At 50.5% G+C, this 1,119,344-nt stretch overlaps 50 protein-coding genes, 10 long non-coding RNA genes and 1 other non-coding gene across 128 annotated transcripts in view; 25 read left to right on the top strand and 36 right to left on the bottom strand.

Annotated features, from left to right (window-relative positions):
- Positions 1 to 2,218, bottom strand: part of LOC128793401 (carbohydrate sulfotransferase 5-like) — an 11,204-nt gene extending 8,986 nt beyond the window's left edge. The window contains exon 1 of the mRNA XM_053952536.1: positions 2,138 to 2,218. Coding sequence (XP_053808511.1) covers positions 2,138 to 2,205 — 68 coding nt within the window. The 5' untranslated portion in view covers positions 2,206 to 2,218. The remainder of the gene's footprint in view (positions 1 to 2,137) is intronic.
- On the bottom strand, positions 1,743 to 7,018 carry TMEM231 (transmembrane protein 231). Of its 2 annotated transcripts, XM_053952548.1 has the most exons (7): positions 6,833 to 7,018; positions 6,587 to 6,756; positions 5,436 to 5,564; positions 3,934 to 4,077; positions 3,569 to 3,650; positions 3,336 to 3,441; positions 1,743 to 2,422 (listed from the first exon to the last, which is right to left on the bottom strand). In XM_053952548.1, exons 1-7 carry the CDS (start codon positions 6,972 to 6,974, stop codon positions 2,233 to 2,235), a joined length of 963 nt encoding a protein of 320 aa, XP_053808523.1. In that variant the 5' UTR covers positions 6,975 to 7,018; the 3' UTR covers positions 1,743 to 2,232. The 2 variants fall into 2 exon arrangements, with proteins under 2 accessions (XP_053808523.1, XP_053808522.1); XM_053952547.1 differs by lacking the exon at positions 1,743 to 2,422 and having other exon boundaries at positions 3,243 to 3,423.
- Positions 7,019 to 7,221: 203 nt separating this feature from the next.
- On the top strand, positions 7,222 to 12,167 carry GABARAPL2 (GABA type A receptor associated protein like 2). Its single transcript, XM_053952564.1, has 4 exons — positions 7,222 to 7,536; positions 7,847 to 7,902; positions 9,832 to 10,004; positions 11,589 to 12,167. The coding sequence occupies exons 1-4, from the start codon at positions 7,503 to 7,505 to the stop codon at positions 11,677 to 11,679; spliced, it is 354 nt and encodes a 117-aa protein (XP_053808539.1). The 5' UTR covers positions 7,222 to 7,502; the 3' UTR covers positions 11,680 to 12,167.
- On the bottom strand, positions 11,977 to 36,922 carry ADAT1 (adenosine deaminase tRNA specific 1). 7 transcript variants are annotated; one of them, XM_053952526.1, is made up of 11 exons: positions 36,847 to 36,922; positions 36,210 to 36,401; positions 35,390 to 35,458; positions 33,650 to 33,704; positions 32,738 to 32,865; positions 30,939 to 31,270; positions 30,652 to 30,731; positions 28,013 to 28,158; positions 25,703 to 25,802; positions 22,040 to 22,126; positions 11,977 to 17,282 (listed from the first exon to the last, which is right to left on the bottom strand). In XM_053952526.1, exons 2-11 carry the CDS (start codon positions 36,376 to 36,378, stop codon positions 17,150 to 17,152), a joined length of 1,299 nt encoding a protein of 432 aa, XP_053808501.1. In that variant the 5' UTR covers positions 36,379 to 36,401; positions 36,847 to 36,922; the 3' UTR covers positions 11,977 to 17,149. The 7 variants fall into 7 exon arrangements, with proteins under 7 accessions (XP_053808501.1, XP_053808495.1, XP_053808498.1 ...); XM_053952520.1 differs by having other exon boundaries at positions 30,652 to 31,270; XM_053952523.1 differs by lacking the exon at positions 36,210 to 36,401 and adding an exon at positions 34,169 to 34,212 and having other exon boundaries at positions 30,652 to 31,270; positions 36,847 to 36,921.
- Positions 36,923 to 37,021: 99 nt separating this feature from the next.
- Positions 37,022 to 45,903, bottom strand: KARS1 (lysyl-tRNA synthetase 1). 2 transcript variants are annotated; one of them, XM_053952515.1, is made up of 14 exons: positions 45,820 to 45,903; positions 44,983 to 45,127; positions 44,611 to 44,776; positions 44,126 to 44,219; positions 43,678 to 43,864; positions 43,308 to 43,433; positions 42,433 to 42,552; positions 42,064 to 42,226; positions 41,792 to 41,965; positions 40,951 to 41,036; positions 40,141 to 40,226; positions 39,319 to 39,445; positions 37,506 to 37,649; positions 37,022 to 37,209 (listed from the first exon to the last, which is right to left on the bottom strand). In XM_053952515.1, the coding sequence occupies exons 1-14, from the start codon at positions 45,879 to 45,881 to the stop codon at positions 37,132 to 37,134; spliced, it is 1,758 nt and encodes a 585-aa protein (XP_053808490.1). In that variant the 5' UTR covers positions 45,882 to 45,903; the 3' UTR covers positions 37,022 to 37,131. The 2 variants fall into 2 exon arrangements, with proteins under 2 accessions (XP_053808490.1, XP_053808489.1); XM_053952514.1 differs by lacking the exon at positions 45,820 to 45,903 and adding an exon at positions 45,622 to 45,785.
- A 31-nt stretch (positions 45,904 to 45,934) lies between these two features.
- On the top strand, positions 45,935 to 48,491 carry TERF2IP (TERF2 interacting protein). Its single transcript, XM_053952546.1, has 3 exons — positions 45,935 to 46,427; positions 46,541 to 46,617; positions 47,195 to 48,491. The coding sequence occupies exons 1-3, from the start codon at positions 45,935 to 45,937 to the stop codon at positions 47,633 to 47,635; spliced, it is 1,011 nt and encodes a 336-aa protein (XP_053808521.1). The 3' UTR covers positions 47,636 to 48,491.
- A 3,158-nt stretch (positions 48,492 to 51,649) lies between these two features.
- Positions 51,650 to 57,838, bottom strand: CHST4 (carbohydrate sulfotransferase 4). The gene is made up of 2 exons (XM_053952534.1): positions 57,344 to 57,838; positions 51,650 to 53,513 (listed from the first exon to the last, which is right to left on the bottom strand). Exons 1-2 carry the CDS (start codon positions 57,454 to 57,456, stop codon positions 52,322 to 52,324), a joined length of 1,305 nt encoding a protein of 434 aa, XP_053808509.1. The 5' UTR covers positions 57,457 to 57,838; the 3' UTR covers positions 51,650 to 52,321.
- A 7,319-nt stretch (positions 57,839 to 65,157) lies between these two features.
- On the bottom strand, positions 65,158 to 74,780 carry TAT (tyrosine aminotransferase). Of its 3 annotated transcripts, none has more exons than XM_053952527.1 (12): positions 74,685 to 74,780; positions 72,825 to 73,067; positions 72,541 to 72,645; positions 71,652 to 71,719; positions 71,113 to 71,271; positions 70,794 to 70,932; positions 70,228 to 70,280; positions 69,719 to 69,871; positions 68,688 to 68,816; positions 68,242 to 68,325; positions 66,569 to 66,667; positions 65,158 to 65,832 (listed from the first exon to the last, which is right to left on the bottom strand). In XM_053952527.1, exons 2-12 carry the CDS (start codon positions 73,057 to 73,059, stop codon positions 65,689 to 65,691), a joined length of 1,368 nt encoding a protein of 455 aa, XP_053808502.1. In that variant the 5' UTR covers positions 73,060 to 73,067; positions 74,685 to 74,780; the 3' UTR covers positions 65,158 to 65,688. The 3 variants fall into 3 exon arrangements, with proteins under 3 accessions (XP_053808502.1, XP_053808504.1, XP_053808505.1); XM_053952529.1 differs by lacking the exon at positions 74,685 to 74,780 and adding an exon at positions 73,649 to 73,669; XM_053952530.1 differs by lacking the exons at positions 65,158 to 65,832; positions 66,569 to 66,667 and adding an exon at positions 66,978 to 68,027.
- A 2,102-nt stretch (positions 74,781 to 76,882) lies between these two features.
- On the bottom strand, positions 76,883 to 82,565 carry LOC128793418 (uncharacterized). Its single transcript, XR_008432803.1, has 4 exons — positions 82,478 to 82,565; positions 81,334 to 81,442; positions 80,551 to 80,700; positions 76,883 to 79,724 (listed from the first exon to the last, which is right to left on the bottom strand). It is a non-coding gene; the product is annotated as an uncharacterized LOC128793418 (long non-coding RNA).
- On the top strand, positions 81,467 to 84,692 carry MARVELD3 (MARVEL domain containing 3). 3 transcript variants are annotated; one of them, XM_053952552.1, is made up of 5 exons: positions 81,467 to 81,698; positions 81,782 to 82,154; positions 82,284 to 82,381; positions 82,495 to 82,766; positions 83,862 to 84,692. In XM_053952552.1, the coding sequence occupies exons 2-5, from the start codon at positions 82,096 to 82,098 to the stop codon at positions 83,868 to 83,870; spliced, it is 438 nt and encodes a 145-aa protein (XP_053808527.1). In that variant the 5' UTR covers positions 81,467 to 81,698; positions 81,782 to 82,095; the 3' UTR covers positions 83,871 to 84,692. The 3 variants fall into 3 exon arrangements, with proteins under 3 accessions (XP_053808527.1, XP_053808525.1, XP_053808524.1); XM_053952550.1 differs by having other exon boundaries at positions 81,469 to 81,698; positions 84,302 to 84,692; XM_053952549.1 differs by having other exon boundaries at positions 81,478 to 81,698; positions 82,495 to 84,692.
- Positions 84,571 to 119,967, bottom strand: PHLPP2 (PH domain and leucine rich repeat protein phosphatase 2). Of its 4 annotated transcripts, none has more exons than XM_053952501.1 (19): positions 119,813 to 119,967; positions 119,363 to 119,607; positions 111,102 to 111,235; positions 106,695 to 106,885; positions 106,151 to 106,276; positions 104,906 to 105,060; positions 100,792 to 100,938; positions 99,099 to 99,329; positions 98,153 to 98,355; positions 97,590 to 97,650; positions 96,972 to 97,067; positions 95,531 to 95,686; positions 94,684 to 94,884; positions 94,030 to 94,192; positions 92,801 to 92,931; positions 92,307 to 92,417; positions 91,658 to 91,846; positions 91,296 to 91,527; positions 84,571 to 90,009 (listed from the first exon to the last, which is right to left on the bottom strand). In XM_053952501.1, the coding sequence occupies exons 1-19, from the start codon at positions 119,942 to 119,944 to the stop codon at positions 88,870 to 88,872; spliced, it is 4,044 nt and encodes a 1,347-aa protein (XP_053808476.1). In that variant the 5' UTR covers positions 119,945 to 119,967; the 3' UTR covers positions 84,571 to 88,869. The 4 variants fall into 4 exon arrangements, with proteins under 4 accessions (XP_053808476.1, XP_053808477.1, XP_053808478.1 ...); XM_053952502.1 differs by lacking the exon at positions 119,813 to 119,967 and adding an exon at positions 111,325 to 111,415 and having other exon boundaries at positions 119,363 to 119,589; XM_053952503.1 differs by lacking the exon at positions 100,792 to 100,938.
- Positions 119,968 to 120,099: 132 nt separating this feature from the next.
- On the top strand, positions 120,100 to 128,590 carry LOC128793417 (uncharacterized). The gene is made up of 2 exons (XR_008432802.1): positions 120,100 to 120,312; positions 128,333 to 128,590. It is a non-coding gene; the product is annotated as an uncharacterized LOC128793417 (long non-coding RNA).
- AP1G1 (adaptor related protein complex 1 subunit gamma 1) lies at positions 123,570 to 159,466 on the bottom strand. Of its 5 annotated transcripts, none has more exons than XM_053952507.1 (23): positions 159,360 to 159,466; positions 150,323 to 150,526; positions 145,710 to 145,834; positions 143,437 to 143,578; positions 142,127 to 142,223; positions 141,215 to 141,291; positions 138,878 to 138,973; positions 138,334 to 138,414; positions 137,991 to 138,089; positions 137,531 to 137,586; positions 136,633 to 136,746; positions 133,463 to 133,603; positions 133,118 to 133,172; positions 131,931 to 132,053; positions 131,526 to 131,615; positions 130,902 to 131,029; positions 130,239 to 130,343; positions 129,613 to 129,754; positions 128,919 to 129,045; positions 128,379 to 128,474; positions 127,989 to 128,149; positions 126,901 to 126,999; positions 123,570 to 124,817 (listed from the first exon to the last, which is right to left on the bottom strand). In XM_053952507.1, the coding sequence occupies exons 2-23, from the start codon at positions 150,521 to 150,523 to the stop codon at positions 124,716 to 124,718; spliced, it is 2,457 nt and encodes an 818-aa protein (XP_053808482.1). In that variant the 5' UTR covers positions 150,524 to 150,526; positions 159,360 to 159,466; the 3' UTR covers positions 123,570 to 124,715. The 5 variants fall into 5 exon arrangements, with proteins under 5 accessions (XP_053808482.1, XP_053808481.1, XP_053808483.1 ...); XM_053952506.1 differs by lacking the exon at positions 159,360 to 159,466 and adding an exon at positions 158,822 to 159,074; XM_053952508.1 differs by lacking the exon at positions 159,360 to 159,466 and adding an exon at positions 155,216 to 155,264.
- Positions 135,155 to 135,241, bottom strand: LOC128793877 (small nucleolar RNA SNORD71). The gene has a single exon (XR_008432927.1). It is a non-coding gene; the product is annotated as a small nucleolar RNA SNORD71 (small nucleolar RNA).
- An 877-nt stretch (positions 159,467 to 160,343) lies between the features above and the next one.
- On the top strand, positions 160,344 to 175,908 carry ATXN1L (ataxin 1 like). 3 transcript variants are annotated; one of them, XR_008432792.1, is made up of 4 exons: positions 160,350 to 160,444; positions 160,677 to 162,265; positions 171,256 to 171,356; positions 174,718 to 175,908. XR_008432792.1 is itself a non-coding variant. In XM_053952513.1 (3 exons), the coding sequence occupies exons 2-3, from the start codon at positions 160,787 to 160,789 to the stop codon at positions 171,265 to 171,267; spliced, it is 1,491 nt and encodes a 496-aa protein (XP_053808488.1). In that variant the 5' UTR covers positions 160,350 to 160,444; positions 160,677 to 160,786; the 3' UTR covers positions 171,268 to 171,846. The 3 variants fall into 3 exon arrangements, 2 of the variants coding, with proteins under 2 accessions (XP_053808487.1, XP_053808488.1); XM_053952513.1 differs by lacking the exon at positions 174,718 to 175,908 and having other exon boundaries at positions 171,256 to 171,846; XM_053952512.1 differs by lacking the exons at positions 171,256 to 171,356; positions 174,718 to 175,908 and having other exon boundaries at positions 160,344 to 160,444; positions 160,677 to 169,127.
- ZNF821 (zinc finger protein 821) lies at positions 169,206 to 181,543 on the bottom strand. 3 transcript variants are annotated; one of them, XM_053952531.1, is made up of 9 exons: positions 181,454 to 181,543; positions 181,108 to 181,259; positions 179,974 to 180,065; positions 173,295 to 173,405; positions 173,073 to 173,198; positions 172,485 to 172,627; positions 171,854 to 171,958; positions 170,827 to 170,993; positions 169,206 to 170,128 (listed from the first exon to the last, which is right to left on the bottom strand). In XM_053952531.1, exons 3-9 carry the CDS (start codon positions 180,011 to 180,013, stop codon positions 169,474 to 169,476), a joined length of 1,347 nt encoding a protein of 448 aa, XP_053808506.1. In that variant the 5' UTR covers positions 180,014 to 180,065; positions 181,108 to 181,259; positions 181,454 to 181,543; the 3' UTR covers positions 169,206 to 169,473. The 3 variants fall into 3 exon arrangements, with proteins under 3 accessions (XP_053808506.1, XP_053808507.1, XP_053808508.1); XM_053952532.1 differs by lacking the exon at positions 173,295 to 173,405; XM_053952533.1 differs by lacking the exons at positions 173,295 to 173,405; positions 179,974 to 180,065; positions 181,108 to 181,259; positions 181,454 to 181,543 and having other exon boundaries at positions 173,043 to 173,104.
- Positions 175,913 to 177,710, bottom strand: LOC128793411 (uncharacterized). The gene is made up of 2 exons (XR_008432795.1): positions 176,892 to 177,710; positions 175,913 to 176,492 (listed from the first exon to the last, which is right to left on the bottom strand). It is a non-coding gene; the product is annotated as an uncharacterized LOC128793411 (long non-coding RNA).
- Positions 181,544 to 181,588: 45 nt separating the features above from the next.
- On the top strand, positions 181,589 to 188,286 carry IST1 (IST1 factor associated with ESCRT-III). 2 transcript variants are annotated; one of them, XM_053952544.1, is made up of 10 exons: positions 181,589 to 181,931; positions 182,899 to 182,998; positions 183,602 to 183,782; positions 184,009 to 184,096; positions 184,374 to 184,457; positions 184,834 to 184,944; positions 185,253 to 185,459; positions 186,536 to 186,628; positions 187,749 to 187,794; positions 187,954 to 188,286. In XM_053952544.1, exons 2-10 carry the CDS (start codon positions 182,911 to 182,913, stop codon positions 188,151 to 188,153), a joined length of 1,098 nt encoding a protein of 365 aa, XP_053808519.1. In that variant the 5' UTR covers positions 181,589 to 181,931; positions 182,899 to 182,910; the 3' UTR covers positions 188,154 to 188,286. The 2 variants fall into 2 exon arrangements, with proteins under 2 accessions (XP_053808519.1, XP_053808520.1); XM_053952545.1 differs by lacking the exon at positions 185,253 to 185,459.
- Positions 188,287 to 188,376: 90 nt separating this feature from the next.
- Positions 188,377 to 192,681, top strand: DHODH (dihydroorotate dehydrogenase (quinone)). Of its 3 annotated transcripts, none has more exons than XM_053952517.1 (9): positions 188,377 to 189,023; positions 189,255 to 189,452; positions 189,827 to 189,960; positions 190,181 to 190,277; positions 190,704 to 190,979; positions 191,454 to 191,567; positions 191,862 to 192,015; positions 192,090 to 192,249; positions 192,368 to 192,681. In XM_053952517.1, exons 1-9 carry the CDS (start codon positions 188,565 to 188,567, stop codon positions 192,420 to 192,422), a joined length of 1,647 nt encoding a protein of 548 aa, XP_053808492.1. In that variant the 5' UTR covers positions 188,377 to 188,564; the 3' UTR covers positions 192,423 to 192,681. The 3 variants fall into 3 exon arrangements, with proteins under 3 accessions (XP_053808492.1, XP_053808494.1, XP_053808491.1); XM_053952519.1 differs by having other exon boundaries at positions 189,761 to 189,960; positions 190,181 to 190,263; positions 190,792 to 190,979; XM_053952516.1 differs by having other exon boundaries at positions 189,761 to 189,960.
- A 1,157-nt stretch (positions 192,682 to 193,838) lies between these two features.
- DHX38 (DEAH-box helicase 38) lies at positions 193,839 to 203,425 on the top strand. Its single transcript, XM_053952505.1, has 26 exons — positions 193,839 to 194,358; positions 194,586 to 194,773; positions 194,933 to 195,034; positions 195,446 to 195,611; positions 195,718 to 195,836; positions 195,946 to 196,022; positions 196,107 to 196,262; positions 196,890 to 197,051; positions 197,137 to 197,244; positions 198,092 to 198,204; positions 198,309 to 198,446; positions 198,663 to 198,849; positions 198,939 to 199,124; positions 199,546 to 199,686; positions 199,861 to 199,971; positions 200,044 to 200,160; positions 200,395 to 200,502; positions 200,618 to 200,730; positions 201,234 to 201,442; positions 201,528 to 201,682; positions 201,762 to 201,917; positions 201,992 to 202,126; positions 202,205 to 202,330; positions 202,712 to 202,807; positions 202,951 to 203,072; positions 203,188 to 203,425. Exons 1-26 carry the CDS (start codon positions 194,051 to 194,053, stop codon positions 203,270 to 203,272), a joined length of 3,684 nt encoding a protein of 1,227 aa, XP_053808480.1. The 5' UTR covers positions 193,839 to 194,050; the 3' UTR covers positions 203,273 to 203,425.
- A 48-nt stretch (positions 203,426 to 203,473) lies between these two features.
- Positions 203,474 to 206,740, bottom strand: PMFBP1 (polyamine modulated factor 1 binding protein 1). 3 transcript variants are annotated; one of them, XM_053952540.1, is made up of 7 exons: positions 206,309 to 206,740; positions 205,601 to 205,849; positions 204,845 to 204,973; positions 204,388 to 204,552; positions 204,115 to 204,282; positions 203,762 to 204,037; positions 203,474 to 203,560 (listed from the first exon to the last, which is right to left on the bottom strand). In XM_053952540.1, the coding sequence occupies exons 1-6, from the start codon at positions 206,483 to 206,485 to the stop codon at positions 203,789 to 203,791; spliced, it is 1,137 nt and encodes a 378-aa protein (XP_053808515.1). In that variant the 5' UTR covers positions 206,486 to 206,740; the 3' UTR covers positions 203,474 to 203,560; positions 203,762 to 203,788. The 3 variants fall into 3 exon arrangements, with proteins under 3 accessions (XP_053808515.1, XP_053808518.1, XP_053808516.1); XM_053952543.1 differs by having other exon boundaries at positions 205,601 to 205,712; positions 206,309 to 206,738; XM_053952541.1 differs by lacking the exon at positions 205,601 to 205,849.
- An 85-nt stretch (positions 206,741 to 206,825) lies between these two features.
- On the top strand, positions 206,826 to 208,655 carry LOC128793414 (uncharacterized). The gene is made up of 3 exons (XR_008432799.1): positions 206,826 to 206,998; positions 207,199 to 207,321; positions 208,020 to 208,655. It is a non-coding gene; the product is annotated as an uncharacterized LOC128793414 (long non-coding RNA).
- Positions 208,656 to 212,765: 4,110 nt separating this feature from the next.
- LOC128793409 (uncharacterized) lies at positions 212,766 to 291,122 on the bottom strand. 12 transcript variants are annotated; one of them, XM_053952558.1, is made up of 8 exons: positions 290,864 to 291,122; positions 289,778 to 289,847; positions 288,343 to 288,408; positions 239,426 to 239,493; positions 223,629 to 223,816; positions 223,276 to 223,341; positions 220,308 to 220,452; positions 212,766 to 213,106 (listed from the first exon to the last, which is right to left on the bottom strand). In XM_053952558.1, the coding sequence occupies exons 3-8, from the start codon at positions 288,395 to 288,397 to the stop codon at positions 213,029 to 213,031; spliced, it is 600 nt and encodes a 199-aa protein (XP_053808533.1). In that variant the 5' UTR covers positions 288,398 to 288,408; positions 289,778 to 289,847; positions 290,864 to 291,122; the 3' UTR covers positions 212,766 to 213,028. The 12 variants fall into 12 exon arrangements, 10 of the variants coding, with proteins under 10 accessions (XP_053808533.1, XP_053808534.1, XP_053808532.1 ...); XM_053952559.1 differs by lacking the exons at positions 288,343 to 288,408; positions 289,778 to 289,847 and having other exon boundaries at positions 223,637 to 223,816; XM_053952557.1 differs by lacking the exons at positions 288,343 to 288,408; positions 289,778 to 289,847; positions 290,864 to 291,122 and adding an exon at positions 247,188 to 247,296.
- LOC128793416 (uncharacterized) lies at positions 239,720 to 242,145 on the bottom strand. Its single transcript, XR_008432801.1, has 3 exons — positions 242,062 to 242,145; positions 241,151 to 241,766; positions 239,720 to 241,049 (listed from the first exon to the last, which is right to left on the bottom strand). It is a non-coding gene; the product is annotated as an uncharacterized LOC128793416 (long non-coding RNA).
- Positions 243,437 to 251,592, top strand: LOC128793415 (uncharacterized). Its single transcript, XR_008432800.1, has 3 exons — positions 243,437 to 243,518; positions 247,105 to 247,315; positions 250,465 to 251,592. It is a non-coding gene; the product is annotated as an uncharacterized LOC128793415 (long non-coding RNA).
- A 380-nt stretch (positions 291,123 to 291,502) lies between the features above and the next one.
- On the top strand, positions 291,503 to 292,228 carry LOC128793419 (uncharacterized). Its single transcript, XR_008432804.1, has 2 exons — positions 291,503 to 291,578; positions 291,995 to 292,228. It is a non-coding gene; the product is annotated as an uncharacterized LOC128793419 (long non-coding RNA).
- A 12,773-nt stretch (positions 292,229 to 305,001) lies between these two features.
- Positions 305,002 to 753,730, bottom strand: ZFHX3 (zinc finger homeobox 3). Of its 5 annotated transcripts, none has more exons than XM_053952496.1 (14): positions 753,417 to 753,730; positions 701,664 to 701,785; positions 625,289 to 625,393; positions 498,638 to 498,748; positions 447,939 to 448,248; positions 389,314 to 392,054; positions 386,889 to 387,385; positions 363,532 to 363,763; positions 335,345 to 335,452; positions 326,562 to 326,695; positions 326,171 to 326,371; positions 318,912 to 319,017; positions 312,990 to 318,419; positions 305,002 to 310,208 (listed from the first exon to the last, which is right to left on the bottom strand). In XM_053952496.1, the coding sequence occupies exons 6-14, from the start codon at positions 392,006 to 392,008 to the stop codon at positions 308,617 to 308,619; spliced, it is 10,995 nt and encodes a 3,664-aa protein (XP_053808471.1). In that variant the 5' UTR covers positions 392,009 to 392,054; positions 447,939 to 448,248; positions 498,638 to 498,748; positions 625,289 to 625,393; positions 701,664 to 701,785; positions 753,417 to 753,730; the 3' UTR covers positions 305,002 to 308,616. The 5 variants fall into 5 exon arrangements, with proteins under 5 accessions (XP_053808471.1, XP_053808472.1, XP_053808473.1 ...); XM_053952497.1 differs by lacking the exon at positions 753,417 to 753,730 and adding an exon at positions 702,083 to 702,125; XM_053952498.1 differs by lacking the exons at positions 447,939 to 448,248; positions 498,638 to 498,748; positions 625,289 to 625,393; positions 701,664 to 701,785; positions 753,417 to 753,730 and adding an exon at positions 433,034 to 433,150.
- On the top strand, positions 492,076 to 494,899 carry LOC128793413 (uncharacterized). The gene is made up of 2 exons (XR_008432798.1): positions 492,076 to 493,897; positions 494,226 to 494,899. It is a non-coding gene; the product is annotated as an uncharacterized LOC128793413 (long non-coding RNA).
- Positions 751,854 to 752,590, top strand: LOC128793412 (uncharacterized). Of its 2 annotated transcripts, none has more exons than XR_008432796.1 (3): positions 751,854 to 751,939; positions 752,146 to 752,283; positions 752,393 to 752,590. It is a non-coding gene; the product is annotated as an uncharacterized LOC128793412 (long non-coding RNA). The 2 variants fall into 2 exon arrangements; XR_008432797.1 differs by having other exon boundaries at positions 752,390 to 752,590.
- A 6,734-nt stretch (positions 753,731 to 760,464) lies between the features above and the next one.
- On the bottom strand, positions 760,465 to 805,059 carry LOC128793806 (collagen alpha-4(IV) chain-like). Of its 3 annotated transcripts, none has more exons than XM_053953218.1 (3): positions 804,986 to 805,059; positions 803,690 to 803,843; positions 760,465 to 763,288 (listed from the first exon to the last, which is right to left on the bottom strand). In XM_053953218.1, the coding sequence occupies exon 3, from the start codon at positions 763,201 to 763,203 to the stop codon at positions 762,238 to 762,240; it is 966 nt and encodes a 321-aa protein (XP_053809193.1). In that variant the 5' UTR covers positions 763,204 to 763,288; positions 803,690 to 803,843; positions 804,986 to 805,059; the 3' UTR covers positions 760,465 to 762,237. The 3 variants fall into 3 exon arrangements, 2 of the variants coding, with proteins under 2 accessions (XP_053809193.1, XP_053809192.1); XM_053953217.1 differs by lacking the exon at positions 804,986 to 805,059 and adding an exon at positions 804,452 to 804,924; XR_008432891.1 differs by lacking the exons at positions 760,465 to 763,288; positions 804,986 to 805,059 and adding exons at positions 775,605 to 776,082; positions 804,452 to 804,924.
- Positions 805,060 to 805,133: 74 nt separating this feature from the next.
- On the top strand, positions 805,134 to 808,476 carry PSMD7 (proteasome 26S subunit, non-ATPase 7). The gene is made up of 7 exons (XM_053953016.1): positions 805,134 to 805,280; positions 805,807 to 805,898; positions 806,155 to 806,247; positions 806,706 to 806,803; positions 807,075 to 807,155; positions 807,697 to 807,788; positions 807,992 to 808,476. Exons 1-7 carry the CDS (start codon positions 805,207 to 805,209, stop codon positions 808,428 to 808,430), a joined length of 969 nt encoding a protein of 322 aa, XP_053808991.1. The 5' UTR covers positions 805,134 to 805,206; the 3' UTR covers positions 808,431 to 808,476.
- A 634-nt stretch (positions 808,477 to 809,110) lies between these two features.
- On the bottom strand, positions 809,111 to 840,321 carry WWP2 (WW domain containing E3 ubiquitin protein ligase 2). Of its 2 annotated transcripts, none has more exons than XM_053953012.1 (24): positions 840,212 to 840,321; positions 838,203 to 838,286; positions 837,519 to 837,666; positions 837,125 to 837,243; positions 831,130 to 831,267; positions 830,310 to 830,406; positions 825,700 to 825,923; positions 824,908 to 825,124; positions 820,636 to 820,725; positions 820,161 to 820,335; positions 817,336 to 817,390; positions 815,796 to 815,877; positions 815,394 to 815,525; positions 815,171 to 815,249; positions 814,993 to 815,064; positions 814,823 to 814,911; positions 813,641 to 813,800; positions 812,555 to 812,688; positions 812,317 to 812,457; positions 811,668 to 811,788; positions 811,298 to 811,402; positions 811,103 to 811,199; positions 810,258 to 810,330; positions 809,111 to 810,124 (listed from the first exon to the last, which is right to left on the bottom strand). In XM_053953012.1, exons 2-24 carry the CDS (start codon positions 838,270 to 838,272, stop codon positions 810,025 to 810,027), a joined length of 2,718 nt encoding a protein of 905 aa, XP_053808987.1. In that variant the 5' UTR covers positions 838,273 to 838,286; positions 840,212 to 840,321; the 3' UTR covers positions 809,111 to 810,024. The 2 variants fall into 2 exon arrangements, with proteins under 2 accessions (XP_053808987.1, XP_053808989.1); XM_053953014.1 differs by having other exon boundaries at positions 815,394 to 815,522.
- A 70-nt stretch (positions 840,322 to 840,391) lies between these two features.
- On the top strand, positions 840,392 to 843,022 carry NOB1 (NIN1 (RPN12) binding protein 1 homolog). Its single transcript, XM_053953015.1, has 9 exons — positions 840,392 to 840,501; positions 840,591 to 840,723; positions 840,841 to 840,974; positions 841,064 to 841,135; positions 841,211 to 841,348; positions 841,455 to 841,676; positions 841,815 to 841,912; positions 841,996 to 842,140; positions 842,544 to 843,022. The coding sequence occupies exons 1-9, from the start codon at positions 840,424 to 840,426 to the stop codon at positions 842,811 to 842,813; spliced, it is 1,290 nt and encodes a 429-aa protein (XP_053808990.1). The 5' UTR covers positions 840,392 to 840,423; the 3' UTR covers positions 842,814 to 843,022.
- Positions 843,023 to 843,805: 783 nt separating this feature from the next.
- Positions 843,806 to 899,262, bottom strand: NFAT5 (nuclear factor of activated T cells 5). 5 transcript variants are annotated; one of them, XM_053953010.1, is made up of 15 exons: positions 881,195 to 881,286; positions 875,099 to 875,211; positions 870,876 to 870,937; positions 869,853 to 870,411; positions 865,157 to 865,349; positions 861,774 to 861,964; positions 860,793 to 860,965; positions 857,683 to 857,817; positions 857,473 to 857,525; positions 856,696 to 856,828; positions 856,107 to 856,184; positions 855,154 to 855,266; positions 852,190 to 854,623; positions 851,251 to 851,500; positions 843,806 to 850,417 (listed from the first exon to the last, which is right to left on the bottom strand). In XM_053953010.1, exons 4-14 carry the CDS (start codon positions 870,380 to 870,382, stop codon positions 851,262 to 851,264), a joined length of 4,272 nt encoding a protein of 1,423 aa, XP_053808985.1. In that variant the 5' UTR covers positions 870,383 to 870,411; positions 870,876 to 870,937; positions 875,099 to 875,211; positions 881,195 to 881,286; the 3' UTR covers positions 843,806 to 850,417; positions 851,251 to 851,261. The 5 variants fall into 5 exon arrangements, with proteins under 5 accessions (XP_053808985.1, XP_053808982.1, XP_053808983.1 ...); XM_053953007.1 differs by lacking the exons at positions 870,876 to 870,937; positions 875,099 to 875,211 and adding an exon at positions 899,165 to 899,262 and having other exon boundaries at positions 881,195 to 881,320; XM_053953008.1 differs by lacking the exons at positions 870,876 to 870,937; positions 875,099 to 875,211 and adding an exon at positions 899,165 to 899,262 and having other exon boundaries at positions 851,258 to 851,500; positions 881,195 to 881,320.
- On the top strand, positions 850,827 to 861,724 carry LOC128793657 (uncharacterized). Its single transcript, XR_008432852.1, has 3 exons — positions 850,827 to 851,039; positions 855,499 to 855,569; positions 861,594 to 861,724. It is a non-coding gene; the product is annotated as an uncharacterized LOC128793657 (long non-coding RNA).
- Positions 899,263 to 906,374: 7,112 nt separating the features above from the next.
- On the bottom strand, positions 906,375 to 915,806 carry LOC128793712 (cytochrome b5). Its single transcript, XM_053953088.1, has 5 exons — positions 915,593 to 915,806; positions 909,719 to 909,847; positions 909,258 to 909,284; positions 907,949 to 907,980; positions 906,375 to 907,051 (listed from the first exon to the last, which is right to left on the bottom strand). The coding sequence occupies exons 1-5, from the start codon at positions 915,767 to 915,769 to the stop codon at positions 906,961 to 906,963; spliced, it is 456 nt and encodes a 151-aa protein (XP_053809063.1). The 5' UTR covers positions 915,770 to 915,806; the 3' UTR covers positions 906,375 to 906,960.
- A 225-nt stretch (positions 915,807 to 916,031) lies between these two features.
- TERF2 (telomeric repeat binding factor 2) lies at positions 916,032 to 925,502 on the top strand. Of its 5 annotated transcripts, none has more exons than XM_053952909.1 (14): positions 916,032 to 916,552; positions 916,824 to 916,920; positions 919,274 to 919,429; positions 919,540 to 919,710; positions 920,026 to 920,209; positions 920,302 to 920,397; positions 920,870 to 921,000; positions 921,196 to 921,282; positions 921,822 to 921,965; positions 922,164 to 922,618; positions 923,084 to 923,470; positions 923,935 to 924,020; positions 924,279 to 924,325; positions 924,765 to 925,502. In XM_053952909.1, exons 5-14 carry the CDS (start codon positions 920,038 to 920,040, stop codon positions 924,921 to 924,923), a joined length of 1,764 nt encoding a protein of 587 aa, XP_053808884.1. In that variant the 5' UTR covers positions 916,032 to 916,552; positions 916,824 to 916,920; positions 919,274 to 919,429; positions 919,540 to 919,710; positions 920,026 to 920,037; the 3' UTR covers positions 924,924 to 925,502. The 5 variants fall into 5 exon arrangements, with proteins under 5 accessions (XP_053808884.1, XP_053808882.1, XP_053808883.1 ...); XM_053952907.1 differs by having other exon boundaries at positions 916,034 to 916,552; positions 921,819 to 921,965; XM_053952908.1 differs by having other exon boundaries at positions 916,034 to 916,552; positions 916,637 to 916,920; positions 921,819 to 921,965.
- A 640-nt stretch (positions 925,503 to 926,142) lies between these two features.
- TMED6 (transmembrane p24 trafficking protein 6) lies at positions 926,143 to 928,092 on the top strand. Its single transcript, XM_053952913.1, has 4 exons — positions 926,143 to 926,344; positions 927,065 to 927,191; positions 927,319 to 927,470; positions 927,608 to 928,092. Exons 1-4 carry the CDS (start codon positions 926,150 to 926,152, stop codon positions 927,830 to 927,832), a joined length of 699 nt encoding a protein of 232 aa, XP_053808888.1. The 5' UTR covers positions 926,143 to 926,149; the 3' UTR covers positions 927,833 to 928,092.
- A 203-nt stretch (positions 928,093 to 928,295) lies between these two features.
- NIP7 (nucleolar pre-rRNA processing protein NIP7) lies at positions 928,296 to 929,529 on the bottom strand. Its single transcript, XM_053952797.1, has 5 exons — positions 929,416 to 929,529; positions 929,111 to 929,197; positions 928,865 to 929,003; positions 928,655 to 928,795; positions 928,296 to 928,575 (listed from the first exon to the last, which is right to left on the bottom strand). The coding sequence occupies exons 1-5, from the start codon at positions 929,469 to 929,471 to the stop codon at positions 928,456 to 928,458; spliced, it is 543 nt and encodes a 180-aa protein (XP_053808772.1). The 5' UTR covers positions 929,472 to 929,529; the 3' UTR covers positions 928,296 to 928,455.
- A 59-nt stretch (positions 929,530 to 929,588) lies between these two features.
- On the top strand, positions 929,589 to 934,093 carry COG8 (component of oligomeric golgi complex 8). The gene is made up of 6 exons (XM_053953189.1): positions 929,589 to 929,905; positions 930,139 to 930,346; positions 930,500 to 931,318; positions 931,987 to 932,155; positions 932,301 to 932,523; positions 932,575 to 934,093. The coding sequence occupies exons 1-6, from the start codon at positions 929,589 to 929,591 to the stop codon at positions 933,440 to 933,442; spliced, it is 2,604 nt and encodes an 867-aa protein (XP_053809164.1). The 3' UTR covers positions 933,443 to 934,093.
- On the bottom strand, positions 933,994 to 937,701 carry VPS4A (vacuolar protein sorting 4 homolog A). The gene is made up of 11 exons (XM_053952796.1): positions 937,609 to 937,701; positions 937,184 to 937,295; positions 936,963 to 937,110; positions 936,785 to 936,846; positions 936,435 to 936,554; positions 936,166 to 936,322; positions 935,384 to 935,532; positions 935,198 to 935,279; positions 934,901 to 935,120; positions 934,652 to 934,792; positions 933,994 to 934,390 (listed from the first exon to the last, which is right to left on the bottom strand). Exons 1-11 carry the CDS (start codon positions 937,627 to 937,629, stop codon positions 934,289 to 934,291), a joined length of 1,314 nt encoding a protein of 437 aa, XP_053808771.1. The 5' UTR covers positions 937,630 to 937,701; the 3' UTR covers positions 933,994 to 934,288.
- Positions 937,702 to 939,061: 1,360 nt separating this feature from the next.
- On the bottom strand, positions 939,062 to 946,104 carry SNTB2 (syntrophin beta 2). The gene is made up of 7 exons (XM_053953226.1): positions 945,588 to 946,104; positions 942,076 to 942,286; positions 941,453 to 941,663; positions 940,871 to 941,013; positions 940,559 to 940,755; positions 940,300 to 940,481; positions 939,062 to 940,115 (listed from the first exon to the last, which is right to left on the bottom strand). Exons 1-7 carry the CDS (start codon positions 946,102 to 946,104, stop codon positions 940,023 to 940,025), a joined length of 1,554 nt encoding a protein of 517 aa, XP_053809201.1. The 3' UTR covers positions 939,062 to 940,022.
- Positions 946,105 to 946,651: 547 nt separating this feature from the next.
- Positions 946,652 to 951,680, bottom strand: UTP4 (UTP4 small subunit processome component). The gene is made up of 16 exons (XM_053953002.1): positions 951,450 to 951,680; positions 950,950 to 951,141; positions 950,776 to 950,860; positions 950,589 to 950,678; positions 950,283 to 950,491; positions 949,987 to 950,158; positions 949,815 to 949,906; positions 949,358 to 949,454; positions 949,105 to 949,169; positions 948,891 to 949,013; positions 948,617 to 948,776; positions 948,272 to 948,378; positions 947,738 to 947,833; positions 947,413 to 947,598; positions 947,225 to 947,335; positions 946,652 to 946,876 (listed from the first exon to the last, which is right to left on the bottom strand). Exons 1-16 carry the CDS (start codon positions 951,606 to 951,608, stop codon positions 946,760 to 946,762), a joined length of 2,061 nt encoding a protein of 686 aa, XP_053808977.1. The 5' UTR covers positions 951,609 to 951,680; the 3' UTR covers positions 946,652 to 946,759.
- Positions 951,681 to 951,716: 36 nt separating this feature from the next.
- CHTF8 (chromosome transmission fidelity factor 8) lies at positions 951,717 to 953,414 on the top strand. Of its 2 annotated transcripts, none has more exons than XM_053953005.1 (4): positions 951,717 to 951,772; positions 952,243 to 952,363; positions 952,438 to 952,555; positions 952,624 to 953,414. In XM_053953005.1, the coding sequence occupies exons 2-4, from the start codon at positions 952,341 to 952,343 to the stop codon at positions 952,837 to 952,839; spliced, it is 357 nt and encodes a 118-aa protein (XP_053808980.1). In that variant the 5' UTR covers positions 951,717 to 951,772; positions 952,243 to 952,340; the 3' UTR covers positions 952,840 to 953,414. The 2 variants fall into 2 exon arrangements, with proteins under 2 accessions (XP_053808980.1, XP_053808978.1); XM_053953003.1 differs by having other exon boundaries at positions 951,740 to 951,772; positions 952,333 to 952,363.
- Positions 953,415 to 953,848: 434 nt separating this feature from the next.
- Positions 953,849 to 956,660, bottom strand: HAS3 (hyaluronan synthase 3). The gene is made up of 3 exons (XM_053953006.1): positions 956,040 to 956,660; positions 955,427 to 955,528; positions 953,849 to 955,324 (listed from the first exon to the last, which is right to left on the bottom strand). The coding sequence occupies exons 1-3, from the start codon at positions 956,658 to 956,660 to the stop codon at positions 954,401 to 954,403; spliced, it is 1,647 nt and encodes a 548-aa protein (XP_053808981.1). The 3' UTR covers positions 953,849 to 954,400.
- A 2,497-nt stretch (positions 956,661 to 959,157) lies between these two features.
- On the bottom strand, positions 959,158 to 979,100 carry TANGO6 (transport and golgi organization 6 homolog). Its single transcript, XM_053952413.1, has 17 exons — positions 978,408 to 979,100; positions 978,062 to 978,178; positions 977,197 to 977,323; positions 976,364 to 976,488; positions 975,769 to 975,931; positions 975,160 to 975,242; positions 973,435 to 973,547; positions 971,975 to 972,151; positions 970,456 to 970,582; positions 969,746 to 969,925; positions 966,817 to 966,951; positions 965,073 to 965,552; positions 964,833 to 964,890; positions 963,250 to 963,402; positions 961,201 to 961,352; positions 960,153 to 960,266; positions 959,158 to 959,483 (listed from the first exon to the last, which is right to left on the bottom strand). The coding sequence occupies exons 1-17, from the start codon at positions 979,098 to 979,100 to the stop codon at positions 959,307 to 959,309; spliced, it is 3,174 nt and encodes a 1,057-aa protein (XP_053808388.1). The 3' UTR covers positions 959,158 to 959,306.
- An 859-nt stretch (positions 979,101 to 979,959) lies between these two features.
- LOC128793347 (cadherin-1-like) lies at positions 979,960 to 988,838 on the bottom strand. The gene is made up of 16 exons (XM_053952421.1): positions 988,711 to 988,838; positions 988,493 to 988,607; positions 985,128 to 985,357; positions 984,912 to 985,043; positions 984,664 to 984,819; positions 984,445 to 984,589; positions 984,153 to 984,325; positions 983,641 to 983,769; positions 983,351 to 983,536; positions 983,027 to 983,271; positions 982,787 to 982,929; positions 982,462 to 982,689; positions 981,734 to 981,955; positions 981,517 to 981,647; positions 981,279 to 981,422; positions 979,960 to 981,189 (listed from the first exon to the last, which is right to left on the bottom strand). Exons 1-16 carry the CDS (start codon positions 988,765 to 988,767, stop codon positions 980,977 to 980,979), a joined length of 2,649 nt encoding a protein of 882 aa, XP_053808396.1. The 5' UTR covers positions 988,768 to 988,838; the 3' UTR covers positions 979,960 to 980,976.
- Positions 988,839 to 989,812: 974 nt separating this feature from the next.
- On the bottom strand, positions 989,813 to 995,760 carry LOC128793348 (B-cadherin-like). 2 transcript variants are annotated; one of them, XM_053952423.1, is made up of 15 exons: positions 995,593 to 995,760; positions 993,651 to 993,847; positions 993,466 to 993,576; positions 993,202 to 993,357; positions 992,981 to 993,125; positions 992,693 to 992,868; positions 992,479 to 992,607; positions 992,213 to 992,398; positions 991,881 to 992,125; positions 991,656 to 991,798; positions 991,114 to 991,338; positions 990,791 to 991,009; positions 990,571 to 990,701; positions 990,336 to 990,479; positions 989,813 to 990,246 (listed from the first exon to the last, which is right to left on the bottom strand). In XM_053952423.1, the coding sequence occupies exons 1-15, from the start codon at positions 995,732 to 995,734 to the stop codon at positions 990,034 to 990,036; spliced, it is 2,562 nt and encodes an 853-aa protein (XP_053808398.1). In that variant the 5' UTR covers positions 995,735 to 995,760; the 3' UTR covers positions 989,813 to 990,033. The 2 variants fall into 2 exon arrangements, with proteins under 2 accessions (XP_053808398.1, XP_053808397.1); XM_053952422.1 differs by having other exon boundaries at positions 991,881 to 992,398.
- A 4,136-nt stretch (positions 995,761 to 999,896) lies between these two features.
- GAS8 (growth arrest specific 8) lies at positions 999,897 to 1,007,044 on the bottom strand. 2 transcript variants are annotated; one of them, XM_053952447.1, is made up of 11 exons: positions 1,006,973 to 1,007,044; positions 1,006,436 to 1,006,519; positions 1,004,888 to 1,005,085; positions 1,004,529 to 1,004,735; positions 1,004,178 to 1,004,232; positions 1,003,547 to 1,003,752; positions 1,003,186 to 1,003,353; positions 1,002,800 to 1,002,886; positions 1,001,643 to 1,001,852; positions 1,000,505 to 1,000,570; positions 999,897 to 1,000,264 (listed from the first exon to the last, which is right to left on the bottom strand). In XM_053952447.1, exons 1-11 carry the CDS (start codon positions 1,006,973 to 1,006,975, stop codon positions 1,000,115 to 1,000,117), a joined length of 1,434 nt encoding a protein of 477 aa, XP_053808422.1. In that variant the 5' UTR covers positions 1,006,976 to 1,007,044; the 3' UTR covers positions 999,897 to 1,000,114. The 2 variants fall into 2 exon arrangements, with proteins under 2 accessions (XP_053808422.1, XP_053808423.1); XM_053952448.1 differs by lacking the exon at positions 1,006,973 to 1,007,044 and adding an exon at positions 1,006,730 to 1,006,834.
- Positions 1,007,045 to 1,007,150: 106 nt separating this feature from the next.
- DBNDD1 (dysbindin domain containing 1) lies at positions 1,007,151 to 1,010,988 on the top strand. 3 transcript variants are annotated; one of them, XM_053952471.1, is made up of 5 exons: positions 1,007,151 to 1,007,665; positions 1,008,638 to 1,008,764; positions 1,009,669 to 1,009,833; positions 1,010,231 to 1,010,371; positions 1,010,459 to 1,010,988. In XM_053952471.1, the coding sequence occupies exons 2-5, from the start codon at positions 1,008,716 to 1,008,718 to the stop codon at positions 1,010,626 to 1,010,628; spliced, it is 525 nt and encodes a 174-aa protein (XP_053808446.1). In that variant the 5' UTR covers positions 1,007,151 to 1,007,665; positions 1,008,638 to 1,008,715; the 3' UTR covers positions 1,010,629 to 1,010,988. The 3 variants fall into 3 exon arrangements, with proteins under 3 accessions (XP_053808446.1, XP_053808447.1, XP_053808445.1); XM_053952472.1 differs by having other exon boundaries at positions 1,008,634 to 1,008,764; positions 1,009,687 to 1,009,833; XM_053952470.1 differs by having other exon boundaries at positions 1,008,634 to 1,008,764.
- A 367-nt stretch (positions 1,010,989 to 1,011,355) lies between these two features.
- On the bottom strand, positions 1,011,356 to 1,017,279 carry DEF8 (differentially expressed in FDCP 8 homolog). 2 transcript variants are annotated; one of them, XM_053952451.1, is made up of 12 exons: positions 1,017,265 to 1,017,279; positions 1,015,464 to 1,015,582; positions 1,015,255 to 1,015,337; positions 1,015,022 to 1,015,171; positions 1,014,744 to 1,014,807; positions 1,014,428 to 1,014,592; positions 1,013,813 to 1,013,940; positions 1,013,263 to 1,013,376; positions 1,012,600 to 1,012,680; positions 1,012,295 to 1,012,435; positions 1,012,088 to 1,012,197; positions 1,011,356 to 1,012,010 (listed from the first exon to the last, which is right to left on the bottom strand). In XM_053952451.1, exons 2-12 carry the CDS (start codon positions 1,015,567 to 1,015,569, stop codon positions 1,011,908 to 1,011,910), a joined length of 1,245 nt encoding a protein of 414 aa, XP_053808426.1. In that variant the 5' UTR covers positions 1,015,570 to 1,015,582; positions 1,017,265 to 1,017,279; the 3' UTR covers positions 1,011,356 to 1,011,907. The 2 variants fall into 2 exon arrangements, with proteins under 2 accessions (XP_053808426.1, XP_053808425.1); XM_053952450.1 differs by lacking the exon at positions 1,017,265 to 1,017,279 and having other exon boundaries at positions 1,014,666 to 1,014,807.
- Positions 1,017,280 to 1,018,361: 1,082 nt separating this feature from the next.
- TUBB3 (tubulin beta 3 class III) lies at positions 1,018,362 to 1,023,474 on the bottom strand. Its single transcript, XM_053953188.1, has 5 exons — positions 1,022,534 to 1,023,474; positions 1,021,549 to 1,021,972; positions 1,020,864 to 1,020,972; positions 1,019,976 to 1,020,086; positions 1,018,362 to 1,019,665 (listed from the first exon to the last, which is right to left on the bottom strand). The coding sequence occupies exons 1-5, from the start codon at positions 1,023,472 to 1,023,474 to the stop codon at positions 1,018,590 to 1,018,592; spliced, it is 2,661 nt and encodes an 886-aa protein (XP_053809163.1). The 3' UTR covers positions 1,018,362 to 1,018,589.
- A 1,840-nt stretch (positions 1,023,475 to 1,025,314) lies between these two features.
- On the bottom strand, positions 1,025,315 to 1,041,415 carry TCF25 (transcription factor 25). Of its 2 annotated transcripts, none has more exons than XM_053952429.1 (18): positions 1,041,230 to 1,041,415; positions 1,040,199 to 1,040,393; positions 1,038,801 to 1,038,875; positions 1,036,956 to 1,037,077; positions 1,036,265 to 1,036,330; positions 1,035,028 to 1,035,110; positions 1,034,473 to 1,034,603; positions 1,031,769 to 1,031,868; positions 1,031,358 to 1,031,451; positions 1,030,457 to 1,030,549; positions 1,029,873 to 1,029,978; positions 1,029,413 to 1,029,572; positions 1,028,086 to 1,028,173; positions 1,027,364 to 1,027,522; positions 1,026,692 to 1,026,782; positions 1,026,408 to 1,026,487; positions 1,025,682 to 1,025,754; positions 1,025,315 to 1,025,570 (listed from the first exon to the last, which is right to left on the bottom strand). In XM_053952429.1, the coding sequence occupies exons 1-18, from the start codon at positions 1,041,407 to 1,041,409 to the stop codon at positions 1,025,424 to 1,025,426; spliced, it is 2,043 nt and encodes a 680-aa protein (XP_053808404.1). In that variant the 5' UTR covers positions 1,041,410 to 1,041,415; the 3' UTR covers positions 1,025,315 to 1,025,423. The 2 variants fall into 2 exon arrangements, with proteins under 2 accessions (XP_053808404.1, XP_053808403.1); XM_053952428.1 differs by having other exon boundaries at positions 1,025,315 to 1,025,554.
- A 1,297-nt stretch (positions 1,041,416 to 1,042,712) lies between these two features.
- SPIRE2 (spire type actin nucleation factor 2) lies at positions 1,042,713 to 1,049,900 on the bottom strand. The gene is made up of 15 exons (XM_053952427.1): positions 1,049,638 to 1,049,900; positions 1,046,674 to 1,046,711; positions 1,046,142 to 1,046,501; positions 1,045,800 to 1,045,880; positions 1,045,557 to 1,045,721; positions 1,045,400 to 1,045,486; positions 1,045,182 to 1,045,290; positions 1,044,935 to 1,045,104; positions 1,044,704 to 1,044,854; positions 1,044,458 to 1,044,591; positions 1,044,064 to 1,044,198; positions 1,043,911 to 1,043,978; positions 1,043,776 to 1,043,803; positions 1,043,424 to 1,043,539; positions 1,042,713 to 1,043,345 (listed from the first exon to the last, which is right to left on the bottom strand). Exons 1-15 carry the CDS (start codon positions 1,049,849 to 1,049,851, stop codon positions 1,043,129 to 1,043,131), a joined length of 2,073 nt encoding a protein of 690 aa, XP_053808402.1. The 5' UTR covers positions 1,049,852 to 1,049,900; the 3' UTR covers positions 1,042,713 to 1,043,128.
- Positions 1,049,901 to 1,054,570: 4,670 nt separating this feature from the next.
- On the top strand, positions 1,054,571 to 1,087,579 carry FANCA (FA complementation group A). Its single transcript, XM_053953185.1, has 43 exons — positions 1,054,571 to 1,054,610; positions 1,055,088 to 1,055,194; positions 1,056,087 to 1,056,150; positions 1,056,307 to 1,056,449; positions 1,056,752 to 1,056,847; positions 1,058,470 to 1,058,543; positions 1,059,475 to 1,059,590; positions 1,060,209 to 1,060,291; positions 1,060,725 to 1,060,758; positions 1,063,054 to 1,063,120; positions 1,063,771 to 1,063,883; positions 1,064,496 to 1,064,572; positions 1,065,026 to 1,065,167; positions 1,065,693 to 1,065,826; positions 1,067,171 to 1,067,281; positions 1,067,670 to 1,067,765; positions 1,067,858 to 1,067,917; positions 1,068,678 to 1,068,766; positions 1,069,166 to 1,069,226; positions 1,069,319 to 1,069,368; positions 1,070,428 to 1,070,504; positions 1,072,516 to 1,072,620; positions 1,073,109 to 1,073,251; positions 1,073,724 to 1,073,794; positions 1,074,901 to 1,075,000; positions 1,075,849 to 1,076,048; positions 1,076,185 to 1,076,281; positions 1,076,735 to 1,076,911; positions 1,077,930 to 1,078,003; positions 1,078,545 to 1,078,673; positions 1,079,123 to 1,079,189; positions 1,079,413 to 1,079,579; positions 1,079,874 to 1,079,979; positions 1,080,819 to 1,080,878; positions 1,081,236 to 1,081,340; positions 1,081,967 to 1,082,079; positions 1,082,789 to 1,082,930; positions 1,083,970 to 1,084,032; positions 1,085,213 to 1,085,318; positions 1,085,678 to 1,085,753; positions 1,086,132 to 1,086,273; positions 1,086,827 to 1,086,916; positions 1,087,315 to 1,087,579. The coding sequence occupies exons 1-43, from the start codon at positions 1,054,571 to 1,054,573 to the stop codon at positions 1,087,420 to 1,087,422; spliced, it is 4,275 nt and encodes a 1,424-aa protein (XP_053809160.1). The 3' UTR covers positions 1,087,423 to 1,087,579.
- Positions 1,087,495 to 1,095,205, bottom strand: ZNF276 (zinc finger protein 276). The gene is made up of 11 exons (XM_053952430.1): positions 1,095,061 to 1,095,205; positions 1,093,577 to 1,093,886; positions 1,093,418 to 1,093,470; positions 1,092,310 to 1,092,810; positions 1,091,400 to 1,091,478; positions 1,090,278 to 1,090,358; positions 1,089,860 to 1,089,970; positions 1,089,710 to 1,089,785; positions 1,089,227 to 1,089,344; positions 1,088,889 to 1,088,988; positions 1,087,495 to 1,088,273 (listed from the first exon to the last, which is right to left on the bottom strand). The coding sequence occupies exons 1-11, from the start codon at positions 1,095,203 to 1,095,205 to the stop codon at positions 1,087,988 to 1,087,990; spliced, it is 1,860 nt and encodes a 619-aa protein (XP_053808405.1). The 3' UTR covers positions 1,087,495 to 1,087,987.
- A 136-nt stretch (positions 1,095,206 to 1,095,341) lies between these two features.
- On the top strand, positions 1,095,342 to 1,101,442 carry VPS9D1 (VPS9 domain containing 1). Of its 3 annotated transcripts, none has more exons than XM_053952419.1 (16): positions 1,095,342 to 1,095,460; positions 1,095,938 to 1,096,010; positions 1,096,095 to 1,096,187; positions 1,096,294 to 1,096,456; positions 1,096,744 to 1,096,855; positions 1,096,978 to 1,097,040; positions 1,097,199 to 1,097,251; positions 1,097,331 to 1,097,418; positions 1,097,838 to 1,097,923; positions 1,098,297 to 1,098,478; positions 1,098,619 to 1,098,748; positions 1,098,821 to 1,099,014; positions 1,099,090 to 1,099,171; positions 1,099,256 to 1,099,360; positions 1,100,045 to 1,100,393; positions 1,100,470 to 1,101,442. In XM_053952419.1, exons 1-16 carry the CDS (start codon positions 1,095,344 to 1,095,346, stop codon positions 1,101,283 to 1,101,285), a joined length of 2,706 nt encoding a protein of 901 aa, XP_053808394.1. In that variant the 5' UTR covers positions 1,095,342 to 1,095,343; the 3' UTR covers positions 1,101,286 to 1,101,442. The 3 variants fall into 3 exon arrangements, with proteins under 3 accessions (XP_053808394.1, XP_053808393.1, XP_053808395.1); XM_053952418.1 differs by having other exon boundaries at positions 1,098,018 to 1,098,478; XM_053952420.1 differs by lacking the exon at positions 1,100,470 to 1,101,442 and adding an exon at positions 1,099,525 to 1,099,636 and having other exon boundaries at positions 1,098,018 to 1,098,478; positions 1,100,045 to 1,100,130.
- A 256-nt stretch (positions 1,101,443 to 1,101,698) lies between these two features.
- Positions 1,101,699 to 1,104,963, bottom strand: CDK10 (cyclin dependent kinase 10). Of its 2 annotated transcripts, XM_053952456.1 has the most exons (13): positions 1,104,765 to 1,104,963; positions 1,104,585 to 1,104,657; positions 1,104,097 to 1,104,168; positions 1,103,907 to 1,104,009; positions 1,103,710 to 1,103,791; positions 1,103,296 to 1,103,363; positions 1,103,054 to 1,103,106; positions 1,102,892 to 1,102,961; positions 1,102,752 to 1,102,811; positions 1,102,540 to 1,102,663; positions 1,102,318 to 1,102,457; positions 1,102,164 to 1,102,216; positions 1,101,699 to 1,102,087 (listed from the first exon to the last, which is right to left on the bottom strand). In XM_053952456.1, the coding sequence occupies exons 1-13, from the start codon at positions 1,104,909 to 1,104,911 to the stop codon at positions 1,101,990 to 1,101,992; spliced, it is 1,143 nt and encodes a 380-aa protein (XP_053808431.1). In that variant the 5' UTR covers positions 1,104,912 to 1,104,963; the 3' UTR covers positions 1,101,699 to 1,101,989. The 2 variants fall into 2 exon arrangements, with proteins under 2 accessions (XP_053808431.1, XP_053808432.1); XM_053952457.1 differs by lacking the exon at positions 1,104,585 to 1,104,657 and having other exon boundaries at positions 1,104,765 to 1,104,845.
- Positions 1,104,964 to 1,105,174: 211 nt separating this feature from the next.
- Positions 1,105,175 to 1,109,803, top strand: CHMP1A (charged multivesicular body protein 1A). Its single transcript, XM_053952465.1, has 7 exons — positions 1,105,175 to 1,105,318; positions 1,105,488 to 1,105,507; positions 1,106,017 to 1,106,094; positions 1,107,453 to 1,107,599; positions 1,107,800 to 1,107,928; positions 1,108,027 to 1,108,214; positions 1,108,390 to 1,109,803. Exons 1-7 carry the CDS (start codon positions 1,105,294 to 1,105,296, stop codon positions 1,108,409 to 1,108,411), a joined length of 609 nt encoding a protein of 202 aa, XP_053808440.1. The 5' UTR covers positions 1,105,175 to 1,105,293; the 3' UTR covers positions 1,108,412 to 1,109,803.
- Positions 1,109,804 to 1,110,770: 967 nt separating this feature from the next.
- On the bottom strand, positions 1,110,771 to 1,115,686 carry DPEP1 (dipeptidase 1). Of its 3 annotated transcripts, none has more exons than XM_053952454.1 (11): positions 1,115,631 to 1,115,686; positions 1,115,121 to 1,115,252; positions 1,113,864 to 1,113,996; positions 1,113,524 to 1,113,656; positions 1,113,293 to 1,113,443; positions 1,113,130 to 1,113,199; positions 1,111,986 to 1,112,162; positions 1,111,823 to 1,111,907; positions 1,111,672 to 1,111,747; positions 1,111,389 to 1,111,524; positions 1,110,771 to 1,111,105 (listed from the first exon to the last, which is right to left on the bottom strand). In XM_053952454.1, the coding sequence occupies exons 2-11, from the start codon at positions 1,115,237 to 1,115,239 to the stop codon at positions 1,110,929 to 1,110,931; spliced, it is 1,257 nt and encodes a 418-aa protein (XP_053808429.1). In that variant the 5' UTR covers positions 1,115,240 to 1,115,252; positions 1,115,631 to 1,115,686; the 3' UTR covers positions 1,110,771 to 1,110,928. The 3 variants fall into 3 exon arrangements, with proteins under 3 accessions (XP_053808429.1, XP_053808428.1, XP_053808427.1); XM_053952453.1 differs by having other exon boundaries at positions 1,115,121 to 1,115,273; positions 1,115,631 to 1,115,681; XM_053952452.1 differs by lacking the exon at positions 1,115,631 to 1,115,686 and having other exon boundaries at positions 1,115,121 to 1,115,358.
- Positions 1,115,687 to 1,116,295: 609 nt separating this feature from the next.
- Positions 1,116,296 to 1,118,373, top strand: LOC128793369 (sulfotransferase 2B1-like). Its single transcript, XM_053952460.1, is given in 7 exon segments — positions 1,116,296 to 1,116,313; positions 1,116,315 to 1,116,528; positions 1,116,989 to 1,117,197; positions 1,117,328 to 1,117,454; positions 1,117,527 to 1,117,621; positions 1,117,696 to 1,117,876; positions 1,117,955 to 1,118,373. Coding segments are annotated over 7 exon segments (960 nt in total). The 3' UTR covers positions 1,118,071 to 1,118,373.
- The last annotated feature ends 971 nt before the right edge of the window (positions 1,118,374 to 1,119,344 follow it).

Below are 1,119,344 nucleotides of genomic sequence, written 5' to 3'. Positions count from 1 at the left end.
ATATATTTTTCCAGTGTAGTTCAGTTTGTTGCTTAAGCTATAAAATCTTGCTTTTTTTCTATTGCTTGGTTACTTAAAAAAGTAGACTATCTCTTCAAGCTCGAGAAAGGAGTCAGAACTATGAACCAAGAACTACGGTCAGTAGAAAAAGTCATCCAGGAAGTGACCACAGCAGAGCGATCACAGGGGTTTTTTTCCCTGCTGTGGTAACATGTGCCTTTACGGCTCCTTTTACCCTGCATTCAGTTATTAGTCCCAGTCATGAAACACCTCTTTGACAAGAAACGGAGGTATGTCTTCAGGTCATATTAAGCAATTACATGCCACCTGCAAGTAAATAACTCTTTTGATTGCCTCTTCTTAATGTATATAGTTCTTTGCTTACATTACTGTAGAGGATTTTTTCCAGTTTTCTCCATCTAAAGGAAAAGAGAATGTTAAGGACATTTTTCTCCGTATTTCTGGAACTAGACCTGATCTCCATTTCTTATTTCACATGCATTCACTGAACTGTTGTTCTCAGCAGCATCAGTTGTTCTAACTTAATGTGAAAGGCTACAACAGGAGAGAAAAGTGAGAGAGGGATTAAAGGAGTCTCCCAGTACTGTGGCTTTCGAGCATGAGTCTCTTCCATGTTTTTGTTACCACCTAAACAGACTTCTGTTCAGCTTGGAGGAAGATTCTTACGCATTCCATTTTTGTGGGAGTAGAACATTCAAACCCTTAAATTGCAGTCCTGTGGTCTCTCCAGAGATTTCCGCCCCTTGCTCATGTCCACCTTAATGCTTGTGCCAATACCTACCAAGTTCAGTCAGGGAACTGACTTGTCTAAAAAAGTGATTATAAAGATCATCTTCACCATAATTAACTCCCTGAATTAACTCACGCAGTCACACAAGCACCGTTACTGCTGCAAGGGAGAGCGTACCAAATGTACACCAGCTTGAGATATGGGGGAAACAAGCTCACAGCCCCCTTCGTTCATGCTGTGCAGTGGCTAGAAGCACAAAAAAGCAGCAGACAGTTGCTTTGACTCTGGAGATGTTGATACGAAGCCAGTTATCAGTAGCCCTACGCTGCCACATAGAGACTTCAAAGATCCAAGAGCAAACAGGAGTTTTCTGGAAAAGGTAGCTCTCCTAACTGCCAGGATGTTGAATTCTAGAGGACAATGGCCAAAAGGTGGCATACTGCTAGGCTGCTCTTTCATATTTCATAGCTGCACTGTGTCTTAATAGTTCAAGAGAACCAAAGCCACTTGGAATTTTTTTCAGAATTCTAGCATCTATAATTTTTTTAAATTCTGTCCTGCCATAACACTGCTTTGCTAGAATTAATTCTTTAATACAAAACTGAAAACATAATGGAAATTTTGTTGTTTTCTCTTGTAAGCTTGTCTAGCATAAAAAGTAAGCCCAGAAAAGGAAGATAAAATACGCTTCCCTATGACCACCACCATCAAGAATGAGGGACAGAGTCTTTCAATGGCTACTAGGTGATTATAATTTTTATCTGTTCTAAACTATTTAAGCTCTGAAGGTAATTATTCACTTGCTTTGAAACGCTGAGGCTTCCCTGGTAGATTTTTTTGCTAGTTTTCTTTCAATAGATACAAGGATTCTCTGTTTTACTATTCACAATTCACAATTAACGGTTGGGTGCTACAGAAATAATACCAGTAGCAAATGGTTGTGCAAATTTTGCACACACTATGGCCCAAAACCTGATTCCTCACATCAACCTTGAATTTATTCATCATCCAATTTAATAATTAAATTGCTGAGTATGTATAGCCACAGTTACAGAAGTGCATATCCGACCTTAATTCATCCATGCTGTTTTTCACTTCATAGTGCACATAAATGCATGTACAAATAACTCTTGACAGCTCTAAGACTGCAGTGAATTGATTCACAAGAAGTAAAAATAGTTAATGTTGTTACTTTCGGCATATTATTTTCAGTTTTCAAGGTGGTTTTTGAGGCATGTTTCAGTTGCAAAAAAACAACTAGGCTCTTTTTTGCTGTCAAAAATATAAACTTTTCCAGCTCCAAAGCAGCGTTCCTAAAGAAATTAAATGAATGAACATATATTTAAAAAAGGAAGCACAAACAGAGCATACTTGGAACATACTTACAAAATTCTGATCTTCTGAAGTAAGAAGTGTATAGAGAATAAAATCAGGTAACTATTTCTGAATGGCATTTCTATGAAGTGTTCTCAGGCATCTCTTCAGGACTGGTGCTGTTTGTAGGATAGTACTGGAGATACAGGCAGAACTGGTGATACTGGAATTGTAGTCAACACCTGATTCTGGAACAAAAACGTCTTAATCCTACCAAACACCCAAAGAAAGATAAGGAGGATGCTGACGTACTGGATCCAGGCAAATTTAATAATTTCCCAAAATCCTGGCTGATATTTAAGGAAAGTCAAGGAGTGTTAATAGAGAACCTTCTGATGCTACCATTGCAATATCTAAACAAGGAAACTCATAGGCAGAAAGGCACAAACCTTGTTAATACATTGTTTTGTGTCACAAATGCTAAGCCTCTGAACCACAGAAACACCTAAAAGCCTTCTACCATGGTAGGTAACCATGGTAAAGCTGGAGAGAACGTCTCTCCTAGAAGACATTTAAATCAATTCTGGGTAAAGTACCTACTTTGTGCCTGAGTCATCAGGAAGTACTTATTGTTAATATTCAGGCAGGCAAACAAATCTTGTTAAAAGCGTGCTCCATACAGATTCTTCTAAATGCAGACTTGTTCTTGTCTAAGAAAAAGAATGAAGAACCTAACGAACAAAGAATTACTTTTTCAAAATAAAAAAATTACGGTCTGTCTGCACATGGACAGATGTAACAATTTCCCTCTGCAGGAGTTATTATTTGGTGAGATGATCTTACCTACAGATTTCTAATCATTTGCTTTAGGTCACAGACTACAGTATCATGCTTTGTGAGTGGCATCTGTGACAGACTGGGATAGCAGGTACTGCAGAACCAAAGCAAGATGTACTACAAATATTCCCTGAGAATAGCTAACTGCTTTAAAGAAGAACTTTAAAGAACTGCTTTAAAGGCCTTTTTAGCAAAGCTGAAAAGCAACACAGGTTCCCAATAAAGAAAGGCAAAAAGTGGCTATGAAGGCACAATCATCTGAAGGAAGGGACAAATAGGTATTTCATCAACTCCAGTACTGTAGCATTTGCTTAGCTTAAAAAAAGTTTGGCAACACATCTAAGAGAAAACATCTTCATTTGGCCTGCATGTGGTGGAGGCTCAAATAATATAACCCTGTTATGTCACAGTTTGTGCAGTTTTTGAAGGATATAAGATAACTTCCACTGGGTAATGAATGGTGGCATTAATGACAAATGGCATATCCGTTGCTCTTCCAGTCATCCAAACAGGGCTGGGATCTGAAAAGACTGTTGTCACTATAATGGAGAAAGGAAATGTCCAGGTTGAGGGGCTTTTAGGTATTAATACAGAAGTCATATACCTCGCAAAACAGCTGCCAGTATGCTAACTACTACTGTCCTGTAGCTACACATTCAGGCTTACCATTTCTATCCCGATACGCTCCAATGACGTTTGCTAGATCATAGTCACTTGCAAAAGGACTTGTGCCATTGACCACAGACACCTGTTACAACAAGGAGACACTTTAATTATTCGTCCAGTCTTCCAGACTACTGAGTTTCTTACACAAAGTAACCGTGCCCTTCGAGGAATGAACATAAACATCAGATTGAACATCTTGGCAGAAAAACCTCTTCCCTCTTGCAGTCATAACAAGAAAACACCAGTTCCAAAGTCTTACAGTTCACTCTGTGCAGTAGTACAAACAATTAGGGTGTCACCTAGGATGCTGGGAGGATTAAGAGGGGGGGAATGATTTGATGGGGAAGGGAAAAACATTTCCTCACATTGTATCTGGTATCCAGTCCACAGTGGTTAAGTAATTGCCTCTGGTTTAATTTCAAGTCTCCATTCACATAGAGCTGAGACCCTGGCACAGGAGAAAAAAACTGAAGAAAAGCCATGCTCTGCATCACAAATGTTGACATTCTCTGAAATAGTGAACACAAAAAAGGAAAATTTAGCAGGGGGAGGAGGGACACAACACACTTTTCTACCTCTTGGTATCTACACGTTTTTCTATATTGATTTGATTTTTCTAGGACTCCCAAATTTCAGATCATCACCTTAGTCTAAACAAGAGACCATCAAATAAAAAATACCATTTTTTAAAAAAAGTGAACTACCTTAGTTAACAGTTAACTAACTTTATTAACTCAACAAAGTTCCACGGGAAATTCAGTGAAGTCCAATGTCTGTGGCCAATGACAGAAAGTTTTGACTAGCCATAACATGTAAAAAGCAGCAAGGTGACTAAACACATTCATTGAAGACACACTTTAAAAAAACTCAGCAGTCAAAATCAAGGACTTGCACTCTGCAACAAGAACCAAATAAAGAAGGTAGGTCCTTAGTTCTTATCTACCATTCAGTCTGAAGGAAAATTTCCACATTTACAGTGGGATAAAAAAAGCGCTCCGAATATCGTAACTCTCTGCGATACTAATACCTGACCAAATACTTCAGCCCAAATCTAGGACTGTTGGGCCTTTATTCTGGGCCTCAGGCTTAAGAATGTTTTCTACACCACATAGCTATACTTGCTAAGCTTGTCCATCTGCAATCAGAAAGACTCTCTCAAGAAACAGCCTAATCTCCCTAGGCAAACAACTTTTTGTCTGTGTGGCTGCACCCAACGCAGCTCTGTATTATTGCTCCTTTCAGATGTATCCCTGGGTTCTCTGTGCACCGGTGGTTTACTCTTTGCTTTAGGTATTAATTGCACTGCCATTTGAGGTACAATGGCAGCAGAATTGCATTGTCTTGTCTTCCTATAACACTTCCCCGTCCCAGTTACAAGATAGAGAAGATCCTGGCAGGTGATTACCGATGCTTCAAGAGCTGCTAAGCAAAATCTAAGGACTTTTAGGCTGCTGCAACAGCCTGACTCTCCACCTCAAAAAATGAACTGGTTAAGACACAGCAGTCTGTAGGAATACACATCCTTCTGTCTATGGCAAGACTCTCAGTTATTTTCAGGTGCCACCCACGCTGATACTCATTGTTGCACATTTCTGTCCTCTATGGTGCACTACAGCCCAAGAGAATATAGAGCTTAAAAATATATATTAAAAAAAAACAACCCCTAATAAAGTGTATCCAAATATGCAAGAGAGCTAGACTAGGAATGACACAGCAGAGGTGGAGAAAATTAAATATTTTTCAGTAAAATACATATTTTAGATAGGAATTTCAAATGTGGAAGGTTTCTTTCCATCTTTTGTATAACCACTACTGGAATTTTACAATGGGTCTATACATCACAACAAACAAAACTAAAAATGCTCACATAAAGCTGGTAGGAAAAGAGTAGAATCAGCTGAACGCCGACTACATGCTCTGTTGGTTGTAATGGAAGTTCCAGTTTAAAATGCAACTCATCCATTTTGCCATCTTGATTTTTGTCTTCTTCTCTAGTCTAAACAAATTTTTTTTAAAGACAGGAATTTCTGTTAGAAAGAAAAACAAAAAAAGTAAAACCCCAGGGGACCCTACAAGTGCAGCACGCACATACCAAGGAAGCAAATAAACTGCATAGTAAGGAATGCAATAAAACGCTACTTGACTATTTACAGACAGAGGACTAGAGACAAATAAAAAGCCAACACTGTTGTCTGTTATACAAGGTCTCATACACCCCTCCAGGGAGGGAAAGTTTACTTCAAGGTCTTTTCTGCCTACACCATTCCAACCATCTTCCTTGCACATGCCACAAAGCATGCCTTAGTGCTGGATCTTCTGTAAGACACAGTGCAAATATATGACTGATGGTCAGGCTTGTGCCTCCTGCCACTGTAGTATGCCTCTTAAATGGCCTCTGTATGCTGATTCCTGGCTGTAAGCCAAGGCTTGCTATGCTTGTGCGCCAGAGTGTCCAATACTTCAGCTACTTGCAAAATATAGCAGGGCTTGTAACAGAGGCAGACAGAAAAATAACTGCCACTGTGAAATCCCAGAAAGAAAAGTGACATATGCTTCTGAAGGGACATAACTACTTCCAAATCCAGGGGTACCCTGCAAACTCCACATCATGGTAAGTCATGTGGCAAGGGGAGAGGGGCACAACTAATTTGATGAAAGTAAACCCCTGTGTTCACGCAAACCACCAGCGGTGCTTACGGACACGGTTTAGTGGCAAAATTGGTAGGGCTTGATTAATAACTGGACTTGGTCTTACGGGCTTTTCCCAATCTAAGTAATGCAATGATTCAGTAACACTGAGAGGGAGTGAAGCGGGACTCATTAAAAATCCAGCAAATCCCGATGTGAGGCACAAGGTCATACATAAAGCTGCTGCTATCTGAAGGCAGCAGTGCCTGACGGGCCACCCGCTCAAAAGCGCCATCAGCACTCGTGCCCTGAGCCGGCTGCCGGTCCACTGGCTCCACTCTGCAGCCTCGCTTCTAGCCGCTGTTGCCGGGCCGCCCCGGGCAAGCCTACCGACAGGAGAGGGACTCGGAGCCGGTCCTCCTGGAGCCTGTTGAACGCTGGGAATGTGCTCCACGCCAAGAAGCTGCCCGGGCCGGACCCGATGGTGGCGACGAAGAGAGCCTCGTACCGGAAACGAACAGTGGGCTGCTCCAGGTACGCGCTCTGCTTCAGCCAGAAACCTGAGGGCAGAAACAGCACGAGGTTTCAGGACTGCAGCAGGCCCAGTCGGGCCGCGTGGGGTCCAGTGGCGCTCACCGTGGCTCCGGTAGGCCACCAGCAGCGGCGGCACATAGGTGAGCGCCGTGATGAGCAACAGCGCCAGTGCCGCGGCGGAGCAGAATCCAGCCCGGTAGCGCGTGTACAGCGCGGGATGCGAGAACAGCTCCACGCCAGCCATGGCGAGCAGCCCCCAGTGCCCGCAAGCACCAACCCTCCCCACGCTCTCACCGGCCGTCCCCGCCCGCGCCTTGAGCGCTGCACTGGGCGGAACCTCGGACTGACGAGAAGCCGCGCCAATCAGCGCCGAGGGCACGGGCGCATCAGCCAATGAACGCGCACTACTGCCTCCCGGGGCCGTCGGCGAGATAGTGCCCGGCTGCGGGATGGGGACACACGGATGGGGACACCTGCCGGGGCGACGAAGTCTGTGGAGCGGCTTCGAGTGCCCCGGGAGCCCTGAGGGCGGCTTCGCACCCAGCAGGTGCGACTCCGTGCTCGGATGCTACAGCCCCGCCCTGCGATCCCCGGCCGGAAGAAGCGCGGCTGCTCAAGCGGCTGCCAGGGGACAGGCGAGCCGGAAGTCCCGCCTGCCGAGCCGCGGCTGTTGTTGTGACAGGGACCGTGACAGCGACAGGCCCGGCACGAGCCCCCGCCCCCCGCACACGGGCCTTGCCGCCTCTGGCTTCGCTCCCCGCCCGCCTGCACCATGAAGTGGATGTTCAAGGAGGACCACGCGCTGGGTAAGGGTGGATCTGGGCCAGGCGCTGCCTGGTAGCGGCCCCGCTGCCCTCGGTCTCCCGTGTCGCCATCTGTCGCGGTCGGCTTCCCCAGGCGGTCGTCTTGTCTGTGGGCGGACAGCCGCTGGCGGCCCTCGCCTAAGGGTAGTGCGATGCCCGGGGACGGTCTCCCCGAAAAGCTAGAGACCCGCTCGGAGGCGAGAATATGATCGCGATCCCCGCAGGCTCACGGCCCTGCCGGCGCTGCCCTCTCGGCCTAGGATACCGGCAATATAATTACTGTGCAATGACTAATTACGAGTTTTGTTCACAGAGCACAGATGTGTAGAGTCCGCAAAAATCCGAGCCAAATACCCCGACCGTGTCCCGGTGAGTAGCCAAGCCAGCTTCAACAGCGTACTTAAAGGCAAAGGTGGATACGCTGTTTCCATCCTGCCCACTCTGATGAGTTCCTACAGAGTAAATTCATTTTCCTTTTTGTGTCCTTAGATGTTTTAAAGAAGCCCCAAACACATCTAACTACTCCAGCATTTCCTCCTCTGTCCCACTGCATATTGACAAATAAGCTTTCTAAAAACTTTCCAGGGATTTTTATGATATAGCATGGTCCTGCTTTCTTCTAAGGGCAATTATATCCCAGCAATTATATCCCTTCATTGTCTTGAAGATTGTGCCTGATCCTTAGAAAGATTATGAAGACTACTGAAACTTTGACCATCTTCCACCCTGGCTAAATGGGTTAGATGATATCCCTCATGTATTCCACGCCTATAACCAGTCATCGTGGTGAATTTCCCCATGCAAACCCTGTTGTTTGAAGAGCCAATGCAAGTGGTGACCCCTCCTTTCTGCATTAATACCTACCAATCTGCTAAATAGTGAATGAGCTCTCTTCTCTCTGCAATCTCTTTTACCATGTTTCAGTCTCTGAAAAGACCACAGTTCACATCCTTATGTAACAGCTAGCAACATGTCCACATTCTCAACTTACTTGCTTGAGTGCAAAATTTCCCACATCCCATCTGACCACATGCCAGTTAGTGCCACTCCTGCCTCTCACCTTTTGGTAAGTAACTTTTCTGTTAGCAGAGCCCAGAGAAGAATCTTCATTCCCATTGACTTTTTTTGCTGCTCAGTTGCACCTAGTCACAAGATTTTTTCCAGTTGCAATCTGGCGAGCTGATGTGATCCTTGCTGTTTTCTCTTGAATAACTATTCCCTCCCACATAGACTGCAGGCTCCTTAATGACCATACATCTCCACAGTATCCATTTATCCATTTCAAAAATATACTTGATAACCTTAGGGGGAAAAGAAACACAGAAACTCATAGTGTGAGTCAGAATGACATGCTGCTGTATCAGGAATGGACAGCAAGGTGTAGACAGATACAGGAATTGAATCTCAAATTGCAGCAGTCCTTTGTCTGGAGCAGTATGCGTTTTCTGCTTGGTGATTCAAATTGAGCCACATACCATTGATACCAAATAGTTGGTATCAATTTAACAGTCAGAAGTGTTTTTCAAATTTAATGTTTCAAGTGGAATGCACAGCTGAGGAATGGAGACCCTGGAACCTCTTGTAAACCCCATTTCCTGACCCGCTGGATTTTTCCTTCAAGAATCAGCCTGTGTACTACAATGAGCATTGGGTTTTTTTAACAAGCAATACTTAATTATCCTTCCCCCTGTACCTGTTGCTTTCTGTTTGGTTTGTTTATTTTTGTTTGGTTTTGTTTCTGGCCATCTTGCTATCTTTCCTTTCTGTAGTCAGTTTCTGATTTCCAAAGCAATGATGGAATACTCTAAATGCCAGTTCAGCAGAATACAAAGGTAGCCAGTACCAGTACAGGGGAAGGATCACCTCCAGTCCTTTGCCTAATGCAGTCCAGGACACTATTAGCCTTACTTGTGGCCAGAGTACAGTGCTGGTTCACTTTCAGCTTTGGATCCACATTGCAGCAATTTCATATCATCAGTGTACAAAAGGTTAAGTGATGTGCATACTTTCCTGTCACAGGTGTCTTTAAGGCATAATGCACCTTTTTACACCATGACTGCCAAACACAGGCACAGGAAGTTTCAAGCCATTGTGTATATAAACATGGGTTTCAGTGCCAGCTGTAAAATCAGGTCTTACGGTGCTGAGCCAGTTCTACCTCTGATTTGGTTGTGGTCAGGAAACCTTTTTGTTCATCCCCCTGCTCACCACTGTAAGCCTGTATGAGCAAGCAATCTACCAAAGCTGTCTGTTCATACCAATCCTGAACAGCCTGACCTTCACACCTGCACTTTACAGGTCATAGTGGAGAAGGTCTCAGGATCTCAGATTGTTGATATTGACAAGAGGAAGTACTTAGTTCCGTCTGACATCACCGTGGCCCAGTTCATGTGGATCATCAGGAAGAGGATTCAACTGCCATCTGAGAAGGCAATATTCCTCTTTGTAGACAAGACTGTCCCACAGTCCAGGTGAGAGTCTATTCACTTGGTATTCAGAATCATTACAGCAAGCCTGTGCATATTAGAGGGTCAGTAAGACCATTCTTCGAGGCTCATTTGATGATTTTAGGAGATGTCTGTCACTAAAGGTTTTTTTTTTCCTCATGAATTTGATAAATGTCTTATTTCTTGAGCGAGGCTGAAAGGAAGGGTGACTGAAAAATAATACTATGATTTACTTCCATGGCAAAAGGGTGAGCTTTGCAGTTACTATATCATTACATTTGGTTGAGTGCAAAAACACATAGATCATCAATGTCAAGAAAACAATGATTCTCAGTATAACAAAAAAGGTTGCACATTAAATACTCAATAGCAAATGGCATAAATTATTTTGAAAAAAAACAATAACCTCTCAGTTTACAAAGAAATTGTAACATTACAAACTAGTTGTTGGGTTTTTTTTTCAAATTATTTTCTTCTATGAAAAAAAGAGCAATTGCAATAGAAAGGTTTTTTTGTATTGCTTTTACATAGGAGTAAGTTTCATTGTTTTCTGCTACATACAGAATATAGTAGAAGCAGCAACTACCACTTTCTACACTAGACACTTCAGTAACATTTAAGGAAATAGTATGCTGTTACATGCCTTAGATGTGATTATTCTTAATACTTAATTATAAAATATATAATACTTAATTATAAAAGAAAGAGTCCCTCCAGGTAACCCGATACAAAATAGGGACCCGTGAGAACCATCCTTTTCTGCTTGTTTTCTTCTAACGGTACTGAGAATGCCTATATGTCATCTTTGTAACAGTATTTTAGAATTGCTAAGAGCAGGAAAGGGAGATCAATGTCTCTTCTCATACGTTCAAAATGAGATGTTACATCTCAGCTATAAAAACAGGGCTTTGATCATTCAATATTAATGTAAAAATAGTAACTTCTTAACCGATAAACAAAAACACAATCTGTTCATGGCTTTGCTCATCTCAATGGCTTCAGTTTATGTAATGAACTTCTGTATGAAGAGAGAAGGATGTTAAGGATTGGTGATCATCTACTACTCACCAATTCTCTTCCATTTCAAGTACTGCTTACAAATCTTCCCAGCTCCTCTCTTGGGCAGAATGATGTCATTGTTTTTCCCTGTCACTCACATCCATCTCCATCTTTCAGTTCATTAGCCTCTTCTCAGTTTTGGGAAATCAGAGAAAGGTGAGCCGAGGAGGCTTCATTTGTGCACCCGACTGATGTCTACTGCTCCAACCATCTGTAGAAAGATGGTTGGAGCAGTTGACCAGCCAAGTAATTGCCAGGGTTTCTTTTTGTTTTTAAAATAGAAACCAATTTCCAACAAAATAAGGAAGCATTCTGACAAAGGCATCTGTGAAGAAATATAAAAAATTTACTCTCTGCAGGGAGTCCAGGATCATTTCTCTAAGTTAGGAGTCAACTGCTTTTCATTTACCCTCATTTTTTGTATTCTAACCCATACACAGACTTACAAGTTTTAGCTTTTATTAATCCTCGTTTACATGAGGTTCTAACTGTTAACATTGACAACTTGCATGAGCCAAGCAAAACGTTTCTCTTTTTTTCCCTTTCAAGCTTAACTATGGGACAACTTTATGAGAAGGAAAAGGACGAGGATGGATTCTTGTATGTTGCCTACAGTGGAGAGAACACATTTGGTTTCTGAATGGTGGGTCTTGGCTACTGTACCATCCTGCTGTGTATCTTGTAAATAGCTGATCGTTTTCTGTTCTGACATCCTCAGAAGTTCCTTCTATATACATGCATTTGTAACTGAATTTATTTCTTAATATATTGCTACATCTTGTTTTATTAGACTGTTAAATTATAAAAAGTTTTGTTGGTTTTGTGCATTTTTTTTCCTCACGGCTATGAATTCCCAGAGCCTCAGTTCTTTGGGGGGGGGGACACCTTTGATGACATTGATTAAATAATAAAGCAAAGTAGTTGGGCTACTAAAACATGAAGAGAAGAACACAACATTTATTCTGTTTTGCGATGTCAGCTTAAGAAAAATAAAAACAATAAATTGGTATTGGAAACATATTTGCTAGCTTATCCAAAACCAGGAGCAAGATGCTGATCATGTTAAATTGAGCTAGTATGTTCCTTTCTCAATTAACAAACAAGTACAATAAAAATTCCTGTCACAAACAGGCAGTGCTGTCATTTCTTTACCTTTATTTTGGCCAGAAAGTTTCTCATCACATTTACCAGATGCTACACAGCTGCTTCTGTTACTTACTAGACATTGTACAGCTTCTCAAACTTTAGTGTGTGGCTGCTGATCCCAGGAAGAAACAAGTAGCTCTTTGTAGTTTTCAAAACCAATAGCTTCAGAGCTACTAATATCTCGCAGCTACTTCTATTTACAGGCAAAGAGGCAAACCCTTGGATTGTGTTGGAGAGGGTATGAAAAGCAGCTTATTGACCTAATTGCACAGTGCTGGAGTTCGCACTCTGATATTAAAGGATAACATTGTGCTGAGGTAGCATCACTTTGACCTTCCTAAGCAGCAAGGAAATGCTAAATACAATTTATATTCCTATTAAAAGTTTTAATTAATTTTCAAACTATGTGGTGCCTAAGAATCTAGTTTTTAAAATACTTCCAGTTACAATGGAAATTTACCACTTTCCAAGCTTAAATCAAATTCATACTAACTCAAATCCCCATGAAGATACATTATGCCTAGAATTGTTCAGATCTGCGGTCATTCAGAAGTATTGGCAGAAGGACTCCAAAATGTGAGCGTAGGAGCCTGTGAAAGGTTGACACTACCCTATTAACTGCGGCTTGGCACAGTAACTGTGATGCATGTGCTTACTGCATCTGAAAATGTGCTGTTGATCTCAGTAAGCCTTTCATTAGTCAGAATAGCGCTGCATTGTAAACCACTGCTTTAGGAAACATTCTGTCAGTGCTTCCATCCTGAATTACTTCTAACTCCCTTTTCACACATTAATGCTTACTCTTAACAGAATTTTTGATTCAGAATGAAGAAAAGTGGTTTCACCTGTCATTTTTTAAATTACCTTTTATTACTGGAAAATGTTCTGTTTCCTTTATGCTGAAATGTTACCATTTTTCTACTGTTACCAAGTAATACTTTTTTCTTAGCTGTTAACGGAGGAGTAAGAAACACTTAAAATACTAGATAAAGTTAATTACATGCTACTAAAACAGATGTATCTAAAACCAAGGGAAGATTTTATGATTGAGGCAACTTTTGGATTACCCTTCATAAGCCCCTAAACCCCCCACATAACTGCTCTCTTTAAAATTCTGTATTTATTAGTTTAGATTTAGGAGCCCAGACATGCAAGCAGTTCCAGATAATGTAAGGATAAATATTCTACAGCAATAACTTCACTTTTCATCTGCAGGTACACGTGAAATGGCAATAAAACATCAAGAGGTTTCCTTTTGAAATGCAGAGGTGAAATGCATCCCTTTAGATAGGAGACTCCTGTAAAATTATATAAAACATTTGAGGCCATATGATCTTCATTTTCTATTAACGCTTCAATTGATGCACTGAACAAAAAACAAAGAAATACCTCACTGTACCTACACCAACACCTCTATGTCACTTATCTCTAAGCTAAATTGAAATGTCATCTCCAATATAACTAAACCAGTACTGGATGAATTTAGTATTCAGTCAATATTTAGCGTATTACTATAGACCATGATTACATTATAGACATTATTATAGAACAAATTTAGACCATTTAGATGGTCTTTCCTCAAAAAATATCTTGCTTCTACATCTATATATGTTAATTGTATATATTACGTAGCTATCATTGCTGCAGCCCTCTTATGACATTATCAGACAGTCTGAGAGAAAACTCCAACACCTTTCTTTCCTCCTTGCCAACAGAATTCTGCCCTCAGCAGCACAACCCTAACTCTTCCTTTCCTGTAGTGCTTAATGCATTTATTGCAGAGGTCTTTTAACTCCTAGTGAAAGGCTGCATCTTGTTTTGGGCTCATGGTTTGTTTTTCTACAAATACAGGAATTTAAATAGTCTTCATTTTACTTGCAATGTACCGAGATCAGTAAGCCTTCCAGCCTGTGTTAAGGTGAGCAGTGGAAGCACACTCTCAAGATCAAAACCTTGCTTTTCCAAAGACAGTGGGATGCTAGCATCTGGTCTTGTGGAACTGCAGCCTCAAGGTCAAACATGATTACTCCTACCCTTGAGAAAACCACTTGTTTCTATGCTCTGGTTTTGACTTCCTTAAAGATAAGCAGTCTGTCCTGCCTTCTTACTATGACTGAAAACAGAATGACACCTCTAATAGTGACACTGTTAAAGACAGCCCACTCAATGATTACAGTTTCTTTGTCCTGCCGATTAGGAGCCATTGGTCCCCAAACAAGTTTGGGACAGGCAAGGACCTGTCTGGGTAATATCTTGGTGCCCTCCTATGCTCTGCCACTCCCACTGCCAATTGTTTGCTTGTCCTCATTAACCATGCACTGTGGGCACTTCATTCCTGCTGCTTCCCTCCCTGCTAACTCTGCTCTCCCGTGGCAGAGTCTCTGCATTCTGCTGTCCTCCCCGTGCCTTGCCTATCTTTGTTTTTGGGGTGTCAGCTATCCCAGTGCAAAGGAGTGATACAGGCTTGGAACATGTCAACTGTTACTTTCCAGGAACAATTCCTCCAAAGATCTGCTGACAATGATCCAAGTTTAGTTTGCTACCAATTACAAAAGTAGAGACTTTTCTTTCCTATCTCTGCATTTTTCCCTTCTGATTTTTAGAGCAGTTTCATGCCAACAGCATGTACCTGTCAGCATTTCCTGACATTTTCGAATGAAACAAATGCAGCATTTAAATACTGATCTTCCATCACAGAAATGCCATACAGTTGAGGATGAAATCCCACAGGCTTAGCCCCTCAGCCTTTTAAATGCTGTTCTGTTTCAGCTCCTTCCCTCTCTTCACATATTCACTGACTTGCTCTAGGCTTAAGTATGTCCTCAACTCCATCCAAGAAGTGAGGTTAGCATCAGTGTTCAGCACCTCAAAAACTACTTTTAAACCTTACAGGTAACAGAAAAGCATCAGTCTACAGTTCACAAGTATTTTAGAAATGCAAGACAAAAAAGTCTTACCAGGAACAATCCTAACAGCCAGGCTCAAATTTTAGAAAATAGTTAAAAGAATTTAAACCATCTAACTGCTTACCTGAAAACTGATGCATGTCTACAGAACTAGTCTTACACAACCCATTTTAATATTGCAGCTGGATAGGAAATAGGAACATTCCAGTCTGGTAAGCAGGTTCACTGCAGACATTGTTGATTAACTATGGGAAACTAGGGATGGTAAGTTAATAATTTCTGCAAGATTTCAGCAAAGAACAACGGTAAACTTCAGGAACCTGGAAATCTACTGGTAGCTCTTCAGGTACGCTATTGAACTCTGCCCTTGGAATGCTACTTGCTTGATTGGAACAGCTACCATTTATCTTCAGCAGTTCACCCTGTAGCCCATGTGCAATGGCATCTGGCCATTTTTTTATCCTCTGATGACTACTCCAAGTCCCTTATCTCCATAATCCCTGGCCCTCTACAAACACATAAAATTACTTCCCCCTCACCAGTACAACTGGTATTTCTGCGTGTTAATGCTGGATTTGAAAAAACGGGCATATACGCACAGAATTCAAGTTGTTACTTCTTGAACAAGATAACTATTCTTACTTGACAAGTCAACCTAAGTGTGAAGCAAAAAGGATTTGCTGCAATCACTTCTCATACTGTAACGTTATGTGAACTGTTTGGTCAAATATGTAGCTCAGCAGGTTGACAACGAAGGCTGTTTGGAAAACTGCTGTGCCCATTTTTCAAATCCAAAACTCTAGGACACCAAAGAACAAAAAAAATTCAAATCACTAAGGAATTTTTAAGTTCTAAATTATCCACTTTTAAGTTCTAACTCATCTATCTTAAAGTTAGATTCTAAGTTCTAACTTAAAGTTAGAACTTTAAGTTCTAACTTTTTAAGCTCTAAATTATCCACTTCTTTCATCTTGACATTGCCTTGTCCAAGTATTTTATGAATTGTGGTTTACAAGAGAAAAATACAAACGGGGAACGTGCTCAGTAGCAGTTACACAGTCCTGAAATTGTTCACAAAAGGCAGTAACTGGGACAGAAAGTTTAAGGAGGAATAGAAGGCACATGCCAGAGACTACTTGCAATACTCCCCAAAGCATCTCCACTTTTGCCAGGCTATTAATGAACACAAGGAACAGTGACATAAATGGCTGAGGCATTTTTGCTTTTAATTGACCATTTCCCACAGAGGGGCATGGAGATGGACAGTGCTTTTAACACTGAAAAGTACGTAAATGTTTGCCTGTAATTACACAGGATTGGCCAATTTGAACCAAGTCATTCAGGAGTTTTCTTTCCTGCCTACAGAAGCAAAGCAGTTGAAACGTTATCTGGCAAAGTCCTGAAATTGAGATGAACAGGATATCATAAGTAGTATTATTTGACACAGACTCCTCCCCAGTGCTTTTGCTTCTGCTGTGGCAGTATCTGTGGCTATGTTTAGTAAATAGCAGCATATATGAAGGATTCCCCAAAAAAAAAGAGACACTTTAACAGAACTAGTTTTTCCAGTTAAAGCAATGGGGCTGGGGGACATAGCAAATTCTTGTAGGCACCAGACAACAAGAGCTCAGAGTTATGAATGTATTACTTATTATACACGAGAGTTGTCCCAGCAACAGAAAAACAACCACAACATTATGAGAAGTGGAAGAAAAAAGTGACACTAAAATTTTCCATAGTACCACTTGAATTTCAGTTGACGTTACTTTCACTGCAATGACTATGGCTGGTAGATCATATCCTCAGATACTAGGATAGCGCATCACTGCTTCCTTTCTTTTGGAGGCATATTGTTTCAAGCAATGATCCTTTTCTATATTTCAATAAAAAGAGGCTTCAACTCAGTAAAAATAAAAGTATTCCCTAAATTGCTTTCCTTTTCACTCCTGCCTCTTTACAGCACATAAACTAGAGGGTGTCTTTTTCTGGCCCTTGAAATGCAGAGGTATCTGCTGCGGACCAGAGCTTATTCCTGGATTCACATAGTCACATGGATTCTCATGTGAAGTGCAGGTATTCCTTGGCATTCTTGACCCAACCCAGCAAAGCTTGGCTACGCAGCACTCTCCAGGCTTCTTGATAATTTAATGCAGCTTCCTTGTAGTCCCAGTAGGTTTTTAGCGTCTTCATCCTGACAGAAAATGCACAAAAATGAAAACAATTCTATGATCCTATTGAATATGAGGTCACAAAATGAAAAAAGAAATCAAACATCTAAGGATATGAACTCTTCCACGCTACTTACTGAAATTCTCTTCTAGGGAGACTTGGAGACGCCCAGGCTTTAAAGATAGACATTGTCATCAATCTCACAAAAGGAAGCAAAACAACTCTTCTAACACTAGAAATGTCTGTGTTTGACTATATGACCACAGGTTACAGAAAACTTCCATGACAGCAAAAACCGCTGAAGCAAAGCTGAAAAGGTAGCTAGGGTGCTTTGAATTGGGTGGAAATAGCCTTAGCGTGCTAGAAAATTGGCTGGAAGGGAAAAGGACAGAATGAACTGGAGAATTTTTCTTTTCCAACAAAAAACTAACAGGGAAAAACGAGACAAAGGAGAAAATACTCTCTTTTCTTTCCTTAAAGCAAAAGAGACACGTCAGTTTTGGTGTTATTCCCCTTCCTCAAGTAGCAACTACGCTCCACAATCTCAGCAGAACAATTGGTCACTCTGCTGAGTACATTATACCAATGATTTTCAAAACAGGAAAATTCAGGTCTAGAGTATCTGAACACAAGTGTCTGTAAGACAATTTCATCAAGATTTTTTTTCCTTTCCTTGCATTCCGTTCCCAACCTCTTTCACCTTCCTTTGCCAAAGCATCTGTCAGCCACATGTGATAGGCAATGTTTACACACTAAACCCAACATGAAGGGAAGATCATAGGCAACATGACCTTCACCAAGAAAGAGCCAAACTACTACAGGAACCCTAATCTGTGAGGTCTGAGTACTACTGCATTAACTTCTAAAACAGGCTTTCAAGCTCAAGGGCAATTATGATCACCCCTCAAAAAACCCCACAGCTCTACGACAACACCAGACCATCAGAAGCTGTGTTTGAGGCACTCAGCATTCTGCCATGAATTTATTTCTAAAACACCGTGACATGCAAAGCAAGCATATTATCTACCCTTCAAACCTTGCGTTCAGAAAGGTGGAAGAGTGGAGCACCTGTCTATGCCATTGCTGAATACGGGAGATATATTCTCTCTTAAAAAACCTGCCCTGCACTCTTATCACAGCCAATCCATTTTGCTTTCTCCACCTCTTTCACATAAATCATACTCAGTGAAATGAACCTGTGAGCTGCTCTCAAAAGTCCCACGTAAGGGCCCCACTAGAACTCTCCCCCACCTGGCCAGTGGAATGGCCACAGAACCCCATTATCTGTACTGGATCTGGAACTGGAATCCTCCATACTGTGAACTGAGCAAGAAAGAAAAATAATAGTACAATCTTAATTGTGATGGCTCCTGATTACAATTTAAGAGAAAAGAGGATTAGTCACTCATTTAATAAGCCCAGCAAGAAAGTCAGGACAGGTTTATTTTAGAAAGTCTCCCTTAGATTCAAACAAAGGGCCATACAGCCAGCCACACCTTGTACAAACAGCAATGCCTGGAGATTCTTTATGGTGGATGCCACTGTATGACAAGAGAAGGTTTTCACTTCCCCAGGTGGTGACTAGGGCATGTTTTTTTTTTCCTAACGGCAGGGAAAAAAACCCCAGTAATGCAAAAAATCTCCTTTGCCACATTACCATCAAGTGATCTGCAAACAATACTGCAGAGGATTTTATGTAACAATTCAGATTAGCAATAGCACAACATTGTCCAATGGTGTGTCACCATTCCCTTGGCAGTGAGCATGGAAAACATGAAAAGACAAAAAAAAAAAAAAAAACAAAAACTATTTATGCACCAGTAATTTCAAAATGTTAACATGTGAGAGGGAATCAACAGAAGAAAATTAGGTATGACAGGTGGCAGTAACAGGTAATAAATAAACAACATTAGTCTACCTAGAGAGAGGAGTGAGAATTTAAGTAAGGCACAGAAGACAGATCATAAGAATTATTGCAAAGGAAGAAAGAAGGTGGGACAGCATTATACAGTACTATCTGGTTCTTGGTAAAGTAGCTCATACCAGCCAAACACCACCTCTTTCTCGGTGTCATCTGAAAGCAAATAAACGAAATCCTTAAAAAACCCAAATTGATGAATGTCATGCTTAACATCCTAAATAAGCTATACTACTATCAATACCTAAATTTGTCGTTTTGAAGAGCCAGCAAAGTTCTGGCCCCAGTGGGCTGTCTACCTGTTCCAATTTAACAGTACCCACACAGATCCTCTTGTGTGAAGAATGAGTAAGTCACAAAAAGCAGGAGAAGCAGCTTTAGACACACACATACACACCAAAAAAAAAAAATCCCCCCAAAAAAACCCACAAAAAACAAAAAAAACCCCCCCCCCCAAAAAAAAAAAACAAAACAAAAAAAAAAAAAAAAAAACAAAAACAAAAAAAAAAAAAAAAAAAAACAAAACAAAAAACCCAAATAAAAACCCAAAACAAAACACAAAAAAACAAAGCCAAAAGAACATCAGAATAGAAGCAGTTCCATAGTTCCATGTAAAGCTTTAAACTCCTGGTTCCTAAGTCTGACAGTGGACAACAGTAAATGAAGGCAGCGCTAAATGAAGAATAACCCTTGTCCTAATATACCCTACAACTACAAAACAAGCTGTTCAGCAAATTTGAAAGTACTACAGAATGAGCTTTCCTTGATGGATCAGAAAAGATGAGAGGCAAGAGAAATGGACTAGAGTAGTCAGGGAAGGAACTTAGGGTTAAAGTGGAAAAAGGAAAGTGCATGATAGCACAGCTTTAGAGCTAACCATTTGTGGGAAAACAGAACAAGATACATCTGAATGTGAAGAAAATACAAAACTGGTAGCAGTTAAAGACACAGAAGTTTAAAGAAACAGTTTGAGAGTGTAGGATTTCTTATCTAAAGTTCACTCAAACTTAGACTCCAAGGGGGAAAGAAAAATCAAAACATCAGAATACCATGTAGGAAAAAAAAAGGAAGATGAAGGAAACAGAATCACTAAGGCACTTTTTAATTTTGCTTTTTAAGTGAGGAAGAGGAAAAACTAAAGACTTCAAAGGAAATCAGCTGCACAAGCTGACTGGTGAGCTAGCACCTCCTCTGTATAAATAGAGTTTGTGCAGTGTAAAAACAATGTCACATCTGTGAATCAGCTGGACTTTCGATAGGAGAAGCCCAGACAGACAAACAGTAGAGGACAAAAAAGTCAAAGGAAACAACAAGGCCAATGGTCTAGAAAAGCCCTGAGGTGAAGTGACTTTATGTAAGCAGCATGTGATCAGCATAATGAGTCACCTACCCAACAATGCACAAGTTCACAGTACATTTTGAGGAAATTATGATAGCTAAACAAGTGAGGACAAACTCCCACCCAAAAGAGGCTAAAAATTTTATATTTCAAACTGATTTAAGGACAAAGTATCTCTACTTATAGAATCAGTTGAAAGCATCTCAGCAACAGCATGGTCCATATTGACATCGGAACTTTGAAACAGTTATGAGACACTTCCATAGACACAAGGTAACTGCAATCTTTAATTCAACAAAACTCAAAAGCAAGCAAGACCCATTAATTAAAGATCCAGGGTGCACTTTGTCTAAGTTTGTTGCATCTACTGTCTTAGTACTATGAAAGGCTGAAATGGCCTATCTCCCCTACCTTCAGGCACATATGCTTCCTACTTCCTTGGCATAGGTTTTGTCTTGTTCAGATTTCCATTAAGTTCATTAGTCCGAGAGAAAACAAAGAAGACAAGGAAATTGTTTTCAGCCACGTTACCTACTTGAACTGGCTCATCATGAGGTTGGAGAGGTTCTACTGATACCAGGGAGGAAACAGGAATCAAGAGCCAGTAGCAGCAGTGAACTGCTGTGGGACCACCTAATCAGCAGCTACAAGCAGTTAAACTGGCTCAAGAGTTGGGATAACTGCATCCTAAAGCTGGTGAAATTATATCTGGAAGTAAGTCTAAAATAAAATAAACCTTCCATGACAATGGATTTGGAACTCTCTACATCTCCCAGAGTCTCTAAAACAAAGATAACTAAGTTTCTGTACATGTGAAACTATGTTTTTTACCTTTATAGTATACCACCAAATATATAATGCACCTAATGCTATGCCAGACCAGATGATTACTGGAAGTAATTAACCCCAGTCTGATAAACTAAATTTGTTTTTAATAATGTAAAGGAAAATTCCAATTATGGCTTCCTCAGACAAAAGCTGCTTTATTTTCTTCCCAGAAGATCTCTGCTTATACAACATATGCACTGCAGAAAGAGCCCTACCTATCCTTACCAACCATATGAGAGAAAAATGCAGAAAGAGCACTATCTCACTTTACTAGCTCTTACTACACCATACACTAAAACAAAAACTGATTTTAACCTAAACTTAAAAAAAAAAAAAAAAAAAAAAGAAAAAAGGGTTTTTTATTCAAACTCTTCCTTCTGGTGAATCAAAGAAGTGAAATTTGATGGAATTACTAAACACCAACTAGATATCAATAACTCCATGGCAATTTTGGGATGCAGGGTTTGAATAACACCAAGGGTAGAAAGCTGCAGACAGCTGATCTAATAGCTCATATTTTCAAAAAAGATACCACTTCCTCATCTTGTGTCTCTTTCCACATTTTTCAAGTATCAAACTTTAACAATGGACTTATCTAAAATGAGATTCATGAGCAGATAACTGTATCATTACAGTATTCTTCAGTTTGATTAAAATAAATTCACTCTTCTAAAGGCAATGATAATGTCTTTACCGTAGAGTATCTGGTAGATCCTCTTGTGAAATACTTGTCACCAGCTTTTGGAATTTATGGAAGAATTCCACTTTACAGATTTTGGATCTGATATAAAAAAAAAGTTTAAAAATTAGAAATTCTGATGGAAAAAAAAAATCATAAATTCACTCCACCTTACAGCAGCACATCCCAGCTAAACATTTTTGATAGAAAGCATTATGTTCACTTCCCAAAGAATGTAAAAACTTCTCTATTGTTTACCTACCCCACCCAAGCTGCCCTCATGCCTTTTTCCTTAAGTTTAAATGCTATATTGACAAAAAGCTCCATTGCCCCATTCTCCCAGCCAGCACTCACCACTTTGCAGAATGAACATTTTAATATCACACTGTTATTTGCATGAAACTGCACTGTTCTGCATGAAACTGCAGTTCACAGCTGCAGTAAGGTTTAGCCAGAAGGACTAGTCCCAGAACAGATCAAACAAGCATGGGACTCCAAAGGCTTTTTCAAACTGTTAAATTTTGTATTATTCAAAACAAATAAAAGAAGGAGCAGAAATATCTGGAACAATGCTGATGTTTTCACAATGGTGATGAGGACACATTCAGCAACAGCTGCAGGGCAGTTAAATACAAAGAGGCTTATCAAAAAATAAAGTGAGCCAAAGTTTTAAAGATCTTCAGAAGATACTATATACATCTGTCAGCTTTGAGCCCTTCTATTTCCCCAAACAGATGGCAACCAGAATCACTGCTTATAAAGTGCAGCTTTGTTTTGAATGGCCCAGTTGTTTCCTCCATTTAATTATCTTTGCATACTCGTCTTAACAATGACAGATTCAGTTCTCCAACAAATGCAAGCTGATTCTCACTGAAAACAAAATCAATTAAAAAAAAAAAAAATCTTCCTATGTTGCTAGCATGTATTTTAAGAACATCAAAAATGGCATAGTATCATAGAATCGCCAGAAGGATCATCGAGTCCAACTCCTGGCCCAGGAAAACCCCAGTAATCCCAGCATGTACCTGAGAGCATTGTCCAAGTGCTCCTTGAACTTGGGCCGCTGTGACCACTGCCCTGGGGAGCCTGTTCCAGCACCCGACCACTCTCTGGGTGAAGAACCTTTTCCTAATATTCAGCCTAAGCCTCCCCCGACAGAGCTCCAGCCGTTCCTCGGGCCCTGTCACTGGTCACAAGAGAGCAGAGAACAGTGCCTGCACCTCTGTGTCACCCCACAAGGAAGTTGTAGCCTGCTGTGAGGCCTCCCCTCAGTTTGCCCTTCTCCAGGCTGAACAAACCAAGTGACCTCAGCTACTCCTTGTAGGGCTTCCCCTCCTTCATTATCCTGATGGCCTCCCCTTTGGACGCTTAGAGCTTTATCTTCTTACATTCCCATGCCCAAAACTGCCCCCAGGAGGTGAGGCCACACCAGAGCAGTGCAGAGCAGGACAGTTCCCTCCTTCACCTAGCCACCAGTGCTGGGCCTGATGCCCCCCGGGATGAGAGTGGCCCTCCTGGTTGCCAGGGCACTGCTGACTCTCATCCAACTTGCCATTAACCAGGACTCCTAGGTCCCTTTCCATGGCCTTGCTTTCCAGCCTCTCATTCCCCAATCTGTCCATACATGCATGTCACCCTGTGCCATGTGCAGAAACTGGCATTTGTCTTTGTTAAACTTCATACGGTTGGTGATTGCCCAACCCTGTTATTTGTCAAAGTCTTTCTGCAGGGCCTGTCTTCTTTCAAGGGAGTCAACAGTTTCTGCCAATTTAGTGTCACTGGCAAACTTAGTGTACCTTTGACTCTTGCATCCAAGTCATTTATTAGGATGCTGAAAAGCACTGGCCCTAAAACAGAGTCCTGCTGAACCCCACTGGTGATGATGGCATGCAAAGATGCTCTAAAATTTAATATTCAATTTAATTTGTCAAAGTTTCATCTTGTAGTTTTTGGTGGTTTAGTTAATTAAGCATTAACAAAAGCACATACCAGACATTTACCTACAAATTCCTTTCAGTCAGTCAGCCTTACTGTCCTTGGTATTTTATGTTATCTAGCATATTGAAAGGGGGGGAAAAAAACCCTGAAACAACACTTCCCAACAATCACCCTGAGATTCCTTGAGAGGAAAAAGAATGTTGAAATACAAGTCTTGTTTATTATTAAGCACCACCAGTCCCAATAAGGTTGTAAGTTCCTTATTTTCATTATAAAAGTTCCTTTTGTGACTGTTTACCTCAAAAGCATAAATAGTTTACTTGTTCATTGACATTGTTTTTAATTCTGATTTCCTAAGGAAAGGAGACATTTGTAATCACGCAGTCTTGTAGGCTCTAATAACTTTTGAAAGTTTTAGTGAACTTCAAGCACATGTCGAGAAGATGATCTTTCAACAATAATTGAGTTCTTACACTTTTGTGCTAATTGTCAGCTAGGAGATGGCTCTCAAGTTTTAGAGCTGATGCACAAATGCTATGTTACAAATTTAATCCTACTGAGAAAAAGGGGTTAGCTGGTTTGTTTGATCTTTCACATGTCTTCTGGAATACTTGCATATTGAAAGTAAATATTCTACAGTGCACATGGAGCTTGTCTTAAAAGATGCACTAAGTCACCTAGGTCACCTATGTCAGCAATACCCCCTACACCAATACTGGTCACAAACCACTGAGTTTCTGATCCTCCTCTTTCCACTGAAAATTTGGAAATACTAGGATATACCTGGATAAATTTCAGTCAAATCAGGCCTAACTTCAAGACGCTCAGAACGTGCAACTTGCAGGCAAATGAATACATTCTCCACAAGAATTGTCTAAGTTGTATTTACTGTGTTATTCACCCCTTGTCAGGACTGTCATCATCTTTCCAAAAAGTCTGGGAAACATGAACAATATGATCAGTGATAATTTGGTAGTATAATCAGCCAACAGCTAAAACATGAACACCAATCCTCAAGGTGAATTTCCACAGAACAATGATAATTTTGGCCACCTCACCTAAAATGGAGATAATACAGAGATGGAGAAATTTGTCTGCAGTTGCTTATGAGTAATTCCTCTTAACCTCATGAAAAATAAGTAACCATTTCTTTAAACTATGACTGTTGATAGAGGATTTCTTAAAGAGCCAAGTGACAAGTTGGCTGAACCAAGTGCCAAGATGAGTTGGAAAGGTGACATGCTCATGTTAGGAGTGTGCTACCATCATTTCAACACATTTTCAAACTTTAAGGCAGAAAGTCATGTTTCAAAGCTGCACTTTTAATCATCATACATCCAGGACAGCTGGCTTGACTATTCAAGAAAAAGAAATCTCTAGAAAGAGAACATGCAATGCACACATTTCCCTCACAGTCAAAACCAGAAAGCAAAAATTCTGTTTCCTTCAACAGTAAACATCCTTATAATAAAAACTGATCACAGATCCTCACCACCATTATCTATAATGTTCTCAACAGGGATAAAGAAATAGGATAAACTTGTTAGTTCTCATGTAACTTTCATTATTCCAACTGCCCTCCCTCTCTTACACAGCGACTCTTCCCTTTCCCCTGCTCTCTACTTTCCCCCTTCTTCACCACTCTCTGGATTTCCTCCTGCTCTGACAACATCACATGAGCTGACAAAGGCAAGTAAGCGAACAAATAAAACATGTCTGGATATTACAACACTCTCACACCTGCTCTGACGGCTCCCAATCCCCTTCTTTGTTGTTCCCTGGCGGAAACCGTCTGAGGTGACATCCAGAGGTTGTTCAGGGACTGCACTCCAACTGATGGCTGTAGAAGACATTGTTATGAACAAGGGAGATGCTCTTGTCACAAAAGCAGAACCAGAAACACTTCCTTTCATTATATTTGTTCATGTGCTGCTTCCCAAAAGCATTCAAACTAGAAAGAGGACCATGGTTTTCTAGGGCCACAATTCCAGTATGTAAAAGAATGTTTACTTTAAAAAAATGAAAACACACACACACACACACAGAGCTTTCATCTTCACTTGATCATTTAACAATCCATGCCTTTACATATCTGGTCTTCAGCTTTGTAATTCTCCATTTCTTAGGGGGATTCTACTTTCTTTTGTGCATCCTGTCCAGACAACGCATGAAAAAATTTCCAAGTCAGATGGCTTATTTTCACATCAGGCTGTAAAATACTGCCCTAAACTACTTGCACCAGTCACTCTATGTTTTCCTTCTTAATTTATTGACCGCTATTATTTTATTGTGTGCTCTAAGTAATTTCATGTTTGATAACTGACATACACCAAATATTTGTAGACTTTACTTGAAAAACATTATTAGGTAGTACTTAAATAAAAATAATTTGTTGAAAGAGATAGCAAGTGCCAACAGCTTTAAACTCTACCCCAAGTCTGAGAACTTTGTAATCATCTCAGGCTGTAAACTTCTTAATGCTGAAACTCTGTACACAATACCTTACAATTTCTAAGTAATGAGCAAAGCATAAGCAGCATGTCAACAGAAACTGACATGTCCAATCTGTCCCTCCATAGCGTAACAGCAGATTCTTCAACTTCTACTACCATGAGACAGCTTCCATTTCATAAATTCTCCCTCTTCTCTGTGTTCCTAACAGGCAAAATAGCTGCACATGCATTGACTCCTAAGACCATCTTGTTACTCAAGATGCTCAAAGACTGCTTATGTTACTCACCCTTGTATTACAATTCAGCTGTATGCTGCCAATTGTACTTACACAGTGATTCAAGTACAATGCTGTATCACTCTACTAAATTACAGTCCTGTGTAACATGAAATAACATTAGATACGTATGACTGGTATTAAATCCTCCACATGTGAAATATCTAAAAATCACCTGGTTAGAGGGTATCTGTTTCTGACCAGCAGATACAAAGTTACTTAAAAATTAAAACATTTTCCATTCTTTCACTTTTTCATCATTACCTCAAACTTCAAAGCACTAAACAGAAAAGATATTTTCTTAAAATGACAGCTGAAATGTTCCTATCAAGCATCTTTCAATACTCTCTGTAATAGCCCTAAACTCAGCGCTTATTCTGATTTTTACTCCTTCAAGAAAATAAACCACCTGGCACAAATAAACTGTGCTAAGGCATCATTCATCTTTATTTAACAGAATGACCTGAGAAGTGTACAGCAAGAAAGACATACACCACATGTAGTCACAGCTGCTTTCAGGCCTTTTTTGGCAACTTAACTGGCACTATTTTTCAATGACGAAATTTGTTTCTTATCTCACAAAATTAAAGTATTTTCCTTCCTGGCACTTGTAAATAATTCCAATTTAATGAATGTGAATTCCATTAAGGAATATCTCCATTCTATTTTATCATTAACTCTATTGTAATAGAAAAACTTCCAATTCTCATTCAGACAGAAAAGTCTGAGCAGAAGTAGGCATGTCCAAGTTAAAGAAACTACTTAGCCATGCACATAAAGCAGCAGTTCCTTTTTTCTTCCTGAATGAGACCATGTTGCAAAATCACATTAAGATTTAAGCATTCATGCATCACCACGGCAAATATGCTACGCCCAAAATATCTATCAACACAGCTTTTACACTACACTACTCTGAATTCTTTCTTCATTCACAGATTTTTGGAGCAATTACAAAAATAACTCAGCATGGCAAGTCTTTTATTCATTACCAAGGAGAATGCAAAACTAACTGGAAACAGAAAGCTTTTGTTTTCTTCTTGTACTCAACTTTCGTTGCCCCTGGTTATTTTCTGTCTGTGTTTAATTATAAATTCTTAATCACATCAACCAAGTGTTTATTCAGCCTGAAAACTGCCTACTGGAAACTAGAGGCTGAGACAAATATTAACAATTAAGTCATGACCTGAAAATAACTTCTTTCTTTTCGTACTTTGCCGCTAGCATACTGGGAAGGAATGATGTTCCATTCCAAACAACCAAACCCACCTCATTTCTATTCGGACTTTTGCACGCAGTTACGCAACTAGCCCAAATTAACTCACCTGCACTACAAGGAACAAGTTTTGTTTTGCTGTTAGTTTGAACTTCCTGAATTGCCTGACGGCTGTGTTCAAACTGAAGACCTGATTGAAGCAGCTTAACCTCCTGAGTGAAAAAACCATCTGGTAAAGATGAGATGTGCTGACACCTACAGTAAACACAGAAAAATGCAAGTGATTTTCAGTATGCTCTTCCCAAAAAAGACCATTTTGCACAATTTCCCTTCATAATCTAAAATACATTTCTTTTACATTAAAACTGAATTGAACATGAGTTATATAGGTGAGACAAGGAGGTTTGGAGGCATTTTTCCCTTCAGAAAAATATTTATTAAATAAAACCCCAAAGCCGCATTAATTTATTACGACCTTGTCCATCCTAAAAAAAAAAAAAAAAAAAAAAGATGAATTGGCTTTTAAAAAGATCTTGTTAAAAGCTATTATGATCAATTAAGTATGCAGGACAAAAACTGCAATATACTTCTGCAATCACAAAGAAAAATAAAAATCATAAGGTATTTACATAGTCAACTGCATTACATCGGGAATTGTTTTATGAGTCTAAAGGTTTATAATCAAAGCCTAAAAACATATAAAGTATACCTACAGTTCCATGTGTATCTTATCTTTGTTACCTTAAATTACGGTTGCATACTGAATGACATTAGGATCACATAAGGAAAAAAACAGCATGTGTTTGATGACTACAATATTTACAGAGAGCAGGAATTAAGACTGAGATTCATACTGTCAGATGCAATAGTCTGAAAAAGTGCCTGACTGCACTAGGACTAACAAGGCTAGGCAAATTCTTGTTACGTGTCACAGAATGAGGAAATGATTATCCAGAAAGCTCCACCGGGTACGTCACTAGAGTTTCTCCATTAACAGACTTATGACCACTTTTATAATCATTCTAGAAGGATGGAGGGGTATAGAGAAAAGGAGTTACTAAACAAAGTCAAACCTTTCATATGAACTGGTCTAGTAACTACTGCTTAAAAAGAATGGTTCAGCTCCCTGTTTTTTTTCTTGCTCTCCTTTCCCCTCACTCTGCCCAAATCCACCTACCCTTCTCTACTCTACTGATTTAGCCTCCCAAGTAAGAAAAATATTCACTTCCTATCCTTGCTGCTGGGATAGTTTTCATCAACTGAAGAATCTGAGTAGGAAGAGGGCCAGTGCACAACAGATAACCTTCCTCATTTTGCAGCAGTGCAGTTCATCTCTCACACAGATCTCCCTGAGGTGACAGGTTATGTTATGAGAGCTCCACTAGTCACGGCAAGGAAAAAGATCAGCTCTTGGATGTAACTGAGATTAAAGAAGCAGACAAATTTGTACCACCAGGAAAATGCATATAAGCTTTGCCTCTCCAGTGTAACACAACTGTCCACTGCCAGCTGACCAGTACAATCTGTCACATACTATGCATCCTGAACCACTGCAGTAAATCAGAAAACAGCTGAGGTGGGAGGGGACTTCTTGTAGGTCATCTAGTTCAACCACCCCTCCTCCAGATGGGCAACCTACAGCCACCTGCTCAGAACAGTGTCCAGATTGCTTTTGAGTAACTCAAAGATGGGAGACTCCACAACCTCTCAGGGCAACCTCTGCCAGTGCTCCATCACCCTCACAGTAAACAAATGTTTCCTGATGTTCCAAGGGAACCTCACATGCTTCAGTTTGTGCCCATGGCCTCTTGTTCTATCACCAACACCACTGCAAACAGCCTAGCGCCTCCTCTTCTCTGCCACCTCCCTTCACATATGTATATGAATTGATAGGATGCCCACAAGCCTTCTCTTCTCCAGGCTGAGTAGTCCCAGCTTTCCTCACATGAGAGATGCTAAAAATCCACTATGCATCTTCAAAGGCCCTTTGTTGGCCTCTCTCCAGTATGTCCACGTCTCTGTTGTACTGAGAGGCCCATAACTAGACACAGCCCTTCAAATGTGGCCTCACCAGTGTCAATCAAGGGGAAGGATCATCTCCCTGGACCCACTGTGATACTTGGCCTAAAGTGGCCCAGGACATCATTAGCTTTCTTTGTTGCTAGAACACACTACTCGCTCATTTTCAACTTCACATCTAGCAGGAACTCCTAGTTCTTTTCTGTGAAGCTGCTTTCCAACCAGGCAGCCCCCAGCATGTATTGGTGCATGGGACAGTTTCTTTCCCAGGTGCAGGTTTTTACTTCCCCTTGCTGAACTTCATGGAGTTCCCACTTTTCTCCAGCATGCTGAGGTCGCTGTGGATGGCAGTACAATGCCCTGGCCAATCAGCCACTCCTCAGTCTTGAGTCTTCAGCAAACTGTCTGGGCATACAGTCTGCACCATCATCCAGATGACTGATTAACGAAGACATTAAGTAAGTTTGGACCTAGTATTGATCCCTGGGATACATGGCTCCTTACACCTTTAATTACACTTAGCCCAATGATCACTACCTTCTGGGCCCAGTCATTCAGATCATTTTCAATCCACATGTCTGCTCATCCAGCTCACACTTTAACAGATCCTCTATCAGGATCTTACAAGACACATTATCAAAAGCTTACTAAAGTTCTAATATTTGTATGACACACGTTGTCTTCCAAAGCTCCCTGTCTCCATACGCACCATCTGAGGAGAGCACTTACCTTTCAATAACTGCTCTCCGCATAGCTTCTTGGCTATATGGACACTTCCCCACTATAACTGCTGACAGATACACTGGATACTGCAAAAAATGCATCAGAAGAGCTCCTTGACACCCTAATACATTCCAGCGAGCCAGTTTATCACTGCAGGACATAGAGGATGTTCTGTCTCCTCGACCTGGCTTCACTCGTAATAATCCCACACAGTGGTACCCCAGCCCAGGCATTCGGGAATCATCTAGCTCTCCAGGTACACATTTTGCTCCAGTTCTGTGAACATCTACTACCTTTGGTCTCACTAAGCCAGTCTCCTTATTAGCTGTTTGCATCTCTGCAGAACATTCATAGCTCTTCTGATTTGTGTTGTCTTCTCGTTTCACAGATCCATGCTGAACAGCCAGGTCTTCAGTGATTACAGAAAAACAACCACCATCATCAGTTTTCATTCTCTTGATTACATAATTCCTTGCCATCTTCTCTGATTTTCTTTTATCTTCTGGACATAAGTGATTATGGTTACTTCTACATACTGCTGATTGTACAGCTGCATAACCTTCAGTCAATGGCTTAGAAAGCTGGTTCTCTGGTTCACTGATTGGAAAAATAGAAGCATCTCCACCTGGAACAAAAGAAATAACATAAAATTGGCCAAAAACCCATTTGCGACTGGAACACATCATACCAGTAATATTACAACTACTAGTAGCTTTCACAGATCTGCACTCAGGAAAACTTAACTATGAGAACGTATTTTTGAAACAACATTGTCCTGTGCCATGCTGAATCAAATCTCACTGAACTTTGAGCCAATATATGCTTCAATTCAAGTTCTGCATTCTATTTAAGAGATAATCAAGAAAGCAAAATTTACAACCTATAAAGTAAAAGGTAACAAAGGCATTTGACAGACTACAAGAAGTGCTGAAGACTCGCAGGAAAACCAGCCTGATCTAACCAAACGATATGAACCTCAAAAGATTAATGAAAGAATAATCTGTCAAATAAGGGTGAAAACTTTAATCTGTATCACCGAAACAAGCTCACAACCAAAATTTTGAAGTTCAGCTCAAAGCAAAGCAAATCTGACAGGCCTGCTGATTTATGTGAGAAATTTCTCACAATATGAGAAAAAGAAGGCAATGAAATTATTCTCACTAATAAATGTGGAGACGTAATTTCTATTCTCAAATGCACTAATGAAGAAAAATAATATTGCGTATTCCAGCAATGCACTCAAAATCATGAAAATGTATGAGCAACTAACTCACTCTGAAGTACTGATGAGGCATATTTTGAGAGTTCTTAAAACTCCTTTGCTCCTTAACAGACTAGCTGTTGAAGAACACACCGCCGCATTCCTTCATTCTGTGAACAGATCTTCATCTTTGTGGTGATGGTTTTTTTAAACACATGAATGTTTTCCATGACAGATGTTTCATTACATTCCCAAAGAAGTTTTGTGTTGGGGAGCTAGTGATGTTTCATGAATGGGGCTTTTTTTTCCTGTTTTTCAGGAGCGTGGTTTTGGTTTGTTAGGGAGTTTTGTATGAGTCAGTTTTGGCTCTTCCCCCTCGTTTTTCTTTTTGCTTGGGTTTTGGATTTTTTGTTTGCTTGTTGGTTTGGAGTTCTTTTTCTCTGTTTGCTTCACGGGGTTGGGGGTGGTTGTTGGTTGGGTGTGGGGTATCTTTTGTTTCGTAGTTTTTAGGAACGGTGCTAAATGTCAGTATTTCTTATTAAAATTTTAATCCAAGGAGATAATGTTTGAAGCAAAGCAACTAGGCAATATGGCAGGACCTCTGACAAGTATGTTATTTTCTGGAAAGAAAAATAATAGCTATTGTTTAAAGTGAAACATTCCACTATATAATGAGCAGTACATCAGACTTTCTGAGTTCTCCTGAATCACACGCAGTGAAATAAAATGCCAAATCTGTCTGGGGAGTCAAATACATCTTTGGGCACATATCGATAACATGAGTTGCTGCCTCGCTCTCAATCCACACCAAAGAGAGACAAAACAAAGACATGGGGCAGAAAAGACTCTATAAGTGGGAGCAAAGTACTTGGTTCACTCCAGCATACTCACATGGGGTATGACTGGAGAAGAAAATAAATATGATATTTGGTTTGAGTTTCCATTTCCCAGTTTCAGTTCCCGGACTAAAGATACATTGCTGATGGGAAGCTGCAAGCCACAGCTGATGGAGAAGATACCTGTTAGGCAGAAAGTTTTCATGAAACACTGACTTCCTTTTTGATACACGAGAAAACAACAAAACTTAAATACCATCTAGTGCCTGTTCTTTCCTGATGGGAGTCTATCAGGAGCCAATCATTTATGCTTTTACAGAGAGACGGCATCCAACATAATAAATGTAAACACATCATTGGAATTTTAATAACAGACCTCAAAGAGTTGGGTTCAGTGGAGTTAGTGTTAACCATCTCGAACTGCATAGGTAAAGTCCTCTCCTCCCACTGTGTGTGCTTTTATCAACTCTGCAATTCATCTTATTCTATGAGACTCAGTCTAGTGGCATTGAATTGCAAGAAACGCACTCATTTCTGCAGAATTACTGTTTTCCTGGCTCAGTTCCCTGAACCAGTTTATCCCACATAAACAAGAGTACTGGCAAGTGGGAAAGAGCAAAAATTCTATCCTTGACTAACAGTCATCAGATCTGCATTGACGTCACATGAAATCAGATCCTAATTCTTCATACAGAGGTTCCAGAAAAACAAGGAAGAAGCAAGCGTTTGTGAAAAGGCCTTAACACTACCTAGAAGTATAAAAATTAGGTTAAAATCCTGCTGACAACAGGAAAAAGAGTGTTGCCGACACAGAAGTAATGCAGTCTTTCACTACATTCTCATATGTGAAGCTACAAAATTTGGCTGTTTCAGCAATAGGTCAAAACTATTTCTATCACAACAACCTCAGGTGGCACTGAGTAACGGTACTGTTACAGCATTGAGTAAAATTTCATTAATGCCTCACCTCTGGAAGCTCCTCTTGGCCACAATTTCAGCATGGCTGTCATTCAGAATGTCTCCTAAACCAAAACCCAAATGCAAATACTAGATCATTACTAAAAAAAAAAAAAAAAAAGACAAAACAAATGGAATTCGACATAGGACAGTTCTCCATATTTATTAGTATCTGAAGGTTTCCAATTGGTTTTAGAGTATTGCAAGATATTTAAACTTCCAATCCTGACAAAAGGAGGTCAACAGCCTACACAAATGAAGGATAAAAGTACTCAGTCTGCAGCAAGTCAGAGACTTCTCTGAATACCAAATTTTAACTCTTCTGATACTGGAAACCCTTTGAGTTGAATAAACACAACCATCCTTCAAAATCTTCCTGTGACTTTTGTTTCAAGCATAAATCTTGATATTCTCAAAACACATTCCGCCAGAAAATTTCAAGTGTTTGTTAAGCTTTTGGTTGAAGATTCTTTTTGAACTATGTCCTACAATTTTAACTATTTTTCCTGCAAATAATTCTGATACTTACTAAGTATGCACATCTCATCTTCAGCTTTCCTGAACAGTATCTGCCTGTTATGGTATGTAAAGGAACAGGAGCTGTAGATCATCTTTTATTTCAGGGGTAAAAGGCCAAGTGACAGAAATCCTCCTTAACAGTTTTAGAAGTTTGTAAGTGATCTAACAGATAACCATTAACATGACCTACCACCAAGTTAAAAACGTTATTGTAAGAGGAGAATATTTTCTAAATTTGAGATCACTGAAGACAAACAATGGCAAAACTAACTAGTGTTACTTTTTCCTAGTCCATTTTCTACTTATACCCTTAATATCTAGATTGTAAATGATACAACAGTTTGATCATATTTTTCCTAAATCAGTCAGAAAAATGTCTATATCAAAACTCTTCTGAGATGGTAAAATCACAAGAAACATCAAAAAAAATCTAAGATACAGAATCTAGTTTCTTCTCTTTTGCGCCACTAATTAATTTCAAAATGAAGGACACTATAGAGAACATAAAGTAGCCTAAACCAGATACAGGCAAAACCCTTTCTGATATCTCAGTCTAGTCCTCCTCTGAAGTCTAAAGAAGGTAGAAAGCCCTGTACCTACATACGCATGAACACTTTGCCCCCTTAGCCACTTTACAGCATTCATCATTACTACAGCTTTTTCCCTAGCAGAGGAGACAGATACATCATGAATTAAAAAATGGACACAGAGAGCGAGGCAAGTCTCCTACAACACATAGCAAGGAACCGTAGTTGTGAGAAGCCGTGTATCTATCCCATACATTTACTGTACAACACTTAAAACTGTCTAGCAGTAATATGCAGTAAGAAAGAAAAACCCTACTAGTACCTCCCTGCTGGTTAGTACCAGCAGTGGTAACCTCTTGCATCAGACCCCAACAAAACTAGACTGCACAATTATTTTGCTTATGTTTTGTTTTGCTTTTCGTTATGAAGTCTTTGAGTATGCAGACTCGGGGCCTAAACTACACCTTTCCAAATATGAAAAGTTCATTCACCTTTGAGGCAGCAAGTGCAGCATTGCTTTGTGGCAGCCATTGTGGCTGCCTAAGCTCCTCTCTCGTTGATGAAGGAAGGTCTGCCTTACACTTATGGCTTCAATCCAGAATAAGTCTGAGCAGTATGCCTTGGACATTTTCACTGACTCTATGACACGAGCAAGAAAGAAGGTAGTACAGGTAGTCTGTTCTTGAATTTTATACCATACTTACCAGTTTTTCGCATTTTGTTTTGGCCAATACATTTTGTTCCAGTTCCCATAGCAACAACTTCCTTAGTTACTGAAAAAGAAACAACATTAACTGAAAAAACTATCACCTCTAGCATTGCTCTCATACAGTCATTCTAACACACAGAACACTGAGTAGAAGGGAATGTACAGAGAGGAAGATCACGCAACCTTACAGAAAGGAAACTGATCAAGAACTGACTACAGCAGGCAGAAGCACTAGTGCTAGGAAAAGTCTATGACCACATAGGAGGAATGCTAATACGGGCTTGATATGCTAGACAGCACACAGCAGACACTGCCATAGCATTCCTCAGGCACATAAAAAATAATAAATACGGGATACAATCTGCCTAACAACACTGAAGTGCCACTAAGGGAAAAGAAGATGATGACAAACTAACACAAACACAAGATGTAGTAACCTGTTACAGGAGAGCAAACCTTTCTCAGGTTCTATCAAATCAAACACGTTTTTTCAAGAGCTTGTATTAGGAATTCAGTCCTGCCTAGACTTTCACCAGATATTGAACAGCCAAGTGAAGGCTTTCATTGTCTTGTTTACAGTCTGGGAAGAATAGCATTTCACTAAAACCACCTCTTTCCAGAGAGAAGTTGTGAATCACAACAATTGCAAAGTTTACAATCACAAAGAGTAGAGAATTTGGGTGGAGACCGATGGAATAGGAAGGGATGCATGTTTTTTTTAAAGGCATTTAAAAAAAAGGAAATATAAAGAAAGCACCAAGAACCTTCTCTGCCCCTCCTTTTCTCCCACCACTATCCCCAAAAATCATTCTTACCCTGCAAGTTTCCTGGACTATCAAGAGCCTCTCTTTGGGCTGCAGATTCCACTTGGACAACAGCTGCCAGGGAAGTCCATTCCCTGTTTGGATCAGGCTTCCCCTGCTTAGGAAGTCTGGTCCTGTAATGCAGGTAACATAGCCCAGCGATTTCATCAGCTGACCACATGGCTCTTGATTCGAGTGCAGGTTCTACACAGAATTGGATTCTATCACAACACTTGAATAACAACCCCCATCTTTTCAAACGCTACCATCTTGTTCTGCATGACACCATCCCGCACCACATTTCAACAACAAAGACCTAACTGCATCGTCCCTTTCAAGACTACTTATATGAAATAAGTTCTTCCAAATCGCAAGAAATAAAAAGCAACGCTAGAACCCTTAAGTGCAGCAGCAGGTGGGTCTGCCGGGCTCCCAAAACTCCCACTATGGAGCCATCAACCGCATGCATCACGGCCACCCCGGTGAGGTCTCTGCAGCACACCTGAGGCGCCTGGCACCACCCGCCTCCTTTTCGAGGCCTCCCCCTTGCCGAGCGACCCGAGGCAGCCCACGCTCCGAGAGCGCTGCCGCCGCGCTCGGGCGCACCTCCCGCCACCCCGGCTGCAAATCCCTGCACGCCCCTCCCTACCCGCCGGGACACCGGCACCGCTGCTCCTCGCCAGGACGGACGGCGACAAACGAACCTCCGCGGCCGCGCCGCTCGCAGAGCGCCCCAGGGCCCGCGCACGCGCAGCCGCTTCTCGCGCGCGGCAGCCACCGCTCCCAGCGGCTCTTGCGCAAGCGCACAAAGACTCAGAGACGGGTGCAGAGAAAGCTGCCTTTATTTGAAGGTATGAGCCACTCCGAAGTTCGGGCAGAGGTGCCCTCGCCACGCTCGGGCTTCACGCGGAGGTGCCCGCGGCGGTCTGGAGGCTCACACAGACGTGCCCTCGGCGGGCTGCGCCTCCTTCTTGCTGTCCTCCGGTTTCATGGCGGGGAAGAGCAGCACCTCCTGCGAACAGCGATAGGGTCAACGGCCGCGCCGACCGGCAACGCCACATCCCATGCACAGGTCTCGCGAGAGCTGCCCAAGCGCGGGCTCCGCTGCTCAACCGCGGGCCTCAAAGAGCTGAGCAAGCGCACCAAGGGGCTTTTCGCAGGCGGGATTCCACGGCTTAAAAAAAAATCTCCCACAGCTCCACTGTCAGGCACTGGTTCCGTCAAAGAGATGGCCAGCTTTGCCGAATCCCAGTCCCTGTTCCCTGACAAAGCCAGCAGTAGGAAGGCACTACCACTGCTTACGCTTACCTTGATGTTATTGGAATCTGTAAGGAACATGGTCAAGCGATCAATTCCCATGCCCCAGCCAGCTGTAGGAGGAAGACCATACTCCAGTGCGGTACAAAAGTTTTCATCAATAAACATGGCTTCATCATCACCTGCAGCTTTTGCCTGAATGATGAAATTCATAGTAAAACGTGAGTTGTCAAGAGCTAGACACTACCACTCCCGCTAACCTCTACCAAAGAGGAGGAATACTGCTATTTGTAGCAGCCATGTAACTGATAAAACCAAAGCCCTGTAGAGCTGTGCAAATGAGCAACAGACAAAGAAATCTCAGCACAGAGAACTCTGGAGGTCCTTTGTACAGGTGCTCCCAAAATAGCTCTAGACTCAAGTCCTTTCTGACCTGTAGGTTTCCTATCTTAGCAAAGGCCCAGGCTCTTTACTTCAGTAAAAGCCATCTTTCAGAGCCATATGGCAGCAGATGACAGCAGAATGAATTGCTTTCAAAGGCTTAGGAGGTTCTTTATCAGTAGCAACTCTCCTTTCAATGTTTGCAGAAACAACAAAGAAGTATAATTGGTGGAATTATCAGTAGCTGCTCCACAAATAGGGCCTGTTTTTTTTCCTTTCAAGTAGAAAGACTAAAAAACCCTACACTGAGATGGTAACTAGTGTATCTGACCCTGACAGCCTCCAAGTGACAAAAATTGTAATAATGAAAACACAGATTAGCCAGCATTTCAAATTTAGAAAGAAAGCCAAAAATAAGTATCAAAACAATAGCAAACATTTTTGCTCACAGGTTCAAGGAAGACTTTGCAAAGACTGTTACGGCAAATTTTTCTCCTTGGAATCCTGAAATGCAAACTGTCATCCCTCATCTCAGTCTCCACCTTAACATTAAATTTTGAGGCTGATTTTCATTCAATACATACAATCATATGTCTGCAAAGTCTGGCTATAATCACGAGGGAACTGCAGCAAGCATATGTACAACAGACCAAAAATTAAAAGTATCTGTAATATTACTCATTCTGATTGAACATTTTGAAATTTACTATCAAGTTAGTTAGTTAACGTAAATCTATTTTCCTGGCTTTGAAAATTGTTTAAACCTCTCAGGCACTGTGAAGCCATTAGAAAGAATATGAAGATCAGGAACTCTATTTCTGCAGACCACATCATTTGACCTCAGTCATGTGTGGCCAAGCATGTATTCATGGATGTGTATACAAAATTAATAACAAAATGGGTTTCAGTCACTCCTTTTGGAGGCTTACATAGAGAAATCTACCATTATAAATCTGCAAACTAGTAGATCCCAATATGCACCTCTATCCTCTGAGTCAACATTAATATATTAGTATTCTGCTCAGGAAATTAAGATATTTCTTAGACAGCATTCAAAATCTTACTGGACATGAAAATTTGTTTAAGAACCTAGAAGTATGATGTTGCATGACTACATCAATACTTAGCTAGGGAAAAAAAAACCCAACCTTTCACCCTGGGAAAGACACAAAGAACTTTCTGCACATTTCTGTTTTACCAGATTACTACTTTGGGTGGAATAAAAGGGAAGATATTCCAAAACAAAGTTGCACTAAAAAGACCTAATCAACAGCAGTATTTCACCTTGTTTATCTTAAAGAGCAAGGTTCCTACAAAAGGAATTGCATTTTAATGACAGCCTTTCACTTGAGTGAGAAACACTCGCTCAAAGTAGTAACAACTCTTTTCAGCAGTAGGTACTAATGACAGATTTGGGACAGACATAGGAAATACTCTTTGCTTACATGCCTCTAGTACATTCAATATCAGCAAGACACCATACCTTGGCCTGATCCTCAAAAAGCTGACGCTGTCGGAAAGGATCATTAAGTTCTGTGTATGCATTGCACACTTCCTTCTTCATTACGAAGAGTTCAAAGCGTTCTGTTAGTCCCGGAAGAGAGCGATGCCTATGTGAAGTAGACGAAACAGACATTCCTTAAAATAATCACACTTATAGAAGCAAACAGCACATACATTACTTAGAGGCATTGCTCACACTTAGCACTAACAGCTGTCAAAATTTCAAAGTACTAAGCATTGACACACGTCCTCCCTGGATGATGGGTTTCACAGCTCAGGAACCAATGTCTGTCTTGGTTTGTGTTAGAATTCCCAAACTAGTATACAACATCAAAATCTGTTTTCACGTATGCAATACTGTAAATGCAAGTAAACCCGGTGGGAAGAAATTATCATGTCTGACTCTAGTTCAGAAGGCTGAATGATTTCTTTATTATAACTATACTATAATACATTAATATACTATTTAAAGGAGATACTAGAACTACATACTTCCTTTTTTTAACTACCATATCTAACTCTTCACAACTCCTGACCCTCTCTCGATTAGATTGGCCATCAGGCTCAAACAATCCTCACCAGAATCTAATTAAGCAAACACTCTAAGTAAATGATTCTCCAAGCACATTCTACATAAGAAAAACAAAAGAGCAGAAATATAAATTGTTTTCTCTTTCTTTCCTCTGTGCTCCACTACAAAAAAGTCCTGAGAGAAAAAAAAATGTACCTGTGACAATGCAACTTTTTTTTTTAATTAGGTACAAGATTTGAGTTACACACTGACCACATGTCACACTCTTACCATTTGGCAAGTGGACTCATGACCTGTGGGTGATCACAGATGAATGTCGGGTTGATACACGTGACTTCCAAGAATTCACCAACTAACTGGGAAAACAAAAGCAAACAAATGTAGGGTTGATACAAGTGACTTCCAGGAATTCACCAACTAACTGGGAAAACAAAAGTGAAACAATTATGCAGTGTACAATTATGCAGATTCCTAGCACTGCCTTCACCAAGCACCCTAATTTCCTCTCTTTCGCTACTGAAGAAGGTACCAAATATCTGAAGAGTTTCCAAAGTATTTCTGGTTATGGTAATGTCTTCATCAACAGAGTGTGTCCTAGTCAGGTAAGGAAAAATGACACAGCAAAAACTGCATAATAATTCAATTTGCACATGACAGTAAGGGCCAATAGGAAAAGCATCAAAAGAACAGCTATCAGACAATATTTGGGTACAAAGAAATACAGCTGATAGAACGATATTGTACTCCTACCCTTTTGGTCAGCTACATACAGATGCACACATCTCACAGACAGAACTGACTGACGACAAAGCAAATCTGTTTTAACCACAAGCAACCAGTTATCCAACTAACATCCCCTAGTGCTCAAGTTAAGCAGACATAAGTAAACTATATTTTCGTGTAGACAACATGAAAGAAGATTTTGACACAGCAAGTTTTCTCACTGTAATATAACAACAGCTGAAATGCATTGCAGCATGCTTTTCCTGGTGCAGCTAAACCTTATCTTCTAAGAGACTTCTGTTGACACACAGAGATCCTCAAAGACATTAGGATTACAAAACCAGCACCTTTACTTACTTTGTCAAGAAGCCTAGCTGTTGTCCTGGGAGGTGGACATTCAACATTTCTCTCCACACAAAGGTTATCAAAGAACCTGCGAGTTTCTGAAATTGCAGACGGAAATTAGAACAGCCATGCCAACAACCATTTTTTGTTCTTACTAGATCCTTCAACGTTTCTTAGAGCGACTTGTAAGATCTCAATAGTAAACATCATGGAAAACATGAGCTTAAATGTCAGGCTATAGAAACGGTGTTTGGTTTTAATTGTTTACAGTAAAATAGTAGTTATTTTATACTTCAGAAATTTGACAACAGTTAAGCACATACCACATAACTGCTGGACATTATTATTTGGGGGCTGAGGTGGGGGGAGAGAGGATGAAACCGGGGATGGGAAAAACTATCACTATAAATTATATGAACTTGTCTCCTTATGTCTCTCAATTCCAGGAATAAAATAGCACATAATTACATTTTTAAGAAAGCCCCAAATATTCATACACCAGAGCTACAATTACAGGCATGGAAACTCAACTGTACATGAGAGAAGAAATAAGAAGCAAAAAGCTGGATCTCTTCAACAGATCAAGAACTCCATACATCAAGCCTCTTGAGTATATCCTTTCACATATATTCAACAAAGAAAGAGCCAAAGGAGTCAGATCCTGCCAAAGATGGCAAGGAATGAAGGCTTCTTTCTGGACTTGTGTAAACCAACAGAACCAGAGGAAAAGAATCCCACGTGTTAGTACTGCTTCAAAAAAAGCAGCTGACAAGACTGCAACCCGAGAACTTGCAACCTTTTGGCCACTTTCAGTTAAGGAAGAATTACAGGACATTCATATTCAGCATCTAACCTTCAGTTTCAAAACACTCAGTTGACGGAAACTTCACTCCCAGGACATTTTCCAGATCACACACCATGCTAATTCGCCGGAAGGGAGGAGTAAAATCTATCTCATAGGCCTGTCCATCTTGACCATCTGGATGGTAAGTGATCTTGTAACTCCCTGTAATATGTTTCACCATCCCTACAAAGGAACGTGAGGTTTAGAAAAAGAGCATGCTACATAATAACCGATTCTTCCAGAGATTCTTATTAATTTATAAATAATATTGCATACTTCACCTGAAAGCAACTTCTCTGTAATTTCCATTAAGTCATGATAGTCCGCATAAGCCATATAAAATTCACAAGTTGTGAACTCAGGGTTGTGAGTCAAATCAATTCCTTCATTGCGGAACTGACGCCCAATTTCATATACTCTGTCCAGACCACCAACCACCAACATCTAAACAAAATGAAATTCTGGTAAATACACTTTCTCAAAAGAACCTAAGAGAGCCCAAGCACATGCAACTACAACACAACCTTACAAAACTAATTCATGAGACAAGTCCACCTTTTTTTAAAAAGTAATCGTCATTTTAGCTACATTTGCTTTTTTTATTACAGTTTGAAGAATATAGGCTTAGCCATGAGAAGTTTGCATTTTACCTTATGGTAAAGTTCTGGAGCAATTCTCATATATAAATTCATATCCAGTTCATTGTGGTATGTGATAAATGGCTTTGCCACAGCTCCACCTGGAATTACATTCATCATAGGAGTTTCAACCTGGAACAACAAAAAAAATTCCCCTGTTTTCATGAAATCTGTTTCCAAACCAGAAATGCAGGCATCAAACAAACAAAAAAACCTAAACCAGCTAGTTTTGATGAAAAAAATCTGTATTTCACTTATAGTTCAGCATTTCAGTATATGAAAACAATTCTGAACTAAAGTGCCCTGAACAAACCTGCACTTTTTTCATGCAGTCAATAATAACAAATTACTTAATTCATCTGTTGCTCTGAAGAGTCACTCATATTTACTACAAATGTGAACCTGCTGGCTTCATGTTATCAAAGCCAGGAACAGTGCTGTGGCATTATCACAAAATCCTCTCTCTACACTACAGAAAATTAAACTCAACAAGGCCAAGTGCAGTTTCCTGCACCTGGGTCAACACAATCCAATTCTGCTTACAGGACGTAGAACTGGCTTTTATCTCCAGAGGCAAAACAACATTTCAAAGATGTTGTTTTCACCTTAATTTACTGAACTATGGAAAGGACAGTAGTAGTTTGGAGTATTACCTTCATAAAAGGCTCCCAAGCCATAACCTCACCAACTGATGAATAATCTTACCTTTACAAAGAGAGGAAAGGAATTGCTCCCATTACATTAAGCTGATAAAATACACCATGCTGAGGCAATTATTGTCAGTTTTGCAAGTACTTCGTATATGAGCCTGTATATAAAACATCCTTGAAGCTAAAAGACAGTACACACATTCGGTATGCAGAGAGAAGCAAACACTGATGCCTTACCTCAAGAAAGCCCAACTCATCCAGAAAGCTACGAAGGTAAGTGATGATCTTTGCACGGGTTATAAATTTCTGCCGCACATAATCGTTAAGAATTAAATCCAAGTATCTCTGACGATATCTGGTTTCCTGAAAAGAACACGTATCTTTAGAACAAGCTAGATAAAATGTCATCCCAAAGGAAAAAATACCAAAACAAAATGAATATTCCTTTGTTGACAGATAATATCAGCAGGTAACAAACATCATCTATTCAGACTTATCTGTGGCATTCTTGCCCGTGGCAGGGATGTTGAACTAAATGATCCCTTCCAACCCAAACCATTCTATGATCTGTCAAATTGCTTCCAAGACTGACAGATATGACAAATACCTTATCTTTGAGGCCAAAATGAAGATGAGGCAACATGTGCAGGCATGGAGACAAGAGAGTGATTTCATAAGGAATAATACTCAGTTCCCCTTTCCTTGTTTTCCCAGGATTCCCCTCTACACCAATAATGTCCCCACGACGCAGCTTGCTGTTAACACGGAAATATTCTTCCTCAGATTTGTAGTGGCTGTAATTGCAAAACAAACGTAAGCAAGTTTGTTTAAAATTCAATACTCCAAACTGTCCCCAAGTGTCTCACAAGACAAAATCCATTTAAAATATAAATATATAGAAGTTATTTTAACAGGAAGTCAACCACAACATCTGAAGCAAAGCATTACTTGGCTGCCTAAGCCAAACCACAAATGAAATAGAATACTCAAATACAGATGCCTAGACCCCAGGATGCAGTGCAATTTAGAATGCTACTGGGAATACCTCTACTTACCTGGAATTTGCCATGACCTGCAGCTTGACTCCTTCACCACGAAGATCATAGAAAATCAGTTTCCCTCCAGCAGCACGCTTTGCGTGGATTCGACCTAAATATCAAAAGTATGCTAGACATCAGGAAAAGAGTCCCGACCAGAAAGGATAGAGGGGCAAAAGCCACAGTAGTATCACTTAGACTCATCAGCTCTGAACTATTCACTAACTGTGAAAGAGAAGCAGTTAAGTCTCAAAATGAAAACTAGTGCAAATAAGACCATAAAAACTTTTGAGCCCCAGAACCCATGTTACATACAATCTGATCTTATAGTTGCAAGGGATGTTGCACAGGTCCATTCAGTCTGAAGTGTATGTCCTGAATAGTTTAGCACTGCTACAAGGCTTCACGACTGAGTAAGAGATCAGCAAAATCAAAAAAAGACCAACCCATCAATAAAAGCAGCTAAGACTTTACATTTTTCTGTATTCCAGGTAAACTTTTACCTGCCACTCTCATGGTAATGTTTGTCAGGTGATCTCCTGGCTGCAGGTGACTGTACTTGTCTATAAAATCTGAGAGAGATAAGTCAACGTGGAACTTGTGGGGATAGGGATCTTCACTGGAGCCCTTAAGCTGTTGGACTGCATGGCTACGGATCTTGTAGTATTGCTGTCACCAGAAACAAACAAAATCAAATTATTTTATTAGAATCTGAAAATATGTTACAGGCTGTAAATTAAAATGTAGCTGCCATAATGTAGGAATATACATCTCTCCCCTTTTAACCTTTTAATTACCCATTAATAAAAAAATCAAATACAAGTCAGTAAGATTGATTCACAGAACATCTAATAAGCATGGGACCAGATGCTCACATTTGGATCCAAGCTCTCCTCATCAGTACCAACATTATCCTCAGAAGTCAAGGAAGGCTTATTTGAATGCTTTTCACTTTGCTCTTTCTGCTTTGCTTCTTTTTCAGCTGTTTTTCTCTCAGCCTTTAAACGTCTCTTCAGCTCACTGCAAAAGAGAAGGAAACCGGATGCAGCAAGTACTCTAATTCAACTTCTATAGGGAAACGGTTGGCAGGATTCTGCCAAAACCTAACCGTACAAATAACCTGCCACTTCTCTTACTTTTTCCAATAATCAAAATAATTCGTTTAAATAATACGTTTAAATATTTTCTACTTTGAACTCCTTCAGTTCATCCCCTACGATACACTCACAGAAAGTGAAAGCGAAATTAAACATCGTTCAGACAGACCTTGACGACGCGTGCCTAAGTGCTCAAGGACTAGACGGACTCCATTTTATCCATAAGAGTCTATCAGCCCTACGCAGCGTGTAAGTGAAAGAAGGCAAACTCCCCCCTAAGTAACGTACGGTTCCCGAAGCCACCATCGCGGTCCAGCCTATTCCCCCATGGCCCTCAGGCTCCCGTCGCGCTCCTGACCCCATCTTCCACGACTCCATAACGAAAGAAGCGGGCCAAGCCAGACGCAAAGCACCGACCTGCTTTGGTCATGAAGCGCCTGCTGCCATCGGAGCGCGGGCGCGGCCCTCCAGACCCAGCTGCGGAGCCGCGCAGCGCCGGAGCTCAGCATGGCGCTCCGACGGGCGCCTTGACGGAGACAACGCACCGGGTCAGCTGGACACACTTCACTTTCACCTCCCCGGCCCGGCCCCACCTGATCACCCGCCCACCCTCACTTTTTGCTGAGGTGCGACTCAATCTCCTCCGCGTTGCACTCGCGCGCCGCTGCCGCCGCCATCACCTCCCCGCAGCTGGCACCGCCTCCGCCCTTCCACGCCTGCGCACGCGCCGATGGCGGTGGGCGGAGCTGGGGCGGCGATGGCGGGCGTCCAGGCGGGAGCCGCGCGATCCCGATCGCTGTTCCTGTGGGATGACGGGCATCCTATGAGGTTCTACCTGCGGCCCGGCCTGGCCAAGCTGCGCCTGGCGCCCCTAGTGCTAGCGGGCGGCGGGCGGCTGTGTCGGGTGCAGGAGCCGGGGGCCGTGCTCCTGGCGCAGCCCGGCGAGGTGGCTCCCGACGGGGCCGTCTCAATCGAGTACGTGGCGGAGTGCGTGAAGCGCAATCAGCGGCTGCCGCTGGAGCCCTTCCTGCTGGCAGCCCGCGGCCGTCTGGCTTTCACGGAGGCGGAGGATGCGGCGCTGCTCCAGGCGGTGCGCGGCCAGGGCATGGTGCGGGTGAGCGGCCGTGCGCTGTGGATGGAACTGGAGCGGAGCGGCCTGACGCGGCACAGCTGGCAGGCCATGCGTGACCGCTACCTGCGGCACCTGCTGCCGCGGCTCTGGGGTGAGCGGGGGCCACAGCGGCGGGGCAGGGTTGCGAGGGGGCGTGGTGGTGGCGACCAGCGTGTGTCCGGGCCCCGCTGAGGCCTGGCAGACGATCCCCGCTTGTTTCCGCAGAGCCCCCGCAGACGGAGGATCCCATGCAGATCAGGGGTCTGTTCGCGGCAGCTAATCGGGAGTTCGAAAGCACAGAGGTGAGCGACCGGGGCCAGCCTGGGAAGCAGCAGCCTCCACTGCGCGCAGTGTTCGGGGCAGACCTTCCCCGGTGTCGCAGATGGCACAATAGAAACTCACGATTAACACATGAAATGAGTTTGCACCGCGATATCCCTTCTGCTGTGGCTAAACTGTGAGCTGTTACCTTTGTGGTTTGCGATAAATGGTGCCTGGCTGGTGCATTTTTTCTTCTCTGTGCAAGTTAGCATGAGGAGGTTTATGTGATGGGGGTTGTCACATTAAAAGCTGTATTGGCAAATGGAAGTCATCCTTTCAGCTCAGGCAAAAAACGTTCCTGCCATTGCATCAACACTTACTTTTGCCTTTTATGCTTAGTTTGTTAAAATTCTTCCTTATAGTTTATGGATTTCTGTCATCATGTGCAGACATATTAACACATGTGGCTTTGCTTTGGTCACTAGCTTTTACTATGCTTACTAATTTCTGAGGTTTTAATACACTGTAGAGACAGAGTAAAAGGTGGTTGGTTGCAGTGGTAAAAGATTTGCCAGAAAATACCATCTCTAATTGGTGATTCCACTTTCTTACTGTTAGTCAGAAAGTGACTCTTCAGATGTTGCAGAACTTCCTACACAAGATGGAGTGAGAAGGTCCCCAGGAGAAACAGCATCTGAGCTAAAAATTGGGCCAGAGGACTCTGCTTTCCCTGACATTCAATTACAAAGGCAAGAAAGACCAAAAAGCACTTGTTCTTCTTCGAATGTGGTGGAACAGGTAGTAAAAACTATGGAGCACTTCATGGAGAAGTTTGCTGTGGACCTGCTCACTGTTACACAGGCCTTTCTGAAAAACAGCGGTGACGTGGAAGCTACTTCATACTTTCTGCAGACAGGGCAGCGCTTGGATGGGTACCCTGTATGGAGCAGAGAAGATGATTTAGAATTGCAAAAGGATGATGAACATGTCAGAAATAAATTGATAGCCAAATTTGGAGCTGAAAATGTAGCAAAGCGGATAGTGTTTAGGGAGAGTTAACAAGAGGACGTTCCTGATCTACTACAGTTGCATAAACGTAATAGTCATTTCAGAAACACAGTGGAAAATTTGATCAAAGTTTCAGAAATGCTTTAATTTTTTTTGTATTAAAAGGCCTATTTTGCATCTCTGCACATCTAAGAGATGCAGCTGCTTTAATCAAAGTAAAGCTTATACCAGGCCGTATATATTCTAGTTGGGAAAAGTAGACCAGCTTCAGGGCTATGAGTAATAGTTGAAGTAGGAAATGAAAGTGAAGAGGGAATGACCAGAGGTTATGTATCTATCACCTAAATTGTGTTTGAGAGAGAACACTATTGCTGGGATACAGTCATAATCTGAAAAACTCAGTACTTTTAGCCTGAAATTGTGCTCTGGTTACTTACCTTAATATTATTTGAAGTGTGTCCTAAAAATCTGGAATTCATTCTTTTGGTGAAATAAAATGGGCTGGTAAAGGCGAATTTTTTTTTTTTTAACCTCTCTAAATAGTTAACATTTTGGGGTTTTAGCATATTGCACTGTGGCAATCAGAAAATTAAGGTGAAATGTGAAATGGCTGATGTTAAGCCAAATTAAAATTATACTGAAAATAAAAAAACTATATAATGAGACTGCTGCTTCAGGAAGCCACTGTAACACCTACTGATTATTCAAGGAGTTAACCAATGTAACCAAATAAATGCTAAAACGGCACTACACAGTGTTTAACTGGACTGAAAAAGTGAGAATTATTTGGCACAGTCATGCTATTCAGACTTTGAACAGTTATTTGAGATTTGTGTGGAAGCCAGACAAGCACTTAAGGAGAGAGTGCAAGAGAATATACCTAATAAAGTAATTGTTTTTTACATTAGGAATGTTACCAGCTTGGTTTGAAATCCAAGGTTTGCTGATGACCGGGTTCATGAACAGGAGACCTGTCACCTCTTGCAGCTGAAAACTCCCATTCTAGCTTGGACTGTGTACACATCTCAGCAGCACCATAGAGTTGCAATGGTCTTGTTTAACAAAACTGCTCTAGAATTCAAAGTGAGAGGTAGAACACATTAAATAGCTGCAATATAAAATGGTCAGATTTACTCTATCTTTTTATAATTCTAAGTGGCACATATTTTAAGAGTGAGTTTATCTTATTGGAGCAATTAGTCTAAGGTGCAGCGTGAAGTTCTGAGTTCACATACAGTGTTTTTCCCTTTCCGTGTGCCTTACGGACACATTGTCTAATGCTGAGAATCTTTCCATGTATGCTTGGTGCACTCAGTGGGTGTAGGAACTGACACAAAGACCACCGTTTACTCAAGGTTGCCCTCTTTCCTCTGTTATGAACTCCTGAAAGGCATTGCTTATCCACAGATGCACCTGCTTGTGCATGCATGTAGGTCTAGGTCTCTTTTACCAGGTTAAAACCTGGAGGACCCAGAGATAGCACCATATTGTATGGTTCTACTTCTGGTTCTGTCTTTTCCCATGATAAAAATCCTTGGTTTCTGTGCTTGGTCTTACCTACAACACAGTTATGCTCGTTTCAACATGCTGGAGATAGTTTGGTTTTCCATATTCCTATCAGGTTCCTCTACTATCACAAAAGGTCAGGAAGGTTCTTTTTGTAGCTCAAAGAAGTTTATTTCTATTATTGCCTGGAGCAGCAATATTTGTATACCTGGAAAAGTGAGCAAAGTGGCAATACACATACAAGAACTTTTGAGTTAAAGAGAATTCTACAGCCAGAAATTCTGGGTCTGCAAACTATTATCTGGAATTTGGATATTTCCTATTTGCTTCCTTTTAGAGTTAGCCAGCATTCATCAAAATCAGTTAATTTCTATGCTTTCATAACTAGAGTTACCAATGAAAAACTGATTGTATACACCAGTTTGAAGAGCAACAGACCTGAATACCACAGTCAGCTTTTAAATGTCCTTTTGACTGGAGACTTCTCCATCTTACATTTCATTCGTATAAAAAACAGAGTTTACTCTTTTAAACTTGTACAATGCAAGCAAAATGTTTGTTTCTAAACAGACTTCTGTGATCTTTATTGCATGTGTCGAAATCATAGTTTTACACGTCATCATCAGCATCTTGAGATTTTGGGGGATTTTTGTTGAGTTTTCTTTTTCCTCCTCCAAAAAGTATTTTAAGTTATATTCGCTCAAATCAAGACAACTTTACATTTTCATGTGATTTTTCAGACTGGCAGCAGACTGCTGTTTCCAGAAAAACAGAAAATCTTACAAATTTTTGTATTGAGGAAACATACCTAAGGGACTGTAATAAAGACATACTGAAATCAACAATTCTGCATTTTCTCTGATTAAGCTTAGGAAGCAGAAGTGCAATTAATTTTCAAAACAGTACATTAGGGAAATGCATATGTTACTTTTACATCATTTTTTTACTGACTGGAAACGCTGTGAAGATTTTTATTCAGGTAAACACTTGATACACAGAATTGATTGCATCCACTGAAAACAATTCATCATAATAAAACTTAAGCCGCTCAAGCTGACATTGGTTAATGTAGAGATAAGGAGCAACATACTGAATCCAGCTCAGAATCCAGCTTCTTGGCACTTACAGGAGGAAGCTCTTTACTATAACTTCAGTAAGAATGGGCTTTTAGCTGAATATGTTAAGGTCTATTTTAAAGAGACTATAAAGAAAAACAGTGGCTCTGTGCTCCTGTGGTGCAGTGCAACTCCTCTGTCAGTTTGCCTGCTGTAAATTTGCACAAACACAGTGTAAAGGAGGATACCTTGCTTTCAGTGAACTTACTACCATGAGGCCAGTGCTGCCTGCTCAGCATGGATTTTGTCGTTCAACACAATCCCTAGTAGTAAGACTTATTTCCATAATACAACATCGCGCCCTTTTCAGGGATTAGGGGTTTAGCTCTAGGAATACAGATACCCATATTGCTAAGGTAGCCAGTGTTCTGTAGACACGTGTTAAAGGGACTCTGCAGTTTACACATGAAAAAGGATATTCAGAAATAGGTATCTGTAGGCATTTCACTCCTCCCCAGATCTGGTAGCAAGTTTTTCTCCTTGTCTCTGGAACACTTAAAACCAGGTGAAAACAGTTCTGTTGTTCAGGTTTGAATTATATATTCCCATTGGAGGTGGGAGAATGGCATAGTCCATTAAATTTTATTTTTTTTTTTTGTGCTCCAAGACAATAAATACTAAATATTTCAATAGGAGAACTTCCTGATCTTCTCTTTGTTTCTTCAATCCACTCCCATTAACCTGTCTTCTCAGTTTCGATATTTATGCCAATGAAATCTATGTCTTTACCTTGTCTTTAGGATCTCAACCTTAGCATGAATTCTTCTGGCACCTATGTGGACTGTGGGAATTCCCAGGAAAACAACTGTTCTTGGGTTTGAAAGCTAAAAGACAGAATTATTTCAGCTAAAAAATAAATGGATTCACATAATCACAGAAATAGTTTTATCACGGCCTGGAGTCCTAGGGGTCCGTCTGGCCTCCCGGGCAGCAGCCGCCCGGGTGTCCCGGATAGCACTGTGCTGATGAGGCGCAGCCTGTCTGGGCTCCCCAGCTAGCTCCGAGCCGCTGGCTACTTTACGAGCACTTGTGGAGTGATTTCAGCTCTAGTGATTTCAACTCTTAGTGATTTCAGCTCTGTGCTCGCAAAGTGCCTCGGCAGACACAGGGAAGGAGAGAGGTGAAGGCTGTGTGGAATTCTGCAGAGATGTCTTTATTGGCAGCTTCTGCAAAGGGTTCCAGTGACAGCTCTTCTGCTGAACAGGGCAAAGGTATGGGTTTAAGTACGCTGTTGAGGGATCGGGAATTGTCCAATGGCTGGGGTCGAGGAGCATACGACCTATAGCCTTACAGAGAGATAACAGGGGTCTGAGTGCGGAAGAGGGGCAGCTCTGTTCCACTCATCATGACTCTGCATTTCTTATCTTAGGTTAGTGACCGCCCTGGAGGCCTTGCAGGGCCTCTGCTACATAGTTTCCCACATGAAAACACAGGAGTTTTATTTTCAGCAATAGCTGGTTTATTCCATTTTCCCATTATACAGTAAGTGAACATGAACATTTCCCCACCTTTGCCACCAAGGCTGGATACTTAGGCACACAAATGGAAAAAAAGGAAAACTGGCCTTGAAAACGCAACCATGAAAAAAAAAAAAAAAAACAAAACCAAAACCCAAAAACCCACAAAACAAAAAAAACCCCAAAACAAAGTCCAACATCTTTCCAGAAACCAAATGTCTAGTCATCCTTGCATCTTTTCTGGCACTACATATCCTCCGTGGCAGCATGTCAAGCAATGTTTTCTTTGTTCAACTTCCTTTTACATTTGCTCTTCCTTTGCAGTGCAATTGCTCCATGTGGTTTCCCTCATCTTCAGCTGTGGTCTGTGGGGGCTTTGAGCTTCTGCTATCTGGTCCTACTCATTTGGCATTCTGTATGCTCCAACCTAAACATAATTAATTTGGAAAACAAACTCGCATTACTTTAGCCTCCATTGTGGCTGTATCTCCATGGGTCTTAGAGAGTGACCCTGTGCTGCTGATAGCTCTCCTGAATGTAGTCAGGGTTCTTGTACCACTTGTTCTTGCATCCATGCACATCCATGCACGCTCCTACACTTCTATGCCTGCACCTCTGTCCTCTTTGGCTCTAGTGAATAGTTCAGCACTCCGCAGCCTTCAGAGAGTAGGTGCAGAGACCAGCTTTTCTGCCTTCAAAATTTGATACTCAGAGGAGTTCTGGGCAAACAGAAGATCCAGAGACATATTTTTCTGCTCTTCTTCAGACTGAACAAGCCGGTAGCCCAGCAAATCCATTGCCTCTTTGCATACATTTTGCACTTTTTCTATTTTCTGGAAGGGAAGTGTCTTTCTCCATGCCTGGGATACTCTCAGTGCATCTCTTGACCCAATATCAAAGGCCTGTGCTCCATGACCCTTTCCATGGGTGATGTTGTGGACCCACTTCTGAAGTTCTGGTGTGAAATGGAGTTCTGCAAACCTGTACATCTGAGCAGCCCTTGCTAGCGGGTCTCTGACAATGTCTTCATAGCGAACCAGCAGATACCGGTCTTTCAGGAAGCTTGGAGCGGCCTGACTTCCTGCCTTGTATATCTCAACGTGGCTTTTGCAGATTACCTGCATTGTGTTGTAGGGCCCCATTTCTCCCTTTGTCTTCTGAGACCCCACAACAATGTTACTGTCACGTTTCAGGTCTGCCATTGTATTCTCTCGGGACCTGAACACAGCCCGAGGATCACGTACCAAGTGAATGATTTTGAGGTTCAGGGATGGATCAGTGAGAAGGGGATAGAGAACTTTCAGGTCAAAGAACCTAACTTCCTTGATGGCAACATGGCTATAGGTTTTACAAGCTTCCTCCACCTTGCTGAATGGGTACTTGCCGCAGATGGTTTTGCAATTGCCTGCAGTGATTATGTCACTGCGACTGAATGAGTCACAGGCAGGTGGGGAGCACAAGGCTCGGCTTGTCTCCCACTGAAATAAATCGGACTTTTTCTTCTGGCTAGACATGTAAGCATCAAACACAGACATGTCACACAGAAAGACCGACCTGACTAAGTCCCGCACTGCCATGTGTAAGACTTTGGCACTGTTCTGGTACATCTTAACCCAAACATGCCATGCAGGCTCCATCAGGTAGAAGACACTGGGGTGCTGGCTGAAGATTTGTCCAGTGAAGGAGGATCCTGACCGCCAAGAGGAGAGAATGAGGATGTGAACAGGAGAAGGTTTTTCTTCCATATAGGCATTGTTGCTGCAGGGTAGGAAGTGGATAAGAAGGAAGGACAGAACTACCAGAATCAGGAGCACCTGCACTCTTCTAGACTTCACCATGATTGCAAGGGACCTGCAGAGACAGAGGAAGTTCAGCATCACAAGATGATGAAAAAGACAAGATGTGGTGCATCAGGCTCCTGTGCATCCCTCCGCAGGCACAAGATTTTGGAAAGCTGCCACACTACTAGTGACACTGTGACAACTACCGCACAAGGTGTCTTTGCAAAGGACATAAGTACTGCAGGGCTGAAGGTTTGCTGCAGCAAAACCACTGTTTGTCAGGAAGCCATTCTAATATAGTCTTAGAAGATACTGAAAAGCTTGTCTGCACTTGTAGCAAAGTTTAAGAGCTAGTTGAGTGCACTGAAATAAGTTGGTACAGACAAATTGTGTGCTTCACATACATAATCCCTGGCAATTTTTATGAAGGAAAGATGCAAACACTCCCTTTTTGCTGAGGTGTTCAGAATTTAACAGTTCCACGTTTTACTTTTGAACACCTTACTCTGACCAATATTTACAATTATTTTTATGCCAAAATGCTGTAAACATACAATGTAGGTTTCTTTTTGTTTTGATTATACTCCTTTTAAAATTTCAGGCAACATTTATTGTCACCACAGGGAAAACTTCACGTACCAAAGGAAGAAGCTTGGCACTGTAATAAATCCAAGAACAGTATCTCCTCCAGACAGAGCTTTGTAGGCAATTTTGCTAGAAAGACCCATCTTTGTGTAGGCAGCCTTAACTGCTTACCTGCTCTACTAACCCCCCTTCTTAGCCTAACTCCTTTTTAAAGACTGTCACTTGCTATCCCTCCCTCCAAGCCCACTCGTCCCATAGGTCTTTTATGAGAAGACATACAACACAATGTGCTAGTTGAAATCAAAAATCTGCCCAAAACTGGGTCCTTGTTTCATACACCTGTTTCATACTCTCTTCTGCCTGTGGAGGAGGATGACCGAATTATTGGAAAATGTCTAAAAATTTTCATGCCATTGGGGATATGGCATGAAAATGCCACAGAAAGAATTCATAGCCTGAATACCAGCTGGCACAGTAATCTGCAGGAAATACACCACTGAAGATGGGATCTGAGGCAAAAAGAATTCATTAAATAATTTAAAAATACATTAAAGGACACTTTGCCAATTACCCTTGCCTTGTGTGCTCTCCTTCTGTCCCCCAGCAGTGCCTGACTGTGCCTCAAATACAGGTTGGGTATCTGCAGCATGGGCTGCCCCTGGGGACAGGCTCCTTGTGCAGCACTGAAACCCAGGCAGCATGGAGTGCTCCCCATTGCCATCTGCCAGGTTGGCAGTTTAGCTGTGCCACAGTGGAAGGAGACCTCTCTTGCTAGTGCAGGTGCTTTGTATTTTCCAAGGTGAACTAAAACTGAAAAAACTTCTCTGGTTCCTAGTCATGGTCAGTCCTTCCAGGGGGATGCACAGCAAGACAGGACAGAGAGAGCAGGGCTTTTAGGGCAAGATGTTAATCCCAGAGAGAGCAGCATCCGAGCCCAGGCCCTTACAGCTTTGTACACTGTTTTTATGCAGTCCACAATTGCATGAGACTCTATTAGCTATTCCCATGCCAAGCAGCAGCCCCCCTACACAAGCAGCAGAGGTATAAAATTGCTCAACTCAGCTGCAATGCAGACATTGCCTCCCTACTACATGCTTGCCATGCCATCTGGGTCCACAGTAATTTTGAATGTTCCCAAAGTTTCCCTAACCTCCTCCTTATGCCCTGCCTCAATTTTCCTCTGCAGCAAAGCTTTCAGACTAATTTGCACAGGGGTGCCTCCTCCCATGATTTCAGTTCCTCTAGTACTGATGTTTTAGATTTTCATGTAGAGTCACTGCTGCTAACCAACGAGGAACAGTACTAATCTGTGCCTCCAACATACATGCATAAATTGGCTTTTTTGTCTTAGTAATCTGCTGTGCATTTGTGTTGAGCTTAGGGTTTATAAGGCAGCAATTATAATTTCTCAGAGTGAGGAAAATACCCAGCCTGATGGGTACGTCTCATTGTTGCCAACAGGTGCTACCACAGTATGAATTTTACTTTAGTAATGTCTGGCAAGAATGAGGCTGTGCATTTAGAGAGGGACCACATCATTCCTGTCTCCTGGACAAGAAACCCTCTGATTTTTTTTTTGGCTAAACAAATGGCCTGTAGTGTTCAGGTCTGACAAGGAGCTGAATCAGGTTGCTATTTGGATCAACCCTAGGAAGAGCCGCAAACAAAGACTATTGTAAAAATAAGTGATATATCAGCTTCTTCCTTCCAAATGAATACAAGCAGTGTTTACCAAAAGTCCTGGCTTCCAAATGAACTTTGATGATATCACTTCCATCTGGCACCATTAATATTGTTATTCTAACTCCTGACAGAGTTCCTGGAATATAGCCAGAAGCTGTTAATTGAGAAAAAGTCTGTTGAGCAGACATGAACAATGGCATGAAGGTAGATACCCAGGCAGATTTAAAACCACAGAAATAGTTGTTTCTTTGGAAACCTACATGGGAATTGCCTGAGTATGAGAATGAAATCAGGTTTTTTTTTCAGGAAACAAGAGTATACCTTTATCCCAGGGTAGGATAGCTGGATGTTTTAGGTATTTCACAGAGTGACTGCTTTTGATAGAAATGACCTCATGTGAGATCACAGTTTCAACAGCTTCTTCACTTGTATAAGAAATAGTGATAATTGTTGCCATCAGAAGTCTGTTCCACAGAGAGTAGAAGAACTGAAATGAATTGTGTGCCTGATGAAGAGGAATGAAAGAGCAGCATCATACTATACAGTCTATCATACATTCCCTAATATGAGAGAAATACTAATTGTATAACCTTATTTTTCACCACTGTATTTCTCAGTCATGGGAGCTGGGATGTTTCTAAACTAAGGTCTTAAGTTTAACCACATTTTCTCTACAGCAAGCATCCGCAGTCACCAGCAATGGAATTAATGTCATATTGCAAAAGTGAAAATATGAAGCCCTCACAGAGCTGGCAAGTAAAGATCAGCCCAGAATAATTGAGACAATCTCAGCTGCAGAACAAGAAAAGCACACTGTAACAGTGTGTGTGCTAACAGAGAAGAGCCAAGATTTGGCTGAGAGCAGAAAGAACTGGAAGAATCTCAGGGCACAAAGGATGCAATATAGAAACTACTGAAAAATAAAACAATCCAGTGTCAACATGTTAGTGTCTCCCACAGCAAAGGCATGAAAATACTGCCTGAGCAGCTTGTTTCAAAAAAAATAAGCAGAATCTTAGGCTTTTCTAGAAACACACAGGGACATTGGAAAAGCTTGATCCTGGCAAAGAGCAAGTGTTACAGAAAGCAGCAAGCAGCCCAAGGGAAATGTACCCATGAAAAGCACTCAGCATTGGGCACCATATCCCCAAATTACAGGTTTATTGAACATGTGCATGTCTCTGGCAGGTATGAGACAGTTACAGCCCAAAAACACCTTGTGCCATGCAAACTAATGTTGAGTGCTCTGCCAGTCTCAGGGAGTTCTCCAGACATGTAAAGGTTCCCCACTGCTGTAATGGTAGCAGTATAGCAAAGAGGATCTGGACCAGAAAAGCTCCTGTCACTTGCCTTTGATGGCACTGATGGTTGCTCACAGTTTTTTCAAATGCTGCTTCAATTTGGCCTGGTCTGTTTCTGCAGAATTAGAAGTCATCTGCCCATTCAGGGGTGAGCAGCTGGCATGACTGTCACTAGTGGGAAAAGCTGAGCAAGGGCACTGAGAAGACTGTCTGGAGAAGCAGGAACTACCCTCTAAGCCAGACCCACAGCTTCTGTCTGCCGAAAATTGTCACAATTTGCTGGCATCAAGAGCATCTATGCTAGATACCAAGAAATGGTTGAAAATCTCACCTTAACAAGTCCTTGTGAAGCACCATGAGACCTGATTCAAGCAAAGTTGCCCTCACACACGTTCGCTGCTGTGGTACACACGCCTCCAGGCAGTCACACGAACAGCTGTGCATTCATGTACAGGCGCTCTGCCTTCATGCTGGAGTCTCATATGCATGTGTACTTAGGTCCTACCTACACCTGTGCCTGTCCCTTCCTGTCCTCTTTGTGTACATCCCAGCTCTAAGACTGACTGCTCTACACTGCCCGCCTACTTTGACCAGCCTTAAACTAGAAAACTCCACCCTGCATGAAGCAAAAGGTACAGAAATGGCAGTTTCTTACAGGGGTGTGAATGACCAAGTGCTGCTAGTAAAGGAACAGGGCCAGAAAATTCATGAAGGAGACTGAGAGATACCTTTAACTCCTATTACAAGCCCCAAAAAAGACTGCTGCCTGTAAGAGCAGGAACAGGGATGTCTGTAGAATGTCAGAGCAAAGGACAAACAAGTTGCAAAGAGGACCAGCTTGCCCACCATGAGTGCAGAGATACTTTCCTACTATTGTTCTTGTTGCTTGTCATGTTGCCAGCAGATGCAGATTCACATAAAATCTTTTTTACTCTTCTCTGTCTGTACCTTGCTCGAATGAAACATTTGGGGGCTGGGAAAGAAAACTGTGTGAAAGGACAAGCTGTGAAAGGAGCAGCTGGACTTGGCCTGTTAATGATTCACAAGGGTGCTGGAACTGCAATGGGACTGTGCCAGGTAAAGTAGTGAAACAGGGCAGCACTGGGCTCAAGAGAAATACTTACACACAGAGACAGTTGCTTTGGGTCATTCCTATTCCAGATTTCATAGATTCTGACACACAGTCTGGAGAGATACAGACCTCTTAATGGTGTCCTCTTTGTGTTCCCAAGGACCTCACTGTTGCTCTCAGGGCAAGTGGAGTATAGGAGACAGCAAAAGAAAAAATCTGTGCAAGGCTGGTGCTTCCAGTAGGAGGGACAATCTGAATGGGGCAGGTCATGTTCCTTTTCACTTGTTGCATTGCAAATACAGATGGTCAAGCCCTGGTAACCCTGGGCTGGGAAACAAGGTGAAAAGTTGGCAGTGGTCCAGGTAGGGCCCTGTGGAGGACCACACAATGTTTGGTGCAATCTGAACTTCTGCTATGTGTTCCCATGCCCTGCACTGACACACAGGATTTACCTGTATGTCATTAGGTGTTAGAAAACCTTTGTAGAGGCCACACCACTTGAGTGGCTCTTCCTGAAGGATTATTCCTCCCTGGCTAACAGTTGCATGAAGAGAGATGTATCAAAACTCCTGTTCCAGCTATATGTAGTTTGCGCAAGATATGCTGATCCCTTGGCATCAATATGTAGGCTTTATGACAGCACTGAATACTACTGTGCAGTCATCTTCTCAAAGGGTTGAGCAGATTTTTCTACCTGTATAGACGCCATGTCCCAGTTATTTTGTCTGAGCTTTCCACAAGGCATCCTCTGTAGTATGAGCAGTTGCACAGAGGAGGAGAATGTGCTCTTCCCTGGATTTAAGATTTGGGAGGAGAAACTGGTCTGGCACACTGTATTTCCTGAGACCTGCATATTGTGACATTTGAAGGAGGGAACCTCTGGCTCCTGAAAACAAACAACATGCTCCCCGATATGTCTGACTCAAAAGCTTTATGATGCAAAGCAGAAGCATACAGGGTCAGAGTAATCCCAAGCACAAATACAGGCCACATGGAAAATGGACTGATACCAGTTCTAAGAAGAAGGACTTGGGGGTGTTAGTGGACAAGAAGCTCCACATGAGCCAGCCATATGTGCTGACAGCCCAGAAACCAGTCATGTCCTGGGCTGTGTGTCACCAACAGCATGGGCTGCAGGATGAAGGAGGAGATTCTTCCCCTCTACTCTGTTCTGGGGAGACCCTACCTGGAATATTGCATCCAGCTCTGGGGTCCTTAGCACAGGAAAGACAAAGGCCTGTTTCAGTATGTCCAGGGAATGACACATTTAGATTTTCTACCCTCTCTCTGTGGACTCAGAGACTAGTGATCTCTGTGAACTGCCCATGCAATCACACTTTTTATTTCTTACACCCTGAAGAAGTAAGCAATAGGTACTGTGCTCCCAAGCATGCATAAACAGGTCACGCCTGACCCAGTGCAGCAGCAACAGAAGTAGGCTGAGGAATAATGCAAATGGTATAGACTAGAGTTTAACTCCACAGTGCTTATACTGGAGATCCCTCCCTACCTGAGAGCATGTTTTTGACAGCTGATAAGAGAACCAGGCATACCTAGGGCAGTGAAACCTGATCAGCTCTAAGGCTTGACTAACCCCATGCCCTGTCTTCTGCCATCATCTAGAGGAGATGCCTAGGGAAGAGAACAAGAAAAACATTTCCTCCCTGAAGTCAGGAATCTGGAGTACACGATTCATCTCTCTGAATGCAGATGTTAAAAATAAGCTAGCGAGCGATGCCCTGGAAGCTCCTGTTTCTTTCTGTTGGCTGTGACAAGAGTGGAGAGTGATGTCTATGAGAAGACACAGAAGCTGTCTAAAATCAGATCAAGCTTGTCTTTGCATTTTATAGCACCTAGACATTTTTCTATTCACTTTTCCAGTCTTGTTTTGAACGTAAGATACTTTTGGCAGCAATAGGATTCCCTGGCAATATGGGTATGTTTAGCTGCATGTTGTGAGAACTACTTTGCCATGAACCTACACATAAAAACTGTATTTGGTATAATCACAATTTTTAAAATTAAGACACACAAATAATTTCTCCCTATTTGCAGTCTTCAACCTATACAAGTTTTTAATATCTGTGCTTATATGCCCTGAAGAACACAACTCTTACCAGGCTGATACCTAAAGCAGCTCATGGTAATCATGCTGCCAAAATCTCTATCATCTTCAGGTGTGTGATGGGATAGTTCACATTTTCTGCATCTCAAAGGTATGATGCTGGGGAGCTGCTGTAAGAGGCAATGCTGTGACTATGCATTGGTGAATGTTTCCCTTTCAAATCAGAGGGATTTCAGTTGTTTTCTAGCTTACGCTTCTGAAGCTGTAGAGGAAAATGAAAATTTATGACTGCAATGTCACTGAGTATGACATAAAGCTGCAATGTTGCTGTTCACACAAGGGCCATGCATGCTCTCCTGTGCTGATCAGTGGATTTGAGTACTACTATAGTGTGTTTTGAAATGCACAGGAAAAACCCCGCTCCTTGTAGTAAACAAACTTGACAGTAATCTACGGAAAAAAAAAAAAAAAAAGCTCTCTATGTCAACTGCTCATTACTTTCAATGGGATGAAGGCAACAGAAGGGAACTCTGCTTTCAGAAAAGAGCCTTTCTTTGGTAGGGGTGTTGTATACAGTCACCCTGGTTGCTTTAGAAGTCATCATTCACAGAGGATGGAAAGAATGCAGCAGTGAGGGAAGCTCCAGAATGCATAGGAGCGGAGGTGCAATGCCTATGTTAAATTCCAGTCAGAGCAAGTTCTTTCTGAGCTAGAGCAGCTGTTGCCCCATATGCCTTCCAGAACAAGGGAAAATGAGACAAATGACTGATATGATGCCCAATATGGCGGCATCTCTCCAAGGACAGGCTGATGTGCCCGTGGCTTTTTTCTTGTGTTTGAAGTAAGTTTTAAAGTTATATTTTTATTTAGAGTCAGTTTGAGATAAATAGACTTGTCTGAATTGGCACATAAGAACCCAAAGATGTGTTAGGCAAGAGCAAGGATAATGGCTGACCTTCTCCCTCTCTCACCCTTGCACAGTTGCAGTATCATTTCTTGTCTTCATTGTAATACAGCACTCTAATATCAAGTGGTGGGGGAACAGGAAAATGAGAAAGCACGAGAGAAGGAAGGAGGTCACATAATACTTTACCAACACATAAATGAGAAAAATAGTAAGGAAAAAAAAAAGTATATATTCAACTTTTGAATTAATTTCACTGGTCAGCTTCTGCCTTCTTTATGTACATAGGCAGTCTAAAACCAGAAACCAGCACAGGAACTGAAGTGGGAGCAGAACAGCTAGTTTAGAGTTGAGAGAAACAAAAGCAACAAGCAGACCTGAAGCATGCATAGCCCATGCAGTGCACTGGAGTGCAGAAGACCCTGTGCTAGCACCAACTATTTCTGTCAGGTATCCAGGAAATAAGTAATTCAGACTTATTGACAACACCTCTTTGCTTTGGCAAAGCTTCAGGGAACGCTGACCCAAGACAAATAAGGAAAACAAAGACAATATATGACAAAACAAAGGGCTGGTACAGATCTGGGCTCCCAGCACAGTAAGAGCCCATGTCAGACAGCCAGACCATGAGGAAGATTCTAGTGCTTCTGTCCTTCAGGAGGCTCTCCGCAGTGCTGGGGACCGAGGCTGAAGGCTAGTGTAGAACACGCAACCTCAACCTTGTTTTGATCGATTGCTAAGCTTAGCTAGCTTGGTAGGTGCCTCCTAGCTACTGGAACCCTGTTGAGGATGTGTCTTGTGTGGCTGTCCTGTCAATGGCATGACTTTGACCATGCTAAGCCTTCCTTCTCGTGCAGAGCTCCTCTACACTCTCACACTCTGGTTTAGAAAATCCCTCCCAGTCACCTCAAAAAAGTTCTGTTTCCCAGCCCACTGCTGCCACCTCCTCTTACATCCACAATCTCTTCCTGGCCACTTCTCATGCTTGTGTAAAACCTGTATGTGCCTCTGGTGGGCAATGCCACCAGAGCAGGTCAGCTCCTTTGGCCCCTGACAAAGCAGCACGCCCCGAGAGAACAAGGTTATGTGCTAGGCCTCACATACAAAGTTTTTCACAGACACCTCCCCTTGGGGTTCCACTGCCATGCACTGCCATCCACTGCCATGCACTGCTCCCGGAAATGCTGGGCTCTGGTTCACCAGGGCCTCCACGATCGTGCCCCAGACTGCTTCCTTGCAACCATCCTGGGTCCAAATCAGTGAAAACCACATCTTCCCATTGCAGGCTACATGATGGTAGAGAGCAGGCTAGTGTATACAGGCTCTTGCAGCCAAAGGCCATGGCCCCAAGGCAGGAAGACCCTCAGGGACCTCCCCTCTGGTCTACAGACCAGCTGAAGGCAGTCAGGGCAACTGGAAGAGGGAGTGGGTGAGGCCACTGCCAGGAGCCAGGTTACACTGATGTTCCTAAAACACCTGGGGGAACTGATGATCTCACTGCTGGCAGGTGCAATTTGTCCCAGCTTGCCTACAGTACCAGTTTCCCTGTCAGGGTTGAACCTACTGCCAGCCCCTCTGGAAGCTGAGGACTAGTACACTCCAAGCTGAGAAGTTCCTTCAGTTTCCCAAAGAGAGCCCTAGGCATGAGGTTGCCTCCTTGCCTAGGTCTCCATATCTGAGGTAAATCACCCTAATCCTAAACATGGCCAGCCCCGAAAGCACAGAACAGTGCAGATGCACAATGCAAGCCTGTGCCAGGGTACACCACTGTTGCTCCCCAGCTAAGATATGGAGGATGGCTGTGGATCAGTGTGTGAGCCGGCACAGGCAGGATGCAGGAACAACCACAAAAACACAGATGAAATGCAGAGTAAATTTATTTCCATTACCATACCAACCAGGGAATCCTCAAAGTAGTACCCAGGCAGAGGGATGCCAGCACTGTGGAGTCTAGTCCATGCTCAAGGATCACCAAACCTGCTGTTTTCACATGTATATCAGGGATTACTGCAGGCACAGTTTACCACTGAGATTTGATCTTTACCACAGCAAAGCAGGAATGTCACGTGTGTTTAATAGGGTGGTTCTAAGTCTAGCACAGGCCTATTTATGTAAAGACAGATGTACCACTTACCAAACACACAAGACTACACAACAATTAATATAATATTTGTGTTTTTCTACACTTCACCTGCAAGACATTTGAGTGTATTTACAATCCTCCTTGCCAATCTTCCCTTATCTTCTCACAATCAGTTATAAGGGCACTGAGGCACTTCTGCTAAAGCTCTGCAGATCTTGTCTGAGCATCTCCAAAGAGCAGCTTCAGATCTGTGTCTTGACTTCTTCCTTGGTCTCAGTGCTGAAGGGGTTTTCTTTGGCACAGAGTACCTCCAAACTCCAACTTAGGCTAGTTTGTATGGCTGGCAAGGTGCTCTAACCTACACCCACACTATGACACAAAGCATCTGTGAGTATAATACCTGAAAAATGATACCAGCACATTTGCGGTTTAATGCTAGTTTGCTATTGCATCAGGGAAAACCTAGGTGCGGTCAAAAGGAAATGTTTACAAAAGATGACAGTGGAGGATGTGGCCTTGAGAAATCAAAGTATCCTGAGATTATGAGGTATGTATATGCCTATGTTGCTGGCTCTCTTAGCCTTCTCAGTCAAATGCTGCTTGGTCAAAAAGAAACAGGACTGTGTTAATTATTGCAGAATATCTGCATGTTAACAGACATCTCTGAGGGGACTCTGAAAGAAAAGGGGTTCCTGAAGGAAAAGTGATCTCGAAGGATCAGCTTTCTCTAAAACCGGGATATGTTTATTAGTAATGGGGATTAAAGCCACAGAAGCTAAGGTACATGGAGAAGAGTTGAAGGAAGCAGATGGTACATGAAAGCTGTAGTAGGTTCAAGATGGCATAAAAATGCAGCAACATTATGTTGTAAGGGTCTCCTGGTCCAACAGACCCTTCACACACCACCCTGCCTGTTACTTGTCAATGTCTTTTCTTAAGCAGTTCTGGTTATTCAGCTCTATTTGAAGGTCTATTGGCATTAAATCTCTGAGGCTGTGTACCATTCACCCATAGCTTCCCTCTCTTTTTATTCTGGGATTGCTTTCTTTGAAAGGAAAAGATGTAGCATGGACACTTTTAGCTGACATGTCAAAGACCTTTTCATACACTGCTATCTTTCTCATTTAGCCCTTCCCTCTAATGGAGTGCTGGTACCCAGACTTGGTACTCGGAAAGGTAAGGGGAGACAATTAGACTGTTATAGAACCTGGCAGGACTGGCCGGGTGTAATCTAGAGCTAGTGCATGTTTCCTGTCATTAGGGAGGCAGGGTTGATCTGTGGATCCCAACCCTGTGGGAGGACACGTGAACAGAGCTGAAGGTGGCAATGTAAGACACTACACAAGTCGCCCCTCTGACAGTTCCTGAAATGGGTCCTGAGCATCTCACCAGCACACATGTTGCAATGGGCATTTATCATCTCCTCCCATTTCCACTGAATAAACAGGAAAAAAGGCCACCAGTTCCTTATTACTTTATGGAGCTGACGTATTCAGCAATCAGTAACCCTGGTACCGCTGGCATGTCACAAACACCACATATAGTATGAGCCATGGGGTGCCACCCCATGATTCACCACTACAGCAGGAAAGGCATGCCAAGCCTTGAGTACTCAGGCATGGTTGGCTCCAGTCCTGGGGACAGTTGCCTCCCTGCAGCAGCAAGCACAGCACCCACTGCTCTGCTGGGGTCCACAGTGGGGGAGGCTGTGAGGGCCAAGGAGAAGGTGCAGACAGGACTGTTCTGTGGGGAGTGGACTGGCTGCCACAGCAAGCTGCCAACATCATCAGGGCAGGAGGGGCTGGCTCCAGTCTGTGTCAAGCTTTCAGGGCCCATCCTGCTCTCAGGGTTGGTGGGTTTCTTTGGGGGTCTGAATCACTCTCACCATATCCCTGCTGGCACACAGGATGGCCCTGGGCAGGCAGGGACATGCCTGGTGCACTGCAATACCATGAGGTGAGCAAAGGTGACCCACACAGTGACCAAGCCTAACCTAGCGCAACAGTAGGACAGTGCAGGACTGCCATGTCAGAATTTTTATTAATAAAAAAGTTACAATAACTTACTCCCTTTATCATGCAAAGGGCTTGGTATAAAGAGCTCTGGCCTCCTAAGGTAACACAGGGAAGTGAGAGGTGGGTACTTTTCTCTTATCTTCCAAGACAGCAGCCTTCTCCTGTCCCCAAGGGGAAGTGTGGCCAGCACAGGAGCCACGGGCCAACAGGGACTTTGCCACAGGGCCCAACCCAGGAACAACCTTCTGCCCCTGCTTGCAGCTGGTTCACAGGTAGCACAGACCAACACAGGGCACAGATGCTGATTCTACAGAGAGATGGGGGACTGGATGCAAGAGGATGTGCAAGCTCTAGTGGAGAAGCGAGAAGTGTCTTCTTTCCATAATGCTGAGGAGTCTGTGGAGCACAAAAAGTGAAGCAGCAGGACAGTGGCTGCTTACAGGCAGGGAGAGGTAGGACTGGCTGGAAGCAGCCTTGCCTGCCCAGCTGCTGCCTCATACAAGGTCTAGCCTGACAGAGGCAGGGGGCCAGCTGTAGCTACTTGTCACACTCCAGATCCTGGGCCCCCTCAGCACCCTGGTAGTGCATCTCACAGAACTCCTGAATGCGACTGCAGGCCTCCAAGATCATCTCCTCAGGCACAGTGATCACTACGCGGAAGAAGTTTGGGTACTCAAAGCACTGAAATGAGAAAAGATGAAGCTGGCAGATTATCTGGGATAGTGCCAGTTTTAGAGCCCTGTCTTGGCACCATGAGCTGCATCAGCACGTGAATACAGTCAATGTAGAACAGGAGGGCTTGGTTCTTGCTCCCTTAGACCGTTTTTCCTGTTCCAAGCAAATCTCCCATCTCCATCTGTGTAGACATGATGCTGTGAGGGGGACAGGCCAGAGGACTTTGTGTGAACTGTGCAGACCAGACTGTGCAGGGAATGGGCTGAAAGGAGTTAGCGAAGGAGAGGGCTGGAGAATATTTAAGGCCCTCTACATATTCAATGTTGGAAGTGAATGCAAGGCACAGATGTTCTCAGCCTTCCCTATGTCTGGAGGGGTGGGGGACTGGAAATAGACTGAGGAAAGGAACACAGGTGAGAGCCCTCCTCTGAGGGAGCACCTTCAGCAAGGAATTGTGGGGGTATATAGATTTCAGGGATACAGCTCTGCCAGGTTGAGAAATACTGGGCAAGCCTGGAGCTGGGAAGATCCTGGCAGCCTGACTGAGGGCTGTTAGTGAGCCAGAGACTGCCACACACAGCACGAGGAGCTGACAGCCAGCTCCCACACACTATTACAGACCATGGACACTTGCATACACAACTCCCAGCCTGTCCTCAGAACTCAGGGTTGCAAACCCCTACAGTTTCTCCCACCCTGCTTTGGCCTCACAACTCCTTGGGGCTCTCAGTGTTAGGCTCACCGTGGCTGGCAAGCAGAACACAGACTGCTCCGAGATGAGTCGCTCAGTGAACTCCACATCATTTTCAAACTCCGGAAAATGCTCCATCTCTATCTCAACCTGCAGCAGAGGGATGTAACATGGCAATCAAGGGCACCAAAACAATCTACAGTGTCCTTGTTTACACACATGGCCCAATGACTTCTCAGTCGAGAGCAACTGTCTGCCCTCAATTTTTGCTTATGATTTGGGCTGCCTGGGATGCAAGACAGAAACATATAAATGAAAACTGGGCTTCTGAAAAAGTCTTCATTAACTATCTAAAGATAGAATTTCAGTTAAATGCTGCTTCAATTAAAAAACAGCTGATAGAAAAGACACAGAAACCAATTAGAAGTGAAAAGGAATAAATAAGACATTGAGACAGAGCTTGGTAGAGAACTCAATATGCATTAATAATCCTGTCATGCAAGAAAAAAATTAATGCTTTGGTTTAAAATAAAAAGAAATATAGCAAGGTCTAGAATATTATGAACAAAATAAATCCTTGTAGGATAATATAATTGGTAAAATGACATGAAAATGGTAAAATCGTCAATAAATATTTCTTTTCTGTATTTGGAAAGAAGGCAGCTGTCCATCTGTCACATAAAGACAGTGCTATTCTGGCCATTTGTTTATAGAATCCCAGAATGGTTTGGATTGGAAGGGATCTTAAAGCTCATTTAGTTCCAATGCCTCTACTATGGGCAGAGCTCATAAATGAGCTAAAGCTCATTTAGTTCCAATGCCTCTACTACTATCTGCCACCCACTAGATCAGTTTGTTCAGGGCCCCATCCAGACTGACCTTTATAACCAAAGAAGATTTTAAACATCTCATGAAAATATTTTTAAACAGGTAATTTGAGAGATAATTTGTTTACATAAGTTCTGAAAGAGCTAGTAGAACACAAAAATAAACACATGACTTAATTTTAAATAGAGAGCCAGTTACTGTAGAAATACAGTAAGTGTGAAAGAATCTTAGACTTGTGCCTCTACATAAAAAGCATAAGCAAAATGACCTGTGTAGCTCTGAGTAAAAATTTGAAACAGGGTCAAGTGATAAGGAGTTTTCGATAGAAATGAGTGAGACAGATACTGCAGTATTGTCCAGTTCTGAGTCCACATTTTAAGAGTGAATGAAAAACTGGAGAAAAAAAATTCAAATGTGTCAAAGTGTCATAAATTTCTCAATTGAGCTTGATGAGATGAAAAAGGAAATTTCAGCACATTATAAACTTTAAAGCAAACAGGCATGGGAAAAGGCAGAAGAAAAGGCAACACCACAGGCAGCAGACAGGCATGCTAGTATGAAGAAGGCTACATCTTCTGCAGGAGGTATGATATTCTGCCTTGTTTTATAGGGGCTTCCAGTTGCCAGGGGCTTCATATCCAGGTGAAACAGCCTTATCTTGAAAAGTACAAATCACGGAGTTCTGTGCAGAAGCAAGTGGGTTAAGTGTACTGGCCTCTGCTCTGTGAGCAGTTAACAGCTAACTCCTGGCCTTCTAAGGTGACCAAAGGATGCATTTACCACACAGGGCAATTTGAAAATGCACAGTAACAGAGACCTGGTGGCAAGTACCAATCTGAAACATTGACTAGTTCTGGCAACCAGACCTAGGGTGAGTGTTGGCAATCCTCACTTACCATCAGGTACATGGCTCCAGCAGGCCTGACAGGCTGAAGGCCAGGGATAGCTGATAAGGCAGCATAACAAAGGTCAGCATTAGACTGAAAAGCAAAAAGGAGAAATTTCAAAACAGGAGAAATTCCAGAAAACAGCTCAGTGATTGGATGCCAAACTCTGGACTGGGACTATGAACAGGTTTGCCTACTGCAAATAAAGGGACAACAAATGCAAACAGCATGGGAGATCGTGGCCTTGAGTAGAGCAGGTGTTACTGAGCTGAGCTCAGAAAGTCAGTGCCAAACTCCATCCCCTGGGTCAGCAGCTCCAGCTGCAGAGCTAGGCTGCCTGAACGTTATCACAGTCAGTATTTCTGTCCCTTACAATGTCTCCTGATGGAATTTGATCTGATCTCCCTCCAAACAATCTGTGAACAGCCCTTCTTGATCTATAACAGCCTGTTTACCTTGAGGATGCTTAGGGTGTTGTGGTAGAACTCAGGTGGTGTTCGGTGCAAGATGCGCTCCAGTGCTCCTTGGACAATTGTACAGGGTCCTAGGATCCTTTGACTCAGTCTTAGAAGGCCATCCCTGATCTGAGAAAACATAATATTTGCAGTTCAGATGATGCTTCCCTAAAGGAAAGGAACAGCTCCAAGGCTCACTTCCTGTATTTCTATGGCTGTTCACACCTTCTCTTCAGTGAGCATACAAAGTACTTAAGAACATTTGTTTGACTATATGCCAGGTTTAGCAGACTATTTACAGTGCCATTCTCTGTTCCTCCGTTTCAGATTGAAATGCCAACAGAGACAACCTTTGGAGCTTCCCAATCTGACACAAACCAGGCTGGAATATAGATAATGCAGGTAAAGCCAGAGCTGCTCCAAATACAACTTTGCGTTTCCCTTTGGTTTGTGCCCAAAATCCACACTTTCAAAGCCAGGTAAGGACAATCAATATTAGCTTTTCTGCTCACTCATTTGGTCCTCTCTTCTCCCTCTTCCTCTGCAGAGAGCCTTCTAGGTGGAAAGGTCACTGCAGTAGATGGTTGTCCTTGTAACACAGCTGAAAAATAGCCAGATAAAGTACTGGCAGCACTGCGAGGTGCTTTGTTCTTACTTTTAAGAGAAACCATGTAAGAGCACATAGACACCACTCATGGACTCCACATGCCGGATAAGCCATGCAATACTTTCAGTGCCCACTGGAGCTCTCTGAGAAGTTAGAAGCACAGAAAAAGGAAAAGGCATATATTAATGAGCAGCAGAGAAACGGAATGAGTTACAGTGTAGATGTGGGTAGAAGACCATGTCTGGGAGCAGATGGAGTAAGGAAGGGACATGAAAGAGGGGCAGAAAGGCAGGTAAGCACAATTGGGTGACACCCAAGTGAGAGCAAAAGAGCAGTACCCGCCTGTATCAGTTAAAGACCTGGTGATCTACATACTGAAGACTCTGCAAGTCTGTTGCCATGACAGCAACAGAGCAGTTCTCACCTCATTACCAAAGATGTCTCTCCTGTCATGAATTAGGATCCAGCCCATCCGCCAGCCAGGGACTAGCCATCGCTTTGCCAAGCCACCGCAGGACAAGATTGGCACATTGGTGCTGAGAGTTGCAATGGGTTCATACTTGCAGTCAGCAAATACCTGTGACCGAAGACTGTGTTAGGGTTGTCCCTGCCTCTTACTGTGAGAACCGGGGCGGGCATGAGGCTTAACAAGAAGGGATGCAGGGAAGCGATGGAAAACCCATGGTGAAAAAGTATGAACATGGTAAGTGCACAGACATAAAAGCAAGCTGTTGGGGAAGAGGAAGGGAGCTGGATATGAGAGGTTACCCTAGGACTGTGCTCCAAAGGACGGGGAGCTCCAGGCATTGCCCCAGACCCAGGGAAGTGAAGCTGTCCCTCACCTCTAGAGACCTGGCTGCCATGGCCAAGGATTAGGTACATCAAAAAGGGGAGGCAGCATTGCGAGTGCAAAGGACTGCAACGGACGCTCACCATGTCTCCGTAGATCTCATCAGCCAGGATGGGCACACACTGTCTTGATGCCACTGTGGAAGAGAGGGCATTCAGCCTGGCCACCTGCATCCTCCATGGGAACAGACTTGGCCTGCAGGGCCTGGCAGAGCTCTGAGGGAAGCTCTGTCTCAGGGCACAGGATCCCTATCTTCCTCCTACAGACTGTTCATTTGGTGAGCCTGACCACTGGGGATCCCTGCCCTGACTGAGCCTAGTTCTGCTCCAATTGGGTGGGGACTGGCAGCACAGCCCTCCCTGTCAGGACAAGGAAGCACAGGGCTCCTGTGAACACTCCAAGTGAAAAGCCAGAGGGGAGAAATGAGCAGTCCAAGTCACACAGAGCTCTTGAGGAAGGCACATGCTCTGCATGTTCTTGGCTAGATAAGACAGCACCTCCACACTAAGCAAGCCCTCATTCCTGAGGTGGAGTCAGTCAGAAGCGAAGCCCTTGGCCATGGTGCTGCGGCAATTGAGACACGAGCAATGGGGGCAGGCACTAGACTGCAACCATGTCCCAAGCCCCAGAAACACACAGGCAGGCTCACCTGCCAGGATCTCCTGGAGGTGGCTCTTGTTGAACACAGAGCCACAGGGGTTCGATGGGTTGTTCACAATGAGGCAAGCTGTTTTCTCATCCACCAAAGACTCCAAGTGCTCCAAATCAATTTCCCAAGCCTTCTCTGGCTAGTGAAGTGAAGAAAAAGGGAAGTAAAAGCTGAGGAACTGGACTTGCCACACAAGGTCAGATGTGCCAGGGCACCCAAGGTTTACTCACGTCACCTTCAGCCACTTCCCAGGCAGGGCCAGGGTATTTCTGAGAGGAGAAATGTCAAGGCTGCCCCTTCCAGGCCTGCCACTACTTACCAAGAGGTTATAGAGTTTGACCTCTATTCCCATAGACAATGCCAGAGTCTTGTAGAGGGAGAAGCCAGGCCGTGGCACCAGGATGTTCTGGCCTGGGTTGGCCAGCACTGCCAAGGCAAGCTCTATGGCCTGGCTGCAGCCACTCGTTAAGATGACATCCTGCAAAGAGCACAGAAAGGTCAGTGGGAAGCACAACCACTCTGAAGTACTCTGGACACACAAGAATGACATAACATCCAGGCTCAGCTCTGCCAGGGAGAGCTCCTCAGCCAAAAAGACAGTGCCAGGGCCTGACTGAAAGCAGGGAAACTTCAGCTGGTGGAAAGCAAAACCTCCTCCTTGGGAGGGTGGAGGTGAAGGGCTCAGGGAAGGGATGAGAGCAGCAGGAGGCCACCTTGGGACAAAGTGATTTGACCAGCCTTTAATACTGTAACTGGGCAGGGAGGGAGAGCTGGTGCAGGGCCCCTATGCCCCATGGTCTGCAGGCAGCAGCACCCTGTCTGCACTGAAGTGGGAGTGCCTTTGTTGGGCACCAGTACCTGGGCCTTTAGTGGTGCCTCCGGGCAGTTGTAGAATGCAGCCACAGCTTCACGACAGGACTGGTAGCCTGAGGAAAGACGAGTCAGACATGGAAAGGAGGTTTTTACAGATTCTTTCCTTCTTGTTACCAATACTGTTTCTTTCTTCTTACCAGCACAAGGCTACAGCTGCTGTGAGCTGGGGAAAGCCCATTCGGTGGTGTCCCAGGGTGGCAGAGACTGTCCTGCCTCAGGCCAAGCACCGTGCAGCCCCAAGGCTGGGCCAGGATGGCCAAGAGCAGAGACAAACCTTGGGCAGGGCAGGCAAACTATGGCCCCAGCATGTCCCAGGGACAGAACTGACAGGAGCAGAGTGGTAGGTAGCCAGGGAGTTTTCTGAGCCAGAAGAAAGCCAAGACATGGCTTTCACTGTTTAGTGATGGCACTGGGGCAGCCCTCCCTGTCACCAGATGGAGGGTCCCATGATACAGGCATGATCTATGCTCTGTGCATGCTTTTGGCACTAACTGCAAACAAGGCTCATGGTGTCAGTGAAGTCAGGGAGCCCAAGGGAACTCCTGGTTAAGGCAGATCAGAAAGGAGCTTGGCTATAACCCGTGGCAGGGACACACAGTCCCAAGCCCTTCTGGGTTCTTGATACCCTGTCTGCCCCAGTGGCTAGGGCAGCAAACAGCTTCTGCAGGATCTCTGGGCCTCAAACAGCCCACACAGGAAAGAGCACACAGGTGTATCTTGGGGATACATATACTTGTGTGTTCGTGTGACTGTTGGTGAGGACAGCTGTAGGGAGCTAATGGAAAGATGTCTGTGGGCTCCATACACCTGCTGTGGGGTAGGAGCTGGTATATGACTTCATCCAACTCTCACAGGATGAACTTTGTCAACTTACCAACAGATGGAGCATAACCATTGTACTGTCCTGAGTCCAAAACCTCCTTCACAGCCCGTGTGACCTCATCATTTGTGGGAAGGTTTCCAAAGACCGTTGGGTCTCCTTTTCAAAGATTGAAAAAACAGTAAAGTTCTCGCTGATCTGTGACAGGCACAGAGCTGCGTGGTTGTCTGACCTATCCCTTGGTATTCGCACAAACTCTGTGCTTCAAAGACCTGCAATCTGTCAGCCACACAGCTGATCCAAATACCTGGAGGCTTCAGCCACAGGACTATGCTCACCTAAGGACAAGGAGATCATGGCTTTCTTTGGGTTGGGTTCCACCTTCATGCTGTCTACAATGGCTCGGACAGGATTGAAAGTCTTCTTTGACATTTCAGAAGCCCTGACAGCCCATCTTGGCTTCCGACCCTTCACCTTCCCTGGTGATATGGTGTTCCCAGTGTTCTTGAGATGAACATCTAGCATAGGGGCATGATCTCCATGGCCATTCATTTGGATCAGGTACGAGTCCATCCTGAGAGCTGTCAGTGCAAAGTGAATTTCCTGGGCTTAGTTAAGACATGTCAAACAAGGAATCTTGTTTGGGGTTGCATTTGGGGATGCAGCCCATAAGTAAAACTTCCAAAAGTTGTAGACACTACCTACTGCCTATGGACAAAGCAGGAGCAGCACGTAGGGCCAGGATGTAGTGAAACCCCATGCATGAGTGAGAGAGCAATACAGTGGGAAAGATTAAGGCACTTCTGTGTGTTAGCTGCACCCCTGCCTAGCATGGACCTCCAGCACTGAGGAGGAAAAAGCCCCGCTAAAGCCAGAAGCCAAGAATTAGCAGCATGTTGTAGTCACTGCTTGACTGCAGATTCAATATTCCACTGACAGAAGGACCGGGTCACCCACTTTCTCCCCCCAGCTATCAACTTGTACACCTCAACCTGCAAACACAAGGACTGGCCCACTATGTGTGTTCATACGCAGTATGTTCCTCCAATCTACAGACAGAAATGCAGCACTAGAAATCAAATATCAGATGCCAAAAAGGTAGTTCTTCTTCAGTGTTATCAGGATGCACTGGGCAGTGGCAGAATAGAGGTCAGACACTTACTTCTGTCAGTAGAGAACAGCCCAGCCCAGAGAGCCTAGAGCAAAAGGCACTGCTTAGGAAATGGAGCAAGACTGGTATGGCCAAGAGGGAAATCCAGGAGGCAGCACTGCCCCAAAGAAAGGGCCTGTAGTTCAACCTGAAACTGAGTAACAAGCAAGGCACAGCAGAGGAACAGCTGCCTCCAAGACCCAAAAATGGACACAAAAGTGACTTACACATCCCAGCATGTTATACCCAGAACACGATCTAGACCAGGCAGGAAAAGCCTAACTTACAAACTGATGATGACTCAGGGATTTCCACCTGCAGTTTAGGGATAGGGCACAGAGGAGGCAGACCTCCTGAGCCACAAAGTCTGTTTTTGCTAATACTGGCAAACTACCTTGTAATCCTGCCGCAAACTGCTTATGCTTTCTATTCTGTCCTATTTCTCTGCTCCACTGAAAAGCAATTCAGTAAACAGTGGCCCTTTCCTGATGGCCCTTTCCTGCATAGCCCCACATACGCAGATACAGCACAGCTTCCTCTTCCTTGACACAGAGACTGAGCCAGAAGGGCTGTAGTGTTGCCTGGTTCAGGCAAGATTTGCTATCTGAACAAATTTCTCAGTGTTTCAGTGAAGTCTGCACCTAGAGATGCCCCATGCTTCTGCAGTTACTCTACCAGCAGTGCATTATTAGGCCATTTATAGCAACCCAGGCTGATCGAACAGGGTCACAAAGCAAGACTTCAGTCTTTCTGCTGAAACCTTCTGGGTTTCCTTTCCACTAGAAAAAAGTCAGCTGAAGAAATATACAGCAGGGCTGCAGAAAAAACTGAGCCTAGAAATGAGCCACATATCTCAATTCAACAGCTGGGCTGTATCCCAAATATACAGTCTGTCCTAGCAGAGCCCTTACACCACCCTGCAACATGGTTCTTCTGAAAAGGGGAGCTGTAGACACAGGCACAATAGATACCTTCAATGTAGGCAGCCAGGGAAGAACTCCCCACTACCCACCTGAATGAAGCAAGGCACAAGAGCACAGCACTTTACCTTCTACAGCACAGACAGGGAGACACCAACAAGCCTGGGGGTCCAGTCCCTAGTTTTCATCCAGGACAAATCCCCTTGAGAGGAAAGTCCTGTGAATTTTTGCCCATGAAATAATCTCCAAAACTGGGCGTTGAGACTGAATCATTTAGCCATTGGCTCACAGAGAGGGCTGCTCTCCCCACCCAAAAATGACCTCTCCTCCCCTTTGCAACTGTAGTCAATTCAAACACCTGGAACATGGCTCTGCATTAACTCTTTCAGGGGGAAGCCTAAGGACACAGCTTGGCTTCCTGGCGTGCCTGGGCTGCCATCCTTTGCCACCACTTTCCTCAGTCTGCAAACACTGCTGGAGGCAAATCTGCAGAGTCCAGGTATTCCAGTACTAGCACCTTGTAATTCACTGAGAGTGGATTGATGGACCATAAAGCTTGAGGAAGCCATCAGTCTGTCCTGACCTAAGAGTTTCTGGGATCCCAATGCACCAGCTGACAAACACCAGTTTGTGGCTTCATTACAATTGGGAGGCATCTTCCTCAATAAACTAAAGGGAGGAAAGCACTTCTCTAGCCAGTGTTTTGGAGGTGCCAGGACCTGAAGGATTAAAGTAAGCTCAAACTGTTATTGGTTTGAAGGGGAGGTTTGTTTGGTTGTTTTTTTTTTTTTTTGGTTGTTGCAAGACCCGAGTAAACTCATAATTCTGGCAGCCATCAGAAATGAGAGACATCTGCACTCTTCCTGCCTTCCAAGGGCTGCTCCAAGTCTTCCCTTATTGCCAGGGCAGCAAATGGCCAGAGACTGAAGAGTTGCTCAGGAACAAGAGGGACTTGCCAACCTTTGAGCAAACAGACTGCTGATGCCTTCACTGCAGAGGCCAGTGGTCACTGTGAATTTTACCTGTTTATACCTGCACCCGAGGAAGTATAAAGGGCCTTGCATTCAACCCATGCTCACTACACAACCATCAGTAAAGCTGCACCTCCCCAGGTGACATGAGTGGGCCCTTCTCTCGGTGCTGTGGCAGGGCTGACACTGCTGGGGAGTCATGACCTGCTGTGGACCCCAGTATTGCAATGGGCACTTCTGAGGCCACAATGGGGGCCAAGGATTCAGGGCTGGAGGCAGGTTGGAAGGCAGTGGAGTGCAGGCAGCAGGTCTAGCCAGGATCCTTAGCCCCAGACCAGAGGGCAGACTTCTCACTGCAACTAGCCCCAAAGCCTTTGGACAAGGAATAGCACCTTTCAAAACCCTTTCACAGAGCAACATCTTGTATTGAAGCTGTTTGGACTGTCTTCTGCTGAGGGCTGCACAATTTCTCTCTTCTTTTGACTGAAACCTGACATGAGTAACCTTTGGAAGTTTATGCAGGCCCTCTCCAAGCACCTACAGGTTATTTTCTCACTTCCCCCAGCTGGCCCCATGTCTTGCCATGCTGCAGCCCTGGCAGGGTTAAACACGGCATTGGGAGGCCTCAAGGACGATGCTGTATATTCTGCCTAGCAACAATCCCCAAACTGACGCAACTGGAGCTCTACCCGTCATACTGCACACAGCAGTGGGGTTCAGGGGAGGCCACAGTGGAAGTCTGTTGCCAAGGTGGGGAAAAATGTGGCTCTGGAGACATAGGAGGCTCAGTTAAATAAGGCTGAGAACCTGGTGAGAAGTAGGGTGAGGACAGAAGTGTACAACGGCATCAGTGGGTTTCTCCTGCTATTACAATGGCCTTCTCCTCTCACTGCATGACTCCAGTCCTCCTCCAGACGCTTTCACATGGGGTTTGCAGTCCCTATCCTCCCACTCTTTGTTGTGCAGGGTCTCACAGGACAAAAGCATGAACACACAACTCAGCAGTTAATATTCTAGAAATATGGCCAAGCCATCTTTCTATGGTGCGGTGAAAGGGGCAGCCATGCCCTGCAGGATGCATTTCTGCCAGCAAGGCTGCCATCTTTCTGGACTGTCAGGCCCTATGCTCCCCACTAACACCCCACCCTACTGACTTGCCACCCTCTGTAGTTTGCTCCTCTGTCCCAGCAGGTCAACCTCACAGGTATCTTGTGCATACCTCTTCAGTGTAGCTTTTTTGTGTAGCTTGAGCAATTGATTTTTATCTCTTCCCATTGGAAGGAGAAACTAGTGATAACTTCAGCTTTTTTTATTGTACTGCCTTTCTCTGGTACCAGGGCTTCCAGAGTCCCATTTCTGTGAGCAGAGGTGAAGCCAGTAAGACCAAGCAATTCAGCTTCCAGACTGAGCTGCAGACACAAAGCAGGACTGAGAAACAGTTGCTTGAGGAGAGCACAGGCTCAAGCATTGCTGCACTGACAAACCTGTCTCTGTCAGACTGCAGGTAGGTCATACACAAGGATAGTTTTACCAATTCAGGGTGCACTGGGAGGTGCAGGGACAGACACCCAACTAGTACTCTGCATAAAAATCCACCAGGGTCAGTAACAAATCACTTCACTTGTTACCTCCTTATATTTTGCTTTTATTTCCAGCAATTTATGTCTTCTCCTTTCAGACATTGGTACAGCACCAGCCAGTTCAGGTTTTGTGTGTATCCTAACCTCTGTTTGGTCTCTGCATTCACACTTGATTCAGCTTTTAATAACCAATTATATGACCTTTCATTTCTTTTTTTTTTTTTTTTTCTTTTAATAAATTTATTGTTAAGGTCTCAGATGAGCAAACAGCAATAAAACCACCATGTCTCTCATGAATGTTGTGTCTGTTTATTGATTTGACAGCATCATTATAACACTGCAGCAGGTTTTCTGAACACAAGGCACAAACCTGACAGGTCATACAGGCACCCTGAAAATGCATACATTCAGAATTAAAGCTGTCTGATCAGTGAAGGCAGGGCTGCCCTGCCAAACCTGCATGTATCTGCATGAGCCTCTGATCAAGTGATGGTGATGCTTGTGCCTCCAGCAATCTTAATTGCTGAAATGGAGCATAGCACCTGTTACCTCTTTGCACAATCAGAGCAGAAAAATCAGCTCCAAAAAAGCCCAGCTACACTCTCCAAAGCTGTGCAAACACTGTGTTTAAGAGCCAGAAAGATGGCACAATCCACAAAGAGTGGCTTAAAGCCAGTAACGGGCTAATTAAAAAATGTACAGTAGCTACAGTTTATCTATCTGCCCGTACTCAGGATCAATTTGATTTGATCTCAGAAATAAAACTCTGAAATACACTGAAATTGCACAGTCCAGCTAGGGATGCCTATTCTGGAAAAGCATCCTGTGTACTGCAAGTGGTTTGCAGGATGCTCTTGCCACCTGTGTGAGCTGGGCTTTGGAAAGCAGAGCATTGGCATCTAGGGGCTGTCTGGTCTCTGCATTTCTTTTGGAAGGGGAACAAGGTGGCTCTCCCCGTGCACAAATCGAGGGCATTACAGCAGGGAGAGTGTCCTCCTAGAACTCTCCTCTGCAAGCCCTGGGCAGATTGAAAACAGCTGCATTAACACACCTTAATAAGCACCATCTCCTACTGTTTGCCATTTCCCTCCATCAAGAAAACCAGGGAATGTAAATGCCATGACTATGCCATGTTGTGTGCCTCCCACAACACCAGCACCTGAAAATGCACTGCAGCAACCTGACAGCAGCTGTGCTGGGCACAGCAGACTGCACTCCCCACTGTGGTGCTGGGAGTGGGCAGAGTCTAGCAGGTACGGAGACTTTGCTTGCTCAGCCTGGGCACTGAGTCCATAGGCAGCACATTGAGAGACACAGAGTTGGTGCGGAGTTGGAAGCACCAGTGGGGAGGTAAGAGAGGTTTGTGGGGAGTTGGAAGCACCAGTGAGCTACAGACCCAACAGCCACGATGAAAGACTTGCAACTCCTGTTACAGATGCTGAGAGAAATGTTCCACAAAGTGTGAGTGTTACTGGTTCCTGAGTACAGGCACAGTGAAAGAAAACATCTTGTCTAGATTTGTGTCTGTTTACATCCAGGTAAATATTATCCAGGTAAGTGCATATCCTGTGTTTGACTTATGACTTCAGAGACTTGAGCTGTTGCATGATATGTCACAGCAGCTGTCCTCCAATGGCCTTGGAGCCACTGGGACAGTGACCAGCTAATGGGGGTGGTGTGGAAAGGGGCACAGTGGCTTTGTGGGGTGAGATGACACTGTGAGCTTATAGTGGGTGGCATGGGCACCACCAGCACTTCCTTCTCACAAGAACACAGACAGGCCAGCCTTCCCATGACTGAATTACAGCCCCAGTGATGGAAACCTACCATCTGCTGACTAATCCACTCCTGCAACAACTGTTCATATCATAAAATGGTGCAGTTGGAGTGTGTGTGAGAAACATTGAGGGTGCCTAAAAGAAATCCCTTTTGCTTCAAGCTAAGCTCTCTGTTTCCTGACCATGCAACAGCAAACAGAATGAACAAAACATTTCCCTGCTCTTGACAAGAGTTTTTTACAAGTCTGCAAGTTGTCTAGACACCTCTCTATTAACAAGCTTGCAAGCTGTTAATAGATGCTTATTATTTCAAATGAGATGTCTGTGATCAATCTTTTTCTCATAGGTTGTATTTCTAGATATTTCTTTTGCTTTCTTCTGAATCCCCTCCAGTTGATCCACTTGCCTCTGGAAACACAGTGTGCAAGACTGAGGCCAAGCCAGTGCTGAAGTGGGGGCAGAAGAATTTCTTCACATGTCCTACATGTGACACTCCTGTTCATAGACCCTAGAAATGTTAGCTTTTTCGCAACAGGATGACATTGTGGACTTGAGTCCAGTTTGTCATTCACAGTAACCTCCAGTTCTTTTCTACAGTACTGCTCTATCGTCATCACGCTGCACTCATTGTCCCTGTGATTATTTATTTATGTGGGACAGTCAATAAATCTGGTTGTGGTGTTCAGCAGTGATTGTGCTGCAGCTCCCAGCTGCTTCAAACTGGAGACATATGAGGCAGCTCATTACTTGCTCCTACCACTTTACCCTCCAAGTTCCCAGGGAGGGCACTGAACCAGGTCAGAGCTCTTGGTCCATGGCAAGCCAAACCAGATCCTTCCCTGGATCAGAACAATATCAGAAGTAGCCAGAAGCAAAGAAGACAAAAAAAAAAAAAAAAATTACAAAGAGAAGTCAAAACAGTAGTGAAGATTAATATTGGTCTCAACTTCCTATTGCTCTGTTCTGCTGACTAGTATTTGTTGCAGTGAGAACAGGAACCCAGAAGATGATGCTGACCAAGTTCAGCTACAGTACTTTGAGCAGGAGTAAAGTGACACAAAGCATGTTTTAAAGATTTCTCATTATAGCAACAGAAATTAAATAAGACTCTTACAGTATCTTGAAGCTTGTACCTCACTTTTTAGCAGTAAACACTCTAGAAAAACACTGAACACATCTCCAACAGAGCAATATTTCCTGTCTCTGTCTTTGAACAAGTAAATCACACACAAATCCAAAGAAAGATTTATCTCAGTTTGTTGGATGACCAGCAGCAACACTATAGATAAGAAACACTTATTTCATCCCTTCTTGTGACTCATCATTATTCAACTTAGTTCTTCATGTCTCTTTCATGTCAGTTAAAAGCTCTACTAAGAAAAATGGCACTGTGCATGACCATAAAAGTTCACAAAGGGTTGCCAAAACTTTTAAACCCACCCAGCAAGAAGGTCTGCTTTCTGGCACGTCAACATGAATGATGCAACATATGCTGATGAATAGGTGTGTGCAACAGCCTCACTGCTGAACACCTGCACTATCTCCAGGCTCCTCATCCGAAGCTCCCTATGGATTCTCCATTTTCTAACTTAGCACACAATTTCTGTCCCCTCTATCTGAACTGGGCATTGAAACAACGGTTCTTTTGTTTTCTTTCTCTCTTACCACAACCAAAGTAAATTTTAAGATGCATTTTCAGATCTCCAGTCCTTTGTGGAATCAGGTGAAGTGTCGAGGAGAGTGTTTTCCCACAGTGCTGAGGCGCAGTTTTTAGGCTTTTCACCATATAAGTCTATAGGGTTATTGCTGTTGCTCCTGTAGAGACAAAAGGGTGAAACAGTCTTACTGTTGCCACCAGTCTTGCAGATGGAGGAAATGTATTTCTGCATCTTAGTGACAAATTTGGAATGTGTGCCTCTCAGGGCATATATTCAGGTACTATGTCTGAGACCTTACAGTGCAACTTTTTCCCCAAAAATATGTTTTCCTAAATGTAATGAAAGTATTTCTTTGCAATTCTTTTGCTGTAAAAGCAAAGAGCTTTTACAGGCAGTGTTTGGTCAAACTCTTGAATAAAAGAATTTGCTCTGAATGTGGAGTTTTCTGTATTTCCAAATTGTCCTGCTGTTTACTTTTCTCCCTTTCCTGAATCAGCTCTGCCCTTACCAGCCCTGAGAAATGCTGACACTTGTACATGGGTGAGATCCTGGACACTTGCCTTCACTCCAGCCACCACCAATAACCACAGGAGTAATTCATCGCCTCCTCTGCTGGCAGGTGATGGTTGCTGTGCTAAGGAGTCTGCCAGGATGGGAGGACAGACTGGCAGCAGGACATTACTGTCAGTAAAAAAGGTCCCATCATATAGTCTGAAGTGGCCTCCCACACAAGGGGTCTATTTGGTTCTGTATGGCTAAATATAAAGGTAACGTATCTAAAGAAAACTACCTGAACATGGTCTGCCAAGGGCTGAACTGGAACCTAACAGCTGCACGGCAGGACAGATCCCAAGTTGTTAGTGACTGTATCTGGAGACAGAGGCTCTGTGCTGGGGCAGCTGGAGAAGCAACAAAAATGCTGTGCATTGCCAGGACAAGACATTTGTTTTGCTGATGTAAACTGCTGGTGCACTTGTGTCTTGAGTGTGCAGTCACTGCATCACAGGATGGGTTTAGGGGAGTTAGGGCGGGCCCAGAGAGGCTGGGAGTGGAGTTGCATAAGGGAACAGAGAGGCACAAATGAAGTTTACAGAGGCACGAGGTGGCAGAAAAGCTGAATAAGAACACTCACCAAAACCCACAGCACAGGAAAAGGTAGAACTTGTACAATTATGAAAACTTAATTAGTTAAATTTAATCAGTTTCCAATGGGTTCTAACAAGCATGTTCTGTGACAGGTGAAAAACCTCGAGACGTTATCGCCACAAGGGGCTGCGGAGACAGTGTCGGTGGAAGCGAAGGGGAGCGGGCACACACGCTAACAGCCGGCGAATCGTGCGCAAGTGCCGGAAGAGCGCGCACCTGCGCCGGGGAGCTGAGCACCTACAGACGGGGCAGGGCCTAGCCCGGTCGGAGCTTCCACCACTTTAGAGAGGCGCCGGCGGCGCGGAGGCGAGGGGACGAGACGGAGTTCACCGCGCCGGCAGTACCCCGGGGCGGCCCGGCCCGGCTCCCCGTCCGCAGCGCCGGCGGAGCGGGGCCGCGCCGGGCCATGGCGGAGCGGGGCTGCCCCCGTGCCGCGCGGGAGGGACGCGCCGGGGCGGGCAGGCGGTGAGGGCAGCGGGCGGTGAGGGCAGCGGGCGGGTGGCCGCGAGGGGTCCGGGTCGGCGCCGGGGCTGAGCGGATCGGACTGGTGGGAGCGAGGGGCCTGGACGGGTCACTGCCATCCCCTCTCCTTAGCGCCGTACCCGCACCGGAGGCAGAGGGGCCGCGGGGAAGCCGCACCGTGCCAGGATCGCTGGAGCGCCGCCGCTGCCTGTACCTGCACACGGGCCGGGGTGAGCGCGGCCGGCGGGAGCCGCTCCCTCTGTCCTTGGGAGCGCAGCGTCTGGCCCGGCTCCCTCCCGGGCGCTCCTCTGTGGCCGCAGACTCACCTCGGCCTCCCCTCCAGCCTGGTGCCAGATGGTGGAGGTCCTGCTCGCCGCCCTGATCCTGGTCTGCAGCTCCGTGTCCTGTGGCTCGGCGGGAGGATACACCGGCCTCCCCGCCCTGGGGGGCATCTACTACTACCAGTACGGCGGGGCCTACAGCGGCTTCAGCGGAGCGGATGGCGAGCGAGCCCAGCAGCTTGACCAACGTTTCTACCTACTGAAGCTGCCCATTGCAAGGGCAGCGATGGTCGTGGGAGGGTGTCTCCTGGTCTTCCCTTGTGTTCTAATTTTGGTTAGTGTTCTGCAGGTCCCGTGGCACTTCCCAGCATGGCTGCTAATTGAATGCACCTTGTACATAGTGATTGCAGTTGGCACAGTGCCTGCTCTGTACTATTTCCTCCATTCTCTGCTGAGCGTTTATAATTCATCAGTGTGCAAAGAGAGAGAGCAGCTTTATCAAAGCAAAGGCTATCAGGGCTTCTGGTGCAGCCTGCATGGGGCAGAGATTGCTGCTGGCCTATTGGGCTGCATGGCTGCCATGGCATACCTGCTCAGCGCAGGCATAGCTGTCAGAGATTACAGGACAGTTCATGAACAGAAACAGAAGCCACTGCAATTATAAGAACTTTCAGATGATTCCTCCACTCCAGTAATGGTCTTGATTTTTGCCAGTCTCCTTACTGAGATGAAGTAGTATGCTTTCCTTTCTTCAGGACAGTACAGCCTTAATGCTACAGAACACTCACCAAGCTGGCACAGCTCTAAGTATGGTAGAGTCAGGCTATTCCTAACTTGAATTTGCAGCATTGAGTTATTAGTGTCTCAAAGCCAATGCAATGGATTGTCTCTGCTTCACAGGCAGCCCTTCCACTCTCAGGTGTCCCCTTCTCCAGTGAGGTCTTGATACAAGTACTGCCACTACATGCTTCTATCAATGAACAGCTTTTTGTAGCTGAAACTGTCTTTACAAAAGGCATGTGACTTCGCTGAGAAAAGAGCTCTTAAAAACAAGTGACTGAGGCCCATGGTTGTGACAGCTAAATATTGCTTCCTTGTAGGTCTCTTGGAATTAACAGACCAGTGTGAACATGACATTTGTAAGGCCAAAAAAAAAAATCCTGAAAACTCTCAAACTCCGTCTAACTTGTGATACAATGCCTTTTCAAATTCCTGGAGAGAGTGCATTTATGTATGAAATGGTCTTTTTATATAACTTGTATACAAGAGTTTTGCTTAAAAAGATGCCCTGGATTGGGATAATCAGACAAAAAAGCTTTATGAGATCAAATGGGTGATTGAATATAGAAGTATATTGTTTTCAAAATACATTTTCAATGTACGAGTTGGAGAAATGAGGTGCTACTTTTTTTTTTTTTAACTTTTATAGGAAGTTTAACTGGGAAAAGTAGCACTAGAATCACCAACTGATGTCTCAAAATGAAATGCCATTTCAGAGCATTGTCCACTGTGTGCTTTGCTCATATGAGGATGGAACCACCACAGTCTCACAGAAGAGTTCTGCCCATATTAAAAGAACGAAACATACCAGAAACATGCTTTGCCTTGGACATAGCTCTTCTTTCACTGGCACAAGTGACTAAATCCTCACAATTACCAAAACCATGGAACACTATTAGAACTAGAGACACTAAAGTAAAACAGATGCCAAGTAGGAACACAGTAGGTGTTTTGGGGTTTGTTTGACTTTGTTCATTTTTAGTTCATTTTTTTGCCTTTTAACATCAAGTGTCTCAGCACAGGAATTTACGTGGACAGTCCACTGTTGTCCTGTTTCTGTTAACATTTTTGTATTTCCTCTTGTTGCAGCTACTTCTAGAGCTGTACAGTGCTACTGAGAGCAAGTTCACAGGGCAGCATTCCTCTAGCAGGAAACAGAAAGCTGCCTTAATAATTGGTAAGCCTAATTCTACCCTCACAGTGTTCTGAAAGAAGTTTTTGTATGGAAGGCTGATGAGTGAAGTAGCACATAGAGCTCAGTGAATAACCTGCAGCACAGCTGCTGCTAGACACAGCTACCTTTGACTGGGATATTGCACAGATTTTTTCCAGCACAGTAACAGAATCAGAATAAACTGTTAGATGAAAGTAAAAATCTTTATTGCTAAGTCAGCTGAAAATTCGATGCAAAAATACTCTTCCTTCCTGAATCTCTCTATACATCTGAATAAAGAATCAACGGACTAGTGTTTTCCAACAATCTTACGTTATTTGCCTTTCCAAAGCAATACATAGGCCATAGTGCTGAGGGCACATTCATTGGACAACCTACTCCCATACACAATAAAAACAGGGATCATTATAGGTGCATGCTAGAGTGGGATACAGAAAATACTTTCCTTTTTAAAAACAAAAAAAGCATGAAAAAGGATTATTTAGTAAACAGTTGGTACACTGCAATATTTAACATGCACCAGGTCATATGAATTATTTAAAAAAGGTAGTATTTTAAAATGTGAAAAAAGAGGAAAAATACAGTTAAGTCTTTAGAGAGCAATAGAACAGCAGACAATGATTGCACAAGACCAAAGAGGTGATCTGCCTGAAGAAAGGCCTTTGGCAAGTGACACAAAAGCCACCAGCATCTATCTGGAAGGAGTGCAGAAACCCCACAGGTCCAAAGCCTTAGGTGTGGCTGAAGGTCCTGTGTACTACAGGAATGATTTCAGATTTCACAGCAGCTTGTCCCCAAAAGAGGGAAATACTTCCTACTCCTTGGAACAGGATGTTACCCTCCTGTCTAACTGACGAATCCAGTCTGGTATGAACAGTCTGTGATGCTGCCTCCACTGGGCCTGTTCCTTGTTCTAGGGGCAACTTGGAGGCTATCTCTTACCTTTAACATGTGGGCCCCCGCTACCCACCACCCAACACAGCCTTTATGGGTTCCTTTTACAGAAGCCTTTTTGGACAGGACAGGACAGAGTAGTGCCTTCGGAGTACCTGTCTCAGCAAGCATGCTTATCAGCAGAGCCAGAATTACTGAAGAGATGGACCAGTGACCTCCTCAGCCTCACTTGGCTGTGGCTGCATGCAGTGTGGGAGGGCTTGCATTTCTCAGCAGGGACAAAATAGCCTGAGAACCTCAAGGTGAGAACCCCTCTCTAACAGCAAGTCTGCAAATGAGTGGGACATTCTCAGTGATGTGGTTATGTGATGATCACATAGTATCTCTGCAAACTCCAAAAACAAAAATCAGGAAAGGGACTGGAGAACAGGAAGATAACTGGGAAGACACCTTCTATACCCTGCTATGAGTCCTTCAGTAGACTTGCCCTTTCATACCTGTTCCACCTACAGCAGTGTTCCTTGGCAGCTTGAAATCTAAGGTAGTGTTAATAAATAAAGTAGGGGAGACATACAGGGAGGAAGGAAAACAATAAGTAGTGGAGGGAAGCACTCTGTTCTGTGAATTGTCCTCACCAGACAGATGAAGATAACCCAGCCACACCACTGCCTGACCAATGTCAGAAAAAACCCCGTTTCTTTGGACGACAGTGACCTTGAAGTGTGTCTCAGCAGTTGGAATCTTGTGTTAGAAAATCCAAGACATTTGCATGAAAAAATTATGCCAGTGTCTTTGCTGACACCCAAAACTGGCCTAGGAAAAAGCAGCACGTTTTGTGATGAACAGGCACTATTTGTAATGCATGAAAACGATTTTGGATGACTGGAGAGAAAGCATCACAATGCTGTGGCTGAAATGGAAAAGCTTAATGCTTGGAAGAAGCACATGGAAAATATGAAGGAGCTGCTTGAGGATACCAGCACTTGTCTTAGTCAAACAGCGAAAGACTATTTGGAACAGGTAAAGTCAACTCAGCCTCTGCTGCCTGGAGTCCATAATACCAGCTTCACAGACATCTATGGATTCTGCCTGGAGTGTAAGAAAGATAACAAGCCATGTCTTCCATGACACTTCACACCCATAGAAAATAGGAGCTGGCTGCATTTAAACTCCCTTTCTGCTTCAAAACCAGAAACAGCACTGGAGAAAAAGTCTAAGTAGGAATTCCTTCTGTTCCATTCTGTCACTACCTCTAAGAGGTACAGTTCAGAAATCTGTGTGCTCCATTGCAGAGCTGTGTTTTCCTTAGTCCTTGAACACTGAGCTAGGTAGAGCCATTCATTACTAACACCTTGTGGCAATTCTGCACGCAATACTAATGATTGAGACTGGCAAGGACACACTGGACTTTCCACATCAGTGCAAGAAATAGAGACCTGATTTGCATTCATATGTGCTACTCAGAGTGCAGGGCTTGTCAGAGTCATACTCAGAAATAAGGGTTTCTGCATCAGTCCCATACTGAATGCAAGCTGTTCTACAGCCCTTTTAGGTATCAGAAACTGTGAGGCTAGGCACAGATATTTGGTAAAACTATCATCAGTGACAGTGAATCAAAAGTTGCAGTTGAATACATTGGGATGAACCTTTCCTGCATACTTATATGATGATAACATGAAAGAGTTTTGGGGTTTAGCGTTTGAATCTTTTCTGCTGGTTTTCCTCTGCCTAAAGGATTCAAATGCTGTTGTTTCTGTGATTTTAAGAATTAGCTTCAACCTCCAGTTCCAAATGAAACAGGCATTTAAACAATAAATTGTGAGAGTTTAAACTTTGCAAAAAGTTGTCTTGTTTCATGATTACACTGCAACTAGCACAAAGTATATCCTAAAATGTTGCTCCTCATGCATGATAAAAACACCTTTTTTCCTAGTGAGAAGAAATTCAAGGTGCTCTGAAATCTCAGTAAAACTCCATTAGATTTTGTCAAAAGATCTATATTGACAGCATTCCACAAATAGTCTGCACAGTATTTCCTTCTGAGCAAGGCCCAAATTTGATCCAAAGATAGACAACTCAAGCCCCTCAGATCCCTTCAGAAGAAATGTTTAAGTTTTCTTCATAAATATCATTAATGAAGAAAAGGCAGTAGCCCACATCACAGTCAGGATTATTGCACCACTGACATGACAGGGACAGCTGCTATCCAGCTCTGTCAGAAAGGAAGAGAGATCTGCATGCTACAGAGGCAGTGATCTCCACAACCCTTATAACAAGATGATGACATGGGCAGCCAGCTTACACTCTGCACCAAAAATCCTAATGGAAACGCAAGGCATCTGAGTGCAGACTAGCCAGTTCATCATTAGTGGTACTGTTTTAAACATCTTTTTCAGTGCTGATAAAAATGTTAATAAGATGAAAAGTTTAATTTTTGCTTTTGTGCTGAAGGCTAAGCAGGAATAAGTACACTTTCACCTTGTTTGCGGCCAAATTGAGCACATAACGTGAAATGCTAGCTGCTGTGTATTTGGAATACGACTCCTGCTTCCAGAGGCAAACAAAGACACTGTAACTGACAATGCAGAGGTTTATGTTGATGGAAAAGAGCACTGGATGCTTCTGCCAGTCTTAGAGCAGCACACCACTGTTTACAGCTTGGCTCTTCTGACTGAACACTGAGACAAGAACAAGCTCCTGGCTTTATCCCATGTCTTCTGTAGAGGAAGCCTGTACTGTGAAGCATCCATGATGAAGGTGGCCAGGTTGCTGCTGAGGTGGGTCTGTGCTCTGCAGCTAGAACCACTAGATCTACACATTGCCTTAATCAACCAGTCCTGAGCTGATCTTTCCTATGCTCCATATAAAATGCATTGGTTGGCACCTGCTTATCACTCAGCCATGTATTTTCTCATCCTGCACAGAATGATCCCACCATAACCTTCCCTCTCCCCTACACCAGTGCTCATCAGAACCCTGAGTCCTCCACTGTCCTAAGACCATCCACTGGGAAAAGTCCACAGCATACCTGCTGTGGAGTGCTTTCTCCCCTAACCCTAAATAATAAAGTGCTGGGCTGAAGGGGAAAAGAACAGCTTAAGTGCAATAAATAAAAGTGCTTGCAATTAATGTAGGAAACCATTCTCAGGTCAGCTTCATTGCAATTCATGGCTGTATTCTTTCAAGGAATAAAAAAGTCAGGTGCTGGGGAGGAGGGTGGGACACTGCATCAGAAATATTCACAGGACTCTAAACACTGAGCATTTCTCTCTCAGCAGCCTCCTCACCCCACATACACATACACCAGCCCCTTTCCGGCAGAGCTGGCAGAACCTCAGGGTTCAAGGACTTACCAGATAGTCCCTAACACAGAGCTCAGCAGCTGATCTGCGTGCTCATAGGACAACTGAGACGCTACAGTGGTTAAGTGGACAGCCCAGACGTTGGCCTTCCTAATTCTTCCTCAACTCCATTAAGGAAGCAGCAGGTGTCTGTACTCCTTGCAGATCCCAGCTCCCTCAGAGGGCATGACAGCCCTTATGAAACAGAGCTTCCTGGGACAGATAATGTGGGAATAGTACTCATAGGGTTACAAAGCTGTGTCAAACTCATCTGGCAGGGATGCTGCATGTTCTTCTTTCAGCTCCTGATCTGCTCTGTCCTCCTGGTGCTGCTTCATTTGTTCCTTCACTTCCTCTTCCAGATCGGGTGGCACCACAAATTGATCTTCCGGCTCCATCTGGGATGGAGCAGCAAAATAGCCTGTCTTCTTCTTAGGTGCCTCTGTCGCTACTTCGATGAGGTTGAGGCTCTCCTCCAAGGGCACTATGGAGCCATTGGAAAGCTTCTTTCCATAAAGACAACATGTGGAAAGAGATTTTTGGAGTTCACACTTCTCCTTGACCCCTCTCTGCACAGTGTTGCTGTTTACACTGTTCTGCCTCCGAATGATGAGTACAAGCCCAGAGTCATCCTCTGGCCCTGGAGTAGAAGAGCTGTACTCTGCAGCAGGATGTTCTAATTCCAGACCCTTTCCTTTACAGCAATGGATGTCCACCTCTACCTCCACTTTACTACCATTTGTCATCACACCTTCCACAGGCTGCTCATCATCACTATCTAGACCATTGTCAGACTGGTTGCTAGAGAAGGTGGCACTGGAAGGTTGGCGCTGAAAGATGCTTGAGGGGGGCACAGGATGTAGGCTGCAACGTCGTTCTTGTCGTGGTAGCAAGCTGCCATCAAGACCAACAGCACCGTGTTCATCTGATGCAGTAGAGCCCACCTCACTGCTAACCTCAGAAGCAGATAGTTCACTGCTGAACTCTGAAGCAATTCCACTGCTACATGAAGGTGTTGCTGGTTTGGTGGTGGTAGAACTAAATGCCCCAGGGCCTGTCAGAGTGAGGCCGTGCATCTCACACGTGCAGTTGTCCTCACTGATGTTCAGACATACCACCATTGCACCAACATTGTCTTGACAACCATAGCTTTGGGCTAAAGTGCAGAGTTTCTTTGCAGCAGCTAGTGGGTCGTGTAGGTGCTGCACAGCTGAGACAGCCTCTGCATAAGAAAGGTGTTCCCAGAGAGCTTTGTTCCCTAGAAGTAGCAACTCATCTTGTACAGTCAATGGAATGGAATTGACATGTGGTTTGGGCAGGATCCAAGGATGCAGGTACGTGCAGCCCAGCATCCGAGTACAGCAAGTCACACCATTGACTTTGTTGTCCTGCAGACAAGAGAAACAAGGCAGTAGCATTGGATATGCTATTAGATCATTCAGAAAGCAAACTTTCCCCTGCTCATATGCTGGTTTGGAGCCTCGAGAAATGCCAGTTACACAGCTGCAGCATTGGAGAAAGGGATCTAGATGCAGGTACTGCAATGCAGACATTCACTATACCTGATGACCAGGTACAATAACTGCCATCACCCATGCTGGCAATAACACACTTTTATCCCACAAGACTTTTTGTTGTACTCTGAAGAATTGTAGCAGACTATTCTGAAAGGTGCAGGTAGACTACCTGCAGTACACTGATCAGAGAGTCTCACTGATTAGTCTTATGTGAAACTTATTTTTTTAGTACAAGTGAGACAGTGACTTTTGACTTTCTCAGTGCAAGACAGGTTACCCAGACATTAAACTATTTCTGTGTATTATCTGAACTATTTTCCATCTTTATTAATATATAACTGCATTCTGAAACGTGGACACTACACCCTGAGGATAAAAAGAACAAGTAGGTATCTCAAACTGTTTCTGTAACTTGGATGTATTACCCCCTTCTGCTAGATGGTCCCCTGGCCAGCCTGGCAGTGGTCTCCCATAAAGAGAAGGGCCCACAGCCCTCAGTCCCTTTTCCAAGTCAGTGTTTTGAGTTTAATATCAGTGTTCTTAATTTCTGTATCCTCTGGGTGTCATCACTGCTGCTGCTGCCAAGTATTAAAACCCAGCAGATGAGATGCACAGGGAAGTCTCTTATACAATAATTTCACTTTTCTTTTTCAGAATCCATTACTGAGCCAGTTTTTAAACTATTTAACATGATACATTAATCCCATAGTTATTTTCAATCAGTAGCCACAGCGCTATGCCTTGAAGAGATGTAACACGGTGACACATTATGCTTATGAAAAATAATTCTATCTAGCAACTTAATACTTTTTAAAAGACTCACTGAGCATACAACTACAGTGATTGGCACTCATTTCTCAAGATCTTTACAGACGTTTAGGAAGTTAACCTTTACAGAATTCTCTAGAAATAATTTTAATACTTTTGCACACTACATGTCATCCTGTACCCAGAGTTCTTAGGCCAAAGTGTTTTAGGAACATGCAATTTTGGACAGCGAATCAGCAAATGAGGCAGAGCAGGAAGCAATAGACAAGTCATTCAGAACCTTCATCTCATCCTCTCCCCTGTAATGTTAAGCAGACAGTCGAGCTCATGTATTTGTACCAAGCTTTTATGTGAGTGTGGGAGCTGAAGTGAAAAGGGTCCAAACTAACCTCTGTTATAATGGCTTTTTGTTCCTTGACTCTCCTGGCTTCTTCTGAACATTGTTCAAGACTGAAGACTTTGGAGAGAGGCAGTGCTTTTCCACTTCGGCACAGAACGGCTTGGCACGTCCCCACATTGGCCACCGTCAGAGAAAAGTTGCTGGCTGGATCAGCCACCTCGTTACGAATGTAGCAAAGGACAGCAGAGGAGCCCAGCTTCTGCCCAGCCATGCCCAGCTTCCTGTTGGAGGAGAAGGTGTAGGAGGTTCCAGACTCTACTGACAGGCATTCTGGAGGGCTGCCTCACCCCACCTAACATATTGATATACCTTATGCAAGTCCCACCAGGACCAGCCTGCTCACTGTCCTACCTGTGGGAGACCAAGAAGGTGTTGGACATGAACATGGTGTCAGACTGCTGTACCTCCTCCAGGAGCACATCGGCCATGGTGCACTGCAGCAAACGTGGCAGTTCTTCATTCTTGTCACCATCAAACATGCCATACACAGCCTCCACCCCCTCTGCAAAGCTCCCCAGTGCCAGGGATGACACACACAGCCTGTCAGAAAAGCATATGAGCTAAGTTAATATGTCTCAAAAAATTATCTTGTTCTCAAAACCACAGCCATCAGGCACCTTGCTGTGAATGCAATTCTCACAGGGCAGCAAAGCCACTGTCCCTACATTCACTAGCCTGGAAGATGTACAGCTGCATGTTATTATTGGAACTCCCAAACCCTCCTTGACCACATGCAGGAGAGCACAACAGGCACAGCTGGCAAGAGAAAAAGCATCTTTGCTGGACAGGGAAGGAGAGTCCAAGTGTACTGGGAAAAGCATGAAAATTGAGGCAAAAGGTAATGTGGAGACATAAGTTACCAGGACTTAGTAAGAGATGCAGAGAGAAAAAGGGATGGATGAGCTCTTGGGCAAGACAGGTCTGCTTGGGTGCTCAGCAGTGCACTCTGCCCAGCATCCTGAGAAGACAGTGTCAGTGCTCAGTAGACCATAATACTCACTTATTTCTTTGGCCTGCCATCTCAGCTACTCCGTGACTCCAGAAGGCAGAAGTGAGTGCCGAGTCTGCCGTGAGGGAGGGCTTAGCATCAATCTTCAGTGTGGTAATGTGACTACAGAGAAAATAGAAGTTATGCTTTTTTAGAACCCGCTGAATAGGCCTTAGGACCTTGTCCAGTCGAGTTTTAGACAGCAGTCTGTGGAAAGAACTGCACCAAGGAAAGGAGTTTAAGGTCTAGGTCTTCTGGAGATGTCTGCCTGCTTATGCCAGACACACCTGGGAAGACCTCATACCACCTGAAAAATTCTTTGCTCTGATGTTTCAAACCCAAACTTTTCCCTTCCCAAAGACAATAAGTCTCAGCTGCCTCAGGCAGGGAACGTTATACCACCATGCAGTGATAAAGTGCTTTTATTTACTATCCCATTTCCTCTCCTGGCAAGGGTTACCCTTCCCTGTGCAGGTCACTACTGGGTTGACATGTCATTGGCTCACCTGAAGATATCCAGTGTCTTGTGTTCTAACACCAGGTTTGTGTTTCCACTCAGATCCAGCTCTTGCAAGGCACCTGGCAGTGCCTCAGGGATTAGGATTTCAGTTAACTCATTGCAGCTCAAATCCACAAACTGCAGTTGCAACAAACAGCATGACAAAGAAAATACTCTTTTGTTGTGTCGTGTCATCAGTTACTCCAGTGCTCCTTACAAACATCATACAACCCTGCTACTTATTGTATCTCACACACAGGTTATGAAAATGGATCTGACTTGTCAGAAGAAGAATGATTTATAAGCAACCTGCAATAACCATGACTCCAATACTGAAAGACTAGGTCACACCAAAGATAAAGGAAGGCCTCTATATGCAAACCTGCCTAGCTGTATAATAACACTGCACATTGTCTCAAATGCAAGAAACCAGAAATGTCAGAGACGGGGGGTAAAGGTGAATGAGATGATCTTTGATCAACTCAGAAAGGTGAGAGATCTAGAATGCACATTCTGTGTCCTCTTCTCAGGTTGATCAAGCAAAGTCAAAGAACCACCGAATGGTCTGTGCTGGAAGGGACCTTAGCTCATTTTTTTCAACACATCTGCCATGGGCAGGGACACCTTCCACTACAAGAGGTTGCTCCAAGACCTGTCCAACCTGGCCTTGAAACTTCCAGGGATGGGGCAGCCACATCTTCTCTGGGCAACCTGTGCCAGGGCCTCCTCACCCTCACAGGGAAGAGTTTCTTCCTAATATCCAACCTACACCTACTCTCTTTCACTTTAAAGCCATTCCCCAGCCTTCTAATCATCTTCATGGACTCCTCTGAACCCACTCCAACAGGTCTAAGTCCTTCTTGTGCTAAGACTCGAGAACAGCCCTCCAGGTGGGATCCCATCTGAGCAGGGCAGGGGGCAGAATCCTCTCCTTACCCGTGGTCCATGCCACTGGGGATGAGCCCAGGGTGGGAGTTGGGGGGGAGGGTTTCTGGGTGCCAGTGCATATGGCCGGGGCATGTCCAGCTTCTCATTCAGCAGCATCCCCGAGCCCTTTTCAGCAGGGCTGCTCTTGACCATTCATCCCCCAGTCTGGATTGATACCAGGGGCGGCCCTGACGCAGGTATAGCACCTTGCACTTGGCCTTGCTGGGACCTCCTGTTCTCTCCTAGCAGTTACTTATTCTATAGCCCAAACTTTACCCACGTATCTCTTTATCTTCTCCATACAAATACCTGAATATGGGGCAAATGCAGGATTTCTGGAAAAATGCTGATTTCATTAGAGTGTGCAATAAGTGTATGAAGTAGCTTGCAGTTTGCAATCGTTGTAGGAATTGTTTTCAGTTTGTTTCCACTCAGATTCAGTTCTTCCAAGTGCTCCAGCTTACTAAGTTTGCTGAAAGGGAAACAAAAAAATACTGTATCTTACAGACATGAACTTGTCACTTTGCAGATGAGGTATCCATAGGCACTGCCCTTTATGAGCTACTTTTCTGATTTATTGATAGGAGACCCAAAGTCCTAAGAAATGCTCTAGTAAGATGCAGGGTCCCCAAGCCTGGCTTGGATTTGTACAACAGACAGACCCTTCACCATCAGTGCTCAAGTTGCAAAGAAATATCACACCCCCCTCCCCCCGCCATGCAACACAACAAGTTACATCCCTTGGTCCCCCTGGATTGCACCTCAACTACGACAAGAAAACCTACAGCCAACAGTGCTATGTGCCAATCCCCCTTAACACGCTTCTCCTCCCTTTGTGTCAGGCTTTTGTCTTCAAGCCACAAGGAGAGCATCTCATTCTGACTTTGACTCGTGTACAGTCATGGGGAGGTGGCAGCTTCCTCCCAGAGAGCACTGTCTTGCCCAACAGCCTTACTGACTTACCTTGCAGGGAAAGTCTGCAGGTTGTTGTTTGCCAGATGCAGGATCCGTAGGTTTGGGTGTCCCACCAAGACAGGGATGCATTGGTCTGTGAGGTTGTTATTAGTCAAGTATAGCAGCTGCAGCATGCTCAAACTCTCCTCCCCCGGACATGTGGAGGGCAAGGACTCCAGGCTGTTTGCAGATGCATTCAGGTACCTGAGGCTAACCACAGCAATTGCAAGAATCAGACTTCACATCATCCAAACCACTGCATTAACAAGTGAAAGGAGCTGTACAAATACTAGTGTATACAGCAGTATCAGACAGAAGGCCAGACAATACTGTAACATCCCTACTCACATTAAGATTTGTGAGTCTACTAATGACTTACTAGCTATATACACTGTGGATGCACACAGCATTTTACAGTTAACAGTGAGCACTGAAAAGCCCATGGGTAATACTGGTGGAAGCAGACAACATAAAACTTTACTTAAAGAAGGGCTAACTCCTGTGTGAATAGACAGTTATGAGAGACTGTTCATTTGTAAAGGGTCTCTCTTGTTGTTCTCCAATGACCTGAATCTGACTGGCTTCTTTTCTTTGCACTTGAACCTATGACTACTTTTAAAGACAAAGCTCTTCACGTAGCTTCTGTTTTCCTGTAATTATACAGTAACATGGACTGATTCCTTCAAATCAGCTTGATGGCTTCCCTTATGGCACCTGAATAACCTCCTCATAAAGGCCACACATCGTTATCTCTTATGCAAATGGCACCTTGCAACGACAGTCACACAGGTGCCACTTCCAGCCCTTACACTCCAAAGCATAATGCAGACAAAAGATGTTTGCTACTGACACTCACTTCAGAGCTTTGACAAAGAGTGTCTCTGGGAGTTTAGTCAACAGATTGTGCTGAAGGTCCAGCACCTCCAGTGGAATGTGTTCTAGAAGAGGTGGAAGGCTCTGCAGATGATTGTGCCCCACCATCAACTTCCGAAGACTCAAGCTTCTGAGGATCCTAGAAAGACACAGGGTTTTCTATTTAACTTGGTTCATTGACATCCACAGAGTGGGAAAGGTAGTATTTAATCCACTTAATTTGCTTGTATGGCAGGGAAAAATTAAAATACACTGATCCATAAAATGTAAACAATTACAAAGCAGAATGATACACAGGATAAGATGACTCAAGTCTCTCTGGATGCTTGGATGCATATCTACATTTCCCTCTACACTACTACTGTTTGGTGTCTTGTGATTTGAGTTGGTGTGCATGTGCCCAGCATTTTCTCAGGCAGACAAAGAAAGAAGTCACAAAGGAAGGCTTTAAATGCCTGTTGTCACTTGTAGGTAGCAAGAAGTGCTTCCACAGTGCCAACGTAAATTCAAAGCTTTAACTAGTGGCTTAGCACTCCTGTATTATTTCTGAGGCAGTAAATTATTCTTTGCATAATATACTTACAATTTGGTCCCTTTACTCCATTGGATTGGCTAAAATTCTCTTCTAAGTTCTCATTATCACATCCCTGTTATGTCCTTTCCTGGCTTTTGATGTACACAGTTTTTCTGTGACAATCACTGGAATGTCACTGCTGATCACCTTCTATGCCTCTTGCTTCAACTTCTCCAACCCATGTTCTGCATCTCTTTCCTGCTAACCACTTCTCCATTCAAATTTAGTACAACTTACCCCAGACACTGTGTCATTCAGCAAATCACACCCCCACCAAATACCCTTATTAGGCTGAGAATGTTTATGCTTTGCTTCTTCCTAGGATAAATAACTGCAAAAATGTTTTAGTTCTTGGCTCTCATTCACTGCATTTCTGCAGAAACTGAAAGGGAAATAGGGAGAAAGGAGATGGCTGATGGTGCACTGTGAAGGCTACATTTGAGATCAGCTGAATTGTCCCTTTGTGATAACTCCCTGTCAAAGGTAACAGATGAAATTTCTGTGTCATGATGCAAAATGTATTAGGGTCTCACCTATGACCTGTGTTCACAGACAGTATGATAACACATATAAATCACAGCAGCATGTTCTATGTCAGGTAAATAGCTGCAGTAGCAGCCAAAAGCATAGGATGGAATCACCTAGCCCCTATTGTTCGAAAGGCTGACCTAGAAACTGGTTCTTTCCAACATTTGAATATAGAGCATTTTTGATGCGACATAGATAAAGTAAGTGAGAGTAAATATCTCGACATAACAAGGAACTAAGCAACAGGAATAGCACTGCCTTTCTCTTCCCAGACAGCCCATTGTAGAAGAAAGCTCAGCTCTGTTTACAAAGGTTTTCTGACCTTGGTGGAAGCTCCAAGAGTAGGTTGTAGCTCACATCCAAAACTTCCAGTTTCTTTGCTTCACAGGCCCAGTCTGGGACACACTGTAGTTGATTGCTGAGAAAAGCAAAGTGGGAAAAGCTAGAAACCAGCACTCCATATGGAAAAGACTCTGAATGCTGCATGATTTTCATGACAGCCAAACCAAAAGCAACAGTCAAAAAATGAACAGCATCTAAGTTAGTCATGGATAAAGCAAACTGAACTGGTTCATGACTTGCCAGGGCATCCTATCTTACAGGTCTCACAATGCTGCTCCAAGGGCAGACGTAGGCAATGAAACCAACAGCAGAGATCACTGGGAGCCACTCTAAATATTTGATCCACGGATTCCCCCTGCCTTCGGTTCAGTAAGCTGCCCCAAGTTCAGTGGTCCCTGCTTGGCTTTTTTTTTCCTGATCACAGCCTACAGCTGAAGGACAGCGAAGTCACCTGGAAAGGTCATAATGGTTCAGAAGGGCTTCTGGTCTGGGACACTTTCATCATTGTTTAGTGGTGGGCTTTGAAGTTCTATTGTGTTTAATTGCTCTCAAGATGTCCAGATACTTGCTTTAAATTCTGTTGTGTATTATCACTTACTGAGAGAGTTCTAGACATGTCAGTAGACCAGGAACCGGATAAATATTGACAGCTGTCAGACCTGATGAAGTAAAGCAAGTAAGTATGATTGCAGAGCTTCAGAGAGAAAACAGCACAGAGATGCAGGTTAGTTATCAAATGAGACTCACAGTATTTCTTTATGGAGACTCAAGGTCCCCATTGATACTTCCCACCATAGAGTTCACACTTTATACATCTGCCATATGGCACTTCAGTGTCTCACTATCCATTTCTCCATCTGTCATGTGGAGCACCAGAACAAGAGAGAACTGTACTTTTCTTTGTGGGCTCCCAAACAGAACTCAATGGAACATGAATTCCTTGGACATAATACCACAACCTCCACACAGTTACACAGCCTGTGTACACCCATGCATATGTGATCCGTAGGAGCTAACCTCAGAGGACCCATCACATATGGTTTCACCACAATAACATCAACATAAGTATTTTTTTAATGTGTGAGAGAGGGCAAAAGACTGTTTTCCTTTGCTCCCAGGGCTTAAAGGGGAAAGGCAGGTGAAGAAGACAAAGAGACATACAGTTGCTGTTGGCATACAGGGCCCGAAGGGAGAAGCCACTCAGGGTCAGCTCTCTCAGCTGATTTCGCTCGCAGTGCAGCTGCTCCAGGCTGACCAAGGAGCTCAGATCCAGATCTGTCATCTGATTGTCTCGTAAATCCATGTAAGCCACAGATTTGTTCCCCTCCAGAGTGTCAGCTGCTGCTCTCTTCAGGTTGTTCAGCCTAAACACTCAGATATGAGTTAAAAAGTCAGGAAATAGGACACTGAACACTGGACATCAGTAAGAAGAGAGAAGAAAGAAGAGGAAAGGAAGAATTCTGGTGAAGGTCAACACCAATGGTGAGCACAGACAATGAAATGTGTGACAGGCAATGGTGAATTTCAGGCAATGAATACAAACAAAACCATTTCCTTTGTCCACACTGCTACACATAACCATTTTAATGATTCCCAAATTCTTAAGAGATTCTGAAGCAAGATCCAGTCTAGAAAACAGAAACCAGGTCAAGGGGCAGCTACTCTGCATGGACACAGGAAGCTAATGCAGAGAACAGATACCAGACTGCCTTGCCACACACAAAAAGCTCTTTGTCCCTTTCTGAGAGGTCTAGCAGTTGGCAGCCTGGAGAATCAGGATCACATCTCTAGGGCAGGGAAGCAAAAAAGGGAAGGAGAGATCAAGGTTTTGGTACCTTGAGCTACCAAAGCTCAAGGTAACAGCAAATCACAAGAGGAAGCTAGAGGTCTGGGTCACATTCAGCATCTGGCACTGCTCAATTAAGCTTGCTTTTCCAAATGGATTCTGCACACCCTCAGAAACAGAACTCCGTAAAAGCTACAGAATCGGTAAGAGAAAAAACTGAACCTAGTTTATTGCAAAACGTACCAGAAGTTGCACAGATCCTCTGCTCTAAATGGAAAGTAGCAATCTGTTTTATAGACACCTGCCAGTTTCACCCCTTACCTCAGGTCCACACTTTTGATGTGACCCATACGGTTCAGGACTGTGAGGTCCAGGGTCTCTAGCAAGTTCCCTGCCAGGGCTAGTTTGTCTAAGGTGACAAGTTTCTCACAAATTGCTGGCAGTTCATAGAAGTTATTGAAGGAAAGCCCAAGACAGCTGAGCTGCTGCATGTTTCCCATCTCTTCTGGTAAGGATGTAAGGAAATTGCCATCAAGCCAAAAGGTCTGGAGACTGCAACAGTGAAAAAGAGAAAGAAAATAATTCTGCCAAGATTGTAAATATCACATTTCGTATTTTCAGTGAATTTTCTCGTATAGTTAGCTGGTCTCAATGTGGTTGTTTTTAAAGGTACCTAACAGCAAATTTTATTCTTATACATGTGAAGTTACTGAAGTACCTTTATCACATATGTAATAGGCTTGGAACTTCCAATTCTGCCCAAGATTGTAAGTTAACACAAGCAAAATACAAATCAGTACTTACATTGTAAATGAAAGGTATTTACTTAATTACTTGATTTTCTACAAATGGTACAGTTTAATCACATCTCCTACCACACTAATGCACTAGTAGAAGATTTTTACACTCTAATTGTCCATTCCAACACACACTTGGAAAAGAATAAGGTAGCTTTCTGTTGGTATGATGAATTGTTTCAAGGGTTGTATGGCTTTTGAGACTCAGATCCCAAATATACAATTCCCTTATTATGATTATGTTCCAACAGAGACCTTTCTGTGTTTAGTGGTGGTAGAAATGAAATCTGAGGCCACAAAACTTCTTAGGAATAAGGGCTCAAGGAGTCATCAAGATAACCAGACCCATAACTAAGCTGTAAGCCTCCATGAAATGTAAGCCTAAATATAACTTTTTCCTCACAGTTTACATATGGCTAAAAGATCATTCTGGAAATTACTTGCTCACATCCAGTGTGGATGCAGACACTCGTTGTTTAAAGATACAAGCTGGAGGAAAAGCAGGCCACAGCAAACCAACAGTTCAATATTGATGTTTATCTATATGTACATTTAGATAAACATCTATTGATGTTTATCTAAATGTACTAACAGTCTTGCAATTAAATTTACCTAAGCTTAAGCTCTTATGCATTTGGGGTAGCTACTGGGGAAAATGGACAAGGCTCCAGCAAACACTTTAAGACAAAATTTTCAGAGGGGATTGCTCAAGTATTTTCATGTTAAAATCCTCTAACACAAAAGCAGCCAATTCTGTAGAACATCATCAAACATACCAGTGCTGACAAAAATCACTAGATCTCTGTGAGAAGTTACCACAGAAAAGTTTTCTACAATAAATTAAAACCTCAATAGAAATTGTGTCAGTACTGAAAATATTAAATTCAAAAAAATAAATGCAGAAAGACAACTCTGAAGCTGCAGAAAAATGCACATAGACTTATTTGAGAAACAATGCAATTGCCTTCGGTGCTTTATCTGCATCAAGTTTCCTCATCTTTTCTGCACTAGCAGTTGTGATGTTTTCCTAGTAGTGATTAAGGAATTGAATATCTTCGTTCTTGACTTCCTGCTGGAGTCAAATTAATCATTCAGCCTTCATGGGCAAAACAGGCTGCCCTAGAATTCACACTTTCAGAAACAGTACCTGCGCATCAGCAGTGCTCAGCTGAGCCACCAAGGATATTTATGATCACAGATGTAAAGAACATACTCACTTCAACAGTTTGCCAATCTGACTTGGCAAGTAATGAAGTCCATTACAGGAAATATTAAGCTCTGTCAGAGTAGAGATCTCACACAGTGATACAGGAAACTCTCCCAGTCTATTATGAGACAAGTTCAGACTCTTCAATTGAGAAAACCTATTAGCAAGAACACTAGTTAATTCACAAACTTACATGTCTAAAAGCAAAAATACACAAACCAGTCATAAAGAATTCTTGAGTCTGTACACTGGTGATACAGTCAGCTAACTGATTACAGGAGTTTCTGCATACATTTGGGTTTAAGTCATTGATACTTTTCTCAGCTGTCATGCTGAAAGTGATCAAATAGCTTGGGTTTACTGCAGGAACTGGTAACAACCTTCTACATCGACTTTCCAACCTTTGTCCTAGTGACTGCTACTAAGATTAAGGTGACTAAAATGCTCCGTTCAAAAAATTTTCCTTAAAAGAATTAACTACAGTAAGAGTCTACAATTACATAGCTTGGGAAAAGAGGAGCTGAAAACATTCACAAGGATTATTCTGAGAATAAAACAGAAAGCCAAGCCAAGCTGTAAAAGGGAAGATTAGGAAAGCACATGCTTCATGCTGGGAAAACCCAAGACCTGCACCCAGAAGTCCTTGAACAAGATTGCACAACACAGTGCTCCTTGCTCAGCAGACTGCATCCCACCTACTGCCCTAAGTACAGACAGCCCACAGTCCCACCAGTGCTTCAGAAATGGTTACCTATTTCTAGCTCCTTCAATCACCATGCTAGGTCCAAAGAGAGAGAAGGAACTTAGCATGGCTGGGGTAACATACAGCAGGGTTCTCCTCCAAGAGTTCCTGCCTCCTTCTACAAGAAGCAAAAGTATTGTTCCCCAAGTAAAAGCCTCTTCATCCCAAACTGGAACCACCAAAAATTAATTCAGTGGGGAAATTCATATCTCACTTCTACGAGATAACTGCAAATTTCATGTACCAGAGAACTACTTCTTGGAAACATGCAGTTATTCATCTGCCTCTCCTACCCTACATTTCCCAGGCATTGGTGAGTAGCTCTTATTTTGAAGCCAATGTTTTAATATTGGTAACAAAACCAAGGTTAATTAGCTTGAGGGAGAATATTACTTCTAGCTTGATATGTCTTGAAATATAGGACTGAAAGGTTCTGGAGTTGTTTTCTTCTTTATAGTGACCTTTTTTGGATTCAAAATACTTGTAATGATCTGTGTAGGAACTATGCATAATATTTCTCCATTTTGCTTTATAATGTTGGGGGGTGTTGCTCTTTTGAAAGAGGGAGCATAGCTGAAACTTGGACATGAGTTGTTTGCTTTGAGCACCCCATCATATGAATAAGGGCACAGGCATTTTTGTTTGCTGCAGCCACAGACTCTCTTGTACTGCAACTAAAAGCCAAAGAGAAAAAGATGCTATGTTGGTAAAAGCCGTCCTCACAGGAAGGATAATGCAAAGACATAACAATGATAGAAAAATTAGAAATTTGCACACAGAACTCCACCACAGTATTGGAAAAGAAGGAAACAGTGAGGATGAGCCTAAAGATTTGAACAATCTCATTAGCTGGTTCAACTTTAAGAGATTTAGGACAGGTCGTGGCTCTCAAGGTTTGAAATCAGCAAATGCTTTAATAAAACTGCTTTCTCAAGAGTTATGCAATGGCTTTTGCTATACCTGTTCTTAGTGCCAAGCAGTGTTTCTCTCTCTAACAGTGTAGTGAGAAGCTGCTCTGAGGGATACAGCATTAAACACAACAGTACAACTAATGTTTAGAATTCATCCCTCTGCAAAAATATCAAAGCAAGCACAAGAGGGGCATTACAGTTTCCAAAAGCTGAAGGGAAACTGGAATATGACACAGCTTGGTCTGAGATTCCTCAAAGCACACCTCCATACTCAGTGGGGAGGACAATACTCAAAAGCCTTCTGAGTTCTCCTTCTGTTCCCTCTTCTTTGCCTCAGTAAGCTCATGTAGTGATGTAGAAGAGGAGTGGAATGGAAATGCAACTCTCATTCAAGCTGTATTTATGAACCAGGTATTACAGGGGATAAAGATTCCAAAATTGTTGTGGCTCCTCAGGTTATGGTTTGTGCTCTCACAGGGCATACTGAGATGGCAAAGAGGTATGGAAACACAGCAGTGAATCTTCCATGGGATGACCATCCTCTGTTTAGCAGCCCAAACTGGTGCTGCCCTGAAATATTCCAAGTTCAACACATCCTGTTCTGCCACCAAAGCACACCAGCACAAATCTGTATCAACTACCTAGAATGCTGACAAGAGACATGCAGATGTATACATGTGTGTGCATACACACATATCAATGAAGACCAGATCTCAGCGTTTTTCAGATAAGGGAGATGCTCGAAAGGTACTACAGTACATAGAAAATAAACTAGGAGATGTAACAAAGCAGGTAGGGCTATTTAATGCCCTTTGCTTAACATTTTCCCTTTAGCCAATAATTTTTGCTCCTTTATTATAGTTATAGGTAATTAGACTCCTAGAGCTTGCAAGTTGCTCAGAGGAAGAGAACTGATCATCGTGAAAAATTCTGCTGTTGGGAATTGACAGTCTCAATGTACTGAGAGCACCTACTGCAAGTGAGCAAGGGTCTTCTTGTGGTGCTGTAATCTTAGAAGCATCCTAAAAACCTCAGACAGAAAAACTTTTCAAAAGGCAATGAGCAGCCTTATGTGGGCAACTTAATGCTATCTGTTTATTCAAGATTGCGTGAAGTGAGAGCTTCTTTTATGGCTTTTGTTTGTTTGCGGATTTCAGCTTCATCAGACATAGTCACTGCTAGGAAAAGAGTTGAGTTTCTGACATGTCAGATTTCTTGTTGACTACATGCAAGGTCAAAAGTAATTTCAAGCCCCTTTGCTGATCCAGTGAACCAAGGATACTCCATTTTAGAAAATAAGGTTCTGATGTGCTTTTCAGAAATCATACAATGTATTTGAAGAAACAAGTAGCAAGCAACATCTTAAGATTATTTTAAGCAGCTTCTCCAGTAAGAGAATTTATTACAGTTCAGCATTAGAAAAATTTAAACAAGTTTGGAAAACCAGACTAGACTCTGGTTTGCAAGGAAACTGCAAAGAATTCCCAAAAGTGATCAATTTTTTTCATTGTATATTCTTATAGGCAGTAGTAGGTCCCTAGAGACAAAGGAAACAAAGATACACCCTTCCCCACCACACCCTGAAAAAAAACCCAAAAAAAACCCAAACCCACCCCCCCCCCAAAAAAAACCAAACCAAAATGACAAAAACAACCAAACCTCAAAACCACAACGACAACAAACCAAACCAAACAAAAAACCAAAAAATAGTTTTGCAAAGTTTCTCCAAATACATTTTCCTTAGGGAAATGTGTTCCAAACAGAGCCATTGGACAATATTACTATAAGCTTCCTAACACTTTTCAAAATTCATATAGCAACTCCTTCTATTTAGCATGGCTGGTAGACATATCAACAGACTAATCTCCCTCTAGATTTTTATGATTTGGGGAAATTAATTTAAAAATATTTTTGTAAGACTCCTTCACTTACCTAAGATGACTACATCATGCTTCCATACCATCACACAACTGCTACTCTCTTAAAAGCAGATCATCACAAGTTTCCAAAGCAAAGCTGGAGTCTCACAGGCCCTCTGCCAATTCCAAATACACATTAAGAACTTGCCGAAACAGGGTTTTTCAGACCTAAACTTCTTCCTACAAACACTTATTCACAACAGCAGCATTATGCTTTTCCTTGCCTTTTCTTTTATACCCCAAGATGTTCTCTCCTTAGCAAGCAGCCTAATATTACTATTGCATCTTGTCCATACAAATGGCATGTCACCCCACAAGGCTTATCTCAAATCAGAGTTAGCACAGAATCTGTGGGAGGGAGCTCATGAATACTATAAATTGTTGGAAGTTTATTCCTGCTTGTGCTGCCCAGTTTTACTTCCAACCCCCTCACTTGTTAGAGCTTCCTAAAGATCAATTTTTTTACCATCCCCAAGAGAACAGGTAATACTTCATTCCTGTATCCACATGTCAAGGACTCCAAATGTAGAAGAAAAATGATTCTTTGCAGACCTGCAAAGAGAGTCAAGACTCCCTGCTCCACTTGTTCTCATAAAATTGTGGCGTAAGTTGAGGTAGGTGATGTCTTGACTGTAGAAGAGGTGCTCTGGTACTTCCTCAAGGCTGTAGCATGAAAGATCAACCATGCTAAATCGCATAGACACAATCTGAAAAGAAAGAGAAAAGGCTGCAGCTGTGCAACAAATTTTCTCTGGAAGTCTAATGGAAGGCCAAAGAATACAAGTAATAAACAACTTGCAAGAAGATGAAAGAGCCCCTTGTACCTACCAGGTAGAGTCCATGCAGGAAATGGGAGTCCATGAAGTACAAGCCTATGCCCTTTGCTACATCCCTGACAAGGATGCATAGCTGGATACCAGTCAGGATTCACACAAAGCCTTACTCTGTATGTGCACTGGGCACACTGCCTAAAGGCTAGGCTGTAAGAGAGCCAGTGTTATAGAGGAAAACAGATCTTTCAGGAAACTCTATTGAGAAAGCATAATCTCAAGTGTCTTACAAAGGTGCAAGAAGCAACAGGAAGCAGTTGATTTTCCAGTTCAGTTCTTTGAGGTTTACAGAACCTCTGCCTAGCACAGCTGCTTCTTCTGTACTTTTAGCTACTTCTTTCTTTTATTAGCTTGTTGAGAATATAAAATTTGAAACATAACTTGTTATAAAAAGGCTTCATAAATTACGGTTTCGCAACATTTCATAAAGTCTCTGCAAATCTCACGTCCTTTCATAAAGCATGTTTTGTTTTGAGGTCTTTCGTGCTTAATTTGACATTTTATGACCTGCTTTATCCTGAACTCATTTTGTATTTCATAATATCCTTCCTGACCTACAATGTCTCTGTAACTCAAACCTCAGGGCAGCCCTGTGAATGTCCAGGTCATACTTCAGGCACATTCAAGTATGGCAACAAATGCAATGTGTAGGTTTCTACAGCTGTAAAGTCAGTCAGTCCCTGTGGTTTGCTCGAGGGACCTGTGATTAAGTTAGTCTTGTAGGTGCAGCAGGGGTTAAAACAGCACAGAACTACTGCTTGACATTGTTGCACGGAGAAAAAGAGAAGGCTAAGAGAAAAATCTCTGTAGCCCAGAGCATGAAGGAAATAAAGCTGGAAAATGTCCTGAGTACTTTCTCCAGCATCCTAGCTTCATCTCTGACTGCAGATCAAGCTTGCATCAGAATACCCTTCCTGTGGTGTACCCTGCACCCAGCATCCCGACCACACTGTCCCCATGGCCTCACCGTGGATGCTTGCCGGTGCCACCGCTGGCACTCTGCCAGCGTTTCAAAGGAAACATGGTATGTCTGAGCTTGTGCTCCAGCAGATGTGAAAGCAAGGGTGTACTGCCGACGTTTCATCTCTTCCACCTGCGGAGGGAGAATTGACAACAGTCTGCCTAAGCGCCAGCAATTACAGTGGACCTGAAGTCTAGGGTGAAATATTACTGACCACCAGTAACACTGCATTTTGCTGAAAACATAGCTGCAGTCACGCAGAAGTAAATCCTGCTTAACATCTTTCTGCTGAAATGGATACAAGAAGTAGTAATTTCCAGAGTGCCCTTTCACATTGGCTACTGCTGTGAAAGCTGAACCAGTGTTTCTTTGTTTTATTAGTCTTCAGACTACTACCTAAGCAAAGCAAGTAGAAAGAGGTTGGGCACATTAATGCAGTAATCTGTTAAAAAAGCCTACATTAATCTCTTGTGGGCAATTCCCTTCACTACCATTTCTTCTTCCTTCCCAGGCTACAGGGAACTAACAAAAAAAAAAAAAAAAGTCTTACCTTTCCTCCAATGAGAGGCAAGATGTGCATCTTCCCTGCATGGCTGTCCTTCACTGAGGACACAATGAGGCACGTACCACAGAGAGTGACTGAGCGCTCTGCCCACTTGTGCAGCTGGGTCTTTCCTTTGCGTACGTTATAGACTCCAGAGAGCAGGATGCGATCCAACTGTTCCACTTGGCATGGCTTTTCTGAAGAAAAAGGGGACATTAGCATTTACTGTCCATATGTTCTTCATTCTCATCTGTGAATACAAATAACACGAATCTAACATGCAAAACCAATTGTTGTAAAGAACAAGCAAATTGCACTTAAAAAGAGAGTCTTGTGCAGAGGACAAGCAACATTCTCAGTCAGTGTAGGAACAGCAGCTGAGCAGCACCATTTGTGCCTCCCAGAACAATGTTAGAATGGTTGCCATGCAGCATGTTTTTAATCCAGGTAGTTACAGACCTTAGCAAATCCACATGCTTGCCAAATATCCTTCATTCAAATGCAACAGAAAAGCAATTTTAAATTCTCGTTGAGTCAGCTAAAGTCACAGAAATCATTAAAGTGGTTTCTACTAGATTTTAAAGGAAGGCCTGGAAAATCAACTACAAAGGAAGTTCTTTCCCTGAAGATGACTGTCCTGGTTTTGCCTGAATGAATTCATTTTCTTCCTGGCAGATGGTACAAGGCTGTGTTTTGGCTTCAGTGTGAGAATAATGTTGGTAACATAAAAAAAAAACCAAAAAACAAAAAACCAAAAAACAAAAACAAAAACAAAACAAAAAAAAAAAACCAAAAAAAACCAAAAAAAAAAACCCAAAAAAAAACAAAAAAAAAAAAAACCAAAAAAACACCAAAAAACCTGCTGTTTCGGTTGGTTCATCAGCGCTCACCCAAGTCAAGGACTTTACAGTGTCTCTTTCTCTGCAGCAGGTGCACAAGAAACTGCCAGGAAGCATGGTCGGACCAGGTGATCCAAACTAGCAAAGGGGATATTTCACACAACAGAACATCATGCAGTATACAAACTGAAGGAATTGGGAAAGGAGGGCTGAGCACTGCTAGAGAAAGGGCACCAGTGTGATGAGCAGTGTATTGTGCATCATTTGTATTTTATTCCTCTCTCTTTGTTATTTCCCTTTCCATTACCATTACTATTATTTTACTTTATTTCAATTATTAAACTGTTTTCAGTCCACAGGTATCATCTTTTTCCTATTCTCCTTCCCATCCCATGGGGGAAGAGGGCGTGAGTGAGCAGATGCGTGGTGCTTATTGGGTGGCTGAGGTTAAACCACAACAGTCCTTTCAGGCGCCAGACCTGGTGCACTAAGGGCAGAGACAGATCTGACCAGAGTGTGTTAAAACAGATTTGCTATAAGCGTTTATTGTATTGGTTTAACAGTGGCTGGTCACAATATTGATTGGCTTGCTCGATTTTGTTTCACTTGTTCTCAAGACTGGATTATGTAACACCTTATCTGCTGTAAAGGCTGGGTTAAGGTTATGGTGTTGTATTTTGTAATCTGGTCTGTGTGCTCAGCAAGGCCCTTACCTTTGTGCTCTGGTGCCATTTAGTGGAAAATATCAATAATGACACCATTTGCCTTTTCTCCTCAGAGCGCCCACCTAGGGAGTGGATACTTTCCACATCCTCCTTTTCTCCTCCAGGTTAATTACAACAGCATTTGGGAATTTCTAATATCCTTGGGATGCTGAGATCAGTGTGGTTCCCTATTGCTAGGCACCATGAATGTGATTCAAGTCTTGTTTAGGGAGAAGCAACTCTTTGCAGCTACTCCAACCCTGTGACAAGCCACTGCAACTACTCAGACTGGACTGGAGTCAGACTGCTGCCAGTTGCTGCCCTACTGGACACACTCAAGGCCAACCATTCAGCTTCTGGAGCTGGGGTGACAGAGGATTTGGAGCCCACAATACTCTAACTGAAAGAGATACTGGTAGCATATGAAGGGGTTTCAGAGCTGATTGGCACTAAGGTTCAGTTGCTCCTGGCACCCTCCTGGGGTGGATGTTCAAACTGATGCTACGTGGGGTAAGCCGGTCACACTGATCACGCAGCAAGCTTGAATAAGAAAACCATACTCCAAACATTTATCAGGAGCAAACAGTTAACTACTAACTCAAGTTGTAATATTGTTTCTCAGTTAGACAACAGGATCTTCAGTTTGCCAAATCTAAAGTGCTGTCTTGATGTACATATCTGGCTGAATTTAGCTGAAACATGCAGTTGTTTATTTCAACAATAGTTTTGTTTCACACACACGAAGTTTGACATAAGATGTCCTTTACTGGTGAGAAACTGTAAGAATCCACAGAAAAAATTGCTTTGATTTCATCAAGCTGAAAGACCAGCCACACACTTGTAAGAAAACAAGTCCCCATTATTGTGGGACTGAAAGTGGTAACCTACCACGAACTGCCCCAGCAGCACTGTTCCAAGCATTACTCTGCAGCTGCACCAATCCTCCGGTTTTCCTCTCTGCTCCAAAACCATGACACCTAACCTAGAGTGGGTCAAAGGGCAGCTGTGGACACAGCTAGGTGGCTGGAATACCTCTCCTATGGAGACAGGCTGAGAGAGTTGGGGTTGTTCAGCCTGGAGAAGAGAAGGCTCTGGGAAGGCCTTTTTGCAGCTTTTCTATCTATAAAGTCAGCTTATAAGAAAGGCATAGAGAGACATTTTATGAGGGCCTATAGTGGCAGAAGAATGGGCCATGTTTCTAAACTGAAAGAGGGCAAATTTACACTGGACATAAGGAAGAAATGTTTTATGGGGAGGGTGGGGAGGCCCTGGCACAGGTTGCCCAGAGAAGCTGTGGCTGCTCCATCTCTGGAACTGTCCAAGGTCAGGCTGGGTGGGGCTTGGAGAAACCTGTTCTAGTGGAAAGTGTCCCTGCCCATGACAGGAGGGTGGAACTAGATGATCTTTAAGGTTCCTTCCAACCCAAACCAGTCGGTGATGCCATAATATTAAGAAAAAAAATTCTGTGTAAAATACATTACTTCCTCCCTTATGTTGTCAGCTGCAGACTTGGCAAAATTATTGCATCATCCTCCATAGCATTCCCTCTAATTCCTCCCCTATCTTTGAGAATCACTTTGTCAGCATTTGCTTGTACTTCCTTAAAACAGGTCTCCTGAATACACTTCAACCCTTATACTTCTTTCATTGCTTTCTTATAAGCAGACCAGCCACCTATGCTGACGGAAACTACTCAATTACATTTTCTATCTACTTGGTTCCATGAAGTTGAGTTGCTGTTCGTGAATCCTCAGCAGTTCCTGCTTGATGAAAGCTTTCATTTTTTCCTCAAAAGTTCTCCATACCCCTATCCTTGATGCCTCTATTCCTTCCAGCTAAAGTAACTTCTGACTCCCTCTTCCTTGCTCCATAAATCCAGACTATGCATGTCACACTTCTTTCCATCTGTTACACTCCATGTTTTGCATGCATATGTATATATGCTTGCATATATGTGGTGTATACAGTACCTACACTGTTTTGCCTGTTCTTACACATAGCTCCCAGACAGAAGGGGTTTGTCTCAGATAGCAGGGTGAAGAAGCCAATTTCTTATAAATGCATTTTTTTGACACTGAATAACCAAAAGATGGCTAGCAGCTTAGCCAGGCTGCCCAGATCCACAGTGCAAGAACACTTTTCCATTAAAAGCATCTTGATTTTTTTCTTCTGAAATGCAAAAAATACACAGGTGAGGTACTTACAAGTAAGGAAATAATTTCCTTATTATCTTTCCTCACCCTCATTTATTTTATATTTCCTGTTAACTTCAGTGAATTCCTTTTCTGACTGCTAGTACCACATGCGCACAAGCCTATGCCTGTTATCTGTGTCTCCTCGTGTATACTGTATCCTGTCCAAACCAATTCAACAGGCCACAATCCAAAGTCTTGCTTCTGCAATCCAGTGCCCTAGGGCTCTGACAGCAGCCTGCGTTATTATTAACCAGCTGGCACCTTCACTCTTCACTATTTAAAGGCTGTGGAAGTATTTGACCAGGAGCTTCCTTGGCTGTATCCATAAACTTTTTGTAAATACAATCTTCATGCACATCTAAACAGAACTCCCAGTGGGAGCTCTAAGTCATCAGTTGCAATATTTGAATCTAAAGACAACAGAGCGATCTTGTGCCTTCCTGTGGACCTGTCTTTTCTCAAGTCATGGACAGGATCAAGAAAATTACAGAAGTGTGATTTTTTTGTCTATTAATCTTTAAAATGTTTTATTTAAAGAAATGCTTACTGGTGCTACAGGTGCTTGATGCAGTTGTCGACAAACCTAACAGGCTGATGATTCAGGCTTTAGCTGAGTTCCAGCTCATAGTTACAGCTGCAGAAACAGTGACAGTGTGCACACACACAATTTCTTACCACTGTAAAAGCGAATCATACAGCTGAGATCAGAGTTTGCTGCCTCTTCCTGCATTCTGAGAGGATCATCAAAACCCAACCCAGCCAAGTAGTCATACACAATCTGAAGGGGTTTTTCTGTGGGCTCCAGCCTCCTGTCAAAAGATACAAGAAAGAAGTTTGAGAATGCAAAACAGATTAAACAAGTCTCAGTACAGCTAAAGTGTGAGGAATACTGACACACCGTCTGTTCTGCTCCTCTGAAAAGGTCTGGCAAGCATGGACTCTTGGGTCTCTGCTCCCTGCTTGACAAGCAGCACTTAAGAACTGCAGCACTTGTGAATTACATTGCAGAAGAGAAACACAGAGAAACAGCAATTGTCATAAGCCACACAATTCATGGTGAATATTTCTATTTCATGATTTAAGAAGCACCAGGAGAAATCCATGACAAGACACAAAACCAGAAATAACAAAAAAGCAGCTGCCAAGTAATTAAAAACCCGTATGTATAATGCCTCAAAAATATAAAAGAACTCTTACATTTTTCTTCCGAATGCAGCTTAGAGCAAAGCATTTGAAGAATCCTCATGAAGAATCATTAAAAATACCCCGAAACAAACATAAGACAAATTTCCTACTCTCTTCAGCTCACATCAGTGGCTAGATTCTTATGCTTTGGCAAGTTAACTCAACTAGTATATTTAAAAGGATGTTTTAGAACTATGACAGAACACAGGAAGGACACAGTGGCTAGCTTGAATTAACAGCAATAAGAGAAAGTTCTTGTGAAACATCAGGTTTAGTATATTCAGAATGGAAAACATGTTTTCTGATCCTCTCTTCTCACTTTTTCCAGGGACCCTGTATTGTGATTTTCTTCAATAAAAACAACAAGTTTCTTGCTAAATTACAAGTTTTCTTTTAGGGAAAAAAAAAAAAAATCAGTGTAAAAGATTAAGCACTGAAAATGTTACGCAGGAGTTAAAATATATTGTTCCAATGGTCTACTCATTATCCAACATTAAAAATCCCCATTTTTAATCTAAAAGTGCCTAGCTTCAGATTACAGTCACTGGATCTCAATGGTCACCTCGTCTTTAAACAGGAATTTATAAACCATGTCACTAAACATTTCAAACTTCCTCTTCAATATAAGGTACAAGGTCCTTTTAAAACTATTCTTGTAGTAGAGTGGGTCTACTTTGATTCAAAAGCATTTTTACTACCAATTTTTTTTTTAGTTTATCCCTACCCTGTAAGCACTAAAATGATTGTTCCCTGTATCCATGCACTGACTTCACAAAACCACACATACACATTGGTTCAACAAAAACACTTTTCTGCTCTTGGATTAAACCTGCTCTAGACTCATATCCCTCCAATGCACAAGTCCTCCTGAACTGCATCTTTTGACAACTTCTTGTCTCCTTCCTCTCCTTTGCAGTATTTAGTACGCTTGTCTTTTACATGAATCTACCCAGTGATACTGAAAAGCAGTGTTTTCCAGGGAATACTGCATGCTAAACTGTCTAGAGCAATCTGCTGCACTGACTTCTCAGTACCCATCACTCCCTCCACCCATGCCCTCCTGAGCTCTTACTTTTTAGCCACAGGTTATTAACAGAGCAAACTGAACAAGGGAAGTTTACATTTCCTCCTTCAAACAGCTCCTCACCCAAAACAAGATGCTTACGCTGAATAACAGCTTCCAGTTTGTAAGATACTAGCCAGTTGTTGTGGTTTGACATGGAAGTGAATTTTTTTTTTCAGGAAGTTGGGTCTAACTAATCAGTGGTCAGGTTTGGATATTGGCACCTGGAGTGACCACTGAAAGTATGGACACGCCTCTGAGAACACAGGGGGTTAAAAGCAAGAACTCCCAAGGGAACTGTCTCTTTAGCTCCAGTCGTCAGAGAGTGCAGTGCAGACTCTTCCCCTGCCCAGCCATGGGCTGGGTGCGGGAGGGGAAGCCACGCGGCCTTGTCCAGGTAGGCCGAGGGGCTGAGGGTCTGGAACCCAGCCAGCTCCTGCGGATGGAAGGGTGGAGAGAAGTGGAGATGCCTTTGTCCCCCCCAGAGGGAAAGTGACAGAGAGCCTGATGGCACCTGGAGATTTGCCAGCAGAGGAGGAGAAAGGCGGGGGATGATGCCCAGTGTGGGAGTCGAGAGTACTGGGCAGAGATTTCAGCCATTCAGGGAGTCTGAACTTCTAACCCTTTCCTGGGAAATGAGGGCTTTGTAAAATATTACTCCTCCTCGATTTGTAGTGGAAGAGAGACAGTCCGGGACCTGAGATGTTAGAAGAAGAAATTTTTAGGTGGGAGGAGATGATGGAGTAGCTTTTAGCTGGACTTTTTTTGTTAGCCATAGACTGAACCAAATTCTCCTGCAACAGAGACTGCATTTTAGGGGGATGCAGCGGTGACCCAAGGAGACCTGCTTCAGCTTCAAACAGCACAGGAATGGCAAGAACAGAGGAAAGCTGATGAAAGAATGGTGATGCCCTCTGTCTTCAGGAAGAAGATGATCTCTGTTCCTGGACCCTTGGCCCCAGGGGAAAATGGGGGGGACTGTAGTCCCAAGATGAGAAGCTGAACTGGGGTCTCTTTTGGTCCATAGCAAAGCATCCTTAAAGGAGCCCTATGGGCAGTCTGTCCATGCACGGTGGTGAGAGCACTGTGACATGGAAAGGAGAGTGTCACACTGGCAGATTTTCTCTGGGCGGTTGCCATGTGTGACAGGGAAAGACGGGAGGTGGCAACTGTGTTTCCTGAGGGGGGGGGTGTGTCTATGGCACAAGAGAGACTCCTCTCTCCCTTGATAGACTGAGTATTGATTATCTGAAGGGTGGCAATTTGATCAGGAATCCCGGGTGATGTTTCATGGTGGCTGTTTTGGAAATTGGGAGGAGGAGGGGTGTTTTAGAGGGTCTTCATCCTGGATTTAGTGTGTGTGTCTTCTGTAGGAGTAGTAGTTTAATAAAGTTGGTTTTTTTGTTGTTGTTATTAAGCTTGGGCCTGCTCTGCTCTGTTATTGATAACACCTCACAGCATTTATTTGGGAAGGTGTATTTTCATGGGGGCCCTGGCATTGTGCCAGTGTCAAACCATGACACCAGTGAGTTTTACTGGTTTGTGCATTGCTTTTCTCCCCATGAAATCAGAACCACAGGCGTTTTGGGTAGAAGGGCCTTTAAAGGTCATCTACTCCAACCATCCCACCTTTGGCAACCAAGCTTGAAATTTCGAAGTATCAAGATCAAATTTGCTAGGTAGGACCTGTTTTCCACTAAACACTGTTGACTTGCATACATTATTTATACTGTGTGTCTTAATGGGAAACATTTCATTGCTGTATGTACCAAACCTTTCCGCTTCTTCTCATCTCTTCTTAAGAATAAGAACATTTCCGATTGTTTTAAATTATTATATCAGAGTATTTCCACTATTACTGACAGCTTTATAAATGTCATCAAATAATTAAGGCAGGACTGATTTCATAAAACATGCACCATTCACAAGCACCTAGTCATCCAGGTTTCCTCTGGAATCACCAAGACACATCTCAAGAAGTAAAATGACTCAGGTATTTCAAGAAGATACATTGCAACTCTGCCTTCACATACAGGACCTCTGGATCAGAAGAAGGATTACTCTCAAACAAAGTTTATAGCCTGAACAGGCAATGTAGTTGATATGCAGCTGACCCAGAAAACTAGTTCTTACTGCTCAATGGTCACCAAGCCTGTTTAGAGCAAGTCTGCTCCACACTTTTTTTTTACACAGAAATGCATCTACTTACTAGCCAGAAGGCTGTATATCAGATAACCCCTTTCCTCTCTCTTCAGAAATTGTCTGTTAGAGCTCCTATTCACTAATAAGCTGATATCAGCTAAGATGGAATTCCTGCACAATAAGCATGAAAAGCTGACTTATTAAATGCTGTTTCTTTGTCTGTTTTGTATGATGAACATGGGACAAGAGATTGGTTCAAAAGAGCGAAATGCCATCAATTCTTCTTTCTTTGCAGAGATTTCTTAAGTTCAAATTAAGGATCTCAACTCTTTTTATGACTGTCTGCCAAGATTTACAAGCTCAGAGCTAAGTACATCTACAAATATGTAGCTGATGTTTATCTTATCAATTAATATTTTTTTGCTATAGGAACATATACCATTGAACACAACACCACACTTTTAAAAGAGCTTTATGAGGTAATCTTGGAAGTGACAAACCTGTGTATCTGTCTCCTACAACAGGCAAGCTATTAGAAACTGGAATGAATAAATAATAGATTGCACTGAACAATACTGACTTCCAATACAGTACACCTGACATACTGTGTACCCTTCAGCATAGAATCCAAGAATATGAGAGATTTGACTGGATCTCCAACTATGTTGCCCAACTTTCCCTTGATTACCCCTCAACTCCTATTTTTCTGCTACTAAAGCCTTATGCTTGCTAGGAAACAGCTTTTCCAGCATGTGACCCATGGCTCAGGAATGTTAAATGCTTGGGTGCCACTCATAAAAATAACATATCAAGTAGTCTACACCTAGACTTCCCAAGGAAAAAAACAAACACTCAAACTTTACTATTTGGTTGCTGAATGGATTGAGGCTTTTTTGTGTCCACACTGAACTACCTACCTGCACATCAGAATTCAGGAAGAACAGTAACGAAGTAGAGGGATAATTTGTGTTGTATGAAAACAAGTAAGCCACAGTTGTACAGGCTGCTCAATGCTCTCTGGGGTACAGTGCTGTGGTTTATCCTCCTGAAAAAGCTGAATACTCTATCGTACCATACTTACCCTTCTGGAGATGAGATCTGCTTTTTTTCTTTTCATCTTATACTTCATCAAGAAATAATACTGCAGGGTTTCAAAATGCTAATTTGAAAAACTCTTAATCTTCTTTCTTGTCCACATAAATCAAACTGATTTGCTCTTTGAAGTCATCAAACACAATACCTTTGGTTTTGTTTCATTTCTATAATAGCCATGTACAAAAGGAATATTGGTGGCAATATCTATTCAAGCCCAATCCTCTACAAATGTACCTCTAGTGCCATAGAACCATTCCTATCTGAAAACCAATCACATGACTAGCCTATTCTATTGCACCAGCTAGGTTTGCTGGTCAGTGGCTGCAGGACAAAAGCCTTCCCAGAAAGTCTTCTGATTTCTGGAAGCTGTCTGTAAAACATCACAAGTTGTTCAAACCTCACTATCTGGCAAGAGAGTTTTGAGTTTACAGAAAGATCTACAACCAAAAAGTCACAGGAGGCAATGTCTGGCCACTCTGCAGAGGAAGCAGAGCTCAGGATTAGGTGTTTCAGTCATGAAGACACGGTGGAAAGGGTGTCTGACTGCCTTCTGGCACTTTACTGTGTGCTGGACCTGGACCGAGGAACACCAGGGCAGAGCCACGTATGTGACTAACAACACTCAAAGGGTCTGTAAATAAAGTCAGGAGCAAACCAGCCTATTGCCTATGGACCATGCTCATACTGAGAAAGGGAACAGTTCCCTGAGTGCTCTTGGAGACATTCTGGAGACCTGGAGGAATGGATTACTGGATTGATTAAGTTCTCATCAAGAGCCACGTGATTCACTAAGAACCCTGGATAGGCCAGCAAAAGGAAAATCAAAACCTGTACATGGAATGGCAGTTTCCATATGGAATTTCTTCACTAACTTGGTCAAGTCTGACAGATTCCAGAAGTAACAGTTAAAGTGCAGTAGCAAAATACACTTTCAAGAGAAAGCAAAGTGGTGTGAAACCCAAACTGGCATCAGCTCTCACTAGAACTGCACAAACTCATCCTGTACCCAAGCACAATGAGCTCTGAACACTGGCACATGCGAGAACACGCAGCTGTCACAGCAGCTGTGATCTGGCACAAACAGCCCATCACATCCTCAGCAGTATCACACATCAGGGATTGAATACTTCCTCTGCTCACAGAAGCTCTCTGGAGCAGGGGTGCAAAAGCTTAAGGAGAAAGAAAAGACAAAAAGAAGGAGCAACAGTTTCAGTTTCAATTTCATTCCTGTTGCAACTGTAGCTCTCCATAAGTAAGGGTCAAGTTTTCAAATCTTGGAAGCTTAAATTTTTGTTGTGTGCAGTATCCAGAGCAAAGAAGGTATCTGTGCAATTCTTGTCTAACCCTTCCCTCTGCAGGAAGATATAATTTCTGGATATGAAGGGATACAAGCATAAAGCAAGATTCTGGCTAGGAGAAAACTAAAGATCCTTGAGGTACATTGTGGAGAAGAAAAAGTTCTTACAGAAACTGACTTGAATTCAGAAACTGAATTGAAAAGGAAACAGAATGATCACAAGGACATTGCTGAATATTTAGACTGAATACATAAAACAGCTTCTGCTATTCTTCCATACAGCTTTCAGTCTTCCAAGTCAGGTGCCAAACCAATGTCTGCCATGCTCTGGAAAGAAAGTCACCTGCTGATATTAAAAGGGCAAAGAATTCAAAAGCTGTCTGGGTGAGGCACATAGTTATGGTAAGATGTGATCAGATATTTAACAAAGTAATTTGTATAGTGAACATCTTATTAAAGTAATTGGTAATGTTTGTTTGAGGAAGGAATTATCTCAACAGGGCAGTCTGTCATCTTTCCATGGACATGCAAGTAGATACCACTCAGGCCTGCTTCCTGCTACTAACACAGGTGTTACTGAAGCAATACTGGTAACTCCCACTTCCCTACCAAGAACAACTCCAGTGGGAAGTATTTCAAGGATCTCTTCTATGACAAACACACTCTGAAAATTACAAGGAACAGGCACATCATAACCAAGAACTCTTCACAAAACTTATGACAAATCTTGGCCAAGTCCTAGACATATCAAGAAGCAAAAGGAGTGGGAAGTAATAATTTACAGCTCAGTACTTGCTTCCAAAAGGCTGGCAGCAGATCCAATTTGCTAATTCAGTGCAAAATCTGCCACAAATCAAAGACAGGTACAGCTAGCTAGTATGAGAAAAGAGAGGTTGAAAAGAATTCAAATGTAAAAGCCACTTCAAAAGCTAAATAAAGTCAAAAATGTCTTTCTCTGAACACATCTAGAAACTTTACCTAAGCTTTTTCTTGATCTTTACAAATGGCTCGGCTCTTCCTTAAAAACGCTGGAAAAATCTGCTCGCTATTAGGGTCCAAAACATGCCAACTTCCTTACAAATTTTTCATGCAACAAACAGAGGTTTTCAGCTGCCTCAGTGGCAGTGTTCAAGTGTCCATCTGTTCTCATACAGCGTTTCTAACTAATCCATCCCTAATTCCTGTAACCCTGACCAGGGTAAGGCAAATGGTTCTAAATAACCTTTTCCAACAGTCAGTTTTAAACATGTCCTGTTCTCTCTGCATCTCCCACCACTAGTGTTCCCACCCCATTAAAGAGCAAATATACATCACAGTTTTAAGATTTGGACACATGCGACCTGTAACCTTAACTTTATTATCAAAAATCCAGCTACTAGCTCTGCTCAAAATGCACTGTATCCACTGCTTAAGTAAGGAGACCGCAGCACTTACTTGTCCCTGAGAACAGGAGTGGCAATTTTATAACTGAATCTTAAGTCCAGAAGAATCAGTGGAAAGTTTAAATCCTACCAAACTGAATGGGAGCTTCTAAACCTAGACCAGTCCATAACACACTCACAGCACAAAATTCACACACATTAAACCCTGAGCCATCTATTTTCAGCCTAAATTGACTTCTGGCAAAAAACATAGCATCTGATGCTTAAGCCTTCTTTATATAACCCTTGCTACAATTTCTGTCTGCCTTTAATTATTTAGCTGACAACTCTTCTCAGCAAAAAAAAATTACTCACATGTAAATATGAAATGACATAATTGAGAAAGCATCTTACTTCTTTTGCAGACTCAAAGTAACTGTTTACAGCCTCTTAAATAGATCAGGTTGTCCAGATGCTAAAATCCCCATAACACAGAACATAATAAAGAAATATATGAACAGGTGCCTCTACTCAGAAAATGAGGACATATTTCTGGCTGGAGCAATAGTCAAACCCTCCCTGTTAAAACACGTAACTGCAAGGTGTGCAACCTCTATTTCACCACTATCTAATTTTTACGAAGTGCATGACTCAAGGCTGTACCTGACTGCTAGCTACTACCTCTACCTGGTCCCTACCCACCCTGCCAACAGGCATAGGGACACGGTGAACAGAGCCTCGCAAACCTATAGAAAACATTTTGCAGTCAGGTTTATACTTTCTTGGCCCTCACCTGACCAGGTCTCCATGAAGCTGCAAAAAGAGGTTTTTCCTCCCTTCTCCGTCACAGATCTCCGAGGCTTGGGTGTCCACTGTGCAGAGGACCAGGTGCAAGTCCGATGGAGCCGCAGCTGCTGAGTCTCTTCCATAAACATACACGCAGCCTCGTCCGACGTCCCCTTTCAGCCAGGTCCTCTCACGGGAACCAACCCGACTGCTGCTCTGGCAGCTCCTGCTCCCGGTGCGCTTCGCGTTCCTCTGCAAGTCAGCCCAGACCCGAGCGTCAGCACCGCCTGCGGCCGCGGCCGCCCTCCGACCCGGCCCGCTCCGCACAAGCAGCAGCCACAGGCATAGGAAAGACCAAGGTCGCAGCGGGCAAGTGTCCCCGGCGTCCCGCAGCCGACTCCCCCCCCGCACCCCACCGAGTCGCCCGGAGCGGCGGAGGCCTCGGTCCCCTCCTCACCTTCAGCACCCGGATACCGCCGCGGGATCCGGCCCGGCACCCTCGTGGGCCGCCCGGCGCCGCCGCCTCGTCCTCCTCGGGCTCCTGCGGCTCCCTGGGCCCCGGCCCGGCACCCGGCCCGGCCTCCCCCATCACCGGCCAGACCGACGCCCCGGGCCTCCGCGGCCCCGCCCCGGAAGCGCGCGGCCCGTCCGGCGCAGGCCCCGCCCCGGGCGGCGGCGGGAGCGGCGGGCCGCGCTGCCCCGCCGGAGTCGCTGCAGGCCGGGCGCCGCGAGCTCCGCGCCCGTGTCCCCGTCTTCCACCAGCGAGAGGTGCCGAGTGCGAGCCCCTCGCCAGCCGGGCGGGGAAAAGGCAAAGCTCACGCGAACGCTGCAAACGCACCTGTCACCGCTCGCCCTCCACATAGCTGCACGTCTGTGACCATCGGCGCCTCGCAGCTGGAGGTGCGCTGCTCAACAGCCGAACAGCACCACGCTCCTGCTGCCCTGCAGGTCCATCACGTAAGCTCTGCCAGTCTTAACTAGTGGCTGCTACTAATAATGTCATTAACTACTAGTGACGTCATCATCACCAATGACATCATCATGACACAGTTTGCAAGAATTTGAGTATGTTTTAGGGCAGCCACTGCTTCTGCCTCAACAGAATCAAGAACATTAAAAAAAAGCCTCCCACCTTCCCCAGAGTGAAATTACACGTTCGAAAAGACATGAAAGGTCATCTAGTGAAATGTGACCGTGACTAGAAAACACAAAGCAGGCACATGTAGGGACAGAGATATGGTGACAATCCTTGTCCAAAAGTCACATGGAATACGAAAGGAGTCTTTTAACGAGCTCCCAGAGCAGGCTCCGAACACATTCCTTGTGTTCAGATCCTACCACACCTTTCTAGCACTTGGACAAGCATTGCTGCTCTTAAGTAACATGCTCTCCCTGAGGATGGTATTCCACAGGACCTGCTCAAGTGTTTTGCAACTCATTGTTTTGACACTCATCTTGGTCTCCAAAATTTCCTGTAAAGTTTTTTGCATAACTTGGCTGTGTTATTTTATATCATCTGACATTGCCATGGCCAAACATTAAGAATCAAATCATTCTATCCCACTGTGTTGGTAGAAAGCAACAAGGCAATTTTAAATGATTGAATATTGACTCATTTTATTAGTCACTTCATAATTTGTTTCAACCAAAAGACAATACACACAGCAGAAGTCTAATGCATCCCATGTAAATGTTTACATCTGTTAAGCTCCTCACTCACCTATGACTCAGCATTTAATTAAATTTTTCACATCTCAAAAATAGGTCTCCAGAATTTCGAGTGCCAACAGGTGCCCTGCCACAAATGGCATGTTTTCCACTTTAAATTTGGTGGGTTTGTATTTTAGTAGTTTTTTGTTTGCCTTTTTTTTCTTTATACTGTCAAAGAGGTGGGATGGGGCTCTGTGTAAAATTTAAATTACAACATCACGAAAGAAAAAGGAATATACAGGAGCAGAGTGAAAGTTAAAAGGGAAGCAGTCCAGCAGCTCCTTCCCTCACAGCCTCCAAGTAGAAAATGAACACATAAAAGTGCACCAGTGTGACTGCTGCCGTGGCTCATAGCTAGTACCAGCCTTAGGCAAGGCACTGGTACCTTTCCCAGCTGCTTCAGTATCTTCTGAGTTATAGATCCAAGGTCCTGTAAAGACAGTCCCCTCACTGCTATTGCTTCATTAAGTTGTTCAAGGCCGTATTTTGTGCCATCAAGACCTGGACAAAGTCGACTTTAAGGACCTTTCCATGTCTCCCCCCCCCTTCAGGCCCATTATGGCCACTATTGTTTCTGTGGTTTTTTTTGACTCAAAATACATTCACTTGGAAAAACAGACATCCGGTGTCTCCCAGTTCCAAAGCCTCCTGTGCAGATACTAGTAAGATTAGCCATGAGGTCCACATCTTGCTGCCTTTATATCCCCCTTACACTGAAGCAAGGAAAACGTTGACCAGACCTGTAAGAACTGTTGCATTCAACCGGCAGGAAGAGGACTCAGTATATGCTTGGAGTGCCTCAGATGTGCGAGTACTCTCCAGAGGAAAACCACAGCAGCACAGGGCTCGAATAGCACATGGGGGTCAAGGAGCAAGCAGCATTATGTGGTATTGCAGAGAGGGGAAGTGTGAAGCCTGGCCTTCCTTCATGTGTAATGTCAGCATCCATCCCTTAGTGAGGAGGGGAGAGCTCCAAGGACAACTGGAATGTTTGGCTGCTACAAAGGAGAACTTCATAGAAGGGATGGCTTCCTGCAAAACGTATTTTGTGTACACGCATCACCTCCTCCAGCTCGACTCAAATACAGGACGAAATGTCCATTTCCCCACAGACACAGTGCAAGGGTGGCTGAAGGAGCCAAGAACACAGAAAGAATTCACCCCGCAAGCTTACCAGAGACGGACAGCTGCTCTAGGGGACAGAAAACAAGCATGACAAGAGGGACAACATACACTGTTCCCAACTCTGCTGCAACAAACTGACCAGGCGAGAGACCATTTTCTTCTTCCTTCCCATCTAATTTCCTGTACCAGTGCTCTTTCCCAGCAAAACCAAAGGGAGAGCGAGGCATGCTGGCTTTCAGTACGAGTGATCATGTACAACTCTGTGAAGAGAATGGTAGAGCTTATGAGGAGTTCAGGAACCAAGGCAAAGACTTCCCATTAGCTTTTTATCTGGGACACTCTCAGAGCTCACTGGGGTATGGATTTAACATGCTCAGTCTTCAACATTGAGTTTGAGCTAGTGGGGCAATGAATAACCACAACTGCAGTGAAAACGATTAAGCTAAATGCTCAGCACCAGAAATGGACCCTGATTCAGCCATTTCCTGCAAAACTGCCTGTTTCATGATGCTTCCAACTAAGCACAGGATATATCTCTCCACTGATAGCCAAGGCATGACCCTACCACAACCCAAAGTTAATTTTAAGGAAATCATACACTGTTCCTCTAGATTTTATAACCCTACACGGATGCCAGTTTCAGAAGAAAAAAGCCCTTTGCTAAGAGCCGAAGGCCCAAACCAGTTCAATCAGTAAGGTAGCAAAAATACCCTTCAAGAGAAGATAAATTTACTCCACTACACATGGACCAGCACTTAAATTTATGTCAGTCCTACAGTATATTGCTTAATGCAGTTAAGACCAGGCAGGACTGAACAACCCTCAGTGACCTCCTGCTCTCAGTTCAAGGGCAGAATAGGTCTTCAGATTTCCCTAAGTACACTGCGAATCACTCTTGCAATATTTTTGGCAAGTTCTGGAGCCCAGTGTTAGCTCTTCTGTAGACACAAGAAGCTATGTCTAAGCTTGCGCTCAGAGCACTCAATGACTTGGAAAGCCCTAGAACAGAACTGAAGCAGAAGTGCCCAACCTTCAGCTTACCAGCACACTCAAAAATGAAGACCTAAGATATATCCTAAAGAGCACTGAACATCTGAAGTTTGTCACACTGTTCTTTTGTCTGTCTTACACATCACCTCCTAGAGACTGCCCAGAACTGCACCACCTCCCAGGAGTTCCTGCAGGGACATCCTTGAACACAGCTTTCTGTGAGCTCAGAGGGGTACCAACCAGACCTTGCATCTTTGGATCCAAATACTCAAACAACTGGCTTCCGTTCAAAACACAGCTTAGTTACTTTCAGTCTGAACATGAACTGGCACATTAATTCTGAAAGGGGAGTAAGGATCAACTAAGTAAAAAAAAAAAATGGGAAAAGGTCTCTTTAAACTGCATGGTCTTTATTTCAGTGCCAATATTACAGATACAACACAAATATCCCAGTCAGAAGTAACTCAAATGGAACCCAGGGGGTCTACAACAGGCTCTGGAAATAAAATTGGGGAGAAGTTCTGGAATAACCAGGAAGAGCAACTTCGCAGCATAGTCTCTGATGAGTCTCCCAGCAGGAGCAAAAGCCCTTGCCCAAAAACTGATCTACAAAATGGAATGTGTCTTTTCTACCCATAAACCACAATTAACAGGTTGAAAGACACTGAAACCGTATGTGGTAGAAAACCAGCTGCTCCTTTTATCTCTACATCTCTCATAACTCACTTCACTTTCTGGGGAAGCTACAGAAGACTCTGAATCTGCATGGCTGTGCCTACTGATGGAAGGAAAGAAAAATCAGATGTAAGGGCTTCATTTCCAAGTACAGCACCAAAGCAATTTTACCAACTCTTACCCGCACCTCTTCTCCTGCACTGTGTTCCAGGTTTGCAGATGAACTCCAAAGGCCTCACTTGCTCTTGGTATGCAGCACATAACTAAGAAGTGCGTGTATACAATAATGCACTGAGTAGGTCATAAGGAGCCTCCAGCCCCTTAAGACCCAGGGGATACAAGACAGAGGAAGGGCAGCCTGGCATTCCCCAAGACCCCATCTGAGTCCAAGATGAAAATGCCTGAAGGAATCCAGGTAGAAATGAATGACAACACACCTTACCCACCCCAGGGAAAAAAAAAAGACAGCAGAAAGAAGGAGCAACTGCTCACTTGCTGCAGAGAGAAGAAAGTTTCCCTGCTAGAAATTCCAGACTTCTCTTCCAACCAGGCTGTGTTCCTTTTTGAGGGGGAAGGAGGGTAGGGAAGGGGAGAAGGGAATGCTTCAGGCTGTGAATGCATGTGTGAGGGAGTGCACAGTAGCCTCCACAAGCCACCAGCCTCATCAGCAGAGGAGAGGAGATTAATCTTAACAGATATGCTTCAAAGTCAGCAATCACTTCAGGAAAATTCCTCCTCATCAGCAGGTCTCTTTTGTTCCCCATGCCCATGGTGCAGTTTGGGGGATTGCCAAGGATCACAACCTTCTTCCCAGAGTTCTTTTGATTGGGTGGGATGAGAATAAGAATGGTGCCAGAGCCTCATTGCCAAGACTGAGGGGGGAAGTTGTTGACTTCTGCTAGATCCTGCATTGCTGAGCCCTTGTGATTATATGTCAACTTGATCCGCATACGTAGTTGTTGCTACAAGAGAAAAGGGGGAAATAAACACAAACAAAACAAATTCAGATCTTCATTAAAGGTCAGAGACTCCCACCTCATTCAGTTCCCCTCCCCCACCCCACGAATACTCAACACAGACTTTTCCTGACTGCAAGAGCTTGCTGGGAGTATGTGCAGGGTGAGCTATGACACTGCAGATAAACGCTCCACCTGGTGGGACATTCACTGGTCACTGCAGTTCTCCACCCAGGTACAAGCTCTTAGAAAAGTTACAGCACAGCTTCTACCCATGTTTATGACTGCATTGGCCCTGCTCTTGCAAGCACTGAAGTCCTTAAATACAAAATTAACTGCCTTCAAATTCCAGTTAACAACAGAAGAAAGCAGGTGGCAGATCTGTACTGTGCTGCACTGCACTTGGGCTTGCAGGGAGAGATGGGCCATCCACTCAATGCAGCAGTCTGGCAACTTCAAGTACTGCACAGCTCAGCAGCACTGTGAAGGAAATAGCCTATGAAAGACTGGAAACAGATCTCCAAGAACATTCCCTTCTGCTGTAACTAAATGATGTAATAGCTCAGAGGTCTCTTTACACCATCATTTGGCTGTCACCCAGATACTAGGTGGCCCTTAAAAACAGCTAGAGTACAGCATACTCCAGTCAGGCTCCCTATTCTCTCTCTTAAAAAATCTAAAAATAAAAAGCCAAAAGATTACTATTTCTGTCTCTTTTCTCCATACCTACAGGCAAATACACAAAAGGGATAGCAGAGGGAAAAAAAAGGAAGACAATGACTGCATCAACGAGGCTTAGGATAAAGAAGTTATGCTTTATGGCTAATAGATCAACATCATCACTGTCACTTTTTGGTTTATTTGGCATTTTGGAAAGCTAGCCATTAGTTTCAATACAGCATGATGGCTTTATTTTGCACCTCTGTTCTCTGAAGTGTTCCTAGGAGTTGTGGCATTCCTACAAGAAAGCATGCCACTAACCCTAGGTGTGTTTCACCTTGCAGGTCCCATTCTGGCACATTACAGGAAAACACCTAAATCCTCCAAAGTTCAGAAAATAACTTTCAAGGTGATCTTTGAAAGGTGCTCTACAGCATCACAGAGAAACTGGTATCAGATGTATGTAAGACACAAATAATTAGTCTTGTGGCTTAATATAGGCAGAGGTGAGCAGACTACATGGAAATAAAGGGAGATGCATGGAAACCACAAAAACTATGCACTAGAAGACTGACATTCAGTGAAACTTGAGCTGAAATTTGTGAATTGTTTTGTCACTTGCACATCAATCTAGCAGAAACACTTTACATCTAGAGCAGTACATCAGTTTTAACCTATGAAAAGCTTCAGATGTTTTAAATTCCTAGAGTCATTTAGGATCATAAGGCTGTTTCAACGGAAGAAGTATGATCTCAATTTTATTTTTCTTTCTGATACCATCTGAACACTTGCAAACCCTCTTAAGGAGGAAATGTGGGCCACATCCCTCCCTCCCCTCAAGTACGTTGTGTCCCAGTCTTGAAGCCTGTCTCTGAAGGCTGTAAAACAAATGGAATTACATCACATCTAAAGATTTTTTCCATCAACTATTTAAAACTACACTCATTACATTAAAAACAAATGAGACCACTTAACAGACAATTTTAAGAATATGGATCAAGCTGCTTTTTTGTGTAAAAATATTTCAATAACACCGCTGCAGATAGCAAGAACACATGCTGAATATCTTTATGTGTCAAGATGCTTGCCTTCTGAACATCACTGTTACAACCCACAGAAACACTAGGTTAAACTCCTCTGGCCATTTGAAAACTTAACAACCACTGCGATACAAGATGTGAATGACTTCAAGGTAGCAAAGCTATTAAACTGTTTTAGCAGTATAACCAAACAGAAGACCAAACCTGTGTCCAGAACCTTGTGTGTTTTTCATCACTTTTTCCTAACTCTAACCGAAGTGACTGCCATGAAAAAAACATATCATTCACTACCATAACTCCCTACTTCTCATCAGAGATGAACCCCTGACAGGCATTAAATGAATGATTACAAGACAGTATCTTCAACAATTCTTCTTGGAATCACTCACCTTCTGTGGATTCAGGACTTTAATGACCTGTGTGATGGTCCCAGAATTAAATGCAGGGATGACACTGCTGCTGGGAGACAGAAGCTGCAGCTGGAATGTCTGAAAACAGGGCAAAAAGAAAACAATATGATGCGTGATCAAGTAAGAAGTGACTTCTTTGCACTGAAAGAAAGCAAGGAAAATTAAAAGCTTGGTTTCTGGCCTTGAATAATCAGTTCTTGAATTCCCTATCTTGTTGTTCCCTAAGAACAACACAATCACTGGCCCACCTGCTTTCTATGCAAGTAGGATCCAGGTAACACAAACAGGAGGTGAGGGCTTACTGCAGTGTACCAAGATCAGCAGCAATGCTTGCTTCCATGTGTTGCACTCAGAGGAACAGTCAGCAGACCTGTAACTTCAAGAGGACTGTTCTTTCCCTGATTCCTTCCTATGATAGGTATAAAACCTACCTGAATCCAAGTTAGAGGAATACTAGTTCCTAGAAGTGAATATACTTTCCCAAGTTTGGAGAGCATTCCAGTCACATGCTGCTTCAATAGTCTGCTCTGCTATAAACTAGGCAATATCTGTCACTCACATTTTGTGCTGCAGTTGAGTGCAAGGGGAAACAATTCACTTCCTTAAATGATGAATGCCATTAATCGCCATATTGTGACTCATTTAAATTTTTATAAGCAACTAATAGCTTCAAAATATTCTTTCATGTATTCATAGCTCCAAAGAACACAGTATATTTCTTAGAAATTAAGAATAAAGGGTATGATTAGTGTTTCCAAAATACTGGCTTTGACCCAAATATTTTTTTTTTGCCTGAGGTTTAGCCATTTTTCTAGAAAGTGGTGATTTCAAAATGCGATTTTGTCAAAGCAGAAGTGGTCCAATTTGATTGGAATCTGTGTTCTATTGCATTTACAACATGTACTTTCAGACTGGAAAGAGATGACCTAACAGCACACTAAGAGAAACCTGGAATAGTTCTCAGCCTTGTTTACCTTGCAAGTTTCTATCTACATGAAAGCACTAATTAGGAAGTGTTTGCAACTGGTCCTCCAGCTTCTCACTGTAGCTGCCCTAAGTGGCTCTACCTTTGGTACTGCAGCTTGGAAAACAAAATCTGTCATATCCAGCTCTGTGCTGTTGGAGGCCTGTATCGTGATTACAGTGACACTAGGGTTGGTGTTCGACCTCTCAAAGGTGAAGTCAATCTTCAGCCCATTCTTGTTGTATGCAGTAATGGAGGGGATTCCTGTAGGAAACAAAAAAGCAGCAGACCTACAGAATCTGGAGATCATTCTCAACATCCTAGAATGCACTTACTTTACCCCAGACTCTTCTGAAAATTAAACACACCCCCTTGTGCTCCAGTATCTATGGCACACTTTCAAATTGCCTTTTTTTTTTTTAAACTATTTTGTGTTTTCTCTTCTAGTTAGGTGTTGGGGCACTTCAGGCAAAGGATTTACAATGTCCCTAACCTGCAGCAATATCATTGAAGAGAGGCTGAGATGTAAGTCCATCGAGCAGGAACGGAGGCTGTGCTATCTGGGGTGCAGGGGCAAATACTGGAGAACCTACAAGAAACGTTGAAGGATTAATACTTTGCTGTCAGGAAATGAAGAGTAATTACTCCTTTGCCAAAGACTGACTGCTGCATTTTGTATTTCTTTACATAAAGCTCTATAAATCACCTGTGTTGCCATTCTCCCCTTCTTTGCGTTCAAGAACTGGCTCTTCTTGCACTAGCAAGTATTCAAATGGAATTAATTCCTCACATCCCACAGTCCTCTCTGCAAAGGCTCACAGCATTCCCAGAATGTGTGAAAATGCTCGTTTCACCAGCTAATCATGTAGAATCAACCTGTGACTTCATTCCCTGCCTCCCACCTGTATGCTAATATGGATCTTGGTAAGAGTAAGTGTAAAAACTAGGACTTAAAAGACAATGAAGAAGTAGCCCACCCTCATCCCATCCCAGGGATGAGAATGTAGACTTCTAAGAAATGCAGCCTGCTCACCTGTTAGGTTGAGGTCTCCCAGGAGGTCAAGCAGCTCCCCACCAGCAGAGGCTGGCTCCCTTGTAGGTGCAGTGGGAATTACAGGTGTTATATCACTTCCCCCCAACAAGTCCAATAAATCATTTGCCTAATGAGAGAGTGGATGTAATACTTACATATATTCAACGTTCTGCTACTTTTCCTTGCAAATGCAGTGTGTTCTATTTGTTCTCAAACTGAAGACCACCAGAGCTGATGGCCATTTAGAGGGGTTCTTAGTTTCACTGCGATCCCATGCCCCACAAGAAATCTAGTTTCCATGCTTGAGGGACTCAAGAGATAGGGAAGGACTGGGTTCATGCACACTAAGTTTGGAGAATCACAAAATATTCTGAGTTGGAAGGGACCCACAAGAATCACTGAGTCCAACTCTAAAGTGAATGGCCCATAAGGGGATCAAACACACAACCTTGGCATTATTAGCACCATAACCAACTGATACAATCCCACCCTGCTCCTGAGCCTACAATGACCTGTCCCACACACCTGTTCTGGACATTAGAGCCATCAGAGCAGAGCAATGATACAATCATCAGCAGTCAGAAACAGCAAAGAAGCAGAGAGAGCGAGGGAGATGGTCTCAGCTTGCTGTTGGCACAGGCTGGAACGTGGTCTGACAGACAGTGGAAATTTATCCTGGGTCAGTTTCTGTTACCTGGTTAGCAGGCTGCAATCCAGAGGGTGGAGGTTTGGTTTCCAGTACTGCTGTCTCTGTCTCTCCATTGGTCTGTACAATCTCAGCAGGGCCATTTGTGGTGACTTTCTCCATTACTGGCATTCTCTCAAGCAGTGCTGGCCTGAAAGAAGCTGACATAGTTACACTGTGCCATCTTCCTGGATCCCAATCCAAATACTTAGACATTCAAGAGCTCATATATACGGGAGAACCTGCCTTTTCCCTTGAGCTCCAACACAGGGGAACTGCAAGACTGCATGAAGTTTGATGTGGTCAGAAACAATCCCTGGCATCCTGTGCCAGTGGAAATACACTAGCTGATAGCTAAAAGACAAACAAGCCCTCCTGTCTCCTGCTTCCCCCCAGCACCTGACAAGCTCAGGCTCAAAGCAGGACAAATGCTTTGGCAGAGAGAATCTCTGATCACAGAACAAGAACACAGGATACATTAAGTCCTTAAAACACTCACTAACCCTGTAGAAGGGGAGGGATTCTAGTTCCTCTGTAACCTTAACAAAAATCAAAGTTCTCACAGCACTGTCATCCACAGGAGATCAGAGCAGATAATGATCCTGTGCAAATACCAAATCTCTATCAGCACTTACCTCATGTGATCATATTTCTTGAAAAGTGCATTATATTCCACAGCTCTCTGCTGTAGCTCCACATCGATGCTGCTGCCATAGATGGAAACTACCTTCTTAATGCGACTGTTGGGAGCAAGGGAAAACAAACACACCATGGAATTAGCAGCAATAAGCAAGGGATTAGCATGTGTCATCCTGAGTTTCTGTTCCAAAAGGAGTCCCACAACTCATGTAAAACAGCAGTATCCATCTAACATCCATGTATGAACTGTCCCTTCACAAAAGCACCAGCAGGTGATTAATACACCACCTTAGGGTATAGCATAAAAAAGCTCAACTACCCGCACTGAGAAGTGTCCAACAGGAAACAAGGCTATTTTTCTCTCCATCATCCAAAAAAGGAATCAGAAAGAACAGTCCACTGAAACGAAGAAGTTTTCAAGAAACAGCAACATGGATTAAGTCCCCATACAGCAGAGGGCATCCCTAGAGAAAACAGTACCCACAGCAGACATCTTCCATCCTGTGAGCAAAGGAGGACTGTAAAAGCCAACAAGTAACATGATGACTCTTGTAAATCACAAAAGCAGAACTTGTTCAAGGAACACTCCTACTGAAAACAACTGATGTCAGTATATTTGCAACAAAGCCATGTGCAGTATAACACGAATGGGAACTCACTTGACAGTGCAGGTGAACCTTGTGGAAAGCTTCATGATGGCAGTGAGAGCATAGCCTCGTGTCACAGATGCAGACATATTAGATATCAGGACGCTTTCTAAAATATCAAGAACTTCATCCTCTGTTACCTGAAAAGGTACAGTGAGGTTAGGCTAAGACAGAGAGGAGCTTACAGCAAGCCTTCCAAATCATACTGTAAAAACCTGTCTCTTGCCTAATGGCCATGTCACACTCCTATGCAACTCTGAGCCCGTAACATTATGTTCAGAGTGTGAGAGACATGCATCCAAGTGGAGATCTTATGGTATGAGTTTTAAAATACAGTTCCTATTTCACACATTGAAAAGTGGGTTTATCACTGAAATACACTAAGACCCTAGCAGATTTCTTCCAAATCAGCTGGCACTGAAGCCACACCATTCTGCCAGTTGTGGCAACACTCCACACATCCAGTATTTACACAGTCCGTGCCTGCAGCAGGGGAAGGAAATTCCTGTCTAGGGTCCATTACCATCATGGACATCTGTGCTAGGCAACTGCTGAAAGCACTCCCTTCACCTAGCCAGCATCAAGTGGGTCCATCCTCAGCCAAATGTCCAGTTGCAGTTCTTTCCCAAGGTATACCTGTATTGGTTCCTCCTCTTCACACTGACCGGACACCAGAAGATCTCCATACTCTCCTATGCACCAGGAGGCAACTTGTACCAGGGGTTGCTGTTGGAAGAAAAACAAGAGAAGGCTCAGAGATAAATGGCTGCCTGCGTGATAAATTAAATCATCCGCATTTCCAGGAGCAAGCTTGGCCTTCCACAGCAGAAGAAAGAGGAGTATCTCATTCAATCAAGAATTCCGTAAGAGAATTGGAGAAACTAAAAAGAACATTAACTTCCCTATAGAAGACATGCCTGCTCAGCAGTCTCTCCCTTGGAGCCAGACAAGGTGATGTTGGCTTTCCCTGAGAGGCTTAGTAAACATGCATAATTACTGCAGTGTAACAAAGACACTGAAGCCAGCCGCATTTGGTTTTACCTGGGAGTAATCTCCAAGGATGGCTTTGTAGAGTCTCTGCACAGTGTAGGCATGCATCTCCACACTGTTAGTTATTAACTGGATCAGATTGGGAACAGCATCATCACGAACGTAACTTCCTGCCTGCAAGAACAATTGTTAGGTTTTACTGTGGACCTTCTTAAGTAACATTCAGCAGCTGTGATACCCTTCACAAAACCACCTGATGCCTCTGGAAATAAAAAATCAACCCTTTCATCCATGAGCCCTTTATGGTTGACTTTGAGCAACCTCAGGGGGGCAGAAGTACGGGACAGCACATTAACCAACAAATAAAACTATACTCAGAGAAATCCATGCTACAAATACCCGGAAACTGCAAGAGGATAGAGTGCAGAAATGAATACAACCCTATGAGTGGTTTATCTATCGGACAAGAAAAGGCAATTACTTTACTGGAGAAAGTAATCTGAGAGCAATTCTCACAGCCAATCTTCCAACAGAAATTCTCACTTTAGACGAATCTACTTCTCTCTGTTTCAAGGTGACAATCCCAGCCAGACTTTTTGATGAATTTCTCGAATTTGAACACTCATACTGATAAATCTCTTCCCATTTCTTTGCCTGACATAACACACTGCCTACCCAAGTTACCAAGGTCTCTTCCCTTGGTTGCCAAAGCACTGCTCCAGTTCCACCTCAGCTGTGATATTTATAGATAAATTCAAGTAGATAAAGAGTAATAATTAAACCCAAAGAAGGTGAATTGGAAGGCTGTTGACACAGTTTCATTAACAAGTTTTGATAAACTCGGAGTAATTCTAAGAAACTCCTTCACTCCCCTTCTGTTTGCAAGTCACTTCAAGCTGCATTCACTCTCCTCTGAAAGAACTGTATATTGGAATCAGACAATACAAGAGTTGCCCTTAGAAGCTAGAGTGATTACTGCAGTAGAAACACTGTTACACACTGTTACTCTTGTGTGTTTCTGAAATAGTACAGTTCTTCTAAAAAATCACTCACTGATCCAACGCAGCCAGTCAGAAATATCTAAACTCAGTAAATGTGAGTCCTAAGTACACTTCCTCTATGTATTTTAGCATTTGTTAATCTGCCAGTCTTTAGAACCATCTCCAACTTGATGGTAACTTCCTTCAGAATTAAGAAAAATTTATGTAACCACACACAAGAGAGGCAATTTCACTTACCGTTGTTAAGACTCTCATAATTGTGTCTATGTGCCAGCGCTTGGAAGGAGCATATCTGACAAAATTAAGAAAACAAGTTAGAGCAATAACTGCCAGTCTTCAATACAAGCAAGAAACCCAGCATCATCAGAACCCCCCCTTTCAGTTACTTCCTGGACCACTGCTTCATGAGGAAGGACACCAATACTGAGGGAGGGCTACAACTGACAAATCACACATAAATCAGTGAACAGAGAAGAATCGAATCAACATTCTCTCTTGGGAGCAAGCAGGGAGAGAAGCAACAAGGTGTTCACAATCCCGAGGATGTACCAAAAATTATTAGCAAGTAAAACAATTCCATACTTTTCAGCTGCAAGAAATATTCCAGATGCACAGTCTGCCTTGAACTCTGGTTCACAAGAATCTAGGAAATACAGTAACTCCTTCATCATTCCACGGACATTGTTCCCATTAACAAGAGCGAAACTCAGTTCCATTGCACGCCTAGGGCAAGAGACAGAAACCAATCAAGTAACTTCATCTAGTGAAGGAAGTAAAAAAACCCAAAATCCAGCTACAAAAATGCATTTAGCTTTTAATTAAGAAGAGATCAATACGTACTAATCCTGTGAGAACAGCCCTCCACATTTAATGTTCAGTATTTTTTTGTTCATAGGCAGACAAACATCCAGGCTCCAAAAAAATTAAGGGGGAGTGGGGCTACGGGGTGCTCTAGAAGCATCTATCCAAATGTTAAAGATAGCTTAAGGCTAGCAATATATTTCAGCAGCCACAGTCCATCAGGATTAAAGTCTGACTGTCCAAGTGTAATTGAATGCTGGTCATTTCTGACACACAACTGTAACAATTAAAGCATGCCACAACATATTTTCTCCACCTTCAGGGATCCAGAACAGACCTGTTTCCAATTCCATATACTAGAGATTCAAACACAGTAGAGATTTAAAATAATAATTGAGAAGCTTTACTGTATCAGTTGGATAAACTACATAAGATTTCTAGAACCTAAAGTTACCCTGGTATTGTTCATTCCTCCTCACCACAGACATGCTGACACCACAACTAGTCAGAGTAATAGCTCCTTGCTATTCCTTTTTATGCACATTGAGAGCTCAGAGGCTACTCCCAGGCCCTTCTACTTGAAGCTTCTGTAGTTGATTTTAGCACAGGTCTCTCATTCTTCTGCCTTTTTTTTTTTTTTTTTTTTTGAATGAAGACTATAACTTCAGATGTGATTGATTTCTGCATAACTTTGCAACAGCTGTATTCAAATGCATTAAAACAGGTTCGCTAAATAACCGTGAGTGAATTTTAATATGGTATTGGGCACACACTATTTGTTCTCAAGAATCTGAGAACATCTAGACAGCACTACTTCTCCACATTTTCCTAGTTATTATCATAATAAGGATTTTTACAGAATGGTGAGTTGTAAATGTGTTACTTTGCTTTTTACCCAGCTAGTACCCGGGGACAGAAAAAATACAGATATTCAGAATTAGGTTGAAAATACCAAAGTAAATTGCTACCTTTTAACATTAAAATCTGTGTTTAGCTGATGACCTATACCACCATTAGAACTGTTTCCATCCTTCCAACTAGTTCCCAACTCTCTTACACCTGTCCCTACTGGGTTACAAGTTTTCCATGTTTATGTTTAAAATTTCCGTCACTTTATAGCAGATATATCAATACTGCAGCTGTGCGGGAATACTATGTTGTCTTCATACCAGGCATTTATCTCAGCACATATCGCTTACCTTCAGTCATATTACATATTTCATTTCTGTCAAAAAGCTCTTAATCATGTAGTTTAATCAAATCAAGCAGAAAAAAAGATTTTAATTAAATGGCAAAGCCATCCTGAATTACACTACATGGACCAAAGATGAACTGCACCAGTTACAAGATGATGAGCAGAGGCCATGCTTCAGATAACCAAAAGCAGATATCATGTTTTTCCCTCAAGTCCTTGAAGCTTGCTGCCTGGGGACTCTGACATATATCCAGTCAATATAATGCTTCAATGAAGAAAGTGCATTGTCAGCAGCACGAGTGTCAGCATGGCAACATTGTGCTCTGCTGATGGATCACTCAAAGGCTTCATCCTCCAACAGCACTCAGACATGAAGCTCAGTTGCTTGTAGCATACCTGTGTTTTCCTAGCAGGTGCCAATAAAATGTTTTTGTTGCCTTCTACCCAAAATCTAGATAAGGCTCTGATGTTCCACAACCAAGCCCCGTGCTGGCTCTGGCACCAAACAGTGGCAGCAATGGCAGCTTGACTTGTTCAGCATTTAAGATACTAATTTGTGGTTTGGGTAGATTGCAACTGTAAAAAGATATTACATGATACCCAGTACATAGCAGTTAAAAGTAAATTTCAGAAGCAACACCAATCCAATTTCTTTCCTATTTTACACATATTAGACTGAGCAGATTCAAAGATGGGCCTAAGTTTGAAGAATGACTATCAGAATGAGGATCTATCAGATCTATCAGAACGCCATATCTAACCAGTTTGAGTAGATGGAAAAGAAGATGTTGAACAGTTTTGAAGGTATATTCACGTGATGAGTGCTCAGTGGAATTCTAGACTGTAGCAGAGAAATGCAACAGGAAAAATGCTGCTGTCCCCAACACTGCATGCTGTATACCGCACTGAGCCCAGACCTTTCTTTGCAACACAGTTACAGAAAGAATAATGAGGAGGAGGAGAGTTCTGAAAGAAAGAACAAGGAATCAAGAGGCTGAAAGACTCAGTTTAGAAGAGCAGCCTTCCACATACACTGGGCAAAGTGAGACCAAATAGTTCAAGAATTTGCATGAGTGACAGAAATAGGAGGGAGTTACTATCATGAGTAAAAGGAACATAACTGAAGTAATGAGAATAAACTGGAAGAAATTAAGACAGAGTACAAGACAAAAAGTATTTCTCTCGTGAGAAGTAAGGTTGCAAGCTTTCCCAATACCCAGAGAAGCAGCAACACACCGCTATTTAAATGACAAATGAACACCAAGAATGATAAAAGGACGTGGTTTGTACACAAATTGTTTGAGCAATCAAGTTAAGTCTGAATTCTACTACTCCCTAATACATCTAAGAATACATTATTTGGATGACTTAACACTGCTCCAAGACAACATAACACTGCCCATTCATCTGCGAAAGAAAACAAACGTGGAGCACATCAGAGTAGCTTTGATCATAATCATAGTGCACAGAGGCCTTCCATCTTGCTGAGAGCACACAAATCTAATCTCCACTGATATTGCATTCTAGAAAAATTCAGGCACACAGAATTTATTTTTTCCCCATGAAATGTAACAGCAGCTTTCCAAAGAAGATGGAAGTACATCTTCATTATCTTGTTTGAATTATGGACCCATATTATACCTTCATAGTAGTCTCACTTACAGTTCCCCAGGATTATTGTCATTTTCCCCTGTGCTCTGCTCACTTTCCACAGACTGTCAACCTCAAGAGTCTATTTCATTGATAATCTGATTACCTTTTAATGGAGACATCCAGATCCTTCAGGCAGTCCACAATGGTGCTTCGGTGCCGCTGTACTGCATTATGGTCTGTCTGCACAGTTTTCAACAACGACGTCAAAGCTACATATCTGCAAACAGGACATAAGGTCATCAGTAGCTGACAGTAGCCATTTAATTTCTATGCACAGACACTGTCCCCTTGCCCCACACTTAGCCATATTTTGCAACAGAATAAGATTCTCTTGCACTCAGTAATGAATGGAAATCCTGTAGGGACTTCCTGACCTATATTCACAGGTGAGCTACCACACTAAATTGTAACATGCCTAACAACACTGCTGTCCAGACAAGCAAGCACCTGTCCCAAGCACCTCTGCAGATCTTACATTCAAACTAGCATCAGTAAAAATTCCAGGGCTAGAGTCAGAAACCCGTATCATGATTTGCTATCCAACTGCTTAGAGATGGTATTCAATCCTAACAGATTCAGCAATTCCACATCCTGATTAATAGTGACCAGAGCAGAACTAAACTCCTTTGTTGCCACCAGTACACAATCAGAAAAATCAGTCTTTGCCTGATTTGTCAGATTTCCAATGCCAACTCTGATTTGAATACCACTACGGACCACTTGGGACAAGACAGGAAAAAATGTGGACCTGATTAAGAAATCACATGTTGAGAAATAGATCATACATTCCAACTTATCAACTAAGAAGGGCAGGGCCACAGACAAGATTTGCGTAGAAGAAAGAACGCACCAAGAAAGAAGCAAGCTCAACAGCCACACTAGCCCCAAGAGCAGGGGTTAGCATGGTCTCCTGGAAAGCTTTACTTCAGCGTCATCTTTGTGCAATTGCTTCTCACGCATTTTAAATTGGGTGTTGTCAAAACACACTTTGTACAACTTACCTAATATTTTTGTCGTTGTTCAATAAGAAACGGCCTAGGATGTTAATGGCTAAGACCTGCAGAAAGAGTTAGGGAAGATCAATGATCTAAAAGGGCTGCTGGTTATCATTATTTCATGATGACTTCAAAGGCAACATGTCAAAACTAGCATTGCGGTTCTTAGCCAAAAAGAGCTCTAGAAGCTGCCTAAGCAGAGGAAATGTTAAGAGATGCATCACAGGCTCTTGCACTCAGGACACACACTCTGCAGGAAATTTTGCCTTTTAATTTTTGTTATTTTAAAAAACCCAAACACCCTCTCTCCCCCAAAACAAGCACTCTTTCTGCAAAGGTTACAGACTTATCTAGAGTCAGATGCAGAGCTGTGTTATGGTGAAACAACCCTGCTTCATGTCCTCCACACAAATTACTCTAATACACTCCTAGGAAAAAAACAAAGGCAATAGCAAAGGCTACTTACTCTCAGTCCACTCTCAGATTTTATATCCATAATAGTCAGCACAGTTTCATAGAGAATGGCATTTCCCACATTTTTACTTGTTTCTGTATTAGTGGCAACCTGGAGATAGGAAACAAAATAACTTCAACGCATTCAAAGCGGATCCCCTTTGTGCTGCTCTGCAGAACAGGTAGTGAAAGTAATCAACCCCTACAAAACAGCATCACACTTGTGAACATGCATCTCTTTCAATAAAACTTCACTCAGCATGGCAAGCAGCTGTATCCTCACTAGTGCTGCAGAACCTAAATTATTAAGAAACTAAGAGAAAGTTTAAACCAATCATCAACCTTGCAGACCTTACCTGTGCAAGTATATCATTCATTGCTTCACTAGAATCATCATCATTTCTCCCTAAAATTCTTAGTAACCGCAGGATTCGTACCTATTTTATAAAACAAAGCAAAGAAAAGCTTGGATGGCAGTGTTTGACATGGGGTCGTAGTGGCAAAAAAGCAAAAGCAGCTGCTGATTTCTACTCTTAAGCAAAATGCTTGTGCCAGGTAAGAACTTTATCAACAAAAACAGGCTTCTGCTGTGCTTATTTTCTTCCCACTAGCAAGAACTGCTCCGAGTTTCCTCTCTACCAGGCACATCCTTCTAAAAATTAATACGCACTGCTTCTCTCTCTTGTCACATAACGTGATAAAGCACGACAACTGCTGGTTAAACTAAGGCAGGTGTCTTTCACTAGGGCAGATGAACAGCATTTGCACAATTAGCTCAAAGGAAAACCAAAAAAGCCCTAAAATCAACACAGGTGTGGCAGTAACCACCTCATCACACTAAAGGCTCAAAACACAGTCCTAGAATCAAAGCTATCAGTCACTGTTTGCATCAGTTCTTACCTGCAAAAAGGGGTCACTGATCCCAGACACATCATGCTCTGGTGAATATCCAGACATGATAAGGTTCTTCAGAATACGAACTAATTGGGGAACAAGCTGCGAAGAAGAGAGTTGCCTTGTTAGGGTACTGTTGTTTCCCTGACCCCAGCTTTGAAGCACAGGTCCAAGAACAAATCTTGTATTTGAAAGCAAGTCAGTCTCTGGATTCTTCTGCAAAGTTCAACCTGGACACCTAGAGCTGACGCTGTATGAATACCTACAGCTTGGCTAAGACACAACTAGAAACAGTTAAGCTGGGACTAGAGCACCATATGGTGTCTTCAAAGTGGTAAATCTACATTTGTGGTATAGTGTAAGAAGAAAACCAGCCTAGTTTCCCTGTCATCTCCTTTTCTTCCTACCTTTGCTCTTCAGGAGCTACAAACTCCTCTGCAAACATGCATTTCATAAAACACACAAAATTAGCCCTGAACTTCCTGTATCTGCCTTAAAGAGGAAACCAAAGGGTGCTGCAACATCTTCCCTCCAGACACAGTAACAGACAAGTGGAGCATTCCTGGAATCCTTACTCATGTTTGCTTTGCCTTCCAACATGCATGAATTATCAGGACTGAGGACAGAATAAAGGGAAACATTACAGCCATGGAGACTGGTTGAGGGCCACCACCCCCCGGCCAGCATCTTCTGGAATACAAATTACACCCATGAAGACTATCAGCACTGCAGCTGGACTGGGTAGCTCTTTGCAGTACAGAAAGCCTTTACAGCCTCCTACAGGCAGTTAACTAACTGTCTGTCCTGCTCCCTTCTGAGAATCACCCAAAGTTGCCCTATGATACAGACAAAACACAAAGCCCAGTTTGTGGTAAGAGGAAAGCAGCCCCAGGCTACAACTTGCACAGGCACCAAAAAAAAAAAAAAAAAAAAAAAAAAAAAAAAAAAAAAAAAAAAAAAAAAAAAAAAAAAAAAAAAAATCTGTAAAGTATTCCTCAAATGAGGAAAGCAGGCTGATGTTTGCAGAAGACCAAAACTGAGATTCAGGCTGCCGTGGATGTAGAGGTTTAGTGACAAGTCCAGCACACAAAGAGCATTAGACAAGTACAGATGATCTAAGCATGTGGCATCAATCACAACTGTGTCATTCAGAGGCACTGCTTCACAAAGGACAAACATCTACAGATTCAAGGCAAACATGCATCATCTAGAAAAATTAACTCTTACCTTTTCATTCTAACTCAGCAGGTTTCCAAACAGACAAAAGGGACAAAACAGACGAAGCAAGCATTAGGGATAGGTCAATGTTATACCATTCACAGCATAACAACTACAAGAAATAGCTAGAAGACTGTACCTAGTAACAAAATTTTGTGCACTCAGCTCTTCTCTCTTTTCCCACAACTATCACATTAACCAAGCAAATAGTAGCAGGGATGGTACCTGCAAAATGAACCTCATCTGACTTTTTTTCCTGCTTTGACATTTACAATCCAGGCAAAGGAAGATGCATGCCAAAAAGCTAAGATGCACCAAAGAATGTGTAGTTTTAAATCCCTAATGATATAGACAAGTCAAGGAGGAAAAGTAAATGGGCATGCAAATAAACAAACATCTTTAAGACTTTTCAGAGGAGCAAATGGCTTGCTCTGTTCTACCAGCTTTGTTCAATTTCTCCTTCTTTGATCAAGAATTTAAAATGACAATCAAGGCAATTTTCAGATGCTCTTCTATCGGTAGTCTTTCACATGGCAATAATACAGCAAATTATAGCAAACAACAGAAGGAAGCCAGGAGGGTGATGGGAAGCAAACATTCCTAACCAGAGGAGGAAGAGTGACATTGACTCTCAAACCCTTAAATTAAAATGGAAAATTGTGTAGCATAGTATGCATCAGGCATGAGGTATCTATACAACTAGAATTTAGGTCGGTGTTTTTGAACTGAGTGCATATAACTGTGTGGCTGTACTTAAGGCATTCAGGTGTTGGTATAAGCTTCAGTTTTTCATCTTACTCTCTACGTTTACTTCATTTGTGATTCCAGTGTCACTATGCAATTAGATAGAAGGAGTGAGGAAAAACCTAAGGGACCATCAAAGACAACTTTAAATCTAACTCTAGGATGAGTTTTATACTGCACAATCTTAAGACTGATTGTTTGTAACTTAACCACTTACTGAAGGGGATTAGGTCTAGATACACATGAAATTCCCACATTTAATGATTTAAAAAAAAAATTAGCAAACAGACAGTATCATTAAATTCTTCACCCAAACAACTGTAAGGACTTTACTAGAAGGCCATGAATATTAACTTTGCAATATTACCAGTTCACACTTACCTTTCTAAAGTGTGCAAGCATGTCTGGGCTTCTCTCACACATCTCCGTGAGGAGGACAACTGATGTGTGAAGAACACCTAAAGGTGAGGGAGGGGGAAAAGAAAAATATATCTCCATTTAACATCATTCCACTTGCTCCAGACATTTGATAAACATCACAAGAAAAAACAGGAAATCATTAAAAAAAATTCTTGAATTCAACATATTGTATTTAGCACTACAGATATTTGAGCTTGCAGCTGTGTCCAAGGGAAAGCAGATAGCAATGTGCTCCTGCTCAATGTGCAATTAAAGGCCAAGGCAGGAGATAAATTGGATTTGGTCTGCAGAAACTCGTATACTAAACATACAGTAATGGTTATAGCTGGGCTACTGACCTCTGAGGTCTCTTCTAAATCCAACCATTCTATGATTCTATACAAACTTAAGACTCCAGAAGGACAGCATGTGTTAATTGCATTGTGGGTGTCAAGTTCTTCACACTTCCCAATTTTCTCTTCTCATTTGGGTTGCCTAGCTGACCTTATATCACCTTCCTCAGGACACCTCAGAACTCCATTTAGACTACACAAAAATAATACCTCCAAACCTAAGAAGCCACTTCCTTAGAGTCACTTTAGGCAGTGTACAGGATGAAAATCAAACTTTCCGATTTCACCTACTCTGAAGCCTATCAAAATGCAATGAAAGAGCTCCTTTTGTCACCTATGCCATGTTAAAGTCCTGTTGACTAGCAGAGTCATATACATCCCTTCCTCCTAAATGACATTTGCATTCACTGTGTAGAAATAGAAAGAAACAAATCATACAAATACACCTCTGAAGTTCCCTCCAAACAAAAGGCTTAGGTAGCAAGTGCACTATCCTCTCGAGAATGGCTTAGCCTTGTTAAGTACAGTCTCAAGCTATTACCGTGGTTCTTCTCATTCAGCAAGTTTTTGGTGGCCGGCAGGAACATCTCCATAAGTTCAGGCACCTTTCTGATGACATGAACAGCACACAGTGCTGCCTGGATAGAAAAACACTTGTTAGTACACACTGCAATGACAACAATACCTGTTTTGGGAATATCTAGCACAGTGGGAACTATAACCATCTTCATGATAAACAAAGGCTTGGCACATTTTTCCATCTCTCTAATACAAATGTTACTAAACAGCATTCCAGAAGAGAGTTCAATAAAGGGGGAGCACTGAACTACAAACTAATACTCCCCCTATCAATGGTTCATTTTTACATTATTCACATAAGAAGTGCTATTATCTGCAAAGCAGCTCTGCCTTTAATAGGGCTACTTCAGCCTGTCTTCCTCTTGCTGGGAAGGAGATAATGCATTGGAAACAAATAATTAAACTTACTGTAAAATTATGGCTTATGGCTTATTTACTTTCCCTCCTTCCCCAAAAAACAAAACTTCCTCCTGCAGGTGATGGGTGCTATGAGAAACAAAACAAACTACTGTTTTTGAAAAAACACGTCTCTATTTCTTCTAGGATGGAGAAGCAACAGGAGACACTATTCCTTGCACCTGCCTGAAAATCAAGTGCCTCTTTCCAGAACACAGCAAGACCTCTTAGCATTGCTTTCTCTCCAAACTCTCTCTAGATCCAGCACTAGACAAAGAAGTAACAACACATCTCCTCCTAAATCTTACTGCTTCACACTCTCACCAAGACTTATCAATAAATAAACCTAAAAGAATAGGGGTAATCACACTTTGCTGATGCTATGGCCAATTTGCTGCAGAAATTAGACAATTTATAAGTGTTCATCCATTTCAAGACCTTAACCCTTCTAGTTCTCATACTACTGTCACCATCATCAACAGAAGATATCAAACAGGTTCAAATCTTCCGATACCAAGTCTGCATTGTTAATAACTAGAGTTTCTCTGGACTTATCTGAGAACATAAATCAAACTGGTAACCAGAATTTTGAGGCTAATGTACACGAGGGGGCAAGTGTTCACATTACCACCAATAACATTATGGCAGAGAATACAAAAATAGAAGCAACTGCCTCGCCAATTGGAGGCTTATCTTTTAGAGGTTTACATACATTCCTGCTATTAACACACAGGGAGTTTTGAGCTCTGTCTTGCACATTGGGAGAATATTCATTCAGTGTGATCTCAGTCATCTAGTATTCCAGATATTAGCAAGGTGTTCAATCAATCTTGCCTTTTAATCCATAACAAAGTATTCAAAAGTTTCCTGAAGTACCTTTTTCCTAAGATAGGAATTGGAAGTTTTGAGGAGCTTTTCCACCTCTCCTGCAAGGTCTCTGCACATTTCTGAGGAGCCCATGCAGCCAAGAGTACAAAGTGCCAGCCCCTGCACATACTGTGTGCTGTGATTAAGGTCACTGTAAAGGAGAACAAAAAAGTCAATCAGCATGCACACACAGAAACTGAACACACAAAAAAGGGCATCTACAGCTAGAGTCATCTATCCAGCAACACATGGCCCAGAAGAACTTTCTGGATTCACAGCTCTGTGGGAGCACGTCTTGGGAGTGATAGAAGCTTTGAGTGCATGTACCACAGAGTTTGCTACTAATTTTACTTAGAATCCTCAATTAAAAAGATAAAATACTTGGTTTAACTATCAGGTTGACCTGTCAGTGTATCCAGGGATTGAGCTGAGAAGAGGGAAGACTATAAAGAATTCCACTTAAAATGGTTTTAGCTTTGAAACTTGCATGCAAAGTACAGACCTGCAGTGAAACTGTGGGCTGTCCCAGTTTAAAGATGTTCTACAGGCTTTAGCTTCTGCATTTACAAATCAAACAGTATAGAAAAATCTATGTAAAAGTATTCTCTATCCTGACCAAAAAAACACAAACGCCACCACTCATACACCTTGAAAATAATTCATACAAGAATTCTGTTTAGCAATTTTTCCTATTCATATGCTTAAGGAAGTTGTGAAAAGTGGTCACTAAAGCTTAACTACCTAACAGAAGATGCTATTCGTGAGACTCGCTACAATGTCACACTAAGCACAAGACAACATAGCTTCTACATGGCAATCCCAGTAGCCTTTAAAATCAAATTCTACACCACTTTTCCATCTGTGTTTGGTACTAAGGTTGCCACAGCACTCAGGATTCAATGCTGAAGAAAGTAAAAAATACAGTTCCTGGTTTGGGAGGCAAGGGGAGCTGGGGACTGCACGATGGAAGAGAGCTGGGGAAAGAAGTGGTTCTGAATCAAACACTCAAGAGGTGCAGAATGGAAAGAGAGTATCCTGGTTGTAACATGAAGCAGCAATGACAACATGCAGACAGCACATGCTACTAAATAGGTTGGTTTTTTGTTTCCTTTCTTTAACAATTTTTGGCAGCCATATAAAGCTGTGTGTATCACAAGTACACGCTTCAAGAGGTTGCCTTCCTTTTCGTCTCAAAAATCTGGGTCTTGCTATGAAACAGTGAAAAACAATGCCATAAATAAATCCCTTAATGTCTAGATAAAAGCAAGACACAATGGCAGATATAGAAGCCGAAGGAGAAAGCAATATACAACCCAGGAGACAGTGGGAAGCTGTCCACCATTTTTGCACAGCTTCTGTCTGACCCATTTCCAGTTCAAACTCACTATATCCTTTAACAAATTCACTGTAGCATAAACAATCAAAAGAGGTGTTAACCTGCAGCCTGGTTCTAATGGAAGCACCTCACAGGTATAGCATTTCAATGAAAGATCTTTAGACAAAAATCTTGTCTTCTGGATGTTAGGTCCAAAGTTAGCAGATCCTCAGGCCCACAGTTTTATCAAGTCTCTTTTAAAGCACTTTGAGGCCACAGTCTAATTGAAGATCAATACTTTACTTGCTAATATCTGAGAGACTTATGTGCTAATAGTACATAATAATAAAACCAGGTACACCACACATAACCTTTGGGTAGGTCCAGAACCCAGCTGTTCCATACCTGCTCCAATCAATCTTGAAAAGAAAACACACTCATTGTCACCCACTAAACTATGATGTAAAAAAGTCCCACTTTAACATCCCTTTGCTGAGAGAAGTATTAAAAAAATAGTAATTCCCACCCCCTCTTGCCTGATTTCAGCAAAATGACAACACATCCCAAGCTGCTGCCTTGCTTCCAATGAAAACCATTTTTCAGGACCATTAGATCTTAAAAAGAAAGCAAGATACATAGCCTTGTTCCTTGACAAGTCTTCAGAGCTTGTCAAGGAACAAACTTGTCAAACAGAGCTTGTCAAACACACACAGGACATGTGTTGCTTGCTACATATACCTCTTCAAAACCAATGCAATTTTATATTCTGTTCCCACTAAAGAAGCTAGACAGGATGGCCCAATACAGAGCACTACTAAGACAGTCTTATTATGGTCAACAGCATACAACAATTTCAAGGCACCAGTTTTCTAACACAAGGGAAAGTACTCTAAGTATTGCTGTCAGAAGGATACTTTCTGATACTGAAACCTCAAAGCATGGTTTGATCGAGAGGTGGTACCCTTACTTCTTGATGCAATTGGTCATAAGAAGATGAACATCCTGTCTCTCATCCAGCAGCAACATGGCACCTAAATACCCAATGCGCTTGTCTGTGAATTTCTGAGACGCAATAAGCTTGAGGCACTCCAACTGGAAAAAAAAAAGGAAAAAAAGAATAAAAAGACATAATTAGCTTGAAAACTACTTCTTAGCTAGAGAAGAAACAGTTTGAATTTTGATGCCTAGTAACATATGCATCTCAGAGTGCACTTTTAAAGGTGTAATTGGTTTCCATTTTGGTGATGTGGAAAACCAAAAAAAGATTAAATGACCTGCCCAAAGTTCCAACAGAGCCAGCAGGAAGGTCATTAGCAGCTCTGGTGCCTTGAAAAGGCCAGACACTGCTGGTCTTCCATGACCTCAGATATACCAGATATGTTAGTTAATGTCAGATCACAAAAGTAAACAATAACACATTGATAGAGATGAAAGATACATCAGTAAACACAAAATAGTAAAGATGTGGAAATCCAGATCATGTATCATGCTTGATACTCACATGAAGCTTTTAAATTAAACTTAAAAGCTTCCATTTATCTACTAGGAAGAGGATCAATGCTCCGTAAGCTGCCAAAACAAGGACATGTATTGACAGGACAAGGGGTCATGACCTCAAATGAAAAAAGGGGCAAGTTTAGGTTTGATATTAGGAAGAAAATCTTGGCTGTGAGCGTGGTGAGGCCGTGGCACAGGCTGCCCCTGGATCCCTGCAAGTGTTCAAGGCTAGGCTGGACTGGGCTTGGAGCAACCTGGACTAGCAGGTGTCCTTGCCCATGGCAGTTGGAACTAGATGACCTTTCAACCCAAACCATTCTAGGATTCGATGACTCTAAAACCAGGTTGTGTTTATTATGATCTGTAACTAACTGGCTAACTACGTAAAAAGTAGATTATCAGAGACAGTTATGTTTTTGTGCTTCTCTGTAATCTCTGGAACACCAGAGGTTTACTAAAATTGTGTATATTTCACCCACTACAAGTTTCCCTTTCCCCCTGTAGAAATGGCAACTGTGACCAATAGCACAGAAGAGATTCCCAAAACAACACACATAGTTTCCACCTGAACTCTGCTAATTTAAAATTTAATTCCCAGCTCATTTTTACATCTGACACTTTAAAAAACAAATACCATCCACCACAGAGATATTCTGACATTACTATGACTAAAATAGATTTCTGCAACAGGTAACTTATCAGCTATAATCTATGTCTACTTTCCTGACAGGGAAGTAGAGATCTATCCCTCACAAACAATTTCTCTAAGTCTGTTTTACTAGCTGGGGCAGCAAATAAGCATACGCAATAGGTTTGAGGAGGGGGTCAGACAGAGCTGGCAATAGATCCATAGCAAAGGGGGCATGCACAGGCAAAGATATGAGGTATCAGGAAAAGGGATCCATGGCCCCAGCTAGACAGAAGCTTGAACAGGGCAACAGATACAGGTGAGATGCAAGAAACACACACATCAACCAGAGTAAAGTTGTATATTGGTAAGAAAATTAAAGTTGAAGTGCCAGAGAAAGTGCTATGGCCTAGTCCCAGTCCTGCTAGTCCTCAAGACCACATGGCATTAGAACACACACTCAGCTGTTGATGTTGTTGTCATATGCGAGAGCCCAACGAGTGCAAGGATGACAAATTGGTAAGAAAAGGCTTGAAAGAAACTGAGTTCAGTCTGCAAGGTTAAATGGGATGAAAACCTCGAATAAACACCTCTGAACAATAAAACCAGTCCTCTGCAAAGATAACTGAATTTGCCCAAATGTTCAAGATCAGCCAGAGATAACGTACAGAACACTAGATATCAAGCTCTCATGTTTCCAGTGCTTTCTGTAAGAGAATAATGCACCTCTGAAACAGCCTTCTTTCCTAGGCTTACTTATAAAATCCTCCACAAAAAAAACACAACATAAAATTGATGACATCTAAGCTACAGGGTAAGAGCCAATGAAGGTAGAAGATGAATAACTGAGGAAGAGCATAAGAAAACTGATGACTGCAACAGATACTCTAAGATACATTTCTAGTACTTTTGAATTTAAAATATATTAGTGAAATTTACCCCATGAAAGGCTGATGAGGTCTTGTTTCACTTGTATAGAAGTACATACAAACTAGATTCATGCACAGCAATACCAAGAAACATGATCAGCTGAAGCTCTTACTAGGTGTAATTAGTGGAAAAAAATCTTGATAATGTTAAATCCATTTCATTCAAAGGAACAATTAAAATCTGCTACATCTCTCCTGTAGCAGATACTACTGGCATGTAATCAGACTACAACTGACCCAACTTTTACTGACACAGCCACTCTTCCAACTGGATTTTTTTTTCAAATAGAAACAATGACAATAATAAAGTTATTTGACCATTTGTCCAGGCTGTCCAACAACTTCTAAACTTGCACAAACAGCCTTTGCACATGCTCAGGAGACAGCATGTCATCCAGTGTATATCAGCATGCACTAGCTAAATACAGTGCTCATTCTCATACTTGTGTACAAGATATCTCAGGTCAAAGTTGAGGAACCCTGGCTTGGACAGAAGTAGATTGACCACTCACTCCTGGTTACCCACATTGTTAGCTGCTGTCTGTTTACAGCTTTAAGAGAAACTGTAACACCACTTGTGGCTCTCCTGTTTTTCAGCAAAACATCTTTCCTGCTATTTATCCCATCACTCTCAGAAGCTTACTGTCTACATTGCAGGACTATCTATCTGCAAGACTCCACTGTTGGAAGAGCCTCTGTCCTCAACAGGTCCCCAGGTCACACAAACTATACTCCTATACAACAGTAGCACCTTGAAAGATTCCTTCCAGTGGTAAGTGTTAAGGACACGCAAAGGTCTCTAACTCACTCTCCTGCAGAATACTTGTTAAAATCCTTTTCAGCATTGGGCCCTCTGCCCTCCTGAAAACTCAGCTGATAAATTACAAGAGAACCAAGGGCATTGAATGAAGTACTCTGCTCTCCAAATTCTTTTCAAGATGTAGCAAGCCTGGCATTAACAGATACTGAACAATCTGCCTTAGCCTTCCTGCACTAACAGTGAATTTACCATTACTAAATGTCCTAGGTTGACTGTATGATGCTTTTATCCCCAGTTGTCTGTTCTGTTTATGTTGAATAATAAGTTTTGCACCTTTAAGACTTGTTCCAGGAGTGAAGGGGGTGGGGGGGGGGGGGGGGGGGGGCGGGGAGAAGAAGCGCAGAGTTTGTTTTCAGAAAACTGCACTCACTCCTCCATATTCCTGCTCCTGGACTGTGTTGAGAGCAAAACAGAGCTCTCCTTTGCTTTTTAGTTAGTTTTAGCTAGAAAATTTCTGCTTTAGTTAGTAATGGTAAATTAGTACATTTACTTAGCAATGGTAAATTAAATCATTCAACTAAATGGTAAATTATAATCTTCCTTGGATGGGATTAAATACTTGAGCAACAAGATAGAAGAATGAAATTTATATCATGTTCTTAACATAGGCCAAACGTTGAAATTCTAGATGACACTTTTGTAACACTTTTCATTATTCTTAAAGCTCCAAGATAATGATGAATTTTTGTGATAGGAAGTTGCTCTCTTGGACCAGAGCCCAGCTATGAAAAGCGTTAAGAATAGAATAATACACAACTTCACTTGCTCTTTTTCAAAACTCTTTACCCTGAGAGAAGAATCCAATAATACAGAAGTAAGATGAGGCACTTCGTATGCTATAGCAGAGCCCACCTTACTCACTAATCCTAACTATCTGCAATTTGATTTCACTGGCTTGAGCTTACTGTTTCAGTGAGACATATTAGGACTGGTAAATTCAACCATAAATGGATAGACACACAAGACATGAAGCTGCTTGAAGGGATACAACAATTTGACTGATTTAAGCTTTATTGAAGACCTAGGCTAGATTACTATTAACAGGACACTTACTGACTTCTAATCAAAACTGACTATGCCCCAAAGACTAAGCAAAGCTAACCTGAGGGACCACCTTGTAGATCAAGAGCTTCCATCCTCCTGCTTCCCTTTCCTAAAATTTCTGTGAAAAACAGCACATCAAAAATAAACCAAGAGATGAAAAACTCACACCTGCATTCTCCATGTCACCTCACTAAGATGGGGATAAGGAACACCAACTTTTGATTGCAGACCAGCTCTTTTCTGTCTCAAATACATTGCTTTATACGGAAACGGGTATAGAACCTCCTTTGAAGTATGTGGTATTTTTCAGAGACAGAACTCCAAAGTGCTATTTTGATCCAATCTAAAAAAATCCCTATGTCTTGGACTGTGATTTAAGCACTACTGCTCTGCAGAAACATGGCTGGTGAGGAGGAGACAGTATGGCAAAAGCAGACTAACCTCAAGTTTCAAAACAAAATATGTAAGCCCCAAACAGCAAATCTCACTAATGAAGTCTAAACGAACTAACTAACATAGGTTCAGAACATATGTGAAAACAGAGCTCAAAACATCCCGAAGCACAGCAGAACTGCACCTAGGAATGCTCTGAGCAAGTTAATGTGCCCGAAACACAGAAGACAGACTGGCTTATGCAAAGAAAGCACTAAATTTTAACCTACCTGTCCAAAATGTGCAGGATATCCCAGCATGTGCATATACAGCAGCTTTGCCACGTTTCTGCATCGGTATGTGTTATCTTCCTCTCGGAAAGATGACCGGATAGCAGCACATTCCTTTTGGATCATCTCACGCTCTTCTGCCTGGGTTCTTGCTGTCCGGATGGTCCGGATCAACTCCCGCAGTCTGATGGGGGCTGGCATCCTCTGAGAGAAGAAATAGGTCTGTAAACCTTTTACTGTCTCTAAAGGCTTCATAATGGTCTCACACTTCTGTGCATTCTTTTTTCTTTCTTACTTTACAATTATGCAAGTAAAAGAATGAAGAAAATGTAGGCTACCTCAGTAGCATGGCTAAGAGTAAACTTGAGAACCTGAGGACTTCACTGTACCTCACCTCTGCTCTTCCAGAACATTAGAAATGGGAATTACTCCAATTTGAGCCAGCTGTTAAATGAACGTAATGTGACTTCCCACCCGAAACAGGCAGAAACAGCACTCTGCAAGGTACTCTCATATTCACATCACCTGCCTCTCTCCAGAAAAGCCAGTCTCGAAAGAGAACTGATCCCAGAATCATGACAACTTGGGACAGAAATCCTCTACAAAACACAACTCTGTTTAACAACTTGCACAAGATTTCATCTAAGTGCTTCAGATGGTCATGCTTCAAAAATTCTGCTAACTTGTGCCATACACACTTCCTTCTTGAAGTGTGGAAGTCAGCAGAAAAGTAAATGGAAGAGCAATTCTTAAGTGCATGGATATTTCAGAGAATCCTGCTTCAAATATAAATAATCAGGTTTACATCATCCTTTTATTACACCCCAATTAGAACAACCCTTTCTGAAACAAACAAGCCTGTGACATTACTGTCTGGCAATACGGATATGAAAGGTGGATACAAGAACACTCAGAGTTGTTTCACCTCATCAGATGGAATACCGATGGAGCCATCTGACCCACAGAGCAATTTAATCTGCCAAGTTCCTGTTAAGAGGAAAGTGGCTGTCAAACAGAATCCAAACTTTAGATTTATGTTCAACTTTGAACTTTTTAGTTCATGCTCACCAAAGCCGACTTCCGGAGAGCTCACACTATATAAACATCTTCACAACCTTCTTTCATCCAGCCAGGTTAGGAACAGAACTGAGCCCTTCTGATAAGGTATCAGACCAACTTGTAAGAAGTTGCCATGCCAGTCTGCTACAGATTTTGTCTGGGTCACCACTCCCTCTAAACATTGTGTCATACATTTTAAACACTGCCATATAAGAAAAAGATGTGTATTCAGGTGCTGCACTAACTGGCTTACATGATCCCACCGAACAGAGAGGCTGGCACACAGAGCTAACAGTGGACTTCTTTGCTTTTAGAAAAGTAGAGAGATGCATGTACAAGTAAAGGTGGCCTTACATTAAGCCAGATGAAGGCAGCTCTGAGTCCTGATTACAAACTCATATATACACTATGCCTCTTCAGCCAAACCATGTAGACTCCTCATATTTAAGTTCCCCATCTTCATACTTTAAAAAGCCTGAATTTACACAGACACAAAGCATTCAGTTTTGAAAGTGGAAGAGTAGAGATATCCTTTCTGCATAAGGAAACTCTGTCCCAAAATGCTGACATGTGTAGGATCAAGACTATTGGACACATTAATCCTTACTCTTGCCCTTGTCTCTCCATGTGAATTCACAACACTTCCTCACATTACTGTGACATGAATAAATTAACAGTTGCTATGCACTCATGCTGCACTAACAAGCATAACAGAAACATTCATGGAGAAGTAAGAAATCCATCTCCAGAACAAGCCCTTCCATGACCACTACCTTTGCTGCCATGCTTGCACGTAATACAGATCTGCATCCTTTCTCAAGCAGAAGAAAAGCAAAATGCTGCAGGGCTAGATATAATATTGATGTATTTATATAAAATGCCTTCTATTTTTTTGCCTATTATTTTCCTGAATATTGGTAACACTCTGTGGATTTTTGATTGCGGCAAAGTGTTCAGCTTGTATTTTTCACAACAGTATCATAAATGCAAAAATCTCTTTCCTGGGTGGCAACTGTCCACGTTAAGTGCTGAATTTTTAAGCCTACACTTATGTACTACACACACACCCCACATAATTCTAAACTGATCTCAATAAGCCACGTTCTTGTCGGAAAATTGGGGAGAAGTTACAAAGATAAAAGTGCTACTGCAGAAATATTCCTCTGCAGCCCATAGGCAATAATTTCATAATCACTAAGATCACTCATGTGCAGGCTCATGCTGAAAAAGGTGAGTCCAGCCCTTCCACTGTGTTCACACTGGCATTCCAGGCAGAGTGCACTAACCTGCACATGCAAAAAACAGCTTGCTCCCTTCCTCCAGAAAGCAGTCCCCAGACACATCAGTCTGGCTTGTGCATAGAGAGGCAGCAGTGAGAACATGCGCCTTTGGGAGAACTCAGACTGGAAAAGAGGTCAAAGGTTCACTCCAACAGGAATCCACACTTATGCTATGGCTCTGCACCCTATTTAAGCTTATCTACAACACTGCTGTTCCTGAGAAGATAAGCAGTGAGTACTACTAGTCTAGCTATTACAACCACGACTGACGACTTTATTTTAAAGGAAGCGTTCTTTACAAAGTTTTTGAAACACTAATACATAACCTGCAAACAAACTGAGGTTTGCCAACAAAATTGTTTTGATACCCCAAGCTGTTTTCTTCTCACTCTATACCTGAAGGTTTATAAACTGCTGAAGGCTGATATCTGCAACCTGTGACTTGTACAGGCCCACTCCTTTCCTTGCCAGTGGGCCAAAAACTTTCTGTAGGTATGCCCATGGAAGGCTTCAGCATCTTAACCTTGGCCCCAGACAACAGAAGAGAAAAGGAAAGACTGCTTAAACAGTTCTGGTCAATGGAAAAACAGAATTCAACAATGTTACTATATATGTGAAGTACAGATTTTTATGAATACTTTTTTTTCATCCTTCTTCGGTGTTTAGGCAGGACTTCCTGTCTCACCAAGAAGGCAGAAGACAAGTACAATGACAACAAACTGAAGATCTAACATCATTCAGATACTAAAAAAGTGATTAGTCAGTATTTACAAATGCCCTTGTATAAATAAAGAATTAGCAAGGCACACTGTAAAGATTATTTTTCCTCCTCACTTCACAACCACAGGAAAGCAAGCAGAACCAGCACTTTAGAAAGCAAGGATTGATGAGTAAGACTCAAGAGCCAGTTTCTGAGGCTTCCTGCTGTTCTCACTTGTGTAACAACTAACACAGTTACACAGTCTAACCTGAAGGACTAAGAGCAACTGTATCTCACACACACACTTCCTGCCTGATGAGAACAAAAAAATTCAGAACTGCTTTGATGGAGGATTACAAAAGGACAAAAGATAGAGCTGTGATTTATTTTCCAATATTCAGAAAAGGCACTTCTAGCCTTGTGCTGCAACTACATACTTTATTTTTTAGTCAGTATCAAATCATTCCGTTTTTACTATACCTTTGAATCCATCCCATACAAAAGGTTTTGCACCCATCTATGTAAAATAGCATCTTCCCCTCACAAATCACCTTGAAGCTTGAGCTCTTCTTGTGTACACTCTTCCAGTATTTCAATACAATGTAATTCCCATGCAATGCAGCACATTGTGTTTTCTTCCCCTCCACAAGAAAATGTTCTCTTAATATCAAAAATTCTTGCATCAGGTACCTGTTCCTTGCCTTCAGTGACTTTAAGATTCTTCTGCATGCTAATATATTGGAAATCTCACCAAAGTTTTGAGTTTCAGACATTTCAAGTAAGCATAAGCAGAAGTTACTACAGATGAGAAGAACTTTGGACATGAGAATGCTTACATTCAGAAACATTACAGAAGAGATTAACATTTATCTAGTCTCAACAATTCCTAAGCCTATTATAATGCCAACAGACCTTTACTGCAACAATGGGACGATAACTGTATCTTCTAGCAACAGCAGACAGTGAAGTTTCACTTGAGCTGGTGCCTAAGTGCTCCTTAGAACTTCCTCCAAAGTAGCAAATCTTGTTCTTCAGGATTAGTTAACATTTTTCACCAGTACAGACACATCCTTTTATTCTTTGCACATCAACATAAATGACAAGGCAGTTTGTAGAAGCTGTTACCGATTTCCTCCTTGGGCTGAAAACAGGAATTTCCTTCAGCCACTTCTTTGCTAACTACAAGCTCCAAAAATCAGGGATGATTTCTGAATACTTGAAAAGAGCCTACTAGTTAATATTTACAATATCTGGTAATGTTGCACACAGAATTCTTCAACCTCGTCAGACCTCTTTCCCTCTTCTAATTTCAAAAGCCTTGCTCCTTAGAAGAACATACTATCATGATCAAAACTTCTGAGCAAATTGGAGACCTAATTCAGATTAGTTCAAGTTGTATAGGTGGCTGGTGTTTAAGTTCCTTAGAAAACAGAATTCCGGCATCTTTCCTAAAATCCAGAGACTACAAAAGGTGTCACCTCAGTGATCCTCGTCCCTCGGCTCTGCACGAATCCTTCCCATGAAATAAAAAGGCATTCTCTCTCTTTGTGTAACTCATTCCTACTACACAAAAGTGAAAAAAACCAAAAACCAAAAATCTTCATGTATTAAAACATTCTGTTTTCATTTAAATTGTACTGATAAATCACTGTTTTCTCCTCTTTTATGGTCTGTTACTAGTAAAGCTTGTCATGTTTAAAAGTTAAATATCTTATTCAACAGACCATTGTACCAAAAATATTTGAGTATAGAACTTTACCAGAAGTCTCTCTTAGAATACAGTCACATTCAAATAAGATGAATTTTATATTTACATAATATATACAACACACACCTAATATTACCAAAACCCACCTTGAAAATGCTCAAGTGCTTTAGCTAAGCTTTATTCTTCTATCAGGAACTGCAGAGTAAAGAAAAAGGATAGTCCCTAAACACTGAGTTGAGAAGATGTCCTCTGGAAACTATTCAGAAATGTTAGCTTATGTCTAAAATATCTAATATGTTTCTAAGACAACAAAACTTTAAAAATTAACAGTTGTTTTAAAACTTCTTCAGGACAAATTATCAGACATTTAACATTTTAACATTCCATTATTATTTAGCCTTGAATTCTGGAAACGTTAAGACATAAAGGCCATCAAAATTAATGAAATTATTCACAGAAGAGATCTACTGTTTTGGGGGAATGGTCTCAATTTTCAGTTGCGGTGATATACTCACCAAGTTACAGCTTTTCATGTAAATAGCATTTCTGAACTTGGTTCTGTCTAGAAAACACCCCAAGCCTGAAGCAGCATAGATTTCAAACACATCTAAAACACACAACCCCAGTTGCTCCACCCCAACAATGCATAAGTAATCACACTCCTCAAGCAACCCTAGCTTTTGGGAAGTTACACAACTAAAGCCAGACCAAACTCCCAACTGAAATCAATAGCAGAACTCCCCTACTTGCTTAGTTGCAACTGAATCCAGCCTAGTACACACAAGAGCAGAGGATCTGTCCAGACTCCATGAAAGGAGTAATTGCAGTGTTGACACCCAACATGGATGGCTTCAACTACACACTGCTATCAGTAGGCTTACCACTTCTATCAGACACTTAAAAAAAAAAAAAATGTTAGCAGTAAAACCAGAAACATACTCTCCAAGGAGAGATGAGGGTGTCCACAAATGCAGAGATATTAGTATATGGTCTAGTATTATCAATATTTATACAGGTAACAGTAAATATTAAATTATTATAACTATTTATACAATAAACACCAAAGCAAGGAGCACCGTCACCATCAAGAAGGGCAAAGGCAACACAAACAAATTGAGAGAAAGAACAACCAACCATGTAACATGCTAAGTGGGACAATCTCTTGTGAGGAAAACGCTATTGAATGCAATAGAGAACTAGAAAGCAACATCAGAAAATCAGAAAGCAATTAAGTCAGCAGAGGGCTTCAAAACGCATTCACATAAGAAAAGGCATCAGAGTTACACTTTGCTTTATGCGGAGACAGCTGGAGGAGAGCAGGGGAGGTCAAATAAGAAAAAAAAGTATCCCAAAACAAGAGCTAAAAAACAGCCTTGGAAAAGAGATGGTCCCACTTCCAGTTACATTGAAAAAACAACCCCACCAACAAGAAATGCAGCACAGCATTATTCAAGAAGCAAGGCTCAGTGCTGCTCAAGAGCTGAGAGGAAGAGGAGAGGCAGGACAGAGACTGAGGACATTGCACAGATCCCACCCAATCCCACTGCCAAACAACTGCAGACCCTTTCCAAACAACTTTCCAGACCCTGCCGACTGAGGCACGGTCCCAGAGCACAAGTCAGCACTTTAGATGAGGTATCCTATTCCTGCACAACTGTGCACATACACTAAACGCAGCAACTCCTGAGCTGCCTTCACAATGACCTCCCAATCAGTACAAACATTAACCTCAACAACTGCCAAAAAAGAAAATAAATATCTCCCTATTTTTTCAGAAGCTAAAAAATGTAGGGAGAAAAATTAGCACAGCTATATAGCTGATCACCACAACAGATAAAAGAAAAGTTCCAGATTTTCTAGCTTCTTCAATCACCACTGACCTACACTATCTTATCACCTGCTTCTAATTTCCTCTTAATTTAATCTATGAGGTACTCTGGCTATTTTACTTCCTGTTCATTGTCTTGCAGAGTTAAACTTTAAATAATAAAAAAAAAAAACAAAACACTAGTTTGTCACAAAAAACCTCTACACTCTTCTATGTCCTAACTAATGCCAGATGAAAGACAAGATGCCACATTTTTACATTCATTAATATGAACTTTACAACAGGCCACATAACATCAGCTATTCCCTAGAAAGTTCTAATCTTTTATTTCACTTGTAGCACTTCTGCCAAATAGCAGATACAGGCTGCACTAATACCTGTGATATCAGCAGATTCACTTGTACTCACATTACTGTAGCTCTGTTTTTTGAGTTACAGCTTCATCATATATTTACTTATTAACTCTAAAATGCTCCTCCAGTGAAGTAAAGCTCCTACCATGGCAGAACAGATCCTCTCCCCAGAGAACAGCTGAGGATCATCTAGGACAAATTAGCATCACACCTGCATTCAGAAGAAATTGCTCTATCATTAAAAAATGCAATGAGATCAAACAACCCCATCGCCTGCAGTTATACAGGGCCAGCTCACAAATACAAATATTCACATTGGAGAGGCACAAGCAGCTTTACCAAGTGCCATCACTTTTAGCAGCAGTAAAGATTTGCACGAGCCCGCAGACTTGGAAAGCTGACCTTCCAAACCTGAGCCGCACTAGGGTGGGCTCTGTGTGCCTGAAAACAGCCAGCTTGGACTCCTGTGCCACTGTCCACAACCTTCTCACACCATGGCCTGACACACTCACTAATCTCATTGCACAGCAAGGCCACTGCAAAACGCTCTACACCAACAATCAGAGCATTTTTGTTATCCCTTAATCTCTCACAGGACACTTCAAAGGTACTACAGGATCTTTCCATCTCTACCATGCCACCTTCAGGAAAACAGATCAGCAGTCACAGGAACAGAAAAGAAAAACAACAAAAAAGGAAAAAAATGTTTTGTTTTTTTTTTTAATCATAAAAGGAGGAAATCTGAAAGTTATCTTACACACTGGAAACACAAAAGCTAGATCCTCTCACAAAACAATAACGCAAGACTTACTTTTCCCTTCTCAAGAAACAGGAATTTAAATACCTTTCCTCTCCTTCTCCCAGCACAGAAGAATGGAAGGGTTCACACCAACCTCCTCAGAAAAAAAAACCACAAAATCTCCTGCCTTCATTCAGCTCTCGAGTACCCAACAAGTTTTCAAATCCTGTGCCAAACACCAGAGAGCACACAAGTAAACAGAAGAAAGAATTTGGCAACAGAAAATATGTAAACAAACAAAGGAAAAAATCCCAAGTGTAGTTTAGAGGAGCAGTAGCAGGGAAACGGGTACAAAAAGCTGTTGTGCTCTACCACACAGAAGTGAATCACTAAAAAACAATGGGGAAATGAAACAGCACAAATTTCTCTGCCATTTTAAATATAGGATGCTAGGAGCATCCCTAAAGGATTCCCCTGCATTTACAGGGGAAAACACATGTGCATTTTACTGTTTAAGCCACTATGGACCAAACACCTTTTGGCCACACATGTGACACTGTTATCCTTTCAAAGATGTTCCACTGGGATTCTGTGCTGTCCCATTAATATTTCAAGCATCATAAACTGAAATTTGTCGCTCAACATTTTTACACATCACTTTCAACACAATAAAACACACACCTGTTCCATCTGTTAACTTTAAAAACAATGTCTACTATAAAATAAATTACAATTTATCTTATAGCTCGTGCGAGAACTCAACCAGCCTTGAAGAAGGGACCTGAAGGCGCCCTTAGAGACCGGCCATCAGACAGCAGCTCACTGCAAATACCTTTAGCCAGACCGAACATCTCCTGCTTCCATTAAAACCCATGATCGGTAAGTAATGCAGACGCCGTAATACTCGGAGCGCTTGTGCAGCCTAGGCAATAATATACCGAGGGAAGGACAGGCACAAGTCCCGGCTTCTCCCAAGACGGCACCGAGCCACAGCATGAACCAGCTCCTGAGGTGCGCGCTCCCGCTTCCGCTGCCCCCGAGCTCCGGGAACGGGGGCCGAAGCAGAGCCGCACCGCCGTCTTCCAGGCAAAGAACGGCCAGGGCAGGCACGGACCGCTCCCGGCGCCCGAGCAGGAGGCCCCGGGGCGCAGGGGAGAGTTTGAAGCGGGTCGGACCGCCGGGCAGAGACAGCGGCGCCGACAGAGGCGGCGAGAGGGCAGGGGGCGGCCTCGCGGACAGAGCGGCCGAAGCCCAGCCGCGAAGTTCGGGGCGGACGGAAGCCCCAAGAGTCGCGAGGCCCCAGGCGGCGGGACCTGGAGGTCAGGGGAGGCCCGGCCTGGGCAGCGGAGGCCCGAATCGGTCCCACTCACCAGGCCGGTCCCTGCAGCAGCAGCGGCGGACAGAGCCGGGCATTCAAAATGGCGGCGGCGCGGCCGAAGCACCGATACCGCAGGCGGAGGGATCCGGGCACCGGCTCGCTCCCCGCGGCCCCGCAGGCTCTGCCGACCGCGTGTGGGAGCGCGGCCGCGCCAGCTTCGGCGGGAACGGGACGGGGATGGAGGGAGCGCGGTGCAGCACCGCCGGTGGCGGGACGGAAAATGCCGCTTGCACTACTTTTCTTGGCGGAATCACACGTGAGGTTGGTCTGAGACGGCAAGGTGCGTCTGCACCGTGGCAGTCCCTGATGACGTCACGCGCGGGGCGGTCCCGGCACCGCGCGCTCCCCACGGTGGGGCCGGGCGGGACCCGTCGCCCGTGTCTGCGGTTCCGGGATCGAGGGGTTCCGAGGCCGGAGGGGCCAAGCCGCTCCCAGCCCGCCGAATCTTGCACTGTTTAAACGTCCAGCGGCGACGGCGTGAACGCAGTGTGCCGCAGTAAACGAGGCGGCTCTGGAAGGGGGTACAGAGCCACCCCCGCCCCAGGCAGCTATTCTGTTCCCGTTTCCAGGACCTTATGCCACATTAACGATCACCGAATGACGAGGAACTGCCCCCCGCGGAGCCCGGTCAGCAGCACGGGGCCGGCCGGACACTGCGGGGGTGCGAGACAGGGCACGGGCACGTTCAGACCGAAGGCGCCTGCAGGGGAGCCGGGCCACGCTGCCGCTGGGCCCGCGCTGCCGGCCAACCGCTGAGAGAGCCCGTCTGGGGCGCGGGACCAACAAAAACCGCGCGGCGCTGCCGCCAGGTGACTCGCGCGGGGCGGCCGGGCCCCGGGCACGGCCCGCAGGCCGGGCCGCTCTGAGCCCCGGGCGGACGCAGCTGGTTGCCACGGCAACGGCGCTGTGGGTGCCCCGTGACGCCATCCGGGCGCGGCGGAGTCACGACCCCTGAGCAGTTCCGGCGTTCGCCGTGCGCGTCATTGACATGCGACGCGTCATCGCCGTGCGCCACGGGTGGGGAGGAGCCGGTCCGGGCACCGGGCGGGCCCGCGGGGCCGGTCCGGGTCATGGCGGGTGAGCCGCGGGCACCGGGCGGGCCCGCGGGACGCGACGGGGCGGGGTGCGCGGCAGCGCGGCCGGGGTTTTGGGGTCGGGGTTGGGGGCGGCGACCCGGCTCGGGCGTCTTCCGTCCTCGCGTTCCGACCCTGGGCCAGCGGCCGTCGCCGTGCCCGTTCCCGGAGCCGGGGCTTGGGCCACCCCCCGTTCCCGAGGCTAGGACTCACAGCTCCCTCTGTTCCTGGCACAGGTGAGGCGGCGGCCGGCGGCGCGGATCCAGGAGCCCGCGCGTGGCAGCCCCAGTGGGTGCCCCCATGAACCAGCGTCGCGGCCGGGGCTGCCGGGACACCGCGGGGCGCCATGAGAGCGGGCCACGAGCGGAGCCAGGAGTGTCTCCCGCCCAAGAAGCGGGAACTTGCCGCCGCCAACACTGGCACCGAGGCGGGACGGGCGGGGGGAGCCCAGGGCTCGGGCGAGGGCCCCGAGTGGGCTCGCACGGCTCGGCCGGCTCCCGCCACACCGCGCTACGGTCCTGGCGAGGCCCCCGAGGCGGCGGCGGGGCTGACGGTGGACCAATACGGGATGCTCTACAAAGTGGCAGCACCGCCTGCCACCTTCTCCCCCACGGGCCTGCACCCCGTGGTGAACGTGAGCCCCCTGCCCCCAGCCTTCAACGTGACCTCGCCCATCATCCAGCACCCAGCAGTGCCCTTCCCCTCCATCCACTATGCACAGATCCCTTCGGCTTCCCTGCAACTCATCGGTTCCCACTACACAGTGCCCTATGCCGTCCCTCCTGCCTTCATGCCTAGCCCTCTCCTGTCTCCTTCCACCAACCTCACTGCCCCCCATGTCCCCCACTTTGTTCCATATGCCTCCCTGTTCACGGAAGAAGCTGCTCCTTCCCCCCAGACTACCTCTCCCACCCACAGCTTCAACAAATCCACCTCTGCAGCCTCTCCTGGGCAGATGCAGCACCACACTGCGCCCCAACCAGTGGACATGGCACCGGGGAGAATTCCTGTTTATTATCAGATGTCTCGCCTCCCACCAGGCTATTCAGCCTATGAGGCACCTGTAGCAGGTGGGAACCCAGCGTCTCCTCAGCAAGACAGTCAGCTGAGCTCAGAGGTGGCTGCGGCCAATGGTGGGCAGAGGCCCCTGGAGCAAAGTGTGGCCAGGAGGCCCAGCGAGGCCGTGGACTCTGCCAGCAGTGCAGTTGAGGACTGTCTGCCCCCAGGGGCTGCGGCAGGATCTATGAATGATGGACAGTTCCTTCCAGGTTACCAGATGCTGGGAAGAGAGATCTCTGTGCCTACTCACAGGAGCACCCCAGACGCTGATCTGGAGGTTCAGAGGGTGGTGGGGGTGTTGGCATCTCAGGATTATCATGTTCTGGCAGCCCAGAGGAAAGAGGACCCAAGCCCTTTAAACCTTTGCCATAATACCCCTGATGGGCAGGGAGACATGCTGAGGAGCACCACAGATAGGGCTGCAGCTGGGAACAGCCAGTCCCGGAGCCCATGTGGAACGTCCCCCGAAGAGACTGTTAGACAGAGACAGTTAGCCAAAGGAATGGTGATAGCCAATGGCAAGCCAGTACTTGTTCCTGTTGGATCTGAGCCTGTCAGGTCTTCCACTTCAGAAGCCCTGCTGAGGGAGAGCCCAGATGCCCAGGCTCGAGGATATGTGCTTGAAAAGGAGCTGGCCCACTTGCAGCCACCCAGCTCCTCACAACTGCCCTCTCACTTCATGAAAGGAGCCATCATCCAGCTGGCGACAGGAGAGCTGAAGCGGGTGGAGGACCTGCAGACTCAAGACTTTGTTCGCAGTGCGGAGGTGAGTGGAGGCCTGAAGATCGACTCCAGCACTGTGGTGGATATTCAGGAAAGCCAGTGGCCTGGGCTTGTCACACTGCATTTTGTGGTTGGGGAGCAACAAAGTAAAGTGAGCATTGATGTGCCCCCGGAGCATCCCTTCTTTGTGTATGGCCAGGGCTGGTCCTCCTGCAGCCCCGGGAGGACTGCTCAGCTCTTTGCTTTGCCCTGTCACAGGCTGCAAGTGGGGGATGTCTGCATATCAATCAGTTTACAGAGCATGAATGGCAACTCTGCTTCTCAGGCCAACTCCCCTCTCACAGATCAGCTGGTATCTGCTAGGGAGAGAATGGAACGAACAGCTCAGGGGCCCAGAGAGCCATCTGACAGAGCTGTTGAAAGGAAGAGCCACACAGATAGAACCAGCACGGCCCAGAGCTCCCGTGCAGAATCTTCTCAGCCAGAGGCTGGCAGTCTGTACAGTTTGGCCCCAGGCTTCCAAAGATACAGCATGCAGGCAGAGGAGCCTCGGCCCTCTCTGCTCCGTCCCTCTTTCATTCCCCAGGAGGTCAAGCTGTCTATTGAAGGGCGTTCAAATGCAGGGAAATGATCCCTTAGAGGTGTGAACTAGGGCAGCCACAGCAGGTGAGCCTCACCATCAGGTGGAGGAATTGCACAGACTGTCAGAGGCTCGCCAACAAAGGCTGCTCTTTGCCTTGCAGGAATGGCTCCATTCCAGTTCCATGGCTGACCAGTTCCTCTTGGGGAGTCAGGAGGCCTCCAGTGCCTCAGGGAGCAGCGACAGGCTAGCTGGGGTGGGAAGCAGGGATGTGGTCATGAGTGTGTGATGAGAGCATTCCAGAGGCTGCTGGAGGCTGGGGCTTTCTCCCACCTCCTGGGATAACTGACTCCCTGCGGGGCAGGGGCCGAGCATTCGGGGCAGGTAGGGAGATGAGGAGGGCAGACTTGGCTTAAGGTAGCAGATAAAATTGCTGAAGATTTTATTTCTCCTTTCTCATGATGGGGAGATATGAGTCCCCACTGGAGTTTGGGGGGCTCTACTCCCAGCATCCCCTTTCTTCACACATGCACTTTAAAAGGACCGTTCACCAATGGAGCTCTCAAGGGCAGGATGGAGGTGCTTCTCTGGTGGTTCTGATTAATGTCTCTTCCACTGAATACAACTACTCTTTCTTCTTGCAAAGAATGTACAGATTTGAATGAATCACAGAAATTCAAGAGGAAGGACCAAAAGGATGGGCTTGGGTGCAGGTGAATAGGGAACTTGAGCACTTGAGATGGGACACAAGTTGGGATGGGAGACGTTGTTTCCTCCTATAAACTCTACTTAGTTGTTCTGCCACCAAATCACATCTTTCTTCCCATGTTACTAACTTTCAAAAAAAACCCTCCTGGGCTTATAGCTTTTGCAGAGACTTAACCTAGGGATTAATGGGGTTGGATTTTTTTGTTTGGTTGAATTTTGGTTTTGGATATTTTATTGGTTTGGTTTTTTTGGGTTTTTTGGGTTTTTTTTTTGTTTTTTTTTTTTTTTTTTTTTTTTTTTTTTTTTTTTTTTTTTTTTTTTTTTTTTTGTTTTGTTTTGTTTTGTTTTGTTTTGATCTGGAGCAAAATACATTCAGCATTCTCTAGAGAAGGGTGAAAACATTCTTCTGTGAGAAGACCAATGCTATTTTGTAATTAAGTGAGAAAAAATGTTTCAGATGGCTAATTCTTCCCTGCAGGCAGTTTCCTGGATAAGCTCTAGACAAGAGACAAGTGTTTGTACATATGCAGGCAAGGTACAAAGTTTGTGCTAAGTACAATTCTATGACTAATGTACGGACTCTAAAAATATCAAAGTGTCACAGGGCATTTTGGGGTCATTTTGTGTTAGTTTTTCTGATGCTTCACTTCACAGTTCCTCTGTAGAACAATGTGGTCAAATCAAGAGTAGTCTTTTTCATGGCGAGATTTAATACACTTGTGTATGAACAGCTGATTGTGGTGGTAACACTCTATTGAGTGAAGTCTCCTGTAGTTACACTAATCTGCCCTCTCTGATGGTGTGTTATGACACCATGGCGCAGCTAGGATAAATAGTCACTGTTCTGGTGAGAAAACAGTTTTCACTGACTTAACCTGGATTGAGTATTCCTTGTGTTCAGGTGCCCATCTCTGTGCTAGGACCAGGCTTTGGAGGGGGCTTTCTTAGTGTGCAGAGTCCTAATGTTCAGTATGCTGTTCCTATCTCCCTGCTCTCATCTGCCTGAAATTTGTCTAGTGTGCCTGACTCTTGGGGTGCCACTCCTCTCTGTCACAGAATGGTGTGTGTCAGCACCTCTCCTTGCAGTGGTGCTGTCTCAGGGCTGTTCTGCACTCCCCAGGAGTGTGTCCTGTAACTGGTTGGCTTCTGCTGACTGGGCAATGAATGCACGCTCTGCCTGTGTATTAGGCAAGTTAGTCTCCAGAATGTCCCTTCCATCCTGGCCTCAGTCCTGTTTTCTTAGCACATTGCTAGCCGTTTCTGTTGCCTTTAAAATGCCTGCACCAGGACAGGCCTTAGATGAGATATGTGCTAATCATGCCCTCAGTGTTTGTGCCTCACAGGGTTCTCCAGAATGAGGATGCTGCCTGTATCATGTGTAGCTGCTCCCAAATGACACACTACTTCTGGTTTCATCAGCTGCATTTGCAATGTGTGAAGTCACAGTGATGCTGTTGTGTGAAGATTCTGCCTCCTCAGGCGCAGCAGCTGTAGGAACAGAAGCTGTTTTCACAACCCTGTTTGTCAGTGAAGTGTCTTCCTGGGCCCCATCACCACCTGGGGGTGTCACTGCTCCTACTGACTGGACTCTCCTATGTAAAACTCTCCATTAATGTTGGTAATTAGTACTTAATGCTCAGGATATCTGAGGTGTCTGTGGCCAAAGGCAGGAGGCAGAGAAGCCTGGGTTCTCATGCCTGTTCTATGCACGGTGCATGCAGAGGAATTCAGGGCTGTGACAGGCACTTGAGAAAGGGATCTAGCATACATATGGCATGTGAATGTAGAAGGGCTGGTTACACCATAGAGGCAGTGTCTGAGCAACTGATGGTGCAGAGCCCCTTGAGTGTCTTTGAACCCCGAAGTCTGTCTTAGAGTGAGGGTTTGGAGAGCTTGCCTTAACACCATGTGTGTTACTGTAACTCCTCGATCTCAGCTGCACTGTGCAGTGGTCTGAATGGGCAGTACTGACAAATGAGGCAAGGTGCTGTGTGACTTAAATAGCTTTGTACTGTAGGCAGGTGAAGGGCTGTGAAGGTGCTTGCCCTGTTGTTTACCTGGCTGCTGACCTGGACTTTGGCTTGCTGCACCTCTGTTGGGTGCAGTCCTGAGCTCTGTGGAACAGGCCATGGTGAACTGGACCTTGGTGCTTTTATCCAGACTCCTGTCAGTCCCGCTGCTGTGTGTGTTTCAGCTGCCAGCTCTTCCCTGGAAGCAGTGGTTTGAAGCACACAGCTCATGACAGGGGCCTGAGATGAAGAATCTGTGTCTGGCTGTTTGCCCCAAAGGGTGAGCAGGAGGGGGCCACTGGCAACTCTCCAGCCCAGCTCAGCAGTACTGGTATCACAGGAACCTGTCCTTACTGGACAGGGCTGTATGACTTAGCACCATAGTGGTGGTTGTGCTGAGCACTGAGGCTCTCCTGGGACAGGGAGTGCGTGGGACAGAGAGTGTGTGAGACAGGCTCTGCTGCAGTGAGAAAGGCTGTGAATGAGCCCATGGAGAAGGCTTTTTTTTCCTCGGGTTTACAGGGAAAGGAGGAGATAAAGCCAGGAAGACATTGCAGAGTGGGATGGTTACCTGGGCTTTTCTGCTGGCAGAGATGTGACAGACTTCTCAGAGAAATATACTACGTTCCTGCTGCTATTGTCTAGGGTAGCAGAGCTGTGGTCTGTCCTGCCTGGAGGAGGCCCTAATCTTATCCAGCTCACACTCTGTAGCAGGAGTCTGTGGGATGCAATAATGGGTGTCTGTAGCCATCCGTCCCGTCCCATGGAACATGCCTCGGGTTAGCTGCACAGCAGAGCAAAGCCCGTCTCTGGGCTGTGCATTCACGGCAATGAGCGCTCATCACTACCAGACTATGCAGAGGAAGCTCTGTCTGGAAGGGAAGGAAGCTGCAGAGGCCACTCTGCCTTCCCCTTCCAGCTCCTGAGCAGCTTTTTATATTGCACTTTTCACATTGTGTCCCTGTCCCCACCCCAGACTTCAAGTCACTTTGTCCCATAGAGAACTAACAATCCTTGTTACTCAGAAAATATTGTAAAATAATCTACAGCAGCTGGAGTAGCCCAAATGCTAGTTCCTGCCCGCAGCAGCACACGTGCCTTCCCCAGTGTCGCTCACAACTGCTCCCTGTCTTTCAAGCTGTGCTAGAGCCTGACATTTGTCAGAAGCTGCTAAGACAGCTACAAATACACATCCTGTACAGTTTGGCCCAGGGTGTTCCACATATAGTTTAAAATGCTGATGGTCCAGGCCCTTCCATGGCCTTCACACGGTCAAGGACAGAATTGCCCCATAGGTCCTGGGCTGCTGCCGCCCACCCTGCCGCCCCTGGCACACTCAAGTTGTTTTTGGCTTTCATGGCACCTTAGCGCCGGGGAGGGTGTCCTCAGAGAGAGAGAGAGAGAGACGGGGAGCTGGCTGGGCTGCCCTGAGGCAGAGAGATGTTTGTAGATAAGTGCTGACCCCTCACTATAACCCCCAGTATATGGCTGTATTAACATGTAACCGATGCAGTGTATCTAAAGCCTTAGAACTAGTCAGGTGCTCCCCTCCAACTTTGTCCCTGCCCCTTTCCTCCTACCTGATCTTTAACAAAGCATTAATAATTCTAAGGATAATCTCTATTTTGTTGTGCTTATTTTGTAACTGTTTTAAATAAATCAATTTGTACTGTATATTTGTACTTTGGTGAGATCCTTTTTCCTGTTTTACCATTTTAAGTCTGTACTTGCCTACAAACAAATTGTATTTTTATTGTTAATGCTTTTATGAATATTGCATTTAACTTGTTGACTCTGTAAACACAGTATATATCTATATACATATATATATATATATATCTATATATAAACCAATAGCTTTTCCTTTGGTGTTTGAGACTTTTTGCTTGTCTGCAGTATCAGTGGTCATTAGCATGTGACTTCTCTGGAAGTGATCTGGAGACAAGGGCAAGATACAGGGTGACAGATGGATTATAAGTCATAATTCTGTGTTTTCAGCTACTTTTGTGTTATGTGGTCTCTCCTGAACCCCTTGGAATAAAGATAAGGTGTCAGAACACTACAGGGAAAATTCCAGCTGCAGGTTGGAGAGTAAAGGTACACCTCTGCTGGGCAAGCAAAACACGAGGCAGAGCAAAAGCAGATACTGCCAGAAGCAAACTGGGGGTTTGAGTATCAAAACGAACACAAGTGAAGATAAAAGTGAGAGATCAGAGAACAAAAGAGGGTATGAACAAAGGAACATGGAACTGAACAGCTCCTTTACAGTGCCTTTTCCCAAAGAGAGAGAAGCAGGGATGGCTCCTGGGTGTCAGCTCTACATGATGAATGAACATCATGTTAAAACAGCTTCTGTACAGGGAGGAAACTAGATGTTGCAGTGGCAGGAGAAGAAAACTTGCACTAAAAAGGTTCAATGCTGTTTCCTAGCAGCATCCGCAGGGCTGGCTGTGAGAGTGGTTCATTATTTGCCAGAAAAGTGCAACATTATGCATTTTGAAGGTAACTATTTTAACTAGGGCTTTAAACTGAAAAACAATCAAATGTTTTTCAAACTGAAAAGTGAGGAGGAAATGAGTGTTTTAAGTAGTCTGATCAAAAGGTTTTGCTTCTTGTTTTAACTTTATTCTTCTGATCTCAAGTAGCAGTCTTGTGGTCACCATTTCTGACTTAAAGAGAAACAGCCATCAGAGAGAAGACAGTACTTCCCAAGGTGTTTGAACCACTGTATGACTCTAGACCTTAACTGGAAATGCTATGGAGGTAATAGGGGCTTCCAGGCTACAAAACACAGAAGTGTGGCACATGGCACACTGGCTTTTGGTGGGCTGATGTCTCAAAACCACAAAGCTAACACCATGCATTTTCAGGTGCTCACTCTTAAAGAAGCCAAATAATGGAGGGTGTACCGCTTCTTTGCCCTGCCACAAGTCCTTCTGTGCCACTGCTTTGCCTTTTGCAGTTTAAATATGCCTAGATATCGTTTCCATAGTTGCATAGTTTTAATAGCGATTTCTATTAGCAACGAGAGCCATTTCCTGTAGGCACAGGCTACGATGACATTTTGCCTCCAGTACATCTGTGTTGCTCTTGCACTGGGGACTCCAGCACTGGACACAGGTCTCCAGATGTGGCCTCACCAGTGCTGAATAAAGAGAAAAGCAAACCCATAAAGTCCTAGAAACTGACCTACTCTGTTATTTACCATTCAATCAACTCTTTCACTTGCAAACCTGAAATGCTGTTTAAGTGAAAATAACTTGTGAGTAAAGCAGCAAACCTGCTTGCTATTTGTTTACCTTGGCCAGCCTTTCTTTCACTATTTTTATGGGGTATCTTAAAACAGGACCTTAGGTTCCTTAGTTTTTCCATGGATGCCACTGCAACTAAGTATGTAATAACGATGTTTTAAAAAAGGGTGTGCACAGGCATTTCCAGAAGGGCATCCTCCTTTGTTTCCTTTTTACGGGCACAAGCTGCAAAGGATTTACTCCTGGAGGACTTTGTGGACTATCTGTCTTCAGCTCTGTAATTCATGCTGCAGTGAACAAGATCCTTTTCCTTTTTTATTGAGGTGGATTTCACCTACAGCAGAACTGCAGCAGCCTAGACCTTTTTGGGCAGCAAGGGCCCAAAAACAGGACAAAGCACAAAAGGTAAAGGGGATTAATACATGTGAACATTAATTAATGTTAATTAATACATTAATTTATTTTTGTTCTGTCACAGGCTGTGACTTGGCCCCCAGAGCAGACTGTATCGTCAGAATCTGCTCCCATCAGAGCTGCTTTGGCAGGCATCTCTCAGCTCTGGTCTCCTCCTGGGTTCAGAGGAAAACCAGAACCACCTGTCAGGGAGGGTCAGGCAGGGACCCACAGCAGCCTCCTGAGTGCAGAAGCCTGCTAGTGCACATGTGGCACGTGCAACAAAGGCAGCACAGTTCTTGGCTGTGGTTTAGTGCAACGCACTGTTGCTCTGCTCCTCAAAGGTCATTTTGCCCAGCAGCTGGCTCTCCAGCTCCACATTGCTCACTGGCAGCTGAAAGAAGTTCATCTCAGCTGCCAGAGCGGCCATGGCAGAGGAGTCCTGGCCAAACTGTGCCCGGAGCATCATATCCATTTTCTCCAGGCGCCGCTTGAGCCTCTTGGCTTCACGCTCGCGGATGAGCCGGGCTTGTCGCTTCTCAGGGGTCTCGTTGGCACGTTTCAGGCGCATGGCTTCCCGGTCCCTCTGCAGCCGCCGTGCCCGCTGCTCATCTGTCTCCTGCATGCGCTGCAGCCGCTTGGCTTCCCGATCCCGCATGCGCCTCACTTCGCGCTCCTCAGGCGTCTCGTTGTCCCGCCGGCTCTTCTTGGCTGTACGCTCCCGCTCCAGGCGCTGCAACCGCACTTCCAGGGGCTCGTTCTGGCGCCGCAGGGCCCACTTGCGCATGCCAGGGGTCTGTGCCTCCAGCAGCTTGCGGTACGCAGCGCAGTTGTTGCACACCAGGAGGATGCCCGCAGGATACACAGGGGTGCAGAAGGCAACATCCTTACCCTCAGTGCTGGAGGGGCCCTGGCTCTGTGGTGCCGGCAGCCGATCCGCACTGAGCATCTCTGGTAGCTTCTCACTGCAAAGCAGGAGGAATGCAGTCAGAGGCTTGGAGCTTTGGGCAGAGTCCCCATGGGCTGCCATGAACAGTGCTCCCACTTATAGCCCATGGCAGAGCCCTCTGCTAAATCATTTGCCCACAGATATGTCTGAGTACCTAAAATAAAATGCTCTCCTATTCAGGGCAAGGAAGTGGATTAGCCCAGAGCAGTACGTGGGTTGGAAGAGTGCAAGAGTGGGAATAAACCAGCAAGCTGCTCCTCCCCATCATCTCTGAATTTCTCCTTTTAGCCCCATTCCACTGGTCAGTGGATAATCTCCCACTACGCAGGACACAAAGAAAGAACATTCTGGTCTCTTCCTGTAGTCCTGCTCAGGACATGATGAACACATCTGGATAGCGCAGCCTTACTCCACTGGATTGCTGGGCAAGGGAAGGGGTGGATTGTTCTCCAGTGACTGGAGCCCACAGCACTTTCTCTAGCTCTGCACAGCGCTAAGAAAGAGCCTTTTACCAGCACAGCCTGCAGATGTCTTGGCAGGGGATGCAGAGCTGCAGACCGGAAGGAATCAAGAGAATCTCACTCACTGGGGATGTTTAGCACTGTCCTACAGGCCTCAGTGGGTCCAGAGCCACAACTTCTGAGTCATTCAAAGCAACCCACCGAATCTTTAATGTGTTGCCCTAGCCCACTCATAGGCCAGGGTGACCCTGACCTGTTGAAGGTGGCGTGGCTGGTGAAGCGTGCTCCACAAACTGCACAGTTGGACAGCTGGTCCTCTGAGTGGATCAGGAGATGTCTCCCAAGGGATCCTGGGGAGCTGAGGGCTCTGCCACACACAGGACACAGGTAGCTCTTGGCACTCACCACCGCTCCAGTGTGCTGCAAAACAACCACTCAGGTGGTAGTTACATATTGCCCAGCTCCCTGCCCAGTCCAAGGCATGCTCAAACCATTCTGTTCAGCCTCTTGGAATGGGAACCCTTTACCACTAAACCTCTGTCTTTTAGACCAAGCTCAAGACAAGTAATTTGTTGTGTCACAGGTCAAACAAGAAGAAAATCCCTTTATAGCTCAACTCCAGTGCAGGAGAAAAAATTAAGGCCAAAACACTTGGATTGTAAGACCTGACCCTTGTTTTCAGGAATGCATTTGAGGAACTGCTGGTGCAGGACAAAGCATGACTCAGTTAAAGCAAGGCTGGATGCTGGTGAAGAAGCACTTACATGGAGACAACTGGTACAGGTAAGTTCTGTTTCATTCCTTCTGCTACAGACTTTGATGTGCTATGAAGAAAGCACTGACAACAAAACCTAAGATTTCATCACATATTTCTTGAAAAACTGGAATAATTTTGAGGAAGAACAGCTATTCTCACGGACAATTACAGGAACTGTAATGAAGTATAACATAAATGATCAGGAATGATCTTATCTCACCGAATGATATAAAAATTGCTTCCATGTTTAGTTTGAAGGAACTGCCTGGTCTTAGCCTGAAATACTTACAGAGACTGCCTTGGCTTAGAGTTATCTTTTCCAGATCTGTAGACCAGGGCCTCGCTAATTCTTTCCCCCAGACACCCTCTGGACACAGTTTACAGCTGTAAACTTCAGTCACGTCCTAGCTAGACACTCAGTTCTGTGGTTGCAAAGACCAGAACAAAGTTACCCTGTGCTTTGAGTTGTTTCTAGATTTGAGGCTTCAGGCCAGAGACACTCCCCAGTTGGAACTATCCCTACCTGGTAGACGTGTGCAATGAGTTGATCTCTGCTTCCACACTCGAGCTGGCAGAGGGGGCATTGTGACAGTCCCAGTATGGGCTCAGTGTTCACACTCTCAGGCACCTACGGGTAGGAACAGCCATTTGGTGTGAGGCACGCAGACCCCCGCAGGCACAGCGCCCTTCCTTGGCTCCTCCCAGTGTTGCCGCATGCCCAGTCCTGCCAGGGCTGGCTTGGGTGCTTGACACCTGAAAGAAACCTCCTTCATGTAGCCTCTGAGCAAAACCCCTGCATCTCACAGAGAGGGGGCAGAGGCCCCACAGCCTCACTTGCACCCAGGTTCTTGCCAGCAGAGTGACTCGAGAAGGCAGGGCCTTTTCTGTGGCAAGGGGAAGCCAACTGGAGAATGGCACCAGAACCAAGAGAAGGGGACACACCCTGCAAACATCTTGGCCAGTTTGTGCCTGCTGTCTCCTGTTCCAGGCAGCCAAAAAGCTCTTCATACCCCTTCCTCCTGCCAGGAGACATTGTTTGGAGGAGGTGGGAGGGAGAGAAAGATAAAGAAACATGATGGGGAGAGGAAGTATTTAGACAGTACCCTTATCTCTCCCTGGAGGCTATGGTGAGTGCAGAGCCAGTACACACTTGCCTCATTTTCTCTTATCAATGGGGTTCCAGCCACAGGTCGTTCTGCATTTTCTAATTCCTTCTTCACTTTCACCATTGAGCCGTCTTCCTCAGACGTATGGGAAGAAACTTCATCCTGAGTGGTTTCCTCATCATCACTGCCACCTGAAACGTGCAGAACAGTTTTATCAAGTGTCAGGACCCTGACGGCACTCATAGGCCTTAAGTGTCCTGACCAGCATTACAAGGGGCCTCTGCCCACCCCCTCCAACTAGGGGTTCCATTTAAACTCAGTCTAGGGCACTTGAGTCCCTGGGCATGGCCTCTTACACTGCCTTGCTCGACGACTGCCAGATCTTCAGGCACAGCTGCTGCTGTTCCCACCCTGCTCTGGTGAAATGGCACTGGGTCCCATGCCATTGCCCAGTCTGTGCTGTGCTGGTCCGATCCTCAGGACAAAGTCCTGCACTGGAGCGAAGGGCTGACCCGGAGGAGGAGCCGGGTAAGACGGTCCTCAGAGGACTCACACACACTGTGCAGCCCTCAGCCTCACCCCTTTCCAGTCTCCCCAGTCTACTACCTTGGTGTTACTGGAAGGGGCAGAACTCACTGCTGCTGGAGTCAGGGTCTTGCAGTGGACGAATTGTTGGCCTTTGGTCCCCAAGAGTTCCAGGAAAGTTATTTTTCATCATGGCTTGGCGGGCTTGCTCCTCCAGCCCTGCAAAGACTTGCTCCCCTAGCAGCCACAAAGACAAAGAGTCATACTGGTGCTGTTCCACTGCTTCCCATCACCAAGGCTCGCCAAAAATACAACAGGCATGGGGCTGCTCACCTGCACTGTGCAGAACCTCTGGAGTCACCTCTTGGAAAGCACTTAGGTCACTTCTCTGCTTGCCTACCCTGCCACACCAGCCTCTGGCACCTGCTGATGTGAGTCCAGTGCCTGGATGTATAAGAGTTGCACTAGTGGCAATGTGCAGCGCTGGGCTGCCCTCTGCATACTATGTGTATGCCACTCCAGCCACTAAATACCTGTGACCCCATATATCTGCCATAAATAGCCAGGTGGCTCTTGCTGCTGCCAAGCTATCCACCAATATCCTACAGTACAGCTCAGGGTGGGAGGAAGGCCCTGTGGACTGTGACAGTATCCCAGATCAGGGATAGTACTGTATAGCTCTTCTAAATTATTAACTCTTATTCCTGGCTATAGCAGACACTTTGCTCAAAAATAGCACCTCCCTAAGTGCCCAGTACCTCACCTGCCCTCCACAGTGATATGAAAACTAGGGGTTGTCCTTGGCATGCTCTGTCACTTTCTTCTGTCCCAGGAGGGATGAAGACAAGATGCCTTTACAAAAGGCATCTATGCTTGGAGCTGGTGTTCTCCTGTGTATATGATAGATAGTAAACTACCCTGCCTTGCCCAGGAATGGCTCTCGCTAAAATAAATCTCATTGGCACTTCAGGTGCTCAAAACAGAAACCTAAAGGGATAACCCCAGAGAGCTGAGATGCATGCTTAGGACAAAACAATTTATTCCATTGAAAACAGTGACCACTAGTACCTCAGCTCAATAGGACATGGCAAACACCTTGAAAGAATTTACTTGTGCTCTGAATGAAAACTTCTTACAGCAATCCCTGCTCAAAGAAGTTTTGGTTCCAGAGAATAACAATAAAAGGCAACCATTAGTTTTCATATTAAAGCAAACAAATTACATTGTTCCAGGTGTAGTCATGATTTACCTTTTCCAGTGGATGAGCTGGGAGGCTTGGGAAAGGTGCTGAAGCTCCCAGAGGCTGGCTTTTGAGTTGCATTTATCAAGTGATTTCTAAGTGCTCAAGAACCATTCAAAGCACCAATGTGAAAATGCCAAGGAAAACACAGTGCATTTTTCACATAAAATCAAGACATAGCTTTCAGAAGACAAAGTTACCTTTTAGTACAGGGCCACAGCTGGCACCAGTATAACCAGGAAATTGAACTCCTGAGGGAGCACCAGTCCTCTTACAAGGACAGGTACATTCCCACGTGCTGAACTGTTCCAGCCAGTGCTGCTCCATGTTCCCATTCACACTGCCTTCCTTGGAGCTCACCTTGCGATTTTGGTAGGGCTTTAAAAAGCTGTGATTTATGGAAGATTTCAAAGACCTTCAGAAGTTTCATTGAGACTGTGGGAGAAGAGTTTTAGTTCCCAATGTCCCCATGTAGGTTTCCAAAAGCATTTGAAGGCTTTTATCATTCTCTTTCAGAAATGTGAGAAAGAGTGCTGTAGAGAAGATTTGAGAACACAATCCATGTGCCTGAGGAGAGGTGCTGAGGAGCACCAAGTCTATTTGTCATTGAAAGCAGCAGGGACCATCATGACTGCTGTGACACCCCTTCAGAAGCCATCCCAGCACTGAATGGTTTTCATGACCTGGAGTGCTGTTTTTGTATCGGGACCACAGCCTCACATTGGTGGGACTGAGATACAGACTGCACAAGCAGCAGACACCACAGAATTCCAGTGCCTCTCCAAGAAGCAGAAACCCACAAACCACCAGGATAAAAGTCCATAGACCAAAAAAGCGTTGCGAGAGAAAGAGAAAGCATGGTGAAATGAGGAAACCTGCAGAACACAGGACTGATGTAAAACTACGATGGCAGATGTACTGCTACCTTTGACAGAATTCCAAAACAGAATTCCCAAGTGCCACTGAGGCTGCTTGTGGAAGCAATTACATGTTTGTTTTCTTCCCCCTATTCCCTTTCAGACAGATTATGCTCCCACTGAGCAGCAGCCTGGAGTCCAAAGGCAGGGCAGGTTCCTGCTCAGCTATACAAACCATGCAGACAGTCTGCAGGATTTAAGAGCTGGGATCTTTATCTAAGGTGACAGAAGAAGGAACTCCTCACATAAGGAACACTGGCATCAGTCACAGTAACTGAGCAATTGTGTGTGCCTCCAGCCTCTGTGCAACATCCCCAGCGCCCAGTGAGCATTGACTCAGCACAGTGCAGAGAACAACCAGCTTACAGCCAGCAATGCAAGCTGTTAACCAAACCCGTGCTGTTAGCAGGCCATGTCCTGTGCATCCTCCACAGCCTCTATCTAGAAACTTCACGGGACTGGGAAAGGCAAACATGGAAAAATACTGTCTTCCACTTGTACAAAATTTCTTATGTATTAGAGTAATAGTGTACAAAAGAACTTAGGAAAGAGTGTCCTGTTCACCTACTGTCAGACAGTCCTCCTTTGAGGAAGCTTTACAGATTTAACGTTGGATAGGTCCAGGGTTATATTTTTGATTTTTCTGCACACACATGCTCATGAACAGACACACCCCCACCTCCACCCCACTTTGGGTACACTTCCAATCACTTGGAAGAGGAGTTAGACAGGCAACAGCTTTAGGATCACTGCCGTAAGTAAAGGATGTTATGCTCAACAGTGAATTCACAGACTCTTCTCCAGAAGTTTCTTTATTAAATACAAACAGGGCTGCAGGCTGACCACAACACCAAAACAAGTCACTGTAGTTGTTTACAAACAGCTAGAGATGTAGGACAAGAGAGATGACACAAATGCCTCTGCTTTGTATTCCATTCTCCTCTCCATACTGCTGGGAATGAGAGGGATGCCAAATCAGCAGTGGTGGAGATAGGGGACAGCCCTGTGGTACTGTATAACACGGGCAGGCATGACTGCTAGGGTATCAGCCCTGAGCCCTTCCCTTCTTGAACTGTATGAATGCAGGATAACTCTCAGGTGTTCTGGAAAATAAACACAGAAACAAACAACTCCCATCCCAAAATCCACAAAACAAAATCCAAAGGGACTACATCATTCTCCTGCCTTCCTACACAGAACCGTCTCTCAGAGATGAGTCAGTTTATTCCCTCCTTGTACATAAATTAAAAGTCCCTGTTCATGTAGGTCTTCTCTGTGTTCCTGGACCTGAAATTTGCAAGTCTTTCCACCACTGTGGATCTATTCCACCTGCCCAATGGCTATTCTGGGTTGTCCACACTGCTGTAGTGGTTACTGAAATGAAAAACAACACAATTGAAACGGTTAACAATGGCAGTCCACGGAGCCCTTCAGAATCAAGGGATTTGATGCAAGTAACATTTCTGCTTGGTTGTGAATGTTGGGTGCTATTTCTTGCAAGATACTTTCCCTTCAAAATGGGACTGTTATAGACAGGAGAATCCAAGGAACACCAAAGAGCACAGAACATGTGTGTGTTAGAGAGAGAGGGAAGGAAATAGAGGATTAATGGGTTATTTGAGCCATGATAAATAGAGCTTGGAAGCAGGAATTAATCTGACTAACAAAAGCTCTTATCCAGAGTTCTAAAATAAGCATCAGCTGCAGAGGACACAAGCAATAGAAAGCAAAGCAGCTTGTGGACAGCAGGGAGAGAGAAGTGCATGCTAATACCTGCAACAAATTTTGGCAAGCACAAAGCAAGCGGTCCATGACTGGTGGGGTGACAGCGCAGTAACAGATGAATGCAAGAACAGATGAATTGTTAGAGTTTTTATACTGCATACTCTGGGAAAAAATAAAGATCAAATGGAATCAATCAAGGTATGTCCTCACAAACAACCTAACTGCATTCTATTTTTCAACAAGCATATTCCACTATTCCTGCTCTGTTTGTTAGCACATTGTCAGGTGTTTTTCATGCACTACATGGCAAAAGAAAATTATATTCTTAAGAGCCATTTATGTGCTGCAGGGGGAATGACTACAATTAAAATTGTGGGACTGGCCATCATGCACAGAAAGACTTTTGTGATAAATTTTACCACAATTTTTATCATTGTTTCAGTATTAATTTGAATTTCCTTACATATCAACTTCTATTTAAAACTCTTTTGATTTGTAACCGTACAATCTCCTAGCTGGTTGCTCTGCTTGCCAAGCAAAGTGATTCTGTCCTATGTGAGGACAGAAAACCATGTTGTTGTGAGAGCAAGGTGAAATGAGGGCCATGCCAAGCCTGGAAAGTAATCCTGGAAAGAGGAGACACCAAGCAAGCCAAGGAGAGGAAATTGGCAGCTGTCACTCGCCCTAGTCAGTCCAAGAAGGAAGAGAAAACGGAGTGGCCATGCAAGGAAGAAGTAGGCACCATCCTCCCATCAAATTTGTCCAGTCATATATGCACAGTCGTATTTATGCAAATCCAAAAGGCAGTCCCCCAGCCCCATAGCCTGCCAAATCAGACCCCAGCTGCAGGCAACTGCATAAAAAGCTGCATACCTGCTGTCCCTTTCATTCCTCTCCTCCCAACCACTGCAGTCCCTGTGAAGAAGTCCCAGTAACGTGTCTGCTATGTGTCAGCCTGACTCCTCATTCTGCTGGCTCACCCCGTTCTTGGAGCCGGTGTTTTCTCCGATTATCCTCGTCAGGGCACTGCACGGCATTTCTGGGCCCTCCAGACATACAGCAGGCTAGGTAGACAGAGAAGTCCCAACGATTTCGTGGTGTTCATCATAAGACAGACAAGATTTTCCATCCCAAGGTGAAGACATCACCATTGACAAGTTTCTGGTATCTCTCGGTCCCCTTATTTTCTTGTGGTCCTACTTGCTGCTCTCGATGGCTCCTGCTGAATAGTTGCTCTGTAGCAACGTACTGCATGTAAAGGAGATGAACAGGTCCCAGAACTCCACTCCGTGGCATACCTGATGCTATAATCTCCTGCCCCCTGGTAGCATGCTTGTCAGACAGCTTCCTCCAAAACCAGGACTGGAGATACAATCACTTGTATTGCAGATAAAAAAGCAATGTTCACTGTGAAAACAGTGCACCACTGAATTCTGTGATACGTAGAGTTTTGTATATGATAGTACAAGCTTCTGAAGAACACAGCCCTTATGCAGTGAAGTGCAGAGAAGTACCCATCTAAACACCATGGAAACTCTATCTGCACCATTAGAGCTGCTGCAGTGCGTGGTTTCCATACTCAAGAGATCCCGACTCCAGCCCAAGGAAGACAGCTTAAATGCATATATGACATAAGCCTGAGCTCAGTAACAGCAGTAATACCTGGGCACTCTAAGAAGCACAAGTGTGTGGACACAAGGCATGTTACCGGCATCACAGGACAAAATACCGGACATACCAAATTTCTCTAAGAATGACATCTCCAAAGTCATTAATGTACTATCAGACAAATTACACCTATACTCTGCCCACAGTGGAACCCAGCAACCAGAAGCGGGAATCGGAGAGCACAAGGCAGTGCAGGTGCCACAAGCCACACTCCTTGAGAACCTCACTCTGGCCAACAAGGACAGCTCATTTGGCTCTGCCAAGCTGCTCAGCCAGTGGGGCTGCGAGTCCCAGACAGAGGCAGCTCTTCCCAGTGCACTCACCGAGTGTGCAAGGTGTCAGCTCCAGCCCAGTGTTTCCCCTTGCACAGAGAGCAGCATGCACAGACGCCTGTTGCGTACCTGTGCACAGAGGCAGCACACAAACACACAGACATGCAAGCCAGCAGCACCAGCAATGAGGCAGTGTTAGGGCTGCAGCACTCAGCTCTGTCTCGCACTTCGGACAGCTACTGCAGCCAAAAAAACACAGGGCCCTCTCAGCAGCCTTGCTCTCACAGATCTACAGAAATGGAAACTCATTTTCCTAATTCCAGCCCAATTTCCAAGCATGTTTCCAGCCACAAACCTGGGTATGAACAACGGCATAATTTCAGGCCCCTCAAATTCCCTTTGCTGCCAAACAAAAGCTATACATGTGCGGTTTCCCCTCTGCAGCCAAACCTCCATCTCTGTCTCCCAGCTCCACTAGTGCCTGGCTGTAGCCTGCCCACGAGAAGTGCTGATGCACAGCATCTTCAGCCCTTTCACTGTCAAACAAATGCTAAGGCCTTGGCAATGATGGAGAAACAGAGATCCATCTTACCACCTCAGCTCAAGAATGATCTGGCAGACAGCAGTTATTTGTCCTGTAAATTATTTGGCCACCAACCATTCCTTGACAGGAAAGAGCAAATGGCTTTATTTCATCATCTGTTAGAAACTGAGGTACAGAGAGTATAAGTAACATGCTCAAGGCCAGTCAGTTGAGTCTGTGGTAGGATGAAGATCAAAACCCAGGACTTGCTGGCTTTTAGCCAGCATGCTCCAACCACCTTGCCTAGAACTTCCTTTGCTACGCAAGAGAGGCCAGAGCCCCAAGCCACATTTTCTAGTGTTCTAACTTGTACTTTTGACAGTGTGAGTGCAAAGCCCAGGTACAGGCCCTGCACATACACACCTATGTTCACAGCATTAGCTGTTTGTTCAAGTCTATCCCTGTCCTACTATGCCAGGACACAGACAACTTCCCTGATGCACAGAGCTCAGTTTCTCTTCTTTTACACCCTAAGACAAAAGATGAGTAACCACCATTCCCCACAGGCTGTCCCTTCCCATCACTCCCATCATTCCACTCCTCCCCACCTCACTCCACAGCCCAGCCAGAGCAAGGGTCCCACAATGCTGCATAACGTCATACTCACAGTGAACTTTGTTAGGAGTGGTCTGTTTCCGACGGGACATGTTTTCCTGACCTGGGAGCACGGAGTGTTCCTCCCCTCTGCAGAGGGCTCATCTGAGAAGAGAAGAGTCTGTCACACACTTTGCCAAAACCCTCTAAGTCCCTGGCCAAGCTCTGTGCTGGCTCTCCCAGGGTCATTCCCCACCCTTCTTGCATCACCACAGCTGGATTCCAGGCCAGCATCCAACACAGTCCACAAGTATGTCACAAAGCATTGTGCACGGGCAGTCCTACCCAGTTCTCAGGTAAAGATTTAAGCAATCCTGACCCCCTCAAAAAATGAGCGTCCCCTTCAAAAATTACTGCAACCTCAATCCAAACACCCTTCTTTCTCCTGCCTATTCCTGCAGCCTAATAATCATCCTTGTCATTGAACTGACAGAGGAAGGTGGCATTTACAACAGTCCTCTCAGAGAGACAGACCAAAGGAGGAGCTGAACCTATTTCCCACAAGACACATGGACATAGAGATCCCATCAGCCTCCTCAGAGGGACAAACACATGGATTTCATCAGCCTCTCGCTGACAGAGAGACATAGACATCCCATCAGCTTTCTCAGACAAACGGACAAAAGGATCCTGTCAGCCTCACACTGCCAGACGGACACAGGGATCCCACCAGCCTTCTCAGACAAACGGACACGAACATCTCAGCAACCTCCCCAGACAGCGGGATCCAGCCGGCAGTCCCAGCACACGGGAGACGGCAGGAAGGACCAGGCCAGCAAGCGGCCGGACATACAGACAAAGGGATGCGGCTTCTCTGGCATCAGGACGGACGCGGGAACCCTGCCCGGGCTCCCGACGTCCCGACCGGGCAGCCCTGACAGACAGGCCGGCTCCGGCAGCGGAGGTCCCGCCGCACGGCCCGTCTCACCCCTCGCGGGCGGCGACCTCAGCCCGGCCCGGCTTACCCGGTCCCGCCGCGGGCGCCGGGAGCCGCAGACAGACAAAGGGCAGCGGACAGACGGACGGGCAAGATGGCGGAGGGCAGCGCCGGGCTGCGCGGCGCGAGCGCGGGCACGGCAGGCACCGGGAGGGCACGGCTCGGCCGCAGACCCCAGGTGCCGGCTTTTCGTTACCTGAAGTGTCTCACCTGTTTGCCATGGATCCAGCCCAGCGCGTGACTCCCGACCGCCCGAGGGAGCTCATCCGTGCCTGCGACGGGGCTCACTTGCCCCGGCCGCCTCCGCCGGCAGCTCACCGGGAGCCCTCGTGCCACCCCGGCTCACCAGAATCTCGCGTACCCTGCAAGGCCAAAATGCACGGGTTTAGTATTAACTTCGACCCACCGCGCGCGTTACGAGCTCGCGCACCTGCCGAGAGGAGAACCGCCCCGCCCCGCCCCGCCCCGGGGGCTCGGGGCCGCCTCCCCTCGCGGGCCGCCGAGCGCCGCTGCGGGATCAGCGGGCCCGCTCGGAACGCCCGCTAGGCCCGCTTACCCGGGGGCTGCGGCACAGGGCCCAGGCCCGGGCTCGACTTCGGTCCGACTCTCTTTCGCGGTGGCGCCAGCGCCGTGCGGCCCTCAGAGAGCCGAGGACCCCGCGGCCAGGTCACAGCACCCGGCGGAACACCGCGTTGCCGGAACTGCCGCGCCGGGGGCGGGCACCGGCGGGCGCCTATCAGGCGTGGCACCGGTTGAACGCGCGCAGGATCCCTCCGCCGGGCCATGTAGTCCCTCTGCACCGCTCTCCCAGACCGTGCCCGTGTCTCCCCGGCCGCCGTTGCGCCAGGGCCGCATTTGCGGAAGAGGGCCGGGACAGCGCCCGCCGCGCCAGCTCGACTGTGCCCCGGACTGGGTGCGGGGAGTGCCGGAGACTGGGTACGGAGAGTGCCGGCTATGAGGATCACTCCGCACGCGATGAAGTGTTGCGGCCGCCGTGCGCCATTTTGGGTCACAGACCTGCGGAGCGGCGGGTGGTGAGTTGGGCTGCGGGACGGGTGAGCGGGGCCGTGGGGAGCGCTCGGTGTCCGAGAAGGTGACGAGGAGCCCTGCCTCAGGGTCTCCTGCAGCCTCGGAACTCGCCCCTGGGACCTGCTCCGCTCGTGCTATGGGATGTTCTCTCGGTGCCACCTAGCTGGGGAGGGAGAGGGATTTCTCCGCTCAGCCCTCAGGAGCTGCGCCGGTGGAGCTGATGCAGGGCACCTGCGTACTGTCCGAACTATCCCTGGGCATTAGGCCAGACGCGGCGAGTCTCGCTGAGCGGCTGGTGGGGCTGGCGGCCGTCCCGGCAGCCGTATCAGGTCATGGCTTGCTCCGCTCTGGGCAGTGCCGCTGCCGGCAGGGAGGGATGGGGAAGTGAGATGCAGACCGAGGTCTTTCTATGTGCTATCTTTTAAGGAGGCTTTTCCTTGATGAACGGTTTTTGGCAAACAGAATGCTATAATTAAATACTATTAGAGTTTGCTTTCTGTAGGGTTAATAAGTTGAGCTGGTTCCTGGGAGACTAAGCATATGTTCAGTAGGCAGGAAGAGTGTGGGGAATGTGAAACGGCAACTTTTTCCTTCTGATGACGAGATTGTTACAACCTTAATTTCTAACCGTCCTCGAGTTAATTGTATAGCTGGTTTATAACTTATATTTCAATAGGATAGAGGTGGGCTTGGCTCTTCAGTTGACTTTTCTGTTTTTTTAAAAAATGTCCAGGAAGTTTCCTTGAAGTTCTAAGGCCAATCCTATTGGTCTTGGTGAGGTGCAGAGTTATGACGTGGGAAGGGAAATAATGAGCGCTCGAGGTCCAGTCACTTATAAATAACTAGATTCAGGATTGGCAGACCAGGGCTTGTTTGTTTAGGGAACTTCTTGGCCTCCCCCCCCCAGTAAAACAGTGTCTGGTGTGCTGACTGATAGTTCTTGGTTCCAGTGACCACCCCTCTTCTCCACAGAAAGTGTTTATCATGTTGGGCTCTGGGTTCAAGGCCGAGCGCTTGCGAGTCAACCTGCGCCTCGTCATCAATCGCCTCAAACTACTGGAGAAAAAAAAGAGTGAGTATGAAGGGGACAGGTGAGACCCAGGATGCTTTTGGGGCTCAGGAGGGTTGAGAAGGTATTTCTGAAGTTGGAGTACTTTCATGGGCCAAGTATGGAGTAGCTTTTTGCTCTTCCTTGCTGGACCCAGGCCTTACAACCTCCGTGGTGCACAAGGAGCTGAAAGAGCAGGCTGGCCACAGTTTGGCCTCTGTCTACCTTCCTGGCAGCTGTTGGAGTGCAGTTTGTGGGGTGGTAGGTAACAGCTAACATTCTTGGGCTATGTGTGCTAACAGCACAGTGGAGAACTCCCTAGGTGCTGTGGGAGACCCTTCCCACATGCCCAGCCCTGACACAGGTCAGGTCTGTGATCCTGGTTAACTCTGCAGGGAGGTTGTAGGTGCGGGAGTGTTTCCAGTAGCCTAAAGTCCACTTTCCTTTCTCCCATGAGTTGTGTGCTCAGACCTGGATGTGCCAAACCGTGCCTGAGTGTCTCCCGCTGCAGAGGTTGGATAGGGGAGAGAAGCTGGTGGTGGCTTTATGTGTGATGGGGACTTGTGGGTGGTCTGGAGGCAGAAGCCCAGGCCAGCACAGTGACCAGGCTCGGGATGTGTGCTGCAGCCGAGTTGGCCCAGAAGGCAAGGAAGGAGATTGCAGATTACCTGGCAGCTGGAAAAGATGAGCGTGCCAGGATTCGTGTGGAGCACATCATCCGTGAAGATTACCTTGTGGAGGCCATGGAGATCCTGGAGCTGTACTGTGATCTGCTGCTCGCCCGCTTTGGCTTGATCCAGTCCATGAAGTAAGCTCTGGCAGAGAGGGTCCTGGACTCAGGAAGGGGCACTGCTGGGGACAGGTCCGGGGTACAGAAGGGCATCCGTGTTTGTCTCTCCAGAGACCTTTTCTTCCCCACGTAGGGAAGACTGTGGAGCCCAGTGTATAGGATGGGAACTTAAAGGCTAAGCGGATTGAGGGCAACAAAGGCTGGGTGCATGGGGTGGAGAGAGAATTGTTTTCTTTGGTCATAGGGAGCTGGACTCTGGCCTGGCAGAGGCAGTATCAACACTGATTTGGGCTGCACCACGCCTCCAGTCGGAAGTGGCTGAGTTGAAGATTGTGAGTAGGGTTGCTTGGGGGATGTTGTGCATGCAGGGTGGGGGTGATGCTGCCAGATGCTGATGGAAGTCCTTGTCTGGGACCCTGTGTCACTAAAGCAGAGGATTTTATGGGCTCTGCAGATGGAAACCAGATGTCCTTGGAGCATCTGAGGTGGCTGCAGCTGCTGAATTGGGGTGCTCAGTGGGAAAAATGAGGGAGGGATCTGAGTGGATGTGTGGTTTGAGGTGGGAGAAAGCAGGGGTGTGCATGTTCTAGAGTTTCTCTCCTTCTGCAGGTTGCTGATCAATTGTGTGCTAAGTACAGCAAGGAGTATGGGAAGCTGTGCCGGACAAACCAGATTGGGACAGTCAACGACAGGGTAAGGAACTGGTAGAACAGGTGGAGCTGGCAGAGTAGCCACGCCTGCCTGCTGAGGCTTGCTGCTCCTTGGACCCATCTCTAGTGGCTGATGCTTGCAGTCACTCTGGAGCACAGTAGGTGCTGTGCAGCCAGGGCCCACCTGCACTGGAGCATGGTGCTGAGGCCTCAGGCAGGGAGGCCCTGCTCTGCTGGTTGTGGATGGGGAAGGGTAGAGCAAATAGAGCCCTGGCCTATGGCTGCCTGCAGCATGCTGTACTGGGGGAAGGGCCTCCCCGGGGCTGCCTGCTGCTCCCTGGCTGGGATGGCACTGGTACAGAGCTGTTGGGTGCTGCATTGCCCTGGCCCTACTAAGTCTCTCCACCCTTGTGTTCCAGCTGATGCACAAGCTGAGCGTGGAAGCACCACCCAAGATCCTGGTGGAGAGATACCTCATCGAGATTGCAAAAAACTACAATGTTCCCTATGAGCCTGACTCAGTGGTGATGGTGAGTGAGCCCCAGGGTGTGGCATTGCAGCGATCTGGGTGGTCCTTGTGCTTTGGTGTCTTCTAGAGAGCCCTAGCATAGCAGGATCCTTCTTCCTTCACACACTGCTATGGCATGTGGCAGTAGTTCCACATGCTATAGCCTGGTTCCTGTTCTGTTTCCCGTTAATACCACTATGTAGCTGCTCTCTGTTCTGTTCCTGTTGTGTATTCCCATCTTGTCCATTGACAGATGCTGCATCTAATGTGTACAGAGGGCAGTGATCATAAGAGATGTGTTGGTGAGCAGAATTCTTCCACCCTTTCCAGGCTGAAGCCCCGGCAGGTGGAGAGGCAGATCTAATTGATGTGGGCTTCACGGATGATGTGAAGAAGGGTGGCCATGGAGGGGGCGGAGGTGGTGGATTTACAGCCCCAATGATAGGTCATGATGGGTTAGTACCCATGCCTGTGATGATGCCTATGCCCATGCCAACAACAAATCCACCCTTCTCCTATCCATCTCCAAAGGGACCGGTAAGTTCCTGGGCTTTGTGTGTTTCCTTTGTCTGTGAAAGACTCCTATTGTGGTGTTCAGCCCTGTGCCTGCTGACTGTACCTGACAGCTCAGTGTGTCAGAAGGCCGTCTTCTCTGTGTGAGACTACATGGGATGGAGGCTGTTCACAGTGTAGCTGAAGCTTAATGTTGCATCTTGACTGTGGAGGTTCCTACCCCTGTTCTCCAGCCAGCCCTCTTTGCCTTCAGGGAACAGAGGAGTCCAGACTTAACTCCTGAGGCAGTCTTCTGACTGCCAGGTTTTTGTCCAGGAGTTGGAGCTGCACTTTGAAGTTGGTAGGCTGGTAGTGTGCCAGGATTCAGTCAAAGAAATCGGGTGAGTATTGTGGGTGGGAATAGCACAGAAAAATGCAGAAGAGCCCTGCCTTCAGACCTACGAGGGGAAAAGACTGAGCCAATGGCTCTTGCAGGTGATTTGTTGTAAGGGTGGAAGGTGGGAGCTGAAAAGAACTCCTCCGTTCTCTGAATTAAGTAATTTACAGGATATCTGTGTAGACTGGAGAGCAGAATAGTGGGATGGCTTCGAGTTTCAATATAGTCCCAGTAGTGCTAAAGTATTTTTTGTGGAAAATCTGGGCCAAGTATCATCAGCTAGCTGTTAGCCCAGGCATAAACATGCTGAGGGCTTGTGCCAGCTCTGGGTCCTTGAGACACTGTTGTATGACAAATGAGGGCAATTCAAAGCCTTGTGTGAGCCAGAAACCTCCTTCCTATTCTGCAGTACTGCACACAGGGCCAGAAATGGCAGAGTATTTCCTTTATTTGCCTGGTACTTCTCGTGCCTTGAAAGATGAAATGTTTACCTGTGCTGCTTCTTTAGCATAACCCACAGTCCAGTTAGCTGGGTCTACCTGGTTCAGGTGACTACATCTGTCTTAATACTTGAGAATCTCTTCCTTGTAAGCATAAACTCTTACCCACGTGAATATTTGCCTGCATTTATCAAAGACTCTTACTTCCTGTGACTCCCATGGCAGCTGTAGGCATGTGGTGTCTCAGATGAGTAGTCTGCTGCATGACTGATCTCTCTGTACAGGAGAACTTCAGCGGCCTGCCAGTGGGGACCTACCAGCCTTTCACTAACATCCACCCACCACCAATTCCAGCAAACCCACCTACATATGAGTCCGTAAGTACCTGAGATTAATGGCCATTATAGGCAGCAGAAGGATCCTCAGAGTGCAGTGGTAGCCACAGAGAAGGGAAATGTTTGTAAAGGATACTGCTGCTAACCTTTCAAGCTTTTGGGGTGATGCTGGCGTTGGTTGCTGCTGTAGTAAATCACTGAGTGCACATGATGGAAGGATGACTTATGTAGAGAAGTTCCTCAGTCAGCTCTGTGCTTTGGCCTCAAAGGAAAGCCAAGATTTCTCTTCCTGCACTGTTAAAGTGGTGTTACCCAACCAGAACCACAAGTTCTGGTTTTTGCAGTGTGAAGGGTTTATCATCTAAGTCTGTTTAATTATGGCTTTTGAACTAATTAACAGCCTGGATAACAATTTTGCCTGACCCAGATGCTGTATATTTAAAGACTTCCTTTCACAGACTTTCCTCAGTCCTTGAGGACAACAAAGCAGAGGCTGAAAACTTCCCTTTCTATGCTTGTCTCTGGTTTTGTTGCTGCAGTTTGTCATCATGCCTCCCACTCTGCTTTTGGTGACATGCTGTTTGTTTTTGCATTATCCTGAGTAGGGAGGAGCACAGTTGAGCATTGTGGGTGCTGAACACTTTAGGGTTCTCACAGGTGCAGCAGCGCAGGTGAACTGGGTAGGAATGGGTGTTGAGGGCTGCAGCATGCAGGGAATAAGAAGTTTTACTAGCACAGCTGAGTGTGCCCATAAGCCTTTTTCCCAGACAGATGAGATGGGTCATTTCGTACCCTGCTGCTAGTCACAAGGGCCTCTCAGTGGTTTATGAAGAAAGGCAGCAAGGAGCTGTGATGACGTGGATGAAGGGGGCGTTTTTTTCCCACTGGTGGCCTTGATAAATGTTTCAGACCTGGTAGCGGATATGCTCGATTGATCCAGTTCCAAAATATGGTCAGTGAAGCTGCTTTAGTTGACAAGGAGGGAGAGAAAAGCTGAAGAGCTGCCTCTTTCTTGGGAAGAGAGGTTGTTGTAAAGCCATGGCTGCCTGTAGGGGTGGGGAGGAGTGTGCACTGCTCTGCCAGAGCTGTGCCTCTGAGCTCTGCCTGTGTGCTGGTGGGACAGAGCTGTAGTAACTGAGAGTAACTCATCAATCTTTTTCAGATTGATGAGCCTAACTCTGACAAGGATGCTGCTGCACTAGTGCCTGGTGAGTATGTTGAGCTTTGGAAAACCTTCGTATTAGGGACTGTTCAGAAAAAAACACTGGTACTGCCTGTTGGTGGAATGAGTGTTCCTTTGTGGGCTCTGTTTGGCCCGGCAAGTGTGTGCTGATGGTGAGGTGCAGTGATACTTCTCTTGTAAACAGGGCCTGAGCCCAAGCCAGAAGCTTCTCCTAAACCAAGAGCTGGAGCTCCTAATACCTTTGATAACTTTGTACTGCCTGAATTGCCATCTGTGCCAGACACACTGCCAACAGCATCTGCTGGCGCCAACTCTTCTGCCTCAGAAGACATTGACTTTGATGATCTTTCACGGAGATTTGAGGAGCTGAAGAAGAAAACGTAAAACTTCCTGGGCTGCAGGAAGGAGGGGAAGGAGCTGTGACATCTTCTCTCTGAAACAGACTCCCTTTGAAACTGGTTTCCTGTATTAACCTCCAATGAACGTGCTCTTCTTTTTGAGCTCTCTTCCTACTGTACTTACACCAAGTGCTGCTGCTTTCCTGATCTTTGCTGCTCCAGGAAATGAACTGTGGGGAATGTTGTTACAGTGAGACAGGGAAGAAACCCCGTCAGTCTGGGTAGCTGTATGGGGAAGCTGTGCATGATGTTGTGGGCATTGTTCCTGGCTGCCTCCATGATGGCTCCATGCCTGCCAGCAAAGGCTTTCTCTTGGGGAGCCCTCACTGGCCTTCATGGTGTTCTCACTGGAGTCTCTTTTCAGTTTGCAGAAGGGTAGTGATGTCTGCCTGGGCCTATGGGTGTGCGACTAGCCTCACAGAGGGCAGAGCTAGAGAGGCTCTGCTGCTGCCTCGGGGTTTTGATGCGGCAGCTTTCCTCCCGGGTGCTGAGCGGCCATGGCCCATCGAGGTCTGGGGCTGGGCACGGAGGGAGGTCTGATGAGATACGCTGCAGCACCTTATCTACCCTACCCGAGTCGCGGGCGAGGCATCCCGGCACTGTAACGTACCTGTTGGTGACGCCGCAGCTGTGCCGTAGCTGTGTGTCTGTCCGTCCGTCCGTCCGTCCGTCCCTCCCTGTCGCTTCCCGCGGCTCGCGCCGCTGCCCCTCGTTCAATAAAGCGCGGGCCGGGCTTCTCGTCGCCATGTCTGCTGCGCCGCTATTGGCTGGAAGGGTACGACCTCTGCCAATCACAGAGGGGCCTCCGGAAGTGTCCTCGCGTCTTGGGCTGAGCATGATGGCGGCGCCGCTGCGCGTGAGCGGCCGGGGGTCCCGGGGACGTCCTGGCGGGGCCGCTGATGGGACCCTGGGGACAGCTGGCCTTAGGCGGCTACGGCTGGAGCGGGCAGGGCGGGACGGGAAGGGACGGGTGGTGTGGGATCGGGGCCGGTATGCTGGGTGGAGAGGAAACGGGACGGGATGGGATGGGCTGTGTGTGCTTGGCGGTGGGGATCGTTACTGATGCGCTGCTGACGACCTGGCGCAGGGACGGCTCCGGGCGCTGGCGCTGGGAGGCTGCGGGCTGCTTCTGGGATCGGCGCTGGCGGCAGGCGACGAGCGGCTTTACGCGGCGGCGGTGATGCCCGCGCTCCGGGCGTTACCTCCTGAGGCCGCCCACGGCCTGGCTTTACGCGCCGCCGCCCTCGGGCTGCTGCCCTCCACCCGTCCCGACGGCCCCGCGCTGGTGCGTCTCGAGGGCGGAGGAGGAGGGGGAACCGCGGCGGAGCGCGGGGACCAGGGCGAGGAGTGGGGAGGTCGGAAGGGCGGTCAGAACAGAGGGGTAGGGGGTGGGTCGCACAGCCCGGCGTGCTGCGCAGGCGGCTGCGTCCTGTCGCAGTCCGTGGCAGGCGACAAGGGACCCTCGGACAGGCACCCCATAAGGACACCCCAAAGGGCAGGGGAGGCGGCCGGGTCTCTCGGGAGCGGGGCTGGAGCGAGGCCTTGGAATGGTTCCTGGAGTCTGTGGGCTCTGATCCAGCCCCAGCCCCACAGGAAGTGCGAGTCCTCGGGCAGCGATTCCGCAACCCATTGGGACTGGCTGCTGGCTTCGACAAACAGTGTGAGGCTGTGGACGGGCTGTACAAGATGGGCTTTGGCTTTGTGGAAGTGGGGACTGTCACACCCAAGCCCCAGGAAGGGAACCCCAAGCCCAGGGTCTTCCGGCTGGCAGAGGACGAGGCGGTCATCAACAGGTGGGATCTGAGGGCAGCTGCTCTGCAATGTCCTACAGTCTGCCCACCATGAGGGAGGGTGAATATTTGGGTGGCCCCACATCTTTGGTGCTGTGGTAGCTTTTGGTTGGATGTGCTGAGCAAAGCAGCAGAGACCACATATCTACCTTGTGTTTCTCACATGTCCTGTTCAGGGCTTGCAGGCATAACCCAGCCTTCAACCCCCTCTGTCCTGGTGCAGGTATGGATTCAACAGCCATGGCCATGTCGTGGTGGAGCGCAGGCTGCGAGCCCGCCAGGAGACACAGATGAGGCTCACTGGTGGTGAGACAAAGCTTGTAAGCCTTTGCTCTTGGGGTCTGCAGGGTAGGTTTGGGCATCTCCCAGGTACCTGTAGGCCAGGATTGGTGTGTAATGCCAGTATCCAGGCACAGGAGCACCTCAGCTGGAGCAAAGAACACTTAGACAGCAAGACTCTATTGGGGCTGTAGTCTCACCCCTGGCATTGTGACTAGGCACATTTCTCCTGTTTTCTCTGGGATCAAGCTCCACTTGCTGCTTTGGGCAGGATGTGTCTGCTAACATAGCCAAAGCCAAGAGGACCCCAGCTGGGCAGATCCTGAGGGCAGCCTCTGCCAGGCTGAAGGCTGTTGTGCTGGGAAGTGCTGACTGGGGTGGCTGTGGCAACACTCCTGTGGTTGCAGGACAGTCCCAGGCCCATCCTCATGAAATATATGGGCTATATATCCTCATCTTAACTTTAGCTGGTCCTGGGACCTCCTTTTTCGGATGCTCTGGCTGTTGGGTGGTGGTTGGTCCTGCTGCCCTGGTTCAACTGCGTCTGGGTTCCAGCTGGAATGCCTCTTGGAGTCAACCTGGGCAAGAACAAGAGCTCTACTGATGCTGCAGCTGACTATGTGGCTGGGGTCCGGACACTGGGCCCTTTGGCTGACTACCTTGTTGTGAACGTGTCCAGCCCAAACACCCCAGGGCTGCGGGACCTGCAGGGCAAGTCTGAGCTGCGGGACCTGCTAAGCAAGGTAGGTGCCTCTCCCCAGCCAGCCCAAAGCACAGCTGGAGCACTGGATGCATCCCATCTCCTGGCAGTATCTGCACTGCTGCAGCCAGTGGATTTGCCTGAGCACAGGGAGGAATGGGGGTGGCTTTCCCGCATGGTGGGCAGGACCACTGAGATGTCCCTGTTAGCTGCTGCCGTGGGGTGTACTTGGGCACTGTATCCCAGCAAAGGGCTCAGGAGCAGTGAGGCGTTGCCCTCTACTTGCTCCTGCAAGAGGCAGTGAGCCATCCACCCCACAACTTCAGGCATCGCTGTGGTCCTGTGCCTGCTGTGTGCTCCAGGCCCTGTGCCAAGGGTGCCTTTCCTGGTTTTGGTGCCATGTAGAGGAGCAGGGCCTGTCTACTGCTACCCACTACTGCCTGTGTAGTGGGTGTCCATAGCTCCTGGTTGGGGCAGGAGGCCTCTCCCTGCCATGCACTGCCATGTGCACCAACAGGTGCTGGTGGAGAGGGACCTGCTGCCCTGCAAGCGTAAGCCAGCTGTGCTGGTGAAGATTGCCCCTGACCTCACTGCACAGGACAAGCAGGACATCGCCAGCGTTGTCTGTGAGGTGAGGAAGTAGGAAGGGGAGGCCACCGGAGGCAGGACCATGGTGGTCCTGGCAAGTCACCTCTCGGAAGGACACGTATGCCTGCAGCTCTCTGGCTGCTGTAGGGATGGTGTCCTGGGTTGGTCAGAGTGCCCATGTGTGTCATCCAGGCATTGGGTCACCCAGGCAGTGAGGGGCAGCTTTGTCCCCAGGCACACTTCTGGGTTGTGCGCTGGGTGGCCCTGCCCTGGCAGGAGGGGAAGGGAAGGTTGGGCTGCTTGTGGAAGCTGTGTCCTCACACTACTGCCCCTGCAGCTAGGTGTGGATGGGCTGATAGTGAGCAACACCACTGTGAGCCGGCCCAGCAGCCTCCGGAGCAGGCAGCGCATGGAGCCTGGGGGCCTCAGTGGGAAGCCCCTGCGGGAGCTCTCCACACAGACCATCAAGGAGATGTATGCTCTCACTCAAGGTGATGGCAGAACAGGGCTTGGGGGCACATGCCAGCATTGCCTGTGGCATTCTGACCCTGCGCCCTGCCCGCAGGCCGGGTGCCCATTATTGGCGTAGGTGGGGTGAGCAGTGGGCAGGATGCCCTGGAGAAGATCCGTGCTGGAGCCTCACTTGTGCAGCTGTATACAGCACTCGTGTACCACGGGCCACCAGTGGTGGGGGCAGTGAAGCGGGAACTGGAGGAGCTGCTGAGGTGAGTGCCAGCCAGGCACGTCCCCAGAGAGCCCCTGGTCCTAGGACAGCTCAGGACAGCTGTGTGCTGGTGCCCAAGCAGTGCCAGCCCAGGCCTAGCACACATTGTCCCTGATTAGGGAGCAGGGCTTCAAGAACGTCATGGAGGCAGTTGGAGCAGATCACCGCTGCTGACATGCTGCAGAATGAAGGTCTGGCTGGGAGGAGCCACGGCAGAGCAGGGATGGGTGTGACAATTCCAGTGCTGGGCAGACTGAGATTGAGATGAGGTCCTGGTTCCATCCCCTGGGAAGGGTCCGATGGGTGAAGCAGGGGCTGCACTGCTGGGCAGCAGGGGACAGGGCCTTCACAACAGTGCTGCTTTTTCAGGGCTGTGTTCTGGCTTCCCTGTGGACAGCAGAAGGGAGTGTCAATAAACATTTGTCTCACCTGATTCTGTGTGGTGCTCTGGGAACACGCCATGGGCTGGAGAGATGCAGCTTAGCTCTCCTCAGCTGAGCAGAATCAGCTCTCTATGTTGCTCTCACTTTCTCTGGTGGGAGAAGCCACCAGGCTAGCTGAGCTCTGGGATGGACTGGCAAATGCATCAGGCCTCCCCTGGCAGAGACTTCTGCCTGAGGCCAGGCCCTTGGGTGGGAGGGAAGGCTGTGATGGTGCTGGGTGCCAGTACACAGCTATTTTGGAGATGGCTGCAGTCATGTCCTGTCAGTTGTGGAAAGGGTATGATCAAAGGCGCTTCTGTCTGTTGGTTTTGTCTCTGGGATCTCTGGTGCTGACTTTTCCTTCACCCCGAACTAGCCTGCCTGAAGGAGACAGCGGCAGCCGGCTGAGGCAAGACCGAGAGGGAATAAAACTGTTGCGCACCAGGCTGCAAGCTCTGTGCATGTCTGTCCGTCCGTGCAGGCTGTGTGTGCCCGGCGCTGCACGGGCCTGCCCTCGCTCCCGGCGGGGTCCTGCAGGGGCTGGGGTCCTGGAGGGTCCGGGGCTGCGGGGCTCTGAGGGCTTCTCGCGCCTGCACGGTGTGGAGTGTGCGTGGTGCTGTCCCCGCCGCTGTCTCGCTGTCCCGCTGTCCCTGTGGCTGTCCCGCTGTCCGTCCCGCTGTCCCAGTGGCTGTACCCGCGGCTGTCCCGCTGTCCGTCCCACTGTCCGTCCCGCTGTCCCCGCTGTCCATCCCGCTGTCCCTGTGGCTGTCTCGATGTCCCGCTGTCCGTCCCGCTGTCCCTGTGGCTGTACCCGCGCCTGTCCCGCTGTCCGTCCCGCTGTCCCTGTGGCTGTCTCGCTGTCCCGCTGTCCGTCCCGCTGTCCCCGCTGTCCGTCCCGCTGTCCGTCCCGCTGTCCCGCTGTCCGTCCCGCTGTCCCTGTGGCTGTACCCGCGCCTGTCCCGCTGTCCGTCCCGCTGTCCCTGTGGCTGTCCCCGCTGTCCGTCCCGCTGTCCGTCCCGCTGTCCGTCCCGCTGTCCCGCTGTCCGTCCCGCTGTCCCCGCTGTCCGTCCCGCTGTCCGTCCCGCTGTCCCCGCTGTCCGTCCCGCTGTCCCGCCCGCCCTGGACTCCGCCTCGCGCCCACGTGACCATGGGGAGGTTGCGTAGGCCGGAAGTCCGCCCCGGCAGGGAGCGTGGCTTGTCTAGCGACGTTGGGAACTCTATGGTGGCGGCTCTCCCATAGGCTCTGGCCATCGTGTCTATGGTGCATTTGGCTAGAGGGGCTCCTCCCGCCGAGCACTGTGGGGCGGCTATGGCGGCGCTCCGGGAGCCGGGTTACGGTCGCTGAGGGAACTGCGGGGTCCGCGCAGCGCTGCGGCCGCGATGGCCGCGGCGAGCGAGGAGTCACTGCATCGGCTGTCGGGGACGAGCGCGAGCGGCGAGGCGGGCGGGCTGGTACTGCGGCCCGAGCAGCACGTCTTTAAGGCACCGGCCCCGCGCGTCTCCCTGCTGGGACTGGACGTGCTGGCGGCGCAGAAGCGGCGGGAGCGCCAGGAGGAGGCGGCCGGGGGGAAGCGATCCCGTGTCGCGTCCTATAAGGACTGGGAAGAGGGTCGTGACGAGGCGGGCAGCGCCGAGGAGGAGGAAGAGGACGAGGCCAACCGGAGCAACCGCAGAGCTCGCAGGAACAGGTGGCGTTCGCAGGGGCATCCCTGGTGCCCGGTGGCCACGTCCGGCCGGGCAGGGAGCGCAGGGTGGGCACAGTCGGTGACAGGCAGGGCCGCAGCCACCGCTGTGGAGAGAGGGAGACTGCGGGGCGTTATGGCACAGGCTGCAACTGGAGCTGTACGAGACCAGCTGAAGGGCAGCTGTTGCTCAGCACTTCTGAGCATTTTTTCGCTCTGCTCTGCCTGTCCAGACATTACCGCTCTGTCCACGTGGAGACACCTTCCTATACAGGGGGTGTAAGCGAGGAGTTCTTGGAACGCAGCCGGCAACGGGAGAGGGAGCGTCGGGAACATGGAGTCTTTGCCTCCTCCAAGGAGGAGAAGGACCGGAAGAAGGAACGCAGCAGGGATCGGGACCATGATCGTAAACGAGACCGTGGTAATTGCTCAGAGACTTTTGTGGTGCTTCTTGGTTTGGGTTTGGGCTTGTCCTTTGCCCTGTTTATAGTCTTTACTAGTAATGTTTGTGGTGATTTTTGCAGCAGACTTGGGAAGCCTGTTTGTGCAATAGGCACCTGATCCTATTTTGTTTTTGCAGAGGAGCGGGACAGGAGTCATCACAGCAGATCAGAGAGGGATGGCTCATCAGAGCGGAGTGGCAGGAGGGGTGAACCTGAGAGCCCCCGACATCGGCCCAAAGGTGGGAATGGGACCCAGTAAAGCTCTTGTGTGAGATCTAACAGGGAGGGGCTTGGAGTTTTTTATGCTTCCTGCTGTTTTTGCAGGACAGGGGTGATAGAAAAGCTTGTACCTTGTTTGTGGTTAAGGCAAGCATAAAACTCTCAGCTCAGCTTGGGTTTGGGAGCAATGTGCCAGCTGTGTGTGTCTGAAACTCTGGCAGATCTTGGCATGGCGGGGTCTGTTCTGGGCCTGTGCGATGGAAATATGATCCCTTGAAATTCCTTGGAATCACTAGGTCAGCCCCTTCCCTTAGAGGGAGGGCCAGTGGGTACCCTCTCTCCATGCTCCTTTCTCAAAAGATGTTAGGTGGCTCCAGGTGCCCAGGGCCGCTGCTTGAACAACAGGTGTCAAACCCCATCTCTTCTACCAGATGCAGCCACACCATCTCGCTCCAGCTGGGAGGAAGATGATGGTGGTTACAGCAGTGCCCACCGCTCACAGTGGGAGTCTCCATCTCCCACACCTTCCTATCGAGACTCAGAGCGTAGCCACCGGCCGTCATCGCTGCGGGACACGGACCGGCGGGAGCGGGACAGGTACCAGTGCCTGGGGCTGTGCTGTGAGCTGTGGAGCTGCGGAGGGGACTCTGTGTGTATGAGAAGGGTCTGGCTGTGCAGTTCCTCCCACCTGCTGTGTTTTCAGGTCTGTGAGGAGCCGCTACTCTGATAAGACACCATTGCCAACCCCATCATACAAGTACAATGAATGGGCTGATGACCGGAGGCACCTGGGGGCCACGCCACGCCTGTCCCGAGGGAGAGGTGAGGAATCTGGGCTAAGCTGCCTGGGTGGGCAGTGTGGAATCCCCTTTCCTGTGGCACAGAATTGGGGTTTCCTTGGGAACATTCTGGACTCTCTGGCTCACCCCAGGGCGGCGCACAGAAGGGGAGGAGGGCATCGCCTTTGAGACGGAAGAGGAGCGGCAGCAGTGGGAGGATGACCAGCGGGTGAGTCTGGGACGGGCCGGGGGCTTGGGGCCACTAGGCTCTGGGGGCTGGGTGGAACTCAGTGCTGCACCTCTCCCTTCCCAGCAAGCTGACCGGGACTGGTACATGATGGATGAGGGCTACGATGAGTTTCACAACCCTCTGGCTTACTCCTCTGAGGAGTATGTGAAGAAGCGTGAGCAGCACTTGCACAAGCAGAGGCAGAAGCGGATCTCGGCACAGCGGCGGCAGATCAATGAGGTAAGGCCAAGGCGCAGGGTTGGCTGCTCTGAACACATGGGGTTTGCTGCCTCTTGAAACATCCACTTGTCAAGCCCTTGCTCTCAGGTGGAGAAGGACAGTCTTGGGCCAGGCTGAAGGAGTGCTCAGAGGGAAACTGTGCTTGAGTTCCCCTGGAAAACCCAGCCCTGCAACTCCTGCATGGGGAGAATTCCCAGTTGGAGTGGCTGGTGGATTGCAGTGTCCAGAGCAGCAGAAGTGCAGAGGACCATGCTCCTGCTGTTCTAAGTGCGAGTTACATTACTGGGGCTGTCCAGTGTTGGCCCAGTGGATGCTGGGGACAGCTGCTCTCTTTACATGAGCAGGTTTGTGTCCGGGCTTCCTGATGTATTCTGATTGCCTTGCAGGCAATGTCCATCCTGCATTTCCTTGGAGACAGTCCTGTTGACCATGTGTTTCACGTGGGCAGCTTCCTGTACTCTACTGCTTCCAATTACTGTTCCTTCCGTTGTGCTTACTTTCAGGCTCACTAGGTTTGAACCATCCTGTTGCCAGTGCAGAGCCCAGGCCCAAGCTTGGTGTTCTAGTGTGATCTCTGTGACTTTCTGTGGGGCTTAATTGTGTTTCTGATAACGTTGTTTCCTGCAGGATAATGAGCGCTGGGAGACAAATCGCATGCTGACCAGTGGCGTGGTCCATCGGATTGAGGTGGACGAAGATTTTGAGGAGGATAACTCTGCTAAAGTGCATTTGTTGGTGCACAATCTAGTGCCCCCTTTCCTAGATGGAAGGATTGTCTTCACCAAGCAGGTAGAGACTATGGCTGAAGGCACTGATGACAAGGAGCTCTGTACATGTGAGGCCTTTTTAGTAAAGCAGTGACTTTTCCCTGCAGCCAGAGCCAGTCATCCCTGTGAAGGATGCCACCTCGGATTTGGCCATCATAGCTCGGAAAGGCAGCCAGCTGGTGCGCAAGCACAGGGAGCAGAAGGAGCGTAAGAGGGTATGCAGCCTGTGGCTTACTGTACACATTATGTAGTTCCTCAGAGCCTTTTTTGGACTGCAGCATTCAGGCTTTGGCAGCAGTGATGCTAAGGAGTTCATATTTTTGTGATCTGGGACATCCTGGCAGCCCAGCTTACTGTATTGCCTCATAGCAGCTGCTGTGGTGTGATTTTCTTGTGCGCTGCCCTGGGACGTGAATTACCATGCATTTGAACATTTGGGTTATGGAAAAAGGAGGCAGGTGGAAGAATGCCAGGTAGCTTAGGGAATGTCAGCAGGATTTACCTTGTCAGGTCTCAGCAGAAGAGTTGTGAGGAAAAGTATGGGGTAAGGTAGCAGATCAGTTTTTGGGGGTCTTTTCTAGGGACTTTCTCTAAAGCTCACATAGTAGCTGTGGGGAAAGTACAGGTGTGTTCCTTGTATATTGAAACTGGGCTGGATTTGACCTACTTATACTATGAGTGGAATGGTGGTGGTAGCTAAACTGATAGCAGAGGTAGGAGAAAAGCCTGTGAGCTCTTGGCAAGGGTAGGAAGATTATCTCTGGTTCACATCTGTGTAGGTTTAAGTTCAAATTTAATGGAAGGGTCAGCATCTGGAGCTATTTTCTTAGGAGGCAGTTGGTTATCCTTTGCCTTTGCCTGAAGTCTGTGTATCCATCTCAATGTCTTAAAATTTTGCTTCAGTTCATTTGGAAGAGGGGAACCTGATGTAGGAGTGGAGTGTGCATTCTGCACTGGGGAACTGGGGTACTAATATCCTCTTCTTAGTCTTAGGAGTAGGACTGGGGAAGAATTTTGTCTGTACTTGCTGTGGCAAAGTTATGCTGTTCTCTCTCCTTCCAGGCTCAGCACAAGCATTGGGAGCTGGCAGGCACCAAACTGGGAGACATTATGGGGATCAAGAAAGAGGAGGAGAAGGACGAGATGGTGACAGAAGATGGCAAAGTGGATTACAAGTAGGGGCTTGCTCTGAATTACCCTGCTCAGCTGGTAACGGGGGCTATGGGCATAGCAAAGTGAGCAAGGTGAGGCAATTTCAGGACTTGTGGTGTTTCCTTAGAACAGAGCAGAAGTTTGCTGAACACATGAAAGAAAAAAGTGAAGCCAGCAGTGAATTTGCCAAGAAAAAATCGATCCTGGAGCAGAGACAATACCTACCCATCTTTGCTGTACAGCAGGAACTGCTCTCCATCCTCAGGTATGGCTGCCAGGGCATCCCCAGGGCATTGGCCTATCTTTGGGAGCTCAGTTGAGGAATTGTAGAATCATGACCATTGGGAAGTACTCTCAGGAAACAAAATCCATTGCTTTGTGTTTGCTCAGCTCTCCCACCTGAATAGGATGATGCTTAGCTAGAGAACACAAAAGCCCTTGTTTGAAGATATATGAAGAAATGCCTTTTCCTTTTCCTCAGAGACAACAGCATTGTGATTGTGGTGGGGGAGACAGGGAGTGGGAAGACTACTCAGCTGACACAGTATCTCCATGAGGATGGCTACACTGATTATGGCATGATCGGCTGCACACAGCCCCGCAGAGTGGCTGCCATGTCGGTGGCCAAGCGGGTCAGTGAGGAGATGGGGGTGCGTCTAGGGGAGGAGGTGAGTCTGGTAGGGAGTGCAGGGGTGCCACCCAATGACAGAGACTGCATGGGACTGTTGGAAGACTTCTGGTATCTCCACCCTGCCAGGTAGGCTATGCCATCCGCTTTGAGGACTGCACATCTGAGAACACAGTGATCAAGTACATGACAGATGGGATCCTGCTCCGTGAGTCACTGCGGGAGGCTGACCTGGACAACTACAGTGCTATCATCATGGACGAGGCACATGAGCGCTCGCTCAACACTGATGTGCTGTTCGGGCTGCTTCGGGAGGTGCGTGTGAGCCTGGCCTAGAGGACAGCAGTATGGGGCACGTCATCTGGGACAGCCCTTCTCTGCCAGGACTAGGAGAGGGAAGCAGAGCTGCCACATCTCTGTCTGCACTTGACTGCTCCAGCATCCTGGTCCTTGGATCTGGGGGGTTAAGTCTTCTGTAATGCTACCAGAGTCTTGCTGGCTGAATGTCAGAACTGCCCATAGAGAGGACTGCTGGGTTAAGGTTTCCTGGACCGAGGTTGGCAGATCTTTTCAACTGCACTGACCATAGAGCATTTGTGTTTCCTGGCATGCACAGCCAGTGCCTCTGTAGTACAACAGAAGCTCTGTCCTGTGCCATTGTTTCAGAAAGAATGAAAACAGCCCACAGCCACGCATAAATGCACCTTCCATATTGTTCCTTTCATTTGCTTCCTAGGTGGTCGCCCGACGCTCAGATCTGAAGCTTGTTGTTACTTCGGCCACCATGGATGCAGATAAGTTTGCCTCCTTCTTTGGGAACGTTCCCATTTTCCACATTCCTGGGCGCACTTTTCCTGTGGATATTCTTTTCAGCAAGGTATAGTTACTTTTGTGGATGGAAATGCTGTTGGCAGGAGGGGGTTGTGACCTATCTGTGCTGTACTCTGAGGGGACGCACAGGGTAGGAGTGGTTGTGATGTGCTACAATCCTGCATGTAGGACAGGGCAGGTAAGGATATTGGTCCAGATTAACTTGGGCTGTGCTGTTCAGACCCCACAGGAGGATTATGTGGAGGCTGCAGTGAAACAAGCCTTGCAGGTCCACTTGTCTGGTGCTCCTGGAGACATCCTCGTCTTCATGCCTGGCCAGGAGGATATCGAGGTGAGTTGGAAGGACAGGCACTATCCTACCCCCTTGTTTCAGTCTGATGTTTTCACCCCTCTTTGTATCTAGGTGACCTCAGAGCAGATTGTGGAGCATCTTGAGGAGCTGGAGAAGGCACCTGCTCTTGCTGTACTGCCAATCTACTCTCAGCTGCCCTCGGACTTGCAGGCCAAGATCTTCCAGAAGGTGCTGATGTGTGCTTTGTGATTAGGGTGGGGACAGGGAAAACTGGAGCAGGAGACAGTACAGAGCAGGAGTGAGAGGTGTAGATATACTTTGGTATTGCATGTGGAGGGTGAGAGAAAGCATGTAGTCCACCCCACTTCCCAGGAGTCACCCCTGTCATCTGCCACTCTGCACTCCTCCTCGGCGGAGCAGAGCCACAGCCAGGGGTGTGACTGACATGCAGTGTGCTTGCAGGCTCCTGATGGGGTCAGGAAGTGCATCGTTGCCACTAACATCGCAGAGACCTCACTGACAGTGGATGGTATCATGTTTGTGATTGACTCTGGCTACTGCAAATTGAAGGTGAGCCAGGGTTTTCTATACTGTCTGTCTCTGGTTTCTGGTGTAGGTTGAGGGAGTTCTGAGGTCATGATCCAGCCTTCCTCTTACATCTGTCTGACTTTCTTGTGCCCTGAAGGTTTTCAACCCCCGTATAGGCATGGATGCACTGCAGATCTACCCCATAAGTCAGGCCAATGCCAATCAGAGGGCCGGCCGAGCTGGCCGGACAGGCCCAGGCCATTGTTTCAGGTAGGCATGTCACTGGTGTTCCTGTTCCTGTTGTATGCTCAGCTTGGCATCAGATTATGTATATCTTTTTCTCACTGGAGCTGTTCATTATCTTGAACTCTGGGGGTGGTGTGGGCAGTAGGCAGGCCTGAAGGCCTTCTTTGGACCCAGTCCTTCTGCAGAGAAAAGGATGTGCTCCACTTTCTTCCTGTGCCCATCTTCACTTGTGGCTGGTCTGCCCTGGATGCCATTGGGATGAGAGCCAAACCAAAGGCCTTTCCCAGGCTATGCTGTGAGACCAGGGAAGGGCTGTGCTTGGTCATGTTCTGTGCTGCAGCCCAAACACCCCAATGCGCTGGGGAGACCCCACTTTGGCTGGGCTACTAGTGCCTCCCCAGGGTCCTGCTCTTGGGTGCAGGGTTGCTGCCCTGTGCCGTGCTGGGCCGGGCTGGGCAGAGGCTGGCAAGTCTGTAAGGAGTGCAGTGGCCGAACAGGAGGAGCATGCTCTTGGCATCTCTTCCCAGGCTCTACACCCAGAGTGCCTACAAGAATGAGCTGCTGACAACCACGGTGCCTGAGATCCAGCGCACCAACCTCGCCAATGTAGTGCTCTTGCTCAAGTCCCTGGGTGTGCAAGACCTGCTGCAGTTCCACTTCATGGATCCGCCCCCTGAAGACAATATGCTGAACTCCATGTACCAGCTGTGGATCCTGGGGGCCTTGGATAACACAGGTATTGGCTGCTGGGGTAGGCTGCCAGCCCGTGGAACTAGGGCCTGCCCAGCTGCTGATCACTGATCCCTGTTCTGTTCCTACAGGTGGTCTGACCTCTACAGGACGCCTCATGGTGGAGTTCCCACTGGACCCTGCACTCTCCAAAATGCTCATTGTCTCCTGTGACATGGGTTGCAGCTCTGAGATCTTGCTTGTTGTCTCCATGTTGTCTGTGCCTGCCATCTTTTACCGACCTAAGGTATGAGATGCTGCTGTTCCAGCAGCTCAGGGCCCTTCCCTGCCCTTTGACTAACCCATGTTCTTTGCTCACCCTTCAGGGCCGAGAGGAGGAGAGTGACCAAGTGCGGGAGAAATTTGCTGTTCCAGAGAGTGATCACTTGACTTACTTGAATGTTTACCTGCAGTGGAAAAACAACAGCTATTCTACTCTGTGGTGCAATCAGCACTTCATCCACGCCAAGGCCATGCGGAAGGTGAGGCTGTGGCTGTAAGGCTTGGGAGACAGCCTTATACAGAAGAGGGATCTGACCAGCACACACCTTTGCAGGTGCGGGAGGTGCGTGCCCAGCTCAAGGACATTATGGTGCAGCAGCGAATGAGCCTGGCATCCTGTGGTACAGACTGGGATGTTGTCAGGAAGTGCATCTGTGCTGCATATTTCCATCAGGCTGCAAAGCTGAAGGTGAGAGGTGTCTGAGCTGCCTGGGGGCTGCAAGGCCCTGCCTGGGAACAGGTGGACTAAGCACACTTGTCTTTGCAGGGCATTGGGGAGTATGTGAACATCCGCACAGGCATGCCCTGCCACCTGCACCCCACGAGCTCTCTGTTTGGCATGGGCTACACACCAGATTACATTGTGTATCATGAACTGGTTATGACTACCAAGGTGAGCTTGAGCTGAGGGCTAGCAGGAAGGGTGATGAGTGCTCCGGGGGAGATGGGAGGGCTTTGCTGTGAGACTGAGATCTGTCTGAGTGGCAGATATCAGCCTTTCCCATCTATACCAAGTAGGCATGTTTTTTTCATCTGTTTGTCCCTTACCCCATTATTTTTCTCTGGCTTCTGTGGGATATGTTTGATCCTCCTTGTGGTCAAATCCAACCTGTAGCAGCTTCTGAGGCCAGGAGGAATTGTCTGGAAGGGATATGGTCCCAGCCTGAGAAGTGCCATCAGCAACTAGGGGAGGAAGGGAGCTGCTATAGCTCTGGGAATGGTGCCCAGGCCCCAAGGATGCCATCTTGCTATCCTGGTATTTTTGTCCCTGCAGGAGTACATGCAGTGTGTCACTGCTGTGGATGGAGAGTGGCTGGCAGAGCTGGGCCCCATGTTCTACAGTATCAAACATGCTGGCAAGTCACGCCAGGTAAGTGTTCTGTCCTGGAGAAGCTGGCAAACTGCAGGCCCTCTGCATCCTGCTGCTGTATGTGTGTGTATTGACATGAAGGGAGCAAGCTTGTGGGCATGCAGGGAGTCTGCTGTCCCTGACCTGCTGCTGCCTTGCCTCAGGAGAACCGGCGCCGTGCCAAGGAGGAGGCATCTGCCATGGAGGAGGAAATGGCTTTGGCAGAGGAGCAGCTGCGTGCCCGCCGGGAGGAGCAGGAGCGCCGTAACCCACTGGGCAGTGCAAGGTGCGTGATAGCCCTGCCTGCCCATGCCTGTGTGGAGGATCCCAGCTTCCCTGTGGGAGTTTTGGTGCAGGAAAAGGTTGCATTTTCCATTAATTGCCCTTGTCCTCTTTGACAGGTCTACTAAAATCTATACCCCTGGGCGAAAGGAGCAGGGGGAGGCCCTGACCCCACGACGCACCCCAGCCCGCTTTGGTCTCTAAGAAGGCACAACCTGTTGCTTTGAGGATTAAGGTGGTGCCCAGCTACCCTAATCAGTGTATTCTGAGGTCTCTACAGCTTGTGGCCCTGGAAGACTTTGGTGCTTGGCACTAATTTTATTACAGAACAGAAAGAATTTTATTTGTTTAAAGGTTGTAAGTCTAATCCTTGCTTTTTTTTGCACTGCTGCTTGTCCTGGAAGAGGTAGCTCTGGTAGCTCTACCTCCTGGTGGAGGTAGCTCTGCAGAATCATGCGGGGCTGGTGCTGTCAAGTTGTTGCCCTGTACAACCTGGAACAGGGCACAAAATTAAAGTGACCTGGAGGACACATACAGCCTGTCCCTGTTTTGAGCCTGGCCCATACCCCTGCAAAGGCATTTCTCCCACAGCCCATGCCCAGGACAGGCAGCTGGTGCCCAGCTGTCCCTGCACAGCGGGGACCATTGGCCCAGCCCTGTTTCAGGCCAGGCTGTGCTAGGAATTCTGCTCACTTTTTCAGCTGCTCACACTTGGGCTGCTCAGGTGTTCTGAACATTAGGTACAGGTTCTCCTCCTGCATCCTGCCTAGTGTGTCTTGAATGCCTGTTTGTATCCTGCACCTGCTCTGTCACCTTGCTGAGCTCTTCCTTAAGGAAAGCCAGCTCCACCTTGCAGACAACCAGCTCGTCTTCTCTCAGAGCCAGAGTTTGCTCACTGTCCAGGTGTAGCTGCTGCCAGTGTTGGACTAGGCTGCTCAGCTCCTGCAGCCTCTCCTGGAGGTAGTAGGTCTGCCCATGGCACAGTGAGAGACATAGGCTGAGCACAGACTCCTGGTCTTTCACAGGAAGACTTGAGACATCCTTACCTCCTGTTTGCTCTGCTCCTTGAAGGTCTGCATCCTCCTCAGCTCCCGATGAAGCTGCTTCCTGTGTGTCTTGTAGGCTGCAATCTTTTCCGCCTGCTTGGTGCTCTCTTGTCGAGCTTGGGCCAGCTCTGCCTGGAGGTTCTCCATGTCCTGCACCTGCCAGCAAAGCTGTGGGGCAGGGAGGGTGTTTGGCTATGGCTGAGCCTCTCCTGGAGAAAGGAGAGGAGTCTGAGACTGAGGCTGCATCCCTGTCCTGTCCTACCTTGCCCTCACCTGTTGCTGCAGCTCTGCCACTTTTCTGTGTAGGCCTTGGATGGCCTCGTTGGTTCTGCTCAGCTGCTGCAGACTCTGTTGCTCCTGGGCCTGGGTGGCTCCCAGCTGCTCCTGCAGCTGGGCTGGGCTGTACTGCAGGCCTTGACTCTGCTCCCATGCCCCCAGCTGCAGAGAAAGCAGCACATTGGGGGTTGGCCTTGTGCTGTGTGCCCTGCCCTGAGCGCAGGCACAGCTGCCCTCTGTGAGCTGCAGGATGCTCAGGGCTGGCTGGTGCCTGGCTGTGTCAGGTGGTGGGGGCAGGCTGGCATTGTTGCCTCCCACCTTGTCCCAGGGCTTCTGGGGGAAAAGGAGACGGGGTCAGCCCTGCAGTGTGGTTGTCATGGCTCCTGTGCCCCCCTGGCTGTGTCCCCCTTGCCCCTAGGCTTGGAGTAGTGGCTGCGGGGCTGCCAGCACTGACCTGCTTGAGCAGCTCTCTGCTGTCCTGTGGGATATCGTGGCTGGTGTCAAAACCACTGTGGGCAGCCAAGTAGGAGGTGACCTCTGTCTGCACTGCCTGGTCCTTCAGGTGGAGGGGTGCATCACTGACCTGTCAGTACCCAGCAGGGTGTGGGATCACCCTGTGCCCCTGTTGTGTGGAGCTGAGGCTGCAGAAGGAGCCTTTTTGGGACAACCCATGGACAATGGACTGTTGGGCAGGGCCTGTGACAGAGGAATGTGGCCTGCGCCAGGTGGGAGGCAGAAAGGCTGCTGACTTCTGATCTCTGTGCAGTCCCCACAGTGCCCTCCCTATTGTGGCAGTATCTGTTGGACACCCAGCAGCCCTGGAAAGTCATTTCTGTGGTCCCCAACCTGTGGCAGAGCATGGGCACATGGAGAGTGGTGATCCCAGCTCATTGGCTCATTGGCACTGCAGCAGTGCCACCAGCCCTGGGACAGTGCCCAGGGTGGCAGTGGGGCTGTTAGGGCCTGCATTCTTCCAGCTCTGCTCAGCTGGGTGGATTGGGCTGTGCCAGCCAGGCCTGCCTTGTGGCTAGGCTGCTCTGTACAGGTGGTGCTAGAGCCACATGTGGCTGGCAGGATGTTCTCTACCCTCCCCTGGGGGGTCCAGGTGTTTGCACAGGCTCTGGGGCAGGCGTGGTGCCTAGCCTGTGGTGGAGTGGCAGTGGGGGACACATGCAGCTTGGTCTGTCACCACTGTGCCCAGCACTGGTACCTTGCCCATCAGTGCCTGCAACTGCTGCATCAGAATGACCAAGTCCTGGTGCTCCTGCTCTACTGCACACTCCTGCTCCTGCAGCTGGACCAGTTGTTTGTGGTTTGTGCCCCTGCAGAAGTCCAGGTCCAGCTGCAATGCCTGTATCATGGCTAGCACCTCAGCTGGCTCCAGATTTTCCTGCTGTGTGTCCTGGCATGCTCTGGGCTCCCCATGCTGTGGCTCCAGTACCAATGCTTGCCTTTGGCCCTAGGACATGGCATGAGCAGCATGTGTCCAGCTCACCACTGTAGCCAGCCAATCTTGCAGCTCCTGTCTGGGCAGGCACTGGGGCTGGACAATGCTGGCAGTCCTAGTACTGTGCAGAGCAGCACTGGACCGTGTTGTAGCCCTTCCCCACCAGGTAGCACTGCCCCACATGTGTGCATGTTCTGGCAGTTCCTTTGGGCTCGTGAAAAGCCAAGCCCCTGACACCACTGGCCCACCACACTGCAGTGAACTGTGGCCACTGTGGGAAATGGTGGCAGTGGGACCAGTGCAGCCACAGCAGGACTGGATCCCCCTGAGCCCTTGTGCTCTCCCCAGCCCTGGGGAAGAGGTGTCTGGTGGTGCAGGCAAGGGTTGGTCAGGGCCTACTGTACCACCTGGCCACCAATCTGTGGCTATGCAACCAGTGCCTGGGTTGAGCATATGGTTGGCGCTGCTCACCTTGGGCTGCCAGGCCTCTGTCTCCTGCTGAAGCTGCTGGATGGAGCTGGTCAGCTCTGGTGTTGTTTCCTTTACCCCTGGCAGATCTCTACAGGAGCCTTCAGGCTGATCCTGAGGTGCAGGAACCTCCCAGGGCATACCAAATTTTGGCCACTCTCTCACTGTTGGAAGGACCATAACCTTTCCTGCGGCTCCAGACAGCCCTTTGTCCCACGGATGTCACTCAGCCCTGCCTGGGGCAGCCCCACCCTCCCATGGTATTGGCACTGCACTCCCTGTCTGAGGAGCCTCTGCTGCCAGCAGGAGAAGCCTAGCCTGGGGCTCCTGGAAAAGCAGAGCAGAGCTGTGTGGGGCTGTGGCCCTCTCCTCAGCAGCAGCTGGTCCTACTGCTGCCCACAGTTCTCACTGCAGCCTTCCTGTGCCATGCTCCTCACCATCTTGTGTCCCTGGCATGCTGTGTGACACTATTCCATATGCCACTGTGAGGTCACCAGGTCCTGGGCATCATCCTCAGAAATGGTCCTGGACATGGCAGCACCCCTGTGTCAGGGCAGGGCCTTGCCACCCTCATGCTGCCCCTGCACTGTCCTCAGGCCATACTCAGTCTGTGGCCAGTCCCAGAACATACTGCTGGGCTGTGGCCAGGGCCAGGTGACAGTGGGGATGGCAGTGCTCAGGCTGTGCCCTGTGGTAAGCCACCCACACAAGGGACAGGGCTGGGGGGACCTGCTGCAGGGGCACATCCTGACAGGACCACGGGCCACAGGCCCGTGGGGAGGCTGAGTGTGGACAGGAAAGGCTGAGAGTGCATGTCCGGCTGTCCCGCCCTGCCTGGGGCCACCCCACAGTGCCCAGGTAATCAGATCAGTGACGCGCTCTCTGTGTGCCAGTGCTGCCTTGACTGTGGATGCACAGTGATGGTGTGAGCCCAGACCTGCTGCTGGCCTGTGCTGGTGACATGGGACTCCCTGGCTGTGTGTGCCCCCTTGCCAACGCTCAGTGCAGTTTCACAGGTAAGTGTTTTAACTGGAAATTTCCAAGGCTGAACTGGGCCCAGAAGGTGAATGCAGATGTACCATAGCAGAAATCATCAGTTGCCATGACAACCTGCTCCACCAGCGGGTCACAGTCATGGGTGATGGGAGCAGGCACAGCACCAACAGTCTTGTAAGCAGGGCTGCTGAACCCCCTGCTTCCAGAACACAACTGAATTTGGCCACAGTTTCTGCCACTGCAAGGAAATAAAATTTCCCTGCAGACTTCAGTCTTGTTCAGGCAGCGACAGCCAGGGCACAAAGCATCCACAGCGCACAGAGCCTTTATGGGACAAAGCCTCATGGCATGTGTGCTGTGCTGTGCCATGTTGCATGGTGCCACAGGCAATGCTGCTCTGTACCACAGATGTGCCACACTGTGCTGAGCTGCAGGCAGTGCTTACCTTGAAGGGTTCAACACTGCTCCAGCTCCTTGTGAGTGTGTGGGGCAGCCCCACAGCCGTGACCCACAGCTGCCTGCCTGTAGTCAGCTGGTGCTGGGAGGACAGGGGATCAAAATTGGCCCCTCTGCTGTGTGAGCACAGTCCTGGGGGTGGGAGTTGTCTCACTTTAATTACTGCAGTAATGCTACTCTTTTCAGTGCCACCTTAATTGAAATTAAACAGCTGCCATGTTCAGGCTGGGACAAAAGTGAATCCTTTTTCATTCCCCTCCAGTTTAATGAAGACTGACATGCTGGGAGAAAACAAAGGCGATCCAGCTGCTGCCTCTTGCTGGCACATGCATCAGCAATTACCGGTGACCCTGTGGGCCGGCAGAGACACCCCAGAGCACCCCGCAGCCATCAGCCCCAGGCAGCCCAGTCCTGTGTCTTGGAGAGCTCCTGCCCAAAAGGTCTGGCTGGGGGCGTGCAGGGAATGGGGTGCCCACAACATGGGGCATGCAGCACAGGGGTATCAGTGCCCAGATTCTGTATCCAGGCTTTCACTCCATCTGTTAAGAAGTGTCTGGCCACCAACCATGACCCAGCGCGGCCCCTCACCTCTCCCCATGCTGCCAGGGTCCTGCCATCCCTGTGGGCTCAACCAGCTTCAGCCTCACAAAGTCACCAACTAGCCCATGCAGTGCCCTCAGCCTCAAGCCAGGGCAGCAGTGTCAGGCCAGGAGTCCTCTCCAATCTTAAGGTTTTTTCTGTTTTAGGACCAGGAGTTTGCTTCATGCCATTCAGTACGTTAAAATATGCAAAATGAGGTGCTGCTACAAACCTCATTAACATCCGCCTCCAACATCATTAAGATGTTTCCAAGAAAATTAATTGAGAGACTCATTAAAAATAAATTAAGAAAAATGTGTTGCAGAGCGCCTGCTCCAAGCTCGTAAATCACGGCTCAGAGCTCCAGGCCGCTGCACAGGCAATTAACGCCAGCCAATTTGTTTTATCCTGGCTGTGAAAATTAGAAAGCAGACATGGAGATTAGATTAGGCATGTCTGTCAAGCGGAACTTGGAGTGAATATTTTAAGATACAAAATGGAAATCAGAAAACAAAGCTGGGACTTCATTCAGGAGAGCTGGCGGGCAGAGTGGCTGGGGTGGAAGGAGTTTTGCATGTTCTCTGTGCCATGACTGTGTGTCAATGACACCCATCTTGTGGTCATGCCACCACCAGCTCCGTCCTCCCCTGCACATCGCCCATCTTTGGTGGCTGCGCAGACACCAATCACCCCTCTTGGGGAGCATGAGCTCACAGTGAGAGTGTTCTGAGCTGCTGTGTGTGACACAGCCCAAGCCAACACATTGCCCGTATGTGCCAATTAGACACTTGGATTAGCAAACACAATGCAACTGGGTAAGACCACTGCTTGGGCCTCCATCAGCTTTAGGCCATTGGTGGCCCTTTGTCCATCTCCAGTATCTTCCATCACAGGAGCTCAAACCACTTGATATTCATGAACCAAACTGCAGGGCCCCTCTGTAAAACAAGTGCTGTGATCCTTGTTTCACACAGATGAGCCAAAGAAGAGATGACTTAAGGTCTCATTTGTACTTACATGAATGCACAAGCAGCTCATGCAGTAGCTGCTGCACTGGCACATCCCAGTAGTGTGTGGGACACCCTGGTGGCTGCTCATGCAGCCAAATGTCCAGCTGTGGTGGTGGCATGGCCCTTCGTGGCAGTGGGAACCTGTGTGCTACCAGTGCTCATGGTGCAGGGGGACCACGGAGCTCTAGGAAAGGCTCCAGAAGGAGTCATGGGCACTGCACAACTCAAGTGCTGTTCTGTGAGAGGTTTAGTGCAGAGCAAGGGGTAGTTTGGTCACACATCAGAATGCAAGAGGAAAGTGGGAACAGAGCAGAAGGAGGCTCTTGTATCAGCAGGCAGAAATGCACCCCAGTCTGTGAGATGACACAAACCAAACTGAAGCTGGAGTTCAACACACAGAGAAATGGTTACCCCTTGGCAGAGCAAGTTGGACACTGTGGATGGGCCATCCATGGCCTCTTGGAACCAAGTCTGGATGGCTCATTTCCAGCTCTGCCTATCAGTCCCTGATCCCAAAGCAGACAGTGATGCTGGTCCTTTAATGAGGTCTTACTGCCACGCTGGTGCCATGAGCCAGGACTCCCCATCTGCTCATGTTGTTCCAGCTCCTGCCATGGGCAAGGACACCTTCCACCTTCCAGGGTACTCCAAGCCCTGTCCAGCCTGGCCTTGGACACTCCAGGGATGCGGCACCCACATCTGCTCTGGGCACCTGGTAGCAGTGGTGGGCAGGGGCTGAGAGAGAGCTGAGGTCACCGGAGTGGGGCTCGGGGTGCTGAGGTGACAGGAGTGGGGCTCAGGGAGCTGAGGTGACAGGAGCGGGGCTTGGGGAGCTGAGGTGACAGGAGCGGGGCTCGGGGAGCTGAGGTGACAGGAGCGGGGCTCAGGGAGCTGAGGTGACAGGAGCGGGGCTTGGGGAGCTGAGGTGACAGGAGCGGGGCTCGGGGAGCTGAGGTGACAGGAGCGGGGCTCAGGGAGCTGAGGTGACAGCGGTGGGTTCGGGGAGCTGAGGTGACAGCGGTGGGCTCGGGGAGCTGAGATGACAGGAGCGGGGCTCGGGGTGCTGAGGTGACAGGAGCGGGGCTCGGGGAGCTGAGGTGACAGGAGCGGGGCTCGGGGTGCTGAGGTGAGAGCGGTGGGCTCGGGGAGCTGAGGTGACAGCGGTGGGCTCGGGGAGCTGAGATGACAGGAGCGGGGCTCGGGGTGCTGAGGTGACAGCGGTGGGCTCGGGGAGCTGGGGGTGCCTCAGGGCCCGCAGTGCCGGGGGGCTGCGGCGGAAGCCTCGCGCATGCGCGCTGACAAGCTCCGCTCCGTCTCGTTCCCGCCCGGCAGGGGTCGCTCTCGGCCCGCGCGGCGCTGCCCGTGAGGGCGGCTCCGCCCCGGGCACCCCTCGAGCATCCCCCGGCGCTCCCTCCGGGCATCCCCCGAGCAACCTCTCCCGGGCGCCCCTCGAGCATCCCCGAGCACCGCCTGGGCACCCGCCAAGCACCACCAAGCACACCCCGGGCACGCCCCAATCGCCCCCAGCACCTTTGTTCTGCCGCGGTCCCGGTCGGGCTGGGCGGAGGGCCGGGACCGCTGCCCCGGGCTGGGGTGCCCGGGCCGGCGCTGCCGAGCCGAGGTTCCCAGAGGGGGCTGTCCCAGGGATGGCGGTGCCCGTGCCGGGGGAGCAGGTGCAGGGAGTGCCGGGCCGGGGGCTTGCCTGGAGCAGGGGTGCCCGGTGATGGGAGTGCCCGCGCCGGGTCTGCCCGGTGCTCCCGCCGCAGCTCAGCCTCCACCCGGGGCAGGCAGAGGGCTGGCAGGTCTTGAACTGGGAATGGGATTCATGAACGGGGAAGCGGGATCAACGTCTCGGTCGGTAGAATCTTAATAAGCCTTAAAGGTTATTTCTGAGTGGTTCCAGTGACAATTCTTGACCCTTCGTGTTGGCAGGGAGCCGTACCCCGGCCCGATCCCATCTCATCAGCAGCAACTGCCCGGGGCATGCTGCTGTATTTGGGATGAGGAACAGCGACAGAAATACAGGCAGTGTGGCCATAGTCCACCGGGAGCGATAGCAATCGGGACTTGCAGGGCTTTGCATTCTGCGGTGCGAATGATCTCATTATCCTTGCGAGGGTCTCAGCCAGCTACTTGAAAAATACTTATTAAAAACCACAGCAACTCTAGGGAGAGGGAAGGAAGAGAGAACAAACTGGATGTGTAAAAACAGAAGGGGGAAACAGCCACAGTAGCAATAATGGGTCGGGACCTGTCTGCCCTGCTGTCTTTCTAGTGGAGGCTGAGAGGCCATGACATCCCAGAGTGCACATCAGTGTTTTGCCTCTGCTCTGTTCCTCTAGCTAGCACATGTTCCCATGAAACCTCAGAGTGGGGAGTGTTGGTGCATGAGGAGGCCCACCCAGCCCAGTCACCCAGGAGCCAACCTCTGACATTCCGGGTTACCTGGCTCAACCCCTTGTCTTGCCCCGGTGGCGTCAGCCAGAGCAGGCCACCCAGGGCTAGCCTGGTTGTGCTTAAACACTTCCCCCCAGGGTGAGAAGGAGGGCGCAGATGGGCACTGGAGCGGCCCCGCAGGTGTGCAGCGGTCCCTGGAGCTGCCTCCTGCCTGCTGCTGGTGCTGCTGTGTATTCACACCATCACGGCACCATTTCCCCTGCTGCTTCTGCCAACTGCATCTCAGGTTTTTGAATCTGTGGGTTAAGGACATACACAAACTCTATAGAAGCTGTCATGTGTTCCTCCAAGGAACCAAGAAATGGAAATCATCAGAAAGTAGAAATTCTGCTGGAAAATTGAGGGAACAAATGAAGCAAAAGCAGTGCTGCTCGGGTCTGGTCACAGGACACGAGGCACTGGTGGTTCTTGCAATCACAGTCACTAAGTTGCTGGAAGAGGGATAGCGCCCCTGGACAGCCACATCAGCAGCTCTGGGGCCTCCTTCTGAGCAAGCAGTGATGGCAGCACTGTGTGGGAGGTCAATAAAAAGCAAGGGGGCTGAGGGGAGACAAAAACCAGAGGGAGCTGGGTAAATGGAAAGAGACTGTGGTGGTGGGGAGCACAGGGAGAACCTCCAAAGGGCAGGAGGTAATGGGGATACAGATATGAAGCAGAAATAGAGGGTCCCCCCTTCCCTTCCCTTCCCTTCCCTTCCCTTCCCTTCCCTTCCCTTCCCTTCCCTTCCCTTCCCTTCCCTTCCCTTCCCTTCCCTTCCCTTCCCTTCCCTTCCCTTCCCTTCCCTTCCCTTCCCTTCCCTTCCCTTCCCTTCCCTTCCCTTCCCTTCCCTTCCCTTCCCTTCCCTTCCCTTCCCTTCCCTTCCCTTCCCTTCCCTTCCCTTCCCTTCCCTTCCCTTCCCTTCCCTTCCCTTCCCTTCCCTTCCCCTCCCCTCCCCTCCCCTCCCCTCCCCGGTTAACCTTAAGTCTCTGGCCAAAAAGAAAGGAGTATTCTAAGACACAGGATAAAACCCAAGGGAAACAAAGTTGAGACCATATTGCTGCCGCATAGAAAGCTTCATTAGCTCTGTTGGCATAGCAGTCATGAGAGGAAAAAAACCCAAAACAGTAGGAACGATGTGAAGGGACTGACTGCCAGAGGAGGATGTCATGCATTTGCCATCACTTGATGTCTTCAAGCCCAGCCAAACACTTGTCTGAAGCTATCTTAGTCAGACAAGTTACTGATTTCAGAGTAAGGGGAAATTTTCATGACCGTAGGTACTGGAGGTCAGGCAGCCCAATCCCTTCCTGCTCACCTTGGGAACCTGCAGGAAGGAAATGCAAAGGAGGATCACAAGAACATGATGCTATTTGTGCTCTTGGATAGGAGTTCATGCCAGCACTGATTCATCTGGCTACATCAGCATTCCACAGCATTACTCTGCCCCTCAGGTGGGCAAACACTAGAGGGTAGATGTGTCTGGGAGAGGCCAGGTCTGCTGACATTATATAATTTCTTCTTTTTTTGAGATGTTTAGCAGCTGTCCCCAGTCTCCAAGGTATGACTCAGCCAGGTGGTCCTAACCTTGCTGAAGATCTGGGGCATTTGCACCATCTTTCTCACAAGGTCTCACTGCAGTCTCAGCTGCTGTAGCTCTGTTCCTCCTCAGAAATTAGGCTTGGGGCTGTGCTAGAATAAAATCAGATGAAGATGGAGAGATGGATCTGTAGAAACGTTTGTTTGGTGCCCAGGAGCAGCCCAAAAGGCAAACCGACTGTTAACAATTATCAGGAAAATAATGGAGAGCAGATCACTGTTCTGCCAATGAACAGATTCATAGTGAAAGCTGCACTGTGATTTCTATATGCAGCTCTGTCTGCCTCTCTCAAGAAAAAGATTTGGAAGTGTTTCAGAGAAGACCAACAAGGATGATCAAATACAAAGAGTATTTTCCATGTGAGTTAAAAATGGATAGTCTTTTTGGGCTGGAAGAAATAGACTGAAGAGGATCATAGCATCAAGTTTAGCAAATAGAGGTTGCCTGCAGTATGATTTCTTATCATCCCTTCAATGTAAGAACCAACAGCACCCCATAAATTAGCAGGTAATAACAAAAAAAGCGAAGACCAGATCTTTTTTTTAATGTTATGCTGTGTCAGACTGCTTCACACAGGGTGTGGTGCACCCCCAAAGGTCATATGCATTCAAAAATAAATGAAACATTTTAATGGGAGAAAAATATCCACTCACACTGATGGAATGCAAGACCCCATTTCTGCTTCCAGAGCCCAGGAGCTGCGGGTGGCTGAGGCTGGCAGAGCGCTCCCGGAAGCACCGTGGGATCTGTGGCCTCACCAGCCCAGCATGGATGCACCAACCAGACTCCAGCAATGAATCACCAAATTGCACTGTCTTCTCCTGGAACAAGCTACCAGCGGAGAAATAGAAAACAGGTTTTTTGTAGCTATACTGAAACTTCACAGTTGATTTTAAGCCTCTTAGACAGTATAATACTGACTGCAAGTTCCTGCTGAGGGCTATCGACTCCAGCGTATGCCAAGCTGCAGGGAACACCCTGTGCCATGCCTGCGTGTGATGGAGCGTGTCTCTGCACCAACAGCGTGACTGACTCAGATCAGAAACCAGCTTCCTGGGATTTCCCACCAGCATCCTTTCAGACTGCCATCCAGCAGCAGAGATCTGTGCATGCACGAGGTGACAGGCAACAGAAGACAGCATCATCTTCAAACCATGTGGAGGGATTAGTGCAGGCTGGAAGCAGCCCCCCACTGCCCTCTGTCCAGGGTGGGACACACTGCCTGGTGGGCTGTGGGGAAGGAGAGGGCTTGCACTGCAGAGATAGCTTGCCCAGATCGTGTGCTTGTAAGCAGGCACCGTGGCAAACAAACTGCATGTTCTTGTAGTGTAAATACTAATCTGGTTCTTTTGAAGCACCTGCTGTTGTGCTGCTGTGGTGCTAAGGAATGCCTGCATGATGGAATGCAAGGCTATACCTTAAGTACTTCAAATTAATTGAGAGCAGAAGTGTTTCGTGCTGTGGGATCACATCGAGGCCACTGACTATTTACAGTCCTATAGGTTAGAGCTGCAGGCAGCATGGATTGTGTGGGCAGGATGGGCAGGGTGGACAGGATAGGCCATGCAGACAGGGCACCAGAGCAGCAGCTGACAAAGGTCAGCTGTGTGGTGCTGTTCCGTTGTTACTTCAGGCAGTGTCTGTGCTTTGTCACACGCTTCCTATTCTGTGACACACTGCTCTCAGCAGTGATTCAGCAGTCACAGATCCTCCATCTTTTTATCAAGGTAATTCCCCATCACCATTATTTTTGCATACCTTCTACTGCAAGAAAGAAGAGGTCAATACTGAGCTGCAGTGAATGCTCAGCCAGCATGGTAAACAGCCAAATTCCATATTAGCAGCATGGTTTAAATACCCAGCCTGCTTCTACATGGTGATCAAGAACACAGTGGAAGGGAGTGGAAGGGGCCCCTGCTCCAGCTGGGTAATGCTCCCCTATTTCTGGAGTTTGTAAGCACAATATCAAAATTACAAAGCACAACGCTTTCCATTTCTTGCTTTCATTTTGAATTAAAGACCTTCTATTGAAGACACGCACTTCAAAAACCAGCCAGGCACTTTCTAATATCAAGCAAAATGCCTGAAGAATAAATTGCTCCTATCAGAAATAAAGCATTTAAGTTCTGCCAGAAGCAGAAAGATCTGTGTTTGTAAGTCCCTCCAAAGGCAACTCCATCTTTCCTGTTTTCCTCTCATTTTCTTTTGATGCATGAAGCCTGCACATTGCAGTGCTGTGATTGGATTCAGCTTTGGAGCAGTGTAATTGTAAATATTCATTGGAATCCAAGCTAGTTTTCCCAAGTCTCTCTTAAAAGCTTTGCAGTTATACAAACAGCCATGGCTCTGCATTAGCCTCACAGCCTGGAGGCTGCCTACTCCTCCCCAGCCCCAAAGTCTGCTCCGTCAGAGGCTGCATGGAGAGAAATCAGCCTTGCCAACCATTTAAATTATTTTCTTTATTCTCTCTGTAATGACTGTGCTGTAGAACTGGCTCTCAGATACAGGTACCCAGTGGGGCTCCTCACTGGTGTCTACACAAATAGCATGGCTCACCTTGGCTCACAGTTGCCCTGACTGTCCTGGCCATGTATTTCAGTCCCTGTCTCTCTGCTGATCTTGACAGGGTGTCTGTGAATGGCTCTGACTCCTGGTGTATGCTATACAGTATGTGGTGCATGGTGCAGGGTATTATGCCTGTGACCATTCCTCCCTCCTCTGTGAACGCTCCGTGGCTGCTCCCGTACAGTGGGGCAAGGCAAAGGGCAGCAGACTCCTACAGCCTGAGGAGCTGAGGCAAGCTCTGTCCATCATCCAGACTCTGCCCTTGCCTGTGCCAGCCCTGCACAGCTCCAAGCGGATCATGCTCTCCAGGTGGTCTCTGACTGCAGCCATGTCCTGCACAGCTCATTTGCAGAGCAGCACATGTAAGAAACTGCACACAGCTATTCTGCTGAGAAGGGAAATTGAATCCAAAAGTTCTGATAGCATATCTACACTCCTATCTCTGCCTCATCCACTCATGTGTTCCCCACCATGGGAGGGACTCTGGCCAAAGCCTGTGGCACAACAGCACATGTAATGCAGATGGTGGTATTGGAGCCTTCATCACCCAGTGACCTCCTCCAGGCTCTGCTTGCTCCTTTCAGCATGTGTTACAGCCTCCCAGGGAATCTGGGACCAGGCAGGTTGGCAGTAAAAGGGGAAACACTGAAGAAAACTGCGGTGGGGCTCTGAGAAAGGCAGAGCTGCATTACAAGGTGGGAGCAGGGATAAATTTAGGAAATGAGCAATGCTGATGTGAACATCAAGAGGCTGATAGTGTCTTCCAGTTCTGAGACAGGGGAACCTAGAAGTATCCTGTGTATTGCGTATCTGTCCTTAAAGCTTTCCTGTGATGCAGGATCCTTGGGCCCTGGCAGTCTGCTCACCTGCTCTGTTCTCCTTCCCTCCTTCCCTTTAGAAAACTGGTCCTAACCCAAATGTTTCCTGATGGAGGCTCTGGCCAGAAGTTCTTCATGGACATGGAGGGCAGATGGCTTTTTTTCCTCTTTCCAGGAGTTTCTTACATTTAGCTGGTGTTGTGATCTCCCTCAGTCATACAAAAATAAAAACCAAAAACCCAAACCCCAATAAAGTAGCCAGATGAGAAATCACAAAAGAAATCACCCTGTCTAGTAGAACTCCCTGCCACACAGAGCAGTAGCTATGAGAGCAGATGCCCTGTGAAAGCAGATGAAATAATGAGGCCTTTATAAAGATAACAGGTTCCAATGTCAAAACAGCTCAGGGAGAGAAATTCCCTGCTCCTGTAGATCCATATCTCCTGGCAGTAGCCACCAAAGTGTCCCCTTCATCTCTTTTCCCAGCTCAAGGCCAGCTGTCTTCAGAATGTGGTGAAGGAGACATCCTTGGGGAGAATTCAGCCCCCAGCTGAAGGGAATGAACATGGAAAAGGACATGGTCACAAAGAAGGGCTGGACGTTGAAACATGCCCAATGGCAGGAGCAGAGGGAACCCGTCCCTGGGGTCCCTGTGGGAATTCATCCCCCCTTCTCCAGATACAACAGGTCGCCTTTTCCCGCCTGTGGTGTGACACTGTGACTCCTCAGCAGCTGCCAGGGGAGGGGGTGGACCAGTGAATACATAGCCTGGAGCCCCATCAGGGTCTCTGGTGTAAGAGCACACTGGTTCTTTGGCTACACAGCTCTGGTGCAGAGGAGTCTTCGTGTCATGAGCTGGAAGCACAGTCCTTCCCTTCCAACTCCATTTTGCAAAACAGCCAGAGCTCTGTTCTTCAGTGCTCCTGCTTGGATGATTTATCCAGGTCACGGTGAGGACAACTGGCTAACTGAGGTTAACAGCTTTCTCAGTTTCATTTCAAAAAGACATTAGCATGGGGGCTTTATTAAATGATGATACGCCAAGTCTTAATTCATTCACTAGGAGAGCTCATGATCAGGTGGGGGACTAAGCTGACAAGCAGGGCTGTGCTGCCAGTCTTTCTGTAAAGGGCAGGACCATAACTCATGCTCCTAGTGCTAAATTACACCTGACACTCCTTGCACAGGAATCCTGCTGCCTGCTGCAGGGACCCAGGACCACCAGCCTTGGCAGGTCCAGGGTCCCACAACAGGAAATGGATCAGCAGCTGGGACTGGCTCAGAAAAATAGATTGGAGTCCTTCTATCTAGAAGAAGGATGTTGGGAAGAATATATGACAAAGATCTATAAAATCAGAAGTGTCATAGGAAGGTGATTAAGGAGTGACTGACGTGGCCTTTTCCAAGAAAACTGGAATTTATCAGGGGACAGACTCAAAACAAGCCAAAGGAGGTGGCTTCTTATCAAGCATGGTCAAACAGGGGAACTCACTGCTATAGGACTTTGCAGAAGCTGGATAAGATCTGAGTTACAGAATTAGTTTGATAAGTTATGGATGAAAATTCCTCAAGGGCTGTTAAACACAAAGGCTCCCCCTTGGGCTCAGGAAGCCCCTTCAGCACAGAAGGTGCATGAGCATCTTGGTGAATTTCACAAGCTTCCCCTGTTCCTCCCAGGAGAAAAGAGCTCTGTCCTAGACAAGGCCATAAGCTGCTGCCAGACACAGAGCCAGATGGAACACTGTTCTGCCATAGAATACTGTTATATTTTTATGTAACAAGGCTTGATGCTTAATTGGGAGGTTTGTAAAAGAAAGTTGAGAGCTCAGCTATTTTATCTGCCACTTTCACACTGAAACCAACAGCAAGGCTCAGCTGAATCTGGTATCAGTGGGTGGAGAGAGAAAGGGAAGGGAAGGGAAGGGAAGGGAAGGGAAGGGAAGGGAAGGGAAGGGAAGGGAAGGGAAGGGAAGGGAAGGGAAGGGAAGGGAAGGGAAGGGAAGGGAAGGGAAGGGAAGGGAAGGGAAGGGAAGGGAAGGGAAGGGAAGGGAAGGGAAGGGAAGGGAAGGGAAGGGAAGGGAAGAAGCAGAGTGTCATTCCCACCCTGCCATGCTGTCCTTGCACAAATCAACACACGATCATCCATATGCATATGCAGAATAAAACAAAGGCACATGCTGACCCTCTCCCGCATTCATCCATCTGCCACCATCCACAAACACAGACAAAGGCACACACATCCTGCTCCCACCTTCACTGTGGGCAGTTGGAATGCGGGCTTGCTACTCACAGCTCAGCCCACATGCTGGGTTGACTCCTCACACACAGAACAATGGATGACGTGGGAGTAAATAGAATGACATCTTGTAATTTTCCTTCAAATGCAATAAATGTAATCAATGCATTGTTTTCATATATATTGCAATGAATGTATTACTAGATATATGAACATATTCATAGGAATATATTTATCATCACCACATCAAATGAAACAAGATGTCTCCATTTTGACTAACAAGGGGGACACCCCCCAACTCTATTTTAAATGCTGTCCTCTGAGCTGCTGTTTAGACAATCAGCGGTGCTGAGCATCCAATATGCTGGTACCTGGTGCTCCAATGTCAAAAGTACCTGGTTTATTCTACCAGAATCCCAAGCATATTTCACTAGCAAATTGTTAAAATAGACCTATTTTTTTAATAGCTTATGTGGTGCTGAAGGGACAAGTGAATACCAGGTTAAGCAAGTAATGCTGCAGTGTGCAGCAGCAGGAGTGCCCCAGGTTTCCAGGATCAGCTCTCCTCACCCCTGTTTGCCATGTGGATCCAAAGGAGACCTTGTGGCTGGAGTCCACTGAGGAATGCTGGTGCCTGAGCGGACATCAGGCAGACAGCCTGATGGCTGCAGAGGTGGGAGCAATGTGCAGGTTCACACACAGGGGAGCACACTGAGCAAACGGTCTGACTTCTACAGCTTCTGAAATACAGGGGTCGGTGGTGGGGCAGGGGCAAACAGACCCAGCATGGGGTAGACCGGCATAGGCTGCCCAGCAGGCCTCCAGCAGGAACAAGGGTCCTCCCACCCTGATGTCCAGGAACAAGCTGAGGGTTTTGTCCACAGCAGCATGGCTGAACAGGTCTGAGCAATCCTAATCTCCTGGCTCACAGCATGTAAATGTCACCACTAGCCAGGACAGCTCTGCCCTGAGGCAGTTTTTTTTTGTGGCCATCCTCTTCTTGTCTCTCCCAGGTCAGCAGCAGAGCAACACCCACAACATCTGTGCATGACAGCCATCACATCCCCACAGCAACTGCAATCCCACCACCCATTCACAGACAGCAGAGCTGTAGCCATCTCCCTGCTGCCTCCATCTTCCCCTCCTCACTGGGAGGTGACAGACTCTACTCTCACATCTTCAGCCCTTCCTTACGCTGCCATGTAAACAAGAGCAGCAGATTATTATTATTATTGCTGTGAATGCACCAAATAGAGTTCCCTTCTCAGCCTGGGCTGCTGAGCTAGAGTGGACTAGTATCTCCTCCTACCTGCTCCAAGCTCCCTTCCGTAGCTGGTGGCTGGCCCCCAGGTCCTGGCTGAGCTGCTGCTCTGGCTGCATTTCTGCTCCAGGTCTGCCTGCCTCTCCCTCTGCTTGGTCTGCAGTTGATAGATCCACTGCTCTTGAGCATCCAGCTATTGACCCGCCCAGGGAAAGAAAGAAAAAATGGAAAAAAAAATCAATTAATACTAAACGGCTTAACAAAACCCTGAACAGCACAGACCTGATGCTGCCGGGGGTGGGGATTGGCAGGAGGAGACACCCCCCGCACATTAGCTGCAAAAATCTGATATTCTGGGGACAGGAAGCCAATATGGTAGGTGTGATTTGACATGCCTGCCCGCAGCAGGCAGACATGTCCAGCTCGGGAAAGCAGAAACCCTGCTGACTGGGCACCTGCCCCTGCTCACAGAAGGGGTGTCAGACTCCCACAGTGAGGGAAGCAAAGAGCAGCTGAGCAAGACCAAAATTATTCTAACCAGTAACCAAACACCCAGCTCCTGTTGCAGCTGCGTGTTGAGCTCTTCAGGTATTTTCCCTGTGTCTGCTGTCCTCAGAGCAGAGCAGAAGGGGCTCAGGCACCCCACAGCCTGTCCATCTGCCTGAACAGAGCAGCTCTAAGGGTTCAGCGTATTCACTTCTTGGTGTCCCAGCTCTAAGGTGTTTGCACAAGGCAGAAGCAGGGAAGAATCATAACTGTCAACCAAGGAGCATTAGCATGGCAAGACTCAAGTATGACCCCAGCGCGGAGCCACTCTCCCCACTACCTTGGCCATTTACTCCTCAGGGATGCTGCTCATCTTCTTGTGCTGGACAAAAGAAGACACAGTCAGCAGGCACTGTATGGATCCTGCCCTGCTAAGGATGGGGAGGCAAGAGAAAATGCTGCCCATGTAGCTTAGGAGTTGATCTGCTTGGTGGTTTAAATTCAGCATAAGAACTCCTCTGCATTGCTGGCTGGGGATTGCCCTGCCATAACAAGGGTCCTGCATGCAGGTGAGAACAGCATCCTTCTTCTGCTGCTCGGATATACCTGGAAGCAGCCCTGTGTCCTGGAGAAAGGGGTCTCCAGAGCTTCTTGCAAGCACTGCCTGGCCACTACCACCTTGGCTCAAGCTGGCAGCCCTCCTGCCCTCAGGCAGGCCCTGCTCCATGGGGGGCTCTCCCAAGAGCAATGTTTCCCAGAGGCTTCTCCCTCTGGGCATGCGTCCATCTGTCCTTCCAGCACTACCACTGCCCTTGGACCCCCTGGGCCCACTTGTGCTCCACACTGCTGCCAGGAACAGATGAGTGCTGCCAGCAACACCGCCAACATCCAGCAACACTGGCAGCAACAGAGGGGCCTCATTGATGTTCACTGACTTGCTAAACCTACAGAGGATTTTGATATTAATTAATGTTAACTAATTAGTAAAACATATTTATTGAAGACTGTCACCCAGATGTCAACATTCAATAAATATACTAATAATCAATTTGCATGTAATTAACAGTAAATCATGTTAATGTCTACATTAAAGATGTATTTCAGCACACACAGGCACTGCATGGCCCATGGTGCCAGGTCCTGGTTTCCACAGATGGAGCTGAGTGGTGTGCCAGGTCACAGAGGGGCACTGGGAGGTCCTTGGCAGAAGGGTGAGCATCCACCAGCAGCAGGAGACTGGATAGATTCCAAAACCATAGGCTCACAAAGCTTTGTCAACAGGGATAATGAGAGATACATTAGAGATGGAGAGGAGCTGATGTCTCTCCCTCATCATCCCCCTCCCCCCAGCTGCCAGGCAGGTGAGTGGGTTTGGGAGGCAGAGTGATTCTAGGATTTCCAGTGCAATGAAGCTCCCTGCCAGCTCTCAGGCACCAGTGACAACGGGGCATGTCACATGGCTCCATGGAGCAGCATCTGCCTGTGGGCCTGAGGTCACCAAGGGGTGCATCCTGCCCAAAGAAGCACTGCCTGCCCTAGCTTCTGTCCTTCCCATGCCATTCAGAGAAGCCCACCTTTCTTCTGTCCCAGTGCAGCCCCATGCAGCGATGTGCTTGCAGCAGGAAAGAAGGTGGCATGTTTAGGGTGAGCCTCCCCCACCCCCACCCCTTCTCCTCTCATTTAAGTGGAATCAATTGTGCCATTTCTGCTTTGCTTTTCAAAAGCAATTACTTTCATGTCATTTTTACAGACATGCACGGAGAGCGAGAGAGTGAGGGCTTGATTATGCCCCCTCCCATCCCCATCGTATGGCTTCCGCAGTGGTGGTGAAGTATTAAATTAAATGAGGTATCTATGGAGCGGCGATGGTTTCAGGTCAGAGGCGCTATGGAAAGCTGTATGCTGCACTGCTCCTGTATATGTAAATGGATATATTAAAACCACTGATGTCAACTTGCAGCACTCATCTCTTCTGCTCTCGGGTGATCAAAGCTGATTGCAGAGGCAATTACTGCGAAGGAAAAGAAAATCACGGCCTCCTGCTCATCCCTGAGCTACTGGAGTTTAATTGCTTAGTGTAGCTGAAGCTGCCTCTCCATCTCCCTGGTATGCACACACACATGTGGGAGCATCTCATGCCTAGAGACAGACAGGAATGGGCATTTTTGGGGATGGGTGGGGAGAAGAACCCGAAGCAGGGGAAGACCACAACATGAAAAATAATGATGCCTAAAAATGAATTAGACCACTGCAGCAGGCAGGGCTGTATCTTAGCAAGCCACTGGATCGATAGCACAGGGAAACAGGGCAGCATAAATACATGCCTGTGAGACAGCCTCTCCTGTTCTGTGGTCTCTGGTCCAGGATTTACAGTAAGGCTGCTTCAATCTTTTACAGGATATGGCTAATCAGACTCCCAAATTCTGGTGACACAGATAAGAATCATCACCCCTATTTTACAGCTGAAATCACCTGAAGGGAAGATGTTGGTGCTGTCCTGGGGAATCCCAGCTCCTCACCCTGGTCTTACCTTTGTGTTTCACGTGGGATTCCACAGGTGCACCACGAAGGCAGAGGACACTTTAGGCAGGGAATGCTGTAATGCAAACACAACACTTGGCCAAGTTGCTATCAGCCCTGTGCCACACACCTGCCCAGGCTGCCCATCTGTACCACGGGGTCACCTAAGTGCTGCTCAGGCTTTGGCTGTGGAGCCTGACCAGTTCTGAAGCAGGGCTGAGCATGTGCTCTTTGTATGCACACCTGTACCTGGCCTGAAGCAGGGCTGAGCACAGTGTAAGGCAGCAGATCTGCCAGTAACATATAACAAGGGAGCAGAGGGGCAATAAAGAAGGTTGGGAGGGGGGCAAACAAAATACCTGCCTTCCCACCTGAAGGAAGCCACAGCCAGCCCTGTGGCACTGCAGGGGCGTTGGCACCACACTTGCACAAGGCAGGAGAGTCCCTGAGGATGTTCTGTCTGCTGTAACCCAGTTCTCTCTGATGGCTGTGGCTCTCCTCCCAGCCTTGGCCAGGATGAGTGCTCCTGTGAAACCATCCTCACCTGACACCTGGGGAATAGGACAGATCCAGAGAAATCCAGGTGCTGCAGTGCACAGCCAGAGCAGCCACCAGCAGCAATTCCCTCAAAGGCAGAGGAACAAAACGCCTAAAGGTGAGAGCAGTTCTACCATCCCACAGCCACAGTTGGGAACGATGAGTCTGGCCCCCAGCAGAAAGTGTTTACAAATTGTAAGTGCTAAGTTACTTCTTCTGAATTTCTGACCCTTGAGGGTTTTGCTTTTGTGCTTTTCTCCTGAAGCACTGGAAAGTGAAGGACAGGGTTTTTTTAGATTGTAACCAAAGCCTGAGATTCTGTTCTTCCTGCTTGATTTTACCACTGGAGCTTCAAAAAATCAACAGAAAATCAGGAAACCCAGAATTGAGCCTTGTGATCTGCTCTGGCTGCAGGAGTGCTAGAAGCCCACAGCAGTGCTGCCTGGCCCCTGCCTATGGGTGGGCTCTGCCACGCGGCTTCCTCCCTGCCCTGTGAATCCAGATTCTCAACTCAAGGGTGCAATTCCTTTTTTATGAGCTGCCTGTCTCTTTTTGTTTAGCTAAGAGTGGTTGCAGCCCTTCCCCCACCTCCTTTTCCACTGCTGCTCTGGTTTTATTCAATTCAACACTTGAGGGAACTGCAGATGAAATGTCTCTGAATCTAAATTGCCAACGATAGATCTAACAGCCTTTTCCCCTCTCCCCTCCCTGAACTCCCCTCAGACAGAAAGCTCCAGCACATTGTCTCCAGCTGCAGAATGGCAGCACCAGGATGGGAACACGGCAGGGAGGGCATGGGGTGCAAGCAGGTGAGGGGACTGGAGAGCCCCTCACTGCTGGTTGTGCCTGTGTGCCCAAGCACTGCCAGGCTTGGCATGGGGCTTGTGATGCTAGGTGGGCAAATGGAGTAGGAAAGGCTAGGAAAGGCTAAACTTTTTCTTGCCATGGGGAAAACCTTTGACCTTAGAGCATAGAAAAGTAGTCAAAAGGAAAAATAAGGCAAAGAGAAAGGAGGAATCAAAGCTGGGAGACACAGAGGAATTAGGAGCCCGAAGGAGTCTGTACATGGGGAAGAGGCTCTTGAGCAGTCCTGTGGAGCAGCTCCCTCCACAGAGCTGGGATTTATGGCACTATTTTCATGCTGGGGAAATTAAATTATTTTTGTCCTTTGGCTGCAGAGAAAATTAATAAAATATTGTCAGAATATTACTGAAACAATAAATATTTTTTTCTGAGTTTGGAGACAGAAGGTGAAGCATTAAGTGTAATGAGAAATGAAATACTTCACTGGACTCTAAAGCCTGGTAATACTGAAACCTAAAGACAACGGCTTAAAAACATTAACTTTGCAATGTCAATATTATTCTATGGAAAAGATCAGTTAGTGTGTTAGTCCACAACTATAAATGGTGCCCATTTCCACTCAGAGTGGAATAAAAACCACAACTGACCTCTGTCTTGCTGCCATAGTCCTTAAGTCCCATTCACTCCTCATACACAGGTGGTATGGAAAATTCCTTCCCAATGGAAGGAGATGTGGAAAACAAAACAAATAAATGGAGTATAAAAATAAACATACCAAGAAGCATCATGCTGACTGCATTATAGATTTTCATACTTAATTAAAAGAAAATCTGCCTTTGGGTATCTGTTAGGAGAACAGAATCCTGCTGTAGAATCTGTGGCCGGTCCAGGGTCTGCAACTGTGCAGGCCTCCACGGAAATATGGCTCATTATTTGCAGTGAGAGCTTCCTCATCACAAGAGGTTTTCTGCTGTGGATCCAGCATTTTTACACCTGTCATGATGAATAATCAGACAGCCTGGCTTTGTTTGAAGCACTGGAAAGGGGACTGCTGGGAAAATGTGTGTTTTCACACACTGTGTGTGAAAAGGAGCGGAAAAGGGATCATATGGCAACATCTGAACACCACCACCAAGACATTCCCCCTGGCAGTGCTCTGGATTGCATCAGTGGAAAAGTCAGGGTTTTTTGATGAAACAAGAAATCTGCTACTGGGCAGCTCAAATAACATAAATCTTCCCTGCCTGACATTCCTGTGTCCTGATTTGCTGGGCTAAGGGTGCAAATGTGTTCCTCCCACCACTCATTTCCCCTTGCTGCAGCATCCCTCATCTCTGGCTGGAGTATCAGGTGATGACACGTGGAACACCAATTACTGGGCACACACTGAAGTGACAAGCACAGGGTCTGGTTTTCAGGAGCAATGGATCTGTGCAGCTTCTGTGAGCATCACATGGATGCTGGATGCTGAGGAAGGGGAAGAAGAAGCTGCAAAATGACTACACTCATCATTGACAGGCACATGCTCTCGCGAGAGTGAGGGGAAGCCCAGAAAAAAAAAGATGAATGCTGGACTGAATAGACAGAGGAGCATAGATAAACACAGGAGTAAGCAAAGACCTTAAAGATTTAGCAGCTTATTCTGAGGTCCTGGTGGCTACAGTGATGTTACTGCCAAGCTGCAAACCAGAGCAGTTTATGATGGAAGATCATTCACACAGAAATCAACCCAGTTGCTCAGTGTCTGGGTGAAGAACAGCACCAAAAAGGGCCTCCACACTCCAGCTGGTTTTCACTTCTTTACCACTGCCATGAGACAGTCCTGATGCTCACATCTGTGCTTCCCCTGCAGCAGCTTTGAGCACCTACCTGCTTCCACTGACTGACCATGGCTGCAGGCAAGTGTAGAAATACTGAATAACAACCAAGAACTTCACTGGAAAAACCCTCAAGGAAATTCTTGAGATTTCTTGAGGACACAAATTCCCCAAGGAAACACCTGAGATGCAAATATGAGAACTTGATACTGTATGACCCTGCTGTTCACTTTAAAGTCAGTTTATATATGTCCACTGGAGACCACGGACATGCAAAAAAAACCCCATAGGTGAAGGCTGTGGCTTTTGAAGCTGCTGCCAGTGACTCCGTGGTTGCTTTAGGGACAGCTGAGGCACATCTGTCAATACTGACAGGCCTATCATCTCTGGATAAAGAAATACACAGTACTTATAAACACTGTAATTGAAACCTTTTCTGTGAACATGTTGCAGCCATGATGCAGAGCCCCACTTCACCCATCTTCATCGCTGAGGCTTTAGCAAGGAAGCAAACCCCAGCTCCAGTCTCCTTTTCAGGCTGTATGAGCTGTCTACCCCAAACCCCATACACCCCTGATTCTGCAGCTCAGCATGAGCCTTCACGAAAAAAGCTCTTCTGAGGGGACAGGAATTCCCAGCACATGCTCTTGATTACTGAACACCCCTCTGAATCCTGCATTTAAGAGATGTCACTTGTCTGGAGCAAGGCCTGCAGATGAGAGAACGCAGCTTGAGCTAAAGCAAGTAGATGGCCCCTGTAGACTGTAAGAGCAGACAGGCAAAGGGCTCCAGGGCAGTGCAGTGCAGCAGAGAGGAGACGCTGATCTTACTTGGGCTAAAACCTGCCCTGCCAAACAGCAGGACTGAGCTGTGGGAGGGATCAGCAGCACGGTGTCCTTGCTGCCCTGGCACAGGCAGGTCCAGCTGCAGGAGCCTGGCACAGGGTCCCATGGAGTGGCAGTCCCATGGGCAGATTGAGGGCTGGCAGTAGAGCCCCTCTCCCTCTGAAGAGCCCCCAGTGGCAGTGAGGTTCTCACAGAACCTCATCAGCCACTGCTGACAGGTTTCAAGGTGAGATGGAAAAGTATCACACAGCTAAAAGTAAAAGATAGGAGGAAGACTTTAACCTCACTCTACAATCATGCTAGCTTTGTCAGAATAAAAGTCAGAGCTAAATCCTACTGCCTCACAACTTCCCACTCCAGAAAGTGCTCAGACACAGACATTTTCCATTGGCTGCCCGTTGCAGCACAAGGGAGAGACTCCAACATCATGTCAGCACAGCAGCACCACCAGCAAATGCTGCAGCAGTAATGGAAGGCTGTCGTGTGCAAAAGCAACAAGGTCACACGATATGTCCAAGAGCCCTTGGAAAGGCAAAGGCTCTCAAGATATTGCAGAGGGAAGCTCAGAGAGGGAACAGAATTGCTCTCAGTTCATTAGGCTTTGCCTGAGGGGTTTTCTCCCAATATTAACTACAAACAAGCTTAAGGTTTTGTGCATGCAATGCAGAAAGGTGAAGGGGAAGGTTTACCAAAAGCCATTTGTAAATATGCTAAGGCAATTCATATCTGTTTTTAAAACTCATCAAATATCCTGTGTACTAAGTCACCTTAAACAAGAACGTTGAAAAAGATCTGTCAATACAAGAGCATCTTTTTCTGCATAGAAATTTTACATCAATGCTGGCTAAGAGTCTGTGCATAAATTACACATCGCAGAACACACAGTGCAATTTCCTTCCCTCCAGGCACCGACACTGTGTTCCCCTGCAGCCTGCCTGTTCCTCCGAGCTTTATGACCCCGGTGAGATGAGCTCTCGCTGTTTTTTTCCTCGTTACATTCTGATATTTCAAAGCATGGCCTGTTCTCACTCCCATCTCCCTGCTTCACATTATTAATGAATTGGAAAGCAGACATCATTAGTTTTTGGAGACCATTTCTTTTAAAATTTACAGAACCCTTCATCTGAATCCCCAGAGCCAGTCTGCTGTTCTCATCTTGGAATCTTATTAGCATCATATCTCCTGGATCCTGCCATGCAAACTGCATTGCTATGCACTTTCCAGCACTTGACCCTTTTGCGGACGGAATTAATTTTCTCTTTGAAGCCGGAGCAGCATGCTGTTGTGCTTGTTAAAGGAATAAAACTCATGGTGGAAGAGAGGAAATAAGCAGAGGTTATTCTCAGTTAAATATAGGCCACAATGAGTTTTATATAGGCAGGCTGAGAGAGATTGGCCAAAAGAAATAATAGATTGATGACGCTTTATTACCAGAAACATTTCCCAAAATAGCAGGCAAATAAACTGATGGATAATGCTCACTGGGAATTTCTGAGTTTATAGCTTCTCCTCTTCAGCAGCATTACCCTTCTTTGCAACAAATTGAATCTGCCACCTGTTTCTGTATCCAAAATACCCCCAGACTTCTAGTGAATTAATGGTGAGTTTTGGTGGAATTAATCTGAAAAATGCAAAGAACCAGAACTTGCTCCTTGCTCCCAGCAATGGAAAGGTGCCCAACTTCCTATGAAGTGCTTAAATTAAAGCCCTGGTACAAAGAGCTCTTTCTCTAAAAGGGTGTAATATCTAGCACCCCAAGAACATCCGTGTCATTGCTACTGTCCCCTTAAAAGGCACAATGTTCCTAACACCTGAAGTAAAGTAGTACTAGAAAATGTGAAGTTTTTGTTGCTCAGTCGGGGCTATTTCTTATTGCACAGGACTCCTGGAACTGAAAAACGCTCCTCCCTCATCTGCAGTGTTTTTACAATTTTGCTTCTGCTGTCTGGTTTCAGCAGCAGTCTTTACCATGACTGCCCTAGAGGAAATTCCTTAGATGAAGACTTCATCCCTTTCCAAAATCTCATCAGGAATATGTTAAGAAAAACTGCAGAAGTTTATTTAAGTAACTTCTTGCGAAAAATACAAAGCCAGAGAGCCTAGAACAGCAGAGCAAGTCTTACACCTTCACTACTAGAAATTGGACCAGGCTGGATTTAGGAACTGGAACATGGTTCCAGGAACTGGAACAGGTCTTGCATGGTTCACACAACTGGCTGTGGGGTGGTCACCAGTTTGAATCAATAGCTGACTGGATTGCTCTTTTCTTATGGCTGGGCAGTGGTCCAAGTGAAAGGAGGAAAGAGGAACCTAGCTCATCCCAATCACACAAGGAAACCACAACCCTGGAGTCCTACTCATGTCATGGAGTCTAAAGGAAGAGTAAAAGCTCCTGAGCTAGGCAGGACTGGAAACAATTCATTCCTCTCTGCACACACCTGCCCTGTCCATCAGAGCCAGCCCAGACGTCAGCCCTGGAGATGGTCTTTGCCTTTGAAAGTTGGTTTTACCTCATTTAGCTCACAAACAGCCAAATCTTGACAGCACCATCCAGGCACTTCTTCCAACACTCCAGAGGCCATGCCAGAGGCACCCCAATCACCTCTCCCTCCCCTTCCTATCTTGCCATGTCCCATAACATTGGTCTGCCTGGGAAAGAAAAGATCCCAGGCCCAGGTTCCTCAGGCAATGCTAGGAGAGTGCCTCATGGTGTACAGCAAACCCAAATCTATTTTCCAGGCAACTGTGCTAGTAACACTGGGTGAGCGAGTATCATGTCCATTATCTTATCCTTTAACCTGTCCTCCGAAGAGCTGGTAGTCACTCTTTTTTCCTCGTTTACTCTTCACCTTCTGAAAACATGGCAGTTGGTGCAGAATTCGTCAGGCAAACGGTGTTATGGCAGCATCACGAGTGCCAGAGACAGACTGGCAAGAGCTTATGAATAGCACAGTGGATGATCTATAGCCAAAGCCATGGGCAAGTGCTAGCCATTAGTCTGGGCGCTGGTAATGCACTCCCTGAGTCCATTACTCACCAATCCATCAGGCAGCCTGCTACAGACGGAGAGATTCCAGCACTTCTAAATCTGTAAAGCGATGGCTGGCAGCCTGCACTACATGCCCTAGGTTACAAGGGCATGCAGGAAGACAATTCATTTTATGTCATAGCCAGTATTTCTTCTTCTCCTTTTCTGTGTGTACTTAAGAAATGGACCTTCTATTATCTGCAGATTGATAGCCAAGAGAATGCTCTGGTGTCTCTGATCACATTTACTACTGAGAAAGCTTTCAAAGGATGATGAACCTCGCAGTTCTCATTAGGTGGACTAAGTATGGAAACATGCACAAGTGCAGATGGAATTTCTTAATTTATGAACAGTGCTTACAGTAGAACTATTTCAGAAAAACACTACAATTACAAGATATTATTGGAACATTGGATATGACAGAATCAAGGTTGCCAGCATAATCTGGGATCTTCTGCATAAGCATTTGCTATGGGCTCTGATGCACATCTCACACTTTCCTGTACTTATTAATTCATACATGCACAGAAAAGGCATCAGTCAGTGCTTCCTACCACAGCTCAGTGTGTGGCTCCTGCTCCAACTTGCATTTAGTGTCCACTTTTCAAACCTCTCACAGAACTTTGCTATTAATCTGCTTGTTGAATTTCTATGACATTCATCACTCTCATTCTCCAAGGGCAGTCCCTAATCTCAACACCCCTGCAAGAAACAAGTTTTATTATCTGCACTTTCCGAGTGCCAAATGGAGACAGAGAGACTCAAGCACGAGACTTGTCCTCTAATTTTAGGAGGTTGGTTCAAGGTGCCTAGTTCTAATTTGTGAAGCACTTAACAACTTTATAGCACTTCATATGTTTCAAGCAAAACTGTGAGTGCTCAGCAATTCTGCAAAGAAATACATTCCTGCTCCAGCTGTGGAAGACAAGGCATTATCTGCAAGGATCCTGGCTTGTCTACTGCCTGCAGTAACACAACAACCACTAAAACCCTAAAGGCAAAACCCCAGCGAGGCAGCTCTGAAGCCACTGCTTGCCATCCACCAACACTTTCAGCTTCCACAACAGCAGGGTGAGAAATCCCTCACATGACAACCACGAACCACGTTTGCCACATGCTGATCCATTTCCATTGCAGGATCTGTGCACACAGCAGGTCACCAAAGAACAGGCACTCACACCTGAGGCTGGGCTGAATCACACTAGCATGGAAGGCTCTGTGGTTTGGGAATGTAGGTCAGGAAATGGCAAGCAATCAAAAAGAGAATCTTTCATAGAAAATGTCACTTTTATGTAACAATATAAGTCAATATTTTATGTAACAATATAAGTCAATCTTTACATGTAAATTAAACACAGGAACTTTACACATTACTATATAAATAGGAAATTAATTTTGAATACCTGGTTCTAGGAACCTTTTTAACTTTCCCTTGCCACAGCCAAAGTCTGTAATGATGAACACACCAAACCCTCCCTCTTCTCCAACCTGATGCTGTTTTCTCCGTCCACAGCTGTCTTGACATCTGTTTTAACTTTGTATTCAGGAGTCTGAGCATAAATAGGAAATGCCACTCTTGTCCAACACAGGTGGATTTAGGTTGCAGTAAGTGCCCGAAATTTCTCATTTCATGCATTTTGAACACTCAGATTTGTAATTCAAAACCACTGACATGTTTTGGTTTGTTTTCCTTTTTGGGAGCCAGTCTGGCCATAGAAGAAATAGGCATGAGGCACGGCCAACGCAACCCATTGGAGCTCCCACTCCCTGCCCTGGCCAGAACGAGGGCTGGGAAGCAGGGAAATGGAAGAACGAATGACAAATGGAAAAACCATGCAAAGAAAAGCATATGAGCCTGGCAGAACTAAAATCAAAGCTCTGTCATCCCAAGGAACATCACCATCCCAAAGAAGGAGGAAGAGGCACACAGCGATGAAATGGGAGCAGTAGGAATTCATTTGCCTTGGAGGCATCCCTACACATTAACTCACACAGGCACAGAGGAAACCTCACTCTGCTATTCCTGCAGGGAACCCTCACCCTCAGGCTAACCCTAAAGCAAGCATTAACCTACTTATTGTGCCCTGGGGTAGTTTGTAGGGTGAGGAATCTGCCAGTTTGGGAGGAAGGGGAGCAGATGTCATCTCAGTACAGTATCTGAGTACAATATTCTATGGTCACCTGAGACCAACAACATGAACTTCTTGTCATTTTGGCAGAGTTGGGCTAAGGCAGGGCACCCTCCCGTCCTTGTTTTAGGCCATCTCCTTCCATGAATAGACAAAGTGTAACTTCATTAGAACAGAAGTGTCACCATTTTAGGAGCCCTTTTCTGGGGCAGCTTTGGGACCTTCACCTTCTTCCTTCTGCCATGAAAGCTCTCTGACTGAGCAGTGAGGGCCCAGGCTGAGTCACCTGTGCCAGGTCTGTTCTGTTCATTTCACAGCATGGGAGAGGGACAAGGGACATGTCCACCCACCCTGCTTGCAAAACCCTCCCAAATCTCAGCTGCTCTCAAAGAGCCAAACACCACCTGCCAAAGTGGGGGAGTGCCAAGACCTCCCTTCTCTGGGCATATGCTCATGAGGTTTGAGCAGCCTTTGTCTCTTCAGAAGGTTTGTCCTGCATCACCTGTTTCTGTGGCTCACCAACAAACCCCGAAAACCTGCTGTTATCCCAGATCTTCAGGATCAAACACCAGTGCTTCCATTCAAGTATATGATGGCAGCAGCAGGAGATACTGCTGCAGTTTTTAGCACAGGTCATCATGGTGCTACCTTTGAGACACACATCTGTAGGTACTGGAGCAGAAAGTCCCAGTCCTGGGTCTAGGGACAGCACAGTGGAAGTGGCAAAAACAAACTAAACAGAATCACTGAGCTGGCAAAGTGAGTGGGCACCACTAGGTTGGGCAAAACACGAGAAAGGGTGACAGAATGTCTGAGGGAGCAGAAGCCACAGGCACTGTGTGAGCAGGCAAACAGGGGAGGCAGCAGCTGGCAGTGAAGTGACTGGCAGGGCTGAGTGGCTGCAGTGATGATCTGCAGCAGTACTGCTGGCCTTTGCTGGAGGGCTTTCACCTGTACTGTGACAGCTACAGCCAGTGATGTTCCCTACCTTATACCTTGGAATGCACACTTAAGAAAGGAACATATGGTTCTAAGGAAGAGAAACACCAGATTTCTCCAAAGAGGAGCCTAATCCTACAAAATCTGCTCCTTCAGTTACTGAAGAAAAGTCTAAGTGTCTGAATTCCACTGTGCCAAGATATTTAACCATATAATTTCCAATCAGAGCTCTATCTTTACAAACACAGATCAGCTGCAGCCACCACTGTGAAGAGAGTACCAGAGCCAGAAACAGGCCGGTCTGATGCTCGGGACCTTAACATCAGGATGAATCTTAACAAGGATCCTGATTTCTGCCTGGGAATTCAGCAGCCTGTCCTGTTTTGCTGAAGAAGCTGTCCACACAGCACCACTTTGTTCCCCAAGTGTGCAGCATCCTGATAAAATCTGCCTGTAGCATCTTTGATGCTTTTGAGTAATTCTTTTGATACAGAATTGTGCTGTATTGCCTCATCTCACTGAATCTTTGCCTCCATCGAACCCAGGACCACTGGTCTGGCTGCCATCCTGCCACCTTAATTTTATTTACACCAGGAACATGGAAGCTGCATATTTACACTGTGATTGTTTTCATTTTATTTATTTTCTCTGTCCTGCAAGTGATCAGCTTGCTTCTTTTTAAAGCCTGCAGTCAGCTTTAATTTACTTAGCTGGGATTAGTGAGAGATTTGTTAAAGATTTAAAGATTTTACATGCTTTGCTTACAAATGCTTTTAACTATAACCATCAGGCAAAAAGCCCCATGCAGGCAAGCCGTTCCTGATGCTCAGCACATCTGTCAGGTGTGCCAAGGCTGGTGATGTGATGCTAATGGCTGATGCTTTTTGCTGGCACATGGAGCCCTCATGGACCTGCTCAGACAGTGCTTAGAGTCTGTCTGTACCTCACCCTTCTTCTAGAAGACTGAGTAAGGGAGGGAAAGAGCTGCCAGCTCAGAATGTGGGTCATTGCATTGGCATCAGCAGCTGCCACTGCCACAGAGTTTGGCGTCGATAGGAGTGGAAAATTGGGATTATCCATCCAGCCGAGGCCGGCATTGCCTGATGGTACATGCCTTACCCAGGAGAGGTGGGAAGGAAACTGCAGTTTCCTGGGGGCTATCTGTGACTGCATCCTACTGCTCAAAACATCATTGGTACTGGAAGAATGGAAGCAGGCGGTGGAGTGACTCTAAGTTGAATGGGAACCCTTGCTGGAAGTGATAACCACAGGTAACCCCAGTAGGCACATGGCTAAACTGCTCTGCTGGGGAGCCCCAGGCACAGAGGAGCCACAGATCACAAGTCCCTGGATCTGTGTTTCAGACAATTTATCTCATTGAGAGACAGAGAGCAAGACCTGCAGGCAAAGGCCCCAGGAAGTCCCAGAATTCTTCCAATTCTCACCAAAACAGGTGAGGAACCACAGGAGAACACTGGAAGAGAGCAACAGGAATCTCTCAGGTATGCTCTGTTCAGCTGTCAAAAGCCACCACCTCAATAGAAACCCAGACCATGAATGAGAAGCAGTGTGAGAGATTCCCCATGACCTATCCCTTGTTACTGACCTACAGAGACCAGACAATCTTGTCTGGCAGATAGAGCTTTCGGTGCCTGTTCTGGATGACCTTTCCTTCTCCCACCTCAAAAAAGCTACTTCATCCCTAAACATTCTCCAGCCCTCAGTGCAGCATCAAAACCACAACAGAACATTCATGTGTTTTGGTGGTTTCATAAAATATCAGAAAGCAGCAGAGAGTGGGAGTTGGGGGACCAGAACCAGGACACTGAGCATCCCAGAGCAGGATGGGGACTGGGACCAGCTCCCCATGCAGCCCCTTGGCACAAGGAGTGCGACTGGGGCTGGTCCCCGCGCAGCTCAGAACATGGTGGGGCAGCTCCAGACACAGCAGTGGGCTATCCCCAGACAAACAGTGAGTACCCCCTGACACCTGCTAATTGCCCCACAGGAAGAGCTCTTCCTCCCAGCCATGGCCCAGCTATGGCCTAGCCCTGACAGTCTGCTCATCCCTGGTCCCCATCTGGAGAACCACACTAGTCCAGTGTAAGAACTGCTGGTGCTACACTGAAGACCCCAAAAGGGAAGCAAACATCCTTCACCCACTGCTCTCAGCCCTTCCTGCTCTCCACAAAGCCCCCTCCATGGGGACACACCAGTTGTTCCTGGTCTTGCACCTTCTCCAGGTTAGACTCAGCTACTTTTCTGTGCCAGCAAGGACCAGCATGGGAACAGTCTCCCCTTGGTGCTGGGGTGACAGTCACCCCTTGGTGCAGGGGCAGGCACCAACCCTGAGCGGCAACAAGCATAAGATGCTTCAGAGTCTGGCTGTGCCGCTGCCTCTCACTGGCGTGTCACACAGACTGCATGCCAGTTTGCCTTGTACCTGATATGGATGGTCTCTTCATATTCCCACACCAGAAATCTCCAGCCACAGGTAAAAGCACAGCCTATGAACTCACTGCTTTGTCCTGGGGATGCTCAGTGTGACTCACAGCCTGTACCTGCATCCACTAAACAAACCACACACAGCCACAGTATTCTGAAACTGATGGAAAGCGTGAGATTCTTCACTTTGGAGGCAACTAACACCAAAAATGATTTGGAACCAGGGAGACAAACATTTGGGTTTTACAATTGAAACGCAGACTCTCGAGAACAGCAAATCACACTTTCTTGCCCGAAAGCCCTTTCAGGGACTGCACAGAGCTGAGGAAAGCTGACGCTGAGCTGTCCTGAACCCTGGGCTCTCCCATCCTGCTGCTTCTCATCAGATGCTGCCCAGAGTGGCAGGCTGTGACCCTCACAGCTTTCCACGGGCCTGCACATTATTATCTATCCTCTCCCTGTGCAGACAGCTCAAAACGGAGGCTTGCCCAGGTGTAAGATCCCAAATGCACCTTCTTGGTGCTCCCCAAATCACCAGACATGCAAAGAAGAGGGAGAAAAGAAAAGAAAATGGCTTAATACCTGTCCTGAATGTCCGGATATTCCAGAGACCTTTCCAGTGCTGGCACCAAATGCTGTGGTGTTGGACAGGACACTCGGGGTCCCTCCGCTGGCAGTGCCAGCCCTGTGCTGAGCCTGCAGCTCTCCCCAGGGCCATGGGGCTCAAATCCAAGCAGGGACTGGACCTGGTGCAGAGCAAATCAGCAGGAATCCCACTGTGCGGGTCGTGAGGGGCTCCAAGCAGCTCCTCAAGGCACATCGTGCCGATGAGCTCACTTACCTGAAGAGTGCAGGGCTCTGGGCTGGTGACAGCCCCAGGGGACACGAGCAAGCCCCGGCTGAGCCACCTGTGGGACTGCCCAGCCATCCAGCCCAGTGCCCTGGCCCAAGCCCTGCATCCTCAGAGAAGTTCGAGGGGAGCAGGTGGGAGCTTGGTGGAGGGAGTAATGGCAAATAAATAAAGCAAGAGGACAGGGTGGGAAGGGGGGCTCCGTTCTCATTCCCAGACGTTTGCACTCCCAGACTCAAGCGGACTTTGCAAAGCGGGTGTGGACCCTCCTGTCAGGGCAGCCAGCAGCTGCCTCTCCACGCTGCAGTTTTTATAAATTCTGGGAAACACTTTTAGACAGACACTGGCACTCATAAATTATACAACTCATTTGCATATTCCAGTCATGAGACATTATGCAAATGTGACCTGATTTGCATAATGGATTCCTCTTGTCGCTTCACTTGCTTCATGCTTTTAAAAAACAAAATGAAATAAAATGAAAGCATAGGAAGGTGAAAGCAGCAAGTTCCCAGCGCTGCTGCGCCTCCTCCTGCCACACTGTCACCCTCACCAGCGGCACGCTGGGGCAAGGAAGAGTGAAAAACCAAAGCCCAGATGGGTTATTTCTCTCGTAATTACAACAAACTAACTTTCCCTTGGTTTTGATGCTTCACCCCAATCAACACACCGGAGCCGATTAGAGGGACTAAGTTGTGGCAGGCAGGACAAGACCGTGAGGGCTGGGGCCGCTGGTGCCTCACGCCGCCGCGCAGGGCGCGCGGGCCGGGAGCCGTGTGGCGTGAGACGCTCGCGGGCGGCCATGGGGCCCTGGGGCACAGCTCCCTGCCGGAACTTAACAGCCCTCCTCTGAAAGACAGGTGCATGGGAGAGGCGAGGGGAGGGGTTGTGTCGGCTGTTTGCAGCAGAATACAGCGGTGATCTGTCGCAAGGACGAGGCAGGAGTGCCCGCCGGCCCGGCACGCTGCAGCAGCCGCGGCCGCCCGCGCTCCCTTGGCAGGGCCGGTCCGGCTGCGGGCGCTGCCGGCCCCCCTGCGCCGCGCCAGGCACCGCCGTGCCAGGCGGCTGGCGGCCGTACCCTGTGGGAAAACTTAACTGTAATTCTTCAGCTTTTAAAATCAATTAACCCGTGTGTTAATTAACATCAAGTCGACGGGAGGAGGAGGAGGAGGGGAGAGCGGGAGGGAGGAGGGAGGAAAAGAGCTGCAAGGGCGGATGGCAGCGGAGTTGGCACAGTGCCATCCATTCAGTGGCAACGCCACAGCTCCCTGCGATCGCGGCAGCGGGTATATGTTACGGGGGCCCTGAGCGCGGGCCAGACAGTGCCGTAGAGCCAAGGGAGATTATCCAGACCCCCAGGAGCAAACGGCAGGCAGCGACCGGAGGCACAAGTGCCAGGATTACAGACCAGGCTCCTCCGCCGCGAGCCCTTCCTCGGACGCACACCATGGGGATGGGACTCCCCCGCCAGCACCGCACCACTCGGACTTCCAGCACTTTTCCCCCCTTTAGACATCATTCTGCCGCAGTGGAGCCAGCGCAACGGATGCTTTCACACCCTGCGAGACAAAGGCCGTCGTCTCCGCCATGACACCGCTCCGTTCCAAGCCGAGGCCGGCATCTTGGAGTCTTTAAAAATAAATGGAAAAGGGAAATGCGAACAATAAACACAGCAATTGAAAAAACCTCATCAACAAACCCCTTGTGCCCGCTCTCCATGCCAGGGGCAACATGGGCATCTGTCGCAGCAGAAGGCGTTTGTGTGGGGCTTGCTTTTTTTTTTTGGCTTTTTTTTCCCCGCAAGCTGTTGGCGTGTTTTGCCATTCAGGTTCTCTTACAATTAATGCCAAAAAAAACCCAACCACACCCAGCCCAGTCAACAACAAACAAAAGGGAGTAGTCGACATGGAGGGAGAAATGCCCAGAGAAGCTGCAAGAATGCGAACTCCGGCCGATGCCATTTGCCATTTGGACAACCTCAGGGAAAGGTGCCAAATCTGCAGCTCAGGAGGGAGCCCGAGGAGGGAACGCGAAGGTCTCCGAACAGCCGAGGGAAGGGAGGAAGGAATACCGCTCTTACAGGGCAGGATCAGCCTGCACACAGCCTCTGCTGGGAGGAGAGGGAATGTTTGACGGTATAGCGAGATGCCTGTGTATGCACACGCACACGGAACAGTGCGTACAGACACACAGACACACAGGCACACACCACCCCGGGTCGGTGCAGAGGAGCTGTGTGAGTGGGGTGAGGAGATGTGTGTGTGCCTCTGTGTACACACGCGCGCGTCCGTGTGGGGGTATTTATTTGTGTGCACGCGTGTAACACACGCAGGGAGATGTATGTTTGTGTGCCTCAGTGCAAGAGAACGACAGGGAGTGAGGAAGAGACAGACACACACACACTCTCACCCACCGTCAGTATACATCCCACTTTTTGACCTAGGTGTACACAGAAGACAAAATAAAAATCATACTGGAGCAGCAAGCAGGCAGCAGAGATTTATCTACATTCACTGCTATCACCAGGGAGATGAATGGGGCCGATCTGAAGCCCTTCACGAGATCCACTATGGGAGTGAAGGAGGAGGAGGGATGCCACACAGACATGCACAAACTTGAAGACAGAGAGATTTGGAAGGTGCTAGTTGTGAAACCCAGGTGGCACTCGGAGGGCGAGCAAGGGAAGGAGCCGTGCGGGCGCTCCACAGGGTCTGGAGGGCGCAGGGGCTTCTGGACAAGGGCGTCAAAGGACAGCTGGCTACTTACGTTGTCTGCGCTGCTGAGGATCCTGCAAGGTGTTCTGTTGGCACTGGGCGCTGAGCCAGGGAAGGGCACTGGAGACAAAAGGGAGAGACAAAAAAATAAAGTCATACAATGGGAATATTAATTACCTCTCTTGCGGATTTTACAAAACTCACAAAATGTTTTCTTTTTGCCTGGGTGGTTTTTTTTGGTTGTGGTTTTTTTTTTTTTTTTTTTTTTTTTTTTTTTTTTTTTTTTTGGTGGATTGGTGCACTTCCCTTCTGCTTGGAAAATACTAGCATGGGATCTACAGCCCAGCTACAGGGCTCGGGATTAACAGTGCTGGCATCTTTTGGGCATATTTTTTCTTTTAATGAATGAGCTTTCGCTGTTAATGAGGAATAATCGTTTGGCTAATGAGCTTTGAAACATTAAGAGAAAAGAGGGTTTTTTCCTGTTAATTGCCCTGGTGCGACCGCATGGATGGATTACAAAAGACAGCAGTAGGAATGCAGTACAAAGAGGAGAAATGTCTCCTGGAGTGGGATAAATGCAAAGATGGGTGATACATCCCTGCACCTCTCCTTCCTTCGCTCCCTCTTACTCCCTCTCTGCCAACTGCTATGGGTTTCCATAACTCCGCAATCAAAGTGGATGCTCGGGGAAGATTATTATAGTCAAACAGTGAAGCGTCGGCGGCTAATGTCTCCAGTGTTTAATCATCATACAGTAGAATGGTTTTATGCATATTTCATTTGCATATCATTAAACCACGCTAGCGCGGGACATTCAGAGCTGGAGAGGTACAAAGTTGGGGGGAGAGAGTGGGAGAGCGAGAACGAGACAGAGGGAAGAAGGTCCCTGTGATGCCTATCTTCAAAAGCCAGGGACTTGTTCCATGATCTGTCTTCTACTTTTACTAAAATCATGATGACTTGGAAACCTTTGAAGTTGGATATAACCTTGGATTCTTCTAATTCCAGCAGAGTGATGTATTAGAAAGGGGGAAATGATGCTGCGCTAGACATTTAAAGGAATATAAGCTCCAGTGGAATGGAAATAGGAGCTCTTTGGGGAACGAACTAGCAGAGCCAGCCACAGCTTCAACATCACACTGCTGTGTTCATACTGGTGAAGGATACCAAAGTAATACAAAAGAAATGAAGACAGCATATACATTAAGATGGGGATTATATTTACTCTTTCCCTTTTCCTTTTTAAAGGCACAAAGCAGGATGGAACCAGCGGTAATTTACACGCTAATTAGCAAACTGTTGCCTCTTTTTGTGTTTGTTTTTCTTTATTTTGGAGAGGGGCGTTCTCACCACTGAAGTGATTAATCAATTATTTGGTAGCACAGATCCTTCTCCACTGGCATTGATAAGGAAGAGAAGGTGGTGGCTGCGGGGGGAGGAATACAGTGGGCTCTTTGTAGATCTTATACATGCACAACATATTAATTGGGGTCTTTATAAAGCTCCCTCAATAGACTGTTTCTTTTCTGGAGACCAGCAGCTGGTTAGCCTCCGTTGGCGACTCTTCAAACATCCCTTTGGCTGGGGGCAGTTCTGCCGCTGTTTGTTGTTGTGCTTTATTTTCTCTCTCCACAGTGGGGGCTGTGGCGGCAACGCTCCCACTGCCTGCGCTTCTGTAGAGGAGATGGACAGACAGAATCAGCACCAAGACAATCTCTTGAGCTGGATGGGGAACTTTGCTTCCAAATGAAAAGCTGTTTTATATTTAAATTACCTTCCTTTTCCTCCCCACTTCTCCTCCAAGTCTTTGTGTCGGTTATGAATATTCAGATAAGCTGTGATGTGATTACACTGTACAATTACTTGTGTCCGTGATAGAGGCAAAGGCACTGAGGAAAGACAGAGCCAGATGAGCTTGGAGCTCATTTGGGGTTTGTTTTCCGTATTTTCCCCCCATGTCCGTGGCACTGCGGCACATGCAGATGTCGCTGTTGTTCTTCATAAAGCCCTAATGATATGCAAAAGCATAACGACCCCATTTGGGTTCAGAGCATCAACGAAATATTATTGGGGGGGAAATCCTAACTGAAGGAATGTCCACATAAATTATTTTTATTTAAATCAAGAGGTGGCAGTGAGGCAGAGGAAGTCACATGAATGCATGCATAATGTGAGCACACAGAAAGGTTATCGCCAAGGAGAAGAGGGTTTTGCACTGTGCCTGGGACAAACAGGCTCATTTGGGGAAATCGTTCAGCCCACCATGTGATTTGCTTATTTATCATCACTCATCCCGCAGCCAGGGCACCTGGCATGCTCGCTGCTGGAGACCTGGAGTGCTGGGAGCTGCCTGGATGATTCCTAGTTATTCAGAAACACCAAGAAATGTGCTGTGGAAGGGGGACAGGAGAAAAGGAACCAGAGGGAGAATGCTTAAGTGCTGCAGCTCAGTGACAAAGGAGGGGCCTGATGACAGCTCAACGATGGAGAGACAACAGGCCATCCAGGCTGATGCCAGGCTGGCATGCACGCTTCCCAAGGGACAGAGCGCTGACACAGTGGCTGCTGGGCCCACACCACAGGTCAGTGGGACACGGGGTCTTGGGGCAGAGCAGGTCTGGCCACTGTGCTACCGGGAAGCCTGCTGGGGACAGGGAGTCCAGAGCTGGTCAGATCCACCCTCACCCATTTTCCTCAGAGTAGTGAATGTTACCCGGATGTAACGAGACAAAGACGTGTGTGGGAAACAGGAACCCTTGGTTACTCTGTTCAGCTGCTTTTCTGGGACCTGCACCCATATCCATCAGCAAGGAGTGAACAAAGAGAGGCAGAGCGAGCCAGCAGTCAACAGCAATGCTGTTGTGACATCAACTGTGTGACATCAGCTCAGGGATCTGTGCCTTGTATGTTTGCCCTGCACTGATCCTGGACAGCTCTACAGCCTCCTCACACCCTTGGTGGTGGGCAGGACTTGGGCTGCAGAAAGACGTGGTCCCAGGGACAGAGCACTCTTTTCCTCTCCTCTCAAAAAGGGAGAGGCAGGTGGAGAGGAAGGTCAGCTGCAGATGGGACCCACTGTGAGAGAATCCTCCTCTGCTCCCATGCTCTGGGCATGCCCAGACCATACCTGTGGCTTCAGAAAGGCTCCTGAGCAGTCCCTTGGTGGTCAGAGCAGGGTGGCCCCACTGTCTCTAAGAGTGTGCTGCTGTCACAGGCACGGCAGCGCTGTGAAGGCCTGCCCAAAGCAGGCTGTGACCCCAGGCACACAGTAACCAGGGGCCTTAGGCAGGCCAGCCTCAAAGGAACACTGAGAGCCCAGACAGGAGGCTTACACTCTAGTCTGTGTCTAAGGACCAGTGTGCACGGGGTGCTGTAGACAAGACAGCAGCTGCTGCCCCATGCTGTTCAGACTCCTGACCACAGGCCCATCCAGCTGTCACCTCTCTCCGTTCCCTTCCCACATCTCAACAGATGTGTCCCTTCTGCACTCCCTCTTCTGCAAGGGTGCCCAGGAGACTGAGAAAAGGCAACAGGCTGATCAAAACCAGGACACCAGGACGGCCTCTGGACATCAATTCCAAACCTGGGCTTGCCACTACAAACTACCTGCAAAAATTCTGGACATCAAGGATAACCCAACAGCAACCTGGCCCAGCAGCTGTGTGTGAATGTCCTGCCCATGCCCGTGCAGCCTCTCAGGGCATGGCTAAGGCTTGTTGCCACCCTGGTGAGAAGGAATCTGCAGTCAAACCAGCCCAGACCCAAGTGAGCAGCCCAAAGCCGTCTGTGAGGAACAGAGCAGCCATGATCAGATGGAATGATCTGAGCAGATCATAGAATCATATCATGGAATAGTTTGGGTTGGAAGGGTCCTTAATGAAAATCTAGTTCCACCCCATCGACTGCCCAGCCAATGGCTTCCTGAACCCAGCACTGTGACACTGCAGGTCTGGACGCTGCAGAATGCCAACCCCAGTGGTGTCACCTGGTTCTGCCTCATCTTTCTGGTCTCCAGCCTCAAAGCAGCTCAGTACCAAGGTGTCCAGACCAAACAGAGTCTGGGAATATGGAACAACCAAAACCAACAGAAAGCGACTCTACAGAAGGGCTATGCCCCCAGCACGCCCTTGTCGTCATTCCAGGTGCTGAACCTTTCCCCCACCTGGCTTTTGCAGGGCAGAGTGCCTAATCCTTAATGGTGCCTTGGCATGCCATGAGCCTTAGGGAAGAGACTAAAGGGCAAAGCCTGAGTAGAAACCTGCCCCAAGATGCAGGGTAAGACAAGGACTCACAGACAGGCTGGGAGGCACAAACATGGTGGTGCAGTGTCACCATCCCTTCCCGTGTCCGTGCTGATGGACAGCCCTCCCTGCCAGCTCCACAGGTCTGTCCCCTCTGTCCATAGATCCTGGTGTAGCCAGGTGCAGCCCATCACCCTAACAATGGCTGGCTGACAGCCTCAGAGGGCTTTTTGACCCAGACATGGAGCAGGCTGCAGGGCAGATTGATGGCTCTAGCCATGGCCTCACTTGCCTGACACTGCTCCTGCTCAAGGTTCCTGCTCCTGTTGCATGTCAAACAGGATCTGGCGCTCCAAGAGGAGCCCAAAGGCTGGGGACTGGACAGGGGAATCCAGCGGCCTGCTGCCTGCTCCTCAGGTAGAGAAGCCCCCAGGGAAGATGGAAGGAAGCATAGGACCAAACCCAGTCAGAGTCACTCTTTCCACAAGTGCTGCCAGAGAGGAGCAGGAAGGAGACTGTGCTCTGTGCTGGGAAAATGAGCATGGAGCATAGTGGGTGAGGCGGAAGAAGTGGGGGTGCAGCACGCAGTGAGAGTCAGGATGCTGACCCATGACACCCCCGTGTAGCATCTGGCACACCGCTCTGCACAGTGCCCAACATGCTCAAGTGGTTCCTGCCACTTCCTGACATGCACAGATGGGAAACACGACCAGAAATATCACCCTCGGGGTCCAAGACACGCAGATTGCAGCCACTTGGAATGGTCAATTGACCATTTGGAAGTCTCCTCATGGAGACTTTAGGAAAGGGCTGCTCCCATAGCACTGTAGGAGCCATTGTGTTGTCTGTCAATTCACCAAATACCCTGAAGAAATTGCTAGTTAGGAAAAGCAAATTCAAGCATGTATAGAATATATTGCTATTCAAAACACCAAAAGAATTGTTTTGCAAATAGTAGCACTGCTGAAGAGGGGAGAGAAGTACATCAGTCATTTGATATTACATATAAGCAGTTTATTAAAGAATTAAATATTTATGGACTATAAAGCAAGCAGGGCAATGAGTTGCAAACAGCTTGCTGAGAAGTATGTTATAAACATTGAGTCTGTCAGGGACTAATAAAGTATGGAGAACACAAATGTTTTATAAAATCACCAGGCCAGTGATGAATCTCCACAGCTGAGATGTTACAGAACCCATGAAGGTTCTTGCTGCACCATGACCCCAGAGCCAGCACAGGAGGGATGGGTTGGATGGGGCTGTGTGGCTGCAGACACGCCAAGCACTAATGGGAATACACATGATTCAGTGCTTGAAGAAATTAGATTTTTCACGTTATTCTAAACACAGATCTATTAATAGGAAGTTCAGGAATTTTCTGAGAGTTCAAGGCACTTCCCTCTTTAGCTTTTTATTGTAGCTAATCTTCCATTTCCAACAAAATTAAAGTTTGTGATTCAGATTAAGATCCCCTCCCAGCAAAGCTGTTGCCTCCCCTCCCCTTCCCTAAAGAGACAGCTCCAGGCACCAACTTCCCTGTCCCCAGCAGTCCTCTGGAGCATCCAGACTCATGTTTGGAGAGCAGCAGCTCTCTCCATCACAGACACAGCACATTTGCAAGGAACAGCTAAGATTTTCAGAGACCGAACAAGAGGAACAGATAGGTGGTGGCAGACCCCAAGGACAGAAATACCTTTTTGTTGGCAACATTGGGGGAAAGGGCAGCTGATGGTAGTAATGGGCATTTTTTCCTGTATGAAACAGACAGGTTTCATTTTCCAACAGACATCTGTCACAGCAATCGTGAGGAGATTGCTGTTCTGTTAGTAGTGGAGATGAATGACTCTCCAGACTACTTTATATTTTTGTGCAGTCAAGCCCAGGCCCAGAAGTGATTTTTAATATAGGGTGGACTAATGCCTTTGGTCACATCCAGGCAGATTCCTAATAGCTGTCCCCACAATTTCAAGCCTGATGAGGTGGCTGAAACTCCCAAGGGGTCCAGGCATTCACAGCTGTTCAGAATTCAGTCTCTTTGCAAGCCATCAGGACTCAGACCCACCTGAAACTACCAGTCCCTGCTGATCCTCAGGCTGGGACCACCACCCTCCCGAGGCAGCAGCCAGAGCTGACACACAGAGGTAGGGTCTGCCCAGAGATGGGGAAGGAGCATGGCTGGTGCCTCCTTCCTGACTCAGGTAAGTCCTTATGAGGTGCCAGTGTTAATTAACAGAAGAATAAGCAGGCTAAGAACTGTCTGGGGTTGGTGAAAACAGATTCCATTTAGTAGACAGAGAGAAACCTCCATTTGCCAGCTGCTCTTTCTGCACTCAGACAAGGTGGGAAATTTTCATCCTCTGAGATGTAATTAAGACAGATTTTTAAAAAAAAATAATTTGCAGTAATTATTCAAGCTTATTTGCCAGGGAGGGTATATCAGACTAAATTTTGGGTTAAATAGCAACCTTTGTTGTCCTGTGTGGAAATGATTATAGCAAGGTTCAGGTCTCAGCAGACTCAAAGGCTACAGAAGGTGTATGAAAAAACTCAGCCCTATCAAAGGCATAAACCCCATTAGTTCCAGATGGATTGCTTGAGTGGTTTCTCTCTCTCGAGCCCAGAGCCTGTTAGCTTCAGGGGTTTCTACAGGAAAGTGTGGTACCTCCCAGACAGCATCATAACCAAATTCTGCTGTTTCTGTGCTGCTAGAGCTGCACCACTGACTAAGCCCTGCAAGGATCCCTAAGCATGATCCCAAGCCAGGACAATATCCACTGAGTTTCACTGTTCCTTTCTCCCTATTCTCCCTTCCACCAGCCCAGCTCTCACCTCTCCCCACACCAGCACACCACGACATTTTGACCCTCACATAGGTTTCTGTACCCCAGTGATTTTACCAAATATTGCTTTCTCCCTCTCCTTCCCTACAATCCTAAACTCACGGAGCACAGTGGGGCTTACTGGTGGCCAGGGTGGTGCCTCCATTGCACTGACGAGCTCTCTGCAGGACACACAGCCCAGCTCTTGGCCTGCCCCCATCACTGCTGTTGCAGATTTTGGTGCTGTGCCCATCTCCTTTCAGCTCAACCCCTCAGGGCCATCAGGACACATCAGTTCATGGCACAGCTCATTTGAAGTTACTATTTACCCTATGGTCCTTTGCTCCTTCAGTATTTTCCCTCATCTTCAGGCACCCTCCCGCACTCACACCTCCTGATATCCCTCTTCATGACTCCCTCCCTTCCACCTAGATGTTTCAGTGGGTTTTTGTATTGCTAGAACTTGAAGTTCCTTCTCCCGTGTCTATCACAGGGCCAGTTCAACACTGCCATCCATTTCTAATGTTGACACCTTAGCCAGCCTCATTCCTAGAGCCACTTTGGACACAGCTGTGGCTCTCCCTGCTCCCGGGTGTGGATGCAGGACCCCACCCTACTTTCGGAGCAGGACATGTTACTAACACATCGTTTGTACTCTCTCCTCCCAGTCCCATCCCAGTGAGGCCTCGCTGGCACCTGCTTGAGCTGCTGCAGAGTCAGCAGTTCCCCAACCCCTTAGCTCTCACCTTACCTTCTTTGTGAGGACATGGAGACCAAGGAAGAGACAGACTGCTCAGAGAGAATGCTGCGGGAGGAGAATTATCAGCACATTTTATTGGCATATTCCCACCAGCTAGCATTATGACCTGCAGGATAGAGGTAAGGGGTTCCAGTATGAGTATGGATTAATACCTGTGTGCCCAAGCAAGCATCAGACTGACAGACTGAATCATAAAGAGGAGATATTTAAAGGTGTGCTTGCTGCTCCCCTGTAAGCATTTTGCAGATCTCTGTATGGTGCCAAGCATTAGTCAGGCAGCTAACATGCATCACTCAGGCCAGGAAACCCCAGGAGAAAGGCAATGACAAGCTGTGACACACAGCTCTGTGTGAGCCCAGTGATTTCAGTCAGCACCAAGGGAGCTGACTGTCCTCTCAGGCATTCAGGGGGTCACATCTGAGCTATAGCAAACTTCCCAAGAACATCTTCCCTACCCACACATATGTGCAGAGCCTGTTTGTTGTCCATGGCTGGAGCCAGAGCTTTGTGAATGGAGAATGAACTGTTCAGGCTTAGAGAGCAGCTGCTCCAGGGTTGTAGTGATGTAGGGCAGAGCTGCCCCAGGGGTGTGGGGGGACAGTGTGCCTCTGAAAGCTAAAACTCTCCTATATGCTGCCATGACAGGCTCATCTCCAGCAGCATGAAGTGCACATTTCAAAGGCCACACAGACCAACTGGATCACATTCCAAGGAGAACTGGTGTTTTGTGTCCTGTATGTTGCAGACCTAACTCAGAACAGGAACATATTTCAGCAAGCAACAGATTATCCCAAGCACATTGTCCCCAGTGAGCATACCTCAGACAAAGGCAATGCTGTGTCCATCTCACAAATGCAGGTTTTAAATACAGTAAATACACGCACGTGTATCATCTGTTTTGTTATAGATGTTCCCTATGTGTATTAAGATGGGTTTATTTTACTTAATGGTCTCCTTTAAGGAATATTTGTCATCTTGGCAGCCTGTGAGCAAGGCTACTGCTGGACACACTCCTCCTCCCCACCCAGCCAGGCCTGCAGCTCTGGGCTGCTGGTTCAGTGCCTGGCACGTGCTCCCACAGGGCATGTGGGAGCTGTGTTGGCTAACGGGATGTGTGGCTGTCACACCACCTGGCAGCTGCAACACCACGAGCCTTCAGCACCGAAAAGAGCTCGGAACCCACCCTGCCACCCCTCCACCCCAGAGCAGTGGGAATGAGCACCCTGCAAAATTGTCCTGCAGTGGCTCACTGTGTGTTTGACCTAACATGCTGGAAAACTTCCGAGGAGGAGGAGAAGGATGTCTTCTCACCTCCCATGGGATGTTACCCCCCATCAGCACCCAGACTGCCTCTGCTTTGGCTCTGATGCCAGCACAAGGGAGGTGCAGGAACAAATTTCAAAGCTGAGAAGGGAGGAACACTGGAACACTCCCTTTTAGCATGGTCAGTTATTTAGGTTTAAACAGCTCCAGAAACTCCACCCCTGGTTTCTAAGGAGGGGGGTCTGCAGCAAAGACCAGCAATATTTAAACATTTGCATTGTGAGGACAGAATGAGATAACCTGAAAAACCCACAACTACTTCCCTGGTCGGTCCTTGGACAACATCACTGCGGGGACACTTGTGCTACAGGATGTTGGATAGTCATGTTTATTTTTTTTTTCATCAGAGAATTAGAAGGGACATTTGGCAGTGGACCTACTGCCTCATGACTGCCTGCAGAGGAATATTTCTGCATCTTGTTAAAAAGATCACAATTAAGTCAACACCTGTTTTATCCCAATCGCTTTTTTCCTGTATTCCTCTTCTCTCAGAGTGCTCATATCTGCTGATTCTCTGAACACTCTGGGCTGGACAGCTGGACAGCTGTGCCTGGAGCCAGAGCTGGGGAGTGGAAGGGTGCACATGCAAGGGGATCTTTGGATGACAGAGCCTTGGACCCTCAGCATGATAGAAAAGGGTTTTGCAGGTCTTCCAACAGACAGTAACACAATAAACACCCCCAAACTTCTCTGCTACAACAAAACAGTTTTATTACAGAAAAGCTTCCAAATTGAAAATGATCAATGTGCTTTTAGGAGCCTGTGGAGATGGATCACCTGTACTCACTGAAAGAAGAGAGGTGATTTTAGAAGCTATTGTTAGAATCTTCTCTCTCCTCCTCCCTTTTCAACCAAGGAAAATCATAAGAAAGAGGGGCAGAAGGAAAACAATTCCACAGGAATTCCACAGCTTCAGTATCCTGACAGCATCTTACCAAAATTATGTTACTGTTTACCATTCCATTGTTTATCCTTGTCACTGTGGGTTTAGGGTTTTTTATCTCCAGGTTTATTCATGAAATACTAAGCAAAAGAACATGATTGCTTGTGTCTCACCATACAGGGATCTAAATAGTGATCAGACATTGGCAGAATTTGCATCCAATGCCATGGGACACACAACTCCCATGCACTTGGGGTAAAACATACAGATCACACACTGTTTGGGCTGGCAGGAACCTTCAGAGGTCCCGCCCCTGACACAAGCAGGAACAAGGAGGGACCGAAGTTGGCCTTCTCCTGTCATTTTGCAAAAAGGTGTCTCTGAGCTCCCGGAGAACAGGTACTACAACATGAACAGTTACACTGAACACTTACAGACAGATTGACCAGAGTGCTTTCAAAAGAACCTAGGCAGTCCACAGACCTGAGGTTCCAGGCTGCTGACCTAACCTAGTGGCTATTTAAGCCAGTAAGTGTTAAACACAGGAAACAAACTATTCCTTTTCCCTTGGCAGCAGCATCTTCACGTTTGAAAGCTGTTGTTCTATCAGCCTCCTCTGCTGTTATCATAAAATTTGTACCTAGGATGCAAAAGACAGGACAAACTGGAGCTGGAACGCTGCCTCTGTACTTTTGCTGACTCATCTGTTCAGAAGTATGAGCAACCATTCTAGAAGCAATATTACATTAGCACCAAAAGCTTCCCAAAGTTGATTCCCAGCCTACATTTACCTTCATAAATAAATGTAGAGAATCAAGTTGTTATCTTCTTATCAAACACCACACAAGACTGGCCCAAAATAGCACTTTCCCCTAGCAAAGGGTTCCCACTGGTTCATTGTTCATTCACTCCTGTAGGAATAATCCATTCTGTTTGTATGAGTGTGCTGGAATGCCTGAGGGGTGAGATGGATTCCTAAAGTGTCCAACCCTGTGTGATTCATAGTCAGTGCTCTTGAGAAGGAACAGGTCAGGTGCTAATCCTCTCTGTTTTGTCTGCCAGAAAAAGCAGCATTTGACACATCAAGGGTTTGCACTGAATTCCTGCGGCAGATGTGCAGCCACCTGCAGGAGGACATGAGCTGTGCACACCTGGAGAGCCCAGTCAGAACAGTGGGAGCTGAGGTGATCACCACGTCAGACCTGCCATCAGCCTGCCTGCCTCTGGCATGAAATCCACCCATCTGCACTGATCACTGTTTAATTCAAAGGGTGTTTTTAAAGGATGTGATTTTAATGAGCACACAGCTCAGACCAGGAATACTGTATTTCTTTCTCCTGAGTGATGAAGTGAGCACTTGGACTCTTTGCATTGATTTCTAATCTGCTATTTCATACTCTGAGAGTGAGCCCTGGAAACCACATTCTCTCAGCTGCTCTTTGAGGGTTTCTGTAAGTAAGAGCAGCTGAGGCTGGTCAGGCCAAAAGGGAAGACCCAAATATCAGAGTTCCAAAACTCAGCCCACAGCTCTTCAGCCTGCCCAACCAGAGTAAAAAAAAATAACAAGAACAATAATAATCATAGTAGTAATGAGAGAAGATGTGCAAACTTTGATGTAAAGGAGCTCAAAGTGGAGCTCTGCTCCTTGAGGTGTAGTTCCACCTTCCCAGGGCAGGCAAAATGTTTGGAAGACAAGAAGTTAAAAGCACGTGGATCTATTAATCAGAAAGGCAAAGGTACACACTGACCCACCCTCAGATCCACTCCTGAGCACACCTGGCTTTTGTCTCATTCTCTGTGTGCACCAGAGCCATGGCTGGGCAGGAGCCTGTTCTTGGTTCCTAAGAGCCTGACTCGCCGGAAAGCCCGCAACACAGTCACACTGCTTTCCCCAAACAGCACAGAGATTGCACTCCTTTCCCATATAAACCTGGCTCGAGTTTCTGACAAGGAACACCTGTAATAAAAATTACAAAAGTCTTCTTTCCAGATGCAGAGGAGACCTTTATTATTTGTTACTATAAGGCAAAGGCTTATAGTTTTTTTTCATTGCAGTCACTTTTGTTTCAGAGGTCACAAAACACACCCTCCTCTCCTTAAACACACAGCACTGGGGATTTAATTCCTATGCATCCTGAAAAACTGCATCCCACAGATGCTGATGCCTACTGCCTGCAGGTCCTCTGAGCAGGTCCCAGCCACCCTCACACCGCCCACTACTGTAATTTCTCCGGAGCCAGAAATATTCTTTAGACTCATCGGCTGCTGTGAAGCCAGAGCTGTAAAGTCAGATCTTTTCCTCCTTTAAATGTGACTGGCTATTTACTCCCTAACAATTCTGCTTCAGAGCTGATTTAGCATTTTTATTGGAATGTGAAAGCTCTTAAAAGAAGAAAAAAATCTAATCAGGCAGAAGAGATAGAAAACTTGCTGAATTTTTTCTCCCCCCTTTGCACCCCTTCAATCCTATCAAAAGCACATCTTCCATTCATTGCTTCCCCATGTCATTATGACAAGCGGCTACAAATCAATAGCGGCAGCAGAGGCAGCCCCGGCCCGCGCGCCCGTGATAAAGATTCACTCTCAACCCCGATTTGCTAATAGCACATAATAGCAGCCATTGGCGCCCCGCATTAAATCATACATTTCACTCGGCGTTTATTATGGGATTTTTAAAACTCCTCACCAAATTGGATTTTCTCGACGGTCTCTAATTTCCACATTTATCATTTAACATTAAACTCCTCTGTGGGGAGGGGGTTGGGAAGTGGGGAAGGAAAAGAGGAGCCAGGCAATTCTGTATTTTCCTCTTTCTTTTTTATGAAAACCCATAAATAATCCCAGGTATAGGTGCCATCAGCCCTGAAGTTTTATATCTATAAAATACCAGAATTTAGGATAGAATAGCTTTGGGACTCAGCTTACCTTCATGCAGCCCTGATAAAGAAGAGAAAAGAAAAAAAGAGAGCCATAAGGAAACAGATTTTAAATAACAAATCCAATAAACAAAATAGTCAACAAAGTAACTGGGTAGGAATAGAACTAGGGAAAATTACTGTGAATTTCTTTATTTGAAAGAGCTAATAGCAAGGAAAGATGGACCAAAATTTTTTTTGAAACCCAACAAAACATACACAAATAAAACCTTATTGTCTCTTTTTAGTTCATAGAAAATTAATGTAGCAAATGAAGTGAAAACTTAACACCAGAGGTGCTTTGCTGAGGCAGAGAACAGGAACCCTGCGATCCATGTGACCAGAGGACTGCATCAGAGGACGAGTGGTCAGGGAACTCTCCCCAGTTCACCTCAGTACCAGACACTCGTTCAGAGAACACACGTGACTGTCCCTGCTCTTACACCACGCAGAGCCTCTCAGGTCATGAGTATCAAGGCCCAGATCCTTCATCATCTTGGCCTGGAAAGAAGCATCCCGATCCCAGGCTACTGGAAGCACTCTCCATTCAGACATGAATTTGATTCTTGCATGAACAAAGGCCATGATTCCTGAAACGGGTGATGTGATAAAGGCATGGTGAATTAAGCTTTCAGTGTTCATGATTTCCAGCCATGAGACATGAACTCAATCAGCCTCTGTCCAACATCCGATTAGTACAGTCACCTCAATTCACAAACTACTGAGCAGTTTAACCAGGACTCTGCTTAAAAGTGCTGGGAGATTTTTGTTCTGGTATATTTTGGTTTCAGTAAAGAGCTCTTAGAGATAAAGTTCCTCAGTTCAGCTGCTGAGTCAACCACATCACAGGCCACACTCCAAGAGCTCTGGGCCTTTTGCAGCTGCATCTACATTGTTCTGAATCCAGCTGAGTGCAGGAGCAGCAACTCTAATTATCTTCTCTTAAACTTACAGCAAAAGTCACAACATTCCAGATCCTCTCTTTTGAACTGTTACCTGATCCCCTGAGCATTGACAGCAGTAGCAAAGGCTGGCAGGTGTAAATGCTCCTTGGAATCAGTCACCTCTCACAAAGCCAAAGACCATCCCAGCATGGTTTTTCCCTCCTTGGAAGGGCTGGTAACTTTCAGGGAATACAATTGCTACAGTTATTGAACCTGAGCACTGGCCACCGTCAATGTAATGAGTCACAGACTGAGCTCTGATGCCTTCACAGGAAGCAATGTGTGTCCTCCTATCTACAGCCAGAACATGAAATTGGCCAATGCAAAACTTAATCACCATTTACTTACTAGAGACATCTGTTCAAAATTAGAACATCAGCAATCTAGGAACACAGCAGCAGGAAAGAATGTCCTGGTTTAGGGCATCCCACACAGTAAAGGACAAAGACTCCACAGACAAACATTTGCTGCACAGCAAGTTTAAGGATGTGCTGGGGTCCCATTTCCTGGTTTTTCCTACTTTTTCTGTAGCATTGCCAATTCAGTTTGAGGCTTCCTGCTACCATTTCCTACTTCTTAGTTTCATACCTGCATTCAGGCATGGGAGCAGTCCCTAGGTGCTGGTGAATACACACTTTCCAATGCCTCCCACTGTTCCTTACAGCTCCAGAACCCAAAACATCCTGTGGTTTATTGATCCACCTAACCACACTTTGCCACCAATCTTTGCATTCTTCCTTACTCATGCATCAGAGTGGAAAGTGCGTGACGCATCACTTTCCAACTGACCTGAAGGGTTTTCACACCATGTAGTCACAATTCCCTGACAGCCACTCTTTCTCCTTCAGTTGCATCTGACAGAAAAATATCCAGTATTACCAGAGTAATTCTGTAGTTCTTGAGCAGACCAAGTGTGGTGGTGATGAATGTGGTCAGGCCCTGGCACAGGGTGCCCAGAGCAGCTGTGGCTGCCCCATCCCTGGAAGTGTCCAGGTTGGACAGGGCTTGGAGCAACCTGAGATAGTGGAAGGTGTCTCTGCCCAGGGCAGAGGGAACTAGGTCCTCTTTAAATGCCCCTTCCAACTTAACCCAGTCTGTGATTCTGTGACTTCAGAGCATAGTTGCTTCTATCCTGCCCCAAAGAGATCTACTAGTGGGTGGTGAATGTCTGAGAAAGAACAGTGAGTTATCTGTGGATAACTCACTTAAACCATGTTTAATTAGGCATCAGCAAGGTCTGCAGAACACCCTGGAATGAAAATGAATCAGAAAAGACTTCTTAGGAGCAATGCCACCCAAACATGGTTTCAGTCATGGTCAGGAAATCACATCCTGGGTTATCATGTTTGTGGTAAGAACATGGGATCTCATTTCTGTTATAATCACCCAGATCTGGATATTCATCTACAGGAGAAAATCAGTCTCTGCATGTGAAAACGAAAAGTGTGGATGTGCTCCCTTCTAGCTGAAAGGGGCTGCTGGTGCACCAGGTCTAAGCTCTACCTGACTTGGCCTTGCACAGGTTTACCCAGCTCCTGCTGGGAGGGATCTCTGATCACTGCAACCTTTTCTCTGCAGGAATTCCTTCTCCCATTAAACTTCCCAAACTGCAGTCTGTACAGCAGGTTGTCTGAAACTCATTTGTGCAAACACATTTAGAGATGATGATGTGTACAACATTATCTCGTGCATGCTTTGCGGTAATAAAACAGATCAAGTTTTAAGTGATCTGTCTGTGTAAAAGACTATAATAATAAAAAACACCCAAAGGTTATGGCATTAATTAAATCCTTCAAAGCCCATGCAGGCTGTTTCCCTGGGACACTGAACCAGCAGCTCAGTACCAGCAGTTTTTGTTCAGACTTCAGGTATTAAAACTACAGGAAACATGTGACTGTTGAATGAACACATGGCTTTATTGGTTTACAACAAAAAAAACCCCCAAACAATGCAGAACTCAAAGTATCAGAATTTGAATGGTCTCAAATACAAAAGGCAAATGCACAAAAGAGCATAGGGTCAGCAGAATTGTAGGATGACAAAAACACCATAAAGTTTATTTTTACCCCAGCAAATAAAAGGTTTCATTAAAAAAAATCAAACAGGACTTGCACAACTGGCTTTTAGCTAGCTTCTCCCTGCTTTGTGTCAGTGGGGTGAGGCCCAGAGTCAGCTCACCAGGACCGTCCCTTTCGGAACAAATGGACAAGACGACAGAACATATCAGTTGTAGTATGTTTCCATTTTCCTACCTTATTGAGAACACTGAAAAGTTTCTCCTTACATCTTATTAAGAGACAAATTCTGACTCAAGCCCAGCATAGCCAGGTGAACACTTCCCACCAGTACTGATGGGATCTGCCCCAGGTGTGTTTGGTCCAGACGGGGAGGCTGGAGGCTGGAAGACTCATCAGCACAGAGCTCCTTCTCACACAGGGAGCTTAGCACTGTGACACTTGGTGAATTCTGATCTCTTTCCATGAGTGATCTCCAGCACTGGAGTTAAGCCTGTGAGCACTCAGCCACAGAGAGGATAAAGGGATGCTGAGATCCTGCGTCCTCTCCTGTGGGACCAGGACAGGGTGGCACTCATGCTGACACACCCAGGCTCCAACCACGCCAGGATTTAGACACAGGGCGCTCTCAGCATCATGGCCTCAGCATTATAATTTGTTTCTTTTATTCTGTCAGTGCTCACACTTGTTGACCTTTCAATCACTGTTACCCTCTCTATCCTCATCGTGGCTTTCAGGGGGACAGCAGGTTTATTACAGGGCAATTGGGAGTGTTCTCAGCAGAGTCATTTGTCCAAGGGTAGTTCCTGCATCACTGTTCCTGATCAAACAGGATCAGAGAGCTAGGATGCAGGTTAAGTGGCCTTCCTACTCCTGGAATGCTGAAGGCCAAACAGAGGCACATTAGCAGAGCTATGAACAAATGTCAGCAAATGGGCAGCTGCGGCAGCTCTGTGCACAATGGGCTGCAGCTGGGGCAAACCTCGGTGCTAAACACAGTTATACTGAAATGTGAAAAGCTAAAGCAGTGTTTGTGTTTTCTGAGGATGGTGAGAAGGCAAATGATGTAAGAAACAGTGCTAAAATGGGTGAGGGTCTGCCCAAGGGGAAGCTACAGCAGGGCAGGATTTTATATTGACAAACTACCACCTTCCCAATATAAAGGAGGATTTTTCAGTACTATCCACTTCTGGAGTTCTAGCACTGGAAGGCAGCAGTTCCATCATTCAAACCAAAGCTGCAGATCACTTCAAACAGCTTAAGACAGGTCTGATTTAAATCCATCCAGACATGCTTCTGGCCAGTGCAAAACACAGACTCTAGCTAGAAGGGTTTGGGGTTTTTTTGTTTTTAATTGTGTGAAGAGGTGCCAGGGTCTAAAGCTGACCTGTGTTTCCACGTGATACACTGCAAGCAAACAGTAAGGTCTCTTCCAAAAACTGTCTCAGTGTTAGTGCTGTGCCCACAAGCAGCCCTGCCCAGCAGGCAGTCACCCTCTCTGACACTGCCAGAAGCCTTTCAGGCACCCCAAAGAGCAGCAGCGCCTGCCCAAGTCCTCCTGCAAGGTCCCAGGCACTGCCAGGTGTGCCCAGGAGCTGCTCTCACTCTGTAGGAACACACAGATAGAAATGGGGACCTGCACCTTTAAAGTTCTTCAGCATTAAATCAGTGATGCAGAGCGGCAATAATATCAAGCTATTCTGCTGACATGAGTCCTGGAGATACAGACCCAAACCAGCAAAGCTGATTAGTAGTGTGGGAGCTCCTTGCATGCTCCTCCAAAACACAATTAAAAGAGTTTTATTCTGAGTAACAAGAGGGTTAGAGGGTCACAAGAGTTTCCATTTCAAAAGGCAGCAGGATACAAGCCAGCAGGAAGAGGAAAGCAAATTGCCCAGATTTTGTGCTAGAAATACGTGGGTATTTAAGCTGCTGGGCTTCAATTTCTCACCAAAATTTTATCCCATCTTTCCTAAGGAAAATAGGAAAATCAGTACAAAGACAAACCTTTTCAATATAATGATGGCAATAACCCTGTTTCCACCTGCAGCAAGTAAAGGTTCTTTCACCTTGCTTCAACTTTGGGCTTCCCCATCGAGTCTTACAAAGAACCAATAAAAGTCCTTTTAACTTTCTCCATTTTAAAGTTTATTATTATTAAAACAAAGAGATTTAAACATTGTAGAGGAACCTCTAGCAAACAGTCTCTCACCCAGCACTGGCTTTAAGGAGCTAAAAATGTAGTCTCCCAAAAATACAGAAATATTGTCCAGTGTCTGGCAGTCTGCAGCTCACTTTGTTCCACCTTTCTTTTTGTGTGGCCCAGTCTGGCTGCAGTCAGCTGCCTTCCTGCAGGCTCCATGGAAGATTGCTTTTAGGAGATCTTCTACCTACATATTTTAACTGAATCAATGTGCAGCATTTCTATGAAATGAATGCTGCAGAGATGACAAAAACTGTCTAGATTTCCTTGGCTAGAGCCTAGAGGAGCAGAGCTGTTGGATTTCACAGAAACCAGCCAATACCAAATAATAATGAAAAAAATCTTAAACATCAGTGAAAGCGGTGTGGAAGGTGACTTCATTTAAATCTGAATGGTGGACAGATCTTGCATTGTTGACCTGATTTGGGATTTCCAGAAGTTGCTCGGCTTTCCTCAGATCAGTGTGACCTTGTTGTCAGCTCTCTGAGGACACGGGAAAGGGGAGATCTTTCCTCAAATGCTGCCAAAGCAACAGGCTGCTCACTCATTCCTGGCTTTTCTGCCAACATAAAGGTACCAGCAGAGAACTGATTTGCTCCAAAGCTTCTCTAGATACACCCAGAGAAATAAAACAACCCTTTTCTAAATAAATCAATTTCCAAATATTGTATTATGGGAACCCAAATAAATATTATTTTTATATTTAATTTTTTTTTTAAATTCTAACATGAAGATTCCAGGTTTGTGTGAAAAAAAGACAAACTGCATTGGAATCTTGCATTCAAACTTTTCTGTTCATTCCCTCTCCTGACCCCACATGCCACGAAAAAGCTTTAGGAGCACAACTTGAAGGATGCTCATGTGCTTTTATAGTCAGTAAAAATAGTTTTGTACATAATTAAGCCTTTTCTGCTTTATGAAAAGCCTTTTTCTTCATAAAGGAAATATAGCCTAGGTAATAGTAATCAGACCTGTCCATGAAAAAAAAAAAAAAAGGGACAAGTATTACAATGGCTGTAGAAAATCCTGCATATCTCCAGAGTAGGAACAATAGGGCAATTCAGCGTCAGGCACTGCTGAATTTTCTAATCAGATAAAACCTTATGCAGTTGTTACATCATTTTGATTCATTCATTTAGTAGCAGGAAGGTGAAACCTGGGATATGTTTGCTCAGAAAAAAAGAGGTTTTGTTTTTCCTTTTTTATGACAACATTAAAGAATTGTCTTTGTTCCTAAACTCCTCAATATACATACACATTCAAATAAGTAATTCTATATACTTACATAAATAATATTATATAGAAGGCATCTTATTGCTTTCTATATTGTATATATTTAATGTACATTATTCTATTGCAGAAACTTATATTGAGTGATTTTTATACCACACCATTATCTGATCCTGTGCTGTTTAGGATTAGCACTCCAAATATTCTAAAAGCCAAGCTGAAGTTATTAGTGAGAGTACAGTGTCCTTAGAGTTGGCTTATAAACAAATGTTAATAAACTGAACACATCAATGCAGCATTAATTGCTCACCTCACTGTGCACAGAATCATACACTCTTGTTCCTGCAGCCAGGAACAGTTCACTCCCTGAATTTGGATGTCTCAGGTCCAAATGCTCATCTGTTTTTTGAGAAAACAACAGAATTTCAACTGGGCTTCTGAACTCCAGTTTTTGTCTGTGCTATGATTAGACATTAGTGGTAGTGAGACTCCAAGCATTGTGTTACTGTTAATGCTTCCACATGCCTGGGAACATTCCGGACCTGGTGGCACAGGGACATCGTGGGTTACAGGCCTCCTGCCCAAGCCTCCAAAGAGACCTTTCCCCTCTCTTGCACACAACTGTCCCTGCATCTGCTCTCTGCAGAACTACCTCCCACTCCTGAATCTAGCTTCTAGACATTTCTGCAATGTGCTTCAGGGCAGTTTTTACTGCTCTGTAAAACCCTGGTTCAAGGAACACCTCACATTCACAGTGACTGGGGGATGCTGACTCAGAGAAAGCCAGTAGTGTTTGCCACAGTGTAATCCTGTATGGAGAATACTGACTAAATACTATTTTTATATTCATTAAATGTATTATTTTACATATATTGTTAAATATCACTTTGTGTAATTCTTTCTCAAAATGCAGAACACATAAATCTGTGTGCTGCTCTTTAAAGAACTGGCCTCCCAAGGCAAAGTTCCGTGTCAGTAACATCTGTGGCCTGTATCCACACTACAAAACTGTGACATTCTCAGCTGAGGCTGCAAACCCCCATCACCGTGTCCTTTTCCTGAGTCTCTCAGCCCACCAAACCCACATATTCTGTTGCTTCCAGGTGCCAGTGAGACCTGCCACACGTAGTGCCAGAGCACAGCTGAGCTCGGGTGTCAGCCTTTGTTCCTGATTTCTCGGAATTCCTCAGCCGAAGTGCGATGACCCAGGGCTTTTGTACTTCATTTCACAGAGCCTTCCCTACCTCCCATTCTGCAGCCTGCAAGGATTGCTTTCCACACACTTCCTTCCTCAGCCTGGCCCTTGGGAAAGAAGCAAAATGTTTACAGGAGGCAGCCTGGGCACACTGAGCCTTGCTGAGGGTTTGGTTGCAGCATTTCTGCTCCCAGTCTAACCAACATCAAAGATGTCTAGACATTTTCATTTTTAATCATCCCAAATCAGCTTGTTTTTCAGCCCAGCTAGTTGAGACCCCCTCATCCAGAGGATGTCAGTAGGGCAACGTGCTGGTTTTCACCCAGAGAGCAGAGCCCATGATAAATAACACTCAGAGCTCTGCGAGGATGAGTGTCCTCTACAGCTCACAGCCCACAGGCTTCATTATTGCATCGCCCATAATTCAATTCACCCTTCCTAAAAGGTCTCTTGCTGCACCCAACCCCCACCTCTGAAAACACGTCCCACTAATAATTCCCGATTAATGCCGTCAATTACCAACTCTCCCCCAGCCCCTCGCCATCCCCTGATTGGGTTGGAATGGAAGGGAAGCAGCATCTAACTGGGGAGAAATAGAAGTAGGGTAAAATAGCAATAAAAAGTAATTACATAAAAATGCTAAACATATTACATCTGTTAGTTTGCTGAGCCCAGTGGGCTTGACAATTCCAGATTTTTGCCTTTGTCCGTGCTCAGACAGACAAGAATAAGAGAAACCGGGAAAGGATCTTTCAATAAGATTATTAAATCAGTGCATGAAAAATAAGTCGTCATTACATTGCAAAAGGGAGAGAGAAACTCGCTGAAATGTCTTTCTGCAGCTTTGCCTTTGTGATCTGCAAGGTGCTGTGCTCCTGCTTACACTCTGTTGCCCTGGCAACATACTCCTGTAAAATAAAGATTATTAAAGCGCATATGATTATTTGGCCGCACAGTGAATGAGGCAGCCGCTTCTGAAATTCCTTATCAGAGAAATTCAATTTTAGGCCAAATTGTGTTTTCACTGCCTCTCAGCTTCTCCCTCCCCCCTCCCTGCAATACCAATAAAACCATCATCTCCCCAGCTGTACATGATATTTTGTCACTAACTCTTTCACGCCTTTCCTTTCCCATTCCGGGTTTTATTTTTACCCTGTCAAAGGAGAATGCTCTCCCCAATTTGTAAGCTTTTATACCTTACAGTTTTTTTTTTCTGGCAGCTTCAGCCTTTTTTTCCCCCTGCAGCAGCCAGCGGCCTCCTCGCCCGCTGTGGCAGCAGGAAGGCACTTTCCCCTCCAGGCCAGGCCGGGGGCCAGGGCCACAAGCCAGCTGGGAGCCCCGGAAGGTGAGGGATGAGCACGGAAGGGGTCACAACACCAACTACCCTTCACACCTTGTGGAGCCCCGTCTGCTGTAGGGCTCAGCCCCGGGGCGCTGCTGCCCGGCCCACGGCGATCCCGACCAGGGGTTTGAGGTGCCAGTTCTGTGGCTCACAGCTCCGCCGGGCCCGCCGAGGTGCTTCCTGCGGGACACACAGCCCGAAGCTCAGCGGCATCTCCGCTGCCCGATGTCCCCGCCACTGCCACAGCCCAGAGTGGCGGTCCCTGGCACGGGCACCTGTCCCTGCCCCGGGGCCACCGCCACTCGAGCGCTGTGGCTGTGCGCTGCGGTCACACCGGGCCCGGTACTCGGACACACGGTCAGACACGGTCACACCCGGCCCGGCGCTCGGACACACGGACACACACGGACACACGCGGACACACACGGTCAGACACGGTCACACCCGACCCAGTGCTCGGACACACGGTCACACACGGTCACACCCGGCGCTCGGACACACACGGACACACACACACGTCAGACCCCGCCCGCCCGGGCGCGTCCCGCCGGTCCCGGTGCGGGATCCCGGTGCGGGTCCCGGTGCAGGGTCCCGGTGCGGGTCCCGGTGCAGGGTCCCGGTGCGGGGGTCCCGGTGCGGGGGTCCCGGTGCGGGGTCCCGGTGCGGGGTCCCGGTGCGGATCCCGGTGCGGTCCCGGTGCAGGGTCCCGGTGCGGGGGTCCCGGTGCGGGTCCCGGTGCGGGGGTCCCGGTGCGGATCCCGGTGCGGGTCCCGGTGCAGGGTCCCGGTGCGGGTCCCGGTGCAGGGTCCCGGTGCGGGGGTCCCGGTGCGGGGGTCCCGGGCGGCGCACCAGGGGGCGCTGGCGGCCCGCCGCCGCCGCCGCCGCGCGCCGCAGGGCGGGCCCGGGAGCGCGGGGAGCCCGCGGCGGGCGGGGCGGCTGAGGGGCGGCGGGGACGGCCCTGAGGGACGCCTCTGAGGGCACTCCCGTTGTGCGGGGACAGCCGCGAGGGGACACCTCCTGTGCAGGGGGCACCTGTGGGGGGCACCTCCGCTGCGGGGGCACCTACACGGGGGTACAGCGGGGCCGGCTCCGCTCCCGGCCCGGCCCGGGCAGCGGACGCCCTGCACAGTCCGGCGGCCTTTAGTGGATCTCCTTGCCCCGCTACAGTCAAATCAAAAAACAACGGCCAGTTTTGGCAGTCGGGCCCAGCTGGGAATTAAAAATAAAACGGTGCACAACCGAGCCACAGCCCAGGCCAGTCCCAGGTGTCCCTGTCTCCTGCACGCTGGGGCTGAGGTCCGAGTTGAGTAAATGAGCCCCGTTCACCAGGCACAAGGTATTCTGCTTTTTCAGGTAGCATTAAAAAACTACATAGACTCCAGAAAGGAAATGAAATTGCTTCTCTTAATATTAAACTTGTAATTGTTCCTATTTTTCCTCAATATTTGATGACAGTGAACCAAAGCGACTGACAGCCTTTGTGCAACTCTTCGAGGGCGACCGCAGTGCGGCGAGGAGGAGTGAAGATTTCTGAAGGCAGAATGGTGAAGATGAAAGCGAGCCTCAGAACTAACATGTGTGCTTCATTTTTTAAAGATGGAACAGAGAGGAGGCACAATTACCTTAGATTTAGAAGATCTTAGTTCAAGCCCTGACCTACTGAAGCTTTCCATACCTCGGCTTCTCCTCCCTATCTTAAAACCATGTAATAGCTGTTGCCTACCTGGCAGATAATTGCAAGGATAAATATCTCGGAGGCTGGTTGGTGCAACAGAAAAAATGCCTAATATTGGCAACACAAGGTACCCCAGATCTGGCCTCCAGTTTGCTCATAGTCAGCAGAAGATAACAATGACTAATAACAGGAACAGAATTGGAAAGGGCACTAAAAGGGGATAAGGGATTGTAACAGAAATAAGTTCGCCGGTGTAATACCTGGAAAATTTCCTTTTTATTGGGGTGGGGAGTGATCATCCACTATCCCCTTAATAAACACAGATGCATTGCAGGAAAAACAAAACCAACAAAGCAACTGCTGAGTCTGAGAAGCAGCACTAGACAGGTTTAGAAAATCCTCACGGACAGCATAATTCCCTGTACAAACCAGGGCAGCTTCCTGGGCTCATTAGAGAAGTCTAAGTGGTTCCTGAACTCTGTCCTCCCTGGCCAATCCCCCTGTGTTATCTCTTTTGACCATTACCTGAAGTGAAACATAATTTTGGTTACTGAGATCACTTTGGAGGGTGGTAGAAGCCTTGATTTCCCCTAGAAGAACAAACAGGCGCAGTTACAATCAATGGTGATTCTGGACAGCCCCAAATAGCTCAAGTTCTTGTCCTCTGAGAATGTAAAATACACAAAGGTCCTAGTTCCTGAGCATTAATGATTTAAAATAGCTTCTACAAATAGGCAAAAAAAGCTCAAGAACAGTTACACTGATCAAAGCAAAGGCCCACACATTTTTTGGTGCTAGATTACGTGTCTGGGAGCACTGGGAGCAAATGACATCAGCAGTCATAGTTTCTAGGAGCAAGAAAGTCTTCTACAGACTGGGGAACCCATAGCATGGAAATAAGAGAATCTAAAGGATTTTGGGAAAAGGAACAAGCAGCTGACTATAAATACCCTGAGTGCCTTTGTTCCTGGTGACTGTGTTTTTAAAAGGACACAGGAAAATGGGAGACAGTGCAGAGTCATAAAAATTATTTGAGAACTGGAATGGCTGCCTGAGAATGAGACACTTAAGGAGCTCGATCTGTTTAGTTTATTAAAAAGATCAAGAGATGGTTTGATTACGATGTATAAGTACCTTCAAAGGGAGAAAATACCAGGTCCTAGAGGGCTCTTTAATCCAGCCAAGAAAGGCATAACAAGAACCAATTGCTGGAAGCTGAAGCCAGACCAGCTTAAATTGGAAATCAGGCACAGTTTTATAGTGAGAATGATTAGACATTAAAAACCCTGCCCTATCAAAGGAAGGAGGATTTTTCATCTTTTAATATCTCCAAATCAAGACAGGATGCCTTTCAGTAGAGTAAGCTTGAGTTTAAAAAAACGACTCAATGCAAGGGTAATTGAGCAATATTTAATGACTTATCATAGGCAAGGAAAGCTCTAACATCTTAATTTGGAATGACAGCTCAAAGTTTGGCAGCACGTATCTTTGGCAAACAGGTATGCTGCCTGCACTGTGTGACAGAAACTGCTGAGACCCGACTGTGTTTTCTGCCTCGGAGAAAGATCAGATGGCAGGTGCCAATCAGAAATCTAGTAATGTAAAAACTGACACCATTTTTCCATAGTCAGCACTTCCATGTCCTGCAAAGGCCTCCCCTGGGCAGAGCCATGGCTGTGGCACTATGAATGAGTCTTCTGAAGCCCTGGGCCACGTATATGAAGCCATAATAAAGACTATAAATTAACGTTCTGAATGATCAGACTGTGGCTGCAGCTACCAGCTACAGCTGAAAAGGGGACACCAGCCCATGAGTGGAACTAGACACATTTATGCCCTTTTCTGTGGACAGATATTCCAGGACTTGTGGTTGCCTGACTGCCCAAACTAGGCCTGGATGCTCCATGAGAGCAGATGGATACAGAGAACCAGGCTGGACCCAACAAAGAGACACAGCAACCAGGCAGAGAAGGCAGGGTAGATGCTGTTATTTGACTGCACAGCAGTTGTGGATTTACGTAAGGCTAAAACACACCCCAGTGTACATGAGAAAGAGTTCAAGTGTCTACTCAACAACACAAGGAAGCACAGACTGTCCCAGCAGCATTGCCCAGGGTTTTTTCATTACTTTTCATTACTTTGTGTCATATTCTCTCTTCACAGGTTATCATCAGTCTTGAGGATTCTTTTTGTGGAAGATCTTTGTGCCACAGCCATCATTCTTATCCTTCTCTAAACATGTAGATCAGTGGGCTCCAAACTTTTTTTGATTGTGCACCTGATTAGTAAAGAAATTTTGAGTGCCAACACCAATGTATGTGTATTTATCTACAGTTATCTCCACATACTACAGTATTATATACTTTATAAAGCATACACAAAATTAGACATTTACAAAGGATAAGGATGAAATAAACACTGTTTTAAATTTTTAAAATTTATTACTGCAAAAAAAAAAATTTCTTCCTGTGCCGTAATAGATAGTCTTGTACATCCCACTGATCTAGATCCACAAGGCACCTTTCAAAGATGACCAACCTTCTAAATTCTTCTAAACAATTCTGTGGAGATGCCTTAGATTCCCTGATGGGAAAGTGGCAAACTACTGAAGGCTGAGCCTTAGTGACATGACACAAGGCAACCGCCAACTTTGGAATTCGTAAGGATTTAAAACTGGGCAAAAGCTGACCAGCCATTACCATGCAGAAAGTTTCCAGGAGCTGAACAGTGCAGCTATGATCTCAGGTAAGAATCTAAACAAAACATGCTGTCACAAGAGGAGCGCTGACCCCAAAACCTGTGGTAAAGCCAAATGTGGAGAGAGGCTCAATCAACGCTGAACTTCTTTAGTGCTGAGCATGATATAAGACATGGAGCAGTGCCAGAGGCACACACTTGGTGCTGCATGCCAAACCAGCCGTCTGCCTGAGCTCTGGCAGCAACCAACTCCTGAGAGCAAGCTGCTGAAGGTGAAAACGAGTGGGACCCCTTCCAAGTCTAACACTTAGGCTTATCACCAGATAAGAGCCAGAGTTCTCTGGCACAGTGTCAGGCAACCAGAATCAACACTCCTGAGTTTCTGAAGTGAGCCCTGGAATTTGGGAGCCCTCTGGGCAGGTGCCTGGGAGACAGACAGTAGAGTAAGATGAAAATGTTCTGTTCCCAGGTGTCTGTGGAACCCTCTGGCTCTAGGGACACTCAGGGGGTGAAGGAGCACGTTACTAGGAAGACTCTTTGCCACAAGATTCATATGGAACTTCAGCTGAGAGAAGCCAAGGCACGACCAATGCACACTTGCTCAGCGATTGCCCACCTGCATTCACACACAAGGACAGAACCTGCATCTCTGACATCGAGAGAGAACTTTGAAATACATCTGTGTTATGCCAGAGTCTCATGAGTCTGCGATATTTGCTGGGCGTGTGACAATTCCTGTTTCAGGGCTGAAGTGTTCTACACCTTCTAATCCAATTTCGGTTGACTCAGTCAATGGACTTTTCATCATTTCCTTCATATTCCCATCATGATGGGTCTCATAAATCTTGCTAATGGAGGATATTACCTGATATCTGAGATACATTTTCCTTCTTGCATTATGAACACAATGCATTTAATTTGCATTCCTTAGGCCCTGTCCAAGGCAATTCTTCTCCATAGTTTCTGTTTATGGTCTTCATATGCTTGTGGACAAGTACAACACTCTTCATTTATTTTGCCAAGTTAAACACATCTAATTCTTTTCATTTTTCTTCATAAATCATGACTTCTAGCCCTTGAACACAGTTTTACAAAGAAAAGTTATTTCAGAAATGGTGCTGCCTGGGATCCACATTTACTAATCTCCCAGCAACTGTTCCATCATTTTTCTAACAGCCTGTGCTTGGCACTAATTCAACGTTTTTTTCTTTTTCCTTCTTTTTTTTTGGTCTGGGTCCTCTACCGAGCAGTATGGGGAAAATCTTAGGCTTGTAGTGTCAGCCTTACATATTTTCACAGCAGTCAGTTCCTTCTGAATTCACTTTTGCCATCTTGCATGCAGAAATTAATACAAAAATTTTTGAGAAATCAAATCAAATTTGATGGAATTCTGCAACACTGTCACTCTTCTCAAATACAATATAATCCTTGATCAGAAGTTACTGATAAAAATCTTCTATTTATTTTAGGCACCTACTATGTATTAGATGTTTAAAAATACCTCTCCCTGTAAGTGCAAACCTCATATTCTCTATGCAATTCTGGTACCCTGATGCTTCCCAGGGCATTCACGTTCCTGTGGCTAAGTAGACAAAGATTCACCAGCAGAATAAATCCAGTCTGGTTGATTCAAACTTACAGGAATAACACACCTTAAACAAAAAGTTATTTTACTTCTTTAGGTACCCAGTGTCATCCACACTTACTAAAAAGACCAGAACAAGCATCCAGGCAGCTGTCTTGGAGCAGGAGGTGCCTCATGACAGACATGCTTTCAAGCATAGGAGCTTTTTAGTGATTATGCTTCACAGATCATGAGCCAGAAAAATTCGGACAATATTTTACGATGTACTGAGCAATACTGACTTGAATCTCTTTTTTGAAAGGAGAAAAAGGAAAAGGTGTTCCTCACATGGATTCTGCAATCCCTCGCTCAGCAGTTTATTATCTTCCAAATTAATTCTCAATATTTTGTAAAAAACAAAACAAAACAAAACCCAAAAAAAAACAAAAAACAAAAAACTAATGAATTTCTTTTACATAAAGGACCCATACATGGAAGTGGTTTTCTATTTATAGTCCTCCTTTCCAAGTGTTCTATTAACATCCTACATTGTGAAATGTTTCCATTGCTCACTGATAGCTTTGTGCTGCTGTGTTTTCCCCTTTGTCAAGGCCCATTTATGAAATCAGTTCAGGGCTCATCCATTTTAGATTCCTGAGTGACTCTCTGTAATGATTTCTTTATTCTCTCCACCCCACATATACCATAAGCCATTTCTTACTTCATTTTAGAATTTACTCAACCTTTTTGATTACTCTCCCTCTCTTTACATCGTAAATAATCCTCAATATTCTGATTTTTGCCCTATTTCCTTTCATCATTTCAAGTAAAGGTGGCTTTGTACCATCAAATCTTTGAGCTACATCAATCACCTCTTCTGTCTTGTATCTTCCTTTATCAGATGAATTAGTTGTGATGTGCTTATGATATATTTAAATTCTTGTCTGTTTTTCTCTCTACTTGTATTCGGTTTTTTTTAAAACATTTATTGCACCCATTTCTCTGACACTAGTTGCGTAGTTCCTTGAAATTTATCAGAATTTTTAACAGTCTGGTATTTCCTGTTATGTGCAACTTACTGTGAATTCAAGGATTTACCTCTTCAAAGCTGATGCAGAGCTGCTCTTTCCGTTCTCAGACCCCACTGAGCTCTGAACTGCAGCTCTGACAGGGAAATTCTCCCTTTTTTCATCCCCTTTCACAATTTTCCCAGCCAAGGAGATTAGTGATGTTCTACTTCCATGTTATTGTTCTGAGCAATTACTCCAAAGATCTTACTGATACAGACTTGAAAGAGTGAGAAAAACAAGAAATACCCTTTAATTACCAAGGACAAAATGAGTACCTGCACTTCAGCTGAGGATGAAAGGCACTGTTTCATGTTCCACCTCAAATTCCTCATCCAACACTGAAGTTTCCACTAAATTCTGAGGAACTCAGGGCTGAGAAGGGTCTGCCCTGCTTTGGATCAACATGGTTTGTCTGTCTACACACAGTGAAATGTGTGCCCTGTGCTTCCAGGGATTCCTCAGGAATGTGCTATCATGTCTTATCAACACACAGTACTTATCAAGTGTTGATGCAAAAAGCCCATAGGAACATGTGCAAACCAACTTCAGAAGAAGAAATAATGAGGAAGACCTGAGGGAGTTTATAAAGACACCAGGAGTAAAATTTGGTTATTAGAAACACTTTTGTAATGCTGAACACATCCCAGTGACCAGCAAAATCCCCCATGCACTTTTAAAGGGACAAAAGAGCATAAAGGCAATATAGTGCAGATTCTGAAGAGGTCTCTTCCAGAAGACTGAGCAAGTCAGAAAACACTGTCAAGTGCATCGGATACCTTCAGTTCAGTTTGTCAGAAATACCACAGCACATTGGGGTGGCAACAGCGGGCGAGAGAAGGGTTTTGTAAGAGAAATGTATTTGCAGTGCCACACTCCCTTGTACTTGTGCTCAGGGTGGGGCTTTATTAACAAATTATTCAGATATTTTGAGTCACAGACAGACAAATTGTTTATAAACTGATTAAAACCAAAACATTTTGAAAATTTAAATAAATTTAAAAACGAAACAGAAAGGTTGTAGTTATTTATTATGTCAAGTAACCAGCTCCCATCCTGCTTGTTGCTGAGTGCTGCTCAGGGAGGGTGGCTGCAGGCTTTGGCAGGCTCCTAACTCATACAGGAGGACCCAAAAAAACACCAAACAATTATAGGCTCCTCAAGAACATTCTGAGTGCTCTTGTAAGAATTAAAAAAGAAGAAGAAAACTCTACCAAGCTGAAGCTGAGAAGATGACGCATGTAAATAAAGAGAACAAGATGCTCCAAGAAGTGGGCTGTGTTATTTCTTATAGTAAAATCTGTGCATGGAGAGCAAAGCTATGATAAAAAAGTTGCAGCTTATTGTTTATTGCCTCAGTGATATCCAGAGGAAATCTGCTTAGTCTGCAACCCAGAGGAGGATTTTCCCACCTTCCAGCTATAAAAACCTGAAACTAATTCAGTGTTCTCTGGCCACTCATAATACAGCCTCTACAATCTAAACATAATTAACAACACTGCTGCTGCTGCTAATGAATAAGCTAGAAAAGAATCTACCTCACTCTTGTCTAATGTTAATTTTCCAGGGAGAAAGGGAGAGAGACAGGCAAGGATGACAAAGTAATATTTTGAGGTCAAAGCAGGCAATTGCAATTCCATTCCATAATGCCATTACTTTCTGAGCAGTGATTACCAAAGGAATCTCTCCAGGTTAAAAAAAAAAAAGTCCATCCACCTTTCAGGCCTTCCTGGTTCTGAAACTGACGAACAGATATTACCAACACCTTCACATTGGCTGGAGCCTTTCCCAGCTGCATTCATGAACAGATCATCACAGGCAGCTCAACACCTAAAAAGACCTTTGAAAATATTTCCTATTCATGTTCAGACCTTTTTTTTTTTTCTAAACATAATAGCAACCTCTCCTGTCCCACTAAAATTCGAAGCACAAAAAAACCAAAAGCAAAATATATTCCTCTACTCTTCCCCTGCAGATCAGCACAAGCTATTCTTAACATCAGGTCAATAGCAACACAACAAGGAGAAAACTTTTCAATATTAATTTTTTAAGTTAGTCCAATTAAAAGTAACACCTTCAATCTGCCTTATGCTGCATTTTCCAAACATTTTAAAACATTCAGTACAAAATGCTGATCATGAAAGAAACTGAAAGCTAGCTGCTGAGCTCTGCCAGGAGGAAAAACTTTGTCCCTAGGGAAGTAGCCAGCAATCGGACACAGGATCCAGCAAGTTACCCCAACCTCTGTCCTATTCCAAGGGCTTCCCTTAATCCAATTGTTTAGATACAGTTTGATATTATTATCCCAGATCTCATTACAATATTGCAGAGAGCAGTCTGTAAGTCCTGAATTGAGAATAAAGAATGGGCTGCAAAATAGTCAGTTCTAATCCTGGCTACATGAAAAAATCTCTGCTAACAACAAGGCATCTTTGCTTGGAGGGAGGGGCAGACAAAGATGATGGAAAAAACAAGGCTGATGAACTATCAAGGAACTACCAAAAAAGGAAAGTTCAAAGCTTGTCTCCTCCCCTCAACTCTTTAGGCATAGTTTGGAAACATCTACACTTTCACAGGAAAGACAGGGCAGGTGTCAATCCCTGGTCAGAGACCCACCTGTGCTAAGAAACAACTAACATGCCCTCCACCTCCAATGGGCTCTTAATTATGTGTTATCCCCAGATTATCAAATTACATTTCTCACTCTTGAAGTTCTGTCCAGAGCTATCTTCCATCTCTCCAGTCTGAGGAACCAGCTTAGCATTGTGTCTTCCTGAATAATTTGAGTTGGAATCAAATTTGGCAGAGCAGCAGTGGATGACACCAAAATATGAGTGCAGTAGTACCTGTGCGCACCATTTCTTGAAACTACCATTTCATACGGTTATTTCTCACCACCTGACTCTCAGGTCACAGGAAGTGTGGCCTAAAAATGTATTTACAATATTTGCCTTTACAACAAGCTTCGTAAATTCTACTAGATCTTGTTAAAAAGTATTTAATTTTCTTTTTGTAAAGGAACTGTCCCCTGTTGGTTCTTTTATTAGAATAAGCATAAACAACAGTTTCACATTCCTCGTGTGCCATGACCTGCTCTCCCTGTGGCACTGAAACGGGCATGGGCACCTCTCTCCACACTCAGTGTTATTGGGTGGAGTGTGTGAACAACTTCCAGTCCCACTCTGCAAAAACCTCTGATAAAAACTTGGAACTCTGAGGATGAGAAGAAAAGAAGATTATATACACACATACAAAATAAACAGCGGGTGTAATTGTTTGCAAGGCTGCTACAGCTTTGAACTATCCTGATTTTGAGGGCTGCTATTTTGATAAACCTTGGTTATAGCCCTCTGGAAAGTGACAACAGGCTCTCATGACGTCCAACGCAGTTCCACCAACCCAGACTGGTGGCCAGTAATCCTCAATTGCTGGAACAGTGATTTAGCTCCCAGCAGCATAGTTTGTCAATTATTTCCTCTTCCTCTTTAATATATCACTTTTTTTTCAGTATTTGTTTAAATTCTAGGCAGCAAGAATGAGAAATCATATAATCTTCCTGAAGAGCCTCACATACTGAACACTGCTAAATATTTGGCAAGATAAATGACAGAGCTGCTCTAAAGGAATCATGTATTCTAGATATAAAAAAAGATACATCTGTTGTCTCTTTTGTCAATGTGAAAGGTGAGCCACATAAAACATGGGATAGCAAAATACTGAGGAATGACAGAAGACATACCCATGTCAATTCAGGTGTTAGGTTATCCCATGTCCTTTCATTTCTGAGGATCTGACATGCTTTGTTTTTCAGAAAGATGTGCAGGAGACCAAAGTAAAGGTTATTAGATCTTGCTGGTCTGAAATCTAGGGGGAAAAAAGATACCTCTTAGTTTTGCACACGGGTGTTGTTTGGTTTGACTCTGTCGGGAGTCAACCTGGGAGGCTCGGACACCTGTCAGTGTCCATCAGAACACTCAACCTTTGCAGCCAAGTTTGTAGAGGTGTTCCACAGCACCACTTTTCACCTTTTGGCCATGTGAAAAGGCCATGACTTTCAAGTCACACGCTCCCTGGGACTACACTCAAAAAGTGCTGCACAGGACCCCACAGAGGCTTAGTAAAGTGATGGATCAGGAGAGCAGGAACCTGAAATTTTATGTCCCAGAAGCAGCATGAACAGCTGGTTGAAGACTTTCATTAGCAGAGATCAAGTAGGGACACCTCCCTCACCGCTGCAACGGTGCTGCACACCAGAGTATCCCATTAGCCCTCCCAGGTGGGAAAAAGGCATTTTTTTTCCTCAATAAAAGAACAAAGACCATTGATTTTTCTGTTTATAGAGGGCAGGCAAAACCAACTCAGGTAAAGTCCTCCTTCTCTAGTACTTGTTTGAGATGCACTGTGTGGTTGAGTTCTTATAGCTGAAAAAATTGCATCTCAAGCTGTGAAGCAGAGAGTTCTCCAGCTCTCACCTGTGTCAGTGCAGTGGCTGCAGTAGGAGCAAACTTCTCTTCTGGAGAAGGAGGGTGGGCACCTGACACAACTGGCATTCAAGTGAAAGAAAGAGGTTGCAAGGCTTTAACCTATAACCTGATTTACATTATTATTTACACTATTTTACATTTAAAGTACAAAAATATATTATTTTAGCTCTTTCCTGGATGCTCATTGTAGCGCACTGACTGACCACTTTATCCCTTTGCAAAAGGTGGCACAGACACTTCATAAATGTTTACTCCAGCATTAAATATTTTTGCTTCAGTGTGCATATGATTCACTAGTAGGCTCCCAGGTTTGCCTGGATTATTTGTTACATTTCTTGAAAATGTACTAAAATGTACTAAATTCACTAAAAAAGCAAGGATCCTGGAAGACTCCTGTTCAGTAAACAGGAATGCCAATATCCTCCATGCTAACAGCCCTGACTGAAGTCGTTAATTAAGAGGAGGAATTAACACCAGGGCAGTTATTCTGTTGAACGCCAATAGACAGCAGCACTGAGAAAACTTTTTTTCCCTTGTTTTTTACTGTTGGTTTGGGAAAAGGAATCTTTGAAAGCAGAAGACAGCAAAGAATAAAACCAAACACACCAGTCATCAATGGATGAATTCTAATATCAATTATTAAAGACAGTTCTAATAGTTGTCTCGCAGAATATGGACTTTTCACATAAGAAACAGAACAGGAATATACCTCTCAGACCCAGCACCCTCTCCCTTGTCCAGTGCAGGCAGTGGGATAGGGCACACTCCTCAAGCTGAGCAAGTCTCCACTGAGACGTTTTCTCTGCCAGTGTATTATCTGTCAGGAAAAGGTGGGGAGCTGGGGGAAGACCCTCAAGCATTTCTCTCCTCAAATCATCTCAGTCATTTCATTTTGCAGATGTATCATGATGAAAATATCACCAAACATCTTACCAAAATGAAAGTGTTTAGCCTCGAGAGGGGCTGAGTTGCACAGCCATGATTGTGATCATGGCCATCCCTGGTGGTAACACCCTCAGCACAGCGAAAAGATCTGCAAAGGACTGGAAAGTGCCCAGGGGTTCACTGGCAGCCATGAGGGGAGGCAGAACAGGATCCCAGTGTGCATGGACACAAAAAAAAAAAAAAATGTCCAAGCAGTAAAAATATTCCGAACTACTTCAGCTAAATATTTCAGTGTAACATTTATAGTGCTATCTACTAAGTTAGAGCTCCTGCATAGGGAACTCTGCACTTTAATGTGTATTTCTATATTAACTTAATATTATTTTCCCATTGAGTTTTAAACTGAACTAGGAAACACCAATTCTTTCCCATTAGTACTTTGGTAAAGTATTTTGAATCCCCTGCTGTACAATTTAGTTCTACTTGCTGATGTTTCTTTCCTTATCACTTCATCCCCCCAAGCTAGCCAGTATTCCTTCCTTGCCATCCCATGTTAATCAATCAGTTATCACTGCTACTCGACATCTGTTCATGCTAAAGAAGGGAAGAAATGAGGGAGGGATGTACTGGGGCAGCTGGGGAACAGGGAAAGAGCCTTCAAGTAATTAGAAGGTTGTTAATAAAGAGTGAAAACCTTTCTCCATGTTCACAGAACACAAAACCATGGAAGTAAGTATGAACTGTAGTAAGGGAGATTTAGATTAAATAAAGGAACCCCCCCCCTCCCAAACAGAAAATGTAATTAAGCACTGGAATACATTTCTCTAAGTGTATCAATCACCTCCAGAGATGGTGGAACCTTTTATGGTTCTTCCCAGATGTAAATCCACAGATGAATCCTGGACATCCCTTTCCCTTACCTTTCAGATATTGTTCTTTACTATTTTCTTGCAAGATAACCAAGTTTGATTTTTTCATTTAACAAATGGTGCAGAGTTACTAAATCTTTTGGTAAAAGAAATTGCTTGTCTAAGGGACACCAGTGCTCCATAAAAGCTGTCAGCCAGTCTGCAAGGGTTGCCAGAAACACGTGGGGAGAAGAAGCTTTGCCTGAGGGTCTTGCAGAATAATCTCCTTGTGCTCTCCTAGTCTCCAGCCACTGGAGTCAGGAAGAATGGCAAACTTCACAAAAGTGTTTTAAAGAAAACCATAAGAACCTAAGATTTATTTTTTATTATAACTCTGAATCTTACCATATTCTTCAGCTGCATAAAATCCTAAAGGTTAATTTTAAACTGGGGGAGAAAAATACTCCTGTTTATTAGCTTTGGTCTTGAGTTTTGAGTTGCATCAAGTGCTTTTCTACTTCTGGATATAACAAAGACCAAATAGGAATCTCTCATTTTTGTATTTTTGTGCACTAACAATCTTTCAAGCAAGCTCCAGTTGTTTTGGCAGCTTACAGCATGATTTATCTGTGCAGAGAATTCTCCTGTTCAGTGGGACATAGGTTCTGCTGCAAATTCTTTTAGAGGAATTGCAGGATAAGCAATGGAGATCAGTATCTGATCCAATCTGCACTGTGGTAGTTAAAACAGGGACAGAAAAACAACATTGTTTTGCACTTTGAAACCTGTTTCTAATCAGCTGAGCTACTCCTATGGGGTCAAATAAAAATGATTAGCTTATTAAAAGCATAGTTTTGCTATTTAATAAGCAAAAATGATTGAAAATTCTGTTCCAGATCCTGATAATTTTAGTGTTTCTAGTTAAGCCTACAAAATTGCATTCATTATTAGTGTCTAGATTCATTAACAATTCAATTTATAGATATTAATGCTTATAATGCATGGTTCACTTGCCAAAACTTGAAGAGAAATTGTTTCAATTAGCTTTCATGGATCATGGATCCTACCGGCTGGGTATTTTTAGACAAAAGATACAAACACATCCCCAAGCAATGCTAATGCACAGCTGGGATCTGTAGGGAAGGTCAGCTAATGGTTTAAAAGGAAAACCAGTAAATAAATTTTACATAGAACTGTGGGACAGGAACAGAATCAATCAAATATTTGCAGCTCACACCCCTCCCCTTTAAAACACCACAATTCCCTGGGCTGGATTTTTAAAAATAAGCTATAAAATATAAGCTAGTGACTGGGTTAAGGGATATTTGTCAGGCTGTGATGAAGCATGCCAGGTATGCATGGTCCCAAGGCAAACTGCTTCCTTCTCATTTTCATTCAAACTACATAATTAAAGTCAGCAACAATGCACCACTGTAGCCATTTGAGAGGATTGTAGCCAGGGAGAAAACTGCGATCAACACTTTATCTTCTTTCTTTAGGTCTGCTACACTCAGGGAGAACAACCCAAAATCTACACGAACAAATTTGTGCTACACCTGCATACTAAAACCCGGCAAGAGGACAGAAGGGAACACTGAGTAGCTGGCCAGGTGGCAGGGTGAGGGACAACGTGCCCACCACGGTCCCAGTGAAAACAGGAGGTCACCAGTGTCACACGGATGCCACAGCAGGAGCCCAGGGGCCACGCAGCCAGGATCACTCGGGTCCACGGCCTGGAGCTCATCAGGAAAAAAAAGTCACTAGAAATTGTTGGCCTTTGATATTGCCAGTATTGGATTACCGTTCCTTCCTCTGCTGAGCACTGGAAACAGCAGTTGGAAAGTGCTGGGATTTAGTGGATGGTCTCCTGGGGTACGTGTGGTGTTCCTGAAGTCAGGGCAAGTCCCCACAGACTGAGCCAACTGGCTGTTTCTGCTTCCTGAGACCTGGCACGACAATGTCAGCTGAGCTGAAGTCCACACCTGTTCACAGCACCACTGCTTCCCTCCCATCTGCACATCTGTCTCCAAGACTCAAAGAAAATTGGTATTTCTGCAAACTACTTCAGTTTGTGGCTCTCCCTGCTAAGAACAAGGGATATATTCCAGGGATATTGAAGATGCTCAGTATTTACCCAAGCAGCCTAACCAACCACTCTTCCAAAAAGCTGGTCTTTGTTTCAGAGGTGTCTATACAAATCCATCCAGTGATTTCTTTTGAGTTAGCTGATTTTTGGAGAGCAGAGGTCTGGAGGGTGCTGACCACAGAGGTGTCTCACAGGCATCTCACTGCTGGGCTTGAGCATATCATTTATTTTTAGGACAGTAGTCAGGCCCCACTAAATTCTTTGCTAGTGACATGACAGCATGTGCTCAGCTGGAATTTCTCTGCAGAGAAAACCAATTAAGAAAAAGATTTAGAGAAGTAACACCAGCCTTAAAGTTCGCTGGAGCCCAGTCTGCAGAGCAGCAGCATTAGCATGGACCCACTGCCACTCAAGGCAGTTTTGGGGCCAGCAAACTCGTAGGTACATCTTGATTCAATTAAGGCAAAACCAAATGATTAATCTCCCAGTTTTACTTTATCCTAAATTTGGTACCAGAAAACAGCTCTATTCATGCTTATACTTTGGCAAAGCAGACAGGACGAGGAAGCCACATGGCCACTTACATTTACACTAGGTCTATTGCAGGCCTCAGAATTAATACAGAAAAGTCATCTAAACAAATGTTTTTAATGACATGATGCATCCTCAACTGCACCAAGCAATAAGGAACATAAGCTCACAGACCTTAACATGCACTATCCATGTTCCCAAATTCATTAATTCAAGACTACAGCTGGAACAGTATTTGAAAATAGTCAACTCATTTAATAGGAAAAAATGCCTCAGAAGCCTATCAGGGATGCAGTGGCAAAGGGAGCCTGACTGCCAGCAGCTGTGGGCAGCCTCCAGGTCATTAGCAGCACCACAGTACTGGTCAAAACCAACACTCATTTGGTTTCAAAAGCCCAGAGCCCTGACTTACTTTGCCATGGAGAAGAAAGAACAAACAGATTCCAGCCATGAGAAAATGCTGTCCTTTACCTCTCTCACTTCCCACAAACATGCTTCCAGACCTTTCCTACCAGCCTCTGAACACGCTGGCTATCGTGCTGACTGCGCAGAGCCACAGCACAGCCCGGGCTGGAAGGGACCTCGGTAGGCCTTTCCTTTTCCTGGGAAAAGGAGCCCAGAGAAGTTTATCTCACACTGTTCAGAAGCATCTTGAAACCTTCCAGTAGTAGAGACACCACCACATCCCTGGGGGTGTAGTGGCTGTGCCTACCCCTAAGGACACCCACATCTGAACTCCAGTGATGGGCAGGTAAAGATTGAAATCTGGCACATTAGGACTAGCTCCTATATTTAGGGTATTGAACATCAGTGACACCACGCTAAGTCCACCTGGAAATCATGTAAATGGATAATTAGGTTCAGAAAGGAAAAGGACTCTCTACTGCTGGGTTTTGTTTAGGTTCAACATTTTAACAGTTTTATAGGTTTTGCAGTCATATAGCCAGATCAATGCTGAAAACACAAGAAGAAGATTCCTCTAAGTTCTTATTTTTTTGACTATTTCTTTTCCTCCCACCACATGAGCAATTCAATAAAGTGAAGTTGTTTTTGGCAAAGAGTACTTTTCACCAAGAACTGCTTAAATGCTTTTCTTGAGCTGTTTCCGTTTGTCTTTTCTAAATTCAGTGATTGGTTTTACAACCACCAAACTTCTGCAGCTTTAACTCTAAGGTTACATATTCCTCCCCTCTTTAACAAACTCCACTTAGTTATTATCAATAACTAAGTTGTTTTTTGCATTTTATTTTTTTGCAGGAGCTGCCTGCACAGGGCAGTGGTTAGAGGCAGGAGGCTGACATGGTGAGAGGATGATGGAAAAAGAACAGCAGATATGGATTAGGCATAGAGTAAATTAAATAGTAGGACACAGGCAAGACTGACAGACAGAAATGTTAATAGGCACAAGCCAAAAAACACCTCCCTTTATTTTCTTTACCACCAATTAAGTGTGCCCTCTTTTTCCCAGAAGCCTTCAGCTTTCCATTGTACTGCCTGTTGTGACATCCTTAAAGTGATCTTTGGGTCACTGACCCTTCTCAAGGGCCTGCAGCTCCCATGATGATGACAAGCTGGAGGAGGAATTGTAGTCGGGTGTGTTGTCAGCACATGAGAGCAGCAAGGCACACATGAGTTGCAGTCATTGACTTGAGATGTCAGATATTTGGCACAACACTCCGACTGCCCCACCACCTGAGAGCAGTTTCTGCAGGAAGCAGGTTCATTCCTCCCTGGGCTGGTGGACAACAAGGCTCCAGATCATGAGACAAAACAGGTGATGAAAATGAACGGGAAAAGGAGGAGGATGATTCTAGAAAAGGCTGTGAGAGTATCAGATAAGCTGTTATGAGACAAGAAAGTTATTGTGCTCAGGAGCTACTTGTAACTTTATATCTGTCCTTCAAGAGAATTCCTGTGGTGAGCTCAGCAGGTCCCATCCCCAGATTGTATGCATTTTGAAAAACAGAGTGGGATGCTCCAAATATCCTCACAGGAAAGGTCAATTTGGGTTTGGAAAAAAAAAAATTGCTTGCAAGATTTTCATCTTAGCAAAGCTTTGATTCATACATGAACAGAAATTCCAAGTTTTATCTTGTCACAGAGACTGGAAGTTTGCTGCTTGCTGGGAAAAAAAGCTCCAGTAAAAAACCCAACCCTGTTTCCCTCAAAAACAAAACAAAGAAACCTCTAAAAACAAGCCCCTCCAGCCTCCCCTCAAAAAATAAAACACAAAAAAACCCCAAAAAAAAACCACACAAAAAAAAAAAAAAACCACAAAAAAAACCAAACCAAAACAAAACAAAAACCCCCCACAAATCCACCAAAAAAAAGAGAGACAGTTATTTGTGGCAGGAATGCCTGCCTGGTTTAACGCCCTCTGTGCCCTCCTCTCACCAGCCCAGCCCAGCCCAGCGCTGGAGGCAGGCTCTGTGCTGGTATTTGAACTCAGCCAAAGGAAGCCACTTCCTCATTAAGACATACCCAAATATGGCAATAACATGGAGAGCCAAAAGTAGTAACAGATTTATTATTACCACTATGTGGAAATAATGTTTTTTCGCTGTTACTCAATCCAGTTAATTATCCATGCAAAGTAAAGTTATTCCTGGCAGCCACATAGGCAGAGCTGACTTGGTAATGGCTGGGGATGGAATGGTTGTTATGCAGGAGGAGAAACTAAATAGTTCAGTAAATTAGTCCAAATAGATACACACTAGGATTGGCCTTTAGAGATTCAAAATACTGAATTCAATGCTTTTAGGCTTATCATACTTTTTATTTAATAGAGAAGTGTCTGATCTGGGACTGCATCATCTCCCAAAGACTCTACAAAGTGGTAATTTTTCAGCATGCCCTGAGGGTAACAGGAAGAATTAGAGAAAGCTTCAAACCATCCAGCTCCCACAAGCATCCTGCATCCTGGACTTTCACTAGAGCAACAATGCACAGCCCTTAAGGAGCGTTGGTGGTTCCTGAGTACTTGGAAGGGTGTTACAAAGCACACCACCAAAGCTTCAGTGGTGTCTGATGTTGTTGAAGGGAGTAAAAGGCTGAGAGTGCAGCACCATCTCTGTCACCAGCCTCAGCACAGCTCAGCCTGAAGCACCCTGTACCCTGGCTCTCAAGGCAGGCACTCTGGAACCTGCACTGTTCTGTTCTGGAGGCACTCTGCCTGCACTGGGAGCTTATTTGCCCTAAGAAATATCCCCACAATCAAGTTTTACCTTGTGGGAAAAAAGCAAACAATAAAAAACCAACACCAAACACAAAATGCCACATTCTCTTTGACAATGGGAAAGAGGACAAAAAAAAAAAAAAACAAAAAAAAAATGAAGCCATAGAGAGGAAAACCCCCAAAACCTACAGAAAACAAGAGCTGAAAGTGAAGAAAACCAGAGAATTTATTAAAAAAAAAATATTTGAACTGTCCACAGGCACACTGATTGTATAAACACTAAACAACAGGAACATAAATGAACACTATGGGAAAAGAAACTGCTGACATTTTTACTGCAGGAAGGACAGACCACCAAGAACAGCCTGACTCAAACATCCAGTGTTGGTTCCCACACCAGAGCTGTTTGTGTTGGCTTCAGCACCCAGTTCCAAGCAGAACAGTAAGAACATGCATTCTGCTGATGTTTGAATAACCCCTGCCAATAAATTGATACCCCAGCAGCCGGGCCGTAGGAGATGGGGTGAGATAAATAAGTGTAAGAGAGCAAGAAAGTAAAATGAAAAGACACTCAGCACTCCTTCCAGCATCAGTGTTCAGTGGGAGCTCTTTCCGTTTCCCCTCTTTAAAATGGATAATTTCTTCCCCCGGTCCAGGAAAAGCATAACCCAAAAGGGCATTGCTGAGCATATGTAATGTACATGCAAGGGAGACACGGCTGCCCCAGAAACAGAGATTCCACAGATGGTAGCCCAGAGGACAGCCTAAATAAAGGTCTGGGAGACACTTTCTGAAGAAGAGCCACATAAATCCCATGTAGGCAATTCCAGCTGTTGGCTGGACCACTGCCCAGCAGCCTCCTGCATTCACCTGGCCAGCAGGGTGGCCCAGACCCTGCTTGCACAGGTGCCCGCACAGGGCACTCCCAACCAACAGCTCCAAACCAGTGCCACTGTCGCTCCTCAAATTGCCCAGGGAGCAAACCTGCGGAAAACACGAATGGAGTTGGTCACAAAAAATTTTATTACATTTCTTCCTAGAAAATACTGTTCCCTTCTCCCAGAAGGAAGTCACTTAATATGGAGGACAAAACTGACTTCTGACTACTCTTTTTCAGATACCTTAATTCTTTTCCTTCTCACACAGAGCACTGGTTTGGTACATAAGCTCATCAGGATGTGTGCACACCATGCCACATATGCAAAAAAATTCAGAGTGAATAATTAAAAATACAGTAAATTTATAATTGTTTAAAACTGCCATGCTCCAGTATAGCCTATTTCCTGAAGAGATTCCATCCTTTCCCTATTTTCAGCCTTTTAAAGACTCTTAATATTAAATGGAACTCTGTACCTTTAGTTGTCATTTTCCATCTTGCACAAGTAAACCTTTCCCACAGTATCTTAAAGTTATAAATAAAACACCCAACTATTTTCTTTTTCCCACAGATGAGAACATTAAAACATTGACATTTTAATCTGATACAAGAATGAGTTGTGTCAGCACACTGCTTCCAGCTACAACAACAGAAAACCCAAGTTTAATTAAAGACAGAGTGGAGAAGCTGCATGGTGGTGTCTGAACCACGGATGTACAGCAGATCTTTGCTTGCTGACCAATTTTGGGCTCAGGTTCCTCTCTGGGCAACTGCTGGTCAGGTAAAATATGATTGAAAAGGAAGGAGAGGAAGGACAAAAACCAAACGTATTTTCTCAGATAGGAGATGCAAAAGGTGAGACCACATACCTGAGATTTACATACATCACAAATCTTACCCAGAAAACAGTAACAGCATGGCATAAAGAGGCCTAACACAAATGTGCACCAGGGGCCACTCACAGCCACATTGGCTCTGCAGCTTTGAAACTGGGGCTGAAGAACATGCACCTTCAAGACTCACGCCCACGTGTGCTTAGCCTGTGCCTGCTCATAGTTCCCAAATAACCCCTTACAGCAGCACTGGGACTCCTCACAAGAAGGACTTCCCACAGGTGATAGCCCTCAGCAGCCCTTGGGCACTTCTGTTGCCAAATCAGGAAACTAACTTTTATTTTTCAGTCTTAGAAGTGGTATCTAAATGAATGCAGACTTGTTCTGCATGTGATACCTGCCAAGAGCCATCAGAATTCTTCTTCCAAACTGAAAATGTGGTAACCTTGCAGTCTTCCTTCTCACTAGGAAAGCCCAAACACAGAGCCAGTCTCTAGGGTTTCATTACATCACCGAACCAGAGGAGGGGTGTCTTATCATTTGTTTAATAATGGACATGACAAAACCACTACAAATAGGAAGATCAAGGGAGCAAGATAAAGTATTTACTGCAGTAAAAGTGAGGCTTATAATTTCTAAAGAGTTAATTTTGTTAGCATTTCACATCTGATGTTCCTCTCCATCTGATGTAACTAGAAGTCTCTTAGCAATGTGCCTCTTGATTCTCTTTAAATATGTCCATCCACAGTCTTGTCACTCACTGGCTGGAGAGGAAAATTCCTGTGTTTGATCTTGCTCTCTCACAAATTCAGTTCCAATGCAAAAGGTTAGTGCAGGCTAGCTGATATCCCTAAGGCAGGAGACAAGGCAAAGGGAATAAAGTGAGCTGTGTAAACAGGAACAAACTGGAAAGTGGATATACAAAAAAAAACAGAAGAAAAAGTACAGTATCACAGTTACCAGTTGCAGATCTCAAGTTTTGGAAGATGCAGCCATGAGTGCCGTGGATGTATCAGACAGTACCACCTCTCCCATTTGCACACATACCATGCACCAACATAGGCACCTGATGAACAGGAAGCAAAAATTACCTGTTCATGGGGCACCTTTTAGAGCCTGGGGAAATAAAAAAAAAAAAAAAAAAAAAAAAAAAAAAAAAAAAAGTCCACAGATCCAAGCAGAGCCTCAGAGCCTTCAGGAGTTCTTTCAGAGGATCTGAAGCAGGATTTCACCAGGCAGCTGTAGCTCATTAGATCCACCACAGAGCGTGAAAGCCACTTGCCAATTGTGTCGTAGACTATTCCTCATGCCAGTCTCCTAGAGGACAGCCCTGACAAAGCCTGCAGGGAACACACCAGGCTGGGCTCCGAGGGAACAGCCAGGCACGCAGCTGGACATCCTGTGCTGAATGAGCTGCGAGGGCAGTGATGGCCCAGCTTCCACCCCCCGAGATCAGGGCTTCCTCTGGATTACAAATGGACACTCAGTCTTGGAAATAAAACTAAGCTGGCACATGCATGATAACCATGCACCTGGCAGAAGCTATTTCCCCTTGACGCTTGTTAATCTGCAGGTGACAACAAAATAAAATCATTCTGGGACCAGCCAAATAAAAAGGATCTCTCACTATCCAGTGGTCAGGTTAATCAGAACTACTAAGATGCTGCTCCACAATAAATACAAGATTAAGGTAAGCAAAAAGAGAACTTAGAAAATAGTAGTTTTGCTCCTTTCATTTAACTTCTGCACAAATAAAAACCAAAATAAATTCTTTTAACCACAGTACATAACTGGATGGGCTTGCCTCCCCTGAGCATTGGGCTGGCAGATATTGCAGATGTGTGTACAGCATCAGGGCTCAAACACATCATCGCCTTTAGCTGGTTGCAATAGTCTAAGGCACTCTAATAGCTGTTCTCGTCTGCCTTCACTTCCCTGTTCCCTTTTAGTGCCTGTGTGGAACTCTGACAGTCCCAAGCAGTGTCGTGCTCTGGTCACACATAACGGGCATGGCACCATCTCATGGAGCAGGAACACGCCAGGATCCGAGACCTTCCCACCACGTACCACAGCCAGTAAATGTCCAGGTTCCACCCCCAGCACCCCAGCTCTGACATCCCATCTGCAGCAGTGCCTGGCAAGAATTGTCACAAACCCAGATTAACTCTAATGATTTCTCCATTATTGTCTGTTAATCAAAAAACATCACCCCAAAGCCTCCAGACACTGGCATAGACTCTGAAACAATGAAGAAGACTTCACAGAAAGCATTCTCTCCACATCCCCAAGAATCAATAATCCACTTGGTACAGTTCACTTGGATTCTATTTTTAAAACTGTTTTTACAGATTACCAGAGACAACAGTTTTCCTTCCTAACGTATACCTTAGAGAAGAGCTTGTAGAAAGTAGTAAAAAACTACTATGAATATACAGCAAATAGCACAAACTAATCAAATTATATTTTTATTAATTCCTTAGCATTCCAGAGAAGCAGCAGCTAATATTTGATAGAGGACATATACTGCAACAAGCACAGTCTTGTGCTAAGAGCAGAGCTGGTTTTTCTGCAGTGTTTTGCTCTCACTCATATGCTCTATGCCAAGGGCCGGCACCACAGCCAGAAACAGTTGTCACAGCTGAGAAGCACCAGTGTCCTCCTGGCATAGGAAAGTATTTTACAAAAACCTTCAAGAATCTGATGTCAAGATACTTTACGTGACCCTGTAGACTCTTCATTAAAAAGCCAAACTCTACAGCACAGAAATGAGTAGGATTGCTGCTCTTGTATGACTGCATTTCAAAGAGAACCCTTTTCAAGAGGGTATCAGAAAAAAGACATTTAATAGCAAATTTTATGAGAGAAGGATAAAACCCAGGTAGTTCAACAGTTCCTGAAATCCCAGTGGTGGTCAATAAATCGACTTCTGCTTCACATTATATGAAGAGGCTGTACTTAGCAAATCACTGTGTAAGCTGCCTCAATAACAGCAATCCTGCTATCAAGTTTACTTGCAATGAGTCCAACAAAGAAATTAATTTCTTAGATGACAAGAAAAGGTTATCTAGAACTGGGAAAACACATGAGACAAAGATTTCCACTAATAAAACAAAAATCAGACTCAGAGCTGAATTTGAAGCTATTTTTTCTCTGAAATATTTGAAATCCCTGTAGCCCAAACACCACAGCTACAAAGAAAACATCCTGCAAACTGCCCTGCTAAAAACACAAGGAGAGCAGAACAAGCCACAGCTCTTTTCAGTACATGAGTTACTCCCTCAGCTCCATGCATGCTGTTCCGCAAGCGAGGCCCAGAACAAGAAAATATACTGCAACCCAAGTTCTAGACTTAAAAACAAACCTCACTTTGAGCTACCAGCTGATTTATTCCCCAAAACTTCAGTACAATATAATTTCCAGAATTCAGAACATGCTCTTTTCCCAAGTACAAAAGTGTTTCTCATGACTCCAGTAAGTAACAAAACACACCTTCCTGGTGTCATCTTACTGATTTTTTTGATCTGTTTATTCCCAAGACATTCCAGAGGTATCAATCACCCATCTTATTTTCCAGTTATCAATTTTTTTCATAACTATTTCCACAAAAGGGCACCACTTTCCTCTATGCTACCCTTTATTCCTCTCACTGTAATACACACCCTCCTGTTATTGCTCTCATTTCATAATCTTCATACTTGTCTATGCACATCAAGCGAGCAAACTGACCTGATTTATCCACATGCCCACAGGAAGTCAGCCAAAAACATGAGACAACACAGAGGTCTGATTTTGAAGGTCGTTATATAAAAAAGTGGATTCCCCATCTCTACTGCCCAAAGATCTGCTCCCAGCAGTTCTTACAGCAACTCAATCCATCCCACATCCAGGAACTCTATGATCACATCACACAACTGGCATCTGTGCTGGATGGCTTGGTGACAATACTGCATTAGCAGAATCAATTTCTGTAGATTTGGGGCTAGTTGTAAAAGATTGTTGAATTTCTCTACTTCACAGCTGCAAAGATTAACATCAAATTTTAATTGATTCCAAACCAAAGTCATGCAATTCACCTGAAATAATAACAGAAAGATATTTAGACCATCAGCTTCTGTCCAACATCCATTTAACCCTAGCTGCCCAAACCAGCCACAAGTCACAATCACCTCTAGTGCTCTTGTTGTGGCTGGTTAAGCAGGGGACCTGAAGGAACGTCTGAAAAGGATTCCTGCAAGTCCCACAGGAAGACAGATGACTCTGCTAGGACAGTTATATCTCGAGTGAGTGGCTTGAAGTAGGTCATATGGGGAAGAGTTAAGATCTAGGTTTCAATTTTCATGGTGATTAGAAGAGCTTGTCTGAGAAGCTGTTTGAACCATTAATGCTAACTTTTGGTATTCTTTGGAAAACAGGCTATTTGAGAGGACAGAGAGAAACAATAACCAGGGGGGTGGTTTTGTTGGGGCAGTGTTGTGTTGGGTTTTCTTCAGATTTGGTGACATGAGTAGCTACAATTTTGTCCGTATGACACTGATGGCAACAGAATGGCCAATACAAGACTCTGGCTAGAAAAAAAATGAGAGGGTAATATAGCATTAGTGACATGAATTTTCAGAAAACATATTCTTGCACAAGTGTAGTTTTTAATTAAATGCTTATTGCTAATTAATAGCACAGATATAGCAGGTTTTGTATGACAGCTGACTTGATGCAAAATGACATTTGATTAAGAAAATCAAAATCAACATGACACATCAAGTGGGCTAGAGAGTGATAGGCTTCAGAATGTAATTGCAGATAAGGCCAAATACTAAATAAATGTTTCCAGCTTACAGCAATTAAATATCAACACAAAAGAGAACAGTTTTTTTTATCCCACCCTCAAGAGCTTGACCCTATGTTATGTAGTGGTTTTGTCTATGCTCTGAAAAAAAAAAAAAAAGCACAAGATGATTACTGAACAAATTTACAGATTAGAGCGATGAAAACAAGGATCAGTGGTAGAAAGCAATTTAGTTTGCCAGACAAAGAAGACTGAAACAAAGATCCCCATTTTTAATATAGCTAAATGTAAGAAAACATGCCTAAGCCCCACTTCCAGGCTGGCAGCCTCTCTTGAAAGCAGGCACTCTGAAAGGTCACTGTAGAAAAACATTTGTAGGGAGCTTCAAGGGAGATATTGTGGGTAAATAGGACCATGGAGATAATTTTGCTTTCATATTTCCTCCAAAGCTAAAACTACACAAGTGAGGCTTCAGAAAACAGTTGATAGCAGCTGGTGACAGAAAGTCACACAATTTAAAAAAAAAAAAAAAAAAAACCACAAAAAACCCAACCACTCCCCTAGAAAGCTGCCAAAAGTTTGATTGAAACAGAAGGAAGTATTTGGGCATCTCATGCCTTCCTTGAAGGTCCAAATGGACAAAATTCAGGTATCTGAGAGACAGTTAGGAAGCAAGTAAGACAGATGCCAATTCTACTCACAGTTCTCTGAGCAAAATCCTCATGTGCCAAATACAAGGATTCAAGCTCTCCTGCTTCTTCCTCTCATACCTTGCCTTTGCAGAGCATTAACATTTATGGCCTTAAAGGGAGCTACTCACACACGGTAAAATGAAACATTTTGCTTTCTTCAGCAATTAAATCCCACTGCTGCATGTCACAGCTTTTTTCACCTGAAGTATAGAAGTGCCAGGTAATACAGTGTCCTCACTCACCTGTTACAAAACCTCTCAGCAAGCATTCTGCAATCCCCCAGCAGGTGACAATCCCATGACTGGACATGGCCCATACCAACTGCACCCGGAATATCTGCTGCTTTGGTCTGGTCATGAATATATAGAGAGGAAGAAAAAGCCTAGAGAACAATTTATCCTGGATCTCTTTACTTCAAAACTCACATCACTATTCTTGGCTCTTTCAGTTTATCCCTTCACCTTTATATAAAATTGTATTTAGAACATCACACGCAGCTGAACAACTGAAAGCCTGAAACACAAAAGCTCAAGAAACATACATACGAAGTGCACGAGGACACGCAAGAGTGTGTCAGAGCTGAGGAATTGCAGCCCTACCTCCCAGTTCCCTGCCTGGGGCTCTCAAGCTCCCACCTGACAGCACCTGTCATCCGTGTTGAACAGTGCAGCTGTGATTCTGGCCACGATCAAGTCAGGTACAACACTCACCCAGCAGCTGTGATTAATCAAGAGCTCTGACACAAGATCTTTTAACCACACTAAAGAGAGATTTCTGCCACAAGAAGCATTACACCACAGGACCACCTTAGACACCTCCAAGCCCAGTTTCTCCCAGCAGAGCCCACCTGCCCATGAGCCAGGACCCAGCTGCAGTGGAGAGATTTCTGGTTTCCCTACCTGCCACCTGCCTCCTTCCAACATCAATGCATAGCTTCAAATTCCAAAGGGACATGCAAAAGAAAGCTGGAGGGACAGAGAGAATCAATGTCAAAACAAACAAATAGCTTTCAAGTGATTTGGGACTCTAAAAATAAGGGGTTGTATTTTTAGCCTGTATACAAGCAGCTCTAGGTGCTTTTCCTTTGTCCCCATGACAGTAGGTAAGTGAACACACCTGCCTCACCTCACACCCTGCTGATGGTAAACACAAGGTCTTGCATTCAGGTTACAACGTGGAGTTACTTCAGAGCAACCCTGTGCCAAAATAGCACATTTCTGAGGGTTGCAAAGGTATTCAATAAAAAGCTTTTAAAGGCATATTTTTAAACTTGCAGCAGGAAAGCTTTTCTGTGTCAAGACAGTAATTCTTTTAACAGCATTGATCAAAATGTCATTCTTTTATGAGTGTACAATACCTTTTAATGGCATACAACAAACCATTAGGGTTCTACACCTCCATGCAGCACAGAGCTTACTGGAAAATCAGCAACACTGGCCAAAAGATAGCCACTGGGTTTTATGCCTCTCATAAGGCAGAGTTTCTTCCATTCTCTGCTGCACCCAAATACCCACAAGTGAAGTGACCTCAAAAAATTAAGTCAAACTTCTCGCCACTTTCACCAGAGCTTTTTTCCCACATATTTTCCCCAGAAAATGCCTCTCATAAACACAACAAATATTCTGGCTCTCCAAAGTGGGATTTTATCGCCAGGGTTTATTCTGGCTCTTTTTTTTCTTCACCAGTGATCACACTTACCCTAAGACAGAGCTGACTGAGGAATTGGAGGGGGTTGAATTGAACAAAATGTTTGATTTTCAGAAATGGGATGAAGTGCCACCTGCCCTTTCCTAACACTGAAGTCTGGGGCAGAATCCATCTACAAATCATCTACTTCTTTTTAAGTGCTCCAACCCTTCAAAGGGTGAGAGCACTGGTGATTGCATTTGCTCTGCTTGAATGGAAGACCAGCATGGGCTTTCTGTATGCGTTCAGCACTTTACAGCCCGATTTTAGTTACAAATATCAACAGGAAAGGGAATGATTTCCATCAACCCACATTCAAGGTTTTTCCTGTCAAGGGCAAGAGAATATTTATGGGATATTTATAATCATCACTGTTAACTGAGCAATGGCAGCAGCAAAAGAGTTGTATTTCACTCTTTGAAATACTTCTGAATAATAGCAAGATCTCAGCTGTTTCTGGAAGTGTAAAGCCATCAGTATAAACAAATGAAAAAAACAATTCCCAATAAAACACAAGGTAAAACTATAAATCAAAGTCAGGAAAACTGAGTACAAAAAGGAGACAGAAAAATATGAGGGTCTAAAATCAAAATCTGGAGTGAAATTCATTTCAGATAAGAAAAGTTTGAGAGGCTGCTTGTCTCTTACATGCTCAGAAGCAGCTCTGTGCCTCTGACTTCCAGTTACAAGATGTGGCTGTAAGTTTTCTCAGTACCATCTAAAATTTAAAAATCGAAGTTAATTTTTTTCTTTATGACAATTATTATAAGCATACACAAATTCAATTCAAACAGGACCATTTACACTCCAAAAGATGTCATTGTCTCAGTCAGAATGTCACAAAGCCAATGATACATCTTCCCAACATTCATTATTAAACATATGGTCAGACACAGAGCGGTCACCCTCCAAAAATGAGGACTGTGCCACATGATCCGACTAATAACCCAGACCAAAACCTGGTCAGAGTCACAAGTTCATAGTTATCAGGGAATGACTTCTCACTATCACATACCAGGAGAGTTCAGAGTTGCTCCTTCATGGTTGTTGTAGTCGAGAGAGCAAACAAACATTCAAGCATATGTTTGGGATTTTTTAAACAAACAGGTGATTTTCTAGGTTATCCAAAGTATATCAACGAAACCCCCTGCATTTTACAATAGCAACCAATTTCTTGTTGACCTACAGTACTTTCTGTGCAATAAGCATTGTGGCAGCATAGAAGAGCTGTTCCTCTCTTTCCCCCCCCCCATACAGCTTGATTCAATAAAAACAATTCTTTATTTCTTTATCTCATCAATGATGTGGAAATAAACTGAGGTCTTAAATTAAGGAGGTCTAACAGGACCAACACAAGCAGGAACCCGACTCACTGAGCACTTCAGGACCTACCAACTCAGTATTTCACTTTAAATCTCCACCCCTGAAGGCTTTTAATAACAGGTTTGGTGTGGTTTGTCAGAAACTACAGAGATGCATTCGATCCCACTTTTCACTACAGAGATGCATTTGATCCCACTTTTCAGCAAGGAATCAGATCAGATGATGTTTCCTAATGACTTTGAAGCAGGCTTCGGGAACCTGCCTGGAGAGAGTTTTGCACGCAGGTGTTACAAGGAGTGACCGCTGTGGGCATGCCCAGCGCGGCTGGCAGGGCTCTGCCTCAGCCCACCCTCCTCTTCAGAGAGCTCAGGGACCTGCCTGGTCCCTTAGTGCATCCTCCCAAGCACTAACCTGCTCCGTCGTTTGGCAGGTGCCGGGTTTCTCCAGAGTTTCGGCCATTATCTCTCCCGGAACGGCAACGGAGAAGCCGGTGGGAGCAGCGCGGCCTGTCCCGGCTGGGAGAGGGCGGCCGGAAAGGGAGCCTTGCTTGGCCCCCAGCCACTCTGCAGAGGAGAAAGGCCGGGCGGGAGCTCCTCGGTTGGGTTGGGTTGGGTTGGATTGGGTTGGGTTGGCCCGGACTGCCCGGGAGCACAGCGGGGCCGCAGCGCCCGGGGCCGCAGCGCCCGGAGCCCGCCCCGAGCCCCGCCAGCAGCGGCAGCGCCGTTCGAACGGCCCGCCAGCCCCGCCCCGAGCCCCGCCCCTGACTGACGGGGCTCTCGTCCAACCCCGAGGCGGGTAGGGTAAGCCCCGCCCTCGCAGCGACCAATCAACGCTCGGCAACGGCGGGGGCGTTGCCCCCTGCGCACGCGGAAGGCCTCACGAGCCCGCGGGTCTCGCAGGCGTTGATTAACGTAAGAACTGCCCAATAGAAGCTTGGGTCTCCGCCCTTGCGTGACGACGATTGGACAGCGGGGAAGGGGCGGGGCTCTCGGCTGCGCCGGGGCGGGGCGTTGCCATGGGGACGGGCGGCCCCCCGCGGTCCCCTCAGGCGCCGCGGCCGCCCCGCTGCGCTCTGGCGGCGCTGCCCCGGCCGGCCTCCGGGACTAGACCCTGATTTATGCGTGTTGTAAGCCGATGAAGGAGTTGCTGCTGCCTCTGAGCCACATACAGATCTGATTCGAGATAGGGCAAGTCTCCAAACCCAGGAGATGCCGGAACTGGTTTTCCGTCCCCTGTTAGGGAAGCAGCCAGTTTGGGAAATAGACGAGTGGGTAGAAAAGGTGCCATTAGCACAGGTGGTGTATAAGCCACGCTTTACATGACTCAGACATTTGTTCTTGAGACCATATAGAAACTAAATTGCTATAGGCAAGAAAAGAAAAAAATGCACAGACAAATGATAAATCATAGGAGCAAGGAAGTGCCCGGCTGTTCCAATTCTTGAGGGAAAAGCAGGAAGGGACTGGAGCTCCCAGAAACCCTAGAGATGTAAATATGACAAGGGAGTTAGGGCTCCTCCTGAGCCTCGCTCCTTGTTGGCAGGGCAGCTGGAGCTCAGCTTGTCCAGGCCCTGCTCATAGCTGACCTGGGAACCAGCGCCAGGCAAAGCTCCAGACTGTGATCCCTGGGAGGAAAACAACACCAGAAACTCACTTCCTCCCCATGCGTGGAACTGGAGTGTGACCACAGAGCGAGAGAATGCTTGGAATTTTGGCTGCTGTTAGAAGAGGAATGAAGTAAACCAAATATTTTTGTAATAAAAATTTAATTTTCTTTTGTTTGGGCTTTGTAATCAAAGCAGCTTTCTAAGCTATGCGCGCATGCACAGTAATCCTCCACTAATCCTGCTCGCCTCAGGCATATGAGATGCTACAGAAATAACAAGGCAGTGCATACTACAGAAGAAACTTCTAATTTGTTTTTGTCTAGCTCAGCATAAGGCCAAGCCCCAGGTGCAATGGACCATCACATGAAAAATGTAACAGAGCTCAAATGTAAAATACTCCTGCAGCCATGTATATTGATCAAATACCAGATGGCATGAATGGGGTAACTGTGGGATAGTGATGGGAATGGAAGTCAAGTTCTAGATTCTTTTTCCAAAACAAGATACCATTTAAATTTGTGAAATCCAGAGAAACAATAAAGAAAGCAAGAGTTTTGTGGGGGTCAGACCTTGGTGAATGTCACTGCTAGGCACATTACAACTGTATGTTCTCAGAATTTTCACAACTCTTTCCCCATTACTCATAACTTTGTAATAATTTTCAAACCAGAAATTTTCCTATTTTAAAATATTTCCTATTTTAAAATATTTCCTATTTTAAAAGAATTCCTATTTAAAAAATAAAATTTCCTATTTTAAAATATATTTAAAACATTTTCCTCTTAGTAATCCTTCAGCTGGAATGCACACAGGTCAAAAATTAGAAATTAGGAGCAGCAGTAATCCACACCAATTTGTGCTTTTATGTAATTTGGTTTTGATTTGCCACTCATGGGTATATGAAATTGGGACTTTTTACTGACTTTTTACTGCTGGTAGGTGTAGCTGATGCCTGCATTGGGGAAGATCCTTTTCTTTCTCTTTCAAGGGCACATGAATTTCTCCAGTCTGCAGGAACGCACACGGGCGTGCCCTGTTCCGCTATGCTGCTGTCAATCCCCAGTGTCCTAGCAGGGCTGTGAGGGATCTCTTAGAGGCCAACTCTGAGTTTAGTTTATTGTGACTAATAGACTAAAAGACCCATCCTAGTTTGGAATTGAGCCAGGGCGTGAAACTGAAAGTGCTTCCTAGTAAGTGATTTGCTCCAGTTAGTGAATTGAGGGAAGCATTCCCGTCCCATCCTCCTAGACCTGCTAATAAAATATACCCCAACCAAGGAGAGGTGGCAGGATGCCAGAACAACGCATAAAAACTGTCTTTCCTGGAGAGACTCATCCAACAAGTTGTCAGCAGGGACTCCTCTGGAAGAGCCCTGCGGTGGCGCAGCGAGCTGCCAGCAGTGTGAGCCAGCAACACAAACCCATGTGCCCGTGGCCACCAGTGACATTAGTGCTGGCCCTGGGCCAGGAGGTGCATGGCTCACTGCCAGCGTGTCCCCTCAGCAGGCACAGCAACCCTGCCGGTGTGGAGACCAGCTGCTCTGACCTCAAGCAGGGCAGAGGTGGTGCTGACAGGCCAGGAAGGCACACCACCCCTGCCTACGACCACTGTGCCTGCCCAGGTGGGAGGCACAGCCCCCGGGCTGTACTCCAAGCCTGTGCTGGGAACCCTTCTTACACCTGATCCCTCCTACAGCAGCTCAAGCAGCAAACTGCCCCTGCTCCTGAGCTGGCAGAGCCTTTCCCCTGCAGCGCGGCTGAGCCCAGCAGCCAGGCACAGCAGGCAGTGTCACCTGTGCCTGGCACAGAGGACACCAGCTCCTGTGAATACTGGAGAGGTTAAACACTGCAGCTAGGCTACTCCCTTGTGGGCACGCCACGGGCCTTCACTGCCCCAGATGTGCTGGAGCTGAGCAGCTCCTTAAGACATTACAGGTGGAGCCTGTTTGTAGCACCTGTGCTCACAGCTGTGACAGCTTAGAATCACAATTCTTAAGGTTGGAAAAGACTTGTAAGGCCACAAAGTCCAACCTTCAGCAAAGCACCACCACTATGTTCACTCCTAAATCATGTCCCCACGTGCCACATCCACTTTTTTTGAAAACTTCCAGGTATGGTGATTTTACAGCTTCCCTGGTCAACACCTGTGCCAGCCCTTTCCATGAAAAAATCTCCCTAATATCCAACCAGACCTCCCCTGGCTAAACTTGAGGCCATGTCCTCTCGTCCTATCACTTGTTACCTGTGAGAAGAGACTGACCCCACCTGGCTCCAACCTCCTATCAGGTAGTTGTAGAGAGTGAGATGGTTCCCCCTCCAGTGCTCCTGCATTTGGGGTGAGATTAAAATTGTAATGTCAACTATTAAAATATTAATGTGATCCTTTCAATTTCCTTCTGCTTCATGGGGAGCAATGGCATGTGGAAGAAGGTTTGCTGTGATTCCTCCGAGATGTGAGAGAGTAACTAATTAGTGGAAAAGATGAGATACAGTCCTGTGATTCCCTGGAATATCTGCTAAGCCTCAGGACAGTTTGTATATAATGGAGCCACTCTTCTACAAAGAAAAGATAAACAGAGCAAAAGAAAGACAGCACTGGAGCAAACAGCAGCTCTGGATAGTCACTGGTCTCAGAGTTAATCCAGAACCTGGTAAATAAGGCTGCAGACAATTAATTAGAGGAATAATGACTGTAAATAATATTTTACAGGAGGATTAGCTCATCGGGAGGGTTCCTAGTGAACTCATAGGAAGTGTGGTAAAGAAGACACTAAATTGCCTTCAGCTGTTTAAATGATTCCTGCAGATGCTATTACAGAAGAGAAAGGGAAATGGCTGTAGAACAAATCATACGAGTTCCTATTTCCAGTGGTCCAACAGCCCCTACAAAAGAGAGGGAAAACGCCTGTGTGCTCTGGAAGCAATAGAAGACACATTTGTCCCCCATTCATCACGGCGTTATCCGCGGGTGTGCGCAGACACTGCCGAGCCCGTGGGGCGGGGGATTAGCACAGCCCCTGGCTCCGCAGCGTCTGCCCTGGTGCTCCTGCGGCTGCTTTTGGGATCAGCCGTGCCGCTCAGCAGCCCGGCGTGCTCGGCAGCGCGACTCTGAGCTGAACTCAGGCACCGCAGCTACCCTGCTGGGGCACAAAAATCGGCAAGTGCCGAAGTACAGCATCTCCTCATCATCTCTCTGAAGGAGCAGCCGTGGCAGTTCAGGTGCGTGAGTGCACACAGGCATCAGAGTTGCCCTGAGTGAGCTGACACACTAATGGAGAGGAGGAATCGTGGAATACGCTGAGTTGAAAGGGACCAACTAGGATCATCGAGCCCAACACCTGGCCCTGCACAGGACACCCCAAGAATCACACCATGTGTCCGAGAGCATTGTCCAAATACTCCTTGAGCTGTGGCAGCCTTGGCACCTCTGACCACTGCCCTGGGGAGCCTGTTCCAGCACCCGACCACTCTCTGGGTGAAGAACCTTTTCCTAATATTCAGCCTAAGCCTCCCCCGACAGAGCTCCAGCCGTTCCTCGGGCCCTGTCACTGGTCACAAGAGAGCAGAGAACAGTGCCTGCACCTCTGTGTCACCCCACAAGGAAGTTGTAGCCTGCTGTGAGGCCTCCCCTCAGTTTGCCCTTCTCCAGGCTGAACAAACCAAGTGACCTCAGCTACTCCTTGTAGGGCTTCCCCTCCAGACCCTTCATTATCCTGATGGCCTCCCCTTTGGATGCTTAGAGCTTTATCTTCTTACATTGCCATGCCCAAAACTGCCCCCAGGAGGTGAGGCCACACCAGAGCAGTGCAGAGCAGGACAGTTCCCTCCTTCACCTAGCCACCAGTGCTGGGCCTGATGCCCCCCGGGATGAGAGTGGCCCTCCTGGTTGCCAGGGCACTGCTGACTCTCATCCAACTTCTCATCAGTCAGGATCCCCAGGTTCTTTTCTGCATCTGGTCTCCAGCCTCTCATTTCCCACTCTATACATACAAGGGTTGCCCAGTCCCAGGTGAAGAATCTGGCACTTGCCTTTGTTAAACTCTGCATGGTTGGTGATCGCCCATCTCTCCGATTTGTTGAGGTCTCTCTGCAGGACACTCAGACCTCAAGGGAGTCAACAGCACCTCCCAGTTTAGTGTCACCAGCAAACTTTCTTAGTGTACCTCGTCCTGCATCCAGGCCACTGATGCAGATGATGAAGAGGACAGTGTGGAGGATGGAACCCTGCAGAACCCCACTAGTGCCAGCCTGATGTCACCCCGTTCACTGTAACCCTTTTCATCCAGCCTGAGAGCCACTTGCTCACCCATCATATTAAATGGTTATCCAGCTGTGGGCTGAACAGCTGGTCCAGAAGAATCCTGGGAAAGACAGTATAACAAGCTTTGCAGAACTTCAAAAAGATTACATCTACTGGCTTCCCTGGATCAACCCTCCTGAAGCCATGCTGCCTGTAATCAGTGTCTGCACTGTCCTCTAAGTGTTCTTCAATACCTCCGAGAAAAATACTTTCCATGATTTTACCAGGCACTGAAGTGAGACTGACAGGCCTGTAGATTCCAGGGTCCTTCTTTTTGCCCTTCTTGAAAATCAGGACAATGTTCTCCAGCTTTCAGTCAGCTGGGTCCTCTCCAGATTTGCAACATGGCTCAAAAATAATCGAGAGAGGTTTTGTGATGACATCAGCAGCTCATTGAGGATTCTTGGATGAGTCTCATCAGGACCCATAGATTTATAGTGATCCAGCCAAAGGAGAAAATCCCTCACAATTTTAGGGTCAAGTGGGAGTTATCAATCTCCCAGTCATGGTCCTCAGGCCATGGCACTGGGACCTCCTTGGTCTGTCATCCATATTGAAGACAGAATCAAAGAATGCATTAAACACTTCTTCCTTGTCCATGTCCTTGTTTGTTGGGTGACCATCCTTATCCTGCCATAGGTGGATGTTATTTCTACTTTGGTTTTTTTGTCATTAATATAGCCAAAAAAATGTATTATCCCCCACATTTCTGGCATCTTCAACTGCAGTTGAGTTTTGGCTGCAAATTTTCTCCCTTAGTAGTGGGCAGCAAGTCTGTCTTCTTCCCGTCTCATCTGACCTTGCTTCCATTGGGCATACACCTTCGTTTTTCATCTTATTTCCAAGAGAGGATCCCTGTTCAGCCAAGCCAGCCAAATACCTTGTCTGCTTGACTTCTGACATTTAGGAATTACTGGCTCCCGTGCCCTTAGGAGGTGATGTTTAAGAAGAAGGAGGAGGAAGTAAAGGTTTCACAGAAGCTCCTCAGAACTGATAGCTTCAGCAGTGGAGGTGAGATTAGAGGCTGTTCCCTGCCCCTCGTTGCTGCTGCTTTGCATGGCAGGGCTGAGCAGGGCGCTGCTGCTGGGCCATGGCGGTGTGACGGCGCTGCGCCGGCACTGTGAGGGGTCTGGCGTGCCATTAGCGGTGTGTCACCTGGGGCTGAGGGTGCTGGCAACCTGCCCATGTTCTTAGGGATTGCCTGAGATAACCCAGGCCGTTCCCTGGGAGCAGGAATGAGCAGTGCCGGCTCCACTGAGTGCTGGGACTGGCCTGTAACCACAGCCAGTGCGTAGCCCCGAGTCGGAAGCTGACAGTGCCCATGCCCTAGCTGTTGGCCAATACTGCTGCTCTGCCACGGGAGCAGGCCATTACTACATTTGAATCCTGAAATATCAGACACAAAATCTCAGCTGCTGTGGATCCAGAGCTGCCTGCATTAGCCACAGTTCCTCTGCCCACCTGCAGGGCATGGCAGTCTGGTGGGAAGCTGTGTCCATGGGCAGGGCTTTGGGCTGTTGCTGTAAGTTCCGTAAGTTTATAGAAAAAGGCTCAGCTCTGTGGCCCCATTTCTTCAAGTCCCCACATTGCCATGATCATTGCATATTCCCAGGTGCTGCCAGGGCCTCCCTGTTAATTGGTTTATGGGGGTAATTTTACAGCACCTGGGAATTTTGTTATTTCTCAAGGTCATGTCCTGCATCATGGGATATTGATGCTCCTACCTCATTCCTGCTGTGATCTCTCCAGTCCTCAGCAGTTGAACTGTATGTCCAGTGCAGTTGACAGAGTGATCCACCTTCACCTGCAGCGCTCACACACACCCACACCATTGCCTTTGGAAAATAATTACTGCACAGAGACCGATCCTGTTAGATTAAGACAAATTAAGAATCTAATATATAGGTTTGCTGTCAGGCTCCCAGGGTCAGGGGTCGATACAGTATATTGCAGGGAGGCTATAGGTTACCCCTGCCCCAATATTTTATCATAATAAACCAAATGGGGACAAAACACCCAGCAGCAGCCCATAAATCTATTAGCAGTGAACTGTCAATGTCCCAGATACCCGGGTAATTTGTTAATTCAGAGCTGGGGCTCTTTTTTCACTAGACCTTGTAAACTCCTTTTTGAAACATCAATAAACCATCTGCTTTGACTTGTTAATCAAACGACTTTATTCAGTCCAAAGCAATTTTTTCCTAATAAAAACAGAGTATTTATCTCCATGGCTATAATAGAGGATTGTTTTCAACTGTTCACTTATAGTTAAGAAGCACATTTAGTTTGGATTGATTTCCAATGCTTCGGTCATATCTTGTCACTTCCCATTTCTTACTCACAGCATCTCAGTTTAGCTCCCTAGCAGGGAAAACACAACCTGCCCCAGTCAGTGCTGGGAGTGGCACCAGGGGAGCCGTAACCAGCAGCAAAAAGGTCATGGAAATCAAACTTTAAAGAGCTGAACACATCCTTGTCAGCTCTTGGGCTGCTCCCACCTTTTCCCAGTCTTTTTCTGCAGCTGCACCGGTCTGGTTCCCAGCTCCTCCCAAGCCAGCCCAGGATTCCATCTGGGACATCTTCCCCAGGTGCCCTGTTCCCTTGCTGGGGGTCTTGCCAAGGCTCTCGAGCAAAATCTTGGCATAGTCCCCTCCAATTCCTTTTCACTGGTAGCAGCTGGTGGTGAGGGGTCCTGTGGTGGCTGGACATGGGGCTGTGGTGGGCTCCTGGGGCTGTGGTGGATGGGAGCAGGGCTGTGGTGGTCAGATACGGGGCTGCGGTGGTCCCTCAATGCCTACTGCCCCCCCAGAGCACAGGCTGCCTGGCATGGCCATCGCCATGGGCATGGTGGTGTATGTCTCATTCCTTCCTGCTCTCCAAAGCACAGGGAAGGTGTGGGGGAGATCCATTAGGATGCTATTTCTGAAGGATGCAATTCCACGGTGCAGCGCAGAGGGGGAGATGCTGGGCAGAGGACCTGGGGGATGCATTAGGGAAGTGTTCAGCCTGGCTGTTCAGCCTGGCTGGTTGTTTTTCTCCAGCCGTTTGTCACACCTGCAGCAGGAGAGGTTGAGCTCACGCAGCCGCGGCACCCCCAGCACGGCGAGAGCAGCTCGCGCAGCTGGATGAGGGCCGGCACCAGCCGACCCCAAGCCTGTCCCCTGCAGGGGGACAGCGCTGTCCCGGAGCCCTCCCGGCCACCAGCACGACGGGCCACGCTTCACGGTGCTCACAGGACTCAGGGAGCCATCTGCTGTGTCCCTCGCATCCAGCTTGGCTGGAGTGCGTGTTCCTGACCGCCGGCCGTGACACGCAGGCTGGGATCCTTCCAGGGGACCCCAGGGTCACTGGGGTGGGACAGGCAGGAGGAGCAGCCACGAGCCCGCTGTGCTCCCGTGGCGCTGCAATGTGGACAGCTGGGGCTGTGCCAGGACACATCGTGGCAATTCTCATCACTCAGGCACGTCGGGGAGGGCTGTTCCCAGCCCACTGGAGCACGCCAGGCCACAGTGTCCACCTGCGCAGAAACCGCCCAGCTCTTCCCTGCAGCAGCTTCAAGGAGCCAGGGGAAACCCTCTGCCAGCACAGTCTGATCCTAACCAGATTCTGCCCTTGTCAAACACCCGCTTTAGATTGAGGAATTGCAGATCTTCTGCCTGAAGCATCCCTAGCAAACGCCTTTCCCTACAGACAAAGAGTGAGTCTTGTGAGCGGAGTTGCAGAGCCACAGCTCCGCCGTGGCTGCAGACCCCTGGCACCCACAGCCCGGTCTCGGTGGTCAGTGGGACCTGCTCCACGCTGCCAGGACATCAGCGGGGCCACCGGGGCAGTCCAGACTGGCCTTTCCCAGCTGCTCTCACCGTGCTGCTGCTCCAGCTCCTGAGTGCCACTTGCCACGTGGCCCTGCAGCCTGGGCTGCAAGGGTGCTATTAAAGGGTGTCACCAAATGCCTGAGGGGCACTGCTGCCACACCAGGGGCAGCACGGGCTGGTGCCAGCGGCAGGAGCCGGGGGTCAGCCTGCATCCCAGCCCAAGTGTGGCTGGCCGCATGTGCTCAGCTCACCGCATCCGTCCTGCGCCTCCACCAAGGCCCCGCGCCCGCAGCCTGCTCTCACCGGGATGTGGAATCAGCAGCCCCCAGCCCCGTCCGAGCCCCCATGGGGGGAAGGGGCAGAGAAACAAAGTCATTTATATAATGTATCTCCCCGCTGAGCTCCTAATGGCTGGCGCTTTTGTTCTGCAGTGGCTGCCTGGCTGTGATGGGCAGGAAGCCGCAGTCTCCCTTTGTTCCATGGCCTTATTCAGCAATTTAGATCCATCATAAAAATCAAATATGCATGTTGCAATCGCCTTGCGTAAAACAGCTTCAATTTTCGCCTTTCTTTAATTGAACTCCATGGGAGAAAGAGGCAGGGCTGGGGAGCAAGGGGCAGCAGGAGAAGCGCTTTGTGTTTTTGTTCAGCGGGCTGTGAAAATGGGTAGTAATGAAAATACAGAATTTTTATCTTTGCCTCATTATTAAAAAAAAAAAAAAAGGACAGAAATCCTTGATAAGGCCTCCCTGGTAGAGGACAGTAGGGGAGCAGCCTTCTTTTCCCTGGTTGGGGGGATGACAGGCTCAGCGGGGCTGGGGGATAAGGGATGGCCCTCAGCCTTGTGGCAGGGACTGGTGATACAGCTGGCAGCTCCATGCTGCCATAACACACAAGGCTGAGCTGACACACCATGGCTCTGCTCCTTTTGTCCTTCCAGAATGCCAAGGTGCTCTTCTGTTTGCTGAGAGCAAACGCGTATCCTTAAACATTTTGCCAGCACCTCCCTGCACTGCTCCCCGGGGGCTGCTGGGCACAGGTCCCTGGCGCTGGGTGAGGGCTGAGTGCTGAGCCCATCCCGGAGGGGCTGAGGCATCGCTGCGGAGAAGTGCCAGAGTTGTTTTCCCTCCACTCATTCCACACCCTCCCCACAGCCCCACAGTGTGAGAGGGTGACTGCTGGGACAGAGCCAGAGCCTGGGCTTTGGAGTGTGTTGGCAGGAGAGTGTGCACACAAGTTTCCTTCTTGCCTGCACCTCTCTGTGAGATGGGGAGCTCCTGGGAGCACCTTCCTGCCAGCAGAGCATGTAGAGCTGCTGTGCCTGTGCTGTCCCAGCAGGAAGGTCCTGAAGGGGTCAGGGGAACCCGCTGGTGTGTGCCGGCGACCTTTCTGTGCCACAGTGACACTGCCCTGGTGTAGAGGACCTTTGCAGGTGTCCTCCCAGAAGCTGCCTGCCCAGAGCCAAGTCCCAGCCTCACAAAGCCCAGAAAAAATGGCACAAGGCACGTCTCAATCCTGTGTTTGTCCCCTGGGCACTCCCTGACCATGGGCACACAGAGGAACCCCTTCCAGGTCACTGGGGTGTGGCAGGGCCGAGGGACACATGGCAGGGCTGGTCATGTCCCGTGTCCCTCTCCCCCCGCTGTGGGTGCTGATCATGGTGCTGCTGGAGCAGGAGGGACACGATGCCACACAGTGAACACCGAATTGCTGCTTAAAAAAGAACTGTCACTGCTCTGCCAAAACACTGAGCATTCCCCACACACATCAACCGGAGTGCGGGGGGAAAAGAGGCTTTGCCTTCTCTCTGCCCTGATGATAATTTTCTGACAATTTTGATTTGGCACTGACTTTCCTCGCCCTCCCAGTGTGCCCAGCTCTGTGCCTCGGCTGTGGTAAGGGCCAACCCCACTGACCCACTGCTGAAGCCACAAGCTGTGCTGGAGTGGCACCAGTGGCTCGGCGAGGGTGGAAGGACTGGGACAGGAGGGTGTGGGCACTGGGCACATGCACGTGTGTGCACGCCTCTGTGTGTGCAGGTGTGTACCCAGCCTGGCCAGCAGTGGTTTGGCTGAGAACCCCCTCCCCCATGCTGAGAAAAGACCCTTTTTTGCTGTGACAATTCAATATAATTGAAAGTTTGCTTAGGAAAGAGAGTCTTTTTAACAGAACATGCTCACAGCCGAATCGATATGAATTATACGGCACAGAAGATGCCTAGGGTATTAAAACATTAATTAAGTAACATCATGCTCCCATCTAACCGAGAGCACAATACCATTTATAGGTACTGCTGTCTGCTCTCTGGGGCAGTGTGAAGTCTCTCCTCTATCACTGCAGAGGCTGTGGGAGACCTGGAGATCCTTTGGCTGTGGCTCCTTCCCAGCTCAGGCAGGCGCCATCCCTTGGGATGGGGCAGTGGGCACAGCCAGGTGCCCCCTGCCCTGTGGCCCTGTCTGGAAGGGGCCCCGTGACTGCATGGCTGTCTCTTGTTTCTGTGGTGCTGCCGCCCTGCTGCCACCTGTGCCCTGCTGGTGGCTTGGGGTGACAGCTGGGTCCTGCTGGGGACAAGCCACCAGAGCCATCCCCACACAGCCCGGCCAAGGGGTCGTGATCTTGTGGAAGGTGCCAGCAGCTCAGCACTGACCTGCCCCAGGGAGCCGAGCAGTGGCTGTGCCCATGCAGCAGTGGCTGGATTAGCTGACATCAGCCCGGGGACTAACACACTGATTCTGCAAAACACCAAAATAGAAAGTCATTGGAGTGAAATCAGTGTCTTCACCACATCCCCTCTGGCAGGGCGTTAATTAAAATGACTCTCTAGTGCTTTAGATCATCAGGTGTACCTTGTTAACGAGCTTGGAACAGAGAACCAGCTCCACACTGGAGTTTAAGCACTCATGGAGTTAACCCTTCCCCGCTGCTGGCACAGCCTGGCCTGGTGGCAATTTCCAGCACGTCCAACTGTGCTAAGGATGTCTCAGCAGCCTTCCAGGGTCCTTCAGCATGGGCATGGCACCCTGCCTGGGTCAGTGGGCCCTGACCACAGGGGTGGTGTTGCTGCAGCTGCCACACTGCCTGGGATGAGTTCCCAGGGGTCTGTCGGGTCCCTCCAGCTGGAAATGCAGCTCCAAACCCATTGGCCAGGCAGGTCTTGCAATGGTTATATAAATATGCATTTTTTTGGCCTGCAAGAGTGCACTAGTGAGAGCTGAATCTCTCTGAGATGATGGCAATGAAAGGTCATTAAAAATCACTCCCAGCCTTCTCTTACCAGAATCACAGCATGGAAAAACCTTTTTATTCTTGTCAGAGGTTTGCACAATTCCCATGGATGGGCTGCTCTGTGCAGGATGCTGCACAGAGGTTTTTAGTTTGCAGCTTGTGCAGCTACTTGAGGCCATTTACACCTTCCTGAACATAACGAGGCACTTCCTCAAGCGTGGCTGTTTTACAGTGGAATTCAACCCAAGAATAAATAGCAATGTTATATAATAAACTTACAAAGTGGCTGGTCTAGGAACAGGAGAGATGTTAATGCAGCACAGTGCAAACACCAGCAGCAGGAGGGTCACACTGGCGACCCTGTCACTGCCACAGTCCTGTCTGCTTGCTAAAAAGGCAGGCTGGAGTTTTCTTGTTAATAAAACCCCAGCCAGCTGAGAGACAATCCAGATCTTTGTCTGTTTAGGCTCATGCCACAGGAACAGTGCCCAAGCCAGGGACAGGACCGGGCAGCCTGGCCAGAAGAGAGCTGTGAGAGTCCTGAGCTGCAGCGTGTCCGGGTGCCCATGGGGCAGGGGGTCGCCTTTCGAGGCTGATCCTGGGGCAGGGGCTGGGGCAGCCACGCCACAGCACCCGGAATCATGGGGACCTTGGTGATTTTGACACATTTTACTTTGTAATTCAGGGCCTGTGGAGCCCAGGTCAGTCAGTATGAATGTTAACCAAGGAATGCTCCACACCCCTGGGAGCTGTCGGATTTCCTCCCTGTGCCCTCTGCTCTGCTGGAGGCCACGGAGCTCAGCCCTTCTCCCTTGGAGGGGGAGGAAGCCCCTCGCTGTCCTGGCAACTGCACCAAGGACACCCATACTGGCAGATGCTTGCCCCCACCTGCAGTGGTGGGTGTAAATTATTTATCACTGTAGTTATAAATTAGAGATGAGCTGTGGCCCCTGTGACTCCTTTTGGATGTGGTCCCTGTTAGCAGATTTCAAGCCTTTTCTGCTGCAAGGGGCAATTTTTGGCAAGAGAACTGTGTACTGAACACTCAGCAGTTCCTCTGGGTTCCCTCCTTGCTGCAGAGGGAGTGCAATGAGTTGCCATTTACCTACTTACCTGCATCTTCTTTTGATTTATCAGCAGAAACACATGTGATTTTTTTGGTTCACAGGTTTCAGGATGGACCATCAGGGCATTGCACTTTCCCTTGAACCATTCACTACAGAACCATGCCCAGAATCCTTCTGCAGTCATTTAATAGAATTAAATGCACTTTCAATGTCCTTTTCACACACAGAGCATCCCAAAGCTGCAGTACGGACGGCGCTGCTGGGCTCATTGCTTCCACTGGGAGGGGAATTCACGGCGTCAGCCCAGGCCCTGTGGCCCTGCTGGGAGGGGCAGGCGCGTGTGCTGGCGCGGGCACGCCAGCGGTGCACGAGGACACGCGTGTGCGGGCACGTGCCCTGCTGAGCCATGCCGTGCCACGCCACATGGCACACACCCACCCAACAAAGACCCGGCACCGCACGCGCGGGACATTGAGACTAGAGCTTTTGCTCATTTTTTTTTTAATGTATCACAATGAGCAGGAAACATACGTGATGAAATAGTTCCAAAGGAGTATATTCAATTACCATCTACAGTCAACTCAACTATGACAACAAAGTTTTTTGTGACAAGTTTTTTAAAGTTTTGAAAGTTCCATGTGGTTTGTTTCTGTCAGTCTCATGTATTTTGGTACAGTTCGAGATCAGCATTGTTACAGTAACAAAAAAGCTAACAAGACTACAGTATAGAAAAACACCAAGAACATCATTTTTGGTTTCACTTGCTCTAGTTTTTGTACATTGCAAAGGCTGTTCATAACCCTCTTCACCTCATTTATGCTTTCTGTTCTACCGAAACTCGCCCCCCCCAAATAAAAACAAAAAAATAGTCAAAGTTTTGTTTCACAGTGGGCAGTATCAGCGCCAACCAACCGACCAACCAACAATCAAGCGACCGACTGACCGACCAACCGACCAACCAACCAACCAACCAACCAACCCAACTTCTGCTTCTATTTAAAAGCTTTTATTTTTTTTTTTAAAGCAAAATATATTTTGGTGAGTGTGCTGGCTGTGTCCACCCACCTTGTCCCCCACCAGCCCCACGTGGCCCCGCACACCCCTGATGCTTCTTCTTTATTCTCAATTGTATGAAACTTTGGCCATCTTCACCACTTAAAAAAGATTTTTATTAAAAATAAAACAGAAACCCGCTTAATGCTAAGTTTGAAGTGTTTTCCTCGTGCCCAGCCTGGCCCTGCTCTGCCGCTTGCTGGAAAGGCCACGCGTGGGCTGGGGGTGGCGCGAGGCTGGCGCTGGGGTCCCCGCACCGGCCCCGCGCAGCCGGACTGCAAGAGGAGGAGGAGGCAACCTCGCACTGAAAGAGTCTCTAGAAACGTTTAGAAAAAATACAAGGAAATGAATTTATAAAACCTTTTAGTGGGTGGGAAGGAGGGGGAAGGAGGAGAGAGAAATTGCACTATGACCAAGCAATATAATTAAAAAAACAGAACAAAACAAGACATAAGAAAAGGATTTCCAAAAGAGACCTTGCAGAATTGGACAGATAAAGCCTGTGTTAAACTGGGAACCGGCATCAGAGAGAATCCGAAACAAAACAAAACAAAAAATTTCTATATGATACAGACAGAGTAACATACAACAGTTAAATGGCAAAAAATATATATATATATATATTTCATAGAATTACAAACAAGATAAAATAATGGGAAAAAAAACTGTACAACTTTAGAATTTAAAAAATGTTCATCTCAAACACAGGGAGAAATACAAGAACTTCTGTTAAAGAAAACAGTTTGTTAAAACAGCAAACGCTCCATGGGTACGTGGTTCTGTTTTTGACACCTTATGCTACAGCTGGGTCCCGGGAGGAACATCCGGTGGTTCGCGCTTTAGTATCAACTACTTAAAAAACAATTAAAAAAGGAATTTGCACTGTGCATTAGCCTAGTCAGAAATATGTACAACAGTTCAGGATCTAGTCTTTCATCAAACTAAAACCAAAACTCCATAAAAATATAAGCGTCCCGCTAGAAACCGAACCCGCACTCAGATGCTCCAGTCTCTCATGGAGGTGGCGAGTGGCTTCAGCCCGGGGAGGAGCAGCTGGAGGCAGCGGGAGGAACCTGCGTTCACAGTCTTCGAAGTTCCCTTTTGAAGCAGGAGGAGGATGATGATGGTGGGCAGAAGGCTCTCGTGCTTTCGGGCAGAGGAAACACGGTGGAAAGAGGTTGTTTCTGTTGGCATTTGGTTATGGAAGGGAACAGCAAAGTATCTACGTCTCCAAAATCTACATTTTAGCAGCATAAAGTTTTCCTTTCAAAGTCTGGGCCAGTTGAGGTGCGTGTGGGCTGGGGGGGCCGGGGGGCTCCGGGCCTCCCTGAGCCTGGCACCCGGTGCTGCCACGGAGAGATCTTGGAAAGAGAAACCTGCCTGGGGTGCACTGGGTGCTCACTAAGAGTTGTCTCTCTGCTTGCAGAAGAAGCACAGATAACAACCTGGGTATGTTTTTTTATTCTTTATTTAAACTTAGACTTGTTTGTTTAAATCAGAAACAAATTCTCAAGTAAAAAGAATCCTTTTTGCTCATTCTGCACCAGTGGTGAAGGGTATGTCTTTGGATTTTATTTAAAGCATGAATTTTCTTTAGAGAAAAAAATGTAACAAAATTTTTTTTTTTTTTTTTCAAAAGAAGGAACAGAGTGCAGCCTAATTACACAAACAGAACCAATGCTCAGAGGTCAGGAACAGAGTCTTTGAAGCATTTACAAAATGAGTAAAGGAATAGGGGAAGAAAAAGAGAAGAAAAAAAGAGAAATGGAAAATGAGAATAAAATAAGTGCACAAGGGTAACAGACATAGGTAAATCGCATGTATATGCCTTAAAAAGTTTCAAACCCCCAACAAAAAATATTCTGCAAGGGATCCTACTGACCCCCAAAACCCTTTGAACTTCTTTCTTTAGTTTTTATAAAATAATTATGCAACCACCCTCTAAGAAATGAAGGTAGCGACCATAAGTGGAAGATTACAGGATGGGGACGGGGATAAAGGTACAAAGGGGAGAAAAGCTCAGGCGAGTCGATGGATCGCAATCTATCTGTCTAGGAATGAACAAGACAACATCAAATGAGAAGCCGTCAGCTGGACCATACAAAAGCTAAATGTACACAAAAGGGTTTTTTTCTTTTAAATCTACCATACTGCTTCAGTTCATTTCCAATGCAACAATCTACTCAACACCAAAAATGGTCATATCTATCATAAATACAGAAAGTCAGTTGTTTTAAAACTTATTTTTTTAAGCTCCAAGTCCTCAACACTCTTTGTTGTGGGTTTTTTTTTTTTTCTGAAAAGTGGGAGTGCTTAACTTTTCCCCTTGGAATTGGCTTCAGCAGAAAAGCTACCCTTAAAATCCCCGAAAAGCTAAAGCAGTTCACATTGTTTTTCTGTTGAATACTTTCTGCCCATTTTAAATTAACAACCCCCCCCCCCAAAAACCAAAAAACAACAACAAAAAAATCCTTTTCTGGAACAAAACCAAACCAAAACAAAAGCCCCAAAACAAACGAAAGAAATTATATATATATGTATATATATATATATATATATATATAAAACAATGATTCTGAAAACAGAACAAAGTGTGAGCGATTGACCTGAGAATAAAAAGACATTACATTTCTTTTTTCTTTTAGCAAGCCATTGGTATCTGAATGCTAAGATAGCAAGAAATTTAAAACTGTCTCCAGGTGGGCTGCTTTCCCATACAGCGCTGCCGGGCTCTGCTGTGCTATCAACGGGGGATCAGACGGGGCAATGTACAGGGGTGCGAGCTCCGCAGGCGCGAGGAGGCAGCACGGCCTTCGTCTCCCAGACCAACAGTACCTTCCAGAGGACAAATGTAACAGATTTTTTTTTTTTTTTTAAATTTTTTAAAGTTTTATTTTATTAAAAGGAAAGGAAAAAAGAAATGTAAAACCCACCGGCATCATTATATGGGAAAACAACCCACGCTTTTTCTTTTTTTCTTTTTTCTTTTTTTTTTTTTTTTGGTTAGAAGCTTTGGAATTGCAGTTAGTCTATTTTTGAAATTGGTTTGTTATTAACTTTTTTTTTTTATTTAAATTCATTTTCATTGTTCATCTTCAAAGCTTACAATCTGAAGGTGTCCATTCCTATGCTAGCTAGACCACTGTCCTTAGGGCAGCCGGGGTCCTGGGGCCCCTCCGCCGGGCTCGCCGGTCCATCTGACTTTTGGCTAAGATCCGTGTCAGACTCCTCCGAATAGTCGTCTGTTGGCATCGAGGGCTGAACCCCTGAGGTGCTGCATGAACTTGAGGTAACCGTTGAAGATGAGGAGAGAGGAGGGAAGGGCGGCGGCGGCGGCTGCCCTGGCGGGGCGCGCGGGGCTGCCGGGGGCCAGGGCTTTCTGGAGGCGTGGGGGGAAGCCGGGGGGGGCCGGGGGGGCGGGGGGCTGTCGTTTGAGTGAGCGGCCGACTGCGAGGTAGATGCGGTGCTGGGGTCGGGGGGGCAGGCAGAGTGAGGTAATAGACTGGGGTGCTCTTTGGCGTTTCTTGCTGCTCTTGTGATTGTTCGATGTTTGTGCGGGGCTGACTCGAGATGCTGACTGAGGGCTTCGTCCCCACACACCGTGCTCTCGCACGCCACGCACTGGTACGAGCCGCTGCCCTGGCCGCTGCCCGTGGGCACGTGAAGCACCATCTCATGCAGGTTCGCCACAGACTGGCCGAAGAAGCAGAGGGACTTCAGGTGGTCGCTGGCCGCCTCCTGGTCGCCGAAGCACGCCTGGCACTTGCGGCAGACCAGCTTGTACTGCACCTTTGGGACAATGAAAGGGTCGCAGAGCGAGTCCGCGCCCTTGCCTTCCGCTTCAGGCTCTTCTTGGGGTTTGGGCAGGAGGGGGGACACCTCGCGGGGTGCGTTCTTCTGCTCTTCTTGCTTGGGGGGTTCTTTGGCAGGGTCTTTGTCCGGGGTGGCAGCCCCCGTGGGGACGGGGGTTTGGCTTCCTTTGGGCTGCTGCGGTTTCTGCTGCTGCTGCTGCTGCTGCTGCTGCTGTTGCTGTTGCTGTTGCTGCTGCTGTCGCTGCTGCTGCTGCAATGCCTCCTGCAGACTCTGCTGGTATTGCTGGTACTGCTGCAGCAGTGAGCCAGGAGACAGCCCCAGCAGCGCCTGTGACAGTGCAGGGCTGTAGGGGAACAGCCCCTCCATCCCATACATGGGCTGCAGGTACCCGCTCTGCAGGGCGCCAGGGATCTGTGGGGCGTAGTAGGGGGAAAAGCCGGGGACGAAGTAAGGAAGGAACTGGCTGGTCAGCAAGGTGGTGGGGTCCGAATTCAGGGCGGCCTGCAGCGCCTGGAGCTGGGCGGGCTCCACCGCGTACTCCATGGTGGGCAGCGGGGCTGCCAGCGTGCCTGCCGGTGCCTCCCCCTTTTCCTTCTTGGGCCCTGGCAGGGTGTCCCCCTTCCCCTTGGGTGCCTTCTCCTTCTCTTTTGACTTCTCGTTCTCCTTCTCCTTGCGCTGTGCGGGGGGTGGCTGCTGCGGCTGCGGCTGCGGGGTCGTAGCTGGCGGCTGCTGCGGGGCCACGGCCGCCGTGGCTTGTGCTGGGGTGGGTGAACTCAGTGCGGCCGGGGGCTGCTTATTTGGTAATCCAGAGGTGGGGAGGCCGGGTGAAGGGACGCTTGTGCTGGGCAGGCCCATCAGGTTGGGTTTGGGAGAAGTTAAAGCTGCACGAGGGAGAGAGAGAGAGGTGAAAAGTCACTTTGTGCTGGGCAGGCAAAAAGCATGAGGAGGGTGACCCCAGTCCACCCCACAACCTGGAGCCTCCATCTCCTGTGTATGAGGGCAGCCACCGGCCTGAGCTGATGCGTTGCCGCAGCACAGGTCAGAGAGCCCATCCCTGCTGCCACTCCCTCTGGAAAACGGCTCCAGTCCCACTCCACAGGCCCTCATGGTGGGGACATGCCCCCTCAGCCCCCACTGCCTTGGCCACACTGCCCAGTGGGGTACTGACCACGTGATGGGTGATGGGGACACTCCCAGCACCCAGGGTGCCCAGCACAGCTGATGTTTTTCTGACTCCTCTGAAATTCCCAAATGATTAACACTTGTGTCAGCATCTGCTCTAACAGGGCCTTGAGCCAAAGGACTCCAGAGGCAGGATGGTGCTATGCCAAAGGGCAAGAATGCTCAACACTGCTCATCTTGTAGGAATCTTCACTGGGAAGCCCTGGTCATGGCAACTGGAGACTGAACAGGCTAAACCTAATTTATTTCGTCCGTATTAAGCTGATGTTCATGAATCCACAAAGCTTTAAAGCAACTCCCTCCCTCCCTCCCTCCCTCCCTCCCTCCCTCCCTCCCTCCCTCCCTTCCCCCCTTCCCTTCCTCCTTCCTTGCCTCCCTCCCTGCCTCCCTCCTGTCCATCCATCCTTCCCTCTATGCCAGGGGCTCTGGATGCTCAGCTTCTGAGCAATTCCATGTGGTGTTCAGACATCTCCCCTGGGCATAAGAATCATGTTTTGGGTGGAATTAAAAGTGTAGTGATGCTTCCTCATTGAGGAGATAGATTAATGGTGGAATGTGAAGCTTGTCCTTCTTCCCGACAAGAGGAATAGCCACTAACAACACTGTCCCTGGTGCCAATTTCTGCTCTCACAGTGGCTGGGAGCAGAGGAGTGTGGCTCCTGGAGTCACCTCCATTAGTCATGGCTGCTGCAGCTGGCAAATATGCTCCTGAAGAGGAATGTTTTGCTTGGCAACTCCCGTGATGCCATTTAGGGAAAAAAAAAAAACAAAATAAAGCTCCAGTATCCTGCTGGCACAGCCCTGTACATTCCCCAGCTCCTGAGCAGGAACCTGCTGTAAAACCCACGAGGCAAAACCCAACTAGTCTGTAACAAAGAGTCCCACCACTGCGGCAGGGGCTCCTCAGAGCCCAGCCTGGGCAGGAGCAGTGGTGGCGCCTGGGACCAGCCGTGGAGGCGTGGTGACTTTTATTTTAGGTTGTACTGCCAAGGAGCTGCAGGAGGGCCTCGAGGAGGGTGGCTGCAGCTGGGAGGGTTCAGCCATGGCTGACCCAAACCCTTGTGAAACCCGTGTCTGCTCCTGATGGGGTGCTGGGACAAGAATGATTTGTGACGACAGGACAGGTATGGAATGAGGCTCCACACAGTGGCCCTGGAGATCTCGGATAAGGGCATGCTATACGTGGACACCACTGAAATGGATGTTTCCCAGCTGAACATCCCTGAGAGGTTCAAGTGAAGGAGCAGGAGGTAATTCACAGTGTTCCTGGATGCATGGCCTTATCTGCTCTGACAGGCCCGGAGCTGCCATGGCCTGACCTTTGGAGCTTTATCTAAAGGCCACAAACAGACTGTTTGACTTTCTAAACAGTTCAGTCCTGTCTAGGCAGTCACTGACAGCATTTAAGATTCATCAGACGCAGTCCCACCTCCCCAGGACACATCCTGGGCTTTGGAGAAAAATAAAAGCAACAATATGGACTGAAGTGCAAAAAAGCAATTTTAGTTTTTGTTACAAACTTGGGGCACTAAGCAAACAGTGCAGCAGAGCAACCTGCGACGGGGTGATGATATGATTTGCCAAAGAGATGCTTGTGGCCGAGTGCTCTGAAACAAGATCTGTGGTGAGAAGGGTGACATGCAAAACCCCTCGCTTGTGCAGGGGCCCTTCAGACACATAATGAAACAAGGCCTTTGGATCTCATTTTTTAGGTCACTGCTGGTCATTGAGCTGCACTTTCCACTGCCAGAATTTGCTACATGTCTTAGACTTTCCACATACCCACGAGGCACAAAGGAAAGAAGCATTCTCAAAAGATGAAGTCCAGTATCTGAGATTAGGCCACCCAAAGAATTATGACAAATTTCATTTTTATATAGTATTGTTAAGAAAAATCTTATTAAAATACAAACTAGATTTGTCCCACAACTACACCATTTTTTGTTGAGGACGTGCTTTCAGGTCATACCCAGCCATTACTAAAAACTGATCCTCATCTGCATTGGGATTTATCCCAGAGGTCACCTCAGGGACACATAAAGATGCTCTGGGCATCTGTCACCAGTGCTACCATGCACACCACACCTTCCCCTAGAAACAGTCTGGAGTTTTGAACGCTTGGGATGGCACCACATCAACTGAATGTCAAAAGGAATAATGAACAGTATTCAGCACGTTAGTCCTTCTGTTCCATTGGATAAATCTTCTATATTCCACTTCCTTGAAGGAGCTTCAGGATTTCTACACAGGGATATGCAGCATGTCCAGATGTTGCTCTACTTCAGACTTTGCTATAAAACTTCCTGAGTTCAAGAATTAGATAAAATACCTACTGCTTTTTTGCTGTGAAGTCAACATGCTGAACTAACAGGCCAAGAACCCTATTATCAGTCATTCCCGAGGGAACAACTCCTTGCGCTGGGTATGTGCCAAGTGAAGGTAAGGGTCAAGTGCCTAAGCAGGGTAACACCCATACCCACCTGTGTTGGATGGAGTGAAGCCAGGTAAGGATGGGCTGTTGAGGCCTGGGAGCAAGACTGGAGGGATGCCCTGTAGCGCTGGGTACGCAGCAGGAAGGTTCAGAGCTTGCAGGGGCGTGTTGTCAAACATGCCTTGCTGTTGAGCTGCCAGACCAAGAACCTCGTTGGCTTTTTTGATTCGGTCCAGCTCCTGCTGAGCCATCAACTGACGTACAGTAGCTGGGTCAAAATACTCCTTTTCCTTATCCAACTGACTTCCAATGGTTTCTTTAACTTTGGAGATATGCTGTTGAGAGAAGATATGGTCACGTACAGACAGCCGAGCGCTGTACTTGATGCCACACAAAGTGCACTCTGTTTTGGGTCCCTCGTAACTTGTTTGGTTTATACCAAAATGCTTGGCCATGCTGAGTTTTGACTTCTTCTCTTTTGCCCTCGCATTCTGGAACCAGACCTGAACAACTCTCTTTGGCAGTCCAATGTCATTGCCCAGGACCTCACACTCCAGCATGGTCGGTGTCCTGTAGTCATTAAAGCATGACTTAAGAACCTTGAGCTGGAGATTAGTCATCTGAGTGCGAAAGCGTTTCTGCCCAGGCCGGTCCCCGCTTTCACCAGACTTGCTGGCTGAACCACTTGCACCAGGGCTGGGCGAGCAGGGGTCTGCAAGGCTGGAGGTCTCACTATAGTCCACGGTACCTTCATTGTCGTACTCTTTGCTGTAGAAGCTGGGAGCTGGGCTGACCAGGCCAGAAGACAGACGATCTTCATATTCAGACATTGCTATCATGGCTGCTTTAGTCAGACCTTCGCTGGGTCCTGATGTGGATTTGGTTTCGGTTGCAATCCCTGTTGCACTGTCGTTGTCTGCGTTCCCTTCATCTCCTGTGGTAGTGTCTGTGATTGCAGTATTGACGGAAGAGCAGTCATCGTTGTCCAGCTTTGTCTGGTCAAAGTTCAGATTGACTGAGGACATGGAGGGACTCTCAAAGTCTTCAACCCCTTCCACCTTAATGGAAGATGGACTCAGCAGGGTTCTAGGTGACAGTTCCATACTCTTGTTCACCGGGGAGAGGGGAACGCTCTGTCCGTCGCTGCTAGTTGGTGGCATGTGGGAGAAGCTGGCTCCATCAAAGATGTCTCCTTTCATCTGGAGCCCCCCGTCGCAGTCTAGAAGCATCGCAGACAGTGTCAGGTTGTACCCAGCTCGCTTGGCCTCGTGCCAGTGACGGGATCGGATATGAGCTTCCAGAGCTGTCTTTGCTTTAAAGAGAGCTCGGCAGAAGGGACACCGTCTGTGGGCTTGGGCAGGCCCCACAGCTCTGAACTGCCCCTTCCTCTCTCGTGCACGGGTGTTCTGGAACCAAACCTGTACCACGCGCTTCTTCAAGCCCACTTCATGTGCAATGTGATCCAGCATCTTCCGTGTGGGGTTGGAATCAAGCAAGTACTTCTGGTACAGGATTTCCAGCTGCTCAGGGGTAATGGTTGTCCTTAGACGCTTATCCCTTTGGGGCTCTTCTCCCCCAGTCCCACTGTCATTCTCTCCAGGGCTTGCACTGGCCTTTTCCTCCAGCTTTCTCTTCAGCGTGTTCATGGTGGATGTTGGAGTCGATGGTGAGGTGGCTGAGCTTGCTGGAATCTGTGGTAACGTTCCAGACAGCAGCTGGCTTGCCAGTAGTGGATTACTGGGATCAAAAAGCATGAATGGCATATCCAGTGTTCTGTCCAGGAATGGGGGGTGGATAAACTGGTTCTGTGCACTCAGGAAATGGAGCTGCTGATGCTCTTGCCAATGCTCAAAGGAAGGAAATGCCAGTTTACACTGGTCACACTGGTATGGGATTAGCTGAGGAGGTAGGTTTGCCAGCTGCTGAGGGGTGGATGTGTGAATGGGTTTGAGGGAGAGGTGTGAGAGCTGAGATGGACTTGGACTTGACTGTGACAAGGAGCACTGAGGGGGCTGAGGAGGAGGTGGCTGTTGCAGCGAAGAGGGGGAGGATAACTGTGAAATCTTTTGGTGTGCTGAACTTGTCTTTTGTTCTCCTTGGTCCTGTTGCTGCTGAGGCTCTTGCTTTGGTTGCACTTGCTTCTCTTGGGTTTGGTTTTGCTGTGTACTTGGAGGTTCAGACTGCTTTGGTTTCTCATCTGTAGCTTCTGCTTTAGAACTAAAGGTGGAGGAGTCATCTGCCTCTGCCGTGAGCTGCAGAAGAGCTGAGGAGGTCACGTTGGCTGAAGATGTAGGTGTGCTGTAAGCTTGTGAGGGCATCGGGGTGCTGCAGGAGGAACTGGTTGGAGTCAAGAGCTCTATCGCATCCATAGAGTCTTCATTCTGGCTATCATCCTGTCCATCCTCATCCTCATCTTTGTAACAAAGCTTTTTCTGGTGTTTAATGAGATCAAAAATGCGCTGAAAGACCAGACTGCACTTCTTGCACTGGTAGTTCAAGTTGCTTGTTCTAATGTACCTGTCATTTGTGAGCTCCCGTCGCTCCCCGTCTTTGCCTTCTCCCTGATTCTCATAGTTTTTCCTAGCTTTCTGACGGGCATTCTGAAACCACACCACTATAACACGTGTTGGGAGGTTCAGCAAGTTAGAAAGCTGCTCAAATTCATCGTCCTTTGGGTAAGCATTGGCATCAAAGAAGTCTTGCAGGACTCTGAGTTGGTAGTCAGTAAAACGTGTCCGAGAGGACCGCTTGCTTCCCCAGTACTCCTGCTTTTGAGGCTCTGGAGAAGGAGGCCGTGAGTCTATCTTCAGCTCTTCCAGACTGGTAATGGGAGGGTTGCTGAAGTTGTACGGCGAGTCCTTGTTGCGTTGGCGCTCCTTGAATAGGGTGTTTCTGAACCAGTGCTTGATCACTTTCTGGGGCAATCCAGATTTGTCTGCCATCTCTTTGATCTGTTCCTCACTGGGGGAATTGTTAATGTCAAAGTACTGCCGAAGGACTCTGAGCTGGTCATCGGTGATCCGTGTGCGTGGCCTCTTGTTCTGCTGCTGCTGGAGAAGGCTGGGGTTGAGCTGATGCTGATACAACTGGGCCAAGTCGGCAGGCAGGGGGTCTACGGGGCCCAGCTGAGGCGGCAGCTGCGCTGGTAATGTCTGCAGGGGCATGGTTTGCATCATGAGCGGTGAGAAGATGGGGAGCTCCATAGGCATGGACAGCTGGGTGAGCGGCACGGACGGCTGGGCTGGGGCGATGGTGGGAGAGGTGATGGGGGGGGCAGAGGTGGGGATGGCAGGAGCAGCGGCCGGCTGAGGAGGGGCTGCAGGGAGCGGAGGGGGCGGCGGCGGCGGCGGCGGCGGGGGCTCCGGGGTCTGCGGCCGCAGCGGGTACAGTTTGTCGTAGTGTTCTCTGTATTGTTTGGCAAATCTCTCTAACTGCTTAAAGGGAAAGTAATGTTGGTGAACGTGCTCTTGGTGGCTCTTCAGGATGAGGATGTTTGAGAAGAACTTGCCGCATGTATCGCACTCCAGCTTTTCCAAGTTCTCACCTTGCTCTGTCTTCCCGTTTTTCTTCTGCCCCTTCTGCTTGTTCTCGTTGTACTGAATGACGAGCTCAAAGCCAAAGTTTTCCAGCAAGGCTTTGGTGGCGTTGCCCCTTGCGTCGGAAGCAATCCGTGGGGGCAGTATGGAGGGCTCTGAACTGCTGCCTGGCACAAAGTCCTTCTTCTCTTTGGGCTTTAAATTATCAGGAAGAGACTCCTTCAGCGTTACGTTATTGTCTCCCCTCTCTGCGCTTTCCCGTGGGGTTTCTTTATCTTTCTCCTTCACTACAGATTTATTCTTCTTCTCTGGGTGCTGGCTCTGCTGTAATAGGATGGAGTGGGGTTGTGACAAGGACAGCTGACCTTGCTGCTGCTGCAGGAGCTGTGGATGGCTCTGCTGAGGGAGCTGAACTTGTGCCTTCAGGTCCTCCAGCAAACTTGGACCCGTCCCAGTCAATGTCAGTGCACCACTAGTGACAGGCAAGCTGACTTCTGGGTTGAGCTGGAACTCAGCACTGGGGATGTAGAATGGGAACAGAAGATGCTGCTGCTGCTGCAGCTGCAGAAGGGTCTCAGTGGTCATTGGAAAGTGCGGCAAAAGTGCTGGGTTGAAGAGCTGGGACTGCAGGAGAGCAGCTTGCTGCTGCAGCTCCTGCTGCAGGTGGGCCTGGACCTGTGCCTGTGCCAAGGTTTGAGCTTGTTGCTGCTGCTGCTGCTGTTGCTGCTGCTGCTGCCTGGATGCAATCATGTCTGCCAGCTTCTTGCGGTTCACCTCTTTGGGCTCTGCAGGGGAGGAGATGTTAGTGCTTACAGCGTTACCCAAGGGAGGAATTCCCACATTGTCACTGGAGACCTGGTTGAGTAGGCTGGGAATGGGAGTGGTGCCTGAAGTGCTCGTGCTGGTGGTTGCAAAAGCATTGCTGTTGCTGGCACTCACAGGGCTCGGTGTGGACGAGCCCAGGGAGAGGCTGCTGCTGCTGCTGCTGTTGCCAGCTCCGTTGCTGCTGCCGCCAGCCGCCTCCAGCTTGGCCGCGCGAGCCTTGGTCTGGTGCAGGACAGACCTCATGTGGATCTCCAGAGTCGAGCTCTGGCTGTAGGCCACGTTGCAGGTGTTACACTTGAAAGGTTTGTTGTCTGGGCTGCTGGTAGGCTCAGGTTGCCCAGTAGCAGACTCCTGGAGGGCTCGTTTCAGTTTATGCAGATGAGAAACAGAATTGTAATGTACCAGGAGAATGTTCTTCTGTGTGAAGGACTCCTTGCAGACTGTGCACTTGTATGGACGAGATGGATCTAGAAACTTCTCCATAGTGAAGTTAGGGCCCTTCCTGAAGGGTAAGGCCCTTTTTGGTTCTGAGCCAGAGTCCTCTTGCACCGACCCCGAATCGCTGCCTGTTGGGCTCTGCTTATCTTCCAGGTCGCTCTCTTCTTCCTTATCTTCCTCGACTATTATTGTGTGGTCCTCAGCAAGTGAGGGGTCACCCATAGCAAGGAGGTCCCCGTTGACCAGGAGACCACCGTACAGCTGCTGAATGTCAGCCTCACTCAGCTCCAGGTGGCTGGTTTCCAGGTGCTTCTTCAGGGCCTGGAAGGTTCGGAAGCTGCGCTGGCAGAGGCAGCACATGGTGGCTGCCCGGATGACGTGGTACTGGGAATGGAGCTGCAGCTTCTCAATGGTTTTGAAGGCCAGGCTGCACTGGTTGCAGCGGTACTTGTAGACGTGGCGGTCAGAGACCGGCAGCTGAGGTCGCTTGGCATGGACGTCGTTGAAGTGTGTCTGCAGGGCTGCTGAGCTCTTGAACACCTGGCTGCAGCCCTTCTTCCAGCACAGGAAGCCAGAGTCCTCCCGGGCAGCGCTCGGATCAGCTGGAGCGGGCTTGGGGTCTCCGCTGTGCTCTGCACTGTCCGATGACAAAAGGGTCTTCCCCACATCCTCAGAGATCTCTGTGAAAACAGAATTAGAGCAAAGCCGAAAATTACACCAGCACACCATGGCAGATCAACACCCCCTTTCAGTCCTGAATACTCTGTGATTTTTGATCTCCAACACGACAAGTATTTCTAACATTTCTCCTCTATCTTCATTCATTTGTTTCAATACCAGCCCATTAACCTCATCATGGCCCATTGCATAAACCTACACAATTTACTTCCTTGCTCACTTTGAATATCTGGAAATTATTCACACACACACCCCTTAGTGCATTTATCACCTTCAACTCTCCCTTTCAAGCAAAAGCCATTCAGCCACCTCTGTCTTCACTGTTCCTTTTTGATGTCCTGCCTATTTTCGAAAAAGAAGGCTCATCAAACTGAACACAGTATTTGAGTCTAAGTCCTATCAAAGAGAGGATTAACAGGAATGAAACTGGTCCCTGACCGGGTGATGGAGCTGGGGGGGTGGTGGGACAGTGGATCTCATTGACCTGCACTCACCAGACTGTTTCCCCTCCCGCTCCTCTGTGCCCGAGTTCCCATCCTTTTCTGGAGCAGCTGCTGGAAGGAACATGCTGCTGGGCATCATCACCTCAGGGGTTGTCACCTAGAGACAGGGGGAAAGGACATAGGGAGAGGAAAAACACAAGGAAATATTTTAAACATCTCCAGTCGTAAAGCTAGACATCATCATTGTGAACTCAGAGACGTCATTTTTCCCAGCTCACCGAAGACTTTGTATTTATTAGACAAAGCTCAAATCAGTCAAAAGTGTTTCTACAGTTACATTCTGGACATAATTAGCAGTGCACACTTGAAGAATAATCTTATTATTAATATTTTTCCTTTATGTGGAATTCAGACTTTGATCACTGACAATGTTTTGTCATGGGCTGTGAAACTTCTTGTGCAACCAATTAGGTAGATAAGTTGAAAGGCCCACCTTAAGCTGCTGAAAACATAATAAGGCCCCTAATTAAATCATACCTAGTAAAGTACACTGTAATCTTGAACCAGGGAGCATTGCAGCACTGTTTTCAAAGTGTATCGATGCAGGGAAAGGAGGGGCATGAGAAAGAAAAGTACAAATAAGGAGAGAGGTGACAAAGGAAAGGATGAATAAGAAAGGACTAAAGAGAAAGCAAATTGTGAAATAAAAAGCTTTTGGTAACCCTTTCCTTGCTCTGACTGATGCATTCCCTTTGCTCCTCTTCAATATTTGGCTAGATCCTGCACCATCACAACCAGTGCAGTGCTGGGACACCACCGCTTCTAAAGAGCTGGAGAATCTGCACGGCTCAGCTGGAGAGGCTCTTTGGAAGAGACAAATGTGCACACTCATCCTGTTCTGAAAAACTGTTTCTTCGGACATGCCACAAACCATCTCACCAGCAGCCTGCACATGGCTGGCATCAGATGCAGGACAACGAATGTCCTTTTGAATGTCTGGAGACATGTCTCACACTGCTGGAACACTAACTCACAGCACCAGGACAGACAGGCCCGTGTCACTGTCACCATCCCTGTGTTTTCCAGCACAGGGCTTCCAGTGCTGGTCAGTGCCTGTGGCAAGCAAAGACTCCTCTACAGCTGCCCACGCCACCCAGGGAGCGTTCCCCTTTCACCAGGTTCTCCTGGCAATGCCTGTGGTGCTCCTGCTCCCAGCCTCCCACTGCTGGGAAGGTGAGGCACAACTAAACACTTCCATTCAAGGGTAAGGCAAAACAAGCTTCTCCATCCTTCTGCTGGATATGGAGAGGACATATGAACCCTGGATTTCAGGAGAAAGAGAATGTGTGTGGCCACTGCATCCCATGTACCCGGCTTTCTGCACAGCCAAGGACCACAAGGCTCTGAATGAACTGCAGGACATAGGAGCACACCTGTGGTGAATCTCATGGAAAATCTCAGGATGAAATGGTGGCACAGAAGTGGCTGCAGAGCTGTGACCTGAGCTGTGAGGGACACAGAGCTCCCTCCCTTTCCTGGGCCAGCCACTGCATGGCAGTGAGTGCCAGGTCCCATGGAGCAGCAGAAAAGACCACTGACATATCCCTGCAGGGGAGCTGAATGCACCAAACTCATTCCACCTTCTACTCTAAACAGAAGCATCTGATGGCTGTGGGTGGTTGGTTGGTAGACGTGAAAGGTCAGAGTAATTTCCAGTAGCTGGGCTTGGAGGAGGGGGATGAGCATGGACACTGAGAAAGGGAGGCAAGAAGAAACTATCCCTCTCAGCTCTAGCAGCAGGAAGAGCCTGCTTTCCTAGGATCTTTAGGAATTATGAAAAATGAATCATGAGAAATTAAAAAAAACCCCAACAGAGTAGAAAAAGAATAAAATTATCTAACACCTCAGCTGCACATCATTATAGAGCTGTGGCTTTTCATAGGCGTTACAGTACGGCAGCCGTCCCCACCACCACGCTCAGTACGACGGATCAGTAATTGTTTTCATACACTTTAATTAGAAAAACTCAGATGGCTATGAATAATAATGGAAAAGAGAGACTTTTGCACTTGAAAGGTTGAAGTCAATCAAGTGTGAATGACGGCAAAAAAGAAAAAAAAAAGACACCAATTCATCAGGCCTCTGTTGTCTCGCCGCGTCTTTAATCATAATTCCTGATTGGGATTCAAGAAGGCAGTAAGCAGCGGTTCTTTGTCTGCCTTCACCTTCCGTCAATTAACTCTCCCCGAAATATAATCATCAACCTCACATGCTCCTCTGCATCTTAATCTGGGGCTCCAAACCTGTAAGTCCTGCCCTATATGTGTTTAAGTAATTACCTTTATCTACCTGCATCTCCACAGCCACCATTCCTTCCCTTCCTTCCATCCCTTCCCTCCACCACAGGGAAAAAAAAAAAAGGAAAAAGAGGAAAAGAAAAAAAAAAGGAACTAAAAAAAGGCTGTGGTACATTAAATTGCTACAGGCACAAAATTCCCAAAGGCAAACAGAAAGAAAGCTTGGAAAAAAGTGCAGGGAACTAGATATTCTGGGTATGGATTTGCGAACTGTGGCAGTGTAGCTGCGGGCTGGCCTTGGGGATCAAACTACTGGAAAGAAGGCACTGGTCAGTAACTGGACTTGCTCTAGTCCTCTGGCTCCATCCAGATGACTCCTGCCCCTTTCCTACACCATGATCCAGGGCAGGACCCTCCGTCCTTGCACATCCCAAATCACTCTGCACTGACACGGAATTCCAGACTGCCTTTTTTTGAAGGGTTTGTCCTTTTACACTGCAAAAACATCCGAGGACATCTCATTTCTTTGGACCTGCAGAATTCGCCTCACATGCTGAGGCTGCTTTTTGTATAAACTGAGTGGGGGCATGCTGGGGCAGGAAGGTGCAGTGGCCCACGGCTCCCTGGCAGGTGTGACAGGAGCGGCGCTCAGCGACGCAGCATTTTGTACTGCAGATGTATTTCATGGCAGTAACTGCTCCAGGGATTGCAAGGAGTGTGTTCATCTGGAGCACAGCCGTGCTAGTGCGTGCGGCTGTCAAACGCTCTCCTCCTCCCTCTCACCTGCAGATACCTGGTGTGTCATCCTGGCATCCCTCCTCAGCTGGCAACCCCTCCCCTCCTCAGTTCCTGTCTACCCGTTTCAATGGCTCCAACAGCGTTTCACTGCAGCAACACGTCAGTCAGTGTGAGCCGTTACTAAAACACAACCCTCAGCTGTGAGTTCAACAAATGTGGTTTGTCTCCTCCCTTCCCTTCTGTTCATGCCTGTTCTTTACTGTCCAACACCAAACCCTACCACCCTGTGGCTGCAGCTACCATCTCCTGGCCCACAGGTCACCAGCAGAGCTCACTGCAGCACGGCACCTCTGCTCAGTCGCCCCAGATCCACCCCTGTGCACAGCCTAAGCACCATCCCCTGCAGCTCCGACCGCTAAGGTCCCTCTAAGGTCTCCTCTTGCTACCACAAAGAAGGTCCTTAAAGGATGGAAAATTGCTGGACAAGCCTCTCTGCTTCCAAGAACCCCATCTTTTGGGTGAAATTCAGATCCCTTCAGCAGATAAAATGTCTTTATGATGAGGAGATCCATGGAGAGGCAGGAGCACCCCACTTCGGTGGCCATTTCTATGGGCACAGTGGCCCGGCAACGACTGTTACAGAGCACTTGAGGGCTGATGGGTCAGGTCTCCTGCCTCCCTGCCCCACCAGTATGCACACACCCTGACACCTACAAACCTGTCACCCCTCTGCAGAACAACCAGTGGGCCCACCACTCACTGGTGACAACCTCCAGCAGTGACACGCACGGCTCCAGCCACCACTGGATCTACTGGATTTTTGACAACCAACTGCAGAGCTGCTTATGTGCAGGGCTGGAGGCTCAGAGCCCAACACCCATCAATATAACACCCGCATATTGCTGACATGTCCAAACAATTACTCCTGGCTGGTGTGAGCAGCCAGCTCCTCTCACACCGCACCTACCTGTGCTGATTCCATGGACACCAAACGAGGGGATGGTTCCCCTGAATATACCCCAAAATGCTGGAATCATGTGGCTCTGAAAAGAAAACCTCTAGAAGAGGTTTGAGGAGATACATCACTGTCCCCATGTCTATGAAACCAGGGGAATTACAGACGGGAGGGAAGGTTCCCCACCAGACAAAGGAGGTAATTTCCATTACAAAGAGAGAGAGAGAGGGTGCTGGAGTGAAAAGCTTCATTAGACTCTGAGAGGCAAAGTGATGGCAGTATACCAAGGTCACTTCTAATTTAGACCATCTAATTGGCAAACATGGCTCCAAATGGCTATCATCTCACAGGGCTCAGAATTAATGAAGCCCGATTATTTTCATTACCTTCATCCGAGATGGAGAATGAGACACAGAGTGAGAGGGAAAGGGGGGAGAGGGAGGGGGCGAAAAGGAGGGAGAGAGAAAAATTGAGTGACAGCAGAAGGGAGAGAGCAATAAGAAAAGACAATGGGAAAGAGGGTAAAAATGTAAAGATAGCAGGAGGGGGAAGTGAGATAGTAGGGATGGGCAGGAATGACTCCTGGAGCAAGCGAGGAAAGAAAAAGATGGAAAGATGACTGGAACACTGGGAAGATGCCCTGAACTGAGGAAGAGAAAGCTGACAGCAGAGATGACGAGACAGAAATGTGTAGAAGGATAAGGCTGGCTGTGGGAGGAGGGAGAGCTCCCACTCCCAGAGGCTCTTGGGAAGCCGTCCTCTCTCCCAGCTCCAGCCCATCAGTCTTGTAATCGCCTGCGCGGGCGAGCTGCACTTCACCCTCCTTACGGGCCCAGGCAGAGGCTGTGATGGGAAAGGTGGAGCCTGGCCCTGCTCAGAGAGGCCGAGATGCCACAGAGAGAGAACTTGGCTACGTTCACCCACCAGCCCCACGTAAGGGAGGCTGCAGGAGATGGGAGGACAGTGCGAGCCCCAGCCTCTGTCCCTGTGGGGCACTGGGGCACGGCATGTGCTCTGTTCCTCAGGCAGCCCCGCCAGCCCCTGTCCCTGCGGTGGGGCCAGTGGGAGGACGTGGGGGTCCCGTGGGACAGCCAGCCCTGCTGCTCGCCGATATGAAAAGGAGGGAGCGCGACCAGGCAGCTCGGAGATGCTGAGCGCAAGCAGGAGCCGTTACCCTGGCAACAGACATATTAGACACTGCAGGTTCCTGAGCGGCGTCTGATAAGGTGTTATTAACTGCAGCCTCCTCCAGCGCCGAGCGCAGACGCTGCCTCGGGAGGGACCTGGCTCGGTCGCGGCGCTGCGATTCCCTCGCGCGGCGCTGACACCGCCGCACGTCAAACCCAGAGGGCCTTCACGAGAACGAGCAAGTCAGGACCCTCGATGCTGCCATGCTCTGCACACACCATACTGCTGTCTCAAAATATTGCCACAGAATACAAAAAGACCCACTTTCTTCACCCTGTGCTGTGAGACCTGGAGGAGGAGAGGCAACCCTCCCATACGTGTCTCTAGGTGCCAAAAGGAAGAAAGGTGGGAAAACCAGGAACACGCATGAGCATGAGCATCATGGCTGGGCCAGTGTCTGCCATCCTTGCAGAGCCCTGTGGCCCTGCTCTGGCACAGCAAGTGGGCTCACCTAAGGGACAGTGCCTGACCTGCTCTGCAGAGTGTCCTGAGCTCCTCCCATTCCCTCTTATCCTGGAGGACACAGATGTGCTTGAGGACAGACCAGCCCAACACTCCTGCTCCAGAGCACACACCCTGCCCAGGCACCCTGCCTGGCTCAAAACAAACCCCTCCACTCCAGCATGTCAGCTACCCTGAACAAAGTGGTTACGCCCGCTGGCCTAGAGAAGGGGCTTGGCTTCTACTCACTGCTCTTAGAAAGCCAAAACACCTGCCACCAATGTATTTAAGAGGTGAACAGGGGCCATTTAAACCCTCAGAAGGTATTTACACACTTGAGCAGGACCAGTGAAACGGACACAGGTCACAGAGGCCGTGGTCTGTGGGATGGGACAGCTCTGTGACCCAGGGGCAGCAGGGCAGAGCTACGTCCTGAGAAGCCCTGAGGGGACAGGCAGCTAGCAAAGCGAAGCAGGAAGATAAGATCATAAAGGCACTTATGGAGTGGGAACTGGACCAGGCTGCCCAGAGAGAATCTCCTTTCCTGGAGATACTCACATGCTGTCTGGACACAATCCTGAGCAACATGCTCAAGGGACCCTGCCTGAGCAGGGAGGTTGGACTGGAGCAGCTCCAGTGGTCCCTCTCAAGACTACTCATGATTCTGTGACTCTGTCACTCCTGTCTTCAAGAAGGAGTCACAAAAGGAATCACAGAATCATTAAAGCTGGAAAAATCCCTTTGTCTTCTAAGTCCAGCCATCAACCCAACACCACCACCATGGTTGAACTGTGTCCTCAAATGACACATTCACATGATTTTTGAACACCTCCAAGGATGGTGACTCATCCGTAGTAGTGACTGCTTCCATAGGCAGCCTGTGCCAGGGCTTTCCAACCCTTTCCATGAAGAAATTTTCCCTAATATCCAATCTAAATCTCTCCTGGTGCAGGAGTCACTTGCAGCTAGTCCTCTTGTCCTGTCACTTGTTTCATGGGAGAAGAGACCTACCCCACCTGGCTCCAACCTTCTTTCAGAGAGTTGTAGAGAGGAAGAGTGACAGAAAGAGAAAACAAGAAAACTGTAAGAGAGCAGCCAGGTCATGTTGCCTGTGCTTGCTCAAAAGATGTGACAGGAGGGAGCTGGCAAAGAACATCAGTGTTACAACAAACACCGTGTTATTCACCCCCAGTGCCAAGAACTGGCAAAGAAGGAAGAAAACAACCAGAAACAGGGTGCAAGAAGAAGAAACACAAAGAGAAAGAACTGACAGGAATCAAATTAAACACTTATTCTATATACTTGATGACAAGTTCTTAAATGTAGACACAACCTTGCATCGAGTATTATACCAAAGAAGCAACAGGGACAATATAGCCCATCAGCTGCTGGATCTTCCCAAAGCTTTTGCACAAGCTGCCATCCCATGCACTGACCTCATAAGCTCAAGGAAATTGTATTTATCCTGATTTCACAGTGAAATCACTCAACAGTTGAACTTCACAGGGCTCAAGCAGGGACACAACATACCAGGGTGCAGCAAACCTCAAGGGCAGAGCTCTGACAGGTGAAGGAGCTGCCACCACAGCAACTCTCTGCTCCTCACCTTTGTGGGGGTGGCAGTGGACATGCCAGGACAGCAGAGGACATGCTGGGATGGCAGCAGCCTGCCTGCCTACACAGCCACTTACCGTCATGATGAGTTTCTCGACACAGTCAGGTGACACGCTGTGCAGGTGGGTGAGGTGCAGCTGCAGGTGGATCTTGTTGTTCAGCATGTCCTGGCAGAGAGGGCAGCGGAGCATGGGCTGCACCGAGTGCTGGGTCATGGCGTGCACCCGCAGCCGGTTCACGTCTGTGTTGCTGTACTTGCAGTATGGACACTGGTACATCTGCAGAGCAGACAAATGAATCACACAGCTCTTCCAGGTGCTACTTTCCTCTCTTACAGCCAGGCTTCAATAATTTGATGCCTTCTACCACCAGTTATTGCCTTTCATCCTCTTTCTCCCATTTTATTCTTTGCTTTTGGCACATTGGAAGCACGTTACCTGCACAGAGAGATGGGTTCTTCTGCCTTACCTGCTCTGATTTGGTCTCCTCTGAAGTTTTCGACCACTTAAAGGGGAGAGGCGACTCAGAGCTGCTGGGAAACGATATCCGCTTGGAGGATGCTGGAGGCTCTGTCAGCTCCTTCTCTGGCTGGCTGGCTGGTGCTGCAACAGAAAGCCATTAATGTCAGGACACCCCAAAGAGGCCAGGCTGGACCATGACAGGGCTTACCATTTACTGCTTGACACACACCCTAAGGACTCGGAGGAGGGTGAATCTGAGGACTGACCTATGTCCTCAATGCACACCAGGCCAAAACCAGTTCCTTCTTGCCAATCTCCCACAGCACGGGAGTGTGTCACTGTGTCACTGGTGGCCAGAAGCAGAAAGACCTCAGCTGTTTCTGGGGGATGCTAACAACCTGCAGGTGCAGGAGACTCTGGGCCTGTGGCTGCACTGGAGACACAAGTGCTTGGCCAGATGGTGAAGGCCCATGTGTCACCTCCAGGAGCAGCTGGATTTACTTGGTAAGGTAGAACTCATACCCCGGGCTGACGCAGGACATTCTACATACAGACATTCTGAAATGTGTTTGCCCTGGAGAGGGCTGGTGGTTTGGCTGTCAGCCCAATCGATGGCACCCGTGCTGGCAGCAGTGGTGCTGCTGGGACGGCTGTGGCTGGCTCAGCCCATGCCTCCAGAGGAATGCACAGATCTGGTGCTTCCAAGCACATGGTCCTGCCAAAATCCCAATTTTGGCAGGACCCGGCCAAGGGGACCCAAGCACTCCCACTGCGATAAGCCGAGAAAAGGCTATTTTATTCAGCCAAACAGATCAATGCAAATGAGCCCTAAAGCCAACAGCAAAACACTCCACGAGTTGTGGCACTGGGAGAAGCACATCCCTGACCTTTCTCCTCCCCCGAACCCTGGCTGCCTTCAGTACATAAATTTGTGGGACATCTATTATTTAAAAACTGTAAGGACAAGTATATTATACACAGCCCCCGTCTCCTCCTCCCCGAACACACATTCATAACGGTACTTTAATCTGTCTCGAATCGACTTCAAACCCATTTTGCCCTTAATGGGAGTTATTCATTTTCACTTGAAAGGTAATATCTGACAGCTGGATATTTAATATGATGGATCAGCTGCCGATTAACAAGGCGCTGTAACATTCTCAGGCCAGTCCCCCATACTCTTCCCCCTTTCTCCTACTCAACTTGTGAACCCGCTGGTATCTGCTCCTTGTCTCAGACGATACCATCAAGAGTCAGATCCCAGCAAACTGCTTCCTTCTCAAAGACCCTTCTGAGCACTGGCACGAGCTATATTTCCAAACGTATCACATCACAGCGGAGAACACAATTCCCATTTCTAACTACCTTCCCTGCCAGTCCTCATCTCTGCATTCAGCTGAACAGAGGCTAAATAAGTTCTGGGAGAGGGAAAACAAGAATTACAAACAGGTAGCGGTACTGCCAGAGCGAGGCAGGGATTACAGGATTTGATCTGGGACTGCTGAATTTCTCCTGGTAGGTTTGTCCATGCCGAATGGGCTTGGAAGTGATCTTGCTGCCCACAGCACTGCTGGCTGTGTGCCTGGTGCTCCACGCCTGGCTGGGCAGCAGCCTCCACGTGTGCATGTACAGTCCTGGCTGTACCTGGAGTACAAACCCCAGCACTCTGCTGTGCTGCCAACTCCACAAAAACATCCAAACCACGGGTGGAATGAGCTTGCAGTGTCAGTGCTGACTGACGGGCACCATCACAGATCCTGCTCTGCCCTCACAGAACGACGGGCTGCTCTGCTCAGCTGCCTGCTTGAACTGAAACTCTCCCTGCGGTTCAGAATTGGAAACAGCTTTAAGATGTCTGCAGGGCCAGAGCTGACCTTCCTTGCTTCCTATAATAAATGTGCTTGGAGGATTGGGAACATGGCACCACTCTGCTGCTCCTCCATTGAGGAACACAACCCTCTCCTGGAGGGTTTGGGGAGGAGAGACCACCACCAAGAGCCAGCACTGTGGTGGATGAAGGACCACCCTGCCTTAAAATGCCCTGTTGAGCCCTGTGTGATGTGAGTGGCCCTCGTCAGGAGCCCGATCACTGCTGGCACTGTCCAGTCCTCAGTCTTGTGGCAACACACAGTGTGACCTCGGACACTGACAAGCCAGCCCCCATCAGGCTGCTGGGTGTTGGGAAGAGCAGCTGGAGACCCCCGGTGTGCCAGGGTAGTCTGGCACAGTCATGTGAGTCCTGCTCTAGACCTGCCCTGGGCGGGATGACAGTGACAGTCATGGCTTCGGGTCCCTTTAGACCTCTCTAGGTGGTGACTGCAGCTCCTGTTGGTCCACCCTGTGTCCCTGCACTGACCACTGCCAGCTGCTCACCAATGGAGTGTTTCTGGATGCAGTGACTGAATTCAGCCCAACCATCACCTACCCCAGGCTGCTGAACACCAGCTCCAGCCTTGGGAGTCACAGCAGGGTATTTTCTCATCTCCTTTCTACTGAGAAGTAGCCTGCTTAGAATTAGTAACAGGTAATTAAAATGTACCATCTCCTAAGTGTCCAATTTCATTAAATCACTTAGTCCAACCCCATAACCTTAATCCTTCAAAACTAGAATTATTGATGATTATCTAGACCCAAGAATAACTGATTTGTTGCACATAGGATATTTAAGTATTAGTTTTTGAGTTGACAGCTCAGCTGGGAATTTTAACACCAAGACTGAAGTTTATTGTTGATAAACAGTCAAATGCACAAAATGACACATTCAGTCCACATCACAGATGATCAGAGGAATTAAGAACTCTCTGCTACCAGGAGAAATGAGGACATGGCTTGGCATCTGCCTGCAGAACTCTTAGCATAGCCTGGGACCTTCTGTCTGTGCAGAGAGGACAGGACAGCATGTCCTGAGCTCAAAATGTCCAGAAGGCCATGGCCTCAAAGGGCTGAGTGACACACAGCACACGGAGACGCCACCTGTGCAGTGACCATGGCCAGCATCTTGCTTCCAGGCCCAGGCCTCACAGGGCAGAAAAAGGAATTTGCTTTAAAGTAAGATGCACGTCTGCACATCAGATAGTATTGTTTTTACTTCGACTCTTTAAATGGATTGAGTTCAGATTCACTGACTTAGAGGGAGACCTGTGTTTCTCAGCAAATATCCCCTAAATCCAGGTGCGATGGGGCGGGGCTGCCACAGCACTTCTGGAGATCTACTAATCTCGCTCTTCTCAGCAGCTTCTGCTTTTCAGAGGAGATCCTCCCTGGGTATATTCCAGAGGTGAGATGGGCACTTCCTTGCAAGTGGGGGCCTTTCCTTTGCTGGTTCCAGAGGCAAAGCCAGCATGGATCCCCTGAACTGCTGCTCTCCATCCTGGTGGGAAGGAAGTCACCACCCACCTCCTACCCATCAGATTCTTTTAGCTGAAGTATCACTGACAGCCCCTTCATCTAAACTTCCATCTCCCAACCAAGCAACATAATGGAAAAGCCAATTAAATGATTATTAATTCATGCTGCTTTCCGTAAGCCAGAGGTTCTCATCTCCCTGCATTCCGTAAACCAGCTTGCCACTTGCCCTAGAAATTTACAGTGGGGTTTCTGCTATTGCCATTGATTTAAACACCACCAGCCTCCAAAAATCTCCTTGCCATGAAGTCCAGCCGCTGGCCTGGGGAAGTTCTCAACGATACCAGGGAACTGTGCTGATGGAGAACAGCATTCTGTATTTTGAAGGAGGTGGTGCCTCCTTCCTCAAATCACCTCAGTGTGTTCTTGGAGCCATCACTCAGCTCCACAAGTCCTCGGACCAGTGGGAGCTGCTACTGTGCTACTGTGCCATCAATGCCCAAGGCTTCTGCCCCCTGTGCCCTTACAGCACCTGTGTGTCTCTTGAAATCCAGGGCTCGTTTATCTGTTTCATCCATTCTCCAGGAACTGCCTTGATGCAGGAATGGCCAGAGCCCACATGGACTGCTCGGGAAGGGCTCGGGGCACCCAGAGCTACTGCAGCACTGCCACCTCCTCAGTAACACACAGCCAACATTTCCTCCTCAAACACTGTCTGTTTAATTCCCCATTCCCTGAAGGAACTTCCATTCCAATAGCTGCTGTAGCCACACTATCAGGCCTGTGTACTACCTGTTGCTCTGCAGCATTTCTCAGCTCTGTATTTGACAGTAACTCAGCTGACAGGTAAATGTCCCATGCTCGGTGCACTCTGCACCCATGCTCTGCTGCTTCACAGCCCCAAAAATGGCTGAATAACTAGTTTTTCTAATGCTGTGTCATACCTTCCCACCTGCAGCGAGTACCCACAGCTGAATTACAATTAAATATTCATATCCAGAAGCTTCAGCCGCCACCAGACTTCCCTGCCTTGCTCCATATGAACACGAAACACCCAGCAGATGCCTCTATGAGATGCCAAGCAGCACCAGTGGCTCCCAGAAGTGGGGCTTTGCTTGGCACCACAGACCTCTCCTGCAGCCCACTTTGGTTCCTGCAGCACCTCCAGAGCCCAGCATGCCCGGAGCTCAGCCAGCAGCTGCATGGAGCCACCCAGCCCAGCCATGTTTGTGGGCTGGGGCTGCCACCCAGGAGCCTTTTGTGCTTCACATATCCTTGGAAAAACACAGTTACAGGCAACTCCCAGTCCTTCTCTCCCATCCCCTCTCCCTGGTTTCCCTCGCTCAGGCGCCAGTGCTGAGTGGATCCATCGTGCCCCTCGCCCCCTTCCTCCCAGCCTCTCAGGCCCCCAGAACATCCCGGCCATTAAGTGCTCCACAAACGCCAGATATTAAAAAAAAAGCAGCAAAAAGCAGCCGGGGGGAGGAGCAGGAATAGATTTCCGTCAGGATGTGCCTGACCTGTTTTTTTCAATTTCAGTAATTAGAAAGGCAGTCGGCCTGTAGGAATTATTCATAAACTGCAGGAGCTGTGCAGTATACATTTATGTTAAACATGTCAAATCCAATTGAAATCATGCCTGCCAGCACCATACTCCATAAACACACTTTTCTGCAACAATTTCCCAGCTCTCAGCAGCCCATTAATACTTCCTTTAATAGCAATCTACCACGGATTTGAATCAGGGATGGTCCATTGCACTAATTGCTCTGTTAGGTGAGCATCACGGACAAAAAAAAAAGAAAGAAAGAAAAAAAAATCATTAACAAAAATAAAAGCCCTTCAGGCTAGTCCTCCAGAAAGATTTCGTTTCAATCTATATTTTAAGCAGACTTTGTTTCTTGTTTTTGTGGAAAAACCCCTGATATTCATCGTGTACCCAACGGACAGTGCATTAAGGAAGCCTCTGGTAGCTGGGTCACTGCTGGTGATGGGGTTCTCCCATCAGAGACATGAACCAGCACCACTTCAAATCTGAGAGGCCTTGTACTGCAGTGAGCAGGGCTTCAGCTGAGTATCCATCATCTACATCCTGCCTTAAACATGGAATTGGGATCAGCCACAATTCCTTTCCCCCTTGCTGGTTTGCTTGTGGTGAATCTCACATTAGCCATGACAAGATAATGTCTAACACTGAGTCATCAGGCACACAGCAACTCCCTGCTCCAGTGTGGAGGCACTGCCATCTTCCAGAACCTTCCAGAAACGACAGAGATTTCTGTAAAAATCAAGATACAATGGGTCCTTCTATGGGATGGAGGTTTCCCCAAGTATATTCAATTGAAAAGTATCACCTAAAAAAATGTTTCTGCTTCACATTATTGCATTTTAAAATAAATACAAAGAATTAATCAATACATTTATTTTGCAGTTGAGACACTTTGACAAGTTTACAGTGAGAACAGAGGTTTTCCCCTTGGTGCTGACACTAACCCCAGCACAGGTTGTACCTGGACTGCACCGACTGTGGTGCAGACACTCGCCCCTGGGCTGGGGCAGGGAGATGGACAAAGAACTCAGTGTCTTGTTGCAGATCTTGCAATCCTTTAAGAAAGTGGAAGAAATAAATCCCCTGTGCACAGTGAGGAAACTGAAGCACAAAGGGGAGTAAATTGCTGAGAAACATAACGATCAAATTGCAGGTGGTGAGCAGCAAAAAAGTCTGTCCCCTTCCACATGCCCCATCACTGGCTTTCAGCCCACACCTCTCCTGCTCCCATCTCCATCTTCACACCCAGCTCAGAGGCTTTTCCTAAGGTCATCCAAAGCAGGACAGACTGAGCCTGCCTTATTCCCAATGGCAGCTCCTCTAATTTTCTTCAATGACCTCTGAGGAACCTTCCCAAAAAACCCACTCCAGTGCTTAAGCCACAGGCTGTAGAGGAGGACTTTTAAAAATGTGTTATCTAACATCAATCTTTCTCCCTTCAACTTAAGCTCTTTGTGTCTTGTTGTCTGTATCCTCAACATGGAGAACAAATACTTTCCTTCCTTTCAGAAGCATTTCATACACAAGACTTATCTTGTCCTCCTCTTTGCTCTTCTTTCGTGTTAAATAAGCCTGTTCATTCCATTTTCTCCTCCTGACTGATGTTGCACTGTTATGGGCTGTTCCTGATGTTTGGGCTTTCTGAAATTGCTGCCCAGGCCTCCCCAACACCCCAGCTCAGGAATGGAGAGCTTTCCAGTACTCAAGAAACCCACCAGTGGTACAGTATTGTCACCTACACTGCTATGTCTCTGCTTCATTTCAGCCTGTCCTGAAAACTGGCATCGAAAGCCTTCCCAAGGAGACACTGTCTCCAAACAGGACCTTCTTCACATGAAGGGAAATTGGGTCGTGTTGACATGATTTGTTCTTGACAAATCTGTGTCGACTGTTCCTCATCTCATTATCTTCCCATCAGCACTTACAAACAGTTGTTTGGTCAATTCCCGGGAAAATCTGGGGCAGAGATGGCAGGTGTACAGTTCCCCAGCCACTCCTTCAGCCAGGGACAAGCCCCGTGTCTGTCCCTTGCCAACCTCCCCTCTCCTCTGCAGAGCACCAGAGAGAGCAGCTGGCTGTGCTGCAGGCACTGTGTCCCAGCACCCAGGTACAGTGCAGCAGGCCAGGGACACCCTTCAGCATCACCAAGCACTCTGCAGCCCATTCCTGGGCTGGGGGACAGGCTCTCCCCAGGCTGCTGCTGATACAGGCTGTGCTGCTCTGCTCAGTGAGGGCAAATGCAGAGAAGGCTTCATGTTCTTTATGGCACTGTGGTCACAGCCTCCCCCTCCTGCTCTGTGTCAGCGGCCTCCTCCTCCTCCAAGGAGGGTTCCCGGTATTGCCCGCTCCCCTCCCTGCTCACGGCTCCACTGGCACTGGGTTTTCGTGTCCCTGCACACTTCTCTTCTGGGGCTGTCAGTATAACCTGACCCAGCTTCTGTTCCTTCCCGTCTCTGAGGTCCAGGAGGACTGTCAACACAGTCATGTTCCTCGAGGGACACGAGCAGAAACAAGAGCAAGGTGTGGTGCCTACTTTGCACACGGGCTGGACAGCAACAATTGGTAACACAATCTGGCTTTAAAGTCCAGGGCAGTGGTGTTACATGTTTGGAAGCAGCCTGAACTCAGCACCAGCCCATCACACACACCTTGGCTCACACAAGGCTGGTCCCACACTCCATGGGCTCACACGCCTGCTCTGTGTCCTCTCCACACTTTGCAGGCCCCATGGAGCTCTCCCATTTTTGATCTGCCCCTTGGCTCACAAATACTGGGTTAGAAATTTCAATGGTAGGGTGAAGAAATTAAACAATCCAGATTAAGGGTTTCTGGACAGAAGAGGGTTTAAAAAGTAGGCTCCTCATTTTTCCTTACATATTTTGAGATATAATCTTTGCACACAGATCAGCCTTTTCAAGTGCTTCAGGTTTGGGCAAAGAGCCCTATTTACCCCTGAAGAGATTTAATCAATAAACCATACTTACATCTGTCTGTGACACTCCACAAAATGGTTGTGCTCAGCATCACACAATCCCACACAATGAACTGAGACTAAAATCACCTACAGCCAAGCCAAATTGCATTTCCAGGTTAAGAATCAGTATGTGATTGGAAGGAACACACAGAGCAACCTCAGCGAGCACAGCCCACAGTGAGAGCAGGAACTTCAACAGCCCAAGGGCCCAGCTTGCTCTCTTCACCAGCTGGGACACATCTTCCATTGACTGAGGCTGAGATGGGCTGAGACTGCAACTGTGGAGGTGAAATACCACATTCCATTTTGGAAGACAACATAAGATGAAGTATCTTTGTCTGGGGCTCACCAAGAGGCAACCATGAAGGCAGCAGGAGAGGGCTGCCTGGAAGAAGGGTTTCTGTGGGCTTCTGAGGCATTGCACTGACCAATACTGCCTGCCAACCAAATGGGACCTGGAGCCAGAACTGCCGTGTGCTGGGCCAAGGAAAATGAATGCCACCTTCAGCACCTCGGGTTCTGGACCCAGGCTGGAGCAGGCAGCAAGGACCAGATGAGGGTGGAAGATGGGTGGCCCTCTCTAGAGTGGGACAATCATAGAATCCTCAAATGATATGCTTAATCCAACCATGTGCTGGCTGCTGGCAGAAGGGGTCGTCCCCTTCTCCCCCCTCCTCTCCCAGCTGTTGATCCCCACTGCCCGGGTCCAGGCCCAGAGCCAGCCTGACCCACCACAACCACGAGTATGTCAAGCAGCCACACCCAAAGCCTTCACAGAGGATGACACTTATGTCACGCTGACACTGACACGTTGTGGTCAGCTAAAAGGGTTTTGTGGACCACTGTTTTTTCCACCTCCCCTTCCTGGATTTGAAGAAAATGAGGGAGCAAACACCAGCTCTGCTAAATCACAGAATCATACCTGTCCATTTACTCTGGTCCTTGTCCCCTCCACTCTCTTGCTCCTTGGCAGGTTCCTCAGCATCGCCGGTTGTTTCATTGGGCCCTTCCACATCTTCACTGGGCTCTTCTGAAACAAGAAAAGCAGAAAGTGTGACACAGATGTGGAAGGCAGTACAGAAGAATAGGTAGCTGCCAAGAGTAAGAGCAACAGCTAAGGTTGTGCACAAGTGTTGGATGGCAGGTAATCAACATCACCCAGTGCTCTCCCAGCACACCTGGCATAAGCACTTGCTTATTGGTCAAGACAGAAACTGTAAAGAACTGAGAGATGAAGACAAAACGAAGAACCTCGCCTACTTCTACCACCTGGAGCTGCTGAGGTCCCCTGAGGTGTCGTGTAGAGCGACATGGTTCTCTACACAACAAGGTTCTACCCAGCCATATCAGGGATTACGGAAGTATGAGGGAGTGACCAGAGCCTCCAGCACCTTCAGCCTCATCCTTCCTCCTCATCCCCATCTCAAGTTCTTCAGACCCAGTGACAGGGTGCAGTCCTGACCCTGGTCACCAAGATGCCAGAGGCCACTGCAGACTAATGACATCCCTCCTGCTCAGAGCAAGCTCGGAGCAGCTTGGTCTGCTGCAGCCCCAGCCCAGACACGAGGCACGGGAGGAACGTGTGGCAGCCTTGCCTTCATCCCAGCAAGGGGAAGAGCCTGCAAACCCGGGCAGCACCATGCAGGTGCAAAAGCATGGAGGAAACACTCAGTGAAGTGCTGAAAGCTCAGAACAAAACACAGAGCACCATGGTCCAGCCCATAACAACAGAATGGGCACAGAGTTTTGTCCACCTGGTGTGGGGCAGCTGCACTCCAAGGCACCTCATCAGGTGGGACTGGGAGTGACTGGGAGTGACTGGGAGTGACAGCGCTGTGGCTGTCAGCCCCCTTACACCAGGGTGTAACAGCCACATTATCATCTACTACTATGGGTATTAATGTACAGTCCTGTAACTGACAGGGGTTACCCCACCACTGGGCTAAAAGAGGCACTTTTAGGCCATTATACCCATTTTCAGGCAGGATAGTTTAGAATTTTAACTCACATTATGCGGTCATGGTAAACCCCACGGACCCATGCAACCCTGCAATTTACCTGAACCACCTAACGGGTTCAAGCACCAACCCCCATCCTCCTCCTAACAAAGACAGGGCTAGAAATTCAGATTAAAAGTATATATTAGCAGCTTGCAGATACTCAGCAGTGCTGTTTGAAGATATGACAGCCTAAATTGGGAGTGACAGGGGAGATGGGTGGCAGTGCTGACAAAGGCATCCCACATGTAGAAAGACACATATCACTGGTGGAGGGGTGAGATGGGCAGTCTGCCATGTGAGCTGAGTGCTCAAGTTTGCTGGGAGAAGGGCTGTGAGACCAGCAGCTGGGTTTACATTTCAGAAATTAAAATTCCAATCTTTTTTCCACTCTAGGGAAAAACCACAACAAACCATCCCCACCCCAACCCCACCACCCTGGTGCTTTCAAACCACTTCACACAGGGTGAGGGTGTCCCTTCAGCTGGGGCAGCTGCTGTGGAAGCAGATTCTAGCTGGTTTTATTAAAAACCTTTGGTAATGGGTTTGTATATTTAATTTAAATAATCATTTTAACCATTCTTTGCTGGCTCGGGCACTCCGAGGCCTCCTGGACAGTGTGAGGAGATGGCCCCCACTGCCCATGGCCTGCAGCCCATCACCCACTGCCCTAGCCCCGGCCCCCCACTGCCCAGCCCCAGCCCCCAGCCCAGAGCCCCAGCCCAGATCCCCAGCCCTGAGCCCCCAGCCCAGATCCCCCAGCCCAGATCCCCAGCCCTGAGCCCCCAGCCCAGATCCCCCAGCCCAGATCCCCAGCCCTGAGCCCCCAGCCCCAGCCCCCAGCCCCGAGCCCCCAGCCCAGATCCTCAGCCCAGATCCCCCAGCCCAGATCCCCAGCCCCGAGCCCCCAGCCCAGATCCCCAGCCCAGATCCCCCAGCCCCAGCCCCCAGCCCCGAGCCCCCAGCCCAGATCCCCCAGCCCAGATCCCCAGCCCTGAGCCCCCAGCCCCAGCCCCCAGCCCCGAGCCCCCAGCCCAGATCCCCAGCCCAGATCCCCAGCCCAGATCCCCCAGCCCCAGTCCCCAGCCCAGATCCCCAGCCCCGAGCCCCCAGCCCCAGCCCCCAGCCCAGATCCCCAGCCCAGATCCCCAGCCCAGATCCCCAGCCCCGAGCCCCCAGCCCCGAGCCCCCGGCCGACTGCACAACAAAGGGCGCCTGGCGCAGCGGCACTCCCAGCTGCGACCCGGAGGTGTCAGCATCGGCATGGGAGGAAGAGGAAGGGCGAGCCAGGCTCAGCCGCTGTCTGGGCTCTAACCTGAGCATGTGGAAATAATACGTGTCTTCCAGTGTGCTGTCTGGTTCGAGGAGAATAAAATAGGACATTCATAAGCAGTTACACCATCTGTCTTTATACCATCATCATCATCAACAAGGGAAAAAATAGCTCTTTAAAATGGATGAAAGCCCAGGCTGACAGTAACCGGAAAAATGTGAGCTATGAATACCAATAACGGGGAGAAAATGATTAAAAAACAAGGCTACAAACAGCAAGTCCCCAGCACGGCTGGGGCTGCAGCTCCTCATGTCCATCCACCACCAGCCTGGACTGAGCCCGCACATCTCTGGCAATGAGCACTCCACAGTCCTGCCCCGGGAGCGCTCCCCTCTGAGGACACAAACTCTCAACACCCCCTGCTAGGCAGAGGGCAGGGAGCAGATCCAGCTGCAAACCCTCCTCCTGCTCCACCCTGAGCTTTTTTCTGAAAAGTAATTTTTCTGAAGCAGGATGGGAAGGGAGCAGAGTCTTAGACATGTACCCAGGGAGACTCTGAACCAGCTTGGGTGGGTCCTTGTCCCATCCCTGCTCAGCTCCTTGCTGCCAGGGCCTCTGGCACAGAGCCCCGGGGAGGGGGAAGCACAAACTCCATCTGCCGTGATCCCCTTCCAGCAGAAGGCTGAGGTTGCTGTGCTCACCGTGCTCGGTCTGGCCGGTGGCACAGCCACCCTTGTCACTGCGCCCAGGGACGCTGGGGACAGGCACCCCACCCGAGCTGGCTCTGTGCACTGAGGGGGCTCTGACCCGCTGGGAACTTGCCTCCAGCGCTCACACCCATGTCTGACCCAGCCTCCACCAAGCAGAGCTCAGCACTGGCAGCAAAAGCAGCCAGGGCCCTGCTCCTGGAAGGTCGGTGCCCACGCTCTCTGCAGGCAGCTCGGCGGCTGTTGAGCCCCAGCAGCAGCTCCAGGGTGCTTTCCAGCCTTTCCAGGTCTGGAAAGCAAACACCTGTGTCAAGGCACCCAACCATCCCTCCCCTGCGCTCCTCTGGGGCATCCTTCTCTGAGAACAGGCCAGCAGCACGTCTGGTAGGGAAAGGTCTGCTCCTGCCCTCAATCCATTGCGCACCACAAGGAGCTTCCATCGCCACTGCAAACTGGAGCCACTGACCTGACCAGAGCCCACCTCCATCCTCGTGACACGGCCCACAGGACCCACCTGCAGCAGAGTGTGCAGACCACCCCAAGACCAGCTCCTGAGGCTGAACGAGCAGTGGCCAGCAACACGTAGGGAACTTACTTCCAAACCACCATGACCTTTTTGCTACCACCTGATCCCTCTTCCCCAAAGATGCACATTCTGTTCGGACTTCAGAGGTGCAAGAGCTGCTGCTGTGGGATTTGTATGGGGGAATCATGTCCCTGGGAAACCCAAACAGCACACACTGCACGGGTTCCCATGCCAGAGTGCCCTGAGTCCATGGTGGTTTATTAATAACTTTTAAAATGAATTTTCCCACTGCCAGGGCTCAGGTCAACACAGAGAGCAAAAAGTGCTCTGGAGCCAAAGGAGCTGCTCTTCCATCTCAATCCACCTGCCCCACACAAAATCCTAGGCAGAGTCTTTGCTTCCTTCATGAATAAATCATTTTAGAGAGCAGTATTTCCTTTTAATTTAAAATTAAACCATTCACTAAGCGGGGAGCAGGGAGGGGGGGAGGAAGGAGGGGGAAGAGCAGAAGAAGAGTCTGGAAAATCACAAGTATCTGACTTCTGCAGAGGTCAGGGAACCTCTGACTCAGTCACACACCAAAATGTACCCAAACTGCCGCATGCAATTGCACAGGATCACACCACTGAGGTCTGTCCCTTCCCAGACCCAGGAAGTTTGAGAGCTGGAGCAGTCGGCAAATGCTGATGGGATCCAGACCAGCTTGAACAGCTCAGCCTCTCACCTCTTCCTCTCCCAGCCAGGTTTCCCTTAACAAACCCAGATCTCTTATCCGAAGGGATAAAGGGCATTTCTGGGGTGGCGAAAATGTAGGCATGGGAAAGAGCGTGCGCTGCCTCTCCACCCTCCGGCAGGCTTGAGAGCTGAGAAACATTAGCTGTCATGAACCACAATCAAATCAGGTTTGAAATATTTAGCAGTGGCTTGGAAAATGTGGCGGTGCAGCTCTGACAGGCGAGATGTGCAGACACCCATTTTCCATTATAATGGAAATATCAAGCCTGTTCTGAATATGTATAACCTAGAAAAATGTATTGATTTTTCATTCGGCATTAAAAAAATGAAATACCCTGCAGCTGTCAAAAGCCTTTTGTTAAAAGCTCATCTTTCCTGGAATGAGGTTTACCAGAAACAAGTTTTAATTGTACACAGGGTCTCTCCTTTGGAACAAAAAGAATTTGTGACGCTCCCTTTTTCAGGAAAAGTAGCCAAAAAAGCTGACAGAAAGACAGGCCTGAGCCCTGGCTGGCTGCACGCCACGGCTGTCAGGGAGGTGAGGGCTGGCTGAACCGGGCCCAGCACCACTGAGCCACAGCCCAACTGCTGCCCCCGGTATAAACCTGACCCACAGCTGAAATGCTGTCCTTGGGATAAACCTGACCCACAGCTGAAATGCTGTCCTTGGGATAAACCTGACCCACAGCTGAAATGCTGTCCCTGGTATAAACCTGACCCACAGCTGAAATGCTGTCCCTGGTATAAACCTGACCCACAGCCCAACTGCTGTCCTTGGGATAAACCTGACCCACAGCTGAAATGCTGTCCCTGGTATAAACCTGACCCACAGCCCAACTGCTGTCCTTGGGATAAACCTGACCCACAGCCCAACTGCTGTCCTTGGGATAAACCTGACCCACAGCTGAAATGCTGTCCTTGGGATAAACCTGACCCACAGCTGAAATGCTGTCCTTGGGATAAACCTGACCCACAGCCCAACTGCTGTCCTTGGGATAAACCTGACCCACAGCCCAACTGCTGTCCCTGGTATAAAGCTGAGCCACAGCCCAACTGCTGTCCTTGGGATAAACCTGACCCACAGCCCAACTGCTGTCCTTGGGATAAACCTGACCCACAGCTGAAATGCTGTCCCTGGTATAAACCTGACCCACAGCCCAACTGCTGTCCTTGGGATAAACCTGACCCACAGCTGAAATGCTGTCCCTGGTATAAACCTGACCCACAGCCCAACTGCTGCCCCTGGTATAAACCTGACCCACAGCCCAACTGCTGTCCCTGGTATAAAGCTGAGCCGCCCTGGTCCAGTCTAGAGAGGTTTGGGCCCATATGGAGGAGGAGGGAGGTCCGGAGTGGGTCAATGCCCTCCTACATCCTGGAAGCCCAGGATGAGCTCAGCTGCCCCTGAGCAGCTGGCTCAGGAAGGGTCTGCAGGAGGCACAGGGGGGGCAGTCCCAGCTCACACCACGCCCCTGGCCCAGCGCACTCTGCTGCGGTAACAGAGCAGAGAGAGAGCCCAGATGGGGGTGTGAGTCCAGCTCCCACTCCTGCATGTATGTGCTGCAACTCCATCTGTGCCAGCTCCTGACGGGATTACTCTACATCAGCTTGCTCACTCCTACTGTTTTCCTGAAAGGAAAAGCAGGATTCCAAGCAGTGCAAAGGCAGCACTAAGCAAGGTTACGAGGGGAATGCCACGGAGCTCCATCCTGGAGCAAAGCTGGGGGATGAGTCCCACCTGACAAAGGGCTGCAGGAAGACAATATAATACTACATGTTCCTTGGTTTAATGACACTTATTTCGCAGACAGCTCCACTCCAGAGCATGGCCAGAGCATCTCTGCTGCTTTCACTGACAAACAGAAACTGCTGACTATGGCGTGCTCAGCTGACACAGACATCAGAGAGTCACAGAATTGTTTTGGCTTGGGAGGGACCTTCAAGACCATCTTGTTCCAAACCCCTGACATAAAAGCAGGGACACCTTCCACTAGACCAGGTTGCTCCAAGCCCATCAAACCTGGCCTTGAACACACCCAGGGATGGAGCATGCACAACCAAGAGCCCCTTTCCTGGGAGAACATCACCATTCTCCCACTCCCTGGGAACAAGGCTGTCCATGTTTTTTGCAAACTGGGCTATGTTTTAAGCCAGTGAAACCCGACAGGGACTTACCCCCTTTAATTTCAGTAGGACTAGAAAGGTTGCTGTTATTTTCACACATGAAACATAAAAAAAAGGCAAATTCCTTGAGCATGTTTGTAGTGGAGCGTGATGTGATTGTGTTGTCATTTATGGGAAATAATCGCAAGCCCATCTCTCCCTTTCCCCCCATTTTCCAGTCCAAATAACCATGAAAAATTACACTTCAATGTCAGGAGGACAACAAAGGAGGGGCTTTCTCCTGCGGCTTGACGGCTTTTCAGCCTCCCCTTTCTTGGACAAAAACTACCTTCAATTCTGTTTCATTTTAAATGTGCTCTAACAAATGCATCTTGACAAGTTCCTTTCTCTTTTTCTTTTAAACAGTATTTTGCACAGTTTAACCTAGCTCCAAACTGGAATCAGCTGGAAAGGAGATGCATGCAAAAACACAAACACAGATCAAACAGCAAAACAAAAGAGCCCATCTCCAGCTCCAGGTCTGCAGGGAGAGGACAGAGCGGTCTCCACACAGAGACCTTCAGGACAAGGGTCCAGAGACAAAGGGACCAGTGGGAGGAAGAAGATGGAGGAGCTGGATGGCAGAGGTGACGAGGCAGGAGCACAGGAAAGGTGCCCAGGGAACGGGTGCCCAGACCCACTTTGTGAGGGAAGGCAACCCTGGCCTTCTGCTAAAAACACATGGTGGAACTACTCGAGCAGACAATGGCAGCTTTTGTAGAATCATGGAACCATTTGGGTTGGAAAAGCCCTCTAAGATCCTTGAGTCCCACTGTTCCTCCAGCACTGTCAAGGCTTCCAACGACCCACGTCCCCAAGTACCGCATCCACACAGGTTTTAAATCCTGCCAGAGACGGCGACTCTACCGCTGCCCTGGGTAGGCTGTGACAGGGGTGGACAGCTCTTTCCAAGAAGGAATTTTCCCAATACACGACCTAAACCTCCCCTGGCACAACTTGAGGCCATCTCCCCTTGTCCTGTCATGTGCTTCTTGGGAGAAGAGCACTGCAGGCCCTCACCAGACTGTGCCAGTAGAGCAAGAGATGCTTTGTGCTCACTGGGAATATAGGCTCACTTCAGAAAAGCTGTGGAGATCCACAAACAAATCAGTGCTGATGCCAAGCTGAAGTTAATAGCCAACTTTAGCAACTTTGCAGCAAGGTACATCTTGAGAACACTGTAACTGTAACAAAAATGAGCTATAATTAATTCATGCTTAGCCTTAGGGGCTGAATATGCACAGGAGAACTCCCAACAACCTTAACCCATCATCCTCACAAACCACACTTAAATGAAACACTAAAATGTCCTCTTTCTGTTTAGTATTTTTTTTAAATATACAACTCCTGCTCTGTTCTCCCTCTCCATGGTATTGCTCCAAGAAAAATTTAATTAATGTCTTGCTGACCCTCTTTCTCCCCCTCCCCAACCATTTCCCAATCTCAGCATGTTTGGAGTTCTTTTAAGCTCAGCTAAAAACTTGGGAAAGTCATGACTGCAGTGCCCAGGTTTATGAACCACTGAAATACCCCAGCAGTCTGTCGGACCACAAGTTCCCAACACAGACATGGGGCAGTGGAGTGGAGTGGTGGGGCTGATTCAGGGCAGGGGAACAAGGCACTTCAGAGTTAAGGGTTGAGCATGCCCAGGAGCCCCGAGAAGGACAGGGCAAATACACCCAGCAGGCTGGACAGACGCTTCGGTACCACAAGGGCAATGCCTGTGCAGGTTCACCAGGCAGAAAAAACGGCCTGGTAGAGCTGCAGTACCAAAGTTTTTGGTGTGAATTGTCATGGTCTCACTTCACTGCAGAATAACAGAGGCCATGGCAGCGAGGCAGTCCCTCAAAGACACAGCCCCACTTCCAAGTCCTGTCAGCGGAGTGTTCATTCCCTCTGCCAGCACCCTGAGAGCTCTGCCACACCAAACCCCACTTGGGCTGGTGCACAGGAGGGAGCAGGTAACGCAAGTGAGCTCCCGAATGCACAACAAACTCTTGCTGAGAACAGGGAGGGGAGACACCCCACAGCTCTGCAGCCATGGGGCTGTCCTTGAGGGCATGCTTGACGGGTCCCACATCACCTGCACGGCAGGCACGGCTGCAGCCTGGCCTGGATTGTTCCTCCCTGGGTTTGGGTTAGTGGCACTGGCAAAACGTCATTAATTGCTTTTCCCCTTGTACTAACGAGCTTTCAGCAGCAGCGACTTCAGCTTCCTGGAGCCAACAGCCCCTTTTCCTCCACCTCCCCTGGCTTCGGGTAATTGAAAGCGACTGCAATTTCAGCGCTGGCTCTCCAGCACTCAGCTGCACCCGGAGGTCAGGGAATGTCAAGTGAAGCCTTTCCACTCACCTCCCCACCGCTGCACGTGCTCACGGGGGCAGCCTGTCCACGGCCCGAGAACGGGCAAAACTACAGGGGCTGCGAGCAGCCAGGGGAGCCCAGCAGAGCCCCGCTCAGGGGGACGGGCTGCCCACCACAGCCTTGTACCACGGTGAGCTGCAGGGCCCTGCTGGCCCTGGACTCCCTTGTTTTTTCCTTTTAATTTTAAACAGCAGATGGGTTTCTTTTTCAAGGAAACTACACCTTCATTCTTGTTTTTTTTGCATCATCACAAAACCCTTTCCCCTGTGACGCCCACATCTCCTGACACACATTGGGGAAAGATCTTCCACTTGTCATCAGATCTCAGGTAGCAAGGGAGAATGGCTGCTCCAGCTCCCAGGTGAAACACAGAGGATCAAGAAAAAGGGAGGAGCACAGAGCAGCTCCCAGTGAGATGTGAGGGCACTGATGGCTCTCAAGCTGCCAGCCTGTGGCCAAGCAGGGAGGTAGCAGAGGTGGGCCACGCCAGTGGACTGGGCAGACAGAGCCTTTCAGCCACCCTGGGATGGTGCTTAGTGCCTGCAGCCCCTGAGCCTGGCTCCTTCCCACTAACAAGGGCACGTCAGGTGCTCTGGAGACCGGATCCACTCCTGGAACCCGGAGCAAGGCGCATGCACAGGTGGTGACTCCAGCAGGGGCCTGTGATAAGAATTTATTTCTCTCAATTACGGGCGCCTGTCCCCAGCCCCAGTTCATCAGCACACAGAGCCGAGTCAATGAAAGCCCCGTAACGCGCTAATCAGATGCACAGCGACTTCCTGCAGCTGCCGGCTGCTCCGAAAATAAGTGGCAACTTTGGGGTGCGGGTTTCCAGTCCTGCCCTCTCTCTGCTCCCTGTGCTCTGTCTACGGCCAGGCCAGAGGTGGTTCCCCTGCCAGGTCTGAGGCATTGCCTTGTGTTGCACACGTGTGTGGAGGGGCAGGCAATGCAGTGCCTGTCCAAACGTTTTTATCTCCATGCCCACAGGAATCCCTCTGTGCCGAAGCTATAGATTTTCAGATTAAGTTTTTAGGGTTTTTTTTGAGTCTGATATAAAATATTTGCTCCCTTCAGCACAAAACCATTCCGAAATAACCGGTGAATGTCCCGAGCAGAGAGAGAAGGGTCTAAATACTGCCCTCACAGAGCAAATGTAAGATGAAAATGCCAGGGAAAAATCACCGCTGAGTTCCCTCCTGGTGTCCTCAGAAAAACAGCACCTCTACTTTTGGAAACCTCTATTGAAAGTGTCAGGCTGCACGTGGCAGGTGCAGAGGGAGGGCTGTGTGCCCAGGACAGGGTGGCGTTCCCTGCTCTCTGGGATGCCTCTGGAGCCATTTGGTTTAAAATAAGCGAACAAGCAGCCCATCCCCTCCCTCCCTGTCCAAGGGGAGCCACAGGAAAAGGCTGTGAACCCCATGGGGTGCCCCCAGTGTGGCACAAACCATCCCCGCCCCAGCGGAACTCGGCCGGCAGGACGGTGCGAGGCGCGGGGCCGCGCTCCCTGCAGCCTGCGCGAGAGAGCATCGATCCAACACGCACTCGGTGCCTTCAAAGTTGTTTATGATCAATATGCAAATTGCCCACGGCATTGATCTGGTATTAATTTTCAATTAGGGAATCCACAAGGGGTCTCCCAGGGTCAATATCCAACAATCCAAGGTAACTCCACAGTGGAGCCTGTGGGACTGATGCTGCCCAGGGCCTGGGGCCGCTCCTGCACCTCCTGTCCTGATACCTGTGGGCAGTCCTGATGCCACAGTGGTGCTGGCACTTGGGGCAAGCCCCTGACAAGTGGATTTAGGCAGCAGCCTTCAACCTACACGCTGTGTTACCTGTGTTAGCATCGTTACTGGTACTGGTGGTGTGGGATAGCCCAGTGCAGGGCTGTGCACAGCAGCATCTGCGGTCAGTGGCGGGTCGAGGGGTTCCAGCAGCTTCCCAGGGACACAGCAAGAACCCAAACGCTGCCTTACACCATGAAACACAAGTTACAGAAACCTGTGCATCGCCAAAAACATTTAAGAAGTGTGAAAGAAGCATGAAAGGTTACACAAAGGTTCCAAAAAGCGAAAGAAATAATTGAAAGTGCCTTGAAAATCTAGAGAAGCCCCTTCCCAGCAATGTGAGCGATCCCACCAGCCACCCTCCCAGCCCCCTTGCTTTGGGAGGCCCAGAGTGAGCTAGCTGTGGTTCCGAGCCCCGTGGTCGCACTGGAGAGGGGATGCCCTGTCCACACTGGGAAGGTGATGTCCCCTCCACAGCAGCGGGGTGATGTTGTCCCCTGTGTACCAGCTGGCCTGTGCCCACCCACGGCTCCACCACTCACTGTGCTAACCAGCACATTAGCTACCCAGGCTAATTGGTTTATGGATAACATTAATTACCATGTTGCTCATTAATGGATGAAATCTTTATTGGTTCCATTGATCAGCGGGACTTGTTAGCCGGCCTCCTAACCAATGGCGGATGTAACAAGCTCTCTTATTGGCATATCAATTAATGCAATCAATTTCTGGCCAGCGGCTGCCATTCGCTTCCCTGCTTGTTAGACTGGGGGAGACAGAGTCGTGTCAAGTAAGCATTTATTTAAAGGGTTTCTAATTCTTCTTGAGCTGACTTCCCAGCAGGCTTTCTGCCACACAAGGGTTTTCTGCCTCCAGAGACCTTCCCCTTTCCCCCCCGTGCAGAATCAGATCTATGACAGTCCCTGCAAACTGAATCATTTCTGTGAAAATATTTATTGAGTCTGGTGAGTAGGAACAGCCACAGCCAGAGGTATGGGATTGAAAAGTCAGACTGTGCAACTATCCCAATTTAACACACTGGGGAGATTGGCAGGAACACAAACCTGCTCCCCAAGGACAGATGGGCTCACCAGCCATGCTGCAAAGCCTTCCTGCACATGGATTAATGCTAATTCTAGGGTCAGTTCCCCAAATTAGCATAATTTTGTTAGGAAACAATAAGCCCTGGGTACTTCTACCCTATCCCACCTCCCAGAGCAAATGCAGACCATGTCACATGAGGCTGCACCCACATCCCAGGCGGTGCTTGCAGCCACTTCCTCTGCCTCAGCCTGGAAAAGGAGAGCAGAGTTTTCCAGCTAATTCCTCCCTCACTGCTTATGGGAGGAATTAGCTGGAAAACCCATGGAGAAATGCCACAGACTTATGTGAGCCTTGGCAGACCAGTCCTGCTTTCCTGAGCAGGGTGGCACAGGGGATGGCTCAATGACACAGCACAGAGCTGGTCATGGCATGACAAGGACACAGAGATCTGAGCCATTTCCCCCACGAGCAAGAAGGAGCTTGCAGGTAACTGGACAGGAGGCCCATGATGTAAGGGAGTACAAGGAGTAAGAGCCTCTGTTCTGATTCCTAGATGTCTACTCTGTTTTCTTGTGGGGTACTGGCCAGAGAGTATGTTCACAAAGAGCTCAAATCCCATCCTGCTGAGGTTCCCCTGCTGGCAAGAGGCCCCACGTACCCACAGCAATTCTTCCTGGCCTGATTCCCACTCCGGATCTTCACCCAGGTGACCGTAGGAAGGATCTTCCCCACCAAACACAATAATAAATCAAACTTTATCAGAGCAGAACTATAAATCTGTGAAGACTCCAATAATTTCTAGCCATGGGAATAACACCACAAAAGTACTTTTTAAACTAATTACTCAGATTCTGAAGTGCTGCCCTAATGAGCCTTCCTTCTGCCCAGAACTTGCTAAGAGAAAAAAAAAAAATCTACCTTCAGTACAGTAATTACTGCTTTCCCCTTCAAACTTCTAACTGGAGATCAATGCTGCATTTTAAGACTCATTGATTTACAATTAGCCTGGCTTTCCTGCTAAAGTGTTTTTAAAGCAGAGTTTACTTTTATTTTATTTTGAAATCTCAAAGATCTGGTTCTTAGATTTTACATCCTCACGAGAGGTGTGCTGGGAGCTCATAGGGAAGCAGGCACACATCGAAACAAGAAAAGAATACAGGCTTTGTTATGCTGAGATTAGAAATAAGAGACTGAAATATTTAAGGGATAAATATGAAAAAAGAAGGAGGAAAAGAAACAAAGCTAGAGGAAAGGAAGAAAAAGTGGAAAAATAAGAAATGTAATTGCTAAGAGACGTAAAAATAAACTGCAGGCTAAGGAAGGAGAGTCACTGCTGGGTGGCTTGGAGCTCTCACTGCTCTGCTGTTCATCAGCACCCTCAGGAAACTCAGCAGCAGCTTTGTGCATCTCTGCAAAACAAAGCACTGGGTAAAAGCAGTGCGTGCGGGGCGGCGCCTGCGCAGCCCTGGCTGCTGTGCAACCTGTCCCGTGAGGAGAGCACGAGGGCAGAGGAAGTGAAGCCATTAAGAATTCCTTGCTGATTGCTTCAAACATGCTTTCTCTACGCCATAAAGATAATAGCCTCACGGATACATCTGCCTGCTCTCTCCTGCCCCCTCCCAGCCCAGCAGCATCTGCTTGGCATCCCCTGCCCTGGACTCCCAGCACTGTAGCAGCTGGACACTGGCACCCAGAGAGGCTGGGAGGGTCTCCACACCTTGGAAATGCTTCAGACCCCAGCAGAGACAGCTCTGGCTGGCCTGTCTCTGAGCAGGGCCAGGGCTCAGAGGCCTCCAGAGGCTCTGCCAAGCTCCGCTGCTCTAGGAGGCTATGACCATTTCTAGAGCATTGTAGCACTGCTTGTCTCATTTTTGTGTCATTTCTGACAAATGAGCTACATTGGACAAGCCAGCTCAGCCTTTGCCTCCTGCTTTCCCTTCAAACCCAGCATTAGGAAAGTCTTCCAGGATTAGCATGAGTAGTGACCCAACTGGAGACAGCTGGAGGAGCCAGGAGGCAAAGGGAACCACTGGCAAGGGTTTCCAGATGTGGGGCCACCACAGCAGTGCAGCCTGCCCTTCACCTGTGCTCTCATATGTTTTATTCTTTATCACTGAGGGGTCCCTGGTGCCACTGGCAGATGATGATCCTGGAGTGATGAAAGCAAAGCAAGAAAATAGGGAAGCATCTCTCCTTTTTGTGTTGCATTTTAGAGAAAGCTGCTTAGCCCCATTTCAAAGACTAATATGAAAAAAGTGCAATTAAATCCTTGAAAAACTGACAGATCAGCAAAACAAAACCACCCGGAGGAGAGCACGATTGAGCCTCATTAAGGAAGAGTTCAGTCTGTTTTTAAAACCTTTCTTAACATTTAGCTGGTACCGCTCAGCAGCCGCCACTCCCAATGCGCCTGGTGCAATTAGTGTCAGAACAGAAAGGAAAAAATCAGCCTAGGAACAGGAATTAAAGCACCAGATCCAGGCAAGAGAAAAAGGTTTGGCTGTAGTGAAGCCACCTAAATTTGGCCACCTCCTTGGGCTCTGCGGCGGCGCTCAGCTCTCACACGCACTCGTGCTCCTCACAGAGCAAGGCGCTGGGGCAAATCCGGGCTGTGCAGGGCCTGTGCCCAGCCCTCCCTGGCCCCAAACACTCTGCATGGCAGTCACAGCCCTGGCGAGCTTCACACGGATGGACAGTAAACGACACTGATCTCTACAGCAATTACAGCCACCGCCTTGGACAGTGAGGAAAGGGAGACACGGGGACAAATCCTGCGCTGTCCTGGCAGGCGGAGCGGCAGCGCTGACCAACCCCCCGAGCGGGACCCGACACAGGCCAGATCTGTTCTTCTGCAGTGGGGGTGGGGATGGAGCACATGGGAGATAGGAAAGATGGCAGAGAGATGAAGCCATTTTATTAAATCAGGCAAATTCTAATTTATTCTGGGGAGATGGAGGAGAGAAAATGGATTCATTCTCAGCATGCACACTCCGTATCATCTGATCCAATCCTCAGTGCCTCGCCAGAGGGGGAGGGGGCCTCGGCCGGCTGCAGTGCTCCCACAATCAGAGAAAAAGATTAAAAAATAGGATGATTCTCCTTTCAGATTGTACAGCAGTCACGGGGGAAAAGGGTCTTCCTGGGGGCGTGAGGTGCCATGCCCTGCTGTCACCGTGCCTGGGTGGTTTGCCCCTTGGGGATGTGGAACGGGCAGCACAAGGTCCAGGGCCCAGCACAGCACATGCACCACGCAGGCACAGGAGGCAGAGACACACGTGGGAGGAACATCCTGCAGGGATCCTGCATGCTGCCATTTCTGGTGCTCACCCCAGCACGTACCCTCACAGCTGGCAGGGTAATCGCCATCATTCTTCACCAGTAAGAGATGCTGGAACAGAAGTGCCATGTGGGCAGCACTGAGGAGGTTGGAGGGACCTCAGGTACCCGCGGGCTCATGCACTAGTGCAGAGCACCACCAGAACACCACTGGTGCATGTGACCACGGGCACTTCAGGCTGCTCATGCTGCAGCCAGCACAGTGCTTCCACAGGTCTCAGGAGAACTCAGGAGCTGAGCTCCTCTGTGGCTCCAGCCAGTGCTTCAGGAGCCGAGGAGCCCACCAGATGCAGCCAGGCTGGAAACGAAGAGAGAAGGCATCCCTTGTGGCAGGATGGCCCAGGTTATCTGCGGGCTGCCACAGGCTCTTGATCTGGGGCTGGTGGGTTATGACAGTCAGGTGGGGACACCTCGTGCAGAGATGTTTCCAAGGGGAGTTGATTTCCAAGCTCTGTGTTTGCTGGCTAACTGTGATGGGCACAGCTGCCTGACATGCAGAAGGCAATGAAACTCCTGCTCTAGAGAAGAAATATCACTAAACAGCACTGCACAGTTTTGGAACAGGGACTGAGTGAAGATGCAGAGATTTGGTTAAACATCCCTGAAGAAAAGCAACAGAGCTCCTGCTGCAGAGGACAGCCATCTCTGGGACTCACAGGCCAGCCATCCTACCAAAGGAACAGACACGTGCTGCCCCTCGCTGCCCACACAGGGGACAAGGGCACTTTGGGATGGACACGGACAATGCCAGTGCATCTGGAGAGAGGGGAAGGAGAGATGCTGCTGCACAGAGCTCCATGGGTACCAAGGTACCTCCCAGAATTAACTAGAGGAAAATGACAACACCACATAATTAATTACCAGTGGCCCAATAAGTCCAGAAAAACAAACAAGACCTTGGCTGAATGAGAAGAATGCCAACCCTGGCCAGGGCAGAATGCCTTGGGCCTCATTGTCCTGCACAGAAATAATTCTAGTTATGCTTGCAATGATTAAATGAACTTTTTATACAACATCCTTCTGAAAATATTCCCCTGCAGGAGCCCCCCTCCCTAAAACCATCAACACTCATCCCAGCTCAGACTGGGGCCTTGGGCGAACAGCTCTGCAGGAGGGAAAAGGCCAAGAGCCTGGGGAGAGGGGCCAAGGTGCAGCACCTGGAGCACAAATTCCAAACATGAGAAATTCCTGTTTTGCATCCAACTCCAGCAGGGGCAGTGAAGCTGATTTTATGACTTATTTATTTATTTCGTCTTTGATGAACAGAAGGTTAATATAAGAACAACTCCTTGGCAAACCTTTAAGGGTAATTCAAGCGACACTGATGTGAATCAATGTTCCCTTTGTGAACGCATTACTTGGCAGAAACTGGCTTTTTGTAACCCCCTTAAACCTAGCTGGCAAAACAAAAAGAGAAAAAAAAACGTCCTTCAAACAAAAGGATGAGGTGAAAATAAAGAGAGAGTCGACTGCACTTTATTCTCTTTCACAGAAGCAAATGGATTTGGTGCTTTTTATACATTAATCAATCAATATCACTGACTGTACATCAGCGGCGCAGCCAAGTTATGAATGACCTTTCTGGCAAAGAGGACACTTTTAATGCTCATAAGACTGCTCATAGCTTAGCAACTTTCCGAATTTATGCCTGCATGATTACCCCTCGGAGGCAGGCGCCCGTGAGCGCCGCGCTGGACGTGACAAGGTTCGTCCTTGCCAATTTGTGCAGAGGGAAGGGGCTGTGCTGCCCCGCACAGCCGGGGAGGGACGGGCTCGCCTGGCAAGGGGTGGTCACCTCGCCTGGCAAGGCAAGGGGTGGTCACCTCGCCTGGCAAGGGGTGGTCACCTCGCCTGGCAAGGCAAGGGGTGGTCACCTCGCCTGGCAAGGCAAGGGGTGGTCACCTCTCCTGGGAAGGGGTGGTCACCTCTCCTGGCAAGGCAAGGGGTGGTCACCTCTCCTGGCAAGGGGTGGTCACCTCGCCTGGCAAGGGGTGGTCACCTCTCCTGGCAATGGGTGGTCACCTCTCCTGGCAAGGCAAGGGGTGGTCACCTCTCCTGGCAAGGCAAGGGGTGGTCACCTCTCCTGGCAATGGGTGGTCACCTCTCCTGGCAAGGCAAGGGGTGGTCACCTCTCCTGGCAAGGCAAGGGGTGGTCACCTCTCCTGGCAAGGGGTGGTCACCTCTCCTGGCAATGGGTGGTCACCTCTCCTGGCAAGGCAAGGGGTGGTCACCTCGCCTGGCAAGGGGTGGTCACCTCTCCTGGCAAGGCAAGGGGTGGTCACCTCGCCTGGCAGGTGCTTTGGAGCAGGAGGACACCAGCAGGCCCCTGACCCTGCCAGGCCAACACAAAACAAACCACGAGTGACCCTCCACGCCACACACACACAGAGCAGGAGGAGCAAGGAGTGGGTGCTGTGGAAGGGAGAGGTGGCTGCGCAAGTGAAGTGGAACGGGCGCTGAGCATGGCTGGCAAAGGCCAAATTAATCCCATTGTTTGGCCACAAAGGAGGCAGCAAAGCAGCACTGGAGGCCAAGGAACAATCCCAAACACTCAGCCCTAATTCAACCTTCATCACCATGAAAAGGGGACGGAAAAGGCCAGAATCCTTCAGCTTAATTGGTAACCAAATGCAAGAGCTGTTCCCAGACGAGGTGCAGCAGCGCCTGCACACATGAACACAGAGATGGGAAGTCACATTGGGCTGTGCCCCTGGTGGTTAGGGTGCCCTGACTCTAACCCTGGCGGGTGATGGGGGGGCCATGCAGGGCCCCACAAGCACCATCCCAGAGCAACACTGAGATTTAGGAGTTTGGGGCCCCAGGTGGGGCATGGAGGGCACTGAGTGGGGATGGCTGGGGTGCACCGTGTGGAGAGGCCAGCACATCCCTGCAGACCAGGGGAAACCTGCACCTGACACGCTGACAGGGGAGAAAACACCTGTGAAGAACAGAACCAGAAAACCCAAACCACTGCTATTTATTCAATGAAGTGACCACACATGAATGAAAAGCCTGAAAAGGGGTAGGAGGAAGTACAGAGGAGGAGGGGGCTCAGGCTCTTTGAGCTGAAGGTGGCCTTCACAGGAGCATACAAGTGAAGGTTCAGTAGAGTCAGACCAACACTGCTTCTCTCACTCACCACTCCTGGAAGGACTGACACGGAGAAGGGAAAAAAATGCAAATTGGAAGCAAATATGGATAATAATTTCTCATACAGCTCTCAATTAACCTTTGGAACTTGTGGCCTCAAGAAATCATTGAGGTAAAAAAAAAATACATGGCAAAGGCATCAAGATGTGCAACTCGGAAAAGCAAACTGAGTATTTAGATGAAAGAGAAACCCTCTTGCTTAAGGGCATGAACTGAATTTTGGTAGGAACAAGGATGAGACCTCACTTTGGGTAGGTTATTATTTGTTTATGGGCCCCCAGACTTCCCTCTGAAGCAGTCAGAGCAGGCAGGACACTGGTGCTGACAGGCACGTTATTAGCCAATCTTAGAGTTTTAGTGGAAAAATAAATGCATGTGGTAGCTCCTTCCCAGGCAGTTCTGAGGACGTTAATGTCATCACCAGAGGATCAATAGGCCTCGCAGCAGGGACAGGAAGCAAGTGCATTTCAGAAGTAGAGGCTAACACAAGACCAGAGCAGGGACACAGCAGAGTGGTCCAACGTGCACACCACAGCTGGGGGGATGCTGGAGCGGGCCAGGCCGGGGCTCAGTGCCAGCCTGAGCCAGCTGCTGCAAAACCTTGTTTCACGAATCATCCCCCTGATAATGTATGGAATCTCATTTTGCCTGTGGCTCATACAGAAAAAAAGGAACCCATTCCATAACCCAAGCTGTATATCTCTTGCAATTAAATCCACAACCTAGAGATTAGAGGTGGAGGAGAGCACTTCCTATTCTCACAATGTCTCCTCTGAACTCTCTAATTTTGGGCAGTGTACTGGGTTTGCATGGTGAGTTTGGGTAGCAGGGGGCTCCTCCCTCAGTTCTGCCAGTTAAAGACCATCAGACATGTGCTCCTGGAGCAGAATGAACTATGAGAACCATGGCGGGGACAGGGCAGGAACAACCAGGAAAGGAGCTGGTGCCCTGCAAGGATATTCCCTGAAGAGGGGGAGGTGCAAGGACATTCTCTTACAGTGCTGAGCACGACCCTTGTATCAGCTTTTACAAACAAATGGATCTTTCACACGGGACAGTGAAGCCTGTAACTCCAAATGGGCATGTTTGGTGGCAGCAGCCTTCAAACTCACCTTCCAAACAGGAAGGCACATCAGCGTGCTGCTCCAGGTCTCACCTGCTCCACTGCTTCCTCACAAACCAGTCAAACATCCTTGCTGCCTCTGAACACAGAGCCTGTGCCCAGCTGAACGTGACTGACCTTTTCTTTCTGCCACTGTCCCCAGCCAGGATGTCACTGGGCATGTCAGCAGGGAAAAAGGTCCTGAGGTACCATCAGAACTCTGTGCTGAAGCTCCTGCCCCTCTCAGTTCAGGTCAGCATTGGAACAAAAGAAGAGACTCCAAACTAATGCACCAAGAACAGCACAGCAGCCAGGCAACTCTTTCAACTCATTAACCCGGGAACACAGGAGGAGGCATGTTTGTTACAGAGATACTTAATTTGAAGCCCAGTACCACAGCAAGGGAGAAAACAGAAGCACAACAATGGGTACAGGAGTCAGACCTGTGGGAAGGTGCTGGGCATGAGCTGCTGCAACAGAGGCTGTGAGAGAAACATCATAAATCAGGGCTAAAAGTGGAGGAACAATTTCTGGAGAATGTGTCTAAGGTTTTGGAAGGTTTCTTTTTCTTCATGGCACCAGAAGATCAAAGCAGGGCTTTGTGTCAGACACAGCACCTGAGCAGGAGCGAGTGTGGGACAGAAGCAGCACAGCTACACTGATGGGACCTTCACCAAGAGGCCAGTTTGCTGTCAGTGTGAATCCCACGTCACTCTCATAGACAACTCACCTGCTCCAACACACCCTGGGACCATGCTGCACTACCTGCAATGTCTTCAAAGCTTTACTGATTCACCCCTCACAGGGAGAGACCCTCAGTCTTTAACCTGCACCACTGCAACAACCACCTCCAAGTCCTCAGGAGAACAGTTCCCTATTCTAAATTGTGCAGGAGAAAGGGCAAAAGAGAAACAGGGAAGAGAAGCAGAAGGTGCAGTGACCACCATGCCCTGGGCATCAACAGCAGAGCTTCAGGGACAGAGTACCAAGAGACAGGAATGCCATTCTTGAGTCCCAAGGGAAACAGAGCTCAGGGAGATGCTGAGCTCTGACTGCTGGGCTTCAGTCTGCCTCTGGAGTTTGCTTGAATACAGAGAAAAAGCAGAGAAGAAGAGAGACCGGGAGCCTCAGAGTGTTGTACTGCAGCATCTGGTGATACTTCCTCCTTTACTTTTCCTAAGTGGAAAGGGCTTTAAGATGCAGTCAAACAAGAAAAACATCCTAGAACAAGTCAGCTGTCAGAGCTTCCTCTCTTTCTGCTTAATGAAAGCCATGAGCTCCCAGGCCAAGTGGTGGCTGGAGTGGGATGGAGTTTCTGAGATTCCTGCCACGGCTGGGTGCTGCTGCCGCGTGCTCCCAGCCCAGCGCTTCCTTCCGCAGGCGCCTCCCGCTGCACGAACCACATGCTGGAGGCTTTGGGTGGGTTTCTGTTACAGCCCCCCTTTAGAGGGGCACAGGAAAAAAGTCACAACCAACTTCAATAAAAACAAAATTAAAATTATTAAACCTTTCATATCCTTTCAAGATTATCTCTTTGTTGCTGGTTGGTCAAAGCGGAGCTAAGGCACAAATGCTCTTGACTTTAAACTCAAAACCAACTCGAAAAAATTTTTAAAAAAACCCCAAAAAAAACCCCAAAAAAAACCCCACCAAAAAAAACACCACAAAGGAAATCTCCTTCTGCCAGATATTAAAGAGAACCAACTTAATTCCTGCATTCTGTTGACCCAGACCTCAACAGCCCTGTGGTGTCCCAAATGGAAAAGGACAGAGAGATGCTGCTGGGATGGGAATGGGGCTCTCCAAAATGTAGGTGGGAGAAAGGATGCAAGGAGGGAACAGTTAGAAATCATGTTACAGGGCAATACCAGGAAAGAAAAGACTCCTAAAAGTTTCTCAAACCGCTGGACTATCCTCATGTCCTCAGCCTTCTGAAGGAGCCAACTGAATGTAGCCACCATGATCCATGCCTGCTGGATTTCAATGACCATTAAAGCAATGTGAAACTACAGCAGAACCAAAAGCTTCCCCTGTGACCATGGAGGAGACTCTGTCATCTGTCCAGACTTGGGATGGCCCCCAGCAGAGAGACCTCTCCAGAAATACTGCAACTCTGTTAAGAGCTTGCTGGAAAAGTAAAAGGTCCTGAAGCAATTCAATCCATTAAAAAATGAAAAAAAAAATCCAAGGTTCAGCAGAACAACAAAGGGGAAGGCAACAAACTGTCCTCTAAATGAACACATGTGACACAAGATCTTGGAAAACAAGAGATAATCCTGCGTGTGGGGGTAGCTGGTGGGGTTGGCAGGGAGATCAGAACTGCTGCAGTAAAGGGAACTGCAAGTTCAATCAGCCCAATACATCGCCCCGGACTGTTTGCCTCTGTGCTGGCCCACATATGCTGCTGCACCACGGGTGAACGCTGCCTCAAAACAGGACAACCCCTCGTCTCGCTCCCTGTGTCTCAGGATGTGACAGGAAGGGATTTCCCCCTGGGCCAAGAGCTGCTGCACACCCCCAGCTGCAGCACACGGCCCCGGAGGAGCGGGGTGCACACCACAGGGCCCCGGTGCCCCGAGAACCTGCGGCTGCTCTGACCATGCACGCACCGATGGTTTGGCTGGATTTACATGCAGCACTTTGGAAACAAAGCTGAGCAGGCTGCTGCCCTCGGGGGCTACAGATCACATCTGGGGAAAAGGCAGTATCAGGTTCTGGAGAGTGAGAGGTAGAAAGCCCAAGAGATACAGATGAAGCTGGGCAGCACTTGGTGTTTGCACACAGGAGCTCAGGCTGTAACCTGGCTTGGCAGATTATTAAATGTGTCAATCAAGGACAAGCCTGGAAATTACTTCCCCAGCCTTCTGCAAGGGCCACACATTTCAGACATGTAACTGTGGCATCATCAGCAGAGCCAGAGCTGCAGAGTGGTTTTGACTGGCAGATGCTGTAGCATGGACTCTGTGTGCTCTTTTCCTGCAGGCACCATATGGGTGATCTGCTTGGTAAGTTTTTAATTGCTGTGTGAAATCAAGTCCTATGAAAAACTGGAGAGAGATTACAAAGCAAACTGGTGATTTCTTTCCAAAACCCTCCATTACCTCCATCAGAAGTTGGAGACTGACAGGCGTCCTTAAGAACGACCACACTGTCTTTAATGGAGACCAAGTGGACAACATCAGATCCCACTAAATTTATTTTAAGCAGGGAGAAATGTAATTTATCACTACCAACTTTCACTTCAAAAGTCTTAAAGTTCTACTGGAAGTAGAGAGTCTGCTACCATGAAAAATCTACCCCAGAGGCACATCTCACACCCCTGCTGTAACAAACTCCATGAATAATTACTCCATGCTTGATGATGATGAAGGAACCACATGACTCAGTGAACAGAGGTGCAGCAACCAAATGAGCACCCTGCTGTCTGCAGGCGACACAGGCAGAGTCAGGCTGAGGTGTGATTCTGAGGCTGGGAACTACTATTCTTAAACCACACGGGGTTTTCTCATCTGAACTGCTTTGGCTATACTGTAGCTCTGTTTACATACTTGGTTTCATTAAAGATTCACATCCCGACTTCAGTCTGCAGCTCCCAGCCCTGCGAAAGGTCAAACACTGACACACAAGGGAGATGTGGACAAACAGTGCACAGTGCCTGTGGGGCACAGGGAGGGGGAAAGCAGGGGCTCTGAGGCATGCCCCCCTTCCAAGGAGACAGCAGCTTTCCAGGGGTTCTCAGAGCAGAGCTTTGCAGTAAAGTATTCTTCAAAACACTGTGTCCCACCTGTTTGGAGCAGGGAGACTGGCCGGTCCCTTGCTGTGGGCTGGCAGAGGGTGCTCCAGCAGGGCTGGGCACAGGGGCAGAGGTGACCCCCCAGCCCCCTGTCCTGCCAGGACAAAGGGGCTATTCACAGCTTTTGGTGTCCAGCAAGGGCTGCCAGAGCGCCGGCCCTGCTCCTCCACAAATCCCCAACAACAATCCTGTGCTGCAAGGAGATGATGGCCAAGGATTTGGCAGCAATGAGGATTGCTGTGACAGTGTGGCCACCACAGGGACTGTCCTCTGCAGCAAAGTGGGAAGAGGCTGGTGCAGGCAAGGAGCATGGCCACATGGCCACCTAAAGGATGTCTGTCCCACGCCGTGGGAAGAGCGGGCAAAGGCCGCCTGCTCCTCCCACAGGGAGACACTATGGAAAGAGAACAGAGATGGAAAACAGGAGGAGTCAGGAGAACAGGTAAGGGAGGAAACGCATAAAGTGTGACCAGCACTTGCCCGGGGGACGCAGGCTGAGCAGTGGGGTCCAAGAGCCCCGCCGATGTGGGTGGCACATGGAGAGGAACACGATGGGGAGAGCAGGGCCACCATGTGCTGGACACAGAGCAGAAATCACGCTCTGACCAACGACCCTGTGCACGACTGCCCGAGCTATGGAGAGGGGCGTGGTGCTTGATGCCTTCTGGGATGAAAGAAACACTTCCAAAGTAGAATGAAAATTCGATACAGGTTGTTTCACATTTGTTTCTGTCATTATCTAATGAGCTGTAAGTGCATTCATCCAACATCTTGAGAAGGTTTTGGTTTTTATTATGGTCACTCTTTCTTTACTTTTTTCTTCTCTAAACCCCCCATCATTAAAAATCAATTAGCTTATGGGTAACATTAAACAGATGCTGCTGCAGCAAGGGGCTGACATCTGCAGTGGCAGAAGCTCAGATACCTCAACAAGAGATGTCCAAAAACACCCTGAGAGGACAATGCCCCCTTCCCTGAAGCTGTGTTCTCTCTGATCAACAAACCTGCTGAACTTCCAGCTGCTCCCCCATCTCCTGTGTAATGAGCACACTTCTCAAAGCACAAAGAAAAGTTTAATTGTCTTTAATTATCCAGTTCAGGGAGGATCGGGTATCCTGCCTGATGTCCATATAATTTCCCTGCCAACAACTTCATCATCCCTTTACTGGAAGTGGAGGGCAGATCCTAATAAACTTCCCCAAAAGACACCCAGTTTTTGGAGAGGGCCGAGGGGCTGGCACAGGCAGGGACAAAGGTCCCCGTGTCCCTGGAGCGCTGCTAAGGCTGCCTCTGCTTCTGCAGGGTGGGAGGGAGTGAGTTGCAACTAATGTGCAATCAAGAACCATCACAATTACAAATGTAAATGAACAGGCAATTGGCGCTGACCTTTGCAGATTGTTAGAGGACTAATTAAGGTGTGATCAGAGCTCTCTTCCAACAGATTGAGATGCATCTACACAAGCAAATATCTACTCACTGTCTCCAGACAGCACTGCTGTCTCCTACATGGCTGCATGCAGCAGCGAGCAGGTACACAGAGAGCAGGTACACACGGATACACACAGAGCAGGTACACACAGAGCAGGTACACACAGATACACACAGAGCAGGTACACACAGAGCAGGTACACACAGATACACACAGAGCAGGTACACACAGAGCAGGTACACACAGATACACACAGAGCAGGTACACACAGAGCAGGTACACACAGATACACACGGAGCAGGTACACACAGAGCAGGTACACACAGATACACACAGAGCAGGTACACAAAGAGCAGGTACACACAGATACACACAGAGCAGGTACACACAGAGCAGGTACACACAGAGCAGGTACACACAGATACACACGGAGCAGGTACACACAGAGCAGGTACACACAGAGCAGGTACACACAGATACACACAGAGCAGGTACACACAGAGCAGGTACACACAGATACACACGGAGCAGGTACACACAGAGCAGGTACACACAGAGCAGGTACACACAGATACACACAGAGCAGGTACACACAGAGCAGGTACACACAGATACACACAGAGCAGGTACACACAGAGCAGGTACACACAGATACACACGGAGCAGGTACACACAGAGCAGGTACACACAGATACACACAGAGCAGGTACACACAGAGCAGGTACACACAGATACACACAGAGCAGGTACACACAGAGCAGGTACACACAGATACACACGGAGCAGGTACACACAGAGCAGGTACACACAGAGCAGGTACACACAGATACACACAGAGCAGGTACACACAGAGCAGGTACACACAGATACACACAGAGCAGGTACACACAGAGCAGGTACACACAGATACACACAGAGCAGGTACACACAGAGCAGGTACACACAGATACACACAGAGCAGGTACACACAGAGCAGGTACACACAGATACACACAGAGCAGGTACACACAGAGCAGGTACACACAGATACACACGGAGCAGGTACACACAGAGCAGGTACACACAGATACACACGGAGCAGGTACACACAGAGCAGGTACACACAGAGCAGGTACACACAGATACACACGGAGCAGGTACACACAGAGCAGGTACACACAGATACACACAGAGCAGGTACACACGAAGCAGGTACACACGGATACACATGGAGCAGGTACACATGGAGCAGGTACACACAGATACACACAGAGCAGGTACACATGGAGCAGGTACACACAGATACACACTGAGCAGGTACACACAGAGCAGGTACACACTGATACACACAGAGCAGGTACACACAGATACACACAGAGCAGGTACACACGGAGCAGGTACACACGGATACACATGGAGCAGGTACACATGGAGCAGGTACACACTGAGCAGGTACACACAGCATCCAAGCCCAGCACCGGCGCTCCATGCACAGCCCCAGGACGGAGCAGAAGGGGAATGGGGCGACTCCAGTGTGTCACACGAGGCCACAGGACAGAACAGAGCACTGCACTTGGACTGCAGCACAGCAACAGAACAGTCACTGACCCTTTGTGCTCCAGCAGAGATGTGTCACAGACCAGAAAAGTGCCATGGACAAGTGTCTGCCAAGGTGTCTGAGCCTGGTATCTAATACCACAGAGATGCCTTATCAGAAGGCAGTGGGGAAAAGCCCACCCAGTGGTCAGGAAACAACACTAAAAACCTTGATGGGGACACAGGGGAGACCCTGCTAGAGAGCAGGAAGAGATGCAGGGCACAGACTCACACTGTCCCCGTGCCCTGCAGCTCAGCGTCCCCACACCTGGGGGGACGTAACGGGATCAGAATGAGTGGGAGATGGGAGCACCCCTTCTCCCCCTTGGGGTTACAGCAGCTTCTCATCCAAACCTGACTTCCATCCCTGCAGGGATGCCTGGCCCAGCACGCCAGTGAGGTGTCCCACTTCCACCAGCTGAACAATGGGCTCGAGGAGTGTTTGAAATTTAGTATCTCAGCTTAAAGTGACTTGCAAAACCGACCCAAGATACCCCCTTTGCCTTCTGCAGCCTTATTCTTGCTTGTGTTCATAACCTTTGAAATACAATATGATCAAGAAATTGTGTCTTGTTTGCTGTCAGTTTTTGTTAAAAAACCAACAAGCTTAAAGGAAATTAAAATATTTGTAAATCGAGCTTTCCTTTCAGTGACTTTCAGGACTTCTACTTCAAAAATAATACATGTTTTAAATGGTCACCAAACTGTTTTCCCTCCCAGCCAGTCAGCTCCTGCCCTCCCTGTACCTGCCATGTCCTAATCTGGGCGGCCGGATGGCAAAGATAAGGTTTGTACAGTAAAAGACAAGGCAAACAGAAATTTCTAGAGTAAACAAGGTTTTCAAGGTTGTTCTGTCTATCACAAAGGGCACGGATGGTTTCCCCTCTCCGCTCATTTTGCATTTAAGCAGCTCACAACGCACAGCCCTGCCCAAAGAACGCTTTTGAATTCGGGATGTTTTCCTACGGCTGCCAGAGCTGCTGTCCCCCCGGGCTGGCGTGGCAGCCACCGCGCTCCCGCTGTCACCGCGACCTTTGGGAAGCGTGTTCCAGGCTCTCGACTCCGCTGGGCCACCAAGGTCACAGATTGGGCACTTTTTTCCACAAGACTGAATTTAACTCTTAATGAAAAATCTCCTGTCACACTCTTGGGGTGTTTTGGGTTTATTTCAGATCCTCATTACTCACAGGCATAACAGCAATGAGACCCAGATGTGAATTCAAGGGACATTTCTGAAAACCTGCATGTTCTCCCTCAGCTGCTGCTGCTGTCCCTTCTCAACCCTTTCAGCCAGGAGCACCTTCCTCGTCTCCACACAAATTCACTGCAGAATGCCAGTTCCCCAGAGAGGCTATTTGTAGGATGTACCCATTTTCACAGCAGTCATAGAGAAAAGTCCTGCTTGAAGCAATGAGGTTTTTGCTGGCACACCCCAGCTCCAGCACCATTGTGCCTTGACAGCGCACAAACCAGCTGACCCAGGATGATTCTCCTCCTCCCTCCCAAGAGGGCTTCAGGAGACCTGGGTTTTTCAGAACATTAAAAACATCTCAACCCTTTATATGATTAAACAAAGTACCATCTCTACTCCATCCAGCCTAACTGCTCCTTTCAGGCACACTAACTCTTCCTGGATTTGCAGCTGCAATCCCTGTCCTATGATCTGTGTGAACAAATGTTTCATACAAGCCCTTCACTTTAGAGGAGACATGGAAAGCAGACATGGCAAACTCGCATGTCCTGCCCACCCCCTTTGCCCAGCTCCTCCTCCCAGTCCAGAGTGGCTGAAGTACCAGAAATCAGTGCCAAGCTGGCACAGCTTATGCTGGTGCTCAGGGCATCACTTGATTCATTGCAAAACATCTACTGGAGCACTGGTTGTTGAGTTGTCCAGATGTGATAGCATCTTTAGATACTCATACAATATTCCAGGGTGTAAGACACCGACCCGAACCAACAGACACACTTCAACATCCCAAACCCCACCTCAGGCAGGTGGGATTCCTGAAATGTATTACTGATAAACTGTGTCAGCCCACAGCAGGGAACAGAAGCAGGAACACAGCACAATGCCTCTCGCCCACCCCGGCAGCGCCAGCCCCGCTCACGCCCAGGCAGCAGCACTCACCGGCCTCGGCAGCCGGGCACTTGCGTATGGTGAAGATCTGTCCCAGGTCCTCCTCTTCTTCAGGAAGGCCTTTCTGGAGGCGCTGCAGCTTCCGGAGGCTCTCGCTCCGCTGGTGTTTCATGGAGCGCACGTGCTGGATGAGGTTCAGCTTGGCCTTGGTGGAGTAGTTACAGAGGACACAGTGGTAGTAGCAGCTTTCACCTTCGACCCCGCTCTCGTGGTGCTGCAGGTGCTGTGGAGAACAAAGCAGAGGTATGTCAATGACCTTTATCATCCCCAGTCTCCTGGGTTAGTCCACTGTAAACTGCTAAAGGCCACCTGGGAATTAGTTAAGGAACCACATTTTGACACAGATCCAATGAGACAAGGCCTGCTTGTTCCCAAGGTATTACACCATCTCCTGCTGAAGAGCACGAAAGCCAAAATGCACGGAAATGGGCACAAAGCACAGACGGACACAGCCAACATCATCTCCCTCAGTGAGGGAAAGCACCAGACCCAGCAGTAACACCTGCTCACGACCCACTCAGGGCTCATTCCTTCACACTCAAAGCTTGTTCTGGGACGGGATCCAACTGCATAACAAATTCAAAATTAAATTTGGTAAATTCTCATGGAAAACTAGGAAGAGTAAAACCAAAGCAACCCTAGAACACAACAAACCCATTAGATAAAGAGGTCCTGGACATAGCATATGGAAGCAGAGTGCAGAGCCATCCTGTCCATCATCCAACTCTCTGCTCTCTGGCATCCAGGTTTTACTCCTGTGCATCAGGAAGGAAGCAGCAGCCTGGCCTGTAAGATGGCTGTGACAGAGACCTTGGCTGAAAAGCCAGTGGTGAGCATGCAGCCAGGTACTACTGTGAGAGGCCAGCACCTGGAAAAACCCTGTCCCCTCCCGAGCTCTGCGGTCACAGCCAGTACAGCTCATTCTGCATTATCATACCACAATTATTTGCCAAAACCTATCAATCCCCTGGCACAGAGGTCCATGCCTCTGGGGAAAAAAGCAGCCATTTCCTGTCACGGATACCACAGATGTGGAAATTCTTTCTTAGAAGCAGAGGGTAGAATTCACCCTGCACACACTGGCTGCCACAGCACAGCTGCTGTCCCTTCCCCCTGGGCAGCAGGAGGTCACAGGAACTTTCCCAATTCCATAGTAAGGGCGTGTCACTAGCTGAGAAAAAATGAATACCAAGGTGAAACAACACGAGATCCCTCAGTGAAGGCCTTTGGTGTTTCCATCCCACACCTAACAGTTCAGCTGTGCAATACTGCCTGCCAGCTCCTTCCATCCAACCCTGAGATCTCCTTGAGTCTTTGTGTCATCTCATGGAACTCTCCCCTCAACACACACTTGGCCCGAGGCACAAGTACAGCGATTTGGACATGATCTTGAGGTTTGTCAATCAAAAATATTGCCTACGTGCAGCCAGGACCTTCTGGTAAAAATTTCTGATGCTTATTATCTCAGTTACAGCTGAGATAAGATTAAAGACACATATTACCCAGCGCTGTGTGCCTTGCTCACACGGAGGAAGGAGAGCCCTCTGAGTCTAGGAATGATTAAAAATAGGATATGAGCTGATGCTGAGGCTTCTCATTGGAAGAGCAAGGAAAGAGAATAAATGTATTCTAGATCTGGCTAATTAGACTAGCCTCTTTTGGGATCACGATGTATTTAATTAAATTCACTGTAATATTTGAAGAATCCACGAGGGCACTAATCCCACTGGTGCCCTCAAAAGATTTTTGCTGTTTTCCCTTATAAGAACTTCTTCCTCATCTCATTTCTATTGTTTGCATGTGTTACCCTCTTCCTGAGCCAGAGAAAAACGAATGGCTTAAGGCATGAAAGGTCAGCGAGCCCACCACGAGAGTCGCGTGCCCATCTCAGGCGGCCCAGCCTCGCCAGCCTGGCTCTGCCCTGACCCCTGCCACAGCCTCCCCGGTCCCTCTTGCTGCTGGCTGTCTCTGGCTCCAGGTGCCACACCAGCCCCGTGCTCGCCAGCCGCGAGGCCCCATCCCACAAACCCCGCGCCGAGCTCGGGAAGTGCCCACGGGCTCAGCGGCAGCTTCTGCGCGCAGCCAGAAAAACCCCCAGTGAGCAATTAGAGAAAAATCCGGTCACGGGTTCAAGGAAACATTAAGGACATGGTCTCTGTGGAACCAGAGGCACAGTCTGCACTGCTCTCGTTTAAAAGGGGGTTTTAGGAAAACATTTGTTTTAAACAGTTTAATAAGTGTGTCTTATTTTATGCTCTTCTTTTGCTTCCTCTCCAACATCTCTTGTGCTGGGGTCAGCCTCACCTGCCTATGGTGCTGGAGGAGTCACAGGCTGAGGGTGCCACCAAGCCCAGCCTGGGCACAGCATTGCATGCACCCGATTCAACCCGTCCTCCAGCGGAGGAAAGGAGCAGTCCAGAGAAAGAAGACATGAGGGCTGAGCCAGTCCGAGCTGTGAGCTGCTGGAGGCCATGAAATGTTGTCCAAGTACGTGTAGTTATTGCCCATCACACTGTTAAACTTCCCCCTTGTGAGAATTTATCCGTATCACAGGAAACAAATTCAAAATACTAAACCAGAACCTTGTTAGAAGACAAATCAACTTGAAAATCAAAAGAATATATTGTTCCAAGGAAAACCAACCAACTTCTGTCAGAAAACATTGATTTCTGTGAGTCTGAGGGGGTGTTCCCCCCCTCCCTCTCCACAATAGGAAACTTCCAACATCTGGTTCTTCACGCATGGCATGCAAAATATTGATCAGGGTGAGTCAAAGCTACACTTTAAATCAGAAACAGAGAGAGGAACGCTCTGATGGAAACCATACGGCTGACGAGTGCAGCTCCCCGGGGGACACGGCTGTTCCTGTTCGCGCACCAACTGCGCCTCGCCACCGCGGCCTGCAGCACCTCTTCCCCCACGCGCCACGCCCAACCAGCCTGTCCCCCCGGCAGGGAGCTGTGTCCTCACGGTGGCTAGCACAGCAGGGTCCTGCTCAGGGGCCTCGTCTCCCTCCTCCGCCCCAGCTCTGTGCCAGCTGCCCCTCGGTGTCCCCAGCCCTGCCCTGGCCCCTGGCCGGTCCCGCCACACCGATGGCCCAGCCATCACTCTCCAGCGTCTGCCTCAGAACTGCTGTCTTCTGCTAAGCAGTAAATGCTCACGGGGTACGACTATGGAAATCCCATTTTTAAATGAAGTAAGGAATGATGCTACAGTCAGTTCTTGTTTCTCTCCCTCCATCCTTCACACACCCCAAACTCTTGTTTATTTTACCTCTCTCCTTTCCCCATCTTATGCTGCCTCACCCACAGTACTTTACAGCACTCATGGAATCGAACATGACACTGCATCACCCTGCCCGACTGCAGAGCCCCCTCAGCCCACGCTCCTACCACACAACGCTCCTTGGAGTACCCAGGACTGAGACCCCGAGTTGCTGCTGTTACACAAGTAATGAAGTCTCCTGAATACCTCTGTAGCTGCTACTGCAGTTCAATATTCAGCATCTGATTTCTAAGCTTTTCTGCATCTTTTAAACGTTAAAACATCTTTTCAATTTTAAAAGATCTCCTCAAAATCTCTTCTGCGCAGAATTTATTCAGCCATGGTGGTGCAATGAGCCTGATTCCGATGGAGACAGCACAGAACCCCCCCAAAGCACTGCCAGGGGCACCAGGGGGTTTTCCACTCCCTCTCTGCCATATTAAACAGCTCAGTTGCTGTTCAGGGGGACATCTGACCTGTAACCTCAACCCACCAGAGAGATGCAACAACACTTTGAACTATCTCGTGCTTTGGATGTTTATTATTCAATAGAAAAAGGCCCAGTTGCTATGCAGTCTTAACTGGCACAAAGCTTTCCCTTCGGAGGGCCCTGAATGCTGCTCAGGACAAGCCCATGCCCACAGCACTGGGAACCCCTCAAGTCCTTGCTTTGCACTCAGAGGGGGAACACCCCATCACCACCCTCAGGAGGTGTCCATGCTACAAAAGCAGTAGAACACGTGAGAAAACTCTGCCCAGACTTGAGGATGGACCCTTCTCTGCAGACTCTGGCAGGACAACCAGCAGCAGAAACTGTCACTGCCCCAAGGGCAGGCAGAGGCTGGTCCCCAGATGCCCAGCGAGATCCCCTGAGTGTCTCTGGGCAGGAGAAGCAGGTGAGGTAACAGGACTGGGGGCCAGAACCCAAAGTGGGAAAACAAGCTCATAAAGGCTACACAGCAGCAAACCAGCACAGAAAAAGGAATGCTGTTCCTCACCCTGGCTGTGCCAGGACCGCCAGCTGCAGCCCTGCGCATCCTCAGCACTCCAGGGCTGCGTAAAAGCCGGTCGGGCATGGCCCCAGCGAGTTCCCCGCCCTCCTGCTTGCACAAACATCCTCTTCCTCACCGCTCTGACCGTTCTGTACAGCCAGGTGCTGTGTGGGTCACTGACACACAGTCTGCAGAAACCTCCTCCACATCACTTCTGAGCACTCTCACATCACAGGATACCCTGCCATGAAAACAAAGGCCACTCCACTACCCAGAGCTTCTTGAAAAAGAAGTTGTCAGACTTCAACATCTTTGGCAGAGATTTTCTCCACATGTAACACTTTTCCTACCTCTGAACTCAGCACTCAGCTCTGTTAGGATGGGTAAAGCTATCAGTGATTTCAAAGAATTGACAGATGCAGCTGGGGAAGAAGGAGCCAAAAATCTGCTGGAAGGTCACAAAAGCCATGGAAAGAAGCAGCACCACAGAGGTGCACTGCGCTGGCTTTCTCCTACAAGCACTGATGTCTGAGCAGCCCCAGTGACCAGAACCAGCACACAGAACCAGAGAGAGCCTCAGCGTTTACTCGGAGAGGTTGAGCCAAGCTCAGGCGCTACTGGAACCACTTCAGCCCTGCCAGCAGATCTGCAGCACAGGAGAAAACCCAGAGACCGACTCTTCCTTGGGGTGAGGTCAGACAGGGGTAATTAGTCACAGGCTTGGTAGGAAACACTTCAGGTGCCAGAGAGGACTGCACACCCCTGGGGAGGGACAGGAGGTGACCCTTATAGCGGTGGCTATGGTGGCCACAGAAAGGGACCCGACCCCGCTGCAGACCTGAGAGGCCTCGTGAGCATCTCTTGGCCCCCGTGTGCCTCTGATGTGCTGCACGAGATAAATCACACAGCCCTGCAAGAGAAGAATCTGAATTTTTAATGAAAGTCATGTGGATGCAGCTGTCTGATCCTGGTCTGTTCCAAGTACTCCATAAAAGTCAGGGCTGGCCAATCCATCTTGCTCTCCTTTCACACCTGCAGCCCCAGCTGGAATTTCCTGGAGCCGGGGAGCAGCGGGCGGGCAGCGCGCAGTGGGACCCGCTGGGGAGGGCTGCAGTGCCAGCAGCCTCCCCCATCCTCCTGCAAGGGGGGAAAATCGATTCTGCATCCAGCAGGTTCAAAAGCTGAACTTCTGCTCTTTCATATCCAACCAACATCCTGAATTGTTTACTGCTTCCAAAGGAGCAGTGTTACAAACCCTGCCCTCCTCCCACCTGCCTCTGTGCATCACACTTCCATGGTGCAGTGCCAGTGCTGGGGCTCAGGCTCCTTTGCCCCTGACTTTCTGCAGCTGAGCTTGTGGTAACTGCTCTCTGACTCTTGTCTTTCTTACCTAGAGGCTAGAAATGTAGCACTCCCTGCTGCCACGGAGGCTGAGGTACCAGTCCAAGTTCCCAAATTACATGGAAAGGCCTGAAGAGCTGACACAACTGCCCCTATTAACAGCCCATCCCTATACCCCACCCCATCTGTATTTTCTGAGTCCTCCAGCCCTGCCTGGCAATAGGTGAACGCCGCAGATGCTCTCCTTGTCAGCCACGCGGCTGGTGCTAGCGATGCTGCAAGGTTTTGGGATCCCCCACAAACCCAAAAGCGACCCAGCAAATGGGGTTTGCTCCACCAGCCCTTGAAGTCTCATTAAAAGCCAAATATTGCTCAGCCTAAGGATGGAGAGCTCAGCATGGATTTTACTGAACGTTAAATCAACCAGCAAGCATAGCCAGCAAACTCTGTGGCACTTTAACTTTAAATAATGCAATAATTATTGAATTTCCTTTTTATAACTGAAGTGCTGGAATGTAAACAATGGGGCTGTAATTGCAGGAAGGGGGGATCAATAGAGGCAATCGTTTTCAGCCATGTTAATTGTAAATACAATTGCTCCAAGATGTCAGCCTCGTTCTTCTCGCTCCCAGAATCATCCTAACGGATGACAGAGTCCAACTTTCCCATTACAGCTGTTCGTTCCTTTAAGAGGTTCTCAATCAGGTCTGATCAATCTGTCAAGATAATGCATAGAGTAAGTAAGACTCTTCCAAACACAAGCTCCCAATCAATAGCCTGGACCTGCTTAATGAGGAGGGGCTAAAGCCCAGGGGGAGGCACAGTCCCAGCTACTGCTTGGCTTCAGCAGCCAACTTCTTCGCAGGGTCTTGGAGCAGCTCCTAACAAGGACATTGTTCATGCTGCCCGTGAGGAGCAGCATCCCTGCACGCCCACAGTCCCAGGGGCTCTGTGGACAGAGAACAACAGAGGTTAACAGAAAGCAAGCGCCAAGAAAGGCTGAACTTGTAATCACATTCCCCACACCTTTTTAATTGTGCAACAGACCTGCAAACACTAATTAATCATGCCTTGAAGAGATGCCCGAAGATGTAAACTTGTATGGGGACAGCTGACAGCCAAGAGCTTCACTAAGACTCCTCCTGTGGAAGACTTCCTTCCCATGTCTCGAGGAAGGACAAAGTCCATGGGGGAGCCAGCACTGGCCCAGTTCTGCTGGCCAACCCCTCCCAGTGCAGGGCAAACAGAATGGGATGCTGGCTGAAGACCTCTCGCGGGAGGGAGGAGATGCCAAGGGAGCAGAGGGAGCAGCCAGAGATGCTGTTCTCCAGCTGTAGTACCTAACTCCAGTAGCACAGGTATCCCTTGCACACCTGGGTCGCCGTACACTTGCTGAGCAGCCCAGAGAGGGGGAAAGCAACAGGTCTGACCACACCTGGGCACTCTCCTAACACAATCCAACTTTCTCTTCTCCCACTACTGCGCTGCAAAGACTTGCCAACACAGGAAATCCACTCTTGGGCACGACAACTTCAATTGCAGAGAATCTTCCACATCCCCGAAATCGCCCCTGGGAGACACAGAAGCAAGTGCTGCTGTACATGGAGATGCACACAGGAGCGTGAGTATCGATCCTACTAATTATAGTGCTAAAACCAAAGCACCATGAGAGTGCATTTCCTATCAGCTGGCCTGTAAAGCTGCACGCTCCTGCTCGGCTGTGGCTCCACCACAGGACCCACGACAGCCCTGCAAGGGCACCTCTGCTGCTCACCTTGCACCTCTGACCAACGGGAACCAACAAACTTCACACAAAGTGACCTCTCCTATGACCAGTCAGGATGTGAGGGGTGTCACCCAGAGCCAGCCTCACCCAGCAGCTCCTGTGGAGCAGCACAGACTTGGGAATGGTTGAACTCCTCTTGCAAAGCCTGGATTAGGGACATTCTGATCCTCAGGAAAGCATACAGTTTTGTCACTTCATATTTCCATGGATGCTGCCATCCCTGGAGAAACACGGCGGAAAAGCTGCACTTTTGCCTGCAAAGTACTGTATGGACAGCAATAGGATGGAGTGATGAAAAAAGAAAAAAATTTGTGCCAGAATGCAGCAACATCACCAAGGAAGAGGCTCAGGGCTTCCAGCCCACTCCTATCTCAGTGCTAGCATAGGCAGGAGCTGAGGAATTCAGGGAGCCTTGTCTTTTCCAGGGTCAGGAAAACAAATGGGGAAAAAACAACTGAAGACAGTAACCATAACCAGGCCTCACAATGCCACTGCCCAGACCTTTATAACATATTTTGTACATCTATTTGAAAACAATCAGTTCAGTGTGAGTTGCTAAGCTGTGAACACTCAGGTGAAGTAGAGCAGACTGGGAATATGGAAAAACACTGGATAAAAAGTAAATTATGAAATCAAAAGGTCTGGGGGGAGCCTGGAAAGATGGCAGGATCGAAATCTGTTGTCCGTATTGTAATTGTGTAGCTGCTGAGTGACTGAAGAGGGCTTCCTGTAACACAGAGCCAGCCCAGCACTCTCCATACCAGGGATGTTTTGTTTCCTCCGCAGCCACGGGAAAGATCCCTGTGTTACACAGGAGGGCTCTCCAAGGGGCTCTGATGCAACACGCTCCTGGGTCTTGTGCTGATAACGCAGCTCAGAAAATGCAGCTCACTTAGCCACCCAAAACGCTCTCTATGTGTGGAGCCTGCTTTAAGGATTTAAATTAAAACGCTATTTCCCCCCCATATTAAGTCTTTTGGAGAAGAACCACTGGCCTCTGAAGGAAAAGCTTGAGGACTGTGTGACACCACTGTGCTCTGCCCCACGTCCCAAAGCCAAGGGGCCCCAGCTGTGCCAGTCCCTTTCCTCCTGCCTTGGCTGCAGTGCAGAGCCCCAGCAGCGAGCCCGAGCAGACCGTGGGGGTGAGGTCCTTCTGCAGGCAGGACAGGGGGACAGGAGGGGACCCCGTGTGGGCCAGGGACTGCTGTAACAATGCACCAGGAAACCATGTGGGACACCGAACCAGCCACAGAAACCCAGCCTGTGCTCACGCTATTTAATAAAACACTACGGACACAGATTAACTCCCCTCGTCCGGGATTCATTGCTTCATCCATCTCCAGGGAAGCTGTGATGGACTGAGGCTTTCCTTGTTTTCATACTGCTTCTTTATCACTTCTTACAGCACTGCACCACCTCAACTCGCAGCAGATAACCAAAAACAGTAACAACAATGCACAAGAAAATTGTTCAATCCTCTCCATAAATCGCAGAGTATCAGTCTCAAAGACATGGAGGACACAACCTCCCCATGCAGAAGCCAACAGAGATCCTTGGAAAAACCAAAGACCCAGGTCATCCTTTGCCCACAGTCCACAACAAGGATTTTTCAAGATAAGGGAGGAAGGAAAACTAAAGGATGGTATGATGGACTAATACGACAGAATGGGAGCAGAAAGAGGAAATATATAATACTCCTTGAGTCTTGAAGGTGAGCTGAAAACCATAGAGGAAGGCTCTGGCAGTGGAGCAGCCCTTCTCCAGTGGCACAGGCTGCAGGGCTGGGCAGCCAGAGCACGACCTCTGAGACACATGTTGTGCATCAGCCTACCCTGAACATGGGACAGGAGCACCAGCTGACTTCAGACCACGCTGCCAAGGTAAGTTCTTTAAGTGTCTGTGAAACACAAACAGAACACAAGCACCACGGAAATGCCCATGAGAAAATAAATAATTCTTCATTCAGTGAAAGCTTTGGATTGTATTAGACAAAGCCCGGGGCAATGTAATGAAAGAGGAAGATAAAAAGAAATGGAATAATTACTCACAGAATGAGGCAAGAATCCTGCTGGAAAAATATGTATGGAACTACTTATAATTAAGAACCAAAATAATGTCTGCACACAAAGGGCTGAATTAAGACAACCTACTTGCTATGTTCTACAAGGTTGTGAGGGCTCCATGAACTCAATGGACACTAATGTGTCCTAAGAGCTGTGTACAAAATTCATGGAATTGCTCCTTGCCCCACACCCCTGAGCAACTACTCTGTAAGGAAAGCCACCAAGCTCTTGTGGGGGGAGAAGCCTTCAAACACAGCCTCCTCCAAATTTAACTGGGAGATCTCTCCAGTCCCTGGGCATGTAATAGTTCCCAGCCCACCTGGTTTCCACCAGGAAGGACACATCAATGACCACAGCAATCCACAGCAGCAAAGTGTCTGGCTCATGGATTCCATGCATGGCTGCCAAGCAGGTTGGAGCCTATGAGCAGTTGGGTTTGTTGCTCTGTATTTCTTGTGTATATCTAAAATCTAATTCAGCTGTAGTACAATTCTGCAAAGGGATCTATAAGAGAATAGAATGGCTCTGAGCATTAGTTACAGCTATTCCCTCCAAGACAGACTACAGCAATGGAAAATACAGAGTGCAGAAGCACACTGAGGCAAACAGAGCAAACCCGAGATGATAAGTGTCTCTGCTCTTTGGTGCTCTCTTTGTTCCTGTGTATCTGCATCCACTGGCATTTGCCTTCACAGGTACAGAAACCCCTGGGAAAAACTAGGCCCACTGTCTACTGGTTTTACCCGTTCTGGCTCTGCAACCCCAGTGGGCAGAGACACCAGGGGATAAATGACAAACACTCAGCATTAGGAGGGTGCACTGACCACTGCAATTCAAAAATAAAACAGAAGCAACAAAACCTTTTTTTGGGAGCAGCATCCACTCACAGCAGAAAGGTGTGAGGAAATAACAGATTTCTAAACCCTGCTTATGAAATTGTAGGTGTAACTCCAGTTACTCCAGCTGCCCCAAAATTCTCATTTCTGTGACCACATGGGATTAACTTGTCTGCAAAAATACCTGCTCGTGGTTACCATATGCTACCAGGAGGTCAGTCTGCAGGTTTCATGTCCAGATAATCCCTCTGCACAGCCCAGAGTCAGACACTTTAATAGGCCTAGGTGGGCACTGCAGTGCATGCACTGGAAAATCTTGGTAAGTCGGAGCCAAAGATGTGTGAAAATGATAAAAGCAAAGTTCCTGCTTTGTGGGACCATGAAAAGCACTCACAAGGCAGCCAGAGGTGTCTGTAACACAGACCCCATGGCATGAAAACATCATCTGCAGGACTCCAGTGTCTTTAAACCTCTCCCACCTATGGTCACAGCATGCGTGAGAACTGCTCGGGGACAGCAAGGCCCTTCTCTGAGGGACTTCCAGCATCTGGTCCCTTTCCAGCACTGCTGTGAGTGGTCAAAAGGCAAAGCTTTTTTTTTTTTGTTTGACTGTCCTTCCTCTGTGCCTCCTCCCACGGGCAGGTCCTGGGCTCAGCAGTAGTACCGCAGCACGTGCACCCTGCAGACACCCCCAGGAACACAGCTGTGGCCCGAAGGTGACACACCTGCACTAACCCCACAGTTACACAACAGTCCCACAATGCTGTGGGCAAAGTGAAGGAAATCAGAATTCTCAAACTTGGACACCCTCTGGCTTTGTGCTGGAGAGGAAGGAGGCAAGTCTCACCTGAAGGCAGAAGGGGTCACTCCAGGAAAGCTCCTTGCTCTTCTGCTGACCCTGCCTCAAGTCCCCCCTTATTCTGGCACACATGCCAAGACTACAACAACTCTCTGGGCCAGTTTTCAAAGAACGTAACGGAAGGCTGACCCAAATGACCAGGACCTGCTGAATTAAGAGTTTCTGTGCGGCACAGACTGGGGACTGGATGGGGACAGGAATGTGAGGAGGCCCAGCAGGAACCAGGCAAGGGGACAGACACAGCTGCTGCAGCCGGCCGGAGAAGCTGACCAGCAAGGGGCAGAGGAGAAGCCCCACGCCCAGGCGGGCAGCTCTCACCCCACGAGGGTGGGGACCCCGTGGGGTGCCCGGGGCTGTGGGAGCCCTCAGGAAGCCAAGGCGCTCCCAGCAGCCGTGCCAGGCACCAGAGCTGCTGGAGACAGCGCTGCTCTCCTTCCCCACCAAAACCCCCGAGGCCTCCCGCGTGCGCGCTAACCACAGCCCTTTGAGAGGCTCGTGTATTTACAAACTAAGGCATGCTGAAATCAAAGGGGATACCATATGACATAATTCGCATTAAAATGTCAACAGGCTGACAATTTATAGTCAATCCACCGGAGGTGGGGAGAACTAAGACGCGGTAATTGTTTAATTCCCGCTTAAACCAACAGCAGCTTCACCTTCAAAGGGGCACCGCATGCACGGCCTCTGGCTGCTGTCAGCCCTGGTGCCAGCCTGGACCTCAGCCAGCACGGAGGCAGTGGCCTCAACCATTCACTCAACCAGGCACAGGCTGGGGACACGGGATGCCGCTCCGAGGAGTGCAGCTCCAGCCCACCCTATGGCCAAAATTCACCATCAGCACAAGGACAACCAGTTCCTCAGGAAGGCAGAGTCACACTGGTCAGGGCACTGGTGTCCAGTTCCACACCTTGGCACAGCACACCTCTTCTGGAGGGGACACAGCAGGTAAGCGCTCCGAGGGCACTGCTGAAGGAACCAACTCACCCCAGTGCCTGGCTCTGCATGGCCCTGACCCCACAGGGACCTGAAAATACCACAGCCCTCTGGGCACACGTGAACTTTTTACCCCAGGTAGATGGCAGCAGTTTTGCCCACATCAAATATGTTGTGGTGTTTTGTGACACTCAACACCAGTGCCCTCAGCCCGCTGACATCCCCTGCCCGTGGACAGGCTGCTGGCAACACGTCTTGTAGCTTGCAATAAAGCATAAGGTAGGCAGGAGAGGGAAACGTGCACCACTGGGAGAAATTTTACCTGGATAAACCGCAGCCAATAAATTTTCTATAAATGCCAGCTAATGCTGTCCCTTGGAGAGCACTGGGCAGGGACTGCCGGGCTCCAGAGCCCTCGGCACAGCCTCGCTGTCTGTACATAAACAGTAACACCTCATTCTCTCTTCTACCTCATTAACTGAAACGCATTAAAACAAGTGTGCACTGGGAGCAGCAAATGAGACTGTTAAACCAAGCTGATATAATCCTCATCAGCTGTGGGAAATGAGCACACATCCATTACACTGAATCAAGCCGCCAACTGCGACTCATCGAGGATGTTGAGACCCCAGGAAGATGCTCTTCCCCCGCAGCTGTACCAGGCAGCTCAACCACTGCCTCCAGCACTCTCTCATGGGGCATTTCCAGAGTGCTGGGGCTGCATTTCCATTCCAGCAGCTCCCCCTAAGCACACAGCTGGGGGCCTGGTCCCACGCTGCAGCCAAGCACTGTATGAGTCCACTGTGTCCAGAAGGAATGTGCTCAGTGAGATGCAGGGAACCATCTGACTCCTCTCGTATCCAAGTAGAATAAAAGGCCAAGGCAGAAGAGCAGACACACAGAACACGGGACGTTTCCCAAGCCCAGTTTTCCATGGGGACATGGCCAGGCAGCGTGACGGTACCTGACCACAGCAGGGCTGGCCTCAGGTGAGGGACACACGTTCACACCCTGCCCAAACGGTACCAGCCTGCAGAACCACACAAGGGGGGGAATGTACCACAGCATCCACTGGTGGAGCCCCTGCACTGACACCACTGTGTGCCACGGCTGTCCCCACGCCCCGAGCTGGCAGCCAGATGCTGAACGGGGGGAGTCTCAGCAGAGGCTGACAAGAGCTGTCACACAGTGACCAGTGACCTTCAGCACACAGCACCAGCCCCACACAAGGCTATGGAACTGCTCCCTTCTTCTGCGGGGCCATCACGAGCAAAGACTCGCTGAAAACATTGAAGAAATGTTCATTTTGCCTCTCCCCTGAGGAGGCAGAGCAGGGAGCCCTCCCCACTGCTGCAGGAACCAGACAGACCACATTCACCTCAGACAGACAGACAAGACAGCATTCTGTGCCCTCCACCGCCTTGGGTCTGAACTGCTGACCTCACCAGAGCAGCTCAGGTTTCCAAACTCTTTTCCTCATGCCAAGCAGAGCTGATGAGGCAGGATGGGGTCCCCTCTGCCTCGCCCCCAGCCCTGTGGTGGGAGGAGGTCCCCTCTGCCTCAGCCCTATATTTGCAGCAAGAATGTAAACAACCCCTCCAATCCTCAGAGCTGCTATTTCAGAGTTTTTAACTCAGCAGAGCTATTACGTGGCATTTCCCCATGTGCAGTCTGTGCACAGTGCAGCCAGACCAGGCTGCCTGGGACTTGCTCCTCCCTGTGGAACAGGACACCCTGGGGTCTCCCTGGCAGCTCCCGGCAGCCTGCGCAGGCATTTTGAACGGGGTCCATGAAGTCTGTTTAACCAGCATGATGTGTGCAACAGAATCACAAAGAAACAGGCATTTAAAGTGACATCTGTTGGATTAATTAGCTGTGTAATTAGCCTCCCCTCTGTGGAGACAGGCTTTGTTACTGCTGCCTGAAACTTCCCCAGGTGATTCTCTTTGTATCCATCCTTCCCTGAGCACACGGAGGAGCAGAGTGGGTGAGATGGGGCTGTGCTGCCCAGATGAGGGGCACCAGACAGCCCAGAGGCCACGGGGCAGCTGAGGGGCTATAAGGGGGTCAGAGAGCCCCAGCTGCTACAGCTGTGTGCTGGAACCCGAACCGGAATGTCCATCAGCCTGAGCACATTCTGCAGGTCTGTTCAGAGCTGAAAGGCAGGGATACAAGTCAGGCACTTATATCCTCCCCAGTTAAATCACAACATCTCTGTCTCCTGCAACCAGCTCCCCACCTCCCTGGCCTGTGAGCCCACAGCTGACACGGGGGGTCACAGCAGGCTCAAACAGCTGGGGGACACAGCAGCCACTGCACTTCTACCTGAGCCACGGCCAACTCAGCAGAACAGAAAAATCCTGAGGTAAGCTCCAGGACAAAGAGGAAACCCGGGATTGATCATGGGAATAGCTGCACTGCACTGATGGTTTGGTGGCCAGATGCAGGGATGCCCCTGCTTTAAAGCAGAACAGGAGGGATGCTGCGGGGGGCACGGCGTGCTGGGCTCTGCCCCACACCCTGGGCTGTAGGCGCCCAGCCTTGCCTCTCTGCCAAAGCCACCTGGAACCAAGCATCTCCCAACAGCTGCAGCCAGGCTTACCTGAGCCCGCCCAACCGTACCCCAAGGCTCAACTTCCAGAGAACCTGTTGCACAAGTGCAACTTTATTGCCTAATTTGACTTGCAGAACTTGGCTGCCCACGTCACAGTGCAGGAGCAGGATTTTTACGACTGGCAAGAAGGGGAAAAAGCCCATTATGGTATTAAGTTATGTACTATGCATACATTATTTATTGTAATTTAATGAATTCCCTATGAGATAGCAAACACAGAACCTCCCATGCTGCTTCTGTAGCAATTCTGGGGACTTTGTTGCAACAGTTTCTTTAGGAACAGTTCAATTAAAGCCAGAGAAGGACAACACAGCGTCCTGCAGCCCAGTGCACTGGCACAGCCAAAGAGAAACCAGCAGTCCAAGCCAGGTCACATAGAACAGGTTGGGGAAAGCACCTTGTGGGCCCCTTCCTGGCCTTCAAACCAGACCCCGCCAGAAATGGATGCTAATGAATGCCCATCCATTATTTAATGAGGTCGTCGCCAGCGAGCCTACAGCTGCAGAACTGGTGCTTGGCCAGGGCTGGTACCCAAGGCACTGAAAACCTGACCCTGCCCAACTAGAAAAGGAACTAAGAGCATTCTGAGGTCTTCGAGGTGTATTACCTGTGTTGAGGAATCCATCTAGTCCAGGCAGCTGGACTCAAGACACAGATTGAAATGCTGATTGAGCTCTGGGTTCCAGCCCAGGACAGGAGGCCATGAGCTGCCAACCTTTGGGATAACAAAGGGCACAAACATGGGTGACACTGCCAGGTGAATGGACACTGAGAGACACGGCAGGAACTGGGAATTGCCAGCCTCTTGGATAACAAAGGAGATGGGAGTCCAGTAACACCAGCAAGGTGGATGGACAGAAGACAGGGGCAGGAACTGAAGACCTGGAGACCTGTGTGTGGGTAGACTACGAGGATATAAAAGCCCAGGTGTTCTTTTGTTGGGGGTCCCTCCTCAGAGGCACCAGCTCACACTGTTTCTCTGTTACTGCACCGGGAATAAATAGCTTTATGGAATGAGACATCTGAGACTGTGCCATGGGAAACCTGGGGTGGAATTAGTGAGGAAACCTGGTGTGACTGGGTGAGGGGGGTGTGGGGAGTCACACGGGACCCATCGGGTCACTGGAGCCACCACTGGAGGGGCTTCGGTCCCAGCAGTGAAAGTCTCTGGCCTTGGGAGTGTGACTGCTCAGGAGCCTTGGGAATGCTCTGACTGGAGGTTTCCTTAACAACCTCTGCGAAGAGGAACGTGACGGCCCAGAGGGAGCGCGGGCTCCTCGGGGGGAACCACTCGAGCACAGCTCCTCGGCACAGGCTTTGCGCCCTGCCTTCAGTGCCACCTGCCTGCTTCAGCCTCACACCAAACTGTCTCCCAGCTCCTCTACCTCCTTGCTCCAGCACTCCAAACCTTGACTTGTTCCAGGCCTACCAGCTCGTCTTCAACTGCCTGTGTTGGGTGTCTGCAGGATGGGAAAAGACCCTGACAAAGATGCTGTGAATAAGACCCTGACGAACCATACTGGGGTAAGACCACAGAACCAGCTGGGTAAGGCCACAACAAACAGGCCCATTACCTGTCCTGGACAAGCATCTTCTCAGGTCTCCTGACTGCAGCTTCCCACGGCAGAGCTGAAGCTGCAGGCAGGAGAGTAAGTGGATAAGTGGTAAGTGCCTACCACTGCTCACAGCGGCTGATCACCCAGAAGACAAGGCCAGACTTTTGGATCTGGGCCAGCATCCCTCCTTCCACGCTCTCCTCTGCAGAGCGGTGACCTCCCACACCAGCATGGGAGGGGCAGTGGCTCACTGGCAGCTTGTACCACCAAGGCAAGGTCAGCCAGAGCCTGTCAGCCACCCTGCACCTTCGGCCAGAACCACTTTGTCCTCTCCCTGAACATCCCAACAAGAAGCATCACCTCACATGGGAAAAATTCCTGCTTGGAAATTTAAATACTCATCCACATGTTCCAAAATCACCAGGATAAAAGAATGAACCATAAACACAGACAGAACTGGCATCATGCATGGGAAAAGGTCAGATGCACACTGACACTCCCTCCAACACGACGACACCTTGTTTTGAGATGACACCTGAGGCTGAGAACAGCTTTGTGAGACCCTCCCCGCCCTGTGCTGAGCCCTCCTGCTGCTCTGCCCACGGCCAGCTACAGAAGCCAGGAAAACCTGAGCTTATATAGATTAGGATAAAGCTTGACCAGGTGTTTTTCCATTTGTTTTCTTTTTTTCTTGTGTTTGGTTTGTTTAGTTGGGTTTTGTAGTCCATTCTCACAAATATTTTGACTCCTAAACCCTGTTTGACTGGGGGCTTTTAGCTCCATGTTCTGGGGAGCTCCTGGTTCCTGCTGCGTGACCAGGGCTCCTGCTCCAGCTGCACTCTCACTCCTTTGTTATTTACGTTGCTTTTACAGGGTGGTTTCTTTACTAAGCTGCTGGCTGCACATGGCTCAGCACTTACTGGAAAACTTGAAAGAAAAACCTAAGTGACAGAGGCCCATAAATAAAACATAGAGCAAGCAATGCTGTGTGCTCTCAGCAGTTCTGATTCCAATCCTTTCAAAAAGCAGTGCAAGAAATGAAAAGTTCTGTGATCCTGTATACTAACAGACTTTGGTATTCAATACCTAAAGGAAGGTAAAGACATCTTTTAGTGCCACGGAGAAATCTGTCTCTCAGAGGAACGTGCAGCCCCATGAAGGAGGGGTCTCAAAGGGTTAAACTGATACGGAGAGCTTTTTGTATCGCAACACCTTTTTGTCAATCCCAACAGGACCAAAGGTACTGGACCTAAGGGTCCATCCTCCTCACACTGGCAGTTCATAAGCTCCTTTCATTATGAGTTTATCCAAGACTAGAGGATGCAGAATTAAAGGTTTTGGAGACCATCTTTAAAAACAACTTTGTAGGGAGACTCAAATGAGTATTTATTTCCTTTGTGAAGCTGCTTGTAGGAAATCAGCTCAAAGTCCCTCATATGCTGTAATTTAAATGGGCTTCAGGCACAATTTGTGTTGCTCAAGAGTGTAATTCAGAGCTCTGATGCTGCATCTGTATTCCAAGAGATAAACTTGCAAAAATAAAGCCAAAACACACTGAAGGCAGACAGCAAGTAATCAAAGGTTAACAAAGCTCTAAACCTCCTAATGAGCACGACAGACTTTCTCTGTGCAACTTTACTCCAAGAACCTTAAAAGGCAGAGATGGGAGGAAGTCTGTGATAAAAATCAAAACCCAAACACATCTCCTTTTGCCCACGACATCATCTGGGTATTTCAGAATTGAATCAGCCCAGCTCCTGGGCTGGTCCCCAGAGCTCTCCTAGACTGAACTCCTGCAGGGAGCATCTCCTGTCAGCCAAGTGATGGGATGAGAAGACTCTCATCTTGACCTTACTACAGGATTATGGCAATACTAACTCACACCAATCCAAATGCAGGAGCATTTTATTAAACCAGCAATTTCCAGAGCACTGAAATTTATGGAATTCACAAGTTCTCCTCCACCCTGGAATCCTGTGTCAAGCCAACTCCCAAGTCAATGGTCTTAACCCAGGTCATTTCAGCCATCTGCCATCCCTGCAACTTTCTCTGGTATCTTCTAGGGGTTTTTTAAAGCCTTCCTAAAACAACTTAAATTTAACACAGTCTTGAACCATCAGACCAAATGAGGATTTACACCGCTCACATATTATCCCCTTGCCCTTCTGCTTCCCACTGATCATTGAGGCAATGCCTTCAAAGAGACTGGCAACAATTCCACATCTTTCTTGCAGGAAGAGTAACTTTAACCCCCTTTTTTGTTTTCATATTTTTTTTTTACATGTGGGGAAGCAGGAAGCCTAGCTGGCCCTTCTCCCCCCACCCCCCTCCAGTAGGGTTGTCTGCCCCCCATTCCTCCAACACTGTGACACCAAATTCCATCAGTCATTTCCTGTGAAATCACTTGATGTTGTAAAGTTCTTCTGCAACTGCTACATCTAAGTGGTCCACTATTTTTACCTTATGGCTGGTATTTAAATTTGCTTTTAACTCCATTTATGGGTCTCTTACAAAAAAAAGAAACCCCCTGTTATCTTTCCAATCCTTTTTCTCCATTGTGGAAAGTTAGTTTTTACTTTACCTTCTCTTTCTCATCCTTCACCTCCCTACCCCTGCCCAGACCTCTTCCCCAGTTTGCTCATGAAGGATCTTCCCAAAGACCCTGGGAATCCCCTGTCCCTGTGGTCCAGCCCTGTCCTGCCTGTAGCCTGGCTGGCTCCTTCAAACAACTGACAGTGCTGCAAGAACCTCTCTTCCAAAAGTCTGCTTTTCCTCTTCCTAATCCATATGCCTCCTAAAACTTTTCTATTACAGTTTCTATCACTTTGCTGACGTAATGCTTTGCAGTTTCTGGCCCACACTACTGCCAGGAGCCTCTGCCCCCTCCTGTGGGGCTCCTCCAGAACTCTCAGGGCAGAGTCCTGCTAAGCCAGTGACATTTTCCTTCATGGCTCCTCCAGGTGAGACCACCCTTCAGGATTTATCCTCCATACAGAGGCACCTTTCAAGTCTGCTTTTAAACACACGAGAAGAATTCTCTCCTTCCCCTCCCTGTGACACGGGCCTTCTTCTCTTTCCCGACCTCCACATGCAATACCTTCCTACTTGATCACACTGGACTTTGGCCAGGTTCCCCCTGCTCTGTCTTCTCAGGGGCTGTTATGTTTAACACAAGCACCCAAGGTGCTTTTTGGTAACTCCTCTGTGACCCACACACATCACACCCTTTACTGTATCCAACAGTAGCTCACCCATTTTCACATAATTTTAACTACAAAGTTAGCTACTATTACAGAAGGTACTCTTTTTGCCTTGTTCTATTATGGAAGAACATTGAATTTGAATTATCATCATCATTCTGTAACTACATTTTATACTATATTCCATGCATCTTCTGGGATTAAAACTTTTTGGAGATTTTCCAACAAGTTTCTTTGAGAATCCCGTGGCCAGCAAAGGAGACACAAGCCCCTGTGGGAGAGGCATGATGGGACAATGCTGCTCCATGGTGGAACTGAGGTCTTCTGCTGGGTGTGCAGCTGCACATCCTCCTTCCCTTCCCACAGGTCAGCTTTGCTTCTGCCTGAGTCAGCACAGATCCACAGTTTCATCACCACTAGCACCATGAGCACTAATATTAAAGAGTCATTTTCCTGCACACTCTGCATCTCTAGCTAACAAAGAGCCTCTGTGCACAGCACCACATAACCCAAACCCTCTCCTTCAGACTCCCTAGTCCCTAAAAAAGTGAACGCAGCACTTGGAAACACTGAAAAGGAAGACACTGAATGAACTCATTGAAGGCACTTGCTGGCAGTCTGGCCAGCAGCGTGTTTCTTCAGTAGTTCTTTGTTTAAACTTCTTCTGAGCTGCACATTCTGAACCAGAGATCGTCAGGAAGTTGTAGGAAATGTCCAAACCTGACTCCTTCTCAAGCAGATTAATTCTTTGTGGAAACTCCACCTGTGCATTAGAGGCTGGGAGCTTGTGCCCAGCCTCTTCCAGATGTGAGGAATGCTGCTGCTCTGCGCCACGCCTGGCGCCAAGCCCTGCGGCCACCAGGAGACCTGCAGCTCCAGGGAGCTGCCCTTGCCTCTGCTCACAGCCACCCATCACCCGGGCCACACCACGCCCCAGCCTTGGCAGGCAGGGTCTTCAAACCCTTCTCAAGCCAGAACATCCGTCCCAAAAATGTACTGCCATGCACTGACAATGGCACTCTTGCTTTCCAGGGAGTTGCTCAGGATATAAAGCCCCTCAGTCACCCAAGGTGGTCAGCAGTCGCAGGAAAGGCACAGGCACCACGTTCCCCCAGCAAGGGCCAGATAACAACAGCATTTCCACTTCAGTCACAGAATTTTAGGGGGACAGCAAGGAACTGGGAGAACACAACAATAAAGGAAAGGTTACCAGACCCTTCCAGTTTTTTTGGCATTCCCCTCCCCTTACCCTTGACAGGGAAGAGGCCTGACAGAAGCTATTGCCATGTGCAGGACGAAGATGGCAGCAGAAGACCAGACCTTCTCCCCCGCACTGGGAGTGTTGCAAGAGAAAACTAAAAGGTTGACCCGACTATGGACTGACAGTGTCTCCAGATCACATTTTCTGGCAGCAAGTAACACTGACAGAAGTGGCACTTGGGCAGTGCAAGCAGCCAATAACATGTGATTTAGGAAAAAAATGGCAAAAGCAGCAGAATAAGGAGGATTGTGTGTGATAAGCCCAGTGTGTGCTCTCACCCAGCAGCATCTGGAGAGGATTTTCTCCAGCAGGCAGGGAAGAACTCGATTACATCCAGTTAACTGTGCTCTAAACTGATTATGCATGTGCCAGGCTAATGGATTACATTAGCAAGAGGAAAAATAACATCCAATCAATCTCAATTTACTGCAGACCACACCAAGGCCTGAGAGAAGAGAAACCATTCTGTGAACTCCCCCCACTGCCGCTGCATCCCTTCAGTTATCAGCAGAGACATGGCATTACAGCTGCTCCAAGGCCCGGAGAGCCTGCTGCAGTCTGATCCATGCCTCATCCAGAGAGCTTTCCCATTAAATCAATCCCTGATTCCAGCTATGCTGAGGCAAGACACCGTGAATCCAGCCATCCACCAACCCCTGCTCCAAGCTTTATCCAGCCATACTTGAAGGCCAATATATGGAGCATTCCAAAGGAATCCATTACTCTGAAATGTGTTATCCCTCAGCTGGTGTTTCACTGCTGTTGTGTCAGAGGCAACACAGGGCTGGAGCAGCACTGAGACTGCCCAGGGCTCCCATAAATCTGAAAACTGACAGTTTCTCTTTGCCTGCCCAAACAAAACATCCTAGCAATCTTCATTACAAGAACTTATGCCTGTCCCTCGATGCTGGTGGGTTTTTTTCCCCGTTTCTTCTTTTTTTACCCTTTTCTTTCCCCTCAGTAAGAGAATTCTAGTGCCTCAATTGTTTTTCCCCATTGGAACCCACTGTAGATGAAGGGCCTGGACAAAGAAAACTTTAAACCTTTGCAATGTATAGTTAAAAGAATAACATTATGTGCAAAAAAAAAAAAAATCATAATACAGCTTTCAAACAACTCTCTTGTACCCCAAACTGACCTCCACAAAGGAGATTCAGTTTCCTCAGCTGGGTTCTTGAAGTCTCATGGGGACTCTGCTGCCCCCAGTTTCCAAGCTGTGTAACTCTCTCAGGCCTCCTGCATGCCAGAGCAGAGGTGTATGTGTAGACCTGATCATTTCCAGAGCCAGACTCTGATGGGTGAGGCTGGATCCCAGCTCAAGATGGAACAATCACTGTCACAGCCATCCTAGACTCAACAATGAGCTCAGAGAAACACAACCCTGCTCTGAGCAGCTCCCCACCAATTCCAGGTAGGTCCAACAACCACAGCTCAAGGTAGACCTTATGTGATGCTCCTGGTTATAACCTTCCTCCCTGAATTGGCTGGAACTGCTAATTCCTAGGAAAAATCCAGGAGTTTTGAAAACGTGTCTACACTGTGATGTGGGTGGGTACTATAGAGTTCAATGCCAGGTCTTAAATTCCCATTACATAAAGAAAAGTTTTCAAATAAACAATTAAAAAGTGCAAGGTACACTCTGTGTGTACATAAAGAAACCTCAGCACATTTGGGGGAACGCAAGAAGAAAAGGAAGAGGACAGAAAATACAAAAAAACCTGTGAGGAACAGCAGACAATGAGCAGAGAGCACGTGTGAATGGAGGGGATGCGGCTGCTGAGATTTATGGCAATTCGTACCTGATTGTTCATACTAAAGCTATTATGGGATGATTAGAGAAAAAGGTGAAGCTTTAAGTCCAGTGAAAATCAATAGAAACGTCTGGAGCAATTCTGCTGCACGAGTGAAAGGACTATTTACTGTATCCGGAGCTCCTCTTGGGTTACAGCCCACAGGGTTCGGGCAGCGAGGGGAGGGGGCTGGGACCAGACGAATGAGACAGGAAAGAGAAGATGGTTATAATGGTTCTGAAGACAACACAGAACGAGGGGGGTGGGAGGAAAAGACAACAAGATGGCAGCGACAGCCCAAAGGGCGCTGTGCATGGGAACACGCAGTGCCTCCGAGGCGCCGGGCTCCGCTCGCAGCCTCCTCCCTCCCCAGCACCAGCAGCACTTTGCTCACAGGTCCCAGCACGGGCTGGGAACACAGAGCACAGCAGCACTGAGCCACGGCCCCGCCACCCGCCCGCTGCCAGCACCAGCACACCGACCACACCGACAGCCTCCAGGCGACACAAAGCGACAAACTCTGTGGGAAAGAGCCAACAAACACAGGCAAGTGTCACCTCGCACAACTTTCTGACAGGGATTGTTCCATTTCTGTGCAGACTACCACAGCTGCAGTGCCATGAGACACACAAGCCCCCTCTAAAGCACTGTGGCGTGAGCATCTACTGCCTTGAAGCCTGGACAACCACAGCTGCTAACAGAACACAGGCTGAAGAGCTGCAGCACGCAGTGAGACTGGGGGCCAATGGAGAGCTCTCAGCAGCTCATCTCCAAAGGACCACAGTGCATTGCGGCTCAACTTAGATTTTCCTTGGAAAACGAAAGAAGATGAAGCAAAGCTGACCCTTACTTTATAGAGCTTCAGGCTGGCTTCGTGCCTCGAGTTCACAGTGTGAAGACGTAGCTTCTCCAGACTGTTGGTGTAGTAGTCGCAGGCATTGCATTTCAGGTGGACTGGGTTCCCAATGGCCACGCACTTGAGCCTCCATTCGTTGGCTTTGCCCCCCTCCTTGATATGTGCCACCAGCTGGTATTTCTGCACGTGCTTGTCCGTCTTACAGTGGAGCTGGAAGTTGGCCTTGAGCTGCGTGTTGTAGCGGCACAGCTTGCACTGGTACGAGTCCCCCATCACCGCCTTCCACTCGTCCTCGGGGAGGCTTCGCTCCACGTTCATGTGGAGCCCCAGCATGTCCAAATTATCCGTAGTGAACTTGTTGCACACGGCGCACTGGAAGAGCTTCAGCGACGGGTCATTGGTTTGCGTGAAGCTTTCACCCAAGTTCATGAGCTCCTCAGACACCAGCTGTCCACCTCCCAAACGCATGTCCAGCGGGATCTCGCCACCCACTGCACAAAGAAAAAAGGGCAAGAAGAGGTCAGAAAGGCTGAATTCCAGAAGATGAACACAGAGCAGAACAAAAGCTGCTCCCAAGTGCCACCTGTGTACCCACAAACACACAGTGAGACCACACGCAGATCGTGTCTCCCTTCGCCCACTCCTCTGTGTTGCCGGTCTGCACCAGAGCTGAAGAAAAAAGTTACTGCAGCCAGCATAGAAGGCTGGCAACGGACTGCTATCACCCTTGCTACCCTCTTGCTGAAGGATCATCCAGCCCTCTGCCCATTAAAGGTGGCAAGAAAAACCCTACAGACTTTGAGAGGATGAAGAATTCCATAGCACCACACTGGAAGTTTCTGTGGCTATTTCAAGAACAGCGTTAACACTCCATTCTGTTTTTTTTTGCCTCCCTGGAGAAGCAAATGCTACCTCGTGCAGTAGCTACGCAGAGTCTCTACCACATAAAACAAAGGTCAACAGTCACAAGCCCAGGTGCTGGCCGCATCACAGGGAGGTCACCGCACTGCTATCACAAGTTGGCAGCAGTGTAGAACAGGACATGGACAGAAACGACCTGAGAAGTGCCACTCCTGCACTGTTATATCTCATCTCTTGTCCAGGAGTTCAAAATGGTGAAGAATCTTCTGAAAACAGTTTTGACAATGTAAAGACAGAAACCAATAAAGAGGGTGTGAGAGCATGTCACGGAGAGCCAGGAGGACCCTGTGTTTGTCAGGCTGACTCTTCAAACCAGAGCTCAACTCTGCTCACTCACAGCTACTGAGCACAACTACTCACATCAGAGCAGCTGAGAGATGCAGAGAGATTCTGAGCAAACACAAACCAGGACTCCTGGGCCACTTTGCTCTCCTTTTCTGTGTTTAAGACATTGATGCCCTTTATACAGCTTTTTGGTATTTTACCTTGAGTTGATGTCACAGCTCAGCTTAACAATCCTATGAAAGGAACCAGGTCAACAATTCCTCAGTTAATCAAAAAGATGTTATTTCCTTAACTTTTCATTTCCTATGTTGCAACTTATTTGCTGCGAATCAAGCGCTCTTTAAGACACTCTCTCCTGAAGTCACCATGCAGGAAAAACCCAAAAGCAGACTCTTCTTCTGAATTATGAATGCTCTGCTCAGTTTTGGACCAAGGTGTAAGAATGGGAAAGATCTGTTTCATTTCTCACAAAGCTCATAGCGTGTGTATCCGAGTCAAAAGGGCCAACCTGGTGTCAAGTGCTTATTTAGCACAGGCAGGGCCTCCCTCTGCAACCCTCAGAGTGAGACTTGCAACCATCAAGTGCACAGCTCACAAACTGCTCTCCAGGCAGCTCATGGACATCCAAGGCCCTGTCATTTACTTGAGGGGCTTCAGTTAAAACACTCCCAACTTATTACAACTGCCCCGTGCTTCAGTAGTGAGGGGCTCTGAGCTTCAAAAGCCTCCAATCCTGTCGGTCACTGGCAGCAGAGGAACACCACCCCTTCCACCCCTCTCAAACCTGCTTACCTTGTCTTTTCAAGGCAACACAGTGTGGAACAACCAACCCCGAACAAATACACCTGCCTTTGGGAGTGCCAGCAGGTGACTGCTCCTTCCCTCAAAGCTATCCACCAAACTACTCCCACTCCTCACCAAACCCAGGAGAACTTCTCCGGAAACACTGTAGTTAGGATGCTTTCCACAACGAGGAAGAACATTCAGCACCACGGCATCCGTAACCAGTGTCTGCTGTTCCATTAACTTGCTATGAAAACTCTTGGAAAATGTACTAGAAAAGCCACGAGATGAGGAAAAACTGCTCTGGGTGAACACAGATGAGAAATCTGCACTGTGCAGCCTCCGTGCTCGACCACCACACAAAGGTAGCTCATGGGCTGCCTTTGCTGGGGGTCTCACATGAACATGGTGGAAACCCCTTCAGCCTCACCTAGAGATGGAGCCATCGTTGCCATGGGGTTGGTGGGATCAAGCTGGAACCCCCCCATCATGAACTGTGCATCTGAGGAAGTGCTGTCCATCTTCAAGTTGGGAAGGTTCATGTTCTGCGCCAGGTAGTACTGGTAGAGCTCGGCCTCGGCCGGGGACGGCAGGCTGCCGAGGCCTAGGTGCCGGTTATGCTGGATTTGGGACATGTTTTGCTGAAGCAACATCATGTTGTGCATGTGCTTCTCACTGGTCATGTGAATCCGAAGGTTTCTAGCTACGTTGGTCTCGTAGTCGCACACCTCGCACCGCCACGTGGGTTTGGTTTTTGGTTTGGTGGGGGAGGGAGCCCCACAGGTGCTACCGATGTTGGCGGCGGCGGCTGCCGCGGCAGCAGCAGCCGCCGCCGCTGCCCCCGCGGTGTGGCTGAAGACTTGCTCTCCCCCTCCGTTCTGCAGGTTCTGCATGTTGTTGAGATGCTTGTCGGACTGCATATGAATACTGAGGTTGCCTTTGGTAGTTGTGGAGTAGTTACAGACCTCGCAGCGGAAGGGCTTGTAACCACAGGTGTAGCTCTCACCCCGCGCCAGCCGCGGGTGCGGCTGCCCACTCTTGCAGTAGATGCAGGAGCCACCCGGCTCAGGATGTTTCTCCTTCATGTGCGCCTCAAGCGTCTGCTGGTACTTGTAGTGCCAATTGCACTTGGGACACTTGAGTGTCTTACATGAGTTGCGAGAATGCATCATAGTCATGTGGCCACCCAGCGACCGCGAGGAGCCCAGGACCGTGTCGCACTTTGGGCACTCCACGCCGCTCCCCGAGGGGCACTCCCCACCCCCAAGTTCACAGAGGGGGCCAGCATGCTGGTGATGGGAGATGTAGCTCCCGTCCTCGCCCTCTGCACTCTCATTTGGTTCTGGTGCTGTGGCATTGTCTTTATTGGCACTTTCATCGATGAAGTCCAGCCTCCTGCTGCCCTCGGCCACACTGGCTCCGCCGCCCTCATTGTTAAAGCTTAAGTGATTCCTCCTGTTTGCACCATCAAAGACAAAGGAAGAAGCAGAATTAGAACTAGTAGAAGCCGTGCCCCGTGACAGGGTCTGGAGCACGTTAGGCATTAAGGGAGAGTTAGAAATGCTTTGGTTTGAGAGAGCAAGGTCCTTTTTGCTGCTGCCACTGCCTGCCACAGCCCCAACATCCTCCTGGGGCCGGTCCTCCAGTTCATCCTCCAACTCGTTTGGAAATAGTCCTTTGCAACCCTCATCATCCTCATCTTCTTCCTCTTCCTCCTCTTCCTCTTCCTCCTCCTCCTCTTCCACATCCTCCTCCTCCTCCTCTTCCACCTCCTCGGCTGGCTCCACCTTTTCCGAGAGGCTGTCCTGGTCGTCCCCCTCCTGTTTCTCCCCCCCTGCCACCCCAGGGTCCTTCCCCTCTGAGGATTTGGTGGGACTGGAAGCCAGCGGGCCCAGGGGGACTGAGGTAATGGGAGTCTTCAGAGCTGAGCTGGTCAGCCCACCCAGGTTGAGGAGTGCACTGGGGGCCAGGACACCCGCTGCTGGCGGCGGCTCAGCTCCACCGGCCGCCCCGGCCTGGAGGGCCTGCTCACCTTCCATGCAAATGCCACTGAATTTACCATAAAAACTGTGTCCAGGGCCTATGAGGTTAGCTGCGGAAACGAGAGGGTGCTGAAAGGTTTTGTTTTTTGGTTCCAGAAAGCTGACAAGGGGTTCCTTGTCTTTGCCTATCCCTTGGATGATAGCGGAGATGTTCTTATTGCTAAGAATTTTCCGCTCCTCCTCACTCAGAGTCATTCGGTGGTCGTGCACGGCATGGGTCACGAACGAGCGGACATACCCAAAGGAGAGCTTGCACAAGAAACACATCAGGATGGGCTTCCTCTTCCCATAGAGCACAAAGCCATCGAATTTGGACAGGTCCACATTGTTGGGAACATCTTTGGATACGCAGGAGCTTTTGGCAGAACCGTCGCTGTTCAGGTAATCCTTGTTGCTTTTATGTCGCACATCGAAGACGCGGAAGCTGTGCAGGACGGGGCTGATGCCCGCCAGGGCTGAGGTATTCGGGAAGGCCTGGTCTGAGCCCTCAAACCACTTCCCGAAGGATGAGGCTATGTGGAAAGTGTTGATGATCTGTGGGTAGACGGGAGCGGCAGCAGAGGGCTCTCCCTGCTTGGGCAGAGAGTTCGGGAGCAGCGAGGGGAGAGTCCCGCTGCCGCCGGCACCCCCGCTTTGCACCAGCTGGCTGAGGCTCTCCACGATGTAGGCTGAGCCGTCGGGCTGGTAGACGATCTCGCCGGCCAGGTTCTCCACGTCGCTCTCCTCCTCGCCGTCCTCGCTGCTGTCGCTCCCGCTCTCCCCCCGCAGCGGCGGGGGCGGGCGGGCGCCGGCACAGCGGTGCTCCATGTAGCTCTGCAGGCCGGCGAAGGAGGCCGCGCACTGCCCGCAGCTCACCTGGCCCGCGGGCTCGGAGCCGGGGCCCGCCGCGCTGCTCTCGGGGCCGCGCTCGGGGAACGGGACCCTCAGGCTGTCCAGGGGGCTGCAGCTCTCCGCCGCGGGCTGCTCCATGCTGCCGGCCGGGTCAGGGAGGTGCGCGCTGTTGAGATCAGTCCATTGCTGGTGCTGAGGAATGCCGCACCCATTGTCCTTCCCGGGGATGACGGGCGAGTCACAGCCTTCCATGGCAGGGCCGGCACGGAGCGCTCATTGCACCCGGTACGGCTCCGACCTGCGGGTGGGGACAGAAGGAGAGAGGCAGGTGAGTCAGGGTGCTCCCGTAAAGACCCCACCACCACAAGGGCTGCTGACCCCGCTTCTCAGGACCAAAGCGGGGGCTGGTGTGCCAAGACGGGCTCCAGGGACAGGCAGCCCAGCCTTGGGCAAGGTACTGCTGGGAATGAGCGATGGAAACGTGTTGGCAGCAGCAACGCAAGAGGAAAACTTGGCAAGGGAATGGGCCTGGAAAGTGGCAAGAGACCTCCTTAATGTGTCTCCTAAAGGGAGCCAGCAGGAAGATTGTGGGACCTGCACTGTCACCCCCAAGGCCTTGGGTCTTCAGAAAACAAAACATCATGGGAAAGCTTGTGACAGAAACAAGATACGACAACAAAACAGTTCTGTGGCTTTACAACTCTGGTATTCTCTGGCTCCCCCGCTAAGGCAGATGCTGTTTTTCTGGGTGTCACCCTTCTGCTAATGGCTAGGGAAACACAGACCCATGGCTACCACACATGCACCTCAACGGGAGCCCACACGACCCAGAGCAGCTCACAGCGACTTTGGAGTAACAGTGCTCAGTGTGCACAGGAGACGTAACTGCTCCGGTCTGGACAGTTTAAACAGAGACATGTCAGGAGACAAACCAAACAGGAAATTCCAGATCTGACAAGGGTGCATCCTGGGGATTGGAAAGTGGCCGGCCCACCATGCTCCAGGAACCTCCCAGAGATCCTGCAGGGCACAGCCTCGTGCATGGATTGCTTCCTCTCACCCCTGGAGACAAACAGTGGGTGCAGTCCTGGGAGAGGAGGACACCCTTCCACTGCCTCCATTCCACCAAAACCAGTGTGACTGGAGGATTCCCACCCACTGCCCGGCAGTCAGCGGGCCTGGGCTGCTGACCACGGCCGACGTCCAGGGACCCCTGTCATCGTGACCCTTTCCGCAGCACGTGGCCAACGACTCCAACACAGCAATGGAGCCCTGCAATCCTAATGGAGCCCACTTCAACTCATACAGAAAATGTGAAGAGAACTGGAAACCTGCCAGAGGTTCAGCCACCTGCAAAGCCAGTGATGTGCCACAGCAGCCCTGTGTGAACTACCTGAATTAGCTCAAACAAAAGAAAACAGAGTGACAATCAGCATATTTTTTCAGGTTTCACTATCTCCCAGTTTATTTTCCTTTACTACACAAAGCCATCCACGCTTCTGCTGATTTCTCTAATGTGTTAGTACTTTCTCTTTAAATTTGACTTCCAGTATACCTCGAAGAAAAAGCATTTACAAGTACCCCAGAAGGCAAAGTCATACTCTCAAAGCCCATGTGCAAGGATGCCTGCAGAAGGACACACAGGTGCAAGAGACAGCACCCAATGGGATCACACACAACATTACTCCACAGCACCTCCAGTCTCACCTTCCCTGGATTCTATGCCATACACAGCTGCCTCTACAGTTGCACTGGGAATAAACAGGGATTTGCTCTGCAGCAACAGTAATCTGGTGCACTGAGCAGAACAAGAAGGAAAAGCAGTATCCTGCTGCCAAAAAGCTCTGGGTTTAGTCAACCAGTTTTATTCCCCTAGCCTAAAATATGCTCCAGCCATGTAACAGCTCCTGCTGCACCAGCTCTCTCCCTGGATCACTGATCCCAGATCCTTCTGTGTTGAGGCTGCACATTCACCTTCCCACAACATGCCTACTCTCTCCCTTGTCACTGCTACTTCTGCACTAGCAACTGCAAACCAAATTAAACCAAAACAGATTTATTCAGGGGAAGTGAGGAAAAAGAAACTCCATAAGCCTTGTACTTTTGCCAAGTGAAGTTTTAGGAAAATCTATGCAGACTTCAAGGCACAATATGGGATGACCACACCCTACCCATTCTTTTAGACCTGGATCATTGTGCAGGCCAGCAGAGCCAGCCCCTGGGACACACAGCCAGGTGAGACACAGCCAGGGTCACAGCGGTTCTGCCATCAAGAGCTCCTGACTGGCAGGAGATGCCTGACTGACAGCCAGGCCAGAAGGGTTAGCAGGGCTGGAGGGGCGGGAGGGTTAACAGCCTGATTGGAAAATCAATGTAATAAATGCTTGGTAAGTTACAGGAACATGCGGGAAGAGGAGGCTGCGATTGATAAAGGACTGCAGCTTTGATGCTGCACTGGGGACTTGTTTATTGACAGGAAAGCCAATCTCTCTCCCGGCCCGGCCCGGCCAGGCAGACCCGCACGCTCCAATTAATTGGTGGGCTTTTCTGCCTTGGCTTGCTTTAACAGCTCTCCCCCACTCACTCCAAGTTAACCAGCTCAAGATGTGCTATGCCAAAGGAATCTCCTCTCCTCAACAGAGAGGAGCCCTTACAGGGCACGTGGAAAAACCCAGAGCCAAAATGGCCAGCCCAAGCCCTGGACACAGGCTGAGCCCCTGCACAAGCCCAAGCTCTTCTGATGGTTCAGTCACTATCAGAGCTGTTCCTAAAGGAAGCACAAGGCATGAAAATATTTGTTTCTATTCACACAGAAGCTGCAGGAATCATCTGTTCAAACTGAAAACAGCAATTTCCTTGCTATAGCAAACCAGGTTCTAAGCAAGAGCACAATGCAGTTATTAGTCCACTACTGGGCCCCCTGTCTTCCACCACCCTGGACCACCCCCTAGGCCACCTGTGTGGGGACAGACACAGCGTGTCAGAGCTCCGATGGACAGACAGTGGTGTGCTCCACACCTCCCATTCGCTCCCCCTGTCGCCCTCTCTGCTCTGTTTATCAGCCAGTCAATAAGAAAAGGTAGTTCTTACTTAAGGAGGCAGAAGTCAACTCGTCAGGTCGATCAGCACTCTGTCTGTAAACATGGTTTCCCGTAAAATCAATGAACTCCAGTTACAGAGAGAACAGCCTGAGTGCCAGAGACTCTGTGCTCTCACACTGCCCCAGTGGCAAGGAAGGGCTCTCCTGCTCCCTTCTGCAGCCTCACATCCCACCACTGCCATGCCCACAGCCTGTCCCACAGCACCACAGAGCCCCTTGGAGCCGACTGGCACCACAGCAGCCCAGAGTGCAGCTACGCCTGCGTGGCAGATGCAGGTGACAGCACAACACCGTGTGCCCCCACTTCTGCCACGTTCCTACCAGCCGGGCCTGGCAGCTGGCAGCCACGCGTGCAGAACACGCGTGGAGTCGGTCCCTGCATCGCCCTGCCACCTCCTTCCAGCCCCGTCCCCAAAGGGACAGACATTCCGTTTCCAGCAACGCTTCCACCAAGGAGTGGCTGGTCCTAAAGCGACACCCTGCAACTCCTGGCAGGCTGGGGCTCCTGGGCACCCCCAGCCTGCGGCACCGGGCTGCTTCCTCCCCTGGGGACACTGGCAAGCAGTGCGGGCAGCAGGGATGGAGCGGGAGGGAGGAGGGGGCTCCTGCTGTTGCCCAGGCTTCCCGAGAATTAAATATGAACAGCCGTGCTGTGTAATTTTAAATTGTTAATTAGCACAGGGTTAATTAGGCGGCCCTTTCACAAGAGGCTGTTTGGCAGTAAACCAAGACTAGAAGCAATGAGGAAGGAGGAAAACAAAAGGAGAAAGCGACAGTGAGAAACTGTTCCCTCAGCTAATGACCCACACGGCACCATGGAAAAGAGGGCGCTGAGGACAGGGAGAAGATACAGGCAGATGCATTTCACCCACAGCCGTTACCTGGCCGACAGTCCCTGCAGGCTGCCCTCCCCTGCCCAGCTGCGTGGCACAGGGAAGCGCTCAGGCCCTCACTCAGCTCCAGGGTGCCAGGGGCTCAGGAAGGCCAAAAAGGACAGAGGTGGGGGACGACAAGGACAGCACAGGACTAACAGTGTGCTCAGACACTCTGCCCAGAGCCCTCCTGGCACGCTCAGCCTGGCCTTCTGCAGCGTCCTCAGAAGGACAACGCCTGGCCAGTGCGGTGTGCAGGCCGGCCGAGAGGCTCCTGTCTCAGCGATGGCTCTTGATGCCACTTGTTCCAGCCTGAAAACCAGGGATGGCCACACCAGAGGTGAGCGAGCAGCCAACTCAACTTCACCGTCAGAGAGACACAGAATAGCTTGGGCAGGGACCTTGGAGGTCCCTGGGAACAGGTATGCTCAAAGCTCCCAGGAGCAGGAGCCCGGGCAGGGGGTGCGAGGCAGCCACCGTGACCCTCTCAAGCGCCGACACGATGAATCTGGAGCAGCAAAGCTTTCTGTGCTGCCTCCGCGCACCTGGCGTGCTGCACAGCACTTGGGTAACACTTAGGAAATTGCAAATGGAGAGACATGATAAAAATAATTGCCTAGGATCAAGAATTCAAAAATTAAGGAAGAACAGAATGTATGTTGCCAAAGCAACTTTAATTTTGTGCCTTTATGCATATGAATTATGATACTGCCTGCAATTAGGTGAGCACACGCTGCCTCGCTTGGCAAGCAGGACAGCCACAGAAGAGGGTAAAACAAGGTGGCAGGAGCATGTTGTCACTTCATGTGATGTCTACAACACCTGCTATCACACAAATATGTGAAGAGTTACTTTCTAGAATAGAAAGATCTTTTCAAATTTCTTCAGCAACACTGGCTGGCGATTCGAGTGGCAATACCAAGAGTTTCAATTCCCAGTTCCGTAAAATGCTTCTACCTTTTAAGTTAAACAGAAGACAGGGATCCCAGCTCTCTCACATTCATTAAGGTGCCAGAAAGCAGCAAGATACCTGCCAGCCTAAGGGAAGTGCTGAAAACTCTGCAACAAGGCTTGAGATATTAGGATAAAATGGTACTTATGTGCCAAAACCTGAGCATAACAGGGAACATGGATGCACAGTGTGAAGAATGATTTCTAGTTGGGGTTTTCCTGCCAGCATTTTACAGCCTTGGGATTTCTCTTATGCAATTCCTAACCAAAAAAAAAAAAAAACCAACCTGAAAATACTGATATTTATTTGCCAAGTTCAACATTTTAATGAAGCAATTACAAACTAATTTTTCTTTTTCGCATAGCATGTCATATTTTGCACCTCCCCAGGTGAGACCAAGCTGTGTTTCAGCACACACCCTGCTCACAGTGGAGTTGTTTCACTGGCAAAAATGGTCTGATGAGCAAGATACCAGTCTTGCCAAATCCTGAACACCTTACATCTCTCTTCCTCTTTTGCCGTGAGGCTTTACCAAACAAAAGCCCAAGCTCAGTTCTGACTTCTTCCAGCGTTCTGCTCTGTGCCAGACTGTTTCCATCTGGACACACGGCCACATCCAACGCCTCTGCAGTGGGAGCAGAATTAACAAGCCAGCCCTGCCTGCTGGTGAAAGAAACATCCAAACAACATTGATCCACAGCTTTCAAAGAGTTGGGGCTGCAAGTCCTCACAACCTGGTTGGTTATCCCGACAAAGCCAATAATTCATAGAATTGAAGAATCACTTGGGTTGGAAAAGAGCCTTAAGATCATCAAGTCCAACCATTAACCCAGAACCGCCAAGGCCACCACTAACCCACCTCCCCAAGTACCACACCTACACACCTTTTAAATCCCTCCCTGGGATGGTGACTACACCACTGCCCTAGCCACCAAGGCAGGCTTGTGCTAGTGCCTGACCACCTTCTCAGCGAACACATTTTGCCTCTGTGGAAGTCCCTATGTACACTACAAACCTTCCCCTTGGAAGGATTCTAGCTCGTGGATCCTGGGCTAGAATCAAGGTCCCAGAAGGGGGTATGTGGCACACAGCGGTCTAGTGAAAGAGAAGCTCCACGGGGCACCCAAAAGGGCAGGACGATCCCCCCAGCAGGAAGCCAGCCGTGTGGAGGGGCCGCTTCGGGCAGCGCTCCAGCCGCGAGCGCGCGGCCACGGTGCGGGGTGACACGGGCTCCATCCGCGGCACAGCCGGCCCCTCAGATCCTCCGCCATCATTAGCATAAACAGCTTTTCAACCAGCAGGAAGCAAAGGAAACGCTGAACAAAACAGGGCTGAAAGCTGCAGGGCTCAAGCACTTGGCATGAAACTGAGAGAAAGGGGCTCCTTGAAAAGGTGAACCTTCCACATTATCCACATTTTCCCTCTGCCCTTCACACCAGCTAAAGCGGAGCCAATGGGAGTAACACGAGTCAGGCAGCTTTTCAGAAGGCATTTTGTTATGAACTATTATTCCAAGTTTGCTGATCCCTTTGAGCCAGCTACTGCACTACACACAAAAATACTTATCTAATCTTCAGCCCGCTGCCATTGAGAGTGGAGTGATCCCAAGGAGGGCCAGAAGGCTTTCTGAGAGCAGCTGGGGACAAGAGCGCTTATTCCTTCAGGAGATTCTTAGCACTAAGAATATTTTGCAGCAGAGGTAAACTGGCTTCAGTCACGTTTCTCTCTACACAGCAAACTGAAGCACTTGCTTGGCTCATACATGACAAGGCATTCACACGCTCCCAGGGCACAGAACTTGTTCTCAGGTTCTGCAGGATCCTCTTCTCTTCAGTAGGACACCACAGAAGTTCCAGGTTTTGTCTCAAAACGTCACACATCTCACAATTGTGCCATTGTGCAACTCACCCCTTTGCTCCAAACCCCCAATCTTTCTGGTTAAATGGTGTTCTCAGCCTATGCTGCTGCATAAATAACTACATTTGCATCTGGTTTGCATTTTCAGTGCACTGTTGTTGATCCAACTCCAAAACTAATCAAAGAGCTGCTGAGGACAAATTGCTTTGCTCTGTCACACAGACCCCACAGTCCCCCAGGTTCCCCCAGGCCCCAGTGCCTCAGGAAGTGAGCCATGCCATCCCCCCATTTTGCCATGCTGCAGCCTGTCCTGTCTCCCCAGTGCCTGTCCAGTGGCTTGCACCAGTTCCAGCTAGCACAGCTCTGCCTGGGAACACCCTCACGACCTTGCACTGGGCAACCCCTACCCCCACCGAACCCCCGGTGGTGCTTGTGAACAGAGGAGCCCTGAAATGCTCCGCGCTTGCAGCCCTGCCACGTGGCTTTGGGATCAGCCACGGCCAAGCCCCACGGGCCAGCCGAAGAGCTGCTGCTCCGCTGCCAGGCTGCGCTCCACAGCCACGCTCCACACACGCAGGGACTCACCCACAAGCCCTGCCAAGGCTCCTTCCTCCTACGGCTTTACCCAAACAACATGTGCGCTCCAGACTAGTGTCAAGGGCCAAGCCAAGGGTAAGAGTCAGACTCATAAGTCATGCAGATCTCCTCTGCCAGGGCTCGGATCCAGTCCTTGTTAGGAAGCAGACTCACTGCGACGTTCTGGGCTCAGTCGCTCTTTCCCACCCTTTGGGAAAGCCGATGCTTTGGATCGGGAGAGCAGGCTTAGAGGTATTAGGTCATTCTGTAACCATTCCACTGGCTGCTCAGACAAACACCATGGCTGATACGTCAGCTCTGAACTACACACTGGGGTTGCACAGTCCCATCACAAAGGTCACCGGGATGTCTGCTCACACCAGCCATTCATGTTTCAGTATAAACACCAGTTGCAGCCGTATCACTGGAAGATAATCTAAAACACCCCTAAAACAGGTAAAGAAACTTGCTGGTATAGCTGGGAAACCACCACATTTAGAGCAACCTTTAGGCCAACTTTTAGCACATCCAAGTGGTCCCGTACTCCTGTTAACAGCATCCACATTTGTTGCTTCCAAAACTATACCCTGCTCCAGACTTCATATACAGCCTAAGCATGTTCCTTATCTGGCCAAAATAAATCCTCCTGATTGCAGCAACCATCAGGAGTCAACACCTGTGGACCACTTGACAGCTCAAAGTCTCAAGTTCACGCTCTCCATGTGGACAGCAGGCAGTCCCTCCATCAGCTGCTGCATCCCTGGTGCACCTCAGAACCACCACCTGTGAAACATTTAACCACCTCAGCTAGGGAGAGCTGACACAGATCCAGGTAAATGGGGATCCCAAAGGATGTGCCTGATGCATCTGCAGGCACTCCCAAGCCCAGCGAGCACCATGTGGCAGCACACTGCGAGGGACGCAGGAGATGAGGGAGGAAGTTGCTAAGCACACGTCTCCAGACCTCCAGGACTGAAAGTGTTACTCGGCTGCCTGGCCTCTTGCTAATTGTGGGTTTTATTTTTATTTCCTATTACCCTCTTGCACGCCTGATGAGATTATCTTACCGGAACTGACACAGCTGGAGGCTGCAGCCATACATGGAGCCTCTCAGGAGGCAATGCAATTTTATTTTCATTGATCAGGAATCAGTAGGGCAGTAAATGATGGGAAATTCCATTAGGAGAAATACTGGGCCTCAAGACCCAACTACCTAGGTGCAACCAAATCCCAGAAAGTCCCATACTTCCTCAAAGCCCCATTGGGATGCGGACAGCAAATCATCTTTCTTCCTCCCAAAATGGAGTCAGCTACTAACCTGATATTCCTAATTGCTGCCTGCGCTGTCAGAAGCGGAGGCAATGCTGTCAGAGCACCCCCAAGGGCTCACTTAGCCCAGACAGTGCCTTTGGTAGAGCCAGCAGCACCCAGCTGCCCCAGCTCAGCCCAGCAGCTGCTGCAGGGCCAAGGCTGTTTCCCAGCATGTGCCCATCCCACAGGCTTTGTTCTCGCAGGCCAGGCAGGCGTGAGTGGTGCCGGCATGGCAGTGCCTCAGCCAGTCCCAGCAGAGCCAGGCGAAGCCCAGGGGCTGCCCAGGGCATGGTCCCCCCTGGAGCCCGAGGCCCCAGGAAAGCATTACAGTGTCACTGCAGAGAACAGCCCTCCTTCTCCAAGGGCCACTGTCTGGGGGCACACAGCAGGCTGGGATCTCGGGGAACCCCCCATCTGACAGAGCACCACACACCACACAACTCTCTTACAAGCCCAAACTCCTCTGAGCCCAAACTGGGAACCACGTCAAGCCTTTTATATTAACCCCCGGCCCCATACACAGGATATGCACTCAATTCCTTGCTCCTGGATCAAAATCCCACCGTCGGGCCCCTGATTCAAAGCCTGCCCCATCCTGCTGTCCCTTGCTGCACACACCTGGGTGACAGGTGAGCCTGAGGCCCCGGCAGGATGGCTGGAGCCGCCGACAGTGCACGGGTTAACGGGAGCCGACCGTGGCACAGTTGTTAAGGTGATCAATACCAGTGAGATACTAAAGCAGCATAAGCCACATTATTGACTGCCAAGCAGATGATAAAACTGTTTATTATGATAATTGTGGGGTGCCTGCAAGGTGTTCCCTAGGGCTGTCTTGAGCTTTTTACCAAAATAAGAATTGCCAGAGCATCACCTGTCTGTAGCCCCCCTCGCCCCAGTGAGACCCTTCACACGCTGCTGTACCCACACACTGACCCAAAGCCACCTCCACAGCCCAGCTACCACTGGGATGGAGAGGGTCACATTACCGGACACAGTCCCTGAACTGTTTATCTTACACACACACCCATATCAGGGCTTACTCCTACAGCCGCTGTACACCTTCTGCTGGAGCATCCATTCCAGGGAAAAGAGAGCTCAAACACCAAAACCTGTAACTTCAGTTCTGGATCCTCCTCCTGATCAGCTGAAAATTGAACTCCATTTCCCACTCTAAAACATTTCCTTCAGTATTTCAATTACTTTTACCTCTGCTCCAGACTTTGTACAGTTTCCTACATCCTTTTAACAAAATTTAACAGAATTTATCCCTTCAAGACCCAAATTCTTGTGCAATGCATTAGGAATCCCTTTTGAGAAGACTGAACTGTGGATACACTCAGTGTGGAAGATCCAGCAGGTGTATGTGCATGCAGGCATTACCTCAGAACAGGTGACACGCTGCAGCCTGTCACCTGCCACCGCGTGTCTGCAGGGCCAGCAGCCGATCTGCCAGCACACTGCAAGGCAACGTTTTGATTCTGAAGTCGTTTCAAATATCAAAATAGTTTCTCTTGGATTAAACTCAGTAACACGTATGCCCCAGCCTCCAGAAGTGATGCCAAACTGCCTGATGGGATATGCTCTGGCAAAAGCATCTATTGCTCCTCCATCCGCAGAACAGCGGCTGTAACACACTTGGGGCTCCAATGCCACCACAGCCAAGTGACAGCTGAAAATGAGTTTAACAAGGGCTGAAGCTCCAGGGTTCTGTCAGCAGCTCCATGGGCAGTAATTAAGGACTGTGGGTCCCATTACCTCCCAGTACAGACAAGGCTCTGACAGCTCCATCTCAGTGTTAACCCCAAGGACCATTTGCTATGGGCTGCAGGCAGCACTCGGTGCCACCTCCACTGCCTTGGCTGGCTGCTCCTGGGCAACTGAATCGCCTTCTCTAACTAGCCACTGATGACATCTGCAAAATAAACTTTACACCAGCAGCCTTACTGTGGACTGGCCTCAACCTGGACAAAAGCACAGGAAGTGCTTCTGGCTAATGCTCTGGCCCTTCCTCATTCCCCTAATGCCTTCCCTCGTCAGGAATGCAATAACCCACCCTGTTGTCTCCCCCTCATCCCCCTATTCCTTGGTGCCTCCCACCCCTCTAAAAGATGCCACTTCTCCCACAAGCACAGTCAGCCAAAGACTCAAACCAAATTTTTCACGGTGAAAGACAGAACCTTACACCTCTACAACTGTTTCATCCTTCCATGCTGAACCAACCCCTTCTTTCTCAGCTGCTCTTTCCCATGCACACCTGTACTGCAGGACATGGTGAGGATGGTGCCACACCTTTCCAGCTCACTTGCAGAGCAATGAGAAGGGAATTGACAGCACAACTGAACCCAGCACTCCTAGGAGCAAGCACACCATGCCACACAGCTGCTGCCTTACAGGCTGGAGATTTGGACGTGAGCTTCTAAAATTTGTCCACTCTCAGCCCAAACATGGGTGATGGGCTGCAGAGCCCTATGAAATTTGTCCCAGAGGTCTTGGAGAGCTAGGGCTGCTCTTCCAAACGTCCATCAGTATATTAGTTATAAACAAGATTAAAACAATCCCTTCTTGATCTAGACAAGGGAGAAGATCTCCCTCCCTGTTGCCCTTCTAATAAGCCATCTTCCATCAAGGTTTTCCCCCTCCTGTTCTAGAACAACACTCTAGAAAACAATTCAGTGTCTTAAACCATTCTGTTCTCCTCCATGCAAGTCCTGCCCCCACTCCTGCACCTCTGCAGTGGGAGGCAGCAGGTGCTCTGAGCTGGGGCTGGGTGCATCTCCCTGCTTTATCCAGAGGCATCCCTGGGTTGTTGCTGCAGCAGGAGCCACCTGGGATCTGGTCCCCTTCCACAGCCCCCCTGGACCTGCAGCTCTGAAGACACAACTCACTCTCTTCCTGCAGAGAAGGCAGGGACAGCAGACTGGGGGCCCAGTAGCACTTACTTTTCTTGAAAACATCTGTTTTCATTATCACTATTACTTTTAATTAGCACTTTACAGCAGCTCTGAGCCCTCCCAGCTGGAGGAGAGCTCTGCTCCTAAATGAACAATTAGAAGGTGCACTAAGGGAATTTTTTTCTCATCTTCAGAATCCAGTTTTTCAGCAGAGCTCAAAGACAAACCATCTGGTTAAAGGAGCTCCCTTGAAGAGGTCTCTTCAGGCAAGGCTCAAAGCCTGCAGGTCACCTGGTGATCCCTACGGCGTGAACGGCCACTGAACTCAGGAATCTGAAACACTGAACTGATTACTAATGTCAGGGTCTTAACACCTCTACCCTCAGTGCTCACTGAACGGCCTCCTCTTCCTCACCCAGCCACAATAATTGCCCTGCAGAAAATTAAAGACTTTAATGCCCATCTCACTCATGCAAGGCCCCTGCTCAAGAGTTCAGGCCAAGCACAAGCTGAAAGACAGAGCCTTATTAAATGCATAAGGAAATAGGTCCCTATGAAGCATAATTACTAGAAACATGGACTCCTGATCAAGTGCTTCTCTGAAACCCAACAATGAAAAACATCCGCATAAAAGCCCCCAGAGACAGCCTCAGCCATTCCAAAGAAAGCAGAAGGACAGAGAGGTGAAGTGTCAGGATGAAAGGGCTGTCCCAGGGCCACCACTGCCACCTCGGCAGCCCTGCGGGTACAGCACCCACAGACTCCAGCCTTTAATTAGGAATGAGCCATGAAGCTCCAAAACTCTTCAGTCAACACTGATGAAAACCTCACCTCTTGTACGCCTCGCTGTTCCCTCAGCGCTGCCACTGCACTGCTCCCGACACCGCGAGACTCCGCCGGCCTCGGGGAGCCCCCAGCCCCAGCAGCCACTCTGCCCCAGCAGGGCACAACACGGAAAGGTGACCGAGAAGCTTCCCCCTCAGCATCCCCAAATCCTTGTGTCCCACAGAGTCCCACTGCAGCCACGCAGCCTCGCTGCATTTTCCACCTCCCAAGTCTGGACTTGGAATATGAGCCTTGTGTTCAAGAGAGCATTCCAGAACAATTCTAGAAATCCTAAAGCTGGATGAATGACATGGCTTACAGTAACACCAATATTATAAATTCCACTTCAATTTGGAATCCTTTAAGTCACCAGGTTCCCTTACACCCCATCACATTTTCCTTCCTCCTCACCCTTTACTGCCAGCACTGAGTTAAATTCCATGGCAGTGAATTTCATATAAATGTCAAATAAATGTTACTTAATTATTTACCCTCTGATTACACCTCCTGCCATGGGAAGTTTACTTAAGCTACTCAGGTGGGACGTGGCTTGCAGTGTGCAGCCTGTGGTAATGGACAGGAACACCAGCACCAGAGGATCCCGTGGCTTGCCCTGGAGCCCAGAGAGGGCAGCCGTGGCCAGGCTGAACAGCCGAACCCAGGTCCACCAGCACTGTGTCCTGTGGTCAGGATGGATGGATTTATCAGACATGTCCTGGGGGGATGGATTTATCAGACGCGTGTCCCGGGCACGCCCGGAGCGCTCCCAGGGCCAGCCTGCAGCCTTGCCCTCCCACCTTGGGCACCCATGCTTGCAGCAGCATTTCTTCTGCTCAGCACCTGCACTCCAGTAAGGACTGTGAGCCTCTGCTCAGCTCCCCAACAGCTGTCTCCGTAGGAGGGGAAGCAAATGCCTCCAGTGCCCAATGGGCCCAGATACTGATCAGACCACAACACAACACGGGGGAAAACGACACACACCAATTAATTCTTGGCTCCTTGTTTTAGCTCTGGGCGAGGGAAGGTGCACAACAGAGCGAGAGGAGACTGGAACAGACAGAGGCTGGGATGTGCTCCAAGAGCCCCAGGGGCAACAGTGCTGGCTCCCAACCCCACAAACACAGGGCTGCTCTCCAACAGGTGAGGGCTCCGCAGGCTCCTGGGCAGAGGGAATGGGGAAAGCCTCTACAGCAAGATTTAGTCAGACTTTTCCATGCCAAACCCCTTAGAGAGAGAACAAGGCTGAGCCATATCTGATAAATCCATCTTCTGTGACCAGGTCTGTATGGAGGTAGGAAAGGATTCAACAACTGATTCAACAACTCAACTGATGTGCACACGGGAGTCAGCAATGGAAGGTGCAAGAAGAGAACGACATGAGAAACTGTCCACTTCTACAGCACAGTCCCTCTGAAAAGGAGGCTTGAAATACAGTCTTCATTCCCAAGGGCAGCTTCCTTCTTCCTCCTCATCCAAGTTCCAAATAGCAAAGACGAGCAACGCTCTTGCCTAAATCACACTGAGCTGCAGGCCATGCCTGTGTGCTCCAGGGACAGCACAATGTGACTATGTCCGTACAGTGACCACGGCCAACACTCCTGACAGAGGCAGAAGTCAGAGAGGTCACCTTTACCAAATGGGAAAAAATAAAAATCTCTCAGTCATAAAATAGTCTGGAACAACATAAAGGTTTTCCAAGACTTGAAACTTCAATTACTGCAGGCCAATGAAGATGCATTTACTCTCTAACAGTTTCCTCAGGAAAACTGAGGACTCGCTGGTCCAATTTAACCAAATCCTGCCCACGCTGAGAGCAGAATTAGTACTGTACCAGAATGTGCATGCTCGGCTTTATTTTAAAACATTTTAAAAGGGGCAATATACAGGGCAACAGGAACAGAGGTTTAAGAGAAAATTCAATATGGTAAATACCAAGTGACTTAAAAAGAAATTGAACAGAAATTAAATGGGAAAATTGTTCCTTATTTTTCTTTCAAATTCAAACCCCCAAATGCAAAGTGATTTTTCTTTCAAAAGCAAAACCCCAGTTGGGAAAAACTTAATTATGAAGGCCTTCTTCAAAGGTTTGTGGCAGAGGACACATGAAAAGACGGGGGAAAAGAGAGTTTGAGCTGCAGAAAGATACTGCTCTGCATGGAGACAACCCATTTGCAGCCTGTGCCCACACAGGGCTGTGGGGCTGAGCTTCACCCCACCACCCAGACTGCCACCTCACAACAATGTCTGTCTGAGGCTCCTTCCTGTCCCCTGCTCCCCGCTGCCTCTCATTTACACAACAAGTGTCTAACAGACAAACTCCTTCCCCCCACATCCCTCCCCCAGGGCCAGGAGCAGCAGGCACCCCGCCACAGCGAGCTGACAAGGTTTTAATTACCTGGGTGAAGGAGGATAAGGAGATATCTCCAGGCCTAAAGGAATCCTTACTCATCGAGCCCAGCCTCTGGAGCATCAAAAGCTGAGTGACTGACTCTCCATCAGCTGATCCAAGAGGATCTGTCTGGAAGGGAGGCTGAGAAGGAGCCCTGTATGCTCTGTTTATCAATAAAAGTAGTAAATACATGATTTTCAAGACATAGGTTTCTACAGGCATGTCCCTGAGCTTTCTGAGCTTTGGGGTCCTCCTCGATGTCCTTCCCCTCATCCTCAGCTGAATTCAGGTCCTTCCTTCTCAGTGACAGAGTGAGCCAAACTGGAGCAGGAGGAGTTGGAGCCCAGCCAGCTGTCATGTGAGCTCCAGGCTCCATGGGGACATAAAATCAGCCATCAGACCTCTAAAACCTGCCCAGCCCATGGCAGCAGTGTTTGGTGGACCATACAGCCACAAAGGATGCCAGACCCCTTTTCTGGGTTCCCTAAAATCTGCTCCTCTGAATGCATCCACACACCATCTCCTCAGAGCTCAGCCTGATCTGCTCCTTGCCCCCAGCTCTTCAAGGATTGTGATAAGCTGAAGACGTTTTATAAAATAACATTTCCTTAACTCTGTTGCCTAACCCATTTCCTGATGTGAACCACCCATTGACACAGATGATCCTAAGAATGACTTTCCATCATACTTAAAACATCTCTTGGAGCCACAGTAAATGCCAGCATTAAAGATACAGCTGTGAACAAGCTATTCAATTAAAATAATGAAATAAAATAATAATTAAAAAAAATTACATTTTAACACATCACTAGTGGGAACAGGATGGAGGAGGTAAAGTAACCCTATGTGACTACTTTTTTTCCAAGGGACACAGGTCTGGAAAACACATCAGCTTGTGTTTTGCACAGAGATGGACACTCTCTGTAAGATACACGGATACCTGATGGGGTGGAGCATCAGCCCCTCTGCCCCCACTCGCCCCACACAGGGGCTCCTGCCCGCAGAGACACCAGAGCTGCAGGAAGGTCCATGGGTTTGCAGAGTGTGGAGCAAGGAGCACCACTGGCAGAGCTCTGGCACGCTGGCAGTGGTCTCGTGAGACAGAGGTTCCCAAAGCAGAGCTGCAAGCCAGTTCCCTCTTCTGAAGGAGAGAAGATGATCTCCACAGCGGCCACCGTCTGGCACAAGACAAGAACTGTGAGGCCGAAGGCCATGGCAGGCAGTCCTACCCTGCCTGAAAGGCAATGTGAACACTCCAGCTTTCCCGAGGACATAAGGGAATCTCCAGGGTGTGACCACACAGCAGCAGAGTCCAACCCCCTGCTCCACTGAAGCCGTGCATGGAGGAGGCCCTGAAGATCCAACAAAAATCCGGAATGAGAAGATCCCCTGAGTCTCCCAGCTGCATCTTCAGGCAGTGAAATGGTGCAGCTGGCTGTGCTACTCATGAAATGAGATGAGCTTTCTGGTATCAGCCTGAGTCAGAGGACAACCCTTGGGGCAGTCCTGAGTCTAAGATCCTCTGATGAGGAAGAAGCTGATGCATCGTGGACTGTCAGATCACCGGTGCTGGGGTCCAAGATGACAGTGACTGATTTTCTTTTTAATCATAAGCTGCAGTTGCCAGAATGACCCGTCAGAGCCACGGCTCAGCCTGCAGATGAAGCAGCTGGGAGCTCCTGCAGCAATGAGAGCCGGCGCGCAGGGACAGAGCCAGCTTCCACAGGCCAGGCACAGACGCTGCTCAAGAACCAGCTCACAAGGCACGGGGCAGTGTGGAGCCTTCGTGGCAGAAGGCACCAGAACACACAGTGGGCAAACATCCCTGACCCTGGCACCAGAAATCACAGACGGCAAATTCAACCAAGTTCTAGTCAAGCAGTAGCAAAATGAAACAAAGGTTAAAGGAAGAGCAGGACACACTGACAGGGCAGAGCCAGCACTGCTGGCTGTGCCAAGGAGCTCCCCACCCACCCCTAGTGCTCGTGCTCTGCCCTGCACAACAGAGCTGGTACTGAACATGCCAAAACAAACCTGTGGTGTAACGTGGGGTCTCTTTGGTCCCGACCTGCTGCTGCCTCCCAGCCACCTCCAGCACAGGACTGGGACAGCCCTGCAGAGGAATCCCTGCTTTGGGATCATCTGCGCTCTTTCAAAGGTTTCAGTAATAATCACCTATTTCACTTCAGTTTCCATTATTCTTTATATGAATTTATTTCTTGTCTAAAGACTCAAATTCAAGTATAGAGAAAAGGCAAATCATTACTCTCCCTTTGAACCCCTGGGCACAGCAGCACGGCACTGTCCTCTTCCCACTTTTCACCTTGCTGTCATTCCAGTGGCACCTGTGAGCACTGTGAAGCACCCACAGACGACTTCGGGTTCAACTGCTTTCTCAGATCTATCAGCCAAGAATGAGCCTTTCCAAACTTGAACCACCCAGGTCCAGAATGCCCCCACCTCTCTTGAGGGAGACTGAATGGAAACTGGGAGCGCAGCAGCACAAGGACAGACCTGCTGTCATACCAGAGATGCATGAAGGAGCCACCCCAAAAGCAGCAGCACCCAGAGCCAGGGAGATCAGCTCAGGTATCAGAAACCCACCAGCACACACAGAACTGCTCCACCCTCAGGGGACCATTCACCTCAACCTTCAAGATACCTTCCCCACCTCTGCATTTTCTCTTAGTGTTTCATGATTTGAGCTAAAAATAGCAGCTGTCATGGAATCACAGACTGGGTTGGAAGGGTCCTTAAAGCTTAGCTCATTCCACCCTCTGCCATGGGCAGGGACACCTTCCACCAGATCCGTTTGCTCCCAGCCCTGTCCAGCCCAGCCTTGGACACTTCCAGGGATGGGGCAGCCACGGCTTCTCTGGGCAGCCTGTGCCAGGGCCTTATACCTAATCTAAATCCACACAATCTAAAACAATTAAGAATACCCAAGGACATATTCAACAGCAGATATTCATAACCATCCATCAGCTCAGGAACTATGCTGGGTACAGACAGCAAGTACCCGTGCTCAAACAGGGCTAGGGAGACACTGCTGTGGGGTTTATTTCTGTCCTAACAGAGAGAGCTGAAGTGCTCTGAAGGCAAGAATAATAAAAGAGAGAGCAATAAATGAAGACCAGGATCAAACATAAAGTGCATTTATCAAACACACACTGTGAAAACTAACCCTGTGTGTCCCTTTACTGAAAGAACTGCCCCTTCTTCCACACTGCACCGGGGAGTTGTGCTGGAGAGGATGGGCAATAGCTATGATCTAAAAAAGGCAGAAAACTAGGCCAAGAGCAGCTGACACCAAAATGATGGAAAGAAAATACTGCCCTGGATAAAGGTTTCCCCTCTTGAAAGGCCTTGGGAACCTTTGCACTAACATGTCTGCTGGCCTTGCTGCCAATCAGCAGAGACCACCCATCCTTGATGAAATTAAATTGAGAAGCACATCCAACACACTGGAAGACCAGATTGTTACACAGATAAAAGCTAGGATTTGAATACTAGAATAACAAGAAAGCAACTAAATCCAAGATTATGACAGGAAAACTGAGTTTCTGCAGTAATTCGGGGTTTACCAACTGGGAATTACACAGGAGGAGACAGGCTAATACACTGGTCAGGATGAACCAAAGGATGCAGCTGGACAAGTGGCAAACACAATCTGCAGGATGTTGCTCAGATTGTTTGTGGAGACAAGGAAGTAATAAAGGGCACATTAACAGCACTGCAGGGTCTCAGCTGGAATGACATGTATGGCTGTGACCACGTTAGAGAGAACACCTGAGCTGGGAGCACAGGGGGAGCCGCAGGTGGAGCACACGCTGGGGCAGAGGTTCTCCAGCACAAACCCGAGATTTCAAGCCCCCAGCCCTGCTGTGTCAGGCAGCTGGCACAGGCACTGGCCCGTGCCAGCCCACAGTGCCCACACGCTCATCCGTCCTGCGTGGGGAGCACGGCAGCACTTCTCCATTTCCTCCCAGCAGAGCTTCTGGGACACAAACTCTGCAGCCCTCACACAAGCCTCAGGCCTCACTAATGCCAGTGCAGGAGAGGCTTATTGGTTTGTAAGTTAACTCTCCTACTTTTCCCTATTTATTTCATACGGAGGAAAATAAGAGCAGGCCACAGTGACTGTGCCATGTATTATGCAGGTGTTTGTTAGTTAATATTTGTGTTCCAGCAAGGCAAGGACCCGATAAGTGATGCCTTGGAGCTGCCCTCCCTTGCTGGAAACACACCGAAGAGCTGCTGGGGTTCTTGGAGCAGGTCATGACCCAGCTGTGACACCTGCAAAACTCTGCTGGCTGCTCCAGCCTCACCTACCCACATACCTGCTCACTGTTCACACTGGTACCTGCCACCACATGCTCCTCTACAGCTACAGAGAGCATGTGTGAGCACAAGCTTTCTAAATTTAGCCTTGCTTCCTCCTGCTCCAACCTCTCTTTCCACAGCGCAGGAATAATGGTGGCAATCTCTTCTGGCAGCAAGCAGAACTAAAAGGATTAATCTGCTACATCTCCGTAAAAGTACTCCAATAATTAAGAGGAGCAACTGCTGAACAAGATTAGCAATAGACTAGAACAAAACAGAATAAGCAACAGGGACCTCTAGAGAAGCACGTGCCGAGGTGTCACACCTGCCATCCCAGCCCTCCAGCACCCCAACAGAAATGCCTGCTGCTTCACCCTCCACTGAGGTTCAACAGGCACTGGATGCAGACATGTCCTACTCCCTCTGCTCCCCTCCATCATGAGCCACCGCTGCCCTGCTTACACTCTCACCAAATCTATTTTCTACTGGGTTTTGCCAGCTTTTGGAGTGTCTGAAAAAAGCCAGCATTGCCCAAACATGGAGTGACTGGGTCCCCAGTGACCCCCAGGAGGGCTCCTGGCCGCACCATGTCCCGGCCCTGGCTACAGCCACCACACACAGCAGTGAGTCCTGGGACAGGCTCCGGCTGCTTGCTCTGGCTCTGGAGGCAAAGGGGAGCGCCTGTGCTGGGACGAGAGCCTGGCAAGGCAGGGGGACAGGCACACGGTGCCCAGAGCAGCCTGGCCTGCCCCAGAAGGGCCATTCCCAGCCTCGGCAGGCTGGCACCTGAGCGGCTGCCAGCAGGGCCACTGCCCTGCCAAGGGCCACGAGCCACCTGCGCAGCAGAGCCTGCTCCAGCAGGAGTCTGGAGACACTGTGACACGGCCCCGCTGTCCTCAGAGAGCTGCAGGACAGCCCAACGCCGACTGCTTCAGGCTTGCTCCCTCCTCTCCCCATGCTCTGCAGAGCCCTGACTACACACTGGCTACAACAACCTGCCAGCATGAAGCAACAAGGTATTTGAAACACGACCTGCAACATGACCTAAATTCTACTTCTGCAAAACCAAGAGGCACTCCAAGCACCTCCCTCATGCAGCACACTTGCTTTGTTTCCTTTCAGATTTAGGACGCAGGTTTTCTAACCCTCCCAGGAGGTTCAGGCACACAAGGGAACTGTGAAGGGAATGGTGACCAAAAAGCAACACCACAGAATGTGTAAAATTGTTTGCCAGGCAATGCAGCAAAACAGGAAGAGCTGTACTTAAAAACCAGTCGGAGTTTTACTGCCCCAGCACCCTGGGGCTGACAAGAGCATCCACTTGAGTCTGCAACTCCTCCAGGCCTCCTGCAGTCCGCCAGCACCGGCACCTGATGCTCCTTGCTGAGCACATCACTGGGACTCAGGTTCCCCATGCTCTGCTTCCCACCTCCAGCCATCTCATTCCAGTATTCCAGCTATAGTCTCATCCCATCCTCATGCCTTCATGTCTTAGTTCCCGTTTTAGGGAGTTCAGCCTCAAAGAAATATCCTGGATGTTATTCCTCTTGAAAGTATTTGGCAGCAGATGATCATAAGTTTTTCTTAAAAGGTGTGTGTGTATGCCAGAAAGGCCATCAGGCTCAGCTGTGCTTGTCCCAGGAAAAGAGACAAACAGGACAGAAGGAATCCACAGTCCACAGGTCCCAGGCACTTTGGGCACCCACACTTCCGCTTCTTCACCAAATACATGAATAAAGCTAATCCCACGTGAGAGCAGCTCTCTGGAGTGCAGGTTTCCCACCTCTCCACGGAGCTGGGCCCCACCTGCCTGTCCCCTCAGAGCTCCAGGGGCAGCCCCTGGCCCCTCCAGGGCTGGGTGCGTTTGGAGCAGCCTCGGCACTGCCACACCTGCAGCTCCAGGGCCGAGGGAAGGCGCAGGTGTGAGGGCGAGCCCAGCAGTGGCTTAGCAGGAGCTGTACCTCTGGGACTGGATTCGGTGTCAAGTGTCAGCACGTAAATTGCTATTGGCTTCTCAATAAGCAGCAGCAGTGAGCTAAGTGTTTCCCTGTGTAGTGCAGGCTCTCTCTGACTCAATACAGCAGTATTGACAGCACAATCACAGGGTAATCCAGGCCCCACTAATATCTCAGCACCTCCTCATTGAAAATACACTTTCTACTTGGACAACAGCCCATTAGCACAGGCTCCATCACCAGTGTCCCCCCAGCCCACCAGGACGTGCAGCAGCACGGCCTCCTGACACTTCCTGGGGCACAGCCTAGGGCACCACAGAAAAGGGCTCTTTGCCATGAGAAATCACCAATGGAAAAAGGATGAAAGCTAATCAGAAAGTCTTTATGGATCAAGTCTCTGTAGATTCTAGAAAAAATTGGTATTTCCTTGCAAGACAAGAGAAGTTCATTCAGGGAATTAACTCTGTTCTTGCCCCTGACACTCTGCCTGTCATCCGTCCTCACTATCGAATCTCTAACCCTCGCCCGCACCTTCCTCCAGGCAGCAGTTTATCCTTTCATTCATGGAAAACAGGAGACCTGCACCTGCACAGCCTGAAAACCTACGCTGCACTTCCTACTTTAGTAGGGACCTAAATTCCACTTCTTCTTCTACTGCAGGGCATGGATGCTCTGGAGGATCCTTAATACTCCTCTGGCATTTGGAGAAGAGGGAGGCTTGCTCATTTGCAGGTACCTCGTGTTACCAACCACCTGAAGACAAGATCAGAAAGCGAAAAATGTTGAAAAAGCTGGAGGGGACTGGTGGGTCCCTCGGGCTGGATCAAGCACCTGGAGTGCTCCCCAGGCTGTCCCTGCGGAGCTGCCGGACGGCTCGGCCAGGTCAGCCCCGGCTCCCAGCCCGGCCGGGGCACGCGGCTCCGCGCTGCCCACATCCACGAGCTGCATTCATGTGGAAAGCTGGTGCCTCACTGCACGCAGCACACAAACAGCACTGCAGAATGGGCCCATCCACTCATTTAGCCTTCATCTATTTTGGTAACCATCACAGCAGACCCAGGAGGACAGACACCTCGAGGAGGGCAACACACACTGCTCCCAAGGCCTCCTGCTGCCCCACACAACTTTCTGAAGACCATCCACAATGATTTCACTCCACTGCTGCCGTGGAAATATGCTTAATCTAAGGCCCAAACCAGGAAACCAAGGATGCCTTTTACAACCACATCCCAACATGCCTGGCACAGGGCCAGATCTTTAACCAACACAACTCTATCATGTCCCAGCGCTGACACGTAGCAATCTTCCCCCTCACCAGGGCTGTAACAGCACCAAGTTGCTGGAGAAGAGCAGATAAACCGAGATGGGAAGCACTTCCAGCAGCAGTGCCTGCTGTGACCCCGTGCCCAGGCTGCCCAGCGCCGTGCTCTCCCACGGGCCAAGGCACGCTGCCGAGAGCTGAGCACCAGCGTTTGAACGAGAACCCCTCTGGCACGGCCACGCCAATGTGCCACTGAACTCCACAGGCAGGGTCAGGAGCCTTCTGGGGAGACAGGGAAGATGATCTGGTCTGGAGGCAATGAGGAGCAGACCCCTAGTTAGGAAGAGGTTAACACTGCTCCTGCCTGCAATCTGATAAATGGTCTGCAGAAAGCAGGTTCTCTCACTTTGAGATATGATGTCACTAACCTTTATTGATCCACAATCAGAGAACTTTGCTTATCTCTCTCCTGTGATATGCCCTCCTGTACTCAACTAGTGTTTAATACACTGCTGGGCATCTGGCACTCACTACAGCTCCCACCAAACAGGGACAACATCTGACAGGCTGTGTCTGTAAGTTATGGACCAGCTAGCTCGAGGGGTAAAGGCAGGAGTGCACCCCTCCCACCCCACCAGGAAGCTGTGTTCCAGAGGGTGTTACACACCTGTACTGGAACATCTGGTGAGAAGAGGGGGCCAACAGCAGCCAGTGGCCCAACAGGGTCTTACAGCCTGGTGTACGGTCACCACTCTGTGCCCGTGGTGAGCATGTGCCCTCTGAAGTTATTCCTGTGGGACTGTCTATCTTCACACAACTTTTACTATTTTACAGAAACAACACTTTACTTTTAGCCTCAACTTCCTTTCTAATATTTGAGGTGAAACACAAAGTTAGGTGACTAATACAGGAACTATCAATGAGCCACATGCTCCGACGTGGCAGCCAAGTGCTGTATGCCCCAAATCCAGTGGGGTTTGTTTCCAATACACCAGTGATGCCTGAAAACACTGAACAGCCAGGTAGCAAAATCTGTACTGTAAACAATGACATCAGTCACATGTAGAGATCTCTGCAGAGGAGCTTCACGTGCTGTTTTTCTACTAGATAACACACAAAGGAGCTGCCTGTGAGCTTGCCTTACACCACCACAACCACAGCAATACTTGCTCACACTGCAGGGCAGCTCTCACCTCTGAAACCAGGAGCTCACGGGCTCGACCAAACTGGAGGTACTGCAGAGGTGGAGTACAACACCTCAATGCTTGCTTTGAAGCGTATGTGGGGAATTGGTCTTGTAAAGCTTTGGAAAAGACAGAGTAGTAAGTTTTCCAACATGTATATAAAATAGCTGTGACCTATTTTACTCACTATCCACCCAAAAAACCACATTCCTGTATCACCGCAGGCCAAGTTTTAGGGTAGGAGTTAATTTTTTTCCCTGTGTTAGCTACAGGTGATGAAGCATGGGCACAGGGTCCCTAATCCCCAAAGCAAGATCCTAAGGAGAACCACCATGGTCACAGCAACATCCCTCTTGGTACAGCGAGAGCCACCTTTGAGTCTGTGCTTCTGTAACTATAAATACACTGCTCTGCAGACAGGTCAGAGGAGAAAATTAAGAAGAATTTGTCCACTTTGCAAAGGTCAAATTACTACACGTTACTGTTCTGATCCAGTCTAGTGATTCTTACAGTTTCAGGCATGCACCGAACTTTCTTTTTTTAAATTAAAGGTCTATTGAAACATGTGCTTGTCAAAATAGTAAATTACAGCCTTTTCCAATTTGTGAAAATTAGGGAACACTGTCCGAATGCCAGCCTTGGCAGAGAGCACAAAAATCCCAAACTTAGATCTCCTGCAAGTTGAGAGCCATTTGAACTAGAGGTTTTAGACTGTAAGCCATTAATATTCCTGCTCATTCATTCAGTTCACATACAGAACACTAAATATTTCAGGATGCAAAGGAGAAACACACGGGCCAGCTGCCGAGTCACCTCTGTCTCTGACAGCTGAGAGAAATCATCACTGACCCACAGAAAGAGCTGTGGCTGATCCCAATCCAAAGGGCAAACCTGGGCAGGCACAGAGCTGCTGCTCGTGGATGGGTTTCACCCTGCCGCTGTCGTTCCCTGCTGAGTGCAGGGCAGCGTTTATGTCACCCCGGCCGACGCCCTGCTCCACAGAGAGCTGCGGGCAACAGCTCCAGCCCTGGCCAACAGAAATGGGTGGAAAAACAAGCTGAACCCCTGACCCATTAGATTCTCCAGCTAAAAGGAGTGAGGAATTATCTGCCATCCACAAAGTTTCACAAACCCTTTATCCAGCCTTGGACTGTGGGACTCTTAGCTGTGGTCCGGAGGGCACAAAAGGCCCCAAGGAAACCCTGAAAACTTATCTGGAAACAGTAGAAAATATCTGGAAACAGTAGAAAAGTCTTGTTCCAACCCACCCTTGCCTTGGGCATCAGCAGGCGTGAAGAGGAGTCAAGTATCTCAATATAGTAAGGACTGAGTCACTTTTTAACAGCATCTTTGCTGAGGATCTGGTCCACCCAGATTTCCCTCAGCTTTTCTAACCTGGGGAGCTGCTGAGCAGCCTGCACAGCTGCTCCCCTTCAGCTGCCCATCGCTGCCAGCGCTGCACCAGGAGCTACCAGAAATCTAAAGACATCATTCGGGCTGTTCAGCTGCTCTGATGTTTCCTCCATGAAAAAGCTTTCAGTGTAAATATATCCTGCTACAGCTCAGCATCTCCACTCCATTACAGATCAGGAGACTCAGCGATTCCCTGCCAAAACAGCAGACTTGGAATAGTTACAATTTTTAATGTACAGTCTATACGATAACTTCACAACATCAGGGAAAATGCAGCTCGGTGCAGCCAGCAAGAAGTGGCCAGATAAAGAACTTCATTGCTGGAGGATGCAGCTTTTAGATATAAGTATGTTCCAGGGCAGTCTGGAAGAGCTGTCCCAGACCAGTCCCAGCTACAAATTCCTACAAGGTATTTCTGGAAAGTGGATCTGCCTCATAGCAGGCACTGCTGAATGCTGGGCAGAAGAGAACATCAGAGTGCTCTGCACAAGCTTAGGATGGAAAAATGATAACACTATAGGCCCATCTTCCACCTGGCAGCAGTTTTACATGACAAGAACCTTCACTTCACTGCATTTAATGAAATTAATATTTTTTTAAATCCCTTTCACCACAGTATTGCTGTTACAACCTCCAAGACTTGGGACCTCTGCTCCAGCTACAGATCACTCTGGATGTGAATTCCCAGAAACACCTCTACTGCCAGCCCTGTAAATCCAGACAGATGTGCAGTTTTCTCCCAGTAAAAGCCTGGAGCCAAGAGGCCAACAGACACCCCCCCCCCCCCAGATGAGCACCCCTCTCCACACAGGGACCCACAAACCTTGCATCCTACTATGCTAAGGAGGCCTGGGCTGGGACCCAAGGGGCAGAGTAGAAAGGGGAGGGTGGCTGCTGCTTCTCTTTATTTAAAAGGTGCTGCTGGAGGTAGAAACACATGAAAGTCCATGTAGGACAAGGGAAGGAATTATCCCTCCCATTGATTTTCGCTCTGGGGTATTAGAAAGAACACAGCATTTATCTGGAGATTTCTTCCCAAAGCTAGCTATGGACTTTCAAACGTAAATGAGACTTGAAAGGGGCTTATCTGGCAAGAATCCACTGAAACTTCACAGGGAGGGGGTGTGGGGAGGGAAATGGGGGGGGCACGGGAGCCGGGCGGGGGCTGTCTGATCCATGGCCTCAACCCAGCAGCCAAGGGGCAGAGCCCAGGGCAGGCAGCAGGGAAGGAGCCCTCGGCAGGGGCGTTCCCTGCATCCACATCTTCCAGCAAGCATCCCTTCTTCAGAGTCCCTTCTGCAGGAGCACAATCCCACTGGCATCGACCACTCCATGCCAGGGAAGGCAGCGGGCTGGGGGCAGCTGCCTGGCCGGACCCAGGCTCGCTGCCCCTCCGAGCTGTGTCCATCCATCCTGCAGCAGCCAGGGCTGTGCCCAGGAGCTGCAGGAGGCTCTCCCTGGCCTGACCCATCCCTTCTGCAGCATTCCCAAAGGGTACCCACCTCAGGGCCACCCCACTCGGTGCCACCCCCATCCCAAAGCCCCACTCAGGCACCGGCTGCCACGCCACAGCCCCACTCGCTAGGAAAAACCTCGGCAGCCTCGTCTCCTGTGGCTGGCTTTCCCAGGTAGCTGGGAGGGTGTAATTGGTGAGGCAGGAGATTAGAAATATCGGCAGCCTCTAAGTAAGACTTTAATTTACTGGCAGATCAATAGCGCTAGGGTTATATTGGCAAAGTGTCTACAACTCTATTGACTCACGCAATTCCTCTTATCAATTTATCAGAAATCTGGAAGCCAGAAGATATTGTTTGAAGAAAAAAGGCAGCAGGAGTTTGAACACTTAGCATAGGCTGCCCAATCAGGCACTCAGCACTAAGCGTTTTACAGCAGATGTATCAGCCGCAAAGGAGGCCAATATGATATGATTAAGAGCTAACTTGCTTCCTCACATGCCACACAGCCTTTTTAAGCTGCTTCTCACCTCAGACCTTTGCACTGAGACAGTCACTATAACCGAAACGTCCCACCAGCCCAAAATGGAACTAGAAAAATTCCTATTTCACTCTGCAAGATCCTAAATTCAATTCCCTCCTGCCTGGACCCTACCCAGGCTCACCTCGGTTTCCTATAAAGTCTCAGCTTTATGGAGTTAAAGACCCACTACAGCATTGGGAATCTGTACTGAAGGATCACAGAAAAATTGCCATTTCTGTACTTCCTCAGAAAAATTCAGCATGGCAGAAGAAAAGGTCTGCAGTGCCACATCCCTTTGCCTCACAGGGTGTGAAATGGAAAAACAACAGTAGGGAAAAAACACATCTCCCAGGTCCAAGGATGACAAACACTGCCGGATATGAGAAGCCTTTCTTCACCTCAGAGGGTTGTTGGAACAGGAAACCAAAATAAAATACTCCAAAGCCCATCTCTTCCATTAGTCCTCAGATGACTAGAAAACACGCAGCAATCTGTGCTCTGGAAATGTCTCTTGACCAGTGAGCTGCCACTCCTGGGAACTTCCCTTGACAGGATGGGGAGCTCCACGCTGATGGGTACATCCCCTCTTCCAGCTGGACACAATGCTGCACAAGCTACCATTCCACCGAAACTTCACTCCTCCATCCTCCTGCCAGGAGCACCAAGGCTCCAAAAATGGCTAAGGTGACAAGTATCAACCTGGGGCAAAGAGTCTCTGGTTTCCAGGTGGAACTTGCCACTCCCTGGCCTCAGGCTGGAGGCTGTCACCCCTGCTGCTGAGAAGCCACAGCCCTGCCTTCCAGGGCGAAAACAAAGGTTTAAAAACGAAACAGAAGTTCTGACGCAATAACTGTGAAAAAGCCTTGGCTGGAGGGCAGAAGGAGGGAGGGTGGGACAAGCACAACTGCCTGGGCTCCTGACATGGCCGATGGGATGGCCGGGAGCCACAGCCCGGGCACCACCACGGCCCCCTGGACCAGCTCCTGCCAGGGGTGCCCAGGGTCTCCTTGCTGCCCACCCCACCTGCCCCAGAGCACGGCAGCTAATCCCTCCAACCTGTGGCTTGGGCAGCTCTGGCAGACCCAAACACCTGTGGGGCCCAGAGAAAATCAGACGGAATGAAAGATTAAAATGAGTAAAATCCTTGAGCCCAAACAAGGACAAAGATACCATTCTTGGGAGGGGAAGAAATGCCTGCCTTCCCCTCTATCAAAGCAAAAAAAAAAAACAACACCCAGCTGGTGTTGAAGGCCAGCAATTCCCACTCCATTGCTGCCATGTCCAGATCACCAGAGCCACCCTTGGAGCCTCTCATCTGGTAGGAATCATCCATCCCATGGTACTCAAGGTGCTCAATCCCAGCACTAGAAAGCAAACACTTGGCATCTCCAGGACATAGAGAGCTGGCTTGGTTCTGCTTGTCTGCAAAGCAACTACCAGAGCCAGGGAGCAAATATTCATCGGGACACCCAGAGCATCCAGATACTGCGACCATCTCAACCCCTCAGACACCTTTGTCCTGAGGTCCAGCAGGGTCTGCAGCCTGGGCCTGAACCCCCATAAGGACACCCGGCACTCTGGGCACGGGTGGAGCAGCTGAGACCACCGAAATGGGGAGAATAAAGACCTTTTGCTTAAGCTCCAGGAAGCAAAGAGAAAAAACACTAATTAACTCAGCAGCAAGTTGTTAGTATTTGCATACAAATGCAGCCACAAATCACGACAAACAAGGCAGGACAAGGCAGGCCCATCAGACACAGGGATGCAGCCCAGCTCCTGTGGGTCAGGCAGGCAGGCTGCCAGCTGCTCCGGGGGGCACAGGGAGCCCGTATCTCCACCAACACTCCAACCAGCAGCAACAGAAGCCACAGGGATAAGGTTTCCTTCCACATAAAACAAAGGAATGGGGTGAAATCTTCAGTCCCAGTCAAGAGTAAAGTAAGAGCTGCCGGAGGAAAGCCGACGTGGAAGCCGCTCGCTCGGGCAGCTGTGCTGCTCCTCACCCCGGATGAGGACAGGGCAGGCTTCCCACCGCGGTGGCTGTGCAGGGACGGACAGACCCACACCACAAAGAACAAATCACACCTGATGTAGCAAAAGAACGTGCCCAAAAGCCTAAACAAATGACCTGAGCAGAACAAAATCCAGCTACTGCAGCAGTTCAACAAGTTCAGCCTTCCAAAGCCGCTACAGCAGTAGGCTTTATCACACATTTCACCCGGTCGCCCCTCCTTGCTCTGGAGATTTCTCCTCCTTGCCTGGCAGAGGCTGCAGGTGTGCTTGGCATCGAGCCTCCCAGCTCAGGCCTTCCCTGCACACTGGCCAGCACCCTGATGGACTCAGAGCTCCCTTCGTTTACACACTTTGCATTTGCCTAATGAGTCACTTATTACTGCTGAGGGCTCAGTATTACACAAAATTTACTATTTTTCCTCTCGCAAAAAGACAAAACCTGCAATTCCACTGTTTGGGGTTTTGCTTAATTATGTGTCCCTCCCCCCAGTCCCCTCAGCTGGGATCTCAGGATTTACAGGAGAACTCCAGCAACTACCAGTTCACATTAAGGCGTAACCAAAAGGAAAAGAAATCTGATTTCTAATTTTAAATAGGAAACTCTCACTGGCAAGCTCCCAAGAACCCTTCCACTGTGACTTTTATTAACGGCAAGTTTCTCACGACTGCAGCTCCGAGCACAGACCACGGGCTCGGGCAGAGAGCAAAGCAGCACAGCCTGGCCCTGCCGGGGGGCACAGGGAGCCCATGGGGCACAGGGGGGCACGGGGGGCACAGCTTCCAGCGGTGGTGGCAAGCAGCAGCTCTGTGTCTGCAGCCAGCAGCCGGGCTCGGCGTGGTGCAGCATGACACATCCCAACAGGAGCCAGGTCCGGGCTGGCAGGCAGGATCCACGGAGCAGCTTCCCACCACAGCACACAACTGAACCTGAACTGACCTGAAAGAGCGTTACAGTAGAAATATTCTACTATATTCTAGCATTACAGTAGAAATATTCTACACTAGCTTTTTCTACTCCTAAATGCAAAGTTTCACAAGAGACGTTATTGAAGAAATCACAGCAGCTCTAACAGCTATTCCCATGCTCAGGTCCTGCAGCATCCAATTTAGAAACCATCCTTCTGGCTTTTGAGTGTGCGTTTGCAGGAGAAATCACTTCTGCTTGTCCTCACCTGGGAGCCAGTTCAGATCACATTTTCACTCTGGGGTATGATATTTTGCTGTACTAATGACTTTACAGAGAAGAAACCATTAAGAAATCATCAGTCTATGGAAACGATCCGAATCTGGAGTTTTTGCACAGGAATTGCTCTGTAACGACCAGGAAAAGGGGCGTCTACACAAAGATGTTCCCAACAGAGCCCCCACTGTGCTGGTGCTTGAATGTGGATGGGCAGACCTCAGCGTAGAGTCTAAGCACACCTGATGTGCAAGCTCGCAGAGAACACTACACATGCACAGCTGAGAGCCAGGAGAACATCCAGACCCAGCACAATCCACACCAGGGCAGGGCACAGCGTGTGCCCAGCCACCCTCCCCTCTGCCAGTGGCGGGTGCAGCCTCTGCCACCAGTTACATCCCAGAACTCTGGTAGCAGGAGAGACACAAAAGAGACTCCTTGGACGTGAAATTAGGCCATTGCTTAAATAAAACCAAAATCTGTTTCAAACATTGCAGCAAATATTTGGTTTGGAGCTACGAAGAGCACTGGACAGTGGAGGAGGGAGCTTCCCTGGGAGGAGAAGGAGCTACCTGGGGCAGGTATGGACCCTTCAGAGAACAGGATCCAGATCCTTCAGAAAAACACTGGGCAGTGCTGCTGCAGAGAACAGGGTGGAGGGGGAGCAAACATATTGTTTGTTTATTTAAGCAGGTGAAACTACAAACAGAAGCCACGCAGGCTGCCAGCTCCAGGTGCTGGCTTTGCACGGAACACAGGGAACGCAGCGGGGCACGAAGCCCGCGGCAGCGGCTGGAGCGGGGCCAGAGCAGGACACAGCAGAGCCCGGGGACCAGGCCCTGGCTGCCAGCAGCCCCAGCTGCTCACCCTCAGCACAGCCCAGCAATTTCCACCCAGCTCCCCATGCCAGAGCTCCCGAAAGGAGAAGGATGCTCAGAAAGAGCCAATGGGGCCCAATGGGGACCAGCTCATCCTTCCGTGGCAGAAGGAGCTCATCGTTCAGCTAAGCCTAAGCCTCAGCCACAGCTCAGTTTCCTCAGGTGAAAGGGCTGCACAGGGATCCTCTAAGTTTAACCATACTGCTCTCCTGAAAGGGTAAAACAGTAATAAATTAATGATGACTAAAAGCAGTGCCTTCCTCCCAAGCACCCTACACCAAATGCACGCTTAGGTCCCAGCCCCACACTGGGACCCAGCTTTTGGCTGGGGCAGCAGCAGAGCGAGCTCTGGGAATAGTCCTAGGTCCTGCCTGCCTGTTCCCCTCTGCTCCAGCAAAGCCATTTCAACTCGTATCGCATAATTACTTCAACTTAAAGGGAAGCTGACAAAAAAACCAACCAAAAATAAAAATATTTTGAGGAAGCTTTTTTCCCTCCATCCTTTAGCAGTTTTTCTAACCCAGGTCCCTTCCCTAAAATACTTCCTCGTGCCACTGCCCAAAGCTGTGTTGTCAGCAAAATGAAAAAGCATCCAGGGCAAGGCTGGCCTTGGCAGCAGCATCAGTGTCACACACAGACAGGACACCAGCCCCTGCAGCCTCTCCAGGTCCTGCCTCAGCACCACTGAGCCCTCACCATGATCTACTTGCCAAGAGTTGCTATACACAGGTAGACAAGAGGAATTCAGTGCAGGCGTGCAAACACAGCAATGTGAACCTGCTTGTGTGAACAGGACATTCCTGTTTTGGTTTGAAATCAAGTTGCTTTGGTACAGCTCATAACTGTTTCCAATTCAATTAAGCCAAACTAAAATAAACCCTCCTTGAACTGAAAATAATGTCCACGGGGCATTCTAATGTGCAAGTAAATCCTTTGAAAAAATAATAATAAATCAATGAGAACTTTTCTAAGCAGCAAGAGTGCTGGTAAGCAGAAGGTATTTGTTCTGAAAACCTCTGAAACAGTCAGAATCAGGAGCCAAGCACAGTTTTCACCAGACACTTCTCAGAGCCCAACTGCACTGTTTACCTAAGACAGTTAAAAGGGTATCAGCAGCGTGAAATGCAGTCAGCTTCAAAGTCACAGTCTCAAGTCCTAAACATGCCACAGCAACCTCATTTTAGGCAAACACAGGCTCTATTTTCGTTCAGTGTTTCTCTTCCTCTGCTGTGCAAGAGGCTCATACAAGGAAGAAGGAACTTTAAAATATAAAACCAACCAAACAAAAAAACTTTCACACTCAAGACACCATGAAAATATGAAAGAACAACTCCTCTGTCCTTTCTCCCACAGTACTCACTATAGCTATTTCTACTGAAAGAAGCGTTATTTTACCATTTTCTTCCCCTTTTGTAAATGATCTGCACCCTAAGACTCTCAGACCTTTTATTTCCAGTCACCAGAGAGTCAGGAGCCATCCCTGGGGCTCAGAACTGCCCTAGCCTCCTCATAGTGACCTGCACCATGGGGCTGACTTCAGCTCCCCATCCCCTCTGTGCTCTGTGATGCACAGCCAAGAGCATCACTGGGAACTGTTCAACATCCAGGTAATGCCATTAATGGAGGCAGCTGAGTCTCAACACAAGTAAATTCAAGCAGCAGTTGAGAAATCACCCAGTCCTACTCCACAGTCCAGCAAGGCCTTCAACAAGACACAGACAAAGCTTTTAATATCCCAAATATTGGCATAGGGGAAAACTGTGACCACAATACTCCTCCCCTCCACCTCCTGGCACACTATGCTTCAATGGCAGCTGGAGCTTTTTTGGTTTCTCCACTTTTTTTTTTCGTTTTAAAACGCAGAAGACCCACTGAGCACTGCCAACAGTAAAATACACATGTCTGTGCCCGACACATCTCCACTCATTTCTCTAGCAGTAGAGAACTTCAGATGTCCAGAGGACAGCCAGTGCTTCTCGAGGAATCTCACCAAACGCATCTCACTGAACGCTGCTACTTCATGGCCTTCGTACCCAGAAGCAAGAAGGACCTGAGAAAAAGATTGCCAGGGGGGATAAAAACCAGTGTCCTGACATCCAGTTCCTGCCTAATGTAAGCAGACATCCACACAGCCAGTGGCTACTTGGACTCAAGGAAGGAAACCTCCAGTCCCAAGAGACCATCCCATCATTCCAGAGACATAAAGGGATGCTTAGAAGAGGAACATAGCTAGAGAAGTGGCTGGCTGGACACTTCCAGTTGCACTGCTAAGAGCCGGAGAACCTTGCAGGGGGCTTCTGGCAGCTAGGTCTGCAGTCCTAGGCACAGCTGGGAGGTTTCAAGGGACGAGAAGTCAGTCAGGTTGTTCCTCCTGTGAGGCTGACCCCAGCCACTGCTGTGCAGGACAGAGCTCAACCCTCCTCCTCCTCTTGCATGGGCTCCAAGCAACCCCCCAGGCACTCCCAGAGCTTGGCTCTGTTGTTCACACATCTGCAGTTCCCGGTGAAACCGCTGCAAGCCTGCCATGAAGGCAGCTTTTCACGCAGGCCTGCACTGGCACCAGACCGACCACCTGGGTAACTTCCAGGATCTCATGCAAACCTCCGGGACTTCCACGTCATCCAAAATAGAGAGGAAACAATGGAGAGGTTGGTTAAAATAAAGCAAGCAAAGAAAAAAAAATAAAAAATCTGTAGCAGCTCCTTCAAACAGGCACTGCTATTTGCCAAGGAATTGGTTTGTAAAATAGCAGAGGGGCATGTGGTGCTGACCACCCTCCCCAGGGCTGGCATCCCACACCAGCACACAGCTCCATGGCCAGCAAAGGGCACGGGCTGGCAGCAATGCCCGGCTCACCATCTGCCCTCCCCTCTGCCAGCCATGAGGTACTGTCACAAAACCCACCCTGCCAGCCCTCCTCCAGCACCAGCCTGCTGTGGGGCAGCGTGTGCCTCTTGTCCACCACCCTCACTCCTTGGCCAGTAACACGACCAGCCCAGCCAGCAGGCTCCACCACGCTGCCGCCTCCTCCGGCTGTGCTGCCGGCCCAGCGCCATGCCCACAGGAGCTGGGAACGTATGCCTGCCTACACCTTCACATCTGCCTTCTCTTAGACTTGGACTCCCTAGGACTACAAACCCCAGCCAACATGACCAGTCCTCCACCCCAGTGCTCTCTGCCCCAGAAAGCAGCAACGCCAGAAGGGATGAGATGGTGTCTCAGAACAAGGACCAACCAGCTCCACTCCTCCAGTACCACAGCACAGGTCTCCAGCACGATGCCCTGCTGGGAGGTGCTGAGGTGCTCTGGACAATCCCTCTGCTCCACAGCTGCCCCCAGTGCAGCAGGTACTCCCATTTTAAATTTAAGGATGCAACAATGCTGTGGGGATTTAAAACACGTTGTGATTTTTCACAATTAATCTCCACTTACAGTCCCTGCATGTGAACTACACATCATCCCATTTCATCCTCCAGCTGAGGCAAACACTTGGTGTCTTGCCCAAAGTCAGCGTCAGAGCTGAAACGGATCTTTTGACTTCCAAACAAGCTCACGGTGTTAAGCTGCTTTTAACTGTCTCTATGGAAGATGAAAAACAGCAAGAAGAAAGGAACTGGGGAAGGAAGTATGTAAAACTAAAAGAGACAAAATTAACAGGAGAAAATTAAAGAGGAGAAATTTAGGCTTTGACATTTGAAGTAGCTGTGTAGGAGCACACGTCTGGGTGCTGCAGACCCAGCTTCCAGAAGAAAGGCCAGAGCACCCATTCCTCAAAGTCGGATGCGAAGGCGCTGACTGCAGCGCCCTGGGGACACGGTGAGCCCTGCCAGCCCTCGAGTGCCACTGGGCGCCTTCATCTCCAGTGCCTGGGCCCAGTGCTGTCCTGGGCACCTGCAGTCCCCCACCCCCAGCAGCAGCGGGGAGGGATGCCCTGCTGCTGGCCCTGCTCCTCCACGGAGCTGAGCATGAATGACAGTGGGCCTGCACTGTGCTGGCAGCCGGGGTGCCTCGCTTCGACACCAACAAAGCAGAAGGTTAATTTGAACCTCACAGCCCTGCTGCTGCGCGCTTGTGCCTCCTCCTCGCCCTCCCTCCCCGCTCTCCTTTCTGTGCAAAGCCTGACATCTACAGTTCTGTCTGGCACAGTCAGGGGCTGCGGTGGGAACCGAGCAAGGACACGGGGACACGGTGGCCGGCTGCCCTGCGCTCCCCGGCCTTCGCTCACCCGCATGCCACAGCGCAAAGCAGCCTCAGCCCGATCAGGGGACACCAGGAGCAAGGAGTGCCCGGCAGTACCACTCCAGCGGCCACGAGCACGCTGCTACAGCTCACCCGAGAGCAGCCCCTGCACCAGCACTGACACCCAGCCCTGTCCAACGCTGCACACCCCAGGAACCACAGCCCAGCAGCGGCGCCTCCGCAGCCAGCGTGCAGGAGCCTCCTGCACCCCGGCGTGGCAGAGCCCCTGCTCTGCCTTCGAGGTGTCCAAGGGGCTGGGCACTAGCCTCTGCAACACCAGAGGTACAGCTGAAATGCACAAGCTGCTGTGCACAGCCTGAATCCAGAATACCTTCACACTGCAGGAGCAGGGCTGGTTTGCAGACTCTGCAGCTCTCAAACACCAAGTAGCTCCGTGCACTTCCCCTGCTCAGTCTCCTGAACCAACCTTCAGGCCTGCCGACATGTTTTTTCACCACATGGTACCTCAGCAAACACACCTTGGGCAGGAAGGCCCAGATTCTGCATCATCTCAAACAACACGCACCTGACTGCGCTCGTCAGCCCCAACAACCTGCACCTGGTGGCAGCTCAGCCAGCTGTGCCTCCGCACCCTCCTCACCTCCCCCTTCTTCACTCAACTCCATTACAAGACCAAAACCCTCTGAGCCCCCCACCAGACGTCACAGTCACTCAGGAAACCCAGCGCCCGACCCAGCAGGATCAAGCACGCCATCGCCATGTCACCATCAGCAATTCTGTCTGTGCGCCGAGCTCCGCATCGAGTGCCGCTCTGTTTGCACAAGGCAGCCGGTGGCAGCGTGGAAGGAGGCTTAAACCCCCTGCTACCCAACTGAGCCAACCAGCTGTTTTGGAGCCAGGCTGCCACCAGCCAGGAAAGCGCAGCTGGGAGCCCAAGGTGAGCCCAAGGCAGAGCACAGGTACGCTGCTGTTGGGACCCGAGGGTTTGGGAATAGCTCCCATCTTCCCTGGGCAGGGAGCCGATGCTTCAGCAGGCACGCTTGGGCCTCGTAAATAAACACTAAGAGCTAACACACTACAGGCCCTGCAGTCTCTGCTTTCCCAGATACCAGGGCAGGTGGAGGACCAGAGAAAACCTTTTACCAGAGCTGCCAAGCATGTTGTCTGCTCCAGCGTTACTGCCAAGCCAAGGAACCTGCACAGCTCAGCCCTCACCAGATTTAATACCTGAAAGCCTGGTTACCACAGGGCCAGCATCCTCATGTTCAACAGTAACATGCACCACACAGCTCAGAACACTGTGAAACGTTTGCTTTCCGGGGGGAAAAAAGAAAAATACTGCTGGTCCTCTTTGCCTTTTCATAGCGAGAGGCATGTTTGGCACTTGTGACATAATGAAATTACAATCAACAGCCAAGTGTCTCTCCCAGCAGCAAACTCAAGGGCAAAGCCGGGTGGCCGCAGCCTGCCAGCAGCACCCGCTATCATCCCACTGTCCCTCCACCTCGGCAGCGCCTGGAACGTGGTGGCAGCCACCACCAGCTGCGGCCTGTGTTGAGCTCCCTTCCTGACATCCCCGACCAAAAAATAATTTTGTGTGGGGACGAACTAGGACTGCGCTCACGGCCATGCCTGACACGATCCACACCTGGCGCTGGTAGTCCCGCACACAGCCAGCGTTGCTGTGGCGACGAGCACCCACCTCCCGCACCGACAGATGGACACGTCTGTCCGTCTGTCCGGCACAGCCAACGAGGAAGCGCTGGAAGCTCTGGCTTCTTGCCGGCACAGCGAGACCTCAGCGAGACCCGTAGCATCTCCGAGGGGAACGAGGAACGCAGGGGTGGCCGGGGCTGGTGGGATCCCCAGCCCAGCAGCAGGACCGCTGCCGGCAGCGAGGGAAGCCCGACTCATCCACCCTGTTTTGTTGTTTGTTTTTTTTTAAACGAGCTGGAATTTATCTATTTCTCCAATCCCTGCCTACACACAAACCCAACCTCGGGAGCAAACAAAAATGCCTGAATCGCAGATCAGAGACAAAGCAGAAGGCGAGCGGGCGGCCTGCTCCCGCTGCCCTCACCTCACCCCTCGGCGCGAGGCGGTTATATTTAGGTACCGCCACGGTCTGTGGTGCCGCGGCCCCCTCGGGCACGGCGCAGAATGCAGATTTTCCAGACAACAGACCACAACAGCTCCGTCAAAACCATTAGAGGCTGCGGCGCCCAGGCCTGCGCACAGATGTTTTGATTCCCACTCTCCTGCCACGACAGCCCTCGACAGCCCCATGGCTGCCGCCATGCGCTGGACACCCAGCCTGAATTTTGGCTGTCGAGCGGGGAGGGAGGAGAGGAGGGCAGCCCTGCTCCCCAGAGAGGAGCTCCTCTCTCTGGTCTCCCCAGGGATGGACAGCCACCCCCAGGGCTCCCAGTTGGCGTGGAGAACGACCCACCCTTAAGGAACGGGAGCAGCGCAGCGGGGACAGCCCCCACAGGCACCTGCTGTGGCCCCGGGGGCCTCTCCCAGGCTGAAGCCCCCAGAGTCATCAGTTGCAGGAGCCTGCAAGCGGCACAGGGGTCCGGCACGTGCCGGGCCAGAGGGACCTGTCGTGACCCGGCTTTGTTCACAGCGCACCTCTCCTGCCAGCCGGACGCACCCACGGCTACACGGCCCCCAAAGCCACACAAAGGCCAAACCTTGGCCGCGCTCTGATGAAGGGATGCAGGAGCTGTGAAATGCTCAGCCTCTCCCGAGCCTGTCCCTCCAGAATCGATCTCCACAGCGCAAACACACCTCCAGCCCCAGCAGGGCCGGCGCGCGCCGGCGCCAGCACCCACAGAAGATGGTTGCCGAAAATTCTCCCACCGCAGATGAGAAAGCAATGCTGGCAGGGAAACGCTCCCGCAAGGGATCGAGCCCCCACGGAACAAAACATGGCATGTGAATAAAGTTCATGTAAAAGCCCACTAGTCCTTCTTCTGCTTCTCCACGCAACATTTTTTTTATTATTGTTACTGCTATTTTGGAAAGCGGAAGGAGGTGTTAACAGGGAGGCTGACGCAGCCAGCTGTGCGTCCATCAGTTTGGGATCCAGCGATTCCTGCTGGAGCCGTTCAAGCACTGACCAGGCCCAAAGCAAATCCTGGCCTCTGGCACGACACCGACAGCAACCGGGGCGGGGGTCAGCGCAGAGAGATGAAAGAGGGACGCACGCCTCTGCTTTTGTCAGAGCAGCCAGCGCTGGGCCCCGGTGTGACAGCGGCCACGACAAGGCCAGGCGATGGTGCCAGGCACAAGGGGCCGCCCGCACCGCCCCGGCCCGCCAAGCAGCACCTTGGCTCGGTCCTGCGGGAACAAAAGGCAGCGGCAGGGTGGGAGGGAGGGTCCGGAGGCTCTGCAGCTGAGGACCAGTGCTGCTGCAGCCGGCACCGCTGCGCGGGAGAGCGGCTGGAGCCAACTTCCTGCTGCCCTCTGTTCACAAAATGACCGCGTTAAGAAGAAAAGAGGAGAAGGAAAAAATACAAATACAGGGAAGCAACTTCTGGGGCCAGATGCAGAGTTGCAGTCCCCTCTAATGTGCCTTTTCTTTGCTTTTGTTCCAGTGGAAGACAGCCTGCAGAGCGGGACCGGGCAGGAGGCAGCTCAGGCAGCCGCACAGGGGAAAGCCCTGGGCCGGCGGCAGCGCAGGAGCCTGGCGAGCCCTGGGCCCGGCCGCAGGGCCAGCACTTCACGGTGCTGGGGAGCCCAGCGTGATCCTGCCGCCGGGGCCCTGGGACACCCCGCTCACCCCCCCGGCTGCTCCCCGGCCTCCGCAGCCGAAAAGCCACGCTCTTCTTCGCTCGGTGCCGGACCAGACAGTGCTCCCTAATGAGGGAGCATTACAATCAGCTTGTAATGCTGAATTTTTAATGCTGCCGAGGGCTCTGTTACATAATAAAGGGGGAAAGGGGAGCAGAGGGCGGCCGGTGGGGCTGCCCGATCCCCCCGGCCATGCAGGTGGTGGCCCCGGCCCGCTGGCCACCCCTCGCACCCCCTGACCCGCCGCTTACCGCCAGCACCGCAGGACAGGGCGCGCACGACGCCCATCGGAGCTCCTGCCCTGCCGGGAGGGTTGCACAAACTTTCCTCAAGTGCGTGGAGGGGTGATGCCAAAACGCTGGCTCCGCACTCTGCCGCGGCTCGGCCGGGAAATGATTTAAAAGCAAAGTTCACGAGCATGTTAACGGCATGCTCTCGTATGTCCCCGCACACACGGGCTGCGCTGCGCCGCTCAGTAATACCCTAAGACTGTAAATCTATAACCACTGCAATGATTTAGTGATTAAAAACATGATAACATATTGTGTAACTGCAAACCACAGAATCCCTGCCAACTCTCCTCCGAGATACAGGAACAAAAATACAGAAAATGTGTTGCTCGCAGCGGTCTTCCTAAACTCGATGGAAAGATTTTAATAATAATGCAAAAAACCCCAAAAAAACAAACCCCAAAAACAAAAACCCAACCCAGACATTAGAAAAGGCTGGATATAAAGCAAGGGTAGGAAAAAAATATTTAAAAGATGGAATTTTAAATACGGATCTTGCTCTAACAAATTACAATCTAAACATGCCTCGCTTTTTTCTCTTTTTAAGTTTGTCGTAACTGGAATAACTGGTCTTGTGTGATGTCTTGCATATTCAAAGTGCTTTGTAATAGGATACGGAGACCAAACCTTATTTGCCTAAACTCAATGGGTTTTATTTTTTCCCCTCTCTCCCCCCCATTTCTTTTCCTTTTATTTTCCCTCCTCCCCCCCCCCTCTCCCCTAACAGGGGGAGGGTGCGGGGGGGAGGCAAAAGGAAGCGAGGGCTTTAAGCTGTAAGGAAAATACCTGAAAGGGGAAGCTGCAATCCGTAATACAGCGAGGAAAGCCAAATATTATACATATATTTTTAAAGGCAGCTATGGGAGTTTTGGCCTCTAAGCAGCCAACTTGACCCCATTTTCTCTATTCTCTTATTTCCTCCGTTGCAGGATTCCTGCACCTTCAGTTGTATTCGAACTCAATGTGACCCTAAGGAGGGAGTCACCGAGTCTCCAGAAAATTGCTCCATATTAAACAGGAGCAAGAAGAGGAGAAAGACAGCCGGCGCAGAGGGGACACGGCTGCGTTAGAGTCCAGGACATAGCGAGAGCAGACCCGAAGCACAGCGGGAGAAAGAAACAGACCTTGCTCGGAACCAATTTTTGTTTGTTTGTTTTAAAAAGAGGGGGCGGGGGGGGGGGTTGGCGGCCGAGAGGAACAGAATAATTAAAAAAAAAAAAAAAAGAAGACAAAGACACAAACGCAACCCAAATTATAAATAATTCACAGTCCGAATCCCGCGTGTGCGTGGCACCCACGCACGCCGCACACAGCCAGGGCACATACATACACACAGACACGCTCCCCTCGGAGGGTGCGAGCGGCAGCGGGAGCCCGAGCGCGGCGGGTCCCGGCGGGGACCGACAGGGACCGCGTTTCACGTAGCGCGATAAGCGCCGGGCGATGCAGCCCCGAGTCATTAACCCCGGCCCCGAGCGGGCTCGGCCTGCGGTGCCGCCCGCCCCCGCCGCGCTCCCGCACCGAGCCGCCCGCGGGGAACAAGAATCGCCGTTCCTATGCGCGGCCAGGCCGTGCGGGCCGCGGGGCGCGGGGCTCCGCGGGGCCGGGCCCGCCGCCGCCGGGGCAGTTTTCGGCACTTTCTTCGCCCCTTTGTTTTCCGGCGCGTCCCCGGCGCGGAGCGGTCGCGGCCCGGCGGGGTCCCGGGGGGCGCTGGCTCCGTGCGAGGCCGGGCCCCGCCGCGCACAAAGCGGCCGGGCGGGCGCCGCGCTCGCTGCGCGCCCCGCGGCCATGGCCGGCGGGCGGGGCGGGGGGGTCCGCGGGCGCGCAGCGGCCCCCGCGGCGCCGGCACCTGCGCGTCCCCGGCGGCGGCGGAGGGGCTCCGGGACGGCGAGCGGCACAAAGTTTGCTGGGGGATCCGGGGCGGTGGGTGGGAGCGGACGGGAGGGGGGGCCGGACCAGCCCCATGCAAAGCAGCCCGGGCGCCCCGAGCAGGAGGAGCCCGAGCGGGGGACAGGGCAGAAAAGTTGCCACTTACGCGGTCGCTGCTCCGGCGGCGGCGGCGCTTTTAATCCCGGGCGGCGGCGCGGGGGCTACAGATCCCATGCAGGCTGCGGCGGCTGCGGCGGCAGGAGCGCGGGGCTCCGCGGAGGGGCCCGGGGCAGCAGCAGCGGGAGCCGGGGGCAGCAGCCGGAGCCGAGCGGGAGCCGCCGCCGCCGCCGCCGCTGCCCAGCAGCAGCATCGTTGTCGGGGAGTTTGCAGCCCCCCGGAGAGAGGGGGCCGCGGGCGGCGGCAGCAGCAGCGGCGGCGGCGGGTCGGGGCGGAGCGGCGGGCGCGGAGCGGAGCGGGCGGCGGGCGCGGAGCGGGCGGCGGGGCTGGCGGTCGCCGGAGCAGGAAGCGCCCGGACTCAGATCTGATGATTGGGAAGAAAAAAAACTCTTTGGATCTTTATTCTGCTAATTAGTTTCCTGCAAAAAATGGCTGATTAGTGCAGTGCGCATGTGCCTCATTACCCAGGCACGACGGGAAGGGCTAATTAGCCACCTTCTGGATCAATAAGATTCAGCCCAGGCGGCGGGGGAGGGAGCGAGCGCGCAGGAGCGGGCGGGGGGAGCGCGGCGGCGGCGGCGCCGCACCGAAACTTGGGGCAAGCGGCCGGCCCCCAGCCCGCGGCGGGGGGGCCCGGCCCGGCCCCGCTCCGCGCCCCGCCGCGCTGCCCCGCTCCGCGCCCTGCCCGCGCCGCGCCGGGCAGGGCAGGGGGCGCGGGGCCGGCCGGCGGCTCCGCACCGCTCCGCGGCGGCGGGACCTCCGCGGGGCCACCTGCCCCCGCGCCCCGGGCGGGGCCGCGCCGCCCCGCGCAGGGCAGAGCCGGGGCGGCCCGACCCCCGCCGCCGCCGCCGAAGTTTCCCCGGCAGCCGCCGGGAAAGTTGCGTCCGGCGGCGATCGCAACTTTGCGCGCCGGCTCCGCCGCCGCCGCCGCCCGCAGCATCCCCGCAGCATCCCCGCGGCGCGGCCCGGCCCCGTTCAAACTTGGCGGCCGCCGCTCCGAGCGGGCCGGCGGATCAATGCGGCCGCGGCCGGCCGCGCTGGGAGCCGGGCTACAGGTTTCACCAGCCATCGCTGGCAACAGCTTTGTCATTTTCTAAAAATAAGAAGCTAAAAGTTATTGTAGAAGAAGGGGCTTTTTTTGTCCCCCGCACAATGTGCCTTTTGTGAGTTTAATGCCATTCTGGGGCTCTCTATGGCCCCGGACAATGGGGAACTCCAGGAGGCGGCTGTGCCTCTGCCTTTTTTCTTTCTTGCTTTCTCTTTTCTTCCCCCCACCCCCCTCCTCTTTTTTCCCCTTTTTTTTCTTTTTCTTTTTTTCTTTTTTCTTTTTTTTTTTTTTTTTTTAAGGAGAGGATGCAACATTCCTCCAGTCCCACCAGAACCTGCTTTGATTAAATAAATATTTCTCTAGCCTAACGGTAACGTTTTTCACTTTCTGCTCGAGTCCACGTCCGATTATTATTTAAAAATTTTATTTCCAGGAGCTTGTCCCTCCCTATTCCAGCCCTATTGAGAAATGTAGATTATGGCTGGGAACATGAGATTTGAATTTTAGGAGGAGGTGAACCAGTAAAGAACCTCTATCCAGGCTTCAGAAATATGTTTTTTTTCATGTTTCTGTAAGACGCTATTTTTATTATTAGCAGAAATGCATCTAAATTAAATCATGTCTTGAAAATCTAAAGGAGCTCTAATTTTTGCTTTTCTTTTTTGCTATTTTTATGCTTTTTTTAACCTTTTTCTTTTTTTTCTTATTTTTTTATTTTCATTATAACTCAAATAATTATCTTCATGGTCTGTTTCATAAGCTCTGAACAAGGAATGCAGTTGCGGTCAGTTTTTCCGTTTGGGAGAACCTTAATGTAGATGTATTTTATACTGCAAGGTAATAAACTGCATGTTTGTTAGTACCTATTATAATGAAATGTCTTGAGCTTTCCCTGTTTCTTAACGTGGGGGTTGACATTTGGAATTTTGACAAGTCCCTTTAAGTGGGATGGGGGTGAAGGAAGAGGATCAGGAATTTGACTGTGCTGTTGATGCATTGCTGGAAGTGTCTGGCGTTTGGGAGAAAGTCGCAGGTTTTAAGACTCAGGGTTCGATAGGTGCCACGGTTCTGTGGATGTTGTACCTGCCACCCTGGTGTGCCCAGTGACCCAGGCGTGCTGTGTGTGAGTCCTGGTGGTCGGATTGACTCCAGAGGGGGACCAGTTTGCATTTAAAAGCTGCCCTTAAAAATCTGTCACTCCCTGCTTGCTTGATACATGTCTGGTTTTATGGAAGAATAATTGTTAATGTATTCATCTTTCAGAAAAAAAAAAAAAAGAAACCAAACAAAAAACAAACAACACCCCTCCCCAAAAAAACCCACCAAAACAAAACCAACCCCCACCTGAACCCTAAAAAAAAGCCAACCCCAAGCAAAAAAAAAAAAAAAAAAAAAAAAAAAAAAAAAAAAACAACCCCAAAACCAACCAAGCCCCAAAGCGTGGAGCCCTGTGGGAATCGGAATTTTCAGGGCTGCTTGGTACGCTGCCTGGGAAGGTGCATGTAATTTGTAGCTCTTCTTGCTGAACGTGAACCAAACGTGGGTTGAGGAAGAAGTTGAGGCGAAAATAAAGTAACCCTTGTCTTTAGCACTTGGGCTAACTTAGAAAAGTGCCTCTTTTTCCCTGAGGCTGTGGATCTGGTGGCCCCGGCTGCGGGTGCTGCCTGTGGCCACGCTTTTTGCAGAGCAAAGCAAAAGGAAATGTGTGGGGAAGTTGGGGAGCAAACGAGTGCCTGTGGATGCTCCAGAAACAGGCACCTCCACAGGGACGTGTGCGAGCGCGGGCTGGAGCCATGGATGTTGTCTCTGCGCTTGCATCGTGAATTCGAGCTGTGTGCCGCTGTCCTCTAATTTCCCATGACAACATATGGATCCCATAAAGGCAAACATGCCGAAGTGCATCTGTCTGGGTAGTTAACACAAACCAAACATCCCCCGCTCGAGATCCCGCTGCTCCTCCGGCCGCGCTGCGCGGAGCCCTCCTGCCACAGCCCCTCGCTGCTCCGTCTTTCTTCTCCGTCGCGCTCCCGGGACGAGCCCGAGTGCCCCGAGAGGGAGGAGGGCAGCAGGCGCCGGGTCAGAGGAGCGGAGGGGTTAAGCGGGGAGAGGGGCGTGCGCCCTGCGGCCCCCCACCCTCCTGGGAGCTGGTCCAGCCCGAGCAGGCTCTGCCCTGGGGTCAAGTCCTAGGACATCTTTCCCTCCCCTCCTGGCAAGGCAGGAGCTCAGGCTGGGAAGGGAAGCAGCAGATGAGCAGAGGGCAGAGGTTTGCCCCTCGTCCTGGACACAGACGTCTGGAGGCTGGGGAAAGAGAGAGTTCCCAGTTTTCCAGGTTGCAAAAAGAGGTGGTGAGGGGAGGCTGTGTGTGAAAAGAAGGGAAGGAACAAGTGACGGCTGCAGGACCAGCGGATAAACCACTACGCAAACACCGAAACACAGCCAAGGAATTAAGGGATAATTCGCACAGAAATCGTTAGGTATGATTACATCTATGTGCACGTGTGTCTCCTCTAAAAAATTTACTTCCCGTAAGATTTCTTTGTTCTAGGCAAAAAGACAATCTGCTTGCTAAAATATAAAAAGGGACTTCCCTTACTTTAATTAGAAATTTTGATACAGCCTCATCTGCAATTGTGTGGGTGCCTCTTGTTTCTATATGTGTATCTCTGCATACGCATAGATGGGATTTTGGGTTCAAATAGCTTTTAATGTGCTTAACAGAAAGAAGCTCTTAGTATCAGATCTGCAGGGAAAATAAGACTGATTTTCCCCATAGGAAACTTGCTAAAGACACAGCTGAATTATTAGATTAACCCCTTTTTTTTGTCTCGTGGCATATCTGATGTATTTGCGCAAAGATTTGTATCATTTCATTTCTGTTATTTTGAACAGACAGAACGGATAGCGGCGCTTTCAAGGGAAGTTATTATTTGTAGAAATGTATACAAATTAAGAGGAACAACTTTGAAGCAAAATGTTTTTCCAACACAGTGAATACGGCTTTCTGGACAGGACTCTCAGCAAGAACGGTTGTTATCTTTAACGTGTAAAATGGGGGTGAGCAGCTCTGGTTCCCTGGGTCCTGCAGTGAGATCAGGTCTTCCCCTGGAGACATGACCTGGCTGCCAGCGGCTCAGGAGGCAGGGGTGGGCCAGTTTTGCATAGGGCTGTGGCGAAAGCACTGGACTCAGCTGAATTTTTAGGGATCCACAAGCATATCCCACTGCTCGCCACCCAGCACGGGGGGACTGGGGGCACCCTGCGGTGCCGGAGGCTGACAGGGCACAAGGGGCTGATGTATGGGGAGAGCTAAAAAAAAGTTCCAGGCTATCTTTTAAAATTCAGGCTTTAGAAATTATTGTTGGGAAGGGGGAGATTCAGCTTAGAAAAAGTCTCCATAATATCATCCACTTCCATAGCTGTATGCTTCTTGGAAATGTGTCTGAAGAATCAGAACAAAGCATGGAAGGCCAGAGTCCTTGAAGGAGCTCCAAATGATAAAGTCTGCCATTCATTTTAAACACTGCGTGCATTGTGGAAACACAGGTCAATTTGAAGGCATTTGTCAGATTTCCAGTTCCCTCTGCTCCTTTGCAATGGAAATTTGCAATCAAATCCCTGTGCTGGAGTTAGGATGTCTGCCTTGATCAGTTTGTATGACTCTATGCCCAAAGCACTGGCCAGGTAAGCTAGCTTTTCCTTTGGAAAGTTTGTTTGTGAGGAGTTGAGCAGGAGAAGGGGGGAAGGTTGAGGGGAGTTGAGCTGGAGCAGATGTGTTTGTTCTGGATTTGGAAGGGGGAAAGGGCAGGCAGTCGGCAGCGATGGATTGCACGGGGCTTGCTGAGCCGCAGAAGCGAGTTGATACCATTTAGAGACGCCCAGCAAGAAGCATGGAAAGGGATATTCCAGCAGCAGCACAGTCATTGTTGGGATGCAAAAATGCAGCACGGCTGGAGAGCCACACTGCTGAGCAATTTCAGCCAGATAGCAGGGATTTCTTCTGGAGTCATGTTTGCCTCAGTTACTGGGGGGGCTGCTGCCCTTATTCCTGAGACATGGGGTGCTGGAGGGGGAGAGACTATTGCTCTAGAAGAAATGCTGTAGGGTTTGGGGAGGTTTGGGCTGAGGGATATTTTCAAAGGAACATTTATTCTTTTGTCTCCAATCTATTTCTGGGGTTATACCTGATTATTAAAAGACATCGTGCTGTAGGCAGTGGGAGTGACAGGACCTCTGTGGGCTATTCCAGCTGTCCCCAAACCTGGCAAGGCTGCTGCACTCAGGCTGAGTAAACACCCCTCAGTCAGACAGCAGGTTTGTAACATGCATTTGCTTGTTTTGCAGGCCATAACACGAGTGGATGTGTTTGCCATGGAAATAAACACTTGGAATACATCTATATGTTTCTTGGCTTTTTGAGAGAAATGAAGAAAAAAAGTCTTGGCATTTAATTAGGAGTCACTAACCTGATAAATATTGAACATCATTTCTTTGTGAGCGGCTCCATGTGCTCAGAGTACTCTATGGATGTATTCCACAATTGCACTTATTTAATGCCTGTATCACCTCGTGTCTGTTGTATTTATGTTGTCATCAATGTCAGATTTAATTAAACAATTAAATCACTGTCACAGTAATTTCCCTAGAAAACTATTTTAAATGAAAAATCCCACAATAAATGTTTGGAAACCATCTTAAAGGGAAAAAAGAGGGAAATAAGTTACAAAATAAAATTACAGTTCCCCCAGAATTAGGGAAAAAAAACCCCATGTTTTCAGCATTGAGAAGAATTCTGGACTACAGGGTGGTTTCCACAGAATTCAGAGCGTGTCAGCAGGGAGACCAAGACACCTTGGCTTGTCTGGGGGCTGGTCTGGGTCTGTCAGGCGCAGCGGCTGCACAGGGACCCTGGCCCAGGGCTGGCAATTCCTGTGCTCACCCCCGCGCTGGGGCCAGGAGCAGTGACAGCAATGCAACCCTCTCCTCTCTGTGCCAGCCAGGTACCCAGTGCTCCTTGGAAAATAGTCCATCAGCCTCCTTTCCCTCCGACTTATTTCAGAATTAAGCTGGAGATTTGCAGGAAAGTCAGCATTGAATTATTCACCAAGTTAAGCACCAGCACCAGCTGCACTTACTATATAGTAACCACGTCCTCCACCCCTGCGTTGTAAGCAGTGAGAAATCGGATCTGACATAGCATCTTTGCTGCACTTAATCAAACAGTTCATCGTTATCTCTCTGTAAATATCTGCTCCTATTCCTCTCAAACCTGTACTTCTTCGCAGAGAAAAATCACAAACACGAGATGCAAAATTCATCAGACAAGATATCTGCAGGAATCGCGCTCCCAGCCGCACGCCACAATATTACCTGTATTTAACATAAGCACATCTGACATCTGCGGCGACGTGAGCGGCGCATATTGAAATTGGGGGCCCGGGCTGTGATTGCTGCGCCGCGTCCCCCGCAGCCATCCCCAGCCACCCCGGCCAACAATGCTTTCATTTGTGCCCCGGGAGGGCCGTGCCGAGCCAGCAGCGGGGGCTGGGGGGCCTCGCTGTGCCCCCGCTTCCCCAGCGCCCAGCCCCAGGGGATCCCTCCCAGCCCAGCACCCATCCTGCCGCGGGAATCCTGGACAGTGTTTCTTTTAGGTCCACGCTGCGCTTTTATTGGAATGCAGCTCTGCAGATTGGGTTATGGCTGGGCTGCGTGTGGTTTCTGTCAGCCCTGAAGTGTTTTACAGCTGGAGATGATTTTGGGGGGGGGGGGGGGGGGGGGAGGGGACACATGCAGCCTGTCCACAGCCAGGTCTGATGTTCATCTGCTGCTGTCTCTCTAATTTTTTTTCTCCGTGTCTCCATCAAAAGGTGAGGTTGGCACTGGAGGGGGTGATGATGACAATGGCAACACCAGGTCCATCCCTTCCCGCTCCTCGTTTGAGTTTGGTTCTCCCAAAAGCAATTTGGCAGCAGATCCCTCTTCCTCCTGTGGCCACAGCAAACCCAGGCAGCTGGTGTGCTGTGCCCGGGCTGGGCAGCCCGAGGGCTGGGCACAGGCTGGCTGCAGGCAGTGCCCCGGGGGTACTCCTGCCCCAGCCAGCTCCACTTGTGAGTTCAAGGCACAAAACCTTTAACCTAAATTCAACCAGCAAACCCCAAAGCACTCGCTCCATCAGCCCAGAGCCGTGGCAGGGTCTCCACAGCCCCCTCGGCCCTCACCTGGACCCGTCCAGGGCCACCCGCAGTGCCCAGAGGCTCTGCCACCCGAAGGGCCTTGCCAGAGCATAGGCAACCAGAAACACATTTTTTTTATACACGGGAAAGGGGAAAATGGATGAGGTTGCACAGAACCCTCCTCCAAGCAGGAGAGGCTGTGCTGGAGGAAAGTATTGCTCATAATGACACTTAAGCCCAGACACTTGAATGCTAAAGGTTAAACTTACATTCTTCAAGAAAGGGCTCCTTGCCAGCTTGAACTGTGTTGTGTGTTCACTATTGCCTCCTCCTCCTCCTCCTCTTCATCCACTGTCAATCCACTTTTGGTATGTTTTGAAATAACTGAGGTTTTGGGATGGATTTTTTTCCTCCCCTAATGTCTGTTCTCTGTACCAGTTCTCGGCCCTATGTCTGTCACAGAGTTAAAAAAAATTTAGAAGTCAGTTTAATGCCTGTACAAAAGTGAAGTGTTTTTTTCTTAGCTGCAAACTACTGTAGCTTCAATCCATCAAAGACCAGCCTCAGCATATGTTCTGTCCTCCAGTGACACACAGTTCATAGAACACCATCCTCCACCTCCTGTCCTCAGCTGAATAACCAGAATGTACATTCTGACAATCAGGCTAAAATTGGAATTAAAACACACATTGAAAGACTGATATACGGTAACAATAGGGTGGCGAAATCATTTTGGGGACAATCCCCACCAGGGCTGGAGACAAAACTGATGGCAATGCTTCCAAATGCTCAAGCCAATGAAGAAGAAACAGGAAAATGCCCACCCAGGAGTAGCACTTTAAGATGAATTTCAGCATAATATGAAGAAACAGACACGCAGTTTGGATGCTACATTTAGACCTTACTGATCAAAGAGCACCTTCTCCATATACTTTCATGCTTCTCCCCAGAGATATTTCCCATAAAAAAATAATGGAAATAATATTAGATTGTGCATGCCTTCTAAAGCAGCCTCTTTACACAGCCTCATGCAGGCTTTTCGTAGAGAATCAGTCAGGTGAAAGCACAGAACACGGATCCCTACATCTCAGCAGCAGCAGCAGGTAGAGGAGGCCCAGACAGAAGGCTGGATCAAAGGCTTTGAGGAGGAGCACGGAAAAGAGCCAGAGTGAGCTTCAGAAGTCAAATGCAATTTTTATTTGGGTTCAGAGATGATAAAAGGCCAGGGATGTTCATTTTCCTACTTCCTGCAGCAAGGGAACGGGGGGCTGCAGGGCTCCGCAGCTCGCTGCAGTGTATTTCTTGGCACAGCCCTAATTGTATCTCCTGGTCCCAGTGGAAGTTCACGCTTTTTAATATCTCTTATTGCTTCTGCAATTGCTGCCACCAGTCAGCAATCACAAACAGGAAGCCGTGAGTCAGCAGAGCCACAACCCGTGGGCTGAGAGCGGCCGGAGCAGAGGGACGCTCCTGGAAAACACGGCGAGGGCCGAGGCGGCCAGGCCCCGTGGGAACGGTGCCCAGACAGGCCCGGGAGCTGCGCGGAGCCTCGGTTCCCGGTTCACCCTCCAGCTCCCACCAGGAGCCGGGATAAAGGCCCTGGTGCCTGGGCCTGGGCGCCTTCGGAGAGGTTTCCCAAAGCTGGTCCCCAGGGCTCGGGGCAGTCATGGCAGGGTGAGAGCAGACAAGGACACTGGGTCCAGTTGCCTCTCCGTGCTCCAAAAAGCAGATTTTTTTACCCCGTTAGGGGGAGGCACGGCAGAGAGGCAGCAGTGACCCCTCAGCTGGGATACGTCAGCATGACCCCGTTTTCACACCAGCGGCACCCAGGGCTTGGCCACAGCACGGCTCACGTAGCGGGGAAGCAGATGATCTATTCCCAGCCTGGTTTCGTCTGCTTCCTAACTGTATTTAGCAGCGAGTTTACTCCAGACTGAGCCTGCGTGAGTAAGTGTGTATGTAAGGGTTGAGGATTGGCTGCAGCAGGCAGAGGGTTTGCTGAAAGGCTTGTTAAGGAAGCACTACTGACCATGCAATCCAATTACATAATGCTTCAAAAAATAACCGTGCTGGGAGTTGGGTCTGGGCAGTGCATTTTGGCAGCAGAAAGAGGTATCAAATGTTCATCTTCCAAACCAAAGGCTGACACTGTATTTGTGCCACAATGTGACACTGCACCTCGGCAGTAAACTGCTCTAAAGAGGAAACTTGCTTCCAGGGGAAATGCCTGCTGTTCCCTTTCAAGGCAGTGCTGCACCCTGCAGACCGACGTTATTTGAGTCCTTGTAAAATTACCACTAATCTCTGCACTCAGGATGCCTCGTGTTTTATGGGCACTCGTATGACGGCAGCTTTGTTTTCTGGGGGGAAAGGAGAGCAGGGAGAAGCAGGCACCTGGCCATCAGCAGTGGCTCTCTCGGGGTTTTCCTCAGCTCCCTATCTCGCAGTTCCTCTCCGCCTCTCCGGACAGGACAGACATTCAGATGATGCACAGTATTTACTGGAAATGTCTGAAAAAAAATCCCCTGTCCTGCCTGAGGAAGATCCAGATCCAGTCCCACTGCAGGCAGAGCCTGCGTGGAGCTGTGCATCCTTTCTGCCGAGATGGATGCTGGTGTAGGGGACTGAAGGCTCAAGCTCCAGGATGGCTCCATGCACACGTTGTTCGGGATGACAGGGATTTAGAAACCCTGTCTCAAAACAGCACTGGTAGCTTTTATCGTAGTTACTAATTTAACTGCTGGGCTGCTCCGAAGGCGTCGCAGAGAAGGCACATTTCTGGTGAATGAGGCAACAGCAAGCTAAGGATATTCTTAGCCGCTGCGCAGCTGCCTGTACCTGAGCTGTGGGGCTCGGCTGCTGGCGACGCTGCATGAGCCGCGCCGGCCACCAGCGCCCGGCTCTGGCCCCTGTCCCCGCCTGGGCACTGGGGGTCCCTCGGCCGGATCGCATCCCCGGCCCCGCCGGCGCGGGGAGCCCCCGGCGGCACGGGTGAGCCCCGCTCTGCTGCCGGGCCGGAGCAGCGGCGCGGGCGCGAAGGGGTTACGGGCGGCTCGTCCGGCCCGGCCCGCCCCGCCGCCTGCCCCGGCGGCTCCCGGCTGTTCCCGGCTGTTCCCGGCTGTTTACCTGGCAGCGCCGGCCGGAGGCCGCGCTGACATCACCGCCGCGCCCCCTCCCGCCCGGCCCCGGCCGAGCCTCGCCCGCCGCGGGGCCGCCGCCGCCGGGGCAGCGCTCGGCGAGCCCGAGCGGCCCGGCCGGGCCCGCCGCCCGCCTTCGCCCTGCCCGCGGCCCCGGGCACACGCGGAGCCCGGCGCTGCCCACCCACCTGGCTGCCACGTCGCAGCCTCGTGCTGGCCGGGGGCCACCATGCTGCCGCTGCTCGCCGCCGGCACGCTCTGCCCCGGGCTGTCACATCGGCCTCTCCGGCAGGCCCGGGCCCAGCGCAGGTGCTCGCCCCTCCGGGGGCTGCTCGCTCCAGCCCGCGGCGGAGCTGCTCTGTGGATGCTTTCTTGGTGCATGTGGGCAGGGAGCCAAAGTATGCAGCTTAAAGGAAATGTTTAATAAAGACACAGGAGCCTCAAACTGTTTATTTTTCCTTGCAGAAAGGTGGAGAGACGATGTCCCTGGAAAGGCTGCCGGGCCAGGCGCGGGCCGGGGGCCGAGCCGGGGCTGACACTGCCTCTCACCTCTCCCTCCCCTGACGGCCCCGGCCGCGGGGTCATAAACCGTGGGGGGAAAAGGCAGCCTATTAGTAACTCTATTAAGTCTCCATTAGTTAGGTGTGAACTCATTACTCTAATATACCTGGAGGTGGGATCCCACTTGCAGGACATTAGCGCTGCAATAAGCGCGTTTACCACCCGAGCTGGACCGAGTGAGGAGAGGATGGAGCAAAGGAGAGGAGCCTCTCCACATGTGGAGCAGCACCACAGAGAGCCCTTCTTGCCACGCCTGCCCTGGGCCAGTTGAACCTGTCCCACACAGGCTTCCTCCCTGTCCCCACTGGTGTTGTCCGTATGAGCAGTCCCTAAAGCGGCCTTCGACACCTTCCCTTCCAGCCACTGAAACACCCTGCTCATCCGCTCACCTGATGAGCGGCTGCACCATGGGAAGCTGCTCTCCCACCCTGTTGTGGAATCAGTCATTTGGGTTGGAAAAGTTCCCCCAGCACTGCCAAGGACACCAGTAAGCCACATCCCCAGGCGCCCTACCACGCAGCCTTTAAATCCCCTCCAGGGGTGATGACTCCACCTCTGACCTGGGCAGCCTGTGCAAGGGCTGCACAGCACTTCCAGTGAAGAAATTTCTCCTGATTGGTAAATAACAGAATATCCTGAGCTAGAAGGAACCTACAGGCAATATCGAGTGGAATTGCAGGCCCTGCACAGGACAGACCCAGGAATCCCACCACATGCCTGAGAGCTTTGTCCAGCACTTCTTGAATGTCCAGTCTCAACCTCCCCTTTGCCTGGCCTTTTCGATGTGCTGGTGTTTTGTGACAGGAGCTGTTCTGCTGTCTGCAGCTGAGCACCCTGTGAGGAACTTGGGCAAACTAAATAATGAGCTTATAGGAAATCAATTAATTAATAATAGATAGGATGCAGGAGCAGGGCTTAAAGGGGTTTGCTGAGTTAGCACAATGAAAAATATGATTGTGTGTAGAAATCTGTAGATGTAGAACTTTTTCTCCACCATTTCAGTAGCTTGAACGTGCCAACATGAGATGCCTGAGTCCCCACTGCCCTCTGCCAAAGCCCCTCACAGACAGGCACTGTTTGCCCTGCAGAACACAAGGACTGCACCATCTCCTCCCCATCCTTACTTGCACATCAAGGCTGCACAAAAACACAGTCCGTGCAGAACTCTTCCCAAAAGTAATTTTTAAGCCCATTTGTTCCTAAATAGCACTAAACTGTACACAATCCCTGAAAAAAAGTTGTCCAAGAGCATACAAGTATGGATTTTAAAAATTATTTCAGGAGGAAGCATGTTTCTAAGATCTGGTTTCTAAGATCCTTGGCCAAAAAGAGTATAAAATTAATGGTATTAAGTTCCTAAAAATACTCTTGAGGATCTGGGAGTCGGAACAAGGGCTTGGATTCTATTCCTAGCTCTGCCACAGACTCACTGTCTGCAATGAGGCACCAGCTCAGATGGGACATGGGGCATGCTGGAAGTGCCCAGGAATGCACTTCAGAGTTCACTCCCCCACTTTTTGCCCTATCTCCCATTTTGTGCAATGGGTACAAAAGTGACTCTGGTGGAGCAGAGCACATGAGATGGGATGTTGGTGTAATTCCTGCTGGTGTGTTTCCTGAGCGCCATGAAACCATGTCCTTTCACGGTGCCTCACTGGTCAAGCTCACCTGCCCTTTTCTTCCTTCCCTATTTCTCTGGAATTAACTCTTAAAGTTCAAAACACCAGCAGGTACAAATCATAATTGTTTGAAGAAAAAAGAAACTACCTGCTAGAAAAGTGCTTTCTCTGTCCCAGCAAACACAGCACTTCCTTGCACTGTCCTCCTGGTCAGTGGCAATTTGTCTACTCTAAGGGTGCTCAAGTCCAATGCCCTGCAAAATTCAGTATTAAGTCTATCTCTTTTTTGCCCTGAACAGGAGAAACAGGCATCCTTAAAATGCAACACTTGTTTTTAGCCCTGGAAAATCCTGAAATATTCACCTTTTAATATGTTATATCTAGGAAAATTGTTTCATCATGTAAAAATTATTTTATGGGTCTTTCTCACCCTGTTTTACTGTTACCCTGTTAACTAAGGTACCCGTTTCTACATGGAATCCCATACAAAAATGGATTCAAATAATTGTGAAAATTTCTAAAATTTGAACAAGTTACTAGTGGCAGGATGCCCAATGACAAAACAACAGCCCATCAGCAAAGCCTGAGCTGAACTCACTGGTGGCTTCTCTAATTACAAAAAAGGAACATCCCAATGGTAATTTGACAGAATCTCAAATCCCTTTAATTCCCTGTGTGTCTTAGCTATGAAACCACTTTTGGCACAGTAATTTAAACTGCTAGATAGAAGATTCAAAGTAGCACATTTCAGTGATAAATGGTAAAGTTTATGCCCCAGAGTTGCTTTTACACCAGCATGAGGCACTGAGATGGGACGGAATCCTGCAGATTGAGTCCTGTATGGATCCCAGACTCTGCCAGGTTCTGCCATCAGTGAAAGTATTCCAAGAGAAATGAAAACCCAGGCAGTGAAAACCTCTGCTCACCCCACAAAAAGGAGAAAAAGAGACTGACATTTCCATGGGTGAGTCTCTCTGATGAAATCAAGTATTTAAATAACTTCTATTTACACAGGATTTTGAGAAATAATTTGCAGAATTGGCATCTGGGGTATGAGTATATATACCCTGGGAGAGCACTTAGGGAGCCTTTGTGAAGATAAGTAATAAACGCTTTGTCTTCACCACACTATTTATGGGTTGCTTGGGGGCATCCTGCTCTCCTCCTGCCCCTACCTGGGCATAAAATTATTGCCCAACTAGGTTTTAATCAGAGCAACAGTAAATCTGAATGACCACACATGCACAGCCATTCCTGCTCCCTGATCTTCAGCATTAATTATAAAGTGAGACTGTTTACACAGTACATACCACTTTCCTGACTTCTTTCTTGTTTATGTCTAAACCTTTATGGACATAAAACTTTGGAATTTGCTTTTGGAATAAAACTGCAATTTAAGTGGCAATAACTGCATTGGAAAACAGCTCAGCAATTGCTCCCGCGGTGCCGCGGTCACGGCAGGTTTGCACTGGAGCCTCTCCCACTGGAGCGTGTTGGTTCAGGTCATCTCCTTGCTGTCCCAGCTGGATGGCTCCTCAGAAATTGCAGCTTGAGCCTGCTCACAGCAAACACTCCAGCTTTCCCTCCCGAGTCCCTTCCTTCACTTTTCCCCACATCTGGCTGCCCTTGCATGTCCCCGCACACCCCGGTCTGGGGTTTGTGCTGCTCCCCCTGTGCCAGGCTGGGGCTCAGGTCCTCACCCTCCCCTCCCAGGCTGCTCACCTGGCAGCCTCTTTGCTTCCCCAGACAGAATCTGTCCCATGCCCTAAGACACTCCCCTAGTCAGATTTCCCCTGAAAGGGAAATTTTTCTTGTACAGTAAGTCCCTACCAACAAAAGAGACATCCATCAGATGCCATACACAAGTGAGGGTACCAATAGTAAAGTTACTCATGCTCCACAAGCACTAAATTATTCCTCATCACACTGGCCTGGCTGCTCATTTTGTCAGGCTGTCACACAATAAATTAATATGTTGGCTGTTTGGGGCTGAGAACTCTTCTATTTGTTCAGTAAAACAGATACTGCACACCCCGGGCACCATATAAAAATAATAAATTACCATAGCACACAGGCAAGGTATTACTTGTCTCTCTCCTTGCCTTTACTTTATCCCCTCCATCCTCTGCCTTTCCTCTGATCAATTCATCTTCCATTTACTTTCTATTTCTGTCTGTAGGTTTCACTCTAATACATACTGCTCCGATATTCCAACCATGCCACCTGCTCCACAAGTACAACTACAGAGGCTCCACGGATGTGGAGAAGAGGAAATCAACAAAAGTTCAAGGGGAGGAGAAGAAATAATGTCTATACTGCATACTGCAAGAGTATTAGGAAAAAGGAATCAAGCCTCTACCTGGTGCTGTCTCTTACGCTGACTTGGATGACTCCTGATTCCTGCCAGACTCCCTTTACTCTTCACATCCAACACAGAAATGTGGAGGCTTGGTAGCCAGAGGAATCGAACAGCCTTCTCTTGTAGGCAGGTTGGGAAGTGTTTGACCCAATCTCCCTTGTAGGTTAAAATGTCCTTTAATTCTGGTGGGCTGTGTTGAGATGGGAATGAATAAACTCTCTCTTCATTTTAGCGTCCAGCTCGTGGAAGCTGCACAGGCTGGATGTTAAGTCTGTCCAAATTCCTTTCCTCTTTGGCAAGGTTATCCTACCTACAAAAGTAAGAATTAAAATTAAGGTTTTGTTTGGCTTCTTACAAGTTCAGATCCTGCCCCACGTTTTCGAGGACACAGTTCCAACCCAAGTTTTAGCACACAGGCTCCCCAAGAGCACCCACAAAGTCACAGGAAGTCATCAAGTTATTGCAATACTAAGTGCATTATGTTTCCAAAGCATCACATAATCTTAACTAATAAAAAAACCAACAGAATTTACTGTTTGTTCTTAAAAAAAAAAAAATAAGCAAAGAAGCAAAATTTAAATATTTATTGAAAAGCTAAATATTGTAGCCTTGTGCAGTTATTGGCAGGCGATGCTGTGCAAATAAAGCCCCGGCCGGCCGCTGCCTCCCACATCCCTGGGCGCTGGCCCGCGGCCCCGCTCGCCCCGCACCGCCGGTTCTGGGACAGCACCGCGGCTCCGGGACGGCCCCGCCGGTTCTGGGACGGCCCCGCCGGTTCTGGGACAGCACCGCGGCTCCGGGACGGCCCCGCCGGTTCTGGGACAGCACCGCGGCTCCGGGACGGCCCCGCCGGTTCCGGGACAGCCCCGCCGGTTCTGGGACAGCACCGCGGCTCTAGGACGGCACCGCCGGTTCCGGCCCGGGCTCCGGGACAGCTCTGCGGCTCCGGAAAGCGCCGCGGCTCCGGTTCGTGTCGGGCCCGCGGCTGCCTGCCCTCGCTGCCACGGGAGCTCCGGGTGCGGGCAGGAGCCGCTCCCCGGGCCGGGGCAGACATCGGCACCGCCGGCAGCGGCCGGTCCCGGGGGTGCGGGGGGAGCCCGGCCCGGCCCGGCAGAGCTCCAGGTGAGCCGGGCTGGCCGAGGGCGATCTCTGCTGCTTCTGGCATCTGATTCCCACCCCTCCTATCCCACGTGGCCGTGCATTAGTGATGGGCACTGCTGGCAGATGGCAAAGTTCGAGCCGGGCTAATTAAACATACCGAGCTAATAACCTTCCATTTTGGGACTGGTATAATTCATAATTTAATGTATTGCTGCTGAGACATTAACCTTTCAATGACTGGCACAGTGCCCACAGCAGCCTGAGTGCTGACCATCTTTCAGGAAAATGAGTATTATTGTTAAAACAGGTATAAATCATTCATGGCTTCAGCTTTTGTGTCAAGCTGCACATGAAAATAAGTAGTAGGCTGGGTAATTTATTTACCTTTTGGTGGTTATTCTTATGATTTCATGATCATATTCTCTGATTCATAAACACTGGCCAATTGCCATTCTGTTCTCGTTTTACCATTTCAATATTGCAGTGGTTATTCTGATTTCCATCTTTTAACAAGTTCAAGACTGGTGCAGAGTTGCTTGATCCAGACACAAACATAATCTCATTTCAAGGAGGAAAAACTTATTTAAAGCTAATTCCACAGTATTCAATGCAATTATTAAAGCTACCAACTTGTTACAATTTAGCATTTTGCTAAAAGAATTGTTTCTTTGGAAACTGATGCATAAACACACAGACGAAAAACTTTTCAAAATTCTCCTTCAGAATTGGGAGGACGCTCACACATTACTAAAGAGTTTAGTAAAGATCATGTCCTATCTCTTCCAATCAAATGGTGAATGAAAATGGCCAATGCTCAGTCAAAAGGGCAAACTATCTCTGTCTTTGAAGGCACATTAAAGATGAGTCTTAAAAAAATCCTAAGTGGATGCTGAAGGACTAATCCATTTGCAAAATTGCTATTTTTGCAGAAAAAAATTAACTAGGAAATCACCAAGAAGCTGTTTGTGAATGTCTGTCACATTTCGTGCCTAGGATAATGCCAAGACCAAGACATTTTGGAGGCATAAGAGAACAAGGAGCAATATCAGCATCACTGATTCTGGGCTTCTCCTCAGGACTTTACACGGTCACTCTCAGGACTATATGAACACTGACAGAAGATAAAGCATTTGAACCTGTTCATGGGGACAACACTCAAACCCCCTTGGAACAGGAATTATTTGAGAGGCTGAGGTTCCTCTGGGCACCTTCTTCATACTGGAAACATACAATGTTAGACCCAAGAACATCTATTTTTTCTATTGATAATGATGCAAAGACAACCCCTCACTCCTACAAGTGATCACCTGCCTCTGTTAATCCATCTCTGTGTCACCTGGGGCCCAGGGCCGAGCTGGTAACCCTCCCTTTGGGTTCTGAGATGTGTCATTGAGCCAGATGCACCTGGATCAAAGCCTGGCAGCTCCTTTTTCCCTGGACACTACAGTGTCCCTGCAATTCACTCCCTCTGCTGGCTCCAGTTATACATCAAATGAAGGTTTTGAGACCTGAAATTTCTTTAAGGCTGGGACATCTAAAATTCACCTGGATCTTCAGGTTCCAGGGCCTGCCCTGCCCTGCTGTCCTTACAGGCAGCTGGCAGGGATGCAGCCCTTCCTCCTCCCAGCCACAGCATCCCGGGCTTGGGACAGGACCACGGCGCTGCCAGGACCATGGCACTGGCACTGCATTGTCTGAGTGGCAAGTTTGTGTCTCCATTCCACGCTGGGTGCTCCCACCCCTGCAGGAGGGCAGCACCTCAGCTCACCCGGCTGTTCCTGTCGGGTGCAAGAGCCGTGTGTGTCTGCAGGTCACTGCAGCCCCTGCCCCGTGCCACGCCGAGCCTCCTGCTGCTGCTGCTGCTGCTGCTGCTGCTGCTGCTGCTGCTGCTGCTGCCCGGGCGTAGGGAGCCAAGGGAACCAGAGCCTGGCCACCTCTGGCATCTCAGGAAGAAAAATCAGGAAAGTAACATGTGTGAGGAACACCCCCTAAGGCTGAAGGACCAGGGGTGTCCCAGCTGTGGATGTGTGCAGCTCCTTGGGAAGTCGAGGCCCCGCCGGCTCTGGCGAGCTGCTGGAGCAGGACCCTCTTGGCCAACGCTCCCCGACTCAGCCGTGCTACGCAGATGGGCTCTTATGCAATTTTTTGCTTTCCAGTAGCCACGTGACTTTCTATGGCAAGAATTACTCAATGTGCAGTTCCTGTCTGAAGTGGCCTATCCAAAGTATTCAAAACAAGTTCTGAGCAAGCCCGCATCTCGAGGGCTGGTGTTGCCTTTAGGCAGATATTGTTGTTATTTCACAAGTGGGAAAACTGAGGTAATTTTTTTCTTTAAAGGGGGCAGATGCTGCGCATGTACAGGCACTGAAGACCCTTGGTGCTTGTCTAAAGCTGAGAAGAAGCATTGAAAACACCTAAATGTGATAGAGAGGCTGCAAATTTGGGCATGAATCCCCCTAAACCATTATGCTTTTTGCCACACACACCTTTACTTTCTATAGAAATGGACTTTGTACCTCATTGTTAAAATACTTTTCTGCAGTTATTCTGTATTTCAGGTTTTTGGTATTTCCCCCTTGTTCACATGCCAGGTAGCAAACCCCAAACTGGAGCAAAAGTCACTTCTGCTGCCACTTCTGTGGTTGTAAGAGAGTTAAAGTTCAGATTTCTAATTGCTCTCTCGAGGCCTTATTACTTGTTGATTAGGGTCTTTTGGGAACTGCATCAAACCTATAATAATAAACACTCATTTCACTGGAAATTTGTAGCTGCCGTGGCAGCCCCGCAGCCCTTGTGTAATGGCACACGTACAAACCAACCAGGAAAGGCCTCTCTAACTTCTTCAGAGGCTTTCCAGGCTGGGCAGGTCTGAGCCGTGGGCATTTACCTGCCAGACTGGAGCATCAATGCACATCTTCCTAATTGCAAAACCTCTGAGTTCTCCTAACTCGAGCAGTCCAAGGTGTCACTCCCAGACTAGGTGCTTTGGAAGGGCTTGTATGGCATGGCTTTTACAGGCTGGATGTGGGATGGGATGGGATGGGGTGGGATGGGATGGGATGGGATGGGATGGGATGGGATGGGATGGGATGGGATGGGATGGGATGGGATGGGATGGGGAGCACAGTGTGGTCATGGATTGTCCCAGGCAGGAGAGAAGTTGCTGCAAGTCTGCTCTTGGCAGTCTCCAGAGAAGGGCAGTGGGTCTCCTGGAATCCCCCCAGAATGAATGAGCCTGGAGTCACAGCAGGCGTTCACTGCAGCTGCTGCCTGGGCTGGGCAGTACCTGCTGGAAGGGGCAGGTCGATGCCAGCCCAGGCAGCCGTGCACGAGCTGCTGCTATTGATCAGAGCCAGCGGCTGCCGATAGCAACGCCGAGCGGGCTGACAGGCCGACGGGCGAAAGGAGGAACCTGCCTTCGCTGGTGGCAGACGCACAGAGGAAAGCCGATAAAAAGTCAATTCCACTTAACTGAATGGCTGCTAACTAAATATTTTTGGGGCCAGAGCCTTCCCAGATAGCAGCTGGAATGTCTCTGCTCCAGAACTGAGACATCAAGTGAGCGTGGCATCGACGGCTGAGATAAGAGACGCTGGGATGGCTGGCGGTGCAGGAGAACCTGATGAGCCAGCCCTGCCTGCCCTGCACAGCCACACTGGAGGAGGACAGAGATATCCAGAACTGCTTTTCCCAGGCCCAAAACTAAGATTGTGGACAATGTCTCAGGCCAACTTTTAGTGGACAGGATTGGTGCTTAAGGCACCGAATATAAAGTAATTCTCCAGCAGTTTGATTAATAGTGTCATAGTCATAGCTTCAGTTCAGGTTCAACCTTTTTAACGTTTTATTATTTTACAGCGCAATAAATCAGGGCAGCAGGAAAAGACAGATGCAGGAATGTCCCTGTCTCCTGTCTGCTGGTGCAGACAATGGGTCACGGGATAAGGGCTTGCAGGGCTGAGGCAGCTGACAGAAAATCTCCTAGAGAGGAGTCTGTGACAGAGCCAGCGGCGCTCTGAGGAAGGAAGGAAGAGGCAGCTGGAAGCCAGTCAGCATGTCCTGTGGAGCTGGAGCATTGACCAAGGAAGGAGCAGGCCGGGGCTCCCGGGGGGCTAACTGGGATGGAGACGTGTCCTTGCTGACTGCCAAGAGGAAAGGCAGCTGTGCCACAGCACCAACTGTCCCTGGGCAAAGTGGGATGCAGCCCTTCCTCACGGAGCAAACGAGCCCCTTCCTGCCCTTCCAGCACCAGCAGTGACCAAATCAAGCTCACCACACTGGTCCTTACTGGGCTTGCTGGTGCAGGGATGGACACAGCTCAAGGACTGTCATGGGAGGCTGCAGCTGAGGGAAAGCAAAGCTGAGCCGTGTAGGGCCAGTGCAGAGAGGAGAAAGCAGAAGCTTTGCAGCTCAGTTGGTGGACAACAATATAGATGATACAGGTGAAAGAAAGAAGGGAGATGTTTTTATGAGATCCAAAGAATAAGAGAAGTACATGTAGAGGTTCATCTCTGATGGAGCTGATGGAGAGACTGTGGGAACATGAACCTAAAACATGCAGAGGAAGGGCCAGAGGTGGTGAACAAACTTGACTTGTTAGGAAGGAGGGATGGAGGAAGAACAAGGGATCTGAAGGGATAAAAAAGACAAATCAAATACAAAGAAAACTCCTAAGGTGTATTTTTTATGGACTGAAATGTGTGTGTAGCAGCAGAAAGAAGTGGCTATGGCAATCAAAGGAAGCAATGACAGAGCCTTGGAAAAGAGGTTTTGTCATTAGAATGGAGAGTGGAGAATGATCCAATCATTCAGAAATTGTGAAGGGTAAGGGAAAAACTGGGTCAGAGTAAGAAAAACTTCATGGAAAAGTAACAAAAATCTAATAAATGTACTTTGCTTCTCATATCACCTTGTTTGTTTTGTTCAATGCAAACCTCAGGACAGCACATAGAGATGCCAATAAATTCACGTGTAACATGGCGAGAACAAGTGAGACTAATGCTTGAAATTTCTGCCCTGTATTTATAGGCTGCTGCTTATATTGCAGAGCAAAGCAAGTTGTATATTGAACAAACATTGCACTGTTTTCCATCTTCCTTTAACAGGAGTTAATTTTATTTTTAAATTGTAATTAGTTTCATGCAGGGGCCTGGCAGTCCCAAGGCAGAGGCACCACAACTTACAGGTTGTCATCACAACTTCAGGACTGTGAAAAGAGGTGTAAGTTACAACCCAGGGACCGGATGACTAAAATATTGTCAGCAGCTGGACTCGGCACACAGTTACTTGTATTTGCATGGGCTGATGTTGGGGCGTTTATTAAACAAAGTCCTCAGTGCTGTCAGTGCCTGCCTGACACTGGTACCAGGTTTGTTGTCAGGTGGATGTTGCAGGCTGGACCACCCAGGCCATTGACATGGACAGACACACTGACATCCACAAATCCCACAGCTGTTACCTACATGCTTTTAAAGAAAATGCTTTGAAACCAGTTTTTACTTCTAGACTAATTTAAATAAAGGTTAACTGTAAGATTTAAGCCACTTTCTGACAGTGAACCTTCAAGAACACAGTGAAGGCATTGGCACAGCTAGAGAGCTCCTTCAGCCCATGTGTACCACTGCTGGACAGTCAGTGGGTTAAGGGAAGAAATCAGTTCAATATTCCACTATTTTTTCTGCTAAATTCTGTGCAATTCCAAACTAGACTGAAATCCAGCCTGTTTCACTCCGCTTTCCTACCAGGCTACCTCCCTGCATTCTGTTATACTGGAATGTTTTAAAGCTGACATGGTACAGGAAAAACGAATGAAATCTATTAGACTTCCAGTACAAAAGAGAAGAGATTTCGAAGAAATACTGTGCAAAAAAAGGGCAGATTAAAAAAATTGAAGCAGCAGAGAACAGCAACTATGTGTCACAAAAAGATAAACACAAAAAGCTCTGCTCTCTTATAAGACACCCACAGTCTCCATCTGTCATCCCAACCCTTCCTCTCCCAACTGTTCTTAAATTAAATGAATGCTTCTAATGGGCAATTTTCTCATGAAAGCATATGAGAATTCATCCAAAGACAAATTAAAACAATGCTGTGGAATCAAGCAATTCACCTCTCTCACAGGCTGCCTGGATTCAATGGTTGCATTTACAGTAGAAAAAACCAACAATAAACCCAAATAAAGAAAAACCAGCAAAAGAACAAAGCTGGCACTGACCATAGCCAATGCAAACACAGGACACTCTCTAAAATCATTCTCACAGTCCTACAGCTGAGACTAAAGGTTATTTTCCTCTGTGTAAGAGGAAAGTACACATCAGATTTACTGGTTCTGTCCTTTGTGGGCCCTGCAGTCCAAATGCCTCCCAAGGGATCAGCAGTGTTTAAACCATATATTATGTTTTTCTTCATGTAAATAAGCCTAGCTTGGGCTACTGTGTCTGAAGTGGCTTTAAAATGCATTTTCCTACTCCTCATGTACAGTTCGAGTTGCTTTTAGCATCCTACACAGCATCCCATCCATGCTGGACATGAATAACATGTTCAGATTTTCCATTCTCACTTTGGTTTCTGGTCACCTGAACCTTGAGGTTACTGCTTAGTAACAGAATTCTTCTGTATTTCGGTTGAATGCATTTAATTTCTGTCACTTGAAGCCTCGATGGACATATTAGCAAAATTGCAATGAAACGTTTCTATTAAACTCAGGTCTGAAGAAGAACACTTGAAAAGGAACCAGATCTTAAATTCAGACCCAGCTGCCAGTGCCTCCTTCATAACAGGTCTCGGCTGCCTCTGTATTTTGCTGTTTGCTTTTTGCATTCACCCCACACAGTCCGAAACCAAACGGTTTTGGTATTTTAGTTTTCTTAGCTAAGAGTCCCACTAAATTTAGATCTAGCAGCAGAAAGGAACTAAAAGGAGATGAGGCACCCCTGGGGCCCCAAAGAAGTTCCCGGTGCCAGAACAGGCTGAGGCTGGAAGCACGTGGCATGGGGGACGTGTGTTTGGGCACTGCTCCCCCACGGCTGTGGTGTCCGTGGCTGACGGTGTAAGCAGGTCCTGGGCCAGGGCCGTGCTCAGGAGTGCCCGTGCTGCCTCTGGTCTAGACCGTGCTGCTGCTGCAGGGGCTTCGTTCCTCTCTCTGGGTCTCGGCACCACATCACAGAGCACACGCTGCCAGTCCCCTTGGATTTCCTTCTCTGTTTGCTTTAATCTTTCCTGCTCCCTCTCTGCTCTCTCGCCGCCTTTGCATGATTCCTGCCCTCGCCCTCTTCATTACCAAAGTCACCGGGACTGCTGGAGCTCGCGGCAGAAGGTAACTGACCCTCCCCAGACCCCCCGCTCTCCGTGACTCCTGCATGTGCTCTTTCACAGTTTCTCTTACTGAAGTCCCTCACTGTTGTACTTAACCACCGTGAGTGACAGAAATCCAATGCTGACCACTTCATTATGTACCGACCTTGTCCCCTGGCCTCCTGCCCCTCCATCTCTCTTGGGCAGTTTGCCCTGTGTCGTGAGTCCTTGTTAAAGGTCAGGACCCCAAACCATCAGCACTGGTCGTGTTGTTTTACTGTATCACCAGAGAAATCAGGGCTGTCGGATCTCATTAGAGCCCTATTTACAGGCAGAGCGCCGCTCCTGGCGCGGGATGAGCCGCTACCTCGAAACACAATCTTCCCCAGATCAAACCAGCAGCACACAGGGATTATATTCCAGCAGTCAATCTCTCATAATCGCTCCCACCCTTATTGGCATGGCTACTGCAGGCCCTGCATGAGAAAGGAAATCCTCTTAAAGAAATACTCCCTGCAGGAGTAAGAGTCTGCTTCCTGATGAAGGGACGATGGCTGTGGCCACAGGGAGGGCAGGGCAGGTGGCCACACAGGCTGGCCTGGAGCAGCCAGGTCATCAAGCCCCGAGCGCTGCCTGGCTCCGCAGGGCAGCAGAGCAGGGCAGCCAGGGCTGATGGAGAAGTGTGAGCTGATCCTCTCCGCGTGCCCCAAACCAGCCAGGAGCTGTCACCACTGCCAGAGCGGGCAAGTGACACCTCTTCCTGCGTGTGACACCACACACCGGGCAGCTCTGGAAGGTTAATTATTCACAGCCTTAGCAAAACTTCTTTAAATTGTAACTCTTATCAGCTTCTTCTCTGATATGAGTATTAAAACAGGGAGACCCTTTCCCTCTCGGGTTACAGCACAGTTTTCAGTCACGGCCATGGCAGTGCACTAAGGCATTTCTGGAGGATGCTGTCAGGTAGGATGGGTGGTAAGGAACATCGTGCTCCACATGTGAACTGAGCTTTTAAAAAAGTTTCAGTGTGGCTGTTTCAGCACCACTGTGTGCTGAATTGATAATTTCCCCAGTGCACAATGCAGAAAATGATGCAAACCCCATTACATGAATTCTGAAGACAAAGAGAAAATCTCAGCTGCCTAAATGAGAATAAACTGACAAGTAAACACAGAGGCTAACAAGAACCATAGGAATAACCTTGAGAACCAAATCCCATCTAGGACAAATCCCTGTACAACATGGCAGCACAGAGGAGGCAGCACGTTAAGCTCGCAAAATACAGATATGTCACTTAAATGAGAGTTTTGTAACAACTGCCTTTTTGGCCACATGAGCTCCGAGTTGTGCACTACAGGGTGACACCTCATGATTTTTCTAGAAGCGTTTATAGTATTTCAGCATTCCTTGCCTGAAAAATCCCACCTTATCAGACAACGATGTTCCTCCTCCTCAGGATAAGTCGAGGTGATGTGCAGGGAGGTGCTGCTACAGCCAGCAGCCCTTGCATGGAAAAGGAGCGACTGTGTGAGGAAAGGGGGTTAAAGGAACCATAAGGGCAACCAAGCCTGGAGGCAAGGTTTGGATGAGTTTTTATACCACCTTCTTGGGGGTTTTGTTATTAAATTTAATGCCTAGAAAGAGGATGAAGTTAGATGTTGTACAGTGAGAGGATTATCTTTGTACGGCAGACTGGGAAAGGCATGGCTCACATGCAGTTCCACAGCAGAATTTTGAAAAATCCTTCTTCAAAAAAAACTATAAAAAGAGAAAAAAATATGAAATCCTCAACTAGATGGAAAAAAGAGAAGATCTTAGCAAGTCTAACAGACAGCCCTAAAACCAAAGCACGTAGACTTGATATAACTTATTAGAGTGGCAGGAGAAGGCAGTTATCTGCACAGGAACAGCAAAGTTATACAAGAGGAGGACTTACCAGGAGCTCAAAAACCTGAGAATATGGTCCAGATTAAAAGGAACTCGACACCTGCTTTGCCCAGTTCTGAGCCAGGCAGGTGCAGCTGCATCTTTAAGAGAGTGTGTTAAAGAGGACTCTGACACACACGAGAGGTGCAATAGGGAAGAGCCTTAACCAAAATCAGCAACATTTTACTCCAGATTCTCAGGCGACTGGGAATGAGAGGATAAGGTTACCACACGTGTTGAAAAGCCAGATCTGCTTTCTTCTAGGTCACTAATTCTGATATTTTTGCAACCATTTGGGTCAGCAGGGTCATAAAATACGACCTTTCCATTTTGCAAAGTTTCTTCTAAATCATTCTCTAAGAGCTCCTTTAATGTGTTCTTACCCAGAGCAGTGGGGCTGGCTCAGCTGGGCTCCTTTTCCACTCCATGCAGTTACAGACATTTATTGCAAGGGCCTGTGATGTTCAGTAGGGGAAGAAGAGCTAAATTAGGCTAACGTGTATTTTAATACAATTTTTGCTAATACTGAAAATAGACATATGTGACATTGTTTAACATCTGAGTATTTGCTTAATTAGCAGTTCCCTATGAGAACAAGTCACTCTTGGTGAGGTGAATGGCTCCCTGGGGGGCTCCAGAAGGGGTCTCTGCCCAACGTGGGTGGTTCCCAGAGCTCCTTCTCTGTGTGGCAACACTGCATTCATTTGCTGCTTGGCTTCAGCACTGGAACTATCTGTCAAGTCCAAAGCAGAAACAGAGTTTGAAAGGCAAACATGATCTGTGATCAATATCCTAACAAATCCAATGGAAGCCCCAGCTCCCAAAGGGTTAATCCAGAGAAGAAAAGGCATCCGCATGTTTAGTGAGCTAATGTGTTTATTGACTGGGAGGCCTTTAAGTCTTCAACAGGGAAAAGCTCCGATAAGTGACTGGAAGTTCGAGTCAGACAACCTGGTTTGGGTGGAACTTGGGTGCAACAGGGTTACCTTTTCCAGCTGACTGGCTTTTTTACTTCTGGGGGGTCATCCCTGGGGTGTCCTTTGGCAGGGGGTCTGCACCTGCCCGGAGTGAAGCCCGCTGTGGAACAGGGATGTTCTCACAACAGAGTGTCCAGGCTGGCTGCTGTGGACACAACACCTTGTCCCAGAGAAAAGTGACAGGCCAGCGTCCCTGCAGCGTCTGCAGTGCTGTTCAGCCTGTTTGAGCCTGGACCTGGAGTGTGCTGTAATCCTCTGCCAAAATCCTGCACCCAGCTCCCGGGTGGGCACTCCTGATTTCCACTGGGCATTCCGAAATGTGCAACGACTCCCTGCCGAGACCCCGCTCAGTGCCTCCCCTTCCCACCTGCAGCCGACTCCTCGCTTCCACAACGGCCAGTGCTGGCCATCGGGGAGCTGCCCCCCCCCAGCCTGGTGGACAGCCCTGCCCTGTGCTGGGACCTGCACTGGCCCACCTTGACCCCTCGTGTCCAGCCAGGGGCAGGGGCAGGGGCAGGGTGAGGGGCAGGGGCCAGTGTCTGCCTGCTAACACAGTGTGAGCCAACACTGTCCTGAAATTGCTGGAGGGAAGAGACAATGCCCCCCTCCTGCTGCCAGCCGTACCCCAGGGCTGGGGATATTTGCTTTACTGGAAAACTGACAGCCCAGGAGGTGATGGAAGTGGCTGAGAGCAGCTGGAGAGCTGGCTCGAGGGCCCCACGGAGCTGGGCTTTCCCCAGGGATGAATGCCCCAGGATGAATCCCCAGTCTGCAGGCTCAGCCCCCAGTACCAGTCAGGGGCTCTTGGCTGGGACCAGCTCTGGGCTGCCCCTCCCAGCCTGAGCAGAAAGCCCTGCTGACCCCACAGTGGCCTGGTTCAGCTACCGTGGTGGTGACTGCAAAGGTGTAATGAGAGGATATTCCTCATGGATTTCTGTTGAATTGGAGAAAGATTGTAACCAAACCATGTACATCCCATTTCCGCATTAGTTAAGAGATTATAAGAAGATAAATTAAATTAAGGGTCCATCTAGCCAATGTCCTGTCATCAGCAGGGACCAGTAACAGTCCTGCGGGCAGGAGTACGGAATTAGTGAGCAGACAGTGCTGCTATCACCAACAACTTCAGATTAAAGGACTTTCTGAACTACAAGGATGTCCCACTTTTCAGCAGTCCTCAGTGGATCTTTCTCCCAGGGAGCTGTTCAGTTTTCCTGCACACAGAGATCATCAAGAGATGCCAGTGTCCCAAGTGTCTACTCAGGAAACAAATAAATACCCTGGAATATTGTTCCCTCCAGGTCTGGCAATCTGGCTGGGACTATCTGAAGAGGTGGGTGAGGAGCAGCAGCAGCACGGCCTCAGAGAGGAGAGCGGGCAGAACGAATTCTGGCACGGCTCCCAATGAAAGGCCGGAATTAGAAATCAGGGTGGGCTGCCCAGGCAGGGCACGCATCCCGCAGGAATGTTCTCCTCTGCAGAGCCCCAGCCTGGGGCAGGGTGGAGACACAGCCTGGGCAGTGAGATGTGCAGCAGGGACTGAGCCCGGGGACTGAGCCGAGCTTTGAGCTGGCTCAGGATCCAGAACCTTCCCGGTCGGGATGTTTGATTGACCGGGCCATCCAAAGCAGCCGGGTCGCTCCTGCTCTCGGGCTTCTCCTCACCTTCATTTGCATATTCAAGGATCGCCCATGTCTGGCTGTCAGAGATGGTGACAGTTGGGGGGGTTTTTTAGCTTTATCAAGGGGGATTATTTTTAACCCAAATTATTTTGCATTGTAAATGTTTAAATCCACATCAAATCCAGATTAATGCATAAAATAGTCCAAGAGGGTATTTACTGGGGAAAAAAAAAAAATAACAATAAACCAAATTATTATGGCTAGCTTCCATCTGAAGTGTTTTAAAAGGGGAAAGTCTGAAATTTTGGCTAAAATATCACTTTAAGTAGAAGATTGAAATAAACCTCTCTGCAAAACGGCACAAGTTTACATACAGACTGGAACCCTTGGTACTTTTTCACAACATGACTGGAATTAATAATGCAGATAAATCCTAAATAAATCAGGATTAGTGTTAACTACGTCTTGAGGTTTAATACGCTGTAGGAAAATGAAAGGGGGCCGGCGGGGGAGGAAGGAGCTTTGCCTTAGAGCTGCGCGGAGCCCGGAGGAGCGGGCAGCCCCCGGCCCGAGCCGGGCGAGCCGAGCGGCTCCGATCGCCGCGCTCCGGGCCGGCTTCAAAGGCTCCGGCCGGCCACGGGGCCGGAGGTCAGCGGGGAAAGGCGCTCCTGCCCAGGGGGAGGGGTGTCTCGGATTTTTGGACAGCCCGGCTGTTTGGATCTGGTTTCAGGAGGTCAGCCGGATTGCAGTATTTTACCGTCTTATCAGCAAAAAGATTAAATTTCCCTTCGTGGTTAAAGAGCTCAGCTCCACTCTGAAGGAAAATATAAATAAAACTGCCAACACAACTGCCCGAGAAAAACGTGTGGCAGCGCGTCGGGGCCGGGGAGCAGCTTCCCCGAGGCCAGGCTGTCCCCAGCCGTGTCCCCAGCCGTGTCCCCGCTGCTCCCAGGGCTTGCCCGGCCAGCACGGACCGTCTGATCCCATCCCATCCCATCCCATCCCATCCCATCCCATCCCATCCCATCCCATCCCATCCATCCCATCCCATCCCATCCCATCCCATCCATCCCATCCCATCCCATCCCATCCCATCCCATCCCATCCCCATCCCATCCCATCCCATCCCATCCCATCCCATCCCATCCCATCCCATCCCATCCCATCCCATCCCATCCCATCCCATCCTCTCCTCCTCCCCCGCCGCACGGAGCCGCGGCTGATGAACCCCTCACTCTCTGATACAAAAGAAGAGGATTAAAATATTTACATTTGTTTTCAAAGCCCCAGAGGAGTAGAAAAATGCTTCTTGTGTTCACTTTATTACCTGGAATTCACTGTCTCTCTGTTCTGGTTCTGTCCTTGCACCCCCATTTAAGGACACCAGCTCAGGGCTGCCCTGCCTCTCCCAGGTGTGGGACTGGGCTGGAAACTCTCAGAAATTTGCAGCATTCTAAGAAATCTCATCTCCCATCTGTTTCCTGTTCCTCTTTCAGCTCTTCCCCAGTGCTCACACCAGCTCTGGGGCTCAGAGGAGCTGAGGGCCAGGTTCTCACCCGCCTGGTGCCACAGCTCATCACCAACACCTGTGCCAACGGCAATAAATCCAACACAACTACAATCCCCCGGGACACGCGCCACTTCTGCCACCTCGGGTCCCTTTGCCCGTGTGTGTATGTCACAACCTGAACACAATCCCACCTCTTTGCCTAAAGCAGCCAGCTTGCTAGACTTTAATGATAACCTGTTGTTTTCATGTGGAATATTTACCTATGATTAAACATTGACCACTAAGCAAACAGAGGAGGTTTTCAATAATATTTCAATATTTAAGAGCTGGAAATGACCCTGTTTTATATCACACAAAGCAAAGTGTCAGCAGTCAGTAGGGCTGGAGATGATGTTAGTGGTTGGGGTTCTGAAACAACACCTCTTGTGTCTCTGGTCTCTACAGGAACAGCCCTGTAGGTCTGTGTCTGGGATGAGGGACCTGAAATGATCCTGGTGACACCCCTGGCAGGTCCCCTGCATGAGTCAGCACATTCTCCTCAGTGCCATTGGAAACTTCAAAAATAGAAAATAAACCCCAAGTCTGCCTTTTCATTAAGGGAACGTCAGTGTAGGTCTGAGGAGATAAAGATGAGATGCACAAGTGTAAGAAGTCCTGAGATACCTCAGATTGCTCCAGCTCTCACAGAGCTGACACTGACATCACACAGGAAATCAGAGCACGGTGCCCACCCACGGCTTCTGCTCTCCCAGAAAGCCAGAGTGGGCATGAGCCACCCACAAGCTCCAGGGGACCTTCAGGCCACTTCAGATGGACCAAACCCAAAGGATGCTGTCCAGCAGCTGCAGCAGCTGTGCGTCCCCAAGGCAGGACAAGCCCCGGGCTGGGCTCACAGGGCTCAGGCTGCTCAATCAGTGGGGGCACGTGGTACCAGCTGTGTAATGCTGAGACCCTGCACACTGCACCCACCCATCCACGCAGCCAAAATCCCTTCTTTGGGCTGACATCAACGCTTCAGCCAACACCCACAGGCACGGGGCTGTGTTAGAGCAACAACCCAGCTCCCTCCTTGCGTGGTTCCAACAAAATACGTGTCAGAGCAGTGGGAGCTGGGGCAGGGCCCTGGCCCTGCTGGCTCTGAGCCAGGCACATGGGCCCCATCCACCCCCTGCCCTGTGCCCTTGGAGCTGCCGTGGCCAGCCTGGCCACCAGCCTTGGGTTCAGCTGCCACCAGCAAATCCTCCCCAGAGGCTCAGGAACGTTTCCCCAGCCTCCCCTTCTCTGCAGGGAAGTGTTTCTGGAGGTTTGACCAGGATTCTCAATGTCCAGAAACCATTGGGTATTCATAGAGCACAGGAACTGGTTTTATACGCTCATGTTTAAATGTTTGGGGTTTGCTTTCAGCCATTTCCAGTAGAAGAAAAAGGGGGAAAAAGTCCCAGAGGGAGAGGGTGGAAGGTCACTGAGAAATGGATGTGACTTGTGCTGTGTCCACTGCCATAACGGGGCCATGCAGCATTGGCCCCTCATCCTACTGAGCAAACCCTGAGTGGATTAAATGCACAAAGAGACAAGACTGGTTATATTCCTCAAAAACCCACACAGCGCTATTCCCATGTGTTTGAAAGGAGTGAGTCTCCCAACCCTAAAGACACCTGTGTGGAACAGAACAAATAACCTGAAAACTCCCTGTGAAAACCAGCCAAGATCTAAGGACGAGTCATTTGGTGCCCCAAAAGCTGCAAATTTCTCTTCACAAGGAAGTTTATACATCTCTTCTAAAAGAGGATATGAAAGCAGCTATAAAAAACAGGAATCAAAGTACAACAAATTAAACAAGGAAACATCTGTGACGATCAGTATGAGCCAAAGCTGATGGGTGTGAACAACTTACAAGAAGAGCCAGCTGTGTCAAGCACTACCCACAGAACCCTCACAAACAATAAACCTGAGAGTTCTGAAGTTCACCTTTGAGATGATAAATTCAAATAATTGATTATTGTGTGCAATAATTAACCGTTACTAAACAGAGAAGGGAAAAATGTCAATAACTGTGGAGTAAAACATTCCTGGCTCACATTTGTAATCAAAGTAGTTGATGTAAATATATAATCAAGGTCATGTAACAGTAAAGATGTAGGTTAAGTAGCACCTGTTAAATATAAAGATTTTTAAATCATCAACTCTGAGCACTTGTATCTAATAATTTTAAAAGAATTGTTCGGAAACTCTTCAAAACCTTCTGGCTAATCCTTAATATGTCTTTGAGAAATGGGAAAGTCTCTGCAAAGCTTGGGAGGAACTTTGGTCGCAGGTCTTTTAGTACTCAGGACTACCCTGAGTGTGCAATAGAAGGTAACACCAGCCATGTGCCAGCAAAGAGATGAAGGATGGAGACACGCTTCACGGTGATGGTACTGCACTGGAAGTACCTATTGGTTTTAATTTTCTCAGCAACGCTGTAAACGTGTGACAAACCCAATTTCCCAAAGGAAAGCCATGAGAAAAGCTTCCAGCCCTCCACTCAGAACTGGAAAACCAAACACTTCATGGGATGGTCTTTGCCTACGATACGTGAAGCAAGTGGAGGTCTGACAGAAGATGTCCAGAAGGCCAGGCAAGGAGGAACGACTCGCTCGGATCTGACCACCACCGAGAGCTGGAGCCCTGCCAGGAGCCCTGCCAGGGCCTCATCCACTGGGTGATGCCCTTTTGGTGCATGGCCAAGAACCTCCTTATCTCTCACAAATGAAGGACTGCAGAGCTCCCTGCAGGTGTCCAGCGTCCGCCTGGGTCCTTGTCTGAGGCACAGCAGTTGGAGCCACCAGGTAACACCAAGTGCCTGAAAATCAGGTCCCTTTGCAGCATTTAATGCTGGACACACAAAGCTGTGAATAGCTTTGGTCTGCTGACCAAAAGGTCAGTTTCTAAACAAAGAGGTACAAGATGTTATATCAGATGGCAGAATTCAGGAACTGAAATTACAGCAAAGCTGCTGACATACAGAGAATTGGTAAAAGAAACAAGTATTCAATAAATTAATATACAAATGACAACTACAGCCACCTTTCATAGGAGAGGAGGGACATATAAAGGAACATGGAAAGTTTGTTTTCCTATAGCATTTGCAATGCAGAATTTAATTTGAAATGATCCTTTCCTGTGCACACTGATCATGAGGATGTGATCTTCGTCTTCCTCATCTCCTTACCTCTGTGCTTTTTCTATCATCAGTTTTATTTGGCCTTAAACTAGACAGTTTTATTTATGGAATAAATGTCAAATTTTCTCATGAGCTTAGTGGCAAGCACCATGACAACCATGTCCTGGTGTAGATGCTATTGACATTAAAGTAGGATGTAGTAGTAGTAATCATAATAATAATAATAATGATGTCAAGCCCCTGAAGTGAGGTGTCTGTCATGGCAAACCATAACTTACAAGTGCACACCAATGTTACACCACTGCATGGCACAGTGTTTGTCCTGGGGTTGGACAATTAAAACCAATCATGTGGTCAGTCCCAGGAAAAAATTCACTGACAACCACAAACAATCTATTATTATGCAATACATCCCTAACATATCTCTGTATGCAGACATGTATATATCCTTGCATTTTATAGGGAGTGCATGGAGAAAGCCAGGGCAACGCTTGGTGTTCCCTTCTTCCAAAGTGGTTAAACCAACGCTGATGTTCTTGGTGCTGGCTGATTAATCTGAGCAATTTTAATAAAAGAAACACCACCAAATACAAAAAAGAGTAAAGAATCCTTTTCCTCCGCCTCACATCATGTGGCTGCATCCTCCATATGGCCAGAAGGAAAAGCCATCTCCCATTTGCCCACCAAACCACATATTTAATCCATGTGCTTATGTCAAACTTAATTACAGCACATTTGGCATAAAATAACAATCCACATCCTTGGAGAGGGGAACTTAAGTAGTTAATATGTGTGATTGAATGAAAGTGCTTTGCTGAATGTTTATGAGAAACCCAAGACAGCCAAATGTGGTGATAGTTTAACCATTTAGACACCAGCTCTCCCGCCCTGCCCTGGAGCCCCGGGTGCCCCTGTGGCACCTGCCCAGCTGCCCCATGCCAGGAGAAGTGCCCTGCACACACACCTGGCCAAGCCTCGCCCAGCAAACTCACCGGCCCCTAATAACCCACGTGTTGCTCTCACAGACAAATTTCCTGACAATCTTCCTGCCCTTTTCTCTCATTACGTGCATTAAAAGGATCTTGGTGCTTCTTTCTTATTTTCATGCCAGTTTGTAGAACTCACAGGTCTCCAATATGCAAATTTCCTCTCTCTGTATCCTCCAGAACCTCTAAAGAAACAGCCCTAAAACATGGTGAGTGGTTCTGGATTTATACTCTTTCAGAGATTTACTGGGAAGATAAGGACAGAACAAAGGACAGAATGCAGAGGTGCTGCAGGTCCCACAGCTGGTGCAGCTGTCCAGGAAAGCTGGCTCTGGGAGCACTCCGAGACAGAGCCAGAGAACTCCTGGCCCTGGGACTGTGTGGCACTCTAAGCCTCGGGAATGCTGCTCATGGGGACCCGTGGGGCACGGGACAAGGTGCCTGCTGGCTCCAGCTGGCCCAAGATGCTGGGAGATGAGCCCATGGACACCCAGAGCATGCTTCAGGAGCACTGGGCAGGCTGGAGGGCATCAGAGGGACTGCCTGGGAAACAGGCTGTGCAGCAATGGCATAAGGGGGTGGAGGCAGCTCCTGGTGGGGTGTGCAGTCAGGGCTGACACACAAACAAATCTTCAATGAAATCAGTCAAAAAGTGGTACAGGGGCCCAGAGAGGCTGCTGAGGTTTTAATGCCCGACTGGAGAGGGCCCTCAGCAGCTTGACTTCTGCTGGCCTTGCGTTCAGCGGGGGTTTGGACAAGGTGACCTCCAAAGGTCCCTTCTCACTCCAATTACACCCCAGTGACCAGGAAGGACAGAGCAGGGGGTCACTGCAGTCAGCACCCGAGAGCCAGAGCGCGAGTAAAGTTCCCGTGTGAGAAGCGGTGCCTGTGGATAGAGCAGGGGAAGCATGAAAAGTGTTCAGCAGTGACCTTGCTACGAGGAGCAGGAACAAAGAGGAAACAGCTGAATGTGGTGCGGGGGTGACGAGCCCTGGTAATGGCCTGCTCCTGCTCCCAGACAATGCGCATGGAAAATCTCCCATTAACTTCGGTGACACAGCACCAGGCTCTAAAAGAGCAGGCACTAAAGTGGATGACAGTGTCAGAAAAGAGAGGAGGAAAGAAGGAAAATTTAAGTTTGACTTTCATCATGCTGAGGATGAGTTCACTGCTGAAATTCTGCTGTTCCCTCTTTCAAAAATGAACGTAAATATTTTGCAGCAAACTCAGAGGAGTGGCTGGAATGAACTGACTTGGTGTCTTTAAAATGATGGCATGGCCTTCTTCTTGCCAGAGATAAATTCTTGATGATTTATCAGTGTGAGTCCTTCATTCTGCCCTGGATATAAAAACAGTGGTAATAGCCTAAAAATCATCACAATGTGTGCAAAATCCTACAGAATGCCTGCTGTACACTGATGTAACTGAGTGTGACATGCTGGCTTTTACATCACCGCCACTACCCTGCCTCTGCTAGCACAAAATAAAGTTAGTTTGCACACTGAAAATATTTATATGCATAAGATACATATACAGAGGACAAACAGGTGATGGAGCCTTTGATAAGTATATGTATATAATATAACCGTATATTCCTGTGTCTAGAAAAAAGCACATGTTGAAGAAACTTCAGTTTCTAAAAACCTGTGCTTTTAGTCAGGGTGGCCAAAACACTGCCCAGACTAATATATAAATTGCATTTTCTGATATGGGGAAGGTTATGAGAAGAAATTAGTGAGATTCATCAAACACCTTTGGGGCAAAGCTGCTCTGTAGCCTGGAGCTGCTGATCACTGCTGCCACTTGTTCTGTTTGCTCTGGCATTTTGGGTGGTTTGCACCTTTTGTTTGGATCCAGGGGACAGAGTCCCTCGTGCCAACACAAATCAAATATCCATGAGCTGGGATCCAGCAGTGCCCGAGCCCCCCGAAGCGAGGGCAGCCCTGGCCCCCAGCGCCGTCCCACGCTGCCGAACCAGCAGTGCTCCGAGGCACGGGATCCAGGCACGACCCAAACTCACTGCCACGTGTGGTCCCCATCCCACAGGAGCTGGTGGCTGCCCTGGGCCCCTGCAGAACGTGTGTTCTGTCCTCATGCACCACGCTATTGATTGCAGACAGCAAACGAGCCGTCCTGGCAGCACCCAGCCCCGGTCAGTGCCGGCCCGGCGCCTGCCAAGCGCGGTGCCCTCTGCCCCTGGGGCTGGACTGAGCTCCCCTTCCCACGTCTGCTTGACAGCCCTGTCTGCTCAGAGGGACCCAGGATTCCAGGCAGAGCTTTCCCATGCCATCGTCCCTCAGAATAGCTCTGCTCCCTGTATTTTTAGCAAGGCTCAAATGGGCCAATATGTTTGATTTTCCACTGTTTCCACCCAGCTCGAGTCCTGTCCGTGGCAGTCTCCCTGTGTTTCTACTGGTGTGTCTGGCCAGTGGTGCAGGGCCTGGAGGAGCTGGGAGATGGTAGCTCGGGCAGCAAGAGCTGCTTTGCATACTTGGAGTTGTACAAAGCTGATTTTCTGAGAGAGAGAGAAAGACGGAGAAAGGGGTTTCTGTAAGTAGCGGAGACAATGAGAACAAGGCAGGCACTATGCCAAGCACGGGAGGACTGCCAAAACACATATCATTAGCTTGGGCCAGCTATAAGCAAGGAAATGAGAAACATATGTTGGAGAGCAAGGTTAGGAGCGAGGGACTATGGGTCAGTGACAGTCGTCCGAAAACTTTTCCCTTGTTCTTCAGCTGTGGCCCGCCGGTGTCAGATGTCACTCTGACAGCCTTCATTTCTCATGACGGCCAGGCTTATTTTGGCCTGCTTGTTTTTTGTTGTGTTTTTTTCTTTCCCTCCCCTAATGGGAGTTATTGAGAGGAAGAAGAGAACAGACAAGAAATACTTTGCCATTTTTTTCCCACAGTTATGGGAAAATAACCTTGTTTTCTGTGATGTTCTCTGAAATCCTCACTCTTTATAAAATAACGGTGTTTTAGGATTAGGATTCTGCCTAGCCTTGGTGAAAAGAAAAGGGTGGGTAGTGTATTCTTAAGCAGTTCTTGATGTTCTTTCTTAAATATAATTAGATGCACCTCATTACCTCAAACTAAAGGCCTTTTGTACTTCTTCAGGGCTGTGCTTCCTGAAAGCCAAAGCATGCCACGGCTTGCAGCACCCACTCTTATTTTATAACATTAAGTGTTATTTTTAACATTTTTACCCTTTATCCGGGCTGTTTGCAGATTATTTCATTTTTCCACATAGGCTACACCCAGATGATATGTTCCTCACTGACATTTAAGGAAGAGTTTGAAGTTCCTGTTCTCTGTCCCAGCATCATTATGTCTGTTTTCCCTTTGATGGAGCTTACACTACAGAGTGTCTCAAAGAGCATTGCTGCTTCCCTCTCTAGGCTGAAATATTCCCAGATAGAAAAGATCCTAATAGGAATCTTAGACACCATCCCAAGAGACTTCTGTTTGACTCCTGTTCCAGCAGACTGACCCCGATGGGCCCCTCCGCTCCACCAGCACCGCACCGGGCTGAGCACCTTGTAAAACCTCAGGGGGCCTCGGGCTGGAAATGTACAGGAGGTTCATTTCTCTGGGGCTTGGAATTGTGTACAGAGCGGAAAGAAAAGCAAGGATGCAAGGAGAAATTCACCCACCAAAAGCCAAATGCCATTCCTCATGGATGACCCTTGCCTTGATGGGAGATGCAGGATCACGGGTGGACACGATGGGGTTGGGTCCCCACTGCACAATGGCATCTTTTATGCCTAAAAGTTTGCAAGAAATAATTTAATTCTAGCATCTTTAATTGTATTCCATGTACTAAAGCCCGCTCTGGGAGCCAGGCAGCCCTGGCAAAGTCACTGAAGAAAGCAGGTGAGGTCCAAGGTGAGGTTTGAAAGGAAAAGGGAGATGAAGCAAAGGTTGTGCAGGGACTCACTGCAGGCAGAGACCGAGGTGGGATGAGCAGTGGTGAGGACAGGCCCCGGCTGGGGATGGCACCAGCTCTTGCTCCAGCCTGGGCTGCAGGGTGACAGACCTGTCATTTCCAAGCACTTGATCTCCCCAGTTTGAGGAAGGGCTGGCACAGCACACAGCCACTGACACTTGTTTTCTCTCAGGCAGTAAGTTAAAATGCTTGGAAATAATAATTCTCCCTGCCTGTTTCTGGAGCCTGGCCTAGGCAGCAACAATCCTTACAGAGTCCTTCCTGCCTGCCTCTGCTCTGAAACACACCTGCAGCAGAATGCTGAACAATTTGCCATATTAACATACTCTGCAAATTTGATATCTTTCATTTTTAATACACCATTAAAAAGATTTGCTGGCAAATTTATATATTTTTTAATAACTAAAGGGAGGAACCCATGCTGGCTGTCACCTTCCAAACACCTCCACTTTTCACATGGCCTTGACTTGCAATACAAGATGATCCAAGATGAAATGCAAGGTTTAAACCAAAGCTGATAACCCAGGGTGCTTCAACTCAGAGTGCCCACCCACCTTCACCAGCACAGACCCTGGTCACTCCCATCATCATGGCCCAGAAGAAATCACTCATTTATAATTACATGCAATGTTTTAGGGACCTGAAAGCAATACAGACCATAATTGTGATACCCAAGGTTATTGGGAAGATGTGTGTCCTCGTATGGCTGCGGGCATCCAGGCATGACTTGCTGGCCCCTGTGATCTGGAAAAGCTTCCTCAGAGACCCAGCTGCTCCTGAGGTGTTGGCTACTGGCTCCTGGGTCGAAGGTCGGTGAAAATGTCTCTTGTGCCACAGCTGTAGAGATGCAGCCCCTTGCACCTGGGAGCTCACTGACTGTCACCCCACTTGCCCGAAGGGCCACCAAGAGCCAGAGAGTGACCCTGGCTGGGAAAACCAGCCAGGAACCAGCCAGGGAAGGGAGGCACAAACCAGAGAACCCCCGTCTGTCTTCCAGTGCCTGAATTACCACGATGTCAGTGCAAGACAATACCTCAAAAAAGATACAGCTTAATTAAAATTACAGACTCCAAGTAGAACACATCTGAGCAGAACCAGGCACGTGGACTAAGGAGACCAAGAAGAAGTGTGTGGCATTAATTACAGTTAATTTCTGGTTTTACTCTGCTTTCAGAAAGGGTTACACAGAATTCCAGCAGCCTCAGGAAGTGCAGATGGATGCACAAGGACTTTCATGTTTCTTTGGACTTGTCCACAGAGCTGGAACCATCCAAAGAAGATAATTTCTTTTCATTTGCACTTTTTAGGTTCATTTTACATCACATGCAGTTATTTCTGTAATTAATATGGGGGGGGGCTGTGGTAATATTTAATGTATCTTATGAGTATTTTTATCTGTTTAATTAGCTTCCCCCAGGCAGACTTGAGGTGACAGTAAAGATGTTTTACTTGGTGCTTTCCATCATCAGAAAAAGCTTCTTACTATTGTCCATCTCAGACAACACAGAAGCAGGGAGAGAGACAGGAGGGGGTTTGTGTAAAGTCTGTTTTCACCGGGCAGAAACTCAACTGGACAAGTCCTTGAGCAACTCGATCTATTTGTAATTGCCTTGAGCAGGGGCCTGGCCCAGATGATCCCTGGAGGGCTCTTCCAGCCTAAATTATTCTATGATTCCCTGGTTTTTATTTTCTGCCTATACAGCACATGCTCCCTCAGCAGATCAGACCCCATCTGAAATGGCTCGTGCTCAGGGGATGTGAATCCCTGCAGAGCTGGGGCTGCACAGAGTCAGTGCCCTCTTGGAGGGCATTTTTGGACCACACACTGAACCCACTGTGAATAATATGATAAGTTTTTTTCCTCCAAATTTATCAAATTTATAATAAGGGCATGGAAACGTGAAAAAACCCAAATCCTTCCTAGCACAGTGACTTTTTATTTGTGTTCAGAGGTCATCACACTTCAAAAATACTTTCGTGTAAACACTTTGTTTCCCCCCTGTTCTAAGCCTGAGAATTCGGACCAAGCTGGTAACTCCAAGAACGTATGGATACTTTTGAAAGTGGAAACTATTTTCGTGCGTATAAGTAATTCTGTGGGAGTGAATGTATTTGCAGCTTCCAGGCCAGGCAGGATGACCTTTCCAGAACTTGTAAAATCCAATCAAATAAAAATAGATTCAGACTTCCTTAAAATGAAACTGCTCAAAAAAGAAGCCCATGGGTTGAAAAACTGGAAGAAAACAGAATGTGCACTCGCAAATATACTTAAAAATGAAATTTTAAACTTGGAATGACAGTATTTGTACCTCTGCCCCTCTCTGTTTCTTCACTCCCTGCATTTCTATCTCATTCTTATCAGAGCTCTGTCAGCCCCTAAACTGACATTTTCCCATCCTGATCATTCCCAGGATAGAGGAGACGGGATTTTTTTTCAGTTGGCTGATGCAAACAGCAGATCATCCTACAGAGAAACGTCAAGGACAGTTCGGAGTCCTAATCCCTGACCCGCCTGCCCTTCCCTAACTCACTATTGACATTGAACTTAGAAAGCTGCAATGCTGAGATGAGATAATGAATTCTGTTTGCTCGGCGTGTGCAAGAGGAACAGGGCAGATAGGGAGGAGGAAGGGCTCTGGCTGTAAGGGCTCAGCTGGGGTTCCAGTCCAGCTCAAATCTCCTCATGCCTGAAACCTGGGTAAGGAAAATAACTACACAAATAACCACTGCTTCCCCCTTGTGCACTTTATGGCTCCACGGGCGCATCCAGGGAAGATGGGAATTACTCATCAAGCAAGACTCCAAAGCCTTCTCTGTTTCTTTCTAGGACCAAGTCTAAGGTGCTGCAGCTCGGAGTGATGTGCTTTATACTTTTAAACAATTACTTGTTGGTTGGGGAAATTTTAGGAAACAATATTTACTAGATTTATAATTCCAGGAGTGGCTCATCTCCACAGATGCTGCTGCCCCAGTATCACTCACGACAAACTCTGTTAGAGTCTAAAGTGGGATTTGATTAAGTTTTGCCATCGTGATCCCAGGAACACTTGACTTTGAACACTGCCATCACAGCTTTAGCAGGTTGAGTCAGAAAACCTGTAAATCCTAAAGGAAGTCACAAGGCTTATAATTTTTAAATAGCATTTGCTGCTTGTTCTTATATTGTATATTGATATTTTTACTAAGTTTTTGATTAAGAACTCATTAATCACAACCTGAGGATAATGAGTCTGGCTTCTGGACGCTTATCCGGTTCGTTACTTTGTATTTTTAGCACTAACTATTCACCAATGCTGTAGTTATTCTAAGATGCTGAGAGAAAACAACACAATTACTGCTCCTGAAATATGAAAAAAAAAATATTTCTAAATCAGTGTTTAAATTCTGAGAGTGCTGTGAAGATACAGCTCTTCCTGAGAAAAATAATGCCTGTTGTGGAATGACTCATTGAGAAGAGCCAACAATGGCACCAAATGATGTCACCTTGTGTGACACTTTGTCTACTTTATTCCAAAGAACACAGGCTATTGAGTAGAAAAAATCACACTAAAGGCACTAGCTCTTCCTGCATATTTAAGCCCTTTTGATGAGTAGGTATTACTGGGATGGAAAAGGAAATAAAAAAAAAAAAAGAGAGTTGGAGAAACCAAATTGCTTTTGGCTGTACTTCTAGAAGGATTGCTTCACCAGTTTTTAAAAATTATTACCACTGTTAAGTACCAACAGTGACGATTTTTAATTCCTTCTACTAATTTGCACCGGAGGAAGGCAGGTATCATCTCACCTTACTCTGAGCCATGTTAATACAGAGTCAGCAACTGGGTGTGACATGGCAGCTCTTACAAAGTCAACAGGACTTGACTACAAGTTAAAATTAACCGCAAAAGTTTAAATTCCTGCTGCTACTAACTCTGCCTGTGTAGGAACCCAGATCAGGTAAGCATCAACTTCCTGTACAGAGGGATTGACTATCATTTTCTATGAGTCTACAAGTGCACAAACCATCTGAAAACTTGACACAAATTTTGAGATGCAGCATTTTATCTGTTCTGCAAGTGACCCTCCACAATGAGGAAAACTCAAAGTTAGGCTCACAAGTGGTTTGAAATTATTATTTGTCCACTTTTGTCACTGGTGACTTTGCAAAACAGAGCAAATGAAACCAAACTCCAGGGTCTGGAACAGAGCTTTCCCTCTCATCTCTTCCTAGACACACTAATCAACATAATTCATGGTAAGAAGGAAGGAAAATTAGCATCCTCGCATGGATATTTCATCAAGATTCTGGAGAGCTTCATAAAGCAGCCTCTTTAAGGAACCATAAAATGAAACAAGACATATTTCTAGGGTTGTCAGCAGGTAGATCCACTGGTTTTGTGGTAAGTAATCTCTTTGGGAGGAAGTCTTTGCTCTGATGTCTGCGTTGGATGTTCTGTGGCTCCCCGCAGCCGCCCCAGCGCAGGTCTGTTCACTGGAAGAGGAGGCGGTGATGATATTGCTTCTAACAACCAGACTGAAGTATAGCCCCAGGCCATCTTCCAAAGCCCCCTCCAAACAGCCTCTAATTAATTTTAATCCTGCCACTCCAATGAGTCCCAAGAGTGCAGCAACCAAAACAAAAAAACCTTCATCAAGTCATTCAGAGGAGCTCTGACGGCATCACGTCACGATTTTAGGGCTTCAAGCAGAATGCACTATAGAAAGCTTTTAAATGCCATTTTCCTTTGGTTTCTTTATTTTCTGTCCTCAAAACCATAAAGAGCCTGTTCCTGATGAAAACGTAGTTCTCATGTCTCTGCAGGCCCCTCCAGCTCACGCGAGAGGTGGGTGGCAGGCTCAGGGAGACCCACCACCATCTCCAGGGGAATGGCTCTCCCCAGCCCGGGCTGAGCCGTGCCCAGAGCTGCTCCTGCGGCCCTCGACCTCCCCAGAAAGGCTCTCTGCAAACGTGGGACCCGGCCCAATATGCCCAAGCAGCACCACTGGACACTCAACATTGGAGCCAGCACCTCTGGAGCCGCCGTTGGCTTCAGCAGCCACGAACCATCTGCCTGGAGCAGGAGCAGCAGCATGCTCCCAAAGCTGCTGATTGTGTCATATCATTTGGTTTGAAAATAGAAACGCTCCCTCTATTTTTGTCTAGCTGATCTATTGCTCTAACAGCCTCGTGAATATGAAATTTTGGGGATGCTCTCAAATTGAGCAGTCAAAGTGCTTTGCAAGGTACGATTCTCCACATTTAACTTTCCACCAAGTTTTATTATTATTGCTAGATTTTACTAGAAGAAACACTCACAGAAAACAAGTTTCTAAATTGCTATAGAAGACCTCCCAAACTGAATTTTATATCTCTGTGTGTGTAAGAATATTAGTAATGGTAGATGTGTATAAATAGAACAGAGGTGCTGATGGAGAGGAAGACAAGAGCAATTACGCTGTAATGCAAATAGGTGGTGAATATTTCCTTATGAATCACCTTAGCAAAGAATGTTGTTTATCCTTTTGGTTTATTCCATTTAAAAGGTGCATGAAGGAATTAAGTTTTAAGAGTTTATTGGGGAAAGGACTCTAGCTGGAGATGTGTGAGGAGACAGAGGCATTTAGAATGGGCTGTTAATGCCAGATCAGAGAAAGACGCATGAAAAGAGCTGGATTAGAAATGGAGACACCTCCTTCTTCTTGATATAGGTTATAAATTGGGGGCCACATTATTTCCCCCCCACATCTCTACAGTTCTGATGCATTATATAGAGCAGATGCACATATTTCCCCTCCATTGCTCAATGCATGGCTCCCTTTATTTACTTTACACAATTCAAATGCTGCTCTGATGTCCAAGTTATTAAATTCCTTGTAAGCTTTTCCTCAAATCCCTTGTGATCCAAGGTGCTATTATTACCTCTATTGCGCTGAGTGCGGAGCTGAGATCTGTAGTGATTAAAGGAAATGTATCTTCTAACTGTGCATGTCTAATTAAGAGAGATCTACAAACTGTTTTCTCAGATCACTCCTTATGTGTCCAAAATGGTCTTCAGCAGCAGTTGAGTACAAATTCAGAGCCCTGCATCTCAAATGAACCATGAAGAAACTGAAGAATACCCAATTAGTAACAGTCTGTGAAAAGTTAGGTTGAAGTGAATTAACCAGCATCACAAAGGAGAAAAGGTGGCAAAGGAAGGGAAAACAATCAGTTTTCCAAGGCAGCATTCAATCATCTTAACCATTAAATAATCCTTTCTTCTCCTTTTCTTAGGCTGATTTGCTACTTCCAAACTCTGAAGCAGACAAAAGAAGGGTCCTGCAGCCAGCAACCCCCTGCACCTCAACCCCTGGTCCTTCCTCCTCCTCCCTCGTGCTGGCCCCAGCAGGGGTCACTCAGAGCCCAGGAACCACGGACTGCCCAGCACCACTCCGGCTTGGATGGCATCCCCTGGACCCTGCTAACCGTGCTGTGCCACCGCAGTGCCAGCAGGACTGGCCGTGTCACCGCTGTGCCCAGCACGTGCCTGGCCATGCACGGAGCCTGGCTGGGTCAGCACCAGCCGCCTCCTCCTCCTCCCCTGGAGGCAGATGGTCCCACTGAGGCTCCTCCTGCTCCGTCAGCTCTGCTCCTGGGGAGAGGCACTGCTACCACACGGTCCGGCTCTTTTAATGCACAGCCAGGCATGGATGATCTCACCTTGTCCCCTCCCCTCTGCTGGTGACAAGCCTCTTTCTCCCCAGCAAAGTGCCAGACGAGAACACACCCTACACGCTGCCGTGGACACTGGAGGCTCTTCCTTCCCACAGGGAAGTGCCAAACCCAGTGCTGTTCTGTAGCTTCCATCATGGAGCAAAGATGCCAAACAGGAACCACCAACCCACAGAAATTCTCAGGAGCACACTCCTCCACGAGCACCTCAGTGTGGTACAGCAGGCACCAGCTCTGACCTGAAACACAGGGACAACCTCAGCATCTGGCTCAAGTGTGCCCACCACAAATGGAGTCTCCTGGACAGCTGCTTGATCTAATCCCATCCTCCTGCACACCTGAGAAATGCAGGATCATTCTTTAAAGGTTACAGCGTGGGTAAACCAAAGATAAACCCCTAATGCACAATCCATCCTCTGCCAAATGTCACATTTGAAATTTGGACTGGAGATTTCTGGGAAAAAAATTGGTAGAATTCCTTAATATAAACAAACATTTGTATCTCTAACTCTCTCTTTTTTTTTTCTTTCTTTTTTTTTTTTTTTTTTTTCCTTTTTTTTTTTTTTTTCTATGAAGGACTTAACAGTTATATTGGTGGGGAAAAAAAAAGACGAAGACCATCAAAATGGCACTTACAGCAGACATGGAGAATTTCCAGTTGAAGTGGTTTATGCCAGACAAAGATAAAAGCAACATTTCAGAATGGGAAGTGAAATTCCCAGGTGTTGGTGCTGTGGAACGCTGGCACTGAAGGTCTCAGGTTATGTTGCCAGGACAGGAATACTGGTCAGATTTCACTGGAGCTCACAGTGGCAGCAGATGGCTTGTCAGGGTGATGGAAAAAGGCAGGTAAGCTCTGCATCCCAACTGGAGCCCCCAGCCCCAGGGCAGAGAGGCTCTTCAGGAGTGTCCTGGAAACAGAGGGGTGTTGGCACTGTGTCCAACAGCACGGGAAGGCTCAAGAGCTGCACCCCTCCCTGGCATATAAACATTTCCTCTGAGTTTTTGTAGTGAATGCACTGTGGGACATTCTAGATTTACACCAGTAGGATGCTCATGTGTAAAGAAATGCTTCTGCTTCCAAGGTCTACCTATTCTGCTCCATTAAATTCCTTGAGATCTCCTTAGTATTTACATGCTCCCTCCTTGCAAACAGTCCTGCGGTATCTGGAATGCTCCCAAGTGTCCATGCTAAACACAGTGATTCATTGCACTGTGTTAATAATGGACAAGAAAAGAGCCTTTTGAGTTCCGTAACCCATAACAACTTTGAAAAGAACAAAGGGCCCTCTCCAAAGTCACTGGAGTTAATGGGCTCTTTTCACTCAAACTCAACCTGGGTTTGCCGAATATCTGAACCGGGAGCTGCTGCCATCTCACTCGAGACAACTCTGGCTGCAGCCAGAGCGGCTGTTCATTTCCCGTTACCCCTAATGAAGCAAAATCATGGAAGGTTAAAGAAAGGCACAGATGGTCTGTGGAGGTGATTGGAACCAATGACTCGGAACCAGCACCCTCCCAGCCATCCGCACTGCCCAGCGCAGCCGCCGGCACGCCCGCACTCCCTGCAGGATTTTTCAACTCTGTGCCTGCTTACCCAGCAAGCATTAATCCTTACCAAGGAGATCATTTGTGCACATTAAGGGAACCATTTTCTCTCCTCCTTTCCCAAGGACTGTATTTCTCTGGCTGCCTCTGGCAGAGGCTCCTCCGGAAGCCAACACAGAACCCACTTTTCCAGGCAGCAGGCAGAAAACAGGCAAAAATCTAGAGAAAATCCGTGCAGGACCATTATCCAACCTGGCTTTTTGGTCCCCTGGGATCAAAGAGCAGTTTGGTGTCTCTTAAAGCTGATTCCTTTCACAGATCTACAGAGAGGCTAACAGGCGGATTAGCCAGAAAGGCTGAAGTGGAGGGACCTTCCCTTCACACAAAATGCTGGTTTATATTTTAGAAGATATATTTAATTTAGTGGTATTTCAGTCATTCATTTTGTTTAAATACATTTTAACTACCTTACATATCCAAGTGGGAAAAAACTCATCAACTTTAAGGATTCATTTGAGAAAAGTTCATAGTTTATGGATTCAAGCAAAAGACTCTCATGGCAACACCTAGCTTGGGAAAATTTGTTTCAATTCAAAATTTTTGTTCTCCTTTTGGAGCCAACTACTCTTTTTGAACCTGATTTTCTAAGGACTTAGTCACGAAGCAAGATTGTCTGCCTGGCCATTCTCACCTCATGCCCAACTTGGCTAATTCCAGCCAAAATGAAAGAAGAGGAGAAGCCTTAGAGACATGCTGTGTGACTGTGGATGTTGTTGCTTGGAGGAAGCAGTGTGGGCACGGTGACCCCGCTGAGGAATGCTGGCTGCTTGGAGGGAGCCGTGTTCCCAGGGAGAGGAGCCCAGCCGGGCCCACGTGCCCAGCACGGCTCTTGGCTGCACCAGCCCCAACACAGGGTCCCAACATTCCAGAGAGATGGAAGGAGCTGGGGGATGTTGCCATGGAATGGACAGAGCGAGTCGAGGGCACGGCCTTCAGGGAAAACCAAGACTTGTGGATTCACCTGCCTATAGAGCAATTCATGTTACTGTAGAAAACTGTACATCAGAAATGCACTGTCTCCAGCTAAGAAGGACCTCCCTAGATAAAATTCAAGGCTGACATAAACCCATGCTCAGTCCCCTCAAGCACCCTGGGAAGGCACCATGGAGTGCTGGTTTTCCAGGAAAATGTTCTGCTGGTGCTTCCCAGCTTGCCCATGCAGGATAACTGGATGGGTGGATGTGAGGATTACTGGGAATTAGAAAGAGGCTTAAAGAGCACTTGGCGTGAGCTGACAGTAGTGCATAGGCCACGAAGGCAGAGGAGCCATGTGCAGCCCCACCGGAGGAGCAAGAGCCTGCCCAGATCCCTGCCAGCACGGGGAGGGGGACGCAGGATCCGGGAGGAAGCGCACCCGCTCTGCTCTTTTGTATTTCAATTTTCTTTGGCCAGTGGGGATGATTTTATAGCATCACAGCAGAACATTATCTTTTATACTTTGACAAAATGAAACTGAGTCCTTGGGATTTTTTCACCCACTGCTCTCTTGGCTACTTCACTGCAGTACTATTTCATTACTTATTGATTTTTCAACGTGCTGTCTGCATCGCTGTAATTTACACAAGTTCTGATAGCCCTCAGCGATTCCTAACACCTCAGGGTGAGATCATGGAGCTCACTTGAGATACCAAAGGTAGGCAACAAGTTTGTCAGAAAAGATGACAAATTGACAAACTTTATAGTCAAGGAGGAAATTTGAGCAGCTGCAGGCATATCATATCAAGATGTTTTTCTTAGCCAAATTGAATTAGAGCAAATTTGTACCCCCGAAATTAGTCTCACATACAGCTAATAAGGGACTTGAAGTGTATGGCTAAACCCCAAGAAATTAATAATGCATGTCCCACTGAACTAATGCTATTTTGGTTGTAACTGGAGATAACCACTGGTCTGTGGACTGGCAGGTGGTAAGAGAAGGCAGCCTCATCGTGAGCAAGGACAGGGAACTACAAAGAGCTTCTCTTACACTGAGTCAAGAAAATGCTGCTTCTTCAAGGCCTTCTCCACAGCTCTGCCACTCTGAGCAGCTCAGAGCAGTCGCAGGTGGCAGTGCTGTGTCCACCCTGACCAGAGCAGCCTGACGTCCCTGACACGATGTCACATCCTAAGGTTTGTCCAGCTCCTCGGAGCTGCTTCTGCAGGAAATGCATCAGTGCTCAGTGAAACAAGCTCTAATCCTGCTTTGAGTTTCTCATTATACTGTTCACAGACTCAAAATACAAATTTAGGTCACTTGCCATGAAAATCTGGCTATCCTATGGTTACAGGTTTCTGTTACACCTGTACTTGTGTGGTGAAATCCCTTTACCCCTCAGTAAAGGGGCACCTTCTCACTCGAGCTTCCCTGGGGACAGCCAGCAGCAGACTGGTGGGAGACCAGCCCCAAAGAGGCAAGCCTGAGCAGAGACTGAAACAACACAGACTTTCAGGCTGTACCCTAAGCATGTGTTCAGATTCAAAAGGAAATATTTCTGCTGTCACGGTTTTCCAAATCAAGAAATTATATTGAGAGGGTCTTTTCTTCTAAAAGTGAGACAAAAAATAAGGCAGGTGCCCCCACAAGGCTGAGTTTTCGTGGCCAGTGAACAGACCACAGGATAACCAGAAACAAGATGGCCAGTAAAATTAGAGGAATGAATTATCAGTGAAGCTCTGTTAGCTCTTCCATAGCATCTTCCATAGCATGTTCTATCTTACTTCCCACTGCAGACCTGGATTAACTGGGCTACTCAACATTGGCAGCAGTCAGAGCACAGCTTAGAGCTCCTGTCTGGCTGGGACTTAGAAATTGAGTGGTTTAGAAAGTACAAAGTGTATCTGAATTTTCATGCATTCAGAAAGATTCTAATGCTCATGTGCTGCCCTTGCTTTTATTGCCATGAAGCGATCTTGGCCTTCTCTTGCCTGTTCCTCTGGGCAGCGATGCACACCGGGCCCAGGCTGGGGCTGAGCACGGCTCTGCAGTCCCCAAGGGATTCTCCAGCACAGCATTTTCTCATGAGATTTGTCAGCCATGAAATGCTTCGTGGGAATGTGTTGGTTTAAGCCCATCTTGTGAGGAGCCCCACAGTTTTTTGACAGACAGCTCTGCACCCCTGCACATTCCTGCAGTGTCCCAGCATTCCCACCCCACAGCAATGTCCTACACCCTGTATGGACAACACACACCTCAGGTACTGATATTGAGAGAGTCCATCAATTTAGTTCATTATGAAATGAAGGGAAAGACAAATGCACCCAGAATTGATGAAATATTAGAGACAATAAATTTTTTAGAAGTACTGTGTGTTCATTTTAATAGTTTATGAATTTAAAGTGGCTGATCTCTCCCTATTTTTACTATCCTAAACTGTTCAGACAACAACTGTTACACATATTTCCTTAACGCTGTTGTAACTTCAGCCCATTTCACAGTTTTATTTCATATTCCTGAACTATCATATTTCAAAATTTACAGTCTTGCACCAAAGGTCGCATATGGCCACGTCTAAGTCCTCTAAGATCTGTGATTCCGAAACGCTAAGCTGATGTTGGTTTAATTGATTCTGTGGAAGCAGCGATGCCTGTAACTCCTGAGAATTAGGGCTTTCCACAAACTGGCAAACTTTCAGTGGGTAAAATAAATATCCTCATATCCCTGTGATAGAGGGATATGCACAGCACGCAGTTATATCAACACACCTCTCTAATGATGCACTTTAGATTAAATAGTGTGTCCAAAAGAGCCAAAGGATCACAGTTTGTGGAGCACAAGCCCAAACAAATGCCAGTAACATGTTCCAGCCGTTCCCTTTCTTGGGTGCAGCTGCACCAAAGTCTGAAGATTCCAGCAGGAGGGTTAAAGGAGCTGGGGTGACCCCTGCTGCACCTACAAGCACCCAAACAAGCCCATCTGCCAGCACAGGGTTCCTGGGGTGCCCCTAGCCTCCCCCATCCCAGGCCATGCCCTTACATGATCCCACAGAGCACTGGACACACCTGCTATGGGATATCTGACCCTGGCCTGTACACTTCTCAGAGCAGATGTAATAAAACTAATTTATTGCCCCTTTCCCCCAACAGGATTATAGAAACATAAACAAAGAAATGTTGAATTCTTCAAGGAAAGGCCCCTTGAACTCATGGATGTGACCGGGAGATTTAAGACCACTCTTCTCAAAGTAAGGCTCAGAGTACAACTTTCCTCATCCTATTTCTGCAGAGTTCTGGAGGAAGTACAGCAGTTTGGTTTGAGGACTGCTTCCCTTTGAGACGCCAAAGTTGCAGCTGCAGGACTGGAGTCCCCTGCCAGCATCCCCCACGCCAGTAGGAAGCTTGGGGGGCTGCCCATGAGCAGGGATTGGAAAGCTCAGACAAAATTATGGACAGGAACCTCGGGAAGTGCTACCGAGAAAATCAGCAACAGCGGATGATGCCAGCACGTACACGATGGAGGAGGATCCACGCCGTCAGAAGCTCTGCCCAGCCCCATCTCCCCTCAGCCCCATTCCCCGTGCTCGCTCTGCAGGACGGGATCCTGCTCCCACTTCCCAGCAAGGCGCAGGCTGCAGCCGTGAGCGGGGAGCGGGCAGGGCCACAGCGCCAGCCAGGGATGCTCCCAGCTCCTTCCCCGTGACGATGGCAGCAGAGCACCCAGAGCGCTGCTTTCCCAGCAGCTTTCCTCTGAGTTTTGCTGATAATAACATTACGGTTTTCCCTGCGCTGGCAGTCGGATGAGAGGAGCCTGCAGCCTTTGGAGGGATCGATCCGATCGATCCCAGAGGCTCCATGTCATTTCCAGGGGATTTGCTAAAGAAGCTACTTATGTCCCTTTTTCATTTTCACCAACTCATTACCAGCTGCTGCTCCCTGCACTCCAGCAGCACCTGCAGGAATGGCTCCCGGCGCCCCCAGCCCCGCTCCTGCTGCAGGGGCCTCTCCCACGGCGAGCGCGGGGCCGAGCCGAGCGCCGAGCGCGGGTGACGCACCAGGGTCGCTCCCCGGCTCTCCCTCTGTGCAGGCACGCACAGACACTCGCCTTTCTCTTCTCCTTTTTTAAAGGGCAGCCCAGCAGCAGACTAAGCAACTGATCCCCCGGCTTAACTTTTAAATTAAGACCATTGTAAATTTGGGAACTTGAGAAGAGATGGAGAGGACACCCATAATCCTTTGCAAATGTCAAGTGGCTCTCGATATTGGTTACTTTTCAAAGGTAGCTAGGCTACAGCGTGCGCAGTAATGAAAAACCCTGCCAGGCCCACTCCATAGGGCTTCAGTCAATATACATAATATTATTGGGCTTTGAAAGGATTAAAGATTGTTTCTTTTGCCTCCTTCTAATATGGAGATCCATTGCACTTAAAACTCCGAGCGCGCCTTCTCCCGCGGGGAGGAGGCTGCAGCCCCGGGATGCTCCAGCGCCGCTCCCGCGCCCGTCACGGCGCCTCGGCACCCACGGCCTGGTTCACCCGCTCCGCTCAGACGTTCCTGCCCTGGGCATCTCATCGCTCTCCCACGTGGAAGAGGAATCAACAAATTTTTAAAGTAAAAGTTAAACAACACTGAAAGTCTTCAGTTACCAACAGGGCCAGAGGGCAGACTCGAAAGGATCAAAACATCTGGAAAAATACAATTTTTCACCTCATCCTACTCAAAAAAAGTTCATAGATCTGTATTTTGACTGCAAGAACTCAGTTCCTCACAAACACCCATTAAGTACAAGAAATATGAACAATTAGCACCGATTTGAAGCTCCCAGGGCTCCTCGGAGCCGTCACGGCAGCTTTGGCAGAGGAGGATGAGGCCCCAAAGGATCCCAGCTCCTGATCCAGGTCCCCTCATTGAGTCTGGGCCTTCTGAAGCACCATCTGCAAAAGGCACATGCAAACCACGATTTGAGGGGGCTCAGACAGAGCCCCTTATGGCTGAAATACCGTCAAACCCATATTTTTTATCTTTTCACATCTGTATTTTCTTGTCCTGATGTTTAATTAGCATTACTTCATTGAGTATGGGGAATTTTTCTTCCCACCAACCTTGTAAATACGACTATGGCAGGATTCCCTCGAACTCTCCTTTTATGAAGCCAAATGTGCAGTGTTGGCAAGGCTCTGCTCTCAGTTACACTCGAGAGAAAGGCAGCACTTGAGATTGCTGAGCAGGAGAGAGCAGGATTTAGCATCCTGGATGCCAGCAGGGCCCTGCAGTCCCTCAGCTCCCTCTGCTCTGGAGTGAACCTCCTGTGACTTAATGGCAAAGAGCCATTGATCCCTCCCCACTGGGTCTTTGCTGAAGTCACACTAATTCTGAAAAAAGGAGTTGAAAAATGTAGTTTTTCCCTTACTATCCATATGCTATAATGATCTTCAACAGGTGAGCTGGAGACCAGAACCTGCAAAGCTCCCATTTCAGCAGAAGATAGGAAATAGGAGAAGAGGAATTAAAGGAAATGTTATCAGATTTTTAACAGTATCTTAAAAACCTCAATCAGAAAGATTTTCAACTGAAACCCTAACAAAAGTGCTGCTGCAGGTTTCAAGCTTCCCTGCTTTAGGGCTGACTCCACTTTGGTTGAATTCAAGAGAAATGGTGTTGCCAGAGGATAAAGCCTTTGATTTCAGAAAAATATTCCATATTAAACCAGCAGTAAATAACAGGGAATGTTTACAGACTGGATGACACAATAGTTCAGGTGCTGAAAATAGCTTTCCTGAGGTGAGGTGAGTGACTGCCCCTGAGGTCCAGCTGCACAGCCTGGCCAGCTGGTTTGACAGGCTTGTCAGGAGTCCTGAGCTGGCTGCCACTGGCCACTTGTTTACAGTGACCACAGAACTCCATTTTAAGAAGGATTTTGATAATTCTGTGTGTCACCAGAACTAATCTTACAAAAATGGGTAGGTTTGCTTTATTATAATGCAAATTTATTTTAGAAGTTCTGTATGAAAGAATTAGTTAGATATAAGGATCCAAATGAGTTCTTAATAATTTACATTAACTTTCCAGGGCAACACGTACCCGAAATGGAATAACCAAAAGCTTCCAGTGTCTCTGGTTTGCCTGCTTCTTGTGGGGACAAGCACAAAGACGGTGATGATAGAACAGTTGAGCTGCTGATATCCTTTATGAGATATTGAGAGATTCCAGAAACTCTCCTAACATCTTGTAAATATTTTCCAAATGTCACAAAAATTCCCCTCTATCTTCAAAGGGTCTGTAAAACTCTCCAGAGATCTGCAGGTGAGGAATCCCCTGTGAATTGAGGGAGAAAGGAAAAAGAGCACCAAGAGAGCAGAAAAGGCCCAATCCAGAGGCTAGAAACACAGACATTACACCAAGATAACGGGGGAAAGGGAGTAAGAACTGAAAAGGAATCCATGTAATGACCAGATGATCCTTGCTCAAATAAACTCTCTTTATAGGCATCACACTGTCACTTTCATCTTCTGTGATCACAGGAATCCCAGACTTGTGTGGTGCTTCTTGTCTGGTGAGGGAGAGAAACGAGACCCACCCCTGCACTGCCTGCAGGTGTTGTACCCACCTCTGCCAGCAAAAGGGTCTCCAACCTGTTTTTAAAGGCTCTAGCACAAATAGCCCAAGTCCATTAAAACAAGGGAATTAACAAAAAATAACATCAAAAGATTCTAGCCTGGCAGAGTGATGAATCAGAGGTTAAATACGCAGCACTTGTTCAGGTGTTGCTTGGGGAATTCAGTTTTTCCTTTCATGGTAATTTTAAGTTGAATTTTTAGGCCAACTGTTGTATTTCTTGAGAAATCTATACCATTCTCCTAGCAGTTTCCTCGAAATAACTGATAGATCTACACCAACTAAACTCCAATTTAAAATATTTGTCAGTAAGAAAATCCCAATCTCAATAAAAGGTAAATGCAGCCAGAGCTCTCTGAGCCAGGCTGATGGCAATAAAGGAACAGGGAGTTTCTATTAGCTTGAATAAGTTAACAGATTCCAGGTAATCCTTCCTATTACCACCAAACACCTGCATACAGATGCCACATCGTAAGTGAGGATGGATTTTTAATTTCTGGACACACCTCATGCTGGGAAGGCAATGGAGGAGGGAGGGATGGGGCAAGACCTTTGCTGAGAAGAGGCTTCCCACTGCAAAAGTCCACGGGATGCTGTACAATGGTAAAGTCATTCATCACATGTATTTAAAGTTGAATTTGCTGATATTTTATGGTATTGGATTTTATTTCTATTAACATTTTATGCTGAAATTACAGAATGATTCGTGAGTACTGAATTTTTGATTGCTTTTATACTTGCTGGGACACTATTAACGTTGATTTACGTTAATAGCACTGTAAGAAGATATTAACAATGAAATTTCCAAAAGCACTTAGCATCCCATAATTGGAGTTAAATGACAAAAAAAATGAGGGGATAATAAAGTAGAGAGAGAGAGACAGAATTTTTGACAATACTCCCTCTAAACTGTATTTTTCAGGAAGAACTGGAGCAGGACAATTTTCTAAAAGAATAAAGTCACCCATCAGGAAGAGAGCACTTGTACTGACTGAGAAGGTGAGGGTGAGTGGAGCTGCAGGTGCAGCACGACTTCCCATGGAGGGATCCCAGGGAACACCACGGAGCCCCACCTGCACAGAGCCCGGGCTGGCAGCTCCCCATGAACTCCAGGAGAGGCAGGGGGACCTCGCAGGGGGCAGAAATGAGCCGGGTTTTGTCTGTGAGGTTGAGGATGAGGTTTCCCAAGGGAAGGACAGAAATGGGACAAGGTGAAGGTGCTGGAGGCCAGGATCCCAGAGGTGACTGCACACCCCCCTATGACTTCCTCTGATCCCAAATCCGCTAAACCAAACTTAATTTACTCCTTTAAAGCAGGATTTCCAAAAGTTCTACTTTGACATCACTTGGATACTGTTTTTAAAATTCTCTTTCCATTAAAAAAGCATCAAAGTGCTTTTTTGTTAAAAAGTGCTTCACTGATCTCATCACCAGAAGTTAAACAGCTCTGTCAGGGAACACACAGGGCAATGTGACAAATTGTATGAAGAATTGGGGAAAAAATAAACTTGAAACAAAAATCTTAAACCAGACAACATAAAGAAATAAAACACCTTGACTGGCTTTGAGTAGCTCTGGGAAAAAAAATGCCAAGAATGTTTGTAGGGAGGTGTTTTACCAGTTTTGTTTAAATGACATTTTTGTGGGGGTCAGAAGGGAAATTTGACAAAACACTTTCAAGCAGTTTTAATCCAGAAAATAACTACAAAAATATTATGCTGCAAGAAGATTGTTTTGTCATTTCACTCAGACCAGGAGGGAAGCTCATGTAAGACTATTGTTAAAAACAAATAATTTCAGTGGCATTTTATGGCCCACTAGAATGTGGAAGAAAGTAATTGTAGAAGTCGAACTACAGAGTAGTGAATGAAAACTCCTGGCTGTACTCAGGAAAACAAATGTGTAGCAACAACAAGTCTCACCAAAGCAATGACACATCAGGTGTGGGATGCAAAAATGAGCAAAGCAAAGGAAATCTTTGACAGAACCAAACCCTCAGCTCTGTCTGAGATCCACAGACTCAACTGATCACAGGGAACACTGGGACCTCACAGCCTGGTGATGCCACCCCCAAATTCAGACATGAAGCTGCTGTTACAGATTTTAAAATACAAATATATATATAAAAAAGCATAAATGAGCAACCTAATCTAGTGGAAAGTGTTCCTGCCCATGGCAGGGTTTGGAACTGGATGAACTTTTAAGATCCCTTCCAAACCAAACCATTCTGGGGTTGTATGATAAATACTAATGTACAAACCTCAGCTGAGCAGGGATCTGTGAGATGGGTAAGTGGCTCATGACCCGTCCCTTCCCACATCAACCCACCTCAAGTTTGGAGCTGTCCAGCTGCAGGTTGTGGCAGAGATCAGCTGGGGAATGAGTTCTTTTGTGTGACCACAAACAATGATCGTGCTGGTCAGGAAATGCAGGATTTGTTATTATACAGAAGCAAAAAGATTTCTTGTTTTGAAAGATCAGCCAATATTTCCCTTCGATGGGAGAATGACTGTTCCACAGGCATGGCTGTATTTTGGACACTGTAAAAAGCAAACAAACAAACCCCAACCCAACCCCTTTTATCAGCAGGAACCACATTTGCTTACAAAGAAGATCTGTCAGCAGCCCAGAGTAAATAGATCAAATGGAGCTGACATGCTACTAAATTTAATATGCATCCTCGTGCCTTTAAAATTCCCATCTACCCACACATTTCAAAGGTAAGTTTGTGGATTTCTTAAGTAATTATATTTCAATAAAAGGCGAGAGAGAAACGCCTGGAAACTTAACAAAACCACTGACTGCTACATAAATTAAAAACTGATTGATGGATGGAGAACTTAGATGAATTGTTAAATTGGCACATGATTGGGTAAACAGGTCCAAGGCTCGTGTAGGGCCCAGCTCAGCAGGCTGTGACAGACACGTACCCAAAGGAACAGCCACGCAGACTGTGGGGTGAGCGCTCACTGCGTACCCAAAGGCAGAGTCAGGTGCTGGGTGGGCACCAGCCTGGAGGAGACACACAGAGCTGCAGAGCCAGGTACTGGCACGCAGGTGTATGAGGACACAACTGTCCCCAGACCCGTCACCCCCATGGGTGTTCTCCCACAACCCGTATCCAACCTGCTCCGCACTGCTGCAGCAAACCCCACCTCTGCGGGGCTGACACCACAGCCAGCGGGCCCGGAGGGAGCAGGGCTGACACGAGGGGGCCAGGAAATGGCTATTTCAGGAGCAGAAGTGTCAGAGAAAAGCGGATTGTACGAAGAGGAGAGAGGAGGTGGCCATGCCCCTGAGAGCAACCCTGATCCCCGCAATGCCAAATCCTTCCAAGGGCCCAGCGCCGCGCTCGCCTCTGCAAGCTGCGCCACTAGCCAGCGCCTGCAACATCTCAAGTGGGAAAATGTAATTTTATTAAGGCTCTTGGAGCTTCACTCTCAGCATCTGCACTGCAGCAGAGCATACAAAGGGAGGTTATGAAGAATTTCTCATTATGGCCACAGGCGCAGACTCATAACATCCCCCGGCCAACCTCAGTTAATAAAGCTCCTGCTCGGCCCACCTGCCCCCAGCCCCTCGCCCACAGGTGCCCCCGCCCTGGGCCACCCTGCGCATCGCTCCCTCAGCCCTCACGGACAGGAAACTCCTGCTTTGTCTTCCCTAACTCTTATTGCATGGGCACCTTCATTTGCAAACCTGCTCTTGGAGGCCCAGAGCTGTAATTAATCCATGTCACAGGAAAGATGTAGTGTCGGGAGAATTTATGACTGGCTGTGAGCTGCCGTGATGAGCAGGGGCACCTCAGCCCCTTGTGATATAAATGCCTCTGCTAATTGGATTGCAGGAGCTAATCAGGAGCTGGAGAGAGAATGAAGGCGCTCAGCCTCCTCGCTGCTGGCGTGGGCTGATAAAGCTGGCAGCCACGGGAATTGCATCTGTGGGAATTGCATCCTGGCCCGAGATGGCTATCGCGGGGTGCCCAGGGCCACTGGCGTGGGGCGGCCGCACAGCAGAGCAGGGAGAGTGGCTGCCCACAGGGCTGTGCTCACACCCGTGGGGCTGTGCTCACACCCGTGGGGCTGTGCTTGCTCCCTCAGGGCTGTGCTCACACCCACGGGGCTGTGCTCACACCCACGGGGCTCTGCTCACACCCAGGGAGCTGTGCACAACCACAGGGCTGTGCTCACACCCACAGAAATGTGCACACCCGCAGGGCTGTGCTCACACCCACGAGCTGTGCTCACACCCGTGGGGCTGTGCTTGCTCCCACGGGGCTCTGCTCACACCCAGGGAGCTGTGCACACCCACAGGGCTCTGCTCACACCCACAGAAATGTGCACACCCGCAGGGCTGTGCTCACACCCACGAGCTGTGCTCACACCCGTGGGGCTGTGCTTGCTCCCACGGGGCTCTGCTCACACCCAGGGAGCTGTGCACACCCACAGGGCTCTGCTCACACCCATGGGCTGTGCTCACACCCACGGGGCTGTGCTCACACCCGCAGGGCTGTGCTCACACCCACGGGGCTGTGCTCACACCCGTGGGGCTGTGCTCACACCCGCGGGGCTGTGCTCACACCCACAGGGCTGTGCACACCCACGGGGCTCTGCTCACACCCAGGGGCTCTGCTCACACCCACGGGCTGTGCAGGTGGGCTCGGGGGCACAGGGAGGAGCACCTGGGCAGGAGCTGTCCAGGAACACCCGCTGGCTGCTCTGGCCAGCAGCACGTCGGGCAGCCCTGGCCGGGGTACGACCGTGGCATTGCACGGCCGCCTGGTCCGGCCGGTGTTGCAGACACCCCACGGCCCCCCTCAGCAGTCCTTGGGATCTCCATGGCTGACCTCAAGTATTAGAAAGGAGCTGAATATTCAATGATCACAATACTGTGTCTATTGACACCTTCAGTACATGCCTTTCCCCAGAAAGACAGAGAACCAGAGAGATGAGGTGGAAGAGACACAACAAGGACACTCCTGCAGTGGGAGCGAGGTTGACCATGCCCGGAGCAAAGTGGGCGAATGTCACTGGCTACACATGTGTTCCACACACCCCACGGGCGGTCAGATGATGGGTGGGCAGGCGGGAGGTGGCTCCTGAGGACAGGCTCAGGACGCTCTTAAAATGGTCTGACTCCAGTCTTCACAGAATCTTAAAGCACCATGGTCATCCCCAGCTCCTGACCAGGGCAGACCTGTCCACAGGGAGATGGGAAGAGTCCTGGACGAAGAGCTCTAACGTGGCTCTCCACCCACACAAACCAAACACACGCAGGTCCCCACTAGAGAACAGGGTTTTTTTTGCAATCCAAGGCTCTTCTACATTCAAACAGCTTTTCTGTCTTCTCCATGTCCTTCTTATTGCCCTTTATTTTCATCTCTGGCGCCCTTTCTTACAAGTACATGGATTAGAAAGTAAATCCTGAAAATGATGACTAAACCCAGCCATCTCTCCTTATAGAAACACTTTCCCACCTTCTTAAACCTTTTTGGAGGCACAAGGGAAAATAACCCTTGTATTTATGCAAATTTCAAAGTGGCGTGTGATGATGGAAACAAAACAGTGCTGGAGCGCAGCCAAGGCATGGCACCGATGGGGCCTCTCAGCTGCTCGCCTCCCGATTCTTTGGGGGAAGCAGCTGTAGAGAAATGAAAATACAGAAGCCCCCGCACACGCCCGCCGCCGCCCGCGCGCATTCCAGCACCCGTCACCTCGGAGGCGGCAGGATGCGGGCTCTGGCCAGGCGCTGCCTGCAGCCTGGAGCACCCTGTCGTCCCCCACAAGCCTCCCTGTCCCGCTGTTCCCGATTCCCCTTTCAGGAATTTACAAACATTTTCCGCAGATCAATATCTGTATTGATTATTCATTGTGAGCGAGTCGTGTGTCTTTGGTGATCCAACCTGGCAGAGTGAGCAGCCAAAGGCTGCAGCAGATACAGGGGGGGAAAAAAGGAGAAAAAAGCCCTACAGAAGGCGAGAGAGACCCAGATCTGGCTGGGTTTGCTGCTGCCAGCAATGGAGACGGATGGAGAGGAAGGAAGGAAGAAAATGGGAATGGCATGAAAAGGAATGAAGAGACGAGAGAGCCGAGGAGAAAAAGCGAGAGCAGGAAAAACAAAGTCACCGCTGGAGAACTGGTGCCGGGGCATGACGGCAGCCTGGAGAGATTCCAACCTTGTCCTCGCCCTTCTGCACAGGGATGCGATGGACTTATTGCTTTGGGAGTGAAAAGTGACTCACGGTTTTGGTATCTGCTACGTAAGAGCTTTGGGGGGATTCCTTGGCTGGCTGACAGAAAGGGAAGAAAGCAGCAGCAGTGAGGTAAAACGCGATCCCTTCCTCCTGCCTTCCTGGGAATACGCGTCGCCCGGGCTGGCTGGAGCAGCTCGCTGCTCGCTTATGATATGCAAAAGGAGAATAATTAAAAGCGCCAGCATCACTTGCAAAGTGAGTAAACACAAAGCCTTTCAAAACATGCTCTTCAGCTAATGAGAAGCTGTAATTTCTTATACTTAAAGGCAAAAAAGACCCTGATGAGGCTCGGTGGAGTGTGCGCGCGCGCCTGCGTGTGTGTGCATGTGTTTGTAGATATGAGAGAATCAGTTAATTGTTGATGATGTTTAGAAAAGGGATTATGAGAAAAGACACTGAAATGATGACAGGGAACATCTTGGATCAGAGCCAGAGAAATAAAATAATCAAGGACAATCAAGCCTGCAGCTCCGGAGAAAGCGCCGACTGTTCTGCCAGGGACTTGGAAGGAATTTCCCCGCGCTGCCGAGCTGCAGCTGGAATACGTGCTTGGCACCAGCAGAGAGAACTGCAAGGAGCAGTTTGCTTGGAGCATGAGACCACAGAAGAGAGAACTATGGAGCTCTGCTATAATTCAGAGGGTAAACAGCTTTGTCTGCTTATGTGTCAGGTGGAGACTTGATTTTGTCCACATCTGACCTGCCCTGGAAATGTAACTTCTGAAATCCCCTGGCTGAAGCCGGAGCTGAGGATTCTCCAGACGCCTCTCCAGAACTACTGTGACGTTATGAAAACAAAGGAAAGGGAGCTAGAGGAATTAAGTTCTCCTGTGGCTGCAGGACCTGATGGACCTGACCATGGAAACTGTCTCTGGAATCAATTCCTTCCTTAATTCTGGAAATCAGAAACCCCTTGCTCCAGCTGGGGATTGCAGCTCACAAGCACACAGGAAAGGTGGCGGTCATCGGGAATACCAGGAGCAAGCTTTCCTTCCAACCTGGGCATCTAGCTGCTGTCCTGAACGGATGGATTTTAATAAATGTTGGCTTTCTCTTGGGCTGAGGTTGGGTGGGGAGAGAGAATAAAGGGAAATTTAAACCATCCTGTGACTGCTGTGCTGTCAGTGAGCTACAGAAATGCCGTCCCTTTGTTTTGGATGCTGAACTCCGTCTGACTTCATTGTTGCTGGATTTTGGCACGTTACACTCTGGGCTTCTCCAGCAGCAGAAACACATGGTCTATTAAAGTGGGAATCTTTGGGGACGCGGAGGCAGAGGAACGAGCCAATCATACGTGGCTTTTGCACATTCCCTGTTTTGCAGCTTTGCGGGAAGCTTCCCGGACGGTGCGGATGGTAGGTACGCGAGTGCCCAGGAGGGCGGAGGGCAGCGGGGGCGCGGAGGGGCCGCGGCGCTGGCGGAGCCGGGATGTGCCACGGCCGCGGCCGCGGGGCTGCCAGGCAGACTCTCCCCTTCCTTCCCCTTCCCTGCGCCCGGCTGCCGAGCCTGCTCGGACCTGAGCGGAATGTTAAACGCCGCGAGCAGATTAGCATATTAACCAGCGCTGCCCGGGCGGTGGCAGCCCGGCAGCCGTGGCCATGGGGGCACAGCCTGTCAGAGCTCAACCGGCTCCTTTGTCACAGCCCTTTTCATGTTTGTGTTTGGCTTTTGTTTCCCAATCAGACCCTAGAAATTCATTAACAGCAATGAAAGACGGGGATGCAAAAACCTATAATGAAAACAAATGATCTATTTAAACCGTGCTGGGGCTGAAAGGAGGGGGTTCGTGGCGCCGGGAGTGGAGAAGGAAATCCTGCCACCTGGAAAATGCCGGGACATGCGTGTCCTTCCCCGTGCCAAGGCTCCAAGGAAACAGCTACTACAAAGCTGGTGGTGGGTGTAAAGATGTTGTAGCATTGTCTTTACAGAGCCTCAAACAAATACCAGCGACTGGTCAGAAGGAGAGGTCGGTGCTCATTGTCCCTGCTCCGGCTGCCGGTAATGCCGGAATTCCTCTCTGGTACTCGATGGGCTTGAATTAGAAACAACTTGCAGTGCCCGTAAAGATTTAAAATCACTTGACTTTTAAAAGCACTCGAGTTTGTTCACACGGGTCCTCTGCTCTGGCCCAGCAGTGTCCTTCAGCCAGCAGCCCTGACGGGAAGGTGTGGTGGCCACAGGGGACAGCACGGACCGGGCGCCGCCACTGTCCCGGACCTGGCCCCAGGACGCTGGACCTGACACCGGGCTCTTCAGGTGTCTTCCTCTCCTGTGTTATTTCTTAAACAGATTATTTCACAAATGTTACTGTCCCCTAAAGTGTCACATGGTTGTGAGAATAAAAAGATTTAATCCAAGCATGGCCTGTTTATCAGAATTGATCGAATAAGAGAAAAACTGAAATAATCTATGTTGTATGATTTCTATTTGTAAATGGTGTGTGTGGGCTTTAAATATCACAGAGGCACAACTTACGTATTTGTCAACAGGATTTTCAGGCAAATCTGAAAGTCCTCTGCCCCAGAGCTCCATGCCCACCCAGGCTGAGTGTGCCCATCCCTGGGGTCACACATGCAGCCAGGGACACCCTTCCCTGCCCCCTACACGGCATCCCTGAAAATGTGTCACTGGCACAGTTCTCTGAGCTCCAAGAGTCTGTAATTTGTACCTCTGGGAAGCAACAATGTTAGCAGGGAAAAGGGAAATGGGCTGCAGCCCCTTTGTCCCTCTGTACCCAGCTCTTACACTGGCTGGGTCCGTGGGCAAACGCTCCAGGGCTCTGTGTCCAGTGAGGTATCCCACTAATTCCAGCTGATTTCATCAGCTAAGAATCAAAGACAGACAACACAAAGATTTTATCTATTGCAGGAATTGATGAAAATCTCTCAACACCTGCCACACGTCCACATTTTTCAGCAAGGAAAACAACAACAAACTCTTGTCTGAGGAAACCTCTTCAATTTGTACCTGGTAAAGACATGCTGGATAATCTTACTCTAATGGACTTTAATCAATCTCCACAATTAGATAAACAAACTAAACCCTTAAGAACCTTCAAAATTTATCTTAAAACTACCACCAGTCCTTATCATTAAAGCTTTAATTGTAAAGGAGCAAATAATGGCGAAATCACAGAATTATAGAATGGTTTGGGTTGGAAGGGACCTCAAAGCTCTTCCAGCCCCACCCCATGTCCTGTGGGCAGGGACACCTTCCACTGTCCAGGCTGCTCCAAGCCCTGTCCAACCTGGCCTGGGGCACTGCCAGGGATCCAGGGGCAGCCCCAGCTGCTCTGGGCACCCTGTGCCAGGGCCAAACGTTTGCTGTGTGCTCAGGTTCCTGCTGACCATGGCTGGACTGTTGATGTGGTGCCAGTTGGATTTGGAGCTGCTGAAATACAACCACATTTTCACAGGAGCTTCTGAAAGAGCCTTGTGCTAGTTAAAAAGTATTTTGGAAAATCACATGAGAACTGTCTCTCATATGGCAGCATATCACCCAGGTGATGAGCTGCAAACACATTCCCAGGCATTTTTGTTGGTATTGAAATAAAATAGAGGAAAGTTACTAAAAATATGTTACATTCTTATACCAAAAGATTGAGATGTGCATTAAAAGACAGTAACAAATACCCTCTTGCACCCTGAAATACAGCCTTGGTCCCATGTTCTCTCCTTCCTCTGCACTTATGGAAGAGCAATTAGCTCCTAAACAGGTAATTAAAATAACACCCCATAATTACATCTATGAAACTACCACAGAGTATGAACAAGGGCCTTTTCCTCACCAGGTTGAAATCAAAGCCTTCAGGTTAATGACCAAGTCTATTCTACGTCCAAAAGAACCATTCTTACTACCATGGAGAAGAAAGTTCCTCCTTACAGGGGAAGTGAACAGAGTGTGTTCTACTGACACAGAACCAAAATTGCTGATTTTTCTCCCTCAGCTGATTCAGGCCTGGGGTCTCTTCTGAAAGAACATGAGCCTCACAATATCCGGGCCTCTGGCAAAATAGAATTGTACCTACTTGTACCAGCTGTACAGATTTAAAAGTTACAATTCTGTTAAACAAAAGCCAATTTCCCCATAGACATTAGAAGAGTAATTCTCCTCTGGAGATTTCTCTTTGTCTTCTTTCCACTTGCGTGAGGTCCTTCCATACTCACCTCACACTTGCTTTTCATCACCTGTGTATGTCTCTTCAACAGAATTTAACCTGCAGTTTTAATTAACTAAGATGCTCAAACCAATCACCCCAAAGCTCCCCGAGGCATTCACCACTCATCCCTTCTCTGTCACCCCAGTACCAGGTTTTCTTTGGAGTTTGTGTCACCTTCTCACAGCCCCACAGCCCCACTCAGTCTGATGAAGGTCTGAGGGTGGGCAGGAATCCATCCCACAGCATAATCCCACTTTTTCCTACCACTGTCATTAATGGAAACAGCACAGATTGGTCCCAAAATGGAGTTGTTTTGCAGGTGCTACACATTATTAAAGAAAACGTGCAATCTCCAATACAACAAAATCAGTGAGGACATCACAGTGTGAGAAAGTCACAACTGGCCACAAGTGTTATCTCTCCAAAATCTTTCCAACTGTCCCCATGCAACACCCTTCCACTTGCTCCTGTCCCCCCTTCTCAGTGCTTTTCTGTCCTTTCTGTGCTCCATCCATTGTTTCTTCCCCTCACTCTCATATCAAAATCAAGAACACTGACCCCAGGGAAGGTGGGATTTCAGCATTGCCATTCCTCCACAAAATCTCTGGATTCAGTTTATAACACCTGAAGAACATTATTCACCCCCTCAAAGAACACCAAGTCCTGGAACATTTCCTAACTAAACAGAAAAAGTAGATACTTTCCTCAGGATCCTCGGAGATACTGAGAGCACAAAGCAAATGAGAGTTTGCCTATCACACAATTTCCCGAGGTTTCCGTTACATTTCTAAGTCTGATGATTCTCAAGAACTTGAAGTGTGCACTCGTGTTGTAAACAGAATACTTCAGATAAAAACATAGGAAGAGGAAAGAAACCTTCTTTAAAGGATAAAACCCCACCAAGAACTAAATAAATGGAAAAAATCCAACTCCAAATTTTGCATTTCTCAGTCTTCCATAAAGATAGAGAGCTTGATGAGTATTTTTTGAAACCTGCCATTAGTCTTTCCATTGCTGCCACTATCAAGGTTAGTTTGGTAATACCAAGTATTCCAGAGATTATGAATGACCTTATAATGACAAAGGATATACAAATATATTAAAAAAAGGAACTTCACAGTAACTCACTGAAGTCTATTTACATACAAAATAATTTTTAATGAAATTACTACACTTGGACCACAGGTATTTTTCCAGTGCCAAATCTCATGGTGGGGATACTGGTAGGAAGGAAAGGGATATTTGTCCCATGTTCAGGAAGGTGTGTTTTCTGCCAGCACAACATTTACCATCATTTTGGGAAACTCATATTTACGAATTGTAATAGACCATCCAAATATGATTTACTTTCACCAATTCACATGGAAAATGAACCAGATCAGGAGTCTCACCCTTTCCTCATCCTTCCTCATGGCTGTTTGATTAGGACAGATGTTCAAGGGACAGTTTTCCTGCTAAGATTAAGTCAAGGGCACTAATCACTTGGCCTGGTCTTTAATGACAGAAAATAACAGTTAAGGACCACATAAATAATCAAATAACAGAGCCCTGATGGTTCTTCACCAGCCCAGACAGAGCTGCAGCCTGGCAAAGCTTTGTAGACAAGCAGGAAAAATACAATCTATGGATGGCCTTGTTCAAAAAACACATTTTCATTGGAAGTAAGAGGAGCCAACACTACTGGCCAGCAAGTGAGGTGCTCAGAAACACTTCAGGCAGGTGGCATTTAAACAAAGCCACAGCACCATGAGGAGAAGGAGGAGAGAGCAAACCCTGCAGCTCAGGGAGCACAAAGAACCCTCAGCTCTGCCTGAGAACAGCTCTGTTACATGTAATCACATCTCTCCTAATCCAGGTGATTTACATTACACATCCCAGGAGGGCGACCAACACAAAAATCACTTCTACAAGGCTTATGAAAATTAGGTCTTCCTACCTCACTGTGGAAACGCGGAGGTGTCGCAGGATCTGGTGCCGATGAGTGGAGCAGGGGAGATGGTTCCTATTCAGACCAGAAAAAGTCAGTACAAACTCTCCAGGTCAAAGCCTGCCAATAAAAGAATGGGAAGAATATAAAATATTTTGAAGGATTTGGAGTAATCCAGCAAAAGAAACAGAAGTGTGGGCACAGCATGGAGTCGTTGGTATTTTTTATGTTCAGTTCCAACTCAGCCAACATTCTCAGCCTTTCCATCTGCTCTGTCACTGAGGGCTGACCTGTAGCACCTTTCTGACAGGTATACTTTGCCTCCTACTGCAAAGCTGCACCTCCCAGCCTCAGCTTGATAGGGAAAAGACTCTATCAACTACCTGTAGGTGGCTTTGCCCACAGGGACCCCCATGCTCATCTGTACCACAGCCTGACTCAGCCATCAGCAAAGCCAGAAGCTCTGTGGTCTCTTCTGCTCTAACCAGTGCAGCCCAGTCTGCTCACGTAGCCAGCAGGGGAGCAGAGACATCAGTAAGGAAAACAAACACAGTGAGGAGTCAGGGGAAGCAGCCTGATTGATGGGAAATCTTCTGCTTCCCAAGGAAAGCCCTCCTTTTGGGTGCCCAGCTTGGCACCTGGGTGGGCAGCTGGCCACGAGGTGTCGTGCAACTGATGCCAGGAGGTTTTTGGGACAGGAACTTTCCCATTCCAGTGGTGGTTCTTGCTGCAGTCACACATCTGTGGCTGTCAGGGATTTATAACTAGAAATTACAGAACTCTCAGGAAATACCGTTTGCTACTGCCCAGTTTGCTGCTGCTCTGTCTGTGCTCTGCACCTGAAGCTGGGGCTGCCCCTGGATCCTGGCAGTGCCCAAGGCCAGGCTGGACAGGGCTTGGAGCAGCCTGGACAGTGGGAGGTGTCCCTGCCGTGGCAGGGGTGGGATGTGGTGAACGTTCAGGCCCTTCCAACCCAAACCATCCTGGGATTCTATGAACACTGTGGGACACAAGCATGTGTGAGACACACCAGGGGAAAGGCCAAACCACGACACATTCAAAGCTTGGTTTAAACCAACGGAAAAAGGAAGTTATCTGAAATAAAAAAGGTACTTTCAGGAAAATGGAAGTTGTTTCCAAACAATAAAAATAGAAAAGGATATAAACCCAGCACACTAAGTGCAAACCCACAATAAGGCAAGGCAAAACAGGGTCTGGAGAACAATCATCAGAGTTCGTAGAGCTAATAAAAGCTTCCCCAACACAAAAGCAGGAAGCCTGTCTGTCACCCAGAGCTGCTGATAGATGGGCAAGGAGTAAAGGGGGGAATTAAGAAAGATAAGGGCACAGCAGCAAAATTAAATTAATTCCTTGCACTGCCGTTCACTGTGCAGGGGTCAGCAGGGTTCATATGCCAGAGCAACAAATCACCAGAGGCCGACAGAGCTTCCTCAAGGAGCCCAAAGATGAAATTGCTGAACCTTCTTCCTTTGCATCTGAGGACTGGAAGGTGACACATTTTTACAAAAGGCTTTAGGAGTGACCCTGGGAATGACAGACCACCAAGTTTGATTTCCAGAACAGGTAAAAGGATAGAAAACTGTGGGACTGATCAGAATTAGCAGCAATGAATAAACACGTCTGGGGCAGAGCCTGGAAGACAAGAGCAGAGTTTATATGTACAGATCCGAGTCATCTGATGAGGAACCAGCCCTGCTAATACAGGAGATTTCGGCTGATACACTGGAATCTGATTTTCTAAAAGCTTTTCTAGAACATCCCTCACTAAAGGTTCTTAAAGAAACTAAACTGTCATGGAGTAAGAAGGATTAATCTTCCTGTGAATTCCCGATAAAAAGACAGGAAAAAAAGGGCACAACCACGACATTAGCAAGGGATGGAGCAGAAATTCTGCACTGCAGGTAATGAGGGTAACATGCAGAGTTTTTCAGGAAAGTCAGGTTTAAGAGAGAGGAGTTCCTGCCAAACCACCCAGAGTTCAGACTGGAGCCACAGTGCCAGTGCCCGTCTGTGTAATGGGCCATATAAAGGGATCCATTCCTTGGCCTTTGGCAGGTGCTGTGAGCCTGGATTCCCCCACTCTCTGAGGTGGCACTGAGATGTGACAACCATCCTTTGGCTACTACCAGGCTAGTTCCTGGTGAATACCTGTCTCCATCCTCTGACTGACTGAAGAAAGGAAGAAAGCTTTGCCATGGCTGTGAGAAATCTCCCTGCAAACACCTCCCACCTCAGAGGATCATCCTCCAAATCCAACTGCAAACGGGATGAAATCCCTTTCATTGTTCTGGGATGGAAGCAGGTGGGCAGGGGTTGCTGAAGCTGCTTTCGACCTGCCCAGGAATGTGCCAGCAAATGGCTCACTGCCCTGCTCCCGTGTCACCGTGGGGGCACAGGCCCTGTCCCCTGGGTGGGGCATGGAGAGAAATGGCTCTGCAGCTGTCACAAAGGGATTGCTTTCTGGAAAGGGCACTATGCTGGAAGGAGCTTGTCCTTCTGCCTGGCCCTGCCAGCTGCTCTCCTGGACTCCAGAACGACACGGGAATCCCTCCTGCCCGGCTGAAGCTGACAGGGAGCTTCCCCAGCATGGCAGGGAGCTTTCCTAACATGGCAGGGAGCTTCCCCAGCATGGCAGGGAGCTTTCCCAGCATGGCAGGGAGCTTTCCCAGCATGGCAGGGAGCTTTTCCATCATGGCAGGGAGCTTTCCCAGCATGGCAGGGAGCTTTTCCAGCATGGCAGGGAGCTTTCCCAGCATGGCAGGGAGCTTTTCCATCATGGCAGGGAGCTTCCCCAGCATGGCAGGGAGCTTTCCCAGCATGGCAGGGAGCTTTCCCAGCATGGCAGGGAGCTTTTCCATCATGGCAGGGAGCTTTTCCAGCATGGCAGGGAGCTTTCCCAGCATGGCAAGGAGCTTTTCCAGCATGGCAGGGAGCTTTTCCATCATGGCAGGGAGCTTCCCCAGCATGGCAGGGAGCTTTCCCAGCATGGCAAGGAGCTTTTCCAGCATGGCAGGGAGCTTTCCTAACATGTCAGGGAGCTTTTCCAGCATGGCAGGGAGCTTCCCCAGCATGGCAGGGAGCTTTCCCAGCATGGCAGGGAGCTTTTCCAGCATGGCAGGGAGCTTCCCCATCATGGCAGGGAGCTTTCCCAGCATGGCAGGGAGCTTTCCCAGCAGCAGCTGCCTTGACTCTGCCCCAGCTGAGTTCCTGTACGGCAAAGGAAGAGCATCCAACAAAGCCCACACTAAATTAAACCCGAGTCCTCCTTGCAGCACAGAGACAAGGGGGGGTCCCGACGCCTGCCCAGGGCGGGCAGCACCTGCCCCTGGCGGGCCGGGGCTCGGCGCTCCCTTTGTCCCACCACGTGCCCACATACTGAGGCCACTTGTTCCCGTCTGATCGCAATTAGCACCGTGCCAAATTCCTCGTGCCCCGCGCTAATTCGAGAGGATGGGCATGTCACACCCTGCCAAGAATTACAGCCACTGCCAGCCGGGGCAGCCCGACCCTTTCATTAGGCCTTTGTTTCAGAAGTGAGGGCTCACGGACTCTCTTTCTTTGTTGGAAATACCCGTGGAGGCGCTGGAGGAGGCAGAAGCCGCAGGCCTGGCCCTAAGGATGCCGTGTGTGCGAGTGAGCCGGGCGAGGGGCTCTGCCCCACTCCCTGCTCTGTCACAGAACCCACAAACGTACAGAAACCCGCTGTGTCCGGGCGCTGACGCCCCAGCGCAGCAGAGCGCAGCGCGTCCCTCGCTCCCAGCCACAGCGCAGGGCCAGCAGCAAGGACGCAGCCCTGCCTGCCCTCCCCGGCCACACAAATCTCAATATCTGTATCTTCTGACATTGTGAATGCCCGAGATGAGAGTGGAGACAGCCCCGCTGCCCTGTGTCAGCCCCCGCAGCCAGGCAGCTCCCCGGAGCCAGCAGGGAGGGCTCTCCGGCGACCTCGGGCCGTGCCCAGGGCCAGAGCCAGCCACAGCCTGATGAAAACATGCTCTTTGCTGCTTCTTGTCTCCTGCTGTCATTTCAGCATCGCTCCTGACAGGATCTAGGGATACCATGATGGTGGCCAAAACATCCACAAATTCTGCTTGCTAAGCTGGTGATGTTGCTGACATTTCTGGGTGGTGATTCCCTTCTGCCAGGTGTTGGCCGGACCAGAATCACGGAATGCTCTGGGCTGGAAAAGGCCCCTAAGCTCATTGAGTCCAGCACTGCCACGGCCACCGCTGCCCCATGTCCCCAAGTGCCACATCCACACGTTTTTTAAATCCCTCCAGGGATGGGGACTCCCCCGCTGCCCTGGGCAGCCCTTTCCAGGAAGGAATTTCCCCCAGTACCCAACCTTACACAGACTCAGCAGTTTGGCTCCTGAAGGACACACTGCTTTCCTGAAACCAGCCTGTCTGCAGCACCCAAGGCTGTTGTAACCTGTACACACAGGCTGTTGTAAAACCTCCGTAATTCCAACTGATTCCAAGGAGGATGTTGTGAATTACTGAATTTGTCAGGTTAGCAGCACGATAGCAAACTGTTCAGACAGAACAATGCTTCACAAAATGCAATTTAACTTATTTTCTTAATTGTGGGCTGATTCTGATTTATGCTAATTCATAACAGATTATGAACTCTATTATGTAATTGGAAAAATGACCATAAAACTTTCACAATGCTGGAGAGGTTTTTGGTTATTTGGATTTTCACACTCCACTGCTTACGAGGGCTGGCACACACATGGCTGGGCCCGTGTCCCCATGTCCCCCCAGCACAGACCCAGCAATGACTGCAGAGCACAGCCCTGCTCCACGCAGCAAATGAAGCCATTTATCGGGCACTGGGCTTGCTCTGTGAGGGACTGAGAGAGGGACACACATCCTCCGTGGAGAGCCTGAGGCACATCAGGATGTGGCCAGGTATTGTCCCAGCCCTGGAACTGTTCAAGGCCACGCTGGACAGGACTTGGAGCACCCTGGGGTAGTGGAAGGTCCCTGCCCATGGCAGGGGGTGGGACAGGGTGAGCTCTGAGGTCCCTTCCAGCCCAAACCACTCTGGGATTGCTGCTCTGGTTGCTGGGGCTGACTGGGGCCTCTCTGGGTCACGTCCTGCTCGGCCTTGGGAAGAGGATGGACCAACAGCCCCTGAGGCCAGAGGGGAAAGCCACACGGCCAGTATCTCGGGGAGGAAATCCCCCAGCAGAGCACTGCAGCAGGACATGGAATTGGTACATTTGAAATCCTGCTTGGAAGGTTTTTTACCCCGAGCGTGCATCTGACGGGGCCTGAGCAGGAGTGAGGGGCTGGGTGAGCAGCCACGGTGCAGAGGTGGCTGCTGGAGCTGTAATTGCTTTTCAATGATTGTGTCTTTTCCTGTGGTACTGCTGCACATGGCTGCGTTTTGTACGATACTGAAAATCAATAAAAATGCATGAAAAAATGTTCTCCCACCCCCCTTAAAAGTTAAATAATCTTGTTAGGATTCTGGCACCGCTATTTTAAATCAGTCAGTCTTTGTTTTTCATCCCAAGCCTGAGACTCGCTGGGCTCCCCCAGGACCCTGCTGAGCAGCCAGCGCCGTGTTCCAGCCCGAGCTGACGGCAGGAGAGCCCCTGCCCCCGGACACACAGGACACAAGGTGGTGGCACCTCTGGCACCGCACACACTCTGGCTTCTATGGAGGAGTAGGAGCCAGGAGCGAGACTGATTCTCCCCCAGTTATGGGGAAGCCTGTGGCAGGAGGAGCCAGAATCCTCCTGCTGCTCTGATGTCCCTCTGCATGGCTCCCCAGGAGCAGTGTAAACAAACGTGCTCTCAAACTCACACCGTGTCACCAAAATCACTGGCTTTTGTTTCCTGACATATACAACCAACCATGAAAACACAGAACTTTTTGGGTGGGAAGGGACCTTCAAAGCCCATCTGATTCCACCCCCTGTCCCCCTGCCACCCTTGCCATGGCAGGGACACCTTCCACTGTCCCAGGTGCTGCAAGTCCTGTCCAGCCTGGCCTTGGGCACTGCCAGGGATCCAGGGGCAGCCCCAGCTGCTCTGGGCACCTGTGCCAGGGCCTGCCCACCCTGCCAGGGAAAGATTCCTTCTTAATATCCCATCTCTCCCTGCCCTCTGATATGGGAAGCCATTTTCCCTTGTCCTGGCACTCCAAGCCCTTGTCCAAAGTCCCTTTCCAGACCTCTTAAGCTCCTTCAGGCACTGGAAGAGGCTCTAATATCTCCCCAGAGCCTTCTCTTCTCCAGCTGAACCTAAAGAGAATAAAAGTAGAAAAAAACCCCACAACAACCTATTTACTCTCCACTCCAGATCAGGATTGGGATAGAGATAACGTGGACGATGAGATGAGAACAGGGGAGCTCTGACAGGGCTGCTCACAGCTCCAGCCCAGGAGCCCCAGCTGCTGCTGCCAAATCAGGCAGTGCTGGCAGTGCCAAGGGAATGGCACAGCTGGACAAGGGGCAGGACACTCACAGACCCCCCAGCACCCCACCCCGGGCTCATACTGACCTCCTCCCTTTTGGAGATAGGGATATGAATCCACTGCTTTGACTGACCATCAAACCCAGACCCTGAAAGGAGTGCTTCATGTTAAATGGAAACATTTCTATTCCTGAAGAAAAACCAAAAATATTTTGAATTTTATAAGAATATTTCGTTTGACACAAGCAGAACTTTTCATCTGGAGTGTGGGGTTTTTAAAAAAGTTCTGTTTCAAAAGAAAACCTTGCTAACAAAATGTAGTGATCTTAATTTTTTAATGATTTTTCTAAAATATCTTCACTTTTATTCCATCTCTTCCATTTAACATAGCTTTGCAAACTTTTCAAAACTGTTTTTCTGAAAATAAATTATTTCCCTCTATGTCTGGGTCTCTGCAGGAGCCTTTGCTCCACAGTGAACACACACATGCATCTCCAAGTTCAGTATTTTGTCACATTAGCCTGGCCCCACAGTCTGGAATTCCTCAGGAATTAAAGTCTTACATAAACACAGCATTTAACTCCATTACAATATAATAATGATTTTTAAACAACGTTGTAATAGGTTCTATAATTTTTTTAAAGTGCATATTATTGTACTGTCACGGTTTCCTTCACTCCTTAACAGCCCAGTCAAAGCAACAGATACAAAGGTAAACACAACTGGGAAGGTACTGAGCACTACGTGGCCCCTTTCCCAGGTTTAGAACTTGCTTTTCCCAGCTGCCAGCTGCTCCACAGACAGCCCATACTAAATGTGGGACAATTTGTGTATTCTTAAACTAAAATATTTTTCAGTTAAAGCAAGCATAAATTATTTATTCATTTGTATTTGCATTTAAATACTTGAAAAATGTCCAAATTAACTGCTTTGAAAGTTGTTCCAAAATTTCCCCCTAGGCTGTGACCTTGTGGCCAAGTCTAATCTCAAAGCAGATTGCAAGAAGGGCTCCCACTGAACACATCCAGCAGTTCTGATGTGCTTTGCCCAGAGAACCAACGCAGCCATCTGCAAACTCAGCCAAGCGCTGGGGTTGGGGCCCACGCTTGGGGTCCAGACAGGGGTTTTCCACCATCTCACCCAAGCTTAGAGCTGATGACCCAAGATTTTCTTGGGAAGGTTTTATTCATCCAACTTGGTGGCTTCCTTGAAGCTCCTGTTCGCAGCCATACCCAGCTCAGCCCTTCGTTACAAATCCTTTCCCAGTGTTTGTGGTTGTGGTGGAAAGCACCGAGTTTCAGAAACCAGAATTCCGTGGAAAATAGGAACTACATCAGTTTTAACACTCAATACATATTTGTGTCAAACCTGCACTTTGGGGAGCTCAACTCATAGCCACAACAGGGGTTTTATTTTTATTTCCCATCCCCTCTAACCCTAACCCTAGCCATGTACCCACACCCAGCTCTGCACCTGGCTGTGGCACCTCACAGCCCGGGCTCACATCCCAGCCTGGCCACGGAGCTCCAAAGCCAAACACCATCTGGGAGTGCTCCCCATGGCAAGCTCAGCTGCAGGCTTCTCCTTCCTTTGTCACAAATCTGGTTTCTACAAAGAGCAGAATTACAGCAGATTAATTCTTTACACCATTCCTCACAAGGAGAACTGCTGAGAGGGAAGAGAGGAAGCCCAGGCACTGCTCTAAGATCTCAGCCAGCTGTAAAATGTCAGGAACCAGCAAGAGAGGTGATTTCCTGACAACATGTGTCCTGATTCCAGTTCCCCCAGATGAGGAGGAGCTCCTGTGCTCATGACTATTCTCCTTTCAGGAACAGAATGAAGAAAACAGATATAAAAGAGAATTCTTACGTGTGCAGAAAAGAACAATAGTCAATAGTTTGTCTGTCAAACCTTTGGTGGAACAGACATGTAATTGAAGAAGTATCTGAGAGGTTTGTTTTACTTAATATTTAAAATTAATAATAAAATTCATTCTAAATCAAGAGAGCAGGATGGACGTGGGTTTGGAGTTCCTAACCTAGAAACCAGCTCAGCACCTCACCTGAGTGCATCAGCTCTCTGAGTGTCTCTCAGAGTCTGCAGACTTCCCAGATGGGGAGTATCTCAGGATTTCACCAGTCTGACCTCAGGTTTGGGTCACGGAATGCTCTGAAAAACCCCACTCATCCTTGCTGGGTCCCTGGGCAGGGAGGTGCCCCAGCGAGCCCCGAGCGTGTGGCTGTGCAGGCTCAGGAGACAGAGCTGTGGCTCTGGGGCTGTGCTGTCACGTGCCCAAGACATGAACCACGTTACAATGATCACCCAACAAGTTCCTGAAATGGGTGGAAAGGAGCTGGTCATGCTGTGCATGGTGTAGTTGCTATTTCTTTTATGCCATTTTATAAGAGTGTGTGATTCTTTAATAAAATCTTAAAGGAAACATCCATAATCTTCCCCCTGCCTAAATACTCATGTGTCAATTTATATAAAACAAAAACCATTTACTAAGAAAAGGAAAATTATTAAAACAGCCATATAAAGAGCAAAAGAGGAATTCCAGCTCCCTGTAAACTTGAAGGCAGAAAAAAATTATTAAATTCTAATCCTGAACAAGTGGATTGGCTGGTCATTTCTCTGACACAGCTTGCTTGCTTCCCGCCAGCCTTCTGAGGTACTGGACAATCCCAAAGGACATTTGCCCAGAGAAGCTGTGGCTGCCCCATCCCTGGAATTGTCCAAGGCCAGGCTGGACAGGGCTGGGAGCAGCCTGGGCTAGTGGAAGGTGTCCCTGCCCATGGCAGGGGGTGGAACAAGAAGAGCCCTTCCCACCCAAACCAGTCTGGGATTCTGTGATTCCAGAATGAGGAGACTACCAAAGCTTCCACGGCTACTTCAGCCCCTTCTCACTGCAGGTTCTCTGGGTCAGAGCCCTCTGAGACCCACAAGCTCAGCTCCAATTTCTTCTCCTGGCTTAGGGGCAACCTGTGCTCACACACAGAAAATGAAAAGCTTTTGTCAGGGAACAGCTCCATGTTGGGAGAGCGGCTGGGGTGCCAGAGGGGAGCAGCAGCCCTGCCCTGCAGTGCACACATCAGTGCTAAATTCCCACCCTTACTCCTTCCTAGAGCAGCAGCAAGCAGCCCCCGGGTCCCTGCCGCTTTCCCCTCTCAGGTCATTTCTTGCTCTCTTTTTAACACTCTCTGTCCCTGTAGCTCCTGCACAGCAGCGAGGGCCCAGCAGCAGCAGCAGCAGCAGCGGTGTCCCGGCACAAACGGCCAGAGCCAAGGCGATGCTCCGGTGCCTCGCCGGCTCCGGCAGCACGGATGTGTCTCCTGTAAATAACCCTCGGCTTTCACGTGGATTATTTAGACTTTCTGATGAAACTGCAGAAATGCCACTGCGGCGGCCGCGCGCCCAATCAGGCAGCGGCTCCCTGACCCCGGCCTCTCCGCGGCACCGCTGCTACGAGCTTCAAGGGGAAAAACCCTCCTTGTCTCTCGTTAGCCCTTTTTTTATGATCTAGGATTCTGTTAATAATGACTCCGTGTTACATAAAACAGATACATTAATGTCACCAAGTCCCAAAAGTACTGAATCAAGCTGACTCCTTCAGAAAGGAAGAAAGTAATAGATATGAGCCTTAATAAGAGCACGGATCCGAAGGATGGGAAGGGCTCCACCAAATCGCTTTCTCCTTCCTATTTGAAATGGGGGATTTAAAGGGCCATGCAGCTGGAGAAGATCACAGTCGTGGCAAGATAACTGTGAACATGCCATCAAAGGGAGCAAATCAAACGTGATTTTAGGTGGTGTTGCAAAGGCACGCTCAGCCTGCTCCACCTGCCCGCTCCGCTCCCAGTTGCTAATGGGGAAAGGAGATGGAGAGGCTCAGCAGCCCCACAGCCTGGCACTCACCTTTCATCTCCAGAATGAAAGTGCTGGCTTAGACCAGCAGCTTTGGAGAAATAAGTTGCCTGGACTCAGTTTAGAGGAAAAAGTGGCCAAGTCTTTGACCTATGCACACGGCTGAGATTATTTCTACTCCTCTACAGCTGGAGCAGATGTTACAATTAAAAGCAACACCCAGTGACCATTAGTGCTTGACAAATATTAAAACAGAACAAAACCTCTAATCAGAGGGATGAAAATACTTAAGTGGCAAAACTAGTCATGTCTGAAAGCTTCAGAAAAGAAAATGCAGGACAGTCTGACCAAGTCGTCTGCAATGGAACGTGACACATAAGAGAGGTGTGATCAGAATCAAACATTGGTGGTCTCACACGGATACAAGGTGCACACCTGGGTGGCAAAGTCCCTGTGAATTGTGCCCAGGGAACATGAAAATTAATTAATAAATCTGTAAGCTGTTGCAAGTAGTTTAAGGAAAAAATATTATATAAAAACCAAAGTTACGTTTGCTGAATCTTGTTTTGCTGGGCACCCACCAGCCAGAGACAGGGAAGGTGTTTGGATTCCCACCTTGGTAAATTTGTGAAAAGGTAAAATCCTAAGGCCAAGATGAGGCTATAAACAGAGCGTATTTTGTAGAGTGGCACCAACACATAAGGCTGGATTTGGCAAAATGAAAACACAAGGAGGAAACATGAGGCCTGATGGGGCCCTGGGGGGTGCTCCAGAAAGATGGAATCAAGGCAGGAAAGAGCCACCAGCCCACAGAGAACGCAATATCCACAACAACTCAGGATTTACCTCGTGTAGATATGTAAGGAACAGGGGGAAATCTAAATTAATGGCAGAGGTCTGAGTGACAGACTTCTGCTTCCTCCTGTCTCGTGGCCTGCTGAGGCTGGAACCCACGGGAGCGGAGGGACGTCCGTGGGCTGTGCCCAAAGCAGTGAGTGACCACTGAGCAAAGCCAGCAACACACAGAGCCAGGGAGTGGGGACTGTGAGACAGGAGAAAGCAGGAAGCAGCAGGTTATTCCTCAGGAAACCTCCAGGCTCCACCAGCACGCCTCCTGTTCCTGGTGTGCACCAGGACTACCTCTCCCAGCACGGCCTGGGAGCAGCTCTACACCAGCACTCAAGTGCCATTCAGACTCATCTGTACAAACAAATCCAAATGCAACTCCCCTGACAGAGATCCTCCCGGGGATTAGGTCTATTAAAATTTGTATTTTGCAATTACTTCAGTTTGCTTTGCTTCTTTTCAAGGCTTTATGCTAAATTACATGGATGGAGGGTCAAGCTTTGTTTAAAAGATCTGGTTTTTCTGGGTTGTGCCATTGTTGGAACAAATTTTAAATCATGTGATACAATCACCTTTTTGATTGATAGGGTCACTTTTAACCAGCCTATCTGCGTTTAATAGAGCAAAATCTGACTTAACCTACTAATTTTTAATTTAACATAAATAAAGAACATTACAGATCAGCCACTTTTCCTAATGCCCTACTTACTATAAAATGATCAAACTGGGAGGAGGCTTGTGTTTATGCAGCTCACCATGACACAGCAGGCACCACCACTTTTGGGGAGAAAAAGCTACATCTCTGTTCGTTCCAAATTCACAGAGCAGCTGTACCCGTTCTGATCTCAGAGTGGTATGAGAATTCATTTGTGAACAACCAAAAGTATAATGTAAGTGCTAGGTGCAATTATTTCAAGCACTATCTCATGACGATGGCAGATAGGAATTAGACAGCAATGAGACCAAAACTGTGGTTATTTCATTATTGCATAGACAATGCCAGCCCTCAAAGCATGCTAGGCATTTTCCAGATCAGAGGAAAGTGTGATCCTTGCTCTGAGAGTGCCTAATCTAAAAAGCCAAAGATGAAAAGAGGGAAAGGAACTCTGGACACAAAGGAATCTGTGTAGTGACAGGTCCTAGCTTGTTATTTTAATTAAAAATATGCTAAATCCTTCTTTTTGCCTCTTTCAGCCCTCTCATCCTGGCTCTAAGCTTCAATTCCAGTGTCCACATAACCTCCCTAATCATCCACTGCTCCCTCCACATAAAGGAGCTCTTTGGAGCTCTGTAAGTCTGGGAACAGGGTACGTGGCAGAGGGTGACACTGGGCACGATAACAGATCCCAAAGACTGGAAATCCAACAGATCCGGCCCAAATGTGCTTCCAGAGAGCCATGCACATCCTGCCAACAGGGGCCTGGAATTCAGAGGCTTCTTGTGATTGACAGGGAGTAAAATGAAGAAAAGTCCCCAACAGTTGCTGCTTTGCACCTGTATCTGGGCACAGCTTGTAAAGGGCATCCACTGCCCTAAACCTGCCTCAGAGGACCATCAAACCCCCCGAGCCCAAGACATAAAAACCTACTTATCAATGATTACAGAGTGAGCCAGCAGTGTCATGCTAGTTTAAATCTTGCCCAAGAGTTTTACTGGGGCTCAGAGGTCCCACTGCCACCTTCCTGTTGGCAGGTCTCCAACTTGAGGCAAACGTCCCCTGGTGCCGCTGCCTGCGCCCCACTCCCCGGCCCCTGGAGCCCCCTGGATATTCCTTCAGATGTCTAACAAGCACTGAACACAACTGAGGTTTAGAGAGAGGCAGAAATCAATACAGCAGCTTCCAGCAGGCACGCTGAGGGATTAGCTGTCCCACGAACAGCACCGGCGGCTCACTGGGAGAGTCATGACTCCGAATAGAGCGCGAGGTTTATGAGGCTGGGGGCAGCCTCTGGCCTTGATAAGCTCCAGCTGCCTGGAGGACAAGCGGGCTGTGGAAACGAGCGCCCTCGGCATCCCTGCCCCAGCAGCAGCAGAAGCAGCGGCCCTCGGCAGCGGGCAGGGCAGCAGTGGTCACTCTGAGGTCACTGAGCACTGCCCGGCCATCGGTGCTTCCCACACCTCCACTGCAGCCAGGTGACGAATTTTGGCTCTGGAGCTTGACAGGGAACAACCCAGAAAGGCTGGGTTCCCCCTGGAAGTGTGCAAGGCCAGGTTGGGCAGGGCTCGGAGCAACCTGGGATAGGGGAAGGGCAGGGGGTGGAACAGAATGAGCTCTAAGGTCCCTTCCAACCCAAACCACTGCATGATTCCATGATTCCAACCCAACAGCAGCAAATGGCAGGCAAGGCAGTGGCACAGGTGAAGGCAATGAGATAAATTCTGGGAAACTGATGAAAAAAACATGGAAAACTGCTTGGCTTGTACCATCACCAAAGGAGGCCCCACAAACCTCTAATAACAAGTTACAGGATCCTGTGTCACTGCTAGCAAGTTCCTCTGTCTTCAGAAATCTGAATCTTTGGGAGTTGTGCAAGAAGCAGAGGCAGGGTTAGGACAACCACCCAGAGAACAGTTGCTATTAGCTTAGCTAACATCATCTGATTTTATGTGGGTTTACGAACTGAATATTTGTTGCTCCCAACTGCTCTCGTGTTTACTATGGTCACTGTGTTGGAACTCTGAAAGTTGTGAGTTTGTCTTAACTGTCAAAAATTGTGAGAAAACAGGGACTCCAGAGGAGAGGGAGCGGGAACCAATGTCCAGAAGGCCTGCAAGAATTAATGAGGTTTTGGTACTATATTTGTATCGTTTGAGAGGTCTTTAATGGCCTCTGAGATTTCTAACATTTCTGGTTTACCACCCTGCAGGGTTCTGAGAACCCCGAGTGAATAAATGCTCAGGCCCTCCCTCCTAGAGCCGACACGACCGGGAACCTCCTCACTGGGAGAGTCAGGAGTCCTCATTTGCTCCAGAATCCGTGGTGGAAGCCACGTGCCCCCCCCGGCCCTTCTGAGGCTGCCCCGCGGGGCAACATGGTGCAGCCGCGGGTCCCACCTGGCCAGTGGCCGGCCCCTGGCCCTCGCCCGGGGCTGGGAGGGTCTCGGCGTGGCCGAGCGAGGTCAGACAGCCCTGCTGTGGCCATCGCTGCGGGCGAGGATCAGCCTCCAGCGTCGCCGGTCCCCTCACGACACCGTCCATGTGTCCCCCCGCGCCCCGGCTCTGCCTCAGCCTCAACTCCGAGCGCCCCGCTCGCCGCCAGCACCGTGACCCGGAGCCCGGTGTGCCCCCGAGCCTGGTGTGCCCCCGAACCTTGCTATGCCCCCCAGCCCGGTGTGCCCCCGAGCCCGGTGTGCCCCCGAGCCCGGTGTGCCCCCGAGCCCGGTGTGCCCCCGAGTTCGGCCGTGCCGTCCCGCAGCCCCGGCTCCCGGGCAGTGTTCCCGCACCGGCTCGGGCAGGGTCCCCGCACAAGGACGGGCAGTGTCCCCGCACAGGGAAGGGCAGTGTCCCCGCATGGCCTCGGGCAGGGTCCCCGCACAGGGAAGGGCAGTGTCCCCGCACAAGGACGGGCAGGGTCCCCGCATGGCCTCGGGCAGGGTCCCCGCACAGGGAAGGGCAGGGTCCCCGCAGTGTCCCCGCATGGCCTCGGGCAGTGTCCCCGCACAGGGAAGGGCAGGGTCCCCGCACAGGGACGGGCAGTGTCCCCGCAGTGTCCCCGCATGGCCTCGGGCAGTGTCCCCGCATGGCCTCGGGCAGGGTCCCCGCACAGGGACGGGCAGGGTCCCCGCACAGGGACGGGCAGTGTCCCCGCATGGCCTCGGGCAGTGTCCCCGCACAGGGACAGGCAGGGTCCCCGCACAGGGAGGGGCAGGGTCCCCGCAGTGTCCCCGCATGGCCTCGGGCAGGGTCCCCGCACAGGGACGGGCAGTGTCCCCGCACAGGGACGGGCAGTGTCCCCGCATGGCCTCGGGCAGGGTCCCCGCACAGGGACGGGCAGTGTCCCCGCAGGGTCCCCGCACGGGCTCGGGCAGCGCTGGCTCCGCCCGGAGCGGCCCCGGCTCCCGCGCCGCGCTCTGACCCCGCCGCGCACGGCGCCGTAAATCTGCTGCACCTGATGGGAGATGGGCTTTTTAGGATCTCTCCGGGTGCTCTGAGGTAGCACTTCCATGAACTCCGTGCCACAATAAATAACGCTACCTGCAATATGTCTTAGGGAACGTGGCAGCAGCCGCTGTCCTGCCATGAATTTTTATTCTTTTGCCGTCTGGAAGATAGATTCCAGATACAGCATTTCCCCGCACTTAGTGTCAAATCTCTTTACCCCTTTGCCCCGACAGAATGACAGGGACCACAAATAAAATAAAAGAATAAAAAAGAAGCATAGGAAAAATGGCCTGAGAGCAGAGGGAAAGCACTAAACTCCCTTCCCTCTGCAGCTGAGCAGCGTCAGATCTGACAGCCGTGACTAAGGCAGGGGCAGTTGGAATGGGAAAAGGCAATTCTTGTATGCTGCCAATGAGATTTCTGCAGGAGGATTCCACAGAAAGGAGTACAGAGATGAATTTTTTCTGAAGAATATAATGTATGCAACAGCGGAGATATACAGGAAAATGGGTTTGTGTGCTGGCCCAAACTGCCGTGCCAGGGATGGGGAAATGAAGTACTAACCAAATAAAGGGATTTTTAAAGATAAAACCTTTTTGATTATAAAGAAAAGGGTCACATGCAATGACTAACAAAATGGTCTAAATATTTGCAAACCTTGATCTGTAGATCTGATACCAAGGCCGGAGTGCCAAGCAGGAATGCTGTAACAATTACCAACAAGAATACCGGGGAAAAATGCATGGAAGTGGCACGAGGATGCTGCCAGGTGCATTGGCATTGCTGAGAGCCAGGGTGCAGGGCACCCCGCGGGGCAGGGCAGGGCTGGAGGGGGCAGAGCCCCGTGAAGCAGCTGGACACGCTCTCCAGCCAGGCTGCAGCGACACCGGAGCTGTGCTGCCCCGCAGGGAGACCCAGCGGGGCCGAGAGGAGCCCTGGAGCCCAAGAGAGGCCAAAGCCCAGTCCTGCAGCAGGGCAGCAGCACCCGCAGGGGCTCCTGCAGAGGAGGACGCTGCGCTGACCCCGAGCCAGAAGCGCCCCGGGGTGTGCCGAGGGACACGGGCAGCGGCTGCAGGGAGCCGATCCCACCCGTCTCCTCTGCTCGGCACTGCTGAGGCTCTGCTGGAGCCTGGGCTCCCAGTGCAGGACACACACGGGCGTTCAGGCTGGACAGGACAACATCCAGAGGTGCCTTCCAGCCTCAGCGAGTCTGAGACCGAGCCCAGCACCAGGCTTTGCTTTCTGGCTGCCACACATCATCAGCTGAGCAAACCACCCACAGGACTCGCTTAAAAAAATCCCAAACGCAGGCAGGTAGAATATTATTAGTTGTACAATTCCTTTGGGACTATGAGAAATATCTGCTCAAACAATAGGATAACAGCTGGAAAAACTCTAGAAAAGGTAAACGGCTCCAACTAGCCAGGAGTTAATAGTGCAGAGGGCTTTCTTCCTCTCAGTTTCCCTCTTCCAGTTCAATGCCTTACTGAAAACCAACATCATGTCTCTTTTCCACTTTGAATATCTGGGCTGCAGTGCAATCTTGTCTGAATTTGAAGACATTATTTTACTTCCTTCCTTCACTCTGATGAAATTACCAAATTTCATGTCTCTGACATCCAGAAGATATTAGGGTCAGCACTCCAGTACCCTCCCATCAATACACACATCCAGTTATAACACACAGTAAGGCAAAGACCTCATTGTTCTGCCACCAAGTCACCATGGCCCAGTGTTCAGGTGAAGCTAGAATCCATGGATGCCCCATGAAATGTCCCCTTTAGCAAGTGTGAGCCCAGGTCACATCAAAAATGAAGACCCAGTGGTTGAAACACAGCTACACAGCTGCCCTTACATCTATCCTCTTCCTATTTCCACTTCTCAAATTGAACTTTAAACACTGGAACTAAGACTTTGCAAAACATATATTTTACTGAGCAACAGCTGCTCAAAACCAGCTCCCTGAAGATGTCAAATGACACTTTTGCCATACAGCAGAGAAGTGAGGAGATTTACAAGGTCATTGACAAATGCAAGTATTGATTGAGTATTAAAGTGTCTTGTGATTAATACAGCCTTCGAAGTAATTAGTGCAGAAGATCTCTTATATCTCCCCATGTTTAAATAATGTATCTGTGAACATGCAGACCCCCTGTCAATCACTCTGGCTGAGGCCAAACACCATCTCACCTGATAACTCATTTGGAAACTGGGCTTCCTGCCTGTTCAGTCTTTCAAAACCAGCAGCTCTCCCCTAATTGCCTGGGGTGACCTATATTTAGAGCCTTGCAGTTCACTGGGAGGATGGAGAGGGAGGAGAGAGCAAGGGAAAATGCTGAAGCACCTTATTCCTACAATGGCACAAAACCCCAGGAGAAATTCAGAGGCACTGAATGGAAATGATCTGATAGGAAAGGTTCTGGCTCTCTGAGGGGCTCCACAACCTGGATTTAAACAAACTCTCCAAGCCCTTCTTGGTTACTCCTGGGAGTAACTTCTGCAGAGGGAAAAACCCCAGCTGGTGCCGAGGACTCCCAGACTGCAGCTGGCAGTCCTGGTGTCCCTGTCCCAGCTCTTGGTGCCCACCAAAACAGCCTAAATTCCCCCTGAACCGAGGTCACCAGCAGGAAGATCAGGCTGCCAGCAGTTCCTACAGCTACGTCTGAGTGTTCCTAGAGCAAGCTGGCACTTACTGCTCCCCTGGATCCAGGATGGAACCATTCTGCTTGAAATGCCACTTTAGGAAAAGATCAGCTTGACACCTTCTGGGGATTTTGGAGCCCACAAAGCACCAGGTACTTATCTAATGTCTTCTTAATCCCTTTCCTACCACTTTCTAAGCAAATGCAATCACTTGGTTTCTCTGAAGCACGCTTTGAGGTCATTAAACATTTACTGCTTATTGGGTAAATAAGGCTCCAGGAAACAGTCTCCTTCCAACTCAGCCATTTCTGAGTTGCTGTTTGATTCCAGGTTGGAAAAAGCCAAAAGCTGAACTGTGACCCCACCAGCATCTCGCTTGTACACTTTCTACTAACAGAGACCAAAGACAGGTGTAGGATATACAAATATTCTGGAATTCTGCTAACACTGCACACCTTCCTGGCCAGTGCCAGAGGGTGCAGAGCTGCAGCCACTCCTGGTTGGGAACCCAGCGTAGGTGGATGCCTGGAGAAGGCACAGCCCTCAGCTTTCATGGCCTGTTGCACTTTCTGAGGTTAAAACGTGCAACAAATGGGAGTTAATCAGCCTCTGACCTGAACAAATCAGAGCAACTCCTAAATTCAGAGGGAGCAAAAAGAAGGAAAATAATCCTTCTTCTTTTGAAGACAGTGAAAGAAATCCAAATCTGTGACTTCACAGAATCACAGACTGGTTTGGATTGGAAGGGACCTTAAAGTTCACCTAATCCCACACCTCCCACTGTCCCAGGTGCTCCCAGCCTCAGTGTCCAGGCTGGCCTTGGGCACTGCCAGGGATCCAGGGGCAGCCACAGCTGCTCTGGGCACCTGTGCCAGGGCCTCTCCATCCTCACAGGGAAGGATTCCTTCCCAATATCCCATCTAACCCTGCCCTCTGGCAGTGGGCAGCCATTAAAGCTGGGCCTTTTGTCCTTCTCTTTAGATGAAACACTAGAAATATTCTTCTGCCTTTGGCGTTCATCTCACTTTCTTTTTTCTCACACCTGCTACTGTCCCATAACTCATGAGCCCCTCTTCCTTCTCCTCTTTCAAGTTATTTATTATGACTATTTAACCAGCTATTGGTTCAACACACTCCGCTCAAATATTCATCATTTGGTTCTCTGGGTAAACCGTATTTAATCAGCACAGCACAGAAAACAGTGTAATTATAGATGCCGGATGCCATTACATTCAGAAGAAATTAAACCTCATCTTAAGCTGTCCAGTGGTGCCCTGAGGAAAACAGGCTGCATGGTGGGAAGGTGACCCAGAGGTTAGTGCCAGATGTGCTTTTAGGTCCTCCAGACTCAAGAAATACTGAGGGTGGGGAGGCACAGAGGGAGAAGGAGAGAAGCCTTTATAGACAAAAAACCAGAACTTCTCATGAGGAAGTCAGTAAATGCATCTCTTTTTCTGAGAATACGGCAGTGCCTGTTCCGCTTTATGCCAATTACAGCACTTCTAACGAGGTTTTTTTTTAAGGTAAATAACTCTATTTTAGTAGTACTAATGGAAAATGCCTTTACTGATCAATAAAGTCCAAAAAGTTATTACAGCAACAACGACGCAAGAAGATGCTCAGAGGAAGCAGTGGGACAGACTCCTCCAGCTGGCACAGAACCACTTAAAACTCAACATTACCCCCAGCTAAAGCAGCACAGGTTAGCCAGGCTGTGGCAGGACGTGCCAGAGGAGACCTTGCCCCTGTGGACTCAGTCCATCACCTGCCAGCAGCAGCGGCCCCGGCTCAGCCCAGCAACGCCCAGAGAGCCCCAGAGGGGGAGGGGAGGCATTGTGGTTTTTTTTTTTTTTTTTGCTAATAATACATCTGAGGTTCAGATAAGTAACTAAGAGGAAGGAGAGCTCCTTCTAGTCCATCCTGCTGCTGACAATTAAGAAACCTCAAAGTAATTTTTGAAAATGTCAGCGTCTCATTTAGCAAAGGGATAAATAATGAATGAAGCATAATCACTGTCCTGCGCTGGTGGTACAGCTTCGCGGTGTCATTAGTAAACTAACGGTATAATATCTTCGTGTCACAGTTTAATTATATCTTGTAATTAGTTTCAGCAATGGATTGCACAGAGTCAGGCCCCCTGAGCTAAACAAAAGGTAATAGAACTTTCAGAGTCCTCGCATAAATCAATTATGAAAGTGTCCTGTGTTATTTGAGGCTTGTTTGCTGTAATTTTATGCACAAAGAAGAGATGATCCCTGCTGCCTACGGAGGGCGATTCACCTCACCAATTGCCTGCCTAAATGAGTGTGAGTGCTGAGGGCAGGGGCTGCTGCCAGAGCCCGCGGGGCGAGCTCTGTGTGCCAACGAGCCAGCCTGGCTGTCAGCACCACAGACACGGGAGCCCCGTGTGCACCCACGGGGGAACAGGAAGAAATTCTGCACCGTGAGAATGGCGAGGCCCTGGCACAGGGTGCCCAGAGGCTGCCCCTGGCTCCCTGCAAGTGTCCAAGGCCAGGCTGGACGAAGCTTGGAGCAGCCTGGGACAGTGGAAGGTGTCCCTGCTCGTGGCATGGGGTGGAATGGGAGGAAGTTGAAGGTCCCTTCCCACCCAACCACTCTGGGATTTGATGACATGCAGACACAGTAGGATGGCACCATGATCCTCCTGCTGCTGGTGCAGATGTGCTCTAGGCCAGCACCAGTGATGAGCACAGCTGTCCTGTGTCCAAAGCTGCACATTGTTGCATTTGTGTTCACTATCCCAAGCAGCATCCAAACAGCACCTCCACCTGCCTCTCCCTGTTCTTCACCCAGAGCGAAACTGCCCTGTGTGTTCGGATCTGATCTCCAGTTTGCATCAGCACATCAAGACAGATTAGCTATTAACAAAATATTTTTCCCTGAAAGAGTGGTCAGGCATTGGAATAAGCTGCCCAGGGAGGGGTTGGTGTCACCCTCTCTGGAAGTATTCAAGAGATGTCTGGATGTGGCACTTGGGATGTGCTTTAGGGGTGGTTGTGGTGGTGTTGGGGTGATGGTTGGACCTCATGATCTTAAAGGTTCCTTCCAGCCTTTATGATTTGGTGAAGATCAGCCACCAGCAGCAGTTCCTGGCCCAATGACTCTTCAGCCATATTTGGGGCTGTTCTCCTACTTCATTCCTGACCTCACTCATCCTGCTCCCACAGGAGGGTCGTGCTAGAACTGGAGCCAGGCAGGCTGAGGGGTCCCTTGAGGTTACCCAGTTGTACTTGCAGTGGATCAGAAGGTGCTGCCATCCCACATGCTGCTACTTGAACTCTGGAAATTCTACAGGAGACACCCTTTTCCTAAGAGCTCTTTATGCCACACCAGGACCGTGGATAGAACAATCCATACCTGGGAAGGGGCTGGGAATGATCCCCACCATCTCAGTCTCTATGTTCTCATGTAGTTTCAGGGGGAAAAAAAAGTTGAATTACTGGAATTTAATGTATAGGATAACATTTCAGAGTTCAGGCTTAATAGCTGCATTTTATTTGCATATTTTTTCTCAGTCTTCTGAAGAGTCCTACGTATTCCATCAGCATTCCTGTGCGTAGGGATGCACACGCGAGGCTCTCACTGCTCTCATGTCTGAGTGCCTGAATCATTTATCTTTTCATGTTGTTCCTCTGCCCCCACTGCTTGGTGTTGGAAGCTGCCTATGTGACGTGGGATGGAGAAGGTGGGAAAAAAACCCCTAAATAAAATGAAACCTCTCAGTGTGTCTAATTTTGGCCTACTGATATCTCCAAAAGCAAAAAGGGCTCACAGCAGCAGCAAAGGGCTGTCCGGGGGTCACCCAATCCACAGCTGAGCGTCTGGGACCCCACTGCGGGCAGCAGAGGGGAGTGTGGAGAGGAGTCTGAAAGGTGCCAAGACGTGTAATTGTCTCAGTCCTGATCAAGCTGCAGAACACACCGGGGTCCTGCTTCAAAGCCCTCCTCAAGTCTGCCTTGAAAGCAAATCCTGTGGCACGCTGGCCTTGCTGTTTATACAACAACTTCCAGGTTTAAATGAAAAGCTGCTTCCCAAAGCAGCCTGAATCCTCCCATTGTGAGCCCTTCAGCAGACTTAACAATAGGAAAAGCACCGAGTAGGAAAAAAAAAAGAGGGGGGGAAAGGGAAAAAAAAGTCCAGTCCTCCGAGCGGTGCTGCAATCCAGCTGGTTGCCATGGTGACATGATGACTTGTTCACATGGCAACATACCTTGGGTCCACTATTAAAATGATGAGAGCAAACTGGGTTGCACCGAGCACAGCATCCTGCGTGCTGGAGCAGCCGCGAGCTGCGGCCAGCGCGGGAGGAGGGACCCGCACAACAAAGGTGGAGAGGGCACTTCTGGGGGGCAGGGGAAACCGAGGGGGATAAACTGAGCTCTAGATGCGGATCAGAGATGAGTACCCGCTACAGAGATGACAAACTAAATGTTGCTTGGATATCAAATCTGCCTTTGGAAGCCAGAGGACGTTTTCCGTACGTGAGTGGCATCACCCAGAGGGCACTGAACTTCTTTAGGATGTGACCTCAAGGAGCCATGGCAAAAAAAATGAATTGGGAAAGGAAGGGAATCACTGGAGACCCCATCAACACAAAACTAATTGTGGTAAAGATAAAGCTTAAGAAATAGCTGCTGCAGCAGTGAACTGCAATCATGTAGTTTGTAATTTACATTAAAATCCCAAACAACTAGCAAGTGGGAAATTGTGCAACATCTATTTAGTCACAATGAATACCCAAGATTATCAAGAAGATATCCCTGATGCCATGTTATTGGTGTGTTTTCTGCAATTCTTTTAATTTTAACAGATTTGCACCTCTTCCTGATAGCACAGAAAATTGTGATACTGCTGGGGAGCTCATCATCCACTTGTCCCTCGTTTAGATGAAGGACAGGATGAATCTCTCTGGTTTATGAAGCATGTGCATCATACAACAGACATGAGAAAGTCTCTTAAAATATAAAACATGGGGGGAAATACCCATAATCCAGATTCTGTTTAAATTTAATTTGCAGAATGAGGATGCAGTGAGGCTCACCATGGGTGAGGAGGTGGCTTTGGAGTCACCCATGTGAGTCCCCAGCATGGAGGGCATGGAGGCCCCAGATTTTTGCAGATGTAGGAGCAGAGGAGGAGTCACTTAATCTCTGTCACTGATGAAACAACAGCTTTGTCCTGCTCCCCAAAACACAGTGAACAATAATGACCTCGCAAGGATGCTAAACTGCATGTGGAAGGGAAGAAAAGCAACCTTCTGGTGTCCACCAAGCCATCACAACGGCCACACTCGCCTTCCCTCCTGAGGACCAAAACAGCTACAAAGTGCCTGAAATCATTAAGCAGCTGAAAACGCCAGAGGTGGGCTTGGGCCAAACCTCACGGCATCAAATACCAACCCCTCACCATTCACTTGCTGTTCCCTTTTTCTCTGCACACACCTGTACCCGTGAGGTTTGAAGTTTGCCTGTGCTTGCGAAGCCCAGAGAATCCTACACCCTTCCCACCCAGAGGCTCCCTATCCACCCACGGGCAGCCAGGCAGGGGAGGATGGCAGCAGCTGGGAAGGGCATGCTGGCACACAAAGCCTGTGGAGTGCATCTGTACATCTGCACAGCCACAGCTCCACGTTCGCTGTGTGGGAGCTTTTCAAACAACAAAGGGATTCTGGTGATCTAAGGTAAATATCATATTTTGCATGAGTCAATATGACAGTGCTGGCAGGAACACAGAGGTAAGGGGCTGGTCTGGAAGCAGTCTGGGAATCTAACTTCATATATTGGAAGGCCTCATTTTTATTGATAACACTTTAGTCGATAAACTCAACAATTTAAATGAACTTGGAATCTTTCAGTGTGACTCAATGCTTTAATGTCCAGTACAGGAGGTTGTAGAGCAGAAATCAAGACTATAACTGACCAGAAAAATCTAAAAGCAACAAACAGGCTTCATGGTTCCATTTTGTAAAGACTGATACTGAGCTGGAGGAAATATACCCTCAGTATTTATTTCAGTTGGTCTAATTCAGACTTTCAAAGTGCTCACAGGTAGTCTTTTGCAGTGCTTTTCTCTCTCATCTCTTGCTGCTTCACCCTGGCATATTCAGAAATGTTTTGCTACTCTCCACATCCCAGTGGCACCACATACAGCTGCCCAATCCCTCCTTAAAAGAGCTGCTTCTACAAATTGCAATAATCTTACATTTAAAAACTAATAACAATTCCTATAAAGAGCAGAGAAATGGAACTAAGTTCACCTATCCCTAAACTTTTGAGGATAAACCTAACTTTAGAAATGAGATTTATCTGAGGAACAAATCAGGAAGAATTTTCAGCCACTTGCAGGAACTTCATTAAGGAAAAAGGAACCCGCAGGTTCGCCAGAGAGCCAACAGGTGTTTAAACAATTCCTACTACCTACGCTCTCACGTCGACTTTATTTTCAAGTTTCACTCAATGATGGAGTTGTTCCTCAGCTCCTTGTGTGCTTAGCCATTTAATTAAAGCAATCCATATTGAATTCATGTCCAGATGCCTTGACCAGCAGAGCCAGATCCTCATTGGCATGCCAGCTGCTCAAAGAAGAGCACAGCCCCTCGCATACTAATCAGAGGGGAAGGCAGTGATTCATCAGCCCGCGATACTGCTTCAGCATCTACAAGCACTTATGACATGTAATTGCTGGTGCATAAGCAAGCCAGGCCACATTAAAAAGCCCACAGATAGTCAGAGATAAAAATTAATGACTTTTGCTTTGTGTAATCCTGCCTGTGTTGGGGGGAGGGGACGGAGACTGGGATTAATGGACAAATGTAAGGAGGCACAAAGGAACAAAGAGTTTCTTGGCCTTGTTTACATATTGAACAATAATAATAAAAGAAAAGTGACAAGTTATGGGAAAGGCAAGTGTGAATTTTCGGCACGAGTGAGTTGGAAGACTGCTTGCAGTTCATTATGGATGCAGAATTTCCATACTCATTATTCTGAAACAAACCTCCTCGGAAGGCCCTTCTGGGAGCAATGGCAGCAGTTTTTATTATTCATCTTTGGCTGGTACTGAGGATGTCATTAGAAGAGGCGCACGGCACGCGGGCCGGGGGGGATCGCCGTCTGGGGAGGAATAGCTTATCCTGCCCCGGCCGGCAGCCACGCAGCCGGGCCACCGTGGCCACGGCTGGAAAAGCAGCCAAGGACAGGGAGGTAAATCAAGGACAGCAGACAAAGACATGATGTAATGCACCCACAGCAGAACCTTCTGCAGATCAAGGGCTCATCAAAATATTCACGCATCAGCACTGTTTTTGAATCTCCCTCTCCCTGCCCCAAGTTCCCTTTCTTCCCCAATGATGGATACAACCTCGTTGGAACACTTTTGAAAGAAAATGCCATTTTTCTGTCTTGTTTTTTCTTTAACATTTGCTTTCTAAAGCTTTGATGAGACGTGAATCTGAAGTCACATGAGCTGGCTTGCCACTTGGAGGGAACAAAGATGATGTGTGTGATCTCACACATAATCAGACTTGGTCTCACCCAAAGCCCACCTCCAAGCCACCAGGCAATATATGCTACCTCAGCAGTTTCCAGGGCTCTACTGAGCTCAGCAGAAACCTGCCCAGGTACAGTAGCAGAGAGCTGGGAACAGTTTCCTGGCATGAAAACTTCCACTTACACGTGCAGCTGCATGTTCTCCAGGCCAGTACCTCCAGTTCACTCCTAAATGCTGGCTCCAGTCTGGACTCTGATTTCCAGTCCACTTCAGCCACGACTCTCATCCAAGAAAGCCAATTTACTACCTGTTGAATGGAAGTTTCTTCCCTGTAGCTGGGAAGAGCTAACTTAGGAATTATGGCATTATCCTAATTGCATGTATCTCAGCACTATGGAAAACTGCCATTGCCATGACAATAGTGCCAAAAAAAGGATGAAAAAAAGTATTCCCTAGTCAAGCATGTTGATCATTTTAATATGCAAATAAAGCTTTCCCACAGAGGTCAGCACAGCTCGACCTGGAGGTGACAACACAGGGGTGTGGCATCCAACGTGGACACGGCGGGATGGGCGTTACACAAGGGCCGTGCTTTGTACAGCACAAATTAGTTCACCTTCCATTTGACCCCATCTCCCGGCTGGGAACATCTGTAAAGCCAGTCTGGAGGACTCCTGTGCCTTCCCAATCTTGCACAGCCCTGAGGAGCGGAGGGCAAAGCAGCAGGTCTCAGGAAAACAGAAAATCATTGCTATCGGCAGGTGGCTGAGCAGCCACTCAGAGCCATCACTTGTGTTTAAGCTCTGCTGCATCCAGCCTTCCCCCTGCACACCTCACTCCTTATGTTTCAGGTTTACCACCTAATTTCCTCTGTTTTGCAGAAATATTTACCGGGTGCAGGTGAGGAAGCAGCAGCTGCAGCTGCATCCACATCACCATAGGATTTATTTACAGCTGGGGCTTTGTGGTGCAGCCAGATAAAAGAGGATTAAATTACGCTCTGTAGATTAAGAGTCTGAACACTATAAAACTCCTAAGCCTTTGTATGCTAAGCAAGAACTTTGACTCCCATGGGAGCTGAACAGAGATTCTGCATCCACAGAGAAGACTTGGATTTTTTTTTTCCTATCTCAGTGTATCTTTTCTAAACAGATATTATCAAACTGATTTGGAAACACTTTGTCAGCACCAAAAAAGTTCAACTGAATCATGATGTCCAGTGCATTTTCATCTCAGCTCCTCCACATGCTTGTTCAAACAGGTTTTGCCATGGTAATGGTGTTCTCTCCAGTTACCCAGTGTCCATAGATCTGTCCCGCTGGTCCCTGCCCACTGGAAGACTGCTGTTAAGGATCTTTGCTTACTGACAAAATGTACTAACAGACCACTCACCCCTTTCCTGTCCATCTCCTCCTTCCTTTCTTTTCTCAGACATAATTTACAAAATGCACATAAAAAATTCTCTTTCAAACTAGCTATTTCTTCCTCAGATTTGTTTTCCATTTTTCCCTCCATACTTTTGGAAAAAGCAAGAAAACATTTCTGTTTCATGACCTCATACAATATCTCCTGCACTAGAGGACAGAATAAGGTGATAACCTGCTCTAGCAGAAGATGTTTGAGTTTAATCACTGTAAGAGTCCACTAACAGCTGTTCCTGGAGTTAAAAACACAAAGTGGAAGTTAACCATGTAAAACTGCTCAAGACTGCTGGGATTTTCTGTATACGTTATGGATTGAGCACTTCAAGGTAAGTCTTGTGTTATCACTCATTGTTTTCTTTACTCACAGAGTGCTGAGGCCCTGGCACAGGTGCCAGAGCAGCTGTGGCTGCTCCTGGATCCCTGGCAGTGCCCAAGGCCAGGCTGGACAGGGCTTGGAGCAGCCTGGCACAGTGGGAGGTGTCCCTGCCATGGCAGGGGTGGGGCTGGGTGAGATTCCAGGTCCCTTCAAACGCAGAGCAGCCTGGGATTCTGTGAAGAGCCTGTTGCTGGAGAAGGGCTGGAAGAGCAGAGTCCCTGATGCAGGCCAGCCCACAGGGCGCTATCAGACAGTAAGGGCCTGGCAGCAGCTGAGGAGGGGATGTTAGCAGTAATCACAGGTAACTGTCTCAGACAGACAGGAAGAGAGGGGTAAAAAACCTGAAGCGGCTATCTTTAAAGAGAACAAGCAGATCTGAGTAATCCAATTTAGGGGAGATAAGAGTCTGCTGGTAGCACTGTCCTTTAGCTGGACGAACGCCTTCGTTCAAGTGTCAACCCCAATCCTGGGGAGGTCACGCGCGGGGCCCGCAGCCTAATGGACTCCTCAATTGCCTGAGTGGATTTCCCAACAAACACGCTGGCCCAACAGAATTGATTTTCAGGCAGTGCTCGGGTCCCTAACGCAATTACCCTGCAGCGAGGCCGCCCAGGCCGCCGGGCAGCGCCAGCAGGCACAACTCCGCTCCTAATTGTTTAAACAGCTCTGGAATTCCTTTTGCTCTTTCTCAACAGAGAATAATTATACCCCTGCTTAAAGAGGTCTGGAGGGATCTCAGAAGAAACTTTCCCTTCCAGCTTTGTGTGTTAATGAAAAAAATCAAGTCTTAGCTCTCTAATAGGCGAATTCAATTTATGACAAGCAAATACAATCATCTCGACACCAGCACTGCAACAACGCCCGCCCAGCTGCTGCTGCACATGGGCTCCTACAGATCTTCTGACACAGGAGAGCCAAATTTCTCCTTGATACAGTAACATCAGATTTGTGCACCAACTGGATGGAGCAAGATCAGATTTACAGTGTTTCCTCTAATTTGTTTTTTTCTCAGGGAGTGTTTGGACTTACTCTGAGAGCCAGGAGGTGACCCTGGGAGGTCTGGGGTTCTGAGAGCTGTACAAAAACCCCCAAACCCAGAGGTTACCTGCCTGGGACTTCCCAGTGCTGCTGTCCCATGCCCTGACAACGCAGGGCTCCAAACACCACAGGATGGGGACTGAGAAGCACCACGCTGGCTCCAGCTGAAGGCCAGGGTCCTGTCTCCAGCCACGGCCAGAGAACGTGGGCAGATGCTCAGGGACTCCCCAGCTGGTATTTCATCCAGCTCCTGTGTTCAGTACCCACCAATGAACCTCTTCCCCACAAATTTCATCTATCTTGAACTCATTTATTCCTCTGTCCTCCACAATATCCTGTGCAATAAATTCCATGAGTTAATTCTGTGCTCTAAGTAAAGGGACCAATTTGTCTTTGGTTTAACTTTCTCTGTTTGGTGAATACCTCACTAGCTTCTTCTAATTGTTTCCCAACCATTTTTCCTGTGCCACTCACAGTTTACAAGCTGCTACTGCGTTTTTCTTCATCCCATTTACTATCATGGATTATGAATTCCAAACATTTTAGTTCCTCTGCTGGTAGGAGATGCCTCATACCCATAAACAGTCTGCCTGCCTGATAACTGAGCTGCCCATTTGGACACCCCCAGGTAAGGCCCAGCATCCTGCTCATCCTTCTGAGGCTGCAGCACTTATGAACACAGAGCACCCCCCGTATCTCCAGTCTGGAGTGCCAAAGGATGTTCTATCCCTCAGCTCTTCAAAAAGCCATTATTTAACCCATGGTGCTAAAAATTTCTTTAGCACCATTCTTTAGCAAACTAAAGCTGCAGCCATACAAAGCTGCCTGACTGATTTTGTATTGAGGGAAGTAGTGCAGTTGCAACCAGGCCAAAGCTGTGCCTGAGCAGCCAGAATCATTCCTTGACAGAACATCCACCTGGATGATGGATTCACTGCAACCCAGTGCTGTGCTGGCTCCATCCATGTTTCCTCAGCCAGTCGGACGCTGCTCCAACCACACTGCGCTCTCCTGCTGCTGCTGCACAAAGCCATCTGTCAGGTTCTCAGCCTGATTTCCCTTTTCCTGTCTTCCACCAAAGTAGGAGCAAACGGGGCCAGATTCCAGCTGTATTTTTCATCCTCCAATTAGCAGGCTCCAATTCAAAACTCTGAGTATCTCCTGGCATCAGTGCTGAGATTCCCTCCTCATGCCTGGTAAATCGGTCTTCATTTAAAACCCTCTCTCTTAGCCCTAAATGGAAATCAATTCTGCAAGTTTAGCAAATAGTTAATTACTCCACAAAGAGGATTGATTGGCCTTTGATCACCAGAAAGCTCTGTAGTGCTATTAGTCTCTTTCATCTGTGATTAAACCACAGAGAAAAAGAAACAAAAACTAAATTAGGCTTCTCCTGTTATCCTACAAATATTTAATGATGGGATAATCTCCTAAAGGTGTGATCAGGGGATATACATTCTGCCAGGAAACGTCTCCAGCTCAACCTTGAACCCAAAATCTCTCCCTGCAAAGAGTCTGGCAATGAACTTTACAGAGGCGTGGAGCTGAGCTCAAAGGGATGCTTTGTAGTACACCCTCTTCTTGGCCTTTTCTTCTTTCCTCTTCTTATGTACGTTTTAATGCAGATAAAGATTTTCCCAACGGAGCCCTGACATGAATAATAATAATAATAATAACAACAATAATAAAGGCTTCCTTTAAATTCAGTTTTGGCTCTGCTGACTTTCTCAGCAGGACAAGCCTGTGTCCCGTTGATTTGCAGCATTGTACAGAGCTGTTTCCCCAAATGATGGGATCCTCCCACTTCAGACAAATTTCAAGTATCGCACTCCCCCACTGCTAACCCATTCGAGGATTCAGTCCCAGGGAAGCACAAAGCCACAGAGCTGCACCACGACGGATGCTGTGGTGGGAAGGTCACAGGATGAAGAGTTAGGATCAAGCTGCATTTCTCACGTTCCAGGCAAATTTAAGGTCTGGGAATCTTCCTCTCGTGACACTAATGCAAAGTCCATTAGGGGTGGCTGGCACGGGCTGTGCCCCTCACAGCCACAGACACACCAGATGCAACCCAAGCCTCTCCAGAGCCCTGGGCAGCCAGGCCAGGGCTGTGCTGTACCAACATGTACCTGGGAATTGCTTCTTCTCCATCACCACCAGAATTTTAGGAGAACCATAGAAACACCCCTGCTCTTCCCCAGCAAATTTCTCTCAGCTGCAAATGGTGCTGCTCCCAGTACACATTCCCAGATGCACCAATGAGGGTTGAACCCAGCACCAGGCACTGAGAGTGCCCTGAGTTTCTGCAGCCTTTGTCTGCCTAGCTGGAGAAGGTAACACCTCTGGCATTTGGCTACAGGTCATCTGGGGAAGCCAGTCCCCAAAGTCAATGATGCTTCCACAGCCAATGGTACCGACAGCAAATTTCAAAGGATCATTTCTGCCATCGGCATGGAGGGCAAAGACCCTGTTCTGCAGGCCAACAGGGAAGCACAGGACACAGCCATGTGCCCAGGAGAAGGTAGGATTTCAGGAGGCGTGTCCGGCCAGGCGACCTGATCAAGACACAAGATGGGAAGGGAAGGGATGCAGCTGGTAATGCTGAACTTCAAGAAGTTTCACAACTTGCTATGCAAACTCAGAAAGTTATCATAACTTTTTTTTAGCACTAAATGTCATAATATTCTTCATGCACGAGAAAAGAAGAGCCTCCTGACATGTTTTCAACTCTCGAATGGCAAGGAGTCCTTGAGGGGCCGTGCCACGCATCAGGCAACAGCAGGCGTTAATTAGCCCAGATTTCCTGCGGAATTGTTGTGTGCGGGTGCGCGGGTGCGCGTGTGTTTTTCTTTCCCTGGGTGTCTCATTTGCAGAATGTTCAATCATCCCCTCTCTCCCGACTCCGCAGCCGTGTGTGCTGCCGAGTGCTGACACCTGTCACACAGTGCCACCGCAAATTGGACGTGTCAGCCCCAGCGTGCTGGTGCCAAGGTGTGAATTAGATGGAGGCTCTCACCGCCGCTCCCCTGACCTCTCCACTCCATTACCAGGACATCCCGAGCCTCAGGGCATCAAAACCCAAAACACAAGGAAAAGAACCCTACGCACCCATTGCAGCCATCGGTGACACTTTCCTCTCCAAATGAGGGGAACATTTAAATAACCAGAATTTGTAAACACACTGATTTCATTTGCAGAACGCTTTGCTTTTTTTCGTTTGTGCCATACCAGGAGGCTCTAGAGGCCAGAAAGAAAAGGGAAAGTGAATAGTTAGTGGAGCTTTCAGATGAAAAGACTCCCAAGTCACTCTGCACAAAGGAAAACAAGCGCTTGTGTCGTGCCTGTCGATGTGGATGTGGTCACCAGCAAACTGTGCCAACACCCCCCAAACAATGCTCGTGGCTGAGATCACCCCAATTCCCGGCCCTTACCTTGCGTGGGGCTTGCGGAGGGGGGTGGGAGGCTGTGTGTTGTTCTGTTTTTTAAAACAATGGCTCCCAGAACAAAAGGCTGATTTGTGCAGCAGGCAGAGCTGGGGACCACCTAGAGCACGGGGCTGCAGCCCCATATGGTGCCACACAATAACAAATAAGAACAACAATAAGGAAAGCTGCACCCACTTTGCTCGGTACGGTGTTCTCAAAGTTACACAGTACGAAGCAATTATCCCAAAGTGGCAATTTTATTTGAAAATAACATTTAAATTAAAATGGGCATTTCAGGGCCTCCTGCTGAAGAGTGACATGGGCTGTTCAGGGGCCCACTGTCACTTTGTCAGCTGTCACATGCTGCCTCCTGCTAAATGGGCGCAGTTTGCCTTTACCCTTTATCCAGACTCTTAAAAATGCCGCACGCATTTTATGAAGACCAACTAAGTGGGACTGCATCTCTGACAGCTGTTCCAGCTTGGACTCAGTGAAAGTGCTTTGCATACATCTATCTTTTCTGCTAACAATTTGGAGAGATAACAAAGCTCAGGGAGAGGGGTGTGCCGGGGCGAGCGCTGGAAAAAGCACTGCCACGCCCCGGTCACCTGCGAACACCCAGCCCAGGGTGACACCAATCAAGGGGATGTTTCATGAGAACTCAGCTTTGGTTCAGTAACTTTTAGGTCTCCTACCTCCTTGTAGCAGGTAGCTGTACATGCTGCAAACCCCACCACAGCCAAGTGTCCCTGTGGAGCTGGGCAAAGAGGCAATGTTGTCCTGGGCCGGGTCACCGAGAAATAGGGACAGCAGTGCAAAGCTGACAGCACAGGAGGGACTCAGGAATCTCTGGATTCCTTTACACTTGGTAAATTCTGAACTGCTCCTTAAAATTTTGCAATTTTCCTGATTCCCTCTCCTCCTCTTTTTACCAACACATTTGACTATTAAAACTTGCCATGTCACAAACACTGTCCTTCAGTCATTGCCAGGCTGAACCTTTATGCTGTGAGTTACCACCTGCACACTCTCACCACAGCCTTCTCTTGAGGCCAGAGTTCCCCAAACCTAAAGCACATTTCAAGTCTCAGATATGCTCGTGTGCTATGGACACAGCCACACGTTCCTCAGCACATGCAGAGGCATCCAACAGCAGCCCCAGACTGTCTCTCGTGTTCCTCTACACCTGTCTCAGAATCCCGGAGTCACTGCAGCTGGAAAAGCCCTCCCAGACCAGAGTCCAACCTGTGACCCACCCACACCTTGTCACCAGACCAGAGCTCACTTGGTATTGGTATTTCTGCAGTCCTGCTGGACCTCCTGTCTAGGAGGAGGCAATCCCTAAAACTGACCTAGCTCTTCTGAAGCCCTCTTCTCTCCAGGCCCGTACCCCACGGATAAGGAACAGCGTTCTGATGAAAGCAGCAATTCCCACTGGCAAGGCAGAAGCAAGGCATCCATTCAAAATAAGGTTAATACTGTCTGAATTGGTTCTCTAGAATCACTAGATACTCATACTGAGGATTTTGTAGTTATAAAGAGTTAAATCATGAAATATATAAATATAGAAATAGTTTTGAAACAAAACCTTCCTCACTAAAAAGCTCCTATACAACGGAGCTGAAGTGGTCACCATGGCTCCTTCTGTTTCTGGGCTCAAGAAGAAAGTTTCCTACCAGGAAGGCCAGAGTCTTGGGTCAGTGTTTCCCGAGTGAGAAGGCCAGTCTTGGGTCAAAAGTTTTCCAGTTCCACGAGACTGTCTGTGCCTTAATTTCCTTCCACAACAAGATGATGTTTTCATGCTGGATTATGTTACAAAGATTTTCAGAGCTGAGATTTTCACATCTATGGTAATAAGGAGCCCTTAGAGTAGGTGGAACATGTGCAGGAGATTCACTGATGGGAAGCAAATTCTAATTTCTTCCTGCTTTTATTGCTGATTAAAGTGAAGAAATGTCTGTACTTTGCTCCATTCTGTGTTATGAGATCTCACATAATCACTGACAATAGTTTAAGGTATTATCTGATCTATGGAAGTGCATGTATTTTAAAAGAGGTAAAAGTCTTAAACCCAACATATTAAACATGAAAGGGGTGTCTGGTTTACTTGTTCAAAGTAAGAGATTTGCTCCCAGGAGTGACACATCTATTACTAATTAAACAATTAATTTATTATGCAGCACTTGCAGAAAACAACATATTTGAAGTCTGAAAACATCTGCTAAAGAATGGAAAATAATTTGGATACAAATAATTATCTTCAGGATTTTTCTTTACACTGGAAGATGCTAAACACAATTCAAGTGTTGTTTTCTCTGAGCTAAATAACAGTCATGGTGTCACCAGCAATGCCGAGGCAGAGTGGAGCAGGAGCAGGGAGTCATTTTCCTGAACATGCCCATTTCTGGGTCATTTTAGAGCACGTGCAGAGACACAGACAGTTCCTTACAGCTTCAAGCTGTCAGCGTGCAGGATCACCAGAACACAAGGGATTCTCTGCCCACGTCCCACGAGGAGCTGTCCCTTGCCCCCCCAGAACCTCAGCACTGGAGAGAAGGTCAGCTTCTCCACCCCCTTCCCAGTGACCAAACATCAACAGCAGTCAGTTTTTCTGTTCTCCACGACCTAAAATTCCTTGCAAGAAAACCCATGGCACATCCCATATAGCTGTACATACATACCCACATATATGTGCTATGGAACGGGAGGGGAGGGATGTTCTCAACCACAAATACAGATGCAGTTGCCTCTTGGTGAGGATTCAAAGGTCTATGCCTTTATCTGAAGGTATAATTGAAAATTTTCTCCATCACATCAAGCACCCCACTCAGCTGGAGCAGAGGTCCTAATCTGCCCTGCAGAGCCTTTTTCACTCCCAGCTTTCTCAAATACCTTGACACTGAAGGAACTATCACAGCCATCGGCTTTCACTTCAGCTTTTCTCTGCCATCATTCTCAGATTTTTGTCTCCTGTTGACTTTCTTTCTCTCTAACACCCCTAAAAATCTTTTACTTAACATCTTTATTGTTTAAATGCTTGCCTAGACACCCATTGCTTATCACACACAGAATGGAAACATCCTTTCTCCAGTCTTAACAGCTTATTCCTTGGAGAGCCAGGGCAAGAAAAATCTTCCAGGTTTAGCATGGTGGCATTGCAACCATCTACAGGTGCTTCCTTTTCAGTGCATATATATTCTCTCCCTCCTTTACAGTCCCTTATGACCCATTCTTTACCACTTCTCCTTCAGTATCCAGCAGCTAATTCCATCCTTGTACTTTTCTTTCCAGCAGCCTCTATGACAATTCTTTTCTGTATTCACGTTCTCTCCTGTGCTGCTCTCTTAACTGGGCCCTCTCTAAGACCCATAAAACAAACCCACTATTTTTGAGTTGTTTATTAGAGCTCTCCTTTTCCATGTTGGCTGCAGTTAGGCCAAGTGTGTCTGGAGCCCACTGCTGATCACACCACCCCATATCCCCAAGGGTTTTGTGTCACCTCTTGATTTCAGCAACACTTGTCACTCAGCTCAGACAAGAAAAACCCTCAGGTTTACAAGAAAACCCCTTAGGCAGAGATTGGTTTTATCCCAACAAATGTATCGAAACTCCTTTCCCTCTGAACTACAGCCTCTTTCTCCTACAGCACGTCTGGGCTGAGAAACAGCAAATCCACAAGGGGTGGAGAGGCCACCAACAGGACACGGCGCAGGTAGGACACTCAGCTGTGCCACATGTCCAGAAACGCTCCAGAGCTGGCAGTGCTGGTGGCCACGGGGCCCCTGAGAAGGGTGGGGTGTGTGGGCACCTGCCTGGTCTCACACAGCTCCATCCACACTGCTGAGCTGCTTCAGTGCAGCTCTCACAGGAGGAGCTTCCGCCCTTCTGAATGTGATCAGAGAAAAGACTGGAAAATGGGATCCTCATGTTCATTATGAGAAAAGTAGTGCTTGAAATAAAGTCCCAAATATGTTTTGTAGTTGCCTTAGATATCACCATTATTAGTGGCCTTAAGAGGTGCCAGAAATTTCTATAACTAAAAACGTAACAAAGGACCAGAGTACTTGGGGAGAACAGTAGAAAAATCAGGATTTTTTTTTTTTTAATAGATTTTAAAGGTATACAGTTCTTGCGATTTAAATTTACCACCAAACCTCCCAGCTTCTCCCCCAGTGTACCAATTCAGGGCTACTTAGAAGGAAAAAAAGGAGAGAAAAAGGAAAATCATTAAACAACCCCCCAAAAAGAGGGCTCAATGAGGTCTCATTTCGTTGTAATGAGCTCCAATTTAACATGATCATTATTTCTGACATTAAAGGCCTGTGAATAGTGTCACATGCCCAGAAGCTATTTTTTTTTTACCCTCTAATGCCAGAAATAACAAGCTGCAGTTAAGGGACAGTGAATCAGGGTCTGTAAAATTACATTAAAATAGGAATTTCACTACTGATAGAATGACTCTTATCTAGGCAGCCCATTCTGTGGCTCCTGGAGATGGGGCTGGTACCCGCCAGGCCCTGCACAGTGCCCACGTCTGCTCCGAGGAGAAGGAGCCAGCACCAGGCACAGAGACAGGCCGGGCTCATTCCAGCCAGGGACCAAGTCCCCCTGCCCAGAGCCCCTTCCAGCAGCACCAGCTCAGCCTTCCCCACGCAGGGGAGCTGTGGGTGGGCTGAGAAAGCCCTTGCAGAGACACCCCACAGTCAGAGACACCCCACAGTCAGAGACACCCCACAGTCAGAGACACCCCACAGTCAGAGACACCCCACAGTCAGAGACACCCCACGGTCAGAGACACCCCACGGTCAGAGACACCCCACGGTCACAGACACCCCACGGTCAGCGGTGGGAGTGAGGCACGAACCAGCAGGGCAGCCCAGAAGAGCCTTCCTCAAGGAAAGGCACTGGCTTGGGAAACACAGCTTGCCTGAGTGCAGGAATAAAGTATTTCACACAGGGCACGAGGGGACGAGAGACGCCGGTGGCACAGAAGCACTCGGAGCACGTTTCCCTCAAACACGTGATGCCTTGACAGAACCCCACACAGCTTAGAGCCCTTTCTTTCAGCTTTTCACTTCAAGGAAGTTACTGGTTTGCTGCAGGTCACCTCCCACTTTTGCCGTCTAAAGCTGTCCAAGGTGATTCCACAGCTCACAAAGGTGCCGGGGGTTGATCAGTGCGTTGAGGTGTGTAGAGAAGCTGGAATGCCAGAGGCAGCCAGTGCAAGGTAAAGGGAAGCTCAGCTACAGATACACTTTAGGAAGATTTGATCCATTTTACTTCCTTATATTAAATATGCACGACAAAGTACAGATCCAACACCAGGGCATGGTGTTGAACTGGACCAAGACTCCAGATGGTCCCAGCGGTCATCTCACAATCCATGTGAAATATTTAGTGCTACAAGAAGACAGAGACATGTCTGCACCCTCAGAAAACAAACTTGCCTGCACGCAGCACACACAAACCAGCTTTGTCCAGTGGTATTATGCCCATTTTATGGTACATGAAAGCCTCACTGATGCAAACTGGGGATGAACAGATGATTTTGGGGGTATTTTTGTCTGAAACACACACAGGTAAGGTCACCTCCATCCAAAAGCAAACAATGGAACTCTCCAATAAATGAATGACCCCAGGTCTCTTTCCTGGGCTCGTGTAAGAGCCCCCACACACAAGCACATGCATGTGGAACTGACTGGCTTTGCACAAATCAGCAGCAGGTCTGGATCTGAACTGTGGGCAACTGGGAACAGGCAATTCAGCACCTGCAAGGCAGAGACAGAGGGAGAAGGGGCAGAAAGAAATGCAAGCTGATGTGTACCTGTGAAATGTGGGTAAGGGCAAGGCTGGAGGAGCTTTCAAGGAAAAAGGCCCCAGTTTGTGTCTTCATTGATAATTGGTTTGTTTGTGTGGAGCAAGCAGGCGGAAAAGGCATCGGAAAAAAGTGATGGAGTGAAACAGCATGGGCTGCGCTTCCCTGCCTGACGAGGGGGAGAGAAATTGTGAGCAACTGAGGGAGGTCCCCGAGGGGTTCATTAAGTGACTGGCCCTTCACAGTCCCCTGCCAGAGCTGACCTGGAAACATTAACATGAGGCCAGAGTTCCACCGCAGGGGCAGGGGAGGGCAGCTGCACACCACAGTGGTCCTGGGCACAGCACACGTGTCTGCCCAGGGTGCTGCACCCAGCCCTGCGCTGGCAAAGCTGTCCCTGCTGCTGCTGGAGGAACTGTCCTGGCACCCAGAGAGCGCCGTGGAACCGGACATGGGACCAGGGGAGAGCAGGGTCACAGCAGGGATGACAGAACAGCACCTGCTCTAACAGATGACAAATACTTACCAGGAAATGAGGCAGCTGCTGGGACCAAGAGCAGGTAGAGGAGGAATAGGAAAACCAAAAGAAAGCTTAGGGAATTATTCCATTTGTCATTTAAAATTTGAGGATTTAAGAAACATGGACTATGGAGTTTAGAAATAGAGCTGAAAGGTGTCACATCCCCCATCTAACAGCTATCCCAAAGAAACACATGTTCCAGTCTGCAGAGATCAGCACTGGCACTGGCCAGTGGGACAAGTGAGAGTGGGAGCCGAGCACCAGGGGCACCCAACAGATCTGCCTCAACCCCCGTCACATTACTCTTGAGAAGAGGACAAAGATGTGCCCAGAGCCCTCAGTTTAACCTGCACTAACAGAAATATTCCCACTTCTGGCCAAGTCACCTCTCCAAAATCATGTTCGTGCCACCCTTTCAAACGTTATCACCTCAGACCTAAAACATGAGTCTTCTCTCCTCCTTCCTGTGCCTCCACTGGAATATAATCACAGGATTCTAAGCCCTACCAATCAATCAAAAAGTATTTTAAAAGACTTAACAGAAACTTAAAAGAAAAAGTAAAAATAAGCCACAACAACTGACCTGAGAGGGAAGGGAGACAATGACTTTCTTGTTACAAAACAGAACAGAGTAAACCACATGCAAAAGTGAACTGAAATAAGGCACAAACATGGCACGAAGGAAACGTGTCCTTCTCCAAGAGCACTTATCTGTTTGCTAACAACATCACAGTCATATGGGGGGATTTTGACTGCAGCAGGGTCTTCCATATGCATTTAGGTTCTTTGAGTGATGAAAACCCCCAAAAAACAAAGAAAACCTTCCCACGCATTAGATTTGCCCACAAGGCCATAGATGAAGGTCCCAGGCTGCCCAGCCTGGAACTACAGCAGGTGACAATGAGCCAGTGCACAGGTGTGGCTGCAAACACCACGGGCCTGGCAACAAACGCCTGGGGACGGGGAGCAAAACACTCCCACGGGGCAGAACCACCTACTCTGCTCTCAGACAAGAGTTCTCCAATTTATGTGCCACGTCTGATATTATTTTACTGCATTAACTTGCTTTTTCATTGCAGAAATCAAATCCCAGCAATCTGTGCTTCAGGAAAAGCCTCTGAACAAACAGCTTTGCCTGTTCCTGTGACCTGTCTCCCTGTCTGGGCTCTGTGAGCACCATCACCAGCTGACAACGTTCTGGAAGACACAGATCAGGAGAAGTAGGACTTGGTAATCACATATTAGTATTTTTTTAAATAAAAACTGGCTCCAAGTTTTTTAGTCAATTAAACACATCCGGCACATCATGTATGTGATGTAATGACAGCTTGAGACTCGAAATGCTTTTGATGCATTATTAACCATAAAAAAGGCATTAAATACTGAGCTCGAATGCCATAGGGATGCATATTTCAATAGAAATTATTTTTCAATATATGCTTTAAGTTTATTTTGGTAAACAGATGACTGGGGGCTGTCAGGACTGCAGACAGATTTATGTTTAGTTGGAGTCTTTTGGAAATGAAGGGAAATAGCTGGACTTGTGGAGCACATGGAAGGGATATAATTCTTTCTGCCAGCTCAGAGGAGGGTGAGCAGTAGCTTGGAAGCTTCCCCAGTTGGGAATATTAATTTTAGAGTGACGTTTGGGAATTTTGCCAGGTAAATACAATCTTAGAGAAAAAAAAAAGAATAGGAGAAACATGACATTTTACCACCTGATTGAGAGGGGTCACATTCATTTTCTGCACCTGCAAAGAGAAGTCACAGTTCCAAGTACCAACATCAAATAATCCCTGGCAGAAACTTGGGTTTTCATCCAGTGTTTTATTACCACTGTAAAGCCACTCTTGCCATGTATTAAAAACAAACAAACCCAAAGCCAAAGCATCCCTTGCACCCCTCACTCCCTCAGGGGAAGCCTGGCAGCACACTTCTGCTCTGCTTCGTGCAGACCCTGAACTCCGGCGTGCAGATTCGGAGTAGCAAAGAAAGAACCCAGTGGAGGAGCCCATGCAGACCCTCCGCTGCCAGGATCACTCTTCCCTCACTGCCAAGTGACCTCTGCAGATTAAATGTCCAGGCTGAAGGATTTGATACCTTCCATTTTAGGAGAAATCTAAAATTTCAGCATATCAGTGCTGCAAATTTCTTGTTGCTATTCACATTACTTCACCAGTGTCCCTACATAAGTACGTGCATTATCATAACCAAGTTTGGTTTGGCATTGGGTTCAGGCCTGCAAAAGTAACACCCAATGCCCACTGATTCTGCAGGGACATTATGGAACTGAGGTGTGCAGGATCAACCCCTTCACATTTAGATCTTCAAACATTTGTACACCGTTATCAAGCTGCCTTGTACTCCTCTCTCTGCCAGGCTACACATAGTCAGCTGCTTTAATCTTTCCTCAGAGATCAATCCCTCAGCCCCTTAATCCTTTTTGTTGCTCTTCTCTAATCTCCTCGTGCTTTGCCGATAGCTCTCAGCCTCGGTGCCCGAAGAGAACGCGCCACGCACGGGGAGCCCCTGTCGACAGAGAAGCTTCCAGAACACCTCCTTGCACTGGGAAGTGATTTTCTCCAAACACACTGACTTGGTTGCTTTGTCACCACAGTACAAATGAGGTATTTCTAACCACACCTCTGCTTTCATTTCTCAGCAGTGGAAGTGGCAGAATATGGGCAGCCTCTCCAAAACAGTGATTTTTTTAATACAAGACCTGACAATTTGATGTATTCAGGTGCAAAGGCTCCCTGAGCTGTCCTGTGATGGAGCCAGAGCTGCCCGGCCCTGCAGGACACCCACGCCCCACATGCAAACCCCTGAGCACCACAAACTGGTGTTAGGGCCATCAGAAAGGGAGCCCTGACTACATCCCAGGAATTCCCCTAGGCCTGCAAGGCCTTTCCCCAGTACACACAGTGGAACAGCAGCTCTGGGCTGGCAGGTGGGAAACTGCTGGGGGTTTTCCCTGCTCACACCCACCCCCCCTGTCTAATCTGAAATGCAGCTCCACCATTTCACTGCCAAAGAAAGCTGCAAGAAAACAAAAAGAAAACCACAGGTTAAGTTGCCTTTAATCTCTAATTCCTGTACAAGAACGGGTTGCACGTGGCAAAGGATAAAGGCAGAGCCGAAGTCAGCGGGTTATGCAGACTGCGCCAGACCTTCGCTTTCAGAGAGACACAGCCTGGGGAATTACACAAATGGCCTTCCATTGCCCTCCTCGGTTCTTTTTATGGCAAAATGCTTTGCTTTTATCAATTCCTCCCCCTTCTCCAAGTCCCAGAGGCTCAGGCAAACAAAAGGCAGATGCGCAAAGTGCACCCTTCTCCCCTGAATGGAGCGGAGCCTCGCTCCGCAGGGAAGCCACGGCCGGGTGGAAAATGCTCTCGAAAAGTAAAAGCCAGTAAGAGCAGCCCATCTTTCTGCCTGGGTGAAGGAATTTGGCCTCAGCCAAAAAAAAAATGAAGGGGGGAGAAAGGCAAGGGGGGGGGGGGGGGGGCTGCTCTTTTCAAGCCCCCGTAGGCGCCGCAGCACTGAACTGTGTCAGGCTGGAACAGACAGAGGAGAACACGAGTCTATTGTTGGAGACACCATCAAAAATAGAAGCAGAGAGAAAATGATCCTGAGCAGGAATCTCGCAGGGAGAAGACCCTGAACAAGCGATGGCTTCAGCCATGGAAACCTGAGGTTCCCTGGGGTTCAGAGCAGGACCCTGAAGGCCAGAGAGCATCCACGGTGTCCCAACAATGACAGCACAGTCACTCCCAGAGAAGAGGTCAGAGTCCCCAGCCCAGAGACCCCAGGGCAGGCTCACAAGCACCAGACCAGTTTCAGGTGAAGTTCTTTTACAATCAAACAAAATCTAGCTGTTGTAAAGGAAATTAAGATTGATTTCAGGACTGCCCACTTTAGACTGCTGATGTTCTTACTCATGTGATTTTTGATGGCAGACAATGAAGAATCTGTAACTGGCAGAGAAAGACATACAAACTGATGTGGAATCAACCAACATTTTCCTGCCACCTTTCAATCTTACTATGTCACTGACAAAGACCCGAATAAAGATTAAATCTGTAATAATTTACTCAAAATCAGATGCTTGCACAGTAGGACTGAAGTACTACCCACATGCTGATTCAGCTTGAAGCAACTAAACCCCCAGCACTGGCTCTTGGTAACAACTGATGAGTTGTGTTTGCTGCCAGGAGGAACGTTTAGCCACTGGATTAAATCTGTACACAAACCCCAAAGCCTCACTCGTACAAGTTCATATTCAACACATCAATCTATTGGGTAGACTCAGTCTAAATGGGAAATCTCCTCCACTGCCATTATTGTTGTGCTGGATCATCACTCCTTGGAAGCACCAGAAGTGCTGCTTGCAATCCTCAATAACAGCCCTGGCTGCCATCTCCAAGGATTTATCTCCTCCCTGAAGCAGTTGGCATCTCACTGCAGCCTACCTCAGCTAAAGGAATTTGCTCAACTCTGTGGTATCCATTTTAAGTTTTGGCTTCTGCATTTCACAAACAGAACCCATGGTCACAGGTCAGCACATAACCTACACATCAGCATCTGTCTGGGAACGGACCGAGGCCAGAGAATAACTCACAGAGGTGAGGTGTCTGGTGCAAGGTGTCCTTGCCCATGGCTGGGAGTTGGAATTAGGTGAGCTTTAAGGTGCCTTCCGACACAAACCTCTCTGGGATTCTGTGATTTCTCATCGGAGTGCAGCCTTTTGCACAGCTCCACCATCCCTCCTCATTGCCCATCTGCCTGTGAGCATCATCCCGACACACACTCTGCAGAGCAAAGCCTTGAGAGCCAGCCAGCACGCCCTCCCCCACTAACTGAGCTGAAGAAACAACAGTGAAAATACTTCTCAATTTAAAAAACTATCTGTGGTACCAGTGCAAGATGGAATGGGGCAAGGAGCAGATCCTACCCAGCGTGCAGGGGCAGAGTATGGATGGCACTGGGAAACATTCCTCTGGGAAGCATCCCTGTGGCACACCATGACCTGTTCCTGAAGTCAGCTTTGTAGAGAAAATCCATATTTTTCTATGCTTTATCTTAAAAGAGATTCTAAACTGCTACTTGTATTTACAAACATGAGATATTGAAAGTTTGCAGATGTGTGTACGATTAATAAAACATCAGGTGCTGCCTCTCACTTTAAACGTTTGCGTGTCTGGAAGCTGGAGAGCAGCTCATTTAAACAATGTATGTATTCTGGATAACATTTCCCTGCAAATGTTCACTCTTTCACTGTGATACCCTTTAAAAAGTGTAAAACATTCCATGCTAATAAGAATCAACAGGGAAAAAAAAAAAAAAAAGTCTTAGCACAAGTGCTTAAATAAATTATCATCTTTGTAACTCTGCCATAAATCTCCGGGTTGGGATATGATGATTTAGCACTTGCTGCTCTGGCATAAATCCAAATCCTTGGGTTTCTTATTGGATAAAATACTGCCGTTTCACCTTTCTGACCTCACTTCAGCTTCAGTGTGAGGTGACACGAGTGTCCCGGTGTCCCCGCAGTCCTTGGTGGACCGTGGCAGACAGGACACCGGGGCCTTCCTTGCAGGGCTGCAGGCGGGGGCTGCCCAGGCAGGGGGGCAGGTGCCTCCTGCCAGCCCCAGCCCCCCAGAGGAAACACTTGCCTTCATTTTCTCTTCTAGGATGAAAGACTTTGGCTCCCAGAATAGGCACAGAAAATATGTCAGCAAATCCCCTGGAATACAGAGGAAGAAACCCCTAAATCCACAATGAAGAAAAACTGAACTCCCCCCCAAAAAACAACCACCAAGTGCCTGAAAGAAGGGCTCACGTAAGAGCCAGGGCTTGTGTTTTCCTGTGGGAAAGAAGCGTTTGCTGCTTGCTTCGGACATAACAGTGTTCCCAGCCATGGTGAACATTACACAGGTTACACTTATCCAAAATGCAATTATTCGCTTTATTCAGTCTGGGTTATCACCACAAGGAAGAGGAGAAGCAGAGAGAGCAGCTCTGAGCCCAGGTCTTCCATGCCTCAGCTGAGGAACGTGAGCAGCGTTGCCTCCTTGGTGACACTTCTGAGGTGGAAAAACCACCTCCAGCCCCGGGGACCGGTCTTGTTGTTAGAGAGTCTCCTCCAGCCATTAGACACAGACAGGTGCACTGATCATGCTTCCCTGCAGGAGCTTCCCAAGCTGCTTTACAGCAATGCAGCTCCAGGTACATGAACACCTTGGCCACCCCACTCACTGCTTTTTCTTCACTATTTGAGTATCACCTGCCTTTTCAAAAGGTGATTCCAAGGCCATTTAATGAAGTCAAGTTCTCAGCTAAGCAATTTTTATTAGAATATTTAAGGGTTGAATCCTGTAAGCACATGTGTTTATCTGGTTTTTCAAGCTTCCAGGGACTCAGGAAAATCTCATTTTAGAGGTTTGGTTGACTTCTCTCCCAGCTAAAATGACAAGTCACAATGTCTTCACAACCTGCACGACTAACTCCAGACCCTTTCACCAGGCAGCATCCGGGTTTTACTTCCCAACAAAACTGGGAACATCAAATTAAGGAAACCTGCTCCATTGCTCCTGGGCATAACATTAGGTATCCACGTCACAGTGCCAAGCAAACACACTGGAAGCTTGTGGGTACATAACGTGGCAAAACAACCTGTTGAGGAATACATATTCTGAAGAAAACATGTTAATTCACCAAGACAGAGAATTAGCACAGCACCTTCCAGCTCAGCACCACAATCCCGAGCAGACAAACATCATGCATGTGACGTGCAAGGCCATTGGAGCAGCACAAAGGGGGACTCAAGTGCAACTACCAGAGACCCTTGTTTGATCACCTTCTGTCCATCACAACTCCACCCACAACACTGGGTGCTTGCTCACCTCCCCCTTATCTCAGATACCCTTAATTCTGCCTGAACATTCAGCTACAGCTGAGCACAGTGTCCGAAAACCTACAACCACACAGGGACCCATGGCAGAGGTCGCCGTGACCACACAGATATTTTGGGTTTGCTTGCCCTTGGTCCACCTGTCATTCTGCATGGTGCCCTGCAGAGACACTGATCTTCCTGGTGGGAATTTGGGAGCCCTGCTCTCCTCTGGTCTTGGCTTTGCTGATGTGACCCGAGGGCACAGATAACCCAGACTGACAGCAGCAGCAGTCAACCCCAAGGCTGCGCTGAGAGGTGCAAAGGAAGTTGTTCATTAGAACACAAAACCAGTTAAACTGTGAGTGGGAAAAGCTGGTCAGGCTACAGCAGGTGAAGGACCCCCATGTCTGGTGGTGCAGAGCTGGGCAGGGGTCCAGGGGACATGGCTAGTGCTCCATCCATCCCACAGGGACAGGCTTCGTGTCCCACTGCCTCTGCCAGCACTGCCCCGGGGTCGGAGGCTCACACGCCGGCCTTGAACTCTCCGTCTGTCTCTCTGCTGTCTCCCTGCCATATTAATTACCATCTCCCCTGCCAGGGCCAGAAAACAACCTTCACTGCATTAGTGCTAATTAAGAAGAGTGACTTTCCTATCCTGGCTGCTTAAATCACCCTCCTCTCCTCATCCAGAGCAGAAAGCAGTGCTGACAGGCTTACTAAAAACAGAAGGCAACACCTCAGTCACACTTTGAGCTGGCAAATGGGGCCAACCAGCTCTGTCCTTCTGTGGGGACAGTGAGGCTGCGTGGGGCAGGAGGGGAGAGAGAGAGAAATGACACAGGCCCTGGGACTTGGAGATCTGTACCTCAGGGAGAGGCAGGGACAGCATCCTGCTTTGGAAACATCTCCTACCTGAAAGCACAAGGGCCAGGAGGAGCATATTCACAGCACAGCCCTGCTGGCAGAGTGCCTCTCTGTCAGAACAGGGATCCTGAGCAGCCTGGGAGGACAGTTTTATGGAGCCACCAGTATTTGCAAAGTGCCAATTCTGAGTCTCTCAGTATCAGATCCTTATTGCAGCTGCATTCAGATACTTCTTATCTCCTGGCATTATTCTCCCCTAGACCTGCTGGCTGCACAGACAGGCCAGGGGTGTCCTGCTGGTGTCTCGTCATGCTGACTCCAGCAGCAGCGTGGCCGTGGCTCCAGCAGAGCTGGAGAGCAGACTGTGACACCCACCATGGCTCCTACTTCACAATGAACCACAGTTTCTGCAAGACATGAGATGTCCCTACCTCAAGTACTTGTTATATGTGACTGGAAAAGCCTGGAGCCACCAGGAGCTTCAGCAATATCTGAGCCTTTGGCCTTTGGTTTACAGTCCTCTGGGAATAGCAAACGTGTGCTGAGTGTGTGCTATTATTTTAGTTTTTGTTGCTGACCAACTTTCAGAATCAATAGAAGGCAAAAGTCCTGCTCCACAAGGGAGGCAGGTTCAGAGACCTTAAGTGGTGGGAAGCCCCCAGGGCCCAGAGCCAGTACCCAGCACTGGATGAGGTGGATTTCTCCTAAATCATATTAAGTCATCCACAGAAACATTAAAGAGTTTCCTGACATTACAATTCTGTGCAAGCAGTTAGAGCTGTTGCCATAGGAACACTAACAAATACAGGGATGGGTACAGTTGTGAATAAAAGGGATGGGGTAAAGGAAGAAAATGGCCTATGCAAGGACAAAGTTTGGACTCTGCTGCTCGTCTGAGTGCCGGGAGCTGCGGAGACGTGGGCAGGCGCAGTGTGGGGAGTGGGCTGGGGGCCTCTCACAGCCCTGCACCACCACTGCCCCAGGCAGGGGGTCTGCAGAGCAGCCCCAGGCCCCATCCCACCATCCCCACCCTCTGCTGCGGGCTCTGCTCCCTCTGGGGACAAGGAGGCAGTGGCTCAGCCCTGCCAGCTCTGGCCCTCCTTCCTCCTGCTTCACAAAAATAGAAAGAACACATGTTCCCATTAGGCACTTGCTAGAGGGAAGCTGGGGGGTATGTGCTGACAGCCACAAAGCTGAGCTCTAATTTGAATACTATTTGCATATTCCAGGTAGACAAAGCGCAGCCGTATCAGAAACGTGCGCGAGGACGCACAAAGTGAGGCAGCAGCGATGACATTTGCCAGAAATCCAGCCTTTTCCCAGCATGTTCCCTAACACAGGTGCCAGGGCCCCTCTCGGCTACTAATGCCCCGAGAGTCTCAGGGAGGCTCTTAATTAAACTCTGCTTGCCAGGAACTCTGCTTGCTTTGTATTTGCAGGAGTGAGGACACAGCCGCCCTTGTGGGAACACCACGCGCAGGGCTTTTCCCTTTGGATAATGCCACTTGCCAGCCCCAACAAGCAGAAGCCATCCCAAGGCAATCTGAACACAATAAGTGTCTTTCACTGCTGTTGACTAAGCTGAAATTCGTTATTTTCAGGCGTTCAGCGAGGACTAATGAGTGTCTGAGCTCATCGCGCCGTCCCTCCTCACTGACATCCTCTTGATCTCTAAAAGCTCGGTGATCTTTGGCTTGAGCATAACCCCGGGGAGTTCAGAGGTTAACTTTTGGGGATGCAACCAGTGTCTGAGCCAGGCAGGATGGAGCTGCACCAAGGTCATGGCAAAACACTTCTGGGAGAGAAGAAAACCTTGACTCCTACAGGTGTCTGTTATTTACCTACCCACCAATTCTCAGCTGTTGCACCAAGAGCAGGATGTCTCACCAGTGCCTCACAAAGCCTCTGCCAAGGCCAAAGGTCAATAGATGCCAGCTCCCTTTATTCAGAGAAATAGTGTAGATTTTTAATCAGCATTCCTGGTTACCCGTTGGTTCCCTATGAATCTGCAACACAACATACCAAAAAAATGATCCCATCATCAACACAGGCATACACAAGGGCATAAATAATGCACAGGGGGACACTCACCTGACTGGAAAACCTCCTGTCCTGGCAATGTCTACTTGAAATTACCTTTCAACTGATGTTTTTAGCAGAATCTATTAAAACCATGTCTCTGCAAGCCACAATGGCTTTGGCTCTACTTATTATTACTATTATTATTTTTAAGCAGTTTTCCAACCATGACAAAGCCAGAAAAGGATGTAACCACCAGCATACAAAAACCCAGTGGCAGGTAAGAAGCAGAACAGTTGGGAAGATCCTTCAAGAATTCAGACAAGTATATCTTTGTCACTCTGTAACAACCCTCAGTGCTCTGAGATAAAGCTATGAACTTCTGGTGTGGAATCAGCCAGAAATCAATTCATTGTCAGCCAGAAATCAATTCATCTCTGAGGAACAGGAAAGGGGTATTTGCACTGGAAAAGCAGCTGATTAATTGTAATCAAGGTAAAGGGAACAGGCCAGATGGACATGGGGCCTGGCAGGGCTGGAGCCTTCTCCTGTTCTCCCAGGAAGAAGGAGCTCACTCCCTTTGTGGCTTTGTTCTACACCCATCATCGAAGACACTATTTGACATTTTTCCCTTGCTAAGGATTTTTTCCTGCATGGGTTTCACTGAACACCACCCTTCCCCTCCTGCTCAGTGACTGACTGGGAGCTCTGAGCAGAGCCAGTGCTGAGGCTTGGGCAGGCAGTGTTCCCAGTGTACTGATTACAACATATATAAAATAATACTTTGTACAAGTTCAGAGGGAATAATTAAACATTGCTCTCAGCTCTTGGCAGTGACTTTTACAACACTGGGTAATGAGTTATCACATTTTGACCTTTATGTCTAACTCACCTTGGCAACTTGCTGAAAAAACTTTGACCACTATATAATCAAAAATAAGAGAAAAAGGAAAAGGCAGGCATGGGCACTGCTCCAGCAGGTAAAGATCACAAACACCAGGTATCCATCCAGGAAGCCACTGAACTACTTCCTAGTGTTGGATTTAATAGCAAATTACCAAAGAGACACTCCACATTACTACAATCTGCACATCAAACCAGGCAGAAAGCAACCTGCAATTATACAATTAGATTGATACACAAGCTTCCCGCTCGTGTTTATTCCTGCTGCCAATCACACTGCTTACTGGAAAACAAGGGCTTGGAACTTCCAGCCTGCCTCACTTCCCCTCTGTGCTTGTGCATTTTGAGGGCCTCAACCGGTCACATCTCGTTCTTTCAACACCCTCATGAACCTGGCCTTAAGATCACACCTTGCCCAGGTACCTTTGGGCTCTACTGAGACCCACCTTTAGACATGGGGCACAATTTACCCCAGCAGCAACTCACTGTGTGGAATGGGAGAGTAGAAGAGACAAAGAAGTGTTTACTATTAGCTGACGAAGGCAGTTGATTGAAACCTAACAACACCCTTGATTTCAAATGAAAATAATGAAATGAAAATCATTTCACTATGTGGTGGCCTGATAGAAACCATGAAAGGGGAATGCTGCTAGGAGAAGCCTTTGTATTTGAGCTTGGTCTCCTCACAACACAGTGCCTCTGGATGCCTGAACGTTGAGAACACCTCAGGTACTTCAGAAACGTCTGCTTGGTCCAGTTCCAGTGCACTGGTGACCCCTCAGGGCCCTGTGATAATTCATTTTTTCCCACCCTGCCTTCAGCCACACCTGTTCCAACAGTTCCACTTTGTGTCCCCCGAGCACCGTCCCCTGACAGGGTCCCATCCCAGCCGGAGCTCTGCTCCTTTGCAGAGAGCCTGTGCACCACGAGGGCTGTCCTGAGGTGGTGCTCACCCAGCACAGCAAGCTGGCAGAGCCCACAGGGACACTGACCTCTCCCAAAGAGCTCTGGGATCACGCTGTGGCTGGACGAGGTGGAGGGTTTCTCATCCAGCCTGTGGGAACGGGGGTGTGGCAGCAAATCAGGGCACCCAGGATGTTGTGCCAGCTTTGAGGTCACGGCAGGGATGCAGAACCCCCCAGCAGACCCGGATGGACGCAGCCTGTGCCTGGCAGGGACCAAGGGCGTGGTCCCCGGCCATGGCAGCTCTCTGTCCCATGGCTCTGACACACACACACCACAGCGACTGTCTTACATATTCTGTACCTACATGCAAATAAACCATCCCATAACAATCCTCTTTTCACAAATTACTTTGTTTAGGTGTCTGAGTTGCACTTGGCTTTCCCGTCACACTTCCCACAAAAGAGAGCTCCATTTCCCAGTGAGTGGTGAGATTGTCTCCAAGACCTCTGCAGCACTTCACAGCCCAGCTCTCACGTTTCTGGAGCCCACCTCTCACACTGGCAGGAAATTATTCAGGTGTGGAGGTACAACAGCTCAGAGACACCGAATGGCATTGGCAAGAACTCGAGCACTGACAGGACACATCAAAGCACGAGGTACAAACTCTGGGACTCCCAGCCTGCCATGGCTGTGAGATTCACTCTGCTCTGGTCCCCTCCTTTCCAGCCCACGGGATCAGAGCTCTGAGCCTTCCCTTTACCCTGAGGGTCACCTCACTGGGCTGCAGGACATCCAGCTCCTGCATCCACACACACACCTCCCAGGAGCAAATCGGGAACGTCTTCTGCTCCCTTCCCTCCAAGGGAGTTCCTGCATCTCGGCAGAAATTCTTTTATAATGCCACAGCAACATTTGGATTGACCGAGGCAGTGACACTACAGACCAGTCTGGGATTCAAAGGAAGCCTTTCCCCTCAGGGGCAGGAAGCCAGCAAGACCTCCAGCTACATTTTCAGAACTCCATGGGGATTCACGTGCCTTTTGGTTGTCAAAACAAATACAGGCTTAAACCCAAACGCAGGGTCCTGCAAACACTCGTGGGGCTGCGATAACTCCAACTCAGGTCAGAGTGCTCGGGCTGCCAGCCCCAGCCCCAGCACCCACAGCTCCTGCCTTTCCAACCCTGCAGCTGCTATTGCACTTCCTCACCGGGCAAAGAATTTTCTGTGTTTAAGAGGCATTTAGTAGCTGCAAACACCTGGATCAAATTGTGCTCTTCCATTTTTTATCATCATCTAGGGAGAAAGCACTTCTCATCAGCACACACAGTTCAGCCATGCTGGGGAGGAACAGCACAGCACTAAGAGCAAAGGTAGAAAATGGAGGATGCAGATTATAAAATTCAGTCACATTTTAAAATTTTCTGCTACAATAATTCACTTTATGTAGAATTAATGTGGCTGATTGAACGTTTGTGCTGTAATTTACTTATAATTAACATTTTATGGTGAACAGATTTCACCATCTCCTTCATGCTGTGAACTCCAAGCCATAGGTCAAAAATAGAGATGAAACAGATAAGCACAAAATATTCTCACTGAAATATTAATGAGATTTTAATTTACTACTTTAAAAATACATCTTTCATCAATGCCTGTATATCAAATCATTATTTTAATTTTTTTTCCACATTGTATTAAAAATATAATGAACTTTCCTAACTGGTTGAAAGACCCTGAAATATCTTTTGTGAAGAGACAGCTCAGGGGAACAAAAAGGTCCAAACACAGAGTTATCAGAAATCTCACACGGCGGGTGGGTGAGAGTCAACTCCAACTGAACACACCACCTTCACCCTCAGCTGAAACAGGGCTCTCCACCCTCAAACCCCGCGGTGCAGCACAGAGGTCCTGCTCTTCCCACCACCATCTCATTTAAAAGCGTAAGGTCAATCCGGAAAAATAATTCAACTGACAGAAAGTGCTTCCTGTGCTGCACCAGGAGCTGTGGCATTCGCTGCCGAGAGGTAACGCAGACAAGGCGCGGCTTGGATCAGCCATTCCCATCTTTCCAGCACATCTGAAACCTCCAGGACAAGGCTCTGCTGCTAAGGAAGACACCACAAGTCAAAGGAAAAATGGTCTGGGAAGGAAGTCGGAAGAAAACTTGTATAAAATCTCCCACCCACTCTCCACGTGCGCTTGAAGCCTGCCCAGAGATGACAGACCACATCTGAATAAATTATTGAGTCATCTGCAATTCATCCCATTTCCTATATTCCACAGCGCTATCAGACAGGCAACAGAGGACGTTCCCGGAACGCTCTGATGACAGAGAATGAAGATATGGGATGACAATGAAAAAGTCAGCAGAAAATCATAAGTCAATGGGACTATTTTATGCTCTTTACTTCCTACCCTGCACCAGACCATTCAAACAGCTCATTGGAATTTCAAATGAAAAGCTGAATAATACAGGATTATAAATCTGTTACAAACAAACCTAAAATGCATCAAGAGAAATATACATGGAATTTTCCTTCTGAAACTGCTCAGGTTTTTCCTACAGGTTTGTTTGCTGGGAATTAGCAACTGTTTGTTTTGAGGGTAAAGCTGCCTTTCTTTATTTTTCTTTCTTTTTAATTTTCTTTTCTTGTTTAGATTGAAGGCCAGTGCCTGCCAGCCCCTTCATCCCTCCAGAGCTTGAAGAATGGAATCCAGACCCTTTCAGCTTTCTCTATGCAGCCATGGGCTTGCTCTTTTTTTCCCTTTCAAGGTATTATGAGTAAAAAAAAAAAAAAAAAATTTAAAAAAATTACCTCTGGGAGAAATTTCAAGAGAAACCAGATACCGAGCAGCATCCCACCACAGAATGATTCCAAACAGGAAGTTAAATTCTCACTGCAGAAAGCAGGACCGGGTGGAACAGCAACAGGATTTCAGACAGGTCTGGAGCCTGCACCCTCCTGTGACATGGGGGAAGCATGTGGGGTTCTTTCCAAAATGGTTCTGGGAGACTTGAGGACTGTACATACAAATATCTCTGCTCGTGATTAGAACTACTCCTTAGAAGTTCTTTAAAAAGAAAATAAATCCTTAACGCTTCCTTTGAAGCAAACAATTCAGAGCATTTGTAAGAAACAAACTACCAGCAGAATCCGAGAGGGGTGAAAGCACTGCTTCTGGAAATGGCAAGGAAAAATCCCAAGTTACAAGAAAATACATATTACTACATTAATTTTCACTGGTTTTTGTTTTAAAACATTTTTCACTGTCAGAATGAGAAAAAAACCCCAAACAAATCCTGAACAACAGGGCAAGGAAAAGCCCCAAAACGCAGCAGCTGAATACTGAACCAAGACTTCCCAAATAAAATATCTGATATGATATTGCAGGAAATCATCCACAGAAATCTCAGAGAGACTCCAGGAGTTCTCAGGCACTGCCAGGCAGCAGGACCACGTGCACGGAGCCAGGACACCGCGCCGTGCCCTGGGAAGCCACAGCGGGGGCAGGAGGAGGAAGAGGAGCCGGTGGTTGAGGGTCCCCAGGGCAGGGTGCTGCTCTGGGTGCTGGGCCCTGCAGTGACAGAGCAGGACAGCCCAGCTGCCCCAGGGCTGGAGAGGGAGCTGCCAATGCCAGGGGATGCTTAAAAAATAAAATCAAAAGCACTGCAACGAGGTCAAAGTCTTCAGCCCTTCGATCCCCTCCCTGGTGCTGACAGACCACCAAGCGATATGGACTCATCTTTAAATGTTTAAAGCATTTATGATGAGAAGCTACTCTGACAGATGGTATCTCTGCATTTTCTCATTACCAGGACCTCTATTATCATCTTCCAGCACACAAAATTTTTTTCAGAACTTCAACTACTAGGCTTCTACTCCAACATTGGGCCAAACGTTGAGAGAGCGGCTCACAGTTAGTGCAGAATCTGAACGAGAACCTTAAATTCTAAGCACCTCATCGCTTACATCTCTGAACCATTATTTACGAAGCCCCACGTTCAGCTGCAGCAGGCACTGATCATGGCTGGGGCCTGGGGCTCCCCGACACAGGAGCAGCGACGCGGCAGCGGCGTCGCGCCCCGGCCTCCCCACGTCCTGCCCGGAGAGCGGGGAACGGCATCCCACGGAGGGATTAAACCAGCTTGCTGAGTCTTAAGGAAACAGAAATGAAATAAATAGACAAATTAACAAACACTTCAAAGATAACACGGAAATCTCACCAGTTGCAGCACATGTCCACTCAGTTTCCTTTTTTTTTTTCCCTGAGTGCCTTTTCCTTAGTAAAAGCCATCAAAGATCATTGTGAATTAGTAATAATTTTTTTTTTTAGCAGCATCGAAGAATTAAAGCAAGAGAGAAAGGGAAGGCATGCAAGGGAGAAAAGGAGGGAGAGAAAGAGAGAGGTTAAGCTCAAAGGCAGAGAGAGCGAAATGGACCAGATTATACAAAATTAAAAAGCAAATACGCACAGACAATTTGTGCCGAGTGATTGCAAGCAATTACAGTCCGGCTTTTCTGGAGGGAAAATTGGGGAGGGGGGGGGGGGGAAGGTTATTTCAGCTTAAAAGGAGACTTTATTCATTCCTGATCAGCTTCTCCTACTATTCTCTCTTTTATTCTCGGATATCAATTTTAAAAAAAATCACCCTTCAGATGTTACATGTCTAACCCTGGGAATCCCACCCCTGGGCAGAGAGGGAGGATTTCAGCTTCCAATCGGTTCTTTCTATAGCCCTGAAAAAGCAATTTGCTCATAAAGGATAAAAAAAAAAAAGGGAAGGGGGGGGACAGAAAGAAAGAAAAGGAGGGCAAAAAAGGGAAACCACAACAAGGGCATGCGTTCTTCTTGGAGGAGAGCTTCAATTTTACTGTAATTGTCTGAAGAAGAGCTGCTTTGATCTGCAGAATTATTATTATGCTCCAAATGCCGGGCTGCTGATGTCCCAGCTGGGCCGGGCACACCGAGGGGCCGGGGTCCCTCTCCCGGGGCTCTGGAGTTGATTCCTTGGGCCATGGGGTCCGGGCTCGGAGCAGGGATTAACGGGGCCGGGGCAGCAGAGGGCTCAGGCAATCTCCCCTGCTGCCCTGGCCTCCTCCAGCCCCTGGCCGAGCACTGCAGTGAGGCTTCTGGGCCTGTACTGGAATTCCTGTCTTACAGCACTCCCTGATTTGTCGGGAATACCTTCATTTCTGAATGACAACTGAACCAGCCCCGCGTTGGAAACACCCCCGTGCCCCGTGCCACGCCAGGCTGGCTCTGTGGGGAGCTGAGAAGGACCCGGCGGCACAAGGCCACCAGGGAGGGTACGAGCAGTCAAAAAGTAAGGTCAATGCCTCAGAAATTTAGGATTTTCTCTCATCAACTCGTGCTAGCTGACATGTATCAGGTGTTTTCCATGCCCTGATCAAGCCCTGAGGGCCCCGTGCTGCCATCAGAGGGGCTGGGTGCAGGTGCTCATGTGTGGACACAGCACTTTGCACCCTCGCCCTCCTCCATCCCTTTCACTTCAAACATCCCTAATTTCTGCTAAAATTTCATCCACAAAGCCCGATTTTGAGGTGAGGCACAGAACAGCATCCAGGCACTGGTGACAGCATACTGGCCACCAAGTATTACTGCAGCTCACTAAGAACAGAATAAGGATGTTGGTATTTTATCAAATGAGGAAAGCACTTTGCACCTAGGAAGCTTGAGATATGTTTGATCTTAAAATCTTCCCATTATTATATATACAAAGATCATACTTTGTGTAAGTAAAGGTTTCTAAAATCTTATTTGTACAACTTGGTACTGGTAACTGCCAGTCTGCCCTCACACGGAGAAGTCTATGAAAAATGGTACAAATCATTTATTCAAGTCTCTAACATCTTTCTGAAATAGTTTGCCTGTAAAATATGCAGCACGCCCAAAATACACCGAGACGTGGCGTGACACAAACGATTTACTGGCATTAGTCTGGGCTGAGCCCCGTAAGTCACACAGGGCCCCCTCCTTGTGAGCACTGCCCTCATCCCAAAGCCATCAATAACACCTTGACTCCACTGCAGCCCAGCAGGAACGTGTATCTATCTCACCTATAAACATACACAATTTTTCAGTCAAAGACTAATAGGCAAATAGCTGGATTTGACTCATTTTGTGTTCTCCAGGTAGTAAAATAGACACATATTTAATGTACATACCCAAAAGTGCAGTGCCAATAAGAAGGGAGAGTCATATATCCCAGTTAGTTTATGGATGGCTGTATTTTATGGTTCTACTGCTAAAGCTGTATTTGCATGCATCTAAATATAGATAAATATCCGCAAAGCCAGAATCTGCAGACGTGAAATAGAGAAGTGGATAAATGCAAGGCAAGACACATGATAAAAATAGTCCTTATTTCTACATACAATTAGGAGCTCTTGACTAAAATTACTACTTGGGTATAGGATGCTGAGGCTATGCAGTGTCCTCTCGTGCTGATCCTGGAGGTTGCTGTTGGAGCCATCGCTCTTTTGTTTCATAATTTTGCTAATTGGTCATTAAGAAGTCTCTAATTCTAATTCTGCCTTTGCCAGCAACACACCGTGGGTCAGCAAGGAAATTAATCTGCCTCTATACCTCAGTTTCTCCAACTGCAATAGAGGGAAACACAGATCCATCACCAGGTCCTGCAGGAGTTAATCTGTTAATGTTTGTATCAATCAAATTGTCAAGTGCTATTTAAGTGCTTATTATTACTCATACAATAATTCTCTCCTTCTGGGCTCCGTAGCTTTGTAAAAACCTCTTCCATCACACATGTGAGGTTCTTTTTGGGCAGGGGAGAGGATCTGGCCCAGGGCCTGGCCAAACACGGGTGTGTGGCTGGGTTCCTCACACCAGGTGCTCCGGAGCACGGCTGACCACGCGTTCCTGGCCCGCTCCTCTGCTGGGGGACACCTCGCCCCTTTTGTGTCCCCCAGCACTTCTGCCAGCTGCCCTCTGCTCTGGGTGGGGAACTGGCGGAGCCTAAGGACATGTCTGTATCTTAGGTCTGAGTAGCACGACAGACATAACCTTGCAGGAGGAGCAGCTTTCCCGTGAGGCAACCCTCGGGCAAGGCCTTCACCTCCCTTCAGCCTCTTCGTCCTCCTCCCACGCCCTCTTTTTTGGCCTGGAGGCACAAACTCTGAGGAGCTGCTCTGTTTACCCAGAGCATCATTTGCTCCGACTGTTCCAGGGAGAAATTCCCTTTACTCAGGATGCCTGGCTCTGAAACACCTCGCTGTCAGGTCCTGCTCTGGGGCCACGTGCTTTGGCCAGCTCCTGCACGTGGGCAGGAGGAAGGACAGACCTTTATTCTACATGGAATCCGTGCTCTTTATAACACTGCCAACACCAAAGGCATGCAGCATTCCAGGCACATGCCAGCTGGGATTGCTGGAGCCTGCCTGTACTGGGAGCTCCTTTAAAAATATAGCAGCTTCTCATCTAGTCTGCTCCCAAAATGAATTCTCTCTACTGGCACCAGTGAAGCTAAATACAACTTATAAAATATTGAGCAGATCTTCATATGGAATGCAACTAAAAAAAAGTGACACTTTAATTATTATCTTTATGCTCCAGAAATATCCCATCAATATGAGGAGCAGATAATTCACAGCCACTGTTCCAAGCACTCTGCAGCATCAGGAGCTGCTCGTGCCTCATCCGTACCGGGCACACAAACATCAGTGTAGCCGTGCACGCAGCCTGTAGTTATTTATCAATTGTTTATGCAGCACTTAGTTATGAATGCATTTAATTTATAAACATTTATATTGTAGAGCAGGAGATGATAAATTCAGAAGAAAAATATCGACTCATAGAGCACGATCCCCTTCTTCGTTTAGCCGAGAGCTCTGTCCCTCGTCCAGGTGCCCCGACCTGGACCTTCCTGCCAGCAATCCCAAAGACCTCAGACTTGGGAAGAGCAGTTTCCAGCAAATCCCTTCCATGTGATGCTTTCCACAGCAGCTCTGCCAGCCTCCTGAGCTCAGCTCTCCCAGTCCTCTGCCCGTGCCTGTTCCTTGGGGGCTCTGTGAGACCCTGTGGCTGTCTACATGTTAGCAAATTACACAACGTCCAAATTATTTTTGTGTTTTCAAAATAAGCTGTTCTGTGTGCAAAACTGCAAACCCTTCAGTCAATCACACAATAAATAAATAAATGTCTGTCCATAGTTTACTGGTTAAAGAGCTAATTTCCCCACTGCTCCAGCACTGACAGCTGCCTAAATCCAAGGTCCATCACTTTTGAAGGAAGACATTTATCAGGAGGGTATTTTACCCCTGATTTCTTTTCCTCCCTACTCTTTAGAGTGTCTTCCCAGAAGAGTTTAAATAAAACTCTATTTTTTGTTTAAACATATATATTTTTATGTTTTCTCAATGCGCTGGAACTTGACAGCACAGATCAAGCCATGGATGAGCCAACTTCTGTCACGTATCCTTATCTTTCCTTAAAACTAAATGTGCATTTTAAATAGCATCTTGATTCAAAATCAACCTTTCTAATAATTTTGATCTCTTTTTCATTCTCTTAAATAGTCTAGACCCAAACCACCCCTTGGTTTGAGTCTGAGCTTTCTGCCCCCAACATTCTAAAATTATTTGAGCTATTTTTTCTCTTCTAGCAGCTCTGCCAGCTCAGTGTTTGTTCTTCATTTTCAAGGGTATTTTATTTATTTTCTTCACTTTCAGCTATTGAAGATGGCAAGAACAAATTTATATAATGAGCCTTAATAACAGTTTCTCCCATAAAGTTCCCTATTTATCTCCTATTCTAGTGGTTTAGAAAGCACAAAAATTGATGGAAAAATACAGGTGTACTGATAAATCTCTGGGACTGATAGTGAATAATTTAAAACAGCCTTTATCCATGGGGTGATGCTTGGAACTCTCCCACTCTGTGTGAACCTTTCCCAGTCACTTTGACTCCTCCTTCCATAATGCTCACAGTAGTACCAAACTCATAGGATTTGTCTCCACACAGACAAATAAAACCCTCTTTGTTCCAGATCTCTCCCATCTCTTGGCCTGAATCATCACCCAATAGCTGTCACCTTTCTCTCAATGTTTGTGCTGTCCTGGATCATCTGGATGAGCTGCCTGGGGGGCACACACATGGCACGAGCTGCCAGCATGCTGCAGGACAGCTCCTGCACCCCACAGGAAAAGGGTTTCCAAGTTACCCACAAAGGTTCTTCTCCTCTCATAAACACTACTTAAGCAAGCTAGAGACCCTGAGCAGCGGGAAGGACCCTTTAAGACCTGCCCTGAGCCCTGCCAAGAGTGTGCCCAGCAGCAGAGCCCCGAGCAGGCACACCTGGGTCCCGTGGCACTCCAGCCCTGCCAGACGCAGCCCCAGGCTCGGGGGAAGCAGCTGCACACCGAGTTCGTGTTTGTGCAGCGCCAGGTACGCTCCACACCAACAGAAACCACGTCAGCATTTTGTTCTTCGTTATTTACCCATTTTTAATGGTGCTAAGGAATGACTGTAACATGCACTGCCTTTGCTCTGAAGACCCGGGTGCAGAGAAGATGGAGCCCACCATTTATTCCCCGTTTTTTTATTTACAGACCTATCCACGGGCAGGTCAGAGTCCAGTGGAGCCCTGGCTCTATCCCCCCTTCCCTCCAGCACTAATTAGCAATGCAATCCCACAAAGAGTGAAGTTGCCCGAAACCTCCCCTCACTCACAATGATTTATGTTCAATTTGTACAAATGGAGAAAATGAGATTTCAAATTTCAATGCCATTTCTGCAATGAGGTGATTAAAAGAGAGAGAGGTATTGCGTTCTACTGTATAGAATATTGATCCCAGTGCTATTTTCCTTAGCAATAACCATTAGCTCAGTATTATTTGCAAACCTCTAATGTGAACCTGGAGATGTAATTTACATTTGTGCTTTACTTATTTGCTTTAACAAAACAACACAAAAGCTTTGGGTCTTTCAATCTATCCTTATTGTCAATAAAATTAGCAGTTCATAAAAAAATTAATGTATATGCAAAACCATCACTTCCTTGTAAACTGCACCAGGACTGTAAACGTTGCCCAGAACAAAAGGGAGATAAACTATTAAAAGGCTCTGGCCATTAACAAATTGAACCCCAACCAAATTAAGAGGAGCTCTCTTTTGTCCCCTTCCTTAATTCCCGGGCCCCTGGGAGCGCAGGGAAGTTTTGGCAGCGCGGGGAGGCGTCCCCAAGGAGCGGGGCGTTGACAGGGCGCGCGCACGGGGCCGTGCCGGGGCCGGGAGCGCGCACGGGAGCGCGCCCGGCTGCCGCCGTCCCGGGGACGCGCGGGGCGAGCGGGGAGCGGCGCCTGGCAGCCAGCCCCGGAGCGGGCACATCCCCGTCCTGCTGCCGCTCCCTGCAAAGCCATCAGCTGCTTCTGCTGCCTGGCAGAGCTCAGAAGATGAGAACAAGGAAAGAAGAGGGAGAAAGGGGAGAAAAAAGAAAAAGCTAATGACCCATAATTGCCATGATAGTGGAATAGGGCCCGGGCAGCTGTTTTACATTCCCGGTATGTATAGTATGCAAATATCTACAAAGGGCCGACACAGTTTCTCTATTGTGGATCCTGAGGGTAACCAAATTAGCCTTTGGCAACCATGGTAATTGGGAGGTGCTGTTCCCATTAGGAGTCCTGCAAATTATGAAGAAAAATGGACCAAAGGCTTTGTCACAAATAATAATGCTGAGAAGAAAAGAGCAGGCGGCCGGCTTTGCTTGCTTGCCTTTTTTTTTTTTTTTTTTTTTTTTTTTTTATTCTTACATTGTGTTGTTAATATCTCTCTGTTTAGTAATAAGAAAACAGTCCTCAGTGCCCTGCTGGACCCTCCTGGGCTTTGCATGGCCATTCTGAGTTCTGGGAATACTAAATACGGGCCAGCAGCATGCACCAAGAACTGCCCGAGCAGAGGCCCCGGTGCCCGGGCAGACAAGGCTGCCAGGACACCCTGCAGCTCTCCTCTCCTCTCCTCTCCTCTCCTTCGCACAGGCCCAGAGCACCAGCCGCTCTCCCTCCCCATCTCAGCTGCACGCAGCTAAACACAGATTTGTTCTCTAAACCACCCAACTTAGCTGCACAAGAGGCTCCATTTCCCACTAATTATTTGAATTTGTCTTTCACTCTTCCCACCTTCTTTGATCATTCCATAGTTCTCAATCCCAGCATGCAGAATCTTGTTTGATTGTTATGATCTACTAAAAAATTCACAACTGCCAACTTTTTGAGTGGAGCTCTCAGCTGTGACACCACAAGTCAATGCCAAAAACATTAAATGCTGCTGTCTGTAGCACTCCCAGAGCAGAGCTCACTGTTCCCAGACCCTCGTGCCTGAGGTCCTGCTGAAGTCCCCACACCAAGACACAGCCATGAGATCAAACCACACGTGCCATCAGCCAGGGCCAGCTGCCTCTCCAGCCTCTCTTCTGTCCCGCACATCTCGAGAGTTTTGGAAAACATCACACTTACAATGAAAATTAGGAAATGGTCTCACTTGCTTTTGTATTTCTTCTCTAACTCAGTGTTGTGCCTAACTGGCAGCATGAAGAGTCCTTTTTCAGGAACAGGAGAGCATCCAGGCCTTTTAATATAAAGAAGATTCAGAATGATCTCAGGAATCCACACTGACTGTGGTGGCTGTAAAACCCAAACTGGTGAGTTTTATAAAAGAATACTTACAAAACAAGTCTGACAAGGAGCAGTTGTGTTTTAATTTTTCATGCCAGGACTAACTCTTCACCTTACAACGGTTGCAGCACGAGCCTTAAGTCCATATCTTTATTTTTTCATGGTTTCCCCTCAGGGCCTCTTTAAAGAGCCGGCAGAAGAGTCACTTCCCCGCTGGTGCAGTTGGCACGACTGCAAGTGTACTTAAAGTTTGCGTCTGATCAGGTTATGTGTATTGGATCTGAAACCAGTTAGTCAATTCTTCCCGGTCCCTAAGTGGCGATTTGTGGTAATGTCTACATCAATACTCACGGAGCTGCGAGCTGCTTTACGTAAAGCAAACGTCTGCAGGGTGGAGGGGCTGCTCCGGGGGCTGCCGGCGAAATGGAGCTGTGGCAGAGCAGGAGCCCGGCTCGGGTGCTGCCCTGGAACACCCATCCTTCACCTGCCCACGGCCCGGGCACACGCCCTGTGCCAGCCACCGGCCCCTCGGGCTGGCCCCTGCCAGGCCCAGCTCCGCTCGGTTCATCCCAAATATTCCCTCTCCCTTTCCAGCACCAGTCCTGATCCCCCCCCTGCTGCATTTCCTTACCCCCTGGGCTCCAGAGGGTGGATACAGGGCACAAATTAGAAACAGCAGAAGGTCAAGAACACAAACCAAACAACCAACCACTCCACACCAAAGCAAAGTGTAACAGAAAATTAGAGAAGGATAACAGATGTTATTGCATGAGAAAATTATGATTAATGAAAAAGCAGGAGGTGGCTACTGCTCAAACTACAAGCACCAGAGAACAACTCTGAGCAATAAACAATACCGGATTAGGCTTTTCCAATAACAGCTTTTTTCTTTAGTACTTTTCTCCTTGGTCCCAAACAGAACACAAACCCCTCAGAGCAATGATTATCTTTGTTTGTGAAATGCACAGCAACAGAAGCTGACCTCTGCTCGGCCTCGGGCATCACCGACCTGCACACACCCACAGGTGTGTTGTGTTCTGGGGAGAGCTTCCTTACGGGGCCATTGCCCGAGAGATGCCCACGGACCCTGGGGAAAACACCCAGCTCCTGTCACACCCCACATCTCCTGCACTTTGCTGCTTCTGCTCCGAATGGAGTAAAAAGGCCGTGACTTCCACAGCAGCTACGCAGCAATTTACACCTTGTGAGTCATTTAAATACACTGCCTGAAGTGTAAAATCTGGGAACTGTCAGCAAACCTCAGCTTGGCAAAAATCATTGCTATTTATTGCAGTAAAGTGCTTTCTGTATAGCAAGAGCTGGCTCTGATACATCACATCTCAAACAAAAATATAGAATAAATATCTCACAAGATCACTTCCAACCTGTTTTCCAAGACTTTACAAAGAAAAACAGCAGAGCACAAACCCTATGGAGCAGCCCTGCCAGCCCACCCCTTTGGAGCACACAAATTCCTACTCTGCACCAGCATGCAATAAGCTCCTGTGCTCCAAGCTGCCCCAGTATTGAAGATACTCCTTCAGACCCTCAGTCACACCATCTAAGACTTAATTTCCAACAAACAATAAAATCATCAGAAAAAAAATAAACCTCATTTGCCAAACTACAGCAGAGAAAACATTCCCAAATCTACCCAATCTCTGCACCCTCGGGTCTCCCACACAGGCAAAGAGGGTTTGAGCAGTGTTATTCTGGGGGTTTGCAAACTACAGCTTCACTTTCTAGCAGATGCAAGCAGACAGTTATTTTGGGAGGAAAGGGAAGGCCAGAAATACTGTTTATTTACACAAACAATTTTCCTTAGAAAGGAACAATTACTGACCCTCTTTCTTTGAAAGTTCCCATTGATGTCAGTGGGAGAGCAAGTGAGGCTGAGCAGGACCAGCCCCCATGGAAGGCTCAAAGAAGAGCAAGGGGACAGAAGCAGAGCTGCTTGTTCAGGAGCAGGTACTCGCAGCACTGGTTTATGGCAGAGACGTTTCAAACGGATCTGACTGTTGCAGGTCTGGAGCCAGCAGTGCTTTGTTACTGCTTTTGGGGTTCAGTTCAGTTTTAGACTCAATTTCGTTCTTCTTTCTAGATCAAACAGCAAAAGATCGGCAGGGATCCTGTAAATCTCAAAGGATGCTTGTTTATTTCCCACATTTTTCTCCTACATTTTCAGAGACTAGTACATGTAATTTTTAATGCTGTGGCATTAATTTGCATGAGAGGGAAAGCTCTTATATTTACACACTCATAGTGTGTGTGATCACAATATCCCCGTGATGAGATACAAGGACATGTGGTGAAATGCACTTAACACAAGCCTGTGTGGGGCTCAGGACCAGCTCTACCCAGTGAGATGCAACAGCCAAGTCTGGATTTTTCACCAGAAAAGAGAGAAAGTCTGTACTTCTAACAGATCTGGTATTTTCTCTCTATTCCTGAGAAATAAGTTTGAAGGTCCTCATTCCCTGAGAAATAACTTTAAGATTTGGGGTGTTTTAGGATCAAAAAACATTAATTTGTTTTAAAGACTTTTTAACCTAAAAAAATTCAATTTCTGATTTTTTTATCTGAGTTGCATTATGGCAGGTTATGTAGTAGATTTATGGGACAGAAAGGGACTTTATAAAATGCTTAAATACATATTAAAAGAAGAAAAATCATTAAACGATAATAGTCAAAATAAGGTTAAATCAAATCTAAAGCCCATCTCAGTAATTGTCTTCATGAAGCCTATGCAGTCATCAGTACTTCTGCTAATGACACAGAAAGGAACAAGACAGAAGAAAAAGTGGGATATATGGAATATTCTGGAACAAAGGAAATAGAGATGTCGTTGCTACAAAGGTTACTGTATATTTACTCAGTCAAGGCCGGAGTCCATCACTAGGAAGCTTTGAACCTGTGGGATCCTCACCTGTGCTGGACTCCAACAGCCCACACTGTCCTGCCTCCTCATTCCCCTTGGGAAGGACAGAGCAGTTTTTCTAATTCAGGCCTCCTCTCTACTCAAAAACGTGGGCAGGATTTATTTCAGGAGATTAAATGACCGAAGATTGTCCTGCAGAAGAACTGTAAAACAGGCTGCACACAAAAGGTAAAGGAAACATTACCCAACAAAACGGTTGAGCCCTTCAGAAACACGAGAGAGGAGAAATTGTGGTTTGGTGCAGAATCCCAGATTGTTAAGGTGAGAAAGGACCTTTAGGATCGTGAAGTTCAAACCCAGCAGGACCACCATGTTCACTGTCAAACCCTCAGCTACAAGCAGCTGAATGAATTTGGGCCATTTTCGTTGGGTTTTGGCACTGCTGGGTTCTCACCTGCTCATAGCTTGGTGGTGATCCCGCACTCTCTGGGAAGTGATGGACACCCTTTGGGAAAAGGCCGGAACGTTTGTCCCCGCAGCAGTCGCTGCCTGGGACCAAAGAGTTTGGCAAATCACTGGCTCAGATCTGGGCTGATGGGATGAACTTCAGTTCCTTCACAATTTTAGCCCTTCCAGCCATCACTCAACACCTGGGCAAGAACCAAGTCACAGCCTCCAGTGGGCTTTGACCATCATCAGAGAGTGAGAGCAGAGCGAAAACCCTGCCGAGAGCCTGGCAGGCTCGCTCGGTCCTTGTGCCCGTAGAAATGGTGTTGGAGGCAACAAGAAAACCCACAAGCTCATCCCCACTGAGTGGGAAAGGAACATGTCCATCATTTACTCATCCAGAGGTCACAGTCATTCTGTTTTCCAAATACCACATTAGAAAAGATGAAACAAGCAAACAAGAAATTATAATTATTCTTTGATTAAATTCAAGGACGGGTTAAAGTTGATTCAGAAAATAAGAGGAAGAATTCTGGTTATGGAAATTTCAAGTGTCTCTCCCTCCTGATGTCCTTTCCGTCTCTCGAATAACGGCTCCAATCCCTGCTGGTAACGTTCCTCTCCTTTCACTAGAGATGTGACGCGGGACAGCTGGGAAGAGGAGAGCAGCAGCCTGACCTGCACCAGGTCGGTCCCCTCTGGTCACTGGGCAATTCAACAAAGTATCTGAGCAGGAAAATGCTCTTCTTTCCCCTTTTTTAGAATAGTACGACTAAATCTGTCTGGGAGGTTGTCTACAGGTCATCTCCTTCCACAAAACCAACCCAAAAGTGAGTGTTCATTGTGAAAAAAGACTGCAATGGTTTAAAAAAAAAAAAAAAAACCAAACCAAAACAACTTAAAAAAATCAAGCCGAAAGAGCAAAATGAAATACCTAAGGGGGACCTGGGCCGAGCAAAGACAAAGCAATGGACTGGACCCACCTGGAGAGCAAAGCTGGGCCGGGCTTTGTGGCGGGAGGAACGTCCGCTCGGGCGCATGTGGCTGGAGAGCGTCTGCGGCCGCGCCGGAGCCGCGCCGAGCGCTCCACGTCTGCCCACGGCCCCGGCACGCCGTGGAGATTGGCTGCCTGGGAGAGCCTGCCGGGGAGGGGGGACCCACTGCGAGCTGCTGGGGGGATCTGCCTGCCTGGGGAGAGGGGCTTCCAATTTTTTATTCTATTTTTTTTATTTTATAAGCTACGTACATGGAATGCAAAACCTCCATTTATTCCTTCTGGGTCATATGAGGGAGCCACTGGCGAAGATAATAATATATGAAGCAAGAGAACGAGAGGGAGAAAGAGGGAGGGAGGGAGGGGAGGGAAGGAGGGAGGAAGGGAGAGAGAAGCAAAAGGCTTTCTATTATTCGGGACACTGGTGATGCACACTGAGGCAGTTGGAAGATTAAATTAAGTATTATATCTGCTGACCCCATTGCCATGGTTACCGGACAGCGGAAAATATTAATCAAGCCAAGCCTTTTCAGCTGAACATACCAGAAAAAAATGCTAAATATAAATATATATGTACATATTTGCTGCTCTGCCATGCTAATGTGGGCTGCCAGCAACCAAACCACCTGATATCACAGAGATAAACAAATTTAAAATATCCTTGCCGCACAAGAAGGCTGACGTCAGCGTGGCGAGCGCAGCGCGAGGACGGGGCTGCAGCGCTCGCTCGCCCTTCAGCCGATGAGAGAGGGAATTTGAATAAGGAATGGCGACATCTTGCTGGGTGCCTGAGCTGAGGAGGCATTCGGGGTTCTCTTCCCAGTGGGAAGAAAGGGACCAGCGCCAGTCCCAGCCACGAGCCGGTTCTGCCGGGCAGAGCCACGGAGTCACGGCCAGACCACACATCTCCCACGGGGAATTAAAGCAATTCCCACCAACTTGGTGTGCACCTCCAAACCAGGAAGGTGCTCAGAGGAGCCCCCGCTGCAGTGGGCTCTGCCCTCAGGAGGGATTCCTTGTGAGCGGGTGACCTGCAGGTGGGACGGACACACAGCCCCACACAGCCAACGTGGCCAGGCTCAGAGCCAGCACGGCCGAGGTCTCGGAGGGCGTCGTGGCGCTGCTGAAGCCCCGAGCCAGCTGCACCTGCAGCCAAGGCCCTCCACGCCTCACCTGGCTGGGGGCAGCTCCCTTCGCAAGGAACCTCTTCAGGTTCTGGAAGGGGCAAGGTGCAACCAAACCAAACCCAGGTGAATAATGATTTTGATACCGAACTACTACTGTTTTTGAACTCTAATCTTAAACACAGAAATGGGAACAACAAGACAAATTAATCTGTCCTTTTTCATACAGTAAATCATTGGCATAACTAAAAAGGGAACAAACTCCTCATTCTCTGCTCTAACCAAATACTAAAAAAGGATGTCCATACAAAGACAGTATTTCCTCCCAGTCACCATCTTCATTTTTGCCTTGTTGCTTGTGTTTGTCTGTATTTTACAGGAACGTTTCATGTGGCTGCTGCTCTCAAGCGTAATTTTCCCTGGGGTATTCAAGCCAGCATAACACTGAGGTGACAACACATCCTTTGTTGTGTCCTACCCACACATGGAGGTGGTAGAGACGAGAAACAGGAAAAAATTGAAAAATGAAGGAATAATAAGCCACTAGACGCTATGAGAAGACAAGCATTTTAAAGGAATATGAGATGGAAGCGAACAATATTTGCCAAGAGAAGCTGTGGCTGCCCCTGGATCCCTGGAAGTGCCCAAGGCCAGGCTGGACTTTGGGGCTTGGAGCAACCTGGGACAGTGGAAGGTGTCCCTGGCCATGGCAGGGGGTGGGATGAGATGGGCTGTGAGGTCCCTTCCCACCCAAACCATTCTGGGATTCCATGAATACTTTCATACATGTACTTTATAGCAGTTCTGTGGGGCTGGATATATACCAGCCTTCTCAAAATCTAGCAGCCTGAGCTCACCACTACAAATATACATATAAAATACTGTATAGATTATACAAAACAAATGTTCTGGTTCATTTACAGTTCTGTAAAAGCAGAGCCAAATTTACTGAAGGCATAAACAAGGACATCTATTTCATTTTTAAAATGTTAATGAAGAATGAGATTGTTATTTGTTCTCAGTCTATTTTGTGATTTTAGCCAATAGTTGTAGTGATAATTATCAACTGTTTATATTTAGATAAAAGCAGCCCATATGGCAACAGCAGAACAATCTGATGTTTAGATCCTCAGCTACATGTTTTCTATAAATAATATGATTGAATAACTGTAACAAATTATTTCATCAGTCTAAAAGCAGATACCAATATATAACAACTAAGAAAGCCATTTACTCATTATCGGTAAATAATAAATACCTTCCCAAGTACATTTAACACTTAGGAAAAGACAAAAATATAACAATACAAATATTAACCCATAAATGCTTACATTAATGTATCTTAAAATTTACTTCTTCATTTCCATGGACACGCACACAGTATTATGTGGGTTCTTATGGTAATTAAAGGGTCTGCCTAATTTTGCATGCAAATGTGCACCATTATGTGATGTGTTTGTACCCAAATCTTCCCAAATCTCAAGCCTACTCAAGCTGTCCTGCCCCCTTCTCACATTCCAAACCTTACGAACGCCCTGCTGAAGGGAGCTCGATCCTGGAGCCCTCCTCAGGTTGGAACAACCACGCTAACGCCGTTCCCAACGTTACGGCAACGCCGACGCACCCGGAGAGCGAGGCTGCAGCAAAGGCTTCCCAGGATTTCTGGGCTCAGACCCTCAGGCAGGATTCCAGGTTGCAGAGCCCTTCTCCTCCTCACACAAAGGAGCTCCCCAGGCCGGGGCAGCCGCGCGGGGCCTGCCCAGCCAGCGCTTCCCGGAGGGAAAATGATTGCGGCACAATGGCCGGCACGGCCAGCTTAGGGCAGCTGTGTCATATAAATTGTCAGCAATGACCATAAGCACTCAGAGAAACAATTTAATTCCTCACTCCCGCCATCATGGGCTGATATATTCTTTCAAGGTCATTACCCAAGGCTAGGAGGGTCGCGTGATTAACGAGTGACACGTCCAACGAGGGCGGCTGTGCCTGAGCAGGCCTTATATTAATTAGACAGAAGTGCTGAAAAATAAACGGTGCCTGGCAGGGAGGGGCCAGACCCACACCTCTATGGCTGTGCACCTCCCCAGACTCTCAGCCACCACCCTGCTCCTTCAACCTGCCACCACATCCCAGCAATTCTCAAGCAGGATACACAAAAGATGCTTCTTTCTTGGTTTAAATGACTTGGGCTCTCACCCCAACTTTTTGGGTCTTTGGTTTATGCTTTTCTTCCTTCTCGCCGTAAGTTACTGACTTACACTGCATGGAAGTAACAAGAGGCTGTTCACCATCAACTTTGCATCTCCAGAGCAAATCTAAAATAAACAAAAGTCCCAAGGCTTGCAGGTTTGTGCCAGGCACTCAGAGAGACCCAGAGCAGCACCAGAACACACACTGGCTCGTCAGCAGCAGTAACTGGGCTCCAGACCCCCTGAGCAGGCCAGGCTCTCCAAAGCAGTAATGCACCCTCTGATAACCCTCTCTCCAGGGCTCCGGGACAGCGAGCCTGCTGTGCCACCCCAAACTCATGGGATGCTACAGACCCAGGAGAGATGGCTCTCACCAAAGATACAGCTCAGGACTATCTAGACTTATTATTCAGAGAAAAGGTCTTTGGACACCACCTCAGCCTCAGATCTCCCTGCCAAAAACCTGGAAACCAGCCTGCTCACTCGAGCCCACAGCACACTGAACTGGGCTTGGTGTAGCTGTTCCAACAGCAAGAGGGAAACCCACTTCATTTTCACCGTGTTGGGGGTGCTAACAGCTCTGTCTGAGGTTTATGAGTCAATAGAAAAGCACCTTTCAACAGAGTACTCCAGATCTTCCTGAGCAAGACGGACCCACTCCTCCAAGATTCTCAGCACTCACAGCTTCAGCTGACCTAAATGAAGCCACCTCAACAGCTCTGCAAGATTACAGTCAAGCATTGTTGATATTCAGCTGTTCCCCACAACACTGTGACACCTTCCAGCTGCCCAGGCACTGGAAACCAGGACTCCTTCTGCTATTTTACCTTACAGTGGTCTCTTCTCCCTAGCCCCAGCCAAGATTTTGGTGACACAAATCACTCACCCCTGGCAGCAGTGCCTGGCCTGCAGACAGCTCAGAGAACCTGACCCCACCGTGTCCTCCAGGCTGGGATCCTCCAGACTCCTCAGATAAATCCTGGCCCCAGCAGTCCCTCACAGCATTGCTGAGGCAGAAGAACCCCCACGGCTCCATTCCTGTAACATGTTCCCAGCCCTTGGTGGCTCTGCCCAGAGTGGGGAGCAGCCAGACCAGCCCCCACCCCCCACAAGTGACCCTGCTCTGCTAACCACCATCAATTAATTCATTAACGCGCCATAGCTGACTTTTCACAGCCTGCATTGTCTATGTTCAATATACTATGACAAAAAGGAATCATAAGCAGAAGTTAAATCTGAGCAGTTTTTTTAGGGTGTCACTGGCCTAATGACACCCAGGGGCTTTCCCATGTTCACTACACAGACGCAAAAGATAGCAGGAAGGAAAAGCAAAACTCTGCCCTAACCACTAATTTTTAATCATCACCTGCTTCTTATAATCCACCATCAAGGATTCCAAGACATTTCCCTGGGAATGTCTGTTGGAAAAGAGCCAACACCTGAGAAAGGGAATTGAGACAAAAAGCCGAACACCTGTGGCTAGGTTCTTAATTAGACTCAAAAAATAATTTATTTTTTAATCCAAAGTTCCACCTTATTTTCCAGCAGCATTCAGATTGATGCCCTTCTTCCTCCTGAAAAAACGATTAAGAAGAAATCCCCCCTAATTTACACTTCAGCCCAGCTGCCCCCACTTGTGCCAGCAGCAGGGGCACAGGTGGATCAGCAGCTCCGGGAGCACTGCTGGGCGTGGGGCCAGCAGGTGCTGGGCTCTTGGGGCAGCTCCACAACAAAGACCAGCCAATATTAGCGCAGGTGACATCCAGCAAACAAATAATTACATAGAATATGTATCAGGAATGGATAATAACTATCAATTACCCTGGGTTACTACAGAAATAAAAACGGAACATTCCCCAGCACCACTGCTGCTCATCACCTGAGGCAAAGGCTCTCTCCTTCCCTCTCTGCCTTTAAGGCTCCCAAGGTCAGGGCAGTCCCCAGCGGCCACGGGTCACCTGTCAAAGGTGGAGCTTCCACGGTGTCCCCAGCCCTGCAGGTCGGGAAAGGGCGGCAAGAGCGGGATCACTGCCTGTGCAGGGAAGGCACACACACAGCTACACAGGTACACAGGTAACACACACAGCTACACAGGTACACAGGTACACAGGTAACACACACAGCTACACAGGTATACAGGTACACAGGTACACAGGTAACACACACATGTACACAGGTACACACACACAGGTAACACACACAGGTACACAGGTAACACACACAGCTACACAGGTACACAGGTAACACACACAGCTACAAAGGTATACACACATACAGGTAACACACACAGCTACACAGGTAACACACACAGCTACACAGGTACACAGGTAACACACACAGCTACAAAGGTATACACACACAGGTAACACACACAGGTACACAGGTACACAGGTACACAGGTACACAGGTAACACACACAGCTACAAAGGTATACACACACACAGGTAACACACACAGCTACAAAGGTATACACACACAGGTAACACACACAGCTACACAGGTACACAGGTACACAGGTAACACACACAGCTACACAGGTACACAGGTACACAGGTAACACAGGTAACACAGGTACACAGCTACACAGGTAACACACACAGCTACACAGGTACACAGGTAACACACACACAGGTACACAGGTAACACACACAGGTGCACAGGTAACACATGTACACAGGTACACACACACACAGGTAACACACGTACACACACTGTATATGCACACATGGAACTCACACAGCCCTGTACACCCCTGTAACACACAGGTAACACACACAGGTACACACACATGGGTAAACACTCACATGTACACACACATGTACACAGGTAACACGCACACAGGTACACATGGACACACACATGGCAACCAGGACCATTTGCACACTTGAACAACAGCCAAACTCTGCGTTACCCTGGGCCTGGAGCCTTTCCTGCCTCAAGGAGTGCCCGTGGTTTTGGAGGCACAAAAGCACTCTGCAGGCTTTCACAATGGCCTTTTCCACCTCCCCAAGAGTGACCACTAGGAATTTGATTTGAATTTTTTTTTTTTTTTTGGCATTTCTGTAACTTAATTTTGGTTTACCTAGAAACAAGAAAACTGAAAAGAAAGAAAGCATGAAGAGGCTATGTTAGCCTTTTTATGACATAGGGTTATGACTTGGAGCTGGTTACACTGTTTGATACTTCCCTACTCTTAAATTGCTGCATTTTTGGCCCTTCCTCATAAGGCTCATCTTCATGCCCATAAATTGCACCGCCTTGGAAATCTAGTGGGAAGAACTGAGGTTAAATCCCACTCTCTCCTCAATTTCTGTCCTCCATCGCCGACATCAGGTTGGATGCAGGATGAGTTATGGCAGAGGCAGAGCAGTTTGCAGGGTTTCCAAGAGCCGCACAGCCCGAGCGGTGAGCGCACGGTGTGTGGGGTACAGATGTGACCCCCAGATGTGGTGCAGCTCCCACCAGTCCCAGCACAGCCTGCAAGCACAGCTCACACACGGAGCCACTCCACACGCTCACACATGATCCTGCAGCATCCCAACACATCAGCACGGGGTTGGATTCATTTCCCTCAGCCTGACGCTGAAGCTCTGCAGACACATTCCCTGCAAAGCTCGGGACAGCCATTTGAGCAGTGGTTTTTCAGCACCAGCACCATCACCACGAGCAATGTTCCCTGGCCTTACACCACACAAAGGCCAACATCAATTACAGAGGCCAGGAAAGAAATATTCCTCCCCTTCCCTTCCAGTCCTTCCCTCCCAGTAACACCCCATTTTCCTGCACATCTGGGAAATGGGAACAGCACTGGGCACCGCAAGGTGGGCAGTTCAGGTGGAAAGCTGACTCTCGGGCTGTTTTTAATGTCTTCCCTGTGTATCCATTTACGTTACATCTGTTTAAGTGCGTGTGAGTTTATGTGTTAATGCCTGCTCACATCCAGGATAAAAATACACAGCACGGTTAGGCAAATACATGGAAATACAGACAGAATCCAATTCCTCTGGCAGACCACACAAAGGCTAAGAAATGAAAAATGCACTCACGCCCTCTGACACCCTGGCCGAGTGCACCGCGAGAGCTCTCGTGGTGGGGACTGAAGGCTGGCTGCTGGCTCCCTCTCTCCCTCTCCCTTTTCTGCTAAGGAGACACTTTGAGCGCCGGGATTGCTCACAATCTGGCTCTGTGATCCACATGCAGGACTGGTAATATGCCTGCTATTTCCCTCTCTCTCCCCCATCAAACCTCCCCCCCATCGCTCTTGTTCTCATGTTCAGTGGTTATTTTAGCTTAATGCGGTGACATCACAGCTCGCTCGGTGAGTAAAGCCCCGGCTGTGAATGCAGAGCGCGGCTCCACTGATCACCTCCCAAGGATGGGATTTAGTCAGCTTTGGCATTTAGTGCTCGTCCCCAAGCAGAGGATGCTCTGTCCTGGCGCAGCTCCGCGTGGGTCTCGCGGCGGTTGGCACAGCCCTGCTGCAGCCGGGGGGAATGGCAATGTGTCTCACGCCCCGGACTGGGACTGAAACCTGGGAAAGACACTTTCTGTAAGCTCACTCATTTTTGACTAGCACAGGAGAGCAGCTGGACACCTGTCTGTTGCAGTCCCCTACACCTGGGGGAGGGGGTGTATGCACAGGCTGGAAGGAGGTGGTTCTTAGGTGGCAGGAGAGATGGAGTGCTGGAAGGCATCTCATTTCTCAGCATCACTGAGGAGTCAAACCCCCACCTTGCATTAAAATGAAAATACTCTGTGAATTTTTAAAGCTGAACCCCTCTACAACTCATCATCTCCCCGTAATTCCTCCACCCCGTTATATCAGATCTGCAATAGTCTCAACAGCGCTCATGATTTTGTTCCCTGTTCTTCTAAAATAGGAAACAAAGAAACAGCACACGATATTAGAAACTTCACAGCAGAACAGATAAGATGCAGGAGGAGAATAATGCAGTCAAATAAGCTTTCCATTATTAACAACTGTGCCCCGAGGTCTACGGGCATAGTCCCAAAACCTAAATTATCTTAAATCATGAGGTTACCAATAAAGACAGCTCGGGACAGCAGAAGGGGTCTGTGATTTCAGGGGGTTTGCAGACCACATATATATGATTAACATTTCTGTGCTACGGTTTATTACTTCATTATAATATTTTCCATCACAAATGAATAGGTAAAACACCTGGCTATTAAATATAAACCTATCCCTCAGGATGATCAGATTATCACTTGAATTTAAAATCTTTCTGAATTTTTAATAATGCATAACAAATAAGATTATTTATGCACTTTCTTGGCTTTGCTTGCAGGGCCCATGGTGACGTGCAGCCGTCTCTCCTGAAATCCAGGTCTGGGGTGGGGGGGGCACACTCCCTGCTCCCCCTCTCCACTCCTCCAGCCAGCTGTGCCCCAGATGCCCGCAGTTTGGGGGGATGAGGGTCCGGGGAGCCTGCGGCACGGCCCGGCCGTTCCGGAGCGCGGCAATGAGCCCCGCGGAGCCGTCAGCCGCGGCGGTGCGCGGGCAGCAGCTGAGGAAGCGGGCAGGCTGATGGAAAGTCAAGTGGAGGCCTGGCTGTCTGAAACCTCTTCAATAGATCTGTAGTCTGGACTTGAACCCTGCCCTCTCACCTCGGGGTCCCATATTTCTTCCCCCACCCCCCGCGCCGTCGGCGGCGAGGGGCCGCGAGTGACCCCGGCACCGCCGCCAGCGAGGGAGGGGGAGCGGCGAGGGGGGAGCAGGGTCCCCGACTTCCTCACAGGTAATTAAGGGACCGTTTTCAAGGCTGCATGGGCAGAAGACAATTCGGCCTAATGAAGCATCGATCGGCCGGCGCGGGCAGCCCGGCGCTGACATCCACTCCGGTACCTCGGCCGGCGGAGAGCTGCTGCCCGGGAGGGAGCATCCCGCACCCGCGCTGCCCGAGCCACCTGCGGGGCCGGCCCGGCGTGCCCCCCCCCGCACGCCGAGCGGACAGCCACGCTCATTAGAGAGCAAAGTGGCTTTGTGGCGGGGTTGGTTTGTTTGTTTGTTTCTCTTTGGGATGAACCTTGCTCGTCGTTCCCATTCTAACCTCGCCAATCAGCGCCGGCGGGCTGGATGCATGAGGTCAGTTATGGAGATGCAGGAAATTACTGGGGATTGGCAGGGCTGGTTTTGTCAATTTGTAAGCAAAACCCAGTGTTATTGCCGGGTTTTCATCTTTTCATCACTGTCAGCCTGTGCTGGCACATGAGAACTAAAAGCAAAATTGTCTCAAAGGCTGCTGGAAAATTAATGGTGGAGGATTAAAAATATTTTTGTGTAAAATAAAAATAGGAAGCAAGTACTTACATTAAAAAAATAAAGCAAATTAAGCCCCCTGGAAGTGCTGACACATCCAGCTCGCCGCTCGCCCTACCCAGGCATCTGCTCGCCGGCTCTGGAGCCAAGCAGCTCGGCAGCACCGCGTTCCTGGGCTCCCCAACCTGCCCTCGCCTCACCCAGCCCCTTTCTTCTGGCCCAAATGTTTGCATTTGTAGGACATCTGAATGGTAATAAAAGGGCCAGGAAATGATAGTTGTGCCAAGTAAATTGGGGTGAATGCTGGGGGAGGGGAGGCCGGATCGATTGTGAAACAACTTGCGCATTATCCGGGAAGGATTTGCTCACGGTCCTGTGCTGCTCCGCGTACGAGAGGCCCCGCACTCAACAATAGCGTGTCCCCTTAGAGCAGGAAACACAAAGGGAATTTGCTCTGATTCAATCCACACAGTGAGGCCCCTCTGGGGCTAAAGAGGGTCACTTTTACCCTGGCTAAAAATAAAGAAAAAAGATTTTTTTTTTCCCCCTCACACACACACATGCACATGATCCAGCTGGGGAAAGCAGCTCACCTCAGCCAGATGCTTAAAAATCATGAGCTGCCTCTCTCATTTTTTTCCATTTAGACTTTAGAATTTATCAGAATTTACTTTTAAAAATTTTAAACAAGTAGAACGTGATCAAAGAGCAGCAAAACGGCCTCTTCCTTTTATTCCATTTCCTTGTCTAACAAGTGCTTTACCCGGGGACTGCTGCAGCACTAGCCCCTAATAACAAAGGAGGTGACACTGTGAGGGCACAGAACTGTAAACTGAAATTTTGAAAGCTACAGGAGAGCCCGGATATCAAGGTTGTGCTGTATTCAGATATATTTGTTTTCTAATACTTCACCTTTCTTGTTCTGCTTCTAATCCTAAATTCCTCCATCAAGCACAGGTCAGTAACGACGCAGCAGTTGTGTGCAACACCTGCTGAAATTATACACAACAAGTTTTCCCTAAAAATCGCTAAAATGTAGCTCAGCAGATTCTATCTGCATTCATTTGGCAGAACAACAAGATATTGGTGAGGACAAACTCGGCATAAAGCAGCCCCGAGCCCCCTGAGTTGGTGGAGCTCAGCCCAAACAATGGCCGCTTCCCATTCACCTTTCCCCGGCTTTTCAAAAGAACATCCCAGAAACACAAAGCAGCAGCGGGAAATGGCAATTTTATGAATCCTAATCAATCAAAGGGCTTATTAACTCAATGTGAAGCCAGATTAAAATCTTTAATTATAAATCGTGCTAAAAGGAAAAACAAAATGTACTTATGGTACATTGAAAATTCCGGATATTAACATAGTTGCCATTATCTCTCGCAATATTAAATTTCCCCTCCCTGCCCTGCAACATGCTCACCTTTTTCTGTTCCTAAAGAACAGAACTGCAGAGCAAACTCATTTTTCTCCTTCCCAGCCTTATTAAAATGTATTCCTGCTCCCCGCAGCCGGGGCTGTGCGGCGGCGGGGCTGTGGGAAGCCCCATCCTGGAGGGAGCAGGTGTTTATTAGGTGGGCCGGTGGGAGCTCCAGATGATTTTTTTTTTGGGCCACAGTCCAGTGCGAGGCGTTCGCGGTGCTGGCAGTGAGCGGCCGTGGGGCCGGCAGGGCTGCAGCGGGCAGCCCCGGGAGAGGCCTCGGCTGCGCGGGGCCACGGGCGCTTTTCCGCCAGGCGGGCGCTGGGAAATGACCGCGGCAAATGTAATCCCGGCTGGACGGGAGGGGGAGGGACGGCAGGGAACCAGCGCATGTTTTATTTATTTGTTCGAAGTCACGGTCATCCCATTGTGTCCCTGTCCGTGGCGGTCCCCCGGCCCGCCGTGGGCAGCGCCTGCCGAGGAGGGGCACAGCCCCACGCACGGGCGTGCAAGGGAAAGGGCTCCTCTCCCTCTGAGTGCCAGCACTGCCAAGCCAGGCTCTGCCCCTGTGGCCGAGCACGATGCTGTGCTGCCTTTCCAGCAGGTTCCCTGGCACCTGGCCTCGTGCCCATCCCCTCCATGGTGTTGCATTTGGAATCAAGGATTATTTTTTTCCGCTCCGCAAAATTAGCTTTTCAAAGGAGACTGGTATTTCTTTTAGAAAAAGATCCTACAGGACCCACTCAGATTGTGATTCTAGGTCATGTTTTACACAGAATTCCTATCTTTCTTTCTCTTGATGCACTCCTTCCCTGGGATTTATTCCTGAAGGACTCCCCAAAGGAAAAGCACCTTTGCTGAATTGAGATTTTTCAAATTTGCTGTCACTTTTGGAACTATAATTGAAATCCCAAATCGTGTTTCCCTTCTGTAGAACTTCAGAAAACACAGCTGGTGAATTTGAAATACAGTTTTAGCTTGAAAAAAATGGGAACTTAATTTTATATTTTACAAATGACTGGTTGCCTCCAAAACGTTCACAAAAGGGGATTTCACATCTCAGAGAAAGGAATCACTGTCTCTGCCCTGTAGTAGCTGCCTGAGAGTTCTGCACCCTGTCCCGAATTTCCTCTGCTGCCCCCAGTGCTGTGATTCCCTGTCCAGCTATTCCCAAACCCACCCAGGCAGGGCCGTGTCCCACCGCACTCCTCGGGCAGGTAAACCATTCTTCCTGCTGCTTTCCAAAGCTGGAACACACCTGTCTGCAAATCCTGCCCAGCAACACAAACGGGAGAGCCTGAGGACATGGAAAAGAGAATCTGAAGTGTAAAATCCATCTGGGAGTGAACCTTTCTGTGCTCAAGGGGCACGGCTGTGGCAGGGGTGTTCCCCCCTTGCTCATGCACTCTGCACACGTGTTCTGCACTGGGCATTTCTGCTGTGGCCTGTGCCAGAGCAAGGAGCTCACGATGGGGTTAGGATTGTCCGGGTTCACTGCCAGGGCTGAGGGGCTCAACACCCCTGGGAGCCCCGGGCCCCCGCCCGCACCCCAGGCTCCCATCCTGCCCTCTCCAGCCCCTGCCTTTCAGGAAATTCAGAAAAGATCCTTTGTGCCCAACTCGGGTTTCATTTCATTGCTTTTAAATTTGTTCAGCTTGACTTTTGACACTTCAGAGGCTTAAGCCTTCTTTAAGTACAACAATATAATAAATATTTGTGTTGCCAAAGGAAAAGTGGATCCGTTGTTAGTGTTAGGGAAAGCAGGATCTCTTTCTCATTCGTTTGGTATAAATAATTCACACAACTATGTGCATTTTATAAACATCATCTTTAGGAAACTGATACTATCAAACATTTTCAAGACAACACTCAGCAGCATATAAATATGCACAAAGTATTTACTACAGCGGATCTGAAACTAAACAAAAAAATTGTTAATGAAAGCAGAAAAATAACGATATTTTATGTAAATAATTATGTTAATACAAAGTGTTTTCAGACTTATTTATACAAATTAGTCATCTGAATGACAAAAAGCTTTGACAAACTACAAACACCTATCAAAAATCATATTATTTGGCTCATTTTCCTTGCAATTTCCATCTTTAGCTTGCCTTGGAAAAGCAGATTTGGAGCCTCCCCTGCTCCCTTTCAGTACAGCAGGAACAAGCCCAGTCAAAGGCATTTTCTTTACTTAGATATTAAAAAGAAATGGTTTTGTGTTTTTTTCCTTCAAAATATTGGAAGAAATTGTGCTCTTTTAAAAATGAAAAAATTAAACAATAGAAATCTATTTTAATACACAATTATTTTCCCCAAAAAATTCATGTGCAGCATGTTTTGGTTCAATTAGGAAAAAAACCAAAAGGTATTTTCAGGTAACAATTTGATATGCAGAAAACATCTCTCTATTTTCCAACAGAAAATCCAACAGAAAATATTTTCCACTTTAAAAATCATCCAGGAAAGAAACTGTATATTTAAGATGAATATGAAAAACCCTGTGCACAAACTACCCAAAGCTCCACAGCTGCATTTTTTGCACTTTTTTCTTAGCAATCTAATTTTAGGATTCAAGTATTCCCAGCTTGTTGATGGAATGAGATTTTTCTTGCATTGTTAGAAATTACAGTTTGGAATAAAACTTAGCAATGGATTCACACCCTGCAGTTTCCCCCCCAGCTCTGCTCGGGGCCTGTGGCTGCGGTGCCGCGGCCGTTCCCGAATTCCCGCAGAATTCCCGCAGAATTCCCGAGCACACCCGCCCGCGGTGCCTCGGATGCTCGGCAGGCAGAGCCGGCCGGGATGAAGAGGCGGCGCTGGCGGTTCCAAACCATTTGCTGTGCATTAATCGGGCCCCGCCGGCCGCCCCGGGCCGGGCAGGGCGCTCCGGCCGCGGCATCGATCGGCCCCTCCCGCCCGGGGCCGCGCTCGGGGCAGCTCCCCCCGGAGCCCTCGGGGCCGGCGCGCCGGGGAGCCTCTATTGAGTCATGATCCGAGCGGCTGCTCATTGAGGGAAACGGCTATTGGCGTCCCCATCAGCCGGAGACACCCTGCGTGAGCTTAAACAAGTCCACTCGCTTAATGGCAGGCCCCCGGGGACACGCTCAGCCCCTCCGCTGACCATTAGAGCCCTTGATGGAGTGGACAATAAACCTGACAGGACAGGCTGGACACTGCTCTCGAGCGCGTCTGCGCCGACGGCGCGAGGGGACTGTTCTCTGCTGCTGCCCGGGGTCTGCCCGTGGGCCACCTCCGCTCCCTGCCCTCGGTCCATCCTGCACACCCTGCCCTCGGTCCATCCTTCACACCCTGCTCCACTCCCTGCCCTCGGTCCATCCTTCACACCCTGCTCCACTCCCTGCCCTCGGTCCATCCTTCACACCCTGCTCCACTCCCTGCCCTCGGTCCATCCTCCGCTCCCTGCCCTCGGTCCCTGCTCCACTCCCTGCCCTCGGTCCATCCTGCACTCCCTGTCCTCGGTCCATCCTGCACACCCTGCTCCACACCCTGCCCTCGGTCCATCCTCCACTCCCTGCCCTCGGTCCATCCTGCACACCCTGCTCCACTCCCTGCCCTCGGTCCATCCTCCACTCCCTGTCCTCGGTCCATCCTGCACTCCCTGTCCTCGGTCCCTGCTCCGCTCCCTGCCCTCGGTCCCTGCTCCACTCCCTGCCCTCGGTCCCTGCTCCACTCCCTGTCCTCGGTCCCTGCTCCGCTCCCTGCCCTCGGTCCCTGCTCCACTCCCTGTCCTCGGTCCCTGCTCCGCTCCCTGCCCTCGGTCCCTGCTCCACTCCCTGCCCGTGGTCCCTGCCCCACTCCCTGCCCTCGGTCCCTGCTCCGCTCCCTGCCCTCGGTCCCTGCTCCACTCCCTGTCCTCAGTCCCTGCTCCGCTCCCTGTCCTCGGTCCCTGCTCCGCTCCCTGCCCTCGGTCCCTGCTCCGCTCCCTGCCCTCGGTCCCTGCTCCGCTCCCTGCCCTCGGTCCCTGCTCCGCTCCCTGCCCTCGGTCCATCCTCCACTCCCTGCCCTCGGTCCCTGCTCCGCTCCCTGCCCTCGGTCCCTGCTCCGCTCCCTGCCCTCGGTCCCTGCTCCACTCCCTGCCCGTGGTCCCTGCCCCACTCCCTGTCCTGCAGAGCCCACCAGGAGCAGCCCGTGCTGTCGCTGTCACGGCAGGCGCTGCCCACACCTACAGCAGGTACACGGGGACACCAGAGCCTTCCGGCCACCACCAGTGCAAAGGCAACTGAGGCACGTCCCCTGACAACACCCCAGCCAGCATGCCAGGGCAGGTTGTTCCACGCCGTGTTCTTAGAAAAGAAAACAATCAAAGGGAAAAATGACAAAATACACCACTTTTCCTGATCCAGAGAACAATTCTTGGGAGAACAAATCAAGTTTCAAAGTATTGACTCTGCATTCATCAGCCAAAACAAAACAAACAAACAAACAAACAAAAAACCACAAAAAATTACCAGAAAAGTCAACTGCAGCTGTTTTCTGATTAAGTATTGATAATTGCATTTATATTATTTAAAGAAATTATATCTATTTTTTTGTTGTTGTTGCATGTGATCTTATTAGTATTTACTTTCTTAAGTTTCTGCCAGTAAAAAGGGCCCTGGGTTTGACAGCAAATTTTCTAGTATTTGGAAGCTTTTATCCCAATTTTAACACCTTATCTCTTTTTCTCTAGAGAATTAAATGTTACTGCATTTAACCAGAAAATTATATAGAATTTTAAACAGTCCACACAAGTGGGGAACTGACAGGTCATTAAACAGCTCTACTGGAAAGAAACTTCCTCCTAAAAATTTAGGGGTTTACATATAATATAGGAGTATATCTATATTTACACAAATATATGAGCATACATATGCAGCAATTTTATAATAGCTAAATAATTTGTCTAAAATTAATTTAAATAAAACCTAGTACTTAATATTAAATACTTTATCAATAAAAAACGTCAAACACAGAGATTTTCTTTTAACCTAATAGTCAACAAAAAACAACACAGCCAAAGAGTATGTAAGTATAATCCAGATTATTCTGATCTGATTTGTATTTTCAGTTCAACCTTAAAAGCTTTTAACAAAAGAAACATCCTTTTTGGCATAATGCATTGTCTAAGCTGCAGAACATGCTCAGATTTCAAGACATATTTATAAAAAGCCATTGAAAAAGCCTCAACAATTTTGTGACACTTTTCTGACTAACTCAGTTAATGCTGCGTTCGGATGAATCCAACAACAAGCGGGTTTTTTCCTGCCCCCAGGTAATGGCTTTGGCTCAATGAGCTGGGATTTTTTGGGAATGTTTATGTATTTTTATATGGTTTATAATTTTTCATTGTGAATAAAATAATACATAAAAATTAAGAAGAATGCCAACTTTTATTTTCCCCTGAAATACCTGTTACTTTAAAAGACTAGGAATAGTCCGGAATTCTCCGGCAGTGCATGCTCCCGAGGCCCGAGGGCACGTGGGCTCTAGATACGGAATAATTTACTTCATCAGAAGGTGAAAAGAAAAAACAGAGTAAGGGGGAAAAAAAAACAAAAAGCCCTATGTTGCAGAAAGCCTTCTCCCCCAGCCAGGGCGAGGGCCGGTGTTGGCGCGGCCCAGGCCCGCGGGCTCCCCGGGCCGCAGCGCCGTGCGTGAGGGGAGCCGCGGCCTCACCCGCGGCTGCGCTCTGTGCTCCGCTCCCCTCGCACCTTCCCCCTGCATTTCCACTGCAAGCGGCTGCACCGATCAATTTCCACATCGAATATTTGGGAATACAACCGATGCATATTTTATATAAATATTTTCATTTAGGAGGAGCAGAGCAGGCCTTTTGAAACGAGGGACACAGAAGCTCTTCACTGACACTCCGGGCGAGGTCTTGTGGAAATTCCCGACTCTGCGTCACTCCCTCAGCTCACTGCCTTCTTCGTGAAGCCTTTCTGGCCCTGGCAGCGGCCCGCGGGCACCGAGAGGTGTCACGGTGCCCAGAAGGGTGGCTTGTGGAAGGCGCCACCTCCCGCAGGGCCCCCTCTTGCCCTGCTCCAGCCCTGAGGGTGCTGCCCCTGCAGAGCCGGCCCAGCGCAGGAGCACCTGAGCCATGGGAAAAGCAGCAGGAAAGAGTCCGAACCAGCGCCTGCTGCCAGCCACCAATGCCGTGGTTTTGTGGGGTTAGGAGAATGCCAGGGGCAGGACAGGGGCTGAGGCCTGTGGAGAAGCGAGCGGCGTCCCTGCTGCCCGCCTGGCACCGCGGGGCCCCGGCCCGGAGCGGGGCCCGTTCCTCTGTGCAGCCCAGAGCTCCCAGAGCTCGAGCCCGCGGCCACCGAAGCCGGTGCTGTGTGTGCACAAAGCCCTGCCCTGACGGGGCCCTGCCACACTGGCCACAGGGGGAGGAGCAGAAAACTCCAAACTTCACCAGACAGAAGGGACCTTTGACCCCCGAACCGACACAGCAATTACATTCCAACAATCACCGAGATCTCCCTGTGACAGTCAGTTTATACACCATAAAACAGCTACAACCTTGGGAAAAGATACTGTGGAAACAGAAGGATTTAAAAAATATTTCAAGCCACTTCATTTAGAAGGAGCACAAAGGAAAAGTGTTTCTAAGTACATATAATAAAACCCCAAAGGTTGCATCCACACGGTCTCCATTTCCATGTCCACCTGAGTGTTAAGCCGGTCCCTGCTCAGCACAGCTCAGCCCTGTGAAACACTCTCCAGCCAGTTCTGCTCCGTGCGCCTGCCCCACACGTTACCTGTGTGCTGCAGCTGGTGGGAATCCCACCGGGGTTCTGTGGGAATCTCCACACTGCTCATGCTTCAAAGGATTCTTTTTTCCCCCTTTCCTATCTTTTCATGTGGTGTCTAAAATCCTATGTGACCGCTCCATTGTTTTTAATTGTAAATTTCCTTAAACACCATAAACCTGCTTGTTCCTTTCCCATTTTATCTTTTGCAAATCACCAAAATATTTTGCATGGTTGATTGATCATAACATTCAAACACACCTTCCACTATTTCAACCCAGAGAGATTCCTTGTCCTTACTTTGAAATACATCCAGTGTAAATTTTCCAAACTTATCAGCCCAAACTGGAATCTTTTCCCAGCCACAATAAATATCTGCAATCTCCCTCCATTGCTGGGAGCCCGTGGGGCTGAGCCTGGCCTGACCCCGCTTCTGTTCCCCACAGAGTTTAAACACCAGGCCTGGAGCTCACCAGAAGAATGCCTGACTTGGGCAGGAATTTAATATTGGCAACTTATTTTATTTACTCCTGAGAATAACCGAATCCTCCAAAGGCCAAGTAAGGACCAGCTCTTCCTCTGAGACCACAAGTGACAAAAATTCACATGTAAAAACAGATTTTCTTTTTTTCTTAGCTTGGTCACCACTAGCTACTGAAACATTTAAATCAGGATTACTAGGAAAAACCCAAACAAGCAGCATGGATGGCAAGAAAAAGGGATCAATGTGGGACTGTGCCTCAGACACACATTTATAAGAAGCCAACTTTGCATTGTTGTACCAGATGCAGTCCCAGGGAAAAATGTATGCAGGCAACAGGGAGTTAAGTAAATAATTTTTTTCTTTTCTTTGTCGATGTGTTTAGTTCTCTTCCTGCCAAGACTCATTTCACTCTGCTATCTAGTGAGAGACACATATGGTGCAGTGAAATTGCCATCCAAGAAAGCATGTCCCAGCCTGTTGAGACATCATCAAATAAGATTAAAGCAAAGTAAAAATAAAAAGATAGAACGATTTTTTTTTTCTTTTTCTTGTACAGAGAACATCTGATGAAAGTCACCGAGGTACTTGAATGCTTCTAAAGGTTTTGCAACCATTTCTTTACTTTGCCTGGTTAAGAAAAAGGCAGAAATAACAAGCCAGTATCTCCTTTTTCTTCTTCAAGTTAGTGAAAAAATGTGTTTCATAATCAACCTGATGTATGTGAATAAAATACAATATTGCCTTCTCTGCTTCTGAGAAAACAGCACTTGAACGCACAGAAATACCCCAGACCTTCTGCACTGATGGCCTCTCCACCAGCATCTCTGAGTTCTGTATGGAAGACTTGGGCCAGGACAAAACCATCTGGCTACTGATTTCCCAGCTGGTCCTCGGGCATTCCCTCCAACCCAGAATAGCCTGTGTTGTATGACTACAGTCCTCAGAAAGGCCTGAGTTACCTCCCAGCCAGCACAGTCAGGTGTCTCTGCCTAACAACTGCTACATGACATTAAATCCAGAAATCCAAACTGCAGGATTTAAATACGTGTGACACTGCTGCCTGTCTTCCTTACACAGGGACACTGCATGAAGGTCACTGTACAGGTTCTTTCCCTATAAGGTCCTTTCAGTTCCCACATTAAAAAAAAGGACTGGGTACAGAAACCCCAGCACATCACCACTTGCTCTTGCATGCGGTACTTGCCAACAACCTGAGGACCAGGGTGCAACTGTTGTAGCAACAAGAATCACCGAGAAGCAACTTGGCAGCTCCTCTCTACCAGGCTGAAATCAGGCTCTAGAAATATTCTACTTCCCACCAGGAAAGCATCAGCAAACACAGCACATACAGTATGTTCCTTACTCTAAGTAAATAAATAGGAGTCTGCTCAAAGCCAAAACAATTTCCCACAGGAGAGGAGGAAGCCCAAATCAAATTTCCATTGTTGATCACGAGAGAAGTTCAGGGGAGCTTCTTAACCACACAGAATAACCTGCAAAATGGGTCCAGCTTCAGAAACAAGACATATTTGGGGTATTTCTCTGCCAATCTCCCCAGTTAGAACTGCATTTCCAGTCTTGTTTCCCAGCCATCACTGGACTGCAGGAAAGCAACAATGCATCAGTAGCAGAGATTATCCCTGGCCTTAATAAGCTGTTGTTGGCTTTCATAACAACTGCAGCCTAGGCCGAGTCACACCGAGCTCAAAGACAATCTTACCAATAGCCTGGAGCAAGGATTATAGAAACAAGAATCCAAGGGGGGGTGGGAGGGAGCAAAAATCCCAAGAAACAGGGGCTAATGTAAAATCGTTTACATATTAACCTTCTTCCCTTCTGACAGTGGTCAAGTTCTGATTCAAAATACAAATTATCTCCAATTACTTCAAAAGAGGCAGTCACAGAGCTGTCACTTAACCTTCACCATCTGTTTGGCTCAAAAGCAAGCTGTACAGCCTGCCACTTTGACCTCATCTTTCTCTCTCCACACTGGACAGGCACCAAAAGAAGAGAAGATGGTTTATTGTTCTCCCGAGAAAACCCGGGGGCTCAGGGTGCCGGAGGGAAGGGCAGCGCTCGGGAGGTGACTTAATTTAACTCTTCAGGGGGATTTGTTTGGGGAGGATGAGTTTGCAAACCTTCCTCGCTCCTCCTGCCAGCTCTCTCCAGAGATGAGGTTTGTTTAAGAGTGGAGCCTCTCTGCAAAGAGCAGCGGCTGTGAAATAACCAAGTGGGGGAAAGGTACACGCTGATTCACGATGGATTTTGGCTTAGGGACTTCTCTGAATCCAGTAGCCAGATGTACACAGAAAAGTATCAGCTATTTAAGATGTCAAAGGGGAAATAAATCCTGGACAGGAAACAGCTTTCTAGGAAAGATAGCAAGACAAAATGTTGGGGGGGTGGGGGAACCCCAAAAGCCAAAAACCCCAAACAAATCAACAGAACCCCAAAGAGAAAAACACGAGATGGTGCATGGTTTGGGAAAGCACAGCTTAAAAGTCTTAAATATGACCTCACTGTAAGATAAATCAGAGTTACCACGACTCTCAGCTGCACAGATCCAACCAAGGCTTCTCCCAAGCTGCTCATTAACCATTGCATATTCCAGCTCCTATCCCGGCTCTGGGGGAAGGCAGGAGCTGAGCTCAAACTCACCCTGGAGCAGTGGCAGTGTGAAGGACCCAGGACAAATCCCCCCCCGCGGGGTGTCAGGAGCTCGAGGCGCAGAAGCACAACCTACAGCGCAGAGGTGTTGGGAATACAACAAATCTGTTGGAGAAAAGAGATTCCAGAGGGGCTCGAGGGCACAGTAATAGGGTGCAAATTTCTGAATGCCTCATGCTTTATGGGCAGCTTCTAATGCTTCTGCCGAGAAACATTACAGCATTTCCATTGGCTCTGATCTTTATTTTTAGTTTTATTACCCACTGCATAACAGGTTTCTTCTAGAGAGAAAGAAAGAAAGCAGATCCCTCTGTAAACAGGAGCAACTCCTGAACATTTCACAACGCAGTGGTTTAGCACGAGGATAATTCCACACGCGAACGCAGCTCTGAGAACAAACATCTCTGTCGCTGTGCAGTGCCTGACACTCCTGGCATCGCTGGGCATGGGGAGGGAAGCCCCTTTCTTGTCACACCGTATTTAACCCAAGAAACACACACCACAATGCACATGAGCCGCAAAGTTCCCATTTCCAGAGCAGATGGTAACAAGTCAATTAAACCCGCAGCGCTCAGGCACCACTGATAGGGGCATGAAGCACTGAGCATTCCGGTCGGTGGGAGAAAGAAAAGGGCTGCAAGAGGTGCTGAACCAACTAATGATCTCAGACAAACAGCCCTGACTTCCTAGAGTCCAAATTCCTTTGCTACCTTTTTAAGACGGCAGACACAATATTGAACTTGATTTGCAGCTCAGAGGGGGCAGGAACCTCCCCGTACCCCTGTGCTGGAACTGCCTGACACTCACCACAGCCACACTGAAATGTTTAATTTTACTTAAAACATTCTCTCAGGCCTATGTATTATTTGAAGTATAACGTACAGAATTATCTAATGAATTCTCAAATCAAATGCTCTCATTTTGCTGCAGGCCATTTCCCGACAACAAACTAAAGGCACAGAGGCTGCTCTGTGTGCCTGACTGCTGAATTTAAACAGATGTCCAGTGGACATCAGCCTCGCTCACATTACCTCTCCCATTCACTCGCCTCTATCTCGGCCAGTGCAAACCCCGTTAAATTAAAAACAAACAGAGACTCCAGATAGCAAAAAATACGGCGAGACTTCCCGGCAGAGCCGGGCCTGTGGCGAGCCACGGCCGTCCCCTCGCTGCGCTGAGGGCCTGGTGACAGTGAGAAAGTCGCCGGGGAGCAGCATCTGGCTCTGATTAGGTAACAAGCTGTAGCATCTGCAAACTTGTCAGTCCCCGGCCCACAACAAAGCCCAGCCAGCAGATCTGTGTTTAAAAAGGGAACTGGCTGTTGGGTTTTATAAGACAAACATTATCTGTTCCATTGCAGGGTGCCGTTTTATTAAACGCCGCCTAGAAGGGGAGAAATTAAATGTGCTTGTTACATTTTACTTTTCATCTCAAGGAAAAAACCCATTTGGTTTTGTTTGTCAGAAACCTTTTTCCTTGTCTTTCCTCTCTGAAGGGCGGTGAGATACCAGCAGAGCTTTCACAGCCCACAGTAAGCAGCCGCTGTGACCCTGGGGTGCTCTTACAGCATTTCTGTTTTCTCTAAACAAGAAATATAAAATAAAATAAAACTTCCATGCAGTGAACCCAGAAGCGATGAGGATCGAACTCACCACAGCTGAATTAAAATTTACTCATCTCCATGTTTTCACTTAGACACTTCAGCAGTGTATTTGATTGTGAAAGCTTTTACATTTCAACATTTTTTCTTCGACTTTTTTCTGGGTATGTTGAGATGGCCTTTTTCTTTGCTCTGCCTTACTGAATGACAGCTAAAGTTCTCAGCGCCTCTTCTGTACCCTGAAATGTATTTATACTTCTCTTTTGAAAAATGAGAAGAGAATACTCTGTGCCCCACATAAGACCGAAGTTCAACGTAACTGAGGAAGAACTGAAGAATATTAAACCTGAAAAGTCAAATTTCTGTCCAACCTCACAGTTATTTTTGAACATCTAAGGGAAACCACCTATGAGCACCTCCACAAAACAGGGACCTGTAAAACTAAGCATTAGTGAAATCAGTAGTAGAGGCTTAGTGCAGATCCTTCTGCATGGTTCCGGGAATCAGTCAGAAATGAATGGAATTCAAGAATTCCTCAGTCTGAGCAGTTTGCTTCCGAAAGCACTTCCCGTGGTGCCCCGGTCGCTCTGGGCCCACCTTCAGGCCTGGCTTCAGCGTGCTGGTCCCTCGCACAGCCGGCACAGAAATACCCGGACAGGCAGCAGCGACCACAGCAGGCACAGACCCACCAGACCCACCAGGGAATCCCAGCAGAACGAGAAAATGCTCTGCTTCCCACACCCAAGATACCGCAGGACTCCAAAATCAGGATTCTGAGGGGAAAATGCAGGTGTAACGAGAACATGGGTGCAGAGCTTTTGGCTGGCTTTTTTCAAAACCTTGCTAAGAGATATGGCCTATTTATGAGTTGTGAAATACAAACCACATTATCAACCATCTTAAGGAAATGGATTGATGTTAAGTGATACTTGAGAATCCACCCTGTAGCAAAGCTCCCACATCAGCACAGACAGATAAGCAGAAAATCCTTCCTGCAAACACCGTGGCTGTCCTGATACAACATAAACCTGGAGGTCTGAAACCACTGTCATGACTTACGGGCCTGGAACACTTTGCTACATGCGGAACTGATGAGAGAAGAACAATTTCAAATTCAGGCGATCACCCCAAATGCTGTTACATAAGCTGCAGCTCCAACTCTTTTTGCTAATAACCCAAATGACCCTTCAGGTTGCCTGAGCCAGAGGATAAATAGAATAAAACCCCCTACTTGCAAAATTAGGAATTTGCTGCTTCTGAAAAATGGCACATGATAGAAAAAGTAACAGATATGTTTGGTTACAATCCTTGTTGTAGCAATCCTTGCTGCTGTGGGATCACTGAAACAGCACTGTGAGAACTGGAGTGTGTTGGAGAAACCCCCGGGAATGGGTCTGATGGGAGCCAAAGCCCAGACACAGCCTCCCATCCCCACTGCCCACAGTGGACACTGCCTGCCACAGAGAGCCCTCCTCTCTCTGCACAAGGAATCTCAGCTCTGCGTTTGCTCTTTTCTTTCTGATTTCAGAGCTTTCAGGATGCTGACAAGCCTTGGGCCAGCCAGCCCTGTGTGTCACAGAGCCGGTCCTCCCGCACATCTCTCCTGGTGCCTCCTGCAGTTCCACAGGGACCTGGGGGTACAGCTCAGGTAATTTCCTTTCCCTCCTGCTTCTCTATTCAAAACAAAGCAGGGGCTCTTGAATGCTTCAGTTCTCTCAGCATTAGAGCTTTTCTCCCCCAGCTGCTGTGATTGCCATTACGGAGCTGACGGAGCTGGCGTTCCCCGACACCATCTGAAGTGCTCAGCAGAAGGCCGTGCATTCCAACAGCAACATGCTTTGTCCATTATTATGATTTATTATATTTTGCAATACAGTGGTTAGCCGAGGCCCCTGCCAGAGTTCCTGTGCTTGGGCACATACAGAACACACAACAAGCTGATCAGAAAAATTCAGCCTGAAGGGTCCCAGACACCTCTCTCTAGGCATTGCCTCGCTCGGTGCATTCATCATTTTTATCATACTAATGATTAATAATTAGAATTATTTTTCACAGAACTAAAGATTTAGAAGTTTCCCAGCACCTCTACTTCCACTCCCAGATACAATCCTATAATTAACACAGCAACAGGCTCCATGATCACTGTGAAATCTTAACAGCCAGGATTCAAAAAGTCCTTTGGATCCAAGGACATGCAAGGTATCTGTAGGCATCAAGATGATACAAACTGGCCTGCACTGAAGAAATAATCAGGCAAAAATAACATGATGTGATGTGATTCTCTTTCCTTTAGCTGAAAAAGAAAGCCCAAAGCAGCTCCTCTAAATGAGAAAAAATATTCAGCGACATAGTAAACAAAAAGAGCAATATGGCCATGGATGCACAATGTTGTATGGAAACAAAGGAAAGGTGAGGAGACGGCATCCATCACCCTGGAAAGCAGGCGTGGAAAAGTCTCTCCTATCTCTACAAGCAGCTGGGGATGATTCACAGTAGATTTTTCTGTAATAAAATTCCCTCACGTTTCCTTACTTGGAAAACTCAGTTTATAGGTCAGTTAACAAGTATTAAAACCACAAGAGAACATGAAACGCACCACCTTCTCCTTTTGATCCTTTTCCCTTTTGGATGAAAGTTTTGAAGTTGGGAATATAAAATCCCTGAATTTTTGTTATGTTTTATGCCTCCACGAAGGCATTAAAACGGCAGTTTGTGGGCTGAAGAAATATCCCCTAAGTGGCAGGGAATTAAAGCAAGCTGTCCCGAGCGCAGCCCTGCTCGCCAGGTGTGCTGCTGCCCAAATGGAACACCTCATTTACAAAACAAATCTGCCTCCAAAATTACCTGCCCCTCTTGATTGCTGCAAATGGTTTTCATCAGGCTGCGCCGCTGTCCCCGGCTTTGCAGCCCCGGCCCTGGAGCAGCAGCAGGGGCGGCAGCGCCGTTCCCCGGCCCGCACAAAGCGGCGCCCGGCGAGCGGCCGGCCCTGGGCGCCCCTTCCTTAGGGCCGTGTCCCGCTGGGCGCGGGCAGAACCCACCACCAGCACGGAGCTGCCTTGCCCTAGAGGTTCTAAAGGCCCCGTGCTCTCGCAGGATGCTTCGGTTTTGAAATCTATCAAAGGAATCTCAAAACAAATTACATGGTAAATTATTATCTGTGTTCTGGCCTCCTGTGCACACCCCACTGTTCGGCATGAATGGCAGTGGGAGAGCCCTTGTCAAAGGCGGCCAGATAAGCAGATTACAGGATGTCAGGTGCCTCGGGCTGCTCCAGCCCAACTTCGCCGCACCGGCCGCTCATCTGCCCAACGTGGGTCACGGGCTATTGCAATTAATGCACCTCTAATGACCAACGTTTGTTCCTTCATGGGAAAGGAATAAATGCGGAACGCACAGAACAGCCTCAGAGAGCAAAACGCTCTCCCCTCGCTCTCCCCAGCCTCGCTGTGTTTGGCTTCTCCAACCAACTCGCAGAGAGGGGAAACGGGCTTGTGAGGAATAGAGCATTTCTATCAGAAAGAAACCTTTTATGTAGCTTTCCTATCATTACCCACGCATTTCTGGCAGCTCTCAGTGTCCTCTAGATCCCAGCGCGCTGCCTAACAAGACCTGCTATGAAAACAGAATGCAGAAAACAAATTAGCATTTTGGAAATAAAAAGCCTGGCTTTTAATCCTATTAAGATCATGCCTTTTCTTTTTTTTTTTTTAAGTTCTCTGAAAGATATACTGATGTTCCATTACCATAACTGCTGAAATCAGCATTTCCTTTGAAAGAAGTTGTTAATATTTGGAAATGGTCGGATTTCCGATCCTGGATTCGATTGTTATTCTGTGCTACCCCGCGAGTGCCAAGGTCACGGGGAGATTCACCTGCACACTGAGCGAAATGAATGCGCTCGGCCACAATACATGTATAATTTAACATTCTCCTCTCCAGTACCACCATGCATTCCGAAAAATATTTTATTACAATAACAAATTGGTTTCAAAATCATGCATTATGTATCCTGAAATTAGGTCTGCCAATGAAACCTGGATGTACAAACACAGCAGCAGCCATGCAGGGCAGCATGAACACAGAAATTATGGGTTCTAGAGGGGCTGAAAGAACAATTAATTCTTCCCCTAACTCCAAAAAGTCCTTTTTTATTACTTTAATCTGCATAGTTAAAAAGAACAAAACAATCAATTGCTGCAAAACACATTTAGCAATCCAATGGCATGCCTTTTTCTAGATGTCTTTATAGAAAGGAAATGTTTAAGTGCAAAGTGCCCAGTATATCAAAACATCCACTGGGGACTTCAGTTCTCAAGGGCAGGGCAGGGGAAAATAATACAAAGCTACTCAAATATTTTAAAGTGTTAGTTATATTTCAAAACTTTACCGTTATAACATTTTAAATGTTTTTTTTTCCTTCAGATCAAGCTCCTCCAAATATTTCAGATCGATTTATCAAAAAATTCCTGCTAAATTCTTGATAAATAAAAGGGGTGCTTTTTCATCTCCTTTTTAGTTAGAGTTAAAAATTTCATAATATTGCTGAATTTTCAGCAGCAAATGCTGTAAGGTTAATGCACTTTCATGATAGATGGTTGGTTCTGATTTGCAGGTTTCATTTTAAGTTAAATCTACATTGATAAATCCTCCTCTTACAGCCCAAATATCCTTTTTTCTCATGCAAAATAAGCATGTTTCTTGGTCAACTGACATTTTGTTCAAATGGACTTGAGGTAGCTATTTATGAATAATTAAGATTAAAATGTTTCTGTGATTCCCTCAATGCTTTTTTATTTTAAAACATTTATATCGTGTCAAAATGGACTTATTCTTCCAAAGGTAACTTTCCATTAAAATAATGGAGAAAATGACATTTCTAATTTTGATAATAGCCCTGAGTTCAGAACGAAAGTCAGAGCCTCCTGCTGCAGAGCACAAGGGGTTTTAGGATTGAAACCATGATGTGAATTCTCTGTAATGGTGTTAAAATCCTGGATTCAAACTATTTACAACAGGACAAATAAAATCAACAACATTTCTATTTTAAAACAGCAGCCCTGACTAAACCTTTATTCTGGACCCTTTCACTCAGTTAAAATGATTTGCTTTTCTGTTCTTTATGATAAGAGAGTTTGGCAGACATTGCTATTAATTAGACTTGGTTCAATTTTAAACTTTAGGAACTATTTTCATGAATAGCTTACAAGCAGCTATTCAACCTGGATATTTGTTATTTCATTTTTATTCCAAGTAGCAAAAATGAAGAATACTCTAAACACAGTGTTTTGCCACAGGAAAGGCAGAAAATATCGAAGCCTTTACATTTCTAAGATATTTTAATTCAGTAAATATTGCATAAAATGAGAACCTTGACACTTCCCTGTTTGAATCCAAGTGCAACCGTTGCCCTCAGCCGCTGTTTGTCTGTAATTTCGTTGAGCTGCTCTGATCTGACCAGACACAGCTCGCTCGGGAGCAAAATCAGGAGAAATAATTTAATCTAATCAGGATATCTGAGAATGGGAAATGTTAGCGGCTTAATTTGGGACCTCTTAAAAAGCCTTTTGTAGCACTGTTTACTGACACACTGAAGCTTCTCTTTTAAAGCAATAATTAACAAATTGTTGACAGAAATTAAATGTCCCTATTTTAAACAATTTCACTGTTCTTCTCCCTTTCTTTCCCGAGGGTGAGCCTGACGAACAGGGAAATCAACCCCACCATTAGCAGGGGAACGCCACTTTCCGGGGTGGTTCTGCAGTAAAGAGACGTGATTCATATAAGTAATAAGCAAAGCCCACACTCTGGATTTTCAAACGTCCTGGCTCGTAATGCCGAGGTTAAATGATTAAACCCATCCCTGCCTGCTCGCTCCGGCTGCAGATACGTTCCCTTGAATTTAGCTGTGGGCAATTCAGAGCTGAATGGGAAGTGCTCTTTTATTTGTTATTAAAGTCCCTTGCTATCTTTCAGAACTGTTTGTTACACAGATCTGAGCACATACATGTATTAGGAAAATACACTGAATAAAGACAAGGTTATAAAAACTAGATGAAAATCACTCAGTGTTCATTTTTCATGGCAATTTGCTTAACGAAAATTATCAATGGCAATACCTTAAATCAGTAAATAGCACCAGTATCTGTCTTGTACAAATATAAGTACAAAACAAAACTATTTTCCAAAGCCTGCATGTAAACCTGAGGGAAAAGGACATTGAGAGGCAGCGGCTGGGGGCCTGGGCTCTGGACAGGAGAGCGCCACTGGCACGGCTGAATCCACCTCGTAGGTTAAAGGCAGAGCACAGCAGCTGCCTGCAGAGCCTCTGCACAGCTCTGCCTGGCAAAAACCACATCTGAAAGCTAAAATGGAAGCAGGTTTCTACATATTTTTCCTGCTCAGGATGTTGTGACTGGCTGGAGAGCAGGATGACACTGGAGAAATACGCAGGCTCCTGACAGGATTCAAGAGAGGGAGCAAACCCAACCCCAAAGCACAGCGGTGCTTTCCAGAGCAGTGGGGTTTGCTCACAAAACAACCCTGATAAGGTTTAGTGCTCGGAGCACAAAGAGCCCGAGTGCAGCTGCCGGGGGCTCCTGGGAGGGAGCAGCCCCTGTCCCTGCCCTGCTGTGACACCCTGTGACACCGCCCCGCTGCTCCCACCCCGACGTGCACATCAGGCTTTAGTGCGGACACTGTCCCGGGGCTGCAGCCACCCCTCGGCTTCTCCCTTAAGAGAGCTTTCTGTTAAATGCAGCTATAGCAATTAATGGTTCCTTCAGGCTCTTGGAAGCCAACTGATGAATATTTGTGAATTTAATGGAAAAGTTATGAACCCCAAGAACTCTATTTTACCATCATTATCAGAAATTTAGTCCTATGGAAGTTTCTACTGGGAAGAAACTCCCTAGTTGTTTTATTTCACATCACTCAAATATTTCCTTAAGAAATCCTAAAATCCAGGCTGGCATTTATCTGCTACACAATGCCACAGACAGAGAAGGAAACCTGTCCTTCCTGCACTCGGGAACCCAAATCCTCTTCCCCAAAGCCACCCCACAGTAACGCCCATGGAGGAGCTGCCGGGTCATTTCCAGGATGATGTTCACAAACACTGGTATCAGAGGCTCCTGCACACACACACTTCTCCAGGAAAGCACCCAACTTGACCCAGAGACAATCAGATGAAGATCCCTAGCAAGGAAGAATGCCCAGTATATAACCAGACCAAGAGTAATTTATGGGTTTGGATTTTACAAGGAGCAGGAAGGCACAGTTCTATCCACAAGGCTCACTACCCCTCGGACATCACTGGGAATTATATTAAGCAGCACTTTTGTAGGCAGTGCTCTAAAATAAAATCAAAAAAACTAAATCTGTTCACGTGACATCCACCTACATTTTGTAGCAGAATGTGAAAATAAATATAAAAATATTTAAAGCATATTCTTAAGACCCACTAAGGCACAGTGGGACAATCTGCTGCCCAGAGAACTTCCAGGAAGATCGTGGCCACAAAAAGAATGCTTGACCCCACATTCAAAACAGGTTTTAATTTCATTGAAAAGTAAATAAATGTTTTTCCTTCCGCCTCTCATTCCTGCTTTACCTTTCCCCTCCTCTACCACTAGAAAACAACTTCTTGTTTGACTTCACTGTATCAGTCCTCACTTCATCTAGACTTCAATTTTTACTCCCAGCTTCCATGATTTTTGTAAGAGTTTTTGTTCCACAAATGTTGTTCTTCCAGCAAGCAGAACCAGAGAGTGAGATTTATTGTTTGCTTACCAAGTCATGGGCACGTAGGAAGGCTTCTGCCATTTTTACACTGAGGCTACACAATGACATTTAGGCAGAGCTGTCAGGCCCGCGTGCCCCTGTCCCCACGGTGCCCATGGGCACAGGGGAGAGCCCCACTGCCCCCTGCTCCCACAGCCTCCCTGGCAGCAGCAAATCCAAAGTGCAGGAATTCAGGAAATGATCACCTGCATTTTAAGCAGCAATTCCAAGCAGGGCCCACACCACATCACCCTGGTTTTCCTGGTTCTGTGTTTACTGGGGCTGATCCATCACACCACAGAGTCTCAAGGAAGGAGCCATTCTTCAGTGTAATAGCTTTACAGTAAAATGAGATTGCGGCTGTCTAAAGCCCTCGGACAAACCCCAGAGATCCCCGATGTGCAGAAAGGGATATATTGCCCACAGAGTCCTTCTTTAAGGAGTAGCTACTCTGCATCTCCCCCTTCTCAAACAGTTGAAGAGCTTTGCTCTGTCAGCTACTGGTATGTGACTGTCTCTCCATCTCCCTTTATTCTCCTTTATTCTCCTCAGCACATTTACTGAGTCCCATGAGGTCCCTTCCTCTTCTAAAGAGGAAGGCCTAAGAGACTGGATAGATGTTCCTGCTATTGTCCAGGAGAATCCCAGGGCCAGCAGCAGATGCTTGTGCAAATTGTGATCTGGGTCACCTCTGAGCCTAGCACCCAGATGTCCCTTTTCCTACGAGCAGGATGCTGGACAGCAGAGCTGGAGGAGAAGGGAAGCACAGATCAAGCCTGAAAAGATTATTTTTAGACTGAATGAAATACACTGCCCACAAAGACAGGGAGAGCAAGACCTTGGGAAACCATGGGACTTCTTTCTTTCTCTGATTTAAAGGAAAACACTGTTTCCTCTTGGCGTTGTTAAAAAACAATTCCCATTTAAGCAGTGACAGGCAGGACTCTGTAATCTGTACATACAATTTAATCCTTTCAAGAATCAGCAGAACCCACATCAATCAAGCCTTCATCAACTTGTAAAAACAATATTTTGATTCAATCAGATTCAAAGCCCCGAAATTCCCAACTAATTAATGCAGGGTCACTCAGAGCCGCTGAGGCGATGGCGAGCAGAGTGGTCAAATATTTACCCCTCACCACAGTAGACATTAGGACAACCAAAGGACCTGGAGAGTGGGCAAGAATAGATAATGTGACTGTCACTGCAGCAGGTTTCATTCACTGTGAGTATTTGGATAAAGAATTATTACAAAGGAGAGGGGGAAAAGTAAGTGAAGCCTCTGCTGTAAGCAGCATTCTCACATCCTGCTCAGGGGCTGTGAAATGGGCAGTGACCCAGGCAACATCCTTCCCATTTTGGGATTTTTAACATGCATGTCTCCAGACAGTTGAGTTGCTTTGATTCTAGTCCTCCCTTATAACATTCACAATAAATTACATTATAAGAACATAGGCAGCAAAAAATTACTGAAGAGTCCAAAGCATTGAGACCTTCTGCCCTGCCTGTATTCCTAGAAACGAGACTGGAATTCAGCATTTTCCTTTAAATATCCTTAAAATGTATGCCCAGCATGCAGGATATTCTCTGCAGGGAGGGTATTTTCCCAGCGTGGAGGGTGCCTGTGTGTGCTGCAGACACGGCTGCCTCACGTCTCCACATGATTCTGTGCAGTTCATTTATTCAGCTTTACACTTTGCCTTGGGAGGATGTATTTTGTGTGTGTTCCCCTCCAATACTAAAACCCCACTGCTCCTTTGAAAATGCAGTCAGCAAAGCAGTCAGGGCCAGTTAGTGCAGGACCTGGAATCCCACTCGTGTCCCTCTGTCCGTGGGTCTGTGTGCAGCTGGGGGCCTTCTCTGACCTCCTGTACGTGGCACAGGGTGCCCAGAGCAGCTGTGGCTGCCCCTGCACCCCTGCAAGTGTCCAAAGCCAGGCTGGAGGGGGCTCGGAGCAGCCTGGGACAGTGCAAGGATGAGCTTCAAGGCCCCTTCCAACCCAGCCCAGGCTGCGATTCTGTGCTGCTCTGGATACACTTTAGATTGACAGTGATGCAACTAATACTTGCTCTTCCTTCTGCAACAAAGTTTTCAAAACTTTCAAGGGCAACCATTTAAGAATTCCCAATTTTTATGTTGCCTGTACTCTAAGACAACTTGAAAATGAATTATACACCCATAGGATTTTTTTAAAAGCCATTTTGTGGTGCCTGTGCTGATGATACTTCAGTACAACAGTGAGAGCAAGGTTGCACCAGAGTGGGTTTTAGGAGGATTCCCTGGCCCAGGCTGTAAGGCAGCAATAATAATGATAGTGAAAAAAGAGTCCAGATAATGGCACCTGAAAAAATACATTTCAAGGAATTGCCATGAGTGTTTTCTCAGTCTTACCACCATGTGCATGGGACCGCCCCAACAACAACCTGGGGCTGCAGGAGCAGGTCACTATTTCCAGAGGAACGTCTCACCCATGAAATGGCAGGTATAAAAACCTGGACTGAAGCATCTCCTCTTTCACCTACATTACTCAGCATCACAAAACAATACATGGAATACTATTTGCTTTCCCAGGCTCCTGGGACTTCCTTGTGTTTTGCACTTCACAACCCTCCAGCAAAGAAGCTGCCTTGGTCAATTTTGGGACTGTTTCCCATTCTGACTCCAAGTGCTGGTACAGTCCTGAAGTGTGGGGGATCCTAAGGTAATTCCAGCTCTAAATCACAAGCACAAACGTACTGGTGGCACTGGGTGGACCTTTTCAGCAGATGAGCAGTTCTGGCACACAGAAGGGAAGAGTGGCAGAGGCACCTGCTCCACACGAGGCACTGGGGCCACGTGGGCACTGCTGGGGCTGCTGAAATCCCTGCAAGGGAACTCCTGATACAAAACCACTCTGCCCAGCTTCCCTCCACACTCCAGTTACTGCAGATGGGGAAAGTCTGGGAGGGGAACAGCATCCCTTCTGGTTTTTGAGAAAGAACAACTGCCCTGTGGAATGCCTCCAGGCCCAGCTGCTGCTCTGATGGGCTCCCCAGGCTGGGGGTCCCCCAGCAGCCCCCACACAGGGCAAAGCTTTTACTCCTGTCCCTGAGGAGATGCCACAACTCCAAACTCAGCGGCTGAGAGGCAAGTATGGGACCCTAATTTTCATCCTACAGCTTTCCATTCAGCCAGGCACACAACACTCAGTGATAGTAGCAAATTTTCACGTTGAAATTACAGCTCTTTTTGAAAGCATCACTGTTTCAGTTTCACATTGGATATTAATTCAGCATGTAATCCATAACTGCTTGTAAATATGCACATTTGGGATTTATTCTAAGACACATCCAAAGTTCTTTCATCCCCTTGCTATCATCCCTTCAGTGATTCTGCAAACCAGCCTGAATGCTCCCTGAGGAAGTGCCATGGGATGAGTCTATTTTTAAGTTTTAAAATACAACAGAAAGACAATTTTTAACAATAAATCACAGATCAATGCATTAAGTGCCCTGGATATTAATAGAGATATCACCTCTCACACAGGTGAAGTTCTAATATTTTTGCTATGGACATTTCAACATAGTAAGGAACAGAAATTCAGGAAGTCTGAAGCCTCGACTGGTAATGGATATTTGCAGGAGGAAAGGCTTTTTACATCACACTTCAATGCAAAGTGTGCTCCCAACAAGAAATGCTCCCCACAGCTTCTCCCAAAGAACAGGATGACTGGTATGGCACCAGAAGAGTCTCTCACTCTTCTGCTTCTCCTTGGCCCCTGCTCCTCCTGTGCTCGTGTCCCACCTCAGCCACAGAACTGTCCCTGGCCTTGGGGCTCTGCAGTTACTCCATTTCCTGCCCGTGGATCCTGCAGGCTCCCAGATCCATCCCCCCACCTTGCATTGGCCATGAAGGCATTACCCTGGCAGTGCCCTGCTTCCCCAAGTCAGGAGATGTGCCACCTGCCACTGTGACCTTTTCACCTGGTGCCACTGCCACAGCAGGCACCACCCTGCCCCCCGAGCCTGCCCTCTGCACCTCCACACAGCAGCTCTCACTCCACCCAGCCTCCCTTCCTCTTTGCTCCCCTCACATCCATCATGGGGTTAGGACCAGAAATTCCTCTGGAAATTCGTTTTTGTCTCACTGTCTAAAATAATTTTTTTTTCTCCACCAGAATTAAGGAGTTTAAATAGCAGCAAGATGGGCACATGCCAAGAGCAGGCAACTGTCACTGCTCCATGGGCTGCCTCATTTTTCTCTCCATGATCCTCACTATATATCTCAAAGCAGTGAACAAGCTCTCGGAAGTAGGGCTTGGCTTTTCTGTATGCTCCCTTAAAACAAACTACGTAATAAAAATAACTGATGTTTGAAATGTAATTGGTCACTAGAATTTGCAAATCAGTAAGATAAAAGTAGAACAGCTCTGTAAATCAAGGGGTGATGAATTGACCCAGACTGGAATAAGCCCCTGTCAATGTGTCACCCCACGTGTATTTACAGTCAGGAGGCACGTGCCTTCACAGGAGAATTTGCAATTCCTAATTCTAATCTCCAGAAGCAACAGACTCCACATGGCAACAGAGGATCATCAGCACAGGGGGTGTAGGCAGCACCCACACCCTGCCTGCAGGTCAGCATTTGATTTCACAGAGGAGCAGAATCCCAGAGTGATTTGGGTTGGAAGGGACCTCAACACAAGCCAGCCTAAGGGAAGATGTGCCCTGCCCGTGGCACGGGGTGGGACTGGATGGGCTTTAAAGTCCCCTCCCACCAAAACCATCCTGAATTTTGTGATTGTGTGATCACTAACAACAACCTCTGTCCAACTCCAGGCCACCAGAACCCCGACAGCAGTGTGAAGATGAGCCTGGCACTGCCCCAGCCTGAAGAATGGGGCAGCCACAGGGCACAGCCAGGTTTTCCAGAACCTTCAGCCACGTGGGCTCCTGTGTGCTGGGACTGTGCTCCACCAACACAGACAGAAAGGCAGCTGCAGTGGAGCAATCCCCTGGCACTGCTGGGACTGAGCAGCCCAAAGGCTTCCACGGAGCTAAACAGAAACTGTTTTCTCCCTTTGCATCTCATCTGTTTGTACAAAGTGAGCGAGAAATCTATAAAGGATTAATTAAGACAAAATGTGTTAAATAAAACATGTTCTTCCACAGTCGAGGATTATATGCCAGCATTTTGTCAGTCTGAGGAAGGGCAGATTTATAGTGGGGAGGGGGAGAAGGGAGGGCAGAGCAGCGTTAAGGTGGCTTTGGCCACCCAGCTCTGAGTGGCATTGCGTGGCTGTCACCACCAGCAGTGCTGCCTCCCTCACCTCTGCTGCCAGACAGGCTCCAGAATGGAGAAAAAGCAGCATTTCCCCAGGAAGCTGCCAGCCCTCAGCCCTGATCCCAGCTGCATCCCTGCCTGCTGTGCCAGGAGCAGCCGCTTATTTACCTAATAGACTCTAAAAGGTATCAAGGGAGTCATTCCCTTCAATTGGGTCATTCTGACATATGTAAATATGTATTTAAATTTGGTAAATATGTACAGTATTTAGAGTATGCGGAGAATGACACTTCTGTGGAATGGGGCACCTCTTTCCAAAGGTCTTGTGCTACTCCAGGTAAATTAAGCTCCTTTCCACACCAATCATGAGAGCTGGAATCTGCTGGAGCAGATAGCTCTCCTTTGTGAGCTGGTGTGAGCAAACCCTGCCGAGCTTGGCAGCATTGTGACTGCAGTGAGTAATTAAATGTACTGCAATAACCTAGTGGGTTTCATCACAACAATTCCACTACTTAAGGACTATATATACATTTCTATGGATGTGGATATATATGTCTATGTGTATGTATATGACACTGGGGATATGGTTTGGGGTGATTATGGTGGCCCTGGGTTGACTTGGACTCGAAGATCTCAAAGGCCTTTTCCAACCTCAAGGATTTTGTGTGTTTGCCTACGTGCATGAACCCCAGCTACTGAAAAAGCCTTACATACACATGTATTTCTCTTCTCTGCACTTAAAATGCAAACATTTCCCCAAAATGAAACTCTCAGCGACATTTTTCTCTTCATTCATTACAAAAAAACCAACAAACCCTTGGTCTCTTCTGCTTCTAGCCAGAATCCCTCATGAGAGAATAAATGTGTGGATACTACTTCACTATTCCCACAGCTCTGCAAGCCCGGATTTCTTGGGCCACCAATCCAAGCAGCCCTGTGTTAAAGAAGTAGTTTATTAAGGAGTTCTCCAAGTAAAACCACAGCCCTCTTGATGCACCTGGGTTGGAACTCTAACAGTCCTGAAACAACTCTATTTTTGAGGTACTTAAGGCAGGACTCATTTTTGTAGGAGAAGCTCGTCCACCATCCAATGGCTTGTTAAAGAATACTGGTGGGTGGGAGAGGGACACAGGAAATTAGAGTGCTCCAATGCTTAGAGTGAAGAGGTTTTGAGCCACAGCAAAAGCTCCCAAGGTTTTGTTTCACAGAAAATTCCTCCCTAGTCCAAGCTCGCACCTCGCACTGTCGGTATCAAATGAGAAACACATTAGACTGCACTTATTTATATTACAGCCTGAACAGCCAGTGTAAATAATTTAGGATCTCTACAGCTTGAAGGGGAAAATAAATCAAACCAGCTCCCAGTATGAAATGGTAAGTCCCTTTTTGGAGTTTCTGGACGCAGCACTTCACACTGAGTACTTATGTGTGTGTGTATTGTATGTACAGGGTGTAGCTATGCACACTCGTTGATTAAAGGAGGTATAAAACCATGCAAAACCCCAGTAACATGTTTATATTTTACTAAATGTAAACAGTGCTGACACATTTCTAAATATAGCCTTAATTTCTATCTTCAAAAAGGCTTGTGAAAACTAATATAACCTGGATTTCCATATGCCCCAAGCAAACAACTACAACCCTGTCATATTCAGGTAACTCACAAGTGCTGAAGAGAAACACAGGCAAGATGAGATGGTCCATGGGAATTACACGATTGACCTAACAACCAAAACTGTCCAAAAGTAGGAATAATTTTCATAATCCTAATAAAATCAGCCTCTGCAACCTTCAGCTGACTGTTGTTTGCCATTAGAGTCTTCCCTTAAATCAAGCTGTACAATGAAATTCAGCTCTCTGCCACCTCCATTTTCAACAGATTATAATGAACATCATCTTAGGTGTGCATAATACCTTTAGTAATGTGTCAGAAGAGAAGAAAGTGTTCTTTCCAACACAAGCTGGGTTAGGGTAGGAGACACAGAGAAATCATGCAAAAAAAAAAATCTTATGAACTAGTATTGAATTTCAACATTCTACTTGCTTATCATATAGGAAAAATAATTCACACTTGAAAATCTTCTTTTCAGAAATGTTTACTGACACAGCAAAAATGCATGCGAGGGGTTACTGACATGGCATGTAAATGCACACCTGAAGAGACTGGAGCGATCACCAAAAGGAGAAAAGAATTAATCTAAGGAAAATGTCAGCCAAGGAAATACATCGTCCTGAGTAAGCCAGGTAATTAACAGCTCAGGTCCCTGAGTCTCCTTCCCTTCAGATCTGTCCAATGTTAGATGTGCTCCAGAACACCATCTCATAGTACAGCCTTCTTCTGCTGCTGCCTCAGCCTTTGATCTGGTTTGTATTTTGATTTGAAAGATACGCAGAGAAAATTACTGGGAAAAATCTACCATGATAGGGAAACGAAATTTGGCTCAGATGTTTTTCCTTCATGCTGTTGAAATGAGCTTTGTGGGTTAGCACCTGTTAAATAATGCAGTTTACAGGAGGGGACCGGGTCGAGCGGGCCGGCGCCAGAACACGGCGCTGGCAGCAGGAGCTGCCTCAGGCTCACCTGCTCCCACCTTCTCCCACCTTCTCCCACCTGCTCCCACCTTCTCCCACCTGCTCCCACCTTCTCCCACCTTCTCCCACCTGCTCCCACCTTCTCCCACCTGCTCCCACCTGCTCCCACCTTCTCTCACCTGCTCCCACCTGCTCCCACCTTCTCCCACCTGCTCCCACCTTCTCTCACCTGCTCCCACCTGCTCTCACCTGCTCCCACCTTCTCTCACCTGCTCCCACCTGCTCAGCCAGAGCAGGGATCCCTGCTGGAATACTCGTCCCACGTGGAAAGGCACGGGAGAGGACGAGGGGAGGCTGAGGTGGAAGAACCCAGAGCAGGGTCATTTCCCAGGGCCCCTACCCACAGCACTGCCCGGAGCTGCAGGACAGCCCAGGGACAGTGGGGACAGGGGATGGATGGCCAGGGATGGCACGAGGATGGCACGAGGATGGCACGAGGATGGCCAGGGATGACACAGGGGTGGCACAGGGATGGCCAGAGATGGCACAGGGATGGCACAGGGATAGCCAGGGATGGCCAGGAATGGCACAGGGATAGCCAGGGATGGCACAGGGGTGGCACAGGGATGGCCAGAGATGGCACAGGGATGGCACAGGGATAGCCAGGGATGGCCAGGAATGGCAAAGGGATAGCCAGGGATGGCACAGGGGTGGCACAGGGATGGCACAGGGATGGCACAGGGGTGGCCAGGCCCAGCTGAGGCACTGCCTGGCCCTGGTTGGGTATCCTGGGCTCCTCTTCATGCCCACCACGGCCACCCTCAGTGACCATCACACCTTTCACAGGGAACAATGCACTGAGGGGAAGAAAAGGTTGGCTACTTCACACAAAAAATGGTTCAGGGAAAGGCAGAAAAGCTCATGAAATTGTAACTGCAATTATCTTAGATTAGAATTTTTGGCTTGAAAGATCTGGAGGGTATTGTTTTTGATAAGGCAGAGCCACTTGACAAGGCCTGTCACCACTCCAGGTCTCTCTGTTGTCAACTCAAGATGAAAGGACATCACAAAGAATTAACTTCAGCTTTTAAACATTTTGAAAATGTCAAAGAGGTCATAGCTGATCTATTTCCTTATACAGCATATTCACTTGATGAAATTTGTGGTAACAATGTGTTTTTACTTTTCATTCAAATTGGTCTCAAATCCTGGTAATTGATCCCAGACTAATGAGAGCTGACAGGGCCCCGGCGCGATTGGCTGAGCTCTGTATCAATCACAGCTGCTGCCGGGCCACGCTGGGCACATTAGACTTTGTAATGGCACTAATTGGGGACTACAGAAAAACCTGCTCCAGCTCCTCCTGGAGTTTCCAGCACCATTTATTTGGTTTCCAGTTACACTAAAGCAAATTTAAGCCCTTTTATAACCAACACCTTCCTGCATGTAGGACCTATTGTTCCTGCCTTCCCACAAGCTGTCTAAAGAGTCCTTAAAATATTCACTGAGATGACTCTAAATTAAAAACGGGTCCAACCTGTGAAACAGCACAAGGAAAAGTAGAAGCTAAATATTTGTATTGATCTTTTAGGAGCATTATCCCAGTCAATAAAATATCTTAAAGGCATTTTGTTATGCAGAGAGAGGTGAAATTTTAAAATCTCATTTAAATGAACACGTGACCACATTTGCTAGAAAGGATTTTATACTTCCAGAACACATTAGGGTCTGTAAATATGGCAGTTACCAGTTAAAACCAGTCGAAATGCGGTTGGACGGTTCTAATTCTGCCCCTACCCCCACATGACTTGGAGAGAAAGGTCAGGGCTGCTGTCACGTCCCTCTCAGGGATGCTCAGAGCCCGTGTGCACCGAGCATGAGACGGCTCCAAGAGCCCAAGGACCCGGACATTTTCTGCATCAACTGGATTCATCATAGCCCTCCATCTTGAGCTAAAGCAAGGCATAACACACACGTGTTTGCTACACAGAGGGAGAATACACCTGAAACAGGAACAGAAAGGACAGAACGTGGCACTAAGAGTCTGAAATATTTTGTATTTCAAGCCATAATCAAAGGGAAAAAAACCCCATAAAAGAAAAACACACAAAAAAAAACCCAAGACAGAAACAGAGGTAAAGTTTAGAACAAGCAAGCACAAAGGTTTGGAACAAACAGACCTAATTATGCTGTTTGTTCTCCAACCTGAGATAAAAATAATCCTTAACATATTAACAGGACTCTTCAGTGATACTTCAGATATTCCTCCAAGCAAATCGCTTAGTGGAAGTATTTAGGAAAAACAGCTCCCACCCAGGTTTCCTTGTACATTTAAGATGGAGGGGATATGAAGAAAAACATATTTTAATAAACCTCCATCTGAATCTACAATTATATGCTAAAAAAAGAAAACTATGTACTGTGCAATTATTTAAATATATTTCTTTACAATATTTGGCAGACAGCACGAGGTCACATCTGTACAAGCACAGATGGCTGAAGCTTTGCTCAGTGACCTGTCCTGTGAAGGTGAGCCAGGTTCTGAATGGGAACAGGAACACGTCCCAGCAGGACCCACAGACGTCAGCCAAGGTGACTGTTCCATTCAGAACTGTCTCTCTTGTATTTTGAGAAGTGTTTTGCTTACGTGAGCCACTGCTCCACCGTGGCTAAGCTTGATCCCAATTCAATTAGTCACTGGCAGCAGCAGCATTGCAGTGTGTAATTACCCTAAGTATCATCTCCCCTCTCCCAAAATGTAATTAGTGTCACCTCCCCTCTCCCAAACAGGGACACCCAGCCACATTTCATCACTGGGCTCACCCTGCTCACCACCAAGTTGACCCCCTTGAACAATGGGCTGTCCAAAGCATGAAGAGAACACATTAATGAAATCCAGGTTTCGCTGAAAGTTCCCCAGAAAAGCCTCAATTGGCCCATTTCCATGTACTGAGAGCTCAGCAGGACAGGCAGTTCCCATCCCAGGTGCTGGAGTGCCAAAACAAAACACAAGGTGGGAAGGCTCCCACTTTTTCTCTCTCAGCAGGTTTTGTAGGAAGCAGAGGCAAACTCTGGCACTGGGGCTTTGCTGGTCCTTGCCTGCTTGGAGCTGGCCTGGGCTGTGAGTTCTGCACAGAGCACAGATCCTTATGGATGGCAAAGAGCCTGGAGATGCTCAAGTCCAAGCCCCAGCCCAGCACCACCATGAGCCACGTCCTGCAGGACACACGTGGGGAAAGCAGCACAGCAAGGCAGAGGAAAGGGAGCCCTTTCCCAGGCAGTCTCACAGAGCATGAGGGACTTGGCAGAAACAGTTTTATGTGATCCTTCCAAAATTTCTACCAGGCCCTCAAAAAACGTGTAAAGCTCTTTTAAAATTCAGTGCATAGTAAAAAACCTCAAGGAAGCAGCAAGGTCCCCTTTGCTTCCTCACCTTCTTTGTAGGCCGAAACACATTGCACTGACATTGGATTTTGGCACAGCAACATCTAAAAAAGCCCTTGACGAATAGAAGTTCCTCATCAAATTATATTTGATGGCAATAATAGGCATCTTCTATTTTCAGTCCCAGGATAAAAAACTCAGCAAACCAACATAAAGGCATTTTACATCCCCTGAACTCTGTGGCCCCCACTTTCTTATAAAGAGGGTTTGAGGTTAATCAGTTTAAAATTGCATTGATTTATATAATCATTTTGATTCGGTGAGGGAATAAATTGAAACGAATTATGAGGTACATCTTAAGTATATGCTCCATTTTGCTGCTTGTTCAAGATTTGGATATAATACAAGGGAAAGTAACACTTATCCTACAGAATTCTCATGGATCTAGGCCAGTCCCAGTGCCAAAGATGCAAAGCAAAGTCTCTGAAATAATATTTAAGAGTGAGGGAAGATGTGAAAGAAAAATTGAATTTATCAGCAGTTTATAAACAGAATTAAAAAGATTAAAAATTAATATACTTCCTCTTAGTAATTTCTTAGTCCTGTTGTGTTCAGTAGTGGAAGTGAATGAGCGTGGCACTACCATCATCTTCCTCCCACAAACTTATACTCAGAGATCCCCTCTCTCTCTCCTTCAGAGCAGAAGTTATTCTGGGGTAACTAAAGTCCCACTTAAAAGCTGATTTCAATCAATTGCTTTGCTAAATGGAGAGGAAATTGATCAAAGCTTTTTTAACCGACTCTGTGGTAGTACCTTCATAATCCATTTTCACCTCCTCAAGTTTTCTTGAGGAGGACAGAGCAGCTCCCAAAAGTTGATGCTCCAGCACTAGAAATCCCAGCTGCTGGAAGCTTGACATGGAATTTATGACTCCCAACACAATCCCTGCTTGTTTCCAGTGTCTGACAGCTGGGTCGGGAGGCCGTGAATGATGCTCAGAGAGAGGAAGCCCCAGGACAGACTGCTGCTCACAGCAGTGCTGCTCCTGTGGCTCCAGGAGAGCAATCTGCATCCTTTGCAGGCCCAGGACTCTGCCAGAACAACACCAGGGTGATGATGGTGCTCCTACAGCCCTGTTCCTGGGAATCCCCACACTCAGGCTGAAGCCTTCCTTAATTTGAGATTTTCAAACTCAGCCAGGGATGTGGAGGAGCAACATCCCCTTGTGCCCAGTAAGATTCAGAGGACTGCAATGCTAGCAGTCAGTATTTTAGGGAACAAATACTGGATTATTCTGTAGCCAGTGTTACTTGTTGAAGTACTCCCCAGAAACCTCTGGCCAGAACTAGAATCTTGCTCCTTTTCAAGGCTGGAGCTGATTCCAACAGAAGGTGGGAGAGAGCTGCTCCTCCATCAGCTGTGCCAGGGGATTAAAGCACCCAAGCCCCCTCCCTAAAGGAGCCCTGCCTTCCTGCCCTCCCCAGGAGCAGTGTCCCAGGCCAGGCTGGCCAGGGCTTGGAGCACCCTGGGACAGGGGAAGGTGTCCCTGCCCATGGCACAGGGTGGGACTGGATGGGCTCTAGGGTCCCTTCCCAGCCAAACCGTTCCAGGATTCTGTGAACTCTGGCTGCAAAAGCTTCTGTTTTAAAAAGCAGAATATTTTTGGTGTGCTTACACAAACATTACTGCAGCATAGTAAATCCAGAAGCATTCATGTCTTTGGAATTAACACTAATTGCAGTTGAAGACAAAGACTTTAAAGATTTTAAAAAGGCCACAAGTGACCCTCACTCCCAGCACGCTGGGACTGCTTGAAAAAGCCTAAATTATTTTCCATATGCCTCATGGCTGTATTTTCTCATGCAATTGGAAGAGCTTTGAATTTCATTGAATTTAGATCCCAGTCTGACTTTTTTTTCCCATCTGCTTTTATTTTGGCATCAGACTAGATTCTTGAAACGACACAAACACAAGCAAGATCTGGTAATTTCCCCAACCCAAGGTGGACCAGAGCAGGGAAGTTTAAGTCCCTCCTGGTGAAGACCTTTACACTGACAAACCAGAATCTCCTCTGCCCTCCTAACTGGCTTTGGTCTCTAAAAAAGAGCCAGCACACACTAAAAGGTTGGAGAAACAGATTATATTTTTAAAGTGCAACATATTTTTTCCTCTGATTCTAAACAGCAAATGTTAAACTTAAAGACTCTTCCTAGTGCATGTTAGTGACAGGCAAAGCTCCCAGAGGGGTGACTGCCTTCAAAGACAGGTAAATGAGGGCCCATATAAAACAGCCAAGTATTGATGTTGTAGTAAAATTCAAGAAAAACACATTGGCAGACAAGTAAATTTGTCACTAATAATTTAATGTAATTTCCCTAAAATGGAGGTAATAGGTACTCGGGGAATACACCTCCAGGGTTTACATCAAATGTGCCTGTGGAAAATTGTGAAATAATATTTTTTTTAAATGTAGATGCTTTGGCTGACATGTTGGTTTATGATGAAAATCACTCTCCTGAAATGATAAAGGGGAGGGGAAAATATCAGCTCCCAAACACACCCAACTGTCTCTCCTCAGAGCACCCCCAAACGCCCCCGGGAGGTTTTGGGCTGAGCTCGGTTCCCTGGGGCTCCTCGGGGCCCTGCACTGTGCCCTCCATGTGATGAATTAAAACACCCCAGGCCGTGGCTGGGGCACTGCCACTCACACAGACCTGCTCCAAGGCACCGAAACCAGCCCCGGACTGCAGGGCTGCCTCTGCAGCCAGGGACGGCTCACGTTCCCTTCAGCTGCATCCACACGGCCCGGAGCAAATCCAGCAGAAAAGTTTCATTTTCTCCAAGTGTTAATGCAAGGTTTTTAGCCCAACTCCTGGGAGCGTTCACTTTGTATCTTGCAGGATGGTGCTGGATGCTGCTGAAGAGCCCTTATCAATTATCACGGGCTTTCTAGAAATGTTAAACAATACTTGACTCACGTAGGTGAAATTCAGAGAAAGAAAAAAAAGAAAAAAAAAAAGTCTCACTATTACTTCACTGCTCCAGATAGAGCCACTTCTGGTTATAAATTGAAATTTCACTGTGCAGGTTTAATATGGGAAAGGCTTGCTTTTTTTTAATCTAGGGCAGTAAGAAAATAGGGAAGGAAAATAAAGAAAATAAGAAAGGAAAAATGCATCTGCCACAAGCTCAGATAGTGACAGAGGAGGAAGGGAGCCCAGGAAAGGACACGTGAATTGGTTTGAAAGCCAAAGCTCCATCATATTCCATAAAATCAAGAACATTGATTAAGTTGCGAGCAATTAAAAATAACAATATCCTGTGAAACAGACTCGGTGTTCCATCATTTCGAGGTGGTTGGCACGACCCACAGCCACTGAAAACCCGAGGGTGCAAAGCGCCCAGCTGAGCTCAGGCAGGGAGGGAGGCAGTTCCTGCAGCAGCACGGGCACTGAGCCCTGGCACAGCAGGCACTGCCAGGCCAGGAGTGCCAGGAGGGACAGGAGGGACAGGAGGGACAGGAGGGACAGTCACGGCTGCCACGAGCCAGGCAGGACCCCATCTCCATTTCAGCAAATGCAGAAAGGACAGATGGAAAAGATAAGGTGGGACATGGTGTTTGTAGGGAGGGAAGAATTAGGCTGTGAATTGCTTAGACTGGTTTTTCCCCAGTTTTACTGTAAAATGACTGAAGAGGGATCAAATTCTGGAGTAAAATCTGTGAATATAATTGGAAAGAACATATTTATAGTCCCAGAAAGTGAAAAAAAAAACAAGCAAGCCCCTGCCCCAATCCCCTCCAAGCCCACAAACGGCAGCTTTCTCTCAACATTACAAAGAGCACAAAAAAGGTCCCAAATTATCCCTCAGCTGAGGCAGTTCTGGTCAGTGGAAATCCCACTGGAATGAGGAGCAGGGGCTCGTGCTGTCCTTGCCCAGCACCTGCAGCCAGGGCTGTGTCTGATTCCCAGGCAGCACACACAGCACAGGGAGGAATCACAGCCCTGAAAATCAATGGGAATTTAAATCTTTCTCTCCCATTCACTGGCACTCACTGTGTTTGTTGTGCTGGTCTGTTTTAAGCACAGAGGATAACTCCAGCACCTCTCAAGCACAAAACACCCACAAATTTCTGAACAGACAGAAAAAAAACATATTTTTTCTCTTCTCTGTTTCTGTTTAGCTTTAGAGTATTGAAACAACAAACAATACAGAGAAAATTCCCAGCTGCTTTGGTGAGAGCAGGGAAACCAGGCATCCAGATTCAAGGATTTTTCTTCTTCTGTGAGAAAACGTCTCTTTAAAATTGCATTACTGGCATTTATGATTCATTCTGCAAATAGTGAGACTTCACTGTATAAATCTGAAATTCATTTCAGATATTTTGAGTTTAATAAGAATAAAGGCACCCCATTTTTCACAGCAATAAAGAAAGATGCACCTGCCAGGAGCCTGACCAGGGAACAGACTGGAAAGATACTCAGTAAAGTTAAAACCAAAAAAATATGTATTGATACAGAAAAGAGAGCTCATCTATCATTCCATACCAAAAGATGCATGTCATATGATGAATTTAAAACAATAAAAAAGCTGTTGGTTTTGCTTCTCCAGACTGGGAGAGTCAGTGGAGCAGCAACAGAGAAGGGATTTTGTAAGCTGTGATAGGCAACGAGGCACAGCCCAGCTGTGAATGGGCCCTGCCAAGGCTCTTTGGCCAACAACCTTTATCTAAGCAGAAACTGAAGTGTTTTGTAAGAGTTCATAAAATATTTAATTACATTTTTGCAGCAACAGATTAATTAGTCTTTAATCTGACTTGCCCTTTCACCTGCTGATTTTCTCTACTATTTCTCTGCTCTCCTGAACAGTCTCTGTTTTAGTGACTCCCTGGAGCACATCCCTGCACCCACATCCTTCCCAACACCTGCAATGCCCCTTCTGTCACCCCCTGCACCAGCAGGGCCCTGCGAGCACTCCAAGTTCAGAGTAAGTCAGGCCTCTGCCAGGAGGCTGAGAGGGGAGCACACCATCATGATACAACTCCTCAACCACTCAAAGGCAAAGCTATCAAGAGAGAAAAGGTTATCAGTTCTAATTTTAAGTAACTCACAAATGATGAGCCTTTTACTTATAGCACTTTAGTTTCTAAATTTTGTTGTTTACTCAACAAAACACTGAGGTAATTTAGGTTAATATGAACCTTTGCAGAGTATTTAATTTCTGCTCTGACTGTTCTCTAGTTTTCCATAGTATTTTGTGTATGAATCCTTCCCAGAGATGAAGATTGTACAGGAGCAGCCTTTGATACACAGAGACACCAGCCAGGAAATTGGAAGTCCAGGCTGAGCTTCGTCCTTCATTTACACCACTGCTGAGAGGGGAAAGCAGAGACACCGAGCTACGGACAGGGAATGGCTTAACTTTTAATTTCCTGGACGTTATCATTTTAAATAGGAGCCTTGCTGTTATTTAAATCTGTCAGAGACAGGCAAAGGGAGCTAAGAAAAAAGAAAGAATATGTTTTCTTTGAGCAACAGGAGTTGGATAGTCAAAGTCATTTGCTCCAGAAGAAAAAAGCAACCTGCAAGCCAACAAGCCACAAAGCCAAGCCCCAAGGGGCACTGGTTTCCTGGAGCTCTGCTGGACCAGGCCAGACGGTGCCAAAGAGCAGCTGCCAGCACGGAGAAGGGAAGCTGAGTGCTAGGGTACAGTGCAGGGACACCCAGAGACCTCCGTGCCCAGCCCTGCTCTCCTCAGCCAAGAGTCTGCTCAGACTGCTGACAGCCCTGATTCAGCCAGCAGCACGTGCAGCACCTCCAGATCAAAGTTCTAAGCAATACAGAAGCTGAATACTGTGAAAACATCATGGGTAGGAGCCAGCCCTCAGGAACCCCAAAGTCCTCCAGCAGATTCCCACGTTCCCGTAGGAAAAACTCCATTAATGCTGATGTCTGCTTGGTGCTGCCCCAGCTCTGGTGGCTCTGGAAACTGGACACCAGAGTCATTTGATGTCCAGCTCGTGGTGGTCTGGCCTGAGCAGAGCTGAAGGCTCTCCCATGAAAACAGTGCATATGTGTTTCAGAACTGAGCAGTTGTTACTCATCGAGTGTTTCAATGCCCTCACAAGAGAATGAAGGATGTGCTTTTGCAAACTAAAGAGTTACAGAAATTGGTTCTAAAAGAAGTGTAAGAGATTTTAAAGGGAAACTTTTGCACTTGGTCACTTCATTTGCAAAGTGAAATAAGAAAAGTAGGAAAAAGAAGAAGGAAGCCCTGACAAAACAAGGAAGCCTTAACAGCCTTTCATGGACTTCACAGCAGCTGCAGCAGGTGAAACGGGATGTTGGAGCACCAGCACAGGGAGATAGTTCAGGCATGGCTCTGATTTATTTCCTTCTCCTGCACAAAAGTGCTGACATACATCCTGAAGCACATTTTGACATATGAATGTACACTAGACCATTTACTCCATAGGTAATTGTACAATTTCCACTGGAAGACAATTCTCAGGACTTGGTGAAAGATACTTTTAGTAATGGATGACACCTGAATAATTAATTATTCCTCCCCATTCTACCTGTCTCAGATCCAGGAGTCAATTTCTCCTCCAAACACTGTCTGGTATTTTCAGAGTTCATAGTTGTTATTAAGTTATTTTCTGTATCCTATTGCATAAATGTTGTATCTTTCAAAGGGTGGGAATGTTTCATGTCCTGAATCATGAGAACATGGAATAGTCTGTAGTTCTTGTCCAATAAAATGGACAGGGAGAATGGCCAAATCTGATGGCAATAAAAGCTCATCAGTGTAGCTCTGATCTGGCTCCACTATATCAGCCAAATGAAGATTTTATATCAAGAAAATTTAACAGAAATCTTTGCTATGTGGTCCTTGATACTGTATTTGATTCTTTATTTTTCAGCAGCAACGGGCTCACAGAAAGCTTGACTGTGGAAAGAAATACAGCATGTTATGTTCAGGAAACAGGCAGCCACTGGTTACACCACAGTGGTGTCACCATTGCTGAAAAGGTTCACGAGCAGATATAGGAAAAATGTCCTTCCTTGCCTTGCACGTAGAGAGGAGAGACAGGGACAGCAGGGATGAGAAGAGATAACAGCAGATACGTGGGAGCATCTGACACAGCACACGCCGAGAGCACTGAGCACTTGAGGGCCCCAGCCAGTTAACATCTCTGAGCATCCAGGCTGCAAACACAGCTCCCAAAGCTCTCCTCCTGCTCTCTTCCTGAACACAGAAAAAGTGCTTTCCCTTTCATCTCCAAGGAAGGTGGCGCCATCAAACCCTTCTGTGCCCCTTTTCCAAACCACCCTGGTGCTACAGGGTCCTCAGTAGAGTGAGTTGGTGATGGTTTTAAAGAAAATACCTGAAGCACCACTTCTGGGAAGTGGCATCTCTGAGGACAATGCGTGATGGAAGAAAAGTGACCGGGGCAGAGACCAAGGACAGGCAGTGGGAGGGGTGCTGGCTGGACCAGCTCCCTGCAGTCACTGCATGGCAGGCAACACAGGGAATGACCCCACGAGAGAGAGGGCGTGTGCTGTGCCCTGAGCCACCCCAGCTGGGAGTGCTGTCCCCAGCTCTCCCCAGGGCTGCACACCCGCCCTGGACACCAACATGAACTGTCATCAACCTGCACCTATGACCTAAAGCAAGTCAAAGCAGCAGCAGGATTTCTGAATGAGCAGGATGACAACAATGGGAACATTTGTCCCTAACAGGAGGCAAACTGCCCCGCACACCCAGCAAGGTTTATTTCTACCAAGGCAGCTTTAACTGGCACTTCAAACAGCACAGCCATATTTGGTTCCTGGTTTTGCACTAAGAAACACTGTCCAAAGTAATTGGCTTCCACATTCATACTGGAGAGCAAAGACAAACCATGGAGTATGTTTGGAAAACCTCAACATCTGGTTATAGTAATAACCTCATAAAGAGAGAATTTAAGCTGACCCATTCCCTTCTGTCATTCCAAACACCGAGAGGAGAGAGATGTCATCAGCCCTTCTTTAGTCCTTTAACACCCAAGTGCCCGAGCCAACGGATCAATGAAGTAAAAGGTCCTCAGCTGCGCGGTGGGAACGGCAGGGCATGGGAAAAGGGCTTTGTTAGTCTCCACCAGTGACTTCTGAAACAGAAATGACAACTTGTCCTGATAATCTGCAGCACTTCAGGCAAGTCTCGTGAACAGGCTGCAGCATTCAGCATGGCCTGGGACAATTCCATGCAATTGGAAAAGCAGGAGCAGAGCCAAAGCACTTTCCAAAGGACACAGCCACACAGCCCTGGCTGCACTGCCACAACAAACACTCCTGTACAGACTCACTTTTTAAATACCATATAGAATGATTTTTAAATGCACCTGAGATTTGCCCACCTGTGGCAAAACATTAGGGATATCAACAACTCAGAGAAATTTTCCAGCAATAAGGAAAACCCTGTGCTCAGCTCTTGCCATAGCACTGCAGCACCCCAGAGATTTTAGCAATGTTAGTGATTTTAGCAATTTTAGAAATGTTAGTGATGGAATTCCCAAGAAAAGCAGCCCTTTACTTGAGAGCAGAGGCCAGAGACTTCACAGCCTGGGAGCTCAGGAGAATCCCAAGGTACACGGCCGTGGGGAGAAGGTTTCTCTTATCAGGCACAGAACAATTAAATCAGTACTTTTTATTTTTAAATAAGTCCTGTATATTTTTCAGTACCAATTTTATCATAAACACCAATGTATATTTTGCAAAGAGGGATTCTGTGCAGTTACTAGGAAGCCCAATTGTTGTTAGCAACATTCCTAGAAATTTGCTTTTCTTTGTATTTTGAGGCTCTCCACCTGCACTAACCCTGTGTTCACCAGCAGCATTCCCTGTTTCCTGCTTTCACTTTGAAAGACTCAAGAAATAGAAGACTGCTACTACCTAGGAAAGGAGTCAGCCTTTTTAATATTGTCTTCCACAGAACTGTGAACAAAGAAACCCATGCAATAATCTCTGCACCAAACCCACATTTCTACTTTAGCTGTTCCAGTTACACAGGAAAAAAACCTTAAAAATATCCAGCCTTGAAATTCCAGGCATTCAGTGACAGGGATCACAGGATCTCTAGAGATGCTGTTTTAGCAGACAAGGACACATGCTGCAAAAAACACACATCTTTTATTTATTTACATTACACACAGATCAGGCTCCCACTCTTTTCCTATTTTCACTACTTACAGTTCTTTATATGTTTTTAAATGAAGGCACAACTTTGGATTATCGAGTATTAAAATGTACATTAATGACAAAAGATGACCTTAAAAATTATTTGGGTTTGTCACCAAAGTATACCTGCACCAATCATTACTTATACAATAGATTTTTCTGTTATCTGCAGATTTGCACAACTCTTTCATACCTTTATGATTAATGAGTTGACTCTTATGTGATTCCAGCCAGACCACAACAGATGTAAATTACGTTTCTTTTTCTTTAATGTGTTTTCTATGTCCTCTGTGAATTTTAGGAACAAAGAATTAGTTCCAAAATTAAAAGTAAGCATTTAAAATTTACTAAGAAAAGGAAAGCAATCTCAGTTGGAGAATGATGAAATAAAGAAAAGGTCATAAAGTAAAATTCTGGTCCAACCAAAATCAATGGCAAAACTTGTATTTGCTCCACTAAGGTGACAGAATCACCCCAGAATTCCTTCCCTCCATGTCCCTGGCAGAGTCCAAAGGCAGGACAGGCACTCAAAGGCTTCACTGAGATCTGCTCACATTTAACCCCGACAGTTATAGTGATTTTTCATTCTTTAATTTAAATATTTCCATTTTTTCTACCCTTATCAACCAAATAAATTACTTCTCCCTCAGGACCCTGTACAAGTGAATTGGGAAAGTTCAGCTTTTTCTGTCTGCATCAGTCCTTTAAATTGATTTTTTATATTTTAATGAAAACACTCCCTCCCCAAGTTAATTTCTGCATGAGGGTTTGGCTCTCACATGAAAGGAGCAGCCCTGTGCACCCAATAAGGGTCTGTGTCATCCTCACAGAGAAATTTTGGACAAGGAACAGAAAATCTTTCTGATGTACCATGAATCTTCAAAAGCAGATCACAAAGGAAATTCTTTTGAAACTGTAAATTCCCAGGTACCACAAAAGAACAATGTGCATTTTCTCAGCTTGTCTGTGGGCAAAATAAAAGCTTTTTATGAAACAATAAATTCTCGAGATGATTCTTGCACACTGGTTTGCAGCACAGAAAACACTGGAATTTGCACATCCTTGGTACTGGGCACTGACAAATTCTCAAGAGACTCCACCAGGTTTTCCAGCAATGATAAATAAATGTGATTTTTTTATATGCCTCTCTATGTACGTGTATCAAGAGCACAGCCACCCACAAGCGCTCTCTCCGTGTAGAAAAGCAGGACTGCTTAAAAAAAAAAAAAAAAAAAGCTGTTTTTTCTTTCTGACAAACGGGCATGAAATAAGAGGCCGACATCTGCCTCTGCAGGTCATTCCAGTCAGGCTGCTGCGTGTCAGAATTCCAACTGCTCCATCCATCAATGGCAGCCCAAAAATTAACGTAGCTTGGAAACTCTGCAGCAAGACAGTAACAGCCCAATTGAAAGGCTGACCTTCGGAGAACGGCGGGCTAAGATGGAAAAATTATTTCATGCCCTGTACCAAAGCCAACACCACAGTTCAGAGGGATTTGCAGTTAATTTTTTTAGTTATAAAACCTGGTTTGCTGGTGAACAGCAGTGAAACTGCAATACCAGATAAGGAAACTGTTATAAAGGCCTTTAATTTCAAAGGCATTATCAATTACATCCACAGAGATGCACTTTCATGGCATTCAGGATTTTAATTTCTCTGAATCACTGATTAATATATTTTTTTAAAGCATAACCTATTCAGTGTTATAAACAACACTATTTTCTCAGTGATTGATTGGGTAAAAACTATAGTTGATTAGCCTGAAAATTCTGATTGAAACAGGCTGCAATTTTTGCCAAACTTTCAGGTCCAATTAAACCAACGAGACAATCTGTTTTAGAACAGATCCTCAGAGTTGCAGTATGGAGCTCTTTTGCACAGGAGTCAATCACAGAAGTTCTTTAACAACCAGAGACAAACAGGGCAGTCCTGTGCACAGCCCAGATCAGAGGTGCCTTTACCCTCCCAGGCTCTACCCCAGGCCATGGCAGCGATTAATCCTCTGCTAAATCACCTGCTAACATCCTGTTAATTGCTCCATAAGCTAATTGAACTGGAAGCTTAATGATACACAAATCGCAGAAATACCATATAGCTTAAAACTTCAAGTAGTTCAATAAAATTGAACCAATTAAAAAGAAAATCCAAATAATCCAATAAAATCGCCAGATCACATTTTAAATGTGCATCCCAAACTTTAGAAAGTAATTTATTTTTCCCAGGCCTTTCTCTGGAGATCATTGAAATAGCTTACTGAGCGTTTTCTTCCCTTATAGAGTTTTTCTAATGTTACAAAATATTTGCCTTCTTACACAGGTAGTTACTTCTGCAACAGCATCAAAGACACCAAGAAATCTGGAAGATGTCATTAAATACTAGGACAGAACAGAGAGCCGCAGTGTCTGAGTTTGTCAAAACAATAACACATGTATATTTTGTTTTATACAAAAATAGAAACAAGTATTATCCTGTTTAGACTGAAATATATTTAATGGAAACAAAGCCCCCAAAGTAGTGACAGAGCTAATTTCTTTCACCATGGTACAATGATACAGAAACACTCCAGGATTTTGAGAGACAACAACCGCCCAGATTGTAGTTTTGATGAGACAACAGTTTTGGTTGATAAGTATTGGGAAGGATAAAATTAAAAGTGCTCCCTTATTTTTTAGTACAATAAAAGATTTCATTAACCCATTTGCACAATAATCTGCACGGGCAGAAACCCTCCAGGCTTTGCCCAGAGCAGCTGGGGCTGGCCCTGGATCCTGGCAGTGCCCAAGGCCAGGCTGGGCATTGGGGCTGGAGCAGCCTGGGACAGCAGGAGGAGTCCCTGCCATGGCAGGGCTGGGATTTAAGGTCCTTCCCACCCAAACCAGTCTGGGGTTCTGTGAGAACGAGCTGATTGACAAATCTAAAATGTCTTGGCCTGGCAGAAGCCGAAGTGGAAGAAACTCCAACACAAAGATTTACCCTGCCAAGTCTGAGTGGTGAGGGAAGAACAGCAACACGAGCTGAACCAGCACAACATGGACTGTTTAAACACGGATTTGAGGCGAATGCAGAATTAACAGGGCTCATTTTAATGGCACACGTTATCCAGGGTGTCAGATGAGATGGTTTAACACTCCTTCCTGGCCTTCAAATCTAGAATCAATGCAATAATCCACGAGCTGCACTTCAGAGAGTTTCTCTGATGTTCTTGTGAAGGACCTGGGGGCAAAGCTTCACTGCCAGACTGCTGCTCCTGGAGCAGGGAACCGAGCCCCCCATTTCAGACCCCAGAGAACAGAGTGGGCTGCTGAGCTCACTGCAGTGAGTTCATCACCAAACACACACGTCAGCAAAGCTCCTGCACACCACTAAGAAACTGGAAAAGTTCAAGTTATTCTAGGCCATCTGATCAGCAACTACCTTTCCACATTCTCTCTTCAGCTGAAAATTATTGGTTTAAGCATTAAAAACCTAAAAAAATAAAAATCAGATGTCTTGTGCAAGAGTTTTAACAATTTTCAGTGACTGTGCAGGCCTGAAAAAAACCTTTAATAATTATGATTGTTTACAGTAGTAACAATCGTATGGAGTTCCTTATAGGACTCTAGAATCTTATTCTTCAAATAAACTGTGCAATTATAACACACTGGAGAAACTGTGCCATTATCTCATTTCCATTAAACTAATGGAAATTATTTACTCTTTTTTTTTGTTTTGTTTTCCACAGAATTAATGCACATTATGAACTATTTTTAACTAGTCCTGAGACTTAATAATTTACACTCAGTTCACAGATTTCTTGCCAATGAATTGGACTTAATGAATTCCAGCTATTTTAGGGGGAAAATGTCTTTAACAATCATTACACCAAGGGAACATATGTGGAATATCCCCTACTTCTTTTGAAGTAACAAAAGCTGCAGTCAGTGTCCTTTAAAGGAAACTCTCCAAACTGTAATCTGCAACTGAGTAGGAGGATTCTAGATTCTAAACAAAACAAGTTTTCATCCCTGTCTGATGGACTCTTGCCAGGGGGTCCCAGGGCAGGAGAGTGTTTTCCTGAGGGAAGTGACCCCATTCCCAGACAGGGAGAAGCCTCAGGTTTGCTCTGTGAGCAGCATTGCTTTGCACCAGGGCAAAGCAGGACGTTAACCACTGCACGGGCATGGGAGGTGGGACGTGGGGAGTCCTGCAGGAAGTGTCATTTCCAGACACAAGGATGAACAGATCCGTGCCCAAGGAGAGCAGCAGAGCCCTGCTTGCTCTCCCTCCCAGTCACACACTTACAATGCCACAGAGCTCTGCTGGGCAAACAGGGCCACCTCCTGCCCTCTGCTGCTCCCACCAGAGGCCATCCTGGGGCTCTTTTGGAGACGGGGCCGGTGGTATTCAGAGAATCACTTCAGAGGCTGTGCCTTGAGGAGCACAAGCTGAAGTGGGACAGTGGTCACCAGGATGAGGGTCTGCCATCAGCCAAAACCTCGCCTGCCGTCCCTGTCCAGCACCCCTCAAGCTGTGCCACAAAGGACACGCTTTCCCCAGTTCCAAAGTCTTCAGGCTCCTGAACTCGGGAAGGGAGATCCCGGAGTGACGGACACGGGCCAGGAGGAGCTGTCCTTCCCCAGGGCCCACCAGGGCACCGAGTCCATGTCTGCTCCCACAGGCATCTCCAAACAGCTGCCTCCAGTTAGGAAAGAGCGCTTCCGAAAGCACTTAGCAAATTGACATGGTCTAACTGTTGTGATTTCAGGAATTTGGAAGTGATCCGAAGTTCACACACAGGAAAAGCACAAAAGGCAGGCAGGTGCCTGCAAGCAAGCTGCAGCACTGACTGCTCAGGGTGTCTCACACCCCCCCAGACACCCCGGGAGAGCAGGAACAGCTCTGGATCTGATATAGACAGGTATTTTCAGATATGAAGCCTGCTTTCTCTCTCTAACTTATTTCAGCTCTCAGGCATTAAATTACCAAGGCAGTATCAATGTCCTGTCTTTAAAAGTGAGTCCATTCTAGAGCAACAAATTGAAACTTATCCATGGCAGGTAACTGTAAGAGAATTATTACATAAAATCACACATACACTAACCTAAGTTTATATTCCCCTTCAATAATAATACACTAAATGTTAACAGTATTGTGACTAGAAATGGGGTTACAAATTATTGTTCTCTTAATTGCAAGTTTGGAAATAGGGTGGGGGCAACGAGGGAGGCCGGTTTGCACTAAATATCAGATGGGAGAATTCCCACACTGCATTATGGTGAAAACCAGTGACAGCTCACAAGGGCTGCAGAGACAGAAAGGAGAGAAAATGTGCAAAGATCCAGAGGAACAGACAGGAAATGTATGATAGCTGCCTTGAGCAGCTCCTCCACTGCTGGTACTGACTGCACCAGGGCATGGGTGGCACTGCTGGTACTGACTGCCAGCAGGGCATGGGTGGCACTGCTGGTACTGACTGCACCAGGGCATGGGTGGCACTGCTGGTACTGACTGCCAGCAGGGCATGGGTGGCACTGCTGGTACTGACTGCCAGCAGGGCATGGGTGGCACTGCTGGTACTGACTGCACCAGGGCATGGGTGGCACTGCTGGTACTGACTGCACCAGGGCATGGGTGGCACTGCTGGTACTGACTGCACCAGGGCATGGGTGGCACTGCTGGTACTGACTGCCAGCAGGGCATGGGTGGCACTGCTGGTACTGACTGCCAGCAGGGCATGGGTGGCACTGCTGGTACTGACTGCACCAGGGCATGGGTGGCACTGCTGGTACTGACTGCACCAGGGCATGGGTGGCACTGCTGGTACTGACTGCCAGCAGGGCATGGGTGGCACTGCTGGTACTGACTGCCAGCAGGGCAGAGCTCCTTGGATCAGCAGCAGCAGCTGGGTGCCCACAGCAGGACCAGAGCTGCTGGGCTGTGCCAGGGCAGGGCAGTGCCCACGGGCTGAGCAGGGCGTGCTGCACTGACGGGCACAGGGCCTGGTGCCCAGATGGGGACGTGCCTGCAGCCAGCCCCGTGGTGTCACCTGCAAACCCCACTGGTGCACTCTGAAATACTTCAGTGTTTGATTCTTCTTCTTGACAGGGAGCAGGGCTCCACTGAAAGCTCATTTAATAAAAATAATGCAATGCAAATGAACCTGAATCAGAAAAATTAGATTGATGGAAGTAGCTCGGTCGCTGTAATTACACAAGGTGTATTATTTCTTAAATTCTCTTTGCATTAAACATATACCATACATTTATCAAACATAATTAGCAGTTTAGGTGACAAGGATTTGATTTTTCTCCTGCAACAAAAAATCCTTCTACATGGGTATATACATCTGAAACCTAATATGAACATTTTCACACTACCATTGTTTGCTCCTCAAAGAGCATAAAATCAAAGAATCAGAGGGCAGCTACTGTGTGAGACTTACAAAGCAGAAGATGAGGAGAAGATGGCCAGGTCAGCCTTCTGTGGATTTCATGAGCTTAAAACAAAATTAAATCAGTCCCAGCTTTTAAGGCTGTTAGTCAAATAAATCATATTTGAAATCAAAATAATTGATGATATCCCAGATTTCCCTTATAATCAACCTTTACTTTTTTCAATCATCTAAAGAAATTGATGGCAAAACAGCAAGAGAAACAGAAGAGGCAAAAGAAAGTTGACAAAGTTGAATTTCCAACACAACTAAGATAATCAAGTTTTTCCCTTTCTCAGTGTTTCTTGGGGGTTTTGGACTAATGGGGGACTTTGTTTAGGTTTTGGGTAGTCTGGGGTATTTTTTAAACAGTTTCACAGAAAATAACTGTATCAAAATAATGGCAGAAAGCACTTTCATTTTTTTCTCTTCAAATCCCCATGGACTACGTGGGGACCTCAAGTCAAAAACCTTCACTTTAGAACAATAAATAAATAAACCCACTAAACCCTTCCCAAGGCTGGTCAACTGTAGCATAAGTAATGCAAGAGGCTGAGAGATGCCAGATAAATTTGATTACTATAAAAGATGGGAATATGTTTCTTTCCTCAGAGAATTCACAAAAAGGGGTCAAAAACAAAGCAGCACTGAAAGCCAACAACTTCATTTCACCAGCAACTCAAGGCGAAAATACAATACAATTCCACAGGAACGTTTTATCACATCGGTGCAGACACCTCCTAATCTTCTATTTCTGAAAAAGGAAAATAGCAAAGACAGAGTCCAGGCAAAATGGGACTCTTCTTTCTTTTCTGGAAAAGGCACCCTGATTAGTTATCAATTTAGCAAAGAGTTCAAGAACTGTTTTCCTCTTTCACCTGCTACCAGTGTCATAGAGGCTCTAACACATTTCAGTTGGGGAAAAAAAAAAAAAGTAATCTTACACTTCTTGTTATTCTTCCAATTTGTCGGATTTCCAAATAATTTATCTCAAATGCACTGTGGAGCATCATCAGGAGAAATGACCCATCATCCTTTCCTTGTTAAAGGAAAACAAAGTCCTGACTCAGTGTTAATTGTTGCAGCCCTGAGCAATGGTGAGATCCAGAGATCCCCCTGCATTGTTCCTGGACTAAGACACAGTCCTGATTTCACGTTTTCCCTCAGTAACAGATAAGCTCCTGCCAGCTGCTGTTACCACTGCACCAGTATTTTGCAAACCTCTCTGGAATTACTTTTTCCTTTGCATGTCTGAGAGTGGCACTTGATTTTTTCACATCGTGCTGGTGGCAGTCCTACCACAGGCAGCTCCTGGCCCCTCCTCCCGAGAAAACACTGCCCCTCCAGCCAGCAGGAAAGCCATTCTTACTTGAATCTATTCAATTTCACCTGATTTCCATCACTTCTTCAAAGTCATCCAGTTCTTCCTATTTAACATCCCAAACTCTTGCTCCATCAACAGCATCTCCTAGCACTGGTTCTCCAGCCCACTTCCAGTAAACCACAGGTAACTTATACAGAAGAGCCACAAACAATATGTATAAAAGAAGGTTGATCTTTGAAGAACAAGTAACTTCCAGACAGCCTGATAAATTCACTTTAGGCACACAAGCTTGTTGCACGACACTTCTTGCAAACAATCTGCTGCAAAAAGCTTTTTCCATGGGCTGACAGCACCAGTTGCTCTGCAGGACTCCAGAAAGAACAGCTTGCAGCACTTTCTTGTGGGTCTATTTTTCAGAGACTAAGATTCACACCCAAATTTGGCCAAAACCTGTTCAGATTCAGTATTAAATGCTTTGCAGTAATCAAGCAGAGTCCTTTACTGTGTCAAACAATTTCAGTAAAAAAAAAAAAAATTACTATCTGGTTTATTCACGCTATTGCTTCTTGTTTTATCATGGCCTGTTACATAATTGCCCTGCAAACATCACATAACTCCTGATTTCCTTTTTTCCATGGTATATGCATTCCAAACCCCTCCATTTCAATTAAAGCAAAGTCTAATTTATATTTGTAATAACACAAAATACTACATACAGTAAATGATCATAAAGGTAACACCTTCATTTTCAACTTCAAGGCCAGAAGCTGTCCATGGCCTGGAACGAGGATCCCTTTCCTCAGAAGAACTAACCATGAAACCTTGGCAAACACAAAAAAAAAAAAAAAAAAAAACAAAAAGAGAAAAAACCACCAAAGCAGGATTTATGAAAGTGTTCTCAATTTCTTCAGGCACTGTTTTCTCCTTTCTAAGGAACCTGATGGCACAATATAAAAACTATTTCTCTTCCACTATTGTTTTCAGTAATAATGTAAAAAATCCTGACCACCAGCATTTTAAAAATACAACAAAATTCTCTGATAAGAGACTTAAATATGCAAAGGCTACATTGAAAGGGTGCTGAAAGGGCACTTCTAGAACATCTATGAAACTAAAATGCAAAACTGTATGCAGTTACCTGTGCAGGTCCACATTCCTTAAACTCTCAAAAGCCCATTTGCAGACTGGCACGGATGTATCAGACTCAATTGCTAGGAAATACAGATGTTTGAGTAGCCAGGATAATGCTGCTTTGGATCCCCTGTGTCTGTTAGAACTGAAACCACCTTGTTTGTCCCTACAGGAGCCACGTCATGAAATGCAGGAGGACAGTCTGGGTGACTAAGAATCAGAGAATGTTCTGTCTCATTGCTGCCCTGGAGCTCCTGCTGTGTACCAGCCATGCAAATCCATCCTTCCCCCAAACCCTGCACTCCTGGCTCTTACTCCACTCCAGCTCCTAAACCCACTCTACCTCTCAAACAAACCACTGGGCTCTTGATCTTGAATCCCATCCTTCAACTTTTAAAATTCTCACTTTAGGACAGTTCAAAGCATCCTCACACCCACATGGCATTCTGTAAAGTAGTGCTGCTCAGGCTCAGAAACCCACACAAACCTAGAAAACTGCCTTAGGATATTTATTGATGACCCATCTTGAAAGATTTTTCTAATGAATTTTGTTGCTGCGAAAGACTTCTGCCTTTCAAAAGCAGAAGAGTTGTATAAAAAAATTAAAAGTTGGCATTTCTGAAATACTATTAGAAAAACTTGAACAACCTGGTCTAGGGGAAGGTGTTCCCATGGCAGGGGGTGGAACGAGATGATTTTTGAGGTTCCTCCCAACCCAAACCACCCTGAGTCTCTGAAATAGCCTCTGCAGCAGCGATTTCACAGACATCAATGGCTCTGCTCGCCCTGTGCATCAGACAGGAATTTTTCATTTCATACATCATTTAAAACTTACTGCAGTGATTCCACAAACCTGTCTACAAGCACCTTCTTCTTTCCCAGCCCCCTCCAGTTCAGGGTATTTTGGCCAAAAGTGAACACGCAAGTAGACTACCATAACACTGACAGCAGAGAAGCAAAGCAACACTTAGCAGTGGATAATGAAGAGAAAGATCCCGTGCTCTCAGATAATACTGCATCCTGTATTTGAATACATCAAAATAAAATTACACTGACTACATCATCAGCAAACTTACCCCAACCAGCCCATAGCAAGCAACTAGCATTAGCACACAGGCCTTTTAGTATTTTTAAACAGATTTGCATTTATACCACATTTTCAGAAATTCCTCTCCCAGGACAGTGTAAGAGTGTGGACAAAAGCTTCTCTTCCCAAAACCACTTGTTCAGACCTCCATAGTCTGGAGCCATTCACACAGACAGATCACTGACTGCTGCAGCTGTCAGATAAAATTATAAAGATCACAATTATTGCTACATTTACTATTTCTGGAATAGGCCTTCAATGCTCAAATATAGAGATAAGTTCTGAAAATACAGAATTCCATAATCCACATGCAAAGATTTCAACTCACACTGTGGTCACAATTCACAAATCTGCAGACTGAGAGCTGAAAATCAGACAGCTTTCACCTAAAACTCATTGAAATAAAGCTAAAACTCAGTGTGGAAATCCAAAGCTAGAGGTTTACTCACCATTTATGAAGGACTTCTGGACCGTAGCATCTAACACAGGACACTCACTGCCTGGGCATCAATTCAGTAATTCCTCTTCTCGTTCAGGATAAATCCAGAAAGTAGCTGGCACAAAGAAATGGAAAACACACATTGAGCTGAGGTTGGATGTGAACAAACAGAATTTTGTCTTGTCCACATGACTAACAAAAAATCTTCCATAACATCCTTCTTTTCAGTCAACACCAAAACATTTCTGTAAGCACTGGGAAAAAAAAATTGATTTAAAGTAAATCAAAAGACAAGGTACAATGATTACCTGAATATTCCTAATACTTTTAACAGGTTGGAACACTCGTGAGTTTCAAAATGTGGTAAGGCAGAGCACTCAAATGTTCTTGAGTCAGGAGAATTTTTGTGCGTAGCACAGCATGGGAACACAAGGAATATTATAAAACCTAAGACCCCTCAATGACAGTTTCTGGAAAGCTTCCCAAACTACTTGTCCCCAGCAACCACCCACACAAGGAGAGATTCTACAAACCACGAATAAACACAGAGGGTTCTCCAGCTCCTTGTGCAGGCAGTGCTCCAGCCCAGCAGCTGCAGAGCACCAGAGCCAGGCCAGGGCAGAGCCCCCAGGCCAGGGCAGAGCCCCCAGGCCCAGGGCAGAGCCCCCAGGCCCAGGGCAGAGCCCCCAGGCCCAAGGCAGAGCCCCCAGGCCCAAGGCAGAGCCCCCAGGCCCAGGGCAGAGCCCCCAGGGCAGAGCTCTGGGGCACCTCCAGCCCCTGCCCTGGCCACCAGGGCTGGCTGGCAGCCACGGCTGCTCCCTGGCACAGCCCCCACAGGCTCTCCTGCAGCCTCCAGCCAAAGGCTCCCCACCCCTTACACGGCACAAAGGAAAGATCCATAGCTCTAAACTGTTCCACTTCATCATGAACTTCTCAACTCACCAATCAATACAGTATTGAGCAATAAACAACAAGCCAGAAACATTCTTGAACGGAAAAACCAAGCCCACCCTTATTCAGAATTGTGAATCGTGGCTCACACGTTCTCCAACATAAGTTCAGGAAATAAAAATCTCATTAAAGCTTTAGCCAAAATTTCTAATTCATCAAAGGACCATGTTTTGAATACCAATGAATTTCATGAAAAAGCAGCGCTTTTTTTTCTTGTCTGCATGTCTGTAAAATCTCTCTCAGGTTACAAAACCAAATCTGATGACACTGAAAAGTCTTTCAGGAACAAAGACAGACGAGTAAAACAACCACCAGATCTCTTTAATTCCATGCAAAAGTGTCAACAGCAAAATCACTGCATCTCTGCCATAGCAGAATATTAAATAGTTCATTAATATCCATTTTCCCTTCTTCTCTTTTCAGAGGCTACTAAAATTGTTTCTGTTTGATTTTACATGAGTGAAGCTCCTCCCAAATGAAACAGGTACAAGGATCTTGAAAGAACACTCAAGTGCACATCACTCAAGCCCCTGGCAGGCCCTATCTCTGAGAAACAACAATAGCATCCCACTAATAACAATGACTTGCTTAAGTATTCATTTTGGTAAATAATGGAACTGAAAATTATCTAGTGATGGATTTACACTTTTACAATGCATCTTGGGGATGAACATGAATAGGGACAGAGAAATTATGTGTGTTACAATGGCTGACACCACAACTTCAGATCCCACCTCGCTCCACAGAACAACACCAGCTGGAAAACGTGGCACTGCCGTTTGCAGCCCCTTACCTTTGTCTAGTTCTACTGTGAGACATCCTATATTTATTATTTGTATTTCAGAAGCACTTACAGATGCCAATTAAAACCCAAACACAGCTGTAGTAGGCAGAAATGGTATGAAAACTGCAATAGTGTCATAGCCATTTTAATTCCAACCACAATAAATCAGCCATTCCTCAGATATTCCTTCTTTTATCAGTTACCACTGAATTTAGCATATTAGGATCTATATTTGAGGGAGCACTAACAGAATGGCAGCCTTTGCAGCCTTTTTTATGTGAAAATCATATATTTCCAGTGGAGGTCCAGAGGGACAAAGCCTGGTGACACAAGGCTCGCTCTCCATCACCTTCCTTGAGAAGCCCATGGAACTCCAAGACCATGTGGTGGAAGAAAATCAGAATATTTGGAGGCAGGAAGCTGACAAAGGCAACAACTTTTCTGGAAGCAATGGGAAACACTAAGTTTCTCTTTAAAAAGTTAAAGATTACTTTATGTTTAAGTAACAAATGGCAAGTGTTTACCTGTGACTATTAGTTCTCTCCTAGGGAGTTTATTATAAACAGTATTTCAAACACAGGACTTTAAGAGACAATGTATAAATATTTTAAATGGTAAAATATAGGTGCTGGCTTTTTTTTGTACTATGTCCAGAAAATTTGCACAAACACATCAAATTCTCCACCTAGGGAATTTACTTTATTGTTAAGTTTGCATTTAAAACAAATGTACATGACCTATTTTGGGGCTAATATAACTAAAAGGAGCCTATTTGTTGTTTATTATTTATAGAAGATTCACATCAGATTAGGCCTTTTGCGGACGTGTGTATCTGTGTGGCATCACAAAGCATCTCCAGCTCTCCCCAGCACTAAAACACACGAGGAAATGACAAGTTAGGATGTATCCAGTACACAGAGTGTTTTATAAAAGCCAAGATTAAAAGCTGGTTTTTCCCTCCTCAGAAAGGGCACATGAAAGAGCCGCTACCCTGGGTAATGCATTGACCTTCTGGGGCTGATAATGACAAGTTCAAGTTCCTGGAGTTGGGGAAGATGTGGAACTAAAGTAAGTGCACTCAAGCAACGAGTCCATCTGCTCTGTTAGAATCCCACTCACAAACCAGCCCCATGCAAAGATAGAGGAAAACAGTTTGATTTTTTATTTATATAACCCAGGAGTTTTTCTACACCATCAGCATGGCTCAAAAACTGCTTTCTTAGAGGCTTCAATCTAAGGCACTGATTATTTCTTTCCATTTTAATAGAAAACTTGAAATTATTTCATATAAAAGGTGTCAAATTTATGAAAATAGAGATGCAAAATTGCAGCTCATGTCTAAAATTTTGCATTTTCAGCTTTTTCTTGTAAACAGAGAAAGCATGGTAAAACAGAAAACATGGCAAAATCATATCTATTCTGTAAGAGATAAAACATCTCTTTTAAGACTTCTAGAAAATCAGAAATGCATTTTTATACAACTAAGCAGAACCAGAGTTGACCCAAATGACTGACCCTAGCAGTCATTAGTTTTGTACAGGTTTGTGGGTCACGGTGCCTGGAGCTCTTCGGGGCAGAGTAAAAGTCCCCAGGATGCTGCAGGCAGGACTGAGGCTCGGGGAAGAGGCTCAACAGCTCCAGTCCCTACACAGCTGGCACTAACAGCAATCACAGGAGGAACCACTGCTACCCACACACGGCTGCGTGGTAGCACATTTTGCATCTTCAAATATTTATATTTCAAATTACACAGAGATATTCCAACCTTTACATCTTTGTTTAAGTTATAGAAGACAAAAAAATAAAGGCTAAAACAAATGCTATGACTCCAGTTGGTGTAAATCAACATGTACATCATCAGGTTTTAATCATCAGCTCATGGCAAATGGTTTACATTGAAAGATTCCTGCCAGGACAGGCTGTGAGCGCAAAGGGAATAAAATCATTCCAAAATAAATTCCCTTTTAAATTTTGCTCTAAAACAGTATTTCTAATTTCTTCCTTCTCGCCCCCAATTCAATCTCATCTCAGAAACATTAATTTATTTAGAAAGAGAAATTAATCACGGGCATCTCTAAAGTCCTGGGTGATTCCAGTCCAGTCAATTTTCGCCTCTCCTTCGAAAACACAGTGATATTAAATACAAAACCCCACACATTGAAATAACACTAACACTTCTGAAGCAAGATCTTGAGCTGAAGTTAAGAAATTGCTATAATTAAACTTGTCCAGGAAGACGGATTAAGGTCAAATATGTCTATTAATTTTGGGTAGCCAGTCTAAGCCACCTTAGACTTGATGTTTTTCCTTTGAAGCGCAGCGTTTCCCAGCATTTCATAGGTTGCAGACTGGTTTTCGCGGCGGTGTTTTCCAGGAGCGCTGCGCTCCGCTCCGGCTCTGGCCGGGGTCTCGCCGCGCTGCGCTGCGACCGACACGGGGAGGGGAGCTGAGCTGAGCTGAGCTGAGTGAGCTGAGCTGAGCTGAGCTGAGCTGAGCTGAGCTGAGCTGAGTGAGCTGAGCTGAGCTGAGTGAGCTGAGTGAGCTGAGTGAGCTGAGCTGAGCTGAGCTGAGCTGAGCTGAGTGAGCTGAGTGAGTGAGTGAGCTGAGCTGAGTGAGCTGAGCTGAGCTGAGCTGAGTGAGCTGAGTGAGTGAGTGAGCTGAGCTGAGTGAGCTGAGCTGAGCTGAGCTGAGCTGAGCTGAGCTGAGCTGAGTGAGCTGAGCTGAGCTGAGCTGAGCTGAGTGAGCTGAGTGAGCTGAGCTGAGCTGAGCTGAGCTGAGTGAGTGAGTGAGCTGAGCTGAGCTGAGCTGAGTGAGCTGAGCTGAGCTGAGCTGAGCTGAGTGAGCTGAGTGAGCTGAGCTGAGCTGAGCTGAGCTGAGCTGAGCTGAGTGAGCTGAGCTGAGCTGAGCTGAGTGAGTGAGCTGAGCTGAGTGAGCTGAGTGAGCTGAGTGAGCTGAGCTGAGCTGAGCTGAGCTGAGTGAGCTGAGCTGAGTGAGCTGAGCTGAGCTGAGTGAGCTGAGCTGAGTGAGCTGAGTGAGCTGAGCTGAGCTGAGCTGAGCTGAGCTGAGCTGAGTGAGCTGAGCTGAGTGAGCTGAGCTGAGCTGAGTGAGCTGAGCGGAGCTGAGTGAGCTGAGCTGAGCTGAGCTGAGCTGAGCTGAGCTGAGCTGAGCTGAGTGAGCTGAGCTGAGCTGAGTGAGCTGAGCTGAGCTGAGCGGAGCTGAGCTGAGCTGAGCTGAGTGAGCTGAGCTGAGCTGAGTGAGCTGAGCTGAGCTGAGCTGAGTGAGCTGAGCTGAGCTGAGTGAGCTGAGCTGAGCTGAGCTGAGCTGAGCTGAGCTGAGTGAGCTGAGCTGAGCTGAGTGAGCTGAGCTGAGCTGAGCTGAGCGGAGCTGAGCTGAGCTGAGCTGAGTGAGCTGAGCTGAGCTGAGTGAGCTGAGTGAGCTGAGCTGAGCTGAGTGAGCTGAGCTGAGCTGAGCTGAGTGAGCTGAGCTGAGCTGAGTGAGCTGAGTGAGCTGAGCTGAGCTGAGTGAGCTGAGTGAGCTGAGCTGAGCTGAGTGAGCTGAGCTGAGCTGAGCTGAGTGAGCTGAGCTGAGCTGAGTGAGCTGAGTGAGCTGAGCTGAGCTGAGTGAGCTGAGTGAGCTGAGCTGAGCTGAGCTGAGTGAGCTGAGCTGAGCTGAGCTGAGCTGAGCTGAGTGAGCTGAGCTGAGTGAGCTGAGCTGAGTGAGCTGAGCTGAGTGAGCTGAGCTGAGCTGAGCTGAGTGAGCTGAGCTGAGCTGAGCTGAGCGGAGCTGAGTGAGCTGAGCGGAGCTGAGCGGAGCGTTCCCCGCGCTGCGGGCTGGCGGCACCGCCTTCCGCAGCTCCCGGACGGCCCCGCTGGGGGCCCGTGCCCGCGAACCCGTGCGGGGCTCCGAGAGCGCCGGGCTGCGAGAACGCGGCACGAAAGCGGCAGCGGGGTGGCCTCGGCTGGTGGCGACAGGCACGGGAGTCAAAATTCAGCCACAGGGAACGGTTTGGGGTGGAACGGCCTTAAAGCCCGCTCCATCCCAGCCCTGCCGTGGCAGGGACACCTCCCACTGTGCCAGGCTGCTCCAGCCCCAAAGTCAAGCCTGGCCTTGGGCACTGCCAGGGATCCGGGGGCAGCCACAGCTGCTCTGGGCACCTGTGCCAGGGCCTGCCCACCCTCCCAGGAAGATCCCTTCCCTCTCTCCCATCCATGCCTGCAGGCCCGGCGAGCAGTGACACGAGGCTGCGAAGCCACACACGCTGAAGCGAGGGCGGCCGGGGCCGGGGCTGGCAGGGTCCGGCCGGGCCGCGACCCCTGAGCCGGACACTGACCCCGCACACCGAGTGTCCCTGTGCCGGACACTGACCCCGCACACCGAGTGTCCCTGTGCCGGCAGTGACCCCGCACACCGAGTGTCCCTGTGCCGGACAGTGACCCCTGTTCTGGACACTGACCCCGCACACCGAGTGTCCCTGTGCCGGACACTGACCCCGCACACCGAGTGTCCCTGTGCCGGCAGTGACCCCGCACACCGAGTGTCCCTGTGCCGGCAGTGACCCCGCACACCGAGTGTCCCTGTGCCGGCAGTGACCCCGCACACCGAGTGTCCCTGTGCCGGACAGTGACCCCGCACACCGAGTGTCCGTGTGCCGGACAGTGACCCCTGTTCTGGACACTGACCCCGCACACCGAGTGTCCCTGTGCCGGCAGTGACCCCGCACACCGAGTGTCCCTGTGCCGGACAGTGACCCCTGTTCTGGACACTGACCCCGCACACCGAGTGTCCCTGTGCCGGACACTGACCCCGCACACCGAGTGTCCCTGTGCCGGACACTGACCCCGCACACCGAGTGTCCCTGTGCCGGACAGTGACCCCTGTTCTGGACACTGACCCCGCACACCGAGTGTCCCTGTGCCGGTATCGCGCTCGGGGCCCCGCGGACGCCCCGCGCTCCTCTCGTTATCACCGCGACCTCTCGCTTTGAACAAAGGCGCCGCTCCCGCATCCCGCGCCCCACACAAAGGCGCCAAACACGGCACCGCCACCGAGGGCAGCCAGGGGTTAAAAACCGAGATCGCAAACAAATGTTTCCATAATCAACACTCACCGCAAGCAACGCTCACAAAACTACAGGAAAAAGAATCATTTTCTGCAAATAGCAGAAAAACGTTTTCTTCTTTAGGGTGAAATATCCCTTTTTTCAAGTATGTCTTAACCTTTTCTATTTCAGGTTAGCTTGGAAAACAGAAAAGAAAAGGCTACCCTGGGTTTTATTTTTAATTTGATGCATTAAAAAATGAAATACCCCTCTGAAAATCCTAGAGCCTGTGGCAAAACTTCTTCATTTAGATAAATTCTAAAGTAGCTGTTATTTACCCAGAAACCAAAAAAAAATCTGTGTTATTAAGATTTTTTTTTCCCAATACATAACATTATCTGTTAACATTCCTAAATATCCATTATAAGAACACACAGCCTTTAAAAAGCTGATTTTTTTTCATTAAATTTGGATACTTGGGAAGATTCTGTGCACAAGTTAAATAAACAGATATCTGGCTAATTTTCAAGTGAATGTTTAAAATATAAATAGTATCAATCATGACAAAGGCAGGTGCTCCCTGTCTCAGTGCTGGGTTCTCCTCAGCCCCTCGGGGAGCCCACCCTTCCCCTCCCAACCCTGCTGGACCTGCAGGGAGCTCCTGAGTTCTCAGCAACTCTCTCAGAGGGAAGGCAAGAGAATTTTGCTGGTTCAGGATCTTTCCTTCTTTTGGAGTTCCATATCTGGTATTTTTAAGTCACATCCTCTTTCCCATCTTTCTGTGACAAGGAAAACGTCACCCTTTGCCCAGGTACAATTCCAGCAATTTCATTTATATCAGAGGGTGCTTATTAGTACATTTATTTCAATCAGATACTTATTTGCATTCAAAGTTACTGCAAAAAATTTAAGTACCAGAAGACTAATACAGTGCCTTAATCTGAGGATAGTAAAGACCAGGAGCTGATCTTGAAACCCACGCTCTAAACTTACCTGTTGACTTTCTACAAGCGTACACAAAAATCAATTGCAGAGAAAAACAAAAAGAAAGAAAGGATATTTTTGTAGTCTGAGCCAGACTGTTCCTACCATTTGTAGGAAAAACTGCTGAGTTTGCACAAGAAAATAGTATTTTAAAACAATGTCTGAGCCTACATCCCTTCCTTAAAGTAATTTTTAATGCAAATTAGTCCTTTCTAACCTAAATGTGGTTTAACCCAAGGCAGAGCTGTTGGCCACTGTGCAAACCAGTCCAGCAGAGTTTTACTGCCAGAGGAGATCGGGTCAGAGATGGCTCCTGGTGTCAGATCAGTCACTGACTGCCTCAATTACCTTTGGCAAACCATTTAACCTTTCTGTATTAATGGTTTCCTGCCAGTAGAATAGTTCTTCATCATGGTCAGGAGGAGTTTAGCCCATTAATTAATAAAAATAACTATAAAAATACTCTTTTTTAAATTCCAGTAGCTATCTGTTCTGCAGAATAATACTGAAACTCCAAACTCCTCTGCACATTAGGTAGAAATGAGCTATTTCGAGGTAAATGGGTGCTACTTCAGAGCAGATTTTCAGCATCCACACTCTAATGGCTTCACAAATTAAGAAGAACAAGGCTCGGGGTTTTCTTGCAGCTCCTGACTAACAACAACAAAAACAAACAGCAGTTTGTCCTGAACTGACAGCTTGCATGGTTTAGAACACTTCCCTAAGTTTTAATGAGCTAAATGAGTCTAAAAGGTATCTATTGTGAAAATCACCTTGATCTGAAACCTTCCATGCCTTGTTTCAGCCTAAACAAACTCCAGTGCCTGGAAAACGCCCTGGCAAAGGGAGTTCCGAAGGGAAACAGTGACAGCTCGCAGCTCCACTGCAGCATCCCGATGGGCACCACTGCAATACAGTCTATTCCAGAATCATTTTTCTTTTTATTATTTCATTAAGTTGTATCTCACTAAAGTTCCTCCTAGGATCTCTCTACAGCACCAAATTTTTCATTGAGAAAACTATAAATCATAGGCCTAAATTACAATTTAATTATAAACGCCTTCCCTTCTAATGCTGCCTGGGACCTTTTACCCTCCTACATAATTCTAAAAAATGACCCCTGTCATAATTTCCTTCACTAGAATAATATGCAGAGATCTAATCCTGAATCCTGCTGTCTTATAATTTAATATAAGAGGTAATTATTATTCAAAAGATAATGTTGCAGATATTGAAAATATTCTGAAGTTTAAGTCTAAAAAAAACGCTTCCCTTGGTATGTAAAAGCCTCTTATTTGACTCTTGCAAGAAAGGAAATAAATAACAAGGTTTTAAGACCTTATGCAAAATGTTAGAAATATTATTTGTAGCTGAAATTTGTCAACTATAATTTCTATAACCCTTGAACTACAGAGAAAACACATGCAGCAAAAGCAGGAAGGCAGCAGACCATTTATTATTGATCTCTGCTTTTTGCCATAGGTTAGACAGACAGCTCTGGACTGCTGATATCCAGATGAAAAATAGGGTTTAGGTGGCTCCACATTTTGGAACACAAAGAAGTCTAAGGTGAGCCAAAGTCAAAAGAAAACCAAATCAAACAAACAAAACCCACCATCATGAAATCACCTTCTTACACCTCAAATTTTATTTTAAATTGATTACATCAAAGGCACAGTTCCATTTATCCAAAACACTCCTGTGAAGCAGTTAAATTATAACAAAACCTTAAGGAATTTGTTTTCCCAGTACATTTTAGTACTGGGCATTAGTACATTTTTCCCTAAGTCAGAAAAGCAAGGAGTAACACCATTATGTCAGTTCATCTTGCACAAGAGACGTGGATTTCATCTCAGCCCAGGAACACGGCTCTTACTGCCTGGCTGTTCCCTCTACATAGGAAGGCTTTGACCTTAAAGCCCTTTTTTTTTTTAAACTGGGATTCATCAATAAAAATGTGTTTTCTTTCAAGTTAACTCTTAGGGTATGCAGGGATGTCTACCAAAGAGGGGAACTGAGTGCAGCTGGAGCAGGAGAAGGTGAGGATGAACATAAGGAGAGAGAATTAACAGAAACAATTCAAGTATAGTAGAGTAAAAGTCACAAAACTGGAATGTTTTCTCTGTTTCAAATTCAGGGAGCAAGCCCCATTTTTTCAGGTAAATGAGATCTCAAATGAGCTTTATTGCTTCTAACCATATCCAGCTCCATCAGTGAGAACAAATAAAATCCCCTAACTGACAGATTCAACATCCTGAAGAGGGAGAGGCCAGGGAGGTTATCAGAAAATGGGGTTCACAAGAGGTAATTATAGCCTGTGCTCACCCTGCTTAGGTGAGGCAGAACATCATGATACAGCTCCATAAAAATCAAACTATATAATGCAGAGGCACCAGTTTACTGCTCTCTTTGGTTTTGCTTTGGGAGCAGTTCATTTAAGACATAATAAATGGAAGGTTTTTTTCTCCTGTCCCTCCATAAATCCAGGGACAGTGCAAATGAGGAGGTGCTCATTACGGACAGAGGAAAGGGGCTCCCCAGACAGTGACACGAGCTGGGAGCACTAAAGCTCTCATTAAAGGGAGCCCTGTGCCTTTTGTAATAAGGAATATTACTTAATAACACTCCAAGTATGGTTGACTTCATACTGCTGAAGTGAGCTTTTGGGGGGCAGTGAAGGGGAAAAGAGGGAACATTCACAGTACCACAAACACCATAAAAACAGAGATGGAGTTTTGCCTGTAACAAATTAATAATAAGCAAGGCAGTGTCACTGACTGCCTCTAACTGAATGGTTCATGCAACACACGGATTCAAGGATCCTAGGGGGATTCATGGAAGGTGTTAGGCTTTACTCCTAAATAAACAAACAGAACCAGACTGGAGGGACACAGCTAGAAAACAATCTCAGTTCTCAAGGCAGAAGGATAACGAAAGGTTTGAAGCCACCACCAGGGCAATTGGCCAAGAAACCACTACTATTAGCACATTACCACATCACAAACATTCCCTAAGAAGATCTTGTGGTTATCCCTACAGAATTTAATTCTGGTTTTGCCAAACCATCACTCCCACCTGTCAGATTACTTTTGAGTTGTGCAGCTATCACTGAAGGTACTCACTAGCTCAGCTTTCTGTTGTCTGAAAGCTCAGTAAATGTATTTCCTACTCTGTGATTCAGCTCATTAAAGCAAACACTGCAGTGACCCAGGGTCAGGGCAGACCCCTGCCAAAACTCAGTGTATACCTCCTTCCATTCTGACAGTGATAAGTTCGCCCTAAAAATGATTCTTCAACCCATTCTACACCCCTCCCCCTCATTTCAACCAAATTTCCTGAGCTTACTAATAAATAAAGTCATGTGAGGAGTGACAAAAACCTTCCTAAAGTGGAGATCTCCGACAGCGAGTGCTCCTTCCCTGCCCACACCTGGTACGCTGCCATACAAGGTGTTGTGTTGCTTAGACAATATTTTTTCTGTCAAGTCTGTTTGTTATTCATTCCCTTGTCATCTTCCAAGTGCTCACAAATAGTTTGGTTGCTTTTCCCAGAGTTTCAGCAGGAACTGGAGGCTACCTGACTGGTCTCTAACTCCTGTCTAAAGGCAGGACACTGAACTGTCTTCCAGGATTTCACCTTCCCTGCACAAGTCTTCAAAACGAGCCACCTCTAGTTCTGAGTTTGTTTAGGCTCTACATATTCTTTTAATGAGTTTTGAAACCAACAGTTCTGACAACAGCTCTCTTGGACAATTTAAGCTGTTTCTTCTCTCTTCAGGACTCAGATCTTACCCCTTTGGCAAGGGCATTAATTATGGTAACTGCTGTCCCACGGGCAGCTTCAAGAGAGATGATACAGAAACTTTTGGCTGTCTCAAAATTCTCTTTGTTCTCCACTGAATGGTGATCCTACACTTCTCTTTATTTTCCCATCCCTCATTCTCTTAGCATTCTTATTCTTGCTATTTTGATACATCTGGCATCCTATTTGATGATTTGGCCTCTCTGGTTTTATCACTATGTGCTCTGCTGTATTTTTATACTTCTTCACGCCAGTCTGCAAGGTGATAACTTACACTTGGCATCCATCCTCTGCACTAGGACAGTTTGCATTTGATAAAAAGATCCCACTTAGGTAATTATTCATATTCTGGGTCTGAATAATTCCCAATAATTGCCACATTAGATGTCCAAGACTTTCACTGTCACTGATTATTCTTACTTTCAATTCTCAAAACTTGCTGCCCTTTTGCCTGTGATGGCCCAAGCAGTTTTGGCTTGGCCTTCTGCCTTCCTCTGACACACCCGCTCTACATTCCAGCAAGCGTTGAAGCTTTTTTACACTACTGGTAAACGGGGGACTAACAATAATGTCACTTTTCTCCTGTCTGTAACTGGAGGCCACAACAAAGAGACAAAATTCATGCCCAGGTCTGCAGTCATTGCTGATGGCAGCACTTACTCACGGGTCCAAGAACATCCATTCCTCCAACTTTGCAGCAGTACTTTTGCAAATGGAACCCAGCCCCAGCACATTCTCTCTCCCATTCAATAGGCTGCTTTAAGAGCACGTTTACTTAGTCCTCATCAAACACGGGTAATTGACAGCTCTCCACCCCCAGCATCCCCACTCCGAGAAGGCCGTTTCCCCAGGAGCCGCCTCAACCAACCTCACACACTTTATTACTGGTCAATTTGGGTTTCCTGCCCACTGTAAGTGGCAGTGCTGAGGGTCTCTAACTCTCTCTTGTCTCGCTAATCAATACAAGCAGTCACTTCCACGGGCGTTTCCCTGCTACTCAGCAAGAAGGACGAGAGAGTGCCACGGGTTGTAAATAGCAGAACAGCCTCAGTGGTACATCAGAAAGTTAAACTTCAGAAACAGGAGCCTGCTTTTAGTTTGGACTTTTGGGTTTCTTTTGGGATTTTCTGTGTTTTAAATCTTTCCAGGCAGAGCAAAGCACTGCACTTGGTTTTATGCCATTCCCACTAAGAGCCTCCTCGGTGGGGAGGGTCATAGCTACCCTCCCAGGAGCAAAACTTCTCTGGGAGCAGCACGTGGCTGGAGACAGCACCAAGAAATTCCATAAAGTGCCAACCACAGCTTTACAGTCACCGCGTTATGGGTATGAGAAAGTCAGGATTAAACAATTATTGCCTGGAACTAAGGCAGTAAAATTTGTTTATGAGGTAAATTTTAACAAGAAACAAACAGTTAGTGTTGTTTATAAGCAAACTCGAGCTGTAAAATCCAGGGAATGCTTTGTAAATGCCCGTCCATGGGCCAGGTGAGGTCCTGGAGGGAAGCTCCCTGCTGCTTGCAGCTGGCTCTCACACACACAGTGTGACCAGCTCCAGGTGACATCAGAGCCAGTGGCTTTGCCCAAGGATGGCAGAGACAAAACCTTCACTGGCTGGTAAAGGTGTTTCTTCTCACAGGCCTTCCCTTCCTGCACGGAACGACCTCCTTGTCCTGCCCATACCCAAAACAGCCACAATGACTACCCACAGTATGCTGGTATTGTTTAGGTTGGAAAGGGTTCTGAGCCCCTCAAGTGCAACCATTAATGCCCTGCTGCCAAGGCCACTGCTAAACCATGTCCTTGCCAAGAGACAGAAGAGCAGTCTATGATCCAGCAGCAAGTAAGGCGAGCAGAGCCTGCTCAAGGCCCCTCTGGCCTAGAGCACAGTGCTTGGATCCAGTCCTGAATTCAGTAAACTCTGGTTTCCCACTGCCACCTTGTTTAAGAGGAATTGTGTTTTTACTCAGCACTGCAATGTACTCTGTTTTAATGAAATTATTTCATCAGGCTGAGCCCCAGGAGGACCCTGGGGCGTCCCTGCAGCGCAGCACGACCGCGCCGTTATCGCCAGCACAACAACGAGGAGCAGCCTCAAAGCTGGCTCTGGTGGCAGGGCAGCAGAGATGGAGCATCCACACCCCAGCACAGGATGGTCCAGGGATGCTGCACATGTGGAGACTAAAGACCAACCCTGAAAAGCCAGAGCCAAAGGCTGATGGGGAACAGCAGGGACACAGATGTAGGGCCAGAGCAGTCCCTGCACCTGGCTCTGCAGCACAGCCACCCTTCCACCTCCACGGCCACCCAGTGAGCACACACTGGCTGGGCAGTACCCAGGAATGCTACTGCTTTCATTAAAACCCTCTTGGCATACTTTGAGGAAGGAAGTCCACCTTTGCTGATCCCACTTTACTCTTCCACAACAAGAAAGAAATAAAAAACCTGGGGGGAAAAAATGTAACATTATTCTTTTTACTGCACACACGCACAAAAAAAAAAAAAAAAAAATCTTTAAAAGTGAGTATCTGCCTACTGCAAAGTATTGAGGTGAAAAGGGAGGTGTTATCATCCCTGTTCCCCCAGGATCTCTTAGAGCGTGTGTGTTTCTGTGGTGGTTGGCTTGTGGTTTCGTTGTTCACTACAGTTTCCCAGAGCCCTATATTTTACTGAAACATAAGTACAGGCCCACCAATTTGCTGACAAGCTGATCTATTGGCTCTAGGACACTGAGGGGAATTATGCTCCTGCCGCCCTGATGCTCTCCTTTGTTTAGAAAAAGAAGAGAGAAAGAGAGAGAGTGAAAAAAAAAATCCTCAATCGTTTAGTACAAGTCATTTTACATGCTGGGATAATGAAGTATAAAAATGCCTTCAAAGGACTGATTTCCTACTTTTAACTCACTACCAGCCGAGCTCTTTGTGAGGCCCTCTGGAACATGCATTCCCAGCCCCACTCAAACAAAAGAGCTGCGAATTCATTAAACTATTTAATTATGCCTTTTTATTTTTCTCCATTAGCAAGCCCTGCCAGTACAAAGTAAATAAAGCCACCATGGTCTTTCCCCAGCAGACACACTGACTGTTTTTATTCTTTATTCAGTTTACAATATAAAGGGCTATTTTTCCCCCCTCCTCCTATTCTTGGCGAGTTTCCTAATACAAGCCCTACAAACAGAAGCATCCAACTGTACATGCGACGCATGGAAGCCGGGAGCAGCACTCAGCATTGCGAGCACATACCCCAGACAGCTTTCAAAGTACCAGCAGCCAACGGCAGCCTAGCAGCACTTTGCAGCCAACGCGGAAAAGATATTAGCTTTTTTTTTATACTCTAGTAAATTTGCTTTTTACATCTATTTCTTTTCAGAAGGGCTTGTTATTGAGCTTACTGTCCACAAATTCCATTGATCTCAGGCTGTGACTCAATCCATATGCTCACGCTTTGACACCAGCACAGCAAGCAAGCGATACAAATCCTGTTCAGGCTACAAACTTATTGATTTTATAGATTTCCCCCAAAGTTGTGATAATGATATATCATTGTTAAATTTGGTAGAACAAACTGCTTTCCCAATCTGTCAATGCGAGCATGAAAACCAATTCACAGCCTTGTTTAGAAGGCTTTCCCTTCAGAAGAATAACTACTGCTGGCGGAGGCAGATCACCAACACCCCGCCGCTGGCAGCGGGGTGATGGATGTCACCTTTCCAGTTGCCCTTTCCTGACCCACAGCCCGCTGCGTTCCCAGACTTGCCTCCTGGTTATGAGAACCACCCTTATTTTTCAGAAGCCTTTCTCAAATTCATTATTTAAAACTTGCAGTAGATGTAAACCGTAATAATAGCTTTTAAACATATTTCCTTTAAATATTTTAGATGCATTAAGATGACATGAGAATTATTGATTTTAGCAAATCACTTTTGCTTGTTCTGTTCCTGGGCTCAGATAAATGGCAAAGCCGTGCTTTTCCCTTCCATGAGAGGGAGACAGAACACTGGCTTAAAGAGGAGTGGCCTCACTCCCGGCTCCACCACAATTCCTCAACCTCCCAACAGTGGGAACAACGGAACGTGTTCCTTCACAGACCGCCTTGCCCTGCCAAACCCACTCGGGCATTCTCCTCGTGGTGTCCCACTGCCAAACAGAAACCCGATCCGCCACATCTCCAACCAGCAAGCACGGGCCGTGCCAGAGGCATTAGGAAGACAAAACTCAAGCTGTTTCTCAGGTTCTGAGAACGCGATGTGAGAAGCTCATCAGTCCTTCTGTGCTTATCACAGGACAGAAAGGCTCTCACCAGCACCACGTCTGCAGGGTGCAGGAGATGGACACAAACTGTAAACAGCTGTTGTGTTTTTAACAAACCATGAAATAGCTCCAACAAAACCGTCTGCTGGAATGACAATGTCAGCTTTCATTCCCACATTCTCCTCCAGCTCTGAAGCAACTATTAGGCCTCCAGAAGGAGACCTAGAAATCATGAACTAATCATGAACTTTCTTGCCAAAGAAACTGAATAATAAGGCAATACTTAGTAATTTAAAAAACTAAATTTAGGTAATTCATGTGAATAAATAGTTTCTCTTTAAAACCTTCTCTTTTCCATCCCAGCCTTTCCATCTGTTATTTATCCATCTTCACTCAACATCCATCTCTTAGTGCTGGAAAAGAAGCTTAACCCCTCCGACATGATGTCACTGGCTCCACATACCCCACACAGTGAGAGCTTCACTGTGCTCTCCCCAGTCCTGCTGGTGATTCGTGCCCACATCTGGCAACACAGCCCCGAGCATTCCACCGTGTTCCTGGGACAACAGCTCGGAGACACATTTTGAAGGGCTGAACATCTCCCACCAGTGCCTATCCTTTCACTTCTGATTTAATTCAAGGTGATAGGTGCTGAACTCTTTTACCTACCATGGCTTTTTCTGAACCTGCTGAATGCCCTTTCCAAATATGTCTTTGTGAAAAGTCTTTCTGAACTTCAGGGCACTTGAAATTCAAGCACCCGCCTGCATTTTCTCTTCTCTGTCTTCCAACTCTGATAAGCAACAACAACTCTGATATAGTTCTCATTCATCTGTGGTATTTTCACTGTTTCCTCACTTCTCAGGCTAAGAGAAAGGTGACAGAACAGCACAAATTCAGATATTTGATTATCATGTCGCTGAGGAGCTGTGCTTCATGCTTCTCTTTCAGAGTGTGGGCACAAAGGGTCTCACAACAACAGACTGTCTCTTTGCTGGGCAGAGGAGCTTCTGTCAGTGACAGAATCAGCATTCAGCTATTGCTGTTGGAAGAAGTGAAGACCTTAAGCCAGGAAGTGTCATCAGGAACTCACCTGTGTGATGGGAGAACTGAGACTTGGTGAAGCTGTAGGGCTTGCCAAAGGCCTCACATGAAACCAGTGGTAAGGCGATGCCCCAGGGATGGAGACCCTCACTCAATGTACATTACACCCGTTCTGGATCACGTCAGCTCATGTTTTCTTCAACAAAAGAGATTCACAAAGGGAATGTCCTCTCATACTCCTCATTATTCCTTGTTTACTGGACAAATACTTTACTCCAGCCAGGCCCTGCACTAGTAAAGGCATCACAGGCTCCTCCTACTTGGTTCCTGATAACCCTCCATACAACTTGATATTGAATTTACATGAGCCCCACAAAAGGAAAAACCTGTTCTTGGTGTTCTGTGGTGTTCCCACTCAGGGGAACAGAATATGGAGGATTAACATCATGGTTCCAGATGATGACAGAAGGGAACTGCTGTCTCAGAAAAAATTAAGCTTGAATGTGTAACAGGAATCTAAAGACATCCAAAGAGTACAAGTACTTCCAAAATTATCTTAATTCCTTCCTTGCTCTGTGCCAAAGCAATCTGTTTGGACAAGCCGCAGAATCTCTGCCTTCAATTTACACTTCTGGAAAAATAAGTCTTTCCTTTCTCGCATCCCACTCTTTCTCACTTTCCACACCCCCCCCAAAAAAAAAGGGAGAGAAAAGGGGAAAAAAAACCCTTCCTGATAATTGCACTGGTCCAAATGTGCAGGGCTTTCATACAGAATGATGGCTTCCCTTGTCTCCTGCATTTGTTCATCTCCTTTGGGAGGAGCAATTTACAGAAAGCATTATCGATTTTTGCCATAATAGGTACAGAGATGCCTCACTGTCCCCGCTCAGCCAGCTCACTCTCTGCATCACAACTGTCAGGCCAGTTTGTGAAGACCGTCATTATTTTTTTTCAAGTAAATCCATCACAGGAGTGGGGGAAAAGTGATGAAAATAAAATTATTTTCACCTTGCCATAAAAAAGAATGGCCGTGTTCCCTAACAGAAATAAGTGCAAATGCTGTCAACTAAGAGAGCGGAAGGGAAATTCAAAGCAAATAAAAGTGGGCTGGGGGGAGGACGGGAAGGGGGGTGCGAGGAGGCATGGCAGGAGCTAATTTACTTTGAACACATTCTGGAATTTTCCTGTTAAAGCCACTATTTACAACTCTTCCAGTTGTTCTTCATGTTCTCATTTCTCAGGAAGTGCTGAAATCTATACTTTGTACAGATATTTACTTTGGCTTTTAGGGTGTAGAGGAGATTGCGGGTTTGGGGATGCAGTTATTAAATATTATTGGTCTGGGGGATGAAATGTGCCATGAAAGCTCCCTGTGAATGCAGACCACCCACCCGCCCCGGGATTACCATTGCTCTCGCTCCTTTGTGCGGGGCTGGGGGCTTCTCCCACTCCCCATTCTCCAGGGCAGGCTGAGGCCACCAAACTCATTCTGTCCCTGATCAGCATGTGAATGTTGTGGGACACTTACTTCAAATATTTCTGAAGCTAAAAAAGCCTTTTAGAAATCACATCTAAAAACAAACAATTCCCCCCTGCCCCTCGCCTGCACTACTGACTCTCCAACAAGCCCTTTGGTATTCATCCCTCCTCCTTGATTAGTTTTTGCTGTACCCTTCATGTTGGTCACTTATCTCACATCTTGAAGGTCACACTCTGTACTCCCCTATTCCAGCCGCCCTGGCTTGCTTTTTATTCCTGAAGACAGCCTTGTTTTGGGCTCAGAAGGTTTAATCCAAGAATTGGCTCTGGATCTAATTCCCAGATCCTCAGTTCATTAGCCATGAAAAGTGATAGCTGCTTAAGATTTTTATGAGCCATTGTTCCAAAGCAGGCCACAGAAACGGCACAATTACCCAGTGCAGTGCACAAAGCCCTGGCTGCCTCTGGCACTGACACGAGGAGCTCGATAGCAATCAAACAGCTTAATGAAAAGCAGCAAGTTTGCTCTTGGTAAGGAGCGAGGGATCTGTGAAGTTTGTTTCCAAGTGGTGCTTTCTGTAAGGACACTTGTTAGGACAAAATTTAAATCACCCTACCCATCCTTCAGGAGCATTGGTGCTAAAGGAGACACAACTTGGCTTTTTGACCCTTCCACACAAGCACTTGTGAACATCACAGAGTGATGGGTTGAGAAAGGATTTAAAATCATTAAGCCCAGCTGTTTCCCCAGCACAGCCAGGGCCACCACTAACCCATGTCCCCAAGTGCCACATCCACACAGCTGTTAAATCCCTCCAGAAATGGGGACTCCATCACTGGCAGCCTCTGCCACTGCCTGGTCATCCTTTTCATGAAGAAATTCTTCCAGATGTCCAACCTGAACCTCCCTGGCACAGCTTAAGGCTGATTCCTCTTGTCGTGTCCCCTGTTCCCTGGGAGCAGGGAGGAACCCCGAGAACAACTGGACTTCTAGTACCTCCAGCATTTAAAGCTCATCTGTCCTGTCCCTCTGGACTCTCAAGCAGATTTAGACAATAATATTGAATCTTGAATTCATTGCAATTAGGCCAGGCAAATAGTGAGAAAACCAGCAAGGTGGCTAGACAGAAACATCAGAGGATTGCTCCCAGGCAGGGTGCAGCAGAAGCCCAGGAACAGTCCCATGTCCAAGTAATTATGAGGATGTGATGCAGGCCAGCAAAATTTAAGAGGTTTAGAAGTAAAGTGGGTACTCTGCTGAGTGTTGGATTAAGAATAAATGTAGCCAGACCCAGCACAGCTCCAGAGCTTTCAGCAGCCCCTGGGGGCCGACAGAAATCCCACCTGCCTGAGCTGCCATGCCAGACAGCACGAGCTGGGCTGAGGGCACCCTCCAGGATCTGCTCCCAGGTCCTTCCATCCTGCCTTCATCCACCTTGTGGCCACCCCATGGCTGGCTGTACCATGTCTGAGCTCGGCAGCATGTCCTGGACAAAGGGACATTCCCCAGGGACAGCCCTCGTGTCCAGCACGTCCCACCAGGCTGCAAACCGAGCGAGCTGCCCCTTGCAGAGGGAACACCCTGCCCTGAGACTGCCCACCCAGAGAACCTGCACCCAGCCAGCTGAAACTCACACCTCAGATTACTCCACAGCGACCTCCCCATGTGAGCCTTTCGGGATTGAGGACAAGCAGCAGAGCCTTGGCACCTTGTGTCCTTGGACCCACAGTCATCACAGCAATAGCTCTGTGTTCTGCACGTATTTCTGGTCTCTTTCTCACTGGACATACTTATACAAAAACCCCTATATACTAAGAAAATGAAACATAAAGCAATTGCTGGGTCATCCTAGCTACACATGCATGAACATGAGATGATGCTGCTGCTCTCAGTAAACAGCCAGCGCCTTTCATGGGGGAGCAGGGCTGCAATGATCCTTGTGGGTCCCTTCCAGCTCAAGATATTCCATGGGTCTATGATTTCATGGGGAAAAAGTGAGAGCTGGGAGAGCAGCAGTGATGGGGACTGCAGGCACAGACAGGCCTGGCAGTGCTGCTCTCTCCCTTTGGAGCTCCACTGCCTCCAGACCCCACAGCAACACCCCACCCAGGGCTTTGTATCTGCCTCAGGTAGCTACAGAAATTCAAATCCTGCTTTCTCACTAGAAAGCAAAAAGTAAACTTTGTCATATAGATCAAACACATCAGGACAGATTTTCTAGTTTATTAATTGTATCTCACACTCTCTGCTGTGCAAACAACAGGGCAAAATCCTGTCAATAAATTCCCATCCTAGGGGAAACATTAGTTGAAATTAGTTTAGTTTGTTCCTTTGCTCTAACGAGTACTTGTGAGATTGTAACTGTTTCTAACTCTCTGCTCGCTCTGTCCACACCGAGGGCCGTGTCAGGGCAGGTGGCCACCTCCTGGCTCTGTCATTTAGCCAATATTGAGCTGCACTTCATTCCTACATATGTTCAGACACAGCCATCCCCACCCGGAACAGATGTACCTACCCACACACACACATATGTGGCTGCTGGTTAATGCAAGCAACAAGCACAGTAAAAACAGCAAGACTGGGAAAATTTGGAAAACAGCCTGCAGAAAAACAGCTTTCATTTAACTTTTTAATTTTAAACTCTATTAAATTAACCGTGATCACAAGAAGAGTAAGTGCTGAAACCAAACAAGTTCAAGGGTTTGATGCCAGTGTTTACATTTGGGAACAAATGGGATTTCACTACAGACACAGAACACGTGCAGACCCACCCCTCTTCCTTCCAGCTGGAGCATTAAGTGTGGCTTTGCTCTGAAAAATCACAAGAGAAATGGCAACTTCATATTCAAAGGTTCCCTCCCCATGTGCAAACACAGTCAGGTCCATTGACTTTAGCAACAAAACAGCTATTTGCCAAATTTTTGTGATCCCACATAATTGCAGATACTAATAAATGTGTAGCAGTCCTCATGCCAAATTTACTGAGCTCTCGTCAGTTCTAACTGAAGGGACAAAGAGAGGGACTAGGGAAATGTCCAATTCCAAGGACATGCTCACACAAGTGACTGACATGGATCTTACCAGAGGTGATCCACCTGCACCAGTGCTTGGTTTGGCCAGACAGTATTTGCTGGCATCTCCCAAGGCTTTTCTTTTTCCCTTTTTTTCTTTAAGAGACAGATAAATGAATTTCTCACATGTCCCTCTACACTCCCTGGGTTTGTCACTAATGGCAATCCAACTGTTATCAAACCTGTATTTTAACAACTTTGTTTCTTTTCATGTTTTTTTTAAGTCTGACGGTGTCATGCCACAGTTCTCACCTACACTTCAAGCACACTGTCACCATGAAACAAATAAAATATAAAGAGAAATTAACAGAACTGCTCATCTTAGAAGAGATAAACAGAACTGAGCACCTAATTTAAATGGATACTAAAGTGAGCAAATAGGGTGAATGATGCACCCTCCTTGCCAATAAAAACATGTGCATTGAATTTCCATGGGTTTGGTGGCCCATGGAGTAGAAGTTGGAAGGAAGAAAGAAATCTCTCTGTTTTTTGGGTGGAATTAAACTAGGAAGGGAGTACATAGGAAAGCGGGTTATTTGTGGAAAAACACTAGGGCAGAAATTGAGTCTGCTGTGCTGCTTTGTGCTCAGCCTCTGGCTGTCCAGCTGGTAACCAGATCATGTAGAACGCAGGCCTCCAAAAGGTGGAAAAAGATCTGAAATATGAAGCACTGCTGTTTTACTGCTAATTCAATAGGGAAAAAACCCTATAAAATATTAAAGAAAGTATTTAAAAATATATTAAACACAATTTGTACCATAATAGCTTAACCTGACATCAAAACGCAGCTTACAGCTTGTTTGTGCCGAGTTCCAGAGTGCGGCTAACGGAATCACAGGCGGAATGTTCCACACAGCCTCCAGCGTTCGGCAAAATAGGATTTGGGCTTCGTTAAAACAAATTCCAGGTGGAAAATTGGGCATGCTGATAAAAGCAGTGCAGGAAAGAGTGTTAGCTCTGATAGGGTAGGATGGGTATTGAATTCACTCTTAACATTACAAGACTTAATTAAAGAGGTTGACCTGAGGACCCCAAGCGGCGCCGAGCTAAGAGAGTCATTCCTGCTCCTGTGTGGTGTTACCAAAGTTAATTCTCATTAATATGACTCCAACTAGAACGTGTAGAGAAACATCCTCATTCAGGGGTGAAGGCTGCATCATTGCTCACCAACAGAAATAAAGAACACAAAGATGCAGATAATGCTTCAACAGCAGTGTATTCAAATGCAGTTCTCATCCAGAGAAGACTAATTTTTATTTCTGGATCAGAATGTTATGTAATTTCCCATGGACATACAGAGCATTGTCTTTCAAATGACCTTTCTTATTCCAAAGGGGACCAAAAGGACAGCATGAGGGCTCGGGACCACCTTTGTCTTTGAAGCTGTGGCTCAGTGATGCTGGCTCTCAGCAGCAGCCACACTGGCTGCTACAGCGTTGATGTTATTCTTAAAGAAAAGCCTAAATTAATAGGTATTTTTAAGACAAATTCTTCTGGGATGAATTTTTTTTGGCTGAATGTCAGTCATGCCAACAGCCATGTCTGTGCTGGACATTGGCACCTGCTGTCCCTCACCCCCTTCCACTCACGGTGCTCAGGGAAACCAGCAAAAAACCACAAAGATTCTTCAGTAAGACAGAGAGAGGAAGAGACTTTTGTGAGGGGTGAAAATCCTGGGTGACAGGAAGGCATCCCTGCCTTCATCCCAAGGGAAGATGAACTGTTAGAATTCTGTGTTTGAAGGCCACCACTGTTAGACTGCACTGGGTTCCTAATGCACTTCCAAAGAGGTTGTTTGGCCCTTGGTTGTGTAACATTTGCCTGGAGCTGGGACAAGAGGAGATGGGCTCAGAACACACCCATGGCTGTGTCCCGGCCCCTTTCTCACAGGGATGGACCTACAGCTATGGAGGAGGTTTTCTGCCAGGGAGGAGATGCTCAGCTGAGAACATGCAGCTTGTCATCCTTCACCTCTGCAGAACCAGGATTATTTTATTTCACCAAACTAAAGCAAAGATGTGCTGAAAATGTTGGAAATCATAGAACTCACAACATCTGCAGAAGTTGAGGTGCAACAAAAAAAAAAAGTTCCTCCTTTGAGAACTTCCTCATACACCAAACCAGGCCCCCATCAAAATCTACAAAAAGAATTTCTGAACAAAACCACAGTGAGCCTAAACAACATCTGGCCAATCAAATTTACAACAATAGAAAAAGCGCAATAAAAGTTTACTTCTTTTGAAGAAGAAAGACTTATTTTTAAAAGCTTTATATACAACCCTGAAATTAAGGTTTCTAAACCAAACCTCTCTTCAGCTGCAGGACTGGACAAAGACAAGGAGCAGATGAGAGTCAGCCTCTAACTGTGCTCTGCCCTCAGCTAAAACCTTCCTCTGCTAATCCTTGGAAAGACCAAAATGAAGAACACTGTCAGCAAATTCCAGGCCATTTCTTGTCACTTGCCAGTCCACAGTGATGCTCTGAGAGCCTCCGGGATGGCCACCAGCACCACGCTGATGGGCCACCTGGGGCTGGAGCCCAAGGAGCTGCGAGTGTGAGAGCGTGACCAGCTCTCTGCCGCGATCGCTCCGACACATCACACAACCAGCACTGAACTGCAGCTCTGCTCTCCCGCAACTACTGCAGGGAGAGCACAAACAGCTGCACTGGGTCCCTCCAAATGCCCGCTTAGACCCACGTCCAGCATCCAACAGCCTTCAAAGGCGGTGCCCAGGAGGAGTGCAAGTGGAGCAGGCAGGGCTGCTTCCCCCGGATCCCCTGCTCCAGCAGCGGGGCCCGGGCACCGCCCCAGCGAGAAGGGAAGCGTTCAATAGCCTGGATTTCTCTTGCCGTGCACGAGCCCAGTCTGCCCTTGCACCCACACAAACCTACAGTACCCACCATATCTGAGGGGTAAAAAGAGGAAACTTCCCTCTCCTTTCTGCACTACACACCCTGTTCAGTAAATTTTGTGCATCGCTTAAACTTTATGATTTTTCCAGTGCCCCTCCTCAGGAAGCCATTCTGATGGCAGCCAGAATCCCAGCTTAACTCCATTATTTCCCCTCTTTACTGTGAGAGAAACTAATAGAAACTTGTTTTTTGGAAAAGCTGGAACAAATAGCAAGGAGGCAAGGGCTGTCAGTGTTGTCTTCCCAATGTAAAGAAGTAATTGCCACAAAAAAAGAAACTCTATCTAATATCTCCACCAATTTCCAGTTGCCCAGTGCTTCATCACACCAAAAATGAAATGATGGGCACTTCATCACTATGGGCTTTGGAAGAAAAGAATCTAAAGAATCCAGAGTGATCCATGTACTTGCTTTGGCTAACAAAGGACAGAACCAAAGATCTGGTTACACAAAGATCACTAAAAACCCAAAGAAACGTTTAAAACTCCAAAAAACCTGTAATCTGCATAGGTTGACTGCTGCTGGCCAGAATAGAAGAATTTTTTGGAACTACAGAGAATGACTTCCCTTCCCCTCTAAAAGTTATTACCAAGCTTATCCTGTTTGATATTAAGCATTTATTATTATTCCATATTTATACTGTGGCATCATCTTCAAGTTCTGTAGCAGTGGAAGAAACTACAGGAACTGCCTTTGGGAGTGACAAGTTAAACATGCAGCATGTCCAGGGCTGCACAGGTGATGGGGGAGCACGGACCACCCTCAGCTGGCTGTGAGCAATTCCCACGGGAGCTGCACGGCTTCTGGCTCCTGGGAGCTCGGGACTGCAGGCTTCAGTGGGCACCGAGGGGCTCAGGAGGGGTGAAGGAAGGGAGGGCAGTGCCTCTGGGGACTTGCAGTGCTTTTCTCACCCTTTAGTGACAGCATGGGAGAAGGTGCAAAAACGCTCATCAGAAGAAGGAGTAATTGAAAAGGATGAGGAGGGTGAACCACCCCGAACCACACCAGAGAATGGAGCCCTGGCAAAAGCACGAGGGGATTGAAAGAAAGACAGAGTTCTGCCGGGTGCAGCAGCACCGAGGACAGGCCTTGGCCAGAGCTGGAGGATCTGGGATCTGCAGTGGATCCCAGAGCAGCAGCGGGGCAGGAGCTGGAGCAGGCGATGGCCGCCCGCGATGGGGACAGTCCCAGCCCTGACACAAGCCAGGGCTGGCTGGTGTGTCACAGTTAGAGCCACGCTTCCCACAGAGCCCCTGGGTGTCTCGAGAGCAGAAACAGCAACACAACAGGAACAGGGCACGAAGCACCATTTGGCACAAAATTACTACCTCTGCTTTACGAGAACATCTCCTCTCCCCACCCCTTGTGCCAATCACCTGGCAGTTTCCATTTGTCCCTGCATCTAAGCATAGGGGAATTTTCTGCCCACAGTCCTTGATCCCTGTGTTATCTGTAGAAACACAGCTGTTAACCACACACTTTAACCAAGGCATCAGATCACACATTTTCCATATAGATTTGGACCTTCTTTTGTGGCTTGGAAGCACACACATGTATTGGGAGCAAGATTACTCCAGAAAAAATTCACTAGCAGCTTACTTCTGAAGCATGACTCCCACTATAAAGATGTTAAATCTTGTACCTTAAGTTCAGTTGGTTTTACAGAAGGTCCAACACCATAAATTTTCCAATCCCCAGTTTGGGTCTCTTCTGTCAGTCTTCTCTCCTGCTATTGACTGCCCAACCAGGATTTTCCAAGCAATACAGCTGATCATCTGAGCATCCTTCTCTCAAGCCTGTGCAAGTGTCTGGAGAGCCCAGATTCCAGCATGGACCCTGCAGGACACACTGTGCACCAGTCCCCTCCTTGAGACAGCCTGAACTGTCGCCTCAGGGCGTTGGAGCTTCCCCTGATCTCCTCTGAGATGGGTACAAAGCACACATCATTCCCTCTTTTAAGTGAGCCAACTGCTGCAAAGAGAAGGGTTGGCCCAACCCTTGGGACTGCTGGTTCACCTCATGCCCAGCTTCACTCCTGCACTTCAGGCAGAGGGGATGAGGTTAAGAACCAGCTGTTTCCTGGCTCTTGCCTCTCTGATGTTCACAGCTCCCTGACATTCAAGGGTATAAACTTCCATTTAATGCTACTTTGAAACAATTCATTTTCCAGAAATGCTGCTGCTACCCCAGAAGCACCAACCTCCCACAGGCAAGGAGCAGCCAGCATACCCCATGAACACAGATATTTACACCATTTCTTCAGAAAACAAGTAGGAAAATACTGAACACCTTGGGCTTTTCAGCCTTGGGTACGACAAGTCAGAATTAACTTCATTTTTCCCAAAGACCTTAATGCAGGTCAGGCTGCCACAAGGGCCATAAAATGGTTTGGCTTAGGAGGGACCTTAAACCTCATCCTGTCCCACCCCCTGCCTTGGGCAGGAGCACCTTCCACTCTCCCAGGTTGCTCCATGTCCTGTCCAACCTGGCCTCGGACGCTCCGAGGGATGGGGAGTCCCACAAGCTCTTCACGGCCCAAAGGGAGAGCAGCTCGCCGTGGGAGCTCTGGATTGTCTTTCCTCTCAGAAAGAAAGCCAAACCCCAGGCCAACGGCCCAGGGAAGAGCAGAGCAGGTGTCACCTGTGAGCCAACCTGTGCCCGCCCCAGGCTCGGCACGAAGCACGCTCGCTATAGGTGTCGCTGTGGACCCATCCAGCACCTGGAACGCATCCCTGTGCCAGGGGAGAAGAATGAATACTTGAAAATTAATGATGTCAGCCTGTCTTCATATATCAAGCTAATTTGAAAGGGCTTTAATTTTCTTAAAGGATAAAAAAAGGTTTCTTTGCTAGATTAAACTTGCAATTGTCATTCATATATTGTTTATAAGGTACTCATCTCCTCACTCGCTATTTTTTTGTTTTTGATTTTGTATACTAGTTAGCAGTGAAGACTTGTCTGCGTGTATCAGAAGGAATAAAGAGAGAAATGTCCTTAACTGTCAGTTTTAATAAGAGGAGTCAACATGCCTCTATTCAGGTTAAATATTGCCCTGTCACATTTCAATAGAGTCAACAGATTTTTTAAAGAAAAGTCAAAAGCACTGTGTTTGCAAAAAATAATAATAAAAAACCCTACCCCCCACCTCCTTGTCATAGAGTGTCAAAGCCCTTCTTTATTTGGGGGGGCGTGGAGGCAGGACAGAAAATTCTTTTGTAAAATGTGAAAAATTACTACTCATAATTGGCACTGACATGAAAAAGGTTGGGGTTTTTTTGTTCAAAAAACAAAGAAAATCTCTAATTTAATAATCACCTGCAAAGTGTTATTGTGATGGGAACAAAAAACACACAATCAAAGTCATCTCTTTTAAGTAACTATAGTGTTTTTAAGCAATCACTGCGCTTTACTGCAGCTCACACACATAAACCGATGATGTGCAAAGTATAACACGACACTCCAAATTCCTCAAGTAAAGTTTCTCAAATAACAAGTGACAACCTACACAGAGGAAGAGCAAGAAAGGATCTGTCAGGTAAAAGGCAATCACCAAAAGGATGTAAAAGGAGGAGATTCCACAGCAATTGATTCCATAAGAAAATGTGCAAGAGTTGACTCAATCCCCTGGGCAGAGCCTGCCCGTGCCTGCAGCCTGGTCAGGAGGGTCCTCGTGACCTTCAGATGCAAACTCACGTGGGCTCATCCTGCCCAGTCAAGACTGGTCTAACCCTGTGGAGGAAGATGAGACACAGAGCAGGCGTCTCATACAATAAAATGCAGTTTCAGAGTTCCTAATATACTTTGAGTGACAGTGTTTGAAGCCCAAGATCATTATTTGGAGTTACTTGTGCTTTACTTCCTTTGTTGATGAGAAACATTGTTTTGGAGCCAGTTCTTGTTCTCTGCTGCCTCGATTGTTCACAATCCTTACCTAACGATATTTCATAAATCAGCAGAGCACACAGACCTAGGGAAATCACACAGCCCCAGAACTGCACCAGCAGGGGATGAGCACAGAACCACTTCCCAGGAGAGGAGTGTGAACTAATTCATAAGTCAACATCTGTCCTTGTGGTCACCCAGGTCCGGGGGCTGAGCAGGGATGGACGGCTGATCCCTGCTCCCGTCCCATCGGACCCCCACAGTCTCGACCAGGGCAGCTGCTCAGATGAGCTATGAGAACCCCATAAATCCTCAAGCTGCATGTGAGGCTTCTTTTTCATGGGGCAATCCCCAGGGTGACACCACATCCTGCATTTGGGGAACACGCAGTTTTCACAGCAATGCTAACATCTGTAAAATGGTTTCACGTGAAGTTTCCAAAGCAAAGCTCGCACAGGTCAGCGACACCAGAAAACCTCCTCTCAGTTCAGGTAACCCACGCCCCTAAAATCCAGGTGGTTGCTGAGATTTTGTTTTACAAGCCATCTGCCAGATGCTTACATTTCATTTTGCAGTCTAGTTTTCGTGCAACAGCCCTAAGATTTATTCAGTGAAACCGAATCCTGCTGCGCGTGGAGCCGGGCGAGGCTGAGCACAAAAGCAGAGCTCGGCTGCTCCGTGTGCTCCTGCACAGGCACGGGGACCTGCTCGGGATGGCTTTTCCATCCTGCCTGGAGAGCTCTTCCTTCGGTGCCTGCTCCCCTGTTTACAAATCCAATAAGCAGCACCTTCCCCTCTGACTCCTGAGAGGAGTCAAGTTTCAAGAGAAACCCTGCAGGGACCCTCCTGCAGCTGGAACTGGGGACAGAAGGCTCACCCCAAACCACCCCACCCCTCCTGCTGGACACCAGCCTCACACAACTTTGGCAACAGTGGGACAATGGTCCCGTGTCACACTGTGCCCCAGGAGCACAGGGCACCTGGAAATACCCATCCTGGCTGCCAAGAGCCAAACTGGGACAAACAGGAGTTTCAAGAAAAACCCAAATAATGGTCAAAAGAAGTGTTTCATTAAAAAGAAATAAACTAAAAAATGAGTGGAAATTGATACATCAATGTCACACACAGACCATCAATGAAAAATCCTCCATCAGACTGTTTAACAGTTGAATTGTCTTCCCATGAAAATTACTTATTTTGAACTATTCCTAAACTTATGGAAACATGCACTAGGAAAGCATTGGAATTTCCAGTGAAAACAGCTGTTTACCTGAAACCAGTGCACAGTTCAAGTAAAGCCACCAGCAAGTCAAAAGATGAATCTATCAACACCGAGATCGGGTGAGGTTGATGGCCCCAGCATTCAAAGAGTTCTTCATTAGAACATGCACTGGAATTAGATTTTCTTGCTTTACAGCAACTTGTGGAGAAATAAACAGCTCTGCTTATCATGGAATCATAAAATGGTGCGGGTTGGAAGGGACCTTAAAACTCATCCAGTTCTACCCCTCTGCCATGCCCTCTTCCACAGAGCTAGTTGCTTCAAGCACCATCCAACCTGGCCTGGAAGACCTCCAGGGATGGGGCAACCACAACTTTCAGGTTTTATTGGTTTTTTACATATTCTATTTGCTGCTGAGCTTCTCCTATACGCTGTTTTCAGCTTTGTATTTCCTGCAAATGAAGTAAATCTGGTGGAACTGGCAAGGGTTTCATCCTCCTGCTCGTTATCTAACGTCTCCCAGCAGCGGAGGATGTTTCACGTCAGAACGTTTCCCATTCCTGCAGGATGCTCTGTCACTCCTGAAATCACGACCTGATGTCACAGGAAGTTAATTTTTCTTGGCGTTTCATGTTTAAATTCAGCCATTCACACACACTGCGCTGAAGCAGACAGTGCCAGCGTGACTTCATAGAAACAGACAACAAATATTTCATAAATTAATCTTTGCAAGACAGGGTTCATTAATCTGTAAAAGACTCTGGTTGTGTGTGAACCCAAAGGGCATAACACTGGAATTCTGTGATGCCTTCTGACGTACAAAAGTAGTTCCAAATTTGCAGTCATTATCCAAATAAGCCTCTTGATAAGTCAGAGAAATCAGATACTTGATTTGGGAAAAAAACACAAATTCCACTAAATCCTTATCTTCACAGGTAAAACACATTTAATAGCACAGCCTCACAAAGTGGTGTTTAATCACAATTTGAGGGATTTTTGCTCAATGTACATGGGCATTCCAACATCTCTGGCAAAGCCCACAGTGACAAGTGCAGGACCTAAAAATATTGAGTACCTGGTTCAGAAACTCTTCCAGAACTACATCCGCAGTAATTAAAAGATGACACAAAGGATTTCCAAGTCCTTCCACTTGTTTTCTCAGAACTAAAGTGAAAAATGGCAGAAAACAGCCCAGAATTTACCTGAACATCAACTAAATCCCTTACTTGCAGAAGTGCCCAGCTGGCTTGCCCATGGCCCACATTTGCCAGCCACGGGATGCGTGCCAGTAATTTCCTCTTTGCCTCTGTGGTCACTGCCTGGGGATGCCAGCGAGCCCAAATGTTCTCTGTGTGGGTGCCCTTAGGAACTCCCATGGAAATCTGGACCTGTGTATCTAAAACTGCCCTGTCTCACTGGCTGAAGCCTTTTCCTTCCCATGCCAGCACTGTGTCCCTGAACATCACCATTTTCCCCTTTTTTTCTCCCCACATACACGTATTTCTAACTTTGAAGCAGTACTTTTGACTCTTGCAGGAACCTAAAATGCTTTAGCAGGAACAAAACTCTTCAGTAATTACTGCCCACCCCGGATTAAATCCCACAATCAGGAACTCAATTTGCATTCTCAAAGTGAAATCTATTGTTATAACTGCAGTCACAGTTGACACAGTAGAATAAGCCATTGTTGAAGTAATTCCTGCAAAAGGTCAGATACTTAAAGCCTTCCATTTTACTTGACAACCTCTCAGAAAAGAACAGCACAGCTGCTCCAGGTCCAAATAAGCCACACTGACCACCGTGTTTACTTGAGCTGGGACTGTTCTCGCCCATCACAGGCCCTCCTGGCTGTAAAACATGCTTTGGGACGTTTGGGAGACCTCTGCATCCACGATCCTGAGAATATTTCACTCTCTGGAGGACCAGCACACAGCAGTTCTGCCCCTGCTGTGCTCAGGGTGCCGTGGAGGAGGGATGCAGAGCTCCCAGCTCTGTGCTAGAGCATCAGCATGGTTGGACTCGATGGCCTGAAAGGCCCTTTCCAACCCAGATCATTCTTCTTTCTGCTCAGTGCAACAAGAAAATGTGTCTTGCCCAAACCAGGAGTTTTGCCAGGCTGGCTGCCCATTCTAATCTGTATTTTTTATTATGTGTGCTGTCTCTGCTTTGGGTGGGGAGGCCCTGGCACAGATTGCCCAGTGAAGCTGTGGCTGCCCCAGCCCTAACTCCTGACTCAGTAAAAAGGCTTTTACTTTTTAACATTTTTAAAAGTATCTGTACTGCATTTTACACCCTCTTTAAACCACCATTTCTGATTGCTTGGTTGGGTTTGGCTGATGGGTTCATACAAAATTCTATTTGGTAGCAAACGTGACGTATTTGTGGGTATTGTTGTGATTCATACAATTAATCCTTTTATTTAGCATAGCTGCTTTAGGCAGTAGAGGAGAATTTCATAGAATATCTTTAGTGCTGCTACCATGAGTAAATAATGTTGTCAGTAGCTTGGAACTTAAAGTGTTTTTGTGAAATGAATATTCCCTCTCCCCAGAAAATCTGACTGACCTTGCCTAAATGCTGCTATTTAGTGCAGATCTATTCAGTTTAGGGCCACAGCTGCTGGTGTTACTCCTGAAGTGCTTTAAACCACTCTCACATATCCCCACTCACACCTTGGGCTGCTTCAGCACTGAGTGGGGAATCTGAAGGGTTTCTGTTCACACTCAGCTCTCACCAGTCACTGAAAGCATCTCCCACTCGTGTACAAGTCAGAAGCCAGAGACAGGCTCAGGAACAAACCACAGCCAAACCTGACTGGAATGAGCCAGTTTGTAACAGAGTTATATTTTGGGGATGGGGCAGTCACAAGAGACAAAACTCCCTAAAGACTCAAGGAAATTATAATCCATCCAACTAATACAACTTTAATTATATCAATAAGCAGAGAGAGAACCAGACTAGTTTTTGGGGTAGAATATAATGCAGGAATAATTTTTTGTGCTATTTCTAGACTGCTTTTAAAGAATATCCAGAAATTATCAGTGTGAGCAAATCCATGAGGTAAAATTTTAATAATGTAGCAGCATCATATAGCATTTAATGTGTCTTTCCTCAATGAGGAGAACAGTGGCCAAGCATTGGGTGTTTCTTCAAAACAATTTCCCAGTTGCAGAAAATTGCCCCACTTGGATTTAACATACTTCTAGGTATAAACTTCCCATAATGCTTGAATTAAATACTATAATATTTTTTTAAGTCTGAAGAAATCCACAAATGGAAAGCAATTAAAACATATATAATGTAACTAATAGGTCTGAATTAGGTGTGTAATTATAAATAAATTCTAATTAATTTCCTACCACATCTTGCTATTATCCCTGTTTCACATGAACCCATTTATGTTCATTTGCAAATGAGGAAGGGAAAATAGCTGATGCTCTCTAAGGTGTGCTTGTTTTGCTGTATCGTGGCTCTGCCTCCACACAGACACAGCTCCACCATTCCTGCTGCCTCCCGGGGACCTTCAGGGAGTGGAGGCACCAAGATTTGGTACCAAAATCTACGTTCTCTGCCAGAATGAAAACAGTCAGCCAACCAAAGAGCAGCCCAGCTCCCTCAGCCACAGACTTTCCCACTGGGTCTTGCTCTGAGTCTTCCTAAAATTCAACACAAATTTGAAGAGGGTGAACTAAGAGAGATGTTCCTCACACTCCTAAGGAAAACACAGGTACAAACAGTGGAGCAGCCACACTATGACCAGCCCTATGGCCTCTGCAAGTTTTTGGAATGCTCTCACTTTTATTTATTACACTGAAATCAGATTTTTTTTTTTAAGCTTCAATGGATGAGCACACAGGATTTATTTTCATTTATCTTCTCAGGTGATCAAAAAGTAACAGATTATTCACTCAGTGCACATGGGGAATATATTTACTAGCGGATTAAATGAAACCATAAAATTTATTAACCATTCCTTAGCTGCCACATGTCCCAGGCAGTGGAAGCAAAGGGCACACGGCTGTCAGGGCACAGGAGGAGAGGAGAGCTGCCCCAGCCCCAGAGCAGAGCCAGGGCTCTGGGCTGAGCACCTGGCCCCGAGCTCCCTTCCCTCTGCCCAGGGAGCTGCCAGAGCTGTGGTGCAGGGGAGCTCCTCCTGCCTGCCTCGCTGTCCCCAGCACACCTTGGACAGAAGCACACACCAGCGCAGCCACACGGGGAAAAACTGTTGACATTTGGATTGCACTGGGATGGTTTGATTGAAACCTGTGACAGGTCCTTTTCTGACTTGTTCCTTTGGGCTGAACATCATTTTTGTACCTGAAATACATATTTCGCATTTCTCTGGGTTCCTAAAGTTAGCTTCTGACCCACTGGCATTTCCTACTTCTGATTTGGAGGCCAATCTCAATAAGCCTGTTTGATTTTCTTTTACTGGAATCAAGGAACAGTTTGAGTTGGGAGGGACCTTAGAACTCGTCTGGTTCCACCCCCCTGCACTGCCACCAGACCAGGCTGCTGCCAGCCCTGTTGGGGTTACCAGCCTGGTAACTCCAAAGGCAGAGCACGAGCTTGCCTTTGGTGTTCCTTTATTTTTGTCATTTCCCAAGAACTTTTACCAGTGGACCCAGCTGCTGTGAGTCCCAGACAAGCTGTGAACTTTTTTTTCACCCCGATAACTCAGAACAGGAAAACAAAAATCAGGATGGGACAGATTGTCTCCAATATTAACAACATGAAAGTTTATCCGCTATTTACATTTTAGCTTATTCCATTTCCATGCCACACCAGGAACCCCCAAACCCAGTTGTTTCCTGACACTGCTGGGTCCTGCTGCACCTGCAGCACCTCCTCTGCTGCTCCTGCTCCATGGGAGCTGGGTGGATTTACCTCAGGATGTACAAACTGAACCCATTTCTCAGCTCAGGAAAATCAGATCCTCTGCCTCCAAACAAAATAAATAATTGCACTGTAAGCAGCACGAACATTCCTGTGCAACCAAGAGGTTTAAGATAAAAGCACTCAACTTAAAATAAAGGAAAAAAAAGAGCAGGAAATAAAAAGGCATCACTCCCAAGGACACCCGAACCCAGCCCCACATCTTCGGGGGGGAAAATAAAAATCTATAAGTACAACTGAGGTTTCTTTATTGCTGTCAAGTGGCAGGAAAGAGGCTTTTTGGATTGGAATATCATCAAGATAAAGAGCAGCCTAGAACAAAAGCCTTCCGCAGCAAAGGGCAGTGTTTACTCTCCTGTCTGAGTGCTGTCTGAGCCGATCTCCCCTCGCACATTACCACTCCCTTGCACCCCACAAAGGCGTTTTTAAGGACACTGATGCCCAGCTGCCTTTTCTCCACCCTGCTGGACCCTTGGGCAGCACTGGGAGGGGCAGGAGGGGCGAGCAGCAGCACAAGGTCAGATGCCTAGTGCCATATTCAGTCTGTCCTTTCCACCCAGGTGAAGGAAGAAATGCTCCAGGTGCTGCTGGCACAGCAGGGCCATTCCCAGCCCGGGCTGGACCCTCGGCAGGGACGGGCTGCTCTGGGCTCACTGCAGGTGCTGGCGCTGCCTCGGCTACCTGGGCTGGGTCTGCACTAAGCCCCCATTGTGTTCAGGCAGCAGAGGAGAAAAATAGGGATATTAACCTCTAACACTGATGAAAATAATAGCCACAATAAAACCAGATGAAAGCCACAGTGGCAGTAATTATTCTGCTCTCATTTAGCCAGGAGCAAGCAGAGCCTGGAGGAATTGCTGGTCCCTCTGGCCGGGCGCAGCAGGGCCGGGGTCTGTGGGGGTCTGTGGGGGCCAGGGGACCCTGCTCTGCCACCCACGGGGTCAGCGCCTCGGCTCTGTCCGGCAGAGCCCACCGGGAAAACCTCCCGGGCTGGATGTGGGAAACCAACAGCAACGGGCTGAGCACGCTGAATTCTTGCTTTTGAGTCCAGCTCCTAAATTCCTACAGACCTGACTTAGCAGACAAGGGGGGGCCGTAAAAGCCAGCCCGTGAAACCAAAACAGACCTTTCAGGATTTCTCATGTGCACACGGCAGGAAAACCAAAACTCCTTTTATTTGTTCACCCCATATTCCTTGGTGCTCCTGGCGCACCCGCATCCGGATCACGGAAAAGGGCATACAACCAAACACCAAGGAAAAATCCCCAAGGATGGTGTGGAACACAGGCTTTTGTGGGAACAGCTATAAGTATTGCTATTTAAAAAGCAACTGTTTCTTCTCTTCTTCCCCACACACACTTTTTTTTTTTAGGTTCTCCATGTCTGTAATTAATTTTTGACATAAATAGCACAATTCCTTTCCATGAGTGATCTTAGTTATTCTCAGGTTTAAATGTCACTCTTTCTGTGAAATCTTCTCATTCAATAATCAAGTTGAAGCTAATAAAAAATTCAAAGGTGCATCTAATAATAATGAAATAATAGCAGCAAAAAACATGCACCTGTATTTATGCCAAAGAACAAGGGATAAAAGAGACAAAAATGTAGGGAAAAAAAGAAATTAGAGGGAAAATCATGATATTGCTCAAGTGCTGCTCTCACACTAAGACCAGGGGGATTGGGATAAGGCTAAAGTTAATTGCATTTCCAGATGACAAACCTCTCACCTCTGAACTGAATGGCTCTTTATAAAAGCTATCAGTAATAAACTGTAAATCTCAGCTATGATTGCAAATAAAGGTCATCCCTTTCATGCTGCCACTTTCCTGGGCCTTATTATATTCCTGTCTGAACCTTTCTTACTTCTTAAGGTGTGCTAGCTGCCCATATAAGCAATCAGGGAGGCTTTTTGATTTTATTTTGAAAGACACAAGGCAATGGGATTTACATTCTGGCACCGCACTGATCCAAAATGGAAAATCACTGAATTCTGACAAGCAGACAGAATCCTGCTAGCAGAATTAATCTTCATCTTATATTAATGCAAAGAAAGTCAATCCCTTCCTCTCCTTCCCTCCACTCCTGAAATCTGTATTTCCTCCTTCAGCAGTACAAACGGGCGTCTCCAATTTTCTTTTAGCCAAATGTGAAGATTATTGCGATAATACTCAGGGGCTGAAGCGACCCTGCACCCCATCCCCAGCAGCTCCTGCTGTCACTCAGCCCATGCAGGTGCTCCTGGACTTGCCTCACCAGACTCTGCAGGGAACATGTGGGATGCTGGGCCCTGACTGCCTATTCAGAAAGAAAATTCTCCATCAGAGATAAAATGTACCTCAGCACAAATTCTCCTGAGTGATTTTCCTCTGCAGAATACTCCATATTTGTGAACACTAAGATTTCTGACACAAAGAATCCACCCCTCAAACCTGCTCCTGTGAGAGCACAGCCTGTTCATTATGGAGGCTTCAATCCGAGCAAGCAGAATATTAAATAAAGAGTGTGATGAATTTGGGGACATCCATTTCCACTCTGTACCCTCAGGTCACCACGACAGCTCGCTCCTCACAAGTCCTTTCTGATGGGTTGGTGCTGCCAAGTCCAAACGCCAGGAATGTCAGGAAGGGAGGGAGGGCAGCCCATGGCACAGTGCAGACCTGGGTCTCGTTCCAGTGCCCCAAAGTCCAGGGTCAGAATGCAGGAGCCAGTCCAGGCACTGTGATTTCAGACCCACAGGGGATGTTCTGCACGTGTGGGAGCTGTTGGTGCTGCACAACCCTAAAACATGTGGACAGTCCCATGGGCCCCAGAGATGTGACAAAGCCAATGCCCTTCTCCTCCTGCCCATCCCACAGAGCTACACCACAGCCCAACAGAGCAGCATCTGTCTGATCAAGCCTGACCAAACTTAGGGGACGCTTGCCACATCTGTCAAGCAGGATGGGAGCCCAGAGATAGCCAGGGATCAGCACAGCAGATTTATCTGCAGACGTGTAAGGTGAACTGGCACGTGGGGAATCCAGGCAAACTTAGCTTTACCAAATGTTTATGTTTGCAGCCTACGCAAATAGGGAATCTATTTGAGCAGCAGCCTGGAGTATCTCTTGGACTCTTTAAACAAGAAGGAAAAAAAACTGATACTCAAATTGCACAGCAACTGGTGTAAGGAACAAATAGACTTGTCTATGGGATGGGATAATTATCTTCTACATCTTCAGGCTCTTGGAAAATGTGACAATGGCATCTCTGAATGAGGCTTCTGACAAGTCCCAGATGCAGCCTGGTTTCATTTAGTTTCGCTTTTAATTTCAGCTGCTCATTTGAAAGTGATACACTGATAGCTCCAGTCAGAGGCAGGAAGGACACACTTCAGTACAGCGTCTCAGCAACATTCCTACTCATAAATTACACCAGCCCCAAAGCACCGTTCCTCCAGCCCTGAGTGATCCTGCCAGGGTACCACACTCTGCATCCTTTCCATCCCTGAACACCAGTCTTGGGAAGACAAAAGAGACTTGTGATCAAAGGACTGCTGCAACATACACCGATTTTCTTTGTGTTTTGTTTCCTTGGCCATTTTTACATGCACTTGGGTAATTTGTGCAGAGAGCAGCAGCTCCTGGTGAACACCTGGCCCCAGCTGTGGCCCAGGGTGGGCACAGTCCCCCCAGCTCCTGGGCACAAGCTGGAGACAGCCACAGTGCTGCTGGGGACTGAGTGCTCTTTATTGTCTTAAAGATCAAAGAAAAAGTGGAAACAAAGTCCTGGATTTTCCCAGCAGACGGTTAAGTGGGGAACCCTGAAGTGGCACTGTGTGGAAACAGCAGCCTCATGCAGCCAGAGGCAAATGCCTTCCCCCATCTCTGCAGACCCCAAGTGCCTTCCTTCACATTTCACCTCCTGTGCCTTCTCACAGCCAGGAAGTCACATCCTGTTCCACACTTCCCACTCCACCTTCTGTTTAGATGCCCAGAAAAATCAAGCAAATCTTGTGCAAATACTGCAAGGCATTAACACTCTGCAGCACATGATAATTACCAGCCTTCCTCGTGTGGGAACATCCCTAATCTGCGTGTGCTCTCCAGCTGTGACCCTGAGGAAGAGCTGCATTAGCTGTTCTTTCAGCAACAGGGCTGTTTGCAGGAGATCTCTTTTAGCACTCATGCAGGTGTTTACTCATCCCAGGAAAATCAAGAGGAATGTGGTTTGGGAATTCCCACATGCCTAGGGATGTAGGATTACAGTTACATCAAGTTATCAGGGGGAACTGGAGTGCTAAAGGAGGATCTACTCTCCACTCATCTCCCATGCCAACTGACCCTGCTGCAGATTCCTGCTGGGGGTATCCCTGGGCAGAGGCTCAGCAGCCCCGGCTGGGATCAGGCCCAAGGGCTCTGGGAGCGCTCAGGAGTGAGCCAGGGCTCATTCCTGCTCAGCACAGACTCAGACTTGCCTGAGGTTCTTCCACTGAGGACAGCGGGACGAACACCTGGGCAAACAGGCTTTGAAACCCGACTTGGCAATGAGATGTGACTGCCTCTGCTGTGTCTAAGGCCAAATACTCTTGACATGGAGGAGAATTAATTTGAGATCTTGCTGCAAGAGCCACAGCCTGAGAGGCTTCTCCTGGCAATCCCTGTCTTTCTGCACGTTTGCACGCTGAGGATTAGAACAGCTCCCAGGTACCACATCAGCTGCAGGACCTCGGTGGTGAGCTGGGCTGGGTCACGATCCACACCGTGCACAGAGCCTGGCACAGCCTGCTTTAGCTGTGGGAGTAACCAACACATCTTACCCTGGACGGCGCCAATAGCACCCAGGGCAAAGAAAAATTGTTGCACATGACAAGATCAACTTTGACTCCAGCAAAAGCCTTGGAGAAGGGTCCTGCCTGCCAGGTCCACCTTCCTCCCTCTCCCTGGGCTGACGGCCACGGAGGCAGGAAAAGCTCCACGTCCCCACGGCACCGATGAGCTGCGACTGCTGGGGCTGACAAAGCCCTGCTGGGAGAGGCACTGGGAGCCCCGGGACACTCCCCTGGCAGCAGCAGGGAATGCAGCCCTGCCCCGGGGCTCCAGGGACTCAAGCCTGTCACCTCTTGTCAGTCCCCAGGACCAAAGGGCACCTCTGCTTCGACACTGGCTGGACACATCATCCAACACATGTGCAACTGGATTTATTGCTATTATTAAAAATAACTACAGCACACAGCAACCATGTAAAACCAAACTAATTGCTTGAAATAGAATAAAAATTCTATTGTGTGGATAACGCACACGCGGTACCGAACCTTCTGAATTTATGGGATCCCAAAGAATTATTTTTAAATTGATGGTATAATAAGTATATATCAAGGCAGCAGCATCCAACTCAAATGCTGAAACATAATCAGTCAGCAGAATATTTTTTTTTAAGCTTAAAAATACTCCCTTTCTTGAAAATGGACACTAAACCCCTAGGCAATGTAACCACCACGGTTTTACTATAAAATACATTTCAAAAGAATGGCTGAAAGACTTAGGAGCACAGGAGATGAAAAAGAAGAAGTAAACAAGCCTTATTCCACCATTAAATGATAAATTAAAAGCAGTATTTTGCTGTTCTGCCTCATTTTTAAATTTTTTCACAGGGCTCTGGCTATGGTGTTGTGAGCTTTCCCATCAAAAAGCACCTTTTACTGAAGGTTTACAATTTGACATAGCCATCATCTGTCCCAGACAACATACAGCCAGGTAAAAACCTCATTCCAAACCCAAATTTTCATTAAATTTTCAGAAAAAGCACTGCAGGCTTGACATTACAGACAGAGCCATAAATGCCCCTCACACATGCCCTTTAAAAATTTGAGTAATTTCAGAATGCAGGCTTTCGGAATTTTAAGAATAATAGAGGAGATACTGGATGTGCTGTTGTTATCAGATAAAAAGGTAAATCTTAATCCTCCCTGCTATCTTGCCTCAGTGCAGATTATGCTGCAGCCTACCTCTGTAAAATGCTGGAACAAATACCAGCAAGACACTTCCCTGGGAAAATGGAGATTTACAGAGTGAGAGGGAAATGGGGCTGGCTTTATAGTCCCTTGCTCATTAATTTTTTTACTAATTAATACACAATTTGGTTTTGGTCCTACTGTAAATCTGTAACAGAAGTACCAATGAAAACATCTGGAGCTGTAAATCCATTCCTACATTTTTGTGGACAGACAATGACACCCAAAGGCACTTCCAGCCCCCAGCAGCTGAGAGGACCTGAGGTTCCTGCCCATCCCAGCCCAGAGTGTGGCTCCCAGAGAAACGGGCTCTCCTTGGCTCATCCTGCTTCCTTCTGGAAACTGTCACACCTCCAGGGAGCACAGGGAGCTCTGCTGGGCGTGCCAAGGTTACAGTGGGAATAAATCAGAGCCAACACCCTGCCCACGGCCAAGTGCTGGAACTGGATCATCTTTAAGGTCCCCTCCAAACCAATCCACGATTCTATAACATTTTGTTCACAAAGTGTCCTTTTGCCCTTACTTCCCCCAAAGAAATCATGGAAACACAGATTGGTTTGGGTGGGAAGGGACCTCAAAGTCCATCCTGTTCCACCCCCTGCCACAGGCAGGGACACCTTCCACTATCCCAGGTTGCTCCAAGCCACACCAACTTGGCCTTGAACATTTCAGTGATGGGGCAGCCACAGCTTCTCTGGACAAATCAGCAACATTAAATCACCGGAACAATGAGAGGTGAAAAAGAAAAAGACAACTGTGGACAAAATAAAAAGTAAAGTTCTATTAATGCTAAACACACTTTCCCTTTTGGGTTTACACTCCTGTTTCTGTAACTGTTTCCAGATGGCTCAGCAGCTGTCTGAGCAGCGAGCTGGGGACAGCCTGCACCTCCCCAGCACCAAAGGGCAGAACCCCGAGCAGAAACATGATTTATGGATTTGATAAACTCAAAACAAAGGTAAAGACACATTGAGAAGAGCAGGAAGCAAAATGAAAAATGCATTCAGAAAATAAGCCCCTGGCAACTGAAGAGTTAAGCACAACCTTCTCCCTTTTAACACAGCCTTCTGTAGTAGCTAATGAAGGTAATGAAATATGACATGTAGTTTGGCCCTTGACCACAGCAAGCACCTCCCTCCCCTCTGCCGGCGAACAAAGCCAAACCAGATGGAGCTGCCGCGGCCGGGCTGGGCTGGCGGCCGTGCCACGGAGCTGGGCACAGCACGGGCAGCACTGCCAACAGCCAGAGCCACGCCAGCAGTGCCAACGAGACCTGCTCTGCCTGCCAGCCTCCTCCGCCCCTGACTCCCTAAAACCCCATTCCTTCCGTGTAAGTAAACGTGAACGTGGAATTCTAGTGGAAGGTGTCCCTGCCCTGGCTGGGGGCAGAACAAGAGGAGCTTTAAGGTCTTCTCCAATCCAAATCAATCTGTGATTCCATAAATATGGGTTTTATGTGCCCAATTAGTTCCTCTACTGCTAGTCTAAGTATAATTTAACCAAAAAAAAACCACTACCAGTAAAAAGGAGAAGACAGGGTATTGCTTCGGCAGGGACAGGCTTCACCTCCCAAATTATCATCCTCCTACCTCAGGGAAGTGACCTACCACAAACATGGCTCTCAGCATTTCATTAGCACAGAGCCAGGGATAGAAAAGGCATTTTTAAACACTTTTTTAAGAAGAAGTTTTACATTCACAAAAGACTATAGAACTTATCAACCTTTTTAAGGTCTTCCCGAAGGTCCTCACGCTTGCTATCAGGCAACAGATTCGACCTTAGCACACACTCTGGGCTGATGCAGCTGCCAGGAAATACCTTTGAGCAGGTACCAGGTAAAAATGTGTGCCAAGAGGTACCACACAGACATCTCATCATCTAAAGACGGGGCAGCTCAATCACAGCTGCTGGTTAATACCAAATACATGGATAATGATCCCTGCTGGACCAGTGACATCAGCTCCATCCCTCCCTTGGCTAAACAACAGCTGCACCAGGGATGTGTCGTTCCTCAGGGCTGAGGTCACCCATCCATCTCCCTGAGCACCCAGCAGGGTTTGGGGGCACAGAGGGGTGCAGGCAGGGTGGGCTGCTGTCCCCACTGAGACACCCAGCTCTTTGAGAAGTCTGATTTCAGCAGCCCCTGCTCGGTCACGGGAGGGGACGATGTGGCACGGGATGGCTGAGGCCACAGACAAACGGCTCCCCAGGGGGACAGGCAGTGCCCCGACCCGTCCGAGCTGCTCCCTGAGAGGGTTCATCTGTCCCCACAGTGAGCCCTGAGCGCTGCTCAAACAGCTGCACCCAGCTCCAGCAGCAACAGACACCACGTGGTGACACCTGCACCCTGCCACCGCTCCTCCGCGCAAGGACAGACACCCCCAGTCGCTCACACTGCCAGAGACCTGGGACAGCAAAACTCCAGACGCAGAGTAAGCCTAGAAAACAAAAGTGTCTGGAGATCACGAAAGCTATAGATGCAGCAGATAAACAGAAGTGTTCCCCAGCCCCACAGCTGATGGGAGCCCCTTGGCCAAGCCAGTTGAATCAGCCACCTTCCCAATTGTCCACACATCCTCCACGGTAACCACTGGCCCTTATGGCTGCCCCCTCCAAGAACTATGCATGGTGTTTATTAAAAAAAATTTAAAACTATGTGTAAAGCCCTTAAGTTGCAAAAAACTAGACAATACTATCATTAAATTTACCTACTCACCCTTAATTTGTCCCTGTGTTGCATATGCATTGTTACACGTGCTTGAATTCTGTGCTAATTTGCTATCATTGGCCAGGAGCCTGGCCCCATTTAGTGAGCACAACAGGGTATGCTACAGGGTGCTGCTGAATCACCAACCAAGTTTCTCTGTTGGTTGTAGGCATGCAGCCACATTTCAACCAAATTCAGGTACATAACTCCTGCACAGGACCTTAACCATGGCAACTCTGCTGCCTGTGTGCAAAAAGGGCTTAAAAGCAATTTATTTTGGCTTTATACCATATGATAACACAGTATTTCACAAGAAGTGTTGAGGGTATTTTCCCAGCTGAGTCCCAATGCCACTCAACAGGTGATGAATTGAGAAGGAAAGAATAAATTTTGGAGCCTGTGTATTGTTCAGCTTGTCTACAGTGAATAACACAGAGGCAGGAGCAGGGGGGGAAGGAGAAGGTGGGATGTTCCCACCTTCAGCACCTCTACTCCCTGTGCCCACATCAGCCAAGGCCTCCCCAAGAGGAGCCCAATGCAGCGATGGCATTTCAGGCTGGGTCAGACACACCCACTCAGGGAGGGCGAGTCAGGGGTTTTGTGCAAACTTGAGCGCTTCCAAAATTTTTCAGTTCGTTGCTTGATTTTGCAACCTTAATGACTTATGGGCGCATAAAGCTTTGAACACTAAAACGCGTGAAGTCAGCCCTCCAAAGGACTTTTCTGGGCCAAGGGTGGTGACGCTGACAGGCTCCCTCTCCCAGAGTGCCAGCAGCTGCCCCCGGTCCAAGGCAGGAGCCAGCACAGCCAAAAGCAGAGCCAGGCTGGGAGCCAGGAGGGATCTGCTCCCTCTCAGGCCCAGGGCTCGGCAAAGTTCCGGCGGCAGCAAGGGGAGGCAGGGCCCTGGGAAATTGATAGCCTGTTCCAGGCATTATTTATCATTCCCAGCACAGACACTGACATGTGCCTTTTGAAAGGGGATACTGTACCTTTAACCTTGACTCTGAGCGCGTTGGTAATTTGGGATGCGAGCCCGGGTTCAAGCGGGGTGACCTTTTGGGGGGAGGGGAGGGACTGCATTTATTTATGAGGAAGTTGGAAATTTTTGACATCACATGCTAGTCCCATTATTCACATGTTACATGACACGAGATTGGCCCTTTTAATGCAACAACATCACATCAAAAAATTTGATTTTCTGCTCTGACAGCGGGCTTGTCCTCTGCAGCTCCCCAAAATGTAATCTGTGGGGGTTAAAGGCCACAGGAAAGTGATTTAAAAATTGCACAGAACGTGGAAGAACGGGTCCTGGACCCTGAGCAAGAGAAGGGATGCTCAGGGGCTGGAAGGAAGCAGCCTGCTAAGTGCAGAAGCCCAGCTGCATCCCAGGGAGGGGAGTCCCTCCGTGTGACCCTGCGGTGCGGTGCCTGGGGGTCCCAGCCCAGCCTGGGGGTCCCAGTGTCACTCCAGCTCCCCCAGGTTCCCCTGTGGGGGAAATCCCACCTTTCCTCACTCCATCTCCTCATTCCAGAAATCCAGCTTGTGCACGATTATGGATACACACACATAACACACCCATCCTCCCCAACAGCAGGAAAAGCGTTTGGAAGCCTTTGCCACACAGAACACCATGAACACATTTAGCAGGAAAAAATGGGGGTTCTCTGTACTTAAAAAAAAACACAAAAACAAAAAAAAAAAAAAAACCCAACAAACATATTAGGTTATTAGGTTTTATTTTTTTAAGTTTATTACTCTGATAATTTAATCTGGTAATAATTGTGTTTTCTATGCACAAACTTCAAAACTTCCCTTCCAGGGCTGTGCTATATATACACTGAAGTGAAGCGTTTGCTAATCCAGCTCTGGAAGAACGTGCCCACACTGTGCAAAAAGCTCAAGCTCAAAACTACACTCCCATTTTCGTAGAATTTAAAGTATCAGCTAATGCACTTAAAGCTAATGAAATATATTTCACAATAATGCATCACAAAGCACATATATTAAATTACTCATCTGCTAATTCCACAGAGAGAAGAAAAGAGTTTATATGTTTAATTTTTCTAAATATCCTTGGTTGAGGGCAGGCAAAGAAGGAATTTTGATTTATATCTGGAAAAGCTTTTCTAAGATTGCTGTAATTTCTTTTCAGAAATATCACATGATGGTGATGATGAGGCTTATACTAAAATAACATGTAAATAAACCAGGCTAATTTTATCAATATTTTATCAATTTAAACACAGTGTTTTCTACTGTGTACATGCAATGAGAGCAACAAAACTCAAAAAACAACCAGGTTGGCTGGGGTTTAGAGCACCCTGGGACAGCAGAAGGTGTCCCCAGCCACGGCAGGGGGTGGAACAGGGTGAGCTGTAAGGTCCCTTCCAAAGCCATTCCATGATTCTGTGATATTAAGAACGAATACTGTCTCTTACAGACCCCAAAGGATGTTTGTTCTACCCTTGCAGCAGAATTTCAGGTGCATTATTCACTTCAAAGGAATCAAATCAAGGGCAGGATGGGCCATTCCCACGTGAGCCAACAGGAGGGAAGGTGAAGCTGGGCCAGAGCAGCCAGACCTATGAGCCAAAGCTCTAACACCTCCAGGAAAACCCTCCTCCAGGAGCAGGAGGAAGAGGCTCCTAAGGCAGAATTACATTTTTACAGATTTATACGGGTTTTGAAGCCAAGTCCCAAGACTGGCAGAACACAGAGGGGGAATGATTTTCTTCTTATTAAAAGAATGAAAAGACCCACCATTGATTTTGTCCTTCATGACCACACAAAAACCCTCCCAACCACAGCGAGGATGACGGTCTGGATTATCACAATGCCGTAAATCAAAGTGAATGTATTTATTAGGTCGCCTCTCTTTGTTGCACATGTGTGTGCTGTTTGCTGGCCCATACTGTTATTATTTTAATTTATGGTTTGCTTTTTCCACTATTTTCTCTCCCTCACAAGACTGGAGCCTGTCTACAAGTTCTCCTCGTGCCAGTTAAAATCAGCATAACGAAATGTCACGGCCAGATCCCATTGCTCTGCAAGGACGGCCCAGGGACGCGGCCCTGAGCGCGGCGAGCTCCACCGCGGCGGGGCCAGCACAGCCGGCTAACGAACCCACAGCCCTCCTCAGCTGCTTGCCAGCTCTGCCTATCATTAAGTGCAGTAAGCTTAAGCAATTTGCAAACCCCACGTCATCTCTCCTCCCGTGACAAGCCCCATCCAGTTCCGAGTGAGCCGCAGTGCCAGGGAGCCGTGCCGGGCAAGGGGAGCTGGGCTCAGCCCCAGCTGCCTCTGAGCCACACCTGGCACCCCCAGCTGTGGCAGCCAAGGACAGCACCACTGCTGGGACTCACTGGCCACAGAGACACTTCCAGGCACGCAAATTCACATCTGGGTGCTTGGAAAGCATGGAGTTTCCCCCCAAAACACCCACTTCAGGATTCTTTATCTAAACTACTGGGGTGATTTGTTTTAATCCTTTCCTGGAAACCATGAAATTTTAGGCTATTTTCCAAGAGCCTCTGGAGAATTGCAAAGTGGACAGAGCAGACACCAAGCCACCTTCCAGCTCTTGGCAGCACAGCTGGATGGGTGGGAAGAAGATCCTGTTCCTTCCCACTCAAGAGACCTAAAGACTGCAACTGTATATCCAGACAGGTCAGAGATCATAAAATCATTAAGGTTAGAAAATACCTCTGAGATAATCAAGTTCAACCCTCAGCCCACACCACCACCATGTTTAGCACTAACCCCTATCACCAAGTACTACATCCACACAGTTTCTGAACACGTGCAGGGATGGGGACTCCAGCACTGCCCCCAGCATCTTTGAGGAGGGGAGGATTTTCAAAACATCCAGTTGAACACCGAACTGAAAGAACAGCACAAAGCACCACCAGGAGCTTCATTCCCAGCATTACTGAGGTTACTTGGTAGCTGGTTGTGCCTTTGGCGTTCCGTGGGTTTGTCTCAGGGAAGAGCAGACACGGCGGGCTGGAGTTGGTGAGGTTCCTCTGCCTGCCCTCCTGCAGCAGGCTCGCTCCCAGAGCCGCTAATCCACTCGGATGCTCCACGGCAGAGCCTCGAGTTTTCACGGATTTATGCCCTGCACTGCTCCCAGCTCCATCTGTTTCACGGTTATTGTTCTCACCGACTCTACTTCATCATTTAAATTATTAACAGCAGAATTACACCAACTGAGAGCTGGAATGGGCAGCTTTAACACACAAAGGCTTGTATGTAACATGTCAATACACACCCAGTGGAACAGAGAAACTGGGAAGATTCAGATGTAGGGGTCATTGCTTCACTTCAGTGCTGATCTGGGGGGAGTTAGGATGAGAATAGCAGTGAAAAAAGCTGGAAAAGCTTAAGGTGGTCACCCATGGACTGACACTCATGTACCTTCACTCAGTGAGTGGCCTGGAGCTGCCACACAGCACCTTCATCACGGCCTGGACCCTCCAGGGCTGGGAGGTGCCCGTGAGACCTTGGAGCAGCACAAACCTCCCAGAAGCCTCCAGCCTGGGAGGAGCACAGCTTCCTCCACCAACTGTGACAATGCTTGCAAAGCACACACCTTGTACAACCACGAGCAGCAAAGATGTAAATTACACACTGGTGTAAATCAAACCCCCAGAGAGAAACAAGTGACTCCAGAGGGTGAGAGATGAAAAGCAGGACAGGAGCATCAAGAACCTTGTGGGCTCTGGCTCACCGAGGTCTTCCCCATCATTTTCTCCTTAGGAAGATGAAATAGTTTCCTACCTGTTACACCCCTACTGCTGTCACTAACTATTCAAAAAAGAAAAATCAAGTGTCATGACTGTATGAAGTCTCAGTAAAGCACAAAATCCCAAGCAAATTCACTTCTCTCCTTTAACTACATTTTTCCAATCGTAGCACACGGGAAAGGGCAATGGTGAAAAGCCACTTCTGTTCCAAACCCTCCAAGCCCCACCTGCTGCCCCTCAACTACCTCAAGCAGTTCCTCCTGGCCACCAGACACTGCATTCAGGGGTGACTCCGCATTGATCCCAGACTTAACAATATCCATTAATAACAGACCAGACAGTGCCCACGTTCAGCCCGGCCATATGGTTTGAATCCAGGGAATTTGCTTTTCCCATGCACTGCATTACATATTTATACCAAAATAAGAGCTTTTTTCCCCCACCTCCCCACTTCTGGGGTAATTGGCAGATGGATCCGATTCCAAAAAGGGTAATCAATGCACTCAAAGAGCCTCAACCCATGCTGCTCTGCCCCAGCTTCAAATGCTTCATTACACAAGGGTCTGGGGACATTTTTTAAAAATTAAAGTTCCTGCAGCTTTTCATGGGAGATTTTTTCTAAAAAACTCCAGCCTGCTGCAGCAAGTTTCCCTGCAATCAAGTCAAAAACCCAACAAAGCGTTCACAGTATTAATAATGAAAGTCTTATGCACACAAATAAGTTCCTTTCAAGTAAAAATCATGTGCATTTTTGTTACATCCTATATCCAAACCCACAATATTCCACTGGACACCCCAGGAGGAGCTGCCTGAGGTAGACAGCTCAAGGTGGTTTCACAGCCACCAGGTGTAAGTGACACCTGAGCACACAGCCTACATTTCAGACAGTAACAGTGAAAATAATACGAGGAAAAAAAATCATAACTGCATGGGGAAGGAGACAAAGCAGGAGCTTGAGGGGGACTTAGTATCAAGATCTGCCAGGATATGCTCTCTCAAGGAATCTTAAGTCCCAGCTGCCCTCAGCCCCACCGCACAGATCTCCCCAAGCATCCTCAAGACAGGGACCACAAAGCACCACTTCAGCACTCCAAACACAATGGACAGGCTGGCTGAGAACAGCAAACTCCAGCAGAACCTTCCCTGCTCAGGTTACTTACATTGCACAAGGGCATTTCATCACAGACACTTGGAATTAAAGTTATCCTGTGATTCCAACAACTGCAGAGAAGCTCAACCAGCAAACCAGAGCAAGAAAACTCAATGTACCTTAACTCCTCTCAGAGCAGCTCCTTCTCTCCTTTTCCCAGGACTCCTCAGAACTCTCACCTGCTCTACCCTTACATATGTCCTCTCCCTCCTGCCCACAGGACACCTGTGCTCCCACTCCTGAGCAGGACTGGGTAACGATGCCACCAACCAGCAGCAGCTCACGCTCATATGGTCAGACACAGGACCAGGTATAGCCCATTGCCCTCACTTTGAAGCAGCCCTTTGCAATAAAAGACCCCCTAAAAGAATTAGCAATAAACTCAGAGGAATCCTTACAAGCCTAAGTCCCAAATAAGCTCCTTTATCAATAGGATCCCACAGCAGAAGTGCACCAGAGAGGCCTAAAACATTATTCTTCCAGAAAAGAAGAATTCTGTGTTTATGGCACTTCCCTTCCCTCACTATTCATAATTAGACACCTGACCCCAGTGACCAACCCTCCCCACTCAGACCTAGCAGAGATGGGCTCTGGCTGCCTCATGGAGCTGCAGCTGGGCACAGCGTTCTTCCTCCTAAGGCAGAACAGGTCCTGATGACACTTCCCCTGGGGAAGAGCTGGCTCTGCTTCTTGGAATAAGTCAACCCCAGACATGATGCTGCAAAAGGGGGACTACAGGGTCACAGAGCCAAGGTTAGAAGTCATGTCTGCAGATCACACAGTCCAACCCACCTGCTCCAGCAAGGTCATGCGGAGCGGGAGTCCAGGTCCAGATGAAAATCTGCAAGGATGGAGACTACACAATCACTGTGAAGGCAGCCTGTGCCAGTCTGACCGCCCTCACAGTGAAAACGGCTTTTCTGGTGTTGAAATGGAGTTTCCTGGGTTTCAGGTGTGCCCTGGCTCCCCACTCGAGGGCTCACCAAGAAGACAGGACCGGTGTACCAGCAGATCTCCCCTGCATGGGCTGAGCTCTCCCTTAGCAGCAGCTCCCAGGCCAGGTTACATTTAGAACTACCTGGGGAGAGCTGCAGTTGAACAATTCATTTGTGTCAACTGTACCTGCTAAGGGCTGCAGAGGCTGTTTGGTACAGGCATGATTTTATTCACATAGCCCCTCCCCAGGCAGGTGATTATTGTATGGAAAATGTTCTGGAGATGTTGGTAGGCAGCCACACAAGCACTGGCTGGGTGTCCCAGCAGTGTTGTCGTGAGGGCTACACACACGACAAGAATTCACCACGAGAAGCATTTTGAAGTTTATCTGTGTATTGTTCCCTTTTAGATCACTTTTTTCCCAACAACACCTATAACCAGAGGGGTGATAAATATTCAATACACATTAATCCAGCTAATGTTCCCTATACTCCTCATGACTGTGAGTTTGCAACAAAAACCGTGCCTGAGCTGCAGAGGGGAGGTGACCTCAGCCGTGCCCCTCCTGCCAGGGCCATGTCCCACTGCCACATCTCCCAGCCACATCGCCACGCTGCCACGGGGGCCCTGCTGCCACGGCCACCTCCCTCCTGCCTCACGGGCTCTTCCAGCCCAGGATCACCACAGAAAGCATTAGACATGCTCTGGAAACCCTTTGCCCAGCTGCTCATTAGGACTGCATTAGTCTGTAAACTCGAGCGCAGAACGCCTAGTTCAAGTTGCTCTTTCTTGATGTACTTGAAAGGTCCTGGGAATTTATGGCAGGATAATGCGGAGCACAGCACCTATTTATGAGTTGATCATTTGTACAAAACCCCTCTCAAAGCACCGAAGGTTACCATTCGACCAAGAGCTGCACTTAGCTGCTCAGAGGGCAAGAAAGCCAAGTATATGAAAGTTAAAAGCATTAATAAAAGTGTGACTTATAAATTACTTCATCTTTGTCACCCTTTTTGAAATGGGGTGAGAGAGGCCAGGGTAAATTTATTTTTTAAGTGCTTTCTGAGACCTGCAAGGGTCAACCCTGAAATGCTGTACTCTATAAATCATTCCATGTGTATCTGAGAGATGCGAGTGCATCATAACATTAACAAATATTGATTTATTTATCATTTGCAACTGTTTATCACTAAACAGCTGCCTTTATACTCTTGGTAGGGAGAAGAAACTTTAATCCCTGAGAATGCAGAAGAGAAGCTGCCTTGGCTGCAGGAGGAAAGAGCAGCCCCCGTTACCCTGCCACCCGACTGCCGGCTCAGTGTTCGTGTTACCGTCGTATTATGAAACCAGTCATTTCACAAAATGACTGAAATTTCCAGGAGTTCCAGGGAACCGCTCGTGTCGCTGCTGAGAGCCAAGCGAAACCTCGCATTAGGGGCTTGGCTGAGTCACAGCACGGGGAAGCAAAGCAGAGCCAAGGAGGGACAGAGCCAAGGATGGGCAGAGCCAAGGATGGACAGAGCCAAGGATGGGCAGAGCCAAGGATGGACAGAGCCAAGGATGGGCAGAGCCAAGGATGGGCAGAGCCAAGGATGGACAGAGCCAAGGATGGGCAGAGCCAAGGATGTCCAGAGCCAAGGATGGACAGAGCCAAGGATGGACAGAGCCAAGGATGGGCAGAGCCAAGGACAGCTGTTCCTCCCTGCCGGAGCAGCCTCCCCTCTGGCACGGCTCCACCCAGCTGTGCCATGCCACGCAGCCCTTCCCAATGCCACCAGCACCCCTGGCCCCAGGCTTCTGGCTGGAATCAATGACACAGGAGTGAGAATCAGCCCCCAGAGCCCTCCAGGCTGCCCAGCAGGCAGTGAGCACCATCACTGTCACTGGAGTCCAGCCACTGCTCTGCAGCAGGAGGCTGGAATTAGATGATCTTTAAGGTCCCCTCCAACCCAAACCATTCTGTGACTCTGTGACTCTATGAACTGACCTTACATCATCAACCCTGCCTGGTTTTAGACCTGACAAAACATGGAAGCATCAACTGGTCTGTGTTCTCCTTCATTTAATATTATTCAGTGGGTTTTAAATGCAGGGAAGACACCTGGAGCAACAGGAGGAGGTTGGGGAAAATGTCAATAAAAATCTCAAATCTCATTACCCTAATGAGGGAGACAAACTATCTGGCAAACCTCTTCCCAATGCTTTACATCATTACAGATTAGGTAAAAACCAAACCCTTTTATTAAGCAACTACAATAAAAATGGGTTGTTTTCTCTCCCCTCCTTCTTTTTTTAAATCACACAACTCTCTGCTTTTATTTATTTTTGGAACTAGGCTCAATAACCGATTTCTCTGCAGAGCCACCCACCAACAAACTTCACTAAGTGGAAACTCGCTGCATTATCTGTGTCCACACTCCCTCACTCACCAAAGCTTCAGGGAGCTCCAAATGAAGTATTTGGTGATCTCCCTGAGAGAGGGTTGTACTTTATTTGCATTTCTCCCTATCTGTAACTGAACACTGGTAAATTTGCAAAATCCAGATGTTTTATAAGTCTGTTCTTCTTCTTCTTCAGGCTTAGTTCCCAAACCATTTTTGTAATAAAGCAGCAAAATCAAGTACTTTGGAACACAGAGCAAAATCTGGAGGTGCCACAAAGCACAAATGGCATCAATTCCCCACCTGGCTAATGTCTCCTGAGAGAGCATCCAGGGGTTTTCGAGCAGCAGAATTAAGACCTGGGTTAGATCTGAATAGCAACTTGAGATCATCTGGAGATGGTCTCCTCAAGTCCTATCTCGCTCTTCTTAGGGAAAACGGCAGCACGAAGCGAGGGCTCCATGCCTGAGCTGAACCCCCAGCAAAGCTGGAATTAGCTTTTCCCTCGGAGGCAAGGGGACTGGTGCTGGCACAGCAGGGGCTGGGGAAGGGGTGTGGAGCTCACCCTGGGCCGGGCAGGGTTTGGCTGCAGCCTCGGGCCGCGCTCGGAGCATCGCTCCAGCACCGGAGAGGAAACTCAGCAAGCCCCACTCTTACCAATTACAGGGCGTCAATATTGACTATCTGAGGGATTTCCATGCTCAGGAAGCAAATTAGAAACTCAATACCTGAACTATTCCTAAATGCAGTTATCAACTTCAGAGTTTTATCTCATAAAACCAATTCAGCTTAGAGTTTAATTCTATTAAATTAGGGCTTAGAAATAAGATTTGCTCGGAGAATGAATGCATCATTAGTTTTAAAATGCAATATAGTGAAACCCAAAATGTGCGGCGTTACAGTTTGAAGAATAAATGAGTAGAGATGGCACCCAAATGTACTTCTCCCTAAATATATTTACCAGAAAAACCCATGGGTTCATTAGGATAGTGGTTTGGTGTGGGGAACGTCCACCTTCCTTTGGGAATCATAATCCTCTTGTGTCTCCCCTTGGCACAAGTTTTTTTCTTTGTTCTTAAAACCTTCTTATTTCAGCAGCTGACAGAGAAAAAAGAATCAGCATCCTCTTTCTTAATAAAAATGCCACAATGAGACCCTGTCGGGCCTGTGCCAGGCGTGTCAAAGGAGCAGGGACTAATACAGGAAACCTCAAGAACTCCCCGTTTTGTGCAAGTTACAGTACAGGGAAGAGTCACGTAGGGCTGGGTTTTAAATCAGGTTTCCAATAGATGAAAAGCACCCTTCCATGGGGTGCATGTAATCTCTGAATAGGGCCCTTAGTTTCCTGTGGTATTGTATTAGAAGGGATGTTTGATGCAATAACGTGGGGATAGAATATGCTCAAAGAGGGGGCGGGGGCCCGGCCCCGCGTTCCGAGCCGCCGGCTCTTTGATGGCCGAGCCAGCCCAACCATACCTGCAGCACCAGCAGCCTGGGGCTGGGGAAAGGGCACGGGAGAGGCAGAGCCACTGCACAGCCACGGCCAGGCCCAGACAGAAACCCAGAGCCTTTGGGTGAGCCGCCTTTCGCCGCCGTTTCCTACTCCAGATGTGGCGGCTCTGACGGTCCAATGGGAACAGCAGGTGCCTCTTCAGGCCTGGCCACACACCTGGCATTTTAAAAAGCTCCTTTTTCAAAAGCAAGCAACAGTGTCCCCAAACAGGATTGCAGAGAGAGTTACAAACTGTGTGGTGCTGTCACAGCATCACACAGGAATTGGCAGCCCATCGTCTCTCGCACTGATAGGCTGGGTTAAAGCTTTAAAGATGTATTTTAATGTGTGCTAATTTCCTACTTTTACTTAAGTAGACTATAAGAGTTTTGTTCTTATTAGAAGTACAAAATTAAAACCAATTTAAATGATCTAATTATAATTTTTGCAGAAGAGTCATATGGAACAACCCAATTGACTCTATCGAGCCTAAAATACTCGCCAGTATGCATTTTAATGTACCAATTCCCTTGAAAATGCATGCAGAGCTGTGGGAGAGAAAGGTTGAAAGGATAAATGTGGGATATATCCATGTCATTGTTGTGCAGCAGCTCTGGGGGTGCCACCCACACCATCACCCCCTCTTCAGTCAGGGCCTGATTTTACAGTCATTGAATTCTCATATTCAAAAAGGAGCCAGAGAAGCACAACGTGCTCCGATGCTTGTGGTTTGCCATATGATCTTCCTCTTCCTTAATTTTTTATTCTATTTAGGTCAAAACAGTTCTTGTATTTTTCATGAATGCAAGCCTCAAACTTTCCCTTTTCTATTCCACTCTCAAAAGCAGAGAGGCCGCCGCCCTGTGTGCCGGGCCACAACTACAGAATGTTGTAGTTTTGCTACAATTCATGCTTGCTTTTGGTTTTCATTGAGTAGAATGACTTTATCTGTTCCAAACAGTAAAGCAGAGCAGCTCAGCCAAGATGCTACAGGGCTGCTGACATTTGGAATGCTATTTTCAGTCCTATTTTACATATGCTTTCAAAATGTATCCTATGAAAAACAGAAGTCAGATACAAGAGGGGCTGATTGGTGTCTCTGGCAAAGCAGATGACCTACTTCAGCCATAAAGGTGGGGAAAAACCATGGATATTGGCAGGGAAGGGAAGGGAAGGGAAGGGAAGGGAAGGGAAGGGAAGGGAAGGGAAGGGAAGGGAAGGGAAGGGAAGGGAAGGGAAGGGAAGGGAAGGGAAGGGAAGGGAAGGGAAGGGAAGGGAAGGGAAGGGAAGGGAAGGGAAGGGAAGGGAAGGGAAGGGAAGGGAAGGGAAGGGAAGGGAAGGGAAGGGAAGGGAAGGGAAGGGAAGGGAAGGGAAGGGAAGGGAAGGGAAGGGAAGGGAAGGGAAGGGAAGGGAAGGGAAGGGAAGGGAAGGGAAGGGAAGGGAAGGGAAGGGAAGGGAAGGAAGGGAAGGGAAGGGAAGGGAAGGGAAGGGAAGGGAAGGGAAGGGAAGGGAAGGGAAGGGAAGGGAAGGGAAGGGAAGGGAAGGGAAGGGAAGGGAAGGGAAGGGAAGGGAAGGGAAGGGAAGGGAAGGGAAGGGAGGAGTCAACACCAAAATCTCTGCAAATGTTCAAGGAAGAAAAATCCATCCTGGAATGGGGCACTGAAGGGAGGTGGTGCCAGCATGAGGCCATGGACACTATGATTCTTTTAACAGGCAAAAAACAGCTGGGAAACAAAATGGTTTGGCAAGTGTAACCCAAGAGGGAACATTACCTTGCACACCTTTTAATGGTGAGCTTCCCAAAAATTCAATGTTCTCCCTCAGAAGGGGGAACAGAACCGCAACATTCTTCAAAAAAAGAAAAAAATTTTTGCAAAGAAAACCAGAATGAATCAAGGCACCACCTGAGAAAATAGATTAAAGGGAAAAATAAAATAAAAAGCTGTTAAAGTTATTAAAAAGACCCCTATTTGAGGCCAAAGCAGCACCTCTCAACTCCTCCCTGATACTTCCCATTCCATGTGGCTCTTTCTGCCTATAAACAAATTGTAAAAGATGGCAACAGCTAATTTAAAAAATAAAATGCGAAGTGTTGCAGCGGAGTCTAAATTGAGTCTGACAACCAAGGTCACATAACTTTTCACTTTTATTTAAAGGCATTGCCTTGATTACTGAAAAATATTGCAAGATATATAAACACAAATGTGGGGGCAGGCCAGCCCGCCTCTGGACTCCAGTCATGGCTCCTTGTCCTTTGCTTGAAAAGGAACAACAGGAATAATTTTTTAAATTGCCAAATGTTGTGTAATTATCAAATTGTAGAAAATTGTCAGAAATTATCAATATAATTTTTGGAAGTATGTTTTCACAGTAAGCAATATGTCCTAACCTGTCCTGTTATACCTAAATAAATTTGAGTTATTTCTGGAAATGTTAAGAAATGTTTGCTGCTTTAATTCCTGTAAACACAAAAAAGCCTTCATTATACCTTTGATTTCTTTTAATTGTATTTGTAGCGTTCTAGGCCCTTTCCTGTAAGCTCTGAGAAGAATGTGCAGTGTGGTTCTGAAAGTCACGAGCAGGAGCGCGGAGGCCGCGCACGCGGGGCTGGCACGGAGGGACCCCAGCGCTGGGCCCAGCAGAGGATCCCCCTTTGCAGGGGGATCTCACTCACAGCTTCGTTCAAAAGCAAAAACCCGTGGATGCTGAGGAGAACCAGAGCCTGTTTGATGTTCTGCCGCTGTTGTCTCCAGGCAGATCTGAATGAAAGCTTGGAATTGAACTCTCTTTGAATATAGTTTTCATTGCAAGTGATCTAAAATAAAACAACCTGGTTTCCACATCCAGGTTTCCAGAGCCAGCTGCCACATTCCCCTTCATTCATACACTTCCTAAGTTATATTATTTTAAAACTAGAATATAATTTTGTCATGGATTTTTTTTATGAATTAAAGGCAATAATCAGCCATTTTATTTTCCTTTGTAAAAATTCCTTTCTAGGACCCAGAGCTTTCCCTGTCGCTCCCCCACTGCAGTGCCCAAGCACCCTCAAATGTTCACTCCTGCCCTGGTCCATCAGAAATTCCTGTTGAAGTCATTAACATAGCCTTTAATTAGGAAACTAATGTAAGGTCACTGCTATCAAGCGATTTGAAGCATACAGGTGGACTTAGACCAGTTCCTCAGCAGAGCCCCAAAAATAAGGACCTAGACCTCGTGGAGTGAGTTCAGAGGAGGCCACAGGGCTGCTCCAGGGCTGGAGACCCTCTGGAGCCAGGCTGGGAGAGCTTGGAATGCTCCACCTGGAGAGGAGAAGGCTCCAGGCAGATCTCAGAGTCCCTGGCAGGGCCTGAAGGGGCTCCAGGAGAGCTGGAGAGGGACTGGGGACAAGGCCTGGAGGGACAGGACACAGGGAATGGCTCCCACTGCCAGAGGGCAGGGATGGATGGGAGATTGGGAAGGAATTCCTGGCTGTGAGGGTGGTGAATCCCTGGCACAGGGTGCCCAGAGCAGCTGTGGCTGCCCCTGGATCCCTGGCAGTGCCCAAGGCCAGGTTGGACGGGCTTGGAGCAGCCTGGGACAGTGGAAGGTGTCCCTGCCATGCCAGGGGGTGGGATGAGATGGGCTGTGAGGTCCATTCCCATCCAAATCATTCTGCGATTCTGTGAATTACCATTTTTTGTTACTGTATTTGGGTAGTGCTTTTGGCATCTGAAAAGGCTCTTTAAAAATGTGATCATGAAAGACACCCCCAGGTGAAGTCACCTCCCAGCCAGGCTTGTTACACTAAAACATTGCCCAGCCCTGGATTCCAGCCCAGCCCATTGTGTACCAAGGCACACCTGCCCGTTCTCATCTGGTGGCATCTCCACGTTCAGCTCAGATGATCTGGAGCAAGTTTCTGAGGACAAATCCCTGTCTGTTCCGTGGGGCTGTGCCTTCAGAGCAGCCCTGGGCACGGGGAGGGGAGCCAGGACACACCACTGGGACTCAGTGTCCACACTGCCCCCGGGATGGCACAAAGGCTCTGGGCTGAAGGCACCGCTCGCCCTGGTGCCACCAGACCCCCAGCCAGCCCCTTGCTTTCTGGGCTTTTGGGCAGCAAGTGCTCCCTGTAGCCACGGGGGCCACGTGCCCACGCCCCATCAGCAGCTCTGCACTGGCCACGCAGCAGCCCAGCATCATCCTGCACGCTCACCTACCCAGCCTCAGAGGGAATGCAACAGCCCCTCTTCCTGCAGTCTCCCTTTATGCCCTGCTACTTTAGGGAGTGCCTAAAACCCTGCAGAATTATTGCAGAAAGTGAGGTGAAGCCACTCGCCCTGCTCCAGCGAGCAGTGGGTCCTCAATGGCCACCTGAAACACGAGGCTGTGTATGTGGGGGGAAGCACGGGAGGTGACATCCCCAGGGAACGCTGCACAGCCACGGCTGGAGCAGCCTGGAGTGCAGGAGGCTCCCGAGTGTCCCCCGGCCCGCGGGGCCCCAGCCCAGGGACACTGAGGCACGCGGGAGCCGTGGCCACGAGGCGCTGCCTGCAGCCAGCCCGGGAGCCGTGGAGCGGCGATGGGAGCCCTGCTAGATCCATCAGGAGGAAGGAACGAGGAAGGGAGTCGAGTTATAAAAAGAAAAGGAGAAATCATCAATTAAAACAGAAATGAAAAGCTCTGCTGAACATTTTTTTTTCCTGGGACAAGCAAGACTGGGGAAAGCATAAAGTGCTGCACCTTTTCTTCACCTAATGACACAGGAAAAAAGTCTTTTCTGCAAATAATTCAAGTAAACAATCTCCAGAAAGAATAAACAACAAGACCAAATTTCCTTAAATTAGCCAAGCTCATAGAAACACAGTGGCTGTTCGTGCTGCAGGAGGCTGTGGATCCAAAACAGGGGAGACTGGGAGTGTGGGAGAAAAGGGCAGAAGAACCAGCCCCTTCTTCATCCTTTATGGTTTACCTGGAATTTAGTTCACTGTAAATTTTATTTCAAAGACAAAAAACCTTATGCCAAACTCACCTTGGCTAAATATCATTAACTGATTTCTAACAAAGATCTGATTCACTTTCACTTGCAAAATACTTTGCCACTGGTTTATATGCACCACTTCCAAAGAAAGAAGAGAGAAAGGAGAGATTTTTAGGTCAAATGATTAAGGAGAAAAGGGATTTAAACCAACAATTTTTTTTAAGTTCTAATTGTTTGCTTATTGACACCAATTTACATGGAGCCACTTAGTGAATAAAGGTTTTCACAGTACATGGCACTTCTTTATGTCAGTTTTTAGCCATCATGTCACAGCCTGGCTTGAAAAGAAGAAATGCTGAAAACTCGTAGGCCAGAAATGAACAGCCTATTAAGATCTGAAAAGCTGTCATCCCTGCTGAAAAGACTTGCGTCAGCCACTGAGGATATATTTTAAACCGCCTGTCCGCAAGAAAACTTTAATAATGCAGCCTTGCTCTAATGTCTTGTGAGAGGAGAGGCAATTTTACTTCTTCTATTAACCCAACGTGATTACAATGGCTTATTTCATGGAATATTAAGTTCAAATTCTGCTCCCTAGGAGGACAATAAAAAAAAAGAGTGTGCTTATGACATTGCCCGAAATAGCCACAAGGACCGCAACTCCTTGGTGCTTTTAATGCATCCAAGCCATAATCCACCTTAATTTGCTAATGGTTAAGTAAATTAGCAACAAAATAATAAACCACAAAAAGGTATCGACACAGGAGCAAAATGCTTTCCTCTCAAAAATATTAAAATAACAAACTAATGTTTTCCTAAGGATTGTCGTGGCCTTTCAGTCCTCTCCCTCCCCCTCCAGCCATCCCCCTCCAGCCAGTTCTGGAGAAAAACAGACTCCTTGTGTCGGACGGGCTTTGGCCATGAGGTGATGAGGAGGGAAGGGGTTTGTGCCCAGACCACAGCTGGGATGGCTTTGTGCAAACGGAGCCATTAACAACCGCCCCAGCCGCCCTGCGCCGACACCACGAAACGGCGTCCCCAGGAGCTGGGTGCCTGGCTGGGGGCACGATGGGGCTGCCATCCGCTGCCTCCAGCTGGCCAGACCGTGGGCACCCCTGTGCCGTGGGGCACCCCTGTGCCACCCAGCAGCACCCCTGTGCCGTGGGGCACCCCTGTGCCACCCAGCAGCACCCCTGTGCCGTGGGGCAGCCCTGTGCCACCCAGCAGCACCCCTGTGCCATGGGGCACCCCTACACCACGGGGCCTGCAGACGTCAGAGCACGGTGCCAGAGGAGCCAGCGCCCATCGCCACCTCCAGGAGGCTACTCTGGAAGTGTTGGGTTCAAACACCATTTGCAGGCTGCCCCCTTCTTGAACACTTGTTTGGGCCTGATCCTGGCCATAGAAACCAGCATTAGAAAGGTGAATTAAAGATGCAAATGGCATTGCCACTGTCCAATTCCAGTCCTGGGGTGCAGTGACCGAGGCCAGCACGGCCCTGGCTGTGGCTCTGCCAGCCCTGGCACTGACTCGCTGTCCCATAGCTCAGGAGCTCTGCGCGTGGCACTGGGGACAAACAGCCCAAAACCCCGGCAGGAGAAACCTCCAACACCACATTTTGTTTCAAACTCATGTTGGATGCAGAAAAGGCCTCCACATTCCCCCTTTCTGACATGGCCTTCCTACACCTTTTTTCCTTTTTTATTTTTCCAATGTGGAAAAAAAAGGAAATAAATTTTTCATTTAAAAAATAAATGTAGGCAAATATCGAGCGAAATTATAAATAGCCACCATTAATTTCTTTTTCCTAGTTCCACAATTCCAAAGCAAAAAGGCAAAAACTTAAATAAATACATTTAAATCTCCTGCTGTGTAATAGTAAAGAGACTCCATAAAACCAGAACAATATTTATTTTTCCTTTTCGGAGCAGCTCCCTGGTTTATTAGGCCCGTGCTCCCAGCGATCTGATAAGCAGGAGCGAGGCTAAATGGCAAATGGCAAACATCCCAAATCCCAACCTGATGTATTTCCACAGCCCTGACCTTCAGATAAAAATCACACAGAAATCTGCAAACCCACCAAATATGCAGCACCACACGCCTGTGTTCAGACACAACAGTCGGGCGAAGAAAAGGAACAGAGAGAAGGGCGTTGCTATTTCCAGTCCTGAGCCTTCCCCTCCCTTCAGATTTCAGGATCCTGCTCCGATCCACGAGTTCGAGGGGACGTGGACACACCCCACCAAAGCCAAGGGTTCCTCACAGCCACCAAGGGCTCGGAACTGCCTGGCTGTGACCATCAGGGAAACACCAGAGAGAACAAATAATCCCACTCCCACATTCTGTGCATATTTAGGAAAATACTTCAAACAGAAAAAAAAAAATTTTGCAGTGTGAAATTAGCTACAATTATGACAACTGCAAGAAAAAAATTATACGGGCAAAATTTGGGGCTGCTGGAAGAATTCTTTGATGTCTGGATTCCAATTTAACCCCGACTGAGTTCTGAGAATCAAATGAACAAAGTCTATCACACACCCCAAGTCTGCTTGTCGGTGCAAGGCGTCATTCCGGTTCCATTCTTCCCAGGCACACGTATTTCCAAGCCCCTTGCCGACATCTCCTCCCTCCACACTGCAGACGGCCACTTGCCCGACACATTTGAGCCACAGCCCAACGGTGTATTTCTTTATTCATTAAAACACAGGCACTAGTATCAATAAATGTGTACAACAGTATTTTCTCCCTGTGCCTGCGCAGGCCGGGGCTCGGGCTGGGGCGGTGTGGGGAGCACAGAGAAATACAGCATATTCCATATAAATATTTTTAGGCAAAAGACTGTCACAAGCACTGTCCCTGTACCTTTATATCGCGGCTGGGGAGAGCAGGAGTTTATTAAATAAGACTATGGGTGAATAATAAGGCCCTGATAAATGCCCATGAATATTTGGCGTAGCAGAGCAGGGAGGTGCTGCTGGCGCTGGCTCCGGGAACGTCACCTCTGTTTTATACCGGGGCGTCAGCGCGGAGCCTCCGCGAGCCACGCGGATCCCAGGCTGAATAAATAACATAATCCCCACCATTGGGGTGCTTTGCATATAAAAATCACTTTTTCTTCAGGTACTGAACCACCGTATCCTCTAAACCTGAACCGAGCTGCCGGATTTTTGAAGCAGTTGTAAAACATTAATAATATATCTGGGTTGTTTAAAGAATATTTCCAAATAACATGAAATATTTAGTCCATTCCCCCCCTCACCCCACCCTCAGTGCTACTACCACCATAAAAAGATGAGATTTATCATGAAATGTTTGAGGGGTAATCAGCCATTTTTGGCCAATATATTTTAATATTTATATACCTGACATAGCTGAATATAAATGATACATCATGATTTTCCATAGTGCATGGAATTTATACAATTAACGGAGGGATCCAATGGCTTTAGGGCACACAAGGTGCAAACAGTGTTACAGTCGGTTGCTGATTATTGTTATAAATCTCACAAACCATAAAGACATTAAGGTGCATTTTGTTTACCCCATTTGTTTTCAAATATTATGTACAACAATATTATTTATCATTAAAAGAGTTACACTTTCCCAGTGCATTTATTTCATGAGATACATTTATAGAACTATTTTAAAAATACAGCTGGCAAAATGCATAGCTGAAACAGGCAGGAAAATGGGATCATTTTCAATTTTTTTCCCCAAAGATGATGGGTTTTCATTCTAAAATCGAGAAGACATTTAAGCACTACCTATATCTGAAACGTCTAATTCGAAAAGACGCTTAGCTGGAGAGCTGCGGCGGTTTGGGTGGACCCTCCCGCCCAGCCCCGCCGCCGTCCCTCCCGGAGCTGCCGCTGCTCCCCCGCGGACCTGCGGGGCCAGCGCCTCGCACCCCGAGCTGCAGCACCGAACCACGGCGCTGGGACAGCTCAACCTACGGCTTCCCAGAGAAAAACACTGACAGACGCGCAGCCCTGGATTCTCCTCGGGCAGGCAATACTTTTCCTGGGAAGAGCTACCTCCCTGCTCCGTGTAGATGCAGCAGAACTGAGCGAAAATACTCACAAATACAAATTCCCCCAAATGTTCCCAAGTGGATATAATGTCCCGGGATTGTTTCAATTATTCCCCTTTGGGCTGGCCGGGTTTGAAGCGCCGGAGCCCCCGAATGTGAAACGTGAGCCGGGAGCGGGGCAGAGCCCCGGCAGCGCCGGGGTGTCCCCGGCAGCACAGGGACCCGAGCGCTGCAGCTGCTCATCAAATCAGGTTTATGTTCCTGAAATGAGTTCCTGCTGCTGAGCCTGAATTCACAGACAGTCGGGGGAAAAAAGAGATGGATACAGCCCCAAACAACCCCCCTGGAAGCACGTCCAGGGGACGGCTCTTTGTGCCCCAATGGAGGCAGCTGGAGGGATTTGTTTTATACCTACGGAAACGCGACGTGCCAGTTCCATGTGTGTGTCTTGTATAGCAAATCCCCCAAAAAATACATGTTAGAAAGGCATTGCTGGCATTTTATTTGCTTTGCCAGAGGTAAATGAGTCCTTTCCCTTGCTCTTGCCTTCCTGCAGCACTGGCGAGGAGGTTTCTCGGCGATATTTTGCCACCCAGGAGGTAAAGCATCATTTACTAAACATGAACCCATTTTTCCTTAAATTTATATTATTTCAATTAAACCAACTGGAGAAATAAAAGAAGTCAAATTTTACCATTTGCTGCCCTTTTTCCAGCACAAACAAAACCCCAGCCCAGGGAGTTACCCAGAATTTGCCTTTCTCTTTCGGCCTGCTCAAAGGTTGCTTTCTAATGTACACAAAATACAGAAACAGGGAGGGAAATGTGGGAATGTACCGAACTGGCTGTTGACTTCAGGCACGGGAAGTGTTTTGTTGAGAATTCGCAGGTGCTAAAACCTCATCAATGAGTGGGAAATGGTGCTAAATACGAGCTCTGCGAACTTTATTTTTAATGATGACTTTAAAACCCGGGGATCAGCGAGGTGAATGTAAAAACTGTTAATCTTAAATTTCTACAAACCCGAGTGTCAGGGCAAGCATGTCTGGTGCATCAAGCATAACAAGATGAAAACGAGGAGGTGTGGGTGAGGAGGGGGTCCGAGACACTTGCTTTTCTTGAATCCCTCTGAATACATTTCACAATTCATCAGTTTTTGTCTTCCCTGCCACGAGTGAGGACAATCAGACCAGACACCCATTAGATTTTTCATGCAATTTTTTTTTTTCTTGTTCATGACATGTTGGCAGGGAGGATGGCAATTCTGAAATCTTACCAAATGAGAAAAATGTCAGAAACTGAACTGACAGCTGGTGGTTACTATGGTGATAGGTGATATTGAAAAAAAAATAAAATAAGACTCAGTTAATTCAAAAGAAATCAAGTTCAGTATTTTTTAAGCCAGTTGATAGAGATGAAAACTTAATCCCAATACTGAGGTGTTTTCCTGTTTTAGCTAAGAGCCAAAGAAACCATTTGCTTGATTAGATAATTAACTAGATACAGCTAAATATCCAATGAAAATTACAGTGAAACTAAAAATAATAATAAAAAATAATTTTTTTTAAAAAGGAAACAGCCATATTAGAAAAAAAAAAATAAGCAGACTGGGGGAAATCTTCTGTCTGTGTGAGCAATCCAGAATTGTCCTCTCCATAATCACAATTACCGACACGGGTCTGGTTTTCTGCCATCGGTCTGAGGGAGAAAGAGTAGTTTCGCTCAGTGACAAAGACAAATCAGCTGGAAGGGAGGGAAAGCTGCTGACTGATGGCTTCAATCGAGGGAAGGCTGCGCAGGCAACTTGGGCAGGAACCTGGATATCTCCATATTTGTGTTTATGTATTTTATGGGCTTTTTAAAAATTCCCAAGGGAGCTATTTCTGGGGCCCGAATACCGCGAGATCTGGTGTTCTCCTGGCATTTCCATCGAGGAAGTGAAATACTAAAATACCATGAGAACATCAGATCTCCTGTTATTTCGGCTGCATTAATGGTTCCCTCAGGTATTAACAAAGCCCCTGAAAAACAAACACAAATATTTGAGGCAGAAATAGAAGTGCTGGAATATCCACACCCCCCCCAGCAACCCAATGCACCCACACAAAAACCACCCCATTTTTGTGATCTCACACTTTGAGGAACAAATTGTGCAACCATACACATATAAAATTAATATTATAGGGAAATTACTTGGCCACCATCTCTGTCTTTGTGGCAAGAATTGAGTTTGTTCCCCAACAGCCCAGAGGAGGATGATCTCCATATAAATGCAGGTGGGGTTTAGGGATGTTGTTATAGAAAACAACGTTTAAATGCAAAAGTCTCCAAACAATGTGAGTTGTGCCTGTGCTCCCTGGGTGGGGATGGCAGAGATGAAGTGGGATGGGGATGGGGATGGGGATGGGGATGGGGATGGGGATGGGGATGGGGATGGGATGGGATGGGATGGGGTGGGATGAGATGGGATGGGATGGGATGGGATGGGATGGGATGGGATGGGATGGGATGGGATGGGGTGGGATGGGATGGGATAGGGTGGGATGGGATGGGATGGGATGGGATGGGATGGGGTGGGATGGGATGGGATGGGATGGGATGGGATGGGATGGGATGGGATGGGATGGGATGGGATGGGGTGGGGTGGGGTGGGATGGGATGGGATGGGATGGGATGGGATGGGATGGGATGGGATGGGATGGGATGGGATGGGATGGGATGGGATGGGATGCCATGGGATGGGATGGGATGGGATGGGATGGGATGGGATGGGATGGGATGGGATGGGATGGGATGGGATGGGATGGGGTGGGGTGGGGTGGGATGGGATGGGATGGGATGGGATGGGATGGGATGGGATGGGATGGGGTGGGATGGGATGGGATGGGATGGGATGGGATGGGATGGGATGGGATGGGATGGGATGGGATGGGATGGGATGGGATGGGATGGGGGGGCAGCCCAAGGGCGCGTGCCGGCCCCGCGGGAAGGCTCCGGGCGCTCCCGCCCCGCGCGGCCCCGCGGGAGCTGCGGGGGGGCCGAGGCGGCGGCGGCGGCGCCGCGCGGGCGGCACCGCCCCCTGCCGGGCGCGGAGGGAACGGCGGGGAATGCCCGGCAGCCGGAATGGCCCGGCCCTGGCACCGGGGCCGCAACACCGGGAACCGCCCGGCCCTGGCGTGTGCTCCATCCCTCTGAGGGCTTCTGCGACCGAAACAATCCCAATTCTGGTAACAACGCGGGAAAACCATCCACCCTTATTTCACAGATGGGAACGCAGCTTCTCCCAGCTCCCGGACCCAGCAGGCAGGGCCTGTCCCGGCTCTGTGCAGCCAGGAGGCTGCAAGGACACAGACAAGGAGCCAAGAGTCGCTCAGGGCCAGGGACACCACTGCCACCATCCATGGCCTTGGCCACCTCACCTCCCACACCTGCCACTTGCCCACCTCCTGCAGGAGCTCATCCCTGAGGCCAGGGCAGGAGAGCAGGAGGCACGGCTCGTGGGATGGGATGGGATGGGATGGGATGGGATGGGATGGGATGGGATGGGATGGGATGGGATGGGATGGGATGGGATGGGATGGGATGCCATGGGATGCCATGGGATGCCATGGGATGCCATGGGATGCCATGGGATGGGATGCCATGGGATGGGATGCCATGGGATGGGATGCCATGGGATGCCATGGGATGCCATGGGATGGGGGTGGGTGGGTTCCCTGGGCTGGGGCTGGGCTCTCTGGGCAGCGCTGAGGGTCCCGTGTTCGTGTTCGTGGCAGGCAGACACAGGCAGACACGGCTCATGTGGCCGCGGGAGGCTCTGCGGGCAGGGGAGGTGATGAGCAAGGCCAGGATGAACAGAACTGGCTCTGCTGCCTTATCCCACACGGTTCCGTGCATTTTTCTGGAGTAAGAACGTGGCCCCGTCGTACCCAGCGCAGCCCAAACTCAGTGATTATGTCTCCAGTGCAGCAAACCTGCTTTCTGCTCAAAACCACAGGAAAATGTCCAGAAAAACAGTGGCCTATAAACAAGAGATTGCTTCTGGAACCGCTTAAGCCCAGATCCACAACACCAAATTTCACTGCTCCTTACAGGAACGGAGACGGTGCCTGCTTGTCGGAATTCCAAGCATGGGAACAGACAATTTGGGAATCTTCCCCGTTTGACTGCACCTATTGCTGCACTGAACTGCTCTGGGGAGAGCAGCAAAACAAGTTCCTCAATACTCACAAGAAAAAAAACCCTCTTGTCTAAACAACACAATTATATTAAAAGTAAAAAAATAAAATTTTGAATAAATAAAATTGCAAAAAAGGCTCTGGACAATAAGAGAATGATGAAGTAAATAAAGCAAAACCAAAAGATCCAGAAAACCTCATTTCAAGATAAAAACCAGTATAAATAAATGGCTTGGAGTGTTTAAAATATTGTTATAAATTATACCTTCATTATATATGAAAAGTACTGTTGAAAATCAAAGCCTATAGAAATGTAAAACTGCTTCAAAAGATATATTATATATAACTTAGAATATGTTAAATTCAGTGAAATGTTGAATTTCACAGGGTTTAAAAGAAGTTTGTCTTCCAGCCACCACACTACAAAATCTGTAAAATGACCATATGTAAATACCCACAGATCCTGAATCTATTTTTATATGTATTTCTACAAAAATCAAGTGTCTTTTTTTTTTTTTTTTTAATGTGGTTTATAGTGTCCTTTGTACTGGGCACGGAGGTGGGGATCAGCAGACAGCTGATGTTAACTAATAACACAGACAACTAAGAATAACACACTTCATTCTTGACCCCTTTTGCCACTTAAAAATGTTGATAGAGAATTAAATTGTGCTAAAATTTCCACTGGTTCACGGGACGATTGTTTCTCCCTGAATATTTTCAATCAGAGGCCACACGGTGCCTTTTCCTGCAGCACGAAACGCAGCTGGGGTTGCGGAGAACACGGAGCGGGCGCAGCCTGTGATTGTGTCCGTGCCACAGGCCCCCGGGCTGGCCCGAGGTCCCTGCGTTTGCCCTCCCACCCCCCCAGAAGCAGGGCTGCTTGGCAGTGGGCTCACAGCGCACTCATCCCTCGCTGCCAGGCGGCCCTGCCGGGCCGTGTGCGGCTCCCTGGCGAGCCAGCCCCGCGCAGCTCGCCCCGCGGTGGCCGGGCTGCGGGGCAGGGAGGGCTGCGGGACCTGCCCGGGCTGGCACACGGACACGAAATTCTGCAGCTTCCAGCCTCTGCAGCCCGAGCTGCTCCGCCGGGCTACTCGTGCACCCCAGGGACCGCAGTGGGCGCAGAAGGGCTTTTCCCACGTTGTGTTTTTCTGGAGAAGAGCAGCTGGGAGCAGTCCCCAGCGCTGCGGGGCTGGGGCTGTCCCAGGGCGGTGCCGCTGTGCAGCAGCGCCCCGGAGCCCGGCCAGCTCCCAGCCCCGCTCGGGCTCCTGCCCTGGGGTCCCGGGGCGGGGGCACGGCTTTGGCCACACCGGTACCCCCGCAAGCCCGGCCGGGTGCCTCGGGGCCCTTTGGCTCCCCAGCCCTGCACACGGGGCTCTGGCACTGTCCCCGAGCCCTGGAGAAGTGCTGCAAACAAAACCAAGTGAAACACCCAACTGTAAAAGTTCTGCAGAAACACGATCGCTGGACTTTACATTTAGGAAGAATTAAGCTTTTAAAGAATTTTTTCCACTGAAAAAAAAAAGCCTTTAATGGGAGTTATCCAGGTGGCCCCTGGATTTATTGTTGGATTTCTCTTTGACTGCTCTGGGGTTCCCAAGGGGACTATTACGTCAACAATTTCTAAGGTAACATTTTATTCCAGGTGAAATTCCTTAGAAGATGAGAGCTTTGGCTTGGAGATTCTGGGATCCCATTTGAAATCACTCACACTGACTACAGAAGAATTTTTAAAATAAATTACTGCATTGCCTCCTGCTTTCAGCTACATCCATCATCTATCTATATATATTTATAAACATTCTTTATAGAACAATTTCAAATGTAATTCTCCTGAAGCTATTAAAACTCCCTATTTAATTGCATTCATAAAAAGTTGTCGGGAATACAGTCTAAACTGACCACTTAATTCAAGGTGTATTCTATATTAACACACTTTCCCATTCTGAAAAATTAGTGATAGGAGCTGTTCTGTGCATGGAACTCCCATCAGAGTCAGTCAAAAGCCTTTATTTGTAAAGTCAGGGGGCTTCTGAAGTCTTTAATGACTATTTTTGGTCAAACTTGAAAGAAAGAGACAAGACACAAAGATCTCCCAGTTTCCAGTGTACAAAGAATCTATGACCAGTAGGAAAAGCTGCGTAGGGCCTTAGATCCAGACTAAACAAATTTCAGCATCAAATGATAAATGAATCAAGGAACTTGCACTCTCAGATCCTAAATTATATTAAGTCGCTGATTTTATGAAGCCAGAAAAAGGTCATCTCACGATACTTATGAACTATGGTAAATAACAAAAATTTATGCAGTAGGATGATTTTAATTGTTGGTATCCTTAAAACCTGAGAAATAGATACAACTTGTAACTAATTGGAAAAATTAAAGGGAAACTATAATTGTTCCTTTTAAGACCTATTATGTGTCATATCCGTTGGCCATATTTGTTCCACAGGCCAGGTATAAAAATAAATTTACTGTATTTCTTGCATTTGATTAACAGAAAGAGCTTAATGATACGTGTCCACATTCCTGTCTCTGTGCTAGTGTCTATCGGGGCTTTCTTGCCTAAACTGAAAACCATCTGTCATAAATACAATAATGGCTTTTAAATCCGCCCCACCTAGTCCTCCTGCTCCCAAAAAGGGGCACATCAAGCATGGGCTGCTCCTGAAATATTCCTTGCAAGTTGCTAAGTGGATATAAAAGAACACAGACCTAAAATAATCTGCAAATAACTGTAACATAAGCCCTGAGAAATGCTTTTGGAGCTGGCGTGAGGCGGGAGAGACGGCGTCCACTGAGCCAAGGCCAACGCAGGGTCCGGGTGACCCGGGCAGGGGGACAGTGTTTGTCCCCCTGGAATACTGGAATACTTTGCAATTGTGAAAGATTATTACAGATCTTATTTAAATCAGGTTTCCTTTTGAATATTTTCATCTAATTGGACAAGTGTTGAGCTGTGCCGGGCTGTCACAGCTGTTACAGGACATGAACCACACTTACAGTAACAGCTTTCGTTCCACATTTTTGTGGAGCAGTTTCCATAGCACTCAGATCAGGGCTTGCATATTTTTATACCACTTGCATATTGAAAATAAACTCTGATGTTTAGCTTGCTTTCTCCAAGTGCATCTGGTCCTTAAATTCCCTGAAAAACAAGCTGGCAACTCTGATTGAAGCCCAAGCAGGCAGGGTGTGACACCTTGGTAACTTTTATGAAGTTATTTTCAGCCTTCCTTTCCCCTAAACTTCATAGGAGATGGGATGAGAGAGCTGGGAAGTTGGCATTTATCTTTAATTGCCATTCCTGAATTTAACATTAGGGCAAACTTTTCCATTCACAACAATATCCAAGATAACCAGCCACTCTGCATGTGAGGATGTGCTGTGGAATTGCCGCTGCCTCGATTAAGCGTTTCCCGTGCTCGCAGCAGATAAAAGGCGACGAGCTCAGGAGCTGGAGGGACACAAGCTCCAGGGCCAGGTGGCCCCGAGGCCCCCCGGTCCCACACCGGGAGCGAGGCTTTCAGGCACCCCGGAGCCCCGGCCAGGCAGAGCACGAGCCTGTTGGGAAGTTTATTCTCGGTAAACGAGTCACTTTCTAATTAGAAAAACAAACAGGATGTTCTAATGTGGGATTCCACAGCGCAGCGAGCCCAAGCGCTCTGCGGCAGCGAGGCCGGGCTGTGCCTGGTGCCGGCCGTCCCCGCTGGGCCGTGTCACCGGCCAGGCTTTGTCCCACCAAGCCTCCCGTGTCCCCACGGCCCCTCACCTCCTCACCCCCTTCCCAATTAGCAGATTGAAAATTAGCAAAATACAGCCCCTGCTTTGCACTTTAAATTTTAATAAGAAACAGAGACATCTCTCTCTTTCTTCTGCTGTTCCTCCCTCTCCTCCAAGAACAGAAGGCTGCTGGTGAAAGGAATGAAAATCTGGAAAGAATTTGGGGTGGACTGGCCAACCCCCTTTCATTTCCTTCAGATGTTTACAATCTAGCACCTTTCTGAAGACAAAGATGGGAAAAAAGCTATTTTTCCTTTTGACTGAAGGGTGAGACAGGGGGGTATTAAAAACTGATCAATGTAATTTTTTTCACAGAAGTATTTGCACATCTGTGAAATAATGTAATTTATGAAAAAAATCTTTTTATATGACATCCATGATTATAGCCTGATCTGGAGAATTATTCAAATATAAAATTAAATACTCAAAAACTCGCTGTGCTGTGGATGACTGAGCTTTTACCAGCTGTGCATCACACTTCTCTAATTCTATTAAAAGTATAGAAGTGAGGCTTCCCAAGGATGTCTGAATCCCTTGTAAAAGGAATGTTACATTTCTAAATGCTTTATGATCAGTTGCTTTTTGTTTTTTCTTGATTATCATCCCAGTTGTTGGATGTTTTATCTGACTGTACCAAAAAAAAGAAGAGAGGAGGAATGCATACCCGTGGAGAGCGCTCTATAAATTATATTGTATTTTATTATCGCAGGGCTTAAGGAAAAATTGGCTCTTAAGAAAGGTTAAAAACCTTTAAAGTGAATTCTTCTGTTTGGTTAAAAGTACTTTTGATTTAATACGATCCATCTGCAATCTGGGCCTGGCCTCCTCCCCCTTGGGGAATGGGGCAGTGCCCAGGGGAGCAGGACAGGGCAGAGATTTCTGCCCGAACAGGACAAGTTTGGGTCGCCCCATGCCAGCTTCCCTCTCAGCAAGGGACCAGCTCGCTGTCTCCTCAGACAGCAATTCCCAGATTTTTAAACAATTAATCCAGGGGAAGATGAGCGGGCACGGCTGCTCCTGGGGGTAGTTTCACAGCCCAGCGTCGCTCCGCAGGAACAGCCTTGCGAAGGGAAAGTTCAATCCTATTTTCCAAGCTCAAATGGAAGCTTTGGTACGGATCCTGCACTGCTTGGACATTATCCACAGGTTACAGACAGAATCACCGGGAATTCGCCGTGCCTCCCCATGCCACAAGCCAACATTAAACTCGAAGGGAAAACACAATTCCCCAAACCAACAGAAACACCGTGGTGCAAACCAGCCACTGAAAGAGCCCCAAAACGGCCACATTAGTAAAAGCCAGTTGGAGTTTAGCAAAGAGAGAGGCAAAATAAGGGCTAAGCCATTGTTTCTGCTGCCGAAGACAGACGGACTTTAATAACACTTAACAGAATGATGCACATTAACGATCTCAGAAAGCACTTCTTATGCCTCATCCATCATGCGGAGGAGAAAATGAAGCCTTCGACAGCATTAGGAATTATTCTAGATCTTGTCAGTAATTCGCAGCTTCTCGGTAGTATCGTAACACAAATTTGTGTGGATGAGACACTGACCATTAATCTAAGGGGCTTTTTTTCCCTCACTGCAGCGTGTGGAGAATGTATCAATTGTTTCATGGAGAAATTTCACAGCTGAAACCTTACTAAATAAAACAGGGGTGAGGAAAGAGATATAGACAGAAACATAAACAACTGCAACGCGGAGACAAATCATTATCTTTAAAACAAAACCTACCATAAAATCACCATATGTGTGTTTTGTGAATGGGCAGTGAGCAGCCTCCTGCTCTGAAAATCCTCAGAATATGCTGATTATAAAGTTATGTTCGTACATACAAACACACTGAAATTTCATTTTCTGGGAGGCTTTTTTCCCTTTTTTTTTTCTGGAGTATAGGCAAAAAATCCCGATTTCTCCTCCCAAGAGAGCCCTATATTTTTTGCAAATAGTAGCAAAACAAATTTCAAGACAAAATGCCACGCAACTAAATAAACAACAGCTTTTGGCAACCTCTTCCCTAAGTCGCAAGCTGCTGTTCGTCGTGTGATAGCTGTTGCCACTGGAATCTCTACTACAAAGGAAAAGGTCCATAAATATTTGTACAGCAAACTCCACAGAAAAAAAAGCCTCCCCGAGTGAGCTCAGAATTCATTTCTATACGTGCGATGTAAAGATGAAAGCTAATGAGTTCTGTGGAGTTTATGATAAATTAAAAGTGCGGGGCTCCCCGCCCCAGCCGCGTGTTTACACGGATCTGATCCGCTGCTCCCCAACAAAACACTTGTCAGACAGAATGAGGCGAATTCGCCTCCGGATGTGGAGGAGCTGGATTGTCTCAGGGACAAAAAAACAGATAGGATTTGATCAAATACTAATCAGGCAGCAATAATGTGGTATCCTAAAACACACCCTATTTTATCTCCAGTGAAATAGTGACATCTATCCAAAAAGTCCTCAAAGAAACTTGGGCTCAGGTAATATATTGTGATTGCAGCAGATAGGCAGGATTAAAATCAAGCTTGATCTTCAAAGAGAATAAGAATGTATAGTTCTGTTTACTGCACACATATTTGTATATAAAAGATATGACAAATATTTCGAGTTCTTTAGAAACCTGTATTTCTGTATTTTGAATTTTCACAGACCAAGTGCTGAGAAAGGGATTTGACAGTGCCAGGTAATAGAGGCAAATTAGAGATTAAACTCATTAGAAATTATAAACACTCATATAGTCTGTTAAACCCCCTGACAAAACCTGGAAATTAGAAATCCAATAACACAGCATCAATAGGGTCTTTAACGGCTGGACAGATGTTTAAACTGAGCGATGCTCGTGTGAGGAGTGAGATGGAACAGTCGGAATCAAGGTTTGCATTAAATAACACGGCATTGATGTCGGATCAGATCATTCATGTGAACTGGTTTGATCCTTTTTTTGCCATTAATTTCCATTCTCCTGTTATGGTCTAAATTCGTTATTCATTTTGCATTGTATTAGACATTTTTCTTATTTGCAAATATGCAGATGAGGGAGGCAGCTCTGGAAGGTGCCACAGAGAGCCGGGCTGTGTCCAAGGGGCCAATAACCCCTGGGGTTGCCCTCCACATAAAAACACTTTGAAAATAAAATATTATCTGCAAGCTTTAATTTTTTGGCCTAAATAATTAAATCACAGAGGGAAATACTGTGAAAACAATCATCTCACTAAGCACAACTCAATAAATCCCAAGGAATGGGCACTGGGATAGCAAAAACAAAATTGTTTGCATTCCTAATGTTGGGTCTGACCTGGAAAGGATAACAAAAGAATCTGGCATGAATATGTATTTTTATAGGGAGTGCTGCTGGTAAACAGACCGAATAAAAGCGAGAGGATTATTTTAAAATAGTTTCTCCTAAACTCTCAATACATTTAATCTGATGATATGAAAAACCATCCATAAAGCAGAAACACATTCAGCCCCTACAAAATTCTGCACAGAGAAGTGAAAAGGGTTTCAGCAGAAGAAAACAAACAAACAGCAGCAATCCTGCAAAGCTGCGGCATCTCCCCACGCCCGCCTGCTCTCCAGCGCCGAGATAAAGACCCAATCTGCTCATCAAACACCTCCGGGCTCGGCCATCTAATAGGAACAAATTGGCAATGACTGCCCAAGCAAGTAACACAGGCCCACTGATTTGTAGATTGATACTGATGCCTAATGATCCCCTTGGGCAGATCAATAGCAACAATCCTCATCCCTGCCTTTCTTCTTTATTGGCACGGCGGAGCGAGCGCGGGGAATCGTGTGCGCACACGGCTGCAGGTGCCGGCCGAGGGCCGGGCACCCGAAAGGGGCCCCGAGCCAGCGCTGCCCTGCCGTGTCCTCGGGGCTCGGCCTGCCTGCACTGCCCCTTGGCAGCCACGCTGGCCCCGGGCACGGTGCCCTTGGCTGTGCCAGGCGTACCCCGGAGTGCGGTGCCAGGACAGGCCTGCGGCCGCAGCGAGGGAAAAGCACAGAGACGGGGATAATGAGAGGAAACCCAACACTGGCCAGCTGGGCTGTCTGAGAGCTGAAGGCCAGCTCTGGTGGCATTTGGGTGGCAGAGCCATGCGGGACACTGGGCACGCTTTGGAGAGCAGGGCACACAAGCAGGTGGTTTGTCCTGCTGGAACTGGGTTACACTTCTCTCCTGCTCCATCTCTCGCCTTTTCCCTCTTCTCCCCTCAGCTGACTCCTTGTCTCTTAGTGCACTACACTGTGATCAATCAGGCACTATCAGCACAGGGGTTTTATTCAGTTACCCTGGAGTCACTTCCATCTGCTGCTTCCAGCCCCACTCCTCAAAAGAATTAGGGATTTTCTATTTATTTATCAATCTAGTGAATACGGTTATCCCATTAGTAGATCCTTTTAAAGTCCCTGGTAGAACCTAAGAAAAACTAATGGAGTTGATTTGCATTTGGTTTCTTTCCCAGTGAATTAATGCCAGTGATGTTCTGCAGAACCACACATGTTCACTGCCACCTCGGGGTGCTGGCAGACATCCCCAGCAGCACTCCACTGCCCTGAAAATCGCGCTCTGCACGGAACGACCACGTAGAAACCTAAGACGTGATCAGGCGTACCCAAATCACCAGGTAGGCAAACAGAAGAGAGGGAAAAATGTACCACAAAGTTTGCGCCTCCTGCACATGAAACATTAATTTTGCATAAGGTGTGTGTCGTCACCGCAGTGTCCCCCAGCCCGGGCGCACAGCCGGGGGTGCCACCCGTGGCCCGCCAGGCGCGGGGAGCGCAGGCACTGGTTTTAAATCCTATTCAGACCTGAGATCTGCTTTGTTCAGCAATCACCTGGCTACTCTTATTCTTCGTGGCTCTTTTATTAAAATGTGGATAAAGCAAAAGGCAAAGGATAAAATTAAATTCCATTGACTGTAAATTTCTAAATCATCCCTCCAATAAAGGATTTTCCTTTAATAACAAAAACGCCTTTCCCATCTTTTTGCCGATCTCGGCGTATACTCGCAATAAAACAGGGCTGCATGAAAACCTTTGTAACTCGACCCTTCCAGTGCATAAATTAATCATTTTCCAAATCCTGTCTTTTCTTTCCTTAAGTTCCCGGGCGCGGGGGTCGTGCCCCCGCCCAGCCTTGACCATCGCAAAATTCAAATTCCCACTAATGATGAGTGTAATCATCGCAATCACCATCACCATCATCATCGCCAGGAAAGCCGGATCCTGTTGGCCCCTGACATCAATCAGCGACGCGGGGGGAGCCACCCCCCCCCCCTCCTCCGCGACCCCCGGCAGCGATCGCGTCCGTTCCCCGCGTGTCGGGGTCACCCCCGCTCCCATCCCGGCCTCGCACCTCCGCCGCTCCCTGGGCGGGACGGGACGAGTGCGACGGGACGGGCGGGACGGGGCCGGTGCCCCCCACGTCCCCACGTCGCCCCCGAGCCCCGGGTGGGAGAGGAGCGGGCGAGGGAGGGGAGCGAGGGGAGGGGGAGCAGCCGCACGTGTGACGCGCCCGGCCGCCCATTTGCATATTCACATCAGCGCCGCGCCCACTTAAGCAGCGCGAGGCGAAGGTGTCTCCTCCACCCACCACCCAGCACCCACCCACCTCCCACCTCCCACCTCCACCTTCCCTCCCGCTCCCCACAAGCCGCGCTCCCGGCCCAAAAGCGAGGGCGCGGGGGGCCGGCAGGAGGGTGGGCGCGGGCTGCCTTACCTCCGCTCCCGCGCTACCAGGGATTCCCCGTGGTTCCGCCAGGAATTTTGGAGAGCCATCCTTCAAGGGTTTTTAGTTCTGTCTTTCTCTCTCTTCCTCCTCCTCCTCTTCCCGTGTTGTGACTGGGTTTATAAAAAAAATAAAAAAAAGACAACTCCATGTAAGCTCGCAGCCAGGGCACGGCGAAGTCTGGGGCTCCGGGGGGAGGGAGCAGCGGAGGGAGGGTCACAGCTCCATGCCTTACAAAAGGCAACCCAAAGCCTGGATATTTTTTTTAATATCGTACACAAAACGCCGCCGCACATATACACGTAACGCAGGCCCCAGACCTGGCGCTAATTAGGTTTTTGCCAAAAACTGTCGAAGTTCAGCCTATGAAACGAATAAACGCAACGGGGCTTGGAGTTATGAGCCCTCACCTGCCCCGAGGCCCCGGCGTTCAGCCCTCACCTGCCCGAGGAGGGCGAGCGTTTATGGGGCGCGTCAAGAGCTCCCACGACAGCCGGGACCCAGGGTCAGCCGTAACCACGCGGCACCGAACTGGACTATTTCAACCCGAGTGCTGTTCCAGGGGTATTTTTGCACAAATTAATTTTACTATTTCACAGCTCCACTCACAGTGGGGAAAAGGGAAAAAAAAAAAAAAAATAATCAGGGTTGTGTATCCCCTCGCAAACGTCACAGAAGCAGCATCGCGTGTGCCGGGACGGGTCTCCAGGAGCACAGGCCTATTGTTCTAAGGACACGGCTTTTGTGAGAGGGGCAGCACAGCCAGGCTGGAGCAGGAGGAGGAGGAGGAAGAGGGGAGGGAAGCCCTTGCACAAGCACACCGTGCACCGCAGCCCCTGTTTCACACCCTTGCATTAGATGTTTGCTGAAAATACACGGTGCACACGTGTGGCACTTTTTTCCAAACATGTCATTACCGGGAATGATTAAGGGCTTCGTTGCTTCCCAGTGCAAGGTCTCAGCTTGGATTGCTGACTGATGGCTGAATTCCCCTGTACACCTGGCAACATGATTTTAGTGCGAGGACAGGAGGGGGGAAATGCACTTCCTTGAATGTTTTTTTCATACGCGGAATATTTAGGAAAGAGTCAAATTTAATTTTGCAATTGGCAAAAGCAAATGTGCTCCTAAGCTGAAGCATGGCAAGTCGTGTTTCACCCCGGAGCAGATTTTCATGGAGAAGTTACACGGCCTGAAATAGGCACTGTGTGTCAGAAAGGCTGGGGTGCTCCCGCCCGGGCGGGCGCGGAGCGGGGCGTCCGTGCCCCAACTCTGTGTGCGAGGGGAGCGGCGGGGCCGAGGCAGACAATGGGAGCTGGAGGCGAGCAAGGAGCTAGAGGGGGCTCTGCCCGTGCCCCCCCCGGCCAGGAAAGCAGGTCACTCCTTATCAACTGGGTAAGCAAATGCCAAAAAAAAGCGTGGGGCTGGATTTTGACGAGCCAGACACGTTTTCTTACAAAAAATAACTTCCCCGCCTTTGTTTCTCCTCTTCTCATTCAAAGCAAGGGGAAGAGCAGGCTGCTGTGTTCACACTGGCTTTCCGAGGGAAAAAAAAGATGATTTTTAAGAATGTGTCCACCAAGCATGAGTTACTTGTTCTCCCCACTCCAAAAAGAAAAAAGAAAAAAAAAATCCTCAACAAGACTCAAAGGATTCCTGAAATAAAGGAGAAAGAAAAACATCCAAAACATTAGACACAGAAACATTATATTTCAATATTATCATATGAATTAAATGTAATCCTTGAAGCGACTCGTCCCAGGGGTCACATATTAGGCCATTTTTTTCTTTTTTTTTTTTATTTAATAGAGGTCACCCAGGCTGAAAAGCAGAACCCAAATGAAAAGCATCTTCAATGTGGTTATAACATGAGCTGGACGAGGTCAGGCAGTGTCTTGTATGGCCTCATAAAAAATACATAACCAGACAGCCTAATAGTATTTCTTTGCATTCATTTTTGGATGGGAGCTGGCGGGTGGGGGAGGGGGCCGGGAGAGGGCCACAACCGCCTGTGCATTTCCATAATGGGCAGCTTCTCCTACGTTCCAGTTAGGGAAAAAATGAACATTCCTTTTAACACATCCCTGGGTTAGCTCACTTTAAAGAACCATCCTACAGACAATTGCTGTGGCCCCGAGAAAGTGAGAGAGGAGTGAGGCATCGCCCATGTCTCTGCCTCTCTCACACACACACACATGCACGCACACGTGTTCACTGCAGACATGCTACCGTCATGCTTAATTGGGAATGCAACCACCTTGGGCTTGCTTTCATCAACACTGGCTTATGGATGTTGTTATTTGTCCATACACTCCCAGGCTGATTAATTTGAATTATTTCTCTTCTGAAGAGAAGCACAGGAGCCCCCCATTTCAAGGAGTCTCTCTATCCACACTCACCGGGGAGGGATTTGCCCACCACCAGGATTTACACAGGTTTTGGGTGGGAGAGGGGGCAAGAGAAAGGCAAGGAGTAAAAGGGGAAGGGGAGGGAGGTGTGTAAATAAAAATAACCAGTGCTAAAAATGCCGGGCGAGAAGAGAATCTGTAAATCTCGCCTCCCTTCCCCCTCCCCAAATGCCGCCTGGAGCCGGGTGACCCTGCGGGGAGCGGAGCCGCAGAGGTGACCCGATGCTAACCAGCCTGTTAGAACTAATAAGGTGTGCGCCTAAGCCAGGGGCTGACACTGGGGCATTGTGGAAATAACTCTCCTTGTTATTGCCCATCCTCAGCTTGAAATTTACTGCTCCTTTGCATTATTAAAGAGACAGCTTGCGTGCGCGATGGGGGAGAGGCTGGGCAGGAGGAAGAACCGCGCACGCTTTTTTAATGGTATGTTTGTGCTCTCTCTAGTCTTTAGATTCAGATTCGGAGCATTAAAGCATGCTGGGTTAATAGGTTGTTATTTATTATTCAAATAAAATCTGGTTTAGAAAAATAAAAAAGAATATTTTTCCCCCCACTCTGGCAAATGGTCAGAAAAAAGGAAAGGTGTGAAACAGTTAAGATCAGGCTGAGGCCTTGTGGGACAAACCCTGCCCCAAACGTTTCCAGTAGCACTGCTCCACATTTACATCAGATGTGAGCAGAGCTGAAAACACCCAACATGGTGGATAACAGGGACTGCATGATGGAAACACAAAAGGACCTGCTGCATCGTGGGGCCATCCTCAGCAGGGCCATGTGAAAGGCTGTCAGAACACCTGAAATCATTCCAGGATTCTGTGTTCTGTAAATACAGAGACATTGGGTATTTTGGGGTAAAGATGAACATGGTGGGAAAATCTACCTTTTCTCAATCCCTGCTCCCACTGCTTCTCCAGCACACACCCTCCACCCTCTGAGCTGATTCCCACAACATTCCCAGGATAACAGGTGAGACTCCCCACAGAGGGTCCCCGCCAGGTCCCTGCTGGGCAGACACACACCAACCTCACGATGTACATTGGCACCTGAGAGATCAGATTTTACAGAAACTGAGCTGAGCTTCTCTTTCAGATGTGTTTGCCTTCTCTGAGTCAGTTTTTATGGACAGGCATTTTCAACTTGACCTCTGAGGGGCTGCAGAGCCCATCTGGCACCAGCAGGGCACAGGCAGAGCCTGCAGCTGCTGCTGCCAGGGGAGGTCCTACCAGAATTGGGACTCAAGTATTATTAATTTTCTGCAGCAAAGCAGCTAAGTGCACATGGGAGACATTGCTGAGAACGGGGATCAATGATAAATAACATCCTCAAGGTAAATACAGAACAGGATTGAGCCGTTCATGGCAATTGGCCGAGCCAAGGGCGGCTTCCATGGAGCTGAGCTGAGGGGGTGGTGGTTTATGGTCAGAGATTCACAAAATCAGCTACTGGAGGGATCTGAGAGAATTCCTAAGAGCACATGAGAGCCACAGCAATCCTTGATCTGTCCAAGGCAACTGGGCTTTCCTGCACGTTCAGAGACATTCTTGCGAAAGGTTAATGTGAGCAGCTGCTGGGAAGACAGTGGAAATCAGTGAAGGAAATTTCATGAGATACGTGTAACTGCCACTGCACACTGAAACAATGTAAATCATGTACACATAGTCCTGAGCACTCGTGGATCAGAGGTGGGGTTTGAAAGGAGACCCTCAGAGCACACCGAGCTCTCTCTCGGAGAGCCAGCGTGTCCCACAGCACCTTGAACAGGTCCCAGTGTGAACATGTCCAGCACTTCTGTCCCAAACCATCCTGTCCCCATCACAACCAGCCAGAGTCAGTGACACCAGTGCACAGAGCAGGCTGAAATACTTACTAAGCATGGTGGGAACAAAGCCCAAACAAAAAGCTTCAGAGCAAGGGGCAATTGCCAGCTAAGGCAAGGAAACGAAATCTAGGCTTTTGAAAGCACCAAATATAAACAAGGAATTAAAGCTGATACTGACAAAGAGGTAGAAGCAAACCAGAAACCTCACTGCCTCCTCCTAGTTATTCCCTTTCTGGCATCCTGATTTAGTGAATCATCTGAAGTAGCCAAACAGGTCCAATCAGCATCTGAACATACAGATATTTCCAACTCCTCTGTCCCCAAAGAGTGAAGTAACTTAAATCAACACATTATTACATGGCTGAACTTGCCTACACTGTATTTGATCATTTTTGCAAACATATGTTTTTAATCCTATTCCTCCTATACGGAATCATAACAGCAAAAAGCATGATGCTCCACATTTCAATTGGAATATCCAAATGTTTTAGGGTAAAATCAAAGGTGTGGAGACTCAGAGGACTGTGTTAAGCAGCTCTTGTGCTCAGCCTTCAGGTGGTAAAGCTTAAGTAACAAGAGTATTCGAACCGTGACCACACTCTACTGGATTTAAAAATACAATTTTCAGAGCTGATTGCCAAACTCTGATCTCATGCCCATTTCTTTTAGTTCTATCAGCTGATCCCATGTAAAGTACTATTTCTCCTTAGAAACCCAGGCAAAGTCAGGCTGCCAGAGAGGAGAGGGTGGATTGGAGAGTTTCTAATCCCCTGCAGCTCTCAAAGCGATGTCCTCCTGAATGGACATCAAAACCACACTTACAGAAACAACAGCACAAATTATTCCCTGCGTACATAGGGCCCTGTGGTGTTTACCTGCCTCACTTCTTGAAACTCTTCAAGGATTCTCTTGCCATTTTGGATTCTCTGGATTATAATTATCTTAGTTATAATCACAGATTGTTTTGGGATGGAAGGGATGTTAAAGATCATCCTATCCCACCCTCTGCCATGGGCAGGGACACCTTCTACCATCCCAAGGTGCTCCAAGCCCTGTCCAGTCTGGCGTTGGACACTCCCAGGGATCCAGGGGCAGCCACAGCTGCTCTGGGCACCTGTGCCAGGGCCTGCCCACCCTCACAGGGAAGAATTTTTTTCTAGCATCTAATGTAAATCTACTCTCCTGCAGGAATCATTTCATTCATATACTGTTAATCTAAAATCTGCTTCTCCTGCCTTTGTGGTGTCTAACACACTTGGAATTGTTGGCTGTGAGACCACATTGTCCGTATGGTTTTGTACTGGGCAGAGAGAAGGTGGAAGGTGCAGGGTGCCACCTGCCACTGAATTCTGCTCCAGTCATCAGTACCTCCCGAATAAGCACGTTCCCATTCAAGGCACTGAGCCAACAGCCCCATGCTGCCCTGGACTCCCTCAGCCTTCTGCCAGAACTCTGGTTCTGCACTCCCCTGCTCCCAAATATCCCAGCAACCCACAGCCACGTAAAACAGCTGCAAAATGACAGAAAATTCTGCAACTAATCCTGTAACTTTATTATATCCATAACAAATATACAGGTGCATTCTTTTGGGAAACAGAAAAAACCAACTGTTTAGTACAGAACAGGACTCACCTGCTCAATTTCTAAGCCATATCATTCTCAGTTACTGAAAAGCAGCTCGCAAAGCTTTTAGCACCCAAAACCTAATACTTAAATATATGAAGCCCCTGCATGTGTCCTCTGAAAAGTTCTGAGGGGGTTTGGGTTTTTTGTTCATTCTGGTTTTAGCGCAGAACTGGTAGAGAAGGCCAAGGTGTCTGTGGTGAAAGTGTAGTTCAGGCCCTGGACATGCCACCTGCTGCCTCCTGGGCTGTGGATGGTTCCTCAAAGGTTCCTCCTGCAGCATGAGGGCAGTGGTTTTCCCCAAGTCTCGTCTGTTGTAGCTATTTAAACTAAAATTCCACAAGATAGGGAGTGAAATTTTAGCTCCTCACAGCCCAGTGAGCTTGGCTCACTCCTTATAAACACACACGGTCGGTTAAGCGAGTTCAGGTGTCCATGTAGTGAAACCCTGATCTGGGCTGTGGTGTCTCGGTGCTTTTAGAGTGCTAAGAATAAGAATGTGGTGGCATATCCAGGACTACACTGCAGCCACAGAAATGCAGGGTCTCCGTTTTCAGTCATCTGAACGCTGCCAAAACCATCTACGCAGAAAAACACCCAGGCAGCGGTCCAGGGCGGGTGATCGGGGAAATGCTTCCTCCTCTCCACTTACAGCCAGCACTGCTGCATCCGTGTGGAAAACAGAGCAGGAAAGCAGAGATCACAACTGGGATTTCAACCCCGCGGAGAGCTGAGTTAGGAGTGAGAGCTGCAGAGAGCAGTCTCTCAAATGTAGCTGTTCCAGGGGGAACTGTGCTATGGGACTGGAGGAGGTGAGAACAGCAAAGCCTCGGGGTGTTTCAGTGTCTGCATCACCTGGTTCAGGAGAATCCTCTGCCTTACAAGAGGCTCCTCCATGAGCAGCTGGCAGTTCTGCATGGAATTGAGAAGGTCCTGGAGAAGACCATGACTCCCACCAAAGGAAACAAAAGGAAGCCTACAAATCATTAAATAAATCCCCAAATCTGACTACAACTGAGAGTGATATGGAGGAAGATGCTGAATTTGACTCAGTGATGAAATTTGCTCCTTTTTAGGCCTGTTCTGGGAAGATATTTCAGTGTCTAAAAGACTTTGTTGTTAGGGGAAAATTAAAAATATTCAGCTTTTTTGTTAAGGTTCATACTACAATTCATAAGCACAAAAAAAAATAGAAACTGATCCCCCCTCAACAGTCAGTTGATGCAGAACCATGGCATTACATTTTTGTTGCTATTGCTTAAGAATTTCAGAATCATATAGTCAATATTGCAATTTAATTATTAAAAAATGGAATGAGTGTGCCTATCTTTCAAAAGTAAGATCTAAAATATTCTACATCACCTTGACATTCGCATCGCTCTTGTTTCTTAAAGGATGTGGGTGTGGCTCTGCACTGTAAGGTGTGCAGAGTAATTTTGATTGGATTTCCTTAATGAGTTGGGGCCTACGTTAATAAAAACCAAGGCATGAACTTTAAACATACCCAGTTGTAATTCCCCAAATGCCCTTATTTTGGAATAAGAGCATCTTTATTTTATTTCATTTAATGGTTCTTAAAATTAGGACCAAAAAACCACTGCCATTAGTGGAATTCCTTCGAGTCACCTTGTACAACCACACAGAGCTGACTCATTCATAAATTTTACTGTTTAATAGAATTCTAGAGACTATAGTTAAAGAGGCAGTGGTTTGGAGAAGTTAAACTAAGCCAAAAAGCCAATTATTCTGGATGGAGTGATCATGAGTACAACTATGCTGGTACAGGAGGTGTAACCTTCCTGCATCAACAAGGCCTGAGCAGCTCAACACCTCCTGAAGCTCAATGGCCTTTGTGCTCCTAAACCAGACATTTTTGGAGATACATGATACCAATTGAAAAATAACAAAATAAAAGTGAAAGAAATAGAAAATTGTAAAATTATCTGGGTGAAAATTTGGAGTATGAAGCCATGAAACTGAACCCACATGCTTCTGTCTCAAGCTTGCTCCTCACCTTCCTCTGCCAGGGACTGGATATGTATGACATAAGGAATAAACAAAACCTCTTCCAGAGGGATCAAGAAAGGCACTGTAAGAACACACAGTCAATTAAATATTATCTGCAACTCTGTGCCACATCTTTAAACAAGAAAGCACAAAGCCCATTCCCTTTACCAGCAGCTTACTCATGTAAGTGCCAGCTGACAAGTCTCATGCACGATGAAATAGATATTCCTACTAACTCCATGATTATTCCTGGAATTGTAAATACAGGGGGTGTTGGCACTGTGACTTTAACAAAAACCACAAACTATACACGCGCCACAGACGTTCTGCTGCACAGTTTAGATTTAATCTCCTAAATCGTGGCATATGGTGCAGGCAGTTTTTATACAAAGACGTGGAAATGTACACAAAGAAAATGTACTCCAAAATAAGGCAGTGCAGGCCCAGCCCTGCCCAGGGTACGTTTGTGTTCATTAATTGAAACAGAATCAGCCCAGCCCAGCTGCCCCTCAGTGACTCCCCTTCCATGGAACAGAGATCTGGGCCAGCTCCGGCGGGGTTCCCGCGCCTCGGTCCCGTGACCACGGGCTGCGACCTCAGTTTGGAAGCGGCGATCTTGGAGGAAGAACAGCTCATCTGGCTCCAGCTAATTATGATTTAATTAGGCTTAAGAGAAGTTTTTCCTTCAGAAGAATTAAAAACCTCAGCTGGTTTTCAGCAGAACTATGGATTTTGCCAGGTGAGCTAAGCTCATCTCTCACTCAGTCGATCAAAAACTCTGTTTGTGATTCCAATCCCACCATCACCACCAGCTTCGCTCTCTGCAATGCCTCTGGGAAGGAATTATCCCAAATGTCACCATTGCTCTACTTGATATCGCCAGCTCAATCTCTCAGCAGGAGACAAAAACAGCTGGACTCTCAAATAAGATTTTGAGTTAACAAAATTTAATTATTCCCATTAAAATTAGTCTCTTCACATTTTTCTACTCTGCATTTCATTGTTAAATTCAGACCTGGAATTACAGTTTCTTTGCTAGTTTTATACCCTCCTTTTCTACCCTAAATTTAGGATAAGCTATTCAGAAAGGAGAACGAGTTTTTACAGAAGGCACACAGAATAAAGGACACATGGTTTAGCACCAAATAATTCCCATCTGGAAGTCTAAAGCCAGGGCTTCAGGAACTTTCACCTTTTATTTAACCTGCTTATGCCGATCACAGTTCCAAAGTACATGGACATGGTATTTCCTAAAGCTAAAAAAAGCACTGAAAAGTGATCGTAAGGAGGGATTTAGGGGGGAAACAACCCAAACCACAAAAGAAACATATTAAATGCCTAAAAAGACAACTGGACAATGAAGGTGACAACTTCAGCTGAAAGGAGTCTCAGTTTATCAGTGATATAAAGTCAGCAATTAAAATAGAAAACCCAGATGACAAATGGAAACAAGGGCAATAGGTAATGAGTAAAATAAACCAGAAGCCGTGGGCAGCAGGACGTGTGTGGGGGAGGCTGAAGAGAGCAGGAAAAATGGTTACAAAGTTGGGATATTCAGCTTTAAATTGTAGTAAAACATGCAGAAGTCATAGCTCTGATGTAAAACCACAATGAGATGATGATGGCAAAGTGGAAAATATGAAGTAGAAAACATAAAAATCTTAACAGTTTCCTGTTCAAAGGACGGATTTTAAGAAAGTTACCAAAGAACCATGAAGCACTTAAGAGGTTCGTAGTGCTGAGCTCTGGTGAAATTAAACAAGGCTTTAGCAACTGGAAGGAGAATATTGGGCAGCTCTGGGCAGAGCAGATGTTCTCCAACACCCACCTGGGAGCAGTGACTCATGGGCAAAGAACTGATCCCTCCATAAAGAGCACAGACCAGTGTCTGCAGGACTGTGCCAAAAGAAGAAGAAGAAGAACCATTATTGATAGTTAAGATGACACAGAAATCACAGAATCAGAGAACCACAGAAGGGCTTGGGTTGGAAGGGACCTCAGAGCTCTTCTCATTCCACCCCCTGCCTTGGACTTGAACACTTCCCAGGGATCCAGGGGCAGCCACAGCTGCTCTGGGCAATCTGTGCCAGGGCCTGCCCACCCTCACAGAGAAGGATTCCTTTCCAATCCTGCCTTTTGGCAGTGGGAAGCCATTCTCTTGGTCCTGTCACACCAGGTCCTTGCCCCTCTATGTCTTTACTGTAGGAAAACAAAGATCTGGTGGTGAAGTTAGAGGATGACTCAATCCAGAATCAGATCATCACTTCTTACCACGACTTTAATTAATCTCTGCAAAATGTTTGGGTAGGAGGGCTTGATTCTCCATGGGACAATTTTAACCCCAAATTCAGTGCCACTCTTGAGCAGAAGCCCAGTAAATATCTAGTTTTGGACTAGAAAAATCAATAATTAAGAAAAACTCAATTTCTAGAGAGGTTGTGCAGCCCAGGACTTCTGTGGCTTTACATTCTAAGGTGGAAAGAAAAGGAAAAAAAAAAAACAACCCTAAACCACAACAACAAAAATGCCCTCAGAGTACCCTCATCAAGTCAAACTCAACCATTCCAGTGTCAGCACTCTCTTGCACTCGGGATACTTCTCTGCCCTTTTTCTTGGCAGTAAAGTACTGCTGGCCACAAACGCAGGGTCTAGAGCATTTCTGCTGTCTGAAGGATGAAATGAGACTTTTAACATGTTTGTTTTGAAGCACAATTTACGGCAAGGATTTGGGCTGAAACCGCATCCCTGTGCTGGAGAGAGGATGAAAGGCCCAGCAGGGAAGAAAGCAATAGAAATATCGTTGTAATACCCCAAAGTCCATGATGGGCAGGGCAGGGCAGCACGAGGCACATGTCCCTCAGCAGGGGCACACCGGGCTCACGGGGCACGGCAGGAGCACAACACATGGCACAGACACGTCCCACATGTTCTGCCTTCTCCAAAGCGCCGGCTCAGCCTGGCTGTTGTCCTTGCCCCTGTCCCCAGTGCTGCCCTGTGTCATCCCAAGGCCATGGTGCCCAGTGCCATCTCAGCAGATCCCAAGGCTGTGCACAGAGGTCACATGGGACAGGACGGTCCCTTGCCCAGTGACGCCCTGCCACCAGGCAGCTTGTCCATCTCTGCTCCTTGGAGCACAGGGAGTGAGAGCGCACGGATTTGAATTCATTTTCATCCTTATCAGCTCTGAAAGGTGCAGAAAAAAGAGAATTGCTGGGGAGCTTTGTGCTTGCAGCCACCACGCGGGTTGAGTGAGGACACGCTGGTAAACGTCTGCTGCAATATCTCTCTTTAAATTAGGAAAAAAGGTGGGGGGCTTGGAAAACGGGTTTTAGTGTCCCAATGAAAGCACGACGGCAACAATTTATAATTTTCTGCTGCCCAGTTCCCTCCATATTTCTCCCTGGCTGCGCATGCCTCCTCTCCGCTCCCCCCACAGCCATCCTCCATTTCCCACTGACTCCTCGGCACACGCTCCAGCCTCCTGTGAAATGGTGGCGTGCAGAGGGAAGGGAGGAAGAGAGGGAGGAAGAAAGGGGCTACCGTGGGGAGGGCAGGGGAAAGAGAGAGATTGAGAGAGACAGAGAGAATGTCAAAGCTCAAGTCTGGCATTTGCCTATTTAAATTCAATCACGCAGCCCTCGCCGAGCTGGAAATGGATGGCCTGCATTATGAATTTCTGATCAGACGGCTGATAGGTTATGAGCGGGGACGTAATCCCATTGAGGAAGGCTTTTTCCCAAGCAAGGGCAAGCAATAACTGCCCTTCCGAGATGGCTCTTTGCTTTGCCCTTTTAATTTTTTTTTCCTTTCCTTAAAAAAAAAAAAAAAAGTCCAAATAAGCATTTTTATGATGATAAATGTGTAATAATGATTCACTCTGCCTGCGTCTGAAATGGGAGATGCCTTGGTGAAGCAGACATGCGCTCAAAATAAACTGCCATATTTTTTCTTTTTTAAACCTAATTAGAATTCTTGCCTTCGCTCAGCTCATTTTGTACCAACACTAGTGATCTAAAAAGAAAGTGAAAGGAATGAACACGTGCATTGAGACCGGTATTTTTAATACCCTGCAGGGTTTTTAATGTTTTATAGTTTGCCTTTTTTAACACAAATGTGTTTACATAAAAGGATACAAAAAATTTTTTTCTTCAACTGGCAAGGACTTCTGGCACACAGTGAGGCAAGCCAGAAATCAGCTCAGATGTTTTCTTACATCTACCCAAGTGACGTGGTCATGTTGTACTGAACTAATTGAAATAGCTGAGGACACTGGCAGATTTGCAGTAGCCAAATTCACCAGGCAGAGAGAGCACAGCAGCCAAGGTGGTGTGTGCCTGCCCTGGGGCCTCCACAAGCTCACACACCACTTTGGTACTCAACAAAAGCAGAAAACGGGGAGTTTCCTACTTAAAATTTAAGATCTATGTGCTAAAACAACCAGTGTGCAGGGACTGGAACCAGTCCTGGGGAGAAGGACATAGGGTGAGGACTGACAGGGCTGGAGCTTCTGAAAATAATCCAAAGAGAAAAAACACCTTCTGCAGGCACAGGGGAGGGAAACATCTCAGTGTTGGTGCTAAACAGGAGCTTGCTCTTGGGAATTACATCTCTAAACATGTTTCAAAGTGCAAGGAACATGGAATCACAGAATTCCAGAATGTTTTGGGTTGGGGGACCTTAGAGCTCATCCATTCCACTCCCTGCCATGGGCAGGGACACCTTCCACTGTCCCAGGCTGCTCCAAGCCCTCTCCAGCCTGGCCTTGGGCACTTCCAGGGATCCAGGGGCAGCCACAGCAGCTCCAGAGAGAAAGAATCCCCTGGGAGCTGGGATTTAGCAGCCACCTCCCACCAGTCAGGAGCCAAGTTTAGTCTCACAAATGCATCTCGTTCAGAAGATCACAGCTACCAAAGTACAGAGTTCTCATAGTGCTCCTCATTTTGCTCAAATCCTGGATCATCATCTAAAAAGCAGAGTGTTGTGGGGAGTCTCCCAGGTGTGCTGGGCCAAAGCACCACGTCCTGCCATGACTCAGCTCCTCAGGTGACCAACATCCCACCTGTGCCACCAGCACAGCCAGCCTGGGCCAGTGGGGGAGAGGCTGGGACAGCTTCTGACACAACAGCCTGATTTTCTCTTTTGGACATTACATTGAGATGGATTTGCCTGTGTCGAATTGCCAAAGCTCCATGCACAAAGGGAAAATTGTTAAGCAGATATAATAAAGTGATTTTTTTTTATTCTTCTGATGACATCATAACTGCAGAATTTCTGAATTTGCACACACCAAAAAGGAGGGTCCCAGGAAACCCTTGCACTGTAAAGGGCTGTTTTTCCTGAGGGACATAAAAAGCTGATGATCCAAGTGCTTTCCAGCTTTCACATACCTCAAATGGTTAATTTTGCTCAGTATCCACCACAAATGGGCCAGAAACCTGCAGCTGATAATTATGAAATACCATGGCCACAAAGGAGTTTCCTCCCCAGCACCATTGGTTAGGGATCATCTTATGTCCTGGAGCTGTCAAATTTTGATTATTTAATTGAAATTACATATATTAGCATGGGTGTTCTCATTAGCCATAAAATAAAATATCTAATATTTTCCATCTTGTTGCATCAACATCTGGTGATGATGAACTCCGAGGGCTGGAAGCACAAAATGTGAAAACATCAGTGTTTAAATTTGTCACCTTTTAGTGTCACTGGCTTCTTGCATTAGGAAAAAGGAAAACGAAAGGGAAGGACTGGGAACGAAGAATTGCATAATATTAGCCTTCTTTATTTCCTTTTTATATCGTAAGCAGAACAAAAAATTTGCTCTAACTGAGGTGGACTTGTCAGTTATCCAGCATATCACAGAATTTATTTGCAATTACAGTTCCTAACTGTCTTCCATGACCAGATCTTAAACCCAAGTGTTGATATTCTTCTTCAGTTCACAGAACTGATCAGGTCCCAACAACCAAGTGAAACTCCAGAAAGATTATTTTTTTATTATCTGTGTTCTAATCAAATACAGGAATTCCTAAGCTGGTGATTACAGCAGTGGCACTTGTATTTGCAATCTCTGCTTTACATGTTTATTTAGTAAATCAAAAATAGATCACAGATGAAGAAGCAGCCTAAAATAATAAAGCATCTTCTTGCAAAAAGCTTTTAGTGATTTCTCTAACTTATCATTAAATTTAAACTCATTTTTCCTGGTTTTCATTTCTGCAGTTAATAACTTTCATACAGCCATCCTATAATTACATTAACAAAAAAGTAAATTTCCCCCATTTCTCACTACATTACCGGTATTACAGCGTTAATGGCAAATTAACCAGTAAACCTGCAAATTAAGTCAACTCATCTTCCACTGATAGGGCAGGAATCTGTAATTTAGGCAGGTTGGAAGTTTTCTGTGGGTTTTTAACTATTGTCGAGCTTCTGCTTGTCCCAGCGTACCAGTCAAAGCCACCCAGGAGCCATTGCCTTGTTCCAGTCACCACCCAGCCCCTTCCAGCTGCTTCCTGCAGTAAGGCCAGCATGGGAGTGCTCCAGTGGAGAGCGACCCACGGCATTCCCCCTGGGCACCGGGACACGCCAGGGACGTGGGGACACACCAGGGATGTGGGGACACACCAGGGGATGTGGGGACACACCAGGGATGTGGGGACACACCAGGGGATGTGGGGACACGCCAGGGGACGTGGGGACACACCAGGGATGTGGGGACACACCAGGGGATGTGGGGACACACCAGGGATGTGGGGACACACCAGGGGATGTGGGGACACACCAGGGATGTGGGGACACACCAGGGGATGTGGGGACACACCAGGGATGTGGGGACACACCAGGGATGTGGGGACACACCAGGGGATGTGGGGACATGCCAGGGGATGTGGGGACACACCAGGGGACGTGGGGACATGCCAGGGATGTGGGGACACGCCAGGGATGTGGGGACATGCCAGGGATGTGGGGACACGCCAGGGGATGTGGGGACACGCCAGGGGATGTGGGGACACACCACGGAACGTGGGGACACGCCAGGGGATGTGGGGACATGCCAGGGGATGTGGGGACACGCCAGGGGATGTGGGGACACACCACGGAACGTGGGGACACGCCAGGGGACGTGGGGACACGCCAGGGGATGTGGGGACACACCACGGAACGTGGGGACACGCCAGGGGATGTGGGGACATGCCAGGGGACGTGGGGACACGCCAGGGGATGTGGGGACACGCCAGGGGATGTGGGGACACGCCAGGGATGTGGGGACATGCCAGGGGACGTGGGGACACACCAGGGGACGTGGGGACACACGCGGTCCCAGCAATGCCCAGAGCCAGTGAAGCACCAGGGCAGCCGCACAGAGCGCTGTCCTGCCCTGCTGTCCTGTTCAGGCAGGGCACACCCTCGGAGTGCCACTCGTGTCCCTGCTGGGTTATCCAGCACCACCTCCCCAGCAGGCTCAATCCTGAGCAGCAACGTCAAAGCCCTCAGTGCGGCACAGCTCGTGGAACACCTACTGCAAGGAATCCTGGAATGAGCTGGGTTGGAAGGGACCTCTTCTCATTGCATCCCCTGCCATGGGCAGGGACACCTTCCACTGTCCCAGGGTGCTCCAAGCCCCCTACGACCTGGCCTTGGACACTGCCAGGGATGGGGCAGCCACAGCTTTTCTGGGCACCCTGTGCCACCACCCTGACAGGGAAGGATTCCTTCCCAATATCCCACCTATCCGTGTTCTCTGACAGTGGGAAGCCATTTCCCCTTGTCCTGGCACTCCAGGCCCTTGGTACATGTCTTGCATTTCAGCTCCAATTATGGTGTGATGGGATCCTCGGCCAACCTTCCGTGCTTCTGAGCCAAGAAGGAGAGGGACAACACAAACTTGGCATAAAATGAACAGAATTTCAATAACAACAATGATACATCTTTGGAATATTAGATTTATGCAGTGGAAAGGAACCATCAAAACCGTTCCATTTCAGAAATATAAAGGCTTCCTGAGCTAGTGAAGCACAACAGAAACACTCAGTGATAAAGGACATCACAGCTCTTTATAAACTGAACCGGTGGTTTCCCAAATTTAATATGCATGAACACTGCATGTGAGTCCTCTTAAATCCAAGTACCAAACCCTGCCTGTTTAATAAATCTCACCAGTCCTTCACTATTAGACAGGGGATTAAAACTAATCTATCAATCCCAAAACCAAGCACAGAGTGGATTAAAATGCAAAACACATGAGAGTATGAAGATGCTTAATGCTAAATAACAAACATTTCAATCACAGAAATCATTTTTATCTTCTTGTTTATGCTAAGTAGATACTATTAGGCTTAATATCTGTATTAGCACAAGTGGGGGAAGAAACAGTTTTAAGGAGACCTAAATACTTGAATGCTACTGGATTGCTGTGAGCAGAAGCTCTCATGGTAGAAGTGAGCACATCCCAGCGTTTGAAATCATGTTTACTCTCTCAGGCCAGCTCAGTGGTGCTTGACCCTTTTCCTATGTTTTTAACCCAAAGCAGAACACCCAGAGGGTCCTGACAAAGCCAGAACTTAAACCTGTTGTTTGCATCAGACATCTGAATGTCTCACACCCAGATGCTCAAGGCTCCTTGTCACCCACCTGTGCTTTGGGTGTGGTTTTTGGGTTTTTTTAGGAATATGTGAAAAAAGCTCATCCCACCATAGGATAAATATAATAAAAAATGGACCTATGTGTGCCTGTATCACATAGGGAATGACCAAATGTGAGTCACACAACAGCTCCCAGTTCACCCAATAATTCACTTTGTATCTCTGAATTCCTGCAATGGGATGATCCCCCTTTCTGGCAGGAAGGTTTCCATCTACATCTGCATTTGTCTATCTGCCTGGCAGAGATAAGGATTTGGGAACACTGCACCCAGCTGTGCCAGGAGAAAGCACTCAGTGTTTCCTTCATGATTTTGAGTGCTGGGAAATGCTCAATGTTTGCTTGGATTCACATGAGAGCATCCCAAAACTGCAGAGCTGGACTTTCTTCATTGGTATCCAAGCAAAACCTATGCACTGAATCAGAGGAATCATAAGATTTGACATGAAATAATGTCCACCAGAGATCTGTGTGAGGCCACCATCACCCACATCTCACTCACCAGCACAGGGGGTTGTGGGGGGATGCCACACCAGCACACGTGAAGCTGCTGCATCAACCCCTGCATTGTCCCAGCAGAATGGTTAATGAGGACGAGGGGCTGCCTGGGTGGGGGGAGAATGGCACACAAGTTCCGGCCACCCAGCTGGAGAGGGAAATTTGGCAACAGGAAAAAAGAAAGAAAGGAACAGCCAACCCCTTAACAACGCTAACTTACAATGATGGTTATTTGTCTGTGGGGTCTTGGGTTTGGTGTGGCAGAAGGCTCTGGTGTTACTTCAGCTGAAAATGCTGCTGACTTGCATCATTCATGTTTAACTTTGCCTTGGACGTGAGACGGTCAGCATCATCACTCCCCAGGGACTGTCACTCCCCAAAGGCCCAGAGTGGCTCAATTCTGGTCTTTCCTGGCATTCCCACTTTTCCTATTTAATCTAACACTCAGCACCCAAAATGCTGAGGAGGAGGTGAGAAGTCAGGATCATCACACTTAAGCAGCTCACAGGTGTTGGAAAAAGCTGTGCAAAATAAATAAATTACTTTATTGTCAGTAATTGTGGAAGCACTCATTAAAATGCCATTTAGAAAGAGGAGATAGCTTGGACAAAGACAAAATACCTGGGAAAAAATTAGTCTGCTGCAGTGTAGGACTCAAAGAAACTTGTGGGCAGGACAGGAAGAAAAATGGTGCAGAAGCTATCTGAACTCCGAGAGCAGCTTTGTGGCAGTGGGAAGTGTCTGAAGACCCATCCAGCCTCTCCCAGTCTGGAGGACAAGCACATGTGTCTGGGGAACAGTCACATTCCCCTCTCAGTCTCCAACTTCCATCTTTCTGTTCCTGCATGTGGTTGGGGCCCAGCTGCCCCACCTGTGTGCTTGGGTACCGCTGTCAGGAAAGCACATCACCACTCAGAAATCATCCATGGCCTTCCCAGGAGCTGGATCAGCCCTCCCTGTACTGGGCTCCCTCTCCCAGCCAGGGCTGCCCAGGAACAAAGAGGGGCAGCCGGGCCCCCGCACCGCTGTTCGGCGGATCAGAGCCCTGGAAGTGTGGAGAGGTTTATAAGATTAATTCTTATCTCTCTGGGCAGTGGGTCAAGTCAGAACCGTCATTCAACGAACTCTGCGGATAATCTCCCTTTATTACTTTCAATCAAACTAAGTGTCTGCAATCTGCAGCATGGTTACTAATTTAGTGAAAGAAATTACCTGTAGAGCTCGATTATATAAGAGACGAAATAGAAAATAGTCCGGGTAAGCAGCCATTCAGTTTGTACATCCCTCAGTGCAGAGCAAAGCCGCTCCAGCCTGGCTGCACCCACCCTGGCAGCTGCTCCATGGGGGAAAACACCCAGAAAGGAGTGGACAGTGTGTTTGTCCCCTGCCTAATTAAACTAAGAGAAAAAGAAACTTAGGGCTTAGGGCTACACTTGGCGTCAAATCTAAAAATTTGCTGCTTGCGAATATTTAACAAATGCGTTTTGTGAGAAATCAGATTTCCAGCGCATTCTGGTTAATGGAATTCTGCTGCAGCCCCTGGACAAAACAATGTAAAGCTGCCTGGCTTGTGGAAATCATTCTCCTCCAGTGATGGATAATATAGCATGAGGTTTGCCTTGGTTTGATTAATTTCAGAATATTGCGGAGAAGCTGCATAATCCCTAAGATAGCAGAGAGAAGGAGCGAGACACGATGGAGCAGGATAAAAGCGCGCAGTAACGAGCACAGGCAGTTTCATACATATATTATATAGATATTAGAGCAAGGCTCATGAACTCGGGGGTCTGGGCAAGTGGTGACCACAATAAGGGGCAACACTAAAAGCAAAAACCACTAAACATTTCCATGGCTATGACCAGAGACAGAACACAAATAAGAAAATTCCCATTTCCTTTTCCCATTCACAACAGCCATTATTTATACAAGCCCTGAATATGAAAAAGGCTCTATCAAATTTACTGTGGGGTTTGGATGGATAAGGATGACGAATGATGAATGAGGGAGGCAGAGGATTCCCTTATTAAAGCATCAAATCTTTCCCTAAATATCAAACAGACATCTCAGCCTCAACCACTCAGCTCAAAACAAAAATTATGCAAACCAAAGAAGCAAAATTTTGCTTCTTGATAAAAACTGAAAAATTGTCTTCCATGTTACACAATTTTCATTACGTAACTTTGCAATTTTTATGCTGGGTTTTACACCTATTTGAAAGATTAATTAAAAAAAAAATACAGACAAATGTGACAACACAAAACCCCGAAACATCAATGAATTTCAGTACAAATCAGGCAACTGGCATAAATTACAAAATTTCCCTGTCCAGGGAAAAAACAGGGGAAACAGCTCCCTCACACAGTCCCCAGCAGCCTTTCCCAGTGTTGCCAGCAGAGCCACCACCAGAGGAGCGTCTGGTGGGAACCTGCTGGGATGCTGGTGGGCACTGGGCAGGGAGAGCCGCAGGCAGGGCCTGAGCCTGCAGCCCCATCCCATCCACACACAGTGGAAATTTATTAACTTCCACCTGTCTCCATGCTGTCTTAAAACCCAGCCTTCCCCTTCCCTCCTCCTTTCCCCTTCCTTTTCCATCTGCACACATGAAGACACAAAAAAACAGCTGCAGTAACAACAAAGGAACACAGTGGTGGAGCAATCCCACCCAGGGCTCTCCAAAGTTCTCCAGAGAAATCAGCACCAGCAGCAAACTTCCCCTGTCACCCTCACAGATGCTGGTGGCCAAGTAGCCCTGGGCAGCTCAAACTGGGAGCAGGATGGGGAAAGAACATTGGCTGAAATCCTCTCGTCTGGTGTGCCCGGCCCACGGGTGAGCAGTGGCTGCTCCGACTTGGCGGCGCGGCGCTGCTGCGCGCACGGCAGGCGCGGCCACCCGACTGCTTCAGGAGACGGAATGAAGAAAGGAGAAGCAGCCCGAGCCCTTGAGCGAGAAGAAGCTTCCAGGACTGCAAAGCAGCAAACCCAGACGAGGGAGAGAGAGGAAATAGTGAAGGAGGATGAGGAGTAATACAGGAATAAAACATGTAACACATGGAAATGGAGTATTTTCAGCTACAATGTACAGTAGTGATCATCCTACTTCCAAAATAATATTCCACAATTAGACATGATTCACAGCAAACTGCCAGGAATGATCAAGGATATGGAAAATCTCTTGTATGGACAGAGTGAAACATTTTTTTTTTTCCTAATCTTAACTAGGCAATAAATAAGAGGAGACATAACAACAGTGATAAGATAATGAACAACCTACAGGGGGTAGATCAGCTCCTTCTGGGCCATCTCATAACACGTGTACCTGGGCATTCTCCATGAAATTAAAAGGTGATGCATTTGAAACCAATCAAGGGAATTTCTTTCCACAAATGCAAATCAAACTTGGGGACTCCCTGACACTGAACATGCCAAGCAGAGGAGCACAGACAGACGCAAAAATGGAGTGGACAGTTCTGTACTATTTTTAAAATCTATTTTTAAAATCTAGAATTGTAGTTGTTAAACACAACAATTTAAAAAACTCAACAAAATACCTCGTACAATTCACTTTCTAATTATAGGGAATCAAGATGAAAAACACCTCCTTCATCTCTGCAGCCCCACAGCTCCCCAGGAAGGCTCACACTGCACCACCAAGCTGTAGATTTTACTGTTTAAAATACCCCAGTGTTTCCCTCTTTGCTACAGAGCAAATGCACTGGATGAAAACCCAGACAGCTCAGGTCCTAGGCTCAGCATCCCGGGAAATGGAATCCACATGAGAAAACATCCCCTTAACTGCCTTTTGATTAAAGCTTGTCACAAAATGCATTCTCCCTTTTTCGTGTGGGAAATAAACCCAGCCCAGTCCATTTCCACAAAGAATTGACTCAGTTTAATCAAAAAGAAAAACTTTTTTTTAAAATCTGCTTTCAAAAATTAGTTGTTTTTCATGTTAAAGGTCCAAGATTTTCAATCAAGACAGATATTTAGGTGACAAATTCCATTTCCTTACTACATCATTTTTGGCAGTGAAAAAAGGGCGAGTGTAGCTTTTTTCAAACACCTCTTGTTCCTCAGCATAATCAGAGAATTCCAGAACAGTTTGGGTTGCAAGGGACCTGAAAGTTCATCCCATTCCACCCCTGCCATGGGCAGGGACACCTTCCACTATCCCAGGCCCTATCCAAGCCCTGTCCAGCCTGGCCTGGGACACTTCCAAGGATGGGGCAGCCAGCCTTCTTGGGACAATTAATTAGCTTTATGTTCTTTGTCCCCAGGGCTCAGCATGGGACAACAGCAGCCTCAGCCCTGACCCCACACCATGGTCACTGCTCAGGAACACACTGGGAGAGGGGGAACCACAGGCATCCACGGGGATGGGACACTTGGACAAGTGTCTTTGCACTAGAATTCAGTCAGAGCTTTACTGAGAAATACTCAAGAAAAGCCAGGCAAGAGGTAAAACCTACTCCCACCAGTTGCCTGATGGTCTGCAGTCCCATTTTTGCATCAGTTGCTAGAATTCCATGCAGTGTGTGTTTTTTCCCAATGAATGCAATTTTTAGCCCCCCAAAAAGCAATAAATAAATGAATAGTTGGGTAAAGCTGCATTTACGTTTAAAGGAGAAGAGGATCAAAGTGAGGCAACGCCAGAGAAGGCAACAGCCACAACCAGATTAGGCTGCAAACACCTTTAACTCCTCCTTTATTAGTGCACCTGTTAGATTAATTTTGAATTATTTTTAACCTTATAGTTTTATATTTTAAGTCTCTAATAAATCACATTTACCTCCCTTGGGTGACATGTTTTGGTATCTGGTTATTTATCCACTTTAGTGCCTGAGTGGTTGTGTGGCAAGGGAGGAGCTCACTGGGGGCACCAGCATTAACACAGGATCAGCCCAGAGTCTCCTGGCCACTAAATTCCACTTCTTTTTTTCTTTTCAGAAGTGGTAGGGGCTCAGTTGATGCCTCCTAGTCCCTTCCAGCATGTGATTCCCACTATCTCCTGAAGCTGAGTTTTAGTCCTCATCCACTTGACCACAGTGTGAAAATGATGGGCTAATGTTGTGTTTAGGGTTTGGAGGGAAAACCTTATAGCCCATTGGGCTGCCCTGAAAACAGGACACGTGTCAGCACAAGCTCTTCAGGACAGCAAACCCTCAACTGCAGCTCCAGGTTTTATTCTGGATGTGCTCCAAGGACGCAGCAAACCAATCCACCACAAGTATCACAGCTTTCCAACACACAACGCATCCAAAAAGGCCCCTAAATGCAGGAAAACAAGTCTATAATTACATAATTGAGCAGATGCAATGCAAATTTTCTTTATTGTTACTTTTTAGATTTTTCAAAGGCAACAGGACAGCACTGTGCTAAAAAGCAATAAAGCATGGGTAATTTAATACGAAATTACATCCATATTGAAAAGTTTACATGAAGTTGAGAGCAGGCAGAGGTCAGGTTTGCAGCGGGGCTGTCTTTAATTGTGGCCATCAGGTTTAGCAATCCAGATCTCTGGATCAAAGACAAATAGAAGGCGTTTCCTCACCACTGACTAGTGAAAGCCGACAGTGAGCACAGCACTGTCTTGCACCAAAAGGTCATAAAAATTATTATCTGAGGGGGAACATGTCTCACTGTTCAACACACACCTTCACAAAGGCACCATGGATTTTTCTAGCAGAATTTTCAGCAATTAGGAGCTTAAATTAAATTTTTACTATCAGTTTTCAGATGTAAAGGGGTTTTCTTGTCCTCTAAAAAATGTTTCATCTTTGTGTAGGTCTTTTTTAATATTTTTCAGTTGCTTTCAATCATCCTCTCAGCCCAGTGAAACAATTCCTCCCTCCTTAGGGAAGAGATGTGAGCTGAGACACTGTTTCCTTTCTGAGGTGGGGGGAAAAGAAAAGGAAAAAAAATCAAATGAGGAGTAAATTATCAGCAAATCAGATAGAAACAAGCTCCCCAGATCTGCAGATCCATTGTACAAATGAAGCAATTTCATCTCAGCTCGCTCTGGGGGTGGGATTTTAAGTGGCCAAGGGGGACTGGAGCGGGATGCTGGCAGCCGAAGCATCACAACATTTGCATGCACAGACCACTCAAATCTGCACCAGGAGACTACTTGTGAGAATCCATCTTTTTTCACTTAACAAGATACAAAATATAAAACACATTTGCCTCTTATTAAGCCTCTCTTGTAAGTGGTTCCAGGTCCACCATTTTTAAAGAGGGGGAGAGGGGAGCCTGGATGCTCTCTTGGGAATTTCCCAGGAGTGACTGGAGATGAGGTACAGGCTGGAAGCCTTTATTACTCTTTCTTTTTTTTTTTTTTTTTTTTTTTTTTTTTACTTTTTTTCCCTTGTCTCTAAAAGCACAGAAGGAATAACATTTTAAATCATTAGCATTTACTTTAAGTAGCACTTTCTTCAACTCAGCTTCCCTTCCTGGCCCTCACCCTGCTTGCATGGAGGAGCTGCCCCAATGGAACTGCCTTCTGGTTTTGGAAGGCAGAAGGTGCTTTTTTTTTAAAACTCTGGCCTCCAAACTGAGGCAGCTGTGAAACAAACTCTAATCTTGTTTTTCTTTAAAGTGTACCGAGAACAGGGTTCTTGTGTTTATTAACACCCAGACCTGTGAAGCATTTTGCCTCTTAGATTTCCTTTAGTGCTCTTGGAGTGGTTTCTGGTTTGGTTTAAAAACAAACCAACAGAAAAGCAACAGCAAGCTCTGCAAAAAAACAAGGATTTTTAGCAGCCTCAACCCAATTCACAGTCCTATGTCACACATACCACAGCATTTTCATCGTTTCTATGCTTGTTAAATATTAGATGTAATATTAAAATATTGAAGAGAAAAAAGGAGGCTGGTGGCAACAGCTTGAATTTATAACCCAGACAAAGCAATCGGCACGGTGAGTTATGAAAGGAGTTGTGGATCCTGCAGGTTTGATCACATTACCCTTAGGGTTATGAAATACCCCTCATTCAGTGTTCAGAAAGGGAGGAAAAACAAGTGGCTCCTTTACCTAGAAATTAGGTGTTAACGAGAGCTCTTCAGAGATAAAAATAGTCTAATTTTCACTGCAAAACAGAGTCTGTGTTCTCCCTTGCCATTTGCCTGAAAGGAAACCTGGGCACAGGTGCTTTGACTTGAAAACTGAGGATTTCTAAGAAAATGGCCTGTATTTCAGGAACAGTGCAAGCACAGACCTTCATTTCCACATACAGGAGGCAGAACTTCTGCTAGAAAACAGCAAAAGGGATGGAAAACAGAGCATCTGTTGGAAGAGAAAAAAACATTCAAGCCCTCATTTCTACTGCATTTGGAATCTAAACCCTTTGGGTATTTCCAATGCACCTTTCCCAAGTCCAGCAGTTGCCCCATTTCCCCTAAATCTCCTGGATTTGCTACTAAAGCACGTATTGAACAAGTCCTTGTGTGGTGAAAAGTTCAATCAGCAGGTTCAGTCCCTGGAGCAGCTGTGCAGGCGGTTGAACGTTGGGCCCACCCATGGTTTGGGGGAGCCCAGGAGGTGAGAGGGTCTCCAGTTGGATGCACAGCTCAAGGCAGGGGATGCATCGGCACCACAAGGTCCTCGGGGTGAGGGGCCTGGCTCTCAGGTCCCAGCTGAGCCCTTCAGCGGGGTGGTGGCACCCCCAACCCAGCCCCAGAGATGCAGAGGCAGACAACGACGGCTGCGAGCAAAGCGCCAACATCTGTCACTGGTGAGCAGGAGAGGGCCAAGGGCACACAGGTGACTTGTCTCTTACCACCTCAGCACACACATTCACACCCAACACTTGGCCACCTCAGCTGCCCTGCAGCCAGAGGAGACACCCACTTTTGGACTCCAAGCCTCTCAAACACACTCCCCACCATCCCCTATCACCACCACCAACCCTCTTCCAACCGCTGTCCCTGGGCTGACACTTTGGGGCAGGATGGGAGGCAAGCCCAGCTCTGACCTTCCCAGCAACAGCCACAGCTCAAGAGGTCCCTGCTGAAAGGTGGTATCATCCACACCTTCTGCTCAGTGAAGGGACCTCCCAGGCACTCCCAGGGAAAGCCTGGTTTCCTTAATGGTTACACCAGGTCTCAAGATTTAAGAGAGGTGAAGCCAGCTACTAATCACTAATTCTGGTGGGACATTTCACCTCCTCTGCTTGTAGGTTTTGTAGTCTCTGTTCAGGAAACTTCCCAGTCAGAGCATTCCCAAGACTCCTGAGCAGTCACACTCCCAGGGCCAGAGACTTTCACTGCTGGGACTGAAGCTCCTCCACCACAGTGGTGGTTCCAGTGACCCGATGGGTCCTGCTTGACCTTGATGAAGGTGGTAACTAATTGATGAAGGTGGTAACTAATGGATAAAGGAACAGACTCCAAACAGCTCAGCTGCCCAACAACTCTCCCATGTGTCATCCTCACAAGTGCCCAGGAGCTGCTCTTGTGATGTCATACATCACAAGATGTATGGCTGGAAGAGACCAATCCGGTCCCTCAAGACCATCCAGTCCTACATTTGTTGCATGCTGGCAAGTCTACGGGTGTCCAAGGTTTTGGGACAGGAGGACCCTGATCTGAGTGGAAGATACAGGGCTGAGGATTTAATCTCTTTGTACCTCAGTCACCTAATCCATAAAACAGGGATAATAATACTTGCTAATCTCAGAAGGCTTTAATTGATTATTTGTTATGATCATCAAAAACTTAGAAGGAAGGCTTTAATGACCTGCAAAGCCTATCAATTATTTTATCATCATTGCTGACAAATTGTATGATTTTCCTCCTTCCTCCACTGAGTCCTTTAGCTTGGGAAGGTTCGAGGTGAACCCCTAGGCCACAGCTGAAGTCTTGGGGTATTATTACAACAGATAAGCACCGCTTTATGGGTAAATTCTTCAGCCCAAGGTTTCTGGCTGTTTATCTCATTGTTATGGAGAAAGAATGAAAACAACCTGGCAGAGCCCAGTGCTGTGGTTAAGGACGAGGAGTGAGGAGGCACTGCACTAAAACAGATAGAGTGAGGAGAACACAAAGCCAAGGGGTGGAGATCCAACCACGTCCCCAAGTGAATCTTAATGAAGCATTGCCATAAAAGCCTATGGCTGTTTATCACTGCTAGCACCATGACAACTGCGTGCTTAATAATGTAATATATGGAATCATATTCAAACCATGTGTTTGTCTACACAGGAGTTCACTGATGTGTTTTCTTTAATTCATTTGATCCAAATGTCAGTGTAACCCACTGTAATAATGCTCATTCTTTATGCTCAAAGTCTTGCTAAAGCACCCATCAGGCAAGTTTGGGTGGCAAGTTTCTCACCCTATCCAAGTTATAGACAGTCTGAGTCAAAGAGTTCACCAGCTTTTTTGGGAATTTCTTCCAGTGGCTAACTGGTATTAACACATCTGTGTCATATTCCCTGTTGGAGTTTGGTGATTAGAAGCTGAGCCTACTCCATAAAAAGGGCTGACTTCTCTTAAGTGCTTTAGGTTCCTTGTATTCCTATTTTTTGCATTTTTTAGACCCAGAGAATGAGCAAATGTTGCTTGTCAGCAAAGTCAACCTGGGGCAGGACTATTCTGATGCTCTACAGTAAAGATGTTTCATAGAATCATAGAATCACAGAATCCCAGAATGGTTTAGGAGGGAAGGGATCTTAAAGCCCATTTCATCCCACCCCTGCCATGGGCAGGGACACCTTCCACTATCCCAGGTTGCTCCAAGCCCCAAGCAACCTGGCCTTGGATGCTTCCAGGAATGGGGTAGCCACAGCTTCTCTGGACAACCTGTGCCAGGGCCTCCCCACCCTCACAGGGAAGGATTTTTGCATGATTTTGGCAGTATTTGGTCAAACCTGAAAGATTAATTTGTCTGATATCAGTGAGGAGAGATATTTCATGGCTGGTGTAATAGGAGGAAGCACATTCTGAATTATTTTAATTCGCATTTCGTCTTTTCACCTCATAGGTCCAAACTTCTCAGAGCAATGCACATACAGCCAACCGAAACTGTGCAGAGCACAAAGGGAACATGCTGGGACTGGGACCAGCAGCCGGCATGCACACGGATAACCACATGCATGGATAACTGTACATGGATAACTGTACATGGATAACTGTGTGCATGGATAGCTGTGTGCATGGATAGCTGTGTGCATGGATAACTGTGTGCATGGATAACCGTGTACATGGATAACTGTGTGCACGGATAACTGTGTACATGGATAACTGTGTGCATGGATAACCATGTGCACGGATAACTGTGTGCATGGATAGCCGTGTGCATGGATAGCCGTGTGCATGGATAACTGTGTGCATGGATAACCGTGTGCATGGATAACCGTGTGCATGGACAACCACATGTATGGATAACTGTGTGCATGGATAACCATGTACATGGATAACCATGTGCATGGATAACTGTACATGGATAACTGTACATGGATAACTGTACATGGATAACCGTGTGCATGGATAACTGTGTGCATGGATAACCGTGTGCATGGATAACTGTGTGCATGGATAACTGTGTGCATGGATAACTGTACATGGATAACCGTGTGCATGGATAACTGTGTGCATGGATAACTGTGTGCATGGATAACTGTACATGGATAACTGTACATGGATAACCGTGTGCATGGATAACTGTGTGCATGGATAACCGTGTGCATGGATAACTGTGTGCATGGATAACTGTGTGCATGGATAACTGTACATGGATAACCGTGTGCATGGATAACTGTGTGCATGGATAACTGTGTGCATGGATAACTGTACATGGATAACTGTGTGCATGGATAACTGTGTGCATGGATAACCGTGTGCATGGATAACCGTGTGCATGGATAACTGTGTGCATGGATAACTGTGTGCATGGATAACTGTGTGCACGGATAACTGTACATGGATAACTGTGTGCATGGATAACTGTGTGCATGGATAACTGTGTGCATGGATAACTGTACATGGATAACTGTGTGCATGGATAACTGTGTGCATGGATAACCGTGTGCACAGATAACTGTGTGCATGGATAGCCGTGTGCATGGATAACTGTGTGCATGGATAACTGTACATGGATAACTGTGTACACGGATAACTGTGTACACGGATAACTGTGTGCATGGATAACTGTGTACACGGATAACTGTGTGCATGGATAACTGTGCATGGATAACTGTGTACACGGATAACTGTGTACACGGATAACTGTGTGCATGGATAACTGTGTACACGGATAACTGTGTGCATGGATAACTGTGCATGGATAACTGTGTGCATGGATAACCGTGTGCATGGATAACTGTACATGGATAACCGTGTGCATGGATAACTGTGTGCATGGATAGCCGTGTACATGGATAACCGTGTGCATGGATAACTGTGTGCATGGATAACTGTGTGCATGGATAACCATGTGCATGGATAACTGTGTACACAGATAACTGTACATGGATAACTGTGTACACGGATAACTGTGTGCATGGATAACTGTGTACATAGATAACCGTGTGCATGGATAACCGTGTGCATGGATAACTGTACATGGATAACTGTACATGGATAACTGTGTACACGGATAACCGTGTGCATGGATAACTGTACATGGATAACTGTGTGCATGGATAACCGTGTGCATGGATAACTGTACATGGATAACTGTGTACACGGATAACCGTGTGCATGGATAACTGTACATGGATAACCGTGTGCATGGATAACCGTGTGCATGGATAACTGTACATGGATAACGGTGTACACGGATAACTGTGTGCACGGATAACTGTGTACATGGATAACTGTGTACATGGATAACTGTGTGCATGGATAACTGTGTGCACGGATAACTGTGTGCATGGATAACCGTGTGCATGGATAACTGTGTACACGGATAACCGTGTGCATGGATAACTGTGTACACGGATAACTGTGTACATGGATAACTGTACATGGATAACTGTGTGCATGGATAACTGTGTGCACGGATAACTGTGTGCACGGATAACTGTGTGCATGGATTACCACATGTATGGGTAAGTGTGTGCATGGACAACCACATGCACGGATAACCATGGAAGGCTATGGGCAGGCGGGAGAAGAGTTCCTTTTGTTATGGCCTCAGGACACTGAACTAAAATCGGTCTAACAGGAAGGTGAAAGTTATTGAGCCACAAGCTTTCTCTCAGATGGTTTTCTCTTCAGAAGTTTACTTTACCTCCCAAATTAAATTTTTAGGTAATATTCAATACCTTTAAAAAAGAAAAACAACAAAAAAACCATTAGGTTGTAGAAGTGTGTCCACAGTTATTTATTACCTGCCTTGTGGTCTGAACAAATATGATTTTGTTAGTCTATGTTGTCAATAGAAAAAGCACATATGGTTTTGGTTGACAAAATTATGATAAAATTCACTGTATCCTAAAAAATGATTGAAAAGTTTGCAGATGGTTTCTGGGCATTCTAGGGAGGGGGAGGATTGAATTTCAACAAAAGACGTGCCAAATTTTTTTCTCTTCTTACTGTTCACCCTGTTTCCACATCCCAGTTTTCTCCTTATTAGATATGAGGGTAAAGCAGGTATCCAGCCCAGAACTCATCTGTTTCTCTTTAGCTTTTGGCATTCCATCACACTTGGTCATGTTCACATGATGTTATACCCAGGTCCCTTCACAGATAAACATGAAATGACATCATAAGTCTCAAGTCACAAACAGCAAAACCCAATTACAGTAATCTAAAGAATTTTGCACACCAAAAATTTCATGTTTGATGAATATTCCTGATTTGAACGTTTTCAGTTAATCTGAATCTTGTGACTCTTGTCTTTTTTTTTTTTTTTTTTTTTTTTTTTTTTTTTTTAAACTAAGTTTTGTTCTTCTCAGTTCTTTTACTCCCCAAGGGACAAAAAATTGGGGAGAGGGCCAGAACTGCCAATCCAGATCAGCAATTATCTTGTTTGGTTTGAACTGATAGCCCCTTTTCCTCAGTGCTGTTCACACAAGCAAGGCAAGCCCTTCAGTGGCTTTGCTACAGCTTGCAGAGCTTTTGCACATTCTGTAAAACAAAAGACCCATGCGAGCTCCACTTTGTGCATTTCATCTCCAAAGTACCTGTACAAAGAGATTTCACCTGTCATTGCAGAAACACATCTTCCTTCTACTTCGTCTTTCTGGGAAAAATACTTATTTAACTTTCTGCTTGTCCCTAGAGGCTGCTCCTAGAGGAGCCCTGTGAATGTGCTGGCTGGGTGGGCTGGCAGTGGGACAGACCCCTAGGGTAATGAAGGGAGAAGGGCCTGGCAACTGCAGGCTGGAGGTCTTGAATTAACCCCCTTGCACTGGGACCAACCTGCTCTGCAAAAACAACTGGTGCAGAGCACCTTTCACCTTCTCATGCTTTCCAGTAATTTAGGAACAGACTTCAACCTGTCATAGCAATTTTTCTCTCCATGATGCTCATGGTAGTTGATGATCTGCTACATCAACACCTCTAACAGCTGTTACCACGGTGTGCACACTCCACGTGGTGATCAGTGGGGACTGGAAAAACACAACCTGGGCAGGAGAGTCTGCTTTCCCCAGCAGAGGGTGGAGGGATGATGTCCTCACTGTGTCTGAACAAGAGGCGAGTTCTGAACTCCATCCCTGCTCTTTCTTTTGAGCCACATTAGTGATGGATAACCCGGAATACTCAGAATTTATTCAACTTGCCAGAATATTTCCACCTCTGCCAAACCTGTCAGTGGCCTTCAGCGGCTGTCATCCCGCCTGCCCGGGATGTCCGGGGAGCAACAAGCCAGCCTGGAGCAGATGGATAATTATTGAAGGGAGAACATCTGGAAAGTGTCACCGGAGTGTTAGTAGCTCTCCCTGTCTATGAGCTATGTCCAAACATGTCGATAAGTTTCCCAACATGGAATTCATTTTTTCTAACAGGATACATGTGGAAGTTCATGTTTCACCAGTGGCCAGAAGTGGCTTTTTTCGTCTTCAAAAAGATTTGTGACCTCTTCTTCAGGCTACTGTAATGTGATTTATTCAGGTCTCCTCTCAGGGAGCACTCAGAACAGAACAGAAGACAGGAGCACAGGCTCCCAGTTCCGAGTTACAGGGAGCTGTGCTCCATGACTGTAGCCCTGCCCATGAGCCACGAGCACACTGACGCTGGCACAGGGACGCTCCATGCCAGGGGCCGTGTGTCCGGAGCCACCCGGATACGCAGGGCAGGCCAAGCTGGGTAAGGTCAGCAAAACTCTGTGTGCAGAGCAAGTGTGGGACTGCAGGACACAACAGAGGAACGTTTCCCATCCCACCCCTGCACCCAGCAGCTGCAGCCAGCTCTGGGCACTCTCTGTGCTCCATAAACATCTGGGACATGAAGGAAAACAGGGCATGCGCCTGGTAAAGCATCAACCACAGAAACACAGGTGTACAACAGTGCCTGTGACTCCTTCCTAGAGCTGCTTTGATGCTGGAGGGGATTGCTGGGACATGGAAGGTTACAGCCCAGCACCCAGAAATGTCCACGCCCACCCAACCGTACCTGTTCAGTCCAAGGTCCCTGTCCTACAGCACTGACACACCTTCTCCATAGGCAATAACTGCACTGTGCAAAGGAAAGATTTTGCAAAGCCTTGAGCAGTGACGAAGGAGGGAGATGCTCCCCATGCCCACACCTGCTTCCAGCTGAGAACCAAATTTTGTCTAAAACTATTTTCTCATTCAGCATGTCTCCAAGCACATATTAAAATAATCAGTTTAACGATCACAATGACCCCAGATAAACACAGCAGCTGGAAGATCCATAGCAACAACTCAAATAACATCCTTGCAGAACACAGCACATCACGTGGCTCTCCCAACACCACACCTCTGAAGGTGCTTTCTCAAAGCAACCATGGGAACAGCTTGGACAGAGAGCAGCACACTTTTATGCCTTGTCTCAGCTGCCAGCCTCTGCCCAAGGCCCTGAGAGGCAGGGTCAGCACTCTGCACCACTGCAAGTCCTTGGTGTGATGCTTAAACCTTTAACCCACCGGTCCAGAGAGAAGAATTCTGCCCAATAAACCTTCCTGACATGCAGTAAAATAACACATTTATTTACTTGCTTGAACCCACCAATATGCTGTTCATTTCGGTGATTGATAGAATTGGGTTATAATAAGCATACTTTATTATTGAAAAATTTAATTTAAGGTTTAAACATAAAACAAATGGTATTTTCAAATCTATTTTAATGGAGACTATCAAAACCATTCCATTGCCATAAGGGAAAAATTCTGTCTCCATATCTGTTATGTATATATGCATAAAATCTTCAGCCTACAAGTCAAAGTCGCCTGTCCTTCTATCAATCCATCATTTTGAAAATAGAATACAGAAAGCCTTATTTTTTCACTTAATTTTCATTAGATTCTTGAGGGAATTAAAATAACACAATAATGGGCAAATGCTGCCACCACAAATCCAAATGACAGCAATGAATCTACTTATGGACAGAATTCGGCCAAAACTCCAGCTTCGAGTGCCAAGTACAGAGCAGACAACCATAAAAGTATTCTTAGAACTCGACTGTGTCAGGTAGGTAAATAATCTACTTCAAATCCAGACAAGAATATGCATTCCTTCAATTCCAGGCTGGTGTTGCCTGGTGCTCACAGTGATGGACTCACCACGTCCATCCTCATCCAGGGTTTCCCTGCCCAGGTGTCAGCTGGGCAATCCTCACAAACACCGTGTCAAAGGACCCACTCCAGCAACCTGCCAGGACACTTCTGGCCTTCCAGCAGGACTGGGGAGGCACCAGGTGAGTGGGGTGACTCTCCCTTTCTTTGTGCACCTCGTGCCATTCACCTCTCCCACAGACAAACTTGGAGAGATATTTGACAATATATTGAGAGAAGACCTTCATAAAGCTTTTCCCCAGCACTTTCCAGAGACCTCTCCATGGCCAGGGAAGACCTCACCCGTCCCACTTTTAAAATAAAAAATTGCAAAAAGATATTGTCATGGCAGCAGAAAATCCTGAGCCTCTTCCCTTCTCCTTCCCCTCCCCTGTCCTTCCCCATGGCTGCAGGTGCCTGCTGTGTGACAAGTTTTCCAGCACGGTCTTTCAGCCCCATCCTCTCAGCTGCGTGGTTGGAAGATACCTCTGCCCAGCTGGTGGCCTCTGAAAGACTCCCCTGCAGCCCCAGCCAGGGCCACAGCCTGAGCTAAAAGCACTCAGGGCACCATAGCTCAGCAAAGCATCGTCCTGAGGTCAGGGAAAACAGACGCCCACAGCTGACTATGCTGGCCCCACTCTCCTCAAACCCTTGCTCTGTTCCTGTTGTTTATTTGTGGACATAGGCAAAATGTGGTTCAAATTTGAATACATTTAAATAAAGTGCCACGTGGCTGCCAGCTTGTTGTTGACCAGGAAGTTCAGCTTCACGCGGAAGCTCAGGTGGGAGGAACGTTCTCATTCATTGTTTCCTTGCATTTTCTTAAAACACCTCAAACCACAGCGCCACATGAAAAGCACAAGGTGTTGGCTGGATTCCTTTTTGATAATTTTTAAATAATTTAAATGATGGTCTATATTATAATGGGGTTTGCCCACTGCCCTGATAAGCCCACAGCTTCACCTCTTCAACGTGTCAGACCCTTGGTACATTTTGCCTTGCTGCAGGAAAGAAATTTATCTTTTGCAATGACTTATTGTTTCCCTGGATGTTTCTTTGATGCAGATCTATTGTTTCAGGGGAAAACAAATTTATTCCTTTAGCAGGTTTGTGCCTTCAGTGGAATTTGTCTAAGGAGGTTCCACTGCACAAACACAAAAAGCCCTAATAGATGCAGGTTGGGGCTGCCGCACACAGGCACATGTCAGGTTTGATGACTGATGGTACTTACACAGATTTACACAACAAAAAGTACATTAAAAGGACGTTAAGACTGTGAGCCAATGTCACAAAAGCGTGGAAATTCAAATTTCAGGATTTAAACTTCCAATATTGACAGGGAATGCTGAATATTAAAACAGGCTCCCATTAGAGTGAAGGCACTGAATAATTTTTAATCTAGACTATTAATTTCCTGAAATTTGTTGTTCTCTCTGCCTCTTAAGGCTTTCACATTTTTAATTAACTTTTTGTTGTGTCCTTGTCTTGTAATTTCTGAGTTGCTCCTCCAGTATAATTACATAATATATGCGGCACATGTGATAGCTTAATTGGAAATATTAACCACAATATGCACGGAAATCATAAAAAGCTTCACAAAACTTTGAGAGTAAATGTTTCTACAGCTTTAGGAAGTTTATAAATGGTTGCTTCTAGTTTTATTCTCTAATAAAAACAATTACACCTAATGCCAGCCCGACCTGGAGTAGAATCAGGAATAAGGAGAAGAATAATTAGTACCTACAGAATCCCTATCACCACAATGTTATTGGTTTCAGGTGGAAAAACAGATTTAGGCACAGGCAGCCAACATTAACCCCCCTCTCTTTGATCCCCTGACCCCCTCCCCCCGGGTCTGGCATTATCCCTACAAACCCCTTTTGGATCCAAATCTTTCAGATGTTGAATTGCTCTTAGGAGATGGGGAGCACTAAAATAAATAGGAACCGAAGGTGCTTAGAAACGTGTGCAGCCTGGCAGCCTGAAGGATGCGAAGCTAAAAACAGGAAAGTAAATTGAATTTTGGTATTTTTTGTAGCATTCAAAAAGATTATTCCCAACTTTATGCCAGGTCTTATCCTGCTGTCAGCTCTCTCAGGCTATTTTACAAGACTTCAGAGGAAAAGCATGAGCAAACCCAACATGCTGTAACCTTAACTCGCAGCCCTGCTGCAGGAATATGCAAGTTAAACCAGTGGATTAAAAACTCCCCCAATAATGACTACTTGCTCTGCTCTGGAAAGGGGCTGGGACACAGGGATGGAGAGGAGGACGGGGAGGAAAGCAGAGTGCAGTGAGAAAAAGCAGAAATTGCTATTTTGAATACAATTTATGTTTGCTAATTTCATTTCTATCCCTCCAAAAGTGAGGCTCCATCTTAAAGCAAGCTGCAGCCATTTTACCTTCACCAAGAAGGAACAGAAAATAGGATTCTTCCCCAAATAACCCAGAATATTGGTTCATGGACTGATGGGACCTAAGCAATGGTTAATGGATGATTAAGGCCGGAAGCAATTAAAAAGAGGAATTTTTAAAATATCTCAAGACAACTCTGTAACTCCAAGGCCAAAGGAGCTGCCTGTCTCCAGAAGTGCCACCACATTTTGGTGTTAAACTAGGATTGCAATTCATCAGCCCTTAGACCTGTTATTTAGAAATACAATAATTTATTGGGTTCCATATTTGTTGCATTTGGTTTCCTGCCTGCAGCAGCTTCAGTTCAAATGAGCACAGTGTCTCCCATTTCCTTTCCCTCCCACCCTTGTCAGGGCATCGAGCAGCAACACCGAACACGGACCCCAGCATGGCAGAGAGAACAGGGAGGCAACACATGGAAGAGGACACAGCCCAGGGGAAAATGCCTCAGTGGTCAGCAAGAGAGAGGCAGAGGTGGGACAGCGTGTAGAATATGAAACACGTCTTGCAGGGAAATGTGTTTGTAATGCAGGACATGCCAGAGGCTCTCCAAGGTGCCGGTGAAAGAACCTGCACCAGGCACGTGCTGTCCCCACAGAGAAGGACATTGCTGGTACAGGCCCCTCCTGACATTGGCCGGGGCTTGGCGAGGCATTTTCCGGAGCCTGAGGAAAAGAGTGTATACTCATTTATCTGTGCCCTGAGTGGATAATGAATGTACAGGTCTGATGTGCTCCAGAAAGTCTCAGGTTCTGACAGTGCCTGGAAGCGCATCAGAGATAAGGCTGTTGGTGAAACAATGGGCTTTTCTGGCCATATTTCACATCCCTGCATCGAAGTCCACTATTCCTTTTTAGGCTCTCCTAAAACTGGGCGTTTGAGAATAAGTAGAAGACCATTTCTGCTGAAGGGAGTTGTCTAAGGAGCATCTCAGGTGCTTGAGCATTTTTTTCCCACCAGAAAGTAAAATGGAGTTATTAGAAGGAATTGTTTTCCTCCTCATAGACAAAACCACACACACTGAAATGTGGACACAAAATAATCCAAGATGTGACAGAAAAGAATCAAACACTCCAACTAGACTGTCTCATCGCCATATGGCCCTGTTTACTTGGAAGCAACCTGCCAATCCTGACCTGAGCAGCTCCCAGAGCTGAAACCTTTAAGGGGTTGAAATTCGGGGTTATCCTAAGAAACAGATTTCAGCCTCCACTCTGACTAAAGCCAGCGTTACCGGAACAGTGGCAAGTGCTCGTCATACTGAGCTTCAGCAGAAGACCACTACCAGTAACACTAAAAGCCATGCTGTAGCTGACAAATTGTTATGGCAGAGCACGACTGTGTCTCCCAAGTGTCCCCACGCTGCCCAGCCCCGAGTTTGGCTCCTTTCCCACACCGCCTCCATGTCCCAGCCCGCAGACACCAAGTCGTCCTTCCCTGCAAGGCTCAGAGGGGCACTTTATTCTTTCCAGGTGTCCTGCCCTGGTTTATTTATGGGTTTACTTTCTTCCCTAGTGTGAGAAGCCAGCTGGGAAGGATTGGCAAGACACATTTGGAAGGGGAAAAAATTAGCGACGCTTTTTTCTCTCCAACCTTTGTTCACCTTATCAGCGGGGTATTTTCCAGAGCCTCAGCATCTGCCCCACGAGCAACAATGCACGAAGGCACTGTGTGCTGAAACATGGTCACATCTGATAAACCTGGACTCTGGCTTAGGATAAACCTCCCATGAGGAACACAAAGGAAACCAGACTGGTATTTTGTTCTCCAGGGCTTTGGTAAAATCACAGCAAGCCCTACAAAGCCCAGGAGCCATCGCACCTCTTGCAGGCCTGATAAAGTCACCTCCTGTTCCCAAGCCGGTGTGGTGGGGACGGAGAGGAGAGATCCCCTTGCAGTACTGCATCAACCCAAAATGACATCCCAACAGTCCAGGAGCCTAGTAACCCTCCAGCTGGATGAATCTCGTTTTTCAAATGGAAATGGCACAATAGAAAGAACCAGTTGTGCATCACCAATGGCTCCTCCAGCTGTAAATTCACACCAGCAGCAGGGAGTCTTTTTTTTTGCTGGAAAAGCGACACAGAGAACGTGTTGCAGCAGCTTCGTGAAGCCCAGAATCCCTGTGGGACTAAACCAAGGCGAAGTTCAGCGGTGTTGGACAGAGCCCACGGGGCCTGTCCTCATCACCGAGCTCCTGCCCTTGGGCTCTTGGTCATCGGAAAGGTGACGTGGGAAACGTGCCAGGAGCTCAGTTTTGAAACACAGAAGCATGAAGACCCTGGAGAAGTTGTTTCTTGAAAGAAAATTAATCTGGGGTTTATCAAAATGAAGTGTCAGATACCTTTATGCTGATGCGAGAAAGATCCTACCCTGCTTGGTTAATGGCAGGTTATTCTTTTTCCTATGCTGTCAACTATTGTTACTGATTGTTAATAGCATTAATATTTCCATCACTTAATTTATTTCATTAATCCCATTCAAGTTTACCATTCCCAGCATATGAACTGTAAATAGCAATAATAATGCCATCAAGGTTAATATCAGTGATGCTGAAGGGTATTATGTAAAACACAGGCTGTGAGCAGCAGCGAGACAGGCGCCTATAAAACCTGCCCGCGCTAGCGGGGGGTGGGTTAAACAAAGGTCTCGCGCAGATTTACGGAATTGCGTTATCTTCTGGAAGAGGTGAAGATTTAATACCTAAAGCCTCCTTTAAATTTCCTATAATGTTCCTTTCTATCCCTTGACTGTAAAAATACAGCCAGAGACATCCATAAGGAATGGCATTTTTAGCTTAAATTATTAAAAGTCTAATAGTGGTTTCAGTTTGCTTCTAAAAGCAAAGGCAATGGCAACAGACAGTTTGTCCCCTTTTAAATCCTAACGTGCAGGTGTTGGGGTGACTCCGAGCAGTGCAAGGAAAAGGTCTGTAACAGATCACAGGACAAACAAAATTATGGATGTCCCCTGAAAGCCAAATGCTGGGTGGGAAGGGGGAAGCAGCAACCAGGGGACCCTGACAAGCAAGACACCCACTGTGCTGGCTGTGGCGGGGGTTTCTGGACACTGTTCCTGACAATTCCATGACACTGCAAACCCAGGGTCGCCCTGAGCATGGTTGACTGAGAGAAGCAGCGATCCCATCAGCACTACCATACCTGCAGTATTTATTACCTCAGAAATGAAAATACATCTGCTACCTAAAGGCTTACCAGCAATTAAAAGGCTAGAATACTTCTACATGAACAGCCATTCTCACAACTGGAAGGCTCACGGCCCCGAGGGGCGCGGGTCCTCCGTGTTCATCACTGTCATATCCAGGTAACCCAGCACATCAGTGCCCCTTTTCCCATGGAGGCCAAGGTGGGAAGCAGACAGGGATGTCCCTGGGGCATCCCTGCTACAGACCCAGCAACCTCAGGAAATACTTGCTAATGCTGCTTTGGAAAAAAAGGGGGTAAAAAAAGATTCAAGAAAGAATTTAAATTTCGGGAGAAAAAGGGAGCTGCTGGTAAAGAGACCACTAAAAACAGAGGCTGAGGGAAAAATGGGGAAAGGGCTCTTTTTGCCCCTCTGGGCAAATCCATCCTCTGGGATGGATTTCTGGAGATAAAGAACACATTGGCTTCCTGCGCCCGGCCAGTAGGATTGAGTATTCACACTACTGGATTTGGGAGGAATTTGTAAAAGAGCCGGAGCTATAAAATACCTTTCTGCTCCTTTTTCATGGATGCTGCTGCTGAGGGTGCAGGAGTCTGCCAGGGCGGGGAATGGAAAAGGACGTTTGCCATGGAGGACGGCTTCGTCCTGCGCTGGGAAGTGGCCCATCCACACAGACCCTCCTTTCTTTGTTACATCTGCCATGCCTTGAAGAATTAAATTAGATATACAAGGGGGAAAGAGAGAGGGAGAGAGGGAGAGAGGGAGGGCAAGGGAGGGAGGGAGGGAGAGAGGGAGGGAGGGAGGGTGAGAGGAGAAAAAAGGCTCAGGCAGGAATATATTTCCTATGTCTGGATAAGGGGAAGGATTCGAGGTAATTGCTTGCTTTTCTCATTGTTCTCAGCTGCCAAGCAGAGATTCATAGAGTGTCTGCAAAGATCTCTCTCTTTTTTCTTTTCCTTCTAATTCTTCACCCCCCCGAACCCCCATCTGTCCCAATCCCTATCCCTCCCCTTCCTCCTGCTTATTCCACCCTAGGAGGGAAAAAAAAAAGTAATTTGTCTGTTTTATTTATGATGCAATGAAGGTATGCTGAACGCATCGGGATAACCTGACACTGGTCAAACTATCTGTCAGCAAAGAAGAACTGCCTTCATACTCCAGCGAGTGCATAATTTAACCATTTCTCTCCCGGAGGCCAGCGCCAGCCCATCCATTCCCAACACGAGGGTTTGTCACTGCTCCCTCCACGATCAGACCCGGGGCTGTTGGCAAAAACCAGCATTTGACATGTTTTCAATCAACCCTTTATCTTCTCATTTTTGCTAGTCATATACAGATTGTCTGCATGTAATAAAACTTCTCCTTGGAAAAATAGAAAATTATTTAAGATATTCAGATCAAAGCCAGGTCCCAAAACAAGATGGAACACACAAATCTGCCAGCTAGGAAACCAATTCAGGATGGATTTAGGACCCAGATAGAGCCAGACAATTGGATGCTGAGTATGGGGAAGAAACAGTAATGCCTCAGGTCTGAGAGAAGTACAGCTAATCCTTTCCTCCTGATGCACGGGGAGCAACGGCTTCAGCTCCGGGAGAAAATGCAACCCATCCAGTGAGCAGGGTGAGAGGGAAATGGGAGATAAAGGAGGGAGAAAGACAGAGGGAAAAGCAGAAAATATTAGCAAATAATATTCTGGAATATTAGAATGTGAACCCAGAATAAAAAATTAAAAATAAATAAAATTAGCTGCATATGGTTTTGTTGAGTTTCTTTTTAATTTTAAAATTCCAACCAAACAAAAATAATCCACACAAGCCCTGTTGAAATGGGATGGAGCAAAGAGGGGAAGGGAATTACTACTTTCATCCTACCAGTATGAATTAGTCCCAGTATCTTTCCATGACTCCCAGTACAGCACACATGCTGTGTGTGAGCACGCTGGCTGAGCCGGTGCCAAAGGGGCCATTTCCCAGCACGGACTGTGCCCGCGGTTCCCATCCCAAGGGGACGGGGACTCCCAGGCAGCTCCCCGTATCCCCACAGCTTTGCTGGGAGTGAGGGCAGCTCCTGGCATGAGACAGGAAAGGACTGGGCGAGTTTGAACAGATTTTTGATCTCAGCATAAGCACGGCCCTCAGGATTCGGCCCTGGCCGCGTGCTCCCACAGCGGGAAGCACTGCCAGGCGGAACTGCCTGAGCCCGGGGCTGAGCACACCCGCAGCATTCTGATGTTTAATAAACGACAGAAGAAAGTATAAAATAAATAAGAAGAGATTTTGCCCTCTAATGCGATGCATGCAAGAGGGATCAGGGCAGAACTCCAGGAAATGAGGGCTTTGACGAATAGCTGCTGCTCGGGATCTTATTTATTCCTGAGACACCCCAGCCCTCGCCACCACAATCAGGAAAAGATTTTATGAATGGGAATATCTGTACAAGAGGGAATGTAACATGGAAGGGAGATAATAGGAAGGGTCAGGTGAAAGCCAAGAGGCGGCTCCAGGGCTGGGCAGTGGCACTGCAGGACACCCCAGGGCCACTGTCCAGGGCCACTGTCTGGGGCCAGCCACTTCCTCCAATGGCCAGGCTGCTCACATGGATCTATTTGGGAAGGGGGGATTGCAGATTTCAATTCTGGGTTTATTCTGCATCCCTGAGAAAACAGCAACTGGAATTCACATATATTTTCCTTTGTGAGATTATTTAGGAGTCAGTCCTTACAGCTATTTTGCACTTACCTATCAATATACAGGTATGAAACACACATTAAGATAAAAACAAATATATTTGGCAAAACATACAAATAGAGACATAATTTGTTTATGGGGAAGCAATTTATAAATGATGAGATTCTGTAGCAGATCTATCAAAAACAGGCACATGGTGCTGTTTCTCCTGTCATTCAGGAAATCCCACATCCACAGAAAAATGATGAACAATCACGTTTTTCACACAAAAATTGCTCCCTAGTAATTAGTATATTTGGGAATAAAAAGGAAGTCCTTTTTACTTCCTTGTTCACCTGTATTTTTTCACTAGAGAATGAAGAAATACCATGAAATTACAAGCAGCCACACTCCTTTTCATTCACGACAATTTTAAATATTAAAAGACAAGTGGAGGTCAAGCCAGCAGGTACAGATTTTATTGTCAAATCACAACTAAAACTAAAATTAGTTAAAACAATTTAATTTTGCTCAGAAAAGGTACAACGAGACTGAAATATTCTGTGCCTGCTTTTAACTTGTACCAATTCTTAAGGCTGACTCCTAAACCTGTGAACAGGACACCCGTATCTAGAACAGTCACATTAATGTAAAGGCAGGAGCCCCAATAACATTATCCTAATTCTGAACAGGTTGAGTCACGTCCTTAAGTCCACAGGTAAAACCTACCGAAATAAAATTCCGAGTCTTTTCGATTGACAAGGAACTGCACTGTTCTGAGCACTGATTTCTGCTTGGAAGTGTTCGTAATTTGTGTTTGCCAAACCAGCCGGGTTATTCCAGTGGGGAGATGGGATCGGCTTTCGATCCCAGGTTTCCTACAGAAATCTGACGACCCCACTCCACAAGCCCCTTGTTCGGTAACTACTCCACCATTTGAGGTTGCTGCTTCTTCACCTGCCTTGGCTCCACAGAGCTCAAACCATGCATTTAAAAATGGATTGGAACATCCTGAAACACAACTTGTTATTAACAATAATTCTCCCATCCATCCTCCCCATAACACTGAGCAGATACACCTATAGGAGGGGATTTACTCAAAGCAGTAATATTTTAACCAGTAACTTAGAACAAATGAAAATCATACTTCAGAAAAATCATACTTTCAATTATGTTTGTTAAAACATGTTTTGTAAAAAATCATCCTTGGTAAAATAAAAGAACTCTCATTCCATTTCAAAATGATCAATTTTTTAAAGAAAAGTAGAAAATATTTGCAGAGGAAAAAAAAAAAACAAACCAAAAATACTAAAACGTGTAACAAAGAGAAACTTTAAAAATAATTCAAAATTCTCATCGGCAATGTAGCAATGTAAAAATTCTCTGGAAGATGGATTTCTATGACATCCAGACCTACATTTGCAGAGCTGGCTCTGAGGATATTTTTGTTTACGTGCTCCTTTGCTGTAATAAAAGCAAATAATAAAATGCTAGAGCTATTTACTGGAACACATCCATGGGGGTTTTTCCACCTCAGATGAGTGATGGCATAGACGGTGCCAGACCATTTCTACCCGGGTTTAAAATAACCCTAAACAATTTCTATAATCTGTTTTCAAGGGCAGCTTGTTGGTAATATGAGATTTTTTCCACAAACTCCAGAATACTTAATTCCTAAACTGTTTTATCGTTTGGTTGCTGAGTATTTCTTTCTCAGAGATGTACTTCAGAGCCTCGCACAGAGAGATCCCGAGACTTCCCTGGCTGAGCTCTTTGTAAGTCTGTCCCTTTCCTATACAGAAGCATGGAAGAAGCACACGGAATAAAGGCTGCTTCCCAGCGCTGTGACAGCCCATGCTTGGGGCTGCAAACCAAAAATAATTCTCTGTATTTGCCCCAATCTGTTGGCTTTTCCCTTTCTGGGATGTTGCCTTAATTAAGCCTTGTTCCTCTCATCTCCATTGCTATTAAATTTTAACCCAGACACGCAGCCTTTCCTTTTTCCACCCTTTTTATGATTCCCGTTACTGCAGCCCCCGGCCCCCCACGTCCCTCCAGCCTCTCGCTCCCCACATTGGATTTTTTTCCTCCTTAAATCTTGGGCTCTTCCCGCTGGCCTTGTGCACTACCAGGGAATCATTTGCTTTCATAATTTACATTTTTTTCTCTCCATCTCTCCGGGTTTGGCAGGGGATGCTGCCGGACGCAGCGTCGCTACGGGTGCTGTTCGTGGATGGCGAGTGCCCTCTGCAGGAAAACAGCCCCAGCCAGGAAAAATCCTTGGAAATCAGGGGAAACAGGAGCAAAGAACTCCTGCTTTATTATGATTTTTACTCATTTCATTCTTACACAGACCATCAGCACTGCTGGTCCCTGAGCTGAACTTACCCAAGTTGCTCCATCCCTCCCAGCCCCACGGCCACATCCCAGCCCATTGCTTATGGAACCAGATCCAAGAAGGGTTTTCCTTTCTCAGGTAATGTTTTCTGGCAGGCTCTAAAATCTCTGTCACATTATTTCAGAGCAGAGACACATTCCTGCTTTTGCTGCAGCAAAGCTGTGCAGGATGGATTTTTTATTAGTTTTTGCCAAAAAATAAGCACCTTAAGAAATTCCAAATTGAATCCTGCTCAGACCCCTGTCCAGAATGACAGCCTTTGCTCTGGGTGCTCTGCCCACTCTCCATCTTAAACAGCAAATTCTGATTAGGTTTTATATATATATATATTGATAAAATCAATGCAAAACATTGGCTGGGAGAAAGCTCAAGTGGCAGATTTAAATCGAATACAAAATAAAATAATAATTTTAAAAAACCAACAAAGAGAACACTTTTAAAACAAGTCTCTAACCAGGGCCTCCTGAAAGCCTTTTAATCAAAGGCCAGGTCCCACACAGAGACCCCACTGCCATGGCCATCCCCAGCCACGACTCCATCGCCAGCCACAACCCCAAGCCATGTATCTTGTGGCAGAGGATGGGATTAGGAAAAACCCTTTCTCTAAAGGAAAAGCATTTTGAAAGACCTCGTCCTTTCCAAGAGCTAATAATGCCTGTGCAGCACAATAGGCATCGCTCACCGTGCCACGGGCAGACTCCCAGGCTCCTTTCTCTGTCTCCCCCTTTTTTAAGGATATCACTTATGCAAACCTCACCCGGCCTCTGCCTCGAGATTGTATATCAGAGCAGCAGGGGGGCTGATGAAGTGCTCATTTTTTTACATCAGTCTTATAAATTGCTCTCCCCATTAATTGTTTCCATGGAAACAATGCATTTGGCTTGGATGGGGATCCTGAAAAATTTTTAATGGGATTCTTAAAAATGTGCAGGAAGCAGGTGGGGGGTAGAGGAGGTGCTCTCAAACACACTCAAAATAGATCCAGCATAAGTTCTACCAACATGTGCTGCTAATTGCTTGTGGCCCAAAGCTGCCGAGCCTGGAGTCAGTTGAGGATCTGAAAACATTATTCAAATGACCAGGAAAAAAAGCACCAAAAGGGCAAGTACAGATTACGTGACAGCAGAGATGAGAATTTCCAAACACCTCCTGGCAAAAAACAGCCATGAGACCATGACCAAATAACAATTCTTTAATGTCACAGCCTTAACTAATAATTTAAGCATGAGCAGTCCTTGATAACCCATCAGATCCTCCAGCGAATGCGGGGCTCTGCGCGGAACCGCCGCGCTGACAGGGACAGCAGTAGCAACATGGCCGTGCACACCCACCTTCCCCTTCCCACTCTTCCTACGCCTGAGAGGATTTTTATTTTAATTTTTTTTTTTCCCCAGCAGGGAAAGTATTTGTATTACAGGGTATGAAACTAGTCCAACATGCAAGCTTATTTAATTTGGAAAATGTGTGGCTAAATGCCACTTGTTATGGGATTAGTTAACAGCTGCAAGTCTGCTACTGTGGAAAGAATTTTTTTCAAGGGAAAAAAAAAAAAAGAAAGAAAGAAAAGGATTTAACTGCGAGCTGCTATGTGCTGTCTCCCAACGGTCTGTGTGGATTTTTGAGTTCCATCGGGTGTCTCAGCTCTCGGTGGGGTTGCCCTCACTCCACTGTCGGCTGAAGCCATCTACACTTACACGAGCTCCTCCCAAGTAGCTCCAAGTGTTAGCAGCGAGCCTGGAACTGCCGGAGCTGCCCGGCACGTTCAGAGGAGCCAGCCCAGCCCCACGGCGTGATCAGCAGCAGCTCCGGCCTCCCTCCGGCACGGCCGGCTCGGCCCAGCCACCCTCTGCCTCCAGTCACAGACACCCACAAGCGTCAGGTTACTGGCAGCTCTCAAGTTATACCTCCAGCTAATCCCGCAGTGCAGACAGGCTCTAAATTACTTGTTAAAAATCCTGTCCTCGCCCTCAGTGTCCTCTGGTGTCCTCCATCAGAGTGCTGCTAATGAAGGAGCAGATCATCTTTAGCACATCAGTCACACAAGCCAAACCCACCAGTCACTTTATTTTCCATGACTTCCCTGCATGACCAGAACAGATATTTCCATGCAGATGCCAAGAAGCAAGTTCCTAAATCATAACTTGCTCCTCCCAGCCCCAGAGCGCTTCTCATTAGTATCCATTGCTGTCCTCTTTCCTACTCAGGAACACCTTATCTTAGAATCATGGAATGGTTTGGGTGGGAAGGGACCTTAAAGCTCATGCAGTCCCACCCCTGCCCTGCGCAGGGACACCTGCCACAATCCGAGGCTGCTCCAGCCTGGCCTGGGACACTTCCAGGGATCCAAGGGTAGCCACAGCTTCTCCACAGCCTCAATTGTTGAGTATTAACCACAAATCTGGTGCTCGGTTCCAGGCTCAAGGAAGGACACAGAGTCACTCCAGGAGCTGAGAGGAGCAGCCACCTCCCAGGGAAGAAGCTGCCACAAATCCTCGCCTTGGAGAGGCGTGAGGAGGAGGATGGCTGGGAGGGGAGGAAACGCACTGCTCAGCACAGCGGAGGCTGCTCAGACAGTGTCGCTTCCCATTCCAGGCTCTGCATCTCACTGCTGCTCAACCTACAGCACAACAGTCCGAAAGGTTTTCATGGTAAAAGCCATAACAAAGGAAATCAATCTGTTTGTCACCCCTTATGACAGATATGACCCAAATTATCTTTGCAGAAGATGTATCCTAGTGGATCTACTGCTCGGGGGGCAGGAGGACTTTGTGCTTCTGGGCACCAAATGCTTGAGGCATCCGAGTAAGCCACAGCAGGGAGGGGGACAAAGGGGTTGGCATCAAACCCCTGTAAAATTGCCTGTGCCTGCAGCTGTCTCAGATCAGTCATCTCTGAGCAGAAGGCAAATGTGTGCTTCTCCCAAGGCTTTGGGGGGCTTTTTCCAGCCCTTGGACCTCTGGAGGTCTATCTCTCCACCTTAGAGCTTCTAATAGAAACCACAAATGGGGGTTTCTTCAAGAATAACTTGAAGGAAGTGCTTTGCAGCCAGTCCTTGGAGCAGAGGAAAGCCTGTACGAGGCCTGAGCTCACCAAACCCCCTGTATTAGCTCCAGCCAGTCTCTGCAGAACTGGTGCTATCTATCCTAGCTGAAATTTTGTTTCAATCCTGTATTTATTCCCATAATGCAGAAACAACACAAAGATAGTCACATCACACGGCAGGAAAATTCCTCTTTGCCTGTTTCTTTTGGATACCATAACCCGATTACTTTCATGTCACATGCACACAAATGATCACACTGTGCTGACACACACCCTGCAATTATGTGGACACAGATGGATGTCACGTGGCATTTTTCTGCTGGAAGTGATACCGTGAAAGGGGGAGGACAGAGGTAACTGGACCAAGTTTCTTAAAACCACATTTCTGTTATACCATGCCAATTACTTGGCCACATCCTGAACCAGTGTGCATCTGCTCAGCACAACCAAGAGCAGACTGTGCAGGAAAAGCTTTTTCCTTGCTGAAGATCACCAAACCGGAGGTCACAGCCAGGCTCCCCTGTGGCTGCACACCCCTGAAAAGGGAGCAAGTGCAGGACCATGGGGTGCGGTGGCTGCCCCGGCAGCAAGTGCAGGCAGAGGCTGCGCCTGAAGCTTTGTGCTCAATGGCCCCAGCAGACATGTAATACTGATGAGCACGTTGTGCTGAGACAAGGTACTAGCAGAGGGGCTGGGAAATGCCTTTGAAAGAGCTTTAAAAAGCACTGGAGATAAAAGCTACACATACACTTCTTAAGTGTATCAATATCTCACTCACAGCGATGAGCAGCGAACTAGCCCAGGGTTCCTGGCACTTTACAGGGCTGCATAAACTGGATTTGCCATTTCAGTTAACAAATATAATCCCCCCAATAAAATTTTAAATAAGTGGGGCATTATGACTCTTTTCACAAGCAAGGCTCCCAAAGTTACGTGTGAGTGTTCAAGCAAGCAGCCCCAGCCCTGTGCCCCTGGGTACGTCATCGCACAGCACAGACAGGGAGAGTCCCTGTCCTGGGAAGAGCATCAGCAAATTGAAACTTCAGGCACATCCCCAGCTCCACTGGGACCTGCACGCGGCAGATGCTACAAGTGGAAAGCAGCATGCAGAAGAAGACTGTCATTTCCTTCATTTCCTTTATCTTAAAAGGGCCCAGCCTGGGTAAATTCTGTTTCTCATAACTCTACAGCAAAATTTTCGTTTTCTGTGATTCCTTTTTAAAAATGACAGAACAAAAATCCTTGTTTCCAAAGCTGGAGGTTTGCAGCCTCCCTTTCCCCAGGAGGAGCTAGTGAAGGTTTTTTCCATTTGTCTGCATTTAAAGCTGGTCCACTTTAAGAGAAACAAGTGAGAATTGGGTTTTACCATTTCAGAAATGAAAGGTATTTACCCTCAAGACAATAAAAGATCTTTTAAACCCTGCTGATGCAGGGGAGGAAATGGGAAGCTTCCAAATGTAAAGCTCCAGCCCTGCACAACCAGCCCCGCTCCTGTTTAGGTGTGGAGTTCACTGAAATCTATACCATTTTTCACCTGCACAGTCACACATCAGAGTTCCATATCTGCATTTTTTATCAATGTAAAATCTGCTTTCAAGAAGAAAACATTCTTCACAGCAAATTCAAAGTTTGTCCAGTTTAAAAGTTATTTAATAGACTCATGGAATGGTCTGGGTGGGAAAGGACCTCACAGCCCATCTCACTCCACTCCCTGCCATGGGCAGGGAACTCCTTCCACCATCCCAGGTTGACCAAGCCCCGTCAAACCTGACCTTGGACACTTCCCAAGCATGGGGCAGCCACAGCTGCTCTGGGCACCCTGTGCCAGGGCCTCCCCACCCTCACATGGAAGAACTGTTTCCCAATATCCCATCTAGCACTGCCCTCTGGCAGGGGGAAGGCATGCCTTGTGTCCTGTCCCTCCATCCCTTGTCCAAAGTCCCTCTCCTGGAGCCTCTTTAGGCACTGGAAGGGGCTCCAGGGTCTCACTGAGGCCTTCTCTTCTCCAAGCTGAACAATCACAATTCTCTCAGCCCTTCCTTAGAGGGAAGGTGTTCCATCCCTCTAAATATCATGGTGACCTTCTTTTCTCCCACCTCATGAAGTCACACAAAGCAAATCCCAACTGCTCCCCAGAAAAAACAAGAGCTATTTGCTAAAGCCCTGATAATGTTTAAAAATATATAGTCAAACATCATGCTAAGTGGAGGCCTGATAAATGAAAGTCCATCTCTTACACTAACCTTCGAGGTAAAATTAATAATTAATTAGTAAAGCCAGGACATGGAATGATTGCTATCAATATTTTAATGCTTTTACTGCTAATTTCATTCTCCCTCCGTATTCTGCTGCTGGAGAAGCAGAAGAGCTGTGTGTGCACTTTCAGTGCAGTCCCTGCCTCAGGGCCAGTGCTGGAGGAGCAGTGTCACCCACAAGGGTGCCCCAAACGTCCCTGCTGCCAGAACCCAAACCCAGTGTCCATGTTTTGTTACATGTGTCTGGCACCGGCACGTTCCAGCCTTCCACGGCATCAGCTCCAAGCCAGGGCCACTCCGATGGAACCAGCAGGCAAAACTAGAAGGGGTTTAATGAAGATAAGCAAAACTCAACTGAAATCTTCCTCAAGCATTAGAAATATCTATTCTCTCTCCTACAATGTAGCAAGGGAAACTTTGGCCCAAGAGGAAAACTGCTGGGAAAGTTGTGAGGAGGTGACTCCAGGCGGGTGCCAGGGCCCAGGAGCCAAAGGAAGGGAAATGAGTGCTGCCCTCACTACTGGAAGGCAAAGTGTGTCCTGCCTGCTTTATTTAGTCTTTATTAGTCTAATGAGGCTGTTTCCTGGGAGTTTAATTACCATAATAGAGACAATTCCTTTCTTAACCCTCTTTACAGTCTGGAAGAAAAAGAGCCTCTGACAGAGGAATGTGGAACACGAGCGATGCTGTGTTTGCACCAGCCCAAGCAGAGCCCCCAGAGCCCTGACAGCTCAGGCACGTGGCCACAAAGCTCTCCCCTGGGGGGGCCCCTGCCATGGGGGGGTCCCAGCCAGGCTCCAGTGTCCACCCTCGCCCATCACCCCGTGAAGGCAGTGCCGCAGAGCTCTGCTGCAGAAAAATTAAGAGCACATGATTAATGCTACATAAAATGTGTGGGTTCCCAGCCCTTTGAAATCATACCTCTTCATGATTCCCATTTACAGTTTACTAATGAAATTAGATATGGTAAAGGGTTCCTTTCTTTCTTTTTTCCCTTAAATTGACTGTACATTTTTTTAGAGTTAAATCAACATATTTTCCATTCCATATTCAGCAAGAAATCAGACAATTAAATGTGAGGGGTTTTTTTTCTGCTGCTGCTAAGAGATATTTCCATGGTGTTGTCATAATACATACAGCAATTTACTGTATTAGATTTACATGTCTGTTACTCTGCACAACAGATACAACAGATCAGATTAGAACAAGGTAAAGAGGCAGCAAGGATGAAAAGCAGCAGCCCTAAGAGGAGAAAACACACAGGCTCTGAAAAGCCACAGCAGAGCTGTGCTCACCCAACCACAAGGCTCTCCCAGCCCACTTCATGCACAGCTACACAGTCCAGACAACACACTGTAAAAGCAATTGCTAAACCCAGAATAAACCTGTGCCAGAGTCCAAAATCCAAAACAAAAAAATCCTTGCCTAATTTTCTTCTAATCCAGCCTCACAGAAGGGATAAGGCACAAAGTCCTGATTCCTGGGCACCATGGTGTTGATGACAGGAAGCCATTAAAACATCACTGTGAGGTCACAATCAGATTAAATGAGGCCGGAGACAAAGGGTCATGCTGATGTGACACATGCACAGTGTCCGGGTGAGTTACACATGTGCTGTGTCCAGGTGTGTTGCACACGTGCACCGTGCCCAGGTGAGTAACATGCCATGCCCACTGCAGCCCCAGCTGAGTCCCTCCCAGGACAGCTCTCTGGCACTGCTGGCCTCTGGGACCGCTCACTGAGCACTGTCCAGCAACCGTCGTGAGGGAATTCTCGGATTCTACTCTTTAAAAACATGGGGGGGAATGGGTGTTTACACAGCTGTTACCTTAACTAACACTGGAACTGTAAAATGCAGGTGAAATGAAATAACTAAAGGCATCTCCCCTGAAATCCTGATCGCAGAGTTGGCCCAAGAGCAACAGGATTTGGGAGCCTCGCATTCTGATGCCGCATGTTTAGATGAACGCTATCTTTTCCGCAGTGCAGTTTGAAGGTTTGGGCTTGGCAGTAAGAAACTGCACTCTCACTAAAATTCATCCATGGATATCCCCTTTGAACGCTTCTTGGATGGTTATTTTCACTAACATTGTGTTTATTAGCAGAACAGAGGGAGGACTGTAAAGCAGGATCACGGGAGAGTTTGATTTCCAGGCAGTGATGAATGGCGGGGGAGGCCAGGTCACCCGGCTGCAACATCAAAGGGGCGACTGAACCAGCAGCACACTTGAAGTTAGTTAAAATGCCATCACCATTTTCTGAGTTTTGCTTTTTTCTTACATTTAAAGAAATTATATTCCCTAGTGCTGGCCTCAGCCATTATTTCCAAGTCTCTGATGATACCCAGGACTCCATAAAGGCATTACCTGCTGGTGTGCCAAGGAGGATTTGCCACATGGTTTAATTGTGATACGATGCACTCCTGTCCTCGCCATGTCATTTAAAAAGCTTCAGCAATGCACTTTATGCACCTTCCCATGGGTTTGCCCCATCCTAAGGCACCAGGATCAAACTACCAAGGTATTTGTGTGGGGCTGGTTCCTTTCAGGCTAAAACTGGACAGATTCTTTCAGAGCTCTGCCCTCCTTTTCTGTTAATAGGAGTGAGGAACCAGGTGTTCTTGGGGTAGTACATAGCAAGAGAGGCAAGTGCTAAGCCTTGGAGCTGAACCAGACACAGGCTAAGGAAATACAGTTGTCTACTATACACACACTTACAGTTAGCAAAGGTAAAAACGGTTTCAATCCGACTACTAAGCACAAAATATGCCATACTGCTTTGGGTTGGAAGGGACCTTACAGCTCATCCAAAGGAAGTGGGAAAGGACATTTCTGCCTTGGGAAAGGACACCTTCCATTATTCCGGGGTGCTCCAAGCCCCATTCAATCTGGCCTTGGACACTTCCAGGGATGGGGCAGCCACAGCTTCTCTGGGCACCCTGTGGCAGGGTGTCCCCACCCCCACAAGGAAGAATTGCTTCCTACTATCCCAATTAACCCTGCTCCCTAAATATGTGCATTCAATATTCCTAAATAATTAATATGTGCATTGAATGAACCAAATCCTCAGTCAAGTCTTACTAAAGGCGGGTGGAACACAGAGAAGACCTGCGGTATACATCACACACACCTGCTGGGGCCTCTCCTTCACTGGCTCCTCCGTCTGCCGTGGCTCAGCGGGGCTCTGGCTTTCCCTGGCGGCTCCTTCCTGCAGAAGTTCTCCGTCCCTGGCGAAACGGACCCGTCCTTAACGTGTCCATCCCTTCCATCATTACGTTTAAACGGTAAACGTCGCTGATTTTTGTAATTAAGCGGCTCTTCGTGTGCGCCACGTTCCCGCCGCGCCGAGCCCGCTCCGGCGGCTCGGGGCCGGCGCGTGCCCCCTCAGGGAGCGCGGCGCGTGCGCCTTCCGCGTGCCCCTCACGCGTGCACCTTCCGCGTGACTTCCGCGTGCCCTCCGCGTGCGCCTTCCGCGTGCGCCTTCCGCGTGCCCCTCACGCGTGCCCTCCGCGTGCCCCTCACGCGTGCACCTTCCGCGTGACTTCCGCGTGCCCTCCGCGTGACTTCCGCGTGCGCCTTCCGCGTGCGCCTTCCGCGTGCCCTCACGCGTGACTTCCGCGTGCCCCTCACGCGCACACATACAGACACACGGAGACAAAGACAGACAGACCCACAGACACACACAGACACACACACCCACACACACACACACACAGACACACACCCACAGACACACACAGACACACACACACAGACACACACACCCACAGACCCACACACACACACAGACACACACACAGACACACAGACACACACAGACACACACACACACAGACACACACACACACAGACACACACACACACACACACACACAGACACACACCCACAGACACACACAGACACACACACACACACACACACACATAGACACACACACACAGACACACACACACACACACACAGACACCCACAGACACACCCACACACAGACACACACACACACACCCCCACACACACAGACACACACACACAGACACACACACACACACACACACACACACACACACACACACACACAGACACACACACACACACCCCCACACACACAGACACACACACACACTCACACCCACACACACGCACACAGACACACACACACACACCCCCACACACACACACACACACACACACTCACACCCACACACACGCACCCCCTCCGCACCCTGCGCGTGCCCGCGCTGTGCGCTGGCGCGGGGGCACCAGGGGGCAACCTCGGCCCGGGAACGGGCACGGCCGGGCCGGGCCAAAGGCGGGTGGGTGAAACACCACGGAATGAGCAAACACACAGCAAACACACAGCAAACACACAACAAACACACACACAGCAAACACACACACAGCAAACACACACAGCAAACACACACACACAGCAAACACACACAGCAAACACACAGCAAACACACACACACACACAGCAAACACACATACAACACACACACACAGCAAACACACACACAGCAAACACACAGCAAACACACACAGCAAACACACAGCAAACACACAGCAAAAACACACACAGCAAACACACACACACAGCAAACACACACAGCAAACACACACACACAGCAAACACACACACAGCAAACACACACAGCAAACACACACACACAGCAAACACACACACACAGCAAACACACACAGCAAACACACACACAGCAAACACACACAGCAAACACACAGCAAACACACAGCAAAAACACACACAGCAAACACACACACACAGCAAACACACACAGCAAACACACACACAGCAAACACACACACACAGCAAACACACACAGCAAACACACACACACAGCAAACACACACAGCAAACACACACACACACACACACACACACACACACACAGCAAACACACAGCAAACACACACACAAACACACAGCAAACACACACACACACAGCAAACACACACACACACACACAGAGCAAACACACACACACAGCAAACACACACACACAGCAAACACACACACACACACAGCAAGCACACACACACACACACACACAGAGCAAACACACACACAGAGCAAACACACACACACACAGCAAACACACACACACAGCAAACACACACACACAGCAAACACACACACACACACAGCAAGCACACACACACACACACACACACACAGCAAACACACACACACACACACACACACACACACAGCAAACACACACACACACAGCAAACACACACACACACACACACAGACACACACACACAGCAAACACACACACAGCAACACACACACACACACACAGCAACACACACACACACACACACACACAGAGCAAACACACACACACAGCAAACACACACACACACACAGCAAGCACACACACGCAGCCCCGGGCGGCGGCCGGAGCGCCCCGGGCTGACCGTGCTCACGGGCACGGCCGCGCCGGGCGGACCGAGCGGGGACAAGTGTGACACACGTGTGATGCCTCCGGGAACGAGGGCAGCGGCATCCCGAGCAGGGGGGGAGGCGAGGGGAGGCTCGGCTCTCTCCCTAATAAATTTTACCTGCTTTTCACACATCGACAATATTAGGAAGAAAGACCAAAACAAGTTTTTTAAAACCCAACCTCCACTAAAAAGGCTTTGGGAGTCACAGAATCCCAGAATGGTTTGGGTTGGAACGGACCTTAGAGTTCTTCTCATTCCACCCCCTGCTATGGGCAGGGACACCCTCCACTGTCCCACAGTGCTCCAAGCCCCCTCCAGCCTGGCCTGGGGCACTGCCAGGGATCCAGGGGCAGCCCCAGCTGCTCTGGGCAGCCTGTGCCAGGGCCTGCCCACCCTCACAGGGAACAATTCCTTCCCAATATCCCATCCAACCCTGCCTGGCAGGGGGAAGCCATTCCCTGTGTCCTGGCACTCCAGGCCCTTGTCCCAATCCCTCTCCAGCTCTCTTGGAGCTCCCTTAGGCACTGGAAGGGGCTCTGAGGTCTCCCTAGAACCTTCTCCTCTCCAGGTCAGTGCAGAACCCCCCCAGAAACAGGCTGTGCTCCCCCGGAGTGCTCTGCTTCATGGCAGGCTTCAGAGCACGGCGGATACATCCCAGGGATGCTGAGTCCTGTTGGATCACCAGCTTTCACGGATCACAGGGGGAACACAAAGTCTAGAAGACGTGCCCAGGCCGTGGTGTAATGCTGGACATTCCTGCGCGTCAGGCTTTCCTAAATTATCTCCTGGGTAAACAACCTAAAACCAGCCTCTGTGCTCTGACGTACACTGCCTTGTTTCCCTGGGCATTTTGCCTCGGCGAAGAACCCGGGCCTTTGTCCCAGATTTCCATCTGAAGAGTTGCATATATTTATCCAGGCTGGTCCAGCCTGACCCGGACTGCAAGGCCCCAGCCCTGCCCCTGCAGCCAGACCTTCCCCCCTTCTCCTCCCCCTCTGCAGTGACAACAAATCCATCGCCACCGTATTCACCCAGCATTATCTTATCAAACAGAGAGGGGGGATAATATTGATCCTTTTCTCCAATTTTAAAAAGAGGGTGAGGGGAAAAAAAAAAAGAAAAAACCCAAGAAGGGGAAAGCGGACAAAGAGAGGCGAAATCAAACCTCTGAGCAACAAAGGAAGAAAACCAGGTGGAAGACGGGAATTGTTTTCTGAAGGCCAGCTAAGTGGAGAATTGAAACGAGGGAGGCTCCGCAAGAGGACTGGGGGATGAAAGGGAGCGAGGGTAAGAAACACAAGGGCTATATAAGTCTGAAAATGGCTAGAAAGAACAAGGGAGAGAGGAGACAAGAATGAAAACCTCTGATGTTGGCAGGAAATGTTGTGATTCTAAAGATGAAACAACTTGTGGGGAAAGAAATTGGGAAAAAATACCCCTGTGTATTTCCTAGGGTGAACTCAGGCAGCAAATGAAGCATGGCAGAGGCAGCTGCCGGCCAGCGCTGGGCAGGAACGAGGCGGTGCAGCGTCCTCTGAAGGAGAATTCGGGGTTAGGAGATTACATCCCTTCACAAGGCCAGGAGTTTGCCAAGCCTGCTCCAGCTGCAGCTGCAGATGTGGTTTAAAAACCCGAGCAGGAGTCCCGTCCCCTGTGGCAGGACTATTTCTTGTATGGCCATAAGATTATGGCCATGAGGGGAATGAGGAGAGACGGGGCTGGAGAGATCCTTAAAACTGCCAAACTCATCTGAGACGAGTAATAAGGGACATACATGGAGCCCAGGAAGAGAAACCCAATGGCTTTCTTACTTATCTAGGAAATGATTACACAAAAGTTTATCGTGCGTATTTTCACTGTCCCCTGCATGTTGGGGGCTCTAATTCCTTTGGACGGGCGCCAGTGTGTTAGGAAAAAAATGCTGGGGAGAGGGAAGGAATAGATTTACTAGAAAAAAACTGCATTCCTTCCAACCTTTCTGCAGCTTCTTAAAAACATACAAAAAGCCTCCTTCAAGCTGCTCAGTGCCATACCAATTTCCTGTGTAGACCTGGATATTAGTATATGTTTTTCTGTGTCTCCAAAGTTTCCCAAGTTACCTAATGCACGCTCAGCATGGAGCATTTTTAAATGAGTTAGTCTTTATTGAATTATGATTTCCAGCAGTCACTAATAACAAAATTCAAATTGCTCCAGCAGACGAGGATTTGAAGAATGCTGAGAAGAAACTGAGTTTTTAAGAGACTCTAGAAGAGCCACCCACTGCTTGTGTATAGTAACCGTGAGCCTCTCAACGGAATACTTCAAATAGTTAATTAGATTTGCTAAAAAAATAATAAAAAATCAGTCATTAGGCGTTCCCACTCTGGAGACGCTGAATAAAAGCTGTTACTGGCACACCTACGGCTCTGGCAAAAATGAAGCTAAAAATAGGGGGGGTTTTAAATAAAGTTTCAGGTTTTCCACACACCGTCCCTGCAGTGGGCACGATGCAATTAGCAACACATCTAAAGGAGAAAGAGGAACTTTTATTCCATTAGGACTTCTTTTTTACCTTGGGAATTTCTTCAGGCTGCTAAAGAGGCATTTTTCAAGCAAGGAATAATAGGGAGGCTCGGAGCCCATCCGCAGCACGCGGGGCTGGGAACTGCAGCTCACCTGCAAACTGAATTTGCTCTATTTTGTTAACCATTTATTTTGTCTTTACTGGCTGTTCAAAGGGAAGTGTGATAATCCCACTGTTCCTCACTCGCTCAGCGGGGAGTTTAATCTAATAAAGCTATTACAGCCGAATGGATTAAAGCAACGTGAAGCATTAGTAATTTGAGGAGCAGTTAAAGAATGTTAACGCTGAGCCTCTGCGCGGATTCTTCTCCAAACACGATCCCAGAGATGAAAGCAGGGCTGCTACTCAATATGTCATTTTTCAGGCACAAAATTTAATTCTTTCAGCCTCCTCATCCAGATGTTTATAGTGAGGAGCAAGAGGCTGCCCATTACTGAACAACTGCTGAAACCAGAGGCTGACAAGAGTGGGCAGGCTTACAGTCAACCCAGTTTTCATTAATCCTTCTGTTACAATAATACCTTTTTTAGAAAGAGAGATACATGACCAAAGTCATCTGATACGATGTATTAGGATGAGCTGCAGTATTAAAAACTGAGGGACTTAATAATGTTCCCTGTCTCACCCCCTTGGTGCAGCAGGCGTGGAGCATCACTGCCAGAAGGGCTGAGAGCCACGGCATGGCCGGGCAGGGATGGGATGGAGGGAGGGATGGAGGGACGGATGGGTGGATGGATGGATGGATGGATGGGTGGATGGATGGATGGATGGATGGATGATGGAAGGATAAAGGGATGGATGGATGGATGGATGGATGAATGGATGGATGGATGGATGGATGGAGAAGGACTGCAGAGCCACAGCATGGCCAGCAGGCCCAGGATGGATGGATTGGTAAATTGATGGATCTGGAAATGGAAATTAATACATTCAAAATTCTTCTTCTGGTCTTCTTTACTGTATTTCCCCTGAGAAAAACTAGCTCCATGATGACGTATGCATCGATACATAGCAGCAAGATAATTTCCAGGAAATTCACGAGGAAACTTGGAAACTGGACTTGAAGCATGAAAGTAGCTCGCAGGTTAACTATGAAAAAATCTATTGTCTCTACGTGATGCAAGTTCCACTTAATTCAGTCACTGGTTAATTTGTTTCTTTGTTTAATATGATAGAAACCCCAGGGATCGAATAATTCATAATAAAATTATATTAGTACTTTATTTTTGTCATTTCTGATTGCTCTGAGCAAGCATTATTGAATAGTTTGATCATGGGATACAGAAAGTTACCATTTAATTAATATGAAAGGTGCCTAAATTTTGAATAATATTGAAGAAAAAAGCCTTAGGACGTGGCAGGAGAGTCAGTGTGTTATTAACTCTCTTGCTTTCTGTGCCATGTTGGCTGTCAGCTTTGGGCGCACTTCGAGTTAGGGATTTAATCTCAAAAGCCTGGAGTTGCTCAGGACGCTGTGGTCAGCGCCCAACAGCTGGACTGACACCATGGAGAAGATGATGGGTGTGGATGTGGCTGGGTGCCAGGGGCTGGCTGCTGCCCCCCAGGGTTCTTGGGTTTAGGGGTCACTCATCAGTGATAACCAACTACCAGCCCGGCTCAGGAACCATCAACTTGTTACTGAGACTTTGACAGTAACCACCAACACTGGGGCCACATGTTCACACAGAAAGTCACACCAAAAATGGGGATGTTTTTTAATTGAAATCAGCAAAGTCCACCTGCCTGACATTACCATAAGGCAAAAAGAAATTTCAGGAATTAAAGGGGCTCTGGAAGCTCCCTAAGCAAAAAAAAAAAAAGAATCCCCCAAATTTGTATGAAAGAAGGAAAAAGTAAAACCTGGTCTATAGAACCTTTAGCCAGGAGGTTTCACAGCATTACTAAATCTGTGCCCGCCTTTTAACACTAATATAGTGGGAAGCTTTGTGGGACACTCTGGCCAAGTCGCCCTTGGCACAAAGTAAGTTTATGCTCTCTAATATGGTTGGTAGAAAAGGTAACAGTTAATTAGCACAGGAGAGGATAATGAGGAAAAAGGGGAATCAGCATCACAGCTGGCAATGAAAATCGATGTTAATAAGCAGAAGGAAATGTATACTAGAGACAAAAACTAATGTATTTATAGACTCAACAATATCCCAAATCAACAGGTCAAACCAAAACATGTTTCTGTAACACACCCTGTTGGAGTATCCCAAAGGAAGTCACTGCAGACACCAACACAGCCAGGTTAAATCAACAAGATTTCCTAATTAACTCTAATAAGTTTAGAAGGACATTAGACCTTGTACCCCAGGGTTTCTGTCAGTCTTTTACTATCGGAGCAAAGTAAGAGACACATTTTGGGGCAGGATTATGGGGCACCAGTGTCCTCTGAGATTCTTGGGTTTTCCCCTAGAAGATGCAAGAACCATTACAGCCAGGGATGAGCATGAACCAGCAGAACAAAACAGACTCCGCTCTCCCTCAGCACAAAGTCACATTAGTTTGAAATCCCAGAGTCTCTGATTCAATCTGGGAGCTGCACTGGCGTCCCCAACCACGCAGCTCATCCATCTTACACTGTTTATGCTGCTGAGCCTCTTTGTGGCTTGTGAACCACCCAGCTCAGCTCTGCAGCTTTCATCTCGCTGTGCACGCTGCCCAGGATTACACCAACAGGAATTTTTAAGGACACTTTCTACTCATGTCTTTAAAAATGAGGCTTTCTACACACACATCCAGATATTGTGATTTGACATTCCCACAGAAAACTCCATTTTCTCCCCACAGGAACAGGCCACTGAAGGTATTTATAAAGGCATTAGAGCTCATTCTGCTGCCTTCTGTAAAAACTGCACATATTCCTCAATAATGTTTAGTATAATAATTTCAAATGCAAATTATTTGGTCTTTGTTGATATGACCACAGAGTGGGAGCTGGGATGGAGCCTGAGAAGTTTGCACAAGTTTCTCTCTGTCATCTCTATTTCCAATGAAAAGGCTTTTTCATTGCTGGGAGTAATTGAATAAATGTTCAGGTTGTATCTAATCAACCCAATCCCCATTTTCAGGCCTTAAGCAGCTCGCCACTACATTGGCCAACAAACACGGGATGTTGCCATTCTCCACCTTTCCTACCAGATACAGAAATGCTGTTTGTTATCAATCAGCTCCCTAAAGAGAGGGTTACAACTTTAATGGTTTTCATTTCCAAATCCAGCTGAAGCCTTTTAGAAAGTCCCTGGTGCTCATTACCCACCACTGCCCAACGGCCATGGATGTCTGCTCTTCCCAGACCCTCTTTAACCCTGACCTGCACACAGAAGGTACTGGAATGGCACCATGAGAAAACCCAGGACAAGCTGGTTACTTTCATACTTCCCTTGGGACAGTTTATCCAGTACTCCCAGTGGATTAAACACCACCAAGGGGAATTCCCGTGAGGCTGAGCTCCTTTGCTGAGCCCAGCATTCCCACAGCCTCCCTGCAGCACCCTCGCACCACAGAGTGCCTGGGGAGAGCCCACTCCTGGGTAACTTAGCAGGGCACATCTTCTGCCAGCTCCTAGCACCTGATAGCTCGGTCACTTCCTGAAGCATGAGATTTGATGCCTTGGGATGTTTACTTAATGTATTGGGGAGCATTTAAGTTATTCCTCCCAACATCTCGACTTTCTTGCTTTGCTGTTTGGCTCCAAAGCACTTCAGGACACATTGTCCTTCGGCAGAGGGAAGGTGAGAAAACAGCCGGGGCCGGTTCCCTTCCCCCCTCCTCAGTCCTGCTATTCCTCCGAGACCTCCAGCATCATCCAGCAGAGTGTGGAGTCAGCCGTGTGCTAATTCTGCACTTACTGCTGGCTAATTTAATCGCTCCCCTTCCAGCCCTGTAACCAGAAGAAAGTGTTTCTCTCCGCTACAATAACCTTCCTGCTCGGCCTGGGTGCAGTGCCAGCTCCGGCGACACTTGGCTGGGGTGTCCGGCACAAGTGCAGCCACCGGGCGGGGCCCGCCGAGCAGCGGGGACCGGGAGGGAGCCCGGGAGGGATCCCGGGAAGCCCTCTCCTGCCCGGGATGCCCGGGGTGCCTGGAGCAGCGGCAGGGACCGGGAGGGAGCCCGGGAGGGAGCCCGGGAGGGATCCCGGGAAGCCCTGTCCTGCCCGGGGTGCCCGGGGTGCCTGGAGCAGCGGCAGGGATCGGGAGGGAGCCCGGGAAGCCGCGTCCTGCCCGGGGTGCCCGGAGCAGCGGCAGGGATCGGGAGGGATCCCGGGAAGCCCTGTCCTGCCCGGGGTGCCCGGAGCAGCGGCAGGGATCGGGAGGGATCCCGGGAAGCCCTGTCCTGCCCGGGATGCCTGGAGCAGCGGCAGGGACCGGGAGGGATCCCGGGAAGCCCTGTCCTGCCCGGGATGCCTGGAGCAGCGGCAGGGACCGGGAGGGATCCCGGGAAGCCCTGTCCTGCCCGCGGTGCCCGGGATGCCTGGAGCAGCGGCAGGGACCGGGAGGGATCCCGGGAAGCCCTGTCCTGCTCGCGGTGCCCGGGCTGGCCGCAGCAGCGGGCGGCCAGCGGAGAGCGCACACGGCGCAGCGCCCGTCCCAGCGTGGGCAGCATCCCAGCTCTGCCTCCTCTGGCTCTGCTCGGGCCCGGGGCGGGCAGAACAGCTCGGCCTTGCAGCCCCGGCTGTAGCAGGAACTTTGGCTGTGCTCTTAGGGTGATCAGCTGATGTAGGACCATGGGAAGAACGCACTTCACTGCAGAACAGGCACCGAGAATAAACCTGCCAAGTGATCCCTTTCCACTTCGTCCTGCTCCAGCGTTACCTGCGATCCTCCCCGGGGAGCAAATGCCTTGATCTTGTCTAAACATTTCTTTTGCCTCTTTCATCACCTTCTGTGGCTGTGCATTGCTTGTTTGCCAAGTCACCACTGCAGCCTGAACAAGCGCAAAACCAAAACCAACCAAGCACCTGCTGGGAAAATAAACAGAAACTCACTATGTTTGTAAAACCTTTCCTCTTTGTTTTGCCAGATATTCACAACAAGGGATATAACTATCCTCCTTGCAGGTCCAGCGTAAACAGTTCTTTTCGTTAAAATTAAAATACTCAGTGTTTTTAATGCCTGTCAAGGCTTTGCCAAGTACAAAATGCTGAAGGCTACAGAGGACAAAAAATAAGTCTACAGCTGAAAACATATATTATAACTGGTCCCTTAAACCCTGGTGTGGGATCCTTTTATCATTCTTTCATTCCAAGGTTAGTAGGTTATTAACCTGTATCCTGAGGGAGAAAAGATGCACATCAATTATATCAATTGAATGGACAAATGAAAATCAAATTAAAAATTTAACACGTGCCACCATAATTACAATACAGACCTACTACGAGGAATTTCAGCTGAGGAATGAAATGGAGAAATGCTTCCTAAGTGCAATTTACAGGAGCAGGAAAAGTAGCCAGAGACGGGAATTCTACTGAAACTAAAGCCCATGCAGGAGAAAAATTATTTTCTAAATCTGCCACCCACTGAGAACTTTTGATTGCAATTTTAGACTAGGATGCAAAAATATTTAGTTCATTTAAGCAATTAACTGTGCTTATATAGTGTAATTATATGTATTGACATTGGCATATTGAAACAATTAAATAAACAATCTCAACACTTCAGCCTTTCCTGGTATTTACACAACCCAACAAGTTGCAGCCCCATGAAGCTTCCAGCTGGCAAAGTCCTTCTGGGAGCACAGGATGCAGAGGCGTCCCTGGCCACAGCCAGGCTGTCCCCTTCTGCGGTTGCAGGGAAAGGCAAAGGCACAGCCAGCTCATTCCAGGACCTCAGGGGATGGCAGAGGAGAGAGGGGAGGCTGGACAAAGTCAGGCACCTGGAGGGGGACAGGCAGGCGCTGGAGGTACCTGCGGTGAGGTGGGACCTGTCTGTAACACACGTCAAAGGCAGCCTTAGGCCAGCATCCCAGGGCCCAAGGGTAGCCACTGGATACAGGTTCCACAGCCACTTTAAAATGGATAAAAGAGCCATTTGGAGCTTGTAGAAAAATTCTGCCCGAGTTGCAGCAGTGAAGCTCTCCAGGCCTCCCTTGGGGGCAGCCAGAGCCTTCAGTTGAGGAGCAGGCCTGGCCAAGCCCCTGTGCTGCTGCCAGCCCTCGCCACCTCCTTGCTGTGCCATCCAGCCAGAAACACCTTCCTACCAACTCCCAAACATCTCAGCACCAGAGCTGGGGCGAGGCCGGGGGCTGCACTTCGCTCTGCACACCTGCCTGTAACTCCAGCACTGCGTCACTTGTGGCTGAGGCCAGTTCCTCAGAACCAAACAGGGAACAAAGGCAGCGCCGCGCCGGAGCGCTGCCATTTCAATGCTATTTCTGTCTGTATAAAATCTTCTGTAATTTGTTTACGACTGCCAGATTCAACAATAGTGTGCAAATGCAAACCCACTTATGTTAATGTCCTCTCTCGCTCTCTTTCTCAGATCAGATTCTGAATAAAAATTAGGTAAATACTCTGTTTGAAAATATATAAGATGAGAACTGGTTGGGGAGGGAGCAAGAGAACCTCCAAATGCACCGTCCTATCAGCCACATTATTTTTTTTACTTAATAACTTAAGTGTACTGTTAGTGAAATTACAACCTGCTTGTGACACAATAAATTTACAACAAAACTCATTCCATAAATTATTCAGTTCGCTGACTCCAACGATGCTGGGAAATATCACCATGAGCAGATGATTAGCATGTGAAAGGAAAGCCATCTCCAGCCTGAAACAATCACTGTCACACCTCCATTTGAAGATGCCTGGTGGAGTTTTGTAAAATTACCATTAGGAATACACATTTAAAGCTTTGTAGTTTCTATAAAAGCATTAAGTATTTGATTTACATTAGATTCATTTGTTCTTTCTTCAACTGTCTCTTTTTCCTACAAACCATAACCATTTGGATAAATGCTGGCTCAATCAAGTGTGCATTGAAACAAAAGAATTTAAGTTCAATAAAAGTGATGAATCAGAGCTAGAAGTCAACCTTTCCCTTCCCTTCTCTTCACAGGCCACAGGATTGCTCCAGCAGGAGAAATGGGCAGGTTTGGGAGCCTGGAGAGCAAAATACTATTGTCCCACATGGATATATGTTCCTGCAGAGACAACCCAGGCCCTGGACCTTTGGTGTGGAGTTGTTGGATCAAATGCCAAGTCTTCCTCAGAGGTGGGAAGGAGAGAAGGTTGGGGATGATGAAGAAACATTTCTATGCAGGTAAACAGTGGAGCTCTCAGTGGACAAAACTTGGCATTTCCCAGGCTAACCTCAACCACAGCTTTTTGGGGAGCCACCAAATGAAAATTTTAGCCAAAATTCAGCAGTGGGGTCAGCACATTCCCAACTACAGGGAATGAGACTACTCAATGTAACTGGTGCCCAAGAGTCAGCAGCAGCTACCACAGGCATGAGCAAAATCACTGGGAATGTTCTTCTGCAGCCATCCCTTAAAACTGTTCTGGTAGAGCAAGGAAAAGATTAAACCCTCCCTCTGTGCTCTGCTTTTAGCCTAATTGTTTGAACAACTCTCTTTATTCCATTCTGTGGCTCTGCAGACAGGTGTGATGTCGCTGATGAACGACCCACACCCAGCCACTGCCACCCTCCACCCAGGCTGGTGGGGGAACTTTCAGCACAATTTTCTCAGGTGACATAGATGAGCCATCAAAATGCCTCCACACAAAAGACCCTTCTGATCCAGGCCCATGTAATGTAAACATCTTACCCATTAGAGGTGTTGAAAAGGCTTCCAGCCTCTTCTGCCTGCTGGATTTCCCAGGTAGAGAATTTCAAGGGGTATGGGTAAGGAATTTCTTTCCCTGGAAAGGAGGAGGAAAGATTCTTCTTGTTCTGGGACTCAAATGTTAAATTTTTGTAAAATACTTTTAAAAAGAAGTCCAACAGCAGCAACTAAGTGATTCAAGAGTCAGTGCCATGAGAAAATCCTCTTTTGCAGACAAGAGTGTTTTGAAATAAGAGCTACTGGTTTTAAGCTGCATAATGACACCACTGTGACAACTTCCTCACCAACCCTGCCCCTTGTATTACACAAATCAAAGATTGTTCTAGAAGTGGCTACTGCAAGAAAAGGAATTTTTGCTCCTTTACCAAGAAACTTTATTGGCTCTATGTGTGACTGCAGTGCCCCGTTTGGTGACAAACTGCTGGTTCCTGAGGTCGTTACCAGCACTCAGACTCATTCCCTAACTCCTTCCCAAAGCCTCTCCCATCTGAAAGCAGGAGCTTACATTATTCATAAGGATAATCACAAATATGCAGGGAGCTGTAGACATGTAATGGAGAGGCTGGCTTCTATCCCATCCAAATTCCACGCGCTTCATGGAGCTTATGACTTTCCCATAAATTTTTGCAGCATGGGACTTACCTCCATTCTCAGCCACTCCAGCGCTCCCAAAGCAGGGACAGCTTTGGGAAAAGTTCTCATGCTCCCCCATGGAGTTTTATTGCTTCTGAAGGAAGGAAATCAAGTGGAAATCTTGTGCCACCTCCCTGTGGATTCTCCAGGGGATGTGTTTGCCTACACACACTGACTGCACAGACAGAAGGCACAAACAGTGTTCGTGCTCTGAAACAGCATTCTGGAAATTCTGTGAAAAGAAATATTTTCAAGACCACAAGAACAGCAGAATCGAGTTACTGTTGTTTCCACTTCCTCCATGAAAAAGCCAGGGAAGGCCAGTGCCCTGCTTAGCATGGGCAGCTGGCAGCCAGCAAGGGGGCAGGTCTTCAGGCAGCTTCTGGAGGGATGGTGACGTGGAGACATTTCTGTCTCATCTGCCTGCAAGAAGCACCTGAGGCAGCCACAGCCCTGTGCAACGGCTGTGTGAGGAAGAAGGGAGGAGTCAAAGTCCAGTCAGCCTACAAGAAGAAAATAATTAGGCATGTCTAACTCAGGGAGTTGGAATGATGTTTGCAGGAGAGATTATGAAACGAGGACAGATAGGAAAGGTGTGGGACCCTCACAGCATGTGCTATTGGAAATATCCCAACTCCTTGTAGACAAGATTATTAAATATCAGTAATAAAGTAATAGATTAAGAAAATGGAGGTCCTTCTAAATCCCTCAAATCTAAGACCAAAAAAAGATTCTTTCCCTTAAGCTTCAAACCCATCCGGAGCAGATCCATGTCATCGGATGCAGTCCAGTAGGGGAGCAAGAGACGAGGCATTCACAGCCACATTAACAGTAATAACTGTAACTTCAGCAGAAGACAGAATTATGGAGACATTAATAAGTGATGAGATCACAAAACATCTGGAGAAACGTGAGCTGATACAAAAAGTTGCCAGCAGAGTCCTATAAAGGGCAAATCTTGTTTGACAAATCTGCTGGAATTTTTTAAAGAGGTAACACAGACTCCAGACAGGAAGAAAACATGGGACATAATCTGTTTGGATTTTAAAAGGTTATTTGACACATCACAGCCCGCAGGCCAGTGTATTAAAGTACATCAATCAAAAAATGCACCAAGTTGGAATGGACAAATGAAATGAAGGAAGTTCACGGCCTGGTGGTATCATCAGCACAAACCAGGGGGAGCAAAGTGGAGCCAGTTTTGCTCTGGGCATGTAAGGTGAAGAAAATATCATAACACAAGCATCCCTCCAGATGGATCACATCTACCCACGACATCAGTTAACACACTGCAATGACCATGGTATTCATTTTAACTGGAAAATGAGGATTTTTAATATTAGAAGCCTTATATAATGGTGCCTTTGGAAGACACACAACAGAAGAAACTGGGAGAACCTCTAGGAGTGGGTACAGAAGGTTTCATGATGGGCAGGAGGCTGACAAGACCGATGGAGCCCTCCATGAACAATGCTGTGGAGAAAGAACAGCCACCAGTCCTGCATGGATGGCCAAGCCAAGGACTGACCCAGGAAACAGCCCAGGTGTAGGTCCCTCTGAAGTAGCTCCCTGGCAGGAAGGGAGATCTTCTCCAGCCTCTCTGGGAGCTGCAAATCAACAGCAAGCTAAGCACTGAACAGCCAGCAGCAAGGAGATGTCCTCTTCAGCAACAAGTTCCACCTTTATCTGGGGCAGAGGGAAGCCATTCCCCCTTGTCCTGGCACTCCTGGCCCTTGTCCAAAGTCCCTCTCCAGCTCTTCTGGAGCCTCCTTGGGATGTGACCAAACTGGTCCAGAAGTACCATAAGACACAGCACAAAGTAGGAGGAAAACATGACAATAAGAATGTGCACCCTGGAACGGGAGGCAGGAGCTTATTGTCAAGTATTAAATGCTTTCTAACTGCAATATGGAGACTTAAAATAATTTCTATATAGGCTTTCTGAGTAAAAAGCACAGTCAGGGAAAAGTTACACTAATTTAAACAAAATTAATAAAGAAATGTTCTGCTTCTTTTTATCATCTTTCTACCTCTCATCATTTATCATGCAAATTAAATTGCAGTAATAGAAAATGTAAAGAAAACAAACTCTGCAGTATATTGAAACCTCTATCCAGCAAGAGATAAGGTTGAGTATTAGAAGGAAAGGTGCAGAAAATTAGCTGTCCAGACAATAACTGGGAGGGAAACTGGTTTATTTAGCCTGGAGGGAATTTTGTTGCAAACTGACTAAATTAAAATCCAGACTATTATACCCAGTATCACACCAGAAAACGCCTTTTCCTTGCACTTTTAGATAAATTTTCATTGATCTCATTTTATGCATGATTACATTTTTAATGAGATGTACAGTATTTCGAAGCTAATTTTAAATGCCTTCTCCCTCTCCTTCCTCTGCTCCCCTCCCTCCTCCCACCACATACACACTTATGCTTGTTGGATTAACATTTCTGATAAATTGCTTGGCCAGAAAGGAACATTACCGAGAGGAAATAAATTACTTCCATCTTTCGCAGCTCCAGCATAGTAAAGTAACCTTTAAAATGGCCACTGTCTCATTGTGCCACCTTGCAATTCCTTCCAAAAGCAATCATTCCATTTCATGGAATGATTGTATTTGTTGTTGGTCACACTGAACAACATGTGGTGCAAGGGAAGAAGTCACTTTCCTCCACTGGCAGTTCTGGCCAGAAGAACCAGCAATGCCTTGAAACTCAAAACTCTCCTGAAATAAAGAGTTTTATTGTCAGGATCTTTGACTCTTGTGAATAAAGTACAAAGCAGGTGAAGGTGGGTGAACTGGCCTAATGCCAGAGCATGGGGGTCTCGCCTTGAAAATATTGGGCAATAATTGATTTTCAGCATGGAAAACTTGGCTGAAGTTTTCAATTTTATTTTCTTCCTTTGACTATTTTTGGTAAAGTCACACCCTGTAAAACAAAGGGGGAAATTGCAGGGACAAAGTATGAAATAAAATACTGCCTCCAGCCCATCATTAAGGACCCAGCAGTTTATTTCCCTCTTTGATTTCAGGCTGCTTTTTGTGAAGAGGGGCTGGTTTGTCCTGCCAGCTTCTCTCCAGTCCGTGCTCAGGAAGGGAAAATAAAGGAATGAATAAATATGAAGGCTTGGGTCTCTCCTAAATGAATTTCGACTCCGTAATTTGCAGACGTTTTGCAAACTCTCCAAGGCTGTTCTGAATTGCTGCCTTGCCCTGCGGAGGGAGAAGAGCCGCTCTCCTCCTCCCCTCTGCCAGCCTCGCTCACGGTGCATCGCTCCCACCTCCGGAGGCGGCGGGATGCTCCCGGGAGCTGCGGCCAGCGGACACCACCTGCAGCTACCAGCGAGCCCTCTGTGGCTCTCCTGGTGCCTGACCCGCCCCAGGGCCGGGAGCACCTCTGGCACCGCACCGGCAGTGGCAGCTGTCGGTGGGGAGCAGGCCGGGAGGAGGGCACAGCCCAGTAACGCAGCAGTGGAGGACAGGAGAAAACTGGCCAGGACCGCAGGGGAAGGGAAGAGGGCTGAGACGGAGCCTGGGCTCTGAAAACCACGGAAATGAAGGGGTAACGGAGGAGTATCAGCTCCAGCTGAAGCATCAGGAGAGGGGATTAGGAGTTTAGACTTGGGACAGTGGAAATGAAGCTGAGTAAAATGTCCCACAGACAATGGGAGCAGGAAAGAATCTTAAATGCAAATCCACGTTTCACAAAGGATTTATCATTATCCAGCAGTGCTTTGAGAATTAAGTGTTTCCATCAGAATCCTTGTCCCGGTGCACTAACACGACAGACGGCGTGAGCCTTTCCAGATGTGGGAGTGCAGATGGGCTTACGGGCCCACAGAGCACAATCCTCCCACTCTCCCCAGATGGATGAATGGGACTGTTACTCAGCCTGTGAGGAATTATCACTGCCGAGAAAGCAGCGCTACAGGAACAGACAATGGGATCCCCAGAGCAGAATCCGTGTGTGAAAACACACAAAGCAGTTCCAGAAAGGTAAACAGCTGAAGAAAGGGAATGTAGATCATTGAGCAAAATACGGCCCTCAGGCTGCACCCCCAATTTTTATTATCAGAGAACCAGAGAATCCCAGCCAGTTTGGGTTGGAAGGCACCTTAAAGCCCATCCAGTCCCACCTCCACCATGGGCAGGGACACCTTCCACTATCCCAGTTTGCTCCAAGCCCCCTCCAGCCTGGCTTTGGGCACTTCCAGGGATCCACAGCTGCTCTGGGCAACCTGTGCCAGGGCCTCCCCACCCCCTGAGGCGGTTAAATTGTGTTATTATTAAGTTGTAGGTGTGAAGGTTAAACAGTATCAGAGTTTTCCATGAATAAATGACAGGTCTCTGTGATGAAATCAAAAATGTAATATTTCCACAGCTAAATGACAGCAAAGAACTGTTACTCCAGGTCAATGGGTACCTCAGGGGAGCACAAACCCTCCCCACACAGAAAAAGCATTTTAGTGTTTCTCCTACCAAAAAGGCTTTTCTGGCCCCAGCTGCGTCCAGCCCCAGCATTTTACCCCATTGCAGGGCTGGATCTCAGACTGGGGCTGCTTCCAACTGAGCATGTTTTCCAAATAATCCCAGACGTTTGACAGGGAAATTGCCAAAGCTGCTTGTAGGCTGGATGTAACTTTTAACACTTGTAACACACAAAGCAATTCTTGCCTTGGTTTCCCTGGCTCTCCAGAAGGATCCCCTCGGTGCACTGGCAGTGGGAGAGCCTGCACCGCTCCGGAACGCAGGAATGTGAACTCCCGGACAGTGCTGGATGGAAGGCTCATCCCTGGGATCCCCTGCACAGAGGGCAGCCCCTGGCTGGGGACAAGGGGCAATATCACACACAGAAACTCCTTCTTGGGACTAGGCACAACCAACTCCCCCCTGGTATTGCTGCTACTGCTTTATTAAAATGCATAAAGCAGCCAGAAGCAAAGACACCAATAAATTCTTCTGTAAAAGCAGAAATGTTTTTTTCAAATGGCTCCCCTAACACTAATAATCACAGCTCTCTTATGTGTACTTGACTCTGGTTAACCTTTTTCTGGCACTTTTTAACTTCTCCAAGTCAGGTACTAATATGGAACTAATGTGGGGTTTATTTTCCCTATAGGAATAGCAGAAAGAGCACTGCACATTAGCGTAATCACGCCGGCTCCTTCCAGAAACTGCAGGACTTTACATCAAAGCAGCCGCATTATGGCACAGGAAAAGAATTTAATAACAATTGAGGGACTAAGCATTTTTTTAATGTTAAGGGGGTTTTATTGAATATTAATCCTATAAAATGCTCCTGAAAGTTGGCAGAAGGAAAACTGATGTCCCAAATAGTTATCGTGGCCTTCCACAGTGCCGGCGTGCAACTGCAGTGTAATCAGAATTCATCATGCCATTAGCAGAAGGACAACAGGAAAGGAGACACTTCCTCCTGCATCCTGGGGCTTGAACAACCAGAGCTGTGAGAACAGGCTCAGCACTGACAGCCTCAGCCAGCTCTCAAAGTTTACGTGGTTTTGGGTTCAGAGCTTCCAGTTTCCTTCAATACAACTTGGTATTTGCACTCTCGATTTTATCTTCTGCTAAAGATTTCCATTATATTTTCCACTCTGAGGGGGTCAGAGGTGCTGGAAACAGGTCTGTGGTGAAAAGGAACAAGAAGCACCCAGAGTTTGGGGTTTTTTTCTTGGTTTTTTTTTTTGGTTTTTTTTTTTGTTTTGTTTTTTTGTTTTTTTTTTTTTTTTTTTTTTTTTTTTTTTTTTTTTTTTTTCTTTTTTTTTTTTTCCAGGAGGAGGTCACTCCACTGCCCGGCATGGCTGCAGCCATGCTCCAGCCACATTAATCCCTGCCCTGCTGAGCTGCTGGAGAAACAGGAATTCATCTGGCACCAGCAGGGGAAAGACAGAAGGAAAAATGAAGGGGGGAAAAAATGAATAAATAAATAATTCAGGCAGAGGATGAATACTTGAACAAAGCAGGGCCTGTGTGCAAGGGAATGCTGGGCTGCTCTGGAGCAGAGAAGAGCAGCAGCCCACAAAGGTGCACTTTATCCAAGCAGAATCAGTGCTCCTGCCCAGGCACTGAGCAGAGCTGTCCCCAGGCACCCCCTGGCCACACACACCATGCCCTGGGTGCCCCCACCTTGGAGCTGAGTGCCTGGCATGGACCCTCCTGTGGGCACATGCCCAGGTTTGTGCCAGTCAGCTCAGCTGCTCCTGGACAGACACTCAGCACAACTCCTTTCCTAAGTGGCTCGTGGACCCCATTCCAGGCCTTAGGATTTTCAGAGTAACTTCTGAGGGCCACCCCTGCGGGCTGGGCAAGGGACCCACATGTGGAGAAGGCCCTGTGCTTTAACCTCCATCTCAAATACCCCTTTTCTCTCTTTTTCTCAAGCCAAGTTCTGAAGGGGTGATTTTTTCCCACTGCACATGCCAACACAAGGTCAGGAACACAGAAACCACTTGTGCAGAGCCTGATGCTGGAGGGCAGGGCAGCACAGAGCCCACAGGGGCCCCCCACACTCGGGCACTGTCTTAAGACACACTTGGTGTTAGTTTCTTGCTCTGGGGTGCCTCCAGCTTCTCCTTCACTGGAAAAGGAAACTCGTTCATTATGTATCACAACAGTGTGTTAACAGCTCACGGCCTGAACCGAAGCAAGTGCAGGGAACACTTTCATCACCATTCCCCTCTCATCAGTTGGGAGTTTGCTGGCACTTACTGGAGACGTTTTCCCAGCCGTTTACCATACAGATAGCCCACAACAATAAGTGGAAGAGTGACTGACCAGGTGCAATGCAGAAGATCAGTTGTTCCCCAGCACCAGGCCATGGTCTGTGCCACGAGCCGTTGCTGTGGTGCCTTTGAGCAGCGCCGACGCCTGATCGACCTGTCGAGAGCATCGAGGCCAGGGAGGAGCCAAGAACACATTAATAAATCTTGATATCAGTGTTTTATCTATGTGGTCTTGTAAGTTTACGAGCATTTGGCTTTGTTTTACACCAGACAGCTCCACGCTGCTCCGGAGCAGGCTGCCAGATGTGCAGCATTTCCCTCTGCAGCCTCATCGCTTGTGACGGGTCAAGTCCAACAGGAACCTCCTGGGGAGCCCAACTGCTGCCCCGCAGCTCCTCTGGGCACTGCTCTCCCAGGCTGACCACGCTTGTGACCTCTCTGGGAGTTACTGTGCAGACAAGGTGCTGCTGCCACCCAGCAGCTGGGCCTGGGATGCAAAATTGTGGTCGAGACATCTGAAAGCCCAAGGAGGAGGTTGCTGCAGTAAGGAGTGAAGGTGTGAACTCCATGGGGATCCCAGGAGCTGCAGAGCAAGTTTCCATCCATATCCATGTATGGGTTTCTCAAGATAAAAAAGTTAAGCTTGCACACATGCAATATTAAAAAAACCTATGTGCTGTCAGGTGCCCACAGGAATCTCTGCACATTTGGCATTTGGGACTGGTGGGAACATGAAATGGTTATAGACATCTCAGCAGCATCCAGCAACCCAAAGGCAGGCATTTTGCTGTGGTGGGAAAAAAAATCATCCAAAGGGTGATTGCTATTTTGGCAATCTGTTACAAAAACCAGCCCAAGGGAGAGTTCTTGCCCACGTCCCTGTTTCATGTGCCACACGTCCCTGTTTCATGTGCCACACAGCCCAGCTGATTTACAGAAGCAACAGACCCTCAAAAGCTGCCAACAGCTGAGCAGTTTAAAGTTGCTGTAAGGCAATTTTTTGGCAAGTGGTCATATAATTGTTTGTTCTGGACATCTGCATTGACTGAAGGAGTAGTGAACACAAGACTGTAGGAGTTTTGCTCAAATGTGGAGCAGAAGGCAGTGAATGGTCTCTGTTTCCCAGCAGTCTGTCCCAGCTTAGGCTCAAATACAAGAAATCTCTATTTTCAGAAATAAACTTTAGTCTTACAACAGGTGGCTTAAGGCAAAAGCAGGTGTTGACTATAGCCCTTTTCGTAAGGCCTTCAGAGATGCCCAGTCCCAGGCTACTGAATACCTCAAGGAGAGGAGGGGGCTCTTGGCTTGGCACATCCTGTGACAGACCCTGGAGACGGGCAGGGAAAAGCCTCCATGGATAGGTGCATCCATGGAATGTCAGTGTCTCCTAACTGCCTTTTCCAATGACTGCTCCAGACCAACTTTTGTTCCAAGGTGCATCTTTTGTTATACCTCCTTATGTTACAAGGAGAGAAAAGAAACGGGACTTAATAGAGTTGTGGATGTTTGAGGTGTCAGTCACCGACAGAAGAAGGCAGCTGTCAAAGTCTCAGCTGCCCAGACTCTGGACAGCAAGGAGTGTGTTTGGTATATTAGGACCAAAAGAAATTCCAAGAACTGGTTTATTGTTGGGTGGATATGATTGCAATATTCATGAAGAAGCAGACAGGGCAGAAGTGGTCGATAAAACTTTTGTTAGGAGACTCAGACAGTGCACTCAAATCGGATGAAGACCGCGAACCCATCTGAGAATTTCCAGGCACAGGGAGCATTAAACAATCTAAAATCAAACAGCCTCTGGGTGCCTTGTGCTCCTACACTGTAAGAGAATTGCCAGGAGAGATCCCTAATCTGTCAATAGGAATGGAGAAAAGTTACCAGAGCAGGAAAATCGTGGAACTCTGGAAATGCTGTAGATTATATCCACACTCAACCAGAGCAAGCAGGACTTGTAAGTACAGGTTACTTAACCTGACATCAATCTCAGCAGAAAGTCGGGGAAGTTAATACAGAATTTGATCAATAAAATATTAGAGGATGGGAATAAAATTAACTCAAGTCACAAAATGTTTTGTACAGAGTCTTGTTGAGCAAACATTGATTTTTTTATTTTAGGTTTCATAGTGTTGTTTCAATTGACTGACTCAGAGTCAGAGCCTTTGGGCAAACAGGGCTACTCCATGCAGCAAAGTCCTCGCAGGATGTTCCCTGCCCTGGCCCCAGGTGACCAGTGACAGCAGGTGACTGTGCAGGGGCTGAGATATAGCCACCAGACAGCACGTGTGTTATCAGCCCAAGCAGAGCCTCACTAGCACAGAGAGCCACTTCCCATTGGTCTGAGGGCAACAAATGCTATCCTTGACTTAGGCTGATCCTCTCACTGAGTCACAGGATGGGGCAGGGACCACAGTGGTGATCTGGTCCAACCTCACTGCTCTGGCAGGGTCATCCCAGAGCATGGGGCACAGGATGGCATGCAGATGGTTCTGGGATATCTCCAGGGAGGGAGACTCCACAGCCTCTCTGGGCAATCTGTTCCAGTCTCAAGCAGACCTCGGAGTACTGGGTTGCAGCGCTGACAGAAACGCATGGCAAAACCTAAGAAAATTGGAGGTTTATCACCTAAAAGCAGTAGGGAAGCCTTGCCAAAGACACTCCTCACAGCCACCGCTCCCGCCTCTGCCGCCCCGCGACCACAAACGCTGCGCGGCACCGCAGCCAATCCCGCCGAGAAAACAAGGAGCCAAACAGAAGTTTGGCCTCGATCCACCGAAAGCAGGGGCTCATCTGTAAGTGTTACAAGGTGTTCCCATCCCACATTATGGCCGGACTCCAATTCGTGCAGAAGCTGAAATAATGGCTTTTACTAAAGGAGGCCTCGGCTCACTCCTGCCTGAGCTTCCAGAGGAGCACAGGAGTGATGCTCACTCGCAGGAGACTGGAGCTGATGGAGCCACAGAGCTGAGCTTCCACCTGCTCAGCTAAACCCAACCTGAGCCAAAATTTGATTGAAGTTAAATTCTTCTTGCACAGATTTACAAGATGCGACCAGCTCAAAATTTTAATTGCAAGCAGAGAATGATTAAGCTGCTTGTTTGAAAGGTAAGGCAGAGCGAGTCTGCTGCCCTCAGGCAGCACTCTGAAAGGGGACAGACAGTGAGCCTGGCCGGGCCTGGCTCTGCAGCAGCCTCGCCTATGGGCAGCAGAGGAAGGATAATCATCTGCTGGAAAGCTGCAACACTCATCTGGGCCTCCAAAGCCATTCATTACTGCCAGGGAAACAGGGAAAGCTGGGGGGCAGCCAGGGAAGCCCTGCAAACACCAAGTGTGGGAACCATGGTGAGCCATGCCCTTGCTGGATGGGAGAGGAGGCAAAACTCAGCAAGGGCTGACGTTTGGCTGGGTTTTCTTATCTGAGAGCAATTTCTTATGCTGCAAGGTTAAACAGTGATTTAAACCACAGCACTTTCACTGCACCCACTATTGCCAGTCTATCTGTAAATTATTTAATAATAAAAAATAAAAACTCCTCTGCAATCTCCATCCCTTCATTCATTCCCTTCACCACCAGCCTGACACAAGACACCCATTCCCAAACAGGCACAAACCCCCACAAAACGAGATCCAGCAATTGTAAGATTCAACTTCAAAGACATTAAGAGACATAACATTTTATTTGCCTTCTGCTTTTTAACTTTTGGGGTCCACTCAGGTAATGCTTTTGAATTTTTAATTAAAAATAAAAGCAAGGCTGCTTCTGCTGTCATTTCACTTTGAAGTTGGACATTTAAATATCAAATCTGTTACCTGAAGACTCTGCTAAAGCTATGAGTTTAGGAAAACTGCCCAAAACATATGTCTCAGCAGATCTGGACACTTATTATGGTTTGAGCTGGTTTTATTTTGCCTAAAACTCTTGCTGTACATTCTTTCAGCAATTTTAAAGTGATTTTGATTTCCATGCAGTTTTTCTTTTTGCACTTGAAATTTAAATCAGAATCATAGGACCACAGAATGGTTTTGGCTGGGAAGGGACCTTAAAGCCCATTCAATCCCACCCCTGCCATGGCAGGGACACCTTCCACCCTCCCAGGGTGCTCCAAGCCCTGTCCAGCCTGGCCTTGGACACTTCCAGGGAGGGGGCAGCCACAGCTGCTCTGGGCACCCTGTGCCACAGGGAGGGATTTAATGAAATTAATGCATGCATTTGCTATCGTGGGGACGATTTGCCTCCATTTCCATCCAGTCCCAAGCCCCTCCTCGCTCAGCCCCTTCCCGCCGTCGCTGGGACAGTTCACGTGTCCAGGTGGACCACTAAGGAGAAGCTTCCATGGACACATGGGAGAAGAGCAGGGCCAGGGGCTGTGCTTTCCTAACACCTTTGCTGCCAGGTGGGCATCGGTGCCCACCTTGAGGAAGCCCTGCAAGTCCCGTGGGCCCCTCCCCAGGCCAGCAGCGCTGGCAGCTGTGGCTGTGAGAGCGAGCACGAGCCCCCAGTGTTCCTGCTCCCTCCGAAGCACAGCAGCCCCCGACAGCGCGGCTGTAATGGGATCCAGCAGAAAAACACTCTTCCTGCTGGAGGACTGGTGTATTTCATTGCTGAAAGAACTCAAAACTTTTGAAGCCTCTCCTTAATTTTCAATGAAAAGCATTTGGTTCCAGGGTGACAGACGAGGCTCTTAAGAGCTGTTACCACCTGAGGTAATTATAAAATGACGGAAGGGAAAGGGAAAAAAGCAAGCAAGTGCCAGATTAACACTCAGTGTGTTTGTGCAGGACTACAAAGGCACTTGCACGGCTGCCTGCACAAGAGCTTCCAGTTGGAAAGAAAATTGAAGGAGGGTGGAAGTGAGGAAAGAAGAAATTGCAATTAAAAACTGAAATGAATTCCAAAATAACATATGAACTGGAACGGTACAAAACACTTTCAAAAAAAAAAAAAAAAAAAGGAAAAAGGAGACTTTTATAGCAAACTGAAACCAGCCCAGATTGGAAAGAAGAGTCAAAAAACCTCTTGTGCAAGCCTGGGGCTGGCTCAAGCCCCAGGACCTGGAGGAGGGCTGTCCTCTCCCTTGGAAGCAGGTAAATCTCAGCAAATTGGAATTTCATTTTGACACTTCACTTAATATACTCTATGTATAACTAGAGGGAAAAAATTAAAGCAAGACAAAACCAGGCAAACAGGCTGAGCAAAGCCCTATGAAATGAAAGGAAATGGTTCCAGCAGTAATAATTAGTTCTTTAACTACAGAATCCCAGAATGGTTTCGGTTGGAAGGGACCTTAAAACCCATCCTGTCCCACCCCCTGTCATGGGCAGGGACACCTTCCACTATCCCAGGCTGCTCCAAGCCCCATCCTAGCCTTGGACACTTCCAGGGATGGGGCAATATGGTGAAATCCAGTGAAGTAAGAACACACAGACCATACAAGAAACATCTGGAGTAGAGGCACAATCCTTTGGTAAGAGATAAAACACAGCAGGTCTCAGTGAGGAGAGGTGAGCCCGAGGTGGGACCACGCACTGAGTGACTGAGCAGGGCAGAAGCAGCAGACAAGGGGCGTCACCAAGTTCAGTAGCCTTCAACTTTGGATACCCTGCTCCTAAATCTAAATTAAACCAGAATAAAATGCGAGATTACTAGCCTATAGGTCCACATAATAAATTCCTCCTGAATTCTGCCTCCTTGCCAGGAGAGCGTTTGTAGCAGAGGAAAAGCTTGGAAATTCCGTATGGCGAGTGGCCGCACCCAGTGGCAGCCGCCAGTGCCCACGGACACCGGCTGTGCCCACCCATCCCAGCCCGGAGTGGCGTGCACAGGGCTGATGGCAAAGAAAGGGCCTTTAATAAACCAGCAGCATAATCCAGGACTCTGTCCTCTTTATTTTTTAATAGAAGCCTTTCACTATATGGAACTAATTATCGCCATCTGCCGTCCCCGGTCTTATATTTCCTCTCTCACAGCTCATTCTTCAAAAACTCAGTAGCTTCCTCCCCTTACATTTGTAAATGCTGTTGACTATGGATAAAATCCATGTTTACTTTGTATTCAGGGCCCATAGGAAAGCTTGTTTTAATCATCAACAGATGTTACATTCTGCTCTGCTGTGCTTGGCACACAACTTCAGAGGGAAATAAAAGAAAAATCTTTATTTTAAATTTAAATTGTAGATTGTTACAGACTAAATAAAATGCCAAATTGTTATTGGAAACAACATGGCCACTGTAATAACTGTAACTGACATTTACTTTTTACAATTAGGGTTTTTTTTTTCTGTTGCTGTATAACACAAGATGGTTTCCACATTTTGCAAAGGACTTTCTTTCCCTTTGCTCTGAAATGATTTGCAATCAAGCCACAGACATTTGTAATTTATTTTTATTTAATACTTTCCTACGAGCTTATGAAATACTGGGATTATTATGCTATATACAGTAGATAGTTTTTGAATACGTACTCTCCCTCCGGACTCATATTTCAATACACATTATCCCCTTGAACTCATTTATAAACACCCATTATTCCCCCAGACCCCGCTATAAACATGGAATATCTCCACGGACTGTTCCGGCCTTATGGTCCTTTTTATCTCTGGCTTCTTTCCTATTTCTGTTCATCTTTGATGTCTGCTCCGCGCTCCCCCAGCCGCGCGCGCCCGGGGCGCGGTGCCCTCCCGAGCGGCCGGCAGCGGGACCCGCGGGTACGGCCCGCAGGTACAGCTCCCCTCCCGCTCCCTGCCCAGCTGCTGGGAAAGCCGAGCTGGCAGCGGCTGCCTCGGGCACCTGCTGCGGGCGTGCCGACATCCCTGCCCACGGCATCCCTGCCGCTTTCTCCGTCGCTGCGTGAGCAGCGGCAATGGGATCCTCGAGCCTCCGCTGCCTGAGCGTTCACTCCTCGCCCAGCTACCAAACTGGTGCTTTCTTTGGCTGTTAACTTCTCATTTCAGTTTTGTTTCCACACCGCTGCAGAAACTAATTATGAAGTTATTTAGGGGTTTGGTATTGCTCAGGAGCAAAATGGAGTAAAATGTTTGAACATGACAAACTGAAATATTCGGCAGGATATCTCTTCACTGTACCTTACTTTGAGAGTGATTGCAAGGGCACATCTTCCACTAGGTTTCTCTAAGTCCTGTTCAAACTGGCCTTGGACGGAAAGGATGGATTCCATGCCAAAAGATGTTTTAAATGCAAGCTTTTGAACCTGAGCTTATGCATCAGAACTTCTGGGAGTTTTTATAGCAAGTCTGTAAGGGAGCAGAAGGAGCTGTGCTAGACCTGGATGACATGGTGACACTACTGGGGCTCTGAAGGATCAGAGTTGGGGGCTTAGATGTAGGAGAATTAATTTATAAAAACACAATGATGTACACCAAGGGCAGATGTTGCACATATTTGGGCAAATCTTAAGCAGAAACAAGTTTTAAAAATTTTCCTCATGAAACTTTGTGATCCAAAAAATAAATCTCAGGAGGAAATAAATCCTTTTCTTTTAAAAATTGCAAACTCCAGCACAATGCAAACCAGCTTGGAAAGCACCAGACGGCTATTTTACATCGCTGGTGAATACTGTTACGAATTAACAGCTCATTAAGAAAAAAACCTTTGCAAACCATGAATCTCAAAAGAAAGTCTGAGAAACTGTCATCTGCAATCTCCAGTGTGTGAATAAATCTAAAATCCATCAAGGGACAGGGTTCTTCCGAGAGCCAAACAAACAGGTGTCCCCTGGCCTCCCGACCCCGACATCAACAGCGCAATAAAACTCTTCCCAGTCCAGGACCAAACCGTTTGGTACCAGTACATGGGATAATACCTGCTCCTTAGAACACGGAAACATGGATAACAAATGCCTCTAAAGTCCCAGAAGAAACAGAGACGTGCACTGTGAAGTATCCCCCCAGGAATCCTGTAAATCATACCCAAATTTCACTTGTCCTGGAACAGGTTTGAAAATCTGTTTGTGGTTTCTCCTACATATTTTGAACTGTATCTGGTCAGTTCAGAAATGAAAGAGTCCTTCAAATTCCAGTGGAAAGATCTCTGTACGTGTTATTTTAAAATAGTCTTAAACTGCAGACAAATTTGCTCTGCAAACTCAATTATTTTTATGGTTTTAAAAAATTTACTCTTTTTTTATCACATTTGACTGATCTGTACAGTCAAGTGCCATTACTTCATCCATTCATTCCTCTGTGCCAGATTCGTTCGCGTTGGCACCCAAAGGGCAGTGCTACGAACGCCCTGGGTTATTCTCTGCTCCCTGAGCTCCAGCATTCCCAGCGCAGCTCAAATCATCTTTGGGCAGCTGAAAGCACCACGAGCTTCTCCTGTTGGCTTCTATGAGCCTGGTCTCAGCACCAGAGGGATGAAAACCTCTGCTTTCGCAGATGGTGACCCGCATTTAATTTCTGTGACTACCCTTCCATCCATCCATTGATTTCTCTGCACTTGAAATGTAACACCAGCTTGGAAAGCTCTCCCAAGATAACCTTCAGCATCCAAAAGGTCCCCTCTGACTGAGGGTGAGAGCTCAGCCCCTCTCTGGGGTCACAGCTTTGTAACTCGCTGGGTTCACTTGGCATTGCAGCACAGCTCAGCCAGAGGAGGATTTTTACCAGCACAGGTTTACCTGCAGTTTATTAACATTAAACCCTTCCTCTTCATTGTCACTTCTCCCAGCTCCTCGTGGTTTATCCCATCGCTACCCTAACACAACGTTCTCACACAGATGTGGTAAACACCCAACAATAAAACACACAAGTCAATGTTATGGCATGCACAGAAGGCAGCAGAATTAGAGCTGGGAGTGTCACTCCAGCCCTGTATCACACCACGTGTGGCACAGGGTGCCACTGCCACATAAAGCATGGGAGATTTAAGAGAAGAGCAGATAGGCATATGCAAAAAGGTAGAAACATCAAGAATTTTTTTTTTTATTATATTTTCCTGACAGCTCCTCACATTTATTTTCTTTGTTTCACCACTGAATAAATCCCTGTTCAGACAATTCACTATGACGGACTAAAACATCATGAAAAACTCAAGCTGGTAGGACTGAGTTGTTCAAGAAAAAGGAAATTATTTGAGGTCATGTTTATTCAGAAACAAAAGTGCCTTTTTAATTCACCGGACTCAAGATAATGTGATTTTTTGATCCGATTCTTTACATAATACAGGCCACCAGAATTTTCTGTATTACTTCCAGTTTAAAGCTCAATAGCTGCACTTGAACTACAGGTTTAGAAAATCATCCGCTCTTGATGCTAAAATATCCACCATAACAGCCATTAAGTTGTTCCAGTGATTAATCACTTCCCCTGATTAACACGTACATTATTTCTAGTCAAATTTTTGTCTACCTTTAATTCAATTCACTAAATCTCTGTATTTTTTCCTTCTACTCTTTAAGGGCTCTCTATTCGCTAATTCTTTTTGCCCATGCAGGCATTCATTGACCAAGTTCAACCACCTCTTTAGTGCCTTTATGATAACAGAAGAGTTATTTAAGTTGATTTTTTTAATCTGTCACCATAAGATAAATTTTTCACTTATTTAATTCCCTTTGTGGATTTTCAGTGCATCCATTTCAGTGCCTTTTTCTGAGTGTCAGGCCAAGAAATGGACAACAGCACATGAAGGCACCAGAGGAGATGCAGGGACTCCCAAGATTAACTAAAGGGAATTATCAGCATACAAAAACTTTTCAGCAATTATTTTTATTTTTTCAAAAGAGCCATGTACTTTTAAAGTGCATTTCAAGAAAAGGCAGTGTCGTTTGTTTTATATAAACAGACAACTTTGAAATGCATTCTCTTTAAAAATTATACCACTTCTTCACATCTTAATTAATGCCAAAACTTGATTTTCTTTCTTAGCAGTGTATTAGAAAACTGCTATTAATGTAATTTAATTTTTGTAAGGAGCAGCATTTGTTTTCTATTTAAAAAAAAAATAGGTGGTTCTGAAATGTTGGTCTGTCAACATCACTTAGAACATTCCCATTCCATGCCTCTATGTAATAAATTAAATCAGAGTTTTAATTGTGCCCATGCTTTGTGGTTCCTGGCAGTACAAAAAGATCTTCTGTGAATTCACGTCCCAAAAAGCCCTACTGAGTGATTAATTACTGGTCTGGAAGATATAAATATGCTTTTCAGGGAAGTCAGTATGGACTGCTGGAAGCTTTGGTCTTATATATGGCTGTAGGTGTCTCTCACCCAGCAGACATCACCCTAATTCAAACAAGATTCCAGTTCCAATATTTACTGGCAGTACAAACCCCTTTCCTGTCCACTTGCCCTATTTAATTAACACAAGATCTATAGATCTGAAAGTGAGGAACATGAGATATGTTTATTCATATTTTAGATTTCCCTGAGTTTTCCTCAGCCTGGAAGAAGCCACCAGCACAGTGTCTTCAGTCCTGCACGTTCTGGACAGCGAAGCTCCTCCAGAACATTGTTCTGATCAGCATGGGAGTAAAACCCAGCCCAGCTTCATTTTCCTTCCCACCAGAGCACCATGGGTATTAAAACCAAAACCATCCCACCTGCACATCTGGAGCAAGTCAGTGCCATCTCAGCCAAATGACGGGGCCCAGCTGGAGCTTCCATCACCCCAGGGAAACATCTCCCAGCAGGGTGAGGAGCAGCAGGCAGGAGATCAGTCAGCAAAAGGAAAACTGATCAAAACCAGCAGTGATTTGAAAGGACCTGGAACCACTAATGCGACACTGAACTTGTCACAGTCAGGCCACCAACACAAGCCAAAGCAACCTAAGTGGAGATCACTGCCTAATGGCCTGGCAGAGGCAGCTGAGGGATCACAGTCCAGCTCCTTGCCGTAAGGAACACCATTTATGTCACTACAAGCAAGAACATGACAAACAAAGACAAACAAAGACTAACTCCATCCTTCCTCTTTGAAAAGGTCTGTCCATAGTCAAGGAACAGAGCAAAACGTGAAAGAGAAATGTGTTCCTGTTTGGGGGATAGAAGACAAGAGCTTTGCAATCCTCTGAGCACCAAAATTCACTGAAATCACCAGGGCCATTGTGATTGCTCATTAACAATACACATCTTCCAGCTGACATTTTCCATTTGGACCCTGTGAAAACCACAAATCAAACATACATAAGAAGGTAGCCAACTTCAACCGAGGAAAGGTCTTTAAAAAACAAGAAAGAAAATAAACCTTTGATAAAATAATTGCTTCTACTGTTATTTTTTTGCTATTGCTTCAAAAACAATTTCTCTTTCTTTCTTGTTCATCTATCTGGTGTCCTGCTGGTGTGCAGATGAAAGGTCCAGTCTCTTTAAAATTTCATGCAGGGCTCTTCAGAACAACTCAGTTTTAAATGCCCATGGCAAAGACAACAAAATGTACCAGTAAATGGGAAGCAGATGAAACCCCTGTTTATACACTCCGTAAAGGTAGTGTGTGTGACAGGGGCTGTTTCCACACCCACGCACACTGGCAAGAACCATCCATAAAATCACTAAACCACATCACTTACATTCACCAGGACTGACCACAGCTCAGCATCCCAGAAACTACCTGGGACTTAGCAAACCCAGGTGGGTACAATTCTATCACCTGGTAAGGAAGGTTTTTTTCTCTTTCTGCCCTTCCAGTACCTGAAGGAGCCTACAAGAAAGATAGAGACTATTTAGAAGGAATGACAGGAGAGGGGAGAATGGCTTCACTCTGCCAGAGGGCAGGGTTAGATGGGATATTGGGATGGAATTCCTGGCTATGAGGAAGGTGAGGTCCTGGCACAGGTTGCCCAGGGAAACTGTGGCTGCCCCTGGATCCCTGGGAGTTCCAAGGCCAGGCTGGACAGGACTTGGAGCCACCTGGGACAGTGGAAGGTGTCCCTACTGGTGGGACTGGATGAGCTTTAAGGTCCCTTCCCAACCCAGTCCATTCTGGGATTCTGTGGTATAAATGACATTTCCTTCAAGTGATTTTGCCACTCACTGAGAGCATGTTCTGACCAAATTCAAGACAACAGATTCTCACAATGTACTTCAAGTTTCTACGGCTCGTGAGCCAGCATGGTAAGCACCACAATTTAAGGCTGCAGCGTTCAAGTCTGACAGGTTTGTGTGGATTTGTAGCACCTTTTTCCATCTAATAAGTCTAAAGTATTTTGCCAGAACAGTCACTGAACTTCCAACCGGAAGCCACAGCATCTGTTTCCTATATCTCTGCTGTTGCTGCTCTCATTTACAGTGTTCACAACTCTGAGCACTCATGAGGAGATATTTCTCAGCTCACTGTGGAGTTGAAGCAGACGATTCACATCTGTGGTGCTGAAGCAGCTTGGGAGAGACTAGTGGACTCCCTGCCCATAAGTGGGAATATGTATAATTTAAAAAAAAAACAGAACAAAACACAAAAAACCCATCAGAGAAACCAGCTGTCAAATACTGAGACACTTGAGGAAGAGCAGAAATGTATTGACTATTTTTCAGAGAACTGTTCCAACATCTAATGGCAATCTAGATTCCCCTTGGGAATAGGGTAGTTTTAGGTGCACAAACTCATCATGAGTGGAGTTATGTTTTGTACACTAATGATGAAAAAAACAAAAACTGTATCAAAGTAGGTGAGATGGAAGGTTTGGACACTCAGCATCCTGACACATAAAATGTTACCCTGCAGGAGTCACTTGCATTACTCAAAGAGCTCTGGTAGTGAAGTGCACATTGAGAACAAAAGCCAACCACTCAGTGGGTCCAGCTGTGTGATGGGGACGGCTCAAAGTGAGGATGATTCAACCACAACACATCTCTGCTGCAGTCTAGAGGCTGAGTTTGGAGAGCGCTGTGCATCACCCACAAGAAAACTTTTCAGTATCTCAGGGAGCTGCTATCAACAGGCTCATCCTGGATACCCTTGTGCCAAGGCGGTTCCAAGGAGACAAATCAAAATCATCAGATGTTCAACAGAGCAGCCTTGCAGATGAAGGGTGGTACCACAGAGTGACAAATGAGTGAGTCATGGGCTACTGGATGTGCAGAAGTGAGTCATGGCTCAGTAAATGGGCTTGCTCTGGCCACATCCCTTTGTCACACAGTGCTAATAAGACCAACCCCCCCTAATTGCATCAGCCAGGCAGAGGAAACAATAAAACTCCTTCAGTCAAGCCTGAGCTCCTGCATCCAGAGCACCACCACCCCAAGGGATTTTGCAGCCAAGTGCTGTGAGGTTATGAACAGGGATGTGAAGCACAAACCACTTTCTATATTACCAAGTAAAGACAGAAGTGAAAAAGCCCTGCGAGCCCCAGCTGGGAATGAGTCCATTGTGATTTGCTCCACAGAATTTAATACATACACAAGTCCTGCAGAACATTCTCAGGAGTCTCTGCCTCAGCTGGGGTGGACACACTTCACTTTGGGCTTTTAAGGCTGAAAATAACACAGGTGATTTTACACAATAATCAGACTGGTGTAATATTTCCAACCAAATGGCATCTGCATGACCAAAATGGAAGATGTAAGTAAAAGGAAATCTCTGTTACTCACCCCAGAATTTAATCAAATGAGAAGGCTAAACAGTGCTTTCTTTGACACTCATGTCTATGGTACACGACCTGCTGTCACACCAGAACAACCTTAATACAAAATGAAGAACTCAGGGCTATTTTCTGTAAGTAGAGAAGTAACTTGGAGTTATCCTTTTAGCTTATTCATGCATTATGGACTTAATAGCTCAGTCTTAGTTTTTCATATGTTACTACTAATTAGACACGGTGTAGCCAGAGGCACAAAGCAATCAGAAGCAGCAGCAAAGATCCAGAGTCAATGTGTCCCCCTCCACAGGACCCTGCTTGTTGCCCAGCTGGACCCTCACTGCCTCTGACAGCCCAAGAGACACCTCTGAGCATAAAATTAGTACAAAACCTGTACAGTCTTGGGCCAGGACCTCACTGGCTGCTGTTCTCTCTGTCTATAAGGGAACCGTGCCAACACTGTGCCTCTGAAGTGCCACACCTGCAGTTCTGACCTGCACATCCCAACCAAAAAAGGCTTCTCTCTTCCCACTCCAGCAGAGCTGCATCCCAGAGGGATGCATGGAGAGAGATGTGAGCCCCAACAGCCACCTGGTTTTGGTCTTAAGGGTAGACCCAGGTTTGCAGCCCATCATTCCCCAGGGCAGAGAGGGACCAACCCTAGCCTCAGGACATCACAGGTGCTGCTGGTACTAGAAGGGACCATGATAAAATTAATGTGTATTAAAATACCACAGACTCCATCCCGTGACCTTGAGCTGCTCCATGGTTCCTAGTCCGACTGTGGCACCAAGGACCAGGCCAACAAAGTTTTCAGCTCCACAGGCAAAAAAGCTACAGCAGCGATTCTGATGGATTTTTCAAACACACCCTGAATGATCTGCACGTTACCTATAACCCTCTGCTGAGCCCCGGTGGGGCTCTGCTGAGGGCAGCTTTCACCAACACTTCACAAGAGCAGCTCGTGCAATGCCTGGGTGCCTCTGTCTCACCCTGCTCTGGGGACACCCTGTGCCAGTCCCTGTGCCAGTCCCTGTGCCAGTCCCCGTGCCCACAGCCCAGATGGCCCCACACACGTGCAGCCCATGGACAGCTGAGCCCCAGCACAGGGCTGGCAGGAAGGCAGCAAACCAGCCCACCTGGGCACAAGCACCTAACCCAGGAGCATCCTCATTAGAATCCTCATTAGCCGCTCCGTGTAATTAGCTCCAGGTAGTTGAAAGCACATTTTTGCTTGGCCTTTCTACATCTGTGTTTTCCCCAAAGACTTAACTACCTGGTTTAATGCTCAAACACTAAAACTCAGTTCTCCATCCATAAAGTATTTTAATCTAAAAATAATTTGAACCATGTTTATTTTTAAGAACTTTTACCCTCCCAAAAATAATGTTTAAAAGAAAGCAACTTTAACCATGAATACAGAGTAAATAATTGCTGTTGCTTTCCTTGCAAATAAATCACTTTTACTCTGAATTTAAAAAAAAAAAGATCAAAAGTAACATTAATCATGCTGGCCAGGGAGCAAAAGGACATTCCCAGACATTAACTGCCTTCCAAATATGAAAAACATATTAAATATCTCCCTAAACCAAGATGTTTTCCTCATGTTTCTTTTGAGGGAAAGCTGCTGGGCACATTCCTGCTGGGCTAGGCTGGGGGGGCACCTGCCGTGTGCCACCCCTCAGCACACCTGCCCCACCGGCCTGGCATCCAGCAGGCTCTGGCTGGGATGAAGCTGCTCTGGTGGCATCAGGCCACCTTGCCTTTACACAGGAATTCTGCACTGGGAGCTGTCCTGACTGTGCAAATTGATTTTTTTCCCAAACTTTTGCAAGAAAACACACACATGGAAACTCCCACTCATCTGGCTGCCACCAGGGCACACGTGGATCAAACACCACAGATTGTGCATTTACTTAATCATGAGCTGTGATTTCTGTTGCACAGGATCGGAGGCACGAGGGAGAGAAACCCGCTTGGGCAGTGTAAGGAAATACAATTAGAGTCAGTCCCAAAAAAGACCCTGGAAAGCTATTTTTCCCTCAGCCTGGCTGTCCCAGAATCCCAGCACACCCTCAGTAACCTGAGTGAGCAGGAAGGTGCTGACTGGGCCCCCAGTTCCAGTACCAACCCTTAACCCCACAGCGTGGGTTTGTCATTAGGACAAAAGAAGGGGGTGACACTCGGTGCTGGGCATCACCCATGGAGTGAAGGCCATTAAGAGCACTACTCCTCCAGAGGGGTTTGATCCTTCCCCTTCCCACCTCCAGAGACTTTTTAATGCTTTAAAGACACATTAAGAAAACCTGGATGCTTTCTTCCCTTAGCAGGAACCGGGGAACTGAGTGGCCAGTGCAGCGCCTGCACCCCACGCTGGGGCACACCAGGTGCTGGCCACAGGGACTGCCCGTGGGAGATGCCACTGGCTGCCAGGCTGGCACACCCACTGCCAGTGCCATTCCCTACCGCAATGCCCAGTCTCTGGAGTGCCCCCTTGCCCTGATCCTTGGAGCAGACACACGTTAGACCGCTCCTGCCAGCACCTGCTGCCACACCACACCTCCACGGTGAGGCTGCTCATATTCCTGCTCCCAAAAACACAGCTCTGCCTAAAAGGAGAGGGATGGGCTTGGTGCCCCAGCAATAAAGCCTTCTCAGCACCATCAGTAACTCCTCTTCCCCTTCATTTTCCTGCTCCCCCCAAGAGCAGGAGGGACACACAGACAGTGAGGCTGTGGAGCAGCAGCCAAATCTCTTGTTGGATTTGCTGTCTGTATTTCTTTGTTACTGAAGTCCCCCTAATTACTTTGAAAGTCTGTGGAGTCTGGTCACAGGAATGAGGGGTTTCTGTCAAAGCAATTTTCCAGAAAAAGCCGTTTCTCTGGAATAACTTCTCATCTGCTAATCCAGCAGTGCCGCAGTTGCCGGCTGGTCCAAAACAAAGGAATAATGTTTTCCTCCCAGACACCCTGAGGAAGAATTTTATTAGCAGCATACATGTATGATTAGAATAACAGAAATAAAAGTTTATTTGTGAAAGAACTGACATCAAACCAATACCCAAGTCCTCTGAGGACAGGGTAGATGTCTTTGAGCAAGGAGCTTTTAAAAAACTACCAAAAAGCACACAGGTCACTCACTTTTTCCATCGAGTTTCTTCTCTGTGCCTTACTAGTATCAATTTCTTTTAAAGCAATAGCATTTGAACTTGTACCAACTCCTAAAAAATTAGGATTTTACATGTTTATCATGTCTCATAAGAAGAAATTCCCATATATCCAAGTGGCAAACAGCACACAACACAAAGCCATAAAACTTGGCGGAAAGTTCATAGCTGCGAATCTTTAAAATGTTTCATGTGAAAGAGCTGATAATGCAAAAGGAAAGGCAGTGAGTGAGCATCCCGGGATTTGCAAATTAAAGCCATGCAGTAGCTGACATCCAATGTCTCAGGTCCTGTTGGGGCAGGAATTGCCTGTCCCTGGCTTACCTGCTGTCCCAGGCGGAGCTCTGCTGGCGGCGTGCCGCGCAGCAAAGGTGGGCGCAGAGGCAGCTGCAGGGCTGGCAGCGGGGCTCCCTCTGCACCCTCGTGTTCCAGCTGGTCCTGGTGCCACCAATGGAGCTTGGGAGGTGTTTGGGATCACAGCAGGACAACCTGACAACGCCTGTCCTTGGCTGTGGTGAGAGCACAGTCCCGAGGAGACCAGCCCAGTGCCCGGGCTGTTGGAATGTGTGCCCTTGGCTGAATTGTAGCACCAAAAAAGGAGCCAACAGAAATTATTGTTTTCTGATTCACTCTTAGACTAATACTCAAAGATATACAATCTCAAGTTATTTTCCAAACATTAGGAGTAGAAAAAAACAAATATTTAATAAATTGATTAAACTTCTGTTGGGCAAAAGTACTTCAGAGCATACCCTGAGCTGTGGGTGTGTCTGTGCCACCCCCAACACTGCCAACAGACCTTGTGCAGAATTGCTACAGTAAAAAAAAAAAAAAAAAGAGAGAAAATATTAATACATGAGGCTTCTCCTCAACCTGTTTTCCTTCCCAAGGAAGGAGACAGTTATCCCTGCTCCAGCAGGACGGAGATAAGCACACACAGAATGCCCACAGGCTACAGTTTTTCATTTTCCTCTTGGCCGATCTACAACTAAGCTGCCAAAATAAACAAACTTCGCCTTCCAGTCAGGCTCAAAATGAACCAAACTGAATTTTTATATCATAAAAGGAAGAAAAAAAAATAAGCAGGAACAGTCAAAATGCTTAAAATATCAACACTTTTTTCCAGAAGGGAAAATAAATTTCTGAAGACGAGCTATTAAGCACTGATTTCAGGCACTAATTACGCAGTCCCCAACACATCCAATGCAGTATCTCAGTCGCAGTTGCCTTCCTAAAGTCAATGAAGTGAGAAAGTTTGGCTTAATGACATCAGGGACCAAACCCATACTTTTTAGGTCAGAAGAGGACCAAGCACATATTTTGACTGCTACCTCATCTAAACTTGATCTTTGCAGAACAACAGCTTCACTAAATGACAAGTTTTTTTGAGTGACATTTTTGTGGCCCATTGAAAGCTCCAAAAAGAACTTGGAGAGAAATCCAAAGCCTCCTCACTGACTTTGAGCAGCAGGGATGCCCCAGGGTCACCTGAGCAGCCAAGAGCCAGCTCCAAGTGCTGGTATTGATATTTTCTGGAGACACTGAAATTTCTCCAGAAGATCCAGACTACTTTCAATTTTAGACCTAATATGAATTTTAAATGATTAAACGTTTCATCGTGTACTGAAGAACCTGAAGGATGAACTTTTCTAAAATGCTGAAACACAATAAGCAGTATGAAGACATAGACCCAGAGACTACCCCACAGCCCTGCCATGCTGCCATCAGGGCATCTCCCAGAGTTCTGACCCAGCTCTGCCTCTGGCAGGCCAGGAACCACCAAGAGAGCTCAGCCCAACCTGTGCAGGCTCCCCCACGCCACAGCTCACCTGTCCTGTGTGGCCAGCTCCAGAGGTTTCCCTGAGCTGCTGTGTCGTGCATTGCCTCCTGCAAGAGATCTCTCGGACCATTTGGAATTAGAAACTGTTCCTTTTAATTACCTCTTGCAAATTACTTGCCCTTCAGAGCTAGGAGGGGCAGTGCCCGGGAGGCAATGGCCACGCTGGCCACCCCAGCAGCACCGGACACCTGTGGAGTGTGACAGCTGCCGTGGTTTTGGCCGTGGGACAGGGGCAGAGCACCAAAGATTGCTGCAGCACCCCTCCTACCTCATCTTGGAGCAGCCCAGCACCGTTTTAACTCACCAACACCCAAGGCACCAGGGAAGTTGTACACAGGCAGGAAATTGTCCGGCAGCAGATTGTTTTGTAGGATATCGAGGAAAAGGAACGCAAGGAGCAGCCAAGATGTCAGAGAACCCTTCAGAGGTTTCCTCCTCCCCGCTCCTGTGCTGACAGTCCCCAGGCTTCACTGACCTGCCAGTCTGAGGCACAGGCACACCAATCCACCATGATGCTCCATAAAACAGTGCAAAAGTACCTCCTTTAAAGAAAAGCCCATTTTGTGAGTCACGTAGACAAAAGTACAAACCCCAAGTACCTGCTGTGTCAAGCAAAATACATAAAGCACAATCAGAAAAAAAACATTGAAAAAATGTGAATGCCACACAAAGCAGTCTGGAAGAGTAACTTAAAAGGACTGATGGGCTGCTTGTCACTTTTGTATGTACTCTTACCCTTCTTCCACTCAGTACACTCATTTCCCTTTTTTTAAAACCTATTCCCCTTACTCAGTGTCTTTGATCCTTTCAGAGTATGACACAACATTAATAACAGAGGTAGCCAAACATCCAGACCAAAACAGAGCATGTCATCTATCACACTTGGTTCCTCACAAAGTACAAGTTTAACTGGAATTTGTGTGGCCAGCAAGACTGAATTACCAAATAAATTCACATTTTGAAATTTTTTTCCTTGTTATTGTAATAGGAAAAAAAAAAAAAACCAAAAAGAGGAATTATTTCCACAACAAATATCTTACGAGAACTGCAGATCCAGACCAACAGCGTGCCAGAAGGTTGGAGAGCACCAGCCGCACGCATGCAACAAGTGGAACCACGGCAAGAGTAGCCTCTCTTCGTTTTAAAAACAGAGTGGAACAGCCCAGCTGCCAAGGAGTGGGAGGCCGTGCCAAGCGAGCGGCGTGGCACACCTGGAGCGCGCGGGGCGTGAGCCGGGCCGGGCGCTGGCCCGCGGTTCTCTGCTCCAGCCCCAGCCCCAGCGGGAACACGGTCCCTGCGCTCCCCTGAGAGCAAGGCCAGGCTGCTCTCATGGGGACAGGCTCAGGCACACACGCAGCTCCGGGCTCCAGCAATGGCAGGGCTGGTGGCTGAAGTTACTCCCTAAGGCGTGGCCTGTCCGTCCCTGCATGTCCAGAGCCAGGTCAGGGCCCCGTTAAAAACACGGGCGTTGATCCACGATGTGTTTCTGAGCTCCATGAGGGACCACAGCCACAGCTGGTGGCTCCTCAAACAGGGGAAAGCTTTGAGTCACACAGTCGGGATAATTTTCTATTTAATCTCATGGACATTCCAACTGACCCCTGCTCCTGACATTGCCATAATTAGAAGCATTTGACATTACACTTTAACAACATTCTTCTTAGTTGGCATTTTTGTGAGCAATTAATAACCTTGACTAAAAATAAAATTTATGTATATATACACTGCATTATGAAACACGCAATATTTTAAGATAGCATTTCATCTGAATACTTTCTTGAGGTCATGTGGAGCATCTATCTCTTTATATGGATAACTAGAAGCAAAGAGGAATCTGTCGTGATAACATGCAAATAAGTACGGTGCAGTCATACGAGACCAAACACTAGAGTAATAAAAAGGAAGGAAAACTACACAGCAGGACAGATATTTCCAGCATTAATGTAGCATTTTCACCTGCTGTGCAGACACAAATTCTGTGTACATGAATTAACACTTGCTCTTATTTGTTTTCTCACCTTCTTTATAGACTAGAAGCCCTATGTGCATCTTTACTTTCAACTAATATTAAGAAGCATCCATGGCTGCAAAGATTATTTCCATTTATTCATGTGAAAAATGGGGTTGTTGTGTACACTTCCTGAGGGAAAAAAATTTAAAGAGTTATGCCAAAAACTAAGGCAAAAAGTCTGTTAGACTCTCATCATTTATCACCAAGATACTTTAAAAAATGACTCTTACATCAAAGCAATGGTCACTCTATTGCCAATAATAAGGGCTAAATCAATTTAATCACAGAGCTTCTGTACTTGCTTGTTGAGCAAAGCTCAGCAGGAGCTCCTGGGCTTCATGGAGGCAGAGACTGTCCTCTGATTTCTTATCTTAATGTTTTACATTAACATTCTTTTAATATTAACAGGAACCTGAAAACAGCCCTGTATGTGCAACTGGATCATGTGCTTATTTCCATCAGTGTTCCTCTCCCTACCAGCTCCTTGTAGATGAGATTTCTAAAATAATTAATACTTTCATGGAGCCAGCTATGTTTTAACGCCAGAGACACGCAAGGAGATGGCTCTGAGAAAAAAAAACAAACTCATCACCTAAACAGGTAATTTTGACTGAATTCCTGAAGGGCTCCAGCACATGGAATTCCCTTGGCTGTGCTGTATGTTTGCTATCAGAACATATATACCTCACTCAGCTTGGCTCACAAAATCCGAGTGTGTTAAATCTCTCGTGATAGAACAGTCCTGATTGCCTTTGTTCTGCTAATTAGCAGGGGAAAAAACCCTTGGAACAAGTTTTTCCCAGTGAGTGCGTTAGGGCACACACAGTGCAGTAATAGCACCACAAGAAACTTGTGTAACAGAGAATTCTGGCTTCCTGCTTTCTTAAGCCTGACACAAAGCTGGAATAATTAGGGTGATAAAGTCGAAGCAGCCTGAGTAAATTCAGCTAAATCTGGTATCACCACAGTTGGGACACTTATTTGCATATTTAAATTACTCAAGTGACTAATTTTATAATTTTCTTTTCAATTGCTGAATGCCTTATGTCTCAAACGAGTCCCCTGGGAGGCAGAGGCACAGCACACGGTGTGTTAAACTTACAAACTTGTTATACTGCACCAGATTAGCATAATATTGCATACGTTATTCCTTATTTAATAAAAATTTAATTGTGCATATAATTTGATAATTCAATACCAATAATTTGTTATACAAATCTAGAATGCACTAATTTGGTTTCTTCCTTGGAAAAAAGTTACCTGTGAGTTCTCAGGGACTAAAACATTCTCACTACAGCTCCCCACTTTGCCATATTTTACCTGCAGCCTTCCTAAACAGGACACAGCTCACACCCAAGGAAATCAAAGCCTTTTACTGGCACTCAAATGTCCTTAAATCCAAGCCCCTGGGCTTTGTGTGGAGGACACAGAACACTGAGGCTGCAGCTCTTTGTTGATGATGTTCTGCTGATTCTCCTTGGGCACACGTTTCACACAAAGCCAGGAATGACCATGGAACTGACCAGGACAAGCAGCATTCTGCGGCCGAGTTCTCCACAGTCTGATGCCATGCGGGGATTTCAATCACAGACTGCAAACAGCCACTGAAAACATCTTGAAAAGCGTTTGGAAAATCCCGTGGTTACATCATTCCCAATTACCTACCCTGGCAGACCAGCCTTTCCACCGGTTTGTTGACATGCACTTTGGTTTTCCAAGTCCTGGGGGGAAACAGTGATCTTGGGAACCTCCTAATGAAAGCAAAACTCACTCAACAGGATCACAGGAATGACAAATTCATTCTCTTCTGTAGAAATTAGCAGAAAATATTTGTCTCAGGTGTTCTAGTAACATGTTATTTCTTCCCTCTTTTCTAGCTTGGTGCTCTGGAGCTCATGCAGACTTCTGACACAAAAAGGAGGGCAGGCAGCACCTCTCCAACCCCCAGAGCAGCCTTGGGGATTTAACACCCATCCACCCACCCTCTCCCCTGGGTGCCAACATCAAGTCCCAGCAATGCATTTTAATTGAGAGCAACCGCTCCACTAATAGAGGAATGCCAGAGAATGCATTTTTCCATTAAAAAAAAAAGTCCTAATAAACAGCCACCTTCACACAGGTGTTAAACCCATTAACCCCCACAGCTGAGAGAGGAAAGGGTTCTTTCTCTCACATGAAAGCAAACTTTTTGGAGGAGGCAGTTTCCACAGAGCTGCATTAACGTCCTCCCACAAAGGTCAGTGCAGCTCAGCCCGGAACCTCCCGAGCCTGCTGAGAAGCCCTTTACATCTGCCAAGCCTGTTTGCAATCTCAGTGTAACGTACAGGTCACCTTCCTAAGCTGCTCTACCTTCTCTACTTTTAAATTATTAGTATCATTTTATTTAAGTTTCCAACTTGCTGTGGTGTATTAGCATATTGAAATTAACTCTGCTGGCTCTAATCACTTTAACTTAATAAAACAGCTTACTAAGGCAAATTTGATAAAATTATAGTACCCCCTTGTGGTGTTACCTTTGTGCCCCAATATAACACCTTTTGATATTATATTTTAAAAAATCCTTTTTTATCAAGCTCAGTGGAGAACTAATTAGCCTTTTCTAGAATGCAACAGGAGCAAAGGGAAGTAAAGGGACTATCACTGGAATCCAAGAATGGATGAGCTAGAACACCACTTTTCTGTGAGCCAAGGGAGTAATCTTTACTAAAACTGACTCATTTTTACATCAACAAATACAGTTTATGACACTTTCATATGAAAATACCACTTGGGCAATTGTCTCCCTGATGTAAAATCAGTAAAGAATGATTTCCATAAAAAAACCCACCAAACTCAACAGCCAGAACACAATCAGCCCAATCAGCTTACCAGTTAAAAAGTAATTTGGGAGTTCACCAGTGATTATAACCCAAGGAAACACCCCCCAAACTGCATAAACAAACCTCAGAGGCATCTCCTTATAGATCCTGGATATGCTGTACCATTGCGCTGCTGCTTCCAGCACTATAAAAACTCATGTGGGAGACTGCTTTAGTACCCAGGACTTCAGGTGCCCTCCAGAACCTGAAAATATGGGAATGTGGGAACATCCAAGAGCCTGCTCAGTGGAATTCCACAGTCAGGGATGCCCACAATTCACAGCCCTTTTAAACCCGTCACCTACGGAGCACGACCCAACCCGTGACCTTCCATCACAACACTAAAAAGTTATCATCTCCTTCCTGTTCATGACAAATGGAGCTTTGCAGACACAACCTTCCCAATATTTGGCTGCAGTCTAAGAATGGAAAAGAGAGAAAGTCTGGCAGAAATACACCCAAGGAGATTTTATCAGGGAAGAGAGGACCTCCTGCTTCACACACACAAGCCATTAAGAATTTTACAACCAAATCATACGGAGCTGCATGTACAGAACGTGTTCCTTCTCCCTTCCAGCAGCCCTGATACAGGAGCCTGGCTCCTGGCTGGATGTGTTTCCTTCTGCTTCAGGACTCAACTCTGCCTTTCTTTTTCTTACTGCCTTTCTGAAATTCCATGGAAAGCCATTGTTGTTAAACAGCAGTAAGTGTTACTCTCCCAGCAGTGTACACTAACAATAATTCAGCCCTGTGTCAGGGGAGGCTGTGAGTTCCTAGCTGAATTTATTTGAAAAATAAAGTTTGTTCTTTTTCTCCAAGATCTTTCCTTAAGCCAGCATGGAACTCTTGTAAAAGAAAAGTGCCTCTAAGTACCAACTACCCAAGGAACAGTCTTTTTATTTTATTTTTTTTATTCCTTCCTCACCATGACAACATAATAAATGAGCCCTGAGAGACTTGCAGTGCTTAACTATTTAAAATTGTGTATTTTATCTTTCACTGTAGGCTTCCAGACATAACATCCATGATCTATTTTCAAACCCTCTTCAGTGTCTCTGAGTGAAATGCGCCAATTTTCACCTGCAATACGCAATGATCAGAAGGACACCTTGAGCGGGGACTCTGGTAACACTTTACAGAACTACTCTTACAGTATTTTTGTGATCTATTAATAATTACTCGCTCCTGTAAAAGAAAGGCAACAAGGCAATAGTTTCACCATCTGCTTTTTCCATTTTTGTTTGGAATTCTGCTGGATGGCTCTGTATTCTTTCATACATGACTAATAGGAAAGATACAAGACTAATAGGAAACACAACTGCAACTTCACTTAGGGTTGGTTTCAGTTAACAGATGGGCTTTAAACTATCCAACATAAAAGCATTCATTTCAGAAGAACTGACCCCAAAACTGCTTCATAAAATGAAGTATTTCCATTTTTTTCCCCTCAAAGCTTTAGGATATTTCATGACACTACAGTATAAGAGGCCCCTGGGTTAAAAAAAAAAAAAAGCACACACACAATTTTTGACCTTAAATATCAGAGACTAAAGGTTTTGCAATAAAAGTATCAGCAGTAACATACATGGCTCTACAAAAAGCCTTCAAGACCACCGCTTTCCTTGCTAAATTTCAAGTGCCAACATAAAAATTACAGCAAAGAGATCTCCAAAATCCCTTTTTTCAGTCAAGTGAAGCTCTAGTTTTCCACCAGCCATACAGCAGCTGTGGTGGGACCTGGGGCTGTTGCAGCAGACTTCCCTCTGGATGAGTAACTCCTGCGAGGCAGCCGTGGATGGACAGGGACTGGGGGCAGCAGCACAAGTCCTGCTTCCAAACTCCTGGATGTAGAGCACAGCTCGTGGAAAACCGCTCGTCCCACACACTCCTGGATTGTTGAATTAACCCAAGATTAACAAATAGGTTTGTCAAAATCCCTGGACGTGCCCGAGGCCAGGTTGGAAGGGGCTTGGAGCGACCTGGTGTCCCTGCCCAGTGTGGTGCCAACTTCAATCCTAGCCAGGCTCAACAGTGGAGCTTTCCCAGCCTGGCGCTTCCACAGGCTCTGGCTCCAGCCCAGCCCAGCCCACACCACAGCACTGGCTGCAGCTTCGCGCAGGTTTACACTTACAATCAAAGATGTTCAAAATCGTACTCTACAGTATTTCTTGCAGCTTGGTTCTCCTACTTTCTATCCCAAAGGTGCCAGTGTAACGCCCCGGACGCTGAGAGTGACGGCGCTTCCCAGAACTTCCAGGCAGAGCCCGAAGGTGGCGGCATTTTCGTATGGAAAAAACAGAATTCCCTTTTTTATAGTCACTGTACAGGCAGATTCTGAGCGCGTTGGTGACAGGCAAAGATTCTCCCCATCAGCTCCTCTCCCCAGCCGGGGCTGGGCAGTGCCAACCAAGCAGCAGCATTTCCCTCTAGACCACAAGCCCAACTTTTCTTTTCTCTCCACCGCCTGTTAAGAAGCAGCATCCCAGAAGTCACCAAAGCACAAGTTTAGAAGCAGAGGAAGCAAGTGAAGCTTTCCAAATCTCACTGTACCCCATGGGCATGGATCTTCATTTTGAATACTTTTATTACTTCCTAACCAGAATTCTCTGAGCTTTGCAGAGAGGTATAGAATCACTCAAAAAATAATAATAAAAAAAGAGCACACCGAACAAATCTCCCCAAACCCTGCAGTTAAAAAAAGGCTGTTAAAATTTCATACAAGAATTAACAATGGGGAAAAGTTAGCGAATAGGATTAAGTAGAAAGTAAGTTCCTGTGTTTCCAGCAGTGGCTTTGCCAGATGCATCATCACATCTGCATGTGAGCAATTTTTCATTATTTATAAATGCGTAACAGGAACACGGCCAAGCTACAAACCAAGGAGTCCAACACACATTTAAAAAAAAAAAAAAAAAACCAACCAGGGAATGTGTCTTGGTTATAGAACAAAAGAATTCATTTTATCACTTGGCTTTAGCGCTGGAGAAAATGGCTCCTGGTGCGCTGAACCCCGTGATGAATGTGCCCCCTCCAGATCTTTATTGCCCCTGTAAATCACCGCACTGACAGCACTTAATAAGAAAGCTTTGGAGTGGGTTTGAAGTTTTGCTTTGTACAAATAAAATCTCATATTAAAGAATTTGCTAGTCCTCAAGGTGTGGAAAAATAAGTATGACTAGAACCTGTTGTGCTTGCTTTTTTTAACTGTTTGTTTCCACTATTATTTTTTTTTTAAATCATTTTGTAGCAAATGGACCAGAATAGCATAAGGAAAACGGTCTGTATTAAAATAAAAAATTAGAGTCAGGACTTAGTTATTAAAAACCCCGTATTTCTGATGTTTCTGTATCCTATGATGTCTGGACAGGGCAACAAAATCAGAGGCATAGAATATAAAACATTAAATATCTCCCATGGTGTGATATGACATGTTGACAATACTCCTGGTTTTTAACTAAAGAAAGTGAGGATTTGCTGTCCACAGTTATCGGTCAAAATTCCACTCTTTGAGAGAGGGCAGGATTTTCAGAGTCACCTGCTACCCTCCAGGTGGGAACAAAAGGGTTTAAATCCCTTGGCAGCAACTGCAACAATATTCACAGATGTGGTCAGTAACGACTTCTACATATAAATATATAATTTTATATATTTATACACACACAGCTTTGGTCAAGCACCCTATAGGGAAACAGAGAAATAAATTATTACAACACAAATATTTAAAGTTCATATCAGAAAGTGAATAGACTCGTTTATAATTAGAGATTTAATTGTTTGCTTTAGGGATGACATTCTAGAACAGATATTAAGGGGGGGAAATGGCTCTTTGGAGGAGCTCAGAAGCAAAGTGCAGCTTGGCTCAGGCCATCATGCACTCACTGATAGACAGTGTCAGCACATCACTGAATTACACTTTAACCAAATAAATCACAATTCATGTGGTGGTGGCTTTCTCTTCTGCTTCCATGACTTGTGCTATCCTTGCTCAATTCCAGGCAGCATCATTCCCTCTAAACCAGTGTATGGCACACCCTGGCTGAGGAAACCTTAACAGGAAACTACAGTTATTTGGACAAAGCTAAATGTATTTATAGGGAAATAAATGTATTTCCTGTTCAAACTGGGAGCACAAAGGTATTATGTGACAGACTATCAACAGGTCTGGAGGAAGTCCAGCTTCTCCTGACGGATAAAACACATTTGAGGAGGTACCTCAAGGAAAATACACACTAGTGGGCATGGTCTGTAAGGGTAAGAAAAATAAAGAAGGTTTTTCCCTAAAAACAAACCCAACCAGTATTAAAGGAGCACATTAGTAAAAGTCCTTTAGGATTAGGATCCAAAGTATCAGGTATCAATCTTTCCCAGCTGCATGGACCTTTCCTTGGATCTTTTTCTACCTCTCACCACTGGAAAGAACATCTGCAAAGGTGTGGCCCCTATGACACCAGAAAGAGTAACCTGGCCAGTGCACAACTCCAAACCAAGCAAAAGAAAGAGAGTCGGGGCAAAAGGAGGAGAATCAGGGCACACGTGGATTTGGAAGGAAGTTCCAGGTCCATCATGTTCCCCCCGGGCACCCCCTGAGATGGACACGGAGCCAGCACAGCCCCCTCCCCTTCCGTGGACATTCCCTGCTGCCCACTCCCCTGCAGCTCACCGAGGCAACAACTGCAGCCTGCTTTAACGTTTACAATCATTACCTTGATTTTTAAACTACTTGAGCCTGCTTTAACGTTTACAATCATTACCTTGATTTTTAAACTACTTGAGCCTGCTTTAACGTTTACAATCATTACTTTGATTTTTAAACTACTTTAGGATGGTTTAATCTTATTTCTCGAACCGGAAACCATTCTTAAACCTCTGAGAACAGCTGTGTGTAAGTTTTGGGGGTTGTGTGTGGGTTGGATTGGGGTTTACCAACAAAAGAAAAGCCCAGCAAATACTGCAGGAATCACTTGTTCCATCTTAAGGAGCAGATCCCGGGTCCCCTCCTCCCTCCATCCCCACTCCAGGTGAGGCGCCAGTGCTCAGGGACGGTCCCAGCTCAGCACCCCGAGAAGGATCCCCTCCCAGTGTGGATGTTTGCCGCTCCACAGCTCAACCACCTCATTAGCTGCTTTTTATTGAGCACCGACGCTCATTCTCGATCCTCTGATTAAGCACCACCCTGGCGGGATCCCCAGCCTGCGTCTGCCAGCTGATTAGCTCCGTGATTCTGACAACCTCAAACCCAGCGAGCTGGGAAGGGAAGGAGCTGCAAGCCCTGGGAGCCGTTTTACCCCTTTGTGCACAACATCCACACCCCAAACTCCCGGCAAGGCGGTCCAGAGAATCCGACTGCAAACGCGCCAAGCTCCAGAGTCATTTCAATAAAAAGCCACAACGGGTTACCGAAATGCCCTTTAATTGTGTCTGCATCGCGCTCCCGCCCCTCCGGAGGTTTTAGAGCTGCTCTGGGAGCTGGAGCAGCCCCGAGGTGGCTCTGTCACCGCCGGGGACAGCCCCCCGGCCCCCTGCCCCCAGTCCATCTCCTCGCCGGCCCCCCGTCACTGCCTGACATGATTTAACAACTCTAATTCCTTATTTAACGATGTCAAAGGTTTTTAGGAAATTGACTGTATTTCACCAACGATATATTTCTTCTCGATGACAGAGTGGTTAAAATGATTTTTAAACCAAGACAGAAAAATAAAGCAGTAATAAAATCAATAAAAGGTGCTTAAAACATTCCTTCTATTAGGTAATGGCATTTAAAATATCCGTAGCTTGTAATGGCACTTAGGATATGCCCGAAAATCAATGAGCTAAATTACTTATTGAACTAGTTAATTTGAACATTGAGTTTTATATGTATATTGATAAAACAAGTGACAAGAACCCTGGCTGTGTTGGAATTCGACGGTCAGAGATCTCCCTCTGCTGGGAAAAAAACTCGGGAAACTACATTAGAGACTCCTTTTTCTTTTTTTCTTTTTTTTTCTTTCTTTTTTTTTTTTTTTTTTTTTTTTTTTTTTTTTTTTTTGTTTGTTTGTGGTTATTTTTAGGGTTTTTTTGTTTTTTTTTTTGTGGGTTTTTTTTTTGGTTTTTTTTTGTGGTTTTTTTTTTTGTGGTTTTTTTTTGGGGGGGGTTGGGTTTTTTTGGGGTTTTTTTTTTTTGGTTTTTTTTTTTAGCAGGAACACCAAAGGATGTAACAACTGAAAACTCCACGAGAGGTCTCAGACTGGGCAGGGTTTGTAAATTGCTGTTGTTTTTGCTAAAATCTCTGAAGTTTTATGATGCTGAATAGCAACACAAAACCTTCAATTGCACCCAAAATACCATTTGGTATTTTAAAATACCAAAACATTACTGCTATATACAGAAATATACAAAAACCATGTGGGAACAGTGTAAAAAATAAAGGGATATAATAGTGCTTTAAAAACTGTGAGATCACGCTCAACAACTTTGATATTTTTCATGTTAGTAACTCCTCTGTGTAACACTCTCAGGTAATACTTCCTTTTTCTTTTCTTCTTTTTATTTTTTTGGGGGGGGGGGTTTGGGGTTTTTTGGGGGGTATTTTTGGGGTGTTTTGTTTTTCTTTTCTTTTCTTTTGCAAGAATTAAAGTGTGAAAGACAAGTTCTGAGTCAGCTTCTGCTGCTGAGCTGCAAAAACCCTTCTCCAAAGTTCAGTCCCACCTGAGCCTGTTTCTCTTTTACACGCAGCAAAAACCTCTACAAAAATCTGAGAGGCTGAAGGGCAGTGGCTTCACCTGACACGGTCCCTGGGAAGAAACCAAACACGAATAAGGATTTCTACCTATTTTTGGTGGGCTTTTATCTCTGCGGCCGTGGGATTCCTGCCGTCCCCCGCGGCTCCGGGACCAGGGCGCTCTCCCGGGCCGGGTCGCAAGGCCTGGAGGGCGAGGGTTCCACCCGGTGCTGGCACTTGGACCCCATGCCAGGCTCCCAGCCTGTGAAAAATGCAGATTTTATGATTGGCTTTTTCGCAAATATTACAATGAATATTATGTGTGCAATGTTAGGCAGTTATGCTGTATTAATTCTCCGGAGTAGTGTGTTAAATGTAGTTTTAGGTTATAACATGATGTTAAAATAGAAACTCTGCGGCGTAAGGTATTTTTTTACTAGCTCAAGAAAGGGATGAGATAAACAAGAAACTCTTCACACAGAGATAACAGCGACAGGAAGCCTGAAGAGTTACGGCCTCCTTATCAGAAAATACAAACATCCTTCCACCTTCTCTCCTCTTTATGGAACCACAAGGATTAAGGGGAAGAAGTTGACAAAAACTAGAAAAATTCTTAATTTGCAAGGAATTTATGCATATGAGAGATATGAATATACAAGAGGCTATTGCTTTTAAGGGTTATTCCTTTGTTCACAAGGCATGGTTTTGGCAGCTCAGTGCCCAAAAACATCCGGACGTCCGTAATTCTTTGCTTTTTATTGTCTCGTAATGTCCTAATCCTCATTGTCCAAATTTTCATTACTCTAATTTCATTACTATTTTTTTTAATAACTATTTTGTTACTAATAAACTTTTAAGGTTTAAAAAGACCTAAGTGATCGGTGTTTTTCACGCAGCCCCACGCGGGATTCCTCCCTCTGGGAGAGGTCACGGAGATCCCTGAGCCTGGGAAAGGGAGGGATGGGGGAAATGAGGGGAAAAGACAAGGGGAAGGGGGGGAGGGAAGGGAAGGGAAAAGAGGGCTTTTAAAAAGTGGGGGGAGAAAGAGGGGAGAGGAGTGAAAAAGAGAAGGAAAGGGGTGAAAAAAAGGGGAAAAGGGGGGGGAAGAAAGTGGGGAAAGGGGCAGAAGGGGAGGGAAAAGAAGGGGAAAGGGGGGGGAAAGAAGGAGAAAAGGGGGGAAAGGGGAGGGAAAAGGAGGGGAAAGGAGGGGAAAGAAAGAGAAAAGGGGGAAAAGGCAGAGAAAAGGGGGAAACAGGAGGAAAAGCAGGGGAGGGGAGGGCTCCGCCGCTGAGGGCCGCTCCCTTCCCGCCCTTTCCCGCCTCGGGCGGAACAGCGCCGCGGCCCAAGATGGTGGCGGCACCCTCCCAAGATGGCGGCGGCACCGTGCCAAGATGGCGGCGTTACCTCCTCAGGATGGCGGCCGTGGCCGCCGCGGCCCGTCCCCTCCGAAGATGGCGAGCGCACCTTCCCAAGATGGCCGCGGGCCCGCCCCGGCCCGGCGCCGCCCCGCGCGCTGCACGCCGGGCGCTCGGGGCGGGCTGAGGGCGCGGGGCCGGTCGGGCCTGCTGCGGGCGCGGCGCCGTCGGAGCGAGCGGGGCCGGGCCGGGCCGGGCAGGGCGGGCGCCATGCCGGAGCTGGCCGTGGACAGGGTGGTCGTGCACCCGCTGGTGCTGCTCAGCGTCGTCGATCACTTCAACAGGTGCGGCCGGGCGGGAGTGGCGCCGCGGCGCTGAGTCACGGCCGGGCCGGGAGCGGGGCCGGGCCGGGAGCGGGGCCCTCAAGGAGCCCGGGGCCGGGAGGGGACCTGGCGGAGCGGGAGGGCCCCGGGGCCGGAAGGGGACCCGGTCCCTCCGGCACCCCGGGTGATTTGGGCCTAATTCCGCTCCTTGCCGCTGGTGCCGAGCGGTTTTAGAGCCGAAAATGAAGCCGTGAATCGCAGGAGGCGGCCGAGCCCGCGGTGGGTGACACGGGGGTCGGTCGCTGCCCGCTGTTCGCAGCCGGTGGCGGGGTCGCGTCCCCCGTGAGTGACATCGGCCCGTCCCTGGGGACAGGCTTTGCTTCCGAGGGCCGCGGAACGCCCTTTTGTGGCTGTAAACACAAGCAGTGATAGCACAGTCACAACGCCCCTCTTCAAGCCCCGCTGTGTCATCTCCGACTCGGGGTGGGGGTCCCTTCTCCCCTCCTCCCCGTTTGTGGCAGGGACTGACGGTCGTTTTTCCTTTTAGAATAGGAAAAGTGGGAAATCAGAAGCGAGTGGTTGGAGTGCTGCTGGGCTCCTGGCAGAAGAAGATCCTGGATGTGTCCAACAGTTTTGCAGGTGAGTTCGGGTGTCCTGCCCTTCTCCAAAGCCACTGAATGATTTCGTGAATGGATTGTGTTGGGGGTCTTGAAGAAACCCTTGATCCATCCATGTACACCTCATATCCAACAACAAATGCAGCCTGCTGTTGACACCCCTAAGTAAACCTCACTCTCCTTTAGCAGCCAAAAATACCCAAACCCAAAGCATTTCAATAAACATTTTAATTCAGAAAGTTGGATTCTTAAACGCTGGTGTTTTGTTTTATTCCCAGTACCCTTTGATGAGGATGACAAGGATGATACCGTGTGGTTCCTGGACCATGACTATCTGGAGAACATGTATGGAATGTTTAAGAAGGTCAATGGTGAGTTGAGATCTTCTGACAGTCAGGGATATGCTCCCAAAAACTTCAGGGCTGTGGAAAAGGGAATTCCTACTAATCACAGAATCCTTAAGGTTGGAAAAGACCTATAAGATTATCAAGTCCAGCCAGCACCGTGTTCTCCACTAACCATGTCCCACATCCACACGGTTTTGAGCGCTTCAGGGATGGGACTTGCATCTCAAGATGTCAGATGTGCAGGCTATCAGGCCCTGAGAGCCACACAATTAACGGAAGCTGTTAATTACCAGTGAAGGGGCCAGGAGAAAAGCTGTGGCTCAGTCAGGGTGATGAGTGAGTGCGGTCACTGCTCAATCCACTTCCCTCTCCTCCACACAGATCAGACTCTCACCCTCGGTCAGCCCACCCAGTCTCTGCCCAGGTCTCTCTGCTGGGGCCTCCCCCAGTTCCGATTCCAAATCCTTTCTGCTTTTGCTCAGCCAGAGAAAGAATCGTGGGGTGGTACCACACCGGCCCGAAGCTGCACAAGAACGACATCGCCATCAACGAATTGATGAAGAGATACTGCCCCAACTCTGTAAGTGGGGCCACCTTTGGCCTGTGGGGTTGTTCCTGCCTCCCTTTCCCTAAAAGGGGCATCTGAGAAGCCTTGTCCCCCACCCTTTTTGCTGGTGACACAGCTGTAAAGTGACTGAGGAACTGGGATCAGGAGGTTTTTGAATCATTGTCTCAGCGCCTGAGGTTACCCCTCTGAGCAGCCTTGCTGAGGATGGAAGAGCTGGCTTGGGTATTTTTTTCCTACTCCATGACTGAAATCCAGTTTTCCGCACGGTTTCTTTCTCCCCGAGGTGCTGGTAATCATTGATGTGAAGCCAAAGGACCTGGGGCTGCCCACAGAAGCCTACATCTCCGTGGAGGAGGTCCATGACGTGAGTGTTCGCTCTGTGAAGTGTCACAGTCACAGCTGGAGGCTGTCACTCGTGGTGTCACTGCCTGCAGCTGCTCCCAGGTGTGCCCAGTCACTGTGGGCCTGCCCTGAGCAGCTCACTGCTCGCTGAGCCCCATGCAGACAAACAGCACCCAGCAGCGAGTCACTGTGATGGTTGCATTTAAATTATTCTGGATGCCTGTAAAATATTGCATCTTCTTGCCTTTCTGAGGTCTTCACTGCAGAGCAGGAGCTGCTCTCCCAGAATGCAACAAAGTTGGATCAGGAAAGAGAGAAATAATGGTGATATTTAGAATTTCCATTGCTCCCTCTGGGCACAGACTAGCAAAATGCAGAAATGGGAAGTTAGCCAGAGCAGGAGAGATTGCTGGGGCAGTCAGTGACACTGATTAAATCAAGGACAGCCCAGCTAGAGCTGTTCCTCTCAGATCCCTTGTGGCCTGTGTAGAGCTGCTTTTCTGGTTTCCTCGGCGCAATCCCTCATCCCCTGGCTAAAATCCCCCATTTGTGTGTCCCTTTAGGACGGCACCCCGACCTCCAAGACCTTTGAGCACGTGACGAGCGAGATTGGTGCTGAGGAGGCCGAGGAAGTGGGTGTGGAGCACCTGCTGAGGTGAGGGGACAGCTCTCCTGGGCCCTGCCGCGCTCCCAGCGGCGTTCCCGGTGCCGCTGCCCGAGGAGTGCGTCGAACACGTGGCATAAATCCTGGGAGCCTGGATGCCATCAGCCCTTGGCTGTGCTCACACGGCTGGAAAGGCCCCAAGAGACGGTGCCCTGCAGGGTGAGGTTCTAATCCCGATTCTCTCTGGGTTTCAGGGACATCAAGGACACCACGGTGGGCACGCTGTCCCAGCGGATCACAAACCAGGTCCATGGCTTGAAGGGACTGAACTCCAAGCTTCTGGACATCAGGAGCTACCTAGAGAAAGTAGCCCTGGGCAAACTCCCCATCAACCACCAGATCATCTACCACCTCCAGGACGTCTTCAACCTGCTCCCAGACGTGAACCTGCAGGAGTTTGTCAAGGCCTTTTACCTGAAGACCAATGACCAGATGGTGGTGGTGTACCTGGCCTCGCTCATCCGCTCCGTTGTGGCTCTGCACAACCTCATCAACAACAAGATTGCCAACAGGGATGCGGAGAAGAAGGAAGGACAGGAAAAAGAAGAAAGTAAAAAGGAGAGGAAAGATGAGAAGGAGAAAGACAAGGAGAAGAGTGATGGCAAGAAAGAGGAGAAAAAGGAGAAGAAGTAAAAGGTGTAGGTTTTTTATTTGTAAATTAAAAATCTTGTAAACTAAATCCTTGGTGCTGGGGTTTTGTATGTTGTGCTCAGCACTCTGCTCCTCCTCACCCAGGCAGGGTTGGGGAGCCATGTGGAGGCTTTTGATTTGATTATGCTGTTACACAGCACTTCTCCTTCCCCCAGTGTGTCTTTGGGCGTGTTGAGGCCTCAGCTCACGCACACTCTGCTCTCACTGAGCATATTCCCATGTTCCAGGGCTAATCCTTTGCCATCGGTCAATTTTGTGCACCACGGCCATCCCTGTTTAACTGGGATGTACCCCAGTTGGTTAACTGGGATGGTTTAACTGGCTCTGTGCCCCAGCGCCTCGTGGTGTGACACGGCTGGGATGTTGTCACTGCTGTCACACCTCTGTGCCAGCCAGGCCCCAGCCCGTCCCTGGGGACAGCGCTGCTGGCCCTGTCACATCTGGCTGGGACCAAGCAGCTCTAGGGGCTGCGGGAGGCTGTGAGCCTGGGGAGGCACCGGGGCCATCACCGCTGACAGAGCAGGCAGGGACAAAATCCTTGGGATTTGTGATCCCAGTGCTGAGCTCCGGATGGCATTGTGGCCCTGGAGCCCCAGCACAGACCCCACCCTGGGAGCCACACACAGCCCGGACAGTGAGAGGAGCCAGCACACAGGCACACCTCGGCAGCTGCTTTGTCGTTTATTGCACACGAAGCCGCGCGGGGCCGTGCAGAACCGGCCGGTTCCCAGCCCGGAGCCGCTGCAGGGTCCCTTCTCCACAGGCCCCGGGACACACGGACACAGACCAGCCGGGTCTGTCACCCGCACACACGGGGAGGGACAGAAGTGACAGCCAGGTGATCTTGCCCTCACTGCAGCCTGTGCGGCAGCAGAGGGAACGCAGGAGTGTGAGCAGTACCCGGGATCCGAGCGCAGGCCGGCAGGGCCCCAGCAGTGCCCGGAGCCCCCGGGGCTGCTGTGGAGCACCAGCTCCGAGCAGAAAGCACATCATTTAAATACAACTGCCCAGGGGTCACAGGCTGCACATCGGGACACGCCACCCTCAGCCAGGCTCTGGCTCCAGTGGCTGCGGATCTGGCCTGGGAAGGGGCTGACCTGGCGCTCAGGTTGTGCACAAGAGCCCCTCAGAAGCATCGTCTTGGGGGTCCCTGTCACTGAACGCTGGGTGCAGGATGGCACCCAGAAGTCAATCTGAGAGCCATTTTCCCCCTCACCTGCCACTACCAAAATGCCATGAAAAGGCAGAAAACACGAGGGGGAAGAAGAGCCCCTACCAAACATGTAACTGTGTCTGCAGTGGGGGGCTGGGGAGCCCCAGTGCCCCCTGTGCTGCCCCCCAGCCCCTCTGCGCCAGCCCTGCCAAGCTGGGCAAGCCAAGCCCTTGTGTCCTCCTCTCCATCACACCTCGGGTTTCCTGAGGGAGGGAAACACAGCCCCGTTCCCCCAGGGCCGTGTCAGTGCAGGCCTCGCCCAGGAACAAAAGCCACAGTGTCCATAGGGGCCCGTGCACATCCCGGGGAGGGCTCGGCCCTGGGCACCGGCCGGCAGCGCTCCGGGAACGCCCCACAGCTCCATCACTCCTGTCCAAACCCTTCCGTCTCCTCGATGGCGTAAAGCAGCTTCTCCTTCAGCTGCTCATAGCTCTTGTAGGGAGGGAGATCCAGGCGGTTGAAGCTGGGGAGAGAGCAGAGGCTGGGACAGGCCAGGAACAGCAGTCCCATCCCGGGGGACGGAGAGCACCCGCGCAGCCCCGCAGAGCTCCCCGAGTCCCCGCGCACTCCGGCCAGGCCGAGGGGCAGTGACTTACCACGTGTGGCTCCGTGGCAGCCACGTCTCTTTGCCAACTTTATCGATGCAGAATTTCTGGGGCCCGTTGCTGCCTGTTAATGAAGAGCACAGCAAAGCTCTGTACACGACCGGGAGCTGGAGAAGAAACCCCTCCCACACACTCTGAGATCCACCATCATGGCCCTACAAGCCCAGGGTCACACAGGGCATAAATCCATGGCAGCAATCCCTGCCTGTTTGCAGAGAGGATGTTCAAAAAACAAAGGAGGAAGCAAAAAGCAGATTGATAGCACAGAGGGGCAAGAGCACCATCTCTGAGCACGATGGTTCCATAGCAAGTGCTAAAACTCATTGATCTGTAAATCCTCAGGATTGTGTGAGTCCATCCAAGAGTTTCAAAGGACTTGGCAAGCCACTGAGGTGGCTTTTTAACACATTGGGAATGCTGGAGAGGTTCCAGGGGGTGGAAGAAGCTAATATGCCAGCAAGAACAACTGAGTGGGTTAAGCAAGCTGGTTGGCTTGACACGAATGCCAGGAAAGTCAGAGAAAGGCTGGTATAGGCCCCAAAAAGCAGTAAATTAAAGGAGGAGTGGAACCACACTGTGGTTTTCTGAAAAAGAGGCTTTGTTGCACAAGAATCAAAATTGAATCAGAAATCCAATCTCATTCAGATTGAGATCACAAACCAGCCAGACGAAGTTAACCCTGGTGGGATCCTTTGGTCACGGCCAAAGAACGGGTGTGGAAATGGCACAACACCAGAGCACTGTGCTCAGACCTCACAGCTGCCTTCCTGCTCACGTGCTGCCCTGAGCTCTGTGTGGAGACAGGGACAGGAAGGTGCCACCCCCCCAGGACACACCGATGAGCTCAGCAAAGCCCCCGACGGGCAGGCGGCAGGTCCCCGTCACGAACTGCAGCAGCCGGATCCTCTTCTCGTTGTCCATCTCCTTCACCACCTGCAGCAGGAACGCGGCAGCTGAGTGGGATCCTGGTCCCATCCTGCAGGATGGCTCCTGCCAGGGCACCCCACGCCCTCAGCCGGGCTCAGACTGACCTGCCAGAACCACTGGATCTGTTTGCTGTTCTTGGTGTAGTGCCTGTAGATGGTATTTTTCTGCCAGTCGTTCATGTCGATCTCCTGCATCCCGCACAGCATCAGCTGGGGACAGGGGACACTCAGCAGGGGACAGATGGGGCTCTGAGCACCAGCCTCTCTGGTGCCAGCCCTCACCTGGCCCAGGTGCCAGCACTGAGGTGTCTGGCACAAATTCCTCCCATCCAACGGGATGTTCTCTTGCCAATGGACCCAACGAGCCACCCCCAGACCCAACACCCGGGGCTGTCATCGGCCGACGGGCACAGACCATGAGCAGGGTCACCACGTGCCACTTTCCATCCACATCCCACCCCAGGTGCCAGCTCACCTCCAGCTCCTTCTCGTCGAAGTAGCGCAGCCACTCAAGCGGCACCACCTCGTTGAAGCCGTCCAGGAACGCCTTGGTCTGTTCCTCCACGCCCCGTGTGAACCTCCAGTCCGTCAGCAGCCTGGGGAGGCAGACGGGGTCGGCACAGAGCCAGCACCGCTGGCCTGGCACGGGGAAACCCCAGGATCCCTCCCTGCAGCAGGGAGGGCCCCGGGAGTGTGGGGAATGGGAGAGGGGCTCCCTCAAAGCACCAGGGCTCCCCTCAATTCCCACTGGTGGGTTTCTGTCTCTGCCCCCAAACCCACCAGCAGCATTCAGCCCCGACAGCGGCCTTAGGAGCTCCAGGGGTGCAAACCACATCCCCTGGCTGGAGCTGAGCTGGCCCTGGCAGCCCCCAGGCAGGCAGGGGGAACAGCCATGGGATGGGAAAGCAGCCTCAGCCTCTCTCCCCTCTCCTTTTTCCTGAAAGTACTGGCAACTGCCCAGCCCGCAGCAGTCCAGACCGCAGCAGAGCTCGGCCAACCGCGCCAGCCCGGGCTTGTCACAGGCCACGTAGCCCAGGGAAGCGGCCACGTCCCAAGCCCCACGGTCCCACCCCTGCAGCTGGTGGGGGCGGGTGCCTGACAGGACCCCTGGGACAGCCACTCACATGATGTATTCCTCCTTGTTCTCCTCCGTCACACGGATGCTCTCACCACCCTCCTTCAGCTCGTGGGTGGTCACCTTGCCCAGGATCTCCATGTCCTGGATGAAGTACAGCTCCAGGCCGCACTCCTCCAGGCTGTTCTCCCTGTGGGCGACACCGGGATGTGATTCCTGATGGAGGCACCCAGCAGCAGTGGGGGGCTGTGGGGAGAGCTCTGCAGGAGGGAGTGCAGGGCACTCACTTGGTCCAGACGATGGAGTTGTAGAACTCAGGGTCGATGGACTCCAGGTCCTTCAGCGTCGGGCGCTTGTTCAGCATCCGTTTGTAGAAGGGCAGCGTGAAGCCGGTATCGATGAACTTCCCGTGGTACAGAGCCTGTGGCAGGGAGGGGACACCAGGTCACAGGGCACCCTGAGACACAGCCCTGGGGCAAGACGATGCTCCACCCTGGGGCAGCCACGGGGCAGAAGGGACTCATTCAGGGGTTCCTGAGCTACGGCACTTGCTCCTGGCTGGCACACGTGGAGGGGAAGGGTGGGCTGCCCCAACAGCACTTCCCGGGCCGAGTGGGCTGCAGCCCCTCTCCCTCCCCACGGCAAATTCCACTGCATCTCCCTCTCCCCTCACAGCTCTATTAAGAGCACTTGTTTAAACAGAGCTGTGCTGTGGCTTCCCTGAATCCCTGGCTTCCAGGAGCCCCGAGGCAAAGGCAGCCAAAAATAATGCAGACGCTTGTCTAGAACGGCCCAGCGGTGAGTAATAGTCTGGGGTTTTATTGGTATCCTGCGAGGCGGGGCAGGGCAGGGCAGGACAGCGGGGCCGGAGCCGCCTCCGTGCGCACCCCGCGGGGCTGAGGGCCAGGGACCCTTCCCCGGGCTCGGGGAGCCCCGGCAGCCCCCCTGCCAGCCCGGGGCACGTTGGCCTTGAGCAATCCGAGACAAACGGGAGGAGCCGCTCTGGAGCTTGGGCAGCTGGAAAATCTCACACTGCTGGGACTAAAAATAGTCTCTGGAGCTGCAGACCCGACAGCACCTGGGGTGACAGCCAAAGACCTGGAGCCATCCCATCCCCGCCACAACTCCTGGGAAACCAGGTCTCCTCTGGCCCCACAGCCATTCCGTGGATTTAAAATGCATCACCCCACAGCACCCCCTTGAAGGCCCATCTCCCACTGACCCACACGTGGGCCAGAAGGGGCTCAGGGAGGGCAGCAGTGCCGAGCCCAGCACAGCCACGGCACTTGGAGCTGCCCCTTGCCCTGCTGACCACCCTGTCCCCTGCTCTGCACGGGGGACACAAAGCCCTGGTGCGTCCCCCAGGCTCTCACCATGGCGATGAAGCGGCCGATGAAGCGGAAGTAGGTGAGGTGGTCGGGGTTGATGGAGGAGGCAGGGTTGATCTGCAGGCAGTAGTTGTTCTTGCCCGCGTACTCGAAGAGGCAGTACATGGGGTTGAGCACCTCGTGGGACAGGAGGAAGAACCACTCCCTGGAAGGAGACAAGGGGAACACGGTGACAAGCAGCTCAGGGAGGGGACAGTCCCTGCACCAAGCGGGTGCCCACCTCCTCAAGGTGCCAGGCAGGTGTTGGTGTGACTGGGCGAGGCTGTTCCCCTCCCCAGGGTGCTGTGTGGGGTTTGTGAAGTGTTTCTGGAGACACCAGCTTGCTGCAGGCCCCACTCAGAGCATCAGGAACACACAGTCCCACACACAGTCCCAGCTGGGCTGTCCCACACGCACACACCCCCGAGCACACCCAGTCCCTCCGCACGCGCTGCCCCGGGAGCCCCACGCCAAGCTCGGGACAGCACCGTCCTGGCTTTGCTCCCCCGGCCGTGCAGGCAGACAGGAATCCTCAGGCGTGGAGGCAGCCCCGGCATCCTGTCCGTGGTTCTACCCTGTGGTAGAACAGCATGACGTAACCTACCATAGGGTAAAACCACTGGCAGGACACGGAGAGAGGTGGAGCAGGAGCAGGAGCCGGGGTAGCAGCCCCACGAAGGGCAGCAGGCGAGCGTGGGGTGGCAGCGAGCAGGGACACGCCAACTGAGCTCCAAGGAGATGTCCCAGGTGAGCCAGAGGGGGCTCACAGGGACACAGGACCCCCTCCAGCCAAGCCGCAGCCCAGGCCCTGTGGTAACATCATCCCAGAGCAGCAGCAGAGCTGCAGAAACCACATCACACCCTGTCTGCCCTGGCACACTGACTGTCTGGGAACACCAGGGCCTGTTTGCTGCAGGGAGACAAGGCCACTCAGCCCACTGCCCTCACAGCTGGGGGCAGCAGGGGAGCCCCAGCTGGGTCCCCTGTGCTCTCACTGCCAGGGACAGGCTGATGCAATGCTTTCAGGGTGTTCCACCACTCGTAAAACCCAGCTGCCCATTTGAATGCCCCTGAACTCCTGTGCTCAAGGGCTGGGAGCCCTGAGCGCAGCTGCCTTACGCGTGCGCTGCCCGCAGGACACGGGGCACAGGCAGGGCGTGGCCCTGTGGCCCGGCAGGCCACGCTCACCTGGCGATGCCACCATAGTCCAGGCCCTCCTCCCCTCGCATGATGATGTACAGCCGGCGCCGCAGGTCGTACGGCTTCATGTTCATGATCTGGGGACGAGCAGGGCAGTGTCACCGCGGCCGGGGCCAGCTCCGCTCCCGCCCGGCTCCGCGGCCCCGGCACCTCCCTACCTGCTGGAAGGAGTCCTCGAAGAGCGTCTGCCGGGACACGCTGATCTTCACGTGGCTGGGCAGCGCGTTTGACTGCAGGCAGGGCAAAGGCTGTGTGAGGCTGGCACGGTTCTCCTCACCCACGCCTGCCCACAGGGCTCAGGGCACCCACACAGCTGCCCACAGCCGCTCTACTCACGTGGCAGAGGAAGCGGAACTGGTGGTACTTCCAGCGAAAGCTCCGGTCGTACGCGCCCGGGGAGCCGCCGTGCTTGCTCCTGCCAAAGCAGCAGGGCCTCGGTCACACCCCGGGCCTGCCCTGAGCAGCCCCCGTCAGGAGCCGGGTGGGAGGAGGGTCACTGGGGAGCAGCTCTCCTCGGTCAGAGCCCACGCGAGCCCCCAGACGCGCTGCTGGGGCTTACCCAGACTCGAAGCCCGGGCGCGGGTCCTTGAAGGTGGTGGTGCGGGTGTTGTGGTCCACAAAGTACCGCACGCTCTCGTTCGTGTACTTCATCTCCCAGCCCGGCGGCAGCGGCGGCTCCTGGATCATCCTGCTGGCAAGGAAGGGCTCACCAGACAGGCCCTTCGGGCAGTCCCCCCCTCAGCTACAGCTCTGTGCCAGGCAAAAGGCAGGATTCATGGCATGGGACTGGCGAGCGACTGCCCACACCCCGGGAGAGGAGTCCTGCCTGGGCAGCACTCCGGCCACGGCCATGGCACTGTCAGAGCTTCCCCCTCCATCTGTGGGACACATGGCCTCAGTGCAGGCCAGGTCCCTGGAGAACTGCACCTTCCCAAACCCTGCTCCCCCCACGGCCGCCTACCCCTGCGTGCGAGGGTCTTCCCACTGCGTGGTCCGGGTGTTGTGGTTCACGTAATACACTCGCCCATTGTCCTGTCTCTTCTCTAGGAGAAAAGGGAGAGAAAGCGTTAGCTGGAGTCCTGGGAACAGCCCTCCCCTTCCCAGCTCACAGGAAATTTGTCAGCTCCCCCATTCCACCTCCCTGGCTCATTTGGAAAAGGCAGGATAAACCTCACGTTCCTTCCGCGTGCCCGAGCTGCCTCAGCCCGGCAGTGCCAGCGTGCAGGAGGTGCCAGGGCAGAGGCCAGCGCTGCCAGGCTGGCACAGGGGCTGTGCTCAGCCACACACCCTCGTGGCACACACACAGCCCCTCCTGGGACACGCAGGAGTATCCCTCCACATGGATCCACAGGTGCTTTCCCAAACTCCCTGCATGGCCTTGCTCCAGTGCACACGTGTGTGAACACACACACCCTGCCTGTGCTGCGCACAGGCACAAAACAGCTCCAGCACACACCCCAGCCACCCCTGCACACACCCCCTGCCTCCCTGGCACTGTGTGTGCCCCGCACCTCCTCCTCCTCCATGGGCTGCATCACTTCCCCATGCTCAGCCTGCACCATGCAGGCAGGGTCACCTTGTCACCTCCCTGTCACCCTTCTGGCCGCTGCCAGCCCCTTGCTCCATCACTGCGGGCAGCAGCCCCCAAATGATGGCCAGGACTCATCCATCCCAGGGATCCCATCCATCCTGGGAGCCCCCACCCCACGGTGCTGTGCCTCCCCAGCCCGCCCAGCTGGCACGGGGGATGGGTCCCTTCTCCCTGCTGATGGAGGGGGAACACCCAGCAAGGGCTCCACCACCACCCCCATCAAGACACTGCCCCTGCAGACTGCCTGAACAGCCTTGGCCCCTCTCTCCTCTCCAAGCTCCCACAATTTTAACCCTTCTCCTGCTCTCTCTGGCACAGCACAGCCCAGCTGCACCCACCAGCATCCCAGCCTGCCCTCTCCAGGGATGCTCTCACCATGGAGGGGATCTCTCTGTCCTGGGGGTGGCACAGGGACTTTTCAAAATGTCCCAGCACACAATGCTTGGGCCTTTTGGGGATGACCAGCCCTGCTCCAGACCCAGGCAGAGCATCCCGGGAGGCAGCACAGCAGCGGGACGGATCCCTGCTCACCAGAGGAGGGGTCCAGGGACAAACAAGGACTTCCATCCCCAAAGTTGGGGATCTTCCCCAATCCAAAGAACAATCACAAGCACTTCTGCATTCAGCAGCTGAGAGAGGCTGGGAACTCCTCCAGGAAAAGGGGAAGGCAGGGGAAAAAAAGCTGAATTTCACAGAAGAGATGGTGCTAGTCACAGGCAGACTCAGCCCCACGTGCAGCCGAGCACAGGGAGTGCTGGCTCCATGGCCACCCTTCACCCTTCCCAGTAAGGCCAGGGATGGGAGCGAGGGAGCTGCTGGAGCTCCTGCTCCCCGCGGGAGGGTCCTGCTGCGGGCGACAGGAGTGTCCCCTGGGGGCATGCAGGGGCAGGTGAGGCGGTGCAGTACTTACCCCAGCCGGGAGGAAGGGGCCCCAGAGGATCATTGTCGGACGGGGCTCCGGAGGACTAGAGAGAGCAAAAACACGGAATAAACCCCAGAGCCGGGCTGGCTGGGAGGAGCAGAACACAGAGGTGAGCCGGCCAGCCCCGCTTCCACTCGCCTCTACTTGGCCCACAGCTCCCAGGGAACTTAAAAAAAAAAAAAAAAAAACAAAAAACTTGCACACTCAAGGTGGGGTTAAAAAAAGAAACAAAAAAAGCAAAAGATTAAAAAAAAAAAAAAAAAAAACCAAAAGCCCAAAAGCTCAGCCTAAGCAGGGGCTGGGCAGCCAAGGGGCAGCGGGGCAGGGGCTGTGCCGGCCGAGGGCAGCGGGCCGGCCCGGAGCGCTCCGGACGTGCGCGGCTGCTCGGCTGCGCCGGCGAACCCTCCACATACACCTCCAGCCTCCTCCAAGAACCACACACAGGAGGGGGAAAAAATATCGCAGGCCTTTCCAATGAAATCATTCCCACAAGCGCTGTCCACGCCCCGCGCTTCCTGGCGGGACGGCGGCCCCCTCCTCCGCGGGCAGGGCCGGGGTGCGGGATGCGCCGGGCCCGCGTTCGGCCCCGGCACACGGCCCCGCCCGCCCCGCACAAAGCGCCTTTCTCCCGGGCCCGCCTGGCCCAGCACGGGCACGGGCCGCCGTCCTGCCCCGGTGCGGGCAATCCCCGGCCCCGCTGGGCTCCCTGGGGATGGAGGGTCCCCGGGGTCCAGGGCAGGAGGCGGCCTGGAAGTGCTGTTAATGGTTAAATGAGTCGTTTAGCCAAAAGGTAAAAACCCATGGGGCTGGAGGTGGTGGGGGGGGCTGTGTCCCAGCTTCCCGCGCCGGGATGGATCCCAGTCAGCCTGGGCCCGGGGAATGCCACCCGCAGCCAGAGCCGGCCCTCCTGCTGGAACCGGGCCCTCGGGGTGCCAGGGCCCCCCACTCCCACAAAGGCACCAAAACCTGGCTGGGTACAGCTCACGGCAGCCAGCACGCCGAGCATGGCTGGCACAGTCTGTGCCCCTCCGAGCTCTGCCCCTTGTACCCACTCCCTGTGCCAGGACTGGGGCAGTGTCCACTCCCTCCCCACCAGGACAGGCTGCCCACACAGACAGCCGAGTCGTGTCCAGGGGTACCACCTCACTGGCACCTCAAAACAGCTGATGAAAGCTACCAGGGCAGCTCCTGCAGCTCCCCACAGCCCCTGGGAACAACCTGGCCCCCGTGCCAAAGACCCTTTGTGCAAAGGATGTGGCACTGGGGCATCTGCCGGGAGAGTGGTCCCTGGCTTCACCCGAGCCCCCCAAACTGTGCCTTTCCCAGGCTCTGCCCCACTGCTCATCACACCCCTACTGTCCCCTCCAGCAAGGAGGGCAGAGGGATGCTGGAGGCAGGAGCAAGTCAAGCAGAAAGCCCCTGTGGGGCAGGAGGCAGAGCAGGAACCATCTCTGCTGGCAGCAGAGCTCGAAACAAAAAGTAGAATCGTTTCATCAGGCTAAATTTGGAGCCCGGGTCCCTCCCTCGGCAGAGCGTGGCCAGGGCGAGTCGCAGGGCCTGGAGCAGCCCCAGGGCTGGCGCTGGCAGGGAGGAGGGACAGCAGGAGCCCCACTGGGCACGGTGGGAGCCCTCCCAGGGGAGCCCCTCTGCTGGGCTCTGGCCAAGGCAGGGCCAGCACAGTAGTGGGGGTCCAGCTCTGCCTGTGAGGCTTGGAAGGGTTGGAGGGACAGCCAGGGAGGGACAGGCAGGGGGAGGAGAGGGGCTGAGCTGCTCCCGCAGCCCCGGGAGTGGCCCCGGTTGTGTCCCACACAGAATGCACTTTGCACTACACCCCCTCCCAGAGAGCAGCTGAGCTCCTGGATGGAGCCCTGAGCCCACTCTGGTCCCAGCTGGGACTCCTGGCTTTCTCTGAGGAGATAAAGTCAATGGGAAGTTGGTCCCTGTACGCTGCCCACCTTCCCTCCACAGCTGTTCACGAGTGCAGGCTCACCCCTGCGTGGGGCCGGATCGCTGCTCCAGGAGGCAGAACTGCTCCAGCCCAGCCCTGTCCCAAGCACTGCTCTCCCTACAGCCCACAGCCACCAGCGCTGCTCAGGTCAGCAGAGGGGCTCACTCCCCTCAGCTGGGTCCAGATCCACGGCAAAGGCACAGCCAGGACAGGTGTGGTCCCTGCCCAGGAAGAGAATGGTTGAGACCATTCCCTGAGCAAGGAAATGCAAATACTCAGCCCAAACCAGGAATGGGTGGAAGCAGCACATAAAGCAGGAGGATGCTGACCAAGTCCAGCTCGTTCCCTGCACTCTCTGGTCCCTGGCTCCTGCAGCCCTCTCCACTTGTACCCTGGGCCTGCAGCTCCAGGACCCAGCCACGCTGTCCTCAGCCCAACAGAGACCTGGGGAGGGACGAGCTCAGGCCCCAGAGCCTCCTGTCCTGCTACACACCAGGCTGCCAGGGCTCCCTCAGCTCCGACAGCAGGCTCTTCAGCCCCACAGGTCAGCAGCAAGGCTTGTCTGATGGGAGCCACAGGAGAATGTGTGGCTGTCCACACTGGCACTGGAGAAACCTCGGGGGCAGGCTGCCGAGGACACCTCCCACCACCCTTCAGGGCCATGCAAGCTGGTTTATAAAAAGCAAGTCACTCCCCCAAGGCCTCTGCCGGCTCTGTGAGCTCCCATCCAGGCACTGCTCTGAGCTCTCACAGACCCCACACAGCCCAGCAAGCACCTTCCCACGCCCTGTGGCTCCCAGGCAGCCCCGGTGAGACCAGCGGCAGGGGCAGGTGAGACCCTGGCACCGCCACGCCCGGCTCTCACCTGGTACAGGAACCTCTGGCTGAACTGCTGCATGGCCCCTTGCAGCTGGTTGCGCTGCGACTGCCACTGCTCGTAGTTCCTGACGTACTCGGCCGTGGGGCGCTGCCACGTGGTGGTCCGGGTGTTGTGGTCCACGTAGTAATACCTGCCTCGAGGATCCACGCGTTTCTCCCACCTGGAAGCACCCAAGGAAGTTGTCACTGAGTGGCTCGCGCCGCTTGGGTCCTGCGGACTGACACCCTCCGACACGAGGGCTCCGTGCCCAGCTCCAAAACCACTGCTTTCACACCTAAAGGGGCTCTTCTGGACAAGGACCCACCAAAAGGAAATACAAAGGATGAGTAACTCCTCGAGTAGCTCCTGCAAGGGCACACGAAGCCTGACAGGATGCTGGGACACTGCTGGAGCTCCCACCAGGATGCCATGAACATCCCCCCAAGAGAGCGAGCGAGCCTGGAGCCCCCGAGCCCCTTACCCTGGAGGAAGGGGTCTCTCCCACGTCGTGGTCTTGTTGTTGTGGTCTACATAGTAGACTCTACCATTCGGCAGCTCCCGCTGCTCCCACCTGCAAGGAAAATAAAACCATGAGGCAGGTGATATTTGCTGGCACCAAGAACATCCAGAGAGCTGCTCCTGCTGGGTCAGGGAGCCCAGCCCCTCACATCCTTGGCATTCCAGCCTTTATTTGACAGGTCTGCGTGGCAGCTACTGGGCCTCCTCGATGGAGACTCTGCGAGAGGGGCTGCAGCACTCTGCTTCCTCAACAGGCATAACTGGAGCATAAACTCCTAATTTCCCCCAGAAAGGTCAGCATAGGATTTCACAGAGGGTCAGTTTTATGCCCTGCGTTTCTGATGTTTTTGTTTGGTTTCTCTTAATACATCTTCAAAGGGGAGTATTTGAGTTGGGGCTGGGGCTGGGATCGCTCCCTGGCAGCCCTGGGCTTGCTGCTGACAGCTACAGCTTAAACACACGTGTGGCCATGGTGCTTGGGCTGGGGTGGCCCTGAGGACAGCCCAGGTGACAGCAAGCCTGGCTTTACAGGGCCACGCTGCAACCATTCTTTGTGTGAATTCATTCAGGAATTTACCCCGGCAAAGGTAAATGCTCTGTGGAGCCCGTGCTTTCTTGTCAGCTTTTATCCTGCAGCAGAGGAGGCGAGCCAGCAGCTGCTGACAGATAAAGTGTTCTCCTGCCACACTTCTGCTCCCACAGGCCTCTCTCCCCATTCAATCATCTGTCTCAATTAATCACCACAAAAAGCTCTAGGAAATTAATACACCAGCTTCTGTGTGGCAGCAAGGGAGCCAGCCCAGGCTGGCAGGCAGCAGGCAGCCCTGGGGATGGAGCTGCTCCCACGGCCTGGGCTCATCCCAGCTCAGCCCCACAGCTCCAGGGACAGCAATGCCATCACCACGGCCACACACCTGCAGTGACACAGCTCAACTGCATTGCAGCCTCTGCGGAGCCAATGCAACACCAATGTTGCTTCCAGTCAGCAGCACTGGACCCTTCTCCTCCCTGGAACAGGTCAGAGACACCCTTGGGTATCCCTGACAGAGAGTCCAAGGCAGGACCTGCTGTGCCCCTGCAGTGAAAGGGTGAGGGGCTGCCAAGCCTGACACCACACAGTTTCCTGGTCACAAACCATGAACTTGGTGCTTCATGAGCATAAAAGCACCAGGACAGGTAAAAGAAGAGTGAAATCTCTAAAGAGAAAATCAGCACAGCTGGGGTGTCCTAAGACATGAGCAGGTCTATCCCATGAGACAGATGGCAGAAGGTGCCCAGGCACTTTTAGGGCAGTGGAACTGCCCTGGACAGCTCCTCCAGTCTCATTAACAACAGATTCTCTGATCCACACAGCTCTGAGGACTGGGAAGGTACCATTCCTGCGGCTATAGAGACCAGAATTCCCACGATGAGAATTCCCCCAGGTTTCTGGATCCCTCTGGGTGCACTCATGACTGCAAAGAGCCACGTGGGACTGGGGAGAGCTGCTGGTGGTGGCAGCTATGGCCTGATGTCCCCTGTCCCCACCTCGCCCCCTGTAAAAACACTGATGAGCTCACAAACTGCTCACCAGCAGCTCCTGGGTGATGTGAGGAGTGAATCTGCTGAGGGCTGGCTCACCCTGTGGGCCAGTGGTGATGAACCGTGGTTACTGCTGCCACACAGAGATGGGGACAGTGGGGACAACCCATCCTTGCCCAGACCACCTTGCCCAGCTCCACATGGCCCCCAACATGGGAGATCCATGGTTTTGGGAGCTCTCCCCACAAGCACCACAAAGCACCCAACATGCCAGTCCCTGCCAGCTCTCCTCCAGCTGCCCACAGGCTCTCGATGGCCATGGATGCAGGGAGCCAAAGGCAGTGGGAAGTGGCAGAGCTGAGGCAACCCTGCAGTCCAAACAAAACGCCCTCCTTACGTAAGAAACCACAGCCCCGTGGGTTCTGCCAGGCAGCATAAAGCACCTCTTTGTGCGGGCAAGGCAGCGCCACACACCCCCCACCCCGCCGCCTGTCCCACACGGGATCATCCCTGATAGGATCCAGATGCAGGAGCCAGCGGCCCCCTCCCCTCCCTCCGCTGCCAATCCGCTCAGACAGCCCAGCAGGAGAGCTGGGACCCCGGGCTGGGACCCCCGAGGCACCACACACGCTCCTGGCTCCAGGGGAACACTGCCCAGAGCATGTGAAGGAGGTTTTGGGCACTGTCGGGCTGGAATTACTCAGAACTCCTTCCAGCCCTCTCCAGCCCCTAGGACAGACTCCCAGTTGTGTGAGGGATGCCTTTGAGCCACCACACCTGGTGCAGATGTTGAGACACAGAGATCTGAGCACAGCACATCGCTCGGGATCCCTGCATGAACCCAACCGTCTGCCACAGCCCAGAACGAGCAGGGAGGCTGGGGCCACCCTCCAGAGGCTGAAGTGAGTGCTCCCCACACTCCGAGGGAAGGAAGGAGACACTCAGAGACAAGGGCAGGGCTCAGGAGGAACATGCCTGGCAACTCTGCAGGGGACTTTGCTCCTGGAGTGGCAGAGCAGGAGCCGCCCCCACGGGCCCTGCAGTGCTCTCACAGCCAGCCCAGCAAGGGGCTCTCCTGCATCCCCATCTCCTCAGCTGGGCCCCAAACCACCAGTCAGAATAATTCCGTGGTGAGGTGAGCCCGCCAAAAACCAGCCTCCCTGGATCAGGGCTGAGGAGAACTCCAGAAGCTCATTTACACCACCCCAGGGACACAGCGCTGTGCAATCCCAGCTCAGCAAATCCCCGTTAGCCCAGGACCTGCTCTGGCAGCTCCCTGGAAGGGCTCACACCGTGGAGACCTCAATGCATCCAACTCCCCGCTCTCCTTCACCTGGGAAGCCCTTGATCTCTGGTCCCCCCTGCCCAGGCCAGCACAGCACAAGCACAGCTCATGCTGCCCTCTTTCCCCCTAGCACAGAAGGTGCTAATCAAAGGTGTCTCCAGAGATCCAGATTCCAGGAGCTCAGCCTGCCTCACTACCCCTTCAATGTTCCTTTCCATCCAGCTCCCAAAGCACGATAGCTTTATCCTCCTCCCTGCTCTGACACACTGATTCTCTGGTGCGTGAGGTCCACAGGGAGATGGGCAAGGAGGACATGGCCACCTTTCCATCTGGCTGGGCCAGGTAAACCCAGCCTGGTGTGTCTTAGAAAGCAGTGCCCGCAGCCTCTGGAACCCGGAGGTATCTGCAGGCTTCCCCGCCCCGGCAAAGAAACAGCAGCCTGTTTCCAACCCCAGGTGGGGAAAAGGAGACCTTCAGTCTACCTGGTAGGAGCAGAAAGGGGCACAAGCTCTGGCTGGAATAAAGGCCTTTTTGAGAGCACTGGACTTTTCCAGCTGCCTGGAAACAGGAAGGGCCCAGGCCAGGAGAACAGAAACCCTCACACACCCGCATAAAGGCACAGTGAGCCGTTAACCCTAATTACCTGTGACTGACACACGAGCGGGCCCTGACCTTCCAGGCATCGCCTCAGCCAAAGCAAAATAAACAGCTCCCTTCATCCCAAACACAGGCCATTTCACCCCCCGCCCAGAATTCAAGGGGTCTGACACAAGGGGAGAACGGTGCAGCTGCAGCACACTGGGGGCTGAGCCCAGACCCTGACTGCTGCCCCCCACCCCGAGCCAGCAGCTCCCACTCCCCTCCAGCCCCTTCCCAACATCCCAAGGAGGAGGAGGAGGAGGAGGAGGAGGAGGATGAGCAGCATCCGCACCAGGGAGAATGAGCACCACTACTCGAGGGTCCTGCCCCCCTGTCCCCAGCAGTGGCCAATGCCTCTATGGTGTCCCCAGAGCATGTCCGTGCCCTCCTGCTCACTGAGAGCTCCCTGAAAATCCACGCTCAGTCTCCCGGGCGTTTTCCTCTGACTGATCCCTTGAGCAGCCCCGTGAGAGAGGAAGGCTCTGCTGCTCCACGGGCACAGAGATGCCACCCACTGTTCAGCACCCCAAACACCCAGTGGGCACAGGCCAGACCCCGGCCCAGAGCATCCTGGGCAGGCAGGCAGGACAGGGAGCACCAGCTGTGCCAGGCAAGGGGCACAGGATCCCGGGCACCTGTCCCAGGCCCTCCCTGTTCTGCTGAGCACCAGCATCCCCAGCAGCTCCTGGGGCAGCACCTTCCCTCCCTCGAACAGCCCCTGGTCCCAGCACACAGCAGTGCCCCAGTCGGTTGCTGTCCCCCTCCCCGAGGGGCACAGGCAGAGCTTACCCGGGGGGCAGAGCATCCAGGGCGAGCACGGCCGCCCGGGCCGGGGGGGCGCTGGGGCCCGAGGCCGCCTCCTCCGCCTCTCTGGAGCCGCCCAGGGCAGGAGGGGCAGGGGCAGCCGAGCCCTCGGCCGAGCCCGACGCCGCCGCGGGCGGAACGCTGGCCCCTGCTGCCGGCCTGTCCTCGTCCATGTCCACGGCACCCACGGCGTCCCCGTTCGCTGCAAGGCAGAGGGCAGGAGGTCAGCACAGGGAGGGCCCAAGGCCGGCTGAGCTTACCCGGGAAGCAGCACGTGGTGGGTGACAACCCAAGCACGGCACTCTCAGTGCTCCCAGCCTGCAGCAAAGGCAGCACCTGCTTCACCCAGACCCCTCTGGAACCATTGCCATCGCCTCCATCCTGAGACAGAAGCAGAACTTTTGTGCTTTGCTTTTGTGCCCAGGGTGTCTTCTGCCCCTGGAAACAGGCTGAACCCTGGAAAAAGTCCACTCAGTGGTGACCACTGTCCTCCTCACTGTGACAGTGGTGACACTGCTGTGCCAGTATCCTTTTAAACACCTGGGTGACTCCAGAGTGGAGTCACAGAAATCATTCCTGACAGGCAGCACAGATCCTCCCAGTGCACTCAGTAGAGCTGCCTGGCTTATCAGAAGGAAAATCAATAAAAACTCATCAATGCACAGGGACAAAATTCCCAGGCACTACAAGATGCATTATGAATCTCAGCAGAGACTGAGTTTCTCCACAGTGAGTAGCCCTGAGCTCTGCCCCCACCTCCCACGAGCGCTGGGTCACCTGTGCCGTTGGCCACGCCATTGGCCATGCTGGTGGCCGTGCCGGTGGCCGTGCCGGTGACCGTGCCGTTGGCCACGCCGTTGGCCATGCCGTTGGCCAGGCTGGTGGCTGTGCTGGTGTGCTGTGAGCTCTTGGCCTGCTGCCGGTGCCGGCTCCTGGCACTGGGACTTTGCTCTCCACTCCCCGTGTTTGCCCGGGCTGCTCCGGCCGCATGTCGGTGCGTCCTGCAAGGGAGGGAGCACAGGAGGTGAGAGACATCACATGGAAAATGCCACTCCTGCCTTTTCACCCTGGGCTTCTGCTGCTTCTGCCCAGCACAGCCATTGGTGTCCCCTGGGAAGGGCCAGGATATGGTTCCGTGCCTCTGCTGAGGGCAGTGCTTGGAGCTTCATGCTGCCTGCTCAGACCTGCCCACAGTCCTGGCACACACCTGCTGGTGGCAGAGACCCACGGAGGAGTCACCTGGGTGACAGCACCTTGCTTTGCTCACAGGTGGTCACTCCATGTGCCAAGGAATGGCCCCGGGCACTCACAGCCAGAGACCTGCTCACCACAGTGGATCCCAGCTTGCTCCGTCCACCCCTGCAGCTCCCAGGAGATCCCACAGCAGCCCTGGGTCCTGCACCATGGTGGGGACCCTCTCCAGTGCCTCGTGCCTGGCTCCAAGCGTAGCACAGAGGCAGGTGAGGAAGTGTTCCCAGGACAGCTGTGGCCTCCAGAAAAGGAGGGAACAAGCAGTCAGGAAAGGTGAGAGCTGAAATCACAGCACGAGTTGTGACCAGCTCAGGTGCAGCTGCTCCATCTCTTGGGGGTCACTGCCACCCTGGAGCTCACCTGCCACCATTCTCCATGGCCAGGGCATCCCAACATTCCCTGGCAGAGCGCCTGCAGCTCCCCCAAGGAAACTCACTGCCTTGGACCATCCAGGGGCCCCAAGGCAGCACAAAGGCATTCCTGAAATAGCTGGGTTTCACCTTAAGAATTCATTCCTGCGAGTGAGGAGGGGGACAGGGCAGGAGGGGAGATGCTGTCATCCCAAATCTGGGGGGCCTGAGGAGCAGAGGCAGAGCCTAGGCACCTCCACCCAGGCTGGCAGCCCAGGCAGCAACCATCAAGGGTAGAGACTGCAGGGAAAAGGACATCAGCTTCTCCCAGCCAGAATCTACCTTAAAAGGGCAAAACCCACAAACTGTCCCCAAGTCTCACGGCTGGTGCTGGGAGGGGACAGCAGCTTGGCAGCAACAGGGCACAGATCAGTCATGCCACTCTGAGCAGCTCCAGCAACGAGAACCCTCCCACTGGCTCCAAAGCTGCTCTCCTTGGGGAGCGGCTCATGGCAGGGCTGGGATCGGGAGGAGACATGGGAAAGAAGGAGATGGATGTTGAAAATAGATTAGATGAGAGCCACGGGCAGAGCAGGAGCTGCTGTGACCACTTGAGTGAGTCACAGACCCCTAGGAGGGCAGCCCCAGCCAGGGGCTCCTGCAGGGGCTCCTCAGGCAGTGAACTCCCTGAAACCCCAGCTGGCCCCAGACACGGCTCCATGCTGGGGTTTGCTTTGGCCACCAGCACCCAGCAACTTGGGGCATCTGTGGGGAGAGAAGAGGCTTCTCTTCTCCCATCAAGGGGGCCCCTCACTGCCATGGCTCAGCAGGGCACACTGGTACCATCCACCTCCCAAAAGCTGGCTGGGACCTCTCCCCACAGAGAGGTGAGGCCAGATGCAGCACAGACCCCAGAGCCCTGGCCAGAGGGGAATAGGCAGGTGCCACCAGCCTGTCCCGCTGGGAGCAACCTCTCTGGCATGGGATGGCTCTGGCCCCTGCCCTCCTCAGCACAGATGAGCTCAGAACTGCCCAGGCAGTTTTTAGAAACCAAAACAGGATGTTTCCAGGCTGCCAGCCGGCAGCACAGGGTTACCAGCCTGAATTAGCCAGCCCGCCCAGCCCAGCCCAGCCCAGCCCAGCCCTCCTACGAGTGCTCCCATCTGGGCATTGTCTTTTAATAGACACTGGAAACAAACCCAGCAAGGCCACAGAGCACGGCGGGATGGGAGCGTGTGCTTAAAATAGGAGCAAGGAAAAAACCAGGCAGAGCATGGATGGGAACAGACAGGGGGAGGGATGGAGAGGGGTGTGTGGATGGCAGCCCCTCTCCCACGCCAGGGGCTGTCCCCCATCGCCTTGGGCACCTTGGCTGGCTGCCCCACTGCCCCTCCTGGGCTGGGGCAGATGATGCCAAAGAGTAAAGTCGCAGCAGCCAGGTGACACCAACCCTCCCTCTTCCCCTTCTGCCAAGGCCGAGTCCCCTCGCCACAGTGGCCAACACGGACCCCAGCCAAGAAACCCAGGCACGGCCAGTTCCTGCAGCTGGGATGGCCAGAAGGTCCCTCAGGAGATGCAGCAGAGGTGGCAGCATGTCTTGGTCTCACACAGCACATCAGAGCCCAAGCTGTGGCTGAGGAGGAGGAGGGCAGAGCACAGGCTGGAGCCAGGGCTGGCTCTGCAGAGCAGGGCACTATCTCTGGGAAACAGCCGGGAGAGCCTCAGTGCCATCTGGGCTCCCGAAACACAGAGCTGAGAAATTCCCCCTGTCCCTGCCAAAGGAGGGGAGGCAGCCACATCCCCCAGCACCCAAATGAGAGATCCATGGAATAGTTTGGGTGCAAAGGGACCTGAAAGCTCATTCTCGTTCCAGCTCCTGCCATGGGCAGGGACACCTTCCACTATCCCAGGGTGCTCCAAGCCCCGTCCAGCCTGGCCTTGGACACTTTCAGGGATGGGGCAGCCACAGCTTCTCTGGGCACCCTGTGCCAGGGCCTCCACAAACAGGGGTTGTGGCACCCATGGCCCCAGCTCTCAGCCAGAGCTCTCTCTCTCACTGCACAGAGGGCTGTGGAATTTCACACCCAATCACCAAGACTAGCAGCAAATCCCAAGATGACATTTGTTCAGGAGAAAAAAGAGAAGCCCTGACCAAGCAATTTCCCTTGCAGGGACAGTGTGGAAATAGCTGAGGAGCAAAGAATGCCCCTTTTCTTCCATCCTGCCGCTGAGTGACTTTGCCAGCATCCATCACCAAGCCCAAGAAAATAAACACGGCTCTGTGTATAAACACAGCAACCATCAAACAACATTCCCAAGTGCAAGGGACCCACATTCCAGCCTGGAGCTTACAGCTGCCTCCACTGTGGGTACAGAGAGCAGTGCTCTGCCCCACGGAGCAGCACCACATCAAACTGAGCAGCTACGTCCAGAAGACCCCAAATTCAGGTGACTGCAGCATGGATTGAGAACTAGCTCGGAGCTTTCCACAGCAGGGCAGCCAGGGGATATGGCTGATGGCAGGCACACCTGGCAGGTGTCTGAAGGTGCCCTGCACAAGTCCTGGCCAGACTTCACCACACTCAAGGTGACACCTGAAGCAGAAACTCCTCACAGCTGATGGGAAGGGAGTGGGGAATGGGCAACAAGCAGTGCCCGGGCTCAGCCTCCCAAACCAGAATTTTCTTTTCAGGTTTTCTAGCACCTCCTGAGAGCTGCTAAGTGCCTGCCGAGCCCAGCTCAGTCAGGTCACTGAGCACTTCCCACCCCTGGGGAGGCTCTAACACCGGGACAGCAGGAATCAACAGGAGCAGCCACCACAAAAGGGCACGATCTATGCTCACAAAGTGCTCCCAATTTCCATCCCTCTCCCTCCTCAGGTGGGAGATGAACACACAACATGGAAAGACAAGGTCACTTTTTGAGCCAAAAACATCAACTCTGGTGTGTGCCCAGCAGATAAAAAAGGAGCAGAAGGGCTTGGGGTGTGAAGCTTGTAGCTGAGAGAGCTCCTGAGCCTGGGCCACGCAGAACCTCCCACGGACAGGCTGCAGGCGCCCTCTCCACAGCCACACTCCTACCCAGAACATCTGTACAGGCTGCTGGGCCACTGCCATGCTCTGGAAATATAAATAGGTGTTAAATTCAACTCCATGTTGACAGTGTGACACGTCTCTCAGTAACCACAGCTCCAAAAGGAGCAGCGCTGAGCCACTCCAGCCCGGCAAGGAGGCAGGGCAGGGCAGGGCATGGAGCCAGCTGCAGGATGGCCTGCTGCCCAAGCATCTCACTTCCTTTGGAAGCAGCTGCTATTTCCCTGCAGCTCTGCTTCTCCAGCTCTCCCTGGACCTTTGTAAGCATCTCCCTGTGGCCGTTGCCTGGAGGGGCATTGTGCTTCCCAGCCTGGCAGAGCTGTGCTCACGTGCTGGGGTTCCTGTGATCCCCATTTGAAAGGACCCCACTTTGCTGGTTTGCCTCACTGCCCCACCCCCAGACAGACCATTTTTTTCAACTGCCAGTGGAGCAACTGGTGGAAACTCTCTGAGCCATCACAGACTTGATAGTCCTTGAGACACCAACACTTTAGGAGAGGCTCAGGCCAGCCACAGCCCAGCTGTACAGTCACTCCTCTGCACTCTGTGTCCCCCAGCACGGGGCACCCCGCCTCCCGTGTGCTGCGTGACAGGGGCTCACTGTGACATCTGGAGTGGGGTGCACAGCACAAGGACAATCCAGACACAGCCACAGCAGCCCCTCGGTAATGGACACACGGCATGGGACCCTCACCTTGCTCTGCTGCCAAAGCAGTTGGTGCTGGGAGGTTGGTGCCGGCCCTCCGTGGCCACAGCTGTGCTGGTCGGGTCCCGTCCAGGTACCTGGGACCCTGCATTTGGGGAAGAACAAGGGGTGAAAGACTGAACCACCTGTAGATCTACCCTCCTTCCCTCCCTCCCGCGTTCCAGAAAGGAGCCCCAAAAGCACAACAGCCCCATCCCTTGCAGGACAGACCCCCAGCACCCAAGGAGCCCCCACCTCACACCACACGGCCCGGCAGTGCCCGGCCCCCCCAGCACCCCATAGCTCCAAGTGGGACACAGGACTCTGCAGAGCTGGCAGTGCCAGGAGAGCACTGCATCCACAGCTCCCAGATGTCACAGGTTTTGTTTTCCTGCGATGAAGAGAAGGAGCCAAGGGAAAGCAATGCACCAAGCCCTGCTCTGTACAAGCTTTGATCTCCTGGCAACCCTGAGAGATCAGCCACCAGCCCATGACCCCACAGATGCTCTGGCTTGGGGAGCTCTCGTGAGTGGATCAGCATTTCCCCAGCCCTCACAGCCAGCCAGGGAAGGGGCTGATCCAGCCAGGGAAGGGGCTGACCCGCGTGGAAGGCTGGAGGAGGGCTGGAGAAGGGCCGCTCCTCCCAGGCTCTGGGGAGGCTGGTGTGAGCCCGTGGACACTCCCGTTCCGCTCCTGCCACACGCTCTCACCGGCGGGAGCCCACGGGGCTGGCCCGGGGTGGGCAGGGGGCTGGAGGCGGGTGCTGGCCCGGGACCCCGTCCCGGGGGCCGCGCTCGCCCCGCTCCCCTCGTGCGGGCCGGGCACTCACCCTCCGTGCCGGCACTGCCGTCGGGAACGCTGCCCAGAGCAACAGCCGGCCCGTCCAGGAAAACCGTCAGCTCTCCGCCCGACACAATGCTGCCTTTGTTCTCCGTCTGCAGGTCCAGGGTCAGCTGCCTGTTCTCCACTGCGGCACACGGAGAAAGAGACCCCCAGTCACCACCGGGATACCGGCCCTGCAGAGGTGCCTCCACTGCCAGAACCCCGTGCCAGCCTCCCGGGCCTGCCCCCATCCCCAGAGGACAACCTGCCCACCCCTCAGGGCCACCAGTGCAGGCCCCACACCCGCACACACCTACCAGGGCTGCCAGAGGACCCCGGCCAGTCCCACCACCCACTCCTGAGGAAGATCCTTCTTCACCAGCCCTCAGGATCCCTTCACCCCTCTACTGGGGCTGCAGCTGCCCCAGGGGCCCTGGCTGTGACACCGAGACCCCCATCGCTCACAGATGCAGGAGCTGTAGGACAGATCCCAGCAGGAAAGCCAAGGGATTTCACAGAATCACCAAATTGGAAGAGACCTTCAAGATCATAGAGTCCAGCCCATGCCCTAACACCTCAACTAAACCAGGGCACCGAGTGCCACATCCAGTCTTTTTTTAAACACATCCAGAGATGGTGACTCCACCACCTCCCTGGGCAGACAAGTCTAGAACTTTATCACTCTTTCCATAAAAAAACTCTTTCCTAATAGCCAACCTAAATTTCCCTTGGCACAGCTTAAGACTGTGTCCTCTGGTTCTGTCAGTGCTGCCTGGACAAAGAGACTGACCCCTACCTGACTACCACCTTTCAGGGAGTTGTAGAGTGATAAGGTCATCTCTGAGCCTCCTTTTCTCCAGGCTGAACACCCCCAGCTCCCTCAGGAGTTGTGTTCCCAGCCCCTCACCAGCCTGGTTGCCTCCTCTGGACGCGCTCGAGCGTCTCAACGTCCTTCCCAAACTGAGGGGCTCCCTTAAGATGACACAAGGGGCAAGAGGGGTCCTGCACAATGGTGAGCATTCCTCCATCCACATCCCTGTGCATCGACTCCACTGAACAAAACCAGCACGGAGGGCTGTCCCCAAACAGGAACACTCTGCTGCAGCACTGGACTGCACTCACAGAAGGTTCTGGAGAGGGTGCCACGGGCTGGGAGGCTCCTGGAGACAGCTGCCAGCTCCACTCCCTCCTGTGTGAGCCAGTCTGGCTTCATCAGCTTGGCTTTGCTGGTCCCTGGGGCAAGGGGGGCACAGCACAGGCCTCAGCACCCACCCCATCACAGCAATGCATGCCAGTGCCAGCCAGACTGAAACACCCGTCACAGAAGGCCAGAAAAATTTGGCTGCACCAGCCTGGGACACTAGCCCAGACGCTTCCTGACTCATTTGCTCAAATAATATTTTTATTATACACGGATTGCTCATGACACAATGGCACCATTTTTTAGCAACCTGCTTTGTCCCGGTGTGACGCGGGGACGGGGTGCGGCTCAGGCCAGCAGGAGCAGGATGGGAGCACACCCCCATGGAGCCCCTGTCCCACCTCTAGCTGCGAGCTGTCCCACACCGGGACTTGACACTTCCTTCTCCAAGGCTCCCCAAAACACAGTGACACAGGGTCTGCAGTGACACGGGGCTGTGGGACAGCCGGCACTTGTGGATCTGAGGGAAGTCTTCAGTTTTTGGAGCCAAGAGGGCAGGTGTCACCTGCACAGCAGGGGCACATTGCTCTGTCATTGATCACCATCACCCAGCAAAGGATTCTGCTGAGCCCGGTCTTCCCCTCTGCCTCACGGAGCTGCACTCCGCTTGCTTCCATGGGAAACCGACCTCACAGACAGTTTTAAGAGCCTGAGACAGAAGATGCTACTGAGCACGGCCAAAAACCAGAACAAATCCAGACCCTGTTTCCCCCCTGGCTCCTCCAAGCCGTAGGAATCCGCATTTTCTCCAGGGTCCCTCCATCCCCCTCCACGCGCGCCGCGCTCCGGGGCCGCACAAGCCCTCATTGTGCGGGCGCCCGGCTGAGGCGCAAAGACAAGGTGTCTCCGAGTGGAGGATGTGAACATGAACCTCCCAGCCGGCTTCCTTCTCCCCCCCTCCACCCCCTCCAGCTTTTTTAAAGAAAATAAACACTCGCAGAGCCTTCCACTCCCTGTCCCCGTGCAGCGTGCGGGACGCACAAAGGGACATTGCTGCTGCACCGACGGCGGGTCCCCCGAAGGGCCCGGCACAAAGGCTGCCTCTGTCCCGCCGGCTGCCAGAATGTCAGAGGGATTATTATTATTTTGGGAGGGGGTCGGGGGGTGATTTGGTCCTGAATAAGGTCTCAGTTCAGCTACTTCCAGTGCCCTGCACACAGCATTAGAGCTCCCATTTAGCAGAGGTGAGCTGGAATTCACACCCAGCCCATTAAGCGGATTTACGGTTCCATGAAACGAGGCTGGGAGCAGCCGGCGTGATAACGGCCCCGGGCTGAGCTCCAGCCCTGGGACCCCCAGGAACCACACGTGTCTGACCCCAGGGAGCTGCCACACAGGATGGGCAGCCCCTCTGGAAGACCCTGTGTGAGGTGGCTCCAGCTCCACAGCTGCATCCCGGAAGATTTTCAGACAGACAGCCAAAATGAGCTTCCCAAACCTAGCGCCAAGCTCTTTGCCCAGTCCCACTGGATGCAAAGGCCAGTTCCCATTCCAACAGCTCCACGTGATCGTCCAGGTTTTGTCTGGGATGAACCAAAAGCTCCCTGGTGCCGAGCAGGTGAAGACTGGCTCAGCCTTTGTGCATTCCCACAGAAGGAACGACTCCTTGCCATGGCTACAGTCCCTCCAGGAACAAGCAAGGGGCAAGTTAAACCTTCTACAGACATCCCCAAACCAAGAAGGAACCCAGAGTTTAGGGGAAGGGATAATCTTTAGTGTCCCATGAAAGTCTCCCCAGGGAAGCTTTGCCTTTGCTGCTGATCCAGCCTTAACCAGCAGCAGCTTAGAGACAACTCTGTCCCACTCCATTTATCTGCCAGGGATAACCAGGAGGCCCTCAGGTTTCTGTATCTTTCCTCTAAAAGGTGACGTGGGATGGGCACTCTCCAATCCCCCCAGTGACCTACTGGCTGGATGACCAGTTTTGTGGGATTACATCCCGGCCGTGGCAGAGCCAGCTCACGGAGCTGCTGGGACATGCAGCACAGCACAGCTTGTCTGGCATCACAGCCACAATGGGGTGGAGCTGCAGTTTTCCAGAGGCTGGGAATTGCTGCTGGTGTCCTGGAGGATCCCAGGAGGCTACAGTTCCAGCCACTCTGCCTGGGGCACTGCAGCAGGGACTCTGCAGGATCCCTAAGGCCCTGGCACGTGGTGCCACTCAGCACACAGCGGGAGCAGCACAACCAGCAAGGCCCAGAACGGGCTCCCACAGAGCCCAGGATGTGGGGCTGGCCAGACCAGGAGCTCCCGGAGCCCGGGAACAAAGAGGTGCCTCTGCAGCGGCGGCAGCTCAGGGGCCGGGGCCGGGGGCGTGCCACGGCAAACGAGCTGTTTTATGGGAGCCCTGGGAGCAGCTCGGCTCCTGGAAGGCTCCAGCCCGTGCTGGCGATTGAGCTGCTCCTGACCCACCTCTCCACCTCCCCGGCCAATCCCCGGGAAGGCGGGAGCAGCCGCCTGCCAGCGGAGAGGCCCCGCAGGAAGCGCCGCGACTCCGAAAGCACGGCCGGACCCCGGCGCAGAAGCTCCTGAGACAGCCAGGCTGTCAGCTCCAGAGGCTCTCACAGCCTTCCCGGGAGCTCAGGCCTCATCACTGAGCTCTTCTTCCATGCTCCAGGCCTCAGAGCTGGGACTTTTCCCCCTGCAGTGAGGCATGCTTGGCAGGAGGGTGGACAGCAGCATCCTGGCAGGCGGGAGCCTGGCACGCACTGCCACAGGTGTCACCAGCAGTGAGGACACTGTCCTGCCCACTGAGGAGAGCCACAGGAATACCAACCCGAGGCCTCAGCTACGCTCACAAATCTGTATCTTTCATAAAGCCTCACCAAAACCCTATAAACCCAACTAAGAGGGGCTGCTGCCCGGCAGGAGCTCACTCTTGGCTGAGCACCTCTCAGGATGGCTTGAAATCCCAGATGCCTTCTGCAGGCCCTTGCCTGACCCAGCGCCTTCCTCAGGCTGGCAGGCAGAGGGAATACACCCCCCTATTCCCAGGAGGACAGGAGCCCCTGAGGAAAGGATCTCCCAGGTTCCCATGGAACCCCCAGCAGCCTCTGGCCCTCTCAGACCTGCAGCAAAGCCCGAAGGCTGAGCATGAGCCTGCAGAGAAGAGGAGGGAGCAGATGCCAGCCCAGACAAGGAGGGCAGACAGGGGCAGAGGGGCAGCACCTTCCCAGGCAGGGCAGGGCAGGCTCTGCAGCTTTAAGAGTCCTTCCTCCCTCCCAGCCCACAGTGTCAAGGAAAAATCTGACACGTTTTTTCTGGGGGACGTTAACAGACAAGCTAGAACAGCCAGTTGCCTTTTCCATTCATTTTCCACACGGCCTCCCGGGATGGCTGGGAATGAAAGAGCCAATTGTGCCCCCGTGGCGGCGCAGGTAGGGCAGGAACCGCGGCGGCTCCGGGAGCCCAGCACGGCCCCTGCACACCTCGGGAAATAACGGCTGCAGGGGAGGGTGCCCAGGGCCACAGGTCCCACAGCTGTGGGGCTGGCTGGCTGCTACACCCCAACAGAGCCAGCCCCAGGCACACGTCCAAGTCCCCACAGGCCTCGTGAGAAGACAGCAGCAGCAGCACAGCTCCCATGTGTCCCTCGCTGCCACAGCACCCGATGCCACCCAGAGCCACGGTGGCACGGCGGGGACACCGGTGTGGTTGCAGAGCTGGCGGCACCAGGGGAAGCAGCTCAGCCCAGCCCCCAGCACTGGGCAGGGTCTGAACCGGCCCCGAATCCCTCGGGGCGCAGGAGGCCCCTCTCCCCGCTCAATACCAGGTCTGTGTCTCACCAGCTTTGCTTGGAAGACACAGAGCCAGCCTTTTGCAGCCCCGCGTGGCCGCTCGCGCCGCCCCGGCCCTGAATGGCCGCCTTTATGTGGGAGCTGCTGTCACGAGCCACGCTCTGGCAACCGCAAACGGCGGCAAATAGCAGAGGGGTTTGTGCTCCCCCGCCGGCCGCGGCCAACGGGCTGACGCAGGTACGGCTTCCGGCACGCCCGGCCCGGGGCACACAACAGCACCTTGTTCCCTGCCGGGGAGCGCAGCCGCCGCTGCCCCGTGCCCTGATCCGTGCTGTGCCCCGAGCCCTGCCCCGTGCCCTGCTCTGTGCCCTGCTCCATGCTGTGCCCCAAGCCCTGCCCCGTGCCCTGCTCCATGCTCTGTCCCATACCCTGCTTCGTTCCATGCCCTGTGCCCTGCTCCATGCTGTGCCCCGTGCCCTGCTCTGTGCCCTGGTCTATGCTGTGTCCTGTGCCCTGCTCTGTGCCCTGCTCCATGCTTTGCCCCGTGCCATGCCCTGTGCCCTGCTCCATGCCCTGCTCCATGCTTTGCCCCGTGCCCTGCTCTGTGCCCTGCTCCATGCTCTGTCCCATACCCTGCTCCGTTCCATGCCCTGTGCCCTGCTCCATGCCGTGCCCCATGCCCTGCTCTGTGCCCTGGTCTATGCTGTGTCCTGTGCCCTGCTCCATGCTTTGCCCCGTGCCATGCCCTGTGCCCTGCTCCATGCCCTGCTCCATGCTCTGTCCCATACCCTGCTCCGTTCCATGCCCTGTGCCCTGCTCCATGCCCTGCCCCGTGCCCTGCTCTATGCTGTGTCCTGTGCCCTGCTCTGTGCCCTGCCCCGTGCCCTGCTCTGTGCCCTGCTCCATGCTGTGCCCCGCTCCATGCGCCGTGTTGTGGCCCAAGCCCTGCTCCGTGCCCTGCTCTGTGCCCTGCTCTATGCTGTGCCCTACTCCATGCTGTGCCCCGTGCCCTGCCCCGTGCCATGCCCCGTGCCCTGCCCGGGCAGCCCCAGCCCCGTACGTACGTTTGCCGCCGCCCTTGAGCAGGCTGCCGAGGCTGACGGAGGCGGCGCCCAGCAGCTCGTTCCTCAGCGTGTGGCAGATCCACACCTTCAGCTCCAAGTGGCTCTGAGCTGTGACATTCCTGCAGAGAGCGGGAAAGGGGCTGTCACCGCGGCCTCCTGCCTGCTCCGTGCTTGGGGAGCAGGCAGCGCCACAGGCCAGGAGCAAAGGAAGGTGCACAAGGACACGGGGCAGTGGGACACCCTCCTCCCACCGCCCTCCCAGCCTGGCTGTCTCCAGCAGTGTCCTCGTGCAAGGGCCAAAGCTCTGACACCCGAGTGTCCCCAGCCGGTGGCACAGCAGCGCACACGGGGCCGGCCCCTGACCAGTCCCACAGCAGGGGTCATGCAGACTCACAGGGTGAGGATCTCGTTCCACAGCAGCTCTGAGACCCCCATCTGCTTCCCCGTCTTCTTGGTCTCACTGGGCAGCCCGTCGCCGGCCACCTCCACGTAGCAGTTCATCCGTGCTGGGCGGCTCTGGGCCTTGGGCTTCACAGACACAACTGGGCAGGGACAGGCACAGGTCAGACCTGCGAGACACCCTGACCCTGCCCTGTCCCCAGCCCACCCCTGCCAGCTCGGGGTGCCACAACTCACAGCAGAGTGCTGGGAGAGGGGCAGCGGGGAGCAACGCTCCTGCTGGCAGCGACGGCCGGCACCAAGCCCTGCCCACGCCTGTCCCCAGCTTCACCCCTCCGAGGGTGGCAGGACTGTCACTGTCCCCACGGACACCTCCCCGCCCCAGGGCACGGGGGCAAGCCGGGACGGGGCACCCCCAGGCCAGCAGTGCCTGCGGAGGGGCAGAGCGGGAGGCGGCTCCCAGGGGCCGCGGCTCCGGGCGCCGGGAGCCATCTCGCGGCCGCGGCAGCACCAGCGCGGCCCCGGCAGGGCCCCGGAGCCACGTCCCCACGGCAGCCGGGCCCAGCCCCAGCCCCTGCTCCCCCCGGAGCGCCGCGCGTCCCAGCCCGGCCTGCAGGCAGAGCACGCAGGACACATTCCCGGGGTGCAGGGGGAACCCCAGGGAGGCAGCAGGACCCACCTTTCACAGACAGCGGGGATTTCTCGCAGGGCGGGCCGGCCCTGGCCCTGCTGGAGCTGGCAGCGGCCATGGCATCACCCCCAGCTGGAAAGGAGAGAGGAGACACCTGAGCCCCGCTCCCGCGGTACCCAGGGAGCCCAGGCACAGCCCGATGCTGCTTCAAGTGCCCGGCACGGCAGGGACACGGGGAAAGGGCCGGGCAAGCCCCGGGACACACGGGCTCCCTCTCCTGATGAAGCCCCTGCGCCAAAGGCCACGCTGTGTCCCTGGGAGAGCAACCCCTGCAGGCAGCGGCACGGGCTGAGCTGGGCAGTGCCACCTCCAGACACCCCTCTGGGCACCCGAACCCCTGACCCACAGGCCAGTGCTGCTGGGGGACAGAGCGGCCACCAAAGCCTCGCCCTGGGGGACACTGACTCACCAACATCACCAACAAGATAGCAAGGACACGGCAGTGTCAGAGGGACATGGCAGTGTCAGGGGGACACGGCAGCCTCAGGGGGACACGGCAGTGTCAGGGGGACACGGCAGCCTCAGGGGGACACGGCAGCCTCAGGGGGACACGGCAGCGTCCAGGACTGGCTGGACAGAGGGAGGTCTGTCACAGCATGGGGACCACAAACCTCAAGAGCAGCCCTGGTTTCATTATGGTACCAAATCCCACCGGATCACTGAGATTGGGAAAGGACTCCAAGACCACCGTGTCACCCCCCGGACGAGAAGGACACACTGTGACACCAGGGAGGGTGGCAGGACCCGTGGCCGGGGCCGGCGCCCAAAGCAGCGACCACAGAGCGGAGGGACGAGCAGACAGCCGTGGGGCTGCTCCAGCCTCCTCCTGCCATTCCCAGGAGCTGCAGAGCTCACAGCCCAGCCCAGAACTGCCTGGCCAGGCCACTGCCAACCTCCCCGACAGGGGAAGCAGCTCAGCCCCTCTCCCTGTGCAGGAGCCTCTTCCCTGCCCTCTCTCTACGTCCTCCTTGAACCGCACCGAGCTCCATCCCAGGGCAGATTCCCTGTGAAATCCCCTCTGCCAGGGTCTCCGCTCTCCGTGCCAGCACAGCAAAGCTGCCTGGAGCCCCAGGGCCTGGCTGTGCCCCGTACAGCCCCCAGCTCTGCCTGCGAGTCCCCGCCGGGCACCGCCCGAGCACTGTCTGGCTCTGTCAGCAGCAGCCAGGGCTCCCGGACACAGCCCGGCCTCCTGCCCGCACCGTGAGGGGTCACTCCCAGACTCCCACCCCAGTTACCCGGCCCCCGGGTCACCCTGACTCCCCGAGGACACCGGATCCTCCCGGTGCTCACGTCCCCAGCCCCACATCCCACGGATTCCGCCGGGGCCGTGCCCGGCCCTGTCCCGGCGGGGCTGTCTCCCTTCTTCCTTCACATCCTGACTCTTCCCCATTCCCTCTTTTGCTGACTCCACACCATTTCTCTGGCCCTCGCTCTGACACCCCCGGTCACGTCAACACCTCCGGCCCCCCAGACCTGCCCGGTGCCCGGTGCCGCTTTCCCGCCCCGCACACCCCCCAGCCGAGCGGGGCCGTGACCGGGCCGGGCCCGGGCCGCTCCCGGCCCCTGCACATGGCGGGATCCCCCTCGGCCAGGCCGAGGCCTCCCTTCCTCCGCGCCTTCCCGCTTCCGACAGCCCGGCCTGGCCTCCCGGCACAGCCGCGGGGCCGCCGCTCCGGCAGCGACCACCGAGCCCGCCCCGGGGCCGGCCGGTCCGGCCCCGCAGCCCCGCACGGAACCGGGCCGGGCGCTGCGGGCACCGCGCACAGGAGGCGGCGGCGAAGGGCCCCGCCATGGCCCCGCCGTCCCCGGCCGGTACCGGCACAGGCTGAGCAGCTCCCGGCGGCCGGAGCGCCCCACCGGGCCGTGTCCGGCCGACGGACGGGAGCGCCTCAGGATGGGCCGGGAAGCGACGCCGAGCCGGGCCGGGCCGGGCCGGGCCGGGCCGGTGCCCGTGCCCGTGCCCGTCCCCGTCCCCGTCCCCGTCCCGTTCCCGTTACCGGCGGCCGCTCCGCTCCCGCTCCCCGGCTCCAGCTCCCGCCGTCATGTGACCCCCGGCCCGTCACGTGATCGCGCCGGCCGGAAGCGCTCCCGCGGCACGGCGCCGCTCCCGGCGCGCCCCGACTGAACTACAACTCCCGGCGTGCCCCGTGCCCGGACCACAACTCCCGGTGCGCTTCCCGCGGCGCTTCGACGGCGGCCGGGGCGGGCCATGGGGCACGCGGACATGGCGCGCGTTCCGCACGTCGTGGCCGACACGGGCGCGTTCCTGAGCGCGGCCCCGCTGCAGGTACCGGGGGAACACCGGGGAGACAGCGGAGGGACGGGGCGGGGAGGGGGTCAAGGGGTTACGGGCCGGTGTGACGGCGCTGCCCGCAGGACATCGCAGAGGCGCTGTACACCGTGCCCGAGGTGCTGGCCGAGATCCGCGACCGGCCCGCGCGCCGCCGCCTCGCCGCGCTGCCCTGCGAGCTGCGGGTCCGCCGCCCGCGCCCCGAGCTGCTGCGCCTCGGTGAGTGCCGGCCGGGCCCCGCTCCCGGCTCCTTTCCCCCGCCGTACCGGCCCCGCCGCCCGCCCGGCCCGGCCCGGCCCGGCCCGGCCCGACGGCGCCGCCGTTCCCCGCCCGCAGTGACCGAGTTCTCCAAGAAGACCGGGGACTACCCGAGCCTCTCGGCCGCCGACCTGCAGGTGCTCGCCCTCACGTGCCAGCTCCAGGCCGAGATCGACGGCCCCGGCTGCGTCCGCTGGGAGCCGCAGGACAAGGTAGGATGGGCGCGGGGCCCCGGCTCCTGCGGCCCGGGCGCGGGGCCCCGGTGCCAGCGGCCCCGCCGACGGCCCGTGCTGCCCCGCAGGTGCGGCTCAGCTCCACCCCGCGGCACCCCGAGGCCCCCCTGCACCTCGCCGGCTTCCACCTGCCCGCCAAGGTAAGGCCCGGCGGGAGGGCGAGGCGCTGCGCCCCGCGGAGCCCCGGCTGAGGGACGCCCGTGCTGTGCCCCCAGCACAGGCCCGCGGGGAAGGGCCCGCGCCCGCCCGGCCCCGGCAGCGGCCCGGCCCCGGCGGAGAGCGACCAGTTCGGATCCTTCCTGTACTGGCGGCCGCCCCTGCCCAGCATCGAGGAGGAGCTGCGGGAGCTGCTGGTGAGAATCCTCTGGAGTCTCCTCCCTGCGCTGGCTCTGCCGTTTCTGGCTGGCCGTTCCCGACCCCTCCGGGCCACCCTGACCGTCCTCGCCCCCCGTGGCCCAGGCCATCGCCGGCAGCCCCGAGCCCCCCGAGGAGCACCGGAGCTCTGCAGGTGGCGCCAGCGCCGGCGAGGAGGAGGAGGAGGAGGAGGAGGATGAGGAGAGCGATGACGAAGGCTGGATAACTCCCAGCAACCTGAAGCAGGCCCAGCAGGACACGGGGCACTGTGACACTGCTCCCGTCGGCGTCCAGGTCGGCTGTGTCACCACGGACTTTGCCATGCAGGTGGGTGCTGGGCTGCAGCTCCGCGTGTCTCACCAGCAGGGTCTCGGTCCCAGGGGCCCCTGCAGAGCCTGTAGGGCTCTGGCTGCCCCAGCTGGCAGGTCCCAGCTGCCGGGCCCCGGCGTGTCCCTGCTCTTGCAGAACGTGCTGCTGCAGATGGGTCTCCACGTGCTGGCTGTGAACGGGATGCTGATCCGCCGGGCCCGCAGCTACATCCTGCGCTGCCACGGCTGCTTCAGGTGCTGGGGCTGGGGCTGAGCCCGGGCTGAGCCCGTGTTCCACGGCCCCAGGAGCTCTGAACCCCCCTGTCCCACCCTCGCAGGACCACCTCGGACATGACCAAGGTGTTCTGCCCCCACTGCGGTAACAAGACGCTCAAGAAGGTGGCAGTGAGCGTCAGCGACGACGGGAGTCTCCACATGCATTTCTCCCGCAACCCCAAGGTGCTGAACCCCCGGGGGCTCAGGGTGAGTACCTGGACAGAATCCCAGACTCGCTGAGGTTGGAAAAGACCAGCAAGATCATCGACTCCAACCTGTGACCGATCCTCCCCTTGTCAGCCAGCCCAGAGCACTGAGTGCCAGGTCCAGTCAATTCCTTGCACACCTCCCGGGATGGGGATTCCACCACCCCCCTGGGTAGCCCCTTCCCACGTTTAACAACCCTTTTTGTGAATAAATTCTTCCACTGGGATCCCAGGGATGGGAGCCCAGCCCGTGGCTGGCAGGTTGGAAGGAATCAAACTGACAACATCCTCCAGATGTTGCGCTTGAAGCCCAGGGCTTTCGGGCTTCCCTGCTCCGTTCTCCAGAGGGCCGTGGGCACCTGGGGGGTCCCTGGGAGCCGGGGCTGATCCCTTCTCTCCCGCAGTACCCGCTGCCGGCGCCGCAGGGCGGGAAGCACGCCAACAACCCCCACCTGGTGGAGGACCAGCGCTTCCCGCAGCAGCGCCTGTCCCGCAAGGCCCGGCAGAAAACCAACGTGTTCGACCCCGACTACCTGGCCGGGGCCTCTCCCTTCGCCGAGAACGACGTGCACAGCCGGGCCGCGCACCTGCACCTGCGCGACGCCGCCCTGGGCGCCGGCCGCCGCCGCCTCAACCCCAACGCCGTCACCAAGAAGTTCGTGAAGAGGAGGTGAGGGCGTGGCCTGCCCTGCCTGCAGGACACACCTGCCCAGGTGTGGTGGTGGCTGTGCCAGGGCGAGGCCGCTCCCAGCACCTGGGCGTGGCTCAGGCCATCCTGTCCCCGCTGCGCTGGTGCCCAGAGCCAGCGGGCAGTGACTGGGGTGGTGGTGACGGGGTTTGGGAGGGCGGGGTGGCTTCCCTGGGCAGGGGCTGTGTCACCAATAAACACCAAACCCCAAAGCCCCTTGGCTCGGTCCCATTTGTGTGGCTGCCTGTGCCAGGGGGAGCCTTTCTCTGAGCCTTGAGGAACAAGGAGGCTGGGATGGAGGAAGGGAGGATTTCTTGGACCATTTGCCCCACAGGATAATGAGCTCCAGAAGGACAAAACCCCGGGGCAGGGGGTTGTGTCCCACCCTGGCACTGGGCGATGCCCAGGGCTGAAGGGGGAGACTCTGGGGTAAAGCTTTTTGGATAAATCTGCTGAAATCTTTCAGGTTGATTGTTGGTCCCAGCTCTTGCTGCAGTTTCTCCTTAGCCCTGCTGAAGTAGTTCAAAACAAGGAAATACCTGATAGCAGGTGTGGCCCCTGGTCCTGGGGAGGTCACAGGCTGCAGGCTGGGAGCAGCAAAGGGGAGCACACCTGGGCCTCCCCAGCCCCAGGACACTTTCAGTGTGTCAAAGCTGCAGATAAAGGGCACTGGGTAAGGCACCCACACATCCTGCTGAGGACGGGGTAACTTCCAGCATCTTGGCTTTGGACTCCTGGTCTCACCTCCCTGGGGCAGACTCTGCCTCTCCCCCAGTCCCTGAGACGGGATCCCGGGCTATGGAAGATGTTCCCTTGGTCACAATTTGGGGGCTGGGTGGGGCAGCCCCCAGGGGTTACTGGGGGTCCCACACCACCAAGTCAGTGTGATTCCCAAGGACACTCTTCTGCAGCAGCTGCTGCGCCCCAGGCATGGCTCTGGAGATGCCCTTGGAAAAACCATCACAAGACTTTACAGTGTAAAATGAAAACTTTCATCGTTTATTCTCGACTGCAGCTGTTTACAGAAATATAGTTGCGAGTATACAAATGTCCCAATAGAAGCAAAATATTTTTTTTTTTTTAATATTCAACAAGTTATCACAGGAGAGCTAAAAACATAGATGCAAATAAAATATCCCCTCATAGACAAACTGAAAACACCGGGAATCAGTGCTTGGAAAACCCACCTACGAAAGCCATATACACAGAACTGCACGAAGGAGTATCTGGTGCTACTTTCACATTGCAGGACACAGAAGAGGCAGCTCAGCGGTCGAGGGTGCACCCAGAACATCTGGCAGGCAGGGGAGAGCCCACCTGAGGTGCAGGGACAGAGACAGAAGTTGGAGCTCTGCTCTGAAGGGGTTGGAGCTTAACTCAGCATCAGCTCAGGTGGAAATAATTCAAATTGCCTCCTTTTATCCAGAATAAAAAAGCCTCAGGAATGCTGCAGGCTGCTAAGGATACTGGATTGGGATCCCTGTTCTGCAACACCCAAAGAGCCACTTCCAAACAGGAACTTCCCCCTGGCCACGTTATCCCAACGGGCAGCCATGGTCCTGGCCCAGGGCACTCGGGTCAGATCCTGTTCCACGGGGCAGCTCCAGGGCCAAAACAAAGGCAAGGCCATTTACCTGCCAGGTGAACACAGGACCCCTCCCTAATCCCAGGCCTGGAGCTGGAATGTGTCACAGAGGGCTGCTGGGTGTGGGAGCCTTGGAACCTGAACAGAGGGGTCAGTGAGCAGGGAATCCCTGGATTCCTTGCCCTGTCCCTACACAGTGAATATCACCGGGCAATTTAATGAAATGTAACAGCAAAAATGACAAATCTCTGGAAAAAGCAGAGTTCAGCCCTGCAAACTCCAAGAGAACAAAGGAGGACACTGGCTCTCAGTGTGGTGGAGGTGATTTAAGAAGACCTGTACCAGGACAACACTGATCCACTCAGGACGAATTCCAGTGGAACGCAGATTTGGAATTGAAAGTCATGTTGGACACAATACACATTACTGATTGTATGACCTGATTTAAAGGCTGAGCTATGTCAGGGCAGGTTTAGGGTGGATATCAGGAAAGGCTCTTCCCCCAGAGGGTGCTGGCACTGCCCAGGCTCCCCAGGGAATGGGCACGGCCCCAAAGCCACCAGAGCTCCAGGAGCCTTTGGACAGCGCTGCCAGGGATGCCCAGGGTGGGATTGTTGGGGGGTCTGTGCAGGGCTGGGGTTGGACTGGATGATCCCTGTGGGTCCTTTCCAGCTCAGGATATTTTATGATTCTATGATTCTTAGGGTTTAATTCCTCACACAACCTGCAAGAAAGAAATCAGCACGAGTCGCAGCAGGCTCCTCACGGACAGAATTCAAGGGGAGCTTCACTGGCTTTCAAGGAGTTCTCTAGATTTTGACTGTTGCACTAATGAATCAGTTAAAAAATGAGTTTACAGACTCCTGCCCTCATAGGAATAAAGAGAAATGGCAGAGGAGTTTCCCCTCCCTTACCCAGCACAACAGGGACCTTTTGCTACACAACAACATCCCAGACCCCAGACTGGTGTCAGCCTAGCCCTGGGCAGCACAGCCACCAGCAATCCCTGTCTGCAGCAGCTGCTGCCAGACCGGGGATGGAAACGGCTCTGGAGTGACCCAGGGGAAGCCCAGGGATGCTCAGGGCTGCAGGAAGCCCATCCTCAGCCTGGGTGTCAGTTCCATCCTAAACTACATCTGCAAGTGTGAACTAAAAGATACAAAAATACAAAAGTGGCCACAGCTGCTTGCAAGCCACAGGTCCCAGCGAGGTTCCCAAGCAGAGCAAGTTCTGGAGCCACGTCACCAACAGGGCCACACGTCCAGGACTGAGAGGTGTGAGACAGCTACTCATGAGTTACTACAAAAACCTCCTACTGAGGAAAAGGAGTATTATTTCATGTTTATAAAAATGTAAATATAACAGTATTCTAATGCTGTGTCTACTATTATTTATATAGAATAATCTGACTCCTCTATATACATATATATAATCCTAGAATATACAGGCAGTGCATATTTACATCCCTATACAGACTGGGAGAGGAAAAGCCTCTCCTCCTGTGTGACCTCCCCGAGTCCCCCACTCCCCTAGAGAATTTCACAAGTTCCCTTTGGCAGGAGTTTACCCCCTGCTGCATTTTTCCTTGTTTCTAACACGTTTACCCCATTTCCAACGCTGACCCTCGGCGCCGTGGCACAGACGCCCTGCCCGGGGCACCACAGCTGGCACAGCTGGCACAGCTGGCCCGAGCAGGAACACAAAGTGCTCAGAGGCTGCCACAAAAGACTAAACAAGCCCAAATTAAAACAAAGCCCCTGAACAAACACAGCATCCCACTGCTGTTTCCTTTTAGCTTCTACAGAACGGAGCTGCCCCGAGCCCCCCTGAACACAAACCCCCCCAACTCCTTGAGACTCAGCTCTGCACTAATGAGCACTCAGCAGTATTTCCTGTTCTCACCTTCCACCTACAGCTCAGAGCATGCCAAGCAACTCCCTCTCCTCTCTCCTGCTCCCCTCACTCAGATCCATGTCTTTGCTCCCTCTGCTCTCCCACAATGGCCCTGGAAAAGGAACCCAACAGTTTGCCAAGCAGAGGCACAACAAAACAGGAATAAAAGTCCATTTGGACATATTTTCCTTTTAGAAATTAAGATTCTAAATCAAAATATCAATGGAAACTTTAAAAAATAAAGTTCAGCTTATGCAAGTGAGGGGAATGTCCACTGACACAGCTGCCCAGACTTGGCACTTCCAGTAAAAACCTGCCAGGGTTATGTTTAACTGCTCATGCCTTGTTTTATCTCAAAACTACATGGGAAGCAGCCACCCTGTCAGTGATTAGAAGTAATCGTAATCACTGATCAGAGAGTGCACTCCCACTTCAGAACAGCCAGCCTGGAATTACTTCTTGAACTAGATTTGTGTTAAAATAAGAGCGAAGCGTTTGGCTTGCTGCAAGACCAGGCAGTGAGGAGGCAATTAATACGAAAACAACTGTTAATTAAGCACAAAGCACCAGTAACTCCGTGCCAGAGGAGATGTTCAGCTCAAACTGTGCACTGAGTGTTGGCTCCCTGGTGTCTGGGTGGGCTCTGGGCACACTCAGGGTAAAAGCTGAGGGGACATGGGGGGGGTTGGCAGCTCCATCTCCCTCAAGTCTCACCTGTGCCCACAAATGGGTGCTCTGGGACCCCCAGGGATGCTGGATTGACACGGACTGGTACCTCAGGATCCTCCGTCACCCAAAGGGCCCAGACACGATGCCAGTGCTCCTGGGGTCATAGAGGAGCTCTGCTGCCCAACCTCAGCCGCTGAAAACGTCAGAATGTTCAGGGCCCTGGTAAAACACAGACGTGGCTCAGGCTGTGCTCCCTGCCATGACACCCTGCAGCCTGTCCTTGAGCTCTTTTGGGGCTGATCCAACCCCTCCACCCTCAGAGCCGCTGCCGAGCACGCGCCAACCGCTGAGCGACCTCTTCAGTCACACAAATACTTCTTGTAACCAAATCACATGTTCAAAGTGTTGTACATTTAAACATTGACCTAAAATGAACAGGTAAATTTAACACGAGGAAAGGAAGGTGTTTCCAGAAGGGAAAACTGGGATAGCACAGCCCTTGGTTGGTTTTTTGTGTATGTTTTTTTTCTCTCTTCTCTTCGTAAGTGACCTCAAACACGCCCACAATTCAAACATACCCTTCCCTGGAGCTGTGGCAGGCTTGGGATGAGGTTCTCTTCTGGGCACTCATCCTGTTCCATGGAGAATTGGTCCCTGGTGACTTGGCACTGACCAACAAATGGATAGAGCCCTTGGGAACAAGGAGCAAACTGAAGCAGCACGCGAGCGAATCCGTCGTTCCTGTCACTCCTTCCGTGTCCAACGGCCCCAGGTGACACCCAACAGCTCATCCTGGGACACAGATCCTGCAAACACCACCAGTTCCTTTCCCAGTGAGTGCCTATGGACTTCCACGGCCCTCTGGACGTTGTTGGGTCCATTGTTCTCAGCCTGAGCAGCCCCACGCAGCTCCTGGGCGCTGCTGGGGGCTGCTGCTTTCGTGTTGTGAACCATTACAAGATGTTGGTAATGTTTTGTCTTAGCAGGGGAAAAAAAAAAAATAAAATACAGAAAGAAGAAGTCTGGGTCGGGGTTAAAGCAGCTCTGGACATGATGCAGCGGGGAATTCTTTCTGTCCTGATTAAAATTTCCAACATTTGAGCATAATCATAAATTAGGAGTTAAAACACAGAGGCGCTAATAATAAAATATTAAATAGGCAATGAAGAGTGGAGAAAAGCTGAATGGCTCATTCTGAGGGAAACCCCAATATTTCATTTTTATATAATCCTAAATGCCTCTGGGTTTCCTGGCTAGGCTGTGAGTGAGGGACACACCAAACACAGAGCAAAGCTTCTCGTGGCCAGCTGGACCAACACTGCCTGATGGAATGGCGAGAGATGAACACGTTATTTATGTTGCAAAAAGTACTTAAATACTCAATAAAGACATAACAAACCCCACCCCACCCCACTGTTATCAGACGCCACGTTGTGGTAGAACATCAGACAAACTCACAAATTTACCACAAAAATGTGTGGCAAAAAGAATATTTTATATATATGTATATATATAAATTTTTATATTTATGCCAATGTACTCACTCAGTACAAATAGCAAAATAGTTATACCATTTCCTAAATACAAAATATAGCTTTCCAAAAAAATGAAACACACATTAGATATAAACCATCCAAAACTTGAACGATTGAAAACTGTATTCAAAATTAAATGACCCAGAGCAGGTCTCTTTCTGAAAAGTTCCCTTCATATCGGCAAGAAGCCTTACTACTGAAAACGTAATTCAATGCCTCTCAATGAGAGAGAGAAAGAGAGAGACAGAAAGAGAAAGTGAACGTCGTGACAGACCAACAAACGGGGGAAATCCAGGAAAACCAACAAAAAACTCTACACGGCTCAACTACGCACACGAGTTAAGGGGAAAACACACAGTAAACAGACTCGAGGAACTTAAAAAAAAAACCCCATTTACAGACTGTTCCTTTGTTATTTCAAATAACAAAATGAAGAATGACGTGATACCAGCTAACTCTACCGAGGCGGAACGGGCGCCGCGGGAGCGGCTCGGCTCCGGCGGCAGCGGGAGGAACACGGATCTGAACGAGGCTGTAGTGAGAGATCACACACTGCCTGGAGAGTTGAAGCACCCAAAAAATCCACAAGCCTCACAATACACCTGCATGGTCTGGAGTGGGTTGTTTTTACATTCGGTAACATCAGTCAATGATTTATTCCTTAGTTAAACATGGCAATCTAAAACCAGACTTGGGGCTCGGTGGTAGAAAAAGGAAAAATCACTTCAGAACTGCGATGAGCTCCATGTGCTACAAAGATGCAACAGCTCGGGATGAAGTGACCTTTTAAGAAGGCTTAAAAATGATGCAATTTGCCCCCTACTTGGAGTAAAGCCAAGCTGAAGATTTCCATCAGTCACAGCTGGAAGTGGTGGGTTAAGGGGGATTCCTGCAATTAGAAGGTGGTGGAGAAATTGCTTCCTCTCTCCTTACTCCTTGATTATTTGTCAAAGCTTCTACTGACTAAGCAATTTACTGCCAAGGATTCCTAAAAGCTGTTTCTTTAGCTTTAAAGCCAGTAGGATATTTATGTCTTTTTTTTAAATAACAAAATACAAAACTGAGGGAGAGAAGGAAAACCATGGAAAGAGCTAAAAGGGAGAAGCTGGGAACAGCTCATGAGTCTTTACAGAGCTCCAACCATCAGTCAGAACGAGAGACACAGAGGAGTCCCTTCCTCAGCCACAAAGAATGCTCCTTCCAAGCTGAAGGTGTTTTAGAGAAGATTTTAAGACCAACTGGAAGTTCCTCTTCATTTCTTCATTTTGTAGAGCCACCAAACCCTTGCTCTACGTACAGCTCCACGCAACCCCAGCTTCCACGGACGTGGAAAACCGTTAATCCCATTCTCAGATGGGAACTGGTTATTCAGAGCAGCAATTCTCTGCTTGGTTATTACCGTTATCAACGCTTCCAATTCATAAAGGGTGGGTTTGGCTCTCCCACTCCGTGTCAATCGAGAGATCCCTTCACTTACTGACAGCTGAGTCACGACTCGGGGCAGAGGCAGCTGCTGTTTCTGCTGCACGAGCTTCCCGAGGGAAAAAAAGGGATAGGAAGAAAGAATAGCAGGGAAAAAGTAAACGTGGTAACATGGATTACCTTCCAACAACAATAATAACTGACCAGATATGCTTTAAATTCCAAGAGCCCCCACTGTAATGAGGTTTATGAACCTGGTAACAGCCCAACCCCACGCCCCAGTAACACAAAGCATAACTCCTCAGCATTATTGGCACTATGGAGCCCAAACTCCATGGTCATGGCCTCAGGTCTGCCACTGGCCACGCGTGTGCTCTTAAAGAGGCCACTTTTCCACAGAAGCAATTGGTTCCACGCAGCCTAATCCAGAGTTGGAAGGTCTGAGAGGATCTGGGAAATCGTCGCTTTTTTTTCTTCACGGAATTTCTGCGTGAGAAAACAAGCAGAAAAGTCAGGCATAACTAATCACAGTCCCCTCCTCCTCCTCCTGTGCAGTGCCTTCATCTTCAGGGTGTTCCTCATGAGCAGACACTGAATTGGGGGTGAGGAGCAAGAGAAGCTCTGGAGAGACTCCAAACTTCCTACACAAACCCCTTTAGAGAGGCAATGAAGTGTATCACTTCAGTGAAAACTCCGGGGGATTTAGGAACAAGATCACCCCAAGTTACCACAACCAGCTCTGGACTCCAGAGTCCTCCTGGTTCCTGGTGCTCATTTGTAGTCAAAGGCTCTTCCCCTCTCTGAAAAAGGCTCCTTCTAAAAGCAGAATGTCTCCTAGCAACAGCTGATGCCGTTGGCTGTTTCTAACACAGCCTCAGCATGTGGCACCCTCAGGAGCTGCCACATTCCACCAGAACTTGTTTTCACATTATGTTACTGTAACCCAGGGGAAGAGTTCAGAACAGTTCAAACTTGAGGTGTTATTTACTCAGTAAGTCTCAAGTTTTTTAACAACAGTCATGTTTCATAAGGTTCTGATCTGCCAAGCTGCCAGTGAGCCACTCTCCTCCCTAACAAAGTACCACACTCTCACGGCAGATGACAAAAGGTAGGAAAAATGAACAAGACACAGTCTCAACTGCTTTATACAGGTTCTGACCTCTGACTGGTTTTAATAACTTCATTCTGGTATTATAGTCTTAATTCAGCCTCACTGGTGTTTTAGCTGACCGCTCAAAGCACGGTCACACCCTGCAAGGTATAAACGCACTGAACAAAGCTCCTGCGTGGCAGCAAAGAACCCAGAGACCCAAACTCACCACTTGCCTAATTAAAACGAGCCAGCCATGTTGTTCCCCTGGTTCTGCAAGGACACGAGCAGGTCGTCTATCTTCTCCATGTTCTGGTTGGTGGCCATGGCCGAGGGCAGCGGCGGGGTCTCGGGGAGCTGCTGGGACAGGAGCGCCGGCACCGCGGGCTGGGCCTCGCCCTGGGGCTGCCCGGGCTGGCCCATGGCCATCAGCTCCTCCGGCAGCGCCGCCGGCCCGGGGGGCAGCAGCTGGCCGCAGTCTGGGGGACAGAGGGACATTTCAGTGCCTTGGCACAGGCCAAGAGCTCCCTGAGCAGAGCACACACGGCTGTGACCACGGCCCACCGCCAGCTGTGCGCCCGCCCTGGGAGAGCCGCTCCAACCTGCTGTAAGCAGCACCTGCACCTCTCACTGCTGGGGCTCACGGGCACCCACAGACCTCTGCACACAGAGAAAGGCTCTGCATCCCACAGAACTGGTCGTGGAGGCTGGGTCCAGAGAGGAGATACGGAAAAGTGCAGGTTTGTACTGCTAAGTGCACTTTAACAGACGCTCTTCTGGACTCTACAGCTTCTAAAATCCTTAACTTTCCTTCAGCAAGGTGAAGAGAGGCAACACGTATATTATGGAAACCAAAAACAGCAAGAGAAATGCTCTCTTAGGAGAGCACAATCATTCTTAGATTAGATATTAGTGAGAGACTCTTCCCTGTGAGGGTGGGCAGGCCCTGGCACAGGGTGCCCAGAGCAGCTGTGGCTGCCCCTGGATCCCTGGAAGTGTCCCAGGCCAGGTTGGACAGGGCTTGGGGCAACCTGGGGGAGTGGAAGGTGTCCCTGCCATGGCAGGGCTGGATAGGATTTGTTTTAAGGTCTCTTCCCACCCAAACCACTCCCTGTTTCTGTGGCAGCTCTCCACATGGTAAGCTCAGCATCAGGCACTGGTCACTTACTGTTCTGGATGCCGAACAGGAATATTCCCGAGGTCTGCTGGGATGAGGCAGGGGAATTCTGCAGCTGGTTGATGGCACCTCCCGCCGTGTTGTGGAACAGAGGAGCCTGCTGCTGGGGAGGAGAAGCAGTTCCTGGCATTCCTGCCATGCTGTTTTGGGAGGAGTACATGGGGGACTGCTGCAGCTCCGGCTGGCTCATGCTGTTCTGCAGGGCAGACATGGAAGCTGAGGAGATGAAGAGGGTGACTTGTTGCTCTTGAGAACTTGGGGACCCTTGGACCAGCTGAATCTGGGGTGAGTTATGGAAGATGGTTGGCTGCTGTGCTTCAGCCTGGTTGGAGCCAGGATTCTGGAGAGACGACACTGTGGTCTGACTCTGGAATTGCATGGGCTGCTGTTCCTGATTCATCGAGGCCATGTTGGACTGTGGATGAAAAATGGACTGGCCTTGTTGCTCCTGATTGGTAACCGGGTTTTGGTTTGGATTGAAAATCATGTTCTGCTTTTGGGGGGCCATTGTACTCATTGCATTTTGATTGCTGAACATCATGTTCTGCTGCTGCTGCTGTTGCTGCTCCTGAGATGGAGGGCTGCTCTGGATAGCAACAATCGAATGCTGAGGCTGGAAGATGGCTCCTTGTTGGTTCTGAGGGATGGAGCTGGACTGGATGGAGCCCAACGACACTTGGGACTGAAACAAACCCTGCTGAGCTGGCTGAGTCTGGGGCTGCTCCTGGGGAAGCATGGAGCTCTGGATATGAGAGATCTGTGTCTGCTGCTGGAAAGAAGTCTGCTGTTCAGTGTTTGCTGCTGTCTGAAGAGGAGAAATGGGATTTGGGCTTGTAAAGAATGACATCTGCTCTTCCTGAGTGGCAGGGTTGCTCATGGAACTCTGGGAAAGGAACATGTTGGCAGACTGCTGGTCTTGAGGCACCGAGGAGCTCTGCAAGACACCCATGGCATTCTGTGAGTGGAACATCGGGGGCTGCAGTTGGTCAGAGGAATTAGTGTTGGTCTGGTTGTGGACAATGGAATTTGAGCTATGAAAAAGGGATCCTTGTGTTTCCTGGGATATATTCTGAGTGTCACCAATAGGGTTCTGAGAGTGGAAAAGCTGAGCTTGTGAGTGTGGAGACTGCTGGATGAAGCTTCCTGACTGAATTGACATCATTTCTCCACCTTGCTGGAACAGACCCCCGCCCTGCTGCTGAGTACCACTGGCCTGGACACTCATCATGGTCTTGGTAGATGAGAACAGATTAACCTGGGACTGACTTTCCCCACTGTGCTGCATCTGAACCATGGTCTGAAACACAGAGCTCTGCATCTGTTTGCTCTGGCCCGAGGCCTCTTCTCCCTCTGCAGAGCTCGAGGGCTGGAACATGGCAGCGCCGTTGCTGGAGACCGGCTGCTGCGCGGGGGCGGCCGCCTCGCCGCCGGACACCCCCGGGGACGAGGAGAACAGCTCACACTGCATCTGCATGTCCTCGCTGGTGGACAAGCCACCCATCATGTGGGACGCCTGCTGGTACACTGGGGACTGCTGCAGGGCTCCGTTCCCCGCCGTGCTGGAGGAGAACAGATCCGACTGCATCTGCGTGGCCGCCTGGCACATGTTCTGCTGCATGCCCATCACCATGGCTGCTGACGTCTCCATGGCCTGCTGCTGCTGCTGCTGTTGCTGCTGCTGGTTGGACAGGGCACCTTCAGGCTGGGAGTGAACGTTCTCGGCTCGTCCAGGCAAAAGGTTCTCCGGTCTGGAATGGACAGCTGTGTCTGAGGAGGAAAACATCCCGGGATTCACGCTGTTCTGTATCTGGCTGACCTGCTGAAAGATATCTGCGTTCAGCTGATCCTGGACATCCTCGCTGCTGTCTGAGCCCGAAAACAAAACGGAAGATAACTGCTGCTGAGCTTCCAGGACCTGCTGCACCAAGTCAACGTTCCTGTTGCTGCCCGTGGCGGTGTTGGTGGGGAAGTTGCCAGCCTGGAGCTGCTGGATGGTGTTCTGGAGCTGACTCACGCCGCTGGCCGACGAGAAGATGCTCGAGGAAATCTGCTGCTGCAGGGCCTGGGCCGGCTCCGAGAGCGTCGGCTGCTGCTGCTGTGAGGCATCAGTCAGCTGTGACAGAGTCACCACTGTGCCATCCGACTGCAGCACCTCCCTGGGCTGGGAATCCCTCGTCTGGAACTGCGCAGCCTGCTGCAGCAGGGCATCGCTGTTCTGCAGCTGGCCCGGGGCAGACACTGCGGAGAAGCTGCCGGGCTGGGAAATGTCCTGCGTTTGGATGGTGCTCAGGGTCTCTGGGTTGTACACCTTGGGCTGGATTTGCTGCTGGTTTTCACTTTCAGAAGGTAAATGGGAAGCAGAAGTTGATATGCCAGACATGCTGTTTTCCAATGTTTGCTGAGTTGGTCCAACCACATTTGAAGCCTGAAAAGAGCAAGACATTCGGTAATTTATAAACTTACTGGGGTTATGCAAATACAATTTCCCAAAATCCCCGATGTCCAGGGAAGATCAGAGGGACATGTAAGATGTGAAACCCAGACACACCCAAACTAGCAAACAAATGATCAGCAGTGGAAACGCTACTACAAGGATGGAATCACAGCACAATTTAATGAAAGCAATGCTAAGAACTGATTAAAAGAATATTCTTACAGTAATTTACTGGTTCTGTGTCACAGGATAAAAATCCCCATCATAGGGTCACTAACCCATCAATCTCTCTGGGGCCAGGAACCAGGTGAGTTACCAAAGGAAACTGTGTTTTACTCACGCTCTGTTATTGTGTTTTGCCCAGACTGATCCCGGACATGGCACTTTCCCTGTCTATTACTCTTCTCCACTACTAAAGCATGGACCAAGGAGCAGATGTAACTCAGAGTCTGAAAGCTGCTGTGCTCAGCCCCCACCAAACCCACCTGGAACTTGGGGGGAGAGCATTTTTGTGCACTTACTTCCATTGGAGCCACATCTTCGTTCTTGATCATACTGCTTGGCATGAGTGGAGTTATCAAGGCACTAGGAAGAATGTTCACCTTCTCCAGGTTACAGCCCGTGGCCTTCACTGCTGCAGCCACAAACAAAAGGAGAACAAGAGGGGCAATGGTGAAACCATTCCATAACACCCTTTAAGTAAATTACAGAATTACTCTTCGACGTAAAGCAGCAGATCTCCACACCCTAAGCAAATTTAAACCTTACAGTAACGTGGCAGTAAAATTTCTGCACATGTGTATAGAGTGAGGAAGGACAGAACAGACCAAGTACATACAGCAAACAAAATTCTCTCTGGTTCACAGTCAACCTGGAGCAGAACAGGTACAGGAATGAAGCATCAAAGAGGAGCTGACACAGAAACCCCCATGAGAAGGTAAATTCAGATATATTGCACAAATTAACTGAGGACATGAAGGAACAGCAACAGCACGTTGTGTTCCAAGAGGCAGCAGCTGTTCTCCTGGAGGAGTTGGGATCTTCCCTTGGTTAAGCTGCACACTAAATTAGATGGATGTCAGGCTTACCCTGTATATTAGTTTATATATCTGCTTAAACTAACACTACGCAGTTTCTAATTCATTGTATTAACTCCAATCCTAGGCTTTTTTGTTATTCTTCACTTGCAAACATGCTAAATAAAGATTAGACTGCAGAGCCTAATGCATGAAAAATGAAACAAAAATTAGCATTATTTTTTGCCTTTTTGTTCTATATTAGCTTGTACTAAAATATGCTGATAGGAATATTGTTATAAAGTAAGTTTCAGAGTCAGAAAATAAACCTCCCTGTAAGAATAGGGGCAGATTTTATAAGCACAGACTTATCACAGGATGTCTGATTCATTTCACCAAATCTGGGTAGGAATTCATAGTTAAATTATTGAGAACACTGATAAGAATCAATTTAGTACCTTTTATAGCCTCTTCAAAAGAACAATGTTGGGCTGGGCTGGAGATTTCCTTCTTCACATTAACATTCAGAGTCCCAGCTGCCGAGACAAAACACATTGAGAACTTCCTTACGTTAAATCAGCAAACAAGCCAAAAAAACACAAAGCAAACCAAAACAATTCCTTATAGCTTAAAGAAATTCAGGTTCTTTGAAACCCACACAAACCTTTGCACTGTCTATTGTGATACAGATAAATAAATAAACTAAAATACATGAAGTGGGCAAATTGCAGCTTTCCTCAGGATAAAGCCTGGTGGGATTTCTTGGTTTATTTGGTGCATTGTATGGGATATGTTGATTTTTTTTATCGTGCTCAGCTTCATTTTGACCCTTTAACTAGAAATGGATGCTGCTATATAAGAAGAGCTGTCACGAGACAGCTGGAATTTGAAGTATTTGGCACATAAATGGGAAAAGCAAAGCCTTTGGATTTTATTATTAACAGAGCAACACTGGCCAGCAAGGGGGCTTTGGGAAGATCCACGTCACTCAGCATTCCGTGCTGAGCAGGTGAAATGGCCACTGCTCCCCCAGTGCACCCCACACACCTGGCTCTGGAGTGTAGGTGAAGGGCTGCACGTCGTGAGATCTCCCAGCGTTGGTCACCACGTATATTCCCACAGAGACTGCTGAGGTGATTTGCTGGTCGTGATATGGTGGCACCTTCACAATAAGGTGATTCTGCAAGGCAAAAAGATCACATTTTCTTACTACTGATCTTCATTCTACTTACTTACAACAAAAGACAGAAATAGGCTGACAAAACAGCATAAATAAAAGCCCAGGGCACTGGGGGCAATGCACATGTGGGATACTGCCCTTGGGGATGGGAACAGGATGGCACTTTCCTGACAACCAAAGAGTCCATAAAGAAACTTATTTGTGTCAAAAAAGAATAACTATTCCGTAAAACATTTCAAAGTGGAACAAAAATTCAGCCAGTTATAAAGTCTATGCTGCACACACAATCTCCTTCCATGGAAATTGCTGGGAAAACTGAATTAGGCCTTTTAGTTCCATTGTACACAAGGGCAAAGATCTGCTCAGCAAACTCACTGTGGGATCCAAGCTCTCAGTTAGACACTGAACAATCATACTGGTGTAAACCCAAAATCATATTCCACCAGACTCACAACAGACCTTACATGGAAAAAAATAGTATTATTTCTAGAAATGCACAGAAAGAGGGAAAGGCTTGATTAATTTTTCTTTGGAAACTGAGTCAGTGTATTTTTTAAATTAAAAATATAATAATAGTAGTAATAATAATAATAGCAGTAGTAGTGATAATAAAAGTAGTGATAATAGAAGTAATACAGACGTACCTGATGAAATAATTCCATGTCAATTTCAGCTTCTGCCTTCCAAGAATTCTCATCTAAATGAAAATTAAAAAGCCTAGGTTAGAGCAATTTGTTTCAGTGCCTTTGACTCTGCTCCTCAGTCTGCTCTCCCCAAGTGAGCTTTACCCAGCAGTGAAACCCCGACCCCAGGCTCTGCTCAGCACCCCAAGCCAGCCCTGCTTTCACACTAACCGGAAACATTCTCTTGGAAAATCACTTTTGTTCCCTTTAGGAAGTTCTTGCCAATCAGAAAAACTTCCTCTTCACCCTTCACTGAACAGCTGTGGAGACTTTTCTTTAGGATCTCTGGGACTCCCGCTGGCTGAGCTGCAAGGGAAAAAAACAGAGTCGGGAATCAAGAAAATATCAACATCCAAACCAAACCACTTTTACTTACAGGGTTATGAAGGGAAAACTAAAACTCCTGAGCTTCTTTCTTTATCATGTATTTCATGATAAACTCTTCAGAATATAACCATTTCTATTATTTCCTCACCAAACATAATGAGCTCACAGAAATCACACTCAGCTCAATGATCCACTAATAATCGTTTTCCTTTTCTCCTGCACTTACTACATCTTCAAGACAAAACTCCCAGTGCTGGAGCCAAAGCTCAACAAGTGCTCAGAAGAGAAGGAAATGTGGTGCTGTAATTCCCTGGTGTAGAGTGATTTCCAGAGGCATCAACCCTTAGACACACCTGAAGCCTACCTGCAAATTCAGCCTCTGGGTCATAAAACTTTATTTTTTTGTGAAGCTTATTTTGTTCTGCTCTGCAAAAGAGCAGGAGGAGTGATTCCCTTATTACCTGGAGGGCTTTGCACAGTTTTTTTTACGACAGTTTTCTGTCTGGTGCAAGAACTAACCCAGGGCTTGGAGCAACCTGGGGTCCCCTGGCCCCTGGCAGGGGGTGGAATGGGATGAGCTTCAAGGTCCCCTCCAAATCCTTGCAAGAATCCCATCTCTGGAGTTAGGAATTTTAGCAATTTGAATCAAATAAACACGCCAAGAGGATGTGGTTTTGCAGACACACATCCCTGGATGCCCCTGTGCCAGAGGTCCAGATGATGATTTATATCATTCTTAGCATAAACTGTCACTGCTGCAAACCATTCCTACTCTTCTTAAACCTTAAACCAAACAGGACCACGTGTGCTGAATACAAATGAGCACTGCAGACAATTTAAACAGAGGTACATTTTAAAATTATGTGCTTTGACACATTTAATACAAAATAATTCTTGTTTCTAATGGAGGTTCCTCAACCACATTTTCTCCTCTCCACAGCTTCCCAGGGCACACACCCAGACTTGTGTTTCTGCACTTGCCTGGCCCACTTTGAGTGTTTAATAACAATATTCTCTGGGCTTACTACACAGCAGAACATACATCCTGTACCACTCCAAATTATTTAATGACCTTTCAGAAAGGATTTTTCTACAACTCTGGCTGCAGGTTCCCAGGCAACCGTTACGCAACGACTGAACATGCTCAAGGCACATGAAAAGAGTAACTGGATTTAGGTTTGCTAACAAGTTAACAAAGCCTATTTAAAACACAGCCCTCAAATAAAGAGCCTGCAGCTCCTTAATGCCTTTTCTATGGTTTCAGGAACATTATAAAACACAACATAAACAGGCTCTGATGAGTGCAAATGCAAACCTTGTTGTGAAGGTACATTACACACCTGTAAGTAAGGTTTATGTAGCAAACCAACCCAGTGTAATGTGCCTGAGGAGATGATTTATATTCAATAAACAACACATTTCATGCCATTTTGATCAGCCAGTACCCATGTGCCAGCACTATTTGCTTGGCCAAGGTCTACTGCAAGTCCCTGTAGCTTTGGCATAAGTTAAGACAGAAGCACAGAGTCCTGGAAGGAGCTGCAGGAATTCCCCTTTCAACCTTCACACCATGATCAGTTTTATTCACATATTCCCCAAAGACACAAGTCTGACCAGAGTATTTTGTTTCTGTGATCTAAGACTTCCAGCAGTGGAGACACTGTAAAATTCCTGGGCAACCTCTTAGCAACTCACACAATTGAGAATATTTTCTTAGCAAGTGACCAAACCCCAGCCTGCCAAAAACCAAACCAATTTACTCTCTGCATCAAATACAGCTTTTTTTAGCTCAACAGCCTATTTTAAAATCAGTCTCTCAATGCTTCATCTCAGACTCTCAGCTTCTACTCACAATAGCAAGTTTTGGACTGTTAAAGAAAACATCAGGTGATTTCCACTCCCTTTTTCTTCTATAGGTGAAATAATTTTATCTTTAACCAGAAAGTTACAAACAAAAGAAATACAGGAGTGATTATGAGATTTTATAGAAAATGTTTTTATCTTAAATCTGAAACTTAGTATCAGATACTCCATTACTGTGAAATACCACCATGGTCTACTGACTGCAATGGAGCTGCAAAGATGACTGCAGTTCTCAAAAATAACCCCCCAAAATCCTTTTTATACCATGGCAAGAGCACGATACAAGTGCCCAGGAGCTTCTCTACTCTTTCATGCATAGACAAAGCTCTGCATCTCATTCATCAAGATGAGCTTTAAGGTCCCTTCCAGCCCAAACCATTCCATGATTCCACAATCCCCTTTTCCCTTTTGGTCAGTGGAACCTCCCCAGCCAAGGCAGCCATCTGTGCTCGTGCTAAACAGAGCAGTTTAATAAAGAGCTATAAAAAGTTTTGTTCTTGCACTGAACCAGAACAGATTCAGCCTCTGGCCCACGCAAGGACCACAGCTGAGAGAGCCAGGCTTGCTGACTTACTGCAAGTCCTGTCTAGCACTGAAAGCTGAGGCATGAATGTGACAATACAGAAGAGACTCAAAGTACTAACTGTTGTTTTTCAAAGCAATCACAACAAAAACGGTGAAATTTTAGGAGGCAAAAAATTAATTGAACTGAAGATCAGGAATTGTGTAACTATTTTTCAATACTGGACAATAGTTTTAACTATTACCCCACCACAAATAAAAATCAATCCACTTGATTTCAGCTACAGCAATTCTGAATTATCACCGATTAACACAGGCTAGGTTTTTTACCCCTCAAGAATCAGAGCATCATTTAGGTTGGAGACCATCCAGTCCAAGCTGTGCCTGATCCCCACCGTGTCCCCAGCCCAGAGCACTGAGTGCCACATCTGTTCCTCCCTCGGGCACCTCCAGGGCTGGGGACTCCACATCTCCCTGGGCAGCCGCTGCCAATGCCTGACCGCTTTCCATGCCGAGATCCCACTAAAAGCCAGACCCCTCTACTCTCAGCTCCTTGGTTTGACACTCACTGCACAGAATTGGGGAAGAAGGCGTCTGCAGGGTCAGGGTGGAGCCGTCCTTGCGCGTGATGTTGACGCGAAAGACGAGCCGAGCGCGGGTGCTTTTCTTCTTGGAGCCGGCAATCCCTATCCTGGCTTCCACATCAGCATTCCTCAGCTTCAGGATTCCCACACAATCAACCCTAACAACACAAAACAGAGCAGAATTTCATAGTTTAGTAAGTTCAGCGTTTTTAACAGTCTCTCAAGTAGTTTCATAAGCCAAAGTCAAAAGCCTTGAGGTAATTACAGAAATGTTATTAGATTTCTTTTTATTTACATGAAATCTATGACCTTTTTCAAGTTTTCATTCAACCCTGCCTAATTTGGATGATGAATCATGGCAGAAAGGCATATGAAAGCATGAATAAAACAGAAAGTGCAATATAATTCTGGTAAGCGTTCAATTTAGAATCATAGCTCTTCATTCTTCCATCCCCAGGGCGAGATCTGTGTTTGCAGGATTATTGCTTCAAAATATTCTGCATTCACTTAAAGAAAGCAGGAGTAGAAGAAAACTTACTGTAGTCATATTATTTATGTTCAGTGGGACTTGGAAGTGACAGATAAGTCCTCCCTTAAGTGTGGTCCTAGGGGAGATGTACAGGGCCAGGTGAGTGATGCAGTGGTGGCTTTCAGACAGGCTCCATGCAAAATGATTTAAAGCAAAAAACAGCCAAAAAAAGCAAGAACAGCAGAAGCAAACACAGCCTGATGTGTTAAAAAGAATACTGCTATTTACCCAGGATTTTGGGTTCTGTGTCCCAAAAGCACAGGGACCACCTGCTATCTCCTGTGAGTACACTGAACTGCAAGCAAGAGCCAAGGAGCAGAGAGAGGAGAGCACCGAGGTGTTCAGACTTGAACTATAACCCACCATCCAATGGGAAAAGGAAATCGGTTCCCAAACCCAAGCTAATAAAGGCAAATATTCCTGGAAGAGCTACTCACGCCAGCGTCATGTTGTTGCTTGGGTCCAGCCCCACCTCGATGACAGTGGTGCCCTCGATGTCCACCTCCTTGCAGGGCGTGGTGTTCCTGCCCGTGACCCTGCAGGCCTGGTAGAACCCGTGGGGCTTCACGCGCCCGGAGTCGTTGCCCACGAACACCTGCAGCACCACGGGCTCGTTGTGGCCTTCCAGCTGCAACAGGCCAGGTGGGCAATTAGCACAGGAACAACAATTAGCTGTTATTATTCATATCTGGCTTCTAAACCAGCCTGAATCCCGTCTACCTTCAGACAGAATTATCCCAGCTGCGACTCCCGCGTCTCTCACGACCTCCTGTCCTCACCCCAACTGTGACTATTCCCCCCTCTCTTCCCAGGATTCTCCTTCCCCTCCCAGCATCTACATCCACCAGTCAGCCAAGAAAGAGAACGTTTCCTGGGGCTGATTCCAGAGGTGGAGAGGTTTTGCTGCTCAATATGTGTACAGCCACTGGCATTCCAGGACCTCACCTGCATGCCAGATGCATTTTGAAATCCTCCTGAAACCAGATTAGAATTGTCCAATAGCTGCAAAACCCCTGAAGGAGTTAGAATAGGATGAAAGGGAAGCAGAGGGAGAAATGGGCGACTGAATGGTCCAACCATCCAACTGCATAAGCCCAGCCTTCCTTCAGACATCAAAATAAAAATTAAAAATGGTAACCTGACATCTCCTACTTAAAAACAATGTCAGAAGTCACTGAAACACTTCATAAATAAGAGCAGGTCAGACATTTTAACATCCTCCTGCAACCCTGTGTGCAAGCCATAATTATCCCAGAACATGTCAGTGAAAAATACATTCATTTTCATAACATCAACACCCTGGCATGAAATGGTTTGTGTCCTCTTAATGCTTTTTTTTATTAGTGGGATCCCACCGGTGCCACAGACTAAAAATACTCTGAGGTAAAAGAAGTCCTGAAGTAAACCTGGACATCGCATTACAAAGGAAATTCTTTTTAGGAAATAATTAAGAAAAATACTCTAAGTGAAAAGAAACATTAGATAGTTGCCAAATTCCCAGGCCAGAGATGGAAATTCCTTGCCAGAGCATTCTAGGACATAAAATGAGTATTTTAGTGTTTCCACTGAGACATTTGTTGCTCAAGGATTTCTGGGTGACAGTATTGTCTTCTGTCTCAGGCCTGGAAGCCCAGGCAGCACCAGTTTCAGTAGTGAGGAGATACAAATGAGAGCAGAATCCTCTGGAGAATTCCTTGGAGGATTATTCCCTGACACACTTAAAAAACGTAGTTTGGAAGTTTGTAGCAAGTTTGAACAAAGGAAAAAAAATAAATAAATCAGCAAATACTGGTAAGATCATTGTGTGCTCATGTCCAAGAGGAGCAAATAGCAAATATGACTGTCAGAGATGAGCAAGGGCCCAAGATCTCTGGCCCAGCAGAGGCACAGCTCACAACAAAGGGCTCAACAGCCAGTCCCTTGATTATGGCTTGCTTATACAATTTTAATGTTGCCTACTGATTGTAGACTCAAGTTCTAAGTCATCAAGATCAGTTTTATTTAAATGGCCACTGAACCTGCTTCTCCTCCTCAGCCTGTGTCAGGGCCATGCGCCGGAGCCGCTCCCAAGCACCAGATCTCTGCTGAGCACCAACATCTTTACACTGCTCCTCCCCACCTTTAAACCCCACAAACAAAACAAAAAACTCCCTTGTCTGTAACGTATTTTCCCACTAGCTCAGATTTCCTGAAGATTCACTGACTCAGTTGTCTGTCCAGCCCTGAGAGAGTTTTATCTGCAGGGTATGAACTCCTCTGCCTACTGGTAAAGCAAACTGGAACTTCCAGGAATTCAGTAACATGAGACTCTTCCAAAGAGAATTTTCACTGATGGGTGCTAAAGGGTAACTGGGAAAGGAGTTAAAAGGAAATTCAGATGAACAAAGGCCCATTAAGAAAATCCACATAAATGAGCACTAAATCCCCATAGCAACAGGCCGATATGAATGGATTCTTTTCTTATGAAACTTTACTGGAGTTCTGCATTACTCAGGAGGACTGAGTGAAGGGCTGCTGGTGTTCCTAACACTGCTGAACAGGACTTTGAAGATAAGCCTACTTCTGTATTCTGTCAGCAGCAGTCAGCACAAATTTTAAGGGATGTGTCACAAACAAAACATCTCCTTGTGGACTTGCTAAGTTAGTTTGAGTTGAGAACTGCTTTACTGCTTTCTCAAAGTGACATAACTAAGAAAAAAAATTAAATTAAACGTCTTTCACCCTCCTTATCTACATAACAAACCTAGCTGTCTATTTGCTCAACCTGCTGGCCACACTCCTCTCAGAATGCCCAGTATGCCATTTGCCATGGTGCCAGTGCGGTGCTGGCCTGGACTCAGTTCTCTGGTGACTCTCATCATCACTTGTGAGAGGATATTTAACATCAGTTCTTCTGTTTGTCACCCTAAGTCAAATCCAGCCTTGTTCCTGGAAAGCCTCTCTACCATATCCATTAGGAAATCTTCCCAATCCCTCAAGTTCTCCAAGTGCTTTCCCCAGGCTACACAGGGAAGAAACAAGACCTGGAAATTCCCACTCTGTGCATTTGTGTGCAGCCCCTGGAGGACAGCCTCAGCCTTCCTTCCTGAGCAGAAACGTCAAAGACCTCCTTATAACCTTCTTGTGTTTCTCCTCAGAGCAAGAGGCCTACAGCACCTGAATTTTAAGCATCAAAGACTATAGAGTAAACAGGCTGCAACTGTCAAGTGTGCACATAAATGCTGCCTTGTTCCTCACCCCCATTCTCCAGTTCTAATCCACATCTACCTCTACTACCTCCACCTGTACCATGCTAAACACACTGAGCAGCATGACCTGTAAAACACACCCCAGTGTGATCTTCATGACTCACTTGAAAGACAATGTATACAGCAACTCAGACACAGCTGAATTAAAAACAAGAACAAAAAACACCAAGCAATCCAAAAAAAAAAACAAACTAACAAAACCAAAACATCCCATTTATAATTTTTTTTTTAAATGAAAACTGGTTTTATGTCTTTACTACTACTGGACAATGATGGCCCACTGTCACCAGCCATCAAACAGCTACAGGATTTCACTATCTCACTTTTGTAGGTATGGAATGTCTCAGTATTCACACAGTCCATGGAACTGCAGCCTAACAAGATGGGCATCCCAGATTTTAAATCCCTGCCTTGACATGCAGCTTCCCTCCTCCTGTAACTTTGACCTGCAGGAAGAGGTCCAGCCCCTCCAGCCCAGAGGCTGCAAAGTCTGCTCCCTCACCAGTGCAGAGACTGGAGGCCCACTGAGCTGGAGCTGCCCCGGGAAGGCAGTGCCCGTTTTCCCAGCCTACCTTCACAGTGGGAAAGCCCTGCTGCGTCCGGTCCTTGACGGAGCCCCGGCTGCCCTCGGTCAGGTACCGAGCCCTGTGCTGGGTCTCGGGCTGCACCATGATCTTCAGCTCCTTCCCCTCACTCTTAGTCGGGTACTGACCACACAACATTGGGGTCTTCTTCCCTCCAGCTCCCTTCTGGTTCTCTGATGCTCTGAGAAGTCAAAACACACCATCAAGAAGATGTGAGAAGCGGCTCCCCAGTAAAAACACTCCAAATCACAGAAAAGCTAGAAAGGCAAAGAGTGCGTATTAACTGATGGAAGATTTGTAGTTGAGAGCAAACTTTGGAATTCTCTTTCTGCCAGAGGAGACCTGCAGGATGAAGAGGAATGGTGCTTCCCTGCCTCCTCCATCCAGAGTACATGGGAACTGCTTTTCAGGGAGCAAACATAAAGGAAGGGAAAAGCAATTAGCATTAAACGATGTTAACGAACAGAAGGCGGCTCATAACCTGCTTTTTCAGAGTCTATGACACAGCCTGAACAAGCTGTTTTGCTGCTGTGACAAACACACACGTACACACACACTGGATGGATTTAAGGTTAAATGACACTTCTTTAAACAGGAAAATAGCCTCATGCCTGTCTCCACCTCAACTTGTATATCCATGCAAACTCCAGATCCGATTTCTGTCTAAACAGATTGCCCAATTAATGCTAAAACCCAATTAGTTATTGCAAAAGCTCTGGCATAATTGCACCAATGTTAAATCAGTGTATGCACAAGGCCTTTCTTTCCAGGTGCGTTCCATAAGATGTAGTGGCTTGTTCTCAGTTCCATAATTAAAACCAGGATGAAGGAGCCCTCCCAAGTCTAGCAGCACATGAGCCATTTTGTGTTCCCTTTAGAGCACAATGGGAAATAACCCTTGATCCTACTCACACCAGGATTTGGTAATGAACCTGAAGCCCAAGAAACTCCTTTCCCTCTAGGAAATGTGAATGTGCCACAGTACATGATGCAGGCAGGAAAAGGGCTCCATGATTCATGCAAATGTCATATTCTCTCTTCCTAGCAAATCATGGTTTCTAACAGCTAATGCCTGGGAAGAAAGTAGTTTTATGTAACAAGTGTGGATTGCTTAAAAAACAAATCCCGTTTCAACGTGCAAGTTATTGAAGTGATTTATCCAGGATTTTTTCCTTCTCAAAAAGGGTGAAAACTGCTTTTTTTTTTTTCTTTTCAAAATTGTTCCATGGGAGCTTTGCCACTGCGTGAGGCTCTCATTGACCTGCAGCTGGGGTGACCCAGCTCTTCTCAACTACCAGATGACAAACACAATGCAGCCCTTTCCTAGAGCTCCTGCTGTGCACAGAGCAGCCCCTGGACACAGCACGAGCCCCTGATTGCAGCCCTGTGCTGCTCCTTTTCCTGCCCAGGAAAGGTTGGGGGGCACTTTGCCTCCCAGCCCACCACATCTCACAGCCCTAAAGCCGTGGAATCAGCACAGTGTGCGTTGGGAGAGACCTTTAGAGATCATCCAGTGCCACCCCTGCCATGGCAGGGACACCTTCCACTGTCCCAGGCTGCTCCAAGCCCTGTCCATCCTGGCCTTGGGCACTGCCAGGGATCTGCCCTGTGCCAGGGCCTGCCCACCCTCCTTGTAAAAAACTTCCTCCTTTGATCTACACTAAACCAACCCTCTTTTAGTTTAAAACCATCACTCTTTGCCTAATGCAACAGATGCTATTTGTCACACTCTTATTTTCGTTAAGCCTTCCAAAACCTTTCACTACACATAAAAAAAGGGTTAAAACAGACAGAGTTGGTGCTTTGGATGACTTCCATTCCCATTTTCTGTCCATGAAGGTCAAGCACTTCACTGTGGACAGCCCAGCCACTGCCCCGGGTGCCTTCAATATTCATCCTCAACCAGTACCCAGCAGAGGCAGAAACTAGGTAAAAACTAGCATAAAACCCTGCAAAATAATATTAATACCATCTTACAACAAAACTATCTTCCTGCCAAGCAGTCCTGATGACCCTGCTCAGTGTAGTCACTGGGGAGACTGGGATATAACTGAATTTTGAAGGGAAATGTTGGAGAGCTGGCCATCAAAATGAAATTCACTTTTACCACTCCCAGTGCCATGTTTCAGCAGTGATATTAACACTGACCTCTCCAGGAAAATTATACCCTTAAATCCCAACTACTTTAACTGTCACCATATTAATATTTTATCATTATCATATTTATGCAGAGAGATGCTCCTCACAATTATTTTGTCTTTTCTCTAGAAACTTAATCATTATTTTCTATCAACTAGCCAAAGCTGGAGGCTTAAACCCTTCACCAGAACTTCTCAGTGGTCTTTCTCCTCAAAACACAGGATGAATCACTTAATACATCCTTTCAATTAATGAATTCGTTTTATTTCAGTTTATTCATACTGCAAGTATTCACACCTGTACATTTCATATGCACACATTTATTAATCTGATTGTTACCAGACAAAACATCCTCTAATCTAGCACTTCTGGTTTTTTAAAGGAATAAATGTAAGTGGCAAATCCTATGAATCTACTCAAACAGATCTCCTGAGGAGTTTGGCCTGGTCCTGTTCTCACAGGGCAGACTTTGAAAGCGAAAGTGAGACCACAGAAGCCTGAGTCTCTGCCCTGAATCACCACCAATTCATCCACCTCTAAAAAGGCTTTCACAAATTCCAAGTTTCCACAGGAATATATTCTTTCTCTTCCTGGCTTTTAACAACAACTGTCTCTTTAGGGGCAAATGCCATTTCCATTCACCACGGAGCACGGCAGTTTTTCTTGCTCTTTTCTTTAAGCCAAAAGTAAATGAACTCCCTTGGCTGAGCTCCACCAGGCTGGGAAGTTTAAAAAACTCCAGTCACTACGGTGACCCAGATTTGTAAGGCCAAGTCTCCATATTCCAATGGCAAAATTAAGTTTTCTAAGATCTTGGCCACTTCTTATCGCAGAGCGTTTATTTCCAAGGACGGTTCTGTTACCTGGGAGTTTTCCTGCAGTTCAGTCTGGCCTGAGACACATAAGGAAAAATATTCCAACTTCTTCCCCTCTGCACTCACAGAACCCACGGATTTCCCTGGTCAGCCTAGTGTTTTTGGGGAAATCTTATTCTGTTTTTAGACCAAGATCTCCCATATCCTTTCAGAGTTTACAAAACCTCCCTGAGATCACACAGTGGCACAGTTCTTGTCTTTCCATCAAGCTTTTCCTTCTGTAAGGGCAAGCCTGGTCCCTCGGAGCTGGGGGAGGCACCTTCCTCATTCCAAGCTGCCCAGGGTCTACCAGGGACTAATATTTTACTTTATTACCATTGATTTTGGCTGGTGAAAACCCCAAGGCCAGAGGGCACCATGCCCAGGAAGCAGCAGCACACTCAGGACATGTTCTCAGAACTGCTTTTCACAGTGAAATTTTAAGTATGGAACTGCACTGACCCTGGGAATACAGACTCCAGGCTCTTTCCCTTTGGGATATGAGAAGTTCATCATCTTTGCCATCAGTCAAATTTTAATATTCACCGTTGCTGTGATGAACGTCAGAACGTACTGCAAGCACAGACATAAAAGTGAAACCAAAATGCACTCCTGCCCCCAAAAAAGCCCAAAATAAAAGAGCCAAATCTATCCATTTGACCACTTTAAAATTACTAAAGAAGCAACAAGTTAAAAAATAAAATGAAAAAAAGAAATGTATCAACACACTCTTGCAAACTGATGGAATTGTCCTCTTTAAGCAGCTACTGGAATGCATTTAGTGAACAGTGTGAAGTGGGAGATGAGGGGCCACCACCCAGGCGTGCCCACGCAGACACACGCACACGACCCAGAAGCACAGAGAGAAACAGCATTAGAGATTTATTTCTGAAAAAATCAAATACAGAGGTGAATTCACAAGGAAAAACCAAAAACTGGTTCACCATATTGTCTTAACATTTCATTAAAAAGTAAAGCAAGTGATAATTTAAATTATGAGAAATCCTAGTGAGACATTAGGATCTACTTCTGTTAGCTTCTACTCCCATCCCTATCTCTATTTGACAAATAGAGCAGCAGGTGAAGTGTACAGACTGAAATCCTCACATAAAATCCTGCAAAAAAACATTCAGGGTGCACCAACTCCACTCTGCCTTTCTTTTTAAATACATTTTCATTGCCATTTTATAAATGGAATTGTGTGGCCTTTAGGGAATTTCACTTAAAGAACAGATGAGCTCATCAGCGCTGCATTTAATTGCTGCAGGAAAGTTTAGCTTTATCTTCTATATAAAGATTAACAAGTCTAATGAGAACTTATCACAGAATCATGGAGTGGTTTGTGTTGAAAGGGACCTTCAAGAGATCCAGCTCCACCTTCTGCCACGGGCAGGGACACCTTCCACTAGCCCAGGTTGCCCCAAGCCCTCATGTCCAACCTGGTCTTGGACACTTCCAGGGATCATGGGGCAGCCACAATTTCTGGGGGCAGGAAGAACTTATCCTGGGCTAGGACATGATAGGGACAGCAGAGAACGGAGGGGTTTATGTGAGAACCTAAGCAGGACATTTGCCAGGGCACGGGGGCACTTTTATTAGTTTGGGTTTACATATGGAGATAGAATGTTTTTTCTTAAAAAAAAAAAAAAAACAAAAAACAAAAAAAAAAAAAAACAAAAACAGATACCAACCCATTTCCTGCTTTTGAGTTGCTTTTGCTGTCCGTGCTGAGCTGAGAAAGGACATAGTGAGGCGCTTTGGCACTGTCGGCATCAAAGATATCCATGTTGGACTCTTCGCAATCCCGGCGTTTGATCCCTGGCCTCTGCTTTGGGTTGCGCTTGCGCGATTTACGTGGCACCTCAGTGTTATCATTGTAGGAACTGGTACTCATGTTACTGAAGTTGGAGGGTGAATCCTCCATCCACATACTGCAGCTCTGTTCTGACTCCAATCCACAGCCCTCATCCTGGCAGGACATCCGGCTGTTGTCCAGCAAGTCCTCGGGTGGTGGCGAGATGTACAGGACTGTGTGGCGCTTCGGCGTGGCCGGGTGCTGCTGGGCTGTGTTACTGGTTATCTGCTGCTCACTTACCCCTCGGGTACTTACCCCCACGGCCGCGGAGCAGCTCTCCACTTGCATAGCCTTGCTGTCGGTGACTGAGGTAGAGTAAATGGTAGGGCTGGAAGAGGTGGTAAAGGAGCTGCAAGCACCGCCCATGGAGGAAGAGGAGGGAGCTGAAGAAGCATCTGCGGTGTACAATTCACAAGTAAATACAGGACCCGTGGCGGGGCGTGCGCTGGCTATAGCAGTCCCAGTGAGATCAAGGTGATTTAGGAACCGATTGCTTTCCCCCAAGAAATGTTTGGAATTTGGTTCGGTTTTGGAATGGAAGTGCTTAAAGCAATACAGCCTAGCCAATGCTTTGGAAATGTCCAAACAAGTCTTAGCACGATCCACTGCAATCGAATTTTTTTTACGACTTAACGTTAATTCATACAAATGGCTGCGAGTAAACAGAGCTTTCATTGCCTCAGCTGGACTAATTATTGGTGTAGAAGCCATTTCGTCTAAAATAGCCCCAAAGCAAAGTGCTTATAATCCACATTCAGTGCCAATTAAACAATTTATTGTTGGAAATTTTTAATTTTTTTTTTTTTTTGAAAAATATGGGACTGTGCTTAGCCACAAAATATTAAAATAAGTTTCTAACCTATGAAGCAGAGAACTACAGGTCATTTTTAATGCAGACACTCCCTGCTTCAGAGGCAAATCCTGGAATAAAAATATGAGAAAATAAATGAGAAAAAGAGCTGCTGATTATTCCATCATAAATGAGAAATAAAATATAAAATCAACCGAGTTGGTAGGCAAAATGGAACTGGTATCAGTCACTATGAGCGAGCTGTTGATTTTGAAGGTTCAAAACAGGGATGAAATATCTGTGTTGGAGACACGCTGATCCAAGGACTGTGAATTTCTGTAATTTGACTTCTTCAGTCACTGGGACCAATTTCTCTCAGACTCTATTGGTGCCTTCCACAGAGATGGCTTTGGGACAGACCTCTGAAAATTCACATTAAACAGGAGATTTCCAACACTGTGACTGCAACTTCTGCAGGGGTCCCAGAGTTCAATTTGGTTTAGAAACATGAAAATTATTACACCAAACCCCTGAAGATTTCTGGAGAACGCTATAATTGTTGCCACTGAAGAATTTTAATGGACAAATCAATGGAATATGTCAATTAAATATCCCAGGGGAAGCAGGCCATGCAAACGTATGTCGTTATTTCAATCAGCTGTAGCTCACTGAGGAATAACTGAATTTTATAGTCAGATTTTAGCTTTCTGTGGGGAAACCCTGTTTTCTGTATTTCTACACTGCCACCCACACTGATAAACCAGAAGCACTGAAAGAACCTAATTTTGGAAACAAATTGTACATTAAATATATACATAATAATACAATATGTTTGTTCAGCCACTTACTGCTGTCATACAGGTAATCTCTATTACTAAGAGGAACATGATGTTTTCCTTTTTGCTGCTTGGGATTTTTTTAAAATCCAAAATATCACAATAGTCTCTCAAGTCTAATTAAAAGATCTAGAGACTGCTGGACTATTCTATACAGTTTTAGTTATTTAAAAGTAACAGAATGAAGTATGTTCAGTCATGATACATTTAATTAACAGTAAAACTCAGCCAACTTGCCTATACTGGGAATTACTGGGAGTATCAATGACTGATAATAAAGAATTTTTAAACCATTGCTGTTTCCTACAGCTTTCCTGTGCTAAATGAATGTAAAAGCAAACTTACACCACTTCAAATTTAGAGGTCATTAGTTTATCAATAAACTACTCTGCCTTCCCTGAGCCTCCCAGTGAACCAGGAGCAGCTGAATGATACCAGTTCCATTTTCCAGCTTGTTCTTTGGCAAATACAGTGGCTGAAATTGGAGAATTCAGTCACTTTGCATTCCAATTTAAAGGCAAATTTCTCCTTTCTATATCATGCATTAATTCAATGCTTCCTTCAAAAACATTTATAGGATTGGCAAGAACTATCAAATCTAGATATTCATTTCAGTGACAATATTTTAGGAGCTGATTTGCAGCCACTTTGAGTTGAGAGAGCCCGTTGCTATTTGGGATGTTTGTTTTGGTAGTGAGGATTCGTTCCCGTCCATCATCTATACCTGCAGAGAGAAGCAGAAGTGTGCCCAGGGTCCCCTGGAGCTGCAGGGCTGGGGCTGAGTGCCAGGATTTGCCCCAGCAAAGGAACTGAGGGCAGAGCCCGGGGCAGGGCACGCCGGGGTCTGTGGGACAGGGACTCATGGAATCATTACACACACGGAACAGGCAGCAGGGCTTCGACTGCAGGGCTCCTCCTCCAACAGATTAATATCACATTTATCTTTTCACATCAATCCTGGGAGTGTAAGGAAACCTTGGACACTCCAGGCTCAGCTCTGCGTGGGCCACGTACACCAAGCACTGGGCTCAGCTGGTGCTTCAGTGCGTGTCCTGGCCAGGAATGCAAAACCTGCACCTTTCCCTCACTTTCCTAGGGGAAAAAAAATAAATATATCACTGAACCAAATGCTTTTCAGCACAAAAGAGCTGGTGATGGCAGTGTTGTTTTAGGGTGCAGCATTGCGAAATATTATCATTACTGCAATGTCATCATTATTGCTCTCCAAAACAATTTCTGCCCCTGTTTTCTAGAAGTTATATGTACGAATACGTGCATGTGAGCTTTTATAGTTTTAAAATGTAAATAAACATTGTCCATTACAAATTGGTTACTCTCTCCTCCATTTACCAGAGATGCCCCTGTGTAATGGTAAGATTAGATTTTGGAAATAAACCCAAATTGAACAGTAATAGCAAGAAAACATCTCATTAGCCTTATATAATAAATTAATGCCATTACTATCCTTAAATAAAGTATGATAAATATTACAGCAAATTGAATAAACTGGCTCTATTGGAACAGCCAAATACACAGATTTAAAAACTTTTGGGGGCATAAATTAGAAAAATTACTAATTGCTTCAGTAACATTTTAAGTTATGAAGATACTAAGAAGCAGTGAAATCTGTGTTTTCACAGAGTATGCAGGCCTTGAGCCAACTCATCTTCCTTTGAACTAATAAATAAACTGGGTCAATCAAATAAGAATTCACCACATTACTGCAATGAAGAAACAGTGCTTTACATGGCTCCCATTTGGGTCCATCATTTTATTCCAAAGCCAGTGACATTTGTATCTGGCATCCAAATGAGATTTCTTGGATGAACAGGCTGCATTTTGGAAAATAAGTAATTCAGTAATTTTAACTTAACTTGTGCTGCTTCACAAGGTGAGAGCATACACACACCTTCCCCAGCTTTGAGCATTCCTTTTATTTTACTTTCTTTAGGCACATATTAATGGGCACGGGCACAGGTGGCTCAGGATTTGCAATTAACAGTGCGTGCAATGACAAATACATGTATGTATTTTTAAGTGAGTAGGTACATTTTGAAATAGAAGACTGAGTGCATTTCATTTAACACAGTCTCAAAATCAAACTTGCTTTCAGAGCAATGACACTGAACAGAAGCCAAAAGCTTATCATGGCAAGTGTGCAGCTTCAGGAATAGAAATGAAATGTGCATCAGCATCACAAGGTGGGGTTTTTTTCTCCTTTTTTAAATAAAAAATAAGAGAAAAGAATATTCCACATCAGAGCAACTGTGATGTTGAAAATAAACCTCCTGAATCTCTTCACTGCCATCACTGTTGCATCAAAGGGAGCTGGAAGAATTCCGATTTTGTTGCCTGTGCTACAAGTTTTTCTCCCCTAAGAGAAGCAGAATTGTGTCAGTCAATCCAGCACAAGGACTAAAAGTAAGGGAGCACATAGCAGAGAGCGTCCCTGTGAGCAAACCAGGGCAGGCTTTTTCTTCTCAGTACCAAAAAACAAAGAAAATTTATTACCTCCCTGCAACCAAGGCAATGACATATTTTTTATATCCTAGTCTCCTCTGAAGTCAAGGCATTCAGCCTCTAAAAAAAATATTTGGAAAGGCAGGAGAGAGAAAAAAAATCACTACTTGGCATTAAAGGAGTCTTTTTAGGTAATACCTCTGTTTCAGCCTATCTTGAAATCCTTGTTCACTCTTTTTAAATACCCTTAAATACAACAAGGATCACCAAGTCCTCTAACAGAAACAGTCTCCTGATGACTTTGCTTTTTTAATTGCAAAAGTAAGACATTTCCCAGACTGGAAATCCTAAGATTATAAAGACAAATACACTGAAGATATTTTTGGTTTCACAAGTTTTCCAGCCACCTGTGCCTGGACACCCAGGACAAGCAAAAAGCCATCAAAGAACTAATTTTTTTCTCAGAACCTCCCCTGCATCCCAGGGTATCCTCTATGTTCTGTGCAGAAAACAAGTGTCAAAAATGAAAACTCACCCACAGGGTGAGGGTTAAGTGGTGCATAAGCTTAATATGTGAAGTATAAGTTTTATTAAATGTGTTGATTTATCTAATATGTCATGTCCTTGGTAAGATTTTTTCATGCTAATTGGTTTATTTGAACCCCTGGACACAGAAGAAAAGTTTCAGGACAGACCCAGAAGGAAACTGCAACATTTCCACCATCAACCTTTGTGTTGTCAAAGGTTTCCAAGGTAAAACCCAGAACTTACAAAGTGGCTGCAAACCTGCTTTCAACACCTCACATGCCAAACTTGGGGTTCTACTTTTCTTCTTCTTGTATTACTGATGTCATGTCAAAAACTTTTCCAAAAAGTTTAGTTTCAAATCAGTATCAATCCACTATTCAGAAATAAACAAAAAAAAAAAATTTTAAAAAAATTTAAAAAAGAAAGAAAGAAAAGAGACTTATGAAGAAGTCTGAAAACAAGACCGACCTATACCCTGGGTGAGATTGGATGGGTTAAGTGTCTCTGGCACTATTTGTCTTCACTATTGACAGACACTGTCACACAACCCACCACTCGATGCCTGTCTCTGAATGGCGAAGCTAGAATGCAAGTTAAGTGTATTAATAGAGAAAAAAACTAGCATCCCAGCAAATATCATAAAGCAATCCAATTCACCAGTTATTAAACACACTCAGATTCAAGATAGGTAGGTTAATTTAATTTACATTAAGCCCAACAGTGTAAATTCCCCTTTACATTCCCATGCTGACCCAAGCAGTGTATTATTATACTTTGGGTAAATACATCAATCAATGGTTTTGTTATGACTCCCATTATTCAATTAACACTCAAGTTTAGGTTTCTAAGGAGGACTTTTGTTAGTGGCTCACACACACCAATTCCATGGATCTCAGATCCTTCCCACTCAGTGTAAAAGGCTGATTCCAAGCAAGCAGAACTCTGGGATCCACAGCTGCTCTCTCCAAGCCCTGCCTGCCACCCCTCAGCACCTCCCCAGCTCCCTGCAGGAGAGCTTAGGATCAGTGGATTTGGCAAAGAACATCTCAATTCAAGAAACAGACTCTTTTAGTTTTTAGATATAGGGGTGGGTTTTTCCTAAGAAGTCAAGAACTGCTCTTGGCCTTCACGATGCTGCTACAGAAGGAGGTGCCCAAGCAGAGGCACAACAGGATTGTTCCTGCCCCTCACGGCCTTGGTTGTCCATAATTCCTTATGGAACAGGGAATTCTCCTGCCACAAAGTAGTTCTCAAGTCTTTCTGACCTAATAACAGCAGCCACCTAACACAAGAAATTGTTGTAAGAAAAAAATTTCACGGAATGATGGAACGGTTTCTGTTTGATTGAGCAGTTCTAGAAAATTGAGTGTACTGACCATATGAAATTCATGAAGACTGAAAATAAATTAAATTTAGAAAAAAAGATGTGAACTAGATGCGAAATTCATGAAGACTGAAAGCATACAATTTAGGAAAAATATATGAACTAGACATGAATACCAATATAAATATGGAATTCTAAGGAAGCTCATGGAGCAGGAAGGCCCTCAACACACACATGACTCCATACAATTGGAATATTCCAACTCAATTTAGAGAGAACACACCTAAAATGTTTCCATAAAATGGCAACAGTAAGAAAAATCTTTATCTCTGGCATTTCCCAGCAATGTTGTCTCACCAGAAGATCCTCTGCAACGATGAAGGAACCTCTCCAGGCTAAGCTGACCCTCATCACGACCTGGCCTCTCCAGACTGGGCTCCACCACGGCTCTTTTGGGACATGAACTTCCAGGAGAAACACTTAAACCCGTGTACAGGAGCAGGAGGGTGAGTTTTGAACGAGCCTTAGGGTCAGCTTGAAGTTCATTGTGTAAGAAACAAGTATTTGACTCGTGACTGCAGCGAGCAGGCTGCAGACAGAAATCCCTGGAAGACATCCTCCTGGAAATGACAGGAAGGCATTTCCAACTGGGAGGGCAGTGGGAAGAGGAAGGGAAAAGCCTACAAAGAAATGGAAGTTTTTACAGGCATTGGAGACCAACTACAAAGAAGAATCTTTTTTTCTGCTCATTTGTTTACAACGTGCAATCGTAAGCCCAGGATAAGAAAACTGGGGACAGCACTGAGATCCCCTTTGAAATGTCTGGTAATTATTTCTGTATCAACAGGAAAAACTGACTAATGACACCAGGAAGGATGATAACTGAACAAAATATTTTCAGTAAAAATAAAAACTAAGAAGTCCAAGAAGCCACTCAGGGAAAACTAAACCAAAACAAACCCATCTCCATTCTGAGGCCTCATCAGAATCTTCCGTTAGAGAAGGATGAAAAAGCCTTATTTTGGCAGCAGAAAACATGACTCCTTAGCAGCCAGTTTCTACCCTACAGGCAATGCAGGTATCTTTACCCATGCCTCTAAAGCAGCAATTCCAAATCAAAGCCTTATTTTCATAATTAAAATGACCAAAGATGCTTATGGCAACATTTCAGTTACAATTCCAATCAAAAAAGCCAATTACATCTCTTTGGGCAAGTAGATTGTCCCTTTAATTAAAAATAAGTATAAAAAGAAGCATAAAATTGATCACAAAAAGATAAAGTATCATCATTGACCTACTATTTTCCTAGGATGTAATCACAGGTGCTTGGAAGCCAGAAGACTTCACTACATCACAGATTTACTGTAACCCAGTATGGAGAATGCAAAAGAAGAGATCAGTAAATACACTTCAGTAGTACAAAACCTGTTCCCCTTCTGCTGCAGCAAGAACACCACTCTGGAGAATTCCATTGGAGACTAAGAACTGGAAACTGGACAGCAATATAAAAAATATGGAAATATATATATATATATATGCCTCTGTGGGAAATGGAAAGCAGCTTGAGAGATCATCAGGATGAAGCATCTCATTCCAAGTTTTGCTGCAGGAAGAACAAGGGATGGTGAGAAGGGAAGTGAGTTTCTGTAAGAGTTCACTGGGGTTCAGAAGGGTCAAGCATTCCTGGCACTGGAGATAGAAGATGAAAAAGCAACACTCATTTAAAGAATATGGTTGAAAATACTCCTGATCATCCCCCAAAGAAAAGAACCATGTGCTACCTACAAGCTGGAAAGACATCTTTGAAAAAGGACTTAAATTGGCAGAGTGAATTTTAAGCATTTTAAGGTACCAAGTGTCTTGATCAACACAAAAAAAGTTGTTCAGGCTTTTAGAACTGACTGAGGAGAGACTCGAGCATTGCTCCTCACAACTGGAGCTCACAAACACCGTGCAGGAGCACTGGGAAAGCTTCAGGAACATTTATTTCATGTAAAATCTCCAGGCAGAGCACACAATGACATTTCTCAGCATGACTCCCTCATGCATTTCCAGAGACTGGAGATGATTCATATTTAATGTGTTTATGGTGCTGCACCAGGCAAAATCCTCCTTTTCCTGTCCCCTGAACAAAGACACTGGAATTCCAATAGCAAGCACAGAGAACAAGGTTTCCAGGGATAAAAACAGATCTGTCCCCTCCCTTCTGTTTTCCAGAAGAACTACAGAATTAGAAGCTTGAGATAGCAGCTCAAAATCCCAGAGTTCTATGAAATCATACTTGTCTGATATTCAGAGTGGGCAATGCCTCTTATGTCTGGATTAATGAATAGGAGATACACCTTTATTAACAAATTAATGAAAATCCAATCAGCAACATTCCATTTTCATACTCTTACAACTGTTCTGTAAATCATAAAACAAATTTCCAAATGGAAGAAGAACTAGAAGTCTGTCACTGTGAGGTCATCACTGCTAAAACCAGCCTTATCCTGCTCCTCCAAAAAAACCAGGAGTTAACTGCAGCAGTATTTCCAACTTATAATATGATTTATATGGGACAAAACCCCACAGCAAGGTGACAAAAAGCCTTGAGCAAGCTGAATTTCAGCCAGATATTGCCTTACTTTGCATTCCAGGAAGCAGAGAACAAGCTGTGTGAACTACTAGAGGAGTAGGGAAAAGCTCTGAACACTTTGGATCAATCCCTGTCACGGAATCCTCTCATTATCCAGAGTAATCAGATCTGCAGGGGAATTCTACATGGTGTGGCTAGCTGTTCAAATTAGCCCTTCCTTTTAAAAACTAGAGTAAATGAGATTATATACAGCCTTATGCAGACTGAACTATCATTTCCATCTCATTCCTAAAAAAGTGAGATTTTAAGGCAAGTAAGACCAGATTAAAAAAAAATATATTTACACAAAACAAGGGAAAAATTTCAGATACAGCACAAGAGGTTGCCAGTCCTTCCTCCTTACCCTGCTCCTGTATAGCATCAGCTCCCCAAAAATCTGCCTACAGTCTGCTATTAAACATTTGGTGTATGCAAATGATAGTCATCTTAATCTTTTGAAATGTAAGTGCAAAGTGTGTGTTTGCTTCCCTGTATAAGCACCTGGTTTGCACAAAGCCCAGGATAATTTTCCTCTAAAGACACCCGAGCCAGATCTCTCATCACTACTCAAGGCAGGGTAGCAGACTCAAAGTGTGGTGGCAACTTCTCAAAGATGCTGCAGAAATCCCACAACAATTAAAGAAAATAGTAAACCACCCTTTTCTCTACCAAGGGGGTGCAGCTACAGAAAGAACATAGAACGTGCCATATCCAAACCAGCAATGGAAACAAATCTGGTCTTTGCTCCTCTAGGGTTTTGTCTTGTTGGGTGGGGCAGTTTAAACAGAATTTTGAACACCTGTCACACCAGGCCCTTGTCCCAAGTCCCTCTCCAGGTCTCCTGAAGCTCCTCTAGGCACTGGAAGAGCTCTAAGGTCACCCTGGACCCTTCTCTTCTCCATGCTGAACAATCCCAGCTCTCAACTTGGTATCAGCTCGGACTTTGGGACCCTCTGTGGTCTCTGACACTGGAGAGTGTTGATAGGTGAATGATCAGGTCTTCTTTCAGTTTTAACAAGAAGTCTCAACGTTAATTTTTAAAGGTTTTCATTCCAGAAACTTGTGCTGCAGTTTAACCCAAACACACCTAATGAATGTGTCTCAGGTTTTTTAAAGGATCTGGACTGGCTGTTGGCAGATGCCAAATACCTGGAGGCAACAGACTTTTAGTTCCATTCAAGTTTAAGTCTTTTCTGTTAGGTACAGAATTAATTAGCAGTTCAGGCCTGTCTGTGGATTTAGAGTGTAACAGGGTTTGTGGGCTGTTTTTGTTCAGTTGTTTTCAGGATACAAGTTTCTACAAGATTTGGTTGCTGCTGTCTATGAACCAAACCTATCATTAAGCACCTTGATTTTAGAAACAGATGCCCAAATTATTTTCTTAGTAAGTGATATAAAAACATCAAATTCTTTCAATATGATAGAAGCATCAAATTCTTTCAATGACCAAGTTCCACTGTGCACAGTTAAATCCACAGGTTCTCAGGAGAGGTCTGGCAAAACATGAATGGTGAGCAGTGCTGTAAAGTTTCTCTGACAAACCTACAACCACTTCAGGTTCTGATCAGGATTCCAGGACCATGCAAATCTGGGAAACATTCTCACACAAACATTTAATGCGTATGAACTTGGAGAGAGAGAAACAGGAATAATGCAGCTATCTGAATCCTCACCCTATAGCCTTTTTTTTCCCTCAAGCAACAATTTAATGCCAATTAGGAAGTGGAACATGACCTTGTAAGAAATACGGGGATCAAATTATGGGAAAAAACCCTTATCCAGTGAAAGGAGACACATCTATAATGGGCAAAATGATCCTTTTTCCCCATTGCACAGATGTGAACTAATATATACAAGTTACTGACAAGAATCCCAGATGCAAGCCAGCACTGAGGCTAATGTCCCAAATCAAAGCTTTGCCCTTGGATTCTCACTTTTTACGTTTAATGAAGATCAGTGAGAGTCTTTAAAGTCTAGAACATAGCTGGGAATAAGAAAAGGATGCAGATTAAAAGGTCATGCCTCTTTTTTATATTGTCAATTAGAAAAATAACTACACTGGTCATTTACAGACTTCCAGCTGATATACATTATATCCTCATGTATTTGAGGACCTTTTACCACATCACACTAGAGATGTGTGTGAAAGGAGTTTAAATACTACACTTCCTCAGGCCCCAATGGGAAACATGACCTTTTCTTCCTCCTCACATTTTGGTAAAAGCTTCATGGCCCAAAATGTCATCTCCCGTTCCATTTTTATCCTAACTAGAATCCACTGGTTTACAGTCAGTGAGCATTCCGCCTTAGTTCCAACCAGGGATTTATTCCCTTGGAAGACAGAGTGCATTCTAGGAGTTAATTGCCTGTGTGGCATAACAGAATACAGGAACAGCTAATTTATTTCCTGTGGAGATGCATATATGAAACACAGCAACCATTATCATAAAACACCTGATGCTTTTGATCACCCAGCTGAATTATACCACCTACATTCTCCTAGAATGAACTCTGTTACTTCTCCACAAGCTCTTTTTTACACTCAGAACTTTGCCAGCACTGTTCATGTTGGCCAGAACATCACAAACCTCAAGAAAACACCAGAATAAAGGAGAGTCCTTACCAGCAGCAACTACAGCTGGAGGCGGCGAACCGGCCTCACCACCGCTTGTTTGGCTCATGGATGCTATGGATGTTTCTCTGGAAGGTGGTAACTGCAGCTCCTTTGGGAGAAGGTCATAGACAGATTCTGTGGAACAAAAAGAACTTGATCAAAAAGTCACCCGTGTCCTACACAAGAAAAGAAATAATGTTTTTGCCTAAAAGATATGAACTATAACCCAACCCTTTCAGAACCTTTGGAAGAAGTTACAGTAAGTGCTTGGAAATAACAGCATGGAAGAAAGTTATTTCAGAAAACAAACAAACATTAAGATGCACATTCTGAAGACCGAAACAAAGGACACAAACTTGTTCAAACAAAGAAATAATTCATGAACTTCCAGAGAAACTGTTCTCATGCAGAACGAAGGGCTGAGGGCAGCACATCATGTGAGAATCTGAGACAAACCTGTTTTCAGAATTCCAACTGTGCAACTGACTTCTTAAGGGAAAAAAAGCCAAATTTAGCACCACCACCCTAACAACATCCTATGGAGTCTTAGAATCACAGACTGGATTTGGGTGGGAAGTGACCTTAAAGCCCATCCACTTCCACCCCCTGCCATGGCAGGGACACCTTCTGCTATCCCAGTTTGCTCCAAACCCCATCCAGCCTGGCCTTGGACACTTCCAGGGATCCAGGGGCAGCCACAGCTGCTCTGGGCACCCTGGGCCAGGGCCTGCCCAGCCTCACAGGGAAGAATTCAAGAATTCCTTCCCAGTATCTGATGTCTGGCAGTAGAAGCCATTCCCTGTGTTCTGTCACTCCAGGCCATGTCCCCAGTCCCTCTCCAGCTCTCCTGGAGCTCCTTTAGGTGTTGGAAGGGGCTCTAAGATGCCCCCTGGAGCCTTCTCCTCTCCAGGTGAGCACCCCCAGCTCTCCCAGCCTGGCTCCAGAGCCAAGGGGCTCCAGCCCTTGGATCAATGACCTCCTCAGGGGTTGCTCCAACAGCTCCATGTCTTCCCCGTGCTGTATTAATCCCGTGGGTTTGATCTCTCTTCCTCATTGTGTGTTACCCATGAGACCTCCTAAGGTTCCCCCCTAAGAGCTTGCTCCATCCTCTCGTTTTTACAGCCCTCAAGTCAATTCCAGCCCCCTGTACACCTGCAGCCTCAGGTGTGCTCACCAGGGGTTTCAGGATAGAGGCTGGGTGTTGTATTTTAGACCACATTTCAAGTACCTTGGTCTTTATCAATGAAGCATGAAATTAAAGATTTGCTCTTAATGGTCTTGTGATCTTTGGGAATGTGCTTCAATTCTAATGCTGGCTTTTCCTTCCCTCCCTCTTTATCATATTGTTGGAATTATTCACAAAGATCAGAATTGTGCTGCTTGTGGATTACTGCAAAATCATGTGCTCCCTGAGAAAAAATTATCCTGTGGGAGTCTTGGATGTAAGCATACCTCTAAAGCAAAAGGCTTGACAGAACCTTCGCCACATTGGAGAGTCAAAAATAAATTTCTTAAAAAAATCCCCAAGAATCAACCAAAAGAGACAAGCTCTCAATTACCCAAGAACTTGGGGTTTCGAAAGGAACTTTTGTAGTCAACTCTGAGAATATTATGAGTCATGATAGATGATGATGACAATTCACTCCTCTCAGAGGATTTCTTGAGGAGAAAGGAAGTGTGTGTACATATTCAACTTACACATGAAATATAAAGCATTCTATAGTTACCTGCAGACACACACTGTTGCAATCCCTCATTTTGGAGCCCCTCACTAAACATTTTGAGTAGCAGCAGCCCTGAACACCTGCCTGTGATTCTCCTGTCCTGCTAAAGGTAGAAGTGCCAGTGCCAGCTGGAGTAAAGGCTGGTGCTCATTTACGAGGGCTTGTAGAAACTGCTGCCTCATCTCTGAGGAAAAGCAAACGCAGCCGCTCCTTGTAGTACAACAGGAGCAAAAGTGAGAACAAATGTTACCTTCCATTCCCCTCCAAACCATTCTGTGAATCTATGAACTCGTGGCAGAAGGTGATGGTCAAATCCAAGCTTTCAGGGGAAAAACAACTCCCCTGGCTTTTCTTGCAATCAGATGCAGCTTCACAGTCTAAACCACACCATTACTGAACTGCAGATCAACACTTTTCAGAGGAATCCCAAGTGCCTGGGTACCTTTAAGAACTCTTGCTGCCACAAATCTACTCCACACTCATCAGACTTCAAATGAAACTTTGTGTTTTCACCTAAACACAGGCCAATGTTTATATATGCTGAACTATAAATAGCATTAAAGCAAAAACTGACAAATTCCAGAAACATGAGAGTTGTTGCAAGGAAACTGATTCTTCCCCGGAGGATACACCTCCCCCCATGCCTCACACTGTCCTAAGAGCTGAAGCTACTGCTCAGCCCCTCTCCATCACCACATTTTACACGTGTGTGCACTCACCAATACTGAGAACATTAAACTTCCTGCTAGAATTTTACGTTGATTCATGCAGAAAACACCCACTAAAGGCAAAGGCTGCTGCAGAAGTGCAGTATTATATCTGGAGGCAAAAATAGCATTTCAACATCATTACGTATTTCTACATAATTAGCAAGAAAAAGATGTGTAGACAGAATTCCTGCTTCCAGCAGCCAGCACTGAATCAATGAGGAAGTTTAAGCTGCCTGACAGCACTAAGTGTCCTGTAATTTATTGCTGATTTCAATTCCTTTGACGAATACATTGGTTGATCCCAAGTTCCTAGGGTTTTTTTTCCTGGAAGAAGCTCCATCCATACCCAACAATTAAACACATTTTCTCTCTCCCTACAGGAAGCAAGGAACATGTGTTTCAGGATTAGTGTTATTATGAACTATAAACAAGATAACACACAAACCAGATAACCAAACACTAGTGATCAGCCAGAAGTCCCACACACTCATTTCCCGACACAAATCCTCACCTGCATAAAGTTAATCAGTTATCAGACATTATCTACAGTAAACTTCCAAGTCTCTTATCTTGCCCCAAAATATCTTGCCTAGACAAGTCCAGCTTCACAAATTCTCCTCCCAAAACCAAGGACACACAGGGATAGGCAGATTTACAAAAAGTATTTTAAGTGTCAAATTTCTTCAACTGCCCTTTATCCGATTATCCTGCCCTTATAATCTCTCATCTGAGATCAGCTGCTTGGAACTTTGATCTTCCTGCCAGTTGTACTGACAGTCCAGAAAATTCTATTTCACATGGTTCTATGGACCAGAACCACACCAAACATGAGATCAGGATCCAACAACACAGCACTTGGAATCAGGAAAGAGAAGATTCTGCTGTGTACTACTCGAACCTGCACACAACATTCTGAATTTAAATATTAGTAAAAAATAATCAAGAAATTAAGGAAGGAATTGTTCCCTGTGAGGGTGGGGAGGCCCTAGCACAGGGTGCTCAGAGAAGCTGTGGCTGCACTTGGATTCCTGGAAGTGCCTAAGGCCAGGTTGGACAGGACTTGGAGCAAACTGGGATAGTTCCACCCATGGCAGGGGGTGGAACTGGCTGGGCTTTAAGGTCCCTTTCAACACAAACCTTTCCAGGATTCTCTGGAATTGGGTAATTTCAAGTTAAAACAACTGCACAATAGGTGTCTGTGGCAAGGCTGGACACATGACCACCAGTCCACACAAAATACATCCTTGGGTCAACATGGACCTGGATCAGTCCCAGCAGCTGGTGACAGGATCTCTGTCTTTGAGGGGGAGAGGAGAGGCCTTGGAAAGATTCAGGAAAAATAATGCTGAGAAGGTACAAAACACAGTGTGTGAAACTGATGTGGTGATGCTGCAGTAGCAGTGGTGATGCTGCTGGTGGTTTGTGATGGCAAACCAAATTCTACGAAGTCCTTCACCTCCTGTTTTACTCATTTCCCCTCAGTGCACACACACAGTTACCCTTTTCTAGGAATGATTTTGTATTTCTGCACACAACCTAACCAGGTTGAGTTACAGACCTGGGCCTACAGCAAAGTCTGAGTGCTCGGCCATCCCCACCAGCAGCAAATACCTCTGGAATTCCATCCTCATCCTCACAGCACCAAGGGACCTTTCAGAAACACAGCACACCTTGTGACCTGCAACATCACATTCCTCCTCACTCACCAGCATGCTGTGATTCCATTTAAACTTTATTCTTAGGAACAGAGCAATTAAGCTTACAGGAGCAAAGAGAACACAACACAACTGCTTGGACATGTCCCATACAAAGCCCAGCTTTTCCCAAAGAGTAGGTATTCCCAGCATGGAGAGTGCTCTCCCTCCTCATGGAAAAAGTCTGCTGTAAAGCAGAAAAACAAGTGCACATGGATCCTCTATTCCACCACACACAGCACTTTCTTCTCTGGGCCATGAATCCTCCATGACTTTCTGGCTGCACCTACACAGACATTTCAGCTGCACAGAATAAAAACTGTGATTTCTAGAAATTTAGTGCCCTGTTATCTTGTGCTGTGCTCGTACTGGCTCAGGGTGTTACAGAACCTCTCTGTCCTCAAACCTTTTGTGACACAAATTGAACTGAGATCCTTCTGGTTGGTTGACCAAATTGCTGCTACCTGTAACTCAGCACCTGGTGATGCTGGGACAGAGACAAGGAAAAGAGCAGAGAATTCCAATTCCAATGTTTAAAACAACAGCAGCTCATTCACAAGGAATGCAGACATCCTCACTTTGCCAGGACCTCCAAACACTTTAAACATTACAGGGATTTTCTTTACATACAGAAAAGATACCCCTAAGCTTTGCTACTCCATACCAAAAGCTAAGCCATGTTACCCAGAACTAACACAGCTGGAAGCCAAATCACAAACCCGATAGAGAAGTTTGCTCTGGCCTGCAGGCAAGTGAGGCCACAACTAATGCAGAGGGCCCTGGCTGCAGCTCCAACTCCAGCACCACTTCTCCAGGCTGTTCCCAGGCCCAGCCTGGAGGAGGTTGTTGGAACCCAGCCCCAGCTCTCCTCCAGCTCACCTGTGTCTGTCCCACCACTGAGACCTGCTCCTGGGACTTCACCCCCTGAAATGCCAGGGGCTCTCCAGCAGCATCCCTTCAATCCTCACCCCTGGACTAACAGGAAATGACAGGTTTGCTGCTCCACAGAAATCATGTGGAGAGCAAGATCGATACAATGGGAGAAGATGAGAACCACCTGAGTTATCAGCACTAGCAGCAGAGATGGGGCATTTTCCACTTGCTGCTGACATTTTTTGCCCTTAAGGAAAGGTACATCCTGGAAATCCCTTACCACTTCCATGACCTCATGAACAGCAGCCAAGTTAATCCTTGTCTTTAATAAGCTCCCAGCACTGAATGGCTGCCCATTTGATCCCCACTGATACTCCTCTCCTCAACATGGTTTAATACCCGCACAGATTTGGCTGCTTCTTCCAAAGCCATTTCCTTGCTGCAGCACATGACAGTCACACCAGAGATTAGACAAAACCTTGGTGTCCTCCTCTAATCAGCTGGCAGCATCGGAGCAGAAATCTCTTCTAATGATATTCACTAAGCTGATCAAAAAAACAAGCAAGCAAACAGGCCAAGAAAGTTGTTTATATGGAACTGAGATTAAAAAACAATTAGAAATCATGAAGCAGCAAGTAGCCTCTGCTACATGGGGGACACCAATAAGGTGAAGTGAGCACATGTGCTCAGCAAATTAAAGAAACTATGAAGGAAACATAACAGCATCCATATTCCACTCACCCCCACTAGGGATGCAAATTCAGTTTCAGAGCAAAGGTCCTATGATGCTAGTCTAAGACACAGTTTTGGGCTAACCCTGTATTACCAAGGCTCCAAATGTCAGTTTGTCACTCCTCACTCCAAAGGCCACTGCATTTTAATAAAACAGTATGTGTGACTTAACATATTTCAGAAATTTTTGGGTAAGGGATGCTAAAACCAGAATCTACTCTAGGCCTAAAAAATCGAGGCCTCTGCCAGAAGACCTTGTGGTTGGTTTATCTGTTTATATTGAAGTTCAGTTCTACTCAGAATTTCAGTGTCCATAACCACCACAGCTTAGTGGTTGAGCTTACTGGAGGCCACTGATTCCACCACATTATCTTAGTTCACAGAGAGTTTTTAGAGAATGATGAAGGAATGAGGGAGCTGTAAATATTCAAAATCTTATCAAAGCTTCACTTTGTTAAAAGACATTTGTATCACATGGCCCTCAGGGATTCTTCTGTATACAAAAGGTTGGGTGTGGGAAGACTTTGAAACAGATTATTTTGCCCATCAGGAAGAGCCAGCTGAGGAACCCTCCAGCTCTTCACCCCAAGATTAACAGGTTTTCCTGCAGGCCCCACAAACAGCATTGACTGAGTAAGTTTGGTTATTACAACACAGAGAATTCAGAGAATCACAGAATCCTGGAATGGTTTGTGTGGGAAGAGACTTTAATGCACATCTCATTAAACCCCCAGCCACAGGCAGGGACACCTTCTGCTATCTCAGGTTGCTCCAAGCCCCGACCAGCCTGGCCTTGGACACTTCCAGGGATCCAGAGGCAGCCACAGCTTCTCTGGGCAACCTGTGCTAGGGCCTACCCACCCTCACAGGGAAGAATTTCCTCCCAGTATCCCAACAGAATTCAGGATACATTTCAGAAAACTTGGGCCACCCCACTAGAGAGAGCTCACATCTCACAGTGAACTTTCTCTCCCTTCCTCAAGGCTAAACCAGGAGAAGAAACCTCAGGACCTGCTGGAGTAACTCCTGCAGTGGAAATACAACACTTCAGTACCCTTTAGGATTTGAGTGAGCAGACAGAACTGCTCCTCCAGCTGCTTTTAGAGAGCACACCCATAACCATTCCCTGCCAGGGAATGACAGGGAATCTGTCCCCAGCCCACGGAATGTTTCGGGCATTGAGATGGCAATGCCGATAACACGGCTGGCACGGGGACCGGCACAGGGCACCCGGCACAGGGACAGCGTGGATGCAAGCCAAAGAAGGATAACAAGGATTCAGTAAGAAGCTCAACAGAGGAAGCTCTGAGATTCTGAGAAAGGAAACTGGGAGAGAGACAAAGCTCAGTACATAAACCAGAACAGAAACAGACTGAGACAGGCACAGCCCAGACAGATCAGTGACCACTAAAGCACTTCCTACTTCAGTGCAGAGGGTTTGTTGTTGTTGAGGTTTGGGCTTTTTCCTTTTTCTTTGTTTGGTTGGTTTTTCTGAGTACTCCTTAGGTGATCCAAACTCTCACTTGCACAAGTGAGAATCACCCATGACAACTGCAGGCCATGGCAGCTCTGCTTAAGAGACAGCAGAGATTTTTATATTATAAAGTTACAAGAAAAAAGATTCAGAAGACATAAAGAACACACAAACAGAGTAAATGAGCTTTTGTTCTGTATCTGTCAGAAGAGGATTTAGGACATATTACAGACTATCATACTCCTGCATTTCCTAACACCTTTCCAACTTCACTGATTTAACATCACAAGTTTGGCAGCAGGGAAAATGAGACAAACAGTCCTGAAATCAGGTTTATGTTTCACATAGAGCAAAAAGGAAGGACTCTGCTTCAGCATACATAGAATAGATATAATACAGCAACTGTTCAAAGAATCACAGAATCACTAAGGTTGGGAAAGATCTTTAGGAACACTGAGACCAAATGTTAACACAGCACTACCAAGTCCCACTGAATCACAAATACAGATTTGGATGAGATACTGGGAAGAAATCCTCCCCTGTGGGGGTGGGGAGGCCCTGGCACAGGCAGCCCAGAGAAGCTGTGGCTGTCCCTGGATCTCTGGAAGTGTCCAAGGCCAAGCTGGAAGGGGCTTGGAATAGCATGGGACAGTGGAAGGTGTCCCTGGCCGTGACAGGAGGTGGAACTGGATGAGCTATAAGGTCCCCTCCTACCCAAACCATCCCAGGATTTTGTGACACTTGTGACATTCTGTGACATAAGTGAATGGCAAAAGCCAAAGAGCAAGAAGCAGCCCATAGGCAGTGAGGCTAAGCAGGAGGAGAACAGACACCCTAAAATATTTTACAGCTACTGGTCTAATCACTCCTATTTTTGCAAGAGTTGAAGCTGAGTTGTGGTAAGATCATAACTCACAAAGACCCCCCCATCCTATCTGTCTTACCCTAGTGCCAAATCCACCAAGTTACACTTACTAAAACATTGCTTTTATTTCATATTTTTGAGTATGTCTCAATACAATTAAACAAAGGACTCCATAAAAATTGAGCATGCAGCCTAAAATACGTAAAGACTAATCAGCATGTTACTCCTAATTGCCCAACTCTGCCCATGGATTTCTGCACAGCTGCCAGATGCGGGTCTGTCACCAGAGACTTGCCATGCTGTCCTGACAGAGGAAACCAACTGCAGAGCACTGTTCCCTCTGCGTGCCATGCCACCCTCAGCCTATCTGGGATGGTGGAGCAGGGAAAGACTGGAAGCAGGTCTTCCCGCCAGCACTCCTGTTATTGTCAGCCCTGGCAGGGCTAGATTGCTGCTACAGCAACAGTGGCAGGTTTTCAAAGAAACTGCAGTGTATACAAGGATGTTTTACACAGCCAAACAGAAAATCTTCCTTCCAGTTCCCCCTGGCCTCAGACAAAAGCAGCAAACCCTAAATCAACAGGCTTCACGCGCGTGGAGGGAAAGGCAGATGCCGTGGTGCTGCCTGTGCTAGAAAACTTCAGGACTAAAAAGCTGATGTTGGTGCAGCTCCACCAGGAGCTGAATCCCCAGAGGATCTGCGTGCTCCGTGTTGATGACGTAGCACTGGGCACTAAAATTCAAATCTTGTCTGCAAATGCTGCTACTCCCTGAAATGCACATTCTAGCATGTTAGTGAAGGAGAGAGAGGAGTGTTCTGAAAAGCTGTTGTTTTAGAGAAAGAGGACCAGTAATATATTATTAATGATAGATGACCAGTAATATATTATTAATTACTGAAGTCACTAACATTTGAATCCCAGGCTGGTTTGGTTGGGAAGTGACCTTAAAGCCCATCTCATTCCAACCTCCTGCCATGGACATGGATATCTTCCACTAGTCCAGGCTGTTTCAAGTCTCATCCAACCCAGCTTTGAACACTTCCACAATATCATTATTTCTTGTACTTAAAAATAAAAATTTAAGCTAGAAGTTGTTTCTTGTATTTTTCTAAAGGACAAGTATTACTATCAAAAATGGCAGTATTAAATAGGTAATTTTGCAAGCAATTCGTAACCAGCTCCTGCACTATATCCCACCAACCTTCAGAAAAGTTGCTAATCTCAATATTCAGGATTCTGCACAGCAGGGTAGAGTTGAGAAATTAATCCTTTTAAAGTTGAATTTCAACAACTGACAAAGGCATGTGTTAGCTGAATTCTATTTATGGCATTCATCCAAATATCAAATAAGGCTTTCCTGGCTGTGTTTCAGTCATCCCCATTCACAGCTCAAAGAGGACTTTTATAAATGTAGACAGGCAGTATAAATCCTGGATCTTGTTTGCATCCAATTTTACACATATCAGAATGGGAGAACAACATTATTTAGGAATTGTCACTTCAAGGAACAGACCAGTAATGACTGAGACATCTATCCTGTGCAGTTGTAAACTCCAGACAGAAACCAAAGAACATAAAAATACTCCTAAAATACCACTGTGGACAAGGCAGAGCAGCAGGCAGGCTGACAGAGCAGTAGGTACATGAACACAGAATCGTGGAATCACAGAATGCCAGACTGGCTGAACTTTGAAGGACCTTAAAGCTCACCTCATTCCACCCCCTGCCATGGGCAGGGACACCTTTCACTAGACCAGGCTGCTCCAAGCCCCGTCCAACCTGGCCTTGAAATGTTTAAAGAAACCCAAATACCAAGCGATCAAAGAACATCAGTAATAGCTATTTATCAACCCCTTTAAAACACCTGTGTTGTTTCAAAACTCAAAGTTCACCAGAAACAGAGGCAATCAGGCACTTCCTTAGGTACAACGCACCACCCAAATTCAGGGACACACAGAATCCACCTGACCCACAGTTTACTGTTGTCTTACAACATTTCTCAGCCTGTACAGGTTTGCACCATTTTTTCTGATGGGGTTGTTTTTGTCATCTCTTACATTTGCTGTGAGCAAGAAAAGCAGCAGCAGCAATGAAAGACACAAGAGTCTTTCTTTTGAGGCTGTACCACAATACATAAGGTGAAGAACAAAAGGCATTCTGACAGACTTCCAACACACTGTGGCCACCCCTTGGATTCGGTATTTCATTACAAACCTGGATGTACAGGCTGTGCTCCCGTCCTAGTAACTCTCATGACATTCAGCATCTCGAGCCCACAAAGCACCTCCACGCCTCCCTGCCTTTGCTCCCATTAAAAGGTATGTTCTTTCATCATCACCAAGACTGAGAAACGTTTGTGCTTCCTACCATCACTTTGCTTTCTACTGCTAACTCAACTGTTTGATGATAAACACTGTTCTTCAAACCACAGGCAATGTTCAATGCAGAGCACTCCTGGCACAGCTACGCAGCTCTGGCGAGAGTCTGACACCCCTAACGCTTCGAAGGGACCGACTGATCAGGGACATGAGGAGCATGCTCAGGAAACCTGCAACAACTACTGCACCTGGAAGGGATTCCTCAGGGAAATAAAGATGGAGAAGGCTCAGGGGGATCTTATCCATGTGTGGAAATTCCTGACGGGAGGCAAGAGAGGCTCCTCTCAGCGGTACCCCACGACAGGACAAGAGGCAATGGGCACAAATTAAAGCACATTAAAGTCCATCTGAATTATCTTATCCATGAAGACAGCCAGGCACTGGCTCAGGTTGCCCCGGATGGTTGTGGAGTCTCCGTGAGGACAGTCAGACCCTGCTGGGCATGGTCCCAGCACCCGCTCCAGCACTGATTCCCTGATCTCCAGAGGTCCCTGCCAGCCCCAAGGGCTGAGACTGAAAGCTGGCACTGCTTCCACAAGACTCACCCACATCCTCTCCCACCACCAGAACATCTGACTGCTTTCAGAACTTTAACCTAAAGCAGATTCCTGGGCTCTGCATCATTTATTTGTGAGATAAAACCAAGACTATTAGAAACTGTAATTATAAATTCCTCAGTAAATCTGCTTTAATAGGGATACACATTCCAAGGAAAGCTGCCTTTTTTCCTCCCTAAGAAACAAAACATGCTCAAATATTAACAGGAGACCTCCTCATTCCTAAACTGAAAACAGAATAAACTTTAAATGAAATACAAGTCTTTCTTCACCACATATATAACCAGACTGTGGGATTTCTTGCTGAGTCCAAAAAGAAATCAAGAGTCAGAAAAGAACCGAGTTAAAGTCCAGATACTCCCATTCTGCCCCAAATAGTAAGGATTCACACTACAGGATCCTCACTGCAAAGGCAGAAAACTGTCAGTTAACAGAAGCTCTGGACTCTGCAGCTGATTACTCCCCAATCACCCCATGGTGCTCCTATCCAAACTCACTGACTTCTGCTGAGTGAATCCACACACACCAAAAACATCAGGCCTCCACACAATGAGGGACTGAAACAACTGGATGTAGTGTCAGTTTTTCTGAACGGGAATGGAAACGCCAACATTTGGAAACTTTTTAGGACTGTCTTTAAACCTCTCTCTTCTGTATCTTCACCCTGTCTGGGCATTGACAGGAGCCACTGTCCATCTTTCCTGTCTGCCAAACCTCCCGACCTTCACCACAACTCAGCCTGCTTTTAGGGTCAAAACCTTGTGTTTCTTCAGCACATCACATCAGTTTCATAAACTTTGCAAGGTGACCCCAAATTCTTCTTGTTAATTTACAAAGCAACCATAAAACCTCTCCAAATGCTGAAGGGACAAGTGATGGAAGGGAATGGAGAACAATTACAGAGTGTATTTATGTAAACAGTGACAACATTCCTCAGTCTAGTTAAGTGATATTCACCTCACAGATGCCTCAGAGCTATACAGTATAGTAAAGTAAAGCACCTGAAGTTGGACATTTGCATTTTAAACACTGCTGAATCACTGCTTGCTTTGCAAACAGCAGTTACTGGAGATTTTACTGCATGTCCACTAGCACTTGCTATTACTACACAGTTCAAAGTTGGATCTGAGAGTTTGTTCAAAGCTGGATCTGGGAGTTTGTTTCAGTCAGTTCCTAAAACAATTGCTAATGACAAACTGGCCTGACTGTTCAACCTCATCAGTTTACTCTCTACATACCCACCGAGATAACACACGTGATAACTGCAAGAGACATGACCACACACCTTACTTCACCTGCACTTTGGCCACCCACCAACTCCTGCTGGCATTTACCAGCACTTCTACACTTCAAAATTAGTTCAGGCCATTGCCTTTTTGTATAAAATGAAGCATTAGTTCATTTTCACCGTCCCTGGAGGTGTTCAAGGAATGAGTGGACACGGCAATGAATGTCTAGTCAACAAGGTGGAGATCACTCAAAAGTTGAACTCAACCTTAGAGGTCTTTTCCAAGCTAAATGATTCTGTGAAATGCATTTCATATAAAACTACATAACCTGTGTTATTCAGCTGTGCAAAAGTCAGATAAAAGCTCCAGGATGCCAATCATTTTTAGTGACAGATACCAAAAGGTAACCATGCTGTTGAAAATTTATAAATAAAGGTCAGGTGCTTCATAAAAAAATGAAAAATCTTAACCTACAACCTCAGAAATGTATGATGAGAAAATTCTATTTCTTGACAACACTAATCTGCAGTACAGAATCACAGAATCATGGAATGGTTTGGTTTGGAAGGGACCTAAAGTTTATCTCATTCCACCTGGTGCCATGGGCAGGGACACCTTCCAATAGACCAGGCTGCTCCAAGCCTCATCCAGCCTGGCCCTGGACACTTCAAGGGACAAAAGAATTGGGCAATGTATGGAGATTCTCTAACAGAAAAAAACCTACAACTTTCAGAGAAGGACAAAGTAAACAGTTTTACTTGTTTACAAAACAAGTAAAACTGACAATCAAAGACTCCAACTAGTCTTAGAACCAAAGAACCACACATTTCTTCACAGAAAGGGCTGCCCTGCCTGTCCAGGTTGCAGCATAGGCACAGCTAATGCTACAGAAGGCACAACACAAGGAGCATTTCTTTCCATGGCAGAGCCAGTTCAGCAATTTTAGCTCATCTGCTCCCACCTCCACCACTCGATGCCAGTGCTCCAGAGCCCCCCTTTCCTGCCGTGACACCACTCCTTGTGCAGCTGCACAGTAACTAGACCAGGAAGCAGAACAATGTGAGAAAATCCGATCAAAAGTACAATATCCCCATTCTAGATCAGTTTCCCAATCCCATTCATCTCCCAACCACAAACAACAATTGTGCTGGCACGATTCAGAGCACAGTCCATGGGTGAGAACAGACGGTGAGGAAAAGGGGCTGTTCAGACAGCTCTGCCACCGGAATATTCAAATTACACCCTGGAAAGCTGTGAATTCAAAGTCCTCCCCCTACTCCCAGCACCACACAATCATCTTGCAGCAACACATTCCAGAGTTTTGTTTTGAAAGCCAATAAAGGAGGAAGATTCCAAGGAGGAAAGGACATTTACGAGGCTGACACACAAGTTAAAGAACTTCAGTTGAATCCATTTTGGTTAATTCAGAATGTTTTGGGGGCATTCTGGCAGAGGTGCAAGAGGTGGATGTAGGGATCCATCCCTCACGGAACACTCAGCACGGTGCATCCACCGTGGCACCTTCTACCAGCTACAAAAAGAAGATAAAAATTGCTACAAAAAGAAGCCAAGTCTGATTTCTATTCCTAAAACCTGCTAGTACCAGTTCTAAAATTCTACGCTATTTTTATAAAGCATCTTTTCCAACCCTCTTTGATAATTTAGTCACTGGCTTACTAGAGTTATCCCTGGGATCACAGGAAGAAAAGAGTTCTGGTAAGGAAAAAGAAAAATCACCAAACCCCACATTTTGTATCCCAATTCCCAGCAAACACAAGTGGATTAGAGTCAGTTCACATTTACGCATGAAGAACGTTTGAGTTTTGGTTATATGACGTTTTTAGGGCAAAAGAGCTATTTATCAGAATACTAACATTCTTCTTGTTGCTACCAAATTCCAGGAAGTCTCTCAGTTTTACAGTCACTCCATTGTGGAAAGCAAAATGCGGGACATGAATAAAAACTTCTAACTGCACTTGTGCTACAGTGCAAAAATGCCATTTTATTAGTACACACACATTATTGGGAAACTCAAAATGAATGTATTAGCTAAATTAATCCCATGTTTAATCAGATTTGGTCCCTGACATCTGATGAACTGCTTTAATTACAGGTTTTCACCTCTGCCTGCTGCCAACGAAGAGCCAACTTTGCTCTGTTTGAATGCTGCAGATGATATTCAACCACAGGACAACCAGCCTCAAGGTTTTAGGTTTTATGCTCCAGTGATTTTTCTACTACATTACTAATCTGTATGCACATTTGGGTTGGTTTATTCCAAAAGGGACAGTGTGTTATGTAAAGATGGGAAAGAAACATACTACAGCCTAAATATTTTCAGCATGAAGTGATGCATATTTTTTTTATATCTCCATTAACTTCTTAGCAGAAGAGGTCATCCTTCTGCAATTGTTGCAAAGCATTTCTTAATTGATTATACATTATTTAATATTGACTAGACATTAGAAGACTGGTTTTAGTCTTTCATACAAGTCAGCTCCTCAGGGTCTGCGGAATGAGCTCCTGCAACAGGCCTTGGAATCCACACTTCCCATTTCTTTCACTTTTAAGAGCTACAACCAATATATGAAACATTCAGAGATACCATTGCAGAGGCCTGCAAGTTCAGTACAGTTTCACTATCATTTTAAGCCAATATTAGCTGCTGAAAGAATTAGTCCCACCTTTCCCCAAGGCCAGTTTCCACATTTGCCTTCCTTGAGTCAGCACAAGCCATTCACAAAGACCCACAGCAAACAGAGGACACTCACCCCATTAAAAAGCAACATTTCTCCTCCCCTTTTCCTTTGGGAAAGAATAAGGGAGAAGCTGAGTTAATTTTAACATGATCAGCTCCCCAGTCCAGCTCACTGTGGCCACGTCAGAGCTGGCGTGAGCAGAGCCACAAGGAAAAGAGGAGCACGCAGCTGCCTGAACTGTGCACGTGGGAATTCACTGGGGCTGGAGCTGCTCGTGGAAACACACCTACCTACAGGGGCAAAAACTGGAACAAAAAGTATTTAAATACTCCAAGAAAATACTCCGCGTCCCAAGATACACACAAATGAAAAGAAATTACTCGAATGAGTTACCGGAGCAGAGTTTACGTTATCGACTCTCGCTGCGGGGTGAGTTTATATTGCCCACTCACACTCACCTGAGGTGTGGCAGCTTTTAGAGTTTTGTTTAACGTGGTTTTTTTTTTTTTTACAAGAACGTGAAAACAAAATTCTTAACCGAGATGGTGGTGCAAGCCAAAACTTTTAACACATGGTGGGGGGAGAGGCTGATGACATAAGTCAGTTTGTCCAGAGAAGGGGAGAAAATACACCAGAAAAAAAAAAAAATTAAAAAAAAAAAAAAATCACACTGCTAAAAAGTTCAGCCACTGGGTTTCCAAACGTAACTTTGCTTTTTTTTTTTTTAAATCGATGCACGAAGACTCTGCCACTTTAACTCCACCAAACCAAATTTTCTCTGTCAGAAACCCCAAGCTGAGCTTCCCCCAGCAGCTCGGTGCTCCCCAAGGCCCATCGGCGATGGCTCCCAAGGCTGGGATCGCCAGCCACAAGCACCCGGAGCACAGGAATGCGACTGAGAGGAGAGGGACTGGCCCCAGTTCAACCTGGGGCTGGATTCCACCCGCAGGGCGGCTGCGCTGCTAAAAGCAGAGCAGTTATAAGAAACTACTCGCTCTAACACACCCTCATCATAAATGCATATTTGTGGTTCTCTCACTGTGTTCAGACCTTTCCCTTTATCTCATCAGTTGTATTTGTACCCTGAGCCAGAGCACTTGTCCACGGGATAAACTTATCTGTATCTATCTAGGAAAAAAAAAAAAAAAAAAGTACACTGGAGCATGTTCTGATCAGTCAGAGAACCAGTAACACTTCTTCCGAAATTTCGGCTAAAATCATACTCGCAGTCACTTTGCTATTCATTCTCAAGAAATATATTCATTGGTTCTGATGTTAAATTGCATTCCAACTTATCATCTCCTTGATCTTTTGTAATGACAAAATATGAACAGCAAAACTTGCTTTAACCTCTTTACAACCCTTCTGTGCGTTATACACCTCTGCCATGGCGTCTTGCTTGGATCGAGCAGCTCGCTGTGACCACAACATCCTTCCCTCGACCTCTTCCAGCTCTGAACCCACATCTATGCACCAGAAGAAAAATACACTCTTGATTAATCAGTTTGAGACTCTCTTCCAACCTGAAACACTCAACCATTCCATTAAACACAAAAAAAAAAAAAAAAAAAAAGAGAATTCAAAGTAAGTTTGGGCAGTGCAAAAGTTCTCCTCAATTAACAAGTCCATGAAGTAATTTTGTGACTTTTATTTTCGATGTGTTACAAACTAACAGTGCACACTTCCCAAATTTCCAGGAGGAGAAATCATAACTTCAATGGGGTTTATCACCTGTATTTATAATTTAATTACCCTGTTCCAAAATACTCTTCCTACTGCCGGTACAAGGACTGAAACCAACTGGAACACCTTGTCCTGGGTAACCAGAGAGCCTTGAGCCCCTCTAGTAACATCCTAAAAAAAACTTAAAAGCTACCAGTGATAACTTTAAAGAGAGAGACAATTACTCTGAGCAGTTTGAGAGGTTCCAATACATACTTTAATTCATTAAAGTTTTTATTTCATTATTCTTTTTATTTCTTATACCTTCATCTCTTACCAACATAGAACTCAAAGTTAATGACCGTATTGCAGTCCTAAAAAAATTAAATCTTTACTTTTAACCATGTTAATGCTGTAACAATATTAAACTGGTTTAAACCTTCACTTCAGGGTAATAAGAGACTTTTCCATTTATTTCATTTTACGGCCCCAAAATTCATTTTACGTGCCCTCACCAGCAGTACTGTGGGCAGGTGTGTGCAACAAACTACTAGGAAACTACTAACTGGTACTTCTACTATCACAAACTAATAGTATTGGCTTTCAAGTCTTTTAAACACGAGAAAATTAGTTAAAAACTCTGTAGTACGTAACACTTGTCCTGATGGACTTAACCATGTTCGCGTGCACTTGTGAGAGCTCAAATTCGGTATTATGAAAACAGAAGTTAATCTAATTTACTTCTAAACCCACTCCATCCCCTCCGGGTCCCACTCCCCACAGACAATGCTGCTTTAGCCCGGTGCACGGGGATAGCGCCCGGAGATGCTCCGAGCTCCCGGCACCGGGAGCCAGGACGCTCCGCTTCCCGGGCTCTGCGCCCGTGTTCACCCCAAACCAGGGCATTCCGCCCCAAACATCCGAGCCTCCCTGTTCCACCGAACCGCGTTCCCGGGAGACTTTAACGAGCAGCTTTGGGGGTCCGCACCCGCCCGCGCTCCGCGTTAGTTCCCGCTCCAGGCCGGAGCGTGTCCGTCCTGGAGAGCAGAGCCGGGGCCGGGAGGGACCGGGAGGGACCCCGGGAGGGACCCCGGGCGGGCCGCAGCCCCCCGCCGCCGGCCCCGCCGCCGGAACCTGTCGGGACACATTCTTGCGGCGGCCGCGGCCGGGCCAGGAATGCGGCCGGGGGAGCCGGGGCGGCCCCGCGCGGCCCCGGGGCCCCTCCGGACGCGCATCCCGGGGCGGGGGCGGCGGGCGGGCGATGCCCCGCGGGGCCCGGGGCGGCCCGGAGCGCGGGCCCGACGGTACCGGCGCTGCCCCCCCCACACCACCACCACCACCACCACCCCCCCACACACACAGCGCGCCGCGGTCACTCACCCTTGGAGTAGAGCGACTTGGGGGACTCGAGGTCGAGGTCGGCGCTGAGCAGAGAGATGAAGTCCGAGGGCATCGCAGCTCCGCGGCCCGGCGGGGGCGAGGGGGCGGCGGGAGGAGGGGGGGGCCGGGCCGGGGGGGGGGGGGGGCGCGGCTGCCTCCGCCGCGAGCGGAGCGGAGCGAAGCGGAGACACGGGCCGGGGGAGCGCGCGGTGCGCACGGCGGGGCCGCGGTCGGCGGGGCAGGCGGGCGGGCGGACGGGCGGTCGGGCCGGGGCTGCGGGAGCGGGCGGCGCTCGCAGGGCCGGTGTGCAGCGGAGCGCGCCCGACGCCGCTCCGAGCCCGCTGCGCCTGCGCGGGGCACGGGAGGGGCCGGCGGGGAACGGCGGCGGCGCGGCCGCTCCGCGCCTGCGCGAGGGAGGACGGGGGACCGGCGGGGGCGGAGCGGCCGCGCGTGCGCACGCGGGGGGGTGCGGGGGAAGAGTCTGGAAGGGATGGGGGGGGGGCGATGGAGCCTCAGGGGGGACCCCTGCCCTGAGGGGAGCCGGGGTGAGGGGAGCTCCTCAGAGGAGCCCCCGGCATCGGGGACCCAGGAGGGCCCTTCAAGGGCAGCCCCAGGCTGGGCTCTGAGGGGAGCGCCCCGGCGTGAGGGCGGCAGGGCTGGACCCTTTGCGGGAGCCCCCGGGATGGTCTCTCGGGGAGCCCTCAGGGGAAGGGCGGCAGCAGCGGTTGTCCCCAGGTCCCGCGGCCGGGGCTGTGCCTCAGGGGGCTGTGCCCGCCCGTCCTCCCCCGGTGTTGGGGGTCGTGATGACACCCCGCGGATCAGGGCCGGCTGTGGTGCCACCAGAGCTCCATCCACCCGCAGGGCTCTGCCATGGAAACCCACAAGGCAGAGCTGCCAAACCCGCTGGCGGATGTTGTCCCAAAAAACCAGCTATTTCCAAATAACATGGAAATGCAAAAGCAGTGTCAACAGTGCGTTATCATTGACGCGGATGGCAGTTGCCTTAAGACACAAGTGCCCCACATGTGGGGAGTTGGGAGAACACGAGCACTGAGCTCTTGAGAGGGAGTTTGGGAGTCCCTTTTCCTGAAAGGTGTAAGAAGGGGGAGGAGGTGTGGAAAGGTGTCTCGCACAGACGTACAATTACTTTTCCAAAGTGTCCAAAATCTGCTTTGAAAGTGGGGAAAGGATGGGAAAATAAGAAGGGCTGTGTGTGAATGGATGGAGGTGCCAGGCGAGTGCTTAAGCTGTGAAAAATGGAGGCGGAAGGAGCTGTGAACAGCTGCCGCGTGCCTCCGGCGCCGCACAGGGTCCAGTTTCCCTGGGACACCAAAAGGTTGGCTCCTGTCCCTCCTGCTGCCAGCTCCTTGCCAGTCTGCTCTCGGATCCCAGCGAAATCTCCCTCTAAAAACACTCAGTAGCTTCCAGGCGCTCGCTGCAGCCTAAGAGCCGGTGAAGAGCCCTTGAGCCCCATGCCCCGCTGGTCAGTCGGCATGGCCACACTGGTGTCCTCACCAAGCTCTCGACCACTGTCCCACGTTTGTGACACCACTGAGTTGGTCCTTGGAGCACCGGCGCTCTGTTCTCCACGTCCCCCGCCCACAGGGCGCCAGGCAGTGCCCGTGGTGTCAGGGTGGGACACGCGTGGTGTCTGTGTCTCACAGCCCTGGCAGAGCAGTGGCAGCTGCGCCGTGCGTGGTTGGTGGCATTTGAAGTCGGTTTCTCTTTCATCCCAGCTGCTTTAATTCCTGGAGCTGTCCCGGCTTTTCATCTTCTCCACCTGACTTCATTCATGACCTGGCAGAAGGGCACAGGACTCCAGTACATCTATGGATTTCATCCCTGTCAATCAGCCATCGCAGCTGGTGACCAGCCCCTGCCCAGAGTGTGCCATGGAAGTCTCCAAGACCCTTCCCCGGGCAGTGACAGCCGGGATGCAGCTGTCCTGGTGCCCAGGAATACTCAGTCATGGCACACCTGCAGTTCTGCTGCTGTTTCAGGGTGCTCAGCACAGCTCACCCATGCATTGTTCAAATCAGGCACGAGTGTCCTCTGTAGTTAAAAGTCTTCCAAAAGGGTTTGTTGTGAGTCCCTCAGCAAAATGTCTGGGAATGGGGCAGCCACAGCTCCCCTGGGCAACCTGTGCCATGGCCTCACAACCCTCACAGGGAAGAATTCCTTCCCAATATCCCTGGCAGAATAAGAATTCCTATCCCAATATCCCCTCTGGCAGTGGGAAGCCATTTCCCCTTGCCCTGGCACTCCAAGGTCCCTCTCCAGCTCTCTTGATGCAGGCATACTCGGGATAGCTGAAGGGAAAGGTTCCCCTTTGGCAATCTCAAACCTGACAACTTCAGGGGAAAGGGGGATTCACCTGTGCCAGGCAGGGATTGCCCAGCCTTGCAAGGGAGAGAGAGCTACCGCTATGCAGGCACTGCAAAACTGAATTGTTTGGGAAGCATCAAGGGAAAACAATGTAAGGCTGTGCTATACTCACCTCCTGTCTGAGTGATGAGGAAGACAGAGGCTCTTTGAGAAGGTGCCACCACCAGATGGGCTGTGGTGGGGAAGGAAAACGGATCGTAGTCCTGAAAGGGAAGTGGCAGAGAGAGCCCTCTGAGAGACAGAGTGCTCAGGGATGGAGCAATTCAGGATAGAGAAGGTGCCTTTGGGAGGCACAGGCATTCATGGCTGAGCAGTGAAAGGACAGCGCCAAAAGCCCGGGCACTGCTGGCCCAGCAGGAGCAGCTCCACGACAGCTGCTGGAGAGTGTTTGGCTGTGAAGAGCTTTGCAGAGTCCTGGGAAGGGCAGAGCTGGGACAACACAAATAACAACACAGAACAGGGGGTCAAAGCAGAGAAAAAAGGAGTCCTGGTGCTCCGTGGAGCGAGGCAGGAGCAGCCTGGCTGTGCAATCCCACCTGTGCTCACCCAGCCTGGGGGAACTTCCAAAGCACTGCCCTGGTAACAGCTGGAAAGGAGAGAGGCCCTGCCGTTCCCAGCATTCCAAGACTGGGAAGCTATGGACAAAGGCCAAACTTGGAGAAAGAATTAATTTTTTTTTTTTTTTGGGGGGGGGAGGACCAAATAGTCCTGGACAATTAGAATTTTAAAGGACTAAATAAATGATCATGGTGCAGCACAGAGCAGCAGAACTGGGGGGAATAACCACACCGAGGCAGGTCAATAAAGCACATGTACAAGGTTTCCTGGGATCCAGTCAGAGCCATAAAACTCCTCTTGTGGGCCCTAAAACATGGAAAAGCCATGGGAGGAGGCTGCAGTGGTTCTGTGTCATTGAGGTATTTTCTCTCTTTATTATAAAGTTCCTCTTCCTGCAGAAGCAGCCGGAGAGCAGCAGGTGTGAGGGGGAAGGAGCCTAAACCGCGATCATGGGGACAAATTAGCAGGTGCCTGCAGAATATCACTAACCCCGTCTGCGATTCCGGAGCCTACGTAGGTGTTTTATTTTCTAGCGGTGTTAGAAAGACTGTCAGAAAATAATTAGGCTCTGTCAACAGTTCCCCTATTCCCAGATTACTTACGACTTCCTGACTCATTAGAGCTGCCGAGGCTGGCAGGAAACCTGTTTTATAGTAATTTCTGTTAGTGGTGTCCCTGGAGGAGAGACAACACGGTGCGGGTGACACCAGCGTGTGACACCAGCGTGTGACACTGGCGTTGACTTCACCCTCGTGATGGAGGCACCGGGGCCGTCGGGGTTGTGCAGGGCAGTTAGTGCTGGCAGGAGACACTGTCCCACTCTGTCCCCATGCTGGTGACAGGGAACAGGACACTTGGCTGCGGGGCTGATGCTGGGCAAGGTCCAGCTTTAGGTGCACGGGATTTGCTGGTGTCCTGAAAATGTTCCTGGTTTGTGAGGGTTTTAAAAACAGAGGGGACACGTAAGTCCCGTTAACAGGGTCTTTCCATTTAATCCTGGAATAAAGCCACCATAGCCTCCCTGTCCCAGAGTGGGAGCTGTCACGTGCAAACACAAGTTGGCTGTGTCAGGACTCCTCTGAGGCCCACTGGCCCCTGAATTTTACCATCTCTGTCTCAGACACCCTGCAAATCCTCCTCAGTGCTCAGAGGAGCAAGACCGTGCGTAGTACTGACCCTGCAGTGCTTGGAAGCAGATTTAAAAATAGTTCTGAAATCTTCTGTTTATTTCTCTGATTTTTGGATCCAATTCCTCTAGATCAAAGATAAATAAAGTTTACAGTGAGACGGTGCTTGCCAAGAACACAAAGCCCAACCTTCCTCCCCAAAACTTGCACTTCCCACTCAGTTCATGCCCTTTTTCCCTATATTATCTCAGCTAAAATCCAGGACCAAAGCAGATGTTCCCATTGATTTCCCATGCCCTTTTCCCCAGTCAGCACCTTGCTGACCTCCGGCTCCCTCCTGTGAGGCTCCAATCAGGTACTGCTGCCCTGAGGCTGCTTATGGTACAGTGAGATCCATAATTAGGCAAATTTTAAAAGCCTGATTCTGCTGACAGCTACGGGAGTGGGATGTTACATCCTTTTATAAGCAGACATGTAAATAGGATACAAAATCCATGGTCTCCATGCCATCTTTCCATTGAAAACAACCCTCCTACACACTCTTCTCGTGGACTGTCACTGTGAGAGTCCTGGGACCACAGGGCAGTCACACACCATGCGGGTTCTTCCAGAGAAAACCCATGCCCATGGCTGCTCTGCCACTTGCTCATGGCACTTCCAAAGAGGTGAATGGGATTATCAGGGTGATGTAGGGACCTGCCCTGCCTGCTGCAGTTTTTGAAACTCTCACTGTAATTACAGCATGGAATATTGTATGGACTCGGGAGCTGCTTGTGCAGTGCTTAGCCCCAAACTGCTGCTTCCCCAACACCCACAGGGACTGTTGGGTCGCTCGGCCACACATGCTGCCAATCATCCTTGGCACAGGCTCAGCACCAGCTTCTGCCAAGGAGAAGATTTTTCCTCTACCAACAGGAAGGCAGATCCCTTGTCTGCCATAGCTCACCAACGCTGGATATTTGAGCCCTGTAACATGGGGGTTACACACTCCAGGGTAACAGGGATGGAGTAACTAAACATCCCACACCTGGGGGAAGACAAGATCCTTCATCTGTTTGTTGTACACCTTTATTGAACACAGCAAACACACAGCCTGGCACCTCCTGCCAGGCAGACAATCTCCAGGTAACAAGAAATGGCATTTTGTGGGTGCCTGCATCACGGAACATGCACCAACTCCCCCCAGGAACACCCTCAGACCTCCCACCCCTCCTCCGCAAACCATCAGCCCAATTAACAGCTACATTCTGCGTCATCAAGGAACTCGGGGTGGTGGAGAGGCAGAAAAGGCTGGCACTGCACTCCCAGGCAGCGCTACCACGCTCACATGAACCACAGGAGCTGCCTCCGTGCTCGTATTTCCAGCTCCTCACTCAACCTCTCCTCCGCAGCACCTGAAGGAAGCGGAGCACAGCCCAGATTGAATTCCACCCACAGAGGTTTCTGTGGGGTGAAAGCTGAGACAGCTTTGTCCCGGCATTGTGCGGAGACCGGGCGGCAAACACGGGCTGTGCGGGTTCAGCGTGGGGACAGAGCTTGGCAACTGCCTGCTTTAATCCTTACACAAAGTGAGTAAACGAGCTTTGTTAATGCCTCCCTTGCTGCCTGAGCCGTTTCACACCTGTGGGACCCTCCTTGAGCCAGCCAGAAGAGGCTGGTGTGGTTTCACCACCACACCAGAGGACACCCGGAAAGCACTGGGCTCACTCCAGCCACCTCCACCCCAGACATGCTGTCCCTTGTCATTAATGGAGAAGTGAGAAGACTTCGATGTGGCTTCTGCAAATGCATCTCAAGCACCCTGAGGTCTTTGAGGAGCTGGCATATGTGCAGATAGAGGCCACTTGGGGTTCCACAAGGCACTGGACAAGGATCTTACCAGCTCCAAGAAGCCTTAGAACAAGACTGAGAGTCTCCCTTGGGCAATTAATCCATTAAGAGGAAAAAAAGCTTTCATAACGTATGGGAATTGACAGGCAACTTCCCCAATAGCGGAGGGTCGAGAGCTGATAGCAAGGGTCAATGATGGCAAGAAGTTCTTTAGAGCAACCAAAATGCAACTGAATGTAGACCGTGCCAGGAAAACAGTATTAAGAAGAAGTCAAAATCCAGCTAGAAGTGCTGCCTATTAAGAAAACAAGTATGTTTCCAGCATCACACCTGCCCCATTCCTCAGGTGAGCCTGGTGCTCCTGGATCAAAACCAGCTGACCTTTGTGGAATCTTGCACTGCCCTGAACGACCTCAACTCAGCAGGGTGATACTGTTGCCAACATGTGCCTTCCAGTTTCAAAACCTTTCCCTAATAGGGAATCCACTCTAAACTTCCCCAAATTAAGTTCATGGTTCACAATTTCGTGTTAAATGTGAAGCCCTGGCAGTGCTCTTACTCCAAGTTCCCTGGCCTTCAGTTTTAAAAAACAGAGTGTAATTCTACATACAAGAATTTCTTCTATACAACCTTCTGGAGGACACAGTAGTTTTTTGGAAGAGAGAAGAATCCCCACAATGCATGGGAGGTTTTCACAGCAGGACCCCAGGGTATCACTGCCCTTTTTGCTGCAATCCCAGGGGATGATCAGCTGCGCTGGAGGTCTGGATTGGGAGCCAGTGTCGGTGGCACAGCCCTGCCAAAGGGCAGCAGGCACCAGGACACCACTTCCCTTTATTTAGCAGATCCCAAAGCCCCAGATCAGTGTGCTGGAAGAGCTGGAAAGGTTCCTGCCTCAGCACAGGAAGCAAACTGTGCACTGTCTGCACTTCAAGGCCGACTGCACAACTCACAAAAACAGGGCAAGAGGGAAATACTCTCCTCTATTCCCAGACAAAACCAGCATTATCCACAAATCCCAAATGCATTTCTTTTCCCTTTTCATTCTGGGAGAAGAGACCAGATTTAATTGTTTCCCCCATCTGGTGCACATTCACAGTACGTAAGAATGAGTTTAGTTTCCCATACATGTGTCAGATCAAGACCTCAGGGAGAAAGAAGAATCTGCATTTCCAGAAGCCACATGCCAGTTCCCACTGGCTCTGCCACGCACAGCACGAAAACACCCAAACCAACCAGGATTCAATATAAGTTGTTCACAGGCTATACCTTCCAAAGGGACAAGTACAAATACTACATAATGAACAGAATCACTTTTAAAATCCATGTATTTGTTTAACCGTTAAAAACAGACAGGTACAGAAAGAGGTGGCCAAACCAACAACTCCCTGCCGCTCCAATTAGTGTTGCCTGCACGCTCTGGGAACGTTCTTGCGGAACCAAAGCTCTGGACACCTTTTCTGGCAAGAGCTGGAGACAACTGGCAGATGATTCCCAACTGTGTGAAGGGCTGAGGCAGAGCCACAGGCCCAGGGCAGCTCTTTCATGGCATCTGGCTTAACGCAAAGGCATTGAGAGAAAAGGTTGTCTGGGGGTTATGTCAGAGAGCGAGAGAGAGCGAGAGAGAGAGAGCACGAGGGACACCACACCAATGTCAGGGAATACTGGAAGTTCCTCTTTCCCTGCCACTGCAAGAGGAAAGTACAACAGATCTGTGGGTCCCAGAGTTAGGATAGAGTTTGGAATTAGCTTGGTCCCATGGATATCAACATCACTTGACAGACTCAGAGCTAAAAGCAAGGCAGGAAGGCTAAGGGCAGCAGAACTCCACGTGTTGCACACACACACACTCTCTCTCCCTCTCTTCAGGCTGTCTGAGGCCCCAGCAAGGCCAGCTCAGGAGCTTTTCCCATCCACCATGTAATAGCGATACATTAAACCTAAGACCAGTGCTCCGATGATGGGGATCAGCCATGTCGACCAGAAACTACGGGGAGAGAAAAAGAAACAACAAACTAAAACATACACGCCACAGAAACCAGAAGAAAGTACCTAGTTAATAATCCATTCCCAATACCCATCCCTTGTTACACATCCAGGGAATGCCTGGGAGCTGTGCCCACAGGTTGGCCCCCTAACCACGGCCACAGCTGGGGCAGGCCCCACTGTCCCCGTGCTCAGGCTCTGCCAGCCCCCACGAGAGGCCCAAGTGTGGCCTTGTGCCTTAGAAAACAGCAGCTGGATGGATGAAGTTTCCAGCTTGGCACATTCAGAGACCAGTGGGGGGGTTTGTTGTTGGTTTGGTTTTATTTTCCTTAAATAAGTCAGGCTGTAATTTGTGTTGTACAAACAACACTGTTGACTCAAGGATGGCAACGGCTACAGCTGTGCCCCAGTAAATCTGCCTTGCTCAGACTCCAGAGGCCACAGGCTCACCCTCAGCAGCCTCCTGAACAAAACCTCCTGCACCAGCTGCAGGAGACCAGGGCCTGAGCTGGTTCTAAGGATTTTCAACTAGACTGGGCTGATCATGGTAAAATCCTCCAAAAACCCACCCGTCACTGTGTTGTGCCACCCCTCGGCCCACAGCACCCACCCAAACAACCCCTGTGGTGACAGGGATGCAGCCAGCACTGTGCAACACCAGTGCATGGGGCAGAGAATTCCAAACACTGGGATGCTGGTTCTGCCCAGCACAGAGCAGAGCCAGGCTCACATCCAGCAAGGGAGGTGCACACTCTGGCACTTGCTTTGGAGTATCTGCTTGCCAGGACACTGCAGTACATCCCCAGGGATTTTCCTGCCCTTTGGAGTTAATATGCAGCTCTACGAACAGCGTCCCAACCCCTCCATTTCTCACTCTTATTTTCAGGACATACTATACCTTGTTTGGCCTGAGGATGTCCTACTTGGATTCTGGAGGAGGAAAGAGTGAGTTAGCAGAAGAACAAAGGAACATTAAACGTGTGCTAATAAGACAAGCCTGAACGTGTGATTACAAATAAGAGGGAAAATAACCCTCCTTTCCCAAACACCCCCTGTCACCAGTGTGGATGGTTTTGGGGATGTTTGCTGTCATCTTCATGTTCTTTCCATCAATCCAATTGGTTCCACCCAGTCACCAGCTTCATGCTGGAACTTGCACCCCTCTCAAAATAAGGCCCTGCTTATTACATCACAGTTTTGGGGTGGTTTTGTGCTTCCCCCTTATTTATTTGTACATTACTGATTCTCTCTCTTGCTGCCATCTTTAAATTACACTGGAACCTCCTTTTAAAACACATGATGCGCTCTGGAGAGAGCCTTCAGCTGCACACAACATGCTGGACTTACTGATCAGAAGAGAAAAATATTTGAATAAAGTATTTAACTCAGATCCCAGGGAGCTGCTCTGATCATCACTGATTTCTGTGCACAATTTCAGCATGTGATTCTGTTTATGAATCAGAGGTGAGTCAAACAATAAATGTTAAGGTGAATATGTACATAACCACACAGCTCCATGTCATAACTAAGCATAGGCTTTACCCAGCCTGAGTTATCCTTGATTTCCCTGCTGACAGCTCCCTTCTGGATTCCTGCTGCTCTGCAAGTGGTCCTGTTCAGAGGAATATCTCCTGAAAGCCCTGTTGAAGGCAGAGCTGTGCCCTGTCCGGCCTCCCAGCCCAGCCAGCTGCAAGGCACATGTTTACCTCCCAGCTGGGATTCTATTTATTGCCTTTCCCTCTCCCCATCCCTTCCAAAGGCATTTTTGCAACACTCTGCCTTGTTCTAGTCCAGGAGCACCTGAGTGTTAAGCAACACCACTGATCCCTGAGGCAGTTAACAGAGAATTCCTGTTTGCCAGCCGGCCCCTGTTGCTGTCTCCTAGCTCGAAGGGAACAACAAGGAAACTAGTTCCGTGGTCAGGACACAGCCAGAAATGCAAAAAATGGTCTGTGGCTCAAGGTGTGGAAAAAACATAGCTGCTGCCAGCAGAGAAAGGGCACAAAAACTCACTTCCAATTTCACACTGAGGTGCCCACTGAGGTTCAGAACAAAAACAAAGGTAGAATTTGCTTGGGAAATTTATTCATGTGTAGTTTGCGTAAACATAAAGCCACAAGCTCACAGGAAAAAAGGGGTGGAAAAAAAACCTCCAATAGACATGTGACATTAAATAAAAGCAGAAAACTGAAACGCTGAGAGCTTACCTTAGAACCTTCCTTTTCACGATCGTTCTGTCAGGCGGAAAAAGAAGAAGAAAGAGGTAAGTGCTGACTTCAAAGGAAGGCTGCAGCCTTTATGAGGGAATTGTTCTGTACAAAGGTAATTGCCTGGGCTCAGTTTTCAAAGAAGTCCTTCCTTTGGCACCCAAAGGCAGGCAGAAAGGTGTTTGTGCCCCTGGGAAGCCTCACCCTCCTGAGCTCAGAATTACAAGGCAAAGGTGGATTATGCTTCCACAAGCTACAGAGGGAACCCATGAATTCAGCTGAAGTGCCCCGATTTAAATGAAGTGAGAAATCTGTTCTGAATGGGGGAAGGAGAAGACTAATTTAGTTCAGTTTCCCCAGCAGAAACCCTGGGCAACACAGGGACTGCCTGAGCCCCTCGACTACTAACTTATTTCACAAGACACACCTTGGTGTCTTTGGGGGTTACACGAGGCACTCACCGGGTGGACCTCTCCAATGTAGTACTGCTTCAGCATTTCCCTGGCGTCTGTGGAATGCCCCACATCTTCAAAGCTCTCAGTGGCATCTCTGCCAGCTTGTTCAAGCAACACCTCTTCTCCACCTGGGTGCTGGAAGAGAAGAGTCCAGGTGAGCCAAGGGCTGGATGCAGAAAGGCACTGAGGATGTCATCAGCCTTCCTCCAGCCCGCACCGCTGGACGCCTCAACCAACACCATCAATAAAATCTGACAGAGGTTCAATTGCCCAAGCTCTCCTCAGGAATTCACAGGCACCACTGGAGGAAAGGATATTCTACTTCTTCAGGTACTACAAAAATGATGTTTGGCTGACTCTGCACACAGACGTGCAATACTGAACTTGACCCTGTGTACGACCACCAGTGACATGGGGGAGGAAATCAAGAAGTACCACAAAAATGATACTGTTTAACATCATACACTGATTTCAGAGATCCAGAGCTACAACAGCCAAATCCCCAGGGAGCTCCACAGTGACAGTGCCACTGCTGTGGGTGGCAGCTGGTCACAGCTGACTCTCAGATGGGAGGAACTGGCACAAACCCCGGGTGTGGTTCTGTTGTCTCTGGTGGGCTGGGCTCTGTCCACTGTCAATGTCACAATTCCAGGAACAGCCTGGCCATGGAAAGCACTAACCACAGACCTAGCAAAGGACAATCCCTTTACAGCCTGAGTGTGAACCACCAGCTAATCCAGATACACCAATAAAGTGGTCACACATCCCAGGGCACTCACAGGGACTAACCCAGTTTTCCAGGGCTTCAGGCAACCAGCCCTGAATTGGAGAAGAGACACTGGGCTACATTTCAGATCAAAGGACCAACACACCTGCTTCTCTCTGTCATATCCTTCTCCTTCCCTCTGACACAGAGCAGTTGCCACCCCTCCTCTTGCTTCAGTTTGTCTGCTTTTGCTGCCAAAAGTCTGAATATTCCCTCCAGACCATCCCACCTCGTCCCAAACGCAGGATGGACACAATCCAGCCCCCTTGGTTGCTCCGGTGCGTTGCTGCAGGCAATCCTCGTATCACAGCTCTTTATTTGGAATAAAGCCTTTATTGGCCAGGTATGTCACTAAACCAACAGAGAGCTTTCTTAGGAGCCACAAAGGGCAAAGTGGAGGGACACAGTTGGTCACAGGCTGGCTGAGCTGGGGCACCAGGTGAGGTTCCATGGCTCATTCCCTGTGTCTGGCTGCAGTTCTTCTGGCTGCTCCTTCTCCCACACCAACCCTCAGGCTCGCTCAGTCCCAGAGGAGGCAGATCAGGGAATGCTGGATGTTGTCTGTTCACATTGCTCAGAACAACTGTCCAGTTTCCAGCTAAGATCCACTGAAAAGCTGCTCATTTACCTAACACTTTTAGAATAACTCCTTAGGGTTGCCTCACCAGAAATCTCGTATTTCAGACAGGAGAATACCTGAATTTTAAGCAGACAACCTTCTTTTCCTAATAATTCACCCTAGAAGGATAGATAAAACCCTGCAGCAACGGGGAACGTGCAGTGGATCTTTCAGTCTCTCCACAGGCAAGAGACAAGAGGAAAGATAAAATTCAAAAGAGAAGGAGAACAGTAAAGTTCACTCTTCTTTACGTCTCTGGCTCTGAAGCCTTTCTATGCACTTGCTAAATCCACAATTATTTATTCGTGCACATCTGTCTTTCGCTGCCATCTCCAAACCCCCCAAAAAAAGACCTTCCAAATATTTTGGCATCTCCTAATTCTGAAGGGCTCTGTCCTCCAGACAGCGCTGCTGCAGCCAAACAATTCCTACCTTGTCCTAGCCCAGCAAACATAAACCCAGACTATTTGTACAGGAAGTCATGGGCTCTGCCACAAAACTGCCCAAATCTGCAGCTCAGCTGCCGCAGGAAAACATGGAAACAGTGTTGCAAACTATGGAGGGGAGGAAGACTGCTTACACAGGGGAAACAATGGCTGGAAAATGTCAGTTTCTGACAAGGAACAGCCAAAAGCAAACCAGAAGGAGAGAGGTGACAATAAAATTGGGTCCTCTGTGCCACTGGACCTTCAGCACACACAGTAACAGTGACTTGGAAATGAGGGCACATCCCAGACTTCCATAGGGAGAGAGCCTGGAGTCCCCTCCCCACAAACCCCAAGAACCTGTCTGCAAATGTCTGGCTGGGAACTGCTGGTACAGAACTGCTGGAGACACAAACGAGCTCAGAGCAACACCAAGCTCCAGGACTAATTAGATCACTGTGTCAGGTAAGAGAAAAGATCACCAGGTTGAGGAGGGGTGGAACTTTCATTCCCAGTGCTCAGAGCTAAAGAAATAAACCAGGAGAGGGACGAGTATTCCTGTGCAATAAATCATGTGCCAGCACCATCCAAGCCAGAGCCAAGGACGAGCAGTCACCTGGACGAATGATCCACGCATCCTGCACAGTGCTGGTTGTAAGGCAGGGAAAAGGTTTTCCAAAAACACCTCTGCAAAGCTGGAGCAAGTCAGCATGAGGAGACTCAGATGCCTGGTGCTCCTCCTTCCCTTGAAGAACACTACACCTGAAACCAACTGAGCGATTTGGGTCACTGGTGTCACAACCCAGGCTCCTTCCACCTGGAAACTGGAAATGGATTCCTGCTCACACTTATCACGGGGATCAGGAACGGCAGCATGTGCTGAGACACAGAGCTGTGGGGGCTGCTGTGGCCTGTGGGCTCAGATAACAGACACAGGAGCTTCCTGGAGAAATGTGGATCTCCAGACTGCCCTAGTGATATGTGAAAATTGAGAGAAACTGTATCCCTCCAGCAGAAGCATAAATAAGTCTCTTACAGATTGTGCACAAGTTAAAAGCTCAGATTTTGATACTGTGTGAGCCTGACAGACCCCAGAGCACCTGCAGGAGGTACAGCTGCCTCCTTCCACCCCCACTCACCCCAAGCATACAGCACCTCCTGCTCCAGCCACAGCCTGCACATGCTTATCTAGATCACTGCAACCAGCAGTAATAGCAGGTATCCTGGTGTGGTCCAGTTACCCAGATCTGGGAGAAAACAGATCACCCAAAGGCTCTCTTAGATTTTAAAATAATCCCATTTCATTTCAGGCACAGCACAGGAGATTGCATCTCCCAGAAACACCTGCAACGCTTTGTGCTGTCTTTGCACATCTCCTAGATTTGATTAGTGGTCTTACAATTCAGTAAATTTTGTTCTGTGACAGATGTCTTGTTACTCCTATTACACATAATGTGAACTCAAACTGGCCTGCACTTCCAGCAGCACACGGATTTCGGGCTGGCTGACCTGCAGCGTGTGATTCGCAGGAATCATGAAGCCAAATTCAGCCTTTCAGCGGTGACTTCTTCAGGATTGCACAACGCCACCCACGGAAGGTGCCAGCAGTCTCAGCAATCCCAGCCAAATCTGCGAGCAGAGGCCAGGAAGGGCACCCACCAGCTCCTGCTCCAGCGCCCAGGCGGGCGGGGGGACACGCGACAGGACCTGAGCTCTGCAGCTCCAAACCAGACAAGCACTCCTGGTGCCCTCGCTCCCCGGCACTCCAGAGGGTAACAGACACAAAGAGGATTTCTGCCAATAAATTAGGCCTTGATCTACAGCTCCCCTGTGCCAGCAAGGGGTGTGCACAGCACAGTGTTGTGTCAGCCACGCTGGCACAGCTCAACAGTGCCCTTATTCTTCTCCCTCTCCCTCTCCCTCCAAGTAGGACTTTTTATGTCAGAAAAACACAAATGGGGAAAAGGGCCTGGAAAGGACAGAGTGAAATATCATCTCAGGGTGAAACACCATCTCAAGGTGACACTCAGGGCACTGCTAAACCTGGCTTGCTGGAGGGACTGAAGTGTTTTTCTGGGCTCACTTATAATTCCAAAGGTGTCCCAGGGAGCAGATCCCAGACCTCATGTTAGAGAGAACATCAAGGTTAAGACTCAACCTCCTTGCAGCGTCCACGCTCTGAATCACAGCACAGAGACAAGTGTAAGACAAGATTCAGGGCTCCTGCAACTGCTGACCCAAGCTCCAGCTCATTCTGGCTCTTCCTAAACCCTAACCCAGCACTTTCTTATTCAGAAACCAGCTGTGAATGGCTTTTCCAAGTTTTTGCCTGGTCGTCCCCTGCATCTACTTAGCCTTTGTGCACCCACAACTCCCTCCCACCAAGCTGTCCTGCCTGGAGCAAAGGAGGCTCGGGGGGACCCTCTGCCTGTCCACAGCTCCTGCCAGGAGGGGACAGCCGGGGGGGTCGGGCTCTGCTCCAGGGAACAGGGACAGGAGGAGAGGGAACGGCCTCAGGCTGGGCCAGGGCAGGCTCAGCTTGGACATCAGCAGGAATTTCCCCATGGAAAAAGGGTTGTTCATGGGCAGGGGCAGCCCAGGGAGGTTTGGAGTCCCCATCCCTGGAGGTGTCCAAGGAACACCTGGATGTGGCACTCAGTGCTGGGGACGAGGTGGGGATTGGGCACAGCTTGGACTCCATGGTCTGGGAGGGATCTTCCAGCCTGGACAATTCTGTGATTCGGTCATTTTCTGGGCCCAAAGAAGAAACCAGATTGTGTCCAACTTTATAAATAAATACTGAGAGCTGCAGAGCGAGGCACAACCTCCAGCTGCCAGGTGATCACTCCCTCCTGCCTGATGCACCTGTACCCTCTCCACGGCAGCTCTGTCACCCCACAGCACACAGGCTTCAACCACGTGGGCCTGCAGGGAAACCAGAGCTGAATTCAGAGCAGCAGAACCAACAAGCTGGAACAAGTGCATTCCAATGAAGTGTCTTCTTTGGAGCTGGTTCAGCCCAACCTTTGTACATTGCCCTGCAAATGCCACAAAGTCTTTGCTGTTATTTTAAGCTGGGATAAACCCCGTAGAGATTTTCATAGAGCCACAGAATCACAAAATATCCTGAGCTGGAAAGGACCCACAGGGATCATCAAGTTCAACTCCTGGCCCTGCACAGAGCCCCCAACAATCCCACCCTGGGCATCCCTGGCAACGCTGTCCAAACTCTCCTGGAGCTCTGGCAGCCTCGGGCCGTGCCCATTCCCTGGGGAGCCTGGGCAGTGCCAGCATCCTCTGGGGGAAGAACCTTTCCAGATATCCAACCTAAATTTCCCCTAATACAACTTCATGCCGTTCCCTCGGGCATTACTATTTTGTCACTATTTATTCCCACTCCATTTCCAGCTCTCAACAGTTAGGACACCACTCTCAACCTTCTCAAAACCAGAAGACAAACGCAGCGAGTCTTGAAGGATTTTTTTGTCCGCACAGCCAAGGGGAAGCGGAGATTCGGCAGAAGCTGCATTGTGTGCAAAGCCCGGGTGCGTGGTGCTCTCGGGGCAGGCAGCAGACTGGTGCCTGCGGTATCACTGTCACCTCCTCCTCCGAGTTCTGGGGTGCCCCTGCAGCCTCCACTGAAGTGCCCCGACCCCGCTCACCCTGAGGGAGGTCCCCGCGACTGAAGGAAACCTGCACCTCCCCGGCACCTACCTGAACAGGTTCCCCGGAAAGCCTGGAATCCCCTCAGAGGAGCCCAGCGCAACCCCTGCCTCCGGCTGGCCGCGGCCACCGCGACCCGCCATGCCGTCCGTCCCCCGGAGGTGAAGCGCGGCCGTGGGGCCCCGCAGAGCCCGCAGAGCCGGCCCGGGGAGCTGCCCCAGCGACACCGGGACCCCCCCAAACCCCGGCCGGGCCTGCGAGCCCCCTCCTCCCGCAGCCGGCCCCGGCACCTCTGTCCCCACGCAGCCCCTGACCCCGCAGGGCCCTCCGGCCTCACACGGCCCCAGCCTGTCCCCGCTGCCCTCAGCCCCCAGGGGCCGGGCCGGCAGCCCCACTGCAGGCCTCACCTCCTCCAGGAACCGGGTCACATCGTACACGCGCCCGTGGATCACCAGCCAGGCCTCACGGCTGGAGTTCCGCTTCGCCACCTCCTCCAGGGTGAACACGGGCGCGGGCCCGTCCCCCGCCGCCGCCGCCGCCGCCGCCGCCGCCGCCGCGGCCTCTCCGCGCCGCCCGCCCTCCATGCTGCCCGGCGCGGCTCCGCGGAACGCGCGGCCTTGACCCGCGCCGGCCGCCGTAGCGATGACAACGCCCCGTGCTGTCCCCCGTTCCGCTCGGAGACCAATGAGGAGCAAGCTAGAGGGGGGCGCTGCCGCCGCAGCCAATGGGAGGGCGCGGCGGCGGGCGTGGGCCAATGGGGAGCGGCCGGGGCGAAAGGCGGGAAACGGCGCGCGAGCGTCGCCTCTGAGGCGGCACCGGGGTCGGTGCCCTCAGCCCCGGAACCGTCAGTCCCCGCTCCCCCTCAGCCCCGGAACCCCCTCAGCCCCGGAACCGTCAGTCCCCGCTCCCCCTCAGCCCCGGAACCCCCTCAGCCCCGGAACCGTCAGTCCCCGCTCCCCCCTCAGCCCTGGAACCGTCAGTCCCTGCTCCCCCCTCAGCCCCGCTCCCCCCTCAGCCCCGGAACCCCCTCAGCCCCGGAACCGTCAGTCCCCGCTCCCCCCTCAGCCCCGGAACCGTCAGTCCCTGCTCCCCCCTCAGCCCCGGAACCCCCTCAGCCCCGGAACCGTCAGTCCCCGCTCCCCCCTCAGCCCCGGAACCCCCTCAGCCCCGGAACCGTCAGTCCCCGCTCCCCCCTCAGCCCTGCTCCCCCCTCAGTCCTGGACCCCCCTCAGCCCCTGCTCCCTTCACCCCCATTCCCCCAGTACCGGCTCCGAGCCGCCCTGTTACCCCCGTGCCACCGGAGAGCACGGTGCCCGTCAGCAACCTGCCCTCAGCTTTTCCACTGTCCCTTGCAGTTCTTCCTGCAGGTATGTAAAAGAGGTGTGATCCCACAGCCCCTGGAACCCAGCCGGTGGCCGTGCAGCACATCTCCAGGTCCTGACTTCCCCCAGGTTCCAAAGCAAAGCTCACACTCGGGCCTGACAAGAAGCGCTGGGCAATTCTCTCCTCCCTCCAGCCACGTTGAGCAGCTTCAGGCTCAGAGGCCGTTCAGAAGCTCAGGGACCCGAGTAACTCATGAACCCGATGGTTTCCCTTTAGGAACTGGCATTTGATGCGTTTATTTCCTTGTGCTTGCAGCACAGGTACAAGGCTGGGCGGTGCATGTTTGTTTAACAAGTGCTGAGGAGGCAGAAACGCCGAGCTGTCAGTGCTAACCTGTGACCAGCACTAAAGGGTGAGTGTGTGTGCAGGGAGAGGCCAGCGGGCTCACGGCTGGGCAGGTCACAAACCCCTCTGCATCCTAGAGGGAGCCCAGGTGAACTTCTCTGTTTGGACAAGTCCATACATTCACCTACCCAGATATGGGAAGTAAAAGGCTCAGCCTGTTCTGAAACCTCTCCACAGTCACCTAGTCAATATTCAATATTAAATACTGAGCTGCTGCTCCTTTTGATCCTTTTTGTCTACTTTTTCCCAGTCATCCCTGGTTCTGTGTGTAACCCAGGATCCTCTGACACGGATTTGTTGTGCCCAGGCAGCCCAGCTCTTGGCACCTTTCCTAACCAACATCTTTCCTTCTAGATCCTTCCCTTTCCTTCTAGATCCAACCCAGTTCCAACGGGACGAGTTACCTTTGCTCAGACTGGTTAAGAGATTCTGTAATCTACTTCATGGGTTTCTTAATAAGTGCCTCTGTGCTTCCTTCTCTCCATCCCTCACACCTGGAGGGTTTCTCTGTGGATTTTCAAAGAAATCTCATGACTCTCCTCCACATTTCCCTCGTCCCCCGTTCCATTGCTCCCTGGTTTTCTGCGGCTCTCCACTGCCTTTCTGTGGCCAGAATGGTCTTGGAAGGGACCTTAGAGCTCCCCCAGCGCCACCCCAGCCATGGGCAGGGACACTTTCCAGTGTGCCAGGCTGCTCCAGCCCCCATGTCCAGCCTGGCCTTGGGCACTGCCAGGGACGGGGCAGCCCCAGCTGCTCTGGGAGCTGTTGTCCTGTCTGGTGCTCCAGCACAGCGAGAGCAGAGCCTGGTGACCAGGGGCCCTGGTGGTTTTCCTGTTCTGTTTCCTGCTCTAACTCCTCCAGAAGGAAGTGACAGGCACGAGACCGCGGCAACCTGCAGATCCTGTTCCCTGGAATATTTTCTTTCATCTGTAATCACTTCATCAAAAGCCATAAATCAGTGAGGGGAGGCTCCAATGCACAGCAATTTGTGCCTTCCTGCCCAGTGTTTTGTTTGGCATGTGGAACTCCAAAGCTTTTCCTGAAAAATGGATGGTGACACCACAGGAGGACTCAGTGAAACTGGATAGTGAGGCCACTGGCATTCCTGGTCCTGCTTCCATCCTCCCTGCTTCCTCTTCGTTTGTTGGAGACGATTCAGGGAGCAAACCAGCGGGTTCATTTTTGTATTTACTCTGGAATTCACCGTTCCAGGCTTGTTTTCCAGTCCTGGGTGCTGTTAACACACTGTTGGCTAAGGCAGACCCTGAAGAGCTGCAGGAGGGAAGCCTGGATTGGGGTGCCAATGCTGTGCCCTCCCCAGCTCCAGAAAACATGTCAGGAATTGTCACTTCCTCCAGCTCTGCCGGGGGATCACTGCTCCTGTGACATCTGTCCTGTCACCACGCTGTCCAAACCCTCCCGGGAACTGCAGAGACCTTGTGGATCTGCCTGATAGGATGGGAGGTGATGTCCTGAACATCCCAAGGGGGCACACCTTCACCAGAGGGCATTGGAGGAGGAGATGGCAGCCCAGAGGGACACGCACAGGAGGCAGAAGAAGGAGGCTAGGGGAGTTTTCCCAAGTGAAACCTGGCTTGGAGAAGGCAGGTGGCTCTCCTGGTGCCACAGGGAGGAATCTTGCTTTGCTTCCCTTGGGAGAGGACGCCAGGACTCTCTTTCCTGACCTTTGTGCAAAAACGAATGAAATTACTCAAAACTCTAAAACTTGCGCGGGGCCAACGGGATTTGCTGAAGTGGCTGGCACATCTACTTGGAGCCATGTGGGTCCTCGGGGCCGAGGTTACCGTGGAAAACCACGGAATTTTCTGCCCAGGAGAGCAAAGGCAGCGCCTGAAGCGCTGCGAGCGGGACTGGTCTCAGCTGTCCCTGGGGCTGATCAGCCCCTGCCTGGATGGAGGGGACAGAGCTGAAATCCTGGGCTCCCACCCTGGCACCTCCTCCTGCTTCTTGTGACGGAGAAAGAGCAAAACCACTTTGTCCGTGAATATTCCACGTGGGAAAGGGTTTGACCCAGAGCGTGGCACTCGGTCACCTCCCCTCAGCCCAGGAAGCAGCTGTTGGGATTGCATCCTTCACGGCATTCCAAGCGTGGCCCTGCCATGTCCCGCTCCCACCCTGCTCCCCAGGGCAGTCCCCCCGCCCCAGGTGACCCTTCTGCTTCACACAGATTATTTTTATCTTCGTTTGCCAGTAAAAATCCCTCCCAGTTTTTCTGTTTTCCATCTGACACACGGATTTTTCCCGTGTGTGTTTCCTCCTCTCCTGGCCTGGGGCAGAGGGAAGGGAGGATCCCGGATCACCTCATGCCAGAGGAATTTTCACGTGCTTTTCCATCTCAGGTGGGAGAGCCTCCAGGACAGAGTTAGGAATGTCCCCTGGGCCGAGGAGACACGTGTCCAAGCAGGACACCCCAGAGTGGCAGAGAACCACGCCATGATCCCGAGGATCTGCTTCCAGTGCCATCGCCTCCAGGCACCAGTTCTGCTTGGGAATTGGTGAGATCACTGGGAAACCAGGACTTCTAACTCGTTGCCCCAGGTCTGTGTGACCGTGGGACAATCCCTGCCCCAAAATCCTGCCCAGGGGACCTGGTTTGCTGTTCCAGGTGAGGGGGATTGGCAGGTGGCTGGAGCACAGAGCACAGCAGAGCGGAGGTTGTTCGGAAGACCAGAAAAAAGGCAAAAACCCGTGTCTGCGCCGGCAGGGTGGCACTGCCAGCTGCGGGTGACAGAGCTTAACACACCTAGGCCTGCCCAGGTGGTCTCAGCGCTTACAGGTGGGTCCCGTGGGATGGGCAGCGGGCCGACCCCGAGCCCCCGGGACCGGCGGTGGCCCGGCCTGCCGCGCTCCCCACGTTCCGCCCTTCCCCTCCCGGGCGCCAGAGGGCGACCGACCCTCGCCGGCGGGGTTGGCGCGATGCTCGCCGGGAGTTGTGGGCGCGGCGGGGTTGGCGCGGTGCACGCCGGGAGTTGTAGGCGCGGCGGGGTTGGCGCGACGCACGCCGGGAGTTGTAGGCGAGGAGCCCGCTAGATAAGGCCGCGCGCCGAGGGTTCCGCGGCGCGGCGTTTGTGTCGTCACTTCCGGCGCGCAGAGGCCTGGCGGGATGGCGACACGGCGGCGGGAGCGGGATCCCGATCCCGACGGGGCCGGGATGGCGACGCTCCTTGAGAAGACCGTGAACGGCTGGGTCCTGCAGTTCTACTTCCACCGGGCCATAGAGGCCTATCGCTCCGGGCGCAACCGTGATTTCCGCCAGTTCCGCGACATCATGCAGGGTGCGCGGGGCCGGGCCGGGGAGCGGCGGGGCCGGGCGGGCGCGAGGCGCCCGGAGCGGGCTGCACCCCCTGACCAGCCGTTTGTCCCACAGCGCTGCTCGTGCGGCCCCTGGACAGGGAGCCGGACATGACCCAGATGCTCCGCATCATGCAGCTGCTGTCGCGGGTGGAGGAGGGCGAGAACCTCGGTAGGTGCCCGGCCCTCCCTGCGAGCTCTGCGGAGCCCCGGTGCTGCTTGCAGCCCGCTCCTCCTCCCCCCGTCCTGTGTCCGTGTCCCGGCAGCTCCCGGAGCTCTGTCCCTGCAGGGAGCAGGGCTCTGGGCCGGGCTGTGCGGGTCTCCCCGCGGGTCAGGGTCAGGCTTCTCGTCTGTCTCGCTGGGGGCCAAGAGCAGCGTCCGGGGCTGGCCTGCTGGGCAAACCCATCAGCCTGGTGACTCCTGCTGAGCCTCAGCACGTCCAAAATGCTGCCCTGGCTCAGGGCTGGGCACCCGGGACGTTCTCCAGTGCTGGCTCCAGGATTCCCCGTGGCTGTTGTGGGCAGGAATTCAGACACTTGGCGGTGGCTGAGCCCGGGGGGCTGTGGGGGGTGTGGCACACCTGTGCAGGTGAATAACCAGCTGTGACCCCCCCCCCCAAAACGTGTGGATGCCAATTCTTGTAGATTGCACCTTCGACAAGGAGTCAGAGCTGACCCCACTGGAGTCAGCCATGCTTGTCCTGGACTTCATCCATGAGGAGTTCTCTGTGGCCGACAGGACGATGGAGGCTGTGCAGAAAATGGTCAAGGAAGCTGTAAGATCTTTCTTTCTCAGTAAATGTGTGGTGCAGCTTTTGCCTCGCGTGGGTGATGGTGGGAGCTGCCTCACGTGTGGGATTCCCTCCTTGTCTGCAAACTCATACCTGCAGAGATGGGGGAGTTCTGTGTGGGAGCTGGCACTGAGCTGCTCCCTGTGCCCTGCTTCAGTCTGTCCCTGTTCTCCTCTGCAGGCTGTTGTCGTTTGTATCAGGAACAAGGAGTTTGAAAAAGCTTCTGACATCGTCAAGAAACACATGGGGAAGGAGCCCAGAAACCAAGTGAGTCCGTGCTGGAGTGAAGTGGGAGCTGCTGGTGTGTGCAGAGGGGGTCTGATGTGTCCTGGGAGGTTTGGGGTGAGGAGGCCACAATGGAAACAATCCTTCTGGAGTGCTGGTCCCTTGGTGCTGCACGTTTGGATTGTCACCTTGGAGCCCCCTCTGTCACTCACCTCTCCTCACACACCTTCACAGCCCTTGCAGGCATCACCATTTATCCCTTGATGAGCCTCCAGCTCAGCTGCTGAGCAGGGGCTGGGAGCAGCAGCAGTTCCCATTCCTGTTCCTGCAGGCAGTAGGGTGCTTGGGCACTGCAGCAGGCGAGGAGAATTCCTGAAATAAGGTGCTTCTGCTGCTCCTTGGTTGCTTTCCTGTTCCTCTGGCCTTTTCCCAGCCTCATCTTGGTGTTAATTGGTTGTGCCTGGAGAATGCCAAGCGGGAAAGGCCCAGTCCTTGCCCACATCCTTGCTGTGGTTGTCAGTGATTCCCTTGTCCCTGCCCAGAGTGTTCTTACCTGATCCTATGAATCCCTTCTCCAGAAGAAGAGGAACGAGTGGCTGGCTGTCATCCGGGAGAAGAATCCCTCTCACCCAAAGATCAAAAACTTCTCCTACGAGGACTTCCAGCAGAGCATCTTTGAGTTCCTCAAGGGCTACATGGACGACTCGGAGCCCGCGCTGCTGACGGTGCGTGTCCACCCCGGGATCAGGTGCCCGGTTACAGCAGGGAAAAACCTGCCACGCTCTAAACTCAGCCCATTCCTAAGAGGTTTATGTGGTCAGACAAGTTGTTCCATCCATGAAACGCCTGTGGGAGGGGATAAAATGGAATGGGAGCACGAGGAGTCATCTCTGTAATGGTGCTGCGCTTTCTCTCTCTTCAAGTTATTGAAAAAGACTTTGAATTCGGAGCACGCCGGCAAAGCAAAATCCTCGCTGCGGACTTCTGAGTTTGTAGATGGGCTGAACGACCAGGCAGCAGCTCCAGAGGCCTCAGGAAGGGCAGAGGGCCCAGCCAGAGCTCCAGAGGTCTCAGGAAGGGTGGAGGACCCAGCCAGAGCTCCAGAGCTTGCAGGAGCAACAGAAGACCTGGAGGGAGCTACCTGCCCTGCAAAAATACTAGCTAGTTCCACAGCAGCTCCAGAGATTGTGGAAGAAGCCGGTGGCCCTGCAGCAGCTGTGGAACCCATGGAAGCAGTCACTGACCCAGCAGCAACGCCTGAACACTTAACAGCAGCATACGAGATCCCGAAGGGCACTGCAGAGCCTATGGAAGTAGCTAAAGAACCAGCAGCAGCAGCCCCAGAACTCCCCAGGGTGTCCACCAGGGAATCACAAAGGTGGGCAGAGGAGTCTGTCTCTAGATTGTGGCTGGCCTAGCTGGCCTCAAGATCTCTTCCAAAGGGTAATCCCCTGTGTCCAGGCAGCTCCCAACTCCCCAGATGCCTGCCCAGGCCAGCCCAGAGGCGATGGTGCAGGACTCTGGGTCCTGGGAAAGGTGTTGAGGTGGTTTGGTTCAGTTGCCGACAGGAAGTGCTGCAGTGCCCAGGGAGGGGGCAGTGGCTGCTCTCGTGGAGCAGCGCTGGGAACAGCAGGAGGCACTGGAGCAAGATTCTCCATCCCTGCTGCCTGGGGCACTGCGCCGTGCGGGAGGGAGTGCTGAGGGCTGGCAATGCCCTCTTCCATGGATTTGCGCTGTAGGGCCCGGAGTTGGGGATGCCAGTGGAGGGCAAGGCTGCATTTCGGGGCAGCAGAGCTCCCTTGGCGGTTTCCCTACAACCCTCCTGGTTGTGTTTATTTTATAGGCAGCCCCCCGGAGCTGTAACCTCGTGTGGGATTTCTGTTCTGAGAGAAGCTTTCAAGATCCTGTCAGACTCCGGGGACCCGGACGCCCTTTTCACCAAACTGGACCAAACAGACTTGCCTTCCCCCAAGCAACTGTCTCCTTCTGTATCCCACAGAACCAAGAGATGCAGAGAAGTGGAGAATCAAGCTTCTGAGACCTCACAACCTCCTGAAATACCCCATAACATCAAAAACTTGTTCAGCATAAGCAATCTGGTCATGGAGTTGGACGGCTCCTCCAGCAAGTCGAGCGAGTGCCCCGACTCTTCCCAGGAGCACGTGGTCTCTTCTGCTTCCAAACCTGCTCCGAAACTGCCCGATGAGCCCTTGTCTGCCCAGAGTGAGAAGTATGAAGCCCCTGTCGTGTGGTATTGTCTGCTCTGCCCCCAGTCTTGTCTTGCTGATGTTGGCAGCCTGAGCACCAAACCCTTGCCCTGTGTCCCAAGATGACTGTTGACCTTGCCCGCCAGCCTGTGTGGACCTGGGCACAGCAAACCCTCTCTTGCCCGTTTGTTTGGCTTTAAAATTAATTATGGGTTAATGAAGAGGAGACTAATGATCAGGTCCTGCTGGTAGTGAGGTGCTGCAGCTGGTCCTGGCAGGTGATTGCAGTACAAGGAACATGTGTTTTTCCACACTTCTCCCAGCTTCAACATCACTGGCTGCAGGAGCATCCTTCTCTTGTTTCCCACCTCTTAATAAATGCAGTGTCCAGAGGCTGGCTCTGCTTGCTTGGTGGCCCTGCACCTGCTCCCCAAAAAAAAACCTTCTCCTGAGCCAGTAGCCAAAGTAAACCCTCACCTAATTTCAGGTCCTTCCAAGGAAGGTGGAACAGCTCCTGTGGCACAGAGGAGAAGGACAGTTGGAGTGATGAGGATGAGCTCTTCGCAAATGCAAGTATGAGAATCCCCCTGGCAGGGACTACCTGTGCTAATCCTGGTGTGGGGGTCACTCACAGGGGTCTTGCTGCTGCTTGGGTGACTGAATTTTGAAACCAGAAATCCTGTGGAAAGGCTGGGATAAAGGAATCAGGTCGTATTGCAAGTCACAGGGTGCCCTCACTGCACAGCTCGGCAGTTAAGCCCAAGGCAGCTTCTCAGGGAGGTCTGTACCTCCCAAATTATGGGGAATGTAACTCTCTCCCTTGTTTTCCAGCATCACTTGAGAAGAACAACCTCTCCAACAACAGCTCCAAGAAACAGGTATGTGGAGTCTTAGGTGCTTCCAGCAGGCCCTGCAGTGGGGCACTGTCCCTACAGTGTCCATGGTAAAAGAGGCTGGAGCTGTGCCTGTCCTGCCTGCAGGGCATTGGGAATGTGCCTCAGGTCCCTTTTTGATGGCTCAGAGCAAGGTTGGCCAAATTCCCCTCATGCTGGACAGGTTCTTGTTCAGGCGAGGGACACACATCTGGCAGCTGTTAGCCAGGAACAGGTCCCACGCTGGTGCCACCAGGAACTCTCCTCCTGGCCCGTGGGAAGGCAGCTGCTGCACCACATCTGCAGTGCTGGAGTGTTGTGTGCAGCTGCCAGGACCTGTCTGCCTTCCCTGCCGTTCCTGGCACGGGTGATGAGGGAAGGAAGGTGCCAGGAAGGAATTGGCAGCAGGCTGTCTGCTGTGCAGCTGTTTCCTTGCTCTTTGTAGAAATGGACCATGCAGGAGAGCGAGTGGATCAAAGAAGGGGTGAAGAAGTACGGGGAAGGGAGGTGGAAAGCCATTTGCCTGAGGTACCCCTTCAGGAACCGCACGGCAGTGATGATCAAGGACCGCTGGCGGACCATGAAGAAACTGGGAATGCTCTGAAGTTGGGAGCCATGGGACTGTATGGGTTTTGGACCTCTTTTTTTTTTTTTTTTTTTTTAAGCTAGACCAGGGAGTTGTCTGTGCCAGTGGGGGAAGCCCCTCTGACACCAAAACCGTGGCTGGCAGGAACCCAGGAGCCCTGTGCTCCTGCTGTCTCTGCAGAGATCAGTGTGCTGCACGTGGCAGGGGCTGTTTGCCATCACTCCCTTGTGGAAAAGGCAGCACTGAGTCCCAACACTTCTGTGGGGAAGAGATCCAGGCAAGAGGATCTACTTGCTTTTTTTTTTTCTCCCATTCATTTCTGTTTTGTAAATGACTAATCTGTGAAGAGAAATTCCTCCCTTCCAGCTCTGAGGTTTAAAAATACAAAATTACTTTGTGTTTCAGTACTTGGAACTGTATGTTCTTTCTGTGCTAAAATTTTTAGTTCTGTCTGACTTTTGGTCACGTTTTCTTTGGACTTTTCCTGGTACTATCCTTGCTGTGTGTGAGCTCCAAGGGTGCCACATGTTCCTGCCTTCAAGTGCCAAAGCTGGAACAGTCACTTGTAAAATAAAGTTCCTTTCTTGTTTAATATCAGGAGTTGTGAAAGTGTGAATTTCTACCTCGTGGGTGGAAATGCAGCAGAGGGGCACATACTGCCCCAGGAATGTGGGGCTTTCCTTTCCCCTCTGGGAGTGCTGGGGTGGGAGCAGCGCTGCCCTGGAGCTGTGACACACCGGTGTACTTGGGAAACAGGAGTGTCTGGATTAGGTCAGGGGTGGTACAGGGGCGCTTTCTAAATTTAGTTTCTAAGTTTCTCTTGGTTGCTATCTAGCAAAGCCAGGGCTGGGAGAAGTCTTATCTAGGAACAGCTGCTTCCCCCTCTGTCCTTCAGCTGCAGGTGCTGCACTTAGCGTCCCTTGTCCCCTGGCTGTGGCCATGCGTTTTCCTCCCCTTCTCTAAGTCCCTTCCCTGGAGAGCCCTGGGCAGCAGGAGCACAGGTCGGAGATGGCCACTGCTGGCCAGTGAGAGGTGAGCTGGTGGTGGCCCGTTGGCAGGAGCTGTGTCCTGTTTTTGCCTTCTCCAGGGCAGGCTCTTGCCCTGGCAGCAGAGGCTGTCCGAGCTCCAGCTCCGCACAGGATCCTTGAGCCACGGCTGCCGTGCCAGCGCTGTGCAGTGGTTAATGATTACCCCTGCCCTGCCCTGCGTGGGGAGCAAGTGCTGGAGCCCAGGGGAGCAGGAGGATGCTGCTGCTGCTGCTCCTGGCTCTGCTGGGCCCCGCTGGCTGCCCCAGGACGGAGCCCTTGAACAGCTCCAGCCAGGAGCCGCTGTTCCGTGGCGCCGACCGCTACGACTTCGCCATCGTCATCCCTGCCGGCAGCGTGGAGTGCTTCTGGCAGTTCTCGCACCAGGGCGGCAACTTCTTCTTCAGCTACGAGGTGAGTGCTGGGGACGTGCCCTGGGGACGTCGCTGACACAGCCAGGGAAAGGCTGGGCTGGATCCACCCCGTGCTGGTCCTGTGGCACACGGCATCTCGGGGACTGTGCCTTTCTTAAGGCACTATCGTGGAATTGTTTGGGTTGGAGGGATCTTACAGCTCATTTCCTTCCATCCCCTGCCATGGGCAGGGATACCTTCCCCTCTCCCAGGCTGCTCCAAGCCCTGTCCAACCTGAGTGTTGATAATTGCAGGGATGGGGCAGCCACAGCTGCTCTGGGCACCCTGTGCCAGAGCCTCCCCACACTCACAGAGAAGAATATCTTCCTAATATAACCAACCTCATCCCTATCCATCATCAGTCCCATGGATTTTTTTTAACTATCTGGTTTAAGTCCATGAAGTGGTGCTGGGAGCTCCGGCATTGTTGGAAGCTCTGCCCTTCACTGCCTGGCCCGAGGCTGTGGCACAGCCGAAGGTCCTGGCACAGCGTGTCCCTGAGCTCTGTCCCCACAGGGAAACTCCAGCCCTTTCACCTCCTGTTTACACTGGGCTGGCCGAAGGAGAGCCAGGGCATAGCTGTGCCTGGCAGTGGCAGCTTTCCCCTGGCTCTGTGCTTGGCAGAGCAGCCCCACAGGAACACGTCCTCGGGGCTTGGCACAGCTCCATCCCCGACACAACAGTGACCCACAAATTCCCCTCGGGTGTTCCCTGCCTCCAGGTCCAGCGGGCGACGGGGATTGGCAACAGCAGGAACATCCTGGTCACAGCGAGTGATCCCAATGGCTTCCAGCTTGGAGTGTCCCAGGACGTGCGAGGACAGATCAACTTCCTCACCAAGGACACGGGTGAGCCCCAGCCCCTGCAGCAGCTCTGAGCCTGCCCGGCCAGGGGGCAGGATGAGGGCTGAGCACTCAGGATGTGTCTGCCTGGGGCCCTTCCTCCCAGGGACCCACAACCTCCTTCCCCCTGCAGGTTTCTACCAGCTCTGCCTGGACAACCAGCAAAACCACTTCGGCTTCCTACAGGTGTATCTCAACTTTGGCGTGTACTACGATGACTTCAAAATGGAGCACAGGCAGCCAGCAGAGAGGAAGGAGCTGAACGACACGCTGGAGGCAATTGGGGTGAGGGTCAGGGAGGCCACAGGGTGCCCCAGCAGAGCAGGGATGGGCACGTCCTGCCCAGGACACCGAACGGGGCCTTTGCCCGGGCTGAGCTGCAGCTGAGTGCAGCTCTGAGTGCAGCTCTGCCTCTCCTGCAGGCGAGCATCCAGAGGCTGCAGATCCACACCTTCCACATGTGGCGCTTCTACAACTTTGCCCGGATGCGGAAATGGGCCGACTCCTTCCTCCTGGAGTCCAACTACGACTACGTCAACTGGTGGTCAACGGCCCAGAGCTGTGCCATTGTCCTCTCCGGGGTGCTGCAGCTCTGCTTCCTCAAGCGCCTCTTTCACGCGCAAACCTCGGGCAGCCACAAGTGCTAGAGCAGGGCAGGGACCCCCCTGGCTGCTGCTCTGTCCCGCCACGGAGTAGGAGGAAAGGCTGGATTCCACGTCCAGGAGGAGGTTGGAGAGCTCCCCCTGCTCCTGCCTCATCTCTAGCCCTGGCATCAGCCAGAGAGAAGTCAAAGGCCACGCTGTCACCTGAGTTCTGTGTGCTGTGTGGGTTTGTCACGTCCCTACCCAGTGTTAGTGCCTTAATGGGCCTTTTCTACCAGGCTCCCAATAAAGGAACCCCTGGCAGCGTCCAGGGAGCAGCTGCTGCCCTCCAGCCTCTGTGAGACTAGAAGATGCTGGGCATTCCCTCCCTCCCTCCCTGAAACTCATCCTCAGACTCTGAGGCTCCCCCCACCCTCATCAGTGCCCCCCAAACACACCCCAGTGTGTCACATTCCCCCACACAGGAGTGAGGACTCATTCCCCCTGGACCTCCACACCAGACAACAGGCACTGAAAAAAGGATCAGGCTTTATGTGACAGGGCTGGGGCCAGGGCCCCGTCGCCATCCCACTCCGGGCGCGCTTCCCGCGCCCACGGGAAGGACAAAGCCCGCTCCAGCCCGGAACACTCACGGAGCACGAGGGTCCCTCGGGGTCCCCGAGCGTCCCTTATGTCAGCGTGTCCTCGTTCCGCACGTACTCGCCCACATCAGCTTGGTGGAACACCACGATGGCCAAGGGGTCGACCTTCCGGCACTCCTGCGTGGACTTGGCAGCCACCCCGAAGCCCTGGGGGGTGAGGGGGAGGTGAGGGAGGGTCGCCCCTCTGCTGTGCCCCCCGCAGCCCCGGCGGGGGCCAGGCGCTCACCAGCGGGACGTCGGCCATGGAGTACACCACCACGCCCTGGTACTGCGCCGTGCTCTCCGTGACGCGGCCCAGCCCCGACTTCAGCACGTGGTTCCCGTAGAGGAAGGACTGCTCCGAGCCCGGCTTCACCCACACCTTGTACTGCGAGAGAGGCGCGGCGCTGAGCGGGGCCGCGGGGCCGGCCCGGGGCCGCTCGGGGCCGTGACCCACCTTGGCGTAGGGCGCCAGGAAGTCCAGGGCCGTGACGCTGAGCCGGAACTTCTGGGACTTGGTGAACTTCCCGAAGCAGCTGCCCGCGGCCACCAGGCTCTCCCGGGGGACGCTGGCCGCCAGCTTCAGCAGCTTCTCACTGCGGGAGCAGGGCAGGGCTGGGCGCGGCCGGGGCCGGGGCCGGGGCCGGGCCGGGCCGGGGCCGGGCCGTAGCCGGTGCCGCAGCCGCCCCGCCCGGCCGCTCACCTCAGGTAGTACACGCGGTCCCGGTGCAGGCGGAAGCAGTAGGTGCCGTCGGGCCGGTCCACCAGCAGCTGGATGTTCTCCCCGATGCTGCAGGGACAGAGCCCGTGAGCCCGGCCCGGCGCTCCCGGTGCCCCGCCCGATCCCCGGCATCCACCACCCCCCCTTGGTCTCCCCGTTCCCCGCGATCCAGCCGGCCCAGCCCTCCCGGTGCCCATCCCTTCTCCATGCCCGGTCCCGCCCAGTGCCCACCCCTCCCGGTCCCCGTCCTGTCCCCGTGTCGTTCCCCCCCGGGCCCGGCCCCTCACTATTTCCCGAGCTTCTCGAACACCGCCCGCGTCTCCGCCTCCGTGAGCGGCCGCATCTCCCGCGCCGCGCACGCGGGGCCGCCGGGGCCGGAAGTGAGCGGACCGGAACCGGCGGAAGCGGAAGTGGCGGACCCGGAACCGGCGGGCCCGGAGGTGACGCGGCGGCCGCGGCGATGGCGGCGGCGGCGGCGGAGGAGGCGCGGCTGCTGGCCTGGCTGCGCGGCCCGGCGGCGCCCGGCAGCCCCGAGCTCTCCGCTTACGTGTCGGAGCTGGCGGCGCTGGGGCTGGCGGAGCTGGGCCGGGAGCCGGCGCGGTTGGCGGCGGAGCGGGCGCGGGTCGGGGCCGAGACGCGCCGCCTCGCCTTCGAGCACTACCGAGCCTTCATCCGCTCCGCCGAGTGCACCGGCCGCGCCGGCCGCGGCTTCGGCGGCATCGAGAGCCGCCTCGGCAGCCTGCTGGAGCGGCTGCCCGCGCTGCAGGACGCCTGCCGGTGCGGGACGGGCACCGGGCACTGGGGGCGGCGGGCAAGGCGCGGGTGGAAGCGGGGCAGGAAGGGCCGGGGATGGGCTGGGCTGGGGAGCGAGAGGTGCGGAGTTCGCTGAGGCTCGGGCCGGCTGTGAGTGGGCAGGAGGCAGCGCTGGGAGCGGCCGGTGTGGGCGGCACGGTCCCCGATCCAGCCGCTGCCGGGAGGGCTCTCCCGCTGATGCCGCGCCGGCCCCGCAGGAGCTTCATGCGCGATGCCGAGGCCATCGCCTGCAGCCGGCGCATGAACAGCCTGACCCTGAACCGGCACACGGAGATCCTGGAGATCCTGGAGATCCCGCAGCTCATGGACACCTGTGTCCGGAACGGCTACTACGAGGAGGCCCTGGAGCTCACGGCCTACGTGCGCAGGCTGGAGAGGAAGCACAGCAGCATCCCCGTTATCCAGGTGAGCCCCGCGCTGTCTGTGCCCCGTGGCTGAGGTGAACCCCCCTGTTGTCCCACCCTGCCATCCAGGAGAGGCCAGCGCTGACCCAGCCCCCCTGATCCAGGTGTTCCCCCGCACTGCCCCGTGCCTGGCTGAAGGCTCTCTGTTCCCCAGGGCATCGTGGAGGAGGTGCGCCAGTCCGCCCAGCTGATGCTGAGCCAGCTCATCCAGCAGCTGCGCACCAACATCCCGCTGCCCGCCTGCCTGCGCGTCATCGGCTTCCTGCGCCGCATGGACGTGCTCACCGAGGCCGAGCTGCGCGTCAAGTTCCTGCAGGCGCGGGACGCCTGGCTGCGCTCCATCCTGGCCTCCGTCCCCGACCACGACCCCTACGTGCACATCACCAAGACCATCGAGGCCTGCCGGGTGCACCTGTTCGACGTCGTCACCCAGTACCGCGCCATCTTCTCCGACGAGGAGCCGCTGGCGCCGGCCGAGGGCGCGGCGCCCGGCGAGGGGGCCATCTTCCACAGCTGGGTGCTGCAGAAGGTCGCCGAGTTCCTGCGCGCGCTGCGGCGCGACCTGGACCGCGGCGTGGGCGGCCGGCTGGACTCGCTGCTGGGGCAGTGCATGTACTTCGGGCTGTCCTTCAGCAGGGTGGGCGTGGATTTCCGCGGGCAGCTGGCCCCCCTCTTCCAGCGCGTGGCTGCCGACGCCTTCGGGAAGGCGGTGGAGGAGGCGGTGGAGAAATTCCGGGAGGAGATGAATTCCTACACGCTGATCTCGGCTCCGGCCGTGCTGGGGGGCACTGCAGGAGTGCCGGTGCCCACAGCCCAGCCTGGGACGCTGCAGCCCCCCATGGCGCTGCTGGACTTCCCACCCCTTGCCTGCTTCCTCAATGGGCTCCTCGTAGCCTTCAATGACCTGCGGCTCTGCTGCCCCATCGCCCTGGCACAGGATGTCACCGCCTGCCTGGACGGTGCCCTCGGTGAGGTGAGCCCGGGGGATGGAGCTGGGCCTTGTCCTGGCAGATCATGGGCCGGGTTCGTTCTGAGTGGGTTGGGAAAGCCTCTGGGATCATCCGCTCCCCCTGCACTGCCAAGGCCACCCCTAACCCGTGTCCTCAGGTGCCACATCCACACAGCTGTTAAATGTCCCCAGGGATGGGGATTCCACCGCCGCCCTGTGCCAGGGCTGGACAGCTCTTTACATGAAGAAGTTTTCCTAATGTCTAACTTAAACTTCCTGTGGCACAACTTGAGCCAGTTTCTTCTTGTCCTGCCCCTTGTTCTTTGGGAGCACGGCCCAGCCCCACCCCGGCCGCCCCTCCTGTCAGGGAATGGTGGAGGGTGAGAAGGTCCCTCTCGAGCCTCCTTTTCTCCAGGCTGAGCCCCCCCAGCTGCTCCTTGTGCTTCAGCTCCTTCTCCAGCTCCCTTCCCTTCCCTGGACACACTCCAGCTCCACAGTGTGTACCTCTGAGGTCCCAGAACTGACCTCAGGATTCCAGGTGTGGCATCACCAGTGCCCAGCACAGGAAGATGGGCACTGCCCTGGGCCTGTGGCCACACTGTTGCTGGTACAAGCCAAGTGCCATCAGCCTCCTTACCCACCTGGGCACGTGGCTGTCATCAGGTGACCTGTCTGCCTCTCTCTCTGCCCAGGTGACCAAAACCATCCTGGCCTTCCACCGTGCTGAGGAGGCGGCTTTCAGCGGGCGGGAGCAGGAGCTCTTTACCCAGTTTTGCACAGCCTTCCTGGAGGACCTGCTGCCCTACCTGAACCGCTGCCTCCAGGTGCTTTTCCCTCCAGCACAGATTGCACAGGCACTGGGTGAGATCTCAGGGTTTGGTTTTCGTTGCAGGGGGAGGACGCCCGTGGTTCCCCCTGGCACCGAGCAGGCCCTGTCCTGCTCTTGCCCCCTCCGTGGGGTCTCGTTGCCCGCAGAGCCCCTGACCCCTCTCTCCCCATCCCCAAGGTGTCCCCCCCACGCAGCTGCAGCGTTTCGGCCGCCTGGGCCGCATCGACGTGGCCGCGCTCAGGGAGCCGCTGGCTTTCCTCCTTCCGCCGGCACCGGGCGAGGAGGAGCCGCTCCCGGAGACCGCCCCGGACGCGGAGGGGGAACACGCGGCCGTGCCCACCGAGCCCCCGGGGAGCCCCGCCGGGGACGCCGCGGTGCCGGCTGAGCCGGTGGCCACGGGGTAGCCCCGGGGCCGCCAGGGGGCGCTGTGGCGGCGCGGGTGCGCGCGCAGGCGGTGCGCCATGGCGGCGGCGGCGGCGGCGGCGGGACGGGCCCTGCCGGGGCTCCCGCTGCTCCCGGCCCGCGCCTGCGGGCACGCGGCGGGCTGGGACCGGCGGGAGCGCTCCTACTGGCGGGCGCTGCGGCGCCGGGTGCTGGGCCCGCCCGTGCCGCCGTTCGCCGCTCCGGTGCAGGTGGGAGCCCCGGTGCTGCGCGGCGCCGCCGCCGCCGTGTCCCCGGAGCAGCTGGGCGGCCCCGAGCTGCGGCGGCTGGCGGCGGCGCTGGCGGCCGGGCTGCGGGACCGGCCGTGCCTGGGGCTGAGCGCTCCGCAGCTCGGGGTGCCGCTGAGGGTTTTCGCCGCGGAGCTGCCGCCCGCCCGCTGCGCCCGGTACCCGCCGGCGCTGCGCCAAGCGCACCGCATCGAGCCCTTCCCGCTCCGCGTCCTCGTCAACCCCGCGCTCCGCGTCCTCGACACCCGCCTCGTCACCGGCCCCGAGGGCTGCGCCAGCATCCACGGCTTCTCCGCCTACGTCCCGCGGCACTGGGCCGTCCATGTCTCCGGTACGGACCGACCCGCCCCGTCCCGGGTGGGACCCTGCGCCTGCCCCTCCCTCGCACGGTCCCCTTCTCTTATACGGGTCCTGCAGTCTCTCCCGGGTTCCCCCACTCTCACACGGGTCCCCTTTAATCACCCCCACCCACCCACCGCTACCCCGGGTGCAGGCGTGGACGAGCTCGGGGTGCTGGTGAGCTGGGAGGCGTCGGGCTGGGCCGCACGGATCATCCAGCACGAGATGGACCACCTGGATGGGATCCTCTACATCGACCGCATGGACCCCCGCACCTTCACCAACGTGGGCTGGATGGAGCTGCTGGACTGACCCTGCTGAAAGAACCAGCGCAGCTCTGGGGGCTCCCACTCAGCTTTATTGCAGCCAATACAGACCTGTGGCCTCAGCGTGGCTCTGGCCCTTCCTGCCCACGGGTGTGCACAGGGAGGCAGCCGGGGTCCTGCCCACACTGCCCCGGGAATTCCTCGTGGCTCTAGGAACAACCTGCTGCCAAGGCCGTGCAGGGCAGGGGCAAAGGGGGGATCCGTCCCTCTGGGGCTTGTTTGGGGCTCGTGGTCACGGCGTGGGCAGCAGCTGGGCACAGCACAGGGACACCGGGATGGGGATGGGGCTGGGGGGCAGCAAGGGACTGCACAGGACATGGGGTGTGGGCAGGTGGGTGTCATCAGCTGGTGGCTGCTCCATCCAAGGTAGCCCTCTGTAGGCACAAATCCCTGTCTGGGATGGCTGGAGTGCAAGGAACCCCCACCCCCTTGGGACAGGCAGAGGCCTTGGCTCTGGGTCATTGCATTTTGGGGGGTGAGGGGCTGGGCTGAGCCCCCTGGTGCGGGCAGAGCCTTGGGGAGTGGCTGGGCACCGGCTGAAGCACTCAGATTGTTTTTATTTTCATATAAACAAGACAGAACCCAAAGCAGCATTAAGTTAAAAAATTAAAAAAAAAAAAAAAAGAGCAGGAAGAAGAGTGGAGCGCAGCCGGGGAGGGACCCGGCCGCCCAGGCCATGCTCAGGCCCACCCCCCGTGGTGTGACCCCCGGGCCGCGTCCCCGCAGTGCAGTGGGGCAGGAGTGAGCGAACACGAGTCGGTTTGGCACGGCCGGGGAGGGGGGCACAGCAGGGCCTGCAGCTGCCCCAACCCCACACCCCCCCATGCCCTCCTCAACCTTCCTGTCCAAAGTCCTCCGTGAATTTCTTCACTTTGAGGAGATCCTCGGCATTGACGGTGGGGCGGGTGGTGGCCAGCGAGCGCAGCATGTCTGACTGCAACACAGGTGGGCGGGCACGTGGCTCAGACCAGGCAAGGGCACGGGATAGGGACCCCCAGGGCAGTGAGGCACTCTGCCCCATGGCAGCAGCACTGACCACAGGTGGGAGCTGCCTGGCAGACCCAAGGGCCTTTCCTGTCACCCAGCCCTCCTCCGGGGGGGTACACTGGGGGTTTGTGTCCACCCCCAGGAGCCATCGGCCTGGAGGACGAGCAGGGAAGTGGCCAGGCCAAATCCACGGAGGGGGGACACTTACCATGCACACAACGGGCTCCATCAGCTTGTCACTGGGCACCTCCATCCAGGTCATCTCGATGGCCCCAGGGTCACCGGGCGAGCACGGCGTCAGGAGATCATCCACGAGGGCCCCGGGGGTGGTGCGGGAGGGGCCACGGACCTGCACGGAGCCAGTGGCAATGTGGCACAGAGCTCGGGGTGGCGGCACAGCAGCCACAGTGCCCACCCCTCCCCAGGACCACCCTGGGCCGCGGCAGCCCCCACTCACCTTCTTGAAGTGTGTGGCCGACTGCACCTTGCGCACGGGCTGCATCAGGGCGTCCCGCACGATGATGCTGATGTCGGCCCCCGAGTAGCCGTCGGTCTTGCGGGCGAGCTCCTGGATGTTGGCGTCCGTCAGGGAGTGCGGGGTGTTCCCCAGGTGCAGCCGGAACATCTGGGCCCGCGCCGCCTCCTCGGGCAAGGGGATGTAGATCCTCTTCTCGAACCTGGGGGGCACGAGGGGTGAGCCCCAGTTCCGGCCCTGCTGGGGGGGCTGGCACGGGGGGCTGCATGTGGGGCTCACCTTCTCCTGATGGCCGAGTCCAGCACCCAGGGGATGTTGGTGGCACCCAGCACCAGGATCCCGTCGCTGCTGTTTCCCACACCTGCAGGCAGATGGCTCAGAACAATCTCCAGGGATTCCCTGAATCCCCGGGTTCTGCCTGCCTCGTCCTGCTCCCACCCGTGCCTGGGACGGGCCCCCACCCACCTTGCATCTGCACCAGGAACTCGGTCTTGATGCGCCGGGCCGCCTCGCTCTCGTTCTCGTTGCGGGAGCCGCACAGCGAGTCCACCTCATCGATGAAGATGATGGAGGGCTTGTGCTGCCTCGCCAGCTCAAACAGGTTCTTCACCAGCCTGGGAACAAAGCAGGGGATGGGGTCCCCGCTCAGAGACCCTCCTCAGCAACACGACATTCCTCCCATTCTGAGAACCCCACGCTGGCAGCAAGGCAAGTGCCACACCAGGGGCTGTGCAGCCCCCTGGGACCCTGCTGGGGATTACAGTAAGTCTAATTATAGGGTACCAGAAATTAATAATGTAGACTTAAGTTTAATTATGACTTGCTCACAGCTTGGCAGGGGTGGGCTCTCCTCAAAGCTCGCTGTAAGCGAGCTGTAAATAAATTCTGAGCGTGGACAGATGGGAAATTTCAGATAAGAGCTGCAACTCTGGAGGGCCCCAAAGCTGCCCCAACGTGGAGCATGAGAGCAGTTAATTTAGACAAGGAGACAGAATCCAGTTAAGCGTTAGAAGACCCCAGCTTAAAGTCGCTGTTGGACTGAGAAGTCTGAAAAGGTGAGGGGGCACAGGCTGTGAGGGAAGAGGCCCAGGGATTGCTTTGCTCAGGCTCCCTCGCTGAAGGCACCAGCTCCCAATTCTTTAACAGCCCCGTTATTGGGGTTCCCTGATGCTGGTGGCCCCTAGCCCAGCCTGGCTGGCCAGAGCACCAGGAGCCAGACTGTGGCCGTGTCCCCGCTGCCAACTTACTTCTCACTCTCCCCCAGCCACTTCGACGTCAGGTCAGAGGATGACACGGAGAAGAAGGTGGAGTTGTTGGCCTCGGTGGCCACGGCTTTGGCCAGGTAGGACTTGCCAGTGCCAGGTGGCCCAAAGAGCAGGATCCCGCGCCAGGGCGTGCGCTTCCCTGCGGCAGAGACCGGGGTCAGGCCTGCCCATCCCTGCGCCCAGATCCGTGCTGGGATCACCCACAGAAGGGTCACCTCCTGCACAGCCCCTTCCCACTACCACGGCCTCACCTGTGAACAGGTGTGGGAACTTGATGGGCAGGATCACGGCCTCCTTCAGGGCTTCCTTGGCTCCCTCCAGCCCGGCCACGTCGCTCCACCGCACGTTGGGCTTCTCCATCACGATGGCACCTGTGAGGGCGTGACTCTGCTCACACGGCCCCACAGAGATGGGCACAGAGAGCAGTGAGAGCCAGAGTCCCTACCCACACCCCCAGTCGCGCCTCCCCTCAGCACAGCAGCTGTTTGGGGTGAGCAGCCCACAGGAACGGGCCCCAGTCCCACAGCCACCCCCTGACAGGGCTGTCAGTGAATCCCCCCTAACCCCAGAGGGTCGAGCCCACCACCACAGCCTCTCTCACCCATCAGCTGCTCCTGCAGCTTCTTCTTCTCAGGGTTCTCACCCTCGCTGTCACTGTCACTCCTGGGGACAGGGGACAGGGTTGAGGAGCGGGACTGGCACTGGTGCGGCAAGGGGGGGGTCCTGCCAGCTCCGTGGCCAGTCAGGGGATCCCTCGCCCCCCTCGTCCCCCCACGCACCCCTTGTTGTCATTCTGTGCTTCTCTGACAGGCCTCTTGCCGTGCCTGTCCTTGCTCCGCAGGTACTCCTTCAGCTTCTCCGCCCGGTCCAGGTACTGCACGCACTTGGCTCGGATGCTCTCCTTGGCCTTGTCGCTGTGAGCCTCATCTGCAGGGACGGCCAGGCGTCACCCGGAGCCCCCCGAGCGCCGGAGCCCCCCGCGCCCCCCGGCCGGTCTCACATTTGATGGCGTGCAGGAAGTACTCCACGGCGTGCTGGTACAGCCGCAGTGCCTCCTCGTAGTTCTTGGCCCTGTCCTCCTCAGTGGCTTTGGTGACCAGGTCGATGGCTTTCTGCGAGGGGGGAGCGCCGTGAGCACCGGGCACCGGGAGGAGCCCCTCCCCGCCGCCAGCGGCCGGCCCGGGCCCGCTCGCACCGCGGCTCTTCCGCTGCGCCCAGCTCCCTCTCCACCAGCACCGGGGCTCAGCAGGCCCGGGCGACCTCAGCGGGGCCGCGCACCGGGGCCGGGTGAGGCCTTTCCCCGGCCGGCATGGCGCCGGGGCCCGGTGAGGCCTGTCCGCTGGGCCGGGCGGAGGCCCGCAGGAAGGGGGCGCGGTGTCGGCGCGGCCGGAGCCCCAGCCCCGTCCCGGTGCCCTCGGTCGGTACCTGCAGGGTGGACGTTGTCATCGCATCGCCCGGTGCGGCCGCTCCGGCGGCCCCGGGACGGCGGCGGCGGCGGCGGCGGCGGCGGCGACTGCGGCTGCGCCCGGCCGCGCGCCCCCTGCCGGCCGCGCCGCAACACGCACCGAGCGGCGCCCCGCCCACGAGGGGCGTGGCTTATGAGAGCCGCGCCCATAATAGATGGCGTATTCATGTGGGCGTGGTTTCGTGTGGACACGCCCATTTAGAGACATTGAGTCGCGTGGGCGTGGTTTCACTTAGCTCCGCCCATAAGGCCCCGCCCCCGCGGGCGTGGAGCGCGCGCGAACACCCCAAAAACACACGAACACGTGTGGGGGTGTGTGGGTGTGTGTGTGTGTGTGTGTATTTACGTGTTCACGTGTGTTTGTGCGTGTATTCATGTGTCTGTGTGTGTGTGTGTTTTACCTGTGTCTGTGTGTGTATTTACGGGTTCACATGTGTTTGTGTGTGTGTTCACGTCTCTGTGTGTGTATTCGTGTGTGTGTTCATGTGTCTGTGTGTGTGTGTGTTTTACCTGTGTCTGTGTGTGTATTTACGGGTTCACGTGTGTTTGTGCGTGTGTTCACGTCTCTGTGTGTGTATTCGTGTGTGTGTTCATGTGTCTGTGTGTGTTTACATGTTCACGTGTTTGTGTCTGTGTGTGTTCATGTGTGTCTGTGCGTGTGTTCACATCTGTGTGTGTGTTTTATCTGTGTGTGTATTTATGTGTTCACATGTGTGTGTGTGTTCCTGTCTGTATGTGTGTTTACGTGTTTATGTGTCTGTGTTTGCATGTTCACGTGTGTGTGTGTGTGTGTTTACACGTTCACATGTCTGTGTGTCTGTGTGTTTACATGTTCACGTGTGTCTGTGTGTGTGTGTGTGTGTGTGTGTTTACGTGTTCACATGTGTGTGTTTGTGTCTGTGTGTGTTTACCTGTTCCTGTGTGTGTGTGTCTGTGTTTACATGTTCACATTCACGTGTGTGTCTGTGTGTGTTTACCTGTTCACGTGTGTGTGTGTGTGTTTACACGTTCACATGTCTGTGTGTCTGTGTGTTTACATGTTCACGTGTGTCTGTGTGTGCCTGTGTGTGTGTTTACACGTTCCCGTGTGTCTGTGTGTGTTTACACGTTCACATTCATGTGTGTGTGCGTGTGCCCAGACACGCACCCCTGTGTGTACGGTATTTGCACACACGCTGTGCACACGTGTGCACTATTTCCCTGTGCACACACCCCCCCAAACACCTGCAGGGTCTGTGCCCTCTGCTCTACCCACCTGTCCCAACTGGCCCTGCTGTAAAAGTTGCCCCAGCCCCAGAAATCCCCACAGAGACCGTGCCTCAGTTTCCCCAGAGATCCCCCCACCCCTTCCAGAGACCCTCACTCCTCCCACCATCCCCACACCAGACTCAAAATGAGACCCGGAGCCCCTGGAAAAGGCAATCTGATATAAATAGCGATTTACAAAGAATACAAAAATAGAATGGGAGGGGGGCAGCACGCCGAGCCAGCACCCCCGGCCAGCACAGCCCCCCCGCAGCAGAGAACCGTGCAGGAGTTTGCCTGGGGGGTCCCGGCAGGAGGAGGGGGGGGTCCTGGAGGTCCGTCCGTGGCCCTGCAGGGCCCCCCCAGCCCCCAGCGGGTGGGAGCTGCCCCCAGGGGGAGGGAAAAGTACAAAAAGCGAAAAGTGCAATCGATCTGCACGTCCTGCCCCGGGGGAGCGGCAGCGGCTGGGCAGGGACAGCCCCGGGAGGGTCCCTGCGGCCCCGGGAGCAGACACGGCGTTTGTTCAGCCTTTGGGAGATTTGGGGGGCACTGCTGGGGGGCGGTGGGGGCATGGGGGGGGGAGGCCAAGCCCCAGGGACCAGGAGCCTGGGCCAGAACACCCCCTCTGCACCCCTGAGTGCCCCCTGTAAGACAAATGTGTCCCCCCACCCTGAGCAGGGCGTGGAGACCCTGTCATGCAGCAATGGGGGGGGGGGTCCCACGGCCCCAGCCCCGCCCCGTGCGGGGACAATGTGACCTCTCTGGGGGGAGCCCCGAGGCAGGGGGACACCCGCTCCCCTGGACGTGAGTTGGGGGCACCAGGGGTCCCCCGGGAGGGGGTCCCGAGCTGGCCCCGCTCCAAGGCACAGGCGGTGAGATCAGCGATGGCTTCGGCCCCGGGGGGATTAAAGCTGGTGTGTGTACCCCGACCCCCCCGGGCACTGGGGGGGGCCGGCAGCGCTGGTGTGGGGCAGGAGGGGCTCGCCCCCCGCAGCCGTCCTGCCGCATTCCCGGCGGGTTTCAGGGCAGGATCCCAGTCCCAGCAAGGCACCGATAGGGCAGGAGAGGTTGGGGGGGGGCCCTCCGTGACCCCCAGCTGGTTGGTGACAGGGCGAGGGCGCTGGGGCACCTATGCCAGCAGCCCCATGCGGGTGACTTTGGCCGAGAGGAAGGTGTGCAGGACGAAGACGATGGGCTTGGGGCAGGAGTGCAGGTCCAGCGCCTGGGGGGAGATGCAGAGAGGTGTCAGCCGCCCCCACATCCCACTGGGGTTCCCATCAGCCAAACCCAGTGAGTCTGGGCAGCTGGGATGCTGCAGGGATGGAGGAAAGCAGGAGGAAGCAGGGAGGGGTCCCCTGGAGAAAGACCCCCAAACCAGGGGGTGAGCCTGGCTGCCCCCTCCTCACCAGCTCCCCCTCAGGGCCCCCGAAATCCAGGTAGAGGGTCCTGATGCCGTCATCCGCAGACATCTTCAGCCGCTCGTAGGGGTAGCGGAAGAGCACGCTGGAGCCTGGCTCGTCCCGGGAGATGGTGAACCCGCCCTCGTAGTGGATGGAGAGCTGGACCTCCTGCCCGCCCAGCGTGCAGCCTGCGGGCACAGCTGCTGTCAGCCCCCGCAGCCCTGGAGGGGGGCACGGGGGGCAGCCGGGGGGGTGCAGCACTCACCCACGGTCACCTCCTTGATCAGCTCGGCGGCGGCGTGGCAGCCCTGCACCAGGACGCGCGTCCACGCGGACAGGTCCCGGTGGGTCTCCACGCGGAAGACGTGCATCTCCACGCCCTGGCGGGAGCCCGTCCGCGTGGCGAACGTCAGCTCCGAGCCCAGCGCGGGCGAGCGGCGCCCGGAGCCCGAGTGGACCAGCCTGGAGGGCGAGCGGATGGCCGGGGTCAGGGGTGCGACAGCAGTGCGTCACCCCGCCGGCGTTTTGGTGTTTCGTCCCTGCTCCGAGGCAGAGCCACGGCCCAGCCCCAGCTCACCTGGTGGCCACCAGCGGGTAGCTGTGGCAGGGCGAGGCCCAGGCGTCCCTGGTCCAGGGCATCCCATCGTAGAGCAGCAGGTCCTTCTCCGTCACTGCCATGAGCACCGGCCGCCACTGCTGCCGCCCGCCGTCCAGGCGTGCCTGCCGGGCACCAGGGCACCATGAGGGGTGCCAGGGGCCCCCCACAGCCCAGGGACCCAACCCCTGAGCCCACGGTCAGATGGACCCCGACCCAGTGGTTCCTCATTGCCACAGCACTGCCATCCTGGGAAACCAAGCGGGGAGCAGCCCCCAGGGGTCCTGCTCACCACGCTGCCAGGCTGGCTGCAGCTCTCAGGCAGCGAATTCATGGAATAGGGAGGGTGTGAGGAGGGGTTCCATCTGGAAAATCCCAGTGGGAGCAGGGGCTGAGGGCACTGGAAATGCTGCCATCACCGGGGCACAGCTGGATGGGAGAGCAGCAGAGCCAGAGCCCAGGCTGGGCTCTCTGGCTGCATCCGCAGCCCCAGCGGCATCCTCAGCCCATCCCGTTGGCGCTGCTGTCCCTGGGAGCAGCCCGGCACATCCCATCAGTGCGTACCTGCTCAGCCAGCCAGGCGATGTGCTTCACCTCCCGGCCACCAGCCGTGGGGCTGCCCGAGCCCAGCGTGGCATTGAGCTCGGCCAGGACCTGGGGCAGCAGCGCGGTGATGTTGGCGTGCAGGGCGCTGAACCAGGCGTGGGCCGTGGCCGTGTCCCGGCAGCGCAGCACCAGCGTGTTCCGGCTGTCCGGCGAGTGCAGCTCGATCAGCCTGCGAGGGGACGGGGACACGGCCCAGGGTGGGACACCAGCACCGGCCGAGTGAGCCCCTGCCTGGGCCCAGCACGGCAAACTGGCTGCACTGGTTTGGGGCTTCCGCTGTGCACTTCCACCTGCCAGGGCTTTTAGCCCTCATTTTAAGGCAGAGGGGCTGCCAGGGGTCTGGGAGGGAACACGGCATAGCCCTGGTCCTGGCCAAACCCTCTGGAGTGTCCTCCCACAGCTCAGTGGGCGAAGCAGGGGGTCATGGCCTCAGTGAGGGGCAGCCCCCAGCTGTGCCCAGGGTGTCCATGGGGTGTGGGGTCCCTCACACTGGCACTGGTGAACAGACCTAGTCCTGTCCTGGGGGTCTCTGGGGACCAGGATCTCCCCCACCGGGAACCACGGGCAGCTCTTGCCCTCACCTGTTCTCCAGGTCGGGCATGCTGAGGTTCCGGGCAGCGAAGCACATCTTGAGGGGGATCACCTTGCGGTCACGGGGGCCCTGGTGCTGGGGGGACCCTGAGTCCTCACTGCCACTCAGGCTGGGGGACTGCGGGGCCGCCCCCTCCCACGGCAGGTCTGACACCAGCGATGGCTTCTTGATGTAGGGGGTCACCTCCCGCATGAACTTCACTGGGGGGGAGCGGGGGCACAGTCAGGCCTGGGGAGGGTCCTGCACCCCCACACCACAGCCCTGCGCCCCAGCGTTGATCTGATAGGGCAGCGTGACCCTCACACGCCAAGGCTTGGAGGGTCCTGGGGGGTCCCACCCTGTCCGGGTCAGGGATGTCCCGAGTGAAGGACGGTGCTGGCAGCTCATCCCGCTGCCGGCGCGGGCGTAGGAAGGGGAAGGCGCCACAGGACAATGGTGCTGGGCAGGAGGTCAGGCTGCAGCCCATCCTGGTCCCATCCTGCCCTGCCGCTGCCGGAGCAGCCAGGACTGTGCCCGCCAAGTTTCCAGCACTGCCGGTGATGCTGGGCCGGCACTGCCGCTCACGCCCCGACGGCAGCCGGCCTCCGCTCCGCAGGGCGAGGAGGAGGGTGTGCAGCCAAGACATCCCGGCTCCACGCGCCTCTCCAGGCCGGGAAGGAAGGAAGGAGGCACCAGCTCCAGCTCCTGCTCCCCTCGGACTGTCCCACCCCAGCACCGCCTCGCTGACAGCAGCCCTGGACCCCCGCCCGGACACGGCGCTCGGCCGGCCCACGCCAAGCCCCGGCAGCCAAGGCCAAGGGAGGGACGCGCTGGGGACGGAGATGGGGCAGTGAGAGGGAAAACCAAACCAAAACAGCAAATAGGCTGTACTGCGCTGGGAAGCAAGCGGTGAAAGGATCCTGGAGCCGGCACAACGCCACAGCCAGGCCCCTCTGGAGGGGGAGCGACACTGGTGGTGGGGCCCAGGCTGTGCTGCTGCCAATCCTTCACCGCGGGGCTGCCGAGCGGGAAGGGGGAGCAAGGATGGGACGGCAGGGACGGGGAGTGGGCAGGAGACACCAGCCCCCCACCTCCCCAGCGGCTCTGCTGAGCCACGAGGTGCTTGCCCTTGCTGTGGGCAGCACACGAGTTAATATTAGCTGCCGCCGCGCTGATCCCGGGATTACCGCCGTCCCCGCACCCCTAATCCCGCTGCCGGGCCGGGCAGGGCAGGGAGCGCCGCGGGCAGCGGCACGGCCGGCAGCTCCCGCTGCGGGGCCGCTCGGCAGATGTTTGCCAGATGTGGGCAGCTGCCTCCAGCACTGGGAGGGAGCTCAGCACACGGGGCTCCAGCTCAGAGCGCTGCGACCCTGCAGTGCAGGCACTGACCCCGATGGAGCCAGGAGGGTGAGAGGCCAAGCTGGGCAGCCAGCAGCACTGGAGCCAGAGCGCTGTGCCAGGGCGCTGCCACGGGACTGTGGGTGCCCCGTGGTGACCGGGAGTGGTGGATGCCCGGGGCTGTGTCTGCCCATGGTGGGGGCAGCAGAACTGGCTCCCAGTTTTCAGTGGGAAGCATCCACGGTGCAGGCAGGACACGGAGCACCTTGTGCCAGCAGGCACGTGGCTGGCACGGGGGTGGGGGCACCTGCAACCACCCCTTCTGCTTCTGGCGAGCCGGTGACCAGCACGCAGCTGCACCAGCACGGCCGCCGCTGCCCTGACAGAGCCACCGCCACCCCGGCACAGCCACTGCCGCCCCACCCACGCGCTCACCGCAGAGGAAGCCCAGCTGTCGCCTGCGCCCCTCGCCTGTCCCGCTGCAGGAAGGCGGCTGCTCCGGCTGCACCGCCGGCACACCGGCCTCAGCGGGGCCGAGCCCCCTGCACCCGGCAGGGAGCACCCGCCAGGTCTCCCCAGGCTTGTGCCCGGCCGTGCCCCAGGCAGTGCCCACGGCCCGCACCGCGCCCACAGCTCCGGAAGGGCTCCCTTCCCCCAGGGCAGCAGACCGGGCCTGTGGGCACCCACGGGAGGTGCTTGGCGTGGGCCCTGAGGCCAAACCTGGCCCCCAGCATGGGTGACACCAGCCCCACGGAGATGCCGCTGCGGGGCTGATGGCTTCCCCTCCACCACTGGCACAGAGCCCAGGAGAAGCTCTGGCACCTGCCAGGGTGGTCTCAGCTCCAGGGCTGTGAGGAGGGAATGGGGCTGGATGGCACGGCCAATGTCCCCCAGCAGCTCCTCTCCGGGCCCCGCTGATAGCAGCTGACCACCAGATGGTCCCACCGCAGCCAGGGGACCAGCAGTGCCCAGCACAGTGAGAAGGGAAAGGAAGGGAAAGGAAGGGAAAGGAAGGGAAAGGAAGGGAAAGGAAGGGAAAGGGAAAGGAAGGGAAGAGGCGTCTGCCGTGGCGCCCGTGCCCGTGGCGGAAGTGAGGGACAAACACAGCACGGGGCTGGAGCTCCTGCGGGACAGGATCAAACGGCCGGGCAGCAGGAGGAAGGAGGTGCTGAACCGTGCGCGGGTCCCGTGGGGACTCTCGCTGTGCCCAGGAGCAGCCCCGAACGCAGCACCAAGCCCGACACCGCTGCTCCACCTCGGCCCCCGCGGCACCCCGGCCGTGCCCGAGCACCTGGCGCCAGGTGTGCCCGCACACCTGAGCCCAGCCGTGTCTCCTCGTGCCACTGCAGTGTGCCAGGAGCGCCTGGCAAAGCAGCGGCACCCGTCCCTGTGCCCGACGGGCACCGTGTCCATGGAGCAGCCTCATGCAGCGGAGGACAGACGGACGTGCCAGGACACCAGGACAGTGTGCGTGGCACCACAGCACTGTACGATAGCCCACCCTGACCCGCGGCGCCCGTGGCCTCGCGGTGCCCCGTCGCCGGGCTGGGCAGGTCCTGCCCGAGCTTGTCGGGCTGCCGGGAACAGGTCGGGCAGGAGCCGGTGGCTCCGTCAGGCCAGTCCCGAGCCAGCTGTGCCGCGGGCACAGGGCCCACGGGGACACCGAGCCTGCGGGGAGGCTGAGCCCGCAGGAACAGGGGCAGACCCTGGGCCAACCCCCGGAGTCACAGCCCTCGCTGGGGACAATCAGCCAGCCTGGGGGTTGTCACCAAGGACGGGGGACAACCCGTTCAGGGGCACACCAAGTCTACCAGATCTGTCTCTGAGGGACCCAAGTCCGTCCTGGGGGAACACAATCAGTGGAGATACCCTGTCCCTGTCCCCAGCTGCGAGGGCTCCCCACCCTGCCACAGAGGGAACAGCCCGACCCGGGGGGACCCCCCAGTCCCTGTCCCCCTGGCTCTGGGGGTTTGGGGGGACACACAAACACGCCAGGACTGGGGTGGGGGGAGTGGCGTCCCACACCCGGAAAAGAGACCCAAAGGGGGTCCGGGAGTCCGGTGACAGCGGCAGGGAGGTGTGGTGGGAGCCGGTAACGGCGGGGGAGCACCAGGGCGGGGGACAGGAGAGCACCAGGGGCCCGTACCGGGGATTCGGGGGGAGACGAAGGGGTTGAGGCGTTACCTTCAAGGATGACCTCCCTCCCGGCTCTCTTCAGCGCCTGCACAGCTTGATCGTGGGTGGCATCGCGGAGATCGACGCCGTTAACAGCGAGGATGGCGTCGCCTAACCGGAGCGCTCCGCTCCTTTCCGCCGCCAATCCCGGGAAGATCCGTGAGATCAGCACCGGCATCCGATTCTCCCGACCTCCCTTAATGCTGATCCCGAGCCCGCCCGCCTCCGCTTTCACCACCCGCACCCTCCTCACGCCAGCGGGTGCCGCCGCCTCCGCGTTGCCGTTCACCACGCCGTTCACCACCGACGGATCGCCGGTTCCCGGTTCCGCCGTTAAGCTCAGCGTTTCCCCGGTCAGTTCGGCCGACACGCGGACCCAGCGTTCCCGCAGGAGCAGCTCCAGCAGCCCCGTTTTACAAGCCCGGGTCCACACGGCCATGCCGCCGCCGCCGCCGCCGCCGGTCACCGGGGAAGGGGCGTGGCCTGGCGGAGAGGGCGCGGTTTGCGGCCACGCCCCCGCCCGCATGGCGCGCTGCGGTAGGCTCGGGGGCGCGGGAGGACGGGGTGGGGCCGCCCCGCCCCCGCCTCCGGCGCCACCAATCAGAGAGGTGGCGGCTAAGCCGCCGCTGCTGTGATTGGTCGCGCTGAAGGGCGGGGCCTAAGAAGCCACGCCCCCGCTCGCCATGTCTGGCGCTGGGATTTCTTTGGCGCGCTGCGATTTATTTCACGAGCTGCGCCGTAAATCTCCCCGGTTCTCCGGGGATTCCCAAATTTCTCTCCCTCCATCCTGGGGGAATGACGCTTCCCTGCCCCACGCAGCAGCTCAGACCCCTGTCCTTAGTGATCGAGGCTGCCCGGCCCCGGGCAGCACCCAGGGACCCACAGGACTGCTGGGGAGAGAGAAGCCAACGCTGGGATTAGACACTGTGATGGAATTTGGGATGGAATTTGGGGTGTCACCTTGTCCCCGCGCCCCGGGGAGGAGAACTGGAAGGATATGAAGATCATGATGACATGATGGTGGTGTGACAATGGGGAATCACACACAAGGATGAGCCCTGAGCCTGGGCATGTACAGAACAGGGAGGTTTTATTCCTACAGCACCTTAAGAAAATTCTTACAGTGCCCCAGGAAGGCAGCACAGAGACAGTTCCCAAGGTTGGAGTGGCTTCTTCTGCTCTCAGGTGCCAAATTTCTTCTGTTGGACAGGCTGAGGCAGCTGGGTTTTGAAGTCCATGATGGGTCGTTCCACCACAACCAGGCAGTTCTTGTCCAGCAGATCCATGAAGAGCAGTGGCTGCAAGGCCAGAGATGGGAATCATGGAAACAGGGAATGGTTTGGGGTGGAAGGGCCTTAAAGGATCTCGTTCCACCCTCTGCCATGGGCAGGGACACCTTCCACTATCCCAGGGTGCTCCAAGCCCTGTCCAACCTGGCCTTGGACACTTCCAGGGATCCAGGCACAGCCACAGCTGCTCTGGGCACCCTGTGCCAGTGCCTCCCCACCCTCTCAGGGAACAATTCCATCCCGCTATCCCGTCTAACCCTGCCCTCTGGCAGCGGGAAGCCATTCCTTGTCCTGTCCATACCCCTGTTCAAAGCCCCTCTCCGGAGCCCGAGCACCTCCCCGACCACCATCACCCACCTGGAACTTCTTGCAGATCTTGAAGGCGTGGAGCTGCCGCTTCCTGGCCGTCTCGGGGAGCTGTTTGAGGGTGCTCTGGTTCATCAGGAGGGCGCTGTCGTCGGGCAGGGGCTGCGGGAGCGGGCACAGCGCGGGTCAGGCTCGCACAGGAGCACCCCGCGCTCCCCCCAGCCCTCCCGCCGGCTCACCAGGGACTTGTCGAGCACGCAGAGCAGGAAGGTGTCGTGGAGCAGGATGTGCGCGGCGTTGGTGGGGTTGAAGGCGATGTGAGTGATGGGCGAGTCGCGCTCCAGCCAGGCGCGGTGCAGCCCCCGGCTCTGCACGGCGCGGCTCCAGCTCGTGTACTGCTTCTCGGGGATGCTGAACTCAAACAGCTGCGGGACGGGACAGCGGGGACGCCGTCAGCGGCGTCTGCTCCTGCCAGCAGCTCCCCGAGCCGAGCTGGAAAGGGGCAGGGAGACAGGCGCAGGGAAGGGAGCAGGGCCACGAGGGCTCAACTAGGAGAGCTCCTACCTGCTGGTCCGAGTAGGCGATGACGAGGTTGTTGGTGCTGGGGTGGATGGCGAGGGCCGATACGGCGCAGTCGTAGGTGGGCACCACGCAGTGATGCTGCAGGAGGGGACAGGGCGCTGATGGGACCCGCCACGGCCACTGCTGACAGCTCTGCCACACGCCCACCCCTGACCAGAACCTCCAGGACTGCCTCTGACCCCCCTTTGCCACACACCCACCCCTGACCAGAACCTCCAGGACTGCCTCTGACCCCCCTTTGCCACACACCCACCCCTGACCAGAACCTCCAGGACTGCCTCTGACCCCCCTTTGCCACACACCCACCCCTGACCAGAACCTCCAGGACTGCCTCTGATGCCCTTTCCCACACACCCACCCCTGACCAGAACCTCCAGGACTGCCTCTGACCCCCCCCTTTCCCACACACCCACCCCAGCCCTGCTCCAGGGATGCAGTGACGCCTCCCAGAGGGGCCCTGCCTGCTCATGTCCCATGCCGTGTCCCCTGAGGCTGGGGGGTCACTCCCAGGCCCACCTTGAAGCATTTCAGGTTGTAGATGTGGATGGCCCAGTCGCCGCTGACGGCTGCCAGCCAGTGCCCGTCCGCGCTCGGCGCCAGCAGGTAAACGGCCTCGGAGCAGCCTGCAGACAGCCTCGGGCTCAGAGGGGCGCTGGGAGCCCCAAACCCAGAGACACCCAGCCCCACATCCCCCCCTGATTGTCCAGTGCCAGGCCACGAGGGCACAGACACCCCCAGGAGAGACCCACACGCCCCTGAGGGCAGGAAAGGAAGGGGGACACCCCCGCTCTGCACCCACAGGGCGGGGGGATGCGGAGCCCAGGAACCCCCAGCCCCAGCCCAGCTCCCCCCAGCCCGCACCTGAGGGCGGCCGCAGTGTGTGCAGGTGTTTGCAGCCCCCCGGCTCCAGCAGCTGGAAGACGTGGACAGATCCTCGAGCGGAGGCCACAAAGAGGCTGTCGGAGTCGGCGGAGAACTGGAGCTGGTAGGCTGGAGGCAGCAGCTTGGGCGCTTTGGGGACCTGGGAGCGGGGAGAACGCAGCCCTGGCAGCCACCCCACCGTCACCCACAGTGCCCACGAGCGACGCTGGCCACGCCAGCCCCCAGGACCCCGCAGCCCCCCCGCCCCTCTGACCTTCCTGAGGCTGACGCCGTCGCCGTCGCAGTGCACGCGGTACAGCTGGAAGCGGGAGGCCGTGGAGTAGCCGAGCCAGGTGCCGCAGGGTGAGACGCAGCTGCAGTAGATGTGCTCCGGGCCCTGGGAAAGCCACGGGACTGAGCGGGGCCCGAGGAACCCCCAGAGCCCAGCACACACCCCTCGGGCACCCCAGCCCCCCCCTCAGCCCTACCTTGCTCTTGAGCTGCACGAGGTGCTCGGGCATCCGGCACAAGGGAAGGACCTCGCCGTCCTTTCCTGGGAAAGCAGCCACACGGAACACCAGTGAGAGTGGGAAAACCACACGGGGCTCTTTGAGCAGCTGGGGATCCTGGGGGAGTGCCCAGACCCTTCCCTGAGGCCCAGGACAACTCAATCCCAAAATCTCGCTGGCATGCTGGGCTGTGCCAGGGAGCCGACACCGGAGAGCTGCACCCGTGACTCACCAGTCTCCTCGGTGGAGCCAAGTCTCCAGAGCTCCAGGTACTGGGAGAACTGGAAGAGGAGCAGCCGGGCTTTCCTGGCGCAGGAGACGAGGCGTCGCTGCGTGGAAAAATGGGCAGGATGTCATGGACCCACAGCCTGGCACAACGGGCTGGGGCACAGCCGGAATGCCCCGTAGTGCTGGCGACTCCGCAGCGGGGGAGAGCAGGGAAATCAGGTCCCATGGGATGGGAGCCTGGAGATGGAGACCCAGCAGGACCAGCAGGACCAGCTTGACAACTTCCACTGCTCCTTGGCAGAGCCTCCAGATGTACCAGGAAAGGAGACACAACAGGGCAGAGGAGGGAGCCAGGGACAGGGAAGGAACCCTGGCAGGGCAATGAAGGCACCTGGAGGGGCAGGGAGATCCAGCCCTTCCAGCCCTTCCAGCCCCACGACCCCAGTCCATGCATCACTCACGTGGGGGAAGGTGAATTTTCGGAGCGCTGCGTCGTAGCTCTTCTTCTGCACCTTCTCCATCAGCGGGCGGATCACCAGCTGGGCATCCAGGCCTGGAAGCCAAGCACAGATCAGCCCGGCCGGTACTGGGAGGGGAGATCCTGCCCAGCCCCGGCGCCACCGGCAGTCCTACCCCCGGAGATGAGGGCGGTGGGGCTGTGCGCCACGGCCCGCACGTCGTGGCTGTGGAACTGGAAGACCTTTGTCCGCACCCACTGTTTCTCCAGCCCGCCCAGCCTCACTGGCAGCAGCTGCAGCTGGTAGGTGGCCCCGGTGGAGGTGCCCACGATGATGCTGTCCTCCTTCTGCGGAGGGAAACGGGGCTGTGGGAGCAGCCTGGGAGCAACAGGAGGGCACTGCCAGGAGGCATCGAGTGCAGCACCTCCCGCTCCCCGTCAGCCAGGGGGGCACCTGGGGAGTGTCACCCACCTCTGACACGGCCAGCGAGAGCACGGCCGAGGTGCTGACAGCGTAGGACTCTGCCAGCGTGCCCTGCTGCCAGTCCCAGAACTGCACCCTCCCAAAGGAGTCGGCGCTGACCACGGTGCCGCTGGAGAGGAGGGCGATGGCCCACACCACGCACTCGCGCTTGGCCTTCTCCACGTGGTGGTTCACCATGATCCTCTGCACCGTCTGGCCTGGAGTGGGACAAGGTTGGAGGCGCCCAGGGGATCCCCCGGTGGGTGCCGGCGGTCCCGGGGGATGGGATGGGGCTGCTCGCGGGACAGGAGGTACCTGAAGTGAGGTCGATCACACGGAAGAAGTCGATGGAGCCAGCCACGATGTGAGTGTCCGAGGGGTGCCAGGACAGGCACAGGACACGGCCTGGGGAGGGAGAGGAGCTCCGTGTGAGAGCCCTTGGGCTCGCAGCCCCACGGTCACCGGGATGCCCGGAAGGGACGGTGCTGCAGCCAGGACTCACCTTTCCGCCTGTCCAGGTTCCGCTCAAACTGGATGCCCTCAGGAACGACTTGGAAGATCTTAACAGAGCCGTCCTCGCAGCCGATCTGCGGGGGCCGGGATCAGCGGGGGGGGGCGCACGGCGGGACCCTCTCCCCCCGCCGCCGGCCCCGGGGCCGCTCCCGGCGGGACTCACCGCCAGCTGCGTGCCGGTGCCGCTGGCCACCATGCTCCAGATGGGTCCCCCGCCGCCATCGACGCCGCGGGCCGCGCTCAGCGCGGACAGGTCGTACTCGGTGATGTCCCCGCCGAGCCCGGCCCCGAACAGCCGGTCCCCGGCCGCCCAGCACAGCGACTCCACCGACCGCGCCTCGTGCCCGGGGATCACCTGCGCAGGGCCGGGGTCACACCGCGGCACGGACCGGTACGGCCCGGTACGGATCGGCAGGGCCAGACAACGCCCGGCACAGCCTCGGTGAGGCTCGGTACGGATCCGTAGGGCCAAGTAAAGCCTGGTCCCGGCTCGATACGGCCCGGCCACGCTCGGTACAGGCCCAGTACAGGCTCGGTGCCGATCGGAAGGACCAAGCAAGCACGGTACGGGCTCGGTACGAGCCCGGTACAAGCTCGATAAAGCGCGGTACGGCTCAGTACAGGCCCGCTACATCCCGGTACGGCCCGTGCCGGCGGCCTCACCTTCTCCTGGAAGTAGTTGGCGGCGAAGTTGTACACCTCGACGGTGCCGTCGGTGCGGGCCAGGGCCAGGCGGCTGCCGCGGGGGTGGCAGGCGAGGCAGCGCACGCCCGCCGGCACCAGCCCGAAGAACCGCACCCGGTGCACCTCGAACTCGCCCATCGCGCTCCGCCGGCCCCGGCGCCGCTCCGCTCCCGCTGCCGCTGCCGCTGCCGCTCCGCCCCACGTGCGCGCGGCGCGCCGGAACCGGAGCCGCCCCGGGGGCCGCGCGGAACCGGAAGCGGAAGCGGCGGCGCGGCGGGAGATTCGTGCGGTGCCGGCGGCGGGTGCGGGAGCGGGGCCGGGCCGGCGGGGCCGGGGCGCGGCGCGGGGCCGGGCGCGCGGTGCAGGCGGGAGGGATCCGGCCCCGAGAGACCCGGCCGGGCCGTCCCCGCGGCACCGGCGCCGCTGGAGGGCACCAGCGCCCCGCGGCACCGGGCGGCGGCACGGGGGGCGCAGGGCCCGGGGCGGGTCTGGGGTGCCCGGGGGAGGCTGCAGGGCCCGTAGCGGGGTGCGGGCCTGGCGGGCGGTTTCTGGGCACGGGGGGCTCTGGGGCCTGGGGCGGGTCTGGGCTCTGGGTGGGGGGGCTGGGGGCTGGATCTGGGGGGGCAAGGATCTAGGCTTGGGGATCCTTGGAGATCCTGGGAGGGAGGGGGGCTGCAGGGTCTGGGGACATTCTATAGGGCCTGGGGGGATGGATCTCAGGATGTGTGGGCCCAGAACAGGGTCTGTGCATGGGGGGGTCTGTGGGGCACAGGCAGAAGTTCATCCTGGCGTCCCCAGAGGGGAAGGGACAGGGGGTCCCGCTCCCCTACCTGCTCCCCCTGCCCTGACCGTGTGTCTGCAGTCCCTGGCATGGTGCAGATCGTCATCTCCAGGTGAGCCCCGTGGTGCGGTCCCCGTGGCCCCTGTGCCGGCTGGGGCCCGGGTGACCCTCCCCATCTCTCCCCAGCGGTGGCGCGGGGGCCCTGGCACAGTGGGTGCTGCTGGAGCTGCAGGGCCAGGTGGAGCCCCGGCAGAGCGGGGACCTGGCTGGGAGCCTGCTGGGAGACCTGCACTACACCTGCGAGGTGAGGCCGGACCCCGCCGGGAGCTGCCGGGGACAGCCCAGCCCAGCCTCACCCTCCGCTCTCCCCAGGGCGTGCCCGTGCTCATCGTGGGTCACCACATCCTCTACGGGAAGGTGGTGCAGCTGGAGAAGCCGTTCGCTGTGCTGGTGAAGCAGGCAGGAGCCTCCCAGCCCAGCCCCGCGGGGCCCCACGGCCACTACACCGTTACTGCCCTCATCAAAACCAAGCTGCTCTTCAAAACCCGCCCCAAGCCCATCATCACCCACGTGCCCAAGAAGGTCTGAGGGCAGGGATGTGGGCTATGAACTGTGATCTGCTGCTGGAGAAAGCAGCGGGGACTTGGGGAGATCCAGGACCTCGTCCCTGTCCTGCACAGGGGACTCTGGCACTGCTGGGTGCTGTCTGGGCACCCAGAGCCCTTCCTGGGTCACTTGTCCCCCCCAAAATGACTCTTTTCAGAGAGCAGCCGAGCTCTTGGCCACAGACCCTGTGGATCACTCCAGGAGCTGTGGCTCCTGGCAGGTAGGGATTTCCTGTGAGCCTGGGCAGGGGTGTCCCACCCAGGGGCTGCCCACCGTGTCCAGCAGGTCCCAGGGATCCATGGAGGTGCCAGTGTGGAGATGTCTCCTTCTACCCCGTCCCTCCAGCTGCAGGGACACCAGTGCCCCGCGGGGACTCGGCCCCAACCTCCCTCAAGTCGGGCAGGGGGTTCAGGGACCCTCCCCAAAACACACCGTGTGTCCTCACTTCAAGTCTTTATTTCCACAACTCCGTCAGGATATAAAAACCAGCCTTTTCCACCCGAAATATGGAAAAAAATTCCCCTGGCAGGTTCAAAAATAAATAGATTTACAAACCATCTGCGGTAATACCAAAGAGCTACAAAAGTCTTCTAAAAAACCTTGTATTAAATTAAACAAAAACCAGCTAAAAGCTCCGTCATAGAAAGGGATTTTTATCCAAGTCCTGAAAAAAGGACCCACAGGTGAATTCCCTGGGGAGGGGGAAGTTGGGAAGCACCTTGCCTAAATCTTCCCACTGCTGGGAAGGCAGCGGGGTGGGAGTGATGGGGCCGTGGGTCGGCCAGAGCATGACGTGGCCCCAAAGGGTCTCCAGCAACGCTCTGGCCAGCACACAGCCCCCCCCAGTTTTCCCAGTCTCTCCATGCCAGGATCCCCCCCTTGGCTCTTTGGCAAAGCTGAAGGACCCCGCTGCCCTCCTGGAGCAGCCAGACCCCCCGAAAGGCCTGGGGGGGCTGCCCGTGGGTACGTGCCCGCACGCAGCCGTGGGGCAGAGGCAGCACCAGCCAGCAGTGCCAGCACCGTGCTGACGGAGTCTGTGTGTCCTGGGGGTGGGAAGTGCTGTAGCACCACGGAGGTGGGACTGAAATCCCTGTAAAAAGCACCGGAGGGTGGGAAATTCTGGAGTGGGGTGCGGGGAGCGCGGCCAGCAGCGCTCCACACCTGGATGCTCCATAGGGCACAGCTGGGATGTAGCTGGCAGCACCTGGCTGGGTGATGGGCAGCCCTGGCTCAGCTTCGCTGTGGCCAGCTTGGGATGGAAAAATGAAAATATAGGAAAAGTTTACATCTTAATAAAGAAAAAAAAAAAAAAAAAAAGCAAGATTTCAAGATCTGATGAGAAATGCCAAGGGTCGGGAGCGCTCAGCGCTGCCCAGCAGCTCCAGGACTGGGGAAAAGGGGACTGGGGGTGTTCACTCCAGCATGTGGGATCACCCCAGCACCTGGTGGTTCCAGGATGGGGAAGAGGGGACGGAGGTGATTACCCTGACACATCGGATCGCCATGGCACGTGGGATGACCCTTGCACAGGACCACCCCATGGTCAGACCTCAGTGAAAACCAGCCCGCACTGCTCCTGCCTCTTGCCGCAGCGGCGGGCAACGATGGCCAGGTAGAGGGTGATCAGGGCCACCCAGTAGCAGGCATAGAGGATGGCACCTGAGACGAGGAAGGCCACCTCGGTCTCGCTGAAGAGGTCCTGGCTGTAGGCGGTGTAGGCCAGCCCGCCCAGCAGCACCGCCACCCACACCGACACTGGCAGCAGCCCCACGAAGTTCACCACAATGGTGCGGCGCCCTGAGGTGCCCCAGCCCGACTTGTTGATGGTGGCAATGGCGAAGATTTTGGCGGGCAGCAGGCTGGACATGTAGAGGAGGGCATAGAGGGACATGAAGATCATCTCGGCGTTGCCACGCAGGAAGCAGGCGTAGGTGGCCTTGATGACACCCACCAGCTGCACCGTCAGCAGGAACAGGAGGATGTTCCAGACACGGCCGCGGTAGAAGAGCTGGATGACGGTGGCGATGAGGAAGAAGGGGAAGAAGCCGGTGACCACCGACTCGTAGGTCATCCAGAGGTGATGCTTGTGGAACCAGAGCGCGTTGTAGAGCCACTCGCGGAAGTAGGACTTGCTCCAGCGGGTCTGCTGGTTGAGCCAGCGCAGGTACCGCGTGGGCGTCTCCGTCAGGCACTTGGAGCGAGCCGTGTACTTGGTCCGGTAGCCCAGGCTGAGCACGCGGTTGGTGAGGTGCCGGTCGTCCCCGAAGCTGCACTTGCTGCCCAGGAAGGTCTGGTGGTACCAGTCCTCGAGGAACTGCTGCAGCAGCGCGTTGCGGTACATGCCCAGGGGGCCGCTGATGCACTGCACGCAGCCGAAGTACGACTGGCACGCGCGCTCCACGTTGAAGGCCATCCAATACCGCACGCTGCTCAGGAAGGAGAGCCACGAGTCGTACTTGTTCAGGATCTGGGGAGGGGATGGACGTGAGCCCCGGCAGTGCTGCAGCCCCCTGGGGCCCCCGGCCCTGCCCTCGCCGCCCCGGCAGTGCCCTCCCTCGTGCCAGGGTACCTGGACGTCGCCGCCGACGCCGCCGACATGGGGGTCGGCCTCCAGGATGCGGAGCATCTCGGCGGTGCAGGCGGGGTCCAGCACCGTGTCTGAGTCACACACCTGGGGGCAGAGGGAATGTCGAGCCCCGCTCCCGCCGCCCACGCGCGCCCGGCAGACAGCCCAGCCCACAGCCAGGCAAGCCTGAGCCACGGACGGCGAGACCAGGCAGAGCCCCGGAGACCGGCAGGCAACGGAGGGGAGCAGAGCACCCGGTGGTACTGGGGCACCGCCGCCCAGGACACCCATCTCTGGCTGCTGGCACTGAGGGAGGACGTGTCCCAGCCACCACCTTGCACCCCTTGCCACACTGCCCCACGGGATGACACCACAGCAGGCCATGTGCTGAGGAGGTGATGGGACACCCATGGGCAGCGGTGTGGGCAGCAGTCAACACCTCAGCCACCCCAGTGCCAGTGGCCCCCAGCCCCGGTGGCTCTTGGCCAGTGCATGGGGCCAGATCCGGTGCCAGGCACCCAGCTGCTACTGGGGATTCCCGGGGCTGCTCCCGTTCCACCCACAGCCCCTCTGCCCAGGACGCTCACTGCCCACGTCCCCCAGCCCATGCGTGCACCTGGATATAGTCCACGGAGTCTCCGAGCGCCCGGAAGGCCGTGTACATCACCTCCCGCTTCCCGCCCCACTTCTGGAGGATGCAGGAGTAGGTGTTGCTGCGGACCAGTGCCTGAACACGGGCCAGCCCTTCCCGCAGCCCGGCCTCCGTCTCCCCCTCGCCCCACGCGTGGAAGTTGCTCCTCCAGATGTAGCTGCCGGAGTGCTCGGAGCCCATCACGTCGTGGAAGATGTCCAGCATGTAGGTGTCATCGGGGCCATTCCCGTCCACCACCATCACCACTTTGAGGTCAGGGAAGGAGATGCGCTTGACGGAGCGTAGGCACTTGGTCAGGTAGTCGGGATCCTCCTGGAAGGCGGCGATGCAGAGGGCCACCGAGCGCCCCGGCCGCACCGGCTGCCCCTCGCCCCGCATGCGCCGGTGCTCCAGGAAGGCGAAGAGGCTCTGGATGAAGAGGTGCAGCCCCAGGATGGCCCCGTAGAGCCCGAAGGAGAGGTAGTGCTTCTCCGTGTGGATGAACTGGTACCCTGTGACGTAGGCGGCCAGGATTCCCCCCAGCACCGCCACGGCGAAGAGGCTGGTCCCCACGACACGCAGGGCCGTGGAGAGGCTCCCTGGCATCTGGGGGGACATGGGGCACCATCAGGGCAGGGGGACATCCTCCCCATCATGTCACCCAGAACGCAAAAGCGGGGTGGCCCTGCTCCTCTGCTGCCCCACGGCCACCCCGTCCCTCACCGGTCACTGGTTTGGGAGTGACACCTTCCCAGTGCCTCCACGGGGCCAGAGGAGGTGCGGGGGTCCCACACACCCCACTGTGTGTGGTGCCAGGTGAGGTGTCCAGCTCCTCCAAGTACCCCACTGAGGACCGTGCCAGCACCCCCCCATCCTCCCAAGCAGGAGCACGGCTGCTCGCAGGCGACGGCTGGGCTGGAGGACAGGGAAGGGCACGGGGATGGCAGGGACCGGGGTGTCCCCGGGGAAATCTCGGCCGCGCGGAGTCCTCCTCCAGCAGAGCGCGTGCGGTGGGACCCCCGGCCGCGGGGATGGCAGCAGCCACACCCCCACCCCGCTGCGGGATGGGACGAGCAGCGCGGGCAGGACGGGACTGCGGAGGTGCACCGGGACGCGGGCAGGGGGTGCGGGCAGGGCGGGGGTGCACGAGCACGTGCGGGGGTGCGGGCGGGGTGCGGAGCCAGCCCCAGGGACCCCCGGCGGCACCTCCCGAGCGGCCCCCTCCGGCTTTCCCCCGGTCCCGCAGCCCCCGGCGCTCCCGGCTCCTCCCGGTCCCGCAGCCCCCGGCGCTCCCGACTGCCCGTTACCCCCGGCCCCGCAGCCTCCGGTGCTGCCGGTCTCACAGCACCGCGGGGGCACCCCGAGCCGCCACCAGCGGGCCGGGACGGAGAAGGAGGGACCGGGACTCACCGTGGAGGTGCCGGTGCTGGTGGTGGTGCCGCCGCTCCGCACCCGCCGCCGCCGCTGTGCGCCCGGCCCGGCCCGTGCGGCCCCTTTATACCGCGGCGGGGCCGGCACCGCCCGCAGCCCGCGGGGGCCCCGCCCGGCACCGGCACCGGCACCGGCACCGCCGGCACCGCCCCCGGCACCAGCACCGGCACCGGCTCCAGCTCCGCCCGCAACCCCCGGGAACCCGCCCCGCACCGGCAGTACCTGGCACCGGCCCCAGCCCCGCACTGCGGGAGTGATGACCGGCACCGGCGGCACCGGCGGCACCGGCATCAGCAGCACCGGTGCTGCGCCGGCACTGACACCATCACAGACATCATGGCACAGCTGCTATACCGGCAGCACCGGCAGCGGCTCTGGTGCTGCACCGGAACCGGCATCACCATCACCGGCACCGGCATCAGGTGCGGGCAGGGCGCGGAGCCAGCCCAGGGACCCCCGGCACGCGCTCGGGGTGCAGGGAGGCACCGGGAACACCGGGAAGGTGTCACCCCCAAAACAGTGACCGGGGAGGGACAGGGACCGGCCACTCCATCTTCCCCCGCCCCGCTCTTGAGACCCCTCTCATGACACCCACGTGTCACCTTCCTGTGCCACCGTGTCGCCCCGTGGCATAAGCCACCCGTGTCACCCTGTCCCCGTGGCTGGTGGGTGCCAGGGCAGGACCAGGGTCATCCCGGGGACAGCAGCACCTTGTCCCCTGTGCCGGCCCGATGGCAGGGGACAACCAGCTCCTGCAGGGGCCATTCTGAGTCTGTAGGAGGCACGGCCCCGACTCGGGGCTCAAATTCAGCACATTTGGGTTCCTCACCCCAGCCACGTCCTGCTGTGCTGGGAGCTGGGTGTGAGGTAATGCTGGGATTGGGCTCGGAGACTCCAAGCACCCGGAGCTGGGAAAGGGGATCCCTGCAGCAGGAGCAGCCCAGGTGGGGACATGGCCAGGACTCCCAGCCTTGCAGGGAAATGGGGTGCTGGATGCCCCACATTTGGCAGGACACAGGGCAGCTGGGAAATGGGCTCCTGGGGCTGTGCACGGTGGGGCTGGGCTGCCCAGAGCCAGGGGAGTGAGGGGGGCCACCAAGCTGGGTCCCTGAGGACACTGCTCCCCCCACACTGTGGGTCTGCAGCAACTCCCAGTGCAGGAATGGGGCCCATGGTGCTGCAGCACTCACGGGGACTGCCCTGCCTGGAGGGAGGAGGTGACTCTGATGTTGGGGTATCCCTGAGCACATGAGTGGTCAGTGGTGTGGTCCCAGCCAGGTACCCTGCAGGGTCTCTTAGCCCCTCCTCAGCATGGAGGGGCTCTTGGTGCCACACCAGAGGGGCCCGTCCTCAGACCCTGTGGTGAGGGAGCCCCCAGACTCTTCAGCATTCCTGTGGTGTGAGTACAGCGCCAAGGAGGGGCCACAGAATTCCACTCTGGGGGTGCAGACAGCGGAGCCCCCCTCCCTCCTGACTCCCCTCGGGGACAGCCACACATTTGGTGCTGCCTAGCCAAAGGGAGCCTGAAGCACTGGCCCTGCCAGCTGCTTGCCCAACTCGGGGCTCACCCTGGGGGTGATGCCCACCCTTCCACAGGACACAGGGTCTGGGACATGACCATGATGGCACCCGTGAGCTTTGCGTGGCCCCGCAGACATCACGGACACAGGGCTGAGCAAGTCTCTGTTTAATCCCACACCCCGTCCCAGCGAGGTTCCCCTCCCCTCCGGCATCCCGGAGGGCAGGGCAAGCCCTTCCCTGGGGGGGCTGCTGCCCCTGACCCCAGAGCAGGACCAGTTCATTTCCACGGGCTCAGCCCCACTATGGCAGCACCACGATCTTCTTCTCCAGTGTCTGCGGGGGGAACAGGACCCTCCTCATGGCCGTGTCCAGCTCCTCCAGCGCCAGCTGTGCGTGCAGCACCGTCGCGGCGTCGCGCTCGGCCGCGGCCACGTGCTTCAGCAGGCGGTACAGGTCCCGCAGCACGTCCCGCAGCACCTGGGCACGGCACGGCGGGCGGGGCCGGCGTCAGCACCGCCCCGCGGCGAGCCCCGGCAGGCGCGGGGCTGCCCCTTCCCCCGGCGCTGCCGGTGCCAGGACACCGCGGCACCAACCGCCGCCACCGCCGGCCGCAGCCTCGGCCCCCCCGTGACTCAGTTTCCCCACATGGCAGCAGCACATTGTGGTGATCCTTCAGCCCAGGGGCAGCGGGGCATGCCGGGATCCCAGCTGTGGGGATTCCCCTGGGGAACTGGCTGTTTCCCCCATGGGAGCTGAGTCCCAACACGCTCGTTACTGGGAACTGCGGAGGGAGGCCACAGTGGTGGAAGAACCGGGCATTTCCAAGTCAAATCAGTGATGAACAACTCCCACAGCTCCCAAGAGCTGGCACTGCCCCCAGCACGGCATGGCACTGTCCACGGCACAGCCCAGCAGCTCAGAGGGACGCCCCCACAAAGCCCCCCTTCCCCAGCATCCCTTTAGTGGGATGAGGGAACCCTTTAGTATGAGATGCCCAAATTGGGCATCTCAGTCCCTGGGGACTCTCCCTGGAAGCCGCTTGGGAATGAGCCCTGCAGCCCCTACAGAGCACGGGCTGCCCCAGGGTATGCCCAGGAGCCCCCTGGGGGCTGTCCCTGCCCCAGGGACAAGCAGGGGCTGACCCACCTCAGTGACCTTCTCACTCAGCCCCCGCAGCAGCAGCACCACCACGTGCACAGCGGCCCTTCGCACTTCAGCCTCGGGGTCCGTCCGGGCTATGGCCGTCACACAGCAGGTGACCTGTGGGGACAGGGCAGGGGGGCATCATCAGGGACTGAGAGATGCAGGGCATCCCATCGGAGCAGCCACTGATGTGCTGGCCATGTCCCAAGAATGAGGATGATGAGGATGATGAGGATGGGACCCTCATGCCCTGCTGGGCGCGGGCTCTGAGCAGCTCCCACCAGGGCCAGGCGGCACACGGATGCCTCAGGAAGCTGTATAAGAGTCTGTATAACAATCAGGCAGAGCCAAAGGAATCTAATTAAACCCCGGCAGTGACAGCCGGGAGAATTAGCAGAGCTCGCACCTTCCCAAAATAGCAGCGTGTGGCTCCCTGGCATCACATCAACTGCTGGGATCCACTGGGAACTGAGGGGAGCAGCCCGAGTGCCAAACCCCTGATGTCTCACTCCAGGAGCACCGGGGGGTGTGGGGAGTGTGAAGCTCTGGCTGCCTCGGGGCACAGACCCATCGCCTCCAGGGCTGCTGGGCCCCTGGGAGTTGCCCCAGTGGGATCTCCCAGCAGCTCCTGAAGGTGTATCTCACCCACAGCCTGCAGCCAGGGCGGGTGAGGGCCAGCTCCGTGATACTGATGATACCGATACTGATAATTAAGACAACGGGAGAGTAACAAGGTGTCATTAAGCGGGAGGTGTCTCTGGCAGGCACCACCTGTGCCCCCAGGTCTCCTCTGGCAATGGCTGCCACGGGTGGAGCACGTACCTAAAAATCAGGGCTAGAACCTCCCTAGTGTTTGCTTCAGGCGCCATGACTTTCATACTCCACAGTATCAGCAATTATCACTCATGTCCTTTATGGAAATGTCTCGTTTCCATATGGAAATGTCCCATTTCCAGGTCCTCAGCAGCCCAACCATGTGCTAACAAATGCGCTCGTTAAGGAGAGGCCCCATGCTCCCCAGGCAGGGTCAGGGGAAGGATGGAGCCGGTACCTCCTGGATGATGGAGCCCAGCTGGAAGCCCAGGTGCTGGCAGAGCTCGCCCAGGTTGGAGAGGCTGCTGGCCCTCAGGGCACTGTCGGGATCCCGGGCGCCCCGCAGGAAGGCCCGGATCAGCGGCTCGCGGTGCTGGAACACCATGTCCCCTGCAAGGGAGAGCAGAGCTGCGTGTCACCAGCATGGAAAGGCTCACCTTTCCTTGCCAAAGCCCTGGCTCCTTTGAGAACAGATGGGTTGGGCATCTGCCTTGCAGCACCACTGAACAGCTGGATGCAACATCTGGAGTGTGGCTTGTGCCCCCCAGCACACAGCCCATGGCACAGAACTTGGGGCTCTTTGGCACGTTCCAGTCCTCCCATGGGGTTTACTCACAGTCCTGCAAACACACCAAGTGTGAATCTCGAATTCCCAACACCATCCACACCCAATCCCCTGCCCCAATTAGCACGCAGAGGCGCTGTGGATGTGTGAGCTGCTAATGAGAGCTCACGCCCGTGCTCAGCATCCACAACCATCCCGGGAGTGTGGTCATCCCACAGGAGCTGAGCAGCTGTGTGCCCCACGGTGTGGACACACCTCCTGCCGGGCAGAGCCTTGAGGGCTGGAAAGAACGCTCCAGAAGGCCAGCTGGCCTGTGAGTTCTATGTTTTTCCAGCTCTCTCAAGCTCTAGAAACTCCTTGGACAATGGTGTCCGGCAGCAGATGGAGGCAGTGGGGTGGATGCCTTGGGATGCTCCAGGGTGTGGAGACAGGAATGATCCTTGGGGGCAGTGGAAGCCCCCCACCACCCTGCACGTGGGGGCTCAGGGCTGGGGGCTGGCACAGGGTGGGGGAGCACAGGGCAGTGCTGTGATGCCAAGGACTTGCTGGGAATATATCATGCTCTGTGCCTGCATCCCAGGACTTGGAATCACAGCAGTATGAGCAGGGCAGGGTGATCCGAGTGGGATCCCCTCCAAAGCCAGCAGTGCACCAGCCTCTGTGCCAGATGGCTACAGAAGGGGCATGCAACACTTCCTTTCCCCTCCTAGATAGTGGAAGCCACTCCAGTGGGACAGAAAACAGGGATGGGCACAGGGCAGGAGGGAGGCATGGTAGTCTCTTGGCAGAGCAGGAGAGCTCAGAGCCACAGAGAGCTGTGGAGCGATCCTGGAAGTGCTGGATAAATCCTTGCTCTCAGATGCTGAAGCTTTGCAACAGAAACAACTCGGTGCAATTTGTTCTATAAATATGCCAGCGAGCCGGGACGTGCAGGGGCAGCTGCCCGCGGCACCACGGCGAGCGGGGAGAGCGCGGTGCAGGATGTGCCACCATCCCCAGGGCAGCTGCCAAGGGCAACCAGACACACGGACATCGCCCGGGGAGATCTGGGGCTGAGGGGCTCTGAGCTGATCACTGGAGCCCCACAGGACACAGTGGGATGCCCTGCACCCATCCCAGCAGCGAGGACGGATGGTGGCACAGCCAGGCACTGATGCTACAGCTGGCAGAGCCCAGGGATGACACTGGTGCCAGGGAATGTGGCACAGGCCACGGGAGAGTCACAGTCCCGGGGTTCAGGGGATCCTGGCTCTTCAGGGGCATCCCCAGCCAAGGCACACAGTGCCCACCCGGTGACCAGGGAGCTCTGCCTGGCTGCCCCAGCACTGCTGCCACCTCCCTGGCCGTGTACAGCTCCAGCTGTGTGCTCCCGCTGGCCAGGCCTCCTCCACAGAGTCAGGCAAGGCATTTTAGGACGTGCCCCAACAGCAGATGCCAGAAAGGCATCATCCAGCTTCTACCTCTGAGCCTGGCGTGTCCGGGCGCTTCCCGGCAGTCTCCAAGCGCGGTGCTGCTGACCGAGGGGATGGCGGGCTGCTGGCAGGACCCGTCATCCCGCTCCTGCTGCTGGCAAACCCCAGCCAGCTTCTCTTTGGCTTTCAGACCCCTCTCACCTTCTGACAACAGAAGTCCCCTGTGGGCTTCCCCCCTGGTAATGGTGAGGCCAAGTGGTGCTGTGGCTGCTGGCAGCGGGCAGTGCCATGCCCACGGCCACGGACTCACCCAGCGCCCGGGTGACACGCATCAGCACCTCGCCCAGCTTCATCCTGGTGACAGCGGCCATGGTGTCCTCTGTGCCCTGTGCTGGGCACTCGTACTGTGCCAGCAGGACGGGCAGAATCCGCTCTGGATACTCACTGGAGAGCAGGGCAATGCCTGGAGGGAAGAAAAACTGGAAAATCAGTAATTTAGCAGTTGGCAGCAGGGGTCCACTCGCTGCTGCTGGGTGATGCCCTTTGACCCAGTGAGGACTTGCTGCACTGGGGGCAGCTGGGAACTGCAGCCAATGCTTGGGCACAGGGTCTGGTCACTGCTCCCAGCTCTTAGCCATCAGCACATGGTGCAGTCAGTCTCTGTCCCTGCTGGATTTACCTGGCCCAGGCTGGGAGCAGGAGCCAGTGCGTGCTGCATGCCCACTGCATCTCCCTGGGGTTGATGAGAGATCATATCCCAGACGCAGGGATCAGACCCTTCTCCACCTCCAGTGCCCTCCCCTGAACACACTCCAGCCCCTCAATGACTGTCGTGTCACGAGGGGCCCAGAACTGACCCCAGGACTCCAGGTGTGATGGCCAGCACATCAGGAATACATCACTGGAGTCCGGCTCCATGAAACCCAGCGGTGCCACAAGCACCGGTGCAGCCCCGGCCCTGCTGCTGTGACAGGGAGCAAGCGGGATATGGGGACCTGTGTGGCATGGCCCCCAGCCCTGTGCTTGGCACGGCACGGCTCGGCATGGCACAGGTGCCACTGCCACGGGCCGGGTGAGTCAGTGCTGCAAAGGAACCGCATCAGGGTTAATCACCAAACGCACGGCAGCTGCACCGGCATTAATCACCGGGACGGTTACAGCCTTTGTGCTCCAGCCGTGGGCAAGGACAGACCCATCCCTCTCAAGACCGTACAGGCAGCGGGAAGCACAGCAAGAACTCCTTTCCCAGCTGCTGCCAAAGGTTACCAACCCAACGGCAGCGGTGCCAGCACTGCCGTGGGCCAAGGGAATGGCACGTCCCCTCCACGGAACCCAGGGGACTGTGACCATCCACTGTCACACAGGACACACGCGTCACCAGTGCGGAAGCACCTGCCTGCAGATCCCACGGGCCAGCCCGGTGCTGTGGGGCCGTGCCGAGCGTGCTGGGGCAAGCACTGACCCGAGGGTTTCCTGGGAAAGGGTGTGAGTACTCAGGAGCTGCCACCTTGGCAGAGCCCTGAGGGAGCACCAGTGGGTCCCCCATATCCTGCTCCTCTGCCAGCCTCAGCTGAACAGAACCCTCTGTGGGTGCCAGGGCTGTGCCCACGCTGTACTAGAACTGCAGCCCCAGCCTGTGGCACAGACCTGGCAGAGGGATGGTGACCAGTTCCAGGGAGATGAAGTCTCCAGCTTCAGGAACTCGGCATAGAGCCCACACGTGGCCCCGGGCTTGATGGAACAGCACAAAGCCACAATCTGGGAGGGCAGGAGATGCCGAGCCCTCAGCCTGGCAATGGCTCTCCTGCTCTTCACTCCCAGGGCGCAGAGCCTCTACAGCACAAAACCTTCCCTGACAAAGGGCTGGCACTCGGCCCGACAGGCACTGCTCACCTTGGATGGCTGAGAGGTAGACAAAGGCGTCCTCGTGCTGCACATTCTCCAGGAACACCTGGAAGGAAGGAAAGTGCCATCAGCAGGGACCCTGGGCTGGGCCAGCAAGGCCAGAGGACTCCAATAACCGTGACCATCTCCAGGCTGATGGCCTGCTCAGCACCAGCTCTGCTGGTGGGGGACACAGCACGGGACAAGGGACCAAGGCAAGGGACAGGGACCACAGCAAGAGCCTGGTACCTGCAGCAGCTTCTCCTGAAGCCGAATTGCCTCTGGATCCCTCTGGGTGACCAGGCTGGCGAGGCGGCGCAGGGCAGCCGCCCGGCTGGGGGGCTGGGGGTCGTAGGCTGACACCAGCAGCTCCTGGAGCCCAGCCGGGGCCGGGCTGTCGGCACGTGGGGCTGGAGAGGCGCTGGGCTCCCGGCGCGTGCTCTGCTCCTTGCTCCTCTCCCTGTGAGCCGAGGGGCTGCCGTGCCCGTGCCGCGGCGCCGGGGGGCTGGGGGCTCTGCCAGCAGGGCTCCGTGCCGCCGTGCCCGGCTTCCTGCCCAGCACGCCGTCGGCGGCGGCGCCCAGCGTGCCGGGGGAACAGGCGCCGTGGGTGCAGATGGCGATGCGCAGGTCCGAGGCCAGCTCCTGGGTGAGGGGCTCGGGGTAGGTGCGGGACAGCTCCTCCAGCAACGGCACCAGCCGCTTCAGCACCGCAAAATCGCTGGACTTGAGCTGTGGAGGGAGAGGAGCAGCGCTGGCAGCAATGTAACGAGGGGTCACTCCCTGGGATGCTCCCAGGAGGGTGGGCATGGGGGTGAGGAGCTCCAGAGCCCCATCCCCAGCTCGGGAGCTGTGCTCCAGGCATCTCGAGCTCCTCTTTGCTCAGCGCCAATCCCAGCCCTGGCAGCAGCCACAGGAGAAGATGGGAAGCGCATGAACCTGAGGAACAGCAGTGTCTGAGTATGGGGACCAAGCCAGGGACATCCCTCCCACCAGCACTGTGCCAGACTTGCCATCAGTCCTGCCTGGAAGGATGCTCCCAGCACAGCAGCCATGACCTGTCCTGAGCTGGAGAAGATCTTGCCCTAATCTGGATTTAACTGCTAAAATCTGGGATGTGAAGCCTGAAAAAGGGTGCTTTAGCAGAGATTTTGGACGATTGCATAAAACCCTTCGCCTGCTGAAACCCAATCAGCTCTGTAGCTGCTTCCAAAACCTTTCACATTCCATTTTCCAAATTATATCACTCCCATTAATGCAAAAGTGGGAGCAGGATCTTGCCTGGGAGGGGCCCACTGCAGCCACAAGACTCTGGCTTTAACTTCTCTTCAACTACAGTTCTTTTCCCAGTATTAGAAATTTAGCAATAAGAGACAATAAATTATCTTTTTTCTGTTAACAGCTGGATCTTCCTTAGGGCAAATCCAGTGGTGAAACAACGCCAGCAGCTCAGTGATGGCAGCACATTAATGGATGTGCCATTGCTTCCCATGGCAGCTCCACTGAGTGACACAGAGGTCATATATATATATATATATATATATATATACACATATATAAGTATTACAAGGTAACTGAGAGATATAAATAACAATATAAATATGTATAAAAATGTAAATATAAAAGTCTGAGGGGATTTTCAAGGGTACAGCCCGCATGGGAAGTTCACAATGCTCTGCAGCCGGAGTCTGTGACCGTGTAGGGATGCAGAGGGTGCAGTGCTGGTATTTAAAGATGCTGGATGTGACTGCACTGCTGTGTCAGTGCCTTTTTAGGAGAGATTATAAATTAATTAATTGGGCTCTTGGGGGTGCCCTGCTCTGACTGAATCCTTGGTCAGCACCCTGGCACTGCCCCAAAGGAAAAAAATTATGTATCTATGTCTCTGTATCTATCTAGAGGCTGCGACCAAGCAGGGACCCCAAGCCAGGGCACCCTCGGCTGGGCGTGGCAGTGCCAGCCCCCCGCCCCACACCCACCCAGCTTCGCCCCTCACCTGGACGGCCCCGCCGAGCACGGCGGCCACCAGCCCCATGGCCATGGCGAGGGTCTGCGCCTCGGCCGCCGCGCCGGGGCCCTGCGCAGGGTGGGCGCAGGCCCGCTGCAGCACGGCCGCCAGGAACTCCTGCACCTGCCAAGGGAACAGCCGTCAGCAGCAGGGACACCCCGGGCCAGCTCCCCTCAGCTCCCACTGCCTCTGTGCCCAGCCAAGCCTCCCCGTCCCACGCAGCTCTCCAGCACAATTCCATACAAACGAGCTTCCCCATCCCATGCAGCTCTCCAGCACAATTCCATACAAACGAGCTTCCCCATCCCATGCAGCTCTCCAGCACAATTCCATACAAACCAGCCTCCCCATCCCATGCAGCTCTCCAGCACAATTCCATACAAACCAGCCTCCCCATCCCATGCAGCTCTCCAGCACAATTCCATACAAACCAGCCTCCCCATCCCATGCAGCTCTCCAGCACAATTCCATACAAACCAGCCTCCCCATCCCATGCAGCTCTCCAGCACAATTCCATACAAACCAGCCTCCCCATCCCATGCAGCTCTCCAGCACAATTCCATAGCGTTCGGACACCGCTCTCAGGGATGCACAGGGTGGGATTGCTGGGGTGTCTGTGCAGGGCCAGCAGCAGGACTCAGTGATCTCTGTGGGTCCCTTCTAATTCAGAATACTCTGTGATTCTGTAATTCTGTGAAACCCTTCCCATTTTCATCCTGTTGCCGCTACCCCAATCCCAGTGTGGGCTTAGCCAAGTCACGTCCATAACTGGGACAAGGTGATGGTCAAACTGGTGGGGTCTCTCAGCAGCAGAAGCCCCCCTGGGGCTGGCTGGCTCCACCATGGGATGGAAGCTGGGAAGGCAACTGGGATAGTCCCAAAGGGAAGCTCAAGGTGGGTCTGTATGGAATTGCCCTGGGTAAAGGCTTAGAAATCCCAGAGCCAAGGAGCACCAGCCCCTGTCTACAATTCTCCCTACCAGCCTCCCCCTTACCCTGCACAGCTGACACTCCAGCTGAGCCATTTCCTGTGTTCTCACTTACTTTGGGATTTTTCCCACAATATTTTTATTCCACGTGTAACGATCCTGCCTGGTTGGCATTGGCCTTCTCCAGACTTGGCACCAACACCTTTGATCCCACAGACTTCCTGCCTTCCTAACAGATCCTGAAATTAGGGAGTTGATGTCTCCATGCCTTATCTTCTCCCAGACAAGCCTGGGAAGGGTTTGGATCAGGGTCACTCCTACCTAAGAGGTGTGTTGCAACAAAGGAGGAATTATTGTGTTCCTATTTCAGAAAACAAAGTGCGAGGACAACAAGGTCCTCTTGCACCAAATTCCAAACTTCCACCCCCAGGGCACTGGGTGCAGGCAGCATTTCCTCCTCAGCTGCCAGATTCCTTAAGCACATCCCTTAAGCAAGGAGGGAGGCTGTGGAAAAAGGCTTTGGAAAACGCTGCATAAAAGGCTCAGGTACCTGCTGGGATAATTATTCCAGAGAAGAAATTCCATCAAACAGCAAGTAAGTAAAAAAAAATTGAATATTTGCTCTCACAACACAGTGACACACAAGCTGGAGGGGTTGAAGTTATATTTAATATAAAAATAAAGGAAAATTGTGAATAAATAACAGTAGATTGCAACTGAGAAAAATGAAAACTTAAAAAAAATAATATAGAAAAAAAATTTAAGTGGGATGGAAAAAAAAAAAAGAAAAATAAAACACTGGGGCACAGTTGTGTCTCAGGCAGGAGGAGAGAATCCTTGGTGCAGTGAGGAAATCAAGTTGACCTTGGTTATGGAGGAGAGTATGTAAATAAAATAAATGTGCAGTGAGGGGGGGGGGGGCACAGCAGCTGCTGCTCCTGGGCTCCAGCTTTGCAAGGATGGATCCCACTCACTTCCACCCCATTAGGGCCCCCCAAACGCCCCAGGGAACCCCACACTGCAGAACCTGCTCAAAGCCTGTCCCTGTCCCAGCCCGGGGCCTCGCTGAAACACAACCCCAGGCAGGAGAAGAATGGATTTTTTGTCTGGATTTCTTTGGTGGTGGGTTTTTATCCCAGACTCCCGGCTGGACCCTGAAACCTGGCAAAACCCTTCCCCGTTTCCCAGCGCGACTCTCCGGCCCGGCGGGTGGGTGTGATGGGAGGCAGGTGGGGACAAAGCGCCGCTGGCCGTGTCCCCTCTGCTGCTGAGCACACAAAGGCTCCTTTGTCCCGAAGGAAACGTGAGGAAACCTGCCTGAGCCGCGACCGCCCCTGCCCACGGCAGCACGGGGAGCTGGCATGGCTGGGGCACTGGGGGAAACACAGCAATAAAACACAGGATGAGGAAGTTCAAAGCCACCGGATCTGCAGGGGATCTGCAGGGGATCCAGAAGGGAATGCCACGCTGCCCTCGGTGTCCAGCTGCCTTCCCGACCGACCCCATGCAGGACAGGCTCAGGGGGGAAGATTTTAAAAATCCTTTTTGGGACCAGGGTCAAGGGGCACCAGTGGCCTTTGAAATTACAATATTTAATAAATCTGGCACTGCCCATTCATGAATGTAGGAGCACAGTTACGTCAACGAGGTTGCTCCCATCCAACCTGGCCTTGGGTACTTCCAGGAATGGCACGGTTACTTCTCTGGACAACCTGTGCCAGGGCCTCACCACTCTCACAGGGAGGAATTTCTTCACTGTACCCCTTCTAGCCCTGCCCTCTGTCAGGAGGAAGCCATTCCCCTTTATCCTGTCACTCCAGGCCCTTGTAAAAGTCCCTCTCCAGCTCTCTTGGAGCTCCTTTAAGGACTGGCAGTCTCTCTACAGGTCACTCTGGACCCTTCTCTTCCCCAGGCTGAGCAATCCCAACTCCTTCAGCCTCTGCTCCTGGCAGCGTTCAGCCAATCACCCCGGGCTTTGCCACGACCAACCTGCACAATGTCAGTGAACACGGTGTCAGAGACGCCCTCGCACAGCGCGGCCACCAGCTGCAGGACCAGCAGCTTCCTCCCCTGCCTGGCCTGGTACTGCTCCAGCTCCAGCAAACTCCCTCCAGGCTCCACAGCTGGGTTTGGAGCCGCCTCGTCCTCCGCAGCCACCTGAGTCAGCTCCTGCCGGGAAGGGAGCGCAGGCACGGCGAGGCAGTGGTTAAACACCGGGCCAGGAATGCCAGGTGACTCCTCACACCACCACCTCCTTCCAGCTGGTAGATGAAGATTTCTGAGAGCTGTCCACAGCTCCTGGGTGTCCCATCCCTATCCCCTCCCGTGACTATGGGCTGGGGCACAGAATCCCAGTCCAACCCAGGCCTGGAGGGAACTGTGGGGGGCTCCAAGTGAGATCAAAGGAAGCAGGTATGGGGCCCCTCTTCTAGAGCCAAGGAAGCAACAGGGATTATTCCCAGCCTCCAACACACTTCAAACATGCTCCTGTAGTTAAAACAACCCAGGGGGAGGATGAGGTTTAACCCTTTCAGGGACAGGGCTGCTCCCACTCCTTGGCTTCCCAGCCAGCACACAGAGCTGCTCCAGCACATGCCATACCCCAGGACACACAGGGGGATGATCCCTCTTTTGCCTTCTGCTTGTCCAGGGAATCCCTTCCCGCAGGTATGCTCCAGCCAGGGGATGGCTGCCCTCACCTTCAGGCAGTGGATGAAGAAGTCTCCAGCCAGACCACTCTTCTGGCAGTGGGACAGGAGCTCCACCAGGCTCTCCACATGGCACTGCTCCAAGGAGATCTTCTGGTACAGGGCCTCATCTTCATCGCTGGAACAGGTCACTGTGTCACCAACACACACCCAGAACCCCCTGACACCCAGACTCCAGGGCATGGTGAAATCCCAGTCTGCATTTCCCTGGAAGCCTTCCTTCCCAGCACTTCCCAGCAGAGCCTGGAGGCAGCTGAGCCAAACATTGCCCAGGTAATTTGGGCTCTGCTTATTAACTAACCTGCACTCATTAACAGAAACCATGAGCCCATAAATAACAGGATTAGTGCTGGGTAAGTTAGGCAGTGGTCAGAGCCGTGGCAGCAAGGGCATGGGCAGAGCCAGAGCCAGTATGGAATAATTTTAAAGTAGTCCCAGTTTAAGCAAGGCAGAGCTGCTTCTAATTCTGGTCCTCCAGTACCTAAAGAGAGTTTATAAAAAGGCTGGAGAGGGACTTTGAGTAAGGGCATGGAGTGACATGACAAGGGGGAATGGCTTCCCACTGACCGAAGGTGAGTTAGATGGGATAATGGGAAAGAATCCTTCACTGTGAGGGTGGGGAGGCCCTGGCACAGGTTGCCCAGAGAAGCTGTGGCTGCCCCATCCTTGGAAGTGACCCAGGCCAGGCTGGACTGGACTTGGAGCAACCTGAGATAGTGGAAGGTGTTCCTGCCCATGGCATGGGGCAGAACAAGATGAGCTTCAAGGTCTTTTCCAATCCAAAAAAACGCCTGTAATTCTAACTCAGGTCAGGAAAAGCTTGAAAAGAAGCCAAACCAAATGTATTTGTGGGGATTTTGCTGCAGATGCTCCCAGCTTCCAGCACACCCCTGGGCACAGCTGTGCCTCTGCCAGCCCCACAGTGCTGCCCTGGCCCTCCTGCCAGCTCACAGCCCCTCTCTTTAAACCCAGCCTCCTGCTGCAGGACATCCCAGCTGGTGTGGCTGGAGACTAAAGGCTGCAGTTAATTCCCAGCATGGCCAGCTCTGTCTCCACTTAGAGGCCATCTGCCCGCGCCAGAGGAGCTCCGTGGCTGCTCCGCGACGCTGGCACTGCCACAGTCTGTGTTGTGACTGTGCCACCTGTGCCCCAGGGACTCTGCTCACTGTGTCACCAGACAGGCTCGGGCTGGAGGTTGCAAGCTGAATTTGGGGGGTGTTGAGATTGGAAATGTACATCCCCTTCCCAGGCACTGTGCAGGCAGGCAGAGTGCACACCAATGCTCAGGTGGAGCGTGATGCATTTGGAGCTGGAAGTCAGATCTCTGCACCATGTCCAGGGAACTTGGGGGCTGTGTTGGCTCTGTGGGCTATGTGGAAATGTCACCTGCCCAAGCTCGAAGGGATGAGACCCTGTGGGATGGCTCTGGCTTTGCCCAGGCTCTCTGCCAGGCTTCCCTGGAGAGCCCTGGGTGTGCTGAGTGACCCAGGGACTGTCCCACAGCACTCACCTGATGGTTTCCTCCGCGACGATGGCAGCACCGCCCTCGCTGCCCACACGGAGCTGGCACTGTGGGTGTAGGGTGGGCACGTGGCTGCTCAGCCCTGCCAGGCCTTCCAGCACAGCCAGGGACTGCTCCCGCTCTGCCTTCTCCAGGAACCACAGCAGGATGTCCTGGCACGGGGAGCTGTCAAGGAGAAAGGAGCCAGTGGTGACACCGCTCTGCCCACTGCACCTTCCCTGCATGTTTTGGGATGAGGGACATGACTGGAGTGCTCCCGAGCAGCCACGGGCTCTCCTTGGGATGCTCCAGCTCCTGGCTCTGGCAGTGAAAGCATTTGTGCCTGTTTCTAAGGGAATCAGCAGCACATCCTGCCCTTCTGGCGCTCCCAGATGGAAGGATTTGGGTTCCTCCACACTTCAGGCTGGCAAGGAAGCACTGTGAACACCCTTGGCACGCCCTGCCTGCGCCTCACGCCGAGGTGACAAGGGCTGGGTGGCAGTGCCAAGGGAGAGGAGGAAGGAGATGGGAGCACTGAGGTGGCACGGGGAGCCCTGCCAAGGAAAGAAGCAGGTTAATGAGGTGAAGCAGCCGCACTGGGCCGTGCCAGGGGTCTGGAAACCCGAACACTTCCAGGCAGCTGTGGGTTCAGTCATCCCTGCCAAATTCCTTAGCAAAGGAAGCAGCGACTGCTGGCCCAGCAGCAGCGTGAACTTGGCGCGTTCCACCAACTTGTCACGGCACTCACTGCTCTTTGAAGTGATTAACGAGGCCTTTAATATTAAACAGCAGAGACTGTGTCTACACACACCTTTTAGGGAAAGCCTCCACACGCCAGGATCACCAGAGCACTGTGTAACCCCACCAGGAATGTTTTCACCAGGCTGGTCCTAACTCCAGGGAAAGCCTGGGGGGACCAAGGAGAGAGGACAGCCAGCACCTGGTCACCCCTGTCCCTGCCATGACAGCACGTGTGGTGCTTCCCATTGTACACCAGTATGGGCATGGCATGGGGGATCAGCTGCCAGGAGGCAGGTCCTGATTGTACCAGAGGAGAGTGATCCCAGACCCTGTACTTCCAAGAGGCACTGCTTAAACTGTTTTTCCAGCTTTTATGCTATTTGTAGATCCCTCCATCCAGTTTCCAGCATCACTACCTCCATCCATGGACAACCACAATCCCTGCTCCTGGCAGAGCCACCCGCTGCTCCCCGAGGGCACGCTCACCTCTACACAGAACATCCTGGCTTCAGGGAAGACAAAAACTAACAAGAGAACAGCTTCCTCGGGCACGGGCTGCCAGTGAGGTCGTGTGCCCTGCCTGTGGTTACTGCCTGCTTGGAACAAGAGTGCTTTGGGATGAGAAGGTGGATCTCTGCTCCTGCCTGTGCCCTGAGCGTGGCTGCTGGAGGTGGGCAGAGCCCAGCAGATGAAACCCCAGCAGAAGCAGAGTACAAACCCTCCCTTACCGTAAGTATGACACATTCTGCTTGGCGAAGGAATAGAGGGAAAACACCACTCCCAGGACTGACTGTAAGGATCCCAGCAGCAGGCTCGAGCTGTCATTCCCAACCACATACACCTACGGAGAGAGGGGCACAGGGAGGGGAGTCAAACACCTGCACGGGGCAGAGGGGAGCTCAGAACACGTCTGTGCTCAGGGAAGCTATCAGGGAGGATGGTGGAGGGCTCTCAGCCTCTTCCTTCAGTCTGGAGGCTGTCTTCCCTGATTATGCCACATTCCCTATTAAAACCCGCCTTCAGCACCGTCTTTCTCCAAGCATTTGCTTAACCACAGCAGGGCTCCAAGCTACAGGAAGGTTGCAGGCAGCTTTTTGTGAAGTCTGCTCTTTAGGAGTAAGGTCCTGCCTTACCCAGGGATGCAACAGGCCCCCTGGAATGAGCAAATCTTCACTGAATTACTGTAAATCTCAAATATAGAGATCAGTCACGAGCAGGGCAGCTGGGCTAGTGGGTGCTGAGCTGAGACACTGGGCTGCTCAGGCTCAGGGTGGGGGACTGCAGGGGCTCTGGGAATGTTGTTGGTGCTCAGGGGGATATTACAGGGGCTCTGGGGATGCTGTGGAGGCTCGAGGGGGGGTTGCAGAGGCTCTTGGGGGGATTGTAGAGGCTGTTGAGGGGGCTATAGGGGCTCTGGGGTGATTGCAGAGCCCTCCTCCTCTCCTCCACCTCATCCAGCACCCTCCCAGGAGGCTGAGAAATGGTCCCCACAGGGCCCTGCCCTGCTCCATTGATGCACACAGACCTGTTTTCACGTGCTAATCCCCACGGAGCCATTCCTCCTCCCCAGACCCTTGTGTACACAAAGCCTCCCGATGAAGCCCCAAGGATGGTTTCTCACTAAGCATCAAATGACACTTGTTAGGCAAGAAACCTACCCCCAAACCTGGGGTCCCCTCACTAATCTGGCTGCTGTCAGGCCCCTAGTGCTCTGCCATTAAGGAAGGACCCACCCCAACCCCCCCCAGCACTGCTCTGGGAGGGAGCAGCCCTCCAGACTGGTCTCTGCCTGCCAGCCAGTTACAACAGATCATTACTGGGAAAATAGACAACAATCCCAGCATTTAAGAGCTTAGCCTGCCTCGGGGCATGCCAGGAAGCAAGTCACCAGCTTCTGAAATTTGAATTCCTGGACTGGAGATGTCCTTCTGGGTTGGAACGTGGAGCAGGAAGCTGCTGGAGCATGCAGTGTGGCACTGGGGTTACCGGTGGGAATGGCAGGAAATGGAGTTATGAGGGGAGGTGTCACAGGAGAGTCCCCCACAAAAAACACTCATACTTCACAGGAAGCACAAGGATAGACCTCACCAATCCCTCAAAGGCAAGAACCAAGATCTGTGCTCCAAGGAAAGCTTAGAGCTCCTTACAGTGCCTAAGGGGGCTCCAAGAGGGCTGGAGAGGGTTTTGGACAAGGGCCTGGAGTGACAGGACAAGGAGCAATAACTTCCAACTGCAAGAGGATGCATTGAATGGGATACTGGGAAGGAATCCCCCCCTGTGAGGGTGGTGAGGCCCTGGCACAGCCCGTGTGGAGGCTGGGGTACTCCTGCAGATGAAAACCAGACAACTGAGCATGACTGCAGGAGACACTGGGTTTGTGTGGCCCAACACACACTGAACTGCTCACCAGGTCTCAAACCAGCCCTTTTTCCCACCCAAAGCAGACACGGTACCTTGAGCACATCTTCCACACAGCTGCCCAGCTCTGCCTCTGGCACCAGCACGGCCCCTGCTGTCAAATCCTCCAGTGCCAGCACTGAAAGCAAAGGGCAGAGACGTGAGCCCCCAAAAACATCCCAAAGCCCCCAGCAGCAGAACTGCCCCACCATTCCCTGCACCCAAAAGCAGTTCCACAGCTCCCTTCCCTCCCCATGGGAGCAGACCAGCCCTCATTAGCCATACTAATTGTGCTGTAGTGTCGCAAGCCCCCAAGGAGACATGGAAATCAACACAGACCACAACTCCATGATGGATGATCCCCCAGAGAGCTGCTGGTCAGCGTGGGGAACCAATAGCTTCCGTCTGGAAGCCCAAAACAAGGATGTCAGACTGGGAGAGGTTCCCAAGGAGCACGGGGCAGAGGCAAACTGCTCAGCTCCCACGCTGCAGTGACTGGACTCAAGTAGGGGTAAATACGGTGTACCCAGACAAACTGACAGGGTCAGCACAGAGAGCTGGGCTGCCACACTCCCCTGCCTGGCTGCTGGCCTGAGAAAACTCAGATGGAATGACAAAAAACAGTGAGGAGCAAAACCAGACCCTTCCCCAATCCAGGGAGGTACCTGCGGCCTCGGAGCAGCGTCGGAGCGGTGCCAGCAGGGGCTGGAGCAGGTGCCTCTCTGCCAGCTGTGGCTGCTCCCTGGCCATGGTGAGCAGCGTGGTGGTGGCCACACGCTGGAACTGCCGCGCTGCCACTTTGTCCTGGATGTGCAGCAAGTCCAGAATCTGCAAGGAAAAAGAAACAAGGATCAGCGACCCCTCAGAGGGGACAGCCTGGCGCCTCGCAGCAGCCAAGGAGCCACCCATGTGCTGCTTTGCTGGGCAGCTGGCATGACATTCCATGTGTGAAAGAGCCAGTGTCCTTCCCACACACGCAGGGCTCAAACCAGGAGCCTGCCCCACTCCCAGAGCCAAAAGCTAGAAGTAAGAGCTACACATGGAGCTCTGTGTAGCACAGTGCCAAGTACCTCGTGTGAGCAGACATCATCATCCAGCATTTCAATACAACATGGAAAATTCAAGAGTGGAAACGTCCTACTGCCAGAAAAACATCTCCTGGCTTGAGCCAGGCCACACTCAAGCAAAAGGAAGAGCCCCAGCACTCCCCAAGCTGAGAGCTGGCTCTGCACTCCCTGGCAGAGGGGACGAGGGACCTACCTGGGGGCACACCTGTCTGTAGTAGTCCTCGAGGGACAGGCACTGCTGTGGGCAGGCAGCCAGGATCTTCCCAACTGCATCGCATTTCCTCCAGTCCAGAGCTGCTGCTTCAGCACCAGCACCACCTACGACAGCAGCAGAAATCCCAGGTCAGCTCCGACCCACGGACAGCTCTGGCTGAAGCCAGGTGTTCCTAGCCAAAAATTGCATTTTGAGCTTTTATTGCTCTTTCAGGAGACACCTGAACTTAAGGACAGAAAGGGGGAAATTGCTGTCCAAGAGCTCTGATAATGGAAAACAACTCCTACAGCCAGGTGGGTGAGCCAAAAGTTGGGGAGAGGTTGTGCTTGGATGGTTGGAGTTGGCCAGATGAGATTTTGGCACTAAAACCTGTAGGATTCAGCTTGTGGAGAGCAACAGCTTCCTCTTCCCTGGCAGGACATGGAGCACAGGGGATGGGATGGGTCTCACTGTCCCTACAGCTCACACAGGCCAGTGCCCAACACGGCTCCCACCACGCTGGCACTGGGACAGGGCACTCCCCAGGACTGATCCCACTCTGGACACACACAGTGTGTGACCCCATCGAGGCACAAACAGGCCTGGAGCCTTTCAGTGTGGCCCTCTAACATACTTGTATCCCAAACTAGAGCAGTCTGGGAGCTCAGCGCAGTCAGAGGCAAAGTCTGTGTGTCACCACGTCACCTCAGCCTGGCACAAGCCAGCCTCTACACCCAGCTCTTGTGGCTCGGCTCTTCTGGGCCTCTCATGGGATGAACTGTCTCAAGACACCTCTGAATCTGTCATGCTGGGACCCAGGGCCCCCCACTCACCGTCTGTGCCCTCCAAGACCCCCCGAACCACGGCCTGCACCCCGCCAGGCCTCAGCAGCCTCTCGGAGAGCAGGTGCCCGCACAGCCGCCGCAGCCAGGCCGGAGCTGCCCCGGAGCTCGGACACCTCTGCAAGGGAGCAAAGGAGCAGGTAAGGAGCGTGCTTGCACACACCTGTGCCAAGCCCACCTCTGGGCAAACAGCCCGTGCTCTGACAGAGAGCGCAGGAAACAGGCTTTGAACTGCTGCTTCATCCAGTGGCACAAAGCAAACCAGGAATTAATGAGAGAGGTCAGCCCTCAGGTGCTTAGCATGCTATTCCATCTCTGGAAGTGTCCAAAGCCAGGCTGGACGGGGCTTGGAGCAACCTGGGATAGTGGAGAGTATCCCTGCCCATGATAGGGTGTGGAATGAGATGAACTTTGAGTTCCCTTCCAGGCCAAGCCATTCCGGGATTCCATGATTCTTTTAAGGGCATTACCCCATGGGGGCTTTACTAAAACAACACGTAAAGAGATTCCCCATCTCCTCCTCCCCAGGATGCTTTGGAACAGCCCCAAAGAGCAGCAGGTTGCCTGTGTCATCCCCCGAGTGGGAAAGGTGAGGTTTGGAGGAGCTGTGCTTGGCCGGGCACGGCAGATGCGGGTGCCAAGCCAAGGTGGCACGTGCGGCGATGACAGTCCCTGACACACCCACACCCTGCTCCTGCACAGCAGGGCTGGAATGACACACACCCAGCAGCCTCGCCAGCGCTGGGGACTGGTTTTTAAGGTGTAAGAACATTTCCAGAAGAGCAGCATCCTCGGCGTGTGGGAGCCACGGGGGTACGGACCCTGACAGCCCCGTGCCGGGGATGGCCCCGGGTACCTGCTTGGGCTGTCCCTGCAGGACGAGCAGCTCCTGCACCGCCAGCGGCTGGTAAACACGGTCCAGGATGTCCCTCAGGGCTTCCCGGCACTGCGCTCGCTCCGCTTCCGAAACACCCTGGAACAAAACATACCAGGGCTGCTGAGAACAGCTTGGCTGGGCACTGAAGCCCCGGTCCCGACGGTGTGCCGGTGCCCTGCAGCTCCTCGGCGGGCTCCGTGCCTCCTGTTCCTTCTCTCACATGGGGCACGGCGGGCAGGACACGGCAGGAACCGCCTGAGGAGCGGGCTGGACACGCACACCACCACCGGGGAGCGGGGACACGGGCTGCGAGTGTCGCACGGACCTGGCAGAGGGCGGCGGGGCCGTGTCCCAGCCCGCAGAGCCCGCAGAGGAGCAGACGGAGGTGCCGGGCGAGCAGCGGGGCGCCCAGGGCCGGCAGCCGGGCCAGCTCGACCAGCGCGGCCACGGCGGCGAACAGCCGGGGCCCGCGGGTGCCGGGCGGCGGCCCGAGCCCTGGGCCCGGCCCGAGCCCCGGCGGCAGGTGCGGCAGCAGCCCCAGCCCCACGGCGGCCCGCAGCGCCCGCCGCACCGCCCGCTCCTGCCCCACGCTCAGCGTGTCGGCGCCGGGCGGCGGCGGCGCCCCGGGGGCGGCGGCGGGGGTGGCGGGGCCGGCGGCGAGCGCGGCCAGGCGCTCCTTGAGGCACAGCAGCAGCGCCAGCAGCCCGCAGGCCGCCGCCCAGCCCGGCTCCGCGCCCGCCGCCCCGGCCGCCAGCGCGGGCGCCCGGGACAGCACGGCCGCCCGGAGCTCGCGCAGCGCGGCCCAGCCCGCTGCCCGTGACAGCCGCTCCTCCAGCGCCGCCGCGTTCCTGCGCAGCGTCTCCGGGCACAGGGAGGGCTCCGGGCCGGGCTCGGCAGCGCTGTCGCCATCACTGGGCGGCCCCAGCAGCAGCTCCAGCGCCTCCACCACACGGCCTGGCTCCGGGCGCGGCCCCGCGCCGCCCGCCATGTCGGGACCGCCGTCAGCGAGCGCCGCCATGCTGCGGAGGTCAGGGGAAGGGGCGGGGCCGCCGCCGGCCGCCATGGCGGGCAGGGCGCGTGAGGGGAGGGCCGCCGCCATCTTGGGGAGGTCGGGAACGGGAGGAGAAAGCGCCCGCAGAGCTGGGGCGGGACCGGGGACACGGGCGGAGGGACGGGACGGGACGGGGGAAATGGCTCCCGCTGCCACAGCGCGGGGCTGGGTGCGCTAGTGGGAAGGAATCCTTCTCACTTGAGAGCGATGAGGCCCTGGCAGTTGCCCAGAGTTGCCTGCGGCTGCCCCCGGATCCCTGGCAGTGCCCAAGGCCGGGTTGGACACTGGGGCTTGGAGCAGCCTGGGATAGCGGAACGTGTCCCTCAGGGGGTGGAATTGGATGGTCCTTAAGGTTTCTTCCAACTCTAACCCTTCCGTTGTGAGTTTGTGGGCCCCAAGTTGGGCAACTCCCTGGGGGCTCCCCTGGCAGGGGAGACCCTCCTGGAGCAATTCTGTGTCAGGAACCAGAGATGCATTGGAATTTTTTGGTCTTCAGCTTCTGTTTATTGTTATCTTATCAAAACTTCAGCACTCTCTGCACCAGACTGCATGCAGGAAAAACAGCACAAAAATGGCTAACAATCTCTTGTTACAAGGCCTTTTAAGTCTAATCAAAAACTAAGCTGCCCAATTAAGAAGTGACACCTAAATAATTTTCCTTTCTAACCCAATAACTGACCCCTAAAGACCTGCAATGCAGATTTTTCTACCCAGTTACAAGATACCACCGAAACCCAAGAAGAAAGAGGAGGAAGAAGAAAGAAGAAAGGAACTTGAGACAACACCCTGTACCCTCCATCTTGTATCCATCTATAACATCCTAAAAATCCTAAAACCTAAATTTCTCACCCATGTGACATACTACACTACTCTCTACAACCTATTTCACATTTTTGTGGTTTCTCATTTACCTTGAGTCTTTGGAAGTTTTCTCCATGAACGAGGGTCAAAGTCAGTTCTCCCCTGGGGGTCAGGGCACCCCAGAGCAGAGAGAGAAATATTCCCGGTGCCCTGGGTTTCCACATTCCGTGATTCTGCTTTCCCTGTGGAGGGGGCCGTGGCCACACCTGCGCAGCAGGTAAAGCCTTTGAGCACCGGCAGAGCCTCACGCACAGACAAGTTGTTTGGTTTTCTTAAAACAATTTATTATTTCAATTTTATATAAAAACCATGCAATCAACACTTGGCCACTGCTGGTTTCCCAGCTCGCATCAGACCCTTTTCCCATGATAAAAAATACAAACCGTGATGACAGCTAAACTCAGAGGTCAGGATTTTGGGAAAGCCCTTTGATTTTGGAAAGCACCTTTCAGTGACAGCACGCTAATTACAACTGGCACGACACGGGAGGAAATCAAACCATAATCTGGGATACAGAAAAATAGAAATCTGCCTGTACATACTGTAGTAAATACAATTCCCTGTGATGGTGCATCTTTGGTCTGTGTTGACGGAGTGCCTCATTGCACTTCTCCATCACTAGGTACGCAGTCTGAGCCTGTGTGGGGCTGGGAGCACGAGGTATTTTGGAGACTGCCAGAGAAACCCTTTTTCCCCTCATGGGAAAGGGAAGAAGGACATGATCCTGCCCCCCCACAGCTGGGAGCACCTCAGTTCCAGGATAGGGAATGGACTAAACTGTTCCATGCCCTGGAGCCAAGAGGGCCAGGAAACACCCAGACTACCCCGAAACCCCCCATGCCCAGCGAGCCTGAGCTTTTCTCATTGAGGGAGACATGGGCGCGGGGTTCAGGCGGTGTTGGAGGGGGTTTGGCCACCCCGGACAGAGACCGACGTGTGTCCAGAGGAGTGAAATGAGGTGGCAGCAGCGGGCTGGGGGTCCCTAATCGTCCTCCTCGCCGCCGCCATAGAGCTCGGCCAGCTTGCGGAAGCGGCCCCCCCAGTCGTTGAGGTAGTCGTAGTCCTGGTCGCCGTCGGAGGCAGAGGAGTTGAGGGAGCTGAGCGAGGTGGCCTCCGAGCCGCTGCCCTCGTAGTCGAACACCAGCAGCGAGTCGTAGGGGGGGGCCGTGGGGTCCGTGTCGGCCGCCTTCAGGTTCTGGGGGAACAGAGGGGTCAGCACCTGTGTCCCCTGCGCCGGTGTGGCAGGGACGCGTCACCCGCACGGCTCTCCCGGTCAGGACTCACCTCGTCGATGAAGTTTCCGATCTCGTCGGGGTTGGCGGGGCGGGGCCGGTACTGGGGGGCCGCCATGAGCGGGGGGGCCACGTCATTGCGGATCACCTCGGGCCGGGCGTCCAGCCCCCGGTGCAGCTGGCTCAGGTCGTAGTCCTGCGGGGACAGGAGGAGTCAAGGCTCGAGGGACAGCCACGGGCACCGCCACCACCACTTGGCGGGCAGGGTCCAGCAAGCACAGCCAGCCCACCTGGTCCTCCTCGCCACCGCCCTCCTCGTCGTAGTGGTACACATTGTCCCTCATGTCATCCTCGGGTGGGAGCAGTGGTTCCTTCACCACCTTCCTCCTCCTTGCGAAGAGCAGCAGCAGCAGCAGGAGGACTGCAGGCACAGGGAGGGGGTCTCAGGGCAGCAGGGAGAGGGTGACCCGCACTCTGTCCCTCCCATCCTCGTTGCCGGGTACTCACTGAGCAGCGCCAGGATGCCCCCCAGGATGCCCAGGATGGCGGGCACGCCCATGCCACCGGAGATGAACGCTCGCCGCTCGCAGTTCTTGGCCGGCCCCTCGCAGCTGCACACCTGGGCTCGCACCGGCGTGATCTGCTCCTTGCCCTGCGCATCCAGCAGCTTCAGGAAGATGCTGTACTCGCCCGGCTCCAGCTCCTTCTTCATGCTCAGCTTCACCTCGTCTTGGTGAACCACAGAATCATTTGGGTTGGAAAAGGTGTCCAAGATTATTGAGTCCAGCCATCCCCCAGCACTGCCAAGGCCACCACTGACTCATTTCCACAAGTGCCACATTCAACACAGCTCTTAAATCCCTCTAGGGATGGGGATTCCACCACTGCCCTGGGCAGCCTCTTCCAATGCCTAAGCACCTTTTCCATTAATGATTTTCCCCGATATCCAACCTAAATCTTTCCTGGCACAACTCAAGGTTGTTTCCCCTTGTCCTGTATCTTAGGAGCAGATCCTGACCCTCACCTGGCTGCACCACCCTCCTGCCAGTAAGTTGTGGAGAGTGAGAAGGTTCCTCCTGAGCCTCCCCAGCTCCCTCAGCCACTCCTGGTGCTCCAGCCCCTTTCCCAGTTCTGGTCTGGGAACACCCTTGGCACTGGCACAGGACTTTTCCCCATGGCAGGTCCCCAGCCTAGTGTTCATTGCAGGGCCCAGCACCAGAGCAGGTGGCACCCACCTGGTTGCACCATGCTGGCAGTCCAGTTGCTGCCAGAGCCGTGCATCAGCTCTGCCTTGAAGGGGTGGGTGTTGGGGGGCAGGTCCTTGTCGATGATCTTCAGCGTCTGCTCCTCGGGCTGCCGGTTGCAGATGTCAAAGCTCCGGGGCTCTGGCACGGGCCCGTTGTCATTCACATCGTGAAGCAGGAGGAGCAGCGTCCCCGTGCCGGTGCCATAGTTTGGTGACCCTGTGGGACTAAGAGTCAGCCAGGCACCCAGGGAGGGGCCTGCACTCCATGGGGGGACATGGAGATGGGCACAGGGGCAGCAGTTGGCCATCCTCACCATTGTCTATTGCCAGGATGATGGCCTTGTAGGTGCTGTTGATGGCATGTGCCGACTCCCGGTCCAGTGGCTGGGCTACCGTGATGATGCCGTTCTCAGAGTCAATGTCCAACCACCCCGCGGGGTCGCTGCCCATGCGATACCTGGGGGCAGCCAGGGGTCAGGAGGGGGGGAGGAAGGGGCACACGGGGCCCCTCGGACATCCCAGCAAAGCCCCTGCCACCATCACCCTCCACTCACGTGATTTTCTGTCTCTGGTCCTTGTCGGGGTCCTTGGCTGTGTAGGAGGTGATCTGGTATCCCACTGGCACATCCTCCATCACCTCCACCTGCTTGACCGGGGGTATGAAGATCGGGTCTTCATTCACATCCGTGACCACCACCAGGACAGTGGCTGTGGCAGGATTCAGGGCCACAGTGAAGGGGACCTCGTTCTCCACTGACACCACGAGCTTGTACCGGTTCTGGGTCTCATAATCCAGGCCCTGGGGGTGGGAGAGAAGCCAAGTAGTGCCAGCAGGGAGTCAGCTGGTGCTGAGGCAGCCATGTGGCAGCAGGACCCACCTTGGCAGTTTTCAGGAGCCCATCGTTCGTTTTGGGGTCAGTGGTGATCTCGAAGTCGCCCTGCAGGTCCCCGCTCTGGATGCGGTAGACGGCGTGCCAGGCTGGGGAGCCTGGCAGGTCCTGGTCTGTCACATGCAGCCGGGCCACCAGCACCCCCACCTGGTTCTCTTCCACTAACCCCTCATACTGCAAGATGGGACAGGGACAGTCACCTGTGTGGCCCCAGGCACCCCAGGAGGGGGCTTGTGCCACAATGGCCGGGGAGGGCAGTGGCTGGGGCTGGGTGGTACCGTGGTGGGGTTGAAGACGGGAGGGTTGTCGTTGGCATCAGTGACTTTGATGATGGCAGTGGCAGTGTTGGTCAGGCCAGTGCCTTCCTGGTCTGCAGCCTGGATGATCAGTGTGTAGTTGGGAGTGGTCTGCAGAGCAAAATCACCCCAGTCAGGGCTGGTGGGGACTGGGGTGTTCCCCTCCACCAGGTATCACCTGCCTGCTCCTCCACCCTTCTCCAACCTCGCTGTTTCCTGCTGGCACAGAGGCAGCCGATGTCCCAGCTGCCCACCCAAGGGGCTGGCACTGTACCCACTCCAGGGCTCAGCAAGGCTGGGGGATCCTGGAGGGTCCCCAGCATAGCTCCTGGTGGGCTTAAGGCAGTAGACACCCCTACAGCCAGGAACCGTGACCCAGAGATGTCACATCCCAAAACCAGATGGACCCCAGGGCTGCAGTATCCCATTCTCCCCACGGCATGTCCCACTGTGGAGTAGCCGCAGGTTCCCTTGGGCTGTGGCAAGGTGCCCACCTCCCGGTCCAGTCCTGTGCCAATGACACTGATGATGCCCTTCTCAGCATTGATGGTGAACATGCGCTGTGCACCCTTGGGCTCCTCGCTGAGGATGGAGTAGCCGATGATGCCATTGTTCACATTGATCGCATCATCTGCATCCGTAGCGTTCACGGTCATCACAGATGTGCCTGGACACGGGGACAAGCCAGGGAGATTTTAATGAAGGGACAGAATCCACCAGACACCGTGGCACTGCTTCCTCTCAGGGATCTCTCTGTATGGTCCCAGCTCAGAGCCCCCCACGTACCCGGCTTTGCGTTCTCCTCAATGTAGCCAACAAAGACTTGCTGGGTGAAGACGGGCCGGTTGTCGTTCTGGTCAGTGACGGTGATGATGATCTCCATGGGGTCTTCCACGGGCTGCCCGTTGGCCGACACAGCGTGGGAGTAGAGCTGCAAGGGCACAGTCAGTGTGTGTGCAGTCCCCAGGATTGTCCCCGTGCCGCCACAGATGCCCCCTCACTCACCACGTATTTATCCTTCTCCTCCCGGTCCAGGGGTTTTGTCACCTCCAGCCACCCCGTCTCCCGCTCGATGATGAAGACACCCACGGGGATGGTATCCGCTCCCTGCCCCGTGATGCTGTAGAAAACCCTGGTCTCCTTGTCCTTGTTGGATTTGATCTGGCAGCGAGGCAGGAATAAGCGGGTGGAGACATGTCCCAGCACTCTGGGGACGCCCCTGGACCCTGCCTGGTTCCTGTGGGGACACATACCTGCACCAGCTTCTTGGGGAAGGGCCCCCGCTCATTCTCAGGGCAGTTGATGGGAGGGATGACCCAGTCCCTCTTGTGCCGCCGGAGGCCGTGCCCATGCCCCGGGAAGATCAGCATGTCTGGTACTGTGTCCTGTTGGGACAGTGGCTCTGCTCAGTGCCCTCTGCACCAGAGACAGGGGCTGCTGTGAGCCCAGGGAGTGGGTCTGTGCTTTACCTGCTGCATCTGCTCATGGTGTCGGTGCTGGTGCCACCGCTGGCGCAGGGTCACCTTGGCTGAATGCTTCTTGCCCGTGGTGTCCCAGGTGTGCACAGCAAAGGTGATCTCCCGCTGCTGGAGCTGCAGGGGCCGGGTGGCAGAGACAATGCCATCCCTGCTCACCTTGAAGCGCGTGTCATCCGGGAGGAAGGCGGCACGGTGTGACTCGCCACAGTCCACAAAGCTCACTGGGGACAAGGGACCGAGTGGCAGAGGGTTCTGGGGACATGGGCACACACAGCACAGCCCCACTTCAGCAGCCTGGGGTGTGGGGTCACAGCAGTGGTGGGGATGCTCCACACACAGTGACAGATGCCCTGCCAGGATTCCATCCTGGGCACAAGACACAGTGCATCCCTGCCCTGGCTTTGCTCCAGGATGGGACATGGCAGGACCTACTGTGCCAGGGGATCCCTGCTGGACAGTGACAATGGGGCAAGTGGCACCTGGCACAGCATGTCCCAGTCCCCAGCACCACATATGGCATGGCACCAGGCACGGCACATCCCCGTGTGGGTGTATCTCTGTGGCACAGCGTGTCCCCGAGCATAGCATGTCACCACCACTGTGCCCATGCTGCTCCAGCTGCTTTTTCAATAAAAACAAGGGCAGCAGTCATTCACCTGCACTGGCCCCTCAACCTGCCCAGGTACCTCCGCGACCCCCAACCCCAGGTTCAGCGGGCAGGTGGGGGCCCGATGTCACTAGCTGGGCACCCGGCTGTGCGCAGTAGAGCTGGGCCGCCACGAGGCATCGGTCAGCGGGCATCACATGAGCCGGCCGCGCTCCCGAACAAACATCCTTTGTCTGAGAGAGGGCTGTTGGAGCCAGCGGCACCCAGGCCCCGGAGCCAGCACTGCCACCGTCGCCCCGGCGTGACCCGCGCCTCGGCAAGGGGACGTGCCGGGGTGGGCACGAACGGAATGGAACGGGGCCCGTGGGTTACGTCAGCCCACGAGCAGCCCAGGAATGCGGGGTGGCTGTGGGATGGAGGGGGGTGCAATCGCTGCCCCCCTGCCCACCACGGTGCCCCCGACCCGGCCCGGGAGGACCCGCCGGCGCGATGCCAGCCCCGCTCAGCCCCACGGCGGGACCCCCGGCCAGGGCTGGCGGAGCCGGTGGGGCCGGCTCGGCAGGAACGTGTCGGGGCAGGCGGGGAAGGAGAGGCAGCCGCAGGCGCAGCCCCAGGGCTCGGCCCTGGCCCTGGCTCGGGGCCCGGTGGGTGCAGCGAGGGGCGGCACGGGGCCCCCAGCCCCACACTGGCTGCAATGAGCGCTCAGTGCTCAGCTCGCACTGGGTTCGAGGAGGGTGCTCAGAACCCGCTCCCCCCTTCCCGCTCTCCCCCTCCAACTCCCCCCCTTCCCACCTGGCTGTGCACAACCTGTTTTTCCAGCTCGGCTGAAGGAGGGCTGGCCCCAGCCCTCCTCTCCCTGGGGCTGGGAGTTGGGGGGGTGGAGGGGGGGCCCTCTCTTGGGAATGATGGGGGTGGGAGAATAGAAGAGCTCAGAGAGTCCGACAGGGGGATCCCCCCCCACTTCAAGGGGGATCCCCCCACTTCAGTCCCCCACCACCACCTACAGGACACTGAGACAACCAGACTGGTACAACCAGGCTGCCAAACAGGGTGTGGGGCTGAGACCCCACAGAGGGGATCAGGGCAGCCCCCCAAAGACTGTGCCCCCCCGTCCTGTGAGGTCTCAATGGGGCTGGGCACAGGCAGAGCAGGGTGTCCCCATCCCTGCAGTGCCACCGCCCCGTGTGTTGTGCATGTGCAGCTGTGCCAGGGCAGGGGGCTCACCCCAGGGTGAAGGTGCTGCGCGTGACACATCCCACTGACGTCACCCCAGTTTCGCTGTGACTTCGGACTCTCGAGGTTTCTCCACCCAGGACTGACGGGCACTATCCCAGCCCCCACCACATCCCCACCACCCCAGAGCCCCCCGACCCGCAGAGCAGAGCCCTGGCGGTGCCGCAGCCCCCGCGCAGGTGTTGCTGTTCGCCGCCCAGGCGCCGCGTGGGGCTTGTCTGGGCCTGTTGGAGGGAAAACACCGCGCTCAACTCATCGAGCTAATTACAGGCCGGCTCATCAGCCTGGCTGCAAGCTTTGGGGTGCTCTGTGGCTCAGCATGGCCTGGCATCCAGCAGGCTCGGCCACCCCACGGCTGGCATTGCCGTGGCACAGCTATGAATCACTGGGTGCCACACAGGCCTCAAGGGCAGACAGTCCCGTCCTTCCTCCCACGCCCTGGCTGTGCCCGGAACCCAAAACTGAAAATGTTGGTACCGGGACAGAGGATTTCCAGCAGGTCTTGGTGCTGCAGGGAAGTCACAGGGCTGCCCATCACCCTCGTATCAGGCCCAGCCCTGATGAACATCGACTTGTGCACGTTAATGATCAACCACAAGGCAAACAAACACAATTCCTGGGGTATGGGGCAGGGTCCGATTCCTGGCTCTCCCAGGCGAAGCCATTACGGAGCCGAGGATGTTTGGGAGCCTTGGTGCAGCACTGGGTGCTCAGAACCCCTCAGCCCTGTGCCCACCCAGCCACCCTGGCACACACACTGCAGTGCCAGCACCACTCTCAGCCACGAACTGGTGCAGATGGTGACAGCCACTGCACACAGCCCCAGAGCCCACTGAGTCCCTTTTGGAGGCCCCAGAGTGGCAGCAGGTCCCCAGCACGAGTCCCCAGTGCCCCCTTGCCATACCAGAACAGGGCATTAGTGCCAACATAGTGCGACACCAACATCCCCAAAAGCCCAGGAGCCCATCCTGGTGCCCATCCCCATGCCAAGAGCTGGCAAGGGGGCCTACACAGTGGGTCCAAAGCGGGGCTCACCCTGGTGAACCCAGGTGCCAGGTGAGGCACGGGGCAGGGCAGGCGCCTGCGTGCCCCACACCCCAGCCTGCCGGCCCCGACAGGTCTGCGGTGCCTGAGTCAGCGCCGCCCGCGCCGGCGCACCCCGGGGAGCGGCTGCCGCTGCCCCCGCGCCACGACGCCGTCCCGCCGTGCCAGGACCCCTGACTGCTGCTTGCGCCGGGACCAGCAGTGCCCTCAGTGTGGCCCCGCCGCTGCGTGTGGACACACCAGGTCCCCCATGCCACCTGCCACCACAGCAAAGCCTGTCCCCATCGTCATGGCACTGTCCCCACCACCACAGCGCCATCCCCGTGGCCACGCCAGCACCACTCGGGCACGGAGACACGGCTTTATGTCCCCCACTGCCACCCCTGTCCCACACACCCCCCTGTACCCATAGTCCCGTCCTCATCCTCACAGCCACCCTGTCCTCCATACCCGCTTGTCCCCGTGTCCTTACCCCGTCCCAGGGCCCGTCCCGCCGCCACGCTGTCCCGCGGCACCGTCAGAGTGAAGGTCTCGGCGGCGAAGCCGGGCTGGCACGACGCTGCTCGCTGGCACAGCCGCTGCCCGCTCTGCCCGGAGAGATTCGTTAGCACCGGGCAGGGTCCCGAGCAAGATCCCGCTGCCCCGGGCAGGGTCTCAGGCGGGGTCCTGCCGCCCCATTCCGTGGCTCACCTGGAGCAGGAGCAAGAGGAGGCAGAGCGGGACCGAGCAACCCGCCCGCCGCCCCATAGCCGGTGCCGGTTGGTGCCGGAGGGATCGGGCGCTGCCGCCACGGAGTCGCAGGTGCGTCCGGTCCCCTCCCGATCCCTCCTCGCAGGTGTCGATCCCGCCGAGAACCGCCCTGTCCCGCCCCGACGAGAGGCGGTCCGGCCCCGCCCGCACCCGGAATCCCGATATTCCCGGTACCTCCGACGCCCGGTATCCCGGAACCCCCCACGGTACTGGTGTGGTACTTCCCCCGCGGTCCCCGGTACCGTGGTACCCCCAGTACCCCACCAGCCCCCGGTACCCTCTACACCCCAGGTGCTCTGCCCGTCCCAGGTACCCACGGCTCCTCGTGCCTCTGATATTCCCAGCCCCAGCCACGCAGCTCTCGTGCTTTCCATGCCTCTCCCGTCCAGGGCAGTGGGAGCAGGGGGTGTTGGTGGGTGACAGGAGCCAGGAGTACCCCAGGGTGCCCCCACACCACGGCCCCAGATCCCAGCTCTGCAGCAGGGACCCCTCGGGCAGGAAGGACCCCTCAGGATGCTGCAGTCCCCAGCTTCCCCTATACCCCTTTGTGCCAAAGCACAGCACGGCTGGGGAAGGGGACCCTATGGAAGGGGACCCCCTGGGACCCCCATCACATGTGTCAGCAGTTGATCCTGGAGCCACTGGGAGATCCCCAGAGCTCAGGGTCCTGCCAAGGCCAGAGGCTGCTGTGCCCTTCCATGCCACCCTTGACACCCTTGTCATCTCAGGGGGTTGGGGTGGCAGCAGGGCTCTGGCTGCCCAGGCCAGGAGAGATTTAACAGCAGGAATGCCCAATGCCACCAGTGTCACTCCCATGGACAGACTGGTGGTCAGTGCACTGCCCATGCCCATCAGCAGCCCCTGGGGACAAAGAGACCCCGGGGCGGGGGGCATGGGCACTGCCCCTGCATGGGTGACGCTGCAGCTGTGCCATAGGTTCCACACTGCAGTGGGCAGGGGGAAACAGGGCTGGGGAGGGGTCATTGCAGGGCTGGGGGCAGCACCGATCTCCAGGGCACAAAGTGACACAGAGCCTGGAACATCTAAAAAAACCAAATCCTTTATTAAAACTGACCCAGCTCCCATCCCCTTGTCCGCCAGCATCACACGCCATCATTCCATACCTTAAAAAATAGATAATAACCACAAAAACACAGGCGAGGAGGTGAGGGGGCTGCGCTGGGGTGGGGGGGGGGACAGCAGGGGGAACCCCCAAGGCACAAAAGCAGCAATAAGGCGGGGGCAGCAGCGGGCTGGGGTTCCCTAATCGTCCTCCTCGCCGCCGCCATAGAGCTCGGCCAGCTTGCGGAAGCGGCCGCCCCAGTCGTTGAGGTAGTCGTAGTCCTGGTCGCCGTTGGAGGCAGAGGAGTTGAGGGAGCTGAGCGAGGTGGCCTCCGAGCCGCTGCCCTCGTAGTCGAACACCAGCAGCGAGTCGTAGGGGGGGGCCGTGGGGTCCGTGTCGGCCGCCTTCAGGTTCTGGGGGAACAGAGGGGTCAGCACCTGTGTCCCCTGCGCCGGTGTGGCAGGGACGCGTCACCCGCACGGCTCTCCCGGTCAGGACTCACCTCGTCGATGAAGGTGCCGATATCATCGGGGTTGGCGGGGCGGGGCCGGTACTGGGGGGCTGGCAGGAGGGTGGGGGCCACGTCATTGCGGATCACCTCGGGCCGGGCGTCCAGCCCCCGGTGCAGCTGCCGCAGGTCGTAGTTCTGGGGACACACACACACACACACACACACATGGAGAGGGGCAGGGTCAGGTTGCTCATGCTGTCACCAGGCCCCTGACCCCCACACCCACCTGGTCCTCCTCGCCGCCACCCTCCTCCCCGTAGTAGAAGATGTTGTCCCTTGTGTCATCTTCAGGCAGCAGCAGTGGCTCCTTCGTCACCTTCCTCCTCCTCATGAAGAGCAGCAGCAGCAGCAGGATGACTGGGGGGAAGAGTGCCATCAGGAGGGATACGTGTCCCCCACTGTGCCCAGAGATGGGGTATCCCCACGGCCCCAGGACCCCCACTCACGCAGCAGGGCCAGTAGCGCGCCCAGGGTGGCGAGGACGAAGGGCAGGGCGCTGACAGGCTGGGACCTCTGGGGACAGCCCTGTGCCTGCCCCTCGCAGGCGCAGACCCGTGCGGTGACAATGGTCACTTGGGCTCTGCCCGGCTGGTCCAGCAGCCGCAGGTACACGCTGTAGGTGTCCGGCTCCAGCGGTGCCACCAGCTGCAGTGTCACTGTGTCACCTACGTGAGATTGGGGGCTCGCAGACGATGCACCAGGAATGCAGCCGTGGCACAGCTGCCTCTGCCGAGGACCCCCCACATTATGTTCAGCCCCCCTGCAATACCTGTGTCCCCCACCTCCACAGCCCAGCTGTCCCCCGAGCCGTGGGTGAGCTCGGCGCGGAAGGGGCCGGTGTTGGGGGGCAGGTCCCGGTCGGTGACGGTGAGGAGCTGGGGCTGGGGACTGCGCTGGCAGACGGTGATGTCCCGTGGCTCGGCCTCGGGGCCGTTGTCGTTCACATCGAGCAGGGTGAGGAGTAGCGTGCCCGTGCCCGTGGCCGGCGGTGAGCCTGGTGGGGACAATTCTGTAGGGGGGACCCCAAACCCAGGGCTCTCATGGGGACATGGGTGACTAAGCAGGCATGTGGACAGGGGGAGCCTCAAAACCAAGATTTTCCCAGGGACAGAGACTCTCTGGGCAAGGGTGGGAACAGCAAGGAGTGATGCTGGAGGGGGCAGTCCCAAACACAGGATCCTCATGGAGCTGGGGTTCCCCGGGCAGGAGCCCCTGCACTGCTCCATGCTGGAGCTGGGATGTGTTTCCTGGTGATGGCAGCATGTGCCCCTCACGCGGAAGGGGGAACAAGAGCCCTTTCATGTCCCTCACCATCATCCACGGCCAGCAGCACAGCTATGTAGGTGCTGTTCTTGACGAAAGGGGACTCGCGGTCCAGGTGGTCCCGCACGGTCACCAGGCCATTCTCGGGGTGCACGGCCAGCCAGCCTGCCGGGTCGTGCCCCACCAGGTACCTGGGGGGCACAGGGAGCTGGTGCTATGGCGAGGGGCAGCGGAGACCCCCCAAACCTCCACTCCAAGCCTGTCCCCGCTCACTTGATCCTCTGGCCCTGTGCTTTGTCAGGGTCCTGGGCTGTGCAGGCTGTGAGGGTCTGCCCCGGGGGCACATCTTCTGACACCGTGGCCAGCTGCACCGGCGGCACGAACACCGGGGCCTCATTGACATCCTCCACAGTGACTGTCACCGTGGCAGTGGCCATCGGCAGCTTCACGATGAAGGGGACCTCGTTGGCCACTGCCACGTGGAGCACAAACTGCTGCTTGGCCTCATAGTCCAGACCCTGAGAGAGGGGGAGACAGGGGCAGTGAGAGTGGGACAAGCAGGACTCCTCTGTGGGCAGCAATGAGGGACGTGGGATGACAAAGACCTTGGCAGTGCGGAGGATGCCCTCGTTGGTGGCGGGGTCGGTGGTGATGGCAAAGGCACCCCCGTCGTTGCCGCGCAGGATGGAGTAGACGGCTCGCCACGCCGGCGTGCCGGGCTCGTCCAGGTCGGTGACAGCCAGCCGGGCCACCTCCCGCCCGGCCACGTTCTCCGGCACGGCCGCCTCGTACTGCGGGTCAGGGGCACCCTCAGCACCACGGCCCAGCGGGCACCAGGGAGAGTCACACCCAGTAGGGGTGCCCACATTACCATTCTGGGGTCAAACTCGGGGGCATTGTCATTGACATCAGCAATCTGGATGACGGCCAGCGCTGTGGTGGTCAGTCCCTCTCCATCCAGGTCAGCTGCCTGCACGGTCAGTGTGTACTCCCGCACACGCTGTGGTGGACAGACAGACAGACAGACACTGTGTCAGTCCCTGCTTGGGGCTGGGACCCCCGCCCCACAGTGCTGCAGAGCCCACCTCCCGGTCGAGGCCACTGGCAATCACGCTGAGGGTGCCAGTGGCCCGGTTGACAGTGAACATTTGGGGATGGGGCTCCCGTGGCTCCTGGCTGAGGATGGAGTAGGCGATGACACCATTGTAGGTCTCCACTGCATCGTCCGCATCCGTGGCTGTCACCTGCATGATGGAGGTGCCTGGGGATGTGGATGTGCAGGTAAGTGGGATGCTGGGGGGCACAGTGTCGAGGCTGTGCCCAAGGAACATGGCTGGTGGGATGCAGAGCTTCCCCAAGGCACGGGGTCCTACCTGGCAGAGCTCCCTCTGGCACAGAGCCCCTGAACACCTCCTGCGTGAACTGGGGCTTGTTGTCATTTTGGTCTGTCACTGTCACAATGATCTCCATCGGCTCCTCCACTGGCTTCCCGTTCTCGGACACGGCGTGGGAGAAGAGCTGCGGGGTAGGGTGTGAGTGGGGGGCCTGGCAGAGCAGCCCAACATCCCCCTGGTGTCCCCAGGCAAGGACCTACGTGGTACTTGTCAATGTGCTCGCGGTCCAGCGGCTGCGTCACTTTCATCCAGCCCGACTCCTTCTCAATGGTGAAGATACCCTCGGGAGGGGCATCTGCTCCCTGCCCTGTGATGCTGTAGAAGATCTTGGTGTCTCTATCCCTGTTGGATTTGATCTGGGAGGAGACACAGACCAAGGGGATGGGGTCAGTATCCCCCACCCCACTACACCCTGCCCAATGCAGGGGGGATGCACCCCCAGCCCAGACTGACCAGTGTCATACCTGAACCAGCTTTTTGGGGAAGGGGCCCCTCTCATTTTCAGGAACTTTGATGGGGGGGATCACCCAATCCCTCTTCTGCCTCCTGAGAGCAGCGCGAGCCCTGGGCAGCTCCTGTGGGATGGGGGTGAGTGAGGGCACAGCCGGCTGGGGGAGCAGGGGGTGGGGGATATGCGGTGCAGCGTTACCTGGGGGGAGCGCCTGCTCTCTGCGGTAATTGGGGCAGGGTCTGGCTGGCCAGCGGCATATCGGGGAGAACCAGCATCTCGGGGGGGTGCGGCGAGCGCCCTGCCCACCCCCGGTAGCCGCACGGGGCCCCCGTCCTCCCGCACCCCGACATCGGGCTCCTCCGTCCTGTATGGCCCCGCGCAGCCTCCGGAGCTCCCTGCGAGGGTGAGGGGTCAGGGGGATGGGGGGACCTCTCCCCCGACACCCCAGAGCCGCAACCACCAGCTCCAGGACCCTGCAATCCCCCAGAGGCGGAGTGAGGCAGGGGACGGTAGAAGAGGGAGAGAGGACACCAGGAGCGGGGCAGGGAACACCGGGCGCCGTACGGGAGCGCAGTGGAAGTTTCGGTGGAAGTTTCGGCTTTGTCTCACAAATGATGGGAAATTCCTGGGCGGGCAGAGCCCTGCCCCAGCCCCCTCCCGGTGTGTCACCCCCTCGGGGCTCCCAACCCCCCGTGGCCAGATCATTGGGCACTGAATCTCCCTCCCCCGCCTCCTACGCTGCATCCCTCGTGCTGGACACAGCCCCGGCTCCGCACCCCCCGGGGCAAGGATTAGAGGATTAGCGGAGCTGAGCCAGCTCCGGGCGGCCGAGCGGCCCGGGGGGGCTGGGGGGGCTGCGGAAGGCGTGGAATGGGGCAGGGAGAGCTGTGCCCCACGGCCGCTCCACACCGGAGGGACCGAGCCCGAGGCGACGGTGGGGCCATGTGGGGAGCAGCAACCGTGCCCCGAGGGCAGCACCGGGGCCCCTCCCAGTCGCGATAGCCGCGATAAAGACCTTTAATGGGGCTGGAGGGGCATCAGTCACCCTGGCAAGCTGGGCACGAGGAGCCCGGGGAAGCCCCCAACCCCTGTCATGGGGAGCCCCCAGCCCCGCTCCCCAGCTGTGGCACGGGTTGCTGTTCCCTCGGAGGGCCAGGAGGCACAGGGGGTACCCCACCATGTCCTCGGGGGTCCCTCCATGGAGGGCCCACAGGGCACCGTGCCCGCGGGGTGCCGAGGCGGAGCCGCTCGGTCGGTGCCGGGGCCATGTGCTGCCCACGGACGGGGGTCGCAGTGGCATGGCCAGACCCCAGCCTGTGCCCACAGCAGGGGCCGGGCAGCGCCCACCTCCAGTCCTGGCAGACTTAGCTGATGGAAAAGGGATGTGAAACGGGATGTGGTGCCCACAGCAGGCAGAGGTCGAGGTCCCTCCCTCGCTCTTACCGCCAAGGAGAGCTTTTAGTGCTCCCGCGGCCATTAGACGAACGCTGGCTCCGGCCGCGTTCCCGGGCAGCCCCAGTCTCCCGGGAGCCGCCGAGAGAAGAGGGCAACGGGCCCGGGCCAAGCTCCGGCAGCGGGCCAAGAGCTGGCAGCAGCAAGACCCTGCCCAGCCTCGGGCCAGCCAGAGCCCGCACCCCACAGCCGGAGAAGGGTGGCCCTGGGGCACCCAGCCCCATTGCCAGCCCGGCGCCGGCCACCCACCCTGCGGGACCCAGCCCTGCTCGCAGCGGGCGCCCCACGGCTGGGCCAAAGGCGCTGGCATCAGCCGCTACCAGCCCGGTGAGACCAGACGGGCATCGCCAGCCCCACGGGGCACAGCCAGCCCCATGGCCGAGCCCCACAGCCCGGGGGGGAAGCACAGCCCTAGACCACAGGAGCCCAGCCAGCCCCGTGGCGCAGCCCCACACCCGGGGACCCCCGCCAGCCCCACAGGCGGGGCACTGCGAGGTGCTCCCGAAAAGCAGCGGCCCCACCACCGGAGGCAAAGAGATCTTGATCCCGGCAGTGAGGGAGGCCCTGCCGCCCCCCCTCCCCCGCCCCAGTGCTCGGAACCGCGATCCCGGTCCCGATCGCGGCCCCAGCCCGTCCCCGAGGTGTTCCGGGGGTCCCGGTGCCGCCGCGCCCCGACGGTGCGAGTTACCTGGTGCGGGCAGCGGCCCGCGGCGCAGCCCCGGGAGGACGCACGGCGGGGCTGGGGAGAGGGCGGCCGCCGGCAGGAGCGGGGAGAGGAGGAGGAGGATGAAGATGGAGAGCGGGCAGAGCCCGGAGCGCGGCCCCCGCATGGCCCGTCCGTTGCTGCTGCCGCCGCCGCCGCCGCCGCCCCGGTCACCGCCCGCCGCGTCCCGCCCCGTCCCGCCCCGCAACGCCCCAGGTGAGGCGGCGGCCGCGCAGGTACCGCCCCGCCCCGGAGAGCGGCCCCAGCACGCCCCAGACATTCCCTGGCAATGCCCCGGACCCCTTAATTACCCCCGGGACCCTCCTACCGGGGGTTCACCCCCTACAACACCCCCGGCAATCCCCGTTACAGCGCGGTACCCCTCTGGAAACCTCCGGCAACCCCCGATGCAACACCCCGATCCCCCCCGGGCACCCCCGGTATTCCCCTGGAACCCCACGGCGATCCCCAGTACCCCATGTTACTTCCCAGGCACCCACCCGTCAAGATCCAGGCACAGCCCGGTACCCCTCGGGCACCGGCCGGTACTGGAGCCTTCAATACCCTCCGGGCACACCCGGCGCCCCTCTGAAATCCTCCTGTCAATCCGCAGTACCTCCCGGGAACCCTGGGGCACCGCCTGGTAGCCTTGGAACGCCCTGGCAACTCTCGGCAATCCGCGATACCTCCCTGGTCACCCCCAGTTACCCGCGGGCACCTCCCCGGTCTGTACCCATCGCATCGCCTTGGAGCCCCCTGGCACTCCCCGGTAGGGCCCGGCAATCCTCGGGCACCGCTCACTCGCCGCCGGGCACCCCAGGTCTCTCAATGCCGCCCTCCGGTACCCCCGCCCGCCGCCGCTGCCCCCCCCCCAGCCCCTCGGCGCAGCCCGGTGGACACGCCCGGGCATCCCGGTATCTCCAGGCAGCTTCGTGGTCCCGCCATTCATCCCTCCCGGTGTTCCCATGGCGCCTCCGGCCACCAAGCAGGAACAGCCCCCCCCTCCCCATTCCTGCGTGCCACCCCCGGGTGCCTCCTCCCCCTTTGCCGCCTGTGGGTGCAGCGGGATTCTCGGGGGGGGAGGCTCTGTGTGCCCCCCAGCCCCACTGCAGTGGGGGTTCCCATGGCCACCGAGGGACAGCCCCGGGGGGCTACTGAACTCCATCGTCCCCCCAGCCTGGAGCAGCATCTCGTGTGCTGGGTCCCCCCATACGGCGCCCCCAGACCCCCCCCCGGGGCTGGCAGCTCTGGGAAGCCGGTTCTGCTTTCCTGGCCAAGGTCGCTGACGCAACAGGGAAGGTTCCCAGCAGGCACCTGGGGGGAACGGCCAGTGCAGCTGCAGCCATGGCACCCTGCAGCTTCACCCTCCTCCTCCTCCTGCTGGTAGGACCATCGCAGTGGGGCCGGGGGTGCTGCATGCCCATCCCCCGGGAGGTTCCAGGCAGAGCCATGTCCCTTTCGTGGCCCTGCAGCCCCGCACTCCATCCCACAGGACATGCTGATCTTCCCGGAGCATGGGCACGGCCTCCGGCGGCACAAGAGGGACTGGGTCATCCCCCCCATCAACTGCCCTGAGAATGAGCGGGGGCCCTTCCCCAAGAAGCTGGTGCAGGTATGTGTCCCCACAGGAACCAGGCAGGGTCCAGGGGCGTCCCCAGAGTGCTGGGACATGTCTCCACCCGCTTATTCCTGCCTCGCTGCCAGATCAAATCCAACAAGGACAAGGAGACCAGGGTTTTCTACAGCATCACGGGGCAGGGAGCGGATACCATCCCCGTGGGTGTCTTCATCATCGAGCGGGAGACGGGGTGGCTGGAGGTGACAAAACCCCTGGACCGGGAGGAGAAGGATAAATACGTGGTGAGTGAGGGGGCATCTGTGGCGGCACGGGGACAATCCTGGGGACTGCACACACACTGACTGTGCCCTTGCAGCTCTACTCCCACGCCGTGTCGGCCAACGGGCAGCCCGTGGAAGACCCCATGGAGATCATCATCACCGTCACTGACCAGAACGACAACCGGCCCGTCTTCACCCAGGCAGTTTTCCACGGTTCTGTGCTGGAGGGAGCTGAGCCAGGTGGGACCACTGCCACCACCTGGCAGGCAGCACTGGAGGGATGTGTGACAGGTCAGCAATAACCACCTGCTCCAGGCACATCGGTCCTGCGGGTGCAGGCCTCCGACGCAGACGACGCCGTGAACTCCAACAATGGCGTTGTGAGCTACTCCATCCTGAGCCAGGTGCCAGAGAAGCCCCAGCCTGGGATGTTCACCATCAACAGCAGCTCTGGGCTGGTCTCCGTGGCCGTGCCAGGGCTGGTGGCAGAGGTAAGCCCCGGACTCAGCCCCCACCGAGCTCATCCCCCACTTTTGGGCGACACAGCCTTTTGCCACAGGTGGTCCCTGAATACACACTGGAGATCCAGGCTGCTGACTTGGGGGGACACGGGCTGCGAGCCACCGCCACGGCCCGCATCAGGGTGCAGGTGAGACGCTGAGCCCCCCCGGTGGCCTGGCGGTGCAAAGGGCAGGGCGAGGCTGTGGTGAAGCCGGTGCTGGCTCCTGACAGCCCCGATGCGCTCCAGGTGCTTTCCATGGTGGGAGGCGAGACTGGGATGGCAGCTGTGCTGTGGCTCCTCCTGGCCCGGTGCCCCAACTTCCCACCAGGCTCTGGGCCACTAGCCTCAGGGCCACAGCGCTGCCGGAGTGTGGGTGCCAGCGGGGCTCCTGGGAAGCCGTTGTGCCAGCTCAGCCCAGCTGGGGAGGAGCACCCGGTTCTTCGGGAGCCAGGATAGCGGCATCCAGCCACGCCAGCTCCACGGGGAGAGGCCGTGGCACCAGGAAGGGAGGCCGGGGATGGCGTTTTGTGTGGGGTCACCGGCCATAGGCCCCCGGCCGAGTGGGACAGAGGACAGCCAGGTAAGCTCACCAGGGTGCCTCGGTGGCACCCCCACATCAGCCGGTGCTGGTGTCGGGCTGGCAGTGGGAGCTGGTCCGGCTCCAGGGAGGCTGCCTGGTCCTGCCGGCTGCTGACACACAGCCCTGAATCGTGCTCCCATCCCAGCCTGGGAGCACCAGGAGAAGAAGGGGCCTGGCTGCCCCCAGCAGTGCTGACCTTGACGCCAGGCAGCTCCAGAGAGCTGGGCAGGGTCAATGTCCCCCCGCACGTGACACGGTGGGCAGGGATGGGGCTGCTGGGACAGGGCTGCTTCCTCGTTGGGTCCGGGCTGGCTGCTGTGCCCACCAGGACAGGCAGGTGAGCAGGGAGCATGGTCCTGCCGTGAGCACAGAGCCCTGCATCCTGGTGGGAACCAGCTGGCACCCACGTACCGTGGCTGCAGTGCCTGGGGCTGAGCACCGTGGCACCACGTGGAAGGATGTAGGTTTCCATAACCCAGCTCTGGGGAAGAGTGAAGTGCAGGGGCTTGGCTGCAGCACAAGAAGGCAGATGGTGCTGCCAGCACAGGTCCCAGCCCTGCTTCCCCCTCTGCCACAGGCTGACGGCATGTCTGAGGTGGGAAAGGGCACTCTGACCACGCACGTGCTGAACACGGCCACGGGGCTGCCAGCAGCCGGCCTTGCTGTCCGCCTGGCCCAGCTGCAGGAGCCAGGGCTGCAGTGGACGGAGCTGGCGCAGAGGTAGGAGAGCTGCTGGCACTGGAGTGGGGCAGGGACACTGCTGCCAGTGCTCCTTGAGCTTGGCCAAAGGCTCCGGGCACAACTGGCTGCCCAACCTTCACCTGGGGTTTGTTTGCTGGTGGGAGTGCTGGTGCTTGGGTGTATGGCTAGGGCAGGATCTGGGGGTGGGGCAGGGCTGTGTTTTGGGGTACAGCAGGACTGCCTTGGTCTGGTTTCAGGCACACGGATGCAGACGGGCGCTGCCAGGCCCTCCTGGCACCAGGACAGGCCAAGGCTGGCACCTACAAGCTGCACTTTGAGACAGCTGAGTACTGGCAGGGACTGGGGCACACCAGCTTCTACCCCTTCGTGGAGGTATGGAGTGTGGGGAGACTGGGACAGGTGACACAGCATGTCTGAGGGCTGGGGCCAGGCTCAAGGGGCTGCACTCCCCTGGGCCTCACTATGGGAGGGGGATTCCCACTGCTGTCTCCTCACTCTCCCTCAGGTCGTCTTCATCATCACCGACCCGGCACAGAAGCTCCACGTCCCGCTGCTGATCAGCCCCTACTCCTACACAACGTACCGGGGCAGTTAGAGGGGCACAGCCTTCCCCTGGGGACACAGGAGTGACGCCACCGATGCCATTAAAAACTCCAAACAGCACCGTTTGTCTCAAAAAATCAACTTCCACTTTTGTGGGAACAGAGGTAGCCCCAGGGGCAGCTTGGTGGGGTGGGTGAGATGCCTGGAGGCCTCCAGCTGTGGTCCCCCTTGGGAGGAGAGGTTCCTGAAGATGCTCACTGGGGTCTATTTAAAGACACAGAGCAGGAAAAGAGCACAGCCCCACTACCAGTGTGCCAGTAGGACCCTCAGTGCTGCCAGCATCAGGTGGGCACTGAAACGAGTCCAGCAGGGCCCTGCCCCAGTTCCTGCCCTGGGAAGGGGAAGGACAGTGGCTGGAAACCCAGGTTGTCCAGGGGGATGCCAAAGGCTGTCAGCTTTGCCTCGAAGGTCTGCAGCATGTCGTTGTGTGCCTGCGAGGAAAGGGTCCCTGTCAGCCCCTCTGTCAGCAGAGGAGAGCTCCCTGCACCCCCAGTCTCATTTTCAACCCCCAAGCCAAAGCCATGGAATCACAGAATCGTTTGGGCTGGAAATGCCTCTAAGCTCACCGAGTTCAACGGTTCCCCCAGCAGTGCCAAGGCCAGCACTAACCCACGTCCCCCCCAAGTGCCACACGGCTCCTAAACCTGTCCAGGATTCCTCCCCGCCCTTACCTTGCAGACTCTGGCCAGCTGGAGCTGCAGGTCCTGGATGGCGGCATTCTTGGAATTGAGCACGTCCTGCAAGGGGAGATTGGGATGAGGCTGCACTGCCCAGCCCTGGGGACACGCTGGCCGTGCCACCAGCGGGTGTGGCGTGGCAGAGCACACGGAGGAGCTGCAGCGCCAGCGGAGCAGCAGGCAGCACGGCCTGGCAGGTGGCCACCACCCTGCCCCCTCTGAGTGGCACTGCCAGGGACAGCCAGCCCCAGGCAGGGACAGGGAGCTCCCGGATGAACACCACAGCCATCCCGGTCCGCCCCGCTGCGCAGGGAGTGCTGGCAGCACCTGCTCCAGCAGCACCGTCCTGCTGCCGCGGCACCACGGGAATTACAGGGAGCCAGGCTCCCCGAGGCAGCTGAGAGGAGGAATTCAGGGACCCCAGCAGCTGCAGGAGAGCCCGACGCCAGTGATGCCATCCCAGGAATGTGTTTTCCTTCCACCTGCTGGGAGGTGACACATCCGCCGCCTGCCCCATAGGCCTGGTATGCATCCCAGAGCATCCCAGAGCTTCCCGGACTCCCCCTGCAGCAGGGACCTGGCTGGGGACAAGCAGGAGGGCACCAGGTGGTGGAGCCCTCGTTCCCTGTGTCTGTGCCCAACGCGCAGCAAGCGCTGCTCCCTGGCTCCAGCTGCAGCAGGCGGCAGGAATGTGGGTCTCCAGGCTCTCTGCAGAGGTATTTTTAGCACGGCAGACACCGCAGAGCCCCGGGATCCTGTCTGCACTGTCCCCATGGCCAAGAGAGGCTCACCAGATGCAGCCCCCCCTGCACACAGCCCCTGGGTGCCACTGGACCCGCTGGCAGTCAGCTGGCTGTGTGGCAGTGCTGGCAGTGCCATGGAGCCTGAGGCCATGCTCCTCAAAACAAGCCCCACCTGAGGGACAGATCAGTGCCAAACTCCGACACCCACACGCTCCGCTCTCGAGGCAGAGCCGAGTGCCCCGCGGCACCACACGTGGCCCTGGAAGCGCTGGGAACGAGTGACGTGCCACCTACAGCCACGCAGGATGGGGACGGGCGTTTTCCAGGGGCAGCAGGCACCCCACAGTGGGCTCTGCCCCCCAAATCCAGCCCTCGCCGGGCCCCAGTACCTCTAGCTTGTGCGAGACCAAGGAGAGAGCGCTGGGCTCGAGGTTGGAGGCTGCAACGACCTCGCTGAGCTCCACCTCCTTCTGCTCCAGGAGGGTGAGGAGTCCCTGCAACTTTCGCTCCAGGAGCAGGTTCTTGAACCCCGTTTTTTGCTGCACCTCGTTAATGGCTCTAGTGAACTTCTGATAGAGGTCGTCTCGCTCCTCCTGGACCTGCTCCGGGAGGCAGCACGGTGTCACAGCACCCTCAGGACCCCAGGGGACACGGGGGCCTGCACAATGGTGTGGAGCACAAACACGGCAGAAAACTGGTCCAGCAGCTCAGCCTGGCCGTTCCCCACGGCACCTGCAGCCCACAGGGAAGGCAGGTGCTGTGGCACAGCTTCCCCCCCTCCCTTCTTCCCTCCCTCTCTCCCTCCCTCCATGGTGCAGCACCTGCGCTTCTCCCTCCTCCTCCTCCTCCCCTCCAGGCATGGAATGCCCCAACGGGCTCCCTGCAGCATTAATTCAGACCCCAGCGAGGGCCCCCGGCACACGGGGGTCTCTCCTCTCATCCCCACAGCTGGCAGCAGTCCTTGGCTCACAGCTAGTTAATAAGTGTCCTAATTAGGACACAGTCTCTCCTCCAAAGCCTATTTCTGAACGCTCTGAATCTGGCGCTGTCTTAATGATGGATTGTTAATGAGGCCTCGGATCAATGTTCATATTCCTGGGGATTTCTACGAATTGCAAATGAGCTCTCTCCTGCCTCAGAAGATTTATCTGGGTTAGTGGGGGGGAGCACTCGCTCTGCAGGGCTCTTCCCGAGCACCCCAGAACGGGAGGGAGCGACCCTGGAACCCTGGCAGAAGGAGGGGCCCGAGGCAATGCCCCCTGTCCCTGCTCTGCCCCACGCAGCCCCGGCAGCCCGGGGCCCCGCTGGAGCGTGCATGATTGCTTAGCAAAGGACAAGGCCAGGCCTGTCTGCTGACCGTGGGAGAGGCTGGAGCTGGGAGCAGCTTTGCAGGGAGCAGCGGTTATCACCCGACTGGATTAGCTTTGTAAAGCCCTGGGCTAAGCACGGCCTCTGCTAAGCCCCACGCCCTGTCCTCTGCAGAGGCTTTGGAGAAGGTTTGGAGAGGGTTTGGAAGGTTTGGCCCAGCTCTGCCTGCAGGTCTCACCTTACTGAACCGCTGCTCCAGCACCTCGTGCTCCCACTGAAGGTCCTTCAGTTCCTTCTGGGTGATTTTCAGGTGGGCTTTGGAGTTCTGTGAATGGGAAGGGAGGGTTAAAGAGCACAGGATTGTCTGGGAAGTGTTGGAGATGTGTTCTGGGAGGGGAGGAGAGTGAGCAGCAGAGAGAAAACCAGGCAGCACCCACACCAACCCCCCTGCAGTGGGGCTGGTCTCCCTTCCAGTCTCTCTTTGGATGCCCATCTGAGATCCCACAAATACAAAGTAAGCAGAACAGGACTTGCTTTGCCCAGCAATCACAGCACACCAAGTGGCAGAGGTCAGTGTTTTCCCTTCAGGAACGAGCCCATGAAAGGACAGGGCTGGCCACTCACCATCAGGGCCTCCTTGTCCCTGTAATAGTGAACCAACTTCTTTTGCAGCTCAGCCACCAGCTCCTGGGCCTCCTGCAGCGGCTCTGTCAGCCCCTTGTTCTCACGTATTACATCTGCCTTCTCCTTTTCCAGGGCAGCCTCCTTCTTCTTCAGGTCTTCCACCTGCTCCTGTTCTTGGGAACACAAGTGCTGGCTCCTGGGAGCTGCCCAGCCCCTCAGAGTCCCACACGCCCTCAGGACACCCTCCCCACTCGTGTGTCACCAGCAGCACCCACACTGACACCTGGGGACTGCCAGATCCAGCTGACACCCTGGCAGGAGCAGTCCCTGGGAGGAGGGGTGACACAGGGACGGGCAATACCTTCAGGAGGTTGATGAGTGTCAGGTTTTTGGCGGTGATATCGCTGTAGTAGTTCTTGATGGCACCAAAAGCCCCCTCGTGGTTCCCCATCAGCTCGCTGATCTGGGTGTTCTTCCTCTCCTCCAGCTCATGGATCTCTGTCTTCCTCCGCAGGTCCATCTCATCCCGCAGTGCCTGCATCTTCCTGGTGTACTTGGCCTCCATCTCTGGGGGGAAAATTGTCAGAGATGGGGAAAAACTGGCTGAAACTGGGGAGGAAAAGTGACCAGAATGGGGAAGGGAGGAAAAACAGCCACAGGATACTGAGGGAATACTCGCCAAAACTGTGTGGGTTGGGACCAGCTGGAATTGGGAGGGAAAAACAACCAGAACTGAAGGGCAAAACTAGACTGATCTGGGGAGGAAAGCCAGCTGGAACTTGTGGGGAAAACTGGCCAGAACCTCGAGTGGGGGAGATCAGCCAAAAGGGGTGGGAAGCTGACCAGAACTGGGATGAAAAAATGGCCAGAACAGGGAAGGGAAAAATGGCCAGAACTGGGGAGAACCTGCCCCCATGTGCTCAAGGTGCTGCTTGGGAACCAGAAGCAGCTCTCCCTGTCATTCTCCTGTGGGATCTGCCTCATGCCCTCACCTTTGGTCTGCAGCTCAAAGTCGCTGCGTAGCCGGGCCATCTCCTCCTCATGTTTCTGTGAGGAAGAAATTCCGTGTTGGAAGAAACAACCAAATCCCAAGCCAGCCCATCCCCAGGGATTCCCTCCTGCTCTTTGGGAAAGGATTCTGATCCCATGTTGATGCAAACAGTGGTTTGCAGGTTCTCCAGCTGCTCTCACAGCTCCCCACTGTGGGAGAGGGGTCACCCAGGAATCCCTTCTCCCCCTTCCTGCACCAGAAATCCCATCTCACCCCACAGAGAGTCAGGGAGGCAAGATCCCACTCCTGCTGCCACGCCGGGGATGAGGCTCCAGCCCAGCCAGGGACATACCAGGCAGAGGTTTGTAATGGCTGCCTCATTGGCCAACTCCTGCTCCTTCAGCCTTATGTTCAAGGAGCGCTTCTCTTTCCACAGCTCCTGCTCCTGGTCCCAGTGATCCTTCTGGGCCCGCCTCAGGGACAGGACTCCCTCTGCCTTCAGCTCTGTCAGGTTCTCCTGCTGCTCGTGCAACAGGTGCTTCACCTTCTGCTTGTACACCTAAGGACAGGCCAGAGACCGGGTGAGGGGCTCAGCAGGAGACACCAGGAGCTGGGATGCTGGTGAGACATTCCTGGATCACATCCTGCCCAGCTCCTCCTCCTCTCGTCCTCAGAGCTGCCCAAGGCTCACCTGGAGCCCTTCAGCCCCACCTTGATCTCCAGTTGGTGCCGCTCCTCCGCCTCCTCCATCTCCCGGTCCCGGTTCCGCAGCTCCGCTTTCCTCTCCTCCAGCTCCCGGCGGGTGATCTCCCAGAAGCTCTGGATCCTGTTACACTCCAGCTGGAAAGAGTTCCGCTCCTGCCGCTCGCGGTCCAGCTCCTCCCGGAGATGCACCATGTGCTCCAGCAGCTGCGAAGCCAAGACACAGGTAAGGGGGCAGGGAGGCCTTGGACAGGTGCCTTTGGGGACTCCACGTCCCAAACCCGGCAGGATGTGGTGGTTGTCACCAGTGAGGAGCTGTGGAGATCCCTGACTAACCCAGCAGCTTCTGGAAAAAGAATCACAAACCCTCACCTGCCTGGGATGGGGTTCTGGCCAGCCAGGTCCTGTAACAGCATTCTCAGGTATCAGAATAAAACAAGAGAGACTCCCTTTTCTTCACATGGGAAAAGCCCAGTCTTTATTCACATAACTCATTTTATCCCGTTTTCACAGACCTCGTGTGCAACACCTATTGCCTGGTAGTTTTCTTACCACTTTGTTTATTGGCCAGAAGGTGATTCGTGTGTACGTGCTAAGGTTCAGGTTGTTTACATTTTTCTTTTGTGGGTTGTCATGGAATAGATCTAATGTTTATGCAGGTGCACTTATTTTTCACCCAAGAATAGGTTGTTATGTTAGCAAACTGTTCATTCCAAGTTTGTTTTTGCATGGGAACTTGCAAAGCACTAGCTGCACTCGGGAGAAGTGACAGGCTAACCATTAGTTTAACAGAGCAGGCCTGGTTTTATGAGGCCTTTCTTTTATAATTCTTCTACCTGTCACAACACTCAGGTGCTTAGATACTTCTGGTTCACAGAATTGTTTGGGTTGGAAAAGCCTCAAAAATCAAGTTTAACTGTTCCTCCAGCACTGCCAATGCCAGCCCTAACCCATGTCCCCAAGTGCCACATCCACATGACTCTTAAATCTCTCCAGGGATGGGGACTACACCTCTGTCCTAGGCAGCCTGGGAAGGACTGGACAACCCTTTCCAGGAAGAAATTTTCCCAATATCCAACTTCAACCTCCCCTGGCCCAGCCTGAGGCCGTTCCCTCTCCTGTCAGGAGCTGTGCAGAGCCACAAGGTCCCCCCGGAGCCTCCTTTCCTCCAGGCTGAGCCCTTTTCCAGCTCCCTCAGCCACTCCTCGTGCTCTGGACCCTTCCCCAGCTTCACTCCCTTCTCTGGGCCTGCTCCAGCCCCTCTTTCTTGTCCTGAGGGGCTCCAAGATTCCAGGTACGGCCTCAGCAGTGCCCAGGACACGGGGCTGGAGAGCAGAGGGTGGGATGAGGAGGCTGCTCCTTCCCAGAAGAGCAGGAAGCACCGGCCCCAGCCCCGGCCCCAGGCAGGCGCCAGTGACACACGCAGCCCGGCTGCTCGGCCCCGTCACCCTCTGCACCTGTTGTCCCCAGAGCTGGGCCCGGCGCCACGCAGGGTCCCCAGAGCTGCTCCTACCCGCTCTTCCCCCTCCTCGCCAGGGGTGGCCGGGGACCGCTCACCTGCTCCCTGCTCATGTCCTCCGGGGCCAAGGCATCCACCACCGCCGGCCCTTTGCCCCCTTTCCCTGCTTTCTTTTTGGGCGCCTGAGGACAGAAAGCCAAGCACAGGAGGTGGATGAGTGAGGAGGAAACCGTGCTGCTCAGGGCCCCCGTGCCGGCCCCGGAGCATCCCTGCTCTCAGGGCAGGGACGGGGGACAACGGCGACACGGAGCCGGGAGCGGCCTGCAAGAGCCTCATGCGCTGCCACTGCCGGCTCAGCTCCGTGTGAACCCCTAGGCACAAAGCACCTGTACCCAAAATAACGCCCGAGCGGCATCACCGCAGCGCCGGGCACGGCGCCGGGGGGCTCCGGACCCTCCCCGGGAGCGGGCCGGGACAGGACGGGGCTCGCAGACATCGGAGCGCGGGGCTCCACCGCGCTCCCCTGCCTGCACACGCCGGCTGCCGGACACCCTTCAGCAGCCTCCGAAGTTCTCCCCCCGGCCCCGGTTCTCCTCCCGGTCCCGGGCCCGGGCCGGTCCCGGCTCCGCTCTCACCATGGCGGCGGCACCAGCGTCTCCGGGCAACGGACGGCAGATCCCGCGAGAGGACGGCGAAATCTCGCGAGAGCGGCGCTGCGTGGAGACACGCCCCCTAGCAACGCCACGCTCCGCCCTGGCAACGGGGGCGGGGCCAGCGAGACCGGGAGGGGACCGGGAGGGGACCGGGAGGGGACACCGGGCAGAAGCGGGGGGACATCGCGGGGACCGGGCGGGGAGGAAGCGGCGGGGAGCGGTGTGAGGGAACGGGGGGACCGGGGGAACCGCGCGGTTCGGCGGGAACCGGGGGGGTGGCGGGGGAGTTCGGGGACGACTGGGGGGACAAACCCGGAGGGTCCCGTTGTGCCCGGCCCAGGCTCCTCCACCCCCGCGCCCACCGCTGTGACCGGAGCTGTTCCCCACAGCTGCGGTCCCCCTGCTCAGCTCCCGCAGCCCCACGCTGCACCCCCGGTCCCCGTGTGCCCCCCCCCCCGCTCTTCCCGGTCCCCTCCGCGCCCTCTCTTGTCCCGCCGGTGCTCCCGCCCCTCGGCTCCGCCCATCCCGGTGTCCCCGCCCCCGCCGCGGCGGGCAGGACCGTGCGGGCTGCGGGCTGGCACCGGGCCCGCCCAGCACCGGACCGGCACCGGCACCGGCGCCGGCATCAGCGCCGACCCCGGCCCATGGCGGCTCCGGCAGCGGTCGCCACCGGAGGTGAGGGCGGGGAGCAGAGTGGGGAGGCTCGGACCGGCACGCCCATCACCGTGGAACCGGGCCGGGCCCCGCGGGGCGGACGAGGAGATGTAGGGCGGGGGTGCCACGGGAAGAGCTGCATGGGGGGGGGGCGCATTGGGGCGCAAAGGGGGGCGTGGGGCCGAGCTGGGGGTGCCCGGCTGCAGGGGGAGGGGGACTCGGGGGGGGCGGGGGCAGGACATCGGGGGGGTTCTGTGCAGGGAGAGTCGGGGATGCAGGGAGAGAGCAGTGGGGTGCCCGGAGAATGTGGGGGGACACGGGGGGGGTTCGGGGGTCTGAGGGAGCACGGGAGTGCCCCGGGGACTTGGGGGGCAGCGGGATGCTCGCAGGAGGTGGGGGTGCAGTGCGGTGACAAGGGGAGGCAGTGGGGTGGCCAGGTGGTCAGACGGAGCAGGGGAGCGCGCTGGCGACTTGGGCTTGCCACGGGGTGCCCAGGGAATGTGGGGGCACAGTGGGGTGCCCGGGGGTGTAGAGGAGCAGTAAGGGTGCTCACAGGACGTGCAGGAACTCTGGGGTGCCCAGGGGACCTTGCAGACATCCCGCACAGCGGTGGCAGCGCCGGTGTGCGGAGGGGCTTGGGGACAGGGAGGTGGCCGTGCTGGTGCAGCTGAGGGGGCCCAGAATTCTGGGGGGGCTGCACCTGGCGACGGAGGCGGTGCCGGGGCTGCCCTGCACGCCCGTCCCTCCCGCGTGTGGCCCGCACACGACTGTGCCGTAGCCGCCAGCACGGGGCAGCCCCGGCCGTGGCACCGGGGGAACGGCGGGACACCGGGCCCGTGGGGGGACAGTGCCACTGGGGCGGGCTGCGGGTGCCGCGGGGTGACCGGTGCCGTGGGGTGCCGGTACCGGCGGCTGCCCGGCTCTGCGGTTGCCGTGAGTCAGCACACGTCGTGCGGGGGAGATCCCTGATCCGGCCCCGCTCCCGCCAGGCAGCCGGTGAGCCCAGGCCGGAGCGGGCGGTGACACTGCTGGTGACACTGCTGGTGACACGGCCGGTGGCACGGCGGGACCATGCAGGCGGAGGCCAGAGGGGAATTCTGCAGCCGGGACCAGCGCCCTGGTGGGTGGGGGCGTGGTGCGGGCAGGGGGCCGTGCTCCTTACGGTGACACGGCGCGGTGTCACCCACCGGGGCTGGGTGGCGAGGTGGCGGGAGCGGGCAAGAGCAGGCAGGGCCCGTGTCTGCTCTGGAGCGCGGTGAGGACCCCATTTCCCGGCCCGAGGGAACGCACCGTCAGCGCGGGGTGCCTGATCCCCCCTGCGGGGTCAGGATGTGGCAGAGCCAGTGTCGGGGCAGAGGGCTGCTGTCCCACTGGTGATGTCCCGCAGCTCCGCGTGCCAGCAGCAGGAACACCCCGTAACATCCCTTTCCCCGCTGGGTTGGAGGTCTCTGACCCTGCCCCGCTGTCACCATCCTGGTGGGAGGGAGGCGATGCCCACCCCTGTGCCGTGTCACCCCGTAACTCAGTGGTGGCATGGTTTGCTGGCGGCACGTGCCGCCAGGGCACCGGCACCGACCTCGGGGGGACAGGGTGCTGTGTCCCCCCGCGCTGCCCTGGGCACACAGGGCCTCCTCCCAGCCCCGGTGCCCCGAGACACGGCTGTGCCCCCGCTGTGTGCCACAGCCACGGGCTGTACCACCACCGTGTGCCACGGCCTGTGCCATGACCGTGGCCGTGTGCCACCGCCGCCTTGTCCCTCCGGCTCTTCCCGGGGACAGTCCCAGCACAATCCGCCCTTGTCCGGCCCCGGCACAGCCTGCGCTTTGTCTCGCCGACACAAAGGGGCTGCGCGGGGAGGGGGGCGCGGGGCGGGGGGTGGGGAGCTGCCAGCTTCCCACACGAGGGTCTCGGGCAGCTCTGCCCGCCCCCCTGCTCCTTCCCGGGGGTCCTGCTGTCCCCAGCCCCTTAGCTGGGCACCCCCCGAGCGCTGGGGGCCCCAAAAGGAGCTGCCCTCACTGACACAGAAGGTGCTGGTGTGGCAGAGCTTGGCAAGGAGCCACTGGTCCCGGAGCGCCCCGCAGGGACCCCCACGCACGGGCCGGCCCAGGAGACCCCCCGAGTCCCCGCGGAGGAGCAGGGTGGCATCCCCATCCCCAGCGCCGGCCTGCTGCAGGTCACCGAGCGCCGACGTGAGTGAGGCCCTGAGCTGGGGTCCCTGCTTGTCCCTGCCAGCTCCTGGCATCCCTGCCTGTGCCTGAGGTCCCCTGCTTTGTCCCTGGGATGTCTGCCTGCCCATAGCATCACCTTCCTGTGCCCAGCACCTCGGGTCTGCTCCACGGTTTCCTGCCTATCCCTGAGAGTCCTCTGCCAGCCCTTGGGGTCTCCTGCCTGTCCCCAGCCTTCTGTCATCCCCTGGGGTCTCCTTCCTGTCCCTGGGGTCCCCTGACACCGCTAGGGTCCCCTGCTAGCCCCCAGCCAGTCGTGGTCGCCCCCCAAGCCCCCCTCCCCCAGCTCCTCAAGCAGCAGACCCCCGCCTCCCGCACTGGGGACAGCGGTGGGTCCCCAGCCTGTCGCCGGTGCCCGCAGAGCCCCTGAGCAGCGTGTCTTCGCTGGAGGTGCACTTCGACCTGCTGGACCTGACGGAGCTGACGGATATGTCGGACCAGGAGCTGGCCGAGGTCTTCGCCGACTCCGACGAGGAGAACGTGGCCGGAGAGACGCCCGGCGGTGAGCGGGGCTCCGGGGCCGCCGGTCCCGGTCCGTCCGCCCGTCCCGGTGCGTCGCTGACCGCCCACCCGCCCGTGCGTCCCGCAGGGCTGCAGCCGCCGGCGGTGCCGCGGGCCGGGTACCTGCGCTCGCCCTCCTGGACCCGCGCGCGGGAGCAGGGCCGGGACAAGAAGCACCTGAGTGACCCCGAGCTGCCGCCGGGACCCCCGGGACCCCCGGACGCCTTCCTGCCCGCCGAGCGCCCGCGGGAGCCGTAGGGACCAAACCCGCCGGGGGACACCGGGATACGCCGGTGCTGGTCCCGTCCGTACCGATGGAGCCCGTCCCCGGGCGCAGGACTCCCGTTAGCCCGCCCGGAGGGCAGAGGCGGCCCCAGCCCCGCGGCGGGGACGTACCGGGCTGCCCTCAGCCGGTGGCCCGCGGCCCCGGGGGGAAACCGGGCCGGCCCCGCCGGCCCCCGGGAGCGGCACGGCCTTGGTTGCCGGGAGCGGCGGATGGGGCAGGACGGGACGGGTCGCACGGCTCAGCGCGGCCCGACGGAGCGCGGCCGGTGCCGGTGCCCGCCCGGTTCTGATGTAGCAGTGCTGTGATCCGGTAAAACCGACCGACCGACCCACCGCCGGCCTCTGCCCGTCTGCGCCGCCGCGTGGGGGAGCGGGAGGAGTTGGGGGCACGGTACACCTCGGGAGCAGCGGGGAGGAGGGTGCCCGGCCGTACCGGGTACCGGGGCAGCGTGGCCGCGGCCACTCTCGATGGGCGGGAGACCGGCGGTGACTGCGGCGCATCCCCGACAACGTCGCGCAGCACAATTCTATCCCGCGGGCGGCGCCGGCCCGCGGACCGGCCCGGGGCCGGGTCGGTGCCCGTGCTCGCCCCCGGCAGCCCCAGCCTCGGCGGGAGCTCCCGGGCTGCCACCCCCGGGCATTCGCACATTCTGCCCGTGCCCACGGTGCCCCCCGCCGCCGCCCGAAGCAGGGACACGAGTGCTGGGTTGCGCAAAGAGGCTCGTTAATGCTACAGGAACCAGCGGGGACAAGGGGAGGCAGCGGCTCCACCCCGCACCCGGTCCAGCCCGGGGAAGATCCCGCAGCCTCCCCCCACCGGGGCTCGGCCCCGGTAACGGTGGTGCCGTGGGCTGGGGAGGGACCAGAGTCCAGTATTGTGTGTGGGAGGGACTCGGTCCCATCCCGGTGCCAGGGCTGAGCACCTGTCACTGTCACTGCAGGACAGGGCAGCACCAGCCCTGGCCCGCACCCATCCCTGCCCGCAGCCCGGTTCCAGGCAGGGACGGCAGGAGCCGCTGCGGGGCCTTTACCGGATCCCAGTTAACCCGATCCTGGCCCTTCTCCATGCTCCCGGCAATGGCTGGGGCCCAGCAGTGATTCCCTCCCGGCATGTCCATGAGCAGAGGATCCCAGAGGCAGGGCCACCCCAGTCCCCAAACCACCACCGGGCTGATTGTGTCCATCCCGGGGCCCTGTGGTGGGTGGGGGGCGGTCCTGGGCCTGAGACCCCACAATGGGGCCAGAGCCCCCCTCAGGGCTCCACCTCCGTGCCGGAGTCCTGGAACAAGGATTGCTTCCGCAGGCTCAGCCGGGCGCACCGGGGGCAGGTGGTGGAGTTGTCGTAGTAGCAGTCCCTGGAGAGGGAGGGGACAGTGTTGGGTCACCCCCTGCCACCCCCGTGTCCCCACATCCCGCCCCAGCGTGTCGGTACCTGTGGAAGACGGCAGAGCAGTCGGCGCAGACCGAGGTGTGGCTGTCGAAGGGGAAGAGCACGTCGCCCTCCCGGCACAGCTCACAGACGAAGCCCTTGGCCTGGCATCGCTGGGGGAGCAGGCAGCAGGTGACAGTGGTGACCCCGCCAGCCCTCCGCTGGCCCCACGGGGGTCTCCCCACGGCTCTGCCCCCAACATGGGCTCACCTCGCAGTCCAGCTTGATGTGCTTGGCAAAGAGCGTGTGGATCTCGGTGAGGGAGCAGCTGAGGCGCCCGGCCTCGATGTCGATCAGGTCCTGCAGCGAGTACATCTCGTCGTTCTCCACAAAGTGCTGCCGGTCCTGCAGCTGTGGGCAAACGGGGCACTGTGACTGCCACCGCTGTGTGACCATCACTGCTGTGTGACCATCACCAAGGTGTGACCATCACCAAGGTGTGACCATCACCAAGGTGTGACCGCCACCAAGGTGTGACCACCACTGCCACGCCTGGCCCTGGCCCCCGGCCTGACCTGCAGCAGCAGCCGCGCCTCCATCGCCTCCTTGCAGGTGATGAAGTAGGGCTTCATCAGCAGGATGTCCTGGCGCAGCTTCTGCGGGGGACACGATGGGAAAGGGTGGGAATGGGGACAGGAATGGGTGTAGGGGCAGGGATGAGACAAGGACAGGACAAAGGGCAGTGGCAGGATGGGGATGGGGCAAGGATGAGATGGAGATAGTGTGAGAATGGGACAGGATGGGGATGGGGATGGGGATGGGGATGGGGATGGGGATGGGGATGGGGATGGGGATGGGGATGGGGACAGGAATGGGATGGGATGTGAATGGTGACAGGGATGGCATGGAAATACAGCAATGGGCACAGGAATGGGAACGGAGGTGGAGACAGGAATAGGACCATAGGGAAAAGGGCAGTGGTAGGGGCAGGATGAGGATGAGGACAGGGTTGTTAATGGGATGGAGACAGGAGCATGACAAGAAAAAGACCAGATTGGGTCAAGTTCATCCCTGTTACAGTCTGGGCACCCTCTGCCCCAAACTGCCCACCCCACCTTGCTTCCTCTCTGTGGGACCCAATGGGTGCCACTGGGGTCCCCCCACCTCCTGCTCACTGCACAGGCCCTCTGTGGTGTCCCCTGCCCTTGTGGGGTGTCCTCCCCAGAGCCAGCACTCACCCGGATCTCCACCAGCTCCTCCACGTAGTTGAAGAGCAGTGGGTTGATCTCCCGCAGCTTCAGCACTGGCCGTGACACCATCAGTGCCAGGTACCTCATGCTGCACCGTGACACCTGCCCAACACCACCACGGCCACCCTCAGCACCTGCCAGCCCTGCTGCCACCCCACACTGACCCCTGCCAGGGTACCCGTCACAGGGACACGGCCCTGGGGACACGGCCCTGGGGACACGGCTTCCCCTCAAGTGATCTTTGCCCAGCAACCCCCATAACCAGGGACGTGGCCCCTGTGACAAGGGGTTTTGTCCCCCAGGTGACATCTACACAAGGCCACGGTCCCCGGGGACATGCAAGATCAGGGATGGGATCCCCCAAGTGACCTCTACCAAGGGACATGTCCCCATGACAAAGGACACAGCTCCCAAGTCACCTCTACCCACGGATACACCTCCCAGGGACCCCCATGAACAAGGACATGGCCCCCCAGGTGGCCTTCACCCAGGGACTCTCGTGACACCCCAGGGTGCCCCCACCCCACGCCAGGGGCACCTTGCGGGGCTCGAAGTCCCAGTTGTGGATGGCACGGGCGGGCACCACGGCCAGGTCGTTCCAGTGGCAGCTGGAGCAGTAGTAGAGGCCGGTGTAGTCGCACTGCCTGGCCTCGCTGGGCACCCCCCCTGTGGTGGCACAGGGCTGGCACGGGGCTGGCACTGGCACCGCCCTGCTCACCCCACACCCCGTGCGTGCCCCCAGGACACCCAGCAACACCTGGGGACACGGCAGGGCCCCGGTGTCACCTTCCCCAGATCCCCGTAACTCCCAGCCCCCACAGCCCAAACCTTCAGCTCCTCCCAGCCCCGCACGCCTCCCAGCCCACAGCCCCTCAGCGCCAGGCAGCCCCAGCAGCTCCCCCAGCCTCACAGAGCCCCCACAAGGGAGCTCAGCCCCACAAGCTCCCACCTCCCCTCATCCTCACAACCCTTCAGTCCCGCAGAGCTTCATAAACCCCCCAGCCCTACACCCCCCAACCCCACAGAGCTCTCAGCTCATCCCAGCCCCACAGAGCCCCCCAGCTACCATCTCCCCCCAGCCCCTGCAGCCCCCCAGCCCCGGTTTCCTCAAGCCCCCCAGCCCCCCCAGCCCCCTGGAGCAGCAGGGGCTCACGGAGGGAGATGGGGGCCCGGCACTCGGCACAGCGGTAGTCCTGGCTGTCCAGTCCGCTCTCGGGGCAGATGCTGAGCTGGTACTCGGCCTGGTGGCTCACCTGGGCCCGCACGCACGGCCGGCTCACCAGCGGCAGGCACTTGCTGTGGCACCGGTAGTAGCAGCCTGGGGGGCACAGGGCGGGTGTCAGTGTGGGGATGGGGCAAGCAGGGACGTGGGGGGGGCGTCCCAGACCCACCTGTGCAGGTGTACCAGGTCTGGATGAGCCCCCAGATGATGGTGCTGCACTTGTCACACATCTGCTTGACGCTCTTACTCTTCTCCTTGTAGAAACGATGCTCCAGGACCACCCGGATGTTGGGCTCATCCTCACCAGGGTCCTGCAGGAGGAAAGGTGGGGTCAGAGAACTAAAGAACCATGGAATGGCTTGGGTTGAACCTTAAAGGTCATCCCATTCCATCCCCTGCCATGGGTGGGGACACCTTCCACCATCCCAGGTTGCTCCAAGGCCTGTCCAGCCTTCCAGGGATGGGCGTCAGCACGGAGCCCCAGCCACAGAGACCCTCTGGCCCCAGCTGCAGCCTCAGCCCCACCTTCAGCTCCTGCAGCTTGAGGCGGAGGTGGATGAGCCGAACCACGGCGTCCTTCTGCCGCTCCGAGTGCTCGGGCAGCGCCAGGATCACCCGCTTGCACTCCTCGATGGCCCGGCGCAGCTGCGGCACGTCCGACGCCAGGATCAGCCCCTGCCACCGCCACCGGAGGAGGAGGAGGGTGAGCTGAGCCCCCCGTATCCCCCCCCCATCCCCACAACGCCCTCCCCACTCACCACGGGGCGGGAGAAGTGGTCCTCGGCCAGCCCCAGGTCCAGGGCGCCCTCGGGGTCCCCTGGGGTGGGATCCGGCTGCTGGGCTGCAGAGGGGGGGGTCTCAGGGGGGGGCTGAGCCCACCCCCAAATAGGGGGTACCGTGGAGGGGCTGGGCCTGGCTGCCCACCCCGGTGTGGGACAGGGAGTGGGGTGGGGGAATCAGCACCCACCCGGGGCAGGGGATTCTCCGTCGGGGCGCTCCAGCTGCTCAGGGCTCTTGTTGAAGGGGTTCAGGTGGGCCTGGCGGAAGCGGGCCAGCCGCTCATCCGACGCCATTGCCACCGTCCTGCTGGGCCACGGACACCGCCTCAGTTAGCCCAGCGCCGGCAGCAGCACCGGCACGGGCACCCTGGCATCGACACCCCAGCACTGGCACTGGCACCATCACCAGCACCCCAATACCCAAATACCATCAGTGGCACCCCAAAGACCATCAGTGGCACCCCAAAGACCATCACCAGCACCCCAAATACCATCAGTGGCACCCCAAATACCATCACCAGCACCCCAAAGACCATCAGTGGCACCCCAAATACCATCACCGGCACCCCAAATACCATCAGTGGCACCCCAAATACCATCACTGGCACCCCAAATACCATCACCAGCACCCCAATACCCAAATACCATCAGTGGCACCCCAAATACCATCACTGGCACCCCGAATACCATCACCAGCACCCCAATACCCAAATACCATCAGTGGCACCCCAAATACCATCACTGGCACCCCGAATACCATCACCAGCACCCCAATACCCAAATACCATCAGTGGCACCCCAAATACCATCACTGGCACCCCGAATACCATCACCAGCACCCCAATACCCAAATACCATCAGTGGCACCCCAAATACCATCACTGGCACCCCGAATACCATCACCAGCACCCCAATACCCAAATACCATCAGTGGCACCCCAAATACCATCACTGGCACCCCGAATACCATCACCAGCACCCCAATACCCAAATACCATCAGTGGCACCCCAAATACCATCACCAGCACCCCGAATACCATCACTGCCACCCCAAATACCATCACCAGCACCCCAAATAGCATCACCAGCACCCCAAATACCATCAGTGGCACCTCAAATACCATCACCAGCACCCCAAATACCATCAGTGGCACCCCAAATACCATCAGTGGCACCCCAAATACCATCAGCAGCACCCCAAATACCATCACTGGCACCCGAAATACCATCACTGGCACCCCAAATACCATCACCAGCACCCTGAATACCATCACTGCCACCCCGAATACCATCACCAGCACCCCAAATACCATCACCCCGTCACAGGCATTTGCACTCTATCACCGGCACCCACGCCCTGGCACCATCACAAATCACCCCATCACAGGCACCAATAGCGCCTCAGCAGCACCGGCACTGTCACCAACACCCTGTCATGGCACTGATGGCCCGGCACAGCACTGACGTGCCAGCACCAGCAACACTGTCGCCAACACCTTGTTACCAGCACTGACACCCCGGCACTGCCACGTCCCCACCACCAGCACCACCCCGGTACACCCACCGACACACCGGCACTGACACCGACACCGACACACCGGCACTGACACCGACACACCGGCACTGACACCGAGACACCGGCACTGACACCGACACCGACACACCGGCACTGACACCGACACACCGGCACTGACACCGAGACACCGGCACTGACACCGACACAGCGGCACAGACACCGACACAGCGGCACAAACACCGACACACCGGCACAAACACCGACACACCGGCACCGGCACTCTGTCACAAGCACCAACACCCCAGCACCGTCCCCGTCCCCGCCACCTCGGTGCTGTCACCATACCCCGTCTCCGTTCCCGTCCCTGTCCCCGTCTCCGTCCCCGCGGACGGACGCGTCCCTCCGCCTCCCACGCCCGTGCCCCCGCCCTGCCCCGCCGCCACCGCCCGCTTCGGCCCACGGTCACCACGTACCGGTACCGCCCACCCATCCCGGCCCCCCGAGGGCCCCGCTGTCCCCTCCTGTCCCCTCCTGTCCCCTCCTGTCCCCGCAGCCCCCCGAGCGCGCCCCCGCCCCGCTCACCGCCGCGCCCGCCCGCGCGCCCCGCCCCCCGCGCGGCCACGCCTCCGTAACCACGCCTCCCCCGCGCCCTGCGTGCTGCTGCCCCCTGCCGGCCGGCAGACCGCACTGCGCCGCGCCGCGCCCGGGCGGGGCCGCTCCGCGAAATCCGCACCGCGCCCGCCGGTACAGCCCCGGCCCCGCCGGTACGGCCCCCGGCCCCGCCGCTACAGCCCCCGGCCCCGCCGGTACAGCCCGGCCCCGCCGGTACGGCCCCCGGCCCCGCCGCTACGGCCCCCGGCCCCGCCGGTACAGCCCCGGCCCCGCCGCTGCAGCCCCCGGCCCCGCCGCTACGGCCCCCGGCCCCGCCGGTACAGCCCCCGGCCCCGCCGGTACAGCCCCCGGCCCCGCCGCTACGGCCCCCGGCCCCGCCGCTACAGCCCCCGGCCCCGCCGGTACAGCCCGGCCCCGCCGGTACGGCCCCGGCCCCGCCGCTGCAGCCCCCGGCCCCGCCGCTACGGCCCCCGGCCCCAGAACCCCCCGTCCTACCATACCTTGTCCCTACAGCCCCCATCCCCACTGTATCCACCCTTACAGACCCCACCCCCACAGCCTTCATCCCCGGTGTCCCCATCCCCACAGCCCTACTGGTCAACGGCCCCCAAAGCCATCGGGGGCTCCGATCCAGGAGTGTCCCGAGTCCTCCACAGCTGGGCACACACCCAGCCCTGGGGAAACACCCAGGCGTCCCTGGGGTCTGTGCCACCACCTCAGATTGGGGAACAAAGGGCCAACTGTGTCCTGGTACAGGGCCACACCCCCCGAGCATGGGGAAAGGTGACAGTGGGGACAAAGGCACGGCCTGCCTGGGGCCGCTGGATCTGAGGGGTAGAAGGGTGGGGGGCAGTGCATGGGGGCTTCCCAAATGCCTCCCCCGGCTGGGAACGGCTGGGGGGGGCCGAACCGTGTGGGTGTCCCCGGTCCCCCCTACCCAGCAGGCACAGACAGGTACTACCTGGACAGCAATAAATTTATTAAGTATTCAAAAAAAAAATAATAAGACACAAACCAGTAAAAAACGAAAAGGGGGGAGGTAGGAAGGGGGGCGAGGGGCCGAGCCGGCTCAGGGGGGGATGGAGTCAGGAGACACTGAGGGGATGGCAGGGGGGGGCAGCACCTGGGGCTGCAGCAGCGCGAAGCCGGGGGGGCCGCGGGCAGTGTTGGGGGGCGGCGGCGGGCGTCACTTGGCGCCCTGCGCCTCCGACTCCTCCTCGTCGTCCTCGTACATCTCACCCTCCTCCTCGGCCGTGGCGTCCTGGTACTGCTGGTACTCGGACACCAGGTCATTCATGTTGCTCTCGGCCTCGGTGAACTCCATCTCGTCCATGCCCTCGCCTGTGTACCAGTGCAGGAAGGCCTTGCGGCGGAACATGGCCGTGAACTGCTCCGAGATGCGCTTGAAGAGCTCCTGGATGGCCGTGCTGTTCCCGATGAAGGTGGAGGACATCTTCAGCCCCCGTGGCGGGATGTCACACACGGCCACCTTGACATTGTTGGGGATCCACTCCACAAAGTAGGAGCTGTTCTTGCTCTGGATGGCCAACATCTGTTCATCCACCTCCTTCATGGACATGCGGCCACGGAAGACAGTGGCCACGGTGAGGTAGCGGCCATGGCGGGGGTCGCAGGCGGCCATCATGTTCTTGGCATCAAACATCTGCTGGGTGAGCTCGGGCACGGTGAGGGCGCGGTACTGCTGGCTGCCGCGCGCCGTCAGCGGGGCGAAGCCGGGCATGAAGAAGTGCAGCCGCGGGAAGGGCACCATGTTGACGGCCAGCTTGCGCAGGTCGGCGTTGAGCTGGCCGGGGAAGCGCAGGGAGGTGGTGACGCCGCTCATGGTGGCCGACACCAGGTGGTTGAGGTCGCCGTAGGTGGGGGTGGCCAGCTTGAGGGTGCGGAAGCAGATGTCGTAGAGCGCCTCGTTGTCGATGCAGTAGGTCTCGTCCGTGTTCTCCACCAGCTGGTGGATGGACAGCGTGGCGTTGTAGGGCTCCACCACCGTGTCCGACACCTTGGGGGACGGCACCACGCTGAAGGTGTTCATGATGCGGTCGGGGTACTCCTCCCGCACCTTGCTGATGAGCAGCGTGCCCATGCCCGAGCCGGTGCCCCCGCCCAGCGAGTGGGTCAGCTGGAAGCCCTGCAGGCAGTCGCAGTTCTCACACTCCTTCCGCACCACGTCCAGCACCGAGTCCACCAGCTCGGCCCCCTCTGTGTAGTGCCCCTTTGCCCAGTTGTTCCCGGCACCGCTCTGCCCTGGGAAAAAAAAAGAGGCTCCGATGGCCGCTGGCCCCCCCACGCCCACGGCCCGAGGGGACCGGGGAGAGGATCAGGGCTGGGACCAGCCGCTGCCGCCGGCAGCACCGGGGAGATCTGACGCCGGGGCGGGGTGGGAAGCAGGAACCGCAGAGGTTTGGCGGCGAACCGGCAGTGCCGGGCCCCGCGGCGCGGGAGGGGTGTGCCCGCCGAGTGCCCCGGGGACGGCGTCTGGCCGGGCGGGTCCGAGGATGCTGGGGCTGGGGGGAACATCGGGGGACGCTGCACCCCGCCCTCCCCGGACACCTACCAAAGATGAAGTTGTCAGGGCGGAAGAGGTGGCCGAAGGCACCCGAGCGCACGCTGTCCATCGTCCCCGGCTCCAGGTCCACCAGGATGGCGCGAGGCACGTACTTGTGAGCTGAGAGAGACCCCATGACGGGAGGGGACCTGCTGCCGCCCCCCCATCCTGCCCCCAGAAGTGTTCCCAGCACCCTGCAGGGTTCTGGCTGCACAGTTTGTGTTCCCCCCCCGCCAAATCCCAGGGGCTCCTGGTGTGGGTACATGTCCCGTGCCCCCCAAACAATGGGGTTCACATGGGGTGGGTGCACATGTCTGCTCCCCATTCCCCTCCCGGGCCCCGTGGGCTGGGTGGGTGTTGGTGTTTTGTCCCTCCCACAGCACAGGATCCTACAGGGGGAGTGCAGGTGTCCCTCTCTCCACAAACCACAGGGTCCCACGGGACTGGGTCCATGTGTGGTGTCCCCCCCCGGGGGGGGGGGGGACATGTGTCATGCCCCCCCACCCAAACTACAGGGTCCCATGAACTTGGAGGCACGTGTGCCCCCTGCCCCCCCACACGACAGGGTCTGAGGGGGGTGGGTGCACATGTTTGCCCTCCCGGGGTCCAGCAGGGTGCAGGTGTTGTGTGTGACCCCTCCCAAATCGCAGGGTCCCATGGAACTGGCTGTACACGGTTTCCCCCTGCCCCAAACTAAATGGTCCCAAGGGGCGGGTGCACGTGCCTGTCCCCCCCACCACCTCCATGGGGTGGGTGTGTCTATCTGCCCCCCCCTCCCCACCCCAGCAGACCCAGCTCCTCCTGCACTGGGGGGTCACACCGGGACCTCACCCCCCAGCCCAGGGTGGGGGTGCCAGGCTACCCTGCCGGGGGAGGTTCCGAGGGGGGGTCGCTTACAAGAGGCCTCATTGTAGTAGACACTGATGCGTTCGAGCTGCAGGTCCGAGTCCCCCACGTAGTTGCCGCTGGGGTCGATGCCGTGTTCGTCGCTGATCACCTCCCAGAACTGGGGAGGACGGGGAGCTCAGCGGGGCGGGAGGCGCCGGAACACCCCCCAGGCCCCGGGCGAGGCACGGGGCACCAGGATCCTCCCATCCCTAGGCAGGGCTGGGTGGGGCAAGAGGCACTGGGATACCCCAAACTCTGAAATCCCCAGGCAGGGAGAGGCGGGGCGCACCGGGACTCCCCAAACCGCTGGGCAGGTCTCAGCGGGGCGGCGGGCACCGGGATCCCCCGAACACCCAAAATCCCGAGCAGGGAGGGGGGGGGGGGGGGTGGGATGAGGACTCCTCAAACCCCGGGACAGGGCTCAGCGGAGCGGGGGCAGGAGGGGATCCCCCAAACACCCAAAATCCCGAGCAGGGCGGGGGGCACCGGGACCCCCAGCGGGCGGGCGGGGCGCGGCGCGGGCGCTGTCCGCGGTGCTGGAGGACAAAGGCGGAGGGGCGGGGGGGGGCGGGGCGCTTTGTCCTCCCGGTGCGGCGGCGGCGGCGGGGGGGGGGGGGGGGGAGGGGAGCGGGTCTGTCTTTGTCCGCCGCCCGGCTCCGCCGCGGCGGGCGGGGCGGGGCGGCGCCGCCGTTACCTTGGCGCCGATCTGGTTGCCGCATTGCCCCGCCTGGATGTGGACGATCTCCCTCATGGTGCGGCCGGGCCGGAGCGGAGCGGGACGGGAGCGGGCTGGGGCCGGGAGCGGAGCGGCACCGGAGCGGAGCGGCACCGGGAGCGCGGGGGGCGGCGCGGCCGCCGCCGCATCCTTTATAGGCTCCCGCCGCCGCACCGGGCCGGCCGCTGACGTCACCGCCGCCCGCAGCCAATCAGCGGCCGCCGCCGCAGCGCCGCAACAGCCCTGCGGCACCGGCACCGCCCGCCACGCCCCGCCCGGCCACGCCCGCGGCCACGCCCCGCCGCGGCGGAGCGGGGACCCCGGCACCCGCGGGGGGCACGGCCGGGGGGGCGCCCCCGGCACCCGCGGGGAGCGGGGACACCCCGGGACCCGTGCGGGGACCCTGGGACCACCCGGAGTCGGCGGGAGCATCCCGGGGCGGCGGAGGCGGCGGCGGGGCAAGGGGACACACAGGGGACACCCCTCCCAGCCGCGTCCCGGAACGGGGAGGGGTAGGGACGGGGTACGGGAGGGCCATCCTGGGGGTCCCGGTCGCCAGTCGCCCCCGCGGGAGCGGCTACAGTGCGGGTGCCGGTGATGAGGTGGGCGGCGGCGGGCGCGGCCCGAGAACAAAGGCGACGGTGATGGGCCCTTTGTCCGGGGGCGGCCGGGACCACCCCCCGCGTAGGGCGCAGCCTCCCGCCGCCCAGCCGGTCTTTCCCGGTTCCCTCCGGGAGCAAGTGACCCTTGACCGACCGGCGGGACGGGGAGGGACTCTCCCCCTGGGGCTCCCCGGGGCTGCCCGATGCCAGCCACAGCTTCACTGCAAAGAGCCTTTATTGGGAACCGTGAGTCCCTCGCCCGGACTGGGCACCCCGCGGCTTGTCCTGTCCATCCGTCAGTCCATCCATCTGTCCATTTCAGGGCGGGGGTGGCCGTGCCGGTACCGTGTCCCCCTGCCTACCAGGAGCACGTCACCACCTCCCGCAGCGTCCGCCGGAGCTCCTGGCTCCGGAAGGCGTAGATGAGGGGGTCAATCACCGAGTTACAGATGATGAGGATGAGGAAGAGGTTGAAGTAGCTGAAGAAGCAGGTGCAGAAGGGGTTGGTGGGACAGGTGACGATGAGGATGAGGTGGAAGAAGAAGGGCCCCCAGCAGATAAAGAAGACGCCCAGGAGAATGGTGAGGGTGACGGCACCCTTCAGGCTGCCTCCACGGTGGGCAGTGGTTGGCTTCTGATGGCTGGAGATGCTGTGGAGGTGGTGGCGGGCCAGGGCGAACATGTGGATGTAGAGCACCAGCATGAGGACCAGCATGAAGAGGAAGAAGCCAATGAGGCAGAGGAGGATGGTGTTGCTGCGGTAGTAGGTGATCAAGACGGTGCTGGAGACAGTGCTGGCCAGCCAGACGCTGGCCATGGTGACCACGGCCCGCTGCAGCGTCATGATGCTGTGGTAGCGCAGGGCATAGAAGATGGTGATGTAGCGGTCGACGGCGATGACCCCCAGGAAGGAGAGGGACGAGACGACGGAGCTGCAGATGAGCGTGTCGATGACGCTGTCCATGTGGCGGACGATGCTGGGGCGCATCACCAGCACCCCGTGCTCCAGCAGCAGCATGAAGAGCATCTCCGCCAGGTTGCTGATGCTCACCAGCATGTCAGACACCGCCAGGCAGCAGATGAAGTAGTAGGTGGGCGAGTGCAGGTTCCTGTTCTTCAGGATGGCAGCCACCACCAGCAGGTTCTCCACCAGGCTCACCAGCCCCAGTGCCAGGAACAGCTCGTTGGGAATGTCCAGCCCCTGGCACCAGCCACCACTGGCCCCGACCGTGGCGTTGCTCTGGTTGCCCTCGCTGGCATTCGAGGGCTCGCGCAGCAGACGCAGGGGGGCCAGCGTCGACATGACCCCCTCCACAGCCCCGGGGCCCCCCGTGGCACCCGCACAGCCCCCGAGCCCCCGTTGTGCCCCGCCAGTTCTCCCGCGGCGCCCGGCGGCGAGGCCGAGGGGATGCCGAGGAATTGGGGACGGGAGGCGTGGGATGTGCTGGGGGCGTCGTGTGCCCGCCGGGACCCTCCGGTGCGGCGGCCGCTCTCCGTGCCAGCGCTGCCCGGCGTCCCACGCCCGCCGGCCCAGGGTGCTGGGGAAGAAAGGGCCCTTTCTCTGCCCCACTTTAAAGCGGCTCCCGCAGCTCCTCCTCCAAGGAGGGTGGGCACCTGCATGAGGGAGGCACCCTGGCAGTGAGGGGGGCCGCTGCCGTGGCCAGGGCTGAGACACCCCCAGGATAGCCCTGGGGAACCCGATTGCTTGGGATCACCACGTGCCCAGGGGTCTCAAATGCCCTGGGGTGGTCCATGCACCCCTGGGGTCATGCTCCTTGGGGGTGCTGCTATAGGTGCACACCTCTGTGCCCTGTGGGACTGTGCACCTTAGGGTCCTCATGTGTCCTGAGGTCCTGGGTCTGCTGGGGGGGACCCCTGAAACCTGGGGGCCTGTATATCTTGAGGGGTCCCCTGGGCCCTGCAGGCCTCTGTGTCCTACGGGGGTCAGTGTGCCCCCGGGGACTCGTGTCTTGGGGGATCCCAGCTGCTGTGGGGGTCATCCACACACCCCCCTGAGCTATCCATACACCTTGGGGACCCCTGTAAGACCCTCTGCACTGCACAATCCACGCATTGGGACCGGGAGGGGTCCCATTCCCATGGCCCCGGGGAAGATGTTGTACAATAGGGCAGGCATGGGACGCGATAGGAATCGTCAAAGGCGAGGTTAAATGGGGCGCTGCAGAGCCCGGCGGGCGCCGGAGGGAGCCCAGGCAGGCTGTGGGGACAGGACCCATCTGACCATCATGTGCCTTAGGTCCGTGTTGATGCCTGGAGCCCCGCGGCTGCCAAAGAGCCATTCACAGCTTCACGAGCAGGCTGATCCCACGGTTATCCACTTCCGCTGGGAAGCCCTTCCCTCTGGCATGGGTGAAAATGGCTCAGCTGCACACACACTGGGCACGGGGTCCCAGGCTGCCCCAGCGCCAAATTACAGGGATGGGATCCCATGGGATTTGGATATGCCAGCGGGGAATGGAGCCAAGGCAGGCTAGCTTGAGACTCAGGGTCTGCACACCCAGCCCAGCTACATTCCCCAGGGAGGCAGTACAGCAGAAACAGGGATTTATTCCATGTATTCACCATTACTCAGCAAAAAAAGGGAAAAAAGCTTTACGGGAACAAGGATGAGTTGACTGTGGCTTACCTCAATCCTTGCTCTAGAAGGTGAGGGAATAAAGGATAGACAATCAAAGAGGGAAAAGATTTCTTCTTGAAACATAATTAAAAGGCTGAAAAAGCTGCTCCATGCATAATTCTAGTGGCACAGGGGACTCTCAGACCTTTGGAAGGTTCAGTGTAGTGAGGGTGCAGAGTATTTTGTGGAGGGAAGGAAGCTCCAGGCTACAGGAAATACAAAGGAGCTGAAGAAGAGGGCAGCAAAACCCCTCTGGGAATTAAGGACAAGAGCCAGGAGAACAGGGAGGGGAATAGGATGGAAATTGCCTGTAGAGGCCAGAAGGGGACTAAGCTGTCAGGGGGAAAAGGGACAGCTGCTGTTGATTAGCTCGGACATGCTCAGACAGCCCTTGTCCCCTGTTGAGAGAGGGGGCCCTGGACAAGGCTTCAGCCCCTCCCTCCCTGGATGGAGACCATGCCAGGGACGCAGCCCCCTCCTCAGAACAGCCCACTCCCACAGCGAGTCCGTTTGTGTGACTTTATTGGAGTGCGACACAAATCGGGGGGTGATGCCAGAGGGTTTGGGGAGAGGCACCCCGGGCTCAGTCCCAGTCGCCGTCGCCCTCGGGATTGTCATCGCGGGGGGGCTCCTGGAACTGGATGTTGGCCAGCATGTCCCGCATGGCCGCCATCAGCCTGTTCACCCCCTGGTTGAGGTCCTGCGCTGCCCCGGCCTCGTCGTCCCCGTCGTGCCGGATGTCCCCCTGCCAGAGAGCAGCACTGTGGTGGCAGGGACAGGGACAGCACCGGTGCCAGGCTGGTGCCAGCAGCGGTTCCTGGAGAAGGAACACCATGGGGGAACGGTGCACCCAAATCCCAGCGTGCACTCACCTGCAAGTTAAAATTTGGCAACAGCGAGCGGAAGAAGAGGGATAAAGTGCTTTCGTTGGAGGGATGGCTTGTCCTGGAAGACACAAGGGGCACCATGGTGAAGGTACAGCTCAGTTTGTGACTCCTCACTGGGATGTGGCGGTGCTGGGAGAACCATGGTGCTGCTGGAACCGGCCCTGAGGGAGGGAACTGGGGAGCTCCAATGAATTCAGGCAACTCTGAGCAAACCAGTCATTAAGAGCACAACCAAGGTCAGGTTGAAAGGGTTGGAAGAGCAGCCTGGTCTACTGGAAAGTGTCCCTGCTCATAGCAGGGAGTAGAATAAGATGAGCTTTAAGGTCTTTTGAACCCAAAGCATTCCAGGATTCCACGATCCTACCAGCTCTGCTCTGAGTGGATTGATGTGGAACACACACAGGGCATCACCCCAACACCAGGACTGGCTGTATTTAAACTTCCATTTACACCAAGTCCTCCCAGTCAGCCGTGGCCTGGGTTTTCCCTGGCTGTTGCCCTATGGCTGGGAATGGCCGGTGGTGATCACCATGGGAAGCAGCAGGACCAGTCCAGCCTGTAGCTCTGCCTGCCTGGAGCACCACAGCTCTTCCTCTGCCACAGAGGAGGATGCCAGCACCGAGTGCCCGTGTGCAGCATGGCCTGGGGCTGAGGGCATGCCGGGAACACGGCCGGCTGTGCCAGCGCAGGCACCGGCGGCGGAGGTGGTACCTTTCCGGTCGGGTGTAGGAAACAATGGAATCCAGAGGAGGGAGGGGGTCGAACCCCATCACTGGCTGGGAGGTCACCTCCTGCAGGGAGAGGAGAAAGGAGGGATGAAAGAGAAAGGAAGGAATGAAGGAGAAAAGAAGGGATGAAGGCTGTGCGTCCAGCAGCAACTAACATGGGCGCCCACAGACGCCATGAGTGACAGGGGTTAGAGCAGGCCCAGCAGGGACACAAATGCCACCACAACACGTGCAGCCACAGCTCCTGTGTCCCACCAGGCCCCTCACCAGAGGCAGGGCTGCCGTGGCCTCCTTCATCTCCGAGAGGATGATGTGCCGGTAGATGTTCCTGGGAGCGCTCTGGTACCGGATCTTCCTCCTGGGGCGGGGAAGGGACAGAGCAGTGAGCCCTGAGCAGGCACATTCCCATCTCTGCTGCTCCAGGTGCAATGTCAGCAGCTTCCCTGGCTCTGGGGGACAAAGCTATCTTGGATGGAGCTGGCTTAGAGTGAGCCAAAGGGGGTGGAAGCTGCTGAGCTCTGGAGAAAGAGCAGAGAGCTCAGGAATGAGTAGATTGACCTTGGTTTAGGGCACCTGATGGCTCTCTCCTGTTCCTCAGCACTGGGAAGTGTTTCTAACCTGTCACCTGTCCTGGCCATCTCTGCCCTTCCAGGCCACCCCTCCACCCTCTCCAGGATGTTTCCAGGGTACAGGTGACAGCCGAGCCTGGGGAAGGCAGTGCAGGATATGCAGTGCAGGTTCAGCTCTACATTCCCGTCTGTGAAAAGCATGGAAGAGCTACTGCCTTCCTGGCCCCATGCTGTGACCTTCGGTATCAGACCAGCAGCTATGGGGCTCTGAGCCCTGTCCCAGACACTGGAACTGCTGCTGCCCAGGACAGACCCTCTGTCCCACTCTGTCCCTGGCACAGGAACCCTGCCCTCCACCCTCTGTGCTCACTTGTGCTCGGCCTCCTGCACCAGCGCGTCCTGGGCGTCCACCATGCGCAGAACCTCGTGGACATGGGGCTCCAGCCAGGCCATGACAGCCGGGTCCTTCCACAGGGCGTGTGTCCTGCCCACGTACAGGGATGTCAGCTGGTTCAGGGCGGGCGACTGGCTATGGGAGATGGCTGTTACTCACGGCACCCTCCTCCTCCTCCTGCTCCTCACGGGACAGTGAGGGCTCAGCTCTGTGCTGGCCTTTGGTGTGGGAACAGAGAGGACTCGCAGGCTCCTGCCTGGATACTGCCATCCACCTCCACCAGAACTTCTGCCTCCATCTATTTTTAGGCTAAGCAAAGCCATGAAATGAGGGAACACTACCCTGGCCTGAGGGAGAGCCTTCACACGATGAGGAAGACCACATGTCTAGGGAATGCAGACTGGTTGGAGACAGCCTGCCCTGGGAGGACACACGCATCACTCTCCCTCCCTGCACACACCAACGGGCTCGGGGGTGAACTTCTGACCCGTCCACCTTGAGGTGAGGTGGGTCTGTCAGCCCGATCCAGGGGCCATTATGGAAATCCATTATCAAAATGATTATCAAATGAGGCATTATCAAATGAGCCTACTCAGGGAACCCAAACAAGCTCCTCCATAAGTTGTCTGAGCATGCAAGATCCCCGCCGCCGGCAAAATCGATCCCTTCCCTTTGCTGAGAACATCTCCAGGCTTTACCTGATCTGGGCATTAAGCCCAAAGAAAGGGTGGGAGGCGACCCTGGCATCAGGCTGCACACTGCAGTGATCCAACAGCGGCATCAGAACTGCAAGACAAAGGCAGAGAACTCGTCTGGACCTGTTGGTGAGGAGCAGTGTGGGGTGGGGTCACCCTCCACTCCACTATGGCCAGAACCCTCTGGGGCACCAACGAGGACACAAGCAGGGGGTGAGAACACTGCTGGTCCCTGTGCTCACAGGGGCATTATTTCAGTCACCCCAACGAGCAGCCTAAAAAATGTTTCCAGCCCCCACAAACTGAATCTCTGCTGGAGAGCTGGTTCTTCCTGCTGCACACACCCTCCCCTGTGCCTGAGGGCTGTGTGCTCCTTTCATGGACAGCAGCACCCACATGATGAAAGGGAGAGTGATGGGCACCCATGGGGAGAGCACATCCAAAACAGAGCTGTGCCTCAGAGGGAGAGCCAAGGAGACTGGCTTGTCCTTGCTCCGGGCAGCCCCGAGGAGATGAGACATCTCCCTGCTCCAGTATTCCAGCTCTCACCCTCCCCCAGCCTGCTCACCCCTGACCATTGCTGGTGGAGGAGCATCGCCTGCTCTGGGGAAGGAGGACAGAATCATGGAACCACAGAACTCAAAGGCTGGAAAAGCCTCTTAAGATCATTGATCCCAACCATTCCCGCAGCACTGCCAAGGCCACCGTAACCCATGTCCTCAGGTGCCATGTCCACATGGCTTTTAAGTCCCTCCAGGGTTGGGGACTCCACCACTGCCCTGGGCAGCTGTGCCAGGGCTGGAGAACACTTCTGGGGAAGGAATTTTTCCAAATATCAAACTTTGAGGCCGTTTCCTCTTGTCCTGTTCCTGTTCCCTGGGAGCAGAGCCTGACCCCTCACAGCTGCACCCTCCTGTCAGGGAGTTGTGCCAGAAAGACCCCCCCGAACCTCCTTTTCTCCAGGCTGAGCCCCCCAGCTGTCTCAGCTGCTCCTGATGCTCCAGGCCCTTTGGCAGCTCCGTTCCCTTTCCCAGACATGCTCCAGCCCCTCAGTGTCTGCGTTGGGGTGAGGAGCCCAGAACTGTACTCCCCCCAGCACACTGGGCACAGGCACTGCCATTCTGCCTGACTGCTTCTGCTCTGACTCAGGGCTCCCTCCTCAAAGGCCCTTGGCAAATTCCTGCCTCTGCATCCGCCTGCCGGGAATGCAGTCCCGGCTCTCTCTCCCAGAGGAGGGCAGTGACAAAGCCCTGGAGGATGGCCTCACTGAGGATGGCCTCACTGAGGATGGCCTCACTGAGGATGGCCTCACCGGAGGGGACAGACTCACCGCTGGGGAACATGATGAGTGCAAGCTGGATGAGCCGGGCCGCTCGCTCCCGGGCCTGGCCCCGCTCCAGCTCCGGGCGCTCTTCCTGCTGGCTCAGGAAGAAATAGGCCAGTGGCACCGAGAAGGCAAAATTGGGCAGCTGGGACAGATTCCGGTGACTCTGCAGGATCAGGGAGAGAGAGTTACCGAGAAATGATGCTGTGCAGCAGAGCTGGGCTGTGCGGGGTCGGGGCTCTGCCTGCTGGGGTTAAGTGAGCTCCCAGCCTCTGGCTCGGTGCCCCCACAGCTGAGTGAGCAATTTTGAGTTCTTACAACTAATTGCAGGACCCAAGGATTACAGGAACCAACAGCCCAGCCTTTATGGATCATTCCAATGCTGCTAGAATGGCAGCTGGGCTGTGAGATCCCCTCCAAAGGGCTCACCTGGTGAGCCCCATCCCCTCACCTGCTGGCCACTCACCTCCCACTCCTGGAAGAGGCGGGTCAGGAAGCTGTATTCCCTGGCCCGGAGGGACAGGAAGTCGATCAGCAGCAGCACACAGAGCGGGTCATTCTCAGGATCAAGGCTTGGGAGCAGGGGGAGAGAACAAACTCAGTGTCACAACAGCTGAGAGAGCTGCCCTGATTTCTGAGTCAAACAGCCTCTCCCAGTGACATCCAGTGACTCAGCAAGTGGAGAGAAGAGGAACACATCCCGCATGGCCAGCGGGGTGACAGAGTGGTGCTCCGTGTCCCTGTAGAGGGGACAGTCCCCTGCCACCACCCAGGAGGAGGATCAGTGACCACAAACTGAGTGGACTGAAGCCACTGCCACACTTTGCTCTGCTGAGCCCCCAAGCTCAGGCCACAGTTTGGCAGTCACAGGCCACCCAGAGCCCCTCCTCACCCATCACCTCTCCAAGAGCACCAGCAGATCCCCAGCACAGACCCGTGCAGCTCTAAGGGGTGGGAATGAGCCCATACCAAGCCCAGGAGCAGCCGAACCTTTCTGGGGTGATTGTCCTTCCCAAAACCAGACTCTCCACCCTTGGTGGAGGCACCTACCTGAGGATGAGCTTGCAGAACTCCAGGGCTGTGCGGGGACAGCCCCTCTTCTCCAGGAACATCAGGTGCTTGAAGAGAGCCAGGAAGAAAGCCCTGCATGGGAACAGCAGCAGGACTTAGAGGCCAGATGTGGAAACAAGTATTTTGTGTCACTCAAAAAAGGGGACACAGTCATCAAGAGCTCCACACCCCCAAGCATCACATTGTGGTGTGGCATGGGGTGCCACAGACCCTCCCCTATGTTCCCATCTCTTGTTTTTGTTATCTTTTTGTGCAAGAACAGGGACAGAAAACTCACGACCTGCTCTGGAGACTGGGACCAAGACAAGTAAATCCCCCAAGTCCACATCCTGCCTTGTCCCAGGGGTGTGGGGACAGTGACACAGAGTGGCCCAACACCTGAACTGGTGATACAGGTCATTGATGGCACAAAACGTGTCAGCCAGAGGGACTGAAATGTGAGCACCCTCCAGGTACAGCAGTTTGGGAGAGATGGCTTGGGTCAGCTGACTGGAAAATTCCCAGAATAAAGTCACCTTTCCCAGCAGCTGCAGAGCTGGAGTTACATAAAGATCCAGGCTGGGAGGAGTGTGAGTGCTGGGGGTGATGGCTGGAAACACACAGCAAGGATTTTTGTGACCATTTTGGGCTGAGGGGTACTAATGGCATGAGGATATGACAGGGAGAGACAGCTCCTACAGCAGGAAGGTTTCCCTTGGGAAAAGGGATGCCTTGTGCAGAAGCTTCCATGCACAAGCTGCCTGTGCTCCGGCACCACCCCAGGAGCCTCCAACAGAAAGGGACACTCAGGGGTCTCCCTGGATGAGCAGCAGCGGTGAATCTGGGCAGCTGTGGCCAAAGGAGCCCCAGCTGAGCCTCCGTGCTGCCCAGCCCTGCTCACCTGTTCTCTGGGCGCCGGTAGTCCAGCCTGCAGGTCCCGCTGGTGAGGCTGAACACGGGGTGGAAGGCGCACTCCAGGCTGTACAGTGCCCGCTCTGGGGACAGCAAGGTCAGTGTCAGGGACAGGACAGGGACACACCACCCCAGCACAGCACTGCCCAGCACTCGCTTCAGCCCCAAAGAGAGGAAACCAGCTCACTCCCAGCCCAGCGAGGCACAAAGTTACTTCATGCAATGCGGTGGCAACAGGTACCAGGGCAGTGAGCACTTCCACGTTAGGTCACACTCTGGGTGGGAAAAGGAGCCATTCTGGGACTGAGGTTGGTCCAGGAAAAGCCAAGCTCCTGCCCTCCACTGCCCCTGCCAGGGAAGGATTTCACACCAACACATCTGCTCCTCACCTCACGCTTACCTATGAGATCCCGGGCCATCTCCTGGTCCTCCTGCATGCGGCACACGTCGCTGAGCTGCAGGAGGGAGTCCACGTGGTAGGGGTTCATCTGGAGCAGCAGCTGCACAAGAGCATTGCAAAGACTCTGTGTCATTGCCAGTGGCTCGGGAATTTTGTCACTGACACCTTCCAGCAGCCAGCTGTGTGACACACAATGCCAAGAGCTCCCTTAATCCCACCCTGCCAGATCCATCCCCAAGCTGGAAGGGCACAGGGAGCTCTGTCTCCACCACGTGCAGGATGGGAGCCTCCCAAGGAGCTCCCTTGGGCAGCTCCCTCCCAGCTTTTCCAGCAGAGGCCATGCCAGGCCTTTTCTCATCTTCACTGTCCTCCTCCAGATCTCTCCCAGCTCCCCCATTTCCTTGGAAAGGAGAGAATGAGATGCAGGCACTGTTAAAGGTTTGGGGTTTTTTTATCTATCCCTCAACAGTTCTGAGCATTTGATCAGGTTTTGCATTCTCTGGATACTGAGAGGATATTTGGACACATCCATTACAAATCCAGGAATCAGCAATAGTAATGGATAATAATAATAATAAATATTTACTTCCAGGCTTCAGAACAGAAATTTAATCTAAAAAGTTTCTCAATTCACTAATTATATTATAAATAGGCTTTTCTCAAATACTTAAAACCTCAGTTCAGTAAAAAATACTGAAGCTACAAATCTCACGGTTTAGTTTGGGGATTTTTTTTTTCTCCTAAAACTGAAAAAATAAAGCTTCCAAAACTCCAGAAGTTTCCATCTGCAGGGTGGGAACCTGTGGGACCACCAACAGCACAAAGACTGGATGTTCCAGGCTGGCCCAGCCCAGCCTGGAGCCACTTGCCTGATGCTTAACCTCTTCCTTAAGGGGTAAAACTCTTAAGCTATTTTCCAGTCCATTATTTGGGGGGACATGGAGCACTGTGATGGGAAAAAGCCAAGAAAAGGTCACCAAGGGTGACCTTTGAACCTACCAGCAAGTGCAGAAAAAAAAAACACTCACTGAACAAGAGGCTCCCCAAAAGTCATGTTGTATGTGGTGAAACCACAGCAACAGGGCAGAGCTGGGCTCCAGCTATGCCAGGACTGTGGTGACCATGGACACTGAGCTTGAGCTGTCCTTGGGACACTCAGTGCTGCACAGGAATTACCTTGGGTCACTTAATCCAAATCCCTCAATCCAGGCAGAACTGCTGAGCTGGAGAGAGCCCAGTGGCCCTGAGCTAAGGGTGGGAAAGCAGAAGGAAGTAAACTTTATTTAGCAGACAATGGGCCCTTTAAAGAACATCTCCAGGGCACGTATCCCAGCTCATGTGGCCAGACCTTTCATTCCTCAGTTATGGTTTAGTTGGGGGCAGAGCAATTTTGCTGTTGCTTATCACTCCAAACTATAAATGTTACCATACAGCTTAATGAGCTCGGACACACATGAAGGACTCCCAAAACAAAAGCCTGTTTTGCTGAAATACCAAGAAAAGACACATTTTTCATCCTTGCAGGAGTTTATAAATAGAACAGCTGTTAGTTTGGATTGCCAGTTCACGATGGGTTTATACAATATTCCTCCTTTCCCAGCTAAGAGCTGAGACAAGGGGGCTTTGTTCCCACCCTTCCAGCCAAACGGACAGTTCCTGTGGGTCCCTCTCTCAGAAGTTGACCTGGCACGTGCTTGGCAGAGCCACCAAGGCTCGGCCACCCACCACCAGACCTCCTCTGCACCAAGGAGGTCACTGATGAACAAGGTGACAGCACAGCTCAGCACTCAGCGCTGCCTCACCCCACACAGAGGGACACGGGGATCTACTGTCCAAACAAGTCCTAACAGCCCAAACAAGACTGGAAATAAATAATCCAAGGCTCTGCAGAGGGATCTGGACAGGATGGATCAAGGGGATGAGGCCAGTGGGATGAAGGTCAACATGGTAACATGCTGGGTCCTGCCTGTGGGTCACACCAACCCCATGAATGAAACAGGCTGAGGGAAAAGTGGCTGGGAAAGGACCTGGGGGTGCAGGAGACAGTGGACAGACACGATCCCAGCTGGGCACCTGGCCTGTGTCAGCAATGGTGTGGCCACAGCACCAGGGCAGTGCTCATCCCCTGTGCTGGCACTGCTGGGGCACTTCCAACCCTGGGGTCAGTTCTGGGCCCCTCACCCCAACACAAAAATCAAGGGGCTGGAGCACATCCAGGGAAGGGCAACAGAGCTGGAAAAGGGTCTGAAGCAGCAGAAACAGTGGAGGAAGCTGGGGGGGGGGCTCAGCCTGGAGAAAAGGAGGCTCAGGGGGAACCTTCTGGCTCTGCACAACTCCCTGACAGGAGAGGGTAGCTGGGGGGGTGGGTTCTGCTCTCAGGGAACAGGGACAGGACAAGAGGAAACAGCTTCAAGCTGTGGCAGAGGAGATTCAGGTTGAATATTTGGAACAATTCCTTCCCCAGAAGTGCTGTCCAGCCCTGGCCCCAGAGCAGGGGTGAATTCCCCATCCTTGGAGGGATTTAAAAGCTGTGTAGATGTGGCACTTGGGGACACAGGTTAGGGTGGCCTTGGCAGTGCTGGGGGAACAGTTGGCTTAGAAGCTTTTCCAACCCAAATTATTCCACTGGAATGCACCAGCCCCACTTCCCAGGGAAAGGGGCTGCAGGAACACAGGAGGGAACAGCACGACCAACCCAACGTACCACGATGTTGTTGGGGTCCATGGACTCCACAGCATCCAGGAACTTGAACTGGACCTGCTGGTACTCACGGTGGTGCTCGAAGGTGAAGTGCTGCACCCCCCTCCGGGTGTCCAGCAGCTGCATGGTGATACCTGCAGGGTGCAGAGGAGACCTGGGTACCCCAAGAGAACCTCCTCTGCTCTCTCACAGCATCACTGGGTCCAGAGACACATATGTTTTTGGAAACTCCCAGAGAATTTCACTCTTTCCCCCCTCTCATGAACCCAAGTCCCAAACCCACCTAAAAAGCCCTGGCTGCTCATTCTCCCCCGTGATACTTCTCATTATCCAGCAATTCTGCTGCTAAGATGGGAAGCACCCATGCCCTGCTACCTCCAAAAGAGGGAGAAACAAATCCAAATCATAAGGTACAACTCCACAGAGCTCTCTGTTGAGGCAGGAGGTGTATTTCCACCGGCTGAGGAGCAGTTCCCTCCTAGATTCCATGCCCTGAGAAGCATCCATGTCACATGGGCCAAGGGCCAAGAGGGCAGGAGGCAGCCCCAAAAGCCTCACCTGTCTTGCTGTAGCGTGGCCAGGTGTTCTTGGGAGCTGTCAGCCACATGCTGCGGACGTACTGCCGCTGCCTCTGCCTCGGCCTGGGGAGGGGAACACACAGGTCACAACTTCTCTGCCTTCACTGACAGGAGGAGGGATGAAACCATGATAAAGGGAAAAATGAGATCCAATTTCTTCCCCACAGAGAGCTACACAGAGCTGTGCCCAGAGCTCTGCGTTTGCCTTCAAGACACAACACACCTGTGCTTAGGCTTTGCCTTATGTGCACCATCTAGGCCAGCCAGTGCCTCCAGCATCTCCACTTCCAGGGCTTCTCTCCCTGTTTTTATCCCTGCCAAACTCTCAGCTGCCTCTGTGCTTCAAACAGCTTCCCAGGTCCAATCAGGAGAGCCCCACATCCCTCTGACTCATCTCTCTTTCCAGCAGGGCCTTCAAATGTCCACTGGATTAGTTTAAGCTGTACTCAAAAATATACAGTTTATTGGTTCAGGAGCAATTCAGGATGAAGGCTACTCTGAGGGAGTCACACCTCCTCAGAAAGGGATCATAGACTATCCTGGGTTGGAAAAGACCCACATGGATTATTAAGTCCAACTCTTGGCCCTGCACAGGACAGTCCCAAGGGACTGCAGTTTCTTCCTCAAGCACCAAATGCTCTTCCACAGACTCTCTCCTTCCTTCCACCTTCACTGCTCCAAGCTCAGACCATTCTTGGTTTTCCAACCAGCTCATGGAAGTGGGGATTTTGTGGATGACAGTGAGCACAGTGCAGTGGATAAATGCACAGACACCACACCCAGGGAGCAACAGGCTCCCTGGGCCCCTGGATGCAAGGGGCATGAAATGCTGAAAGTATTCAGGGTTCACTTTCTGTCCAGAGGCTCTGGAATGGCAACAAGGGACAAATGTGGAGAAACAAACAAAACCTATGTGCCTGCACTCTCTGAACTTGAGTGAAAAGACTTTGAAGAGTGGTTTGGAAATAAATGAGAGGGGAAAGGAGCAAAAGAAAAAGCAAATGCCAGTAAAAGCCTGGAGAAGTCTTTCTCCACCTCGCACATATGGCAGAAAATATTCCTCTGTCCCAATAAGCAACTACTAAATGAGTAACACACCCTGAGCCTGGGATTACCTGCCCAGGTGAGGCACTGGGAACTCCATGAGCCCTGCCAAGGGCAGGACAGACACACCTCCTCGCATTTGGAAAGGGTATAATACCAAATCCTGGACTAACCTCTGGTCCCCGAGCACAGCACGAGCCCCAAAGTATCTCTTCAACTCATTCTCTGGGTTCAAGTTTCTGAGAAGGTGGAAAGAAGAAAGAAAAGCTCCATCAGTTAAACAGTGCTACACTCAAGTCTCTCCATCAACACCCAGCACCCCAAAGTGCCTCTGGAAAACCCCCAAACTATCACACACTCCCCACTGATCAGACACAGCATGGAGAAAGGAGACTGGAACTGCCAGAACTGGAAGGGAAAGCCCTGCTCCATCAGACAGGCTTTCTTGCTGCCCTGCTCCAGAGCTGGGGAATACTGCTGCTGCCCTCTCCAGGGCAGCTGGAGCCTCAGCTGGGATGCTCCGGGGAGAAGCCGGGGCTCAAGGGCACAAGTGAATCCCATGACAAGCTTTACACACCAGGGCTATTGGCACCTCTGCAGAGGATCTGAGGGTGGAAGGTCCCTCTGGAGACTAATCTGGTCCTGCCACCACTGCAAGCAAGCCTGGCAGCAGAGAATCCCCATCAGAACCAAAGAGGTTCTCCCAGAGGAGCGGACAGGAGCAGGGATGTACACAACCAGCCCAACCCTTCCAATCAAGGTGCGGGGCTCCTGGCCAGATCACACTGGGAAGGTCCCAGCTCTGTTCCTCAGGAGCAGATATCCTTCACACCAAGGCCAGAGGCAGGTGGGAGCCAGCAGTACCTGTGCTCCACGTAGAGCAGAGGCCGGCTGTCGGCGGTGATCCCGCCCTGGCTCTGCGGGGCCAGCCTGGGGTCCTCGATCCTCTCCAAAAGGCTGTCGATGTCCTCCAGGTCGTTGTCTTCCTTAAGAAAGGCAAAGCCAAGGCATTCATGACAGGCTGAGTCACGGCAGCCTGCAGGTCACACAGCACAGATCACACCCAGCTGCCTCCAGCTCATCCTGATCCCTCAGTGAGGGGCTGCGGCTCTTCAGAGAATCTCAGAATGGTTTAGGTTGGAAAGGACCTTAAAACTCATCATGTTCCATGTCCCAAGGCCAGGGACACCTTCCCATGGCAACTAGGGACACATCCCAGGGTGCTCCAGGCCCTGGCCAACCTGGCCTTGGACACTGCCAGGGATCCAGGGGCAGCCACAGCTGCTCTGGGCAGCCTCTGCCAGGGCAACACCACTCTGCTCAGAGGGAAGAATTTCCTCCCAATATCCCACTTAACCCTGCCCTCTGATAGTGGGAAGAAATTTCCCCTTGTCCTGACATTCCAGGCCCTCGTCCAAAGACATTTTAAATATTTAAATAACCAGCCTTCACCCTCTACTTTCCACAGAAACACCAAGTAACTGCTGTGAGCATGTAACATGACAAGGTCTCAAACACTCACATGAATTTAATCCAAGTCTCCCATTCCCCATTTTCCAACCACCCCAGGAATCCACCCAGCTGCTGACATCCAGCAGTTATATAACACTTTAACCCTGATTTCCCTCCATTTCCCCCCAACAAACAACAAGTGACACATTTCTTACGTGCCTGTTTCACATCCTCCTCATGATGTCCATGGGTGGAACATAGAATTCCATTCAGGACACCCAAGCAGCACTGCCAGGCTGCCTTTTCAAGCTAAATTTAGCCCCTGTGTGTGGAGTGTACACAGGAAAGGGATAATGTGCTCTTCATGGAAGTGCTGGAACAGAGGCTGTATTATCCCTCATTGGCAAACCCAACTGCCTGGGTCTGGGTGTCCCCCCAGCCTCCAGCTGGCACGTCTCCCTGCTGCTCAATATTCTTGGACTGGGAAAGGAAACAGGCTCTCCAAGAGGGTTCTCCATCTCAGAAACTCACTCCTGAGTGGTATTCCCAAGAGGACGTGGCCAGCTGGGTGCTGGCCCTGCTGTCATGGCTTAGCCATTCACTCCAGAATCCAGTGGCTCAGGATGTTGACCAAAGAATCTCCCTGGAGTGAACAGGGAGGTGGGACTCCATGATCTGGGAGGTCTTTTCCAACCTTAAGGATCCTGTAATTCTGTGGACAGTTCAGACTCAAACATCACCAGAAAACCAGCTCCCACCTGAACCTCACTCCTACTGAACTAAGGAGATCAATGCCTTTAATCCATCTGCTACTTCCAGCTCTGGGGTCCCCAGCACTGGAAGGATGTGGAGCTGCTGGAATGAGTCCAGAGAAGGCCAGGGAGGTGCTCCAAGGGCTGGAGCTCCTCTGCTCTGGAGACACCTTAGTGCCCCTTTCAGTGCCTAAAGGGGTTCCAAGAGAGCTGGAGAGGGACTTTGGACAGGGATAGAGTGACAGGACAGGTTGAACAGGGTTTGGAGCAACCTGGTGTGATGTAAGGTCTCCTTACCCATGGCAGGGGATGGAATGAGATGAGCTTTAAGGTCCCTTCCAATCTCAACCATTCCAGGACTCCACAATCCTGAAGAGGCTTCTTTAAATTTTGAAACTGCTTTTTTTGCCTTGAATCTCTCCTACAGTCACCTCAGAGTTTCCACTTTGCCAACCCCACTGGAGGAACCAGCCTGGACCCTGACTTAGAACACACACAGACATACCACAGTCTCTCCTGCTGAATTTTTCTTGGTTTTCCTTTTCTTTTTTTTCTTCCGTGGCTTGTTACTCGTTGCCAGCTGCAAAGACAAAGGGAAGAGCTGTCAGCATTCCCAGGGGTGCCAGCTCTGTGGGAAGAAGAGCATTTCCCACAGGAAATCAGCACACTGAGGGTCCTTAAATGAAACCAAAAATCACCCTTCAGTGTTTGTTAGTGGGTGGAAATCAAGACACATGGAGAGAATGGCAGAAAGCACCAAAGATTCACAAAGGGCAGAACCTCAGCTGACTTTCACATCAATGTCTGAGGCCACAAAATCAGGAGAGAAACAAGTTCAGCTGTGCCAGGTGTGGAGGAAATGCTTCAGCCTCTTTCAGTCCCAACACCTGACAAAGATCCCAGTGCCAGAGTGCCTCTCCCCACAGATGCAGCTGCTTCAGCTCAGGATGCTGGGGGCATTCCCTAACCTGACTGGCACAGCTGGCTCTCACCCAGACTGCACAGCTGGGAAGCACATTTCCAGGGTCTAGCAGGTAACTCAGCAAGGGATCACAGCATCATGGAATGGTTTGGGGTGGAAGTGACCTCAAAGTTTATCCAGTTCCTATCCTCTGTCTAAGCAGGGACATCTTCCACTAGACCAGGTTGTTCCAGGCCTTGTCCTGGCTCTACCCAGGAGCAGCAGCTGCCTGCCCAGGGCTCCCACGTCCTACCTGGAGCTCTGGGAGCAGCCACAGGTGTGTCCTGCAGAGCTGGCACAGCCAACTCACCAGGTCAGGACCCCTGGAGCCACTGCTCACACAGGGACACACTGTCCAGAGCACTCACAGCCCCTGGGCTGGCAGAGGCCACTGGCACAGCTGGAATGCACAGACAGTGGACTTTGCTCCTCTGCCACCCAAACCAGGGACACAAATCCCAAATGCACAGCAAACAAGTGAGACCGGGGCCAACCCGCTTTGCTCCCCCAACCATCTTCTCTGGTGAGATCCAGGCAGGCCTTGCCATGGGAAATTGTTAATTAAATGCCCCCTTCCTTACAAAATCCTGCAAGGAGACACTTCTGGGCTGATACAGACCACAGGAGGAGTCTTGACATCCAATGACAACAAAGCACTATGAGCAAGAAGAGGTTCAGCCTTCAGCTGACACTGCTTGAAGTCCTCACATCCCCTGTTCCAAAACAAATGCCTCCTTGAGACCACTCCTCCCTGGCCCGACCTCAGTGCCCACGTGGACACAGCACAACGCCTTCCTGCCTTCCTCGGGTGCCTCCCCTCTGCAGCTGGAAAATCCCCCTGGATCCTCCACACAAGCCCAGCGCCAAAGCGCTCACCCTCCCCAGAAGCGAGTTCCCAGGCTGAAGTGCGTGTCCCTGCCCCGGGTCCCTGGCAGCAGTTACCGTTCTGTCCGGCTGCTCGGCCTCCTGCCCCTCTCTCTGTCCATCACCGTCCGTCTCCGAAGGGGTCACGGCCCCTTCCTTGCTCCTGTCCCTGCTCCCCTCCTGGCTCCCTCCCGCCGTGTCCTGCTCGCTGAGCCGGGTGCCCGCTCGCTCCTCTCCGGCCGCCGGCTCGTCCTCCGACTCCTCAGCTGGGATCTGCAAACACAGGGACAAGCTGCAGGGACAGGGATGGAACTCCCCACGGGAACAGACGGAGCTTTGGACGCCCCTCGTGTCAAACGTGTCACCCAGCACTGCCCGGACAGTCCCACGCACACGGAGCGGAGCACAGGACCCCCATGATGTGTCCCCTCACACCATGGACTCCACTCTTCCCTTGGAAGAGCTTCCAAACCCGGCCTTGCCTATGCTCACACAGCCAGGAAAGGACAGGGAATGGCTGGGGCTGGAGGAGGTGTCTGGAGAGCAGGACTGGGCTCTGTCACCCCAGCAGTGCCCATCTGACATCCAGCACTGGGATCCTGCAGTGCTGGGAAGGTGGCAGGGATGTTCCTAAAAACATTTTCACCAGTCCAGCTCTGACAACATCCAAACCCAGCCCCCCCCAGGCCTCTCTCCCATTTCCCCCCGGTCCAGCCCCAGCTGCTGCCCCCCACCCTTCCCACTCACCCACCACCCAAACCCATCACTTCCACCCCAGTCACTGACCCCAAACCACTGCCATACACACTGTCACCTCTGCCACCCCCACCGTGAGCCCCCTCAGTCACTGCCTCCCTGCTCCTTCCAGTACCCCCAAAGCCCGTCAGCCTCTGCTCCCAGGTCACTGTCGCTCCAGCCACCCCTCATGACTGTCACCTCAGCTGTCCCCCAAGTAAGTGACCCCAGCAATGTCCCCGACTGCCCACCCAACTGTCACCCCCAGTTACCCCCCAGAAACTGTCCCCCGAGTCGCTGCCACCCCAGCTGCCCCCAGCACCCGCCCCCCAACCGCTGCACCCCGGGGCCCCCCGGCTTTGCCCCCCTCTCACCAGCTCGAAGCGGTTGCTGACGCCGGCGCGGGGCGGCCCGCGGGGCCCCTTCCCGGGGGTTGGCGGCGGCCCCCCCTCCCGGGCGCGCTCCGGGCCGGGGTCGAGGCCGAGCTCGCCCAGCCCCGGCCCCTCCTGGCCCCGCTGCTCCCCCCGCAGCCGCCTCAGGGCCCGGCGCGACATCGCCCCCGCCCGCTCCGCGCCTGCGCCCGCACTGCGCCTGCGCGCCCGCTCCGCGCCGGGCCCGCCCACTCCCGCCGCGCGCATCCATTGGCGGATGCTGAGCAGGCCACGCCCCCTGCGCGCCGCGATCTCCGTCGCGCTCCGCGCGTGAAATGTGTCCCGGGGCGGGGAGCGGGGACACGGGAACCGGGAACCGGGACACGGGGAAACGGGAACCGGGACACGGGGAAACGGGGAACCGGGAACCGGGACACGGGGAAACGGGACACGGGACACGGGGAAACGGGACACGGGGAACGGGAACCGGGGAACGGGGAACGGGGAACGGGGAACGGGGAACGGGGAACGGGACACGGGGAAACGGGGAAACGGGGAACGGGACACGGGACACGGGGACACGGGGAAACGGGGAAACGGGACACGGGGAACGGGAACCGGGACACGGGGAAACGGGACACGGGACACGGGAACCGGGAACCGGGACACGGGGAAACGGGACACGGGGAAACGGGGAAACGGGAACCGGGACACGGGGAAACGGGACACGGGGAACGGGAACCGGGGAACGGGGAACGGGGAACGGGACACGGGGAAACGGGGAACGGGACACGGGACACGGGGAAACGGGGAAACGGGGAAACGGGACACGGGGAACGGGAACCGGGAACCGGGACACGGGGAAACGGGACACGGGACACGGGGAAACGGGAACCGGGACACGGGGAAACGGGACACGGGGAAACGGGACACGGGGAACGGGAACCGGGAACCGGGGAACCGGGGAAACGGGAAACGGGGAACGGGAAACGGGACACGGGGAAACGGGGAACGGGGAAACGGGAAACGGGACACGGGGAACGGGAAACGGAGAACGGGAAACGGGGAACCGGGGAACGGGCACGGGGAAACGGGAAACGGGAAACGGGGAACTGAGGAAACGGGGAACCGGGAAACGGGGAACAGGAAACGGGAAAAGGGGAAACGGGCCACGGCCCCTGGACATGAGCGGGGAAACGGGGAACAGGGAAACGGGGAACCGGGGAAATGGGAAACAGGGAACCGGGGAAACAGGAAACGGGGAAACGGGGCACGGCCCCGGGACACGGGCGGGGAGCGTGGGAATGAGGAGCGGGGTGTTCCCACGGTGCTGTGCGGGGTCAGGGGTGGGCGCAGCCCGGGCGGGGAGGAGCGATGGCGGTGGGAGATGTGCGCGTTGAAACGGAGCGCCCCCATCCCCGATCCCCTCGCAGCCCGCAGCACCCTTCACCCCGCTCCCCCATCCACCGAGGAGCAGCCACGCGGCCCCAGGGCAGCCCAGCGGGTTTATTATGGAGGGGACATACAGAACAGCCGTGCCAGCCCGGGGCACCCGGCACCCCGGCACAGCCAGGGCTTGGCACAGAAGCGGGGCCGGGGGGCGAACGCGGGGGCCGCGGGTGTCCCACAGCAGGATCCATCCCCCAAGAGCTGCCCCGCAGCGGGACCCGTCCTCCCGGGGGCTGCGGGTGTCCCGCAGCGGGATCCATTCCCTCGGGGGCTGGCGGCAGGGACGCGAGGGGATGGCAGGGACAGCGGGAACGGGTCCTTTTGCCCCCTGGTCCATAATGTATATAAATATAGAAGCTGTGTGTATCCATCCTATGTATATATGTACATCGGGGGGGCTGTGCCGGGGTGACCGGCACCCCCGTGGCGACCATCACCGCGGCGCCCGGCCCGTCACTTGAGCCACGCGTCGCTGTAGAGGGAGCGCGCCTTGGCGCGGCGCCGGGACGCGCCGCTGGCGTTGAGGACGGCCACGCTGCGGCGGCTGGAGCTGACCACGTCGGTGACGAAGCCGGCGCAGTCGGAGCAGACGTCGCGCAGGACCGAGCCCTGGGCGTAGATGTGGGGGAATTCCTCCTCCACCCGGCGCCAGCACGGCCCCGAGAGCGAGCTGCGGCACAGGGCACCCCGTCAGCCCCCGCCGGCGGAGGAGGAGGAGGGCAGGGGGGAGGAAGGCTCAGGGACTCACTGGAAGGGCTCCCTCCGGCGCAGCGGCGGGGCCTTGGGCAGCAGCGAGCCTGGCAGGCTCTCGAAGCCCAGCGCGTAGACGGGGATGTGAGCCAGCTTCTTGGAAGGCATCTTCATCTGCCGGAATGTGGGAGTCAGGGCAGGACAGGGACAGTGACAGGGACAGGGAAAGGGACAGGGATGGGATAGGACAGGGTTGGGATGGGGATCGGGCACACAGGGATGGGGATGGGTCAGAGATAGGTACGGTGACAAGACAGGACAGGAGTGGAGTGGGACAGGGCAGGGACAGGGAGAAGATGGGGCAGGGACAGGGACACAGTGGCACTGCCCAGACAGAGCCAGTCCCTTACCTTTAGACTGCAGGAGCTACAGACAGACCTAGGGACAGAGAGAGGTGGGTGAGAGGGCCCACTGTGGGGACCCTGCTGCTGCCCTCCCAGCCCTGTGACACAGCACAGCATGGCACAGTTCGGCACAGTGCTCACCGCTTGCAGAAGAAACACGACGTGGGCCAGGAGAAGAGAGGAAATTTGGCCCTGCAGCAGCAGCAGACCTGTGGGCAGAGCAGGGTGAGCTGGTGGTGGGTGGGTGGGGACTCATGGTCCCCAATCCCTCCAGCCCCCAGTTCCCATTCCCACCTTCCCCTTCCGCAGGCTGCTGTACAGCTCCTTGCTCTGCAGGAACTTCTCCATCTCAGCCTTGACCAGCACCCTGCGCACGTTGATCATCTCCTCCACAGTCAGGGCCAGGCTCTCCACAGGGTGGCTGAACTCCTGTGGGACACGGGGGGGATGTCACACTGCACTGTGACACAGGGCATGGTCCAGAGCACTCCTGTGCCAGGGCAGAGCCTCCAAACATGGGCAGAGCATCCCTGGCATAGGCAGAGTGTCCCAGGTGAGGCAGACTATCTCTGGCACAAGGACCCCCCAGCCACCGCGTGTCCTTGTGCCAGGCTGCCATGTGCCCCACGGTCATGCTTGCCTGGTGTCCCCAGCCTCAGTGTTCCCAGCTGATGTCCCCAGAACCCACCAGCCAGAGGTGCTTGGAGCTGCTGGCGGGGGCAGCGCTGGATCCATCCTCTGGCCTCTCCTCCACAGCTCCGAGGGCAGCCCGGGGCAGTGCTGGGCCATCTGGCAGCGGGTGGCAGCTGGCGGGGACGGAGCCTGCAGAGAGGGACAGGGAGGCTGTGGCAAGGACTTGTTGCCCAGTGCCACTACCGCTGACAGGCGTGGCACAGACGCCTGGAGACGGGGACGTGGGGACCCCCGGCAGTACCTGAGCGGGGCCGTGGCTCGGGCTGCAGTGGCTCTGGGTCCCGGGGCACAGCCTGGTCACCCCCCAGCTGGCTCTGCAGCTGGGCCAGGTCCTGCTCCGAGAAGGAGCGATCCCTCTTCAGCGGCACCTCCGTGGCCGGAGAGTCCTCGTCCTGCAAGGCCACGGGCACCGTGTCACCAAGGACACCCCGGCACTTCCCATGTCTCCCCACCTCTGCAGGTTCTCCCTTGCCTCGGAGAGGTTCATCTCCTCCATCTCGGCCAGCGTGGGCGCCTTGAGCAGGACGCGTGGCCGTGGGCGCGCAGGCACGGCGCTGGCCGGGCACCGGGACAGCTCGAGGCAGGAGCTGGAGCTCAGGCGGCCGGCGCAGGCGTGTGGGATGCAGGGCAAGGAGCTGTATCCTGCGGAGGGACGGGCTCAGCGCCGTGGGGATGGGCACACAGGTGGCACAGCACAGCGGGGAGGGGACATGGCTTACCTTTCTGCTCCACGGGCCGGAGCTTCCGCTCCTGCCTGATCTCCTCCAGGATCTTCTCATGGAGCGTCCTCTGCTTCTGGGGCAGCGGCCGCAGCCGCCGCTCTGATGCCTGCGGGATGCACAGATGGGACCTCAGGTGTGGCCATGGCTCAGGGATGGCACCCATGGGACCCACCAACACTGTCATGCCAGGAAGGTGGCCCGGTGCTGGCACTCACCTGCTTCAGCGGGGGCCGGGAGCGGATGAAGTCGAGTATGAGCTCGTGAGCATCTTTCTTCACCCGGGGGGGGATGTCTCCATCCACCTGAGGAGGGAAGGGGGTCAGTGCTGGGCTGGAGAGAGGCAGGAGGGGCTGGCACGGTGGCCACGCTCACCATGACCTTGCGGAGTTTGTAGTTGCGGGCACGGATGTCCTGCATGAGCATCTCGAAGGGCGTGAGCTGGTACTCGGTGGGCAGAGGGTTGAACTGCTTCTCCTGCACCTTCTTCAGCTTCACACCGTGCCGCAGCTCCCGCATCAGCTGCACCCACAGCCGGGCCTGGGGGGGACACACGGACACGGCGTCAGCACCCACCCGTGCCCAGCACAGCCCCCGTGCCCAGCCACGCTGCCGTACCCAGTCTGTGTTGCGTAGATTGCCCAGCTCCGCCGCCGGCCGCTCCTCCTCTTCCTCATCCTCCTTCAGCTTCTGCAGTAGCTGTTGAGACACAAGATGCTGTCACCTTGTCCTGGTGGCACTGAAGGTCCAGCCAGGACTGTGCCATGGGGCTGCAGCACTGAGGCGCACTCCAATTCCTGATTCCCAGCCAGCACAGCAGTCTGGGAGAGGCTGTACGGCCAAACACCGGCACCAGCAGCCCTGGCTGGGACGGGCAGAGGGGGCACTGCAGCCTCCCCAGTCCCTTGTCACTGCAGGTGGTTTCCTCGGCAGGTGGTGCCAGCGGACACCCACGCTCACCTCCTTGGCATCGCGGATCTTGGCGAGGAAGGCCATGAGCTCCACGGTCTCTGCGAAGAGGGCGCGGCACACAGCCTGGTAGTGCGCCGGGGCGCCGGCGGGGTCGGCCAGGCGGGCGGCACAGCAGCGCATGGCCTGGCCGAAGGTGCGCACCGAGCGAGGCGGCACCTCGCCGCCCTCCTCCTCCTCATCCTGCCCCCCATAGCCCTCGTCGGCCGTGGCGCAGCCGCTGTCCTCGGAGTCGCTGTTGGTCATCAGGTCGATGAGCTGCTCCAGGCGCGGGCTCAGCTCCCGCTCCTCGTTCTCGTCCAGTCCCCAGTCCAGCGCCCGGTACACGGCAAAGCCCAGCGACTGCACCATCTGCGGGGGACAGCACCGGCTGGGGACAGCATGCACCAGCTGTGCCCAGCCCCTCCTTGGCGCTGGGTCCCGTCCCAGGACCTGTGACCCCCGGGCGAGGGGGGCAGGTGGCCGTGCCCAGCCCACACCGGGCTGTGATGGCAGACGGGGCAGGTCACCGGCCCCCACGTACCTGGGCTTCGGCGGAGGGCGTCAGCAGCGCGGGCAGGTCTGGGGGAGGAGGGCAGAGTCACCACTGGTACCCACGGCCCCGTGCTGAGTACCCCACCCCGCATCACCCAGGGATGTGGTACCCACCCAGTCCGGCCATGGGGCCCCCACCCTGAGCTGCTCACACCTCCCACTGCTCCTCTCCCCTTCCCTGGCTCATCCTGTGCTCTCCTGGTCCCAGGGCATGGCTCCAAGGGACAGTGGGCACCTGCACGTTGAGCCCTGCTACCAGACAGTGCTGGCACAGCCTCCCAAAGGGCACATTGAGGGGGCAAAGCACCCATGTACCCCTCGCTGCGAGGGCTGGAGGGAGCTGAGAGCTCTGCATCCATGGGGAGATGCCCCCTGAACCCCTGTGGGATGTGGGCACTGGCAGTATGGACACCAGGAGCGTGGGCACCAGCAGCACAGGCACTGGCAGTGTGGGGACTGGCAGCCACAGCTGGAGCATGGCACACACGGGGAGCCCAGGACATGCTTGTGGGCAGCTTCCCACGGGGAGCCCTCCTGGCAGCTGCAGGAAAAGGAACACAAGTGGCCTCTGCAGTGTCCCCAGGGCTCCCGGCTCCGCTTCCCTCATCGTTAGCTCTGCATTGAGCTGATCAATGCGGCAGCCACCAGGATGTGCCAGCCGTGTGCCAGCCAGGAATGGACAGGAAAGGCAGCACAAGTGGTGGCCCTGCCATGGTACTACACACAAGCCCATCAAAAAAAACATGTCCTGGACTGTGCCCGGCTCCCACTGCAGTACCAGCCCCTGGGATGCCACCTGGTGGGTCCCAGCAGCTCTCGCCAGTCACTGGGGCGCAGCTGAGGGGGGAATTCCCATAGAATGGGGGGCTGGAGCGGTTCCAGAGGGTGCTGCTGGCTCACCCAGCCCGGATCCAGCCCTGTGCCCTGGTAGAGCTGCAAAGCCACGTGCCAGGCTGGTGCCACTGCCTGCAGTGTCGCCCAGAGGCACCCGGAGCCCTCCCAGCCTCAGGCTTCACTGTGAAGGCTTCACTGGTTCATCCCTGGGGAGATGGCTCAGGTTGGCACAGAAACAACCCGGGAGCAGGAGGTAGCACAGTGGCACTGATAAGTGGCACTGGCAGGTGACACAGGCTCCAGCCCTGCGGTGGCTCAGGGCAGGGTGTGGGGCCATTCCCGTGCAGGACCAGTGGAGCCGGTGTGGCCACGCCATGCCCAGCTGCCACGGGCACGTGCCATGCCTGTGCGTGTCCCTGCCCTGGGCATGGAGCCACCTGATGTGCCGCGGTGTCTGCTCAGCCACTGGCACCCAGGACACACGGTGACCCCGCAGTGTCCCTGCCCAGTGTGAGCGAGGCCACACAACGACCCCACGACACCAGGTGCCATCCCCGGTGACCTGGCTGTGGGGCAAGACGGGTGGAGGTGCTGGCCATGCTCCAAGTGCTCCTCGTGGCGCCCAGCCACCCGGTGTCACTGCTGGCAGCCAGCCTGGTGACACCCTGGCACCGCCACAGCCATACCTGGCAGCGCGAGCCACCTGTGGAAGGACGGCTGGGAGGCCGAAGGTCAGGGATGGGGCTGTCCCGTGTGCCACTCCCGGGGGCCTGGAGTGGGGGACAAGGTCCCCGCGGTGCAGATGTGGGTGATGGGTGCCCGTGGATGTGCCGTGTGGGTGTCCATGTGTCCGTCCATCTGTCCTTGCTGCGTGTCCTGCAGCCCCATGGTGGGTGCCAGGCCCACGCAAACACCCACCCACCTGGCTCCAGCCTCCCTGGGTCACCCAGGGCTAGTGACCTTGTTGGTGCCAGAGCCGGTATCAGTGCCACGCCAGTCCCAGACCCCCAGGCCACCAGCCCACCCCCTCCCCCAAGCCCCAGGCCGCCCCTTGCACCGGCAGTGCTGCTGTCAGTCCGGGCCGGGGCTTGGGGCTCACCCTCATCCCTGCCGGTGCCGCCTTCCTGCTCCCCGGTGCCGGGACCGGCCCTTTTCCCTGTCCTCACAGTTTCTCTGGTGACCCCCTGCACTGCTCCCCTGCTGCCGGTGCCTCGATGCCTTGCCCCCCCCCCCCCCCCGCCTCCGGTGCCACTTCTTCTGCCCATCTGCTGCTCCGGTACCGGTTCTTCCCCGCCGCTGCCGGTCCTTCCCGCCGGGGCCTCTGCGGGTGCCCCCCCGCTACCGATACCCTCGGTCCCTCCGCGTCCGCGACGCCGGTGCAGCACCCCCTGCCGGTGCCGGTAAGTCCCGGTGCCGGTAAGTCCCAGGTCCCCGCTCTTTGTGCTGGTAAGTCCCGGTGCCCCGAGTCCCGGTGCCGAGAAGTCCCGGTGCCAGTAAGCACCGTGGGCTGCTCCCGGTGCCAGCAAAGCACCGGTGCGGGTAAATCCCAGCGCCTCGCTCCTTGCGCCAGCAAGCCCCGGTGCCGGCAAGTCCCGATATCCCGGATTCCGGTGCTAGCTAGCCCTGGTGCCGGTAAGCTCTGGTGCCCCCGTGCCGGTAAGTCCCAGTTCCCCGTTCCTTGTGCTGCTAAGCTCCGGAGCAGGAAAGCCCCGGTGCCGGATCCCAGCGCCGGTAAGCTCCGGTGCCCCGCTCCCGGTGCCTCGCTTTCGGTGCCGGTGAGCCCCGGTGCCCCGCTCCCAGCGTCGGTAAGCTCCGGTAAGCCCCAGTGCCAGTGCGTCCCGGTGTCCCGGGTGTCGGTGCCGGTAAGCCCCGCTAAACCTTGGTAAACCCCGGTGCTCCGCTCCCGCGGTGCCGATAATTCCCAGTGCCGGCGAACCTTGGTGCCCCGCACCCGCTGCCTGTAAGCCCCGATGCCCTCCGGTAAGCCCCAGCAAGTCCTGGTGCCCGTAAGCCCCGGTAAACCCCGGTAAGCCCCGCTTGGCGGTGCCGTCCCGTTCCCCCCACCCCCGCGCGGGCGCCGCCCGCTCCCGCCCCCCCCCCCGGCGGCGGCGGCCCTCACCGTGCGGCGGGGCGGGCAGGCGGAGGGAGCCGTCGGCGCGGAGGCGGATGTCGGCGGTGCGGAGCGGCGCGGGGGCGACGGGGGCGGCGGCGGCGGCGCGGCAGCCCTGGAAGCAGAGCGCCCAGGCCTGCTCCTCGTTCAGCGGCTGCTCGTAGCACTTCAGCACCTCCTCCAGGGACAGCTCCCGCGGCGGCCCCGCGCCCGCCCGCGCCATCGCCCCATCCCGCACCGCCGAGCGCGGGCGGGGCGCGCCGGGCGGGGGAGACGGGGCGAGGCCGCGCGGGGCCACGCCCCAACAAGCCACGCCCACACCGGCTCCCCGTCCGCACCGCTGGGCGCGCGCCGGGGGCGGGGCCACGAGTGGGGAGGGGCGGGGCGGTGAGAGAGGCCCCGCCCCCCGCACCGGCACCGACACCGACACCGACACCGACACCGACACCGGCACCGGCACCGGCAGCGGCACCGGCAGCGGCACCGACACTGACACCGGCACCGGCCCCGCCGCAGGCGCCCTCCGGGAGAGGCCGCGGCGGCGCCGGGGGGCACCGGGCGGCTCGGAACGGCGCGGGACGTACCGGGCCGGGCCGTTCGGTTCGGTACGGTGCGGTGCAGTACAGTAATGGTACGGTACGGTGGGGCACGGCACTGCACGGCACGGCGCGGTGAGCTCGGTACAGTCTGTCATGGCACGTTATGGCACGGCTCGGTACTGTGTGATATGGCTCGGTACTGTTTGGCACAGCTTGGGACAGAATAGGATGGGGCAGTAGAGTGTGGCATGGTACAGCACGGTATGGCTCAGAATGGCACAGCTTGGCATGGCACGACACAGCTCGGCTCTGCATGGCTCAGCAGGGCACATCAGAGCTCAGTAGCATGGCTCAGAACAGTACAGAACGGCTCGGGACCGATGGCATGGCTTGGCATGGCATGGCACGGTACAGCACAGCGTGGCACGGCACAGCACAGCACAGCTCGGCCCGCCCAGGCTGCCAGGCTGCAGGGCTGGGAGCAGGGAGTGGTTGCACTGGGTTAGCTGGGTGCAGAGTGCAGGGTTCGGGGCACACAGCTGGGCACAGGGCACAGTCGTGGATTGCGGGGCATGCGATGGGGGCAGTGCCCTGCATGGGTGCGGAGCAGTGCCGAGGGACACGAGACCTCCCCCGTGCCCCAAGAGGAGCAGGGTGGCCATGGTGCGTGGCTCGGCCCCAGCCCTGGCTCCTGCCCCCTCGAGCCCACATGCCACACGTGGGGGAAGCACATGCACGGACACGATGGCCTTGGCACCAGGGTCACCTGGGGACACACGAGCAGGGATCAGGGCAGGAGCACAGGATGCCAGCGCCCAGGGGACTCCTGCCACGATGTACCTGCCTTGTGAGGTGCTGGGGGAGCCCTGTGGCACTCGGCTGGGATGAGGAGCTGGCACAGGGAGGGGGCCAGGTTGGGACAGGAAAACTTCCTGGAGGGAAGGACAAGAGCTCCAGATGCCAGAGTGCGGTTTGGGCATGGCCAGGAGCAGCAGGAGCTGGGTGAAGGTGCCAGGATGAGCTGGAGTCTCTAGGCAGACAATATCCCATGGGAATATGGTGTGGGGTTGGCATCCCACAGTCACTAGGAAAGTCTGACGTGAGAGCAGGATCACCTTCGGGTACCCAGCTGGTCCCTTCAGACACACGGGGAGGGCAGGATTGTCCTGACAGAGCAGAAAGGACAGCCAGTGCATGGGAAAGGTCACAGGGAGCAAATGAACACTCTTGTCATGATGAGCTTCCCATTTCCATGATGGAAGGAGAATAAAACCCTGCCTCAGCTCCATTAACCAATGAGCATAAACTGGGATCAATCCCAGAGCTGTGCTGGCAGGGCTGGGACAGGGATGGAGCTGACACACGGCTGCTCATCTGTCCCACACGACCAAAGAGCTGCTCCAGGGCTGGAGATGTCTGTCAAAGAGCCTGGGATGGAGCAGAAAAGCCTTTCAGCACCCATCCCAGAAAACCTGAACAGTGCCAGCTCCATCTCTGGGGAAGAAACTGGGATAACGGAGCTGGGATACGGGGAACACAGCCCTGCGTGGTGCCCTGGGGTTTGAGAACGGGGAGAAGGGATACGGGTGATCCAAGGTGTCCGTGCATCTCTGGGAACGCTCAAATGCACCGTGGGCGGGTGGGACATTGCTGCAGGGAGTTAGGAGCACGGTGCCAGCTTCATCTCCAGCCGGATCCGCACGGGATCCTGCCCAGCTGCAGCCCCTGGCCGCGGCGCCGGCGCCTGGGTCTGGATTGAGAGGTTTGGATGCCTGGTTTACCCTGGAATCAGCCGTTTTGGAGCGTGTTTGGAACAGGGAGCAAAGCCGTGCTGCCCACGGGAGCAGGGCCGTGCCGTGCTGTGCCGTGCCAGCTTTCCAGCGCCTCCGGACACAGCCGGGGCGGCACCGTCGGGGATGGGAGCGGGAGGACGTGCGGCGTTTGAAGGAAAAGCCACCCTGCAGGATTCATGGGAAGGCATTTGCATGATAAAGCACGGAGCCCTTTGCTTTGGGTAAATCTGTAATTAATACTGAATCGTTGTGTAATTAAAAGCTACCGGCATGGAAAACTCAAACAGAAGCCAAGCGTGTGTGTGGATGAGGGAAATAAAATTAAAGGCGAAAGAAACAGGGGGGAAAGAAAGATGAAGTGTTTGGGAGATGGTGTCAGAGCGCTATGGGAGGGTTGGAATTCCTGGCTGCTGCAGTGTGGAAGCAGGATGGAAGGTGGGAGCTGGGATGGAGAGCAGGCAGAGCCCTTCCCCAGCCACCTGCAGCAGGGCTGTGCCCCTGTTTCCTCGTGGATAATCCATTCCTGTGGGTCTCAGCTCTCATATGCAAAAAAAAAAAAAAAAAAAAAAAAAATTCCTCACAATCCCACAGGAACCTGGGATGAGCACACAGAGCACCTGTGGGGTGGATGTGCCTCTCCTGCTTTCCCTCCATGCTGCAATGAACTGGGAACATGGAAGGAGGGAGCATTTTACTGGGCAGTTTGCTCCTGCTGTATGCTGGCCTCAGATACAGCCAGACTTTGAGGGGGGACACTCTGAGAGACAGCTTGGGGACATTTGTGACCCTTGGGGGCGTCAGGGACAGCCTGGGGACCTTGAGGACACCATGAGGACCTTAAGGTCACCCTTGGAAACTCCTTGAAGACCTTGAAGGCATTCCAAGGGCGATGGGAACACCCTTGGGGACGCTGCGATGAAACTCTGGGAGCACTCTGGAATGCCGAGCTCACAGCTGGATGCCTGCTGGGGCCAGTCATGATGGGGGAATCCCAAAAGCTGGGGCTGCCCAGACCCCCCAGAATCTGGGGCTGACACAAAGTGGCAGATGGCATTGGGGGTTAAGGTGACTCAGGAACGTGACTCTGGCCAGGGTTCCCAGACCCGGTGGGATCCCACGGCACTGTCCATGCTGGATCCGTGCTGGATCTGCCGGCACGGCCGGGAAGCTCTCCCGGCTCCTGGCATCATGTGCTGCTGACTCACACCCAGCACTGCAATAAACCATCCACGGCCAACCCCAGCAGGAGCTGCTTCCTGGTGCCGGACACACCCCGGGGACTTCATCTTTCCATAGGGAATCACCGCTGCTGCTCCGAGCCACGGTGGCCAACAGCAGCGGTTCATCGTCAGGAAGGATCAGATCCGAGGGAAAAATCCCTCTGGGAATTCTGCTCTGCTCCCTGTGAAACTCTGTGGCCATTCAGGACCTGAAGAGATCTGAGGAAAAAGAGGGAGAGGGGTTTTGGACAAGGGATTGAGTGCCGGGACAAGGGGAATGGCTTTGCACTGCCAGAGGTCAGATGGGATATTGGGAAGGAATTGCTGGCTGTGAGGGAGGTGAGGCCCTGGCACAGGTGCCCAGAGAAGCTGTGTCTGCCTCTGGAGCCCTGGGAGTGTCCCAGGCCAGGTTGGACAGGGCTTGGAGCAGCCTGGGACAGTGGAAGGTGTCCCTGCTATGGCAAGGAGTGAAACGAGATGAGCTTTAAGGTCCTTTGCAGCACAAACCTTTCCCTTCCAATCCAAATCATTCCACAATTCCATTATTTATTCTCCCGGCAATGCTGGTGATTCTTCCCTGTGGGAATTCCAGCCACTCTTGTCCCCTTCCCTGGGTGGGATCAGGGTCAGCAGCATCCTCACGGCTCAGAACTGAGGGGATCGGAGCTCCCCAGCGTGTCCCACACGCTCCGAGCTCACAGCCAGTGCGGAGCGGGTCCCCTCACAGTGTCCCACACAATCCACAGCCAGAGCGGAGAGGGTCCCCTCACAGTGTCCCACACAATCCACAGCCAGTGCGGAGCGGGTCCCCTCACAGTGTCCCACACAATCCACAGCCAGTGCGGAGAGGGTCCCCTCACAGTGTCCCACACACTCTACAGCCAGAGCGGAGCGGGTCCCCTCACAGTGTCCCACACTCTACAGCCAGTGCGGAGCGGGTCCCCTCACAGTGTCCCACACAATCCACAGCCAGTGCGGAGCGGGTCCCCTCACAATGTCCCACACACTTTACAGCCAGTGCGGAGCGGGTCCCCTCACAATGTCCCACACACTTCACAGCCAGTGCGGAGCGGGTCCCCTCACAATGTCCCACACACTCCGAGCTCACAGCCAGAGCGGAGCGGGTCCCCTCACAGTGTCCCATCCCCCGTGTTTCCCACGCCCTCCGCGTCCCGCTCCCGCCGCCCTTCCCAACATGGCAGCGCCCGCCTCAGCCTCCACAGGGAGGGCGGCGGGGGGCGGGACCACGCCGCGCTTCCAACCAATGGGCAGAGGCGGCGGGGCGGGCGCGGCGCGGCCTCCGCTCCGTTCCAGCCAATGGGCTCGGTGGGCTCGGCCGGCGGGAGCCAATGGCGGCGCGGGCTCGCGTGGCGGGAAGCGGCGGGCCGCGATGGCGGGCGCGGGCGGGAGGAGCTGGCGGGACCTGGTCGGTACGTGTGGGCTGAGGCGGGCCCGGGGCGAGCTCCGCGCCGGGCACTCCCCGCGGGGACAGCGGAGGGGGCAGGGGGGCGTGAATGTCCCCCCTCTGCCTTCGTACACCCCTTCTCTCCACCTGCACACACCCCTCCCTCCCCCCTCTGCCCCCGTGTCCCGCTCCGTGCACCCCGCTCTGCCTTCCTCAAAGCCGCCGTGCCCCGGTACATAACATCTGCCCTCGAACACCCTGCTCTGCTTTCCTCAGAGCCGCCCGGTACACCCCCTCTGCCCTCGAACATCCCCTCTCCCTGCCCTCATGGCCCTCGTGCCCGGTACACATCTGCCCTCGAAGATCCCCTCTCCCTGCCCTCATGCCCCCCGTATGTTTTCCTCACACCCCGCTCTGCCCTCATCCTCAGCAGCAGGAGCGGGAGGTGTTTTCGGGCTGCCCTGGGAAACACGCTGCTCAATAAACCCAAACTTCTCAGCAGGGAGAGCCAGGAAGAGGAAAAGCCCCTTTGGGAGCGGAGCGGAGCTCCAGGAGGCGGCTCTGCGGCTGCTGGATCAGCACCAGAACCTGGCTGACCTCCTCCTGGAGGTAGGAATGGGACAGGGACAGCCCAGGGTGTGGTGGCCCGGCTGGGGCAGTGGGAGAGCCCAGCTGGAGGTGGGTGCCACCGGCTGTGGAGTCGGTGTCCCAGGAACACAGTGTTCCATGGTACGTGGAGAGAAAAACCCACAGTGCAGGAGTAAGATGGAGCTGAAAGCTCTGTGTCGCACAAATGGGATTGTTGCCCCTTTTCCATCAGTGTTTTACAGACTAAAAATGGTTCAGCGTGGTTTGGGTTTGGGACAAAGGGAAATCCAGCACGTTTTCCTTCGGGTCAGAACTGGCTTCTTGTGAATCTGGGAAGACAATTCAGAAGAGACTTGGCTTTTCTCTGAAATACCAACCACGCCTGGCTGCCATGACTGTCCTCATGACAGCCTTATCTTGAGCCACTGTTGTGATTCAGCTGCCTTCTCCCTCTCCTCACACACTGATTTTACAGTTACAACAGGTAATGCAAATATCTCCCGTAGTTCAGGATCTGTCTTTCTCTAGAGAATATTTCCCATTATAAAAAGGAAAAGGGGATTTAACTAGAAAACCAGCCAACATTTGGACATGTTTCATCAAATATTTATGGCCACATGGCTTCACAGGAAGGACTTGAAAGATAAGGATTATAGAAATTGTGCTCCTGGTGCTGCTGCTGAGCTGTGTGGTCCCTGGGGATGAGGAACTTTGACCTGTATCTCCTTTTTTATGCATAAACTGACAATAACTAAACGCACATCTCTTGTAAGGTGAAATCTGTGCTTTTCCACTCCCACGTGGGAGCTTTGTGTTGATTTCACTTCAGTTGCTCCAGCAGGGCAGGGATAGGTTTAGGGATAGGGATAGGTGACAGACATCTAAGAGTTTTAAGGTTTTATTTGGTTTCCAGGTGGGAGATTCAGCCAAGCCAGGTGGGGCAGAGCACCAGGGAGTGTCACCAGAGTCATTTATAGGTGAGCATCTACCTGGCCACATGTGGGGAAGAACCCTTCCTCAATATTGAATTTTTGCCTTTATGGGCAACCCCAGCTTTACTTTCTTTTCATTGTTCTGCTCTTGTTTCTTACTTTCCTGGTGATGACAGTCTTCTGCTTTGCTGTTTTGTTTAGTCTCTGTTCTGCAGGAACAGGCCTCAAAGCTGGGTGTGCCCACAGCGACCTTGGCAGCCAAAAATGCCGTTGCCAACGTGGAGCGGATCTGCCAGGATTCTGCCAGCCCCTCAAGAGTCCCACTGCTGAACTCTGACCAGAGAGTAAGGGGAAAGCTTTGTCTTTAATCTATCAACAAAACAGCACCGTTAGGTTTCACTTTAAGCCCAGTTTATCTGCTCTGATTAAGCCCCAAACACGAGCGGACAGTTTTTCACTGAGGTGTTTGATTTGCTTGCAGAAGTACAAGATAAATAAGGAGAGAAGTTTAGGCCTTTCCCATGAATTCCCTCCATCATTTGACCCTTTAAAAAGCAGCAAACAGGGCAAAGCAACAAATTGCTTTTCTGAGAGCATGTTATTCACAAAGGGAATTATTTCTGCTTCATTTCTGGGGTGATGCCAGAAGAGGCTGACCTGCTTGCTTCAGACTGTGAAGGATTTGCTGGCAAACAACATGTTCTGTCGCTCCCTCTTCTGCCAGGAACTGTGGAAAATGAAGGTGAGAACTCATGGAGAAACACTGTGGTGTTGACCATGAGGATTCATCTCTGAATTCCTGAGAATGACTGGTTTTCCTGACCTTCCAAAAGCATGAGCTGAATTACACATGGTGGGATTTTTTTGTTGTTCTGTTTATTTTAGAGCAAGTTCAGTGGGAACTTCCTTGTCTCTGCAGTGGGATTTGCTTTTTCAAAGCAAACCTCAGTCGAGGTTTGGAATTATTTGAATTATTGGAAACTGCCACAAAAGATCATTGACAGCACCGTGGTGATCAGGTGCTGGTTTTGGGGTGCTCTCCAGGTCCAGTGCAGAAACTCCCAGCTGCCTGTGGGGTGACACAGAGCCCCTCATGTGCTTTGCCAGCAATATTCCAAGTGTCTTTGGCATTCTGGTTCCCTGCTTTGTTTACCTGGGAATGGTGATAAGACAAAGTGAGGTCCCAGAGGAAGAAACCAGATAGCAGATAACAGCTTGTGCTGACTGACAAATGGGATGTCTTGGTTTCATTTGGGTGTATTTTGTGGGGACAAGGGGTGCTGTGAGTGGAGTCAAGGGCTTTTTATGAGTGGGACAGTTCTGATTCCTCACTGCTCTCCTGGGAAAGCAGGAAAAGGCTGATCTGCCCAGATAAAGGGCTGTGCTCTGGTCTCAAATATCCGCTCCAGAGCTGAAAATAGCACCTGTGTGTTTCACAGGCTGATTAGGATCTCCTGGTCCTGGGGCAGACATGGGGATAAGGGAGAGATAACTGTAACTGAGGCTGTTACAGTAAGAATTAGGTTGTGAAGATGAAGTATGTGGGCGAGTTTGGGGTCAGGCTGTGAGGCAGCTGCTGGTCACAGCAGAAAGCTCCTGGGGCTTTGGCTTTTCCCTGTGCCCAAGGCTCCCAAATGCCTCTTCCTCCTCAAGGTGGGAAGGTTTTGTGGAGGTGTTGGTTCTGCCTGGAGTGATCAGAAGCTGCTGCACCTTTCCCCTGCCAGGTGCACCCTGCAGTGCAGTTTTGCTGGCTCAGGACTCTCCTGGACGGGCTGTTCTGGGCAGGAGCTGGATGGGATGTTACAGGGCAGCAAGTTGATCCACACAGAAGCAATGCCTGGTGCAGACTTTAATTTGTTTTTCTTTTGTGCTCATCAGCCTTTCTGTCTGGATGATTGCAGAGTCTCTCCCTGTAGTCTCCTGTAATCCCAGCTCTGTTGGGATATGGACTTGAGAGTGACAACCTTGTCCCACAGGGACTAATAAACATTTAATAGACTAAAAGACAATTCTCTAATCTGGATCTGGATCTGCATTAACAAGACCTGAAACTCAATTGTGTTACCTGTTTCCTGGGATATCCCTGCCCCTTTAAATCTACAGAATCAGCATTATTCCAGAGGGAAAAGATGAATATATTCATTACTTGTCCACAACAATTTAAAATGATGATGCATCTACAACCCTAAACCACCCAAAATTTCCAGAAAATACAATCTTTCATCACCAGGTATTTCCTGCGTTGTCAATTTTAAATTTTAACAACTGCTGGATAGTTGGAACAAACAGAATCCATCTTTCTGTCTCACGTATCATGTGCAATAGCCAAATGTTAACTGTGACCTGCTGGTGGCATGTCCTTAGGAGCCCCCGGTGCTGGAAGCCGTGTGGCACCTGCACAGCGGTGCCATCGCTGGCCTGGCAGAGCTGCTGGAGAGGTGAGCAGGGCTCTGGGGGGGTGCAGATGGAGCTGATCTCCTAAAGCCTATTGAAGCATAATCAGGGATTAGTCATGAGTATTCTGGACTGAGGATATGGTCAGGTGCTGGCAAGGGATCAGATTAGCAGGATTTAGGAGCTGCTGTGGGTTTTTGGGGTTACTCTGGGGTAATTAGCCCAGTTTAGGTGCAGTGGCTCCTTGGTGTCCACCAACTGGACTCGAGAAAAAGTCTTGCTCTGCAGAAGGTGGGTGCTTCCATCTTCACAAAATCTTACACTTTTTTGGTCTGGCAGAGTTAATCTCCAGGAATTGTTAGTCTAAGAATTTTAGTTTTTGCCCCCCAACGAGTGTCCAAGACCAAGTTGGGCAGGGCTTGGAGTAACCTGCTCTAAGTGTCCCTGCCCAAGCAGGGAGTGAAACAAAATGAACCATTCCGTTATTCCATGGTACAGAGCTAACAACTCACCCATTTGTGAGGTTCAGGTTGTACCCTTATTGTGTCAAAGGAATGTCCCAGTGATTTTCTAGGCTCCTGATACTGGTTCACTTGTCTGTTCACAATGAAAGCAATTTAAGGGAACCAAAGGCATAGATTAAGAATTTAATTTCTTTTTTGAAGCATTTTTATCCAAGTGCCTTAGAAATTGGAACTGAAATTCTTCTAGCAGAGGTTTCTCAATGGAAACTTTCATGTCAGGGATGAGGAAATACTTGAATGCATGATTTCACCCACATTTTTCCTTTGCATTTGTGTGCTGTGAGATCTTTTTATAAAGCAAATAATATAAAAAGCAACTGTAAAGCAAATGTGCTGGTCCAAATTAAATAAATGAAGTGGCACATTTAGGGCAGAGTGCACAGCTGGGGAGACAGCCAAGCCTTACAGAAAGCAGGAGGGATTGAACTGAAGGTGCTTTTGTGTGTTGCAGGAGCCCAGCAGGCCCAGCAGCAGTGGAGTGGCTCTGCAGCAGCCTCTGTGGCCTCTGTGAGCAGGCTGGGGACATCCCCTGTGGGGACATGGAGCTGGCACAGAGAATTCTCTCAGGCAAGGCCCTGGGCTGGGTGCAGGGCAGAACCTCAGAGGTGGAACAACTCAGGCCTCACTTTGTGTTTTCTTACCTCATTTCTCTGGGGAATGTATTTTTTATATGTTTAGCAAATCTAGTAAATTTTCTGCCTTTAAAAAATGATTGGTTTGAATTTTTCTGTCCTTTAGGGTTATGGTAACTCAGGAAAGTGTAATTATGAGGGGCGTGGTTCAAGGATGGTACACTGGCACTGTGACACTCTGCAAAGTCCCAGAGAGATTTTGGGCCAGAAATATTTCAGAGTTCCATTTCCCCCCTGTTAATTTCTATTATTTATTTTCTTAGTTTAGTTAGGAAAAAATCCCTCCAGTGTGTGAGTGTGGACCAGTGCAGCTGAGCAAGTACAGCCCCTCTGAGTTCTGTAGAGGTCGTGGAGCATAACTGCAAATTCTTTAGACTTTATAATCCTTGAAGTTCTGGGTTCTTTTTCCTGGGAATAATTTTACTCCAAGACAGTAAATGATTCCTGCTGAGTGGAGGCTTTTCTGAGACTGTTGGGACAGGTGGGAGGGGAAGGAGCAGGTGACCTGTGTGCAAAGGGGATGCTGGAACACCAATTCCTTCTTGATTTGCAGACTTTGCCATCGTGTTTCTTCAGAATGGCTTTGAGCAGGCTTCGGAGCTGGGAAGGAAGGTGGAATTCCAGAAGGTTGCCTACGTAAGGACAAAATGAGCCTGGTTGCTCATTTTGCTTTAATGAAGCAATTCCATGAATCTCTGGCTCTTGCTGAGTACAAATAATTGAGAGCTTGGAGCTGCACGGAGAGGGTGGTGGTACAGGTGCTGGGGTGGGGGAAATGGTGAAACCAGAATTGAGACTTTTTGTATGGAGAATTGCTCCAAGGTGGCACATCAAGGGGGTTCTTAACTTCCTTTCACCTGGATTGCTTGGGTGTTCCATTGAATATGAGACGTGGAATGCTGTGAGGTTGGAAAGTGCTGCCCTTCTGTCTATTTTATCTGTTCTATTGCAGAGCCTAAGGTCAAAGGGAAGCTTTAAGAGGGACAACTCTTTGAGTCAATTTACTTTTTCTGCATTGAACTGCAGCCTTTTAAAATTCTAAATCCATTAATTTGCCAATTTTGAACAGATCTGCCGTGCTGTCTTACAGAGAATGCTGGCGTGTAAGTATTGCTGTGATCCCAGCTTTGTGCAGCCACTGCTGTTTCCAAGACTTCTATTCCTTGCTCACTGCTGAATCCCTAAGGAGAAATCCTTTGCCTGGCTGCTTTGTCTGTGCTGTTGTGCATAATATTTATGTCACTGATTTTATTTGCCTCTGCTTTCCCTGTCGTTCTCCTAAAGTGTCTCCAGACACTGCAGATAATTTCTTGCCTTTTATGCTACTTTTTTTTTTCCTGCTCCCAGCTGTAACATCATATAGATACCTGACCCGACTTCCTGATTTTGAACAGGTTTGCTTGGAAGCAGGTGGAGCACAGAGGTTAGGCCAGGATCAGCTTTGCTTCTTAGATTTATTTTTTCTGCCTAGTAAATTAAACTTTGAATTGACAGCGTTGAGCGATTTTGCTGACTCACCGTTTGGATTTGGAGGCCAGTGTTTTCTGAAACCTCTATTTTTATGCTGAGCCAAGCCATCTGGTGTAGGTGTGTAGTCTTTAAACACCAGTGTTAATGAACTGCAACGTGCCTGCCCTGGCCTGAGCTGCCCTGGTGCCTCTGCTGAGGGCTCAGCTCAGCAGCACCCGATTTACCAGCAAATCCTGATGCAGAAGGACTACACACACACACTCACACGGGGGTTATTTTTGTCCTGTGTCACAGCTGATCCTCACGGGGGGATGCTGTACCTGCTGTTGTCACATTCCTTACACCCCTGCCGTGTCCCACACCCCTGGCTGGTGTCACCTGACAGTGCAGCTGCTGTCACTCCTGGCTCCTTAGCGACAGCGCTTTCCTGCTCAGTGCTGCTGCAGAGGCTGCTGCTTTCTCTCTGCTGTAAGGTGACCCCACGCCAGGCCGTGGCACCTCCCCTCCATCCCTCTGGGCACTGCCAGCCCCATCCCTTGCCCCAGGTCTCGCAGGGAGCACTGTCTGTACACAGAGATGCCTCACAGACCTTGTGAGTTCTTCCAAAAAGGGAAAGCCGCAAGAGAAGTGCTTTATTATTTAATATGCATGAATCCCATCTCAGGTGGCCCTTTAACAGTTGAAAACCAACCCTTCTCGGCAGAGGAGTAGTGATTTTGGAGGAGGAGGAGCAGGCTGTTGGCAGGCAGACAGGAGTCTGCATCCTGCTCTTCATTTGCCCTTCCCGTTTGCGCAGCCTGCACTGCCACACTCGCAGTCTGCGTGCCTGCAAAACGCATTACATGAGGTTTATGTAAGATGTTTTATTAGTCCATACTTTTGGGTCACCTCTGAGGGGTCTCACTTCATTAGTCCTTGGAGAACATTAGGATTTTTAATGTAAAAGAATTCCCTGTTACTGAGGACCTTCGCAGGGGGAGAAGGACAGGCTGGGAGTAGCACGGGAGCAATGTGTTCACTGTAATGATCTGGCAGTGTTGAACTGCAGTGCCTGAAGATAAGCTGAGTTTATCTCCTTTGCTTTATTCTCCCCTACTTAACCTTAAAGTATTCCTCAGCAGGAGAGGAGAGTGTTACATCCTAAAGCTGTGGTGCCATGTGAGGGATGTCTGCTTCTCTGCTTCCCCGCCCCTGCTCAGGGTTTTTTTCTTCTTTTCAAGGTTTTTTTTTTTTTTTTTCCTTAACGAAATGATTAGAATACACAAACCAAGCTCCATTAACAGTTGAAAGAGGAGGGTTTTCAAGGCAGGGTGGCACAAAGCAGAAGTGCTGCTGCAGCAGACTGCAAAGCAAAGGGTTTCCCAGTCTGTGGGCTCCGAGAGGTGTGGGCTGATCATCGTCAAGACAACGCTGCTGCGCAAGCTGCCAACCTGTTTGATCTCTACCCGTCGTTTTGGGGCAGATCCGAGCTTTTAAAGGAATTCCTGCTATGCAAATGGCACATTACAAACGCGTGGCCCTCCCCCAGCCTGCCCTTTGTCTGGACCGTGGTTTGCAGGGTGCTTAATTCAGCTTGTGCAAATCCCTGCCTCCAGACAGGCTTCACGATGCTCACACTCACAGATGCATTAGGGCTGGGTTTGGAAATGAAATACTGATTTATATGCATTTTTAGACAGCTTCATTATTAGCATGTTCTTGGGAATGTTTTAAAATTGGTTCAAGGTCAGTGGTAATAGTTTCTGAGTCCCTGTGTCACTTTGGAGAAAATCTGGTAAGAATTTAGCACTGCTGAGTGGCTTCTGCACATTTCCCTAGTGGGGTCACCTTTGTAAACGGGCACAAATTGCTCATTCCTGTTAATTCCCATGTGGGGTTTAATGTTACAGTTCTTTTCTCATTGGGTTTTTGTGTGTTTTGGGGTCCAGGGGTGCTTGATGCTGTTGGTAAAGAGAAGCAGGAAGATGTTTCCATGGTGCAAGCTGTGAGGTTCTGGTAAGAAACGTTCCAAACAGTGTCAGGAGGAGGTTTTTATCCACTGAAATAGGAGCAACGCTGTGGGGTGTTTTTTACTTATTTACACACCCTCCCCACCTCTTCCAGTGCCATTTGTGCTTGGTATTCTCCCCTAATAAAATATGTGCACACAAAAGTGCTTGTAAAAAAGATAAGGGCCAGGTGGGAAAGTGGGTTCTGGCAGTGCTGGAGCCAACCCTGGACCTCCCTCTTGTCATGCCAGAAATTCCCCATCAAGTTCCCTCACTGCTTCTGAGCAGAAACACCTGGAAGGTGAAATTGTCTCCAGTTCCTGCTTCCATACTTGTTTCATTTAACTGCTTTGTCACCTTCAGCCCCGTGCAGGGATACCCCCCAGACTCACCTTTAATCTGCTGGCTACATAGTGTTGAGTAACCATTCATTTTTTGGTGGTTTTTTAATACGTACCAAAAAATATACATTTGTGGCAATTTGAGAAGATGGATGTAGAATAAAAATCTGTCGTTCACCCTAAGCTGCACCTGGTTGTTCCTATTTCATCAGCAGCTGGTGGATCATATATTATCACACCTGGCTGATCATATTTAATCAGTGCCTGGCTGATCACCTGGCTGACATTGTTTCTGGTCTCTCCTTGTCCTTTGCAGGCTGAATGTGTTCAACGTGTCGCTGTATGGAAGTGTGGCTCACCCGGATTCCTTGAGGCAGTTTTTCAGACACACCCTGACCGAGGTTCTCACCTACAACCCCGTGCTGAAAGGTGGGAATGGGCAGGGACAGGTGTCTCCAGGTGTCTCCAGGTGTGTCCAGAGCTCTGTCCCACACCAAGTGGGGCCCAGCTTGGAGGACCCAGAGCCAGAGCAGCCTCCAGGCTTCTCAGCTCCATCCTGGGGTCTGTATAAGCAGGGAGCCAAATCAGGCAAGAAAAGTCACCTGAGGGTCATGGTTCAGGAGGAGATTTTTGGCAGGAAGGTTCTAATCCCAGATCAGTAAACGTGAAGCTTGATGTTTTTAGGAAGAAATATGTTTGAGCTATGAAATCTACTGTAAAGTCCCCACGAGCTGTGATCTGGAGCTGCTTGTCTGTTGTGTGGGAGAGCTGTGTCATTGCTGGCTCCCAGATGAAAGAGGTTAATGAAGGAAGAGCTGATTCCTTGCTGATTCTCCGTGCCATGTCAGCCTACGCACATGGGATCCCGAAAACTGGGGTGACAGTGCCATAATGGAATGGCCCAGTCCTTGTGCCCATGTTCCAAAGACTGATGGGAGACAGAGTTCCACTGGGCAGTCTTTAATGGCTGCACAAGGGAAACCTGTGGGTTTTGGGTGTATTGTAAAACCTGCTGCTGGAGTTTTCTTTTTGTGGGTGCAGTGTCTGATGCCATCCAGATGCAGAAGGAGTGGAGCTTTACCAGGACTTCTCCCCTGCTCACGGCTCTGTATCGCAAGGTACGTCTGCCTGGCGTCACTCAGAGAACTCTGTTATGTTGGGCTTATATCCACTGGAAAACCTGAAACCAGATCATTGGAAATTAGTGCAACATCATCCAGTTGCAGAATCCAAACCCATCGCCAGAAGCTCTGGGAGGAGGAAGCACAGAGGAAAAGAATGACAGTGGTTTTTGCTAGTGCAAAGCACTTAATGGGAACAAAAGTGCTGACTGGAGATGTGAATTTTCAGTGGTACAGAGTAAGACATGAGTTCTGAAAGAATGGGAATTTTACTGCTTATTGTAGCTGGTGCTGGTTCCAGCCCAGGCTGATATTTGGGCCTGGGAAGCTGATCCAAAAGCTGCAGGATAGCTTGACAAAGTCACAGAGAAGCCTGTCAATCTTGTCTGTAGTCCCTTCTTTCTTGTGGCTGTATGTCCTAGCTAACAGGAATTGCCATCACTCCTCCAGCTGTTGGTGGCATTCAGTGTGCAGGAATCCATCTGCCAGCTGCAGCAAGTCCTGGAGACCCACGAGGTGAACTGGCAGCACGTCCTGTCCTGTGTGTCCACGCTGGTGGTGTGCCAGGCTGAGGCTGAGCAGCTCTTCAAGGGTAGGTGGGCACTGCCAGCCTGGCGTGTGCCCGTGCTGCTGGGATGGGAGCAGGGGAGTCAGCACAGGGGCTGTCTGCTCGGGGGCTCCTGCGTGGAAAAGAGCAGCAGGACAGGACATCTGCTTTTCCACCCAGACTTTCCATGTCCACGGTGATGTGAATTCCAGGCCTCGTGCCTGCCACTTCTCAAACTCTGTGTACAGCCCAGGGTGGTGGTGGGATAATTACCTTCATCGTTAATTGGCGTAGCGATTACTGAAGCTTAGTTCTAGCTCACCTTTGCTAGCAGAGCTTGTTTGTGAGAATTCCTTACTAATTATCCCAGTGCTGGACTCCCTGCAGGGAATCCAAGTGTGTTTGACAGTTGAAAGTGCATAAAAAAATAAAATCAGACCCCAGGGTTTCCCCAGGCTGCAATACATGTCCTGCCCCATGTTTTATCACAGATATTTGTCTTCATTTACTGCAGAATGTACAGCACTGTTGTCAGGAGCAAAGTGTGAGGTTCTTGTTTTATGTTCCTAGACCTACTGAGCCATCTCCTGCTAAAGGCCTTTGGGAATTATGACATGGAAAATATGATCACTGCGTTCCTGATCGCTCGTCAGGCTGCTCTGGAGGGCCCTGCTGTCTTCATGCCTTACTCTGAGTGGTTTAAGGTGAGACTAAGTGAGGCCTGACTGGTGAGCTTTGTTTTAATTGTGTGAGGCAACCTGTGCATAAGGAATGTTCTGCTGCACGGAGAAAGCCTTGTTCCAGACAGGATAACCAGGAATGAGAAAGGGGAAGAAAAATAAAAAAGAAAAGTTCAAGGGATTGTATTGATTTTAGGAATGATTGAATATTTATTACTGCCTTTGTGTCTGCAAAGAATAAATTTATTTGGTTTTCCCCACTTTTCCCTCCTTTCATCTTTTAAGTCCACCTTGCCTGTTCTAGTTATTTGCTAGGAATGCAGACATGTAATTCCTGTTATTATCATCATCTTGGATGGATTTCAGTATCTTGATAAGCAGCACTGTTGTTACTGCATAAGCTGGGGGTTGTGGCAGAGGAAACATTCCTGGTTCCTGGAAGTTTGCATGCAGCTGTAATTGCTGTGTTTGACCTTACAGATAATTGGTTGTTGCTTTTAACTGTAAACAGGTGGGTGCTTTAGGGATGCAAATCTCCACGCAAATTCAACCTGGAAATTCCTTTGTATGAGTTTGCAAATCTAAGCTCAGCTTTGGCTGATAGAGTGTCCAGGAGGTATCAGAAGGAAAACTGCTTGTGTTCTCTGTAGTCTCAGACTGGTTGTTTTCCTCCGAATGCCCAGATAAACCTGTGCAGAAACCTGCAGATTTGTGGTTCCCTCATGAATATCAATCTTTTGGTGCATCTCAAAGTTGCCTTGTTTGAGTGTTCTCATGGCAGCAAACTTCCACAGAGACTTCTGTAAATCACCGTGATCCAAGGGAGCCCCTCTGCTCTGGAGCCAGGCTGGGAGAGCTGGGGGTGCTCACCTGGAGAGGAGAAGGCTCCAGGGAGAGCTCAGAGCCCCTGGCAGGGCCTGAAGGGGCTCCAGGAGAGCTGGAGAGGGACTGGGGGCAAGGGATGGAGGGACAGGACACAGGGAATGGCTCCCACTGCCAGAGGGCAGGGATGGATGGGAGATTGGGAAGGAATTCCTGGCTGTGAAGCTGGGAGGCCCTGGCAAAGGGTGCCCAGAGCAGCTGTGGCTGCCCCTGGATCCCTGGAAGTGCCCAAGGCCAGGTTGGACGGGGCTTGGAGCAGCCTGGGCTGGTGGAAGATGTGGCAGGGGACTGGATCTAGGTGGTTTTTAAGGTCCCTCCCACCCAAACCATTCCATGATTCTATAAACTTTCTCTGGAGACTTTTCTCCAGAAAGATTCTCCTGACAGAAATGGGATGTTTGGGATTGGTGTGCTCAGTTATGGCACTGCTTGGATGAGGATTCTCTCCACACTGAAAGGCTGTCTTGCCATTTTCCCCTGTTTCAGGCTTCCTTTGGGAATGCTGGTGGCCCCCACGGGAGCAGTAAGAAATCTCTGGTTTTCCTCTTGGAGTTCCTGTCAGAGCTGGTGCCCTTTGAAGCTGCGCCGTACCTGAAGGTGAGAAGGTGCTGACAGAGATGGTTTTCAGGTCCAGAACTGCCCCAGAGTGACTGTCCTTGTGCCTTTCAGTAGGTTCAGCTCATTATAAGTGTTGCTATAGTAATTGCATTACTTCTGGTTCATTATTCAAACCCTTCTCTTCCTGCAATAAGGAAGGACCAGATTCTTTTATTGATGGGGAGAATTCCTTCCATGGAGTTAAGTTTAGGCACTTCACTGATTTTGTTTGTTTGTTTGTTGTTGGGAAAAATTATGCCATGAAAATGACTGATCCTTAACCAAGCAATAACACCTTATTTGAGGTGAGCATTAGTCAGAATTAGTTAGAATTTTACCTGGGTGTCCTGTAACAATGGCAAGTGTCGTTGTGGTTGTCACGTTGCAGGTGCACATCATGTTCCCACCCTTTGTGCCCACCAAACACCGCTCCCTGCTCCTGGAGTACATCACCCTGGCCAAAACCCGACTGGCCGACCTCAAGGTCAGGAAAGGTTGGACTCTTCTGAGAAGAGCTCTTTCTGGCTCTGTCAAACCCTGCTGTGTGTGACCACCTGCGCCTCTGACCTCCCACAGGTGGCCATAGAGGACATGGGGCTCTATGAAGACCTCTCTGCCCCCGGGGAGGCTGTGCAGGTACTGCTGCTCTGTGTCCCAGTTTTCTCATCAGCCACGTCCCTTTTCCTCTGGAAAAGCACTGAGGCTGTCAGCCTCCCTGCCATTCCAAGGCTGAGTGTGCTGCCAAGTCTCCAGCTTTAAGCCAGAGGTTTTGGTGGCCATAAATACAGGATCTCCCCAGTTTTCATGAAAACTGGAGTCACATTCTATAGGTGTCTTGATTCTTCTCGGTGGAGCACTCTATCTCTGCGGTGTGGGACCAAAGTGTGGGTATTCAAAAGAGATTTGGGGGTGGAATCTACACTCTGCAGTTCACACTGTGGATCATGATAAATTTTGGGTAACAGCAGTAATTTATAAGGAAGTGTTTGGCTTTATTATTCCTTACATTTTGATCAGAGGAAGAGGCCTCACTTTGTTATTTAATGATTGCATTAGATACAGGCTGGAGGCAGGGTAGCTGAATATAATACAAGAAACCCAGTCCTGTGATGAACTCACAGGCATAAGTGAGGATTTAATTTAATTTTTCAGAGTCTGGTCTGGTTGTCAGTTGAGAAACTTGTTGCAGCTTGAGGTGTCTTACAACTCAAACGAGAGAAACCCGGGGTGTCAGTGCCTCTGCCTGCAGGCACAGGCTGGAAGTGGAGATGATGTGTCTTAATTCCACACATACAGCTAGAATAGAATCACAATAAAGCAAATTCAGAACAGAAAAGGTAAGTTCATCACTACTCTTGATTTCTCACATCTTTCTCCCGTTCCTCGTGTGAGGCAGCCCCAGGCCCAGGCGCTCCGTGATGTTGAAAAGGCCCTTCAGATATTTGAAAACACCAGGAAGATCCCAACCTCTGTGATAGAAGCCAGGTACTGTGTGCTTCTCAGCTCCTCCTGGGCTTAGCTAGAATAATAATAATAGTAATCACAATAATTGTAGAAGCCAAGTCTGAATCAAAATAAGGCAACAAGAAAAATTGAGGATGTGAGCAAGGGAGGTTTGGGGAAGTTCTTCCCACTTCCTGAGGAGTCATCTTAATAGAGGATATTTGTGGGGAGAGTGAAAAGGCACATTCCCCTGTGCAAAAGAAGTCCAAAATGATTACAATAAAAAGCAAAATGAAATAAATTGAAAACCATTGGCCAGCCTGAACCTGGTTAGTCTGTGGTCATTCACGTTACCACGAACATCAAATTAACTCCTGAGGTGTGGAGATGGCACTTTGGACCTTTGGCATTGTTAATACTTTGCTCTGTTTATTTTCTCAGCATTTTCAGACGACCATATTACACTTCCTGGTTCCTTCCAGCTCTGCTCAGGCCCCGTGTGGTCAGTATTTGGCTTTTTTCTCTGCCCCTCCCATTGGCTGTGTGTTTGTACACAGATAATTTGCCCCTGACCTGCCTTTTCCTCTCTTGCAGCTCCCTAAAACCCCAGATGGACGCATGGCTTTTATAGACTCCTTAAAGAGGTATTCAGACATCCCAGTGCTGTTTTCTGTGCTGCTGGGCTTTCTTTTTGGGACATTTGATATCAGATTATCAGAGGCTTTGACACCTTGGTTACCACCAACCTCTTGGCAGGGCTTGGTGGCCCAGGTCTGTGGCTTGCAGGTTGTGCATGGAGGAGCTTATCTGTGTAGTCTTCAGGGGTGTGTAATTAGTCCTCTGGCCACTGTGAAATCATTATTTAGGAGTCCCTCTGGCTCCAGGCCAGGTACATTTTTATGCAAATCTTGAAGGATACAGCTGAATATAAAATTTCCCCAGGAATATGAGCTCCCTCTGTGAAAGGCTCTTTGGGAGGGGATAAGGGGGGAGTGAAAGATGAGACTTAAATGTCTGCTAATGCTCAGGGGGCACCAGGGTGATGCCTCAGGAGGACACAGCTCCTCTCAGGACTCCAGCTTGCCCTGCATGCATGTTTAAAAGTGCTTTTCTGCACTGCAGGAACAGCTTTAGTTTACATCCAGTAGTTCCTCTGTAACCTCTCATGAAGGAAGAATGTTTGCAACACTGCCTGCAAATGAGGTGCTTGGCCCTGCCTTGTCATTCCAGTCTGGCTCTAAAATTAAAGGCTGTATCATTTAGTGAAATTAAAGTTGTAAGGGAAGCAGCTGAGCTCTGGGGAGCCTCGTGGGACGTGCTCTTAGCAGCGAGTGCCTGCCCTGCAGAGAGGAGGTCACACCTTGGTCTCAGCACGTTCATGTTTTACATCTGTGAAGGCTGCATCTCACAGCTCACACTCTTCTGGGGTCTTACACATCAACTGGATATGAAACAGGCATTAAAATATTAATTAATAGCATGTACAGTATTGGGTTTGTGTGTGCTACACGTGTGCAATGCTTGCTGTGAAAGCCCGGGGTAGAAATCTCTGCCCCTCGTGTCAGATGATTAAAAAATGCTTCAGATGCTCCTTATGCTTCAGAGTCCCTCTAATTACATTTCATAGAAGGGCTGTTGTTTGTGCTTATTTAATAAAGGCAGTTTGTGGTTATGCAGGGTAATACATCTCTTCTTTTTCACAGAGCTGACAAAATACCTTCAAACTTGTACTCCGCCTACCTGCAAGCCTGTCATGCTATGAAAGAGAAGGTGTTACAAGGTAAAAAATACAACATTTACTTATGGATCAATGTGAAATGTTAATTTTTCCTCTGCTGCCCTCCTGAATTGAAAATTTTCAAAGATTTATGGCCAAATAGGTATTTAATCCATATAAATAAGTGTTAAGTCCTTTATGTTGTATGGAGGTGTTAAATTCTTACTCCTGCAATGACTTTTTTCTGCCAGCCTTGCCTGGGTGGGATTTTTGCAGTTCCTGGGAGCCCTGTGCAGTGCTGAGGCTGCAGATGATGCCTGAGCCTGAGCTGGCTGAATTCCACCTCCAAGACCTTTCCATGAATCAGCGTTTGCAGCCTGAGCTGCTCAGCCCGGGCTGGGAATTGCTGTGCTGGGAGCCTGCTGTGCTGATCCCTTGTGCAGTGACACTTGTGCTGTCCTGGCACCCTCTTTTAAGAGGGGATTAGGGAGATCTGGGGGGGCAGGAGGGGCTGGGAAAGGGATTGCAGCTCCTGCTTTATGGATGTTTGGGTGGGAGGTGATCCCGGGTCGCATCGCTGCAGCTTTACTGGGGCAGGATTATGGATATTTAATGAGGGTGGTTAATGAGCTCTGCTGTTCCTGTCAGCCAGTGGGTGTTTCAAACACACCTTCAGTGGTTTGCACACGATGCAAAGGTCGGGCTGGGCAGCAGAGGTGGCTCCCAGAGCAGAGTGTGGTGGGGAAAAGTTACAGATTGCTGCTCTGGCTATGAGATCGATCTGGAGCCAAGCCCTGCTCGGGGCCTTGGGAGCTTTCTGGAGGTGCCGTGGCTGGAGAGGTGTCTGGCCACGGGGTTGGCCTGGCAACCAGGGATGGATCCCTGCTGGGATGGATCCCTGATGGGCCAGGATGGATCCCTGATAGGCCAGGATGGATCCCTGATAGGCCAGGATGGGATGGATCCCTGATGGGATGGGATGGATCCCTGATGGGATGGATCCCTGATCCCTGTGGGCTGGGATGGATCCCTGCAGGATGGGATGGATCCTTGATGGTATGGATCCCTGATGGGCTAGGATGGATCCCTGCCAGAATGGATCCCTGATGGGATTGATCCCTGCGGGCTGGGATGGATCCCTGCCAGGATGGGATGGATCCTTGATGGGCTAGGATGGATCCCTGCCAGAATGGATCCCTGATGGGATAGATGGGTCCCTGCGGGCCGGGATGGACCCGCAGGATCCCGGCAGCTCCGCGGGCTCCCTGCGCTGCCGCTGACCTCTAGTGGCGCCGTGTGCCGCCCTCCAGAGCAGCCTGAGCCGTGTCCCCTCCTGTCCCCTGCTCTGGTCCTGTCCCCGTTCCCTGCCCCACCCCCGGGCTCGGCACACAGCCGGGATTTAGGGCAGGACTGGGCACGGGGCAGCCCCAAACCCCATTTGTCAGTGCTCGCTGCTGCACACGCCGGTGACTCAGTGGGCTCCCAACACCTCATTTTACAGCGTGTTTACAACCAGTGTCAATGTCAACCTTTGTTGTTTGCTGTTCTTGCTGCTGGGTGATTTATTCCTGGCCCCTGCACGAGAAGCCGTTCCTGTCTAACGAACTCTGGGGGGGTTTGGGGCTGTGGCAGTCGCTGGTGGCATCTTTTTCTAGTGGGGAAAGGAATTTTCTTTTATTCCCTCTCTTAAACAAAAAGCCAGAGTAACTTGGGACATCTGGAGAAGCTGATGATGTATCCATGCTGTAATGTCTGTCTCTGCATTCTGAGCCTGGCTCCAGTCTTGAGGACAGCAAATGTTTCTGTGAGGGGCAGAGCTAAAGGAAGTGAGAAGAAAACTCTGAAAACAGAACTTTTTTGCCTCTCGTCTTTAAAAACTGAATTCCTTTTTGCAACTAGGCATAGACCCATAAATTATTAATTAAATAGCACATTCTGACTGTAAAAAACAAAGCTCTGTGTGTGGCAGACTGACAGTTTGGGGTTTTGTTAGAACTTCAGGAAAAGTAAATTCTGCTTCTGCAGAAAGTGCACGCAGAGATTGCTGAATGCATTTCCTCTCCTCCTTGTCTAGATGACTCCAAAGCAGAGCCCAGCCTTTCCAAAGAGCCTTTTGAGCAGCTGAAGGCTGAACTAGCTGTGCTCAGGACTCTGGTTGTGGACCAGGCTCAGTGGGAAGGTATGAGGGAGCTGCTGCTCATCGACTGTCCCAAAAGCTGCCTAAATAAAGTGTGGCTGGTGCTGGCCAAAGGCACAGCAGGAGAACAGCCACTGCCACCTGAAGCTGGCAGTCCTTCAGAGCTGATAATCCTTCCAGCTATGAATATGTACATTTTAATGTCTGATCCATCCCCATGCCTCATTTGGGGCTTATCTTTGTGATAACCACAGCAGTCTCTGCTGCCCCACTCCTGGGGCTCACCTGGCCCCCTGTGGAAAGCATTTTCCCCTCTGGTGTGAAAACTGCTCCTGAGGTGTGCTGGTGATAGAACTGGGAAAAAAATAATGCTGGGGATGCTGATCCACCGTGTCCCAGCCAACGTTTTTTGCTTATTAAAGCTTTTCCTACCATACTTTTGACCCTGATTGATCCGAGTTTATATTTTGCTTGTTCTTGCTGCTGTGGGGGGCTGTGAATGTTTCACGCCTGTCCCCCTGTCCCCGCAGCGGTGGCAGCTCAGCTGGCCGTGGTTTCAGACAGACTCCGCGGTGTCCTGGGGGACAGCAGTGAGGAGGACGAAGCTGCTCCTTTCAATTCCCCGGTCCAGGTGGCCGTGCCTGCCCCCGGGCTGGCACCCTGCCACCAGAGCGTGAGTACCAGCTGGCCTGGGTGGGGCTGGGCAGGGAAAATCGCATCTGCACGGGAGGTGTGAAAGGCTGCTTTGTCTGCAGGAAACACACTTCTTTTGTCTCCCTTTACGCTGCCCTGCACAGACTGTTCCTGTGTTTTAACACCTGGAAGTTGCTGGATGACAGGATCTGGAGATATTTTCTACCAGAGCAGTCCTGTGATGGGCAAGGCTTTCCTCGACAGCCTTGTCCAGGTGTTTGTTGTGTGCTGGGCTCATTCCTGGGCTGTTGTGGGCTTCATTTTCCATCCTTAGTGGCAGTGGATCTGTACAACTTGTAGTGAATCTCATTGACCAGTTTGTTTCCTTGTTTTAATGTCAGGAAATGTAATATATACAGAGCAGAAAACGAGGTTTAGGTATCCAGCCTGTCAAGCAGGAATTAGCAGTGTGGGTTTTATTCCAGGTTTATTCCTGGTGCCTTTTATTTCAGGTTGTTGATCTTCTGCTGACATCATTCTGCCAAACCCTCCTGGCTGCTTCCTCTTTTAACCCTCCTGACAGGTAAGATGGGACTCAAAGAGTAGGATAACCAAAGCTGGGTGATAACCAGAATTCCAGCACTTGTGCAGGGCTGAGGAGGGACTCTGGGTGTTCTCAGCTGGTGCCAGGCTGGCAGCTGCAGGTGAAGTGTCTGCACTCCAAGAACGAATTCACTCTGAGGCCCATGAGTAAATAAAACAAGTTTCTGTTGTTACAGATCCCTTTTGGCTCTGCTCTGAGCTCTGTGCCAGGGGTTGAACAGCCCCTAAAACAGTGCTGGGTGTTTCAGCCCAGGGTGGGGGACGGCGGCGAAGCCAATCCCTTTGCTCCTGGAATTCCTTCCCTGGCAAGGGCTGCCTGGGTCCTGGCCTGGCTGAGGAGGAGAGGCAGCAGAGCCTGCCCTGGAGCTGGTGCTCAGCTCCTCCTCGTGTAGCAGAGCCTGTAAACATCACGGGCAGCAGCGTGTCAGTGGAAAATCACTTTGCTGGGCAAGGAGGCTGTGCTGAGGAGCTGGCTGGGAGCCCAGCTGCCCTGGTGCTCTCCCTGTGCCTTGGCAGCCGGGCCATCCTTCCCTCTCTTGCACTGCTCTGCCCCAGAGCAGATGAATCACTGTTAAAACCCTGACTGAGAACTCCCTGTGACAAACAAGAGTCCCAGGAAATGGTGTCTAAACCCAGTTCCCACCTGGTCTCCTCTGAGGATGGGTTTTTCAGTTATCTGGGTGGGAAAATCCCTCCCTGCCCCTGCTTTACAGCAGGGCCTCGTCATAGCAATTCCTTCCTGCTTTGTGTTTTGATCCCATTTATTGCTCTGCCTCTCTTTACCCTGTGCCCAGGCAGCTCCTCCTGTCCTTATTGTCACCTCAGAGGCCACTTTGGCCTTGTGAGGTGACAGCAAGGATTTGAGATGCCATCCATTGTGTGAGGCAGGGCACTGGTGGGGGTTCTGTAGGGGTTCTCTGCTCAGGTACCCCAAAAGTGCCCCTTCCTCTGAGCCTGTGGGTGGAATGGTAATTGTGCTGTGTTTACAGACAAGCCTGGATCAGCTCCAGGGTGTTTAAGCATTTTTAATTACCTGTTCCTGTGCTGGGGACGAATTTAATGAGCTTGTGGTTTCCCCTGCTGCAGGCAGGGCCCGTGCCTCTCCCTGCTGGTGAAGATGATGTGTGGACACAGGAATCTCCTGCCTGCACTCCTGGCCAGGCTCTGCCAGCTTCTTTATCACCAGGTCAGTTTTCCAGCCAGGAATGCTGTGCTGCTGAAGGCCATCCTACTCCATTTCCTGACCTGGGGGGCATGGGCATGTCCCTCCCACTGTGGAGGGACTTCACTGCCCTCCAGGTTTCCAAAAAATACCCCAAAAATTTGGTCAGGGAGTATGAAGCTGCCCTCAGGAACGTGAGGAGAATTTTCCCCTACAGAAATACTGCTTGTGGAAGGTTAATGCATTCTGAGACATTTTAACAGAAGCTAAAATAGGCAAGTTTAGGAAAGAGACAAAAGAAAAAATGGTAGAATGCTTCATTCCTAAGCTTCCACGTTGAATAATTCAGTAAAAATTTAAAAATAAAACTAAGGTACTCCTGTCTGAGCTGCAGCAGGGCATGGTTTTGTTATTAAAGAATTGCTTGGTTTATTTTATCTACCCTGTGATATTGCAAGGGTGTAAATAACTGATAGATGACATTAACTGTCAGAGAGGCTAAAAAGCCTTGAGAATCCCAAAATCTGAATTTACAGTGAATTACTTCAAGTTGCTATATTACAGAAGCCTCCAGTTCTGCTGGGGGTTGTCTCTCATCTGCTCGGTTTTTGCTGCACTACTGGTGATCAGAAACAATGTTCTGCTCCTTCACTGAGCCTGAGGATCTTCAGAAAGGTGTTTTGGTACAAAAAAGGGTATTTCAGAAAGGTGTTTTGGTGCAAAATGTTACAACTGTTACAAGTGAAGTATTACAGTATCAGAGATGAAATTACAAGATGTTACAATGATACAAAATGTAAGAATATTACCAATGAAAGGTTATAAAGTTACTAAAAATATCTTTCCTGCTCTTCACTTACTTTACCTTCCAGGGTCCTTCCCTCGGTGCTGCTCATATTTTAGGACTGGCAGCTTTTGTGATCCACTTAAGTGAATGCAGAGCTTTAATTCCTGGCGTGGAAGCCAATTTTGGGGCCTCTCAGGCTGTTCCTGGAAAGGCCCTTTCTGTTTCAGAGTACTGGAGCTCCTTGCTGGTGTGCAGGACCGAAGAATCATTTGCCTTCTGCTTGAGGTGAGATGGGGCATCCACCCCCTCCCTGCTCCCCCAGGTTTTTGGGATGCTGGGAAGGCTCCCATGGAGAATTTCCAGAGCTTGTGGAGGTGGTTGAACCAACTAGACAACGGAGTTCTTTCCTTTTCTCTCTCAGGTTTTGCACTGCAGCAGCAGCTTATCTGATGTGCAAGTTTTCAACCTGCTCCCATGAAGATTTTTGTGCCTTGATTCCTCCTGGCCTGATTAAAAAGGTAAAAGGGGAAAAGTTTTGCTGTAACCTATGAGAAAGTTCAGTCTCAGCCCGACTTCCTGCTGCAGCTCCCTGTGCAAGTGACACTCACACGAAGAAAACAGTGTAGAAATACTTCTCTGTGCCCTCCCCTCTTAGCCCTGGGTGCCTCTGCTCGTGGGGCAGCTGCACACAAGCAGAGGTGGCTCTGGGGCTGCTTCTGGGGCAGCCAGTGCAGGATGTGCTGGTTTTATTCCAGCTGCAGCACTTTGTGCAGGATGTGCTGGTTTTATTCCAGCTGCAGTCCCTCCTGCAGGTTGTGCTGGTTTTATTCCAGCTGCAGCACTTTGTGCAGGATGTGCTGGTTTTATTCCAGCTGCAGCACTTTGTGCAGGTTGTGCTGGTTTTATTCAGGCTGCAGCAGGTTGTGCTGGTTTTATTCCAGCTGCAGCAGGTTGTGCTGTTTTTATTCCAGCTGCAGCACCTCGTGCCACGGCTGAGCTTGGAGGCTCGGGGAGTCCTGTGTGAGGAGGCCAAAAGTGCCCTGAGCTGGAGTTCCCTGTCCTGCCCCTCTCTGAACTACAGGAGAGCCAGCCTGTGCTTATGGAGGCAAGCAGGCTTCCAGGAGCTCTTGAAGGAAAAGGCATTCCAGGTATAAATCTTTTCCACCACCCAAATTCACCCTCTAATTCTCATTTTTTTAGATCTGCCCTTTGCAGTTTCCTTATTGGTGATCAAAAGCTTCTTGTAAGAACTTAATGCCTGAAAGTAAGAACTAAACACCTGAAAAGTTGTCTGACAGCTGAGCCATGTGGGCTGGGATGAGTGCTGGGTGTTGTTTGATGGGGATGATAAGGTAGAAAGACAAAACCAGAGGTAAAACTTTTGTGTCCTACTTCTTGGAAAAGCAGGGAGCTTGGCAAGCTGTAGAAGCTCAGGAACTGCAGAGCACAGGCCTGTCCATCACCCTGGCTCCCTGCTGTGCTCTCTGGGAAGTGGTGGAGAGGCAAATAACTGGAAATCCTTGCTTTTCAGGTGCTTTGTGTACATGCCAATGTTCCCCTGAGCCACCTTGGGTTGCCTGCCTCAGCCTGGCTCAAACCATCTCAGCTATTCCCTTTGTACCACCCCTGCAGAGTCTCTGCTTTGACAGACTCTCTTTTTTTTAACCCACTTCCTCTAAAACCAGTTTGTCTTTGTGCAGAGGGGTTTGTGGTGTTCCTAGAGTGACTCCTTGTGCTTGGCTCAGTGTCCAGGGCTGGAACACCCTGTGTTATAACCTCTCTTTGATGCTCACACAGCCTGCCTGACTGAGGAGCTTGGCTCATTTTGCCTTTATTTCTAATAACACACATTCATCCTGGTATCTGGGCTTGGAGGTGCTGAGTGTGTTTGGAAATGTCAAAGGGGTGGGGGTGTGTGAGACAGGCTTTATGGGATTTCCATGAATTTTTGAAGGCCAGCAGAGTTTCAGCTTGAATTTTTTATAAGAGAAACAGCACAGGAACTTCCTTGGGTTGATATCTCTTTTTTTTCATGTCTCTTAATCCACATGGGATTGTTTCTGGAGATGAAGTGAAGTGGGTTTTATGCTGGGCAGCAGGTGGCTGTTCTGCACAAGTTATTTCCCTTGCTGTTCTTCCCTGCTCCTAAATCCTGGCTTTTCCCAGCTATCTTTCAGAGAGTGGCTGCTGATGGAGCTGGAGGTGTGCCCTGAAAAGGACATTCTCTCTGCTTCAGAGAGGTAAGGGCCAAGGGGCTCTGTTGGAAAGGGAATAGTCCAGGAGTGTCCCATCAGAATTAGGGAAAAGCGCTGAAGATCAGGAAGTAATTCAACAGTTGCTGCAGGATACAAGTGCCTGTTGCCTGCTGTGGTTTGTCCTGAGTTCAAGCACTGCTGGAATGAGGTGTGTGTGTGTTTTCACTTGAGCAAGGCCAGGCTGGACAGGGCTTGGAGCAGCCTGGTCTGGTGGAAGGTGTCCCTGCCCATGGCAGGGGGTGGGACTGGATGGGCTTTCAGCTCATTTCCACCCCAAACCATCCCACGGTTCTGTGAGGCTCACCCTGCACGTGCAGCCCTCCCAAACCACTTGTCAGAAACTCTCCCTGATTCTGGAAGCCAGAGCTGGGTGGGGTCTGCTGGAGGACTCCTTATGTCTGAACTTACCTGGAGCTTTTATCTGAGCTCACATCACTCATCACTCTTGATGTGTGAGCTTCCCTTTACATCAAGGGAAGGGCACCGTTCCGACAGATTTCCCATCTCCTCCTTTTCCACACTGCAGACAGGATTTTCATCACTGGGCCATCTATCAGAGGTACCTTCCTGCACCCTCTGCTGCTGGTGGCTGTGATGGGGACCTGGAGAAGGCGTGTGGAGTCATCATCAATGCCATCCTGGATTCCTCGCAGAGGTATTCAGGGCCATGACTTCCCTTGCTGGTGGTGGCCCTGAGGCTGTGCACTGGGAGCTCGTCCCTTCCCTGGGGCTGGGGAAGCCATTCCCTGCTGGTCTGGCTGGAAGGGGCAGCTGGGAGGTGGGACTCAGCAGTCTGTGCAGAAGCATCCTGCTGTGGGGGGCAGAGGTCTGGGGCTGCAGCCACAGAGAGGCCCTCGGCTGGCTGGATGTTTAAAGCTGGCTTTGTACTCAGCTTTGTGTGGCCACACAAGCACCAGTGCCCTGGGGGAGTGGCTGGAGCTGGAAAATGAGGAGGGAGCTTAAAGGAGAGCCACTGTCTCAGCTACAGCTTATTTAAGGCACAAAGTTTCAGCTCTGTGTTCATCTGAAGCATCTGACTGTGTTTGAACTGTGCTTTCCCCTGGGCTAGCAGGGGGAGTTACCTCGTGTGTCCCCTCATTTCAGGCTGGACCTGGGTGGCTGTGGCCAGTCGAAGATGTCGGTCAGCCCCGAGATTCTCTGCAGGCTGCAGGTGATTTCAGACTCTGAGGTGGATGTTTAGTCCTTGAACTTGACCAAACTATTCCCTCATTGCTGGCTGTTGGCGAGGCTGCATTGGGCTCTGACCTGTGAGCTGAGGTGTGGGGATTGAGAGAGGTTTTTCTTGTTGATCTCTGGTTGCTTCAGAGAGACAAAGAGGGTTTGGGAGCAGGCTGGTGCGTGGCCCTCACTGGTTTCCCCGCCACCCTGTTCAGGAGCTGGTGCTGGAGCTGAGGTGCAGGCCAAAGCTGCTTCCTGGCTGCTCAGCTGCCCAGAGACACTTCCTGTTTGAGATCCTCCAGGGAAGACTGACAGGCAGCCAGCACGGGTCTGCTCTGGGAGAGCAGCTGTGGAGGCAGCAGGAGCTGCTGCTGCACAGGAGGTAAGAGCAGGCCTGAGCAACTGGGAATGCCTCCAGCAGCCCTGCTGCTCAGGGCAGGCTGGTGTGTGCAGCGTCCTCCCCTCTGATTCCACAGCAAGTGACAGTGACACTGCACGGCACGGGGACAGCTGTGCAAGGCACACTTATTCCCTGGCACCCACTGGAATTAGCTGTGTTTCCATGTCCCATCTTGGGCTACCAGTTGCCCCTGCCAGGCTGGATGTCACACATCTTCCTGGGGAGGCTGATTCTCTCCCTGACAGTAACCTCAGTTTTCATTCTTCCCTGCCCAAGGATTCTGGTGGGGCTGCCTGCATCCACCCTGATCACCACGTGTTGGAAGGGGAACAAAACAGTGTTGGACTGTGACAACTTCTTTTGTTTTGTGAACTCTGAGCTGGTAGGTGCTGTGAGCCAAATGGTGGTTGCTCATTGGTAAATGCTCTAGATAAAGACCTTAAATTTGAATTTGGGGAAGGAGGTCACATCCAAACTACCCAGAGAAGGTGTGGCTGCCCCATCCCTGGAAGTGTTCAAGACCAGGCTGGAGCAACCTGATCTATGGAAGGTGTTCCTGCCCTTGGTCCCTTCCAACCCAAATCATTCCATGATTCTGTGACTTCTGGGTTCATTCATTCAGAGTTGTGGTGGCATTTGACACTATTAAGAGCAAATCCTTGGGTGTCACTTTGTTTGGTGAAGTGGGTCACAGACAAACTTACAGTGCTCCTGTGAGGCCTGGGAGGGGCTGAGCATCAGCTCTTCTCCAAACCCTCTCTCATGCCAGCACTTTGAACTGTTTTGCTGTGGAGTGAGATCCTCCTCATCCTCCTGAGAAACATCCAGGGACATCCCTGCAGCTTTCTGGGAGAAGGTCATTTGACTTGCAGGTCCCTCAGGACCCTGCTTTGTGCTCCATGGAGAGCTGATTTCTATTTATTCATCCTGACTGGCCTTTCCAGGCCCTCCTGTGCTGCCATATTAGGCACAGCCAGAAACCTCTGATCCCCCCAGGACTGGAAATCCATCTGCTGTGCCATCCTGGGTGCAGGGGCTGTGCAGCTCAGCTCCTGGGAGAGCCCTGCACAGAAACCACGTTCCACCAGCTGAGCTGACGTTCAGCATTCACAGGGTGGCTCTGTGCTGGCTGAGCCCTGAAATGCTCTTAGGAAATCCTATTGCAAAGGGAAGGAATGCTGATGTTGTTGATTTTGTTTCCCTGTCCATGTGTTCCTGCAGAAGAACGTCAGTTCCAGGGGGTATGCGCTCTCCTACGACATCACAGCTCACTTCTTCAGGGTAATGCTGCTTTTGTCCCTCTGCCTCCCTGTCCCTGCTCAGAGCTTTCCTCCTGACACACCAGGTGCAGGAGGAGCTTTCCTCCTTTGCACCCTCCTTTTGAGAACTCTTGGTGTAATTCCGAGAAGAGCAGTAACCAGGAAAGTGAGGGGGAGCCGCAGGGGGAAGGCAGTGGTGGAGGTGAATTTTAATACAATGCAGCAGAGCTGGTGGGAGGAGGAGCTGTTGGTCGATGTTTCTTTTGCTGAGCCGTGCTGACCCCTACAGTTGTCTCTGATCAGTTTACACACGCTCAGCGAGGGCTTGGAGCAGCAGAGAGGGATGTGTGGAGCCATCCTGTCATTTGTCCTCTTCCAGGGCCTGCTGAGTGCCAGCCTGGACTGTGAGGATGCAGCAGAAGGGGTCAACGAGGCTCTGGCCACGTGTCAAACCAAGTGCCCCGTGGTGCTCCTCTCTGCAGCGGTGACTGATCTCATTTTGGTGCTCTGACTTTGGGGGGAATCCAGCACCAGCTCAGAGAGCTTGTGTTAAACACTATCCAAGTGTGTAACTTTCAACAGAAACTCTTAAAGCCTTTGGAAATCGGCAGGGTGTTTTAGAGCCCTGGGTATCACTGATCCCAGCTCTGGGCTCCTCGGGGTGTTGCCACAGGGTTTTGTCAGAGTGGGAGCTGGGAGGCTTGTCCTGGTCCCTGATGCCCTGTGTGGGCTGGTTGTCACATCCAAGCAACCAAAATGCCCCCAAATCCCAGGTGTTATTCTGTGTGTAACTCCTTGTGTGCAGTTCTACACAGGGATGCACATTTTGGTGCATGTGTTGAGCGTGGCCATCACCTCTGTGGAGCAGTTCTTTCATTCTGGCTGCTCCTGCCAGAGGAGTCCCAGGGCCCTTGGTGTGAGCACGGTCACAACTGACCCTCTGCATTTCCAGGATGTGGAATTTCTCCCATTTCTGATGTGTGCACCTACAGCTTGGGCTTTCCACCAAGGAGAGGGGAAGAACCCCTTTCTCTGAGTCCCTGGCTGCACCTGACTGCAACCACTGAGCACCCCACTACTGATGCTGCTGGTTTCCATCTTTGTCCCCAGCTTTGGTGGCCAAGGCTGGAGCCAGTACTTTGCTCTCAGTGGAAGAGACTCTTTGGGGCTCCACTTGCAGAAGAACTGGACAGGCTGAGGGGCTGGCATGGCTCAGGTACCAGGTGTGTGTGAGGGATGGGGCAGGGAGCTGCTCTGCTGGAGGAGGGGATGCTCACGTGGGCTGAGCCTTGCAGGACAGCTCTAGACAGACTCCCCTGGAGGGCTTAAACTCAAAATGGGTTGTGATAATGATTTAGTCTGGCCCTGTGTGTGATGTGGGTCAGAGTGCTTCCCCATAAGGACAAGGGAGTCTCTGCAGAGGAGGCTGGAATGCAGAGCCCTGGTTAGGCAGAGCCTTAGCACGGTCTTGAGTCATTCCCAGGAGCTGCCACACCCTTTGCTCCCTGGATTTGGGGAATCTGGGCTCCTGAAGCTCTCACTGGCTGCTTGCTTCCTTCTTTACCTCTCCTCACACTGTCTGTCAGTGCCCTGCAGCTTTTCTCCAGAAGCTGGGAATTTATGTAAGAATCTCCCTGCAGGTTATGGCAGGTGATAATCACATGCTTCTGTAGTATAGAGTTACTGCCTGTCCAACTGCTGATAAAAGAGATTTGAGAATGCTTCTGTCTGCCTCTAGACTTTGGCTTTTTTACAACTGTCTCCATGTAGCACCCGACTACAGGGAAAACAAAATGAAGAGAATGATTTTTTTTCTTGTCCCAGTCACAAACTTGCACCTTTTCCCAAGTCCCTGATTTCCTCCTCATTCACAGCAGTACTTTTCCCCCTTTTTAACCTGCAAACCCATGACACGTTTGTTCTGTTTCCCAGGTTCCTTTGTTCAGGAGCAGCTTTCCCTGTCTCTGACCCCCCTTGGCTCTCAGCTGCCTTCCTGCATGGTGCCATCCTGCAGCAGTCACCACGAGGACGAGGGACAGAGGCACTGGAGAGGCTGGGGACTGACACAGAGCAGGCAAGGCTGGGTGCATTTCGTGTCTCTGCTCTTCCCTACACCTGAAAACCAGAAATAGGAGGTCTCTAACTGAGAGAAGTTGTCCTGAGATAGTGCTGCATCCCTGGTGATCCCTGCTGGGAAGTCTTGCTGGTGGATCGTTGATAAAAGGTGGCTGTAAATTGTCGGTTGCTAAATTCTTATCCTGAAGGCAAAGTTGTTGCAAACTTAAACTTTTACCTCAGACTCTGGCTCCTGTGAAGTCTGGGAGGGCTGTTCAACAGCTGCTTTAAAAACTGAAGCTGGAGAGAGCCCTGCAGAGAGGGAGAGCTCGATCCGTGGTGTGCCAGGATTCCCTCTTCCTCCAACAGCAGTCCTTGTGGATTTCAGCTTGGGCAACTTGGCTGGAAAGTTAAGGAAATGCAGGAAGTTTGTGAGACAGCAGTGCAGGCATTTTAAGGGCTCTGGGAAGTTGTGCTGGGATTCCCAGAGACAGATTTCCTGAGGGTTTTCCCAAGTCTGGTGCAGGAAATGGCTCAGCCTGTCACCTCAGTGCAAGGGGAATTCTCTGGAGGGCTCTGAGGAGGAAGCTGGGCTGCTGCCCTGCACTTCTGGCTGTTGATTTTCCAGGGAAGAGCCAGGGTCAGAGCTCAGCATGGGGAGTGTCCCTGTGCCAGAGGGACACAGGTGACAGTGCTGAACCTGGGCCTCGAGTTTACTCTGGGGGTTTTATTGCTGCAGGCAGCAGCTCCTCTTCCTGTGGGATTGACTCCTCCACTCTTTGTACTGGTCTGGAGCCAGAAGCTGCCAGTCAGAAACTGGTGTCACTGAGTGCACTTGGCACACAGGGAGTAACTGCAGCTTTCCCCTCAGAATTCCTGGAGGGTGCCAGGGGCAGTGAGAACTGTGGGAGGGCTGGGGTAACTGGGGTCCCACAGGTGAAACACTCTGAGGTTCATCCAGGTCCAGGCTGGGAATGCACCTGGTGAAATGTTCATATTCCCTGACTGGGAAGTCACCACTGCAGGCACAACTGACAGGCAGCCTCTTTTCCTTGCAGCTCCTTGTTGCTCTGCTGTTCTTCTCAGTCCTGGATCTCATCTCAGCCAGAATAGCACCAAAGGTGAGTTCAGCCCCAAGGGAATTCTCACGACACTGGATGTGTCTGATCAGCTTGGTTTGCTGCCCAAAAATGCTTTGTAGCAGCACTGGGAAGGCTTGGGAGCTTGTTCTGCCAGGAGGAAGGGATCAGCAACACCCCAGACAAGCCTGCTGAAAGCCCTTCTGTTCCCATCAGATTAAACCTGAGTTTTCCTCTCACTGACATTATCTCCCCTTTCACTACTTTTATTTCTCCTCCTGGATGATTTATTATTTCCAGTTTCCTGTTCAGACTTTACACCTCCCAGGTAGTGCAGGAACCTCATGTCTCACTCAGCTTTTGTGTAGCATCTCACATCTGTCAGATTGGTGTTTTTCCTCAGGCTGGAATGTGGTACCTCATGGGAGAAGGGCTGCTCAGGAAGGAGGAACATTCGTTTCCAAATGGTTTAATGCTATTTAGTGAAGGAGCAAAGATGACAGGCTGCTTCCAGCCTGCCCTGAGCATCCTGCTGCCTGTGAAGGCTTGTTTCTGTCCCTTTGCTGTCACCTCAGCTTTGAAGTGCAGCCATTTGGGGAGTCACCTCACAGATGGGATCAGGGAGCAGATCCAAGGCAAGAATAACCATTTGGTCTCAGTCTGCCCGTGGGAGAGTCTGGGGGAAGAGCCAGGGAGGAGAGAAACATCTTGAGCAGACAGAGCTGGGAGGTTAATCCCTGTGAAATGAGTAATGAAAAAAGAAACCCCACAAAAATCCCAAGACATGTTGTCACTAGAAAGGTCAGAGGGGATGGAAGCTGCTCCAGTGAGGTGGGTGCAGGATGTGCAGTGTCTCTTGGTTAATCCAGGTTGGATGGGGCTTGGAGCAACCTGGTCTAGTGGAAGGTGTCCCTGCCCATGATGGAGGGGTGGAACTGGATGATCTTTAAGGTCCCTTCCAACCCAAACCATTCCACGGTGCAGCTTTCCCCTCTCTCAGTGGAGCCCTGTGGTGGCCTGGTTCAGTGAGGAAGACACTGCCTTGCTCTGGTGCCCAATTCCCCTGGGGGAATCCAGGCTGCCAGGTGAGGGGAAAGACTTGGGGTAAATTCCTCAGGTCCTTTAGCAGAGCACTTCACGTGCAGTCTCTTGTGGGGGTTCCTTCCTGCTTGGATGCAACCACAGCCCAAGAGGAACAAGACCTCTCCTTTCTGACACCCAGGAAGGAGTGGATTTCCAGACATCTCTGGAATGGTCCCTGCAGATCCTGCAGTGCCTGGAAAGGAGGGGCACATCCTGGCCACTTCTCTTCCATTCAGCAGAGGGAGGTGAGTCCTGTCCCCAGGGGCTGGAAGGACGGGTGACCCATCCCTTGGGTTGGAGTGTCCCTGTGAGAAGGGGCTGTTGGGCCTTTGGAAGCAGCACGAAAACCACTTGTGTGAGAGCTGAGAACATCCTGCTCCTATCCCAGACTATGGCAGACCCAGGAATGGCTGAACTCAGCCTTGTCCCTGCTGGTAGAGAAAGCCTGAGGGGACAACTTGCTTCTCTTGCCGGTCACCACCCCCAAGCATCCTTATTTACTGTGGCCTGGAAGGAAACTGCGCAGCCCCTGTGCTGCTCCAGAAGTAGGAAGGGTGAGCTGAGGCCCTCTGAAGGTGCTCAGTGCTTCTCCCTGTCCTTGCAGACCCTGGGAAGGGCCGTGTCCTGCGCAGCGCGGCCTCGCAGCGGCACACGCGGCTCCTGCCCCTGGCGTTCTACAGGTACCGACCTGCCGGGCTGGGAGGGAGCCCTGGGGGGTGTGGGTGATGGCTGGCACCCACAGCAGCTGGCACGCAGGTAACAGCACTGCTGGCCTGTAGGTGAGCACAGTTACCTCTTCCCTGAGCAGGACAGAGAACCTCATCAGGCACGGTGCTGTCTGAGGAGCCCTGTACCTTTTGCTGAAGAGCTTTGCCAGAAGTGTCCCTTCAGCCCTGTGCTCCAAACACGAGCTTTATAGCCAGCTTTGCTTCCTGGGTTGGCCCTGCACGCCTTGGGGACTCAGATCAGACAGGGCAGAGCAGCAGCTGTGTTTGCCTCGTGCCTGTGTGTGTCCCATGGAGCCAGAGCTAACAGAGCCCATGTGTGACCCCCTCCAGCCTCACCCCCAGCTTCCACCAGGAGCTGCTCCGGCGGGAGCCGACCTTCCTCAGCGTGGCACTCCAGATGTACATCCAGCTGCTCCAGCTCTTTGTGGAAGGGGAAGTCCTGCCACAGTCTGATCAAGATCCCACAGAGCACGTAAGCAAAGCCTGGACTCTTTTTTTCTCCTGTCACAGACTCCCAGAATGGTTTGGGTTGGAAATTATCTTAAACCTCATCCTGTTCCACCTCCTGTCATGGGCAGTGACGCCTTCCACTGTCTCAGGTTGCTCCAAGCCCCATCCAGCCTGGCCTTGGACACTTCCAGGGATCCAGGGGCAGCCACAGCTTCTCTGGGCAACCTGTGCCAGGGCCTGCCCACCCTCACAGAGAAAAATTTCTTCCTAATATCCAGTCTAAATCTACCCCTCTTGTAACTGATCCTATTCTTTAGCTCTTCCCCTGCAGCAGCACTTGCAGCATTTCTCTTGTTCCCACCTTCCGTGCAGAGCAGAGGGAGCTCGTGCAGGTTCCTCATCCCCTGGGGCAGAGAGGAACTGCCAGGGCTGCTCCAAACCCCGAGCACCCCCCTGCCCTGTGGGCTGTGACAGCCTCGGGTGTGGAGTTGTGGCTTCTGCTTCTCCTCTGAAGCAGGGACTGGGCTGAGGGTGGCGTTTTGCCTCCATGGCCGTGTCTCTCCCGTGTCGTGCAGGATCCCTTGGAGCTGATCTCTGCAGCCCGGCAGTTCCTGCTGGGAGCCATCCCACACTGCCCTGCCCAGAGCCTTGGGAACACACGGCCGGTAGGTGCAGCGCTCTCCCTTCTCTCCCTGTGTGAGCTGGGAGCGCTGCTGCGGCTCCCTCGGGCACTGATCCCCACCTGTGCCAAGCTCCGTGCTTCCCTGACCCACCCGGGGATGCCCCGTGCTGCTGGAACTCACCTGGGAGCAGGGGCACACCTGCTGCTCAGCCGTGCCATGGCCACATCCTCCACCGTTCCCAGCACATCCGACCCTGCCCTCGTGTGGCCATTCCCGCTCGGTACGAGGGAATTGTCAGGCACAGCCACGGGCACGAGCGGCAGTTTTCCCCCTCCTCCGCCTGTGCTTGGCTCTGAAGGCAGCAAAATGCCCCGGTGTTGCTGGAACTGGCTTTGGGGAAGCACGAGCAGATGTAAACTGGCTCCCTGCCCTCTCCCCAGCTCCTCAGCACCTGCGAAGAACTCGACCCAGAGCTGGGAGCCACCCTTCTGCACTTCTCACGGCCTGCTGTGGACATGGAGCTGGAGGAGGAGCTGGAGCTGTTCTGAGGAATGGACTCAGCCCAACATCTCACTTACACCTAACACAAAGAGCCACCTTTCTCACCTGGGCCATTTTTTTCAAATTACTTTGTAAATAATTTATTACAAGCATAACCATGAAGCTCTTGTTACAATAAAAAGTAGGTTACAAATTTTCCGTTTAGACTTGCTTTGGGACTCATAATTATGTTGGATTTTTTTTTTTTTTCCTTCTTTTGCAAAACAAAATGTCTCCTTAAAGTTGTCCCACTGTCCTCTGTCCCCCTTGAGCCCCCGGGGGCACCTCTGTGCAGGCAGGGAACAGTTGTGGCCAACTTGGTTTCTACGACGTGTGCGTGGGGCTGGGGACGCGGAGGGTGCTGCCAGCGTCCCTTCCCCTGGGATTAGACACTCTTAGTACAACACTGCCGAATCAGACGTGAGCATGGAAATCACTGCATGAGAACAAGCCTTTTCTGAGCAAGCTGAAGCTAATTCCATGGAGTTCTTTGGGAGACTAAAACGTAGATTAAAAATCTCCAGTGCCGTAACGGCTTCTACGGGGCTGGGCTGGGAACGCGTCCCCGTCCCCTCAGGTGGGCTCGGGCTCCGCAGTCACTTCTGGCTTCACCGCCTGGCCTGCCGCAGTCCCTGAAGGAGTGAGGAGCAGGATGGGCTCTGGCTCCAGCGGCTTGCCTTTGTCCTGAGTCTGGGTCAGAGGGTGCACCATGGACATGTGGACGTTGAGGTTATGGGCCTTCTCGAAGCGCTTCCCGCACTGGTCGCAGGCGAACTCCAGCTCGGCCTCGGCTTTGTGTTTGGTCATGTGGTACTTGAGGGAGGCGCGCTGGCGGCACTGGAACCCACAGATCTCACACCTGCCGGGGCAAAGGGGGCTCAGCACCAGCCTGGAGGAGCGCTGGGGCCAGAGCAGGTGCTGGGAACGGACATTTCATTGAGTCACAGAATCCTGGGGCAGTTTGGCTTGGAAGGGACCTTAAAGCACATCCCATCCTGCCCCCTGCCATGGGCAGGGACACCTTCCACTATCCCAGGCTGCTCCAAGACTCGTCCAACCTGGCCTTGAACACTTCCAGGGATGGGGACTCCACACCTTGTGCCAGGGCCTCACCATCCTCACAGGAAAGAATGACTTTCTAATATCCCAATTAAACCTGCCCTTCGGCAGTGGGAAGCCATTCTCCCTTGTCCTGTTACTCCAAGACCTTGTCTCATATCCCTCTCCAGCTCTCCTGGAGCCCCTTTAGGCCCTGCAAGGGGCTTTAAGGTGTCCCTGGAATCTTCTCCAGCCTGAACACACCCAGCACTCTGAGCCTTTCCTCATAGCAGAGGTGCTCCATGACCCTGTCCTCATTCATTCCATTTCAAGTGATCCAGCCAGGATGCTGCCAGCTCCGGGCAGGGTTTACATCTCAGAATTACTGTGCCAGGGTCAGTGACTGACCCCTCTGATCCCCGTTGGAATCACTTACTGCAGGGGCTTCGCTCCCGAGTGCCGCATCTGATGGACCGAGAGGTGTTTGCGTTGCTTGAAGGTCTGCCCACACTCATCACAGATATAGTTCCGTACCTCTGCCACGGAAACGGGAGAGTCACGGCTTCTGCCGAGCTCCTGGGATGTGCCCCGCACACGCAGCTGCCCACGCTCCCTGTGGGAGCCTGAACCCCTCCCCTGCCTCACGCCCCCTGCTTGTTCCACGTTCACAGGCACACAGGGAGCCCCGTCCCCCCTTCCCCCGGAGCCTCAGCACCTCCAGACAGGGAGCCACGAGGCACTGGGCATCTGTGCCCTGCCAGCTGTGGGACTCACCCGTGTGGATGAGCTTGACGTGCCGCTGCAGGTACCGGTCGATCATGAACACCTTGTTGCAGCCAGGGTGAGGGCAGGGCCTCTCCCGCACCTCCTCGTGGTGCTCTTTGATGTGTTTCTGCAAAGCAAGGACAGAGCTTCTGACAGGGAACAACCTGGATCCCCAGACACCGAGACCAGTGTGTGCAAAGCCAGGATTTGCATCCCGATCCACCCCTGGCAGCAGGGGCTTCAGCTGGACACACTGCAGCCTGTTCCAAGGGCTGCTGTGAGCCAGTGGCAGGCTTCCAGGACAGGAGAAACAGGGAGAGCCAAAGCAGATTGGAAAAGGCCAGGTCTCCCAGCAGGCTGCTTTTAGTGGCTCACTGCCTCCTGCAGAGCAGGGTGGGGAATTAAACCCATCAGGGATCCTCTGCTCACATGGAAGTGGCTCCAGAGTACCGGGAGCCACCGGCGTGGGGCAGGAGCAGAGCCCGAGCTCACCTTCATGCCATCAGCCCCTCTGTAGACAGCGGTGCAGCCCTGGTAAGGACACTTGTAGATGGTGGGCAGCTCCTCCCTGCAAGCAGAGGTGTGTGAGGTGGTGTGGGCGTGGGGCTGCAGCCCAGCCCAGCCCTGACGGACCCTCCTTACCGTTCACATTTGATTTTTTTTTTCCAGCCTGGCTTAGGACCCGGCTTCTTCCTTATTTTGGGCTCTTCCGCCTTCTTTGCTTCTTTACTGTCGCTTTTCTTGCCAGAAACCCTCCAAGAAAGAAGCAGGACAGTGGCTTAAGACTTGATCTTGGTTTTAGACCCACTGAAGTGTCCCCAGCTGTTACAGCTGCCTGTGACCTGGCAGAGCAGGAGCACACACAGCCCCAGGTACACGAGCCGGGCTGTGCCTGTGCCAGGCTGGGGATGAGGGCCCAGCCAGTTTATCCCAGTGGGGAGCTTGGGGGCATCTCTGTGACCCCCAGGCAGGAATTTGTAGGGAACAGAGCCACAAGGAAAGGCATGTCGGCCCCACAGGGGTGGGCACCAGCCCCCCACCCCCCCTGAGAGCCCCTTACTTCTTCTCGGGGTAAGGCTCGAAGGAGTCATCTGAAGATTGCACGTTTCTCTTCTCGCTTTCATCGTCGCTCAAGAAGTCCCTGAGAGAGAGAAGCTGCCCTTTACCAACGTGACCTCGGGCTGACCCTCCAGCAGTTCCCCATTCCCAGCACATCCATCTCCCCCACGGCACGTGTCCTCCTCCCCGTCCTCTCCCCAGGCAAACACAGCGCCGGTGAACACAGCAAAGACCCAAACCAGGTCCTTTTAGGGCTAAATCTCTGCAAGAATAATCAAACCACTGTCAGGAGAACAAAAAAGCGGCTGTTACTGAAAGGATCTATTCATGGGTGAGGGATGTGGCTGCTGCTTCCTCTACTGGGAAAAGGAATTTTGTGGAGCAAGAATGTCACATAATTGTCTGGCGCAGGTTAATGAAGCTGCGGGTTGTTCTGTTTTCCCTCAAATGTAACAGCCACATTTGGATTTTTCTTTTTCCTCCTTTTAGGCCTTAAGCCATACAAGAAGCAATTAATTCCTGAAGACAGGAAATAGGCAATAAATCGTTGCAGGCCTTTCAGCGTGACAGCTGACAGGCTCAGCTGGCACTGGGGTCACTCTGCACTTGGCCCTTTAGACTCGCAATGCCTGGATTCGTGTACTTACAGCCCCATTCCAAACACCTGTGTTGGACTGAGCCAAATCCTTGCTCACAAAAGACTGCAGAGCTGCCAGGTACTTCCCTCTCCCATTTCCCAGTTAAAGGCTCTCCCCCAGGAGCAAATGGGAGCCACCCCGTGCCTGCATTCCCACTCCCACTGCTCTCCCGCAGCCCCAGCCGCGGAGGGAACTGCCCGGAGCTTGAGGGGCTGCAGCAGCAGCTCCCAGCACGGCTCCTTCCCCAGCAGAGAGGGGACAAAACAGGGCCAGGATTGCTGGGAGCAGCCCACAAACGCGGAGCACACGTGCGTGCAAACCCCCCAGAGCAGAGGAGGGAGCTCAGAGCCTCAGTGCCATGAGCTCCTCAGTGCCATGGCTGCAACAGAGCCCCCGGCGCTGGTGGAGAAAGAGCTCTCCGGGCTGGGGAGTTCCCACTGGCAAAGAAGACAATTTAGGCTATTTTAAACCCACTCTTCTCTCACCCCTCAGAAAGGTCACTGAACTCGTCTTTTACCCGCTCATCCGACGTTGCAGACAGAACCTGCTTCCCACTCAACTGTCCTAGGGAATGAAGGAGAACACGGTGCGTTACAAGGAAAAGCAGCAGACCCACGGCGGCCGAGGAGGAGCCGACTGCTCCGGCTGCACTCGCGTGGTCACACCGTGGGGAACACGTGGCAATCAGTGATTGTTTGAACCAAACTGTCCCCTCTGCCCAGAAACGGCTCTCCCTGCGCTCCACCCTGACCCTGCAGCTCCCAGGAGCAGCTTTTGGTTCCTCCTGTGACACCTGTAACTGAAAGAATTGTCCCCAGGCAAGTCCCAGCCGCCATTCCTGTGTCCAGCAGCAGACACCTCCTGTGGGTGCTGGAGCTAAACACAGCCCCACTTCTGGAACTCAAAACGGGTGTTAATTCCTCGCTTCTGGAAGTGGTGTTTGGGGCAGTGCACCCAGCCCAAACCCACTCAGCAGTTTTCTTTCAGGGGCAGAAGGGCCCCCTGGGATTCAGCATCAGCTGCTGCGCAGCAGGGAAACCCAGCTTCAGGGTCGAGCCGAAAGAAACATCTGGCAAACATGGTGCTGAGGAACCACTGACCATTCCACATCCCCAGGAAGAGCCTGGCAGCAGGGTCTCCCCTCTATCAGAAAGGGAACATCACACAGGGCCAGGAGTATGACCCCGTGTTCCCCTGTCCCTTCTGCACAGCTCAGCGTCCTCCCCCTCAATCAGAGGCCAATCTCTGAGCATCTCCCAGAAGGATCTGCACCCTCCTTGAGGAACAGCAGTCTCCAAGGCGAGGAGCCAGCCCCTTGTCGCTCCCTGGGCCACCTCTCCAGCTCCCTGGCCTTCCCCTGAGGCCAGGACAGAGATCAGGAAGCAAATCCCTTACCTGTGGCAGTGCTCAGAGGGGAGACAGGCTGCGGCAGGGCCTGCTCCCGGCCGGAGGCCGCGCTGTCCAGCCGCGAGGGAGACGGATCCCTGTCCTGCGGCGGCTCGCTCTCCACACGCGGTGGCACCGCCGTGGTCCCTTTGTTGGCGGGCTGCTGGCAAGGAGCTGTCCTTACTGGAGCATGCTGGGCTTTGGGAGCGGGAACAGCGTCGGCATTGTCCGCCCCGGCCCCGTTGTCAGTCAAGCGCTGCTGCGCCGAGCCCTTGCTCCACTCCCGTTTGACGGACAAGGCGTTGTCGAGCAGCACGGAGCTGCAGTCCGAGTCCGTGTCCATGACGTAGTCGTGGCCGTCCCCGCAGCCCCAGACGGCGCGGATGATGCCGCAGTACTCGGAGGAGAGCACGCTGCGCAGCCCGGGCACCGAGGCGCAGCCCCCGGCGTGCGCGTGCGTCCACGTCACCAGGCTGTGCAGGCACTGCGGGCTGGACGTGATCAGGTCAACTGGCCAGGGGAGAGGCAGCACAGTCAGGCCTGGGCACGGGGGGGGGGGGGACACGCAGGGGACAGGGATGTGGATCTGCTCCCACCCAGGGCTGCCCCACGAGGCAGGTGGGAGCCACCCCAAAGGGCTGCACCGGGGCAGTGCCAGCGCCTGCCAGGATCACAGAACCACTGAGGCTGGAAATGACCTCTGAGATCACCGAGTCCAACCCATGACCAAAAACCACCCTGTCAGCCAGAGCGGAGCACTGAGTGTCACATCCAGTCTTTCCCTAAACGCCTCCAGGGACAGCGGCTGCACCGCCTCCCTCCATCATTCCCAGCTGAAAGGGTATTTCCAATTGTCCCCAGTGTCCAGCATCAGCTGGGACAGGCCTGGCACTGCCACCAAATCTGCTCTGCCTGCTCATCCTACCCCCAGGTGAGCCTCTGCCTGCCTGGCCCAGCTCAGGAAGGTGAAGATGCTCTTGGGAGGAAGGAGAGCCATAACCAGCTGTGCCAAAGGACACCAGAACCCCCCCCCCGGGCCGTGGTCATTTCTCACCACCCATCAACCCCAGCCCTCTGCTGGTGGCGTGGCAGAAGGAAAAGGGGAGTGGGCACTCACCCAGGCAGGAGGCACCTCCTTCCATACCCGGCTGCGCCTGGACCCCGCTGCTCCTGCAAAAAGCAGAGCGGCACGGTGGGCTTTGGGGGTGGCGGAGGGACCGCGCGGCGGCAGGCGGCGGCGCGGCGCCGCTCCCGGGAGGCGAGGGAGGCCACGTACTTTCCTTTGGACTTGGCGTGGCCCGTGGGCGAGGCGTTCACCCTCTGGATGAAGGCGCGGAGGACGCTGCGGCACTTGTAGAACTGGGCATGGCATTTCTTGCAGACGAACTGTGGCAGCGCGGGGTCCTGCCGCACCGCCACGCCCACCAGCCGCTGGAAGTCGGCGAAGAACACCTGGTCCACGCGGCGCTGCTTCTCCGAGTTCTCCCCCAGCACGGGCACCTTCCCGAAGGCATTGCGCAGGCTCCGCGAGGAGAACTTGCCGTGGCACAGGCGGCAGTAGCCGGTGCTCAGGGCTCTGCCGATTCCTGCCCAGGAGGAGCAAACGCGGCTGCTGAGGGACGGCTCCGAGGCACCCAGAGGCGCTCCCCTCCCCTTCACCCCAGCTGCCTCCTTAGCCCTGCCTCCAGCAAAGCACGGAGCACCCAGGCAGGAAAAGACCCCTCTGACCCAAACTCAGCCCTTCTGGCCGCCCTGTCCCAGCGGCAGAGCCTCCTCTGCACTGTGGGGTTCCCGGGACTCTGCCAATGCCTTCCCTTGGTTCCAGCAGCTCTTCCCGCGGGGTTTACCTCCCAACAATTTACAGCTGGCACTGTGTGCCTTCGCTGCCCCGGTGCTGGCCGTCCCTTTCCTCAGCTCGCCAGCAGTGCCCTGGAGTTGGGGCAGTGTCACCTGCGGCATCCCCACCCTGTGGGATAATCTGCATCCCTCCGCTGCACCCCGAGCGTGACGGGAAGCCCGAGCACAGCCTCCCCCCGGCCGTGCTCCGAACGCCGGGGTGGGAGCGGGCTCCCCTGCCCGGAGCACCCGGGGGCCTTGGGAGCGACGGGGCTCTCAGCACACCCCGCGGGGCTGGTGACAGTGGTGCGACAGGGCAGCACCTCCCGGCGGAGTGTCTTGGGGGGGGGCTGGACCCCCCGTTCGTGCCACCCGCTGTCCCGGGGCAGCCGCCGGTGTCCCAGCACCCACCGGAGCCGTTGGAGATCCCGCTTATCTCCTGCCCCAGCTGCAACACACCCGGGTATCAGCCACCCCAAACCGGGATGGTCCCAGGCACCCCCAAACAGGACGGCGGGAGGGTCCTGACCGCGCTCAAACCGTGATGGAGAGAGGGTCCCGGTCACCGCCAAACCGGAGCAGGCAGCGGCCGAGCACCCCGAGATAGCGGGAGGTTCCCCCGCTCTCCCTCCCCGTGTGCCCAATTCCTCCTTACCTTGCCGTTACCGGCACCGGTGTTTCGCGGGGGGGAAGAAACTCCACGCAAACGGGCGAATTCTGACCTGCCGCCCGCTCGGCACCGAGCCCCGGGACGGGGGCTGTGACCCCGGCAGCGCGGAGGGAGCCCCGCCATACCGAGGGCTCGCCCGTACCCGGTCCTCGCGGCCGGTCCAGCCGGTGCCCCCGCAGCGGCTCCGGCCCCGGGGAAGCGACTCCGGCCGCGCCCCCGCTCCCCCCGCCCCGGTTCCCGCGCTCGGGCCTCACCTGCCTCCGGTGCGCAGGCCGTGGCCGCGGGGGGCTCGGCGGGCTCGGAGCCGCGGGCGGCCGTGCCGGGGGTCCGGCGGGGCGCGGGGGGGGCCCGGGGGCCGCCCGGGGCCGCCAGGAACCGCCCGCGCCGATCGCGCTTCATCGTCCCCGCCGGGCCCGGCGGCTCCGCCCGCCCGCAGCGCCCCCGCCGGCCGGGGGGACCCGCCGCGCCCGGTCCGTCCCGCCGCGCTCCGGGCGGGCCCGCGGCCCCGGCGCGCCGTTCCGGGCCGGCCCCGCGGCCATGGCCGCGCCGGGGGGCGGCGAGGGCCCCGCGCCGGGCCGGGGGAGCCGCGGGCTGCAGGGAGCCATGAGGGCGGCGAGCGGCGCCCTGGGCATGGACAGCGCCGGGCGGACCAGGGTGAGCGCGGGGACGGCCGGGGAGGGACCCCCGCGTTCGGCCGCATCCCCGGGACTGCACCCCCGGGGCTCCCCGCGCATCCCCGGGCTCAACCCCCATCCCCGGGGCTGCATCCCCGGCCTCCTCCTGCATCCCTGAGCTCCCTCCGCATCCCCGGCTTCTCCTGCATCCCTGAGCTCCCTCCGCATCCCTCGGCTTCGTCCCCCGGCCTCGCCCCCAGCCGCGGGGCAGCACCCCGGGGCTCATCCTGCATCCCGGGGCTCATCCTGCATCCCGGGGCTCATCCTGCATCCCGGGGCTCCCCTCGCGTCCCCGGACTGACGCCCCACTCCCGGGGCGGCTTGCCCGGTCTGACCCCCCCATCCCCGGAGCCGCCCCCGTCTCCCGTTCGGACCCGGAGCTGCGATCCCCCGAGGCCGGGGGGGTTCCCGAGCTCCCCCGCCCCGCGGGGTCCCCGCTCAGCCGCCCCCTTGGCAGGAGGCCTACGTGGAGTACCTGAGGAGCATCACCCTGATCGCCCAGGCCCTGCAGGAGGAGGCGGCAGGGACAGGTGAGGCAGGAGCCCGCGTCGCCCCCGCGGGAGCGAGGCGGGCGGTGGAGGTCCTGCAGTGCCCTGAGCACACCCTCCCCGCAGAGAACAGCGAGGGGGTCACCCCGGACACCCCGAAACTGCTGAAGCTGGCGGAGCAGTGCCTGGAGAGGGTCAAATCCATCGCAGCGGCGCTGGGTGAGTGAGGGGTGGGGGGTCCCGTTTTGGGGAGCTGGGTGGCCCCCCTGCCCCACCCAGGGTACCTGTGGTGAGGCACAGCCGGCCTGTCCTGCCCCCTCCCCAGGGAAAGCCCAGGTGAAAGCGGCTGCACCGGAGCGGGGCGGGGGCCCCGCGCCTCTCCCCCGGCACCGCCGCGTCTGCTCGGACGAGGGGGGGAAGCTCTCGCCATTCCTGCCCCCGGAGATCTTCCAGAAGCTGCAGATCGCTGAGGCACAGAGCGCACGCAAGTACGGGGGGCTCGGGCTGGGAGCTGGGACACGGGGCTGCGACAGAGAGTGGTGGGGCACGGGGGGCTGACGGGGACTGGGATACAGGGGATGGGACGTGGGAGGCTCAAACACAGCCAGGAGGACGTGGGGGGTTCAAACACGAGGGGTTTGGGGCGCGGGGTCTGGCAAGAACCGCGGCACAAGGACTGGCGGTGGCCCCGTGCCCGCCTGGGGAGTCACGGAGCAGGATGTGGTCCTGGCACGTGTCCTGTGCCCTGTGGCGAGTGCTGAGGCCGTTCCTACAGGGAGCTGACCCCGCTGGAGGAGGCCTCCCTGCAGAACCAGAAGCTGAAGGCGGCCTACGAGGCGCGGGTGGCGCGGCTGAACCCAAGCCAGGCCGTGCAGAAAACATCCCTGGCAAGTGGGGGCTGGAGAGGAGCTGGGAGCCAGGCAGGGAGAGGGTCCCTGGGGGACCCCCGCTCCCCACTGGTGGCCACGGGCTGTGGGTGGATGTTCCCAACTCCCCTCCCGCTCCGCAGACGCTGTCCCTGCAGCGGCAGATGATGGAGAACCTGGTGATCGCCAAGGCCCGAGAGGAGACTGTATCCTTCCCAGTGGGATTGCTCCAAAAGCCTCTGCCCTGGCCTGGGTGTCACCGACCCCACGAGGCCTTTGGGGTCCCAGCTGGGGGCTGGAGGAGGGCAAAGGGCAGTGGGTGAGCACAGTGGTGGCTCTGGACCCTTAACTGTGCCTGGCCCAGCTGCAGCGCAAGATGGAAGAGCGGCGGCTGCGGCTGCAGGAGGCGGCCAACCGGTGAGTGGGGATGTCACCGCGGGGACCCTGAGCTGTGGGGACACCCAGCAGTGCCCTCACTGGCCCGGGGTGTCCCCAGGAGGTTCTCCAGCAGCGTGGCCCTCACCCCCGAGGAGCAGGAGCAGCGAGCACTCTACGCTGCCATCCTCGAGTATGAGCAGGACCATGTGAGTGAGTGCGTGCCAGGGGCTGCTGGCAGGGCTGGAGGCTGTGCCATGGGGCAGGAGGCTGTACCACAGGGCTGGAGGCTGTGCCACGGGGCTAGAAGCTGTGCCACAGGGCTGGAGGCTGTACCATGGGGCAGGAGGCTGTGCTACGGGGCAGGAGGTTGTGCCACAGGGCAGGAGGCTGTGCCACGGGGCTGGAGGCTGTGCCACGGGGCTGGAGGCTGTGCCATGGGGCAGGAGGCTGTGCTACGGGGCAGGAGGTTGTGCCACAGGGCAGGAGGCTGTGCCCTGGGGCAGGAGGCTGTGCCCTGGGGCAGGAGGCTGTGCCATGGGGCAGGAGGCTGTACCATGGGGCAGGAGGCTGTGCCATGGGTCAGGGTGCTGCAGCATCCCCATGACCGGCCCCGGACGCTCCCCAGGACTGGCCAAAGCAGTGGAAGGCGCAGCTGAAGCGGAGCCCGGCGGATCTCTCCGTGGTGTCAGGGCTCTTCTCCTGCCTCCTGAGGTACTGCTGGGCCGGGCACGGCCCTGCCAGAGCGAGGGGGCTGCAGCTGCACCCTGCCGGCGCCCCCCGCCCACCCCCATCCCTCTGCCCGCAGCTGCCCCGAGCACCCCATCACGCAGCTGCTGCGGCGGCTGCAGTGCGCGGTGTACGCCCGGCTCTACCCCGCCGTCAGCCGCGGCCCCGCCGACGCCTCCCCCGCCTCCCCCTCGGGCCTGTCCTTCCTGTCGCTGGACGCGGGGGGCTCCTCGCTGCCCGCCGAGCCGGGGGGCCGCCGGCTCCGGGCGTCCCGCAGCCTGCACTGCATGTTCTCGGTGCCCGAGCACGGCCCGGCCGCGCTGCGGCACAGCCAGTCCAGCACCCCCCTCGCCGACAGCGGCGCCCCGGGGCCCGCCGAGCCCCCCGAGCCCCCCCGGGAAAGCTCCTTCGAGGACCTGGAGCGGTTCCTGGCGTCCCCCGAGGGCTGGGCCCCCGCAGAGCCCCCGGCCAGCTCCGGACAGGACACGGCGCTGCCCGAGCTGCTGAAGGGTGTCGTGAGGGACATCCACAACGCCATCGGTGAGGGGCAGCCGAGGGACTGGGGGGGCGGACGGGGGGCTCTCCTGCACCCCGTTTTGACCCGGGGCGCAGGGTGGGCAGGATGGGGGATCCCAGCGTGGGTAGGACAGGGGGTCCCAGCGTGCTGCGTGCCTTCCCAGACAGGCTGCTGGCTCTGACTCTGCTGGCCTTCGAGGGGCTCGGCAGCGCCGCCGGCAAGGACCAGTGCCTGGCCTGCCTGGAGGAGGCTTTCTTCCCCCCGCTGTGGGCCCCGCTCCTGGCCCTCTACAGGTACCGTGACCCGCCTTGGAGGGTACCGCTGACCCCTCGCTGGCACCCCCGCCGTCACCTCCGTGCCCGCAGGACCGTGCAGCAGCCCCGCGAGGCGGCCCTGGCGCGCAGCATGGAGCGGCACCGGCGCGCCAGCCCCGCCGACATGGGGCTGGCCTCGCGCCTCTTCCCGCCCGGCCCCGGCCGGCCCGCGTACGCCTCGGCCGTGCAGGACCTGCGCCTCATCCCGCTGGAGACCTGTCCCCGCAGGAAGCTGGAGTGCATCGGTGAGCGGCGCTGGGCACGCGGGGCGGGGGGGGCCCAGGGCTGGCGGTGACCCTGACGCCCGCCCTGTGCCGCAGTGCGGGCCCTGCGCGGCATCTGCGAGTGTGCCGAGGAGTACTGCGGCACCCGGGACGCCCGGAGCCTCGCCACGGCCGCCATGTGAGTGCACGGAGGGTGGGGCAGGTGCGGTGTTGGGGTGCCAGCCCCCGTGGCCGCCGTGGCTGATGGCCCCTGTTGTCACAGCGGGGCAGACGACCTGCTGCCCATCCTGTCCTACGTGGTGCTGCAGACGGGGCTGCCCCAGCTGCTCTCCGAGTGTGCCGCCCTGGAGGAGTTCATCCATGAGGGGTACGTGCCAGGGTGCCGGGCCATGCAGGCACCCCCGGGCTCGGGACACCGGCACCCTCCCGGGACAGAGCTGTCGGGAGGTGGCTGGGAATAGCAGCGGGGGCGGTGGATGTGATGTTGTCCTGGTCGTGGCGGTGGTGACAGTGCGACGGCTATGGGCACAGGTACCTGATCGGGGAGGAGGGGTACTGCCTGACGTCCCTGCAGAGCGCCCTGTCCTACGTGGAGTCCCTGCAGTGAGGAGGGGGCGGCGCGGGACCCCCACGCCCCGGGCAGGTGCTGCCGCCCCTCCGCGGGTCCTCCCGCCCGCCGGGGGGCGCTGTGGCGCGGGGGCGGGGCTCAGCCCCCGCGTTGCGGCCCGGCGCGCGCGGAAGGGGAGCGGGAAGGGAGCGCGAGCGGCCGGGACCGGCAGGTGCGGGACGGGGGGAACCGGGAGCGGGGCGGAATCAGGGCCGGGTGGGGACACCGAGAGGCCTCGGCCGTGGAGGGAAACGGGGGGAAGCAGGGCCGGGGAGTGACACCGGCAGGACTGGTAGCAGCAGGGAGGTGCCGGGGAGGCCTCGGGGGAGCGGAGTTCCGGAGCTGAGGCTTTGGCGGGGGGATCCTCACGGGTTCCGGAGGGGCGTGCCGGCGTTGCGGGTCTGGCGGGTCCCGGGGTGGGGTCTCACGCTGCTGTACCCGCAGGATGTGTGCAGGCTCGGCGCTGCGGCAGGAGCGGCGGCAGGACTACGGGCAGGAGTTCCGGCAGGAATTCCACCAGGAGTACCGCCGCTCACTGGAGCGGGAGCTCGGCCCCGCCGGGACCTGCCCCGGCCCCGCCGTGGCGGAGCGGCTGCGGCAGCGGCTGCAGCAGGAGCCGGCGCTGCTGGAGGCCCTGCAGGAGGACGCCCTGGCACTGCTGGCCCGGGGGCTGCGGGACCACCCCGACCCCCGGCTGGCGCTGCGAGGCTTGGCCAGCGCCTTCCAGCTGCTGGAGCTGGCGGCCGTCAACCTCTACCTCTTCCCGTGGCGCCGGGAATTCGGCACCATCCCGGTGAGGCCCTGAGGTGGTGAGGGGTGTTGTGGGGGAACCCAGGCACCTCCAGCCACGCTCCCCGCTCTCCTTGCAGACCTTCTCCGGCGCCTACGTGCACCTGCTGCGCCCGGCGCTCCCCGAAGCCGACCTGGTGCGGAGTTTGGGCCGACTGGGCTACGAGCGGCGGGACCGGCACCGCCTGGCCGTGGGCCGGCTGCCCCCGGGCCCCGCGCTGATCGCCGCCGCTGTCGGCTTCCTGGCCTGCCGCCTGGAGTGCGAGATCCTGGCGGAGCTGGCGCCGCGGCTGCGGCGGCCCCGCGCCGACGAGCTGCTGGAGGCGCGGCACCGGGCTGGGGGCACTGAGGGCTGCGCGGAGATGCTGCAGGAGCTGGGGACGCAGCGCAGGGCGGCTGCCGACTGCGGTGACGACGTGGATCTCTACCGGGAGAGCCCAGACAGCCCTGAGGACACGGGGAGCAAGGACACGGCCCCACCAGCGCTGTGGATGGACCCTCAGGATGTGCCCCCGAGGGGCTGGGGACGCTGCGACAGCACGCCTGGGCCAGAGCCTGCGGGCAGCGCTGATCCGGACACCTCTCACCTCCTCCCGGAGCGGGAGCTGGCGGGGCCCAGCAGAAATCCCCAGGTGCTGGCGGAGCCCCGGGATTCCCTCCAAGCCACGCCGGAGCTGCCCTGCTATCAGCTGCACTCGTGCCTGCACCGGGGCATGCTGCCCTCGTACTGCTGCAGCACCTGCCGGCAGCTGCACGGCGGCGGCTGCGCCGTGGGACGCGCCTGCCGCGGCCGGCACCGCGGCCAGGAGCTGCGCGGGGAGCGGCAGCAGCGCCTCTGGCTGCAGCGCACGGAGCTGGACATGCTGCTGGCCAAGGGCTCTGCGCCCCGCTCCTGACACGCCTGCTGCCCCTGGGGAGGGGAGGGCACGGCCGCTGCTTGGCACAAGGACCCGGACTCGTCAGCCCCCGAGACAGCGGTGGCCAGGCCCTGCCCCAGCCCGGGCACTGCTGGTGTAAATTATTCAGCACATCAGTAAAGTGGCTGCCTCAGCACGGGGTGTTCTGTCCTGGTGAGGGGGACCAAGATGCCTGGTCCGGGGGCAGGGGCTGCAGTGATGCCTGACAGCACTTCACCCTGCAGGAGCAGCTCCTGTCTCCCTGAGAGTGAGGGCCAGGACCCACTTAAATCGGGGCAGAACCTGGGGTGTCATGGAGGTCTCCTTGTCCCCAGGGTGACACAGAGGTAGAAGAGCAGAGCCACAGCTCCCACTGCTGCTGGCACCAAAGAATGAAGTCACTCCACACAATGTTGCCACTACCAGATGCTTTTATTGATGGCAGAGCTGGGGTTCCCCCCTCCACAGACAGCACAAACCAGGACCTGCCTGGGACAGGACTGACCCTGCCAAGCCTGGGCGTCCCCGGGCCCCATCTCTCCTCTCTCCTGGCTCTGGGGCCACGCTCGCCCAGCCGCAGACCGGAGCCTGCCCCGTCCCACACGGGCAGACGGAGTGAGGAGCCGTCCCCATGGCACTGGGACTGTTGGGCTGAGGGAATCCACCTCAGCCAGGACACATCACGCCTGCTCCCGGGGGCCAGCTCAGGGCTTGCTGCGCTTGGCCTGGCTCTCCGTCGCCGTGCTGGCCGCCCGCTTGTTCCGGTGGTGTGGGAAGGTGGGCATCAGCTCCGGCTCACAGGCTGTGGGGCACAGAGAGGGGTGAGCAGGCCCCAAAGCCTCCCAGTCCTGCCCTGCCCCAGGATGGGGAGTACTTACGCAAGGGCTTCTCCTTGAAGTAGGAACTCTCCAGGCAGTCCTTGGCTGTGGCCCTGTGGGGACAAAGGCAAGTGGCAGGGACCACCCCAGCCTGGGGGACAGCGTGGGGCAGGTCTCCCTGCCCTACCCACCCCGCATCCTGCCTGGCTCTTACCTTTTCTTGGGGTCGTACATGAAGAGGAAGTTGAGCAGTCGCAGCCCAGCCTCTGAGAGCCAGGGAAACCTGTGCTTCAGGTTGTTGTAGGGCTGTTTGCGCAGGGTGTACTGGGTGGCCAGCGGCAGCTTGGAGAAGCCCTGGGGGAAGCAGAGTGTGAGGAGGAGGCAGGGGAGCAGCCAGGGAGAAAGGACAGTGGGAAAAGGGGCAGGGAGCTCTTACCGGCCAGATGTTCTCGTTGGGTGTCCCCAGGAGCTGCACGATGAGGTCGATCTGGTGGATCTCAGAGGTGCCCGGCAGCAGCGGTTTGTGTGCCAGCAGCTCGGCCAGGATGCAGCCAGCAGCCCTGCGGAGCAGGGGAGCCTCTCCAGTGATCCCCCTGCAGTTTGCAACCCCCCAGCCCCCTCCAAGCAGCCTCAGCCCCCCCACATTACCACATGTCAATGCTGGTGGTCTGGGTCGTCATCCCCAGCAGCAGCTCCGGTGCGCGGTACCTGCGCAGGGGACACGCGGTGTCAGAGCTGGCACCAGCCCGTCCCGCAGCGGGGGACGCGCCCTGGCTCCAGCCACTCACCACAGAGTCACCACTTTGGGGGTCATGGGCTTAGGGGGCATCCCGTAGGTGCGTGCCAGGCCGAAATCAGCTGCAACAGAGAGCGACAGTCAGCAGGGAGCCCGGCTGAGCTGCGGTCACGGCACAGGGCAGCCACGGCCGGGCGCAGGTGCTGGGACTCACCTATCTTCACACAGCCCTTGTCGGTCATCAGCAGGTTGGACACCTTCAGGTCCCTGTGGGAAACAACAGCCGGAGCTGAGAGACCACACGGGAAATCCAATCCCATCATTCCACGGCCTCCCTGCCCTGCCGGTGCTCCCACACTGGTGGGCCCCAAAGCCCCACACAGAGCTGCTCCTGACGGTGCCACTTGCTCCCAAATCACCCCTTTGTGCCCCCCAGCACCATCCTGCCACTCCCACCTGTGGATGATGTAGTTCTCATGGAGGTACTGCAGGCCCTTGAGCACCTGCAGGATGATGCACTTCACCTGGGGACAGAGAACAGGAGCTGTCACCTCTGTGGGAGCAGCACCAACTGGACAAACCCACACAGCCCAAACCCACTGGGGTGTTCTCCAGTCCTTCCATCCCTATGTTCTCCCAGTGGGTTCTGGGTGGGCATTTTCTCCCAGCTCTGTTTCCCTGACAGTTTGTTCCAACCCCAAACCAAGCCTGGAAAGGCTTCACTGAGAGGCAGCAAAGCCCAGCTCAATCAGGAATCCCTGGAATCCCCAGCTCAAGGTCTAGGGAGCCCTTCACAGTGCCCACGTGTTTTGGCAGGGGTGGCAGCACCCTCTAAGAGGTGCTGGACCCAAATCCTGCCCCACCCTGTACCTGAGCCTCCGAGAAGGGCGTTTGCATGTTCTCCAGGAGACTGGCCAGGTCCTGCTCGCAGTATCCCATCACCAGGAAAATGCTGTTGGAAACAAGGTAAGGTCAGAGCCTCCCCCAGGACAGCTTTGTCTGCTGAGGCGGCTCAGGCCTCCAAGGAAGGCTTGGAAGGAAAGGGAGGACAGACAGGGAACTCTTACCTCTCCAGGTGGTTTCCCACAACCACGTCCTTCAGCTCCACAATGTTGGGGTGCTGGAGCTGCAGGAGCAGGGTGATCTCCCGCAGGCTGCTGATGGGCATTCCTGGGGGGGAAAGGAACAGCTGTGCTGAGGACAGGGCAGGACAGAGCAGGACAGGACAGAGCAGGCCCTGTTCCCCCCCACAATTACCATCTTTCTCGTTGTCCATCCGCACCTTCTTCAGTGCCACTGTCTCGTTGGTCAGCGTGTCCCGGGCACGGTCTGGGGACAGCACAGGTCACGTCAGCACCAGGGCACACACCTGGCTTTGTCCCGACCTCACCCCAGCCCCCCAGCTCAGCTGCAGGGGGGGAACTGGGTGAGATTCAGGCACCTCCCGACCCAAACCGTGCTGGGATTCTACACGAGGGAATAGCTTCCCACTGCCAGCGGGCAGGGATGGATGGGATATCCCTAAGGAATTCCTCCCTGTGAGGGTGGGCAGGCCCCGGCACAGGGTACCCTGAGAAGCTGGGCTGCCCCTGGATCCCTGGAAGTGCCCCATGGCAAGGCTAGACGGAGCAGCGTGATCCAGGGGAAGGCATCCCTACCCACGGCAGGGAGTGGAGCGGAATTAACTCAGGTCCCTCCCCGGTCCCGCACGGCCACAGCGCCCCGGGAGCCGCCCCCGCACTCACACACGATGCCGTACGTGCCCTCTCCGATCCGATTGAGCTTCTCAAACTCCTTCACGCTGCGGCACCGCCCCAGCTGTAACCACAGAGCCGCGCTGAGGCGGAGCCGCCTCGAGGGCGCCTCACCGGGGACCCCCGGCCGGCCCCAAGCCCTCCCGCACCCCGGCGACCCGCTGCACTCACCCGATCGGCGGCCGGAACCTCGAAGAAGCCGTCGCCCCGCAGTCGCCGCAGCCGCAGGGGCTCCAGCTCTGGCTCGGCCGGTGCCGGTCCCGGTGTCGGTGTCGGTCCCGGTGCCGCTGAGGTCGCTCCCGCCTCGGCCGCTGCCATGTCCGCGAAGGCGAGTTCCAATTGCGCACGCGCGGTATTATCCTGCCTCAGGCTCCGCCCACCTCCAGGCCCCGCCCACAGTCATTAAAACGCTGGAAACCGTTGTTAGAGAGCGACCAATAGCGACCCTGGCCCGGTATAGCCACGCCCCCAATTGGCCCCGCCTCATCGCGGCCCCGCCCTCAGCCACGCCCCGTCTCGGGTTTCTGGCCCCGCCCCTTCGCGCCCGACACCCCCGGTGCGTTCCCGCTGCCCACGTGACCTCCCCCCCCCTCCCCACCGGCCGCGCCGTCGTTCTCGCGAGACTCAGCGCGCGCACCCCGGAAGCGGCGGCGGCGTCACCCGGAAGCGGCGGCGGAACCCGGAAGCGGCGGCGGGCAGGATGGACGGTACCGGGGGGTTGGGCGGTACCGGCGCTTCCCGGTGGGGCTGGGGCGGGTCGGGAGGGGTGGGGCTGGCGGTGAGGGTCGGAGCCAGGACTGGTGGGCGAGACGAGTGGGCGGGGTCCCCGGTCTCCCGCTCTCCCGGTCCCGGTCCCGGTCCCGTCGCTGAGACTGTGCTCCCCTTCCTTTCCAGACACGCTCTTCCAGCTGAAGGTGAGAGCAGCGGAGGCCCTTCCGCCTCCTTTCGGTCCCGTATCGCCGGTCCCGGGAGAGTGCCGGTCCCGGTTCCGCCCGCTGGCTCGGCCTCATCGGGGCCGCTCCTGCGGCGGCACCGTGACAGGAGGAGGCCCCGGCCCGAGGGGTGACCGGAGGTGCCGCGGGCAGAGGGGCGGGCAGCCGTGGCCGCTGAGAGGCGGCGGGGGTGGGACAGGTGGCACAGAGGGGAACAGCTTGGCCGTGCCGGGGGGGTGAGGTGGGATCGGGGAAGGAATTCCTGGCTGGGAAGGCGCCAGGCCCTGGCACAGGTGCCCGGAGCAGCTGCCCCTGGATCCCTGGCGGTGCCCAAGGCCAGGCTGGACAGGGCTCGGGGCACCCTGGGACGGTGCAAGGTGTCCCTGCCACGGCAGGGGTGGGGCGGGGTGGGCTCCGGGGTCCCCCCCCAGCCCCAAGAAGAACGTGACCGCCGCTGCTCCTGCCCCCCCGGACCCCGCTGTGTCCCGCAGTTCACAGCCAAGCAGCTGGAGAAGCTCTCCAAGAAAGCCGAGAAGGACTCCAAGGCCGAGCAGGCCAAAGTGAAGAAGGTGCGTGGGGCTCGCCCTGCCGGGGCTCGGCACCGGGGGGCGGCTGCAATTCCCTCCTGGCGCCCCCTGGGAGCGGGGCAGGGCCAGAGCTGCAATTCCCTCCTGCCACCCCCTGGGAGCGGGGCAGGGCCAGAGCTGGAATTCCCTCCTGCCGGGCAGGGCCAGAGCTGGAATTCCCTCCTGCCGCCCCCTGGGAGCGGGGCAGGGGCAGCCCCAGCACACCCAGCCCCACGGGGGGGTTTGAGTGCTGCTTGGGGCAGTTCCCAGCTGCGTCCTGCTGGGAGCCCCGGGGCTCTCTGAGCTCTCCGGGGAGCGCCGGCGTCCTGGAAGGGACGGAGGGATGGGGGCGAGAGAGCGCTGCAGGCAGGACAGACGGGTTATTGCAAGGGGCGTGGGGCCCTGCCTGGAGCTGCCAGCCACAGCTGGGGGCAGGCCCCGAGGAGCGGGGACAGGGAGAGATAGGGGGAGAGAGAGAGGGTGGGGATGGGAGAGAGAGAGAGAGAGAGAGGGGATGGGAGAGAGAGTGAGAGAGAGAGAGAGAGGGGATGGGAGAGAAAGAGAGAGAGGTGGTAGGGATGGGAGAGAACGTGAGAGAGAGAGAGGGGATGGGAGAGAAAGAGAGAGAGAGAGAGAGAGATGGTGGGGATGGGAGAGAAAGAGAGAGGTGGTGGGGATGGGAGAGAAAGTGAGAGAGAGAAATGGTGGGGATGGGAGAGAGAGAGATGGTGGGGATGGGAGAGAAAGTGAGAGAGAGAGTGGGGATGGGAGAGAAAGTGAGAGAGAGAAATGGTGGGGATGGGAGAGAAAGTGAGAGAGAGAGAGAGAGAGATGGTGGGGATGGGAGAGAGAGAGAGAGATGGTGGGGATGGGAGAGAACGTGAGAGAAAGAGAGATAGTGGGGATGGGAGAGAAAGTGAGAGAGAGAGAGAGAGAGATGGTGGGGATGGGAGAGAGAGGGAGAGATAGTGGGGATGGGAGAGAAAGTGAGAGGGAGAGGTAGTGGGGATGCCAAGAGGGCCTCCAGTCCCCTGGGCACACCTTATCAAGGGCGCTTCAGAGTGGGCCCAGAATAAGACTTGGGCCAGTGGGATTACAGCTACCTGATGCTTCAGGGCAGGGTTACAGGTGTGGGGGAAACAATACATTCTTGAGGGATGGGACAGAACATTCCATTCAACCCTTGGATCTGTCTGCAGCTCAAAAGGGGGATTGCCTTCCACTGGCGACACCACTAGTAGGGTTTGGTGTCTCAAAGCTTGTTCTCATTTCAGTTTCCCTTACAGTTGCTGTATTTCCCAAACCTCTTGCCAGGCAGCCACAGTCACGAGGCTTTCCAATTTCATCTTCCCCATGGCCAGGCGCTGCAGCAGAAGAACGTGGAGTGTGCGCGGGTCTATGCCGAGAACGCCATCCGCAAGAAGAACGAGGGGCTCAACTGGCTGCGCATGGCCTCCCGCGTGGACGCCGTGGCCTCCAAGGTGCAGACAGCCGTCACCATGAAGGGGGTAAGAGCCTCCAGCAGGCCTTTGGGAGCTCCATCCCCGCGTGGAGCTTCTCCTCTCACTGCCTCCAGCCGCGCCCAGCTCCCCAGAATGACCCCGCCAGGGGTCTCAGACCCTCTTCATCCCACCTGGGATGGCGTCAGGACAGTGCTTGGATTTGCCTGCAACCCTCAGAGCATTCCTGAAGGAATCTCCTCTTGCAGGTGACGAAAAACATGGCTCAGGTGACCAAGGCCCTGGACAAGGCCCTGAGCTCCATGGACCTGCAGAAGGTGTCGGCAGTGATGGATAAATTCGAGCAGCAAGTGCAGAATTTGGACGTTCACACCTCGGTGAGTGCCGGGCAGCCGGGAGAGAGAGGCTGGGATGGCAGGGGGATCCCTGCCGGCTCTCCGGGCCGGGCAGGGGGACAGGGCTGTGTCTGTCCCAGGTCATGGAGGACTCCATGAGCTCGGCCACCACGCTGAGCACGCCGCAGGAGCAGGTGGACAGCCTGATCGTCCAGATCGCCGAGGAGAACGGGCTGGAGATCATGGACCAGCTGAGCCAGCTGCCCGAGGGGGCCTCGGCCGTGGGGGAGAGCTCCGTGCGCTCCCAGGAGGACCAGCTGTCCCGGAGGTTGGTTCTCTCCCAGTTCCTGGGCACTCCCAGCGCTTCCCAGGATCCCTCACTGGCCTGAAGGGGAAGAGTTGGCCCTTCCTGGGGGCCCAGAGGGGTTCCCTGGCCAGGCTGGCTGCAGCTGGGGCTGTTCCTGCTGCCCTGACCTGGCTCCCCTCTGCTGCTCTCCCTCCAGGCTGGCTGCCCTGCGGAACTGAGCCCTCCCTGGGCCTGTGGATGGCACTGCTGGAGCGGGGCCCCCTCCTGCAGCACCCCCCCACCTCAGGACTCTTCTCGGGGGGTGACAGCCCTTCCCTGAGCAGGCGGCGATCCCGGTGGGAATGTGGGAATCCCGTGCTGGATTTTGGGGGGGGCTTCGTCGGGGGGTGCTGCCGGTGGCGCCTGGCCGAGCCCCACATCCCGCTGCTGACGGAACACTAAGGGGATTTCCCTGCTCTCGGGGTGCTGCTCCCCAGCTCCTCTGTTGTTCCCTGTCCCTGCCCAGAGCTGAGCTGTGGGCCGAGTTCCTCAGGAGCTGGTTGGGAGGAGCAGGAGAACCCGCGGGGGCCCCCATCTCCGGGAAGGGCCCAGTGCCCGGCTGTGGAGCTGGGGAGGTCGGTGCCTTGCAGGAAGGGGTGGTGACAGCGGGGTGTCCCCTCCCTGGCTGTCACCATCCCTGTGCCCTCTGCTGCTCCGTGTCCCGCCGGGCCGACACCCCCCAGCCCCGTACCACGAAGTGCCCTTTGGAACACCCTCCCCTGCCCAGCCCCGTGCGTGTCAATCCACAGATTCCCCAGGCACTGCCAGCTGGAAATGGTTGTCCCGGCCCTGACTGCCAGTTTGGACCAGTGAGGACCCATGTCCGACACTGGGAGCGGATTGCAGCAGCTGTGGTGGCTGCAGACACGTCCCCAAATGTCCCCCTGCTGGGTGGGTGTGACAGGGAATGCAGAACCATCCCGGGAGCAGCTCTGCCTCGATCCCTGTGCCTCATCCCTGGATAGCCTCTGTCCCCTCGCTGCTGGCACCGGGCCAGGGGCAGGAGCTGCTCTCCGTGTGTCCCCTCTCCCTGTCCCTTGTCACCTTCCCCTGGGGCTGGAGCTGTTTGTGCCCCTCCCACGGCACCGCGGAGCTGCTGGGTTGCTGGAAGCTCTCCAGGAAGGAAACGCTGTTTCCTTCGGGTCTCCCAGGAGGAACTGTCACCTCTGGGGGATGTCATGGGGGCCACTTCCCGCTGCGTTGATTGTTTTCCCTGAGTTCCGTGGCCTTGGAGCGTGTGGCTGGTGACACAGAGCCTTCCTCGCCACCGAGGAGGAGGAGGAGGAGGTGGCTTTGGGCTACAGCAGAGCACTGGATCTTGTCCCACCTCCTGGTGGGCCAGGCGGGAAGCTGGGGGACCCTGGAGATTTGTGCCTGGCTCCTGGCTCCCTGCACGGTGTCCCCGCAGCACTGGGGGCTCCAGAGCTGCCCCCGTCCCTCTCCCCGGGCTGTCTCTCTGTGTTTTCTTTGGTGTTTTTTTTTTTAAGCTTGTCTTACTTGCCTTCTTTTTTTTGCCCAAACCGTGTCCATGCCCTTCTGTGGGTTGAAATAAACAATCTCTGAACACCCCAGTGTGTGTTGGGGGTGTGGATGCAGACGGGGTCTGTGGTCCCCCTCGTCTCATCGTGTCCCCTGCCCTGCGACAGGACCGGGTGCCAGGGGCTGCCCAGGAGCTGAGGAGGAGGAAGGGACTGCTCTTGTTCCCAGAGCCTCTGCCCATCCAGGAGCGGGGGAGTGGCTCGGGGCACCCACTCTGGGGATTCTGGAGGGCGAGGACAACCCCCTTCCCCCACTGCAGGGACCTGTCCCTTTCACGTGGCCGAACGGGCGGGCCAGAGTGAGCAGGAGCTCGGAGCAGCTGGAGCCCAGCTCCCTTCCCCACTAGGGTTGGGCCAGCCCAGCTCCCTGCACCGTTCCCCAGCCCTCGTGGGGACAAGCTGGGACCCCCGAGGGGAGACCCCAGGCTTGGCACCGCACCGAGGTGGCACCACACCCATCCCACCATCAGCACCTGCCCGCAGCAGCCTCGCTGCCAGGGTCGGGGTGAGGGTGCAGCCTTCCCTTCCCTGTTCCCATCCCTTCCCTGCTCCCTTCCCTTCCCTGTCCCCACTCCCTGCCCCGTGCCCGGCTGGCAGACGGGTGCTGTGCCTCAGCCAGATCCCGAATGCCACAGGAAGATGGCTCTCCTTCTCCTGCCTGTTCTCCCGCCTCCGCTCCGAAAACAGGCTGTTCCTGAATGCGAGAGGAAGTTGCTAAGGAGATAATTAAGTAGCCAATTAATTAGCTAATGATTAATTGAAGCATCCTGCGGAGGCAGCTCCGCAGCCGCCCTGGCCAGGTGCTGCCGGGATGTGTCACTCCCGGTACGGTTACAGCTTCCCGGTGTGCCGGGGCGGGCGCCGCCGGGACCCCACTGCTCTGCCCCGCCGGTGACACGCCGGGGTGGCCGGTGACATGCCGGGGTGGCCGGTGACACGCCGGGGTGGCCGGTGACACGCCGCGGTGGCCCAGCATGTCCAGCCAGGAGCCCCTGGGCTCTGGCGCGCGGTCCCGCAGAGCCCCACACGGACACTCGCTGCCGGCACTGCTCGAGCCACGGTTTTATTTTGCCAGCAGGTCCGGCAGAAAGGAGCGCTGGATCGTGCCCCGCCCGGCGGTCCCGGGCACGGTGCCAGGGCCACAGTGGCAGCCGGGTGCTAGGAGAGCACGGAGAGGAGCAGGGCCAGCGCCAGTGCCAGTGCCAGGGCTGCCGGCGGGCGCCGGGCAGTGCCGGCGCCGTTGGGGTACCCGTAGCTGGTTCTGCACGGCCCCTCCAGCTCCTCGAAGGTGATGGGGGTCTCGTGGGCAGCCGTGCCCTGCAGGCTCCTCTTCACCTGCGTGGGGACAGAGTGGGCTCCCGCTGTGAGGGGCACTGCCCGTCCACACAGAGCCCCTGCCACCCCAAACCATCCCACGCACGTCCCGGTGCCCCATGTGTCCCCCTGCCTCCCTGTGTCCCCATAAATTCCTGAGTGCCACACGCCCTGATGTTCCACCTGCGTCTGCCGCCCCGAGTGTCCCTGTGCCACGTGTCCCCATGTCCCTTACATCTCCATTCCCGATGCTCCCCGTGCCACTTGTGTCCCCTTGCCCTGCACATTCCCATGCCCTGCTCACCTCCTCCACTCTGCTGAAGACCCGGAGCAGGTTCTCAGCCAGGGCTCCCTTCACCTCCTCCTCGGTCCAGTTCCTCGCCAGCAGCTCGGCCACCAGCGCGGGATACTTGGAGACGTCCTCCAGGCCAGTGGGGACCCTGTGCCACCCCACAGCTCACAGCTGGGCCACCCCCAGCACCCCCAGCTGCCCACACAGGTGCAGGGGGGGACGCCCCCACCCCTCAGGAAGTCCCCATGGTGGGGACACGCTGTGCCATCCCATCCTGCACCATCACCCCCTTTACCCTGTGACCCCGTCGTAGTCCCCCCCGAAGCCGACGGCCTGGGCACCGGCCACCTTCTTCACATGGTCCATGTGGTCTGTGGGGGGGACACCGGGGTGAGCAGGGCAGGGGGGGGTCACTGCCACCCCCACCCACCTGGGCTCCCCCTCACCTGCGACATCGGACAGCTTGGCCTTGTCGCTGCAGGTCACGTAGGCGTTGTAGAAGTTGACCATCACCAAGCTGCCCGTGGAGGCCTTGGGGGGGAACAGCCCTGAGCCCCCAGCCCCTCAGAGCCCCCCGCTGTCCCTGGCCTGCCCTGTGCCCACACTCACCACCAGGTGCAGCACGTCGTCGGGCACGTTGCGGCGGTGCTGGCAGATGCTGTAGGCAGAGGAGTGGCTGAAGATGACGGGGGCTTTGGAGATGTTCAGCACGACCTTCATCGTGTCCACTGAGACGTGGGCCAGGTCCACGATCATGCCCAGGCGGTTCATCTCCTCCACCACCATCTACAGGGACAGGGGACAGGGGTGGGGCTGGGGGGCTGAGGGTGCATGGGAGGGGTCCCCTGTGGGGATGTCTGGGGCTGCTTGGGTGGCTTTTGGCTGGTGGGACAGAGGGATGGATGGATGGATGGATGGATGGATGGATGGATGGATGGATGGATGATGGATGGATGGATGGATGGATGGATGATGGATGGATGGATGGATGGATGGATGGATGATGATGGATGGATGGATGGATGATGGATGGATGATGGATGGATGGATGATGGATGGATGGATGGATGGATGGATGGATGGATGGATGGATGGATGATGGATGGATGGATGGATGATGGATGGATGATGGATGATGGATGGATGGATGGATGGATGGATGGATGATGGATGGATGGATGGATGGATGGATGGATGGATGGATGGATGGATGGATGGGTGGATGGATGGATGGATGGACGGACGGATGGATGGATGGATGGAAGGATGGATGGATGGATGGATGATGGATGGATGGATGATGGATGGATGGATGGATGATGGATGGATGGATGGATGATGGATGATGGATGGATGGATGATGGATGGATGGATGGATGGATGGATGGATGGATGGATGGATGGATGGATGGATGATGGATGGATGGATGGATGATGGATGGATGATGGATGATGGATGGATGGATGGATGGATGGATGGATGGATGGATGATGGATGGATGGATGGATGGATGGGTGGATGGATGGATGGATGGACGGACGGATGGATGGATGGATGGATGGAAGGATGGATGGATGGATGGATGGATGGATGGATGGATGGATGGATGATGGATGGATGGATGGATGGATGGATGGATGGATGGATGGATGGATGGAACTGGACTGCACTCAGCATGGGGCCAGCGGGTGCCAGTACCACATTCCTCCAATGCCACTGCTCCTGGACACCACTGCTGATGCTGTTCCTCACCTTCCCAAAGGGTGAGAGGCCGTGGTGCACAGGTTTTTCATCCTTGGTGTCCACCAGCCAGTTGTCAGCCCTGCAGAACAGGGAGAGCATCAGAGTGGCCACACCTCTGACCACGTCCCGCCGTGCCAGCGCTGCCACCCTCCGTGCCCCCCGGGGGTCCTACCAGGGGGTGTTGCAGCTGTGGGTGAGGGTCATGTAGCGGGCACCCAGGCGGTAGAGGGTGCGCAGGACGCCCAGGCTGCTGTCGATGGAGTGGCCGCCCTCCACCCCGATGAGGCTGGCCACCTTCCCGCTCCGGAACGCCTCCCGGATGCCTGCGGGAGGGCGGGGGCATCAGCCGGGGCGGGCAGCCCCCTCAGCACCCCCGCGGTGCCTCGTCCCCGCGCCCGCTCACCGCTGGCGTCGGTGACGCAGGCGAAGGTCTCGGGGTACAGGTCGCACATGCGCTGCACCACGTCCATCTGCTCCAGCGTGCGCCTCACCGCGTCCTTGTTCTGCGTCCCGCAGGGCACGTACACCGACCAGAACTGCCGCGGGCACGCCGTCAGCAGGGGCACTGCCCGCCCCGCTGCCCGCCCCAGTGTCTCTGCCCGTCCTGGTGCTGTCCCAAGAGCCCCAAAGCTCACCCCGTTGCCCTCCCTGCCCACCCCAGTGCCCACCACCCTCCCTGGTATCCTCACTGGTGCCCCTGCCCTCCCCAGTGCCCACCCCGCTGCCCACCCCAGTGCTCCCACCTGCCCGCCCACGTGCCCCTGGCGCAGTTTGGGGATGTTGGTGTGGGTGTCGTTCAGCAGTGTCAGGTTGGCTGCTGGCAGCCTCAGCTGGTTGTTGAACTTCCAGAGGAGCTGCCAGGGCAGGTCGTTGTGCCTGGGCAGGGACAGGGTGGGCACTGAGGAGTGGCCTGACCTTTTGCCCACTCACCCTCAGTCCACCCACCCCCCTGGCTTGCCACACACAGAGTCCCCTCATCTGGATGTCATTCCATCCATCCATCCATCCATCCATCCATCCATCCATCCATCCATCCATCATCCATCCATCATCCATCCATCCCTCCTTCCATCATCCATCCATCCATCCATCATCCATCCATCCATCCATCCCTCCATCCATCATCCATCCATCCATCCATCCATCCATCCATCCATCATCCATCCATCCATCCATCCATCCATCCATCCATCCATCATCCATCCATCCATCCATCCATCCATCCATCCATCCATCCATCCTCCACCCCCCCTTGGTCCATCTGTCCACCCACCTGTCCCCTCAGCCAAAAGCCACCCAAGCAGTTCCAGACAGGAACTGGAGACAGGACACTCCCAGGGGACAGTGCCATGTGGGACCCCCCGGAGGACCCTTCCCTGTGTCCCTTTCCAACCCATCATCAGCCCTCACACCCAGGGGAGCCAGCCCGACATCCCTTTGATGGGGACGTCACCGCAGGGACATCCTGGCACGACCATCCCACACCCAGCAGTGCCACTGGGGAAGTGGCAGGGTCCGGGCTGGGTGCCACTTCCTGCTCCTGTCACAGTCCCACACCCCCCTGCTCCCCCTGCCATGCTCCCTGTTCTGGTGGCACGGCGCTGTTCCACAAGGGAATGCTGCAGGGGACCGGAGCCTCCTGAGGGTCCTGAGAAAGGACCAGGCACATCACTCAGGACTGAGCAGGAACTTCCCCCAGGGCAGCCTAACCCCGGCTTCCCCGTACCCTGCCCACTCCCGCTGGGCTGCGGCGCCGGGGATCCCCTCGGCTGCACAGACGGTCCCACGGGATCCCCGGGAAAGCTGTCCCCTGTCCCCACACAGCCCGGGGGTGCCTGGCATGGGGATCCCCCAGGAAAGTTGCTCCCTGTTCCTGCACAGCCCTGGGGTGCCCGGCCCCGGAAACCCCCAGCGGGCTGTCCCGCAGGGTTTCCCAGCTGGGGTTTTCCCACAGAGAGGAGCAGCTGGGCACGCTGCGGGCCCAGGTGACCTTTGCTCACCCGTCGATGACCGGCGTGGTGGTCATGATGCGCTTGGCCTCCTCCAGGTGCTTCTGTCCAGTGCTGGGCAGTGCCAGCGCCAGCGCCAGCGTCAGCACCCACACGCTCCGGCCTGGCATCTTCTGCTGGGTGCTGCTGGGGACAAGGGGGGACCTGCCACCACCGTGAGAGCACATGCACTGGGATGGCTGCGCCGCGCTCCTCCGTCCCCTCCCGTCGTCAATGAGTAACCAGGAGCGCAGCGTTACCCCTCCCTGGGTGCCCTGTGCCCGCCTGGCAGTGCCAGGGCTCCGCGGCCTCCCCCAGCCCAGCCCCGGTGGCTGTGCCGTGCCACGGCCTCTCCTCCGAGCTGCGGTGACGCTCCCGATCCTCTAATGAAGCCCAGATTCTTTTCGGTTGGGAAAGCGCCAGTCCCATCCGTGCCTCAGCCTCCCCGGCACCGGCACCCACCGGCACCCCCAGTCCAGCACTGGCACCCCCAGCACCCCCAGCACGCCTGGCCCCGCTCACCCCGGCCCCGGGACACTTGGGCAGTCCCTGCCTGCGACGGCTGTGATTTAACTTTTCCGGCTTGCGTGCGGTGACGGGGCTGGGATGGGCTCCAGCCACCCCAGAGCCGCCCCCCGCCATGGCGCCGGAGCAGCCACATGCCCGGGGGCAAGCAGCCGGGGTGGCACGGCCGTGGCGTGGGGCTGCTGCTGGTCCTCCATGTGTGCTTGGATCCCCCACGCTCCGGTCCCGCTGCAGCGTCCCGAGGGGAAACTGAGGCACCGCTATCCTGCGGATGCTGCGCATCCCTGCTGGCTCCAGCTGTGGTGTCCTTCCTAGCAAGGGCCTTGGTGGGGCTTCTGGGAATGGCATGGAGCCACGTGGAGATGGCCGGTCCAGCTGGACACCTCATCCTGCGGTGTGCTGGGATGGGAACCCCCTCCTCCGGTGCCAGTCGTGGGGAGCTCGGCGTGGGGACGGTGTGGGGCCGGCATCCCTCGGGTTTCCTGGCCTCCTTCCCGAGGTGAAGCGGCCCCCACGTTTCTCCCGGCTGCGGCGGTGGGTCTGGGAAGGGAGGACTCCCATCCCACCCATGCCCTCCCATCCCATCCCGGGTGTCTGCAGCCCCTGCCAGCAGCGCTTTCCCGGCGATGGCCCCAGCGCGGATTCCCGGCTCCCCGGCAGGAATGTGCCGGGGGGTTCCGGCCCCCCGCCCGCCGGGGCCGCTTCCTCTTTCGGCGCTATTTAAGCGGCTCCCGGCGCGTCCCGCCCGGCCGGGCCATGGAGCGCATGGAGGTGACCGAGACCTTTGCGGGCATCGCCCTGCCCGGCCACCTCCACACCCAGGAGTCCCTCGCCTTCGCCGCCGCCTTCACCTTCCGCCCCACCGACGTGCTCATCGCCACCTACCCCAAATCGGGTGAGGGCATGGGGGGACACGGGGACAACGAGGGGATGCGGCGGGACGGGGCTGGGACCCCGGGCTGGAGCGGGGAGCTCTTCCAGGGCTGCCGGGGGGCTGGGAGATGGCCGGGCTTGGAGACAGCCGGACCTGGTCCCCGCGGCCACTCTTTGGTACAGCACGGGGACCCCTGGCCAGGAGGTCCTGCCCCGAGCCCCTCTCCTGCTGCCGTACTGTGCCCAGCCCTAGACTGGCGTCCCTGGGGGCTCAGGGAGGGGGCACACGGCACTGCCACCCCAGCTGCTGGTACAGGAGGGGTCGGGATGGGATGGGATTGACAGACTGAGCCGTGCCTTGCTGTGCCAATCCGTGCTACCCGTGCCAGTGCAGTGCCGTTCCGTGCTGTGCCGTACAGCGCCGAGATGTGCCACGCCACGGTGCCAGGCCCGTGGCCCTGCCCTGACACCCACCTCCGCAGGCACCACCTGGATGCAGGAGATCCTGACGCTGCTCTTCAGCCTTGGCGATGCCCGCCCAGCCAAGACCATTCCCAACTGGGAGCGGGCGCCCTGGCTGGAGCAGATCTACTGCCGGGAGGCTCTGCGGGACACCGAGACCCCGCGGCTCCTCACCACCCACCTGCCCGCCCACGTCCTGGCCCCCGCCCTGCAGCGCAGCAAGGCCAAGGTGAGAGGGGTCCCCAGTGGTCTGGGGGTCCCTGCAGGGACACCCCACACCCATGGGGAAACGCTGGGGGCTTTCTGAGCGGGGTGGAGGGGAATCCCCCCGCTGTGGGGGTGACACTGTGTCCCTCCAGGTGATCTACGTGGCCAGGAACCCCAAAGACGTCGCTGTCTCCTTCTACCACTTCCACCACCTGGCCAAGTTCCTGCCCGACCCCAGCTCCTTCGATGCCTTCCTGACGCAGTTCCTCGAGGGCACAGGTAGGGACTGGGGGAGTCTGTGGGGGGACACTCAGCCTCAGGGCCCCCCATCACCCCCCGCCTCCCCCCCAGTGCACTACGGCTCCTGGTTTGACCACGTCAAGGGCTGGCTGGGCCAGCGGCACCTCCTGGACATCCTCTACGTCACCTACGAGGAGCTGCACCAGGTGAGCCCCGCTGTGTCCCCCGTCCCTGTCCCCGTCCCCGCCGGTGCCCGGTGCTGACCGCGCTCCTGCCCCAGGACCTGCGTGGCACAGCGCAGCGCCTCAGCAGCTTCCTGGGGTGCCCGCTGGCACCGGGCACGCTGGCAGCCCTGGAGCAGCACTGCAGCTTCTCCGCCATGCGGGACAACGCCATGGCCAACTACTCCCTGATCCCCGCCGAGATCATGGACCACAGCCAGGGCCGCTTCATGCGCAAAGGTGAGGGGGAGCGGGGCTGGGGGCGCTGGGGCACTGCGGCTGCAGCATCCCTGACTCCCCGTGCCCTCTGTCCCGCAGGGGTGGTGGGGGACTGGCGCAGCCACTTCTCCCCCGAGCAAAACGCCCTCTTCAACCGGCGCTACCAGGAGGAGATGGGGGACACGGAGCTGCCCTCGCAATGGCCCATGGCCTGAAGGTCCCGGGGTGTGGGGGGACGCTGAGCCCTCACCTGCTGAGAACCACCACGTGGAGACCCTGCGGGGACCCCCTCAGGCACCCCAAAAACACCTCCTGTGTCACCCCGGCACCAAGGGTTCCCATGGGGCTGAGGGTTCTGGTGAGGGGCCACGGCACCGTCCCACCTCCCTGGGGGCAGGGAACTTTTCCGGCCCTGCGTTGTGGCCATCCCCGTGGCCTTGCTCCCCCCGGGCAGGGACGTGTGGCCGTGACCCCCTTTCCGCCCATCCCACCCTGCGGAAATAAATATTTATTGCTGTTCCCAGGCAGGCAGCTATTCCCACGGGTGTGAGGCGGGAAGCAGCGGGAAGAGCTGCTGTTATCAGGAACACATCGGGGTGGGGACGCATCCCCGGGAACCTTATTGACAGCCGGGGGCAATGACCGGGGGGGGCGGCAGGGGCCGGGGCGGGGTCACAGCATAGCGACAGTGGCACCAATGTCCTGCCACTCCTGCCCCCTCTGCTAGCCTTGCCAACCCTGCCACCTCTGCCAGCCCCTCCTGCCGGCGGGGACAACCCAGCGTGGTGTCTCTGGACATTCCCAGCCCTGCGGGGTCCCTCTGCACCCACCCTGGGGTACCCGTCTGTCCCCATGGGTTGGGGTGCCAGGGCAGCTCCTGCCCGCAGCAGGAGTGGCCCCTGCTGCAGCCTCCCAGGCGGCAGGTTTGGGTTTCCACGGCAACACCCAGGATCCCGCCTTAAAGGAGATGAATCAGGAGCTAAAAATAGGGGCTGAATGGGGGTGCAGGTACTGCGCCCCTGCCCGTGCCTTGTGCCCGTGCCTTGTGCTGCCAGCAGTGCCCAAGGGCCAGCAGAGCTGTCCCGGAGAGTGACACCCACACGGGGCCAGCCTGGCACGGGTACCTGCACCCAGGGAGATGGCAGCATCCCGGAGCCCAGCTCACCGGCACCTGCACGGCGGCTCTCAGGTGGCCCCTACCCCACGAGGCTGTGCCAGGCTCCAGTTTCAGTCCCCGTGGTGGCCCCTGGGCATGTCACCTTGCCAGGAGCATCTGCCGGCACCATGCTGGCAGCATCGGCACACAGCATGTGGCAGCAGCGTGGCACAGTGCCCGGCACACGGCACGTGGCACAGCATGATGCGTTGCACATGGAACATGGAACGTGGCACAAGGAACACGGCACGTGGCACAGGGCACACAGAACATGGCACACGGAACACGTCACATGACAAACGGCGCAGAGCGCATGACAGGTAGCACGTGGCA

This window comes from Vidua chalybeata, chromosome 11, assembly GCF_026979565.1.
Source record: "Vidua chalybeata isolate OUT-0048 chromosome 11, bVidCha1 merged haplotype, whole genome shotgun sequence".
In the NCBI taxonomy this organism is placed as follows: domain Eukaryota; kingdom Metazoa; phylum Chordata; class Aves; order Passeriformes; family Viduidae; genus Vidua; species Vidua chalybeata.
Note: the sequence above shows the minus strand (reverse complement) of the source record. Positions and strands in the feature narration are given on the sequence as shown.

Bases quoted from the DNA above. Each gene is read 5' to 3' on its own strand.
- IST1 (XM_053952544.1), top strand. From the start codon at position 182,911: ATGTTGGGCTCTGGGTTCAAGGCCGAGCGCTTGCGAGTCAACCTGCGC. The intron at 184,945-185,252 runs GTGAGTGAGCCC...CACCCTTTCCAG, and splicing joins AGCCTGACTCAGTGGTGATG to GCTGAAGCCCCGGCAGGTGG. The intron at 185,460-186,535 runs GTAAGTTCCTGG...CTCTCTGTACAG, and splicing joins ATCCATCTCCAAAGGGACCG to GAGAACTTCAGCGGCCTGCC.
- DEF8 (XM_053952450.1), bottom strand. From the start codon at position 1,015,569: ATGGCGTCGGATGAGCGGCTGGCCCGCTTCCGCCAGGCCCACCTGAAC. The intron at 1,014,593-1,014,665 runs GTGGGTCTGGGA...TGTGCCCCCCAG, and splicing joins GACCTGGTACACCTGCACAG to GCTGCTACTACCGGTGCCAC. The intron at 1,013,377-1,013,812 runs GTGCCCCTGGCG...GGTGTTGGGCAG, and splicing joins GGGACTTCGAGCCCCGCAAG to GTGTCACGGTGCAGCATGAG.
- COG8 (XM_053953189.1), top strand. From the start codon at position 929,589: ATGGCGGCGGCGGCGGCGGAGGAGGCGCGGCTGCTGGCCTGGCTGCGC. The intron at 931,319-931,986 runs GTGAGCCCGGGG...CTCTCTGCCCAG, and splicing joins TGGACGGTGCCCTCGGTGAG to GTGACCAAAACCATCCTGGC. The intron at 932,156-932,300 runs GTGAGATCTCAG...CCCATCCCCAAG, and splicing joins ACAGATTGCACAGGCACTGG to GTGTCCCCCCCACGCAGCTG.
- VPS9D1 (XM_053952418.1), top strand. From the start codon at position 1,095,344: ATGGCCGCGCCGGGGGGCGGCGAGGGCCCCGCGCCGGGCCGGGGGAGC. The intron at 1,095,461-1,095,937 runs GTGAGCGCGGGG...CCCCCTTGGCAG, and splicing joins ACAGCGCCGGGCGGACCAGG to GAGGCCTACGTGGAGTACCT. The intron at 1,099,015-1,099,089 runs GTGAGCGGCGCT...CCTGTGCCGCAG, and splicing joins CAGGAAGCTGGAGTGCATCG to TGCGGGCCCTGCGCGGCATC.
- CHMP1A (XM_053952465.1), top strand. From the start codon at position 1,105,294: ATGGACGGTACCGGGGGGTTGGGCG. The intron at 1,105,319-1,105,487 runs GTACCGGCGCTT...CTTCCTTTCCAG, and splicing joins CGGTACCGGGGGGTTGGGCG to ACACGCTCTTCCAGCTGAAG. The intron at 1,105,508-1,106,016 runs GTGAGAGCAGCG...TGTGTCCCGCAG, and splicing joins ACACGCTCTTCCAGCTGAAG to TTCACAGCCAAGCAGCTGGA.
- TERF2 (XM_053952907.1), top strand. From the start codon at position 920,038: ATGGCGACACGGCGGCGGGAGCGGGATCCCGATCCCGACGGGGCCGGG. The intron at 920,210-920,301 runs GTGCGCGGGGCC...TTTGTCCCACAG, and splicing joins GTTCCGCGACATCATGCAGG to CGCTGCTCGTGCGGCCCCTG. The intron at 921,283-921,818 runs GTGAGTCCGTGC...TCCCTTCTCCAG, and splicing joins GGAAGGAGCCCAGAAACCAA to AAGAAGAGGAACGAGTGGCT.
- ZNF821 (XM_053952531.1), bottom strand. From the start codon at position 180,013: ATGTCCCGTCGGAAACAGACCACTCCTAACAAAGTTCACT. The intron at 170,994-171,853 runs GTAGGGATAGTT...GTTGTTTTGCAG, and splicing joins TCATTGCACACGTCTACCAG to CACACTGGAGCGGTGGTGAG. The intron at 170,129-170,826 runs GTCAGGGTCACC...CCTGCTTTGCAG, and splicing joins AGCCACGCCACCTTCAACAG to TGAGAAGCTACCAGAGATGC.
- TMEM231 (XM_053952548.1), bottom strand. From the start codon at position 6,974: ATGGCTGGCGTGGAGCTGTTCTCGCATCCCGCGCTGTACACGCGCTAC. The intron at 6,757-6,832 runs GTGAGCGCCACT...TTCTGCCCTCAG, and splicing joins GGTGGCCTACCGGAGCCACG to GTTTCTGGCTGAAGCAGAGC. The intron at 2,423-3,335 runs ATATCCTTCAAA...GACTTTCCTTAA, and splicing joins TACCCAGTGGAAGTTATCTT to ATATCAGCCAGGATTTTGGG.
- WWP2 (XM_053953012.1), bottom strand. From the start codon at position 838,272: ATGGCCGCTGCCAGCTCCAGCAGGGCCAGGGCCGGCCCGCCCTGCGAG. The intron at 820,726-824,907 runs GTAAGCTCTGCC...TTTTCCTTGCAG, and splicing joins CTGGATGCTCTGCCCCCCGG to GTGGGAGCAGCGGGAGCTGC. The intron at 811,403-811,667 runs GTGAGCTGGCAC...CCCTGTCCCCAG, and splicing joins TCGACGAGAAGGAGCTGGAG to CTGATGCTGTGCGGGATGCA.
- TUBB3 (XM_053953188.1), bottom strand. From the start codon at position 1,023,474: ATGTCGACGCTGGCCCCCCTGCGTCTGCTGCGCGAGCCCTCGAATGCC. The intron at 1,021,973-1,022,533 runs GTAGGCAGGGGG...GGGTGGTCCCAG, and splicing joins GAGGTGGTGACGTGCTCCTG to GGTCCCCGCACGGGTCCCGG. The intron at 1,019,666-1,019,975 runs GTAGGTGTCCGG...TTTTTTTCCCAG, and splicing joins CCCTGACAACTTCATCTTTG to GGCAGAGCGGTGCCGGGAAC.
- GAS8 (XM_053952447.1), bottom strand. The intron at 1,005,086-1,006,435 runs GTGAGCGGTCCC...TTGGCTTCGCAG, and splicing joins AGGACATGAGCAGGGAGCAG to CTGCTGGAGCACATGGTGCA. The intron at 1,004,736-1,004,887 runs GTGGGGCTGAAG...GCCTGTCCTTAG, and splicing joins GGCACCAACTGGAGATCAAG to GTGTACAAGCAGAAGGTGAA.
- CDK10 (XM_053952456.1), bottom strand. From the start codon at position 1,104,911: ATGGCAGCGGCCGAGGCGGGAGCGACCTCAGCGGCACCGGGACCGACA. The intron at 1,103,792-1,103,906 runs GTAAGAGTTCCC...TGTTTCCAACAG, and splicing joins GTGGGAAACCACCTGGAGAG to CATTTTCCTGGTGATGGGAT. The intron at 1,102,664-1,102,751 runs GTAATGTGGGGG...CCTGCTCCGCAG, and splicing joins ACCACCAGCATTGACATGTG to GGCTGCTGGCTGCATCCTGG.
- ATXN1L (XM_053952512.1), top strand. From the start codon at position 160,787: ATGAGAGCGGGCCACGAGCGGAGCCAGGAGTGTCTCCCGCCCAAGAAG.
- LOC128793347 (XM_053952421.1), bottom strand. From the start codon at position 988,767: ATGGGGCGGCGGGCGGGTTGCTCGGTCCCGCTCTGCCTCCTCTTGCTC. The intron at 982,930-983,026 runs GTGAGTGGAGGG...GGCTGCCCCCAG, and splicing joins GACCAGAGACAGAAAATCAC to GTATCGCATGGGCAGCGACC. The intron at 981,648-981,733 runs GTGAGTACCCGG...CTGTGCCTGCAG, and splicing joins GGGCATCCTGGCGCTGCTCA to TCCTCCTGCTGCTGCTGCTG.
- TCF25 (XM_053952428.1), bottom strand. From the start codon at position 1,041,409: ATGTCGCGCCGGGCCCTGAGGCGGCTGCGGGGGGAGCAGCGGGGCCAG. The intron at 1,031,452-1,031,768 runs GTAAGCGTGAGG...TGCTGTCCCCAG, and splicing joins GATGGCCCGGGATCTCATAG to AGCGGGCACTGTACAGCCTG. The intron at 1,025,755-1,026,407 runs GTACCACCTCCG...TGTGTCTTCCAG, and splicing joins TCCTACACCCGACCGGAAAG to GACAAGCCATCCCTCCAACG.
- NFAT5 (XM_053953007.1), bottom strand. From the start codon at position 899,237: ATGCCCTCGGACTTCATCTCTCTGCTCAGCGCCGACCTCGACCTCGAG. The intron at 855,267-856,106 runs GTACTAAATTGA...TTGTGGCTGCAG, and splicing joins TTTTGAAGAGGCTATAAAAG to CAGTGAAGGCCACGGGCTGT. The intron at 854,624-855,153 runs GTAAGTGCACAA...TGCTCTTTTCAG, and splicing joins AAGATGTGGCTCCAATGGAA to GCTTCAAATGTGGTTGGACC.
- SPIRE2 (XM_053952427.1), bottom strand. From the start codon at position 1,049,851: ATGGCGCGGGCGGGCGCGGGGCCGCCGCGGGAGCTGTCCCTGGAGGAG. The intron at 1,046,502-1,046,673 runs GTACGTGGGGGC...TGTCCCCCGCAG, and splicing joins CGCCCTCCGCCGAAGCCCAG to ATGGTGCAGTCGCTGGGCTT. The intron at 1,043,979-1,044,063 runs GTGGGAATGGGA...CTCTGCCCACAG, and splicing joins GCAGCCTGCGGAAGGGGAAG to GTCTGCTGCTGCTGCAGGGC.
- TAT (XM_053952527.1), bottom strand. From the start codon at position 73,059: ATGGACTCGTACCTGATCCAAATGAATGGCCATGGAGATCATGCCCCT. The intron at 70,933-71,112 runs GTAAGTAGTGGC...TCACTTCACTAG, and splicing joins TCAAACTCTATAACCTCTTG to CCAGAGAAGGCTTGGGAAAT. The intron at 70,281-70,793 runs GTGAGCCTGCCT...TCTCTTCCACAG, and splicing joins CCTCCAGGAGATCCTGGCAG to TGGCATCAAGACAGTGTGTG.
- HAS3 (XM_053953006.1), bottom strand. From the start codon at position 956,660: ATGCCAGGGAGCCTCTCCACGGCCCTGCGTGTCGTGGGGACCAGCCTC. The intron at 955,529-956,039 runs GTGCACGCATGG...CTCTGCCCCCAG, and splicing joins ACTCCGTGGACTATATCCAG to GTGTGTGACTCAGACACGGT. The intron at 955,325-955,426 runs GTACCCTGGCAC...TCCCCTCCCCAG, and splicing joins GCGTCGGCGGCGACGTCCAG to ATCCTGAACAAGTACGACTC.
- ZFHX3 (XM_053952496.1), bottom strand. From the start codon at position 392,008: ATGGAAGGCTGTGACTCGCCCGTCATCCCCGGGAAGGACAATGGGTGC. The intron at 326,696-335,344 runs GTATGATTCTGT...TTTCTGTTGCAG, and splicing joins GGACCAGAGTAAATGGACAG to CACCAGCCAGCCAGCCAGAG. The intron at 310,209-312,989 runs GTGGGTATGGGT...TCCCTCGTGCAG, and splicing joins CTTCACTCCATCCAACACAG to CTTTAACTTCTCCCAAACCC.
- LOC128793348 (XM_053952422.1), bottom strand. From the start codon at position 995,734: ATGCGGGGGCCGCGCTCCGGGCTCTGCCCGCTCTCCATCTTCATCCTC. The intron at 993,126-993,201 runs GTAGGTCCTTGC...CCTACCCCGCAG, and splicing joins AGCACATTGACAAGTACCAC to CTCTTCTCCCACGCCGTGTC. The intron at 991,339-991,655 runs GTGAGGGACATG...TGTCCCCACCAG, and splicing joins GCTGCTGGCCGTGGATGATG to GCTCACCGCCGGCCACGGGC.
- PHLPP2 (XM_053952501.1), bottom strand. From the start codon at position 119,944: ATGGGGGAGGCCGGGCCGGGTGCCGGGCCGGGGCCCAGGGAGCCGCAG. The intron at 97,068-97,589 runs GTAAGTGATAAT...TGCTTTTCTCAG, and splicing joins ACATGTCTAGAACTCTCTCA to CAATCAACTACAGTGTGTCC. The intron at 95,687-96,971 runs GTCAGAAAACCT...GTGTCTTTCTAG, and splicing joins CTCTTGGAGCTTCCACCAAG to GATCCTCAGAAGCTTGAGTC.
- PMFBP1 (XM_053952540.1), bottom strand. From the start codon at position 206,485: ATGGTCCTTCCAACAGTGAGAGAGTGGCCAAAATTTGGTATGCCCTGG. The intron at 204,974-205,600 runs GTACCAGTGCTG...GGGTACTGACAG, and splicing joins TGCAGGCACTGATGGGCAAG to GTCAGTGATGCACCCCTCCA. The intron at 204,038-204,114 runs GTAAGGATGTCT...TGCCATGGGCAG, and splicing joins AGGAGCAGAGCAAACAGGAG to ACCTACTACCTCCAGGAGAG.
- FANCA (XM_053953185.1), top strand. From the start codon at position 1,054,571: ATGGCGGGCGCGGGCGGGAGGAGCTGGCGGGACCTGGTCG. The intron at 1,063,121-1,063,770 runs GTAAGAAACGTT...TGTCCTTTGCAG, and splicing joins GTGCAAGCTGTGAGGTTCTG to GCTGAATGTGTTCAACGTGT. The intron at 1,082,080-1,082,788 runs GTGTGTGTGAGG...TCTGTTTCCCAG, and splicing joins TGGCATGGCTCAGGTACCAG to GTTCCTTTGTTCAGGAGCAG.
- ZNF276 (XM_053952430.1), bottom strand. From the start codon at position 1,095,205: ATGAAGCGCGATCGGCGCGGGCGGTTCCTGGCGGCCCCGGGCGGCCCC. The intron at 1,091,479-1,092,309 runs GTAAGGGATTTG...TTCATTCCCTAG, and splicing joins CCCTCTGAGCACTGCCACAG to GACAGTTGAGTGGGAAGCAG. The intron at 1,089,345-1,089,709 runs GTGAGCTCGGGC...CTTGCTTTGCAG, and splicing joins GAGGGGCTGATGGCATGAAG to AAACACATCAAAGAGCACCA.
- TANGO6 (XM_053952413.1), bottom strand. From the start codon at position 979,100: ATGGCGGCGCTCGCTGACGGCGGTCCCGACATGGCGGGCGGCGCGGGG. The intron at 978,179-978,407 runs GTCCGTGCGACA...GTTTTGTTCCAG, and splicing joins GCCCCGCCGCCCTCTGCCAG to GGTGTTTCGGAAGCGGAGCG. The intron at 965,553-966,816 runs GTGAGGGGCGAA...CTCCCTCCACAG, and splicing joins TGCTCGGCGGGGCCGTCCAG to CTCAAGTCCAGCGATTTTGC.
- SNTB2 (XM_053953226.1), bottom strand. From the start codon at position 946,104: ATGCGGGCGGGGGCGTGGCCGCAAACCGCGCCCTCTCCGCCAGGCCAC. The intron at 942,287-945,587 runs GTAACGCCTCAA...GCTCCCCCCCAG, and splicing joins GAGGGAGGTCATCCTTGAAG to TGAAGTTCATGCGGGAGGTG. The intron at 940,756-940,870 runs GTGAGCTGGGGC...CTCGCCCTCCAG, and splicing joins TACCCGCTGGTGGCCACCAG to GCTGGTCCACTCGGGCTCCG.
- GABARAPL2 (XM_053952564.1), top strand. From the start codon at position 7,503: ATGAAGTGGATGTTCAAGGAGGACCACGCGCTGG. The intron at 7,537-7,846 runs GTAAGGGTGGAT...TTTTGTTCACAG, and splicing joins CAAGGAGGACCACGCGCTGG to AGCACAGATGTGTAGAGTCC. The intron at 10,005-11,588 runs GTGAGAGTCTAT...TTCCCTTTCAAG, and splicing joins AAGACTGTCCCACAGTCCAG to CTTAACTATGGGACAACTTT.
- NOB1 (XM_053953015.1), top strand. From the start codon at position 840,424: ATGGGGCACGCGGACATGGCGCGCGTTCCGCACGTCGTGGCCGACACG. The intron at 840,724-840,840 runs GTGAGTGCCGGC...CCCCGCCCGCAG, and splicing joins CCCCGAGCTGCTGCGCCTCG to TGACCGAGTTCTCCAAGAAG. The intron at 841,136-841,210 runs GTAAGGCCCGGC...CTGTGCCCCCAG, and splicing joins GCTTCCACCTGCCCGCCAAG to CACAGGCCCGCGGGGAAGGG.
- ADAT1 (XM_053952520.1), bottom strand. From the start codon at position 36,378: ATGTGGTCAGCTGATGAAATCGCTGGGCTATGTTACCTGCATTACAGG. The intron at 32,866-33,649 runs GTGAGGCATTAA...TCTGCCTAACAG, and splicing joins GCCAAGAGGAGCTTCCAGAG to GTATCTTCTCCATCAGCTGT. The intron at 28,159-30,651 runs GTAAGTGCTCTC...TGTTTACTGTAG, and splicing joins CGGAGAGCAGTTATTGAAAG to GTGTCAGCACATCTCATCTT.
- MARVELD3 (XM_053952549.1), top strand. From the start codon at position 82,096: ATGGCGGAGCGGGGCTGCCCCCGTGCCGCGCGGGAGGGACGCGCCGGG. The intron at 82,155-82,283 runs GTGAGGGCAGCG...CCCTCTCCTTAG, and splicing joins CGCGCCGGGGCGGGCAGGCG to CGCCGTACCCGCACCGGAGG. The intron at 82,382-82,494 runs GTGAGCGCGGCC...CCTCCCCTCCAG, and splicing joins GTACCTGCACACGGGCCGGG to CCTGGTGCCAGATGGTGGAG.
- LOC128793712 (XM_053953088.1), bottom strand. From the start codon at position 915,769: ATGGAGGGCGGGCGGCGCGGAGAGGCCGCGGCGGCGGCGGCGGCGGCG. The intron at 907,981-909,257 runs GTAAGCTCTCAG...TTCCTCCTCCAG, and splicing joins GTGAAAAGGAAGGTTCTAAG to AATCCAAGTAGGACATCCTC. The intron at 907,052-907,948 runs GTATAGTATGTC...CTCTCCCCGTAG, and splicing joins ACATCCTCAGGCCAAACAAG to TTTCTGGTCGACATGGCTGA.
- TMED6 (XM_053952913.1), top strand. From the start codon at position 926,150: ATGCTGCTGCTGCTGCTCCTGGCTCTGCTGGGCCCCGCTGGCTGCCCC. The intron at 927,192-927,318 runs GTGAGCCCCAGC...TTCCCCCTGCAG, and splicing joins CTTCCTCACCAAGGACACGG to GTTTCTACCAGCTCTGCCTG. The intron at 927,471-927,607 runs GTGAGGGTCAGG...CCTCTCCTGCAG, and splicing joins ACACGCTGGAGGCAATTGGG to GCGAGCATCCAGAGGCTGCA.
- DPEP1 (XM_053952452.1), bottom strand. From the start codon at position 1,115,296: ATGTGCTCTCACGGTGGTGGCAGGTCCCCCCTTGTCCCCAGCAGCACC. The intron at 1,112,163-1,113,129 runs GTGAGGAACAGC...CTGTCCCTGTAG, and splicing joins GCCTCTCACCCTTTGGGAAG to ATGGTGGTGGAGGAGATGAA. The intron at 1,111,748-1,111,822 runs GTGAGGGGGAGC...TCCCCCCCACAG, and splicing joins CAAGCTGTCCGATGTCGCAG to ACCACATGGACCATGTGAAG.
- DHODH (XM_053952516.1), top strand. From the start codon at position 188,565: ATGGGTGTGCGACTAGCCTCACAGAGGGCAGAGCTAGAGAGGCTCTGC. The intron at 189,453-189,760 runs GTGCGTCTCGAG...CCAGCCCCACAG, and splicing joins GTCCCGACGGCCCCGCGCTG to GAAGTGCGAGTCCTCGGGCA. The intron at 191,568-191,861 runs GTGAGGAAGTAG...CTGCCCCTGCAG, and splicing joins TCGCCAGCGTTGTCTGTGAG to CTAGGTGTGGATGGGCTGAT.
- LOC128793409 (XM_053952553.1), bottom strand. From the start codon at position 236,737: ATGGCTGGGCAGTCCCACAGGTGGCTCAGCCGGGGCTTGCTCGTGTCC. The intron at 220,453-236,391 runs GTATTAAGCCAT...GCGGGTCAATAG, and splicing joins TATCCGGACATTCAGGACAG to CTGGATGCTCAAGAGCAGTG. The intron at 213,107-214,032 runs GTGAGTGGATAT...TCCTTCCTGCAG, and splicing joins GGGTCTTGCATTCCATCAGT to GTTCCCAAGGTGAGCAGGAA.
- CHTF8 (XM_053953005.1), top strand. From the start codon at position 952,341: ATGGTGCAGATCGTCATCTCCAG. The intron at 952,364-952,437 runs GTGAGCCCCGTG...ATCTCTCCCCAG, and splicing joins GTGCAGATCGTCATCTCCAG to CGGTGGCGCGGGGGCCCTGG. The intron at 952,556-952,623 runs GTGAGGCCGGAC...CGCTCTCCCCAG, and splicing joins ACCTGCACTACACCTGCGAG to GGCGTGCCCGTGCTCATCGT.
- LOC128793806 (XM_053953218.1), bottom strand. From the start codon at position 763,203: ATGAAAGAGGCAAAAGAAATGTTTAGACAAGATCAAGGCATTTGCTCC.
- VPS4A (XM_053952796.1), bottom strand. From the start codon at position 937,629: ATGACAACGTCCACCCTGCAG. The intron at 936,555-936,784 runs GTGAGAGAGGCT...ACGCCCTCACAG, and splicing joins GCTGCAGGAGCAGCTGATGG to GTGCCATCGTGATGGAGAAG. The intron at 936,323-936,434 runs GTGAGGCCGTGG...TCTCTGCCGCAG, and splicing joins GTTCCCACACCTGTTCACAG to GGAAGCGCACGCCCTGGCGC.
- TERF2IP (XM_053952546.1), top strand. From the start codon at position 45,935: ATGGCGGTGGGCGGAGCTGGGGCGGCGATGGCGGGCGTCCAGGCGGGA. The intron at 46,428-46,540 runs GTGAGCGGGGGC...TTGTTTCCGCAG, and splicing joins CCTGCTGCCGCGGCTCTGGG to AGCCCCCGCAGACGGAGGAT. The intron at 46,618-47,194 runs GTGAGCGACCGG...TCTTACTGTTAG, and splicing joins GGGAGTTCGAAAGCACAGAG to TCAGAAAGTGACTCTTCAGA.
- KARS1 (XM_053952514.1), bottom strand. From the start codon at position 45,713: ATGCTGAGCTCCGGCGCTGCGCGGCTCCGCAGCTGGGTCTGGAGGGCC. The intron at 41,966-42,063 runs GTGAAGTATGCA...GTTCCTTTGTAG, and splicing joins TACAGAGAAGTTGCTTTCAG to GGATGGTGAAACATATTACA. The intron at 37,650-39,318 runs GTATGGTGTCTT...TTCATCATTCAG, and splicing joins TTTTTGAGGATCAGGCCAAG to GCAAAAGCTGCAGGTGATGA.
- CHST4 (XM_053952534.1), bottom strand. From the start codon at position 57,456: ATGCACAGCTGTTCGTGTGACTGCCTGGAGGCGTGTGTACCACAGCAG. The intron at 53,514-57,343 runs GTGAGATTTTCA...CTGTCTCTGCAG, and splicing joins CTTCACAAGGACTTGTTAAG to GTCCCTTGCAATCATGGTGA.
- DHX38 (XM_053952505.1), top strand. From the start codon at position 194,051: ATGGCCGCGGCGAGCGAGGAGTCACTGCATCGGCTGTCGGGGACGAGC. The intron at 196,263-196,889 runs GTAAGGCCAAGG...TGTTTCCTGCAG, and splicing joins AGCGGCGGCAGATCAATGAG to GATAATGAGCGCTGGGAGAC. The intron at 201,443-201,527 runs GTATTGGCTGCT...CTGTTCCTACAG, and splicing joins GGGGGCCTTGGATAACACAG to GTGGTCTGACCTCTACAGGA.
- UTP4 (XM_053953002.1), bottom strand. From the start codon at position 951,608: ATGGGCGAGTTCGAGGTGCACCGGGTGCGGTTCTTCGGGCTGGTGCCG. The intron at 950,679-950,775 runs GTGAGTCCTGGC...CTCCCTCCCCAG, and splicing joins GAACCTGGACAGGCGGAAAG to GCCGTGTCCTGTGCCTGTCC. The intron at 949,014-949,104 runs GTAGGGCTGAGG...TGGCTTTCCCAG, and splicing joins TCGTGCAGCTCAAGAGCAAG to GGCCCGGAGCACATCTACTG.
- NIP7 (XM_053952797.1), bottom strand. From the start codon at position 929,471: ATGCGGCCGCTCACGGAGGCGGAGACGCGGGCGGTGTTCGAGAAGCTC. The intron at 929,198-929,415 runs GTGAGGGGCCGG...CTGTCCCTGCAG, and splicing joins TTCGAGAAGCTCGGGAAATA to CATCGGGGAGAACATCCAGC. The intron at 929,004-929,110 runs GTGAGCGGCCGG...CTGCTCCCGCAG, and splicing joins GACCGCGTGTACTACCTGAG to TGAGAAGCTGCTGAAGCTGG.
- DBNDD1 (XM_053952471.1), top strand. From the start codon at position 1,008,716: ATGCAGGCGGAGGCCAGAGGGGAATTCTGCAGCCGGGACCAGCGCCCT. The intron at 1,008,765-1,009,668 runs GTGGGTGGGGGC...TCACTGACACAG, and splicing joins CAGCCGGGACCAGCGCCCTG to AAGGTGCTGGTGTGGCAGAG. The intron at 1,009,834-1,010,230 runs GTGAGTGAGGCC...CGGTGCCCGCAG, and splicing joins GCAGGTCACCGAGCGCCGAC to AGCCCCTGAGCAGCGTGTCT.
- PSMD7 (XM_053953016.1), top strand. From the start codon at position 805,207: ATGCCGGAGCTGGCCGTGGACAGGGTGGTCGTGCACCCGCTGGTGCTG. The intron at 806,804-807,074 runs GTAAGTGGGGCC...TTTCTCCCCGAG, and splicing joins AGAGATACTGCCCCAACTCT to GTGCTGGTAATCATTGATGT. The intron at 807,789-807,991 runs GTGAGGGGACAG...TCTGGGTTTCAG, and splicing joins GGTGTGGAGCACCTGCTGAG to GGACATCAAGGACACCACGG.
- AP1G1 (XM_053952506.1), bottom strand. From the start codon at position 158,863: ATGGGTTTTAATGGAAGCAGGAGATGTTCGGTCTGGCTAAAG. The intron at 143,579-145,709 runs GTAAGGGTACCA...TCTCCTTTACAG, and splicing joins ATGACCAATTGCATCAAGAA to TGACCTTAATCACAGCACAC. The intron at 138,090-138,333 runs GTAAGGTCTGCA...TCCTATCTCCAG, and splicing joins TGAATGATATACTTGCACAG to GTTGCCACTAATACAGAAAC.